The sequence below is a fragment of the Polypterus senegalus genome, chromosome 18 (assembly GCF_016835505.1).
Source record: "Polypterus senegalus isolate Bchr_013 chromosome 18, ASM1683550v1, whole genome shotgun sequence".
Taxonomy (NCBI): Eukaryota; Metazoa; Chordata; class Cladistia; order Polypteriformes; family Polypteridae; genus Polypterus; species Polypterus senegalus.
In genome coordinates, this window is record NC_053171.1 from 48,562,433 (window position 1) to 49,706,858 (window position 1,144,426).

The 1,144,426-nt window shown below is 38.6% G+C and overlaps 8 protein-coding genes across 21 annotated transcripts in view; 2 read left to right on the top strand and 6 right to left on the bottom strand.

Annotated features, from left to right (window-relative positions):
• LOC120519157 (serine/threonine-protein kinase Nek9) overlaps positions 1-11,989 on the bottom strand; it is a 58,972-nt gene extending 46,983 nt beyond the window's left edge. The window contains exons 1-4 of the mRNA XM_039742308.1: positions 11,301-11,989; positions 2,559-2,736; positions 1,300-1,355; positions 192-262 (exon numbers count right to left, since the gene is read on the bottom strand). Coding sequence (XP_039598242.1) covers positions 192-262; positions 1,300-1,355; positions 2,559-2,736; positions 11,301-11,489 — 494 coding nt within the window. The 5' untranslated portion in view covers positions 11,490-11,989. The remainder of the gene's footprint in view (positions 1-191; positions 263-1,299; positions 1,356-2,558; positions 2,737-11,300) is intronic.
• A 10,778-nt stretch (positions 11,990-22,767) lies between these two features.
• ttc8 (tetratricopeptide repeat domain 8) lies at positions 22,768-72,850 on the bottom strand. Its single transcript, XM_039741855.1, has 14 exons — positions 72,633-72,850; positions 45,159-45,279; positions 43,140-43,203; positions 41,492-41,651; positions 41,287-41,376; positions 40,006-40,050; positions 37,992-38,077; positions 35,381-35,468; positions 33,902-34,012; positions 32,877-33,016; positions 31,502-31,676; positions 30,229-30,351; positions 25,830-25,913; positions 22,768-23,330 (listed from the first exon to the last, which is right to left on the bottom strand). The coding sequence occupies exons 1-14, from the start codon at positions 72,744-72,746 to the stop codon at positions 23,214-23,216; spliced, it is 1,518 nt and encodes a 505-aa protein (XP_039597789.1). The 5' UTR covers positions 72,747-72,850; the 3' UTR covers positions 22,768-23,213.
• Positions 72,851-76,440: 3,590 nt separating this feature from the next.
• eml5 (EMAP like 5) lies at positions 76,441-387,893 on the top strand. 11 transcript variants are annotated; one of them, XM_039742320.1, is made up of 44 exons: positions 76,460-77,034; positions 224,717-224,876; positions 230,222-230,320; positions 232,925-232,993; positions 272,915-273,100; positions 276,736-276,871; positions 277,651-277,852; positions 279,276-279,413; positions 280,832-281,088; positions 283,820-284,032; positions 287,045-287,212; positions 296,330-296,436; positions 297,153-297,271; positions 299,443-299,629; positions 300,310-300,415; positions 305,109-305,202; positions 308,508-308,608; positions 312,885-313,078; positions 314,837-314,948; positions 322,207-322,334; positions 322,802-322,943; positions 324,906-325,058; positions 327,138-327,269; positions 329,165-329,253; positions 332,084-332,260; positions 336,521-336,722; positions 342,516-342,642; positions 346,139-346,153; positions 348,691-348,699; positions 356,036-356,114; positions 356,675-356,804; positions 358,305-358,403; positions 358,944-358,964; positions 361,670-361,843; positions 365,966-366,174; positions 369,646-369,803; positions 373,028-373,142; positions 373,280-373,468; positions 375,048-375,220; positions 375,670-375,832; positions 380,252-380,355; positions 383,593-383,746; positions 384,056-384,156; positions 386,645-387,893. In XM_039742320.1, exons 1-44 carry the CDS (start codon positions 76,838-76,840, stop codon positions 386,679-386,681), a joined length of 5,925 nt encoding a protein of 1,974 aa, XP_039598254.1. In that variant the 5' UTR covers positions 76,460-76,837; the 3' UTR covers positions 386,682-387,893. The 11 variants fall into 11 exon arrangements, 10 of the variants coding, with proteins under 10 accessions (XP_039598261.1, XP_039598260.1, XP_039598263.1 ...); XM_039742322.1 differs by lacking the exon at positions 358,944-358,964; XM_039742321.1 differs by lacking the exon at positions 348,691-348,699.
• A 134-nt stretch (positions 387,894-388,027) lies between these two features.
• Positions 388,028-435,723, bottom strand: zc3h14 (zinc finger CCCH-type containing 14). The gene is made up of 17 exons (XM_039742331.1): positions 435,588-435,723; positions 433,445-433,487; positions 433,230-433,344; positions 433,014-433,054; positions 426,540-426,738; positions 420,890-421,322; positions 417,093-417,265; positions 408,505-408,605; positions 404,092-404,247; positions 401,217-401,285; positions 398,781-398,931; positions 397,930-398,153; positions 397,719-397,839; positions 393,066-393,202; positions 392,906-392,985; positions 388,509-388,615; positions 388,028-388,284 (listed from the first exon to the last, which is right to left on the bottom strand). Exons 1-17 carry the CDS (start codon positions 435,621-435,623, stop codon positions 388,281-388,283), a joined length of 2,190 nt encoding a protein of 729 aa, XP_039598265.1. The 5' UTR covers positions 435,624-435,723; the 3' UTR covers positions 388,028-388,280.
• Positions 435,724-444,589: 8,866 nt separating this feature from the next.
• On the bottom strand, positions 444,590-537,602 carry ptpn21 (protein tyrosine phosphatase non-receptor type 21). Of its 2 annotated transcripts, XM_039741009.1 has the most exons (20): positions 537,390-537,602; positions 500,498-500,798; positions 496,067-496,236; positions 495,873-495,970; positions 484,783-484,850; positions 481,457-481,527; positions 477,713-477,800; positions 477,347-477,435; positions 469,652-469,739; positions 469,402-469,481; positions 469,210-469,314; positions 468,886-468,946; positions 463,547-463,628; positions 461,589-462,997; positions 459,723-459,863; positions 454,626-454,844; positions 452,371-452,499; positions 450,664-450,898; positions 448,757-448,917; positions 444,590-448,359 (listed from the first exon to the last, which is right to left on the bottom strand). In XM_039741009.1, the coding sequence occupies exons 2-20, from the start codon at positions 500,675-500,677 to the stop codon at positions 448,231-448,233; spliced, it is 3,603 nt and encodes a 1,200-aa protein (XP_039596943.1). In that variant the 5' UTR covers positions 500,678-500,798; positions 537,390-537,602; the 3' UTR covers positions 444,590-448,230. The 2 variants fall into 2 exon arrangements, with proteins under 2 accessions (XP_039596943.1, XP_039596944.1); XM_039741010.1 differs by lacking the exon at positions 469,210-469,314.
• Positions 537,603-555,890: 18,288 nt separating this feature from the next.
• Positions 555,891-588,772, bottom strand: spata7 (spermatogenesis associated 7). The gene is made up of 11 exons (XM_039741378.1): positions 588,213-588,772; positions 583,702-583,794; positions 583,297-583,344; positions 575,664-575,791; positions 566,562-567,025; positions 565,169-565,235; positions 563,086-563,204; positions 560,083-560,136; positions 559,632-559,709; positions 559,230-559,287; positions 555,891-557,159 (listed from the first exon to the last, which is right to left on the bottom strand). Exons 1-11 carry the CDS (start codon positions 588,247-588,249, stop codon positions 556,713-556,715), a joined length of 1,593 nt encoding a protein of 530 aa, XP_039597312.1. The 5' UTR covers positions 588,250-588,772; the 3' UTR covers positions 555,891-556,712.
• A 43,440-nt stretch (positions 588,773-632,212) lies between these two features.
• On the top strand, positions 632,213-745,134 carry LOC120518955 (potassium channel subfamily K member 10-like). Of its 2 annotated transcripts, none has more exons than XM_039741992.1 (7): positions 632,213-632,477; positions 644,333-644,655; positions 696,791-696,908; positions 718,925-719,085; positions 738,877-739,063; positions 739,974-740,116; positions 743,783-745,134. In XM_039741992.1, the coding sequence occupies exons 1-7, from the start codon at positions 632,378-632,380 to the stop codon at positions 744,398-744,400; spliced, it is 1,650 nt and encodes a 549-aa protein (XP_039597926.1). In that variant the 5' UTR covers positions 632,213-632,377; the 3' UTR covers positions 744,401-745,134. The 2 variants fall into 2 exon arrangements, with proteins under 2 accessions (XP_039597926.1, XP_039597927.1); XM_039741993.1 differs by lacking the exon at positions 632,213-632,477 and adding an exon at positions 632,811-633,239.
• Positions 745,135-906,700: 161,566 nt separating this feature from the next.
• LOC120518959 (psychosine receptor-like) lies at positions 906,701-965,775 on the bottom strand. Of its 2 annotated transcripts, none has more exons than XM_039742000.1 (2): positions 965,694-965,775; positions 906,701-908,624 (listed from the first exon to the last, which is right to left on the bottom strand). In XM_039742000.1, the coding sequence occupies exon 2, from the start codon at positions 908,549-908,551 to the stop codon at positions 907,631-907,633; it is 921 nt and encodes a 306-aa protein (XP_039597934.1). In that variant the 5' UTR covers positions 908,552-908,624; positions 965,694-965,775; the 3' UTR covers positions 906,701-907,630. The 2 variants fall into 2 exon arrangements, with proteins under 2 accessions (XP_039597934.1, XP_039597933.1); XM_039741999.1 differs by lacking the exon at positions 965,694-965,775 and adding an exon at positions 909,297-909,414.
• Between the last annotated feature and the right edge of the window lie 178,651 nt (positions 965,776-1,144,426).

Sequence of the window (1,144,426 nt, forward strand, 5' to 3'; positions counted from 1 at the left end):
CAGTTCATAATGGTCTTTCAGTTTAACAATAGTGACGATTTTACTTTAGAAGGCACCTTATCTATAAACAGCAACATATAATTATATGCTATAAAAGTACAAGATGAAATGAAAAGCAAAATACAATAATACCAGTTAACTGCAAGGCAGCAAGCAGGAGTGAAATAAACACACATACTATGCAGCTTTACCTGTGAATAATTCCTGCTTTATGAATATGAGCCACAGCACATGCTATCTGGTACAAATACCAGATCACGGTCTACAATTTAAAAAAAAAACAAAAAAAAAAAAAACAACAATGTTAATTACCATTCCCTTTACTCACATTAAAGTTGCAAGATTATATTATTATTTCATGCGACAAAAGGTAAAGTGAGGCCAATCTGAATAAAACTGGAGTGATTTTCTAAATATCACATGTAATAGTTAATTCTGGCTGACTTTTTCTGAAGGAGTTAAAAGCTTTATCTTTTTTTTTGTTTATCTGAATGCAACTATAGTGCTACTCTCCTAGCTGGTGATGGGCTCTTCTTTATTACTTTTAAAGGCAGACCTATATCGGGGTCATCAAATAGATCTGACCTGAGGCCAAAATCTTACAGTGTAAATAAGGATTGGGCTAGGCCAGGTAAGGCCAGGTACATCCCTCGCAGAAAAAGCTCAGACACTTTTACACTCCTTCATTCACTCCTGTATATTCTGATTCAATCACCTATTCATTCACAACACAAGTCATTTTAAACCTATCAAACTTCTTTCTATGCACTATGAGGAATGATTAAGAATATGTGCCACTTGATTTGTTCCAGTGGTTTCATTCCTCTGGTTTTAACCAATCATGTAACTTTTACTGATTTGCCAGAACTCAACATCTAAATTTATCTGGGTGGGAGCAGTTACACATTATTTTAAGACAAGCCTTTGGAACTACCAAAGTGAAACTTTACCTTCACTTCCAGTGCCGATAAACAATGCAGTAACACTGAATACTCACTATTACTACTACTAATAATGATAATTCTTTACATTTATATAGCGCTTTTCTCACTACTCAAAGTGTTCTCCACTCACTACTAAAATATATTACTAACAAATGAGTCAGATTCTTTATTTAAATAGTTGGTATTTCATGATGCTACAAATTGATCACCTTATAGTAGGTCATCTAATTTCTCAAATGTAAAGGCCTCAGAACTCCCCAAAATCAAACTTCCTAGGAAAACTTAAAAGAACAGATAGCAAATAATTTAGAAATGATAAAAAAAAAAATGTAAATTATTATTAACATTTTAGTACCTCTTGTGGAAACAGCTTTCCTTTCTGTTGAATAATTTTGTCATAAAGATTCCCACCTGAAAAAAGGGAATGAAAAGCAGTTTTTACCCTGAAATGTCCCCAAAATAAACATGAAAATCATTAATTTTCTATTTATTCCAAACCATGCTTACAGTGATCATAAATCAGAAGGATCGTGCACAAACAGTTTGCTGCAGAGTACACTTTTTCATACACATTTGAACAATGTAGACTAGCCCCCTAATCTAACATGCACCTCTTTGGAAAGGAAACCAATATAACCCATTCACACAGTGGCAGATAGGGAACTTAATTAAGGACTATGGGATTATAAGGTAACTGTCCTAATACTAATGTTAAGTGCCAAATAAAAATAAAGATTACCATTTGAAAGATAAAAGTGGGAAAGAGGGAGATATAATGATTCAAAACTTGACTATTTTATAAATTATACACCCGGAGAAATGTAAACATCTAGGGGTTCTGTAATCAATCTGGTTTTCAACTATAATTCCAGAAGGATGTGCAACAGCATATACAGGATACTAAGTTTTTTTTCTTTTTCAAATTTATTTAATTATTTACAAAATGATTTTCTTCACATTTTGTTATAGGCTAGCATTTTGTTTCCACCAATTTACTGCCACAGGCACCAAAGTTGATTAGGTGTTGCAAATGATGCCTGCGTTTACAAAGGCAATATTCTGTAAAAAAGAAAGTTGGCAGAGATGCAAAAATGCAGCCTAAAGTAAACATACATTTGTAGTAATTTTAACTTTAATGTTCTTTTATCTACTATAGATATAATATATTGCTGTCCAAATGGAAAAATTCTACCAGGAGCAAGGTCACTTCACCAGGGTGGTAAAGGACAGAGTGGAATCTTACAATAAATCTCTAATTCAGAGAAAGGCTCACATGAGTAGTGACAGAGAACTGCTGCATGGTACTTAGGAAGATTATGAAATAATATGCTTATAAACTGTAAATGTATACATATTCAACTTAAATTTGATACTGTATTAACGACAAGAAACAATGGTCTAATGTGCTTTTTATATATGTAATGATACAGGTATCCTAGAAGCGCCCTTGTTTAGGAGCTGCTGAAGTTCTGTTTCATTCCATGTCCTCATTCACATGAATATAAGAAATAAAGACTTTATTTAAATTCTCCACATGTATTTATTACTACACTATGAACAAAGCTAAAGTGACATTTGATACCCTTACCAAATATTGAAGAGATCATTACTTACCATTGCAGTATTCAAGCTCAATCAGAAGAGTGTTCTTGTCCAGAAAGTGGTTGTAATAGCCTACAATATTATCATGTTGCAGAACAGACAGAATGAAAATTTCGTTCATGGCATCACCCCTCTCTTTTTCTGAAAGGCGATTAAGATCTATTTCTTTCCAAACAACTAATAAATTATCCTAAGAAAGGAAATAAATAGGAAAAAGTTTTAAGATGGAAACAAAGAGAAAACTACAAGTTAAAATATTAGTAAGAATTTGCATTTATAATTAAAAATGATTTCAAATGCCATTTACTATTAGGCAAGATGTCCATAAACTCTTCACCAGGTGCCTACCCTGAAGGTATGTTTCTATAAAAGGGAATACAACCTACACTCAGAAATCATTATGAGCATTTTGGAGTCTTAACCACAAGTGTTACCTTGAAGGAGGATTAAAGAAAACATGCGTGACTTTCATTGTCTACTTTTAACAGCTGTCAAAAGTCTTTTAACATGTTCATACATGAAACAAAAAGACACATACCTTGGTATGCATAACTGAAGAAAAAAAGAAATAAAAACAAAAAGATCAGTCATGAATATGGTTTGGGTAGTACAGCAGTTCAGTGGTTAGCACTGTTGCTTTACAACTCCTTGGACCTAGGTTTCATTGCTGGCCTGGTCACTGTCTAAGTGATGCTTATGCAAGGGATAATAAAAAAGGGCTTTGAACCTGCACTTGAAGGAGTTATTCTACAATGATGATTTTGTATGTAATTATGCATTTATGTTTCAAAAGAAAGTCAACAAAATTATGTATTGTGCTACCACTGATTTTCTAAAGCTACAACAGAATACAAGCTCAGAGATAATAGTTCTTTAATTCTTTGCATTTATATAGCGCATTTCTCACTACTAAAAGTGCTCAGCAATTGCAGGTTAAGGGCCTTGCTCAAGGGCCCAACAGAGCAATGCCAAAAGGGACTCTTACGGGATTCGGACCGGCAACCTTCCAATTGCCAGTGCAGATCCCTAGCCTCAGAGCCACCACTCAAAATATTTAAATGACATGTTTTAAGTTTGTGATAGATAGTTAGATAGATATATAGTTAGATAGACAGACTTACTTTATTAATCCCCAAGGGAAAATTCACAATTATGGCAAAATAAGTATTTTCTTTTTTTAAGGATTCAGAAAATGTGCACATAGAATAATATTCAAGTGCATCTTAGTTAAAGGATTTGAAAGCTAGAATGTTTTATGTTATTTATTTGTTTCCATCAGTGACAGACAGAACATTTTTTGTATTATAAATATTTTCTCACAAGGGTTTGCAACACATCTCATGGAAATTTGCTCAAAGAACCATGTTATTGTTTGTACTGGCAGGCATAAGCCACAGCCACATGCAGTACCTTTTAATTGCTATTTGCTAACTACTGAGGATCTGTTTGCTGACATGAGGGTCTATCGGGCAAATAAAATAGGAAAATACTGAATACGAAATATACAAGTTGAAATAATCTTTCTCAAGATAAATCTGAAACAGTTAACTAGTCTGAAAAAATGTACAAAGTACCGGTTTAAAGGATGGACAACATGCAAGACAGCTGCTTTGGAAAGGATGGGTTATAGTATGTTGATCCATTCATCCCCTAAACCTGATTATTCAGGGAAGGGGACAGCTAGAGCCTAACCTAGCAAGCAACAGGTATAGGTAGAAACAAACCCTGTATGCAATGCCAGCCCAATGCAGGGTAAACAAACACACAGACATACATCAGCGTAGGAATTAGTATTGTCAGTTCACCTAACCTGCTTGTCTTTGGACTATGGGAGGAACACGGAGCAAAATGAGGAGCCATGTGCAAACTCCATACAGGTAATACCCAGGACACAACCCTCAGAGTCCTCAATAGAAAACAGCAGCACTACAGTTGTGTCACTGTGTGACAACATATTTACATTAACCGTGGTCTTAAAAACTGAGGGAACAAAAAAAGTATATGAGCTTATTAATTCAGACTGGAAGAAATTTCACAAGAATTCCAATATTCGGGCTAAATCTAAAATACTGTATATCATTTTGACCTTGAGACTAATCAACAACCAGAATAATAAAAGAATGGTTACCCTCTAATACCAAAGGCATTCATGTTGTAAGGCACTGCGAACAAGATCATGTGCAAAATTTTTCATGGATGTTGAGGATGTAATTCCATATTAATTGTATGCCTCAAAAATCCTACAGTACTGATTTGCTTTGGTGTTTGTGTAGTCAATCGGGAATAAGTGGCAAGGAAAGCTGTCAATCATCATCCTTCTGGTGCATGGAAAGGCACCCTCTCATACTAAATAATTTACAAAGGTTACTCTGCAAAGCTCCGATTTCAAATATATGCTACTCGCACCCTATTCTCTACACCTGGTTCTGTAATACTACTATCTATTTTCCAAGCTAAATGACTAACTCTGGTGGCTGCATTACGACCAAGATGTCAATTCAGCTAAAGTAGAGCGTTTGCACAACCATAATAAAACATTTGAGTAGTATAGAAAAGACTTGTAAATAGCATAAAAAGTTCACTTGGATTATTTTCAAAGATAAAACTTGTTTTGGATTTGCTGGCATTTCTCTACTGTAGATGTCAGGCTTAAAACCTTTGATTACTCATTGTTCTTTCTTCTTGTATCTGCTTGGGGATTCTTGCAGAGCAAAAGATGGGTTAAGTGTCAATAAAACACAGGCTCCTAACTGAGCCAAATGATTAAGTGAATGACTCTGAATGTCTCCTGTTATTTTATTTATTACTATTTTTGGGCCTGAGCCCAATGCTGCCAGAAGAGGCTCTGGCTGCTCAGGAATACAAGGGGGAAAAAAATTAGAATAAAAAAATTGAGTGATCCGGTCTTCATTTACTTTTGCTGCGAAACCAAACAAATCCACTTAACCTACCAGTTTTCACAAATCTATAAATAAACAAACACCTGTCCCAGAGATTGACCTAAAACTTTTCTTTCATTTTGTACTGAATAAAAAAATGAGCACTCTAGTCATAAAGATTTTAAATATAACATTAAACTAAGGGCGGCACGGTGGTAGCGCTGCTGCCTCGCAGTAAGGAGACCTCTGTTCGCTCCCCGGGTTCTCCCTGCGTGGAGTTTGCATGTTATCCCCATGTCTGTGTGGGTTTCCTCCGGGTGCTTTGGTTTCCTCCCACAGTCCAAAGACATGGGCATTCCTAAATTGTCCCTTGTGAGTGTGAGTGTGTGTGTGTGTGTGTGTGTGTGTGTGTGTGCCCTGCGGTGTGCTGGCGGCCCTGCCCAGGGTTTGTTGGATGGGATTGGCTCCAGCAGACCCCCATGACCCTGTGTTAGGATATAGTGGGTTGGAAAATGACTGACTGACTGATATTAAAACTGTGCACCTTGCCAAGTGCACTCTACTTCACTCCTGTGTCACCTAGGTGCATCATGTGCACCAGACAATGCTTTGCCTGCCATATGACCCTACAAAGGGTCTAACATGTTTCACTGTATTTTAAAAAAGCGATTTTACAAAACTTAAATTAATTGCTGTTTTAATTGTGACAGTGTCCATACATTATTGTTTCCTTAAGTGCCTTGTAAGTCACTCAGGAAATGTAGTTCCCCATCACCATCAATTAATTTATGTTCTAATAATGCTTCGTGTATAATAGGGTTTTAAAAAGCAATCTGGAATAGACTGCAGATTTTGTTGGAATAGACTACTGTTTCCCCTACCATTTAAATTAGTCAGTGACCTGCACCTGTAACCTACAGCCTCCAAATCCATTGAGAAAAGTCCTTGCGGCACCCAATCTTGCAATTAACTAAAATTACTTATTAAATCACTGTGAATTTTCAAAGGGATTACGCTGCAATCAAGTTGTATATGATGTTTGTTTGTTTACTTCTGTCTGGTGCTCCTATTTTTATTCTAGAGTTCTTTACACCAAATGGCTGAGCAAATGACCCTACTTTTATGTGACACACACGGTGTAATATATGACTTGAAGTCAATATAAAAACAGAAACAATCTTGTAAATAGTGATGGACTGCAAATCGCATAAGAGGCAGAGAAATTTTATCAACTGTGGTCCTTAAATTTAACATTCCTTCCATATAAAACTTGTTGCAAAACAATAGTGACAACAGTGTTCTGTCCTACTTCTTACAGTTATAAAATGTATGTATTGTGTAACAATCAGGTGCATTCAAGGATTTAGTTTAGTGTTTTGAAAGCCGCATTTTATATGTTTGTTTACTTTATTAAATAGAATAGATTAAATAAATTTATAATAAAAAGAGTCTTATTCAATAATAACAGCAATGACTGAAAGCTCTTCCAGTCCAGAGAACAGAGAAGTTCTTTTCCACCACTATAAGAATAAAATGTTCAGAATGGAAATTCATAATACACATATGACACAGTTTATTCAGCTTTTTTTTTAAATCTGCATAAGTGCTTTTTTTATGTTGGTATGGCTACTTTGATTTTTATTTAATTAAAAAACTGAATGTCTTATTTATTGACATGCATTTTGTAATTTGAATCAATTTAAAATTTGCATGAATGCCTTTTTTGTGGGTATACTATTTACTGTCATTTAATTCACAATTTGTACATATTCATTCTGCATTGTAAAATGTTGGTCTTCAAATTATTAATTTCATTGCTACTATTACTTAAATATTTATCAGTTGCACTTCCCTATGAAACCACAATCATAACTCCTCACCTGGCTACAAACCAATGTCATCCACTAATTTATTTTTTTAGAGGGAAATACTGGATTGACTTTCACTTTGTGAAAAAAAATAATAAAATAAGAGTGTTCATGCCTGGAAAGACTATATGCCAAGTGATGCTCCTTATATAAGCTCTTTAAAAAAACTAACTGTACTTTTGTTAAATATACTAGATTTAATAAGATGACTACAGTTTTGGCTGATGTAAATTTTATTTTTTATTTACATTTTACTCTAAGGTTTTATAAAGCAACTAATTCACAATTTTGGAAGACTTAAATAAAACACACAACTTCCTGGTGCTGAGACTGTGCCTATTAAGGTGACATGCAGATACACCTTTTTAATTCACTTGTAATTTAAATACCAATTATTGTTTTTCCTAATCAAACATCCAATTTTCCAGATATTTAAAACCATCCAATTGTACTGTTCAAAACTGAAAAACAAAATACATAACTGTCAGATATGGACATATTATTATTATGTATTGCTGCTTTTTTTTAAGTCCAATACATATTTAGACTTAAAGGTATGTATTTTTCTCCTTTAAATATTACATAAAATATAATAAATTGTAATTTATCTGTAATGTAATAATCTGTGTCTGTTGTGTCCTCGCAGAGTAACTTGTACCATCTCTATATATTTTTGCACCAGTGGGACTAGCAACTCAAATTGTACATGGAATTGCACTGACAGTCACCACTGCAGCACAACCAAATTAATTTATCATTTTTTTCCCATTCTCAATAAAATTGTACTTTTCAAAGTACTAGGGAATGAACTAACCCCTTGGCTCTGTGCTAATTCAGCAGAACTGCAGATGATCTCTGTATTGTAGATGTTCGGAAAATCCTGCATTTCACTTGCATAGATTATGTCCCAAAAACTGTGATCATCACTTGTTTCAGTAACATGACACTGCACCTTCACACTGACACTTGTAAATGGCACAGGAGCCATTTTTAAAATTGAAAAGGGTAGCTAAGGCAGTTACTGCAGCACAAATAAATGCATAGGCAGGAAATTCAAGAGTCCTTGCAAACAAGAAATAAACTGGCTGAGAATTTAAAATGAATTATAATCATTTACTGCTTTCTTCCAATTATAAAACTTTGATTGCTAGATATAAAAGTGCAACTTTATTGCTCCAAAACAGAAAAAAATATTTGGTCAGTCTCTAAATTACAGAATACTAGTAACATATATGTTACTTTGGATTTAAGTTTCAGCTAAAAAAAAAATATATATATATATATATATATATATGTTTTTATTTATGGTTAGGTACAATTAAGTAATTGACTAGTTGTGAAAGTCTTTTAAAAAGTACTTGTTTTAACTGCAAGAATGGGTATTTCCTTGACCTTGTTTGTGTTCCTCATTTTATTTTGGTTACTTGTGGATAAAGACGCAGAATCAGTAAAGGAAACACTATAAATCATTAGAACATAAATAAGACCTTTTTAAATAAAACGTTTTAGTAAAAGAAAAACATTTAATAACATTAATAACAAAAGTAAAAGGCATTCCAGCAAACTCAATGAAAAGTAAATTAAACCTCACTGTACCACTGGGTTACTAAGAAGGGCTTTAGGTAGCAGAATATTTATATCAAAATAACTGTCCAAAAAGAAGAACATTAGATTGATGTAAAGAGAGAAATGTGTATTAAATGTATGACACAAATGTATGTTTCTATATTTTTGCCAATATTAAATACTCCCATACATTTCAGAGAAAACAGTTAAAAAGATTGCAGGAACTAATCTGTGGATATGACTGATATCAAAAACTAAAAGACTTGCCATTTCAGATCATACATGAATTTTGGTGCTTGATTCCCCAACACATTAGGACTGGGAAAAATAGACCAGATCTAAGGAATCTTGATTTTCATTAATATGATACTTCAATGAATGCCTTAGGCCTACAGAGATCATGGACTTCACTAAAAATATGCAAAATTTAGTGTGTGTGTGAATCACAAAGAATAAAAATTAAGTACTTTTTTTCTATTTTAGTGAGGAGATTCCCATAACAGTCACTGTAATATAAAAAAATAACACATGGGATAATGGAAACCTAGAGTTCACTGGAATTGTAAATTAGGGAATTACGGTAAACAACAGAAGGCTAATAAGGAATTTCTCATTGTAATGAAATTTTTGTGATTTACAGGGAACATAAATCAGGATGTGGCAACAGAGCACTTAAGGGCATGTTGCAAAACCAGCTATTGTTTATCTTTTTTGCAAACTTTAACTACATTACAGTCTCCAATTGCATGAACATGGTACAGGAAGTGCTTTGTAAATCACAAGAATTTGCAAGTATGATTCTAATGGTTGCTAAAGCATTAAGTTGCCAGTTAACCAAATGCTTGAATATTTATTAAAATTCAAACACAGGAGGCAATCCAAATTTAACCAAAGTTAAAAAAACAAATACAGTACAACTTCGGTAATATAAATGTACCAAATATAAAACGTGTCTGGCAATAATGGATTCTCTGATTGGTGCCAAGACCCTCACACTCTACAACTCCCACATCCCCTTAACTCAAGACTCAGATTTTGTAGACAATCAAGACGTCATATATGAAATTAGCTAAATGGCAATCTTAGCTATCGACTGTGAAAGCTCATTTGGGAAAAACTTTTCCATCTGGGGCCTGTTCTCTTATTTAAGATGGGAATGGGCATATGGATGGGTAGACAGAGGCTGCACACCTGTTAATAACAGTCATCTATTTTCTAAGACAATATGTGCTGAAGTTCATGCCAACAGCATTGGACCCTCACTAATAAAATTGGTCTGCACAAAACAGTGTACTTTATAGATTTAGACATGCTGAACTCGAAACTGGAATTTCCCGACCACAAACAGTTTCCACGAGATTATCGGATCTAGTGAAAACACAGTTTTGAAGAAGAAAAAAAAAAGGTTGATTTTTAAAAAAATGTTAAATTTGTGTTATGGCAAAAATGTTTTTCATGCTCAGAGTATTATTTGAAGTATGCCAGTCTTCCTTGTCCATAACATTAGTTGTGGGGGGAAGAACCTGTTTGCTCTCAGTCATTTATGTTTTCTCTTTTTATTCTCTGGAAACAGCCAGAATGCATATTTAGAAGATTAAAAAGATACCTTTTTAAATTTTCCAGATGACAAAAAATGTAAACGGTTTTAACAGAAACGTGCAATATACCAGTAAACAAGTAAGCAAAAGGTAAAAGAATACTGTACACACCCTTTCTTTATTGAGATAGCAAGTTACTCGGTTTGAGGTTCTACCAAGACACTGCTCAAATAGAGGGGTGTTATAATGGAAAGTGGGGGAACTCTGTTAGCAGATATCTGTTGTTCTTTCCATGGTAAAACACCTTCAGATGATTGATTATAAGGGGAAAAACTACCTTTTAAACTACTTTTTAAAGTAATAATTATATTTAAAACACAAGTCTAAAAAATAACTTTAAAAATATCTAATAAAGTATTTTATGTTTTTTCTCTAAAATAGTTCCTTTTCACTTTAAACCTTCAGCTGTCAAAAACTGGATTCCACCGAGAAATTCTGTCGCCAGATTTGTATTTGGCACACCCAAACTTCGGGTGAACAGCTAACATTTCTGACGGGAGCCCTTCTTTTTCTCTTGCAGACCGGTACAATCCACGCACGGCTGACGAGGGTCCATCACTCACATTGCCTATTTATTGTACCCACTCACTCCTGCCCATGTTAGAGTCGCCAGTAAACCAAATATACGCGTTTTCAAGGGTGCAGAAACGACCCCATTGAAAAACAAAAAGAGCATTTCATCTACAGCCCACGGAGTGACCAATTAATTCTTAAAACAAGTGAATGTCTGTATAAACGGTTACTGAAAGGAATCGTGCAATACAATTCGTTTGGTTTATGCCATTCGAAGTCGTTTCCACAAACAAATAAGGAGACAATCAGTGCCATAGAAATCGGACTCACCTCGGCTCTCTTGTACAGGTTCGCTTCCCCGAAAGCCCCTCTCCCCAGCAGTCGGATCGGGATGTAGTGTAGTTTTTCCTGCTCTCCAGTGAAGGAGCCGGAGGAAGAGCGAGATCCAGATCGGCTTAGTTCGCTTCCAAAATCAGAATTCAATGAATCAAAGTGCCTCTCATAATCTTCAAGCGACATTTTGTAAATTTATTTAAATACGACACTTAAACTTCGATAGAGTATTCAACACAGCAACGTGTGAGGATGATTTCAGTATTACGTAGAAAAGTTTCCCTGATGGCACACTGTTGAAAAATAGGGCTCATGTACAGTATCGTCCACGTTTTTTCAGCTTATATCACCTCGCGAAACAAGAATGCATGTGTCGACATTATCAAGGGTTCGTCCTTCCTTTCATGTGTTGCACGTCTCCCGTACCAGTCGCGCTCTTGACAGCTGAATAGCCGGGCTGCTCGACTGCTGCGCACAAGTTAAGTCCTCGGGGGCCACAAGACTGTGACCTGACCTGGTCCTCCGCTTCGGGACTTTGTGCACCCAACAAGTCTACCGCTGGTACACTCTCTTGTCTTCTCCACGTGTGAACCAGTGGATGCATTTAAAAGTACAGAGTGGTCAACTCAAACTTTCTCGATGACTCCATCTTACCTTTGCAAACCGCGAAGACCCGGAAGTGGTTCCGCGGACAGGCGGCGGTATACTGTGCAAAGCGCGCGCGCGCGCGCAGCAGCCTATCCATGTGTGCTCTCTCTCTCACCCTCTGTGTTCTCGCGGCGTGGGGCCAGGTGTATTTGAACCTACGACATCTTGTGGAGCGAAACAATAATCTGCTTTAACTAAGAATCCTAACTCGTGGTCATGGAAGGCCACAGTGATTGCTGGTTTTTATCAGGAGCGTTTCAAGGACTTGCAGGTATTGGGGCCTTAGCTCCCGTTGTGATTGCAAGCAATCATACGTCATACACATGTTTAAAATATGCGGGCTTTGGTCCCTCTTGGCGGTTGCGTATGATCATATGTCTTGCATTGATTAGCGGCAACATCATATGCCATGTGCAAAAAATCGGGCACTTAGCTATTTTGAAGATTTATGTTATAGAAAAAAGCTTTTCTGGTTTTCATTCCAACCGGGTTCCTAATTAGAAGATAGCCCTTGCCGATAATGAAAATTTGCATTTAGATATATTGCTTGTTAGTGCTTTCATTCATCCCAGACAATTTTTAACTATACTGTATAGTTGAGTATTTTTTTCAGGGAACATTATCCATATATTTTGTGAACTGGAATAGATTTGTACTTCACAATGCAAATACAAGCAAATTAAGCATACTCTTGCACAAAAATATTTATCACAAATTTCACAAATACTATTAAGTACACCTACATACACACTACACAGTTAAAGCCATGAATACATATGCCCTACCAATACTCGCATATTCCTTTGGTGCTATAAATCAATTACAAATAGACCTACAACACCTCCAAAGGAAAACAAGAACTCTACTCTCAAAATACAAACACCACCACCTACCCAAAAGCAGCCACAGAATATAGATATAATGAATTTACACAACATGCAGGTTAATAATTTAAGAAAGGTCTTTCACTCAAAACAGCATACATCAACACTACACAAAGCAATATATCATACTGACACAAACTACACAACACTTAACTTCAAAACCACAGAGGACATAACCTGCACACCATTTAGTACAGAAGCACTGACCCTGAAAACATTGTATGGCAGACATCCTCATGAACATGGCCTACATTGTGTGGGTAAGATTACGTAGCTGGCTAAGCCACGTTGATATGTTTGGCAAGACAGAAAGGTTTATGATTGCCAAATAAAATAAAGTTATAAATGCAAGGAACTACAGAAAATACATTTGTAAGAGTGCTAACATTGCAAGTATTGCCACAAGGAACAAGAAACAGATTGTAAACTACTCATACAGACAGACTACATGCACATGTACAATCAAGTGTCAAACATTAGATATCAAGAACTTGCACTGCAACACAAATGAGTAGTCATCATATTAGAGATACACCCCCACCACAGTACTAGAAAATGCTTCACATAAAATATACAGAACTATACCAAAAGATAAAACTATTCACCATAACAGACCCGACATAATACTGGTAGACAAAAATAAAACTACATATAATAATGACGTTGATGTACCAAACACACACAACTTACAAAGTACACACAAAAATGAAATACAGGACTACAGCACACAGAACTACAATAAAACATATGCTGTGTGGACTGTAGGGGGAGCTCCAGCTCTCCAAACACCCAACTACAAAGAGGCACAGACAAAAGTTTCAAGTACAATGAGCTTTTATTGTATACTTTACTACTTTAGTACTTTAAGAGTACTTTATTGTACTCTTATAACAAGCATTTCCCATGCCATAACTAGAATGCAACTGTGATATACCACACAGCAATATAGCACCCTGCATCTCTGTAAGTCTCTTCTCTCAGTCCCTGTCTCTGCCATCACTCCTCCTCACAAGTGCTTTCCTCCTTCCTCCTGATTCTGGCTCCCGGAGTTGAGGCAGCTGGCTTCTTTTATGTAGCACCCAGGAGTACATCCGGTGACCTGTAAGTTTGGTCCGGAAGCACTTGTGAGTTGGAAGCCAGAAGGATTGCCAGCCCCTGCAGCAAATCCTGGTGGCACCCACGGAACCCATCAGGGCCATGCCAAAAAACTCGATTTCCCAAGATGCCCTGTGGGAATCTGGGGCAGCATTCCAACCCAGGCAAGCTGCCATCTAGCAATCCTGGGGAGACAATGCCTTGTGCACGCTATCTCCCCCGGTCCTTCCATCTAATGAACTTCCTGGTTGTCTGTCATGGCTAGTTGTGGAAAACGGACAAGGTGATCATTGTGCCTATTTATTGTACCCACCTCTGGTGTCATCCCAAGTGAACTACACAAAAGACTACAAACATTATACATAAACCAATACACAGACAGGATACAATAGAAAGCAGGCATTTAAAATACATGTCATATAGTGAAGAAATTCTTTAACACAAACAGAATCCCCTAACACATATATATGTTTACATCCCACATAAAACTGACCTACGGTTTGGCCTAGACCTAATAGCAGCAGCAGAACTATCCCAGAATATATTTTGAATAATAACGGTACCTGTGGATTTTCCTAGAACCGAGACATGGATTTTTCATCATTTGGAACATTTTGGACAATTTTAAATTAGATAGATGTGCTCAATAAAAGATTTTAAGTTGAATGATTGAATGCTTTTCACATATGGAGCTACAGTGAATTTTGTGCATGGCTGCTTTACACTCATTTTCAAAAATGTTGTGTGAGATCCTTTTCCCACTGTACTCTGGGATCTTTAAAAGGAAGGGACTTCAAAATTTAAGAAATTCTGCCTGAGTCTTCAAGACTGATTCATATTTCTTTTGGAATAGAAATTGGTGGGTGGTCAGGAAAATTGGGCAGATTTTGTTTAGTAAAGTTTCTAATTTGGAGATAGTGGAAACATTGTGTTGATGGGAAGCCACATTTACAGTGTAATTGTTCATAGGGTTAAAATACATTATTTATATACAAATCTCTAAATGATTTAATCCCATCTATTTTCCAAACATTAAAACATTAAAAACTGTGTACGTTTGAGAGGATGGAAAAAGGTGTCACAGATAAAATATTCTATAACTTGAAGTACTTCCTACATTGGTTCCATATTCTGAGTGAATGAAGGACAATTAGGTTGTTAGTATATTGATGATATCTTGCATTTACTGGTGTACAAAGGAAGGAATATAAAGAAGTATTGCAGATTTCATTTCTGTTGCAGACCATGCTAGTCTGTGTCAATGTCCAGGTTTTTATAGGTTGTACCTATATGTTGTAAAAGACATAAATCGTTTGCAACTAGTGCAGAATGCAGCTGCTAGAATCCTAACTAGAAAAAGAAAATCCGAACACATTTTTCCAGTTTTGATGTCACTACACTGGTTACCTGTGTCATTCAGGATTGACTTTAAAATTCTGCTTATGGTTTATAAAGCCTTAAATAATCTCGCCCCATCATATATATCGGAATGTCTGACACCTTATATTCCAAATCGTAACCTCAGATCCTCAAATGAGTGTCCCCTTAGAATTACAAGAACAAAACTTAAAAGAAGTGGTGAGGCGGCCTTCTGCTGCTATGCACCTAAAATCTGGAATAGCCTGCCAATAGGAATCGCCAGGCTGATACAGTAGAGCAATTTAAAACACTGCTGAAAACATATTACTTTATCATGGCCTTTCTATAACTTCAATTTAACTTAATTTAACTTAATCCTGATACTCTATATGTTCAATTCATCATAATAACTATTCATGGTGGCTCTAAAATCCGTACTGACCCCTACTCTCTTTTCTGTTTCTTTTTCCGGTTTCTTTGTGGTGGTGGCCTGTGCCACCTCCACCTACTCAAAGCTTCATGATGCTCCAACAATGATGGATAGATTAAAAGGCAGAACTCTTCGTGACCATCTTCATCAAGCCCTTCCGTGAGAACCCTAAATCCAAAGAGGACTGTTTCATTTATGTTAGGTAGAATGTCCCGAGGGGACTGGCCGGTCTCATGGTCTGGAATCCCTATAGATTTCATTTTTTCTCCAGCCGTCTGGAGTTTTTTTGTTTTTTCTGTCCCCTCGGCCATTGAACCTTACTCTTATTCGATGTTAATTAATGTTGATTTATTTCGTTTTCTTATTGTGTCTTTTATTTTTCTATTCTTTATTATGTAAAGCACTTTGAGCTACTGTTTGTATGAAAATGTGCTATATAAATAAATGTTGTTGTTGTTGTACCATATATTTGCCACCCAGCAATAAAACTGAAAATTAGGTAGAGTCATGCCACCTTCTGATTTACGTCATTGTAGGGTTGCACTTTGGATACGTGGATATTTTGAATTCCAAATAAATGAAGTTATGATTGAATCTAATTTCGAATCAAATCAAATTTATGCAATGTGGTGAATAGGTAGTCCCATTCAACCATATCAAATGCTTTTTCTGCATCCAAAGCTAATAAGATCTCTGGAGTGTTAGACTTTATGCACAACTATATTACATTAAATATGCATTGAAGATTGGAAGCTATCTACCTTTAATAAATCCGGTTTGGTCTTGTGATATTACCGAAGGGAGGACTTTCTCAATCCTTTTAGCTAGAACTTTGGAGAGTACCTTAATATAATTATTCAGAAGTGAGATTGATTGGGTTGTATGATGTACATTGTAATAAGTCCTTATTTTTCTTAGGAAAAACAGTAATTAATACTTGGCAAAAAGTTTGAGGTAGAATTTTATTATCTCTGGCTTCTTTAAATGTTGCTAATAAAGGGGGAGCTTACTTAATTGATTTTTTTTTATAAAATTCAGCAGGGTAGCCATTAGGACCTGGTGCTTTCCCGTTCTGAAGCGAGTTTATAGTGTCGAATAATTCTGATAGTGTCAGAGGTTTATCCAATTCCTCTGCACTGAGATTTACTTTAATATTGTCTTCCACAGTAAACTCCATTCCTCAAATCTACAGTCCAGAATAATGGAAAGGTACAGTTAAGACACAGATATGTTTGTATATGTATATGTATATGTACTAAAAAATATTTTCAAACCTGCTTAATCCAGTCCATGATGACAGTCCATGGGTGGAAAGCAGGAAACAGACTTGGACTAGTTTGGAGTCCATTGCAGGGGTCACTCCTGCTGTCACGTGCACTTTCAAGTATACGTTTACAGGGTTTAGAATAACCAGTTATCCCAACCTGTATGTCCTTTCGGATGTGGGAGGAAAGCACATAAAGGTAGAATGTTCAAACTCCATAAATACTATGATTTAGAGCAGAATTCAAAACTTGGGTCATACATTTATGAAGTAGCAATGCTATGCACTGTTACCACTATGCTGCCCAGTGAAGAAAACCGTGAAAGTTTATGCTGCTGAATAAAAAACTACCCAGATTGTTCTCAGTTTCTTTTCTTTTGGGCTATTAAGGAAATGGAACATTTGGCTGCCTATATACAGTATATTTACAGAAAATCATAAAATTATTGAACATGAAATAAACAAAGCTTTTGATTTTTGGTCTTCCTAAAAGTAAATATATAAATTTGATAGTTCCCAATGGGCTATAAGATAATATTTTTAATTACTGAGTTGCTTGATTTTTCTATGTTATCTTTCATTCATCTGTCCATCTATTTTCATTCATGGTATCTATTACCTACTCCCAACAGTATTTGGAACAAAGTAGCAACCAACTCTGGATAAACCTCCAGTCAGTAACATGACAAGCAGATGAAAGCATCCCCATCTGGGTGGGAAGACCTATATGGACACATGGAAAATCAAAGACACTGGAGCTCTGAGGCAGGGCAGTTAACCACTGTGTCATGTGTTGCCTCCATATGATTTTATTTAAAAAAAATGATATAACACCCAGTTCTGACAGGATGCAACTGAATTTTTGACTTCCTAAGTAAAAGACAGTCTGCAAAGATTGGCAACATCACATCTTCCATTCTGGCCCTCAAGACAGGCACTCCACAGCGTAGTGTCCTGAGACCCCTTCTCTATTCCATGTACTCTATGACTGTTTTTCCAGACATAGCTCCAACTCCATCATTATATTTATTAAAGACACCACCATCATAGGCCTTATCACCTGCAATAAGAAGAGGTCTACCTGCCAACTCAGTTTTCTCACTCTAAAACTATTGGTTATAGACTTCAGATTTTAGAAGGCAGACCACACTGACATCTATATTGGGTGGGTTGAAAATGCTTTTGAAAGGGTGAACAGCTTTAAATTTTTTGGAGTGACCATCGTTGATGAACTAAAGTTGGCGCAATACATTTTGGCTCTTGTCAAGAAGGCTCACCGTCACTACAGGTTGGACAATGCATGTATGTTTGTTTTAAAGAAAAGAACATTTTATCATTTATAAATTCTAAGAATATGTACTAAACTTTATAAGACAATTTTGTTCTCCTACCAAGCTCAACCATCCATTCAGAGCTGTTCATTTACAGTTAACTTTTCTTTCAAATGGTTTAAAACATGTCCTAATAATTATATTATTAAAGTATCATGAGTTTTGGTGTATTTGCAAGAACCAGCAACCAGACTAGACAGCAAAAACTCCTATATGTATTTATATTCTGTACCAATCAACCATTTACTCTGCTGTTGTTAAACTTCATTAGTCCAGTTCAGGGTCAAGGCAGGAACCAGTGCACAAGCTTAAGTTCTGTCCTTACAAAAATACCTGCACATATTCTAACCAATGCACTGCTATACTGACTAATAACAAACAGTACAGATGGAAAAATTACAAATAGTATGAGCGAAATGCTAAAACAGTAAGTCTGAATATAGCAATAGGTTTGAAAAGATCAACTCTGAGTAAAAGTAAAATTGATGAAAAAACTGGTGTTGTTTAATACACTTATAATGAACATGCATAAAGACACACACACACACATACAGTATATTATATATAAAATACTAGCTGTGTAAGCTCATGTTGTAAAAAGCTTTGGCCCCTAGAAACCATGGATTCTGGCACTTCAATCAATCAATTGCATTGGTTGTGCATTAGCGGTTAAGGTTCTCTTTTCTCGGCGGTTTCATTTAGCCGACATGCTCGCCTCCGTCAGCGGCTAAGTGAGTTTCGCTCTCCTTGGAGATTTAGTTTTGCCGATGTGCTCGCCTCGTTTGTGTATTAACGGCAGCAGTTTCACTTTCGCGACAGAGTCGCTTTGTTTGAGCTTCATGCTGTAGCCTCACACTTCCAGGCCACACAGACAGACAGACACACACACACTTCCACGCATAGACGTTTATATACAAGATAAAAATATAAAGTATACACAGAACAATAATTATTAGTACTGTATATGTCCAGCCCATTCAAATGACAGCCTGTAGGCCACATGGGGCCCAGAAACAACCTCTGAGTGGCCCACTGGCCAGTCCGTGGTCCTGTCAGAAATACAGAGAAAAAGTGAGAAAAACACATTTTGCAAGCCTTCAGAAAATTCCTATATAAATTCCTACAGTAGTATAGACTATGAATGCAACACTTCACGTAGTCTAGCAACTTTCAACATACAATCCAGTGCAGTGTTGTGTGTTCCTAGGAGTGGTGGTAGTAGTCTATGACACGGTGATTTTGTTGTTTTTTGTTTTTTTATGATGGTACTTCAGCCACTATTTCTGGTGGTGGCATCAACTACATATTAAATGATTCTATAATCAATGGTGTGTGGAGTCTTAGTTATATTCCAGTTTCATCAAGTGAGTGTGAACATGGATTTTCCTTAATGAATGTTGTTGTTATTCCAATGAGGCCTTCATTACTGACAAGCACTGTTTCTGCACTTCTCTTCATGTGATTGGTTGGCCCTTCACTCATTCGCTTCGATCCTGGGGATTCATGTTTGTTATTTGGACGACGATCGGTCATTGACATACAAAGCAAAGAACGAATTAGAAAGACTGCATTTAATGAAAACATGCAAAAAGTTTGGAATATTCTTTTGAATTCAGCCAAATTAAACACTGAGTGCGTTGAGGTACTATGTACCGTTTCTGTAGAATGTACAGCTCATTATTATCCTGTGGTTAATATTCTTCAATTTTGGAAATCAAGTACAATATTATGCAGTATGATACGTTTACGCAAGTGGCATAAAAACGCAGCTGCCTTGCATTAAGGACATGCTGGGTTCGTGTCCAGGGTGTTCTCCACGTGAAGTTTGCAAAGCGTTGTGAGTAAAGTACTATATAAATACAAAGAATTATTATTACTAGGCTGACCCGCCTTTTAAGGCGACCGACTTTTAAGTTGACCACTTCTTAAGGCAATTCAATATGTAGATCAATTTGCTATTTTATACAGACTCATTAATTTGGTTATATTGCATTTGAGCGGTATTACTTTAATACTTGTAGTTTCTGTTATTTTTGTGATGAAATTTAAACTTTTTTTTTATATTGAGGTCGCCCTTTTGAACCCCCCTGATATTTACTACGCGGTGAGGCATTTGTACTCCATCAACATTAATTATTTCCAGAGACATAATTTTGTCTATTTTTCCAGCGCATCGCACACAAAAGCAAGGGAACAATGGGAGCACCAGAACTCTGCTCACATTATGTTGCTTCGTACCGCAAGCTGCAAGTAGTTAGTCTGTGATAAGCGGAATACCGCTACGCTTTCCACTCACAGGACGGAAGGACAATCCCGACTGCTTTTATATAGTAAGAAAGAAGAAGATGATATCGCACAGTCTGGAGTAGAAAATCATCTTTTACCTGTAAAAACGAAACTACAAATCCCATCGTGCATTGCAAAATGGACAGGGCGTGTGTGAAACTCCGCGCCTGCGTAACACTCACGGGACGGAAGGACAATCCTGACCGCTTTTATATAGAAGGATACTTAAGGATTTGTCAATTTCACATTTTAAACGTTATGTTTTTTCACCAATAAACAAAACATATTATATATATATATTGTAATAAGAATGAGTCGGAGACATCATAAAGATTTGGGGCAGCCACCTGTATAATTGAATCGGCTGCAAAAAGTAGTTTTAAAATGCACGATGTGCTTAGTTTAGAGTCCAGAACAGAACTGCCTGTACTGAGGCAAGATGGCAGTTTTAAAGGGCTGGAAGGGAAATGACGTCATCTATGCCGAAACTGGGAGTGGTGTCCTTGTGCCCGGAAGTGGCGTCATCCTTGGGGCCGGCAACAGGCGGGATTTCCCGGAAAAGGTCTGCAAGGGACTGAGAGAGACAGTCAGTACACTTCGCCACACCCTGGCCTGGCATAGAATTACTAGTGTTTAGGCCCTTCAGCTGATTCCCATGCGCACGTTTGTGACAATATATACAGTATATACACCTTCACAGTACCTCAAACTTGATCCAAATGTAACAAATGTTTACAAAAATGACACTCCTAATTACACGTGTATCCAAATTTAAAAGGGAGTCATTGAATAAACATTGCTGGTTTTTCAGTACATTTATTTGTGTTGGTTTAAAATGTGTCATTACCTGCTACATACTGACCTCTGAAAATGTCTGGCCCTGCTAAATTTCTTGGTTTGAAAATCTGGCCCAACTGAATTTGTAATTGAATTGTGTTGGTATAAGTGATATCAGAAATAAATTGTTTATTGCTCTCTGTCCTGCCTTGTTCTACAGTATATTAATTCACAGGACTTACATTCTCCTTTACAGTTATTTAGCTAGTAATTTAATATTATCTCTCCAGTTCATTAAAGTGTGTAATTGGTATTCTATTTAAATTATTCTGTTCCTATGTGTACTATGATAGTACTTATGCTATCTATTCAATGGGAAAAATGGTATAGCTTGAAGAATGCAATGTGTAATTACTATTAGTATAAATGGGATATAGGGAAAGGAAAAATGACAGGAGGCTAGTAATTTCCTTCTAGCCCATTGGATGGCAGCACTTGTCCCCGACTGGGAGAAAACACCCAGCCCTGAAGCTGCCTGAGAAAACGAGCCCTTTAAGGACTATTGTGCTCAGAGAAATTAGGTAAGCTAGGTGGCAATAAAGGGTGTTCCACCATAGCGTTCCTGCAACTCAAACTACACCTCCTTAGAGGAGTCAAGAGTCAGGAGTTGAATTTGGCATGAAGACTCAGGGCTGAAAGAGGAGGTCAAGATTGTAAGGATGTTTGTGAGATACATGGGAGATGGGAAGTGAATAAACCACCTCAACAAGCAGACAGGGCAGTTGCCTTTGTGAGGAGTTTCAGAAGGCCAGCAGTTTTGTCTATTTTCTGTTCTTTTGTTAACCTGATCACTCCATTATTGTGACAATTCTATCAGTTTTATCATTGTTAAACACACACACACACACCAACACACTTTGTTATTATTCTGGTAGTGGACAGACACTAGGAGAGTCCTATTCATCTGCTCTATTATATCCATGTAGCATGGATTATAAGGCAGAAATTACATATTTTTTATGCAATATTTATGATAGGGTGAATCAAGTACTCAAGGACATCAGTGGAAATTAAGGGGAAGTGCATTTAAAACTAAAGGTAGCACTCCTTTACTTAAAGAGTTCTGTGACTCTGGAACAAACTACCAAGACATGTAGTTGAAAGCAGAAATCTTGACAAACTTTAAGAAGAATCTGGATGAGATATTGGGACAGCTTGATGAATGTTTCTTATGTTTATGACACACATGTTCACAAAAACACAAAAAATTAGATATGATAATGTTTAAACTGATCATTTCCGTATTCCATCAGTCATTTGGTACACTACAAAATTGGAATTGTATATTATATGTAATACATGACAGTATCTAAAAAAAGGAAAATCAAAATTCAGCATTTAGCATTTACTTCTCATACTTTTGCAAATAATAAATACACAAATGTTTGTATCTTATTACAAAAAATTATTACACTATAAAATTTTAAGTGTTATACAAATTTTATCTACAGCATACCGTACAAAAAAGGAAACTGGTAGATATTTTCAAATGATATAAGAAGCAAAAACAGTAATTATTGTTGCATATAATGCTCCATTTAAATAATTTATTCAGTATTTTGTAGTTAATATTGTTGTGGATTTATGCTATTAAAGCAGCACAGCAATGAAACTATCTTTCAAGCAAAAACAAAGTATGAATTTATTTGCAGAGCAGGCTAAGTAATATAGATAGTAAAGAGCCTCTTGTCCCTCCCTTTATGACCTGTAAATACTAATAAGACAGCATAATTTTTAAACTCCTTTACAAAACAAATAACTGCATTAGATGTAAACTCAGAGCATAGCAAAGTGTTGTCGAAGCTGTTTAATAAGTTGTTGAGTGTCCGTATGGTCTGGGTATGCTGTCTCTGCTTGCTTTGCAGCTATGTAACTGTTCTGAAGGTCTCCCACCTAAAGAGAAAATACAAACAAAATGTTCAGTAGGTTCACCAGTAGGTGTACTGTTATCATTATTTAGAATTACCCCTTTCCTTAATGCAAACACAGTACTTTAGTACAATATTTATTTAGAATATCTGTCAAACAGAATGTTAGTGTTCCACATTCTGCTCCTATGTTTGTGGCATTCAGTGTTACCTCCTCCAGTGTGGAATTACAGATTAAAAAACTAATCCATGCAACTTTTGCAATATAGTTCCTTCCCTTTAAATATCTTGGCTCATAAGGGTGTTCCCAAACTCTTGTTTCATTTTATCTTTTGTCATATGACCAAAATGTATTACATGTTATTTAGCACCTACAGAATTTTGCAGTCTGTGCATGTGACAATAAATTCCCTAAAAACATGTTTCAGGAAGATATAAATATATTTTTATTATAAACTGTATAGGGTTTCAATTAAAAGTATTTTGTAACAACTCAAGTGCCACCAATTTGGCAAAGGACAGGAAACAGTACCACTGATTATCCCATGGAAACTAAGGGATCTACAATGGGAATGACATAGCCTCTGTGTTAAGTCACTTTAGGAAACAGGGACAATGCAGCCAGTCACTGTAAATAGTGTCAAAAAATGAGTGTGAGACAATTATGTTCTAGGATGAAGCTGCGGAGAGTAGCCTAGGCCATCAGAGCACAGGCAGCCCAGTATGGGCTTGGATGCTTTATCCACAGACAAGTAGAGAATATTAGAAGAATGCATGCAAGCCTTAATGTGGCAATGTGGAATTCACCCTCGAAAAATAGAAAGCAAGCTGCCAAAAGTAGAGAATAAAAAGCTGGTCTCCAGGCTATTAGGCTGCAGAACATGGTTTATAGAAAAGGAGTATGGATTATTTTGTCCATGTAATGGTAATGCTGGGCATTGTCCTGCTAGGCAGCACATGGTCCTTTTGAGATGAGCAGCTTGCAATTTGGAAGCTGGCTGAGGCACTGGGTCTTTAAGTGTTACACGAGTCTCAGTGCTGCATAAATACTGGGAGCCACTAGAGGGAACTCAAGCCAGGTATCCTTGTAGTTAAAGATGCTTTTCCGCATGGAAGTAAAGCAGGATGAGTTTGAGAGCCACATCACAAACATACTAAGAGCCCACAGACAAAGAAAGAAAGAAAGATAGAAAGAAAAAATCTCACTGAGAGGAGAAGGAATGGACAAAGAAGTACAGTTTAATTCATATAGTACCTTCTCCTATAGTAAGTACCTATTCCAAACCACTTTACAAATGCAGTTGAAGGAAAACTAATAATATATATTTTTACATTTTTTATCTCAGGCAAGTTAAGTAATTCAATTAGAGTCACACAGTGAATTGGGGGCATTGATGGAAATGGCAACCATTTGGTATAAAGTAGGCCATATTGCCGGTAGGGCGGCACGGTGGCGCAGTGGTAGCGCTGCTGCCTCACAGTTAGGAGACCCGGGTTCGCTTCCCGGGTCCTCCCTGCGTGGAGTTTGCATGTTCTCCCCGTGTCTGCGTGGGTTTCCTCCGGGCGCTCCGGTTTCCTCCCACAGTCCAAAGACATGCCGGTTAGGTGGATTGGCGGTTCTAAATTGGCCCTAGTGTGTGCTTGGTGTGTTTGTGTGTGTCCTGCGGTGGGTTGGCACCCTGCCCAGGATTGGTTTCTGCCTTGTGCCCTGTGTTGGCTGGGATTGGCTCCAGCAGACCCCCGTGACCCTGTATTCGGATTTGGCGGGTTAGAAAATGGATGGATGGATATTGCCGGTAGTATAAGGAAAAGTCTAAAGTTGTGAGAAGGAGAGATAGAAGAAGAAAGGAAGTGTGCTTTATGGTACAATGGAAGTAGGTAAGTAGACAAACCAAACTTATTAAGGAAAACCCAGAAGGATAGGAGGGTTTGCTTTGTCTTTTATTTCCTTTGCATATTTTGAATTCCTTTGTGTTACTTTCTTTTTGGAGTTTTACTTTATATAAACATACAATTACTGATATTTTGAGACTGTTTGGCATTATTCTGAATGAGATAATGTGCTGAGATGGTGCACTTATCCTAAACACAGTATAATCAAGTGTCGAATTACAAATACATTGTATCTATTTTAAATTTTGATAAGAATATATACATGGACTTTCCTTCCTGGCTCACTATTACAATCTAAAAAGTATAAAGTAACATTAGAGTGTATCAATTAAAAATACTTAAAATCAAGTTCAGTATTTTAAATTTCTACCGAACACAGAAGTTATGAAGCTGACATATTGAAGAATGCCTTCGAAGTAAAAAAACAAATATTTTCACAGAACTTTTTCAGTTATTTATTTAATATAAATATATATAAATATATATATATATATATATAAATATATATATATATATATATATACATATATATACATATATATATATATATATACACACAGTATACAGTATATATATATATATATATATTTTTTTAAGTAGTAATAGATGTAATTTTTGGATAAAGTTTTACCTTTTCGGAAAGTGAAGAAAAGTTGAAATGTGGTTCATACATATGGGGTGCCAATGCTGAAGATGTCCTAAGGAAAGCCTTTGCCTGTAAAATAGAGACATTCACAGATAGGCAAACAGATGTTTTAATGATAAAGTTCAAAACACAATTAACACAAAAAACTTACAATTTATCAATAAGCACAATACAAGTATGTGTGTATTTTATGGCCATGCATATTTAACAGGGAAAAACCATTTACTTTTAGCTAATCCCAGTTGTGTTTTTTCTTCATTCATTTTATTTGGTAAAACATCACAGAATCCTTACATTTTTTAACAGAGTCATTATTTTTTCCTATCCACAAGATGGAGTAAAAACCAAACACATACAGTTAGGTCCATAAATTTTTGGACAGAAACTTTTTTCCAATTTTGGTTCTGTACATTACCGCAATGAATTTTAAATGAAACAGCTTAGATGCAGTTGAAGTACAGACTTTCAGCTTTAATTTAGTGGGTTGAACAAAAAGATTGCATATTGTGAGGCAACTAAAGCATTTTTTAACACAATCCCTTCATTTCAGGGGCTCAAAAGTAATTGGCCAATTGACTCAAAGGCTATTTCATGGGCAGGTGTGGGCAAGTCCGTTGTTATGTCTTATCAATTAAGCAGATAAAAGGCCTGGAGTTGATTTGAGGTGTGGTGCTTGCATGTGGAAGATTTTGCTGTGAACAGACAACATGCGGTCAAAGGAGCTCTCCATGCAGGTGAAAGAAGCCATCCTTAAGCTGCGAAAACAGAAAAAACCCATCCGAGAAATTGCTACAATATTACGAGTGGCAAAATCTACAGTTTGGTACATCCTGAGAAAGAAAGCAAGCACTGGTGAACTCAGCAATGCAAAAAGACCTGGACGCCCACGGAAGACAACAGTGGTGGATGATCGCAGAATCATTTCCATGGTGAAGAGAAACCCCTTCACAACAGCCAACCAAGTGAACAACACTCTCCAGGGGGTAGGTGTATCGATATCCAAGTCTACCATAAAGAGAAGACTGCATGAAAGTAAATACAGAGGGTGCACTGCAAGGTGCAAGCCACTCATAAGCCTCAAGAATAGAAAGGCTAGATTGGACTTTGCTAAAGAACATCTAAAAAAGCCAGCACAGTTCTGGAAAAACATTCTTTGGACAGATGAAACCAAGATCAACCTCTACCAGAATGATGGCAAGAAAAAAGTATGGAGAAGGCGTGGAACAGCTCATTATCCAAAGCATACCACATCATCTGTAAAACACGGTGGAGGCAGTGTGATGGCTTGGGCATGCATGGCTGCCAGTGGCACTGGGACACTAGTGTTTATTGATGATGTGACACAGGACAGAAGCAGCCAAATGAATTCTGAGGTGTTCAGAGACATACTGTCTGCTCAAATCCAGCTAAATGCAGTCAAATTGATTGGGCGGTGTTTCATGATACAGATGGACAATGACCCAAAACATACAGCCAAAGCAACTCAGGAGTTTATTAAAGCAAAGAAGTGGAAAATTCTTGAATGGCCAAGTCAGTCACCTGATCTTAACCCAATTGAGCATGCATTTCACTTGTTGAAGACTAAACTTCGGACAGAAAGGCCCACAAACAAACAGCAACTGAAAGCTGTTGTAGTAAAGGCCTGGCAGAGCATTAAAAAGCAGGAAACCCAGCATCTGGTGATGTCCATGAGATCAAGACTTCAGGCTGTCATTGCCAGCAAAGGGTTTTCAACCAAGTATTAGAAATGAACATTTTATTTCCAGTTATTTAATTTGTCCAATTACTTTTGAGCCCTGAAATAAAGGGATTGTGTTAAAAAAATGCTTTAGTTGCCTCACATTTTTATGCAATCTTTTTGTTCAACCCACTGAATTAAAGCTGAAAGTCTGCACTTCAACTGCATCTGAGTTGTTTCATTTAAAATTCATTGTGGTAATGTACAGAACCAAAATTAGAAAAAAGTTGTCTCTGTCCAAATATTTATGGACCTAACTGTACATTTGGTAGGTTACCTATGGTACAGACGTGAGTGTGGGTTTGTGTGCCATGTCCTACAACAATATCCAGTCCAGTCTTTTGTCTTAAATGAATCTCCAAATAACCTCACAATTTAAGGTTTAAATCACAGAAAGGTTCAGAATACAACTTGTTTAAGTTTGTTTACAAAAAAACTGAATGTGTTCAAACCCACGCCTAAACCAATTAAAAGGTCAAACCTAGTTACAAAGTTGTAGTAGTTGCAAACCTAATTGTAATGCTTTTACATGACTTAAATACATTTTAAAACACAGAGTAGTCAAAATGCATGAAATGGAATTTGTCATGTCAAGTGAGGATTGGCCACAAATAGGAAATATGATATCATCTACAGTATCACCCAGGGACTTTCTTAATTGGATAATGTACACAGAAGATACTGTATACTTGTGTAAAGTAAGCTTATCTTTTCAAAGTATGAACTTTGTGTACAAGTTTATTTAATTATGTTACATTATTATGCATATATAATTCATGAATGGGTTGGCACAGTAATTAGCATCAGGTTCAACCTTTTCCAGGGTTATTTTCTGTCTTGTGCCCACTGCTGCAATATTCTTTGGCTCCAAGTGACTGTAAAAGTGGATTGAGCGAGTTCCATAAATGAAAACATTGAGTTACTTAAAGGATTTACACATTCTTTTAAATTGGTTCAACTAATTTGTTTTTCTAACTGGCATCCCATCTACAATTAATAAAAAAAAGTTTGTTTTTTTTTTTAAATGAAAGTATCAGGATGCTTTTGTATGTGGCAGAGCAGCCAAGGTGATCCAATCAAATTCTTTAAATAATAATGGTTGGGGTCAAGCTGTTAATTAAAAAATCAGTTAGTACAGACTTGGAATATTAAAATGCAATATGAGCAATATTCACAGAAAGTGTGCTACAGGCTGGAAGACTGTGCCAAGGGACAACCCCAAAACAACACATCACAATTCCCAGTCAGTAAAAAATATGGACATTCACTTATTATTCTTATGGTATTACTGCACACCTAATGTATTATTTTCATGCCTTGGTTTATTTTTTGAAATGATCACAAAAATGCATTGTATTGTTAGCATTCTTTGTTCTTCCCTTAGGCTTCCGATCTGCTCATGATGAGGTCTGCTAGTTAGGAAGTCCAAAAACCAGTTGCAGAGGGTGGTACCGAGTTCCATGTCTAGTAGCTTAGTGATACCACATTGGCATAGCCATTTTAATTATCCAGGTGTGCCGGCATTCCATGCAATGCAATGTATTTGATGTCCTTTGTGTAGAAGTTGTGACAACATGCAAACTGGAGGCAGTGTAGACTCTCTATAATACTTCGTTTAATGTGTCTCAAAAACAGTATCTCACAGAATTTCATTAAAACGGGAAAGACCATTACGGTACTGCTGTCATTGAAATAGGCTGCCTTTATTCTCTTTGACAATTGGTGAAAGGTGTGAAACACAGATTCTCTTGGGCATTATACATGTTTGTTAAAACCCCAATTAACAGGTTACTAAAAGCTTTTAACAGGCTTTTTTAAAATGCACCCTGAAATTCCATTTGAACTAGCTGCCTTATGGAAGTTCACTCATGTGCATGAAAGGAGCCATGGATGATCAGAGTAGCAGTCGTAGTGGCATTGGATGGCAGCTAAAAAAGGAAACAGCCTTCATTAAACTTTACGTGAAGGAGGGAGTGGAAGACGCTGCATTTCTCAATGTACACTATAGTTTACCAGCACCAGTGATGATAAAATGAATGCTGAATAATGAAAAGAAAAAAAAAACAAAAAAACAAAATCACACTAAATAGTAAGGATAGGCTCCAGCTGCCTTGCGACTTTACCCTCTTTAAGCAGAACAAGGAAATGGATGGATGTTTACTTACTGAGGGGAGATTACTGTTTAATTAATCTTGACAAAACAGGGTCATCTGCTGGGAAATGGGCCCCACTTGCCCTTAATGCCGAGATGCCTTTGTCTCTGCAACTTTACTAAGTAATTTATTGCATAAATATTCCAGACATGTTAAGAATTTTAAGTTTTTGACACACACAGTGAAGCCTCAACCTTGCCCTCCAAAGATGTGGTGTGTGAGGAAGTGTTAACCTGGATGTAGATAGCTTTTACTAGTTTTTAAATATTTTACATGGAACATATAGTATTTTCCTAAAATAGCTAAAGAATATGAAATTTAAATTTGTTGGCTAATTCTAGACTTTTGCAATGTCAGTAAAGAAACTGATGAATGAAGTCAAACAAAAAGCAAACATGAATTCATATAAAGTAAAAACTATGAAAAAACTAAATTGTCAATTAAGCCTGAACATGCATAAAATTTCATTGAGGTACCCATTGAAACATCTCACCTGCTCAATTCGACCCTTCCGTAGTTCTAAGACTGCTAGATTATTATATGCTTCGGCGTGGTCATTATTGTTGGCCAAGGCCAATTTAAAGCACTGGTATGCTAGATTTGAATCCCCAATGCCCTGTGAAGTAAAATGAGGAAAAATTGTAAGTATTGGAATAGAGATTTGTAATGGTACATCTTTCAGTAGAATGTTAAAACAAACAGCTTTCTGAGCAAATTTATTGCAATACTTTAATGTTTATTCAAATTGTAATGCAGCAAATAAGATTATACCATAGAGAAGGGCAGAAAACTGGAAAGAAATGATATGCACATACAGTTTGGTCATCATTTACTGCATAACTGTACAAATTAGTTAAACTTTGTTACCATGACCTATTACTATTGAATTAATAATCAAAACATCTTAGTAAAATACTAATTAAATATTAGAGACCAATAATGTAGATTCATAACACACAATAAACTCTTTGAAAAATAGAGTTTCTTTATTCCCTTTGAGATTACAGTGTCACATTAAGTACAATGTCAAAGCCATAAGATCTGCTTTTGAATATACTGTATGATCTAACTGATAATTAGCAACTTCAAATATTCTTTGAAAAAGGCTTCCAGAGATGGCACATACTGTTTAGAATTTAATGTACAGTTTTACAATCTAATTGTGCTCTAATGTTCAGTTTAGTTGCACTATTCAGCAGAGACAAAATATGATATTCAGCAGAGCTGTAAGACTCAGACGTGTTCTTTGTTACAAATTAGAACTGAAATTATTTAAGATGTGGCTAGTTTCTCTCACAAAGTATGCCTTTAACATACTGCCCTTCTGCATTTGTGTCTAGATGCATTTTATCCTGAATAAATATCATTTTGTTAACTATATATAATTAATTAATTGCGTGCATTATTGTCCACATATAGCTAAGATTTAAGGATTATTACTTGCTTTTTTACCTTAGTTAAATATGCAAACAAGGCTTCTAATATAGTACAAATAAATAGCAAATTTATGCTAAATTTATTTGTGTGGATGGTAATCGGTAACCGCCATTAAACTATTTTATACTGTAAATTCTGTCTTAATGTAAATAGTGGCTGTCTACGGTGATTATTCCTATTAATCCACTCCTTAAAATTTAGTTTTTAGTTTCATCATTTAAAGTATTCTCAAGTATAAACACCAAAATTAAGCTTTTAAATATTAATTAAATAAATAAAAAACACAACATTACCACACATTGAAATACATTTATTTTTGGATTACATACAATTGCCACATGCCCCAGATTGTACCAAACATCCGCTACTTCTTCATCATTTGCAGCTAGTGAAAGGGCTCTTTCAAATGAGCTTAAAGTCATATCATACTGCTGGGCATAAAAGCAACAAAGACCCAAGTTGTTGTACAGCTGACAGTTGTAAACTCCCATCTGCAACAGTCGTCTGAATCAGAAAAAAGAAATTTGCTTAATTACACTGAACTAAAAGACAGTTTTCATTTGGCATACTAATTAATATCCACAAAGTGCTATCCTGGACTGTTTCCAAATACTGTACTGAAATTCATACAGAATTTATTTTAAATTCTGAGCAGGTCAGCCTAATGAAAAATAAATGTTGTTTCTTAGTAGAAAAAATAAAGCAGCAAAAAACTGAAAAAATATTACTAATATTAGGATGGGCTTTATCTAAACTGTATATGGCATTCACAAAGAAAAGAACCTGCATATATTTAGTTAATCTAACTACATATTCATTTGCCATTTATATATTTTATATTTTTTATGTCAACAAAATAATAGACAGCTTGAAGCTGAACCAGCAGGAAAAACTGCAAGGCAGGTGCTCATCTTAAAAGGCAAACACCAGTAAAAATTAATCAGTGGAGAAATTTCTGGAGTAAACCAAAGCTGTCTGATGATAAACAACAAGTAAATTCTGTATATATAGCACTTTATAAAAGCAAGGCAGATCAGCACCTGTTAAACAAATGACTAAATTTTTGTGCAAATGATTTCTTGCCAAGTTCTTTATATTTTTCTAAGTACAGTAAAAATGTTCAAAATGTAATTTTAAATATGTTCTGTAAATTTTGTTGAACTTTACACTAGGTGCTCTAATTATCAGTTAAACAGAGTAGTTTTTCATTCTGGATAGTGTCAAAACGGCAATTGAGAGTTACTTTTTGTCCAAAAAATGTTTTATTTGTTTATTTATGTGAATTAACTATTTCCAGCTAATAGACATCATGAACCCATGGTTTGTCACTATCTAAGTGGTGATGTTCATATAACTTATTAGCAAATCTAAATTGGTTCGTGCCTGAACTAAGTGCTGTTAGGAAAGGCTCTGGTTCCCTTAAAGTATTTAATTGCTTAACCAGTTATAAGAATGGATCAATTGAAGGAATTTGAATGCTTTTGTATTTTTTTTTATTTAAGTATTCTTCTATTAATAAGCCAAGAGTACTGTACAACATTATAAACATTGTGATGTAAAAAAAATGCAATAAGAAACAAACCATGCAATAAATAAACATATATATATATATATATATATATATATATATATATCAATCAATCAGCTTAGTTGGCATTCTAAGAGTTTCCACAGTGCATTAACAGCTTTAACTATTTTGCTTACCTATAAAACCGCAAGGCAATTTCAGGCTGATCTGTATAAAAATGATTGCTTCCTATACAAGCAATTGCTTCAACATGAGTATTATCTTGTTTAAGCACCTCTTTATAATATTCTGTGGCAGAGGTGATGTTATTCATCTCCTGGTAAAATACGAAAAGTAAAACAAAAGATTGGCTAAATTATGTAAGCCCATTTCATTTATGTCTCATTTTTATGATAAACAAGTCTAATTTAATATAATACTTGTTATACAGTCCAACAAATGCTTGATATTATTTCAGCTACTGATAAAATGTTGAAACACTTAACAATACTTATATATGTAATAATGTGTCTATCCTTTTACACTGACACATGAAAACAACATTGAAGAGTTCAACTGAATCATTTATTTGTAAACTAAGTGTAAAATAAAATTCCTCATATGGATTGTCATTGTTATATAGGGATCAAATAATACTGACACCAGCAGTTAGTTTAAAAGAAATCATTACTAAAAGAGGGAGATTTTGTACTTGCACATTAGATATTGCTGAAAATGACCTATAATGCATGGAAGTTATGTTTCTAGTTGCATTGTCAAATTACCAGTGTAAGATTTCTAAATCTATTATAAACACACATTCATGTTTAATAATTAAAGAAAAACTGGATAATAAATGGATTACTGATATGTCATGAAATGAAATACCACACTGTAACAACGCTGAAGACAAAGAGAACATAAAATGTATGGATAACTGATGAGTATGTTGTTAAATTTTAGCCAGCCGTGCAACAGAACTTAATTGGTTTGCATGAAACACAAATGCATAAGGTTTAGTGAATCTTATCACTAATAAAGACTCATTCCTAGAGCAGAGGTAGAAGTGACTAGACTATATTAGCTGGTATTGTCAGGTTCTTTAATGTGCAGTTGGGAAGGAACATTTATTTAGGAAATATGAGTTTCAGTATGTTCAAAAACTAATATATTGATGAACAAACAGAAAACATCAATGAAAGCCTATGGCTGGATAACATGCCTCATAAATCCTGGCTATTCCTGTAAGCAGTGTAACTTCTCCAGGAAAGACATCTAGACCTTGCTTCAGAAGGTTTAAAGCTGCTAATGGCTGGTCCAGCCGTATGTACACCTGTTGAAATTAATGACATTATGTTAAAAACACATAAACACTGATACACTTCTTAAAGTAAAGGAAGATTTATTTTAATTTAATACATTTCAGAAATAAAAATTCACATTTTGTCATCAGGAAAATAGTGGATTTTTAGCATTATGTGGATTCCAAGAAGTCTGATTAGATTGTCAGTATCAAGCACTTTTAAAACATTACTCATACAAGAATAATGTTACAATTGTAAAAACATTCAAAGTCATTAGAGAGGTATGATGATGCAGAGGTCAACACTGCTGCCTCATACATTCAAAGTCCTCGATTGAACTCCCATGTTAAGGAGCTGTCTGTGTGTGTTTTTCTCTGATTACTTCAGTTTTCTTCCTTCATCCCCAGAGATAATAACAGTACATTGATGGCCAATTTGAAATTGGCCCAGTGGGATTTTGCATGTGAATGGGCCCTGCAATTGACTAGCATTTGTCCAGAGTTGGTTTCTGCATTATTCTTATTACTGATAAAATAGACTCCTCCCATGAACCTGATTTGGATAAGGAAGTATGAGAGTATTTATGTAAATATTACACTAGTTAATGTTTAGAATGTAAATGTGGTGAAACGCAAAATCAAATAGCATCATCTGTAATATGTATGCCAAGTACCATACCAGGGGCCCTAGTTCAATCCTTACAGAAATTATCCACAGAAATTAAAAAGATAGCACACCTTACAAAAGAGAATTAAAATGAAACCAACTGAAAAAGAAGCTGTATAAAATACTGATTTACTGCTTGACTGAAGAACTATTATGTACAAGTTGATTATCCAAATAATAAAAATGTTTTTTTTTCAAACAGGTAAGATTTAACTTAACCAAGGTTTTTTTGGTTACTCCTCAAACAAGAAAAAGGTAAAAAAAAAAAAAGTAAAGCAATAAATACATGATATGATCTACAGTATATGTTTTTTGTAATCATAAGGAAGTATACTAAGAAGGTAATGCGTATACAGTACATCTATTAAAAGAATTACTGTATTTATGCAACCATTACCGGAACCTAATTAAACTAATCACAGTACTTGTAGTATCTGACGCACATCCACAATCATGCATACTAAGTCATATTTAGAGTCACCAACCAACTTAACACACATTTTTAGGGATACGATTGAAAACCAGAGTACTATGTGAAAAAGAATATCATGCCAACTCTCCACACATACCAATTGCCACTAATTCATTCTACAGGCTGCATGTATTTATCCCTCATTATAAAAATATTTTCATTTAACATTTTTTTTAATTGAAATTAAATTTCTGTATTTCAGTTAATAGGCTTTTTCTCACTTGGTTGATAAACCACTCAGTTCTTACAAAAATAATACCTTTGTCAAAAAGAGAAATGTATCAACCATATCCTGTTGTTTCAGTGCAGATTTAAATTGTTTTTCTGCTTCACGGAGCAACCCAAGCCTGAGGAGATATAATAAATGTAAAAACAATTAGTGTCAAAAAAGTCACGTACTTAATTGAAATATTATAAATTTACTACATCAATTAAACAATATAGGTTTGTATGGCTGGTTAGGATGCCAAGGGCAAAAAGAATCATTGTGAACGGTAAAGAGGATAAAATACAGAGAAAAGGCCATTTAAAAGGCAAAAAACTCTGACATTTGGAGATCTTGCTCTTTCAGCCAGTGGGAAAAGGGCCACTGATCACATTAAGTCCTGACATGGAGAAAACTATAAAAGGTGCATTATTCTTGTTGTAAGCCCAACAAATAACCAGTATAAACATTTTGCTGTGGGCATACTTTATGAAACTATTCTTAGGCACCTCTCTATTTAAAGAAAATGCTTAAAAATATATTTGTTCCAGGGGTCAGTGTAGATCACAGGGAAACTTTGGATTTTGTAGGACGTCTCTGGCAGCAGAAGTTATTGCAGGAAAATTCAGAAATAACACTGAGGTGAAACTAAAAAGTTTGCTTGCTACCACTAATAAGTACACTAAGAAGCTTAGTTGGTGCAGAGAATCACTATCAGATACATAAAAATATTATGGGTAGCAGAGACCTTTGGTGGGTAGTTGGAGATTGGTGAGCGGGCAAAAGAAACAATGAATGTACAACTTAGCTTCTCTTTTTATTCAATTGCAATACTAGACAATACAAAGATACTACTGAAACAAAAACTGATGCTGTATAAGTAGGGATATTATTAAGCATTACTCTATATACCTTTAATGATACATGTTTAGGCACCATGTACTGTATAATATATTTAACTATAACCTAAAGTTGATAATATTTTAAAATTGTTTTGACAAAAAACAGTTAAAATAGTTATTACAGTATTTCTAATATCTCTGTAAAAGTTTATAAGGCTTTTTATATCTTTTTTTGCTAATTTATTTTAGAATTTACTTCTTCTGTGAAAGGCACTATATAGCACCTGACCTGACACAGAGTGGACACAGGAGGCACGTCTAAAATACAAAGACTTTTATTTCTCTTCAGCTGGGGGGACGTCTTCCCCGTAATCCCCCCAGCCACAACACAGTCCCAAGCACCAGTACCGCACAAGCACTTTTTACTTCCTTGGCACCACCACTCCTCCCTAGCAACCTTGTCCTCTTCCACCCGACTCTGGCCGATGAGTGGTGGTTGCTGGCTCCCTTTTATAGGTCACCTGGAAGTGCTCCAGGTGTTTGATCACCAATATCCGGCGGCACTTCCAGGTGTGATGAAGCTGTTGCCCACACAGGCTCAGGAGTCCCAAACACAGCAGCCCCTGGAGGTACCTGCGGGACCCAACAGGGCTGCCCCCAACTCCAATTCCCAGGGAGCCCTGTGGGAAACTGAGGCACTACACCAGCCCAGGGGGGCGGCCATCTAGCGTCCAGGGGGAGGTATTGCACTGTCCAGGGCTGCTCCCCCTGAATACAGTGTGCAGGGGTGTCCCAGCTGGGCATGGACGCCAAGCGCCTGTCACACTTCTTATAATGTACTTTGATGGAGGTCAATGACTTACAAAAGCATTTATCCTCCCTTCCTAGTTATTCTTAGAAATTAATTACATAAAAGAGATGTTCAATAGATTTGTTGTTAGCCGGGCCTAGCAAGACAGGGATGGCTACATCCTTTTTTTTTGTACTTTAAAATTTTTTATTTCAGCCTGGAAATAATCCTAAACACTGAAAGTGCTCATTTGGCACTAGAAACAGTATAATCTACATAACCATTCTGGTGAATGTTTACACTTTTTATTGTACAAATTTTCTAGATAATAATAATGAAATATGGGCCAAGAACTAAAGTCTTGAAGTCTAATGGTGGCTACTGGTTTTTCTAGTAACCAGTCCTAATCAGTGACTTAATTAACAAAAATAATAAAATAGAAGTCTCAGTTAATTTAATGATTTTTTTCTGTGTTCTTACAGTAAATTTTTTAGCTTATATTTTTTTCTAAAAAATTCTTTAGCAGCATTCATTTACATGGCCTTCTAGCAATCTGTATTTACATAAGTTTATTCTGTGTATGTGAGGTGATCATGCTTTTGAGTGTATGTTTTTACTAGAAACAAAAATGACAGTGTGTTCTTCTTTGGAGCAACAAACAATTGTTATTTCTAACTATACCTCTTTATCAGAAACCAATACTGTATATTACTTGAAAACAACATAAATCTTGTGAAAAGCATGCTGCTCCTCAGTGCAAATCTGGGAAAAAAATAATGAAACTAACTAAATTGTTCTTCTCCAGGCTTAAATTAGTCAGTCATTATGAGGATAATTGCAACTACACTGTGAAGTCACTGCAGGCATTCACTACTAACACCACCCATCTATGGTACAGTAACACATATGTTCCCAAACAAATAAACATCTACATTGCTATTTAGAGTCATAACTATTTGCTCAGTATTGCATTTTACAGAAAGTGTTTAGTTCAATAACATAAAAGTCATAAACTCTGGAAAGGATGAATTACCTGTAGTAACATTTGCCAAGCTGTACCTTCCACCACCAGTCTTTGAACTGTGCATGCTCAGTAGACAGGGCTGCAAGCTCCAGTGCCTAATTTGTAGATAAAATTAAAAATATTACAAAAATAAGATTAAAAAAAATTGGTTTTAATATCTTCACATTTCTACTCCTATTTTCATATATTATACTGTGAGCCATGTGCCTTATAAGACAGCCTGCTGAATCCTCTTCGTGTCTTGACAAAAAATTAATAAATACTCAAAGACTAAAGAAACATTACTTAACATTATGATTTGTTTCAGTATTATACTAAAATAGTAATATAACCAGCTAACACTGTAAAATGGTATTAAGTTCTAAATCATCTTTGGGCCACAAACACTGTCAAACTTGGTTAAAGCCCCTGACACTCTAGTCCACAACTGCAACTTAAAACTTCCACAGATTTTAACTCTACATCAGATCAGGTACATCATTAATAATTTCATGTTTTAAAAATATGAACTACATTTAACAATAGAACCTTCACAAGCAATAACTAACAATAACACATCAATTGATAGAATTTTTACAACACTTGAGTCTGTCAGTGAATGTATGTCCTAAAACATACCTGAATGTTATACCAGGTGTACATTTTTTGGATTGTTTTTTGCCTGAATCTAACCTAAGGTACTTTTTCTCATGTAACCTAATGCACTAATTCATGTCTATGACTTTTTCCCCTTTGCATTTCACAGATTTAAGATTTATTTAACCTTTTCATATTTTTGCTGTAGTCATCAAACTGTCCATAAAGTATTGTAATTGTACATTAATTAGCTATACAATTGGGGACTTTTTACACATTTTCAAAATTTTCCAACAAATCACTTCCAGTTAAAATAGTACACCACTATGTTATTTTCAATTAAAATATATCTTCTAATATTTTTTGAAGAGCCCAAAGTGTCATTATCTCCATATAGTGGGCATTTTTGGTGAGGCAATCAGAGGCTTTAGCCCCTGATCTGTTTTAAGGAATATACAAGAATAATATCTTTAAGCTCCCTGTTTTTTTGTCGATCCTATTTGATACAGCCCCAATCACAGTGCGAAAGGCCATGAATGACACTGCACACTCTTTTTATATGTAGAGTAAGCAATTATGAAACTTCAAGTGGGAAGTTCTTCGATTTTATACATTCTGTGGATGATTGTAAAACTTCAAGGGACCTCCCTTGCTCTTTAATATTTTAATCCAAGTAAGACTTGCAAATATCATACAGGGGGTTAAGAGCCTGATCTCTGAAATTCCTAATGATTGAACCTATCCCCATATATATTAGTTTACTAATGTCTAATATTTTTGAATACAGTTTCTTTTAAGTAAAAGGATTATGTGTTCTCAGATCTTTATATATTTTCACATTTCTAGAAAATAGAAAATACTAACTTCAAGGATATGTGACATTCTACTTCCAAAGGTGGAATTTTGCCACTTTCCAGAAGTTTCACTTCAAAGTTTATTTGTAACTGACACTTCATTAGTTTAAAATTCTTTGACACAGTAAAATGGGACAATTATGCTTAGTATAAAAAGAATGGGGCGGCACGGTGGCGCAGTGGTAGCGCTGCTGCCTCGCAGTTAGGGGACCCGGGTTCGCTTCCCGGGTCCTCCCTGCGGGAGTTTGCATGTTCTCCCGTGTCTGCGTGGTTTCCTCCGGCGCCCGGTTTCCTCCCACAATCCAAAGACATGCAGGTTAGGTGGATTGGCGATTCTAAATTGGCCCTAGTGTGTGCTTGGTGTGTGGGTGTGTTTGTGTGTGTCCTGCGGTGGGTTGGCACCCTGCCCAGGATTGGTTCCTGCCTTGTGCCCTGTGTTGGCTGGGATTGGCTCCAGCAGACCCCCGTGACCCTGTATTCGGATTCAGCGGGTTGGAAAATGGATGGATGGATAAAAAGAATGCAAAAAGAAAACCAAGCATACAATGAAACATATTACTTACAGTAAAACATGGAAAAGAATCATGACTTACATTTTTAACATCATTTTCATGATGAAAGATATATTCAAATAAAGCCTTTAAAAAAACACAAAAAGGATTAAAAGGTTTATGTACACATATATAACATTTTTTCCAGTAGGCAATGCACACAAACAAGAAAGGTGAATAAATTACTTGGTTATGTGGTTAAAAACGTTTATATAATAATCAAAGGAAGCTGTACTCAAATGCTATAATATGCTAGGGGCATGCAAATTTACTCACAGGGAGCAATAAAACACTGTCTATCTCTTTATCTATCCATCTAAAAAGACACAGATCTCTAGAACATATGCAGGGAAAACCAACTAAGTGTATGCTAGACTAAACAGCATGTCTTATTTAAACTGGATAAGGTAACTGAACCTCTTTAGTCTTGAATGGAGACAACTACATTTCGACTTACATCAGGTCTTGGCACAGCAGAATGCTTTCAGTAATGAACAACAACTTAGGAAATGTAAAGAATGTACAGAAAGACAGGAGCCAGTTGTTTTAAGAATCTTGCATAAAAACACAGAGTATTCAAATTTATTGGAGACACAGAAAGCTTTTAAAAATATATAATTAAGTTGAGCACACAGTAGTAGGGCTGGAGAAATAGGAATCCTGGTTCATGGGGCTGTCCCCTTTGAAGCGAAAGAGATAGTGCCAGATCCTGGTGGGAGACAAGACTTCAGTATTACTTAATGCATTTTAACTCTCATGAAAGTTCAGATGTGAAAGTGAGCTTGAACTTGTTAGTGTGCATCCTGCCACAGATCATTAAGAGCAAATGTGCCTTGAAAACTTTGGTGCAATGATATGTTTTAACTATTTCACAAGCCTGGCTGTCACAAAGGTGCACAAAAACAGATAATAGAGAATGCCCTAATCATACTGCCACCTAAGAATATTGTAGTAGGAAGAGCTAAAATAATTGAAATAGTATGAATGTGTATGACTTTCTCAGGATCTAATTCAGTCTTTCAGAAAAAAAATGCAATGTGCAACACTGAAAAAGTGAATAGCGAACTTTAATTTCAACAAAATAAAAGAAAGTTTTTTCTGGAAGGAAACTAATGGTTTAGTGGTAAAAATGTAACTAACCATGTCAATTGTTAAAAGTGGGTACATTGCAATGTAAAGAATTGAATAAAGGGGATGCTAAAATAACTTTGCCATCAGCTAGCCAAATGAACTAGAGAAACAGAATGGTTTGTTGCTGAAAATATTTTGGTGTTTTTACCATTCTTGAAAATAAAATACAGTACATAAAAACATACATCTTACCTTTGATAAGTTTGGTTTTTGAGCATACTTTGCTAGATTCAATCTGGACAGGTTTATGAAAGGACCATCAGGACTTGTAAGCATGGACGCCTTTACAAAAATAACCAAAATATAAAATCATTTGTTAACATGCTTATAAATGAATAAAGCAGGTAATTTGTTTTTAGGTTTTTAATGGACATGGACTAAAGCCTTAATCATGTACCGTTCCCAGTCTAACATATCTTCCAGAAGCACTAGATACAGGTCTTGCAGTGTGAGCAGTCCGTGGTGTCTTGATTGCTTGTTCCATGGTGCCAGGTCTCCCCGATTGTGTGCTGGGCCGAACAAATCCAGTAATTGGCCTCCCTGCATGTGTCACCGGTCTGAAAAAATATGACAATATGACACATTAGACATGCTTTAAATTGTTATGGTGAACATACTGTACAAACAATTTATTCTATAATTACAAAAACGATGCAGATTGTTGATAATTTTAATATGACAACCTTTATTATAGAAGGCACGACAACAAAAAATACATATCTGCAGAAAATCTTTTAAGTGGTAAAAACAGATCCATTCATTCAATTAAATGTCTTTTGAAAATAAATTCATCATTAATAAAGATATCTTGAGAACAGAAATGAATTTTAAAATTGAGATACCAGTTACATTTCTGCATTAAAGGACAGTGGGGCACATCCCTATAAAATGTTGTGCAACATAAGTAATAAGCTTCCTTCACTGATGTTATTAAAAATGGGTTAAAAACCCTCAATTTTTTTCTGCAATTTTCTATCATATACTCAATGTAATTATTTATCTAGAAAAATATTTATTTTTGTAGTATGTGAAATTAGTTTTGTGCTGGCTTCTCTAAGCCTGTTTCCGGCTGAGTGGTAGGACCAATTGAACCTGCAGTGTTCTTTATACCATTGGGGGTGTGTGGGTGTGCATGTTCAAATTAAACATTATAGTTTAGAGACGGAGCTTCCAGGTTGTACTACTGAGTACCACCTGTTGATGTGTTGTTGTTCTTTTTTTTTTGCTTTTGTTTTTTTCGTAATCACGTTTGCAATTCTGGTTCACGATTATGACAATTGAGACCACTAGTGAAGAGGTATGAACAATCCAGTATCATTTGCTCCCTTAAAGGTGGTCACAATAATTTAAAATAAGGTAAGGAAATCAATACTTGGAATAACATTATCCTACATCTTGATTTTCGTCTACCACTGAGTAGGACCCACTAAACTTGAAAAAACCACCAAAGAAGCCTATCTGTGTTCCATTGAATTTGTGGAAAAGAAGCTAGCAGTATGATACTGCTATTTTGAAGAAGCACAGAACCTTGTTGTAGAAAGAACAGGCATGGAGAAAATCGTCTTTTTACTTTCAACACCTGGCCACACAGTCGTTATCGCTGATACCAGATATTCAGTGTGCAGTTTTAGTTGTGCAGGGATGTTTAGTCTGCGTACTCTTTAAGTTATTGTGGCCTATACTTTTTTATGTCTAAGGTTTTTATATTCTAAACATGAGGTGTTGCTTTTTTGGTTTAGTCGGTTCACAGTCAACAGAATTTTGCAGATGAGTGGGTTGGCTGTAAGGCACTCACTTTACTTGTATTTCAATCTATATGGCTGTAGTTTCTCAGATAATGACAGTATCAGAGGGTATCACAATATTGTTATACCAACTGAGACAGACCAGGTACCAGCTTCCCATTGTATGGCCCCACCAGAATTCTCACGTCAAAAATACCACTGCTTTGCATGAAAGGTATTTGTAATAAAGAAAACACAAAACATGCAGCCCTAGGATATTCTTTCCAGTCATTGCATTAACTAATGTTATTATTAATCTACCTGACTGCTGGACTTGGACCACCTCCCTGACTTGTGCCTGGAAGCTTGAGCGATGTACCAGGGCCTGAAAAGAAGAAATGAAATAGTTCTAATATACTGTAATATATACACTTTATATTCACATACACAGTATTGTGTAATATTCTTAGTCATATGTAAAACAAAATATATAAAGCAAAGATGCTTTTAAAAATAATGAAAAGTTTCTAGAGTAGTGAAAAGTAAAAATGTTAAAAATCAGTATTTGCTCTTTGCTTTTAAAACTACATCCTTACTGTTAGGTACACTGGTGTGCAATTTCATTAGTTTTCACTTGTACTTCTCAGCATTGAGGATTCTATTAATTCTTACAAGATTATCAACTACATTTGCAGAGTGCAACCTGAAACCATCCAGATCGTGGTGGGAGACAAGACTTCAGTATTACTATTATTAGGGAACCTCTGTTTTGCTTGAATATTAGTTGCAGGCACTCATCCATGTAGCACTCTGTTACTCTTTTACAGACAAACTGCCTCCTCTTTTAGCTAAAAACTTTCAAAGTTTGACTCATTAGTCCAGAACACTTGTTGCCCTTGTTCAGAACCTGAGTCCTCGTGTGACGGTGAATATCTTAGCCTTTCTTTCCACTTTGAAAGAATGAGTTTCTGGTAACAGCTCTTACAAGAAGCCAACTTCTGTCAAGACTTTTCTGGACTGTAGAGGGTGTGATGCATGCTGATATAGGATGACCAACTTGCATCTTATTGCTATGCTCACTCTTGCCACTGTGCAGGAATTGATGATTTGAAGGTTAAACTATCATACCTTCCACATCCTCGCAGTTTAGTTTGGTTGCCCTTCTCCCAGTTTGATTCTTTCTACACTCTTTTCTGTTTTAGTTAATTGGCTTGAAGCAATCATCAAATTATTTCTTTGATTATAAAGTTATACTGGGCTTTACTTTACACTTACAAAGTAATCAAGTATTTACATTTGAAAGTGCTGTAGTACTTTATATGCTATTATATGTTACTTTCTTTAATGATATGCAGACATTTCTCTACAATATCAATAATGTCCTCTTTTCTAGTACTGACACACTAATGGAGAAAAACAAACAATTTAGTAAAAGGTAAAACATTTTTGATAACATTTTATAAAAAAAAATCTAGGGAGCCAAAGATTTTGCCCAGTACTATATATACATCCCCCAATGCAAAAGCTACTCTAATTATACTCATAACTTTAAGACATGGATACAAAAAAATGTAGTGTTACTACAATAGGACATTAAATAAAAAAATACATGTCATTATTACTCTTTGAAGTAGCATCTTTTTAAACTATATATATATATATATATATATATATATATATATATATGTTGACATGCTTAACATATTTTTAAAAAACACAAATTGTCTTGCAATAAGGCTACAGTATGTGAAAAAGTCTCCTTTATGTATGTCTGCTCACAATCAGCAAATAGTACAAATGTGTGAGAGGGGGTTGGATCCACTGATGCTGTAACACAAAAATCTCAAAAGTGGATTTCTCAAAACTTTTCAGCACAGTTTCATTTTTTTTTTAAGGTATCTCAAGCTTGCCGCATTTTGACAGCCAAGTATATATTGTACTTTCAGATAAGCACTCATTTGGTGCCAGTTCTTGCACACATAGGAGCCAACCTCTGTGACTTAAGAGGAAACCATATTTTGAATGCCATAAGAAGTGAAGTTATAAAGGTGGCAGAGTAATTAACAAAACAAAACTGAAGTATAATAAAACAACAGAGCAAGACAGTTTTGGCATAGGCTCCAAATGGTTTCATATATAATTCAAATTCACAAATGTGTGGCCAAAACATTAATTATTACTGTATTATCATTAATAAGGTATTACTATAATTAATAATGCACTGCTGCTACTATATAATAAGAAAATGTAGTTTCATGTAGAATAAAACCAATAGCAACAGCAATTCGCAAGCAACCAAATATTCTCATAATTGTGTATGGCAGCTGTAGAAGTACTCACGAGCCACTTGAGCAATTGCATGATCATCTAGCATCATTTCTGCAATTCCTTCTTGATCCACATCTACTTCATCCACATACACCATCTCTGTCAGAGCTCTTGTCTTTAAACTCCATGCTGCCTACAGACAGAGGCATAAGAAAATTAGCTTACCATATATTTTTTAAATATACCTCTAATGCAAAGAAAGATTTAAATATCAAATAGCATTTTTTTTATACTTTATTTGACCAAAGGAAAAAAGCAGGTCTAAGTGCTGTGACATAAATACACAAAATGAAATCCAAACCTGATTAATTCAGCAAAGAGCAAAATTGCACAAAATGCACATGCATCCAGAGAAATATTGAATGTACACATTAAAAATTAATCACATAATTTATCCTTCACAGTCTAAAGAGTGACCTCTGGTTAACATGTAAAATGATATCCTCAAAGCTTCAAAGTACACACATTGCAGAATAGGTATAAATTTCCTTTTGTAGTAAGGTAATTATTTTATACTCTTGCTTAGCAGCTTAAAGAGGGGAAAAATGATCCAATACAAGCAGTTGTTCAATAGATGATGGCAAGTATAATTGTTTAAAATCCAAAGTGGGCTATATTATAGAAAACAGCACTGAATGACTTCTTTTAGGTGGGTCATATTGGATTTAGACATAATCTTTTCTGTCACTGTCTTGCTTTAGTATGAGATTTAGGAGCAGTGGGATGTCTACTGAAAGTTTCAAGCAGTATGCAGTGAAAGATCATGATGCACTGTGTGTCTGACTGCGATAACCATGAGTTCCATAATACACTCTGTATGTGACTGGAATAGCAGAAAAAAGGGAAACATATCTAGCACTTGAAATGTTAAGTGCTAATGTTAGTTTAACTTTTTTTATTCATGAAAATAATGTAAAGATTATAAAAGTTCAAATCACATTTAAAATTTGATATATTTAAAATTTGATATATTAGTGTGAAAGAAATTTTTCAGAATTTGCAATAGCAGCAAACAGCTACAAAGCCTAACTACTACCATTCTTCACAGTTTTCCAGACCTACCTTTTCCAGATTAGAGATTTAGAGAGCTTAAGTCTGTCACAACAATAGCAGGCAAAAAAAAAGCAAATGGCTGTTAGACCCAACATCATTGCAGTTCAGCAAATCCTCAGACAAATACACACACATTCTCTCTCAAAATGGTTCAATTTAGAGTAGCAATCCAACCTCACAGCATGTCTTTGGATTATATTTGGAAAATATTTAGAATATAGGGTAAAACATGCAATCTCCACCGCATGAATGGAACTGGGGTCTAAGTATTTTGCTACCAAATATTCCACTATGCCACTGTTCTTCATTGTATGTCTTATATACTTGCAAATTGATTACAAGCATTTACATTGGCAGAGTTAATTGTTATATTCAAAAAATGGAACTTAAAAAGTAATTGTCACAGGTTTGTTTTAAATTTCAGGTATTTTGAAAAATACCTGAAATTTAATCAATACCATTTCAACTTTCTTTATTATTGGCAACGCTAATAGCACTATTTCAAACTAACCCATGACTTTGTTTTAACATCTTGCCGAGGGGTTCTCACAATTGCCTCTCCACATTTAAATTGCTTTAGTATTAAAATATTCTTACATGACGTCCCAAATAGAGGACAATTTATCGTTGATTCAACAGCAACCACAAAGATGAAGTTTTGGTTTTAGAAGAGATGGTTCTGTTAACTATAATGATTACCAGTTTACACCACATTGTAATGGCTATAATAAAGAAAACTAAAATGCGTGCTTTTCCATGATATATATGTATCTGTAGCCACTTTGGTTTTTCTCCCATATTTCTAAAGATGTAACATGTTAGGTTAACTGAAAACTCTAAATTGACATTGTAGGACTGTGAGCATACATGGATGTATGAGCAATGGATGACCTTGCTCCCAGACTTTTTCAGTGATGTATAGTTGTCTATGATTGATCACTTGTATTATATACCACAGCTGTCCATAAAAGACAGGAAATATATTGGTTATGGAACAGTTCATCGTTATGTATTTTAAATCACTTTTATGCGCAAGAATAGTTTGTACTTTGGAAAAGACTTCTTCAAAAAAATAAATAAAAACCATCGTTGAGTAAGTCCTAGAAAAGTTATAGAATGCTAGTGATGAAGAAGGAATCTGAAGACCTTGAATCACAGTTTTGAGTCGGACTGCTCTGTAAACCTTTACTTTATTGATATATTTCAGTAACTTTCTTTTTTAGGTCGTCTAGACTTTCTTTGGATCAAGGCATGGTGTGCTGTTTGTTGAGACCTTTTAGCCCACTTCTCTGTGTTGGAAAGGTTCTATTTAAGTGATGTTTAAATTCAGTAGGACTGTCAGCAAACAAGCCTGGGTGTGTCCAGTCTATCATTAAATCTGGTTTACTGGTTGATTGAGTAATAGATTGAGTAAAATTATGTTTTAACATGAGTGATACAGTTGTTGGTGAAGTTTATTTCCTTCAATCAATAAAATGATTATTCAAAAAAGATGCATCTTGTTCACTCAGGTTGTCTTTTGTAAATTATATTCAATTAACATCTTCACTAGTTATCATGATATACTGTATATGCAACCTTTTTATATTTTGAAAATTACTTTCATATAAAACACATTTTATTAAATTAGATTTTTTTAAGATTTACTATATTGGCAAATGTGAATTTAAATCTATTTGAAATGTATATATTTTTGATACCATTTTACTATTCTGTAAAGAAAATAATAAACTAAAATAAAGATTTAACTATACTGATTCATGACATACTTTTGAAATGAATCACAGAGACTTGGCTATCAATTGACTTTATCGTTTGCAAAGTATATATTTGGTAAGATCCGAGTACAAACTAGGATATGAAAATAACGCTGCCAATTGAAATGTAATTAATTTATCAAATTAGCATTTACTGCTGGACTGTGGGTGTACTCCATTGAGGATGTGAGTTCTGGAGGAAGAGGCTGCCACTGTTTGCACTGAATAAACACATTTTTGTGCCTAGTAATGATAAATAGTTTGTGTCATGAACAGTTTTAAATCATTCATGCTTAGAAAAATAACTTCTAAAATAACATCATTATATTTAAAGGCAGAAACGGGAATGAAAACACTGATGTTACAGATGATACCATTCTAACTAGCAAGAAATGGTTTAGTATTTACGATAACCACTATAACTGTCCCTTACCATCATACATTGCCACATGAGCAAACAGTTTATGTTCTCCCAGCATATGAACTGAAAATGTCACTAATGGGACTCATAGAGTCCCACTTCCCTATTTTTCCTGAATATACAAGCACACCTCTCTCCATTTACCTGAGCACAAATCAGCAGAAGGAGCAACTTTTTGCTCTGTAATACATACAGTATCTACGAGCCATTGGAAAGATACATAATAATTGGATGAATCAAGAAATGTTAAGGAATCTAACAAAAGCATCTATCAGCTTGCAGTGGAATTATAAATTAGCAATGGCCAAATGATGCAAAAGACTGAAAAGTCAAAGGGAAGAGTTAACTTGCAATGAGAACAGAAATAAAGGAAAGAAAACAAGCGCATAAAGAAAAAACACCTAAAAGTTCTTCCATTTCTTTCTACTAATAAGAATTAAATGTACAAATTGACTACTAAACAAGTCTATTATACATTGCTAAATAATATCATTATTAAAATATATAACACAATGTAATTCTTAAACCAATTATTAATATTTATTTAACAATTATTTCAAAGTTTACATTAATCTTGCGCATAAAATCAAACATACAATTTTTATTGAAGTTTGTGACAAAAACTAAAAATACTCATGATCAATTTTAAACATATTAAATATCCTTGCTACTCAGATCAAAAAGGAGCTGAAAATGTACTTTCCATTCCAAAGTATCCATTACCATCCATCCATCCATTTTCTAACCCGCTAAATCCGAATACAGGGTCACCCATCTTCCAAATACAGAAAACAAAATAGTGGGGAAATTAACAATGATGGTGATACGTCTTTTTTTTTTTTAAATCCAGCACTGCTAGAAAAAGCTTGGCCTCCCAGCAACCATAAAATAAATACGTGGGTTGGAAAATGCATGAATGAATGGAAACTGATAAGCTTGCAAAGTACCATCATAACAATTTCATTATTTAATTTAAAGAGATAATCTTCAGTTGCAACATGATGACTTTAAGCATTTACTAGCCTATATGTAACAAGATGCTTTTATATAGTATATGCATTTTTCACCACCTACTGCTACAGGATATTTTATACCTTATCTAAAACCCGGATCTCCATCTCCACATGTCCATTACTCCATATTCCAAATGAAGACAAAGTCATTATTTTAGAGAAAAGAATAATGTTGCAACAGACCTTTCTTACTTAGCGCTACTGGGATAAACTCTGACAGTCACAGACTAAGAATTGAATAAATGTGTTGGAAAATGGCTGGATGGATACTGGTCAGCTTGAAAAGTAATAACATTTTAAGTTGCTTCAGAGATATAAAAACTTCAGTCACAACATGATGACTTTACTACTTAGGCCACTATAATTTATACATTACTTTACACATTATGCATTATAAAGTACCAGTAACGGCGCAGTGAATACACCGGACTTGAGCATTCCTAGCTTTCATACTCTTTCTCTGTACATTTAGCATTCGTTTGCTCAAAGGTTGATGTGCTTGCCGCTTGCTGAGCAACTATTCTTTTCTCCACCCTAGCGACCCGCGGATAGTAAACGTCACGTAGTATATCTGTACCAAATGTCAGGTCAATAGTTCAAAAGATTTGCGAGCTACAGGTGATTTAAAAGCCTAGACAGACAAACGGACAGCCAAGGTAGTGTATTATATATAAAGATAACAAAAAATATGGTTGAAATTACACTTCGCTAAAATGACAGAAATATGTGTATTTTAAAATTTTTGATCTAGTTCTAATGTGATTTTTACTTTAAGGGAAACTGTCGATTACTTGAAAGACTTGCATTCAAAGTTACTTGCATTTTTTAGTTCCTCTTGCAGAAAATATTTTTTTTTCTTGAGCTAAGCAAATACATTGTATCTGATAATTTACTGGGTACCATTATCCTCTTTAATAAAACCCCTGTGTGCGTACAAGTGTCCGTGTGTGTGTCTTTTGGTGAAGTGCGCATGCGCGAGGCTCGGTGCGACAAGCACGACCGGCATCGTGGACGCACACACACTGGAAGCTGAGCACACAGTGAATGGCGTAGCACTGCAGTCGCGCATGATAAGCAAATAAAGGACAGCATTGCTGGGGAGAGTGCTGATTGGGTAGTCGCGGCCATGCACATAAAATCCATTGCTGGGGAGATGCCACACATACTGCCCCTTGTATGTTTACTAACTACGTATCCACTAACAACATGCCACCCAAAAAAAGGACACGTCAAGTAGGACAAAAGACACAGACACTCAAATCGTACAGTACAGGCCAAAAGTTTGGACACACCTCCTCATTCAATGTGTTTTCTTTATTTTCATGACCATTTATATTGATAGATTCTCACTGAAGGCATCAAAACTATGAATGAACACATGTGGAGTTATGTACTTAACAAAAAAAGGTGAAATAACTGAAAACATGTTTTATATTCTAGTTTCTTCAAAATAGCCACCCTTTGCTCTGATTACTGCTTTGCACACTCTTGGCATTCTCTCGATGAGCTTCAACAGGTAGTCACCTGAAATGGTTTTCACTTCACTGGTGTGCCTTATCAGGGTTATTTAGTGGAATTTCTTGCTTTATCAATGGGGTTGGGACCAGCAGTTGTGTTGTGCAGAAGTCAGGTTAGTTGGACGATCATTTATTTTTCAACAGAACAATGACCCCAAACACACCTCCAGGCTGTGTAAGGGCTATTTGACCAAGAAGGAGAGTGATGGAGTGCTGTAAATGGTCATGAAAATAAAGAAAACACATTGAATGAGGAGGTGTGCCCAAACTTTTGGCCTGTACTGTATATAAGCAACATCTCCTGGAAGAACGGTCAGCTCAACAAGTAAACATCAACAAAAGAAAGGCTGAAAGACAAAGAAAAATACGAGCAAATAGATCGATTGTAAAAAAGAAAATGAGCGTCAGAATATTCCCCATATTGATTTGGCTCTATACTCTACTAATTTACCCTTTACCATAAGAAGGCGACAATTTCCTGTTGCATTATCTTTTGCCATAACAATTAATAAAGCTCAAGGGCAAACCTTAGAAAAAGTTGCCATTTACTTGCCAGAACCACTATTCAGCCAAGGTCAGTTATATGTTGCATTATCAAGAGTTAGAAGTTTTACAGATGTTATTGTCAACGTTGTAGATGGTCCTGAACAAGAGTGTTTACAAATTGTTGTCTATAATGAAATTTTATTGAAAAATTTCCTGAGGTAAAAAAATTTAAAAAAATTCCTAAATATCTTCTTCAGATATTGTGCATTACAGATTGTTATAAAGTTTTACACTAAGGCAATATTAATTATACTTACTGTACTGTCGTATACGTTTCTATTTTATTTTTAATATTATTTTACTTTAGGCTTCTTGCAAAAATATTTTTAACGAAAAAATTAAGACAACAAACAGAATGAGGTCAAGGTCCCTTGCCATTTAATATAGACTGTTCCTAATAATGTTTATGCAATACTGTTCTAGCGCCGGTTATTGTAACGGGCTTAATGTCTAGTCTTACAATATTTTTGATGATCTTATTTTATGGTAGCTTCAAGTGTATTACGCCCCCTTTAGAGTCAGGTTCTGGAATTTAATTTTTGCAATTTCAAATATGTTTTTCTAGGTTTTATTTAGATTTTGGTTCATAAGGTATGACATGCATTTAATATTTCAGACTTTTGGGGTTTGGCAGTATTTTTGGCTGCCGTTGCTAGACATGCCTGTGCTCATTATGACATGAGAATGGACCACAGTCAATTCTTACAAATGAATGCTACACTTATATAGCTGATCATATTTACTTAACATATGGGGAAAAAAAAAAAAAACTTTTCAAGGAACAGTTTAAAAATTCTATTCTTGGAAAAATTATATTATTTGAATATGCAGAATCAACGCCAACCTGTTGGATAGTTCAATTTTTTTATTAAGTAATTATTTCATAATAAACATTTTCTTTTTTTCTCTAAATGGATAAGGGTGCAGTAGTACTGTATATATTATTTATCTGAAATTTACTCATTTCAATGCAAATATTTTTAGTACTTCTCTTCAAGATAACCAGTATTTGCAGTTACCTACATTTTTTTTAAACTGTGCCACTAACACATCTGGTTTGGCTAATTGTTACCATATTAATTTAAAACCGGTGTGCCATTTGTAAAATTTAACATATTGATGGAGTGGCCAGGGTGCCACAAGGAGAAGTGTGGGAACCAAAGTTGTGCTGATCCAGCCATTTGACAAGATGGATATATATTTGGAAAACACAACAATTGCTAGTTTTTATTGTATCAGTTTTATCTGGGTATTTATTCTAATGTTACATAATGTTTTCCTAAGCAAATAAATTCTTACTGGCCATATAACTATTTTAAAAGATAAATTACTTGAGTGGCCTATGACTTTGGCACAGCACATGTACATAAGGCCTTTTCTTGTTAGGAATCTATTTCTAGAGTAACCTCTTGATTAAATGAACCTGGTGCACTCCTGGACTTCTAGTTAGCTTTCTCTGTCTGATAGGATGAAAGATTTCTAAATGATTCCTACCTATTCTCAGACCATAATTCTGCCAGCATGTTTACTAATCCATGCCACTCACCATTAAAAACAATATGCTCTTTAAGGTAATGTACTGTACTGTATATTTATTAGACTTCTGACAAATGAAGAGATGTGAACAACTCTTTTTTTTTCAGTTTTAATCACTGTCTCAGAATGTGAGATGCTTTACAAAACTGCTACCTGATGGAAATTAGCTCTGTATTATATCCTACCCTTTACCTAAAAGTTGTAAACTAGGAATAGTGATAACAATATAAAACTACACTTCTTAATTGATAAAGCCTCTTTATTTGATTCTAGGTAGTTTTTCTTAAAATGGGATGTTGTTGTGTTTCCAATCAGGTTGTGCCACCTCAGGACCTTGCAACCAAGGTAGAATTAGAATAGCAAATGATAAAAAAACAACATACACACACAAAAGTAAAACATGACTAAATACAGTAAATGTTTATGTTTTACTCTGTAGTATGTAGCATTTTACATTATGGAATTAGCAACAAAATATATTATTTATTCTTCCCAGAGGTAAGATATTTTATAAAAAAAAAAAAATTGGACCTGGTAACAATGATAAAGACCTGGGGTCAGATTATAAAATATGTGTGTGCACTAAAAAAAGCCTCAAAATGCGTGTAAACAGCTTTCTATGCAAACATCAGGATTTATATATTAAAAAAAAAAAAAACTTGGTGGGAGAACACACATATTTACAATAATTCTGATCCATGCCTATGCAACATTTCTGAGAAATTAAAAAATGACAACACCCTTGATCAAATAGGAAAATTTAGCCAAACCAGCTAAATGACGATCCACATGCCAACAAATCATTTCACCAAGCCATTTTTATAATGAGTTGACGTAACAAATATATCACACCTCAAAAGTGATAATTATGATAAACAGACTGTATATTATTAGTTCCCTTTTAAAAGGGCCAATGTTGTGTATTTGCGCTAGAGAACTCTTTTAGTTTTTTGTCAGTTTACATTAGCTTCCTGTTGTCTCTTTTCATGGAACTAGCTGACTAGTCAGGAATATCTCAGCCCAGCTTCAGTCCATTATGCCCGCTATGCTGGGAGCCTTTAAACTACTGGCAACTTACTACATTCAGTTTTCGTATGGTGTGGTGTGTGCAATCATAAAACAGAGCATGGTTTGCCAACATAAAAAGGCAATCTGTAGCATTGTTTGGTTCTTAATCAGAGGACATCTCTTCCCTAACATTAAAAGAAGGGCATCTAATGAGAATGAAGTTGCTTTTGTTAAGCATAAGCAATGACACTGCATTAATTTACAAGCATCTATGATACCAAGCTACGACTAAGAAACACTGTGGCTGAGTGGCATGGGCCAACTTGTGATTCATTTATTTTAAATAAAGGTAGGTTTGGCAAACATGATGGTGCTGTACATGGTAGCTAGCTTGTTGGTAAGGTAACTGGCCGAACCCTCAGTTTTCCACATGGCCTGCATTAATCATTATAACATCAATCATATAATTACATATGGCAGATGATAGTGGCTACCTGCTCAGACACTGGCGCCTTACACCTTTCCCTGATGTCCTGAATACAGCAGAGAAGAACTATAATGTGGCACATGATCGTGTGCGGTGAGTTAAGCACAACCACATGCTTTTGGATGTGAATGGCAGGGTCTCAGTGTGTCATGAGGGATGCTGCTTTGCTAGCCAATGAAATGTGATTTCACATGTACGAGACTGATTAGCGTAGCTCATGTACAATTGTTTCAAGGCAGCAACTGGATGGGGGTTTGAGGTGCATTCACATGTCTATATTTACAAGATGATTGTGATTTATAAATGTAAATAGGATAGAAATGTGCATAAATTATAAATCTGATTTTTTTTTTGGCATATGCATTTTACAATTTTTTTGCAGTGTACATATTTTCGTGCTCAAATCCATGCAAATATTTACATATGAAACCCTTGGTTACTATTGATTTTGTTAAGAAAATTAATAGGTGGGATAGATGGGTGTGCAAGTACTGAACGCATGCAGATGTATTAAGACTGTGAATTACAAGTAAATGTGAAGGGAGTGGCAAAAGTGAAGATTGAGACAAGCAGAAATGGACCAACTTATTGGGGCAGAGGAAATGTTTATGATCCAGCCAGCCAAAATCTTTGCTCACCATTCTGAGAAGCAAATATATCTTGCGAAATCAGCAGCCTCAGGTACGCTAATGTTTCTGGTTAAAATGAACTCAAATAATCGCCACCTTGAGTGGGTTATCAGTGTGTACACGAGAGTACCCTGCCGTGGACTAACACCCAGTCCAGCATTGGTTCCTACTTTGCACCCAGTGCTCCTGAGATAGACAATGGCCTTCAATAACACTGCACTGGTGAGAAAATAACAATATGGATGAATCTATTTTTATTCCAATTTATTCTGAACATCTGGTGTAGTTTAAACATAATTTATGACATTTTATGGACAGAACATGCTCAAAAGTATTTTTTATTTTTAGATCCTATAAAAACAGAGCACCTTTCCATTTTATGGTCTTTCTTAAATAATTACAGTTCAAGCTAACTCATTCAACTTTATGGATTTGCTTTTTCTCTTTTATAAGCTGCTTTCCCATCTCTCATAACCCATTATATTTGATGTTTTACAGAAAATTACTTTAGTAGTCCTAATATACTTACTTTCAAAGACGCAACAACTTCCTGAATTTCAGCCACTGTATTTATGTTTTCAGAAAGTTAATTAGATTTTTGCTGCCTAATTATTTTATACACAGTCACAGGAAGGGCAGATCTATTAGGCTGATAAAAGGCAACTTAAACAGTGTTTGGTAAACTTGATTAAATCATGATTTAGGACAGGCAAGCTTCCATTATGTTACATAATTACATAATATCAAAAAGTCAGGGTTAGGTTATCCGGCAAGTCATATTTTACTGGTATTAGTACAAGGTTAAATATTGTTCACATACAACAATAATCTGGCTGTGTAATGTTCATAGAATGCAAGAAATTTTTACAAATGAAAGGACATAGTTAAGAACATTTCATGAACTAATAATGATGTCCCCAGTATCCTATCCAGACTAACACAGGCAGAGTCTATAGTTGAACAAAAAGTTTATTCCAGATTTCCACAAGCCTTGGGCTCAAGAAGTACGTCTTAGATTCTATCTTGAACATACTTTTCCTTAATTTGTGCAGGTATCCCAGAGTATACAATTCACTATTTGATATTAAACTATTTTCTCATATCAGCTTTTGAATTTGAAGAAGTAGAGTAGGTCTTATACTTATTCTATGTTAATTAATGTTGACTTATTTCTATTTTTTTACTGTGTCTTCTATTTTTCTATTCTCCATTTTGTAAAGCACTTTGAGCTACATTTTTTTTTGTATGAAAATGTGCTATATAAACAAATGTTGTTGTTGTTGCTAGTGTGAAGACCAGAACAGCATACAGATATGAGCTTAGTAGTACTTTATGAACATGCATAGCTTCTCTTGATTTATATATAACAGTTTTTATGGTACAACCCAATATCTGTTTGACTAATTAATTGCTTCAAGACCATGCCTGGATGATAAGCATGTTGTGTCAATGTAAACCCCTAAATTGTTTTCGGCTTTCCTGTAAGTCAGCATTAATCATTCTATAATTAATCATAAATAATGCTTCTTTTGTATGCATGTGCCATTTTGCAAGTATCTGTATTGTACTGTATCTTGCAAGGTGCTTTTGCTGTTTTAAAGATTTTCCAGGCCTTTCTGATCCATTTTGCTATATCTGCAATACTGTATTTGATTTCCTACCAAAGTTGGTAAAATCCTAAAAAAACAAGAAATCAAAGCAAATATAGTTCTAGGAAGGTTGGGAAAGATTTGCAAGCATGAAAATAATAGATAGAGCTAGATAGACAGACAGATAGAGCAAAAATTTGCTGCAACCACTATAATCCGCATAAGACAGATGATAAATTCAATCAATGACTTTGATTTGGTTAAACAATTAAAAGACATATGCTGAGTAAGCTACGCATGCATTTCACTATCTTAAAAGAGAATAGAATTTGGGTTTGCTCTCAACTAAACAGAAAGGGAAGCGCTTCAGGGTTGTGTTATTATTTACATTTCCCACAAAAAGTATTCACCCCTTTGGAAAATTACACAGTTCATTGTTAAATAACTTGAATCACAGTGAGTTTATTATTTATTAATTTTTGGCTTTTTTGACACATTATCAACAGAAAGACACTCTTTAAGGTCAAAGTGAAAACAGATATCTGCTAAGTGGTTAGAATTAAAAACAAATATACAAATTAATTGCTGTCTCAAGAACTGAATATATTGCACGTAAATTATCACTGGTGCAGTCAAATGGTTTTTAAACTCACATACATTAATTAGTTAAATGGAGATCACCTGTCTTCAGTCAAGGGGTTGTAACATAATTGCACCTGATCTAGAGGTTCCAACTTGTGGTGAGTCAGTATCTTATTCTAACAGACACAATGAATACAAAGGACCACTCCAAGCATCTCAGTGACTGAAAAGCCCCAGTCACAGCAGGGAGACATGAATATATCCAGGTTAAAGTCCTTTTAAAGATTTGGCAATTGCTCATATGCCAGGAAACGGCTTGTTCTGCAGCCTTCCAGTTGTAAGCGGGGCATGTCAAATTAACCATAGACTAAATTACAGATACTTCTTGTTAATTTTGACTGTTGAATAGAAAGTGATGCAGAGATTTTGGGTAGTCTTCATATATGCAATACCTACTACATTGGACAATAAAGAACATCCATCTGTCCATTTTCTTAACTCACTTATCAATGGCAGGATACATTAATTTAATATAAGCTAATTAATGTTGTTTGGCAGTCCTGTGGGGTTTTAGACTAGGGCTCAATAATCAGAGGTTTGAAGAGGGCATGTCTCTCAAGAATTAAAAAATGGGGGGTGGGTGGGTAAGATAGGTGTGATTCTCCATAGAGAATAAACTGTTTAGTAACAATATATCTTTTTTCCTTATCATATCAAATGTATTATTATCTGTGTTCTTATAGACATCTAAATACAGAAATGTCACTTTCTACCTCTATATTGAAAATTTTTCTCACATACAAGTAGCAATAAATTAACTGGTTAGAATAAATGCTTTTGTTTATGTGCAAGTGGTTTAAATAGTAACTTAGAGTGCTAATGAAAAAAATCAAAATTAATATTAATGATGCAATTTATTACACATAAAGATAAAATATTAATGATCTATTACTGATCATAAGATATTTTAAAGCATATAAATAAGCAACAAAGTAGATGGGCAGCACATAAAATTCACAGCAGCATGGTAACAGCATCAGCATTCCCAGAAAACATGATACAACGGTACTATCTAAGGATACTGTTGCTATAGCAATTGAGGTCTTCTATACTGAAATTGACATCAAGTTATATTGAAAATGAAAACAAAAGGAAAAAATAAATGAAACATGATTATAAAAGAATACACTTGCCAGCTGAACTGGAAAGAATTGGGCAAGTATGGAATTGGTAAAAAAAAGCACTTAAGGTCAGGTTATTATTTTCTTCTTGCCAATTTGTATTAACCTGTCTACCTTTGTACAGTTTGTGCTGTGTAAGCAGTACAACTACACTGGTCTCAGTCCCAGTCTGGAAGTTCTGAAATGCTTGCACATAGTGATTCCATGTTGGGTGCACAAATAAGTCCTGTTAATTGCACAAATTAAACACATTGGATTAATTATGAACAACAACAAACTAAGCCATTTTAGATTGCCTAGTTAATCACTTTCACAAGTACTGTTTTACTTCCTGTTTTGCAGGTTGGGTTTCCAATAAAAACAAACTTAATGGAGCTGACCAGACCTCCCCATTCCAGTCAGCATCTGTCAGCATTTTCTGGGTAATATCCACATGCCATGGTAAGGTCAGATGGAAGAAAAAAAAAACTCCAGTTAGACTGGAGAAAAAATCTGCAGGGGTTCCAAGGCCAAAAGGACCACCCAGCCCCCACTGGGCTGATAAAGAAAGATAGAAAGTTCTATCTAAAACTTTCCAAAATGTCATATGTCCTATAGTGCTATGAAAAAGTAATTGCTAATTTCCAGAGAAGAAGAGGTAATGTATATAGTACTCATTTTGCAACTGACAAGATGGGCATAGTTGTCTACTGTACCATTATATATCTGAACTAACACAATTTCTGTAAACAAACTAATAGTATGAGTTTACTTAGACTAGATGCTGGGCAAAATACTAGAAATGAAATTCAAATTCAAACTTACTGTGTACTATACAATGAAATTGATACTTGAATGAATCATACAAATAATTATTGTTCGGTAGCCTTTTAAGCAATGGAGACTTTCTGCTTTATTGATTTCAAAATAAGTTTTGGAAAGTATGTCTGTTTCATGATACTGTACATAATTATTATATTATATATTGCTTACACTAGGTCAGTTAGTATTTTGAAGCAAGAGCCTTTACTAAAAGCCTTTATTATAATGGTTGTAGTTACCAAGACAGGATATTTTCTAGGTGCCATGCAGCAAAACTGATAGTCCCTAAAACTTTTTGTGTGATTGTCCTTTTAATTATTTAAACAAGTAATAAATAAAAGATCAATTATGTCTGAATTTTTTTTTGGGTATAATATACTATATTTTCTCATTAGGCAATTTATATTTCGACTATCATTTCTTGTCTGGGCACTGTATTAACTTGGAATGGTAACTCATTGGCTTTCAAAGTTACTTAACAATACTACTAAAACCATCATGATATTTCTAGCTCTACATTTATCACCTGGAAAGTACAATCCTTTGTGAATACATTTATCCAACTTTACTTTGCTCTTGGCTTAACAATTTCAATTTTTGCTTCTGTTGTCCTCTTCTAATTTGTTTACAGTGAGGCATGGCACAATCAGTATTGACAGGCATCAGTTTACCTCTTAAACTCTGCCCCATTATTGGCTGTTTTCTGCTACTGTAATTTAATGGACATACTAACATGCGAAGGTAGACTGGCAAGCACTTTCTAAGCTTAGATGCAATTCAAAGCTAAACTTCCACTGAAGCAATGGCATTCTTAGCCAATGAAAAATTTGAATAAATAAGTAGCCAATTGATTTTACGCATTAATTTATTTTTAATAACCTTACATTGCAGTACACAGGCTTTCTTAAGTGAATGCGGTTGGAGTTAAGGGCACACAATTTTGCTGAAAGCTGTCAAGCTGTCACTTTATGCCTGTGCAGGTGTGAAGATGAAAGGGTTTTCATAAACAGTTTTAATTAAAACATTTGAAGGCTATATCCTCAAGGAGCCATTTTGCTTTCAGTGTACTCAATCTATTTTGTTTGAATGGTAAAAAAAAGAAAAAACAAATCTCAACTGTGTTAAATGAAAGGACACTGAGGTGTGAAATTTGGCAGAAAGATAAAAAATGCACTAGAGTGTTTATTGCCAGTTTTTATATTTTTGGCAGTACTGTATTCATCTGATTTACATTCAATTTCAGCATTGGCAATCTAAAATTTCACTGCTTTTTGTACCTCTAAATATCTTGATATGTATGAATTTACGTATTCCCACATCAATGAGAATATGCGGTATACTTCAATTTTGCCTGCTACTTTTGTTTCTGTGGTTTACACAACAAAAATGCATATATCTCAGATAACATGCAAACATGTTATACACAATGCAAATGCTCTACTCACTGCAAATGTTATTTATCAATTACAATATATACAATCAAGGCATTTCATACCACTGTAACCTCATAATAAATAACTAAAAGTATGCATGATGTGATATGTTCACTAAAAGTACGTTTTATATTAGCATCAGTCTCCTCATATAACATGAGTCTTTAATTTAATAATGTTCACTCTATAAAAAAAGAAAAATGATAAAACACAGCAGTGAGATTAGTTTTTTATTTCCAGGTCGCAGATAATGCCTATCCCATTACTCCATCACAAATGACATTTAGCTGAATATCATAGTGCTGCAAGGAATTTCTCTGCTTTTTGCTTCCCTGCATTGGAAGAATTAAAACAAACTGAATATCCATCCATCCATCCTCTTCCGCTTATTCGAGATTGGGTCGCAGGGGCAGCAGCTTGAGCAGAGATTCCCAGACTTCCCTCTCCCCGGCCACTTCTACTAGCTCTTCTGGGGAAGTCCTGAGGTGTTCCCAGACCAGCCGAGAGACATAGTCCCCCCAGCGTGTCCTGGGTCTTCCCCGGGGCCCGGAACACCTCACCAGGGAGGCATCCAGGAGGCATCCTGATCAGATCAGTGAAAAAAAGTGAACAGTTCATTAAAACAAAACGTGGTTGTTTTCAGTTGATCACATTTAGACAGGCTGGAATATAGTGGTCTCTGTTGTACTAATAAGTATTCTTTAAAGGCATTAATGTGCCAGGTGCAAGGGCAGCACTTCCGCCACACCAGGAAGTTCTACTGGAAGACCATCATCAGCACCTGGAGCACATCCGGTGCATGATAAAAGGTGTCGACTCACTCCCTTTGAGGAGCCAGAGTCGGGAGGAGAAAGACGGAGCTTGTGAGGGAGGAATGGAGGCGGCCAAAGAGAGTTAAAAGGACTGAGGAATTGTGAGTGTGGGGAACCTAATTGTAAATAGTTGCAGAAATAAACTTGTGTGTTTTGAACTGTGCTGTCATGTCTGTCTGTGGCCGGGCTATCTATTACTATATATATATATATATATATATTGTCACGCTTGGGTCACAGATTTGCACAGAGACACAGAAGGTCGTAGAAAAAAAAGAAGGATTTTTATTCAGACACCGCAAACACATGAGCTTAAACGTGCTCCATGACAAGTCAGATATAACAGTTCCGCTAGGAGCAGAGAGAGATAAAAGCAAACAATCAATTCCCAAACTGACAGGCGCTGCAAGGCTTATAAGTCGGCGGAGTACCGCGAGGCTTGTATTACGCGTTATAGTGCAAGGATAAGGAGCAATGTGTAGTCAGTGTTTCAGGGTTTGTGGTTTTCCCAGGGCGTCTGTCTCTATTTGGGGTGCGATCAGCCCTCCAGCTCACACCCTCCCCCTCAGCTTTATTCACATTCCTGTGAATCAAGCGACTCTCTGTACTAGGTTCATTTAGTCGTGATAATACATCTGCGTTGGCGTGTTCAGAACCTGGTCGGTGCTTTACTGTGAAACTGTAAGGTTGTAAACCCAGAAACCATCTCATTAGACGAGAGTTTGTATCTTTCTGTCGGTACAACCACTGGAGTGGAGCATGATCAGTTACCAAAGTGAAGTTTCGTCCCCACAAGTAATAGCGAAGCGCTTCCACAGCCCACTTAATTGCCAAGCATTCTTTCTCAATTGTAGAATAATTGCGTTCCCTAGGAAGTAATTTCCTACTCAAATATGTGATTGGATGTTCTTCTCCATCAAAATTTGTGACAGGACTGCCCACACCAAATGCACTTGCGTCTGTTTGCAAGATAAAATCTTTTGTGAAATCCGGGTTCCTTAGAACCGGGTAAGAAGACAATGCTTTTTTTAAATCGTTGAAAGAACGTTCAAATTTTCTGTCCACAGGACAGGTCGGTTTTTCTGCCTCTAGTAAGTTCTGTAAGAGGAGCAGCTCTATGTGCAAAATTTGGAATGAATTTTCTGTAGTAACCAGCGAGTCCCAGAAAGGCGCGTACTTGTTTCTGTGTCTCAGGTCTCGGGTAAACAAGCATTTCTTCTATTTTCCTTAATTGTGGCCTAAGTAAACCCTTGCCCATAGAATAGCCTAAGTAATGAGTCTCGGACATGCCTAGTTTACATTTCTTAGGGTTAGCAGTAAGGCCAGCGTGTCTCAAGCTTTCAAGAACGGCTTGAAGCCGCTCTAAGTGTGTTTTCCAATCATTGCTAAAAATCACGACATCGTCAAGATATGCCCCAGCATATTCAGAGTGAGGACGTAGGATCTGATCCATCATACGCTGAAAAGTTAGAGGTGCCCCGTGAAGACCAAACGGGAGTCTTGTAAATTCATAGAGTCCGTCAGGAGTCGCAAATGCCGTTTTCTCACAACTGCTAGCCTCTAAAGGCACCTGCCAATAGCCTTCGTGAGATCTAGCGTGGAGATATAGCTCGCCTGACCCAGTTTTTCCAACAGTTCATCGACACGGGGCATGGGATAAGCATCGAATTTAGAGACCTTATTCAAGCGTCTGAAATCGATACAGAACCAACCGAACCGTCTTGCTTTGGGACTAATACGACTGGGCTGCACCAGTCACTTTTACTTTCACGAATTACACCCAGTGTCAGCATCTTTTTTACCTCTTCGCGCACAATATTTCGCGCTTCCGGTATCCGGAACGGCCGCATCTGTACGCGAACATCAGGTGCAGTGGTAATTTTATGTTTTGTAATGTTAGTCTTGCCTGGTAAATCTGAAAAGACATCAGTGTTCCGTTCTATCAAAGATAACAGTTCTGTCTTTTGCGTGTCAGTAAGATCGTTACCAATGGTAACATCGGACTGAGAAACAGCAGCCATTCCTTCAAGAGGTTAATGTGTAAAATCTGGAATGGTTTGCGCCGGCCGGGTATTCTAACCTTGTAATTTACTGGACTCATACGCTCCTCAATAATGGCGGGGCCCTGCCATTTAGCTAAGAATTTGTGTGGATCCGAGGGAACCAGTACCAAAACACGATCGCCAGGTTTGAACTCACGGAGCTTGCTGCCTATCGTAAAGACGCTTCTGAGTTTCCTGTTCTCGTTGTTGGTGTTCCACAGCAATAGAGGAAAGCATAGAAATTCTGTCTTGCAACGAAATTAGTCGATCTGCAAAGCTTGGACCCTTAGCTGCTCTCTCGTTTCCTATCCATTCCTCACGCATCACATCCAGGATGCCTCGCGCCGCCGAATAACAACTCGAAGGGACTCAAGCCAGTGGACGCCTGTGGTGATTCTCGCACGCGTACAAAACAAACGGTAGGACAGTGTTCCATGTTGTGGGATCATTATGAGCAACTCGCCTGATCATCTGTTTCAATGTTTTGTTAAATCGCCGGTTAAACCATTCGTTTGAGGATGGTAAACAGTAGTACTCAATTTCTTAATAGCAAAGCTGTCACACAATTGTTTCATCACGCGAGAAGTGAAAGGTGTGCCCTGATCAGTTAAGATTTCTCTAGGGATACCAATACGAGTAAAAGTTTCACATAGTGCTTTAGCTACAGCCGAAGAGTTGGCCTTTTTCAGCGATCATTTCTGGATATCGTGTCGCATAATCAACCAACACCAGCAAATATTGGTACCCATCCTTAGTCTTAGGTAATGGTCCCACAATATCTAATCCCACACGCTGAAAGGGAACTTCCAATATGGGCATAGGACAAAGGGGAGCCGAGGAGGCTTATAAGCAGAGACGATCTGGCAGTCTGGACATGAAGTACAAAATCGTTCAACATCTTTTCCCATATTAAGCCAATAAAATCGTTTTGATAACCGGTCTCTAGTTTTGTCGGCACCGAGGTGCCCCAAGATGTGTGAATGTGCCAGATGCAAAACAGTTTCCCTATGTGCTTCAGGTACCACCAGTTGTTCAATAAATTCCCCCTTCAAATGATCTGAGATCACTCTGAAAAGGCAACCGTCCTTTTCTATAAAGTGTGGGGTTTTCACACCCCCGGAATTACGCTCTTGGTAATAAGAGTCATTAGCAGGGCGAGCCTGTTTAAATGCATATTCTAATGAGCTATCAGTATGCTGCAAACGCACAAAATCTGATTGTTCGTTAACACTCGGTTTGTGTTCGAGGCGTTTGCAATCTGGGAAGATGTAGAAGGAGCAGCCCATTCTGGAAGATTGTCGGGGGTGACCTCCTCCGTCTCGCTGGAGAGATCTGGTTCAATATCTAAGTTGGGCTCTAGATTTTCCCGGCCGCTACCAGTTCTTCGTCTTGGATTTCTTCTTCTTCTCCCCCCCCACCAAGTTCATTAGTGGACTGGACTACTGGTCCCTTACATTTATTAATCAGTTTCGAAAAAGGGCATTTCTCCGTCCTATGAGTAATGGCCAAGGGCACGAGTCCAAACGGCAGACCAAACCTTAAAGTGGCGCCCTATAAGTTAAAGGAAGAAGTAAAGTCTGATAATCTTTAACATCACCATGTACACAGCGTATTTTTACAGTCTCACAGTCTCTAAGGCATTGTTCATTAAGACAGTCTCGTCTCACAATACAAAGGTCACTTCCCGAATCTAACAATGCTGAGATTTCTTTGTGTCCCAATTTCACCGGGATCAACAAGCCATCTTTTCCATCCGGACATGTAATAGTTGAGCAACAAATCTCGGCCAGTCCAATCCCCATTGAATGAGCTGGAGACAAGCGACAATCTCTTGCCAAATGGCCGAGCTGATCACATCGGAAACATCTACGGTCGGCTCCGTTTCGGAAATATCCTCTGCGACGTCCACGTCGGCGTGCTCTGTAGCCTCCACGGTCTTGTCGACCGCTGTTGCCGCTGTCTCCCCAGAAACAGGCGTCCCATCTACGACTGGATTTCCGGGTCCTACCTGACCCCATTAGATTTTCAGGTCCTGCAGCTTGTCGATCGAGCGCGAGAATGTCCTGGACGTTCGTTCACAGGTTGCGAAGCAGCACGAAATCCACCGCTCTTTCTCCAAGTGGACTGTGAACCCTCTAATCGCCTGGACATAATCGTTAATGATTTAATATCATGGCGTAGAAATTCATCTCGAAGAACTTCAGGTATGCCGGCCAGTAATATATTCACGACAACTGTTTCCATTACGTCTCCTTCAAGCCAACAGTGCACTTTATGTATCAAATCTTGAATTTGCGCGGATTGGGTCATCCATGTTTAGTTTCCAGTCTTTAAGTGCAAATGTTTTAGACTTCTGAAATAAGTCTTGGCGGCATCCATCTGTGCAACCACTCCTGGTACCACTTGTCACGCTTGGGTCACAGATTTGCACAGAGACACAGAAGGTCGTAGAAAAAAAAGAAGGATTTTTATTCAGACACCGCAAACACATGAGCTTAAACGTGCTCCATGACAAGTCAGATATAACAGTTCCGCTAGGAGCAGAGAGAGATAAAAGCAAACAATCAATTCCCAAACTGACAGGCGCTGCAAGGCTTATAAGTCGGCGGAGTACCGCGAGGCTTGTATTACGCGTTATAGTGCAAGGATAAGGAGCAATGTGTAGTCAGTGTTTCAGGGTTTGTGGTTTTCCCAGGGCGTCTGTCTCTATTTGGGGTGCGATCAGCCCTCCAGCTCACAATATATATATATATATATATATATATATATATATATATATATATATGTATACACACACTATGTATACTTTATACATAAAATGTAAGTTGTCGTACCTTGCATAACTGAATAACCTTTATGTCACAATAACAATTCAATACATTTATGGTCACTACAGTATTTGGATTTAATAATCATCATGTGGGAAAAGGCTGACTCGCATAAATAAGTAGTGCCGAATAATGCAGTCAAGGAGCTTTTGAATTCACTGAGTGAAAAATGACGGGTGTCTGATTAACTGCGATTTTAGTTCCCTCTCCTTTCTCTTTCTCAGATTGCTTTTTGGAAGGACATCAGTTTCGTAGTTTTTGTGAACAATTCAAAAATGTCTTTCCACATTTTCCTTCTTTGGAATAGCAATGATAGATTGACAGATCAGACAAACGCACTTCGATTGTGACATTGTGAGAAAAAAATCATCTTCCAATTCCACATCCAGCCCATACTCTCTCTAAACATTTTTTTTAAATCCATTCTTTAGTCGATATAAATTGGGAGGCTAACTAGATCACAGCCGGAGTTTTGCAGTAGCTCGAGCGTTTGATCGTGCGTGTGGGATGACCAGTGTGTTAGAAGAGAAGAGATCTCAGACTGGCCGCCCTGTATGTCAATCAAGTGGCAAATGCCATAGTGTGGATATATGATAGACTAACGTTTCAAATTTTTTTTTTTTTTGAATGCAACGCGATCTACCTGCACTCCCTTTCTGATCTACCGGTTGATGGCGATTGACGCATTGAGCACCCCTGTTTCTAGAGTATATGTTCAAAGAATGTTCTGCACTTGTAACGTGGTTAAAAAAACCTTTCCTTACTTGCTAGAAAGTTTTGGATTTACAATTACTCCAATTCCTGTAATTGCTTTATTTATAGTAACACCAGATGGGACAACTATCTGTTAAAAACAGTCTACTGTAATGTCTTATACTATAATGCACACCTGTTACCTTAGCTTAATCAGTTGGAAGAATCCTATTAGACCCTCCATAACTCAGTGGAAACAGTGAATCTTATTTTGCTTATTTTTCACTGTAATACTGGCACAGAAAATATAATCAGGTCATAACAATGTGAAGGTCACACCCAGAAAGGCAATGATCATAAAGCTGAACCCAATAAAAAAAAAACAAAGTTTTGAAAACCTATAGCCAAAAATGTCAGAACTACAATGGTATTTAGTAAAGCACTAGAGAAATGTTTTTACATTAATCCCACAATATTGGGCAATTATCAGCCTGTGCCTCTGACTTTTAATATTGAGTCACAAGAAACGATTTCTGGGGACATGCCCCTAGCTTTCGATGGAACACAAAATGGAAGCATCCACTAAAAGACGAAATGCTGTTCTGGGAGACAACAAATATAATAATAAAAATACATTACAAGTTTACAAAAAAACTAAATCACAAAATGAAACTAAAACTAACAATGGATTGATTCAAACCTAATAAAATAAATTAAAGGTCTTACACAAAAATACATTAAGCCCACAATGAAAATTAACAAAGGCACAAGAATCTACTATATCAAATCATAAAGACTTTTGAGAGGCTGCTTTTGGAGTCCTCTAGAGCTAGACCAACTGCACTCACTGTAGCTTGCCTACTGGACAAAGATTGTAGTGGAGTATGCAATTATCTATTTGCTCCACAAGGCTTATTCTCACCTAGACAATGCTGGCAACACTGTGGGGATTATATTTTTTGGTTTCTCCAGCACCTTCAATACCATCCAGCTATCCATGTTACACTTATGTGGTGTGTTGGTAAGGGGGATGTGACAGAGTATAGTAGTCAGGTGGAGAACTTTGTTTCTTGGTACAGAAAGAATTATCTGCATCTTAATATCGGCAAAACCAAGGAACTGCTTATTGACTTTCAATGCACTAAAAAGCCTCTATATCTGGTCACTATTCAGGGAACAGATGTAGAGTTGGTGGATTCCTACAAGTTCTCCAGTGTCCACATCGATGACAGGTTGGACTGGTCTTGTAAAACAGAGGAACTACATAAGAAAGGGAGGAGCAGCCTCTTTTTCTTAGGAGACTGCATTCCTTTATCGTAGATAGTAATATCCTTCACAACTTCTACAACTCTCTGATAGCCAGTAGGATTTTCTATATTTGGTTGGTAACATCACTTCTACAGAGGCCCACCAAATTAGCAAACTGATCAAAAGGGCAGACTTGGTTATGTGACATACTCTGCTCCCACTGAAGATAGCAGCGAAAGAGAGAATTAAAACAAAATTGAGTCCCATTATGAACAATGCTGAATATCTTCTCTCTGACACACTAACACTGAGGACTTTCAGCCAACAAATTATTCAGCACAAGTGTGTCAAGAAACGCTACTGGGGCTTCTTTATACCAAAAGCAATACATCTGTATAATGCCTCACTATAACTGTGACAGCCAAATCAGAACTTTTATGGTGTGTATCTATCTACAGCGCCCTCCACAATTATTGGCACCCCTGGTTAAGATGTGTTCTTAAACTTCTACTCAATTCTTTTTTTCCCAAAAAATATAGGCTCACAACACAAAAAGAGAAAAATCCAACCTTTAACTGAAGTAAATTTATTCATTGGGAAAAAAATCCTACATAAAGAAATAATTTTTTTACTTGAAATAATGTGTGCCACAATTATTGGCATCCCTAACAATTCCTATAAAATAAATGTAATTGAAGCATTTTAGTAAGTTCTAGTTTAGTTTTTAAAGTTGATCAGAGTAAATTGGAACTTTTAATTAGTAATTAATGACTTCCTGTGTCCCTGGGGTATAAATATGATGTGACACAGAGTCCTATTGCTCTTAGCCACTCTTCAACATAGGAAAGACAAGAGAACATGCTGTTCAAGTAAGGCAGATGTGTGTTGACCTTCATAAGTCAGGTAATGGCTACAAGAAAATAGCTACTCGCCTAAACCTGCCTGTATGTACAGTCAGATGAATAATAAAGAAGTGTAAAACACGCACAGTGAGGAGAAGTAAAAAATTCTTCAAAGCTTACTGTTAGAGAACTGCACCAAAGAGTGGTATCTCGGTGGGGGGGTCACAAAGTCTCCATGACAACCATAAGACGCTATCTCTATGCCAACAAGCTGTTTGCGAGACATGCAAGGAAAAAGCCTTTTCTCACCTACAATCACAAACCTAAACGTCTGGAGTTTGCTAAATGGTGCTGGGGCTTCAACTGGGACCGTGCGCTTTGGTCAGATGAGACTAAAATTGAGCTTTTTGGCAACAAACATTCTAAGTGGGTCTGGCATGAATCCAAGAATGAGTATGTGGAAAAGCACCTCATGCCCACTGTAAAGTATGGTGGAGGATCTGTGATGCTGTTGGGCTGTTTCTCTTCCAAAGGACCTGGGAACCTTCTTAGGGCGCATTGCATCATGAACTCCTTGAAATACCAGGACATTTTAAATTAAAATCTGGTGGCCTTTTCCAGAAAGCTGAAGATGGGTCGTCATTAAGTCTTCCAACAGGACCCTAAACATATGACAAAAACTACACAAAAATGGTTCAGCAGACACAAAATCAAGCTCCTCTCATGGCCAACTCAGTCCCAAGACCTCAACACCATTGAAAACCTGTGGGGTGAGCTGAAGAGGAGAGGACCCAGGACTCTGGACGATCTACAAAAATTGTGCAAAGAGGAAAGGTCAAAAATCCCTGTCTCTGTATTCTCCAAACTTGTGAAACGTTATATGAGAAGATTAAGTGTTGTCTTGTTGGCAAAAGGGGGATGTATGAAATATTAACAGTAGTGGTACCAGTAATTGTGGCACACATGATTTCATATAAAAAATGCACTTCTTAATGTGGAATTTTTTTCTCAGTGAATGAATGTACTTCAATTAAAGGTTGGATTTTTCTCTTTTTTGTGTTGTCAGTCTATATTTTTTGGGACAAAAAAAAAATATTAGAAGCCTAAGAACACATCTTAACCAGGGGTCCCAATAATTGTGGAGGACGCTGTATCTATCTATCTATCTGAAGAGCTTCTGTAAAAAGCCAGATTCCCCCCCGTGGACAAATAAAGTTCTGTCTGTCTGTCTAACTATCCATCATCAGTACAACTTGTACAGCATTTCTTTACACTTATAATGTCCAGTAGTTGTGTTTAAAGCAGTTTTCCATTCATCACCTTCCATTACTAGATTATTTACACTTCTAAGGTCAAGTTTTGTAAAAAATAGTTAAACCAGTTACTTTATGTAACAGGTAATAAAGTGGAACAATGTAACTGTTTTTACTTTTATTTGGTTTAGCTCTCTACATGATGGACCAGGCAACAGTTCTACAGAACAATCTTATTTCCTATGTGAGGGAACTCTTGGGACTTTTGCTTGCTAAAGATATCTCCATACTCCTATTTGTAACTGGGCTGGGATTCAAAGGAGGAAGAAGAAACAACAGGTGAAGATAATTTTGAAGGCAATTAGAAAAACAATTGGAACCCCAAGCTTCTAATTCTTTAGATAGCCAATTAATTCTTAGATTATGCTTTTTTAACAGGATATTAATGGACGAGTACTTTGAATGGCGAAGTAGGTGATTTGCTCAATATGTAAAATTCTCACCTGCATAATAGCCATACACCTGTTGGATTTCCTTCAGATGATAAATTGATAATGAGCTAGCTATTATATTAGTTTTTTTACAGAACATTTACAAAAATACTGAGAATAATAAAATAATAATATAAATGCATACGCCAAGTATACGTTAATGTCTAGACAGACAAAACTACACAATATATTCCGATTAAGCCATCTTAATACAATTGGGGGTTTCAGGGCACAACAGAAATCCCAGTAGCACAGTGTGCAAGCCAGAAAACAGTCCTGAACAGGGTGTGATTGCCAGGCCCACTCACATTTGGGCCAGTCTAAAATTGCCAGTTAACCCAGTCTACATGCCTTTGTGGATTTGGGAAGAAAGACAGAGTACCTTGAAAAAAAAACACAAAGACATTGGGAGAATGTGCAATCTGTACATGGGCAATGCATGAGCAAAAGATTCACTTCAACAATGCTGGGTCCCATGCTGCAGCAGTGCTAATCACTGTGCTAGCACACTGCCCACAAAGAATATCAAAAAGGTAAATACACACCTCAGAAAATATTTCTGTTTTTAAACAAAACATGTTCAGCTGCATTGGAGAATATATATATAATGACTGAACAAAGTGTCTATTGATAAATTGCCATAATATTGCTTTCTGCCTAAATTTGGTGCACTAAACCCAACAGTTCTTGTGTTACACAAACTTGGCAGTTTCTAAAATTACATGTCTCTGGCCAGCACTTTAGACCCAGCTCTGCTATATTCTTTCCTCCCTCTGCTACAAGAATATTTTTAAGTGGAAACTACACATGTTCAAATATATAAAGTTACATTTGTTTCAAATAGAAAATAAGTCAAAACTGAACTAAATGTATACGTTTGAGTAAACTTTTGTGCAGCTGTCAAACAGTATCTTTACCTTTCAATTGTACTGACAAATGTTTTCCTCACAAGTTTTACATAATAATATGCTGCCAGAAACATTTTTATGTAATATTTAAGCAATTCATGAACATCGAAAAATAAATAAGAATTGAAGAAGACTGTCCTTTTAAAATATACCATATTTTTGACAAGTAAAGCTATAAGTGTAAGCCTAGCCAATTGTCCTGTTCCTCAAACCTTTCACTCAATTTTTCGTTTCCCGAATAGCTAAATCTTTCAAGTCATTTTCCCGTCATCAATTACTACTGTGCAGAGCTGCGTAAACGTTTTTGTTCAATTACAGTATTAAACGAAGCATTTAGTGGTGACAGGAAGCCATCTATAAATCAATGGGTTAAATCAATAAATCTGATAAAGCGCTCGTTCAGAAAAAGCTGCAAACAGCAGAATATACAATCACAGTAAGACCACACTGATCAATATTTAATTTAAATTTGTTAATTCCTATTTAAATTACTGTAGCCCATGATTTTAAAGTGTAACGAAAAACAGTAATTAACGAGACTATAAAAGTGTACAACCATGAAATGGAATAACAGAAAACCCAGTGCATAAAAACAAGATGCATCATTAAAACGCTGAAATGTTTGTGTACATCCACTACTCACTACTCACTTCTATAAACACACAAAAACACACACTAATTTGTTGAAAAGCTACGTCATATTGTGACAAAGATATGTCAAGTGCAAAACTTTGAAAAAAGGTAGCGGTATAAATGTATAGCTGACGCAGAACAGCAAATCCACTGCTCACAGGATTATGTATATGGACAAAATACCTGGTCGTAAGGACTTTTTTCCAGTATTTCAGAACAGAGGTCGGAACAAGTCTGAAATTTCCGTCTTCTAAAATAGCTCCAAGCCAAAAAAAGCGGATCCATATCTAATACCATTCTTCAAAAATTAAATTATATATATAAATTAACCATACGTATGCAACAACAGAAGATCGAGAAGATATAACGTCACACTACATTCGGCAGTGGCGTCCTGTCACCACCAGCAACGAAGGTTAGGGTCCTTAAAAGAATTAGGGGACTGTGAATTTGCCTGGATAATGATATCTTTACAGCAAAGAAATGTTGTGTTTTGATGAGAAAAAAATCCAAGATATCATCTAATATATTTATTTACACTTTGAAATCTCTCAACATTATACTTTTGTTTTGAATGAAAGCGTTGTTTTTAAATTTTATAAAGGCGAAAATAGTAGTTGCACTCATGTCTCAATTCTAAAACCTTAAGCTTCTTTTAATGGATTCATCTATAAGAATGATTATCTTCCACTTTATCATAGTGTTTCGAATATATGAATATATTGTTGTAAAAATATTTTGTGGTTTAGGTGTTAACGTTAAATATTGAGCAATTAAGAAAGAAAACAAATTAAAAATGTGTTTGTTACAGGACATTTTAAAGAACATTTTAACTTTATACCACGAATTTAGATTTATTTGATACGAATATTTTATTTCAATACATGTATAAATAAAAATATTACTGCAATTACATCGTTCTATTCAATAAATAAGAATATATCTCTGATTAGATCTGCTGTTCTCAAACCCGATCGTTTTAATGCTTATCTGTAGGTTTTCATTTCTTCTTTAACGTGAAAACGCGATCCTAGGCGAGAAATGCTATGACCAAAGTCACAAAACTTTCTAAATCACAATCATCGAAGTGTGTTTTTCTTATTACAGAATCCAAGTTAGAATAAACCATTTATTTAAACTCATTAATGATTCTGAAATTGTTTGGAATGAAAACCTAAAAAAGAGAACAGTTTGAGAACGGCACAGATAGACAGATGGATAGATAATATGAACCACGAATTCGCGAGTGGAGTTTTTTTTTTAATATGACGTAAGGGGTGGAAATGTTTTTGTGGATGTAAAGTGCATGCGATTTATTTTCTGTCTAATAATCTAATTCTAACTTTACGCTTCTCAGTGTTTTGTAAACACGTGGGAAACATCCTTTATGAGTCTGTTCCGCAATATACCTAAATACTGCACCTTTCGTTATCCTTTATTATAATAATATATGCTATGTAAGCAATGCTTACACAAATGCGTACGGGGATTATACACTAATACTCGTGTGAATCATTTTGTAAATTCTTAGAGACGCTTTCATTATATGCATACTGCCTTATGCATTTATTTTTTTAAATAGATTCAGATTTTAGACACATCTTCATACAAGGGCAAAACAAGCATTATGTCTATTACAGCTATGTGTAATCGCTCGGAGTTTACTACAAGGTTAACGTTTTTAACATAATAACGTGTGGTTTATAATAGCATTAACAAGGAGAGCACCAAGGAGATTCAACTATTTGAAAAGCAAAATAACGACCGTGCCTATAAGAAATTCAGTAACATATAACTTTAAAAATATTTTATTTTTGCATTAGTAATGTAATGTATGGATATGATATGATTAAATCTTTTTTCAGGGAAAACTGATACACAATGAAGCATGATCTGCATTTGCAAATGCTGTAAGTGTACACATTATGGTTTTTTTTTTATAAAATGGTGCACTCTTTTTCACTGTTACTTGTTTTAGAGTTAGAGGATGTCGCGATGTCGCACTATAGCTTATATTCAGGTCAGTCACTTGAAGAGTGTTTACAAAATTCAGATCCGCGTGAAAAGCAGATTCCCGGTAGTGTTTGAAAGCTTTACGCATGCGCATAAAGCACATCTAATCTGATTTTTACAGGCTCTGAATTTTTCATAACTGTACCCGCATTATTATAGCATATATACGTGTGAGACAGAATCTCTAAAGATACCTGCTCAAAGGTGTCTGTTTTATTTCCAGATATAATTGCACCTCTGCAGTATAAATAAGAGGAAACTTACTGTTGTCATAATATTTACTAAAAAACGTTTATTGGCCATGAAAGCAAAGTATCGGTATCATCTATGTACAATATGAGACTTTTTTGCGATAATCGCAGTATGTTATGTTCACATTTTCATCCTAAATTTCCTAACTTTCACTGTAATCCTAATAATATGAACTTTATGCTAGTTCCTGTTTTAATGTAGATGATAAGCAGAGAAATCAATTTAATCTCTCTTGATAAATATATAAAACAAAACAAAGTATTCCCTTTTTGTAGAAGAAACGTGAAAATAAAAGCGGGCCAATGCGTTTTAACTACAGGATTTAGATTGTCCGTTTCAACAGATGTGAGACTATACCACTTTTATTAATTAATTCGACAGTGTTCATACATCAGATAGAGCAAAAGACAAATGAATTTAAAATATAGAAATTTACCTTTGGAATTCACCTATTAGTATATACCTTTTAAAATATTCCATCTTCATTATACCACACACCTGCACAAATACGCAGCTATGAATCAAGTCGCAATAGCTTCAGCCTCTTCACAAAACAGCCTTTCAAAACATACTGACGACTGGCAACGAAGAATACAACATTAAATCACCAGTTTACAGCGTTACTTCTAAGAACGTATTGTGGATCTGTGGCAAACTGAGTCACCTTCACCCATATTTTACTGATCACACGGTGACTGACTCGACAGTGGGAGACGTGAGATGTCCAAGGCTAAGGCTAAGGTGTTGAAAATCGCTCTCTTTTAAACAGAGAGTGCAGGCGCACGGGGCGGAGAGCTGTGGACATGTCCCAGTACTGAACAACGTACATAATGAAGTGTCTATAATGGAAACGTGAATTTTTCTTTTACTTGGGGTCGCATGAAGACAAGTCCAATGGCCGTGCTTTTGGATATCGTTAAAGACAAAAACGTGTGCATTTTAATGATACGTAAGGTTCAGCACCGGGACCCAGGGTGACCACCCCAGTTGCCTTCTGGCAAAGGAGGGAGCTGCAAAGACTTGTCTAAAACACTATCTTCTTCGTGTGAGTGAGTAAGGGATTACTCATAAGTATCATACCGCCCAGAGTGGCTTCCTGCCTCTAAGTCAGATGCTGTCAATACAGGCTCCAGCACCACGCAAGTCTGTAATTCGGGAAATGTAAGCATTAGTTATTGTAAACCGAGCTGTTTAATATTCCGTTAAATACGGTATATTTGATATTATTTACAAGCATAATTTGTGTAAAATGGCCATTTATTTCACAATAAGCAAGAAATGAAGTTGTATGAAGTAACAAAAAAAAACGTAATTTGAACAATATCATCGCCAAACAACAAACCGCCTATTACCAACATCTGTCACAGTTTGTTCCTGCTTCCATTACACAATAGCAAGATTAAAACTGTCTTTTATGCAGGCAATTACTATGGAAAATATTCATCCAAATTAAAGAGTTAACATTCTTGAAAACGTCACGATGTTATCTCCTTTAAATCTGACTCACAACATTCTACATCTCTCGCACGCTTCAGAGTTACGCACGTGTGTGTCAGAGCTCACTAGTGCGTGCTCTTAGCAGCAGCGGAGATTATGGACTGGAATGACAATCCTGTATCTCCGTAAAAAGTCAGTCTCAGTACTAGTAAAGCATTTCGTTGGGTAGCGCGGACGTCAATCCGAGCCAGACGAAGGGGGCGGGCTGTCCTGCGGAGTACGACGAGAGCTCGCTGGTGATTGGACTTGACAGCTGCTGGAGACTGTCTCGAGCAGAGCGGCGCTTCTCAGGTCGTGGCCGGCTGCAGCGTGTGTAGGAGGTGGCGTAACGCGAGTGCTTGGTGCGGGAATGCAAGATGCGCTAACCGTGTTCCACCGGAGCAAAGCAGAAAATTAAGAAGAAGCAAACGGGCTGCACACCTCGTGGGACAGGAATTGCACGTCTTAGTAAATTAATGCAGCGCTTGCAAACTGCAGATTATATTGACAAGAGACTAATAAGGATTTGGAGAAAAAGAGCTATAGAGCCGCATAATATCAAAATTGGGTATTGGAGGAAAAACCCAACACCTAGAAATTACATACAAGGATAGAGTTGCAACAGGGCAAAAATAATTGAATAAGACATGGCTGACAGAACAGCTCCAAATTGTCACTTGCGGCTAGAGTGGGTTTATGGATATCGAGGGCATCAGTGTCGCAACAACCTGTACTACACCGCGGCAAAGGAAATAGTGTATTTCGTCGCCGGGGTTGGAGTAGTTTATAATACCAGGGAACATAAGCAGAAATTTTACCTTGGGCACAACGATGACATAATCAGGTAAGTGTGTTACTTAAGTCTTCTGGCGAATTCTTATACATGTGCTGTGGAATTTTGAAAGTGCTTTTTGATGTTCGGCTGCGGGATGAGCGCTTACCTGCGCCGCAAGGTTAACGGTTGGGTAGCAAGACACCTGTATGCTTCTTTCTCTGCGCTCGGTTTGGTTAAGCGACACATCTATCGGGTGGAGGGAGGGGGTTGCCCAATCATGGTAAGTGTGTCACACACACTCTCACGCGGAGCACTCACACACAGCCGGGCGCACTCTCACGTTGACACGCTAGGAAGCCAAGAAGATAGCCGTGCATTCTTTAAAGTGCCTTATTTCAATTTGGAAATTAAAAATGAAAATTCGGTTGCATCCTTATTACTTTTATCATTCCATTCCACTACTTTTTATTGGACATTTTCCTATATATATGTTGTCCATTCTCTTCAAATATTCTTTTTTCGAAGGCGCAGTATTTGCTGTTGTAATGACTGTTATTCCTATTTTTAATTTAACAGTTAAATGCGTTTTCGTGCATTTTACGTATTACATAAAATGCATTATATTTTCAAGCTTTGCATTTATTCCGGTATGTATTCATCTAGTTTAAGGTTATTAATTGCCACTAGCTATTTCGTATTTTAGTATATTAGACTGACTCCGTTATCTAAGAGTACTTAAGATGCAATATCTTAGTACATAATATTTTTGCAGTTAGAGCATAGGTAGCTCAAGTGACTTGCTCAGGGTCACACATTGGTCTTGAACAGGCAACTGAAGTGTTTAAATTTTAGTGCCTTGTCAACGGCTTTTCGAAGCTGATGTCAACTTTGTCACCCTCTCGTGTTCTCTGAGCCCGGCAGAATGAAAAATACTACTTTAAAAAGGATTGATCTAAATGGGTTTATTTACCCATATGTCGAAAAATAATTCGATTGGGAAGAGAAAACTGTCGTGGGGAACATGGACTGCTTCTGTAGGTAGAATATTAACAATTAGACACAATGTATAATAAAAGGGTAATTTTGAATCAAGTAGAGAAAGCTGCAGATTTGTTAAGAAAATGTAAAGGCTGGTAAACATAAAGGCTGATAAAACATGTTTTAGCCTAATGTTGGATCTTGAGGAATGAGAGTAGGGTTAAGAAAGTATATATATATATATATATATATATATATATATATTAAGAGATGAAATTCTGAAAAAAATAACTCAGTATGTATGTTAGGTATGTAGAGTGTTGCAGAATATGTATTATGGAAACATACAAATACATATGCTTCCCTTATACATATTCTGCCTTGTAGGACCCTGTACGAGACACATTACAGAAGGTGAGATTCTTAACAGTGAGAGACTAATCAGGCTAATGGTGACAGGACAGGGATTTTTACTAAGATCTAACTGATTAATGCTGATTCAGTAACCTTAAGAGCAAACTGGAATTAGTTTGTTGAAATAAAATGGTAAAGGCAGACATAAGACCCATGACTCTTGTGTAGAGACATTGACCAATATACAGTAACTATTACATTCTAGCCAGCTGCGTAATAAATATTGACCAAGTTAGGTGAGACATAATTCCTTTGTTTTAACAAACTACATATAATGTTCTTATTTTTCCAGAGCAATCATAATTTGTGTGTTTTTCATTTTTTAAAAAGTATTTAAAATTAGATGATAATAAAAATCGGAAGGAGTTATTGTGTAAACACTGACCCCCCAACATGACCATCTTCTAAGTCTTCTAAACCTACTGGATTCATTCAAGCCTGCTTCAGTCCAGGGATAATCTCAGATGGAAATATTTCTTAGTATTATTTAATATTCTTTATAAAAATATTAATTTTTTAAATTTTCACATCTTATTAGGTAAGGTGTTTGTGTTCAATGCGCATAGTTATGGGTTCTCTCCCTAATGTTGATGATACTATGTTAGTTATTTACTTAATGTGTAACAGTTAGAAGTGTAATATTGTGCATGTACAACTATGTTCATTAAAATTGAGAGGTATTTAAATAAAACATAATATATAAAAGAACTAATAATTTAACAATCATAAAAAATTATACATTTCACTGACATATAGGCCATAATTTGGTAACTAATGATATCAAACATTTAAAGGACACATTTCACATCTATGTTTTTGTTCATTATAAACCCTTTCCAGGTATCCTTTCACATATAAAATGCCATTAGCACTTTGCTCCTCTTGTTAATGAAATGGCTCTGATGGCCTTGACAGTCTATAATAGACACTGTTTCTAGCTGCAGATGTCTTGCTTTTATTTAGATATCTTTTTGTTTTATTTGGCACCTGAAGGTTTGAGAAAACAAAAGTAACAAAGTAAACATAGTTAATGTACTCAGTGTAATGGATCTTTCTTTCTTTCTTTCTTTGAAACATGATTTAACATTATGATAAAAAACACTACATTTCAGTGCAGTTTTACTTGCCGATAGTCTGTTGTCGCCAAGAATTTATAGATGCTGAACATGATTTGTTTTTCTAATTGTGTTTTATGTTTATTGGTGATTCTGTGATTTAAACAAAGAGTTTTAAACATCCATCCTTTTGGATTCCTATTTAGCCCAATTCACGGGCTAACCCCTACTTTCTCTTCTGTTCTTTTTCCGGTTTTCTGTGGTGGCGATCTGCACCTCCACCACCTAATCAAAGCACCGTGATGTCCTTACATTGATGGATTAAAGGCCAGAAGTCCACATGACCATCATCATTATTCTTCCATGAGAACCCTGAATACAATCAGGAATGACTGAGGTCATTTATGTTAGGTAGAATGCCTAGAGGGGGCTGGGTGGTCTCATGGCCTGGAACCCCTGCAGATTTTATTTTTTTCTCCAGCTGTCTGGATTTGTTTTGTTTTTTCTGTCCTCCCTGGCCATCGGACCTTACTTTTATTCTATGTTAATTATCCATCCATCCAATTTCCAACCCGCTATATCCTAACTACAGGGTCACGGGGGTCTGCCGGGGTCTTCCAGTCCCAGCCAATACAGGGCACAAGGCAGGAAACAAACCCTGGGCAGGGTGCCAGCCCACCGCAGGGTGCACACACCCACACACCAAGCACACACTAAGGACCATTTAGAATCACCAATGCACCTAACCTGTATGTCTTTGGACTGTGGGAGGAAACCGGAGCACCGGAGGAAACGCACACAGAACAAGGGAGAACATGCAAACTCCACGCAGGGAGGACCCGAGAAGCGAACCCTGGTCTCCTAACTGCGAGGCAGCAGTGCTACTCACTGCTCCACCATGCCTTTCTTCATCATATAAAGCATTTTGAGCTACATTGTATGAAAATGTGCTATATAAATAAATGTTGTTGTTGTTGTTGTGTGATTTCAAATAAAGTTAAATAATTATAAAAGATTAATTTTGCAAGATAAATTGGTACAGATCGATTTAATAAAACTAGGACTGCATATAGAATTTTTTTGCAAAAAGAGGGACCACCAACTGAGGTATATTGCACTGTGTTAAGTAAATAAATTGATAATTTGAATTTATTCAAGCTGTACTAGCCTTTATTAGTTTGAGGGTATTTACCTTCCTATTAAAGTGTCATTTTTAAGTTATTATGTTTTCAGTTACTAAACCCAATGTACATTTCAATAATTTCTTATCAAGATGTACCGTGCCATTTTCTAAGCCAGCCTAATCCTGTACAGGGTTGCAGGGTTCTGGATCTTATCCCAAAAGCATAGGGCTCAAGGTAGGCACAGTCTCCTGGATTGGCTGGTATTCCATCAGAGGGGAATGGAGCGGAACACATGGGCCAGTTTAGTATTGCCAATCCACTTAACCTGCATGTCTTTGGACGGTGGGAGGAAACTGCCCCTTATCAAAATATATACAGTAACTGTAATTCTAAAAAGTATTATTTGACTTTAAAATTTAATTATTGTGAGTGATAGGAGACCAGAGTTTGTGTTTCAGGTTCTCCCTCTGTGGACATTTCAACTTCTCCCTGTATCTGTGTAGGTTTCCTCCCACAGTCCAAAGACATGCAGTTAGATGGGTGATGCTAATTTTGCCCTTATGTGTGTGTGTTGTGTGCAGGAGTGTGTTCATCCTATGATGGACTGGTGCCCTGTCCAGGGGATTGTTCCTGCTTTTTGCCCTATGCTTGCTGGATTAGGCTCCATCCCCCTGTGGTCCTGGTTAGGATTAAACAGGCTTAGAAAATGGCATGGTATGGCACTGTGAGTGAGAGCCAAGTGTTATGCAGCATAATTGTACTTAGCTGGTAAATACAAAGTAGGGAATACACAATTAGCATGTACACTGCTTTAAAAAATATTATGTCTGTGGTGAAAACAGAGCTAGACTTATCCTGAAAAGTACAATTAAAAAGTACTGATCAGAAGATTAAGGGTGAGAAAAAAGAATGGTCAAAGTACAAGGTCAAGGCAAGGTCTAAGACACAAAGTCAAAAATAATCAAAAGTAATAAATAAAATGAGAGACAAAAAGTTCAGATCTGTTTACTCCAAAGAGTTGGGATACAGAAAGGTGACAACCTTTGGCTCCTAGCATGAGCAGGAACTTCACCATTTCTCTAAAGTTTGGAACTCTTTGAAGAATATTGTGGTTCTCGTGAGTAGGGATTCCAGAGTCCTCTGAAGATTACTGTGGGGATATTTGTAGACCTTCCTTGATGTTAGGAGAAAATCTCATGAAAAGCCTTTTATGTAAATCCCAGGAGTTTAATGGCTGTCTGTGTCAGAGTTGATTGAGCTCAGAGTTGAGAAAAAAAAGAAACAGCTTCTAGAAAGTATCTATGTTTGCTCATGTTCCTTTGGTCATATGTCATTGTTGATGCTAGGAGGAGATGGAGATACTTGCTGGTAAACTGAAAGTTACATTTGAAGGAATAATTACAACTTTACCACCATGGTAAACTGTGGCATCTGCAGAATTGCTGCCATTATATTGATTTGTTGCCTAATGTCAAAACCACCTCAACCCTCCCATGTGAACAAGACCCAGAGATACTCGTTCACTTGAGGCAGCTGAAGAAAAAAAAGTTAATCTTTTTGGGCAGAGGGCCAGGACCTAAGGTTTTAATGTGAAATTGTCATCCCAGCCACATCACAGTCAGCTGCAGACCATTCCAATGCAGATGGGCATTCACAGTCTAGAAAGGCTAGTGGACATCACTAAACAAAGAAATGGAGCTGCCACGGTATTGCTCTCTTTTGATTCAGAAAAAAAAAACGACATAGCTAAATGCAGTCACTGTACTTGTTCAAGGCATTTACTTATACTTTAAATTGATCAACCTTTTATACATCAGCCTGGAAATTTTTGTTTGTGTAAATAATATATTTTCTGATTTCTTCCTTTTAGAACCTTGAACTTGACAGCAGTGTTCTTTATTTCTCTGATTTTATTTACAATACAATACAGTTTATTTTTGTATAGCCCAAAATCGCACAGGAAGTGCCGCAATGGGCTTTAACAGGCCCTGCCTTTTGACAGCCCCCCAGCCTTGACTCTCTGAGAAGACAAGGAAAAACTCCCAATAAAACCTTGTAGGGAAAAATGGAAGAAACCTTGGGAAAGGCAGTTCAAAGAGAGACCCCTTTCCAGGTAGGTTGGGCGTGCAGTGGGTGTCAAAAGTAGGGGGTCAATACAATACAATATACACAACAGAACAATTCCTTAAGACAGCATAATAATAAAAAATTTAGAAGTACGGTTTAACAGTAGATGATGTGACATAATTAGGTTTGGATATTTTTAGAGTCCTGGAGACCTCATCCATCTAGCTGCCTCCCCATTTGGCCATGCCACGGCTGAAACGTTGCTCCGATGAAAGGACCCCTCTTTCTCATGATTCCTGTGATCCTCCATCAGGGATGACTTTACCATAGGCAGGCACACAACTTGGCAGGTGGGCCGTGGCACCAATGCCACATTTGGGTACCGAGAAAAGAAACAGAATAGGTGAGGGTTAGTATTCAAATATAATTATCATGTTACTTATGTTATAGTGCTAATGACTAACAACAGAGATGCAGTATGTACAGTTAATCAGCACTTCACAATGCCTTTTGACCTCTCACCAATTGCTTGTGTAAATAACTAGAATCTGTAGGAGAAATAATTCAGCAACAAGTATTCGTTTACACTGATTATATATTCCTGGCACATACCCATTGCAGTTATATGTACAAAACGTATGGATGCATTTTCTAAAATTTTTAAGGTTTAACATTCATTTGAATAACACTTTTACTTCAGCTTTAATTTGATCATTTCTTGAATCAATGTTACACAATTGAAATGCTTAATTCAAATTGATGGAATATGTTAAAAATACCTTACAAACTGGTAATGTCTTCATTTTATTTTATTTTTTTAAGTATATTTTAATTTTATTGAATTTTTAAAAATCAAATAACACTCCATACACATAACTCGAGTTTTACAAAAAGAAAAAGGTTCGAAACAAATCAACCTCCACCTCTGAGAAAGAGAGCTAGGCCAGCAGTGTAAAACTTTATGCTAGTAAAGACAAATGAATAGATAAAATAATAAATTAATAAAGATAAATGGAGTAAAAGAAGGGAGAGAACCTGCTTCCTCACTTTAAATGCTTATTCGAAAATGTTATTGATTAGATCCTGCCAGATTTTGAATAAGTTTTGTATAGATCCTCTGATTTTTTCCAGTGTCAAATAGTATATAACATCAGTTACCCACTTACTTAGAATAGGTGAGTTAGGATTCTTCCAATTGAGCAAGATAAGTCTACGTGCCAATAGTGTAGTAAAGGCTATTACAGTTTGTTTGTCCCTCTCCACTTTAAGCCCATCTGGAAGTACAACAAACACAGCTGTTGGTTGATTAGGAGGGATTGTGACACCAAGGCTGTCTGAAAGGCAGTTAATGATTTTGGTCCAAAATTATGTTAATTTGTTGGAGGCCCAAAACATGTGACCCAGTGAGGCCGGAGCTTGATTGCAGCGTTCGCAGGTTGGATCTTGCCCTGGAAACATTTTGGACACTTTTAAACGAGAGAGATGCGCTCATTATATAATTTTAAGTTGAATAATTCTATGCTTTGCACATATGGACCTTGAGTGAATTATGTGCATTGCTACTTTCCACTCCTTTTCTGAAATATTGAGTAAAATATCCTTTTCCCACTTTTCTATTGAATCTTTGAAAGGGAGGGACTGTAAAATAGTTTTATATATTACAGAAATGCTTTCTGAGTCCTTGAGACTGAGCAATATTTTTTCCGGTATATTGGTAGGTGGGAGGTGAGGAAAATTGGACAGGTTCTGTTTAACAAAGTTTCTAATTTGGAGGTAGTGAAAGAAATGTGTTGCTGGTAAGTTAAATTTGGAGTGTAATTGTTCGTAGGATGCAAAAACAGTTGTCTATGTACAGATCTCTAAGTGATTTAATACCGGATGTTTTCCAGGATTTAAAAACTGCGCAAGTTTGAGAGGGTGGGAAAAGGTGGTTCTTGTACAGAGGTGCCACAGATAAAAGCTTCTCTATCTTAAATTACTTCCTAAATTGGTTCCATATTTTTACTGAGTGAAGCACAATTGGGTTGTTAGTATATTGGCGATAACTTGTATTTATAGGGGTACAAAGCAAGGAATATAAAGAAGTACTACAGAATTTTATTTCCATTACGGACCAAGCCTGTGTGTGTTCATCTGTTTCTGTCTATGTCCAGGTTTTTATTGTTTGTATGTTTGCTGCCCAGTAATAAAACTGAAAGTTAGGTAGCTAAGGTCTTTGTAGGGTTGCCCTTTAGATACGTGGATGTTTTGAATTCCAAATAAATTAGGTTATGGTCGAGTGTAATCTCTCTCTATATAAAAGAAAATCCTGGAATGTAAAAGCTAGGCGACGAGACGTGATCTTCTTGGAAGTTCTCAAAAGACATTTTAAAGACCCGCGAGACAAAAAGACTGACAACGGAGCGTCTTGCAGGGCCATGGAAGATAAGATTCTTGCAAAACACACCCTTCTTATCAAATAGGACCACAGACAGCCAGCAAAACATTCACTCATGTGAAGTCACGTGGCACACACAGATCCTGTGCCTTTTGCAAAGATGAAAGAGCAGCGCAGAGCAAAGACACCCAAGGCGTGATACATACAGTATGCAGAGAAAGTTACAGAATGTGAAAACAGTAACAGGCGAAAGTATTGTAGCGTCCCAGCCCAGCTGAAGCCTTTTTTGGTTTAAGTGACTGTTAGGTCCACTCGAGGGAGGGCAAAGTACAGCACGACATAATGATAGCTGGGTGCTGATTGATGCGGTAAGGGGGAGGCGAGACTTGTGGGAGGAGGGGTTGAAGAGGGTGCTAAAAAGTTGTGTTTGGGGTTACACAGTCGGCGGTTGTTAAAGTAGAACTTTTGTGCCACTTTATTACGTCAGTCGCCACAGTATCAAAAAGAAAGATAGCACAGATCGCACTGACTAAAAACAAAAGGAAATTAGTTTAAGTCAGGGAATTTCAAAAACGGGGTTTAACTCAAATGCATCTATTGGGTACTTTGCAAAAAAAATATTACCTGCTGATGATGTGGATCGTCTTGTCTGTGCTGAAATTCCAAACAGAGAAACCTATCCTAAATTATGGTACAAAGTCATTAAACACAAGTCTCATAGAACTCATTTAAAAGATTCAGCATAGTGGGACATGAAAGATTCCAAATATTGTTTTTACAGAAGTTCTGAAATAAAAGTGAAACTAATGAAATAGCAACGGGAGGGCAGAGTACAGAACGGAAGACTGATAGCTGGGTACTGATTGATGCAGTAAGGGGGATGCGAGGCCCGTGGGAGGAGGGGTTGGAGAAGGTGCTAGAAAGTTGTGTTTGGGGTGCGCATTCGGCGATTGTTAAAGTAGTACTTTTGTGCCATTTTATTACGTTAGTCGCCACAGTATCAAAAAAAAAGATAGCACAGATCGCATTGACACAAACAAAAGAAAAATTAGTTTAAGTCAGAGAATTTTAAAAACGGGCTTTATCTCACATGCATTTATTGGTTACTTTGCAAAAAAAAAAAATATTAACTGCTGATGATATGGATCATTTTGTCTGTGCTGAAATTCCAAACAGAGAAACCTATCCTAAATTATGGTACAAAGTCATTAAACACAAGTCTCACAGACCTCATTTAAAAGATTCAGCATAGTGGGACACGAAAGATTACAAATATTGTTTTTACAGAAGTTCTGAAATAAAAGTGAAACTAATGAAGTAGCAACAATTCAAAGAAAAAAAAATCTTACAAGTGTGTATGCGGAAAAACAAACAAGGGGGTTGGCGAGTGAAGCCCCCTAGTTTCTTAAAAAATGATCTATTGATGTATATTGGAATGTTTTGAAATAAAAAGAGAAGCTTAGGAAGGATATTCATCTTAACAATGTTAATTCCTCCAGCTAAAGTGAGATGAATGGTTGACCATCTATGCAAGTCTTGCTTAATTTTTTCCATACAGATGGCAAAATTTTGTTGATAAAGAGCTTTATGTTTACTTGTGATGTTTACCCCTAGGTATTTAAACTGATCTGCAATGATAAAAGGGAAGGTGTCCAATCTAATATTGTATGCTTGAGAATTCATTGGGAAGAGCACACTTTTATTCAAATTGATTCTGAGACCAGAAATCTTTTCAAATTCTGTTAGTGCCGTTAGGACTGCAGGCACAGTATTTTGTGGGTCTGATATATACAGTACCATATCATCTGCATATAGAGAAACTTTCTGTTCCAGTCCTTCTCTGACAATCCCCTTTATCTCAATAGCATTTCAACAGTGAATTGTGAGTGGCTCAATGGCGATTGCAAAAAGCAGTGGTGATAAGGGGCATCCTTGTCTGGTACCACACAGTAGTTTAAAGTAGTCTGAATTGATGTTGTTAATACAAACTGAAGCTTCTAGGTTGGTATACAGTAATTTGATCCATGCACAAATGTTCGGGCCAAACCCAAATTTCTCTAATGTAGTGAAAAAGTAGTTTCATTCAACCATGTCAAATGCTTTTTCTGCATCCAATGATAATAATATCTCCGGGGTGTTTGACTTTGTTGGTGAGTATATTACATAAAGCAGGCGTCGGAGATTGGAAGCTAAGTGTCTGCCTTTGATAAATCCAGTTTGGTCTTGTGATATTACCGAAGGCAGCACTTTCTCCATCCTTCTAGCTAGGACATTGGAGAGTAACTTAACATCATTATTCAGAAGTGAGATTGGTCTATACGATGCACATTTTAATAACTCCTTATTTTGTTTGCGAAAAGACAGTAATTAATGCTTGGCGAAAAGTTTGAGGTATAATTTTAATTTCTCTAGCTTCTGTAAATGTTGCTAATACAGTATAAGGGGAGCTAGCTGAGTTGAGAAGTTCTTATAAATTTCGGCAGGTTAGCCATCAGGACCTGCTGGTTTCCCACTCTGCAGTGAGTTTATAGCATCTAGTAATTCTGATAGTGCCAGAGGTTTATTCAGTTCCTCTACCCTAAGAGTATCTATTTGTGATATCTGTAATGCATCTAGAAATGCCTTAGATTTGTGTCTTGTATTCTTTAACCTTAGTAGAGTATAAAGAATTATAGTAGTCTCTAAATGTTTGCATTATATTTTTATGGTCAATCACATAGTCCAAAGACATGCAGGTTAGGTGGATTGGTGATTCTAAATTGTCCCTAGTGTGTGCCCGGGGTTTGTTTCCTGCTTTTTCCTATGAAGCGTCTCACTTGTACACTTGGTATGTTCTTGATCTATTCAAGTAATTTAATTGATTAGCTCTGATACCTTCTTGGTTTCCAATTTATTTTTGTGAGAAAGATATGAGATAATCTGTCCTCTTAAGAAGGCCTTCAGGGTTTCCCAGAGTGTTCCTGCAGAAACCACTGAGGGTGTATTTCACTCTAAAAAAAATTTGTTTGCTTGGATATAAATTCTGTACAGTTCTTCTCTGCTAATTAAAGTGGATTACGAAGCCATCTGCAAAATGAGTATGTGAGGCATAGTGATTTTAGCTCCAAAATCAAGAGATCATGGCCAGATATATCAATAGCGTCGTGCTTACAAGATTTAATTTTAGGCAAGAAGTTGTTGTCTACAAAGAAATAATCAATTCTTGAGTAGCAATGATGTACTGGTGAGTGGAAGGAATATGCTCTTGAGCTTGGGTGTAGAAATCTCCAGGGGTCAGATAAGATGTGGTCAGTTACAAACTGTGTAATTGTCTTTGAAGTGTTAAATGTCATCACCCCTGTGGCATGAGACCTATCTAGGTCTGGATTTTAAACACAATTGAAATTCCCCAGCCATTTTAATTTTATGGGTGTTTACATTGGGAATGGATGCAAATACATTTTGCATGAATTCCCTATCATCGACACTGGGTGCATAAATATTTATTACAGTGACTTTACAGTTGAATAAATTACTTATGACAAACACGTATCTCCCCTCAGGATCAGATACTACATCTGATACTGCAAATAATACTGTTCTGTGTATAGGAATTCCCACACCTCTAGTTTTTTTGTAAAGCTGGAATGGAATATTTGGCAAGTCCAGTCTTTGTGCAGCTGAAACTGATCCTTGCTTAATAAGTGGGTCTCCTGTAAAAATCCTATTTTAACGTTTAGACCTGTTAGGTGAGAGAATACTTTCTCTTTAATTCATGATTTAGGCCTTTAACATCCCAGCTCACAAAGTTAACTGTCTAGTCTTTGAGACATTGCTTCTGAGCTTGTATTGTCATTTTTAAGTCTTAACTGAAAATAAGACAGCTTTAACCTTAATTTCCAATTTTCCCAGGAGTTATTGCCCTGAAGGCTATTGTTACGTTGGCATTTATAATTACAAGGATTAAAAAGATTGATTAGAGATAGCGTTCTCTCTTTTTTTCTCTCCCTAGTCCCCCCAACCCCGACTTTTTGCCTCCCCACGTGAGGCTTTACTCCACTTCCCAAAGTCCCAGCCCTCTGACATACCTGGAGTCAGAGCACGTCCATAACAAAACAAGCCTCCCAGAAGCGGCGTATGAGGGATAAAACTGAGATATCTATTGCCAATACAGTCCACTTACTATAAGCTTAAAATCTAATCTTCAGCAATCTTGAGATAGTAAAATAGTAAGCCCAGGGAATGGTATTTAAATGTGGCATTGGATAAGTATAGTAAACCATAATACGATAATAACAATAAACCAAGGTAATGATGTTAAACAGTCTCCTTTAGAAGAGTTAAAAAAAAAGAAAAAGAAAATAAAAGAATATATATACACAATACACATATACACATATAAATCGCATATAATTGTAATTAAAGCATAAACAAAAAGTGTCAGAGAAGTTAAAAGGATGTATAATTACAGTACCAGTATCATTGCAAGCGGATCAAACAACCGGCAAGATCTTCTTTGCCATGCCATGACAGGATGTGACTCACGATCGTATTTCAAAAAAGTGTTGGAATCAGCTTTCTTAACACTTTTTCTGATTCCTCCGTAGTGGTAAAGATGTAATGCTTGTCTTGAATATCCACTTTCACTTTGGCAGGGTACAAGTGGCTGTATCTGATCTCAGCTTTCCGTAAGCGCTGTTTAATGTTGTAAAAAGCTGCATGCTTAGCAGCTGTTGAGGATGAGAAATGAGGGAAAATGTGAATATGGTTATTTTCAAATTTAATCTGTTGTTTCTGTCTGAGATGTGACAGTACATGTAATTTAAATTGTAATTTCTCAAAGTGCACGATAAGACTCCTAGGTTTAGAGGTATTTGATCCCCGCATGTGGTAAGCTGCTGCTATTTCAGTGTCAGATTTACAGTCCTCTCCAGTTATTTTAGAGAATAGCTCAGCTATGAATTTCACTGGGTTTGGACTTTCATGATTCTCTGGGAGACCTTCGATTCTAATATTATTCCTTCTGCATCCATCTTCCAGTGCAGCAAGTTTGTCTCTGAGATTTTTGCATTTGGAATTTGCAGCCGTTGCTTTCCCGACCGCAGTAGGTGCCAGATGTTCAGCTGTTTGAATTCGAGTCGTGAATGTTCGCTTAACGTGTTTCAACTGATTGCCAAGTGCTCTCAGTTCATTTTATATTATCCTGGAGAATTAAGACTACTCAAAAGAGATATCTTCTAAAATGTGTGTATCTTCTCAAACATATTCCAATAGAAATACAGTGATCCCCCACCTATCGCGGACGTTACGTTCCAGACCCATCAGCAATAGGTGAAAATCTGCGATATAGAAAGACCATATAAGTAAACATTTTTTTTATAGTTTAAGCCTTAAAATACCCCTCCCACACGCTTTAAACACATATAATCTTATTAAAACACACTTTGTAAACACATATTATATGTGGATGTCGGGCTAAGGATATGAGTAACTTAATAATAATAATATAGCATACCGTCGATTCATTCAAGCTGTAGTGGCGAGTGACATCCATGTAACGATTTCATTCCTTCTTAGAAGATGCAGGACGCTTGGGAGCCATCGTAGGGCTTAAAACAAAATGAAAAGTTCACAAAAAGTTTGCTCACAACAATCGGACCACAAACAAGGTACGTCGATATGCGGAGAACTGAGATGCATCGAGGATCCACACTCGCTGTTCTTGCGAGATGAATTGGCTGCAAAGTACACTACAGGTTGGATGTACTTATGGAATTTTTCCGTGATATAGCTGGGGCGCGATAGCTGAACGTGATACAACAGGGGATTACTGTAAATCATTCTTTAAGTTAAACTCAATTGTATCTTTTAATTTTTGGAATACAAAGAGGCCCTTGATTAACAAAAAATCACTGGCTAACTTTCAGTTCTACTACTTCTACTACTGGGTTGTAAATATATGGACTATGAGGCAGAGTATGGAAACCGACAGAAATACTGTATATTGTATACACTTGGTTACCCATAAAGGGGAAATCCTGCAATACATCCCTCTGTATGCATTGTTCTTTGCATCAGTAAATATTAAATGTCTTCATATAAGTGGACAGTGGATCAGCACATCCTTACAGTAGAATATGGCCCCAGTGCACACAAATGAAAGTTTAGATGTTGCTGCCAGTTGCACTCGTAAGACTCTGCTACATTACACAATAATTATTATGTGGAATATATCAGATTTGGAATTTTTGGAGAATTGTTTACACTGAAAATATGTTTTGCCTTAGATAAGTCTTCTTGCTATTCTGGCAATTTATTATTATTTTATCTTGCATTTATTATTTGCCTATGACTGATACTTTAGTCGTTATTTTGTATAGGAATATGGTCTTGAGTGGCTCATCCCTGCGGTGGGTTGGCGCTCTGCCCGGGGTTTTTTTCCTGCCTTGTGCCCTGTGTTGGCAGGGATTGGCTCCAGCGGACCCCTGTGACCCTGTAGTTAGGATATAGCGGGTTGGATAATGGATAGATGGATGGATGGATTGTCTCATCCATTATGGTGGTTTTTGATTTTTTGATTTATAAAGGCCTTTGATGACACCACTGATGTTTTTATGTGACCAGGCTTTGCCACCATGTAATGAAATATTAAATGTTTAGAAAATCAGATTTTTTTTTCCATATTATTTTCAAAGATGTTTAATAGATTGTGTATACTTAATATGTGGATTTAGGTGAAGGGTTACAGTAAAAACTAATTCTAGATTCCAAAGTGATTGTTTCATTTTGTGTTTGCAAAATATAAATACATTTCTAGTATCGTGTGTTCGAGGCAGTGTCCTAAGGGACCTCTGTCAGTCCTCAGGTAGAATTTATTCCAACTACATACTTCATCTGAGCCCAATTCTTTCCTTTTAAAATTCAATTATAGCTTCTTTCTGAAATTTTTTTCTCTGCTTTTACCTTAACTGTGTCAATCCAGATATACCTGGCTATGCCTTTTTAGCTTGTCATGTGTATTCTTCAAAAGACGTACTGTATGTGTTGTGAAGTTTTGTCTTCTTGAAATAAAAAGAAGAGTCACAAAAACAAAGTTTTGGGGAACGTCCCTGTATATTGTATGCAGGACAAGGAAAAAAAACACAAAAGAAAGACGTTTGGTTGATCAAAAGCAATTGTATATAGCAGTTGATCAATGGTACATGACAAGATGGCGTTTATATACAGAAAACAAAATGGGAACAGGAAATGGTTGGCGAGATATGACATCGATGCTGTGTGCCAGAAGTCATGTCTCGGCGGCCATTTTGGAACCAGGAAATACGTTCTTTATTTTTCTTTGGCTTTTCTGCTGAGAAGAACATGAGAAACAGGTTAGTACCATACAACTCCTTGTCTCGCGATGTTTCACTCACCTTTAGACTTTTTGACTGCCTCCTAAGCGCATGTGTGTGACATTACCCCCTCCCCCCCCCAGCCCAGGCTTGTTGGGTCGGATGGCATGCACCGAGAGGTCATGAACATGGGAGAGAGCATCCTCGTTGGCCTGCAAGGAACCTCAACGATAAATGACAGTAAAACAATAAGATTGAAGCTCTAAAAACCACCTAGTGATGTGGGGATTAGACTTGCGGAGAACGGACATCCACTGCAGAGCAGCATGATCCGTCATTACAGTAAAATCCCGCCCGAGTAGGTAGTACCTTAAGTGCGTGATAGCCCACTTGATCGCCAAGGCTTCTCGCTCCACTGTGACATACCTGGGGCCACATGCATAACGCCGTGCGTAGAATTCACACTATAACATGACGTAAGTGCAAAAGCCAAAATGTGCTTACGCACAGAAAAATCCAGATGCATAAATCTGTGTGTTTGCCAACTTCCACGTTCTTCCGCTACATAAATCCCGGTCAGCGTGAAAAGTAACACTCGTGCACGCGCCTGCTGTCCCACCCCAACTCCTCCTAGGAATTACACCTCTTTGAATATGTAAATCAATATAAATTGTCCTTAAGCTCAGTGTTCTGTGAAAAGACAATGGCAAATCCACAAAAAAAATAGAACAATTTCAGCGAATACCAAGTAGAGGCAAGGTAAAACGTACTATTTGTTGGTTTAAACAGTGGTATAAACAACAAAAGGAAGTTGATCGAGTGACATAGTGTGTCAGAGAAACTCGAAAGCTCAAGTTCACAAAGTCGCACAGTGCCCAAAATAAAAAAGAAGTTGTCAGATATCAAAGTCGCGTGAAAAGGCGAATCGTAGTCCACCGTCTGAGTGTCATATGAAAGCTTATTAGGGTACAGAGGGAAAAAAAATAGGCACACAGTGGGAAAAAAGCACGAAATGTCAACTTTAATCACATAGTTTATTTTGTCATTAAAGTAGAACATCATAAACTTCATCTTAAAATCGTTTAATTTACTAGTTTCTCAAATCCCATCGTAACTAAAGTAGCACGTTAAATGGTTTGTTTTGCATTTGATCTTCTATGTGCTCTATGTATGTGAATCACTATGTGCTTCCGGGTTTTCTCTTCCTACGACAGGACACAGAATCCATTACAATCATAATATTATAGCTCTCTGAATAATTAAAATATTGAGATGTATGCTTGATATAATTTTCATGATGATAGGAATTAAAGCATGCTATTAAACATCGGAACACAGTGGCGCTTTGATTGTACACAACCTTCGATGAAATAATTTATTGCAGCAGTACTGTCTATTTTAAACGTACTAACCCCCAATTCCTGTCCTTCCTGTTCTTTCTCCAAATACCCAATCACTACACAATCAGCTCTGTAATAGACGTTAAGCCATCTGTAAGCTTATAACGACAATTCTTCAAAAATTTTAAGGAACATTGAAATATCTTCGTAGTACATGTTTAATTATTCTTAATTAATAATTTAATTATTCAGTCCCAGTGAAGCATACAGGGCGAGGTAGGAACAATCCGTGAACAGAGCGCAGGTCCTTGCTAGCGTAGCGACACTGTGTCCTTTAATTATTAACAATATAGATTATTTAAATGAAGTTACAGTTTTATCTGTAAAATATAATAAACATATTTTGCTGCATTTCATCTTTAAGATGATATCGCCATCATATGTAAATACGCGCTTTATAAAGTGGCTCTGGTTGTGTAATATTATAACTGTAGTGCAATTTTACAGTGAGGTGATTGTACTTATAAGTACAAACGGTTCTACAAGGAGCAGTTGATGGACTGATGGAGTACCTTTAGAGCTCTTGGGATGAAACTCTTTCTGAGCCATGAGGTCCGTATAGGAGAGGTTTTGAAGCGTTTTTGCCTTGTGATAAGCAGTTCAAATAGGAAGCATGGCTGAGGCAGCGTGTGCTTGATGCTGTATACCGATAATTCTCTTTCAGATCAGCTGCTCCGAGTGGTGCAATGAGAATAATATAGAAAAAGATGATCTGCTGTGGCAACCCCTAACTGGACCAGCAGAAAGAAGAAGAAGAAGAAGAAGAAGAAGGTGCAGTGAAAGTAACAATGCTAACGCAGCTATGGTGTTTGGAATAGTTTGGTCATTCCGTGGTCCATTAGATAGATAGATAGATAGATAGATAGATAGATAGATAGATAGATAGATAGATAGATACTTTATTAATCTCAAGGGGAAATTCACATAATCCAGCAGCAGTATACTGATACAAAGAAACAATATTAAATTAAATAGTTAAAAAAAAAAAAAAATGATGTTAGCATTTACTCCCCCGGGTGGAATTGAAGAGTCGCATAGTGTGGGGAGGAACGATCTCCTCAGTCTGTCAGTGGAGCAAGACAGTGACAAAAGTCTGTCACTGAAGCTACTCCTCTGCCTGGAGATGACACTGTTCAGTGGATGCAGTGGATTATTCATGATTGACAGGAGTTTGCTTAATGCCCGTCGCTCTGCCACAGATGTTAAACTGTCCAACTTTACTCCTACAATAGAGCCTGCCTTCTTAACAAGTTTGTCCAGGCGTGAGGCATCTTTCATCTTTATGCTGCCACCCCAGCACACCACCGCGTAGAAGAGGGCACTCGCCACAACCGTCTGGTAGAACATCTGCAGCATCTTACTGCAGATGTTGAAGGATGCCAACCTTCTCAGAAAGTATAGTCTGCTCTGACCTTTCTTACATAGAGCATCAGTATTGGCAGTCCAGTCCAATTTGTCATCCAGCTGCACTCCCAGATATTTATAGGTCTGCACCCTCTGCACACAGTCACCTCTGATGATCACAGGGTCCATGAGGGGCCTGGGCCTCCTAAAATCCACCACCAGCTCCTTGGTCTTGCTGGTGTTAAGGTGTAAGTGGTTTGAGTCACACCATTTAACAGAGTCTTTGATTAGGTTCCTGTACTCCTCCTCCTGTCCACTCCTGATGCAGCCCACAATAGCAGTGTCATCAGCGAACTTTTGCACGTGGCAGGACTCCGAGTCATATTGGAAGTCTGATGTATATAGATTGAACAGGACCGGAGAAAGTACAGTCCCCTGCAGTGCCCCTGTATTGCTGAACACAATGTCAGACCTGCAGTTCCCAAGACGCACATATTGAGGTCTGTCTGTAAGATAGTCCACAATCCATGCCACCAGGTGTGAGTCTACTCCCATCTCAGTCAGCTTGTCCTCTAAGGAGCAGAGGTTGGATGGTGTTGAAGGCGCTAGAGAAGTCCAAAAACATAATTCTTACAGCACCACTGCCTCTGTCCAGGTGGGAGAGGGATCGTGTAGCATATAGATGATGGCATCCTCCGCTCCCACCTTCTCCTGGTATGCGAACTGCAGAGGGTCGAGGCGTGGCGGACCTGTGGCCTCAGGTGGTGAAGCAGCAGCCGCTCCATGGTCTTCATCAGATGTGACGTCAGAGCAACAGGCGGAAGTCATTCAGCTCACTAGGACGTGATACCTTTGGGACAGGGTGATACAAGATGTTTTCCAAAGCCTTGGGACTCTCCCTGTTCCAGGCTCAGGTTGAAGATGTGCTGTAGAGGACTCCCCAGTTCCAACGCACAGGCCTTCAGCAGTCGTGGCGATACACCATCTGGACCCGCTGCTTTGCTGGCACAAAGTCTTTTCAGCTCTCTGCTCACATGGGCTGCTGTAATTGTGGGTGGGGATGTCTCACCTATGCTGGTATCAGCAGAAGGATGGTTGGAGGATGCAGTACTCCAAGGTGAGAGTGGGTTAGGATGATCAAACCTATTAAAGAAGTTGTTCATTTGGTTTGCTCTCTCCACGTCTGTCTCGATGGCGGCACCCCGCTTCGAGCTGCAGCCAGTGATAATCTTCATCCCATCCCACACTTCCTTCATGCTGTTGTTCTGCAACTTCTGCTCCAGCTTTCTCCTGTACTGCTCTTTCGCGCCCTGAGCTGGACTCGAGTTCCTTCTGCACGCTTGAGCTCATGCTGATCACCACCTTTAAAAGCCCTTTTCTTCTGGTTCAAAAGGCCCTTGATGTCACTTGTAATCCATGGCTTGTTGTTAGCATAGCAGCGTACTGTTCTTACTGGAACTACAATGTCCATACAGAAGTTGATGTAATCAGTTGTGCATTCAACAGCCTCTTCAATGTTCTCACTATGTGACCCAGCAATATATCCCAGTCTGTAGTTCCAAAGCAGTCTCTCAGAGCCTGCTCTGCCTCAGGGGACCACTTCCTGAATGAGCGTGTGGTTGTAGGTAGCGCCCTCACTCTTGGTTTGTATTGAGGCTGAAGCAGAACCAGGTTATGATCTGCTTTCCCAAGCACAGGCAGCGGGGTGGCGCTGTATGCGTCTTTAACGTTTGCATACAGTAGGTCGATAGTCCTGTTTCCCCGGGTGTTACAATCCACATACTGGGAGAAGGCAGGTAATGTTTTGTCCAGCGTTACATGGTTAAAGTCTCCAGCGATTAGCACAAGTGCCTCAGGGTGCTGCGTTTGTAACTTAGCAACTGCGGAATGGATGATGTCACTCGCTATCTCCACGTTCGCTTGAGGGGGGATGTAAACAATAACAACAATCACGTGTCCAAACTCTCTGGGCAAGTAATAGGGACGCAGACTTGTGGCCAACAGTTCAATGTCCCTGCAGCAATTGAAGATTTTAACGTTTACATGTCCTGGGTTGCATCACTTTGTACTCTGTCCGCTCTAACTGTGCTAAACCCGGGTAGCTCCTCGTTAGCATCTGGGATGGTAGTTGTTAGCCACGTTTCACTAAAACAGAGCAAGCTGCATTCTCTGTAGGTTCTGACATTTTTCACCAGTACAGCCAGTTCGTCGATCTTATTTGGTAATGAGTTTACATTTCCCAGGATCACAGAAGGTGATCAAGTTGTCTCGATTTAATCTTATCTTTTTTCTTTGCGCCGGCTCGGCTGCCCCGATATCGTCTTCTTACCTCGTCAGGTAAATAAGGAACCACACCGGCATGAGCATTTCTTCTCAATGCTTTAAGCTGACTACTTGAATAGGCGATTCTCGGAGTGTAAAAATCCATGTCAAGTAGTAAAAATAGTAAAAAAGTGTCCAGGGAGCAATTCCACATAAAAGAAAGTGGTAGAAGTGTATATTGTTACAGGTTAATTACAATCAGATGCCTTAAACTAATAAACAATATGCAGTTAATTTCAGTGTATTTATAAAGCCGCATCAGGGATGTCCGGCTCATGCTAGTGTGGAGAGCACTGTTTTTACCCGCAGAACATGTTCCTTCCACGTGCCGGAATAAATAACAACGTCATCCAGATAGGCGGCACTAAATGAATTGTGAGGCCATAGCAGTGTATCTACCAGACATTGGAAGGTCGCTGGTGCCCTGTGCAAACCAAAAGGAAGGACAGTGTACTACCAATGCCCACTTGGAGTACTAAAATCAGTCTTTTCTTTAGCAGAAGCCATTAAAGGAATTTGCCAATACCCTTTCGTCATATCAAGCGTAGTTTGTTACCTAGCCAATCGAGTAGGTCATCCACTTGTGGCATCAGATATGCATCAAACTTAGTGACCTGATTAAGACATCAGAAGTCATTGCAAAACCTCCATGACCCATCGGGCTTAAGAACCAAGACAATTGGACTAGACCAGGGGCTGTAACTTTCTTCAATAACCCCTAACTCCAGCATTCGTCTTATTTCCAACTCTACTTCCATCTTCTTTGCCTCCGGGAGCCTATGGGGTCTTTCTCTGACAATTACCCCAGGTCAGTGATGATGTCATGTTCAATCAGAGCAATCCTTCCTGGTGACTCATTCACTACTTCCGGTACTGACAGGATAGCCATCTGTAGGTCCTGTTTTTGTTCCGGGGTCAGATCTGGTCCGAAATTAAGACGTGATTTTGATACAAAAAGGGAGCAAGGCTTGCCGGAGGAAGGATCGATCTCCCTTTCCTTCCACGGTTTCAGCAAATTTATATGATATACTTGCTCACTCGGTATACGATTCAGTTGTTTTACCAAATAGTCCATGAGTCCTTTTCTTTCCTTAATTTTGGAAGGGCCTTGCCAATGTGCCAATAATTTAGAATGGGAACAAGGAACAAGTACCATTACATGATCACCCGGGATAAACTCCCAAATGGTGTTCTTTCTATTGTAATAACGAGACTGCGCTGCTTGAGCCTTTTCCAGATTTTCTTTTAGTATGGGTCTAATTTTTTCTAATCAATCGCATAATTGTGCGATATATTCTAATATATTTAAGGTTAGGAAGGACCTCTTATTCCCATCCTTCTTTTAACATGTCCAATAGCCCGTGGGGTTGTCTTCCATACAGTAATTCAAAAGGAGAAAACCCTGTAGAGGCCTGTGAGACTTCCTGATAGGCAAACAATACGAGGGGAGTAACTGATCCCATCTGCCACTCCCATCCTCGTTAACTACTTTTCTTAACATCTGTTTTAAGGTGTGATTAAATCGCTCCACCAGTCCGTCTGTTTGTGGATGGTAGACCAATGTTTTTAGATGTTTTATCTGGAGTAATTTAGCCACCTCCTTGAACGTCTCAGAAGTGAAGGGAGTCCCTTGATCTGTAAGAACCTCTTTGGGATCCCTACACAAACGAATATCCCTACTAATTCCTGTGCGATGTTTTTTAAAGTAGCTGAGTGCAATGGAACAGCCTCTGGAAATTGGGTGCATAGTCTACTCAAACCAAAATATATTTATGGCCTCTTAGTGGGGGTTCTAATGGTCCTACGAGGTAAATACCGACTCAGTCGAAGGGAATATCAATAAGGGGAAGAGGGACAAGAGGAGCACGGCCCCACCTAGGAATTTGACAAAGTTGGCATTCTGGACACGAAGCACAAAATTATCTGACCTCCTCATTTATCCCAGGCCAATAAAATTGGAGTTTAATTCCCTCCAGTATTTTTTCGGTGCCCAGATGGGCTCCCAGAAGGAGGGCATGCGCTAGTTCACATACTTGTCACCAATAAGTACGTGGCACTAAGAGCAATGCACTCACTTCACCCTTGTTCTGCCACTTGATACAAGAGTTGATTATTTATTATAAAGAAAGGCATTTGTGGCTGGGGATCCACAGACGCGTGTCTGTTAACTGACACTATTGCATTCCTAGTAAATTTTAAGGAATCATCGTTACATTGCTCCCTTTTAAAGGAGGACGGCGTAAGTGAAAATTGAGAGGACAAACTAGCAGTTATGTTTGTACCGCTATTGTTTTTTGTCCAGTCTCTCCCAATTATGACTGGAAAGGGGGGATTTGGTAATATTGCTACAGTCAATTCTCTCATAGTATGATTGATGGTCACCAAACAATTGGCATTTTTATAATACCGGATATCCCTATGAATACATCTTAGGCTGGTTTTTATTTTAATCCATTGTCGCGGTAAAACGAACCGGGAAGCAACAATGGAAATGTTACTCCTGGAATTGAACATCGCCCGCACCTTAAAGCCATTTAGAAGAACTGCACCTGTGCATGGAAGAGACAAAGGGTAATCACAACAGCACAATACCTCTCTCCTTTAGCGATCGAGCAGTCCATAGGTTCATTGGGGCATGGAGGCAGTAGATGTCCAACCTCCCCACACTTGAAACAGCGGGGAAGGCCGAAATGTTTATCCCTGAGATGGACGGTAGGCTCAGGAACTCGTCGAGTGGGCTCAGGAGCTGCCCCATGTGCCTGTTGAGTTCCACGAGAGGACCGTTCTGACCGTTCCGATTTGCAAGCAGCCTAATGACGCTCGGCGATTTGTATCAGGGCGTCCATATTTTCAAAGTTTTGTTTCCGGACTTGCTGGGTGATATTATCAGGGAGGGCATGCACAAAAGTCTCACAAGCCAGAATTTCAACCATTTTTTGAGAATTATTTATGTCTGGCCTTATCCAGCGACATATCTTATTCCATGCTTCAATAGCCTGGTCACGTATAGGCCGTTCTGGGTCAAATTGCCACTCCCTCCATTCTTTCACCTGCTGTGCCAGAGAAATGCTGTAGGGTTTAAACACTTCAGTTTTCAGAGTGTCGTATAATCAGCTGCCCGCTTCTCAGTTAGGTCATAATAAGCCCTATACACCACCCCCATCAGGTAGGGAACCAGTAGGTATGCCCATTCAGAACTCGATCATGCGTTCAAAAATCAAAAAAATATGGCTCAATGTTATCTCCCTCAGTTAAATAAGTGAGCTGAGTGGGAAGGGACAGAGTGGCCTCCGTCTGTACCACGGCTGCAGCCCAAGCCTTGGATTTGGTGAGCTGGGTCCGAGTCTCGCCCATCTGTACCTTCAGGGTACATAGTTCTCCCATGATGGTGGATTAAACAGTATTTAGATCTTGTTCTTAAGTTATCTTTCGAACACTCAATCCTGCCGGCTATGCTAATTGTCATTGAAATAAAAAGAAGTGTCACAAAAACAAAGTATTAGGGATCGTCCCCGTATATTGACCATAGGACAAGGAAAAAAAAACACAAAAAAAGACGTTTGGTTGATCAAAAGCAATTGTATATAGCAGTTGATCAATGGTACATGACAAGATGGTGTTTATATACAGAATACAAAATGGGAACAGGAAATGGTTGGCGGGATATGATTTTGATGCTGTGAGACGGAAATAACGTCATCAACATAGGACCGGAAGTGGTGTCATCAGGGAGTGTCGGAGGTTTCATCATAACGTGCGGCGGAAGTGATGTCTCAGCGGCCATTTTGGAACCAGAAAATACGTTCTTTAGTTTTCTTCGGATTTCCTGCTGAGAAGAACGAGAGAATCAGGTTAGTACCGTATGATAACTCCTTGTCTTGTGATGTTTCACTCACCTTTAGGCTTTTTGACTGCCTCCTAAGCACACTTGTGTGACAGTGTATTATTGCTTATAACTGATTGCTTTTGTAGAACACACCTCTAAATTATGTTTAATGAAAATAAAGCTTTTAAGCAGCTTCTTAACAACGAGCACACTTGGTTTGAATCACAGTGAATTTGCTGTTGCTGCATTATGTTTTAATACTATGTGTTCTTATGTAGTCAACTCTTTTAGGAAAATGTATTTACAAATTATTAATTAAGCCTATTTTATACATAAGTTAAGGAAATTAACAAGAATGAAGAAAGAAGTGAACTGAAGTGTATATATCATGCAGAGATTAACCAAATATATTTCTTCATTTTTGCCTGATGACAAAGAAGAGCCAAAATGTTAAAGTACTTAATGCCCAAAACGAAAGCAAGCCTAAAATTCTAACAGTACACAATCAGTTGAAGCAAAATTCACTCAGTTTACTTTTGCATTTCATGCTTATGTAGTATTAAATGCTATGAATAAAAATATTTAGATGCCCTTTCTAGTTTACTGGAAAGAAATACAAGTTTGCATTTGGACTGAAGTGCAGCCAAAACATATAAAATTGTTTACAACCCCTGGTTTAGAATAGCATTAAAAGCGTTGAGCACTTAAACTGATATACAAATATCTAATCTAACACACCATTATGAGGGCAAATTAATCCCACTGCTGTAGCATATAATGTAAATAGAGGATACCATTCATTTACAGTATATAATAGATTAACAAGTTCTTACTCAGCTTTACACAAATGTTTGATAGCAGGTTTAAGTCCGTAACTTTCAGCATTCCAGCCTATGAAGCACTAATTGAAAAACAACTTGCAGCTCTTCAATAAATAAAAAAAATTAATAAAAGCATGGGCATGCAAACATTTTACATATTAAACAGAAATACACAACAAAAAATAAGCTTTAATAACAGATCAAGCTTTAAACAACTTTTTTATCCATGTAGACAGTCCTCAGGTCTTATACTGTAAAGCATATATCATATATGTGGTTCTGGCATTTGGCAGTGTAATAAGCGTTTCACTGGCCATACAGAAACTGAGGCTTGGAGCCATTTGTGCCCGCGTCTGCCACTATTTGCCAGTCCCCCAAATTCAACAGTAGCTTAAATAGACAATAAATAAATAGATCAAAAAAAATAATTTAGTCAGATCAAGAGAAACTAATGGCAAACATCCAAATAATTTGGGACTGAAAAAGCTTTACAGCACTTCTACTACAGAGATATCAGTAGTTATCCATATGTTTGTGGAGTGACACTTTGTTTAAAAATAGAACATGTCAATTTGTATTTTGTTACAATGATTCATTTAAAATCAAACAGATTTATCTGTAGTTGATCTACCTTTGCATTAAGTTCAACAAAAGTCTTTTAACATATTTTTGTATATGACCTTAGAGGACATTGGTTAACTGGCTCTTGCATTAAAAAAGCTCTTCTAGTACATGGGCCAATGTGGCCCTGTTACAGCAGATAGCCATCAACTGCCATTAAGTTTTATTTCCAAATCTGTTTTATTATGTATAGAGTAGAAAGGAGATGGCATGTATCCTGGCAGAAATGTGTTTCAATGCAGGAGCCAACTCTAGACATGGCATTCTCACACATGCCTCAAAAATATGTGTGTGTACTGTACAGTATATTGTTTCTGTGAAAATGTGTTGATTGAAAGTGCTTTATCCCTTGAGTGTAACTGTGTTTAGAAGACAATCAATTAAACTTAATCTTGATAGCCTTTCATGGAGCAAACCATCATGCTCTTTACAAAAACTCTAAAGAATTTTTTTCAGAGAAGCAAGACAAAAGTTCTACATAGACACTGATAAAAAGATTAGAGGCACAAACAAGCATGGCCAGATCAACCATCAAGGTGACTTGGATGTACATCCTAGGGCTTTTGCATATGTGAGAAAAAGAAAAAATAAGCCATATAACAAGAAAAGTTCATTTTTTCACCTATCTGACACACACCCCTACCCCAGTCTGATCTTTACAATCATAAGCCTGTCCAGACATACCTAAATAAAAAGCGTGTAAAAGAAAAATATGAATCCTGATTTGTTGATTTGGGTGGGGTGCAATTAGAGTAGGTGTCTAAAAGGTCACTTTTTTGAGACACATGTAAATTTGATGTTTAACTGTGCTGAAAAAAATAAAAAATCCATTAGTATGGTCATTCAAATGAGATCCTAGTGCTGTAGCGAAACAAAAAATTAAGCAAAACACCCAGTTTTTCAGAGAACTATACTTGATACTAAAAAATAAATAAACTGATGATTTGAAGAAACCGTAAATCTTGCAGCTGAAACTAACAAGAATAACAGCAACAACGACAACATTTATTTATATAGCACATTTTCATACAAACAGTAGCTCAAAGTGCTTTACATATTAAAGAATAGAAAAATGAAAGTCACAATTATAAAACAAAATAAATCAACATTAACATCGAATAAGAGTAAGGTTCAATGGCCAAGGGGGACAGAAAAAACAAAAAAACTCCAGACGGCTGGAGAAAAAATAAAATCTGTAGGGATTCCAGACCATGAGACCGCCCAGTCCCCTCTGGGCATTCTACCTAACATAAATGAGACAGTCCTCTTTGGATTTAGGGTTCTCACGGAAGGGCTTGATGATGATGATGGTCACGTAGACTTCTGCCTTTTAATCCGTCCATCACCATAACCTTACAGATTATTAGGAGAGTGCTAATATCTCAGTTTCTAAATGCTTTAGCAGGAGGCTGCAGTCCATATTGGTGGTGTCACTAACATTGACATGAACTATAATGTGGTTGACAATGAGGCTACTGCAGGAAATTTGACAAACCAAACAATGCCAAACCCAAATGAAGGATCATTGCTTCTGGTCTTTTATTTTATTTGGTGTAAATATACAACTCAAAAATGTTTAGTTAACATATCACCTTTTTGCCATAAAGTACCATAGGCTTTTTAAATTGCAGTATCAGAGCAAAATTGATTCCCCAAAGATATGATGTTGCACTCTTTAATTAGTTTGCTACATTTAAAAAAAGGCAGGTGAAATGGACCTGAAATAAAGTTTGAATATTTTGTTCTATTTCAGTCCCTGCATTTAGTGTAGTTTGTTATTGACATATTCAGTTGTTCATAATCTGTGATTATATCTGTGTGCTAAGTGGGTGTGTCTTTGGTTGGAGTTGTGAGGTTAAGGGGATTCTTTTGAGCTTTAACACCCTGGGGTCCGTGGAGGGGTCTTAATCCTGCCTGGCAAGCAATGCTTTATAAAAATCAAACCAATTAAATGTGTCGTCCTTTTCAAAAGTGGTTAAAGTAAAAACTGTATTAGAGCAAATTAATAAATATATAGTTTTTCATTTTCTAGTACCCACATTTTGTAAAAAAATTATTTAAACTGTTCTGAAAGTCTGAAATAAAATATAAAATATTTATTTACTCCAATTGTGCTTAATAAATTAGCATAAGTATTACCTGTCAGTTAAACGTTCTGGTGTCTTAAAAAATCAAATATAAAATATTTATTTGCTCCAATTGTGCTTAATTAGCTGACATAAGTATTACCTGTCAGTGATACGTTCTGCTGTCTTAAATAAAACATAACCAATCATCAGGAAAATAATGTAAAAAAATCATTTTACTGAAGATTGGGTTATGTTTTATTAATCAAAAATGGTCTGATATTCCAGAGTACTATCAAGTATTCTATTAACACAGCTTCATATTTACCTAATTCATACTTACATAATTCAAGTAAAATGTCTTGAATCTTAGTAACACTGCTGTTTTTAAAATATGTGAAGCTCCACAAATAAAGTCACCTCTGCAGTGGTTTGGTTTAATTACAATTAAGCAGGTAGTTTAAGATTATTAGGCTCCAAACAGATAATGCATGCATAGCTTTACAAAGCCACATTTACAATATATTTAGTCAGTGCCAAAACATCTGCCTCACATCTTGCACAGTTGTCACTTGAAGCATCCAGACAATGGTGGTCATGTGCTTAGAAAGAAACTTAATGAAAGGGGCCCTGGAAGGCGGAAAGAACTTTAGATAATGGCTCAATTACTATTTCACTCCTGTCAGCTAAAATCAAGAAGGTGTGATTTCAGTAGGCTAAGTAAAATGTAGACTTGATAGCAGAGGATGAGAAACACATTGCCTGAACTGATGTAACCTCATTCTTACTAATTACTGCTGAGAGAAAGACCAGGATGGCTTGAAAACCTATAGAGCAAGAGTAGTGCATGCTTGTGGTAATTGTGAAATGGTGTGGATTGTGGTTTTTGAGGCACACATCAGGTCTCTTGATGTTAAAAGAGGAAAGTTTAATTGTCACAGAATATCTGAATATTGCTGTTTATCAATGCTTCCCATCATGTCAGTAGTGTATCAAACTACAAATGAACTGCCTTAGCAGGGCAAATTATCCTAAAACAAGGCTAGCAAATTGAAAATTAAATTAATCAAATGCTCCATCCAGTCACAAGATCTTAATCTAGTCATGCGGCAATGGAATGAGATAGAACAAACCATTGGGAGATGGTGGAGTAGGCTGGTTTGCTGAGTTGTATTCAACATATACAGAACTACATAAAAAATGAAGTGGTACAATGAAAAGGTTCTTAGACAGGTAAAACAAGAATATGATGGCAAACCTGAAGCACTGTTGCAGCTCAGAGAAGACTACTGTATTAAAGAGAAGAGAGAGAGATACAAGGACAAACTAAAGACACTGTTTGGAAGTCCCAATTTCTGCAAGGTATTTCCAGTGAAATCGTAACTGAAACACACAGGGGAAAAGAAGGTTTTCTTTGGTTATAAAGTTTAAAACAGACTTACAACAGGTTATAAGTCAATGGGTAACTGATGTACTATATTATTTGAAATTGGAAAAAAATTAATTGGCACTTAAAGGATCTGTTCAAGTCTTTTTAAAATATGACAATATCTAATTAATCAAAACTTACAATAAGTATTTATATCAGGGAAAAGGACATTCTCCTTTCTTTTTTTCTAAAGATTTGCTCATTTTGTAGTTTCTCCTGTCTTTCCCCTGGGTGGAGGTTGAATTAAGGTTTCTTAAGTTTGACATGATTGTATGGAATGTTGTTTACTTCAAATAATATCAATTAAATGAAATTAAAAAAAGTTCAAAACATAGGCCTTGCCGTCAAAGATCTCACTTTCTCAAGGGGTTTTTATGTTACAGTTGAACAAACCTGATATTTGCAGAACTATAAAATGCTGAAAAGTTGCTGTCTAGTACGTTGTGATACCTTTGTTTTGAAAACCTGCACAAATTTCCTAACTCTTGTATTCACAGTGGCATTTTCAGTCACTATCATACCTCTTGTACACTGTTAAGAAAAGGCAGTGTTGAGGGAAAATAAGCTGAACGACTACTGCCCTTTGAATTTTTTTATGAAGTACTGTACTTGAAAATATCTGGTAGAGACTTTCATCAGTCTCACTTTTATGGACACCCTAGACTCATTGCACTTCGTATTAACAGGCCATTGAAAGATGCCATATCTGTAGCTGTATACACTGCCTATACATACCTTCACAAGCAAACCATCTGGTAGGATTTTGTATTTTGGCTACTGCTATGTTTAAAAGTCTTTTGATTAATTTTAAACTTAGGTTGTTTCTCACAGTCTTTTTTTCAAATGAAATAAAAGTATTATTAATGAAAATTTGAAATTGAAATTTTTTCTCATAATTGCGGCATGTATTCATTTACCATGTTAAGGGATATATTCACTATTTTTGAAGTCAGCTATTTTTTCAATTCATGGCATTCATTCACATATACAGTAAGTTTTAAAACCTTGGTTTTACGTTAATTCTGGTACCCTAATGACCGCAATTGTAAACCACTGGGGAAAATGCTTTTATTACTATAAATACAGATTCATTGCACAGCTCGAGTTTCTGGGGCAAATGAATATATGCTTCAATTATGAAAAAATAACTTTGACTTCTAAAATAGCACAATTACCCTTTAAGTTCCAATTAAGAGCCCAGTACTCTATGCAATAATTACTAATGTTTTATGGCTTACAAACCTATAACATGATTGTATATCATGTAAATATATATAACATTTATTTAATCCAGATTCTTACTGTACTAGGTCCCCCATATTTCTCAAATTGATCACTCCACAGGCAAATTACTGTAATTTCAGTTGAAAACAAAACACCTGAAGACATGGCCATGATTTGAGATGTTGCACCCACCCCAAGGCAGACAAATTCCCATCACAGAGGCAGATTAGAGAAAAAAAATGAGAGAATAATTTAAATTTAAAGTAACTACTACAGTTCTTTAAAATCAGTATAACAACTACAGCACGAGCAGCCTCAGCAGCAGTTATAACAAGTGTATGACTTCTCTGATATTGGTAGGTGTGTCATAGTTTAGGTGTCCTGTAGCTAAACTGTTAGCCCTCTACACTAGTTGTATTTAGCATTAGATGTTTTAAGATTGCCATCTTGAGATTGAGATAAGAATTAAAAAGTTCTGTTAGGGCAGGGGGGAAGCTAAGCCATTTGTGACTTTATATGTGTGAAGAAGGATTTTAAAATCGGCTCTGAACTTAAATGGAGTGGCCATACTTCTTAGTTCATGTCTTCTTATCCTTGTTGTGCTGTTTTGAATGAAAGGTAGAGTAGTAGTTGAACATTTTGAAGAGTCTGAAAATATATCATTACATTTGTTAATTCAGATAAGATCAAATGAGCCAGGTGGTCAAGATTCTGCAGTTTAAGAAAATGCCTTAATTTGTAAAATAATTAAACAAGAAAAAGCAGAATATAGAAAGTATAGAAAGGTTATGAATACAATTTAACTTTCTTGCTGTTTTAATTTCTACATTTGGAGATTAATTCTTTTTAAAAGACTACAGGCTTTAAGTAAATCATGTAGGGGCCAGGAATATTGAAATGTCAGAAAACAAAACAAAATCTCAATGATTTCAAACTCCTGGTTATTTCTAGTATGTACTGAAAAAATAAGGAAATGAAGTTTGGAATCATTTTCTTTTCTCTATCTCAAGTCAAAACTTGTGCAGAGTGATCATGATAAATCAGTACTGAAACTAAGAAAGTATCAAGCATTATAATAATAAACAAATTTTGCCTCCTGAAAACAGAATGCTGCAGAGTGTCATGTCAACCGTTAATACTAAGAAAGACAGAGAAATCATGCATTTCCAAACATTTTTAACATGGATTATGTTTGTCAGGGTTGGGGTGGAACATTGCTTCTAGTTCAGTCTTTATGTCTATAATGAGGTGGTCAGCCCTTTGTATATTATTAGCTCTTGGTTCCTTCCGTCTGCGACTGTTATCATGTAGCAGCTACATGATAGTTTGGCAGATTGATCTTGGTGGATTGCTCGAGTATTATGCTTCAGACCTCTGCAACAGCTCATCTTGAGCTCGCTGTATTAATTTGGTTTTCACTTGAACTTTTATTGGCTTTCTGTTTAACAATCCTCAATTTGTTAGAGGTTTGGGACTTCCCTTGATTCTTGTTCTTCGACTTCTTGTCTGTTATTGGTTTCGGCCACTGGTTCTCCACCTGTTTTGTGTATGACCTCCTCTCTGTCTTAATTTTGAGTTTTGGATTTTTGAATCATTGAATCCTTCTAAATTAATATTTTTACTTATCTTCATGTCTGATTCTTTAGTGACTCACCCTGATCTGCAGTTTAAATTTGGTGAACGGTGTTTGTTGTGCTTACAGAGTGGTGTTTTACATGGTGTTCTCTCGGCTGAAACCTTACTGTGCTGTAGAATTGCTGCTGGGGGCGTGGTAATTTATTTGATTTCATGTCTGTTTAATTAAATCAGATTATATTTCTTTGTTTAATTATTCACACTGAGTACAGGTTTAGAATTACATATATAAGAAACTAACAGTTTATGACAATGTACATTAATACACACATCAAGGTAAAATGTGAAACAGAAATCAGTTTTATCGATTAAATATAAACAGAGTCAAGCTAATTTAAATTTATGTTAACATAAAATTTGAGTAATGGCAGCTGACAACACAAGAGAGAGAAACAAAACTTAAGTTAACAGTATTACTAAGAAAATAACTGTATAAAAATAACTGTATTAATGACTATCTTCTTCTCCTGGGCATTCTGTAGTTACATGCATACATACTGAAGTGCCCAGCTGTCAGGAATTCTAAGATCCCCAGTTATGTTAGTGCCTCATTCCATGAACAGGAACAGTATCTTGGCAAAGCAGTGTTCTTGCCAAGTGTCACAGCAGGATGTTGATTAGAAAAATAAATTAATGAGAGAAAATAAGAGATTCTGTAATAGTTATTAATTATTCTATTTTTGAACAAGTAATTGATTTGCAATATGAGCATGCAAATCAGCAGCTCTAATAAAGTTAGGCAAGATTAAAATAGTGAGTGTTCTTCTTAGAAGCAAAGAGCTCCACCTCCTGAAGTATTTTTGTATATTCTTGTAATTTATATGATAGGCATCTTGTGATCATAATGTATTTCCTGGGATTTTTGTATTGGGTGAGCTTCCTGAAAGCATTGTACCAGTACGTTAATTGTAAACTTCACCTTATGATCGATCATTAATTTTGAGTGTCTTATGAACCAATCATAACTAAAGTAGCACACTAAATCTTTCATAATCTGTGTGCTCATCTACTTTATTGCTAAGTAGTGATTTTTGGAACAGCTAAGTTGCATATGCAGTTTTGCAAAACTGACTGTAAAAATTATTTTGCGTGTGATTTTGTAATTGGAGATGGAGAAACTCACTAAAAATTGTTTTTTGGGGGGTTTAAAGGTTTTTGAGATGGAAAACAAGGAATATTGTTGAAGGCTTTTTTTACAATTCTCTATTTAAATGCATTTTTTGTGTTGCTGGTGTCACAAACTCGACTCAGAGTCATAGAAAAGTTTCGGGCAGCCACCCGTATAATTGATTGCCTGGCTGCAAAGTCGTTCAAGTAGATACAGCACTGATGTGCACAAAACCGAGTCCAAAACAGAACTGAGGGAATAGGGAAAAGGTAGAGGCTTTTAAAGGGGAAGACACGAAGAGAGATCAAAGGGGTCTGGTTCATGAAGGTCTTAAGCCATTGGTTCGAGCCTGAATGTGACATCACAGGGGCCGGGGCCGGCAAGGTCTCCTTCCATAGGCTCGGTCCTGGAAGTGATGTCAAGAGGGCCAGATGGAATCTCCTGTGAATGGTCTGCTGGAAAGGGAAAAAAAGAGTCAGTGCGCTCTGCCACATCCCGGTATGACTCAGAACTGCCCTTACTCAAGCCCTTTAGCTGCCTCCCATGCGCACGTGTGTGACCCTGGTTACAGAGGTTATCTGAAGCAAATCAGTAAAATCAATGATATTTTATATCGTTTCACATCACCTTGGAAGAGCACACTGTATTTTTCAAAAAATTGATATCACGAAGACACAATAAAACTCACCATTGTGTACATTACAGTGTTTACTTGGCAGGAAGATGCACTGCATGGAAACCTGCCCTTTGCTCTTGATTCTTTAAGAAAAAAGTTGAAGATATCTAAGTGCAAATTATGTTCCTGTCACAGGCATATCTTTAGGATTTTTAGAATCTCGAATGTAGTCATAATTGGGAAAGCATGCATTGTACTGCCAGAACAGCCACAATATACATTTCACAGCTCAACAAGATGTCTATATATGGCAGTAAATGGTAACTCACAAGAGAACTTTATTTAACCTCTGAATGACACAGGAGAATCCTTCCAGAAAGGGACTAAACACTTTTTTTACTGTACCAATGGTATAAAGGTCTCTACTAGAAAAATACCATTTGTTCCATTGTGTTTTTGTGTAGAGAAACTCTGAATTTTGATTAGATTTCATTTTGTGTAAATTGCTGCATTGTTTGAATTGCTGCCTCATTGCTATTGATTCTTAGATTGGGTGCCTCCTGTGCTGTCCTTGTGACAGACAAAGGTCACTAGACAGATCAAGTCAAATTCATAGTATGACAGTTCTCTGGAAGTTTAGAAGATTTATACTTCATTATATAATATCATTTTCATGCTTACCTGTTGAGTTATTTCTAGCATTCTTCCTCTGGTGATAAGGGCAATGTTATTTTCTGATCACCCTCATTCTTGGCTCTCTTTTTAATTCAGCTGCTCTTCTTTTAACAAGACTTAAAAAGTCCCATTTTTCACCCATCATTGCCTGATGTAGAATGCCATGCAAACTCACTTATGTTCTTTACTGACTCATTCCACTTTTGTTTCTTCTTGCTGTTGAAAAGGTTGCCACATGCATTAGTAGACAATAACACTAGACTCAGTTTCAGGTAACTCAGAATATCAGCGAATTCTTAAATAAGGTTGCAATCCTGAAATCACTTTAAGCTGTGAATTTGTTAGCAAGAATAGTGACTGTCCAAACTGAGTTAATTTGCAGAAGCACGGGTAAGTCAATTTTAAGCTCTGATCAGTCTGTCTGCGATTTGAACTTGGAAACATTCTTATGCAATAATTTTGTGCATATGCACCGTTTATACATGAGGCCCTAAGACACTTGTACACATTCCCACACTCAATTGTGACAGGCCAGTTTAGAGTTGCCAATTGACGTTCCATACATATCTTTCAGGTACTTAGAGATTGGAATCCTTCGAGGAAACACATCTAGACATGGTGAAAATTTGTACATTTGTTTACTGTGACAGCAATTTATGGATGCAATTCACTAAATATCCAGTTTTGAGGCATTTTATTGAAAAAGAATACATTGTTGTATGTTTGCACTATTTGGTAACTGAGTTTGTTGTGTCATATCCTGGGACAGAGACTACAATGAGGAATCACTGAAACATTAAGCTTACTGGATACATAATTAGATGGGTAAGTAGATGGGCTCAAAGAGACAAAATATTTGTCAGGCTTTGTATAATGTCTGTTTTGATTCTTTCCTGTTTATGCACGTCTTAACAGCACTGGGCCAGACATTTCTGATCCCTTAGATAGTTTGATGGGATTTTAGTTCTGAAAATGTAAGGGGCTTGTTGAGCTCTTCCTTGACATCCACACTTTTTGGTCCTATAGTTTTTCATTATTTGTGGTTAGGTTTGCCATTTTTATTAACTTTACTGCATATGTTATTTGATTTCTTGAGCTTTTCCTGTTTTCTCAAGACCTACAAATACAGGGTGAGCCAAAAAGAAGTACCATATTTCAAACGTTTATTTTACAAAAACGCTACAAGATAAAATAAATTTCACTGCGACACAAGAAAGGGTATACAAAATAGATTTTATTCACTATAAATGATTTCTTCAATGTTTTGGCCATTATTAGTGATTCACTCTTTGAGACGATTTCTGAACGCTTGCATGACTCGTTCGGCTATTTCAAGGGGAATAATAGCGATTTCTTGGTGAATAGCATCCTTGAGGGCTTAAGATTCTCCTCCTAACCTATAAGGCATTAAACGGTCTAGCCCCCGCCTATTTGAGTGTCTTGCTCCATTGTCACAATCCCCCTCGTGTTCTTCGATCCGCAGATCAGCTGCTCCTAACCGTTCCCAAGGCACGTTTTAAAACTCGTGGTAAAAGGGTTTTCTCCGTCTGTGCACCCAGGCTCTGGAACTCCCTGCCCTTAGTGGTTAGGCAAGCCGCTTCAGTCGCCACATTCAAATCTCGCCTAAAAACGCACTTCTTCACATTGGCTTTTAATTCTTAACCTGTTTCATTTTGCACTTGCCTTTTGTTATTTTCTCTATTTTATTTGGTCCCCTGACCTGTTTTTAGTATCTCTGTTTTAATTCTCTCTTAATGTTTGTTTTTAATATTTTGCTTTTAGTCCTGCTTGTTGTTATTGTACAGCGCTTCGGTCAGTTGTAATGCTGTGTTTTTAAGCGCTCAACAAATAAAAATGGTATGGTAAGGTTTTGATGTCAGTGTGTGTATACCTTCGACTTGAGATAGCCCCACAAGTAGAAATTGTACGAAGCAATCAGGTGAACATGAAGGCTACCCGACATCACCGTGCAGGGAGTTCAGCTTCCCTGGAAACATATCCCGCAAAAGTTGCATAGATCTCCGCACTGTATGAGCTGTTCCTCCATCCTGTTGAAACCAGGTATCCACCACATCAATTTCTTCCAGTTGGGGCCGCAAAAAGTTCTCTAGAATTTCAATATAACATTATGAAGAGACGGTGACCATTGCTCATTTAAAAACTAAAGGCCTACAATGCCAAATTGTGCAATGGTGCAGCAAACTGTAACATGCTGAATGTGCAGGGGACTCTGATGAAGTTCATGAGGGTTGGTTTCAACCCAGTAGTGAAAGTTTTAGTTATTTACGCAACCATTCAAATGGACACGTGTCTCGTCGCACAACTCTCTATGGCTCTCCCAGTTTCTCTCTGTGAGTTCCTGAGCTACCATCATTTTGTATGGATGGAAATTAAGGTCCTCATTGATAATCCTCTTCAAAGAAGTGTTGGAAATGCCTAAGGCAGAAGCATGTTTGTGCACTGTACGTCCATCCATCCATCCATTTTCCAACCTGCTGAATCCGAACACAGGGTCACGGGGGTCTGCTGGAGCCAATCCCAGCCAACACAGGGCACAAGGCAGGAACCAATCCTGGGCAGGGTGCCAACCCACCGCCATATTAAATTTTACTGTGCCTCATGGAAAATTCTTTATTCAACTAGAGTAAATTCACTAAAATATGCTGTTTGCTGAAATATATAAGGTGTCTTGAAATGTGTCTGCAAAATATCTACCTTCTTCTTGCTTGTTTTGCTTTACATTTGGAATTCTTCTGAAACATACTTTGTATTAAACATATTTTGAACTTTTGACATTAACCTTTACTTTTAACTAATACCGTATTTACGCATGTACCACGCACACAACTTGCTCGCTTACTCACTCACTCACGCTCTCTCTCTCTCTCTCGCTCGCTTGCTCGCGCACTTACATTGTCTCTCACTCGCGCACTTACATTGTCTCTCACTCGCGCACTTGCATTGTCTCTCGCTCGTGCACTTTCTCTCTCTAAACGCTTCCTATACAACCACAACGCGTGTCGTACACGGGGAAAAACGATTTTCGCGATTTTCTTTGTAAAAATTAGGGTGCGCGTCTTACATGACAGCACGTGGTACACAAGTAAATACGCTATTCAGTACATACTGTACTTGTTATAGACTCTACACTATATGTTGCTCAGGTTAATGCTTGCAGTGATATTTTGTCATTTTTTTAAGCAGCTCACTACACTGATGTATTTTTTTGTGATTTCTTCACTTCAGTTAATCTATATTATATCAGCACTGTGATCACTATAAGTTTTTAAGTAACATTTTATATGAGTGATTATTTACAGAATGCTTTTGTTTACACAAAAAGCTTACAAACGTTTAAAATTATATCTTCAATTGTATTGTATATATACTTTCTTCTTTTTTCTTACCCAGTGCAAATTACTTAGTTTCGTAAATATGTTGAACCTCTGTTCCATTCTTAGTTTAATTACTTAGCTGTTCATTTTTCTATTATAGATGACAGCTACTTTTTAAGCAAGATCACTGGGAGCCGAATCCTGGGGTCACAAGGCACATGTGCACATGCCTCTATGCATTTATGCATGGCTAGTGTAGAGCTAGCAATTTACCTAATGCAAATTTCTTGCATTTTTGTTTTCACCAAACATTGGCAAATTATTTTGATCCAAGAGTAGGTTTCCAAAATGCTGCTTTCATATATACAACTCAGTGACTAATGGCATATTTCTGTAGTTCTCTCTTGAAAGAAATGCTTTATGTAATTTATGAGAAATTTACTTTTAACCAGTTTTATTTTGTTCCCCAGTGGTTTTGTTGATAAACTGGTTAAGTATCCGCAGCACTTACTCTCTGTACCACTCTGTAATTTTAAATGTTTCTGTTGTGCCGTTTCTTAATCTAAGTTTGCTTAAATTAAACATATTCAGCTCTTTGAATCTGCCCTCAAAACTAATTCCCTTTACTACTAGAATCAGCCCAGTGGTTCTTCTCTACACTTTTTAGTGCTATTATGCCCTGTGATCTAATAAAGGAGGCTGCACTACACACTGCACTACAGATTTAGCCTCCTAATTGACAACATACAACTAAATCAAAACCTCTCTTGAATTGTATTCCTCTCTTTTTAGTCTTTTATTGTTCTTTTGCAGTGTGTGGTTTTTGACAGTGACAAGTCCCCTTGAGGTAGTTGTTCACGTGTGCCTGCCCATCTACTGTATGTGTAACTTTTAAAAGTATTTTTAATTCTTACGTTTATACTTGCATGTACTTCCACTGAAGTCCATTTCCATCATATATACAATGACATTTATCTACTGTAAGTCTGTTTGTAATGATTTATTTTCTTTTGTATCCTTTTAAGGTATGTGCCAATTAACCATGTGCAGTGTGAAATACACAATAGTTGAATTTGAACTTAAATCATTGACATTCCTCAAAAACCTCCCAACATTTTAAACTAAACAAATGTTTTAAGCACTAAACAAAAGGTTTTCCTAGTTGGTGCTGGTGGAGATTTTCAGAGCAATCTTCATAATGGTTTAGTTTGGCAATTTATCCTTCCACAGATAAGACAAAATGCAGTGTGATTTTCACAGTGGATTGTAGTCTTTAAGATGCACTCCACCTTGAAACTATATACAGCAATCTTCAAAGAAGGAACAAACAAGTAATATAATCAAAGCCCACACTCATCTGGGTCCTCAAACGTTCAGTTACTAATATTGTGGAAAAAGTAATAAATGAGCCATGAGTCAAAACATGAGCCATATTTTAAGTCAGTAGTGTTATCCCCCATAGCAGTCTGTCAAAACGTTTGATACATCTCCATTCGTTGTAAAGTTATAATCCTGCACCCCACCTAATGTTACATTTTTAAAGCATAACTACATTTTTTAGTTCTGATATCATTCTTTTACCTAACCTGATTGTACAGTTTAATGTTGTGGGAGCAGGCAAAGGGTAGAAACCAGTCCTGTAAGTGCTGGCAGTTCTATACAAGGAACACATATTCACACATGGACACTGCTGTTACATATATAACTGTATAACCAAAGTGGTTCCAGTTGTTGAATCTAGCAGTGGAGCTTAATTCAGTTTTCTATTATTAATGAAACATGATCTTAGTCCCATATTGACTGTCAGCTAACACAGCTATACCTGTTATAGCTAATTTTCAACTTTGTCTTGTATAAGTACGTTCATAATGTGGCAGACGGCTGGGGAACCTGCGCAGTTGAGATGCCTGGAATGTGGAAGGACCGGGAGAGGGACAATATCTCCCCAGGGACACGAGAGGGTGTCCTCCCTGGTTTACATGAGGGCCGCGGGATTGGAGCTTAGAAGATCAACCCTGTTAGGGCCCGTGGCCACCGCCAGGGGGCGCCCAAATGTTCCAGGAGACATGGACTGCAGCACTTCTGTCACAACAGGAAGTACTGCCGGACCAGAAAGCAGGTACATCTGGAGTTCGTCCGGGTGCCCATGCAGCACTTCCACCACACCGGGAAGTGCTTCAAGAAGGTCATCAGGGTGCAGTTTAAAAGGGGCCGCCTCACTTAATTTGGGGAGCTGGAGTCGGGAGGCAGAGGACAGAGCTTGCAAGAGAGGAGTGGAGGTGGCAGTAAAGGAAAAAGAGGAAGAAAAGAGAGTTGAAGAAAGGACTTTGAGTGATTGGTGCACTGTGCTGTGCAGAACTGAAAATAAACATGTGTGTTTTGGAAATTATGAGTCGATGTCTGTCTATGTTAAGGCTGATCTTTCAACAATAAATATGCCTGTCATGCATACAGTACTAATATTTGCTAGTTTCAGACCTTATAGAATTACCAGGTATGTATACAATTGTGAAAAATAAAACTTAAGACTTTGTATATATGAAGTACAGGAAAAAGGGGACCTCATTGTATTTCTCCACTCCCAGAGTGATTCCATATAGGCCAATGGTACAAGAACATTTTGACATTTAGAAGCTTGAATTTATCACCAGAATCTCTTGCAGAATTGTAGGCTCTGTTTTGAAGTATGAACATTGATCTTATTCTTGTGACACATATGCATTTGGTTACAAGAGTGGATGAAAGGTCGTTGCAATAGTAGTCTTCTGAATTAGTTTATTAGTTTGTGACAAAGAGTCCTGAGTGAATACAAAATGAGACTCAAAGAACAGAACTGGTGGAGAGTAATGGTGTTATTTTGGAGTTTAATAGAGAGAGACAGAGATAGAGGAAGTGTTTACCCAATTTGTAAGAATGATAGGTATAAGCACTCTGTCAGTTTCGATACCAGGATTTAACTTTTTTTTTGTTTCATATTTATGCTTAGTTTCTACTTTTTGTATTTAAATCCCATTTATGTATGCATCTGTGAGGAAACAAAAACAAATTTTGTTGCCCTCTCTGTGACACTTTTTTGGGGTGCAGAACTACTACCAACATGCCGTGCAGTACAGCAGCTTACCAGAATGAAATAAATATAGATTGAACAAGAAACTAAGATTAGAATTTCTTTTTTTGTCATTAGGACAAGGAAAAAAAGAGCACACTTTTTCTGCTTAACATTTTAGAGACTTTATCGATCATTTCTGAAATGACACATCGGTTACCACAGGCTGACCAATTGTACCCTTACTTTCATTTAGGAAACTGAGGATTGACCTTAACTGAATGCAATGAAATATGATGAGACAGTGGCCACCACACAGCTGTCAGCAAGTAGTACACTCTTTCCCAGTAATAAGCTTTTGAAATATCTTTTAGTGTTCTCTTAGTCTGCTTGAGTAGGATTTGGCTTTGCTGAACAATGACAGAGATGTTAGCCATGCTTAACGTAAATCTCATTTGTGACAAAAATAGTCTATTGTCTTTATGGTAAATCGAGAACAATACATATAGAAACATTTTAGAGATACATTTTTTTTTGCTGGTTAAGACAAAACTTGTACAGCGAAAGTGTAGCTATTTATTTTCAGACTTTTTCTTTTCTTTCTCAATGTTCCTTAATGCAAGAAGAATGTTTGTAATGTATCTGCACAGGTTTCCTGATATCACATCTGTTTTATTTTATTAGTTACTGCATCTGAGCAATACATACATGCCAATATAAATGAGTGTTGTGACAGATAGGCGGCGCTGTCGTCCCCTTGAACCCTCAGACCGGACGCCAGACACCAGATAAAAGTGCCAATATTAAATTTATTTGTACAATAAAGTGCACAGAGCAGCCTTCACTCCACAATACTCCAGTAATTAATCAATACCATACAGTAATCACAGTCCTCGACTCCCAACTCAGCTCAACACTCTGGGATTTCCCACAGTCCTTTATAGTCCTTGACTCGGAAGTGCTTCTGATCCCTCAGTCCATGTGATTACCCAGCATTTCTGGGTCAGGTGAAAACTCCTCTTTTTCTTCAGCTCGGAAGTACTTTATTTCTTCCGTCCTCATGACAGGGAAGTACTTCCGGGCTATACAGAGAATACAAATCCTTGAGCCTCCCTGCAGCGTCCTCTGGTGGCCCACATGGTATCCAGCAGGGCTGTGAAGGAAAACTCCAAGGTCCATGATGCCCTGCTGGAATCCGGGGCATCTCCACGTTGCAGGGAGGGTCCACCTGGCGGCTTGGGGGTATTGGCTGGGATTAGCTGCCGGCCATAGTCCACAGTGTGTAAACCTTTGTTATGGGTGAGCAAATAATTGGTTGGTCAATAGTACTTATAACAACAAGTACAGTGCAAAATAGACTTAATTACATGCAGGAAGTAGAAAATTAGTTATGGAGGTTGAAATGTAATAGGTTGAAGCCATCTTAAGATAGTTTGGGTGACAGAAATCCAAGACCATAATCAGTATATGGTTATCTGTATTTTCTGTTATTGTTTTGTATTTTTTTATGATGGGGAACACCCTGATGCTGTTTCCTAGAAGCAAGAAAAGGAAAATGCATGTTAGTTTATACTTGCTGGCAAGTAGAAAATAAACTGTTATTCACAATGAATAATTACAAGTGTACAGTACTTGCAGTGGGTCTTATTGAGTGTATCAGTTCCCTAAACAAAATATGTTTAAATTTCAGAGAGTATTTAATATGTTCTGATTTTCTTTAAAAAAATGAGGTCTATTATTTGTGTTTTTGTTTGATCAGGTATACTTGCTACAAAATTGATTTTTGTCCAAAGAGACTTACTGCAACTTTGGTTTCAGCTGTTTTCTTGTCTTTCCCATCTCCTTGTGCTATCATGTTATCTCTGCCCTGAACACATCTTGCTCTGGAGCATTCATTTATCTCCACCAATGTGAATTGTAATCTATAGTTTGTTCATAAATGCAAGCATTTGACACATCCCTAGGCACAACTACTATCTGGAGAAAATACAAAAATAACAGCATTGACTAAGTGCATATACTGTACTCGTATTTAAGAACAAGGTGCCTTTGCTTTTGCCGTAGTTAGGTTCTCTGGTACTACGTAAACAAACACCTTTTGCCTTTAGTTTTTAGAAAGTTACTTTTGCGTACATAAAGTCTTCCTTTTCTTTGTCTGGAGAATATAGAGTATTGAGATAAGCCAGGTTAACCTAATGATGTCATGTTGTAAACACAAAGGCTGTTTTTCACCACAACCACCACCATCATCATCATTAAATAACAATTGATAAAATTTCTCTGTTTTCAGTGTACCCAAGGAAGGCTGGGCCTTTGTCCTAGTTGCTTCAGAAGATCTCCTGGGTTGGCCTCATAAAACATTTCTCTTGTCTCTTCCAATATCATACCACCCTCCTCCCATCTCCAGGACCAATTATAATATTTAAGGTCACAAACCCTTTTGATAACTGTGTTAGATTGACAACTAAATTAACTTTAGAGTGCTTTGTGTGCCATAGTATACATAAGATGTATTTAAAATAAGGGCCTTGAGCCACTCTGAATTCCTTAATTAATTTCACTAGAAAACGAAATGCAAGTGCATTTAGATAAAGCCTTGAGATTCTATGATGATTGAGATTAAGAGGAAATTAATAATGCATATTTTTGCATTTGTCCAAAAAGTTACAATACTTCTGCATTTTCTTTCCAGTGTGTATTTCATATGGTTCAAGTTCTTATATTTCTTAATTAAGTACACCCTTTTATAGAGTAAATCAGTACACTGTATATTGCACATCATCTCGGTGCTGTTGTAGTATTTGAGACATAAACATTGCCATTTGATTAATGATGACAAATAGGATGCATTTTGTCATTAAAACCATGGTTAAATCCTAAGCATCCATTACTGTCTAAAATGCAAAGGAAAATAATTACTCTAACCTCCAAGCAGATCAGGCTCAAATGTGTACATTGGTTTAGTCATAGAGTAAGAAGTCAAGAGGGTGCAAATCACAATGAAGCCCCTGTGCTTGGCCATCCATGGCATTCTGAACACTAGGATCACCTTAGATAGAAGCTGCCATGAAGAATCCACATGGATTGTGTTTGATAAACCACACTTTTATTTTTCACTGCATCACATGAAAACACTGGTTGTCTGGATAAAAATACAGTATATATGCTGCCTTAGTAAATACAGTACTGGATAGCAAAGATGTCATATCAATTACCATACATTATGATTAAATACTTTGAAATTGATACCTTATTTTAATTATGTAAGCAAGGCATTTACTTCTTTGTTCTGTTTTCTTATGCAGTAAAGAAGTATTGTGTGCTATAATCCATTGTATGTGGTCTTTTGCTAGTTTTCTAGTACAGTACTAATAATAATGTTGCATGATTCTGTTTTTTGGGTACATGAATTTTAATAGAGCAGAATGGTGCTACAAAGGTTATGCTGTAGATACTGCTTCATAACTTCATTGTCCTCTTTTCAAATTCTGGCCTAGTCACTGTTTGGGCCAAATTTATATATTCTACCTGTGCATTTCAACCAGGTACTCTGGTTTCTTCTTACTGTACATCTTAGTGATGCATAGAATAATTTTACTGGTCTAGTGTGGATATGTGCAAGAGTGTGCCCAGTGGTGGACTCATGAGAGTTTGTTCCTGGCTTATGCCTAATGCTGCCAGGTTAGCTTCCAGGTTTTTGGCCTTAATTGAAGAAATCAATTGAGAAAATGAATAGTATCTGACATATTAAGTGTATTATATACGCATTTATTCATAGACTTACACTACAAAACAGTTTCAAACTAAAAATATTTAGTTAAAAAATAAAAACAAAAGGGCATAAGTGAATAAAATTGCAGATTCTAGTTATTTTGAAAATTGTAACTTTTATAATTTGTGTGGTAAGTGAATGAAAATTAAATGAGACACCTCAAATGTAATTTATTGTGCCTTATTAAAATACAGCTAATCTTATATTATAAATATATGAGAATGTATGTTTAGTTTAGGAAGAAGGTGAGACAGGCACTGGGTGGCAGTGAAGAGTTACCAGACAGCTGGGAAACTACAGCAGATGTAGCAAGGGTGACAGCAAGAAGGGTCCTTGGCGTGACATCTGGAAAGAGGAAAGAGGAAAAGGAAACCTGTTGGTGGAATGAGGGAGTACAGGATAGTATACAGAGGAAGAGGTTGGCAAAGAAGAAGTGGGATAGTCAGAGAGATGCAGAAAATAGACAAGAGTACAAGGAGATAAGGCGCAAGGTGAAGATTGAGGTGGAGAAGGCTAAAGAAAAGGCGTATGATGAGTTGTATGAGAGGTTGGACACTAAGGAGGGAGAAAAGGACGTGTACCGATTGGCTAGACAGAGGGACTGAGCTGGGAAAGATGTGCAGCAGGTTAGGGTCATAAAGGTTAAAGATAGAAACGTACTCACAAGCAAGGAGATTGTGCTGAGCAGATGGAAAGAGTACTTTGAGAGGCTGATGAATGAAGAGAACGCAAGAGAGAAGAGGTTGAATGATGTGAAGATAGTGAATCAGGAAGTGCAACAGATTAGTAAGGAGGCAGTAAGGACAGCTATGAAGAGGATGAAAACTGGAAAGGCTGTTGGTCCAGATGACATACCTTTGGAAGCATGGAGGTGTTCAGGAGAGATGGCACTGGAGTTTTTAACCAGATTGTTTAATGGAATCTTGGAAAGTGAAAGGATGCCTGAGGAGTGGAGAAGAAGTGTACTGGTGCCGATATTTAAGAATAAGGGGGGTGTGCAGGAGTGCAGTATCTACAGGGGAATAAAATTGATGAGCCACAGCATGAAGTTATGGGAAAGAGTAGTGGAGGCTAGGTTAAGAAGTGAGGTGATGATTAGTGAGCAGCAGTATGGTTTCATGCCAAGAAAGAGCACCACAGATGCAGTGTTTGCTCTGAGGATGTTGATGGAGAAGTTTAGAGAAGGCCAGAAGGAGTGGCATTGCGTCTTTGTGGACTTGGAGAAAGCATATGACAGGGTGCCTCGAGAGGAGCTGTGGTATTGTATAAGGAAGGCAGAGAAGTACGTAAAAGTTGTACAGGATATGTACGAGGGAAGTGTGACTGTGGTGAGGTCTGTGGTAGGAGTGATGGATGGATTCAAGTTGGAGGTAGGATTACATCAGGGATTGGCTCAGAGCCCTTTCTTATTTGCAATGGTGATGGACAGGTTGACAGATGAGATTAGACAGGAGTCCCTGTGGACTATGATGTTTGCTGATGACATCGTGATCTGTAGTGATAGTTGGGAGCAGATTGAGGAGACCCTGGAAAGGTGGAGATATGCTCTAGTGAGGAGAAGAATGAAGGTCAGTAGGAACAAGACAGAATACATGTGTGTAAATGAGAGGGAGGTCAGTGGAATGGTGAGGATGCAGAGAGTAGAGTTGGTGAAGATGGACGAGTTTAAATTCTCGGGATCAACAGTACAGAGTAATGGGGATTGTGGAAGAGAGGTGAAAAGAGAGTGCAGGCAGGGTGGAATGGGTGGAGAAGAGTGTCAGGAGTAATTTGTGACAGACGGGTATCAGCAAGAGTGAAAGGGAAGGTCTACAGGACGGTAGTGAGACCAGCTATGTTATATGGGTTGGAGACAGTGACACTGACCAGAAGCAGGAGAAGAGCTGGAGGTGGCAGAGTTAAAGATGCTAAGATTTGCACTGAGTGTGACAAGGATGAATAGGATTAGAAATGAGTACATTAGAGGGTCAGCTCAAGTTGGACGGTTGGGAGACAAAGTCAGAGAGGCGAGATTGTGTTGGTTTTGACACGTACAGAGGAGAGATGCTGAGTATATTGGGAGAAGCATTTTAAGGATAGAGTTGCCAGGGAAGAGGAAAAGAGGAAGGCCTAAGCGAAGGTTTATTGATGTGGTGAGAGAGAACATGCAGGTGATGGGTGTAACAGAACAAGATGCAGAGGACAGAAAGAAATGGAAGAAGATGAACCGCTGTGGCAACCCCTAATGGGAGCAGCCAAAAGAAGAAGAAGAATAAGATAAGATTAGCTATGTGCAACTGCTATATTTGGCAAATATGATAAACAAATCATGTTTCAGTTTGCTCACCATCTAATTTGTGGAAATAAACTGAGATCTTTCTTCGGCCCAGTTTCCTATGTATGATGATGCAGTGCTTGCCCATCTGTAAGCCATGTGGGCATGTGCGCACTCATTTCCAAAGTAATCTCTAATCCTCTGTGACTACTGATGCTCTTTATTATAATAGCATCAAGGAGTGCCTTCAAAGTGTTTGTATGAGGCTAGTTTCATGTATTGATTTGTAAAGGCACATTTCTCTTTCAGAATGTTTTACTGATAAAGTTTATAAACAGACCTTTACATGATTCTTGCTTGTAGATATTTATAAATCCATAGAAATGCTAACTCCTGAAGTATGCAAAAAATTATTTTTTTCTTCAAAAGATATTGGCCAGAAAGAAGGTTGATATGTCCGTGCTTATGTAATTTATTTTCTCATTTAAACTATATACACAGTTACATTGCATTTTGTAATTTTATTGTACTGTATTTCTGGGCTAGTGTTGAGAATCATTTTGTAAGACTACTAATTATTGTCTAAATAAGAAAGAAGCTAATAATACAGTAAGATGTGAGAATATACAGCATGTGAAATACACTTAAGGTATAATTAGCAATGTTTGTTTTAGTTTGTAAGAATAATCACTGTTGTAAGATGTAATTCTGAATACAATTATGCTGTACCTGTTCTATATGTGTTTTTCCAAGTGTATGAAAACTGCTTTTTTATATTATGTGAAGCCTAAAGCTTCCTGTTATATGACAGCATGTTATTCTGCATTACTTCTGAAGATCATTTAATTACTTGACCTTTTCATTTCATTTCCAAAAAATGCTTTACTGGATATTAATAGTGATTCATTTTTATAAAATAAATACACAGTTTGCCATAATAACCTGTGTGTTTTTTGTTTATGTACGTACATTGCAGTGGATATATGTCCAGTACTTTGTTTTTGAAAAGAGCAGCATGATTAATATCCAAACTATAGTTACTCATATTTTAATTGCAAATGAAAATTGTTATTCATATTAAAATATTTCCTCTATTCCAAATAAAATTAGCAGTGTAAACATATGCTGCTAGCTGTTTGTTGAAACAAATGTTCTGTATTAATAGAATGCTTGGGAGTGCACAGTGCACACTACGTACACTCTATTACTGTATGCCTTTCATATACGGTACTATACTGTATAGAGGAAAATACCAAGTTTGCTTAGTCATCTCAGTTATCACTTCATTAACTTCTGATTTATTTGTCTTTAATACAGAAATAAATCAACAAAGTGATTATTGTTTCTATGAACAACAATTGTTATGACCCTGAGCACTTTACATTAATTCTTTATATAAACTGGTATGTTAGCTGAGTTGAGCATATTGCAAAAATACAACAATACCCAAGAAGAGCAGTGTTACGCTGAAAATTACATTATAATGGATTAAGTGATAATACTGTAAAACAGGCATGTCAAACTCACTACCATTGGTGGGCCGCTTCGACTGCCATATGTGCGTCAGCAGGCTGCACTGTAACAAATACTATTATACTATTATACAAAGTTACTGTAGCTTTCTTTCCAATACTGAAAACTTTAAAAAATGTAACACTTAATGTTTAAAGAAAAGCAATTTATTTCTATACACTCTCCGTACAACAGCGTACAATTAGACTCTTATCCTCTTAGCTAGGTCCTTATATTATTATATTATATTCATTGCTTATATAGGAGTCTTACAGTGTGAGATACATTTCTTTTGTCCTGACACTTGGCATCTCTTGTTAGTAACCAGTTTGTCAATATCAGGCTTAAAATCTTGTGCAGCTGCAACTTTTATGAGGGGTGAAAGGTGCTCAACAGTAAGTCTTGAGCGATGTGGGGTTTTGGTAGCTTTCATTAATGAAAACAATTTCTCACAAAGGTAAGTGCTTCTTCCGAACATAGACAGTACATTCAATGCCAGCTTACGGATCTGCACATACGAGGGTGGCAGGTAAGCATACAAGCATGGCACACCAACTTCGTTGCATTTTGCCTTTCAGAATAGAATATGACTGCTGTTCAATCAGTTCCATTTAAATATTCTCGGGCGCATTCTCAACGTTCTAAGAGAACAGCGCAAAGACCTGTCCGTGTGAACTGAAATCACGAAAACGCTCACTGAATTCATTGCTCAGTAATTTATGTTGGAAAACAAATCCTCCAAAAATAAAATTTTACTTTACTAAGCTTATTTCAAAGTTTACAGTATATTGTAAAATAAGCCAATATGCAAAAAGCCACCTGACCTACACTAATTCTACAAACTCAAAATCACAAAAATATGTTAATAAAGAACTCACCATTTTCTCATCTCCACTTCAGATCTTCAGCTGTAGTCTGCACTAACTGTTCGTTACAATACTAGCACAAAATTACATAAAACTAGAGCAAAAAATGTGAAAATATGCGAGCTATTACTACTCGTGATGGTCAGTTCTGCCCATTGGCCAGTCTCAGCAGCCCAGCCAGTAGTGTAGCCTAGCGGCACTGGGCAGAGAAAGAATTGGTGGCCCCTTCGCCCGCCAATGTCAATATGGTATCTTATGCACAGCGGATGGCCACGTCCGTTGTGGACACTGCATAGCCACCTCGTGCTCATGACACTCTTCTATATGTGCGTGTCCGTAACTTGAAAACCAAGTGGCAGCCCATGATATTCTCATTACGGCAGAACGTTATAATGCTACATATAGCTTACAGCTCCAACTCTAGCGACATTAGTAAATACAGCATACTAATTAACAAGAAACACAATGTTTTTTGGCCACATTGCTGTCAGCTGTGTCGTTATTTTCTGTTTCTGTTTTATATTCAATATATATTGGCATGGCGGCCCTGTGCAGGTGCACAGTTTGCACATGCCTAAGGCCGCCCCTGCTGCCCGCTGCTGCAGCCTAGCACTTAAGTTGTGATGTTGCGTCTCATTAACTTTAGTCAAGGCTCGTGGCTATACTAGCAGATGACGTTTCCAGTACCGTAATGCCATGGGAAAACGTGCTTTTTTCAGAAGGCACAAGTAAGAAAAGTCAATAAGTATCGCCAAAGATGCAGAATGATTCAATCACAAACGATAGTAATCATTTTGTACAAGTTCAGTGCTAACTAGGATCTGTCATGCGGGCCGCGGGGGGCGCGTGTTTGACATGCCTGCTGTAAAACGTAAGACAATGTAAGAGGTTTGATGAAATTTGTTAAAAAAAAAGACTGTAATTTGGTCCATTCACTGGTGTGAACTTATAAGCTGGGGAAATGCTATAAGGAGAAAAGAGCTTTAAGCTAATACATGCAAAACCATTTTCCCCTTAAATATTACATATTATAGAAATAAAGAATAATCTAAGACAGTTTATTACAAAAATAAACTTTTTTTTCTTCAACTGCAAGACTTCAGACAGTATCTTTTCTTTCATTAATTCTTAACCATTCACTCTGGGATATTTTGAATATTTATGAAGTAATCAATTTGTATTTAGGAACTGGTCTCTAAAGCGAATTCTGTCCAAAGGCACATTACAATTACAAAGCTATAGGGCACTTGTTTGTATACATGTTTTGTAATATTTAGTAATAGGCATGTAAAGTGAATTTCTCAGAGTCACAACAGGGTCTGGAAAACCAAACATGTGGTTTATAGTCCAGTACTTACCTATATACGATATACATAATGCAAAGATCACTGACTGATTGACTGACTCACTGACTCATTCACTTACTCACTCATCACTTTTCTATTTATTCAAAAAGTTTAAATCTGGCAGGATGGTACATCTAGGTCAGTAGGTAACTGCTAAGAAAGGACATCTTTATATAGTGTATTCATATTTTGGGCTAAAAAAATACCCTGTACAATCGAAAAGCAAAAAAAAAAAAAAAAATCTCAAAAATGTGTTGATGGAGTTGATTTAAATGTGGTGATGATACAGAAAAAAGAAAATTAGCTGACAAGTGGTTTTTAATTGTCTATAAATTATTTATTTGTCAATGTTGCATTAGTGTTTTTTTCTAACTTACATGCCATTGACTTTGCTGAGAGCATTTTTTATGCAAATGAAAGAGATGGCAGAGGTGATTGACGTACCACATGAATGACAACAGTAACCAATGGGATGGATAGATGACTGAAGACAGGATGGTGTCCTGGACAGAAAAAAGGGATGTAATCACGTTGTAAAATGAAAAGAGAAAGTTCAGAGAAGCTCTAGGCAAAAGCAAATCTCAATGGTTAGCAACACTGTTCTTTGCTGTTGACTATCAGCACTCTTAGAAGCATAGCAGCTGTCATCTTGGTTATCTGTTCCACTCTGTCAACCCACATTCCCCAGGCACGGCGCTGAAAATCAACCCCACTCCCACACCCTGTTCTTTGATAGCAGTGCTTAAAACATTAAGGGAGAACTTCAAATCCACTCTTTGATTGTGGTGCTGCAGACTATATGGGAGAAACGTTGGTATTAGATAATGGCACTTGAATTTGTAATGGGGAGATGCATCATGTGCCTTGGTCTCTGTGGTATTACATCAGTGACACATATAGGGCAGTGTTTGTAAACCTTTATAACTTTGGGATTCTGAGTGAGTGGAAGAGCAGTAGTGTGGGGAGAGTTAGAGACAGGGAAAATATGCTTAGCACTTTTGATTGCCGTGGTGGGGGAGGGTCTGGTTTCAGTGGATGTCAGTAGCTTAAATGGCATTTTTTCTTGTGTGCTTATGACCCAGCAACAGCTACTTAGACACAACTGACAGCATTCCGTAACCAACCCAGTGGTTGAGAAACACTGACATAGGGTACTGGCACTTATGTATATCCACTTCAAGCACTGCTTTGCATATACATTCACATCTTCGGACTTCAAATGGGGAACCACATACAACTGACAAAAAACCTGAAAAGAAATACTATTTTTGAATGAATGCTATCAACAAATGAAAATTGTAAATATCTAATAATGATAATAATATATACTCAAGTTTCACATTACAGTATTCCTACTGATTACACATTTCAATTCAAAAGAATACATTTTCATGGAAAATTGTGTTTTTCTGTGACCATCAACAAAAGCCAAGTCATTAGGAGAAGCAGAAATTGAGCTAATGCAGGAATGTTTTCCTCATGGTCAATTGTGTAGAGCACATTCAAGAGTAAGCATCTCCAGTGACCCAATAATATTACTTATTATTTGACTGATGGCTTTATCCAAGGCAACTTACAACCTCTGTGATAAAACTGGTTATACGTCTTTTGATTTTCCACTTTGAGTACAGGCAGATGAAATGACTTGCTTATGGTCACACAGTGTCAGTAGTGAGATTTGAATCCACAACTTCAGCCCAAGTTCCAAAGCCTAAATCAATACAACACCAGTAATATTAGCCCTTCGTTAAAAAAAAGTTACAAATATTGCATAGAAAAAAGCATTTAGTTAGTTGAATAATAATTCTGATACACTTGATTAACTATAACTGAACTCTAACTGAAGCCCATTTTCTTACACCTCTTCCTAGGTGAAGCTGGGTAAAGCAGCTAGTTCCCCTGTAAATTTCTTGGCTAACAAAGGTAACCCTTTGCTTAATATGTCTATAAAATATTGTGGAAAAACTTTAAGCACATTATACTACACTGGAAAATGGAATACATTTAACAAGTTCCTGGGGCACACATAATGTTTTTAGTGAGGCTATTGTTGTCTACATAATATACATAATTTAGGCAGATTACAAACAGACTGTTTATTAACATAGAACTCAGCTTGTCTTTAATAAGTATTGGGGCCACAAATGTACCTTGTCAGAAAATTCAATGAACCTGTCGTTGGTGTTTGATTATATTTATGCTTGGATTAAAGTGGCATCCACTTCAAATGCGCTTTCCTTAAAAAAGACACAAAAAACAAAACATCAGATAAAAGGCATGTCATTAAGTATTGCCTTGTTAAAGGAAGAAAACAAAGAGATTTAGAACCCTTAAATATTGTATTCCTAGTGTCAGATGATTTACTAATGAGTATATTTATGATGAAGTTCTATGGGCCACTAGCAGCTTTTGTTTTTTTCTTTATTTTTTCAGTTTATAGATGTCATTATGGGAAGTATGTGAGAGGTTCTGTACATTTTAATAGATATATGTGTAGGTACATTAACGGGGGACTGGGACCATTGGGAGAGGACAGTGCATTACTTTTCGACTTAGCTGTGGCCAAGCTTATATACATAACCTACCTGGGTCCCATAGGTCATGCTTTGAGTACAAAGAGACTAGTGATGGTTTGTGAGTTAGGTCGATGGCTCCCTCTTGTAGGAAGAATTTGCCTAAGTTAAAGATGATCAGTTGTAATGATAATAACCAAGAAAAAAGGGTAGTTGGTGGTGGGCAATACAGTAAGCCACCTCATGTGAAATACAGTATATTGTGAAGGTGGCACCTATGTGTACAACTCTAATTTGAAACTATGAACTCAAAAAAACAAAGCTGTATAAAAAATAAGAAATTTTTGCATTCTCAAAACCTTTAATCCAGCACATGGTCACAAAGGTCGGTGTAAATCCTGGTAGCATTGGGCACAATGCAGAAATCAGCCCTGAATGAGCCTCCAGTCCATTTTTTGGCTCACTCACCCACACACTCAGTATATGTGACGATTTGGAGTCAACAGTCAGTTTAACCTGATTGTCATTGGGATGTGGAAGATCAATAAGACTACATGGATAAAAAAATGTGTAAACACAGGTAGATCTTGCAGACTTAACATAGACAATGAGCCAGTAGAATGGAGCAGTTGGTATTCTCCACCTTGAGGTTAGTTTTGGGGCAATTCCAAGAATCACTGCCAGTCCTTGGGCTCTCTTCCCAGAGATCTTTTAAGTGGTCCAACATATCTCTGCATTCCTAGGTCCCAACATACAATTAAAGGACCAGGTAACCAGGTAAACGAGAATATCAGAGTTTCTTTGCAGCCTTTGTTGATTTTCAAAAAGTGTTCGACTCAGTTGATCGAGCTGCCCTGTGGGTCGTTCTGAGGGTTTGCGGAATCCCCTCAAGGCTGCTGAATATCATGGCCGGCCTGTACACTGGTACTGCGAGTGCTGTGTCTGTTTGTGGGGAGAGTGTCGACCTTGTCGAGAGGTATACTTAGCTTGGCAGTGACATTCATGTCTCTGGTGACTCTTCCTATGAAGTCAGTAGACGGATTGGAAAAGCATCGGGGGTCATGAGGTCGCTGGAAAGGGGTGTGTAGCGCTCATGATATCTATGTAAAAGGACGAAGGTCCAAGTCTTTAGAGTCCTGGTGCTTCCTGTCATGTTATATGGTTGTGAGACATAGATGCTATCCAGTGACCTGAGATGAAGGCTGGACTCCTGTGGTACTGTGTCTCTCCTGAGAATCCTTGGGTACTGTTGGTTTGACTTTGTGTCAAATGAGCGGTTGGTCATGGAGTCCCAAATGAGGCACATTACCTGCATTGTGGGGGAGCGTCAGTTATGGCACTACGGCCATGTGGCACGTTTCCCCGAGTGTGATCCAGCTCATAAGATCCGAGTATAACTAAGAATGAGTATTCTTGTAGCCAAACACACTTGAAGTGAATCACGGGCTTGTGAGTCCATTTCTCAGCAGAGAGCTTATTAGGTCCAGGCTGAGAAGGAAAGGCCCAAACGTTTGGTAATAAAAAGACACTAGAATAACGAGAGAGAGAAAGAGAGAGAGGTGGTGAGATGAAACACTGTTTTGGAGGAGCTAGACAGCTAGGCCAGTAGGCAGTTCAGACTCCATTGTATAAGTAGTTAGGGTTTTAAATGCCTGTGAATGCAATTTCGACAAAGCAGTAGACTTGTATTTGCCTTCTGTTGTTTTGATAATAAGTATCCTCCCTATTGTGTCCTTTATTTTTGTAATCAACCTAGCATTTGTGATATTTATAGCTCCACTGGGTTTTGTTTATTGTTTGGATACCAGTTAATTAGATGCAGCCAACTTAAAAGCTGTATTTTGTGACCTAAATATCCAGTCTTTATAAAGTCAAATGTCTTATCACGACAGTTTTGTATTATATACACCCAGTTGTGGTTCCGTATATCCTTTCCTTTTTCCTCCTGTGAATGTTGACACATGCCAGCAGTATATGACTTGTTTTAAATAAACTAACTGAAACACAAAATATATTTTTATCTCCAGCAAAATATCATCATCTACATTTCAACTCAACATGTATTGACTTTGTTGAACTAGAGACCAAAAAGTTTAACTGCCATGGTTAAACACAATGCATGAGTCTGTGATCTTTATTCGATTGATGGCATTTTGTCACGCTTTATGGTTTACCATGAACACTAGTATGCAACAGCTCTATATCCTTAATTAAACAGACATTGTAATTCACTTCCTGAAGGAACATTGATAGAAGTTGGTCGCCATGGCCACCAGCTTTTTTTCCCAGCCTCCTCTCTTCTGTTCATACTAGTAACACTGATCACTGCATCATTGCGTATTAAAGCATGTATATATTCCATTATATCTTGACTATGAAATGTTCATCAATACAAGATGAGAAAAATCAATGCTATTCCACATAACATAATGTAACATTACCATACCATCTTAACACAAAATCGCAAATTAATACTACTGGCCCTATTTATGATACACTTTAGACTAGATTGCAAATGAATGGATGAATGGTTAGATAAACATCATTAATTCTAACTAGAAATTTAAAAGCATACATCTGCAGAAACATAAAAAACAAAAGGTACAGATTCTGAAGACAAATAATATCAATTAACAGATAGAGAGATACATAAATGATAAACAGATAAATGAATGTATGCTGTACTGTGTAGAAATCGCAAAGTGAACTTAAAGAGTATAAGCATTTAGTAAGGGATGTCAAGAGTAAGCATGGAATTGCCTGATAGCAGTGGGTAGAAAAGATTGACATAGTTGCTTCTTAGCACATTGTGAAGGAATGAGCCTGTGAATAAAAGTGCTCCAAGAGATCACTTCCTGGAGGGGATTTTGGTATTTGGTAAACCATATTCATCTTTTCACATGACCTTTGGAGGTCACAGTGTAGGGTCAGCTATTGTACAGGGCCCTTGGACAGGTTAAGGGCCTTGCTCAGAGTTGGCAGTAACCACCAACTCTTCCAGATACCAGCACAGATGCTTTGCCTCACAGCCACCACTTCATGGTGGCATCCAGTTTTGCCACCATTTTCTTTTCCACAACAGCTTTCAGTGTGCCCAGGATTAGCTCTGTGGAGCAGGCTTTCCTGATAAGTTTGTTCAGGCATTGTGTGTCTTTTGAGCTCAAGTTTCAGGAGACCACAGCGCAGAACAATACACTGACTATTGCAGACTGGTAAAAAACATTGCTGCACACATCAAAAGCCCTTAGTCTCCTGTTTTAACATTCTTAATAATAAGAACATATTAAAAATCAAGAAATGTGAAGACCTTGTAGTAACCGTGGGATTTATTATATTTTACAATGTTTACTTATTTATCTGTTTTCGGCTAATAGACACAGTATTCCTTGACAAAACACGGGTAAATAATTGCATTAAAACATTACTCAAACATCAGTTTATGACTGATGTCAGCAGTGAAACTTTTTGGAGGAAAGATGAAGGCAAGAGTGTTTTTTGAAGTATATGGATTATGTAGTTGTTATTTATGCACATTTTCCACACTTGTCATTGGACATCTAGAGAACACTATATCCAAATTTTTCAGCTTATGTTTTTTGATTATCCCATCAAAGTATCATATCCCAAGATAGCAGTGCATTTAAGGGATCCCCACCTGCACAGAACAAAGAAGGCGAATATATTTGGTTTTAAATTATGTTTTACAGTTTTGCACATTTGCATTTTCATGAGCCAATGTTTTTTACGTATTGCTCATCTTAGAGTTTGTTCAAATTGGAAACATAGTTGAGCTTCTTAGTAAAATGTCTCAGATTTAGGAGTCCCTTTGCAGTTTTATTTTAAAGCAAAATCAGTGCCACTGTAAACTTTGATTTTTACATCATGCTGCTGTTAGAAGCCTTCATTTGGTAATGCTGGTCTGCGTGGAGACTTTACTCGTGGCCTTATCTTTTACTGGATTAAATGTACCAAGGGAAGCCAAGGGAGATAAAAACTGACTTCTGGAAATGTGCTAATCCATCTCCTTACTTATAATCTCCAGCAAGAGCAAGCAAGGTGAATGGTGATTTAGTATGGATCAGGCTGGGCTTGTAGAGTGTCAGTTGATAGGATGGGGGACTTATCTTGGGCTGTCAGTGATTTTCGTATCCTTTGAAATTGTCAGCAGCTGTCATTATTGAATAATATAAAGAAAAAAGGTCTATTTAGCAGTTATGTTTAAGAATTCTAGTATTATTCTTAATAAGCAAAAACAAAATCTAAATTGGTAAAAACATCAGCAATGCTAAGTAGAGATTGCTCTCTATGTTTATAGCATTAAATCAAATCTACAGGGATACTGTTCGTAAAAGTGATATTGGGTAGATTTTTATGTTTAATTAATGTGAAAGATGATTTTAGGTAAAGAACAAAGTGAAATAAACAGTAGGGAATTATCTGCAAAAAAGTGGTATTATTTGAAGACGAAAGAGAAGAGGTGTGTCTGCACTTTTTAGACAGGTACATTTCAGTAATAGGACATCATGTGAACCCACAGTTTTCTAGCAATAACCATGTGCTTATTCTTTTAAATATTTTTAAGAATATTTAGTTTGATATCATAAATGTAATTATATGATAGATCCTGTCTTGTCTGTAGCATCGGAAATACCTTCTATAGGAAAAGAACAATGGAAAATTGCAATTCAAAGTATTATTTTCAGTTCACAAGGTGCAGATTTCAAATTACTAAGGTTTAAAAATGTATATTTGTGTATGTTGTAATTATTATCATGGTTAACAGTGTAAAAGATGCTTATTGTTGCTTATTTTCTATCAATTTGAATATGATTGTTTTTTTCAGGCAGATTTTGGTGTGTCATGAATATATACTTTAGAATTGTTCTTGTGTAGGACACACAACTGAAGGAACTATCCTGAGTAATTCTCTTCTGCTGGAACTATTCTTTAGCATTTTGGCACTTAAAACATTAGCTATTTCTAGACATTGAATAACCTTGTAAAAGCACTTCAGCTTTCAGACCTGCTTAGATTTCATTTACCTCCTTATTTAAATTTAATCCCACATTTATGAAGATAGCAGTGACATTTATTAGTAGCTGTTAGCTAATGAGTCATTATACACCAAACTGGAAATTCTCCAGCTTCTTAAAATAGATTATTGTTTTCCTTGAATAAAGGAAATGCATCTACAAAGTTGTTTTGTTAGATAGCAATAGGCTATTTGTATGAAACTGTTGTTAAAGAAAGCAAGATGTCTCAGTAGTTTTAACAGTCAAAGCCAGAACTGAAAAAGCACAATTTAAGTCTCTTTGTTTTCCACAGCATGAGTTTATAATTATTTTTACTTTGCTGTGTATGATATGCTTACCTGTTTTATATACTATTTAATATTTAATTGTAATCCTGTAAATTGAGCATTGACATTATAGTACCTATGAAAGGTTTCAGATGGATGAAATAAACATATTTTTTATTATATATTTTTTAAGTATGTAGTAAACCAGGCCTACTTAATTCAATCCTGTTTCTTCAGCTTTTATTTGCAGGAAAATGTTTCTACATCTGGGTACAGATGTTTTTTTGTTTCCACACCCCAATATTATTTACCCTGAATTGGAAATATTCAATTCAAAAAATGATGTAGTGGAAGTAGTATTTGTTCTCAGGTTAGACCAAAACAAAAAAAAGCTTTGTTGGGTGAGCCTATGTAGTATTTCTTGGCTGTCAACAACACCCATAAGAACCTATAGAGCAGGGGTGCCCAACTCCAGTCCTGGAGGCCCCCAGTGGCTTCAGGTTTTCATTCTAACCCTTTTCTTAATTGGTAACCAGTTTTTGCTGTTAATTAACTCTTTTTCCTTTCATTTTAATGGACCTGTTTTTTAAAGATTTGTTCCCCTGAATTTTTTAACTATTCCTCTGAATTACTTTGTTTCTTTCCTTAAATGGCACCCAAACAGAAATGAAATGTTAAATGAGTGATCCAACAGAAGACCAACTAAGTCAGAGCTTAAAATTCCAACCAATTTCACACCAAGTAGCTTAATTAGGGGCACATTCTTGTTGTTAATTAAACCCATTCTTTAATTCAGTGGCTTGTTGCTGCTCTCACTGTTCAATAGCATACATTTCTGAAATTGTTTTTTTTCTCTTTTATAACAGTACTTTTAAAATGTTTTGGGGACCTGAGCAGATCAGCATTCCTGAGATCTTCACCTTTTCTTTATTTTCAGATATTGCATGATCGACACAGTTTGCTGGTCATGTTTTGGTTCATTTTGTATTTCATTATTATTTTTTAATTCGAGAGAAGTTAATTAGGAGCAAAAATGGGTTATTAATTAAGAAAAGGGTTAGACTGAAAACCTGCAGCCACTGAGGCCCTCCAGGACCGGAGCTGGGGACCTCTGCTATAGAAGAATATTGCAGGCATCTGCAATAGGGCCCAGATGATTTTTTCTCATGGACTGTGATGTCTTTATGTCACTTTTGCCTCTGGTAATCCTTTCAAAGTTGTGCAGTCTATTCACAAACTTCCATGGAGAATATTCAATATTGTTAATCTTATATTAATATCTTACTGAGATATTGCTACTAGTTTTCAATGTCGCCCATACCTGTTAACATGATTTACATTTTCTAATGACAAATCATTTCATTTTGTTTTACTATTTCATTATTGTGGGCATTACATAACACAGGTGTCAAAATATATATGCTGTTTATAATGCTTTGTGGTTATCTTAGCAACATGATACACAAGGCTGGAGCCAACATATTATGAAGTCCTCAGACCACTCTTGTGTGTCTCTGAATTATGTCAGAAGAAAACAGGTTACCCAAATAAAAAGCATAGCTGGGATAACTTGTTAACTCCACACAGATACTGACGAGTCTGTGATTTGATCCCAATGCAATGGAACCATGAAGCAGCAGTGGTAACCAATGCAACACTATGTTGTCCATCTAAAATTCAGAAACTTATGCAATGCATAGCTTTTAAGGGAATTTATGCATTCCCTTTAAACATGAAAACACCTTTAATATGGAAAAATATACCGAACAATTTAAGTGGGTTGAGAAAGTGGATGGATCTCTAAGCTGTAAAAAACAGTAACTCTCTATACATTTATTCTGATATACTATTAGTTATTTAAGTCATCCTTAACAGTGGTGTCTACAGAATGTGTTTTATGTCTTATACATTATTTGCAACAGCCAAGCTACTTCTTTTGTAGAGAGCTTCACTCCAGTAATAACTCTGCTAAATATATTCCACTCTTTATATTCTGAATACACTTTATTTTTAGTCTGTGCTATAGAGATAGATATCTATTTAGTGTAATAAGGAGGTGGTGGTTGAAACTGTTTGAGTCCTTCAATATACTGTATCAGTTTTAACAAAAAGCTACATTTGAACATTGATCCATCTGCTCTATTAGAAATAATTATGATATACTAATCAAACAGCAAATCATGTACAGTGTAGAGGGAGAAAAGATTTAGATGATATGAAATGTGTTACCAGCATAAGTATATAAATATCAACAACCCTAGTGAGGATGTTCATGCTTGTCATTATCTCAGATTTTTGAGAATGGTTCATAAGCCCAAAAAACATTCAGCCCGGGACAGTTATTTTGTTGAAAACAGAAACATTGATGAAAGATGTTGATGGAGGTTGACATGACTTTTACAGAGTAACAGATGGTCTACAGGCAGTCAAATGACAGTGGTGTCTAAAAAGAATGCTGTATAAAAATATTCTATCTATCTATCTATCTATCTATCTATCTATCTATCTATCTATCTATCTATCTATCTATCTATCTATCTATCTATCTATCTATCTATCTATCTATCTATCAGAGGGGACTGGGCAGTCTAATGGTCTGGAATCCCTACAGATTTTATTTTTTTCTCCAGCCGTCTGGAGTTTTTTTTTTGTTTTTTCTGTCCACCCTGGCCATTGGACCTTACTCTTATTCTATGTTAATTAATGTTGACTTATTTTATTTTCTTATTGTGTCTATTCTTTATTATGTAAAGCACTTTGAGCTACTGTTTGTATGAAAATGTGCTATATAAATAAATGTTGTTGTTGTTGTTCTATCTATCTATCTATCTATCTATCTATCTATCTATCTATCTATCTATCTATCTATCTATCTATCTATCTATCTATCTATCTTTATTGGGTCTATCAAGTTAATCAAAAAACAAAAGTAGTTAATAAAGTGGTTGGCTCAAAAAAAGCCCCACATTAAGGGATTGAAAATTCATGGAAACATCACAATGTAATACATGTATAATAAAAAGAAAAAACAAAAATAAAATAAATGCAACTTAAAATAATTGGTAGCATTTTGTCTGTCCATGATTAGACAAATGCTAAAACTAAAGGTCTTTAAAAAAAAAGATTTGCAGTATACCATATAGAAACTGTGAATCCAATCTGTGAAATGTCAGTAATGCAGGCATGTGGTGGCAGTATTTGTATTTATAGTATACATTGGGTCCTTTAATACAAATGTTGGAATATCACAGTGTATTTGAACATTGCTAATAGATTCATCCTTTCAAGGCAGCAGTGTTCTGATCTGCAAATGGGCCTTTTCAGCAGAATAATGCTTTCTACCAGGTGGCTGCAAGAGTGCTGGAATGGTTCCAAGACTTTGACAGAATGAATTTAACTTAATTCAGAGGTCTCCCAATCACTAGATTTCAGTCCATCTGAGCATCAACATGATGAGATAGAACAACCCATTCATACTTAAGAGATCCACCGCCAGATGATGTGCAACAACTGTTGAACTTCTTGGAGGTGACCCACACTGATGACACCTTCTTAAGTCTATGCCACAGAGAATTCAGGCTGTTTCAGTTAGTAATGGGAGACTAATTCAAATTAGGAAGGTGCATAGTACAGTGAGCATTTTGCATCTGCATTTGTGTTTGTACTGTGATGAGATTACCAACAGCAAGGGCAACACAAATGTGGCAAAGAGTAACAGAGACTCCTGTAGAAAACCTCCAAAAAGTAAAGTCTACCCTGACAAATGAAGAGATTCTATTCTGTGTGAGAAGAAGACATTTAACATTAGGTGTTATCTCTGGAGAGTGATTCTCAGAAGAGAAGCCTCCTGACACCTGTTGAGTAGCACCTTAAAATATGTCATAAAGAATGTACACAGAGTTGGTCATGCAGCCTTATATTTTTGCCCAACACACACCTAATGATGTTCCAGCCTACTAATTATGGTGTTGAAGAACTAAGGATTTAAAAACTATGCTAGCTGAGAGGATCTGTGGAGGCCGTTGGAAAACAGAATACAGACTAGTTAAGATGTGAATCTTAAGGATATCTAGCATGTTATAACCAGTGTGTGTCCATAAGCTAATTTTAAAAATATGAAGGTGTTATTTTTGTGGATTTTGAGTGTATTTGTTATTTTATTTTGGATTTTAATGGTTTTCTTGAAGTCCAATATACAGTTTAGAAATACTATATGCTATGATTTGTTTCTGTCCCTTTAAAGTTTATCTATTCTTATTCTACTAATCGTGTTTAACTTCAGCAGACTTGCGTATATCCTAGAATTTTCTTGTTCACATAAGAAAAAACAAAAGCTTCATTCAGGAAATTTGTGTGATTGCACTTTGCAGTGCTTTGTAACAGCTGACAATAAAAAATCACCTGTTCTTTGTCTCTGCTGTGAGGATGTCGATCTGCCTTGATTAGTCAGAGAATGTCTGATCAATTTCAGACAACGCACTGATGGCAAAATACAATTTAATATGACCACCAAGTCTTATACTTCTTAAAAAAGAACTTTTATTTTCTGCTTTATTTTAACTATATTTATTAGAAAGTAATGTACAGCTTCCTAGGTTATTATGCATGCCCACTGTGTAAAATGTTTAAGAATAAGAAAAAAAGTAATGTTCTTTTAGTGTTTTTGTTATAACTAGTATATATAATTGCTTTCAGTTTGCTTTCAAAATGATGAAAAAAAGAAATCCTACATTGCTTTGTAAAGTGTTTCTTACTTAGGAGCAGGGATGCACTGTGCTCAAAATTAATATTTATAGGAATTGCCTGAATTACTTGAAGGTTTACTAATTGTTTGATTACTCTTGAAAGCATGTTTTTTCATTGCAACAGTCTTTGAGCATACTTTTCCATTAGATACTTAAATTGTTGTCCTTGAAATAGTTACTTAGCTGCCATTTGAATCTCGTTCTTTGCAACGAAGTAACAAGGCCATGTCTGTTTTCTTTGTTTTTCTGTTTTCTGCAATGTGGATACATTGTGACATTATTACACAATGTATCATTTTTCCTTGTATCTGGCCATTTTCAATTCAGTTTCTGCATTATTTGTGATTATGGAGGATAGAGTATCTACTGTATATTCCCTAAATACTGTATATTTTAATTACATTTACGGCCTGGCTGAGAAAATGCTGTGTGCATCTGGCTGCTGTTTTTGTGATGAGTTTGTTCTTTGTTGATCTGTTGCTTTGACTGTTTAATGTTTTTTCCATGGTTTTAAATTTACATAGGTTTAATTCTGAGCAACTTATTTGAATGTTTTTTTATTATTGATTGTGTTTTCAGAGCAGTTATATATATTTCATTAACATCATGATTCCAGTCTTATGTAAGCTCTTATACCTGATTGAGGCGTGCTTCTGCGTTTTGAACTGTAAAGTGCCGCTGGGTCTTGGTGTAGATATTGTGACTAATGCCAGTAGTAAGCCCAGTGATTTCTGAAATTATCACTCTGTTTTCAATCTTCCCTTTTTTCCATAATATTGAAAATGTTTCTGATTCCCAACTATAGAATCAGTTAAGCATATTAAACCTTTTCAATCTAATTTCCAGTCAAAACATGCTGCAGAACTGAAACAGCCTTGTTAGAGCCACAAATGGTCTGCTCACACTGTTCACATTGCTGGTTTGCTATTTATCCTTACCCTTTTTGACCTTACTACAGTGTTTAACATGATTTTGAGTACAATATTATCAGAATGCCCGTTTTCACTGCGTATGTTTATAGTTTGAGTCCTAATTAACTAAACTATTGCAATTTATTTAGCTAGATAACAACAGTTGTCACTATTATCATTTTTCCCATAGTATGCCACAGGGTTAGTACTGGAACCTTTTCCTTTTATCACTTAGTTCTTCCTCTTGGTTCAATTATACATCACCATGGTCTTCAACTTCAGTGTTATGCTTATGATATCCAGCTTTATATTTCCACCAAAACAACTCAGTTTTGTTCTCCATCCTTTTTGGTTAGTTGTCCCCATGATATTAAAATATGACTGGTACATCATCTCCTTAAGCTTAATATTTTGAGTTAGACAATAGTTAGACAAGTCTGAAATTAACCTTGTAGTCTTTAAACTATGCTTTAATAGTTTGGCAATTTTAATATCTGCATTTATGATAGCCTTATTCCTTTATGCTCTGATGTTAAGGACGTGGCTGTTGTTTTTGGCAGCACTCTTACTTTTCAGTCTCATGTTGATACTACATCTTGTGCTGCATTTTATTGCCTTTGTTACAATTCAAGACTTTGTTCCATCCTGTCATACTCTGAGACTGAGACATTAATTCATGCATTTGTTACCTTAAGGCTAGATTACTGTAACTCTATTTATGAACAAGCAGCAGTTAGTTCAGAACTCTGCTGCTTGCTTATTAAGTTAAACTAAGACTCATAGTCACAATTGTGCTATTCTATATAAATCTCACTGTACTGTATTTGTCCTCACTCCATGGTCTGGCTCCCACTTATTTAGAAGATTTTTTCAAAGAATGCTCTCTTGTTTTTCTGGCCGTCTTATTGTCCCATCAGTCTTTCTCTCTTCCATGGTGTTTAATTACGCTGCTCCTCAGCTTAGGAATTCCCTTATAATATTTGGTCTCTTATTTCTGTTTCTTTATTTAAAACAACTCACCTTTTCAGATGTGCCTTCTCACTGCCATAAATGATATCTTTCTGATTTATGGTTTTATTGTATTTTTAATATGTATAGTATTTGTAATTGTATTTATTTTTAATTGTACTATTAAGATTAATATGTGTTCCAAAGTATAAAAACTGAGCAAATTTAATTTTGCAGCGCTGATTATTTTTATGGCTTTTGCACTTAGGCCTTGTTCACACGGGCGTTAAGTTTTTGGATAAACGAACTTGCTCTGAACGTCCTAGACGTTTATTTAGGCATAGAATGTCTAACAAATTCACTGAATTAACAACTCAGGGATTGCAACAAATAAGTGCATGCATAGTGCTGCATACTAAATGAAAAAAGAATCTGATTGATGGAGAGAGTTTTCAACCCCTAAACAAGGGCAACGGACATAATATAATGAAGAAATTAGGAAACAAAAATCTCTCTGCATTTTTATATTTAGTGCTTTTTTCTTTTTTGGTTTGCAGGGGTGGATAACCCATTAATCAGCATTCGTCATGTTTTCTATAATTGTGCCTACTCTTTTCATTGCTACTGATTTGCCAAGAGCCACTTCTCTTAGTGCTTCAACTTGCTGTATTTTATGACTTAGCCTATTTTTTGTTTGATTTTGTGCCACATTACTTTAAACACTCTTGTCATCCTTCATCAAGAAAATTTCTAGCTTGTATTTTTCCCTACAGACAAGTCAATTCTGAGTCCTTATAGGTAGTTTAATTTCCATGATCTAGGATGTTCGCATTTTTTCAATCTATGTCTGTGATGGAATGGTACTGAACCCACATGTTGGCATCATGAGACCTCCATGCTATATTGGTCAACTGGCCATCATGTATTTTCCAACAAATTTTCATGTCAAGCTCCAGATGTTAGATCTGTGATTTTCTCATGCTTGCTGTAAACAGGGTGACATTTTTATTCTCCTAAAAATTCGGAAGACTAAAAATTTTCTAATGGACAGTGGTGGTCTGGGTTAATTTTGTTACTTGCAGGTGGAGCTAGAGGGTAATAAAGTGTTGTTTATCTTTGCATATGGCTATAAGTTGCACTGTCCCTCCTTCTTTTCTGACCTTATCAGCCATTTTCATAAATTCTCAGCAAATTAAGTTCTGGTTGACTTTCATTATCATCAGGGTTTCTTTTCCTCATTCTATATTTTCTTTATGTAAATTTCCTGTAAACCAAAATTGTATTTATTTTTTCCTGTTGTCACACCCTTTTACCTCATTTGCTCTACTTATTTTGTTATTGTATGGGTTGATATTTCATTCTACATTCCCTGCCCTTGTTAGCATAATCCACCTTGTCTAATCGTAAACCTTTCCAACTGAAGTTGCATTAACCACTTCTTACACCTCACCCTCCAAAGTAGAAATTCACTAAATCTCTTCTCTTCAATTACTGTAATTCTTTTGCAAACAGTGAATCTAGGGCCTCTAGATAACACTGACAGTATTTAGGAGGTAATTTAATTCTTTATTCAGAACTTTACTATATCTTTCTTTTCATATCTGGCATGCTCTAAACTTTGAAAGATAGCAGACTTTGAATTCCAGCTCTTATCCTTTAAAAGAACATGCCCCCTTGAGGTCAATAAAGATCACGAAGTTGTAATTGCCAGTGCTAGTACTGAGGTTAATGGTCTTTTAGTCCAGAGAGAATAATTTTTAATTCACTGTACTGTACTGGGATTGGTTATTGTGAATTTGAACAAAGGCCAAGAAAAATACTGCCACTTTAAGCAGTTCAGAACTCCTCTCTCTGTAATCAAATGATTTCTTGACATCATTTTTCTTTCTCCATCTCATAGAAGAAGACAATTCTCTTTTAGACATGTGTCTTTTTAGCCAAATATATGGAACTCTTGAAAGGTAAAGAACACCTATTTATCTAAGTTAGTTTCTTTGTTTTGAAAATGATTATCCCTTGTCTTCTTTGGCATGAGCAATAAAGCTAATTTATTTGTTTTTTAAATTTGAGAATTAACATGGAACTGTTTACTTGTAATCCAAGGTAAAGATCCTACTCTGTGTAAAAGTTACAGGCCACACTCTTATACTCACATTCCTATCTTCCACATCCTGCCTTCTCTGTTGGTGGCTGGCTCTGGGTATTGTTCTTTTTCATGCTTGGTGATCCTCAGGGCTCATGATCTTCCACTGTCGTTTCAGTTTTCTTAGCATGACTTTCTTCTTGACTGGCCATTCTGATCAGTGCTCAAGACATGTGGGGCTCTCCAAAACTGTAACTTTTCCTTTTCAACCTCAGTATTCGCTTTCATGTTCTTTTCCACCATAGGTAGGAAGCCATGAAGTTCCACCAGTGTTAAGTATGCCACTGTAGTTTATGCATTCCATATGATTTGCATTCATATAACCAGCATATGACACATTTTTCATTCATGCATTATATATATATTTATTTTCTACTTATTATTATATTGCATGCTTCCCCTTTTTATTATTAGTATTATGTTTTATCAGTCTATGAGAACAATTATTTTTGATGTTTTCCAAGAAAAATGCTGATAAAGTTTTGCCCAGAGATAGAGTATTCTAGTATTGGGTAATGTGGTGAAGCATGAAAAGTTCAGTTTATCAAAACAGTATAATCTTAAACCTATAAAAAAGAATTATAAAAACGTGCTATCATACCCTAGCATTGAGACTGCTGAAGCCGAGACACATTAGAGCATAACAGCTACTAACCTGTTCAACCCTGAGACTTCTGAATTACAAACTTTTGTAACCTTTCTCAATCTGAAGTTACGCACATTCCAACAGCATCTGGAGAAGTTAATTGCTGGGACACCAAGAGCACCTCGCTTAACTTCTGCATTCATCTTTTATAAGGGGGTCTCCTGGAAGAGGATGATTGTGGATTTGTATACTAAAAGATTATTTAATACAAGTTTAAAGTTATTATTTGTGTAGTGATTGATTTGTGTTGTTATTGTTGTGCTTATTTTTCTACATGGGAAAGGTGCTATATACATAAGAAGTATTAATATTATAATAATTATTACCAATATGGCTTTTAGATGGCACTTTAAGCAGAATAAACGTTCAAGAGTGTCCATCCATGAAGCTAACACACACTGCTGAACATATCCATGTAAGAAGAATGCTTGTGTCCACTCATCTACTCATTACTTTCTGAATTGTCTTAAAAACGTCTCCCCTTTATTTCACTTTGCTCTGAAAACCTTTACTTTCTCTTCCCCCCATTGTCCTGGTATATTTTATTTTCCAGTGTTAGATACTGCTCCTGAAACCATAACTAGTACACCTCATTTAAAAATCTCTATAGATGTCATCCTACTCCCCATAAGCACCATATGATAGAATTATTTTCCTATCTCTGTCCCCTTAATTTACCTGGAACATTTCTCCAAATGTTCTACCTCTACCCTTCTGTTTTTTTGTTTTCCTTTTGGTGATATGCATGTTATTATGTATTCTCATTTATTTCTTTAAACACCCCTCTGTTTCCATAAGCAATCCTTATTTTAGATCACTCTGTGCCACTTCTTAACTGTTCTGTCTTGGTACTATTTCAGCTAAACTTCTTCTTGCTTCCCACCGGAAGACACCCGATCTTATTACAATGGACATCTGGCAATCTTACTTTTGCAATTTAATTGATTGAATTGTTGTTGAATTGTCTGCATCCTAGATTCATAAGGCATTAGCAAATCAATTGAAATGTGGACTACATTAGCCCAGTTATTTGACCATGGTTCCTTTTCTGTTCTTTTTTTCTCTGTACTAGGTTATTCTATCATATTTGTCCCTTGTCTCTGGTTGGAATGGTTGAGATGGACTTTTTATTTTTATATTTGTGTTAAATCTTTTATTTCTAATTGTTATTTTTCATTTGACTCAATAAAAATTTGATTACAAAAGAAAAAATGTAGTTTAAATTAAACATAGCAACATAGACTTTGACGTGTACATGGTATATGCTTACATAAATCTGAAACTGTATGCTTTTTATTAAGAAGAAATGTCAGAATTCATGCTGAAGCTCTGTCCATGTGAATTAAACTCCAAATAGTCAGTGACAGTGTATTCATGGAGTTTTGAAGCAGAAGTTATAAAACACCAGGGGTACATGGACATTGTGCCACTGAGAAAAAATGTAGTCAGTGAATCCTTTACATTGGTTGATCAGAAAACAGCAATCTATGAAAATGTGTCTGTGAGTGTAGTTTGCAAAGTTTTAGATTACCCTTACTCTATATGAAAATCAATAATGATCTACTGTTAATCTTTGTGAGGAGCAACGTTTTTTGTTGTGTGTGCTATTTTTACAAAAAATAATGATAAAGAACAAAACATAATTGGATGAGAAGAAACAGCTAGAGCAGACAAAAACAATATAGATTTTAAATTTGACTATGTAAACTTATTGTACGAAGGATAGTCCATGTGACTTTTTTTGGATGACAGCTCATTAAAGTTATATAGAAAACTAAAGGCTGCAGGGTCATGTCTCCTTATCTTTTTATTCTGTAATGATCCATCTATCTATCCGTCCATTTTCTAAACTTGCTTATCTAAAGCAGGGTCGATATTAAGTGACATTTTGACTTCAAAATGGTTGGAAATGGATTCTAGTGTCCTCCTCTTGGATTCTTTTTCTAGTTTGATTTGTGTATTTTAAATGTATAACACTTTGCCTGTAGCCTGTTTTGTTTCATGTCGGAAGAAGTCTAGATGCTGTTTACTTAATTTAAAAAATTCTGAATTAAGTGTCATTATTTTGGTTTGGGGCGGCACGGTGGCGCAGTGGTAGCGCTGCTGCCTCGCAGTTAGGAGACCTGGGTTCGCTTCCCGGGTCCTCCCTGCGTGGAGTTTGCATGTTCTCCCCGTGTCTGCGTGGGTTTCCTCCGGGCGCTCCGGTTTCCTCCCACAATCCAAAGACATGCAGGTTAGGTGGATTAGCGATTCTAAATTGGCCCTAGTGTGTGCTTGGTGTGTGGGTGTGTTTGTGTGTGTCCTGCGGTGGGTTGGCACCCTGCTCAGGATTGGTTCCTGCCTTGTGCCCTATGTTGGTTGGGATTGGCTCCAGCAGACCCCCGTGACCCTGTATTCGGATTCAGCGGGTTGGAAAATGGATGGATGGATTATTTTGGTTTGGGTAGATGCGATGATGGCACAGTGGTTGTCACTATTATCTCATGAATGCAGCTTCATTAGTTCTGTTATTGCACTAAGTCATAGTTTGTTTGCATTTTGCCTGCATGGGGTTTCCTTACATATTTATTGGTTATTATAAATTTGAGTGGGTCACAAGATGGACAGGTATCTGTGCCCAGGGTTAGTTTTTGCCTTGTACCCAGTGCTGCTGGGATAGGCGCTGTGGACCACTGTGGCCCAGGATTAGAATAGCTGGATTTGAGAATGCTGTGTTATGAGATATTATTGTTGGTCCTACTGTCCCTGAAGTCTTGAGTTTTTTAAGGACCATTATTTTTGTATTTCTACAAATTTACTTGAATAAAGACTTATCACAGTTAAGTCTTATTTTCAAGGTTTGGTTTTAATTATGTGCATCACAATTTTTTCCCCTTTTTATTTTGATGGACGATGCATTGTCAAAAGTTCATTTCTATCTTTATTTTATACTTTAATTTGCATTGTCTGCAGATGCCTTTTATTGTTGTAGTGGTTCTCAGTGGTTGTAGTCACTTGAATTATTTATGGTGTACTGAATAAAATTTGATTTGTGTAAAGAATAAATTTAGCTGTGGACTTAAGTGGTATTTTTGGTTTTTCTTTGTATCAGTTTGAATGCAGTGTCTTTTCAGTGACGGACATTTTAATTATAAATAATACAGTTATTACCAGAGCAGATTCTTGTAGACGTTTTTTGACAATGATGGAAAAATATCCATGAACTACAATTTTTTTGTACATTTATTACATAATGTAAAGTACTCCCACACTTCTCCTCCTGAACCGTCAGACTTGACTGGAGAACATAACTTATTCAATAAGTAATAAGTAGCTTCAGCATGAATTTTGAGATTATCTGTTTCAAACTTTTTGCTTAAATGTAATTAGTTAGGGGTGTTTAATGGGAGCTAATACTTTTATAGCACAAACTGTACAAACAAAATATGTACTATATAGACCACAGAAAAATCAAAAATACGTTGCTTATCTTGGTAGGTTTTACGGTTTATACAGAAAACAGTTTAATTTCATGTCAGATTATTTGTTTTAAAGCACACTTCCCATATACCATACATTTTAACAATTAAAACATAATTTTGTGATCTTTTTACACTTATTTTCATTTTTAAAATCCAACAGAAATCAACATGCCAGAATATGAAGAACAAACATAAAAGTGTTTAATACTAATATTCAATACAAATCCAAAAGTATGAAAGTAAGCACAAAAGCACTATGCAAAAATATATTGCTTTGAAAGGAATACCAGGATTAAAGGTAGTGCTAGTTTGACAGGGCAAGGCTGTAACACAGAGTGATGGGGGAGAAAAACTAGCACACTGGAAAAATAAGAGGTATTTTATTTGATGATATGGGCAAATGAGGACCACCATTGACAAAATGCTCTGCCACTGCAAAGGGAACCCCAGAAGAATATGAGCAGGAAGTAAGAGAGAGAGGAAGAGAGAGAGAGAGATAAAGCCAGCATGCTAGAAGACAGAGGACTCGGCCTGGGCTAGGGGTTTTTACTCTAATTAAGAACGTTAGGGCAGGGTGAACGGATTAAAGGCCAGGGTACATTCTGGGAAATGGAGAGTAACACATTGTCCTAAATTACTCATTACCCTCTAGCCAATATGATGGCAGTGCTCTTTTTTCAAATTGGAGAAGTGGGATTACATTGCCTGATTGGGAGGTCCAGCGCTTTAATTAATGTCTTAATAAAATTTAAGGATACAGATATACCAGTGCCAGTTACAAGGAGTTCTGGACTCTTGCAATTGTAGGCAATGTTTGTCAATCCAGTCTCCTGAAGTAATTCTAGGGCTTGGCTAGAAGTGACACAATTACAAGATTTAGTACTCATGCACATTTGAGCATTGAACTTTTCCTGCATGTGTTTGATGTTTTTCAAAGTTTTTAATAATGTTTTGTAAACATTTTACATTTTTTAACTGCCTTCCTGAGTTTTTAAAGCATACTTTAAATGTTTTTAAGGAAGCATTTTGCAGGGAAAACATGATTAACATTGTTTCCTTATACTGTTTTGTGGGTTGTGAGGTGTTCTAGCATTTTTGGGTGTCCTATTGTTGTGAGGTGATTGTTTTGTCTCCAGAATGTCTTCTTCGACTTTAGTGCTTTGTATCCTGGCAATCACAAAACTGAAGAAGGGTTGTTGTAGACATCATGATTGCAGATATTGGATTCAGCCTTTCCTGCAGCAAAGTGAGTCTAAAGAACAATTTTGTACTCTCTATGAAGAGCTTGGGCAGCATCCTAAAAATAAGCATGTATGTATGTGATATATGATAGTGTCTTTATGATATTTACAGAAGTTTACTGACACCACTCACAAAAAATGCATTATTTTGCAAAAACAAATTGCCTGTTGCCATTGCTGCACATGCCAATCCACCTATGACAGCTAGTCAGGAAGAGTTTAAGCGTATTTATAGCATGTAATCAAGAGAAAAGAACTGAACAGACCTTGAGGATATTGTCATGCATGCATGGCAGAGGTTCACTTTCTGGACTCATAGTAGGTATTCACGACCACTCTGGGAAACAAGAGGGCACTGCCGCTATCATCTCCTTTTTCTTCCAAAGCCCTGAGGAACCAAACACTGAGGGCAACTGACTCCACCCCTTCCTGTCCCCCGCTACAAAGCCAAGGCTTCTGGCATTGGCCATGTCATTCCGGATGGAGAAGACTGAAAAACGGAGCCCCCAGTTGGAATTTATTCCCTATTTCACATTGCTTATTTGTTTTCCATTATTTGACATTCCTTTCCTGTTTATTTTGGACATTGTAAATATTCAAAGGGGTGACTAAGTTGATGCTCCAACATTTCCTCTGTGAACAGTGTGTTCCCTCGGTTGACAACAGTATAGTACATTTAATCCTGCATGTACTGAGGGGTAAATTTACTTTGCCACTTGAGGGCCACCGAGAGCCAGTGATTATTGCATCAGCACTGGGTGTAAGGCAGGAAGTTAACATAGCAGATGGTAAACCACTCCATTGAAGAATTTAATCGCACATCCAATCATAAAAGAGAGTGCTACATGCACAGAGACCTAAAATAAAGTATCTGTTTATTTTTAATTCTGTTATTCTATTATTATATATAGATAGTTTTGAAAAAATGTGATCTGATTAATGGTAATACTTGGGGGCTCAGGTTTGGGATGGAAAAAAGGAAAGGATATTATTTACTTCACAGCATATGAAGAACTGAACACATTTTATTAATTCAGAAGCATTACTGACACATTTCAGTATTCAGTGTTAAAGCAGGTAGTCAACTACAGTTATGCACACTCACTGTCACTGACAAGTCCAGAAATACGCAGACAGAACACATGCTACTACTCTGCTTATATTTTAAATATCTGTGGTAAACATACTACACTTCAACTTGATTTAAAACTAAATCTATAACTGAAACTTTTGTTTAATTTATTGTCACTTGATTGCAAGCTACATGCATACTTAATCTCTCCCTCAACAGCTGTCAGTAGATGACCATAGCTTGTGTGTACACGGTGACAGAAGCTTTTTTTTCTAGTTTCAATGAGCTGCTTCACTCTTGGCTTAACCATGGAAAATGCTTTAGAAATAAATGCTCTATCTTTATGTTCTTTGCATTTTATGAGGGTTACCACTGATTTCATTCAAATAACTTTTTGGCTGAAAACAAATGAAAACTGCTGCATTCTAAACCGCTCACTGCTAAAGCACCTTGGTGTGAATGGTGTCATTGAAAATAATGGCAAATAACAAAAGTGTTTAGGGGCCTTCTTGTCTAGCTTTAAAATGCTACAAAAATGCTTAGGTGTAAATAGGCCCTTAAAGATGTGTCAAGGCTGAGCTCTCTCAGAATAGAATTGGATCAAAGACTCACCATTATGCAGACAGAAACAGAAGTGTAAAATGTGTAAGAAGTGACTTTGAGGTATTTCAAAGGTGAGGAAATGAGTAAGTCACACCAATGGGGCAAAATGCTACCATGTTTTTGTTTGTACTTGGCTCAGATTAGGTGATGCATTGAAGTGGTTTTAGGGAGTTTTCTATTTTTCAAGATAAAGTTTTTTTTTTAAAGGAAATTGTGTTCTTAACACAAGAGCCTACGAAAAAACTTGTAGATCCGTCCCACCTTAAATCGCTACTCACCTCTCTGTTAGCGTCTATTGTCCTGTAAATGTATGGATACGCAGCAAATAGCAAGCAGCCTGCTATCACATCCCCCACCGGTGCACAGTCTTCTCAGCTCAAGTCTGTTTACCTGCGTGTCAGTTGCTTGCAATTGTATAGAGTGAGAAGTCAAGCAAAATAACACCTTTTATAAATACTATATCGTTATTTGGAACACATGCATTTCATGTGTGTTCAGTGTCTACAACGATTAATGTACAGTAAACATATCGTTAAAACAGAAACGTTTTTCGTGTTTTAGTCATAATTGACAAAATGTAGACATGAAGTTTATAATGTGTGAAGCCTGAAGTCCAAATATCAAAGAAACACTTTCACAAAAGGTACAAATATAACAGAACAAGTGCACTTTTCTTTAAAAAAAGAACCCACATTAGGGTGAGACATTGACATGCATTTACTACTACTGCTTCAGTGGTGCAATGCTATCAACTGTTGACTAGTAACCAAAACTTCATGGATTCGATCTACTATTTTAGAATAAAAACATATATTTGATTTCAGTCTGTAACAGCCAGTGTAAATGTATGATACTTGTAAAGGTTAGCTTTGTTTTTTTTTTTATTCAGTTTCATTCTCTCAGTCGCGTTCACGATCTTACCCTACGCCCCCCATCTGACACTGCTGTTTTCACAAAGATGTGCTATAGCTTTGCACTGTACTTGTGACTTTACGCTGTAGGATGCTTGTGAACTGAAGTGTCTGCATGCACTTTCTGTGGCATTACATGTGTATTTTTTGAGCATGCCCCCTTTATGACCACAGACTCAGAAAGTCTTTCTCCCGTAGGACGACTGGAATCTTTTCCTAAATAAGGAGTGGCATTGCACATATACTTTGTCTCCAAATCTGCTGCAATCCAAAACTGTATGCCAAATTTGTCAGGCTTGGTCGCGATGTATTGTAAGAAGAACAATGGACCTTGGTTGGAAACAGTTGCTCATCAACTGTAATATGTTGCCCTGGGGTGTAACTCGGAACACAGTTCTCAACAAAACGTTGCCAGATATCCGAAATTGCAGCAAATCTGTTGTTTTTCACACGTTCTGCACGGGTGTCTTTGTTGTCAAAGCATTTATCTCCATTCTTTTGACAAGAGCAGTGATGACTACAGTTGGTGCTGTGACTGATGCCTGGTCAGGACTATTTGTTGTACCGGCAATCAAAGATACGATGCCCACTATCAGACTATCATGCGGCATTTGCGCTCACTTACTAAAAACAGCCATCAGGCCACGGTATTAAAAGGAGGTACTTCTATTGGCTTAATGCAGGCAGATGACATATGGCTTTTAAAATAGAGAGAAGACACATTGCTTGTAAATTGTGAAATGCAGCGTTTGGTATTCGAAAGAGAGAAGGCATAGGCAGTTCTAAAGGACGCATCATAAAATCATTGTGTCAGAGGACAAAATTACAGCTCCATTAACAAAATGAAAATGGGTCCCAACATAGAAGACACAAACAGCTGTGCAATTGCACATTAGTTTAAAGAACACCTTAGTTAGATTAAAAAGAATTGATACTTTAATTTATACAGATACCCCTACTTGTGGTCTGTGATGAGAATAAGTAATGTGTGAATGTCAAAAAGGTGAATATTGTGAAGTGTACATGTTAATCTAGGCTAATAAATTAGGTGTTTTCAGCATTACCTTGTCTACTGATATAACATAACCTTAGAAGTTAAACTACCTTTCTTGAACACTTTTATACAACAAAACACAGACAGATAATGAGGTAGAGAACACAGAATGACGCTGTTTAAAATGGCAGAATCTCATAAAAATATTTTTTCCAAAAATGGTAGATATACTGTTTTACATTATGGGTGCATTCTCAAGATGTAGATCAATAGTTGATAAAATACTTGGCTTGAAAATGGAATCAAAGGTTTTAAGTCATTTATTTTAATGTTTTAAACAACAAGAACTGGCATGAGATTTTAAAACTTTAATCAAAATTGCAATTTTCTGTGGCTAATTAATATATACCATAATCATTAAAAAATACCAAACATGTCCTTTAAGTATTCTTTTTTCCAAGTAAACTCACATTTACTATTTTTATCCCTGATTGAATTGAATCTCAAAAACTCTGTTAACTCCTTTGAAGAAGAAAAAGCAAACTGTGAACTGTATTAAAATGAAGAACATTTAAACTGCTTTTGCCAGTGATCATTATAAGCAAGATAGGGTCCCTTTTGAAAATAAATTTGACATGCTGACAGTAACTGCGCTGTCTTATGTGCTTTACTGATATTTGGTTTAAGGATACAGATTTAAATATAGAGATATTCAGATTGTAGCTTTCTGTGAAAGTCTACACAAAAACTTTAAACTAGGACAGTAGACAGATGTGAGGTCTGTCTTATACAATACAGTTTACAATACAGTTTATTTTTGTATAGCCCAAAATCACACAGGAAGTGCCGTAATGGGCTTTAACAGGCCCTGCCTTTTGACAGCCCCCCAGCCTTGACTCTCTGAAAAGACAAGGAAAAACTCCCAATAAAAACCTTGTGGGGAAAAATGGAAGAAACCTCGGGAAAGGCAGTTCAAAGAGAGACCCCTTTCCAGGTAGGTTGGGCGTGCAGTGGGTGTCAAAAGTAGGGGGTCAATACAATACAATATACAGAACAGAACAATTCCTTAAGACAGCATAATAATAAAAATTTTAGAAGTACGGTTTAACAGTTGATGATATGACATAATTAGGTTTGGATATTTTTAGAGTCCTGGAGACCTCATCCATCAAGCTGCCTTCCCATTTGGCCAGGCCACAGCTGAAACGTTGCTCCGATGAAAGGACCCCTCTTTCCCATGATTCCTGTGATCCTCCATCAGGGATGACTTTACCATAGGCAGGCAAACAACTTGGCAGGTGGGCCGTGGCATCAATGGCCACATTTGGGTACCGAGAAAAGAAACAGAATAGGTGAGGGTTAGTATTCAAATATAATTATCATGTTGTTTATGTTATAGTGCTAATGACTAACAACAGAGATGCAGTATGTACAGTTAATCAGCAGCTCTAGTCAGGATATGCTAAACTGAAGTAGTGAGTCTTCAGCCGGGATTTAAAGGCTGAGACTGAAGGGGCATCTCTTATGGAAGCAGGAAGACCATTCCACAGTTTAGGGGCCCTGTAACTAAAAGCTCGACCACCCACTGTTATTTTATTAATCCTTGGAATCCTAAGCAGACCGGCATCTTGAGATCTTAATGTGCGCTCAGGTTTGTAAGTCATGATAAGTTCAGACAAGTAAGCCGGACCTTGGCCATTTAATGCTTTATATGTTAAAAGGAGGATTTTGAAATCTGCCCTGAACTTAACTGGGAGCCAGTGTAAAGATTTAAGAACTGGGGTTATGTCTTCACATCAGTCATATGTGGTGTAATAAAATAACTGTCAGAGAGTAGGTTTTCACACAAAATACAACTCACTGCTGGACCTAGTTCATACTGTTTGCCACATTAATTTAACCATATCTATGTGACAGTAGTATACATTCCACCCTACATGGTAATGGCAATTGCTGTTGAAATTATTTAAGGAGCAGTGCAAAAACTAGAAACAACTCACCTCATTCAAGCTTCTGACTGAACTCAGTTTAGAAAAACCGAAATTGGATTTGACACATAGCTTCAGTACATCAGTATTAATACTAGAGGCTAAAACATACTGGCAAAAAGTTATAGAAATATCTTTGGTGCTAACAAATGCCATCACAGAGAAATTCAGGGTGCACCTAACCATCATGTCATTCATCTACTGTCAAAAATCCTTTTCCTGGTTAAGTGGTCTGACAAATCTGATTTCAAAGAAACTCCAGCAGATTACCAAGTAGGCAGTGAGAATTAGAGCTGATGTAGATAACTTGATAGGGGTTTGCAGGAAGGTGATGCTGGGTTATGTTCAGTATATCAGGTAGGAGAGATTCCCTAAAGGCTCAAACACATCTATTGAGGAGTTATCTTCTGCCTAATGCCACATGGCTTTAAGCACAGCTAGATAAACAGCTCATTCATTGCAGGATGACAGAGACATTTGAGTCCCATAATGGATTATTCATGCTTAAGAATATTAACAAGGTTAAATGCAGCTATCACTAAAAACAAAGATATCAAGTAAGTTCAAGCTTGCAGTCAGGCTCAGAGGTAATTGATTTTATAATAACAATAATAATTAATATTTCTAAAAGTATAATGTGTCAGACTGTTATATTAAAACAAATTATGCATGTAAAGAAATAAATATATTTTTTGCTTATATTTACATTAAAAGCTGCCACTGTTTCTTCTTGATATTGCTACAGGATATGCTGAAATAATTCACCCAAATGCAGGCTAGTAGCTTTTACTTTGTAGTTTTTGGTGGTTTCATGCAGTGTACAATATAGGTCAGACAAGAAATTTCATGGCCAACATACATTATAGAAATGAACCACATTAGTGTTTAAACTTCATAACAGTGCTTCTAAATGAAAACGAAAGAATAATATGTTGTCAGTCTGCGGAGGTTTGCAATATTAAGATTTTAAACATTTTGACGTTTTTTTAATTAGCATATTATGTCACATACCACAAGTTCACATTATTCTTTAAGGCACTAGTCAGATCTTCTCTGGTATATAGATCAAAATTATAATTGCATCAGTTTACAAAATGATACTGTGATATTCGAAAGGACTGAAAGAAGAGACATAAGGAATACTACAGGCATAAGAGGAGTGTCTTATATTGATGGACTGAGAAAAAAATATTTAAATTTAAATGTAGCTTGTTTACTGGGGGAGTTGATATGCTTGTTACTTTCATCGAACACTTAAGAAAATATAATATCCACCTCAGCCATCATTTACAGTATGCAAGACAAGCATCATGCAGAAAGTATATTCTCTTTTTTATTCTTAGTTGAGCTATATTAATCTACTAGCAAAATACCCGCGATTCGCAGCGGCAAAGTACTGACTTAAAATTTTTATTAAGAAGAAAATTTAACCTTTTTAAACTGAGGGAAAATATACCAATAATTATTTGTTACGGATCTCTTTGTATACCACATTTTGAGTTCGGCCCTCCGGTTGTAATATGACCAAGCTGTGCGCTGAGCTTACTCTTGAGCATGCAACATACAGTTGGCCATGTGAACAGTAATCTTGTCTCAAATCTCACAGCTTGGATTGCTGCTGTCATAATCAGTTTGAGTTTCATGGTTTGTCCCAATGACGACAGTATTTGCAGGACTTGTGTTGAAGTGACATTCGGCATCTGTCAAGCGTTGTAAGCATACAACCGGTTTCATCGATAACTTCACATCCAGCTTTTGAGAGTTTAAACATTCATAAACATCAAAGTGTCCACTACTGAAATCGTCACCTGTGAGTCTAAGATGTTTAAGAGGCACTGGCAGTTGTCGAAAGGTGTAAAAGATTTGGCCATTTCGGTACACTTGAAAGTGACAACCGAACAATTCAGCGGTAGCCATCAACTCACATGCAGAACCATAGGTTAAGGGCTTAAGCATTTCACTCTTATAGTGCTCCTGTGTAGTATAATTATCTAATTATCTATAATGTTTGATCAATAGTGATCACCTCGATAGACATGTTAATGGGGGTACGGTTGGAATGATAAAGGAAATGGGTACCTGAACAATGTAAAGTGAGTCTAAAATACCTAAACAATAACTATAATCGTAATAAACGAACAATAAAACAGGGGAGAAGCCGTGGATTAAATAAAAAGGCTGTAGTTATCAGCAGGGAGACGTGAATCCCGTGGCAAAGCAAGGAAGGGAATGTAGAGACGGGAGCGACGGTGACCGAGCTGCAGGCTATGGACCTATATATGTATGTAAGTAGGATTCAGTTAGCGTTTGGAACCCGCGTACCAAATTTCTTGAAGATGGGCCCATAAGTAACAAAGACCGTTGAAAAGTTCAATATGGCGGCCGACAGTGGCATCATACCACTGAAATAAGTGCGTACATTGGTTTTGGTTAGCACAGGGAAGCCACCTACCAAATTTCGTGAAGATGGGGCCATAAATACTGTAAGAAAGTTCAACATTGCGGACATTGTTGACCGTTATGACCGTTACGCGTAGAATTTCGAAATGAAATTAACATTTGTAAGTAAGCTGTAAGGAATGAGCATGCCAAATTTCAGCCTTCTACCTACACAGGAAGTTGGAGAATTAGTGACGTTGGAAAGTTCAATATGGCGGCCGACAGTGGCATTATACCATCGAAATAAGTACGTACATCTGTTTCGGTTAGCGTAGGGAAGCCACCTACCAAATTTCGTGAAGATGGGGCCGTAAATAAGAAAGTTCAACATGGCGGATGTTGTCGACCGTTACGACCGTTGTGACTGATAAAAGTTGGGCAGGTTTCATTTCGAAATTCTACGCGTAATGGTCATAACTGGAACCTATTTTGTCGCCCATATACTGTAATAGACAGCTTCTCGATGGCCGTGGGAAGCGGAGTTGTGTCTTGCATCATCACGCCTCCCACGTAATCACGTGAACTGACTGTGACCGCAGTATGCAGAGAACAAGGCAGAGCTCTAAAGAGCGCTGAAGAAAAGACGCTTTACACAATCGAGAAGGCAGAAAAAGAATATCAAGCGAGTGACGCATACAAGCATATTCATAAGTACAGCTACTGCGGAAACAAAGCACGGTGCAAACCGTAAGTTTAAATTAAGTTTGTAGACACGCTTCTTAAATAAAGTTCATAGACAGGCTGCCGGTGGCGTTTGTCATGCCATGATTAACACGATATTCGCGTGATACAAGTTTAATGAGAGGATGCAAGGTATAAACGAGAGTTTTGATCACTTTCTAACTAAGTTAAAATTGTTGGTGAAGGACTGTGCTTATGCAAATTTCGAGAGACTGTGTTTGTGGGGGGGATTGACAGTTAAGGCGGGGGGGAAGTTACATCAGCATCTCCCCTCCCATTCACTTCATTTCGCGCTGAGCTCCGCAGCTAACGCGGTCTTGCGGAAGCAACTTTGTGACGCTGCCACCAAATACTCACAGAAAAATCCATAAGTTAATACACACGCTGTCTCTAGGGCTTCTCCACACTCTGAATCCTCCAGGCACAACTGAGCATAATCTAATTTTGAGGGTTGGGACACCAATAATATTACTGAAAACCCTACAGCCACTGACACTTTGTAACAGCACGAGACTTCAGGTCACGTGTCTGCAAAAGAACCTAATTGAGGCAACTACTTTTACTGGCGGTTGCTCAGGGGAGAGAGTTTGTATTCCTCGCATCCCCGTTACGCCCTCTGATCTCCCATTTCAATTCAAATGCCTCCAATTTCCAGTAAGGCTCTGCTTCGCGATGACAATTGATAAGTCTTAGGGACACACCCTACAAAAGATTACATTGACAATCATGTTACGTTATTTTTAAAATGTTTCCTTTTCTTAGCACAAGCAAAGCTCAAAAGCTTTGATGCATATGCTCCATGACGCATTAAAAAAAATAACACATTTAATCACACATTCCAAGCAACGGGGAACTTTTGTCAATGCATGATTTCCTGGTACATCGATTACATTGATGCACACATCAGAGCTACAAAAATGGAAGAGTCTGATGAAAGCGCGTTGCTAGGACTGATCAGAGGCAAATTTCATTTCGAAAGGCTACCCGACGGAAGCCTTGATAAAAGCGTGTTTTTGTGCAAACTGTGCAAAAAGGAGTTTGCATACCACCGACGCACTTCAACCTTACGGTAACATCTAAATGCAAAACATGTTACAGCGAGCACAGCAACTGTGTATGCTGTTAGCACTAGCAGTACGAGTTCGAGTACCAACAAAAGGTGTTGGCAGCCCAAACCTGATGAAATGACTGGCTTCAGGACTAAAATTCGTAAGTCAACATCGGTCAAACTTACAAATTCTCTCGTAAAATGGATTGCTTTGGACTGTAGACCACTAACAGTGATGGAAGATAGGGGGTTGGAAAATGTGTTAAAGTTAGCGTCAGGTTATCCAACTTTCAACTGCCGTGCCGAAAGACTATTTCAAGTAAAATTCAACAGCTTTATGACAGTGAAAAGCAAGCAAATTTAGATGCATTACAGAAAGCGGACTTTGTGGCTCTTACTCGGGCTCATTGGACTTACCTGACCGTTAATAATTTTAATTACATCTAATTACAGATGTTCAATGATCACACTGTTTTAGTGTAATGTACTAAATAATTTTGGCTAAGGTTACTCGGAGTTTAAAGGTGAAGCTGGTCAAATTACCTTTTATGTTTCTGCCTTATTTTTTTAAGAAGAAAAACTGCACTTTATGTTGAAATTTTTGTTATTATTATTTAAAGACAATGCCATTCTGAACATGTACTTAAAGTACTTAGAATACCACTTTATTTTTAAGTCTGCCCAATTTTAGCCAGGGATGATATTTTTGTTTCTGTTATGAACTGAAATGCAGTTTAAATGCATTTTTTTTTTCAGAAATTAAAAGACCTTGAGTTTACAATATTCATGTCCATGTCTATTATTTGATTCTGTCGCCAACTAAAACCCTTTTAAATTAAAAAAAACATTTGCGCATTGGGCCAAATTTTCTTGTGTGATTACATGCGATTAATCAAGATTCATTAATTACAAACCCTCTAATTAATTAGATTAATTTTTCGCATCCCACCCCTAATATATATATATATATATATGTAGATATGTATATGCATATATATTTATATATGTGTGTATATATATATATATATATATGTGTGTGTGTGTGTATATATATATATATATGTGTGTATATATATATATATATATATATATATATATATATATATATGTATATATATGTGTGTGTGTGTATGTATATATATATATATATATGTGTGTGTGTGTGTATATATATATTTATTGTCACAAGAATGAGACATACTCAGATAAAGGTTTGGGGCAGCCACCCTTATAATCTGGTTTCCTGGCTGCAAAATCGTTTTGTAGTAATACAGAGCACTGAAGTGCATACAACCGAGTCCAAAACAAGACTTAGGGAAAAGGGAAAAAGGGCAGGCTTTTAAAGGGGAAGACAGGAAGTGAGGTCATGAGGATCGGGCACGTGTTCGTCCCTCATTGGATCAGGTCCGGACGTGACATCAGGGGGGCCGGAGCCGGTAAGGTCTGTTTTCATTGGTTCAGTCCCGGAAGTGATGTCAAAAGAGCCAGGTGGAGTCTCCCAGGGATGGTCTACAGGGAAGTGAGAAAAAGAGTCAGTGTACTCTGACACACCCCGGCATGCCTCAGAACTGCCTTCACTCAAGCCCTTTAGCTGCCTCCCATGCGCGTGTGTGACAAGGCCCCCTTAGCCCAGACCCGTCGGGTCGGGCGACCCTAACCGAGAGGTCGTGAACCCGAGAAAGAGCATCAGCGTTGGCATGGAGAGTACCTCGACGATGAACGAGCGAAAACTTGTACGGCTGTAGGTCAAGAAACCACTGGGTGACCCGCAGATTTGACTGCTTGTGCAGGGCCATCCACTGTAGAGGTGCACGGTCCGTGACAAAGGTGAATTCCTGGCCCAACAGGTAGTATCTAAGCTGAGTAATCGCCCATTTAATTGCCAAAGCCTCCCTTTCCACCGCTGCATACCTGGTCTCCCGGTCCAACAGTTTCCGGCTTAGGAACATGATGGGGTGTTCCACACCATCGACACTTTGGCTCAGCACGGCGCCCAGGACTGTGTCTGAAGCGTCCGTCTGGAGGATGAAAGGCAAAGAAAAGTTAGGTGCCATCAAAATAGGTTCGGACGTAAGGGCCTGTTTTAAGTCACTAAATGCAGTGCCTGTCTTCTCAGTCCATACCACAATGTTCGGGGCCCTCTTCTTTGTTAAATCAGTCAAGGGTGCCGCTTTCTCCGAGAACCGGGGTTCAAACCGGCGGTAGTACCCGGCTAACCCGAGGAAGGCTTGGACCTGCCGCTTGGTTCGTGGACGGGGCCATTTCAAAATGGCATCAACTTTGGAGCACTGTGGCCTTACGGTACCCCGACCCACCAGGTAGCCTAAATATTTGGCTTTGCTTAACCCAAAGAAGCATTTCTTGGGATTAATCCAGAGCCTGGCCTCACTAAGTGTTCGCAATACCGCTCACTGTAGGTGTTCCCTCCATGTGCTGGAATAGATGACCACGTCATCCAGGTAGGCAGCACTGTATGAGCTATGAGGCCGGAGCACTTTGTCCACCAGACGCTGGAAGGTTGCTGGAGCCCCGTGTAACCCAAATGGAAGGACACGATACTGCCAGTGTCCGCTAGGGGTACTAAACGCGTTTTTCCTTCGCGGAGTCCGTTAAAGGAACCTGCCAGTACCCTTTTGTCATGTCAAGTGTGGTCAAGTACCGAGCCTGTCCAAGCCCCTCGAGGAGGTCATCCACTCGTGGCATTGGATAAGCATCGAATTGGGAGACTTGATTAAGCCGACGGAAGTCATTGTAAAACCTCCAACTCCCGTCAGGCTTACCTACGAGCACAATTGGGCTGGACCAGGGACTATAACTTTCCTCAATCACACCTAGCTCCAGCATGCGCTTGATCTCAAGCTCCACTTCAGCCCTTTTTTCCTCGGGAAGATGATACGGGCGTTCTCGGACAATAACCTCGGGCTCTGTCACAATGTTGTGCTCAACCAGAGAGGTCCTTCTGGGGTTTTCACTGACTACCTCCCGGACGGCCCGGATAACTGTTTCCAGCTCCTGCTGTTGTCTGGGACTTACTGTAGGTCTGCACCGAAGTTAAGGTGGTGTGTGTGAGCGAAGAGTGAGCGGGGCTGGCCGAAGGAGGGATCGGGGTCCCTGTCCTTCCACGGTTTCAGCAAGTTCACATGATAAACCCGCTCCTTTGGCCGACGATTGGGTTGACTCACCAAATAGTTGACCAGCCACTTCCTCTCCTTAACTTCGTAGGGGCCTTGTCAATGGGCAAGCAGCTTAGAGTGGGAGGTAGGCACTAGAACCATGACCCGATCTCCCAGGTGGAACTCCCGAAGAGATGTGCTGCAGTTGTAGTAACGGGCCTGTGCTGCTTGAGCCTCTTCCATGTGACTTTTAAGGAGAGGCCGAATCTTTCCTAATCTATCGCGTAACTGCGCGATATACTCTAATAGGTTTGTAGAGGGAAGAGCCTCTTCTTCCCATCCTTCTTTTAGAATGTCTAATATGCCCCGAGGTTGTCGCCCATATAGTAATTCAAAAGGGGAGAACCCCGTGGAGGCTTGTGGGACTTCCCGATAGGCAAAAAGGACAAGGGGGAGGAGCTGATCCCAGTTCCTTCCATCCTCGCTGACCACCTTACGGAGCATTTGTTTGATAGTCTGATTCAACCTCTCTACTAACCCGTCGGTTTGAGGATGATACACCGCGGTCTTTAAATGCTTTATTTTCAGTAACTTGGCAGTCTCCTTGAACGTCTCTAAGGTAAAAGGTGTCCCCTGGTCTGTCAAGACTTCCTTGGGAACACCCACGCGCGAAAAGACCCCTAGTAATTCCTGTGCGATGGCTTTGGAGGTAGCTGAGCGCAACGGAACAGCTTCGGGGTATCGTGTAGCATAATCCACGAAGACTAAAATGTACTTGTGTCCTCGGGCTGAGGGCTCTAGGGGTCCAACTAAATCGACCCCGATTCTTTTGAAGGGAACATCAATCAGGGGAATAGGAACGAGAGGAGCACGGTCCCTCCTGGGAATTTGTCGCAGTTGACACTCCGGGCAGGAAGCGCAAAAGCGATGAACCTCCTCATTGATTCCCGGCCAGTAGAAACGGAGCTTGATCTGCTCCAGAGTTTTCTTGGTGCCCAAGTGGCCACCTAGGAGGTGGGCGTGTGCTAGCTCGCAGACCTGCCGCCGGAAGGTACGCGGAACTAGCAGCAGCTTTCTTTCCTGCCCATCATGCATTGCTACACGGTAAAGAAGGTCGCTGTCTAGTACAAAGTGAGGGCCCTGTGGTATCGACTGAGCAGTGCGCTGGCCATTGACAAGGACCACTGCATTTTTTTGCAAACTTCAGGAAGTCGTCATTCCATTGCTCCCTTCTGAAAGAAGCCGGCGTTTCTTTAAATTGAAACCGCAACACAGAGAGAGGGTCAGCGTCGACCTCAAGGGGCGTGGTTTCCTCCCGTTCCGTCTTGGCTTCGGTGGATGATGTACCAGCACGCGACAGCCCAGGGGTTGCCACGTCACTCAAGGAAGCCGCTTCATCTCTCTCTGCCAGCTGATTACACGGCGTGGAGGCAGCCTGAGACGGCTCATGCCCGTCTATAACGAGGCCTAAAGTAATCCCGGGAGTGGTATGTGTCTCACCGCTTTTAATTTCAGGCCAGTTCGCCCCAATATCACCGGGTGTGGAGGATCAGGAAGGATTGCCACAGTTAATTTCCGAACCGATCCCCCGCAACTGATGACACACGAGGCGGCCCTGTACCAGCGGGTTTCCCCGTGGACACAGGTTATACCGACCTTATACACAAAACGACGGGCAACAATGGAAGTGTTGCTGCCGGTGTCTAACAGAGCAGACGTTTTGAACCCGTTAACGACCACCGCGCCTGTGTGTGGGACCGCCAACGGGTTTATCAGAGCACATTAACCCCCCCTCCTCCTCCACCCGTATTCTGCCTCATTCCCAAGCGGTTTGAGCTCCCGCAGCCCCGGGGATGCCGGCACAAGCTCTGGGTTGCACGGGTGGGGGGGGGCTGCTAGGTGTTGGTACATACTCCGGTTGAGTTTGGCTAAAGGACGGTTCAGCTCCCTCGAATTGTGAGGCCATCCTTTGTTTTTCCACGAGCTCTATGAGGTCTGCTATGTTCGTAAATTGTCAACCCCAGACCGGCTAGGTGAAGCCACGGGGTAGTGTGTCCAGCAGTAGGTAGCAAGCCACCTGCTCTATCACTTGGAAGGGCTTAAGTTTTTGTGGCTGCAGCCACTGCCCTACTTTTGCCCATAGGGACCAGGCTTGCTGTGGGGTTGGCCGCTCTGGGTCAAACCTCCAGTTTTTCAGGCTACTCACCTGCCAGTCTGGGGCGCCCCTAGGTGGAATTCGGGGCTCTGGCTTCACAGGGAGGCGGGCACTCTCCTCCGAGAGAGCACAAACAGCCCTCTTCGCCTCCCTCTTCCGAAGCAGCCCAAGTCTGTGAGCCACTCCCGAACACTCCCTGGCTTGTCTAGATTGCCTAGTGGAGCATGCCGGGAGCAGATCCTGTACCGGGCCACTCCGAAACACGGGACACCCTCCCCGCCTTAAAACTCGGCCCCGGTACGATCCCACCTGGATGTGTTGCAGGTCCTGTCCCCTTCTCTTCCAGGACTTCTTGGTCCTGCCAACTACGGCAATGTCACAAGAATGAGACATACTCAGATAAAGGTTTGGGGCAGCCACCCGTATAATCTGGTTTCCTGGCTGCAAAATCGTTTTGTAGTAATACAGAGCACTGAAGTGCATACAGCCGAGTCCAAAACAAGACTAAGGGAAAAAGGGCAGGGATTTAAAGGGGAAGACAGGAAGTGAGGTCATGAGGATCGGGCACGTGTTCGTCCCTCATATTATCAGGTCCGGACGTGACATCAGGGGGGCCGGAGCCAGTAAGGTCTGTTTTCATTGGTTCGTTCCCGGAAGTGATGTCAAAAGAGCCAGGTGGAGTCTCCCAGGGATGGTCTACAGGAAAGTGAGAAAAAGAGTCAGTGTACTCTGCCACACCCTGGCATGCCTCAGAACTGCCTTCACTCAAGCCCTTTAGCTGCCTCCCATGCGCACGTGTGTGACAATATATATGCCAGCAACACTCATCACAATGACAAAACAATTACATTGTCAATCATGTTATGTTATTATTAAAATGTTTTCTTTTTCATTACTCTCTGCTGCGAAGTGCGGGTATTTTGCTAGTCTATACTAATAAAAGGCAAAGCCCTCACTGGCTCACTCACTGGCTCACTCACTGACTCACTCACTCACTCACTCACTCACTCATCACTAATTCTCCAACTTCCTGTGTAGGTAGAAGGCTGAAATTTGGCAGGCTTATTCCTCACAGCTTACTTACAAAAGTTAAGCAGGTTTCATTTCGAAATTCTACATGTAACGTTCATAACGGTCGACAACGTCCGCCATGTTGAACTTTCTTATTTATGGCCCCATCTTCACGAAATTTGGTAGGCGGCTTCCCTGTGCTAACCAAAACCGATATACGTATTTATTTCGGTGGTATGACGCCACTGTCGGCCGCCATATTGAACTTTCCGATGTCACTAATTCTCCAACTTCCCGTGTAGGTAGAAGGCTGACCCCATCTTCACGAAATTTGGTAGGTGGCTTCCCTGCACTAACCGAAACAGATGTACGTACTTATTTCAGTGGTTTGACACCACTGTCGGCCGCCATATTGAACTTTCCAACGTCACTAATTCTCCAACTGCCCGTGTAGGTAGAAGGCTGTAATTTGGCAGGCTCATTCCTCACAAAAGTTAAGCAGGTTTCATTTTGAAATTCTATGTGTAATGGTCATAACGGTCGACACCGTCCGCCATGTTGAACTTTCTTATTTATGGCCCCATCTTCACCAAATTTGGTAGGCGGCTTCCCTGCACTAACCGAAACCAATGTACGTAGTTTTTTCGGTGGTATGATGCCAGTGTTGCCCGCCATATTGAACTTTTCAACTGTCTTTGTTACTTATGGGCCCATCTTCAAGAAATTTGGTACGTGTGTTCCCAACGCTAACTGAATCCTACTTACGTACATATATACGTCCATACCCTGCAGCTCGGTCACTGTGTGAGGCGACGTTGTTTCCCCCAACCCAACGCCTCCCATGTTGTTGGCTGCCTGTTTATATAAGACCGTCCGTTGCTCCGGTCTCTACATTCCCTTCCTTGTTTCGCCACGGGATTCACGTTTCCCTGCTGATAACTACAGCCTTTTTATTTAATCCACGGCTTCTGCACTGTTTTATTGTTCGTTTATTACGATTATAGTTATTGTGTAGGTATTTTAGACTTACTTTACATTGTTCAGGTACCCATTTCCTTTATCGTTCCAACCATACCCCCATTAACATGTCTATCGAGGTGATCACCATCGATCAAAGAACTGTCACTTACTGAGTGGTTTCCATGCCCAGAGATGGCACCTGCCTTTTCCATTCTCTTTGTTACATATTGCATGGCCATATCAGGCTCACTCTTGATATCCGGAGGAACATTGTGTCTTATTTATTGAATGACTGGGATAGGTTCAAGGTGTGGACTGAAGACGTTACAGGAGATAATTATACTACACAGGAGCACTATAAGAGTGAAATGCTTAAGCCCTTTACCTATGGTTCTGCATGTGAGTTGATGGCTGCCGCTGAATTGTTCGGTTGTCGCTTTTAAGTGTACCGAAATGGCCAAATATTTTACACCTTTCGACAACTGCCAATGCCTCTTAAACATCTTAGATTCACAGGTGACGATTTCTGTAGTAGACACTTTGATGTTTATGAATGTTTAAACTCTCAAAAGCTGGATGTGAAGATATTGATGAAACCGGTTGTATGCTTACAATGCTTGACAGATGCCGAATGTCACTTCAACACAAGTCTTGCAAATACCGTTGTAATTGAAACAAACCATGAAACTCAAACTGATTATGACAGCAGCAATCCAAGCTGTGAGATTTGAGACAAGATTACTTTTCACATGGCCAACTGTACATTGCATGCTCAAGAGCAAGCTCAGCGCACAGCTTGGTCATATTACAACCGGAGGGCCGAATTGAAAATGTGGTATACAAAGAGATCCTTAACAAATAATAATTGGTATATTTTCCCTCAGTTTAAAAAGGTTTAATTTTCTTCTTAATAAAAATTTTAAGGCAGTACTTCGCCGCTGCGAATTGTGGGTACTTTGCTACTTATGAAATAAATTGTATTGATAGATAACCTATCATACTTTTTTAGCTTATTAAACATTTTGATAACCGGATTGACATCCCAGTCAGTGATTATTCCTTTCTTATGCCCGTTACTGCTTGTATAGACAACGCTGTACTACAAAATCTGGAATTGCAATAACGATGAATGGATGCTTGCTGTTTATTTAAGCGGTGTTATAAACTGCTAATTTTATAGAATTCTGGGCAATTTCTTCTATTTTCTATCTATTTGACCGTAACCCATATAATTCTAGGTATTATAGTGCTTATTAGATGTAGCATTAATATATGAATATGTTGGAATTGTCGGCGGCACGGTTGTGCAGTGGTAGCACTGCTGCCTCGCAGTTAGGAGACCCGGGTTCGCTTCCCGGGTCCTCCCTGCGTGGAGTTTGCATGTTCTCCCGTGTCTGTGTGGGTTTCCTCCGGGCACTCCGGTTTCCTCCCACAATCCAAAGACATGCAGGTTAGGTGGATTGGCGATTCTAAATTGGCCCTAGTGTGTGCTTGGTGTTTGTGTGTGTCCTGCCCTGTGTTGGCTGGGATTGGCTCCAGCAGACCCCCGTGACCCTGTATTCGGATTCAGCGGGTTAGAAGATGGATGGATGGATGGGTTGGAATTGTCTGGCCTACTGTATGTGTTGCCTCAGGTGACTCAGTTTCTTTCTCTGGTGTGGTCTATGGCCGGCTTGTCATCCCGGCCAATACCCCCAGGCCGCCAGTTGGAGGTCTCCCGGCAGCATGGAGGTGCCCTGGATAACAGCAGAGAATCATGGACAGTGGTGTTTACCTCTACAGCCCTGCTGGATACCACAGGGGGTCAACAGAGGACGCTGCAGGGAAGCCCAGAGAGTCACATGTGCCCTATAACCCGGAAGTACGTCATAGGCAAAGCGACAACGGAAGTGACATACTTCCGGGATGAAGAAGAGGATTTTTATCTGACCCGGAAGTGATAAGGAGTCACATGAACTGAAGGATGAGAAACACTTCCGGGTCAGGGACTATAAAAGAGACTGAGAAACACCAGAGCGTTGAGCTGAGCTGGGTAGAAGGGTGGCAACGCATCTAGGAGTGGTGGAGTGTTTATTATTGATTATTGGTATTATATTGGATGAGTATTGTGGAGTGGAGGGTGCTTGTGCACTGTAGTATTATTCAAATACTGTAAATAATAACTGGACTTTTATCTGGTGTCTGACGTTTTGTCCACGGGTTCAAGAGGACGATAGCGCCCTTTATCTATCACACTGGATACTTTGTTTCAAACCCACATAAAGTTGTGGATATTAGATTTAAAAACAGTTGTATGGGAGCAGTGTGACTGAGCTGTTATAAACTAGTGGTGGCAATTTCTACCTTGTGCCCAATATTGGTGGGGTAGATTCTCTCTACCTGTGATCCTGCAATGGAAAAAGAGATTTATAAAATAAATGGCTGGTGTCAGTAGCCCATAAATACTGCAGTTGCCTTTATTCTGTTTATTATATATGTTTTGTGATTTGCAGAAGTAAATACTGTATTGCAGTTGTTAGGATTATAAAGAGAACTACTATATGTGCATGATGCAGGGCCATTATTTTGTTTTGTTGTTTAGTTCTAAGCCCTGATGTGGAAAAGGGCAGGCATATTTACTCATTTCATAGAAGGCATTAATCATTTTAGTATGCTCAGCAACTCCCTTTATAGCAGAAATCGTATAGGCAAACAACCTGTTTCCATTCCCCTAGTACTGACCAATAGATATCTTTACCTTGTTACCTCAATAGTATAACTACAAATGGCATTACCTCACTATCCTGGTCACATCTTATCAAATGATTTTTACCTTGTTTGTTTATAATTCATTATACCATTGTTGTTAGTAATATTGGAAAGGAAAGGGGTAAATATGCTTATGTTTATATTACCTTCATTGCATAATTATTTCCATTCATTTCTCATCGAGTACTTTGTTCTACTTGTTCCTCTTCATCTTTTCTCACTTCTATGTATTGTCATTGTGCTGGATCAACCTTCTCCAAACATCTCTGTCCTGCACTACCTCGCCAGTCATACCCTTTTCCTTTAGATCTTCTTTAACTTTATCCATCCACCTCCACTTTGGCTTCCCTTGATTTTTGTTTCCCTGTACTTCCATTACAATTGCTTTTTTGTCCACATATTCATTGTCTCTCTGTCTCTGCCACATCTAACCTCTTCTCCTGTACTCCTTTTACTGTCCATGCCACATCTCCTAACATCATTGCTGGTCTTACGACTGTCTTAAAATCCTTGCCTTTAACCTTTGCATTTCTCATCAAGCCTTTCACATCAATTATTTTAAAAAAATAATGCCATATATGTGATCAAACTGACATATTTTCATAAGTTTTTAAAATAGATCCTTTTCTAAAATGTACTTACCATTGCTCTTTTTCTGCAATTAAGAAAAATATTCTTAATGAATAGAACTGAAAGCTGTTTATATGCAGCTGTACACCACTGAAGTGAGGTAGACAATGACTGAGTTGCTGCTGGAAATGTCACAGTTATAGCCTACAACAACACCAGGTGCAGGTGCAACTTCATGGTGAATGGTGCCTTATCTGTATACCCTCCAGTTCCGTACTGCAGTGCTAACTCCATCCATCGATTATCTAACCCTCTATATCCTAACTACAGGGTCACGGGGGTCTGCTGGAGCCAATCCCAGCCAACACAGGGCACAAGGCAGGAAACAAACCCAGAGCAGAGCGCCAGCCCACCGCAGGGCACACACACACTTACACACCAATCACACACTAGGGACAATTTAGGATTGCCAGTGCACCTAACCTGCATGTCTTTGGACTGTGGGAGGAAACCAGAGCACCCTTAGGAAATCCATGCAGACACGGGGAGAACATGCAAACTCCATGCAGGGAGGACCCAGGAAGCGAACCCGGGCTTTCTAACCTGCGCCACCGTTCTACTATATTATATGTTGCAATTTCAGCTGATGGAGCAATAGGAAGATTGCCAAAGGACTCAAGTATATATTTTATAAGGCGCAACAATAATCCTGATTATATACAATGCAAATAAGTCTTCCATTAGAACCAGTGAACTTTCCATGTACGAGCATCAATGGCCTCTCATGTCAACAGTAGTAAACTCAATGGACACTATGCTGGAATGGTGGCACAGTTTAGCAGGAAGACCTGCCCTGCCCCAGCTGACATATTTTGTTTTATTCATTCTAGGAATGCACAGTTTTTATGACATACAGACAGCCAAAAGTGGACTTACTGTATACTGTATATCTATACTAATAAAAGGCAAAGCCCTGACTGACTGACTGACTGACTGACTGACTCACTCACTCACTCACTCACTCACTCACTCACTGACTCATCACTAATTCTCCAACTTCCCTTGTAGGCAGAAGGCTGAAATTTGGCAGGCTCATTCCTTACAGCTTACTTATAAAAGTTGGGCAGGTTTCATTTCAAAATTCTACGCATAATGATCATAACTGGAACCTATTTTTTCCTCCATATACTGTAATAGACTGCAGCTCGATGGCCATGGGAGGCTGAGTTGCGTCCCGCGTCATCACACCTCCCACGTAATTGAGTGCCTGCCAATATAAGGTCAATATTCGCGGGTGAAGGACTGTGCTTATGCAAACGACCTTCAATGCATGTACTCCGAGCGGCTCACGTGAACTGGCTGTGAACGCAGTACGCATACAAGCATATTCATAAGTGCAGCTACTGCGGAAACAAAGCACACGGTGGAAAAAGTCAATGTCCAGCTAAAGGAAGACAGTGTAAAAAAAAACCCATGCATGCAGTGTGTGATGTCTCAGATAAGAGTACCGATTTGGGTAATGAACACTTCGATAAATGAAACCTGTTATCTTTACAACGGTTGACAAACACGGAATGTAACTTGAATACAACACATCCTCCAAATTGACTTTTTCATAACTTCTTTAACCATACCATACCATACCATATTTATTTGTTGAGCGCTTAAAAACACAGCATTACAACTGACCAAAGCGCTGTACAGTTACAACAAGCAGGACTAAAAGCAAAATATTAAAAATAAACATTAAGAGAGAATTAAAACAGAGATACTAAAAACAGGTCAAGGGACCAAATAAAATAGAGAAAATAGCAAAAGACAAGTGGAAAATGAAACAGGTTAAGAATTAAAAGCCAATGTGAAGAAGTGCGTTTTTAGGCGAGATTTGAATGTGGCGACTGAAGCGGCTTGCCTAACCACTAAGGGCAGGGAGTTCCAGAGCCTGGGTGCACAGACGGAGAAAGCCTTTTCACCACGAGCTTTAAAACGTGCCTTGGGAACGGTTAGGAGCAGCTGATCTGTGGATCTAAGAACACGAGGGGGATTGTGACAATGGAGCAAGACACTCAAATAGGCGGGGGCTAGACCGTTTAATGCCTTATAGGTTAGGAGGAGAATCTTAAAATCGATTCTGAATCTAACCGGCAGCCAGTGAAGGGTTTTCAAAATTGGTGAAATGTGTTGGATTCTGCTACTTCCAGTTAGAAGCCTTGCAGCCGCATTTTGAGCCAGTTGGAGTCTAGAAAGTGTGGCTTTACTGATACCAAAAAGGCAGGAATTAGAGTAGTCAAGCCGGGACGTAATGAATGCATGAATTACTGATTCCAGGAGGTGGTTAGAAAGAATAGGCTTGAGTTTGGCGATTCGCCTTAGATGGAAAAAGCAGGATTTTACTGTGCTGTTGACTTGAGCATCCATTTTCAGGAACGTATCCATTTTGATTCCAAGATTGGAGACAGACGAAGTTACTGGAATGGGAAGAGAAACGAGGCCAAGGGGTGGAGCCTGTTTGCAGTCGGGACTAAAAACAATGACCTCGGTTTTGAATCGTTCAGGTGAAGGAAGTTTACAGCCAGCCAGTCCTTAATGTCAGATAGGCAGTCGAGGAGAGGTTTGGTGGAGTCAGTTGGCTTGAGGGAGAAATAAATTTGGCAGTCGTCAGCATATAGGTGATATGAAATTGCATGCTTTCTAAAAATTGCACCTAAAGGCAGGATGTAGATTGAAAAAGTAGTGGCCCTAAAATGGAACCCTGGGGAACCCACATGGGAGTGGGACTGATTCAGATGAAAATCGTCTAGCATGACTCTGAGAGTCCTGTTGCAGAAATATGACCTGAACCAGTCGAGGGCTAAGCCAGATACACCAGCCCAGGATTGAGTCGGAGATCATGATGTCGTGGTCGATTGTGTCGAAAGCAGCAGATAAGTCGAGAAGAACCATAACCACGTGGAATCCTGAGTCCAATGCCAAAAGGACGTCATTTAGGACACGTAAATGCGCGTTTCTGTGCTGTGTTGGGGCCTAAAGCCTGACTGAAAAGATCCATTACCTGATGGTCCTGTAGGTGATGAGTTAATTGCTCATAAACTACTTTTTCTAGTATTTTGACAAGAAAGGTAGCTTGGAGATTGGACGAAGATTGGAAAGAATGGCAGGGTCAAGATCAGGTTTTTTCACAATTGGATGTACAACTGCGTGTTTGAAAGCATGAGGAACTATAGCCGAGGATAGACTACTAGTTATGATCTTTAGGACATCATATCGAATCACAGGAAACACATCTTTCAGCAGTCTGGACGGCACCACATCGTCCGGAGAGCCCGAAGGCTTCATTGAGGCAACGATTTTTCCAGATGGGGGAGCGAAATAGGTTCAAATCTGGTGAGGGAACCGTGCGCAGGAGCGGCTAAATCAACAGAGCCAGAAGAAGAAATGGAGATCTGGGATCTAATGTTCGTGACCTTATCCAGAAAAAACGTGAGGATCTGATTACAAAGAGCAGTGGAGGCAGCAGAGAAAACAGTTACGGCTGGAGAGAGGACAGCATTTAGTGTTTTGTATAAGACACGTTGATCGCCAGAGTTTTTTGAGATGATGTCAGCGAAAAAACGGTTCCTTGCACCTCTGACCGCTCTCTGGTATTGGGACCACGCGTCACTCATGCAGTCGAAGGTAACAGTGAGACCATCTTTCCTCCATTTACGTTCTAGCCGCCTACAGTTTTGCCTGATGGAGCGAGTTTGTTCATTTAGCCATGGGTCATGCTTGACTTTGGATTGTCTCCGTTTGAGTGGGGCTACGACATCCATCACAGAACAGCAGGAAGTGTGGAAAGTTTGCAATAAAACATCAGCATCCGTGGATTCACATGATGTGGAGATTGGTGAAAAGCAGCTGTAAAATCTTCAGCAGCAGAGGGGAATGACACGGAGGGACGAGTGGTGGTGGATTTACCATGCTCAACAGAGACCAAATCCAGATTAAACAGAACAGGCGAGTGATCAGAAAAGCTGGGAGGTAGAATGTCCAAGTCACTGATTCTGAGACCGAGAAAGAACCAGGTCCAGTGTGTGAACCTGTCCATGTGTTGGTCTGTTCACTAGTTGAGAGAGACCAAAGGAGTCAATAATGTCCAGAAAGTCTTTTGCTAGAGGATTAAGGGGACAGCAGACATGGACATTAAAATCACCCAAACAAAGGAAGCGATCATATCTGCAGGTAATATCAGCCAGGAAAGCTGCAAATTCATCTAAAAAGTTCTTATTGTATTTTGGAGGGCGATAAATGAGTGTGCACAGCAGCGGTGGTGAGCAGACTAGTTCAAACATACTGAGCTCAAAAGTTGAAGGGGAAAATGAAAGGGGAAAGGAAGGGCGGTTGCAAATAAAATCAGATTTAAATAAGGTCAATAAGCCACGCGCTGCGCCTCGGCGTGTTGATAAAGGAACATCCCGGAGGCAAAACTTCAGTGAGTGGGAGCGTCTCGCCCGGTAAAAACCAGGGTTTCAGCGGTACATAAAAATCCAGGCCATTAGAAAGAAAAAGTCTTTCAGGATGAAAGTTTTGTTCACGACCGATCTGGCATTTATCAGCGAAACGAACCGGCTGGGAGGACGTCAACAGAGACGTACCAGCCGTGGCGGTTGATATTGTCATGATACGGCGTAGGTTGTTAAAGTTCACCCCGGCGGCGTGACGGAGCGAGGCAGGGAGGTACATCGGAGCGTCCGAGGGCAAATGGCATTCCGGCAACATTACCTCATGTTGGGAGCCTGGAGAGTTGTTCCTAGAGAGGATCCGGGAAGCTCGGAGCCGAGCCCTGATGCCACCGCTTACCCGGCGGCGTTTCCATTGGCGACCGGCCAAGCCGTAGGCAGTGATGAGGAAAGCTGGGACTTCCTCAAACAGTCGGCCAAAGGCTTGACTGAACTCAGGGGTCAGATGTTGAGAAATCCCACACTCGTTCAAGAGCCAGAAGGGTGAGGCGATCATAAGAAATGATCGAGTCAAGAAGAGCATCACAGGAACAGGTAAGCCGAGGAAAAAGCAGGACTAATAAGAAACAAAAAAGCCAGAGCGGCTGACGGCGTGCCTCAACAGTCGGCGCCATCTTGTAAAATCTTCTCCGCTGCAAAGCGCAGGTATTTTGCTATATATATATATATATATATATATACTAGCAGAATACCCGCGCTTCGCAGCGGAGAATTAGTGTGTTAAAGAAGTTATGAAAAAGAAAAGGAAAAATTTTAAAAATAACGTAACATGATTGTTAATGTAATTGTTTTGTCATTGATATGAGTGTTGCTGGCATATATATATATATATATATATATATTGTAAAAGGCGCTATATAGCACGCCTATACAGACCACGCAGAGGCAACGTGTACAAAACACTCAGGCTTTATTATTTTTCTTCAGCTGTGTGACACGTCTTCCCGTGCCACACAGCCCAAACACAGTCCCAAAAGCACAAAGCCACAAAACTCACTTCTCCACCTTCTCTTCCACCACTACTCCGCAAGCTTAGTCCTCCACCTCCCAACTCTGGCTCCCCGAGTGGTGGTGGCTGGGGCCTTTTATAGCCCACCCGGAAGCATTCCAGGTGATTAACCACCTGGTCCTAATTGAACTTCCGGGTGGGGCTGAAAGCTCGTCCAGCCGGGCTGTGGGAAGCAGGCAGCTCCCCCTAGCGGCCATGCCGGGCCCCAACCAAGCTGTGGAGGACTCCATCTCCCATGGAGCCCTGCGGGCGGTTGGGGAATCACCGTCGGCCAGGGAGGCTGCCACCAAGCGTCCCGGGGGAGGTATTGGACTGCCCATGGCGACTCCCCCGGAACAGAAGAAGCAGGGGCGTCCCTGCCGGGCATGGGACCCGGCTGTCCGTCACAATATATACTGTATATATATATATATATACGTATATACATACATGTGTACATATATACACACACACATATATTATGGGGTGCCAAACAGGCAAATAAATTGATTTTGTGAATATATAAAGTCAGCGTCAGAATATATAAAGTCAAAACTTGAATATAGAAAGTCAGCGTCGGTATACATAAAGTCAAACTTGTTTCTGAATATATAAAGTCAAAGTTGAATATATAAAGTCATCGCTGGAATATATAAAGTCAAAACCTGAATATATAAAGTCAGCGTCGAAATTTAGAAAGTCATTCCTGATTATGTAAAGTCAACATCGGAGTATATAAACTCATTCCTGAATATATAAAGTCAAAGTCAAAATCTATTGATTGAAACGACTCAGAACTGAACTAAGTGAACAAAAACATATTCAGAAAAATAAATTAAAAAAACACTGTTCGGTTAATGTTTTGAAAATGATGCATGTGCCCTGCCCAGGATTGGTTCCTGCCTTGCGTCCAGTGTTGGCTGGGATTGGCTCCAGCAGACCCCCGTGACCCTGTGGTCGGATTCAACGGGTTGGGAAATGGATGAATATTGCAGTGCTTACTTTATATATTCCGACGCTGACTTTATATATTTAAGTTTTTACTTCATATATTCTAGCGCTTACTTTATATATTCCGAAATATTCCAACGCTGTCTTTATATATTCAAGTTTTGACTTTATATATTTGGGAATGACTTTATATATTCAAGTTTTGACTTTATATATACCGACGCTGACATTATATATTCAAGTTTTGACTTTATTTATTCCGACAGTGACTTTATATAATCAAGTTTTGACTTTATATAGTTAAATGTAGTCATCATTGCATAACTTTTTCTTTACCATAGAAATTTAAAGACTAAATTCAACTTCCATTCCTAACAAAGATATTTCTGGCGACTAAATAGAACCTACTTATATCCAAATTCGAGCTATTGAGCTGTCGCCTGCCTGCCTGAATAAGTCTCCCTTACAGTAAATGGAGAAAAATAGCTTCCAGTTATGACCATTACGTGTAGAATTTAGAAATGAAACCTGCCCAACTTTTGTAAGGAAGCTGTAAGGAATGAGCCTGCCAAATTTCAGCCTTCTACCTACACGGGAAGTTGGAGAATTAGTGATGAGTCAGTGAGTGAGTGAGTGAGTGAGTCAGTCAGTCAGTCAGTCAGTCAGTGAGGGCTTTGCCTTTTATTAGTGTATATATATATATATATATATATATATATATATATATATATATATATATACACACACACACACACATACAGTACAGGCCAGAAGTTTGGACACACCTCCTCATTCAATGTGTTTTCTTTATTTTCATGACCATTTACAGCACTCCATCACTCTCCTTCTTGGTCAAATAGCCCTTACACAGCCTGGAGGTGTGTTTGGGGTCATTGTCCTGTTGAAAAATAAATGATCGTCCAACTAACCTGACTTCTGCACAACACAACTGCTGGTCCCAACCCCATTGATAAAGCAAGAAATTCCACTAAATAACTCTGATAAGGCACACCTGTGAAGTTAAAACCATTTCAGGTGACTACCTGTTGAAGCTCATCGAGAGAATGCCAAGAGTGTGCAAAGCAGTAATCAGAGCAAAGGGTGGCTATTTTGAAGAAACTAGAATATAAAACATGTTTTCAGTTATTTCACCTTTTTTTGTTAAGTACATAACTCCACATGTGTTCATTCATAGTTTTGATGCCTTCAGTGAGAATCTACCAATATAAATGGTCATGAAAATAAAGAAAACACATTGAATGAGGAGGTGTGTCCAAACTTTTGGCCTGTACTGTGTATATATATATACACACATACACATATGTAGTTTTACTGTTAAATAATCCAAAGAGTATGCAACACGTGCCTAATTCTGGGCTCATCAGGCGTACACATTCACTGCACTCCCTCTCGGGAATGGAACCTCAGAACGTCAGCGGTGAAGCCTCTTACGTTGGGCCTCGGTGTGTGGTTCGTTTATTTGTCAGTATGTAGATCGGGGTAATTACATTCAATGCATTTGTAGTCTGAATCACAATCTGATTGTATGGTGTGTACGCTTACTGCGGAAACAAAGCACACGGTGGAAAAAGTCAATGTCCAGCTAAAGGAAGACAGTGTAAAAAAACCCATGCATGCATTGTGTGATGTCTCAGATAAGAGTACCGATTTGGGTAGTGAACACTTCGATGAATGAAACCTGTTATCTTTACAACGGTTGACAAACACGAAATGTAACTTGAACACAACCCACCTCCAAATACGAACCTGATTGAAAGAAATAATGATAATCAAATCCTTGATGACATCAACACTCATAACAGTCACAAAATAATTACATTTACAATCATGTTGCGTTATTTTTAAAATGTTCCCTTTTCTTTTTCATAACTTCTTTAACACACTACTTCTCCGCTGCAAATCGCGGGTATTTTGCTAGTATATATATATATATATATATATATATATATATATATATATACACACACACACACACATATATAGTTTTACTGTCAAATAATGCAAAGAGTACATGACACCTGTTTCGCGCTAATTCTTGGCTCATCAGGCATACACACTCACTGCATTCCCTCTCGGGAATCGAACCTCAGAACGTCAGCGTTAGAGGCTAAGCCTCATACATTGCACCACGGTGTGTGATTCGTTTATTTGACAGTATGTAGATTCAATGCATTAGTAGTCTGAATCACAATCTGATTGTATGGTGTGTACGCCTGATGAGCCCAGAATTAGGGCAAAATACGTGTTGCATACTCTTTGCATTATTTGACAGTAAAACTATTTCAACCATTCTATGATCTGCTTCTCGCAACTGAAAGAGGGCACCTTGGCGGATGTTAGCCGACTTGCTGACCAACCACAGGCGTTACCTGGTAGGAAACCACCCATACAATTACATTGTGATTCAGACTACGAATGCATTGAATATATATATATATATATATATATATATATATATATGTATACAGTATATATATATAAATATGTATATATATATATATACACACATACATATATATATATATACACATACACATACATACATATGTATGTGTGTATATATATGTATGTATGTGTGTATGTATGTATGTATATATATATGTAGATATGTATACAGTATATATATATATATATATGTGTTGTGGTACCCGGCCGGGGCTGGAGCCCAGCCGGGACGCCCAGGAGGACCGGAGGAGGGCTTGTGCCTCCTCCAGACCGCGAGGGGGCGTCTGTCCTGGTTATGTTGGGGGCCTCGGGTGAAGGGCTTGGAAGCACAGCCCTGTAGGGACCCGTGGCCACCGCCAGGCGCACCCCAGTGCCTGAATATCCCGGGAGCCCAGCACTTCCGCCACACCAGGAAGTGCTGGGGGGAAGACGACAGGGGACACCCGGACAGCTTCCGGGTGTGCAGCTGGCACTTCCGCCACACAGGGGTGTGGCTATGGACGAATGCCGGGAAGCAGCTGGAGCCCATCCGGGTTCCCATTTAAGGGGCCGCCTCCCTCCAGTCATCAGCAGAAGTCGGGTGGAAGAGGACGGAGCTGGAGGGAGGACTAGAGGCAGCCAGGAGAAAGGCAGTGGAACTGTGTGGCCTGGACTTTGGGGGAACGGTGCAAGAGGCACTGGGGAGTGCACATGACAATACTTGTAAATATTATAAATAAACAGTGTGTGGTGGATCCAACGATGTCCGTCTGTGTGTGTCCGGGTTCAAGTTCACAGTGTATATATATATATGTAGATCTGTATATGTATATATATAAATGTATATATATATATGTATGTATATATATATATATATGTATATGTATATATGTAGATTTGTATATATATATATATATATATATATATATATATATGTTTATATGTGTGTGTGTGTGTATATATATATATATATGTATACAGTGGGATGCAAAAGTTTGGGCAACCTTATTAATAGTCATTATTTTCCTGTATAAATCGTTGGTTGTTGCGTTAAAAAATGTCAGTTAAATATTTCATATAGGAGACACACACAGTGATATTTGAGAAGTGAAATGAAGTTTATTGGATTTACAGAAAGTGTGCAATAATTGTTCAAACAAAATCAGGCAGGTGCATAAATTTGGGCACCGTTGTCATTTTATTGATTCCAAAACTTTTAGAACTAATTATTGGAACTCAAATTGGCTTGGTAAGCTCAGTGACCCCTGACCTACATACACAGGTGAATCCTATAATGAGAAAGAGTATTTAAGGGGTCAATTGTAAGTTTCCCTCCTCCTTTAATTTTCTCTGATGAGTAGCAACATGGGGGGTCACAAAACAACTCTCAAATGACCTGAAGACAAAGATTGTTCACCATCATGGTTTAGGGGAAGGATACAGAAAGCTGTCCCAGAGATTTAAGCTGTCTGTTTCCACAGTTAGGAACATATTGAGGAAATGGAAGACCACAGGCTCAGTTCAAGTTAAGGCTCAAGTGGCAGACCAAGAAAGATTTTGGATAGACAGAAGCGACGAATGGTGAGAACAGTCAGAGTCAACCCACAGACCAGCTTCAAAGACCTACAACATCATCTTGCAGCAGATGGAGTCACTGTGCATCGTTCAACCATTCGGTGCACTTTACACAAGGAGATGCTGTATGCGAGAGTGATGCAGAGGAAGCCTTTTCTCCGCCCACAGCACAAACAGAGCCGCTTGAGGTATGCTCAAGCACATATGGACAAGCCAGCTTCATTTTGGAATAAGGTACTGTGGACTGATGAAACAAAAATTTTGTTATTTGGGCATAACAAGGGGCGTTATGCATGGAGGAAAAAGAACACAGCATTCCAAGAAAAACACCTGCTACCTAAAGTAAAATATGGTGGTGGTTCCATCATGCTGTGGTGCTGTGTGGCCAGTGCAGGGACTGGGAATCTTGTCAAAGTTGAGGGACGCATGGATTCCACTCAGTATCAGCAGATTCTGGAGACCAATGTCCAGGAATCAGTGACAAAGCTGAAGCTGCGCAGGGGCTGGATCTTTCAACAAGACAACGACCCGAAACACTGCTCAAAATCCACTAAGGCATTCATGCAGAGGAACAAGTACAACGTTCTGGAATGGCCATCTCAGTCCCCAGATCTGAATATAATTGAAAATCTGTGGTGTGAGTTAAAGGGAGCTGTCCATGCTCGGAAGCCATCAAACCTGAATGAACTAGAGATGTTTTGTAAAGAGGAATGGTCCAAAATACCTTCAACCACAATCCAGACTCTCATTGGAACCTACAGGTAGCGTTTAGAGGCTGTAATTTCTGCAAAAGGCGGATCTACTAAATATTGATTTCATTTCTTTTTTGTGGTGCCCAAATTTATGCACCTGCCTGATTTTGTTTGAACAATTATTGCACACTTTCTGTAAATCCAATAAACTTCATTTCACTTCTCAAATATCACTGTGTGTGTCTATACTAATAAAAGGCAAAGCCCTCACTGACTGACTGACTCACTGACTCACTGACTCATCACTAATTCTCCAACTTGCCGTGTAGGTAGAAGGCTGAAATTTGGCAGGCTCATTCCTTACAGCTTCTTTACAAAAGTTGGGCAGGTTTCATTTCGAAATTCTACGCATAATGGTCATAACTAGAAGCTATTTTTCTCCATTTACTGTAATGGAGTTGAGCTTGAAAGCCGTGGGGGGCGGAGTTTCGTGTGACATCATCATGCCTCCCACGTAATTACGCAGTACGTAGAAAACCAGGTAGAGCTCCAAAAAGCGCTTAAGAAAACATGCATTATATAATTAAGAAGGCAGCGAAACAATTAGAAGCGAGCGAGTGACATATAAAACCATATTTAGTGGCTCACGTGAACTGACGCAGTGCGCAGACAAAAAGCAACAGTTCCAAAGAGTGCTGAACAAAAACCGAATTATATTGCTACGCTCAAATAGATAAACCACACGCGTGGCTAATAGTAGAGGCTTCGACTTTAGCGCCGAGGTTCGATTCCGGAGAGGGGATGCACTTTTACCTTTGCATCCCCTTGGTTTCAGACGTATGAAAAAATATGCGGTTAACGCAGAAAGACAGATCACCAATTGAAGCTTTATGAATAATGGATACTTTTTTTGCAATCAATGATTGTTTTGGTAAAGCCATACTCAGTGTATTCATTAGATGAATGGTAAAAAAGTAAGAGCGAGGGGAGGGTAACTTATTAAGGCACGCAGGCAAAACCACAATAGCACGCGGGCTCGATGTACTGTAGTGCGCGTCAACTCGATCTGAATTGCGCGATCACCTTCGAAAAAATATATCTTTTCAAGTTCTATTTAGTCCATATGTGTCAAACTCAAGGCCCACGGGCCACATCCGCCCGCGTAATTAAATCGCCGCAAGATCATTTTATATACTGTATTATTGTTATTAATGGCCTGGGGAGATGAAGCGCTGGTAACACAATAAACTACAGATCCCATAATGCAGCGCTTCAGCTGCCTTGCCGAACACTTACCGCGTTGATCAAGTCTAGCTTATGATGCTGCAAGTTATTGCGAAGCTAGCCCACGCGATGCCAAAGAGAAAAGGTGATTCTGAACATAGAGCCTTTAAAAACCGATGGGAGGCTGAGTATATTTTTACTGATATTGCCGGTAAACCCATGTGTCTCATTTGTGGAGCTAATGTGGCAGTAATTACAGAATTTAATCTAAGACGGCACTATGAGACAAAACATCAGGATAACCTGAAAGACCTGAATGCAATGCACAAGATACAGAAAGCAGAAGAGTTAAAGAAGAATCTGACACTTCAGCAGACGTTTTTACCCGTGCAAAATCACAAAGTGATTTCAAGTGAAGCTACTTTTATGAGAGACACAAATGCACCAGTGCAACTTGCCCCACTTTCCCTGTTGCCAAGTAATGTTGAACCAAGTCGGCACAACGGTGTTCCCAAATACACATTTTGCTGATAAACTGAGCACACTGCACACTGAGTTCGCACGGCGCTTTGGTGACTTTGAAGAACAAAAAAATAATTTTGAGTTGTATCGCAACCCATTTGCCATCGATGTGGAAACTGCACTTGTGCAGATTCAGATGGAGGTGATTGAGCTGCAGTGTAATGGCACACTGAAGGCAAAGTACGATACTGCACGGCCCGCACAGTTTATTCACTCCATTCCCGCACAAATGCTCCAGCTCCGACTACATGCGGCTCGAACCTTGTGCATGTTTGGTAGCACATATCTGTGTGAGAAGCTCTTCTCAGTCATGAAGACTAACAAAAAAGCACACTGGAGTCGCCTTACTGATGAGCACCTGCAGTCCATCCTGAGAATCTCCACAACACAGAACCTCACACCAAACATAAACGAACTTCTTGCCAAAAAAAGATGCCAGGCGTCCAGCTCTGATAAGATCACATAAGAGCAAAGACAACTGAATGATTTGATTTGTTATTGCTGAAAAGAACAAATTTTATTTATATTTCCAGGTTTTGTTATGCACCATGTTCATTTTGAATTTGTATAATTTCGACAGGATATATTTTTATGGAGAGTAAAATCTTTTGGGATATTTAAAATTTAAGTTTATTTTTTATATAAAATTACATAAGAGTAAAGAAATTTGAAAGTTTGTTCTTTTAACGTTTACTTTATTTCTAACTTGTATAATTTAGACAGGATATATTTTTATGGAGAGCAAAATATTATAAGTTTTTTAAGGTTTGAGTTGATTTATTCCGGAATAATATTCTGTCGACTAAATGAAAATTCCTTCTATTTAAAATTTAAATAGAACTTGAACAGAAACGATAGTTCATAATCAATCAATCAATCAACATTTATTTATATAGCACATATTCATACAAAAAAATGTAGCTCAAAGTGCTTTACAAAATGAATAGAAAAATAGAAGACACAATAAAAGATAAACATAAGTCAACATTAATTAACATAGAATAAGTAAGGTCCGATGGCCAGGGTGGACAGAAAAAACAAAAAAAAACTCCAAAGGCTGGAGAAAAAAATAAAATCTGTAGGGGTTCCAGACCAAGAGACCGCCCAGTCCCCTCTGGGCAATATCCACGCAGACTTGCACGTAAGAGCGGGAGTCATCCGTTTTAACAAGCAGCGTATTGCACTGATACGAAATAGCCTGCCCATTTAATTATTTGTATATGTGTGTGTGTGTGTGTGTGTGTGTGTATAATATGTATATATGTAAATATGTATGTATATATATGTTTATATATGTGTGTGTATGTATATGTATGTGTGTATATGTAGATATGTATATATATATTTATATATATGTGGATGTATGTGTATATATGTATGTATATATGTGTGTGTGTGTATATATACTGTATGTATATATATATATACAGTGGTGTGAAAAACTATTTGCCCCCTTCCTGATTTCTTATTCTTTTGCATGTTTGTCACACAAAATTTTTCTGATCATCAAACACATTTAACCATTAGTCAAATATTACACAAGTAAACACAAAATGCAGTTTTTAAATGATGGTTTTTATTATTTAGGGAGAAAAAATCCAAACCTACATGGCCCTGTGTGAAAAAGTAATTGCCCCCTTGTTAAAAAATAACCTAACTGTGGTGTATCACACCTGAGTTCAATTTCCGTAGCCACCCCCAGGCCTGATTACTGCCACACCTGTTTCAATCAAGAAATCACTTAAATAGGAGCGGTCTGACACAGAGAAGTAGACCAAAAGCACCTCAAAAGCTAGACATCATGCCAAGATCCAAAGAAATTCAGGAACAAATGAGAACAGAAGTAATTGAGATTTATCAGTCTGGTAAAAGTTATAAAGCCATTTCTAAAGCTTTGGGACTCCAGCGAACCACAGTGAGAGCCATTATCCACAAATGGCAAAAACATGGCACAGTGGTGAACCTTCCCAGGAGTGGCCGGCCGACCAAAATTACCCCAAGAGCGCAGAGACGACTCATCCGAGAGGTCACAAAAGACCCCAGGACAATGTCTAAGAACTGCAGGCCTCACATGCCTCAATTAAGGTCAGTGTTCACGACTCCACCATAAGAAAGAGACTGGGCAAAAGCGGCTTGCATGGCAGATTTCCAAGACGCAAACCACTGTTAAGCAAAAAGAACATTAGGGCTTGTCTCAATTTTGCTAAGAAACATCTCAATGATTGCCAAGACTTTTGGGAAAATACCTTGTGGACTGATGAGACAAAAGTTAAACTTTTGGAAGGCAAGCGTCCGTTACATCGGGTAAAAGGAACACAGCATTTCAGAAAAGAACATCATACCAACAGTAAAATATGGTGGTGGTAGTGTGATGGTCTGGGGTTGTTTTGCTGCTTCAGGACCTGGAAGGCTTGCTGTGATCGATGGAACCATGAATTCTACTGTCTACCAAAAAATCCTGAAGGAGAATGTCCGGCCATCTGTTTGTCAACTCAAGCTGAAGCGATCTTGGGTGCTGCAACAGGACAATGACCCAAAACACACCAGCAAATCCACCTCCGAATGGCTGAAGAAAAACAAAATGAAGACTTTGGAGTGGCCTAGTCAAAGTCCTGACCTGAATCCAATTGAGATGTTATGGCATGACCTTAAAAAGGCGGTTCATGCTAGAAAACCCTCAAATAAAGCTGAATTACAACAATTCTGCAAAGATGAGTGGGCCAAAATTCCTCCAGAGCGCTGTAAAAGACTCATTGCAATTTATCGCAAACGCTTGATTGTAGTTATTGCTGCTAAGGGTGGCCCAACCAGTTATTAGGTTCAGGGGGCAATTACATTTTCACACAGGGCCATGTAGGTTTGGATTTTTTTTTCTCCCTGAATAATAAAAACCATCATTTAAAAACTGCATTTTGTGTTTACTTGTGTTATATTTGACTAATGGTTAAATGTGTTTGATGATCAGAAACATTTTGTGTGACAAACATGCAAAAGAATAAGAAATCAGGAAGGGGACAAATAGTTTTTCACACCACTGTATATATATATATATATGCCAGCAACACTCATGACAATGACAAAACAATTACATTGTCAATCATGTTACGTTATTATTAAAATGTTTCCTTTTCTTTTTCATTACTTCTTTAACACACTACTTCTCCGCTGCGAAGCGCGGGTATTTTGCTAGTATATATATATATATATCACAGCAACACTCATAACAGTGACAAAGCAATTAAATTGACAGTCATGTTACGTTATTTTTAAATAATGCTGCAGGGAGGCTTGGAGATGTTTATTTTCCCTATAACCCGGAAGTACATCTTAGGCACAGCGACAGAGGAAATGATGTACTTCCGGGATGAAAAAAAAGAGTTTTGGTCTGACTTGAAAGTGCTAGGAAGTCACATGGACTGAGGGTTCAGAAGCACTTCCGGGTCAAGATCTATAAGATACTGTGAGAGATCCCAGATGGACAAACTGAGTCGGGAGGAAGGGTGGCAACGCGTCTGGGAGTAGGAGGATTGATTTGTGTATTGATTTATTGAGTATTGTATGAGTATTGTGGAGTGTAGGGTGCTTTGCGCACTTTATTGTCCTAATAAATTAAACAAACCAACCCGCCGCGTACCATACGCCGCACAATCAGGCCGATTTTTTAATGATTTTTAAGCACAGGGAGAAAATGAACATTTGAAAAATCGGTAATGTAATAAATCAGCAAGAAAAGCAACATTGTAACAATGCATGGAACGAACCAACACACAATCGTCCGTGACTGAAAACTGGCGGACCCTCATCGCGCCTTCTCCTGCCAGATGGAGGGATGCAAGTGCACTGCGCTCAGGCACGGAGTGTGGAACGGCAGGAGAGGAGAAGGACGTCCACTCAGTTCTCTCCGTCATGCTAGTCTGCTGATTTCTTGTTCAGTATGCACTGCCCGCTCATGTGCCCACCTCCAACTTGTTACTGGAGTCGCTGTCGTCTTTACACAGTCTGGATGCATCTGTGACTCACGTAGACGTTTCATTCCTTTGTGCGGTTTTGGCTGCTTTTCTATATAGAATCCACCAAGACACCCGACCACGGTAGTAGCGAGGTGGGAGGAGGGTGTGCACAAAGGGTTGGGACACAACCAGTGGGAGCGTATGAGTCGCACTTAGTGGGAATTCCACGGTTTGCAGCCCGAATGGGGTTCAACGGCTTACCCACGCCTCTCTGCGCCTGGTAGACTCACGCTCAATCTCATGCATAGTTATTAATTGAATGCTAAACACTTCTGGAAAGACACGGTTGTCTAAAATGGGTTGGTGTGAGAATACAACAGTAAGTGAATGAAAAGATGGAACTCTGGAGAGAGCAAAATACAACACAATAGTGAAGCCGCGGCATAACAAACGCAGCATAATTATTTATTGATGGTTGAACACTTCTGGAAAGACACAGTTGTCTAAAAAGGGAGGGTTTGAGGATACAACAGAAAGTGAATGAAAAGATGGAACTCTGGAGAGAGCAACATATAATTGTCCGTGAGTGAAGAAGACGCATGTTTGTCACGGATGCGAATTGCTGTATGTAGTGTGTAAAACAGTTTGCTATGGTGCATGGGGTCGTGCATCGTAACCAAAAACTCGGTTTTTACTTTATTGTGTTTTAACCTCAGTTGGAAAGAATTGTTTTAAGGATCCCATGGGATACCCCTCGCAAACCGTTTTACAGCACTGCATATGGCGATTCACCTCCGCGAGAAACATGCCTCTATGAACAGTCAACGTGGCTCGGAGGTGCTAGGAGTTAGTGGGCGTGGCTCCTTCCTGCGTGTGCTATAGGTGTCTTACTTGTTGGCAGCTCAGTGAATCCATGCCCCTTCCGGCGTGCTTTCCATGGTTGTCTTGCCTTAGTGAATTATATATATAGATTATTGGACTTTTATCTGGTGTCTGGCATCTGGTGTGAGGGTTATATAATATATAATGCCAGTTAAGGTGATTAATGTTTTTTTCTAGTTTTACACAAGAACTTTAATCTTTATGCTAATGAGTCTAAGGAGCCAAGCAATACTGAAGGACAAGGCACAAATCTGCACATTCATAGACCACAAGACTGTCACATGAGCCACACTTCCATTCAGGGCATTGAATATAAGATATTCCTAATGGATACATTTTCATCATTACAGATCCCACACCTCAGTAGAAAACTGGCCTAATCAAGCAACAGACTTTTAAATGGTACATATTTCTGCACCAGTGGGATAAACAAAAAGTCTAAGATTATATAATTTTGTATAAACACCTGTAACGTGTTACTTTGAATCTTGTAAATTGCCTTAGAACTGAAATGATTCTACTGAGGACATTCTTTAAATGACAAACTGAGTTTTCCTAGACACTTGTGAATCAACTAAGCTTATTAACATTGTAAATAAAATTATTAAAGACATAATAATTGCTCATTTTTGAACAATACTCAATTCACATTGTAATAGCAGCAGAGGGCTGGTGACATTGCATGGTGCTCGGACTTGTAGATAAGAATTTCACTGTTGTCTGTAAGTAAGGCAGCTCTTTTGTACTACTACTACTACTACTACTATCACCACTGTTACTACACAGAGTAAATTGAGTTTACAGTTTACTTAAACAGAGCTAGTCTATAATCTGTGATTATGTTTTTTGGAAATTTCTGTCAAGGGAAGCAAATATGCTAGTTAGAGTCTTTTTTAGACGGCTTTCTAAAAGATTTGGTTTTTATTTGGCACGTGGGCAAAGAGTAAATGTCACTTTAGCAGTTTAGTATCCTAAGAGTACAAGAGTGCTTTGTCAGTGTAGCTGAAATAGTCATTTTAAGCATGTCAAGAGTCTTTACTGAATAAAATGTGTTAGTCCTGAGGGCATAATTATTATTAGAGTCTGTGCTAGATTACTAGTTTCATTTTTCTATCTGGTCACTTGGTTTGCAGCAACCGGCATGAGTGTTCCCATATAACTTTAACCAGGAGAGATTCTTTCTCACAGCATTTGTCTTGATCATTAAATCAATGTTGTAATCACACTGGTAATTATGTAATAAAGATTTTTTTATCCATTCAGGAATCACATCATTACAGTAAAGCACAATAATGGTAACCTGAGGCATGTTGGAAGCTCTTGAAACAAGCTTTTTAAAATGTATTGTATAAGGGTTATTTCAGTATTACTACATTAGAAATATTAATTTGGTTAAAGTTAATGGGGAAAAAAAGGAAAAACATGAATTTTATAAAAAAAAGCATGGTGTCTTTTGCCATTGTAATCCTTTTCAGGTATATCGCTTTACTTTCTTAACATGTTAAGTACAGTTTCAGTAAGAGCAGAGATTGAAGATATTTGTTGATATAGTTTTTCATCTGAAAAACTATGCCTTCTTTAATTCAGTGTTCATATTACTAGAGACCAATATTTTGATTCCAAATAGTACATTTAGTTGTTATACAGAGAGTGGTAGTGTATCTTATAACAAAAACATATTAAATGTGATTAAATGCCGTTTATTGTGTCATTTTATTTATTATAGAGATACTTTGTATATTTCAATAGTACTTTTGATTTGCCTAAGAATAGGGGAAGGATGATTAACATAGGATTATTTAGGACATAGAAAGAATTATCGTCAAAAACCAGGATGGGTAAAAAAACAAAAAAGACAATAAACACCAGAAAGTGTCCCAAAGTTTAGAGCCCATAAAGACAAGAATAAATAAATAACTTTGAAACTTATGAAATTTGTTTTAAAAACATTCAGGAAAGTTATACAATTGGCAGCAGTGTGCTGCTGTCTTGAATTGTGGCAACTCAATTTTAGTTTCTGGGAAATAACACGATGGCAGTGGATGTTGTTACCAAAAGCAAGAGGCTCTAAAATTTTCATAATGGTGAATCCCCTAAGGAAAAAAGTGAAACAAAATGAAAGCACAGTAAACATGATAAAATAACTCTAAAAATTACCAGCATGTTCAGAGAAACTTTGTGACTGATGCTTGAACATTATCCTGAAGAATTTGTTGATATTGGGTTGAATTCATCCGACCGTCAACATAAGGTGGTATCTGGCAACGGCTTTAATAAATTTAATTAATTAATGCAGCACTTGATCGACACTTAGAGACATAATTTCTGGTGGAATTACTGTGGGGCTTGTGGGACCTGCCTTAATACATTATGGTACACAATGTAATTTTAGTGCTGTGAGCGGGAGAAGCTGTGGGACTAAATTTGGTTCAGCAGGTTGGAGTTGAATAAAGCCCTTAGAATGACACAGGTCTGGAAATAAAAATATCACTCAAGAGTACTCCCCTTGACTGAAGATCACGAAAAGACATGTTTTGAAGATCCACTACACAATAATTTTTATTGAGGAGTTTAAACTATTACATAATTATCAATATTATATTATTGTTTCATCATACTATGTGTGTGACTCTTTCTGTTGTTTATTTCCATTTTTATTAAGGTTATTTGCCTTTTTTAAAGTTCTTTGCTGGCTTTGCTTGTTTAAAGTGTAACAGACCTTAATTTATGACCTGACATCAATTGTGAATGTTCCTTTGGTTTCTATTTTCTAATCATCTCACTATTCTGCTTTTATTTAATTACCTGACTGTTTCCCCTTTTTTCACAAGCATTGCAGTGATGTTCTAACAGCGCCACTTCTGTAAGTCTTAAGAAATTAAAAATTAGATTTATAGGTCAAGCTAAGGGTACATAAATGGTTTGTGGATTCTTAGCTCAACATTAATTACTCTTCTGGTTATATCTAAGATCTTCAGCAGAAAATGGTAAAGTTGCATTGAATTGCAAAACTATTGGGAGAAATACAGTACAGTTTTCATTCTTTATTTAACATTTATAATAAATACTATGGGTTTTAATGGGGAGAAAGATGTTAAATTCAATATTACTACATTAGAAATATTAACTTGTTTATTGTTAATACAGTAAAAAGGAAATGCATGTAATTTATAAAAAAAAAAAGCATGGTGTCTTTTTTGGCATTGCAAAAATGGCTCCAAAATGAGTACTGCTTACATGCATTTGGCTGTTTATGAAACTTTGACAACAAATTGCTGTGATTGTCTATATATGACAGTAGTATGACTGATTAACTAGTAATGAAGTTGCCTGCAGTTATAGATCACATAGAGTCACATATGCATTTTAATGCAGATATGACCAAGTCTAATGCAGTTAGTGCAATTTTATTTTTCATTTAAAATTTAGTGATTGTAAATACATTCAAATTTGTAACATAGTGCAGGAAAATGCTGTAATAGTTGACTGCTATCACTTTAAGGCATGGCTCATTTACTTTGATTCCAGTTTATTGATTCAATCATATTATTTGATCTGTTTAGGACTAAAGCTTAATCATGTGCTTGGCAGCTATAGAAGAAGGTTTCTTTAGACAACAGCCAAAACTAAGCTTCCATCAACGATTAAACAATGATTGATTTATCTTCCTTAACTTATTGGCAGTACAGAAGAGCCGTTCAGTCATAGAAAAAACTCACAAATTACATCTGTATTATTTGTTTAACAGTTGAAGGTGCAAGTATTGCTAGTTCCATCCCTGTTTTTGCGTGCTAATGAAAGGACAATAGTTTTCAGACCTTCCTGTTTAGCAATAAAATAAAAACTATGATGTTGCTCAAATTTATTCAAAATTATTCTGCATTTGCACTCATTAGGGGACCATGCTTTTGAATACAGATGTTTAAAACCTGGGAGAGAAGAAATTTGTATTCATAGGCATTGGTGAATAAATTAGGAAACCATTGTGTCAAGCATGCAAAACATCACAACGGGCAGTAAGACATACCAGTGTGAAGGCTCATAATAACATTTGGTGATAATGTGTTCAAGTCTATGATTACCTTAATAGTTTATCAAAACTATCACATACATTTGCATTTTATCTTCTATGGTTGTCTGTTGCTGTGTAAATTTGGCCAGGAAGAAAACCATTATGCCCAGTTACTTTCAAGTTTTGCAATTCCTTGTTGGCTTAATGGTCACTGTGTTCGATTACCTCCAGAAACTATTAAACTAATATTTATAATTAGAGCCATTTATAAGACGTATTGACCTTACTTTTCTTTTTTACTCACTTTAGCAAATAAAATGTTGAAAATATTGGTCTGAATTGTAAGAAATAGTTAATTTTGTTGTTAGTTATTATTTAGCCCTTCTTATTAAAGATTTCAATTGCTAGGGCCACCTACAACAACATTATTATTTATTACAGTACAGGAATATACAATATGATAGTATTAATATATTTTTAGATTTTTGCAGTATATTAAGTACTAGCAACTTCCCCGCGCTTCGCAGCGGAGAAGTAGTGTGTTAAAGAAGGTACGAAAAAGAAAAGGAAAAATTTTAAAAATAACGTAACATGAGTGTTAATGTAATTGTTTTGTCACTGTTATGAGTGTCGCTGTGATATATATATATATAGCAAAATACCCGCGCTTCGCAGCGGAGAAGTAGTGTGTTAAAGAAGGTATGAAAAAGAAAAGGAAACATTTTAAATATAATGTAACATGATTGTCAAAGTAATTGTTTTGTGTATTTGGCGGCAGCGTCACGAAATTGTTTTCGGTAGCTGTATCAGAAAATGTACCACGACGTCTGACACGCCTCCTTTTTACTGTTTTCTCACAGCTTGGATTGCTGCTGTCATATATATATATACACACACACACACACACACACACACACACACACACACACACACACACACATACATACATACATACATACATATATATATACACATACATATCTTCATATCTACATATCTATATACATATCTACATATACACATATATATATACATACCTATCTACATCATATATACACACACATACATACACACACACAAATTATATATATGTATGTATGTATGTATGTATGTGTGTGTGTGTGTGTGTGTGTGTGTGTATATATATATATATATATATATATATATAATCAAGATGGGGTGTGTGTGTGCATATATATATATGCACATACATACATATATATACACATACATATACTTGTGTGTATGTTTGTATGTGTCTATATGTGTGTGTATAGCTTTGGTCACTGAGTGCAAGGGAAAAATAATAAAATATAGTCTATAAGTTATTAAACAGTAAAACATTAACGTTTCAAGAAGTACAGGTACACTGATCACTACTGGAGTGGTTCTTGGGTAAACTACATTTTAAAGACTGTGTAACACAACAGGTAAGTAACTAACAGCAGCTAAAATGTATATGGATCATCTCTCGGTAGTAGATCCCTTTTGAAAGGCGCTACACAACGGCTGTGGTATAGAAATTACATTTTCTATGTGAAAGTTCAAATTTGTGCCTCTGGTAATGTGCCTTACCGGCAATTAAAGAAAATTAGTTTTGTGTCCTCTGCAGTGTTAAGAGAGAAAGGCTTTGGTTTGGCATAAAACGAAAAAAGGTGTTAAGAAAGGAAAGTTGCCTTTTTCTTTTATATAGTATAGAGAGATGTGTTCGCTGGCGTTATGATCGCCTTTTGGGGACAGTCGCGGTGGGTCTTGTGTAGACTGGTGAGGCGTCCCGCCATTAATCGGCTGTGATGGCACTGTCAGTCCTCCACTCGTGTGCGTGTCTTCATAATCGAGTTTAGGACCTCATAATCGTATCGTGCAAAAGAAAGTGTGAATCGCCTTAATATTATTTTGCGTTGGTGTAGAAAAGGGGTCCCGTGTTTGCACTTGTCTGGGCTATAGCGCAGGGGGAGGATGAAAAAAATTAAAAGTGCTCACTTTGACTTAAAGCAGAAGCGCAGTCAGCGTCTCAAAGGCCGGCACAGCTATGCATGCGCGCTGGCTGCTCGACTTTTGCTGGGCAGGAGACCCCTTTTGTACACACGTTCATGATATCAAAAGTCTCAGCGTCTTTGGAGGTAATTCATATATTATATATATAGCAAAATACCCGCGCCTCGAAGTGGAGAAGTAGTGTGTTAAAGAAGTAATGAAAAAGAAAAGGAAACATTTTAATAATAACGTAACATGATTGACATTGTCATGAGTGTTGCTGTCATATATATGCCTGCCTGAGTAAGTCACCCTCGCTTCGCTCTTACTTTTTTACCGTTCATTTAATCATGGCTAGTGGCGGAAAAATTATAAAATGGAAGGAGGATTACACTGAGTATGGCTTTACCAAAACAATTATTGATGGCGAATCGATTATTCATAAATCTTGAATTGGTGATCTGTTTTTCTGTGTTAACCTCATATTTTTTCATACTTCTTCTCAAACCAAGGGGGTGCGAGGGTAAAATGCGCTGATCAATGTAATCGGTGTACCAGGAAATCATGCATTGACAAAAGTTCCCCTTTGCTTGTAATGCAAAGTGTGATTAAATGCATTATTTTTTAACGCGTTATGGAGCACATGCATCGAAGCTTCTCAGCTTTGCTTGTGCTAAGAAAAGGAAAGATTTTAAAAATAACGTAACACGATTGTCAATGTAACCTTTTGTAAGTAGTGCCTGGAGGATTCAGTGTGGAGAAACTCTAGAGAGAGCGTGTGTATTAACTTGTGGATTTTTCTGTGAGTATTTGGTGGCAGTCTGACGAAGTTGCTTCGGAAGACGGCGTTAGCATGAGCTCAGCTCAGATTGAAATGAGATGAATGGGCGGGGAGATGATGACGTGACTCCCCCACCCGCCTTAACTGTCAATCCCCCACAAACACAGTCTCTCGGAATTTGCATAAGCACACCCCTTCACCTACAATTTTAACTTAGTTACAAAGTGATCAAAACTCTCGTTTATATCCATCTGCAGCTAATCGGGATGTGTGATGCATGGGGATAATGCAGGCAGAAGTGCAGAATAATTTCAGCTCATATTTCTTGAACACAACATGACAATTCTCTGTGCACGACAATATAAAGTAGAGTAGATAACTTATCCTTTTTATTTGGTAGGGAGAGTCAGTCCTGGTTTGCTGTGTACCAGAGTACTTGATTTTTGTCCTACAATATTTGTTAACTGCATGTTTGATCTTTCTTAACTTAACATGGTGAAAACCAAAATGAGCCCAAAAACTTGTCCAAGATACAAAAAATGCATTTTGTACAAGAATATATACTACAACCTGCGGTGGGCTGGCGCCGTGCCCGGGGTTTGTTTCCTACCTTGCGCCCTGTGTTGGCTGGGATTGGCTCCAGCAGACCCCTGTGACCCTGTAGTTAGGATATAGCAAGTTGGATAATAGATGGATATATACAACAACTTTTAATATTGGCAGTTTTTTATCTACTGCATGGTAATGCAGAAACACCATGAAAAATATTGCCAAAGAATAGAATGTATGTTTTTTCTTTACTTCTACTTCTTATGTCAAGTTACTTCCTTTAATCATAGTATAGTATGAAATACAGTAATCCCTTCTCGATTGCGGGGGTTGCGTTCCAGAACCCCCGTGATAGGTGAAAATCCGCGAAGTAGAAACCATATGTTTGTATAGTTATTTTTATAAATTTTAAGCCCTTAGAAACTCTCCCACACTGTTTATAAATATTCTCCGCACAGTTATACAGTAAACCCCCATTTTTTAGAGGAGCGTCCGTATCTTCTAAGCAAACAGCCACTGTGCAAACAGCCCCTCTGCTCACACCCCCTGTGTCAGGAGCAGAGAATGTCAGAGAGAGTAAGAGAGACAGAGAAAAGCAAACAATCAAAAATCAATACGGGCTGTTAGAGCTTTTAAGTGTGCGAAGCACCGCGAGGGAAGGATATCGTATATCATTGAGGAGTTTTATTTAATAAGTAAAACGTGCTCTGATTGGGTAGCTTCTCAGCCATCCGCCAATAGTGTCCCTTGTATGAAATCAACTGGGCAAACAAACTGAGAAAGCATGTACCATAAATTAAAAGACCCATTGTCCGCAGAAATCCGTGAACCAGCGAAAAATCCATGGTATATATTTAGATATGCTTACATTTAAAATCCGCAATGGAGTGAAGCCGCGAAAGTCGAAGCGTGATATAGCGAGGGATCACTGTATTTCTTAACTGGGAATTTATAAGATAACCCCTAATTAAGTATTTCCACTCCAGGGGCCTCATGCATGACACTGTGTATAGAATTTATACTAAAATATGGCCTACGGGCAAAAGTCGAAATGTGCGTATGCACAAAAAAATTCAGATGCTGAAAACCGTGCGTAAGCCAGCTTCCACTACATAAATCCCAGTCTGCATGAAATGTAACGCTTATGCATGTGCCTGCTGCCCCTCCCAGACTCTTCGCAGAATTATGCCTGTTTGAATATGTTAATCAATATAAATATTCCCTTAAGTTCAGTGTTCTATGAAAAGACAATGGCAAAAGCACAGGGAAAAAAAAGAATTTCAGTGAATGCCAAGTGGAGGCAAAGAAAAACATACTATTTGTTGGTTTAAGCAGTTGTATAAACAACAAAAAGAAGTTGATGAAAAGTTCAAGTGCAGAAAATCGCACAGTGCCGAAATAAAAAAGAAGTGGTCAGATATCAAAGTCGCAGTGAAAAACAGAGTCGTAGCCCACTGTCTGAGTGTCATATGGAAGCTTATTTGGGTACAGAGAAACAGTGGGTAAAAAAGCTTGAAATTTCAACATTAATCACGTAGTTCATTTACTTTTTAAAGAAGAACGTTATAAACTTAATATTGATATCTTTTAATTTACTAGTTTCTCAAATCCCATTTTAACTAAAGTAGTATGTTAAATGCTTCATATTCTATGTTTTCTTCTATGTACTCTATGTGTGTGAATCACTACTTGCTTCTTAAAAGGGCTTTCTCTTACGCCAACAGGACACAGACCACATCACATTCATGATATTGCAGCTCTCTGAACAATTTAAATGCTAAGATATATACTTGATATCATTTTCATGATGAAATGAATTAAAGCGTGTATTAAACATGGGGACACAGTGGCGCAATGGTAGTGACGAGCTGGCACCCTGTCCAGAGATTGTTTCTGTCTCCTGCAAGATGCTTGCTGCGCTGTGCACGACCCTCGATGAAGTAATTTAGTGCAGCAGTACTGTCTCTTTCAAACGTAATAACCCCTATTTACTGTCCTTTCTTTTCTTTCTCCAAGTAACCAATCTCCACACAATCAGCTCTTTAATAAATGTCAAGCCATCTGTAAGCTTAGAATGACGATTCTTCAAAACTTTTAAGAAACATTGAAATATCTTTGTAGTACATGTTTAATTATTTCATCCATCTATCCATTCAGGGCTGCGCCAATCCCAGCAAACATACAATGTGAGGCAGAAACAATCCCTGAACGGGGCACCAGCTTGTCTCTACCACCATCTACCATATCCATCCATCCATTTTCTAACCCGCTGAATCCGAATACAGGGTCACGGGGGTCTGCTGGAGCCAACCCCAGCCAACACAGGGCACAAGGCAGGAACCAATCCTGGGCAGGGTGCCAACCCACCGCAGGACACACACAAACACACCCACCCACCAAGCACACACTAGGGCCAATTTAGAATCTCCAATCCACCTAACCTGCATGTCTTTGGATTGTGGGAGGAAACCGGAGCGCCCGGAGGGAAACCCACGCAGACACGGGAGAACATGCAAACTCCACGCAGGGAGGACCCGGGAAGCGAACCCGGGTCTCCTAACTGCGAGGCAGCAGCGCTACCACTGCGCCACCGTGCCGCCCTCTACCATATCCATACGTTTAATAACGGTATGCATTATTTAAATTAAGTTAAAAATGTATCTGTATAATGTAATATATATACTTCATAGCATTTGATCTTAAAATGATATCAAGAGCTCCAAGAAGATAGCGCCTGGAAATCTAAATCGACTTAGAAGCCATTCGTCATCATCTGTAAATATCTCTTCTGTTGAATTGAATTGAATTCCTTTATTGTTATTGTTTGGTACAATGAGATTCAATATGCAAATCCTCCATAAACTTATTTTCCTATAAAATGGTAAAATAACAACAGCAACAACAACAACAATAATAATAATAATACAATAAAAAACAATGAAAAATATGCAATATGAAAGCATAAGTGGCTCAAGTTGTGCAATATTACAATCGTAGTGCAAGTTTACAATTAGGTAATTGTACTTATACTGTACGTACAAACAGTTCTACCAGGAGCACTTGATGGACTGATTGAGTGTGTTTAGAATTAAATCTTGAATGGAAACTGTTTCTGAACTGCAAGTTTCGCTCTGAAGCATTTACTGAAAGGGGGAAGTTCAAAGAGACTGTGCGCATGGCTGAGGCAGCATGTGCTAGATGCTGTATCCTGATAATCCTCTTTCCAATCAGCTGCTGTAGAGCTGTGATTCCACACTCAGATACAGTGGATTAAAATACTCAGTGGTGCACTGAAAGTAACAACGCTGAAGCAGCTATAGTATTTGGAATAGTTTTGTCATTCCGTGCACCATTATATGGTTACAGGTTGATTACAATCAGATGCCTTAAACTTAGAAACGATATGCGGTTAATGTCAGTGTATTTGATAAAGCTGTGTCAGGGATGTGAGTCTAAAAAATAAAGGGAAGCCACCCAGGAAAAGTAACACAGCTTTGACGCTGGGTGTCACCAGTTTGCAAAACTGAGCCGAAAACTTGTGTATGCTATGGTTTGAGCTGGCGTGAGAATGTGCGTGGTTTTACACCAAGTTTAGTTTTTAAACATTATGATGTGAGCATGGAAATGGGCGTACGCAACATTTTTGTGTGTACGCACCGTTTATACATGAGGCCCCAGGTGAAGATTATCTTGTGTGCCTTTCACTCACTCGGTCTTTCTATCTGTATCTCAATTTTTCTGATTGTCTTATACTGTACTTCCTCTGAGTTTGTCGACGTCAGTCCCATCTACCTCCTGGGTCATCAATCTGATGGCTAATACTGGGCCTTAGGCTGTTACCTGTCAGTGTAGTTGCTGATTGAACTGTGAAGTGGGAAGTGTCTTATGCTGTTCATCAGAAGTAGCCAATCCTGAAGTATTTTCATTAAACCCTTCTCTATAAACAAGGAGCTTAGGCAGTAATGAAAGAGCTACTTTTTGTTTGGAATTTTATTTAAATGCCCATTCCTTTAATGCCTTAGTCCAGAATTTTTGTAATCATGTGTTTCCACATCCTAAAACTGACTTTCAAAGATGGTGAATTTGTACTTTGTTTATTCATGATAATCTGAAAATATAGACACTATTATTACATAACTCTTTCTTGTTTCACAGCAGCAGCTTCTTGCCTTCAGGCACTTTCAATTGCATTAACTACTGTATCTAGATAAAGAAGCATATTCTGAAAGCATACATTCCCAGTATTAATTTCTATCAGCTGAGCAATTGCTTGTTTGCTATTTAAGCATGGTTGTCCTGAAATTTGCATAATCTCTAAAGTGGCCATGATCAAAGCTCTGCTGACCTGGTGAATTATTCTGTAATACTGTTTGCAGTGTGTATTTATTTGTTTCTCATTTGACAGACATGTATCTACATACTCATACATGTGGGATTCTTCAGCTTTAAAAGTGCTGCTATGTTTGGAGCCACTGAGGTCCAGATTTCTATTCTATTCTATTCTATTATATTCTAATCTATTCTATTCTATTCAGACTAGCTCAGACTAAGATGCACTATTTGCATGCACACAGACATGATTTGTAATTCTGCATATGACACATTTAGGATTACTAATGAATAGTGACTAAGACAAAAAGGCCTGCAGGAACACTGCCCTAATAGTACAGTATATGAGTCAGATACGCTGGGTAAAGAAGCAACACAGATTGTCTCATTAACTGTTCATCTTTATGAAGGACGCCCAGGGATGTTTTATGACCACAGAGAGTCAGGACCTTAGTTTTACGTCTCATCTGAAGGACGGTGCCATTTTTACAGCACAGTGTCCCCATCAGTGCACAGTTGCATTGGGATTTACATTCAGACAACAGGATAAGTGCCCCCTGCTGGGTCATCAAACTGATGGCTAATACTGGGCCTTAGGCTGTTACCTGTCAGTGTAGTTGCTGATTGAACTGTGAAGTGGGAAGTGTCTTATGATGGTCATTAGAAGTAGCCAATCCTGAAGTATTTCCATTAAACCCTTCTCTATAAACAAGGAGCTTAGGCAGTAATGAAAGAGGTTTTTGTTTGGAATTTTATTTAAATACCGATTCCTTTAATGCCATAGTCCAGAATTTTTGTAATCATGTGTTTCCACATCCTAAAACTGACTTTCAAAGATGGTGAATTTGTACTTTGTATATTCATGATAATCTTTACAGCACAGTGTCCCCAACATTGCACTGTTGCATTGGGATTTCCATTCAGACAACAGGATGAGTGCCCCCTGCTGGGTCATCAAACTGATGGCTAATACTGGGCCTTAGGCTGTTACCTGTCAGGGTAGTTGCTGATTGAACTTTGAAGTGGGAAGTGTCTTATGCTGGTCATCATAAGTAGCCATTCAGACAACAGGATAAGTGCCCCCTGCTGGGTCATCAACTGTTCATTAACTGTTCATCTTTATGAAGGATGCCAAGGGATGTTTTATGACCACAGAGAGTCAGGACCTTAGTTTTACGTCTCATTACGTCTCATCTGAAGGACGGTGCCATTTTTACAGCACAGTGTCCCTATCATTGCACTGTTGCATTGCGATTTACATTCAGACAACATGATAAGTGCCCCCTGCTGGCCTCACCAACACCTCTCCCAGCAGTAACCCATGCTTTTCCTAGATGGTCTCCCATCCAAGTACTGGCTTAGCTTCAGGTGGAAGAAGTCTTCTGAAGTGCATGTGGTATGGCTGATGGCTACATGTCAAAGTAACATCCACATGCCATGACAGGATCCAAGGTTTCACAGAAGAACATTGCCTAGATCATTTCCGGCACTCAGTTGCCTTTTACCCATAATGTATCCTCCTGCCATCCTTCCCCCAGGTAAGCAACACACAAGCACCTTGCCGTCTACATGATCTAAAAGAAAATGTAATTCATCAGATCAGGCCACCTTCTTCCTTTGCTCTCTGGTCCAGTTCTGATGGTCATATTCCCATTGTAGTTGCTTTTGATGGTGGACAGGAGCCATCAAGGACACTCTGACCTATCTCCACCAACACAGCCCTATACACAGCAAGCTGAAATGCACCGTGTGTTCTGACACCTTTCTTGCATGGTCAGCATTAAGTTTTTCAGCAAATTGTGCTTCAGTAGCTTATCTGTAGGACTAGACCAGATAGGTTAGCCCTTACTCCCCATCAGTGAGCTTTGGACACCCATGACCCACACCATGACCCATGACCCTTCTTTACTTGGTCCTTCCAAGTGGTCCTTCCATGGACCACTTTTGGTAGGTAATAACCACTACATACCAGGAACACTCCACAAGACCTCTCATTTTGGAAAAGCTCTGATCCAGTTGTCTAGCCATCACAATTTGGCCCTTGTGAAATTTCTCAGATCCTTATGTTTGCCCATTTTTCCTCCTTCCAAAACTTCACTTTCAAGAACTGATTGTTCACTAACTGCCTAATATTCCACCCTGTGACAGGTGCCATTGTAATGATATAATGAATGATCACCTGTCAGTGGTTTTAATGGTGTGGCTGATCAGTGCATGTGTAATAATTATGTTCAGTCCATATGTTCATTGTGAAACAGAACAGAAGATATAATGAACTGTGGGAATTGCAAATGCATATATTTTATATATATATATATATATATATATATATATATATATATTTATTGTAAGGGTTGACAGTATTTCACACAACAACTCAAATTGTCCTGGGGCCTCATGTATAAACGGTGCGTATGCACAAAAATGTTGCGGAAACCCATTTCCACGCTCAAATTGCGATGCTTAAAACCAAAACTTGGCGGAAAGCCATGCTCATTTTCACGGTAGCTCCAACACTGGCGTACGCATTGTCCTCTCCATTTTGCAAACTGGTGGCACCCAGCATCAGAGCTGTGCTATTGTTCCAGTGTGGTTTCCCTTTCTTTTTTAGATCTACAACCCTGACGCAGCTTTATAAATACACTGAAATTAACCTCATATTGTTTATTAGTTTAATGCATCTGCTTGTAATTAACCTGTAACAATATAATGGTCCACAGAATGGTCAAACTGTTCTAAATACCATAGCTGCTTTAGTGTTGTTACTCTCACTTCACCTTCTTCTTCTTATTATTTTTCTTTCAGCTGCTCCTGTTAGGGGTTGCCACAGAAGATCATCTTTTTCCTTATTGCTCTCACTGCACCACTCGGAGTATTTATATCACTGTATCTGACTGGGGAATCACAGCTCTACAGCAGCTGATTGGAAAGAGAATTATCAATATACATCAAATAGCACATGCTGCCTCAGCCATGCTGTCTATTGAACTGCAGCAAACGCTTCAAAGCCTTTCCTCACGGTTCAGAAACAGTTTCATCCCAAAAACTATAAATGCACTCAATCAGTCCATCAAGTGGTCCTTGTAGAACGCTTTGTACTTTATAAGCACAATTAACTCACTGTAAACTTGCGATATATAATAATAATACAGTGATCCCTCGCTATATCGCTCTTCGACTTTCGCGGCTTCACTCCATCGCGGATTTTAAATATAAGCATATCTAAATATATATCACGGATTTTCCGCTGGTTCGCGGATTTCTGCGGACAATGGGTCTTTTAATTTATGGTACATGCTTCCTCAGTTTGTTTGCCCAGTTGATTTCATACAAGGGACGCTATTGGCGGATGGCTGAGAAGCTACCCAATCAGAGCACGTATTACGTATTAAATAAAACTCCTCAATGATATACCCGCGCGGTGCTTCACACACTTAAAAGCTCTAACAGCACATGTTGATTTTTGATTGTTTGCTTTTCTCTGTCTCTCTCACTCTCTCTGACATTCTCTGCTCCTGACGCAGGGGGTGTGAGCAGAGGGGCTGTTTGCATAGAGGCTGTTTGCTTAGAGGATATGGACGCTCCTCTAGAAAATACTGAAAGACTACGTTCACATTGCTCCCTTCCTTGCTGCCGCTTTATCACGGTGCTTCTCATACTTAAAAGCCCAACAGCACGTATTGAGTTTTGATTGTTTGCTTTTTTCTCTCTCTCTGTCTCTCTCTCTCTCTCTCTGACATTCTCTGCTCCTGACGCGCACTCCTTTGAAGAGGAAGATATGTTTGCATTCTTTTTAATTGTGAGAAAGAACTGTCATCTCTGTCTTGTCATGGAGCACAGTTTAAACTTTTGACCAAAGGGTGTTATTTCATGTCTAGAGGGCTCTAATAATGTTAAAAAACGTATTTAGAAGGTCGTAAACAGGTTTTCTATGCTCTAACTGCAAAAATATTAGATTTATAAATAAAGAATTCTACTTCGTGGAAATTCATTTATCGCGGTAGAGTCTGGAACGGATTAACCGCAATAAACGAGAGTTTACTTTATAACTGTGCAGAGAATATTTATAAACCATGTGGGAGAGTTTATAAGGGCTTAAAATATATAAAAATAACCATACAAACATATTTGATTATCACCTATCGAGGAGGGTTCTGGAATGCAACCCCCGCGATCGAGGAGGGATTACTGTATTGCACAACCTGATATGATGACGATATAATTTTTAAGATGAAATTCAGCAAAATATGTTTATTATATTACTAGCAAAATACCCGCGCTTCGCAGCGGAGAAGTAGTGTGTTAAAGAAGCAATGAAAAAGAAAAGGAAACATTTTGAAAATAACGTAACATGATTGTCAATGTAATTGTTTTGTCACTGTTGTGAGTGATGAGTGTTGTTGTCATATGTATATATATATATATATATATTTACACACACATAAACATATATATACATATCTATACATATACACATATATATACACATATATACATACATATATATATATCTACATATATACACATACATATGCATACACACATACATACATACACACACATATATACACACAAATACATATATATATACAAGTATATATACATACATACACACACACATATATAAACATATATATACATATACATACATATCTACATATATACACACACAGCTATTTCAGATCAGTGCAATACGCTGCTTGTTAAAACGGATGACTCCCGCTCTTACGTGCAAGTCTGCGTGGATATTATGAACTATCGATTTGTTCAAGTTCTATTTAAATTTTAAATAGAAGGAATTTTTATTTAGTCGACAGAAATATCTTTGGTAGGAATGGTAAAAACAGACAGGAATATTATTCGTGAATAAATCAACTCAAACCTTAAACAACTTATAATATTTTGCTCTCCATAAAAATATATCCTGTCTAAATTATACAAGTTAGAAATAAAGTAAACGTTAAAAGAACAAACATTCAAATTTCTTTACTCTTATGTAATTTTATATAAAAATAAACTTAGATTTTAAATATCCCAAAAGATTTTGCTCTCCATAAAAATATATCCTGTCAAAATTATACAAATTCAAATATGAACATGCTGCATAACAAAACCTAGAAATATAAATAAAATGTGTTCCTTTCAGCAATAACAAATCAAATCATTCAGTTGTCTTTGCTCATATGTCATTTTAGAGCTGGACGCCTGGCATCTTTTTTTGGCCACAGGTTCGTTTATGTTTGGTGTGAGGTTCTGTGTTGTGGAGATTCTCAGGATGGATTGCAGGTGCTCATCAGTGAGGCGACTCCTGTGTGCTGTTTTGTTAGTCTTTATCACTGAGAAGAGCTTCTCACACAGATATGTGCTACCAAACATGCACAAGGTTCGAGCCGCATGTAGACGGACTTTTTGTTCTTCAAAGTCACCAAAGCGCCGTGCAAACTCAGTGCGCCAGTTTATCAGCAAAGTGCGATTTGGGAACACCGTAGTGACGACTTGGTTTAACATTACTTGGCAACAGGGAAAGTGGGGCAAGTGCACTGGTGCATTTGTGTCTCCCATAAAAGCAGCTTCACTTGAAATCACTTTGTGATTGTGCACGGTAAAACGTCCGCTGAAGTGTCAGATTCTTATTTAATTATTCTGCTTTCTGTATCTTCTGCATTGCATTCAGGTTACCCTGATGTTTTGTCTCATAGTGCCGCCTTAGATTAAATTCTGTAATTACAGCCACATTAGCTCCACAAATGAGACACACGGGTTCAGTAAACATATACTCAGCCTCCCATCGGTTTTTAAAGGCTCTATTTTCAGAATCAACTTTTCTCTTCAGCATCGTGTGAGCTAGCTTCGCAATAACTTGCAGCATCATAAGCTAGACTTGATTAACTTGGTAAGTGTTCGGCAATGCAGCTGAAGCGCTGCATTATGGGATCTGTAGTTTATTGTGTTACCAGCGCTTCATATACCCGGCCATTAATAACAATAATACAGTATATAAAATGATCTCGGGCGGATATAATTACACGCGGCCGGATGTGGCCCGCCCCTTGAGTTTGACACATATGGACTAAATAGAACTTGAAAAGATATATTTTTTCAAATGTGATCGCGCAATTCAGATAGAGTTGACGCAAGACTACAGCCTGCATGCCTCAATAAGTCATCCTCCTCGCTCTTACTTTTTACCGCTCATCTAATGAATACACTGAGTATGGCTTTACCAAAACAATCATTGATGGCTAATAAAGTATCCATTATTCGAGTATGTAGATCGGGATATATATATACATACATATATATATACCCGCGTATCGCAGCGAGAAGTAGTGTGTTAAAAAGCTAGAAAAGAAAAGGGAACATTTTAAAAATAACGTAACATGACTGTCAATATACAGTATTTGTTTTGTGAGTGTTACTGAGTGTTGCTGTCATCAAGGATTTGATTATCATTATTTCTTTCAATCAGGTTCGTATTTGTAGGATGTGTTGTGTTCAAGTTACATTCCGTGTTTGTCAATCGTTGTAAAGATGACAGGTTTCATTCATCGATTCGTTTCTTACTGCATCAATAAACAGCTCGTCTTCTTCTTTATCTGAGACCTGACACACTGCATGCACGGGTTTTTTACACTGTCTTCCTTTAGCGGGACATTGACTTTTTCCAACGTGTGCTTTGTTTCCGCAGTAGCTGGATTTATCAATATGCTTGTATGTATCAGACGCTAAATATTTTTTGCTGCCTTTTCAATTGTGTAATTGGTTTTGTTCAGCCTTTTGGAACTGTTGCTTTTTATCTGTGCACTGCGTCAGTTCACGTGAGCCGCTGTACATGCATCGAAGGTTCCCAGCTGTGCTGGTGCCATCTCGTGCTATGTCCATGGCTGTATTTAATGTTACCTTAGTCCTGGCACTTAAAACTTTCTCTCGCAGTTTCGCTGAGTTTGTGTCAAACACCACCCTGACCATCTCATCTTCCTCTGCATAAGCACAGTCCTTCACCCGTGAATATTTAGTAGGAGTTTGCTATTGGATTGCCGCTGACGGATGGCCTTATATGGGCAGGCACTAAATTACAAACGCCAGCGGCAGCCTGTCTATGAACTTAATTTAAAGTTTAGGTTTACACCTTGCTTTCTTTCCGAGTAGCAGAACTCATGAATATGGTTGTATATGTCACTCGCCGCTTCTTATTGTTTCGCTGCCTTCTCAATTATATAATGCATGTTTTCTTCAGCGCTTTTTGGAGGTCTTCCTGGTTTTCTATGTACTGCGTGATTACGTGGGAGGCGTGATGATGTCACACGAAACTCTGCCCCCATGGCGTTCAAGCTCATCTCCATTACAGTAAATGGAGAAAAACAGCTTATGACCATTACGCGTAGAATTTCGATATAAAACCTGCCCAACTTTTGTAAGGAAGCTGTAAGGAATGAACCTGCCAAATTTCAGCCTTCCACCCACACGGGAAGTTGGAGAATTAGTGATGAGTGAGTGAGTGAGTGAGTCAGTGAGGGCTTTGCCTTTTATTAGTATAGATACTAGCAAAATACCCGCGCTTCGCAGCGGAGAAGTAGTGTGTTAAAGAAGTAATGAAAAGAAAAGGAAACATTTTGAAAATAACGTAACATGATTGTCAATGTAATTGTTTTGTCACTGTTGTGAGTGATGAGTGTTGCTGTCATATATATATATATATATATACATACATATATATATATACATATATACAGATACATCCACATATATATACATATATACATATATATAAATATCTACATATACACATACATATACATACACACACATATATACAGACAAATACATATATATACATATAAATACATATCTACATATATACATATACACACACACACATATATATATACACTCTTTGGGGTGCGAGCAACTGTTGCAGGGGGTGCCAGAATCCATCAAGGAAGAAAAATGAAAAACATTATTTGTACAAAATCTTAATTTATTTATCCATTCCTAAATAATTAAATGGGCAGGCTATTTTGTATCAGTGCAATACGCTGCTTGTTAAAACGGATGACTCCCGCTCTTACAATAGCACCTGATGACCCCGATTCTATTGATTCACTAACTGAATGTCTGACTTGTATCTCAGAATGGATGAATAGTAACTTTCTCAAGTTAAATAAAGAGAAAACTGAAATCTTAGTGATTAGCAATAATGGATACAATGAGGCTATTAGAAATAAACTGGATACATTAGGATTAAAAGTCAAGACGGAGGTAAAAAGCTTAGGGGTAATTGTTGACTGTAATCTAAATTTTAAATCGCATATTAATCAGATCATTAGGGCAGCATTTTTTCACTTAAGAAACATAAGTAAAGTTAGACCTCTTATATCTTTGAATGATGCTGAGAAATTAGTTCACGCGTTTGTTTTCAGTCGACTAGATTACTGTAACGCACTCCTCTCAGGACTACCCAAAAAAGACATAAATCGTTTGCAACGAGTGCAGAATGCAGCTGCTAGAATCCTAACTAGGAAAAGAAAATCCGAACACTTTTCTCCAGTTTTAATGTCACTACACTGGTTACCTGTGTCATTCAGGATTGACTTTAGAATTCTGCTTATGGTTTATAAAGCCTTAAATAATCTCGCCCCATCGTATATATCGGAATGTCTGACACCTTATATTCCAAATCGTAACCTCAGATCCTCAAATGAGTGTCTCCTTAGAATTCCAAGAACAAAACTTAAAAGAAGTGGTGAGGCAGCCTTCTGCTGCTATGCACCTAAAATCTGTAATAGTCTGCCAATGGGAATTCGCCAGGCTGATACAGTAGAGCAATTTAAAACACTGCTGAGAACATATTACTTTAACATGGCCTTTCTATAACTTCAATTTAACTTAATTTAACTTAATCCTGATACTCTATATGTTCAATTCATCATAATAACTATTCATGGTGGCTCTAAAATCCGTACTGACCCCTACTCTCTTTTCTGTTTCTTTTTCCGGTTTCTTTGTGGTGGTGGCCTGCGCCACCTCCACCTACTCAAAGCTTCATGATGCTCTAACAATGATGGATGGATTAAAAGGCAGAACTCTACGTGACCATCTTCATCAAGCCCTTCCGTGAGAACCCTAAATCTAAAGAGGACTGTTTCATTTATGTTAGGTAGAATACCCAGAGGGGACTGGGCGGTCTCATGGTCTGGAATCCCTACAGATTTTATTTTTCTCCAGTCGCCTGAGTTTTTGTTTTTCTGTCCCCTGGCCATTGAACCTTACTCTTATTCGATGTTAATTAATGTTGATTTATTTTGTTTTCTTATTGTGTCTTTTATTTTTCTATTCTTTATTATGTAAAGCACTTTGAGCTACTGTTTGTATGAAAGTGTGCTATATAAATAAATGTTGTTGTTCTTGTTACGTGCAAGTCTGCGTGGATATTATGAACTATCGTATCTGTTCAAGTTCTATTTAAATTTTAAATAGAAGGAATTTTTATTTAGTCGACAGAAATGTCTTTGGTAGGAATGTAAGTTAAATGTAGGCATCATTGCATACATTTTTCTTCACCATAGAAATGTAAAAAGTAAATTCGCCTTACATTCCAACCAAAGATATTTGTGTCAACTAAATAGAACTTGAAAAGATATATTTTTTAGAATGTGATCGCGCAGTTTAGATTGAGTTGACGCGCACTACATCAAGCTTGCGTGCTATTGTGCTTTTGCCTGCGTGCCTCAATAAGTCACCCTCCCCTCGCTCTTACTTTTTTACCGTTCATCTAATGATTACACTGAGTATGGCTTTACCAAAAATATCATTGATGGCGAATAAAGTATCTTTTATTCATAAAGCTTCAATTGCTGATCTGTCTTTCTGTGTTAACCGCATATTTTTTCATACGTCTCAAACCAAGGGGATGCGAGGGTAAAATGAATCGGGAAGTGCTGATATATATGTATGTGTGTGTATACATATGTATGTATATATATATATTGAAATAGTTTTACTGTGAAATAATGCAAAGAGTACGCGACACGTGTTTTGGCCTAATTTTGGGGTCATCAGGCATACATACTCAGTGCACCCCCTCTCGGGAATCGAACCTCGGCGCTAGAGGCGAAGCCTCTTCCATTGCGCCACGACGTGTGGTTTGTCTATTTCAAAGTATGCAGATCGGGGTATATATATATATACTCGTGGTTCGCAGCGGAGAAGTAGTGTGTTAAATTTGTAGGATGTGTTGTGTTCAAGTCACATTCCGTGTTTGTCAATTGTTGTAAAGATAACAGGTTTCATTCATTGATTCGTTTCTTACTGCATCAATAAACAGCTCGTCTTCCTCTTTATCTGAGATGTGACACACTGCATGCACTGGTTTTTTTTTTTACACTGTCTTCCTTTAGCGGGACATTGACTTTTTCCACCGTGTGCTTTGTTTCCGCAGTAGTTGCACTTATGAATTTGCTTGTATGTGTCACACGCTTCATATTTTTTTGCTGCCTTCTCAATTGTGTAATTCGGTTTTTGTTCAGCATTCTTTGGAACTGTTGCTTTTTGTCTGTGGACTGCGTTAGTCCACGTGAGCCGCTCGGTGTACATGCATCGAAGGTTCCCAGCTGTGCTGGTGCCATCTCGTGCGATGTCCACGGCTGTATTTAATGTTAGCTAAGACCCGGCACTTAAAAGTTTCTCTCGCAGTTTCGCTGAGTTTGTGCCAAACACCACCCTGACCATCTCATCTTCGTCTGCATAAGCACAGTCCTTCACCCGTTAATATTTAGCGGCAGTGTTTCTATTGGATTGCCGCTGACGGACGGCTGCATATGGGCAGGCACTAAATTACGTGGGAGGCATCAAGCAGAAGTCTATTATAGTATATGGACAAAAAATAGGTTCCACTTATGACCCTTATGCGTAGAATTTCGAAATGAAACCTGCCCAACTTTTGTAAGTAAGCTGCAAGGAATGAGCCTGCCAAATTTCAGCCTTCTACCTACACGGGAAGTTGGAGAATTAGTGATGAGTCAGTGAGTACGTGAGTGAGTATGTGAGTGAGTGAGTGAGTGAGTGAGTCAGTGAGGGCTTTGCCTTTTATTAGTATAGATTATACAGATAAAACATTTAAATAATCTATATTGTTAATAATTAAATATGTGAGGACACGGTGCCGCAGCGCTAGCGAGGAGCTGGTGCTCCGTTCACAGATTGTACCTGCCTCGTGCTGTATTCTTGCAACACTGGAAAGATAGATGAATAGAATTATTAAACATGTACTATGAAGATATTTCAATGTTTCTTAAAAGATTTGAAGAATAGGCATTCTATGCTTACAGATCTATTACAGTGCTGATTGTGTGGCGATTGAGTATTTGGAGAAGGAAAGTAAGGACAGGAATTGGGGGTTAGTACATTTGAAAGAGACAGTACTGCTGCAATTTCATCAAAGGTCGCATACGCCGCAGCAAGCATCTTACGTGAGGCATGAACAATCACTGCGCCACCATGTTCCCATGTTTAATAACATGCTTTAATTGTTCAGAGAGCTGCAATATCGTGAATGTAATGGATTCTGTGTCCTGTTGGAGGAAGAGAAAGTCCGTTTAAGAAGCACGTAGTGATTCACACACATAGAGCACATAGAAGATCAAATACAAAACATGCTGCTTTAGTTACGATGGGATTTGAGAAACTAGTAAATTAAGCGATTTTAAGGTGAAGTTTATGATGTTCTACTTTAATGACAAAATAAACTACGTGATTAAAGTGGAAATTTTGAGATTAAGTTGACATTTTGTCCTTTTTTCCACTGTGTGCCTATTTTTTTTTCTTTGTACCCTAATAAGCTTTCATATGACACTCAGACAGTGGGCTACGGTTCGCCTTTTCACTGCAACTTTGATACCTAACAACTTCTTTTTCATTTTTGGAACTGTGCGACTTTGTGAACTTGAGCTTTCGAGTTTCTCCGACACGCTATGTCACTCGATCAACTTCCTTTTGTTGTTTATATCACTGTTTAAACCAACAAATTGTACATTTTTCCTTGCCTCCACTTGGTATTCGCTGAAATTCTTTTATTTCCCCCAGTGCTTTTGCCATTTCCATTTCACAGAACACTGAGCTTAATGGCTATTTATATTGATTTGCATATTCAAAAAGGCGTAATTCTGGGAGGAGTTTGGAGAGTGGCAGCAGGCACTTGCACGTGCGTTACTTTTCATGCTGACCGGGATTTGTGGAGCGGAAGAACGTGGAAGTTGGTGAATGCACAGATTTACGCATCTGGATTTTTTTGTGAGTATGAACATTTCCGCTTTTGTCCTTACGCCATGTTTTAGTGTGAATTCTACGCATGGCATTATGCATGAGGCCCCAGGTGTTTGAAGCTTGATCTTGGTCTCAGTCTACAGCTTATGCCATGACACATGCAATGTGATCCATTAGTTTGACATCCAACTTTACAGCAGCCCCGGGATTTTACTTACACACCTCCTCACAGTCACTGAGAAAATGGAAGTGAGCATCCCATTACATGAAATATGGGCAGAGTACATGCAGCATTGCTGACATGGATTGATCCCCAGCGTCAGGAAAGCCACAACGGCACATCCGTAAATAACTACCAGCATAAAACTAACAGATACATACAAAGACAGTTAGGTGCAATATGCCAATGACACACGTCAACTGAAGGACACAAAATGGAGGCAGGACTAACACACTTTACACACCACTTGTAAAACAAAGTCATGAACACTGTTTGCCAAAAAAGAATAGCATCCGTGACTTTTTCTCAACATTGGCCTTAAAGCGGCAGCCATTTCACTGACAACGATTGAAATGGAATAAGATAGCAAAACACTGCAACACATAACAAAGTGAAAGATCAGGTAAGACACTGCCACACATATTAAAATCATCAATTCAATAGGAAATGCAAGAATATAGGATTCAGAACACATACAAAGTTATCATCAGTTCCTTGTCTTTTAGTCCATGTAAACCTGTATTGATAATCCCCCGACACAGTGCATACAGTACATGTTCAAATGAGTTCTGGGCAAAAAAAGCAAACATTACCCACACACACGCACTCCTGACAGTTTCAGTAACTTTTCATATATACAGCTGACTAGATGAAACGCTTAGGGAAGCACCTTCATTGCCTACAAATACAGACATCTTTCCTAATTTCCTTACAAAAGTACTGGGTTTAATTACGCACATAGCATTTACACCCAGTCATGCACTGTGGAATTAGAGAGGACACCCAGACCTGGCCCCAGCCTACTTTTAGCTTGATAGAGTGATATGCCAGTGATTCCAGCAAAATTGACTCAGCAAAAAACTTACAAATTCACTTTGCAAGAACAGTCCCTAAACTATGCTATTTCTCAACCACTCAACCACACATTTGATCCAGCAACTTCTTATTCTTATGTAGCTATTCCCATTTTTATATGAGGTTGCTATTGACTAGAATTCTCCAATACAAATTTTGGCATGATTTTTATGGCCGGATACATTTACTGACACCAACTCATGTATTTAATCTTCATAACCCCTTTCCTACCCCTTTATATTCAAACTTGTGGCAATCCTGATGCGAAGACTGCAATTCCCATCACACTCTTTGGCAGCCAATTTTATCAGTGTCAGTGCCTAAACAGTTTCAATACAAGCACCGGCAAAATGGTGATCTCATCATAGATTGCAGCTTCTGTGTTTTTTTTCTTTCCTCAACCACTTTGTGATAACAGTTTCATTCCCTTGCTAGATTACAGTTGTTATCTTACAATATACCATTTTCTCTCATCATTGGCTTGTTTAACCACCTTGCATTTACTCTAGACACTTTATTCCCTTTATTTTCGTCTACACCATTTTCAGAGAAATGTATGAGTCCATAACAGGGTTATGCAGTGTTGTCAATCATTACTTATGGTAATGTTAAATTTGACACTAGCAATGGTATCTGTCAAAGACAGGTAATAGATTAATTAAAAAATACTTGTCTCTTGCCCTATGTGTTTGTTCAATGTGTTTACATTTTATTTGATGTCTCTTTACCAGTGCTCCCTTTCTCGAACACGTTCCCTTAAAGCCTGCTTCACAGACTCTGTCACTAGTTTTGATGCACCTTTCTTGCCCATACAGGTCCAACAAAAGTGAACCACTTTTAGTATCTGGGCTTGATGTTCAATGCAAAAGATGGTTGTGAAACAGGGGATAAGAAAGTGAGTTAAGGTCAGAATGGATAAAATGAAAGAAAAAGGGAGGAGCATTAAAAAAATCAAAGATTACTAGGAAGAGTTAATTGTATGTTGTATAAGAGAATAGTTAGACACTAAAATAAAAGGAAAACAAATAAGAAAGTCCGTAAAATTGAAGGTTTACAAGTATTATGGAGTAATATGTGGAATGAAGCATGAGGTAGTTTGGACATGTTGTATGCAGTAGGGAGGATGACCTGACTGGAAATGCATGGCTGGTGTTGGTGGAGGGAAGAAGATGGAGAGAATGGTAGAGAGTTGAGAGGAGTGACTTGGTAGCAAGAGATTTGAAGGTGCTGGGTCGAAGACAGACGATGCTACAGACAGGGAAAATTGAAACAGAAGATCTGGAAACAGTTGTGAGGGGGTTTCAAGTAAAAGTTGAAAACCTTGGTTCATGTAGAATTAAAACTTCATTATAACCTGTGTTGACTTGCAGTGGTGTTGGTAAAAGTACTTAGCCACCAAGCTAGAATCTATGAGAGTGGTAAATTCTTTCCTTTCCTTTCTTTCCTTTTTCTTCTTATAAATTGAATATGGTGAAAAAAATGGAAGAGGCAAAGGTGCAATGGAAAAGAGAGGCTACTGTAATTATACTGACCTTCATGGTTGTTAAATTGAATGTTGCAGGCAATTTGCTATACGCCTCAGAGGACTTCAAGATACATAACAAAAAAGAGTAAAAATGTTTTAAGCATTGAAACAGTGCCTTCATGTGTGCTATACTATTATAATCTGTTATGAAGGAATTATAATTTGTAGAAAATGGTACAGTAAATAAGAGTACAGAAAAATGTTATTGATGAATATAATAATAATATAATACAGAGGATCAGTAATTTCTCCAATTTTAATAATATTATAGTTGCAACAAAAATCTTAGCATGTGCACTTTAAAAACCTTCACTGTGTGTATGGAAGCTGCATGCTCTACATGTGTTTCTGTGAGTGGCTTCTCCTATCCAAATATATGCAGTTTAGAAACGTAAGAATAGGTGATTATGGAATCAAATCAAGAGACAACATGCAAACAGTCACTACCATTGGTTATGTATGGAAATATGAAGTTCTAGGAATAAGTAAGATGAGTTCTGAGGCTGTGTGAAGCATCTTTTAGAAAATGATCAGAGACTAGAGTAGAACCAGAACTTCAGATAAAATAAAGGTGAAGGAGAGTGGCGGTTGATAAAGGCAAAAATGAATGTGTATTCTGAACTGGTATTGAACTGTAAAGATAAGATATGATGATTCAAATGCATGAATATTTGAAATGAAGCTGTTTAACTGGATAAGTCGTTGTTAAGATGTCTAGTTAAGATATGCAATGACGCCATGCAGTAATGTGACAAACATGTAAAGATTCAGTGATACAGTATGTATTTGAATTGTATTACAGATGCTTCCTACATTTCTGAAGTTTGGTTAGAACCTTACTCACAACTAGCTTTTGACCTTCTTACTTATTTACAGAGATCAGTCTTAACTTCATGAGGATGCAGTGTTCTTAATGGTATGCATTAATTTAATTTTTTTGACTTATCATGTGATTTGATCAAGAAATATTACAAATTTGTTTTTCAGGTAAGATTTGTACAGTCGAAGGCAGACATAATAGACAAATCCACTGAAAAAATTGACACTTCCATCTGCCACACAGCATGATGTGAACTACGATGATTAAAAGGCATTTCTTTTTATTTATAAACTAGCAGGAGTACACGACGTTGCCCAGGAATCTATAACCGGTGAATTTCCCAAATGAAAGAAACAGAACATAGAAATAGAACAAACAGTTTTCTGATTCACATTTTATTGTAAGTTCCTCCACTCTGGATTCTGTCTGCTATGGCATTTCAGACGCCGTTGAAATAGACTTTCTTGTGGCATCTGAAGTGGACATTACAATTCTACGTCTTTTTTCGGTGGCATGGGTATATTAGCAAAAAGCAGGACAATTATAATGTGTTACATGGTACTACATACAGAATAAGCACCACAGTGAGATGAATTTACGTTATTTACAATACGTCGGAAAGCGAGCAAATAGCACCATTCAGTCAGAAAGAGCAACACTGAAATCATACCGTGAGACGGAAAGCAAGGAAATAGCACCACAAATACTGAAAGTCAGTGAGAAAGAGTAGAACTGAAACCGTACTGAGAAAAATGGCGGGGAGGGGTACTCTGTTTTTATAAGGAGCGTCTGTATTGAACCGTGATGCCATCTAACAGACATTGACGATGGTAACTACAGAGAGAAGTGACATACAACCAGTGTTGCGTTTGGGGAAAATGGTGGGGGGTGAGTCTCTATTCAAACTTGCTTGCATATAACGGATGTTGGCGAATGAAATACAGCACTATCAGTGCGTGTGGGAGTGTGACGTGCGGAAATGCGGTTGTGTCAGTCGATGACGCACACTGGGCCCTTCACGTTTTACATCCATACGACAGTTCCCCTTCACCCGATCAAAGCAGTTGGCCTTCTTATACTTGGACACTGCCGCCATCTCTTGGCAATTTAAAGAAACATGGGTAAGGAGCGATGCACAGAGACCAAAGCTGCTGCTAGATGGCGCTGCAGTGAACGTCTGTTGCAACATGTGACCATCTTATCGATGATAAGTACAGGGATGTGTGCCGAATTTTGTGTCAGTGAAAAGGTGCCCTGCGAGTCACCACGAACATTTTTCCCAACCAAACATTCCCCATGACCTTCTCCTGGTCACAAAGGAGCCCCACCCCCTGTTTGGTGCTGATCGGACGCCCAGTGCAGATTTGTATGGCGGACAAACAAACATACATACACACATCGACTCTGCTTTATATATTAGATGTTAGTAACAAAAGACATTGCAGTGTTGAATTGCAGGGAAGAATTGCCTAGTTTAGTACTGGTAACAAATCTCAAATGGCTTTTAATTTTGTTCTAAGATCAGACTGTCAAAACCAAATTTTCATACAGAGTTTCTAAAACATTAAGACCATTTTCCATTGTAGGATCCGTACATTCTTTACATCAAAAAGGTAGCTCTGCCAATATTTTAGTAAGCCCAAATAAAAGCATATTTACTTAGTGGGTGTTAATCAAATTAGATGGTAACAGTATCTTGAGAGGGATCTTCATGACATTTATACAGTACTTCATCCTTGTACTCTGCAAATGGTCAATATGTCAAATACAGGACTTGTCTTCATTGCTGTCTATAATTACGTTTTTTCTTTGATCTACTGTTTTTTTAAGCAATGTTAATAATGTGCTTTATCAAATGTCTGTAAATGCGTACATTTTATGTTAAACCATCCAACTCATTTGAAACTTATTTATAATTTAGACTTGATGTGTGTGTCACTTACAATGGATTTTCACCTGTTTAAATGTTGATGATTTTAAAAATTGTTTACCTAGTTTCCCACTCCTAAACCTAGATAACCAAGCATACAGTATATGGAGTTCCACCTTGACTGTTTTCTCATGCGTACTTACAAACTCTTGGGTGCTGTGTCTCTTAAGCAATTTCTTTATTTTTTCCTATTTTTAATTATGTCTTTCGTTTTTGCCACAAGAAAGCTTTGGCTCCAAGGCTGAAGGTTGTGATGGTTGGGGAAAGGTATTTTGAGGTAGACTTTTTCTTTATGGTGTTTTATTTTTTGAAATTGAATTTGTAAATTTGCAATACAATTTTATCTCACAGAATTATGGCTACAAAGTCTAGTTATATTGATGACTGACCTGCCAGAGTATATTTACTGTTTCAGCACTCTCTGCTTATTACCAAAAACAGGTAGTAGAAGGTCTGTAATAATTCAAAAATAATAACGATGATGCATTTTTTTAAACAAATAATTTTCAAAAAAAAGAGAAAACTCAAGAGAAACAAAACATAAATACGTTTTTTTGATTTTTTCTCCAATTTTTGAACACATAATTATGGTTTATAAGCTCTTTTTTAAACACTTCACATGAAAGTCTTTAGGTTATGATAGGCTTTAAAGTTATTTTGAATTATTTATTATCCATCTATCCATTATCCAACCCGCTGAATCCAAACACAGGGTCACAGGGGTCTGCTGGAGCCAATCCCAGCCAACACAGGGCACAAGGCAGGAACTAATCCCGGGCAGGGTGCCAACCCACTGCTGTTATTTATTATCCCTTGTTGTTAATTCTATATTAGGAAGTATCCTTGGATGGGACGGTAGTCAATAATATTCATGCTCGACTCAAGAAATTCGCAGATGTCAGTTAAGCTAATGTGCACATCTTTGTATGTAAAGTGAAGTGTTAAAAAAGTGAAGTTCTACTGTGCATGGGCATAGGAGAAAATTGGAAACTGGAGCTTGAGTCCATAGGGTAGTGCAGCTGCTTGTATACCAAATTGAAACTGGAAAAAAAATAGCATTCTTAGTTACATTGTGTTGTGCAAAAGTAGTTCCGATTTGTTTTCCTCTGTAGTTTAATTTACAATAAAAACAATTTATATGTATTTATTATTATAAGCGACATTTTATTACCCTAATTTTCACAACTGACCTAAAGTGCTCATGATTAAGCAGAAGCACTTCTTCTGTTTTCAACAAGCCTTTCATCTTCTCCTGCAAGGCTCCTCTTCTCTAATTAACTAAGTCTCTTAAATGTACACCATGTTAAATTTGTTTTTGGAAACAAAGGATAGTAGAACAGATCCAGTGTTTTTAACCGTTTTTTATAAAGCACTTTTTGCAGACAGAGTAACAAAGCATTGTATACCATAGGAAACAATTAAAACACAGTTACAAACAATGAAAAATAAAATTAAACTAAAATTTCAACAAATGAACCATAAATGGAAGAGCCAGAATGGCTACCCATAAGAAGTTAAGGTATTGAAATATGCCAAAGGACAGTTCTGATTTCATCATTTATTCTCACAAACATTTACAGGTGCACTGTCCATCTTCACTGGCTATATCACATACTGGTCTGGTACCTGCCCAGCCCATGACTGTAAATTCCGTAGAGGGTGGTGAAAGCAGCACAGAATATTATTGACACCCAGCTGCCTTCTGTTCTTGACATACACAACACTCACTGCACTACACTCAGAAAGACAAACAGGAATACCCGAAAACCTCAGCCGTCCTGGATAGTTGCTTTTCTCATTCTTTTTATCTGGCAAACAGTTCAGGACCTCTGGCATTGACACCAGTAGATTCAAGGACAGTTTTCTAGCCACAATTCGTAAGCCAGTCATAATAATAAATATGGTAAGAAATATTGTTTTTTAGTGTGTGTGCATATCTTTTGATTGTTCTGAGGAGGCATGAAAGTAAGAATGTCATTGTACTATGTACAAATGACAATAACCCCGAACTTGAAATATTCTTTGAAGATACTTTTAAAGCAAAATATTTGTTTAAATATGTGTGTAAAGTTTGGTGCATATATTTTATGGTTAATGCAAACATTGATCTTTCAAATTAACTTCAAGAATGAATGAAGAGGAATAAAAATTAGGTGTAGAATCATGTCAAATCAAAATTACCCTTCCTTGCATTTATATTGACTTACTGTCAGAAAAGCGCTATTCTAAAACTAAGGCTTACTTCTTTGTTCATGTTTTATTTATGTCTCTTTTTTTAAGTTGAGTATACAGTATGTAGGAAATTCTTGCAGTAACCTCTATCTCCTCCCTAAAATGCTATTTCTGACAATGTATGAGTTGGGAATTTGGTCAGTAATTTAACTGAAAAAATCTATGCTTGAATGTATAGATTTAGATATTTGAATAGTTTTCTAATGTCACAAAAGCCACAAAGAGCCATAGCAAGGTTTGGGGCACCCACCCGTGTAGTTGGTTTACTGGCTGCAAATTGAGAGTAATGATAGCACTTGTGCACAAAACCGAGTCCAAAACAGAACTAAGAGAATAAGGAAAAGGTGGAGGATTTTAAAGGGGAAGACAGGAAGTGAGATCAATGGGGTCAGGCTCATGAAGGTCTTCAGCCATAGGCTTGAGCCTGGACGTGACATCACAGGGACCAGAACTGACAAGGTCAGGTCTTCTTCCATAGGCTCGGTCCCGGAAGTGACGTCAAGAGGGCCAGGTGGAATCTCCCGTGAATGGTCTGCAGGAAAGGGAGAAAAAGAGTCGGTGCACTCTGCTACATCCTTGTATGACTCGGAACTGGCCTTACTCAAGCCCTTTAGCTGCCTCCCATTCGCACGTGTGTGACACTAATTATATTGATTTTTCTAAAAACAATGTTTACACAGCTGTTTACAGAATTGTTTTGTGTTAATGTTTATAAAACATAGATTGTAGCAGAATTATATAAATACTAGCCAACCTGCAGCGTAGCATACACCGCATCATTATCAACGTGAACAGTCAACGTGGCTCACAGCTGCATGTGGACTGTAGCACAGACCAAAGCGAGTGAGGATGTGTTTGGTGACGTGTTGGGGTCGGGCACATGAGCAAGCAGTCTGCATGCCTCGAGAGCGAGGGTGGAAGTGGGAGGGGGGGGTGAGAGTTGGCGGGCGGGGCTTTGTCGTGCGTTCCCCATGTCGCGGCAGGAGGGTTAGAGTGGGCACGCCTGTGTGTGTGTGTGTCTGTCTTGCGTGCCTGTGTATGTATGTGTGTGTGTGTGTGTCTCTCTCTCTCACGCGCCTGTGTGTGTGTCTCTCTCTCGCGCCTGTGTGTGTGTCTGTCTCGCGTGCCTGTGTATGTATGTGTGTGTGTGTGTGTCTCTTTCTCTCTCTCTCACGCGCCTGTGTGTGTGTCTCTCTCGCGCGCCTGTGTGTGTGTGTGTGTGTGTGTCTCTTTCTCTCTCTCTCACACGCCTGTGTGTGTGTCTCTCTCGCGCGCCTGTGTGTGTGTGTCTTTCTCATGTGGACTGTAGCACAGTCGAAAGCGACTGAGGCCGTGTTTGGTGAGTTGTTGTGTGCGGGCACATGAGCAGGCAGTGCACATGCCTAAAGAGCAACGGTGGACGCAGGAGGAGGGTTACAGTTGGCGGGCGGGGCTCTGTCGAGCATATGCCATGGTCTTAGAGTTGGCAGGTGGGGCTCTCTGTCTTGCTTGCGCTCTCTGTCTTGCGTGCCCTTAGTGAATTATATATATAGATAGTGAAGCATTTTTGCTTAAATCAATTCCAATTAATGTAGGCACAGAGCAAACAAAACAATGAATAAGTAACATATTTGTGATACCTGTTGTTTCTTATTCCTTTAGATTGAAAATCACTTATGAAAAATAACAGCAATATTTATTTTTATTTGGTTTCATGACAACTTGATTCTTAAATTTATTTATGTAAATGAATGTTACCTGTATAGCAAATTACATAATGGATTGAATGAAACAAATCAATATGTAAAAAAAATCTTGGTATCTTACCTTAGAGACCACTGAGCTATGTAAAGGCTGCTTTTGAATAAATAGCTAAGTAAAGTCTGGGTATGCTGGGATATCCATAATTCAGTATAGGAAAATAATAAAGAAGTTTATATCTTCAAAAAAGTTTATATCTTTAAATCTTTGACTTTAAGCACATTTTCTGTACCTTTCTGTGTTTAATATATCACTTTCATTACAAATCATAACTTTTTCAAATCCTATCCTTATAATATAACCATAAGTTTAGAGTGAATGCTGATTTGCAACTTAATCATCCTTCATAACAACAACGCCAACAATTTGATTTTATGTAGCCCAAAATCACACAAAGAATGCCTCAGTGGGCTTCAACAAGCCATGTTTAATTGACATCCTTGACTCTTTAAGAAGGCAAGAGAAAACTCTCAAAAAATCTTCCAGAAAAAATGGAGTAAATATTGGGAAGAGCAATTCAGATGAAAACCCCACCCTTCCAAGTAGGTTGGGTGTGGAGTGAGCATTAAAAAATACAGTAAATTTAAGAAAGAAAACTGAATGCAAGTAGGCTTCTTCTCAGAGCTAAATGGATGTTGTAGTTATTGCTTTCATCTTAAATAAGTATGTGAAGAAACAATAACAATAACAATATATTGTTAGTTGTAGGTCTGTTATGGTGGGAGCTAGAATGGGTTTGCAGATCTTTTAATTGAAGACTTATAAAAGGGATCAATAGAAGAGCCTTATTATATTTATCAATAAAATGCTACATTTCAATGTGTTTTAAAGCAAAGTAGCATACCAGAATAAAAGACCTTCCATAGTAATGATAAATCTAAAATCCTAAACGTTGAGGAGATGCTGTTATAAAACAGAAGGCCTTTGGGTTCATTCAAAACTTATTTTTGATTGCACACTTTTACAGAAAATCACAGCCAAGCAGTAAGATTTAATTCCATTCTTCCACTTTTAAAAATCTGTGAACACAACCTTACAGATTACCAGTAAAATCATGTACATAAAGGAGTGACAAGCTTCATTTCTTAGTTTCACATATTTTAAATATAGATAATACAGCAGTGATGTGATTTTTAAAATTCAGCCCTTTGAATCTGGGATATTTTAACATTGAGAGGTAAATTTTCATTATATGGTGCTCTAACAACTTTCTCTAGCCAAATCCAAGGTAAACAAAACAGAATGTCATCAAGTTCAGAAGGAAAGAGACATTAGTTCTACGTTCACAAATAAACAGGGAATTGTTTGAGCAAGTCACATCCTACAGATATTTAGGAATCCAGTCTCTTGATCCGCTAACATTTTATTTTGAGTATGCCATGACAAAAGTTAGGAAGTTTCAACACATGCTGTTTTCTTACCTCACTGTCACCTGCAAGTGTTTTGTGCATCTGTTTTACAGTATGTTCTCTCCTTTGTTCTGATGTATGTTTTGGAATCTTGTACTAATGATAAACTAATGCATAATTAAAACATAAGCAGAGTGACTGGGTTTTGTCACATGTTTGGAATAGCTAACTGCTTAATAGGATCTTTATTGGTCCTTCTCTTTGTCTAAACCAGTAGTTTTCAACCTTTTGACATGTGGACCAGCTGAAGTACGAGAAGCTCTTTGTGGAATGTGTAAATGGAAATTGGATTTATTATATTTATTAGCATTAGATTCGGACAGCTCTTTCAGTCCCTCTTGGAGTTTCTAGCATGCAGAATAAGAATGCCATGAACCAGCAGTTGGGAAGGACAGGGCTGCATGATTTTTGTTGATCATCAAAAATAGTTTTAAGACTGGTGCTGGTTTGTTGTTTGAAAATTGATAGATTCCAAAGTGAGCCGAGCGCTTTGTGCAAAACCAGTAAGAAGGAAGGAAAATGAGGATAATGATGTAGATATTTAGCACCTGCCACCTGTAAATGCTGTCCCTTTGGATCCTATGCACGTCACTTCTTTTAATTTTTGACAGCTAGCATTTCAGGGCCCAGTTGTGTTCTTGTGGTCTGCTACATTGGCTGGCAAAGAAGTAAGAAATTTCAAGTGAAGAAATCAAGGCCAATCTGGCACAACCCAAATTATCTCCATTTTAGTGGAAACAGTGATGGACAGAGAAGTATCAAAAATATCATATTATTAATACATGTATTTAAATTATCATTTTTGTTTTTATCTTACTGAATGCTTTCAATTCACTTGATTTTTTTATTGTATAGCAATATTTCTACTTAAATAGTGAAGCAAATCACTGAACTCCTTTTAATAGTGTGGTTGTAATTGAAGGCCCCAGGTATACTTCTTTATAATAATTTTAAAGTTATGCTAAAAATGTTAGTTCATGAAAATGGGATTTCTATATTTAATTTGAATAAAGTAAATAATACGAACAATAAGAGCTTTGTGAATACTACATACATTATTAATGCAAAGCCTTTTAATTTTTTTTCTAAACATATGAAATCATGTTTTCTCTGCATATATCAAATTAGATTGTTCTGTAATTTTTGTACCTTGATATTGTTTTCTGTAGTACCTCTTTTATTAAGAATGATAAGAAGTGATGGATTAGGCCTAGACACTTACAAGAAAGTTAGTTAGACTAACCCAGACCCTAAAATGAATAACATATTAAAATATTGTTTTCATAATTAACTGCTGTATGCAAAGAAAAAAAACAAAGTAACCTGAATTTGTATTTTATATGTAATTTTAATAATTTCTGAAATTTTCCTGAAAGTTCCCAGTCATTGTACTAAAGATCTTTTCTTAATAATAATTTAACCAGAATCTATGCTTACACATTTACAGGTATAAACAAAACAGAGGCCAGGAGTTAATTTCTAATTACACATTAAGTCTAGAAGTGATTTGAATGTCACACTCAGTAGGGCCAGTAACTTACCACCTAAGATGTAAAGGTTTATAAAATATAATGTTTTCATTCCATCTGTATGTGAAAGTAAAGATTCTTAACTTTCTAGTGATTTATAATATTTTTGTAATATTTTATTTTATTTCTAGCCCGTATGTAAATAAATGATACCACAGGAAAACCAATCTATGAAAAATCTTTATATAAATGTCAAATAAAAGAGTCCTATTTTGTACTGATTGCCTTTTGTGTCTCTTGACTTGCCGTACATGACGTTTGGCCATCTTCTGCGTACATGCCTCACTCACTCCCCACTCTTGGCTCTGAGAGTAGTGTATGCTGTGAACAGCGTTGTATACTATACTATACTTCCTTAGAAGGCTGGTGTCCTTCAACATCTGCAATAAGATGCTGCAGATGTTCTATCAGACAGTTGTGGCGAGTGCCCTCTTCTACGTGGTGGTGTGCTGGGGAGGCAGCATAAAGAAGAAGGACGCCTCACGCCTGGACAAACTGGTGTGAAAGGCAGGCTCTATTGTAGGCATGAAGCTGGACACTTTGACATCTGTGGCAGAGCGACAGGCACTGAGCAGGCTCCTATCAATCATGGAGAATCCACTGCATCCACTGAACAGTGTCATCTCCAGACAGAGGAGCAGCTTCAGCGACAGACTGCTGTCACTGTCCTGCTCCACTGACAGACTGAGGAGATTGTTTCTCCCCCACACTATGCGACTCTTCCGTTCCACCCGGTGGGGTAAACTTTAACACTACACAAGATTATAGACTGTTACACCTGCTTCACACTCTCCCCCTTGCATTTTTTAACTTCCACTGCATTTTTATCACTCTTTAATTAATATTGTTTTTATTGTTTTTATCAGTATGCTGCTGCTGGAGTATGTGAATTTCCCCTTGGGGAATTAATAAAGTATCTATCTATCTATCTATCTATCTATCTATCTATCTATCTATCTATCTATCTATCTATCTATCTGTAAAGTAAAGATTTATTGATTGTTAATATCTCAAACTGTTCTGAAATATTAAATGTTTATATTTTTGAATCAGAAGAAAGTTTGGCAAAATATTTTAAGAAACATTTTGATTTTTTTTTCTTATACAGTTTAGCTCTACATCCTGAGCGTGTACTGGTAGCAACTGGTCAAGTTGGGAAGGAACCCTATATCTGTGTATGGGATTCCTACACGGTCCAGACGGTGTCCATTCTGAAAGACATCCACACACATGGGATAGCCTGTTTAGCCTTTGATCTGGAAGGACAGGTATGTGCTTAGTGTTTAATGAGATTTCCAATTTTCTTTAGCCAGTTAGCCTTTGACTTCATACACTATATAGGTAAACATATAGTATACAATGATAAGTTTAGAAAATATGTAGTGGAGCCACTACGTATAAGACTTGAGGTCCATCCTTCTTGTTTTGCTTTCATGGAGTCTGATCCATTACAGTTCCAGATGGAGCATGGATAGTTTACTTCACAATCCATGACTTCTCTACTTTGAATCTCACCACTTCAATCAATGCCACAACAGGGCAGATTAAAAGTAATTTGGTTCGGGAACAACACAGTATAATTTCTGAAAAATAGATTTTATTTTTCATTTGACCTTTAAGCAGAAGTAGGGATACATACACTATAAAGCACAAAGTGTTAAAGAATATGATTATGATACTTAGGTCATACTGTTTCATATGATGCTGCTGAATCCAAAACTGGGGTTTTGTAAGGTTAATTTCTTTTATCCATCTCTACTGCTCAAGAGCTCAAGAGTGAAACAGTACAAAGCCACCATTCAATATTTTGTTTGGTATACAACAGAATCTAGAAAAAAAAATCCTTAGACAGAATAACTGGTATGTTTTTGGAATTCTGTTCTTACTTCAGATTAGAAAAAATTCAGCCATCCCCTGTGGGTTAGCACAAAAGTGTAATCCATGAACGGTTGCTTCCTGCTATGAGACTTTTGCTGCTGGGATAGGAACCTACTTTTTGTGACTCAAGAGTTACAGTCAGCTGGATATCTTGTCCAGTACTGGGAACTTTGGACGGGGGTGGGTTGCTTGCAGTTCTTACAGCTGCATTCATGAAAACCCAGCCCTGTGCAATCAAAGTCAGCAAGCAAAACTGGTGCTTCATTGATACTGCTTTTCATTCCAGTATGTTAGACAAGAAGAAAGGGGTCGAAACTCTTTCCCATGTAGGCTTTATTACACCATTATATAAAACAAATAAAGCAACAATAAAGCAATACCTAACACCCCCACCTTCAACAGATTTTTGTGCAAGGATAAAAAGAATCCACTGAAATTCTGAAACCAGTTTTGATACATTTTAGTTTACATTGTTTACACTACATCTGTTTTTTATTAAGTCAAGTCAAGTTGGGGAGCATGCACTGGTACAGTGCGTTGCCACACCCACTGCACAACGAAACACCTCGGGATCCCGATTTGCAACCCACCAGGCAGACAAGCGGTCCAGTCTCACTCTCCGGAAATGACCCTTTATCTGCTGCAGCCAGATGTTACGTGGGTGGCCCCTTGGCCTGATCCAGCCACTTGGGTCCCCAACAATGAGGATCTTACGAGCTGGATCACCCTTGGGGAAATGCGCCACATGGCGTAGTGCCGTAACTGACACTTGCTCACAATGCAGGTAATGTGCCTCATTCAGGACTCCATGAGCAACCGCTCATTCGACACAAAGTCAAACCAACAGTACCCAAGGATTTTCCGGAGAGACACAGTACCAAAGGAGTCCAGTCTTCATTTCCGGTCACTGGATAGTATCCATGTGTCGTAACTATATAGCAAGACAGGAAGCATCAGGACTCTAATGACTTGGATCTTCGTCCTTTTGCATAGATATCGGGAGTGCCACACACCCCTTTCCAGCGACCTCATGACTCCCCATGCTCTCCCAATCCGTCTACTGACTTCATAGGAAGAGTCACCAGAGATGTGAATGTCACTGCCAAGGTAAGTAAACCTCTCAACAAGGTCAACACTCTCTCGGCAAACAGACACACTGCTGATGGCTGTGCCCAAGAGGTCATTAAATGGTTTTTATCCAGGACACTCGCAAGCCCAGACACTCAGACTCCTTGCTCAGTCTTTCGAGTGCCCCGATCAGAGCCTCCTTTGACTCTGCAAAGATCACAGCATTGTCAGCAAAGTCAAGATCTGTGAGTCTTTCTTCACCAACAGATGCCCCACAGCCGCTGGACCCCATGACCTTGCCCAACACCCAGTCCATACAAGCATTGAACAGAGTAGGAGCAAGAATAAACCCCTGACGAACCCCAGAATCAACAGGGAAAAATGCTGAGGTCCTGCCTCCACTCTGCACAGCACTCACAGTACCAGTGTACAGGCCAGCCATGATATTCAGCATCCTCAAGGGGATCCTGCGAATCCTCAAGATGTCCCACAGGGCAGCTTGATCAACTGAGTCGAACGCTTTTTGAAAATCGACAAAGGCTACAAAGAAACTCTGCCGATATTTGCATTTGCGCTCCATGAGAACCCTCAGTGCCAGGATGCGGTCGATGGTAGACTTCTTAGGCGTAAAACCAGACTGTTCCGGTCGCTGGTAGGTGAGCAGGGTGCTCACGGATCCCATTGAGGACAACCCTAGCAAGGACCTTGCCCTGCACCGGGAGCAGTGGTATCCCCCTGTAGTTGCTGCAATCAAGGCGATCACCCTTCGCTTTCCAGATAGGGATGACAAGTCCTGTTTTCCAGTCAGTTGGGATGAAGCCAGTCTCCCAAATGGAAGCAAAGATTGCTTGCAATGCCAGAAGGACAGCCTTACCACCAGCCTGGAGAAGTTCACCCCGGATACCACAGATCCTTACAGCATTTCTACTCTCTGTTGGTTCACCACTTGTGCAATCTTGGTGAGTTTGGGTGGCTCACAGCTAATTGGACAATCAACCTCAAGAACCGTGGACCCAGAGATATCTAACATCCTAGCCGGAGGATCAGCTTTGAACAACTGCTCAAAGTAGCCAGCCCAGCAGGTCACAAGTGCAGTGTCATCTGTAAGGACCTTTCTATCAGCTGCCCTGACTGCGAGGAACAGATTCAGATGTGCGTAATGCTTTGATTCCTCTGTAAGCAGGACGTGGGTCGCTAGACCACAGATGGTGTGTCACTTGCTCACAGATTCCTCTAACAAACGCCCTCACAGCCGTCCTTCTCAGTTCCCAGTACAGATCAGAATTGCCATTGAGCCGTGCGCTGCGACTCCTCTCAATGATATCCAGGGTGCCCTGCGAGATGAAACACCTCCTTCTAGGAACACTGGTAACACCAACACAACCCTCAGCAACCTTCAGGGTCTTGTCACGGAAGGTCTCCCACATCACATTAGGATCGGCAGTCGTACCCAAATCTGAAAGTTCCCCACGCAAACTGCATGCAAACTCATTAGAAACAGCCTGGTCTTGGAGTCTGGCCAAGTCCAGACTTATTTTCCTAGTAGGTGGTAACCTACTGGAACCAAGCTGGATCCTAAGAGTAGCAACAACAAGTCTGTGGTCAGAATTGACAAACTAGTCATTTCTGTAGACCCTGCAGTTTTGCAAGAGCCTCCAGCATCTGCCCACGAGGATGTGATTGATCTCCTTCACCCCACCACCAGTATTGGAGTACCAAGTCCAATGATGCGGTTCAGGGCGCTCGAACCAGGATCCAGCTATTTGCAGCCTCTGACCTTTTGCAAATTCAAGGAACATGGAGCCACTTTCATCACGATCACCAGACCCATGGGGACCGAGACAATCCTCAAGGCCAGCGCTGTTTGTGCCAGTGGCTGCATTGAAGTAACCCATGACCAAAGGAGTGTCACCTTGTAGGCACCCATCAACCACCGAGCAAAGCTGCGAATAAAATGTCTCCCTTATCGAGACATCACTCACCGCGGTTGGAGCATACATTGAGACAACAGACAAGGCACCCAGAGAGTGCCGTAATCTGAGTCTCATAATACGCTCATTGAAAGGAGTGACATCGGACACCATCGGAAGAAGGCAATCTGCTACAGCATCAGCTACTTCCCGAGTATGACATCCATCAGACTGACCAGACCAATAAAAGGTGTGTCCACCTACAGAGATCTTTCCAGTCTTCGGTCTGCGCACCTCAGAGAGTGCCGCCACTGAAATGCAGAGTTTGTGCAGCTCCTCCGACAGCAGAGAAAGATGATCATCTTGCCAGAGAGACAAGATGTTCCATGTGCCCACCCGTATGGACGATTCAAATTGGGACCCGAGTGCTGATGTGCAGCGGGCAACACCTGAACACCACACCAGTTCTGATCCCCAACAGACCTGACCCTATTGGCTCTCCAACAGTTTCGACTCTTTCGGGAATGGGGCTCCTGAGGGCTTTCCCCCACCCCATTCATGATGCGAGCAGCCTTCTTATTGGCGGCTGCAGCAGAGCTACTCCCATGGAGAGCAAAAAGGAGTCCTTTCTGTAGTCTCGGAGCTTTGTGAAGTTTTTTTATGGTGGTTGAAGTGCCAATCCTGCCACCAACCCCCATGATTTCCCTGCAAGTTGGAGGACCGCTTGCAGGGTCGGGTGCAGTTTAACAGCATACCCAGGACACATTTTTTTATTAAACATTTGAAATATTTTACACCTGAAATTGTTTATGAGGAATTTTGCAAACAACACTATTAGGCAGTTTTCAAAAATGAATTTCTTTTTTCAGCCCTTCTCTCCTTGATACATTACAGGCTTTAAGTAAGTGTGGATTCATTTTTTAAACACTTGCGAAATAAACAGCAATTATAGTGAATAGTCAAATTGCTTTTTACATTTTGTTTGTTCAAGAATTTGTTTATGAGATCAGATGATAAGATGCTGATAAAAAATTTAATTTTAAGGATGAAATTAATACAGTGGTTGAATTTTGATATCATCCTTTAATCAAACGAAAGACAAACCAGAAATCAAAGGAAAGCATATTCCTTCTCCTCCTCTTGTTGAGAACTGAAAAAAATATTTCTTATTATCCAAGAAGGTGCCTGTATTGCTTTTAAAACACAAAAGTCTAGACCATACATTTTTTTACTAAAATCCAACTTTCAGTAACACAGCTCGAAGGTAAGCTACTGTGATGGAGAAATTGCTCCTGTACCGATCTCTGTAGGAGTCCGACATGCATTCAGTTTGCGCTCTGAATTACCAGTAGTGCCAAATAACACGATGTTCGGGCTGTTGATAGATGAAGCTACACTACCCACACAACACTGCACCGCTTACAATGATAGGAAAGCCACTAGCAGTCTTTTGTCAGAAACATATGAATCTAATAGTACAATATACAAAAGTCCTTTAAGCTAACCCAGGGTTTAATGCCATGTCTAGGTGCTCTTGGGTTGCTCATTGGTCAGATTTATTAAAACCTCTCCAGTGTTGCATATCCCTGTCACAGATTTAATGTATAATTTAAATAAAGTGATGGTTTTGAAATTTTATTTTATATGTTCAACTCTCTTCATAAATTCAATTTCTTTAAATACTAGTGCTATCTGCCATCATGTTTTGGCCAAAACATTAAATCAGCTTTTTTTTTTCAACTGTTTCTTTTTTGCAGTGTTTAGTGTCTGTCGGTTTGGATTCTAAAAACATGATCTGTGTATGGGACTGGAGACGAGGAAAAGTGCTGGCCACGGCACCAGGTCACACAGATAGGGTAACATGACGTTCAGTTTCTATCTTACTTTACAAATTAAATATTGATTGCATGTCTTACTTAAATTGGTATTATGTCATTCAGAATAGACTAAGAATTCCTGGAGGGTAAAGATAAATAGGTTAAGGGATATTGATTCCAGGAACTTAAGGCACTTTTTTGATAAAGTACTTAATTAAAAGCAAACACATAGAACAGCCCTAATTTTTCATGCCAGTCACATTTAGACAAGCCAAAGGAAGTTTTAAAAAAACAAGCTTGCAGCACTTAAGCAATTTTGTGTAATTAGAAATAAGTGACAAAAATTCATGATGTGATCATTTTGCCAAATAAATTAAAATTATTTCACTTTTCATAAGTAATTGAAAACATATTTTGCAAATCTTCATCATTTTCAAAAATATTACTGTTGTCACATAATACAAAAATGTATTCAACCATTTGATTGCTGTTTAGACATTCATTTATGCCACTTCATTAATGCTCTTTCAATACAGTTCTAACATGTTTCCTTCCTTATATCCATTTTTAATGAAATTAAGAAAATATGAGTTTTATTTCCTGCATGTACTGAGTGCTGCAATATAGCAGTTATCAGCTATATGACCTCACATGGGATTTATTCCTAGAGTAGTAACTGATTTCACATGAGTCTTCCTGTAGGTATTCATGCCCCTCTGCCCCCCCATCTCAAGAATGACTCATTAGATTTAGCTAATAAAATATATGAAGTAGGTGAAGTGTTTAGAAATATATATTTATACTCATGGGACAAAGTAGGTACTCATTTCTGTGTTCTGACATAGTAAGACAAAACCAAATATCATCTAGTTCTCACCAAATCATAAATCTAACATAAACCTAACCTAACAAACAACCGTCAGATTTTACTTTATCAAGGAAAAACACACATGCATGAGCCACGTGTGAAAAAGTAAGTACACCACAATACTAGTAGCTTGTAAAAGCAACTGTACCTGCAATAATTTAAAGTCATTGTTTTCTAAATGGGTCTCATTCATGATATTGGTTGAATTTTGGCTCCCTTCTTCTTACCAAACTGTTTTAGTTCATTGATGTTTGAGGGTTTTTTTGATGCAAATCTCTGGTAAGGTCCTGCCACAGCATCTCCATGGGCCTAATTTCTATAATTTTTTTTTTACATTCAAAAACCCTGATTCTTTTTTACCCCTCTAATTTCAAATAAGCTTTAGCTGTGGGACGTAGGTGAGTTGTCTATTATTATCTAATATGTAAAGCTGAATTCCCATTTGTCCATTGAATAGTCAAGGATTTCCATAAAGTGAAGTATTGAAGCCTACTCTTTTTTGGAGGAATCCTAGCAGCTTGTAGAGCAAATTCATTCCTGATAGTTATATTTGGCTAAAGCAGGCTATCCTGGCCCCTGATATTACTTTAGGATGGGTGTTTAAAACCTTATCCTGGCAGATACATAATAAGCATAAAGTTTAATGGTAAGGTGGTGGAAGGCTTACTTGCAGTGAAGCAGAGTCAAAGACAGAGGAAGGGAAATGGGAGGTGAGGCTCAGCACTTTGCTGTTGTATCAAGATGTGGGTCTGGAGGTAAGATGGAAAGAGCATATCCAGGAAAGCCTACAAGGACCACAGAGATTTCTTTCTCATTTTCATTGCTTTCATACTTTATATTTTCCTTTGTTTCATCTTTTTGATTTTGTGTTTGTATAAAAAAAAAGCATTTCTTTTGAATTCATGTTGATCTCGACTGGTGTTATTGTGCTATTACAAAGGAGAGATCTCTACAGAACATACTCTTTATTTGTAGTATACTGTACATACATGCATGTAAATATATACACAAACATAATCTGTATTGATCTTTTAATCTTATGTGGAGTCTCAGTTGCAGGGATAACTGGAGCCTCTGGGTAGCAGACCACAGCTCCTTGTGGTTACATCTTTTCTTGTAACCCCTGATACAGAAAAATTTAAATAGTCCCACTGTCAGATTGTTGTTCCCATTAACTAAGGGATACAGTTGTGGGAGTGAATTTGTGCCAGTGTTGAATGGAGAAATAGGTTATATGCAAGTGTGAGCAACTTTTTATGGTGGTGGGGTCAGTGTAACACAGGATTAGTGAGCACCTACCCGTGTCAGGAGGTATATTCAGGTTCAATCAAGCCTGTTAGGGGTCTGATACCTGCTCTGTAATTATATTAGATTGTTTGGCTTTCTGTTTTTAAAATCCTCTATTTCTTGTATTTCACTAATATACAATACGCAGTATCTTCAATCAATCATATTTGCCGGTGTTTTTATGATACATGACCTTTTGCATTTCACTAGGAGCTAGCTTTTGGATTGTCTCCAACCAACCATATGATGTTGATTTTAAAAAATGTGACTGTGGTGAATTTGAATTGGTTTGTTTATATCTTTCTGTAGTATATATTCTCTTCCTATAGCCTGAATATCACTGGTTTGTTAATAACGTTCACATTTGTTAGTGCAAATAAACTATGCAAAATTGATAATTAATGTTAATGTACATCTTAATTTTGAACACTGGTGTTTCTTTGATATTTTTGAAACATTTAAAAATATGTTTCTGTGTTATTTCACAGATATTTGATATATCCTGGGATTTGTATCAACCTAGCAAGCTTGTAAGCTGTGGAGTGAAACATATCAAGGTATTGTACAGTTTACATTTGTCCACAGACTGCTCAAATGAATATGTCACAATGTCCTAGAATATTATCATTTAATATCTCACCAGTCTACTTCATTTGTATATATGGTCAACATAATGGCACGCCTAAGTAGGAAAATATAGAAAAAGGCTAATATTCTGCCTATGGTGGGCTGGCGCCCTGCCCGGAGTTTGTTTCCTGCCTTGCACCCTGTGTTGGCTGGGATTGGCTCCAGCACACCCCCGTGACCCTGTAATTAGGATATAGCAGGTTGGATAATGGATAGATGAATGGATAATATTCTGCTTATAATCCAATAGTGTAAATAAAGGATTAGTGCTTATTGAAAAACATGTCACCTGAGCAACAAAATTTCTGAACTTTGTTCATCCTGCCATTCTTAATTTAGCACATGCCACAGTCATAAAACTGTATTATGTAAATCTTGTATTCCTTGTACTACAAAACATTATTATACACAATATTTTTTCCAAAGTGACTTTTTATTGTTCTACAAATATGTAGTATTTAATAGTTGATGTGTTTTCATTATCACCAAGCAGATTAAATGGTTATAACAGTTTGATAATATTCTAATTGAGCTGTTAAACAGTCACACCCTTCATAATGGGACATAAAGACTAGGTAACTCTAGAGAGATGGGAAACAAGGATAATTGTAAGAGAAAGAAATTGAAGCAGCAGGAAGGCTGACCATCTAACAAAGGAATGCTTTCAGTGACAAAGTAACTCTGAGAAAGGTGATCTGAATAATGCAATGGGTGCAACTCAATTAAATGAATGCACTCTTTGAATATTTAAGATGATCTGAAGGGAGAAACTAAAAAAAAGAACACTCATGTCATATTAATACTTATTACTGTGTGTGAAATTCTGAAAAGTCATCATTCCTACTAATTACTTACAAAAAATAATCATAGTCCCTAAGTGAAAGTGATTACTTAAATACTTTACACTGTTGGCCAACCAAATAACAAATCAGCAAAAAATGTCATCACATTTTTAAATCTATCAGCCTTAGTATTTATTAAAATAAACTACAAATACAGTGAAGAAAAAATAGAAACATTTTAAAAATTAAAAATCTTTAAGAATAATATGACACTAAAGTGTATTGTAATTACTGTGTTGGTTTCCAGGATGGTAGCTTTGATGTTCCCTTCTTTAAAGTTGTTACTTCCCGTCTTATGTTTAATCCGCCTATTCACTGCCTAAAGGAGCTTCTCCCACTAGCTGCAGCCTTAGGAACCTGGTCAGTCAGCATTTTTGAATTATAAGCACTGAATCATAACAAATATCTAAGTATTTTACAAAAAAAAACTTTTTCAATACATTAAAAACATTGAGTGGACAGTGTTTTTGTTTATCATGCTGATATAATTAGAGCACACAAATTAAATGTTATTGTGAACTTTTTAAAATAAAAAATAACATGATATTTAATCTAAAAATGTTTGCAATAAAGTATCATCATCATAATAATAATAATAATATTTAGAACAAGAGATCCTGCTAACTGCAGGGTGCTGAATGTTTTTGGCTGTTAATCTATTGTTTCCTTTCTGTTTTTTGGTTTTGAATCATTTTCCTTATATAGCGAAAAACACAATTTTCACATCACAGGATAGCAGAGAATATCCTGGATTCATTTTTCTAAAAAGAGCCAAGATACTGTAATATTTTATTTAACAATGAATATTTTTAATTTGGCTCTTAAAAACAAGTAGGTTTTAGGTAGGTGGTTTCTTCTTTTGAGTGGTGGTTCTAATTAGAAATTCATATCTGAAATGTGTTTTTATTTAACCAGTGAACCTACAGTATGCAAGAAACAGTGTAACTTATTTTGGGCTCACTTTACATATCTGAAAAAATATAAATGGCAGAAGGAGCCAAAATGTGGAAAGTGAGACTATAATCATACTTTTAAAACGTGTCAATAAAGATGTTGCCGAAGGACCCTAAAATTTTGAGTTGAGGTAGTTTTTATTTAATTGGGTCATCATGAAGAGTTAAAATTGTAACAAGCTGATTACTCCAAAGAAGGAGATAGGAAGAAAATATTTCATTTTCAAAGTTTAAAATGGTAGCTGGTTTAGATGGAAACAGAATGTTCATTAGAAATAATAAGCTGTATATGTAAAGGCAAGAAAAATAAAATGGCTTAAACCCACAAAACACTACCTCATTCACACACTCCCAACAACCCTCTCCCCAAAGGCATATATGAATAGATTATTTTGTGTAGCAGTAATAGGATTAGCAATGTACATAATCCTCAGAATATGACAAAGTATCATTTAATGTTGTAAATAAAGTATATACTCTGTATTGCTATCATTTCACTGGGTTGATCCGAGTTTCCCAGAAACCAAAAGGGACTAAAGGTTCATTTAACAGGGCCCAGGTACATTAAGGCCATTTCCTTTCACCTTGACTGTCATTGAGTAATGCTGAAGAAACTGGACATCTGTTGCACATAATGAATGTACTGCAGGAACACAAAACACTAAGAATCCTTCTTCCATTAATGACACTTAAACATCTTAGGGCATATTATGTTGAACAGATAATCATGATTGCTGCATGTTGTCAAGAAAGAGGCCTGTCTTTAAAAATAAAAAAGACAGGCCCCACAATAGACCAGTTAAGATAAGAAAAAGTTGAAAAGGAGGTTGTATGGCATCAAAACTGAGATTTAAATTTAACAAATTGATTTTTTCTGTGTTCTTTTCTGTAGGAACACACCTATGTGAACATACTATAGTTAATTATTGTAAGCCCCAGTTGATGTCTCTGTTAGTGTAGGGGTTGTTGACTGATTTGATCAGAATTGCCTCTGCTCACAACTTACCTCAGTGAAATTAAAACTTGGATGGAATATAGCTCTTAAAAATTAAACTGTAATAAAACTGAAGTCAGCTTAAGAACACAAACTTCTTGTCAATCAACCTTTCTAATAATCTCATCAGTCTTTCTTCATCTGATAGGAATCTTGGTGCCATTTTTGATTCATCCCTTTCTACTCTGCCCACATTCATCACATTAGAAAACTTTCTTACTTCCACCTTCATAACATATCACATGGTCGCTCATTTCTCTTCTTTTTCAATGCTAAGAAACCGGTCTGTGCTTTTTATGACAATCCACATCAACTACTGTAATGGCTTACTGGTAGGTGTCACTTCTAATCTTTTATCAGAGCTCCAGTTGGTTCAAAACTCAGCCGCAAGAGTCCCTACATAGATGTACAGATGTACACTTCTATGTGTGGATTGGCGATAAAGAAGGTTAAAAAAAAACAACAAAACCACACACAGTGTGCAGTGTGGTGTTCTGTCTTACAAACTATTCTCAATCAGACCATTCATTTATTGTTTTTCTGTTGTCTTGTAAAAACTGGGGTGACAAAGCATGACACACAGCATGTCAGAATGCAGTAATCCAGGTTTTAGCAGTGGAAATGGCCTTTTGTATCAGTACAGCGCTGTGTGTTTTTGATTGGCTTTATCTTTACACATGTCTGTTACATTTGTCAATGAAAGGCGCTGGTTAGTGTGCATGTATCTGGACTGTTTCTATGCCAACGATATAATCTTGCTGTATATTGTCAAGCTGCTGTGTTTGGAAAACCACTCAGGTGCAAAGATCTTCAGTACCGCCAGAAAGCTAACACTGATAAATGCAGCCTACCTCAGAGTTCAGTCCCAAAAAAGAAGTATTTACTAATGAGGGAGTTTATTTCTTACTGTTCCTGGACAACAGACATTGTACTTGGCAATGACATCTTACCTTTACTAACATGAAGAACATGAATTCACAAGCAGGAATTATCTACTTTTGAACTGCCTTGGGAATAAGCAGCTCAGTAGTGCTGTGTCAGGAAGTGTCTTCTTTCATTTTTCCATTGCTTGATTTTGAGCTGGTAGTCCTTGCTGGATTTCAGTAGTTTAGGTATTTATATGGACACATTTTAATTTAAATTTATATATACACATTGAAACACCAAACTGCTCATATTTAAATAACAGGGAGGATCCAAAAAAATGGCATCAGAAATAAAAAACAATTTAGAACCTCCTAAATATTTTTCTTTCAGTTTTCAGCAGATAGCAGTATAGTACTGTTCACTACTTCTGTCTGATTTTTGTTTTAAAGGTGACAGAAGAAGGAAGAGTAAGATACTGAATAGCTTAATGCTTCAGGTTTATTAATACAATGATTTTACTAAAGTAATATAAGTTTGCATATTTGATGTACAAGCAAGCATGCTTGCTGAAATTTCCTTGTGATAATTATGGTAATTATGGTCACAGCATGAGGGTTTCTGTCCCATCCTGTCTGGTATCAGTCTTATCAAAGAAGGGCAAAACTGTAGTATTGCTGTAAGAAGAGTGTAAGAAATGTATAACAGAAATTTGCAATTAATGGGAATTATATACAGTAGTTATGGAATGGGTTGCTTTTTTAAGAGGGCTTTCTCGAAAAGGCTCAATAAATGATGATTACTTGAAAGCTCTTCCTGTTCTAAATAATGTAGAAAAACATACATTTTTAAATGATTGTTAACTAGAATAAAATTGACAGTTTTTATACAATCATTGGTTTTAAAAATGGTTAGACATTTGGCAGTTTGTTATATTGCACAGTCATACACAAATCAGCAATGTGTACTTGTGAATACTGTGATCTCTGTTATGTAGTAAAAGTCTGTCCTAATGCAGTAGGAATATTTTGGTTATATTGACAATGTTATCATTATTTTTACTGAAATATGCTCTCCAAAGATTGCTGAATGTCTTTATGTATTTTTTCATACACTGGAAAGTTAAAATTAGATATACAGTAGCACAAATTGTTGGTGAAGGGATGCATTAGCATGCATTTGAGAAGGAAAAAAGCTAAAAGTTATTCCCTTGCTTAAAACTGGATAAACTGCCTTTTTTCTATAGTGCAATTATTAATACACTGATTACATTTGGCATAAAAGAATATGCTATTTTTGTATTACTTGATTCCTGTTCCCAATTTAGCTTTGCTCATATAGCAACTGAGGCTGAAAAAATGGTTTGTCAAAAGAAATAATGTATGTCTTCAAGAAATATTGCAGTGAATATAAAATGTTTTATTAGTATGTTTAATGTTTTCTTTTTTTTTCTAAATTAACACTCTAAAATCCTGATAGCTATTTATATTACAACAAAAACAACATTTATTTATATAGCACATTTTCATATAAAAACATGTAGCTCAAAGTGCGTTACAAAATAAAGAATGGAAAAATAAAAGACACAGTAAGAAAATAAAATAAGTCAACATTAATTAACATACAATAAGTAAGGTCCGATGGCCAGGGTGGACAGAAAAAACAAAAAAAAAACTCCAGACGGCTGGAGAAAAAAATAAAATCTGCACGGATTACAGACCATGAGACAGCCCAGTCCCCTCTGGGCATTCTACCTCACATAAATTAAACAGTCCTCTTTGGATTTAGGGTTCTCATGGAAGGACTTGATGATGATGGTCGTGCAGATCAATGTTGGAGCATCATGATGCTTTGAGTAGGTGGTGGTGGCGCAGGCAGTGTTTTAAAGTGCACCACTGTATCAGCATGGCGAATTCCTATTGGCAGGGTATTCCAGATTTTAGGTGCATAACAGCAGAAGGCCGCCTCACCACTTCTTTTAAGTTTAGCTTTTGGAATTGTAAGGAGATACTCATTTGAGGATTTAAGGTTACGATTTGGGATATAGGGTGTCAGACATTCCGATATACAAGATGGAGTGAGATTATTCAAGGCTTTATAAACCATAAGCAGAATATTAAAGTCAAATCTGACCCAAAACCGCCTCACATGGTGACCGAGCTGCAGGCTATGGACGTATATATGTACCTAAGTAAGATTCAGTTAGCGTTGGGAACCCGTGTACCAAATTTTTTGAAGATGGGCCCATAAGTAACAAAGACTGTTGAAAAGTTCAATATGGCGGCCGACAGTGGCATCATACCACTGAAATAAGTACGTACGTCGGTTTTGGTTAGCGCAGGAAAGCCACCTACCAAATTTCGTGAAGATGGGGCCATAAATAAGAAAGTTCAACATGGCGGATGTTGTTGACCGTTATGACCATTACGCGTAGAATTTTGAAATGAAACCTACTTAACTTTTGTAAGTAAGCTGTAAGGAATGAGCCTGCCAAATTTCAGCCTTCTACCTACACGGGAAGTTGGATAATTAGTGATGAGTAAGTGAGTGAGTCAGTGAGTGAGTGAGTCAGGGAGGGCTTTGCCTTTTATTAGTATATACTGTACTAGCAAAATAACCGCGCTTCGCAGCGGAGAAGTAGTGTGTTAAAGAAGTAATGAAAAAGAAAAGGAAACATTTTAATAATAACGTAACATGATTGACAATGTAATTGTTTTGTCATTGTGATGAGTGTTGCTGGCATATATATATATATATATATATATATACACACTGTATATACAGTATATATATATATATATATATATATATATATATATATATATATATATATATATATATATATATATCCTCTTTAATAAAAGCCCTGCGTGCGTCCATCGCACTGTGCACCGCCCATGCGCACGGCACCTTGGTCGCACACACACTCGAAGCTGGGCACACAGTGAATGGCCTATCCGCGGCAGCGCATAATAAGCAAATAAAGCACACACACTGAAAGCTGGGCACACAGTGAATGGCCTTGCCGCGGCAGCGCATGATAAGCAAATAAAAGACATAATTGCTGGGAGAGTGCTGATTAGGTAGTCGCGGCTGCACACATAAAATCCAAAAATTGCTGGGGAGACGCCACACATACAATAATCAGCTACACGCCAGCACAGATTAAAATACTGTACTTGCTGGGGAACTGCACAGTACTTGCTGGGGAGACGACACAGTCACGATTATCAACTGCACTCCACACATTACATCATTTGCTGGGGACACTCTGCTGATTGCCCACTGTTGTGACAGAAAATTAAAGTCATATTACGGACATCAAAGCCAGTATTACTGTCAGAGAAAATTACAGGCATTTTACGGAAATACAAACCAGTATTACTGCGAGAGAAATTTCAAGGCACACAATACACTGACGCATATTACAGTCACATAAAAGCCAGTATTACTGTAAGAGAAAATATTACTGACATATCTACTAACAACATGCCACCCAAGCAAAAAAGGACACGTCAGGTAGGACAAAAGACACAGACAATCAAATCCTATATAAGTAACATCTCCTGGAAGAACGGTCAGCTCAACAAGTAAACATCAACAAAAGAAAGGCTGAAAGACAAAAAAAAAATACGAACAAATAGATCGATTGAAGAAAAAGAAAATGAGCGTCAGAAAAATGCTAAAAGAGAGAGACTCAGAAGAGCGAATCTTACAAAAAGTTGACATTTACTTGCCAAAACCAGTATTCAGCCATGGTCAGTTATATGTTGCATTATCAAGAGTTAGAAGTTATCCAGATGTTGTTGTCAAGGTTGTAGATGGTCCTGAACAAGGCAAACTCTTGCCAAACTCAGGCAGAATATTTACAAGAAATGTTGTCTATAATGAAATTTTATAGAAAAATTTCATGAGGTAAAAACATAGAAAATTTTTCCTAAATATCTTCTTCAGATATTGTGTATTACAGATTGTTACAAAGGTTTACACTAAGGCAATATTAATTATACTTACTGTATTGTCATACGTTTCTATTTTATTTTTATTATTATTTTACTTTAGGCTTCTTGCAAAAATATTTTTGACAAAAAAAGATTAAGACAAGAAACAGAATGAGGTCAAGGTCCTTGCCATTTAATATAGACTGTTCCTACTAATGTTTATGCACTATATATATATATATATATATATATATATATATATATATATATATATATATATATATATATACACATACATGTCTACATATATAGACACACACATATACATATTTATATATCTGTATCTATCTATCTATCTATATATATATATATATATATATATATATATATATATATATATATATATATATATATATATATATCTGTATATATCTATATATACTCAGCAAAAAAAGAAACGTCCCTTTTTCAGGACTGTGTATTTCAACAATAATGTTTTAAAAATCCAAATAACTTTACAGATCTTCATTGTAAAGAGTTTAAACAATGTTTTCCATGCATGTTCAGTTAACCATAATCAATTAATTAACATGCACCTGTGGAATGGTCGTTAAGACCTTAACAGCTTACAGAAAGTAGGCATTTAAGGTCACAGTTCTAAAACGCAGGACACTAAAGAGACTTGTCTACCGACTGTGAAAAACACCCAAAGAAAGATGCCCAGGGTCCCTGCTCATCTGCGTGAACGTGCATTAGGCATGCTGCAGGGAGGCATGAGGACTGCTGATGTGGCTAGGGCAATAAATTGCCATGTCCGCACTGTGAGACCCCTAAGACAGTGCTACAGGGAGACAGGAAGGACAGCTGATCATCCTCGCAGTGGAAGAGCCCGGATCTCAATCCCATTGAGCACGTCTGGGACCTGTTGGATCGCAGGGTGAGGGCTAGGCCATTCCCAGAAATGTCCAGGAACTTGCAGGTGCCTTGGTGGAAGAGTGGGGTAGCATCTCACAGCAAGAACTGACAAATCTGGTCCAGTCCATGAGGAGGAGATGCACTGCAGTACTTCAAGCAGCTGGTGGCCACACCAGATACTGACTGGTACTTTGATTTTGAGCCTCCTTCATTCAGGGACACATTGTGAAACATTTTTAGTTTATGTCTTATGGTGTTGACTCTTTAGTGTTCATACAAATATTTACACATTAAGTTTACTGAAAGTAAAAACAGTTGAAAGTCAGAGGATGTTTCTTTTTTTGCTGAGTATATATCTATATTATCTATATCTATATATATATATATATTTTGAAGGCATTTCTAGAGACTGATTTACTTCAAAGTCATAATATAAAAGTCTCTCAACAACAACAACATTTATTTATATAGCACATTTTCATACAAACAGTAGCTCAAAGTGCTTTACATATTAAAGAATAGAAAAATGAAAGACACAATAAGAAAACAAAATAAATCAACATTAATTAACATCGAATAAGAGTAAGGTTCAATGGCCAGGGGACAGAAAAACAAAAACTCCAGACGGCTGGAGAAAAATAAAATCTGTAGGGATTCCAGACCATGAGACCGCCCAGTCCCTCTGGGCATTCTACCTAACATAAATGAAACAGTCCTCTTTGGATTTAGGGTTCTCACGGAAGGGCTTGATGATGATGATGGTCACGTAGACTTCTGCCTTTTAATCCGTCCATCATTGTTGGAGCATCATGAAGCTTTGAGTAGGTGGAGGTGGCGCAGGCCACCACCACAAAGAAACCGGAAAAAGAAACAGAAAAGAGAGTAGGGTCAGTACCGATTTTAGAGCCACCATGAATAGTTATTTTGAGGAATTGAACATATAGAGTATCAGGATTAAGTTAAATTAAGATTAAAATGAAGTTATAAAAGGCCATGTTAAAGTAATGTGTTTTCAGCAGTGTTTTAAAGTGCTCTACTGTATCAGCCTGGCGAATTCCTATTGGCAGGCTATTCCAGATTTTAGGTGCATAGCAGCAGAAGGCCGCCTCACCACTTCTTTTAAGTTTTGTTCTTGGAATTCTAAGGAGACACTCATTTGAGGATCTGAGGTTACGATTTGGAATATAAGGTGTCAGACATTCCGATATATAAGATGGGGCGAGATTATTTAAGGCTTTATAAACCATAAGCAGAATTTTAAAGTCAATCCTGAATGACACAGGTAACCAGTGTAGTGACATTAAAACTGGAGAAATGTGTTCGGATTTTCTTTTCCTAGTTAGGATTCTAGCAGCTGCATTCTGCACTAGTTGCAAACGATTTATGTCTTTTTTGGGTAGTCCTGAGAGGAGTGCGTTACAGTAATCTAGTCGACTGAAAACAAACGCGTGAACTAATTTCTCAGCATCTTTCAGTGATATAAGAGGTCTAACTTTACTTATGTTTCTTAAGTGAAAAATGCTGTCCTAATGATCTGATTAATATGTGATTTAAAATTCAGATTACAGTCAACAATCACCCCTAAGCTTTTTACCTCCGTCTTGACTTTTAATCCTAATGTATCCAGTTTATTTCTAATAGCCTCATTGTATCCATTATTGCTGATCACTAAGATTTCAGTTTTCTCTTTATTTAACTTGAGAAAGTTACTATTCATCCATTCTGAGATACTAGTCAGACATTCAGTTAGTGAATCAATAGAATCAGGGTCATCAGGAGCTATTGATAAGTACAGCTGTGTGTCATCAGCATAGCTGTGGTAGCTCACGTTGTGCCCTGAGATAATCTGACCTAACGGAAGCATGTAGATTGAGAATAACAGCGACCCAGGATAGAGCCTTGTGGAACACCATATTGATATCATGTGTCTTCGAGTTGTAATTCCCACAACTAACAAAAATTTTCTCCCTGTCAGGTAGGATTCAAACCAATTTAAGACACTGCCAGAGAGGCCCACCCATTGACTAAGGCGATTTCTAAGAATGTTGTGATCAATGGTGTCAAATGCAGCACTCAGATCTAAGAGGATGAGAACAGATAAATGGCCTCTGTCTGCATTTACCCACAGGTCATTTACTACTTTAACGAGTGCAGTTTCTGTGCTGTGATTTGTTCTAAAACCCGACTGAAATTTATCAAGAATAGCATGTTTATTGAGGTGGTCATTTAACTGCATAATGACTGCCTTCTCCAGAACTTTACTTAAGAAAGGCAGGTTAGAGATGGGTCTAAAATTTTCAAGAGCTGAGGGGTCGAGATTATGTTTCTTAAGTAGGGGTTTAACTACAGCAGTCTTAAGACAGTCTGGGAAGACCCCAGTATCTAGTGACGAATTTACTATGTCCAGAACATTATCAATTAGCACGCCTGATATCTATATAATCTATATATTGTGAACTTGAACCCGGACACAGACAGACGGACATCGTTAGTTAACCCAACACACGTGTTTATTTACAATATGTACAGTTTGTGCACTCCCTAGTGCCTCTTGCACTGTTTCCCCAATGTCCAGGCCTCACAGTCCTTTGTGCCTTTCTCCTGGCCGCCTCCAGTCCTCTCTCCAGCTCCGTCTCTCTTCCACCCGACTTCCGCTACTGAATGAAGGGAGGCGGCCCCTTATATAGGAACCTGGATGGGCTCCAGCTGCTTCCTGGCATTACTCCGCAGACACGCCCCAGTGTGGCGGAAGTGCTGGCTGCGCACCCGGATGCCCTCCAGGTGTCCCCTGTCTTCTTCCCCCCAGCACTTCCTTGTGTGGTGGAAGTGCTGGGCTCCAGGGTTGTTCAGGCACCGGGGCGCCGCCTGGCGGTGGCCACGGGCCCCTACAGGGTTGGGCTTCCAAGCCCTCTACCTGTGGCCCCCAATACAACCAGGGCAGTCGCCCCATCGCGGTGTGGAGGAGGTACAAGCCCTCCTCCGGTCCTCCTGGGCATCCCGGCTGGGCTCCACCCCCAGCCGGATGCCACAATGTCTATATCTATCTATCTATCTATCTATCTATCTATCTATCTATCTATCTATCTATCTATCTATCTCTAACTATCTATATATGTATATCTAAATTTATATCTATATCTATATATATATATATATATATATATATATATATATATATATATATATATATATACTAGCAAAATACCTGCGCTTCGCAGCGGAGAAGTTGTGTGTTAAGTAATGAAAAAGAAAAGGAAACATTTTGAAAATAACGTAACATGATTGTCAATGTAATTGTTTTGTCACTGTTGTGAGTGATGAGTGTTGCTGTCATATATATATACACACACACATATAAACATATATATATATACATATCCATACATATCTACTGTACATATATACATTTACACATATACACATATATATATACAGCATATACACACACACATATATACATACTTATATAATCATATATATATACTTATATACACATACATCCACATATATATATACATATATACATATACATATCTACATATACACACATACATATACAGTGGTGTGAAAAACTATTTGCCCCCTTCCTGATTTCTTATTCTTTTGCATGTTTGTCACACAAAATGTTTCTGACCATCAAACACATTTAACCATTAGTCAAATATAACACAAGTAAACACAAAATGCAGTTTTTAAATGATGGTTTTTATTATTTAGAGAGAAAAAAAAATCCAAACCTACATGGCTCTGTGTGAAAAAGTAATTGCCCCCTGAACCTAATAACTGGTTGGGCCACCCTTAGCATCAATAACTGCAATCAAGCGTTTGCGACAACTTGCAATGAGTCTTTTACAGCGCTCTGGAGGAATTTTGGCCCACTCATCTTTGCAGAATTGTTGTAATTCAGCTTTATTTGAGGGTTTTCTAGCATTAACCACCTTTTTAAGGTCATGCCATAGCATCTCAATTGGATTCAGGTCAGGACTTTGACTAGGCCACTCCAAAGTCTTCATTTTGTTTTTCTTCAGCCATTCAGAGGTGGATTTGCTGGTGTGTTTTGGGTCATTGTCCTGTTGCAGCACCCAAGATCGCTTCAGCTTGAGTTGACGAACAGATGGCGGCATTCTCCTTCAGGATTTTTTAGTAGACAGTAGAATTCATGGTTCCATCTATCACAGCAAGCCTTCCAGGTCCTGAAGCAGCAAAACAACCCCAGACCATCACACTACCACCACCATATTTTACTGTTGGTATGATGTTCTTTTTCTGAAATGCTGTGTTCCTTTTACGCCTGATGTAACGGGACATTTGTCTTCTAAAACGTTCAACTTTTGTCTCATCAGTCCACAAGGTATTTTCCCAAAAGTCTTGGCAATCATTGAGATGTTTCTTAGCAAAATTGAGACGAGCCCTAATGTTCTTTTGCTTAACAGTGGTTTGCGTCTTGGAAATCTGCCATGCAGGTCGTTTTTGCCCAGTCTCTTTCTTATGGTGGAGTCGTGAACACTGACCTTAATTGAGGCAAGTGAGGCCTGCAGTTCTTTAGACGTTGTCCTGGGGTCTTTTGTAACCTCTCGGATGAGTCGTCTCTACGCTCTTGGGCCACTCCTGGGAAGGTTCACCACTGTTCCATGTTTTTGCCATTTGTGGATAATGGCTCTCACTGTGGTTCGCTGGAGTCCCAAAGCTTTAGAAATAGCTTTATAACCTTTACCAGACTGATAGATCTCAATTACTTCTGTTCTAATTTGTTCCTGAATTTCTTTGGATCTTGGCATGATGTCTAGCTTTTGAGGTGCTTTTGGTCTACTTCTCTGTGTCAGGCAGCTCCTATTTAAGTGATTTCTTGATTGAAACAGGTGTGGCAGTAATCAGGCCTGGGGAGGCTACGGAAATTGAACTCAGGTGTGATACACCACAGTTAGGTTATTTTTAACAAGGGGCAATTACTTTTTCACACAGGGCCATGGAGGTTTGGATTTTTTTTCTCCCTAAATAATAAAAACCATCATTTAAAAGCTGCATTTTGTGTTTACTTTTGTTATATTTGACTAATGGTTAAATGTGTTTGATGATCAGAAACATTTTGTGTGACAAACATGCAAAAGAATAAGAAATCAGGAAGGAGGCAAATAGTTTTTCACACCACTGTACATACACATACAAACATACACACACATATATATATACTGTACACACAAATACATATATATACACATACACACACATATATAAACATATATATATATACATGTACATACATATCTACATATATACATATACACACATATATATATATATACTAATAAAAGGCAAAGCCCTCACTGACTGACTGACTGACTGACTGACTCATCACTAATTCTCCAACTTCCCATGTAGGCAGAAGGCTGAAATTTGGCAGGCTCATTCCTTACAGCTTATGTACAAAAGTTGGGCAGGTTTCATTTTGAAATTCTACGTGTAATGGTCATAACTGGAACCTATTTTTCTACATATACTGTAATGGACTTCAGCTCATGGCCGTGGGGGGCGGAGTTGCGTCTGACATCATCACGCCTCCTACGTAATCACGTGAAATGACTGTGAACAGCTACTGCGGAAACAAAGCACAGTGTGAACCGTAAGTTTAAATTAAGTTTATAGACACACTCCCGCTGCCGTTTGTCATGCCTACGACCAATGTGGTATTCGCGAGATACAAGTTTAATGAAAAGACACGAGGTTTAAACGAGACTTTGGATCACTTTGTAATGGAGTTAAAATTGCTGTAGCAAGAAACTTTTAAGTGCTGGGTCTTAGCTAACATTAAATAAACCCATTGACATTGCGAGATCGCACGAGCACAGCTGAGAAGCTTCAATGCATGTACTCCAAGCGGCTCACGTCAAATGACTTTGCAGGACTGGAAAACATAAAATTAAGTTCATACATATGCTACCGCTAAATGTCGCAGGCAATTTCCACAACTTAATCCTGGGAATGCCTGTTGAACATCTTACATTGACGAGTACCGATTTGGGTGGTGAACACTTCGATGAATGAAACCTGTTATCTTTACAACGGTTGACAAACACGGAATATAACTTGAACACAGCACATCCTCCAAATACGAACCTGATTGCAAGAAATAATGATAATCAAATCCTTGATGACAGCAACACTCATAACGGTCACAAAACTATTACTTTGACAATCATGTTACGTTATTTTTAAAATGTTTACTTTTCTTAGCACAAGCACAGCTGAGAAGATTCGATGCATGTACTCCATAACGCGTTAAAAAAAAATAACGCATTTAATCACACTTTACATTCCAAGCAAAGGGGAACTTTTGTCAGTGCATGATTTCCTGGTACATCCATTACATTGCTACACACATCAGAGCTACAAAAATGTAAGAGTCGAAAGAAAGCGTGTTGCTTCGACTGATCGGAGGCAAATTTCATTTCAAAAGACTACCCGATGGAAGCTTTGATAAAAGCATGGTTTTGTGCACACTGAAAAGCAAGCAAAATTAGATGAATTCCAGAAAGCGGACTTTGTGGCTCTTACTGGGGATCATTGGACTTCCGTGACCGTTAGTAATTCTAATTACATCTACTTACAAAATGTTTAATGATCACACTGTTTTAGCCTAATGTACAAAATAATTTTGGCTAATGTTACTCAGAGTTTAAAGGTGAAGCTGGTCAAATTACCTTTTATGTTTCTGCCTTATTTTTTTAAGAAGAAAAACTGCACTTTATGTTGAAATTTTTGTTATTATTATTTAAAGACAATACCATTCTGAAAATGTACTTAAAGTACTTAAAATACCACTTTATTTTTTAATTCTGCCCAATTTTAGCCAGGGATGATATTTTTGTTTCTGTTTTGAATTGAAATGCAGTTTATTTTTTTTTGTTTAGAAATTAAAAAAACTTGAATTTACAATATTCATGTCCATGTCTATTATTTGATTCTGTCGCCCACTAAAACCCTTTTAAATTAAAAAAAAACATTTGTGATTTGGGGCAAATTTTCATGTGTGATTACATACGATTAATCAAGATTAATTATTACACAGCCTCTAATTAATTAGATTAATTTTTTTAATCGAGTCCCACCCCTAATATATACACTCACCTAAAGGATTATTAGGAACACCTGTTCAATTTCTCATTAATGCAATTATCTAATCAACCAATCACATGGCAGTTGCTTCAATGCATTTAGGGGTGTGGTCCTGGTCAAGACAATCTCCTGAACTCCAAACTGAATGTCAGAATGGGAAAGAAAGGTGATTTAAGCAATTTTGAGCGTGGTATGGTTGTTGGTGCCAGACGGGCCGGTCTGAGTATTTCACAATCTGCTCAGTTACTGGGATTTTCACACACAATCATTTCTAGGGTTTACAAAGAATGGTGTGAAAAGGGAAAAACATCCAGTATGCGGCAGTCCTGTGGGCGAAAATGCCTTGTTGATGCTAGAGGTCAGAGAAGAATGGGCCGACTGATTCAAGCTGATAGAAGAGCAACTTTGACTGAAATAACCACTCGTTACAACCAAGGTATGCAGGAAAGCATTTGTGAAGCCACAAAACGCACAACCTTGAGGCGGATGGGCTACAACAGCAGAAGACCCCACCGGGTACCACTCATCTCCACTACAAATAGGAAAAAGAGGCTACAATTTGCACGAGCTCACCAAAATTGTCAGTTGAAGACTGGAAAAATGTTGCCTGGTCTGATGAGTCTCGATTTCTGTTGAGACATTCAAATGGTAGAGTCAAAATTTGGCGTAAACAGAATGAGAACATGGATCCATCATGCCTTGTTACCACTGTGCAGGCTGGTGGTGGTGGTGTAATGGTGTGGGAGATGTTTTCTTGGCACACTTTAGGCTCCTTAGTGCCAATTGGGCATCGTTTAAATGCCACGGGCTACCTGAGCATTGTTTCTGACCATGTCCATCCCTTCATGACCACCATGTACCCATCCTCTGATGGCTACTTCCAGCAGGATAATGCACCATGTCACAAAGCTCGAACAATTTCAAATTGGTTTCTTGAACATGACAATGAGTTCACTGTACTAAAATGGCCCCCACAGTCACCAGATCTCAACCCAATAGAGCATATTTGGGATGTGGTGGAACGGGAGCTTCGTGCCCTGGATGTGCATCCTACAAATCTCCATCAACTGCAAGATGCTATCCTATCAATATGGGCCAACATTTCTAAAGAATGCCTTTAGCACCTTGTTGAATCAATGCCACGTAGAATTAAGGCAGTTCTGAAGGCGAAAGGGGGTCAAACACCGTATTAGTATGGTGTTCCTAATAATCCTTTAGGTGAGTGTATATGTATATATATATATATATATGTAGATATGTATATATTTATGTGTATATACAGTATATAAGTAGATGTGTATATATATATACAGGTATCTATACTAATAAAAGGCAAAGCCCTCACTCACTCACTCACTCACTGACTCACTGACTCATCACTAATTCTCCAACTTCCCGTGTGGGTGGAAGGCTGAAATTTGGCAGGTTCATTCCTTACAGCTTCCTTACAAAAGTTGGGCAGGTTTTATATCGAAATTCTACGCGTAATGGTCATAACTGGAAGCTGTTTTTCCATTTACTGTAATGGAGATGATCTTGAACGCCGTGGGGCGGAGTTTCGTGTGACATCATCACGCCTCCCACGTAATCACGCAGTACATAGAAAACCAGGAAGACCTCCAAAAAGCGCTGAAGAAAACATGCATTATATAATTGAGAAGGCAGCTAAACAATAAGAAGCGAAGCGAAAGTGACATATACAACCATATTCATGAGTTCTGCTACTGAAACAAAGCACGATGTAAACCTACACTTTAAATTAAGTTCATAGACAGGCTGCCGCTGGCGTTTGTAATTTAGTGCCTGCCCATATAAGGCCGTCCGTCAGCGGCAATCCAATAGCAAACTCCACTAAATATTCACGGGTGAAGGACTGTGTTTATGGAGAGGAAGATGAGATGGTCAGGGTGGTGTTTGACACAAACTCAGCGAAACTGCTAGAGAAAGTTTTAAGTGCCAGGACTAAGGTAACATTAAATACAGCCATGGACATAGCACGAGATGGCACCAGCACAGCTGGGAACCTTCGATGCATGTACACCGAGCGCTCACGGAACTGACGCAGTGCACAGATAAAAGGCAACAGTTCCAAAGAGCTGAACAAAACCGAATTACACAATTGAAAAGGCAGCAAAAATATGAAGCGCCTGATAAGCATATTCATAAATCCAGCTACTGCGGAAACAAAGCACATGGTGGAAAAAGTCAATGTCCCGCTAAAGGAAGACAGTGTAAAAAAACCCGTGCATGCAGTGTGTCAGGTCTCAGATAAAGAAGAAGACGAGCTGTTTATTGATGCAGTAAGAAACGAATCGATGAAAGAAACCTGTCATCTTTACAACGATTGACAAACACGGAATGTAACTTGAACACAACACATCCTACAAATACGAACCTGATTGAAAGAAATAATGATAATCAAATCCTTGATGACAGCAACACTCAGTAACACTCACAAAACAAATACTGTATATTGACAGTCATGTTACGTTATTTTTAAAATGTTCCCTTTTCTTTTCTAGCTTTTTAACACACTACTTCTCCGCTGCGATACGCAGGTATATATATATGTATATATATATCCCGATCTACATACTCGAATAATGGATACTTTATTCGCCATCAATGATTGTTTTGGTAAAGCCATACTCAGTGTATTCATTAGATGAACGGTAAAAAGTAAGAGCGAGGGGAGGATGCAGGCTGTAGTGCGCCAACTCTATCTGAATTGCGCGATCACATTTCAAAAATATATCTTTTCAAGTTCTATTTAGTCCATATGTGTCAAACTCAAGGGCGGGCCACATCCGCCCGGCGTAATTATATCGGCCCGCGAGATCATTTTATATACTGTATTATTGTTATTAATGGCCCAGGTATATGAAGCGCTGGTAACACAATAAACTACAGATCCCATAATGCAGCGCTTCAGCTGCCTTGCCGAACACTTACCACGTTAATCAAGTCTAGCTTATGATGCTGCAAGTTATTGCGAAGCTAGCTCACACGATGCTGAGAGAAAAGTTGATTCTGAAAATAGAGCCTTTAAAAACCGATGGGAGGCTGAGTATATGTTTACTGAACCCGTGTGTCTCATTTGTGGAGCTAATGTGGCTGTAATTACAGAATTTAATCTAAGACGGCACTATGAGACAAAACATCAGGGTAACCTGAATGCAATGCAGAAGATACAGAAAGCAGAATAATTAAATAAGAATCTGACACTTCAGCGGACGTTTTTACCCGTGCACAATCACAAAGTGATTTCAAGTGAAGCTGCTTTTATGGGAGACACAAATGCCAAGTTATGTTAAACAAAGTCGTCACTACAGTGTTCCCAAATACGCACTTTGCTGATAAACTGAGCGCACTGAGTTTGCACGGCGCTTTGGTGACTTTGAAGAACAAAAAAAGTCCGTCTACATGCGGCTCGAACCTTGTGCATGTTTGGTAGCACATATCTGTGTGAGAAGCTCTTCTCAGTGATAAAGACTAACAAAACAGCACACAGGACTCGCCTCACTGATGAGCACCTGCAATCCATCCTGAGAATCTCCACAACACAGAACCTCACACCAAACATAAACGAATTTGTTGCCAAAAAAAGATGCCAGGCGTCCAGCTCTAAAATGACATATGAGCAAAGACAACTGAATGATTTGATTTGTTATTGCTGAAAGGAACACATTTTATTTATATTTCCAGGTTTTGTTATGCAGCATGTTCATATTTGAATTTGTATAATTTTGACAGGATATATTTTTATGGAGAGCAAAATCTTTTGGGATATTTAAAATCTAAGATTATTTTTATATAAAATTACATAAGAGTAAAGAAATTTGAATGTTTGTTCTTTTAATGTTTACTTTATTTCTAACTTGTATAATTTAGACAGGATATATTTTTATGGAGAGCAAAATATTATAAGTTGTTTAAGGTTTGAGTTGATTTATTCAGGAATAATATTCCTGTCTGTTTTTACCATTCCTACCAAAGATATTTCTGTCGACTAAATAAAAATTCCTTCTATTTAAAATTTAAATAGAACTTGAACAAATACGATAGTTCATAATATCCACGCAGACTTGCACGTAAGAGCGGGAGTCATCCGTTTTAACAAGCAGCGTATTGCACTGATACGAAATAGCTGTGTGTGTATATATGTAGATATGTATGTATATGTATATATATGTTTATATATGTGTGTATATGTATATGTATGTGTATATATGTAGATATATATATGTATGTATATATGTGTATATGTATAGATATGTATATATATATGTTTATGTGTGTGTGTGTAAATATATATATATATATATATATATATATATATGACAACAACACTCATCACTCACAACAGTGACAAAACAATTACATTGACAATCATGTTACGTTATTTTCAAAATGTTTCCTTTTCTTTTTCATTGCTTCTTTAACACACTACTTCTCTGCTGCGAAGCGCGGGTATTTTGCTATATATATACAGTATATGTGTGTGTATATTGGTTGTTTTAAAGTACTTTATAAATAAAATTGAATTGGATATATATGTGTATATATATGTATATATTTGTATATGTGTATGTATATATGTATATATGTATAAATATGTATATATATATATGTGTATATACATGTTTATATGTGTGTGTGTGTGTGTGTGTGTGTGTATATATATATATATATATATATATATATATATATATATATATATGCCAGCAACACTCATGACAATGACAACACAATTACATTGTCAGTCATGTTATGTTATTATTAAAATGTTTCCGTTTCTTTTTCATTAATTCTTTAACACACTACTTCTCCGCTGCGAAGCGCGGGTATTTTGCTAGTATATATATATACCCTTTGGGGTTCGAGCAACTGTTGCTGGGGGTGCCAGAATTCATCGAGAAAGAAAAATGAAAAACATTATTTTTACAAAATCTTAATTTATCTATCCATTCCTAAATAATTAAATGGGCAGGCTATTTTGTATCAGTGCAATACGCTGCTTGTTAAAACGGATGACTCCCGCTCTTACGTGCAGGTCTGCGTGGATATTATGAACTATCGTATCTGTTCAAGTTCTATTTAAATTTTAAATAGAAGGAATTTTTATTTAGTCGACAGAAATATCTTTGGTAGGAATGTAAGTTAAATGTAGGCATCATTGCATAAATTTTTCTTCACCATAGAAATGTAAAGAGTAAATTCGCCTTACATTTCAACCAAAGATATTTGTGTCGACTAAATAGAACTTGAAAAGATATATTTTTTCGAATGTGATCGTCCAATTTAGATCGAGTTGACGCGCACTACATTGAGCCCGCGTGCTATTGTGCTTTCGCCTGCGTGCCTCAATAAATCACCCTCCCCTCGCTCTTACTTTTTTACCGTTCATCTAATGATTACACTGAGTATGGCTTTACCAAAACAATCATTGATGGCGAATAAAATATCCATTATTCATAAAGCTTCAATTGGTGATCTGTCTTTCTGCGTTAACTGCATATTTTTTCATATTTCTCAAACCAAGGGGGTGCGAGGGTAAAATGAATCGGGAAGTGCTGATATATATGTAGGTGTGTGTATGTGTATATATATGTATGTATATATATATATCTTGAAATAGTTTTACTGTGAAATAATGCAAAGAGTACGCAACACGTGTTTCACCCTAATTTAGGGGTCATCAGGCATACACACTCAGTGCACCCCCTCTCAGGAATCGAACCTCGGACGTCGGCACTAGAGGCGAAGCCTATTCCATTGCGCCACTGCGTGTGGTTTGTCTATTTGAGAGTATGTAGATCGGGGTGTGTGTGTGGCATCCTTTCGTTCCTAACACATTACCCAGTCTATATCAGTATAGATATCCTGGAGGATTTCTTTTTCCCATTGAGATCTGATGTGTTTTCAAAGTGTTCCTTAAATTTTTTTTGAGCAGTTTATATATATATATATATATAAGCAGTATATATATATGAGCAGTGGGATGCAAAAGTTTGGGCAACCTTGTTAATAGTCATTATTTTCCTGTATAAATCTATGGCTGTAACGATAAAAAATGTCAGTTAAATATATCATATAGGAGACACACAGTGATATTTGAGAAGTTTATTGGATTTACAGAAAGTGTGCAATAATTGTTCAAACAAAATCAGGCAGGTGCATAAATTTGGGCACCACAAAAAGGAAATGAAATCAATATTTAGTAGATCCACCTTTTGCAGAAATTACAGCCTCTAAAAGCTTCCTATAGGTTCCAATGAGAGTCTGGATTGTGGTTGAAGGTATTTTGGACCATTCCTCTTTACAAAACATCTCTAGTTCATTCAGGTTTGATGGCTTCCGAGCATGGACAGCTCCCTTTAACTCACACCACAGATTTTTAATTATATTCAGGTCTGGGGACTAAGATGGCCATTCCAGAACGTTGTACTTGTTCCTCTGCATGAATGACTTAGTGGATTTTGAGTAGTGTTTCAGCTTTGTCACTGATTCCTGGACATTGGTCTCCAGAATCTGCTGATACTAAGTGGAATCCATGCGTCCCTCAACTTTGACAAGATTCCCAGTCCCTGCACTGGCCACACAGCCCCACAGCATGATGGAACCACCACCATATTTTACTTTAGGTAGCAGGTGTTTTTCTTGGAATGCTGTGTTCTTTTTCCTCCATGCATAACACCCCTTGTTATGCCCAAATAACAAATTTTTTGTTTCATCAGTCCACAGTACCTTATTCCAAAATGAAGTTGGCTTGTCCAAATGTGCTTGAGCATACCTCAAGCGGCTCTGTGGACGAAGAAAAGGCTTCCTCTGCATCACTCTCGCATACAGCATCTCCTTGTGTAAAGTGCGCCGAATGGTTGAACAATGCACAGTGACTCCATCTGCTGCAAGATGATGTTGTACGTCTTTGGTGCTGGTCTGTGGGTTGACACTGACTGTTCTCACCATTCGTCGCTTCTTTCTATCTGAAATCTTTCTTGGTCTGCCACTTCAAGCCTTAACTTGAACTGAGCCTGTGGTCTTCCATTTCCTCAATATGTTCCTAACTGTGGAAACAGACAGCTTAAATCTCTAGGACAGCTTTCTGTATCCTTCCCCTAAACCATGATGGTGAACAATCTTTGTCTTCAGGTCATTTGAGAGTTGTTTTGTGACCCCCATGTTGCTACTCTTCAGAGAAAATGAAAGGTGGAAGGAAACTTACAACTGACCCCCTTAAATACTCTTTCTCATTATAGGATTCACCTGTGTATGTAGGTCAGGGGTCACTGAGCTTACCAAGCCAATTTGAGTTCCAACAATTAGTTCTAAAAGTTTTGGAATCAATAAAATGACAACGGTGCCCAAATTTATGCACCTGCCTGATTTTGTTTGAACAATTATTGCACACTTTCTGTAAATCCAATAAACTTAATTTTACTTCTCAAATATCACTGTGTGTGTCTCCTATATGAAATTTTTAACTGACATTTTTTAACGTAACAACCAACGATTTATACAGGAAAATAATGACTATTAACAAGGTTGCCCAAACTTTTGCATCCCACTGTATATATATATACAAGCGCTTCGCAGCGGAGAAGTAGTGTGTTAAAGAAGTTATGAAAAACAAAAGGGAACATTTTAAAAATAACATAACATGATTGTCTATATACAGTAATTGTTTTGTGAGTGTTATGAGTGTTGCTGTCATCAAGGATTTGATTTTCATTATTTCTTTCAATCAGGTTCGCATTTGTAGGATGTGTTGTGTTCAAGTTATATTCCGTGTTTGTCAATCATCGTAAAGATAACAGGTTTCATTCATCGATTCGTTTCTTACTGCATCAATAAACAGTTCGTCTTCCTCTTTATCTGAGACGTGACACACTGCATGCACAGGTTTTTTTTTACACTGTCTTCTTTTAGCGGACATTGACTTTTTCCACCGTGTGCTTTGTTTCCGCAGTAGCTGCAGTTATGAATATGCTTGTATGTGTCACACGCTTCATATTTTTTTGCTGCCTTCTCAATTGTGTAATTCGGTTTTTGTTCAGCACTCTTTGGAACTGTTGCTTTTTGTCTGTGTACTGCGACAGTTCACGTGAGCCGCTCGGTGTACATGCATTGAAGGTTCACAGCTCTGGTTGTGCCATAACGTTCGATGTCCATGGTTTTATTTAATGTTAGCTAAGACCCGGCACTTAAAAGTTTCTCTCGCAGTATCGCTGAGTTTGTTCCAAACACCACCCTGACCATCTCATCTTCCTCTGAATAAGCATAGTCCTTCACCCGTGAATATTTATCGGCAGTGTTTCTATTGGATTGCTGCTGACGGACGGCCTTATATGGGCAGGTACTAAATTACGTGGGAGGCATAACTCCGCCTTCCACAGCCATCGAGCAGAAGTCTATTATAGTATATGGACGAAAAAATAGGTTCCAGTTATGACCATTACACTTAGAATTTCGAAATGAAACCTGCCCAACATTTGTAAGTAAGCTGTAAGGAATAAGCCTGCCAAATTTCAGCCTTCTACCTACACGGGAAGTTGGAGAATTAACTTTCTTTTATTAGTATAGATATACTGTATATATATCTACTTTGGGGTGCGAGCAGCTGTTGCTGGGGGTGCCAGAATCCATCGAGGAAGAAAAATTAAAAACATTATTTGTACAAAATGTTAATCTATCTATCCATTCCTAAATAATTAAATGGGCAGGCTATTTCGTATCAGTGCAATACGCTGCTTGTTAAAACGGATGACTCCTGCTCTTACGTGCACTTAGTGATGCGTGGGTATTATGAACTATCGTATCTGTTCAAGTTCTATTTAAATTTTAAATATTAGTAATTTTTATTTAGTCGACAGAAATATGTTTAGTAGGAATGTAAGTTAAATTTAGTCATCATTTCATAATTTTTCTTCACCATAGAAATTTAAGGACTAAATTCAACTTCCATTCCTACCAAAGATATTTCTGGCGACTAAATAGAACCTACTTATATCCAAATTCGAGCTATTGAGCTGTCGCCTGCCTGCCTGAACAAGTCACCCTCGCTTTGCTCTTACTTTTTTACCATTCATTTAATCATGGCTAGTCATGGAAAAATTATAAAATGGAAGGGGGATTACACTGAGTATGGCTTTACCAAAACAATTATTGATGGCGAATAAAGTGTCCATTATTCATAAATCTTCAATTGGTGATCTGTTTTTCTGCGTTAACCTCATATTTTTTCATACTTCTTCTCAAACCAAGCGGGTGTGTAGCAGCGTGACAAAGTTGCTTCCGCAAGACCGCGCTAGCTGCGGAGCTCAGATCAGAGCGAAATGAGGTGAATGGGAGGGGAGATGATGACATCACTTCCCCACCCACGTGCTCATCAGTGAGGCGACTCCTGTGTGCTGTTTTGTTTGTCTTCATGACTGAGAAGAGCTTCTCACACAGATATGTGGTACCAAACATGCACAAGGTTCGAGCCGCATGTAGACGGAGCTGGAGCATTTGTCCGGGAATGGAGTGAATAAACTGTGTGGGCCCTGCAGTATCGTACTTTGCCTTCAGTGTGCCATTACACTGCAGCTCAATCACCTCCATCTGAATCTGCACAGGTGCAGTTTCCACATTGACGGCAAATGGGTTGCGAAACAACTCAAAATTCTTTTTTTGTTTTTCAAAGTCACCAAAGCGCAGTGCGAACTCAGTGCGCAGTGCGCTCAGTTTATCAGCAAAGTGCGTATTTGGGAACACCGTAATGCCGACTTGGTTCAACATTACTTGGCAACAGGGAAAGTGGGGCAAGTTGCACTGGTGCATTTGTGTCTCCCATAAAAGTAGCTTCACTTGAAATCACTTTGTGATTTTGCACGGGTAAAAACGTCTGCTGAAGTGTCAGATTCTTCTTTAACTCTTCTGCTTTCTGTATCTTGTGCATTGCATTCAGGTCTTTCAGGTTATCCAGATGTTTTGTCTCATAGTGCTATCTTAGATTAAATTAAATTTAGATTAAATATATATATACTGTATATACCCTTTGGGGTGCGAGCAGCTGTTGCTGGGTGTACCAGAATCCATTGAGGAAGAAAAATTAAAAACATTATTTGTACAAAATCTTAATTTATCTATTCATTCCTAAATAATTAAATGGGCAGGCTATTTCGTATCAGTGCAATACGCTGCTTGTTAAAACGGATGACTCCTAATCTTATGTGCACTTAGTGCTGCGTGGGTATTATGAACTATCGTATTTGTTCAAGTTCAATTTAAATTTTAAATATAAGTAATTTCTATTTGGTCGACAGAAATATGTTTAGTAGGAATGAAGCTTAAATATAATCATCATTGCATAAATTTTTCTTCACCATAGAAATTTAAAGTCTAAATCCAACTGCCTGATGGGCTCATCAGCAGTACACACTCACTGCACCCACTCTCGCCAATCGAACCTCAGACGTCAGCGCTAAAGGAGAAGCCTCTCATGTTGTGCTAGGGTGTGTGGTTCGTTTATTTGACAGTATGTAGATCAGGGTGTGTGTATGTATATATATATATATATATATATATATATATATATATATATATATATATATATATATATATTACTTTTGAGAATGCAACGTATAGTTTTGTCCAGCAGGAAAGCAATGTTGCCTCAAATCAATGGCAACCTTTTGTAGGGTGTGTCCTTGAGACTTATTAATTGTCATTCAATTGAAATGGGAGATCAGAGGGTATAACGGTGATGCCAGGAATACATTCAGAGTGTGGTGCTCTGCTGTTTTTTTGTGTAGTTGCCTTCACACAGCCTCTTCACTGCTTTATAAACGAACGCCATATAAAGCCATCACCTTGTCAATTGTGTAATGCGTTTTTTGAACAGGTTTGATGCATGGAAGTGATCACTCGTACTGCATTCAGTAAGTTCACGTGAGCTGCTCTCTTGTGTGATGTTGCGATGTCCACGGCTTAATTTAATGTTAAGTAAGACCCGGCACTTAAAAGTTTCTGGCTGCACTCCGGTTGTAATATGACGAAGCTGAGCGAGGTCACTTTTGAGAATGCAAGTATAGTTGTCCAGGAGAAAAGCAATCTTGCCTGAAATCAATGGCATCGTTTTGTAGGGTCTGTCCCTGAGACTTATTACTTGTCATCGCGCAGCAGAGCCTTACTGGAAATTGGAGGCATCTGAATTGAAATGGGAGATCATAGGGGATAAAGGGGACGCGAGGAATACATTGAGTGTGGAGAAACTCTAGAGACAGGGTGTGTATTAACTTGTGGATTTTTCTGTGAGTATTTGGTGGCAGTGTGACGAAGTTGCTTTGGAAGACGACGTTAGCCGTGGAGCTCAGCTCAGAGCGATATGAGGTGAATGGGAGGGGAGTTGATGACGTGACTCCCCCACCCGCCTTAACTGTCAATCCCCCACAAACACAGTTTCTCGGAATTTGCATAAGCACAACCCTTCACCTGCAATTTTAACTTAGTTACAAAGTGATCAAAACTCTCGTTTATATCCTGCGTCCTCTCATTAAACTTGTATCCCGCATTACCCGTGGGCATGAGAAACACCAGCGGCAGCCTGTCTATGAACTTAATTTAAACTTTAAGTTTACACCGTGCTTTGTTTCCGAAGTAGCAGAACTCATGAATATGGTAGTATATGTCACTCGCTCGCTTCTAATTGTTTCGCTGCCTTCTCAATTATATAATGCATGTTTTATTTAGCGCTTTTTGGAGCTCTTCCTGGTTTTCTACATACTGCGTTGATAGTCAGTTCACGTGATTACGTGAGAGGCGTGATGATGTCACATGAAACTCCGCCCCCCACGGCCATCCATTACAGTAAATGGAGAAAAATAGCTTCCAGTTATGACCATTACGCGTAGAATTTCGAAATGAAACCTGCCTAACTTTTGTAAGTAAGCTGTAAGGAATGAGCCTGCCAAATTTCAGCCTTCTACCCACACGGGAAGTTGGAGAATTAGTGATGAGTCAGTGAGTGAGTCAGTGAGTGAGTGAGTGAGTCAGTCAGTCAGTCAGTCAGTCAGTCAGTCAGTCAGTCAGTCAGTGAGTGCTTTGCCTTTTATTAGTATAGATTAGCACGCCTGATACTTCCTTGAAAAACCTTGTTGGTATTGGGTCAAGGACGCAGGTGGAGGGTTTCAGTTGAGAGATTATTCTATGTAAATCAGGTAAATCTATCCTGGTGTAAGAATTTAATTTGTTTTTAACGGAGTACTGGGGCTTAGGAGGTTCCGCAGTGTTGGGGAGATGTGCTGTTATTTCTAATATAAATTTTTTGATTGAAAAATACAGCAATGTTCTCACAGGTTTCACTGGAAGTATTTTGGGGGCATTCCTTTGTGTTTCCTGGGTTTAACAGACAATCAATTGTAGAAAATGAGATTCTGGGATTACTAGCATTGTTATTTATAATCTTAGAGAAATAGCAGCGCCTCTCAAGACGGACTGTGTTATTGTATTCTGTTATTTTAACCTTCAATATCTCATAGTGAATAGTTAGTTTAGTTTTTCTCCATTTACGCTCACCTCTACGACATGTTCTTTTTAAATCAGACACTCTTTGGATCTTCCATGGTATAACAATGCTAGAAGATTTTTTTTAACTGTCTTTTTATATATATAATATTTTCATATTACTACATAATAAAGTGTACCAGTGCCAAAATTTTTAAAAAATCATAATCAGCACGGGTGGCATGGTGGCACAGTGGGTAGTGCTGTTGCCTCACAGTTAGGAGACCTGGGTTCGCTTCCCGGGTCCTCCCTGCATTAAGTTTGCATGTTCTCCCCATGTCTGCGTGGGTTTCCTCCGGGTTCTCCGGTTTCCTCCCACAGTCCAAAGACATGCAGGTTAGGTGCATTGGCGATTCTAAATTGTCCCTAATGTGTGTGTCCTGCGGTGGGCTGGTGCCTTGCCCGGGGTTTGTTTCCTGCCTTGCACCCTGTGTTGGCTGATATTGGCTCCAACAGACCCCCTTGACCCCATAGTTAGGATATAGCGGGTTGGATAATGGATTGATGAGAAATCAGCACAGTGTTTCAAAGTCATTTTTGCAGTTTAGCCCAGGAACAGGTGTGGCTACTTTATTGTTGTGGAAGGTCCCTGGATCCATCATTGACCTTTCACTGCTTTTTTTGGTTCTTTACAGTATGTGGAATCTGCTGACATGGACATGCTTACATGTTGATTTCATGTTCATGCTGGCAGAGGTGTTAGTGAGGCCATTAGGGGGTGCTTACTCTTTGGACTGTTTGTGGATCTCAAAGCCCCAGTGCAGTGACAGGGACATTGTGCTGTAAATATGGCACCGTCCTTCGGATGAGATGTAAAACTTTGGTCCTGACTGTCTGTTGGTCATTTAAGATCCCTGGGCATCGAAAAGAGTAGGATTTTTCCCAATGTGCTGGTTAAATTGTCTATCACTGCCTGGTCACTCTGTCCCTCTAATCATCCCCTGCCTATAATTGGCTAATGTGTGGTGAGCATACTGGTATAATAATGGCTGCCATTGCATCACTGGCGGTGGTTGAAGCAGTTCCCATCTGTCTATGTTAATGTCTTTGGGTAGCGAGAAAAGCACTATATACATTTAATTAACTACTAATTATTATTATTAAGTTGCTGCAGCATATGCTGCCATATAGGAGTCAGGAATATTTGAAGCACTGCTTCTCTCTGCATCTGTTTCACTGTTATTTGATTTCAGCACTACAGAAGCTCGTCAGATAATAAACAATTGGCTGTTTTAGTGTGGCTCTTCTCTGTTTTTTTATTTCTTTCATAACCTTCATAATACTAGAAAAGCAGCAATTTCATTAATAACTTGTATGAGAATAATTACACAAAATAACAATTTATTATGTTTAACAAAATCTGTGTTAACGGGCAGCACGGTGGCACAGTGGATAGCGCTGCTGCCTCACAGTTAGGGGACCCAGGTTTGCTTCCCAGGTCCTCCCTGTGTGGAGTTTGCATTTCTCCCTGTGTCTGTGTCGGTTTCCTCCGGGTACTCCGGTTTCCTCCCACAGTCGAAAGACATGCAGGTTAGGTGCATTGGCGATCCTAAATTGTCCTTAGTGTGTGCTTGGTGTGGGGGTGTGTGTGTGCCCTACGGTGGGCTGGCGCCCTGCCTAGGGTTTGTTTCTTGCTTTGCACCCTGTGTTGGCTGGGATTGGCTCCAGCAGACCCCCCGTGACCCTATAGTTAGGATATAGTGGGTTGGATAATTGGTGGATGGATGGATAATCTGTGTTAAAGTAATGCCTCTACAAATGAACATGCTCATAATGAAATAACACTTGGAACTTTTGCTGTGTTGCTTTAGATCCATGCAACTTTAGTCAGACAAAAGGCTGTTGGCTGCTAATTATCAGAACCCATTACTCTTACTGTACACTAGAGTTAGCTGGTTGAAAATAAAAATCTAAAATAACCTCACTTCCCTTTTCTATAATTTGGCATTCCAGTTTTTTTGTGTTTTTTAATTTTTTTGTACATGATTCTGTTCACAGTGGAACTTTGAATTTATAATAATTAAAATATTGGTCTAGGTTTAGCTACAAAATAGTGTAGTGCAACTACCTTAGAGTTCTCAGGCTTCCATGCTTGTCTGTATTGGGGCTGTAACTCCAGTTTTTTCCTTCTTCTTAAATACATATATGTTCAGCTAATTGGCAGAACTGTATAGATTCTATACTGTATGACTACACAGTCAGGGTGTGTGTGATGGATTATCATCTCATCTAGGGATGATTTTTGTGTTGCACCAGATACAACTGGAATAAAGTTCAAAAATACAAAAACTTGTAGCTGAAAGAGTGGATTCAGGAAATAGATGAATAGCTGAATACACTGAATTGACTTTAGCTTCTGCACTACCTCAGTGGTATGTGGAAAATTCTTAATAAGATGGATGATTAAATGAATGACTGTAATTTATTTTATAAGATATTAATTCAGGAAAATAGTTATTATTCTAAAATTCAGAGCAGTTAAATTGATGGAACCTGTGAGCTTCCAATTCCTGGGCTTTTCCCTTAAAACCATGTGACATCTGCTAGCAAATAGCACAGTACTTTCCTTAGATGAACATATTTGCTAATTTTATATTTATTTTACTGAAAGCGTACAATATTAATTTGTAAAGTTTTACATTTGATCGATAATATACATGACCGATATTTCATAACCTAGTCATTAAATAAAGGTTCAGTTGCATTGGCATACATTACTATGTGCACATTCCACTCTTTCACCTGTCTGTCAATTTACTGAAACCTTTTTCAGAGGAAGTCTCAGAGACCCTTTCCTTTTAGTATAGGTCGGAGGAGTAGTAAGCTTGCAAACATTTGAAGGGAAAAAGACAAAACATTTTGACTTAAAATTTTTGGGAACAATATAGAAATTAGAAAACTACTGTTAGTTTGGTAAAAAAAAATATTAAAATGTACCAAGCAGTTATATGGTAATAATGTATTTGTTTTTCTTTTTAATAATAGTTTCATCTTGATTTTCATTCTAGTTTTCCTGGTGTTCATATTGTTTAATTAATCCATAATTTAATAATTAGTGGGTTTGACACTAAAGTAGTTTCAGCCTTTCATGATTGAGTGTTGTTTGCCTGGGTGTCTGCTCTGCTCATTTTTAATTGTCATTAATAAGATACAATGAAGTGGGAAAACTACACATAGAAAGGGCAAAATATAATGAAATCAACAAAAGTGTGTTAAGCATTTAAATCTATAGCAAAGGCAGAAATATTTCTAAATGTCTTATAAATGTAAAAATCATGCTGCTGTGCTTTTCTGAATGTAGAATAAGAGAAAGTATTACTAGCTAATTAAATGAGATCAGTTTTATCAGGGGTTGTCACTGATTAGGAATCTGGTTGGAACAAAAACATGCAGCCACAGTGGGTCACCAGGACTGAGTTTCGGAAGCACTGTACTAAACTAAATAGGATCAAGCTGTACTTTCACTGTTGCATCTCAGAACAGATTAGCATCTTTTTAAGTACAACTTTCTTTTGTAGTTTTGTGTGAGTGATGCTCTAGGTAGAGCAGTTAAATTGATGGAACCTGTGTGCTGCCCCTCCTAATTCTTGGGCTTTTCCCTTAAAACCATGTGACATCTGCTAGCAAGCAGCACACACTGTTAGAGATTATAGCACTCGATGCAGCCATGAGATTTAAAAAGATTAATCTTCCTTCATTGTAACCCTGTATAACCCAGACAAAAGTAATACATGTAGATGGATGCAAGTCTGCCTAGTAACAGAATATTTTATGGGTTGTTTCATGCAGATTTTTAGTTCAGATTTATTGTCAAATCATTTTATACCATTTTTAAAAGTAGAGAGTGTGTGAGTAATATGAAAATACTATGTTTTAGAATAAGAGCTACAAAATCCAACAGTACCTTTGTTTACATTTCGTCAGGGCTGCTTGCTTACACATACACTTTATATTGAAACCTTTGGTTCTATTTACTGCATGTGAAAAGACAATGATAACGAACAGAGATGACTTAAGTATAGAGGATTTAAAAACTACTGTCGTGTATTATTGTATGCTTTTATATGCAATACAAAATACCATAAAATCAAGTGTTAGAATGCTAAATTCTAATAAATCCAAAGACACAAGTGTACTGTAGGTTAGAAGAAATTTAGCCACAGAAATCAATGGGAAGTAATGATTTTGCAGAAAAGGAAGAAATGAAAGGGATAACAAAAGAAAAGAAGTATTACAAAAAGCAAAATCACTCTTCCTCTCATTCATTAAAACAATTGTATGAGCATGAGAGCAGTCTGTCCTTATTTCGGGACATATTTCATAATTTGTGCCTGCTGTTTATGGATGTGACATCTACATATTCTGTTGGTATTGATCAGATTGTTCTGTATACCTCCTCAGTCTCTGGGTCTTTGTCTGGAGTTATATCTCCCATTCTGTCAAGTTGCTTATACTATGGCTTTTCATTATCTTCTCTGCTTCCCTATGCAATACGTGGCAGGCAACCCTTACTCAGCTCAGTCAGTATTAATATGTCTTTGCAACTGTTTTTGTTCTTCATCCATTTCTTATACTTTGGTCCCTTTTAAGATACATGCCTTAGCAGCACCTGAGGCCCAGTTTCTCATTTACAATTGCTGCATTCACCTTTATGAGTTCATCTCTGTAAGTGTAAGTTATTCATCCTGACAGATCTACTACAGAGCTAAGTTGATAGCTTTAAATTGTTCATTTGTCTCTTTATTAGGCTTGATGTTGTTGATGCCTTTTCTGTCTTTGGTGCCATTATCCTAACTTTCTGTTCCATGCCCACAGTCATTTCAATACCTTGTCTTTACTTAAATGATAGGGCTTCCGCATTGTATTATTACACACAGATTCCTCCTGTATGTGGGGTGGGTTTGGACTTCTTGACTGTCTGAACCAATTTTTGCTTTGACTACAATTATTACTTGGCAGACCTTTGTGAATCATTCTTGCTTTTAAGTGTTCCTCCAGACATTTGCTGGTCTGTTGGCTGCCATGTTGGGCAGGAGGTTCAGGTTTCTTTTTCTCCAGATGGCAGATGTTCCCATGGTCTTTGTTGCTCTAACTTCCATTGTAAAGTGATATAACCTCATTACTTCTTCATACTACTATTGTGTCCAGTTGTGTCTACTCTTTATTGTTGGTACCAGGTGAGCTGGTATATTAGTTGGGCTGGTTTGAGTATTCTTGTTGTAGTGACCAATCTGATCTGCAGGAGGTATCAACTCGGTTACACATTTTTTGACCCTCACTTTGAACAAGCAATGCGATATGAATACATTTTGCTGCAAGTAACCATGGCTTTATTTAGGGATGGTATTCTTTGTATGGCCCATCACTAAAGACCTGTCTCACTTGGGTGACCCTACCTGGAACTGCAATTCCCACTGGCATAACTCTTTAGATTCCTTCAGCATGCAAGCTTCCACATCAAGACAAAATGTTGATACTCTAGAGGACATTCATTATTGTTATGGTTATTTTTATGAAACAATTTTTTTGATTAATTTTAATCAGCACATAATTGAAGTTTAGTGTGTGTTGAGCATGAGCCAATAAAATAACAGAAGGGGACAGTCATGATCAAACTGGCAATAAATAGGTGATACCATCATTATTCTTTAACAGGTTCTCATACTGAGAACAGTATGATACTCTAGAGCAGATGCTGGGAATGGATTCAGTTTTACTGCCTCAGTGTGGCACAGTATAAAGATTCTTTTACTGGGACAAAGCATTACTTTCAGAAACATTTTGTATACTTAAATAAAACCATTGCTGGATGATAGTCCCCGTTTGGGATTATAGATGTCAGCTTTTTGTGGCCAACTTCAGAGGGTGAAATAAGGACAGTGTATTATTAATATGTTAAGTTTATTTGTATTGTTTGTTTTCAATGTGCTTATCTTGAATGTTTAGAATCACATATTTCCATGTATTTAATTAATGAAGCCTGTGTTTTCTGCTGGTGGACTTGTTGTTATGGTGAAAGATTTAAGTAAAGGCAATTGTTGTTACCGTTCTGTTATTGTATGTACCTTGTATTTCAAATGATAGCACTCATCCTCAGCTTCATAATCACCGGATTCTGTTTGGGCCTTTTCTATTGCTTCCTATTGCAATCCACCCCATTGTTGTTGGGCCTTATCTATGTTTACTCTGAAGCACTGATGCTTTGATAGCTGAGCTAAAGACTATAACTCTCACAAGAATGAAAGAACATTTTCTGCCAATATGCTCAACCAAATCTCTCATGCTCTCCCTTTCTCTCTGTATGTGATTCTCCCACCTTCATATATTTATTTTTCGTTGGGCTCCACTGCCCTAATTTACTTTAGACCTTATTTGGTTCTGTTGTCTTTCTCATGCAGTTTTTTAGACTTTCACAGTTCTTGTTAAATTTATTTTCTTCAGTGCGCTCTGTACTTTCTAAGACCAAAGTGTAGCTCCCTCAGCTATGGGAGATAAACATTTTTCCTTTTATCATCTTCCAGTAGCTATGTTGATCCATATTACCATCAATGCTTTGGCTAAGACTTTTAGTTTGTATTGAAGATGCCCTCTCTTGCTCCTCTTTGGAGAATTGTGTAGTTCTACTTTATGAAGTGAAGACAGAGAAAAAAGGCAGTTGGACCACATGGGTCTTTAGATTATTTTCTCCAGGAACCTGAATTTGAATTCTGGTCTGGTTACTGCCAATGTAGGATATTCTCCTTGTGTTTGCCTAGGTGTTCCTTCTACATCCTAAAATATGCAGGTTAAGTAAATTATTTGTCCTGTTATAAATTAATGTGATTATATGTGAATGTGCCCTGCAATGATCCAGTGCCCTGTCCTTGGTGGGCTCCTGCCTTGGGTCCAATACTACTTTGACCCGCGGTCACTCAAAGTACATTCAACAGTACTTCCAGAAAAGAAACACTGCTTGTGCTATATCTGAAAAAAAAAATGCCGCATTGTTTAATCAAATTGCCATCCTTAATTTTACTGTGACTCCGCTGATTAAACGTTTGGCACTGGGCATACACTTCCATAGCCAAAAAAGGGTCATGGTGATGTGTTCCTGCATTACTTTTCTTTATTACAGCTAAAGTGCAGGTATGCAGTCATAGACTATTTATTTCTGCAGTAATAAAGTGCTATGCTTTCAACGCCTCACTCCTGCAATTTCCTAAATCATTACTAGGATTACATTAATCTTGCAGTCACACTGTAAGCATTCATTATGGTTAGTCACATATTTTAACTCCTCGTTGGTCAGTGTGCAAGTTTACCAATCCTGATTTGTTATCTTCTCATAATATATAATAATGCATAATGCACAGAAATAATTAGCTCACTCTAATTGGCCTGTATAATGCAATTACTTACGCTGAGTAGTGATTACTTTTATACAGTTTCAGTATGTTACTTTTATGTGGTAAAGAACTACCTATATTAGCTGCTGCAGCAACTCATAGCTATTTCTATAATTAAGTATTCTTTGTTCAACCTTGAGTGTAATAGTAATGTTACTGAAAGCAATTGGATTCAAATTGGGAACATTGCTACAAGGAATTTTTACTGAGCAAATGATGAGATTACCACGCAACACCAATTCATTTCAGGTGCAAGCAGTAGATCTTACAATTAAACTTCAAGTCAAGTGCTGCATTTATCTTCTAACACTACAGTGTATGTTCTGTAAGAGGATGAAAATGTCAACTTTGAAATGGTAAAATATTTTATATTAAAAAAAATAGTAGCTTTAAAACATTTTTATTAAAAACTGGCTCTTCGCTTCAGTTTAATGTAAAGTGTTTTCTGACATATCAAGTCATAAATGGTTTAGCTCCCCCAAAAGTTATGAGTGCTTATATTTCAGGGTAAAGATTGTGAACTCAAGATAAAGGCCTGCCTAAAGTTCCAAGGTGGGCTCCTTTGGATTACCCAATTCTAGGAAAGAAAAACTGAATACTTGCCATTTTAGCAGATTGTACACTTGATAGAACTGCTGGCCGTTTATATTGTTATTATGTAATTGTTATTGTTTTTTTTAACAGGTATCAAATATCTCATGATTTCTTTATTTTTATCATATTTCACCATAACAGTGGCTTTTCCTTCTATTAATGTGTCATTGCCAGTGCTGAATCCACTGCCAGACTTTAAAGACTGTAAAGGCCCAATAGCATAAACTCATTTATGTTGCTGCGCAGCTTTAGTAACCTATTTTATAAAATATTCATTTAGAGAATGTCTTTGCAGTGTTTTTCTGCCTTTGTTTTGCTTGTTTGGGATTCCAGTTTCTCTTAGAGCTCTACAGGTCATGACTCTAGACTACTCTCACTTAATGTGTTGCCTGGTTGGTTGATTGCTATTATTTAATTTTGAATCATTAATATGCTGGGATAAATGTCAGTCTTTCATTAGATTAAGAAAAGATGAGTTATATTTTCAAGTTCTGTAACACAAGTTATTTATGAATTATAATACACAATAATATCTTGGAATAATTAATCTAGGTGTACTTTGATTATACTATGAAGTCAAATAAAATAAAAATTAAAACAAACTCTGAAAGATATAAATGCCTACTATTATACTGGATCCTAAGTCGTTTCAAAATCTCATTTAGATATTTTTTAAGTTGTTAAGGTTTCTGCTTCAGTTACAATATTTGGTTGTTTGTTCAGCTTTTTAAAGAGTACAGTCATGTGCCGATTTTTGGCTCCATTTGGGACCAGCAACCTGGCCATATATCAAAATGGCTGAACATCAGTTGCAAAGTGTACGGGTCATTGCAACTGAGGCTCTGTGGGTCTGGTGTAGGTCACCAGTATGCATACTTTAACTGCCAGTAGAGTGTAGCACAAACCAATCTTGGGTGTTTGCACACTGGGTCAGTCTAAGGCAGAATTTCTCAGCCACTGGGTGAAGGGTTGCTGCTAGTGTGTTGCAAGTTGCCATAGTTGGTTTGCAAGTGGGTTGCGGTGGGTTGCCTAAGTGATCGACAGCACCGTGTGATATGTTTCACCGTTTCTAAGTGACCTTGTTTCACCAAGGGAATCCTGATCATGATTGTTTCACTGAAGGAGCAGTTTCTAATTTTTAATTTAAAAAGGCAGAACTGGGTTGTAAGACCTTAAAGGTTGAGAAACAGTGGAGTAAGAGAAGGTAGTGTGGGCTGAATCCATAAGAATTAGCCATGTGGATTGGTGCCAATGAAAACAACCCTTAAAGGGTCCTTCAAGACTCAGAAAACATATGAGATACTATGAAATAATAATAAAAATTAAGGAATGATTTATTACTGAGGATGGGCTTGGCAATTTCTAGACTATTTTGACTTTATTTTATACTTATGGCCCTTGGCTGTATGTACAAATGGCCTCAGCTCAGTTGACCATAAATAGGCACATGACGGTACTGTTTTCTGGGTCCCTACTTAAATGCACCACTCTTTAATTTAAACAGGTGCTTCCATGAGAATTTGATTCACTGTTTAACTAAAAGAATGTTGCTGGATAAATTTGATCAATTCCTTTGAAAATTTTGAAGACCTAGATAAGATTCCCTTGTAACCATCTCTGCCCAGTATTAAAAGAGGTGAAAGTCTCTTTTTCTCTCCCAGTATGATGTTTCTTAGTCTGCTGATGAACTGTTGCTTTCCTCTTTGCAGCTTGTAGAGCTGCTATGTCCTTTTCATACAGAGATGAGCAGAACTGTACATAATACTCCAAATGCTCTTTCAGTTACACATTATAGGTTGCTGTAAAAATGTTTCAATATGTCAATGTTTTATTTGCGTTTTTATTTCTTCTCCATTGTCTAGACAGTGAGACTGTTGTGTCAAATTAAATCCCTAAATCCTTTTCCAAGGTTACTGCCTGTAGGACAGGAATGCCCATCCTTTATTTGTAATTAATGTTCTTTTCTCCTAATGTATTTTCTGCTGTACAACGGCAGAAAACTGTCTAGAGTATTACACATACATCCATGGAGAGATTGTGTTCTTCCTGCCATCCTTCCCAGTAAGGATGTGTTCAGAGTAGTAGTTTTCTGAATGAAATATATCACATCCAGATTGAAAGGTAAGCCTATGGAACCCCCTGTTACTTTTTTAGGTCTTTTGTAACTCTTTCTGCTATCAGGGCCATAGAAGACATTACCAAAATAAAACAAATGTAACTTGCATTTGACATGCTTTAGCTCTTTTTCACTTTACATGCAGCCCAAGTGTAAAATTGCTGACATTTGCCAATGATATTACTCTGGTTGGTCTGATAACTAATGAGGATGAAGTGCCAAACTGGATGGAGGAAGAGATGGCTGGGCAGTTGGTCTGCCCTCAGCAATCTGGATATGGTTACACTAAAACAGTGACAATTTTAGGAGATTTTAGGACTTTGGGATTATGGGGGCATCTGCCTCATCCTGTACCCTGGTTAAAAATGGTGTCACTCTTAGGAGGGTGAATTTCTTGGCATCACTGTTACTCACACACTAAATTAAGATGAATACGTGAATGCATAACTTCTCTTTTCTATAACATCTCAACAGTATGTGTCTTTTCTCTGCAAAAACAACATGTTCCAGCTGACTCAATCAGTTTTATAGAGAAGTTCATCCTGACTTCTTTCACAGAGCCATAGTTTGGCAACATTCGGACCATAATATACAGAGTTCTGTTCAAAATGACTGTAGGCCTGAAACTGGACTCTATTCAGAATTTGTATAACTCTCGTGTCAGGAGACAAGCAAGCAAGTAGTATAATACAGACTACACTCACCCAGTTTGCCATCTATTTAAATTATCATCACAAAAGGCAAGAACCGCATGGCACTTCTTCTTTCCTACCATTATCTCTTTCATCACAACTTTTGATTTGCATTGGTATTACAGATCTTCAAAAATCTCAGATCAACATAAATTAATGAATTTAAAGACGTGTTAAGTGCAGCACTTAAGTGAAATTCTATACCTTGTCTTATTTTTTGTTTTTTATGTACTTATTGTGGTTTTGTTCGCTTGAGTATTGTTTGTTGCTGTTGTTAATGCTGATATCATGTTGTTGTATCTGTGCCTTTAACATTTAGACAAATTGTTAGCAACTATGTTGCCTGGCAACAAATTTAAATTCAGTTCAGTAAACACACTGAAACATGGTCTGTAATGACAAAAATGATTATTTTATCTTTTCAGGGATTTTTAAAGTTGGAAATATTAAAAGTACAGGAAGTTCTGCTCGAGTATGATACAAAAATGAAAACATGAAATAATCAGCCTGTTCAATTTGAATGTTTACTTTTGCCAGTGGCTGTTGAAGTCAGTATATTTGCTTAGGTGTGTGAATAGTTATATGTAATGATGCAAAATGCTAAATTAGTAGAAGTCAAAGGATTGTTCACAATGTACCTATTTTTCTCATTTGTGTGATAATTACTAAATGTAAACGAATGTGCATTTAGTCATGTATCAGATTAAATGCTGTAAGACTGATATCAAGTATAAATGCAAAATTAAGCAAAAAATGCAGTTATTTCACAAGAGCACTCTTCTTGTTGTTTAATTGCTGAATTTAAACTTTGTAAGATAACAAAATTACATGTTTGGGAGGCTTTATCACTATGTACTTTCAGGCTTTAGCAATCTCATTTTTGTGTATTTTTTCAGTTCTGGAGTTTATGTGGGAACGCTTTAACTCCAAGGCGGGGTGTATTCGGGAAGACAGGAGATCTCCAAACAATATTGTGCCTTGCTTGTGCAAGAGATGAAGTCACCTATTCAGGTGCCCTTAATGGTGACATATATGTCTGGAAGGGAATTAATCTTGTTCGAACTGTGCAAGGTGCTCATGGGGTAAGTATGCATTTAAATTAAAGTAAAAACATGGTGTCTAGATTCCATGATAAACACTTGTTCACACAGAATATGGTGAAAGTATAGAATAACCTACACAGGCATATTGAGTGAATAGAAAAGGTATTCAGGCATTTATAGTTTTTTTTTTTTACATTTTGCCATATAAGATTTTGAACTTGAAATGATGGTGATGATATACTTTATTAGTCCCCAAGGGGAAACTGAAATTGTCTTTTCACATGACCTTTAGGAGTCAGAGCACAGGGTCAGCCATTGTACAGCAACCCTGGAGCAATTTTCAGGTGAAGGGTGTTGTTCAAAGGGCACAATGGAATAGGATCCCCTCTGGCAAGAATGGGATTTGAACCAGCAACTTTCCAGATACCACCACAGATCCCTAGCCACAGAGCCACTTTAAACAGAGAAAACTAGGATTTTTTCTTCAGTCATCTACTAAACTTTGTATGAAATGTGAAATTTAATAGATGTCTAAAGCTTTCAATGATTTATACAAAATTATAGTTGAAAATGTATACATTAACCTTTAATTTGTAAGCCAAAATTTACTCACAATTATTACTTCTAAAAGAAACATTAATAGATGATAGATTCTACCTGTATAGTAAATTGATGAATCACCTACTTTAAGCGAAAGTAACAAAAACAGCTTTGTAAGGCCTCACTGTATAGTAGATGCTTTCAAAAGGAAAGATAAAGACAAAAGAGCAATCTAAGGAAGTCGAAGATATCATAATAGACAAGGGAACAAAGTATTGAACATCATGGCAGTGAATTTTACAGAAGTGTCAAGACAACAAAGGAACTTCTTTGAGAAGCTGCTCAAAGAGCAGTGGTGACTCGTGCAGGTGTGGGGACATGTCCTTTCCCACCTCAAATGTATTTACAATATATCATCTAAAGTCAACTTCAGAAACGTGGAGGAAAATCTTTTCATCTCATTATACTACAGTGAAGTATTTTTGACATATGTGATATATTCAGATCAAGCACTTTACACCAGACAAGTCACGCCATCCCACCATTGTGTGCAGGTGCAGGTGGTAATGTCATGTTATGGGCATGTTTTTGGGAATTATGGAAAAATTAATGAGGCACAATAAAGAACAATCCAGAGTAAATACTGTCTGCCCGAAAACTAAAACCAGAGAAAAAAAATTATTTTTTTAAATAAAACAAAGAACACTGATGGAAGAATGCAGCATTGGCTAAAAATGAAGAAGGTAGATTTTTTTTTGCTCCCATTGTAAATCTTGCTGCCCATTACTGTTCCCAGATTTCCAAGTTTCACAATGTCATGATTTGCAAAAATCTTAATGTTTGCTGGTTGTTATCGCCTTTAAAGGAACTAGTACTAAAAGTACTAAAATCTACTAAAGAAGGTTAAATGCTTAAAAAAATTTATTTTTTTATATTATTACTGTATTGTTTGTTGGTTTTCTTTTATTTGGGAGGAGCTCTACGAAGAAAAAATATTATTGATCACAAATTAAATTTCCCAAACTAATGCATCCACCCTCCCTGTCCCCATGAAACTCATAAGTGCCAAACAACTGCTGAAACTGTGTGTAATGATCACCTTGGGTGAAGCAGAAGCTCAGAGATGTTTCTTCTTTTACATTTTTGAGTGACAAAACCCAGCAGATTAAAGGAACTTAAGGAATAAACAGTATTTTGGTCTACGTCAAAACCAGAGTCAATAATCAAAAGCAAAAAGCTAAAAAAATGTGTAGTCAAACTAATTTATCAAGAGTCCAAACACTTACTTGGATAATTGCCCCAACTCACACTGTTATTTGTTGTTAGTTCTTTTGTCCAATATTTGGATAACAAATTGCTGGGTGTTACCATGATAGATAGATAGATAGATATTTGTCCCAAGGGGGAAATTTAGATTAAAGATAAGGGAGCAGTGAGGCACTATAAAGGTGTATTGCTGTTGCTATAAAGAAGTCCCAGTCATGTTTCCAGACACACGTCTGATTAATTAATTTGCTAAAAGTCCTCAGTTTAAGTGTGTCAGTGAAGATGTGCAACCTTGTTTATAATGACACTCAGTTTTATCTTTATTCTCCATCTGCTTCTACCTCTAGTTGGTTGAGACCGCACCCCATAACTAAGGCTACATTTTTAATTAACATGCTGATTCGGTGGAGTACAAAGACATACAGTGTGTCATGTGATGGGAAACAGGTGTAGGCCGCAAACATACAATCAATGGCACAATGTGGCAGCAACCAAGCCAAAAAAATGGTGTTACCAGAATAACAATAAAATGAATAGACATAAAGAAATACATAATCAGTAATTCCAAAAATGGCACTTGATGGCACTTTAATCTACCAGAGAAGTCCAGAACGTGATTCATAATATTAAATACTTTTTCAAGACACTAAAATTAAAGTAGTCTTCTTCTGTCTTCTTAAAACTTGCTGCCAGCAAGTGAGGAAAATTGACTGAATGAGCTTGTTCTACTTTACAAACTTTAAACGGTTTGATGGGACTTTATACAACATCATAAAACATGAAGTTCAATACTTTGAAATAAACACATCCCAGCGAATGAAGCTTCAGAGTAAGTTTCGCTGCTTAGTTACAGAAGAGAACAGGTCAAGGGTCTGAACATTTTTGCAAGATATTATAGTTCCCTTAAAAAACAAAGTACGGTGACAACAGTAAAATTTTGTCTATGAACTTTAAAAGGACTGACACATTTTAGGGATCCGGGAACAAAATTTGTACACTTTGAGTGTGATGTTTGCATGTGTGCATGTCAGGATGTGAGTCGGTGGTTGTACTAGCCGAAAAATGAATCAGTCAATTTGAATGAAGCTTGACACCGGTATTACCAATGTCAAATGCTGGAAGCCTGCTGATTTTCAGTAAAAGTGCTCCAGTCCACTTTGATTTACAGAGGTACTGCTTTTTTTGCTATTCTTACATCCATTTATAGTCTAAAACTGTGGAACAGAATGTAAGCTTTTATAACAAGATGTGATTCTTCCTGTTCCTTCCACCTAAATAAATTATTGGCCTGAGATATTTTACTGCTAAAATCACAGTTTTATATGTGCTAGACATGTCAATTTTTTCCTTTATCCTACCTGAATTCAACTGCATTTTATTTGTTTTATTAGATATTCAGGTCACTGTCTGTTTTAAGTTAATTTTAAGTAGTAATGTTATTGGATCAATGGATAAACGCCATTTAGTTTTAAAGTGCTTTGTGATCAGAGAATAAAAGGCCCAATGAAGAAAAAAAAAGATTTAAAAATATTTTTGTTTGTTGAAGTCAAGCTGAAAATTATTTTTAATAGCTCTAATAAACTTAAACATTCCATAATACATTTACTTATAGCATTCCATAGAATTTTGTTCATTAGTGTATACTTACATGTTTATGTCCTTTATCCTGTCACATTTTTTCATAAGACAAAAACACAGTGGTGACACAATGCTGATGTAATCTGCATAGCTGACAGTTCAGTTTGTACATTGACAATGTGTAAAGGTTTGTTGAAGTAAACTCTTTTTTAACATTAACATATTTTCTAAATATTGTAAGTATTGTTGATGAGAGTTTGGAATTACTTGTCATCTTTAAATTTCTTTAGTCAGGAATTTTCAGCATGAATGCTTGTGAGGAAGGATTTGCCACAGGGGGCCGGGATGGCTGTGTTCGTCTGTGGGATTTAAATTTTAAACCAATTACTGTGATTGATCTCAGGGAAACTGACCAAGGATATAAAGGTGAGCTATTACCTATTTGGAACCTTGAACATTTCATTTAAAATTAAGAATACAATTAAAAAGGATGTAATTATAATAATGATTTTTTTATTTGTTGAAAGTAGGTATAGGTTATATATTGTAATAAATAAAGTGTTCCCTGCGTGGAGTTTGCATGTTCTCCCCGTGTCTGCGTGGGTTAAAATGTGCATGTGGTTACTATGAACCAAACATTAGATATATGATTAAGATAAAGTGTTTAATTGATAGCACATGCTACACTCCATTACTACTTTGTGCTGTATATTTTTTAATTTGATTTATATTTATTTTATTTGATGTTTAAAGAGAAACATTGACAATTTATACACTAGTGTAATTACAACTATTGATGTATCATTTAAATGTATTAGCAGCACATTGTAAGAACACTAAGAGTTTTCTCTAATTACCTCAATACCTCATACATTGTATGTTATGTGGTAGTTTTCCTATAGATAGAGGCATTGAAATAATTTCAATACGTTTCTTCTAATGAAAAATGACAAATGTTTTTTTTTCTGGATTATCTAGTGTTGCAATGTAATTTGCTTTAAAAAAATATGCTAAATGTTTTTGTGTCATGGAAGAGTATGTGTTCCTACTATTTTATTCATCACGTTTTTCCTGTATGAGTAGTCCGTATCTGTTTTGTATGGATGTGCATTTATAGCCCTGGGCAATAACTCTGTGTACTGATACTAATCCTTTAAACTGATAAAAATGCATACTAATATTGTATGTGTGACCTTTTGTTTTAGGCCTCTCTGTAAGGAGTGTGTGCTGGCGAGGAGACCACATTCTAGTCGGTACACAGGACAGTGAGATATTTGAGGTGGTAGTTCATGAAAGGAACAAGCCTTTCCTGATTATGCAGGGCCACTGTGAGGGAGAGCTGTGGGCTCTGGCAGTTCACCCAACAAAGCCATTAGCCATGACTGGGAGTGATGACCGCTCTGTAAGGTTGGTAACAAGTTAATCTGCACAGCTAATCCTCAGCAATAGAAAAATGATCATGAAAAAAAATGATGTTTTAAAATATGTTTTATTTGCCCTCTGATTAACAGTCATTCTGACTAACTGCTTAAAATGTCAAGTTGTGGGTGGGGGGTGGTTACTGACCTATATCTGATCCAAACCAGATGAGGTCTGTCATACTGCAACAGGAGAACAGAGGCTGCACTCTTTAATTGGGATATTTAGAATTCTGTCCTTATTTAGCATTGCTGATTGACAGATAGATTAAAAGATTATAATGCAGTGAAGTATATCTGGAAAAATTCAATGCACAGAAATATCACTACTACTGAATTGTAGCATAAGGCATATTTCTGGTTCATCCATCCTTCTAGTATTTAGTTTTTATCTTTGTTAATGATGTGAAGAGGCAGATAGCAGCAACAGGTGCAAGAATAAAAACCTGCACAGGCCAGGGCTTTACAGGCTGTTCACAAAAAGAGCTGCATGCACTGGTCCAGCGATTTAGTCTTACCAAATTACCTAAATGGATGGTGCAGCCACAATATATTAAAGAATGAAAATGTGTAATGTCCCCTATAAAAAGCTCCTATTCTTAGAACTGAGCTAAGGGACCAAGTGGTATGCGCTGGCAACACGATTTGATCTGCCAACATGTAATCTGTTAGGGTGTGTTTACTGAGCGTAAGGATAAGTTTAGGCTAAACTATAAGATCTGTGTGCACATGTTTGTTGTGCATTTTGGAACATCAAGATTTATATAACAACTATCAGCAGTACCCTGTGCTGCCCAGGTAATTCTAAGGCATAACTGTCTAACTTCTGAAAAGGGTGTTTCTTAAAATGTACCCTCCCAAACACAAATTAAATTAATGTATCCCGGGGCTCAAAATTTGGGAAAAGACACTTCCCTTAAATTTCACTATAGTGATAAGGAAGCACTACCCTGGCAAAGGCATCCCCAGGATCAAAATTTTGGGTTCCAAACTAGTTTAGCCTCTCTTCCTAACAAAGTGATATATGTGTGCAAAATTTTATTGGGATTGACTGAAGGGTGCAGAATTGTATAAAGAACAAACACACACACACATTGTGCATTATATGTTAGATAATGTTGCTGCTATAGGAAGAACAGAACACAGATATTCCTCTTGTGAATTTCCCCTTGGGATTAATAAAGTATCTATCTATCTATCTATCTATCTATCTATCTATCTATCTATCTATCTATCTATCTATCTATCTATCTATCTATCTATCTATCTATCTATCTATCTATCTATCTATCTATCTATTAGGTAAGCTTAACAAAATTCACTGAAGAATTATAGCTAACAATATGTATAGTATAGATGTTTAGTCCAGTATTATTATTTTGTGATGGTATCTATACATTGGATGCATACAGGATTTGGAGTCTTATTGACCATGCACTGATCGCTCGTTGTAATATGGAAGAACCGATTCGCTGTGCTGCTGTGAGTACAGATGGAATTCATTTGGCTCTGGGAATGAAAGATGGTTCTTTCACTGTGCTACGGGTCAGGTCAGTGTCAAACTACATCTGTTATTATTAAAGTTTGATCCCCTTATAATGAGTAATATCTTAAGGATTTAAAAATAATTATTAATCATACAAGCAAAGATTTGCACAAATAAACATTATATGTATCTCTATTTTTGTTTTACTATGGTGAAAAGGCATTTAGTTTTCATTTTGCATACTCTGCCAAGCCTTGAAGGACGTGAACATGCTTGCTTTGCATTAGTTTCCTTCTCAACAATTAACATTCCCCTTGACTCTTTCTCATGGGGCTTCCTTCATTCTTGGATTTTCTCTTGTTATGTTCAATCATGGTGGATTGCAGTAGTCATTTACCCTCCACCTTAGGTGTTACTTCCAAGCCGGGCTTGGAGTCACATTTGGTGACGGGAGTTGGGCAACAAATTCTCAGGGCTACCAAGCTGAAGTGTTTTGTGGCAGCTTCTTGATCCATTAAATCAATATTGCCTGTCCTTTTCAAAATAAAATGTTTGTTTTCACGACTTCCTTTCTAGGCACAAGTGTTAGCAATCTTGCCTCACAGGTGTGGCATGTTTGTTTGTTTCGAATCTCATGCCTTTCCCATGGGGAGTTTGTGCAGTATCCAGGTGTTTTTATGGGTTTATGGGTTTTATTCCAGTGTTCCTTCCTCATCCCAAAAGACATGTGTGCTATGTTGATTGGCTGTTCTAAATTAACATTGTGCAGGTACATACTGTATGTAAATAGGTGTTGCAATTGACTGGCATTCTGCCCAGGGCTCTTCCCTGCTATGCAAGGGTAACCCTCTACCCTCTGAATTGGATTAAGCTGGTTTAGGAATTTTATGTTTTGGTACGTCCTCTCCTATCCTCCCTTGATGCCATTTTATTGGTTTGTGCATAGCTTAGAATCTTTTGTCATTCCAAATGCTTCCCCTGTTGTTTCTCTGTCGGGCTGACAGAAGGCAGCCCCCTTGGTTTTCAGCAGGGCCTTGGGTCATGAGCATGGGAGCTCAACCCTTTTGGAACAAATGGCCACCACCAGGGTACGCATAAACCTTTCCAGGGCCATATTTGGCCACACTTCCGCCATACCTAAAGTGTGGCCGGAAGAAGCTCATTGGGCACCTGGACTTCCCGGGTGCCTTATAAAATGGGGCCAGTCCCCACAATTCTTCAGCCAGAGTCGTGAGGGAGGTAGAGGACAAAGCCTGAGGAGGAGTGGAGGGAGAAGGACTGGTGGCAGAGCAGAGAAGAGAGGGATTCTGTTGTGTATTAGTGATTTGTATACATAAATAAACCAGGTGTTGTGTTTGAACCTGTGTCCTGCCTGTGTGTGTCCAGGTTGACTTCACACTATCTATCTATATACTGAACTATAAATGAAGCCTTTGCCTGGATCTGTTTTTTGGTATTTTTTATGTATTTTCTTTCTAACAGGGATATGACAGAAGTTGTTCACATTAAAGACAGAAAAGAAGCAATTCATGAGCTGAAGTACTCGTCTGATGGTGCACACCTGGCTGTCGGCTGCAATGATAACTCTGTGGATATATATGGAGTTGTGCAGCGTTACAAAAAAGTTGGGGAATGCATTGGTTCTACTAGCTTTATAACCCATATGGACTGGTCAACTGACAGTAAATATCTTCAGACAAATGATGGAGGTGGAAAAAGATACTTTTACAAAATGCCAAGTAAGGATTTTTTTTTTGTTTTAATGTAAGTAAAAATCGGTACTCTAGTGGTTTGGTCAGCTCCCTTACATCTTTGGCAACATGTTCATGTGGTCTTCTTCCCACATCTCAATGATGTTCATATTTGATTTATTGGTGACTGTAAATTAGCCTGTCATATGTCAGCGGGAGTCCACCTAGCTTGCTTTGATTTACATTTGTTTTGATATGTATGTTAGTGCATTAAACTTTTATGATCAATGTAAATCCTCTCCAGTACTACAGTGAGACTAGATTTGGGAGGCAAGTTGAGCAAATGCTTACTGTAGCAGTAGTAGTACTTTCATGAGTACAGAGTACATTGAAATTCTCACTTGCATGATTGTTGTGAGTCCAGGAATTGGGGATTGGAGTGAGAAAGAGAAAGAGACAGGAGATTAGAAAGCACAGGGCTTTGTGCTACTGGGAATGTGGAGATATGATAGACAAACCTCCAAATAGTGAGAACAATAATGTGAGCAACACAATGCAGTGGGATTGCAGATTTTCTATGTTTTTGTAAATATACTTGTTTAAGTTTTTAATCTTTCTATAATTTGACTGAATTTAATTATAGTTAATGTGCAATTTTTGATACTTAAGACTATTATTCTGAATGTGGAGAAGTTTTCTCATGATTAGTATGATGGATTCTGAGCCCTCTACTCTGTAGTATAAAGCAGAGCTGGACAGAGCTTAGGGATTGCGTCTCTGGCCTGGTACAGTAATTCACCACTGCAGTTCACCAAAGCAAATGAGTCAGTAGGCAACAACTAAGTCAAGTCAAGTCAAGTTGGGGAGCATGCACTGGTACATATTCTGTAAGTGTCTTGAGCATGGGAAAGGCGCTATATAAATAAAATGTATTATTATTACAGTCCGTTGCTGCACCCACCACATGATGAAACAGCTTGGGATCCCAGTTGGCAACCCACCAGGCAGACACGGGGTTCCAGTCCCACTCTCCGGAAATGACCCTCTATTTGCCGCAGCCGGGTGTTATGTGGGCCTGGTCCAGCCACTCGGATCCCCAACAATGAGGATCCTATGAGCTGGATCACCCTTAGGGAAACGCATCACATGTCATAGTGCCGTAACTGACGCTCCCACACAATGCAGGTAATGTGCCTCATTCGGGACACCATGAGCAATCACTCATTCGACACGAATTCAAACCAACAGTACCCAAGGATTTTCCGGAGAGACACAGTACCAGTCTTCATCTTAGGTCACTGAGTAGGATCCATGTCTCACAACCATATAGCAAGATAGGAAGCACAAGGACTCTAAAGACTTGGACCTTCGTCCTTTTGCATAGATATCGGAAGCGGCACACACCCCTTTCCAGTGACCTCATGACCCCCCATGATCTCCCAGTCCGTCTACTGACTACACAGGAAACTTCACCAGAGACATGAATGTCACTGCCAAGGTAAGCAAACCTCTCAACAAGGTCAACACTCACTCCGCAAACAGACACACTGCTGATGGCTGTGCCCAAGAGGTCATTAAAGGCCTGGATGTTGGTTTTTATCCAGGACACTCGCAAGCCCAGACACTCAGACTCCTCACTCAGTCTCTTGAGCGCCCCGATCAGAGCCTCCATTGACTCCGCGAAGATCACAGCATCGTCAGCAAAGTCAAGATCCGTGAATCTTTCTTCACCAACAGATGCCCCACAGCTGCTGGACCCCATGACCTTGACCAACACCCAGTCCATACAAGCATTGAACAGAATAGGATACATTCTTGTTGTTTTTGAAAATCCGCATCAATCAACTTAAGAATGCCAGTCAGCCACACCTATTTACCTTTAAAATAATGGTGACTGTCTCTTTTTAAAGGCCCTGTTCTTATATTATGTTGTTGTCTTCTGACAATAAAGTTGTGTTGTGTAATGGCTCATGCATTATAATTTTCTAGCACCTGCTGATAACTTACCAGTTATTACTGATATTACAGTCTCTGCTACTTACATGCAATTTTCTTTGACAGGATTATAATGTTAGAGTGCAGCAAGCAGAATTTGTAAACATAGAGCTATATAAATCATTCCCATTGTGTAAGAAAATACAGAGCAAAAAAATCTTAATACATGTTACTTGGCAGAATCTTCGGAGTTTGCAGGATCTTTTGGTACTGTAGTAGGTGTACCCAGCAGAAAGTAATTGTGATTAAATAATGTCAGTTATAAATTTGTTCAATTTTAAAGTAGTGCAGTAAATTCAGGACAGAAGCATACCAAAAGTTCTAGCAGGTGGGTAAATATCGAAAGCTGTAAAACCTTTACTGTACATTATCAAAAATTATTTTGTGAGTAAATAACTTTTGTTTCTTCATCATATTACTTTAATCAGAAAAGTAGAAGGTAAGTTAAAAAAATAAATGCATTGAAATTGTCCAGCTCAAGTACATTTTCTGCTGTTCTAGCTGCATGAGGTGTAATATTTCTTTGGTATATTTAAAGGTAAGTGTTGTTACTACAGCATATTCTGTGAGTGTGTGATAATGCGGTTTTCTCTGAAAAACATTAGAGTTTAAACAATATTACCTTCTTAATGTTTGTGGTACGTACTGGATATTGTTAACATAATCTTGTAGTGGATTGTACAGTACCATCATGTAACTTTTAACTAATAAAGAAATCTCTTTAATTTTAGCTGTATGCTTCATTCATAGAAATGCTTTCTTCCCTGTCTGTTTCTGCTCTCAGGTGGTAAAGAAGTTACTAACAAAGAAGAAATTAAACTTGTTCAGTGGTCAACTTGGACATGCGTGTTGGGTCCTGAAGTTAATGGAATATGGCCTAAATATTCTGATATAAATGATATTAATTCAGTTGATGCAAACTTTGCAAATCAGATTTTAGTAACTGCTGATGACTATGGGCTGGTTAAACTGTTTCGATATCCCTGTTTAAAAAAAGGTTTGTATTTTTCACTAGTTTCTGTAGTTTTTGTTATATTAGTAAATAAAAATGTTGCATTCTTCAACCCCAGTTCTGGATTGTGGAATATGGGGAGCACAGCTTGTTCCACAGTACCTGACACACAGCAGAAAACACTTCTGGGCACGGGTACACACAGGCTAGCCACACTCAACTGGTAATGAAGCTAATCTGCACATCTTTGGGGATATGGGAGAAGCCAATGCCAGCATAGGGAAAACATGCAAAGTCCATATATTTTATAAATAATACACACTTGAGGCATTGACTTGCCTCATTTTTGTCTTTTGTATTAGAGAAGTTAGGGTAACATGTACGCTGTTATTGTATGGATCATAAACCTATATTTTAAGTTATGTTAGTTTAGATTTTTTAATAATCAGTTTGTAATCTTGCAACCTAAAAATTTTCTTGAGCATTTTCAATTATACCCATTAATATTAATGGTTAGTGCCGGTACAGTATCTATTACCTTTTTAGATGGTACATTGAAAACAAGGCCATTTTCTTGCCTGTTTTAGCTGCTCATTCTTGTCTGTAATGCACAACAGGTCAGGTCAAATTGGGGAGCATGCACTGGGAAAGCACATTGCCACACCCACCACATGACGAAACAGCTCAGGATCCTGGTTGGCAACCCCCCCAGGCAGACACACGGCCCAGTCCCACAATCCGGAAATAACCATCTATCTGCCGCAGACAGGTGTTACTGTTACGTGGGCATCCCTTTGGCCTGGTCCAGCCACTCGGGTCCACAACAACGAGGATCCAGTAGGCCGGATCACTCTCGAGGAAGTTGCTCCAAATGTGTGGTGCTGGTGTAACTGACACTCCCTAATAATGAAAGTCGTTCATTGACATCACTTGTACACTAACTGAATATATTTTTAGGCATAGCTAAAATGCACATATTTTATGAAAATATGCCTCGTTCGGGACTCAATGAGCAAACGCTTGTTCAACACAAAGTAAAACCAGTGGTATCCAAGGATTCTCCAAATAGACACGGTGCCGAAGGAGACCAGTCTTCATCTCAGGTCACTGGTTATTATGCATGTCTCGCAACCATGTAGCAAAACAGGAAGCACCCGGACTCTAAAGACTTGGACCTTTGTCCTTTTTCAATGATAGCGCCACACACCACTTTACAGTGAGTCCAGTACATTTAGAGTGAAAATGTTAGCCATATGACTAGGGTATCTCATGAAAGGGATCATCAAGTCCCTGCCGGAGTGTTTATTTAGTGGTATATAACTGTATATGTGCCAACACTAATGATGTAAAAGTAATGCTGTACTTTGATTTGTGTTATCTTGGAAAATCTGATCACTTTTTTCTTGTCACACCAAACCTAGACTCACTATATGCTATGATTTTGAGTTTTTGTATTATGATTTGTGTTAAGTATTGCTTTAATAATAAAAAATGCACATAAAGAGTCAAAGAATATGTTTTAAGTTAGAGTTAATTTTCACAACTTTTCTTAATTTTCTTAAAATAATTTGGTAGAAGTTATTAAGATGGGAAGATGAGAGACCTCACTGGCTTTACAAGGCATATCCTGAAGGAATCTACCATACTGTTACACACTCAGAGAATTAATATCCAGTGTATGTGCTACTAGTCATAGCTGCAGAGTGTTTGAATTATTTATAGGGTTGATGGAAGGTACAGCAATGCATTTTATTTTACATTTTGTTTTTGTTTTTAGAAGGCAGATCTGTGTATTAACTATGCATTTTAGCTGTATTGCTATTTTGTGCTGAATAACTACAGACTCATGATAATGTTTCCGGATTATTTCTGATCTCCTACTACACAGTGTTTCCAGCTGGCTCTGTTGTGCCATCAAATGTTAATGTCTTTTACAAGAAATTCCACCCACACTTATCACTGTGAAATAACAAGGGAACTATTAATCTTCTCTCAGAAAAGATAGTGCCAAAAATTATTATTTAACATTTTTCGCAGTAGTGTACAAAGTCACATTTTTCTTGTCTTCTTATTCAACATATCTGACAATTCAGGGTCAAGATAACCTCTATTATTTCATTATGAAAAAAGGAATTAGGTCATGGGCGGCACAGTGGCGCAGTGGGTAGCGCTGCTTCCTTGCAATTAGGAGACCTGGGTTCGCTTCCCGGGTCCTCAATGTGTGGAGTTTGCATGTTCTCCCTGTGTCTGCGGGGGTTTACTCCGGTTTCCTCCTACAGTCCAAAGACATGCAGGTTAGGTGCATTGGCGATTCTACACTGGCCTTGGTGTGTGTGTGTGCCCTGTGGTGGGCTGGGGTTTGTTTCATGCCCTGTATTGGCTGGGATTGGCTCCAGCAGACCCCCTGTGATCCTGTAGTTAGGATATAGTGGGTTGCATAATGGATGGAATTAGGTCATATTAAGTAGAAGTAAATAGAAAAAAATGTTGATAATCAGAAAGAACAAATGTTCATAGTATTCCACATACCATTTATGTGCCAACACATTAACACTGAAGAAGAACCTCCTTTGTATATTTTATACATTATTTAAGGAAATTTGATATAAGTAAACCATTGCAGGGTCCATACTGTTCAACAGTCTAACTACTGAAAATGCATGTCATCTTGTGTAATGAAAGTTTTTATTCTTTGCTGCAGCATTCTACTTTTTGACAAACTGTTAACATGGAAAGGATGGGTAGAATGATTGAAGATTTGGTAAAACCCCACTAGTCCAGCATGATTGCCATATATAAAAAAATGAATAGATGAAGCTTGACATTAATGTATAGGCAAAGTATATACTATTAGGATTTCTATATTAAAGATGATAAAAGTTTATTTAAATATCATGTGAGTTGCTAAAAAGTGTATAGCCGTATACAGTGTTTTTTTTTAAATTGCCCTTTGTTGATAAGCTTTACCTGTTTAAACAGGGCACAATATATTATTTTTAATAGATATTAATAAAATATCTGCATAAATTAACATAAAATCTTCTTTAATTTCCATAGGTGCAAAATTTAGAAAGTATTTAGGTCATTCTGCTCATATAACTAATGCTAGGTGGTCATATGACTATCAGTGGGTTATTACTATTGGAGGAGCAGATCATTCTGTATTTCAGTGGAAGTTTGTTCCAGAACGAAAATCTAAGGAAGCTCTTCATATAGCACCTCAAGGTATGGTTCTTCATGTTCATTGCTATTTTACTTTTTGTGGTAAGTTCATTTTGCCTAAATAATGACTGTTTTGGGGACATATTCCAGCAGTGGTTTATGAAATGTAGACCATAAGATGATAGATTTCAGTGGATTTAATGCCTAAAGTTATGTCAGCTTACATTGTTTGGCATACCCTTTCCCTATTTATTACTAAAATTTTAACATTACAAAAAATCTTGTTTATATCTAAGGTTCCCAATGGGGGCGGTACTGCCTACCAATGGGGGCTGAAGAAATCTAAGGGGGTATTTCTGGTTCAAGACATATTAAGGGGGCGTTGAGGACCAGCTGATGCCCCCTTGGGCAATACTTGTAAGAACGCACTGAAAAGTTTGATTAATACTAAAAATCATCAAACACATGTTTCAACTAATAATTCTAAATGTCCATTAAGAAAGACCCGTGTCCGTAGTTAATAGTTGGTATCGGTACATTATATTTACAAGTTTGCACAAGTAATGCATTCTCAGATCATGTAAGTCCTTACAAGATTAACGCAAATGCAGAGGACCGAATCTATGCATGTTTTGACAGGTTCATTGAACATTACTATAAATATGTGAGAAGTTTTTTTATCAATACCAGATTGTTTTGAAATTCCTTCAGAGCAAGTGTAAACCTAAAGTTACAGTGCGGTACCTAGAGATCACATTTAAAGGATAACTTACATGGACCTACTTATTAAAAACTAGCTTCGCTTGCCAAGGCAGTACCAAATGTAGTCGCCATGCATTGTGTGATTCACCGACAACATTTGGTTGCAAAAAACCTTACTGATCGCCTTCATCACTCGCTACAGTATGTAATTACAGCAGTTAACAAGATCAGAAGCAATGCTCGCAATGATAGATTATTTGGAAAGCTTTGTGATGAAAATGATGAAGACTTCAATCGTTTACTACTGCACACAGAAGTTCGTTGGCTGTCAAAGGGTACCTTTCTAAAATGATTTTACGAACTCTTTGAATTAGTTATAAAGTTATTTGGAAACAAAGATGATTCGTTAAGAGAGAATTTATTGAAATTTAAGAATGATATAGCTTATTTGACAGATTTATACAACCAATTTAATGAAACAAATCTACAGCTGCAAGGAGATGATTTGAATTTGATCAAAGCAAAGGTAACTATTTCTGCGTTCGTGTCAAAACTTGTCTTGTACAAACGAAATTTAGATTGAAGACAATTTTATCAGTTTCCAAATCTTTCTTCAGTGGAAACGAATGATGACGACATTCTGGTTTATAACCAGCATTTGGAAGCACTTAAAGAAAATTTTACAATTAGATTTCAGGATTTACTTAACATGATCATTCCAGATTGGGTCCTGGGACCTTCCTCAAACCTACAAATAGCAGAATTATCACTGCAGGAGCAGCTAATAGAATTGTCAACAAATGAAGAGTTGAAATTGAAATTAAAAAATGGATATTAAGAATTTTGGCTTCAAAGGCAAATTCCAATATTATATCCAGCCTTATGAGCTGCAGCAAAGGAGTTTTTCATTGCATTCCCATCATCATATTTAGCGGAAAGATCTATTAACAAAGAAAAGAAACAGATTGTCAATAGTGGAACGCTGCGATTTAAGATAGCTGATGACAAAAATGGTACCAAACATTGACAAATTAGTGTCATCACACCAAGCCTTCTCACTAATAATATTATATTCATTGTTTTAATAATATATATATTTTTAATCAAACTTTGAGCAATGCACCAATATTGTTAATATCTTCTAATAAAATAATTTTAAAATCTGTGCTTGTTTTTCAATATATATTATAGTATAGCTCACCCAAGGGGAGCGCTATCGAATCACTCTTTGAAAAAATGGGCTCTGACCCAAAAAAGATTGGGAACCACTGGTTTATATGATTGTCAATTAACTAAGGAACTTGCTTTGAATTCTAAAATATTGATATCTTGTACTGTTGAGATTGCGGGAGCACAACTGAATCACATTTGTCACTGACCCTATCCTGTTGTGAATATAGTAAATATTGCCCAGTTGTCCTATAACTGTGCAACTGCTAGGATAAATCAGAGTTACAGTAATCATGTTTTTAATTAATACAGAACATGGTGGAATGACAAGGATTATTTCATCAGCAGATGTAACATGAGGTCTGAAAACTGAGCTTTAATCTTTATAAATCAACGTAGACTAAACAGTAATGAATAATTTTATTACTAATTTTTCAGTGACTATGAGATTCACATATTTAGGATGCCTTTTTATAAGCTGTCCGTGTTTAGTTTTGAGCCAGTGGAAAGGTAAGCAGTCCAAAAATGGTAATCTAATCTGTTGCTTACGTCTTCTGGTTGATTTTCACAAAATTCATCGTGAAGAGTATTTCAAAGTGTGCCCTCTGTGTATAAATGATACTATTGTTCTGTAAGAGGTCACTCTAAAATTTCAGCTCTTGAAGATTTCTGCTGACTGGTCTGAACATAAGAGTTTCAGGATGCTGGCAGAATCCCACATTTTATTCTAGTGGGAAGTGGTTGCTAGAAAAACAATACCTCAGCCCTCCCCACCCAGTCTCTCAGGAGTCGCTCAAAATTAGAATAATGCCTTTGATGTTATTTGTCTATGTCCTTAAATGGCTGAAGAGTGCAATCTTTAAGCCACAGATCTTGTAACAGTGAAGGCAGGAGGTTCCATTTGAGAGCTGCTTCCAGAAAATCTGGGTTCTCCTCATCTCCTTCCATTACTGTGTTTTGTCTGTCTCATCAGAAAGGCAGTTGGTCTGAAAGTTCAGCACTGCCTGATTAATCAAGCAGCACGGTAATAGATGTTCTGTGGCCATGCTAGTGATTTTGATTCGACCTTTTGTAAGGTGTACCTTGTGGGTGTTTTTAAACTGTTTCCTTTGGCCATAATGTTCTTATTATGCCTTAACAGCATAACAGTCTTGATCTTATTAAGTCTTAACTCTGTTTGTAATGCAGAACCAGTGTTGGCAGAGAAGAGTGCTGGCCATTATGATGGAGAGACCTGTCCAACAGAGTTGATTTTACAGGACCATAGTTTGGTCATCTTTGCTTTGATGAGGACACAGGGAATATTATAGTGATGCTTCCAGTTAACTCAGAGAATGTTCCAGAAGCAGTAGTGATGGAATGGCTTATGTTATGAGTTTTTATGTGATAACACTTAACTCAAGTTTGTCAAAGAGTTCCAGAGTAGTTTCCAATTCTTTTGTGGAACACACCAAAGAGGCATAGTCATCTGCATCCTGAAACTCAGTGATTATCATCTTAGTCACCTATATCTTAAACTTAAGGTGGGCTCGATTAAAGAGTTTTCTGTCAAGCCAGTATTCAGTCTTAATGGTGTGGACAGGGTGATTGAAAACCATAACAATATGGAGGCAAAGTTTGAAAAACTTTACTGTAATGACCTAGTTCCAATTCTAAAATTTCAGTGAAATAATTGCAAAGTACCATTTTTATGTATGAACTTGATTTGATTGCTGAAACCCATCATTTGTCACTCAGTAGGTTGGAAGCATGTGCTGATACACCTACCACATGATAAACCACCCAGATTGGGACCCAAGTGCAGCCATGCAAAAGGTGACACTTCAGCACCACATTGGAACAGTGTTGAGTTTTTTTTTTTTACTGAGGCTGGAATGCCAATCCTGCCTCCAACCCCCAAGATCTTCCTGCAAGTTGGAGGACCTGCTTGCAGGGCTGGATGCAGATTAACATAATAACCAGGAGGAAGTAAAGCTGTGGAATTTTTGACTTGTGTTAAAAAGCAACAGCTTTGCCAAAATGAACCTAACTATTGCCTTGTTTCATTCATGCAAAGGAGAGCTTTGCATACTGTGGAAAATTCATACTCCAGTGTTAGTGAAGGCTATGTAAGTAATAAATGGTACTGTAGCTAGAAAAACTCCAAATAAGCAATTCAAAAAACAAATCAATACAACATGCAAATAGAAATTAGAAACCCGTGTTAGATTGAGTGCTTTCAACTCTTAATGATTAATATATCATTAATTATTAATGCACATTTTAGAGCGGTGTTTAAAATATTGTCTGAAGATAATCAATTATTAAGATTATTGGTTCTTTATACTTTATATACTAAAGAAAAATATTCACTCATTTGTCCATTGTATGAATCACTTTAATCCATTTTAATCTGGGGCCAATCCATATATAGTTTGCCTGACCATCACTTTGCACCAGGCCAATGTGGAACTACCAGTTAGCTTACCATGCATATTGTTCAGATTTGGCAGGTAAACCAAAGTACCAGCAGATAAACTCATGCAGATACCAAAGAAAAGCCAGCTTGTCTGAGATTTGAACCCAAATGAGATATTTTTATATACTTTATATAAAGTTTTCCTCTGGGTTCTCCAAAGACATGCAAATTAGTTGGACTGGCTTTGTTAAATGGGTCCTGGTGTCTGTGTGTATGTGTGTGTGTTCACCTGCGATAGAGTGGCATCCTGTCCAGAGGTTGTTCATGCTTTGTGCTGGTGCTTGCTGAGATAGGCTCCTGTTTTCCCTGCTTATGGATTCAGAACGTAACTGCAAAACTTACTTTTTTAGTTTTTAAGGTTTAGTTTTGCAACAGATTATGTACAATTACTCATCTTATAGATAACCCATATTGGGCCTAAATAAGCTCACCAGGGTTTATTCCAGTTGATAGAACATATATTAAGTAAATGCAAGGATGGAGAGAGCATTTTATGTAGATTTAACATCCTATTACTGAATCTGTATTTGAAAGCCATCAGTTCAATTTTTTTCGTGGAGACAGCTTTGATTGGTAAAAGAAAAACCTGTATTAAAACCATTATGTACATAATAGATTTTGAATCAATGTAGAGAAAACAGCCCATGAATCACTGGAGTATTTGCTTACCATATATAAAGATGTGAGATGACGGAATAGCTTTCTAGCAATTCAATGATTTTGCTGAAATACGCCCACTGAGGGCCATTCTTCATTATGGAACCCTCATACTAGAATGGTGTACAAAGTACCTGTTTGTGAGATGTGTTTAGTCTTTGACCAATGGCTGTCACAAGTACTATGTTGTGTGTGCTTTTTGCTTTCAGATTCTGTTTTGCCTGTTCCTTTGTGCATTACCGTTCATCTGTACATTTCCCCAGTTACCCCACGACCTTGCTCAGGATTAAGCAGGTTTAGAATATGGTATGGTGTGGTGTTTTCCCATTATGTGATCCTTATATGATTACTTACTCAAAAAAGTGTAGGTAGAAAAGAGACAGAAATAAAGCTTCCATATAATCATAATTTAAATTAAGTTCTTATATATCTTTTGTAATTAAAGGGATGCTCTACCCAAAATTACAAACTCTGACTATAACTACAAAGTACATGGCATAATTAACATATAAAGAAAGTATATTTTTTTGGGTTGAGTATTCCTTTAACAGAAACTGCAAATACTGTTGGGTGATTTGATCATTGGGCACCAAAAGCAGTTACTAAGGAAAAAACAGCCCATGAATAAAGAAAATTGTGTGAAGCTTTGAGAATTATATGAAAGTGGGCAGGATCAATAAGCTTAACCAGGAATTCTTTACTGCTGACAACAAACATTCATCTGCTAAATATATGCTGATAACCATGCAGTGGTCATGAATGACATACACAATTTCATTTTGTAGCAAATGCTTTACTGAGGAGTTTCTCTACTACTGTCAGAGATTACTAGAAGCATGCAGAGCTCCATACTGCTACCGTGGCTAATCATTTTAAAGAGGCTTCAGGCTAAGCAGATTAAAAAATGAAAAATTAAAAATAGGCAAGATGCAAATACTTTACAGAAACTAAGAGTCTATAAAGATTCTTTAAGGGTAAACTGGATTTGACAAACTTTTAAGAGATTACTTTGGGTATAGACTGTACCGAACAGATGGAAGATTTTTGTATGTCACATGCTATTCACACCACAAAATGTCATACTGCTTAGATGGAAATCCATCAACATATCAAAGCTAATAGATATTCTAACAGTACTTAATAATAAAACTGTTTTTGATTAATATTTGCTATAAAAAAATAAAAAAATAAGAATTTTTATGATTCTGGGGTAAGTGACTTGCAGTTAAGGAGTGTATAGTGTGGTCCTTGGCTGGCTTTTCATCCCGGCCAATACCCCTGGTCCGCCAGATGGAGCTCTCCCTGCAGCATGGAGGTGCCCCGGATACCAGCAGGGAATCATGGACTATGGAGTTTTCCCCTACAAACCTGCTGGATACCCCAGGGGCCAACAGAGGACACTGCAAGGAGGCTTAGAGAGTCATATGTGCCCTATAACCCGGAAGTGCGTCATAGGCAAAGCGACAGCAGAAGTGACATACTTCCGGGATGAAGAAAAGGACTTTTTATCTGACCCGGAAGTGATCAGGATCACATGAACTGGGGATTGGAACACTTCCGGGTCAGGGACTATAAAAGGACTGTGACAGCTCCCAGACGACGAGCTGAGTTGGGAGACAGGGTGGCAAAGCGTCTGGGAGATTGGAGGATTGTTTATTATTGGATTATTGTATTGTTTATTGAAGTATAGGGGAGGTGGAGGTGCTTTGTGCACTTATTCATAATAATTAATATTATTATTGGACATTTACCTGGTGTCTGACGAGTGGTCTGAGGGTTCAAGGGAGCAAGAGAGCCCTTAATCTGTCACAACAGTTAAATATAAGGGGGATACCAAGATGGAAGGAAGGGTCAAGTTATTAGTGGTGTATTTAAGGTGTCAAAGATTTTTATTTGAGGGCCTTCCCCAAAAGTTTTATGTTTTGAACTAATTATCTCCCAAGCTTCTAAGAATGTCTCAAATATAGCAGTGACTGGCACTATGGATATTATTAGTAATATTTCTTATTTTTAAAGATTGGTAGAAGTACACTATGGATTCTCCAATTCAAGACAAGCTAGGATTGTAAACTGATTTTTAAAGATATAGTTATACAGTAGAGACTGAATGACTACTTTTCCCATTTACAGATATGTAATAACAACTGGGGAGTGCTTTCTTAATTTATTTCCATTTTATGTTTTATTTTACTTTTATTTATGTTCAAAAATGGTGGCGCAGTGGTAGCGCTGCTACCTTGCAGTTAGGAGACCTGGGTTCGCTTCCCGGGTCCTCCTTGCATGGAGTTTGCATGTTCTCCCTGTGTCTGCGTGGGTTTCCTCCGGGCGCTCCGGTTTCCTCCCACAATCCAAAGACATGCAGGTTAGGTGGATTGGCGATTCTAAATTGGCCCTAGTGAGTGCTTGGTGTTTGTGTGTGTCCTGTGGTGGGTTGGCACCCTGCCCGGGATTGGTTCCTGCCTTGTGCCCTGGGATTGGCTCCAGTAGACCCCTGTGTTCGGATTCAGCAGGTTGGAAAATGGATGAATGTATTGTTGACAGAGACAAAGTACATGGCATAACTAACATATAAAAAAAGCATATTTTTTGGGTTGAGCATTCCTTTAACAGAGACTGTAAATACTGTTGGGTCATTTATTTTAATGTTATTTATGTTCAAAAATTTAATAAAAAGAATAGAAGGAAAACATTTCAGAAGATTACCAAATAGAATAAGTAAACAATATATCGTTGACAGAGACTTAGAAAATTTAGAATAATCTGGACATGACCAGGCCATTGAGCCTAACAAAGCTCACCAGTCCTAACCACAAAATTCTTCCAAAATAACATCAAGTCTACTTTTGAAGGTCCCTATAGTTCTACTTCCTACCATATTACTTGGTAACTTATTCAACGTGTCTGTGATTCTCTATGTAAAGAAAAATCTATTAATGTTTATGCAAAACTTACCCTTAACAAGTTTCCAACTGTGTCCCTGTGTTCTTGTTGAACTCATTTTAAAATCTAAAAGTCTCAATCCACTGTACTAATTCCCTTCATAATTATAAACAGTCATGTCTTCTTGTGCTCTTCTTTCACTTAAATTGAAAAGGTTTAGCTCTTTTGATCTTTCCTCATAATTCATCCCCTGTAGCTCTGGATTAAGCCTAGTTGCTCTATTCTGGACCTTTTCCAGCATTGCTATGTCATTTTGTAGTCTGAAAACTGCTCAAAATACCCCAGATGAGGCCTCAACAGTACATTATAAAGCTTGAGCATAACCTACTAGCATACTAGTGACAAGTCTACTATGACTCCTAAATCCTTCTCATATGGTGTACTTTCAATTTTCAGACCTCCCATTGTGTATTCAACATTTTTACTTCCTACACCTAATACTTTACATGTACTTTCATTAAATTTAATCTGCCATAATTCTGCCCAATCCTATATGTTCTCCAAGTCCCTCTGTGATGATTCAGTGGATTTCAGATTATATGCCAATCCACCTGCCTTGGTGTCATCTTCAAACATAACCAGCTTGTTACTTGTATTGTTATTGAAATCTTTAACTAAGTTAAAAATAGCAGCAACCCAAGCACAGACCCCTGCAGACCACCACTCTTAACATTGGCCAATTCTGATAAGGGTCCTCGCACCATCACCATCTGCTTGCTGTGTCTGAGCCAGTTTTGCTTCCATCTACAAACAACATCCTGTACCCCCACTTCTTTTAGTTTGATGCCCAACCTCTCATGTGGCCCTTATCAAATTCTTTGTGAAAGTCCAGATAGATAATATCATTTGATCCACTTTGATCATATCCTTTTGTTGCTTTCTCATTGAATTTCAGCATTTTGGTAAAACATTTTGTCAGCAGTGAGGAAATTAAACTTGTATTCTGCAGAAGTAACTGTTTGTATTTAGTTTTTTAATTTGGTGAGGTGTCAGGAGGGAGTAACAGCTCAATATCATGACAGGGTAACAGCTCATCAGACAACATTGCCAGTACTTAGCACTTGAATGCTAGCTCATGGTTCCATGTTCTCATCTAGTTTATTTAACATAATTCATAAACACTCTGTTAGACTGACTGGCCTCAGTAAATTGACCCAGTTTGAGTATGCTGCACAATGGATGGTCATTCTTATCTCGGCCTGGTTCTTTCTTTGCTGAATATTCCCATCCTTATTCTTTTATTTTGGTTGCAGAAACTTTAGCAGAATCCAACAGTGAAGAGTCAGATTCTGATCAGTCAGATGTGCCAGAGATGGATTCAGAAATTGAACAAGAAACACAGCTTTCATACAGACGGCAAGTTAGTATCATCTTATTTTTTTCCTGAATAATTTAATCCTTTATGTTTCAGTCCATTGTTCTGTTAGCAAATGGGATAGTAAAGACTAAGATAGTTAAAGCAAAACAGAGTTATTCTGTTTTGAGGAAAAATATAACTTTTTGACTTTTAACAAACAAATGAAAATCACCAAATTTAAAATGGCCTAGTAAATCTTATTCTAATATTTGCAGTCAGTGATGGGATGAATCAGGCCAAATGGAGAACTCCCAGAATGTCTGGATTGTCTTTTTATCAACTACCACTAAATCCTGGAATATAAAAACTCTATTTTGAGTGATAATGGATCATATGGATGTTTAGTTCCCACTTTTGTTGAGGAAAGTTATTGATGACAAATAATTGTAATTGCTTGTGATATTGCCATAAAGATGAAGCACCAATTAAAGTGGCAAGACATCACCTGACAGTGCGAGGAGTGTTATTTTTTTTCCTCAAAAAAGGATGCAGCACAACCTTTACAACGAATAAGTGTTAATTAAACCAGCCTGGTCTTTCATTCCATATATAGCAGCTTTTAGAATAATAAAATGCAACTGATTGTTTATGTATGCCTGAAAATAATATCACAATGAAAGTCGTTTATAAAGAGATTTGAGGTTATGACTAGAGAACCTGTTGTGCTCCACATTTTATTTTTAAAAAATTAATAAACTCTTCTTCTTCTGTTTAATAAGGTTTATAAAGATGATCTACCTCAGCTCAAAGAACAATGCAAAGAAAAACACAGAGCATCAACAACAAAAAAGAGAGAAAAGGCACCTGGCAATAGCATTCGACTTCACTTTATACACGGGTAAGAAACATTAAGTTGCTGGGCATCTAGGAATACAGAAATGCTTGTTTCAGTGCAGAGAAATATTTATTGGAATGAAATATTTGACTGCGGTGGGTTGCCCAGGATTAGTTCCTGCCTTGTGCCCTGTGTTGGCTGGGATTGGCTCCAGCAGACCCCCATGACCCTGTGTTCGGATTCAGCGGGTTGGGAAATGGATGGATGGATGAAATATTTAAACTTTCTGGTTTTTTTTTAGTGCAGTTACAGCAACTACAGGAAGTATGGTACTGTTAGCCATGCCCTATTTTTAAAATGTTATGGCTCCTAACTCAAAAGATATACAAAGGGTGATTATCATTCTCATCAATCACTGAGGACAGGTCCCCATTCAAATGCCACATTCAAGAGATGAACTGCAGAATGTGTTCTCCAAAGATGTTCACCAAAGATGTGACCAGCCTTTAAATTCAACAACAGAACAAAATGTTGCCACCCTTGAGCAACACATTGAAGAGTGATGGGGAAATTAGGGTTATCTATTCTGTTCTAATCTATCAATCTATTCTTCGTGAACAATGAAACTCGAACCAAGTCTGTACACATTGGTTTCAATGTTGACTCTTGAGATGAAGCATCACCACATCCACAATTTCAAGGAGAGTCTCTAGCTAATTCATTTGGATTTTGGGAAATTTGAGAAATGCTACATAACTGCATTAAAACTTGTATCACTATGACCATGAGTCCAAACATCAGTAAAAGTAATGACAATATGGTAATTCCATCACAGAAATTCATGATTCAAGCTAGTGCTGGCCAGATCATGTGCATAATGACACTGAGGTTGTAGTCAATATGGATTACATGTCACAAAAGGCCAACGTAACTGATCTGTACTGCGATGATTTACTTTGCTGCTCAGGGCACTTATTTAGAGAAAAAGTGGCTTGGAAAACAATCGACCATTCCTCTTCTGCTTGATGACGAGGCCCTGATTACAGTTCACAAGTTGCAATGGCTTATCAGCAAAATTCTGGGTCCAAAGAAATACCAAACCCACCTTAAACTCCAGAACTTTCCCTGTGTGACTGGCATTTGTCTCTCCAATTAGGTATTTTACCTACTGTATATGGGACCTGCTGTGGAAATGATAAGGGCATCAAGTCAGTTACATAGAAATAATCACACACACAAGACAAAATGTCTTAATGATTAGCATAGGCAAACTTTGGGAACCTAATATTAAGATTATTAACATTCATGGGATTTATGTTGAAAAATAAAATATGTTTAGTTTTACTGGCGCTTCTTGTAATTGATCAGACTCAAAACTTTGTAATTGTTGTTTTTTCATGAAAACTGAGGTTTTTTTATTTTCCTTGTGAACTTCAAAACATTACCGAGGTTTAGTGATCAAATCAACCCTCAATTTAACTATAGGACTGCTTTATATATCCAGGAGTTCAATTTCCCTAAAGTAAATATTTCTTTAAGAACTAAGATCATCCATCCATCCATCCATTATCCAACCCGCTATATCCTAACTACAGGGTCACAGGGGTCTGCTGGAGCCAATCCCAGCCAACACAGGGCGCAAGGCAGGAAACAAACCCCGGGCAGGGCGCCAGTCCATCGCAGAACTAAGATCATAGTATGCTTATTTCCTTAAGTATTTACAGAAACAAATAAAGTAACATGATACATAGATAAGTAATGTAATTGAATGTAAATTGTAAACTGTAGTTTTGTACTTTTTAAAATGTAATTACTATAGTAGTAGAACATTAAAGAAATTAGCAGTGTTAAAGTTTTACAATCCTATAGAAACTAATCATCTAAAGTTTTATAAAGAGCAGAAATGGTTTTAGCAGGCTGTTCTTGTAATTTTGTGCTAGAAGCCATTCTTGCTTCTATTTCTGCTTGTATGAAATACTTAAAGTGAACATTCTTCAAAAATGAAAAAAAGGCTTGATTAAAACTGAATAAAAATGATTCCTGCAGTGTCTGTCAATCACTTTTTGCATCACGGTCTAATTACAGTATTTCTTTTGAGAAAATATATAATTCATTAATGTTGGGTAATGGATTCTGTCAAACTAGCTGTCTACCTTGTAGATAAATTTCACTTCTTCTTCAAAATGTTTACTTACAGTCCTTTTTATTTCTTTGTATCTGTTTAAACAAATTAGGTATAGGGGCTACGACTGTAGGAGCAACCTGTTTTATACACAGACAGGAGAGATTGTGTATCATGTGGCTGCAGTGGGTGTTGTGTACAATCGGCAGCAGAACACGCAGCGCTTCTATCTGGGACATAATGATGACATTCTCTGTCTGGCCATTCACCCGTTGAAGGATTATGTAGCAACTGGTCAGGTAAAGCTTGTATTTTTTTGAGAAGCCTGTCAGTACAGGGTATACAGTATGTTCTGTTAAGACTGATTTGCTATGCCCTAAATGGCACCTCCTAAACCTTTCCTGATGTTTTGGAGCAACTGCTTGATGCAGTCTTTATGACATACTTTACTTTGCTGTCAATTTCTGGAAATATTTTGCACTTGTTTGTACCTCCTGCTACTCTTTTACTTTACTGGTCCCCCATATTTTAAGCATTCTCTTCTTGGTCTTTTAATTATTACTTTTTTATTATTTTAGATAAATGTATCATATGTATATTGCTAATATAGACATATTGTGTTTTTGTAAAAACTAAAAAAAAATCCTTTTTCTGATATATGACATTTTTTTAGATTTATTTTTGAAAATTGAATGTTTCAATATACTGTAGATTAAATATATTTGTAAAATTTCATATTGTCAGTATTTTTTATTCTCTGTTGTATTTGGTCACAAAAATACTTGGTACTTTTTTCCAAATTTACTGTATACTTCTCAATCAGTTAAAATTAATTAAAAAGGGAAAATGGTGTTAGCACTTGAAGTGCACGGTTCCCTGTTGAGATATCATGAAAGAAACAGAATCCTTCTGAAAATGATGTTCAATTAAGTTGTTTCAACATACAAATTTTATGGCATATAAATGTCTGTTTTTACAGGTAGGAAGAGACTCTTCGATTCATATCTGGGAGACAGAGATGTTAAAACCCTTGTCTGTTTTAAAAGGATACCATCAATATGGAGTATGTGCTGTAGATTTCTCAGGTATTGTGTAAACTGGTTGCAGATGCTGTTTGTGCATATATTAAACTGTATTTCTGTAAATAGATTTTCCATTATCATTTTTGCTGATATGATGTGATTTGCTGGTGCAGAAAAAAATAAAGTAATGCAAAAAAGGGTTGTAGACCTTCATTAGATATAAATTTAATTTGTACTTTCCGTCCATATCCTTCTACTGCAGAAGGGGTTCACTGTGTAGAATATTCAAGTAGAGGGTATACTGTAAGTCACGAGTGTATAAGTGCAAATAAGCTGTAGCCATTTTATATTGCATTTTTAACACTAGAATTACCAGAGCCTACGAAAAAACTCGTAATTCCGTCCCACCTTAAATTGCTTCTTAAATCCCTTCACACCTCTCCGCCAGCGTCCTTTGTCTTCTAAATGTGCTGATAAAGAGAAGCTAGGAGCAGCCGGCTATTCCATCCCCCCACCAATTTAGAACGTGCACGAACTTCTCTCAGCTCATGCCTTGATTGAGTATCTGGGAGTGAAGTGGAGTTTTAGAGTGGAAATAATAGATCGTTGTTAGGAACACACGCATTTCATGTCTGTTCCGTTTCTACAGTAATCTGTGTAAACACATTGTTAAAACAGAAACGTTTTTTATATTCTAGTAGTAGATGACAAAATGTAGGCATAAACTATATAATGTATGAAGCCTGAAGTCCAAATATCAAAGAAACATTTTCACAAGAATAACACAACAATTGCACTTTTATTCAAAAATATAACTGCAGAAACAAAAAGCCGCCTTAACATGCGACATTGACGGCCGTTTATTGTAACTGCCTCCGTGGTTCAATAGAATCAGTTCCCGTTTGGGAATCAAAAGGTCACAAGTTCGATCCTGCGCCCCTTCGTTTTGAGAAGTAAACTGCTCTTAGTCTTACTATTTTAGTATAAAAGCATACATTTGATTTCAGTCTGTAACAGCCAGTGCAATTTATGATACTTGTAAAGGTTAGCTTTTTTTTTAATTCACTTTTCATTCTCTCAGTCGCGTTCAGAATCTATCCATACAACCCCATCTGACACGGCTGTTTTCACTAAAGACGCGCTATAGCTCTGCAGTGTACCACGATGCATACTAAAGCCCCCCAAAAACCGGGTTCTGACACACAAACGCTGGTGAGGCTGCCTTCTTCGTATCTCACCGTCACTTGCTTTTCTTTTTATTCAGTTTTATTGAGTGTTCCTGCCAGTCCCCGCATGTTGCTGTATGCTGTTTCATTTGTACTCCAGGACATGCAGAGGAAAGAATGGTAAAGAGCAGTAACTTCGGCGCTATATGCAATAACCAGACACTCCCCATCTGCCCGTGTCGTTCAAACACAGGAACACATATACCAAGTTAGACAACTAGCCCAAGGTCTAAGAACCACAGATGAGGTTTGAATATGCAGCCTTGTGTATTCCAGTTGAACTTTGAAGTCACTAGATAACCCAACATCTCCAAGTATACAAATGGAATAGAAAGAGAGATAATTTGGTGGTGTAGTATATGCTACAAAAATAATTACATCTACTCTTCAATATCCTATTATACATCTTATACAGTATATAAACATCTTCGTGTGGAAGTGTGTGTGTCTGCCCTGCCCAGAAGTGAGAGGTGGACCTGGGGTACGTGCTCCGCCTCCAAGGAAACAGAAAACTTATTTAGCCGCTAATAACACAAGTGAGGCCAACACCTCAGCAAAACGGAACCTGAGAAGAAAGACATAGTTGCTTAGCTGCTAACATTGGCAAAACGGTATCTATTAAACTTTTCATCCCCCGCTAATGCACAAGCGATGTGAGCATTTTGGCAAAGCGAAAAAGCTAGGAGAGAGATGCCCAGAGTATTTCCTTTCAATTACCTGACATCTCTAAATTTCAATTTTTTTCCGACAATTTTAGTAGTTACTAGGACCCCAAGCTTTTTACAACACGGGTTTACACAGCTAGTAATATATAAATGGAAATGGAGATAACCCTCAGCTTAAATCTAGTGGGTGAAATCAATGTATTTTTCAACATAATCACTAAGAATACTAAACATGTTTGAATGTTCACAAAGCATTTCTATTTTAGTCAAATGAAATGTTTCGTCTAGTTTGGGCAATCACTCGTCTGTAGAGTTAGGTGGGTGTGTCATCCTCTCCAATCCACAGTTTTGCAGAGCAGCCTTTACAGTCCTTACAAAGATAGTTGAGGACATAGATTTGAAAATGGACAATTGTGCATATAGATTGTTATATAGTTAAACACCTTTATCAAAAGAGTCATCAACTCTTGCCTACTCGATTATTGATGATTATAATTTAGCACATTTTTATTGCATGTAAAAGTAAAAATATATTGCTGTAACTAGGAGAAACCATTCAATGCAAATGTAATTTTGTTTGTTTGATGCAATTGTCTTTCAGTCATCTTTTAAGAGTCAAATTTGAAGGAAGTGGAACAATTACAGTATTTAGCCAGAAACAACAGTTGTTAGCATTTCATAATTTTATTACCTGATCTTCACCTTTCTTGGTGATGTCAGTGTATATAAATTACGAGACACATTAGGAGATCTAAGACATAAACATCACAAAAGAAACATTTGAATGTGTTCAATAAAAGGAAAAATAGCTAATAAAGCATTGGACATTTGCCATAGTGAATAATGCATAATGTTCTTATCATAGTTTGTTTTCTAAATCTATATACTAGCTTATATGCAGGTAAGGATGACAAAAATTTCAAGGTAAGGTCTTTATGCTCACTGATCGTGGAATTGTAGAGTGGTGACGTGTTGCATGTTGACTAGCACATGCCAGCAAGAATGTCACTGTACTCTATGCACATGACAATAAAAATAATAAAATGGCAAGTGTCTGTGTATCTGTGTGTCTGTCTGGTTGCTATGTCTCTATCATGCCAACAGATGGCGCATCACAAACATCAATACTTTTCTTACAAATCTCATACCAAATGGCATGTAAGAGAAACATATGCAATGCATTTGTCATTCTAACAGATGGCACATCACAAACATTACTATATGCACTACAAAATACTTTCCAGTAGATGATGATGCACTGCAAACGTTAACAATGAGGTTTACGTTGATTACTTAGATTTCAACTCCTCTTAGACACCCAGCCCAGCTAGTGACCCTATAAATCAAAGTGATAGAGACAATGGTAAATACAAATTTGAGTTTGAAACTTTTGTGACGTTATGTATTTTTAAATTGCACACAATGAGGTACAATGCTGCCCTGCACTGAGGTTTGGTTGATCTAAACTTTACATTTTTTCATGCATGTTTTTAATGTGATATCCAAGGTACCTTAATGTTAATGAGTGTGAGCTTTCTTATTATTTACTGAATTTTTTGTACATTAGAGAAGGGGCTTATTATCCAGCATTTGAATGTGGGCTTGATTTGTCAAAGAATTACCTTTAAGATTTTAAATGTCATTTGGTTTTAGAAATATGGGAATACATAAAATATTTGAAAAGGTGTGAGGGAAGTAGGAGTTGAATTTGTTTTCCTGGATTTTTCTGCTAAGTTTGTCTGTGGGTTTCCTTGGTTTTATTATTCTGAACCCTGTTTTCCCGTGCCTTTAAGATTGTACATGTATGCATTTTTTAATTCCCTAGCTCTCCATTATGTACCATATGATGATGATGTTTGTGTTGTGTCTGTCAAATGCTGTTGGCAAAATGGTGCTATGTAAATTCAGCCTTTTTATTCTATTGTAGGCCCTTCCTGGTGTTAATTTCTGTTTTATTTACCATTTATATCATTTATCCTAATTTGCCCTTTATCATCTTGCTTTTTGCTTAAGTGGTATGTCTTGTGTACTTTAGTAAGTATTTGACATTGTAAAGAGTGACAGGTGCATTTTTAATGAAAGTTTTAATTGTAGATTTATTGGTAGCAAGACTGGAAGAGCTACTAAGTTGCACAAGAGCAGGAGGTGAAATTTTAATTGTGCGACTGCAGACATGTGGCTATAAACCAGGCTTCTGCCATGATTTTATAAGTGTTGTAGAGCATAATATTCTAACAAAAAGATTTTGTAGCAATGTGATTTGTAGCGGACAATGAACCTTAGCTGTGGCGAGGAGAGTGAGCTCATTCCCTCTCACCATTTAACCAAACTGACCTCTCATTTTACTATGAGAACAAAGTGTGCCAATGAGACGTCCTGTGAACTCCTTCACTGTCAGAGCTTGTATGATGCACATAACTGCTTAAAACACGGATGCCTTTGTATGACAGAGTAACAAATCTGCAGCATCACAAACAGGAAACACATCAGACACACATAACTTTGTAGATGTTGTAATAGTATTTTTTTCTTTTATTATTTCAATTACATTGGTTGATTGAAAAATAAAAATGTGTGAAGAATGGGTTGCATGATTTTTAATAATTCTATAGAGTAGCAAAACACTATGTGTACAGTCCTGATTTGTGTTTAGAAGACAACAACCAGCATTACTTTGTAAAACTGTCTGCATTGAGTATGCATATGTATTACATCGAAGGTCATGCAATTGAGTATAAAAGTATCAAAGATGCTAATTTTACCCCGGGGGACAAATACAGTTCTCTCTAAATAAAGTTGTATCTGTCAGGTTTAAACCTGCTAAAGGGACTTAACACTCTCCAATTTTTTTTCTCTTGATATTAGCGGATGGAAAGCGGTTGGCTTCTGTTGGCCTTGATGATAATCATACTATTGTTCTGTGGGACTGGAGAAAGGGAGAAAAGTTATCAGCAATCAGGTATAAATGGGTTTTACTTCACTGAAACATTAAAGAAGGAGTATTGAAAAAATATTTCTACAATATATATGTCTACCCATCCATTCATCTCTCTATCAGTTGCTTTTTTCTTCACATTCCTCATCTCAGGGTCCAGGAAAGAGCCCTGGATGGTACACCAGTTCATTGTAAAGCTTTCAGCACCCTCACTTGCACAAGACTAGTTCAGAGATGGTCAACTGTTGGGGACACTAAACCCTCAGTGGAGTTACATCAACACCGGCAGAGCATACGCCTACAGACCATGTCAATGACAGTCAGTCCAGAGTGAATTACAAGGTCCAAATGCTGCATGATGGCAAAGCTGCATTCTGTGTCACAACTCTTGTATATACTGTATCTAAATCTTTTTAAAAATTTTGTTAAAATGCATTCAATATAAGGAGCAGACTTGAAATACTGTAGAAATTATGTATTGCTTGCAGTTTGAGGGTGAGAGGTAATTTTATCTCTAAACTGTGAATAATTTTAAGAGAATGTGTATGAAGTGTTTATTACACAATTTACAATGAGTTCATTGTCATCTGTGCATTTTTGAGGTGAGTTTAAAATACACATTGAAATCTATGTGGTAAAGTAAAGTCAAGCCTTAATTGAAGTAGTAAAGAGAAGGAATAAGGAAATTTGGGCCACATTATGAGGTGTAAGAGTCTGCATATGACTTTGATGGTAGATGACTTGACAAGTTATATCTTCAGGAATTGCTCATAAAAAAATATAATGTAGGATGAACTAAATGTGTATCTGGTATTCATGGCACTTCTCTTAAAGTGACACAACTAGCACCAAACCACAGGATATGAACAGGAACCTATGAATTGTCTTCTAAAATCATACCTGATTCACACCATTTAAAGAAATGCATTTAAACAAAATAGTAAAGAAATAAAATCCCTTTCCTCTATTTTATGTATTTTCACTGGTGACCAGACCTCATAGTTTCAAGCACCATGTAAAGGTTTGTACATTACCCATGCCCACTTTATATTTTTTACCCTTTTCTGTCTTTCCCAAATAAACATTTTTGCCCCCTTTCATACTTGAACTCAACTCTAATAGTAGGGAGCATCCATGTATTCCTAGTTTTGGGGTACTCACAGTCTTATTAAAGTGCAATGATCCCAAATCTGTCACTTCTCTTGGTTTTTTATTTTTTAGATCCAAATTGATGTCCACATGATGGGAAAGGAAGTGTTAGCCTCTTTCCCCAAACATGCATCACAGTGCTCTAGTTTACTCTTTAGTCTACATAGCTGCACCCATGTCAAATGGGGTTACTGTACTCAAGGGTCTCCTCACATCTCAGGCTAGGTTCTTTCCATGGTTTAGGTAACTGATATTGGTGCACAAGTACATATAGTTATTGGAATGGGCCATCATGATAGCCCTGAAAACCCAAAAAACACCTAGAGTCCTGATCTTTATAGCACTGTCTTTGACCTCCAATCATTATACTTCCTTTATGTCAATTGTTGTGTGGACTCTGGGCCATAGTGATGTGTAAAAGGTTATTTCCTGAATTTCTTCCAGTCTGACCCCATAGCTCAGGATTCTCTTTGGGTCACTAGGTGTGAACAATCTTGATTTCAAGGGTTGGCATTTGGGGACATGAATGTGTACAGACCTTGGTCACGTCTTATTTTCCATAAAAAATGGTTTCAGCTGACCCATAACTATTCTTCATAGTAACTGCTGTATCATTCACATTTACTCATTAATGCTCCATAGCAGTTCACTTGGCTACTTATTGTTCTGTTGCTGTGGACAACCACTAGTTGGGTCATCTTTAAGAGATATCCTGCCATCACAGAATTCTGCAGCCCACCTCTTGACTGTAGGATATAAGAAGGACTGGTCCTGGCACACGTTGAATGAGCACGAATCAATCTATGACTGTATTGTTCTTTAGCATTAGAAATTCAGCATCATGAAGCAAGCAATAAAAATGGACTATGAATAACAAGTGCTACAATTGTCAGTCATTTTCTACCCCCTTAGACCTGAACTAGGTTGCAGGAGCCTATCTGAGCCAGTATGGAGAACCAAGGCAGGAAGAAACCCTGAACAAGATGCCAGTCCATTGCAGGGCAAACACACACACTCACCCCAACCAAACACGACAGACAATTTAGTGATGCCAGGTCACCTAACTGTATGATATTGGACTGTGGGAGGAAACTGGAGCACTCAGAGGAAACCCACGCAGACAGGGGGTGAACATGCAAAATCCATGCAGGGACGACCCAGGACGTGGTTTCCTGGGCTACCTTTACTGCGAGGCAGTGGTGCTACCACTTCATCACCATGCCACCCATGCTAGAATTGTGCAGTTCATATATTTTAGTCCATAAAAGCTGATCTGTACAAATTCAGCAGCATACAGTGTCAGCATGTTGCATGTCACAATCACAAGAATGAATGTTACTATATTCTCTACATATGACAGTAAGGTCAAACTTAAACTTTAACACAACTAAAAGTGTGTTAAGTGTACCAGGAAATAGTTTACTGATTTATAACACAACCAGCTGGTTCAGAGTTCTTTCACATTTTTCATACAGAAGTTTATTCTACATTTTTGTATTATTTAAAAGAAGAACAAAAATAAGGCAGAATGTAAGAATTTGTGAATTTCCCTTTGGGATTAATAAAGTATCTATCTATCTATCTATCTATCTATCTATCTATCTATCTATCTATCTATCTATCTATCTATCTATCTATCTATCTATCTATCTATCTATCTGATAATCAGCTTTTGGTGCTTATTATTTTTTATACTCCATGGATTGTTTTCAATCATTTGTTATTGTCTGTAGGATAGTGCAAGCTACATTTTACACGAATCTGTTTTGTTAATTTAATAGTATGAAAGTGATTTATTAAACTGCAGTGGTTCTTATACCTAGCCTTATTCATATTTGAAAAATTTACGCTATGTGTGCATGTTTTTCTAAGACTGACACTTCCATTTATGACTAACTTGTTCTCATCAAAATTGTTCTAGTGGAGAAATCAGGTGAATAGCATCGAAAAGCTGTATTGCGCTGAATGGCCTGTTCTCATAAAAACTGCTCTAATGTTTTCATGTTTGCAAAGACAGTAGTTCTTCCAAAAAATCCTTGGGATGAAGTTAGAAAGAGGACACAAATAAGGTTAATTTAAAAAATTAGTCATTGTACTGTAATTTTTTGTTAAAACAGATCTTTGTGTTTGCCAGGTTTTTCAAAGTAACAACCGTTGCCATTATTTTGTGTTCTTAACAGGGGAAGTAAAGACAAAATTTTTGTCATCAAGATAAATCCATACATTCCAGACAAACTTGTAACGGCTGGGATAAAGCATATTAAATTCTGGCACAAAACAGGTATGGATAGCTCTTAAATTATTTTGGAAGCATATGTGTCTACTCGTTTTGTTACATTAGTTTAGAATTACTGTTTTACAAAATGTTTTGATTCACTACATCCAAGCTATTCAAATATTTCAATGTTCCTAATGAGTTGTAAAAGTACTGTTGAAAGAGAGTTTTCTCATTTTGTTGCATATTTTTTCGGTTTTCGTTCATGACTTCCAAGCTATCTGAGCTAAGCCATTGAAACGTGTTAGTTGTTATGTTTTATTTAAAAGGCTGCTGAGGGAAAGTTTAGTGCTACACTGTGCCAATACAGAGTAATACTTTGTGGCACTGTAATTTTTCTTAAAATTCTGGTGCCCAATTATTCAGATTTATTAGTTATGTTATGAGTCATGTTATCCACTGTATCAACAGTAAAATGACGCAATCCCTACATGCAACAATTCACAGCTTACTTTGCCTCCAGGCAAACAGCAGGGGCCTCATGTATAACGCCGTGCGTAGAACTCGCACTATAACATGGCGTAAGCACAAAAGCCGAAATGTGTTTACGCACAGAAAAATCCAGATGCAGGAATCTGTGCGTACTCCAACTTCCACATTCTTCCGCTACATAAATCCCGATCAGCGTGAAAACAAACACTCGTGCACGCGCTTTATGTAACGCCCCAAATCCTCCCAGAATTACGCCTATTTGAATATGCAAATCAATATAAATCGCCCTTAAGCTCAGCCTTCTGTGAAAAGACAATGGGAAAAGCACGGGGGAAAATATAAGAATTTCAGCGAATACCAAGTGGAGGCAAATGAAAAACATACTATTTGTTCAAATAAACCGTGGTATAATCAACAAAAGGAAGTTGATCGAGTGACATAGCGTGTTGGAGAAACTTGAAAGCTCACATTCACAAATCGCACAGTGCCGGAAATAAAAAAGAAGTCACATATCAAAGTCGCCGTGAAAAGCCGAGTTGTAAGCCCACTGTCTGAGTGTCATATGAAAGCTTATTAGGGTACAGAGAAAAAGGCACACAGTGAGGAAAAGCACGAAATGTCAACTTCAATCTCGACATTTCCACTTTAATCACGTAGTTTATTTTGTCATTAAAGTAGAACATCATAAACTTCATCTTAAAATCGTTTAATTAACCAGTTTCTCAAATCACATCATAATTAAAGTAGCACATTAAATGCTTTGTTTTGTATTTGATCTTCTATGTGCTCTATGTGTGTGAATCACTACTTGCTTTTAAACCGCTCTCTTCCTCCAACTGGACACAGAATCAATTACATTCGTAATATTACAGTTCTCTGAATAACTAAAATACTGAGATGTATACGTGATATCATTTTCATGATGATAGGAGTTAAAGCACGTTATTAAACATGTGTTTCACTTCGATGAAATAATTTATTGCAGCAGTACAATCAGGGGCGGCTCTAGGCTTGTGGTGGCACTGGGCAGAGGAAGAATCGGTGGCTCCTTCGCCCACCGTCAGTAAGGTAGCTTATGCACACGTCCGCTATGGACACTGCATAGCCGCCTCGTGCTCATGACACAAGCATTTAACTTTTGCCGAAATTTGTGCTGTGTTTTTAGCTGTGTTGTTATTTTCTCTTTCTGTTTTATATTCAATATATATTGGCGTAGCCGCCACTGCAGTCAGTGCTTTTCTTTCCCCAAGTAACCGATCGCCATACAATCAGCTCTGTAATAGACGTTAAGCCATCTGTAAGCTTAGCACCGATTCTTCAAAACGTTTAAAGAACATTGAAATATCTTCGTAGTACATGTTTAATTATTCTATCCTTAACGACACTCCCAGTGAAGAATATAGATTATTTAAATGAAGTTAAAGTTTTATCTGTATAATTTAATAAACATATTTTGCTGAATTTCACCTTATAAATGATATCGTTTCTGTTTCTGAACCGCAAGGTCCGTACAGGAAAGGCTTTAAAACATTTTGCAGTGGCTGAGACAGCGTGTCCTTGAAGCTGTATACCGATAATTCCCTTTCCGATCAGCTGCTGCTGTGATTCACACTCAGATACAGTGATATAAATACTCTGAGTGGTGCAGTGAGAGAAATATTGAAAAGATGATCTGCTGTGGCAACTCCTAACAAGAGGAGCTGAAAGAAGAAGAAGAAGTGAGAGTAACAACGCTAAAGCAGTTATGGTATTTGGAATACTATGGCTGTTCTCTCTACCATTATATTGTTACAAGTTAATTACAATCAGATGCGTTACACTAATAAACAATATGCGGTTAGTTTCAGTATATTTATAAAGCCGTGTCAGGAAAATAAGGTGTAACCACACAGGAACAGTAGCACTGCTTTGACGCTGGGTGCCGCCAGTCTGCAAAACCGAGCGGAGATCTTGCGTACGACAAGGTATGAGGTACCGTGGAAAAGTGCATGGATTTACGGCAAGTGTAGGTTTTATACATCGCGATTTGAACGTGGAAAAGTTCTTACGCAACGTTTCTGTGCGTACGCGCCGTTTATACATGAGGCCCCAGGTCTCTGCGTCTAAATCAGTACTTTGTATTATCATGTTAACAGACACGAAATGCTACATCTTTCACTCAGGTCATCAGCTTTGTGTTAGGGCATTGCTTATTGGTCAGAAATCCTGACTCTGTATTGCACATCTGGTGAAGCCAGTAATGTGTATATAAACCCATAGCACATTCTCAGAAATGATTACATACTGAAGAAATTTATATCAAACTGTGTTCTGTTGTATAATAAGGACCATCAGACTAATATTTAATATAGATCACAAGATGTTTAATACAAGCTTTTATTACAGGCACAACTGAACAACATGTAATCCATTAAGTGTGTGCTTATTAGTGGACGGTTACTGCTGGTTTAGACATTGGTAATCTACTTCAATAATAACAATATACTATTCATTGTCTTAGGCTCAGGCTCATGGGGCATCTTATTATATTTATCTTGATTATCAAAAATCTTTTCATGAGCCGCTGACTGAAAGTCCAGTGAGTAACTTAAAATAAATGGCACTTGAAAGTTCACTTTACAGACAGGTTAAAAAATTGGCCGAAATGTGGAAAGCAACAGGTGTGAGGAACATTTTTTGAATTGAGAATGGGGTGTTTAAGGGAAAAATGCTGACTTCTTTACTCTTTTTAAATGAGATAAAAATTTGATAAAAAATGTTGCTAATTAACGGGTTTAGATTACAGATGACACAAAGACAGATGGATCAGCAAATGCCCTAGAGTCAACAAAATCGTCACAGATGGGCTTGAGCAGACACATTGCAATTAAAGATGAATAGAGTTAAATGTGATTTTTTCATATATGAAACAAATTAATATATATATATATATATATATATATATATATATATATATATATATATATATATATATATATATATATATATATATATATATATAAAATATATGGTGGCATGAGTGTACACAGCATGACAAGAACAAGCTGTAGTGAGCTTGTCGCTGAACTTAGATAGACATTGTACAGAGGTTATTACAATGATAATCAAATGTTCAAGTTTATTTAAATTTGTATATTGTATAATGAGATTCTTACTTGCTTGTATTAGTAGTGGCAGTAGTAGCACTGTCACATATACAGAGTACAGAGAAATTCTTACTTGCAAGTCCTACCAACATATTGTGACCAGTAGAAGGTGTTGTGGCTCCCCAAACCCCAGACACAACTTCACAGAAACAAGTCCCAGATGCAAATACAAGGTTTATTAGTAACAATTACCTTTACAACGGCTTCTTAATAAGCAAAATCACAATTCTAATCCCTTCTTCTTTTCTTTATGGGTGAGGTTTGTCCTCTTATATCCTCCTTTAACTTGCCTGGATGAGGTTGTGCAGCTCCTTTCATCTTAGACCCGAAAGTACCCAGAAAGGCATAGCTCATTTTAAGCACCTGAGCTTTGCAGGTACAGTACTTATACCTGAGTGTTGCACAGCCAGTGAAAATGAACTACCCAGTGCACCTACAGAAAATGGTAAGCACAGACAGCCTCCAGCAGTGTCTGATGAAGTAAATGCTTTTGGTGAGCCAAATATTCTGCTGTAGAAATGGTAAGTATAATTTCTTCAGTTCTCAACCCATAGTCTGGAGGGGCCCAAGTAAATGTGCCAAGTTTCAACATTTATGATTGATTTATTGAATGATTTAAGGCATGTGGGCCTGTAATAAATGCATTGAAATGTTTCTTGAAATTTGCTTTTACATTTTTTATGTTATGTTGGTTCTTGTCCCAGGTGGAGGTCTAATTGGTAGAAAAGGGAATATGGGAAAAACCGAAACAATGATGTGTGCTGTATATGGCTGGACTGAAGAGATGGTTTTCTCAGGAACCTCAACAGGAGACATCTGCATCTGGAGAGATATGTATCTCATTAAAACTGTAAAGGCTCACGATGGACCTGTCTTCAGCATGCACGCGTTAGAAAAGGTAGGCACTGACAGTAAGAACTATTCACTATTGTATTACATTATTAATACGCTCTCATTTTTATTTGATGATGAGAAAATAAAAGGAAATGGAGCAATCCGTTATTCAGGATCATTACTTACTTACTGTAGTAAATCATGTAAGTTACTGGGACTCTTTGACAATTTAACTTATAAATGAACTGATGTTTTTGCAAGTTAATTAAGACAAATTCTGTAAAGGATGGCTTTGTAATTTATTATGATAAAAAGTGTGCAGCTATCATTATTAACTTAATGCAATTTGGAAATGTTAATGCCGTTGAATAATTTACACTGAACTCTATGTGAATGAAAGTAATTTTATCTTATAATCTAAAATGTTCAGTTAAAAGTATAAAACATTGTTTTTATTTGCCTGCCCTAAAGAATTAAAATATGTTTAAGAGCACAGGAGAAAGAATGTCAAGAGATGCCTTTGGGTTAATTGGAAACCATAAATTAGAGTGTTTGTCACTTTGTTTGATGTACTGGCATTCTAATCTGCTCTTACCATAACACAATTTCATAATTTATGTAATTTAAATATATGTATATATCATATAAGCAGGAAGAATTATCTAATATGAACTTTGCATTACTTACATTGGGAAATCAATGGATTTCAGAAAATGGCATTCAGCTATCATTGCTGATAACAAAAACAACAGCAAGAATTTATTTCTTGTATAGCCCAAAATCACACAAGGAATGCCTCAATAGGCTTTAACAGGGCCTGTTTTTTGGCAGCTCCAGCCTTAACTCCCTAAGAAGACAAGAAAAAAGCTCCCAAAAAAATTGTAGGGAAAAAATAAAAGAAAAGTTGGGAAAGTCAATTCAGAGTGAGACCCACTTCCAGGCTAGATGTGGTTAGGTTAGGTGTGCAATGGGTGTCGTCATAAAATGGTGTCAATACAACACACAAAACAGAACACAAGTAATCCTCTTTACAGAGTTAGATGGTCAATCTGTCATTGCCACCTCAGAAATATAATGAAACTGTACAAACTACAAGGTAAAATGCAAGAATAGATTAAACCACTTATGAAATACAGAGCTATCACATATTAGGAGACAGATTTGTTCAAATGCATCAAAAACAAAGTAGAAACTAATTAACATAAATAAAACACAACAATATCTGACCATCAACTAATTGTAGAACCACTGCAAGATTACAGAAAAGGAATAAGACTAACCAGACACAGTCAGAGTCCCGGAGAACTTGGCCAACTAGCCTACTGCCCTTTCTATAGCTGAGTCAGTGCTGGGCTGGCCAATCAGATGAAAGGACCCTTCTGCACAATGATTCCAGTGCTCCTTTATCAGAGATAACGTTTCCATAGGCAGGCAAACAGCTTGCCAGTAGAGCAGTGGCACCAAGTGACACATGCTAATACCGACAACAGAAACAACATTTTTCTGTGGTCTATAAGTATTGTTAATACAAATCAACAAGTAATGTTATTGTGCTCTTTCAGAGAGAAATGTTTATTCTTAACAAAAACATGTTAAAAAATTGGTCAATGATCAATATGACTTGCCTAACATGAAATCACCTTTGTGTGAAAGAATCCTATACATTTCCATGCTGAAAGCTGATATTTCAGGTAGGTACAGAAATCAGGGTCAGCTTGTTTACTTAGGTGCCCTTAATGATGTGTACTTATGTTCTTCTCAGGACTGTGTGCTCTGCTTTCATGACTTGAAGTGCAGCTAAAACCTATTTGTATGTTTTCAGGGCTTTGTGACAGGTGGCAAAGATGGAGTTGTGGCTCTTTGGGATGATACATTTGAACGATGTCTGAAAACATACGCTATTAAACGAGCTGTCCTTGCACCTGGATCCAAAGGTACAAGCTTCACATGGCAACCCTTCTTTTGTATTGCTTGGATTTCTAAGGAGAGTATAATAGCAGCAGCAGTGTTACAGAAGTATAACTGGAGTAAGATCTACAGTATTCTCCTCGCCACTGTTTCACAAAGTATACTGTAATATGGAATCTTTTTATACCAAGTAGTACATACCAAAATGTTTGCAACAAGTAAACAAATTCTCATCAGCTCAATACATGTTTATTTGTAGAAAGACTGATTATATTTGGCCAAAGTTAGCTTCGAGTGAGCACAATTAGTTTTCAATCAATGCACATTATAACTTATTCCAATACAGAAAGCTACATTTTTGTTTGTGTGTATGTTTGTCCAGTAACACACTTTTTTGAGCCTGTCTTCACTAAATGTTTCATATATTTCCTCATTTGTGCTGGGAGCACCACAGGCTTTGTTTTGTTTGGAAATTTATTTGACTCCCCACACAAACAGCGGAAAACAAATGCTGCTGGTAAAACTGTAGAATTCATTCCTCATCTAAAAAAATAATCACAGTAAACAACACTAATTTTAGCATGTAATAGTTCTTAAAATAAAAATTGTGTTTATTTTATTGCTTTTTTAAGCCAATTATATTGGCAGCTTGTAGGGGGCCCATCAATGCTGAGTGAGAGAGAGAGCTCAGCTGACATTACCAGGGGGCGCTCTGAAGTCCCCCTAGAGCTCACAGTGTAAAGAGAGCGGCTTCTGAGGGCCTTTGTAATCCAGCCACTGGGAGCTGCCGCAGTGCAAAGGACTGGACTGTTATGGATTGTGGTGTGAGCATCTCACTCCATGACAAAGCATAGCTCAATTAAAGCAGAGTGGCTGAATTAGCATGGGCACATTCTGTTTGCTGCTTTAAAATTCAAGCAGCCACAATTAGATTTCCAGTCTGATTGCTGTCTGTTTTGTGTTTACATGTTTTACTGATGTTCAGGGATGATTTTGTTTTTTTTTTTTTTTGGTTGCTTTGGTTTTGGTCCCACATCCTAAACATTAATTTTTTAGACAACTCCATATTGACTTAGAATAAGTTAGTGTTGCCAATGATTCGAGTATCCAGTATTTTGCACTAATGTCCATAGCAGGCTTGATTTTTGCCTTGCACCTGCTACATCTGTGATAATCTTTGTCCACTGGGCTTCCTGTATGGGACAAAATGTGTGCAGAAAATGGATCTGGAAAACGTTCAATACTATATCTACTCTATATTAAATAATAATAATTGAGGCAACATGATGGCTGCTTCTTGTATTGTGTTTTCTGATGCTGTGGTCCCTGCCCTCAGTGGCACTGATTGGATGAAAACAGTTTGAGAATAGTATCTTATAACAACTCCCCACCTCGTTATTTTTGTATGAGGTGGTAAACAGGGTGCATATAAAATATTTAGAGATACAGTATATATTAATTGAACATGTCTTATTCTGTTTGTTTCACATAGAAGACAGTATAAACCCATATTACTATTTGTTAATTTTGATCCATTTAGTCAAATAAACTACAATTTCACAAATAGGCGATATTAGTCTTTTTTTTATTTCATCTTAAGTATTTATTTTGTATTTAGCATTGGAAACCACATCCGAATGACTATGGTTTAACAATTGTGTCATTAAATTTCAAAAGATTTTCATGTTTGATTTAATTTTCAAATATACTCACTTTAAAAATTAGTGAGATGTAGTGTCTGCTAGTAATATATGATAAATGTTATGTGTATACAGTAGGTGCATCTAAATAGGTGTTTAACTTTATGCCTGAAACAAAACAAACACAAAACATCAAAGAGGGAAACGCATTTGATTGTGACTCATATGAGTTGAGCCATAAATGAACAATTTACCCATAGAAAAGAAATGTAAGGTGAATAAATAATTTCCAGGCAAATATAATTTCCAAAATGTTAAGTGTTTATTTTTAACACCACAATTAGGAAGTTCTAAATGTTGGCCAAGTCAGATTTAAAGAATAGTAATGTCTTCTCATAGTTAAAGTAGAAAATTCAGATTTTTCTTGACACCAAGTGAAAAGTATTCACTCTTAGCAAAGATGAAAAAAAAATATAAAATGAAAATTGTTCCTTTGACTGTTGCATAGTAAAAACATTGTCAATTTACTCTTTAGGCTTGTATTTCAAACTAAACTAGGAGATCTCCATGCACTGAAGGATAGAAGAGGACAGACGTGCAATCTGAAATTATGGTACCACATTAACAAATATCTACAGGCTGCAATACAGCTGTGAAAGCATCAGGCAATCCAGTTTAAGCCCAGATACACAGTTTAACTTTCCATTACGATTTTATCTCCAGCCTAATCCTACTAATGATGCATTTAATGCAAATGTCAGGAAACAATGTTTACTGTAACATACATGTTTTGCATTTCTCTACAAATACTATTCTAACTATACCTGTCTCAAAATCACAGCCTATGTTTAATGCATGAGTTATCAAAGTATACTATACCTCCGTAAAGGATGAAAACAATTAATAATAATTAATAGTCCCATGTTCTCAAAATCTTAGATTAAGTTATTACTTGTATGGACCCTTGTACTCTGAAGTGTATTCCACAGAATTGATTCTAACAATTTGTAAGTGTGTTAAAAAATCATAACTGCACAAACTAAAACAGGTCAGAGGAGACAGAGATCCTCTTGTCTTCTATCGTGCTTACTAGTACCATACATCTGCCATCCCACTAAAATAAGCAGTGACTTACAATGGCTTATTAAAACTTAATAATCTTAAATATAAAGCTCAATATGTGTGAGTGTGTTTGTTCTTTATATAATTCCACACCCTTGGCCAAATCTCAACAAATTTTTTCACACATATTCCACTTTGTCACAAAGAGACATAGACTACTTTGTAACATGGGGCGCCCTTGGGTTTTGTTTTCTTTTTATTTCCATGAGTTTTTCACCAGTGTCACTGAGGGCCAGAGCAAGTTTAACATCAGAACAGACTGAAGCCAGAAGGACCAGAGCTTAAAATTACTTACTTGTGCAACACTTTATGCCGCTGCTGCTAGTTTATTAATAAAATTAAGACATTCATCAGCAATTAAATACAAATAAGCAAACATTATCAGGTTATAAATAGTTCAACAGTGTTCTAGACCAATCAGATATAAATAGGGCTCAAAATGTTTGTGGAGTGATAATATTTCATAAAAGATTTTACTATTGCAGTTTGCTACATTTATTAATTTTGGTATATCACACTTTTGTCTGCATTTGAGAATATTTAAAAATGCATTCAAAAGTAGGTGGTCAAAGGATAAGTTTAGCATTTTCAAGTTGAAGTTATTTCTTCACAAACATGGTATATACAGTATGATTTTGCCAGGTGAAATTACATTATAAAGTTTAGCACTTTACAGTAGATTACATAGTGAGAGTATCCATTTTGACCTCAATGCTGCATAAAATAATCTATTTACCCAGTCTGGCTTAATAAGATATGAAATATGCCATAAAGATTTTTAACATAATAGTGCACTAATTACATTATTGTGTGTCATACAATGCAGTGGACAAAACTCAATTAAAAGAACTGCAATGAGGAGAAAGAACATACAGCAGCAAGTTAAAAACAAAATGTGCGGAGAAGGCACAGTCACATGAAGACTCATATTATCCAGAGCATAATTCAGTACATTTCACTGATATGAAAAACATATCGCTGGCATAATAATTGGCTTGCTATTTAAAATCCAGTGCTTTCACAGCTTGGTGTCAATTAATATGGATGTTTAGAATTTGTGTCTCCAAAAGCATAAATGAAAAGAACATTCAGAAGAAGTAGAAGATGAAAATTAAACCACAAATTAAAGCAATGGGATTCTGTATGCTGAAACCCCAACTGAAAGGATACACATACACATTGCAGCTTTAGGACTCTGTTATATTGTTGGCCCAGGCAACACACACAAAATATTGCACTTACTTTTTTCACCATATGCAGTAGCATCGGTCCTATTCAAAGGAGTGACATGTCATAGGAGTGACATAACAAAGGAGTGACAACCATCCAACCAACCATCCAAGTGGGAGGTGATGCGACAAAGATTTTTTTGGCAAGCGTTCTTTCAGTTGTGTGTGGTAGGTGACTCATTATGTCACTTCAATAAGATGTCACTCCTTTAATACGTTATTAATGTCACTCCTATGAAGTGTCATTCCTTCGATACAGACCCAGTAGCATACACTCTAATCATTTATATTTGAGCATACTTTGTTAATTACATAAATGTGAGGTGTAGCTTACACGTTAAATGTCTGTCAACCATACATTACAATATTAAGGTAAACCCATTTTGTATTTAACACATATACTAATAATTGTAAACATTCAGTTGCATAATGACTGCAATATAACAAATGAGTATGCATCCTACATTTCATTTAGACCATTATATTATCATTGCATGTATGTAAACAATTGCTATTACTGTGTAAATCAAAAACACTATTGAGAAAAGCAGAAGATCTAAAGAAGTACCTGAAAAGGGAGAATGTCACTGTACAATGTTTGCAGCACTTTAGACTTCAGCTATAATCCATGTAAAATCATCAGCTGTCTTTCAGATTGATGACGCTATAACTTATTAAGTTTATTATATAGAAAATCACCCGAAAAATCCCGGACCATCGAGAAGTGTGCGAACTGACGACATGAAGAATCGTCTTTGCGCCGAACTGGAATCGTCCCCGCATAAATCAAAGTCATCCAGACGATCTGGATCTGCATAATTAGATCTGGACCACCCTATATATTGTACACATTAAGGTAATGGTGTAATAAAAACCTTAAAGGTAATAATTCATATTAAGTATCGTAAAGGCCGGGTGGAGGTGATTACTATTCAGTACATGACTTTCTTGGAAGCAGAGAAGGACAACATACAGCTCAAGGATTCATGCACTTCTGACATGGAGTTTTTCTTTTTTTTTAAGCAGTAACATAAAATAGAGACATTATAAAAACTGCTGTTATTATGATAAATCAGAAGCTTTGTTTTAACATGTATTTTAGCTTCATATTCCCAGCCACTGCACACAAAGGCAGCATGTTGCTTTGTTTATTGGGAATTTCAAACTACATTTAAAATTTTGTGCAAAAAATTTAAACAATGAAGTGGAAATATATAGTAAATACACATAATATAAATTGTAAGTGTAGAAAGGGCATTAAATAACTAAAAAAATGAATCATTAATGTCTGAATCATTAATGTAGAAATGTGCATTTACACCCCATGACTCCAAATTGGTTTAAACAGGTTCCGCTACACTTTTTCAACAGAGTGGCTGTTGGCATGAGTGATTACATACATTGCTTTTAAAAAGTGCTTATCCCATGAAACTATTCAGAAGTATATAAAATGGGTGACCAAGTGCCTCAGTGGTTAGTGCTGCCGCCTCACAGCTCCCCAGTAATGGATTACAATTCCATGTGTACTCTGCAAGCTCTTTCTGCATCTGCTCAGTTTTCTATCCAGCATTCCACAAACATGTGTGCTACTCTCTAAACCGGCCCACTATAAGTGAGTGTACTCAATGATGGACCTGCACCTATTGTAGGGTCAGTTCTTACTTTGCAGTCACGAACAGACTACTTCTGCCCCATTCATATTAACATTGTGATGAAAATTATTACCTCCAAGTCTTGGGTGAAAATCCTTTGCAAGAATGGAATGACTTGCTTTATTTGAGCTAGTGTGGAGTAGTTGCCTCCTACCTTTTTGTGATCAGTTAGTTATTGAAATTCAAATTAACATTAAGATAGTTAAGTTAAGTGCAGCACAATATGACAAAAATACAATTATATATGAATAAGAGAGATGAAAAAATCCAAAAGCAGAAATATTAGGAAAACCATATTATTAAATATATTAGAAAATTACAGATAATAGAGAGGTCATAAATTCCCCCACCACTAAACTAGACAAGAAAAATGTATAATCTCATGGTTATGTTCGCTTTCTGAGTGAGTTCCATATTAGTTTCTGAGAGTGTTTTACAGAAGTCAGTTATTTAACAATATTTTAGTAATAATTCATTTACTTGGGATCTTATGAATTTATGACTGAATGACTTTACATGTGGATTATGTGACAAGTTACACAATATTTTTTCATTAACATTTGATATTGTTTGCATTTTTAGTATTGTTTACTGTAGACATATTCTATGAGAAACTTTTGTGTTCTGCAACTACAAGCAATAAAAAATTTCTTGGCCATCATAACAAGCTACATGAGGTCAGCCACATGTAAAAAGAATATCATTATAGGGTGGAGTATTCCTTTAAAGTTTCCCAGTTTCTAGGGTATTGGCAACAAGATTCCATAATTCTGACACTCAAAGTCATGTATAAAGGTACCAGGCCACGCAGCTGACAAAAACTACAGTACATTCTTAAAAGTCAGTCTCACCCATACGAAAATTTTTTGCTGCATAAAATATGTATGGTGAACAAATCTAAATCTGACTGAGCAATGTATTGTACTGTAACAGCAGGTCTTACCAGAAGGTACAGGAAAAGGAAGATTTCGGAATGGAAAATTCTTCATAGAGTAATTGAAAAGATTTAAGGCCAGTGGAATATAAAAAAAATGAATGCCTGTATTATACCATACAGGGAAAAAAATAGGTTGTCCTTCAATATTAAGTGCTAATTATTACAAATAGGTTAATATAGGTTAATCTCTCGAAAAGTGTTAAATGTAAGTTCCGCTTGAGCCCAAATTCACATAGCGTGCTTAAGTAAAGAATTGGCCTTGTTCACAAGTAAAGACAGAGGTGATCTTGAGATTAACTGATGAATTAGCGGAGCAGCAACATATTTGGAGACTTTATATTTTATGTGGTAGTAAATCCAGAACTAAACTCTCAGAAATGTTTGTATTACTAGTAGAGTAGCTTTCCCATTATCATCTATGGTCTGAGGTCTGTTTAGTCACTGAAAGTACGAGATTACGAGCATGCATGGACAAAATTGAAGGGATGGTTGACTGTCTTCATGATAAGGAGAGGAACATTCAGCAGAAGTGTTGCTTCTCTTTATCAAAAAGAGCCAGCTTAGGCAGTTTTAACAAGTAAGATTACTGGGAAATGTCCCATGACCCAGTACACACATTGAATAAATTAAAAAAGAGAACCGTTTTCTTACCATACCTTAAACAGGAAATACCTTCCGTAAAGCAGAAATACATTCTTTTCTAGGGTTGCTGCTTGAAGATAATCCTTCAATCCGTGCCATATCATTGGGTCATGGCCATATTTTGGTTGGAACTAAAAATGGAGAAATTCTAGAGGTGGACAAAAGTGGACCAATAACTTTACTTGTTCAGGTAAACCTCTTTCATGTGTTTTATCGTCTGTTGTTACCTGAGATCTGCTGGTCCAGGAGGCCTCTACATTAGCACATAAGAACAGCCTGATGTAGCTTGTCAATTCCTTTTCAAATAGGAGTGACTTTAATGTTTACTTGCCTAGAGGACTGCTCTGTCCTGTACTGCTAGGCGACTGCTTCCATATACTGTATTTCCTATTCTTTAAATGTATTCAAAGTCAAACCACAGACTGTGCTTTTGAGATATGCGTTTGAAATGTGCAGATTTTCAGTAAACCTGGTATAATCCATGAAATGTCTTATACTTAAAAACATTAGAAGTGCAAGATAGTTTATAAAACCTCTTGCACCATTTCTACAAGTTTGTTTTATCCTTTTATTTCAGAATCAAATTTCAATTTGTTTAGTTAAATTAATTTTATACAGCTCCTCTCAGTGAACAGGTGTGCTTTTCATTTTTGACAGGGTCACATGGAAGGAGAGGTGTGGGGTTTGGCCACTCATCCTCATTTGCCAATCTGTGCCACTGTCAGTGACGATAAAACTCTTCGAATCTGGGATCTTTCTCCAAGCCACTGTATGCTGGCCGTTCGAAAGCTTAAGAAAGGTATAGTTTAAACTGCAATTTACTTATTACTCAAAAAGTGTTGTGTGTGTGTGTACAGGAATGTATCTCGCGCAGCGCTTCAAACATTTAAAAGCCTGTGCAGCAGCTGTCTTTGTCATCTACTCTTTGTCTTTTATTTCTGGCCCCGGGTGGGGTTAAATCTGTTGCCACAAAGTCTCGTATTGCGGGACGTGAGTTCTTGATATTTTTTAGTTTATAATTTAAAAATGGAATAAGAATCTGAAAATCTAACATCACATTAAAGTTCGATAAAGTCTGAAAAGAATGATACCAAACATATACTGTATATGTAGGTTTTAAAATAAGCCGATATAAAGAGTGACAAAAAAGTCACATAAAATCGTTGTACTCTTAGGCCTTAGATTTATATATGTAGAGTAGATGAATTGCCATACACTAAAACACATGGTGTCACTACTCTGCCTTTAACCTAAAACTGCTGTTGTTCAAATAAACTTTGCACCTGAGAGCTGTGAAAACATACTATGTTGTAATGTGTTCATGATACATATGCAAATAAATAAGAGATAGAATAGCAGGTCACAAGTTTATTTATTATTCAATTTTATTTCAATTTCTTACCAACTTGGAAATCAAGCACATGCTGAGCCTGCGTTTTATAGCCTACACCGTCTAATGTCAGAATTTCTTTAAGTACAGAAAGGTTAAGTTACATAATTAAGTAAATTATAATAGATGGATTAAAGAGACTTCCTTTGTTTGGGAAAAATATTGTCAATCATCATTTAGATATGAGAATATCATCATACCAGAAGATTATTTCCATAAGTATTGAAAAGACTTTGTATATTTAGATTAGATTAGATAAACTTCATTAATCTTGAAGGGAAATTCAGATGCATACAACAGAAGAAACACAAAAAACAAGGATACAGCCAATCAATCAATCAATTGATAAATAAATAAATGTATACTGAACTTAAACAGTACATTTAGAAAAAGCATTGAATTGCCTGATAGCAGTGGGCAGAAAAGACCCCAGAGATGCTTCTTAGCACACCATGGTGGAATGAGCCTGTGGCTAAAAGTGCTCCAAGACAGTGCCTCCTGGAGGGGATGGAGGGAATTTTTCATTATGGCATTCAATTTTGCCATCTTCTTCTTTTCCACAACAACTTCCTGTGTTTCCAGGGCTCGTCCTGTGATGGAGCAGGCTTTCCTGATAAATTTGTTCAGGTACTGTGCTTCTTTTGAGCTCAAGTTGCTTACCAAGAGAACACAGTATAGAACACCACACTGGCTTCAATGGACTGGTAGAACATTTCCAGCAGCTTGCTGCATACATCAAAGGACATATATGCAGTTTTATACTGTATGTACATTATAGTACAGTATGCAAGCAGTAGGCACTGTTCATGCTTTTTGTATTTGAGCTTTTATAGATTTGCTAGTTTTTTCATACATAGACAGGTCAAAAGAATGAGAAATATGGAAAAAATATTTAAAGGCAATCACAACTCTCCCACAAACAGATCAGTGTGCACCATTTTGAAAAGCTAAGCTGTAGTGCAGTAAACTGGTTACCTGTATGGCTCCTCGTTGTACTGTGTATACTGTATACATTGCACACACACGTAAATAAATGGAGTTAAATGGAAAATTGACAGAAAAAGTGAAGTTGGGACAGCTTTGCTATTAGCTAAACAAACAGGCTGAATGGACTCCTCTCGTTTGTCAAATTTCTCATGTTCTTTTTACACATGTAATTCCTACGCAATAAATACAGGAATGTCATGCAAGATACTCTGTTATATTTTAATTGGTTAATGCGATATTTATAATTATATAGTGTATAAGAAAACAGTTTAAATTGTTTTGTATTCCTGTTTGCTTCCCTAAACACTTAGTGGTGGTGCCAGCTGTATAAAACAATGAATGATTGATTGAGGATGTTACTATAACAGTAGCTTTTCTTCACAGGGGGCAGGTGTTGCAGTTTTTCTCCAGATGGCAAAGCTCTGGCTGTGGGCCTCAATGATGGAAGCTTCATTATAGTAAATGCAGACACACTTGAAGACCTGGTCTCATTTCATCACCGAAAAGATGTAATTTCAGACATTCGCTTTTCACCAGGTTTGTAAGCTTACAATCACAATGTGTCTTGATGATAGTGTTTGTAAATTGTTAAATACAAGACTGATGGAAGGCACACATTTCATTTAGCTATTTAAACACTGCTGTTTACTGCAGCAGCAGGTGCATCAGCGTCAGTCACCAGGGCTGATCAATTGGACCTCTGATTAGCACAACCTGTTTCTTTACTGAGGCTGAAAAGAATGGACTGTATTGTGTGATTTTGTTGTAACACAGGGAGGTGGGGTGACAAAGTGGATGTGTTCATTTATACAAAACTATTGAACCCTAATCTCAAAACCTTTTAGAAAAATGACAAAAAGAGTGTGAAGACAAGGGAACAAGTTCAGATTTTACTGCCTAGGATGTCATCTTATTTAAACTTTCCTTTTTTGATTGAACTTCCAATGTTCGGCATAAAGTCAGGGTTGTTGATGTGAAATTTTAAACAAAAGTGTGTATGGGGCACAACTCTACTAAAGCTGGAATTTCATTTTTAACAATTACCCTGCACCTATATCGAAAAGTATAGAATTATCATTTAGTATGATTTATAAAAGCATATGAGAAATTAAAAAGAGATGAATATCCATCCATTTTCTAACCCGCTGAATCCAAATACAGGGTCACGGGGGTCTGCTGGAGCCAATCCCAGCCAACAAGGCAGGAACCAATCCTGGGCAGGGTGCCAACCCACCGCAGGACACACACAAACACACCCACACACCAATCACACACTAGGGCCAATTTAGAATTGCCAATCCACCTAACCTGCATGTCTTTGGATTGTGGGAGGAAACCAGAGCACCCAGAGAAAACCCACGTAGACACGGGGAGAACATGCAAACTCCACGCAGGGAGGACCCGGGAAGCGAACCCAGGTCTCCTAACTGCGAGGCAGCAGCGCTATCACTACACCACCGTGCCGCCCGATGAATATCCAGTATCTACTAAATCATAAAATCCTATTGGATACAAAAAATTAGAGAAGTTAAATTCACCTCCAGAAAAATGCAGATCAGTGGGGAGAGGTGCTTTTAGTATTTCTAGCAGAAAAAGATTGAGGATGTGATGTGTATTAGGATATGTTAAAACTGTAAAGGAGAAATAAAACATTAAAAGAAAATAGCAAGTGCTATTCAAAGTTTTCTTAATTATTTAGCTGGAAACTGCAGAGTATTATAGGGAAAATTGATCAAATATTATACCGGTATTTATGAAAAGAGAAATGCTACCAGGATTAAAAGAGCTAAAATTAAATAAATCATCAGTACTGGATAATATCTATCCAAGAGTTCCAAATATATATATGTATAAACACCCATTAATAAAGTGTGAGCTTAGTTTTAATTCAGCGTTTTGCTATAGATATGTTGAAACAGTATACAGGTAGTGCAGCGGCTAGTGTTCATACTGAGAATCATTGGGACAAAGGTTGATGATGTTAAAAGGAGATGGATGTTATTTACTTCACAGCACATGAAGGACCAAATGTGTTTATGAATCACAAGAAAACGATTACATTTGGCTCTGGTCAGATTCATGAAGGTTCACATATGGGATTAGTTTTTAATAGCAAATGCTAGGCAGTCAGATGTGCAGTTCTTTTTTGAGTAACACACTTTGTGTGTGCCTGTAAACACTGTCAGTATGTCTTCTGCTACTAGTGCTACTGATACCAGCGTTCTAATAGCCATTTCCTTGCAAATGATGGCCTAAGAGGTGTTTAGTATGAATGGATGTATTCTATTAGAATAAACTTTAAGTGTTTTTCATTTTAATTGATACCGCGTCCTGGCTCTGATTTGCACATCAATAAACAGCAGTATCAAGTATGGCTTGTAACTTATTCTTTCTCTGTTATAGAGGATCAGTGGTCTTGAAATCAAAAATATCAGTGAAAAGGCCATATGACAAGTTTTATTTATTACTGGCCTACTGTGAAATAATCTTTCATGATCACTGACTCAATATCTTTTGTCCCCAAATGAAATAGTGGGTCTAGTGCAATGTTGCAAAACGTCTGTATGTGTGTTTGTTTTCACATTGATAACCATAATTCTTTCATATACTTATTAGGTGCTGGTAAATATCTGGTGGTTGCCTCCTGTGATGGCTTTGCTGATATTTATAACGTCATGAGTAGCAAGAGAGTTGGAGTGTGTAGAGGGTCTCAGAGCTACATAACCCATATGGACTGGGACAGGAGAGGTACAGTGCAATATGACTTTCTAAAGCGTTAACTACAAATGGAAAAGCTTTGCTGTTTAAGTAGGATATAAATGAACTGCATGTGGCTTACAGCTCTGAAGTATTATGTCAGTTATCAGTCATTATAAATGATGTTAATTGACATTATGCTCCATAAGGATAATAATATCCTTAAATATTTAATCTCACTTGCTTTTGTATGTTTTCACTAAACAGCTAACAGCAGTGGTAGCCACTGGTAGGAGAATCTGTGAGAAATATAGAGTAGAAATTGTAAATAAGCACATACAGTAAACGAAAGAAATGCAGACATTTAAATGAAATGTTTGTGTAATTGTATCTTAACTCTAAATGTGAATTACTGTACTGCATATGGAAATACTGTCCTGTGTACAATGAATTTTCTCAAAACTAAGTATAACATAAAACATTCCCAGGTGTTTGTGCTGAGATTCTATAATTCTTGGGATTGTGTAGACTCTGAACCTTTTTAAATGTTGTTTAATAAAAAATGAATGAAGATTTTGTTTCACCTGAAAACTTTTAGTAAATCATTAGTGTTGAACATATACAATTTATTATTAAAGTAAAGCCTATTTTTTAATTATTTAAACATATACAGTAAACTGTAGCGGATGTTCAGAACGAGTCCCTGTGGCAAACGACAGGGAGTCAGCAAATTTGTTTGGCACTTGTGGCACTGGTAATGTTGTTGGCTAGTCGGTGCAAAGCAAGACCTGCTGCTGTTAAACCAAATTAATCTATGGATGAAGATGAGACTGCTTTTAAAATCATAAAAACAAAATATAAAAAATGAATAAATGACTTAAGTTTCTAGTCACTATAAAGAGATCCCATAGATATCTGACTGATTTCATCCTCACTAAGATCAATCATTATGATAAGATTAATCCATCCATCCAACCCGCTATATCCTAACTACAGGGTCACGGGAGCCAATCCCAGCCAGCACAGGGCACAAGGCAGGAAACAAACCCCAGGCAGGATGCCTGCCCACCGCAGGGCACACCCACACACACCCACACGGGACAATTTTGAATCGTTAATGCACCTAACCTGCATGTCTTTGGACTGTGGGAATAAACCGGAGCACCCGAAGGAAACCCACGCAGACACGGGGAGAACATGCAGGGAGGACCCGGGAAGCAAACCCAGGTCTCCTAACTACGAGGCAGCAGCGCTACCCACTGCACTACCGTGCAGGCCGTGATAAGATTAATGAAAATATTAATTATCTTTTTGGTGGATCGTTAGATAGGCTTATGTTAGTAATACCACAGTCTTCATTAAAGAGCAAATGACTATACATGATTATAGGATTCAAAACAACTTGCATTTGCCCTTTTCTATTTAAATAACTTAAAACTGTGGTCCAAAGACACCATACATGACAAAAATATGCCTGTGCATTGTTCTAGTGACTCATTTGAGCTTTAATGGTCTAAAGGGGATCCAAACAAATTGAACGATGTCTAAGATTAAAGTTCTCGTTCACAATGTGCAGGCAACAATGTATTGTTTATCTGATTGTGTTATTAATGACGTGACAGAAAAAATGGAAACTATGGCCTAAACATACTGTACATGAATCTTCCTGAAATTGCAGCAATTACATTTTGCAGCACAACTGAGGGTGAAAAGTTGAATTATTAAACTTGAAACTTGAAAAGCTTTTGTTTGACAAAAATGGTACATTCTATTCTTTATACTGAAAAATAGAGCAGTAATGTTCAGCCCATATTAATTATGCATCAAGTCTTAATGGTATTAACATAGATGATATTCAGGATTCTTCAAACTGAACGTTTTTGTATTTTTCTAGAGTGATTTTAGTTTTGAAATATTTTAAAGTAGTGTGTGTTTTTTCTTCATAGGGAAACTGTTACAGATTAATACTGGTGCTAAAGAACAGTTATTCTTCGAAGCTCCACGTGGAAAGCAACAAATTATACCTGCAACAGAGGTACTTTTCCTTTGAACCAGGCTTGTCTAATTTTTTTGTGGTTTGGGGAAAGACATTATTTAAAAAGGCATTAGAGATTTTCAAAAGACATCACTATCTTGCATTCTTTATGCATTGTGTTAATCCGTGTTTTGTGTTTCTCAGTAAATATTCAGTGATTGTGTTCTCAGTGTATTTTACAAAACAATTGTGTATATAGACAAACTTTACTTCACCTTGACAACTTACCTATAAGCTGTACAGACTTATGTGCAGCAAGTACTAACGCCACGTGTGACTTAGACCTCGTCTGTACTGTGCAGTCTTTTTTGGCCTGAAGATCACCCTCTATGCACCAGACAGAAATAAGGGTACTTGCGTGCTGCAGATACACTGTGTCTGATGTTTCAAGAGAGCTATTATAAAGTAAAAGGTTGTCTTAAAAACTAGGAAATAGTTTTCTTTCATTACTATTGTAGTCAAGAGATTTTAAACTTTTGGTGATTCGGTTTGCTTACTGCTATTAGACATAGTCTGCATTGTAGTTCTTTATTTGATTGCCACATGAATGGTGTCATCAGTGGGAATCAACATTAATCAGTTACAGCCTTTAAATAAAAAACAGACTTGTAAAATTTCACATAAAGTACTATACATATTCTAACTCAGTTAATTTACAGGTAAATACACATATAGTGTGATAACAAAACATCCTGTAATAAATAATGATGCTGGGATCTTTGAGAAAAGGACTAGGATATGCTATTAAAGGCTGTGATCTGCTGCATTACAAAATATTTATACTGTTTGTCATCTCAGTTGAATTTATTTTTATGTCGTGCACTTTCAGAGGTAATATGAATTTATTTTACAGAACTATTACTGTGTGCCTTTAAAACACAATATCTATAGTAAACACTGCATTTTTAACACTAAAATATAACTTTGTGAGTAATAATTTAAAGTTTAATGTGATTTTTTTCAGATCTCGTAATAGATGTATGCACTTCATTCTATTAACCAGATATAACATCCCAGAAATCACTATTGCGGTAAACGTGGCATTCCCTGGTCCAGATGAGAATGCAGGCAGCTGGTAGTTAGTCAGACACTTGGCAGTGTCCATTACAGGTGCGGTGCACACAAACAAGACTCTTCCTGTTGTTCAGCATGTGGTCAGTTTGGTGCACAGCTGAAAGAGAACTGTGTATAATACATACAGTATAATACTTGGGTTTTAAATCATTTCTAACCAGCATTTCTTCTTTTAATTCAAACAAACTTAAACATCACTTAAGAAGTAAACTTATATGTGTTTGTCTGAAATGGTTTTAACTGTTTACTTGCAGTATACCACTGCATATGTGGCCTTTGTTGTTCAATTAATTTCTGTCCTAAGAGGCAATTCTTACTGTTAAGTGAAGTTTTCATTTTTACGAGAGGCCAACACTTTTATCATGAATTAAGAGAGTTTGAAAATAGATGAGTGGGAGGATCTTCCATCTGATCCTTGTCTGTATAGTTAAAAACAAACTGCATTTTGAAAGTAAAAAATATTACAGTAGTTTGTGGCTGTCCTCTTTTGTTGTATGATGGACTATCATTTTCTTGTCTTGAGCTGTTCTAATTTACTCGTTTTGATTCTTATTATTTTCTCTTCAATTGCATGAATTAAAAACTAACAGACAAAAGATAATAAAAGATTAACAGTTGTATTAAATGCACAGTAGGTATTCACTACTTTACTTAGAAAAGTAAAATGGTGCAGATTATTTCTGAAATGTGATTGGAGGAAACCAGCCAATCAGCCAAAGATGTCAATTAAAAGGACAAACTGGCTCAGATTAAGACGTTGTTTGAAACAGCTTTGGCAGTGAGTTGCCAGAACTGATTCTGGGGACCATTCAACTGAAGAAATCAGGTGTTCGTGGGTCACTTACATTCTGTTGTTTTCTGTTAGCCGCTGTTTGTGGAAGAGAAATAGGCCAAAATATTTTAATTTGACAAAAGAAGGTCTTTATTAGCATTAATGCTGATCTGGAATTTTCACATTCAAGTCCTGAATACCCAATTAACACAGTGTGCACTGTACAGTGTATACAGTATAACTTGAAAATCTTTCCCCTTACTCTTAACGTGCCATAAATCAATCCAAAACTGCTTAGTTCATACAAAGATTTTTTGGGACCCTAAGTTAGCAAACATATTATCAACTTTATTGCTTATAGAGATCATGAATTGTCTTATCAGTAAAAGCCTGTCCTTAAACTCCAAGATACTCCTTTAACAAAAACAGGACATAAGTCGCATTACCTTCACATAACACTAATGACCATGTGTGGAAATATTTTATGGGTATGACATGCTTAATAAATACTTATAAAGAGACAGATTTGGTTTAAACTTAAAGAAAATAACTAGTATGAAACTATTCAACATGCATGCAACCCAGTTCATTACTTATGGTTAAACAACACAATTTATTTTCCTAGTGATAGGACTTAAAGTTAACAGAGCAGAATACAAACCTTGAGTAGAGACATGTATCCACATAAATACAAAACAAACTAGCATATATTCTTCCACATGTTTATGTGCTATATACGTGAGTACACAGTAGTTCATTATTTTGTATTATTTAAGCATTCATACTGAATTTATGATAGTAATTGGACTGATAATTGAGAGAAAAACACAATGAATCCAAGCTACTGTAATATGGAAAAGTAGGCTTAACTCTGAAAACTCAAAACATAATAACTTTCTGTGCTTTACTTAAGTGTTTATCAGTGAACACTTTCCATTTAAAAGTATAAACTTTTTTTTTTTTTCTCAATCACACTCTCCTCAGGTAGAGAAGATTGACTGGTATAGTTGGACCGGTGTTCTTGGACCTGTGTGTGAGGGCATCTGGCCATTAGTCAGTGAAGTAACGGATGTCACTGCTGCCTCTTTGACCAATGATAAAAAGGTGCTTGCTACTGGAGATGACTTTGGATATGTTAAACTATTCAAATATCCAGTAAAGGTAAGTGAATGTTTTAGAATTTGATAAGGCATAACTGAGATTTCAAGATGGCTCACTTAATAAACTTAAATATAACAAATCCAGGACAATGATGCTCTAATAACTCTGGCTACATTTTGCCCAAGGTAAAAGTAGGGAGTTGTAAAAGAAGGACTACATTGGCCAACACCTAATGAAGTCCTTAATCCACTGATTTAGGTATATCTTAATGTAGTGGATGGAGTTGTGACATGGTGTAATGTTCCTCTGTCCTTCATTATTGCATACTAGAATGCACATGCTTATTTCAGAGACTTTATGCATTAAGCCAGGGAAATCTGTAGGTGTCTGACACTATGCTGTCACCCTCCCTGGAGCAGACAACTCTATACATTCAAGAATAGGCCTGAGTAAAAAACGATTACTCTCAGTTTTATTTTTAGAGAAATAATGTGATAGATGATAGTCCTGTGTGAGTGAATATGGGAGTGCAATAGCATGTACCAAGTCAGTCTTGAACCACATTCAATGGCGGGTTCCTGCCTTGCTTATGATGCTGTCAAGATACTGTAGTGTTGGGACACTGTGGCCCTAATTTGGAGTAGGTTGATTTGAAATATGAATGAATTAAACTGACTGGCAGTGAAGAAGAAGATGACAAAGAAGAAGAGTCTCATTTCCTCTCAGTCACAAACCTGCTTAACCCAAGTTAGATAGGGCTGTAGCTTATTCTGGCAGCACTGGCTGCTAGGCAGGAAACAACTCTGGACAGGTCACTAGTCCATCACAGGACCCACTCACACTCACACTTGGCACTTACATGGTGGCCAACTTAGAATCACCAAATAAACTTATCCTATATGTGTTTGGGGATGCAGGAGGAAAACCTACACTGACATGGAAACTACATGTAAACTCCATGTGGAGAACATTCAGTAGTGTGGTTCAAACCCGGAATGCTGGATATCAATAAGGAGAATAGAGAAGAAAAAAATAAAATAATTTTTAAAAAGAAAATAATACCGTAAAGTAATGTGGTGTATGGCCGGCCGTTCATCCCAGCCAATACCCCCAAGCCACCAGGTGGAGCCCTCCCTGCAGCATGGAGGTCCCCCGAAGACCAGCAGGGCATCATGGACATTGGAGTTTTTATACACAGCCCTGCTGAATACCATGGGGACCGCTAGGAGACGCTGCAGGGAGGAACGATGGGTATTTGCCTTATGCCCCGGAAGTACGTCCGAGTCACATGGACAAGGGGAATGACGTGCTTCCGGGGTGAAGAAAAGGACTTGTACCTGACTCGGAAGTGATAAAGAATCACATGGACTGGGGATTGGGAACACTTCCGGGTCAGGAAATATAAAAGGACTGTGGCAGCTCCCAGACGGGAGCTGGGTGGAAGGGTGGCAACGCGTCTGGGAGTGGAGGAATTGTTTATTAGTGATTATTGTGTAATTTAATGAGTATAGTGGAGGAGAGGGTGCTTTGTGCACTGTGGCATATAAATAAAGTCAACTATTGGACTTTTATCTGGTGTCTGGAGTCTTAGACAGGGGTTCAAGGGAGCGTCAGAAACCCCTATCTGTCACAGTAATTACAGTAATTACTTTAATATTATGTCACAGAAATTTGACACCTAAATTTTGAATTGAAGGAAGGACATAATTCTTAGTTAATTGCTGAGCTAGTCATGGATTCTCCATTCGAAACACCATACTTGGATTGCTCTTAAGTGTTTCAGTACTACCAAGCCCTCTTCAATCCAATCTGAAGTCGTTTGCTCTGAACACTTAAGGACAGAATATTGCTAAAGTGATGAAGACAGCCTCAACATTGTTTGAAAAAACATGAAGACTTAAACAGGTGGTGAATGTGAACTTGCACCCCTAGAAGAGCCTGTCTCACATCGGGGGAAGTCTGAAGGGAACCTCTTCAAGACCGCAGCAACTACAAGGAACCGTAGGTAATGGGTAGCTGGTGTCCATCTTTGGGAAGGGTAAGTGAGAAGGGTGGCCAAAAGTAGATGTTGACTGGAGGCATTGGGAGGAGAAAAAGAACACTTTGGGGAACTAAACAAGCTTAAAATTCCATTATGGAGGAAGCAGTTCATGAAGAGTGGGGCATGGTTTAGTTATCAGGTGTCAGAAAACCTCTGGAAAAAAAAGTGTCTTTTGGTTTGGATGAGATCTGGCTGGAAATGCTGGATATACTAAGAATATCTTTGTTAATACTAATTCTTCAGATTTACATGGAAGGAGGAAACACTACATTAGATTGATACACCCAGGGTACTTTTTTACGTTTTAGAGTACATTACAGTAACTGAGATATCACGTTCATCATCCTCCCTGAGGAGCTGAAACTGTAACTGTTTGGGTTCCATCCCGGACTGAGTGGTTATCAGCTCTTGACTCTCGCACAGATATTTCAGATGTTTTGTGAGCCACCCCTGCTTATAGTTGCTTTGTGGCCATGGAAACAGCTAATGACACTGCACTCCTTGGTGTCTTGTGAATAGTGCTGAAAAATGTGAGGTTCAAGAGCAAATGAATCACAAAAAAACATTTGCTGCATTTGCATAGTGGGAGTTTTTTTTTTTTTGATTTTTGAGATATTAAATTCAGTAAAGTGTCTGTGAGGCTCTGACAAGGGGTATCTTAACACCTATCATCATTGTGATTTTCTATGATGCAGAATTCAGGTACATTTGAGGCTTAGAGGGTATCCGCTATTGGGACCTGAAGGTTGCACCTCTGCTATTTGCCTGTGATATTTTTCTTTCAGCTTCATCCAAGTTATTTATTTATGTTTCAGTGGAATTAATTCATAGCCAGGTGTCATGATGGAAACGAGAATATCCCAGTCTGTGGACATTGACCTCTTCCATTAAATATTATTTGGTTTACACCAGATGGTGTTCTCCAAGTGGAGAAGTTTAACTACCTAGGAATCTTCTTTAGAAGTGTGGTTAGAGATGATTATGAGATTGGTCACACATGTATTGCAGGTGTTACACCAAATAGTTAGACTGAAGCATGTGCTGTAAGCCCACAGACACAGCTCTTGCTCTATAAATCAGTGCAGGTTCTAGGTTCATTTTCTATGATATGGTTAAAGGCTCCCTATCTGAGGTGATATCAAAGTACAGCTATTGATCCACCAAACTGAGAGCACCCAGTTTAGCTGTTTTTAATATCTAATAAGATGCGAAACCCATCAGTATTTTAGTGGACTTGGTCCACTGAGTGGGGCCCCAAACGAGGAAATATATTTCCTATGTTGTCTGTGAGCACCAGGAAAACTCTTACTAGGAAGGAGAAAATCTGATTTGTCAACTTTGACCCTTGGCAGAAGAAGCAAACATGAAATAGAAAACAAGTGAAAACAGTTAGCTTGCAAACTTGAACAGCAGAGGCAACAGAGGGAGACACCAGCAATGGGTAAAAGTCATAGTGTAGTTACAGTAGTGGCACACATCTGCATAAAATTACTCCTCTGTGCCTTTGCACGGCTTTTGCACTTCTTGGCCAGAATGAGAGTTGGCTGATTTTATTCAAAGAATAACCCGTGACTGGCCATTCTACCAAATACAAAGGGTAGTCCAATGTTGACAGATTTTCTCTTTGTCACCATTATGTTGTTTAGGAATCATTGACAGCTCCCCCAAATGCATGATGTGTGATGTACGACAGGCTTGCTGTGAACTGTGTAGTGATCCCAAGTGGAGTTTCAACATAAACAGCTATACTGTACTGTACTTAGATTATTATGGGCACCCCTAATCCCCTGGTTCCTTTCTGACTAAAAAAGTACCATTTAAGTCTAACATTTCAGATTCTAAAAAACATGACATTTCTGAATGCATTTTAAAATGTATTCTTTGATATTTCATAAAAGGCATAGCCTAAGCAGAAACCACATTGCAAAAATGGTCAGTTTAATGGTTAAAAGAAATTATCTTATACAGTATATCAATTTTAAATAGACACATATTTCTATTTATATTAATGCAGTTTGAATGGGTATTCATGGGTTACTGGAACTCTTAGAATGGTTGTGATGGTTTTTGCTAAGCTGTCATGGTGTTCTTTTTAATAGTAATTTGTGAAAATCTTTTTAAATAATTTGATAGTCACTGCATATTTTGCTAAATAAGGGAAGATAAAGTCCAGAATCAGTGTGTGTCTTTCAAATCTTAGTATTCTGAAGTGCACTTTAAGCAAACAGCCCTTTAGATGTTCTAATCCCATTAAGACGACACTGTTTTTCTGCTTGCAGGGTAAATTTGCAAAGTGTAAGAGATATGTGGCACACAGCACTCATGTTACCAATGTACGATGGACACATGACGATGCTCTGCTTGTGACTGTTGGTGGATCGGACACTTCACTGATAATCTGGACACATGAGAACGAGGGACACAGAGAACCCAGGCAGTGCGATAGTGAGGAGTCCGATATAGAATCAGAGGATGATGGAGGTAGGACTTCCACTTCATGTGAGTAGCATCAGTAGCTTTTGACATATACTGTAGTGATAATGGTATCTTTTTATTAAACAACGTTTTTTTTGTCAATGCCAATTCATAAATTCTCACTAAATGCTGCATTTTAGAGGATGTAATCCATCCAGGACTTTTGTGTCTAAGAATCTCTCTTATAACAGAGGCACTAGTACAGCAACAGAATGTTCTCTTCCATGGACTTATTCACATTGTATTGTGTTACATAGTGCAATCAGCAAATTAATGGTTGAACAATATGTCATCTAAAATGCATTGAATTGCTCTCCCTAAATATACTGCCGATATGCAAAAGAAAATCCTACAAATCTGTCTGAATAAATTAGAAAACAAAAACAGAAAATGGTTGAAACTAGCCATCACTGAGTCAATATTTTGCAGAGTCCCCCTAGCATTTTATATCTTGATACTGTCATTTATACTCTTGTTTTGTGCCTCTTGCCACATATTCTTGGTTAGATTAAGATTCAGACTTTCAATAGGCCATTGCAGGTCATTGTCTTTTTAAATTTTAAGCCGCTATGGTGCAGTTTGTAATTTTTTATGGTGTTGTTTGATTAATCTTCTTCCAATTTTATATGCCAACATCAGAAGTGTTGGCTCAGTGCTTTCCTGTAGGTTTTTTCTTCCTACACAGGATTTCCTAGGCACGGCTAAAAAGTAAGTCATTCCAGAGCACAAAATTGCTAAAAACTCAGTGGTTAATGGTAGAAATGGTGATCACAGGAAAATGTGTTTTTTTATTTGTGCAAATTTGCAACATGAAAAGACAAAACAAAATGAAAAAGGGCAGTCAATAAAGCAGCTACAAACCTGAAAAAGCCAACATAACCACTACAGGTAAAACACAGAAAACACCACGAGTTTCAAAGATTGCTGAGGCTGAAACAGCAGGTCTGTCAGCCACACATCTGTTTATAGTGCAATCATAAGCTGCTGTGAGTACAGTGGATTCACGGTGGGGCCATGTCTTCTGCCAGTTTAGAATGGGTTTCACTATGCAGTGAGTAATGTTTGACGTCATCTTGAAAATGTCTTACTCTTCCCAATTAACTTTCTTGGATTTGTTTTGTTCATTTATCTTAATGATGCTGTTGTTGTTAGAAGTACTTTTAAACTGCGGGATTTCCTTGAAAGAGGCATTCTTATCTCACTTTACATTAAAGATGATCATCACAGACTAGTGGACTACATTTAGTAAATGATGTGACCTATGTGAAGAAAATACAATATACCACCATATTTGCCATCAGCCTGTCATAACAAAGAAGCTGAATGTCCTTCTTTTAATACATTTTTAAGAGAAGCCATAGAGGGTTCTTTTTGTGAATTCAAGCACAAGCACTATGTTTGCCTGCTATTAATAGAATTGGAATAATATGTCATTTCTGGACATGTTTATTCTAATATAAATCTCTAGTCTTTATAACTTAATAGGGATTTGTCGGAGTGATAGCCTGTTAAAAGCGAAATAAAAGATTTATACCTTTAATGCGTATGTGTAATTTAAGACCAGACACCATTGTTATTGTTTAGGCCGAGTGACCTCTATGGGGTGCACAGTTTTGCTAATTTTGTCAGGATGTGAAAAGTGGCATAAAGGATTAACAAATTAAATGTACACTGTGACCATAAGAGCTCACCTTGTCACTATTTCAAAAATAATTCAAATGATGTGTCACTTCTGCACGCTTTTATTGCATTTCACATCCTCAGCCCCTATTGCATCTAGCTAAATGGCGCCTTTTATTTTATAATTAGGGTTCTTTTACTTTCAAATGTATATCTGACCTTTGAGATGAGAGACCACAGCACCAGAATGTGGAAATTGAGTGTCTTTTACATGTAACTAGTCAAGCCCTTAGCATACAAATAGAGTGCTGACTCTAGCACCATCTATGGCAGAGGCATCAGCTAATTACAAAGATGTGGACCCAAAGTAGTGGAGATGATATTTTGTAAAAAGTATTGCTGCTCCCAGAATGTATAGTTATAGCTTGATTATTCCTAACTACCACCTGACTGTTGTGAGCTGTGCTCATTGCCAGCAGCAGCCAAGCTGATTTAATGAAAAGTAATATTTCCCTGCTGACGTTGTGGACGAAGTTTTCAGACCAGACAGCAGGTGAAACAATAAAGCACTTTATTATTTATTAGTTAGGTGCACAGTGAGAACAGTTTCAGAAAAGCAGACAATCAATACATAAAAGTGTCAGGGCTCTTCTGAACCCCGTCTGTTAGGTGGGGTCCAGTTTTCTACCCCTAGAATGCGTGAGTTACTATCATTATAAAATGCAACAGTCAACACATTTATTATACACAATCCTTGTGCCCCTTACAAAACCTGATTTCTTGGCTCCTTTTGTTATGGCGTTCAGATGTAAGCTAAGGAACAAAGTGATAAGGCAGACTCATGTGTGGAAGGCATGGACCTTGAGTCCTTAGCACAGATATTTTTCTGTTAGCTAAAACAAAGCAGGCTTTTACAAGGTGTTGTGAAACTGACTTTTCAGATAACGAATTAGTACAAGGGAACAAAGAAAACATTCGTCTTCCACAACGTTCACTTTGGTGCACAAACATTTATAAAACATCTTTTCTAAACGAGTGCATACATTGAGGCATGTTGCAAGAAGCAACATAAATATTACACACCAAACAGCAGTAAGCGAGCACATACATAATATCTGACAGATACTGTGGTGCCAGACATACTGTACACACTTACCTACTGACCCTATACAACTCAGGAACAGATTCTTATTTTTGCCTCCTGGGCACGCATTAGAGTTTGGCTAAATAGCACTGCTGCCATATGAAGTGTCTGATTGATATCGAGATGCTGGACATACAGCCCCTGCTTACTTACCTAGTAAAACTTGTGTAAAGGAAAAGATTGTAAGGGATTTAGATGGAGTACCAGGAAAAATGGAGTTTGTGAAAAGGCAGTTTAGGCATTGACCTTAAAAAGCAAACTATGTTTGGATTACTGTCTGTTTTGACACTTTATACTTCATATTGATACATGCAATTTATTATTTTAAAATATTTAACAATAATTTATTTTGTTCACATAAAAGAAAAAAATCTGAATAAATTCATAAATTACCTTTGTATACTTTGGCATCAATTTTATGTGTACTTTGTAATTTTTTTGAAAAAAAAAAAAAAAACTTAAAAGAAAAAGAACATGTTGAATTCAATTCACATTTTGCAATATTAGGTTCACACTTTGTATTTTGGAGATACGGAGCTTCAGACTGCAAATGTCAAACAAATGTGAAACTTCAAGGTACCTTTACCTCGGTTGCAGTACTTCATCATATGTGTTTATGGGTGAACTCATTCAAAGTGTTTCCAGGTGAAGATTTTTTTAAACACATTTAAATAATATTGAAATAAGGCCATTTGATCTGACAGGCCTAGCATTGACAGCTTACAACTGCACAGCATAAAGATGAGCTCACGGCAGCTGAGGGACAGCACACACTGCAAGTCAGCAGCACCTCCTCACGCTGATGCTGACAGGGCTGTGAATCTGCTGAGAGGTTTGATGTCGGAATGTGAAGCATGGTGTGCATCATTAAATGAGCTTTGAGTCATCTGTGTGGTGAGCCAAGACATTTGCATTTTTGGGAACAGAATTCCCTGTGACACAGTTTAGAAACATAAAACCTTCCTGTTTGTTGGGGCAGAGTCTGCTTTGAGGGAATGGATGCATTCCAGCATCCCGTATGTGAGATTGGGTCAATATTATTAAAAGCAGCCGTCCAGAATCCCATTCTGATCTTCAGAAAATGGTATTGTTGTCTCCCATGCTGCCTTTACGTAGTGCTTCTTTTTAAAGGTCAGCGTTATTAGGACCAGGTCTAGAAGTCACTTGTCTGCTTTGATGCATACTTGTTTTTCCAAACTGACCACTGAGACATTTGACTCTAAGCCAGCAGTTCAGTTGTATTTGCAAACAGCACATTGCAGGGTCAGGCATAAAGAAGGACACACATGTCAGGTTGAAAATGGAATTGAAGATGAGATGGATTACTTTGAATTTGTCTGATTCCTTTCATGCAGATACTCAGAATGCTAGTCCCAAAAATGATGTCCACCTATTTATATTTATTATTTTGTTTTTATGTCTTTTATTCACTGTATTATTTTGTACTCATCAGGACATCTGTTTGTTATGCACTGCACTTCGAAGGTTCCAATTCATATTCAGCAGTCATCACCTCAAATCTACCAACTGTTCCTGTATATTATTTTGATTTTTTTTTTTATATATACTTCCCATACGGGAAACTGTCTTTTGGCATGACCGTTGGGGATCAGAGTGCAAGGTCAGCCATTGTACAGTGCAACTGGAGCAATTTTCAGTTTGTTGTCTTGCTTAAGGGCCCGACTGAGTATGATTCCCCTCTGGCAGTAACAGGATTTGAACCATCAACCTCTTCCAGATACCAGCGCAGATCCTTAGCCTTAGATCTACCTCTCCACCTTTTATCACCAGTTCCATGGACTTGCGACCCAGCTTTATACATAATGCTAGTATTGTGCATAAAAAAGCAATTCAGATGTTAAAAATGAATATCACTGTAGATGTTGAACTGTTAACAACAAGCTTCCAGTTCAGTTTTGCCTTTCTGATGACACAAGCTGAAAAAAATGAACAGCTGTGATGTTACACCAGCCTTTCTGATGTTGTTCCCATCATCACAGAGTTGTAACATTAAGCAGGAACTTAGCAACTGTAGATGTGAAAGTTTATGACCAGTTCCACGTATCTTTGGTCATGATAGGTCATATCACAATAAAATGTAAAAAATCAAAAGCATTTACATATTCAACAGTGTAGTGAACTGTACCCCTTGTTGTACTCCTTGAACACCTGTGACTTTGTGGCCAGACACAGGTGTATCTCCATCTCTGAGTTTGGGGGTGATACCACTATCAATACCACTGTTGGTGAGGCAGCTCACAAAGAGATTTGCCTTGTGACACAGTGGTGTCAGGACAACAATCTCACTGTTAAAGTCAGCAAAACCAAGGTGCTGGTCATAGACTTCAGGAGGCAGAAGGCAGACCGCTCTCTCATCTACATTGGCAAGGATGGTGAGCAGAGGTTTAATGGCTTCAAATTTTGTGGCGTCACCATCAGAGATGGCCTAAAATTGGCACAATCATTTTTACATATTTGCACTTTTGCTTCCTCTGAGTAAACCCTGTGTTTGGCTCCTTGGACACTATAGGTGTCTCCATTCAGAATCTGTCCTAACTGGTTGTGTGAAGTCCACACTACAGTGGGTGGTAAAGTCTACTCTGAATGTTACAGGAACACATTACATAACATTTTGTTTAGGACATATCTAGCACATGCTGCCTTAGAAAGGTGATAATGTTACTAAAGATCTCAGCCATCCTGCACAGCCACATTTCTCTCCTCCTTCAATATGGTAAACGGTTCAGGGGCATTAGTACTTTAATGGCAGTTTGTATCCACGCATCATAGGGCTACTTGTACTGAGAACGCCATGGCATTTCCTTGTTGAATTTAATGTACTGCATTGTATTCATTGTCTGTGTTGTATGTTCTGTCTGGTATTACATTATTGTCACCGGTCTTTTGGAGACATGCAAGCGAGAATGAACAGTAGACGTGAATCTGAGCTTGACACTGAATTACCATGACAAACAAAATGATCCCAAACAGGAGGGTTGAATTGATCCTCTCCCCTTTTTTAATTTCTATTACAGGTTATGACAGTGATGTTACAAGGGAGAATGAAATGAACTACACAATCAAGGCCTTATCCGCAAGCATTCGAACAATGTCTGGAATCAAGCCTCACTTGCAGCAGAAGGAGCTTTCTGTAGATGAAAGGTATTTAAAAAGTACAAAGTATTTGCAATGTACTAAGTAAGTTAGAACTGTTACAAACTGAATTTTTCTTCATAATTTGGAAGAATTAATTGCGCACGACTGGACAGCACAAGAAGGCATCGGTCAGATGCTTTCCACTGTGTGCATATTAAGAGTACTGGGAGGAAGAATTACATGTAACTCCATATTCTTTCTTCTCTCAATCATGATATGAACTCCTGGTTTCTTTCCTAATCTCCATTCAAAATGCGCTGGAGAGTCATAACAATGAGAAATTATACAACTTTATAATAACACATATATGACACTGAAGATGTGCATCAAGCAACGTTTATCAGTGCTATACATCCAGGGTTTTGAAGGTCATAAAAGAAATGGAATAAAGTTATAAAACCACTGTCCATTCCAGAAACTTCTGCTTTAACTTGTATACAGTGTACAGTATGTTTGTTTTTACTTCACATTTTCAGTATGGGATGCTAAAATGAGAGAGTCAAGCCACACTGCTGTGTCATATACAGTAAGCCTGATTTTCTGTGGCTTTGCTGCACACAAGTTGGAAAGATTCTCTTCTCATTGACATTGTTAACATTTGTGTAGCACTAATGCAATAACGTGTCTTCGATTAAAGCACCAATCACCTAGGCAAGAACAATAGGCAGACCCTGAAATGTTCAGAGTACTCACCAGCACGTTATTAAGTGCAGAAGCTTGCTTTTCCAAGCAGCCAGTTATGTGGCTACAGCTTAGTATTCACTATTTCGGATGTGGACACGGTCAAGAGTTTTAGTTGTATTACCAAGAATTAGAATGGGAAAGATACACAATCTATGGGACTTTGGCCAGGGTATGATTGTTGGTGCCAGATATAAAAGTTCCAGCATCTCAGTAACAGTTACTCTTCTGGGCTGTTCATGCACTACAGTTTTTAGAAAGTACAGAGAATGGTGTAATAAACAAAAAAAAAATCAAGTGAGCCTCAATGTAGTCTGCCAGGTCAGAGGAAAAATGGCCGGACTCGTTTGACTCACAAACATTCAGAGAGGAGTGCAGAAGAGCATCTCTTAACACACAACACATCAGACTTCAAAGCTGATGGGCTACCACAGCAGAGGTCCATGCTGCCCGAGTCCCACTCCTGTCAGCTAGGATAAGGAAGATGAGACTATATTTGTTTTGAATTCACTAGCCAAGCGATTCACTTTAAAAGAAGACACCAGATAACAGTAGCAGTTTAAGCAGGCAGAGGCTGATACAGAAGAAGGTCAACCTTCAGGCCTCCAACAGAACAGAAAAGAAAGATTTGTAGTCAAGAAGTTGAAAGCACTGAACAAAAGCAAATTTCTCAAAATGGTACCTAACAAAGAAGTGTTTTACAAAATAAATACAAGGATATATCAAAAGGTAAAGGCAATTAGAAAATCACATGGCAACCACAATGGATAGAAACTGAGTCAATACAAAATTTTTATGATGGCTTTTGGGAAGTTTTAGTATGCAGTGCACAATACTCTGCTGATAATCTAGTTGAAGCCAAGGTCAAATGTACATGAAAGCTCCACTGAGAGATTGAACCATTGTTGAACAACATGCCATAGTGTGACTTCTTTGAACAGAGGGAGTGAAACCTGCTGAAATTCACTCAAGAATGTTGACTCGTGCAGATCAGTAAGCTGGTTGGGTACCCATCTTGCACAAACTTTACAGTACCTCAAGTCATCAAGCACTATGGCATGTGCAGAACCATGGCAAATGTGCAGCAACATCTCCTCTGATGAATTTGTCTGCAGTGTCGATGTGGGCTTTTGTGGACAGTGTTGATGGTCAGCCAGATCGAGCTTCATTGGCGACACTTGCTCTTCCTGCTTTGAACTTTTCTACCCATTTGTAGACTTTGAAGTGAGTCAGGCTGTTTTCACTTCCATACTGAGCCAACATCTTACGTGTTATATTACATCAGCTTCTATCCATTGCAGTTACCGTGTAATTTTCAAACTGCCTTTACTGTTGGATTTACCATTGTATGAAAAACACAAGTTATCACAAAACTAGGATAGCAAGTGTCCTGTGCCACTTTCTTAAATAAATGGTGATGTAACTATTGTATAAAAAACAGGGCTACCTCTGCAGTGTTCAAGAATCTAAATAACACTACAAAGGTGGCATCAAGTGATATCCCTGTCTTAACAAGAAATAATACAAATGACAATGAAGAAAAAATGCCACAGCGTGAATGTGTGGGAGGATGAAAATCTTGAGAAGTTTCATGATGCTGTTTAATAAGCAAGGACCAAAATCCCTAAGTGGCATTTGCAGCATCTCACTGAATCCATTGGTGGAAAGAATTCAGGATTCTACACAATACTAGATAGATGTAGCTAATAAAGTGACCACTGAGGGTGTAAAGAAGATACAATGGACAAGATAACAGATGTTTGTTTCGTTCCTAATTTCAGATGTTTGCCTTTCTGCACACATCTGTGTTCCATGACAGAGTTAAAGTTGAAAAATAGTGAAAAGATAAGGATAACATAAAACATTGCAATTAGTAACATAGCTTCAAAATGTATGAGCAATGGGGTCTTAAGACTTTAAATATAAGAAGTGTCAGAGGTAACATGTTTTTAGATTTGATGGTACTACATTCCTCGAGTAACTGTAGATTTTATTAAAGCAGGGTGTGATTCACACATTTGAATCAAACGTTTATAAGTTTTTGGATTTCATTGAAGATGTATTTTTTTAACATTACAAAATGTATTTAGTCTGTTTAGGTCTTGGCTGATCACCTTGTCTCTAAAAATAAATTGTTTCTGAAAGGCAGAGAGTAGTGTGTGTTCATAAATACTCTTTAACTTACAGCGATATCTGCTCACCTGAAATCTCCTTGCAGAATTTCAACAGCAAGGCCAAATTGGGCAAATATTTCTTTAAGTTATTAAAAATAATTAAATAATAATTATACAATATATCGGCTTCATTTAAGCAAACATTTGTAAGACGTTCTGATTTAAATGTCAGAGTTTATCGAGTGGTGACCTGTGCTGTCTGCCCTTTTTATGGACAAATTTACAACATACAGAGCCGTCTGGGCTGTTGCAGTGCTGGGGCTGACTGAGCCATGGTACTTGTGAGGAAAGTTTGGTATGAGGGCCCCTTGAATGTGTAGCCCTTTGTCTTTGTATGCAAGCAGTTATTGTGTAGACTTCCTCCATGTGAACAGCATCTCCTGCTCAAGGATCAATCAGCATCAATAACATGCCTGGGGTTGAAGTGATCTTCTGCAATGAACGCATAGGGCTACGCTCTTTTTATTTATACCCATCAAAAATGTTTAATAATTGGTGACATCTGAAAACCTTCTTGTGTACCTTGTGTTGTATTCTACAGCTGTCTTTCCTCACTGTTAATGCTGCCTTTCCAATTTCCAGATTTTGTTTCTGAGTTCTGTCATTTCTGATTCTTTCTGCTGCACTTTCTTTTGCTTCCTCTGAAGGCAGGGCGTTGTAAGGTAAGATTGTGTTAAAAATCGGCGTTATGATTTTTTTAAAGACCATCCTTACAATTATATTTACATTTCTATTATCAGTATGTAAAATATTCTGATACAGTATATGTATAACTTTTGTACTTCTAAATTTTAAGTTTGTTTATTTTGTTGATCTTTTTTTCTTTATAATTTCTGCACCACACAGTACATCGCTTACCAATTTTAAGATACTAAGATCTAGTGTTCTGGAAAATATTGTATTACATTGTATGTGTAAAAACCAATATAAATAATTCCTTGCCAGTCAAGTATTCCCTGATAAACTAAAGTGTGTGTTCAATATGTAGATACAGACAGAAAAGACAAAGCAAAATAATAGGTTTACCCTTTTAACCAGAAAAATAGGGTTAAATAATAACCACCCAGTATGATAGGCGACCATCTATGACACTAAATATACAGCAGGGCCAGGCTAGAGGAAACAGGAGGCATTGATACCGATGCATTGTGTAGGGACTTTTTGGCTATAGGACTTAAAATGGATAATGTACAACAAAGTATTTAGTCATTTTTTGGCAAAGGGTTCTAACATAAACAGCAACTTCCAAATTGCATTTGATTCTATAAAATGTTGGGGCAAAAACTCGTATGTAGCAGTTTACTCTGACATCTTATTAATCCAGAACAATGTACACAGCTTTTGTTGAGTAGCTTGTCATTTTTGTAGTGTGTTATTCACACATAAATGGTTGGTGCGACATTTGATTCTCACAAATAATCATTAATTTGAAGTTCTTAGCTAACTGGAATCCCAGTGACTTGGTCAGATTCCATTCAGGGAGTCTCTACATTGTTGGTTTACTGCAGTGTTCAAAGGATGGGCAAGCTATGTCAGCTGATGCTTCCAAATTGGTCACGTATGTGGGAATGTGGATGAACCCCAATGTGGGCTCATGTTCCAACCAGGGTGAGATCTTTTCTAGTGCCAGGTACTTGCTTAGGTAGGCCCCATCTGACATGGAGTTTTGTAAATTGATGGTATGATAATATAATCATACAGAAAGAAAGATATTGGAAATTGATTAATAATAACTTTTGTAATTATTACAAATGTCTAGCAGTTTAAAGGATAATCACTTAATCTGTAGGGGCTTCAAGCCTTTTTGTATCATCTAGGGATCTTGAGAAAGCTACTCATGCTTTTATTTTTTCTCACCTCGATTACTGCAACTCGCTGTATTCTGGGATTAGCAAATCCCTGATACACAGGTTACAGTTGGTCCAGAATGCTGCCGCTCGCTTCCTGGTTGGGGCAAGAAAGTATGACTCTGTTTCTCCAATATTAGTTTTTTTACACTGGCTGCCTGTCAGTTTTCGAATTGATTTTAAAATCTTGTTGCTAGTTTTTCAGTCTTTACATGGGCTTGCTCCTGTCTGTTTATCCGAATTGTGTGCTTTACACCAGCCATCTAGAGTGCTTAGATCTTCTGGTCAGTTGTCTCTTGTTGTCCCTCGTACCAAGTGTAAAACTAAGGGGGACAGAGCCTTTTGCAGCTGCTGCTTCTCGCCTGTGAAACTCTTTACCTCATCACATATAGGAGTCGTCTACAATTGAACTGTTCAAAACGAGATTAAAGACTCATTTCTATTCACTTGCATTCCGTGACCTTCAGTAATACTGATGGTTTCCTCATTGTGATTATGTAACATTATTCTATTTATTATTTATTTTATTTATGTTCATTTATTTTATTTCTGTTTATGTTATTTGCATGTTTTCTTTTATTCTATTATTGTAAAGCACTTTGGTCACAGCATTCCTATGTTGTTTTAAAAGTGCTATATAAATAAATTGACATTGGCATTGACATAAGGCACGTTCTTCAGTTAGAATACATCCATGGAAGTAAATAAAAGTAATGACTTGTCTTAACATTGCCTTTTGGGTATAATAACAAATTATTTCATTAATATAATTGATGTTTTCTTATGACTAGCAATGAATTAGTGTGCAAGAATTCAGCAACTACATAGCACCGGGTGTTTATTTGCGTATCATCTGACGGTTTTTAAGAAATTCTTGGATTCGATTTTTAGAAAGGCAGAAGTAGACAAATCACCTGATTTAACAATGTTTTATATGCATGTCAACTGTAACTTGTATATGTTTTAAAAAAAATCAGAATGTGAAAAAATGGACAAGGTTTCTTTATTAATAATTAACTAAAATTTCACTCTTAAAAGTGTGTTTTGCTTAAACTCAAGTTCATTCTCCACTCCATTGTGGTGTTTGACATTTGCTGCTGAACAAAACTGTAGATGATGCCAGCCACACAACATATGGCCTTACCCTACTCTCTGTTATGTAGCGGCTAACGTAAGGTCAAGGCCTTTCACTCAGATTTCCCTTTGCTCCCATGTGTGAGGTTTTCACTTCACGCTGTCATCCTCATGGCTCATTTTGCAGACCTCACCTTTAGGCTGCATCCTGACTCATACCCCTCTGCTGTACCAATGCTAATCAATTTCTCTTCTCAATTGCCTGCTGCTACAATAAGAGGATCCAGGTAAATCCAGCACCCAATCATGAGTCACGTCTTTTACAAATGTGCAGTATACTGTACAGCTCAAAACCTGTTTTCACTTTGCCTGCTTTATATATTCGTATACATCTACATATACCATTTGCATGCATTATTTTCCTACAGTTTATTAATTAAAGTTTTGAAAAGAAATCCAATCTACCATACTAGATAGGAGTAAGCTTTCAATGAAGTTTTTTTGTTTATTACTCTAAAAAAATGTTTTTTATATGATCTTTATTCTCCTGTTTTGGTTCTTTAATATTCAGATTATTTGTAAATCTTTTGTTTCCAAGGATAATGTCCTGTATTGGTGCATACTGCCTGAGTGCAGCATATTGTACTTTCATTTACAATTTTTGCATTGCAATTCAGAAGAAAATCAAGGAATTCATGCTTTTTATAGTATAACTCTCTGTTGCTTTGGTTTAAAGTAGGATAATCTCTGATGATTTGAAAAAGCAGTTCATACATTTATGGATTAGTTAGAATTCTCAAAATAATCCGTCAGTGGTTAGAGACGACCTTCTGAAGAGTTACTGAAATATGACTGGAGACTTGATACCAAAGTCGGTATTGTTTTAAATCACAGAGTTGGTATTTCCCATTCTCGTAGATATCTCAGCTGCTCTGCTGCTTTTCAGCTCAAGCGGTTTATTAATCAGGGGCTACTTTATGGGGTCTTTATTGTTCATTGTACAGAGTCCTGAATAATTCCTGCTTGCGTGTGCTAATCAACATGCAACATGTTGCCACTTTCTGCCGAGTGAGTATCACTACCATACCTTGAAACTTCTGGCTTCTTGCATATGACATTAATGCCAGCTCATTGTAATCGGCGTTATCTTGTGGATATTCTGTTTCAGGCTCAGTTTACCTTTCTAATAAATTTAGTAATTTTTTGTTGTTGTATGTACTGAATTGATATTAATAATAAGTATAGGGGAAGTAAGTTAATGGAAGTGAATTAACAGCTCCTGTTGTGCCTGCATTGTTATTTACACTGCTGCCTGCAGTTTAATTCTTCTTTTTAAGGGAATTGTAGGTGAACCAGACAATTGTCTTAGGCACAAGTTTGGAGGTTGGGACATTAAGCTCACTGATCATGGAGCTGGAGAGTCGCAACGTGTTGTATGTTAATTAGCACAAGCAAGTATGATTTTCACTGTACTCTGGTAGCGTGTGAGGCGCGTTGTATCTAAGTGACGGCCAGCCAATTACAGTCGAATAGTCAAAAAGTGACAGGTGCCACGTCCCTTTTAGGACTAATGAGTGTTTGAGAAATTACTATTTAAGAATGCCCCTGTCACTGTAAGGTACCACAAAATGGTAGGTATTTTCAAAATAATGACTGAACAGCATTTTAGGTTAAAGATCTGATTATAGATAAGCATAAAGCCATTCCAACAGGTCTGAACATCTATCGAAACTCAGTGCAGTCCATTGTACAGAAATAGAAAATATATGACCACAATGGCAATGTCTTACCTTCCCTCCAAACTTAAATGACCAACAAATGAAGGAGGATTAAACTTTTTTGAGGCATTCTATATCGAGAGCCTTCTCTAAAGGAAAGAAGCAAGAAAGCAAGCCTCACAGCAAAAAATATCTTTACAGAATATTACCTTGTGGATAAAGCATTTTTTTGACAAAATGTTTTTAATCTGGATGATAAACTTATAATGCTGTAGAAATCAAACTCTCAGTACCAGCCAGATCACATCATCTTCAGTGCAAACTATGGTGGTTGTAGCTTCATGTTACAGGGATCCATTTTAGTAAGATGTATGAGCAATATTGTGAGGAACAAAACACAGAAAAGTGCGGCACAATAAACAGGAATACTGTGTAAATACCAGGAAAATGAACCTGGAGATTTGTGTTTCAACGCGAGAATTACCAAATGTGTCCTGCCATAGCAGCACAGCAGTGGCCTAAATGAAGACAAAAGGGGTTCTTAAGTGACTCAGAACATGAAAACATTTCACATTTAGAAAACCAGTGAACTAAAAAGAAAAAGACAGGCAAACTGCATAAATGGAGGAACATATCAGAGACTACGACTGAAAACATGGGATACCCCAGCACAGCTCACAGGGTGGCCGCTTCACTTGTCCCCTATGCCTGCTGTTACCACCTTACACTTTTATTTTCTCTCTCCTCACCTCTGGCCTCACTTCTAGCCTCTCTTCCCTCCTCCACCCTGCACAGCCCTCATTACTGATCACCTCACAACTCCTGTTGTGGAAAAAAAAACTTCTTCTATCTTCAAAGAAGGCAGTCACTGAGCCCAGATGAGAATGCAGAACAATTCTTTACTTGCTTAAAGACATGCACAAATGTCTCAGTCCATGGAGGGAGCAATTAATTAAACAATTCATTCTCTTTTATACTTTCCTATTACCATATCTAATGTATCACATATCTAACTCTTAATATGCAGAATATTATCATCTTAACCAACCAACTACAGTCACCAGTAATTTTGTATACATGTCGATTCTCCCATTGTTCTGAACACTGCCTTGATAATGGGGGCTTTTTGTGCATTTTACCACTGATCTTATCATAATTTCATATGAGGGATCCTTGGGTTTTCCCATTAGTTTATCCTCACTTTCTAAAGGGGTGTTCATTACACATGATAATTACTTTGGTGGCTCCTCTAAGATGAAGCAAAAGCCACAGATACCTAAGCTTTAAACAACATTTAGTTACTCCTTTAGTTACATTCAATCCTTACCCTTATGTCTAATAATTCATTGCTATAACTTCATATAAGTATATACTTGCATTAAATTGTAAAATTATTATAAATTGACTATAAAAGTTTTATCCTCCAAGCCCACTGTATACTGATTGAAGGGGGCTTTTCGTACTGCGTTTGTCTGCTTTCCAAGTCTTCAAAACCCCAACTTGTGATGTTTCACCTTTGGACTTCAGAACTTTTTACTTCAGTTAGTGTTGATTTGTTATTGGGTCTGCAAAAAAGCAATTCACCATTAACTGTATTTATTTTGTGAAAATAAACAGTAAATAAACATTTTAAAGGTGTACCACATTACTTCAAGTGCAGTTTGACCATAAATGACACTTGTATCTGACCAGATTATATTGTCATTTTATACAATTACAAAGGTAAAAGCTCAGCATTATATCACAATTCGGACACCTCAGGTAGAATTTGGAGCTCCAACTTTGTAGGGTGTTCAAGTGAAATTTAACACTTTGAAAGTCAGATCTCCTCATCAGTCCAAAAGACACAAATTCATGTTCCGGAACACCTCTGGCTAACGCTTTGTACTGTAAGTACTCCACAGCCACCATTCAAAGGCCTGTTGGCGTCCCAGAATAACTCCCCCTAGTGGTGCCAGGTTACTGTGCCAGCTCCCCATACTATAGTAGAGACCCAAATTAGCAGTTCTCCCAGTACTTGTGAGTCCCACCCAATGACCTCCAATGACCTGGGAAACCTTTATAAGTCTAAATTAAACCAACTTCTCTATAATCATTTAATTTTAGTATTTTTTTAAATTTACATAGACAAAATAATAAACATCAAAGACAAAATGTATATAAAGATCAAGGGTACCTAAAAGTTGTGCAGTCCTGTGTTACACACTTGTTCTCACACATAATGTGCGTCTGGTGTAAATGGTCTTTTAATATTAAATGCAAAGCAAGACATCTGTGTGTAGAAAGCTAAGTGTGTTTGTTGTCATTAATGTTCATATGTACAAGTTTAGTTGCAGCGTGCCCCTCACGTTTCCAATAACATTGTGTATGCCCATTTCCAAGCACACTTTAAGATGTATAAAAACTTGGTTTAAAGCCATGCACATTTTCACGGCAGCCTCACACCATGCGTACGCAAGTTTCTGCTTGGTTTTGCAAATGGGTGGCACCCAGTGTCAAAAGCAGTGCTACTGTTACTGTGCAGTTTCCCTTTCTTATTTTAGATTCACATCCATGACGCGGGCTTTATCAGATACACTGAAATTAATTGCATATCATTTACAAATTCAATCCACTTGATTGTAATTATTCTGTAAGAATATAATGGTGCACTGAATGGCCAAACTATTCTAACCACCTTAGCTGCTTTAGTGTTCTTAGAAGTCATCGCAGATTGAAGAGTGCGTATTTATAGATGATGATGACTCTATTCTAAGTTGATTTTGATTTCCAATAGCTATTCTATTGGAGCTCTACCTGCTCCTTTGCAAGTTTTGTCCACTCTTGGGTTTTTAGCCACAGGAGCTTTTCAACTTGAACTGGCTGACCATTCAGGTATTTCTCATTCATCACTGTGTCACGCCATGCCAGCTGTATAGGATTATCAACTTATCAACCAGATATAGAAGATTTCCTTACGCTGTGGTTGAACTGGCATCAAAATGCAATTCGCAACAACATCAGATTTTCCAAATGTAATCGGAGCGGTCAGCTACATACACATTGCTATTACAGTGGCACTGGACAAGTTACATCAGCCAGGGATGATTCACCAAAAGAATAAGCTGGCATTACATCATCTATAGCAGGAAAGCCTATAAAAACGGCAACTCTGCACAGTCACAGGTGCTTTGTCCAACTAATGTGTCAAAAGGCAAGCAGTCCTCTTAAGGATAGTGAGTCACCTCAAAGAGCCATGTAAAGAGCAAAGAACTGATCCTTTGTGGCGTTTGGTGTCGATGCTACCCTATAAAGGTGCCTTCAGAGAATGAATTTGCTTATGTAAATAGAACACATTTCCACTCTATTAATATGCTGCTCTATTGTGCACATAAAGTGTGTTGTATTGTACAAGCATGTAGCATGCTTCAAAATATGGCACACAATCGTGGCTTGCCCTTACCTGAAGAGATGCGCTATGATGAACCTGACCCTGATCCTTTAAATGATCAACCAAATCAGACAGCGTTACAACTTTGTTTAATTGTGATTAGCAGAATATAAAAACAGGTAATCAGATGCAGCATTTATTTTATAACCAATTAATTTAATTTGTGGTCATTATCACATAGAACAGTACAGCCCTTATATTCCTTAGTTCATTGGGCACATGTCTTACAGCATCCACTATTGAATTTTGTGACTCCTGAACAGCGTCCGTCAGTACACAGCCAGATGGTCACCAAGCAGTTTCTGAGGCAGAGGTGTATTTGTGCAGCCAGAGCCTAAGGATGTGCTGGGTACAGCAGCACCATCACCGCCTGGAGTCGTGTCCTCCACACGGGGGACAGCTTTTATAATATTGTCTGAAACAGAATAAACAGATGGTGGGCTAGGACTTGCTTTTCACGTTGAGTTTGATATCTGACCACTTCTTTTTTATTTCGGGCACTTTGTGGCGACTGTCTGACCTTGAACTTTTGAGTGTCTCCACCACTTTGTATCAATTGATCAAAATCCCTTTTGTTGCTTATACCACTACTTTTCCTCCACTTCGCATTCACCTAAATTCTTCTTTTTTACACATGCTTTTGCCATTGTCTTTTAACAAAACACTGAACAGAAGGGGCTATTTATATTAATTTGCATATTCAAATATCCAAAATTCTTTGAGCAGTCAGGATAAGGCTCATGCATGTGCATTAAATTCCATGTTCATTCAGATTTATAAAGTGGAAGAGAGTGGAACTTGGCTTGCGCATAGTTTTATGCATCTGGATTTTTTTGTGCATATGCACATTTCTACTTTTGTCCATACACCATGTTTTAGTGTAAATTCTGGTGTTATACATGAGACCCAAGGTTTTGTGCCCACACCTATCTGTACCTTATCAGACGCGTTTGGGCAGCCATTCATTCCTATTGATAATGGGCTCCACAACTTCACACCCAGTGGAACTTTAAAATGGACAAAAACGGATCGCATTGCTGCCTGTAACTATTTACTGCAAATAAATCATAACTCTGCAGTGACTGCCATATTCCTTGCAATGAACTGAAAGAAACATTTTGTGTGCTCTAAAACTTTCAGTAATCAACAATCTAATATGTAATGATGAAATTACTATACTGAAGAATTCAAAAACACACACATCATAAAACACAAGTAGAAAAGACTGTGTAGATCTTTGTTAATTATGTAAAGAGGAGGTGGTATAAATGAGGATTAAATCAGGAAAAAAATATACCCCATGCAGATTCAGTGAGAGTCAGAATTATTATTATTATATTTCTTTTATTTTAAAAAAGTTTTCTGTTGTGTCCACAATATTCTGTCTTCACTCCCCTCCACATCGCTCGCCCAATCGTGACTCCTACTGCGCACATCCGCTCTCCGTACCATCCCGTGACACTCTCAGTGCTAACTCGCCCTTCAACACAACTGATTATAATGGCAAGGCAGAAAAGCAAATCATCTATTCAAGAATGTTGAATATTAGATTGTGATAGAATAACAGCGACAAAAACTGAGAATGAATGTTGAAAAAAGAAAATGAACAAAAAATGAGCTGCATATAATAAAAATCAAGAACAAAGAGAATCATTCAATAAACAAAAAAAGAAAAAAATATCCCGAACAATATGCGAGCAGAAATGCAAAAAAGCGACATTTATATATAAAGTAATTTATAATATTGTTTTTGATGAGGCATTAATGTAATTTAATTTTTATTTACTTTTTATTACATTTTATTATGTTTTACTTTTTTACTTTTTACTCTGTTTTAGTATTCATTTGTATTTAAAATAGACAGCTGTAGGGAAATACTCAAATAACTGATTTTCTGTCTATAATAACTAAGGACCAAACAGTCTTCCTTTCATGCCCCAAAATACAATCGCTTCACTAATGAAAGAGTGCCTGATGCCCTGCACTTTATTGCTAAATATGTCTATGATGCGCCATCTGTTGGAATGACAACTGCAATGTATTATTTTACTAAAATGTTTGTGACGTGCCATCTGTTGGAATGACAGAGACATAGCCACCAGTCAGACACATGGACACTTGTTCTTTTATTAAGGTGGTTTATTACTCCCTCAAAAGAAAGTAGCATGCAGTACAATAACCAGAGGTGCCCATTATGTTTGTTTCCCCTGTCTGACATGTGATTCTATGAAACTCTACTGGTATTTTGTCCTGTACTCACTTTTGTTTTCCACAGAAGTGACTTCAAACCTACTTCTGCTGTGAATGAGTCTGGGAAATCCTCCAAAGGAGGGTATGGGAAGTGCATGATAAGTTCACAATACCAAAGAATGTTGTAGTTCTATGTGGCTGTTGAAGACAGAGACTCTGGCTTGTCTGTTCTAGTGAAGAGCAGGTGATGGACCAGCTTTTCTTATTCACAGTTCTCTGTTTCAGACCACCTGTAAGTAGGGCCCTGCCGCAGCCTGAAAAGCTTCAAACAAATAATGTGGGCAAAAAGAAAAGGCCAATTGAGGTGAGTAGTGCGTCTGACTTAACTTAAAAAACGGTACTAGAAATGAAAACCAGCAAGGACAATATTTAAAACAATCACTGACAGCATTTGTCCAATACTCTGTTTTAAACAACTGCCTGTGTGTGGATTTTATTTATTTTATGTTATTCTATTGTAACATGTCATTCTCTGTAAAGAAATAAAATGAAAAAGTTGTTTTTTTATTATTTTAACTTTGTCACAGTCATGATAGTTCTGTGGCTATCAGTGTGATGGCAAAACTTTTACTGTTAATTTAAATGTTGTTGAATAATATACTGTATATTTAGAAAAATGAATGGCCTATAAATAAAATGTTTTAGAGTCGCTTATAGTTGAAGGTAAAAAACAAACGCCTTCTACTTAAGCACTTCCTGTGACACTTAGTCGTTTAGCACTCACTTTGAAGGCCGCAGCTTTGCCAAATCAAACCAACAACTCCAAATAAATGCACATTTAAACATGACCTGGAAACGTAGGACGTTCACGCACACTCTGAGCTTTAGCCCCATGTCTCAGGATTTGTGGTTTCCTTTTTGCAGGATTTAGTTCTGGAGCTGGTATTTGGATACAGAGGCAATGACTGTCGTAATAATGTCCATTACTTAAACGACGGGGCTGACATCATTTACCACACGGCTTCAGTTGGCATTGTGTTCAATCTGGCATCAGGTAAGTGGTCAGGTTTACTTCCTGTTAAAATGGTGGTAGATACGTGAGCAGGCAACACCACAGTTTAGTGTGTTAGCTTAAGAACTAAACCAGCATGCTGGTTGTAAGGGGGAGTACAGAGGGACCCACTTCTAATGGCACAAACTGGAGCAAAGCCAAAGTAAAAAAAAATAAAAAATACTGAATCAAAATGTCATCAGTCGGCCAGAAAAACAAATCAGTTTGCAATGCCTAGTAAATCACAAATGACTGTAACGGGCTATACAGGAAATGGCCAGATTGTAATATGATGATTATTTATTATTCTTTTTCTTATACTGGAATGGACTAGTGTGTCACAAAGTACAGCTTTCTCTCCTGTAACCATGTCTGCTAGACTGGTGTGATCCCATCCTGAAATAGTCCATCCCTAAGAATCCACAATGGTGGGATATGATGCGAAGGTGCGAGGTGAAGTCAGCAAAATGTGTGTATCTTTTTCAAACGGGCCAGTGGGTGCCTTTACTGTGGACATCTGTTGGGCCTTATCAGTTCAAATGGCTTCAACAATGTACTTCTGTGCACCAAATAAGAGGCACCAATGCTTTAGTTCCATTTATGAGTACTGGACATTTGAGCAACGCAGATATTTATATATATACTGTATATATATAAAGAAATCATTAATAGTATCCACACCATATCATATAAGGAAATAGTCAAAAAAGTTTCACTGGCAAAAAACAACCAGGATGTTTGGGATTGCCACCATTCTTCCTGGTGCCTGTATGGCACTCAGTACTGGCCACCACCCAACTCCAAGCCCCCATGCACTGACTAAGAGGGGCTTTAGCGTTGTGTTCAGCCCCGACTTGTGACACTCCATCTCTTATCAGTACTCTCGACTGGGTCACAAATCAAGAGAGAGTGCTTCCTGAGAGTGCTAACAGTTAACAAGGGCAGAAGGCATTCAATGTAATTAATACAAATCAAATGGTGAAAATCAACTCGCTCAATGCCTGACTAACAGTGGATTTGCCTGTGCAGGTTTGGCACATAGCTGCACTACTGATACACCAGAATTATATTTCTTTTTCATGAAATGATGCAAAACTTTGTGTGATCCTGAACCAAGCATGCTGGAAACCAAACGCAGATCAGTCAGTGTTGTAGAATTGATGGCTGCCTCTCTGTTACAGTCCCTGCTCCAGCTTGATCTTTGTGGTGCTACATTTGCTAAGCATGTTGGGAGCACCTTTGGATTTGCTCACATTAAGTAGAAAGGCAGGACCACAGACTTACCGACTCATAGAGACGCTGAACCATATCATGGAACTGAACTACGAAGAGCTGACTTTATTAAGCTGCAAGAGCAGTAAAAACGTTAGACTAAAGTCTGATGTCACATGTGATATTATTTATTGCCTTCTCTTTGGCCTAAAACAGATCTCATGTTCATGGATGATAAGAAATGACCCTGCATGATGTACCTGACCTCATTTTCCTCTTGTTTGTGCTCAGCTTCCCAGAGTTTTTACATGGAGCATACTGAAGACATCTTGTGCCTGACTATAAATCAGCATCCAAAATTTCCTAATGTAGTAGCAACAGGGCAAGTAGGTATGTTTGTGCAATAATTACACATATATGTATATATATATAAATACACATATATATATATATATACACATACTGTATAAGTCATTTTATACTCATAATGAGCTTTGCTGTACCCGTGATACGACCACACATCAGTTTTCTTCATTTTGCTTCATACCTTACTCATGCATTACTGTAATGTTACTTTGGCTTCATTATTTTGAGATTAAAGCAGGTACTTTCATTGTTTATACATTTTAATAAGTCAATAAGTATATTATTTATACATTTCTGCTTACATGTCTGTTAGTTATTCCAATGACTATTTGTCACTAAACAACAGTTTTTAATTAGTGTAAAAAATGCAGAAAAACTAGAACTTCATGAGAAAATCTTAATTTTTATCTTTATTTGCCTCAGTTGATTATTATTATTACATCTCAGAAATGTTAAACTGATGTGTCATACAGTATAGAGAAATACAGCAGCAAACTCACTCTCTGATTGCTATTGCAAAAATGCTATTGATCTTCCAAAGGTCTTTCTTTTTTAATATTTCAGGTGATTCTGCAGACATGTCAGGTATGCAATTTAACAGAAGAAGCACTGCACTGGTATTTCTGTCAGATTTGTGTTGCTGTATGCCCCGTAACTCTCTCCTTCATCATCTTGGCTGCCCTATAACTGTTTTCTATAAAAATTGTCTCAGATTTCACAGTCTGTGCAAAGATCAGATAGAAGACTGATTGGGAACAAAAAATAGAGAGAAAAAGAAAAGACAAACCGTTCCCACATAACATTCTCGAGCCCCGTCAGTCCTCTTCAGGGTCTCTGGGGGCACAAGGCATGAAACAGCCCTGGACAGGACGCCTGTCCGTCATGTTATTTCACAGTGCACGTTTAGTAGGTTTTTTGTCATTCTAAGAGTTAAACAGCTAAGATACAAGTTACTTGCTGCTCCTCACAGATGACTTCAGTGTTTCAGTACGTCTGCCGTATTCACGTCTATTAGTGCGCGTGCAGGCAGGTGGTCTTTATTAGGTTCCTTTGTATGGGCGACACGCTTTCACATTATACAGTAAGGCCTGTCAGCCTGTTTCTTCTGTGCCCGTTAAGTTTTTCAGACCTACTTACTACCTGAGTGTTGTTTGTTGTTCAGCACCATTTCTTATATTTTCACTTATGGTTGCTTAATTACATTGAACAATTGGCTGATAACATCATCGATTAGAAACTGCTTTACCTGTGTTGAGAGCTCATTGACTTTTAGCATATGTATACTGTGTATAACTTCATAAACCTCGCCCATCTGTCCATTATAAAATGTGTTTAATCCAGTTTGGAACAGTGGGGAGCCCAGAGGCTATTCCAGCAGTACTGGGGGCAAGGCAGGAGCTAAGCCTGGACTGTCTGTTATTCGGCGTACACACACTCCGATGGGGCCAATGAATCTAACATGCCCTCCCTTGGGCTGTGGGAGGAAAACCGGAGACCACCGCAGACAATTACAGGTGCAGGTGCCACACTGTGACTGGACCAGGATTTGAGGCAAACCATCGCACCAACCTGCGGCCATTAATAAATAGCCTGTTTCTGAGCCACCAGCCCTTACTTTTCACCAGTGCTCACTTACTGTGATGCAGGACAGGACTCTGGGTACTTCAAGGGCTTAACAGCACATTATGAACATTTACATCCAGTTTGATTAGATTAGCCGTCCCCCCATTAAGCCCATCACCTAAATATTTAAGGAGTCTCAATAACCATAAAATCTTTTTTGCAGCCTCTCCAAAAGCTTTCCAAACAGACATAATACTGTCGGATATCAACAGCACGTAACATTAAGCACACGAATAGAAACTGACAAAGCACGTGGCCAAACGATACAGCAAAACGCAGGCCTAATCATCGACTACCTTCCGCTCTTGTGTGTCATAAAGCCAACACTTCAGCAGCAACGCTAGCCGCAGAGCTTATGACTGTTACATTAATTCAACAGATACATAAGCATCTTGTTTGTTTCCTGGTAACAGTCATGAGTGTTTTCTCAAAATTGAACATTTATAGCGCAATACCAAAAGCATGTCAAGTTGAAGTATGTACATATTTAAGAAAACTTAAGGAGCACTCACAAAACACACCGCTGGTTAACAAGAAGCTAAACAGGGTAGGCTTGACCTATGGACTTCAACCGTGGTGTCTCCTCAGCTTTTGTGCAGTTGACAGCACCCACAACATTCTGGACTAGTGTGCTCTCGCACTCCCTGTCCTCAGAATCCCAAGATGGTGCCCTCCAAACAACCAGTGTTTGGCTTATTGGGATGTTGTTCAGAATCCATAAACTGATTAACTAAAAAGTGCTGAGAACCCAAGAGGCAGCAGAAGCAAACACTCACTGCTCCTGTAGAGGTGCACTATGCCAGTGCTGGGGACCCTCAATGGCACAACTTTCTGTCCCGTGCACAGTCCTGTTCTCTACCGTATCCTTGTGTGTTGTGCCCCAGCTCTCTGACTATGGCTTCAGCTCACTACACCTCAGCTCCTCTCCTGTTCCTCACATTCACTTTGTGTATCTACCAATGGCGTTGGGACTTGGAGAACATGTGACATCAGGACATGTGAGCAGGTTAGGTTGTCTCTTAAGCTTGATGGTTCATGCCACCTGTGTCAAACACATGGCCGAAAAGCAGGAGAGCAGTGGGGCACACAGGTGCCATTTCCATTTTCAGATGTTCTGTTTCATTCATATAGAATGGCGGTATTGAATGATATTTATTTTAAAAAATCAATTTCCATGTACAGCTTGTAGATACAACCTTAGGTCAGTAATCATGCCGCTGGATGACTCACTTTTCTAGAGAATTTCCACCTTCGAAGCGTCTTTCTTTTCTAGCCTTTTACGTTTATCCCCACATTTTGATCAACGTTTTAGAGCACAATTGTGCCAGTGACGTTCTTTTTTTTTCTCTTATAATATACAGGCGCCGTTATACTGTATCTTCCTTTTGAGTGTGTGTCATTTCAGGTTTATGACTTTTCATTTGTACTTTAACTTATGAAAAACAAAGCAGTTGGATTTCATTTGTTTGGTTTGGCTCATATTTATTTGGTAGTCATTTTTCTTTGCTGTTCATCTACTTTGTGTCTTTGGATTATGATGTAACAAAATATTTCTGGCAAAGAAATCGTGTACGTAATTGAAGGCTTCCCACTTGAGATCTTCAAAGTGGTTCAGGTGTCCCACTGTCTGCTTTACCCTCCTTCACTGAAGTATTTGATTTCTACAGCTGCTTCCCCCTCCATTCATGTCTGGGACGCCATGAACAAACAAACCCTGTCTGTGCTGAGGTGCTTCCATGCCAAGGGTGTCTGTTCGGTCAGCTTCAGTGCCACGGGAAAACTGCTGCTATCAGTGGGACTGGACTTGGAGCACACGGTCACCATCTGGAAGTGGCAGGAAGGTAGGTGTGTTCTCAACAACAACATGCACTGCAACTTAAATGCAGATAGATGACACAAACAGGACCCCTAAAGAAATAGCTTGTTTTCCATTCTAGTGAGGCGACACACTTTCTGAAAATTAGCCTAAAACACACTCTAAACTCAGGAAGAAAAGGATAAAACAAATGTTAGCTTTTAGTGCAGTTTTAATGTGCATATCCATCACCATTAGAACAGGATTCTGCAGCAAGGCCTCCTGTGACCACCCTTGACAATCCGACTCCAAAGACAACGCTCATGTCAAAGCTAAATCACTTTAGTGGTACTGAGATGGTGTCCTACGTATCAAATTGGGACAAAGTCAGAAAGGCTTCTGCCTAGTCAAGTGAGCCATCGTCTGTGCCTTTCAGTTCTACTGCATTTGTGTGTTTGGGACCCCTTTACAGTCAGCTCGTTACTTGAAAGGTAAACCTTTTACAGCTATTGCTTTGAGTTTGGCCTTCTAAGCCCCATAGCGAGGTCTGATATTTCACCTTGGAGGTATTTTGTTCCAAATGGAGCTCCTGGAGTCGTTTGCCACAAGCAGTCCAGTGCTCATGGGCACCTCGGTTGTATTAGCTGCCGCAGCCCAGAATGATGGGCGATATTTCAAAAGAAAACATTTTTCATCACTCACAGTTACAGTTCCTTTAATTGTAAATTGCTGCTTCTCTCATGTTCTGTGTGTTCCTCCTCATCCTGGTTCAGCTCTTCTGGGCATAGTGGACTCTGACTATCCTATTAGCCTCCTCAAAAGCTGCATCCCGTCAGTAGTTTGAGCAGAGAGTGCCGGCAGGGTGTCATCACTGCAGGAAGAAGCTGCTGCCTAACCGGACGGACCCACTTGGGACTCACTGTGCAGTGGGACTTACTGGTGGTCTCTGTGCATTGCCTTTTCTTGTAACTCCTTTGCCTCCCAATGAAAAACCCTTCTCTGCTATTGGATCTGCGATGTTTGGCTACCACAAGTGGGATTTTCTCCTGATGTCAAACATTCAGTTTCCAGCAGAATCACAAGCTGGACAGAGAGCTGCACACCTCAAGAGTTTGGAGTTTGAAAGAAGGAGAAGTCTACCTGTTGGCTGAAGTGGATGGTTGATGCCCTCCATCTGCTGAAAAGGAAAGAATGTGGGGTGTGCAAAACTGATGTTTCCTTGACTCACATATCCTGGCCAGTGCTTAGAGAATAAAAAAAGTCGACTAATGGGACGTTTGACCCAAACAGTAAAAAAAACATCAGATTAAAAACAGCATTCAGCATATGAAAGCCATATTTAAACACACTATTGGTGGGAAGGCATTGCTCAATTTGTGTTGAATCATCCATCCATCCATCCATCCATCCATCCTCTTCCGCTTATCCGAGGTCGAGTCGTGGGGGTAGCAGCTTGAGCAGAGAGGCCCAGACTTCCCTCTCTCCAGCCACTTCTTCCAGCTCTTCTGGGAGAATCCCAAGGTGTTCCCAGGCTAGCCGGGAGACATAGTCCCTCCAGCGTGTCCTGGGTCTTCCCCGGGGCCTCCTCCCAGTTGGACGTACCCTGAACACCTCACCAGGAAGGCGTCTAGGAGGCATCCTGATCAGATGCCCAAGCCACCTCATCTGACTCCTCTCGATGCGGAGGAGCAGCGGCTCTACTCTGAGCCCCTCCCGGATGACTGAGCTTCTCACCCTATCTTTAAGGGAAAGCCCAGACACCCTGCGGAGGAAACTCATTTCAGCCGCTTGTATTTGCGATCTCGTTCTTTCGGTCACTACCCATAGCTCATGACCATAGGTGAGGGTAGGAGCGTAGATCGACTGGTAAATTGAGAGCTTTGCCTTACAGCTTAGCTCCTTTTTCACCACGACTGACCGATGCAGAGCCTGCATCACTGCGAATGCCGCACCAACCCGCCTGTCAATCTCACGCTCCATTCTTCCCTCACTCGTGAACAAGACCCAGAGATACTTGAACTCCTCCACTTGGGGCATGATCTCACTCCCAACCCTGAGAGGGCACTCCACCCTTTTCTGGCTGAGGACTATGGTCTCGGATTTGGAGGTGCTGATTCTCATCCCAGCCGCTTCACACTCAGCTGCAAACCGTTCCAGAGAGAGCTGAAGATCACGGCCTGATGAAGCAAACAGGACAACATCATCTGCAAAAAGCAGTGACCCAATCCTGAGTCCACCAAACCGGACCCCTTCAACACCCTGGCTGCGCCTAGAAATTCTGTCCATAAAAGTTATGAACAGAATCGGTGACAAAGGGCAGCCCTGGCAGAGTCCAACTCTCACTGGAAACGGGCTCGACTTACTGCCGGCAATGCGGACCAAGCTCTGACACCGGTTGTACAGGGACCGAACAGCTCTTATGAGGGAGTCTTGGTACCCCATACTCCCTGAGGGACACGGTCAAATGCCTTTTTCCAAGTCCACAAAGCACATGTAGACCGGTTGGGCAAACTCCCATGCACCCTCCAGGACCCTGCTAAGGGTGTAGAGCTGGTCCACTGTTCTGTGAACAGGACGAAAACCACACTGTTCCTCCTGAATCCGAAGTTCGGCTATCTGACGGACCCTCCTCTCCAGAACCCCCGAATAGACTTTTCCAGGGAGGCTGAGGAGTGTGATCCCTCTGTAGTTGGAACACACCCTTTGGTCCCCCTTCTTAAAGAGGGGGATCACCACCCTGGTCTGCCAATCCAGAGGCACTGTCCCTGATGTCCATGCGATGTTGCAGAGACGTGTCAACCAAGACAGTCCTACAACATCCAGAGCCTTAAGGAACTCCGGGCGTATGTCATCCACCCCCAGGGCCCTGCCACAAAGGAGTTTTTTGACCACCTCGGTGACCTCAGCACCAGAGATGGGGGAGCCCACCTCAGAGTCCCCAGGCTCTGCTTCCTCACTGAAAGGCATGTTAGTGGGATTGAGGAGGTCTTCAAAGTACTCCCCCACCGACCCACAACGTCCCGAGTTGAGGTCAGCAGCTTGTGTTGATTCATTCTCTTTTTAATCTGTTGTTGTTCTTTCTTTATTGCTCTACATTTGCCTTTTTAATTTACAGTATCACAGATTGGTGGGGGAAGGGGGGCAAAAATGGTAAAAATACCTTTATTATAAAAAATCTGTTTTAAAGTTGCTTTCAAAACACTCCCATTGAGTTCCAATTCCCTTGTCCAGCGCTTCTTCCATTCTCGGAAACTCATTTTTGTTGCTGCATCTGGAGGCTCTGCCGTTTTTTTCCATGGTAGCAAATCTTCTTTCCTTCACTAATTTCAGGAATAAAATGAAGTCACGGGGAGTGAAATCTGGCAAATACATGCGGTGCAAAGCCACAACCACATTGTTCTTGGTCAAAAACTCTTTGTCTGAAACACAGTCTGGGAAACGTTACACTGACCCAGCATCTAAACACATGACAACACTTCATAAAGATCCTTGGTTTATTGCATAGCATCTGACTTTTCTGTTATATTATAATCAAATATAGAAATGGGGAGACAATTATTTGAACAGAAACCTGCAGGGTTTTATGTGACTTGAACTGAAAATGGATTTTGTTCAATTTCCAGTTCTCTCCTCATTTACAGCTCACGATGTAGGAAATGACCAGAAGGAAGCTTTCAGTTGTGGTGACAATTTGAGTGCCAAGTTTTAAATACAATACAATTTATTCTTGTATAGCCCAAAATCACACAAGAAGTGCCGCAATGGGCTTTAACTGGCCTGCCTCTTGACAGCCCCCCAGCCTTGACTCTCTATGAAGACTCTCAAAAAAACCCTTGTAGGGAAAAAATGGAAGAAACCTCAGGAAAGGCAGTTCAAAGAGAGACCCCTTTCAGGGTAGGATGGGCGTGCAGTGGGTGTCAAAAAGAAGGGGGTCAATACAATACAATACAATACACAGAACAGAACAAATCCTCAATACAGTATACAAATATTAGAAGTACAGAGTAGAATTTAACAGTAGATGATATCACATAATAGGATTTGGATTTAAATCAACACAATAGCATGATAGAAATTTGAAACTACGAGCTTAGTTCTGTTTCACAGGGAAGTGAAGCTCAATTTTAAACCATCCTTAAACGTGTTTGTCTTTCTTTTTATTTTGAAGGTGCCAAAATTGCCAGCAGGGCAGGCCACTGCCAGCGTATCTTTGTGGCCGAGTTCAGGCCGGACTCAGACACTCAGTTTGTCTCAGTTGGTATTAAACACGTTCGCTTTTGGACACTGGCTGGGAGGGCACTCCTTAGCAAGAAAGGCGTCCTCAGTTCCATTGAGGAGGCCAGAATGCAGACCATGCTGTCCGTGGCGTTTGGAGCTGTAAGTTGCTTTCTTTCTTTTTCGTCTGGCAATGGGCATTTTTTCTACATTTTACTCTTTATACTTGCCACTAGAGTTTATATAGTTAAGCCTGAAATAAAATGAAGTGGCATTTATGATTTCAAGTCTAATAGTTACATAACAAGTAGGCCACACAGCTTTGAAACGAAGAAAAACAAAAAGAGCCGAGTAACGATATCCATAATGTGACTGATTTATGAATATGGGAAACAGAGCCCACCCTATGAGCTGTATAGGCAAGATAGAAACAAACTGTACATGGCCTATCACTGTGTAGAAGGAGGCCAGAGGACCCCAGAAAAACAAGATTAACAGTGGCCAGGCCAGGAATTGCAATGCTCTGAGGTGACCACTGTAGCACTGTACCCAATGTCTAAAACCTGCAAAAAGTAGTGTGTTGTACTGCTAATATGTTTAGGCGTAATGCAGTGTCTTAACAGAAAGGCCCGTGAAACTTTCAAATGAGTGCCTTGTTGGTGTACGCATACATGAAAATGACAAGAAACACAGCTAAACACCCCTAAGACCCTCACAGCTCCCAGCTTAACAACTGTTTTGTCGTGTTAGGGTCTGCAGGTGACCCTGTTCTCTCCTTCATACTCTTTATTTTCTAGACCTTAACAAAATGCCCCTGAATCCCATACTCTTAGCACTCTGCCAGGATTAACTGCTGCTGCACTTGTCCTGTTTTTATATCTGTAGGCAAAGCACCGAACAGGCAGGAGAGAGAAAGGCACGTATTATAGTAATCTTCAAATATTATAACTAGTGCCATTAACAAACCTGGTGGTGCTAGATTTGTCGTTTCAGGCGGTGTGTAAACCTGTAGCTACTCTCGATTCTCCTCTTAGCCAGCTCATCGTCTGCACAGGGCCAAAGCAGCATGGCCTGTCTGAATATGACCACCGAGGGAAGGAGAGATGTGGTCCTCTCAGACTGGCACCTTTGTATCAGCCTTAGTCTAAAGGACTCTTGGGTCTTCTTGGCTTGAATCACAGATCCTCCATTCTAGCTCAGTCCTACATTGTCACCATCATCTCAAAAGAATACGCAAGTGTGGGTTCAAACAAACACCAAATGTAAAGTGGTGCTCTTCTTTTGTTATCAATGAAACTCGAGGGGTAGCAAAGACCAGTTGATCCACAGCATTATTATTATGATAGATAGACAGCTGTTCAAGCATTTATATTGTTAGACAAGAATAATAAACATTTTTATCAACCTCTATACTAGACATTATTTTCTGTTACATAAAAGTTTTAAAATTTAGCAAGATTTGCTTGTTCACATGTATCAGGATGGCTTGGTAGTTTCCCTAGGTGAGCGCCGTTCACATACATCTGCCCCAGGGTCCATGACCACCGCCATTATTCTTTTTGTTCTAAAGACAATTAGCAATAGGCAGCAAAGCTCAAGCTCTGTCTAGCCTGTTTTGAAGATATATTTGTATATTATACTTGAATTTTTAATATGCATTTAAGAAAAGCTGTACTCTGGATGGAAAGTTGAAAAATAACAGAATACAAACTGAAGTGAACGAGATCCAAAAATTAATGCTCCTGAATTGTTATAGTTCTGGCAAACTGCACCAAGCCCAATGTTCACTAGATGAGTGCAGGGTCCCTGCTGCTGCCTGTCAGCTCTACTTTGCTAACTTTGCTGATGGACTAAGCCTCCAGTTTATCAACATGACAGTGCCTTTGAATTAAACGGTGGATTGGGGGTACTTGGACTCTCCAGGGTTCTCCTTGGCCTGGTAGAGAGCAGCTCCCTCCAATTCACAGGCGCCTATTACTATGGCAATTGAAATGGTTTGGACTGGCAGCTCCCACTGTGACCTGTGATAGACCAGTGTCCAGCCTGCTGGGATTGGCAGTGGCCTCTCCACAAAGAGTGAGTGATAAAAAACGTTTTATGAAATGTTCAGACTAGTCGAGACTTCCGTGTGTTGTCACCTAAACCTACCATGAGAGATTCTCAGTGCCTACACATGGCTGAATATTGAAAAGGTGCAGTACAAAAAACGACACGTTACACGATCTCAGGCAGCCATAGTGGAGGATGTAAGGTGATTCTGTGGTCAGGAAATGAGATGAGGACCAAGACCTCGAGCTGAGAGGTCCATGATAGATCACAGGTATTGTTCAGACCTTCAAATCAACGCACTCATTCTCACTAGTAGGGAATTCTTCATCTTGCAATGTACAAAACGACTTTTGATGGCAGTTTATCACGGTACACTCGACCTGATTTGTGATGGTGGCCATACTGCAAAAAGGAACAGCCACAACCAGCCATTGTGTTAGCCCCTTTATTAGATAGATAGATAGATAGATAGATAGATAGATAGATAGATAGATAGATAGATAGATAGATACTTTATTAATCCCAAGGGGAAATTCACATAATCCAGCAGCAGTATACTGATACAAAGAAACAATATTAAATTAAATAGTAATAAAAATGAAAAGAATTAAAATAAAATTAATGTTAGCATTTACTCCCCCGGGTGGAATTGAAGAGTCGCATAGTGTGGGGGAGGAAGATCTCTGGTTAATGTGACTTCTTTCTAAGTATGTTTTTTGCCAAATGTATCATTTTTTACAATTATTGAAAGCAGGCTGCTTCATAGTTAAATAATACGAAGACTGCTGGGTAGTCATGTAGGAGATGACCGCCTAATTTATTTTCACGTACCAACCAGGCTTTTGCACACCAGTGTTTTTATTTCTAATGTAATTAACATAAATGATTAATAGTAAATACCCCTCGTTCAAAAAATACCTCGTCACATTTTGAACACAAAGGCGTTCAGTTTGTATGGCCCGACACTTTCAAAAAAGGTTTATCAGTGATGGAGAAGTAAGTGGTCACCGTCTGCTTTGGTGTCCTCTTTTATAGCCCACGTGCTGTGACCCCATGACATGTCGGAGATGCAGTAGAGGATGCACAACTAACGCTGTTGTAAGGAATGGCAAGTCCAGGGGCCAACAGCTACACACAGTCCATTTTCTATCCAAAGCCAAAAGCCCCCCTGTTCTCCTGTTCTATCCGCTTGCTATAATGCGGAGTCTTTTCCCTGCCTGCCTTCTTCCTTGTGCCCCTTTGCAGGTAGTGTGGCACCATGATAGCGGGAGGAGTTGTTTCTGAATGTGTGTGCCAAGTCTGCATTCTTGTAAAGTGCCTTCTTGATAGCAGTGTGGAGGCACTCGGAAAAAATGAAGGCTGCGTATTGCTGCTGTAAACGCTAATTATTACCTAAAATGTGCAAGGATGTTTGAAAAAGAGCAGAAGTGAACAGTCTGAAGGGTAACAACAGCAAACCCCAACACACATAGGCTTCCCTGCATTGCCTCTGTTTTGAAGTTGATGTTTGCTTTCATTTGCTTTTGTTTGACTCTGAGTTGCCAGTCAGGTCACCAGACTATCACACTTCTGTTCTCTTTGCAGAATAATCTGACATTTACAGGCACCATAAGTGGAGACGTGTGTGTTTGGAAGGAGCACATTCTCGTTCGAATCGTAGCCAAAGCTCACACGGGCCCCGTCTTCACCATGTACACGACGTTACGAGATGGACTGATTGTAACTGGAGGCAAAGAAAGGCCGTAAGTAGCTCCATATATTGTATTTTTAACAAATAGACAGACCACAGTGTCAGAACCCAAAATCACAGTGGTGTCATAACCTCTGCAAACGTCTGAACCATTTGACTTGGGTCATCTTTCAGGTGGTGCTAGCATCAATTCTGTAAACTAAATACCATTTTTTAGATCTCTTCATACAGTGAATTAAATAATTACAAAAAGGGGAAAAGCAGATAGTAGCATCCCTGCTTTGGCTGCAATAACAGCTAAACACAAATTTATTAACTACAGGCGGTCAAAGGGGAAGTCCAAGGCACACTAAGCAGGGGCGGCCAGGCCACCACAGCTCAACCAAAATGACCACGTCAATGGGAGCATTTAGGAATGACGACACCGCATTAGGAAAATGCAAACACACAATGGGAGAACACAGAGAAGCTGCACATTTGCCCAGATTTATACCAACTAATCAGCCAGCAACTTTAATAACAAATACTCATCAATAATAATGAAGTGAGTTAAGGCAAAGGCCATTGTGAAGGCTCATGGAGGGTTGCTGAAGCAGCTGAGAGCCTTAACTAAAACCTGGTGGTTGGGTGGGTGTGCCACCGTGATACCCCTCTACCAGATTATTGGTAGTCATGACCAAGATGGATATGGCGACTGAGGAGGCCAGCGAGACTTTCAGTTCAAAAATGTAACAGAAGTTTATTAACAACAAAGAATTAATCCATCCATCCATCTTTTTCCACTTATCCGAGGTTGGGTCACGGGGGCAGCAGCTTGAGCAGGGATGCCCAGACTTCCCTCTCGCCGGCCACTTCTTCTAGCTCTTCCATGGGAATCCTGGGGTGTTCCCAGGCAAACCGAAATAGCCGACATAGTCCCTCCAGCGTGTCCTAGGTCTTTCCCGGGGCCTCCTCCTTCCTGAAAGTGCCCGGAACACCTCACCGCATGTATTACATATTAACTAAAACTCCTCAATGATATACGATATGCTTCCCGTGCGGCACTTGATTGTTTGCTTTTTTCTATCTCTCTCATTCTCTCTGCCTGACGGAGGGGGTGTGAGCAGAGGGGCTGTTTGCCTAGAGGATACGGACGCTCTTCTACAAAATGCCGCTTTATCTCGGTGCTTCGACATACTTAAAAGCACATATTGATTTTTTGATTGTTTGCTTTTATCTCGCTCTCTCTCTCTGACATTCTCCGCTCCTGACACTCCTTTGAAGAGGAAGATGTTTGCATTCTTTTAATTGTGAGAAAGAACTGTCATCTCTGTCTTGTCATGGAGCACAGTTTAAACTTTTGACTAAAGGGTGTTATTTCATGTCTAGAGGGCTCTAATAATGTTAACAATGTGGGAGAGTTTATTAGGGCTTAAAATATATAAAAATAACCACACAAACATATGGTTTCTACTTCGCGGATTTTCATTTATCACGGGGGGTTCTGGAACGCAACCCCCGCGATCGAGGAGGGATTACTGTATACATGTATGTATGTATGTATGTATATATATATTTTTTATATAAAATCCTAGGCCTAAAAGTGCAACAATTATTTTGTGCAACAATTTTTATGTGACTTTTTATGTCACTTTATTGTCACACTTTAAATCTGGCTTATTTTAAAACCTATATAATTGTTTGGTATCATTCTTTCCAAGATTTATTGAACTTTAATGTGATGTTGTTAGATTTTCAGATTCTTATTCCGTTTTTAAATTATACACTAAAAAATATCAAGAATTCACGTCCCGCAAAACGAGAATTTGTGCCAAGAGATTTAACCACTTCCGGGGCCGGAAATAAAACACAAAGAGTAGGACAGCTGCTGTACAGGCTTTTAAATGTTTGAATCGCCACACGAGATGCAGATCATGCGGCACAGCAGCATCTGATCGAACAAAGAGGAAGTAAAAAGAAAAAACTATTTGTTTTCCATGGTATCAACGTTTAAGAGGGGGTTTCAGAGGAGTGACCATGTCTCCTTGGGGTGCATTCAGCCCCCCGCTTCACATAGCGCAGGCTGGGGGGGGATGTTGGCAAGTGAAGCGAGCAGGGGGTAAGCCCCCTAGTATTTTTATATATATATATATATTTATATGCACACACACACACACACAGCGTGTACAAGTAAGACTCTGTTAAGATGCACTGTAATGAGTTGTACTCCTAAAACCTAAACAGACTGGGAGATGAATAAGGTGAAGAGATAAGCAGCAACAGAAGTCAGAGCTAACTTGGTAACTTTGCCAAGAAAGACCTGAGCAAAAGTCAAAAAGAAGTCATAAACAACAAAGATCAGAATCCAGAACTAAAGGTTTAGCACACAAGGCACCCAAAGTAGATTTTATTTGAATTACCACAAATCTTTATAAATACTTTGCATGCTGCACCACCATCTTGCATACCCTTTGTGTGAAGACGTGGCACATGGTCGTGCTGTCGATAATCTGACTAGTATTATTATTACTGTGAACAATCCGGCTGTGGATGAGAAAAATAAGCACAAAATGGCCAAGCCCATAATGAAGGTACAGCTTGAAATGTCAGTAAAACTGTGTCAGTGGCAGAATTATAAAATGATCAAATAATTAAAAAAAAATAATCAAGTGTTCAAGAATGGTCAGAAATGATTGGTAACAGAAACAACCTGCAGCTGTCCATTTTGAGTACCATGATGATCCATGCATACAGACCACCCAAAAGTGAGGATGGTCCTCTACTGTTAGCCAAGAAGATGGGAGGAAAGCAACTGTGCAGGCCGGCCAAAGTCACACTGCTTGCAAAATTCCTGTCCAACAGAACGTAGCTGTGCACCGGTCACTTTCTGTTCACCTTCATCACCCTCTCCGGTAGCTGCAGTCCAGAGCTAGCAGGTGTTACCCAGATGTCTGTTGGACTTTACTGAGTGCCAGCAGAAGCTGCTAACATTCCTTAAAGTCCAGTACTGTAAAGGACAAGGGCACCTCCATACGCCCTCCATGTTAGGACAGGCCACATCCAGATGGTGCACCTTCATTGGGGGGCATTCTGGGGAGATGGCTACCTGCATAGCAGTATGAGCTGCACTTGCCTGTTATTCATGTGAAGTCTAAATTTTAAGACACACCTGGACATGTCTGTTTTTAAGCTGTGTGATGGAGTATGAAGATGAAAGGCAGAGGACCGCATTGTGACTTTAACTCCACACTCATATCCTCCCACCAACCATTGTATTTGAACTTCTTTTTGGAACAGGTCAAAAGAAGGAGGTGCACTAAAACTGTGGGACCAGGAGTTAAAACGATGCCGAGCCTTCAGGCTTGAGACCGGGCAGATCATAGACTGTGTGCGCTCGGTCTGCAGAGGGAAGGTAATGCCGCCTGTTTTAATTCTGTAAGCGTTGTATTTCTAAAACGTGATTTATTAGGAATGTCCATCACTGGGACTTCAGCCAGGCAAGGAAACATGATACAAAAAAAAAATTCAATTTGTTGGCTTCTATTTTAGGGAAAAATCCTTGTTGGAACAAGAAATGCTGAGATCATTGAGGTTGGGGAGAAGAATGCAGTGTGCAACATACTGGTTAATGGCCACATGGACGGCCCCATCTGGGGTTTAGGGACACATCCTACAAGGGACGTATTCCTGTCAGCAGCAGAAGATGGCACCGTGAGACTGTGGGACATTCCTGAAAAGGTAACAGTAAGTGGGGGTCAGCATGCAGTGACAACATTTGTGAGATTGAAGAAGAGCTCATATACTGTATGGATGTGAAGTATGTGATGTGAGAAGAAGCGTTACTGATCTGAAATGGCCCCAGCCCACCATTATACTTTCAAAGCAGTAGCCTACGCCTGCACACTGTCTGCTTTTTGCTTACTAGCTCCTCGTTTTTGTGTTTCAGGTTTGGTGTTTTTTTGACAACAAAGGCTTCATTTGAGGAAGGGATGTCCCTTGTTTGCCTTTCCTTGAACAATAATCAAACAGTCACAAATATTATTTAGTTTGCTATTTAGTTTTTTAATTCTAGTTCTTTTAAACAAGATGTTGGCTCCCCTCACGTTTGGATTTGTAGATGCTAGACTGTCTCTTGCTGCCATAAGTCAGCAGCACAAGCAACTGGGATGTGATCTTCTGCCCATTACTCCCCCATCACGTTTATTTAGAAAACCCACGGACAGCACTGTTGTTTCCAAGGCTGTCCATTTCTAATGTCGCAGAGCAGATGCACAACAGTCAACACTGGTAAGAAATGGCATGGTCAGCAATACTAACTTTGCAGAATGATGCCGAGAAGTAAAGGACACCTGAAACAACAAACCCTAAACCTTCAGAGAGGCGTGTTTGACTCCTGCACATACACTTCTTTATCATGGCACCGGAGAGTCGCTGTGTGAGGCTGCTTGTTGGACGTGCAGTAAGAATCTCACTGTTCTCTGCACGTGTCTGGTCTGCTAGCACTGCATGGCTGCCTGTTTGAATCGCACACGAGATCCTCCAGCCTCACTGGCGTCGTCTGCTGGCTTTGTGAAGACTACGCCATGATATAACTTGGTGTTTGTTCAGAGTAACCGGTCTATTCTGTATCTGCCAACGTTACAAAGCTACTGCCATGTTTCTTCCATGCCAGCGTGATTCCCAACTGTATGACATGACAGACGTGACAGCACACGTCAAGCCACTGAGCTGAACTTTGGACTACAGTGAGTGGCATCTGCATCACAAGGTAGTGAACCACTTCTAAGGTCAGAGACCACCACGGACAAATAATCTAAGGGTGGTCTACTGTCCTGGGGAAGAACTGGCAGAACTCAATAATGATAACATCATTTATTTATGATATTTAGCTTGTAGCAAGCAGCCTCCTGGGGCGGCGGTGTTACTGCTGGTGGGCCAGCAAAATCAATAAACTGACCAGGAAAGTTGGTGCTGTCCAGGGAGCAGGAGGAGAATGCCGTAGTTGAGAGAACGCCATTTAACAAACTACTGGCTATCATGGACGTGGCACTCACTTGCCCTCCCCATGCCATCCTAGTTAAACATGGAAACACTAATTAGTCACAGACTGAGGCCACTGCTGCCGGCAGCCATTACACCCTGTAGCGAGTCTCACTACTCCCCGCCAAAGCGTTTGTACCATATCTGGACCGCACTCTCCCCTACTATAAAGTTCTGTGTCGCACGCCTGCTCATTTATCTATCATATAGTGCCTTTCGTCTCTCTCTGTCTACCTATCATGTGCTCATTTGTCACTCTGCTCATTTGTTGAAACAGAAGATGCTCAACAAGGTCAACGTGGGCCATGCAGCCCGAACTGTATGTTACAGTCCAGGAGGGGACATGGTGGCGATCGGAATGAAGAACGGAGAGTTCATTATACTGCTGGTGACGTCTTTGAAAATCTGGGGAAAGAAGAGGGACAGAAGGTCGGCAATTCACGACATAAGGTTGGAAAATGGAGGTTGTCACGTAGAGGAGGGATTTCAATTTCAGTTTTGTTTTAAGGGCGCCGTTCAGGTTGTTTTCCTCCATGTGTCTGCTTGTTTGGTGACCTAATGTGGTGCTTTTGACTGGCACATTTTGAACTGTAAATTTCAGATGGTTTCAGGTACAATCTAAAGTGCATGTTCACTAATTTCAGTTTGTATGTGCTTAAAATTAAATTATGGCTTGTGTTCAGGTGGACTCACATTCTTACTGCATTTCTTAACTCTTATGACCAGCTCTTGTATTCTCTGGATATATTTATTTGCTAAAACTCAAGAATCCATTAATGAAATATGCTGCATACTGTACAGTCGGGCCCAGCGATGCAGGAGAGGCTTTGCATGTGGCAGCTTTGACGTTGTCCTGCTATGTTCTCCTGTCCTGATGCAGATTTGCATTTTCTCCGAAGGTTTAGCCCTGATTCCCGATACCTGGCCGTTGGCTCCAGTGAGAATGCCGTGGATTTTTATGACCTGATGACGGGTCCTGCCCTTAACAGGATCAACAGCTGCCGAGATATTCCAAGCTTTGTCATACAAATGGACTTCTCAGCAGAAGGCAGCTATATACAGGTAATGAAATGTTTGAAAGAAATACTTGTTTTGTGTAAGTTTACAGTAAATCACTGGCGGCACGTAGAGCTGCTTTGGAGCTTTGAAGCAGACCCGGCCTGATGTTCTTCCTGTGTCCACATCCTAAAGACAGTGCACGAATGTGCAGGCAGGGTGGGCTGCCGAACTTTGTTTCTTACTTTGTGCTCAGGCTATGCAGAAACTAATGGATGAAAGTTTACCCAAAAGTAATATTTTTATATGTAAATTACAACGTGTATTTTGCTGTGATGGATTTTAAACTCATTTTTCCTGCAGAGCAAAGATGACAAGTTTTCTGATAAAATGGGCATCTATGGAGACAAACCAACAGCAAACATTATGAAAAACACTGATGAAGAAAACCTCACGTTAATTCTGCTAAGCAAATAAATGAACTCATGTCGCCTGATCCACCTATCAAGATATCCAGTCTTATTCTCACACATCTTTACGAAAATATTAAATAAACTCTTGTGAACAAAAAGGGAATGCATTCAGACACAGCTGTGCATTAGTACTGAAGACCACCCACACACCCCACTGGTTCAGTGGTTGGATAAAGAAAAGATTAAAAGTTATTAAAGAAAAGCAAGTAATAACGTCAGGTAGAGCACAGTCTGCCACTGAATTATCACACTCCAGATGTGAATATAAGTGAACGACAGGAGACGCGGGTCAGTCACATCTGAGCACAGGCCATTTATGTCCACAAGAGCATTTTTGGAAGTGGTTTATTTCACGATATTTAAGTAAAAATACATGTGTATGTGGCGTTGTGAGAATACGACTGGACGACTTGACATGTGACTGGTGCGACACCAGTAACGCGAGACTGTCATGGACTAGCACTAGCTGTTAAGTGTTTAAATATTACAACAAAATAAATGATTAACACTTAACACATGCAGAAAGGCACATCTTAACAATGGTACACAGGTATATTGTACCAGTTACCGTATCAATAAAACTCAAATCGATGTAAAAGGTAAAAAACTGTGCTTATTGGCAGTGGCGTAGCGTGGGTGTCAGCCGCCCCCTTATTTAGGTATTTCAATTTAAAAGACTAAAATATACAGTAATTCTTTGACGCCCCTGCCGTCCCCACTACGCTATGCCACTGCTTATTGGGCAAAAGAAACAAGAAGATACAATTTAAACTCGCTTCTTTTAAAATGAAACCTGCCATCACTGGGCCTTTTAGTGGCTCTCTGGTGACGTCTCCACAAAGGGGCGACCATAAGCCCATCTCACCTTACTTAAGTCTGGCCTGTGGTATGCAGACCTGGCGCGAGGACAGAGCTTTAACCCCTTGTAGACGATTGTCGCGAATTCGCATCAATCCGCTTGCAGGCTGAATGCAGCCGAGGTGGCACGTGTATGCCGCTAATGCCGGTTGCTGCGCATTCGATACGTTCCATGGATTGTATTGAAAGCGCGTCTCACCCCATCTAGTGGTCGTAGTGGAAATTACAACCGCCTGATGGAAGCGAAGTGTTGCCGTTTCCGTGCGCGTGGATTTTGGCTGCTTACTTCGAGAAATTCTCCATATTTGAGGTAAATTGCGCTAAGATAAAAATACATATAAGCGTATCGTTTTCTTCTATTGCTGATATTTCAGAATAAATTACATGTGACCAAAATTCCGGAAGTTAGACGCCGTTTTCGCTACATTCAGCAATCACGGCTGCATATGAATAATATTGTAGGTGCAATATCGTAGAAATTCGAATTCCTGTGCATAGATTTCAAATGCTTTGCATTTTGATCCTAGTTAATTTCTAGAATGAATGTAAAAATAGCATACTGAGATATAAATGCGACTTCTGCCCTTTATTTTGAGGCAGAACTAAATGAACACATCGGCTTTCTACAGGAAGCGAGCTGGTTGACTTCAAATCAGGGTTCCACCAGTTGAAAGTGATGACAGCCGTCTCAGTGACAGTGAGGACATCGATGAAGACTACATACATACCTACACCTTTATCACAAGGTGATGTTTCTGAAGATGAAAGCAGCAGTGATGAAGACTCTGACAGCAACCATGATGCACCTGCTAGCACGAGTGCTACTGGTGCAAGAAGACGACCAGCTGCTGCTGCAAGGAGAACACAGCAAAAGGTAGTGTGGAAGAGAGTGGAACAACAGAACTCTGCAAAAGACATCCCAACTGGGCAAGCTGCTCTTCCTGATGCTGATGAAGACTACTTCCGAGACTTTTTTGATGCTGATCTTTTGGATAGTATTGCAGAACAAAGTAATCTGTATTGCACGCAAAACAATCCAAATAGCACCTTCAAATTGGATCGAAATGAATTGGAGCAGTTTATTGGTACTGTAGTGTACATGAGTGTCGTACATTTACCAAGGTCAAGAATGTACTGGTCCAGTGAATGTCGAGTAGCACAGCTGGCTGATGTGATATCCAGAGACAGATGGGAACAAATTAAATAATGTATTCATTTCAATGACAACAGCAACATACCAGCCAACAATGATGGAAATTACGATAAGCTTTTCAAAAACAGGCCAATTATTGATTCACTTCTCCCAAAATTTCAGGGTCTCCCACAAGATCAAATGTTGTCTATTGATGAGCAAATGGTGCCATTCAAAGGTAGATGAAGTCTAAAGCAATAAATCCCCAAGAAGCCATACAAATGGGGATACAAAATCTTTGTGCTTTGTGACACAAAAGGCCTGGTGCATTCATTTGACATATTTGCAGGGAAAAATAGATCCTGTGCCTGGAGAACCTAACATCGGTGCAAGTGGAGACATTGTGCTAAAGCTGGCACAAGTTATTTATGGTGCTCTCAATCACTTGCTGTACTTTGACAACTGGTTTTCTTCCTTGGATTTGTTTGTTGCTCTTGCAAACGAGGGAATACCAGCCCTTGGGACTGTGCAGCAAAGTCGCCTGCAAGGGTGCAATTTCAGCGTAGACACCGATATGAAGAAGAAGGGAAGAGGGACATTTGAAGAGAAAAAGGTTGTTGTAGTCCATGTAGAAATAAGAGCAGTAAAATGGTTTGATAATAGAGGGGTTATCGTTGCCAGCACTTTTGCCAGTGCCCAGCCCGTTTCTAACGTAGAAAGATGGGATAGAAAGTCGACAAAGAAAGTGTCTGTAGAATGCTCTAACATCATCAGCCCGTACAACAAGTTCATGGGCGCCGTTGATGCTCTTGACGCACTAATTGCATGTTATCGCATCCACATAAGGTCAAAAAAGTACCATCATAGGTTCTTTTTTCATTTTGCTGATATGGCCATTGTAAACAGCTGGTTGTTGTATCGACGTGATTGTGATTCACTGGATGTTCCAAGAAAGAAGCAGAAGGATTTGCTTGCTGTTAGAACATCAGTTGCACAGGCACTCAGCGTGCGAGGCAAGGATATGTCAAGGAAGAAGAGGAGGCGGCCTTCATCTGAGGTTGAAAGGGATTTCGAAAAGAAGAAACATCGAGGTCCAGCTAAAGCTATTCCAACACTGGAAATCCGTTCAGATGCTGTGGGTCACTGGCCAGTGGTTGAAAGTGGATGGCAACGCTGCAAACGCCCAAATTGTAAGGGCCAGACTGTCATCAAATGTTCAACGTGCAGTGTTCACCAACAAGAACGACAACTGCTTTCGAGAATTCCTTGAGTAAGACTGTTTCTCCTCATGTGACTTGTTGTTAATTTCATGACATTCTACTGAGTTTTTGAAAATGTTTGCAATTTGGATTTTTGACTGGAGGAACTGATCAATAAAATAATCTACATACCTGAGAGTGGAAAATGTTTTGAATTACTATTATACCCAATTATGCCTAATGTCGCTAATTTGCATCATACCTAAATTTCTATCTAATATATGTGCTATATTCAAATGAACAATCTCCACTTAATTTAGCATCTATTTGACATTAAAAACAAATAATAATTTTTTTATATAGTTGTAAATAAATTCAGGCACCAAATGTGTCTTCACATCACAGCTTTAGCCCCTCAGATTTTCGAAGACTCTGTTTGCCCACCCAGACTTCCATCTTGTGCCCTGTGCCCTGCCTCCTTAAACAGTTCAAGTAACACCATACATATCTCTGTAAACGTGTCCTTCAGTGGCACTGCCTCACGTATGATATTCCTCTTTGATTACGAGTGGCACACAGTGACATGGATCCAGCCTCTTGGGCACAAGTCCTGTGTCGGGTTATTGCCAATGTGGAGTCTGCATGTCCTCCTGAGGTGCCCCTGGGACTCAACGGGCACACAATTTAGGTTGATTGGCAGCTCTACGTTGGAACTCCATCCAGGGTGGCTCGTGCTTTGTGCCCGCGTTGTGCCTGGCACTCCGAGTTCTTCTTTGACTGTATTCAGAATATATTTATAACGTCTTATTTCTACATTTTAAAGGTGTCAACTGGAGTCTACAAGCGCTTGGTGTATGCAGTGCCCTCAGGAAAACTAGTCAGTGACCAGGCTGTAATCGACAGAATTACCTGGGCCACATGGACAGGGTAAGGCTCAAGTGCGGTTTGCGCAGCAGAACATTTGACATGGTGGACTGTAAACTGCGTTGTCTGCTCTGCGGTGGTCTCTCTCAGTTCTCACCGAGATGCTGCAGGCCCCGTTTGTCTACTAACATTTATTTCACTGTAATGTCACTGGCATCTACTGTTTCAGTGTCAGCTGCTCCTTGGTGTTTATGGGGGTGACAAACAATGCAAAGCCTGCTGCCCGACAGCCATTTGCAGCAGTTTCTGACTCTATCTGTCTGTCTGTGCTGCACACTCACCATATTCCGTTTGTCATATTTTCTGGACATAATGGCTTCTGTTGAACTGCTACACACACTCTGCCTAGTGTGGCTTCCTGAATTATGTCTGATGTTAGAAACATTCCCACTTAGGTTTTATTTCTGTAACGTTGTTCAATTTTGTTGGCCAGATGAGTGGTAGGGGCACAGTCCCCCCACCCTGGTATGTAGGGCTGGGTGACATATTTACAGACCCCCATAATAAGACGCTCACATCGCTATGCTCTGCCAAAGCCCCCTCCTGCTGTGTGCCGTGTCCATGACGCAACTCCACGTAGCACGAGCTCCTTGGTATCTCACTTGAAAACCATCAAGGAATACGAAGAGTGTATGGCCATGAAAAAAAAAGAAGAACCGCCTAGCGGCGCCATGGCCGACGTGAAGCCCTAAACGGGAGACCACAACACAAACATTCACTGACGCTGCTACACAACGCTAAGTTCACAAAGGAGGTAAGACACCCACTCGTCTTCTGATGGTAGACCAGGCAAGGTAAACTTTTACTGGAAAACAATTTCAAACCTTTTCACAAAATGTGGATTATTTCTAGTATGAGTTTGTTGAAAGTTTGTAAGATATGATACCACAAAAACACAGAATAACTAAATTAAATATGTGCAACAAAGCTTATGTGAAATATATAATAAAAAGTATACAAAGCGCAGATGATACACCTGATTATGTACGGACCTCTTGGGAGGGTTTACAGCAGGGGTCTCCAACTCCAGTCCTGGAGCGCTGGGTGGGTCGCGTCGCCTTTTCATTCTAACCCTTTGAGACTGACGTCGGGCAGGCACTGTACAGTTTAAAACAACAAAAGTTCAAAAAGTCTTTATTTAAAACACTCCAACTACAGCTGAGGCCCAGCGATTCGATCCTCCTCAGCTGAAGACCTTCAGACTCCATGCTTACCGCACTCTCTCTGCTGAATTATTCACTTGAGGTATTATCACCAGCCCTACTGCACAGTTTATATATCTGAATCTTCACAGAACTGTCGTTGGGTTGTAAAGACCTTTTTGAATGTGTTAATGGAGATTGATTATTTACTAATTGTACAAAAGTTCCACAATGGATGCCTGCCAATGCTTATTAACCTTTTTTTGTTCCGCTGACTGACAGAGTGAGGGTTCCAGTAATTTCCTTGGCGTGAACTCCAAATGTGACCTGCACTCGAGATTCCATGTAATTACCGTTAACCACGAGTCGTACTCAGGGTGACATATGATGACGCTGCCATCCAGTGGATGAAATGACATCACGACTCTTGAATATTTCTATGCGTTTTGCAACTCATTAATATTCATGAGTGCAGCAGAGCTGGCAAACAAAAAGGAACTGGAACTGACCCACTGGGGATGGTGGTGAACGGGTCATCAGACATCGACACGGAAAGGGAAACTGATGCACATAGCACCGTGCGAACAAACCGTCACGATATGCTAATGGCACGAGGCTTCAGCACATAGCATGACAGTAGCTGCCATCAAGTGCAAGGACAGGCGAGATGTGAGCCCCCAATGTGGCAACTATCAATATTCATGTCAGGGGAAGTCACTAAGCCCTGTGCTGTGGTGGCCTACAATAACATGAGGGACACGCCGAATGAGCAGGCCAGGCATTGATTTTCTACCGTCTCATGTGCAAGCAACAGAAAAAAATACAAAAAAAAAAGACGCAAAGAAATAAACGTCTACTGCACCGATTAACATTACTGAGAGTCTCAAAACACGTCACACAAAGGACGTGCCCTGAATCTGCACCAGCACAGCAGTGGACACTCGACACACCCGGCCTGCTATATTTATGTAGACATTCTAGTATTTACACGTTTCTGTTACATGTAATAACATTTTTTCTTCTTTAAAAAAATTCAACATTATTGGCTTGTTTTTCCAGGGGTAAGCATAACACTAAGGAGGCTGCACTCATCGTAGTTTTAGGAGGCCCCTCTGCTGAAAGCCCCCATTTATATTTTTACAGCCGTTTACATGTGTCGGATAAGTGAGGGTGTTGTGGATTTCACTGGAGGACGGCCGGCCTGCTGATTGAAGTGAAGGTGACTGAGGTACACGGGCTTTAAGAAACCAAAGTGCTACAATCTAACGATAAACACAAGGATTACAGAACTAGAGGGCCATAGTCCATGTCTGGAGGACAAACGAGGCCCATCAGAAATGACAAGGAATCCATTTCAGGACAAATTCAAGTGCAGACGAGCTTTTACTCTCCACTAGATAGTAAGTTGGCCGAGTGCTGACTGACTGCTCACGCCGTGTCGGGTACACAATGGAGGAGCAGCCACTTGGCCCCGGCCGCCAATTCAGTGTTTACTTGGAAATGCAGACTTGAAAGGAAGGAAGGGGGTGTGGGGACTGCCCAGAAAAAATACACAAGACACCTTTCTATTGCTTCAGAGCGCTCCTTACGTATCCACCGTCCTTCCCTAACGCAGGAAAGGCCAAAGAGAGTTGAGGCGGCGGTGTGTTCAGAACGGCCTGCTTGCTTTCCTTCTCTATTGAGCACGATCTCGCTGTAATAATGTCATGTAACCGTTCGAAGGTTCTCATGTTTAGACTCTCTTTGCCCCCCGCACAGGCATCACGGTAACATTTCACAAAGAGTTTTATTTCAATTTCAGTTATTGCTCTTAATGTATTATACTGTGAAGAAAATGAAAGCACACAACAAGATCTTCAATTACATTTCAGTAGAGTAATGGAGTAGTTTGTCTGTTTTTACATTAATGCTATGATGACAATGTGGATATTTAAAAAATCAACAGTGTTACTACAAGTTCCTGCAGCTGTTAAGACGAGATGAACGTACCGCACTGTCGGGTTTTTTGAAGCAGGACACCTTCGTGTTACCCTTTGTTTGTAAAGAAATCTTGGGTTGCTGCACCAAGTTTATTGTACGTTTCTTTTCCTAACTACAGTGTTCTTGGAGATGAAGTAGTTGGCATCTGGTCTCGCAACACAGAAAAAGCCGACATAACCTGTGCCTGTGTCTCCCATTCTGGCCTCAACATCGTTACAGGCGATGACTTTGGAATGGTAAAGCTGTTTGACTTTCCATGTCCAGAAAAGTTTGTAAGTATAATCTGCGTTTATGATATAGTAGTCATGTTCCATGTGAGTCCGGCAGATTACTGTACCGCAGAAACGCTCTTTTATGAAAGACCTTGACAAGTGATGGCCTTACTGCAGAGTGGGGTCGTTCTTCTGGTTTTTTATTTTTTTAAGGCAAAGTCTATAGTCATCCCTTCCAAGATGTCAACTTTATGTTCATAAGGGTTTAAAAAAGTTTAAAGTTGGAAATAAAAAAGGAGTTCTGCCTGGGTACAGTTTTCTGCATTTAAGTAAAATTCTCCTTTTTAAAATGACTTCTGTTGTCTACAGGCCAAACATAAAAGGTTTCTTGGACATTCTGCACACCTGACAAACATTCGATTTACTAGTGGTGATCGGTACGTCATCAGTGCCGGAGGTGACGACTGCAGGTAAAGTGAAACACTGAATGTGTGTATTGCTGATGTATGGCTGTTCCTGGTAAAGGAATACTCCACCCCAAAATAATGATATTTTGTACATGGTACGGACTCCATATAGTTTGTAGTGATTGATGGCTGAGATCATTTTTAATCTCATATTTTCATGCAGAATGGAGTTGGCACAACAGAAGTCTATAGTGACCAATGTTGGACAACAACTAATAATACCAAAGAATCACGCTGCACATGTGAAGTCATCCAGTTGTATGCTTACAACGTCCCAGACACAAGTACCGTATATACTCGTGTATACTGTAAGTGGGGTCTTGAAACCTAAAAAATCGATCAGAAGATCAGACCCCAACTTATACGCAGGAGAACTTAAATATGAGTATATACGGTATTTTACTTTTTGTCAAATTGAAGTCACTTCCAGGATACGTTCTGATGAACTAAAATGGAGAGAGAACATTTCACCAAAGTAGTGGCTTATTTATATGTTGGCTAACATTGCATTTAATGTGACATCGACAGAGTAAAGTTCATGGAGAGACGTGTACGACTAAAGACTAAAAGATGAAGAAGAAGAGCGAGTAAAAACATTTTCAGGAAGAGAATGCCTGTGCATATCTGAGATGCTTCAACAAGCAGGAGGTCAGGACACCTGCGAGTTTCACAGCCTGCTGCTAAATGGTCCTGAGGTACTCCCGAAGTGGATATGAATACAACTTTAACGATGGGAACTTGGTCTGCAAATCAAATGCTCTTTTGTTTTTTTATAATACCCTGGTGCCGCAGTCGTGGGCCTCTTCTATCTCCTAGGAATACAATGGTCACAACCAAGGATGGACTGAGGCGAGTGAGGATATACAGCAGCACTTTTAAGTGTAGAGGTGCATAGCGCATTTATTCAAAGCAAAGAGTGTGGAAAAAGTGCAGAGCATTCAATAAATAATCCTCCATAAAAACAGTGCAGCGATGGAAAAAAAAAAATACAAAAATCCTAAGAATAAACAGCTAAAACCAGGAATCAGTCTTCTTTTATCTTGTCCCTAATGCTCCACTCCCCATTCAGGGTCTCCACAGTAGAGCTGAGACATTGAAGAATGTAGTCCCATCCCGGCCAGCACCATTGGTAAAAGCTCCCTTGTCCTGCCACCTCCATTGGTCTGGTTGGGCCCATGGAGTCCACGATCACCTCTGCTCCAAGCTACTCAGCAGGACTGATCTGCCCATGGACCACCATGTCTCTCGCTCCTCCATGAGGCTTCACCGACTCTGCTCTCCTTCTCCTTCTCCATGGTCTTCTCTTCCTTTGCTTTCTCCTCTCGTTCTGAGCTGCTCAGACCTTTTTAGAGCCCTGTCAGTGTAGATGCACTAAGTAGGGATGGCTGTGCCGAGTGCGTTTGTCAACATCAACCAGCAATCAGGCAAATTCCACATTAAGTCCTCTGCAGGTTCTCCCGCACACCTACACTCGTGAGGCCTGAGCAGCATTATTCTACTAAAACACCTGCGCTTGCAGACCCCGACACACTTCATCACACCCCCTTTAGCAGCTGAATGACTTCACATGTGGATTATGTGAAATGGGTAACGCGAGATGTTTTTATGGATATTTTGGTATTATGTGCTGTTGTTCATTGCCAGTCACCATTGATGTCTTTTCTATTAGAAACTTCTTTTTTATCTCCATTCAGCATGATAACATTTGGATTAATTTTTTTTTCTCAGCCATCACTACAAATTACCGTATATATACATATATATGTCGGGTCTTTAAACCCGAAAAATCGTTCATAAAATCACATTTTTTTTACATCTTCTTGCCTCCTCCAATCTCTCATCAGTTTCTCAGACACATCGAACTTTGTTGCAGCACAGTTACCAATTTCTTTCGCTACTTCAAAGACGTTTAATTTAAAACCAGCTTCATATTTTCTTTTGATCGAACGCTCCATCATAGATAAGGGATGCTCTTACGATAAAGGTGTATGAGGGTGTGAGATACAAAAAACACAAATCAGTGCAAACGTCGCTTTGGAATAGTTTGGGTATTACTGTGTGCTCACGTAGGCACAATACATTAAAACCAAAGGCCGTGTGCCGTGGTTCCTCTCTCAGGTGGGCATTAGCATATCATAATCACTTGGACCAATAGCGGGAGTTTTCCACATTCGATTTATACGACTGACATTATAAAATACCGGAAATGATACAGTAAAATCAAGCCCCGACTTATCCACAGGAGAACTTAAACGTTAAGTATATACGGTATGTAGGGTAAGTAACAGATTAAAAAAATATAACTGTGGGGTGTTCCTTTAAAATAAAAACTGTAATCCTGTTTGTTTACTTCTATAATCTGCCATTATTAACTTCTGTTAGAGGGTGTGGGAGGACCTTTTAAGAAAAGGTAACCATTCTGGGTGACACGTCAAGCACGTACCCAGTTCATGTGGCACCGTTTCAAAAACAATCCTAACCTTTCTTCCAGCTTATTTGTGTGGAAATGTGTGCATACCCCTCACTGAAGAGCAGACAGACGTGCAGATGTAGGGGCTGCATGGGACACCTCAGCATGAGCTAAATGCAAGTCTAAGACCCCGGCTGACTGCATGGAAGATGGAGGCACATGAATAAGGCAGCTAAAGTATAAAACATTTTGGAGTTTTCAGCTTCAGAAATCCTCAATGCCTTGACAGAGCAATGGGTGCAGATTTAAACTGTCATTTTGCTATAGCATACAGAAATGTTTAGTATGCCAATCATGTAATTAAAAAACATTTCTTTCTTTTTGCCACACAACCTTTTCTGAGATTGGCATAAACCCTGAAATGCCATCTCTGCACTGGCAGTGAAGGGGTACCCGATACAGTGTTTGGAACAAAATGTTACTGTTTGTACATACTGCATTTGTATTGGCAATAAAGTGCCAGTAATCACAGTTTAGATTTCCTAATGCAATTTACGATATGCATAGCAAATATGACTAGCCTTAAACTTTGTGAACTTCTGTAATGATGAGGTGAATCTCGATTTTTAAACGTAATTGCTTATGGGTGTTTTAAGAACTACAATATCCTGTGGCCTTCTTCCTGAATGTACCATCCAAACAATACTCTGGATGTCAGCATGCCAAAGCATACTATGCACTGTTTACTTGTACCAAGCACTGTGGTTACCCTGGCAGTTTTGTTAATCTTGTAATTGTGTCGTTTATCATTTTCACCCTCTTAAGATAAGTGATCCTGTTCGAGGTAAGCTAGCACTTTGGCCTGTGCAGTAAACTCGGTGTCTGTGTGTGCGCACACGCATGGCTTCAATAGATAGGACTTAGACAATCCCAAACAACCAAAAGACCTTAGAATCCTAAATATGTACTGTAATGTCTGTTCATTCATTTGGAGATCACTTTTTTTAAGCGTGCTGCTAAAACCTTTTTAATTCACACAATCAAAATGTTAATATGAACTGAAGACTACTGTATTTTTATTAAATATTTCTAAGTAATCATTAACAAGTATGGAATGTGGTGAATTACAAAAAAGTGCAAAAAATCAGTTTCTTCCTTATTTCAGCATTGTTTTGTACACTTCAGTTTCAAGGTACTGTACAACTACATCTTTACCTTTCCCAGTGTCAATGTACATATCATTTGTAAATATGGTCTTTTGTATATTTTGTCAAATGTTTCCTACATCGATCTTTAATAAAAAAAAGAAATAATTTCCATATATAACCTCCAGCCTGTTTGGTCTTTCTGGCTTTGCTGTCAGCGCGGTGCCCCAGCTACAAACTGTCCAAACTGCCAAGCCTTAGACATCGTCAATACCAAGAAAGGTGTGCATCAGAAAGGATTACTTCTTCAAGAAAAATAAATGTTTAATGTCGTTTTTTCTGTCTTTTTATTTTCAAATTCTGTATTACAAGAAAGACAAAATATCTTCTAAACAAAACATTAGTAACATTAGCAAAGGAAATCTATTGTGGAATGGTTAAAACGTATAAACCTGTAGAATTTCTAGTAAAAACAAAATGACAAATGTGTTACCAACTGTTAACCAGGCGGTAAAACTAAACTTTCACATTCCCACGACGACGTGCCGAAGGGTCCAGCAGCTCCATGATATTTAACTGGGGAGAAAAAAAAAGAAACAAACAAACATGCGGTGTACGTAACACAGGCAGACGCGCGGCCCTCGAGGGAACCACGCAAAATCAGCAACATGCAATCACACAGCGTCCGGCACTGACAGCATTTTAGGACCACCTTTAAACTACCAACTTCACGGGTGGATATGCGACTGAAGAAAAGAAAGAAATGCACAACATGTGGAGCAGATCGAGCAGTGCAGTACCTGTTCTGGGTTTTTGTCCACTTCAGAGCCTGTCTGGGCGGCAGTGAAACTTTTGGATGATAAAAATTGCAGTCGGGTCTCTTGCAGTGTGTTGTAAATCTGCAAGGCTGCGTAGAAATCATTAGATCATTAATCGTATAATCATTATATATAATTTTGAAAAATAAACATTTTACATTAACTGCATATATGTATAAAATTAGGAAGCCACTTTGGAGACTCTGTACTGAGTATGGCCTTTAATGCTCACCTGCCCATCAATGTCTCGCGTATTCAGATTATTAACTTGGCATTCTTGGATTAAAGTTCTCTTTGTAAAGTAATCAAAGCATTCAGTAAACTAAACAATTATAGAAGGTACTGATAAAGATGCCCAAAAAAATAAATAAATAAAAATCAAGAACATCTTTGTCGTGTTAGTTTTCCTGGCTTAATGCCACCAAAAAATAGAAAAAGACTTTTATTTCAATAAATTCATTGCTTCTCAAAACATAGTTTCCAAAATGGCTGTCTTTTTTTCTCCTCTAAATGAAATGCAGTTTTCTTAAATAGAGTTAAGTACTTTTTTAAATTGGGATAAGTTCTCCACAATAAGGGTATAAATGAATTTACTACACTAAGGGGAGTTCTTCAGGAAAGCATTTTTCCATAAGTGCCTGTTCTTCCAGTTTAAAATGGAGTCGAGGGGCAAGAGTCCAACAGGAAAACAAAAGCCTTCACACTTTACCACATACGTCCACTTTGAAGTCGAGATATCCACGTCGATTTTATTTTTGTCGGATTCTTTCTGTGCTCTTCGTTGCTCCATTGTTGGCTGAGGTGTCCTGTTGCTCGTGTTTACGTGAGCTGCACTTGCTGTGGTTGTGTTGCGAGAGATTCGGCTAAACGTCTTTTCAGGGTTCAGACAAATCAACTGCCATTTTGTATTAGTGATATGAACACGAGGACACGTTTAGCTTTACTGCTGACACAACATCCATTACAGTAATCTGACTTTTGGGATCCCTGTTGACAATTTTTTCACTTTATGTGGATTTATGACTTTATGCACCCCTAAATATATCTCTTTATTATAATGAAAAAAATCCTGGGATGAGACAAAACTTTTTCAGAGAGATACTTTCACATCCCACGAGACGAGACTGTGCCAAGAGATCTTCCCAATGATGAGGCGTATTTGCGAGAATTAAAAGATTTGTTGTTTGGTGAAAGTGAAATCCACATACGTGAGTGTCAGAGACGTGAAGTAGCTGGCAGGCCGGGGGGTTGGCGAGTGAAGCCCCCTAATTGTACATTATGATGCTGACATCGCTACGCCGCTATCTCGTTAACCTCGCTGACAATGTCTATTTCTAGTCTTGTGACCACATGTTGCTGTTACACAGGATTTCATCACGAATTCCATATTGAAAGGTGCCGCACAGCAATGACTTCATCTGTGAGTTGGATTTACTTGGAGAAAACAACAAACGTCTCTCTGGTATTATTCATCGTGTCTGTCTCTGATCTCATCTCTGCGCTGTTCTTCCTTTTGGCACCTCCCTTAGCATCACTGGAAGCTAAACGGCACTTCCATCAAGTCTTCAGTGCTAGTAGCTACGGCCTGCATGCCTTACCTGTTCCATTCACTACGACTTTAGTGTGTTTCTGGACGGACACCTTGTGTTTTCCTGACTTCCAGTTATGGCCTTTTGACTTTGGTTATTGTGTGTCTGTCTCATCGTGTGCCATCTCATATCGCACCACCTCCTTCAATCTCTGTGAGACCCTAAATGGTATCTGAACGAATCCAAATACACTGATGATTGAAGATGACAGGAACAGAGGAAGACAGAAAGGCCACGACCAGGTCATTTCAAGTCATCACAATTACCAGGAAGGGGTTGATGGAAACTGTAAACACCTGACTTCTTTGCTTTATGTTTCTATCCACAATACTTGCATTTTTGAACAAACTGAATAGAAAGACAACGCTGCGCTAAGACAGTCTCAAACATGTGCACAGTCTCAAGCTTTTTTTAACAAAAAAATCCTAACCATGATGGTCAGTGTGAGATACTTTGAGATACTTTTCTCCGCGCTGCTTTCTTCTTCGCTTTGTTGTCGACGTTTCATTTATAATGTATTGTATTTATACGCTTTATATGCGCTCAGACCCTGGATCTGTGTGTCCACAAAGCCTTAGTTTACACGACTGAGTGTTTTGCTGCCCGTGGTCTTATTTGATATCAATTGTAAGTAGGGGCGCGTCTTGCAAGAATCTCACATTCTACGTCATTGCGAGACAGTCCTGGGCCAATCTCTTGGCACAAAGTCTCATGTTTAAGGCCAATCTTTTTCGTCTCGCGTGTCTTTTAAGTGTCTTCCGTGATCTTAAAGTGAAGATCATGTCTCGTCTCCCATCTTTTTCTCCCAGGATTTTTTTTTTTATAATAGAGAGATATAAAAAAATGGTTCACTTAAAAACACAATTTCCCACAGCAAATATAAAGCATGTAGAAAAGCAATGAGAGTTCATAAGGAAAAGAACGGACATATGAAACACACCAACAAGTCTATGCCTCAGGGAAAAAATCCAGTAGATGAGCACAAAACAAAAAAACACGAGAAAGTCGCAAATACAACCGTGGCCGGATTAAAACGAAGTACTGGTGGAACATTCGTGACCACAGACTGTGTGGAAGGATCGCCAGTTGTAGGAATGCTGTGATTTTAGCCTAACTATGACCCAAAACACACCTCACGATTAACAACGAAGGAACAGAACTGCTCATCAGACGGCCATCTCAGACCTAGTGTAAAAAAAAAAGTTACTTTTTTTTGTTTTAATTTTGTTTGACATTACATCCACTCTGATAACGAGTTCTTGACCTCCAAAAGCAAAGCTTATCCAGAGTGTTCAAGTTTAAAAAGCAGGTCTCAAGTAACAGGGAGGCTGGAAGAAGAACCAAGCTTTTGAGCCTGCGGACGCCGGACTGTCATGTGACCAGGCTCTGACTTCATGTCTGCTGCGCCAATGCCCACTGGATACTCCAGACTTCAACTCGAAACTGTCCACAGCATTGGCTCCTTTGCACGGCTGTTTCTCCTTTCAAAGTAGCTGTAGACAGTCTGTCCAGACAAAGTAGTCCACTTTAGTGCTCCGTTTTTCTAACTTTTCCATTTACTTTGTTTTTGCTCCATAAACAATCACTCTTGGACAACAAACCGTTCATTTAATGTAAATTTTGTGAAAAGACAAATTTCCCCCTGAGGGGACACAATTTTAAAGTAAGTAATTAAGTCAGTCAGTAGGCATCCATCTTTCCCTCTCTCTCCATACTCAATAGCAAAGACTTGTGCGTTTCTACCATTTGATGACAAACCTTTTTTAAACAATCTCAAAATGTTGTGGGGAAACAATTATTTCTGCACGCACATTTCACCATAGCTGGGTTTATATAAACAGGTAATAAATGTGCGTTTTGAAGAGCGTCACAACAACGTAAAGAATATGGCCTGGCCGACAGAGCCACTAAATCCAGCACTTGCTTTCATTACCGTCACACAAACAACAAAGCGTGGACAGCGTCAGGTCGTACTTTACCAGTGCAGCTCCCACTACTCGCCATTCGAGGAAACCGTAGTGGCCCGGCGTGCGGTGAAGAAAACTGACATTTCTTTATTCTTGACATGTTCAATAAAGAAGAAGGGGCCCGAGTCGCCTTGAAAGCTTGCATATTGGAATCTTTCTAGTTAGCCAATAAAAGGTGTCATTTCGCTTGACTTCTCACCACATCCTTTATTCTGGCCCAAATCTACGTCAAGTGAGAAGGTGATGGCATGTTTCTTTGACTTTGCCTGTTACTATACTGTAATTGTATAATATGGGAATGAATACGGCACATTTGGACACACGTAATTAAGAATAGTTACATTTCAAACCAAACAAACACACACTGACATGTAGCTCTGCTATCTTAGACAGGCTTTTGCTCTTTGTGATTATTTTAGCATGTATCGTAATTACACATTACTAAGGTAACTGCTGAAAACCACAAACATATCAGTAATTGTTCTCTAATGACTATACTTTAGATATTTTTTCAGCGTTGCGTGACAAATAATTGTCCTTGTGACTCCTCCTCAAGCACAGGACTAATGTTCTCCTCTTGACCTACAGCATCAGAAACACACTAACTAAGTTAAATAACAGTGTTTAGCTAAAACTGCAAGATAAGCTATTCACAATCAATTGTTTTTATGCAAAAACACAAAATATTTATAATAAACCGTAGTTCACTATGGACAATAGATTGACAAAGTGCAAAACGTTGTTGAAAATCTTTTGCTCTTACATGCAAATGATTTTCGCTTCAAACCATTTAAATAAGTGATAGGTTATTGTATATACTGACCTTTGGGTGATAAAATGAACAATCCATTTTTTTGCAATCTGGGAAAAAACGACAAATGGTGCCAGGAACAACAGGTGCAGCTAAAAGGAAACCCAAAACATTCAAACAAAGTCCATTTAGAACAAAACACACGGTCGATGTAAAAGAGCGCACTTCTCACCTGGCTGCAGCTGGGTGGTCGCCCTTCTTCTGGCTACGTGGGTGTATTTGCAGTCAGGATTTGTGCATTTCGCATCGTATTTACAGGACGGATGAATGAACAGGCATTTGTCTCCAAACCTACAGTTCGGGAATGTCCTGAGTAGAAAGGAAAAATAACTAATTTGATATGACATAATCACAAACTAGCAGCTTAGATAAATCACTTATGATTTAGTTCTTAAACAGATAAGATAAACTGCTGATCGAGGGCCAATAGTAATTTCATACACTTATACTTAAAAAATTATAAAACAAATTTCCTCATTATTTTTTGAAAGGTGATTTATTTCGACAACTATGAGCATCTGTGATACAAGTAAGTGGAGCTGCAGTGTGGGTTACTTTTTCGTGAAAGCACCACTCCATCTCGTCACGTGCAAAGACAATTTGGCAGTGGCATACACAGTGCTGTTAAAGAATTCAGACCCCTGACCAGTTCTCTAATTGTACTGAATAACAAATCCTACCCCAAAATGATGATACAGTGATCCCCAACCTATTGCGGAAATTACGTTTCAGACCCATCAGCAATAGGTGAAAATCCGCGATATAGAAAGACCATATAAGTAAACATTTTTTAATAGTTTAAGCCTTAAAATACCCCTCCCACACGCTTTAAACACATGGAAACTCATAATGGCAAGCGACGTCTGCTCAACGATTTCCTTCTCAAAGTATATCCTGGAGTTTTACCTTCTCCTGAACGGTCAAGGTCTTCGTCTGGCGCTTAGGCTCACTACTACCAGAAGGCTTAAAAGATGCAAGATGCTTGGGAGCCATCATAGGGCTTAAAACAAAACGAAAAGTTCACAAAAAGTTTGCTCACAACAATTGGACCACAAGCAAGGTACGCGATATGCAGAGAACTGAGATGCGTTGGGGACCCACGCTTGCTGTTCTTGCGAGATTACAACACGTTAGCAGCAGCCAATCAGAGCCCAAGAGAATGAAAATCCCGCTCTTATTGGTTGAGTCTCCACTTTCAGCCAATAACGGACCTTGTAAAAAATCATCTGGGTACTGTAACGCAAAACTCTTTGTCTACCATAGTGACTGCTGAAAACCGTATGCCTTGTTATAAATTGGCTGCAAAGTACACAACAAGTAGGATGTAGTTATTGAATTTTTCAGCGATAGTTGAACCACGATATAGTGGGGGATCACTATTTATTTCATTTCAAATCACATGGAGTCAAAACTAGATCTTTTTAAAGGTGACTTTTTTGTTTTGATAACATAAAACAATCTTAGCAAAAAAAACAAAAGGAAATGTGCTGTTTGAGTGAAAATCATTTTTAAGTTGATCTGTACGGCGACACAAAGACAAGCAACATATTAGAACGTTGGAACAATTATGTGAACAGCCCAGTCAGCCCAACAAAGCTCAATAGCAATGAAAACAGAAAGAAAATGGTAGTGCCATTATAACAAACAACTGCCAAAGACGACGCACAGTGTCACAAAAAAAAAACTTCCCTCTGTTAATACAAATACTTTACGATGAATGTTTACACTTTGCCAACCAAAATCTTACACATGATGTGACTTTTTTAAATGAACTAACTTATCAAACTAGCAATACTCAGTTATGCCACCTTTTATGGCAATTGCCATTTCTAGATATTTTCATCTGGTTTTGACCATTGTGTTCATCTCTGATCTCATCTCTGCGCTGTTCTTCCTCTTGGCACCTTCCTTAGCATCACTGGAAGCTAAACGGCACTTTCATCAAGTCTTCAGTGTTAGCTACGGCCTGCCTTACCTGTTACATTCACTACCACTTCCGTGTGTCTCTGGACGGTCACCTCGTGTCTTCCTGACTCCCAGTTATGCCCTCTTTGACTTTGGTTATTGTCTGTCTCACCTGGCGCCATCACACCACCTTCTTCACATTTATACCACTCTTCCAAAAGAGCTGGCATGGATTACATATAGAAGAGAATACCTGCTTCTTTGGAACCTACCCGATGAGACATCTAACCCCTGATTTCTTAGTGAATCAGATGGCAATTTTTAATTCAGTAACTTGTTAAAATCAAATAATAATCAGGTAACTAGAAAGAATACAAAAGGGGAAATGCATTCCAAAGATGGCACAGACATGTCTGCATGCACTTTTTGTGGCATTACACATGTTATTTTTGAGCAAGTCTGTGCCAAATAAATAACATTCGACGTTTTGAAGAAATCATTTTATGACACGATTTACCTTTATTTATTTACTTACTTCCTAAAGCCTAAAGTCACAAGTAGTGTGCAGAGGGCATGCTCAAAACTATGTGTAATGCCACAAAAAGTGTCTGCTGACACTTTAGTATGCAAGCAATGGTACGTGCATTCTTGCTCCGATGTAGAAGGGAGCTGAGTTTACCTCTGTTACAGCACGTCTATGTGAAAACTGCAGTGTCAGATGCGCGGGTGGGGTGTGTTTGGGCTCATGAACGCAGCTGAGATAATAAAACTGACTAAAAAAAAAAAAAAAGCTAACCTTTACAAGTATCATAAATTACACCGGCTGTTACAGACTGAAATCAAGTGTATGTTTTTATTCTAAAATAGTAAGACTAAGAGCAGTTTACTGGGGTGAAGGATTGAACTCACGAGCTTTTGATTCCCAGTCAGCAGCTGATTCTATCACACCACAAAGGCAGTCATAATAAATGGGTGTCAATGTCGCGTGTTAAGGCGGCTTTTTGTTTCTGCAGTTATATTTTTGAATAAAAGCGCAATTGTTGTGTTAGATTTGTACCTTCTGTGAAAATATTTCTTTTGATATTTGGACTTCAGGCTTCATACATTATATAGTTTATGCCTAAATTTTGTCATCTACTAGTAGAATATAAAAAACGTTTGTTTTAACAATGTGTTTACACAGATTACTGTAGAAACGGAACAGACATGAAATGCGTGTGTTCCAAACAATGATCTATTATTTTCACTCTAAAACTCCACTTCACTCCCAGATAATCAATCAGGGCACGAGATTGGAGAAGTTTGTGCACGTTCAAAGTCGGTGGGGGGATGGAATAGCCGGCTGCTTGCAGATTGTCTTTATCAGCACATTTAGATGACAAAAGACGCTGTCGGAGAGGTGAGAACGGTTTTAAGAAGCGATTTAAGTGAGACGGATTTACGAGTTTTTTCGTAGGCTCTGGTAATTCTAGTGTTAAGTAGAAGGAGAGGATGGAGAATGGACTGCAGACTGATAGTCTGGGATCATAGTGAAATGGGAAGAAGATGTTGGCCACCTTTAACAGCAAAAGCAGGTATGATGATGAACTGCCAGGGTTTAAGGCTAACTATCAAAACCTCACATCGTAGAACTCTTAACCTTAAATGACCAGATTGTTGGCTTTAACTTCTCCTATAATTAAATAATTTAAAGGATAATTAACAGAGAGCTGGTATACAAAAAATTAAGCCTCTCTGGACCCTTACCAGTTTGAATACAGAACAGACGCCACAGCTCCAGTTCTGAATCTGCTGTACGAGGATCAAAAACGCACGAAAGACTGCTTTCTAATGGATTCTCATATGCCCGGAGTACAACCCAACCTCACATTTTAGTCAACAGACTTGACTGATAAATCCTGTTCAGGCCCCAATATGGTGGGTTGGTTTGTGAACCTTTTAAACTAATAGAACACAAAGTCAGAGAATTATAAGGTGATGCAGAGGATGAAATCGAGTTGAGGCTGATGTCTCCCTTCTCTTCATTTTGTATACAAAAGACTGCAGGAGCTCAAATCCTACACTCTGAAGCTGACTGTCATTGCGAGTTTATTACAATATAAGGAGGACAGTCAAGAGCCTCTGTGTCTTGTGTTTCATTCACTGCCATCAGATTTAGGTTCCCAAAGCTTAAAAGCAACACATTTAAGAACATTTTTATTCCTGGATTTCTAGTAATTGTGGGAATCCTGCCGAATTGTGTCATTTTTTACAGGTGTGTCTACTGAACTGCACTTGTCATATATTGTCTCTTGGATTATTTTCTTGTATCTGTCTAACAATACCCTAAAAACATTTTCTTATGAGATAATAAAAGTAAAAAAAAAGTCTAACTTTTACTAGGCTAATATTGGACTTTGAAGATCTGAAAATATTCTCTGTCGAACATTTGCAATAATAAAGGAAATGTAGTGGCAAACACATTTGCACGGCACTGTATACACAGCTAAAAGCTACACTGCATCTTGAGAACAGAAAATAACAGATTTTTCTTGTAAAATTAAAGCTTGTGATATTCCAACTGAAACTTTGTTTATTGTTTAAGTGATATCAACAATAGGTTTATAAACTAAATCAGTAACTAAAAATAAATGTACATTGTAGTACATTAAGCTGAGTCATTCTAGGCCTTTAATTTCGTTTTTAAAATTAAAAAAGTCAGTTAGTGTTTCTGGTGGCGACTTTCAGTACAGTACACTTTAACAGGAAAGTTTATACTTCTCAAGACCATCAAAGAAAAAATAGAAACAGAATTCTGCCAAGTAAAGTCATTAAGACGTGTATATTCTTTTATGGTGGAAATACATACTGGTTCTAAAATAACAGACATGCAACACAGACAAACTGTCACCATAGTTGTTCCTAGCTGTATTATTCTTACTTGCACATAGTTGTTGGGTGATGGTATATGCACTCGTCACCACTTTTACATGTTGGCCAGTATCTGCAGCGCTCTGATACTTTCTGATGTTTCATATTCCCTTCTTCTTTATCAAAATCCTCTGTAAAATAAATATAACTGTTTAGAAATAGTACTGCAATTGCAAAAAAACTGCTACAAACTACACATTCAAATAAAGTAACCAGTTTACCGTCTGAACCACTAAGATTTTGGACTTCATCCCGCTCCAGTCTCAGTTTACGTTTCCTTTCCAGCTGGGAGTATAATGAACTTTCTTTGTCTGCTTTCATCTTTTCTTTTAAAATCAGATCTCCCATGTCATCGCCATAATTTTCATAGCCTGGTGGACTGGGAACTCCATCCAAAGTTACAATAAATTTAGGACTGGTGGGTCTTAAAGTTTCTGCCACATCCCTTTAAGGGAAAGAATGAATTAATATTAATACAACATAATGCCTTTGAAAATTCTGATATGTTTGCTTTAAATGAAAACATGATACACCCGTTGTACACTGTACATTATTGGCTTCTCTTTGCTTTAGTGACTTGTGCACATCTGGGTTAGCAACTGCACATGAATGCGATGCCGTATTTCCTTTTAACAGCTAAGGATCTATTATTGTTCACAGGCTGGCACACACACAGAAGAAAGGTTTCAATAGAAAAAATGACAACATTAGACAGTTCTTTCCTGCTTTGCTTGTGCACATTTCAGCTGGCAACTGTAAATAAAATAGGTGCCATGTTTCTTTTAGCAACCATCATCTAAAAGTGTTTACAAGCTTGATACTGACAGTTGCAATGTTTCACTGGAGCTTTGTTAGGAAAAAAGAAGAGTCTAAGAAATGATGTCAATCTTTTCCACTTGGTAACTATCGGACTCCAACATATCCATCCTAGTTCAGTTTTGTTAACTCTACATTGTGGAACAACAATGAGCAACTACAAAGTGTGCACAGAAACCAAGTTAAGGCAGAGAGCATACACTGCATGTATCGACAGACGTTTGAAAATGCTGTTTGTGAATGACTGCAGACATACCTTGATTGTACCAGGCGTTCTGATAAAGTGGGCTTCACTTCTGCATATTCTGTCCCTAATCTGCTTGCCAAGGACCCTGCTTCTTCCAGTGCTGGTTTCTTCAGGATAAATGACCGTGTGTCAGGCTTCATGTCTGCCAGTTCACTTACTCCTATGAGGAAAAGTATGTCAGAATGTACATTAAATTAGCTCAAATCATTACCATTTTTTATAAAACAAATTCTAAAATTTTCTAAAAATTTCTAAATAAAATCATAACATTATCAATCAATGCATTAAAAGCAAAACTAATATCAAAAACAATAAAAGCCACACCATCTAATCAGTTTGAATTATCTTTATATATAATACACTACTGTGGCTGATCGTTTGTCTGTCCAGGATTTTAAATCACCTGTAGCTTGCAAACCGTGTGACCTATTGACCTGAAATTTGGTACACATATACTACGTGACGTCTACTATCCAATTTTGGGGTGATGATTGACCTCCAAGGTTATTCTTCTTTTTATTTTTATATCATTTTATTGTAGAATCAACTCTTGGCAGCAACCAGCAGGGCGGCTGTGCGCCATTCTCATTCCCTACCTCCTTCGCCGTCACTTCCCCTACCTCTTCATATCTCAAATCATTCTTGAGGCAGATTGAAGACTTAAGTAGCAGCTTAGGTGAAAATGTAAGGAAAACATACTAAGTAATTGCAACACAAACACTGACTTAATCAGTTTTAACGTGAAAAGATGCCGACGAAAGAAGAGAAGCAGCGGGCCGCTACAGTAGAGAAAAGAAGAGCTGCTCAGGAAGGAGCAACCACATCAACCTCTGAGCAAATGAACGGTAAACGTACAGAGAAAGAGGATGGAAATCTCAAGTCAAGTGTATGCATGTTACTGTGCAGTAAGCCGTTACTGGTATTAGAATATTTCTCAGAAAAATGGCAATTGCAAAACAAAAATTTTGTGAAGAAGCATCCTGATCTTCACAAATGTATATTTGCATAAAATGTGTATCTTGGAAAACAGCACTTTCCAAATATAAGCATGTTTACACAGTGTACAATGTTACACAAAGAATGAATGCATATTTTTGGGGAAAAAAAAATCAATTTGCTAAGTAAAAACTCTTGTTAATTTTCGTAAATGATGGTCACTAGTGTCTGCTTTGTCACAATGACATTCTCATCCCAGTTCACCATACCAGCAGAATGGCAATTCCACTAGTAAGCTCTTATATTTGTTATATATGCAATAAACACTTAATAACAGCTGCTTATCACAGTGGAATCTGATTGTAAATAAAGATACGTGTATAGCACAAGATGCAATCAATTCTTGTAGTAAAGAATCCACTTTAACCTTTCGATATTTCTTTTACTCATAAATGTTGTGTGGGTACAAAATGCACTTGTATTTTTTAAAACACTAACCTGCTTTACTATAACTTTTAAATTTCTGAAATTTGTTTTAATTTATTTTTTTAATATCCATTCAATAATAAAATTCAATAAACATTTATGTTTTTTCCTTATGAGCTGTTTGCCATTCACTAAAATGAATGTCAACTTAATTACGACTTTTTTAATTAATCTTTAAGTTGTAAGTCCCGTGATACACATGCACAGCAGGTTAGAGATAATGGAAGTAGGAAAATTCAAAACTCTCAAAAAATGATAGTAAAGACCAAGTTAGCGCAAACAAACGGAAAATATTACTCGGTGAAAAAACGGATGTCTGGGAGAGAAGAGAGACAAGGCAGTGAGACAAAAGGACAGCTGCTGTACAGGCTTGTAAACTTTCAAAGCACTGCATGAAATGCAGATCATGCGGCACGGCAGCAGCAGCAAGCCAGCAGCTGATCGAGCAAAGAGGAGGTAAAAAAAAATATATAAAAAAATAACTGTATTTGTTGTTAGTTTCCCATTGTATCACCATTTAAGCGGTGTTTCGGAGGAGTGGCCGTGTCCCCTTGGGGTGTGTTCAGCCCCCCTCTTCACAATGGCGTGTAGCGCTTTCGGGGGGGCAAAGCCCTCTAGTTGCATTAAAAATAAAGATTCCCATAAGTCTTAGGCCAAACACAGCTCAATACAAATGTTTATTTTGCATAGCCTTCTTTGCTCACACCTATTAGCAAGATGGAGCTGACTGCACACAAGGTTTACACACATTCTGTAAAATATTTTGGACTCTTATGAATAGTAATTAAATTGATGGTACAATTATTATAAATGTGTTTTGCATATGAAGCAGAGGCAGATAAACAAGTCAGGTTAGTGTTACAGAGTGACCCAGAAGTTAGAATTAAACTGGAAAGTTCAGATTTACAGTTCAATACTAGGCTACACTTTTTTATTCTAATTTATAAACTGTGGATTTACATACAAAATAAGAATTAGGTGAAAACAGAATTATCTGTCAACACATTGCTGAATATTACTAACCCTGAAGTTTCAATAAGGCCTCTTCTTGAATGTCAAGTTGAAGACGGGATGCCAACAATCTTGAATGAACTATTAACAAGAAAACAAATTTAGGTTAAAAAGTCACAAAGTAAAATTAATTGCAGCACGTGTATGTTTAATCACAATTTAATGTTAATTTAGTAATATATATAAAATTATATGCACTATACAGAATTATTTTCTTCTAGAGTCAAGTGAGGCTATGTCTCCCAAATATTTAAATCAAAACATGCATTTAAAATTACAACTTAATCAACTTCATAGGCTTGTATCATTGAACAGCTTTAGGAAGTCATTGCTTAACATATAGCCTTAAATAAAATATCTTTAAACTGTACTGCAACAGACAGTCATACCACATCATCGTCACTTTATTTACTGTGTAAATTAATCGGCATGGTCTGATTTCAATAGTGCACAGTACCAGGAATTTATGAGAAGGTATGAAAAATAATAAGCAGAGACAAGAATGAATCCCAGTACTTGATACCCGAGGTGCAGCAATGAAAGAGTCAGAGACAGTGGATGAGGATAAGGTTTGTGGAGGCTGTGGAGTTCATACTATTATCCTGCACTGTCTTGTACTAATATAGTGTCTTTCAGTAAACAGCGTTAACTGTAAACTGAAGCAACAGTAAGTTCAGAACCCTTTAACGTAATGTTCCAATCTGATATGAGGTGAGGTCACCAGGCAATCACAAGGAAAACTGATCCACACACACACACACACACACACACACACTTATCTCAACCTGTTTCGAGACAACAGTAATGAAGTATGAATGATTTGTGAATTAAAAGACAGAACTCAATTGCACGCCTGAGCACACCTGCACTAGCACACCATAAGCCTCATCCTCCATCCTGGGTTCTGTCCTCCTCCAGAAGACACCTTAAAATGAGCAGCACGGGTATGTTCAAAAGTAAACTTCATAATTTACCTTGCTTAAAATCAACTGAACGAATGACAAAAAAAATTGTTAGTGTTTTTAAATGTAAAAAAAAAAATTTTGTGCAAAGTGACAACATTACTTTTTACCTTTTTATAGGCTTTAAAACCTCAATCAGGTTTAGGGCTGCCAGGCCCTTGACAGCGTCAGGTTCTACACAAACACTGGCCCAGGTCAAGGCACCTGCCCGTCACACACACACCCAAATATTCACTGAGAAATAGCCAATGTAGAGACAGCACTGAACACACTGCACTTGTATTTTGAAAGTTCAAAAAAGCAGGTGGGACGTGCATCTTCCATAGACTGTGCCTGTGCAGAAAATTCAATTCAAGATTCTTGAGACTGCAAGCAGTAACTGCCATACTGCTGGGCTGTCTAGAAAAAATAGTTTTCACAGGGAAATTGCTGCATGCACCTTTACAACATTTCCAACTGTTTGACTGAACGATATTTGACAAGTGAATGGAAACGTACCAATTATTTCCTAGTAAAATATGTCATATGTTTCTATTTTCCATCACTGTCACTTTGAAAGTGCTGCCCTTTTAAATGGTGTATTATCAGGACTGGTTGCAGCCTTAACATGAAATTATAAAAAAAAAAAAACATAAAAATGGAGAGTAATCATTTTTTATTGAATGCATGTACACAGCCGTTGTGTATTAGCAATACTGCTGGATTTTAAAGTGAACAGGTCGCATGATAAAGAAACCAGCCGCCACAAAAAGCATTGTACAGACACACAGACACGCACACACACACACACACAATAAGAAAGGCTGTGCTTAATGACAAAAACTAGTAACTCAGGAGTGAATTCTTGCATTCATAAATTATTCCTTGTCTGCAGCTTCACACCGCTTGTTTGACTGGGCTTATTTCTCGGTAGCTGCCATCTAGTATTAAATACCATTCTACAACACAGTTGTATCATACAACATTTTGACTGTCAGTGCCAGAAAAAGAAATACAGTAAATCTGAAACTACCTACATTCTGGTACAGCCCACTGTGACAAGTCGTTAGTGACAATTTAGCCTGTCACCAAAACCTTTGCCTACAACTTTGCTAGATCTTAGGTGGGCAATTCTGGGCTATAGGCTTTAATTACAAAAAGTTGCTTATTTAAAATAAATCTTGTTCTTCATGTAACAGAAAATTTCAAATATAGTCATACCCTCACTATAAGTGCACAAGAGTTGTTTAATTTTCTAAATTCATTTTAATTCACCTTCTTGTGAAAACAACTAAACATGATTTTCAAATAATAAAAGAGAAAACAGCTAATCAGTTAAAATGGTCCTATTTTCATGTGTGTATCATTAAATAGCTACCTTTAATAATATAGAAATAGAAAGACAAAAAAAGAGGGACTGATTAATTACCCAAGTCAATTTTGGAAAAGGATGACACCGGCTTGAACCAATGTCAACAACAGCAGAATGGCAAATTAAATGAGAAAATACATTAGGCAAACCAAAGGCATCCAATTAAAAAATCAGCAGAAACTAAAGCCTGGAGCCACCTCCGAGGATACACAAGCGAGGCGAGCACGTCGGCAAAACGAGACCTCCTAGGAGAGAGAAGCCCAGAGTAGTTCCTTTCACTTACCCGACATCTCTTCATTTCAATTTTTTTTTCTGATGATTTTACTAGTTTCTAGGACCCTGGGCTTTTTACAGTATGGGCCTAAGCAGCTAGTTGTATAATAATCATTAATATTACATAATAAACTTTGATTTAAATATAAATAAGTTTAAACCTGTAACAATAACAAATTCTTACCAGAGTATTTTAATATGATAAAATAAAGCATATCACCTGTCATTTTCTTAAATATAGAGTTATTTGCAAAATCTGTTTACAATCACGGAGAAATGCCTTAATGTGAGTCCTACTAACCTGACTGCCTTTGTAAGTGATGGTCTCTTTCTGGGTCCAGCTGGATTCTGGTGTTTGTATGGTATATGGTCTCATGGACATGCTGGGCTGCAAGAGTTTCTTCTCCACTTAAACTGCGTGTTCTCGGGGCAACTGGGACTGTTTGTCTCTGTGGAACTGCAAAGAGTAAAAACATTTACCAAAACTCACATAGGGGCTTCAATAAAGTTATAGACTTTTCCAAGGTTAGGATCAAAGGCACCATGCTAAAAGTGATTCGTTGAATTTTCTGCTTTATTTAAAACCTATGATGTGGAAGCACTGCAAGCCTTTTTATATATTCAAATAACACAGATTAGAGCACAAACAAAATTTCAGGAGCTTCTATTGAGAAGTCAAGCAAAATGACACCTTTTATTGGCTAACTAAAAAGATTACAATATGCAAGCTTTCGAGGCAACTCAGGCCCCTTCTTTAGGCAAGATGTCATTTTGCTTGACTTCACATTACATTCATAATGGCTAACACGGTACAACACCCTAGGAGCTTCTATTGAAAATGGAAAAAAGTTATTAACCAACAAACACAATTACTGTTTTCTTTTGGTTGTAGGCTTTATTCTAACAAGCTCTTTAACCAAGAAAAGAGAAAGAGAAAATAAATCCATATGTTCAAAATGTGTTGCTAACTAAATGCAAGTGTAGGAAAACAAAACTCTTGGATTACACTGCTAATATACAGATCCTCCCCTAGAACAGAAGATTAAGAAAATGAAGGTATGGCTGCTGGCAAACTAAATTAATATTTTGACAAATGCCAATCTAACATGATGCCTTAGTGAACTACCATATTTGGACATGGCACATACCACTCCAATAAAGGAGCATTCCAATGGTGCACTTTTGAGAGAATCAGACTGATCAAACTGCTTAAGATGGAGAAAAGTTCATACGAAGCACATATTGTACTGTCTCACAGTTCTACAGACGTGCTTTACAAGTGCGCCTCACACTTCATCTTTAATTGGCCTTAGATGGCAGGCTATTGTGGGAGAAAGTTGAAATATACTCAGCAAAAAAAGAAACGTCCCTTTTTCAGGACTGTGTATTTCAACAATAATGTTTTAAAAATCCAAATAACTTTACAGATCTTCATTGTTAAGGGTTTAAACAATGTTTTCCATGCATGTTCAATTAACCATAATCAATTAATTAACATGCACCTGTGGAATGGTCGTTAAGACCTTAACAGCTTACAGAAAGTAGGCATTTAAGGTCACAGTTCTAAAAACGCAGGACACTAAAGAGACTTGTCTACCGACTGTGAAAAACACCCAAAGAAAGATGCCCACGGTCCCTGCTCATCTGCGTGAACGTGCATTAGGCATGCTGCAGGGAGGCATGAGGACTGCTGATGTGGCTAGGGCAATAAATTGCCATGTCCGCACTGTGAGACGCCTAAGACAGCGCTACAGGGAGACAGGAAGGACAGCTGATCATCCTCGCAGTGGAAGACCACATGTAACAACACCTGCACAGGATCGGTACATCCGAATATCACACCTGCGTGACAGGTACAGGATGGCCACAACAACTGCCCGAGTCACACCAGGAACACACAATCCCTCCATCAGTGCTCAGACTGTCCGCAATAGGCTGAGAGAGGCTGGACTGAGGACTTGTAGGCCTGTTGTAAGGCAGGTCCTTACCAGACATCACCAGCAACAACGTCGCCTATGGGCACAAACGCACCTTCGCTGGACCAGACAGGAGTGGCAAAAAGTGCTCTTCACTGGTAAGTCACGGTTTTGTCTCACCAGGGGTGATGGACGGATTCGTGTTTATCGTCGAAGGAATTGAGCACGTCTGGGACCTGTTGGATCGCAGGGTGAGGGCTAGGGCCATTCCCCCCAGAAATGTCCAGGAACTTGCAGGTGCCTTGGTGGAAGAGTGGGGTAACATCTCACAGCAAGAACTGACAAATCTGGTCCAGTCCATGAGGAGGAGATGCACTGCAGTACTTCAAGCAGCTGGTGGCCACACCAGATACTGACTGGTACTTTTGATTTTGAGCCTCCCTTCATTCAGGGACACATTGTGAGACATTTTTAGTTTATGTCTTATGGTGTTGACTCTTTTAGTGTTCATACAAATATTTACACATTAAGTTTACTGAAAGTAAAAACAGTTGAAAGTCAGAGGACGTTTCTTTTTTTGTATATATCTTATTTTTTTTAACCTGGTGTTTCTAGAGAGTTATCAAGACTGACTTTAGTATTTTAATGGTCCAAGACATATTTTGAGAATAAAATCACCCTTTATGAATAGGAAATGTACTTATACAGAAACATGGAATCATAATAAAATGCATTATTCTTCTTTATCTATACATTTAGATAATATGAAAAACATTACCCAAACTACAGTCAAAGTAAAAAGTATGTGAACCCCTAGAAATTATCCATAATTATGTCTAATTCCCATATAAAACATGGTCATATCTTCATGTCAGCCACAATAATGAACAAACACAGTCTCCTATAACTAAAGGTACACAGATTTTCAGAGAAGTTTTGACCATATTGAATAAATCATTCAAACTGTGAAACTGAAGGTTGGAAAAAGTTAATGACTTTTTAAAAAGCTCATTGCAATCAGAATTTAGAACAACTGGAGTGCATTTAATGAAAAGAGTTCAGAGGTGTGGCCTAGAATTACTGTGATTGATAAAAAACACTAAAGTTTGACTTTGAGCTTTTGACCAGAAGCATATCCAGATGGGAATCACGCCTCACACAAAAGAGCTGTCTGAAGAGCTATGATCGAGAATTGTTAATCTACATAATGCTGGAAAGGGTTACAAAGTTATCTCAAAGATTTTAGATATTCATCAGTCTACTGTTAGGCAAGTTGTCTATGAATGGAGATTATTTGGTATTGGGGCTACTCTGCCTAGAAGTGGGCGCCCTGCCAAGATGACCCCAAGAGCACAACGCAAAGTCAGCAATGAGGTAAAGAAGATCCCTGGAGTGACAGCAAAGGACTTGAAGAAGTCATTAGAACTGGCTAACATCTCTGTTCATGAGTCAACTATACGCAAAACATTGAACAAGAAAGGAGTCCATGGCAGGACATCAAGAAGGAAGCCACTGCTATCAAAAAAGGTGCTGGGAAAATGGTTTGCGGAATGATGAAACCAAAATTGAACTATTTGGGAGGAACAAGCAGAACTTCATTTGGTGTAAAAAGGGCACTGCATATCCACATCAAAACATCATCCCTACAGTAATGTATGGTGGAGGGAACATCATGATTTGGGCCTGCTTTGCTGCATTACGGCCTGGACAGCTTGCCATCATTGAGGGGAAATGAATTCACAAGTTTATCAATAAATTCTCCAGGATAATGTGAGGGTGTTTCTCTGTCAACTTAACCTCAGAAGAGGCTGGTTGACAATGACCCCAAACAAATCCACAGCAAATCCACAGCACAATGGCTTCAGAAAAACAAACTCCACCTTTTGCAGTGGCCCAGTCAGAGCCCAGATTTCAACCCTATTGAGATGCTGAGGAATGACTTGAAGACAGCCATACACAGAAGATAACCAAAGAATATGGAAGAGTTACGGCAGTTAGGCTGGGAAGAATGGGCTAAAATTCCCCCCGCACGATGTGCAGGTCTGATCTGCAGTCAAAGGAAGCGCCTGATATCGGTCATTGCTGCCAAAGGAGGGTCAACCAGTTATTAAATCCCAAGGTTCACCTTTTTCCACTACCACTGTAAACGTTGAAAGCATTCGTAAAATAAAGACATGAAAGAGTAGAATTTTTTGTGTGTCATTGGCTTAAGCTCATTGTGTATATCAGTATCTGTGACTTAGATGAAGATCAGACCACTTTTTATGGCCAATTTATGTAGTAAACCAGATAATTCCAAAGGGTTCACATACTTTTTACTTCAACTATATATGTGTAAAAAAAAGATTTGTGCTACAATGAGTTTGTGATATTTTCTCAGGTATGTCCTATATACACACAAGGTGTATCTGGCCTAACGCAACAAACTAACAAGAATTGAAAATGACAGATAAAGATGATGGGGGCTTTTATGTAAATATGAGAAAACAGCAATACTGAAGCAAGCCAATACTGAATTCTAAAGTATTACACAATTACAATATGGAATGGTAAGAAATTAAATTAATTTATTTTGTACTTGGCTGTTACTTTCAACTATTTTGAAATTTGCATTTTACCAAAAAGGAGATCACACAGGAAATGCATTACTTTACAAAACATCAAAATAAAATTATATATTCAACCTAAAATTTTATCTTTAAAAACAAATTATAAGATATGCCAGTTACTGACACTGTTGTATTTACACTTTTCAGCAACCGCTAATATATACAATAAAGTAAAATCCATTTTATCACCTGGTGGATAACTAGTCGTTTTAGACACTGATTCCTGAGCTTCAGAAATGGCTTTTAAGATAAGATTCTTGTTTGCCTGTTTCGAAGGTGGTAAAGTTGGCCTAAAGCATAAGAAAAAAGAAAAAAAAAAAAAGTTAAAAGAATACTAAACTCAAACATCACACCTCCACTTGGCAAGTGTAGGTGTGTTTAAAAGTTGTGGGGTGAGATTGGCAGGGGAGCTGTCACTTAGCAGTTTCATTTAATTGTGGAGAAGTTTTTGTGCTTTGTTTCAATTGGTGATTATCTTATATGGGACCTTTCCAGTGGTAAAAGGTATATGTTTTCTGCTTGTCTTCTTATACTTACAGTTAGGTCAAATTTAAAGAATACTCCACAAAAAAAAAGAAAAAAGATTTTTTGAAGTCCCGCAAGTTGAGACCTCAGCCATGAGATTTTTTCAAGCCACAGCCTCCTCTCAACCATTTTCAAACATGCACACGGTAATCTCTCCTCTCATTTGTGTGAATACTTTTGACAGACAGCTTCTGCTCTATCAGATCTTATAAATTTTAATGTTTTTCTCACTTTAAGTTACCAATTAAAGAAGACGTATTATGTCCAAATCTTACTAAAGAATTTCATGACGAAGTGTTACCAACATGAAAAAATTAGTAAACGGGCAGTCCTATCACCGAGAAACGATGAAGTCAAACTAATTAATGTCAAAAATGTCGATCAGTTACACTGCATATTGGTTAAATGCGTATCAATAGACTATGCTGAAACAGTTGGTGGTGATCGTGAGGCAGATGAAAACATCAACTTACAATATCCCAAAGCATATCTACAACCGTTAACACTGTCCAGTTTTCCACTGCACAAATTACTGTCAAAAGAAGGATTTATCAAAGAAAGTTAATGTAGTACATCTTCCATGAATAACATTAAACAACGAAGGAGATCTTGATAAGCCATTCATATTAAAATGTTAACAGTTTCCCGTTAGAATAGCCTTTGTAAAGACAATAAACAAATCTCAGAGCCAAACATTCGAAAAAGTCGTTTTATTTAATAAAGGGAAAGAAACGAAATTCAGTCATGGGCAGTTACACGTTGCATTGTCACTATTCAAAAAATAGTTTTTACTTAAGTTTTACAGTAAAAGTGTAAGTTTAAGAAGTATTTCCATGTTAATTTCAAAGCCAAACAAAACAAAATCGTATTACGTAACGAATAACTCTAATGCAACATAAAACATAAGTCAAGTTGAGGAGCATGCACTGGTACAGTGTGTTGCCACACCCACTACATGACGAAACAACTCGGGATCCCGGTTTACAACCCCTTAGGCAGATGCACGGTCCAGTCCCACCCTCCGGAAATGACCCTCTCTCTGCCGCAGCCAGGTGCTACGTGGGCGACCCCTTGGCCTGGTCTAGCCACTCGGGTCCCAACAATGAGGATCTTACGAGCCGGATCACCCTTGGGGAAATGCGCTACATGGCCGTAGTGCCGTAACAGACGCTCCCTCACAATGCAGGTAATGTGCCTCATTCAGGACTCCATGAGCAACCGCTCATTTGACACAAAGTCAAACCAATGGTACCGAAGGATTTTCTGGAGAGACACTGTACCAAAGGAGTCCAGTCTTCATCTCAGGTCACTGGATAGCATCCAAGTTTTGCAACCATATAGCAAGACAGGAAAAACCAGGACTCTAAAGACTTGGACCTTCGTCCTTTTGCATATATATCAGGAGTGCCACACACCCCTTTCCAGCGATCTCATGACCCCCCCATGCTCTCACAATCCTTCTACTGACTTCATAGGAAGAGTCACCAGAGACATGAATGTCACTGACAAGGTAAGTAAACCTCTCAACAAGACAACACGCACACTGCTCATGACTGTGTCCAAGAGGTCATTAAAGGCCTATTTCTTGGTTTTTATCCAGGATACTTGCAAGCGCAGACACTCACGACTCCTCACTCAGTCTCTTGAGCGCCACACAGCGATCACAGCATCGTCAGCAAAGTCAAGATCTGTGAATCTTTCTTCACCAACAGATGTCCCACAGCCGCTGGACCCCAGGATCTTGCCCAACACCCAGTCCATACAAGCATTGAACAGAATAGAAGCAAGAACACACCACTGATGAACCCCAGAATCAACTGGGAAAAATGCAGAGGTCCTGCCTCCATTCTGCACAGCACTCACAGTACCAGTTTACAGGCCAGCCATGATATCCAGAAACCTCAAGGGGATCCCGCAAACCCTCAGGATGTCACACAGGGCAGCTCGATCAACTGAGTCGAACGCTTTGCGAAAATCGACAAAGGCTGCAAAGAAACTCTGCCGATACTCGTGTTTGTGCTCCATGAGAACCCTCAGTGAGTGCCAGGATGCGGTCTATGGTATACTTCTTAGGCGTAAAACCAGACTGTTCCGGTCGCTGGTAGGTGAGCAAGTGGTCACGGATCCTATTGAGGATGACCCTAGCAAGGACCTTAACCGGCACCGAGAGCAGTGTTATCCCCCTGCAGTTGCTGCAATCCAGGCAATTACCCTTCCCTTTCCAGATAGGGACGACAAGTCCCATTTTCCAGTCAGTTGGGATGATGCCAGTGTTCCAAATGGAAGCAAAGATTACTTGCAATGCCAGCAGGACAGCCTTACCACCAGCCTGGAGAAGTTCACCCCGGATACCACAGATCCCCGCAGCCCACCCCACCCCCCCGACCAAAACCCGGTTCACCGTCTGTGGAATCTCAGTGAGACTGGGTGGTTCATAGCTAATTGGAGGATCAGCCTCAAGAACCGTGGATATCCAACGTCCTAGCTGGAGGATCAGCTTTGAATAACTGCTCAAAGTAGCCAGCCCAGCGCATCACACCTGCAGTGTCATCCGTAAGGACCGTTTCATCAGTTGCCCTGATAAACTTTAAATTTATTATTATTTACTCTTCTCTCTATTATCAAAAAAAAACTTGGAAGGAGACGAGACGTGATTTTCTCGGAGAGACACTTACACGTCCCGCGAGACGAGTCATTGTGCCAAGAAATGCAACCATACCCGGGGTCGGAAATAAAAGACAAAGAGCAGATGACAAAGTAAAACATCGTAAAGAATTAAAAAATTTTAGCGAGGTACATATGCATAGCAGGTACGGAAGTAAAGGTAAAGGAAGTACAAAAATTTGAAAGTCTCAAAAAAAGGATAGGAAAGATCACATTAATGCAAACAAATGGAAATTATTACTCTGTGACATAACAGAACAGCAAAAAGAGATCGAATATATTGTTCAAATTTAAACTTTAAGTTGCAAACTTGTAGATCGTCTAATTTGTGTTGCCAGTGAGAATTAAAAGATTCCAAATACGTTGGCACGGTATGAAGTCCCGTGAGACAGAGACGTTTAACGTGAGATTCTTTTTTTAACATGTCTTCACTGGAACTGACACAAGAGAGACTATATTTATTCCTCGCATCCAATGTTTCCTTTTCTTTTTCCTAACTTCTTAACACACAACTTCTCCACTGCGAAGCGTGGGTATTTTGCTAGTCATGTGTAAAATAACCATAGCATCGTGTCTTGCTCTGTTTCACAGCCTGCACTAGCAGTACAGTGTAAGCAACACCTGTCCTTTCATTTTGCCAACTTCACAAAGCCTTTGTTTCACTGCTGCTATGGAGGTTAAGATTGTTATATGACCTGCCAAGAACAACCTATTAGGTCAATTATCTTAATGTACAGAATGGTTAGTATGGACTTGCCCCACCAGCTAATAAAGTGATATTATCTACCAGAAATTAGTGCAAATAAATACACAATAAGATTCATTCTTGTGCAGGCATTGCACAATTTTAAAAACAAGAGCAGGGGTGGAACATCACTATTTACTAATATAACAACAATGATAATTCAGCCTAAATGATGCAAGTGCTTGCTTTTGTCTGAGGTTAAAAAAACTACAAAATGTAAACTCTTCCGACAATTCAGTGTTGCAATTTGATCAGTAATTAAGGTTTTTAAGTGACCCTGCATATTCAAGCAGATTTTAAATTGAAATGTGGCAATTATGAGGATAAACAGAAATAGAAAAGACTCATGCTGTAGTCCACTGCCTCTGTTGACTGTGGAAACAATCCAATCAAATCAAAAATCAAATCAATCTTCCACTGAGTACACAGGTTATATGTAGGACTCTAAGAAACAAATAGCGAATGTTAATCCTCCAGTAAATTTTATATCTTCCAAAAGTAGTAGTTGTAAATTTTTGAAGTATACTTTTAACATTAGTTTGTAGCATATTTCTCTTTATTATATAAAAAAAATCTTGGGTCGAGACGTGACCTTCTCGGAAAGACACTTTGATGTCATATGAGAACAACCAATTTAAAACAAGATCACGGACATCAAACCTTTCAGTTGTTAGAATGCTTTTGGCAGACACACTTCATGTGCTCTTAAAAATGTTATACATTCTAGATGGCACATCAATGACTAAGCAAAGAAGAAAGAGCAGCATATCAAAAAGAGACCCAAAAGCGCTGGAGAGAAAAGAAGGCAAAAAAGAGCAATAATAATCTATGTGCAAATTCTACAAATAAGGAATGTAATAATCAGCCCGGACCAAGTGGAATTGAAAACCTTGTAGGTCTAATTGGGGTCAGAAATAAAAGACTTCATAAGGACGTTCAAAAACATCGCGTGATACACATGCAGAGCAGGTTAGAGATTATGAAAGCAGTGGAATTCGAAAGGCTCAAAAAAAAAACAGCATGATACACATGCAGAGCAAGTTAAAGAATAAAAAAAGTAGTAAAATTCAAAAGTATCAAAAAAAAAAGAATGTAAAGATCGCATTAGCACAAACAAAAGGAAATTATTACTCGTTGAAATAACGGAACAGCAAAAAGAGATTGAATATATGGACATAGGCGATATGTCAGAAGTATGTAGATATTGTAAGGCTTTAAAGTTTAAGTCAGAGATTTGTAGATCGTCTAATTTGTGTTGCCATCAGGGAAAAGTAGTGTTGCCTCCCAATGAAGAGGAGTATCGGCAAGAATTAAAAGATCTGTTGTTTGGTGAAAGTGAAACCCACAAACACTACAGGCAAAATATCCGAGTCTACAATAATTTGTTCGCATTCGCATCATTCAATGCTCAAAACGTAGATTTACACAATAATGGACCATATTCTATGAAAATCTGTGGTCATGCAACAATTAAAGCTACGACAAGTTTAATTTCCAAGAATCCACAATTAGGTCAGGTGTATATTTACAATCACGGAGAAGCGATGCAACATAAAATTCAAAGAATATGTAACAATTCCCATGAAAATAACAATCTCTTTAAATTGTATATCCAGTTAACCAAACTCGGGAGTGGGCAAGTGAAGCGAGCAGGGGACGGAGCCCCCTAGTATATCGATAAACAAAATTTCTAAAAAATGTTTTATCCTAATAAAGCTGGGTCTCTTTCAAATATGCAGGACTGCTTGACGAGAGGAACACTTAACAAACATTTCTCATTAATATATGCATGCTGTACCAAAATCAGATCATCAAAGTACATTAAACTGTTCGCTGAATGCTAAAATAGTCTTAAGTAAAAGAAATGAAAAAATTCACTTCTGCAACTTGGGATAAAAACCAGCCCTAAGCAAAGTGTCAGTTAGGATGAGAAGTGTAGCAAAACTGGATACACCTGGGGCCTCATGTATAAACGGTGTGTACGCAAAGAAATGTTGCATGAGAATGTTTCCACGTTCAAATCGCGATATATAAAACCTAAACTTGGCTTAAAGCCACGCACATTTCCACAGTACCTCATACCTTGTCGTACGCAAGTTCTCCGCTTGGTTTTGCAGACTGGTGGCACCCAGCGTCAAAGCAGTGCTATTGTTCCTGTGTGGTTATCTTTTCCTTTCCTGACGCGACCTTATAAATACACTGAAATTAACCGCATATTGTTTATTAGTTTAATGCATCTGATTGTAATTAACCAGTAACAATATAATGGTCCATGGAATGGTCAAACTATTCTAAATACCACAGCTGCTTTAGCATTGTTACTCTCACTGCACCTTCTTCTTCTTTCAGCTGCTCCCGTTAGGGGTTGCCACAGCAGATCACCGTTTTCCACATTACTCTCACTGCACCACTCGGAGCAGCTGATCAGAAAGAGAATTATCTGCATACAGCATCAAGCACACACTGCCTCAGTCATGCTTCCTATTTGAAATGCTTCTCATATGACAAACTCTTCAAATCTTTCCTGTACGGACCTCGGGGTTCAGAAACAGTTTCATCCCAAGAACTCTAAACGCATTCAATCAGTCCATCAACTGCTCCTTGTAGAACTGTTAGTACTTATTAATACAGTTACCCAACTGTAAACTTGCAGTACAGTTATAAGATTGCACAACCTGAGCCACTTTATAAACAGTGTATTTACATATGATGCCGATATCATTTTTAAGATGAAATGCAGAAAAATATGTTTATTATATTATACAGATAAAACTTTAACTTCATTTAAATAATCTATATTGTTAATAATTAAAGGACACAGTGTCGCTACGCTAGCAAGGATCTGGCGCTCCGCTCCGCTCGCACTGTATGCTTCACTGGGACTGGCGTGAAGGATAGAATAATTAAACATGTACTACGAAGATATTTCAATGTTCCTTAAAAGTTTTGAAGAATCGGCGTTATAAGCTTACAGATGGCTTAACATCCATTACAGAGCTGATTGTGTGGCGATCGCTTACTTGGAGAAAGAAAAGGAAGGACATGAATTGGAGCTTAGTACGTTTGAAAGAGACAGTACTGCAGAGGCGGCCTTAGGCATATGCAAACTGTGCACCTGCACAGGGCTGCCAAATATTGAATATAAAACAGAAAGAGAAAATAACGACACAGCTAAAAACGCAGCGGCAAATTTCAGCAAAAGTTAAACATTTGTGTCATGAGCACGAGGTGGCTATGCAGTGTTCGCAACAGACGTGGCCATCCGCCGTGCATAAGATACCATATTGACATTGGCGGGCGAAGGCGCCACCGATTCTTTCTCTGCCCAGGGCCGCCACCAGCCTAGAGCAGCCCCCGAGTACTGCTGCAATAAATTATTTCATCGAAGGTCGCGCACAATCACTGCACCTCCGCGAAACCCATGTTTAATAACGTGCTTTCCTATCATCATGAAAATGATATCACGTATACATCTCAGTATTTTAGTTATTCAGAGAGCTGTAATATCACGAATGTAATGGATTCTATGTTCTGTCAGAGGTAGAGAAAGCCGGTTTAAGAAGCATGTAGTGATTCACACATAGAGCACATAGAAGAACACATACAAAACAAAGCATTTAACTACTTTACTTACGATGTGATTTGAGAAACTAGTTAATTAAACGATTTTAAGATGAAGTTTATGATGTTCTACTTTAATGACAAAATAAACTACGTGATTAAAGTGGACAATTTGAAAATTGAAGTTGACATTTCGTGCCTTTTTCCCCACTGTGTGCTTTTTTTCTGTGTGCCCTAATAAGCTTTCATATGAAACTCAGATGGTGGGCTACGACTCGCCTTTTCACAGCGACTTTGATATCTGACAACTTCTTTTTTATTTAGGGCACTGTGCAACTTTGTGAACTTGAGCTTTTGAGTTTCTCCAACACGCTATGTCAGTCGATCAAACCAACAAATAGTACATTTTTCCTTGCCATTTGGTATTCACTGAAATTCTTCCATTTTCCCTCTTGCTTTTCTCATTGTCTTTTCACAGAACGCTGAGCTTAAGGGCTATTTATATTAATTTGCATATTCAAAAAGGCATAATTCTGGGAGGAGTTGGGGCGGGACAGCATGCGCATGCACGAGCGTCACTTTTCATGCTGACCGGGATTTATGTAGCGGAAGAATGCGGAGGTTGGCAAACACACAGATTTCTGCATCTGGATTTTTCTGTGCGTAAGCACATTTCGGCTTTTGTGCTTACGTCATGTTATAGTGCGAGTTCTACGCATGGCTTTATGCATGAGGCCCCTGATGACTAGATTAATCACTTCTCACTTTACCAACTTCCACTCTGAAGGCAGTGCAAAGGCTTATCAAATGGAGATTTTAGCATATAGAACAATTATGGCTATTGACTGCAATTTATAGAGGTTGTTACACAAGAATAATTAAAAATGTTGTTTTGGACCTAACAGTCATATAGTTGTGACTGTTAATTGGTTGAAATAGTATTAAGATAAATGCTTTACAGATAACACATATTCAAGCAGAATGAGTATACAAGGGTTAAAGAAATTATTAGGTTCATACAATTAGCTGACTTGGGTTTTTAATGTACAGAACTCCTTCATGTCAATATTCATGGCCATTAGGGAACTGCTGTTTATTATTAGAATTTAAGTAAGAGATGTCTTTACTGTTTTCCATACTAAAATTTTTACTTTATCAAACCCCAACTATCCAGATGGGGTATCTGATCCAAATAAAGGAATGGTCTTCCATGAAAAGACATGAAGACAAAATAACAAACGATTGTTGTTTTCAGATAATAGTAACTTTTTTTTTTGTTTACCTTCGTTCTGGTTTGGAAGGGACTGAAATGCTACTTAAAAGACCACCAGCTCTACCAGGATAACCTTCATCTTCCTCCTCCATTTCATCAGTGTCTTGGTCTTCATTGCCATATTTATTTATCTTCACCACTGAACTGATCACTGATGACTTTCTTTTTCTGGATACATCCTCCTTTATGGATGAGCAGAAAAAAAACTCAAGTCAAACTAACAGTGGAGCCAAATAGTTTATTTGATTTCATCTTTAAAAACTATAAGATCCTTGATATAAATTATTGTTAAATTAGAAATAATAATACTGAACACTTTATCATATGACAGAAAATTAATTAAATTTTTATATTCATATACAATCCTCGCAAAAAGTTTAAAATCCTAAGAAATTAGCAAAAACAAAATAAAATTAGTTTTCACAGACTGACTTTTAAATCCATGCATACAACAAAACATTTTACTTTTAATTATGATCTATTTATTTTTTACTTAAATATTGCTGGTTAAAAGAATTTATTAAAGTTACAAAAGATCTATCATGAACAGACTGCAATAAAATATAACATTTCAGTAAAAGTATGTAGACTTTTGATATCCAATTTATTTGTAGGATACGACCCAACCAATCTATATATATAATTCACTAAGGGCACGCAAGACAGTGAGCGCAAGCAAGACAGAGCCTCGCCCACCAACTCTAAGACCATGGGACACACTCGACAGAGCCCCGCCTGCCAACTCTAACCCTCCTCCCGCAGCATGGGGAACGCACAACAGAGCCCCGCCCGCCAACTCTCACCCTCCTCCAGCGTCCACCTTCGCTCTCGAGGCATTCGCACTGCTTGCTCATGTGCCCACCCCCAAAACGTCACCAAACACATCTTCACTCGCTTTGGTCTGTGCTACAGTCCACATGCAGCTGTGAGCCACGTTGACTGTACATGTTGATAATTATACAGCGTAGGTGGCTAGTTATTTATATATCAGAATGGATGGGACAACTGTAGTTTTCCTATTTAATTAGTTCTTCACATTTAAATCACAAAAGGTATCAATAAACTATTTAATGAGGCTTGATGTTTCACTGTTTAATTTTGGTTTCCAATGTTTTTTGACAAGTGGCCTGGTTTTATTTTGAGAATCTCTTCGTGGACCTTTACGGGGAAACTGCATAACAGGGGGTCTCCTGTGGAGTTTCATACAGCTACATTGATTAACACTGAAGAGAGATGGGGCATTGTCCCCAGTTGAGTTTTGAACCGCATGATTAATATTCCATTGAAAAGCTGGTTCCCCATGGAGTTTTGCATAGCAACATTTTAAAGGTAAGTTGCAATTTCCAGTTTCAAGCCTACAGATTTATTAAAAGTGGCAAACACCGCAGACTGGTGATATTCTCTGACTTTTTTACAGATTGGCAGTAAGGATATGATGCCGTTAATATACATATCAAGCCAGTTTTAAGATGATTAGCAAAAACTTCTGCACACCGGCATTTGGGAAACTCTGGGATACTATCAATAAACAATCAATATGTGGTCTGAAAAGGAGATCTTAATTGCTTAATATACTTAATGTTGTGAGCTGGTAGAAAAGCTAATCCCTAAGAACTGGTCTGTAAAAATCATTAGACTAGGAAATGGAGCAGAAAAAGAACAATACAAAAGAATAGTCAGGGTAACAGGCTGAAGTCAAAACCAGGATGGCGGAAATACCAAATGTCAAATCCCAACACAGAACTCGAAATCAAGTATCATAAAATAACCTTTGCAAAATATCCCAGCTGCATTAAACTCATTTCACAAAACAACCATTAAGATTTTGAAAATAAACGTATAGGTTCTATCCAGAATCTCTGTCACTGTTGCCTCTGTAGTGTTACCTTAAATAGTTGCAATAGAAACTTTGTTTAGATTAATACAGTGTAGCCAAATACTAAAACTATAGGACACAGGAGAAGGTCATGTCTGGAAAAATGGTCCATTCAGAGACAAAAATCAGAAGGAAACCTGGCTGTACTAAGTTTTCAGTATTACTACTGGGTAGCAAATATTCATACTTTGAAACTCTGGAAGAAGTCAGCTACTACTATAATCACAATACCTTGACTTGCTAAAGAAAGAAAAACCTTCAATGGTATTTTATATACCTTTCTATGTGCACCACCATCTACAAATAAGTGCAAACAAAAGAAAATTATGGGGGATCAATGCAGACAATATTTGAACACAAAAGGGACACTAATAATCACACAAATAATACTTAAATAGCCTACTGGCACACCCCATTATCTTATTTATCTACTCTCTATATATAAAATCCTAAGCCTAAAAGTGCAATAATTTTATGCAACGATTTTATGTGACATTTTTATGTCACTTCTTTTGTCATGCTTTAAATCAGGCTTATTTTAAAACCTACATATATATGTTAGGTATCAATCTTTTCAGAATGTATTGAACTTTAATGTGATGCTGTTAGATTTTTCAGATTCTTATTCCATTTTTAAATTATAAACTAAAAAATATCAAGAACTCATGTCCTTCAAGATGGGACTTTGTGCCAAAAGATTAACCACGCCCGGGGCCGGAAATAAAACACACATAGTAGGACAGCTGCTGTACAGGCTTTTAAATGTTTGAAGCGCCGCACGAGAAGCCCCCTAGATCATGTGGCCAGCAGCTGATCGAGCAAAGAGGAGGTTACCATTTAAGAGGGGGTGTCAGAACAGCGACCACATCTTCTAGGGATGCGTTCTTCCCCCCTCTTCACAACACTAGTGGCAAAGACGCAAAGTGGCTCGCACATGGTGCAGGCCGGGGGGTTTGTGGGCTGGGGGCAAACCCTCTTGTCTTAGCTATATTATCTTATTTGCCAAACTATTAATAAAAGTACTGATGCTAGAAGGTTTTACCACTGAACTACTTGTTAAAAGAGATTCAATGCATCTGCAAACTGAATTTCTATATATGTTGATGATCAAAAACTGCAGAGCACTGCTGTCCAGTAAAGTTGCCATATTTTACAATTTTCACCAAACTGTCATTTTTCTTAGTTCATTTTTATTATTTAAATATGTATTATGAAATCAAATAAACTATATTACTTATAGTGTTAAGGTGTGACCTACAGAAAGCTGTTTTATGATCATATACTTCACTCAAGGGCACAATTTCCAATGACAAATTAATGTACAGGTATACCATGAATGCGAAAAAATAAATTTGACTTGAAAAATACCAACAAACTGTTAATAATGTAATTTCCATAAAGAACTTTCGGAGAGACTCAACTGGAATTTAATTTCTTTCTATTACTTTAGATAAAGGAAAAACATATTAAAATATTTTAATCAAATTTATTGTTTAAGCTGATCAAGTTTAGCTTTCTTTAAATAGCTGTTTGTTTGGGAAAACCCAAAATGTCCTGCATTGCAACTTTTATTTTGAAAATGTACAAACAAAATGATGATGTTTTGCAATACTGGATTTTTTTGTAAGATTTTTCTGAAGAGATGTTAAACCTTGCCAATGCTCTTGAGGTGGCAAAGATTATGTTAAGAGTTTCCTTAAATATGGAGATAACAAGCTAACAACAGAAAGGTTTATAAGTAAGAAAATGATAATCTTTAAAGTGTCCATTATTCATGAATTGTGAGTTCACATGAAATACAAATTATTTTATAATTTTATAGTCACTTACTGTAGTCTAATAGTAGCAGTTGGATAACAAAAGGTGTACCTGTGGGCCTATAAACCATAAATTACTTATAAAATCGCAAGCAAGTCAGTTTGATACTTACATCAATATTAATTCTCTCAGCATTAACCCTGGGTCTGCTACTCTGTTCATAGTTTTCTGAAAACTTGCTAAATGCTCCTGGGATAGTCCTGGAAGTCCTAACAACCTCTATGGGTCTGATGTCATACAAGGCACACTCGGTTGTTCGGGTAGGGGTCTGTAATTTATTTTCTGATGTGTTGCAAAAATACTGGCAACTGTCTGGAACTCTGTAGGTTTCTGTTGCAGGATGAGAAGAACCGTATGTTAAAGTGACTAAAGGCTTTTTTTTTGCCCCTTGTAAAGTAGCAACATCAGAAAGAGCGCTGAGGTCCTCATCAATAAGATCATCATCAAGTTCTGGTTTAATATCAATCACTGCTTCAGCTGGTGAGGATTCCATCAGAGGCTTGACTGTGGACATTAATCGATGGATGTTCTTTTCATTTGGAGATCTGTTTTTGGGAAAAGAAAAATGTATAATAAGCAGGAAAACCAACATCAATGCACCAATTATTAATCTGCAAGTAGTTCATCTCTGTTGCACCACACGTTTAAAAAATAAGTTAAATCTGCTATTTTTAGATTATGGTGAAGTCAGACTTTACAAATGGCATTAAATCACATTTATTTTTTTTAGAAAGACAAAAAACAGCAATAGTACTAAAGGTTTTTAAATATTTTACCAACACATTTGGAGAAAATAAACTTTTTCCATCTAAGCAATTTTCCTAGAGTTTCCAGTGGCTGAACTGAAAGCTATAAACATTGGGTAAAAAAACGAGAACAATTTTAAACAGAACAAGCCGATTAGTAAAACACAGCTTGTTAAACCTACATTACACTAACTTTTGCAAAATAACAGAAGCTGAGATGAAGCCTTTGCTCGCTTTCTAGGTCAAAACACAACTCTAGCATATTAGTGAAACATGATCCACCCTCCTTCCCTCCTTGAACTCTTCCTGAGCTTTCACTAATGCAGTTGTACTCGAATGCTACAGCCACATCTTTTCCTTAATTTTGACTTTCATTCATACACCTCTGGTGCAAGCTATACTATCTTGCCTTAAGAGTCATGGTTGCAAACCAACAAAAGGATGTATGTCACAATACGCTACACTGCTTTTCATGTCCAAACAAGAAATCCAGGTTGAATGCAGTTTGTTTTGATCAAGCACGTTGGGTGTTAGCATCTAGAGAGGTGTGATGATATGGATAGCAAAGAAGAAATATTTTACCTCCTCTACATATTTTGAACAAAGTGAAGTTAGTGGTTTTTTGACAGCGGATCAGAACTGGGTGGTTTTTGCTCATTATGCATAATTGGCAGATTAACAAATAACTTGCAAATTGCTAATCGGTTTTATGAATAAAAAATAAAATGTAAGCTGTGCATATGCATACTGCACTTCCTAGCTATCATTTGTGCAGGTAAAGCAAGTTAAAATAAAATGTAAGCATTTATAATAAAACAGCATAGTGACTGGGGGCTGTGTAAATGGTGTAAGCGGATTGTGTACATAACAAGAATGTTAAAAGTTAACTTTAGCTCTACAGTAACTTCTCTGTCTTGTAATCTGAGTGACGTGAGTGTGAATGCAGCTGGGAGACAAACATGTGGGGCTTAAAAATTATACAGAAACTCTGGCCACTACAATATGTCTGCTCTGTAGAAATCCTTTAAAGCAGTGGTCCTCAGCTGGAGCAAACTTTCAGGGGAGCCGCAAAATGACTAAACATGATTATAAAATGCCAGCAAAATAATTATATCACTAAAAATCAAGCTACAACAGGGCTGTCAAAATTAAGGCCCAAAGGCCACATCCGGCCCAGGAATCTTTTTAAAGTGTCTTCTTCATCAATATTCAAAACATATTACATACAGTCTGTAATGAGTATTAGTTTTCTCAAAGACCCGCTTTAAATTCAGTTTCATATATGGGTGGCACGGTGGTAGCGCTGCTGCCTCGCAGTTAGGAGACCCGGGTTCGCTTCCCAGGTCCTCCCTGCGTGGAGTTTGCATGTTCTCCCCGTGTCTGTGTGGGTTTCCTCCTTGGTTTTCCGGTTTCCTCCCACAGTTCAAAGACATGCAGGTTAGGTGCACTGGCGATCCTAAATTGTGCCTAGTGTATGCTTGGTATGTGGTTGTGTGTGTGCCCTGCGGTGGGCAGGCACCCTGCCCAGGGTTTGTTTCCTGCCTTGTGCCCAGTGTTGGTTGGGATTGGCTCCAGCAGACCCCCTTGACCCTGTAGTTAGGATATTGCAGGTTGGATAATGGATGGAGATATATATATATATATATATATATATATATATATATATATATATATGGCATCTGTATATAGTGTAGCTGGAATATGTCTCCACTGTCTGTACTGTATCCAGATCCAGATCGGATGGATTCCCCACACACACACAGTAATTTAGGGTTTGGTGCTCACTTGCATTTATCTGCGTGGCCCAGCACAGCACAGCTATAGTTAGAATGGGAATAGGCTACTCGTAACGACCCAATAAGTAATAGTGAAAAGAAGGTGAAATGCCATACTGGCAAAGATCTGATAGTCTCATCATGGAGAAGATAGGTCGACTTCACTCACGTCACTAAAGGCACTGCACAGGTATCATGGCTGGCCTCCCTCCTGTGGCTTTCCTCACTGTTGCCACTGTCCTGCAGAATTCTGTTAGTCTTTTCTGCTTACTTGATTGTTACATGTGGAGTGAAAAAGCTTTTGCATTTTCACTCATGTTAAATGTGAATATTGCTCATGTAAATACTCCATTGCTGAATCCAGAGGATAACAAAGTGGCTTCTGTAATGAAGTTATAAAAAACTACAGCAATTAATTCTGCATTTTTTAAATTAGTTTTACACTTTTTATTATTCTCAATGACTTAATCATTTTATGTTTAATTTAAAAAGTATATTGAGTGAGTAGTGAGCAGCTTTTATTATCAAAAATATCTGTAGCAACATATTCTGTATGTTGGCAATTAATGCTTTTTATTTATACCTCAACAATGCCTATTCATCGTATATTATGATTTAGAAATGTAGGCATCAGTAAATAAAAAACTATCCATCCATCCAACCATTTTCAAACCCACTTTATCACCAGCAGGGTTTGCAGGGTAGCAGGAAAATTACAATTTATAGGTTGTTTTTAAAATGGCCTATTAACTTTGTATTATGGTTTAAAAAACACAGACGGTATATTAAACCACCAGCAAATATGATCTGATTTATACACGTATGTTAAAAATGCAACATCTTTGTCAGGACTGCAGGAAAACTACAAAACAAATACCATGGCATGTGTATAGGGATGTCACAAGAACCGATACTTCAGTACAAAGTCGAAACCAAAGATCTGAAAACATAACGACACCAGATAAAGTGAGAACAGCAAGAGTAAAAACATAACGCTGAAGTTAGCTACTTACTTGTTGGAATACTTATTCACAAAAATGGCTCACAGTTTGCGAGGATATGATATAGCACCACATTAACATATCAAAAAGAAAAAGAGCAAATTCATGTCTGAAAGTGCTTTATGTTCAAGGCAGGAGAATTTCTGCATGTGATTCCACGAATTGTGCTTATTATTATACAAAAGGCAAAAAAAAAAACACACACACACACTTTTACCACATTACGGTGTTAGTTTAGAAATAAAATACTGGGTGTTTTGAGAGTGCTATGATGTGAGCGATCAGATGTGAGTTTTAATTGTTTAACTTGCAGTGTCACTAAGTTGTACGAGAAGACAAAATGATGGTCCTTTTTTAATGCCGTGTCTTACACAGTCCCTGCATTCATTCTCAGATTACCACAAACAAGTCAACTTATTTCCATTTAAGCATCTATCTGTTTTCTAACCAGTTTATACAGTTCAGGGTCACAGGAAAACCTGTTATAGGCCTGTGTACACTGGCACTGCTAACAACAGTTGTAGTTAGTAAAGATGAAGTGTCTATTTAGTTTCTATACACTGGCAATGTAATGAGCTGCTTCATTTGCTAATAACAAAATAAAATCTATTTAGTGCTTCGAGGCACAAAGCACTGAGATAATGCCAGTTAGCTGGATGGGGAAATGGCATACTTCACTTCCAAATACAAATATTAAAATGCTAAATTTGTGTTATTTGTTTGGCATATGAAGCCAATCTAATATTCATTGGTATAACTGTTAAAATTTGATGAACGTGGTAAAAGCACATGTCATATACAGTTGTGCTTGAAAGTTTGTGAACCCTTTAGAATTTTCTATATTTCTGCTTTAATATGACCTAAAACATCATCAGATTTTCACTCAAGTCCTAAAAGTAGATAAAGAGAAACCAAATAAACAAATGAGACAAAAATATTATACTTGGTCATTTATTTATTAAGGAAAATGATTGAATATGACATATTTGTGAGTGGCAAAAGTATGTGAATCTTTGCTTCAGTATCTGGTGTAACCCCCCTTTGAAGCAATAACTGCAACTAAACGTTTCCGGTAATCTTTGATCATTCCTGCACACCGGCTTGGAGGAATTTTAGCCCATTCCTCCGTACAGAACAGCTTCAACTCTGGGATGTTGGTGGGTTTCCTCAAATTAACTGCTCGCTTCAGGTCCTTCCACAACATTTCAATTGGATTAAGGTCAGGACTTTGACTTGGCCATTCCAAAACATTAACTGTATTCTTCTTTAACCATTCTTTGGTAGAACGACTTGTGTGCTTAGGGTTGTTGCCTTGCTGCATGACCCACCTTCTCTTGAGATTCAGTTCCTGGCCCAGATGCAGCAAAACAGGCCCAAACCACAATACTACCAGCACCATGTTTCACAGATGGGATAAGGTTCTTATGCTGGAATGCAGTGTTTTCCTTTCTCCAAACATAACGCTTTTCATTTAAACCAAAAAATTCTATTGTGGTATCATCTGTCCACAAAACATTCTTCCAATAGCCTTCGGGTTTGTCCACGTGATCTTTAGCAAACTGCAGTTGAGCACCAATGTTTTTTTGGAGAGCAGTGGCTTTCTCCTTGCAATCCTGCTATGCACACCATTGTTGTTCAGTGTTCTCCTGATGGTGGACTCACGAACATGAACATTAGCCAATGTGAGAGAGGCTTTCAGTTACTTAGAAATTACCCTGGGGTCCTTTGTGACATCGTCGACTATTACACGCCTTGCTCTTGGAGTGATCTTTGTTGGTCGACCACTCCTGGGGAGGGTAACAATGGTCTTGAATTTCCTCCATTTCTACACAATCCATCTGACTGTGGATTGCTGGAGTCCAAACTCTTTAGAGATGGTTTTATAACCTTTTCCAGCCTGATGAGAATCAACAACTCTTTCTGAGGTCCTCAGAAATCTCCTTTGTTCGTGCCATGATACACTTCCACAAACATGTGTTGTGAAGAGCAGACTTTGATAGATCCCTGTTCTTTAAGTAACACAGGGTGCCCACTCATACCTGATTGTCATCCCATTGATTGAAAACACCTGACTCGAATTTCACCTTCAAACTAACTGCTAATCCTAGAGGTTCACATACTTTTGCCACACACAAATATGTAATATTCGATCATTAACTTCTTGTGACTATCAATTATATATGTTTTGACACAATTTTGTAAAACTAAAATACCCTTTATTATTTGTGACATATTCCTACCCGCCACATGAAATTCTATACTCTAGTGATGAACTTGTGGAAACACGGGCATCAGTTCTGTCAGCAGAAGAGCTGGAAACTGGCAACATCCAATCTTCTCGCCTGTCAATATTCCCTTCAGCAACCACTCTAGCTTTTCCTGGGAAAGACATAGTGCCAATATCTGCGTAGACAGTCTGGGGCTTCAGGCTTGATGTTTCTGTACATTGAAATACATACAAAACAATATAAAAACAATGCATGGTACAAAAAAATGTAACCTTGTATGTTTGATATTTTCTTGAGCTATTCCAAATTTAGATAGATAGACAGATAGATAGACAGATAGACAGATAGATAGATTTAGTGAAATAACATAATAATGTTGCCTCAGTAGTTTCATAGTCATAATGCAACTGCTACCTTTTCTTTTGCTGCTGGCATTATCATTACATTAAGCTTTTCCCTGCCCAAGCTTTTACAAAATGGTAGATAAAAGAAAATGTATCATTACAGTAGAGGTAATGATAGCAAAGAGAAAACAAAAGGTAAATATATTCAAACTTTAAATTGTTTGGTACACAAAGATTGGTCTGCAGTCTGAGTAAAGTATTATTAAAGAACAGAATAAGAACAGCTTTACAGTCCTAGTCATTGGAAACTACAATGGTTAATTTTTTTCTCTCTCACAAAGACAACTCTTATTTATAAAATAATTCAACATCTTTTCATGGTACAACACTATCACTTCTCTTCCATCAAAAATGAAAAATATTTCAGAGATTTTTTTTCAGGAATTTTTTTTTGCTAAAGTCAAAGATACAACAGCCAAAAGCTACTTATTAGGGTAATTCTGTATTATAATTTTTACATTTTGTTTTACTAAAGGGTATTTATGTGTAAAATAACAAAGTTTGAATCCAATGTTGCTGAATTTGCACTTTAAAGTTCCAAATTTGAGCCAGTGATCAACAACTCCTTGGTCATGAAAATAATATGTAACATGAGACAGCCGGACAGCACTAATGCACACGTTACTGGGACTCCAATGGCCATAGGTAATCCCCATGTTGATATTAAGAAGAATTTTAAAGACATCCATACTTAGTGACCTATAAATTTTGGACTGGACAGAGAAGGAATCTGAAAAATTGTAGAGCAAGCAAAAGAGACAAGGAGATCACAACAGGCCACTAGAGCATATGTATGTATATATTACCAGCAATACAGTAGGGTACAGCTTACGAGAAGAATGACAGTAATGCTGAGTTTTGCCAGAAGTGAGCCTGTGTGTAAAACAAATGTTAAAAGAGGCATGCAAGCTGTTTTTTTGTTGTTCATTAATGCTGTGCTCACTTGTTCATTAATCCTCTTGGCTCATTTTGAATCTTCTCTACATGACCCTGCTCAGCAACTGAAGCAACACACGCTCTACTGCTTATAAGAAAGTTGGATGATGTGGTCAATGGTGATAGTTTCAGATTCACTTCTTTTGGAAATAAGATAATTTCATAATGTGGATGTTGGATAACATCCTAGTATTGTAACCTATAAATACAATTTTGTTCATAAATCTGTATACCCTAGCAGAATTTGTAAGATGTGTATGATGCTTCAAAGAAAAGGTGACTGATCAGGCAAAACACATTTCATTTACTTTTAATGGAATCCAAATTAAATTACAATTAAACAAAACATAGTAATAAGAAAAATAGTGATATGGTCCTTGTTCAAATGTTTGCATACCCTTAGTTCTGTGTATTTTCCCCCTTTAGCATCAATGATGGCATGCAGTCTTTTGTGATAGTTGGGAATGACACCCTTGATTTTCAAGTAGAGCTGACCATTCCTCTTGGTAAAAAGCCTCCAGGTCTCTTGAATTTCTGGGTTGTCTTGCATGAAATGCAAGCTTGAGATCTCCAAAAAGTGGCTCATGATTGATACTGAGGTCTGGAGATTGTGACACCCATTAAAGCACCTTCACTTTTTCTGCTGTAGCCACTGAAGGGTCAACTTGGCCTTGTGTTCTGGATCACTGTCATGTAGGAAGATCCAAGTGCATCCCATGCAAAGCTTCTGGAATGATGAATGCAAGTGGTCCTCCAATATTTTCTCGTAACATGCTGCATTAATCTTGCCATCAATTTTCATTAAGTTACCTGTGCCCGCTGTAGCTCACACAACCCCACAACATCACAGATCCACCATCATGCTTCACAGTAGGGATGGTGTACTTTTTGTCATGGGACTTGCATTTATGGTTGTGACCATAAAGTTCAATCTTGATCTCATCACTCCGAAGGACTTTGTTCCAGAAATGTTGAGGCTTGTCCAGATGCTGTTTGGCATATTGTAAGCCGGCAGTTTTGTGGCACTGAACGGTGCAGCCCATTTTGGTTCAAGTACCTCCTTATTGTGCATCTTAAAACAGTAAAACCACTTGTTTGCAGAGAAGCCTGTATTTCAGCTGAAGTGGTTTGTAGGTTTTTCTTGACATCTTGACAAATGAATCTTAAGAGTTGTGGCTGAAATCTTGATTGGTCCATCTGACTGTGGCTTAGTAACAACAGAACTCCTAACTTTCCACGTTTTATCAGAGTGTGAACATTACTGACAGGCATTTTGAAATCTCAGGATATCTTTTTATATCCTTTTCCTGATTTATATAATTCAACAACATTTTCTTACAGGTCCCTCAACAGGCTCAGTATCCGACAAATTCAGTGCAGCTCTACATGAATTTAAATGAATGATTTATAAACGGACACTGATTACAATCAAAGAAGTTACTGGTGTAGACACTCTCGCTAAATCATCCTTAACGTGAACCTGTGTGTGCCGACTTGTGTGTATAATATCATCCCCAACATTCAAGGATATGTACATTTTTGATCGGGCCCATTTGGGTGAATTTATTTATCTTTATGATTTAAAAAAGGCAGACACTATAATATGATAATAAATTGCTTCACCTGAGCAAACAAACTCCCTAATCAAACGGAAAGATTACTTATATTTTTCAAACAATCGCCAATATTTCACAAATTCTGCCAAGGTATGTAAACGTATGAGCACAACTACAAATTTAATGGACTGACATATCTGAGTAATTTTAAAGTTGCTTTGCTCTGATGAGATGATTGTCGTCTTGCAGACTACACTTCCAGCACCACTATCACAGATAAGCTTCCAAAGTGGTTTGCTACCGCAACGTTTAAGCTAAAATCAGCTGGCCTGTTAGTTATCAAAAGAAACATATTCATAAACCATCTTTAGAAAATGTAATCATCACTATGCAGGCAAACCATCACTGATGATGGAAAGACAAATATTTTTTACTAGCGATGCTGCTACTGTAAGAGAAAGCTCAGCAAGTTATATTGCAAAGTACAGTATACAATGCATTTTATTAACTAAAATTTCTATTTTGATTCAGTCTAATTTTCATTTTGCAATGGTTGGTAAACAGGCCTGTTCAATAGTTCATGGCCATTGTGATGGTGGTATTGTTCCTTGTTTTCAAAAGACCATTTTACAAAAGTAGCAGCCCCCATAAAAACTGGAATCAGAGCCAATTTACAGTACAATAATGACAGTCCCAGCTATTGCATTTTTACTATTGTTACACAGAATTTTGTGGGAATTGTTTGCCCCGTCCTTGCATTTAGATATAAAAAACCTTTTAATTTGCAGGCATTTTTGCCCTTTGCCCCAATTATTTCTTACACTGGGCTATTCTCTTTTGCAAAAGAGAAAATAAAGAGTTTAATGTTTCATATATTAGAACCATCACATTTTCATTTCCCTATACCAAAACAGAATAAAACAATTCACAAACTTTTTTTCAATGTAGTAATAAAAGTTTAACATTTCACTACTAGCAACTTTATCTTACTCTTGTTATTTAGGTTTTGTGTTGGTTCCCTGATTTCTCCACTTTGTGATGCCTAATAACATGCCTATTATGCAAGTGACAAATCTTTGTCTGTGTCAGTACTCTTTCATGTTTTGTTTTTGTACATCATCATCATCGTGCTGTCCTGACTCAGTTCTGAATAGTGAACTGAAGTCCGAGTGCTTCATCAGATGGCAAACTTGATCTTTCTAATATACGGGTGAAACTACTAATTAAAAAAGGATAAGCACAACTTTGAGGGATTTTGTCCTGCATGGCTCATTGTTGGTCTTGTTATCCTTCACACTTATTTTTAGCAAGATTTTCTACACATTTTGCCCAAAGACTAAATCTGGTAATAATGGTGGTGAAGTGGAATGTAAGCAAACAAATGTCAAGAAATATCTCACAAAGATTCATTACATTATTTCTAAAATCCCAGTGAGTAATAAATTGTATTGTGATGTCTTTTAAAATGTCATAGCACAATTATGCCAATTATCTCACGGCAGGATTAAAAACTGGTTCAAGCCTTGAAATACCTCTAACAGGAATCGTGATCCACAGAGAAAAGTAAATAAAATAAAGTGGAAGTACAGGTAAAATTCCATTACAACGAACTCCCAGGGACCTAAAAAATATTTTGTTGTAATGAGATTCTGTATTTGTTACTATAGTGCTTTCTTTAACTTGCGTGCAGGGGTTTGCAATCATTTCAACAGCTTCTTTCACGTTAATTTTAATCTTCTCCTGTCTACAGGTTTTTTCTCAGCATTTCCTTGCGATAATACACTTTCAGGGTGCGAATAATGCTCAAATCCAATGGCTGAAACACTGCTGTGCAACTGGGTGGGAGGAATTCAACACGAACATTATCTAAATGTGGAAGCATGTTGTGGGCAGCACAGTTATCAATCAGAAGCTGAATCATCTTTTTCTGCTTCTTCATATTGTGAGGTTTCTGAGCACTTTTGGGATCCCCACACTCCCCACCCAATGGGAACGACACGCTCAAGTGCGTCTCGAAGCGTGATTGCAGCGTCTGTGGAAGATTATTTGTCCGTTGCTGGGGCAGGGCAATAGCAGGCTCACAGTGCTTCAGTGAAGCGCCATAAAAGCATATCATAAAAGATTGGGGTCGCGCTATAAGTCCCTGTCTTGCACTCCAAAACAAGAGGCTTTGTCTCAGTACTTTAGCAAAACCAGCTTTATTCAGCTTGAAACATGAACGGCACAGTTATTTATTGTAGCGTGATCTGCCACTCTGCTATACACAGACACAGCAGTCAGGCAGGGTCATGGTCAGATCAGTAATCTTGTTATCTGCATTTACAATTTACGTGCTCCTAACCTTGCATCACCCATCAAGATCTTTTCTATTTACATTGGCGGAGAGACGCAGCATATCTGTGAGCCTGCTGTTGCCCCGTACAAACGCGGAGATCGCACTTCGGGACGCTCTTCGGAGTGTTGTCCCGTTGACGGAGGTCCCAAGAGAATTTACAAACCTCACATGTTCTTGAAAGAGTGCCACATTAATAGGAATGTTTCTTGAACGAGCATCACTGAACCACATAAAAACGGCTTTTTCACATACGTCTGCAACATGAGATTTTTCTTCTTTTTTTGCCCGGTCTTTCAAGAATGTTGGCAGTGTCAATGGCGAAATTCCAAATTCACTGGCAACGTCTTTTTTTCTTTTTGCCGCAATCGAGAGCTGTAAAAATTTTAAGTTTTTTTTTTCTCTCTAATATGAACTGTTTTCATTTTTTCGTGTCTGCCATTTCTATAGGAGGGTGACAGTGAGTTAAATTCCAATGGATGTTGACGAGCAATAAGCAAAAAGTTTCACCGAAAACCTCTGGAAACAAAAATGTCAAAAAAAGAGTACAAGAAAAGTTCGAAGAAAGAAAATAAAAATTACAATGTTCCTGTTTGGGGATCGTGCACAACTGATCTGTGGATGATTCATTCAAGCATTTCGAGGTCACTTTGTTGTAATGAAAGTATCTGCTGAATGTATTTCATAGTAACGAGATTTCTATAGACTCGTGTCAAATGGGGAAGCTGTCGGGACCATAAAAATTGTTGTAATGAAGATTTTGTTGTAACAGAATTTTATCTGTATTAATGATATATCTAAGTAGTACTAGGGTGTTGTACCGTGTTAGCCATTATGGATGTAGTGAGAAGTCAAGCAAAATGACACCTTTTAATGGCTAACTGAAAAGATTACAATATGCCAGCTTTCGACACGACTCAGGCCCGTTCTTCAGGCAAGATGTAAAGATGATATATCTAATTAAGATGATATATCTAATTAATTCCTGGCAAAGACAATAACAATTAACTAAATGACATTGATCCACTGTTCACTCTCCTTACAGCTTTTAGACATCCTGCTTTGCTGCCATGTTAAAAGACACAAGGGATGTATGGACTCTGTGACTACACTTCTGTAGCAAGGAAAACAAAGTTAAGTCCCTTTAACTAACTTGTGGGATTTTAAAAATGAATTTGGGAGTCAGAAAATGTCACTTTCAATAACACCAACACAACCTAAATAGAGTATTTAAAACAAAAGCTCAATGATAACTCACCAACAGCTACAGTGCGCAGCTTCTCCAGTACTCCATGCAGCCTGAAAAGAAAAACAGTTGCTTTCAAGTTTTCATGTAAACAGTGTAACCATGTAATAAATAAGTGATCCAAATCATTTGAAAATATATTTTTGGTTTAAGGGAAATGAGAGAACAATTGGGATTGGCTGGAACCTGGAGGATAACAAAAAGGAGTTCTTATTGCATATAACTTACCAGATGGTGAACTTTAAAGTATTGCTGCCCAGAAACAAGGAAAGATCATCAGCCATTTGTTGTGCGCTTTTCTTGTTGGCTACCATTACCATGATATAATCAGGCAACTCCTCATCTAAGACAGCAAACAAAATAAATAATAAGAAATGTAGACATTTACTACAGCTAGATGTAGAGTATGACAATGTGAACAAACACAAAAAGAAACAACTCACCAACATATGCACCTAGTTCTTGCAATTTTCCTTTAATAGCAGCCTAAGAATAACAGACAAATTAGATTATAATTAACATTTGAGTTGTTTTTCTGCTGTATACAATTAAAATATATTTTGAAATTACTACATGCCAGAACAATAACCACTGTTTTTAAATTGATGTTACCAAAATATATATTATGTGTGATGCAATATTCATGCAAACTGTGTAAAAGTGAAAAAAGCCATTTAATGTATATTTTGTAACAGTATCATAGAATTCTGCAAGGGTTACCCAAAAATTCTGCAATGCTTTCTATACCTAAGTCAAAATATTAACCACATATTCTGTGGTTAACTTGAAATATCCTGCTTCCTATTGCAGAGCGGAGTAATATTCTGCTTCCTTGCATATGCAAAGTATGTTTTAAACAACTGTTATTTACTTAATTAAGTCTAAGTAAGAATCAGTAAAAAACACTTCCAGGAGCTCAAAATGTACAGTAAGACAATGCTGTTAATCAAGAGTGCTGTTAGCCCCTGAATTGAGGGCTCTGAGAATAGCCAAGTAGTTACTGGAAAAGCGACTACCAGTACAGGATTAAGACTGGTGAAAGAAGGGGATGCACATGCTGTTATTTATAATTGGTGTAAAGTTGACAGAGATTAACTTACAAAATAAAAAAGGAGTGTAGTAAATGCATGAGGTTATTGTTTGACTACAATAAAATAAATCCATACTAAAAAAAAAAAATCAGTAAAACATGGCAACTCTCATAATAAACTGAAGAGTCTAACAGAACTTATTATTATAAAATATTATTATTATGGTTATACAACTTTGAAACTTATTTTCAAAATAATAATACATTTCTAAAATTAGCAATTGAAGACTAATTAGCCTATTAGTATTCTATACAAGTGGGCTATATTATGAAGCATTTAATAGAATTAAAAGCTATACTGTACAGTATAATTTTCTAACTGCTTTGAAATATGAACTACTTTATTGGAAAAGGGAGTGTGTAATTAGATGAGAAAAGACCTTTTCAGTATCTTAGTACAATTAACAAGGATGGTAATATCTTTAAAAGCAGATTATAACGTGATGTAATGATGACCATGTTTTCTGCGGACAAATTGGGCTATAAATACCACAACCCAGACCTGGGCATGTGATCTTTAAACAGATGTTACAGAAACTGGTGACAGCCTTCCACTTCTACAAGAGCACAGAAACAGTAATCCATTAAGTAATCAACTGTTCTACTGAATTCACTTTCTTGACTTGCGTTTTTTTCCCAGTCACCATGGAGAGCTGGAGCCTATTTTGTACATGCCATTAACTGTTCCATCTGAAATGCATCCTCATTTGTTGAAATCTGAATTGACAAATAACTTAAATAAGCACATACACAGAAGGGGGCACCTTAGCCTGAGATCAAAACTTGGAACCTGAGGCTGCGAGCCGGCAGTGACACTAGCAATACACCAAGATGTACACGTGCACTCGAGGCACATTTCATAGGCTGTTAAACTGAAAATACCGTACACTATAGACAAACTAGATCAAAAGTAATTTTACAAACGTAAAGTGAAAAAGGAATTTCATCTTCTAAAATAACATGCTCTCATTGTATCGAAGTAATTGATATCTCGCCAATTATAAATATTACAACCGGACAAAAATCTACTTAAAACAAAGCAAAGAAAAAACAAACACTTCTATAACCATCACATGCAAATAAAATAATTTGTATCGGTGGTCTGTATCTTGACAACAATGAGGTTTGAAAAACTCCTTTATTTTCCAAATCAAATCTTAACTACTGAATTTTCGAAATTATTTCACTATGTCCGTGACAACTGTCTACTGTACTTTTGTACTTAACAGTATTCTGAATAAATAAGGAAACACAAATAGCGGCGAAAAGTCTAATGCAAATAGTGTGAGAGACCTAGTTCAACAGAAAATGTAAACCGATTACTAATATACTGGAAATAACAGTCATTCAGACAAACTAGACTTGATTATACATAACTAATCGCTAAACGTGAATTACTGATTGGCGTTATGTAGAGCACATCAGTGGGAAAACGGCCATTTCCAGTTTAAACATTTCCTAAAACCACAATGATAATGGAAACATGCAAAACGTACTCTTATTTTCCGACTGATTTCCGTGCCTATTTCCATGTTTTTCTTTTCTCACTTTACAAAAAAATATACTATATACAAGAACTCCTTTAGAACAGAATACTTCCTCACGCTTTGTAAATCATGACTATAACCGGAAATTGTGGGGAATGCTGGGATAGGAATTGCGTCACGCGCATAAGACCCTATAACGTTTGATTGATGTGTACTGGCAATTACATGATTCGATGAAGTCTGGCACTAGCAACAATATGATTCGCTCAAGTCGAATTTGATTGATGTTTATTCCGCCCCGCCGCCACCCGCCCATTTTATTCAAGGCTGAAGCAATATCTATTTGCTCTAGCGCTAGCCTTCGGTATGGGGCGTGGTTAAATATGAGTCGAGTTAAACGTTTAACTCCGCCCGTAATCCCCTAGCGTCAGTGAGAGATCGACAAAACTGGCAATGGCTTAAGGCTACTTTCCTAAAATGTAAATATGTTGTCTATAACATTTTAAGTGTGAACTCATTTAGATACATTGATATTTGTTTTTCTCTTTTTAAAATAAATGTCGGATGTGACACGTTAAAACCATTCAGCACAGTTCACCTATTATATTTTATTACATAGGCCAAACTGGAATGTATGTCGATGTATTCATCTCTAAATTCCATTCATATCTTTTCAGATCTTCTTGATTAAGCGCTTTATTTTTTCCATTGTTTTGTGATGTATGCAGGTATTTACTTTTCAGAGTAACAATGCCTATTTAAGCTCTGTAATTTAACAACAGGTACTTGTCACCAAGCATAGCCTCATTTGAGACGGACTTTGCAGTTTGACTTTGGGAAGACAGATGTCCAAATACTTTTGAGCCTCCAGAAAATGGTGGTCATTCCTAAACGGCTCATAGAATATTTTTGATAAACCCCTTAAATTAAAGCTGAAAGCATAAACTTCAATCACATAATGATCGGTTTATTTCAATCCTATGTTCTTGATGTACAGAGCCAACATTTTGAAAAATGTGTCGCAGTCCAAAGACTTACGGTGCTATCTGTACCTCTGAGATTCAAGTAACAGTCCAGGGTTTAGTGTAATAAAAAATGAGTGGCCTCTCAATCAGAGAAAAAAACTCACCTTTTGGCAAAATTCGCAAGGCTGAACTTGGCTAATTACTTGGCTAGCTACTTATTCACTCCTTCCTGCTTGTTTGCTTATAGCCAGCTAATTATTCACACATCTCATGTAAATCACTTACTTATCATAATTTAACAACAAAATTATAGCATTCAGTTTTTTTGAAAAAATCAGATTCCACATTTGGGTCTGCATGGGTAACATGAAGCTGAGCCACTTTAATTTCGACAGTTTTGAGCCCACACAGACACCTTTGTTAAATTGCTGTTGAGTTTTGCCCAGCCCAACACAATTACAATTGTCAAATTTATTCCAAAATTCATTCTAAATTCCAAAGTTGACACATTTTAATATCTAATGAGTAGAACATCAACAACAAAAAGGATATTGAGTGGGATATGTAAAGAATTAAATCACATTTGGCCACCTTAATTTTTATAGTTTTGTTTTTTGCCAACCAAATGTGGAAACCTGGTTTAAATTCCCTGGTAAACCAATATTTAATACATAGTACTGGAAGGAACACACACAACATTTATGTATAAGTTCTGCGATTCGGCAGACAGACTAGCAATAACCATAAAAGAGTATTGAGTTGCCAACCAGGTGACCCTATTAAATAGTGAAACAAATACAAAGTGCAATCGGGCACAATGTGACTACTGGCTCTGAACAGCCCAAAACAAATGACTTTCCTTCTGAAGCTCTGCCCATTGTAAGGGATAGTTAGTGAAAATGCCCCCTTCTTCTGCCAAAGTGGTATCACTTACGAGGTGTGGCAGAAAAGTAATGAGACTGGCAACACTGCAAGCGATCTGGCAACCCTGCGCTGTTATCCTTGATAGAGCACGTGTATCAGTACCCTCGCATAGCTCAGTGCGAGTTTCAACTCCTTCCGTTAACTACGTGATTTTTGTGACTGCTATTAGCGAAGTTGTGTTTTTGGTTGTGCGTCACGCAAAATGGAACAGCGGAATTTGGAGCAACGTTGTGCCATTAAACGGCAAGTGTGACGTTTGAAAAGTTAAAACAGGCCTATGGGGAACATTCTTTATCTTAACCCGAGCTCAAGTTTTTCGCTGGCACAAATCACTTTTGGAAGGCAGAAAACACGTTGAAGATGAACACCGTTCAGGGAGGACTTCAACTTCGAAAACCAATGAAAACATCAAACGTGTGAACACTCTTGTGAAATCAGACCGTCGTTTAACATTAAGAATGTTGAGTGAACAATTAAATTTGAACAGATTTACCGTTCATCAAATTTTGACTGAACATTTGCACATGCGAAAGGTCTGTGCCAAAATGGTACCGAAAAACTGCCCTCTCCGTAACAGAATTTTTGACCTCAAAAGGCATTCCTGTGGTTCCCCAGCCCCCTTTATTCACCTGACCTCAGTCCGTGTGACTTTTTCCTTTTTCCTAAACTGAAAAATGTCCTTAAAGGACGTCATTTCGGGACTTTAGAAAACATCCAAAAGAGTGTAACGGACATGCTGAAGACCATACCGGTTGAAGACTTCCAGCGCTGCTACCAACAAGTGGGAACAACGTCTCCATCGGTGTGTAGCTGCCCAAGGGTAACTTTGGTAAATAAAAAATCAGTCTCATTACTTTTCTGCCACACCTCGTATGTTAGTGGAGCCAGGACAATTATCCCCAGCCGCACATATAGTGAAGTGTGTCAAAGGCGCAGCCTTCTCTGAAAAGCAGGATACAAACTTTGATAATACCCGGCAAGACCCAGGAAAGCTTGCACTTGCCTTTTGTTTTATGGTCGGGGCCAGACATGAATGGCAGCAACCTTGTAATACTGCAGCTTGACCCCAAATACTTGGTGTTGATCAGCCCAAAATAGCACTTCTTGGGAGTGATTTGGAGAACAGCATAGTGGATGGTGTGGAGGACAGGCAGAACATCAGACCACATCATCGAGGCAGCATTATAGGCGTTGTTGGATCTGTGCAGTCTGTCAACCAAATGCTGGAAGCTGGCTGGAGCCCCATGTAAACAAAAGGGTAGGATGCAGATTTTCCACTGTCCACTGATGGATGCTAAATGCAGTCTTTTCTTTCACAAAGTGGATATCGGCCAATAGCCTTATGTCATGTTGAGAGTATTCAGGAACTGGGCACTACCTAGGCACTCCAGGACGTCTCCAACTCTTGGCATGGGATAGGTGTTGAAACAGGAGAGCTATCTAAACTGACAAAAGTCTCTGCAAATGCGTCAGCTTCCCTCAGGTTAGGGAGTCAAAATTATTGGATTATACCAAGGCCTTTGGCTTTCCTCTGTTTTCTTTAGAAGCAAATACTATTTTATAATCTAGGTATTAGGGAAACAGAGGACCTGTGTAAGTGTATACACCTAGGACAGAAACCATCTGTGCAGCAAATATTTCAACATCACCTTACTATATAGATGCCAATCTTTTCACTTTGTGTAAATGGATAAGTTTGTCTGAATCTACTCCCCTTGATTCTATACATATAGAAGTAAATGGGGAATGCAAATTTGCCTATGGAGACTAATGGTTACTTGTAAAAAGTAGCAGTCCACTAGAAAAACCTTCATTTAATGCTTGTATTTTTAGACATTGGAAAATTTGTATGCTAACCAGAATCAGGTCAACTAAACCATTACTGGCAGTTAATGTTAACATTACAGGGAATGTTACAGGTTTTTTAGCTATAATGGGACTGTGTGAAGGATCTTCCATGTTAGGGTGTATTACAGATAATTTGCAGAAAATAATTAAAATAAGTAAACAAAGCATATCGAAAAGTATTAGTACTGTTTTAGGAATAGGCGCCCTTGGCACTGGGTGTCTACCTCGATTAGTCTAGAAGAGATATGTAACAAATAGCATTTGTTGGTAATGAAAAAGATCAGATGATTAAAATTACAGTAGGTTTTCTTGGGGACTAAATGTTAGTAAAACCCTCCAACAAGCCTTTCAAAGTATTATGGAAAGACTGCTGCATTGCAACACCTTATTACAGAAGCTGAGCAAGGTAGTAATTATACAATGATATGGTCAGCATGCCTCATGCAGCGAGTGAATTGGAAAGCACAGATCCAAAGATCCCAGCTTGTGGCAGATTTTTAACACCAGTAAGCAAGCTTGGGTACAACCTTTCTAAATCAAATGTGACCCTGAAGAGGGCCAGTTTCTTACTGATGATGTCTTCTGAAGGGAGGACTGACAGCTACTGGTCACCTACTGTCTGGTGACTTCAGTGGCATAAAGGTTCAGCAGGGACCAAACAGAATGACACTAGTCTCCTAAGCACTGTTCACAACTGAAGTTCCTCTCTGGGGAAATGAGGAACTCGCTTAGGCCTGTGTTTTGCTAATCTACAATAAAACAAGAGGGGTGTTGTTTGTGTGGATCAGGCACTGACATTCTACCCACTCATGCTCAACCAGCTGAAAAAGTAACACACTTTTACTGACCTGATTGCCATGCCAGGTTGTGAGTTGGCGGCCTTGAAGGACATGTACTAAATCTGAATCAGCACAGCGGTGCACACTCCACACACCAAAACATCAACAGTAGGAAAGGTATTTACATGTTTCTGTTGTAATAATTTTTCTTCTTGAAAAAAAATCAATGCTTTTGGCTAATTGTTTTGGGGGTAAATAAAATGCTAAAGAGACTCTTGTTTAAATACATTGCATACAGGAATCTTTGCTGATGACATTATGATCTGCAGCAAGAGTAGGGAGCAGGTTGAGGAGACCCTGGAAAGGTGGAGATATGCTCTAGACAGCAGAGGAATGGAGGTCAGTAGGAACAAGACAGAATATATGTGTGTGAATGAGAGGGAGGTCAGTGGAAAAATAAGGAATAGAGTTGGTGAAGGTGGATGAGTTTAAATACTTGGGATCAACAGTACAGAGTAATGGGGATTGTGGAAGAGAGGTGAAAAAGAGAGTGCAGGCAGGGTGGAATGGTTAGAGAAGAGTGTCAGGAGTAATTTGTGACAGATGGGTATCAGCAAGAGTGAAAGGGAAGGTCTACAGGACGGTAGTGAGACCAGCTATGTTATATGGGTTGGAGACGGTGGAACTGAACAGACAGCAGGAAACAGAACTGGAGGTGGCAGAGTTAAAGATGCAAAGATTTGCACTGGGTGTGATGAGGATGGATAGGATTAGAAATGAGTACATTAGAGGGTCAGCTCAAGTTGGACTGTTGGGAGACAAAGTCAGAGAGGCGAGATTGCGTTGGTTTGGACATGTGCAGAGGAGAGATGCTGAGTATATTAGGAGAAGGATGCTAAGTAAAGAGCTGCCAGGGAAGAGGAAAAGAGGAAGGGCTTAGAGAAGGTTTAGGGATGTGGTGAGTGGACATGCAGGTGATGGGTGTAACAGAACAAGATGCAGAGGACAGGAGTATATGGAAAAAGATGATCCACTGTGGCAACCCCTAACAGGACCAGCCAAAAGAAGAAGAAGCAAACTAGAATCTTTTTAAATCTGCATTCCGCCTACTGGTGGCTGTGACAATTACAATATGGAAGTGACTCGACTATGAAGGAAGGTCGGCACCAGGACAAATTTAGTGGAACAATGCAGGATTACAATACAAATGAAGCCCACATTATTATCGATTCACAAAAAAATAGACTTGAAAATACATAAGCAACTGATTACAGCAAACCAAACTTTATCCTGCATAATGAAAAGCCACAACATTGCAGCAAGCCAAAGGAAGGGGATACTGATCCACCATGTGTAGGGTGGCACCAGCAGTGTTTTGTTTTCATTTGCTTTGTCAATACTTTTTTCAATTTTACTTGTAATTTTATTTCCTGTATTGAGTGAGTTCTTAACCGGTACATCCAGTACCAAATACATGTGTTGTATTGTGTTGCATTTTTGAATTGCCTTCTCTAGCAAAACCTGATAGTTCCCAGCCTTGACTGATCTAAGTGATTCACAAGATAGAAGTGTGAGCAGAGCACAAGGTATGAGCTATTAGTTAAGGTTTTTAAGGCCTTACACTTCAGTCTGTAATATTAGAATGAAATCACAAAGCCAAACCGCATTCTATGGTATGAGGTGTGATACTCGTCATACTCTCTAGTAGTTTGTCATTGGCAGAAAAATCTCCACGCACCAAAGGTCAAAACAGATACAATTGCAGACCTGTAGAAAGGGTTCATTACTTCTCATGACACTACAGACTTCTTTAACTGTCTCAAATTGTGGCAAAAGTAAACTTTTTCTCAAGGTTTTGTTATAAAAAAAATCTTTAAGTTGCTGCAGTGTGACTGAAACAGAAGTTCAGCTGGACTCATTCACAAGTTTATATGGTTCCTTTCATCATATCCACCATCTGTTATTTATTTATTCTTGCATGAAAAATGTTGGTGAAGTTTGGGCTTAAAAAATGTTTAGCACAAATATTTGTTTTAAGCTTAAGACTACAGCTATGGATAAGGATACGCCAGAAAGATGACAACCTGTCTCCCTGTGCCCTACCACAAATACATCTGTTTGTTGAGGATTAAATAGCAGAGAATTGTGACTAATGATGACACCTTTAATAAATACTAAGACGTTCGTTTTTACCAAGTGGCAGTGGCTTGGGGGGCAAAACACTAATCAAAACCATTGTTTTTTTTTTTTTAAATACAAGAAAAGCATAAACCAAAGGCAGAGGAAACAAGATCTAACCAAACAAATTTTTAAATACTTGAATTTGTATTTATTTTTTAATGATTGAGAAAAGGTTACTGTAGCTCCCGTACTTTAAATATGTTGGTGTTAGCAAGTCAACAACTGATGCATGTACAAAAGGCAATGCTGCAAAAGGGAAGCTGAAGATGAAAGGGTGCTGGGCACTCAGTAACAACATCAACAAATCAATAACAAAGAATGTACACTCACCTAAAGGATTATTAGGAACACCATACTAATACGGTGTTTGACCCTCTTTCGCCTTCAGAACTGCCTTAATTCTATGTGGCATTGATTCAACAAGGTGCTGAAAGCATTCTTTGGAAATGTTGGCCCATATTGATAGGATAGCATCTTGCAGTTGATGGAGATTTGTGGGATGCACATCCAGGGCACGAAGCTCCCGTTCCACCACATCCCAAAGATGCTCTATTGGGTTGAGATCTGGTGACTGTGGGGGCCATTTTAGTACAGTGAACTCATTGTCATGTTCAAGAAACCAATTTGAAATGATTTGAGCTTTGTGACATGGTGCATTATCCTGCTGGAAGTAACCATCAGAGGATGGGTACATGGTGGTCATGAAGGGATGGACATGGTCAGAAACAATGCTCAGGTAGCCCGTGGCATTTAAACGATGCCCAATTGGCACTAAGGGGCCTAAAGTGTGCCAAGAAAACATCCCCCACACCATTACACCACCACCACCAGCCTGCACAGTGGTAACAAGGCATGATGGATCCATGTTCTCATTTTGTTTATGCCAAATTCTGACTCTACCATTTGAATTTCTCAACAGAAATCGAGACTCATCAGAACAGGCAACATTTTTCCAGTCTTCAACTGTCCAATTTTGGTGAGCTTGTGCAAATTGTAGCCTCTTTTTCCTATTTGTAGTGGAGATGAGTGGTACCCGGTGGGGTCTTCTGCTGTTGTAGCCCATCTGCCTCAAGGTTGTGCGTGTTGTGGCTTCACAAATGCTTTGCTGCATACCTCGGTTGTAACGAGTGGTAATTTCAGTCAAAGTTGCTTTTCTATCAGCTTGAATCAGTCGGCCCATTCTCCTCTGACCTCTAGCATCAACAAGGCATTTTCGCCCACAGGACTGCCGCATACTGGATGTTTTTCCCTTTTCACACCATTCTTTGTAAACCCTAGAAATGATTGTGTGTGAAAATCCCAGTAACTGAGCAGTTTGTGAAATATTAAGACCGGCCCGTCTGGCACCAACAACCATGTCACGCTCAAAATTGCTTAAATCACCTTTCTTTCCCATTCTGACATTCAGTTTGGAGTTCAGGAGATTGTCTTGACCAGGATCACACCCCTAAATGCATTGAAGCAACTGCCATGTGATTGGTTGATTAGATAATTGCATTAATGAGAAATTGAACAGGTGTTCCTAATAATCCTTTAGGTGAGTGTATATAACAAAAAAAAACTGATTTCTCAAAAACCAAAATATGAGAAAAATATTCAGAATGAAGTAAACCTTAATCAGATGGTATCTTGAGAAAAACAAGCTCAGGAGGATTTTATAATGCTAAAAATATGCACATTTATTTTTGCAATAGGATTAACCTCAAAATAAGTTAGGCACAGAGAAATCCAAGATTCTGAAAAATATCTGTGTATTTTACACAGCAAAGAGTTGTGAGTGGAAAGGCTAACACCTCACAATTAAACAATGACACACATACTGCAAAGAAATGAACTTTTGAATCACAAGAATGCCTGCTGCTGCTGTGAATTAGACTCTAACATAACTAGTGATGTATGCCACATTTAAATGCCAGTTCCAATTCAAAAACATTTTATATACAGTACTTACCAATAATGACGAAATACACTATATTATACTATTGACATTTTGTTTAAAAACAGAATGTACTCCAGAGTCCTGGATTTGAATCCATGCCCAGAAACTCCCTGGGTGGTGTCTGCACATTCTCCCCTGGTCTACATGAGTTTTCTTCAGGTGATGCAGTTTCCTCCCACATTCTATAGATTTTCATCTATTAATGAGAAACTCTGAACTGGCTGGGCATGATAGTGGGCATCTGCTTTACTCCTCTAATGACTCAGTTCCCGCCTGCCTTACAGCTGGTGCTGATGACACTGAAGTGGTTAAAAATGGACACATGCACTTTAGTCTACCATCACTTAACCAAAACAAAACACCACAGACACTTAATAAGTCATAAAAAAGGAAGCAATGCAAATATGCATTTATTGCAGAAAATAAAACTAGGAATATTCTTTTACACAAGTCTTGCTGTACATAAGAATATATGTCACTTAATAGTTACAAATTTTACATCGTTTTACAATTCAATGGTTCACAAAAGGAATCTTGCATACAATTCAACATATTTTACAGTATTAAAACACACCGTAAAAAGATGGAATTTTAAGGGAATTATGTCCTATCAAGTGTAACTCTTCAAAAGGACCAGGGCATTGTTCTAAAGACCCTTCTCCACTAGATATCCCAAAATCCCCCCCATCCCCCCCACCCCCCAACATACTAACAAACTGAATCAACTATTATTAATGTAATTATTGGAAAAACTATATTACAGTGTTTTCAATGATGTAAAACACCAGGTTGTAGCAAATGTCTTTCACTTCCAAAATAACACCAACTTTTTATTTTATTAATAAAACACCTCACAAGCGGTGTATTACTCCATACATTTTCATTAACATAATTTAGTTTCTTAAAAAGTCCAATGTGAGAGGCTAAATCTATGCACAATTTAAAAAAAAAAAAAAAAGGTCTGCAATTTGTTTTTTTATGGTAAGGCAAACAACAAAAATCATCTATTAATAATGAATTCACTATAGTGGAATTTACATAAAATTTGAATTGTACCTTAAAACTCCTTGAGGCAGATATCAGAAGAAGTTGTTTCAATGATACAAACAATGGAAACATTCTAATAAATGTACATATACAGTCTTAAAAAAAGCAATAAAGCCTGTAAAAAGTTTTATATTAACACTCAAAGCATGGATAAATTCTCAGAACTTTGATTTGCTTAATCAGTGCAGCCCATAAAAAACATATTATACAGCATACAAATAATTGTCCTTCATGAAACCTAAATCCTTCATTAAATGCACCGATTTCCTTCATGAGTAATCAATTACTGTACAATATATAACAGCAAGGTATCCAATTTTATACAAAATCTATTCTTGTATAAAACAATGTACAACACATTTAACTGAAGAACCTTTTATAATAACATATTACATTTTTAAATATATTTTATGTAACTAGTCCAAATTTTGTCTAACATTGTAATACCAACTGTTTGCATCAATATTTATTACAGGGTGTAAACCTCTGGCACGACATACTTATAAGCTAGTGCAAGTAAGAAACAAAAGCTATGACTGAAGAAGATAAATGATTGCGTATTATGCCAAATGGTTCCAAGTGACTGAATGGCACATTTTTTGTAATATTCTGGGAAGAAACATTATATGTATATCAACATTTTAGTTGGATCATTAATAGAATATTCCAAAAAGATAATGGGCCATTTTCTGCAGTATTTTCAAACTTAACCTACTTCAACCATCCTCTTGTCATTTCTTTCAAACCTGTATCATCACTCAAAACATCTTCTCACTTTTCTCACTCTTTATACACACATATACCTCCATACTGTACATACATATAAGAGATACAGTCAATAAGTTTTATGACTGACCAATATATAGTGATTCTGTGGTTGTATTCCACTGGTGCAAGTGTGGAACACATACTGGTTTAACTGGTCTGTAGTCCTAAACATCTGATTGCTCAAATGTGTTCAGAAGTTGTTTAGTGAGTCTGAAAGGAAGGTGTGTGTAGTGCATGGACTAAGCAGAAGATGTCCACTTCTAAACACTGAGCCAACATCAGATTTTGCCAGTTTCTCTTTAACTGTGAGACTGAAATGCTACAGGTGTCACAGCGAATGCATGGACATTGTGATGTAAAATTTCACCCATGATTTCAAAATGTCAAATGTCAAACTTACTGACAATACCTCCTATACATATTCATATATATTTCCATTCTGCCTCAGTCTCCTTAGTCAACCAAAGTTTACTTTTCCTCCCTTTCAAAAAGAAAAAAGAAAACACAAGTAGACTCCTGGTACAAAACAAAATCTTTTTAAAAACTGGTGGCCAAGTATTCTAATATTGTAGGGTCATCTGTTCAGATAACAAAAATATAATAAAATTAAAATAAAGCAGCTTCTCCAAAAAGTGCTTAATATATCTGTAAAAAAAAATTATAATAAAGTGCAAGAGTTACGGGATTCCCTTTAATTGGCATTCTTTCTAAGCTTTCTCAGTTCATAAACCTTATTTAGAATTTCAACAACAACAAAAAAATCCTGGTTCTTTACATATACATTTTAATATCCCTTTTTACCTGAACAGAATACCACTGTCCTAACCTGTGCCTTAAGCTGTCCTGTACTAGCGTTTCTGCAATAGAAGCAGACTATCACAGAGATGCACATCCATGGGTAAATAAAGAATGAAAGTAAAATTCTGAGCGAAACAGTAATTCTAAACATGTGCATAGTATAAAGTACATCAGATTAAACTGCCTAGTTATACTCCAACAATTCAAATAAAGTTTCAGGTAGCTGTAGAATCAAGAGCAAGTCCACTCAGTACTGAGGACAGTACATACCGGAACTGCGCTTTACTCTATGGTGTATGCACCCAAATCACAACTCCTACAGAATGATGTGCACTTACTTACTTGCCTTATTGTATTCTGACCATATAAAAATGTTTCAACAGGCACAATTTCAAATCCAAATAATGTAGCAGAAACACACTTTAGAAGTGTCACAATTGTAATTTAATTCTATTATAGAAAGAGTGGTGCCATTTTAGGGTCAGCTTATTTGTGCAAGATAGTCAAACATAAAATACAATCAGCTTTCAATTATTAATTACTTTGTAATACTGAAATATTTTAAATATAGAAAAAGAAAGAAGCTATGCTGCACCCAAGAGTCTACTTGTGCCAGATAAACATTTATATTTAAATTCACTGCAAGCCTACATTCTAACACTTCTCTGAATATAACACATCCTCAAACTAAGATCCCTTCCAACTGTAACTTCAATATAATCTTTACCATTTGAGGTTAACATTATAGACCTGCTGAATTTGTCTGTAAATGTCTTTTTTATATATATTGTACAACAATGTGGCATAATTACCATTTTATCTACAGCAAAATGTGTTAGAAAAGCCATAGATTTAAATTGATCAGTCCAGTTTATAAAAGTTTAATACTGCCCAAAATATAATACAGAAGAAGAAATAGGTATATATACATAGACTGAGATTTTAAATTATACATTATAACAACAGAAAGTTTATCATCCAGTAAAATACTTTGTATCCTGGTAGGTTTTGACCCTGCATAAAGATCTCTTAGTTCACACATCGTTTTAAGCTGCTGTTGAATGTACAGCATTGACTGGTTATATGGGTACACTTCATGTTTTGCCAATCACACATTTTATTTAAAATTGTTCTTTAATAATAAATAAAATACATTTTAGCCTGTTGAACAATCTTTGCTTAACTGCTCAGTTATAAACACATTAAGCAGTTAAGACTCATGAATGACATAAATGGAATAAGAGTTTGTCACCATTACCCTGTGGAACACTTTGGTATGGACTCTTAAGAAGGAAGCATTGCATTGCAAAAGAGATATAGTTTAACAAATTGCACATCTGCATCTTGTGAAGATTTGCTACAAATGCATTTCAGTTTTCTCATTTATTCCATTGGAAACAAATCTAAATGAGCCGGGAATTTTTCAAGAACTGAATAAGAACTTTGTAAACAAATGTATATTGTGCAATTGTCTGCACCATCATCATTCGCTGCTGCCTGAGCTTGAACAGAACAGTGGGGATATCCAGCATCTGAATTGTCAAAAAAAGAGAGAAAAAAAGGTCAATATTTTTCATTACTTGCATGTAAAATCCATTCATCACATTTAAAATTGTATTCATTCTGCCTCTCACCTATGCCTTTTAAGATGGAAGCTATCAAATACTAGCTGTCTGTTTAATACCATTTTTTAGACAGTGATTTATTTGCTTGGTCCCAATTCAACCTGTATGTAATCACTGCTATTATTGTACTACTCAAGTCTCATTCTATAATAGGATACATCCATAATTTTTCATTTAGTTAAATGTTAACAAAAACACCTCTTTTTATTTTTTTTTTAATAGTTTACTATTCAAATTTACAGTCTTTTCAAAAGGACACCAATGGTTCTGGCCTAAAATCTTCCTCAGAGTAGCAATATATTACCTCATTGTGTTCCAGACAGGCAATCATGACTTCAGATAAAATAACTACACCCGTTCTTCCCACACCAGCACTGCAATGTATCAAAACAGGAAGAGTAGTATTTTTTGGATCAACAGAGCCATTCGTATGACGCCGCACTGACTGGATTTCTTCCAAGTAAGCTGCAATGCAAAATAGAACAACGATTAAAAATAGCTCAATACAAAGTATATGAAATTTGCCTAATGGAAGAGATTATTTAAAGACAGTTTAGATAATACGCTTCTGGGACCCATTCCTTTTTCCTGTTAGATGAATAATTTGTCTCTTGAAGATTATTTATTGGATATGAAAAGTTTTCTTAATGCTAAATTAAATTTTCATGATCACTGGTACCTTTCTGATACAAGTCTTATCATTACCGATTTAATATACTAGGCACAGCACTCTCAAGTATGTACCCTCTTTTTCAGTATTATGCAACAGATTTCCTCAATCATTTTAAAGCAATGATGTCAATAGCATACACACAAACTTTTCATTCAGCATGAAAAAATGATCACCTTAGTGAAATGCAGTGTTTGTTAAATATCCCAAAAGGATAATGGCTGGCACTGATTTGTTTATTTGTCTATGCTCGCCCACCCCCGGGTTTAGTTTAACGGATATACAATTTAAAGAGATTGTTATTTTCATATGAATTGTTACATATGCATGATTTTCAATTTTACTTTAAAACTTTAGTAAAAACAATATTTGGAATTAACATTTCTTCAAGATTGCATTGAATTTTGATTCCGTGTTTGGACTTACATTGTGAAAAGCCTGTGAGTGTATATTGTTTCTTTCTCTCTAATAAATAAAATGACTTTCTCGAATGTTTGTCCGTGCTCTTTCTTCGTCGCTTTGTCATTGACATGTCATCTAGAATGTATAGATTTATTGTCCTGATAAAATTTATAAGAGCTAAGAGTGCAGGAAGTGTGTCTGCCAAAAGCATTCACACAACTGAGCTTAGATGACCGTGGTCTTGTTTTAAAATAGTTGTAAATAGGCAGTGACTTGAAAGAATCTCATGCTAAAAGTCTCCGTCTCACAGGACTTCATACCACGCCAACATTTTTGTAATCTTTTAATTCTCGCTGCCAATACGAATTAGACGATCTACAGGTCTCAGACTTAAAATTTAAATCCGGACAATATATTAGATCACTTTTCGCTGTACCATTATTTTACCGAGTAATAATTTCTGTTTGTTTGTGCTAATGTGATCTTACCATCATTTTTTGAGACTTACGAATTTTTGTACTTCCATTATCTCCAATCTGCTCTGCATGTGTACCACACAAACATTTTTCAATTCCACTTGGTCCGGGCTGATTATTATTTTCAGAATTTGCACACAGATTATTATTGTTCTTTTTTGCATTCTTTTCAGCCTTCTTTTCTCTCCAATGCTTTTGGGCCTTTTTTTGACACGCTGCTGTTTCTTTTTCACTTAGAAGTTGACGTGCCATCTAGAACTTATGAAATTTTTAAGAGCTGAGAGCACATTAAGAGTGTCTGCCAATAGCATTCCAACAACCGAGAGGTTAGAGGTCCATGATATTGTTTTAAATTGGATGTAAGTAGGGCGTGACTTGCAAAAGTCACCGTCCCATGGGACTTGCTTCCAAAGTCTAATCTCGCGGGATGTCAAAGTGCCTTTCCGAGAAGGTCATGTCTCGACCTAAGATTTTTCTTATATAATAGAGAGATTTCTTTCTCAAAATACATAGGTAAAGTGAATTCCTCTCTAGTTAGCTGAATAGTTTTCTATAATTAAACTGACAAATTTCGACATTATTACTGCACAATTATTGCCAAATTAAATTACATTGAAACATAACACACTTTATGTGTAACTTTTCTGACATACTATTACTTACATAAAAATCCTTTGAAATCATCTGGGCAGCCATGATCTGGCCAGTCTGTATATTGAAGATGCCAGACTGTCCTTTCTTGCCCAGTTAGCAGATGCTTAATTTTCAAGCCAGTAGTAGCATAGCACCCAGAATCAGTTCTGAACCGAGTGGTGATTTTAAATCTTCCATATGTAACTGTGTTATGTCTTGATCCAAGCCTTGGCCAATACCGGAAACTCTTTTCTCTGCCACCTTCCTGTAGTTCACATAAACAAAAGTAAGCAATTATTAAACTACAGTCTAAATCGATTAAAACTGTCTAAAGAATAATTTTAAATAATGCTTTCAACTAGGGTTATACTGATGTTGATTTAACAAGGGTGATAGCAATGGTCTTTCATTCTTCCAGAATATCAGCTGATATGGTTAAATCAAATTTAAAATATGATGCCATACAATATATTCTTGGCTAACTACACACCACCAAAACACATGAAAAAATAAAAAACATTGAACTTGTCCCATAAAACCAATGTATTGTTAATTTTGCACAAATGTATTACTATTTTAAGCTAGATGGGCAGCAGTTGACTTTTTGTCTAGGTTGAAGGAACTATGGCTTGAATTCAGGCACAACCACTGCACATTCTCCTAGTGTCAGGTAATCTGTTTTGTTCCATACCTCAAAGATGGGCATTTTAGACAAAATACTAACTTTGAGTGGTTTCAGTGCAAGTAAGGAGCCCTCTAAACAACATGAAAAGCAAATTGTGTTCCCTAAAAAAATGTAGCAAATGGCAACTGAAGATCTGCATTCATGCTACAGTCTTTCACAGGATTTCTTTAACATGGTAGAAATCGAGGAGCCAATTAATTCAAAAACGGGAAAAAACTAATTAACAATATGTATGTTGCAAAAAGGGAAGCTTAAAGTGGTGCTCAACAGTGGTGTTCATTTGGCTAGATTTACATTGCGATGTCTAATTATTTGTTTTAAACTTTTTAACCAGACAATAAATCAATATTATTTACCAGTGGGGTGATTTGAATTTTGTGCCTAGTATTGGTTGTTTAATTCTTTAAAAAATTTAGAAAGTCACTACTGCTATGAGGGAATGAAAATCTGACAGCATAGTTTTTAGACAACCCACTCTTACTCTTAAGAGAAACCTATTGTTATTCTTTTTGACATCTTTCGAATATTAGAAAGATTCTGTTTATACTCTAGTCTGTCTGTTGTACCAAACCATGTTTATTCTAAAACACAGAATGTTTGATCAGATGCCCTAAATGAGATAATACCAAAGAATGAGTTTCTTATACCAAATTAATTCAGATTTTTAAACAGTTTGTGGTGGACCCACAGCATGACTAGTACAGTAGATCCAAAGGCCAATTCTTTTTAAGTTACTTTATAACTACCAACGTATAAATATTTAATTGTTCATGTTAAAGAAGTCTGGGGACCTGCAAGTAAAATGTATTGTAGCAAAAGGAGTAAGTGCACATCCTAAATAAAATCTAATAGTTATAAATCCTACACAATGCAAATAAATCTGGAAAGCAAACATATCAGGCACTATTTTAATTGTATATTTATTTAATGTTTTTTTTTTTTTCAATAAAACATTTCCCTCCAAAATGCACAATGCATATTTCTTTGACACTGGTATCAGCAAGGTTCCCATGTTAAAATAAATAAATAAACAAACAAATAAATATCCATACCTCTTCTGCAGTTACCATTGCTATAATAGCAACACTTTGCTCCCACACCATCTGCCAGAAATCCTGGCACGTATTCTGGAGTGGTCCCTGTGTGGCTATATAGCTCCACTCTTGTCCTCCCACAGTTACCTACAAAGTAGTACAAAGGAAATATCATAAGTATATTTATCCACACTGATCATAAAAAACATTTTACTTTACAGTTTTGTAATATTTTCATATTACTTTCTTACTACATATTTAACTATCCAGTTACTTATTATCTACCCCAATTAATCAGTTCAGGCCTTGGGCAGATGATGTCAGTCCTGGCAGTTAAAAATATTCTTAACTGTAATATAAACACACAAAGGGACTACTTTTGTAGTTAAGCATCAATGCAAACTCTTGTATCAGTCAATCATTTTTAATGACACTGCATTCTTTAGCAGTACTAGTCTTGATCCTAAACTTTCTTTTCAAAAAGCTTCCTCAGCTTGGTAACAGCAAGAGAACATGTATCACAAAGCCTAATTGTATATATATAGCATACATAATTAACAAAATAATCTCAATAAAACCAAAGTCATTACAATAATAAAAAAAGCTTTATACATAAAATAGCAATAAATAAGATTCAATAGAGCAGTAAAAGCAGATAAAAAAGGCCAAAATATAAATCATATTTAATGGTTTAGGAGTGGATACTGATTACTATGATTTGTTAAATGAGCAACAATAAAGTCTTATTTATTTATTAATTAAACAGCCAGTGTGGGAAAAGATTGTAAAAGTTTGTTCTGTAGATGAGGACCAGCAAAGTACAGTTGCCCATGGTGTGTACCTTTGGAAGGGGAGCAATCAATGTTTTAGGTGATCTATACAAGAAGGAACCACTGGATGAACATTTAATGAGTAGGTTCTGAAGATGGATATAAGCAGTAAGTGTTCATATATTTTATACACTGAAATGTATTCCTTTCCTAAGAAAGCATTGTAAGGGAGATATAGCTGGAGTACTCAGTGTGCCTTTGTCTGTTTTTATACGAACACACACACAGCACTGTTTAGGATAAATTGCGTTCAACTGTTATGAATATTTTTAGTGGGGTACTAGCAAAGAAAGTTACAATAACTAAGGGAGGGTGACGAGAAGGCATGAACCAGGTTCTCTGTATGATGCAAGACTGAGACTCTGTAAGTTTTGATAAATTCCTTATATAAAAATTTATGTTTTGGATAAGCAATGTGACTTTGGAACTAAAGTGTAGGAACAATGGTGACCCCAAGATTTGTAATCGGAGAGAACAAAAAAAAAATCATATGACTGTTAATAGTAGCCTGGGTAATTATGGTCCTAATCAAAAAAAAAAATGAATAAGACCTAAAAAGAGAAACACTGGTAAAATGAATCAAACAACATTTTTCAACATAAACACAGTGAACACTATAATTTAATTGTATTATTCACAAAGATTATCTGTGGCACTCAAATAAAATGATTAGTCTTGCTTGTCCAACCACTGTTCTATAGCTGACTTGACATCTTAGATACTCTGCCAGTTCTAGCAAACAGGCAGGATGTGACATCTCATTGAATCTACCAATCTGCGGCCCATGCACTAAGAGTGTGGGTATTTCTGTGAAGCAGCATCACAGATTTCTTATTTATTTCATCTACATCAGAAATCTTGCACATTCAGTCCTGGGGAACCCTATGAATGTAGGATGTTATCAAACCAGTTACCCATTAAGGGAATAATTTTTACTTTTAACTAATCTCCTTTTCTAATTAGATAGGAGTTTTGTCTGGTCTTTTTCTGCATTCAGAACATGTTTAGTATGCAACAGCTAAAACAATCAGAATATTAAAAATATGAAAGTAAAACCTCAAAATCAATATAAAGAAATTATTCCTTGTGTACCATATACAGTACATGTGTACCATATTCCTACAAAAATATAACAACCCCAGAAAAGTCAGAAACTTGGGAAAATCTGTGCATAATTAAAGTAAGAGTCCAAATAAAAAACAGCTGTCTGGAATGAAAATTCCACATTTTATCCTAATTACATTGATTATAAATGAACTCATAGATAGATAGATAGATAATGAGTAAAATGTCCAAAAAAGTAGTCCAAGATAGTATAATGATTAAGATCATGCAACAAGAACACACATCTTGATAAAGATGCGTAGATGAAGAATTTATGGCTACCTAAATAAATTAAGAGTTTTTCATTTTCACATGCATTTCAACTTCGTAATGCTTTACCTTTATATGTGATGCGTTGATGTAACCAGTGTTGTTCTCTTTGGTTGGCACCAGCTCCACCCTTGTGTCATCATAAGGTAAAACATCCTGGAACCTGTTCCTTTCTGCATTTTCTGGCAGCTGAGCAACAGTGCATTCCGCACTTGTCCGTCTCTTAGCAATCTGCTCATACTCCGTAAACACCATTCCTTCTTCTAATCTTTGTTCCAGAACCTTACACTGCAAAGACAATATACATATGTTACTTAATAAAGGAAACTAATGTGTGTTATTATACAAAAAATACAAAAGTCAAACAGTAAGAAAACTAGCTACGAAATATGAGACACATTTCAGTTTTCCTCATGAACAAGTTTATCTTCAAAGTTTACGTGTGTAAATGCACACCCACACATACACGTTACTGTTCGACATATGATAAAACATGTACAGTACAGTGTAATTTCCAAATCATGATGAAACTGAAGAATGCTGACAAATACAACAGTTATGCTCCCCCCCCCACTCCTTAATATGAAACCCCATTACATTCAAGAAAAAAATAAAAAACTACTTAACATTTTGGTTGTTTAAATTTATCTTCCAGTTTCATATTATGTTATAACGATATAAATATGGCCCTAAAGTGCAAGGTGAGACCTGCTGGTGCTTTGCTGAAAAATACAGGGGATAACCATTGCATCATTATTCTTAATTGCACAACAGAATCTGGGAATCTATTTATAATATTAACAATTTATACATTTTCAATATATTTTATTTAAAATGTAATATGTATTTACAAAGGTATTTTCTGCAAAGGTTACATTCAGGAGGTGGCTATGCCAAAGATAAGAAACAATTAACAATGCCATGTCAGGCCTTCTATCCTCTGAAATTTTTGAGCCACACATACCTACCAACCCACCCACTCATGTTATTGCTCCACAGAAGGTTTGGTGTGTGTGTGTGTGTGTGTGAGGTTACCAGTTTAGGAGTGAAACCAGGCAAATTAGTTACAATATGAATATATCCCAATAAGCCATCCGTCCCTTATCCAACCCACTATATCCTAACTACAGGGTCACGGGGGTCTGCTGGAGCCAATTTCCAATAAGCCTCAACATCAAAATCACAAGCCTAATATTGTGTAAGTCCCTCTTGTACCCTCTAAACAGCTCTGATAACAAAAGGCTAAGATGACTTGTATTTGTTTTTGTAGCAGGAAAGTCAAGTAATAAATAGGAAATACAAACCAGTTAACAAAACTGTAAATCAACTTGTGAGCTGAAATGCTAAAGAAGGAAATGAATGAGTGAAAGTAAATTTTGAAACAGTCAGTAATCAAACTAGGCTATTCAGTACATCACCATTTCACTCATTCATTCACTATTGCTTCTTCATATTGTATTACTTATTATTTATTATTTACTGAATTCCCACATTTTAAATAGACGGGGCAATAAAATAACTAAACCATCTTCTAGGCAAATCAAGCTTATGCAGAATTTTACAGATACCAAGCTGATGATGCATCATCTGTATATTTTAATATTTAAAAAATTCAAATAAAAAATTACCACTTAAATATTACTTCTAAATGCATTATTAATGCATGATAAACCAAGCCTTCTACCTAGCAAGCTAAATACAATGCAATTTCCATGGCAACCCCAGTGTATGCAGGTATGCATGTTCCCAATACTAATCTTATTTTCTACACAGCCAGAGTCTGTCTATTTTCCAAGAAGCCACTTCTTCTGCAAACCTAGTTTGTCTTTTCCTTAAGATTGTGGTGCGGGTATTTGCCCCACCACCATCATGGATGACAGTCATTGCAGAATGTTCTTCACTTGCTCTGAGCCTGGAACAGGGGAGAGTCCCAAGGCTTTGGAAAACATCTTGTATCACCCCTGTCCCAAAGGTATCACGTCCTAGTGAGCTGAATGACTTCTGGCCTGTTGCTCTCACGTCACATCTGATGAAGACCATGGAGCGGCTGCTGCTTCACCACCTGAGGCCACAGGTCCGTCACGCCCTCGACCCTCTGCAGTTCGCATACCAGGAGAAGGTGGGAGCGGAGGATGCCATCATCTATATGCTACACCGATCCCTCTCCCACTTGGACAGAGGCAGTGGTGCTGTAAGAATTATGTTTCTGGACTTCTAGCGCCTTTCAACACCATCCAACCTCTGCTCCTTAGAGACAAGCTGACTGAGATGGGAGTAGACTCACACCTGGTGGCATGGATTGTGGACTATCCTACAGACAGACCTCAATATGTGCGTCTTGGGAACTGCAGGTCTGACATTGTGTTCAGCAATACAGGGCGCCGCAGGGGACTGTACTTTCTCTGGTCCTGTTCAATCTATATACATCAGACTTCCAATATGACTCAGAGTCCTGCCACATGCAAAAGTTCGCTGATGACACTGCTATTGTGGGCTGCATCAGGTGTGGGCAGGAGGAGGAGTACAGAAAGTTAATCAAAGACTTTGTTAAATGGTGCGACTAAAACCACTTACACCTTAACACCAGCAAGACCAAGGAGCTGGTGGTGGATTTTAGGAGGCCTAGGCCCCTCATGGACCCTGTGGTCATCAGAGGTGACTGTGTGCAGAGGGTGCAGACCTATAAATATCTGGGAGTGCAGCTGGATGACAAATTGGACTGGACTGCCAATACTGATGCTCTATGTAAGAAAGCTCAGAGCAGACTATACTTTCTGAGAAGGTTGGCATCCTTCAACATCTGCAGTAAGATGCTGCAGATGTTCTACCAGACAGTTGTGGCGAGTGCCCTTTTCTACGCAGTGGTGTGCTGGGGTGGCAGCATAAAGATGAAAGACGCCTCACGCCTAGACAAACTTGTTAAGAAGGCAGGCTCCATTGTAGGAGTAAAGTTGGACAGTTTAACATCTGTGGCGGAGCGACGGGCATTAAGCAAACTCTTGTCAATCATGAATAATCCACTGCATCCACTTAACAGTGTCATCTCCAGGCAGAGGAGTAGCTTCAGTGACAGACTTTTGTCACTGTCTTGCTCCACTGACAGACTGAGGAGATCGTTCCTCCCCCACACTATGCGACTTTTCAATTCCACCCGGGGGAGTAAATGCTAACATTAATTTTATTATTTTTTTCATTTTTAATTACTATGTAATTTAATATTGTTTCTTTGTATCAGTATACTGCTGCTGGATTATGTGAATTTCCCCTTGGGATTAATAAAGTATCTATCTATCTATCTATCTATCTATCTATCTATCTATCAATGCTATTCTCAAGTGCAATAGTTTGGTATTGACTTCTGCAATGGCATCCCTCACCTTCCACCAACTAACACTTTTTCTTGGTAAATAATTATATGTTATAGGCCATGTTGAAAATGTTATAAACAATATTACTGGTACAAGAAGAAAATCTGTTCAAATTGTGGCATCTAGTGTACTATGGTGATGCAACTTACAACTACCGTGTTTCCCCGAAAGTAAGACCTACCCCAAAAGTAAGACCTAGCAGTAATTTCTGATGTACTGCTAATATAAGCCCTCCCCCGAAAATAAGACCTACCGCTAATCCGCCATTTTTGCATCTGTCCTGAGATCTGCCGTATTTAGCCTGCCCTGGTGGCACTTCACATTGCAATAAACAAGCCATTCAAGGACCATTTGCGAATAGAAGTCAATGATTACATTGAAAACAAAATGGATAGAAATCAGCGGGGGAACATTGTGAAGCCTAAGCTGCAAGAGGTGGTGACTTGGGTGAAGAATTCATGGGATAAAATCACTGAAAGCTGTGTTGCCAATACACTACGAGCAGGTTACCTGGACAAGAAGTATTCATTTAAGGAGAGCAGTATTGCTGCACATGAGAGACTGGGGCCATTAATTCTAAAGGAATTGGAATCAAAAGAAATCCAGGAATGAATTGCAGGTTCAGATATGGAGAGTTATGATAATATTCTAGAAGATGACGACATGATTGTATTTGAATAAATGTAGAAGCAGTTAACATACGGTAGTTTGTATAACATGAATACATGTTGATTGTTAAACCAGAGTTAACATAGGAGGGGGAGTCCATGATACTGGTAGCGCTGCGCTGGCCAGGGCTTTTGGGGTGCACGTTTTTCCTGCTGCGGTGGGTGAGTGTGAAACAGCTTTCAACCTTGTTTTTTGCTTCTTCTCGTTCTTTGTGGTCGGCATCCGGCAGTGGGATTTTGTTTCCTGCTGTGGAGGGGTGCTGCATTTCACCTTTTTTTAGGCGAGAAAATTTTTTTCTTGTTTAGGAAGGGGTAAGGTGCGGTGTTTTTCACCGGCAGGAGGCGGGGGTTCGTGGCCACACTATGGCCGCAGGGATCGAGAACGGCAGAAGACAGGGTTGAAACTTGGGGCACTACCTCGAAGTAAGTTGTTCTGTGCTTGCCTGCCCTGGCAGGGGAGGTGTGTGCTCCGGGGGCTCCGTCCAGCACGGCGCTATTACGGATTCTTTTGGGTACCCCCTCGTACAGTAGTTTGTAGAACATGAATACCATACATGTTGATTTGATTGTTGAACAGGCGTTAATGTACCAGTAGTTTGTACCGTATAATTGTTGAAGAGAAATAAATGTACAGTACTTTACTTTTTTGAACTTCAATAAAAATAAGACCTACCCGAAAATAAGCCCTAGTGCATTTTTTGGACCTAAAATTAATATAAGACACTGTCTTATTTTCGGGGAAACACGGTATGCCATGGACAAAATGAAACAAAACTCTCACTTAGCTTGCTATACAAGATACAGACTGCTTGCCCACAGCATAAATAGTTTAGGACATTTTGAAATGCATTTACCACTGGACAATCACTGGCTTCTCCAAATGCTGTTTTGTTGTTAAAACATATGTGAATTTCTGGATGTAGGCTTACACTTATATAAGAAGTAAAGCTAATATGAAACTGGAGATTTAAGAAATTAAGCCAGTAATTGCATTTGTTTTTACTTCACGCAAACTCACTTAACCTTAAATATTCTAATTTTTTCACATAAACAATCACCTTCAAGCTAATAATAATTTTAAAGTCTCTTTCAGAAATAGATTTATGAACAAAACTGAAAAATACTCTTACCCTCTCGTCATTGGAAGCCTTCTCAGGCTCATCCTTACTTTCATCATGTAAAGGCAATTTTGACAAAGATAATCCATTTAAAGCAGCCATTCTCAAAGGGCCAATTTTCTTAATATCAGATCGGCTTCCTCTTTTCATTCCCTAAAATTTCAAAAACAAAGAGAATTTTAGATAGTCAGAAAACTATATCCTACATAAAAACACAAATTCTGAAATAGCCCTCTCTGAAAAACACTGTGGCTGAGAGAATAAGTAGCTGCCTGCTCAAATCTCAAGGTCCAATAAAGAAAATAGTTAAGCCAGTGTTCTACAGTTAACCCTGGCAGGTGTTCTCATTACAAGAATGCACAATCCATTATCTCTATTACAAACAGTTTTTACAGATTGAAGATATCTGAAGATACTGTAAGTGGTAGGTGTACTAGCTAGACAGAGGTTTTTCTCCAAAACTGATACAAAGAAAGTAAAGAATTATTAAAAATGCTAAATTTCACATTTGCACAAACAAATTGATAGCAACAGTGGAAAATGAGATAAAGTAGGAAGATATAAATGATTTAAAATATTAGACACATGATATAAACATAATTCATGAGTTTTCCAAACTTACTTAGCACCTCTTATAGTATATAGTACACCAACATAAAATATTTCCATCTCCTTATATTGCAAAAATTAATCACTATGAAAAACTGACTACAGTGATAGTAACTAGTACTAAACAAAATGGTAATATGAAAAGGATCTAAAAAATATCTGAATTAGCATAAACCTCACTAATTCAGTGTGTTCGTAAGAGATGTAATAATTTTACTTCTTGAGGTAGCAGCACATAATAAACAACAACAATTACATCAGATATCTGAAATATTAAAATGTATGCATTAATTTAAATGTTTAAAGTCTAAATCTTGTTTATTACAATACAAATTTGTAACTTTTCACCCAATGAGACAGGGTCAGATTGACTTTGTCCTGAAGGGGAAATTAAAAACAACATCATATGCATAATCACTGACCTTGAAATAGTCTAAAACGATATCCCCACATGCTTATGTTCAAAATTTGTCATTTTTAACCTTTTGAGAGTGGCTCCTAGATGTGTTAGCACCACCGGTAAAGACTTAAGGTATGAAAAATATTATAATATGTGTAATTAGCAACCACAAAATAGCATGACACTCCACATGCCTAGATTACCAATTCCCATTTTTTTGAAGTTTTGTGAAAAGGAATAACTTTGACTCCTTGTATGCCATTTTAGTGTGATGTGGCATGCAAAACTTCAAGTCTATCTGATCATTTTTGCTAAAGACCTGTTGGTTTACTCTTTATCATAAGGGTGTAATTTCCTGCACTAAATATGGCCCAAAAATGGCCTAAAATGAGATTTTTCCAGGTGTAGGGGACCAAAAAAAGTGGGGAACTTCAAAAAGTCAAACAGTATATCATATTTGGGGGTTCTCATACCGGTGAGTTCGAAGGTGCTCAAAGAATTCAAAAGTAATCACTATGAACACAATAAATTAAGGAATCAACACTTCAGAAGTATAACAAGTACTGGATTTAAAATACTGTTTTTCCCAGAAATGCTCACTAGTGCTAATAAGCTTTTAAAAACACATCGCTGCTAAATATATCTACAAATAAATCTACTGTATAAATTAAGCTGCAAAAATATAGCCTGTGTCTTCCAATTGTATAATTTATATAAAATACAGCAGTTGTATCAAAAACTGTGAACATTGTTTCCTATATTACATGTTTCTCAGAAACTCAAGATTTTATAGAATCAATTTAGAAATGCAGTAAAACCTCAGCAAGTCTATTTGAGATCTGAAGATGAATGAATATTTGGCTACTCACTCCACTGGGTGGCAGACCTTCCAGAGGGTTTCTTCTTCCTGATGGCACATCAGACACTGGTCTTTTTCTAGAGGAATCCCTTTTTGCTCGTAGTCTCTCATAAGCAGGCTCAAACTCTGAAACTGATGGCATTAAAATGACTTCGCCGTTTTTGTGCCCTCTGGCTACTATTGATGCATTATCTTCATTAGAGTGCTTTCCATTTACAGACATCTGAGCAACAGCTTGTGATTCGTAACTACGGAGGTCAGAATGAGAAGAATAGTTTGGAATAGATTCACTGTGGTGTTGGGGGAAGATATCAAGAGGCTGTTCTGTAGTGTTTGTAGCATCTTGGGATTGTGGTGTGTGTCTACCATTTTCATCCTCTAGTTCTTCTTCCTCTTCACTGCTGTGAACAAGCATGGTGGCATCAGAAAGAGACTTTTTGTGGCCATATCTCACATCTTCCTTGCTTTGGCTTTGTTCTGACTGTGGTCTCTCCAAGAAAATGGAAGGAGTAACCTCTGCCGCGGAAGTAGACATTGTTCTCTCTTTAACCCTCATGTTCTCGAGGCTAAATGTTAGACCAGCTATCTCAATGCTGTTTCTCTTCTGTGCATGATGTGAGGTTATTAGGGGTTCACTTACTTCTTGAAGAGAATGTGCAACTGGAAGACTATCTTCCTGAAAGGTCTGGACTGAATGATGAACACGACGAGTAATTAAGTCTGGGTTACTGCTGCTCACATACAAATGTCTTGAAAGATCAGGAGTACTATTGGCTGGCCGAGGATAGGGATATGGTGGGGGTGGACGGTAAACTTGCGTCCGCATTATATTTGTTGCTGGGTACTCATGGGCTTGCAGCTGAACATTGGTCAGTTCTGGAACACTCACTGCACCTACAACTGGTCTTCTGTCTGCAGGGTAGGGGTAAGGTGTTTGACTATGGAAGCTATAATTCAGGTGGAAAGGATACTGATTTGCATTTTGAGAGCTGAACTGAGCATGGTCCCTGATCTCTGGCTGGCTGTACACTAAGGGATCTGGACGACTGTAAGCATAAGAGTTGCCTATGTTAAGGTTCCTCATTGAGTGACTTTGTCTATCAGCATGCATCATTTCTCTGTTCTTCTGTCTCATCACCGTTTCATAGTCTGGAGTGGCACGGTAAGATGGAGGGATGAGAGCGCTATGACGGTGGGATGGGATATAGTCTGGTCTCATTACATCACTCCCAGTTATACTTGGATTAGAAGACATAGGAGAAGGCTGCATAAAATGCTGAGGGTTATTGAGGGAGTTTGTACTATGTGCACTATAAACACTTCCGTTTCGAATCCTGCCATTGTACTCATGAGGAGATCTGTCCAGGCTTGTCTGAGAGTGATAATAATATCCATTTTGACTGTTCATGTAAAGGTTATCTAAGAAAAGAAAATTAGCAACTATTTAAAAAAATCCTTAAACCTTCAACTTTAAAATAATGACTAGTGTATTAAATGAATCATAAGTTTTTTTTCCTTAATAAGATAACAGGAGCAAACAACCTTATAAACAGTCTTACACCACTGTTGACACTGCAAAGCAAAATATGTAATATATACCCATCTATATTTTTAATTATACCACTTCATGCACATACTGTATAGGCACTGAGGAAAATGTCACAATACCCTAGAACAAAGTAAACAATAAATGATGTATAATAGATAAAACAAGAGTTTATAATAAAGAGGAAATCTCATATTTTCAGATTTTTCCCTGGACATTACTACTCCTAGATCTAGTCATGTAATAGATTAAAATGTAATAAAACTGGCATAAACTGATGTTGCATTGTATTCTTTAATAAACAAATATAATTTATTTAGCATATAATAGATAACAGGTCTACGATGGTGACATTTTGTTAAAAACATTTTTTAAATGACAAGTTTTAGGAGATCAAAGTGGAAATTGAATTTCAACAATACCTTGTGAAGATGTATAAGGTTCTGTATAATGTCCTTTATAATGTAGCTGATGTGGAGTCATCATGTATGGCTGTTGTTTTGGCTAAAAGAAAATAAGAATCGGCAAAACAGGAATAATTTCTCTTTATTAAAATATTACTAAAGAACCTAAAAGATGCTACTAGATGCACACATTCACAGCATGATCTAAGCTGTATTTTTAATTGCAAATCTATAGAGTTACAACACAGAATTATTATATAAAAATATAATACAGTCACTAGCTTGTCAGAGATTTCCATCCAATATGTTTATACCCCTTTCCAACCCAAAATGCTAGAGGGAGAGTAAAAGAAAATATCCTATCTACAGTACTCCAAAAAAATTGATAGATTCTTTATTAATGACAATGTAAGCTCACAGTGTTACAGCAGCCCACTCAAATCAACAGCTGTCAGTTTCACACCAAAATCAAACATAATATATTAAAGTTTAAACATGAAAATGTCCAGAATCTCTTTTAATTAACATTTGAATATAAAAACTGGCAGAAAAGCAGTTATCTAAATAGGGCTGCCATATTTGTTTAAACACTCAAGTTGGCAATCTTTTCAAAATTTGCATATGACAAAATGTCTCTAAACCTGTGAAAAAGAGATGGGCCAGACACTTTTTCAGTTTAGCAGGATGAAATGCCAGGTTGTTAATACTAATTTGGTTTGAGATAAAGACAGAATACATGTGGGCTCATTCTTAGAACTCCATGGATCTAATTTGAATATAATTTGAAGAGTCTAGGCTTCCAGTAGTGAAAATCATGTACAACATAAAATCAATCTGGAAACATTAGGTTGGAGAAATTTAAGTTAAATTATTTAAACGTCAGATATTGACATAAATTAGAGATGAGAGAATTCTAAGTAATGTAGTTTTCCATTCTTTATTAGATTGTTAGGTGCTGGTCCCAAATTAATTAAAAAAAAAAAACACAAGAGGAAGTTGTATTACATTAGTTTTTTTACTGTTCTTTCTTTCCCCAGTAGTTATATTTTACGGTGTAAGTAAAGAAAGATAAAATGGGAATCACTTGGAAATGAAGTATGCTACAGTAAGCAAAACTTGTAATCTCAATGTAATGGAATAATTGGAAGATATTAAAGGAGATCAGTCTGAATGAGGCAAAGGTAGCATCAATGCACAAGACTTTAAATTGAATGTAGCAAGCAAAGAGGGGAGTAACACTTGATATCAGAAGCACAGCTGATGGTCAATCCTTATTTTGTCTTTCTGTGCAAAGTACTTTCTGGAAGAGACTTCAGAACTCACAAACAGTGCAACTACAGCATTATCAGTTAACAAATGGTGAATTCATAAGAGCTACAAAGCTGAATGTACATTTATCAGGGGTTTCATAAATGAAATTGGGGACACTAATACCACCAGCTTTGAAATATTACTGTTAACAGGTTATGATGTAAATAGTACAGGCAGATATTTTATAACGGTGGAACATACAGATTTGTAAAAGGGGTTAATACTGATAAGCCTCTTATTATTGATATAATTTACAAATTACTTAGCTGTCTGTACGGTTTAATAGAAATAAAATATAGTTAATATGCATAGTTCAGTTTTGAAAAATGATACATTACAAAAAACAAAACCTAATCTGCAAACAAGGACAGAGGTTTTCTGTACAAAAGTGAACAGATTAGTTCAAATCATATTCAAAAGAAAGGATAAACAAAGGAAGAAAGTAAGTCATGTCTTGTTGTGGTCATGTGTTGTTGCCATATTAAATTGAAGAATCCAGGGCTTTTGAAATGTGTTATTTTAAAAGGGTCTATGGTTCAGGTGTTGTGACGAAATATGTGTATATCTCATATTATTCCAGATGCTCTGTTGGACTGAACGCAGTAATCTGAATGAAAAAAAAAAAAAATTTTCAGAATGGTACATTTACAGTCATTAAAGGTTGAATCTTCTGTATGCTCATTTGCCATTATGCACTAAAAAAAATTACATTTTGCAAAAGTTTTATAACACAGTTTCCTCCCTGGTGTGAAAAAAACATGATGTCATTGGGAGCACAGAAAGTGCAAAATCTGCACTCTTCATCTTCGTGGATCTGGCATTGCAGCAAAAAGTTTGTTGGTGCCTTTCTGTTTCACAATTATAATGATACACTTCTAACAATCCAGCAAAGAAAATTATTTTGTTCTTATCCTTTAGAAACTATAGCAATACATAGGTTCAGCTTCCTATGTTAATTTTCTAAATGTATCTTTTCAAGCAGTGTCTTATAGACAGATATGAACACAGATATAAACAAATATACACACTGTCGGAGATGGCTGGGGTGGCGATTCGGCCGGGACGCCCAGGAGGACCGGAGTAGGGCTTGAGCCTTCCCCATACCATATACGGGCGACCGCCCTGGTTGCTTCGGGGACCATGGGTACAGAGTTTGGAAACTCAACCCTGTAGGGGCCCGTGGTTGCCGCCAGGGGGTGCCCCAATGCCTAGAGAGCCCTGGACCTCAGCACTTCCGCCACACCCGGAAGTGCTGGGGAGGAAGAGGATCGGGGACACCCGGAGTGCTTCCGAGTACACAGCTGGTGCTTCTGCCACACAAGAGCGTGTCGGTGGAAGGTCACTGGGAGACACCTGGAGCACATCCGGGTGGATATAAAAGGGGCCGCCTCCCTCCATATGATGGCTGGAGTCGGGTGGAAGAAGGTCAAAGTCTTGGAGTGGAGGTAGACCAGAGAGAAAGGCATTGGGCTGTGAGGCCAGGACTTAAAGGGGTGATTGGTGCTGCGGCACTGGGTTGTGCTCACTTCATTGTATATAAATAGTGTAAATAAACGTGTGTTGGTGCAAAACATCATGTCTACCTGTCTGTGTCCAGGCTGTACCCCACAACACACACACACACCCACACAGCTATCCATGAGCTTCAATACCACTTTTAAATTCTTCTTTGAAAGGTACTATTTTGTTCTAGAGACTTCCATGCTGCCTTCCTGCAACTCTGTTTTCAGAATCATCAAATATGTCTTAGGTTTCCAAATTATGTTGTTTTTTTTTTTTTTTTTTACAAATTCACAATCCTTACATTGTACTTACATACAAATTTTAGAAGAGACCACTTCTAGGATCTGCATTAATGACAAACAGCAACTGTTCTTGGACATGCACCTGTCTGTATAATGTGAGCAAGTAAATTTTCTCATTTCAGATCAGATTTTCTCTTGGCTTTAACAATTGTATAGGGTGGTCCAGATCTAATTATACAATTTTCATTACACTATAACTTATTAAGTTTATTACATTGAAAATCACCTGAAAAATCCCAGACCATCAAGAAATGTGTGAACTGACGACATGAAGAATCATCCTCGCGCCGAACTGGAATCGTCCCCGCATAAATCAAAGTCATCCAGACGATCTGGATCTGCATAAACAGATCTGGACCAGCCTGTATTGTTTATCCATTGAATCTGCAAGTTAGTATTTTTAGTATTCTAAACTATACATTCTCCATATTCAAAAGACATTAATTGAATTGAATTAGTGCAAGAATACTCTTCTCTTTGCATCTGTGTAACACCAGAATAAAACATTTTAATTAGTATCGTTATGTTGTTTCTTAATTAAATGGTTTCAGCACTGTATGTTTTACAGTGAAGAATAATATTGCCTTTGTGTATATAGCCACGGTTTCTAACCAGCTGTAGGGTTTGTCCGATATATAGTAAAACAGATAGCAGGAACACCTTTATCAATGTGATACAAGTCATAGTGACAATAAACTAAATTGAATTAAATCATATTTGGTGCTATAATGTGATCCTTGTTTTATAGTAACAGAAGTACTATTAACAGTAATATAGTTAGTTGTCTTTATATACATCTGTGTAGCAGCTAGCATGTAAACGGAAAAATGCCATACTTTGAGTGTAAAAACTTGTCAATAGAATGTGGTATAACCTCTGATATCTGCAGACTGTTTAGGACATCCAAATCTTTATAATTCTGAATATAGGTAAACAAAACAAAGGAGGGTCATATGACACTGTGTTAAGCTATAAAATCTTCCAGGGCTTTCTGATTCACCTGAGAACCTGCTTGAAATCGGATTGGTGGAGAATGCAAAAATGCAAACGAGCCTATCTGTAGTCACTATTTTGTTTAGAAGTAGTATACAATCATGGTCAGGATATAATGCTTTCTTTTACAATTGCTTTTGGAATCCTCAGGCAATACCTCTGTCAAGTCATTTGTTTGGTCTTACTAATATATTCAGATCTATCAGAGAAGAATCTCTTGATGAGAAACAACAGACGGACAGATGACCTTAAATGGAAACTGCTAGCAAAGAGTGAAAGGCTCCCAACAATCACATTTTCAATACAAATGCAAAAAAAAAATAAATATGTTGGTTAATTGTAATAGCTAAGAGGTGCTTTTTGGATATGTAAATCTTACACCTACTTGCACTTTGTTTTTAAGGGCACTAGTTTTCCTATGTAAGTTTGGGTTGTCTGGCTAATAGCTTGACTTGTTCCATCTAGAAAAAGAGTTGAATGGAATAAGGATGTCTGTGGCATTAAAAAGGGCTTTAGCACAGCTTTATAAAAATTTAAAAATCTTAATGAAAAGGATCTCCAACAGAGAAAATGTAGGATTTTTAAGAACTGGTTCAATAGTTTAGTCTGGGTGATAACTAAGGCTGTGGGGTTTCACTCTAACCAATTTTTGATTTAACTTTTTAATTTGTTTGCCTTTTTTGAGTTCATAGAAAAGGCATCAAAATGTTTAAATGAAAAATAAATTGAAAGAAATTGCTTTTATTTCTCCATTTCCAATTTCATTCCCCCTTTTCTGTGGATTTTGCACTGTGAATGAAGAAAAAGTATGTCACATCTAGAATACAACATAAAAATAGATAACTTAGCCAGTTTATTACAGAAAAAAACAATAACTACTATATGTTCCTAAATAAATTAATTTGGAAATCTGCAGGCATCTGACAAATTTAGAACCAGAACTTAACATAATATGCAGATCTTCATAATATGGTAGGGAAATAAGGAGTATGTCATCATCATCATTTTCACTAAACAGAATGCCAGCATGCCAACCTGGACTGACCAGGGCATTTCTTCAAGTGTACCCTATGGAATTCTCAGATGCTGCAGGGCCAGTTGAGAGGTATAATCACTGCCCCAGGTGTGCCTTAGGTCTGGTCCTGGGTGGTCTTCATGTCTTTGATAAATATTTCTTACCAACTAAGAAATTAATTTACAAAGGTAATCATTGTGAAATATATAAGACATAATATCCTATATACATACCAGTGATATTCTTGTTGATGATCTCCTTCTTACAGGATTAACTGCAGGTGTTTGTGTCTGCCTGTAGAAAAAAAATATTTATAATTATTATAGAAATTATAGAAAATTTTATATTATAATTATAGAAAAAATATATTTATAAATTAAGACATTGTTCCAAAGACATTTAAAAAAATCTCTTTTTTGGATTTTTTGGTTCCACACAATATTTAAATATGGCAAAGTGTATTTCTAACAAACTAAAACATTTAAAGAAAAATAAAAAGAATACAAAGAAAACAGAATTCTTAGCAGAAAGCAGGAATGAAAAGTTACTTTGCTCACCCTTTGCTAGGAAGAGAAGTACGAGAAAGTATGGGAAAGCGAGGAAAAGAAAGAGTAAGCAAAGACTTCTGGGAGCCCTCAGAAGGTGCAGCTTCAGATGGCTCTCTAAAGACACAGGAGAGTAAGACAGATTAGAAAGATGGCAAAGAGAAGACATGAGCTGCGTGCCACAGAGAACATATGAACACTTACAGACTACTGCTGTTAATTCTGTAAAATTTATGTCGAGCAACACACATTCTCCAAATGTATTTAGCTGTTTCCATGTCTTCCTACAATAAAAAGAGACAGAAAATGTAACTTTACAGGTAATCATTTTACCACATTTAGGATCTACACGTAAATAGTGAATTAGCACAAACAAATGCATGCCTTATTGTAAGAACTACATACGGGGAAAAAAAATTGTATACATTAATAGTATTAAAACATGGAAACTCACTGTCTGAAACTGAATAGTTTCTTCTTTATTGACCAATTCCAGAGCAAAGAAGGATTTATTGTGTGACATGTTGGCGATATCATTCCACCTAGACAACATATGAAAACATATTTTAATATAACAGAAAAGTGGTTTAAGAAGCACAGTACAAACAGGTCAAATGTTAATGACTTTAAATATAAACCCGTGGTGCAATCTGAGCAGGTCTAGCAATCACCTACAACCCCTGTTAATGACAGCTGCAGCTCTCAATTATCCAAGCCAGAAGTCACTATGATTACGGATTAAAAAAGATTTTTTTAAATAATTAAAAACTACTTTATTACATTTCCTTTTGTTTATTAAAGAATGTATTTATTTATTAGTCACAGCTTGCACAGTGATGCATTTCTGGTTTTCTGCCATCTGTCCATTTCCAAATCTCTTATTATTGTAAATGTTACAGAAAATTACAACCTATCACATCAGGAATAAGCCCTGACTAGACCACCAGTCCGTATCAAATCACACACAGTCAAATTGAAAAAATTTAGAATTGTCAATTAAATTAAATTAGCCATCTCACAATCACTCACAAACGCGCACACACAGACACACAACTTTCGGGAATTTTGGCTGGATGAATAGTACCAAGGAAAAAATACAAAGTCATGGGGCTGAGATTTATACCAATGGCCCTAAAACAGGGCAGTAGCTGAAAGTGGCAATGTAAGAAAGTTTAATGAGGTCACACCCTCAACTGGAAGTGGTTGCCTGTTCACGACAGACTCTTCTTTCCGCCATATTGGTTTATCTTCAGCATGTTTGTTTGTTTATTGTTTCAGTTGTTTTTTTTACACTAAATAAATATAAAATACTGGAATTCAACAGTCTCCTATCGCCAGTCATCTGACTGTGACTTCTGCACTCAGTTTTCTGTTAGCTAAACCCTGCGAATTAGCACATTTCCAAAGGTCCCTGACACCCTCTTTAATAGGCAATCTGAATCAAGTTTCCATGCAAATTTACTGCTGCATATCTCAGAAATGTGCAATAGATCTGGAAAAGTAGATCAACAAAATGATTCCATATTAACAGAGATGTTACTGTTAATTTGCTATTACAAGAAAACCATAAAGTAAACAATTTTTAGCATATGGACTGTGATCCGATGCTGGAACCTTTACAGCTATATACATTGATGCTATATGAGCGGATATCAAAAAGTCTAGAACCTTAAAAAATACAGGGAAAATTTCTGAAAGCAACATACACCAACAGAGCTAACTCGTTAATATTTGCTGTATGACTCACATCCAGATATCCTCTCATACAACACATTCTTCTGAGATGTAGAGGTTTGCCTTCTGTTTTCATTACACTATTGTATCAATCTATCCCCTAATGTCAGCAAAACTAAGGAGCCGATTTAAAAACATCAGGAAGCTGGAGACAGAGTAGTCTGACATCTACAGTGGCAACAATGCTGGAAAGAGGATCCAGAATTTTTAATTTCAGTCTTAGGTCACTGGTTGGGATGTGGGCACAACACAACTTGACTATGATCAAAATGGTTCATCAATGCCTTTACACCATCAGACATTTGAGAAAAGTCTAAATGTTTCCATCTATGCTCATCAAATTCTATAAGTATAGTGTGGAATCCACCCTCACTCACTCATTATATAACATTAAAGAGGGCGGTTATGGATGGATGGATGGATGGATGGATAGATACTTTATTAATCCCAAGGGGAAATTCACATAATCCAGCAGCAGTATACTGATACAAAGAAACAATATTAAATTAAATAGTAATAAAAATGAAAAGAATTAAAATAAAATTAATGTTCGCATTTACTCCCCCGGGTGGAATTGAAGAGTCGCATAGTGTGGGGGAGGAACGATCTCCTCAGTCTGTCAGTGGAACAGGACAGTGACAAAAGTCTGTCACTGAAGCTACTCCTCTGCCTGGAGATGATCCTGTTAAGTGGATGCAGTGGATTCTTCATGATTGACAGGAGTTTGCTTAGTGCCCGTCGCTCTGCCACAGATGTTAAACTGTCCAACTTTAATCCTACAATGGAGCCTGCCTTCTTAACAAGTTTGTCCAGGCGTAAGGCGTCTTTCATCTTTATGCTGCCACCCCAGCACACCACCGCGTAGAAGAGGGCACTCACCACAACCGTCTGGTAGAACATCTGCAGCATCTTACTGCAGATGTTGAAGGATGCCAACCTTCTCAGAAAGTATAGTCTGCTCTGACCTTTCTTACATAGAGCATCAGTATTGGCAGTCCAGTCCAATTTGTCATCCAGCTGCACTCCCAGATATTTATAGGTCTGCACCCTCTGCACACAGTCACCTCTGATGATCACAGGGTCCATGAGGGGCCTGGGCCTCCTAAAATCCACCACCAGCTCCTTGGTCTTGCTGGTGTTAAGGTGTAAGTGGTTTGAGTCGCACCATTTAACAAAGTCTTTGATTAACTTTCTGTACTCCTCCTCCTGCCCACTCCTGATGCAGCCCACAATAGCAGTGTCATCAGCGAACTTTTGCGTGGCAGGACTCCGAGTCATATTGGAAGTCTGATGTATATAGATTGAACAGGACCGGAGAAAGTACAGTCCCCTGCGGTGCCCCTGTATTGCTGCACACAATGTCAGACCTGCAGTTCCCAAGATGCACATATTGAGGTCTGTCTGTAAGATAGTCCACAATCCATGCCACAAGGTGTGAATCTACTCCCATCTCAGTCAGCTTATCCCTAAGGAGCAGAGGTTGGATGGTGTTGAAGGCGCTAGAGAAGTCCAAAAACATAATTCTTACAGCACCACTGCCTCTGTCCAGGTGGGAGAGGGATCGATGAAGCATATAGATGATGGCATCCTCCGCTCCCACCTTCTCCTGGTATGCGAACTGCAGAGGGTCGAGGGCGTGGCGGACCTGTGGCCTCAGGTGGTGAAGCAGCAGCCGCTCCATGGTCTTCATCAGATGTGGCGTCAGAGCAACAGGCCGGAAGTCATTCAGCTCACTAGGACGTGATACCTTTGGGACAGGAGTGATACAAGATGTATTCCAAAGCCTCGGGACTCTCCCCTGTTCCAGGCTCAGGTTGAAGATGCGCTGTAGAGGACTCCCCAGTTCCAATGCACAGGCCTTCAGCAATCGTGGCGATACACCATCTGGACCCGCTGCTTTGCTGGCACAAAGTCTTTTCAGCTCTCTGCTCACCTGGGCTGCTGTAATTGTGGGTGGGGATGTCTCACCTATGCTGGTATCAGCAGAAGGATGGTTGGAGGATGCAGTACTCCGAGGTGAGAGTGGGTTACTGTGATCAAACCTATTAAAGAAGTTGTTCATTTGGTTTGCTCTCTCCACGTCTGTCTCGATTGCGGCACCCCGCTTCGAGCTGCAGCCAGTGATAATCTTCATCCCATCCCACACTTCCTTCATACTGTTGTTCTGCAACTTCTGCTCCAGCTTTCTCCTGTACTGCTCTACAGTTCCTTCTGCACACACTTCAGCTCATGCTTATCACCACCTTCAAAAGCCCTTTTCTTCTGGTTCAAAAGGCCCTTGATGTCACTTGTAATCCATGACATGGTTATGTCAGCCATCATGGTTTTGGCTGTTGACGGGCACCCTCTCAAGTTCATATTTGGATTCTACAAGTGCTAGCAAATCTGGGATGGGCATCTGTGTCATATTATAGGGTCATTTACCTTCCAAAACTAAAATGCACCCTGGAAAGTGCCAACATAAACAAAAAGTACTGATGATTTTATTTATGTACAGGGTGGGCCATTTATATGGATACACCTTAATAAAATGGGAATGGTTGGTGATAATAACTTCCTGTTTGTGGCACATTAGTATATGTGAGGGGGAAACCTTTTCAAGATGGTTGGTGACCATGGTGGCCATTTTGAAGTCAGCCATTTTGGATCCAACTTTTGCTTTTTCAATAGGAAGAGGGTCATGTGACACATCAAACTTATTGGGAATTTCACAAGAAAAACAATGGTGTGCTTGGTTGCTTTGTTTACAGCCATTGACATGTCGCAGAGGTTAACATGTGAGGAGCAGATAGAAATTGTGTTGATGTCTGGTGAACGCAGTAACCGGGTCATTGCAGCAGATTTCAATGCAAGACACCCTACGAGACCACCCATCTCCCATGCTACAGTTAGCAAACTGCTTGTTAAGTTTCGTGAAACTGGTTCAGTGTTGGATTTGCCAAAATATGGACGTATGAAAACTGTCACTAATGAAGAAACATCAGTGGCTGTCCTAGCTTCATTCAGCAAGAGCCCACAGCGTAGCACTTGCCGCATGTCACTGGAGAGTGGCATTAGTTGAACATCCCTTCGGCGGATATTAGCTACTCACAAATGGCACCCTTACAAACTCCAGCTACTGCAGCATCTCAACGAGGATGACCCAGATTGGCGCACTGAATTTGCAGAATGGGCAAAACAAAAATTGGAACAGGACTCTCAGTTTACGCAGAAGATTTTGTTCAGTGATGAGGCAAACGTTTATGTGAATGGTGAAGTTAACAAACAAAACCACCGCTATTGATCTGACACTAACCCACATTGGATAGATCCCTCCAAGACTGTTGGAACAAAAAAATTGATGGTGTGGTATATGGGGTACAAAGATAGTGGGGCTATTCTTCATCAATGGAAACCTCAAGACCACTGGATATGCGAAATTGCTACATGATGATGTGTTTCCCTCTTTATGCACTGAAGCTGGCACGTTCCCTGAGTTTTTCCAGCAAGATGGTGCACCACCACATTATGGGTGTCAGGTCCGAGCATTCCTAGATAAACAGTTTCCTGGAAAGTGGATTGGTCGTCGTGGGCCAGTTGAATGGCCCCCAAGGTCTCCCGATCTGACCCCTTAGACTTTTATCTTTGGGGTCATCTGAAGGCAATTGTCTATGCTGTGAAGATACGAGATGTGCAGCACCTGAAACTACGGATACTGGAAGCCTGTGCTAGCATTTCTTCTGCGGTGTTGCTATCAGTGTGTGAAGAGTGGGAGAAGAGGGTTGCATTGACAATCCAACACAATGGGCAGCACATTGAACACATTTTATAAGTGGTCAGAAACTTGTAAATAACTCATGAAAGAATAAAGTTACGTTAAAACCTCACCATTGTTTTTCTTGTGAAATTCCCAATAAGTTTGATGTGTCACATGACCCTCTTCCAATTGAAAAAACAAAAGTTGGATCCAAAATGGCCGACTTCAAAATGGCCACCATGGTCACCACCCATCTTGAAAAGTTTTCCCCCTCACATATACTAATGTGCCACAAACAGGAAGTTAATATCACCAACCATTCCCATTTTATTAAGGTGTATCCATATAAATGGCCCACCCTGTACATTACAAGTAGTGGCAATCTTTAGCATCATTGACTCATTTCTTATCATACAGGTATCATGCTGATCACAATCATAATCAGCATTTAAAACATACCGCATGATTACACATCTAGCCGCGACTGACCAAACTACAGAGGAAGAACCATTTTATCACTGAGCTATATGAAAATAAGTACATATACATTTCATATTTAAAAAGTATACATACGAAGGTATGATTTACATTTATAATTATAAAAAGAAGATGAAAGCTTAAACACTGCTTTAGAGAAGTAAGCAGATATTAGAGTTTCTACTTTGTTCATACTGCAACTGATCATAATGTTTGTCAGTTATTTGTTCAAAAGTAGAAGTTTAGTTAGTATTATTACTGAACATGGAATGACACATACAAACTGTGTTGTTTAGTGATGAGTGCTGTTGTATTCACTTGCCACGAACTTGATAAAATCATGTTAATGTTAGTGAACTTTGCCAGACTACATGAAATGTGTTGAAGTCAATGGGGAAGGACGAATTGGAACTAGTTTTAAGTGAATTATAATGATACAATGGTCTTTCAAGTGTCCCTGAAAATGGGAAAAGCCTGGCAACAATTCTGGACAGATTACTGTGGCCACATATGTGACTTGAACTGTGAGGCAGCAGTGCTAACCACTGTGTCATCGTGCCTTAAACAACAAAAGACACATATGTAACAAAAACCAGAAATAAAATATAATGAAACTGCCATAAACTAGCAATAAGTAAATAAAGTATAGATCATTGTGCTGAGAGACTGTCAGTCTTGGGCACACATAGCTACCCTGTATGTCCTGAAGCAGCGACTTGGGACATGGTTGGTTCAGGCACACTGGGGACATCTTTTAGGTTTCCAATGTATTAGTGCAAATGTTTCACACTTTCTTCTTCCATCAAAAATATAGACACGACTTTTAATCAGTAATAAATCTTTTATTTTTATTATTTCACAGATGAATTGGAGGGCTTCTTTATAGCTTGTTTTAAGATGTTACTGAGCACATGACTGATTTGTATGCATGATTAGCCATGAGGTTCTGTGTTGCCAACCCACAGTGACCAATGTTGTATATCCATTGGCAGTACTAGTAATACTGCAAGATTTTTATTTATTTATTTATTTTAGACACATGCAGAATGGAAATTTGTCAATGCTTTGGGATGCATTTTTACCTTTTTAAGTTTATTTACAACCCACATACTGCAATCGAACAACCGCTGGGTTGAAATGACCATGAGTAGAAGAAATCAGTGCAGTCAGAGGCAGAAAAAATATTGTACAGCACTGTTCAGTGGACGAGTGGGAGGGTGTAGTTTCAAAATAGCTCAATAGCTGAAAGGGCTTTTTTTTCCTTGGTTGCTTGCAGCACACCGATGGCCAAGATGGCAACGATCTTATAGTAGTCATGCATTAAAATTCCGTGCATTGCTACTACAGATCTGTGATGTCACGTTGGCCTCAGAAAACATCATGGGGTGGTTGGTAAATAAATTTAGGTCTAAGCTGGCCGTATAACAAACTTTTAGGAAAATATTCGATGAACTAGGTCACCAGAGAACACAGCAGATTCACTACGAAAAACTCTTTGATTAAATTTGCCAGTCAACAAGGTTCTCATCTACTGCTTCACTAATTAGTATAATTTCTCTCATACCCTTGTCTAAATATTTTAATTATAAACATTTATTTTATAATGAACATAAAGATGAAAACTGCATTATTTCAGCCACTCCACTTTTTACTGTATTATTACCAGGAAATAAATGTTAGTTATCATCTGGTTAAAAATAAAAAATGTAAGAACTAAAAAAACAAAAAAAATCAAGAATTGGGTTGGAATACAAAATCGACAGAGAACAGCAGCCCAACATAAAATATGTTTGAAGCTGCTGGACTAGTCTAAAACATGAAAATCACTTATTGGATGCCCTGATTGTATTTTGTAAATAACAGTACTAGTTTAGACATATCAAAACACTCTTTGGTGTTTTTTTTTATTTATGGTGTTCTTTTTAGATTGATTTAAAAGCAACTTGTTGTATACATTCAGAAAATTTGATATTATATTGTTACTTTCTTGAAATACAATTGATAAAAAAGCAAAATAAACAAATACATCAAATGACAAATTAAATTTCAATCCAAGTAGGATGATTTAAACTTTAAATGCCTAAAAAGCTTGAACTATTAAGTCAGAAAAGCCAATATTTTCCTTCCAACCAATGACATGGAATTTTAAAGAGAGAACTTTTAATGCTCTGTTACTGCAGGTTATTCTATTTCAGTTCTTACCTAAACATCACAGGAGGTCTTCCATTTTTGTGCTTCACAGAGATACCATCCAAACATGCACAAATAAATAGATCCATACCTTGGCTGTCCTACATAAACAAGTTAGATACATGAGGTAGAAAATGTAAACATTTGATAAAACTGCAAGATTACTCTTAGACTTTTAGTTAAACTACGAAAAGTGTACACAAGAATGGTCACACTGTAAAACACTTTGATATTAAACAGACATATTTGTATATGACTGTGCACAATACTACTACGATAAGTTAGCAAATACAACTCAGATGTAACTGATGGTCTTGGAAAAATACACAGAATAACATTCTTTCATATTAACACAGATAGTGAAGTCTTTATAAATACCTTTGCCTGATAACATTCCAGGCCATATCCTTCCATTTTTTCAACTTCTTGCATATACAACAACTCTGCATCTGGTGCCTGAAGACCTCTATAATCAAAAAGATTTAAAAAGAAGCAATTAAAAAGAAGTAATTATGTATATGAGTAATTACCACTACCTAAATTCTAAATATTTAATTTGAAAAATAATGAAGCAAGTTACAACACATTTTGAAAAAAGAGGAACAAAAAAAAAAAAAACCTCATGCTTTGCCATTACTATCTAACATCATCACAGCATATAAAAATACTTAACATTCATTATAATATGAAAGCTGCAAAACAACAAATAAATGTTGCAAATTCACTGCGATTGTAAGAGCATCTTCAAAATTACTAATTTATTCCTTTAATTTAAATTTTAAAATAAATAAAACTATCTTTGCATATCTAGTGCCAGGTATATAGAGTAGAGTTTGAAGCATCACTTAACTTCAGCAACTGGTTAGGAAAGGTTCTTGCACTGGAAGACATAAACTATATACCTGTTGAAAACTAACAAACAAGCAAAGCTGTAACACTGTAGTGGTTTGGAGTGTGTGATTACTCCAGTCAACTGGTTTACTATTCCAAACAGTGTGCATATGCAAATCAGCTAGAGGCTACACTCTCCTATACCTGTCATGTGATTTGCTCAATAGCTCAACTACTGATTGTAATGTAAAGAAATAAACTCCTGTGCAGCGTCTGTGGCTGCTGTGGAACACTGAGGTACAATATTAAAACTCTTATTAAGAGAGCTGTGTTAGATTGTGGGCTTAAAATTAGAAAAAAGTATTCCTTTGGAAGTTTTGGACAAGAGATTTAATAAAACCTAATACAACCCCCTAAACAGAACTGCAACACTTGCAAACATAGCATACAAGGACCAGTTTTCTTTTAATGTCATACAGTCCTTACTTAAAATGACAGAGATGCAGCTATGCACTATACATGCAAACAGTGATTATTTATTGGTGCATAACACCAGTCAGAGATTAACCACAACAGAAGAAAGCATGAACAGGTGATTGTGAAACTTTACTGATTGGTACATTTTTATGAAGTCTTGCCAACAAAGAGGTTAAAGAAGCACTGGATAAGGAGCCATGTACTATTGCACCATATACACCAAAGATGCACAAAAACAAACATAAGCTTATTTTTGTTCTGAAAATTTTAAATATATACAACAGTATTTATTTTAAGAAAACATCTTTAGCAAAAACAGAAAACAGGCTGCATTTAAATAAAAACGTAAAATAAGGAGAAATGGATTGTGCTACAATTTATAGAAGCACATTTAATAAAACAGTTTTTAATTATCTTTAGATATTTTTCAGTCATTCTTTTTTCATACCAACTTTAATCAATAAACAGTAGCCAGGTGGACACATTCTGTAACAGCAGCATCACACTCAAGAAGGAAACCATCCTTGCTCTGGACACAACTTAATATAGAGTTGCTAAACAATTTAACATTTACATATTTGTAAATAACCAACCTGAGTACCCAAACAAATCCCATGCTGACTCAAGAAATATCATAAAGGCAGAGACCAAGAAAGGATGTGAAATGGCTAGTATGACACACAATGTTTCGTTAGAATACCACAAAAAAAGGTACATCTAGTAGCCTCCAAAAATTAGGTCCAGGTGACATTTAAAAATTTGCTGTGTGTGATATTTTACTCAAATCAAAAAAAACATGAACCTACCTTAAGCATGTAGACTCAAGGACAGAGAGAGAGAGAGGCTATTGGTTTTGGGGGGTTAGGAGCATGCGCTGATATAGTGCATTGCTGCACCCACCACATGACAAACCACCTCAGGATTCCAGATTAGGACCCAAGTGCAGCCATGCAACGGGTGACACCTCAGCACCACACTAGTTCAGGTGGAATGGATCAGTGTGAGGTTTTTTATGGTGGCTGGAGTGCCAGTTCTGCCACCAGCCCCAAGGTTTTTCTCTGCAGGTTGGAGGGCCTACATGCAGGGCTGGATGCATATTAACGTCATACCCAGGATGGAGCAATTGCAGGTTAAGGGCCTTGCTGAAGGGCCCAATGAAGTAGAGTCACTTTTGGCGTTACGGGATTTGAACTGGCAACATTCTGATTACCAGTGCAGATCACTAGCCTCAGAGCCACCAGTCCGCCTGCCGTCAAGGACAACCATACTTAATATTTAATGCACTAACTGCATAACAATGCATGTACCATTATACCATTTGATTCAATACTTAACTATAATCACATTTCAAATCAACCAAAAAATAGATATGGGCAGTGGTCTTGAACCTTACATATTTTTCTAAAAGACGGCATGTTACCTTTATTGTTGGAAATGGTACAGCTTTGATGATTGTCAAAGTAATGGTGTATATAAATTGTATAAAAATGTATAAGCAAAATCTACTTAATCACTTTGGAGAAAAGCATACAGAGCAATATGTGAAAAAACTACAATAAATCAGGCAGACATATTCAACATAATCAATGTCATTGAAGCCAGCATATTTCCAATAATTTACAATGGCCAGAAGCTCATGATAAAATGACACAATTTCTATAAAGATGCATCATTCCAGCATGCAAGGTGGAGAGAGACAGCATTGACAAAATAGAAAATTGATTAAAAATTACAAGCTCTCACAACCTCTGCAAACAAGTTAACAAAAATGTTTAATTGTACTTCCTAGTCCACCACTGATGTACTAAGATGTACTAAGAAGCAAGAGCCATGGCCTATATTTACAACTTTCTACAAGGATAAAGAGTGGAAATTGCTTGTGTAAAATTATCAACCAAAACTTCAAAGATTTTCAAAGCACAGAACATGAACTCTACCAACAGACAGTGGAAGCAATACAATAAAGTTTTTAAATAACTGATTACAGTTACTGTATAATGCTTCAACAAGTTCTTCACTACTGTTGATTTGATAGGTTTCAGTGGAAGACTTTAAAAGTGGAGTATTTTCAGATAATATATATGCATTGAAGGCAGTCCAAAATAAATCAAATGTTATAATAACCAGTTGCAATTTTTTGTATTTTTTAGACAGATGAAGGAAAAACTGGAGTCTTCAACATGTTTGACGAATCAATAAAGCATAAGAGCAGGCTATTAATTGTATAAAAAGCAACTAACTAATTAATACATCAATAAAACAACAGTTCAGTTTTGTAGCATGGTCCTGAAGAAGAGAGACTCCCCTCTAAATATGGAGACCATAGTTTGTGGACACTGTGCTCGATTTCCATATGCCAGACTATTTTCACTAACTGGACTAATGTTCTGATCATCAATCACTTTATAATTATTGTCTCTTAGTTTATTATTATATGTGTGAATATTAATTTTATATTATACTGAATTCTGATGTACATATACTGTATATGATATTTGTTGTTCATTTTACCAAATATTTGACGTAATTCTCTTGTAAATGACAATGTATTTATGAGTTAGTTTGTTCCCTTTTATACATTTGTTGCCTTTTATTATGCTGTACTTATTACTATCCTTGCAGGCCACATTTCCAATTCTGACTGCAATTTGTATCTGCGCATGCTTGATCGAAAATAAGCACACTAAAGCTAAAAGTTACACATTAAATGCTTTTACATTTAAAACTGCATTCAAAACAATTTAAAATGCTTACTCAAAATAGTACAGCATAATAAAAAATAAAATTAAAACAGACACCTGGGACTGGTCATACCTATATTGCTGGTGCAGCAGAGCCACTTTTTGTGTCGTTTCTTCAAGCATTCTTTCATCCTGAATCCAATCCTTTCAGTGAGTGAAAAAACATTTAAAATACATGAATAAAACAAATAAAAGTAAAAAGGTCAGCATAAGCACCAAAGAATTATAATAAGAAAACAGTAAACTGATAATATCTTGATACGATTGGTACTTAATAAGTCATTATAATCAAACTGTAATTTGTACGTACGGCATAAACAGAATTTTAATATACTGACTTTTGTGGTTGCTTGATATTACCTCTCCAAAATGATGAGAAGTATTTGTGAGTGGCAAAGTATGTGAACTTTAGCTTTCAGTATCTGGTGTGCCCCTTTGCAGCAATAACTGCAACTAAATGTTTCCGGTAACTTTTGATCATTCCTGCACACCGGCTTGGAGGAATTTTAGCCCATTCCTTCATACAAAACAGCTGCAACTCTGAGATGTTGGTGGGTTTCCTCACATTAACTGCTCGCTTCAGGTCCTTCCACAACATTTTGATTGGATTAAGGTCAGGACTTTGACTTGGCCATTCCAAAACATTAACTGTATTCTTCTTTAACCATTTTTGGTAGAACGACTTGTGTGCTTAGGGTTGTTGTCTTGCTGCATGACTCACCTTCTCTTGAGATTCAGTTCTTGGACAGATGTCCTGACATTTTCCTTTAGAATCCTCTGATATAATTCAGAATTCATTGTTCCATCAATGAAGGAAAGCCATCCTGGCCCAGATGCAGCGAAACAGGCCCAAACCATGATACTACCACCACCATGTTTCACAGATGGGATAAGGTTCTTATGCTGAAATGCAGGGTTTTCATTTCTCCAAACATAATGCTTTTCATTTAAACCAAAAAGTTCTATTTTGGTATCATCCGTCCACAAAACATTCTTCCAATAGCCTTCTGGTTTGTCCACGTGATCTTTAGCAAACTGCAGATGAGCAGCAATGTTTTTGTTGGAGAGCAGTGGCTTTCTTCTTGCAACCCTGCCATGCACACCATTGTTGTTCAGTGTTCTCCCAATGGTGGACTCATGAACGTGAACATTAGCAAAAGTGAGAGAGGCCTTCAGTTGCTTAGAAGTTACCCTGGGGCCCTTTGTGACCTTGCCGACTATTACACGCCTTGCTCTTGGAGTGATCTTTGTTGGTTGACCATTCCTGGGGAGGGTAACAATGGTCTTGAATTTCCTTTGGTGGAGTCCAAACTCTCTAGAGATGGTTTTGTAACCTTTTCCAGCCTGATGAGCATCATCAACAACTGTTTTTCTGAGGTCCTCAGAAATCTCCTTTGCTCATGACATGATACACTTCCACAAGCATGTGTTGTGAAGAGCAGACTTTGATAGATCCCTGTTCTATAAATAACACAGGGTGCCCACTCACACCTGATTGTCATCCCATTGATTGAAAAGACTTGACTCTAATTTCACCTTCAAACTAACTGCTAATCCTAGAGGTTCACATACTTTTGCCACTCACAAATATGTAATATTCAATCATTTTCCTCAATAAATAAATGACCAAGTATAACATTTTTGTCTCATTTGTTTAACTGGTTTCTCTTTATCTACTTTTAGGACTTGAGTGAAAATCTGATGATGTTTTAGGTCATATTTATGCAGAAATATAGATTATTCTAAAGGGTTCACAAATGTTTAAGCACAACTGTAGTTCCTAATTCTTTTAGTTCCATATGAACTGCTTGCCCCACTTTGAATCAAGTCCTGCATGAATCTTACTTGAAGAACTGCATAACTAACAGTAAAATAGCACTAGAACTGTAGTAAGCATGTAAGTGCCAATTAATTTTGTACTCCATGTGGACTCCTTGATTTAACACCCACGATCTTACCTAGACTTGCACATTTTCATTATTGAAAACAAGTATAAGAAAAGCCATTAATATATTTGTACTTTTTTTGGCAAACGCTTCTGTGTTATCACGTAGTGTCTATCTTCCTTTGCATTAGAATAGAAGTAAAAGTACGTTCCCAAGTTTTGTAAATGTTATGCTTGAAAAACTTGCATTCTAATCTTCCCAATAAAACTATACCTAATATATCATATATATCCAACATTTAAATGAACTATTTATATACTAGTCAAGTCTGTAGCATGTAGAAAGTATGCTGATTCTAGTGTCATATTGCTGAGGTGTTGGTTAATTCCAATGAATTTCCCAGGGCAGGGGAAATTAACCTGAAGCAGTTCAGGTGTCAGTTTTGAAAAAGTATTATGACTTCCAGAATTTACTGTTGTAGTGTGATTACTAATGATTACTGACTGCCTGTCATGAACTGTGCTCATTGTTGGCAGCAGTCAAGTTGACTTAATGCAAATAATTTTTTTTGTGGCAAAGTTTACTTTGGTGTAAACATGTGTATAATGCACTTGGCTCTTACAATGCTTGCTCAACATGAGCACAAACAATGAGGCTAGCATTTGATCCAGAATGAAACACTTGAGTAAATGTTCTAAACCTGAATCTAAAGAGTAAAAATCCATCCATCCATTTTCTAACCCGCTGAATCCGAATACAGGGTCACGGGGGTCTGCTGGAGCCAATCCCAGCCAACACAGGGCACAAGGCAGGAACCAATCCTGGGCAGGGTGCCAACCCACCGCAGGACACACACAAACACACCAACACACCAAGCACACACTAGGGCCAATTTAGAATCGCCAATCCACCTAACCTGCATGTCTTTGGATTGTGGGAGGAAACCGGAGTGCCCGGAGGAAACCCACGCAGACACGGGAGAACATGCAAACTCCACGCAGGGAGGACCTGGGAAGCGAACCCGGGTCTCCTAACTGCGAGGCAGCAGCGCTACCACTGCGCCACCGTGCCGCCCCAAGAGTAAAAATATAAATCTAAATTGTAAAATATTGAAAATATTTTGAGATGCAGCAAAGATATGGATATTTGAAGTGGTAGCATTTGATCTGTTTTAAATGACAGAGCATAACAAATTTAGGTTTAGAATTAACAGATTAAGACAGGTATGCAAATGATTTGTAGACACCTACAACAAAGCATTAAAATGTGTGTTTCATAAAACAACACAGTAACTCAACAAGTGAGTAAAAATCCTATGAAACAATGGAAATAGGAATAATACTTGGAAATGCAACTTCTTTAAAATACTATCAAAGGCAACTATCTGTAAATATATACAGAGTTGCACTGTACATAGTAGGAATTGGTTTATGAGCAGGAAAGGAGCAAATGGGGAAAAATAGCTTTTGTTATAGTAAATAATCTTAAAAAAAAATTTAAAAACATAACTTACAATTGGAAGCAGAACAAATTTCTGGAGAAAGTCTTGGGATTCATATTGATCAAAGTCCCCAAAATCCGCTGTAAGACACACACACAGCAAAACAACAAGAAAAAATGAAAACAATCACTTTATTTGAACAATTCCTTTCTTCCATGTGCTCTGGGACCACCCAGTCTTTTCCTGTGGAGGGATGACTCTTTTCTTGGATCTAAAATTAGATTTTATTGTTTCTCTCTTACATTGGCTTTTTCCTTAATAGAAGTTTGATCACAAGAAAATATTTTTTCAGGAAAGATTAATCTTTTGGCTTTACAGAATTAAAATTGATTAATTTTAATTTATGTACATACTTATATAAAAATGCATTGCTTCTAATGTTCCACAGGGCACACTGTTAAATGAGAAAGGGTACAGCCAGTGAACAGTTTTTTTTGTTTTTTTTTCCAACCAATATAACACAGCAAATGGTAACAAGCATCATAAGCACGGCTGTAAACATTCTAAAGCAAAATGCTCTGCCTATGCAGAAGTTAAGATATTTGCATTCATTTGTATTTTCATACTGTTACAAGGAAGAAAGAGCTTGGCTTAAAAAATGTAATTTGTCAGATTTATTACTGGACAAATCAAGGAATAAGAATAAGTCATTTATGTATAGAATGTTTTTCCCGTATTCATAACATACAACAAAAATGCAAAAGGTTGCAAAAGGAGAAGGAACATATAAAAGTAAGGACAATAAAAAGGCTGGATAAAAGCTAATATTCTAACAAAAATGCATAAATGAAGTGCAAATCTATGTTTGAAGAATAAAGCAAACAGGTTAGTTGGCAGCTCTAAATTGGCCTAATGTGGGTGTGTACGTGGATTTCTCTAGAAATGGGCTCATCAAGGGTGGCGCGGTGGCGCAGTGGTAGTGCTGCTGCCTCGCAGTTAGGAGACCTGGGTTCGCTTCCCGGGTCCTCCCTGCGTGGAGTTTGCATATTCTCCCTGTGTCTGCGTCAGTTTCCTCTGGGTACTCTGGTTTCCTCCCACAGTCCAACGACATGCAGGTTAGGTGATTTGGCGAGAGAGTGTGTGAGTGTGTGTCCTGTGGTGGGTTGGCGCCCTGCCTTGTGCCCTGTGTTGGCTGGGATTGGCTCCAGCAGACCCCCGTGACCCTGTGTTCGGATTCAACAGGTTGGAAAATGGATGGATGGATGTGCTCACCAACATAACATGAGCTGGAACCACCCTTGTGCCTGATGCTGTAAAGATGGGTTCCAGGCTCCCCAGCAACTCAGTTGTAGTTGCCTGAAACTCATTGTGGAAAAATCAAACAGGTTTGATTTTGTATTAAATCCTAGGGTGGGTGTGTGTGCGTGCATGTGTGTACACAAGAGATGTGAAAACCAATGAGTGCTAAGTTGAAAGTATAATGCACAGAATACAGCCACATGGATTTAAGGAAAAATTGGGGTTTAAGACTTTGCAAACACAGGACAGGTTCTTCTCTCTGATCATACCTCTCAAATTTGTTTTTATGCAACAAAATGGAAACTAGGAAACACTATTAAAGACAATTGGTTACATCAAGAAGCACACTGATTGGCTTTTAAATTGCAATGAGTTTGTTAAACTTTTTAAGTTTAAAACTGTGCCAAGAAATGTAATTGGCCAACCCCTAGAAATTCCTAGATGTATAATCCCACATTCTCAAGGTAACAAGATTCTGCAACTGCAGTGGTAGAGTTTGGCAGTCTTACCAACTTAAAGTCGTACAGTGTGCCACTAGTCTTAACTGGAAACACAGAACAACTAACACCTTCAGCAGGCCAAGAGTTAAGAGGACTGAAACATAAAAAATACAGGACATGACTAGTGTAGTCCACTGAAGGGCCACAGAAGTCTTTATATATCTTGTTTGTCAGTGAATTTTGTATGCAAAGACACAGACAGCCAGTGAAGTAAATAGTTATTCCTGCTGCAAAGGCTCCATGTTGAGAACTGCAGCAGCCTTTAGAGCAAACTACACCCGAGATGAAACAAATAGAAGAGGAATCTGCCAATACCGAGTTATAAGAATGTGATAAAAACTATTTATCAACTAATCAATACAAAAAAAAGGATTTAAATGAGTAGATGCAGGAGATAAAGATTCAAGAAAAACTTTTTATTGCATTTTATTTGCAAGGAATAAAAAAAAAAAGAATTAATCACAGATGACACTAAATTTCTGTACAAAAAAATGAAGGGATGATTGAGTCACCCATTATCTAGAGAGACAAAACACAAATTAATTTTTCAGCACAGCTCGACTGTCAATCAGAATGAGCTCTGTTATTTTACATTTAAGAACTTGACTTCCATCCAGTATTTACTGTACTATTTTCAAATCTGGTAGTGAGCCAGAAAATCTCAACAACTGAAAAAAAAAAATTCTGCACAAAAATAATAACATGCTCAAAGATATGTTATTACAAAGCATATACATACAAAGGAACAGAAAAATAAGGTCAGACTCTGAGGAATTATGAGTGATTGGTGTCAAAATAGACCCTACTCTAGCCAAGATGAATTAATCATTCTTTAACTCTTTGCATTTATATAGCGTTTTTCTCACTACTCAAAGTGCTCAGCAATTGCAGGTGAAGGGCCTTGCTCAAGGGCCCAACAGAGCAGAGTACCTTTTGGCATTTACGGGATTGGATCCCTAGCATCAGAGCCATCACTCCGCCAGGTGATTGATTTGTACTGAGAAAGCCTGAACATGTAGCATGGAGCAAATTTTCTGTCATCTTTAAAATTGTCAGCTGGCTGCTATCATAGATGGAAGGGCCTTCTACCATGGAATTGGTAAATTCCTTATTTCAAAGGAGTTAATTTATCTATAGCCATGAAAAGGGTTGATTTGTAGTGTTCAACAAGATTTTATAATATGAATGGTGAGAGCAGGGATGACAGAAGGAAATCAAAAATGGAGGCTACAAACTAGAGACACACTTCTTCAAATGTTTTCTTAAAATTTTGATACTTGCTATTAAAAACATGAAGAGAAAAAGCAGAAAATGAAATATACCATACCAAGTACCCAGGCAGCACCAAAACAAAAGGATTCAGCTCAAAAGGCATCAAACACAGTATGTTTTTCATGACTCACCACGGTCAAGAAATACTTGGTATAACTGAGTAGTCTAGTCTTACTATAGTGACTTTTGAGATACATGAATTTCATTTCCAAATTAAAATGTTAAAATGGAAAGAATTTACTCAGTTTGTTTACAGTTAGCAACAAGAGACTGATATTTTTGTCCACAAGGACATCATTTCAACATTCAGAACAGAAATATAAAATGAGAATGAAAAAAATTGTAATATATCACAAAATTAGAGTGTTTAAAAAGTAACAATAAAAACCTGTGTGCCAGTATGTAATATACATAATGATTACAATGTCTATAATTTAAAATAACAAATGCAATACTTTCTTTTATGAAATTACAGCTAAATACACACACACATACACATACAGTTGTGCTTGAAAGTTTGTAAACCCTTTCGAATTTTCTATATTTCTGCATAAATATGAACTAAAAAATCATCAGATTTTCACTCAAGTCCTAAAAGTAGATAAAGAGAAACCAGTTAAACAAATGAGACAAAAATATTATACTTGGTCATTTATTTATTAAGGAAAAATGATCAAATATTACATATTTGTGAGTGGCAAAAGTATGTGAACCTTTGCTTTCAGTATCTGGTGTGACCCCCCTTTGCAGCAATAACTGCAACTAAATGTTTACGGTAACTTTTGATCATTCCTGCACACCGGCTTGAAGGAATTTTAGCCCATTCCTTCGTACAAAACAGCTGCAACTCTGGGATGTTGGTGGGTTTCCTCAAATTAACTGCTCGCTTCAGGTCCTTCCACAACATTTCAATTGGATTAAGGTCAGGACTTTGACTTGGCCATTCCAAAACATTAACTTTATTCTTCTTTAACCATTCTTTGGCAGAACAACTTGTGTGCTTTGGGTCGTTGTCTTGCTGCATGACTCACCTTCTCTTGAGATTCAGTTCATGGACAGATTTCCTGACATTTTCCTTTCACATTCTGATATAATTCAGAATTCATTGTCCTATCAATGAAGGCAAGCCATCCTGGCCCAGATGCAGCAAAACAGGCCCAAACCATGATACTACCAGCACCATGTTTCACAGATGGGATAAGGTTCTTATGCTTGAATGCAGTGTTTTCCTTTCTCCAAACATAACGCTTTTCATTTAAACCAAAAAGTTCTATTTTGGTATCATCCGTCCACAAAACATTCTTCCAATAGCCTTCTGGTTTGTCCACGTGATCTTTAGCAAACTGCAGACGAGCAACAATGGTTTTTTTTTTGAGAGCAGTAGCTTTCTCCTTGCAACCCTGCCATGCACACCATTGTTGTCCAGTGTTCTCATGATGGTGGACTCATGAACATGAACATTAGCCAATGTGAGAGAGGCCTTCAGGTGCTTAGAAGTCACCCTGGGGTCCTTCGTGATCTCGCCGACTATTACACGCCTTGCTCTTGGAGTGATCTTTGTTGGTCGACCACTCCTGGGGAGGGTAACAATGGTCTTGAATTTCCTCCATTTGTACACAGTCTGCCTGACTGTGGATTGGTGGAGTCCAAATTCTTTAGAGATGGTTTTGTAACCTATTCCAGCCTGATGAGCATCAACAACACTTTTTCTGACGTCCTCAGAAATCTCCTTTGTTCGTGCCATGATACACTTCCACAAACATGTGTTGTGAAGAGCAGACTTTGATAGATTCCTGTTCTTTAACTAACACAGGGTGCCCACTCACACCAGATTGTCATCCCATTGACTGAAAACACCTGACTCGAATTTCACCTTCAAACTAACTGCTTATCCTAGCGGTTCACATACGTTTGCCACTCACAAATATGTAATATTCGAACATTTTCCTCAATAAATAAATGACCAAGTATGATATTTTTGTCTCATTTGTTTAACTGGTTTCTCTTTATCTACTTTTAGGACTTGAGTGAAAATCCGATGATGTTTTAGGTCATATTTATGCAGAAATATAGAAAATTCTAAAGGGTTCACAAAATTTCAAGCACAACTATAAGACTGTGTGTGTAGATATATGAACTATAATATTTACAAATACTCCACAGAGACAAAGAAACACATAAAATATGAAAAATCTTTGACTGAATTTCAACTGATTTTCATTTAGATACTTTTGTTTTTACATAAGAACAAAGTAAAATAGGTCTGATATAGCTGCAGCCAGCAGTAATACTGTGGCATAGTGCAGTAAATACTTTTGTCACCATTTTCAACTATTCTGTTGTTTTGTTTGCAGATATCCCCAAATGTAACTGCCGGTGTGCTCAGCCTGCTTCTGTATGAAATTTGGGTTAAACCTGGACATTTGAACTCACTAAATAACTTGCACTGTGATAAAGTTGGTGGTACAGTAATGCATAATATAAAGGTAAAAACTACTGCAGAGGCCTAAATAAAAATGTAAGCTACTGGAATGAACTTTTCTTGAAAGACTATATCAATCCTGTGGAATGGTGAAGTCCTAGTGGATAAAAAAAAGAAAAAGAAGACTAAGAGAACAGGTTGATTAAGTATTTTTAAACTAGAAAGAGAAAGAAGATTAACTACTGAATAGTGGTCAGCTCCAACATTTTTGTATCAAGGATTAAAATAAATCAAGTTTTTTTCCGTAGTTTACCAAGCACACGTGAATTTATAGCCTGTGTGCTACTTCTATAATACTGCATACTTTACATTAAAGTAGGGCTAAATTTGGGCCATGTTTAAACTCCCAGGTCTCAATCCCTAAACTGGAATTGGTAAATAAATATTGTGCAATGTCTGTGATCTAAACTTTACATGGTCTAAGTGTTGCCTGAGCATTTACCAACACAGTTAGCTTACAGTGGTGTGAAAAACTATTTGCCCCCTTCCTGATTTCTTATTCTTCACACAAAATATTTCTGATCATCAAACACATTTAACCATTAGTCAAATATAACACAAATAAACACAAAATGCAGTTTTTAAATGATGTTTTTTATTATTTAGGGAGAAAAAAAAAATCCAAACCTACATGGCCCTGTGTGAAAAAGTAATTGCCCCCTGAACCTAATAACTGGTTGGGCCACCCTTAGCAGCACTAACTGCAATCAAGTGTTTGCGATAACTTGCAATGAGTCTTTTACAGCGCTCTGGAGGAATTTTGGCCCACTCATCTTTGCAGAATTGTTGTAATTCAGCTTTATTTGAGGGTTTTCTAGCATGAACCACCTTTTTAATGTCATGCCATAGCATCTCAATTGGATTCAGGTCAGGACTTTAACTGGGCCACTCCAAAGTCTTCATTTTGTTTTTCTTCAGCCATTCAGAGGTGGATTTGCTGGTGTGTTTTGGGTCATTGTCCTGTTGCAGCACCCAAGATCGCTTCAGCTTGAGTTGACGAACAGATGGCCGGACATTCTCCTTCAGGATTTTTAGGTAGACAGTAGAATTCATGGTTCCATCTATCACAGCAAGCCTTCCAGGTCCTGAAGCAGCAAAACAACCCCAGACCATCACACTACCACCACCATATTTTACTGTTGGTATGATGTTCTTTTTCTGAAATGCTGTGTTCCTTTTACGCCAGATGTAATGGGACATTTGCCTTCCAAAACTTTCAACTTTTGTCTCATCAGTCCACAAGGTATTTTCCCAAAAGTCTTGGCAATCATTGAGATGTTTCTTAGCAAAATTGAGACGAGCCCTAATGTTCTTTTTGCTTAACAGTGGTTTGCGTCTTGGAAATCTGCCATGCAGGCCGTTTTTGCCCAGTCTCTTTCTTATGGTGGAGTCGTGAACACTGACCTTAATTGAGGCAAGTGAGGCCTGCAGTTCTTTAGACGTTGTCCTGGGGTCTTTTGTGACCTCTCGGATGAGTCGTCTCTGCGCTCTTGGGGTAATTTTGGTCGGCCGGCCACTCCTGGGAAGGTTCACCACTGTTCCATGTTTTTGCCATTTGTGGATAATGGCTCTCACTGTGGTTCGCTGGAGTCAAAAAGCTTTAGAAATGGCTTTATAACCTTTACCAGACTGATAGATCTCAATTACTTCTGTTCTCATTTGTTCCTGAATTTCTTTGGATCTTGGCATGATGTCTAGCTTTTGAGGTGCTTTTGGTCTACTTCTCTGTGTCAGGCAGCTCCTATTTAAGTGATTTCTTGATTGAAACAGGTGTGGCAGTAATCAGGCCTGGGGGTGGCTACGGAAATTGAACTCAGGTGTGATACACCACAGTTAGGTTATTTTTAACAAGGGGCAATTACTTTTTCACACAGGGCCATGTAGGTTTGGATTTTTTCTCCCTAAATAATAAAACCATCATTTAAAACTGCATTTTGTGTTTACTTGTGTTATATTTGACTAATGGTTAAATGTGTTTGATGATCAGAAACATTTTGTGTGACAAACATGCAAAAGAATAAGAAATCAGGAAGGGGGCAAATAGTTTTTCACACCACTGTATATGGAATGTAAGTGGTTGTGATGCAGCAATGTATATAAGGAATCACCATGGATCCTGGCATATTTATTTTTGCTGATAATCGTTCTAGCTTCTTCAATTCTTAGATGCGGAGCTTGTTATCTAAATATGGTGAGAAGGTTTATCCCCTTTAACATTATTAAAAATTTCCTTTTCTTGCTGCATGCACCATTGACCATTTGCTTCATCTATCATGATTGTTCTAAAGTAGCACATAATGCATAAAAATGATGTAATCAGCTCACATTCTTGACCAAAAACAGATTTCATTGGATATACTATAAGTGTTGAACTAGAATTCAGTACTACATATTAAGGCAGCCTGAATTCAATCTCCAAAAATGTGACCAAAATCCGATATGTGGAAAAACTGCAATCAGGTCACATCAAAGAGGAAATGTAAATGTGGCTTAGAATAGTTTACTTCTGCCACTGAAAGCATCCTGTAGGTAAAAGGAAAAAAGTTTGGTTTATAAAATACTATTTACACAAGCCAGTGAAACAAAACTCAAGCAAAAATCACTTATGGATGAGTAGGCAACATTATAAATTGGCTTAATTTTGCTGGGAAAATAAACATACAAATATACAAAACAGTAAAGATACAAAATATAATTAACTGGCATTAGAATAAGTAGAGGGCCTAGTAAAGAAACTGCAAAGAACAAGCAATTCAAAACAATATTGGGGGACCACAACTGAGAGATTATCTGTTTTGTTGAACTATACGCCTGTTGTGTTTGCTTGGTCTTATTGAGTAATACACTGCAAGCATGTTTGGTTATAACCACCTACATCTGAGCTACCTTAATATCTATGGCCTGGGGATCTCAGATTTCTACAAAATGAGTATTAAATAAATTAAATTTATATTTTGTTTGATGTATACTGCATAACATAAAACATATTCAAACTTTCTTAATTCAGTTTGTCATGCCTCAGATTTCAACAGGCAAAACAGACACGGAGCACTTGTGTCTTCTCACTGAGATCAATAACAGGAAACCCGCTTTTCCCTGTCTCAATGGCAGGAAACAACCTCTCCCTGTTTCAAAATTTAAGGATTCCTGGGGTCTTTATGGAAACTATCATATCTCATCCTTTTTTCACAATAGTCTATGTCAACATGTTTCTAGCATCTGTCCTTTTGAACAAAATACTGAAATTAAAAATTCAATTATAATTTATAATTCCTACTCAAGTTAGAATTTTAAACAAAATTGACTAAAAGCACTTATTATGCAGCTGAAGCAAAACCCGGCCACAAACCAGACTCTGTCTTATGCCAAAATAAATCTATGTCTAAAATTAAAGTTAGATTCCTCTGACTCAGCAAGAATAAGTGTAACCTTCTTATTTTACTTAAGGTTGCCTTGAACTAACCTTCTACACCATTTTCAGTCACATTCCTTGGGATTGTTGTTAATTATAAAATGAGAAACAAACCTTTATTAATCAGGTGATGCTAGATTTTAGGTACCACCTTAAAGAAGAAAAAACTCTGCTTTGCATATTCAAAATGTGCATTACTGTTTGAACATTTAAAACTGAACTGAAATTTTCAAATGCCTCCAAACAGTATCATATTACTCTAAGTACAGAATTTTCAGATTCCTTTTGGTAACTTTTAGGAACAGTCTATTTGTGTTTTTACTGGATAGATAATACTGTAGGTCATCAAGGAAACACAATGAGATTAACAGTCAGCCTCTTCCTTTTTACATGTGAGCTGCTTAGTGAACCTTTTTTCTTACAATTGTAAGCAGATGAACCGTTCGTGTCAAATTGTTTGTGACTTTTAAAAAGGATTGTATAACATACCACATAAATAAGAAGTTTACATTTATGACAGTCATTACTAGTTATTGCACCACAAATCAAGAGACTGTACTTTCTTCTTGTCAGGAAACGTTTTCCACAAGTCTTAAATTTAAGGATTTTCTAGGATTAATAACATGAAAGGTGCATTTTCTATAATTCTCGTAGCTTTCTGTAGATGTTCAAAACCAGTGCTACCCAAATCACTAAACAATTGTATTACATACTGTATTCCTGAGAATACAGAAGACTATCAGGTTGTGCTTTTCCTCCTATTAAGTCATAGAAACTGTTTAAATGAATACCCAAGTGAAAGCCACTTGGGAGTAGCACAAATTTTTTAAATGGGTTGACCTAGATATATGCCCCCCACCTGGGCTTCACAATGTGTTCTTAATATCTTGGACAATTATCTATACCTTAATTCTCACACAACCATGTTCCACAATACAGGATATCCACTTGGAATACAATTGCATGATGTCAGCACATACTTTGCTGAGTGTTCACATTTCAACTACTTTAACAAATGAAATGAGAAGATGATCACAGTAAATCTTAAGGTTGTACAAGTAAAGAATCCACTCTCTAGTTAGTGGTTGCTAACAAAATAAATACAACAGCAGGAAACTGACTTGTCTGTTTTTAGCAACCCATTAATCTTAAAAGGTTCTCCAACAAAGTCAAGTCAAAATGTTATCGGACTGGACAAAATAAGTGGATGTTTCTTTCAAGAAAATGTCTGTCACAAATCCATTATATATTTCAAAGATTTATAACAGGAACCCAAACTATGTAAATGAGTAAAAGTAGTTCCAGTCACCCGAACTCCTCATTCAAATGTCTTGAATGACTTTAGAACAGTTGCCTCGACTCTTCATATCATGACATTTTTTACAGAAGCTAATAAGCCGGTAAACAAGACATGGGCCTATCTGGGTTATTATCAGTTTGCATAAATAGTAACCCCTCTGCATCTTCTGGTATGAGCACTTGAAAGTGTCAAAAACCCAACCATCTCTTCATTCATTTACTGAAAAAGATTCTTCCATAATATTTTGAATTAGTAAAACGTTATAATAACTTTAATTACTTCATTAATAAATATTTTCAAACCTTTATAATGAATAAATAGTTTCAACTTTAATCAGCAAAAAAGACAAAAACTAATGAATAAATGATTTGTAAAAATGTAAAGAAACATTATACATTCTTACTGATTTACTAATGAAAGTCATTATAAAACTTACCATCATATACTGTAAAAGATTTCTTAATGATGTTTACTTTTGAATGCACATTAACTATTAATCTGTTAAGTAATACAAAATGTTTAAGACTTACCAAGGGTTAACAGAATTATGAAGAGTAACCATTGTATTTTTAAGATTACTCTTGTATGTGAATCAGATGGCATAATATTTTATAATGTTTTATGGTTTCTGTTAGGATGAGGACCTAATATATTCAGAATGATGTTAAAGCAAACATTAGTTAAAAAAAAAATAATTTTCAGTCTTTTTACATGGTCATTATAAAAACCATAAATAGTCATTTTAAAAATGAATATTTTAAAACACCTACAGGGACCAACTACTAACATGAAATTAATAAATGCATACACATACTATAAATAATACAACCTGTTATTATTACAGCAGAAGTAAAATGAAGTAAACAGGCATTATTTGAAAAAATTATAACCAGTTACCTTGGACTGCTAAACCTGCCAGCCGAATTGCCTGCTCTATTGTACATGGTATTTTGCCTTCCAAGATATCCTTTTTTAATTGAAGATAATACTGATATCTAAAAAAAAAAAAGCACACAACAATTTACAAGAAATATTTGAAGGAGCAAAAGAGACTCCTGTGGTTCAACCAGATGTGCATGTAATGGCTTTACCTTGTAATCTCCTGCTGAAACTGGGAAACACTTGGCACATAGAAAAGAACACCAAAATAAACAGTGGCATCTAGGCCATATTTATCTAGCTGCTTTTTAAGAGGCTTTTCCAGATCTACCCATCTTTGCTGATTCTGTTTATTTAGATACCACAAGCTGAAATATGTCACCTGTTAAAAAAAAAATTAATATGCACTGTTTTAAAGAAAATCCTGCACATGATTAAAGAAAGGTGAAAGTTTCAAATGCAAAATACCATAGCAAAAATTATAATGCAGCTTTAAAATAAAACCATAATCAACACTTTTAATGCTAATTGAACTCTCTGAAGAAGCTGGATATTTGTTTATATTTATCTCATACCTTGACAATTCAAGTTTAGAAACAGATGAAAGAAGATTACTTTATTTAAACATTTTCTCCATGCGCATGGAAAAACTATGTACAAAAGTAATTAACAAGTCTCAAAAAAGATTTTGACCAGATACTTCTATCACTTTATTTGTCATAGTATATATAAAATGTATATCACTTCATTCAGACTAAACAAGGAAGTTGACTTCTCTTCTCTTATGCAACATGTTTCATATTGCTACATAAAATGAGCAGATAGACTCTTAGAAGTGCTGCCAAGAATCATGACATATCACCAATTCAGTTTAAATGAAACAAGCAGACACTGCGATTCTTATCAGTTTATACCACATTTCAGCCCTAATGCATTTCTTAACAAACAGAATTCCAAACAAAAAGTAAAAGTGTACTATTATACTTATCTTGCTTCATGTAGGTACTAATTGTAAAAAACAACATATTAGATCAATAGACAATCTGCAATAAAAAAAAGTTCAATGTAAATGTGAATATGTGTTTTGCAATATTATGCTGTCCTCATTGTGTAATAAGTCCTTTAAATAGTTATTATATTTTTTCTCTGCTCATTGATGAATGGTGGCAAAGAAATCAAAAATTTTGTGTAGGGAAAGTTTTTGGGACAGTAGTTTCCTATGACAGGAAATTTTGTAGATTTTTTTTCTAATGAATATCACAAATAATATTGTAATATTTCAAATAACACAAATAGTACAGAGAATTTCCAAAAGCTCATTCCCCATTTACTTCAACTTGAAACAAATGTAAAGAACCATTGTTGTTGTATGATTACATTTTAGTGAGACAAAGGAAATTCTGCCATCTTGCTCTTTTCTGCATTATCATGAAACAGAGGTATATTTACAAATATAAATATCACACTAAAAATGAATTAGTACTAACTCTTCTAGAGAATGGTCTGTTTCAAATCTTAAGCAAATAAAAAATACATTCCATGAACTACAATGGAAGCTCTGACCAAAAGGCAGAAATTACAAACAATACTCACAATGACAAACATCTGCTCTCTCAGCAATTCAGTGCATCTTTTGACCTTAAAGCCAATGTTACATTATGTGACTTTTAGTCGTGGGGTATGTTAGACGTGCTGAGTGCAGGTGCTGATGTTGTTGCGGGACCATGTCATTTTACATAACTGAAAATGTCTAGGCATGTAAAACTTAATGATTAAGAGATGTCTTTATGGCACAGTCATAAATGCTTTAGCGTACTACCTGATGAAGTCAGTGCTGTACAAAGAGTTTAAAGGCATGGCAGCTAGAACGGAGAGGATAATCCATTGGTCTTCACTAATGAAGGAATTTGCCGTGTCGACAAGGGCTTGTGTGCATGATGTTGGTTAACCAAATCAAGCTTCATCAGTTATATTTTCTCTTCCCACTATAAACCCTTCTACCCATTCATAATTTTTTTTGTTGTGTCATGCTATTTTCACTTCCATACTAAGTCAAAATCCTTCTGTGAATTTTAGCAGGTTTCTTTGCCCAAAGAAATCTCACTACAGCACGTTGTTTAACAATGGTGCTAATCTCACAGCAGAGTCTCCATTTTCATTTGACCTTCACCTATACTAACAGCACAGTGCTGCACTGTGTGTGTTCGAACTACCCATAAGCCATTACAAATACATTGTATTGCATCAGTTTCTATCTGTTGTGATTACTGCATAATTTTCAAATTGCCTTTACTTTTTAACTTACCCTTGTGAACATATAATGTCTTAACAGTGTTTAGTAAACAGGTGGAATGACCAACGAAGGAACAATAACAGTGTTAATTCAATATGTTTTCCTTAACAGTTAAGGTAATGCATCTTCCCTACAGTTATCACTACTGAAGTTAGTGTTGAGCAACCGCTTTATCAGCAGCATGTATTAGCAGTTCTGGATGTCAAATTCTTTAGCTTCCTAACAGAAGATTCATGGCATGATTAATAGATTAGATAAGTACAGTAAACTGAAATCAGATTTGATTACAAGAATGTCCACAACTAAAAGCTCAAGGCCATTGGGGGTGTGGGATTTTTTTTCACTTTCAAAAGCAACTATTTATAGTTAAGAAAAAATAACCCTACACCATTGTCTTTGTTGACTAAAATTGACAAAAACAATAACAACAAAATTGAAAATATTATGAAAATCCATTGTTGAGACGATGACAAAATAGATAATTATAAAACGCCTACTTAAAATTTAACAAACCTAAATTTTTTAGAAAACTTACACACCATTTCTAAATTTGCATTTTTTCTGAAAATTGTCATTGGGTCATCAAATGAGATTGCTACCTCCAGGTAAGCATAGTTATAAAATTTTTCTACTGTTTCTATTGTTTGTGGGAATAATTAGCAAAAAGGTCAACTATAATAGATTGCTTAAAAGATCTCACATTATGTCACCATTACAGGTTGGAAAACTCTGGGCCATATGCCACCAAACCTTGTAAGAGGAAAACAATATCAAGCGGCAATCAAAGCTTTGCCATATGAATAACTCTGCATCCAAAAGTGCCAGTTAATATTTTGAGTGTCACAATTATTTTTTGAAATTATGCTGTTAACATAAACCTATTTTTTGCCATATACCTGTATACCAATTCTTGATCAATCAGAAAGAAGTGTGTAACAGTGCTACCACGGGAAGAACTCCATTTCCCAGTAGCCTCAAGGAGGATGCTCCTCACTGGATGACTGAAGCAGGAGCAGGGGCTGCTGGGGACAAGAAAGGCCAGTGGGAAATCTGAAAAAGGGGGCCCAGCGGAGCACTAGGAGAGCTGTGTTTTTGTGTAACCTGTCTGACTTGTCTACTGAACCCTGGATTAGCATGAATGGACTGTTTCATGCATAGTGGTGGATTATACTTTGTGTGTCTTCCATAGGAGCCCTCCTACAAATCTCACCCCTCGTCGCTGACGAATAACGCAAACCAGCATGCCTGGCATCAACAACAATGCCATGTTTAAAGTCCCCTAATTCACCTTTCTCTCCATTCTGATGCTCGGTTTGAACTTCAGCAGGTTGTTTTAACAATGTCTACATGCCTAAATAGATTGAGTTGGTGCCATGTGATTGGCTAATTAGATATTTGCGTTAACAAGCAATTGAACAGGTGGCAGTTAAGTGTAAATTACTTTCTTAGAAAACATCAGCATCTTCATTCATAACCTCAACTGATACTGTCCAGCAGAGTTCATTTTAATGAGGACGCAGACTTAAAAAATTAATAAGCATCCCTCTATTTCAAATTGGAATTTCCATATTATTTTTCATGCTATTCTGTCTGTAATGTATTTGGTAATGAATGTCTTGCAAACTAATTTTCCCAAAAACACCCCATACAGAGCTAAGTACACATTTTTCCTACCATATTCCATCATCAAAATGTAAATAAGCTTTATTTTAAACAATTAAACCAAAAAAATGAATAAAAAACCTAACATATACATTATATGGTCTCCAGTGAAGTATATACATGTGTAAAATATGACCAAAAGGTAATTCTCTTTTCATAGACTAAAATGAACTTGATTTCAGTTATTTGGTTTTGATTAAGATCTCTATATACATATATGGCGAAAAGGCGTCCATCTGTCCTGCATCCGTGCCCTTGATGGTTGTGATATGGTTTGGCATTCACACAACGGCAGGAATATCCAATGAACAAAGGCTAGTAGCCACCATAAGGTAATAAGGTATTTGACATATGTTCATGCATCTGGGTATCACACAGTGCACAACAGGGCTGGAATGTCCAATGAAGAAAGGCAATAATAAGCATAAAGAAAAAGGGATATAAGGGTTGGCATATGCAGTTAACAAAATTGCAGGACACAATCGAAACACACTGACTTAACATTGTACCATTAGGCCCGTTTCAATAAATGGGCTTTTCGTTATGCTACTAAGACGTAATTATGAGTATAACAGATACATTTCTCCAGATTAAATCAGACAGTCATCACACACAGCACTGCAGTGAAGCAAAATTTGGAAAGGTACAAGGTAGAAAAACTTACAATTAAGAAAAAAAAAATTCCTACCTCTCTCAATTCCAGTCTCTGTGCAACTGCTTCCAAACACTCTTGTCCTGTGCTCTCTACAGACAAAGTAAACTCCACAAACTCATTGTTCAGGAGCTGAATTCGTGTGACAAGGCAACTTTTACTGGATACTGTATATCTTCGAGTTCTCTTTAATTTCAGTCCAAACGGCAAGGGCATGTTTCACTTTCTGCCAGCAAAAACGCTGGCTGATGAAAACTTTGGTGTGTTTCTTCAAAAATGAGCCGTCATAAAAAACATGCATTCAGGCATTTACATTCTGGAATGAAAACCAGTGCCACTGTAAAAAAATAAATAAATAAATAAATAAGTTAATCAATCGATCAATCAATCGACAGGGTATTATTGACCAAATTTGAATGTATTTATTAACAGAGTATATCCTAAAAATACAATTAAATGTCAATGGTTGCCAAGAACAGCTTCAGTATTAACCAGTGATTCCCTTGTTATTTCTAATTAACTCATTTTATTTTAGGGATTTTTCCAATATATTAAACTGGTTAAACAGATTGTGGGGACTTGTTATATTGTTTTTTTCTGATAATATATATGTGTAAAATTAGACAAAATTTCGATGTGCATCACAGTATGATGAAACCCATTCAATAATAGACAATGCTTTCCTATTCTATAGTCTATAGGTGAGCTAGGATGGACCTTTTAACTGTCTCCATTAATTAGTTAGTAAAGTCTAGGGAATGTGTGAATAAAATAAAAATCTGAAAAAGGAAATTGAGAAATTAAAGAATAAGTAAGCAGTTATTCAAGAACATTCTAAAAATGCCAGCACAAGAGCAAATGGATGTGAATATAAAAACACAATATTAGTAGTTTGCTTAATAAATGTACAGTGACAAATGTTTCATGTATAAAAGTGCATGCACTTGATCCACACAGACTTGGTGTGTAAATGGATGCATATGTTCACATTGTTCAATTACAGTATTTTTAAAGTGACTCACCCTTTAAATGGACTATGTTTTTTCTTAGGATTATCAGTAACTTATTATCTACAATCATTTGTTTAAAGTCTTAAACTAGGCATGTATACAAGGAGCAAAAAACCAACACAGGTGTGGCACAATGCATGAACAATTTGAAGGGATGCGGGTAATTCATACATGTACTCTGTGTACATGCGGTACATATCTTCACACTTTGATTAAGATACTCACAGGACCCTGGGTGTCTTAGCACCTTAACAGAGAGCTGATCTTATTTTTAATAATGCATCTTACAGATACCCAGTAGTTCAATGCAGCATGGTATTTATCACCTAATTGTTTCATCGATGTTGTCTTCCTTTTCTCATTTCTGCATGTAAAGATTCAATAATTTTGTCAAGCGGGTCAGGAGGAGTGATCCCCCATGGACATTTCCTTGTGCGGAGATTAAATTGTTTCATTGAGATGTCTAGTTGGGGGTTTGGTTAAATGGTTCTTTGCCATCCCAGGCACCTATGTGCAACCAGATAGCCCTGATGGTAGATCCACTCCACATATCTTACTAACATAAAATTATTACAGAATTAAAACAAATTATAATGGAGGCCTTTCTCATGCTATAGATTGCTCACTCCCGAAACCACTTCTTCAAAATTCACACTCTGTGATGCCTCTCGCTCACCACTAACCTTATAATCATATTTGGTGAGCACATACCTTTGATTCCTTAACAGGTGCAAATATCAAAACCTAGTACCACCATCAACTGGCATCATCGATGTTTCTTGTTTAAACATCTTTTGCATGGAAAAAAAAAAGAAAAAAAAACTTTCGAGGTAGAGAATGGGAGACAGAGGACAACACAGAGTGTGAAACTGACCTCCAGCAAGAGATAGTTACAAGATGCAGCAGCATTGCAATGGTTAAAGACAACTGAATATAAAGAAAAAAGTGAAAAACGGCTAAGGGACTATACACAAGGTAATAGAAGTGGCTAATCAATACCAGCAAAAACTCAGGGGAAGGAATAACCCGGTTGATCTTAGGTATCTGGGATGAAGACAGAGGTGGATTTCACTAGGGTACAAAGTCTAAATTTACCTACCATTACAATATATCCAAAATTAAAGAATTTGTTGCCAAGCTTAAGCTGCTCAGATATGCTATCCACATTTGAACAGACAATACCTGTAAATATTGTGAAGTTCACAGAGGAGAACCAGAGAGATACAGAATATACAGAAGGACTAAGGTGTTCAGCAAATCTGAAACGATTCAACATGTAAGACAAATCAGCATGGAAGCAGCAATTTCTAAGGCTAATCCAGAAAGGCATTTTCCAGGTCCTTGTAGTGACTGCTTCAAAACAGGGAAGCACAGATGTTTGATTTTGAAAAGAAAGTTGGCTTTTAATTTATCAGGCAGTAAGCATAAATATACTCAGATAGTTAAATGAGGTAGGGGCTACTTGATTCATAAGTAAGAAAGGGAAAAAAATAGTAAAAGGCAGAAAATAAGAACATACACATGAAGTGCACAATGTTGTTCATTGAAATACTTGAAGCATGAGAAGTTAAAGACTTAAAGGACTATAGAATGCTGAGATATGTAAAGTTGTCAAGTTTTAAAACAAGCAAGATTAAGATCTGCTATTTGAACCTTGAGCATCTTTCATTGTGCTGTGGTCTAATTCAAAAAGCAGCTGCAGTTTAATTCTATAGATGTATTTTATGGAGCTTTGAAAAGTAAAGCTTTATGAAGTATCACCAGAACAATGCAGAGAAAGCATCCATATATGAAAACATGGCCAATTTGCCATACACAAATGTTTTTGGAGTAATACAAGCAAACACAGGAACTCAAAACATATAAAAATCATGAGTAGTCTTCCCTAAACTTTTTCATATGTGGGGATGAATATTTGAGGAGTAAACCGCAAGACAATGATTATATTTTTATATTATGTACAATAAAGAACTATCACCAACAAATCAAATTAATAATATATTGAACAATTATTATTAAAGTAAAGTTGAATAAATCGGTAAAGGTAAAGTAACCACTTCCGATTAATGGAAATACTCCAAAGGTTGACAGAAATGTACATTTTGTACCAAATACTTGTATACAAAATTTGGTTGACCTAAGTGAAAGCATACTCAAGTTCACAAGTTTACACACACACACAGACATAATTCCAAAAACGGTATTTTCAGACTCAGGGAGGTCTAAAACACTGAGATTCATCAAAATCTCTAAATGGAATTTTTGGAGGATTCCAATACTTTCCCTATACTTTATATAAAAAGAAAGTAAAAAGCCAATAGTAACTGTGAATAATGGTGGGAGTACAGACAGGTATTCCAGTTAAAGATTCTATAGATAAGTTAGAGATACAAGTGTTACACATTTTTAGGGGTACTAGATCGATTTCAGATTTTAAAAGAATGCAATTTTCATATGCAAAACAGTAAAGAACAGCAAAGACAGACCAGTAGAGTTTGACACATGACTTAAATGTGAATTTCAAACACTGTTTATAGTGAGAAGTCAAGCAAAATGACACCTTTAATTGGCTAACTAAAAAGGTTACAATAGGCAAGCTTTTGAGGCAACTCAGGCCCCTTCTTCAGGCAAGATGTAATATTGTAATCGTTTTAGTTAGTTAGTTTGTCCATTTCTTCCAAAAAAAGATGTGAAAAACCGATTTGTCTGACCACAATACACGTTTCCACTGCACAATGGACCATCCCAGATGCCTCTGAGCCCAGAGAAGTCGACGGCGCTTCTGGACACTATTTATGTAGGGCTTCCTTTTGGCACAGTACAGTTTTAGCTGGCATTTCCTAATGTAACTACGTACTGTAGTGCTTGAGAGTGACTTCCTGAAGTAGTCCTGAGCCCACACAGTTATATCATTTATTGATGAATGACGGTTTTTAATGCAGTGCCGTCTGAGGGCTCGGAGATCACGGCCATTCAGTTTAGGCTTGCGCCCTTGACCTTTGTGCACGGTAATTTCACCAGATTCCCTGATTCTTTTCACTATGTTATGCACTGTAGAGGGAGAAATGCCCAAATCTCTTCCTATCTGTCTCTGAGAAACGTTTTACTTCATCATCTCAAAGATTTTTGTCCGCACTTGGTGGCAAACTGGCGATCCACTGCCCATCTTTGCTCCTAAAGGAGTAGGCCTTTCCTCGATGCTGCTTTTGTACCGAATCATGATTGCAATCACCTGTTAACATCACCAGTTTCAAATCACATCATTATTTAGTTATTATACCTCATTACTACCCCTGAATTGCCCCCATCCCAATTTTTTTTGGAATGTGTTGCAAGCCTGAATGGCAAGAATGGATGTTTATTTAAAAATCAAATGATGTTGACCAAAAAAAACATGAATTATCTTGTGTTCATACTGTCTGCAATGAAATAAAAGTTAAGGGAAATTTGTAAATTACTGCTTTATTTTTTTATTCACATTTTCCACACAGTCCCAACTTTTTCTGATTTGGGGTTGTAGATGAAGAGTAGTAGGAGGATACATTTTCTTCCCTTTTGACGCAGTGGTGTGATAAAACACAGTGCACTTATTTTTTTTAATTAAAAAAAAAAATCAAAAAAAGCAGCATGGGGTATGAAAAGTAGTGTAGACAAGTGGCCTGGGATGTTAATGAATTAATCATCTGTCCTTACTGAGGTTTTGAGGTATTAAAAAGCCTTAGTAGGACAAAAAGGAAGATAAAACCAAGAACAAGAGAAATTGAAGGTTAAAATCAGAGGGAAAAAAAATAGAAAAAAAGTAAGAAGGATCATGGCACAGCAGGCCCCTCATGTATAAACGGGCGTATGCATAGAAATGTTGCATAAGAACGTTTCCACGTTCAAATTGCAATGTATAAAACCTAAACATGGCATAAAGACACTCATATTTCCACGGTACCTCATACCCTGTCGTACGCAAGTTCTCCGCTCGGTTTTGCAGACTGGTGGCACCCAGCGTCAAAGCAGTGCTACTGTTCCTGTGTGGTTATCCTTTCTTTTCCAGATTTATAAATACACTAAAATTAACCGCATATTGTTTATTAGTTTAATGCATCTGATTGTAATTAACCAGTAACAATATAATGGTCCATGGAATGGTCAAACTATTCCAAATACCATAGCTGCTTTAGCATTGTTACTCTCACTGCATCTTATTTTACTTCTTTCAGCTGCTCCTGTTAGGGGTTGCCACAGCAGATCATCTTTTTCCATATTACTCTCACTGCACTACTCGAAGCAGCTGATCAGAAAGAGAGTTATCAGTATACAACATCAAGCAGACGCTGCCTCAGCCATGCTTCCTATTTGAACTGTTTCTCACACGACAAACGCTTCAAACCTTTCCTGTACGGACCTCGCGGTTTAGAAAGTTTCATCCCAAGAGCTCAAAACGCACTCAATCAAGTGCTCCTTGTAGAACTATCTGTACTTATAAGTAGAATTACCTCACTGTAAACTTGTACAACAGTTATAACATTGCACAACCTGAGCCACTTTATAAAGCACGTATTTATATATGATGACGATAACATTTTTAAGATGAAATGCAGCAAAATATGTTTATTATATTATACAGATAAAACTTTAACTTCATTTAAATAATCTAAATTGTTAATAATTAAAGGTTATTCCTGCCTCGCACTGTATGCTTCACTGGGACTGGCGTGAAGGATAGAATAATTAAACGTGCTACGAAGATATTTCAATGTTCCTTAAAAGTTTTGAAGAATCTGCACTCTAAGCTTACAGATGGTTACTTACAGATCATTACTTGGAGAAAGAAAAGGAAGGACAGGAACTGAAGGTTAGTATGTTTGAAAGAGACAGTACTGCAGGGGTGGCCCTGTGCAGGTGCACAGTTTGCACTTGCACAGGGCCGCCAAGCCAATATATATCTATACTAATAAAAGGCAAAGGACTGACTGACTGACTGACTGACTGACTGACTCACTCACTCATCATTAATTCTCCAACTTCCAGTATAGGTTGAAGGCTGAAATTTGTCAGGCTCATTCCTTACAGCTTACTTACAAAAAGCAGGTTTCATTTCGAAATTCTCTCTCTTGCTCGCTGCCCAGAAATACAGTGTAAAAAATGTAAATTGAACAAAGATTGGGAAAGGTAAACCTGTGCATGCAGTGTGTGATGTCTCAGATAAAGAGGAAGACGAGCTGTTTATTGATGCAGTAAGAAAAGAACAACCCTCTGAAGCTGAACAAGCCTTTGTAGACATATCAATAGGAAAGCAAGGTGTAAAGCTTAAGTTTAAATTAAGTTCATAGACACGCTACCGCTAAATATTTGCAGGCAAATCCATAACTTAATACCGGGAATGCCTGTTAAACATTTTAGATTCACGAGTACCGATTTGGATAGTGAACACTTCGATGAATGAAACCTGTTATCTTTAAAACGGTTGACAAACAAGGAATATAACTTGAACACAACACATCCTCCAAATACGAACCTGATTGAAAGAAATAATAATAATCAAATCCTTGATGACAGCAACACTCATAACAGTCTCAAAACAATTACATTGACAATCATGCTATGTTATTTTTAAAATGTTTCACAACTTCTTTAACACACTACTTCTCTGCTGCGAAGAGCGGGTATTTTGCTAGTTGAATATAAAACAGAAAGAGAAAATAACGACACAGCTAAAAACGCAGAGGCAAATTTCGACAAAAGTTAAACGCTTGTGTCATGAGCACGAGGCGGCTATGCAGTGTCCGCAATGGACGTTGCTATCCGCCGTGCATAAGATACCATATTGACATTGGCGGACGAAGGGACCACCGATTCTTTCTCTGCCCAGAGCCGCCACAAGCCTACAGCCGCCCCCAAGTACTGCTGCAACAAATTATTTTATAGAAGGTCGCGCACAACCACTGCGCCACCGTGTTTTCATGTTTAATAAATGCTTTAACTCCTATCATCATGAAAATGATATTACGTATACATCTCAGTATTTTAGTTATTCAGGGAGCTGTAATATCACAAATGTAATGGATTCTGTGTCCTTTCGGAGGAAGAGAAAGCCACTTTAAGAAGCATGTAGTGATTCACACATAGAGCACATAGAAGAACACATACAAACACAAAGCATTTAACATGCTAATTTACTTACGATGCGATTTGAGAAACTAGTTAATTAAACGATTTTAAGATGAAGTTTATGATGTTCTACTTTAGTGAAAAAATAAACTACGTAATTAAAGTGGACATTTTGAGATTGAAGTTGACATTTCGTGCTTTTTCCCCCACTGTGTGCTTTTTTTTGCTCTGTACCCTAATAAGCTTTCATAGGACACTCAGACAGCCTTTTCACGGCGACTGATATCTGACAACTTCTTTTTTATTTCGGGCACTGTGAGACTTTGTGAACTTGAGCTTTCGAGTTTCTCCGACACGCTATGTCACTTGATCAGCTTCCTTCTGTTGTTTACACCACTGTTTAAACCAACAAATAGTACGTTTTTCCTTGCCTCCACTTGGTATTCGCTGAAACTCTTCTATTTTCCCTCTTGCTTTTCCCATTGTCTTTTCACAGAACGCTGAGCTTAAGGGCTATTTATATTGATTTGTATATTGAAAGAGGCGTAATTCTGGGAGGAGTTGGGGCGGGACAACAGGCGCGTGCACGAGCGTTACTTTTCACGCTGACCGGGATTTATGTAGTGGAAGAACGCGGAAGTTGGCGAACGTACAGATTCCTGCATCTGGATTTTTCTGTGTGTAAGCACATTTCGGCTTTTGTGCTTACATCATGTTATATAGTGCGAGTTCTACGCACGGCGCTATGCATGAGGCCCCAGGTGCGATAGTGTGGAAGCAAACAGATAGGAAGTGACCCCAACTGGAGCAAGAGAATGGCACTCATGGTGCAGGGTTGCAACAGCTGAGTGCTCATTGGAGCGACCAATTACTCTGAGTGGGCTCCTGCTGAAGGCTGAGGGAGTACAGTGGGAGAAAGAAGCAGGACTTGCAGTGTTTCCAGATGAAGGCCAGGGGAAGGCTGAGGCAATATGAGTCGGATCTGAGGTATGACAATGCTTGTCAGTGGATGTCTCTTCTTGCCGAGGAGACCTTAAAAGGGTGTGCAAAGGAGAGAAAGAAACACCAAAGCTCATATTGACAATATTTTAACCTTGGATTTCAACTTATTTATTTGATTATTTATTTGGATTCTAACCTCCACAAACATACAGTTTTTATCAAGGATTATTCACTTATTTATTGAGAAGAATGCACTACACTTTATTTATTGAGCACTGTTGAAAATAAAAACCCTTGCTGTGTTATGTGTCCTCACAGCCCAGTCCATCTCAGTACATGACTATTGATGTCCCTGGTTCAAGGGAGTATGCCAGCTTCTGGGAACTCGGGCATCACAAGTGGCAACGTCATTATAAACTGAACAGCACAAACAACTGCTTTAGTCCGGTTGTTCCTGCCTTTATTCCACTCATGCCTTATTGTAGCTTCTAAGAACTCACAGTTAACAAACAAGCACCAGGTTCCTTTAATTTGTGACTAGTGCCAAGGCATAATCCTTCGTCTTCTCCAACTAAGGCTATCCCCATTGACTTTTAACTCCTTGATCTTGTGCATTCCTCTGCCACCTTGACCACAGACAATGAATCAGGCTCACAGTATGCTTATGGCAATTCACAGAAAGCAGCTTGCCATTTATTTGTTAACATTATATCCTGCTCATACACTTTTGGCATTTGTAAGAATACTGTTATACAATGGATTAAAATGTAGCAAAAATGAAAAAAAATGTTTTTGCCTTTTAATGTGACCGCTGCTGATTTAATAAAATTGTGCAATGAGCAGTAAATAGTTTTATGAATATAAAAGAACCGTAATCCAGCATCTTGTTGCAAAACTAAGCCCTGTAGAGAATAGAATCACTGCTTTTCTGGTAAAGAAGGCACCATTTATAAAAGTACTTGTGAATACGAAAGTGACTTTTGAACAAAAAGTAAATAATCGGTGTACAGACGGGCCAAATGCTATTAAGGTAGAGAAATAGCACCAAAGAATAAGAAAGAAAAAAAACAGTAACCTACCAGCTAGAAAAACCTAATCCTAGTGAACGTTATAAGTCTTGGAAATAAATTACAAAAGCATTCCTCATAGTCAAAATGACATTGTCCAAAAAGAAAAAGTTTGGAAAATAGACTAAAGACAGTGATGTTTGAAAAATTGATTCCAGAAAGGCTGAGATCTGGCAGTAACGGGATCTGAACGAACAACCTTCCAGTTACCAGCATAGATCTTTGGCCTCAGAGCCACCACTTCGTCTTACTGATCAAAATGGTCAAACGTTAATTTTTTTTTGTCAAAAAAGTATGTGAACCAAGGGCTTTCAGAAACTAATGTGACCTCCTTGAGCAACAAAGACATTAACCAAACATTTACAGCAACTGTTGATCAGTAGCACACATCAGCTTGAAGGAATTCCGACCCATTCCTTCTTACAGAAGTACTTCAAATGGGGACAATTTGTTTATCAGGGCCTGGGCAACTTGCCATTACTGCAGGTACTACAAATTCTGTTCTGTATCAGAGCACTGTTTATAGAATGTAAGGTCATCCATCTCTCAGCTGAACCAGAAGTGCAACAGGACAATAATATGAAGCACGTAACCAAATATACATCAAATTTGCTAAAACTGTAGGTAATGTACAGCCCTAAAATAAACTGTTCATTGTCTGAACTCATGAAGATGTAATGTCACACAGTTCACAATGGAAAACACACAACAGAGGCTGAAACACAAATATAAGGAGAAATGTGTATAATTTCCTAAAAAGGTCTATATAGAACTTAAGCAATAATTGCAAGAAATGTCAGATAACTGTTACTTCTAACTAAGATAATGTAACACAGAACATTATGTCATTTTAATAAATTTTGTATACAGTATATGTAAATATGTTCAAGATATAAAAATAGTCACAGTGAAAATTAAAAAAAAATATACTACTGGAAAAAAGCAGGGACAAACAACTTTGCAGCACTAAAATAAACTAACTAGGTCTCCAATGGTCTCTTTGGTTTGCACCCAGGTTCAGAAAGCTTATTACTGCCTGAAATGAACATAAATTTCTTTTTATTATGATAGTAAACATAAACCTCACACAATACTAAGATGGATACTGCACATTTTGCAATTTTTATAGTGCCAAAATGCCAGAAAATTGTTCAGTTCAAATAGCATTGCTAGCTGGAAAAATCCTAACATTGAGGCACATGATTCTTCCACATTGAAAATACACCCACTGATCAGCAGTTGCCCAGTTTCAAAGCTACAGTCTGCTTCTAGAAAACAGAAAACATGTATTATATCAAGCTGAAGGGGGGAAACATTCACAGTGGGATTGGGAGATTAAACGCTGCTGGTTAATCTAAAATTAGAAGATTTGTATTTTCTTTAACAGGAACATGCTGTAATTAATTTTGTATTTAGAACTGCTTTCTGCATTGCAATGCTTTTTAAATAAAAGGGCTTGTGGCTTAGTGACCGTACACATTCACTTTTGAGTACAAATGAAGCTATGTATTTGCCAAGTACTGTTACCCAAAGCTATTAAAACATCAGCATTACAACAAAGGGAGCTATTTTACAAATGATGACTATTAATACAAATTAAAAACACAAATTGTTCCAAAAACATGACACTGTAACATCAGACTAATACTGCATGTAGTGCTTGTTCATGAGTGTAGTAGTCACAGGAATCCTTTAAGTAATAGTGTGCAACACATCAATAATCTGAACATACCACTTCACCTCTACATGAAGTACAGAGGGTATCTAAAGTATTCAGACCCCCTTCAATTTTTCACTCTTTGTTATATTGCAGCCATTTGCTAAAATCATTTAAATTAATTTTTTCCTCATTAAATGTACAAACAGCACCCCATATTGACAAATAAAAAAAAGAATTTTTGAAATTGTTGCAGATTTATTAAAAAAGAAAAACTGAAATATTACATGGTCCTAAGCACTCTTACCCTTTGCTGTGACACTCATATATTTAACTCAGGTGCTTTCCATTTCCTCTGATCATCCTTGAGATCACCTTCATTTGAGTCCAGCTGTGTTTGATTATACTGATTGGACTTGATTAGGAAAGCCACACACCTGTCTATATAAGACCTTACAGCTCACAATGCATGTCAGAGCAAATGAGAATCATGAGGTCAAAGGAACTGCCTGAAGAGCTCAGAGACACAATTGTGGCAAGGCACAGATCTGGCCAAGGTTACAAAAATATTTCTGCTGCACTTAAGGTTCCCAACAGCACAGTGGCCTGCATAATCCTTAAATGGAAGACATTTCGGACGACCAGAACCCTTCCTAGAGCTGGCCGTCTGGCCAAGCTGAGCTACCGGGGGAGAAGAGCCTTGGTGAGATAGGTAAAGAAGAACCCAAAGATCACTTTGGCTGAGCTCCAGAGATGCAGTCAGGAGATGGGAGAAAGTTGTAGAAAGTCAACCATCACTGCAGCCCTCCACCAGTCAGGGCTTTATGGCAGACTGGCCTGTCGGAAGCCTCTCCTCGGTGCAAGACACATGACAGCCCACATGGAGTTTGCTAAAAGACACCTGAAGGACTCTGAGATGGTGAGAAAGAAGATTCTCTGGTCTGATGAGACCAAGACAGAACTTTTTGGCCTTAATTCTAAGTGGTATGTGTGGAGACAACCAGGCACTGCTCATCACTTATCCAATACAGTCCGCACAGTGAAGCATGGCGGTGGCAGAATCATGCTGTGGGGGTGTTTTTCAGCTGCAGGGACAGGACGACTGGTTGCAATCGAGGGAAAGATGAATGCGCCAAGTACAGGGTATCCTGGACAAAAACCTTCTCCAGAGTGCTAAGGACCTCAGACTGGGCCGAAGGTTTACCTTCCAACAAGACAATGACCCTAAGCACACAGCTAAAATAATGGAGTGGCTTCACAACAACTCTGTGATTGTTCTTGAATGGCCCAGCCAGAGCCCTGACTTAAACCCAATTGAGCATCTCTGGAGAGACCTAAAAATGGCTGTCCACCAACATTTACCATCCAACCTGACAGAACTGGAGAGGATCAGCAAGGAGGAATGGCAGAGGATCCTCAAATCCAGGTGAGAAAAACTTGTTGCATCTTTCTCAAGAAGACTCATGGCTGTATTAGCTCAAAAGGGTGCTTCTACTAAATACTGAGCAAAGGGTCTGAATACTTAGGACCATGTGATATTTCATTTTTTCTTTTTTAATAAATCTGCAACAATTTCAAAAATTATTTTTTTTGTCTGTCAATATGGGGTGCTGTGTGTACATTAATGAAGAAAAAAATTAATTTTAATGATTTTAGCAAATGGCTGCAATATAACAAAGAGTGAAAAATTGAAGGGGGTCTGAATACTTTCCGTACCCACTGTATCTTTGTTGCTTGGTCGGCTAGGGGGAGAGCAGCTTTGTGCCTCAGTGACTCAGCAAGTCTTCCAGATGAAAGGAGGTTGGAGCCAAGTTATAACAAGGCTACTTCCGCAAAGTGACTTTTTTATTGGACAGAAGCATGCCTATCTGGCTGATGGCAACATAACCAAACCACAAATCTATACTAATAAAAGGCAAAGCCCTCACTCACTCACTCACTCACTCATCACTAATTCTCCAACTTCCCGTGTAGGTAGAAGGCTGAAATTTGGCAGGCTCATTCCTTACAGCTTACTTACAAAAGTTGGGCAGGTTTCATTTCGAAATTCTACCTAATGGTCATAACTGGAAGGTATTTTTCTCCATTAACTGTAATGGAGTTGAGCTGGAAGGGCGGAGTTTCGTGTGACATCATCACGCCTCCCACGTAATCACGTGAACTGATTGTCAACGCAGTGCGTAGAAAACCAGGAAGACCTGCAAAAAGCGCTTAAGAAAACATGCATTATATAATTGAGAAGCGAAAAACAATAAGAAGCGAGCGAGTGACATATACTACCATATTCATGAGTGTTGCTGCCTCGGAAAGAAAGCAAGGTGTAAACCTAAACTTTAAACTAAGTTCATAGACAGGCTACCGCTGGCGTTTCACATGCCCACAGGTAATGCGCGATACAAGTATAATGAGAGGACGCAGGATATAAACCAGAGTTTTGATCACTTTATAACTAAGTTAAAATTGTAGGTGAAGGGGTGTGCTTATGCAAATTCCGAGACTGTGTTTGTGGGGGATTGACAGTTAAGGCGAGTGGGGGAGTCACGTCATCATCTCCCCTCCCATTCATCTAATTTCGGTCTGAGCTGAGCTCCGCGCTAATGCCGTCTTCCGAAGCAACTTTGTCAGACTGCCACCAAATACTCACAGAAAAATCCACAAGTTAATACACACGCTGTCTCTATAGAGTTTCTCCACACTGAATCCTCCAGGCACTACTTACAAAAGGTCACATTGACAATCGTGTTACGTTATTTTTAAAATCTGTCCTTTTCTTAGCACAAGCACAGCTGAGAAGCTTCGATGCATGTGCTCCATAACGCGTTAAAAAATAATGCATTTAATCACACTTTGCATTACAAGCAAAGGGAGCTTTTGTCAATGCATGATTTCCTGGTACTGTACACGATTACATTGATCAGCGCATCCCGATTCATTTTATCCTCGCACCACCTTAGTTTGAGAAGAAGTCTGAAAAATATGAGGTTAACACAGAAAAACATCACCAATTCAAGCTTTATGAATAATCGATTCGCCATCAATAATTGTTTTGGTAAAGCCATCCTCCTTCCATTTTATAATTTTTCCGCCAATAGCCATGATTAAATGAGCGGTAAATAAAGTAAGAGCAAAGCGAGGGTGACTTATTTAGGCAGGCATATATATGACAGCAACACTCATGACAATGTCAATCATGTTACGTTATTATTAAAATGTTTCCTTTTCTTTTTCATTACTTCTTTAACACACTACTTCTCCGCTGCGAGGCGCTGGGATTTTGCTATATATATAATATATGAATGACCTCCAAAGAGGCTGAGACTTTTGATATCATGAACGTGTCTGCAAAACTGTGGTCTCCTGCCCAGCAAAAGTCGAGCAGCCAGCGCGCATAGCTGTGCTGGCCTTTGAGACGCTGACTGCGCTTCTGCTTTAAGTCAAAGTGAGCACTTTTAATTTTTTCATCCTCCCCCTGCGCTATAGCCCAGACAAGTGCAAACACGGGACCCCTTTTCTACACCACGGCAAAATAATATTAAGGCGATTCACACTTTCTTTTGCACGTATACGATTATGAGGTCCTCACCTCGGATTATGAAAACACGCACACGAGTGGAGGACTGACAGTGCCATCACAGCCGATTAATGGCGGGACGTCTCACCAGTCTACACAAGGCGATCATAACGTCAGCGAACACATCTCTCTATACTATATAAAAGAAAAAGGCAACTTTCCTTTCTTTACACCTTTTTTCCTTTTATCCCAAACCAAAGCCTTTCTCTCTTAACACTGCAGAGGACACAAAACTAATTTTCTTTAAATGCCGGTAAGGCACAAATTTGAACGTTCACATAGAAAATGTAATTTCTATACCACAGCCGTCGTGTAGCGCCTTTCAAAAGGGATCAACTACCGAGAGATGATCCATATACATTTTAGCTGCTGTTAGTTACTTACCTGTTGTGTTACACAGTCTTTAAAATGTAGTTTACCTGAAACCACTCCAGTAGTGCTCAATGTACCTGTACTTCTTAAAACGTTAATGTTTTACTGTTTAATAACTTATAGACTATATTTTATTATTTTTCCCTTGCACTCAGTGACCAAAGCTATACACCTAGATAGGTATGTATGTATATATATATATATATATATATATATATATGTGTATATGTGTATATGTAGATATGTATATAGATATGTAGATATGAAGATATGTATGTGTATATATATGTATGTGTGTGTGTGTGTTTGTGTGTGTGTGTGTGTATATATATATGACAGCAGCAATCCAAGCTGTGAGAAAACACTAAAAAGGAGGCGTGTCAGACAGCGTGTGGTACATTTTCTGATGCAGCTAGACTAAAAACTTTGTGACGCTGCCGCCAAATACACAAAACAATTACTTTGACAATCATGTTACATTATTTTTAAAATGTTTCCTTTTCTTTTCATAACTTCTTTAACACATGACATCGCAAGCTGGGTATTTTGCTATATATATATATATATATATATATATCACAGCGACACTCATAACAGTGACAAAACAATTACATTGACAATCATGTTACGTTATTTTCAAAATGTTTCCTTTTCTTTCTCTTTCCTTCTTTAACACACTACTTCTCCGCTGCTGCTGGTATATATATATATATATATATATATATAGATATATATAGATAGAGATAGAGATATATATAGATAGAGATAGAGATATAGATATATATAGATAGAGATAGAGATATATATAGATAGAGATAGAGATAGAGATATATATAGTGTAAGATATGGCCGGCCATGTACCCCGGCCAATACCCCAAGTCAGCCAGGTGGAGCCCTCCTTGCAGCATGGAGGTCCCCAGAAGACCAGCAGGGCATTATGGACCATGTAGTTTTTGTGCACCGCCCTGCTGGATGCCATGGGGCCACGAGAGGAGCTGCAGGGAGGACCAAGAATTCTTCATGCCCTATGACCCGGAAGTTCGTCATAGGAAGAGCGACGGCTTCGGGGTGAGAAACATTATTTACCCTGACCGGAAGGAATAAGGACTTGTGGACTGTTGGGAAGGAACACCTCCGGGTCAGGGAATATAAAAGGACTGTGGGGCTCCCAGGCGATGAGCTGAGTTGGGAGGCAGGGTGGCTAAGCGTCTGGGAGTGGAGGATTTGTTATTGTTCATTGTTTATTGGAGTATTTGGGAGTAGAGGGTGCTTTGTGCACTTTATTATAAAATAAATATAATTATTGGACTTTTACCTAGTGTCTGGCGTGGTGTCTGAGGGTGCAAGGTGCGAGAAGCATCTTATTCTGTTACAATTGGCGTAGCTCGGCAGGATTCTCTGGCCGTCAGTTTGGCAGAGGACCTGAATTTAAAAATTTATTGTGGACAGAATATCCGGAAGACAGCGTCACGACACACACAGAAAAATCGCCAGAAACCTCATCTTTATCAAGTCCGTCATGGGAAGAAGAAGACAAAGCAGAGCGCCAGCAACAGCGGAGGTCTAGCGCCGGCATTGCCTGCGCTCAAGAGGAGCTATGGGCGGCTACGCATTTCGGAGAGATTTCGGAGGAGGACGTCACCGGCGAGGTATGTACAGGGAATGTACTGAATAATCTTTTAAATTAACACATGATGTCCCATGTACATACCTCCCAGATGTCCATCCGAAGGCTCTGCGGAGGCAGAAGACAGACCGAAGCGATGGCACGCCTCATTCAGGCAAACGAGTAACCCGAAGCACTTCCGCATTACGGGTGCGGCGAGGACACGTGACCTACCACAAGGGATTCCAGGAAGGTGACGTTCCGTATCCAGCTGTTTGTGGCTTCGCCCAAGAAAAGACGGACTTGAGTTTTTCGAAGGGGAAAGGGGAGGCGATCGAAGTACCGCTATCCCTACAAAAAGGTAAGGAGGTCCGGAAATGATTGATCGGTCCGTCGATAAATTGATACAGACGGATCACAGTCAGCCAAAAGCGGCACCGCGGTCCTCCGAAAAGAACTCCAAATCCCAGGCTCCCTTGCGGGACCTGTCTGAGCATGCCAGGAGCGGCCGTGTTTATTGGCTCCCACCGGAGGGTAAGGCTAATGATGGCTCGAGCATGCCTCCGGGTGAATTAAGTAACTTTGGGCGTGCACGAGCTGGAAAAGTTGCTTCAGCCCGTGCACAAATTTTACAGGTGGTGGAGACAATAAAGAAGATCACTGGGGATCTGGGAGCAGCGGCGCGCCTTTAAGGAGGGTGGATGAATTCCTCGGCGATTTGGTCAGGAGTCTCCCATTATGATTGATTTGGCGGTACAGGTAAGTTTTACGGTACCGTACAGAATAAGGGGACACAGAGTGGCGCTGGCCCGGTTAATTAGTAGCGGTGCCAAGTCACTCGAGCCCTACAAACGAGTGTGGTGTGATGACAGAAGGGCGGTGGAAGCACTGATCGTACCAGAGCAGCTGAAAAGTGCTGTCTCTCGGAGCGATGCGGTGCTGAAGACGCCGCCTCTGGTTTCTTTAAAGTCAACGGGCATGCAAACAGCAAAGAGGCTCTCTTTCATTAATAGAGAGACCCAAACTGTGGACAAGCCCCAGAGTAAACTGGAGATCCTTAGAATAAAGAGGGGGTCTCCTGACAAGGTGGGAAAAAGGGCGGAGAGCAGCGAGGCGACCAGAAAACCCTCCTTGGCGGGGGAAAGGGTGGAGCTGACCGAGTTCCCGAGATGTTTCAGGTCTCGAGAAAGAGCCAACCAGGAGGACTTGTGGTGCTACAATTGCCAGCGACGGGTCACGAGTGGCGCCAATGTCCCGGGAGACAGGAGGTACACCGTCCCCCCAAGGTTTGCTCGAGGTCAGGGGCAACGCAGTCAGAGCCCGGATGACGCGTCCTCTTGGAGGAGGACTTCCCTCTCGGGGCAGGCCGCTCGAATCTTTATAATTAAATGCTGGGGAGTACTGTAAGATATGGCCGGCCATGTACCCCGCCAATACCCCAAGCCGCCAGGTGGAGCCCTCCTTGCAGCATGGAGGTCCCCAGAAGACCAGCAGGGCATTATGGACCATGTAGTTTTGTGCACCGCCCTGCTGGATGCCATGGGGCCACGAGAGGGAGCTGCAGGGAGGACCGAAGAATTCTTCATGCCCTATGACCCGGAAGTTCGTCATAGGAAGAGCGACGGGCTTCCGGGGTGAGAAACATTATTTACCCTGACCCGGAAGGAATAAGGACTTGTGGACTGTTGGGAAGGAACACCTCCGGGTCAGGGAATATAAAAGGACTGTGGGGCTCCCAGGCGATGAGCTGAGTTGGGAGGCAGGGTGGCTAAGCGTCTGGGAGTGGAGGATTTGTTATTGTTCATTGTTTATTGGAGTATTTGGGAGTAGAGGGTGCTTTGTGCACTTTATTATAAAATAAATATAATTATTGGACTTTTACCTAGTGTCTGACGTGGTGTCTGAGGGTGCAAGGGTGCGAGAAGCATCTTATTCTGTTACAATAGATAGAGATAGAGATATATATATATATATATATATATATATATATATAGATATATATATATATATATATATATATATATATATATATATATATATAGATATATCTATATATATCTCTATATATATATAGATATATATCTATATATCTCTATAGATAGAGATATATATATATATATATATATATATATATATATAGATAGATAGATAGATAGATAGAGATATATATATATATATATATATATATATATATATAGAGATATAGAGATAGAGATAGAGATATATATATATATATATATAGATAGATAGATAGATAGATAGATAGATAGATAGATAGATAGATAGATAGATAGATAGATAGATAGATAGATAGATAGATAGATAGATAGATAGATAGATATATATATATATATATATATATATATATATATATATAGATAGATAGATATGAGAACAACACTCATATCAATGACAAAACAATTACATTAACAATCAAGTTACGTTGTTTTTCAAATTTTTCCCTTTCTTTTTCGTACCTTCTTTAACACACTACTTCTCTGCTGCGAAGCGCGGGTATTCTGCTAGTACATACATATACGTACGTAAGTAATTAATAGTTAAACTATAACAACCAAATAAACTCAAATTCAGATCTGAATGTGCCTGCACTATAGTTTAATGTAAGTTTGAAGCATCTTCCTCAAAGAAATTATATACAGTGGGTTGATAGGATCATTAGTTAAACATTGTCAGAGTACATTAAAATTGTTACTTGCATGTTCTAATCAACATGCAACATACATAATATTTTTTAATATTCACCCAAGCAAGATTGATTTTAACCAGAACCCCTTGCTTAGTCCCTCTCTGTCCAGAGTTCTCATGTCCGTGTTGCCATGCAGTGTGTGCAATTGAGGTGTTAGGAGAAACTCTGTTTATTTCACAGATTTCAGAACTTAAAGATGTGGTGGTGTGAAGGGTAGTGACCTTTGTTTACAGAAAGTGTTACCTAAATTTATACTTGATACATTAATGTATCAGCAATGGGTTGGTTTTGGAGAATGTTAATAAGAAGCTCCGCTACTTAGGTAACATGTTGAACACAGATGAAGTTGCAGGTGCAGTAGTGACAGTCAGGTTTAGATGCACATCGAAGACATTTTGAGAGCTGTCCCTAATTCTGACTTCTAAAGTAGCCTCTCTGGAATTGATGGAAAAAGTTTATGAATGATGTGTGTAGAGTAGTATGACTTACATTGAATTATTGGGAATCTGAAGCAAGCCTGCGAGGAACAGAGATGACCATGAATAGGTGGATATCTGGAGTGTCACAGAGTAAGAAGAAGATGAATGCTAAGAGAAAGAGTTGGTGTGGAGGCGATAGGTGTTGTGCTTAAGGCAATTTGTGCAAGTCACATAATAAAATCATACTTACATTCTTAAGGTATTCAAATTATTTTATATCCTTCAAGTACTTTCCTCTTCTATTTTAATTTAAAAAATGAACATTGTAGCCATACTAACAAAAAGTGGCCAATTGCTACACAAAAAATGTACATGTAGAACAGGGAAAGTGTGGGTTCTGAACCTTAATATCTACACTACTGATTAAGTTTGTTTACAACTAGATAAGTCTCGAGCATTAGCTTAAAAAAACTACTTTGAAGATACAAGAAATGCTAGTAACTTTTGACCAGCAAGGTTGCTTATGATCAAAAGAACTGTCGAAATCTTGGAAATGTATAGGCTTGCTTACACTATAGTCATTGGTTCACTTAACAGCACCTGTAGCATGAAAGCCTTAAACTTCACAGTCTACATGTTCATTTTAATGCAGAAATCCAAGTGACTCTAGGACCTCTTGCTCTGCTACTTGGAAAAAGTGTCTCAAGTGTCTGTTGGAGACAGTTCATCACTTTTATTTTTCTGTGTCTAGCCTACAATTTACCTTTGAAGATGCTAAAAACATTTATTCAAAATATTGTATTCACAAAATTACTTTTCTTGTTTGAGTTGCATATATTTGTATATCCTTATATATAATTTCATACTATCTGTATGTATGGTGTTTGTGTCAATACCTCAACTCAATACAAGTTAGAAACATGCAATTGGACTCTGCCTCTGTAGTTAGAACATCACGTGGCAAACGTGGACGCAGTATTGCATGATTGGCTAAGAATGTTTGAATGCTACAGTGACGCCACTGGACGGCCAAGTCTGGAACCGTAAGTAATTTAGAACGTATCGCCATTTGCTTGATACATCGAAATCTATCTTTGGGCCGTTTGGTTTTGGCATCCATCCTTCTGACATCTATTGGCAAACTGAGTAATGACGGCTGGGTATTAATAGCAGTCATTGTTTAAATATTAGCCGATCTCAGATCTAAAATGCCCACAACAGCATAATTATTACTTCAACTTTGATTAGAGTCGTACAATATGGTTTGTTTTGAAAATTTGTTTGCCGGAAAAAAATCAAAGAGCCGAGTTTGTCTTGCAGCCCCGTTTAAACAGGACTCTTCATTACATCGGCCGAAAAGGTCTATTTTAAGCACAAATCAGTGCCATGATAACAAAATCATTTCAACGACTTAAAAAAAAACCCAAATAATTCTTTGCAGAGAAAGTATGGATTTCACAAACGTAGAATTTGCAGCCCAATTCGATCGGGCTCCCAGTCGCTACTCTGTATATATTTTTGCAGAATTCACTGCCATTCCTGTAACCTATATATTTAAAAAATAAATCACATTAGACTGATGCAAAGATTATTAATGGTAAGTAGGACCATATGATGAATAATATAAGTATGCGACACATAAGTAAGCCACATCATTGATTAACTTCACATCAAGCACCCTGCTGGTGTAAAATGTCAGTTTTGCTGTTATACTGACAGTGAACACCACAGACAACTAGAGAACAGCATACAGCACACACGGCAAATCTGTTGTGGGCTTAGAAACATGCAAAAATTTGTATTTATTTTTAAAAATATTTTTATTGATTTTTATTAAAAACAGATAACATTCCATACAGTCATGTCAAAAAAATCAAAGCAAAATTTGACCCCCACCCAAGAGAAAGAGAGAGAAGCCAGCAACCAAGTTACTCTATCAAAGGAGCAAGAAAAGAAGAGCATTCTTTTCCCCAAAATGGAAGCTTATTCTAAAACAGGGGTTCTTAAGTAGTCAAATTTGATCCTGGGGACCCACTGTGGCTGCAGGTTTTTGTTCCAACCAGCTTCTGTTTTTAATTGGACCCTGGGCTAATTAAGTAAACTGTTATTTCCCCCCAGTTCTGTGTTTTGGAAACAATTTAGAAATTAGAAAACTAAAAAAAAAAATGTACTAAGCAGTTATATGGGAATAATGTATTTTTTTTCTTTTTAAAAATATTTTCATCTTCATTTTCATTCTATTTTTCCAGGTGTGCTAATTGTTTAATTAATCCATTATTTCTAATTAGTGGCTCAAATGCTAAAGTAGTTGCAGCCTTTCATGATTCAGTGTTGTTTGCCTGGGTGTTTGGTCTGCTGGTTTTTAATTGTCATTATTAAGATACAATGAAGATTGCAAACTGCACAGAGAAAGGGTAAAATAAGTGATTATGCATTTAAATCTATAACAAAAATGGAAATATTTCTAAATGTCTTATAAATGTAAAAATCATGCCTCTGTGCTTCCTTAATGTAAAATAACAAAAGAGAAAAAAAACAGCTAATTAATTGAGATCAGTGTTAAATTATGAATCTGGCTGAAGCAAAAACCTGCAGCCACAGTGGGTCCCCAGGACAGAGTTTGGGAATCCTTGTTCTAAAATGTTATTGATTAGATTCTGCCATATTTTTTTAAAGTTTTTAACACTAAGTTAGAATTAGATTTTTTTCTCAATTTCAAGTAGTACAGAACATTGGTTACCCACTGACTTAAGATTGGTGGGTGGGATTCTTCCAGTTCAGCAAGATAAGTTTCCGTGCTAGTAGTATAGTAAAGAAAATTAGTTTGTTTGTCCTTCTCCACTTTAAGGCCATCTGGAAGTCCACCAAACACAGCTGTTAATGGGTTAGGAGTGATTGTGACACCAAGGCTGTCTGATAGGCGTTTCAAAGATTTTTGTCCAAAATGTTGTTAATTCGGTGTACACTAAAAACATGTGGCCCCATTGAGCCTGGAGCTAGACTGCAATGTTCACAGGTTGAATCTTGACCTGGAAACATTTTGGACAGTTTTAAACAAGATAAATGATGAAAGATTTTAAGTTGAATGACTGAATATTTTGGACATACGGAGCTTGAGTGTATTCTGTGCATGGCTGCCTTCCACTCCTTTTCTGAAATACTGAGTGACAGATCCTTTCTCCCAATTTACTCTGGGTTCTTTGAAAGGAAGAGACTGAAAAGTTTTTATAAATAGCAGAAACACTATCTGAGTCTTCAAGACTGATCAACAATTCTTTTGGAATACAACAAGGTGGAAGGCGAGGAAAATTGAGCAGGTTCAGTTTGGCAAAGTTTCTAGCTTGAAAGTAGTGGAGGAATTGTGTTTATGAGAAGTTGTATTTGAAGTGTAATTATTTATAGGATGCAAAGACATCATCCACATATGCAAAAGTCTCTAAATGCTTTAATCCCAGAGATTTTCCAGACATTGAATAGTGTATAGGTTTGAGAGGTAGGAAAAAGATGGTTGTTATGTAGAGGTGCAAAAGATGCTTATCTGTCTTAAAAGTGCTTCCTACATTGGTTCCATATTCTGAGATAATGAAGAGTAATTAGATTTTTAGGGTAATGATGATAGATTGTATTAACTGGGGTAAACAGCTGGGAATATAAAGAAGTACTGCAAGATTTTATTTCTATTGCAGACCAGGCTTATGGATATTTATCAATTTGTGTCAAAGTCCAGGTCTTAACAGCTTGTATATTTGCCACCCAGTAATAATATTGAAAGTTGGGTAGTGCTATGCCCCCTTCTGCTTTAGGTTGCAGTAGAGTTGCCCTTTGGATGCTTAGATGTTTTGAATTCCAAATAAATTTATAAAGTTATAATGGAGTAAGTTCTTAAAAAAATCATTTGTTAATGTATATGGGGATGCTTTGAAATATGATGAGCAGCTTGGGAAGGGTGGCCATCTTAAAAATTTTGATTCTCCCTACTAATGTAAGGTGAAAGGTAGACCATCTAGTCACGTCTTGATTAATTTTTTCCATGCAGACAGCAAAATTTTGTTGAAAAAATGCTTTTATATTTACTTGTAATATTTACCCCTAGATATTTAAACTGAACTACTAAGATAAAAGGGAAGGTTTCCAGTCCGATATTACGTGTAAGAGAATTCACTGGAAAAAGCATGCTTTTATTCAAATTGATTTTGAGTCCAGATATGTTTTGGAAATCTCCTGATGCTTTTAGGACTGCTGGCATAGAATTTTGTGGGTCCGATATATACAGTACCATATTATCTGCAAATAGTGTTCAAGTCCTTCTCTGAAAATGCCCTTTATCTGTGATGTGTTTTGAAAGTATACAGCCAACGGTTCAATGACAATTGCAAAGGTCATAAGGGGCATCCTTGTAGAGAACCACATTCTAGTTTGTTGTTATCTAAAATAATGTTGTTAATATGAACTGAGACTTCAGGACTACTGTAGTATAAAGTAGTTTGATCCATGCATATATGTTTGGGCTGAACCCAAATTTGTGCAATGTGTTAAACAGGTAATCCAATTCAACTCTGTCAAATACTTTTTCTGTGTCCAAAGATAATTATATCTTGAGTGTGTTTGATTTTATGGATGAGTATATTACATTAAACAAACGAAGACTTGAAGGTAAGTGCATACATGCTTGGGGCGAACCAAAATTTGTGTAATGCAATGAACAGGTAGTCTCATTCAACCATATCAAATGCATTTTCTGCATGTAAAGATAAAAAGATCTCTGGGGTATTAGATATAATGGGAGCTAGATATTCTGGATGCAGAAAAAGCATTCGACATGATTGAATGGAAAAACCTTTTTACTACATTGGAGAAGTTTGGGTTTGGCCCAAACATTTGTGCATGGATTAAATTACTGTATACTAACCCAGAAGCTTCAGTTTGCATCAACATTTGCTCAGACTACTTTAAACTAGAACGTGGCACTAGACAAGGATGCCCCTTGTCACCGCTGCTGTTTGCGATTGCCATTGAACCACTGGCAATACATTGTCGAAATACTGATCAGATAAAGGGGATTAGCAGGGAAGGACTGGAACAGAAAATCTCATTATATGCAGATGACATGGTACTGTATATATCAGACCCAGAAAATTCTGTGCCTGCAGTCTTAGCAGCACTCACAGAATTTCAAAATATCTCTGGTCTCAGAATTAATCTGAATAAAAGTGTACTCTTTCCAGTGAATTCTCAAGCATATAATATTAGATTAGATACCCTACCTTTTATCATTGCAGAACAGTTTAAAAACCTCGGGGTAAACATTACAAGTAAACATAAAGCTCTATATCAACAAAATTTCGCGTCTGCATGGAAAAATTAAACAAGACTTGCATAGATGGTCAACCCTTCATCTCACACTAGCTGGAAGAATTAACACTGTTAAGATGAATATTCTTCCTAAACTCCTTTTTTTATTTCAAAACATCCCAATATACATTAATAAATCATTCTTTAGGCAATTAGATTCAACAATAACCTCATTTATTTGGAATTCAAAACATCCACGCATCAAAAGAGCGACCTACAAAGACAAAAGGCAGAAGGCGGCATGGCTCTACCTAACTTCCAGTTTTATTACTGGGCAGCAAATATACAGACAATAAGAACCTGGACACAAATAGAAGAACATACACAGGCTTGGACCGCAATAGAAGTAAAATCCTGCAGTACTTCTTTGTATTCCTTGCTCTGCTCCAATAAACACACGCTATCGGCAATATACAAATAACCCAATTGTGCTCCACTCACTTAGAATCTGGAACCAATGTAGAAAGCATTTTAAGACGGAGAAGCTTCTATCTGTGGCACCTCTGCAAGAGAACCACCTCTTTCAACCTTCGCAAACATATGCAGTTTTTAATATCTGGAAAAAATTTGGAATTAACTTGCTTAGAGATCTTTATATAGACAACGTCTTTGCATCCTATGAAAAAAAAATTTAACATTCCAGCTACACATTTCTTTCACTATCTTAAAATCAGAAACTTTGTTAAACAGAACCTTCCAGATTTTCCTCATCTTGCACCCTCATCCATGCTGGAAAAATATTGCTCAATCTCAAGGACTTAGACTCCATCTCTACAATATATAAAATCATTTTACAATCCCTCCCTTTCAAAGATCCAAGAGGACACTGGGAAAAAGATCACTCAATTAATATATCAGAAAAGGAGTGGAAAGTAGCAATGCAGAGAATTCACTCGAGCTCCATATGCGCAAAGCATACAATTATACAACTCAAAATTATATATCGAGCACATCTGTCTCGACTAAAACTCTCCAAAATGTTTCCAGGGCATGATCCAACCTGCGAACGTTGCAACCAAGCCCCAGCCTCACTAGGTCACATGTTCTGGGCCTGCACCAAATTAACATTATTCTGGACAAAAATTTTAATTACCTTTCAGATAGCCTTGGACTCACAATCCCTCCTAACCCATTAACAGCTGTGTTTGGGGTTCTTCCAGATGGGTTTAAAGTGGAGAAAGACAAACAAATTGTGATTGCATTCACTACACTTTTGGCACACAGACTTATTCTGATAAACTGGAAGAACCCAAACTCTCCTCTTTTAAGTCAGTGGGAAACCGATGTGTTATATTATTTGAAGTTGGAAAAAATCAAATACTCAGTTAGAGGATCCTACAGACTTTTTTCAAAACATGGCAGGCTCTAATCAGTAATATTTTAATATAAGTTCATAAAGCACAGAGAATTTATTAATTCAGGTATGTTTACAAGCCTTAAATTTAATGCCGTTTGGCTTGCTCTCTCTCTCAGGGGTGGGGATCGATCTGTTCTTAACTTAATTTTTCTTTTTGTAAAAACTTGATTGCTTTGTATGGATTGTAATAAAATTAATAAAAAAAAAGATATAATTGGAGTATATATTATATTAAACAAACGTTGAAGGTTAGAAGTGTATGCCTTTTATAAATCCAGTTTGGTCTAGTGATATTACTGAATTTATACCAACAAGGTTTTTCAAGAAAGTATCAGACGCGCTTATTGATAATATCCTTGACATAGTAAACTCGTCATTAGATACGGGGGTTTTCCCAGACTGTCTTAAGACTGCTGTAGTTAAACCCCTACTCAAGAAAAATAATCTTGACCCCTCTGCTTTTAACCTGCCCTTCTTAAGTAAAATTCTAGAGAAGGCAGTAATTATGCAGTTAAACGACCACTTAAGTAAACATGCTATTCTAGATAAATTTCAGTCAGGTTTTAGAACAAATCACAGTACAGAAACTGCACTTGTTAAAGTAGTAAATGACTTGCGGGTAAGTGCAGACAGAAGCCATTTATCTGTTCTCATCCTCCTCGATCTGAGTGCCGCGTTTGATACCTTTGATCACAATATTCTTAGAAATCGCCTTAGTCAATGGGTGGGCCTCACTGGCAATGTCTTAAATTGTTTTGAATCCTACCTGGCAGGGAGAAAATTCTTTGTTAGTTGTGGTAATCACAACTCAAAGACGCATGATATTCTATATGGGGTTCCACAAGGCTCTATCCTGGATCCGCTTCTTTTCTCAATCTATATGCTTCCCTTAGGTCAGATTATCTCAAGTTACAACGTGAGCTACCACAGCTATGCTGATGACACACAGCTGTACTTATCAGTAGCACCTGATGACACCGACTCTCTCGAATCAATAACACAATGTCTTACTGGTATTTCTGAATGGATGAATAGTAATTTTCTCAAGTTAAATAAAAAGAGAACTGAAATTTTATTGATTGGCAAAAACGGATTCAGTGAGGTTATCAGAAATAAACTTGACGCATTAGGATTAGAAGTTAAGACGGAAGTAAAAAACTTAGGGATAACCGTTGACTGTAACCTGAATTTTAAATCACATATTCCTCAGACCACTAGGACAGCATTTTTTCACTTAAGAAATATAGCAAAAGTTAGAACTCTTATATCATTGAAAGATGCTGAGAAATTAATTCACGCTTTTGTTTTTAGTCAATTAGATTACTGTAACGCACTGCTCTCAGGACTACCCAAAAAAGACATAAATCATTTGCAACGAGTGCAGAATGCAGCTGCTAGAATCCTAACTAGGAAAAGAAAATCCGAACACATTTCTCCTGTTTTAATGTCGCTACACTGGTTACCTGTGTCATTCAGGATTGACTTTAAAATTCTTCTTATAGTTTACAAAGCATTAAATCTCGCTCCATCTTATATATCGGAATGTCTGACACCCTATATTCCAAATCGTAATCTTAGATCATCAAATGAGTGTCTCCTTACAATTCCAAAAGCTAAACTTAAAAGAAGTGGTGAGGCGGCCTTCTGCTGCAATGCACCTAAAATCTGGAATAGCCTGCCGATAGGAATTCGCCAGGCTAATACAGTGGAGCACTTTAAAACACTGCTGAAAACACATTACTTTAATATGGCCTTCTCATAACTTCACTTTATCTTAATCCTGGTACTCTGTATGTTTAATTCATCATAATAACTATTCATGGTGGCTCTAAAATCCGTACTGACCCCTACTCTCTCTTGTTTCTCTTTCCGGTTTCTCGGCGCCACCACCAACCTACTGAAAGCACCATAATGCCCCAGCATTGATGAACTAAAAGCCAGAAGTCCACGTGATCATCATCATCATCAAGTCCTTCCGTGAAAACCATAAATACAAAGAGGACTGTTTCATTTATGTTAGGTAGATTGCCCAGAGGGGACTGGACGGTCTCATGGCCTGGAATCCCTGCAGATTTTATTTTTTCTCGGCCGTCTGGAGTTTTTTTTGTTTTTTCTGTCCCCCCTGGCCATTGGACCTTACTCTTATTCTATGTGAATTAATGTTGACTTGTTTTATTTTCTTACTGTGTCTCTTATTTTTCTATTCTTCATTATGTAAAGCACTTTGAGTTACATTCTTTTGTATTAAAATGTGCTATATAAATAAATGTTGTTGTTGTTGAAGGAAACCATTTCTCAGTCGTTCTGGCTAGAACTTTGGAGAGTACCTTAATATCAATATTTAGAAGCAAGACTGGTCTGTATGATGCACATTGTAGTAGGTCCGTGTTCTTCTTAGGAAAGATGGTAATTAATGCTTGGCGAAAAGTATGAGGTAGAATTTTTTTTGTCTTTATCTTCTATGAACATTGCTAATAATAATTTCAGAAACTTTTATAAAATTCCACTGGACAGGCATCATGGCTGGCTGCTTTCCCACTCTGAAGTGAGTTTATAGAATCTAATAATTCTGAAAGTGTCAGTGGTTTATCCAGATCTGCAGCACTAACAGTATCAAGCTGTGGTATTTCTAATGAATCAAGAAAATCTTCTTTAAACTGAGTAGAATATAAGAACTTACAGTACTCTCTAAATGTGTCAGTTATATTTATATGGTCAATAATTTTATCTCCGTTTGTGTTGTTTATTGCTGTTATTGAATTATGGACTTCCTGCATGTGGATTTGTTGGGCTAATGATGGACTTCCTGCTTATATATATCTTGGGCTAAGATCTTATTAGCCTTTTCTCCATATTCATAATAATGATGCATGATTTATAGATAAGCTCTTCCTTTTCTTTAGTAGTAAGAGGTTAAACTGTGATTATAAAACCTGGCTTTTCCTACAGAGTGCATCATTTGGAGACCTGGTGTTTTCTAGATATATTCTGGTAATTTTTCAGCTTAACTCAGGTGCCTTCTAGGTTTACAGTTTATTTTCTTGAGAAACATATGAAAAAATCTATCCTCTTAGAAATGCCTTCAGAGTTTCCCAGAGTATACTTGCTGAGGATGCATTTGTCTCAAGAAAATAATCAATTTGCTTAGTTGGATATGAATTTTGTACAGTTTTCATCAGCTAATAACGGGAGGTTAAGCTGCCAGCTATGAGAGGAGTGTGTAGGATGCAGTAAACATACAAACATTTTTAAAGCAATAAATTTAACTTACTCATCAGAAAGTACACCCCCTCTGGGAAACACCCATGGACTACCAAGAAAAGTAAAGACAAAAAATCTGTTATTTTGAAAATTAATGAGTTTACTGTACTAGTTACTGAGGAGATTCAGCTCTGTGGAAAGCTGTGTGGATCTTTTGCTGATGTAGCTTTGCCTGATCTTCTTAAAGCTATTTATCTGAACAGTATTCTATTCAGTTTCATGGAAACAAAATAAAAGTGATATAATATTAATATAAATTTTATCAGTGTTTCTTTATGTTTACTCTAATGCTTATAGTGTTTTATGGTCAAACACATATTGTCCAGATAAATAGCTTCAAAAATCATTTTATTAGATTACCCTAGACACTTGCCGAATACTGTAGCTGCAACACACTTTTGCTATCTTCTCATAGCAAATCAATAAATAATCTTCATTCTAAATCTTTTGAGTTCTGACCTTAGTTCCTTGAGTACACAGTCTTGCTCTGCAGCAGACTGAAGATTTCCAGCTACAGAAGGCTACTGACACATACAAAAATGTGGTGGGATACTTGCAGCTCTCACTGGCTTTCTACATGCAGTGAAATATATGGAAAATCCCTATTGTGTTAACATCGTAGAATGGCATGGACCTGGGGGTCGGGACAGAGAGAACGTTCTATGGTTTTATTTTTAACTTTTAATACTACAGTTAAAATCTATTTTCAAGATTTACTCCCTCTTATCAGCTAGCAGTATGTGGTTCTTTACTGTTATGGACTACCCACAAGGTCAGATACCATTGCACTGAAAACTAAGACAAACACCCTTCACACATACTGGCTGTAAATACAGTATATACAGGAAGCTCTGTGAAATAGATAGTGCTTGATTCACTTTGCTGACCCCCTCATGTTTATTCCACAGCACCACAGAAAAAGAGTACTGCAGTCTTGAGAGATAAAGAACAAACTATAAGGGTGTTTTGTTTCTGTAAACTATGTGATGCAGTAGTGGTTACAAGGCGAATTGTCATTTTAAGCACTTTCAGTTAGCAGCTTTCATATCCCTGTATAAACACAGTTAGGTACTCACACCAAAATTCTCTGACAGGACAAATTTTGTCTGCTGGAGTAGCAGTTGATATAAAGTTTTTGTCACAACCGGAGCAGACATTTGGTGCATATGATATAGATGCTGAGTTACTATCAAGCCTCCGTACAAAACAGTGGCCACCAGATCAAAATATAATAATGCTCCTATGAAGAGATGACATGAAAAATAACCTTACTTGTAGATCTTTAACACTGTAATGATTTTTAAAGTGAGACCACTAAATCACCTGTTAAACAAGGGCACTGAATCTCACTGCTGAGCTAACCAAGCAGTGACAACACCACAATAAGAGGATGTTCTACTCTTAGCAGTTTTAAGTTGAACTGGAAAATGTAGCTTTAATTTTTATTTATATTTAACAAGCTGTGTTATTTGCAGTGTACTAATTAATCCACAGATGTCTGAATGTTGTTTCTCTCATTAAAACATCTTACAGCCATTAGCAGTCCTCAAAGAAACTAACAATACTGTCCCAAAATCTGTGACTTCAAAAACTGGTGTTGTGTATCCAGATATTTCACAGAATGGAACTGCAAGAAAACCCATCAGAAAATGAGAAGGCATGCAATGTCAAACTCCACTTCTAAATGTATAAAACTAAAGAACATCAGCAGAAACAAAAAAAATAATAAACACGCGGGGGTGGGTACGCCTTACCTGTGTCATATATCACGATGCAAGCACAGCACATACGTTAAATAAACGTGAATGTAAACACTCATGGCCACATCTACACCATGTAAACACAACGGACACTTAAGTCAAATTACTTCACTAATTCATACTTGGAAATTGAGATCAGGTGGAGTAAAGGTGGCCCTGGAGGATAAATTATATACAAGAGTTAACTTTTACCAGATAAAATTCCAAATTAATTAATTTCTCAATATTAAAATAACTTACTCCCAAATAAGTACTTTCTTATTATTAAACAATATACTTTGTTATTGATTATAGCTATAGTTAAAAAACATTTTTCTTTCCTGGGAATGGAGTTACAGAGTTTTGGGAAGAGTACAAATGATGGTTAGAGATGCACCGTTTCAGCTGTATAGCCTTCATCAGGTGTGACTTTAGCTGTTCTGTACTTGTAATTGTGTTAAGCACACAACTGTGAGTGCACTACATGCAATAAAATGTTTAATGTTTAAAATTAATGTTTAAAATTAGGCAAAACATTTTGTCATGACAATGAAGAAGGGCTTATACAGATATACAGATGAACATTTACCTGTACCTTTTATAAGAGTGCATCTTGAATTAAAATACTATGTTTGACCTGTATGCTGAATCATGATGTACAGATGACTCTATCCACCGAAAATGAAACACAGAAGGATATTGGGAAAATAGCAAAGAAAATCTTCTAAATGACCCAAGTGTAGTACTGCAACAAAGTATGCATGTACTTCAAACGAAAGATTTGGACTATACAACAAACTGCACATTACCGTGGTCTGTAATACAGACTTTGCCTGTTATTCTTGCTCTGTCCTAACTTGCACCATTAAAATCAATAATTTAAACTTAAAAGCAAAACTTACTTTTGTGAAAGAATATGAACAAACTATGAATATTAAAATATTATGCTACTGAGAGAACTTAATAAATTCAAAGCTGAAATGCACACCTGAAAGCCAAACAGTAGATATAAAGCAACAAAAAATTTACTGAAGACGATTTTTATATAAAAAATACTAAATTTCCCAATACAGATATTTGCAGGCTGAATTATTGGTTTTCTGAATAGGTTTACATTCTAAAGTAAACCCAATCTTAAAAGTAAGTAACTTCCCTAACCGACTAAAGAAGGCAAACTGCCTGGCACTGCAGCCTCAGGGTGGTGCTCTGCAAGTGCATCTTAATAACTATGCAGAATTTCAACGGGTACTCCAGTTTCCTCCCATTCATAATATAACAATTTGCTCTATGTGTTTTGTACAAAGCTGTTTCTTATCATCCAGTCAATGGGATTCTCTGTTCAAAAGGCCATTTTAGTAAATAAAATTACTTTTGGTAATATGTTTCAAAGAACAAAATAGTTATTCTTTAGGCCATCTGAATAAATTTAATATTTTATGACTTGTCTCCTTGCTATTACATGTGAGAATTTCAATCATCTACAGTCTTGACAATATCATGCGTGAAAGATTTGGGTATTTGTGCTAACATTTTAAGGTTCCTGGAATTTAGATTCAGTAAATGACTATGCTTAAATTTTGATAGAGCTTTTACTGTTCCACTCCATCTAAATTAGTGTGGTGCTGAGGTGTCACCTGTCGCATGGCTGCACTCGGGTCTTAATCTGGGATCCTGAGGTGGTTTGTCGTGTGGTGGGTACGGCAATGCGCGGTTTCAGCGCGTGCTTCTAACCTCTCTCTCTCTTAGTACTTTCTTATGGGCTTTTTATTTAATGTGCAAAATACACCTGAACAATAGGCTCTTTCCTGATCCACATCTGTTAAATTCCGAGGCTGATGTCTCATTACAGGACTTAATGCAACTTCTAATTGGAGATCATCTACAGTTGCTCAAATCTGTTGCCTCCAAGGGTGACAAATTATGAGACTAGGACTTTCAAGGGGTGTCTGATTACATTATTCTCTCACAACTTTTCGTAACAATTTCAAATTTTGTACTGCCCCACACAATAAGTAGTACACTGGAATAAGCCAAAATCTTAGCTCATTTTCTTTTCCATTCTGTTTCAAAACAACAAACATGCACATGCATCTGTGCTAGCTCCAAAGGTTGACAAGCTGTTCCTTTTTCTGCACAGCCCTGAACCTTCCTTCCTTTCTTCCAGCTTGTAGGCATTGTCGGCACTGTACTTCTGGCGGAGTTCCCATCTGTTGTTAACTCTTGCAGACACCACACGAGCCCACCGCTATGATTAACATCATATCATGATAAAATCAAACCAGTTTATTAATTTGTTGTAGAGCACTACAACTTGCTATGATTTCTTTTTCAAATAAAATTGATGCTTATTTAAGCTTAAATTTCCTCCATCTATTTTCCTTAGCTGTTCTGGTTCATTATTCAATGCCATTTAATGACTCCATCTAGATTTTTGTTAATAAAATGCTTAAATTAAAGCTTGACAAGCAATCTCCCCAATCTTTTCCTTGCTTGTTTTGGTTGATTATTTCACTCCTTTAATGACTTCATTAAACTCTGTGCCATGGCTACTGCACTGCCTTTTGAAACAAACACCCCTTCATTTTCAACACTTTCTCCCTTTCCTGCCTTTGACTATAGAGAGTTTTACAAATTTTATTAAAATCATGAATATTTATTACAGACATTAACAGTTTGTCTTCGGTGGAAGCTGGCATTTTAACTATTTCTTCCATTAAGCACAGAAGGCTTGCAGATGCTCATGCAGTTTTATCTTTAAAGAAGTCTGTGCTGTGGTGGCAACCCTGTAATTCAGTCTCTAGGGCTAACCGATTATCATTAAGCCATAGATTGGCAGCGAAAGTTACTGTAATTAAGCAAAATGAATCTGAAGGATGTTAAAATGTGTGGCCATTGCTATCCTTCACCTTTTTTTCCCTTTTTGGACTACAAGCGATTCATTTCATCCATCAAAATAAACTATGCTTGTAGAAGCTCTGTCTTTAACGGTCTTCTAGTTCATTTGTAAGCTATGACCTTAAATTGTATTTCTCCTATGTGTAGTTGAGTTCAAATGGAAAGAGACTGCTGCAAAAGAGAAACACCGTTGAAGTCAGATGCCTGATTTGTCACTTGAGCTGAAGGAATTCTCGAATGGCTAAGTGGTTGCTTTTCATAATCCATGTGGGTTGCTGGTACATAATTTTAAGGTAAAGTCGCCCAGACAAAGAGAATCTGGTCACATACGGATGCTTGTGCTTCAACTGTTTCCTTTAAGCATAGGAAGCTCACATGCCTGAGCAACTTCAAATATAAATACTGTACATTAACTCAATTCAAGAGAGTGATTGAAACATTATTGGAGGACTGCTTTACTAATTCTAAGCTCTGCAACAATAAGAGATGTTGACAATAAAATAAATATGTTTGTTCATCTTGTCATTTCTCTTAAACATTTCATAAAGAAAGGGCACATTTTTAATCCCACTAGTCCTTCAGACTACATAAAAGCACTTCTGCCCTGGTTTGTTCTGTGGTTGGAGTTCTATCTGCGTACTCTCTTCAACTTGGTGAAGAACACAAGTATGGCTTTTTTCTAGCTTCAATAGCTCCCAGCAACTCTATACTACATGAGAAATTTTGGAAATAATAGTGAGAAACAGGATATTTTTAAAATGATCCTTTGGTAAAGTTTTAATATGGAAATGCTATTCTCAGACATTGATTTTCTTCCTAAACTCCAGTGATTTAGGCTTCTGCTATTCTAACATAACTCTCCTCATGGGATGCCCTATTACACTCAACAGTCAGCGTCTACAATTCTCCATTACAGCATCTACAGTAGCAGTCCCATCCTCCAAATCAACACCTTCTCATGGTACCCGGGACTGGAGATTGGGGAAGTGGTGAATAACACTTCACTAAAATGACCATTGAGCGTTTGTCATTTTTTTTTTTTTTCTTCGGGGATGATGAAGCATTGAAACAGTATAGACATGGTCCATCAGCTAAGCCCATTTATTTTTATCCATTAAATGAAGTACTACATGTAAATACATCATTGTATATTATGGTGCTGGAGAAGGAAGATGTGTTGCATGCTGGTTGGGTGTGAAAGTATTTCCCTGTACTGTACTTGGTGCAAGTGACAGTATTAATACTGCTACTTTACTCCGTCTGATCAATAATGTTTTAGATATCACTTGTTAGTGATAAGCAGTGTACAGGTTTATCAAATAGTAGGACTTAATCAGTCATATATGGAAAATGCATGACCACTGCTTTGTAGCTATACATGATCAGAGAGGGCACTGAACAGTGTAGTGCATAACAAATGTTCATATAAATATGGTATATGCCTACGTGCCTAACCACTCAACACCATCCACAATTTCTTTATAGACAAAGAGTTCACAAATTGATTAAGATTACTATTCTAAAAAGTAGGTCTATGAGAGTCAATTCTCTGCTACAGTGTTGATATACTCGGACTTGATAAGATACAAGAGAGAAATGATTGGAATGTCCTCCCCACCAGCCGTCTTCAAAAGGTATTTAAAGCAGACTATAGTTATGCAATCCATGAAACGCATCCCAGTCCCTTCTCATGTGCTATTCCCTGAATGACAGCAAGGAAAACGGCGCACTCTGCCAACAGTTGCCAGGACTGCTTACAAATATGCTTTTGTAGCTTTCAGTCCAATTAACTGTCAAGGATCATGCCAGACACACTTTTTAACTTTAAACCGCGCTTTTTCATGCCTATGTATTTATTCAGGAGATGGGGTATATCTGAGACCTGTTTGCATGCACTGGAGAAACTTTCTTCATTTCCTTTAGCAATTTATTATTAAGTGCAGCAAACATGTAATTGATAATGCGATAAATCTTGAAAGTTACACTTCTCTTTGTGGTGTTTATTGATCTGCAATACTGCCAACATAAAAACTGATAAATAAAAATAATGACTCATACATCTGTAATTTGAACTGCAAGTTTTAGGACTGTATGTTACAGACAGGAGCAACATTTTTGCTTTAAAAAAGCGCCTCGGCGAGGTAGCATACACTTAAATGTATCTATGTAAATCCACCGAGTTTATCATAAAGAACTTACACTTCTTGATTAAAATAACAGACAGACGTTTGTGAAGCACAGCACGTAATGAAAGTAAATCCCTCCCCGACACCGTTTTATTGCATTTTACAGTAATCACTACACCACAACTCCGCTATACACTTTTATGTCGGACGGGTTTTAAACAATTACAAGCTTTTGTGCGTTTCCCTTATACTGTCTAATTTAAAAAAAACAGCATTTCTGTAAGATAGGTACACATTTTAAAAAAACAGCATTTTTGTAAGATAGGTACACACTCGAAAAAGGGGAAGGCAACGCGCAGACTGCAAGCTAAACAACATTAAAAGGGCCGACTCCAGGGCGCAGACGAGCAGATGGGAGAGCACAGATTATATTTATGGCACGCATGCTGTGATCATGTGCAACCAATTATCCGACTGGAGACCTCGCCGACACCGTCCTTAAATTATGCTCAAAACTGTCTAAGGCCCGTTTAGGTTTCGGATGAGCTTTTCTGCCCCGGTCGCTCTGGGACACAAGCCAGCCAGCCACAGGACGACACAAAGTTTACAGAAAATTTTAAAAAGCTGAATCACCGCCTTTATAATCACTGCTAATGAAGGGGGCGTCGTTTTTTTTTTTATATCAAGCCGAACCATACACTAAGTCTGAAAACACCCCCCCCCCTTTAAAAATAATAAGCCTTACCTGTTGATAACATTCATGCACACATCGATCTACCCCTCGCTCAGCTCTTAGCATCCTCCTGACGTTATACTCCGTAATCCGATTAAAACACAATACGAAAAGATTTTTTTGGTTATTGTATGGTTTAAAAACAACTCTATTTTACCCATTCGTATCAAACACACTAAAAAAAAAAACTCCAGTCGCACCGAAAACACGCCTCACTTCCTGTCTGCGGTGATGCGGCTAGTTTCTGATATTCCACCGCGGAACTATGCGCAGGGTTTAACACACTCCATCTTTCTTTCTGGGTTTTGCCATATTCACCGATTGTTTCCCGACAGCATATTACAGACGAACTAAAATGTTCATATTATTTTGTGGTATTGTTATTGACATATCGTTTACATGGCTTAGGAATTTAATAGGACCGGTCGCTAAGCGGCATGATACACGGAGTTGGGTGTTGAGTCTATTACATCAGATAGCTGGAATGCCAGGCAGCGAAAATGCCAGGAATGGGACAGCTGGCTCGCCGGCTTCAGGGAGGAGTGAAAAATTAGCTTGTGCGCGAACATCAAGTTCCGCAATTTACACAGCGAGATGACTGGAGCTCCTGTCAAACGTGCGGCGTGCCCTTGCGCTCACCCATTGAAAGAGTCTGACAGGTGAGAATCACGCCGGCTCATGCGCGCACCCACCTGTGTGACTGTGTAGCTGCCCGAAGATCGCGATTTCATGGAAGTTCTCACGTAACATTTTTGACAGTGCTTTGTAAAATAAAGTTACAAACGATTAATCTGTTTCATCACTCATAATTCAGGTAATTTCCTTGAAAGGCGATCTGTGAGGAATAATTAGCGAAAGCTCTAGTAACAGCAAGAGGCACAGCAGTGTTAGTACATTCTACGAAGCTTCTGGTGTTTAAAGTTATTACATGATTTCTTAGAGATCAACTGAGATTTTGTAATATGTTTTGCTTTATGAAACACTTATCAAAGGAAGAAGAGTCTACTGCAGCAGCAGCAGCAGCCAAAATGTGCGATTTTCAGAATTAAACATGTTCACGAGACAAGACGGCTACCGTTCTAGGATATTCACCCGATCGCATTTCTCATGCTGATGCCATCCAGAACACAGGGTGGTTGAGGAGGTTTTAGAGTGCTGTCTCATTTCCCCTTTATAACAAGTGAGGACATTAATTAATGTACAAACTAAAAGCGCAGACTTCCAGACTTCAATCATGCCCAGTTATGAACTGTTTTCCAGTCCAGGACTGACTATGCTATGTCCTTGTTGGACTAGAATTTGTTAATGGATGGATATCATATAAATTATTATTATTATTGTAAAATAACTTATTTTACCAAAATATATGCAGTTATAGTAATTTAATAATGTAATTAACTGAAAAAATAAATTCCAAAAAGTAATTCTAGCCATAAAATATTGTGCAGTTAGTGGTGGTGTTATTTTGAATTGCCAAACAACGAAACATAACCAAATATTTTAATAATTAGTTGTGTCAAGCACGGGAATGAAAGACTTGGCATACTGATTTTTTTAGATTTTAGGACCACAGAAGATGCCATAAAGACAACAAATGTGCAGTAAATTCCCCTAAGATTTGTTCTTGTTGTAGTCTTAATGGCTGCCCCTGAGATTTCCTACCACTTTCTCTTTACATTAATTGATCTCTCCCACTGTTCTCTCTTTGCACTGATTGATCTCTATTCTCTGGCATTTCTGTACTTCTTCCATTACCTCCAAAAACACTGATAGGAGTATTATTATATTTATTGTTTGGCTGACACCTTATCCAGGGTGACTTACAACATTGGAGGGTTACAGTTGATTACATTTGAAGTTACTTGCTCATGGTCACATAGTGTCAGTAGTGGAATTTGAACTCACAACCACAGGGTCTATGGTATTGATTGAGATACCTGATTTGTGTGTTCTGTCTTAAAGCATCTACCTGACCTTGAGTGGTCCCTGTTTCTGTGTGAGATTTTCTCCTGCATCCCACAGATGTGTGTTTGAATAGTGGCCTTATATGATGACTTTTGGAGTGCATACATGAGCGTGTTCTGTTATGGACAGACCCCCAGCCTGGGGTTGGTTGCTGCCTTGGGCTGGATAGGCTCCAGCTTTTGGTGACCCGAAATTAGAACATGCAGGAATTTACAATGAAAGAATAAATATGTCATGTTAACTAGTATCTTTTAAAATGCCTTTGATTTAATATTACCTGGCTGTGTCAAAGGCATTTCAATATTTGGAATCATTCATTTAATTTTTAAATAAATATCTTGCTTAGAATTTTGAATTCAGTTGTATGGTCCACTTAATCACATTCATATGCTGTCCTCCAAGGTTTCCCTTTACCTTCCATCTTTCATTTTCAGTTTGTCTCAGTCTGGTTGTTCTTCCTTCTTCCAGCCGAGCCTTGCCAACCTGTTTTCCCAGTTCCAAGTGTGCACCTGTCCTGGAGGTTATTTTAAACACCTTCTTAGGTTTGCCTTAAGTGACACACCATAAATACTTTATGGTTCAAAAATGTTCCTGTTTTTGATAAATATATACCAAGCTAGTGCCCCCTAATATGATATGCAGTTATCTGGCTCACTGCTTTTAGCCTTCAGTATTTTTCTTTTTTTTTATTTATGGATGCATGGAACATACAGGAATAACTGTCTGCATGCATTAACTTTGACTTCATTTAACATTAACCTGAAAAATAACCAGAAAGTGTAAGTAACCCTGAACAAGTATATGGTCCTTCATCACATTTCAGGTCAACAAATAATTTTTGCAATGAGTACAATATATGGAATTTAAAAAGTGTCCAATTAAAAAAAACATTAAAACATATTTATTTATTACTTCATAGTAAAGTAAAAAAGAACAATGTTTTCAATGCTTTAGGTTCATTTACATAAAATGTAAAAGCTCCTATTATTGTCATCATGTCTATCTGTTCGCATAAAACAAGTCCATTCCCGGAATACAGATTTCATTGAAATTTGCAATACTTATTCTCCAAGGCAATTTATTAGGAAAGTTCAATTTTTGCTGTGATATCTGGAATAGAGTGTGTTGTATACATTTTTAAAATTTCAAAAGCTGCCATTTAAAACGTGTTGGTGAATTTCAGTGACTGTCTATTTTATAACAGTAATATGTTTTGTGATCTCAACTACTTATTAATTTACTTTTTGAAATTTACCTAGAGAGAGATGATTTCAACTTTTATATTTTGTATATTTTCTTCTTTTACACATTAGACAGCTGCTTCTGGTGATAAAACCAATTTCCAATTCGAGTCATCACTGAAACTAATGGCATTTGTTGTTTGGGGGGTTTCCAGGGCTGATCTCAGGCATGTAGCCCTAGATCTTTGAGAGTCCTTGCCCACAACTGTTCAATGCATGTATTCCTATAGCCCCCTTGTAGAGGCCAGCCCTGGCCAGTGGTGTGTTAAGTGCTGTCGACAGAGCGAGAACTCCAAGGGAGAACTGGTCGTCAAGGAGCTCCTAATAAGTGCTGAAGAAAGTGACTCCCCAGACTGAAACACCAGCAGAGTCGCATGAATGGCCTGGACCTCACTGTCACTAATGCCATTTGTGCTTGTATGAGAGATTTCAGCATAGAGTTCACCTTTCCTTATAAACTGCAATCATCTAAACACAATGCATTTTTTACATCACTTAAGTTGGAATTTGGTGTCTCTAAAAGGTACTGAGTCATCACACACCAGTCTGGGCTCAGTTTCTATGGAAGAGAAGGTCTGTGATACGGTTTGCATATTTGCAGCTGGAGATCCACAAAGGGAGAAAATGAATCGCGTATCTCCAGCTGCAAATATGCAAACCGTATCACAGACCTTCTCTTCCATATATATACTGTATATATATATACACTCACCTAAACACCTAAAGGATTATTAGGAACACCTGTTCAATTTCTCATTAATGCAATTATCTAATCAACCAATCACATGGCAGTTGCTTCAATGCATTTAGGGGTGTGGTCCTGGTCAAGACAATCTCCTGAACTCCAAACTGAATATCAGAATGGGAAAGAAAGGTGATTTAAGCAATTTTGAGCGTGGCATGGTTGTTGGTGCCAGACGGGGCGGTCTGAGTATTTCACAATCTGCTCAGTTACTGGAATTTTCACGCACAACCATTTCTAGGGTTTACAAAGAATGGTGTGAAAAGGGAAAAACATCCAGTAGTGCGGCAGTCCTGTGGGCGAAAATGCCTTGTTGATGCTAGAGGTCAGAGGAGAATGGGCCGACTGATTCAAGCTGATAGAAGAGCAACTTTGACTGAAATAACCACTCGTTACAACCGAGGTATGCAGCAAAGCATTTGTGAAGCCACAACACGCACAACCTTAAGGCGGATGGGCTACAACAGCAGAAGACCCCACCGGGTACCACTCATCTCCACTACAAATAGGAAAAAGAGGATACAATTTGCATGAGCTCACTAAAATTGGAGAGTTGAAGACTGGAAAAATGTTGCCTGGTCTGATGAGTCTCGATTTCTGTTGAGACATTCAAATGGTAGAGTCAGAATTTGGCGTAAACAGAATGAGAACATGGATCCATCATGCCTTGTTACCACTGTGCAGGCTGGTGGTGGTGGTGTAATGGTGTGGGGATGTTTTCTTGGCACACTTTAGGCCCCTTAGTGCCAATTGGGCATCGTTTAAATGCCACGGGCTACCTGAGCATTGTTTCTGACCATGTCCATCCCTTCATGACCACCATGTACCCATCCTCTGATGGCTACTTCCAGCAGGATAATGCACCATGTCACAAAGCTCGAATCATTTCAAATTGGTTTCTTGAACATGACAATGAGTTCACTGTACTAAAATGGCCCCCACAGTCACCAGATCTCAACCCAATAGAGCATCTTTGGGATGTGGTGGAACGGGAGCTTCGTGCCCTGGATGTGCATCCCACAAATCTCCATCAACTGCAAGATGCTATCCTAACAATATGGGCCAACATTTCTAAAGAATGCTTTCAGCACCTTGTTGAATCAATGCCACGTAGAATTAAGGCAGTTCTGAAGGCGAAAGGGGGTCAAACACCGTATTAGTATGGTGTTCCAAATAATCCTTTAGGTGAGTGTATATATATATGTGTGTATATATATATATATATATATATATATATATATATATATATATCAAAAGGCCATTAAAAACATGTCATTTATGTACTTCATTACAGTTTTTCTCAAATGCTAAAACACATTTCACAAACGTTTCCTCCATGTTCCCCAATGTCTAAACACAACACCCTTTTCTAAAGCTACATAAACACAACCACACCTTCTCACTTCAAAACTCAAACTTTCACACCAAAAGAGCAGCTCGAAGCTTTCAAAAATGTAAACACTATACACATCATTACACACTACAGCAAAACAATTGAAAACACAATGCTCAATTTGTGAGAAGGTTCTTTGTTTCATAACTGCCAATGCATATTTTTAGAAACTTTACAGTAACAGATCTTCTTAGATCTCTGCAGAGGATTAGGCATTTAGATTTGTGAGTTTCATATGAAGAGTATAAATCTATAGAAAATTATGCATGTACTGTACACTACTGTAACACAACTCAATGCAAAAACAGAATCTATTGCACACAACAGTACTCTTGAAAACATGATCAGGGTGTGAAGTTTTTTTATTTACTTTATTCACACCACACACACACCACAATCACTGTGCGGCATCATGTCGCTGAGCTGCATTGGGCCACATCACCTCATCCACATCGCAGGCTATATTGTCTCTTGCCAGGCACCGCGGGAAAAACGCCCTGGAATGTCGAATCCATCCTTGGAAGGCCTCCACTGAGATGTCAACACAGGCCAGCTCCATTGCCCTTAGGAGGTTCTCTCTAGTGTATGGTTGTCTGTCATAAACCTTCCATCTCCACGATGAGAAGAACTCCTCTATAGGGTTCAGGAAAGGGGAGTAGGGTGGCAGACAGACGTTTAAAAAGTGGTTACTGTTGGTGGTGAACCACTCTCTGATTTGGTTTGTTCTGTGGAAGCGGACATTGTCCCAAATTATCACATAAATGTGATGTGCGGGCCCAGGATGGTGGTGTTGGCGGTCCAGGAGGATGTGTTTTAGCTCCACTAGGAAGGTGAGGAGACGTTGGATGTTGTAAGACCCAAGGACAGCATGCCGGTGGACAAGCCCCTCTGAACCCATGGCCGCACAAAGAGTAAAATTACCCCCCTGTTGGCCAGGAACCTCAGTGATGGCTCTTTGGCCAATGATGTTATGGCCTCTTTGCCTTCGTTTCTGCAGGTTGAAGCCAGCCTCATCCAGGAAGAGGTACTCATGAGGTCTGGCCATCGCGTCCAACTGTATCCTCTGTGAAAATGTGAAAGTGCACAGGTGTTCAGAACAACAGTCAATCAGGTAGCACAGTATTGTCCAGAAGTAATGTAGGCCACTGAGCAACACAGTATGTCCACTAACTATACTGTGAACATGGATGTATACTTACTTGCACATACTCGTAACGTAGGTCTTTGTGTCGCGCAGAGTTGTGCTAAAAGGGAACCCTATAGACCTGTTTCATCCGCATCTTTTGGCGCCGGTGAACTCGGTCTATTGTGGCCAAGCTGACATCATCAATGCTCTCAAAGTTGACATTATCGGCAATGACTTTGTCTCTGATCTCCCGGAGTCTGATGAGGTTGTTCTCACGAACCATATTCACAATGAGGGTTTCTTGTGCCGCTGTAAATATGGTAACCCTCCCACCTCTATGTGGCATTCTTTTAACTCTAAAGAAAGAAACATGTGTTGTCAATTGACATGTTTTACAATAACAACTGATTTTAAACCAATAGACTACTTTCAAAGGCTTGCAAAACTGTATTGTGACAAAGAAAGCAATAGAGTACAATACCTGTTGTGTTGTCTGTATGCCCTGATAATAACGGCCACGGTGAACCTACTCAGGTTTGGACGGACTCTTAGTCCTGCTTCAGCCATTGTCATGCCATGGACAATGACTAGGTCAATGACTGTTGCTCGCATCTCATCCGTAATGATGGTGCAAGGTTGTCTTGCTCTCCCTCCTGGACCTTCTCCTCTCCCTTGTTGCCCTCCTTCTCTTCCTCGTTGGCCTGCTCCTCTTCCTCCTCTGATTTCACTCCTCTTCCTCGTTGGCCTGCTCCTCTTCTTCCATGGCCAGCTCTTCTCCCTCCTCTGATTTGAATTCCTCTTCCCCTGCCTCTGCCTTCATCCATTGTGTTTGTTTGGAATCTTCAGCAAACTGTGCACTCTGAACTTACTTTTATACATGTGGTCACAGCATTAGCAACAAGTGTCTTCAATTTTGAGTCGTTGTGCGTAATAAATGACGCCAGGTGTGTTCATTGTGTTCAAATATTGTTGACTGTGGCATGCATTTTGCATCACATGAGCTTTCATTTGAGAATATGAGCAGAGTTCTTTTGCAACTTGTGTTTTAGCAAGGAAAAATGTGTTTAGATTTATGAGAACGGAGGATTGTGTCTTCATGTGAAATGTGTTTATGATATTGGAAAATGATGGCTAGATTTAGTAAATGTGTTTAGACAACTGGTCATTTGGTTTAGAGGATTGGCTTTTGTGTTTTAGCATTTGAGAAAAACTGTAATACACCCATCAGTCTATTCTTCCAAAGCTGCTAATGCAAAGCAGGATCAAAAGGTCCACTAATGCATGTACCGGTAATTACATTTTATACTCACAGACGTATTGTAACTTCTTCATTTACCTGCTCCTGTTAGGGGTTGCCACAGCAGATCATCTTCCTCCATATCTTCCTGTCCTCGTCATCTCGCTCTGTCACATCCATCGCCTGTATGTCCTCTCTCACCACATTCATAAACCTTCTCTCAGGCCTTCCTCTTTTGCTCTTGCCTGAATTATTTAATAAACAAAAATGTGATGCCTTTATCTTTGAGTAAATAAATAAAACATTAAAAATGATGAAACTCGTTAAACAGTTTAAGTAAGTCCCAGAATACACCTGGATGTTTTACCATTGTTCTTTGCATGCCCTATTTGGACATAGCTTGTATGTTTAAAAAAATAAGCATGGCTTTTCTGCTTATGCTGTCAAGTCAAAGTAAGAAGTAAGATCAATGGAACTGCAGCATGAGTAATTATTTTTTTTTTTACCACTTCAAAAGCATTTTGTATTTATAGTACTCAAGTGAAAAAGATAGGCATGTATGATTAAATGATACAGCACATGCCAGAGTATTGTGATTCATGTTATCAGGTGCTGAATAGTCAATAAAACTGCTGAACTGAATTTTTTTGTTTTAAATTGCACTTGGATTCATTCCTAGTAATGTGTTTCATGTTTACTTTAGCTTAATATGCCTTGGAAACCATTTCTTCTTATCATATCAAAGCAGTATATACAGGAAAACAGGACAATTTAAATTTGAGACATAATGCTCATGACCGGCATATCAATTACCAGAATTAAACCATATCACATACTCGTTTAACTATGATTTATACATACTTAATTTTTTTTACCTAAAATGCATGAGTTTAAATCCTAATATATTTTATGACAAAGTAAAATGAAAATCTGTCATGAAATGTGGAACATTTAAGAGAGGAACATGGAGGCTCCTCATTAGAATTTTAAACAAGTGTCTGTCTTTCATTTTTCTGCTTTCGTGTTGAGTCATAACTTTTAACATTTCTTATCTCAGTTTTTTCTGAATAACTTATAGTTGGGTAGGGTCATACCATAGACCCATTAGAAATTAGAAGCCAAGACATTTTTTGGGGTGTTCTAGAAGTAACTGTTTATTCACCATGTCAGCTGAAGGATGTCATGACAAACATGGTGAGCTGTAAAAAGAGCTGTTAGCAACAGACACATTTCTGTTAGAATTACTCTGCTAGAATGTCTCATCTGAACCACTATTAGAAAAGTTGCACACTTAAGTTTAATATTTCTTCATAAATTTAAACCATTTATATTTTTGAGAACAACATAACTGTGTTTTTATCATTGCTAATTTATCATCAGGTAAAAGTAAAAAAGTAAGAAGCTTTATGAGGGATTCCTTTCAGCTTAGTTCTATTCACATATATATAGTACAGATATGGTATATTTAAAACTTACAACATATCATGTAACGTAAAAACATCAAGTAATATATACATAGTACATTATTTAGATAATTATTTAAAATATGTATGTACATAAGTGTGTTCCACAATGCAGTGGCAGTCCGATCCTACTGAGACAAGTTTGGCTACCCAAAATTGAATTAAGCAGGTCAGAAAATGGATTGCTGAATGGATAGACAGAGTTGAGTGTCAGCCAGTTTTCAGTAATCTGACTGTTTTTCTAGTGAAAAGTACTGTATACTGTAGTTCTTTTATAGCCATGTCCATTATTTCTCTAAAATCTCCTTGTCAGATTTTTTTTAAATATCACATTGGGCGACTGTGTTGTTCTTCAGCCCTACTTATTGAGTAGATGTGTTGCTATGGGCTTTTATTTCAACCACTGGTCTACTGCTGCATGCACATGAAGTATTCATTTTGATTGACTGGTCAATCTGTATCCCATCCTCACTAAAGGTCGTGAGCTCTGGGTAGTGACTGAGTGAGATCATGAGTAAAAGCAACCAAAATGAGGATCCTCATTAGGGTTGTTTATTTATGTTTGTAGTTGTGATATAGTGAGAACCCCAGTAACACTGGAGGACCTCCGAGTAGAACCACTGCTTCTTCTTGATCAAGAGGAGCCAGTTGAGGTGGATCTAGCATGTAGGAGCTAGAGAGTGCCTGGGAATGTCCCACAAGCATTGCCTGGGATAGGTGGCTTGGTCTGTTTCGCAAAGTGCGTTGCCACCACTACTCTCGTCTGGATAAGCAGAATGAAAGTGAAAACGAAAGTATTTATCTTTTGTTTGACAAATTGCTTAGATTTTTCTTCAAGCTACATTGTGGCCAGTCAAAGGTGTTTTTAGTTATTTTTCTTTATTTGCTAAAGGCTTCTATCAATGATGACATCTAAAATTAGAATATGTACAATACTGTATATTAAAGTGTTTGGCAAGGTGGTAGTTAAGAGTCAATGTCCAAGTACTGTATAACAGATGTCTACTATATAGACTACATGGAAAAAGACAGAAGTATGAATTATATAAAGAAACAAGCTCATACCAAGCAAATAAAAAGGTGAATAAATATCTTCATAAAAAACTTTGCTTGAAAGGCATCTTCAATTTGAAGGCATTTTTTCCTATAAACAAGTGATTTCAGCGACAAGTTGAATAAATGGTTTTACAATTTGATGGATTAATTACAAAGCCTTCCGTATATGCAGTTGGTTGCTCTTGAAGATTGTTAGAATTTACTTGAGCTATTTTTATTTTCTGTGGAATTACTTTGTTATATTGTGCTTGTCCCTCTGAATACACCTTACATTGTCTCTATAAAAAGATGTGTCTTTCTGTGCATGCAGTAATTTAATAGGTATGCACTGATTCACATAGGGAATCTATTTCTTTCTCTAACATTATTAATAATGGTGAAGGAAATATAAGATTTCTGGTTTCTACCATACATAAACATTTGCAACCTTCCAATTTTTTTCGTCAATTTCACCCTCATATCAAAATAATTTGACAGTTATTTTCTAAAGAAAGTTCAGTCTATGTATCAACAGCTTAGACTATCCTGCAACTTAACTGTACATGGTCATTATCTTTGAAATTAAGGGCTGAGGTCAGGACTGAGTACAAATTCAGTACGCTCGCTCCAGTTGACACTATCTTCATCTGTGAGCTTGTGGAAAAAGACCTGCCCAGTGTGCCTTGTGTCTGCTGCTTTAGCCAAGGCTTGCATTTATATTTTGTGTGCTTGAACAGCAGATGTTGTTAATATGTCTTTTTTCATCATCAAATTCTTCCATGTGAACCCTGAATACAGTGAGGACTGCTTGAGGTCATTTATGTTAGGTAGAATGCCTAGAGGGAGCTGGGCGGTCTCATGGCCTGGAACCCCTGCAGATTTTATTTTTTTTATCTAGCAGTCTGGAGTTTTTTTTTGTTTTTTTCTGTCCTCCCTGGCCATTGGACCTTACTTTTATTCTATGTTAATTAGTGTTCCCTATTTTTAATTATTTATTTTGTCTTTTTTCTCTTTCTTCATCATGTAGAGCACTTTCATCTACATTGTTTGTATGAAAATGTGCTATAGAAATCAATGTTGTTGTTTTTCAGGTATTAGGCCCACTGACTGTAGAGTGGCTGCTATAATGCCAGTCTAGCAAAAAGCAAGGTCTTGATTGAGATAGTTCTGCTAATTACGGACCAATTTCCACCCTTCCATTTTTGGATAAAGTGCTGGCGTGTTCTTTTGAACCATATCAGTCTGGTTTTAGGACTAAGCATGGTGCCAAGATGGCCTTGGTGAAGGTTGTGAGTGATCTTCTTTCAACTGCCTGTAATGGTAACTCTTCTATTCTTCTACTCCTGGATCTTTCAGTGGATGCTATTTTGTGCTCATTCAATATCTTGAGTCTTATTTAGGACTCACATATACAGCTTTATGACACAGCTGAGTGACCAAATGTAGAGCTGATTTGATAAATCTCAGACACTTGCTTGCACTAACTGTTGTCTATGACATTCATGAAAGATCTCGCCTGAAGAGCAGGGCATCTTACAAAAATGTAATGGCAAAATTAGTTCACTTTATACCTTGTAAAGATCATCTTACCATAAAATGTAGTATGTTTTCCTTACTACAAGGCCATAGAATGTGGGAGAGCATTATAACAGCAAGAGAGGTTTGCAAAATAAGAATGTAATTTAATCCTTTAGATTGCATTTTGTCTGTTTGTCATTTACATAAAAAATGGCTGAACTGATTAAAAAATATTTCAATCCAAATGGGCTGGTTTGCTTGCATAGTACTTTGGCTACAACTTAAAATCTAGACCCTAAAACCTTTCAAAGATAGTGTTGAGAAATGGAGTTGTAATAGGGGCCAAAGTCAAATGTGCATTATTACACCAAAATGGTTCAACCGGTGGTGATAAATGTGGCATATTGTTTAGGTTCTACCCCACTTACCGTGAAGGCTACATTCCTCATTAGTGATTCAATTACCCATTATACAAATATACCTGTCAACATCGGGTGCTTTGGCTAGCATATACATATGCAATCCTAGGGGGCATTGCTCGGCAATCCTGGACAAGCGCTATGTGCTTGCAACTTTGCAGCTCCACCGCTTGCGTATGGTGAAGTAGATGTAAAATTTAAACAGATTGTTATTTTCATGGGAATTGTTACATATGCATAATAGACCTAACTATTTTACATTACAGCGAGTAGTTAACCATAGTAAAAAATAGTAAGATGTAATACATTGAAAGAAAATTATGTTTCATGTTGCATTAGAGGTATTCGTTGTGTTATACGTTTTTGTTCTGTTTGGCTTTGAAATTAACACGCAAATACTTTTTAAACTTCAGTAAAAACAGTTTTTTTAATATACTTTCCGACAATATTGCATTGAATTTTGATTCCGTGTTTGGAGTTACATCGTGACAACGCAACGTATAAAACTGCCTTGTGTGTGAATATCGGTTCTTTCTCTCTATTAAATAAACCGACTTTTTGGACTGTTTTTCCCTGTGATTTGTTAATTGTCATAGCAAAAGCTATTCTAATGGGAAACTGTAAACGTTTTCATACTAATGGCATATCAAGATCTCCTTTGATGTCTGTTATCTGCGGAAGATGTACTACACTACCTTTCTTGTTGCTTGTTAAAATTTTACATATCAGAGTTGTTCGACCAATTTTGAATAAATCTAATCTTGTCCTATTGCATAGCCCATCACTCATACATAAATTATGAAATAACATTATGATGCATCCTTCTTTCAACAGTAATTCGGCCGGTGGAAGACCGGATGGTGTTAACGGTTGTAGATATTCTATGGGATATGGTAAGTTGATGTTTTCATCTTACGCACCATCACCACCAACTGTTTCAGCATAGTCTATTGATACGCATTTAACCAATTTGCCATGTAACCGATTGACAATTTTCGCGTTAATTCATTTGACTTCATCGTTTCTCGGTGCTAGGATTGTCTGTGTACTCATTTCTTCTGTTGATAACCCTTCAGGATGAAATTCTTCAATAAGATTTGGACATAATAAGTCTTGTTTTATTGGGAACTTAAATTGAGGAAAATGTAAAAATTTATAAGAGCTGAGAGCAAAGGAACTGTGTCTGGCAAAAGCATTCACACGAATGAGAGGTGAGAGGATCGTGGGCGTGGGCTGTTAACTGTAAATGGTTGAGAGGAGGATGGGACTTGTAAAAATCTTTTGGAAATAGTCTCTTCTCGTGGGACTTGAAAAATTCACTTGGCAATAGTCTCATCTCATCTCAAGATTTTCTTTTATAACAGAGATATATAGTGGATTCAGAAAGTATTCCGACCCCTTCACTTTGTATACAATTTATTGTGTTGTAGATTTAAGGGATAAAGTTGCCCATCACTCTACACAAATAAACAACTCAGATCCAGGGATGAATCATTTGTAGAGATTTTCACAAGAAAAATCAAAGCTATATTTATTGCTAAAGAGGCTTTTACAATGTACGGAATTAAGATTCTGTATGTGTACATATGTAAAGAGAATATGTGTCCACTCACTGCTTACCCTTAAGGGAAAAAAATAGCTTGTGGCTTTGTGTGATAACTATGTCAAAGTGATGAAGCAGACAGGCCTCAGTGGACTAATATTTTGTGTCAAAGATACAAAGATTCAAGTGCATATCCCGACATATCCGTCAGAGTTCTGCACTGGATACAGGATTGAAGATAAAGGGTTAATTCCACAGGATGGCCACTGTCTAATAAAAAAGCCTGGCAGTGTTACATTGTTTGCCTGCCAAGATAAATTAGAACTATTGATAGTAAATAAAAAAAACAGTCAAGATTGCTGTATATTGATGTTTCAGGGTTGAATATCAGTGAACACAAAGATCAACAGTACCTGTGCCAGGTAACACTTTCAGTTCTCATAAACTTTATTTGCTCTACATGTATAGACAGCAATCTGTGTTCAGTGCCTTGATGTGATGTGCAGTCGCACTCTTTGATTTGTGTATTAGACAGTAACCGCCATGCTGTCAGTGATGGCATATACTTTTAAAAATGTGACTCATACTGTAGTTGTGACAGCGCTTGTAGAAACAAGTGAAATTAAGCCTTGTACCCATCTAACAAATCCACAAAGAACTTTAACAGCTTGAGGTAATTTTTGGTATTAAATATGACATCTGCAAGTACTGTAAGTGAACTTTACAACAGTCACACTGGATTGGGGTCTTTAAAGAGAACTTGCTGCTTTCACTTTAGATGTCAGAAGTTAAATTGCATTCTGTCATTGAATTAACATCACTAGGGCATGACATGTAATGTTTAGAAGATGACTGTTTCACATGCAATCTTGTTACCTAGAATATTATCAAAGAAATCCTTTAGTCATTGCTACGGTTTGATGCACTAAATATTAAATGGTGTTCACTGTGGGCTATGTAGTTGGTGGTCTGTCTGAAATTCTCCTAAGACCACAAATAAGCATGTTAGAAAATATATGGAATAAAAAAAAAATCATATTTTATACATTATTATATCTTTGTTTTTTTTTATTTTATGCACATTTTGTAATGAAGTTTCTTTTCAAAACTGTTAATAATTGTAAAGTTTCTGTTTTCCTGTATTCCAGCAATTTACAGCATGAACACAGCCAGACCCCAGCATTCCTGGGAAGCTCAGCCTGCCAATTTTCCATTTGAAGAATTACATTGGTGAAACTGGAAATTGCAACAGCACGTGGGTGTTGTCCAACTTCCATGAAATTTGGCATGAGTAATGCTTCTAGAAACCGCTGTAGAGATATTCAGTGTTACAGTAGAAGACCTGGTCTATGTCAATTTAAGAAAAAAAAAATTCTTACTTGAAGTTAGAGTGGTGAGTGTATATAAAACTTTATTTCCCAAAAATCACGCCTGGAGAACTGTTGCAACGGCTAATGAAGTTAGGTGAATCATTCATACGTGTGAGTGTAGTCTTCTATACAAGATGTTAAAGAGTGAACTGTATGGTTGACATTCCAAAAAACATGTGCAGCACAGTAGCACATCTATGCAGACCGAAGAGACACCCCCTTGCAGACTTGGAAATGCATCATCAAGAAGGAGAAGTAACAGGAATGCAGGAAGAAGACAAGAGGCGGAGAAAAATGTACAGTATATATTCCTTTTAAAATGAACCAGTCTAACTATAGTGTTTTGCGTTATGCTTTTTTTCTTCTTAAAATTAAATGGATATTCTGTTTTGCAAAATGTGTGCAATCTCGAGTTACAGATCAATAGTGAGTAACATTTTTGGCTTGAAAAATTGGCATATTCTGTAAATGTTAGGACTTCATTAAGCTATGGACCTGTGTATCCATTAGTCCCATTGTAAGCTACACAAATAGACAATGTATTTTTACATTGTATAAAAAACGCTTCACTTCCTAGCACAATTATATGTGGTCACTTAATATATACATTTGTGAAAAAATTACTCTAAAAAATTCCAAACCAAATCAAGTTCAAGTCAAGTTGTGGAACATGCACTGGTACAGTGCGTTGCCGCACCCACTACACGGTGAAACAACTTAGGATCCCGGTTTGTAACCCCCCCAGACAGACACACGGTCCAGTCCTACCCTCCGGAAATGACCCTCTATCTGCCGCAGATAGGTGTTATGTGGGCGACCCCTTGGGCTGGTCCAGCCACTTGGGTCCCCAACAATGAGGATCTTATGAGCCAGATCACCCTCGGGGAAACGCGCCATATGGCCATAGTACCGTAACTGATGCTCTCTCACAATGCAGGTAATGTGCCTCATTCGGGACTCCATGAGCAACCGCTTATTTGACACAAAGTCAAACCAACGGTAGCCAAGGATTTTCCGGAGAGACACAGTACCACAGGAGTCCAGTCTTCATTTCAGGTCACTGAATAGCGTCCATGTCTCACAACCATATAGCAAGACAGGAAGCACCAGGACTCTAAAGACTTGGACCTTCGTCTTTTTGCATAGATATCGGAAGCGCCTCACACCCCTTTCCAGCGACCTCATGACCCCCTACTATCTCCCAATCCGTCTACTGACTTCACAGAAAAATTCACCAGAGATATGAATGTCACTGGCAAGGCAAGCAAACCTCTCAACAAGGTCAACACTCTCTCCGCAAACAGACACATTGCTGATGGCTGTGCCCAGAAGTCATTAAAGGCCTGGATGTTGGTTTTTATCCAGGACACTCGCAAGCCCAGACACTCAGACTCCTCACTCAGTCTCTTGAGCGCCCCGATCAGAGCCTCCATTGACTCCGCGAAGATCACAGCATCGTCAGCAAAGTCAAGATCCGTGAATCTTTCTTCACCAACAGATGCCCCACAGCTGCTGGCCCCCATGACCTTGACCAACACCCAGTCCATACAAACATTGAACAGAGCAGGAGCAAGAACTCACCACTGACGGAACCCAGAATCAACTAGGAAAAACACAGAGGTCCTGTCTCTACTCTGCACAGCACTCACAGCACCAGTGTACAGGCCAGCCATGATATCCAGCAACCTCGAGGAGATCCCCGCGAACCTTCAGGATGCCCCACAAGTGAGCTCGATCAAGTGAGTCGAACGCTTTGCAAAAATCAACAAAGGCTGTAAAGAAACTCTGCCGATATTCTCATTTGCGCTCTATGAGAACCCTCAGTGCCAGGATGCGGTCGATGGTAGACTTCTTAGGCGTAAAACCAGACTGTTCCGGTCACTGGTAGGTGAGCAAGTGATCACGGATCCTTTTGAGGACAACTCTAGCAAGGACCTTACCCGTCACCAAGAGCAGTGTTATCGCCCTGTAGTTGCTGCAATCTATGCGATTACCCTTCGCTTTCCAGATAGGGATAAGTCCCATTTTCCAGTCAGTTGGGATGATGCCAGTGTCCCAAATGGAAGCAAATATTGCTTGCTTGCAATGTCAGGAGGACAGCCTTACCACCAGCCTGGAGAAGTTCACCCCGGATACCACAGATCCTTGCATCCCTTCCCCCCCTTCAGCTGGTTCACCACCTGAGCAATCTCAGTGAGATTGAGTGGTTCACAGCTAATTGGAGGATCAGCCTCAAGAACCGTGGACCCAGAGATGTCCAACATCCTAGCCAGAGGATCAGCTTTGAACAACTGCTCAAAGTAGCCAGCCCAGCGGGTTACAACTGCAGCGTCATCTGTAAGGACCATTCCATCAGCTGCCCTGTGACTCTCCGAGAAACAGATTTAGATGTGCCTAATGCTTTGATCCCTCTGTAAACAGGACGTGAGTTGCTAGACCACAGATGCTGTGTCACTTGCTCTCAGATTCCTCTAACAAACGCCTTTTTATCTGCCCTCAGAGCCCTCGCTGCCGTCCTTCTCAGTTCCCAGTACAGATCAGAATTGCCATTGAGCCGTGCGCTGCGACTCCTCTCGATGATATCCAGGGTGCCCTGCGAGATGAAACACCTCCTTCTGGGAACACCGGTAACACCAACATAACCCTCAGCAACCTTCAGGGTTTTGTCACAGAAGGTCTCCCATATCACATTAGGATCGGCAGTCGTACCTAAATCTGAAAGTTCCTCATACAAACTGCGTGCAAACTCATTAGAAACAGCCTGGTCTTGGAGTCTGGCCAAGTCCAGGCTCATTTTCCTAGTAGGTGGTAACCTACTGGACCTAAGCTGGATCCTAAGAGTAACAAGTCTGTGGTCAGAAGTCACAAACTGGGCACTTCTGTAGACCCTACAAGTTTTGCAAGAGCCTCCAGCGTCTGCCCAAGAGGATGTGATCAATCTCCTTCACCGCACCACCAGTATAGGAGTACCAAGTCCAACGATGCGGTTCAGGGCACTGGAACCAGGATCCAGTGATTCGCAGCTCCCGACCTTTTGCAAAGTCAAGGAACATCAAGCTATTTTCACCACGGTCACCAGACCCATGGGGACAGAGACAATCTTCATAGCAGGCCCTGCCAATGCCAGTGGCTGCATTGAAGTCACCCATGACCAGAGGAGTGTCTCCTCGTGGGCATCCATCAACCACAGAGCGAAGCTGCGAATAAAATTCTTTAATCTGTAATGCACTATAAAACACTTACACTGGTATACTGTAACATTTGATGAATTTTAAAAGCACTGCTAAATAAATATCCATACATTCATTAATTATCGGACCCACTTAATTCAATATAGGAGAATACAGAGGCAGAAGCCCACACCAGTGCCATTAGTCATTACAAGGAACCTGCCCCTACATCAGGTGATTTTTTTTTAAGTATATATATATTTTCATAATCTTTGGAAAAAACTATAAGAATAATATCAGAATAAGGTTTATTTTAATAACAACAAAAATATATAGGCAGTTTAACATTCTTTCACATATAAATTTCCAGCATCTAACAGTAGCTCTTGAACATTTCATAATTAGCATGATAAAAGTCACATTTGAAAATTAATGTACTGTAGTCAAGCTTTGTAAGTAGTTATTACTTCTTTCAATGACTTTAGAAAATCTGTTTTTGACTAGTTCTCCACTTGACACTGGGTTGTCATTTGATGGATCATCCAAGAATTGTCAATCAAGCCCGACTCCATATCTGTTATAATGACAGTGAGGGGCAATCAGTGCTCTCACAAAATGAACACCCTAATTCGACATAAGGCAGCCAAGTACTTAGCATAATACCGATAGGACCGTGTGACATCAGCAATTACACATCCTTACATCAAGTCCTAAATAATATACATTATTAATAAATATATACTGTGCCTATAAAACATATTCATCCCCTTCAGAGTTTTCATTTTTTATTGTTGAATCACAGGGGATTTAATTTGGCTTTTGACTTTGATAATTAAAAAGGGGTGAATATGTACTGTATGTGATTAATTATGTTGCGTTTTATATTTGTAATTAATTTACAGCACTTCACAGTGGTCTGTTTTCATTTTGACTTTTACTTAGGAGTCTTTTTTCTGTTAATCATTATCAAAAAAGCCAAGTGAAATCCACAGTGATTAATGTTGGATAACCAAAAACACCTGAAAACTTCAAACAAAGTAAATATTTGTATAGGCAATGTATCTGCTAACAAAAATAGACATGTTAAATTCACAAACTCAAACTCTAAATTATTTAACAGGGCTCCAATGAAATTTCCAAAGACTCATTTTTACTAGATATAAACAATGATTCTGCTAAACTTTGCTCCAGAACTTCAACATCCTTTAGGTTTCCTGAAGCATCAACATCAATTTCATCTTGTGCTGTGTTTTTTTCAAGTGTCAATGTGACATCTTCTTCTCTTTGGAATTCTTCTTGGAGGATTTCAGGTTCTTGGTTATTAAATTGATCCGAATTTCCTTCAGGTAATTTAGTTGAAAAACTCTCCTTGGCATATAAACGGGGTGAACTGGAAACATTTGTTTCTTCAGTCTGTAAGCTTAAGCTATGATCTTCTTCAAGACCAAAGTCTAAATGTGCAGTCTTCTTTGAAAAGCCTCGGGTCTCTCTAGTTTTTATGACACTGGCACTGATGCCAAGATCTTCTCGAAGCACATCTATCAGGTGGTGCATTTTACCCTTTTAAAAAGAAATGAATAAAATGTTACTGTTATTAATGAAAGGAAAGATATAAATGACACGGACATTACGATGCTGCCAATATTTTACAAACTTTGATGAGAACAATTATGTGTTGCAGTTCTGTGTGAACAAGGCTTCCATTTTCGTAACTTGCTTGTCAGCTCACTTCTAAGCATGGCCTAAGATCCAAAGTGTGCAACGTCATCTGTTAAACATTGTGTTGGGGGTGTTAGGACTTTGGGATGTAATGCTGCCACAGGTACTGGCACACTTAAGTCTCTTCATTGATGATGTGACTGGTGGGGGCAGCTGCACAATGAATTCTGATTTGTTTAGAAACAGTTTATCTGCTGAAGTTCCAGTAAATGCCTCCAAACTCATTGGATGGCACTTCATCCTACAACATAATAATGATTCCCAACATATGCTAAGCAAAATTTTCTAAGCTAAACAAATGGAAAACTATTGAATGGCCAAGCCAGCAACCTGATTTAAATTCGATTGAGCATGCCTTTCATATGCTGTAGAGAAAATTAAAGATGAAAAGCCTCCTGAACAAGCAGGAACTCAAGATGGCTGCATTAGAGGCTTCACAGAGCATCACCAGAGAAGATATTCAGCACCTGAATCACAGACTTAAAGCAATCATTGCATGCAACAAAGAACTTAATATGACAGCTTTGATACTGTATACCTGCCATCGCTATGTCCCAAACATTATGATGCCCTGAAATGGGGGAGGCCATGTACCAAAAGTTCAGTCATGTCTACGTGGTGTGACTGGAATGAATGCTAATACCCTTAAATGAAAGTCTGCAATGTGCACTTTTCACGTCAACTGTTTTATTTGTAATTTTAAACTCTGTAGCAGAGGGGTAAATCAAGGAAAAATGTGTCTTTGTCCCAAACATTATGAAGGGCACTATATATAAATTCTGGACCAGAACCAATGACAGGTCTTTCAGACTGTGTCAAATGAATATCTTAACACATCTTCTAAACCTATAACATCAGGCTGCCATAGGGGCAACAAGATTTTTTCACATGTACGTTTGAAGTCATCGGCTTACTTTTCTGGATGGTGCCTTTGTAGGTGATTGATTAAATTCATTGTGAGACATTTCTTGAACATGTTTTCCATACTGGTGTTTTTGTTGGTGGTGATCATGTCAGAAATGGCTTCACAGGGAACATTTTAATCCTACAAAGTGTCCAGTAAATCAAAGGAAATCAAAACATTAAATCAGTTATGCACCCCTGTTCAGTGGCATATGATTTAAGTGTCATCATATCCATTGTGCACATAATGTCAATAAATTCTTCTTATACTGTTAATGACTGCATCTGATGTGTTTTGTGTATTTCTGTTTAATCAATCCATTCATTTTTGGGAGGTGGGAGTTAAGTGAAGGATATGCAGAGAAGCCTGTACCCAAGTACCAGTGCACACTATTGTAGCACATTTTTTAAATCTCAATGTCATTAGTTACCTGCCTATTTTAGTAATGCATTCCATTCATCCAGAGCATTGTTGCAGGATAGCTGGAGCCAATCCCAGCAAGCAGCCCATCACAGGGTGAACATGCGCACCACACGCACACACTAGAGACAGATTTAACTTCATCAAGCCACGTAAACTGCAGAACTCTCCTTTAAGAAAAGGTGTTTTCATGATGCCACCATACACGTTTCATTCATTTCCCTTTGTTTAGCAAATATGTTTCAGGAAAGAAGTGAGATGCTATGGTGAGCAACGTGATATTACTTTTAGTAACATGCAAATCCACTTGGATCTTACAAAGTCAAATTTCACAAGTAAGTTAGTGGACCAGCATAACAGCATATAATTAGACATGTGTTTCAGCTTTGAATATTTATAGCTGTAAAGGCATTCTGTATAGCTTGAACAGATGCTTCTGGGGGAAAAAAATACACTTGCCAACATGAACAAATATAAATTGCTGAGAGTGTAGAAATTTGGACAGATAAAGTACTGTTTTCAGAGTGAAAATGTCAAGCAAAATATCATTCTGGTACAAAAGGGGAACACAGCACAGCTTTACTCACTTCATCTAATCGATGTTTATTCTGTTCAACATGTCTGTGAAATACACGCTCCAAAACCCTAAGGGGAAATGTTAGAAATTTCTTGAGCCATTTTTCATACTGTATCATTTTCGTTTTAGATCAACTTTTCCTCATGACTTCAGTTATTTAAGAGTTAAAGATTATTACTAATTTTGGTTATTTCACATTTTTACTCTCCTAATTAAAAACATTTAAAGATTTCCTTAAACTGTAAACACTTAAATATACATTTATACTTAAGAGGTAAAAAACAAAACATTATACATAACAAATTAGGTTCAGCTTCTCGGGTGGATTCCTTTAAAGTAAATTGTAACAAAAGTTCAAGAAAAGCCTCGTTTTAGATCATATCGCAAGTGCAGAATACAACTGTAAGCATACCTATCTGAATACAATCCCATTGTTATAATTTCATTTGTTAGGTTTGCAATAAATTCTAGATACTGTATTTCTTCCTCTCTGTAAAATAAAGAAAATGTGATCATTATCTCGAGGAAGCCATTTGTGCAGCACATCTCTGTCAAAGTAGGAACATAATGCTGCATCTGGTTTAGCTGTAAGCAACCTGAAACAATGTGAAATAGTACTTTAACACAAGATTAATACACAAGATTTGTTTATATAATAATTTTATGGTTTTATAAAAGCTCCTCCAAATCCATTGAAAAATAACCAACACGATAATTATGTTTTTTTGCCTGAATTTACAATTAAGAAACAAATGTTACTTCTCTCAGAAAATGTGCAAGACTTAAACAAATATGTTAAGTAAGCAAACACAACCAGGATAAAAAGCTTAATTCTAAAATATAGCAAAGTCCACTGAGCTTACTCTGCTTTCACCTTCCTCATGACTGGGGAGGTCACACGATCAGAAATTGACAATCTGGAAAGAGGCAAATTCACATTATTTTATTGCTATGTTTGTTTATTTCACAAAATATTAAAATCAGAAATCATTCTTTCACAAAAGATTTGAAAATTTAAAGTTTATAGTCACTGGTTTTATAACACAGCACATTTTTTCCCCAAGTGTACAGCTGGTTACAAATTCTCAGTTCTCTGTTGATGAAACTCAATTCTAGCATTCATGCTGAGCCCTCTGAGTATTTAAGGCATTTTAGAAAACTGCTACTACTGTGTGCAATGCGTCATCATTTTGACACATTCCTTCACGTCCATGTGGGCTTTCTGTTGGTATTCTGCTTTCTTCCCACCTCCCAAACAAATGTGTGTTAAGAGGGTTAGCAGCTTCAAATTGACGAAATGCAATGGATGTGCTCAATGGTGAACTCCAAGATGAATGCAGAGAGTGGTACACTAGATAAACCAGGCTTGGAAACTTGGGTCATCTTAGTATTACTCAAAAGTCAAAACTGAAATGAGTAAGATTCAGTTTTTAAAGAGAGTTTGTCTATAAAGCATACATGTCAGAGAAACTCTCACAGGCTCAGCTGAGGTATGTAATAACCCACCGAGACGAGAGGGTGCACTGATGCTAACACGGTCATCTTCTTTCTCCACAATATCGAGAAGCCAGCCAGTGAAGGCAAATGACCCTGCCCCTTCTGGTCTAGCTGCCATAAAAACCCCAGTCATTCTGGAAGGAGGTGTCTTTTACTAGTTCAAACAACCCGCTGGATGGAGTTCAACTAGCGAAAACGACTTGGCAATCCAGCCCAACACTTTAACATTTGCCTGTTTTTTTCGCCGTAACGGGACATATGCTAAAGAGCGTTTTCTATATGTTTTGATATACTTTATCTCCGGACAATAAATGGGAGGACTCAGTTGGTGCCCAAAAATTTCTCGAAATTTTGGAGCTGTCATTCCTGCACCCAGCAACAAGACATACTGTACTAGTTTTCAAAGAAGTGTTCTAAAGAATGTACACCACAAGTTGGGTTCTTAACCAATCTCAAACTGGGCTACATCGTCTTTTTTTTTGTGAATCATCACTAAAATTTTGCTTACTTTGAAGTTCAATCCACAACTATGTAATTATTCTGAAATATTTAAATTGTGTCCTCAGGTGGTTCTGGTTTAAAATTTCTTAGTTCAGAAAATGCTAAGTGTTGTTTTTATTACTGACAAAGCCCAGTGTTAACTCTAAAATGTTCAATGTGTAAGGAAGCACTTGAAAAATGGCAGTTAAATGAATGCAAGTTAAACGTTCAAGAATGATTTGTAGAATATCTTGAGGGCACCTATCATCTCCATTAGAACTTTGTGGATAAAATAAGGGGGGTCTTGGAGGCTAAAGGTCTGTGCTGGTCTCTGGAAGGTTGCTGGTTCAAATCCCATTACTGCCAGAAGGTATCCCCAATCTGTTGGGCCCTTGAGCAAATCCCTTAACTGAAAATTGCTTCAGGTGCGCTGTACAATGTCTGACCATGCACTCTGACTCCAAAAGGTCATGTGAAAAGACATTTTCTTCCCGGGGATTAATAAAGCAAATCAAATCAAATCAAAAAAATCTAATAGTGTAGTGATAACTGAAAATTTAAATTACCAAGCTGGAGGTTTCAGAGGGATGGATAATGTTATTAAATACTAGCTTCTTCACTAGCTGAAATACCCAGCGTTGCCCGGGAGAAAAATAGTTTTTTTTGAATTGTTTGAGAAAAACATAAGTAAAAAAAAACAAAAAAACTTTAAAAATAAAAATAAATTAACAAAGAATAAAGACTCACTGATGTGCTTGTCTTGCGGTTTTGTATGTATGTTATCATCCAGTTAATGCTCAGAACAGGCCAACTCTACTTAATTTGAAAAGGAACAGGCGGGCGCGGTGGTGCTCAAACAAAGAATGCTGGCAGTCACCTCCAGTCACCGTCTGGTGGTCGTTCTGAGTGTCAACTGAATGATATCATGCATAAAAGACCGCAAGGTCACCACCACCCTACCCAGAAGGGGGGCGAGTGTATTTTTAGTCGACCAATGAGAAACATGTGTACCAAGTTTCATGAAAATCACTCCAGCCGTTTGGAAGTGATGCTTGAACAGACATACACACATTGACTTACATACATATACAAGACTGTGTGGTTTTTAATTTTGCATAAACTTTAAAATGCAAGAGTATAATGTCAATGAGCTTCACTTTTGGCTTTAAATGGTCACCAAATCAGGAGGCATAGGTGACTATCCTGTCAGCATTGAGCACACAATTGCACTAACTCTGGAAAGAGGGCTTGCACATCATATTTAGTCTCATTCACTCAAATTTTTAATTTCAAGACCAGGTTTAAAAGAGACAATAGTGATATTGAACCCAGGTATTCTAATTTCCTGAGACTGGAGCTTATCCTGGTAGCATGGGGCAGAAGGCATGAACCAAATCTGAATGGGACATCAATCCTTTGTAGAGCACATTAATGCATACATCTGCACTCACTAATGCTATGCCAGTTTAACTCAATAGGCATATCTGTGACAGAATGGAAAACTGATATAAGCACAGAAAGAAAATCCACTCTCCACGCATACAGCACAGTAACGTAGGCGAGACTTGAACGCAGGACTCTAGAGCTATGAGGCAGCCTCACCAACAGCTGCTCCACTCTTGTCACCTCATACTATTAAATGCTGACATTTGTCCACCATTTTCAACATGTATTATTGATGGTTCATCTTATTAAAAAAAACAAATCAGTTCTTCCCAAAACATAAAATACTCTTGTTTATAAAAGACATTATAAACATTACATAAATTTCAGCAAATACAAAAACACTTCAAACATAAAAAAATCATGATATGTCTGAAATCAGGGTATTTTCTGTTTTATATATACCCCTACTTTGAGAACAAAACTGAAAAAATAAAAACTGTTACCTCAGTGGAGAAGACATTAGATCATATTCTGCACTTTGCTGCATGCGAGTACTGGAAGGACCTAAATATTTATTCAAACCTGACTTATCATCCAGTGTCAGTCCTTCTTTATATGCAGCCTATGTTGCACAGAAAAAAATATGTTTAATTGGAATGATGTAGTAATGAACTTTACAAAGAAAATGCATAAAAGTATCCTAAACAGAATCTTGACACTGGTTAAAAATGTAGGTCCTATAATGACATTTGACTACATATTAATTAGAAAAGCTTTGACATTTTTCAAAACAACCCTGAATAGAACTGAAGCACTGCTTTACAAATGACCTCAGCATCTTTGTTGGATTTAATGAACTAATTCAACAAAATGTTTAATACACACGTGTCAGTTCATATAATGTTAGAAATAAACAACAGATGGACAACAGTGCAATAAACATAGTTTAAACCAAACATATCTGTATTTGTATTACAGTAGGCTTTGGAGTAATGAAACATTAGCTGTACAGGGCAAAGCCCCAACTTATTTGTGTGACTTGAATTTGGAATGCATTTTATCCAATAGGTTTATGAGAAGCTAGCAGCCCTGGGTGCAATGCAGGAACTTCCCCTGGGCCAGGCACTAGTCCACTTCACGATACCGTCACATGCACATCTGAACTCACTGAAAGTAGACCAATTAAGGATCACAAATTTAAGCTAATTATTTTTGGGAAGGTGGAGGACTACAATACTCAGAGAAAACATACACAAATACTAGAAGAACATGCAAGCACCAACCACCAGTTAGGAATCATAGCAAGGTGCCTTATGCTCTTTAACACCAAAGCTAACCACTATGTATCTTTGCTACCCCGCATAATAACTATTGTACAGTCATATGAAAAAGTTTGGGAACCCCTCTCAGCCTGCATAATAATTTACTCTACTTTCAACAAAAAAGATAACAAAAAAAGATAAAAAGATACTTTCATTCCTAGGAACATCTGAGCACTTGGGTGTTTTCTGAACAAAGATTTTTAGTGAAGCAGTATTTAGTTGTATGAAATTAAAGCAAATGTGAAAAACTGGCTGTGCAAAATTTGGGTCCCCTTGTCATTTTGCTGATGTGAATGCATGTAACTGCTCAATACCGATTACTTGCAACACCAAATTGGTTGGATTAGCTCGTTAATAAGCCTTGAACTTCATAGACAGGTGTGTCCAATCATGAGAAAAGGTATTTAAGGTGGTCAATTGAAAGTTGTGCTTCCCTTTGACTCTCCTCTGAAGAGTGACAGCATGGGATCCTCAAAGCAACTCTCAAAAGATCTGAAAACAAAGACTGTTCAGTATCATGGTTTAGGGGAAGGCTACAAAAAGCTATCTCAGAGGTTTAAACTGTCAGTTTTAACTGTAAGGAATGGAATCAGGAAATGGAAGGCCACAGGCACAGTTGCTGTTAAGCCCAGGTCTGGCAGTCCAAAGAAAATACAGGAGCAGCATATGCGCAGGATTGGGAGAAGTACAATGTTCTGGAATGGCCGTCACATTCCCCTGACCTGAATATCATTGAAAATCTATGGGATGATTTGAAGCAGGCTGTCCATGCTCGGCAGCTATCAAATTGAACTGAACTGGAGAGATTTTGTATGGAAGAATGGTCAAAAATACCTCAATCCAGAATCCACACACTCATCAACGGCTATAGGAGGTGTCTAGAGGCTGTTATATTTGCAACTAAGTATTGATGTAATATCTCTGTTGGGTGCCCAAATTTATGCACCTGTCTAATTTTGTTATGATGCATATTGCATATTTTCTGTTAATCCGATAAACTTTATGTCACTGCTGAAATACTACTGTTTCCATAAGGTATGTCATATATTAAAAGGAAGTTTCTACTTTGAAAGCTCAGCCAATGATAAACAAAAATCCAAAGAATTAAGAGGGGTTCCCAAACTTTTTCATATGACTGTATATATTGGAAAAAAAAGCAAGCAGCAATTTTAATTAGAAATCAGTAATTAAATATAAAAAATTAAAAATTAAAAATATGAAGAATATTAGTAAGAATGATAACAAAAATCAGTTGTCTACCAACCTCCTTCTTGCTCCAGTCCGATTCCAACAGCTCAGTTTTATCTTTTATGTCAGCATCTGAGGTCATGCTAAGTGGGAGAGCAAATCATATACTTACACATAACAGGACTATCAGATGTTGTACTCAGTATTAAATTGGCACTTTTTCATTACTGAACACAAAACCAAAAAATGATATTAAATTTTACACTGTTATACTACTACTCTGAATAATATATCAATAAGTATATTACTGTGTTCTCTTTTGTAATGTCAAGACTCAAGCATGGTCAACATTTCTTAACATATTAATGACCCAATACACTGTCATAAAGCCTTAATTCAAAGCAAGAGATTGGCATACAACCAGATGTTTCATTTTCTTTTATCAATGATGAATGCAAAACATTCCACAAGAAAGGAGAAACAGAGGTTTGGTTTATTACTTTTTCTGCTGCATACAATGGTTCTACTCTATAAATTATAAACTACTGGAAATTATACATCTAGATTTTGGATATATACATTTGGATATAGAAAAGACTAATTTTTAGTTAACTAAGAGTACATACTGTAGTAAAAATATAACTTATTTTTAAGAGTTCACCTAGTCAGAATTTGCATTGTACATGCTAAGTTTATGGAATGAAACATTTAAAAAGTCTGAATTAGCATATGATGGCGTAATTCAGGGTGTTCTTAAGAAATGTAAAGATTTACTTCATGAGGTAAAAGTACAAAATAAACAAGAAAAGCTATGTCAGATATTTGGAATATTGAAGTGTGTGTTTTAATTCAAATGATTCAAAAATCTACCCATCTTTCCAACAGATTTCAAGTCTGTTTACTTCGGTGCTAAATAAATACTCCATATTAACTGAAGCAGGACATTGCTGTTCAATAAATCACAGTATAAGCTATCAATGACACTTTTTGTGACAAGATCATGAAAACTGAGCAGGACAATTTTGGTAATATTTGTAGCTAGTTTCATACTACTTGTTCATGGTAAAGCTCCCACTAGATCAGTTCATTCACAAGAGAAATGGCTAGAGCAGACTTACGTCATGAGGCCCACACGTTCACAAACATGGCATTTCTTGGGATACTAGGCAGAATGCACAGAGATGTGCAAATGATGACCAAGGAGCACAGCAGTTGCATGACCTGTGCTGGCAGTAATGGTTTAAGGTGTGACATACGTGATTTTACAGAATATGAATGAATAATTTAACTTTATATTTTTGGAGTACCTACACATTAGTTTATATAATGCTGTGCAACACCAGCACCGAGTCTTTCAAGAATTCATTTTACTGCATTTTTTCTTTTTTTTTTTTGCAATAGTAACTAATCATCCTAATAAACAAAGCACTCAGGAGCCGTATAGGCCTAACAAACAGCTGAGGAATTACCTTATTTGATCTGTCTGTGTGTCATGGTCTACCATTCTTGTAGTTCTCTCTTTGACTTTTTTTCTTCTAGGAGCAGCATAATACCTGTACTGTGACAGAAAAGAATGGGAGTCCTTTTTCAGTGTTCTAGGTGCAAATGGCTGGTGCTCCGTGAAATGATTAGAGTGCTTTTCTAGAAGGTCCCCGCTATATGTTTTTTGTTTTGGATCCTGAAATGATCGATATGTATTCTTGCTTTCAGAGGAACTATAGGATGAAGCCGAGTTATTTCTTCGAGGAAATGAACTTCCATAACTTAGTTCTGAAGAATAGTCAACATCAGTCTGAGAACTGCTTCTCATGGGGCAAGTCTTTGATTGATTAAATTTTTGTTTTGAATGGTAGCATTTATATCTTGGGGAAAATGATTGTGTACTTTCCTGGTTTGGGTAAAATTCTTCAAATCCACTGCTTTTCTCATTGTTCTGAAATGAAAATCAAAACGCCCATTAAAATACGTTTTTTTCAGTTTTACTACTGTACTGCAGTAAATTTATTTACAGAAAAGAGAAATGTATAGAAATTAAACATAAAAAATGCATGTCCTTAAAAGGAAAACTGCAACCAGGTGATTAGAGGTTTGTCAAAAGACTGGTTGTGATATTATAAAAGGAAGCACTTTGGAGAGTATCCTAACATCATTATTCAGGAGTGAGCTTGGTCTGTATGATGCACATTGTATTAAGTCCTTGTTTTTCTTCGCAAAGATGTTAATTAAATTTAAGTATAGAATTTTGTTTTCTCTACCTTCTAAAAAGTTAAAAAATATACAGTTTAAAAAACGTCTAGCATGGTTATACCATGGAAGACTCAAAGAGTGTCTGATCTAAAGAGAACATGCCGGAGAGCTGAGCATAAATGGAGAAAAACTAAACTAATTATCCACTATGAGATATTGAAGGTAAAAATAACTTAATACAATAACATAGTTTGTCTTGAGAGGCAGTGTTATTTCTCTAGAATTATAAATAACAATGCTAGTAATCGCAGAGTCTTATTCTCTACAATTGATCGTCTGCTAAACCCAGGTCACTCAATGGAATGCTTCCAAAATACTTCCAGTGAAACTTGAGGCTTTTGCTGTATTTGTTAATCAAAAAATTAATGTTATTAGAAATAATATAGTACATCTCCCCAATACTGATCCTCTTAAACCACGGTACTCCATTATAAACAAATTACATTCTTTCACCAGCATAGATCTACTTGATTTATATAAAATAATTTCTCATCTGAGACCCTCCACCTGCGTCCCTGACCCAATACCAACACGTTTTTTCAAATAAGTATTGGCGTGCTAATTGATAGTATTATTGACTTGTCATTAGATACGGTGATCTTCCCAGACTGTCTTAAAACTGCTGTAGTTAAACCCCTGCCCAAGATAAATAATCTTGACTCCTCCGCTTTTGAAAATTTTAGACCTATTTCTAACCTGCCTTTCTTAAGTTAAATTTTAGAGAAAGCAGTCATTATGCAGCTTAATGATCACCTCAATGAACATGTTATTCTTGATAAGTTTCAGTTGGGTTTCAGAATAAATCACAGTACAGAAACTGTACTCATTAAAGTTGTAAATGACTTGCGGGTAAATGCAGACAGAGGCCGTTTATCTGTTCTCATCCTCTTAGATCTGAGTGCCGCATTTGATACCATTGATCACAATATTCTTAGAAATCGCCTTAGTCAAGGGGTGGACCTCTTTGGCAGTGTCTTAAATTAGTTTGAATCCTACCTGGCAGGTAGAAAATTCTTTGTTAGTTGTGGTAATTATACTTCAAAGATACAAAATATTCTATACTGTATAGTGTTCCACAAGGCTCTATCCTAGGTCCGCTGCTCTTTTCAATTTACATGCTTCCGTTAGGTCAGATTATCTCGGAGCATAATGTAAGATACCACAGCTATGCTGATGACACACAACAGTATTTATCAATAACACCTGACGACCCCGACTCTATTGATTCACTGATACAATGTCTTACTTATGTTTCTGAATGGATGAGTAGTCATTTTCTCAAACTATATAAAGAGAACACAACAATTTTAGTGATTGGCAATAATGGATATAATGAGATTATTAAAAATAAATTTGATGCAGTAGGATTAAAAGTCAAGATGGAGGTAAAGAATTTAGGGGTAACTATTGACTCTGAGCTGAATTTTAAATCACATATTAATCAGATTAGTAGGACAGCATTTTTTCACGTAAGAAATATAACAAAAGTTAGACCTCTTATAACATTGCAATATACAGAGAAATTAGTTCATGCTTTTGTTTTCAGTCGACTAGATTACTGTAAAGCACTCCTCTCAGGACCACCCAAAAAAGACATCAATCGATTGCAACTAGTGCAGAATGCAGCTGCTAGAATCTTAACTCAGACAAGAAAATCTGAGCACATTTCTCGAGTTTTGATGGCACTAAATTGGTTACATGTGTCATTTAGAATTGACTTTAAAATACTGCTTATGGTTTACAAAGCCTTAAATAATCTCACTCCATCTTATATTTCAGAATGTCTTACACCTTACACTCCAAATCGTAACCTTAGATCTTCAAATGAGTGTCTACTTAGAATTCCAGGAGCTAAACTTAAAAGAAGTGGTGAGGCGGCCTTCTGCTGTTATGCACCTAAAATCTGGAACAGCTTGCCAATAGGAATTTGCCAGGCTAATACAGTGGAGCACTTTAAAACACTGCTGAAAACACATTACGTTAACATGGCTTTCTCATAGCTTCATTTTAGTTTAATCCTGATGCTATGTATATTCAATTAATTATCATTATTATTCATGGTGGCTCCAAAATCCGTACTAACCCCTACTTTCTCTTCTGTTCTTTTTCTGGTTTTCTGTGGCGGCGATCTGTGCCACCACCAGCTAATCAAAACACCGTGATGTCCCTACATTGATGAATTAAAGGTCAGAAATCCACGTGACCGTCATCATCAAGTTCTTCCATGAGAACCCTGACTACAGTGAGGACTGATTGAGGACATTTATGTTAGGTAGAATGCCTAGAGGGGGCTGGGCAGTCTCGTGGCCTGGAACCCCTGCATATTTTATTTTTTTCTTCCAGTCGTCTGGAGTTTTTTTTTTTTCTGTCCTCCCTTGCCATTGGACCTTACTTTTATTCTATGTTAACAAGTGTTCCCTAATTTTAATTCTTATTTATTTTTTCTTTTTTTCTCTTTCTTCATCATGTAAAGCACGTTGAGCTACATTATTTGTATGAAAATGTGCTATATAAATAAATGTTGTTGTTGTTGTTGTTATAAATGTTGATAATAATAGTGGAGCTAACATATTGTATTTTTTTTTATAAAAGTCCACTAGGTAACCATCAAGGCGGGCTGCTTTTCCACTTTGAAGTTAATTTATAGTGCCTAGTAATTCTGAGAGTGTTAGTGGTTTATCCAGTTCCATTGCACTAAGAGTATCGAGCTGTTGTATCTGTAATGAATCAAAAACTCATTAGATTGCCTCTTATCTTCTTTAACCTGAATGGAATATAAGGACTTATAGTACTCTCTAAATGTGTGGGTTATATTTTTATGGACAATAATGTTATCTCCGTCTGTGTTGATAATTACTGTTATTGCATTGCAGACTTACTTGTGGATTTGTTGGGCCAAGATCATATTGGCCTTCTCTCCGTGTTCATAATAATGATGTCACAATTTAAAGATGAGCTGTTCTATTCTTTAGTTGTCAAGAGGTTAAATTCTGATTGCAGAGCCTGCCTTTTCCTATAAAGTGTTTCATTTGAAGTCCTATCTATAATACTATATCTATACGATCTATTATGGTAATTTTGCCAGCTAACTCAAAAGCCTTCTTGGTTTCCAATTTGTTTTTATGAGAAAGATATGAAATAATCTGTCTTCTTAAAAATCCCTTCAGAATTTCCGAGAGCATACCAGCAGAGAGACCTCTAAGGATGCATTTATCTCAAGAAAATAATCAATTTGCTTGGATATAAATTGGATATAAATAACGACAGAGGGTTAAGACAAACAACTATGACACGAATGTGTAGGGCATAGTGTAGGGCAAGATACATGATCAGACAGGGGTGATTAGATATAACAATCTCTAAGTGCCATACTTACAAGATTTAATAATGGGCATAAAATTATTGTCTATGAAGAAATAATCAATTCTTGAGTAACAATGATGTACTGGTGAGGAGGAAGAGTAAGCTCTTAGGTTAGGATTTAAAAACCTCCATGGTTCTACTTTATGATCCAATACAAACTGTGTAATTATTTTTGCTGTGTTAGATATTATTGATGCTGTGGCTGCAGACCAATTCAGGTCTGGATTTAAAACACAACTAACATCTTCAGCCTTTATAATTTTAAGAGTGTTCATGTTATGAATAGATGCAAATACATTTTGGATGAAATATCCATGAACCATGTTAGGTCCATAGCTACTTATCAAAATCTATTTAATATAAAATAAACTGCCCACCACCATAACATATTACCCTGCAGGATCAGATACTACATCTGATACTACAAATGGGATTTTCTGTGTATTAGGATACCCACAACCCTAATTTTCTTGGTGTAGCTGGAGTGAAAAATGTAGCAATCCAATCTCTTTGCAGCCAAAAGTGGTACTTACTTATTAAGCGAATCTCCTGTAATAATACTATCCTGGCACATAGACCTATTAAGTAACAGAATACTTTTTTCACTTTAATCCATAATTGTGACCTTTCGACATTCCAGCTCACAAAGTTCATCATTTAGGCACAGAGGCGCTGCTTCTGAACTTTTGTTGCCATTTTGCAGTCTTAAGTTAAGAAAGTACATTGTTACATATGATAGCTTTGACCTGGATTTCATATCATTGCCAGGTGTTAAGGCTATGGAGCATATGGTAATGTTAACACTTACAGTTATTGGGGTAGAAAAGATAGATAAGAAATAGCATTTCTCTCCCCCCTAACCCCCTCCTCCCATTTTGCCTCCCCAGGTGAGGCTAGTCCCCACTTCACAATGTCCCGGTCCTCTGACATGTCAAGAGACAGTACTTCCAGAACAAAATTAAACCTCCAGCAGTGGTGTAGAATAGGTTAAAATTGAGATATCTTATGATAGTACTGTCCAAATACAATAAACCTAGGATATGATCTTAAACAGTCCCAATAAATTTAGGAAACAATGTTAAATGGTTCCCACGGAGACTGAGATATCATATGATAATACATTCCAATGTGACTCATGATCAAGTTTCAAAAGGATGTCAGAATCACCCTTCTTAACTCTTTTTCTGCTTCATCCAGAGTACTAAAAATATATAACTAATTTAAATGATCACTTTCAATTTGGCAGGACAGAAGAGGCTGTATCTGAGTTTGGCTCTGTGTAGGCGCTGTTTAATGCTGTAGAATGTGGCACAATTAACAGCTGTTGAAAGGGAGAAATCTGGGAAAATACAAATGTGATTAATTTTCAAAAATAATCTCTTTTCTCAGTCTGAGAAGGGACATCAAGTGTTATTTAACTTGTACTTTGTCAAAAACAAACAATAAAGCTTCTCAGCTTTGAGGCATTCAATCCACGTTTACGGTGGACTGCTGAGATCTCGGTGTCTGAGTTTTTCAGGGAGACCTTTGATTCTGATGTTGGTCCTTCTATATATCTATCTTCCAGCACAGCCGGTTTATCCTAAAACACTTTGCATTGTGATTTTGCAGCTGTTGCGTTTTTGCTAGTGGTAGATGTTGATTGTTCAGCTATTTTAATACAATTTGTAAACATTTCTACAAGTACTCTAATTTTACTGTCTAACTTACAGATCTTTTTCTGTATTTTTTCTCAGTTTTCTTCCATTCTTTCTTATCCTTTATTATATCACTCTTTATTTCATTACCTTCAGCTTGGACAGTGGGTTTCAATCATCTCAGCTCTCTGTTGGCAGAGTTGTGAGTCCAGTTGGGAATGATGAGGCTGACTCATGGGAGGTATTATGTGTAGTTGACAGCAGGGATAAAAAGGCCACGCTTGGTTCCAATAATCCTCCTGGAATTGACAAATTCTCTTTGCTGCCTTCCTCCCAGTTTCGCTTCTACTTACATATACTCTCGGCTGGAGCCAATGTTGTAGTGTCATGCCCTGGCAGATCTGTACCTTTGCCCGTCTGTTCCAGGTCAGTCACTGGCAGGCCATATCATAAACTTGAGACCAGTTTGAACTTTGATGGAACTTTAGCTACCTTATCCTTTTCTTTATGAACCCTTTGTTTGCTGCTCATCCTTATTCATACTTGCGTATAATGTAAATACAGGATACCCCGGGATGATATAAAAAAGGGTAAAATAACACCACTGCTAATGGAGCTCTGTCTAGATATCCATCTCCTACAACAGATGAGACGAACATTTTTTCTGGCCGACAATAACATATTGTCTGACTGAGCCTTTACTCGTGTGTAAGCTTTTTAGGTACAGTGAGTTCAGGCAAAGTCTCTGCCCTTTTCTTTCTTTTTTCCATTGTATAATGGTACATAAAGCACATGCCACCAGACAAATAAGTTTCTCTTTTGTTTGTCAGGTCCAAAACAACTGCATTCCTTATTACCCCATAGCCAGGTTACATGCATTGTACTTATGGGTGAGTGCTTACTGGTTGTCAGCTCTCAGATGCACACAAACCCACACCTATGACTTTAGACAAAATCAAACCTGCTGTATTTCCATCAGGGAGAGGTGCAGAATGGATGGACTGAGCTGGATAGAGCTAGACATGTCAAAGTACTCGACTGGTGATCACAAGAATGTGACGTAACTGTTCTGACCTGCTAAGATTGTGTAAACTAAATCAGCCACTGAAAATCGCTGGAAAATTCATGTAATGTGATGTGCATTAAGACATTTTTTCATAGTTTACATGGCTCTGTTATAATTACTAAAGAGGGGTACATTCCAACGTTTTTAGGCAACATACATATGTTTATATTTATGGGGTGTGAAAAGTTAAAAAAAAAAAAAAAAAATACAAGCAAAAAATATAAAAATAACATAATTGTTCCTTCACTGAAAGCCTAAAAGTTTCTGTGGATGTAGGTATCAACTTATGCTTCATATCATTCGAACTGGGAAGACGGAATTTTGGCGGGTTTGTGAAGTCCGAGTTTATCTGATTTCAGATCATGATGCCAATCCAAAATGGTGGCATACATCAAAAACATTAATGAAAGTTGTAGTATTATACTATTTATTAGCATTTCTGTCTATTTGTGTCTCATTAAATCAGTCATACATACAGCCCTGTCCGACTTCTATCCAAGAACATGTCGCTATGGTGTTAGGATGTGCAAAATACATTGTTATCAAATGATAATTATTCCAACAGAGCAAGCACAATAAAGGTTTTCCTAGACGCATCCATATTGCTTTTCAGGATGCTTTACTGGAACATGGTCAATTCGGGTGTGATGTCATTCCCAGTTCCAAATTCTGAGGAATATGGAACGCATCATTACAGTACTTTTAGTAGGGAGCAGCTATTCTACAAACAGCAAGTCAGCCTACGATAACTCACTGCAAAATGTGCACAAGACCATAAGCACAGAATGATTTTTCTTCTGTGTTTGTTACAAACGATATTTCCTCTGGTGATATGTTCATTTTCAACCTAATTAATAAACCCACGTCAATCACACCTCGCAATGAGATCCGCTAAAGAAAATACATAAAATTTGTTGTAACTCATGCAAGAAACCAAACGGTCCAATTCAAATTGACAATCCATTCATAAGGATCATGCACAATATTGACTGTATTACTTTGAAGGAAAGTGTAGAAAATTTGAATGGAAGGACAAGGAAAATAACATGGTCAAATCTGAGGTCAATTTGGGAAATCAAGAATCAATTATTGAAACCATAATGCAAAACCAAAATTCAAAGTCTTAATCTGAAGTATGAACTAAATACCAAAATAGCAAAAACAGAAGTGTGGGGCTTAGAAGTGCAACCTTTATACTGCACTAAATGACACTATCGATACATATTCCCAGTGCATGATGGGAGCACTACCAAAGTAATAGGCAATGCAACACTAACAAGAGTGTTGAAAATAATGTTATTCAATATGCTTATGGAAAAAAATCTAAAAAACATTAATCACAACAATTGACTAGTAAAATGGATTAAAACAGACAGGCAACAGTGACTCCATCTTTACTGAAGATTGAAAAACTTTAACGTCAACCCTATAGTCCTTCATACTTTCTGATATGAAGCATTCTAACCTTGGGTTTCCTTTGTAAACTTTAGCTCACTTGTATCAATTAAACAGAACTTTTTTTAAAAACAAATATAGACATCAAAATTTGTAATTTCCCCTTGGGGACAAAACAAGTATAATATAATTCAATCTAATCTTTAGACAGCAAACTAGATGTCAGGACATTTCTTTATTATTCCAAGTAATGGAATTCTTTACTCATTGAGAACGCTGGTGCCTGCCCTCCTGCAGATTTACAGCTCCACTTTCTAAAATGTGAAAAGTGACCTGCTGTCTGATTTTTCTGTACTATTGCCATAGTCAGTCATTCACACATTAATTTGTTTGTGTATTTTGAAGGATATTTTGCTATATGAGCGAGTTGTGCTTCAGCAAGTTGATTGATGATGTCCTGAAGAGTCCTCTGATACTGATAAAACTCTTGCAATACTTTTTTGTTTTTTCCCCTTCAGGTTTTTGGAAATTTTATTTGGACCACGACACAATGCACCTTCTTTTGATGTCAATTTACTAGCATATGGCTGCATCTAGTCAGATTTATTGTGGACAGTGCCCAGGAATAGACCCTGTTATAATAGGCTAGTTCAAAATCATTCATTTGCCAAAGTTGTAAGTCTTTCACATGTACAAGAAAACCAGACAGCTGGACAACACCCAGGTCGACATAAAAATAAGGTTCAAAAGTTGACCGGGCCATAGAGGTCATGAAGCAGCACTACCAATCAGTGCCACTCAGTGCCATCTGCCATGGAACTGTTTATTTCAAACGTGTATTAAATATATACATTTGCAAGTACCTTTGGGTTGTTAGCTGAAGAAGGCCTCCAAGCACTTGAGTTTCTTCGTGATGAATGAGCAGAAGGTATCTCCCTTTCATAACTGGCCAGATTTTGCAGATTTTTTTCTTTTCTCTTTTGGTCACAGTCTTGAACAATCAAAGTATAAATGAAACAGATTAGGCATATACAACTGCAAAATAACCTTATTATGAAAAACACAATTTAAAATCAAGCACTGGTAAGGATTTAGGTACTGGTATGTAGCTGCTGCTGAGTAAGGCAGGATCAAACAAAAGCCAAACGTGTGCCGAAAGAAATCTCTCAGTCCAAAAACGTTTTGTTTAAAAAAGGTTTAGTGAAAATTCAAAGCAAACAGTCTACACAAGAATAAAGTTGTTACACATGTAGAATAAAAAGCAAAAAAAGGAAAAATTTTTCTTTTGTTAAACTTCAATTGTTTCTATACTTAAGAATGAGTTATTTCTCTATGCTCTACTACACATTCAGTACGTTCTAAATGCATGGCTCTGCACATATAACTGAGCACGGCAGGTTACTAACTGAGAGTAGTAGTTTGCAATCAGAGGGACAATAAATAGTTAGAATATTCCATTTCAGTTCTGCTTGTGGGGGTCATAAGAACCTCCCATATACAATGCACTAATTTATAGACAAACATTTAACATAACTAAGAAAACACTTCTATTGTATTATATAATACTTCTATTATACTTTTATTAAAATGACCTAAATAACTGGCAAATGCCTCTTACACTTTCCACAATTTAAAACTATAACATATTTCTCTTAAGTATTACATAATCTTAGTCAATCCTGACATATCTTTAAAACAGTCCAGTTATATAGATGTAACAAAGAAAATCTACTAATGGTTTTGGTGAAGCTTACCTATAGTTTTATTTTGCCGTTTGTACTGTAAATTATTGCCTTGTTCCTTTTTTGTGCTTATTGCTGCCAGGATTGGTTCAAAAAAGATTAAAGCACACATGTTGACTTTTTATTACTGATTTCAATGATATCAAATGTAGCTGATCAGATAAAAAATCCTTGATGTGAAATTGTGCTTAAACATAACGAATGAATTAGTGCTCTCAAACTACAAAAAAACAAAGTACTTAACTGCAACAAACTCTCAAATAACTGCATTTTTTAAAATTGCTCCACTGAAATCTAAATTAAAGGTTCTTTCAATTTAAAATATGAAATTAGTTTCAAAGGCAAAGAGAAAAACAAAAATACTATTTCATTCAAATATAATGACACTAGTTAAATGTTTTGTCTCAGTCAAGGACAAGGCTCATTTCCTGCAGAATCACAACGGCTTCATGCTTTTGTTTCACAAAATGTTTTAATTAGACCCCTTTTTTTCTTTGCTGTTGATAAAAATAATAAAATAATAGCTGTTTGTTTGCAATCTCACAAATTTCACATATTGAAGATTTTGCTTCCTTGTGAAATTTTCAAACAATCCCATTAATAGTTATACTGTATGTTTTTATCACACAGCTTGTTACTCACTCTCCATTTTTTTCCTTCATTTGGATCCATTTGCTTAAAGATAATAACACTTGATTGTGTCTTTTCCCTTAACTAATTAAAAATGACCTTCAAATGAAGTGGTAAGTAACAGTGGAGTTACCAATATGATTCAATTTGCACCTGGGTCTTTATGAAATCTGTTTCAAACTAAGTAATTAGAAAGTGACAGGAAAACATTTAATGTGTAACATGTCAGTGAGATATACAGTACTGTGAAAAAATAAGCACCGCATAAGTGTAAGAAAAGTGTATGTTCTTGAATATATTTGGATGTACATATATTTGATCTTCACTTCAAAGACGGACAGACGGATAGACAGACAGACAGATGCCGTACATGTGCTTTCTCAAATAACAATGGAAATTGTTGTCTACAGTCATTTCAGAAAAATGCCTTTGGCAGAAATAACTTTTTTTTAAGTGTCTTTTGTATTTGCCAATCAGTCCCCTTCATCGACCTGTAAAATTCCATAACAATTATAAAATATTGCTGCTCACATATAAAGTTTTCTGTGGTCTTAGACCCCAATAAATAGGTAACTTTCTAATTCCTTATAATCCCACTTGCTTACTTTGATCTCAAGGAGCAGGATATCTTGTAGTTCTCAAGATAAAGAAAGCCACAGCTGGAAATAGAAAACTCAGTAATAAAGCAGAATGTCTATGGAATAATCTTACTGTAGAGGTGGGAGATTCAGACAGTCTTTCTGAGATCAAATCTAGGCTAAAGGGATTTGTTTAGTCAATTCCATAAATAAATATTTAAAACTCACAGTGAAATTTACACCTCTGTTTGAGTTTTCTCTCTTCTTTTAGGTTGCTACCTTACTGTATTATTTTAATCATAGTACTTTAATTTGTGTAAATGATGTACTAGAATAACAACTGTTAGTAAAAACTGCCTACACAAGTGGTAATGAAAATAGAAATGAGAGGCAATAAACAGAACTAAATGTTATAAACAATAAGATTATTTAATAAATACATAAAAAAATATAATAAGAATAATAACATACTCACTTGAGTGCAAATAAATTGGCCCCCGGCTTTATGAAGAAGGGCAAACATTGTAAATGATGCAGAGAACTTTCATTTTGTTCATTAATTATTCAGTTCTGGCCTAAGAAACTTTTGCCTTCCCTGTCACAGATATGTTATGACCTTTTTCTTGGGTTTTAAGTCCCAGGAATCTGTAAAGCTGCTGTGTGACAATACTTGCTGTAAAATGTGTTATATAAATAAAATCTGATTGATTGATAGATACATGTTGGGGGTGTACTAACTTATAAAGCAGATTGAACAGGGATGCAGACACCCAGCTTCACTTCAAAGTAAGTGACTGAACTCTTCGTGCCAGGACCAGTCTGTACTTTATCTGTTATTAAAAGAGTAAATCAGAGTAACAGAGGCCCCTCAGCAAGCTACTTGAGTCAGAAGTGCGAAATGGACAAAGAGCTGTAAATCAATGAATAACCGTTATGATAGACAAAATAATGTACCTATGGGAAGGCACTGATTTTGTAACTGGTAGTGACTTTAATCCAATCAGGAGAGGTTCCAAATTCCTTCATAAACCAGTTGCACTCATTCCATCTAGGACTTCTGTGGAAACTGAGTGAAATCTCTGGAGATTCTCTTGGATCAGGACCAGCTGGTCAAGCACCTGGAACACTTCCAGGTGGGCTATAAAACGGGCCAGCCTCTCTTTATTCGAGGCCAGAATCGGGAAGAAGAGGACGAGGTTGCCTGGGAGGAGTGGTGGTGCCAGGAAGGGTTATTAGAGCTCTGTGTTAAAGTGCTTTGGGACTGTGTTGGGCCTGTGGGACACAGGGAAGACGTGCGTCCACGGGTGAAGAGAAATAAAAAAGCCGGTTTGTTTTACACGTGCCTCTGTGTAGTCTGTGCTGGGTCAGGCGCTATATAGCGCCTTTTACAACCTGTATATGCCGTTATGGTATTTCAATAAATTGTATTACTCAGGTTTTTTAAAACAAGTTTGCTTGAGTTAACTTGATATAAGTCTAGAGGACAGAGACCTGCCTCCGACAACAGAAAAAGGTAAAGTAAATAAAGTGGGAGCCAAACCAAAGTATTTGACTAATTACTGGAATTGCCAAAGGCGAAACTGATATTTGATTAACTGTTAAATCTCACTTCATTTTTTACACTTTATTATTATAAATATTGAATAAAAAACAAACAAAGAATGATTTCCTAACTTTAGCCTTTTGGTAGTCTTTTCCCAAAGGGACATAACTGCATCCATTTGGGTTATTTCTGTTCGATATATTCCCATGCTAACAAGTCTCTGTATTATGCCTGGGACGAGACATGACTTTTTCAGAGAGATACTTTCACATCCCGCGAGACGAGACTTTGTGCCAAGAGATTTAACCACATCCGAGGCCGGAAATAAAAGACAAAGAGTACATGACAAAGTAGAATGTAGTAAAGAATTAAAAAACGTTCCTGCGATACACATGCAGAGCAGGTTAGAGATTATTAAAGTACTAAAATTCAAAAGTCTCAAAAATATGATAGTAAAGATCGCATTAACACAAACAAAAGGAAATTATTACTCAGTGAAATAATGGAATAGCAAAAACAGATTGAATATATTCTTCAGATTTAAACTTTAAATCTGAGACTTGTAGATCATCTAATTAATGTTGCCATCAGGGAAAAGTACTGTTTCTTCCCAATGAAGAGGTGTATCTGCGAGAATTAAAAGGTTTGTTGTTTGGTGAAAGTGAAATCCACATACATGAGCAGCAGAGACACAAATTGGCTGGCATGTACGATGTTGGCGAGCAAAGGGAACCCTAGTATATTATATATTCTTCAAATTAAATAGAGGATAAAAATACTATTTTGTCATATTCAAATTTAAGGGGTATGCAGCAATCTTAATTTGCATTTATTAAATAAAAAACCCTCAAAGTGAACTTTTCCATTCCTACTTACAGGCTACTTCACAATGACTGCAGTGCAGTCTGGCTTTTCACTGTCACACTTCCTTTCAGCTCAGCATCCAGGTTTAAGCAAGCATGACAAAGTGAGTTACAGTTAGTGTAAAGATCTAAAACTGACAAGTATTTTTAAAATATTATGAACAGCTGAAGGACAAGGAGAAAATGTGAAGTTAGCCAAGTACATACATCTTTTAACAGCAATGGCAAAAACGATAAGGGAAATTGATATAAAAAAATAAATTCTTAAAAAGGACCAAAATACGATGAGGAAAAAAAATTAAAAAGGAAATTCAAAAATTACTTGAAAAACTTAAGAGAAATATAAAAGTAAGGAATTTTAATTCAGTAAAGAGAGATGAGTAAAAAAGTGCAGTTTGTTTATACATACCACTTTTATGATGAAAATTGCCTCCAGTCACTACAATGCAATTATTTTCGACCGAAAACATCAGACGTAATTGGTAGCAAAAGGCATAACCAAAGTTATGTTTAGGGAAAGATGAGATAATTGCTTTGGGCGGCAGACATTTTCAGGCAGATATTTTGTTTTCTTTATTAACTTTTATGAAGTCGCAAAAAACAATTGTTTTTTTTTTTTATTATTAATTTTATTGCAATTCATACAAAGCAATCAAGTTTTTACAAAAAGAAAAATTGAGTTAAGAACAGATCGATCCCCACCCCGGAGAGAGAGAGCAAGCCAAACGGCGTAAAATTTAAGGCTTGTAAACATAATTAAATTAATAAATTCTCTGTGCTTAATGACCTTATTTTAAAATGTTACTGATTAGATCCTGCCATGTTTTGAAAAAGTCTGTACGGATCCTCTAACTGAGTATTTGATTTTTTCCAATTTCAAATAATATAACACATCGGTTTCCCACTGACTTAAAAGAGGAGAGTTTGGGTTCTTCCAGTTTATCAGAATAAGTCTGCGTGCCAAAAGTGTAGTGAATGCAATCTCAATTTGTTTGTCCTTCTCCACTTTAAGCCCCTCTGGAAGAACCCCAAACACAGCTGCTAATGGGTTAGGAGGGATTGTGAATCCAAGGCTGTCTGAGAGGTAATTAAAAATTTTGGTCCAGAATGATGTTAATTTGGTGCAGGCCCAGAACATGTGACCTAGTGAGGCTGGGGCTTGGTTGCAACGTTCGCAGGTTGGATCATGCCCTGGAAACATTTTGGACAGTTTTAGTCGAGGCAGATGTGCTCGATATATAATTTTGAGTTGTATAATTGTATGCTTTGCGCATATGGAGCTCGAGTGAATTCTCTGCATTGCTACTTTCCACTCCTTTTCTGATATATTAATTGAGAGATTTTTTTTCCTAGTGTTCTCTTGGATCTTTGAAAGGGAGGGATTGTAAAATGATTTTATATATTGTAGAGATGGAGTCAAAATCCTCGAGATTGAGCAATATTTTTTCCAGCATGGATGAGGGTGCAAGATGAGGAAAATTTGGAAGGTTCTGTTTAACAAAGTTCCTGATTTGAAGATAGTGAAAGAAATGTGTAGCTGGAATGTTAAATTTGGAATGTAATTGTTCATAGGATGCAAAGACGTTGTCTATATAAAGATCATTAAGCAAGTTAATTCCAAATTATTTCCAGATATTAAAAACTGCATATGTTTGTGAAGGTTGAAAGAGGTGGTTCTCTTGCAGAGGTGCCACAGATAGAAGCTTCTCCGTCTTAAAATGCTTTCTACATTGGTTCCAGATTCTAAGTGAGTGGAGCACAATTGGGTTATTTGTATATTGCCGATAACGTGTATTTATTGGAGCACAGAGCAAGGAATACAAAGAAGTACTGCAGGATTTTATTTCTATTGTGGTCCACGTGTATGTTCTTCTATTTGTGTCCAGGTTCTTATCGCCTGTATATTTGCTGCCCAGTAATAAAACTGGAATTTAGGTAGAGCCATGCCGCCTTCTGCCTTTTGTCTTTGTAGGGTCGCTCTTTTGTTGCGTGGATGTTTTGAATTCCAAATAAACGAGGTTATTGTTGAATCTAATTGCCTAAAAAATGATTTATTTATGTATATTGGAATGTTTTGAAATAAAAAAGGAGCTTAGGAAGAATATTCATCTTAACAGTGTTAATTCTTCCAGCTAGTCTGAGATGAAGGGTTGACCATCTATGCAAGTCTTGTTTAATTTTTTTCAAGCAGACGGTGAAATTTTGTTGATATAGAGCTTTATGTTTACCCCTAGGTATTTAAACTGTTCTGCAATGACAAAAGGTAGGGTATCTAATCAAATATTATATGCTTGAGATTTCACTGGAAAGAGTACACTTTTATTCAGATTAATTCTGAGACCAGAGATCCTTTGAAATTCTGTGAGTGCTGTTAAGAATGCAGGTCTTGATGTAACAATTGTTTTCAATTCACTTAAATATTCTGACAGAAAAAACACTTTCTTTTTTTTTTTAAAAAAAAAAACTAGCTGTGTAAGCCTGTGCTGTAAAAAGCCTGGGGTCCTAGAAACTATTGAAATTGTCAGAAAATAAACTGAAATGTAGAGATGTTAGGTAATTGAAGGTAACTACTCTGGGAATCTCTCTCCTAGAAGGATTCGTTTTTCCAACATGCTTGCATTGCTTGTGCATTAGGGGCGGGAAGAAAAGTAAAAGGGATAACGGTTTGCTGATGTTAGCGGCTAAGTGACTTTGTCTTTCTTCTGAGGTTTCATTTTGCTGACGTGTTGGCCTTGCTTGTGTTATTAGTGGCTAAGCGAGTTGTCCGTTTCCTCTGAGGCGGAGCCCTTACCCCAACTCCAACTCTCACTTCTGAGCCAGACAGACACACACACTTCCACGCGTAGACGTTTATACATAAGATAATCCTGACTTCAATTACTAATCTGATAATTAGCCATTCATTTTCTAAAGTTCTTTCTTCCTGGATGATGTTATTGGATGCTAGGGCCTATCCTAGCAGCAATGAACAAAAAGTCAATTCTAACACTTGAAAGGATGCCAGCTTATAAACAGCAAAGAATATATCATACAGGTTTAATTTGTATACACAATATACTATTACAGCAATTAAAAGAATATAATTACCTTGGAATGCCTTAAAGAAACTTTAGTAAAAAAAATTAACAAAACATACTTACATTTAATACTTGTAATTAGACTTCGAGGGGCTGAGCAATCGACAGCAGCTGCAATGACAGAGCAAAGCATAATAATTGTGCATTTACAAATATATATTTGTCTACATAAATATACAGTATTATAATGATTTCTTAGAAAAAAATTGTACTGAAAATACCCCAACACCAAGAAAGTCCATGGAAGCATATGTCACTCATTTTAACTTATATTTGTTCTTTATAAAATGTGAATTCACAGCATTTCTTCTTTTTTGTGTGTGTCCTCAACCAAATAAAAGAGGAGAAACTCTGCCATATTGCAGAAGATATTTAGTTGATTATGCAGCTCTGAGGCATCCTTTATCACAAAAAACAAATGATTGCAACAGAAATTATTATATTATAAAATGTATTATTTTACCCTACCTTTTGCAGATAAAACCTTTTTGTAATGTGAGAGCATATGGTCCTGAATTAGACACTTGCTGATTAGTTTGCTGGAAGTTCCTGGGAAGAAGGCTGTAAGAATCAAAAAAAAAAAAGGAAATAAAAACATTTCTCATACTGAAAGAAATAAAAATGTATCTTTACAAAAAAAATTAAATTGGACAGTGTTGATATTTTTTTACTCCCGGACTGTCTAAATACCTTCTCTGATGTTTAGAATATTATAGATACAGGCTGTTCAAGTCCCACACAAATGTTCTTCTGCTTTGCTCTCACCCTAGCTCGTCACATCTGTCCTGACCTACACTACCTCACTCCTCACTCCATCCAGTCTGCAGTTTGTTCTTCCACAATGCCTCCATTCTATGTCAACCTGCCTGCTTACTACACCTCCTTACTTTTAGTTTTTGTTCCCAAACTATGCATGCAGATTTCCCTCTGCATCAGAACAGACTCCAGTATACCAGCATTCTAGTGCCTCTCCTAACCCTTCCTCTATACTTGATATCTGCTTTCTTCCAGTCAATTCCACTTATGATTAGTAAAATGTCTTTCACCCCTGTCCTTCACTGAATATACTGTTTGTTTGTGTCCATGGAATATTCGGTTGTTGTCCAGCCTCATGCCATGCTCATCCTCATTGTGATCCTCAGATTTGTACTGAAACATACTCCATGTATAACGTGTTTTAGTAAGTTACCTTCAACAAAAACTTTTGATAAATAAAGAAAAATATTACCAGTCATATGAATTATACAAGCAGAATGGTAAAATGTGTGAGGTTAAATTCAAAACATTCAATTTGTACTTAACTATTGGGAAGCACAGAAAAAGCTCAGATTTCATTATTCCTAAATGGCAAATCATTGACTCACTTTTGTTGTTTGTCAAATCTCACTTAAAGAGTGGATGGAGCCTCTTGCTATTGGTGAAGAAAACATAGATACAATTGAGTACTGCAACATTGTCCTTTGCCTTATATCTCTGAAACACTGTGGCGAGTATCTGAAAGCACTCCACACATTCACAGCATTCTGTAGAGGCTTTGCTTGCGCTTGACCTGTTTGGCTAAAGTGCATCTCCGTGACAGCTGAAATGAAGCTCCACAGGGTGTTTGTGTGGCTCCAATATTTTCTCACTCACTGCCGCGTCCTGTTTATGTCCTGATGTGTGCACAGTATGTGACACACTGGAGCTGATATGCCCAGTCTTAGAGTGGAGAAGGCTGATATACCTGAAATGAACTATGACTATTAAAATAAATAAGTAAGTGGTATTTACTGAGTTGACGCGTTCTCTAGTTAAGTGATTGACACTTTTGCCTATAGAAACAAGACTTCAGTTTTAATTTTAGTCATATAAAAAAAAAGAGTCAAATTCTCGCTTAGAGGATATGGTCAAAACTTTTTAAAAATATGACACATTTTAGAATAAGCATTTATATCGGGGAAAAGGACATTCTCCCGTCTTTGTTGTTTTTAAAGATTTTCTTTTGCTGCTGGCTCTCCTCTCTTTCTCTCAGGAGGGGCCTGAATTCTGTTTTGTTAAGTTTGACTTGATTGTATGTAATGTTATCTTCTTTGTTGTATAAATTAAACTTGATCGTATGGAATGTTATTTTCTCCAAATAAAATTTAAAACAATGTAAAAAAAAACAGTTGCAATGTATTGTGGAATTGAAATGCAGTTCATAATACATTAATATTTTAAAACAAAACTGCTTTATTATGGTATTGTGACCCAGGTATCATGATAACATCATATTGTGGGGTCCCCATCAAATCTCACCTTGACTTCCTGACAACTCCTGTTACTACAGTAGTCACACTTTCTTCCTTTACCGAACAACTTGAAAGATGGCATGGTTTGTGACTGAACTGAGTCTGTATAAACGAGGGTACGTGTGCAATTGTAACATGATAGGCTGGCATCTATATGGTAGGTTCTTGCCTTCCTGCAAGAATTCATTCCAACTTCGTATGATCGTTTTGAAGGACATAGTAGGTTCAGGAAATGGATACTAGAAAACTGTAAGCTGCGCACTGAAAAACAGAATACTATGTTATTACCTTCAGCCACTGTCTAAACCCACTTCAGATCGATGAGGTGCACGTGTGTTAGGCTGGCCCAAGGCAAGACTCAGCTTTTCACAAGGCTCCTCGGCCCTCTAATTTCCACCCGTATCCTAAAGATGTGATTGGCTGGTGAATGTTAATTGCGCCTGTGTCTGTGAGTGTATCCTGTAATACAGGACCCTCGTCCAGAGACAACTCCTGCTTTATACTCTACAGTGCTGGGGCCACTTCTGAGAACCTACAAAGGAATAAGAAGGACTAGAAAATAAATCAGCTTCTCATTTGAGTCACCCTTCTTGTGTAATACAACATGGCACTCTTGTTTTGTAGGTAGTTAAGTCAAAAGAATTCCTTTCTTTTTGTGTATAAGGTTTTCTGATGCTCTACTGCAGCACCACTTACAGAGGAGCAGTTTGTTGTCAACTCAGAATTTGAGGTCTAAACTACATCTACTTGATTTTGTTTCATTTTATTTAAAGAACAGATAAAAAACTAACACATATAATAACACATTACAGAGAAAATCCATCAAAGTTAACTTATTTACTTCATTAAACCGGAATGAAATTAGAATCACGTTTTCTGTGTTTTGTTTCTAGTGTAAACTAGCTGAATTAAATGGTCAGATTCAATGAACAGTTTGTGTCATCTACACTTTAAAAATAAAGGTGCCAAAGTGTTTCTTTAGAACGATGTCATTGTTGGCTGGCAAAAGAACCATCCGCACGAAGGTTTGGGAAAAATTCTTTAATCATTTAGATCTTTAACAGTTCCAAAAATAACCATGAATAGATAACAGATTTGTGAAACACCAACGGGTTCCAAATTATAAAAGGATTTTTGCTGCATACAGTAACACAGGCTAAGTGCAACATTTTTGATCTGTTAGTATCCTTTGCCTACTATAGATTAAAGATTTGTTTTATGAACCTTTTCAAAGTCCAAAGAGACAATTTCATATGCAAAAAACCCCTTTCCATAATGAAATGCTTTGCTGTTAAGTAATGGCCTTATAAGAAACTGCACCACCCAGTGAAGTGCCATTAAAGAACCGGTGTGTGGCACCTTCATATGAATTCCACCTAAATTTGAATCCCACAAAGGTCAGCACACCAATATACTTTGTTTACAGCATTATCTACAGTAAAACCTTTATGTTTTTCCAAAAAAATATTTTTTTTTAAACAAGGCATTGCCTACATTTTGTATACTTTAGTATGCTCATAATCGAGCATCCAGCAGCAAATACACATATTTTAAAGCATAAACCAAATGGCAAGGATACTCCACACTGTGCAGGTTGGAATAAACTGCAGGTGAGGTCACTAAATAAAGTCTCCAGGGCAAAAGGTTTTGGTACAAAACCAAAACTTCACTAACTAAACATTTGCATACTAATGCTAAGTTGGAAACATGCCTCCAAGGGTCGCTTTCCTGATAAAACACAGATACAGTCAATAAATAAACTTCCTCAGGGGGTCATTTTCGGCAAAAAACTTAGCCCTTCCAACCAGAGCCTGTACAAATTGGGAATTTGGAGTGGATATGCATAACACAAATTCAAATGTATATATCATATTCAAAAGAACAATTGCTTAAAAATAATATGTCATTTTCTAACTCGCTTAATCTAGACCCAGGTTGTGATTGGAAGCTGGAGCCTATCCCGGCTAGCATTGGGCAAAAGGCAGGAAGAAACCCTGGGCAGGACACAAGTCCACTGCAAGGTGAACACACACACACACACAAACAAACACACACACACACACACAAACAAACACATATATACATACATATTCGCCAATTCACCTAACCTACATGTCTCTGAGAGGAAATTGGAGCACCTGGAGAAAACCCACATGAACATATGGAGAACATACAAAAGGCACACAAAGAGGACACACAAACCGACGGTGACAGTGCAATCACCCTCTAAGAATAATATACTACTGTCGATTTTATTTTGTGCCAGAGTTGCTAGTTTAGCACAATAAAGTAAAAATCAAGGGAATAATATTTTAAGCTAGGAGTTTAGTCAGAGGCTAGAATTGGAGGCTGATAAAGAAAATTCAGATCCAAACTGTAAATCCAGTATTTTATTACGCTGATGTTTAAGTCAAAACATCGCTTTATAATGTATCTTTTAATACAAAAAATAACTCAACTATTAGTAATTCATTTCCTGCATCACAGCCCTACAAGTATTTTACAACAAGCCATGAGCAAATAGCGAATTTATTAGCTTTTGAAACTGATCAGAATGACTATTAAAAACATGAGCAGTTGTGCATCTAATCATTACACTGTATTTCTTAATTTCGGAACGGTGTCTCACAAAAAAGTTTGTAAATTATACGATCGGCGAAACGAGGGATCACATGTACACATCGTGCTGAAAATCTTGTTAATGCGTACCTTTATTTCCGTTCATGCTTGCAGACACAAATCCCATGCTCCCGTCCCTCCTCCACAACAATGATTACAATTCACTGATGTTAAAACATTCTAATTTTCTATCCTGGGGCAGTCGCTTAGGGCCATGGCGGTCAGACAGTACGTAGCTATCTTGTCGTCAAGTTGGTTGCTACGCAGTTTGGTCACATGACGCAAATGACGCGGTGAGCACGCTCGGAGCGCACGCGCATTCGCTTTCAAAGGCGGCCGAATTAAAACTGGGCGGTTCGATGCGTTAAATACGTTTGCCGGCAGTCCCGTCCACATTCCAGCGCTTTATGGCCCGCAGGCATACTCCGTGCTATGCGTGAAGTTATGCTATTGGGTGATTTACGGTATTTATTTTTAGTAGAAATGTCTACGGTTCTTCGGCAGTTGGAAAACAAAACTGATGTACACCAGAACGAAACTTTTACTGTTAATAAGACATTACAGCTACAAAAAAGATGTTACAAAGGTAGTTTGGGTGTGAATTGGGCAGTAGCGCATCAAATGCAGTGCAATCCGTATTAACTGCCCTCAACATACCCAATCTCGGCGCACACAACGTGCAATCCTTAAACACCCCTCCCGAAAATACTCCACAAAAACAGAAAAGAACACACACATTAAAATAAAAAATGGTGATTTTTCCTCATCTGGCATCAAACAACAGGTGTAGAATTTCAACTTGCTCTTGCCTTAAAAAGACGCAGCAAAGCGTTGATCACTTAATAATAGGTCTGTGCATATGTATGTATATACAAATAAATAAATAACTCCTCCTCTCCTGTGGTAATGGGCAAGCTTAAAACTGTACAAGATTTGCCAAGTACAGTACTTCTTAGCCTATTCCAGTTTTGAGGTGTGTGTGAAGTAAACATCATCTTGTTTATTAATTTAAAGACAGGATTAGATGTAATACAAATATTGCTCCTCTGATGGGTGAATCAGTTTTACTTGATGTCTTTTTATTTGTATATGCTTAGCAACAAATCAGATTATGCATAAATTCTCTGAATCACTCCTATGGATTGCTTAGTTCGGAGCCAACCGTGGACGGAACGCAGGGGACACTCATACGAAAAAAAAGCAAGACTAAAACACACATACACAATTCTATCTACTTATTTTTCCAATAATGGTTACCAGATATACACTGCTTTAAATAACGACATCAAAAATTATTCAGAGCTACGGTTTGGCACAATCGTCTTGTAGAGGGTTGGTTCTTGTCACGCTTCTAAAGCTTTCGGAATGAATTCCAGCTCCTCGCTGTGGTATGATCTTGCTTGGACATACTCTTAAAGGTCACAGTCCCTCAGTTTATTCGATGTACTATTTGGTGCTGCTTATTTTATCTCTCGTTGTTTCAGCTGTGGCCATCGGATGTAATGAGTGCCCATCCCTGCCCGCTCTTTACGAACAATTAACTTTCCATCTCAAATCGCTGACTCTGCACACTGCGCAGCCGTTCACAATCTGTTTACCAGCTGGCCCTGCGGAGGTCACTAGAACCGCAGTGACACGGCAGGCTGGCGTCTCGTGTTACGCAGCACGGAAGTGTGCGGCTACTGACACTTGCTTTCTTCCCACAAGAGTGAAAACAAAACAAATCGTCACAGTCATCGGGGTAAATACGTCTATCCACCCATACGTCCGTGCATTCATCCATCTCGTCTCTAATAAGCGTATTCGGACCCAGCTGCAGTGGGCTGAAAACGTGACTTGAGCCTGGTTGGGATGACAGGACAGTCACGCACACACCCGCACTGACTCATACCGCAACCATTTAGTGTCATTCGTTTTTTCACGAGTTTCAATGTTTTACTCCGCACAGACTCGCAAGGTTTCTGTCATATCCCAAGAAGAGAGTACAATTTGCCGTTCTGTAAACTGTAAGATGCCTGCATCCTGAAAAATTCCGATTTTCCACGGGAGTTTGTACTGTCTTCTTTTCCGCTGATCTGACTTGCCCAACTTACAAACCTATCGAAGAGGCGTAACAGTCTTGCTCAATAGCATCTTCCGTACGTATAGTGATTCGAAACGTGACTTCCAAGGCCATACTGCAGAATATATGAATATGAAACAAACAAACGGGTAGCTTCCTTTAGCTGCAGTTTCAGGACCTCTCAGCGTGCGCAAGCGCAGGAGTCTAAATTTATTCAGACAATAATGAGGACAAAAAAGATACAGAAATAAGTGGCACTGTATGTCGATTTTTCTCGGCTAAAGTTTAAAAAGTGCCAAATTTTATAATAAATTATAGGACCGCTATAGCATTGGAGCATTATAGTGCTTACACCTTAATTTCCTAAGGAAGTTAATTATGTGTGGAGCGTTCGTGTTCACCCCAACTGGTACCACTGGGAGTCTAGTCACGGCCTCTTTCTTCTCCCTGTCCTAAGGCAGGGTGATCGACGAGTTAGTTGCCCTGATGTGGGGCTGTATGCTCAATCATTGCACTGTTCGGGGTCGAATCGTGCATCAGTACTCGTTCTCTGTTGAAATAGGTGTATCAACCTGTGAAGATGACGAAAACAGGCCATTAAGCAGCCCCTTATAGGTTTTACACATCAGTGTCGTGCATTGCAGCGTCCGCAGCAAGAAACGCCGACACGTTCACATCAGAAAAATACTGCGGGTCGTTCGGCAGTGGGACAAAACCCGAGAATGCACAACAGTTCTATCCCCGCACGGTGGCTGGAGTGCCAATCCTGCTACCAACACCCAATTTTCCCCTACAAGTTGGAGAACCTGCTTACAGGGCTGGATGCAGATTAACGTCATCCACAGGACGAACAGGGAACACTTAAAAACTTCACATTAAATTGTTGTTCACTTGATAATCAAATTGGAATCCAAACGCTTTGATAATTCAGCGTTGTCCAGCTCTGAGGTCTGGCTACATTGCTACCCAGCTCTCTGCAACGGTGTACAGAATAAAGCGGGTGGTGAATGATATTTTAGTGCATGTACATACTGTCAATATTTTAAACTGTATATAATGATCAAAAAGGCAGCATGGCAACGGGCACTCTCCAGGGCTGGCTCTTTACTTTTGTGTTTGGTGTTCCCTAAATGGGCTCAGACTCCCCGTAGCTCTCAGACTGATTAAATTCACCGATAGAGGGCAGCACAGCAGTTTAATGGTCAACGCTGCCACTTCACTGTTGGTATCGTTGTGTCTGCAACGGATGTCGACAGGTACTGCGTCTTCTTTCCAGGTGTTAACTTGTTTGACGACTCTAAATTGTCCCCTAGCGAGGGCTGATGTATGGATGTGTAGTATGTGTAAGTGTGCCCTGTGATGGTCTGGTACCCAATCTAATGTTGGGTTGAGTCTTACACACAGAACGTAACACTACATTGGATTAATCAGGTTCGAAAATTGATGGACAGGCGGATGATCGATGTATGGATACATTTTCTGTATTTCTGTGGGTGAGACAGTGGATAATTTGGTCTTCCTTGCGCAAATATGTAAACGGACAGATAGGTTAGAAATACTCGCTGCAAATTCTCTCCTCTTGGTTGATCTCCATGTTAGCCACGGTTTTCGTGCATTCTGCATATTCTGTTTTCATCAGTGCGGCATTTCTGGTATGCTATTCCAAATAGTTTCATTGTGCGGAATTTCCGCCGAACGATCAATGTGGCGGTGTGCGATAGAGCTTTCTTCGAGATGACGTATAGCGGTGAGTGGATGGGTACTTTTAGCAACCATTAAGAAAGTATGAATGAAAACGAAAGTAATAATTATCTTGGACTACCTTACACTTAAGATGTTGTTAGCCACAAAGACGTAAGCTTGCACGTCTAAAAGCAAATTGCTGTTGGAAATTGCATGTTTGTGTCTTTAGCACATGCACAGAATGTTTTGTTTTATTTGGTTATTGATCTTTTTCGAAGATCGATTTAATTACACTAACCAATATAATTTATTGTCGGAAATGACGCTGCAAGGTCACCTTATTTTAACGAAGGAAGGAGCAAACGAGTCTCACAGTCTCAACGTAGCAACTCTCCTTGGTGCTGAAACGGGTTAACCGCAGATGATCCGAGTTTTCTTCATTCCCCCATCCAAATGTTAAAGCAACGAAGAGAGGATCATTACCTGTTGAGAGGAAATAATGGATCAGTATTATCACGACAAATTCTGAAAAATACGGCAATCTATTGACATTATAACGTGGTACTAGAGCCTAAAGACTGCTGGAGCAGAACATATTTCTTTAAAGCGTTTACCACAACGCTCCTTAAAAGCTCGTGTTGATCCTGACTGTTGTTTAATACTTCTGTTTATTACCGGGGCAGCAAAGCAGTTTAACAAAGAAGAGTCTGCCCAACATTAGAATTATTTCTGGTGTTATCGGTGGCTGTTTCGAACGTGAAACATACTGTATGGTCGGTCCGTCGATATAGATTACTTAGAAGACGTCAGGATTCTTTCGACCTGTCAAGAAAAACTGCCAACAAAAGTTAATCTTTCTTGAATATATAACTTTTACAGCATTCTACAATTTTCACAAATATAAATAAACGAATGAACTTAAAAATATTGTACAGATTCATATCTCGATTAGCACATGCCTCCTTAGTCGGGAATAAATATTTAATTTAAGCAGCACATCCCATTAATTTTTTCTTCCAGACCGGCAGTATCAATTATTAATGATCGTCTTTGCTGCATACATGGAGGTAGGAATGTAGGTTAGCCTTATTTGGTTGAGGTTGGCTAAGGAAGAACAATGGTGGGTTAGTGGGGTGCAAATATGTAATAATGCAAGGAGAAAAGTGTATTATCTCAGTATACACATCAAAAGGTAGATCATTATCTGCAGAAATTTAAATATATTCTTTTCTCATATTGTAAGAACTAAACCCGACAGAAGAAATTATTTATTATATTTAGTCTTGCTACTAAATACTCATAACAAAGCACACAGAAAAATTGTGACAAAAAATCAGTGAATGTGAATTTTCAATCTATGGGTTTTATGGTGGTCTTCACGACAGTTTAAGATAACATAAACAATCTCGTTTTTTAATAATTTCATGCTCCTTGGCTTTATTTAGGGTGGGGAAGGATACTTCTTTCAGAAATTTTTTTTTCTTTGCAAATCGTAGCACATAAAGTATACATAAACTGTGTTTTTTTTTACTGAATTTTTGGAAGTGTTCTGTTAAAAATAGTTCAGTATATGGCATTTTATTATTCTTTAATGGATTGTGTGGTTCCTTATAGAACCATTGCTTGACAAAGCACAATTCCATTCTGGGAAGGGTTCTCTGCATATGATATTGGTTCTTTCTACTTTGTAAAACTTCCTAATTGGTTAAAAAAAATGAAATCATGAACGCATGCGGGTAGGAAACCTAGCCGGACACTGACAGACTAGGGACTTAGCTTGTGTTATTAAATGCAGTAAGTGTCCTCTTAAATTCATGACTTATTAGTTTTTCACAAATCTATTCACGGTTACTTCTTGTATAGACCCGGTTACAGATCTACATGAATGAAAGTTCTTTTTGGAACCTTTATGTGAATGGGTCTTTTTGGAAGCAAAAATGCTTCTACTATGACATTGTTCTGAAGAACTTCACTGGCTCCTTTATTTTTAAGAGTGTGGCAGAATTATTACTTGCATAGTTCTGTTAAAGCACCAGGGGCCATGGCTTATGTTTAGATTTATTAACAGTAAAGTTAGGCACCTTATTGAGGATAGCAGGTGTCTCACATTAAAAACTCTACCACAAATAATGTTTGGTCCAGAAAACATTTATTTTAATTCTTTCCTTCACACAGGGGTTTTCCTGACCATCATGTCCTCAGTCTCTCTTTCTCCTTCTCTTCTTTTTCGAGAAATTCCCAATTTAAAACACCCCTAGCTAAGATATGGAGGCTTCCATTAAAGTTCAGCCTAGGAGTACACCTGATACACTAGTAATATAACCTGGTAGCTCATCATGTTTGGACTCACCACAGATTGATACTGCATCCTTGGAGCTCACTCCAGAAGCTTTGTATGTCCCTGATAGTGCTGCTTGTCTGAACTATACTCCCAGGTAACCTCATGGGTTCTCAAACCAGAGAATGGTATGGGGTTCTGTGGCAACTGGGCAACAGTCAACTCGGCAAAAGACAACCCGACGAAAAGACAACTCGGTGAAGAAACAACTTGGCAAAATACAAGTCGGTGACATCGTTTAACAGTTAGGTAATAGTTAGGTTCAAAGAGATTTTTTAATTATATTTAAATGACAACATGAGTTAAAATGTTGAAAATAAATTTATATAATTGATGAACAAACTTTATTCTGCAGATGGAACAAACTCTATCTTACATTATCTTCTGCAACCAAAATTGCTAATCCTTTATATAAATTGTATTTATTATAAGCATATGATAACAATATTTAGAATACAAAAGGTGATCTGCGAGTACGGCTTAAGGAATATCTTTACTCTCAATGCTATGGGACTCTCATAAAACAGGTGATTCTGTGGATTTTCTGGCACCCTATGTTGTCATTTAAACATCATTAAAAAATCTCTTTGAACCTAACTATTACCTAACTAGTAAAGGATGTCGCCGAGATGTCCTTTCGCCGAGTTGTCTGTCACCCAGTTGCCCCTGAATGGGTCTGGTTGAGCAACTAACTCCAAGTTTCCATTATGTTGGCTTCCTATCCAGCATAAATACTAGCAACTACCCAAGATAGGTCACTAATCCTTCACAACCTATGAGTTAAACATTTGGGTAAGAATTTGTTGTTTTTTTTTTTTTTATGAGAACTCTATATTAAGGTCTTATTTATTCTAAAGGTTAGAATGAAGTATTTAGTACTTTTGTGGTATGCACGGTGTACAGGAGGTACGTTATACTGTTCAGTTAAAGCACATTTTTTGGTTCAGTTTGTCATCTTGTCAAGATGAACAGAAGTGCAATGAATGCTGAGGAATCTGGAACACAAACTAGAACTTTTTGCTCACTTACCTTTCAATCTTAGAGAAAATTACGCCTGTGCTTACATGTCAACAATGCCTTTAACATTTTCTGTTCTGTGAGAATCTGGATACAAAAATGTCAGCGTGCCCTGTTAACAGAGATGGAAGAAGTACATGGGGAGTTCCATGAGTTTGCCCAATTTTGTCAGATGCTGTTTCTTTTTATTTTTTTAAAAAAGAAACTTTTCAGAGGAGCCCTTTCCCCCTTCTCCTCCCTCTTTCTCTGATTTTTTAAAGGAGCACATCTGGTAAAGCCTTATAAGAACTTTATGCCAGTCAGCATAAAGGATAACATGCTACATATCTTTACAGTTTAGAGTTTTGGGTCACAGAGAACTGAAGTCTTACCTGAAGCCTGTGACATGGGTGCCAGTTCATCTCATGGTATGCTTGCACACACATCACATATGCATTAATACACCAGTTTTGTATTACAAGTCCATTTAACAGACATGGTTTTGTGTTGTGAGAGGAAAGTGAAGTGTACATACATTCATTACTCAGTTCACTTTTTGTGGTTATATGATGTTCAAGTAATGTCTGAAAAAAGAGCAGCCAAGCCAAGCATCCCCACAGACGTCCATACTTGCACACACAGGGCTAGACACACGAGAAAACACAGATAAATACGGGGAGAAAATGCAGACTTCACACAGATGAAAGTGTTTAGGTAAGGAAGTAAACCCAGGGGTCTGAAAGTGAGGGGTACCATTACACAGGCATACATTGAAAACATGTTTTCATCATTTCATGTGATTTTTATATATTTTTGTGGGCTCAGTTCAAAAAGGAAAATTATTTTTCTCCATCAAGGAATTTTTTTTTCACAAAACACATTTTACTTGTCAATTATAGTTATTTTATTGTTTTCAGATTTGTAATTAAATATTGGTATTTTAATGATAACCTGTTTCATATTTTCTAATATTAAAATCTATGTTTACAGGATCCAATCAATAGCATTTTTAGAATAAGCTTTTGAAGAAATGAGGATGCAGATTTTCTCCTCATTTCCTTTTCTTCTCCATTTATCTTTATTCACTCATTAATTCATCTATTTACTTATTTTTACTAGCTTTAAGTTTTACTCTGGCCATGCTCTCTTTCTCAGGAGTGGGGGTTGATTTGTTTTCAATCATACTTTTTCAAAAATTCATCTATTTGTATGGAATGTCATGTGATTACAATAAAATCAATAAAATGTTAAGTACAAAATGTATGTTTAAAGAAGAACCATTGTTTTATTCAATAATACAGTACATTTGGAATATGGTGTAGCTGGAACTGGACACAGTAATGAGTCATAGCAGCAGGTGACGCTGTCAGAAGTCTCAGCAGAGCCAAGAATTGACATCAAGTTCAGGAGGAATGGCCAGCTAAAAAAACTGTTTAGGGCTTGGTACTAAAGACAGCTTGTTGGGTCCAGGTAAAGTGCTGCTAATACCACTTAATATTAAGCTTGTTTTACTGAAGCAATTTGTCAAAGCACTTTCAAAAGATAGATCCTGTTCTATGCAATTGTACCAAATGATTCCAGGCCTGTGTGAGTTTAAACTGAAACAGAGCGTTTTTTCTGGACTGGATGTCAGAGAAGTGATGTCTGACACAGACTTTTGTGATTCAATGAGCAACCTTGAACGAGAAGCATGGGTAACATTTAGAGAAGTAATTTCTAAGTTTCAAGGTAACAACAAAGATGCAAATTATTAAGAAATAGTGAAAAAGTAACTACCTATTTATAAAGAATGGGGTTGCAACATTTAGTCTTAATATTCGCCTTTTCAATTCCCGTTTGGAATTTATCCCTAGGAAAATCTTGGAGCAGTGAAAAAAGAACAGGGTGGAAGATTCCATCAAGATATCGTTAACTTGTAAAGAAACCAGGGATGTTGGGATGTCAATATGGTGGAATACTGCTGGATAATTGATGAAGATGCAAAAACAAAAAACGTGGTCAAACGACAGGCCACCTAATGAAGTTTTGAATCAAAAACCTAAGAAGTGGCATAATCTAGAGACGTTGTATATAAGTCAATGAATATTTATTGCTGTTTTCTTTACTTTTTCTTTACACGTGCGCATGGGCGGCAGCTGAAGGGCTTGAGTGAGGGCAATTCTGAATCTAACCAGAATGTAGCAGAGTGCACTGACTCTTTTTCTCATTTTCCTGCAGACCATTCACAGGAAGTTCCACCTGGCCCTGTTGACGTCACCTCCGGGTCTGGACCTATAGAGGATGGCCTTGCCAGCTCTGGTCCCCTTGATGTCACATCTGGGCTCGAGCCTATGGCTAAAGACCTTTCCAATCCTGGCTCCTTTGACGTCACTTCCTGCCATGACCTTTAAAAGCCTCCACCTTTTCCCTATTCCCTCAGTTCTGTTTTGGACTCCAGTTTGTGCACATCAGTGCTGTCATTTACTTGCAATTTGCAGCCAGGAAACCAAATATATGGGTGGCTGCCCCAAACCTTGCTATGGTGACAACCTACATGTTTAAGAATATTAGACTGAATAAATATTTTCATTGTTAAATTGTAGCACAATAATGTATACATGAAAATGTTTTTAATTTGCTAAATTTAAAGTTAAATGTGACATAATAGAAACATTACATTTTTCATTGTGTTCACAATTAATTTTTTTTTATGAGTTTAATTTTGCAGACATGTGAAACATTAATTGCTTAGCCTCAGTGTCATTAGAAGGTAAGCCACCATCCTTAAGTATTTTCCCCTTTTATACTTGCATACTTTGAAAAGGTTTGTACAGTAATCCCTCCTCGATCATGGGGGTTGCGTTTCAGAACCCCCGCGATAGGTGAAAATCTGCGAAGTAGAAACCATATGTTTGTATGGTTATTTTTATATATTTTAAGCCCTTAGAAACTCTCCCACACTGTTTATAAATATTCTCCGCACAGTTATACAGTAAACCCTTGTTTATCGCGGTTAATCCGCTCCAGATAGATAAATGAATTTCCATGAAGTGGGATTCTTTATTTATAAATCTAATATTTTCACAGTTAGAGCATAGAAAACCTGTTTATGACCTTCTAAATACGTTTTTTAACACTATTAGAGCCCTCTAGACATGAAATAACACCCTTTAGTCAAACGTTTAAGCTGTGCTCCATGACAAGACAGAGATGACAGTTCTTTCTCACAATTAAAAGAATGCAAACATATATTCCTCTTCAAAGGAGTGCCGTCAGGAGCAGAGAATGTCAGACAGAGAGAAAAGCAAACAATCAAAAATCAATAGGGCTCTTGGGCTTTTAAGTATACGAAGCACCCACGATCGTCTAAGCAAACAGCCTCTGTGCAAACAGCTCCTCTGCTCACATCTCCTCCGTCAGGAGCAGAAAATGTCAGAGAGAGTGAGAGAGACAGAGAAAAGCAAACAATCAAAAATCAATACGGGCTGTTAGAGCTTTGAAGTGTGCGAAGCACCGCGCGGGAAGCATATCGTATATTATTAAGGAGTTTTATTTAATATGTAATACGTGCTCTGATTGGGTAGCTTCTCAGCCATCCGCCAATAGCATCCCTTGTATGAAATCAACTGGGCAAACAAACTGAGGAAGCATGTACCATAAATTAAAAGACCAATTGTCCTCAGAAATCCGGGAACCAGTGAAAAATCCGTGATATATATTTAGATATGCTTACATTTAAAATCCGCGATGGAGTGAAGCCACGAAAGTCGAAGCGCGATATAGCGAGGGATTACTGTATATGGTTACATTTCAGATAGTTTCATGCAACATATTGAGTAGGGGGAATGGATTATTATTATATACAAAATATCTTTTGCTAATAACAGACTAAGAGCTAATAAAAATGTGCTATTTTGCATAAAGTAAACATATTTATACCTATGTTTTTGGTTACCTCCACATGCTGACAAGAAAAGAGGTCCAAAACAAAGCAGAATTACATCAGAGTTGACTGGGTAAAATGTTCGGATTGATTTTACAAATTAGTAATGCAGGAAAAAAAAACCTAAACAGTTCAGATGTGGTTAAATTGAAGTTACAGAAAATGGCAGTGATCATACACTGAAGTATTAGTTATTGACGGTACTGTGAATACCATTTATGGAGAATGGAACGTATTCATATTTCTGATGCCCAAAGGTTATTTTGTTATTGATGGACTATTGTGTCAGATGCCTCTGACAATAATACAATAAATGTTCTTGCTTTTTGTACATTAAAAATTTATTCACAGTACAATTGTTTTAGAAAAAAATTAAGAATATGCAGTGCTTCCATCTACTGTACTTAGAAACTTCTGAAATGTGCCCATCTGGGTAGAGAATGACAGGGCAAAATCTTCCAGACAGAGCGAGAGCTGCTCTGGTGATAGAGAGAGGTCCTGTATATGCCAATGTGGGAATGTGGGATGTTATGGACACCCTGAAAAGAACTATGCACAGAGAAATTAGAAATACAAAAAAGACAAAAAGATTAAATAAAGTTGATTGGAGAAGATAGAGATATTAGTCTGGTAATGAAAAAAAATCGGGACTGTGCTCCCCTCGACTTTCTGGTATGCCTAAGACAGAGTCTTCAGAACCACTTCCAGTTGCGCAATATTCTCAAATATCATATCTCTTTGTTTCTCATAACTAGTTGATAATATTGATACACAATAATTTATCTCTATTTATAATCAAACCTTATTTTACGAGGGTCACAAGGGTCTGCTGGAGCCAATCCCAGCCAACACAGGGCACAAGGCAGGACCAAACCACGGGCAGGGCACCAGCCCACCTCAGGGCACACACAGCCACACAACAGGGACAATTTAGGATTGCCAATCCACCTAACCTGCATGTCTTTGGACAGTGGGAGGAAACCCACGCAGACACGGGGAGAACATGCAAACTCCATGCAGGGAAGACCCAGAACGTGAACCCAGGTCTCCTTACTGCGAGGCAGCAGCAGTACCACTGCGCCTCCGTGCCGCCCTAAATTGATGATGTATAAATTAAAATAAAATGAATACAAACCGGATTCCAAAAAAGTTGGGACACTAAACAAATTGTGAATAAAAACTGAATGCAATGATGTGGAGATGGCAAATGTCAATATTTTATTTGTAATAGAACGTAGATGACATATCAAACTTTTAATCCGAGTAAATGTATCATTTTAAAGGAAAAATATGTTGATTCAAAATTTCACGGTGTCAACAAATCCCAAAAAAGTTGGGACAAGTAGCAATAAGAGGCTGGAAAAAGTAAATTTGAGCATAATGAAGAGCTGGAAGACCAATAAACACTAATTAGGTCAATTGGCAACATGATTGGGTATAAAAAGAGCTTCTCAGAGTGGCAGTGTCTCTAAGAAGCCAAGATGGGTAGATGATCACCAATTCCCACAATGTTGCGCAGAAAGATAGTGGAGCAAAATCAGAAAGGTGTTTTTTCCAGCGAAAAATTGCAAAGACTTTGCATCTATTATCATCAACTGTGCATAACATCATTCGAAGATTCAGAGAATCTGGAACAATCCCTGTGCGTAAGAGTCAAGGCCGTAAAACCATACTGGATGCCCGTGATCTCCGGGCCCTTAAACGACACTGCACCACAAACAGGAATGCTACTGTAAAGGAAATCACAGAATGGGCTCAGGAATACTTCCAGAAACCATTGTCAGTAAACTCTACAGTGCAAAGAAGAAGCCATTTCTAAGCAAGATCCACAAGCTCAGCCGTTTTCACTGGGCCAGGGATCATTTAAAATGTAGTGTGGCAAAATGGAAGACTGTTCTGTGGTCAGACGAGTCACGATTCGAAGTTCTTTTGGAAATCTGGGACGCCATGTCATCCGGACCAAAGAGGACAAGGACAACCCAAGTTGTTATCAACGCTCAGTTCAGAAGCCTGCATCTCTGATGGTATGGGGTTGCATGAGTGCGTGTGGCATGGGCAGCTTGCATGTCTGGAAAGGCGCCATCAATGCAGAAAAATATATTCAGGTTCTAGAACAGCATATTCTCCCATCCAGACGTCATCTCTTTTAGGGAAGACCCTGCATTTTTCAACAAGATAATGCCAGACCACATTCTGCATCAATCACAACATCATGGCTGCGTAGGAGAAGGATCCAGGTACTGAAATGGCCAGTCTGCAGTCCAGATCTTTCACCTATAGAGAACATTTGGCGCATCATAAAGAGGAAGGTGTGACAAAGGAGACCCAAGACGATTGAACAGTTAGAGGCCTGTATTAGACAAGAATGGGAGAGCATTCCTATTTCTAAACTTGTGAAACTGGTCTCCTCGGTCCCCAGACGTCTGTCGAGTGTTGTAAGAAGAAGTGGAGATACCACACAGTGGTGAAAATGGCCTTGTCCCAACTTTTTTGGGATTTGTTGACACCATGAAATTCTGAATCAACATATTTTTCCCTTAAAATGATACATTTTCTCAGTTTAAACTTTTGTTCCGTGATTTATGTTCTATTCTGGATAAAATATTAGAAGCTGGCACCTCCACATCATTGCATTCAGTTTTTATTCACGATTTGTATAGTGTCCCAACTTTTTTGGAATCCGGTTTGTAATAGCTATTGAAAGAATATGCGTTACATTGAATGCAGCTTTTAATATCGTGTACACCTTTATATCTCCATGATAAAAAAATTTGGATGATTGTGTAAATAACATACTACTACTTCTGGTTAAGTATTTTTTCTCAAATTTCATATCTGTTTGCTTTTTATCATTATATATATATATCTATACAAAGTCTGAACCATCTGTAATTATAACCATGGTTTACTTGAAAATTCATGGAAGTGTTAAGTTAAAGTTGATAGGATTCCTTATTTTCGATATAAAGCAGGTGTATAAAATCTCATTGACTTAGGTCAAAGCGTTTTTGAGTTATCATGTTTACACACAGACAAATGGACAGATATAATTTCAAAAAAATTATTTTCAGACTTAGGAATGACTAAAACATCAAGATTCATGAAAATCTCAAGATCAAATTTTTTTATACTATGTATATGAGAAAGTAAAAAAAAAAGAATCATTCATCAAAGGCAGAAATACAAACCAAAAATTGTGTTCAAATTATACATTGAAAGAACTCAAGCTCAAAATCCTTAGCCCAGCCTCAGACTAGTAGTTGTTCTTCAGAAGCAAATTGAAACGTTTAGATGTCTGAAGTTGTGTAGAGGTGTCTTAAATGGTGGTGGTGGTGGTTCACATAAATGGTCACATGATTTCCTAGTGTCATCAGAACCATAATAAAAATTAGAAACTATTTGAACAAGAAATTGAATGATACAAAGGATGGATAAAACTGATTCCTGGTGCAGGGACACCAGGAGCCAGTAGAAGGACAGCTAGCATTGTGTCTGTCCTGAAAATGTAATTTTCCTAGCCTGGGTCTGGCCATAAATGACCACAGGGTGGGTCACAGATATCTGTTCACTGAATGTAGACTAAAGAGAACAGTGTGGTGAGCACTCAGCTTGCAGGTGGAGAAGAGGTCAGAGGGGACTCTGGACACCAGAGTGTAGGGGTATGAGAGACAGAAGGAGAGAAGTGAATGTATTTGTTTGATACTGTGATGGGCAAGTGCTGAGTCACCCCACCAGACACATGGGGTACACTGCTCATTTAGGAGGCCCCTGAGAGGCTGCAGGATTTTGTTTCTTCTCTATTTATTAGTACTTTGTGTTTTCCCCTTAGGTATTGTTAATGAATAAAGGTGTCATTTATGGCTTCGCTGCTGGACTCCTTTGTATGTTTCTCGGGGTGGAGGGCTGCTATGAGGGCACCACCTGTCACAAGCTGTTCTTTGAATCAACATTACAAAGCTTTTCTTTTAACTAATTTCATACCATTAAGATTTAGATGGCCTCTCAAGGGATGAAACATAAATCTGTAAGTATGTGTCCCTTGGGGAAGCTGCATTTTCCACCATGTAGACATCTATCACAAATTCAATGAATTGCCACTCTTGCATTAATGGGAAAAAAGTGCAGATGCCAAAAGGTTACCATAAAGACACCTGGCTTGTAGTGGCATTTGGAATATTTATATTAAAATTTATATTTATGTAAAAGCTTGAAAATTACATTCATTGCTGTGTCTCCATGTACCTGCAGAAGATGAAGGCTAAAAAATGAAATGAAGAAATTAACTGAAAAAAGCAAGAACCAAAGCATATCAGCCGTAAAACCTGATGCAAGTTTTTAAAATGATTCTGTGTACATTTTTTGCGCAATAATTTTCTGATGTACAACCTCACTAACTGGGTGCTTTCTGCCACGTGTAGTTCTGTATCTGGGTGGGGATGAGAAATATGTTTTTTTTCATTGTGGTAGAAATGTAACTTAAATAGTGACATTGCAATTAATGAGATATATTTACTATCCCTCTTTATTGAACCTTATTAATGCAGTTCAGGGTTCTGGGACTTAAGCCTTATCCTACAGCATTATATGCATGATAGAAAACAGACAGTAGACCTGTCTGTCACAGAGCACATTTCGGTACATGCAAACAGTTGCTTAAATTCAGCCAATTTGGAGTTGCCAGCCAATCTGTGTGCAGACAAGTGGAGAACTCTACACAAAGACAATGCCTAGGCCACGTTTTGAACCCAAACCTTTGAATCTGGGAGAGAGCAGAACATACTAATGCACCACTCTGCCACCCACTATATTTTAGATTGTTGGAGTTAGCATATATTTTGATTTTTGTAAGAGAACAGCTGACAATAAACTTGATTTCAATAAATTAAAAGGATAAAAGAGACTGACGTTGAGAAACTGAACTCACGTCACCAAATCATCCTTACTTGTAAAAAGAGAGGAAGAGAAAACAAAGATTACCTAATAGTTGTGTGGCTGTGCATGATGAAAAGAAAGTGGTCAGCTTCCATCTTCAAGACTTCAACATTGTGGTAAATAAATGAACATTTCAAAAACTTCAAGCATGATTTAGCTCTTCTTGGGTAATATAAAGAGAGCCTTCTGTATGTGCTTGAGCTAGCTTCACTCTTCTGATGCTGCTGCTGTTTAGAATTAGATATGCAGTCTACTTGATCTTTTATTGCTAAAAATCACTGAGGTGAAGTAAAACGTAAGTGACCAGTCCAAAGCCAGATGGTAATTCAGTGGTACAAATGAGTTATGGTCTGCTGTTATTACCTGAGGGTTTTGTTGCAGCCATTAGAAGGTCTAATCCACATGACTCTCTCATTTGGTCAGTGACAGCTGGCCAGACATTCGCTTCAATAAAATGGACATGATTGTGCCTTAAATCCGGCAATCAATATTGGATCTGGATAGTTAATAAAAGCCGCTAAAAAATGTAAAAAAATAAAATAAATAAATATAAATATATATATATATACATATATAGTATACATATATCTGTACTAATAAAAGGCAAAGCCCTCACTGACTGACTGACTCACTGACTCATCACTAATACTCCAACTTCCCGTGTAGGTAGAAGGCTGAAATTTGGCAAGCTCATTCCTTACAGCTTACTTACAAAAGTTAAGCAGGTTTCATTTCGAAATTCTACACACATGTTTATAATTGAATCCTACTTACGTACATATATACGTCCATAGCCTGCAGCTTGGTCGCCGTGTGAGGCAGCGTTGCGTCCCCCATCCTCACGCCTCCCACGTAATTGAGTGCCTGCCCATATAAGGCCGTCCGTCGCTCCGGTCTCTTCATTCTCTTCTTTGCTTCGCCACGGTATTCATGTCTCCCTGCTGATAACTGCAACCTTTTTATTTAATCCACACCTTCTCTGCTGTTTTATTGTTCGTTTCTTACGATGCTAAGTTATCGATGAAGCCGGTTGTGTGCTTACAACGCTTGCCAGAAGTCCTGCAAATACTAACGTAATTGAAACAAACCATGAAACTCAAACCGATTATGACAGCAGCAATCCAAGCCGTGAGAAAACAGTAAAAAGGAGGCGTGTCAGACGTCATGGTAAATTTTCTGATGCAGCTAGATGGAAACAACTTCGTGACGCTGTTGTCAAATACTCGCAGAAAAATCCACAAGATAATAGACACACTGTCGCTAAATACTCGCAGGCAAATCCACAACTTAATAGAGACGCTGCCGCTAAATACTCGCGGGCAAATCCACAAGTTAATACCGGAAATGCCTGTTAAACATGTTAGATTCACAAGTAGTGATTTGGGTAGTGAACACTTTGATGAATGAAACCTGTTATCTTTACAACGGTTGACAAACACAGAATGTAACTTGAACACAACACGTCCTCCAAATACGAACCTGATTGAAAGAAATAATGATAATCAAATCCTTGATGACAGCAACACTCATAACAGTGACAAAACAATTACATTGACAATCATGTTACATTATTTTTAAAATGTTTCCTTTTCTTTTTCATAACTTATTTAACACACTACTTCTCTGCTGCAAAGTGCGGGTATTTTGCTAGTATATAATGCAACTTTGGCATACTTTTAATTTTTAATACTCTAGTTCCAACCCAATTTGTGCATTAATAAATTATAACTCTTTTGACCCCTCTACACAAAAACCCAAAACCTTTTTTGCAGTACAGTACCAAACCCTGTAACAAACGACCTAAAGTAGATCTTTTAAGATTATGAGTACTAGGCAGCCTAAAATATTGACAAAAAGAACCCAGTTAAATCCAAATTAAGCATTCAAGTTTATTAGCTGAATTTTAATTAATTAATTCAATGTGTGACTGGTAAGCTGAAAAAACGAGGAGTATAAAAAGGACAAGTAAAAAAAAGGATAAAGAAAAAAGTGGTAGTTGGTATAAAGACAAAAAAATCATCCAAAAAACTGGAAGGACAAAAAAAAATAAAAACATAATAGTGACCAGAACCCTAATTTGCGAAAGCAATATTGCCAAAAAGATGTAAGACAGAAGTCCAGAAACAATTACTAGAAATTACTTACCAAAAAGAATTTCTGGTGTATTTTGTAACCTTTTTGCAAAACCACAAAGCTAGAATGCTGAGGGCTATGTGCTGAAATCTTAAATAGTGTTGGGATTGTGACATCACATCCAGGGCAGTGTGAGCAAAATGATAGCAACTCGAGGCAACGGTAAATAAGATGTTGGCAGTGTACTCCCACTGTATAAAATAGGAGTTGTCTATAAATTGCAATACACCTGTGAAATGCTTGAAAAAATGACCACCATTCATGCTCACTGTTAAGAATCTGACTATTATGTTGTGTGTTATGTAAGGGTTTGCATTTATGTGTATTTTATGGTTTGTGGGTTTTGAATGATTATTTCTCATAACTTATTTTTTTCTTTTATGTTTATAATTGTGGATTGTCTCATTTGCCATGTTTGGGGCTCCAAACTATAACATTGTACCTAGGGAGACTAAATTAAAGGCTAGGATTTCAAGTATGACACAATAAATGACAGTTTCTTACTGTCTGGAAATCAATGACCAGGAAGAAGAACTCCGACCTCAACCTCAACTCTGTCATGTTCTCTCTATAACTTCTCCTCCACTCCAAAACAGCGTAGTTTTTCACTGTATGCACAACTCTAAAACAGGACTTTTTATCTGGAACCCGGAATACTGTATTTTTCTGGCTATTTCTGCATTTTCTGTACTTTATGCTGTACTGTTTACTTATTCACTTACATACATTGTCTTTACCATTCTTGCAATTCCAATGTACTCAGAGACACTCTTCTTTTCTCAATTACCTGAGCAAGCCTATTATAGATACAATAAACATCTTAATGACTAGACAGAAGTATGATGTCCATCACTACTTGGTAGAATGATGTCCTCTTTACTGCAGTAGCTCACCTGGAGTACCACCTTGGACAGTGTTCAGATTAAAGAACTGAGCTATACACCCCAAGACTGCTGGTTAAGGCCCATCTATGTGTATGAAGAAGGTCATAACCATCAAGAACAGCTTGCTCAGCTCAAACTCTTCATATTTGAAGTAACCTATTAAGTTAAATACAGAATGTCAAAACAGAACAAAGTCAAACTCAAAAAATACAAAATTGAAATTACAAAACTGAAAAGGCCAAAAATCCAAAAGAAAAATAAACACATTAAAGAGCTAAAATCATTTAACAAAAGTGTAATGAAATTAATTCCAAGTCAAAGTCCAAAATCCAAAGCTCAAAATCCTAGAAAGACAAACAGAATTTAAAATATTTAAAGACTTACTGCTATGATGCCTAGGTCCATGAAACTAAACAAAACTTCAAATTCCAAACTTAAAAAACTGGGGCTCAACATATAGGGCAGCCCTGGCCCTGAAACTCAAAATCTGGCTTTTGGCCTACACAATTGGATAAGCTCAAGCCTTTAAGTTTCAAAAATGGGACACAGGAACTATGATGTTATGATTTGGTTTCTGTTTATATTTTTTTATGCTTCTCTCAAACAAATGTTATGATCAGACACTTGTTTTTTAAAGCCGTAAATCTTATTTGTGACATTACTTTTTATCATATTATTCCCTTTATGAGTTATTTTAAGTTTTTGGTGAGTTTTGGCAGCCTTTAATGATTACCATCATTTTGGACACTCATAATTAAGACAGCAAGTTGTACAGTATTTCCAGGGTCATATACTCAGAGGCTATGACCTACAGGTATCAACACAACATGCTAAAAGGTCAGCTAATAGTTCCTTTCTTATCGTAGTTGTGGATTCAACTATTCTACATCCTTTGATCAAAACTTTTCTTGTTTAATTTTTATGGTACTGGCATTTTATCTTTGTTTTTTGAATACAGTTTTTGTCTCATGTTTTGGAGTTTTATGACTCTTTTTTTGTCCCACGTCTATGTTCTTGTTATATTTCAGCCCTGGGGTTCATATTCTTGTTTTAGTGTTAACATTACTTTCATATATTTTATGCTTTATGTACTATGCCTTGGTTATGCTCCATATGTTTTGTGGATGGTCATCCCGGAGATGGTGCCACTTTCCAATCACCACAAGGAATTGTCCTATAAATATGACGGGTCTTCCATAGTTCCTGGCAATTTATTGAGAGGAAAAATCTTTACTTTTGCAAAGATTCTTCAAGGCCTGTTTGTATCTTGCCAGAGATTTTGACTGTAATCCCCCCAACCCACCCCCAGTTCTTGGAAATGCTTTTGCAGCTTTTGGCCTTTACATTCTTGAGACTCCTAAGTTCACAAACCTCTTGATGCTGACTAAACTTACTTGTCAGATTGCTGGTAACACATAAAAGCTCTGGCTCACAATTAACAAAACAGTGATAATCTTCCATATCAGTTTTATGTAACAAAAGATTCAGAAAAGGAAAAGAAATAAAAATCAGAAATGTGCAAGGCAACCCAGGTACAGACAAAACCAAAGTCTAAAAAGCTATAGTCAAACACCAAAAACCAGAGCAGAATTTTCAAAACCAAATAATCAAAACAAAATTTATAAGTAACAAAGGGAATCTGGAAAAGGAGAGCCAAACAAACAGTGAGATTAGGAGCTAACGAGTGTAAGAACAGATGCAAATAGAAGGTGTGGCAGATGACTGGGGAGGGGCGACCCGGCCGGGATGCCTTGGAGGACCAGAAGAGGGCGTACGCCCACCTCAGACCACGTGGGGGCGACCACCCTGGTTGCTATGGGGACCACGGGTACAGAGCTTTGAAGCTCGACCCTGTAGGGGCGCCCCGATGCCTTGGGAACCCTGGACCTCAGCACTTCCACCACACTCGGAAGTGCTGGGGGTAAGACGTGCAGGGACACCCGGAGTGCTTCCGGGAATACAGCCGGCATTTCCGCCACACTGGAGCGTGTCGGTGGGAGATTGCCGGAGCAAACCTGGAGCACATCCGGGTACTTATAAAAGGGGCCGCCTCCCTCCATGTGATGGCTGAAATCGGGAGTGAGGAAGACAAGGTCTGGGAGGAGGCGAGGAAGCGGCCTGAAGAGAAGTAAGGCATTTGTGTTGTGGCCAGGACTTTGTGGACTTTGGGGGTTTTCAGGTGCACTTGCGATTGTAAATATGTATAATAAACGTGTTGTGGGTGACGTCAACGTGTCCGCCTGTCTGTGTCCAGGCTGGCTACCACAAAGGAATATAAAAGGTACTTTAGGTTATACTGGAAGGCCCTAATTGCAAAGAGGAGAAGAATGGGTAATGCTATAAATATTACAATAAAGGACAGACAATGGAGTAGGGTAAAAATAGCAATATTCACAAAAAAACAAAAAACCCAAAAAATAAAGACACAATAGGAAAGCACAGAAGGGAGCAAAAGAACACAGCTATGAAATCTAATGCTATAGCAATGTAACTAAGGCAGCAATAGTTTTAAGCAAAGCTCTTGGGTATTTCCTGATTGAAATAGTCCTAAACATGCGGTCCTGGGGAAAGGGACCAGGGCAAAATCACAAATCTATACTAATAAAAGGCAAAGCCCTCACTGACTGACTGACTGACTCACTCACTCACTCACTCACTGAAATTTGGCAGGTTCATTCCTTACAGCTTACTTACAAAAGTTGGGCAGGTTTCATTTCGAAATTCTACGCGTAATGGTCATAACTGGAACCTACTTATGTACATATATACTGGCCATAACCTGCAGCTCGGTCACCGTGTGAGGCGGAGTTGTGTCCCTCATCGTCACGCCTCCCATGTAATTGAGTGCCTGCCCATATAAGGCCGTCCATCAGCAGCAATCCAATAGAAACACTCTGCCGCTAAATATTCGCGATTGAAGGACTGTGCTTATGCAGACGAAGATGAAATGGTCAGGGTGGTGTTTGACACAAACTCAGCAAAACTGCGAGAGAAACTTTTAAGTGCCGGGTCTTAACTAACATTAAATAAAGCCGTGGACATCGCACGAGATAGCACAAGCACAGCTGAGAACCTTCGATGCATGAACACCAAGCGGCTCACGTGAACTGACTGTGAACGCAGTACGCAGACAAAAAGCAACAGCTCCAAAGAGCGCTGAACAAAAACGCATTACACAATTGAGAAGGCAGCAAAAGAATAGGAAGCGAGTGACACATACAAGCATATTCATAAGTGCAACTACTGCGGAAACAAAGCACAGTGTGGAAAAAGTCAATGTCCAGCTAAAGGAAGACAGTGTAAAAAAAACCTGTGCATGCAGTGTGTGATGTCTGAAATAAAGAGGAAGACAAGCTGTTTATTGATGCAGTAAGAAACGAATCGATGAATGAAACCTGTTATCTTTACAACGGTTGACAAACATGGAAAGTAACTTGAACACAACACATCCTACAAATACGAACCTGATTGAAAGAAATAATGATAATCAAATCCTTGATATATTTTTATGGAGAGCAAAATCTTTTAGGATATTTAAAATTTAAGTTTATTTTTTATATAAAATTACATAAGAGTAAAGAAATTTGAATGTTTGTTCTTTTAACATTTACTTTATTTCTAACTTGTATAATTTAGACAGGATATATTTTTATGGAGAGCAAAATATTATAAGTTGTTTAAGGTTTGAGTTGATTTATTCCGGAATAATATTCTGTCGACTAAATAAAAATTCATTCTATTTCAAATTTAAATAGAACTTGAACAGAAACGTAATAATCATAATATCCAGGCAGACTTGCTCGTAAGAGCGGGAGTCATCCGTTTTAACAAACAGCGTATTGCACTGATACGAAATAGCCTGCCCATTTAATTATTTAGGAATGGATAAATAAATTAAGATTTTGTACAAATAATGTTTTTCAATTTTTTCTTCCTTCATGGATTCTGGCACCCCCAGCAACAGTTGCTCGCACAGCAAAGATTGTATATATATATATATATATATATATATATATATATATATATTGTGGTAGATAGGGGGCGCTCTCGCTCCCTTGCACCCCTGTCCACGACTCCAGACACCAGGTAAAAGTCCACAATTCGACTTTATTGTCAAGCAACAGTGTACAAAACACCCTCTCTTCCACAATACTCATACACAATCACCAATAATCTCAATAATACAATCCTCCAGCTCCCAGACGCGTTGCCACCCTTCCACCCAGCTCAGCTCTCCGTCTGGGAGCTCCCACAGTCCTTTTATAATCCCTAAACCCGGAAGTGTTCTCAATCCCCAGTCCATGTGATCCTCAATCACTTCCGGGTCAGGTAAAAGTTCTTTTCTTCACCCCGGAAGCCTGTCACTCTTCCTATGATGAGCTTCCGGGTCATAGGGCACAAATGAGTCCTCGGTCCTCCCTGCAGCACCCTCTTGCGGCCCCTGAGGTATCCAGCAGGGCTGAGAATAAAAACTACATGATTCCCTGCTGGTCTTCGGGGCACCTCCATACTGCAGGGAGGGCTCCATCTGGCAGCCTGGGGGTATTGGTCAGGATGATAAGCCGGCCAAATATCACTATATATATAGGGGCGGCACGGTGGCGCAGTGGTAGCACTGCTGCCTCAGAGTTAGAGACCCGGTTCGCTTCCCGGTCCTCCTGTGTGGAGTTTGCATGTTCTCCCGTGTCTGCGTGGGTTTCCTCCGGGCACTCCGGTTTCCTCCCACAATCCAAAGACATGCAGGTTAGGTGGATTGGCGATTCTGAATTGGCCCTAGTGTTTGTGTGTGTCCTGCGGTAGATTGGTTCCTGCCTTGTGCCCTGTGTTGGCTGGGATTGGCTCCGGCAGACCCCTGTGACCCTATTCGGATTCAGCGGGTTAGAAAATGGATGGATGGATATATATATATGTGTGTATGTGTGTATATGTATATATGTAGATATGTATGTTTATATATATGTGTGTGTATGTATATGTATGTTTGTATATGTAGATATATACCTGTATATATGTATATATATGTGGATGTGTGTGTATATATATATATATATATATATATATATATATATATATATATATATATATATATATGACAACAACACTCATCACACACAACAGTGACAAAACAATTACATTGACAATCATGTTACGTTATTTTCAAAATGTTTCCTTTTCTTTTTCATTGCTTCTTTAGCACACTACTTCTCCGCTGCTAAGCGCTGGTATTTTGCTAGTCCTTGATAAAAGAAGTGCTCCAGAATATGGATTTAAAGTACTAAAGCAAAATCTTACTGTGGCTAGAATTTTAATGCGTTGGAAGAAATATTTTGATCACTTACCATATGAGAAACTGCCTGATGGCTGGCAGACAACAGGCATATCATCTCATCACATATCCTTTGACCCATGGAGGGTGGATGGGGTACCACAGATGATTTTCTTACAACATCTCTTCACCTTTACCAGGGAGTCACTGATGTTTAGGTCCATTCACTCTTTAATGCTGTCCTCCCATCTCTTCTTCTGGTCTGCCATCCTTCCTCCATCCTGGTACTAAGCCTTGTAAGATGATCTGGAGATGTGGTCAGGCCATTTCAATTTGTTTTTTAGTCAGTGTTGAACAGAGGAAGAATTCTGATGGTTTATATGATCTTCCTCATTAGTGACCTACCTGGTGTATGAAATGTTAAACAGCTTCCAAATAAACCTTATTTCCATATCTTGAATTCTTCTCTGCAGCTCTGCTATGATCGCCCACATTGTAAACTAAGAGAGATGTTGTTTTCATTCCACAACGAACTAGGACGCATGTGTGCTATTGTTTTATAAAATAACTCATCAAGCATTTCAGGCTTTGAACTTTAATCTGAGACAATTGCTCCCATTTACTTGAAGATCAAAGCTGTCTCAAGTGTCTGAGGATTGACTTTGATGTTACAGCTGATTTCATTGGTGTTATTGGTCATTACTTTGGTCTTTTCACCACTGATGTCCTTACCATAAGCTCTTAAGGTGGTATCCAGGCATTCTAACAAGCCAATCAGTTCTTTCTCTTCCCTAGCCAGCTCATGAAGTGTTGTCGGCAAAACAAAGATGAATAATTTCTCTGGCCCTGTGTTGACTGATCCTTCATTGTCTCCCAGTGTCTCAGTCATGATATGGTCCAAAAAGGTGAAGAGGGTGGGTGAAAAGGCTGCGGCATACAGGTGTTTGATATTTTGTGTGATTAACATACTTTTATCTGTACTTTCTGATTTATCTGATATTGTTTTTATTTTCATCATCAATAAGTATTCTCAGGTATCTAAATACCCAAGGATTTCCTTGAGAGGTGTAGTCCATTTCATTATAATATCATTACATCCAGTAAGAAAGACAGCTTAGAAGTGCTTAACTCTCCAGCCTGCCACATCAGTATATCTACTTCACTGCACTGAGAACAAAACTGTAGCCTTCCTGCTGTGGTTTAAGTGGGGAGATTGAACAAGTTAGAGTTTAAATTAGCAGTGAATCAGGAATCATCAGCATCAGGTGAATGGTGCATCAACCTGAATATTACAAGAACACTCAGTGAAAGAAGAAAAAGAAGAAGAACAGCAAGCAGTGAATGCAAGCCATGCCTGTTGAATCACACAATGCCTTCATACTTTTGTAAGAGCCAAATCCTTTAAGTTAATATTAATGGTACATTTACCTTGGTTTGCTTAGTTTTTAACTTGAATATAATGCAGCCTTGACATACTGTAGATAGGATTCAGTTTAAGTTAAAAGTAATGGAATATTAATAATAGCTCCCTGTGACAATATTACACCAATTAGATTGAAGTTATACAGCTAGAAAGAAACATAAACTGTTAGACATATAGGCATTGTAGGGGCACATACTTTCCTAACCTTTATGTGCATTATGCACATCAAATGTAGTTCTGGTCTATGTGGTAACAGATAGAAACCGTAAAAAACATAATCTAGATACCACAGACAAGGACTTTCCAGTTTTTCAACCTTTTTTCCTTTTTTTATGTGAACTGTCTGTTTTGAGAGAGAAGTTGTGAGCAGGCACTGATACAGCATTTATCTTTGAATTGCAGTCACAGACATTTTTTGTACTTTTGTATGTCTGCAGCCATGTTATGCACATTGCAAATCACACACATCCCGGCTACAAAAGATGGTGGCAGGCTGTTTTTGGTGTCCAAGTTTTGGATTAAAAAACAAACTAATGAAGAATTGAGATTATAGTTAAGAAAAAGAATCATATTTACAGTGTTTCTCATTTCTTGACTGTGTTTCTGGTCTCTTGGTTTGGTCTTTGTTGTTGGGTTCTGACCATTTTGTTGCAACCAGTGTCTGATGCCTTTAACTACCCTTTTGTTTAAGCCCTGTCTGGTACTCTTGTCTAATGCTCTTAAACTAAAGATTCTCCTCTATGTGCTAACCAAATAATACTCAGCTTACAAAAATATGTCATGTGATCTCCAAATCATATGACTGACAATGCATGGCAACAGTAAACGACATGGCCGCATCCACGCGGAACATTCACTAAATGTTGGCATCATCTAGAAAAGCAGAACAAAATTATGACACTGTGATAATGACAAAGTAAGTAAACTTATATATGTATTATACATATGCAAAATTGCAACGAATATGTTGTTACTGTGTGAAAACAATGATTCATCAGATCACATCAGTTAGTGGGCTGCCTACAGTTTGAATGTTTTCTTTTGTGATCAGTCCTACAGATACAAGAAGCAAAATGGTTATAACTATTTGATTACACGTGAATAAAACAAGACCCTCCATATGCCTGAGAGCTCTTTAAAGTACTATGACTACCCTGCCCCAATGCCTTAAGGAAGCCTTTGAGATCACTATACTCTTGAGTCTTCCTTAGCTTTTAAAAGGTTCACCTTTCAGCATTCTTACTTAAGTGGTCATATGGTCAAGTACCATCCACTTAGGAACCATGTTACGCTACCGAATGGGTTCGAATGTTAGACCAACCTTGTGCTAAGGCCCCCTAGATCTCTTCTTTAATAGGAAAACAATGCTCCACTCCTGAATTGGTTGGGTAGGGTTTGGTCAATCTTCTAGTGTCTTCCCTATCAATAACAACAAGAAGCCAAGCATCCATGGCTATTGCTAGGTGGCCCACCTTGTGTTATGGTGCTAATGGTAACACATAGTCTCAGGTGGAAAACAAACAGGAGTGGAACACCAGAAGGTTAAATCAACAAAAGGAGCAGGCTCTTATCATCTTTTTCAGAATGAGGGCACTGAAAGGAGACAAGCATAGTATTGGTCAATGGCCAGATAGAAGTTCAAAACAAGAAAAAAAGTTCAGAATAAAAAAAAAAGATAAGAAAACAGAGCAGAAAACTCCAAACACTAAATTCTGACAACACATAGTTGCGATAGCAGTTTGATCAAAAACTAGAATGCCAGAAGTTGTGTGCCACCATCTTAAGTAGTAGCATGATAACTATTTGTCACGTGATGTCCTTGATATGTGACTGCCAACAGATATAAGCCAAAGATATAGTGGTTATATGCCAAACAAAATGGTGTTGCAATAGTAAGTCCAAAATAATGTTTATAATGATTAAAAATAATGGCAGAAATATCAAAATCATTTCATGGAGCCCAAGAGTAAAAATTATACCCTGCAGCTTCCTGTGGAAGGCTGGTGCATGTCCTCCAAAGTCTCAGCTCTCTCTTCTACTCTGGTGTCTCTCGTCAATGACCTTATGAAATATACACATTTACATGGTTTACCAATTTTTTTTCTGTCTTCAACAGCCCTGTCCATAGGCTCAATCAATCAATCAATTAACATTTATTTATATAGCACATATTCATACAAAAAAATGTAGCTCAAAGTGCTTTACAAAATGAATAGAAAAATAGAAGACACAATAAAAAAATAAACATAAGTCAACATTAATTAACATAGAATAAGTAAGGTCCGATGGCCAGGGTGGACAGAAAAACAAAAAAACTCCAAAAGCTGGAGAAAAAAAATAAAATCTGTAGGGGTTCCAGATCACGAGACCACCCAGTCCTCTCTGGGCAATCTACCTAACATAAGTCAAACAGTCCTCTTTGTATTTAGGGTTTTCATGGAAGGGCTTGATGATGATGGTCACGTAGACTTCTGGCTTTCAGTCTATCAATATTGGTGCATCATGATGCTTTGAGTAGGTGGTGGTGGTGCAGGCCGCCACCACAAAGAAACCGGACAAAGAAACAGAAGAGAGTTGGGGTCAGTACGGATTTTAGAGCCACTACGAATAGTTATTATGATGAATTGAACATACAGAGTATCAGTATTAAGTTAAAGTGAAGTCAGGAGAAGGCCATGTTAAAGTAATGTGTTTTCAGCAGTGTTTTAAAGTGCTCCACTGTATTAGCCTGGCGAATTCCTATTGGCAGGCTATTCCAGATTTTAGGTGCATAACAGCAGAAGGCCGCCTCACCACTTCTTTTAAGTTTAGCTTTTGGAATTATAAGGAGACACTCATTTGAAGATCTAAGGTTACGATTTGGAATATAATGTGTCAGGCATTCCGATATATAAGATGGAGCGTGATTATTTAAGGCTTTATAAACCATAAGCAGTATTTTAAAGTCAATCCTGAATGACACAGGCAACCAGTGTAGTGACATCAAAACTGGAGAAATGTGTTTGGATTTTCTTTTCCCAGTTAGGATTCTAGCAGCTGAATTCTGCACTCGTTGCAAATGATTTATGTCTTTTTTGGGTAGTCCTGAGAGGAGTGCGTTACAGTAATCTAGTCTACTGGAAACAAAAGCGTGAATTAATTTCTCAGCATCTTTCAATGATATAAGAGGTCTAACTTTTTCTATGTTTCTTAAGTGAAAAAATGCTGTCCTAGTGGTCTGATGAATATGTGATTTAAAATTCAGATTACAGTCAACGGTTACCCCTAAGTTTTTTACTTCCGTCTTAACTTTTAATCCTAGTGCTTCAAGTTTATTTCTGATAACCTCATTGAATCCATTATTGCCAATTACTATATGGCAATTATACAATACTATGGCAATACTAAGGCTGTGCCACCTTTCCTGCCTAAAATCTGAAGCAAAGCAGAAACTATTCCAAATATACACAAGCTGTTCACAGCGGTTTCATGAGGAGTTGTTTGGTGTATGTACTGTAGGCCACTCTCATATTTTTTCTTCTGGTCTGTAGTGTCCAGTGTGTTTTACTATGTGGTAGTGTTCTGGAAAATTACGTTAGTGCAGGTGATGCCAACAGACTAAATAAACTGATTAAAAAAGCTGGTTTATTCTTGGGAGTCGGGCGGGACTCACTGGATTAAGTGGTGCAACAGAGGTCACACAGGAAGATGATTACTAACATGGACAATGGCTCTCACTCCCCGTATGAGGTTTTGACTAAACAGATGAGCATCTTCAGAAACAAACTGAGACAACTGTGTTACTCCAAGGTGTGCTATGTAAGGTTGTTTCTACTCTCATCTATCACACTCTATAATGAGTCGCCCTCAACCAAGGTGGTATTACTCCGTGTATGCAGAATGGTACTGAGCTGGTCCATCAGCCATCTTAACACACAGTAATAGTATGTACAATATAATGTGCCAATGACTGAACTCCTGTATGTTGAAACTGTAACTGAAAGCACTGTATGCCCATCCATCCATCCATTATCCAACCTGCTATATCCTAACACAGGGTCATGGGGATCTGCTGGAGCCAATCCCAGCCAACACAGGGCGCAAGGCAGGAACAAATCCCGGGCAGGGTGCCAGCCCACTGCAGAGCACTGTATATGCAAATCTAAAGACTTTCCACTTGGTAAATAAGTACACTTTATTAATCTACAAATAGATAATTCTTGTTACTTATGTATTTTTATCTTGTTAGCATACTTGAAATTATTATCATTCTTCTTAAATGTATATTTATGCCCTTTTTGTCTCCTGCTGTGACTGTGCAATTTCTTTCAGGATTAAGAAAGTTTCTATTTACTGTATCTATCTAAATGGTGTAACACTCCATTGTTGGACACCCCTTGACACAAACACACACTTTTACTCAAATGGGGCAAATTTATCAATCACTTAAACATGAATATTAAACTTAATTAAATATTCATATTAAATATGAATATAGCACATATCATAAAGTACTCCATCACAAGGTGCTTTAGCTAGCAAATAAAAGACTCTTTTCAAAATAAAAAGTAAATTCTGTTTTTATTCAATGCATTATGACTAGTTTAGCCTAAAGTGCACTTAAATTGACAATCTACCCTACACACAAAAATCTTCAAAAGACCCATACAGATATGGGGAAATTTTGCAAATGCCATATGGATGTTGACAAGGCTGGAATTTGAATGGAATCTCCTAGTGGGGCTGAGGGGCAGTCATACTGGATGATTGCTGTGCCCCTTCAGTGAACAGTATATTTGCATTGCAAGTACAATACCAGCTTCTTACAGATAAATTCTGTGTCCAAAAGCCCACTAGACTTTATCCTGCAAATTTCAATTTTATTTTTTACTGTCTTTCAGGAGAAATGGATAAAGAGTGCATTTTGCAGCTCATTGGACCATTTCATACTCATGATATCAGGACATTCGCTTAGGTTTTGCAGATAGCTGGGCTGTTCTTCTTCTGAATTTTTAATGCACCTGGGGCCTCATGTATAAACGGTGCATACGCACAGAAATGTTGCGTAAGAACTTTTCCACGTTCAGATCACAATGTATAAAACCTATACTTGCCGTAAAGCCACGCACTTTTTCACGGTACCTCATATCTTGTCGTACGCAAGTTCTCCAGTCGGTTTTGCAGACTGGCGGCACCCAGCGTCAAAGAAGTGCTACTGTTCCTGTGTGGTTATTCTTTCTTTTCCTGACACGGCTTTATAAATACACTGAAATTAACCGCATATTGTTTATTAGTGTAATGCATCTGATTGTAATTAACTTGTAACAATATAATGGTCCAGGGAATAGCCATAGTATTTCAAATACCATAACTGCTTTAGCGTTGTTACTCTCTTCTTCTTCTTCTTCTTCTTCTTCTAGCTCCTCCCGTTAGGAGTTGCCACATCTGATCATCTTTTTCCATATTACTCTCACTGCACCACTCGGAGTATTTATATCACTGTATCTGAGTGGGGAATCATAGCAGCAGCTGATCGGAAAGAGAATTATCAGTATACAGCATCAAGCATACGCTGCCTCAGCCACGGCAAAACATTTTGAAGCCTTTCCTGTACGGACCTCGCGGTTCAGAAACCGTTTCATCCCAAGAACTATAAATGCACTCAATCAATTGCTCCTTGTAGAACTGTTTGTACTTATAAGTACAATTACCTCACTTTAAACTTGCACTACAGTTATAATATTACACAACCTGTGCCACTTTATAAAGCGCGTATTTACATATGATGACAATATCATTTTTAAGATGAAATGCAGCAAAATATGTTGATTATATTATACAGATAAAACTTTAACTTCATTTAAATAATCTGTATTGTTAATAACTAAACATTTGAGGACACGGTGCCACTGCGCTAGCAAGTTCACGTATTGTTCCTGCCTCTGCTGTATATTTACTGGAAGGATAGAAGGATAGAATAATTAAACACGTACCATGAAGATATTTCAATATTCCTTAAAAGTTCTGAAGAATCCTCATTGTAAGCTTACAGATGGCGTAACATCTATTACAGAGCTGACTGTGTGCCGATTGGGTATTTGGGGAAAGAAAAGTAACAACTGGAATTGGAGGTTCGTACGTTTGAAAGAGACAGTACTGCTACAATAAATTATTTCATCGAAGGTTGCGCATGGTGCAGCAGCATCTTGTGTGAGACAGGAACAATCACTGCACCATCGTGTTCCCATGTTTAACAACATGCTTTCATTCCAATCATCATGAAAATGATATCACGTATACATCTCAGTATTTTAATTATTCAGAGAGCTGTAATATCACAAATATAATGGATTCTGTGTCCTGTCGGAGAAAGAGAAAGAACGGAAGCACGTAGTGATTCACACATACAGCACAATGAAGATCAAATACAAAACAAAGCATTTAATGTGCTACTTTAGTTACGATGTTATTTGAGAAACTAGTAAATTCAATGATTTTAAGATGAAGTTTATGATGTTCTGCTTTAATGACAAAATAAACTACGTGATTAAAGTAGAAATTTCAAGATTAAAGTTGACATTTCGTGCTTTTTCCCACAGTGTGCCTTTTTTTTTTTGTCTGTACCCTAATAAGCTTTCATATGACACTCAGACGGTGGGCTACGATTCACCTTTTCACGGCGACTTTGATATGTGACTTCTTTTTTATTTTGGCACCGTGCGACTTTGTGAACTTGAGCTTTCGAGTTTCTCCAACACACTATGTTTTTCCTTTGCCTCCACTTGGTATTCGCTGTAATTCTTATATTTTTCCCCGTGCTTTTCCTATTGTCTTTTCACAGAACGCTGAGCTTAAAGGCGATTTATATTGATTTGCATATTCAAAGAGGCGTAATTCTGGGAGGAGTTAGGGCAGGACAGCACACACGTGCACGAGTGTTACTTTTCACGCTGACCGGGATTTATGTAGCGGAAGAAAGCAGAAGTTGGTGAATGCACAGATTCCTGCATCTCTATTTTTCTGTGTGTAAGCACATTTTGGCTTTTGCGCTTATGTCATGTTATAGTGCGAATTCTACGCCCAGCGTTATGCATGAGGCCCCAGGCATCTACCGAAATACACTGCACATTTTATAAATTTATAATGTTGCATTGACAAGATATCTTCTAAACTTTATTACTTGGGATTTCTGAAATATGTTCACAACATTTCACATGCTGAAGTGTATCAATTGGTTCTTCAATATATGAACATAATAAATCATTTTTTCATCCAACTGTCTAACACCAGCTTGCTGATAAATCTGTATGTTAAAGTTACCTCTACATCTTGTATGTGTGCAATAGCAGAAGAGGCCTGACATGTACAAGTAGTGTCTATGAAGCAGTGACTCCCACTTGGCATTGAAGACAAACCATCTCACCTTGGTGTCTGTACACCAGTGAACCAGCAATCAACATCTTGGGAATGATTATCTCAACTTTAGACAGAGGGTGTCATACCTTCTAGAACGGAGTTGTCCAACAGGAAAGGATAATGAGCCTCTTTTGGGGAGCTAATTCAAGGGTGCACACAGGGAAAGGAAGATGTGTAGAAAGATTATTTACGCAATCTTCATTTTCTCCCTAGAATAGAGAAACACAACATGGAACAAGAAGATTGGTGTCAGTTCTGCTCTGCCTCCAGTCCCACTGCATTTGGTTAGGAGTAGTAAAATTGCTACATCACAGGAAGTGGTAGTCTTTTGATCAGAAGATATAGGAGAGGAGGCATTGAGACACTCCTGTGATGGTTTCTTGTGAATATGGCAACATTCTCTATGGGCTGTTTAGCATGACTTTGCTGTTTTTCCTAAAACTCAGCAAAATTAAACAGGGCTTCCTAACTCTTCTCACATTTTTTTCTGCTTTAATTTACAAAGTATAATTAGAGCTCCCACTTATGAAGTGGTAATATCCTGGCTGCACACTAAAAGCCTGGCTGCACACTAAAGTCACCTATGGTCTTGATGAAAAGAAAATACCTAGTCACATCATGAGAAATAAAATGAGAAATGAAGCTACCAAATTCAATAATGCTTGGAAAATTCCAAGGTAATGACAAGAGAAATAAGATGGCAGGATAACATCATGGAAGATGCCACAACACAGTTCAAGAAAAGGAAAAACAATGGAAATCAATGGCATAAAATCACAGTTATGTAGTCTCACACACCCATATTGGCATCATCTGGTTGCATGTAAATCTAGGCTGAAGATACACAATTCAGTTTAGCCCCCTTTAACTATCCATCCATCCATCCATCCAGTATCCAAGTCGCTATATCCTAACACAGGGTCACGGGGGTCTGCTGGAGCCAATACTGGGCTCAAGGCAGGAAACAAACCCCATGCAGGGCACCAGCCCACCGCAGGACACACACACACACACCAAGCACACACTAGGGACAATTTAGGATCGCCCATGTCTTTGGACTGTGGGAGGAAACTGGAGTACCCAGAGGAAACTCACACAGACAAGGGAAGAACATGCAAACTCCATGCAGGGAGGATCCAACGCTGCTACTGCGCCACCGTGCCACCCTCCCTTTAACTATTAATGGTAAATTATTTTTTCATAAAAATGACTACCTTATAACTTAATTTTATCTAATTTACTGTATACAATATTTCTTTTTCTTCCAAGTTTGTTAGTCAGCTTAGTGCCACTCATCTTCAGAAACAAGACTACAGTACCTGCTCAGAAGAATCAGAATAAAGGCAGATTGACCAACACTTTTGACTTTTATACTTCTCTGCCATGTTTTTACATGTCTCAAAAAAACACCTTGCACATCTCTAAACTGTAACTAACAAATATCTGGACTCAGTGGCCACTTGTTTAGGTTCACCTATCTAATACCAGACATAACCCTTTATTGCCTCCAGAAGAGCATGATTTCATTGTTAAAACAAGACAAACAGCCTGCTGAACATTCAAGCTTTTATCTGATGAATTCACAGAGAGACATAGAGGTTTTGGCAAAGCTTCTGGCAAGGTGCCTTCAGCTAGTGGTCTCCAAATTAATTCACCCTGATTGAGCAGGCTTCATTTGTTCTCACCAAGGGTCAGAAAATGCTAGGTGTCTCCTGCATGTTATTGATGTTGCTCCTACTAATCTTCCACAGGCTCCAGCTCTGCTCCCTCTACTTGTAGATGCCAAGAAACTGGTTAACCATATTGATTGTAAGATTCTCTTGCAAGTTTGGAATCAGATGGGTTTTGACACATGTTAATATGATCAAAATACTTTATTCATTGCTGTTCTCAGTCAGTCTCACTAAATTGATGATTTCATGATCCTTTCAGATTTTTAAAGGCATCAGGCAGGCTGCCTGCTTTCTCCCGTCCTCTTCAATTTGTCTGTTGAACCTCTAGAGTTTGACATTCATAACTCATTTTTTTCCCATCACTGTGCATTATACCCACCATAAAATCTTTCCCTCTGCCATTGACATTTTGCTGTTTCTTAGAAACAGCCTCTCTAGCCTCCTTCAAGTCCTCAACTTATTTGGCTCTTTTGATGTACTGTTAACGTTTACATGTAATTGGACTAAGTCTGCCCTTCTGCCTCTCCAGTTTTCCAATGCTGAACTTTTTTTTCTCACAAGCTACTCTATGTGCAAGCTGCAACAAGTATCTAGGGATTGACATATCTTCGTCTTTACATTCCATCACTACCACAAGTTATAGGCATATTTTAAGATTGCTAAAGACTTGCTGTCCTCATGACCCTGTCCTTCCATTCTAGACAGCTTGTTTGTAAAATGGATATTACCCCTGTGTTCAGTTTCAAAATTGCTATACTCCATTAGGCTTTATTAAAAAATGGCTAAAACCTGTCTCAATTCCTGTGGGATAGCAATAGACCCTCCATCAAATGCTACCTCTTGATGTGTGACAGGTCTCTTGGTGGAGGGGCCTTACCTGTTTTGGAGTAATACTGCTGGGCATTTATCTTGAGATCTTTTTAGCATTGGCTGGATTATTCTGGAAGTACCACACCAGGGTTTCGAATGCATCTAAAACAGTCCACCCCAGATCTCTCTCTCACTTCTTCTTTTTACTTCTGTCAATTGCAAACAGACGTCCCTTAAATTAGGCCTGTTAATCCTGGGAAGCCAGTGTGCCTTGTTTATAGCTATTAAAGGATTTATTTAATGCACAATTTCCACAATTTATTTCTCCCATTAATAATGTAAGATTATGAGAATGTTTAATGGATTTAAATGAGATTGGCACTCCCTTAATTATTCTTTTTTATATCTATTTTACCATTTTTAAATTTCTTTTTATTAAGATACAGAATCAGTTTGTCTGTTTGCCTCTTGTATAGGATTATTGAGAGCAGTTGACCGCAGCTCTACCCACGTAGTAGTGAAACAGGACAAACTTTAAAAATCAATAAAAAAAAAATGAAAAAATGTAATTCTGGCTAAGCAGAAGGTAGGTACACCCAAACATCAAACGTTGGCACTGTGTCTGATCGTGTTCAGCTCGGATGGCAGAGCGTCCTCCACATGGGTAGAAAAGCTTGTGGCTGTGATAACTGTGGCAATCAGCAGTTACCCTCTAAAACACACGTAGCTCTGATCTCTCTCTCTCGAAAACATCAAACATTACTCCTTAACAATCTTAGATGATAATGTCTGTTGAACAAACAGGCATCGCTAGCTAGGTGGAGGCAAGGTACACTCCAACAGAGGTAGACTGACTCGAATGAAGGCTGGCGCGTGAGTGAGGAAGCCCCCACTCCCCTCCCCTCAGCCCGCAGCCGATCTCTTGGATTCATGCAAATAAATTGGTACCGCAAGCGAACTATGATACTTAGGGTGATGAGAGAAGTCGCAAAATCAATTGGAATGTTAAAGCAAATTATAGAAAAAAAACCCAATCTTTTAAGAAGTTCTCTCGTGAGGAACACTTTGAAAACACATCATATCTCAATGAGAAAAAGAAATCCTCCTGGATATTTATACTGATATAGACTGGGTAATGTGTTAGGAACGAAAGGATGCCACATCGTTTGATGGAAATGAAAATGATCAACCTACAGAGCCCTGAATTCAAAGACGCCCCAAAAATCAGAGTGAAAAAATTATGTGGCAGGCTAGTCCATTTTGCCAAAATTTAATTGCAGCAACTCAAAATTGTACGCAGCACTTTGTATGGCCCCTGTGTTCTTGTATACATGCCTGACAACATCGGTGCATGCTTCTAATGAGATGACAGATGGTGTTGTGGGGATCTCCTCCCAGATCTGGACCAGGGCATCACTGAGCTCCTGGACAGTCTGAGGTGCAACCTGGTGGCATTGGATGGACCAAAACATAATGTCCCAGAGGTGTTCTATTGGATTTAGGTCAGGAAAGTGTGGTGGGCAGTCAATGGTATCAATTCCTTCATCCTCCAGGAACTGCCTGCATACTCTCACCACATGAGGCCAGGAATTGTCGTGCACCAGGAGCCACTGTACCAGCATAGGGTCTGACAATGGGTCCAAGGATTTCATCCTGATACCTAATGGCAGCCAAGGTGCTTTTGTCAAGCCTGTAGCGGTCTGTGTGACCCTCCATGGATATGCCTCCCCAGACAATCATTAACCCACCACCAAACTGCTCATGCTGAATGATGTTACAGGCAGCATAATGTTCTCCATGGCTTCTCCAGACCCTTTCACTTCTGTCACATGCTCAGGGTGAACCTGCTCTCATCTGTAAAAGCACAGGGCACCAGTGGTGCATCTGCCAATTCTGGTATTCTATGGCGAATGCCAATCGAGCTGCATGCTGCTGGGCAGTGAGCTCAGGGCCCATTAGAGGACATGGGGCCCTTGGGTCACTCTCATGAAGTCTTTCTGGTTGTTTGGTCAGAGACATTCACACCAGTGGCCTGCTGGAGGTCATTTTGTAGGGCTCTGGCAGTGCTCATCCTGTTCCTCCTTGCCCAAAGGAGCAGATACTGGTCCTGCTGATGGGTTATGGACCTTCTATGGCCCTCTCCAGCTCTCCTAGAATAACTGCTTGTCTCCTAGAATCTCCTCCATGCCCTTGAGACTGTGCAGGGAGACACAGCAAACCTTCTGGCAATGACACGTATTGATGTGCCATCCTGGAGAAGTTGGACTACCTGTGCAACCTCTGTAGGGTCCAAGTATCGCCTCATGCTACCAGTAGTGACACTGACTGTAGCCAAATGCAAAACTAGTGAAGAAACAGTCAGAAAAGATGAGGAGGGAAAAATGTCAGTGGCCTCCACCTGTTAAACCATTCCTGTTTTGGGGTCATCTCATTGTTGCCCCTCTAGTGCATCTGTTGTTAATTTCATTAACACCACAGCAGCTGAAACTGATTAACAACCCCTCTGCTACTTAACTGACCAGATTAATATCCCATAAGTTTCATTGACTTTATGCTATACTCTGATTAAAAGTGTTCCTTTAATTCTTTTGAGCAGTATATATATATATATATATATATATATATATATATACATACCTGTATATATACACACATGTACACAGAGTAATGATGTGTGTGTGTCCAAAGGATGACAGGAGTCTACAGTAAGCAAACTTATTTAATTTAAATAAAACAAAAAACCTTTGCCTATTGGGTTCACCGATAAAAGCGCGATAAGACATATGCGTCCCGACAAAACCGCGACCGACAAATGAGCACCGACAAACACGCTAACTGGTTTTCGACAAAATCGCCACGATAAAATCGCGAGAGCGTCCAAGAGAGTGGGACGCCCTTACTGCAATCCTTCCTACATATGCAGGGCGTGATCTTAAGGACTATCTACGTGCCGTGCTGATGGCATGCTGCGTCTCATAATATTGACTTCTAAAATAAACATTATTATATATGCTTTAAACTAATAATTCATATTTAATGAAACTTTTGCGATTTTGTCGGCGCGTTTTAATCGACGCTATTTTGTCAGTGCGCATATGTCTATCGCGCAAATGTCGTGTCACAGCCTGTAGGCCTGGCAAAACATCCAGGCTCTGTAGCACAGAAGAGGAACACAATAGCATCAGTTAACTTGAGAGATCTATCTGCTGTGAAGTTCAGGTCCAAAATCAGATGCCCGTCCCTGAGCATGCCTCCTTTAATATTGTCCCAACTGGAAGGGGTGGGGCCTCCTCTGGGCTTCATGGTGTGGGTCACATGCCCTCTCTTGGGTTCTTCTAAAGGGCACTTAGAAATAGCGCCTACTGTTGGTTAGGGGTGGCATTGCTTACCTTGCTTGAGCTGTGAAGGTAAACTTCAGGCGCACATGCGTGACAATACACACACACACACACACGTTTGTATTATATTACTGTCATTTTTCTGAGAAGACATGCAAGTAAAGATTTAATTGTAGTATGTACACTATAATAAATAATCTTGAACAATCCATGACTTTTCTGTTTGCTTGAATAATTTATGCTCATTTGACTCTCATTAAAAAGGTGTTTTTTGTTTATTACACCATCTCTAGAAACTCTAGAGACCCAATTGAGGGAAAAACCCAGGAGGGCAGCTGGAGCCACCATGTCTGGCACCAACAATCAGATCACAGCTTATGTCGCTTTTATTACACATCTTGCCTCTTCTAATATTTGACATTTCAAAGGAGCAGGAAATTTTCATTAAGTAGTTGTACCTATAAATTGTCCACTGACTACACTAAATATATAAATACCCACATACACAGTATATACAATATATATAAGTTCTGGGATGGTGTTTGTTTAAAACAAATTTACTTGGATATTAACTGCATAAATTTCTAGACAGCCCTCTGTGTCAGCATATTGTCTGGAGTGGTAAATGAAAATGAACTGAACTGAATGTGAGCGCACTTCTAAAGAGACCACGCTGATTAGGAGATACAGAGGACAAACATCTACACAAAGTCTGATAAGCTGTTTTTAAAACAATGATGCAGCATGGAGAGTCCCACAGGCGGTCAGGTGTCTGGATGCCAGTTTGCCAAGCACCAACACCTCTTATTCCCCTTGATATTACATTCCAGGAAAAAGCTTTATAAACCTATAATCCCTGAAAACATATGAAATGTATAGAATTGCCTTCATCTGCTTTATTGTTTTGCAGTGTGGCTACAAGAGCAGAGGATTCATAACTGAATACAGGTGTTTCATTTCCCCTATTGGCTTGAAGGTTAATTATCCACGGGATGTTAGAGAGAATAAAAAACGCATGCTAAATCTGCTTGTCCTTTTAAAAGGGAGCGAGTGTTATTATGAGCACTTGTCGATCATGGTGATTGCCTTGCTGATGGGCGATATGGCTTGGCATGTAAAATTTACTACAGTAACTAATACTTAGTGATTGATCTGACAAAGCATGGAGACTTGCTCCTTATAGCCTTCTGGTGTTGTGTCAAAATCAGTTCCCCAACCTTCTGCATCTTCCTCTCACCCTCTAAAAGACTAGTGCAGTAGACTGGTAACTGACTGGTTGGTGTGTGTGTGTGTGTAAGGGGGTGACTGAGTGTGTCAGTGGGCAAATAACCAAGTTAGTGCATTAGTGAGCTTTGATTTGATACAAGTGTCTGATAAGCAAAACGCATACACAGAAAGAAGAGGAATGTTATAAAATGGCAGGCAACCCATGGTAAAAGCACGGTTACTGCCACATCCAGGCACATTTGCCACTCAAATCAGGGTCTTAAAAACATTATATTGGCTTACATGTTTTCCCAGTTTTTGGTTGGCACATTTAAAAGCGGGTGGCACAGTGGTAGCACCGCTGCCTCGCAGTAAAAGAAACCTGCAGGCTTGCATCACGGGTCTTCTCCATGAGGAGTTTGCATGTTCTCCCTGTGTTTGTGTTAATTCCTCTGGGTGCTCCAGTCTCCTTCCACATGCCAAAGACATGCAGGTAAGGTAGATTGGTGATACTAAATTAGCCTGTGTGTGTGTATGTGTGTTTGATCTGAGATGGACGGGCGCCCTGTCCAGGGTTTGTTCCTGTCTTGCAGCCTATGAAAGCTGGGATAGTCTCCACCGCCCCACGACCCTGGTCTGAATTAAGCAGGTTACACAATGACATGACATTGTGAAATAAATACCAAAAACAAAGAATGTTTTCACATACAGTATTGAGAAAGTAACAGTTGCTTATCCCACCACTCAAAAAAAGAATGACATTATTTCACAGTTGCCTTCTTACTACCAGTATCATATTGCACCAGCATGCTTTGGTTGTCTATTGAAAGAGACACGGCAGGTATGTGGCATGCAATCAAGTGACAAAAACTGAACAAACATTACATTTAGTTCTTATCAGGTTAATGCAAGCTATGTCTGAACCCAGAAGTTTTTTTTTTTTCAGAAAACATAAAGGCCCTATATCTGTAGCATGAGCTTGGAGCAGGAATCAACCCATTTAGATCCATCCAACCTGCTATATCCTAACTACAGGGTCACGGGAGCCAACCCCAGCCAACAAGGCAGGAAAGAAACCCTGGACAGGGCGCCAGCTCACCACAGGCCACACACACACCCACAATTTAGGATTGCCAATGCACCTAACCCACATGTCTTTGTACTGTGGGAGGAAACCCACACAGACACAGGGAGAACATGCAAACTCCACGCAGGGAGGACCCAGGAAGTGAACCCAGGTCTCCTAACTGCAAGGCAGCAGCTCTACCACTGCGCCACTCACCCATTAAGATGCCCCAGTATTTTACTGGACATAATTCACTTATCACTCGCAAATAGGCAGACTATGATTAGGCTAGGAATTAAGCCTGAGCCCCTGGAGGATTTGAACACTAGCCACTGCGCCACCAGGTCACTCTTCTTCAAAATAGTATTTGTAGTAAAGAATTAAAGGGACACTGGTACTGTTACTGGATTGAAAGCAACACACTCTTTTCTGTTTGGCTTTGTGACTGCTCTATAAATGACTGGTGTACCATCCGCCACTGTAACTCCTTGCCGTGCACCCAGTGCTGCTGAGTTGGCTCCCTATGACCCTCTACTGAGAGGATTAAATGTACCCCTCAGCACAACGCCTGTTCAGCTCTTGTCACTTCATTGCAACGAGTGGGCTGAATTATCTCACCACGATGAGACCGACGGCATGCAGGCAATAGGACACAATAATTATTGTAAACTAATGCCATTCATTTGAGAAATAATCTTTTATTTTATTTGACGTTATTTTATTTCAGTTACTTTGCCTGCGGAAGATACGTTTCTGAATAATGGTTCCCACAAACCAGGAAAATGTCAGTTTTATACTGCGTTCAAATGTTTTCCTTACGATTGTAAACATTACGTATTATGCCATAATCGTGTTTTTTTAATTGGGGTGGGGGGGTGCGTGATATATTACTAACTGTACCTGTCATCAAGCAGCACAAGGCGAAAACCCAGCCCGAAAGGGACGCCAGCTCATCGCCTGACACCTTTAGTACGCCACCTCGCAGACTCGTCGAGTTCCAGTGGAGGCTCGTCGGTCCATCTTTTCGGAACGTGAGGAAGTTCACTGTTTCGGTTGAAACCCACGCAAACATGCAAACTCCACCGAGAATGCGACCACTAAGGGATAAATGGCCTCCTTTACTTCCAAATTTCATATCTAACACAAATGTCACTTCATTGCAATCTTCAGGGCTGGGTTTATGAGTAATGGGCGCTGAACTGGACATACCAAGCCCTTTTGGAATTTTTTGGACAAAACCAATCCCAACACGTAAGGAAAATGAAGAGCTTCATCTAAGCGGTGCAGAGGACACTCGCTGTTTCGCCGTAATGACAGATGTCCGTCCATCTGTCTATCAAACCACACAGTCTGCCAGCATTTCACAGGAGCTAACTGTAATTGTTCACAGATTTGAAAAAAGGGTCGTGAGACCACATAAGGTAAAGCCATCTTCGATCATAAGACAGCAAATAACTGTACAGTTGCAATTGGACTGGTCAGTGTTGCATTATGGTAGATTTTCAGTTCGCGCACTGGCATATCATTTTACTTATACAGTATGTAGTAAGATGACAGTCAGAAGTGCTGGCCACAGGGAAACTGATGGAAACTTTTTCGATATCGTACAAACACTTGGAAAGTTTCACTCCCAAAGAGAACCAGAGAATGAATCAGTAATCAAATATTGAGTTGGACAGAAGGAGGACTTCAGGGACTTTCAAACTCAACTTGATATCAATTTTTGGGAAAATAGGTGAATACACCTTAAAAAAATCCTGTAAAAAACATTGCATAAACTGTGCATTTTCACAGAAAAAAAATGTAATACAATAAATGGTTAAAACAATCATTTTAAACTGATACATTACTTTTAAGCAGTGGATTAGCTGTCGGTATCAATTGTTTCAAAGTGCAAGGCTATTGTGAATAATTCTATTGCTGTAAAGTTACGATGGCGCAGAAATAATTTGCATAAATTTGGTATATTTGCATAAAGAACGCCCCCTTTCAGCAACATGGTAAATTGTCCCAGCTGACCACCACATCATTGCACTGAGAGAAAACAAAACGTAGAGATGGCTAGCAAAAGCATTCGTCTGTGTGTGCTCAAGGTTTTTTTTTTGTAATTATAGAAGCTAGTTCATGATGATTTTTTATAAACTGGCGAACCTGCAATACACCCTACATCACAAAAACACCCTTTCCATTTCCACCAGGGAGCATGAAATAAGTTTTCTACACATTAATATTTTATACACTGGTCTGAATGTCTGACAGCAAAATGATTGGTAGCTGAGTTGCTAATCTTAAGCGTTTTTTATACTATTTTTAAACTAAAATTGTTGTGGTAAATTTACAGTAAATTACCATGAACTTCAGTACTATACAGTTATCGTAAAAATTCAGTAAATTATTGTGATTTTACAGCAGCCTACTGTTACATCACATTAATTTTGTTGCCCAGTTTACGGTGATGTCACCTTATAGTACTGTATTTTTGATGAAACATTCAATTAATGCAGTAAAATGTTGCAATTAGCAGCCTCTAATTTGTTTTTAAATTTACAGTCAGATCTGTACAGTTATTTATAACAAAACGCTCATTCCATTTTAACTTCTTCGGATCAGAAAGTTTCCCAGCAGCATCGGGTACGGGGAGGAAACTAGTACTGTTACAGGGCCATGTTATATTGTTCTAATCCTGCAGTTCGCCGTTAAATGCATTGATTCGAAATGAATGACTTATTCATTGCTATGAAAGTAATATCTTCAATCAATGCATATATTTATATTTCAGACCCGGTTCACACACGCTTAGGCAAAGCACATTTGTCTGTCAGTTTGTCATCCCCGAAGTGCGCGTGCACGTCAGTTCACAAGCTCGAGCACTGGTACAGTCTTAGAACATAACGGTGCGGAGAAATCACACTTGGTGTTTCCTGTCAAGGTGTGTTGTAACACTGGGCTGAGGCGAAGACAACAAAATATGCCTTCTCGCCCCTGAAGTCGCATTTCGTCTACGTCGTGTGCTTCATTAATTGTCCTAAACTGCACCTGACAAAGGTCCATCCTCTGAGCTCGGATTGGGACGATTCAGTAATACATTATGTTGGAGGAGACCTGCCGCAGGGACCTTGTTGGCTGCCATGTGCTGTCGCTACTGGCCACTGGAGCGTATCTCCTGTTCCCAACTCCACCTGACAACGAGATTCCCCGATAAACAACATCACCGGCCAGACAAAAGCAGTAAGTACCCGGAATGGCACTGAAGTGTGTTTGGATGCTGCTTGCACTGTTTTGCCTTCCTTGTCGCGTAAATGAAACGGTCCGCATAGTTTGGTTTGGCAAATGCGCATTACACACGCGATTGGAAGTTAGTTTTTCTTCTTCGCCACTCAGCATCGCCAAAAGCACAAGTCTTCGTAAATAGCACCAGCACCAACTCCTTACTGCATAGACGGAGGGAGGGAGCGGTTGGGGTTGGGGGTGCAGATATGACACGGTGTGTGAGCCGCTCAACCGACGGCACCGCATTTCGCTGAGCTTTACGGATGCGCTTACAGATAAGACTCGGTCGGGATGAAGTTCATCGTCGTCTCGCTTTCCTTTAGTAAACGAAAGCTACCACTAGGGTGGCTGACGCGTACGTGGGAGAGTTCTGCAGTGTACTTGGACAGCCTCGCTTGGCTGTTAGTATACAATACAGTGCCAGGCTGCATGGGCAGGAGGCTGCTCGTCTTGATCAACAGGGCTTTGGGCTGGTGGCACAGATGGAGTAAGACACGGAGGGCAGACTTTTCTTTTATGTATCATTAACAATAAGACAGACAACAAAGAAAGAAAAACAAAACATTTATTTGTGTTGAAAAGAGCCTCAGCGCCGCACATTTAGAAAACAATTTACGCAGCCTTATTGGAAGATTGGATTTTTCATGACTTAAGTTTAAAATATCGAAATGAAATTCCCAATAGAGGCACCGAGGAAACAAGTGAACTGGGATCCACAAGGTTAGTACTTAAATACTGTGCATGGAGGAAAGAAAAGTTTATTTTTTACTACATCTATTTCTTTTTCCTTGCAAGGTGGCGGGCGTGGATCTCATACGCTGCGTATTAATAACTATATCACACATGTTACACGAATCGTGTTGGATTTCCAGAAATAGGATTTTAATTTGTCAGTCTAGCCGCACTTTACACCGTTAATTCTCCCTCTTTCCAGATAATAGAGATTCGTATGTTTGTGCTGCAAGGCGCAGTGCTTTTTTAACTGCCGTATTCGAGAGAAACAAAGACGACCACCTCTTTAATGGGAATGGGTGTATTCCGTGGTCTCAGATGGGATTGTTTGCTTAAAGGCTCTCGAAGGGGAAAAATAATGTGGGAGCAGACGACTGGAGCTTTGGGGGGGGCGAGGGTGGGTGGCAGTGAGCACGGCACGAGAGTATGGGGGAGGGGTGGGGGTTGTAGGCTGGAGGTAACTGCAGTCTATGAAAAATACGGAATACGATTGTGTGCACGAGCTTAGATAAAGACTGAGTGACCCTTAACATTTCGATTGCTCTTTGTCACTGCCGGTGTAAAGTAGCCCAACCTCTAAAGACACCGCGATGTTGCAGGAATGTGTCACCCTAGCAGCCCAAACACATGTTATTAGAGTATGCTTTCCGAATCCGCTCTTTACGCTGAAGTGCGTGCCCGAATAATAAGGCATTTGCTGTATTCCCATTCGCTAAGAATACAAATAAGGTAACGGTATGTATATCTGTAAACGGGAATAAACCAATTCGCAAGTTTATTACACTGTTTATCTTATTCTGTAATCGTGACATCTTTTCGTATTGCGTATCCCCCAAACTGAACTGAAACCGCTTCCCACAATTACTATGGCAAAAAAAAAAATGAAGTAATGCTTGTCGCGCCCAGTTTGTAATCTATCGAGTGACTCAAACGGCGGCGGCAGCACACTCTGCGAGCCTGAAAGTGAGGAATTAGGCGTTACATCATATCTCCTGGCGGGAGCGCCTCCTCCGCATACATTAGAGGCAAACGATGCAAGGTGTGGAGCACAATTCGAGGGACTCCTCCGTATAGATGTTTCCACGATTTACATCAGGAATAATTTTATTTTGATTGTAGTTTGAGTTTATAGTAGAGGGACTAACCGGCATTATTGTGCGTACCTTTTAAATTTCAGGTACTTCGCAAAATACAAATGCAGTAACAATATATCAGCACGTAATGTCAAGGTATCCTCTTTTCTGAAGAATTATCAGACTCGTCAAGGTTGGTTTCAAACACAGGAACCGATTTACAAAACGTGGGTGCTTATCTAAGACAGAAACAGACAAACGTGCCAGAAGCTTGAACGATATGACGGGACGCGACGAGCCCCCTTCATTCACTCACGGGGTGGTTGGTACATTCAGTTCTGCTAACGGAGAGACCCCATCAGGGTGCGAGATGCACGACTGCCTTTCATTTATATTAAGGCGTGGCTCGGATGCTACTCTGCCTCGGACAATTTCACAACTTGCGTCCAGCGTCGGTGATTTAGAGAGAATCCCCACATTTTTATGGATGACGTTGAAATAATAAAAACAGCAAACAGTGTGTCTTGCATTTTCCCCTGTAGTTAGTTCTACTTTTTAGACGATTTAATCGAAATGCTTTTAAAGTGTCAGCAAAAACTGATTGTCAGAGGAAAAATACTTCAACAGACTTAAAAAAGAAGCTTTCTTGACACAGAAATGTTATTTTTTGTTATTGAGGCGGTTCTAAACTAAAGGCAGGTATAGTGTGGTGGAATGTTTAATTGGATTTCAAACCCCGAGTTTGTTGGTTCAAATTCCACTACTGACAGTAAAACGAAAAATCAAAAGGAGTGCAACGAATTGTGTCATAAATGTTGTAAGTCGCCTTGGGTAAAGATGTCAGTCAAATAGGTAAATGTGAAATACTACATAAGCATCAAGTGCTTAATTTCATTAATATAAACTCGGCAATCCCACAAAGAAGCTGCTAATTATATGAGTTAAACAATGTTTGTTGGCCTGTTTAGTAAGAGTAACTGTCCTGATAAATTATGCACACTCATAAAGGTGTAGTGGCCTTTCAGAATAAGTCTGTGTGGAACCACAACTGGCTACCAGAAGAACAGACCATGTGAAGGTTCCTTTATAACAGTAACCATGAGTATATAAAAATAGTTTTGTGAAATACCAATGGTCCTCATGATTTTAAAAGGACTCTTACTGCTTAGACTGACGTAAGTTATGTTCACTTGTTGATCTGTTAGTATCCTGCTAGGTAGCATTGTAATGTTCTGATTTGTCCACATATTAGGAGTCTTTTCAAACTCCAAGGAACCAGTTTCATATGTACAGAACCCTTCCCAGAATGAAATTGTTGTTTGTCAAGTAATGGATCTAGGACCCTCACTTCTCAGTAAAGTGCCAATAACACATTATTTTTAACAGTGTATAACCATTAGTGCATGTTGAAGAGCTAGATATCGCCATCTCACATTATACTACTTCTTCAATGGACCACCATCCCATCCTGAATTGATATCAATGCTGCTAGTGTTGGCTCCAGAACCATGTCCATGGATTACGTTGGTTTACAAATATTGTAATATTTTACTGCTTTGATGGCAACATGGCAGTTGACTCACAGCATCACTGCCCTTTATCAAACTCCTGCTGTGGCACTGTATTGGCAGAATTTGCTTCTTCTACCTATATTAAAAAAAATTAGTGTAGATTTATTTTCTCATGTACCAGAAATTGTGTTAATAGCTGATCTAAACAGTCCCCTGTGGTAGTGTTCAGGAGTGTGCCCGCCAATGGACTGGCATTCCATCCAGAATTGACTCCTGCCTTATGTCAGACCCTGAACGCGATAAGTAAGTACAGAAAATTGATAGTTGGATTACAGAACCACTTTTAATATAATAGAGCAAATGGTAAAAATGCGGCACATTCAGTATGATAATAAAATAAGTGTTAAATCATCAAATAACAACCTTAGCCTTAAATAGCCAAGTAAAGTTTATTGTTATGTGTACCCAGTACAATGAAATTCCTGCTTGCATGTCTCCTCAGAGCAGTAACAATAATACAAATAGATAAATAAATAAATGAAAACATACTTTGCAAGCAACACACACACACACACTAGAGAGTGATATTGTAAATACAAAAAGAGGCAGACAAGATGAAGAGTTGGGGTACCAATTATGAACTCCTTATAATTGGCAAGATTTCAAGATAAGTTTGAAAAAATATTAGCCAGGCAGCCAAGTAATGGCTTTTCAGGTGCAATTCATGGTTGGTAGATTTTGGTGGTGATGCACTATTTGAGAGGTCCTTGCAGGAAAATGGGTGAGGGTCAAGGTCTGCTGGAAGTGATGGTCATTTTCTTCAAAGCTTTGATATTCTCGTCTGCTGGTGAAAGGGAAGGAAAGGCAGTAAGTGGCAGTGCCATCCACAGACTCTGGTAGAATGACCTTATAATAAGCCCTGTAGTTGTCTCCTATTCACATGTTTGAATATATACTGTATACTGTATGTATATATATATATATATATATATATATATATATATATATATATATATATATATATATATATATATATATATATATATATATATATAGTCATATGAAAAAGATTGGGAACCCCTCTTAATTCTTCAGATTTTTGTTTATCATTGGCTGAGCAACTTCAACTTTCTTTTAATATATGACATGCCTTATGGAAAAAGTAGTATGCCAGCAGTGCCATTAAGTTTATTGGATTAACAGAAAATATGCAATATGCATCATAACAAAATTAGACAGGTGCATAAATCTGGGCACCCCAACAGAGATATTACATCAATACTTAGTTGAGCCTCCTTTTGCAAATATAACAGCCTCTAGATGCCTCCTATAGCCATTGATGAGTGTGTGGATTCTAGATGGAGGTATTTTTGACCATTCTTCCATACAAAATCTCTCCAGTTCAGTTCAATTTGATGGCTGCCGAGCATGGACAGCCTGCTTCAAATCATCCCATAGATTTTCGATGATATTCAAGTCAGGGGACTGTGACGGCCATTGCACTTCTCCCTCTACATGAATGCCTTTGTAGATTTCAAACTGTGTTTTGGGTCATCGTCTTGTTGGAATATCTAAACCTCTGCGTAACTTCAACTTCAACTGTGACTTTTGCTTGAACATTATCCTGAAGAATTTGTTGATATTGGGTTGAATTCATCAACCCTTGATTTTAACAAGGGCCCCAGTCCCTGAACTAGCCACACAGCTCCACAGCATGATGGAACCTCCACCACATTTGACGGTAGGTAGTAGGTGTTTTTCTTAGAATGCAGTGTTCTTCTTCCGCCATGCAAGGTGCTTTTTGTTATGACCAAATAACTCAATTTTTGTCTCATCAAAGCACTTTGTTCCAAAATGAATCTGGCTTGTCTAAATGAGCACTTGCATAGAACAAGCGACTCTGTTTGTGGTGTGAGTGCAGAAAATGCTTCCATCTCATTAACCTGCCATACAGATGTTCTTTGTGCAAATTGCGCTGAATTGTAGAACGATATACAGATACACCATCTGCAGCAAGATGTTCTTGCAGGTCTTTGGAGGTGATCTGTGGGTTGTCTGTAGCCATTCTCACAATCCTGCGCATATGCCGCTCCTGTATTTTTCTTGGCCTGCCAGACCTGCGGTTTAACAGCAACTGTGCCTGTGGCCTTCCATTTCCCGATTACATTCCTTACAGTTGAAACTGACAGTTTAAACCTCTGAGATAGCCTTTAGCAGCCTTCCCCCTAAACCAGGATGCTGAACAATCTTTTTTTTCAGATCTTTTGAGAGTTGCTTTGAGGATCCCATGCTGTCACTCTTCAAAGGAGAGTCAAAGGAAAGCACAACTTGCAACTGACCACCTTAAATACCTTTTCTCATGATTTTCACACCTGTCTATGAAGTTCAAGGCTTAACGAGCTAATCCAACCAATTTGGTGTTGCAAGTAATCAGTATTGAGCAGTTACATGCATTCAAATCAGCAAAATGACAAGGGGACCCACATTTTTGCACAGCCAGTTTTTCACATTTGATTTAATTTCATTCAACTAAATACTGCTTCACTAAAATCTTTGTTCAGAAAACACCCCAGTGCTCAGATGTTCCTAGGAAATGAAAGACATACCACTGTTATCTTTTTTGTTGAAAGTAGAGTAAATTATTATGCAGGCTGAGAGGGGTTCCCAAACTTTTTCATATGACTGATTATATATATAACTTGATCCTCACTGAATGCAATAGTTTATGTATCCAGGTTTTTTTTTGTTTTTGGTAGCATTTGCAATAAATCACTGGTATATTTGTCTGAGCCACTGGCCCTTCTTTTTTCCTTCACTTCCCTTAGAATATGCTGTAAATAAATTATATATATACTGATTTCTATGTAATAAAATTTGCAAAGGCTATTTTAATATTTTAGCCAAACTGAACTGAATTATCTGACCTTCACTTTGTCAAAACTGATGAGGCACATATTAGTAATACTCCTGTAATGATCACAGATATAATTTAATTTATTCTGTCCATGCAATCATATGTCAGTCTCCTAATGTAACTCACTGTATGTTAAAGGGTGTTAGATTTATTTTATGTTGATAGTTTTTGTAGTGGGTGACAGAATGGGGAGTCCCTTCCAGATTCGGTATCCTGAGTTTAAATCCTGTGCTTAGCCATTGTCTGTATGGATTTCCTTATTGTCTATGTGCCTGTCTGGGTTTCCCTTTGGATACTCTAGCTTTCTCAGAGATATTTGTGTTAGGTTAATCGATGATTTCAGATTGATCCTGTGTTGGCATGTTCTTGTGTACTGGCATGGCACTCCATCCTGGCATGTTTCCTGCCTTGTGCTGCATGGCCCTGATTTGGATTAAGTGAGTCAGAGAATGTTATGTTTTTAACACAATAATATGATCCTGATGTATCAGAGTGTTGTAAACCTCTTAGGTTCATATGAAGGGTGAAAGTTGATCCTGCCTTTGAGTCTTACAGAGTTTGGTGCTTGGAGGATGCAAGGAATAGTAGAAAGACGTCAGTTGTGGGTTCATTCAGAAAAGGAGCATGAGTGAGTCACGGTTAAGTTTAAATGTATACTACTTAAGTATTTTGTAGTAGTACTGCACAAACAAGTTAGTTGCTTCAGAATGGGCAGGCATCTGTAAGCTTAAGCCATGCAATGTTTAATTTGTTTATTTTGAGTCATTCTTCAAATCAATGTTTGTTTTTCATACACAAACATATAAATCAACAGCATTTCCATTTCATTCTACTTGGTCCATTGTTGTCAGGTCCACGAAGCAAGATATAGCAGCCCATCATTAGGTTCTAAGTTTGAAAATGTATTCATTATTTCTACATTGGCTTTCTTTTACAGTTTTTGACCCTTGTTACTTTAATATTATATATGACTCATTCAGATACTTCCATTACAGAATTACACATCTCTTAAACAAAAGAATGATATCATCTACCACTTAATTTATAGGCTGTCACTGTGGCCCTACCAGGAAGAGGACAGGCAAGCTGCGTTCATTTCTAAACAAATGCTACATATTGCATGTATTAAATGTGACGGCTAGTATATTCAGATTTTTCGCTGTCTTCTCTCATTGACTGCATTATTAGTTGCAGCTAGGCAGGAAAAATAATGGAGAATTCAATGTAAACTGCTTTGATTTTATTTACCTAGAAAGCCATGCAAAGATTTATATTAGTTTTATTTCCTTATGAAGCTTGTAGAGTCGGTATGACCTTGAAATTCGATACAACCCTGCAGTGCCTCTTTAGAAACTTTGTTATCTCATTTGTACAATCGTCATATTTTGAGCCTGAGGGATTTCCCGGAGCTATTAAATATACAATGTGTAAATCACTTAGTATAAATGTGTTTTTACGCTGTCAAGGTAACTAATGAACACTAAAAGTGTCGATCCTCTGTGCACATACATTTGTAAGCATTTAGTGTCTTTAAAATCGACACATATGTAAGTTTACATGGTGCCAAGGAACTCTCATATCACAACTACCTGCATTCAGGATTCATGACAGAAAGACTCCATTTGATGGACAACTGTATTTGGCACTGATTCCTTAAATCCATAGTTACAGCCATAGGTGTTAGACGCAACGCGCTGTGTTGCCTGGTGGGAATGTGTGGCCTATTAATTGGACCATTTGTCATCTGAGCTTATTCAGTGTCTGCCGTTTGAGTTATCCAGCTGAATCAGGTGAGGAAGAATTCCTGAAGCTAATGGTAGAATCTGTCTATCTATCTATCTATCTATCTATCTATCTATCTATCTATCTATCTATCTATCTATCTATCTATCTGTCTGTCTGTCTGTCTGTCTGTCTGTCCTTCCGTCCGTCCATCTGTCTGTCTGTCTGTCTGTCTGTCTGTCTGTCCTTCCGTCCGTCCATCTGTCTGTCTGTCCGTCCATCATTCATTGACTAACACTAGGTTGTGTGGAGACCAGAATGAGCATCAAGGAGAAAGGCAGTTGTGTTTAGAGAATAAGAGCACTGGGGTTACTGAAAGACATAGATGTAAGGACTAAATGTGCACTTCTCATTGTCTTCTGCAAAACTAATGGAGTGATGGTAGATTATTTTACAAAAAAGAGTTTCAGAAAAGGAAGCCAGTTTCCTTTTCCAGCAACATTTATGCCCTGCAGATCTGTTTATCAGATGCAATAATAAAAATATGGCACACATTATGTATGAATATTTGCCCAACATTAAAGTTTTCTCTAGAAATATTTAACTGACTTAATGTTCTGATCTCATTTATTAATTTTTAATAATTTAGCAATATACCGTGGGGTTAGTTTAAGACTATGAAAACCCTACCGAAGTCTGCTGAAGTGCTGTCCAAGGTCCTGAAAAGCTGCAGACTCAATCATTTAGTATATTACAAACTATCAGACACGTTTTGAAGTGTCTGCCTCTCTCAGAAATCATGTTTTCTTACCACACAGACAAAATTTCATGTATCTTGTTTGTTGATATTGGGATGACAACCTGTTGCAATTTTCTATCTGATATTTCAGAACTAAAAATAAGCACTCAGAATTGATATTGTCAAGTTTGGTTTTAACAAAATAGATCTTCCTGCCCAATCTAGGATCAGAATCAGAACCAGAATTCACTTTGTTGGCCAGAAACACGAACATGTACTAGGAATTTGCTTCATGGCGTTGACATAGATGCAAAATACCAGGACAACACACAGTATAAAAGATGAAATATGAATAGAAAGAAAATGGTCAATGGTTTTTCAGTGTACACAGCCACAAATGTCACAGTACACCTAAATAAATGTCTTCCTCTACTTCCACTCTCTCGGATGTGTGATGGGAGGCTTCTTTTTATGTCAGAATGCTTCTAATGTCACTGCACTGCATGTTGGAAGCACTTTCACATGGAAACCAGTGGTATTTTCTCCCAGCAGCACTTTCTGGTCCCACCCAAGGATCTCGTCAAGGCAGCACTTCCACACTCCAATTCCCATGGAATCCTGAGTGTGTCCTAATTGGGATCAGCCTAAGTGAATGTTGTCACCTTATATGTCCTTTACCCAGTCCATCCATTACTCTTCATTCCCAGCCTGGACAAAGTTTACAAGGCATTCTGGCCAGGTTGTATCCACTCCTGCAGTCCTTCCATTATGGTTCCCTGGCCAGGCAAGAAATCATTCTCCATCTCAGCCCATCCGTCCTCCATGGCACTTACAACATACCGTAGATACTGAGTAAAACTCACTCCTGGTTAGTCAGAATAACTGCACATGAAAAAAAAATATTTAAGTGATATGTTGTTTAAGCTTTCACTACTCAAAGTTGTTTGTAGGAGGGAAATCCTTGGACTAGGAAGGAGTTCATGTTGATATGGTACTCAAAAACCATCATGTCACTGTAAAATATATTTGTAAATGTAAATTAATTGATATCTACCAGAAGATAATATAGACCAGGGGTCCTGTAGTCCTGTAGTCTTTGCCTATATTTTAATTGATGCACACATTAAGACTCTGGCCTCTTAATTATTTATTTTTTCCTTAATTAGCAACCAAAAAATATTAAGACACAAATTGAACCAACACATAAAACACAACCTGCGTCCATCACACAATAACTGAAAATAAAGAATGGTGAAGGCCTCAGTAATGTTGATCTGTTCAGGTCCACAAAACATTTTGACAGCGCTCTTAAAAAAGAAAATCAACAGTTTTGGAAATGTCTGCCATGGCAGAATGAGCACCATGGAATTAAATAACAGGGCTAATTAGCAACAAGAATTGGCTTTAAGTTAACAAACTGAATGATGGTTGGAGTTTGAGGCCCCAACTTAGTTGGTCATCTGTTGGCTCACTTCAAATCAAATTAATGTTTAGGTGCTGTTTAATGAAAATAGAATCAATTCAGCAGTCAGAGTCTCAAGAAAAGTCAACTAAAATAAAGGGAAATAGTTCATTAGCAGCAAAAACTGGTCACTAATTAAGAAAAGAGTTAGAATGAAAACTTGCAGTAACAGCAGCTCTCCAGGTCTGGAGTTGGAGATCCCTGATACAGACCATCAGTTTATACATGGTGACTTTCACAGAAAACAAAAGCTGTCATGCTCCGTCTTTTGTGCAGGTTTATTGTTTAGTAACATCTGCCTATTTTCTTATAGTTACCACAGTCTTAAAAATACAGGTGCTTTCATGGCATTTTATGGTTCTTTATTGGATCTTGTGGTTCTTTGTAGAACTATGGCTTGACAAAAACCTTTTAATTCTGGGAAGGGTTCTTTGCATATGAAGTTCGTTATTTTTGCTTTAAAAAAAAAAACTGAAGTCTTTAATGTTTGGTAGGCTACCTAGCAGGACATAACAGATTAAGAAATCTTGAACTCAGCCTGTATTTTTGTATGCAGCAAAAGCCCTTTCAAAATGGTGACCTACTAGAATTTCATAAATCTGTTACCATCTTATTCATGTTTATTTGCTGTATGGACCCTATTATGGATCTAAATAAATAAAATATTCTTTCTGAAACCTGCATGTGGATGGGTCTTTTGGAAACCAAAAATGGTTCTCCTATGGTATTGCTCTGAAAAACCTTTTTGGCAACCTTTATTTTTAAAAGTTTTAAAAGGTTTGAGTTGTTTGAGTTTGAGTCGATTGAGTTCCACTTCTCTATCTAGACGTACAGCAGGACTAACTATAGCACTACAGTCTAAGGTCAGTGTGAATTTTGTCCTCTATTGTTTGTTTAATTTGTATTTTGTAGTCACTCATAGTGCAAACATTTGATTTGATTTTTGTTAGCCACTTTTGATGACTGAATAATAATAATAATAATAATAATAATAATAATAATAATAATAATAATAATAATAATAATAATAATAAACTGAACATTGCTGGTTAAACTAACATTAAATTCTTTAAATTGTCTTAGTTTTCTGTCCAGAACTCCATATAAAGTCCTTTTCTTTGAGACATGCACAAATAAGTAAGAAGGTACAAATGAAAGGCAAGGTCATTGTTAGTGGGAGTGTTTGATTCAAATGGCACAAAATAAAACAGTGCAGCTTCCAATAATGTATAGGTGCATATTTATAGAGGGAGGTTAAGAAACCCCCTCAGGGTGACATGGTGAGCCCAAGGAGACATTTAAAGTTTCTTTACAGCTTGTCCTCAGTCCTTGAAGTACATCTGCATTTTGATCCAAGTGATGAAAGATAATGTTAATGTATATTAATTCTGGCTGCTGTGAAGTCTGGTTGCTGGCCTCATGCTTCTTTAAATCCTAACAGATAGCAGACAAAGTCAATAGCAAAATGGAATGTGTCTTGAAGAATGCGGTTGCAACATTTCATTTTGAGGTGCACTTTCTATCTTGTGCAAGGCCAAGTTACATAAAAAATTATGGAATGTGTTTGCTGTCAGTAGAAGCCTTTTTATGGTTTTATCTAGTGTTCCCTTGTTGCATTCACAAAATAGCCTGTTCTTTTCTTTTCTTTCTTTTTTTACAGTGGCAGTTCAATCTACTATGTCAGCGTGTGATGCAAAATCTAATGGCCACTGTCCTCTCCCTCGTCTTTCCATTTCCTCTCGGGCAACAGTAGTTGCAACAATGGATAGCGGTTCACCAATGCTACAGACAGTGATGAAGTGGAAGACTGTTCTGGCAATTTTTGTAGTGGTGGTGGTGTACCTTGTAATTGGTGGACTTGTTTTCCGTGCTCTGGAGCAGCCCTTTGAGAGCAGTCAGAAGAATACAATTGCACTGGAGAAGTCAGAATTCCTCAAAGAGCATCACTGTGTGACGCCACAGAAACTTGAGACGCTAATACAGGTAAAGGCTGATACCTCTGCCACTTCGGGATTGCACACAGTATAGTGATACTGCATGGCTGATGTGAGTGGAAACATGGCTTTGTACCAACAGACTCTAATAGAAGCTACTAGGAGACTGATCTGGTGTAGGAACTGCAGGGCCCGAAAGATTAGCAATAAAAAAGTTTAAATCATTAAGACATTTCTTGTTGAATAGGATGGAGACTTCTCTAGCTGTATTAATGTAACATGGACAGAAGGTGACCTAACATTTTCTGTATCTGTTTCACAGCATTTTACATAAAGGATCAAGAGCCACTCATTGCAGGAAACATTTGCCTGGCAAGTTAGATGTGTGTAATCATGGGGTATTCACAGAGATTTGTGTTGAGTTGTCACCTGGCATGTATTCCACTGTAGTACTGTTGGTCTAAACAGCAGCACTTAGAACATATATGGCCAAAATACACAAGTGGAATCCCCCAGACATCACTGGGCCACCTATATTGCATTTATGCATGTACCAGTATCAGAATGACCAGTGATGTCACTTCTAGGGTGTACTTCCATAATAACTTTAGTGATCAAGGCTACACGGTCTTGGTGTCCACTCTATAAATGTACCCACAGATACCAGGTGGTGATAACTTAATCTGTCATTTTTAGTTATTCACACTGTTTACCGTAGAGGTTCTCCTATGGCAAAAGGTCCTGTTGGCTGGAATTCCATTAATTCTAGAAAGTCGATTCTGTTCATCTGGACATAGTTTTTTTTCCGATTACGTTTCATCACTCATCCAAGTGACTTCCTCAGTCTCAGTTGACTGCAGGTTTCTCCAACCTTATAAACAGTAGCTTGGCCTAATGAACGAACTAGCACCATTGACTAACTGTGGACCGTTTGATATGCAAATTGTCCATTGATCAAAGGCCATGAGTCCCATTCACAGAGAGTTGGGGAATGGCTGCAATCACCGCATTGTAAGATGGTGAAAGATGTACCCTTAGGCCCCCGCCTCGGTTCAGAGATGGACGTTTCTTTTTCACGTAAATGGTCTCTTTGACTCCTCGCTCAAACCAGCGTTCCTCCCTGTCCAGGATGTGCACATCTTCATCACTGAAAGAGTGACCACTGTCCTGTAGATGTAAATAGACTGCGGAGTCCTGGCCTGACGAGGTAGGCTCTTCTGTATTCTGTGTCCATTAAGATTGTTGTGATGCCCATTTGAATTTGAAAAACCTATATGATGAAAAAGGATGTTGTAGGGATACTTATATTTAAATAAACTGAGTTTAATGAAAATGGACACAAAATGGAGTCAGCAAACTTCAAATCAAAGCTAAAACACTTTTATCCAAAGTACTGCTTAGGGCAGATGGGAGCAATCTAGAGTATCTGGAAGAAACTGAAGGTGTGAATTGTATTACTGTTGAGTGGCATTCTGTTTGGTAGGCCAGGAAACCTTTGTGCTTATTCAGTGGATCTTCATGTACACTTTGTAATAGTGATATTTCTTTGAAGACGACTCAGAGACATACTATTATAATGATTCATAAAGTACATGTGAGTTCACTTTAACCAATAATATATTCTCTTGCCTTTTAAGACTTCTCTAATAGAGTGTGGTCCATAGGGGGTACTACAGAGTATGTCCATAGGCAAGAATCAATGACTGAGACAATGGTAAATTAGTGAGAAGGTTTATTTAACACTAAATAATTTCACTCAAGGGAAGGTACAACATCAGGTGTAGTCCCTTTCTAGCTCTGTGGGGTGGCAGGTCCACTTGCACACTAACACAACATTCATTAAAACTCCTACCTTTTTCTGCTCTTCTGACAACCACTCCAACCCATCTTCCTCCTTGAGTTCTGTCCTGCTCTTAGCTCATTAGACATATGTTCAACGCTCGCTTCTAAGTCTCATCTTTTGAGTATTTCACAAGTCACTTCTGGTACCCCTAGTAGCATTTCCCTGTCAGGACTCTGGGAGTGGCGTGGGCGCATCCATCAGTTTGGGAAACTTGCCACATCTGGTTCTGTCTTTCCCACTGTTTAACATCCCTGCCATAACATGTTCTACCTGGCCTTTGATCCAGGATGCCTGGATCGAACTTCATAAAAGCGATCTTAATAATACTTTCTTGAGCCCATCACAGCCTGAAATATTTCTGTTGGGTAAATATTGTTCATTGTTCTCTGCCTCTGGATGCCATATTTAAGATTTAAAAAGGTAAAGGGAAAGAAGAGAGACCTAGTAAACGAGTGTTTAAGGAAGAGGCAAACATGAGTCGACGAAGTTAGCAGTTATCATATTCTCCTCTTTAGAATAATGTTACCTGGAGTTTAGGCTGAAAACCAGTGATTCAATAATAGGTTTAGTGCTTATATTGTGACAATTAATTTCTGATGAAAAGTTTGCAATTTTTAGTGTGGATAAGCAGACACTAATACAAGAAACTTAGAAATGCAGCTTCCTCTCCATACCTACTATGTACAATACCAGTGATGGATCAGATTATCTATAGAAAATGCTGTGATATGAAGACACTGGAATTTGACTGAAGAAATCCTGTCTTATGAAAGGAAGATTCAGATACCAGAGGGAATCCATTTTCATTTTGGCCTGGGCATACCAAGGATTCATAGTGTTGTTAGATTAGACATGATTAGGAAGAGCTGTCACTGCCTCTTTTGGACTAAGAATCTGTATTTGTACCCAAGTAAATATACTGTATATGGAAGCACCAACCCTGCTGGGACTTCATAAATACTCAGCAGAAATAAAAAGGGCACAGATGAGTGCCATCTGAAGGAAAACTCTATTTGAAATTAGATAAAAAACCCCAGTCTGACTGTCCAATAAGACTCAGTCCTACACCCTCTGTATACAAATGAGCTTTTGGGCAGCAGAAAACACTCAGGTAAAGACTGAAACAAGCCAATCCAACTTAATTCAATTAACGCCAGCCATGTGATGTTCAAGATATCGATTTATTTTAATATACAAGAGTGCTCATGATCACAGAACTAAGCAACATGAGGGTGAAGTAGCCCACTTATTAATTCTCTCATATGAGAAGAGACATCAAGGTTTCCTGTTTTCCACTAGCTTTCCTTAGATGACTTCTTGTACTTACTGTTCTCTTTGCCTTAATTCTTTGATCAGATTTTATTTGACAATTGCCCTTCTAGCCATTTTCATTGTCCTGTAAGTCACAGAGTACAGTCAAATGTTGTAGCAGTGGGTGCTAGACTGCTGTCGATGGGAATTAGCAGTAGGTTAAGTCTAGTGATGTCAAAGGACTTGCTAAGATCCAAGGTTGTCTATCATGAAATAAAAGGTACTTTTCTATTTATGTATTCATATAATTTTACTTTTTTTTACTTTTAATTGGCAACAGGTTCAGACTGTGAAAAAGCTTCTGAAATGTTCAGATGACTTTTTTGGAGAGCACATATTGTTTCATTTTATGGAGGAATAAATCGTTGTTTTTGATAATTTTCTTACAGGCTATATTTCTTTTACTAATTATCCTTAGCATTTTACTGTTTACAGTATGTGCTCCAAAGAATGTTGAGAAACAGGCACTGTAGTGGGGCCGTACGGTAGCACTGATGACTGAAGAAATTAAGTGGAATTAAAAGCAAACAAAATAAAGCTGAAAAGCAGAGGGATGGTTAAAAGGAAAAGAAGTGAGGGAAGAATCAAGGCAGGTATTATGTAGAATGTACATTGTCTTGGGGAGGACTACTATAACCATCAATTTTACACAAAAATATAAATATATATACGGAGTGCATATAAATATTGACACATGTATAAATATATGGTGTCACACTACACATTCTCCTCAAAAATGCACAAGGCAAAAATAAGCAGGAAAACTACAACAGTAAATGCTTTCACATTCAAGGTATCACCTCGTCTTTTCTGTCAGGTGTTTACAATTCGTGCTCGCCAGAATGCAAACAAAACTGTCTTTTTCAGCAGCAGAGCTAGGGAGTTGCATATTCCATCTCTGACAGTCGCTGTACACAGGTACAATAATGGTGAATAAATTTGATTGTACAATAAAATATTATTAGGTGTAAGTTCTGTGCCTTGTTTTCATATACAATTGCTGTTCAATAGCTTTCTTTCCAGAGCTAGATGTGTCTAAATCAAGAAATGTCCTGAAACACTTAATACTGACATATGGACAGGTTTCACTTTTATAATCATTGCAAGGGATTGCATGTGTATTTGGTGTTATACATTTACCAATACACTTGCCCTTTTATATGGATTGTTTTGTGTTTTTTCTTCATTTCTGTACAGCAATTCTCTTTATGTTATATGTTTGGTTTTGCCACATTTTCTTTATTATTTCCATAAAAATTTCTTTCTTTCCTGTAAATAAAACAATCTTATCAGTGTTAAAAGTCACAACTCACGAGAACATATATATATATATATATATATATATATATATATATATATATATATATATATGCTATACTATATACCTTACTGTAGACATTTAAACATTGTGACAGATAGGGAGCAGTATCGCTCCCTTGAACCTTCAGACAATATGCCAGACACCAGATAAAAGTCCAACAAGTTGACTTTATTATTAATTTATTTTAGTGATCTCTTGTTTAATCTGGGGCTTGTTTACAGTTTTGGTCTCTCAATGAGTAAAAGAGAACCCCTTTCCTGTCTGCACCCCTTTAGATTTACTTATTATACGGGTCAGGGTCTTCAGGACCGAATCGCTCCGAGAGGCAGCACCATCCAACTGCTCCGGCTCAATCGGCCCTTCCCCCGACCGGTCTGTCATTGTCTCACACTCTTTTGTAGGGCTCGCAGTGACTTGGCTCCTGCTAATTATCAATCACAGGCCCGGATCACACTGCGTCCCTGTATTCTGTACGGTACCAGCATTACTCACCTGTACTGCCAAATTATATAGTACGGGAGGCTCTTGGCCTAATTGCCGCAGACACTCATCCACTTTTCAGATAGGCGCTTTGGCCGTCTCTCCCAGTTCCCCGACGATCTTCTTTATCACTGCCAGCATCTGCAAAACATCTCGTACGAGCTCTATTAATTTTTCAAGGTCCCGTACGTTCATATTATTATTTAATTCAGCCAGAGGTAAACTTACTTCCTTGTTCGCCTTACCATCCGGCCGGGAGCCAATGAACACGCACTCTTCTGGCACGTGTTCTGGCGGATCTCGCGGAGGCTTCTGGGAATTGGAGTTCTCTGTGGAGGACTGGGCCGCTATCTTTGGCTGACTGCGATCCACCTATATTAATTTGTCGGCGGATTGATCAGCCATTTCCCGGCCCTCCTTACCTTTCTGTTTCGCTTGCCTCCCCCTTCCCCTCCAAAAGTCCAAGTCCGTTTCTTTGCAGACGAAGGCGCAAACAGCGGAACGCAGACCTTCTCCATCCCAGAACACACCAGGGTCGATCACGTGTCCCTTATCGGCAGCCGACATGCAGAAGTCCCCTTTAGTGCTCGTCGGCTCGAACAGGAGCGCGCCACTGTCTTCGGGAATGTCTCCTTCCTCCCGCAGAGCCTCCAGGTGATCTTCTCCGAGGTACATGCATGGGACAACATTAGTTATTTTAAACAGATTGTCGATTAAATTCCCGGCACGTACCTCAGAGCAATCGTCTGTCTCCAGAGGCTTCTCCCGACTTGTGTAGCCGCTCCGTAGCTCCTCCAGAGCATCGACCATTACGAGCGTGGCTCTCCCGCTGGCGTTGTCGCTCTGCTTGCCCCTCTTCTTCCTCATATCGGACTTGGTGAAGGTAGGTTCCAGCGCTGTTGCTGCGTGTCTGAGCGTCTTCTTCTCAGGGTTCTCTGCCCACAGAAAATTTATAAACAGGTCCTCTGCCAGAGAATCCTGCCGACTACGCCACTGTGACAGATAGGGGGCGCTATCGCTCCCTTGAACCCTCGGACAATACGCCAGACACCAGATAAAATTCCAACAAGTTGAATTTATTATTATTAACAGTGCACAAAGCACCCTCCTCTTCACAATACTCATTAAATACACTACAATCAATAATCAATAATACTCCACCACTCCCAGACGCGTTGCCGCCCGTCCACCCAGCTCAGCTCAACGCTCTGGTGTTTCTCTGTCTCTTTTATAATCCCTGACCCGGAAGTGTTTCCCATCCTTCAGTCCATGTGACTCCTTATCATTTCCGGGTCAGATGAAAAGTCCACCTCTTAATCCCGGAAGTACGTCATCTCCCCTGTTGCTGTGACTAAGATGCACTTCCGGGTTATAGGGCACAAACGACTCTCTGAGCCTCCCTGCAGCGTCCTCTGTTGGCCCCTGTGGTATTCAGCAGGCCTGCAAAGGAAAACTCCATCATCCATGATTCCCTGCTGGTATCTAGGGCACCTCCATGCTGCAGGGTGAGCTCCATTTGGCGGTCTGGGGGTATTGGCCGGGATGACAAGCCGGCCATAGACCACAACATTATTGAGTGAATTTTGTGCTGCATGTATTTTCCAGCACCTATTTGTCACTGTGTGCTTTTCTCAGCGTGTTATTGTCGCATGTTCTTTTCTTTGTGGAGGAGGTGAAGTGATTTTTATGTTAGCTTCATTAACACAAACACATTTAAGGTTGGACACACAAAAACTAAAACACAAGAGCAAAGAAATTTGTATTGCTTCCTGGAATGACCTAACTGAAACCTTTGATCCTTTGCTTCCATTTTTATGCCCAGCATCTTCCCAACTTCAGTTTTTATTCCCCATCCATCTTTGAGAATCATTTTATCTGGTATGAAAGAACCATTTGTCAAGAATTGTAATAAAAATTCTGGGAAAGAAGGGACTTTGAAGTCCATTTAGGAATCATTACTTACTGTACTACAAATGACAGAACAGAAGTTGACCTAAATGAATACTGGATCATAACTTCAATAGAAAGAAAAATCCAAGAATCAGAATTTTTACATTTTAGTTTTCCTTTTTTAGCAATTAATAAAAACTAATTTAAATATAGATACCATAACATTCTCTAACCGGGGAAACATAATTCAGAGTCTTGGGGTGCAGAGCCAGCCCCGGTAGCCCTGGATTGGGCGCTAGTCCGTTACACATGTCTACTCACTTTCATATTCACATAGGGCCTATTTAAAACTGGCATTTAATGTAACACATACATGCTTCAGGATGTACAAGGAAAAACTATCACAGATATGGGGAGAGCATGCAGAGCCCATACAGTACAGAAAACAGTGCTTATAAGCTGTAGTTGAAACTTTGTAAAAATATAATTAAGATAGATATTGTGTATTAAATGAAATATGAACACCAATAAAATAAATATTGAATATTCTGAAAGCAATAAAAGGAAATAACCTTCTTAAACCACTTAATCCATGCCATTGTCAGAGCCTATCCAGGTAACATTAGGCTAAAGACAGAAACCAACCCTAGATGGAGTGCCAGTCCATCACTTTGCCTGCTCAGGCACACATACACTCATACTCACCAAGTCAGAGCTACCAGTTAACCTAATACAGTACATGAGAATTTCCTGGAGGAAAACCCACGTAGATACAGTAAGAATGTGCAAAGTTATACACAATACAATATGTGTACCCATACAGTTACAGTGAGAAGGTGCAAATTTATACACTATATTTATATACATATACATATCTACTTTATATATATAAAATCCTAAGCCTAAAAGTGCAACGATTTTATGGGACGTTTTTATGTCATGTTTTTTGTCACGCTTTAAATTGGGCTTATTTTAAAACCTACATATATATGTTTTGTATCATTCTTTTCAGAATTTATCGAACTTTAATGTGATGTTGTTAAATTTTCAGATTCTTATTCTGTTTTTAAATTATAAACTAAAAAATATCAAGAACTCACATCCCGCGAGACAAGACTTAACCAAGAGTGCCAAGAAATGTAACCACGCCCGGGGCTGGAAATAAAAGATAGAGAATAGGACAGCTGCTGTATAGGCTTATAAATATTTGAAGCACCACGCGAGATGCAGATCATGTGGCATGGCAACAGCAGCAATCCAGCAGCTGATCGAGCAAAGAGGAGGTTAAAAAAAAACTATTTGTTTCCCATTGTATCACCGTTTAAGAGTGGGTTTCAGAGGAGTGACCACATCTCCTTGGGGTGCTTTCAGCACCCTCTTCACAACGCAAGCGGCAGACTGGCCGCAACTGGGGGTTGGGTGCCAAAGGCACCAGGGAGGCTCCCCCCCCCAGTACATATGTACACATACAATTACAGTGGGAAAGTGCACACCTATGTACACTATGTACTGTATAAATACAATTAGAGTGCATACCATTATTGGTCTCCACCCACCTCCCTTTAGTTGGTGATTTTCTCCAAGATTCCCTAAGCCATAAAAGATGTGTTTAAACTAGTAATATGTTTCTTATTGTTGTATTTTATCTCTATTCACTCTTAATGTGAAGTTAGCAATCACAATCAATTTAATACTAATGTGTAGATATGGTTTATAATTTTTTCAACTAATGAGCATTATGGTCAGATTTCTTATGCTAGTGTATCATTATGTCTGAAGATTGTTTTTGTCAGTATAAGTTCAGCAATTCAGTTATCCGCATTATCACATCATTGGTTAGAGCATCCTCACTGTCACAGACACAAACACTTCTTGTAAGGTGCTATTATACACTTTGACCCAAAGGAAAAACCCAGTAAGAGTTCACAAGGCTTTAGATAAGAAACACACCATTCACCCAACTTGATAGTGTATTATTTTATAGACACCTGTAAAGTGTCAGCCAGTCCTACTCTCCTGCCATGCAGATAAGCTTAAGATGCTAGTGTGGCAGTTACCTAATTTGACTCATTTCAGGATAATGAAACAGCTTGACTGCTTAGCATTTGCCATAAGATTTAATCCATATACACAAAAAAAACATAGATATATTCAAGAAAGATGTCATGCGTACATTTATAGCCCCTAATGATGTAGTTCACGCTGAGTTCACTGCAGGAAACCCTCCTAATTAGACATGCTTATCAACAGTGGCTTGGAAGAATGAAAGTGTTCCAATTTATTGGGTTTACGATAGTTCATCATCTGCCTTCTGCTTTTAACACTTTTGAAAGTCGGGCAAACATCATCTGTTATTATATTAATAACTTGTTTAATTTATCACTTCTTTATGGCCTGTAACCAAGGTCAGTGATAAAGAAAAAAAATCTAATGGAGTTCATTAGGACTAAATCTGGAATGGAAAATCCCTCAAATATCATGTATTTACTGAGCAGTAGTTACTTTATGCTTTGAACAATATATATGTGTACATGTAAGTGTCTTTTGTTTGAATCTGGGTGAAATGGCGGCACAATGATTAGGGCTGCTGCCCTCCAGATATGATGTTTCTTGGCTTGAATCTTGTGCATGGTCATTGTCCTTCTGGAGTTTGCATGAATGTTTCTGCCACATCCCCAAAGACATGCATGTAAAGTTAATTAGCGACTATATGTGAATGCAAATAAGTGTTTTCACGAGTGGACCCAGAGATGGACCGCTGCTCCATCCAGGAATGTTTCCTGCCTTTCATCCAGTTCTATTTGAAAATGCACCGTGTATCAATCTGTGATTGAATCCTGTAATTCTACCACAGAGAAGGCAGAATCTTGTCAGCAGCAGGCACTTCAATGCATGACACTCCTAGGTACACACTCACCTGCACAGGGTCATTCCAGTGCTATCAGGTAAGCTCATATGGCGTTGTTTAGCATGTAGGAGAAAAATCAAAGGAGTACCAGTGAAAAGGCAAGCAGACGTTGATCAGGCTGAAATTTAAGGCCAGGCTCTTTGTATTGTTAGCTCATGTAATACCCTATAGGGGTATGTTGGTACAACTTATCCTGGCAGCACAGGGACCAAGGAAGGAACCAACCTGGGCTGTCGTGCTACTCCAGTTTTCTTTATTTACTTAGACAGGCTCAGTATACTGTGGCACAGTAGTACAGTGGTAGTGCTGCTGTCTCACAGTAAAGAAACTGGAGGTCTCATGTAGGGTCTTTCCTGTGTGGAGTTTGCAGGTTCTTCCTATGTCTCATGGGTTTCTGCCAGATGTTCCAGTTTCCTCCCAGAGTCCAAAGACAGGCAGGTTAGGAGGACTGGCCCTAGTGTTTGTTTGTGTACGTGTGTGTTTGTTTGTGTGTGTGCGATTATTTCTGCCTTGTGCCCAGTGCTTGGTGGGATAGGCTCCAGCTTCCCAGTCATCCTGCTTAAGATAAGATGGTTTGAAATTGGTTGGATGGGTTCAGATTAGAATCATTGTAACATGCACATTTTTGGGATGTGGGAGCAACGCTGAAATACCCACAGGAAAAGTTATGTAGAGATGAGTAGAACATGCGAAGTTCACACAAACAGTGCCAGGAATGGGATTTAAATCTAGGACTTTGGGGCTATGAGACTGAAGCAAAAAACACTGTGCTTCCCCCTACCCCTTCTCTGTTTATGTATATAAAGCTGCACTTCTCTGATTGACTCAATAACAAGATATTCTGCAGTATTTTCAGACTACCCTTTCAAAAAAGAGTCTTTCACAAGTGGATCAATATCATAGCACTTCAAAAATCAAACTTAATTAAAAAACCTGATTTAATCGAGAAAAAAATTGAGAATATCGTAATGATGTTTCGCATTTAATTGACACAAACTGCCATCTTAGTTCTCGTCTACGGTGGAGGCATAGTGCAGATGGCAGCATTTCCTACTGCATGTTAGCGGCCTAATGGTTTGAGTACATCTGTGTCCTTTTTGAACCGTGAACCATGCAAAAATTCATGCATCCCTCATTGAGAAAGTGATAAAAGCAGGATATTCTTTTGCATCTGTATCTCAGAGATATGTTGTGAATATGACCATGGGTCCACTACATTTAGAAAAAAAAATAGAAATTCATGAATGATGTGCTTCTAGTCCACTAAAAACAGTGAAGGTGGTGTCTTGAGCACATGATAAAACTCTAATGAAAATGGAAAGAAACCCCAATGTTTGGATTTATGATCTAACAAGAAAAGGAATCAGTTGCAAAATAATATGAATCCGTCTACCCCTTTGCCAAGCCTGCTCAGTCCTGACCACTGTCAAAGAAAGATGGAGCTTCTCCTAGTGTCACTTGGTGCAAAACGAGAAATAATCCTGGGTGGGATCCATGTCCATCGAAGGTCACACACTCACACAGTGATAATTTGGAATAACCAGTTGACCTGATGTGAAAGAAACTGGACTGCTGGGTGAAAACACATAAAGACAAAATGAGAAAGTGTGGAATCTGCACCGTGACCGAGTCCAGTGTTTGAACTGTGATGTGTAGAACGGTAATCAGCATATCTAAGTGCCGTGCAATGCTGTACATTAATGGGAAAGTGCCTGTTTGAGTTTTACAGAGGCTTTCATTAAGCATGCTTATGGCTCTTAATTAGTTAAGTCTTTTATTAGGTATATTGTGTTTAAGAAATTAAGACATTTACTAAGTTTAATTAACATAAGAACACCAAGACCACCAAACTGAAAATGTTAAATTCCAGTCTATACTGATTCCATTTCTCCTTGACCAACTGGTCTACAAGGCCCTTCCTAAACATTCCATAACTCTCTTTGTTGCAGATAAGTATTCACTTTCTGCCCCAGTGAACCAGATAAGTGGATGTGAAAGTGGTTGGATGGATCAACGATGACTGACTGACACTAGGTCTGTTGTCGAAGACACCTCCTTTCTAAAATTCCACTGCAAGGAACTGAGAAGGAAACATGCCACTGAGTTTAACTACAGAGCAGCAGTCATACAATTTGAATAGTCTGGTACCTACAATGTGTACTGATTTATTCAAATTTAAATTTCAATTTTGTGTATTAACTGGAGAAGGGAGAGAGGTTGATAGCACGTTGCCGCAACCACCACACGACAAACCACCTGGATTGAGACCCGAGTGCAGCCGTTAAGAGCTGTCAATTATTCCTTTCACCCACTAAAGAACTAATTTTTTTGAATATAAAGGAGATTATGAGTAGGTTAATGAAATATTCATTGTTCAGTTTTATTGGTAAAATATGACTCTAACCAGCAGAGCCGGTCAATCTATCCACTGCTCACAATACCTATGAGGTCACCCAAGGGCCATTATTTAAGGTTAAGAGGCGCTCCATACCTGTTCTTCATGTCAGTCTTTTGGAGAGCAAGGGGTGCAGTTTTGGTAACTCAAGAGCTGTGCATCCTCCACCCCTGCTTGGGCTCTATGTGGGCTTTGACTGCCACTGCCGACCAAGATAAATAATGATATGCAACATAATGGTTAATTATTGTATCTTTTAAAAGAAATGTGAAGAGAAAAAGGAATTGGTCTGGGCATCAAACCCTACCTGAAGAGAGGACTGAAGAGGTACCTTCAACAAACGTCCACGCTTAAATCTATTTGATATTTCTGACTTAAACCAGATATCATTTGGATAGACTAATTTTTCATTAGGTGGTGTTTTTTAAGGTTCAATTACTGAAATTAAAGGAAAAGAAATTCAATTTAAAATTAGTCTTTTATGTTTAATATAAACCTGATTTTCTTAACAAAGGTCTAGCAATAGCCACTGTGAAGTTATAGTAAAGACCTAGTAACTATATCCATTATGGGCTGTGTCATTATTGCAGGGGAATTTTCCAATAATCTAATTGATATTGGGATTAAGGGACAGGCACTACATTTGTTTTAGAGATTTGTTGTAAAATGTCACTAATCTAATTATTGTGTTGGAAAGACCAAAGAATGTCACGTTGTGATCTAATGGTTTGAAATCTACATGCCAACTGCTCTGCCTACAATCTGATGTTTTCTAATTTATTATTAAAACAAGCCATAAAATAATTTATACTTTTGTTAGGTGTAAATATATCAACAAGTTTGGATTTCTTTTGTCATTTTACCTGATATTTTTAATATAATTTAAGATGTGTTAATACTTTTATCTATTAATCTGGAGTTGCACTCTCCATGTTGGAGTGCATTCTATTTTAGGAGAGCATGTGAGGTGGTGCCATCAAACAATGGAGTCCTCCTATAGCCTTACTTGGATTGACGACATTCACTCCCAAGCCTGTTTCACATTCAACAGGCAGATATTTACCAGTTAGTCTCCAAGCTGAGGTTTATGGTTCTCAGAATGTCAATACATAGTGAAGAAGTGCTGTCATTTGGATGCATCATGGCTTTGGTTCTTAACTAAGCATTTATTGGCAAGGGAAGGAGCAGATCAAAGGTAATCACATAATGATGCAGAATTGTTTCATTAGCAGCAGAGATAATTGACTTTAGAATATTAAAACCAAGGGGGACAATTAAGTGTATCATTATGAGAGTCTGCAGGACATTTTACAATTGGAGTAACACCAAAGAATCAATCAGAATTAGAAAACATTTTCTGAAGTTGTGTTATTCTTCGTCTATGAAATACTAAAGTCGCTTAATAAAATCACCTTATCATAACTGATAAAGAAGAGTTTGCAAAACCAAGCAGAAAATGAAGATTTTGAAATATGAGTTCAATAAACCGATAAGATATACATGCTTGTTTTGGTTTGACATCATCAGGAACTCAAAGGAGAGAGCATAACTTTGTATTTTGAAGATATTTGGGGTTAATCTTTAAAAATCAGTCATCTAATACCTAATGTATGAACTAATTTAGCAACATTATTCAGTATTCATATTTGAGCTTGAATCAGTTTTTCAAACGCCCCCAAACAGAAAGTATGGGTATAATTCAGAGTAAAAATGTATATATAATAATATTCAGTTTGTACTTTAAGATGACAGAGCTGGATGGGGCACAATTAAGGAGTTGTGTTTGCACATTTTGGGATAAGATGAAAGATCCTCTTAAGCTGGAGGGGGCACTCACTACCTTACTGAAACTACTTAGATATTAGGAAGGATATTTGAGGAGTAAACTGCAAGATAATGATTATATTTTTATATTATATACATTAAAGAACCATCAACAACAATTCAAGTCAAATTCATAATATATTGAACAATTATTATAAAAGTAAAGTTGAATAAATTGGACTCTGCAACTTCATGAATAAAAGGTAAAATATGGTTGACCAAAGTGAAAGTGTACTCAAGTTCTCATGCACACACACACACACACACATCCATCCATTATCCAACCCGCTATATCCTAACTACAGGGTCACAGGGTTCTGCTGGAGCCAATCCCAGCCAACACAGGGCGCAAGGCAGGAAACAAACCCCGGGAAGGATGCCAGCCCACCGCAGGGCACACACACACATACCCACACACCAGGGACAATTTAGGATCACCAATGCACCTAACCTGCATGTCTTTGGACTGTGGGAGGAAACCCAGGCAGACATGGAGAGAACATGCAAATGCCACTTAGGGAGGACCCGGGTCTCCTAACTGCGAGGCAGCAGCACTACCCACTGCGCCACCGTGCTGCCCACACACAGACATAATTCCAAAAATGGTATTTTCAGACTCAGAGAGTTCTAAAACATTGAGATTCATCAAAATCTCAAATTGGAATTTTTGGAGGATTCCAATACTCTCCCTACACTTCGTATACGAGAAAGTCATGGAGGTCTTAAATGTCGAGATTCATCAAAATCTGTACATTGAATTTTTGGACAATTGCAATACTTTCCCTATACTTTGTTTACGAGAAAGTAAAAATACAAATATTTCCCAAACGTTGTCCCAATTAATCACAGGCTCTGCTGTCACAGCTCTTGTGAGATTATAACCGACTAAAGACTGCATCTGTATGCTGTCTTGGTAATGATTTTGAGTCAGACACGTTTCAAATGTCACTTTTTTGTCCTAATTATGTCTTTGTAATTATTACTTATTTATTTTGTGGTGTTCTGTGAATTTTAACTAAAATATTTTTGAAAATTCTTGACATTTGTTGATCCTCATTATGATTACTTCAACTCCCTGCCATTTTAAGGTGTATATTCACTGTTGGCCCTGCCACTTTCTGTTGTTTCTCTTGGCTGCCCCCATGTTCTTTACTGGGTGCAATGCCAGCAGCGATCACATAATAAGATGGCATCACAGTATATAAACAATCCAATCTTCTGGAAAAAAATGAATATGTAAATCATTTGTTTGCTTTTGTTTTTTGTTTTGCTAGTTTTACTTCATATGAATTCTGCTGAAGGTTTTTTGTTTTTTTCAGTATATTTTTTTAAATCTCTGAAATAAACGGACTGCTAGTAAATCACAACATAGATAACTAGCTTCCATGAATTACAGTCAGTAATATTATGCTCTGACAAGGAAACATGATTCGCTAGTAACAATTGGTGCTTACATACCCCCCTCACCAAACTTCAGCACATGAAGGCGATGCACAGTTGTGGTCTGGGATGAAGAAAGAAACCCGAAGAGGTAGCTGTTAATAAAAAGCAGATATTTCTAGTTTTATGTTTCAGATCAAATATGTGGGCATACTGAAAAAGCTCAGATACTTAATACTCAATAACACGTAAATATGTTTTATTACGTACAACACACAAAAGGTCAACAAAAGCACAACGATGATAATAGATTAGCTGTCCATTGTACTGGTCCTGACTGTTGTATTTAAGGATTCTACAATAGGCTGAAATTGAGCTCATTTCATTGTTTTTTTAGGACTTCTGAAATGAATGGACTGCTGCTAAAATGTGAATGTAGAGCTCCATAAATTTCACTTTAAACACAAATAGCTGTGCCTGTGATGAGCATCTAATCTCTGCATAGCCACAAGTCCTAAGGCTTAAGATGTTGCTCCACACACAAAGGCTACAAATGACATGCTAGACAGGAAAGTGTCATGCCTGAAAGACACTCAATCCAGATAAACTGTAGATTAAAAACCTCAAGCTAAATGTCCAATGATGCAGTTTGAAATTACTACAGTAAAAATACCATAGAAATTCCAAAGAGGTTGATATATTTACTGTAGCTTACTCTCTGGAAAACCAGAGGCTATAGTAAGTCACAAATAAAGTGTTTTAAGCAGTAGTTCATGTTAGAGAGAATATTAATAAAGATTATGGATTTATTTAAAAAAAAATCTGGGTGGAGCAATCAGTGAAGGGATGTGTAGGAGTCAAGTGGAGAAGAAGTTGATGTAGCTCAGCCATGCAAGTTCATTATCGTCTCATTAAAAGAACTGGCAAGTAGTGCCCAAACTCGGCTGACCATATTGAGGGCACCTCTGCTATGTTACTGAGGTCACTCAAGAGCCAAGAAAGAACTGACGCTGGACTCTGATAAGGTGAAAAAGGCAAACTTCATTCACCCGCTCTTACAGCATGGCATTTAGAAAGTACAGCTTTTACATTATCGACTGCACCGCTACAGGAATGTCCTTTTTGTCTGACCACGTCATAGGTTGAATCTTTAAATTGAACTAATTATTTTTTTACCAAACATTGCTCTAGGAAAACATTACCCCAAACCTTTCGATTTTCTTTTATTATTTAAGAGTTAATGCTTTTTAAAATGTTTTTGTCATCCAGGCACAGGTTATAACAGTTTATGTTTTGCAATTCTAATTCTTTATCTTACCTTCCATTTGGTATAAAGAGGCTGCTGTGAATCCTCCAAATGAAAATACAATTTGCCTCATTTTGTTGATTTATCACATAGATAGCTAGTTTGCATGAATTACAGAAAAAGTGCCCCAGTCAGTAATGTTATGTTCCGATGGGGAGAAATGATTCGCTAGTAACAACTGGTGCTAGCAGCTTTCCCTAACCAAACTTGTTCACATGAAGGCAATACGCAGTTGTTGTCTGGGGTGAAGAAAGAACCCCGAAGAGGGAGCTGTTAACAAACAGCAGATATTTCTAGTTTTATGTTTGAGATCAAATATGTGAGCATGTTGAATAAAACTCAGATACTCAATAACACCTAAATACGTTTGATACACACAACACACACAGAAGAGTAGCAAAAGCACAAAAATAATAATAGATTAGCTGTCCATTCTTCTGGTGCTGACTGCTTGTATTAGATGATGTGGATTACCAGCACTACAACAAATATATAAATTAAGAAATAAACTTACATACATCTAGACAGATAGATAGATAGATAGATAGATAGATAGATAGATAGATAGATAGATAGAATTTAATTTGGCATTATTATATTACATAAATTATGTTCAAATGTGAAAAAAATATTTTAAAGAACTCTGATTATTTTTACTCCGAATATCAGTATATTTCATTATTGAATTGCTCTGATTTAATATTTACAATTAGTATCTAACAACAGATTATTCATATTTGTAATCAGTTCACTAATAAAACAAAATAGCTGGTGTTCAACGAGAAATAGCACCCATATTTTTTCAGACTGAACCCTACATTGAGCAGGTCTCCAAACATCAACACTCCTGCTGGCAGGTGCACCTCAAGGCTGATTTACATTTCATGCAGGGACAAATTTTGGCTTCTCTGCATTCACAAGCTGACCTGATAAAAGAAAAAGGGTGGAGATATCTTGTACATAAAAATGGTAAAATCAGTGGTGATTGGTCAAATATATTACTCAGTTGATTCTCCTACTCTAGTGCTGCTTGAGGCTAGAATAACGTCTCTTCCACTGCTTCCAGCCATTATTAAACCGACCTTGTCCAGTATACTGCAGCTAGGGAGACTACCCTGGTGAAATTGGGCACAGAACAGGAAGTTTTTATCTTTTGCATAAACTGAGATGATATGACTCTTGATGTGTTTAGCAAATAGAACAAATAAAAATACTATTGTATTATAATGACCACTTGGTTATTATTGTAATAAATAAATTGGCCTCCATTGCTCGCCTACAGTTGGTGCAAAATGCTGCTGCTCGATTTTTAACTGGCACAAGAAAGCATGAGCATGTTACCCTGATTTTGGCTTCCCTTCACTGGCTTCCAGTTTGCTTTCGAATCGATTTTAAGATCCTTGTATTTGTTTTTAAATTCTTTAATGGTTGTGCCCCATTTTATTTGTCGGAACTGCTGCACCCTTATGTACCGTCTCGCTCTCACAGGTCAGCAGACCAGATGCGTTTACGTGTTCCCAAGGCACGATGCAAACTCTGAGGTGATCGGGCTTTTTCAGTTGCAGCCCCAAAACTCTGGAATGATGTGCCGTTGCACGTTACGCAGACTCCTTCACTTGCTGTCTTTAAATCTTATTAAAAAACACACTTTTACTCTCTGGCTTTTAACCCAGTATGATATGTTGGCTATCTGTATACTTTTTATTATGAATCTCTTCAGCTCTTATGTGTTTATGTGTTTCTATTTCTTTTACCCTTTGGTTGTTGTGTGTCTGATATGTTGGGTTTTTATTGTACAGCACTTTGGTCAGCCTTGATGTTGTTTTTAAAGTACTTTTTAAATAAATAATTAAATAAATAAAACTCAGTTGCTCAATAACACCTAAATACGTTTGATACACACAACACACAGAAGGGTAACAAAAGCACAAAAATAATAATAGATTAGCTGTCCATTCTTCTGGTGTTGACTGCTTGTATTAGATGATGTGGATTGCCAGCACTACAGCAAATACATAAATTAAGAAATAAACAAAACTTACAGACAGACAGACAGACAGACAGACAGACAAACAGATAGATAGATAGATAGATAGATAGATAGATAGATAGATAGATAGATAGATAGATAGATAGAAAGATAAGGCACTTTATAAGAAGGATAAACAGAAGACAACAATAGAGGGAAGGATTGAGAGACAAAGCCTGTATAAAGAAGGAAGGCTCAGAAAAAGAAATCTGAAATAGATACAAGGTACAGATAAAGTGTATTGAAACAAATAATGCGGTAGCAGGGCACTGTGCTAAATCCTTAGGTTAACCTTCATTAAATCAAAAGGCAGAGGGGCATTACGGCTGGACTGATGGGGAGATAAACAAACTGCCACACATTTTTCAAAATTGAAGTTTCCTGCAGACTCAGTAAAATGTAATGGAAAGGGGATGTGCCCTGTGACCAAAAGGCTTTCACTGTCTGCGAGGTGAAGCTTGAAGTATTTTCAGGATGCAGCATAGCAACAACTGACGAGAAGGGCTTCTTGCCTAGGCATTATCATGATTTTATGCATGACTTCTTCTTTTCTGGTTCGTCTCATGGCACTTTGTGGTTGCGCTTATCTGTATTTAGCGTCTGATTTCAGCAGATTTATTTGCATATATAAAGTCACCCTTGAGCTGTATCTACAATCAACGCGTTTTTCAGCCTAAAGCTCTATTGCCATTTTGCCTTGTCAGTGGTGTTAATTACATGGAGACAATTTACCACTGCTTATTAGGGTTATTAAAGGCTGAAGGATTGCTTTGTGCATACTTAAAACAGTATCAGTAACTAGGTATGCTACATAAGAAATAAGTGAAAATTAATTACTGTGCCACCCCATCAAGGTTTTGTCCCTAATGCTCCAGTCACTCATACCCTGCATGCAAATAAGCGGGCATGGAAATTAAAGGAAATACAACATAAGTGTTAGTGTTAGTTTAACTTTTTTCTAGTTAGATTATTGTATAAACTAATTTGTGAAAGCAGGACGTTTCGAAATTTTAAGAAACACTTGGATCAAATGAATGGCAGAAGGGTACTAGGACACTCACTTGTCTAAAGACATGAAACATTTGAGCGGTTGAGTGACATCCTGCAATTTGCTGAGGGTGGCTTTTTACAGGAAAACTAAAACAATTTTTGTCTACAGTATAGTTACTGTATATTTCAGTTATGATCAATAGATGATACCATTCCTAGCCCTGGTCCAGGATATAGAGAAGCTGTGTGACGACAATAGATTGGTTAGTTGGTCAGTTGCTGCTGAACATTCTAGTCATATTTGGCATCCTTCTCTGACTGCTGAGTGATTCATACTAAAAACCAAGCTGACATTTAAGGATAGTGCCAGTGAATCAGGTACTTATGTTCATCACAAAGTGGCTGCAGGTCATACAAGTTATCTCAGTTCAGTTAAGTCAAATTATAATTTTAAGCACTTTTATGAATTTTATGCTTTTCAACTTTGCCTTCACTTAACTTTGTGAAATACATTGAAGTCAGAGGGAAAGAAGGAACTGAACTAGTTTTGAGAGGATTATAATGCTGCAGTGGTCTTTTAAGTGTCTCCAAGGGCTAAGGATAAGTCTGCCGCACTGCTGGACCAATCATGGTGGCCAAATGGGTGATCTGTGCTGTGAGGCAGCAGTGCTAACCACTGCCCCACCAATAACAGAAGACGCAGATGGAAGGGATATCTCACACAAAATACAACAAATGGCTACAAACTAGAAATACATAGATAAAATATAATCATTGTGCTCACACATTGGCCATGCCAGAAAGCGGCAGCATATGACGGCTCTGTCCACAGAAAGGTCTGTTTTGTTTCTCATTTAGTTGTGTGCAGATACTTTCATCAAGAAAAAACACCTTGTAAACAGTAATTTATGTTTTGTTTTTTATTGTTTCACAGCATGTCCCATGTTTTCTTATGAGGGGAGGTAGAGGAGGTTGGCTCCATTAGAGCTTGTTTAGGGATGGTAGCTGGGCACATGGCTCACTTTTATGCATAATTAGCCATGCGGTGCATGCACGGGGATCAGTGTTACCCAGTATATCCTGTGGCAATACTAATAATAGTCTTATTATGGTTAGCCAACCAACCCCTTAAATGAAAATACTACACATTTTTTGTTTATTTTTTAAATACACTCAGCAGTGCTTTTCAAACCATTTTTAAACTTTTAACATTTCTGGGGTTATGGGAGTGGAAGAGTGGGGTTTTCCCTTGTTGAAATGAGTGCGCTTACAGTCAGGGGCAAATAATGAGCAACACTGTCAATCCTGCAACATTTTTTTTTCCTCATGAGCTTGAGAAACATGAATGCCAAGTAGGCAACAAACTTACAGTAAGTATGTGTTCATGGCTGCTACACCTCAGTGATGGCCTTGCAAAGCATCTTGGGGTGTTTGGAAGAAAATGTTTGCCTTAGCAAACCTAATGGATAATTTCCAGGAAAATAGTCAGCAAAGTTACAGGTGAACACAGCATATCTGGTGCTGAAATTTAGTTCATAATATAAACAGATGTGTCTAGTTAAAATTATTTAATAACTTTAAAATATGAACGATTCCTTAAATATTTTAAGAGTATCTACTGTAACTGCTAAGTGTTTATGTCAACTAGGCCACCCCATTTTGAAGTCCCCTAAACCCTCGTCATTAAACTGAGCTGCGCAAAGCTTCAAAAGGAACCCCCCAGAATGGCATATTGCTTGCCTGCATATTGATTCCAGGCCCACCCACTTTGTCATTTCTGGCCTCACCACTTGTACCTGTATTAACCCCCTTCTTTTTGATGCCCACTGCATGCCCAACCTACCCGGAAAGGGGTCTCTCTTTGAACTGCCTTTCCTAAGATTTCTTCCATTTTTTCCCTACAAGGGTTTTTTTTGGGAGTTTTTTCTTGTCTTCTTAGAGAGTCAAGGCTGGGGGGCTGTCAAGAGGCAGGGCCTGTTAAAGCCCATTCCGGCACTTCTTGTGTGATTTTGGGCTATATACAGTAAAAATAAATTGTATTGTATTGTATTGTTTATTTTAAAGACTTACACTTTGCTGAATCTGCCCTAAAGTGGGCCAAATGGTGAGATGTATCCACACCCTCTCAGATTTCTCCTTCCCCTTGTCAGTGGGTTAATCACATTGTCTTCTACACAGAGAGCAAGGTGACCAAAACGAGGAGAGGAGGGCATTAAGAAGAATTTGGAGACACCCCTAAACTTCACACACTGCATTCTTGTGATATCCATGTTTGCTGCTTGTAAATAAGAGACATGGTCCAGAGTGCCTAGACAATTATAACATAATAGATACACAATAATAAATACATAAATAAAGAAAGAAAGAAAGAAAGAAAGAAAGAAATAAAGAAAGAAAAAGAAAGATTTATAAGGACATGTTGCTCCCCATTCAAGTATTCTAACAACCTGAGCTGTGTTGTTCATCCACAAAAATGTGATTAGCTTATGCTGTAGGAGTTCAAGCATAGAAAGGAAGTCCAAGTTCTTAATAATAAACTGATTTGGACCAAGCTTTAATACTTGTTACCATCATATGAACATTGTGAAGCAGCAGGTTGCTGGCATATGAAAAAAAACAGAGAAACGACATTGTAGCTGACTGCACAGCATTGTTCTGTTTGCTAAAAAAAGGATATTAAGTGCAAGAAATACAAACAGAGATGTTATAAAAGAATAGCCAGTTGTGGCTGAGATCAAAACACAGAGAACCAACTATCACACACCAAAAATAAAATGTAACCCAAAATCAGAAACCAGAACAAAACCAAGAAAAGAAACCAATGATTTTCTGGTTCATTCATTTACCTTCATTAGTTCAGCCTTTTCTTTGAAAAGTTAGGACTTGGAGATTTTTGTGTTGCGACGAGTCTGCAAACAGTGTCGCATCCTTAATGAATATTCACACCATCAGAAGAATCCACTAAAACAGGCACCTTGACAGCCACCTACAATGGCCGATTATCGTTGAAGTTCAGACTTGAGGGTGAGCAAAACCATATCAGCATGATAGGCCTAGTGCCGGCAATTGCCATGATATAGTGTATCACCACAAAAAAGACAGTGCTGACTCTGTCACCTTGGGATTTGTGTGGACACAAAACAATGACAGAAACCGATAAAAATCAGGTAATAGAAGAACACAATGCTGACATTTGGAAGATGTAGAAAACTCACACTTAGCTTATACAGAAACACAGTAGAAAATCTTTTTTTATTATTATTATTTTTATTAATTTTAATTGAAAGCAAATAACAATCCATACAATTAAATCAAACTTAACAAAACCAAAATTCAACCCCTCGTCCAAAAGAAAGAGAGGAGAGCCAGTCAACAAAGCAAATCTTTGAAAGCAGCCAGGAGGGAAGAGCCTCTTTTTTCCCAATATAGAAGCTTATAGTAAAATGTTATTGACTAGATCCTGACATATTTTAAAAATGTTTTGAACAGATTGTTTGAGTGAGAATTTGATTTTTTCCAATTTCAGATAGTATAGGACCTCAGTTACCCACTGCATTAAAGGTGGTTGGTTGGGATTCTACCAGTTGAGCAAGATAAGTCTTCATGCCAGTAGTGTGGTACTGCAAAGGCAATTACGATTTGTTGGTCCTTCTCCACTTAAGCCCATCTGGAAGCCCACCAAACACAACTGTTAATTTGTAGTGATTGTGACACCAAGGCTATCTGATAGACATTCACAAATTTTTGTCCATATTCGCAGTAGAAAATCAAGGTAGTAGAAAGTAGAATAATAAAAATCTAGGATTGTTCCTAAGTTAGCATTGTTCTAGGATTGCAGATGATCATGTCTTCTGTAAAGTGTTAGATTTGCAATTAGGCTTTGCCTGATTCTGATAAACACCCAGCAAAATGTTACAAGAAACAGTAAGAACAACAACAACAACAGCAATATTAATTGACATCTCCAGGGCTGCTTTATATCTTGTACCCAATGTCATTGGCAAGGCTTTAGTCTCTCAAAATCCAAAAGTAGATGGGTAGTTGGATGAATAATAATTCGCATTTTGGTTGCCATCTGTATGGAATCTTGATGGTCACCCCATATTTGGGTAAATTTTCCCCTTTACTCCAATGACATGACCGAATTTAAGTATGTGAATGGGTCTTGTGAAAGGATAGGCTTTGTTACTATAGCTATGTGCTGGCTAAAGTGTTCTTTTATGAATGGATGATGAAAATTATTATTATTAATAATAATAATAATAAAGCATAAATAATTACAATCATCTGGGCTTAAGGAGTGTCCTTACTCTTCCCATGTTTTGTGGAAATTTTCCCATTTACTTCAAGGATATACAGTAACCTAATATCTATCAACTATATAATAAGACACTAAGGTCTGTGTGTTGTGGACCCGGGCACAGACAGGCAGACATGTTGTTTTTCCACCACCACACGTTTATTTGCAATATATACAAGTCATTAAAGTGCACACAAACCCCCAAAGTCCTGGCCACACAATGCCTTATTCTCTTCAGGCTGCCTCCTTGCCTCCTCCAGCAAGCTCAGTCCTTCCTTCTCTCCCGACTCTAGCCTCGAATGAAGGGAGGCGGCCCCTTTTATTCACACCCGGATGTGCTCCAGGTGCTTCCCGGCAATCTCCCACCGACACGCCCCCATGTGGCGGAAGTGCCAGCTGTACTCCCGGAAGCACTCCGGGTGTCCCTTCTTCTCTTCCCCCCAGCACTTCCTGGTGTGGCGGAAGTGCTGCGGTCCAGGGTTCCCAAGGCCTCGGGGCGCCCCCTGGCGGTGACCACGGGCCCCTACAGGGTTGGGCTCCCAAGCTGTCTACCCGTGGCCCCCAAAGCAACCAGGGTGGTGGCCCCCACATGGTCCAAGGTGGGCGCACGCCCTCCTCTCGTCCTCCAAGGTGTCCCGGCTGGGTCGTCGCCCTTAGCATCCCTGACAGTGTCCAGTCCATCAGTGGAATCTGATTAGTCAGTTTGGCTGTGGTGTGATTGTCCAGTTTGGCTTTGGTGACACAACAAAACAAGAAGTGCGATTGTGAGATGCACAAGGAGGAGTAAAGGCACACACTGAGAGAGTCGCCTTCACAGATGAAAAGTATAAAACCATATAGGAGGTGAAAATAATGACAGAGTCTGAGAAGCAGGCTTTATGGGAATACTCGTACGCTCGAGAGTGGTAAAGACAAGTTCAGACACCTGCAGATACAGAGAAAAGCACTGAAAGTACATGTATGGCAAGAGAATACAAATGTTTTTAAATTATTTTATTACCAGGCTGTCTTTGACAGGTACCATGGCTAGGAAGTTTATAAATGGGCCCTACCATTCAGGGTTGATTTCTGCCTTTCATGTTTCTTCTGGGACAGGCTTTGACACACTGTAACACTAGAAGAAGAGGACAAGACAAAGATAAAGATTTGGGGAGGGAATTACCACCACCAGAGCCTTTAAGCTGTCCTCAAGGCGCATGTTGTGTGACACTTTGTGGTGACTAAAGTGAGTTTTTTAAAAAATGAGTGGCTAAAAAACAATAATAATTCATCCATCCATTATAAATCAGTTTAAATTTGTGAGAGCTAGATGCTATTTCAATAATAATTATTATTATTATAATGATAACTAAAGTAATGCATTAAATGTACTAAAAATAATAATAATTATCATGCATGTAATGCATATGTGTTTTTTTCATGAACTTACATTAAGGCATACATTTCAATTAAAATAACACTTTTATCAAATGATACACTGCTGAAGCTTTGTAGGTATTACAATGTCACATGACTCTAGCGCAGACAGTTAGTTGCTAGAATGGAAAGCTGGCAGAGTCCAAATAGCGCCGAGTGCTCGACTCACTTCTACTAGACAATTAACGTCAGATTAAATTACAATTAAGTAACTAAGCAGATCAGAAGAATCAAATGATGCACAGCAGACACGGCTCCAGAGAGCACCCTTGTCTGCTTTAAGTTGGAATTAATCAATCTGTAGCAAGTAGCTAAACTAATGGAAAGGTGACAGCCGTGTCACACAAAACAGATGACATTGGCAGAGTTAAAAAATAAAAGGAATTTTTGTTTTACCTAGTCATGTTTAGGAAAACAATTCATTCACTGCATCTTGTTAAAAGTTCAGGCTTTAAAGATCGTATAATTCATGGCACAATGACTTTCTCAAGTTCCGTTGCGTCCTTTCCCCATTTGTAATGGTGCATAACCCACTGTGACAGTTACTTAATGAGGCAAGTCTCTTTGATATTGAACAGTGGATATTCATTCACCTATCCATCCATCTTTCTATTTGTGTAGCCTTGTTTGGTAATGTGATGAACAGAAACCTATTGCAACAGCAGGCAGGTTTGACATGATCACAGATAAACAGACAAGAGCACGGCATTGAAGGAGACAGAGTATTCTCAGAGAAAACCACAAACTCAAAGTGGATTCCAAAAGCGCTGTCTGGAACTCCAATGTTGGCCATTAGTGACATAGCATAGCTTATTAAATCCAGCGTCCAGCGTCCAGCGTCCAGCTCTTCTTTAAGATAAGCATTCGCAGCCTTTTGGTACCATTGGAACAGTTTTTCACCTCAGTTTCATTTACTAAAGTATTTTACATTCAATTCAAACATCATCTTTCTCATTTGTAATTTTACAGAAGGCTTTTGACCTCTGGAAAGATTCATTTATGCCTTTTGATCTACAAGACATATTTAATCCTAATTAACAGGCATAAGCTTGTAAAACAAATTGCTGGCAGACTCTGTATCACTTGTTTTTAAATTGTTTTCCTTTTTGTTGTACTTTCTGAGACGTAGTTTGGCTGATATGATGTCTTTGACTGCAAGGCATCTAGTGGTTGAGCATGAGACTCAGCAAAAGAAATGTGTCAGCTTGTACAGACAGCAACACACACACAAATATTTAGAGGAAGGAAAAAAAATTGAGATTCCATAAATTACAGCATAGCTGAAACATAACTTAAAAAAAATGGTCTCACCTCACTGTGTATTGGGGTGCATTCCTATATTCAGCAGTGATGATTCACCTGTAGAGGGCACCACAAACACATCCACAAAGTTTTTTTTTTTATTTAAATGCAGACAGCCTATAGTGCAGGGGTCCCAAACTCCGGTCCTGGAGGGCTGCAGTGGCTGCATGATTTCATTCTAAACCTTTTCTTAATTAGTGACCTGTTTTTGCTGCTAATTAACTTCTTTAAATTAATTTTAATTGACTTTTTTTTTTAAGATTTGCTCCCCTGAATTTCTTCATTACTCCTCTGATTTGCTTCATTTCTTCTCTTAAATGGTGCACAAACAGAAATGAAATGTGAAGTGAGGGAGCCAACAGAAGGCCAACAGAGTCAGGGCCTCAAACTCCAAAAACTTTCACTCCAACCAGTTGCTTAATTAGGCTCTGATTCTTGTTAATTAAACCTGTGCTTTAATTCCATGGCTTGTTGCTGCTCTCATTGTGCAATAGCATCCATCCATCCATTTTCCAACCCGCTGAATCCGAATACAGGGTCACGGGGGTCTGCTGGAGCCAATCCCAGCCAACACAGGGCACAAGGCAGGAACCAATCCTGGGCAGGGTGCCAACCCACCGCAGGACACACACAAACACACCCACACACCAAGCACACACTAGGGCCAATTTAGAATCGCCAATCCACCTAACCTGCATGTCTTTGGATTGTGGGAGGAAACCGGAGCGCCCGGAGGAAACCCACGCAGACATGGGGAGAACATGCAAACTCCACGCAGGGGTGCAATAGCATACATTTCTGAAATTGCTTATTCTTTTCTAAGAGCAAAGTTAAAATGTTTTGGAGACCTGAGCAGATCAGCATTCCTGAGATCTTCATCTTTCCTTATTTTCAGATACTGTATGATGGACACAATTTGCAGGCCATGTTTTGGTTCATTTTACATCTCATTATTGTTTGGTTGCTAATTAAGGAAAAATAAACAATTAAGGGGCCTGAGTCTTCAAGAGCAAGTCAACTGAATTCAATTTAAAAGGAGTTAATTAGCAGCAAAAACAGGTCACTAATTAAGAAAAGGGTTAGAATGAAAACTTGTAGCCACTATGGTCCTCCAGGTCCTGACTTGAGGACCCCTGCGATAGTAAGTTACAGGGTTAAGTGTAATTTCACTGCTGTCTCAGATACTCATAACAAATGCCACCATAAGAGTAGAACCTGCATTGTAGCAGAATTCAACACATTCATCAGGACCACATCAAGACCACCACTGATCCTCATGCTACAAGCCTTTCTCAGTACAACTCACACATCCTTCTTTGGAAACCTCACCTCATATAGAGTTGCCTGCCAATCCTTATGTTTAATATTTGAATGCTTTTTGTGTACACACTTTCCTAGAAGCATTACACGTTAGAACTGTACAGTGGTGTTTGAAATTTAGTGAGCCCTTCAGAATCTTTTGTATTCCTGCATAAATACGATTTAAAACATTGTCAGATTTTCACACAAGTCAGAAACGTCGATATGGAGAACCCAGCTAAACAAATAAGACAAAAAAAATCATGCTTGGCTATTTAATTATTGGGGAAAATCACCAAGGAATATGGAAAATTCTGAAGAATTAGAACATTAGAACAATCTAGATGAGAACAGGCCATTCAGCCCAACAAAGCTTGGCAGTCCTATTCACTTATTTCTTCCAATAAAACATCAAGTCAAGTCTTACTGTCTACCACACTACTTCGTAGCTTATTCCAAGAGTCTATCGTTCTTTGTGTAAAGAAAAATTCCTAATAATCGTGCAAAATTTATGCTTAACAAGTTTCCAAATGTGTCCCCGTGTTCTTGATGAACTCATTTTAAAATAAGTCTCGATCCACTGCACTAATTCCCTTCATAATTTTAAACACTTCAATCATGTCACCTCTTAATCTTCTTTTGCTTAAACCAGCGTTTCTCAACCTTTAAGTATTTGCGGCCCGAGTTTTCATAACAGTTTTATTCTCGCCCCCCCCCAATATTATTTTGAAATGTAGATGCATATTTTATTATACCTACTTAACTTTTATTGACATTTATCTAACTCTATATTTATTGTTCTAGTATCAGAATGTAGCTTAAGTTAATTTGTTTTGGTTCCAACAGATGTTTTTTTCATGTTTTTGATTATTGTTTTCTTTTTTTCACATCTTCACACCCCCCTAGGGGGGCCCACCCCACAGGTTGAGAACCACTGGCTTAAACTGTAAAGGCTCAGCTATTTTAATCTTTTCTCATAATTCAACCCCTGTAGCCCTGGAACCAGCCTAGTCGCTCTTCTCTGGACCTTTTCTAGTGCTGCTATGTCCATTTTGTAGCCTGGAGACCAAAACTGCGCACAGTACTCAAGATGAGGCCTCACCAGTGCATTATAAAGGTTGAGCATAACCTCCTGTGACTTGTACTCCACACATTGTGTTATATAACCTAACATTCTGTTAGTCTTCTTAATGGCTTCTGAACACTGTCTGGCAGTTGATATTGAGTCTACTATGACTCCTAAATCCTTCTTATAAGGTGCACTCTCGATTTTCCGACCGCCCATTGTGTATTCAAACCTAACATTTGTACTTCCTATGTGTAATACATTACATTTACTGACATTAAATTTCATCTGCCACAAATCTGCCCAAGCCTGTATGCTATCCAAGTCCTTCTGTAATGATATAATAGATTCCAAATTATCTGCTAATTCACCTATCTTGGTATCATCTGCACACTTAACCAGCTTGTTACTTCTATTCCTTTATATATATTAAAAACAGTTCCTGTGTCTGAGCTAATTCTGCATCCATCTAAAACATCACCCTGAACTCCCACTTTTAATTTGATGCCCAACCTCTCATATGGCACCTTATCAAATGCTTTCACTAAATTTTAAGCACCACTGTACATGTCTAATGATCTACAGACATTTTAACAATTGTGATACATGAAAATAAGCATGTGACACACAGTTCTGAATATGTAAAGTTGTAACTTAGCTTATTGAGCAGTGTGGCAGCATTAAAACACACTGTACAGTAACAGTTAAGCAACCTTAGCAATGAGAATTCAAGTGTGTACAAGTCAAATAATAAACAAAGAAATCAATAAAGCAGTCACTCTTCAAACTCTCCATATGTAGTAATAATGAATCATTCAGGATTGGTTTCCCTCTGCAGCTTTTTTGTTTGTGAGAAGTCCCTTCTGATTTTAGTAAAAGGCCCTTAAGATGTCACTTTCAATAGACCTGCAGGTGGACTGATTGAGTCTCTGGTGTCTCATTGCAGACTGCTGCTTGTTTTCAACCAATGATAATTGAGCGTAGCAACACTCTCCAGAGGCATTGGTCACTGGCACACTTCAGTAAATGTGAAATTCAAGTTACTATTTACAAATCAACTGAGGCAACTCCATTGTGTTTTTATTTTGATTTATATATGCACCTTAAATGAAACAGTTTAATCAGCAAACCCTCTTACAGGTTATTTTTATAGCTTATTTGTAGCAAAACAACAAACAGGAATTCATGAATTCACAGAAAAGAAAGCTGAGTTGTAACTCATTGTGTTACAGTCACAGCAGTGCCTCTGCCTTGCTTTCAGATTTCTTCCTGTTTGTCTTTGGCCCCCTTCTCCTTTTCCAGTGTCGCATTTATTTATTTTTTTATTTTGGAGCTTAACCCTAAAATGTTTTCTGTTTCTGCAGAAACTGGATATTGTCTTGAATAAGGTGCTGAGGTCAGTTAGGCTGCAGTTACCAAAGTGGACTATTTAAGACCCTTTGCTGCCACAGTGAGTTGTTGTGGTGGTATTAGCTTGCTTGAGTCAGTTGTATTTCTGGCCCTTTTTGTGTGCACTTGTTAAACATCCATCCATCTATCCATTATCCAACCCACTGTATCCTAACTACAGGGTCATGGGGTCTGCTGGAGCCAATCCCAGCCAACACAGGGCACAAGGCAGGAAACAAACCCCGGGCAGAGTGCCAGCCCACCGTAACTTGTTAAACATTTCTTGGCTAAATTTAGATATCTTTTGAAAAATTCATTATAGTTTTATTAAAATTACCTGGAGACTTTTTTGTTACAGGTTCAAAGATTAATTTTCAACTTTATTCGTTCAACTTTAGTGTATTTATGATTTTAGATTCTAGATGTTTAGTACTTTAATTCTACTTTGAAAAAAATCACTGTTTTATTGTCTTGTTTAGCTTTAATTTAGATGCACTGAAATTTCTGATTTACCAAGTTTAGTTTGTTAGATTTTACCAATTAATTTTTTTCTTTGACACCAATTAATTTATTTTTTTGAGTTTGTTTAATTAATAAAGTACATAAAATGAATATAGGCATCTCTTTTGTGTATGGGAGGGTGCTTTACAGTTTTGATGTTCCTGTTTGGGGTTATACACAACACATTGTATGGTTCCTGTGCCATCTAGCTCTGCTTTGTGATAAATTTACCAATAATAAAAGCAAAAATGTACATTTAAAATGATTGCCAGACAGTGTAAGAGGGCAAACAGGAAGCACCGAAATGAAGAAACCAGAATGAAGCCATTAGCCTGCTTCTGGTATGTCTTAGGTTATAAGGAAATCTTCAAAAGAAGACATTAATTGGTCACTGTTTATATAAAATATATGTGATGGTTGTTGCCATTATTTCTGATTTAATTACATTATACTGTTTATTTGTGCTACTCCTTGGCGTTTTATTTCTTCACAATCAGTATTTTAAATATTTTGACTGTATATTTGATTTGTTACAGATTAAAATGTCTGAATTACTTTGAACACTACCATAGGCTGTAACTAGAATACATGCTTGAAGTTCATTGCAAATGTTACAGTATTTTGCACAAGTGCTGAATTTACCAAAAACAAATCTAAATAACTGATGTAACTGTTTTTGAAATGGTGCACAGAGCCCACCTGCATGAAAACTTGGCCTGACCAGTACATGTGATGGCAACAGTACTTCATTTTTAGGCCCCTAAATTTGCACAAACCCTGAAGGTACCAAATGAGATGTGAAGTTTCAAGCCAATGTTGAAAAAACTGTACAGGTTCAAAGCGAAGAGAGAAATGGATCCATCTAAATAGCTAGGATTTAATAGGCACAGAAATAACAATGGTCTTTCTTAAAGAACACATCAGAAGAATAGCCATGGCTGGAAATCAAGACCAGTTCCCTTTATGTTCAGGAGTTCACTAAGTGCACAGAGCTACGCTAAACTCAAAGTCAAGAAGCTAAAATTTATCCAAAATATTTTTGTTTGTTCAGTCACACTTTGCTCTTGCAAATCCTTTCCTTTATTTGCTTAAAGTTCACATTCTGTTTAGTCTTTAATGTATAGGGTGACATCATGCGTCTTGTAGTGTGCACATCACATGCGGAACAGAGCACGGTTTCCAAATCTCCAGTATGGCGGCGCCATGATAATTGTCGTAAATTAGAGTTCCACGCATGATAAGAAGTAGAGTGCCTCTTACAGGAAAAAATGGTGGCTATGATATGTGGCGAGTGGCTGGGGGTGCTACCCAGCCGGGACGCCCAGGAGGACCGGAGGAGGGCTTGCATCTCCTCCAGATCACAAGGGGGCGACTGCCCTGGTGGCTTTGGGGACCACAGGAATGGAGCTTGGAAGCTCAACCCTATAGGGGACCATGAAGTGCTGGGGGAAGAAGACCAGGGACACCCAGAGTGCTTCCGGGTGTGCACCGGGATTTCCGCCACACTGGGGAGTGCCGGCAGAAGATTGCCGGGAGGCACCTGGAGCACATCTGGGTGGGGATAAACGGGGCCACCTCCCTCCATTCAATGGCTGGAGTCGGGTGAGGAGAAGGACAGATCTTGGTGGAGAGGAAAGGAGGCAGCCTGAAGAAAGAGGCATTATGTAGAGGCCTGGACTTTTGGGGGAGTTGTTTGGGGTTGTGTGCTGAACTGTATATAGGAAATGTATAATAAACGTGTGTTGGGTGAACCATCGCTGTCCGTCTGTCTGTGTCCAGGCCATCTTCCAGAGATATTACTTGATATTGTTTGCTGAAAACGTTTCATGTATAGGGAGTCTAAACACCTGAAATATGCATAAGCATTAGTGATGTCATTATGGAGCATCCATCTTGAAACTTAGAAGATAACAGAAAAACAGTAGCTCAATAAAACAACAAAGATACAAAAGTGCAAAAACAGTCTCAACAGACTTTAAACTTAGATAACTTATAGCGCTTTAGGAAAATATTTCCTTGCATTTTGGCTTGTTTAATCACTCACAATTTGTAGAGTTGTTTGGCTTAATTCAATTTCTTTTTTGCAAACCTGACCCAATCTATCTCACTTCTCATCTTGATCTCCCCAAACATTAATGGAGAAGAACGTCTGTTTTTCTCACTTCTATTTTCTTACATTACCTCTATTTCCACTGTTAGGAACAGGTCAGGTCTGGTCAGGTTGGGGAGCATGCACTGGTACAGCTACACGGTGAAACAACTCAGGATCATGGTTGGCAACCCCCCAGACAGACATGCGGTCCAGTCCTACCCTCCGGAAATGACCCTCTATCTGTCACAGCCAGGTGTTATGTGGGCAACCCCTTGGCCTGGTCCAGCCACTCGGATCCCCGAGGATCCTATGAGCCGGAACACCCTCTGTGAAATGCGACCCATGGTTGTAGTGCCATAACTGACGCTCTGTCACAATGCAGGTAATATGCCTCATTCGGGACTCCATGAGCAACCACTCATTCAACAAAAAGTCAAACTAACGGTACCCAAGGATTTTCCGGAGTGACACAGTACCAAAGGAGTCCAGTCTTCGCCTCAGGTCACTGGATAGCGTCCATGTCTCGCAACCATATAGTAAGACAGGAAGCACCAGGACTCTAAAGACTTGGACCTTTGTCCTTTTGCATTAATATCGGGAGCGCCACACACCCCTTTCCAGCAACCTCATGATCCCCCATGCTCTCCCAATCCTTCTACTGACTTCATAGGAAGAGTCACCAGAGATGTGAATGTCACTGCCAAGGTAAGTAATCCTCTCAACAAGGTCGATACTCTCTCCGCAGACAGATACATTTCTGATGACCATGCCCAAGATGTCATTAAAGGCCTCGATCTTGTTTTTTTTTCCAGGACACTCACAAACCCAGACTCTCAGACTCCTCACTCAGTTTCTCGAGACCCCCGATCAGAGCCTCCATTGACTCCGTGAAGATCACAGAATCGTCAGCAAAGTCAAGATCTGTGAATCTTTCTTCACCAACAGATGCCCCACAGCCACTGGACCCCACCACCTTGCCCAACACCCAGTCCATACAAGCATTGAACAGAGTAGGAGCAAGAACACACACCTGATGAATCCCAAAGTCAACTGGGAAAAATGCAGAGGTCCTGCCTCCACTCTGCACAGCACTCACTGGAACATATGGTGTTAGGAACACCATGAAAAAATAACAACCGGGGCCTCATGTATAAAACTTGGCATAGATTCCATACTACAATTTTGCTTGTGCTCGAACATACACACACAAAAATCAGAAATACAAAGCTATATGTATGCCATGTGCCATGCGGAATTTCTTTATAAATCTCAAATCAACTTACAACATTAACACATTACTGAAATGTGCAATGAAACAAAATTTCCTGTTCACTTCTTTGTCCTGTTGCAAGAAGTTGCTAAAATGTCAACACCAAAAAAGTCTGTGTAGGACTTATGAATGGTTGAAATTTACAGTAACATTAAGTGACTTTTCACTCCAAGTTCATGTTTTATAAATCTTGACTTTTGCATTAGAAATGGCTTACACATGTTTTGGACCATAAGTTTATACTGATTAAGTCCCTGCCTTTTATACACCTTGCCCATTGATACTACTGATTAGATGGTTTGGAGAGGTCCTCAGATCGCCTCCTCTGTGGTTACTGGCAGATTCTGCTGGAGCACCTAGAAGCCTATCAGATTTCTCTTTAGAGGAAGTAAAAGTCATAACAAGTTTCCAAAGATACAGTAAATCTGCGGATGGATCATCACCGTGCCTTGAGGGGCGAGAACGGATGACCAGCATATTCAACCAACACCGTCTTCCTCCAAGCTGGCATCCCTCTGGAACATAACCCTATTTTTCCCATAGGATCAATGCTTCATTGCCCGTGTTTTCTGTATTCACAGGGTTTTTCAGAACATAACCCCCATGGATAACAAAAATTGACTCTACGTAATAAGGGTGGCAGAAAATCATCATCAAATGGATACAAGGTTTTAAGCCGAAACAACCTTCAAAACTGAGCAACAACATCAAAATATGTGAGCCACAAAGTAAAAAATATTCAAAAAATGCTTTGCTAACTTGTTATTCTTGCCCTTTTCTAACAATGGAAAAATGTGTAGTTGGTCTTTCTGTTTTAAGTAATTTATCAAACACACAGAGAACTAGGACACATGCACCACCATCTTTTGTAGGTGGAGTAAAATGACGCACAACATCATGTGACCTCTGTGGCAATGGGCATAGAAACAGCCATGTAGAGGTAAACACAAAATGGCAACGGCATCCAGTAAAACAGAACACAAAACAGCGGCACAAGGCTGACCTCACTGTTATAATAATATACATATACTGTATATATAAAACATCCAGAAATGGAATGAATATTCCCACTGAGTAAAAAAACAAGAATTGTGACATTCTGTTAGAGCAGAAAATTATTTTTGTTATATTGAATCTCCATTAATATTTTGAAGAAATCCTGACATTTTCTGCCCTTGCTAAGTGCCCATTAAGCTCTGCCTGCCATACCACTTATATATACATTGGTGTATGTGATATCGCGAAAGCGGTTAGGGTGCCTTTGGCAAGGCCCCTGATATCATCAAAATGTAATGATGCTAACACCAGTTAATGAGAAGAGAGGGAAGTAAAACTGCAAAAAAAAATACACACTTGTACAAATGTTCTCAAATGCCTCCATTTTCTGACACAAGATGCATGTGAAAGGTCCATGCATCAGAAATGATGGCAAACCATATTATTACATTTATTGGAATTGCTGGGATATTGTGGTCTGTGGTGGCAAAATGGTTGTCACATTTAAATTCAGACTTCAGTAACGCACACACTTGTATTGTTCTCATAGTGGGCAAACTCCACCTGTCAGATCACTATCATATAATTTAGGGGCAGCCGTTAATCTAATCAAAGATGTACTGTGACAGGCAGCTTGCCTCTAAATGTGTAGAAGTTCCAAAATGTCTGCTAGGAGTGGCACATCCGCTAAGAGAAAAGCATGGAAATCTGCATGGTCGAATCATCACTGGTTGCCGGTAGATGAACTTCTCCAGCGCCCTTTCATTTATAAAAAGCTGTGCCTGCCTGGTTAACGTTACACCATGTGCCTGAAAGTCCAGAGGAGCTATTAAGGTAATTAAAGCCCCCATTTCACCTCTGCTCCCAATTTATTAGCTCATCTTACTAAAATCGTGCTCAAAAATTGAAAACAGATGTCACTATTCTTGTTTTTTTTTTTTACATTGGATGCTAAATGTATCTCATTGACTGATATTTGTTTGTCTTAATTGCAGTGGCCTCTTTTAGCTGAGTGTAATTAGTATCAATTTGCATGTCTTTAGCTGCTTGATCTAATTGAATAAACAGGAAAAATCCAGCATTTTTTTTATAATATAGTCTTCTTAAAGACTATATGGTTGTCTTCTAAGATTACTGGACCACTAGTAACTTCTGGAATACTCACATGTGATTGTTGTAATCTGAGATAGAAATGTGCTTTTTTTTCCAATTTCAATTTGCTGTTGTCAGTAGTAATGGTGGGAACTATTTATAGTAAATAACTGTATGGAGGAGGGCTCTGTGCACACATATCTCCAAGTGATACCACGCCAGCCCACTATTGTCTTTCCTTCTGCTTGCATTTCTATGGCAATAAGAATTCAAATTATATATATTGTGAGCAATCAGCACCATCAGTTGATGTCATGTTCTTAAGCATGCAGTTCAAACAGACATGAATTTCTACCAGTGGAGGTGGAGGAAAAGCAAAAACTGATGGGCAGGCATGGATGGTCTAGCAGGACTGGGGCAGTCACTTTGTTTTGTTACTTCTAAAAAAAACCCATAAAATCCCATTGCTGGATGAAATTTAAGTTATTGTTGGAAGCTAAGCAATATAACTTTTATTACTGAAGTGCACAGTAAAGTAGCAGCAGTAATGAAGAGGCAGTACAGAAATATGTGGATGAAGACTGTTTTCAGTCCATTAGAACTCAAAGTTCTTTGCTGTTGATCAAGTCAGACCCCACCTGCACTGGTGCCAGTCTGCCTCACGGTGTCAGGATTGCATAGTGGAGTCATTATTTTCCATTTGCTTCTGTTTTATGTGTTATCAATCATTTATTTCCATTTGTTTTTTATTTTTCATAGTTATTTCCATTATGTCACCTTAAGAAATATGTTAGTATTTAATTTCTAATGTATTCATTTTGCTCTGATATGTTAATCATTTTTTGGTTGTGAGATACAGATTGTTGCTGGACAACATGACAAGCCTGAGTGTGGTGCATGGCTGGGCAACAGCAGCGGGCAGTGCCCATATTTTTGCTTAAAAGACAGTAAAGACCTTTGTGAGAGACTAGTGTTGGAGCAGCTAAAAAATAAATGAAAATAATAATAAAAATATACCTCCTATCATCATCATGTCTGTTTCCATGTCCATATAAAACAATCTGACTCCCAGCGCACTCATTTCAATGAAAACTGGTACACTAATTCGTCAAAGAAACTTGTCTGAAAAGTTCAATATGTGTTGAGGTATCTCTAATGGAGCATGATGTACTCACTTTTGAAATTAGAAATATCCATTTTATAAAGAATTGGAGAATATCTTCAAATAGCAAACTATTCTGCGTGACATCCATACTGGATTAGGTCTCTTTTGAGGTTATCTCAATTGAGGTTATTTCTGCAGCATTGTATACATTTTCCACTTTCAGTTGTCCATTTTTTTTCCATTATCCAACCTGCTATATCCTAACTACAGGGTCACGGGGGTCTGCTGGAGCCAATCCCAGCCAACACAGGGAACAAAGCAGGAAACAAACCTCGGGCAGGGCACCAGCCCACCACAGTAGTTGTCCTATAACTATTTCCAAAAGCAAATAAACAGTTAAAGAACACAAATTGTACACAAGAAAAGTTCGCAAAATGAGAACTTTATTTAAGTTAAGAAGGAAGTACAAGCATATGGAAAAACACAATGTACAGATAGACAACAAAGCGAGAAGCTTGTTGCAGCCTTGTTGGGCTGGTGTCTTCAGTTATGCACGCCACAAAAACATAGCATGATACAAATACCTTCAAGGCTGATGAACCATTAAAAGCGGGCCAAGACAGAATTTATTAAGTGGGTAAGTATGTGTTGGATGATTTTCTTTTATAATCTGGCAAAACAAAAAGTTTCAGCACATAACCAGGGTTTGCTATTTATTGGTTTGAAAAACTGTGACACAGTGTTCCATTCAGAAATGTTAGTTTCCATTACATTTAGGTAGTCAGACTTCTAATCAGCTGAATGCAATAAGGATGAGAATCAGTCACCTGGTCCTGGTGGTAATGAATTTAGTGGTGTAATTGTAAAAATTCTAAAAATCAGTAAACTTCATTTTAAAAACTAAACTTATGTTTGTTTTTTTTTATAATGGTATATAACAATGTCTCCCAACCACCAATCTGTAGAAAATGTTTACTGGTTTGGCAGACCAGGCTGTTATATGAATTCCACCAGTCCATGAAGACATCGCTGGTCTGTGGAGCTCTTCCTGCATTACATTCAGAATTCTAGGATGATATGCGAGGCTCGTTTTGTAACCCTAAAGAAGTTATGATGAAGAGCCTCCCACTGGTGGGTAAGGAAGAGGCCAGAGACTTGTGAAAATGAATTGTAAAAACAGGAGAGGAGGTGAAGACCCAAATGGACAAGGGCTTTACTTTCATTTTTGGTTTATTTGTCCAGTGTTCACGCCTTTATGGCTCTCTCTCAGATTTTTGTGTTAATAGAATACATCTTCTTTACATACTGTGGCATCCTTGCAGTCATTCCGTATTTGGGGATGCTTTGAGAGCACCCTCTTACATTGGCATTACATATAATCCAATCATTGATAACAATTCACATATTTACACATATTTGATTTTGTATTTTTGTAAGAAGATTTCATATCTTTCTTACCAGGCAGATCTGCACTTTATTTGTTTTCAGAAGCAGCATGTTTATGGTATGCTCCGCAGAGAGACAAACACGACTATTAGGCTTCTAAAGAGTAGAAAATATATAGTAATCATGAAGCTGCACATGCTGACCTGTCTTGCACTTGTCCAGTGTTTATGTGTGTGTCGCTCTGCAGTCCTGGGGTAACGGTATTTAATGTCACTGCATGCTGCATACTGTGTACAGATGGTGGGGCAATTAAAACCACTTGACTTGACTTCGCTCTTTGTGTTTATCATTCATCCTTTTTGCTATATCTTTGCCGTTTTAAGTTTTTTTTTTTGTGCCAGTCCCTTATTCTTTATTGCATTCTTAGTTTGAAGGGACATGCTGCCTAATTGAATTACAAGAGTTACATGAAAGTGCAAATGAGAAATATACCAGGGAGAGCTTTTTTATATATAAACAATATGGAACAAAGAACTGAGTCATGCAGTTGAAGCAAAAATCTTAAGAACATTGAAAACATATCTAATTTAGACAACGGGAACATTGGCTATTAGCCAACTAAACAAGAGCAGTGGCCTGAATGGTTTCATCTCTATTGTCAAACTTAAAACCTCTTATGTTTTAAATATCTATTTTGATTGTACTGATTCCGTGTCTTTCTTTGATTATTCATATTTTTTAATTTAGTTTAATCTCACCTTGTTGTATATTATTTAGAAAAACCTTTAATAATTCATTAGAAATAAAAAAAAATACTATTTTGCTAAACAGAGCCTTTATACCTTCTCACAATATTATTCATGCATTAGAAAAATTTGGATGAGAAGAAGCCATTCAGCCCAGCAAAGCTCACCAGTCCTGTCCACTTAATTCTTCTAAAATAACATCGAAGTCGAGTTGTGAAGGTCACTAAAGTCCTACTGTCTACCATACTACTTGGTAGCTTATTCCATGTGTCTGTGGTTCTCTTTATGAAGAAAAACTTCCTAATATTTGTGCAAAATTAACAAGTTTCCAACTGTCTTCCTGTGTTCTTGATGAACTCATTTTTAAGTAATAGTCTTGATCCAATGTACTAATTCCCATCATAATATTCAACACTTTAATCATGTCCCCTCTTAATTGTCTTTTGCTTAAACTGTATAGGCTCAGCTCTTTTAATCTTTCTTCACAATTCAACCCCTGTAGCCCTGGAATCAGCCTAGTTGCTCATCTCTGGTCTTTTTTAGCACTGCTATGTTCTTTTTGTAGCCCGCAGACCAAAGCTGCACACAGTACTCCAGATGAGGCCTCACCAGTGTGTAACAAAGCTTGAACATAACCTCCATGGACTTGAACTCTACACAATGGGCTATATAAACTAGAATGAATGATGTTTAATACTCCTACATTATTTTTAATGCATTCCTTTAATTCTGAATCCATCTTCAGTACCCTGGATGGAATCACATCCTTCTTTATATAGCAATAAGAAAGAAACCTGCTTACAAAAGCCTGCGTTAAAGTCCTAAGACCGTGGCATGTCGTTTTGTAGTGTGATATGGGGGCTTTAGGATCCTGTGATGAATCGTTGTACACTACTCAACATTTAATAGCAGGGTTTATAACGGAAAGGGCATCAATCAATATTTCATGTTACTTTACAGTCATTCCTGTCAATTGAACCTTCTATCTTATTCATTAAAATTTTACAATGCACATACAGTATTACAGAGTAGTAAAGTGAACAGCTGTGTAATCACAAGGCTCCATCTAACAGATGTTAGGAGCAGGCGCTGATACAGCGCATTGCTGCACCCACCATATGACAAACCAACTCAGGATCCCAGATTAGGACCCGAGTGCAGCCATACAACGAGTGACACCGCAGCACCACACTAGTTCAGGTGGAATGGAACCAATGTGAGTTTTTTTATGGTGGCTGGATTTCCAATTCTGTCACCAACCCCCAGGCTTTTTCCTGCAGGTTGGAGGGCCTATATGCAGGGCTGGATGCAGATTAACATCATACCCAGGATGGAGCAATTGCAGATTAAGGGTCTTGCTCAAGGACCCAACGAAGTAAAGTCACTAACAGCTATCTTCAAATTCTCCTTCCCATACTCACCAAGAGACCAGAAATAGAATTCAATTAATCCAAAGAGATTATTCTGAAGATACTGACAACCACCCTTGAAGACAACTGTTATTTCCTCCATCCCTGAGATATTCAACATATGAATTCTGGGAAACCTGTGCTATCTCAACCCAGTTGTAGTTCACTCAAACAGTTCTCTAATACATAAAAGTATCTTTCCACTGTGTCCGTTTTAAATTTTGTTCACTATAATACATCTCAGTACACACAGAGATAATGTAGTGATACAAATTCAGAAACAAAGAAGAAGGGATCAGAAACAATATCAGCATTTACAAGATGTAATGTTTTTAGCAATTAGTTTGACATTTTGCAAAAGAAGGAATGTCAGATATAATATATGAAACATAAGAAGATAACATTGAGTGTACCTCAAAGCTCAGACCCTTGAATTTGATGCTCATTCCAGTTATGGTTTACTTAAGTTATGGTTCTTCTGCATTCACCTGGCAAGACTGAGTGTGTGTCTATGTGTAATATATTCAGTATATATATATATATATATATACTGCTCAAAAGAATTAAAGGAACACTTTTTAATCAGAGTATAGCATAAAGTCAATGAAACTTATGGGATATTAATCTGGTCAGTTAAGTAGCAGAGGGGTTGTTAATCAGTTTCAGCTGCTGTGGTGTTAATGAAATTAACAACAGATGCACTAGAGGGGCAACAATGAGATGACCCCCAAAACAGGAATGGTTTAACAGGTGGAGGCCACTGACATTTTTCCCTCCTCATCTTTTCTGACGATTTCTTTACTAGTTTCACATTTGGCTACAGTCAGTGTCACTACTGGTAGCATGAGGCGATACCTGGACCCTACAGAGGTTGCACAGGTAGTCCAACTTCTCCAGGATGGCACATCAATACGTGTCATTGCCAGAAGGTTTGCTGTGTCTCCCTGCACAGTCTCAAGGGCATGGAGGAGATTCTAGGAGACAAGCAGTTACTCTAGGAGAGCTGGAGAGGGCCATAGAAGGTCCATAACCCATCAGCAGGACCAGTATCTGCTCCTTTGGGCAAGGAGGAACAGGATGAGCACTGCCAGAGCCCTACAAAATGACCTCCAGCAGGCCACTGGTGTGAATGTCTCTGACCAAACAACCAGAAAGACTTCATGAGGGTGACCCAAGGGCCCCATGTCCTCTAATGGGCCCTGAGCTCACTGCCCAGCAGCATGCAGCTCGATTGGCATTCGCCATAGAATACCAGAATTGGCAGATGCACCACTGGTGCCCTGTGGTTTTTACAGATGAGAGCAGGTTCACCCTGAGCACGTGACAGAAGTGAAAGGGTCTGGAGAAGCCATGGAGAACATTATGCTGCCTGTAACATCATTCAGCATGAGCAGTTTGGTGGTGGGTTAATGATTGTCTGGGGAGGCATATCCATGGAGGGTCACACAGACCGCTACAGGCTTGACAAAGGCACCTTGGCTGCCATTAGGTATCAGGATGAAATCCTTGGACCCATTGTCAGACCCTATGCTGGTACAGTGGCTCCTGGTGCACGACAATTCCTGGCCTCATGTGGTGAGAGTATGCAGGCAGTTCCTGGAGGATGAAGGAATTGATACCATTGACTGGCCACCACACTTTCCTGACCTAAATCCAATAGAACACCTCTGGGACATTATGTTTTGGTCCATCCAATGCCACCAGGTTGCACCTCAGACTGTCCAGGAGCTCAGTGATGCCCTGGTCCAGATCTGGGAGGAGATCCCCCACAACACCATCTGTCATCTCATTAGAAGCATGCACCGATGTTGTCAGGCATGTATACAAGAACACAGGGGCCATACAAAGTGCTGCATACAATTTTGAGTTGGTGCAATTAAATTTTGGCAAAATGGACTAGCCTGCCACATAATTTTTTCACTCTGATTTTTGGGGCGTCTTTGAATTCAGGGCTCTGTAGGTTGATCATTTTCATTTCCATCAAACGATGTGGCATCCTTTCGTTCCTAACACATTACCCAGTCTATATCAGTATAGATATCCAGGAGGATTTCTTTTTCCCATTGAGATCTGATGTGTTTTCAAAGTGTTCCTTTAATTTTTTTGAGCAGTTTATATATATATTTTCAGGTCATCTAAATCTATGTTGATGTCCATATCAAAAGATCATCTAGCAAAGTAAGTCTACCTGCAGCAAATTGGCTTTGTCAGATAATTTCTAGTGTTATTATGCAGGCACTCCGAAAAGAAATCTGTAAATTTAACTGTAGTAGTGACCAATTAACTCCACACTCCTCCATGAAATATGATGCCGGCAGTGTATGTTTGGAGATTTAGCCCAATGCCTGCTGCAATCTGTCTTTTTAATTGCTGTTCTCTTCATTGATCCCAGCATTTGGCTGCACTTAACGTAATCCAAACATATAACAGCATTCTTATTGCTTTTTGTCAGCCTTTATTGTAAAAAATACCGTGGAAAAGAAAGATTCTATGTCATTAAACACATGCTGTGATGACAAAGTGCTTTGCAGGATGCGATAAGGGACTACATGTGGGATGGCTTTTTTCTGTCAAAACATGTGTATAAGTGAAGAGCTGGCTGTTCAAAATTAAATATTGTAGTCTGACAAAAAAAATTACTTGCTAGGTAATTCTGATCGTATGATAAAAATAAGCAAACAGGACTAATTGGGCAAAGAGACCATTCACAAGGCAAACTTCTGTTAAAGAAGTTGAGAATAATACAAATAGGGTGTGATCTCAGATCCTTCAAATATAATAAATATTGGGCAAGCATGAAAGGATGTTGTCTTTGGATCAGCCTAACATTTGTATTGTTAACTGTGCCATTTGTTGTGTTTCTTTCAAATTCCTCTTTTACCATATGTCTGTTTTGTTCAGTTTTTATTCTTTTATGTTAATTTTATTGATCTTTTAGTTTTGATGTGTTTATGTATCTTCCACTATGTTCCATGTATTTTTGTGGGTGGTTCCTCAAGAGGTTGGGGCCACCTGTCCATCACCATTTGGGTTCAGCTCTACAAAGGCTCAAGAAAACCATCCCTTGTAGTTAATTGAATGCGCTAACATTGGTGAGTTTTGTTAGATTTCTGATCAACTTTGTACTGCTAGTGATTTCTGACCACTTTGTTCTGTTTTTTGACTGTTCTTAGCGTTATGAATTGGAATTCTGCTGCCGTATTGCCCTTTTAGACAACTCCTTTTGCCTTTTGTGCTCTTTGGAGCGTTCTTGTGCTACAGAGCATTTTCCTACGTATGATAAACTAGGGCACTTCGGCCACTGCTTGCTTCGCTTGCCAACCTCCCGGCCTCGCGTATGTGGATTTTACTGTACTTTCACCAAACAATAAATCTTTTAATTCTCACGGATACGCTTCATTGGGAAGAAACAATACTTTTCCCTGATGGCAACACGAATTTGAGGATCTACAAGTCTCCGACAAACTTCAAAGCCAAACATTATGTCATATCACCTACCGTATGTCCATATATTCGATCTCTTTGTTATTTCACTGAGTAATAATCTCTGTTTATTTGCTCTAATGTCATCTTTACTATTGTTTTTTTAAGACTTTCAAATTTTAGTACTTTCGTTATCTCTAACCTGCTCTGCATTTGTATCATACCAATGTTTTTGAACCCCTTTACGACGTTCTACTTTGTCATCTACTCTTTGTTTTTTATTTCCGACCACGGAGGTTAAATCTCTTGGCACAAAGTCTCGTCTCACAGGACTTGAAATGATCTTTCTGAAAAAATCGCGTCCCGTCCCAGGCTAAAAAGTCTTGTCTTGTCCCAGGATTGTTTTGTATAATAGAGAGATATTTTTGTTTATAAAGATTCTATGGTTGCCCTCTCATTACTAGCTGGGATTTAGTGTTTTTCCCCCTACTAGTGAACATTTTGAGTCATTGTTGAGACTTATTGTGCTCTGGAACCCCAAGCTCATGACAAGAATGTGAAATTAAAAATTTCAATTTATGATTTCTTTTTTTAACTTTTGGTTTTAAAACAATACAAATGTTCAATAATTACAGTGAACTTATTTGTTTGGAATGGGTTCCTCACCCATGGATCGATCCTGTCTTGAACTCAATGATGTCAGTACGGGCTCCTGCCCTGTTTACTCTGAACTGGTTTAAATTGTTTTTCTTTTTAAATAAAGGTTAAACATTCTACAATTATTTTTGTCCTTTCACATTGACCACTTAAAAAATTATATTTTGAATGTTAGTGTTCTTTTTGGTGATTTCCGCAGAATGTCTTGTTGTAATTGTATTTGCACATATTTTATCTACACATCTTCGTATTAAGGAATTATCTGTGAGTCAGTATATTAGGCACACAGTAACGTCTTTGGCCACGATCACTTTCATCCTTTCCCTAATCTCTCAAAATAAAAATCTCTTCTATCCAAAATTCTTTTCTCCCCTTGGCATTGACCCACCCTCCTTTTATACCACAACTCTCAGCTGGTGCCTGAGAGAGAATTGTAATCGCGGATTGTTGAGTTTCTATCATTTGGACTCCCTGACTGTTGTGATTTATTTGCTTCTAATCTTGGATTCTGCTTCTAGATTGGGACTTGTTAGCTTTGTTAGCTTTGGGTCACCTAATAAGGCAAACCTTTTTTGCCTTTTTCCTCTTTTCTACATTTTTGTACTTATTTTGTTTATTTAAAATAAATTCTCTAAAGATTATTAGTGGCACTTGTCTCTTTGAACCAGATGTATTACAGTTACCTCTGTCTCGTGCAATGTTTTGTTCATTTTGAACTTTTAAAGCCAGCTTCTTATTTGTAGGCCTATTTAGGTTGCAGCCTGCAGTTAGTGTCTGGGGGCTGGCTGGCTGGCTCGGGGTGAGCCTCTTGTGCTTTGTGGCTCTTTTGGGAGGCCTTAAATACCTTTTCAACACGTTCCTGTCTCCTTATCACAACATTAAGTAAGGAGTGACTTTAAAATATTAAGATGATAAATAATGTGAATGTGATGAAAATAACGCTTTTGAATAAATGGTTTCGTTTTGCAGCACGTTGTTAGTGAGTACATTTGCAAGAGTTTTATAGACAGCATTGGTTTAATCTTTGAGTTCTACTCACATAAGCCACCTGGCACTCAATGACCTTTCTTTGTAATTATCACAAACCAGACCAACAGCATTGCAGTTTGACCCCAATTCTAGCTTAGTCCTTAAATATTCTTGCAATTAGAGCTATGCCAGTTCAGTAAGAATTTTGTAATATTCTCAATTAGTTCAAGAAATGCAGCGCTGTGGACAGAAGTATTCTATCATGTTTGCTTTGAGTTTGGCTGCAACTGAAAACTTAAAGGCTTAACCGTAAGAAGTAGCTCAGATTACGATAAGAAGAAGACGTCTACATCTAGAAGGTGGTGAATGAAAGATCTCTCGACAGTTTATAGGATGTGCTGCACAAACTACTACTGAGATGTTACCAGGGGACGTTAATACCTTCTGTTTATCTACTTTGTATCACTTTTAAATACTGCACAGCCATCTCTTAAGCCGACTAAGGGCCTTAATGGTAGTTCACTTAGGCTGTGAACCTGAGCCCAGTTACTGCTGAGTTTCTCTCTGAGAATCCAATGATGGCCACCAGTGGACCCGAAAAAGACAATTTTATTTATCAACACATCAACACAACACACTTAGAAAAATGTACACAGCCTTGCGATGACTAGCATGAACCATGAGAATTAGAAAACAAGTTTTAGGAAAAAGACAAGAAAACAACTTGAACCTTCCCTGACTGGATTCTACAGAATCACAAACCTCAGGAGCTCCCATTTAGAATGCAGAGCAGAAGAAGACATCGTCGGAGGAGAGTGATGTATTCTCTTAGTGAGGTACTTGTGAGAAAATGGTTTAGACAAGATCTGTAGAGCGCTATTGATTTGTTTGTACTCTTAAAACACATAAAAATAACAGAATTTCAAATTGTTGCATATCAAGCATCCACAGCATAAGCAGAATACTGAACACCATTTAACTGCACTTTATTAGAATTGCTCTTGTTAAGTCAAGAGAGATGAGTCATAGCTCTCAGCCATTTATTAAAGAGAATGCTTTGATCTGGGAACTTCTCATTACTGTGCATGGAAAGGGCACTACTGCAAATATGATATTTTGTGTTGCAATCAATACAATTCATCAGACAACAGAGAGATTGGAGATAGACACCACCTCAAAATGTTATAGCTTTTGACCTATAACATCAAGCAAGTTCTGGGTCACTGAGTTCAAATGCTGGAATGGTCATTGTGTATGTAGAGTTTGCAAGTCCTCTCTTTTTCCTGTATGTGTTTTTTTTGTTCTAGTTATTATTAATGTATAATTGGCTGACACCCTATCTAAGATGGCTTACTGTACATATCAAAGATAAAACATGATTATTGGTATATATTTGGGTTTTAGGTGAAAACTGAACTGACATTATGGTATTTAAGATCTACTTCACTAACCACCACATGTCAATATTATTGGTAAACTGGGTAATAAATTGTTTTTTTTTTTATTTAACATTTAAAAACTACTTGTTCACACTCAAAGAACATGGTGTGTGACATATATACAACAGAATGCTTAAAATGTCGAGTATATGTTCACAAAAAGGAGACATTAATAGGATTAATTTGGTCTATGTGTTGGGCTCTGAGAAGACACTACAATTTCCTTTGAAAAAACAACCTAACTCAGAAGATACATAAGCATCACTGCATAAGATACACATGTGAGAACTGAATCCAGGCACAATGAGCTCTGATGCAGCATCACTCATCCCACTCCATCATCTAACCAGAAATCATTTTGGTTTATTTTCTGACTAGTTATTTAGGATCATCAGTCTCATTCTGTAATTTCCACCTAAAGCCCATTGTTCCCAAATTAAAGAAATCTATGTCACACTGAATTTTTTCATTCTAAATTCCCTTAACAGTTTTATTTGTGTTGATTTGTGACCATCTTCCATAGCATCAGGATTTCGTCAATATAGTCATGTAATTCATGGAGTTGTCCGGAGAGCCAGTAGTCAGTTGATCCAATAATTCATCCACTCTTTTCTTGAAAACCATCAGGGTATCCACCTCGTGCATGAATGGATAGAGTGGGCCACACTTCCACCCTGCCCCCATATCTATACTTCTCTATGTATCTTCATAACTTCAATCAAGAGAGTGCTTTATGTTAAAATGTATTTGAAAATCTAGATTCAAATTCAGTAAAGTTTTCTTTCCTTAAAACTTATTAGGAAGTTCCTTAAAACTTGTTATCCATATCTGTAACAGTTTGTCCATTCTTCCCATGACTGTAAAGTTTCTCCCTATGTACTCTAAGATTTGTTCCTTCAGCATTGTAATGACATTAATGACATTGTCAGATATGAGTAAGTATGGAAATATGTATGAATGTGCCATGTGACCAAAGATGGTTTATGCATTGTTACCATTGCTGCTTGAATATCTTGTTCCCTGTGACCTTGTAATTCAAAAAACAGGGTTGAAAAATTAAAACGTTAATCAAAGAAGACCTAACATACTGTTTATGTAGACCAAAAAGATGCTGAAATTGACTTTCATTTTAAGCCAGCAACCAATTGGAACTGCAGGCTGAACTTTTGAACATTTAACAGTTAGGCCTGTGCATCTCTTTACTCTTGCAGCCACTAGACAAATCCCTCCATATTTCTACCTCTGTGGGTCTAAAGGTTCTTTTCACCTTACCTTGAAATGCCTGTGGTTCCTGGGTGGACATGAACTTTAAGATCAGTTGTGAACGGAACCCGGGCACAGACAGGCAGACATGTTGTTTTCACCCACAAACACGTTTATTTACAATAATATTATTTACAAAGTCCAAAAGTGCACACAAACCCCAAGTCCCCAAAGTCCTGGCCAACACACAATGCCTCCACTCTTCTCTGCTTAGTCCTTCTTCCACCCGACTCCAGCCTCGAATGAAGGGAGGCAGCCCCTTTTATCCTCACCCGGATATGCTCCAGGTGCTCCCTGGCAATCACCCGCAGACACGCCTCTGTGTGGCGTAAGTTCTGGCTGTACTCCCAGAAGCATTCCGGGTGTCCCTGCTTCCCTTCCCCCCAGCACTTCCTGGTGTGGCAGAAATACTGAGGTCCAGGTTTCCCAAGGCATTGGGGCAGCCCCTGGCGGTGACCACGGGACCCTAGAGGGTTGGGCTTCCATGTCCTCAACCCATGGCCCCCAAAGCAACCAGGGTGGCAGCCCTCACGTGATCCAAGGCGGGCGCACGCCTTCTTCCGGTCCTTTATGGCGTCCCGGCCGGGTCGTCGCTCCTGGCACCTCTGACACAGTACTTAAACTCTTGTGCCAGTAAATGGTCCACCCTTGAAAGTCTCAAAGGACACAACAAAGAGTGTAACATTAGAACTCTGCAGAACAATTCTTTATTTTCACATAGATATGTACAAATGTCTCGGTCCATGGAGTAAGCAATCAATAATACGTTTCATTTCCTTTAATTCTTTTCTATTAGCATTACCTTATCTAATACATCATGTCATCTGACTCTTAATATGCATCTTAGCCAATCAACTTAAGCCACCAGTAACTTTGTATACATGTCTGTTCTTCCATTATTCTAAACATCACTTTGTTGAAAGGGGTGTCCTATGCGTCTTCCCATTGATCTTATCACTGCTTTTATTACAACCAGAGGGCCGAACTGACAATGTGGTATACAAAGAGATCTTTAACCAATAATTATTGGCATATTTTCCCTCAATTTAAAAAGGTTTAATTTTCTTCTTAATAAAAATTTTAAGGCAGTACTTCAGCCATGCCGGTATTTTGCTAGTGTATATATATGTATGTGTGTATATATATATATATATATATGTGTATATATATATTTGTATATATGTATATATATGTCTATATTTGTGTATGTGTATATATATATATATATATATATATATATATATATATATATATATATATATATATATATATATATATATATATGCCAGGAACACTCATGACAATGACAACACAATTACATTGTCAATCATGTTACGTTATTATTAAAATGTTTCCTTTTCTTTTTCATTACTTCTTTAACACACATTTTGCTAGTACTTGTAATAAATTGTAAAAAATATGGTGTATTGATTAAAAAGATTGAAAATTTGATTAAAATCTATAAGAACTGATAAGTAAATGAAAGATATAACAATATCAATGCCTGATCATTTTATATTTTGTACAACATCAGTAGTGTTCATCATCAAATTTCGCCAAAGCGTTATTCGCAATGAATTTGCTGTGTTTGTGTTCACCCTTGCTCATTGAATTATTTACTGATAATTTGGTTGGTTTAGGAGAACTTTTTCCCCGGCTCCCCCATAATGCTTTGTGAGGCCAGTGCAACATCCCCTGGAGCTGTAACAGCCAACATTGGATGGGACCATTCCCTGGGTGTATAATGCTGATCATCTGCATTAGAGACTCTGTGGGACAGATGGGTAAATAATGCAGGTCCTCAACATTTTATGTTTATTAAACATATACCTCATAAATAAATAGTTTTCTTTGCTTGTCACCAATTGAGCAGGTCAATCTTCGAGTCTCACATCAGTATAAGAGAAGGATGCCCATGCCCTATGCATTCATGATTAGCCACATGGAGATAAAAAACAGACCTTAAAGGAGCCTGATGCGCCCCCCACCCACCCCAAACACAGGAAACTCTATGACATAATAATAATGAAAAATGTATGACTATTTACAAGACATTTCTTTCTTCTTTATTGACGAAAAAGTGCACAGCATCAGCACAGACAGTTTGGAGAGCCTTCAGCGTGACTTCAATAAACAGAATGAGCCAGCAGCTTCAATCATGACACATCACTTTGAATTTCCTGCCTTTAAAAGACCTTGTGTGTATTTTCTGACTTTTGACTACGATTTCGACATTTCCACTTTGTTTTGACAAAATATATGATTGTGTCTCTGACTACATTCTTTCTTCTTCGATCTCAGAGAGGCAGTGGTTGGCACTGCTGCCACACAGCTCAGATCACGTTTTTGGCCATAATAACCAGCCCAGTATAGTTGGGCAGACATCTCCCTAACCCTCAGGGACACTTTAAAGATGACTGCGCCGTTATAATCCAGTCATATTTAGTTCAGTTAGTTCTTCCCCAATGCCTTCAATGTATTTTGCTGAGTTTGGCGATATTCACAAACACTTTGTGATTTCTCCAAAGTCAAGGTAAAGCAAACACCGTGGAGTTCGCTCATCACTAGTGAAGAGCAATATAATACTATAAATTGATTAATAAATAAATAATTGGAAAGCAAATAAATAGTAATAAATAATTAAATAAATAAACAACAAGAACTAGAGAGTGCCATCAAGTGTCCAAAATAAATGACAAGCTCCACAATTCCAAAGGCCTGCTGCTCTCCAGTTAGTCTTTCTCATTCAGCACTATGACAGCCTTCAACTTTAGTGCTGTTCAAAGCCTCTCCATCAAATGTATTGATTGCAACATACAGTAGTTTAATATGAAAGGCGCTATGTAAAATTATTATTGACAGAAAGCTGTGACTGTTTCATATTTCAGTATTTGTGTAACGGTATGCCTTAGATTCAGTTTTTTAAGAACTCAGCTCACAACAATCAGTGTAAAAAGAAACAACAAAACTCCATGACTGCCTCACCAAAACAGGCGATCATTAAAATATGAAACATTACAAGCAAAATGCTCAGATTGATATTTGTAATTCACCAGCCAGGTTCCCCTTTAAAATCAACTAGAGACAGAGGGAAAAAGACACAGAGCCATCTTCCTTTGCAGAGAATCAGGTAGAGCTTGCCAACAGTTTGTTAGTACATAATGGGTCTTTAATGTTTGACCATGGCACATTTTATCTGAGGTGTTTTTCTTTGTAAGTAAGCTTTGATTTTGCAATCCTTTTCTGAGCTAACAAGAAAAGCTGGTCTTAATAAATCAAACTGAAATCAGCTACAAAGACGGAGCTGGGCTGCTTAGGATCAGCAATCTAAATGCTAAGCAACAAGAAAAAAGGAAGATTCTAATGCTTTATTTGTTTTCTTCACAGCACGCCATTGATGCTGTCAGTGCAGGGGTGAGCCCCATAGGGGAAACATCCAACAACATGAGCCACTGGGACCTGGGGAGTGCCTTCTTCTTTGCAGGGACGGTCATCACCACCATAGGTAGGCTTCTTTCAGTATCTGGAAACTGTTACAGTGTGCATGTTGGTTATTAATCATTTTTGATTCTTAACATGCAAAAGGCATTTGTGTTGGGGTGCTAAGTGATGTGTAAAATGGAGTTTGTATTTTTATTTGATTTAGTAAGAGTAAGAGTAAGAAAATGAGATTCACCCTATGAGAGTAACTGGTGGCAATGCAGTTTGGAAAAACATGAATAATTTAACTATAAATGCTTAAAGACTCTTCACATAAAATAATATAAGCTTTTGATCTTAGTTTTCAAATGTATAAACTACACAAAAAGTATCCTTCACAAAACTGAATTTGTGTTTAACACTGATGTATAATTATACACAACACATTACTGAAAACTTGGACCCTGTGGTTTATGGATTCTGACATTAAATCAACAGCTTTATAGGGCAAATTACACACACCTACATACAAATGATCCTCATAGATTTAAGCACAAAGACACTGGAGCATTCTCAGGCGGCAGTGGCTACCAGACATTAACTAACTTTGGATGGTGTGCCAGTTCCTGGAAGGCACATTCACGGCAAAGGCCAGAAACCAGTTAACTTAAACTTGAGATAAGAGAGGTATAATAGAAAATGAGAAAGTGGTGGTAGTGGTATTGTTTGGGTTAAGCAGAGCACTTCCATTCATGCCTCTACCTCCAAGTGTACACAAAATATCTATCTATCTATCTATCTATGTATTGTGGCGGACAGCCGGGGTCCCATGCCCCTTCGGTATATGTTCAGGGTGGAGCAGCTATGGACTTTGCAATACCTCCCCCTGGACGCTAGTTGGTCACTCCTCCCCAGTGTTGGAGCAGTGCCTTGGTTTCCCACAGGGCTCCATGGGAATTGAAGTTTGGTGCAGCCCTGTTGGGTCTCACAGGTGCTGCCAGGGGGTGCTGCAACTGGGACTCCTGAGCCCTTATGGGCAGTGTTTTCGCCACACTCAGAAGTGCAGCCGGAACTCGGCAATCAAGCACCTGGAGCACTTCTGGGTGGACTATAAAAGGGGCCAGCAGCCACCAGTCAAAGAGCCTGAGTCAAGGAGGAGGAGAACTACCCTTGCCGGGAGGAATGGTGGTGCAAAGAACTACTCTGTGGGTTTTGTTTGGTGTGCTTGGGTCTGTGTTGTGCCTCTGGGTCACAGGGAAGACATGCCCCACAGGTATCTATCTATCTATCTATCTATCTATCTATCTATCTATCTATCTATCTATCTATCTATCTATCTATCTATCTATCTATCAGAAATACACTATTTTTTTCTGTGTAAAACACAGCTAATTATACAGTGATACAAGTCCTTTGTAATCTCTAGCTGTCCATATTCTGCAGCTAGACAGCAGGTATTCCACATCACAAATGGTTGTTTGCAGTTTCTGCAACAACCTATTTGAAAAAATATTAGTTTTTTTTATGTTCAAGTTGATACATTCAAAATAAACTTAATAATTTAGAACAAAAAGTTAGATCATCATTATACTGTATGAAATTTCAATGAATATAAAAACACTGGATTAATGATGATGAGCAAACCCTGCTGAATTCACTTCGTTGTAAAAGTTTTGTAAATTTTGCCAAACTCAAACTTGGATTATTATGGTGCAATAGTCTATTAAGTGCCCCTCATGGTTTGGGAAGCATCTTCCTATGCAGGGCAGGAAGCATGAATTTACCAAGTCCTGACCCCCCACAGATATATTTGAGATAACACTGATACAATTTAATATCAGAACAATACAAATGCATTGCAGACAACAGGAGCAGGAAGCATGAGCTTAAAGAGAGTTGGCCCCCACAAGCCCAGTGCATATAAGAATTACAGAAAACCAATAGAGATGGACAGACAAAGGGCCCATCTAATCTCTAGTATGAGCAGTAGAGGGATGGAAATCTCAGGACTCGTTCATTTTTATGAATGTCAGTCTGTCCTCACGTGCAGCACTGAAAGAACACATAGACAGTAAGCTGAAAGCCGGACAACACAGCACCCGTGGCTTAAATCCAACCTTTTGACCCAGAACCCCATGGGATCATCAACACACCACAGGTAGTCACTCATCAATGTGATCCAGCCGCTGATGGTGACTGCTGCTACTGCCACCGTGTGTAGGAGTTAATTGTTGAGGGTTCCGTGATAATGAAGTGATTCAGAAAATATAAACTGCTCAAAAAAATTAAAGGAACACTTTGAAAACACATCAGATCTCAATGGGAAAAAGAAATCCTCCTGGATATCTATACTGATATAGACTGGGTAATGTGTTAGGAATGAAAGGATGCCACATCGTTTGATGGAAATGAAAATGATCAACCTACAGAGCCCTGAATTCAAAGACACCCCAAAAATCAGAGTGAAAAAATGATGTGGCAGGCTAGTCCATTTTGCCAAAATTTAATTGCAGCAACTCAAAATTGTATGCAGCACTTTGTATGGCCCCTGTGTTCTTGTATACATGCCTGACAACATCGGTGCATGCTTCTAATGAGATGACAGATGGTGTTGTGGGGGATCTCCTCCCAGATCTGGACCAGGGCATTACTGAGCTCCTGGACAGTCTGAGGTGCAACCTGGTGGCATTGGATGGACCAAAACATAATGTCCCAGAGGTGTTCTATTGGATTTAGGTCAGGAAAGTGTGGTGGGCAGTCAATGGTATCAATTCCTTCATCCTCCAGGAACTGCCTGCATACTCTCACCACATGAGGCCAGGAATTGTCGTGCACCAGGAGCCACTGTACCAGCATAGGGTCTGACAATGGGTCCAAGGATTTCATCCTGATACCTAATGGCAGCCAAGGTGCCTTTGTCAAGCCTGTAGCGGTCTGTGTGACCCTCCATGGATATGCCTCCCCAGACAATCATTAACCCACCACCAAACTGCTCATGCTGAATGATGTTACAGGCAGCATAATGTTCTCCATGGCTTCTCCAGACCCTTTCACTTCTGTCACGTGCTCAGGGTGAACCTGCTCTCATCTGTAAAAAGCACAGGGCACCAGTGGTGCATCTGCCAATTCTGGTATTCTATGGCGAATGCCAATCGAGCTGCATGCTGCTGGGCAGTGAGCTCAGGGCCCATTAGAGGACATGGGGCCCTTGGGTCACCCTCATGAAGTCTTTCTGGTTGTTTGGTCAGAGACATTCACACCAGTGGCCTGCTGGAGGTCATTTTGTAGGGCTCTGGCAGTGCTCATCCTGTTCCTCCTTGCCCAAAGGAGCAGATACTGGTCCTGCTGATGGGTTATGGACCTTCTATGGCCCTCTCCAGCTCTCCTAGAGTAACTGCTTGTCTCCTAGAATCTCCTCCATGCCCTTGAGACTGTGCAGGGAGACACAGCAAACCTTCTGGCACAAACACGTATTGATGTGTCATCCTGGAGAAGTTGGACTACCTGTGCAACCTCTGTAGGGTCCAGGTATCACCTCGTGCTACCAGTAGTGACACTGACTGTAGCCAAATGCAAAACTAGTGAAGAAACAGTCAGAAAAGATGAGGAGGGAAAATGTCAGTGGCCTCCACCTGTTAAACCATTCCTGTTTTGGGGGTCATCTCATTGTTGCCCCTCTAGTGCATCTGTTGTTAATTTCATTAACACCACAGCAGCTGAAACTGATTAACAACCCCCTCTACTACTTAACTGACCAGATTAATATCCCATAAGTTTCATTGACTTTATGCTATACTCTGATTAAAAAGTGTTCCTTTAATTCTTTTGAGCAGTATATTTTCCAATTGTATGGTGCTGTTCTGTATGTTTCCGATGAACACATTTAACCTCCCTTCATAGGCCAGACAATATGGAATAGAAGTTTCTCATTATTTATGTTTGCAGTGCATTAAGCATGAAAAGGATTTGCAAAGCAAGCAAACTTTAATGCACATGGCTAAAGCAGACTCTGCAAACCTTTAGGCGCCGTGTTTGAGCATTTGAGTAAAGGTAATGGTAAAAGTGCTTTGAAAGTGCCTCTGCACACTCAACGTCTTTATTATAAATGCATTGGGTTCACTTTAAAATGTCATAAACTTCTACAAGCATATTGCTTTGAAACAGCTGAGCTTATTGTTGAAATTATTTGAAAGTATGATTTCCTGATTAATATAGGAAGTAGACTTATCTCCTAGGCCCACCCATGTTAGGCCCTTCAAATTGATGGGTGCTTTATGTACCTTCCATCCAAGGCCTATGAGAATTTTAGCATGCTTGGAGACATTTTTGATGGTTCAGTTCTTAGTTGTTCCGATGGCTTCAGTTCAAGCTCTCTAGCCTGCCAAATCCTCTGCCCTGTCCTTTCTTTCTTCTTTTACTTTCAGCCAAAGTTAGTCCTTAAGATATGTGATGTATTCCACTGTCTTCTCTTCTTTGTTCCCAAGGTCTGTGTGATTTTTCTTGCTGTACTTATCTCCCCTTTCAAAACCCGTTCCCTCTCATGTTGCCTTGTGTCATGCTGCCCACTGACGTGCAGGCTTTTGCCATTATACTTAACATGGAAGACTCACTTCCCGTATTCTCCACTTTTATTTGGGAGCACTATTTGTAAAGATACCCCCCTTTGCTCCAAAAGGTCTAATTACAAAACATATTTAACTGAAGTTTGTACACCATCTTTATCTAACACCTCAAAGGCATCATGCCACTGAAACCCTACTGCTACTTCTGTTCAATAAATGCATTTGTACTTTTTTTCATCTCTTATGGTACTGCTCCCATCTTCTTTCTGGTCCTGCACCTCTGATTTTCTTTTCTCATTCTCTCTATTCATCCCATATCTTCCTCATCTTGGACTGTTATCAAAGAAAGCTGATGCTATCAACGAATACAAGGAAATCAAAGAAAGGGAAAGGAAATCTTAGAAAATGTAGTAGCTGCAGGATTCTTCTTTCAGTGCCAGGTATAAAGCTTTTTTTCAGGTGACATTAAGCAGATTAAAAGATACTGTTGCCAAGATCAGGCTGTTTTTTATAGTAGGCATTCATATGTTGAGCACTGTCATTGGTTCAATGTGAAATAAAACACAGGTCTTTCAGATATGTGAGGACGCTGCAGTGCCTGGAGAGAAAGTACAGACTCAACACAGAGCGTGACCTGACCAACATGAGGACACCAGGCAGCAGCAGTGATCACTGGGTCACCATGCCCTCCTTGCCATACTCTACACAGCTCAAATGTTATAATTCATGGTACAACTTTATAACTTCATATTTGTTCACTGAAAAAGGGAAGTTACAGTAACTTGAGGAAGCTCTTTTCAACTAAAAAAAACTTTTTGAATTTCCTCAATAAAATTGGGTTACAATAAAGTATTTGCTTTAACAAAAGGAATTCTGCACCAGCTAACAGAACAAATTCCTCTGATATAAAACTTTGCATGACTTAGAGTGTGAAAAATATGCGTACACTAAAAAAAAATCAGATTTATAAAACCTGGCATTTGCACATTTCTATGCAATTCACTCTTTATAAATACGAATATTCTTGTAAATGGCTCAAACCTCACCAGGTTCTATCCTGTGTGGACTCTGGCCCGGACACAGGCAGACGGACATCATATTTTCACCACACACCATTTATTTACAATAATATTTACAATGTAACATGCACTCACAACCCCAGTGCCTCCAGCACCGATTCCCCCAATGTCCAGGCCACACAGTCCTGTGCCTTTCTTTCTCCTGGCCGCCTCCAGTCCTCACTCCAGCTCCGTCCTGTTCCACCCGACTTCTACTAATGACTGGAGGGAGGTGGCCCCTTTTATAGGAACCCGGATGGGCTCCAGCTGCTTCCCGGCAATCAGTCCTAGCCACACCCCAGTGTGGCGGAAGTGCCGGCTGCGCACCCGGAAGTCGTCCGGGTGTCCCGTCGTCTTCCCCCCAGCACTTCGTGGTGTGGCGGAAGTGCTGAGCTCCAGGGTTCCTCAGGCATCGGGGCGCTGCCTGGTGGTGGCCACGGGTCCCTACAGGGCTGGGCTTCCAAGCCCTGTACCCGAGGCCCCCAACATAACCAGGACGGACGCCCCCTCGCGGTCTGGAGGAGGCACAAGCCCTCCTCTGGTCCTCCTGGGCGTCCCGACCGGGCTCCTGCCCCAGCCGGGGACCACACCTGAAACAACTGTATATGAACAACGCTAGTCAGCCTCATACAAATGCAATAATGATGTTGCAGAATTTCATTGGCCAGTAGTGCTGCCACATGATGCATCCAGTAGTGCAAGATAGAAGCTCTCGTCTCTAGATTAGGGGCACTCAATGAACCTTTATTTGGTGACCAAAGCACTGGTGTCAGCAACAAGCACAAATATAATGAATGGCAACCTTTCGGCCGCTGTAAATGCCGTGAGCTCTGGCCACACCATGCCTGAAATGAATTTCTGACGACAAAGTGGATCGCTAGTCACTGGCGGGAAAAACACATCTATGCTCTCTGATTTCAGTCTATGAATGACATCTGTAATTGGAGATGCCTTTTAATTCTCCATTATGGCAGAGCAGTCCTGACAATTGTCAGTCTAGTCTTGGCATCAGAGATGATTTAATCGAATCGTAAGTTCAAGTTAATCGAATGTAACTGCTTATAGTTAACAAATGCAGCTTCATTCTCACTAGGTGCCCTTATTCCAATATTGGTTCATTAAAGTCCTCCAATTATGTTAGGACAATGGACACTGGTGCAAATTGCCTTTTTATATTGGCAACAACATGTTACGTTATATGTATTTGCACCCACACCATAAGAAAACTGAATGTAGCACATTGTCAGTCAGTTAAAGGCTTCTAGCACAGCAGGCATAATGGAGTGAAAGCTTGGCCTGGATATTCCTGACTTGTCAGCCAGTTCCCTCAGAAATCACAACAGGTATTCCAAACTGACGAAAAAGAGAAATTAAAAAACAAAAAAGTTTTTCAATGCAAATACGCAACATTGGTCCTCTTCAAGGGGAGCTGAAACACAGTCTGTGCATCCTATTCATCACATCTGAGCTTTAATATGTTTGTCATGTCAACACACATTATAATAACAGCTTAGTGATCTGAGTTATGTGTGCGAGTTGTCATTTATCTAATTTGGCTACATTTCCCTACTTGATCAAAGGTGTCGCTGTTTCCCAGTTTCTCCGAAATGCTCCATAAGCTTTGGTCAGAATTGCCCTAAATATGCACACGTTCTCCTGTCAGGTTTTATTTTATAAATCCCCATGTTTGTGTTGGCAGTTGCATACGCAACATTTCAAGGTTCTCTTTGTGTGTACACAGGTTTTCTAAATGTGGCCCCAACTCTCTGGCATTGAACACACTACCTGTGGTTAAAAGACAAAAAACTGATATCTGCTTTTATGTGCCTTTGCCATGGCCTGTGCACTCTAAACTGCACACATTTAAAGCGGAGGTGATGTTTCATGTAATTGTACTGTAGAAGTCATTGTCGATCTTTGGGTTGATCACAAAGATAATGAGGGTGGACTTTTAGCGAAATGTTTATAGCAGGGAATCTCTTCTTTATTGCATCTCTTTAGCATGGCTGACTTTCTTTACCTTGTGCTTTGTGTTTTCCAGTAGTAAAGGAGTATAACATAACAGCAGAAATATCTTCTTACAAGTCTGCTGATGGACTTAAAGTATGCATGTACTTGGTATTAAATAGTATCAGCTGCCTTTTGTAAATAGTGACTTTAATTTCCATTATGCATTAAGGTGACAGCTGTACGGAACTTTAAAAGTCTGACAAATTTTCAAGGTAAGTCCAGCTGCAGAGTTCTGCAGCTCCGCAATTCAGTAGCTCTGCTGGACAGCCAATTGGATTGCAGGTTTTTGTCACTTGACTTCAGTCACATAACCCTCCCCCAGCCCTAATCATAACCAAGTGTTATATACTGTATAATATAAAGCGACAGCCTCCTCAAAGGAGCGGAGCTCTGGAGGTCTGCAGCTGGAACCTATTGGATTGTTCTGCACTCATTAATTATCATCACAGTACCTCTGTTTGCTTAGGCTGATGTTATCTAATGAATAACCTCTTAAAAATAAACAGGATAAATAAATAATCAGTTTTATAGACAGTGATTAGGGACATGGCAAGCTGGGGTAAATTCTGACAGTGCCAGGAAGGATTAAATTGTAAAAGCTGGATACCACAAAGCGCACCCCCCACTCTGTCATACAGCACCTTTTCAGAGGTACCAATCACCCCGATACACACATCTTTGGGATGTTTGAAAAAGCCATGCAGACACAGTGACAGAGTCACTGCGTGAACCCAGGCCCACAGAAACATGAGGGACCAACACATAGAACAAAAAACAAAACTAAACCTCCATCTGCACACTTCTTCTCCTGATGTTTTTCTTCAGCCATTTATCACCCTAGGAATAATAACAGCAAATGTATTTTACCATTTCACAGTGTGGCAGTATTTAGTTTGTTCATTTTTTACTTTTCTTGGTAGACTAAACAGATCATAAAAAAACATTCCTGAGCAATTTTGTTGAATAAATGTTTATTTTAAGTCATTTAACTATAGACAAGGTGAGGAATTGTTCATTTATAAAACACAGCATCATTAAAGGAGCCTTCAGATGAGCCGTGTAATTTGACTGCTTCTTCGAATGTCGCTTCTGATTCTTAGCCTCAGCTGTTTGCTTAGATTTGATGCTTTGATGAATACATTTATTTTATGTTACTATAAAAATAAATTAACCGATCAAAGTAGTCTGATCAAAAAAAAAAACAAACCAAAAAAAAAACCGAAATGCTTTCACTTTTGAAACTTTTTTCTTGCCTTGTTCTACTTTCATTATTATTCCTAACAATTAAAAAGTACACTCTGGAATTAGACTCCACTGAAACATATTTAAACATTTAATAATCCATTATTTATGAAAAGTGTTTGAAATATGAAAATAAACAAACATCCATACCAAAAACACCTGTAAACCCGGATTGTTTGCCTTACTTTCCTGGTTTACTCAGTCTGTAAAGAAAATAAGAGAACTGGTGCATCATCTAGTAATTTATTCAGATATGTTTAGTAGTTCGTTAAAATAGTGAGATGCCAGTTAATGTGTGGTATCACCAAAATTACCTAGTAAATTTAAATATACTGTACTTAAGTATAAAAATATACATAAATATGGATACTAGTAGGTGGAGGCCCTCATTGCAGGTCTCCACATCCAGAATGAGTCCAAGAAGGCAAAAAGTGAACAAACATGAGTGACATCCTTATATTTTCTCTTGTGTCTGTCCGTGCTTGATATAAACAATGGTTGCCACAACTATTATATTCCTCCACAACAATAGCGAGGAATCCATGCTCCTGGCAGAGTTTTGGTCTTCAGTTCTTTAATGTGACCAGTTATCGACTGTGGTAGTTAACTGTTTATTTGGTTCATACTTTGTTACTGACCGAAACTGCATTATGACTACCATTTTATACCTCCTTTTTTCCTTCACTTCAACATCAGCCTCTCGATAAAATGAAATGGCACATACAGCCTAGCTGCGACCAAAGAAATAAGGTCTCGCTGGCCTACATACTCAGACCAATGCACAGAAGCAGAAACATCCACATCACGTCAGACCAACCAGCACAGGCAAGATGCCTTAGAACAACAAAGACAACGTATGACAAACCACAGAGCGACATTATCTGAAGATCAGGGGCAGCATGTCTTGCACCTAGACAGTGAATGGAAAATGAATTACACACACAACCTTTCTGAAGAGCTGTGGCAAACTGCCAGACAATAAGAGACATTAAGACTTAAAAACTACAGGGATTCCATAACAGTGACAACTCAAAACAAGATATTCCATTTATATTATGGTGTAGGCAATTCCCCATTCGTTTAGCATATTTTATGACTATCACCAAGTCACAAGGACAAATGTTTAATAACATTTGCCAGGCCCTGTTTTTACCCATGGCCAGTTGTACACTACATTTTCCACGGTTACATTGAAACCCGGGATAAATGTACAGATACTTGCGGGTTACATACAGGGGAATATTTTCACTGACAATAAAATTTATGCAACAAATTGCGTTTTCCAACAATTATTAGAGACGTCGGTATACTACATTACCTGACGGCCACACTTCACACATACTGACTTACATGTGTGCTTCATTTCCCTTCTTATCCAGTATGTTCTGTTAACCTGTTCATGTTACAGTTTGTATTGATAATATTAATGCTGTTGTAACTGACTATAATAACATCTCATTCTAAACATGTAACTATTGTAATATTGAGTCCTCTCAAAAGTCACTACTTATTAAAATAATCTGCTTTCTTACTGTAACATGTGATGTTCTTCTCTCCCTCATCATCATGTCATTAACGCTTTTATTCTTGTGAAATTTTTGGAAGCACGATTTGCTAGTTATTAATAAAATACATAAAGGGAGTGATGAATACAGGGAGGAAACAGAACAAACTAAAGTAGATCTCTAGGACCCCTCCTGGTCTGCTTCTCTGGGCCTTGATCACCTGTCTATTGATGCCAAGAAGCCTGTTTCTTACATCTCAGATTCCTCGACCCTGGCATCTGTTTGTGGCAGTTTAGTCTTTGACCCCAATCCTCCTTCTTCATCTGAAGTCCCTTGCTGATGAGTTAATTAAAAAGGCAGGCTCAGTTACAGGACACACTCTGGACGCCTTGGTGGTTGTAGCAAACAAGAGAGTTAAAATAAAACTGAGTGCCATTATGGACAATGCTGCATATTCTCCCTCTGATACAACACTGAGAACTTTCAGACTATAGGGGCTCCATTATACCAACAGCAATATGTCTGCACAATGCCTCACAGGGACTGGGATTGCCAAGTCAGGGGTTTTCTTTCTTTTAAAAATTTCTTCCTTTTTAGTCATTCACGTGTGTTTTTAGACCATGTTATTAATTAATCAATTAATAAATAAATAAATTAATTAATCAATTAATTCATTAATTTACAACATATGTATTTATCTATCATAAGCAGATTATTTTAATAAGTAGGGACTTGTGAGAGGACTCAGTATTACAATAGACATACATTACATGATTAGTATGGGATGTTATTATAGTCAGTTACAACAGCAATTTGCCTATAACATAGTCTCATATCGATTATGATTAACAGTTAGAAAGATGCCAGGTGACATCAGCCTTTGAGACCAGCACTACAGGGATACACCATGGATTAAAACACCATGGCTTGAAAATTACCTCTGTTATCCTTAACATTGTTTGTTATTGTTTTCTAAATCTCCACTTTTTGCTTCAGGATGTTTCTTGACCACATCTTTTGGATCACTTGGAATGGAAGGGAAAAATCTGTCATTTAAGTATTCCCAATACTGTGACCTTTTGGCTGAGGTGTCACCTGTTGCTTGGCTGCACTGGGGTCCTAAGTTGGATTCTGAGGTGATCTGTTGTGTGGTGTGTGTGGCAACGTGCTGTATCAGTGCATGCTCCCCACCACCTCCTTCTCCTCCTCCTCAAAATGTAAAAGCAACTAAACATGTGAAGTTGGCTTCATTGAGCCACTTTCAAGTTTTCCTTGTGGAGTTTTTAAAACAGTCCCTAAGCTAAGCTACTAACTGTTTGCTTTCCTTGCTTTTACCAAGCTAAGCCCAAGGGCCCTTTGTGTTTTGTTCATGCAGCAACTTGAAAGAAGAAAACCTCACCGAGGCCGGTAGCACCTCATGAAAGCAAACTAATGGTAACATGGGCACAGAGCACCTTCCCTGGTCTGGCTAAGTGGCTTGAGCTCTCACATTCATATCTGAATTTTGAGCCCATTTGAATGTGCTTTATACTGTAGATAGATAGATAGATAGATAGATAGATAGATAGATAGATAGATAGATAGATAGATAGAATTTAATTTGTCCCCAGTGTAAATTTGGCATTTATATTATATAAATTATGATCAAATGTGAAGAAAATATTTACAATTGTTTTTTTGCCTTCGCTATTTAATAGTTTTACACTGTAAAATTAACAGCAATTTTTTCAGTGTAACTGTAATGCACCAGTAAATGGTATGTAGCATATTTTGAAGGTAGAAAAATATTAATTTTACAGAACTTGGCTGTAAAATTAATGAAATGTATTGTTTATGATATACAGGTAATTTTCAGTAGAACATAAGGTAAGTTTCCTTTTTTTCAGAAGTCATTTTGCTTTCACCATTTTGCAGTATTTTTACTGTTAAATTTACTGACATTTTTTACAATGTGTTCTTCCATCCTGTGTTATTATATCTTCATATTTAAGAAGTTCTTAAGAGATAAGAGAAAATAATGTTATTGTGAAACTGGAAATAAATGACAGTTATGAAGTCTTTGGAATTTGTCCATCTTAAACTGAGATGATTATAATTTGGCTGCTTCTTTTTTCTTAAAAATTAGTGTTTTGGGGAAATACCATTGTTGATTCATAGTGGTTTTCAGTACAGTTGCGACAAAAAACTACCGTGAAGAAATCAAAAAGCTCAGAAGGGAGTTGTCTGTCAAAAACACTATCATCTCTGCTCCTATACTTTGCCATATTGATCCACAATTACTGCTTCAATTGAAAGTTAATACAGAAAGTGACATTGTTTATATGGATGATTCCCTGATGACTGATAAATTACATCCATAAGTGTTTTATTCATGGAAATTCTCTTCAGCTAAACAGAATTATAATGAAAAAGACCAAGTTAATAGTAAGTAAGTTGGCTTTTGATATTTCGAGGGACCCAGTCATTTATTTATCATTGTTATTGATCAAAAACATACTTAAAGAAGGCTAAGTGCCATAGTTCTGTTGAACTAGATGGGACTGCTTCTTTACAGAATAAACTTCAAATTATTACATCGTAGGAGAGTATGCTGCACATTATTGATTAAGATGCCACTCATGTTAACATAATATGTTTTATATCCAGCATATAAAAACCTTGTAACCCACATCTTGACAAACCAGATGGATTTGGCATGCTGAGAAGTAAAGACTTCTCCCACTGAACAAATCTCATACTGGATGGCTATGAACCTTGCACCCTTCTTCAGAGGACCCCACCAGATATCAAGAAACTAAAGGAATCATTTCCACACATTTCCTTTGGCTCTCCTTAACCAAACTTGTATAAAAATATGTCAGAGCATATACTATTCTGTATTACAGAGCAAAAGCATTAACTTGCTTGCCTTTCACATCACATAATCCAAGAACATCTAGAGATTTTATCACATTTTATATGTGATTTACTGTGCCACTCTCTAATTTTATGATTGTTACTAATTTGTTGTTTTTGTGACCTTTTTGGATGCCATTTTTCTTGAGCTTCACTGTGTTTTTTCAGGAGTGCACAGATTGGACGTCATGAGCATGATGGTACTTAAACTGTCGCACACACCCCCAATCTATTTGAAATTAAACCAACCTTACGTGTGGTTCATTTAGTTTTAGTGCTTTTCTGGTTATTTTCACTCTCAGCCTTGTTTCTAGACTTGAATGTTTGGATAGCATTAGGGGCTTATGACAGATTGGTATCACCTTTTTGGTAACGACCTTGGCACAAACTTTTGACCACATCTTTTTCTCCCCTTCCCTAACAGAAAACCTTTCCTCCCTTAATGTAAACCTTTTCCTTTGTCTCTTTCAATATAGAAAACTAATGATCTTAGTACTATTTTAGGTGGGAAGAATGATAGTATGCACACTTTTTAATGAAAGCATTTAAGTGGATACTTTAATTTCTAACTTTTTCAATTCATGTAGCTTTCTGGCTTCTGTGATATTACAATGAGTGGTTCAATTTGCCTCACAGGTTTGGATGGTAATTTGCAAAGGCAAACTTAAATGGATAGAATCAACCAGTCTAATAAATGTTCATGTTTTAGATTCTTAGTGTGGGTTGGGAAAATGTTTGCCTCAGGCTGATTATCTGAAAATCGTACCCAAATCCCATGCCTGATGTATTATATCTTACAAGTGTGTTTACAAATATAAACTACTTTTTTGTTGTTCAGGGTCTTCATTTCTTACTACTGCCAATTACTGATTTAAAGAGTAGAACTGACTAAGCGGCAATTTAAGAAGAACCTGAATTTTTAATTCACTGCTACTGAGACAGGCTTCTACTTCCCACAATCCAAAAGCAGATTGAACAAATAAATAGATGAATAAATGGGATGGCTTGAGGACTATAAACTTTGGAAGATTACCTATTTTCATATCGGTTAGAAAGTCCAACTGTTTGAAAAAATCTACAGCTGTTCAAAAAAGACATCATAAACACCGAACAGTGCAATACTGTGCACAGCATAGGATCGGTGTTCAGTTGTGTCTACCACATATACTTTTTTATAGATTACAATGTTTAAAATCTTTCCCTTTTTCATTGAATCTTCTCCTCTGCATTGGGTGTTTGTTGATGGAACTCTAGAAGAAAAGATCCAGCTGGAGGGTTACCAGGTCCTTAAAAATGTATAGCCCAAGAACGGCTTACAATTAGTGAAATTTGCCCAAAAAGTAGCCCAATACCTGACGTTGACAAAATGATACACTGGAAAGTGGGGTGTGACATAGATAGCAAGAGAACAGAGGATTAGGTACATACCACCCAAGTGATATTTGAGGAATGAGTAAATACCATCACACCTGATGTTACCAAGATGGCCTCTGCCTTCCCCTAATCCTAAATCAAATCAAACAGTTTTGAGCAGGTTAGGTTATATGACTGACTACTATGGTTAGGATTGGCCATTCAACTTGGAAATTGTGAAAAATTGTTTTTGGTATGAGATGTAATGTAAGGCAAAGTTTAAAATCACATTGATTCGCAGGCTTACCTTCCAGTCGTCTCAATAGATTCAGTCAGTCAGTCATATTCTAACCCGCTATATCCTAACACAGAGTCACGGGGGTCTGCTGGAGCCAATCCCAGACAGCAAGGCAGGAACAAACCCCGGGCAGGGCGCCAGCCCACCGCAGGGCCCACACACACACACACCAAGCACACACTAGGGACAATTTAGAATCACCAATACACCTAACCTGCATGTCTTTGGACTGTGGGAGGAAACCCACACGGGCACAGGGAGAACATGCAAACTCCATGCCGGGAGGATCCGGAAAGCGAACCCAGGTCTCCTTACTGTGAGGCAGCAGCGGTGCCACCGTGCCGCCTTAATAGATTAAATAAAATGGAATAAAGTATTTGGTAATAACGTGGAGGGCAGGCTTTGAAAAACAGCCCAAAGATACTTTTTTTTTTTTTAAAGTAGCCAAAAAAAGTGTAACCCACAAAACCCATTGTTTTTTCTGTTGATGCTGATTAAAAACAGCCAAACTGTGTGGAAAACCACATACTTTTCAATACTGTGCAGGAGGCCTTACATTCTCTCAGAACTAGTGGTCATGTACATTAATGTGTACACTGACATGACGGTGGTCCATAAGGTTGCTTGTGGCCTTCATGCACCTGCTCTAAGACTGTATGCATGGTGACATCTTAGGGCAAAGTCTTAGGTGAGGTCACTGTTAATATACTCAATATTTGGGCCTTCTGTTGTGCTGTTTGCACTCTGATCATTCATTTTTTTTTATATTTATGCAAATGTTTATGGGTTTGCTACGTTAGTGTTTGCTGTTGTTATAGATTTGCGGTCCTTAATTCCCTGAGCTTTGCTGTTGGTTAGGGAAATTAAAACTCTGTGGCTTACACACCCTATACTTAGATACAATTCTTACCAATAAATCCTGCATAGTATATAATGATTTGTTTTAACCCTAAAAGAACACCCACTATTCAGTATTACTCAAGTTTCTAGGCTTTCCCTTTGATTCTTCTATACTGTGCACATATACTTAAGTTATTAAATATCTTAGTGAATAATAAAACACATCACCTCAACAGCCTTTTTCGATGTGCGGTGTCACACACGTGCGACTAGGAGCTAGCTGAAGGGACCAAGTGGAGGTGATTACCCGCCAGGCCAGGGGGTGACGGGGTGCTCTAAACCTTTGTCTGTTATTTCTGCAGATTAAATATGGGAAAACCTTCCCGACCTGACGTCACTTCCTGTTCCAGCACCCAGACTGACGTCACCTCCGGGTTACAGAATATAAATCCTCCTTCTTGACCAACTAAATCAGTTCAGTGTGGGAACTCAAACAAGCAACATCGCTGTGTCAAATATAATCCTTTTGCAGCTAGGACCAATATACGGGTGGCTGCCCCAAACCTTTTTAAGAGTGTTGAAACTCATTATTTCACAGCGGTTATGCTGACTAATGAGGTCTGAGCTTCTACTCAGTATCTCCTGCACACTTGACTACTTGGACATTTTTGATCCTACTTTATTTCTTTATTTTTTGTAATGCCCTAATATGTGGCATCATATTTTATATTTTTTATATTTTATCTTTTGTATTCTGTGTTGTCCTTGTATATTGCACCAATACTATCAAGACAAATTCCTAGTACACATTAGTGTACCTGGCCAATAAAGCAAATTCTGATTCTGATCTTTGAGATATTTTGACCATTCTTGTGTTGCATTTGTTCTGCGCATTTTCAGGATCTCTTTATGAAATAGGAAACAGTTTATATAATGCAGTGTTGTACACGTGAAGTTAATCAATCAGAAAGATGGCTGTCAAAGATATGCTGAGATTTGCTACACCTCTTTTTGTGACTTGACAACCAAAAGCTTAATCGTGTATCTGGAAAAGGAAATGTGGCAGATATGTGGAAAAATAAGGTTAACATTAGGCAACATATCTTTCGGTTAATACAACATCTTGCATGATGAACATGAATGAATGAGGATGCGTGCACAATACATTGTACAAAGCAAATCAAATTCACATACAGACTCATATACCAATGCAAATGAGTGACGTTAAGACGACTCAGAGTGCAGCAGAGGACTTTAAAGGTTGGGGACTTTATACCTGGAATTACATTATAATTTGAGTGATTTTCATGTACTTGTGAAGGTTTAGTGTACAGGAGGGTGTTGCAGTGTTTAAAGCAGCATGTTGGGCTCACCTTCCACACCCCGATGCTGTCTGCTTTCTCCCAGTGTATGTATGCATTTTTCTTCAGGTACTCTGGTGTTGCTCCAATAACCCAAATGCTTGCAGTTTAGGTCAAATAATAAGTGTGTCTTGTGATGGACTGGTGTCCACTCCAGGGCAGGTGTCTTATGTTCACCTAATGCCACCAAGAGGGCTGCTGCCCATCCACATAATCCCAAATTGAAACAAGACAGGTTTAAGAAGTTTAGGTTGTATGACTGACTACTGTGGTTAGGATTGGTCATCCAACTTGAATATTCTGAAAAATTCTTTATGTGATGTAATGTAAAGATAATTCATAAACTGGTTTAAAACCACATCAATTTGTAGGCGCACCTTCCAGTCTTCTCTGTAAGTTCAATACCATGCCACACCTTGTTATTTCATTTGATGCTTGAAATCACGAGAATTCATGTGCTGTCAAAGAGCTAACCGTGAGTAATGTTCTCCATTCCACCCCCACACAAGTGAAATTCAATGCTTCATTGCTTATTGTCATCTTGGTTCCACAGCAATATTATGTTGATATGTATTTACATTTAAAAGTGATTAGGCTAATAAATTCTCTTTGATTCATCCTCTTTATCACCCCCATTAAAAGCAGGATATATATCAAGCAAGTAATGAAAACACTTTAATCCACCATTAACAGTTCTTGATGTGACTTATTTTATGCTGCAGCTTACACATTTATAGCCAAAATTAGCATTTAATAGCAGAAAAGTATGATGAATAGAGTACAGCCTGGCATTTGCTTTAAATACCATAAACTCCAACCCTGACACGTTGCTATTAACCTTTTTTATGGTAGCAAAAAAAAAATTGCAGATACCAGCAAACAGCCCTTTAACTGTAGACATTTATCCACACAGAAAAGGAAGATCTGTTTGACTCACATCAGTTTACAGCAAAGCTTTATAAGCACTGGGTAGCAGAAAATTGATTTAGTTCAGTCTTGCCTAGATTTTCAGCTTGATAGCCTTAAACTGCTGTCATTTCCACTCAGACATACTGTAGCATATAAAATGTTATGCATTAGCAGAAGTTTCAAAGAAAATGTCCAATCTTCAGCGCATTTGATCTGCTGCTCATTATAATGCATGGCTCATGTATTGAAAAAGAAACTGAGATTGAAGACCTCACGTCATGCACAACTAATCCATGAGCATTTGTCTGCTTAGATTTATTAATGTCAGAATTCTTTTTACATTTTTTTTGATGATATTATCTCATGTTGGCTCTAACTCACACGTTCATCCCTACAGTCTTAAAGGTTTTGGTTTCTTCAGCTCATGTTCATCCTGTGTGGTAGGAAAATAAGCCAGTGCTACACTCATTGGTAGGACAGTCACTTTCATTGGTTACTGCCATGGTTAAATCAGGGCTCCATCTCTAACATTATTTTCTTATTATTTGCCTATTCTGTTTTTTTCATGATCTTTTGTGTTTTTTCAGGTTTGTTTTCTTTCTTCTTGTGCTTTTTAATGGTATTTTCTTGTTTATTAATTTGTTTGCTATTTTGTATAGTCTTATTACATTAATTTCATTAGTTATTGTCCTTGTTTTTTGTATGTTGAGTCCAAGGGGCTGAGGCCCCACTGACTGTGCAGACTGCCATTAGCCCATTTAAAACTGCAATACAGAGTACCTCAGCTTATTTCAGCAAAATTAGCTTCTGCTTGTGTTGTTTGGCTCCCCATTATGGATTCTTCACCCATGAGAATCCTTGTAAGTTTATTGTTTGAATTCTTTGCTTAATGGACCTGGAGCTCTTCATTTTCATTCTGATTTTGTTCACTTTAAAATTACCTCTTTGATGTCTTGATCTAGTGTTTTATTTGTTTTTTCTTTCTCTTCCTTGGTCTTTTCACTGAAGCCATACATATAAACTTTGGGTTTTGAAGTTTAAGGAGTTCAATTGCTTAAACTTAATTCTAAAGATAACTTTTAAACTTTAAAGCAGGGGTCCTCACTCACGGTCCTGGAGGGCTGCAGTGACCACAGGTTTTTGTTCCAACCTATTTGCTTAATAAGAAGCCCTTATTGCTCAAGTAACACTTCTGCTTCACTTTAGTTGTCGCTCGTTAAGATTTTGAGCCCTAATTGCTTATTTTAGTCTTAAACAGCTGTACTCTCGGTTTTTAATTACTCCTAATTAACAAAGCCTTGCAAATGACAAAAGAAACAAGCATTTCTCCATTTAGCTTCTTACCATTTCTACCTGTGTGTATTTATCATGCACTTTTGGGTTTAATTAAGTACTTGGAAGGAAAGTGAAGAGAAAAACGTGAAGGACTGAGAATTACTCCTCCATTTTTGCCTTCAAATCATTTGGATGATATCCTTAGAAAGGGGAAGAAAATCTGGGATATGAGAATGACCTGACATAGCAGAGTTAAAGGACTAACAAGCCATGAAATTAAATTATTGGCAAGAATTGCTTTCTAATTAAGCAACCGGATTAGACCAAAAACCTGCAGCCATTGCGGCCCTCCAGGACTGGGATTGAGGACCCCTGCTTTAAACATTCAAAATTTATTACAATCCCACAATGCAATTTTTTTCTTATTGAAGCCTTCGTTTTAGGCAGCTGTTGACACAATGTAAATCCTGTTCGCTTGGCCACGCCCAACAACGCTCCCCCACCCCTCAAGTAATGTCACATGATGTCACCAACGCAACGTATTTAAGCATCTTTGTTAAAGATCCTTCCAGCAAACATTTCTTTGTTGTTTTTGAAGGTTCTGGTTCATGAAGTATTGCTCCATTTTCTGACTACTATTTAAGATAAATATTTAAGTTCTAGTTCTTGTTTTTTTGATTTTCTATTTTTGGTTTTTGGCCTGATTTTGACTTTCTAAATCCAAATACTAATTCCACAGCTGCAATTCCTGTGCAGTCAGTACATTTAAAGGTACCATGTTTGCATTTTGTCCTTTTCTTAAGTACTTTTTCTTGATAAACTTTATTGTAAAAATGACCTTTTGTCTATATTTTATCAGGGGTTTTACAGTTCTCCTCTCTCACTCGGGTTTGTATGCCTTGATCTGTTTAAAGTACTGTATATGGTGAAAACATGATTTTTGGGTTTAATGGCTAGGCCAACTTTTGGGTTTTGAGGCCTACTTCTAGTTTTCAGGCCTGTTTTTGAGTTTGTAGCCAAAAATCATAATGGGTCACAATCAAGACTTTGACTTCTAACTTTTACAAGAGTTCATCTAAGACTCTCTATGCTCTAAGCAAATCATAATAGTGAAGACAGTCTTACATGAACTCCTGTGAAAGTTAGAAGTCAAGTGCCAGATGGCAGAGAAGAAAATAAATACAAGACCAGAAGATGTACCATAATCGAATGCAGCAGACTGTGGCATAATCAGGGACAGGAGAAAAACTTCTGAATATAAAGAGAAGACAAGACAAAACCGTTGCCTAAACTAAAATAAAAAAAATAAGAATCAGAGTCAAAAGACAAAGTAAAAATATCTCTGTGCTACTTTTTTCATTACATCAGGTATTGATGTTGCTTTCTGTTTAAAGAAGCGATCCAAAAACTTAAATATCATGTACTTCACGCTGCCATCTCAAAAAGTGTAGGCAGATGACATCAGAGTCCCACCCGGTGCCCAGTAATGGGCATTATGTCTTTAACAATATGGCAGTGCCACTCTCACAACACTGCAAAATTGTGTAGCCCAAGAAATGTTATATGCTGTCAATAATGATGGCAGAAAAATAGTAAATTAAATATAAAACAATAATAATGCTAATTTCAAAATGTTCTTAAATAGATTAATAATAACCTAAATAATAATCCAAATATGAGGCATGTATTGTATGACATTCACATGTTAAAGTAACAGAATTGTTCTTTTATTCTACTTTAAATTTCAGTTTCTTGTTACTTTGTACTTTTTTGTCAATACTCAGATGTATTGCATACATACTGAATTTTGTGACTGTGTTAAATAAATAAAAATGTCAATAAAGACAATAATAATAATAATAATAATAATAATAATAATGTGCTGTCTGCTGTGTGTTAGATATGGCTGCTATGAGGTGCCCTACCACACAGGAGTTTATTGCTTTCTTACCTTTCTTTTTCCTTCAGCCTTCCATTTATTACTTAAATGCATAGACAACATAAAACTCAGTAATGTTCCACGGAGTACGTAACCTTTAAATTTCTTTTAATTGAATGTTTGTTAAATTAATCAAGGACAAATATGCAATCATAAATATATAAGTATGGAAACTCAAATCAAAGTAGTTGCTAATTAATAAATTAAGCATATGGGTAATCTGGGGTCTTTACTGTGCTGTGTAACACACCACATATTATTAAAAATCAAGCAAATGACGATTTATTACGGTAGTCCAGAGGTTGCTGCTACTGACACATCGATCCAACGTCTCGGTTTCAAATCAAGCGTCTGAGAGGAGTTAGCATGTTATTCTCATTTAGGCTTTTCTATAAGGAATGCTATTTTCCCCCAAATCTTAAAGATGTGCATGTTCTTTATTTTGCCTTATACAATTTCTCGTATTAGGAATTTGTTAGTTTTCACATAACCCTTAGGGTCAGAGCACAGGGTCAGCCATTGTACAGCACCCCTGGAGCAATTGAAGGTTAATGGCCTTGCTCAAGGGCCCAGCAGAGTAGGATCTTTTTTGACAGTGACTCGAACCGGCAACCTTCGGGATACCAGCACAGATCCTTTGCCTTAGAGCCACCACTCTGCCTATAAATGTTAGGCATATTGGTGATTTTAAATTGTCCTGCTGTCTCTATGAGTGTACGTAGTAGCTGACATTTGTCCAGGTGTCTGCTTTGCATCAAATTTCCTACCTTGTATGAAATACAGTAAATTAGAGAATGTTACATTACAAATGTTTTCCAAATTTTAAACATTGTTGTTTCTTTTATTCATATTAGGATATGGAAACATTGCACCAAGCACAGAAGGTGGGAAGATCTTCTGCATTCTCTACGCCTTGTTTGGTATTCCACTGTTTGGTTTTCTACTCGCAGGTATAGGGGACCAACTTGGGACAATATTTGTAAAGAGCATCGCAAGAGTGGAAAAAGTTTTTAGGGTAAGTTTATAGTTTTCCTTGTTAAATGCTAATGTAAATATAAAGTTAAATATTATATAAAGAATTAAGGGATACAAAATAAATCCTGTGGCTGGAAGCTTTGATAGGATTAGCCATGCAGAAGAGTGTCACCTGGGAAATGAAGACATTTTACATAATTCAAAAAAGCTTTGAAGAGTTGATTTTTTCTTATAGGTTTTAGAAATCAATGTGGAAATTACAAATCAATCACACATACAATGCTGTCTACTCCTATCCAACTTCCCCTTTCCCAACCATCACACTTAATCCAAGTGAACCGTGTCCTCTTCCAACCCTGGATGGCTGCAGTAGCTGCAGGTTTCCCTTCCTGCCATGTTCTTAATCAGTAACCAATTTATGCTGTTAATTGCCTTCTTTTCATTTCATTTGAATTACCTTTGTTTTTAAGACTCTGTCCTCTGAATTGCTTCTTTTTTTCTTAAATGGCAGCCAAATAAGAACAAGATGTAAAGTGAACCAACAGATGACCAGCTAAGTTAGGGGTCTCAGACTCCAAGCAGTTTCACTCCAGCCAGTTACTTAATTAAAAGGTGATTCTTGTTAATTTTAATCATTTGATTGTATAACTTGGTGCTCTCATCCAACCAGAGCAGGATGTGCCATCAAATGAGCAGATTAACACTCTTGAGACCTTCACTTTTTGTTATTTTCTGATATTGTATGATGGACACAGATTAGCCGGTCATTTGTTGGCTTGTTTTGCAATTCATTATTTTTTGGATGTAATTAACAAATAAAAGAAGCTGTTAGGAGATTTGAGTCTTAAATAGCAAGTCAATTAAAATGAAGGGAAAAAAATTAATTAGCAGCAAAAACAGGTCACTAATTAAGAAAATGGTTAGAATGAAAACCTGCAGCCACTGTGGCCCTCCAGGATCCGTTCTAAAGGCATATTAATAACATTTTGTATTTCCATGGTGGCTCACTGTTATTGAGTATGGAATGCACGTTTCCATTTGTTTATTCAGTGGATACTTGTTTCTAAAGTGGTTAATCAGTCAGTCATTTTCCAACCCGCTATATCATAACACAGGGTCACGGGGGTCTGCTGGAGCCAATCCCAGCCAGCACAGGACGCAAGGCCGGAACAAATCCAGGGCACTGCAGCTAAAGTGGTTAGCAATTGTAAAAAATTGGAGCTTTGAACACCATACAACACTGATTTAAGACTCTCTTAGTTTTATTAGGGGCCCCGAATAATGAGCAGAATGCAGGATATGAGGCTCGCGGCTGTGACTGCAAGTTTCCGATTAGACATGACGATAACCATGATTGTTAAATTGTTCAAAGCTTCTGCAAAATGCTACACTGTTGCCTGTTCCCCCCCTTTCATTTGACTTTTTCATATACCTTTCATCTCCCCCTGCAAATCCCATATATCCCTAAAAATATGTTGCATCTTGGGATCACTCATGGTGATCCGATCTAATGTTCTGTCGGTGAACTGGCAGATAAATGTTTTGAACAAAAATGTGTAAAAATGCAAACAAAAAATTGTGTGTCGCTTAGGCTGTCTTTTACCTACCAAAATCGGCAGCCCCTGGAGACATACTGCATCTAATTGAGGGTCACCAGAAGCACAATTCAGATCATGATAAGGCACCAGTTCATGCCAGAGTTCACTCACACACACATCCACTAAACTAAAGTCCCCAAGTAAACCAACCTACAGTTCATTGGGCATGTGGGAGGCAAACCAGGAGGGTAACCCACACAGACCCTGGGAGATTTTCAAGACCCACGTGGACTAAGTCCAGTTGAGAAGTTCAAAGCCATTGTGCCACTGTGCCCACCTTCTTTTTACTCACCTATGTGAGCACATGAAAGTTCCTAAGATGTGGTGTGGGAGACTCTGTAAAGATGTTGTGAAATAAATTAAGCAGGGCAGAACCGTGAGATATAAGAACTAAAAATATACAGAGCAACACATTTCTAATGTAGTAGATCAAAAATTAAATAAAAGCACAAATATAATGGGTTTGTGAAATTAAAAGTTACCAGTTAAGCCAGCGTTTCTCAACCTTTAACTATTTGTGACCTGAGTTTTCATAACAGTTTTAATTGCGCCCCCCAAACATTTTTTTGAAATGAGCCCACTAATACCAATTTTTTTATTTTTTAATTAATGATATATCATAGATGCATATTTTATTATACCTACTTAACTTTTATCGACATTTATCTAACTCTATATTTATTTTTCTAGTATCAGAATGTAGCTTAAGTTAATTTGTTTTGGTTTTAATAGATGTATTTTTCATATTTGTGATTCTTGTTTTCTTTTTTTCACATCTTCGCGCCCCCCTTTTTGTTACTTTGCGCCCCCATAGGGGGGCCCACCCCACAGTTTGAGAACCACTGAGTTAAGCTATAGCAGAAAGTAGGTTGCCCGACAATGTAGGGAAACCGGTTTTGGTTTCCAAAAGATTCATCCACATGAAGGTTCCAGAAAGGACTGTCATTAATTTAGATCTGTGACCATCTCCATACAGTAAATAACCATGAATAGATAATATTAACAGATTTGTGAAATGCCAATGGCTCATGATTGTAAAAGGACATTTGCTGCATACGTACAGTAACACAGGCTAACTCCAGGTTTTCTTAATCTGTCAGTGTCCTGCAGCATACCATACATTACAGATTTCAGTTTTTTTCTACATATTAGGAAGTTTTTCAAAACACAAAGAACCAACTTCATATGCAGGGAACCCATCCCAGAATACTAGGAAACACACAATCATTATTTAATAGATTGAAGGCCATCTGCTTTTTTAAACCCAAATGTCTACAAAAATAATCTGGCAAAAAGGGATCAGGAGACAGACCAAAGCAAAATTAAAACCAGGAGGTTAAGAAAATCAGGCCTCAAAACCAAAACACTAGACGGACTCGTAGTCAACATGCTGGCTATAATTCTTAACTGTAATTCATGAAGAAGATTTGGACACACTGAAAATTGACCAAAACCAATCTCAAATGTCAATGAGCATGTGGTGCCAGGTCTTAAGGAATCGGGCCAATGACGTCACGTAAAGTGAATTCAGGGGGCTGGCAACCAGGACCCTCATCTTAACCAAATCATAAATAAAATAACATTGCGATAAAACAAACACATAATGATAATAATTATTAACATATGGCTAGAGACAGTAATAATATAAAAATAACCATGTAAGGAAATTCTCTGATGTATAAGACCTTCTAGTAAGTCAAAGTGACTTTGAAAAAAAATGTACACAGAGTAAAGAAAAAATGTTTTGTCTGAATCATAACAACTTCAGTTGTTTCACTCCATTATCAAGTGAGGCACTTTGCAAAGTAGTTAATTTTTTGAGCTGGCTTCATTTTGAAAATGCAATTACAGTCATCAAGGTTTGGGGTTTTCCGGCCCCGTATACTGTAAGAAATATTTGCACAGTTAGTCAGTGTAAGAATTTCCATATACAACAGACAGTCAAAATGGCAGAGTGGGGATAATTTATGGAGAGGGACCGGAAGTAGATAGAGAGGAGTGCTGGGAAGGAATCGAGATGGATGCTGGGAGTGCTGATGTCATCAGAAGTCGACAGAGGGAAGACGGAAGTGGTAATGCGTGGTCAGGGAGTCGTGGCAGATTCATGGCGGCGGTGCATCTTTCTTTCTGCAGGAACAAAGAGAGAGAGTTTAGTTCCCCGCCCTTCCCTTCTGGCATGCGATTTCATGCAACAGTTTGGGTCCTTACGTGGCCCCCTAAGGGCACGTGCGTGACACAGTATTTCATTGTAACTGAGGTGTTTTCACGAGATTTATTACTCCAGGACACTGTTACATGTCCTGCCTATTTTCTGTATATACTGTGATTGCTTACCATGTTTACAGGGGGTTGTTAGTTTAGAAGAGGCATAAGGAAGATCCTCAGCAGGGAACAGGCCTGGCAGGCTTCATGCATTAGAGAAGAAGCCAAAACTGGTAACCGGGGAGCCCCTTCAAGTGCCAGAATGAAGACACAGCTTCCAGTGGTAGTATGCCAGACATGTTTTAAAGGTGTCCTGAAAGTAGTTTCTCTGAGTAAGCCAGAGAACTGATAAGTATCACTAAAGACTCAAACTCTGTTTGAGGGCATTTTAGAGGGCAAATGGCCAGGAAGCTGCCAATAAGGTCTGGCCCATTATTTATGAATTGGAGCTTAGGAGCGCATCGATACATTGGAATGTCAGCAGGAACTTTATGTGGATGGCCCCAGGACTTTTAGCATTTGAAAGATTTTTCTCACGATTGCCCTGAATCTTGAGCTACAGTGGAGTTTGACGTCTGCTCTATGCCTGTTGCACTTTGACTGTACAGTAGTGAAGAGACAAAGAGGGAGAGAGCAGGAGGTGAATGAAGGCGTTGTGGCTCTTGAAGTACTCAGTCTTGGGTGGTAAGGAAGTGGGAAAGTCACCTCACCTGCTAGACATCAGCTTGAATCTGTATGGTAAGGCACAGTGGGGCAGCTATGATTTGTTTCATCTTTTGTATCACTTTATACCTTTAAGTTATATCTTTCATGATCAGTCTTTTGTCTATAATAAAATGTCCGTTTTTGATAAAGGCTTGAACTTTCACACTCTAGCTTATGGAGGCATGAAGAGGACCCTGCCTCCATGTTACAATATTCAGTATAGCAGTTTAGTCCTCTTTAGTTTTACATTGACTATTATGCAAAATGCCTACTGATAGTGCTCATGGTGTAAGAAGCTATGGACATTTAAGTGCAATTAATCTTTTTATACTTTTGATGTCCAGTTGATGAGTATGTGCTTTGCCTTATTTACTTGTACTGTAATGTTGTTCTGATAGTGGCCATCAAGTTTTTGAAAGCCGATTGATCAAAATTTGTGAGAGGGTGTGTGTGGGTGTGGTGGCGTTTACTACCAGATAGACTGATATTTGTCTCAGTGTCAGATCTTACTTAAAAGCCTTTTGATGCACAGAAGCCATTCTGCTTAAAGGAATACTCCACACAAAAATGATATTCTGTTTAAATGTTACTTACCCTCATGGACTTTATAGTGATGGCTGAGAAAATTTTTAATCTCATATTTTCATTCACAAAGGAGGTAAGAAAGTTTATGATTCAACGATCACGGTAGGTGATCAATGCAGGATAACAGCAGACAATATCAAAACGTCCATGAAAGAAAATCTTGCATTCCTCGTGTCGCTCAATCCACATGCAAAATCATCCATTCAGTTGCTCACGGTGTACCAGACAGTCATGTGTATACTAACATATTTTTAAATAAATCACTTCCAGAAAATGCTCTAGTGAATGAGGAAGGAATATGCACAAACATCTGAAATGAAGACCCAGCTCGCCCCTGGTTCATTGGTCAAAAGGCCTGTCTTGAATTCAAAAGCACAGAATTGTGGGAATGTATTGTACTGTTTACAAGACAGGCTGCTTTTTCTAGACATAAATGTTAATAATATTTTAGCATAAAATGTATACATTTTTTGCAGTTTTTACTCATTTGACATATGAAGTTTGTGACATGAGTAACATTTTTTTTCGATGCTTTTCACATTTGGTTTTGTCTGGCATTGAGACTCTTTAGGATTCATTATATGATAAAATATTTTCACTCATTCTGCATGAAAATATGACATCAAAAATTTTTCTCAGTCATCACTAGAAAGCACATGGGGTAAGTAATATTTAAACAAAAAATAGTTTTTTGGGTGGAGTATTCCTTTACGTAACTTGCTGTTAGTCACACAGGAAGTCAAGGGTATGCACTAATTGAACAACCTGATGGTTTAACTGCATGGATCCACTTGGACATCGCTAAGACTCTGACCAAGCCATGGAAGTTTTTCAACATAAGGCCGGTAATGTTGGGAAAACTTTTTTTTACCATGGAATTTGAGGAGATAAGGCAAAAGATTTTCTTTTAGATCCACTCTATTCAGATCACTGAATAAGACTGTGTGGGCTGAATGGTCTCAAAGGCACTTCAGCTTTCTGTATTAAAAAGAAATGGAAAATCCTGATTCAGATAATCCTTTGAAATTTAAATGCTGTTTCAGAAATCATTTCCATCATCCTCATTTTCTTTCTGCTATTCCTTGTGAGGTTCCTGAGCTGGGCTATCCAGGCTTCTTTATTCCAAACAGCTTTCTCCAATTTTTTCTGGGCAATAGCCAGATGTTCCAAAAATCAACAAGTAACCCCTCCAGTGTAACCATTTCCCAGTCAGCTGTGCTTTGTGTACCTTCCATGGGGCGTCTTATCTAGAAGCCGAAACTATCTGAACTGGCTCTCCTCTGTATCTGGAGAAAATGCTGTTGTACTCTGAGGTATATTGCTGAGCTCCTCACCCAGTCACGGAGAATAAGCCCAGCAATGTTGTGCAGGATATTTGATAAATTACACTGCAAGTGACTGATGTTAAAAACAAAATCAATAAGTCCTCAAGGGTAACAGCATATGTGGGAGCAGAAATGGCAGTGAAATTGTAAGTGTCAGTCATGTCTCAAGGGCATAAAATCTGTCTGAGGTGGCAAAGCACAAGAAACTTCATTTCTGGACCGTGGCCTTTTAATTTTCAAATTAAGTGATGAAATAAATGGGGTTTATGGATATGCTTTTTTTAAAATGTGTGAACTGTGTATGCAATAGACTGAGGCCTGAAAAAAATCAAACCAAAATCTCTTTCCAAATGCAGTGTACTTTACACCTAATTGGAGATGATGACATTGAAATTGCAAGAAGCAGCACTGATCTACTTGGAAGCAAATACAGTGAGAGGTCAGGCAGTTTTGCTGACAGTCACATTTAGAGTCCTGATTACACACCAAAGGGATTATAGAAGATGGCTCCAAAGAGCAAAGGTGAAAAATACAAATTATGTCCAGATATTCAGGCCAGAATGTCAGCCATAGAATAAAGCCTAAAGAAGAGCACTATCATACTTAGATCAAATATGTTACTTCAACATTTCCAAAAGTCAGGTCGGTTAAGATAATCTGAAAGAAAGATTTAGAAGCTCCACATGGCTGTCCCTCTTATTTAAATTCAAGGTTGGAGGAGGTTGGAGTCTACAGCGACTGTATTGTGTGTAAGACAGGAGCAAACTCCGCGTGGTGTGCTAGTCCATTGCAGGGCACACTGAATGCCCACAACCACACTTACTCAGACAGGACACTTCAGAGTCATGAATTAAACTAACATCTGTACTGGTGACCGGGAGGAAACTGAACGTAACAGCAAAAGCTAAAAATGTTATAACTTTTAACTTTGTCATGGCGGCTCCCTAACACTACTGCACATAAACTTGTTGTACTTTGCTTTGTGATAGTAACTATTAAATGTCGGAATACAAGACATGTCATAGGATTATCAAGGGAAAGAAAACATGACCAGGAGATGGCAAAAATTACAGGGAAATAGTCAAAATCAAACAAAGGGCTGAAACCATAAAATTAAAAACTAGAATTGAAAATCAAGTGGCAAGACAAAAATAATAGGAGGTAGAGGCAAAAGACGGTCATAAACTACAACGTACCTCATGCACAAAGCTAGCACTGGGGACTACTAGAAACAGAAACTAAGTACCACTAAAAACAACTGTTTTATTAATGCAGCAATCATGTATTAATCCCGTCGCATTCACAATGTTAACACGACAGTTGTGGTCACACGACCCCTCCACAAGCCATTGCATCAATAAAAATGAAAACATGAGATGAGCAAAAATAAACTTTGTTAGATCAAAATAAAAATAATCCACCGAAATAGAATCGTTGGATAAAAAACAGATAAAATACGCAAAAAATACAGTATAACAGTGTGTTAATATACTAATAGTGACAAAGGTAACATTTTTGAACGGCTAAAAAACCTGTTGTATTCAGAAGAAATCAAAGGTGAAAGTGAAGGTAATTAAGCTAAGGTCAGCCATTTCCATTAATACTTCAGTTCCCATACATGCAGAAAACAGAGGTTCTGCTAACTGTACCTGAAACTGACCTCCTTGGGGTTGGGTCATAGTTCTACAGTCCTCCAAAGTTGAAAAAAAAAAATAGCATTTTATCGTTACATATGAATTTATACATGCCTAAAAAGCTAGCAATTCACCTCGCCCCTCTTCCTCGCTGAGTATGTTATGCTTATAATACATTTGTGCATTTCTATGAGTCTCTTAATTAGCTGAAATTTCTCTCTCTCACTCCCCCTCTTTCACTGCTTCACTTTTCTCTCTTTGTTCCCAATGTGTCACAAATATAGAATGTTTCACGTCTCTAGACATATTTTCCGTGTAGTGAGAGTTGGGTGAAGCTGTACCGGGACCTAGTGGTTTAAGTCCACAGTGGGAGGGTTGTCTACTCTGGGACTTTTATCATCTGCTGCCGCATTGAGAATAGTCAGTTGCTCCATCCATGACAATGCATACAAATATTGACTAACTTGTAGCACTAGAACCTAGATTAGATTTATGTTATCTCCTTTGCTGGGATAACTACCTAGTCTGGAAATGACATTTCATCAAAACAATGAAATCAGGCACTGTGAGGCTTTTGTTAAGAGAAATAAAGAAAAATGTCACTTGGAAATAATCACCCAGAGATCACTTAATCACTGTCTGGAAGAAATACATCAAAAGGAGAAAAGGTAAGAGAAGATCCATACTGTTCTGAGCTTCACCTCGGGAGTGCACCAGAGCTGAGGGTGTAATACTACATATTGGAGTCATAAGAATACAGAGTTAATGTTTTAATAGTAATCTATTACAAGGGAAGCACCAAGATATAGTGTATATATATCTTAGTAGCTTTTATACAACTAAGAGCTATTTACTATATTTACATATTTATTTTGATATGTTTTAATTCTAATGCAAGATTTACTCTTCAGCTTTTTGAATTTTTTTCAACTTTTGGTACCTAACAATTAACATCTACACTAGCACTAAGAAGGCGTTGACTCTGCTTCCTAGCATGTGCCACTTTGCTTACTATTTATGGATCCCATGTATTTCTAAAAAAAGAAAAAAGGTGAATTTATGTCATTTAGGCTTTTTCACATTTATTGTGTTAGAGAATTGTACTGTGTTCATTTAATTTTACTGTCATTAACCAACACACACACACAAAATTTCATCCATCCATTTTCTAACCCACTGAATCCGAACACAGGGTCACGGGGGTCTGCTGGAGCCAATCCCAGCCAACACAGGACACAAGGCAGGAACCAATCCTGGGCAGAGTGCCAACCCACTGCAGGACACACACAAACACACACACACACCAGGGCCAATTTAGAATCGCCAATCCACCTAACCTGCATGTCTTTGGACTGTGGGAGGAAACCGGAGCCCCCGGAGGAAACCCACGCAGACACAGGGAGAACATGCAAACTCCAAAACAGGGAGGACCTGGAAAGCGAACCCGGGTCTCCTAACTGCGAGGCAGCAGCACTACCACTGCGCCACCGTGCCGACAAAATTTCATTTTTAGATTTATTTATTTAATGGAATCCTTCTTTTTGTTTTCCATGCATTTACAACAAAAACACCTCTTTTGTGAAGCCCCACTGCTGTGAGCAAAATGAAACATTTAAAAACATGTTTTCTTAAAACAATTTCCCCTTTGGAGCAATAAAGTCAATAAAGTTCTATCTATCTATCTATCTATCTATCTATCTATCTATCTATCTATCTATCTATCTATCTATCTATCTATCTATCTATCTATCTACTTATTTGACTAATCCATCTAAAGGCACTGATAAATACACAGTAATTTAGAAAAAAGAATAATATGTCTGTCGTGATGGACGGCCAGGGCTCTTATCTGAATGGGATGCCTTTGTGAAGGAAGGACTGGGGGAGCAGATATGCACAGGGCACTGCTGTCCCAGAGCACTAGATAGTAGCCCCCTGGCTTGCAGTGGTGCCTTGGAATCCCACTTCATGGGAGTTGAAGTTTGGCACAGCACTATTGGGTTCCATGGGGGCTGCCTGGGGGAGCTGCAGCTGCTTCCAGACCTCACTTATGAGCTACCTGGAATACTCTCAGGTGCAGCATCAAAGGAGCTACCTGACATCATTCGAGAAACCAGAGTTTGGAGAAGGAGGATGAAGAAGAAGCTTGCTGAAGGAGAAGAAGTGGGTGTGCAAGGAGACAGTAAGAGGAAGAGACAGAAAAGAAGGCAAAGTGCTGTGTCCTGTTTTATTTGTGCTTGGTGTTTTATTGTACTGTGCATTGGTGGGGAAATGAAGGGAAAGTGTTTCCCTCATCAAAATGAAGCCATGTGTGTTGTTGGATTTGGCTGTCTGTGTCGGGTTTGGGAGCTGCACTCACAGGTGGCCACACTCTATCTATCTATCTATCTATCTATCTATCTATCTATCTATCTATCTATCTATCTATCTATCTATCTATCTATCTATCTATCTATCTATCTATCTATCTATCTTTAAAGCTTTTGAAAAGCACCAATGAAGGAGGGGGTGCAAGTAATTTCAATGGTTTTGAAATACCCCAAAAGTACTTTAAAATCTCATATAAAAGGGGAGAACATAAACCAGACAGTGTTACATGTACACTGGAGGGCTAGACGATCCTTCTGGTTTTCCTTTTGATAGCTAATATTTTCTAAGACAGTTTATACCTTCACTTCCAAATGACTGATACTCAATTTCAATGTTTACAGAACCAACAGCTTAAGAACATTGACGTACAGAAAGAAAAAAAATCTTGAAAGACCCTATCATGCTTACACCAATATCTACATAAATGGTCACGTTTTGTTTGGCTATGCCAGTGAATATTTCTGTAAGCATGAGTATGCAGTATTTTTGTAACCCCATCAAACTAAAACTAAGCTCACCATTCTTCTGGAATTCCAACACTTCTTGTTCATCTTTATTTGCTTTAGTCACTGGCTGATGACATTAGTCCTGAAGTTGAATATTGAATCCTATGTACAATATCAGTTTAGCTTCAAAAATATATTATGAATTACCATATCATGGGGATTATAATGGAAGTTGGGTCTTGGTTTCATTTCAAGGTTTGGATTTTTACATGTCTTCGTCTCTGTTTAGATGGATCAGACAGAAAAAAAAGAGAAGACATGAACAAGAGTTGGTTAAGGCTGAAGTGTAGTCAATGGACAGTCTAGAGAATTTCCCCTTGGGATTAATAAAGTATCTATCTATCTATCTATCTATCTATCTATCTATCTATCTATCTATCTATCTATCTATCTATCTATCTATCTATCTAGAGTCGAATAACATGACATCAATAAACCTAAACAACTAAACCAAAATTGCAGTCTGAATGACTAAGTCAAAGAAACATGATCATTTGTCTGTTCTAATGAGGTTTATGAAACTAAACCACCACAAAAGCTTTTTGAAGTTATCTAGCAGTCTTGGATGATTAACTTCTAAATGCTGACACTCTGCTGTCATCACCTGGCACAACTTCCAGTAACTGCCGCTGGCAATATGCTGGCTCAGCATGGGCACCGTGGTGTAAAGTGCAGATGACCACTAAATCAATCATCAAATATGACTTTTCATAATAATAATAACAAAACAAAAGTTTAGCAAAACAGAGAACAGATAAAATATTCCATCATGCGAATACGTTTATTGGGAAAGAAGCAACTAAACCAGTTGCTAAACTCCAAACTCATGACAGTCTTTTAACCGTACACAGCAGGGAAAACAATCTGATTTATGTTACACATAGCACAAAATCAGAATGATATTATGTAGTGTAATTAAAGAACTGTTGTAGAGTAGGGCATCCTCCAAAGCTGATGATCGATGGTAGGAGAGAAGTCCACGGTAAAACGAAGGGAATGACACAGCGGAGATGAGTATAATTCTACACCCTACAGCAAATGAACAAAATGGGGTTAATGGAAGAATTACAAATGAAAAAGCTCTCATCAAATCACTGTACTAGAAGCTGTATCATATTCTATAGTTCGAGGCGACAAAAAATAAACTTTTTGACTTTTAATCTGAAAACACTAATATTTGCACTATATTTAATTTTTAGAGTCAAAAGTCTCTATCTATCCAAATCTTTTAAGATGCCTAATGTTGGATTGATCTATAATATGTTGTATTATCTCCATAATAATACAGTGATTGCACAATAATGCGTCTGTGAGGTATGGATGAACAGTCCTCTGTCAGCCTGAAGGGAGCCATGTTGATTTCAACTCAATAATTTAAATTGGGAAGTGGACCACTTGAACATGTTTAACATTTCAACAAAAATGTAGTGGCAAAGTGCATTTCTTTACATCTTTATTGGTTATGAAGTTTGATCTGCCACAGCGCAGACATTAAGTAACCACGCTGAGAGCCACAAGCTGAAACATTTTCACAGAGTGTGTTCAAAGTGCTATTTTGAGCAAAGCACAACCACAGACAGTTCTCAGTCAGTCTGAACACAATGAAGTATTTCGAGTTAGATGTGCTGTGTGTTGTAACTCTGCAGCAGGGTCTGTGTCAATATTTTGGCACTGTGTTTATTGCCATTTCTTGGATTTCCACTCATTTATTTTTTTTCCCTTTATGTGCTAATCATCAGACTGACCTAAAATGTACTAAAAAGAAAGTACTGATGTGCTTCATTGTTCCATTTCATTTACAAAAATGTGTTTAGCTGCCTGGGGTTTTAAAGAATGCATTGTTTTACATTCACAAGAGGTATAATATAACTAATCAGCTCCCTCTATTATCCACTTAAAACTAAGATGTACCTATTGGAAGTCAGGCATTTATATACAGTACTTTCATCACATAATTTAACACGCAAAGAACATCTAAAATGACTATACATTTTGAAGTAATTAAATAGTTTATGACAGATAATTGTGATAACTCCTAATTCAAAAAAGGCTAGTTTACCCACTAGAAGAAGCCGGGTGTATTTCTAATGTACTGTACTTAAAAGTGATTGTGGTGTTTAATTGAGTGTATGGAGAGCTGTGGGTGCAATTTAAGATTATTCAAATATAACCCTTAGTACAAACCACACATATTAAAACTGTATGTGGCATTGACATGAGCTGTAGTATTTGTTATAATGAGTCCTGTTGCCAAAAAACGAAAAGCATGGTCTTGTCTCATAGCCTAGTATCTCAGGACACTTTAGATTAGCAAACAGTTACTGAAAGTGTCCTCCACAGAAAGCATGTGGGAGTCATGAAATAAATGTCTTCTGTGCTCTATTATGGTCAGTTTAAAGCCTCCAGGGGTGTTGGGGGAATGTGCTGTCTCAGCTGTGTTTCGAGGCAAATTCTTTCAATAAACAGCCTCATTCAGTGTTTCTAATAAAAAATCATGACTTACAGTAATCTCCAGGGGCACCATCCTGCCAAAGATACGATTGCTCAGCTTTTTCTTTCCTGATTGTAAAGTGTGTTTCTAGCCATGTAGTGTGCTGACATTTCCAGAAGATAAGAGCAGCTGCTCAAGAAAGAGCCCTGTGTGCGGCTTAGAACTCCATTGAAAAGTAGGGGGATTAGATTAGACAAGGGATCCAATTCGGCCTCCATCACTGTGTGGCCCTGAGCAAGTCACTCCACTTGGGAGAAAATGGATATCTGAAAAGCAAAGGCATGTGGTTTCAGCTGTTAAATCAGGCATAAACACAAACCTGTTTTGTTTTATATAGCATCTTTCATTTATAACATTTTTTCTTTAGTTTTATTGTGTTTCTAGATCACATTGTAAGAAGTAAAACACAGGTCAGTCAAACTACGAGTACAACACTCTGAACTTTAATGAATACATTACTAATAAAAAATATTAAGTCACACTCAACATTCATCAGCCCTTGTCAGCCAAGTTCGGAGAGCTGTGTGAGCAGAGAGCCCATTATTATGTAGCTCTTCACGTGTATTAAAAATTAAATAAGAAAAAACTGAAGCAAACTTATATGCAGCCAACATTAGTGATTCTTACTATATTCTACATTCTTAGTTAAGAGAATTTAAATTCAAAGAGTTCATTTTTTTTCCAATTTAGAGATATTAAACATTACTTTCTCATTAATTTAACATTCCAGCGTACAACACATAATAATTGATCAATGTCACACAGGTTACCCCTGCTTTGAAAAATTAATCTATTCCTGAAAACTCCTTAGGAAGGTGAATTTTCATTAAGTGAACACATAATTACCATTAATTTAAAAGGGAAACAATTTTAAGTGTTACCTGGCCCCGAACATTGTCCCCATTTTTCAACAAAGAACATCAAAATGAATGGAAATGGACACAATTAATTCTGGTTCAAATCAATCCTAATAAGAATTTTACTGTTCACTAATTATTTTTTATTAAGGGCATTTGTTTGATTCTAAATTACATTGTTTTGTCGATTTAATGTAAGACAAGTATGACACATTCTGACCCTTGAATGCTGTTCACTTAACCAAAGGGACATCAGGACAAACAAACTTTAGTTAACATTTTGGATCTGAGACATGACAAGCTGGATTTGAAATGTAAATGCCTTTAAAAGTAAACTGAGCAGCTCTGACCAAGTCCTACAGCCACCTACAGCAGCAGCAAGACAGATGTCCTTGTGTGTGCTTAGGGGGTTGTTGTTTGCTTGTTAGAATATTTATTTATTTATTTATTTACTAGGGGGCTTACACCCTGCTCGCTTCGCTCACCAACCCCCATGGCCTGTGCTACACGTCAGCCACTTTGCATCTCTGCTGCTTGCGTCGTAAAGAGGGGGGCTGAAGTACCCCAAGGAGATGCGGTTGCTCCTCCGAAACCTCCTCTTATACGGTGATACAATGGGAAACAAATGCAGTTTTTCTTTTACCTCCTCTTTGTTCGATCAGCTGCTGGCTTGCTGCTGCTGCAATGCTGCATGATCTGCATCTCGCTCAGCGCTTCGAACATTTAAAAGCCTGTACATCAGCTATCCTACTCTTTGTCTTTTATCTCTGGCACTGGATGTGGTTAAATCTGTTGGCACAAAGTCTTGTCTACCGGGATGTGAGTTCTTGATATTTTAGTTTATAATTTAATTAATGTATGTATAATCTGTATGTGACAAATAAAAAATAATTTGATTTGAACACCAGTCCGTTACACATAAAGAGCAACGTGCATTTGAAAAGTGTCCCAGACTCAGTCTTTGTCACCATGAAAATTCAACTTTGTTATGAAAGGGTATTAAATGACTTTACACCAGAAGCTTGCATTTTGGAGTGGATTATTTTAGACAGATAGATAGATAGATAGATAGATAGATAGATAGATTCTCTTTGCAACAAGAAGCAAAGTTCTCCACCTGACTCATATACTATGTCTCATCCTCTTTATCAATACACAACATAAGTGCAGAATCCTCAGGGAATTGCTGCAAGTGACATGACATGATCTGAGGCCTGAACAGTGGATATGCATAAAAATGTTGCGTACTTCTGTTTCCATGCTCACTGCAAGATGTATAAAAGCTAAACTTGCTGTAAAGCTACTCACATTTTCACAGCAGGCTCAAAGACCATGCGTACGCACGTTTCTACACGGTTTTGCAAACTGATGATGTCCAGTGTCAAAGCAGTGATATCATTTCTGTGGTCTGCTTTTCTTTTTTAGATTCACATCTATGATGTGGATTTTGTCAAATACACTGAAATTAATTGCATATCGTTTACAAATTTAATTCACTTGATTGTAAGCATTCTGTAACATTATAATGGTGCATGGAATGGCCAAACTATTCCAACTGCCATGGCTGCTTTAGCATTGTTAGAAGACATTGCAAATTGAAGAATTCGAAGAGAGTAAGTATTTATAGGTGATGACGATTGGCTTCTAAGTTGATTTTGATTTCCAATAGCTATCCTCTAGGAGCTGTGTACTGAACTGATGCAGGATTTAAAAAGGCAGACGTTGAGGAATTGTGCACAACCTGCTCCTTTGCAAGTTCTGTCCACTCTCGGGTTTTTAGCCACAGGAGCTTTTCAACACGAACACATTTCCGAGCATTTATCATTCATCATTGAGTCATGCCATGCCAGCTGTATCGGATAGTATTATTCACTTGTCATCCAGATATATAAGATTTCCTTAGTCTGTGGTTGAATTGGCAAACATAAAAGCGCAATTCGCAGCAACATCCAGTTTTCCAAATATAATCGGAGTGGTCAAGTCCACCCTCATTGCAACAATGCTGGACAAGTTACATCAGCCAGGGATGAATAATCAAATGAATGAGCTGGCATTACATCATATATAGCTGGAGAACCTTTAAAAATGCCAGCTTCGCACAGTCGCAGGTGCTTTTTCCAACTAGTGTGACAAAAGGCAAGCAGCTGTTTTAAGGCTAGCGAGTCACCTCAGAGTAAAGAGCAGAGAATCAGTCCGTTGTGGCACTCAGTGCCATCACTATGCTATAATGGCACCTTTAGAGAATGAATATGCTTATGTAAATAGAAAGCATTTTCACTCAATTAATGTGCTGCCCTATAGTGCAAAGAAATTCTTTATTTTTTCACTTGCCTTTTTTAGTCAAGCACTGAACGGAAGGTGATATTTATAGTGATCTGCATATTAAAATATACAAAATTCTGGTAGGAGTTGGGGTGGGGCTGTATGCACGTGCATGTGCGTTAAATTTCACGTTCGTTGGGATTTGTAAAGGGGAAGTGTGTGGAACTTGACGAACACACAGATTTATGCATCCGTATTTTTTGTGCATATGCACATTTCCACTTTTGGAATTCTGCGCAAACAGTTATATATGAGGCCCAAGGTTATATTTATAGTCTAAGTGAGAAGAAAAGGAGACAGGACTTTTCCTTGTGATGCTCCAGTGTTTTTCAAATACATATCAAAACAAAGAACTTGAGTCACAAACTTTGGTCTGCCCAACATATAGTCCGTTATCAAGGACACCATAGGCTCATCTACCTGCATATCTCTGAGCTTACCCCTTAACAGGGATGGATAGATGGTATTGAAGGCACTGGAGAATCAACAAACATAATCCTTACAATGCTGAAAGCTTTGTATGGGTGAGATTGTGGAGCAGATAGATAACTGCATCCTCCAATCCAATCTTTGTCTGACAGGCAAACTGCAGTGGGTCCACATGGTCAACCATGAAATGACCTCTATAGTCCAGAACCAGTCTCTAGAAGGTCTTCATGAAGTGAGATGTAAGTGCCACTAGTTTGTAGTCGTTAGATGAAGAGGCACCTGACATCTTGGGAACAGGAACAATGCAGGATGTTTTTTCACAGCAGTGGCACTTTCTGGAGCCTTAGGGACAGACTGAACACGTGATAGAGGACACCACAAAGTTGGTTAGTAGAGGCCTTAAGAACTCAAAGACTGACTTCATCTTGCCCAGAATAGCATTAATAAGACTCGTTCTCTTTTCCTTCCCTTCTCTCCCCAATACTTTTTTAAAAATAAAGTGTGATTTTGCAATCAAGCCACAAACACCTAAATAAATTGCATTTCTTTTAATTTTTGTGATTTTTTTAAAATGATTTGCTTAGGCTCAAACAAGGAGCCCAAGCCAGCAACTAAATTTGCAAATTGCTTAGTATCTGTGGACCACCTTAGTTTTCTTCTAATGCCTTTGTCACTGGAACGCACTGTCAGCAACCCTTTTTTGAAGAGTGAGATGGGCTGAATTGTTTAATATTTCTGTAGGTGTCAGTAGTAAATCCTTTTCAATTCAGCCATCTGTGAAATATGTGTAAGAATAATTTAATGTGACCTTTCTGATTAAGGAGCCCATGAAAAGCTAATTATCAGGCTAAAGGTGATGTATTGCATGGTATGCAGATGTGTATAACTGGATTAAATTATGGTGTGTGGATGTTTTTTGATTTAGGAGGTATTATAAATGAGGCTTCTGTGCATTTTAATTTATTTAAATAAGAAAATGTCCATTAAATTTTTGCTTGAAATTGAAAATGCATACGTGTAATAATTGTATGAATAACTATTATGGATTAAGGATTTATAAATAACCAAAGAGTATTACAAGAGATTAACAATAATTTATTTTATTTTTATTTTTGTGTAGTGCTCTTCAGTGAGTGCAAGTGTAGAGAACAAATTCACAGATAAAATAAAGTTACTAAGACAAGAATTCAGCACAACAAAGCTTGCCAGTCCTATCCACTTAATTCTTCTAAAAATACATCGTCTAGTTTTGAAAGTCTTACTGTTTACCACACTACTTGGTAGCTTATTCCAAGTGTCTATGGTTCTCTGTGTGAAGGAAAACTTTCTAATATTTGTGCAAAATTTAACATTAACAAGTTTCCAACTGTGTCCCTGTGTTATTGATGAACTCATTTTAAAATAACAGTCTCGATCCACTGTACTAATTCTGTTAATAATTTTAAACAATTCAATCATCTTTTGCATAAAAATTAATATTAACATAAAGATACAAGACATACCATAAATGGAGCCCAGCAACATCTCTCTATTAAATAACTGTTGAACAACAGAGGAGAGGAAAGCAAAAACTCCAATGAGCATCATCATTGGAGAAAGCAAACCTTTGGTGGTGCGCAGTCAATCATGACACAAAGTCAAAAGGCAGAGTCAGACACCGTCAGAGTCCAGGAGAACCCAGCCAACTGGCTGCACACCCCTTACTGGATATTCTACAGTGAAGTCAATGTGCAGCCATCTAATCTGATGACCTCTTTACATCTTTGCAATAACACATGGAGCAAACTGGGAAAAACAATTTTGTAAAAAAAAAAACAGACTAAATTTACACCTGTAGATGTATACCTGTTCATTCAAAGTTTATTTTGACAAAGGTAGATATCATCTAGTTTTTTTTCCATTAAACATATACTAATTTTTATGTACTCAACTGAGTATAAAAAATCAACGTTTTACACATTGCAGTTTCTTTTATTTTAGTCACCTGAGATTTAAATTACTTATTAAAAATGAAATACACATACTTTATTCTTTGAGTCATGAAGTAACATTTCAGGACTTCCTTGCAAAATTTACAAGTTTAAAGTTTTTTGTCGGAACGATTTATCTCTAACCGTCATGGGAGAAATATTGAGCAATAGTAAAGTGGCGTTTATCAGAAATTTAACACATTGAACGCAACTCTCTGTGGCTGTTTCAAACCTGGGCATCCATCCCATAATAACAGTGTCCCTTGTTCTTAGGATTCTTCTGTGGCTGAGGTGGGTGTAGATGTGTCTCACTAGTGGTTCCTTAATCATGCCTACCACTCCTGAGGTATCAGAACTGCCTTCCATCCCCTTTGTCAAATCAAGATGGTGTTCATCTCCTACCCTTTACAATGACACACCTCTGCAGTACCCGGGGTCTGCTCTCTTTCAAATTTTGAAACATACACAATTGCTGTTAGTTGTGTTCCTCAAGTTCTCTGCTGTGGCATCAGCTATTCCCTGCTCAAGTTCGATTAGGAGCTTTGATGAGCTCTTTTCCAGCCTCAGGTGGAATGAGTCATTGTATAAGTATACCCTGTATTTCTCATAACAAATTTTAAAGTCATGTTTGCTTGGTAGATGGCTATAAAAGATAAAGATTTGGTCCTTCTTGTAAAGCAGGATATGAATGCATACCAGAGGCACACATGAAGTGAGATCATACTGAAGAGGCAGTTGTAAACTGGTCCTGAAGCCATTGCAGGGGAGCCTTATAATAAACAGTTTGTAGCCAATACAAATTTCTAAATAACACAATGTTTCATGTTTTCTTTTCAGAACAAACAGATAAGTCAGACAAAAATCCGAGTGACTTCCACAATACTGTTCATTTTGGCTGGATGCATAGTATTTGTCACAATACCTGCTGTGATCTTCAAATACATTGAAGGATGGACTGCACTGGAAGCAATCTACTTTGTAGTGATCACTCTCACAACTGTTGGATTTGGGGATTATGTAGCAGGTAAAGTTATTTTTGGATTCTTCTCAAATACAGTGAACTTGACCTCTGGTAATTGTTCCACCATTAGTATTTTCAGTAAATTTTCCCACTTTGTGGGCATCTTGCTGATACAAGTCGACTAAATTGATGAAATCCTTCTAGGACATTTTTAGTGCATGTGGTGTGAACAAAACTGTTTAAGAAAGCTGTTGAGCATCTTGTAATGTAAAATTAGATTGGATTTTTGTTTGCTGTTTGCAAATTTTCATTAATCAAGAGCTTATATACCAGACAACTTTAAGTACATATTATTGATTGCATTTTATTGCCAGACTGGTGGGTCTTGAGACATCATCTAAGTGAATATTGGCAAGAATGTACTTTTACTCCAACTAAATAAGAGAAAGCAAGACAAATATCAGTAGAGGAAAGGTTTAAAAGACACTTTTAAGCCCTTCACGTTCACATGTAGACTATAACTTTCTATATATTGCCAAGCCTGCCAGCATCCAATTCATGATGGGTTCCAAACACCATCCAATAAATCATAACGGAAACAAAAGAGGAAGAAGCCTGGTGAAAAATAGGTACTTCTTCAGCTAATCTCAGTTTTTCTAACAGAGTCATTGCAGTGTTTTACACCCAAACGACCCGTTCAAAATGCTCTGTCTCCTTCATCACAGCATATACTATACTTAAGGGGAAAGCAGAAAAAGTATGTAAGATTGAAGTAAGCAATATATCTGAGAGCAGGATCGTGACTTTAAGGTCATCAAGAAGAAGATGTGGCACTGAATATCCTTTTCCAAGCTACGATATGCAGTCATGAAAGATGTGCCATGGGATCATCAAGAACACTCCACTGGGTACAGAAAATGATTTATATAATTTATACAAAATGTAATTTAGCTTTTTCGTTTCTTCTTTGCAGGTGGAAACACAAAGATTCATTATCGAGAATGGTACAAACCTTTGGTGTGGTTTTGGATCTTAGTGGGTTTGGCCTACTTTGCTGCTGTACTTAGCATGATTGGAGACTGGCTGAGAGTCATATCTAAGAAAACAAAAGAGGAGGTACGTTTAAATGAACTAATGTCCTACGCTGCTAAAGGTCAAAAACAAACCCGTATGCTGTACGGGTCAGACAGATACAGCAGTCAGCTATGACACTGGAGTAGCCACCATCAGGTAAAACAACATATCTGAAATCTGATAAATCCAGGTCTGGGTTGTGGGGGGCCTGGAGACTATCCCAGCATCACCTCACTCAATGCAGAAAATGGCCCTGGATAGTTTAGCATTCATATTAATGATTTTTGAAAATAACTTGATAAGTTTATGATATCCAGTAATTTGAATTTCACCCTTCAGGGTTGGGGTCATTTCAAGAATGAGCTCAACAATTCCAATTCAAACAAGGAAATGGGACTGGAATTAGAATTCAACAACAACTACACCAATTTGAATTGAAATTGAAGTTTCAGGAAGTGGAATTCAATTCAGTGAAATTCTGCCAAATTCCATTTATTGCTGTTTCTGAGCAGTTACTTTGTGATTACATACAGTGGGATGCAAACGTTTGGGCAACCTTGTTAATAGTCATTATTTTCCTGTATAAATCGTTGGTTGTTATGATAAAAAATGTCAGTTAAATATATCATATAGGAGACACACACAGTGATATTTGAGAAGTGAAATGAAGTTTATTGGATTTACAGAAAGTGTGCAATAATTGTTCAAATAAAATCAGGCAGGTGCATAAATTTGGGCACCACAAAAAAGAAATGCAATCAATATTTAGTAGATCCGCCTTTTGCAGAAATTATAGCCTTTAAACGCTTCCTGTTGGTTCCAATGAGAGTCTGGATTGTGGTTGAAGGTATTTTGGACCATTCCTCTTTACAAAACATCTCTAGTTCATTCAGGTTTGATGGCTTCCGAGCATGGACAGCTCTCATTAACTCACACCACAGATTTTCAATTATATTCAGGTCTGGGGACTGAGATGGCCATTCCAGAACGTTGTACTTGTTCCTCTGCATGAATGCCTTAGTGGATTTTGAGCAGTGTTTCGGGTTGTTGTCTTGTTAAAAGATCCAACCCCGGCACAGCTTCAGCTTTGTCACTGATTCCTGGACATTGGTTTCCAGAATCTGTTGATACTGAGTGGAATCCATGCGTCCCTCAACTTTGACAAAATTCCCAGTCCCTGCACTGGCCACACAGCCCCACAGCATGATGGAACCACCACCATATTTTACTGTAGGTAGCAGGTGTTTTTCTTGGAATGCTGTGTTCTTTTTCCTCCATGCATAACGCCCCTTGTTATGCCCAAATAACTCAATTTTAGTTTCATCAGTCCACAGTACCTTATTCCAAAATGAAGCTGGCTTGTCCAAATGTGCTTCAGTATACCTCAAGCGGCTCTGTTTGTGCTGTGGGCGGAGAAAAGGCTTCCTCTGCATCACTCTCGCATACAGCATCTCCTTGTGTAAAGTGCGCCGAATGGTTGAACGATGCACAGTGACTCCATCTGCTGCAAGATGATGTTGTAGGTCTTTGGTGCTGGTCTGTGGGTTGACTCTGACTGTTCTCACCATTCGTCGCTTCTGTCTATCCGAAATCTTTCTTGGTCTGCCACTTCGAGCCTTAACTTGAACTGAGCCTGTGGTCTTCCATTTCCTCAATATGTTCCTAACTGTGGAAACAGACAGCTTAAATCTCTGGGACAGCTTTCTGTATCCTTCCCCTAAACCATGATGGTGAACAATCTTTGTCTTCAGGTCATTTGAGAGTTGTTTTGTGACCCCCATGTTGCTACTCTTCAGAGAAAATTAAAGGAGGAAGGAAACTTACAATTGACCCCCTTAAATACTCTTTCTCATTATAGGATTCACCTGTGTATGTAGGTCAGGGGTCACTGAGCTTACCAAGCCAATTTGAGTTCCAACAATTAGTTCTAAAAGTTTTGGAATCAATAAAATGACGTTGCCCAAATGTATGCACCTGGCTGATTTTGTTTGAACAATTATTGCACACTTTCTGTAAATCCAATAAACTTCATTTCACTTCTCAGATATCACTGTGTGTGTCTCTTATATGATATATTTAACTGACATTTTTTATCGTAACAACCAACGATTTATACAGGAAAATAATGACTATTAACAAGGTTTCCCAAACTTTTGCATCCCACTGTATAGTGACATACATTTGAACTTCATTTATTGTGCCTTATTAATACCAAGTAATGAATGAAAAATAGTTGATGAAATGTAAGTAAATAAAACTGAGAACTGTACATTGATGATTGATAGATGATGAGTAACTCTGGCCATAAATATCTGAATATACTATTAATGCTAGTATATGATTACCAGTTCAATGTGATAAATGTTACCACATGATATATGTCTCAAACCAAAATAATGAGTCATGTTCATTCTTGTATTTCATTCACAAATATTCACTTTTTATTGTGTTGAATAATCATCAATTTCACTAATCACTAAGATTGCCTCTCTCAGGCTTAAATATCTTGCCAGCAATGCTGAAAACACGTTCCACAGGTGCAGATGGGGCAGGAATAGATAGATGCTGACATACAATTTGAGCCAAATAGGGGAACCAGTTTAGGTTGTCCTTCCAGTACCAGAGAGGATCAGACTCCTCAGTATGGCATGGTAGGCATAGGTGACTTGGTACCTACTCTAATGCTGGTAACTCTGTAGATGTGGATGGGACTTAGGTGTCCATAAATCTTTTGTTATCTTTTTTGGTGGTGAAGAGAAATCCTTTGTATTTGCTACTTTTGGTGAAGAGAATGACAGGACCTTCTTTGTTAGAATGTCTTTGATGTTTTGTTTTTCTCCATCCTTAGTTCACATACAAATCAGATCCTCAATACACTCCAAGATCATACACAAAAAACAACCCAAAGTCAAACAATTCTTGCCAATCAAACTCTCAGAAAGGTACAAACCATTGGTGTGATTTTGGATCCTAGTGGGTTACTTTGCAGCTGTAATTAGCATGATAGGAGACTGACTGAGAGTCATATCTAAGAAAGCAACAGAGGAGGTATGTTTAAATGAACTAATGTCCTACTCTGCTAAAATTCAAAAACAAACCCGTATACTGTACAGGTCAGAAGGATATAGCAGTCAGCTATGACACTTGTGTACCCCCTATCAGATAAAATAATATCTAAAATCTGATAAATCCAGGTTTTGGTTGTGTTGGGCCTGAGACTATCCCAGCAGCACAAGGCAGACAATTGCCCTGGATAGTGTAGTATTCATAGTAATGCTTATTGAAAATATTTTTGGTGGTGAAGAACAATCCTTTAAAGTTGCAACTTCTGGTGAAGAGAACTTAAGGACCTTCTTTGGTCTTTGATGTCTTGTCTTTCTCCCTCCAGAGTTCATACACAGATCAGATCCTCAAAAAAGTCCAAGACCATACACAGAAAGCAACCAAAAATCAATCAAAATCTTTCCAATCAAATTCACAGAAAATCTCAATTTCACAACATCAACATCGGCCCTAATTAGCTTTCATTTATACTCATAGTTTATGAATCTTCTCCACATTCACCCTGCATGGAATTCTGGGAAACACTGTTTTAATCTAATTTAAGAAAATGTTGTTGGGGACATTAATGTGTAGTGTGAATCAAATCAAATCAAAAAGTACAGCTAAAGTCATCACAATATTTATAAACTTTTTGTTTTCTTAAAGGTCGGAGAAATAAAAGCTCATGCTGCTGAATGGAAAGCAAACGTCAGAGCAGAGTTCAGGGAAACTAGAAGACGGCTGAGTGTTGAGATCCACGACAAACTTCAGAGAGCTGCCACAATCCGTAGCATGGAGCGCCGGCGGCTGGGCTTGGAGCAAAGAGCCCACTCCTTGGACATGCTGTCTCCTGAGAAGAGAGCTGTCTTTGCTAGCCTGGATACAAATCGCTTTCAAACGTCATCACAGGAGAGCATCGATTCCAAGCTGAATAACTTGCGTCTCAAGGCATCTGAACAGTATGACAAACATGAACAGGGCTCTTCAGAGGATAACATTTTTAACCGATTTGGATCTGTCACCAGGCTGGCAAAAAGAAACAAAAACAAAGACATCAAAAAGAACATCCCAGATGATATCAGAAAAATATATGAAACTTTTGGTGGCTACTCAATGAATGAAGAGAAAAGGGAAGAATCAGAAAAAGAGTGCAACACAAGCATTCCTGACCTGACCGAATATGGACACCATTATGAAATGGAAAATGGGTGTATACCAAATGATAACAAAGAACCAACTAACAAAGTGTTACTTGAGGATAAAAATCAACAGACAAGTCCTTAAAAGTGGACAAATCTCCTTAGGTTGTTTTAAAATATCTTAAAATGTGCCTTATTAGTCAGTGGTATGTGCATCATATCAGCTAACTGCTCACTGTGCCCTACAGACTGTGGTTTCATTTGCCAAAAATGAAGAGGGGAGGGTGGGTGGAGCTGGAAACAAATGTCCTTTATCCATCAAGAAAGATACCAATGAGCTGCCACAAAACTGGCTTTAAAAGAAGAAATAATGTTTATTTCTGGAGGGAGTAAGTCCAAAAAGCATTTTCTGTCATAGAGGCATGCTGAGAAGAAGGAACAAGGGTCCACTAAATAAACACCAATAAATCATTCTCATTTGCTGACTTTCTTAGCCGCTGGATATGTGACCTCATCAAGTGTTCAACAGTTGCACAGCGAAGTTTTGAACAAATTAAGATTCTAGCAAACCGGGTTGCCTAGAGTTGATGAAAAATCTATGGTTGTTTAAAAAGCATTTTTTTCCACATATTCATATATTCCATATATAGGAAAATTACGTAACGAAGGAAAAAAATAAACTCATTATGGAATTTAAAAATTGAAATCAAAGCATATTTTTAAACGTTTTTTTTTTTTATTCTGAAAGTGTGTAGCAAGGAGCAATTCCAATGACGTGCAAGAACAGAAAAGCCAGTAAAATTTTGCATGACTTCAAAGCCGCAGCATAATCTCATTAAATCATGTGAATTATTCAAATTGTTAATCGTGGCAATTCAATCTCAGGGCTTGTTGTCCTATTGTTTGGTGTGTGAACAGATGATTTGAAATATGCTGCATTCACACTAAAAGAACAAAAGTCATTAAGTATATATATATATATAATTATTAAGTATATATATATATATATATATATATATATATATATATATATATATATATATAAAAAATGGGTTTGATAGATGAACTTTGGGTTTTGTTTATAATATCATTATAAGTCAATTTTAGATTAAATATTATTTTGGGAGAAAAGCCATATTGGTTTAAAAAAGCTTTTGAATTCTAGTTGCTTTTAATCAAATGCTTGTATAATTCCCTAAAACAATGTTTACAGATATAGCACACTGTGGGGAGGGGAAATGCTGAGAATAACACATACAAGTGTGTGTCACTCATAACCTCGGTTCAGGGTGGGCTTATCCCTGAGGAGGTGGTCATGCCTATGCTACATGTTTTATAATAAGCATAGGAGATATTTTTACTTGGTGTGTCTGGTCTGAAAATGTGGAGTGAATGGTGGATAATGACACAGCCCCTCCATCCGCCAACGCTTAATTCATTCAGCAATAGGATTGTTCCATACTGTATCCGGGAAAAACATCCAGCTGTTTCTCAGCCTTTTATTCTTATTTGGAGTATGTAGAGTGAGAGTCAAGTTGCTAAAATGCTGCTATGTGAAATGCCACTTAAGGTGAAATATTTTATAACAGTTGGTTAAACAGCGGCTCAGTCTCAGCCTCAGTTTCTGGCCCGGCAGAGACTTTAAATGTTCTTCTGAGTGCCCTCAGGCTACTGAACTTTCCTCCATTGATGTGGATGTTATTTGAATTTGAAATTCTAAAGTGACCTGGTATGAATGTGTGTAGGTTTGTGTGCGCCCCTGCGATGGACTATTGTAGAGTTTGCCGGGATGGGCTACGTCACCCTATGATCCAGTGAAGGCCAAGGAAGGACGGAAAATGAATGGATAGATTATAAAATGTTCAGTGAAGATAATGTTTCATAAGTGGTGAAAGAAAGACTTGGAATAAATTGTTCGTAAATAGCACAGTCACTTGGGAATGGCCATGTGACAAAATGACTTTAATCTTTACCCTCCCAGCCATGCTGATTATAGAGAAGGGAGCAATCTGAAGGAGAACTTCTTACACTACTGTACAAAAGGGAACAAAAGTACATCATTTGAGTACCAGGCCAAATTTTTCTTAGTTCCACTTGGAGAGTACAGTCTGAAGCAACACTGTTTGATTTGGTATCTGTGTGTGTGTGTGTGTGTGCTCGTCAGATTGAATCCTGCATTCTGGGAAGTGCACTTTCCTGTTCTGATGATCAGAGCAGAGACTTTTCAACTGTTTGCTTAGGGTAGGGTGAGGCTGTTAATTAATATCTGTGTGAATGTCAAAATTTGTTGCCATTTTATACCCACAGATTGTGTTATTTCATGATGTTCATTCTTTTAAATGGCACTTTACACTGAATTGAGATGATGGAACATACTGTAGAACATAGTGCATGTGACAAATGAGTGTGTATCATTCAGTCAAGCTTGTTTAGTTATTGTGACCACAAGGGGGCACCACAGAGCCCCAAACATCAAAAGACAATTACACCAAGACAGTCCCAGACTCAAAATAAATTCAGCCCAACACATAATTACAGCAATTGAATGTTTTTGCATTCTTACCCTTCTCTAGCAAGCGTCGTCCATTTTCCTCCTGACTCTGACTCCCTGAGAGAGGTGAGACACCTCCCTTTATCTGTTTTATTATTTACTCCAGTGCTACAGTGCTACCCTGTGGAAGCACTTCTGGGTTATATGGAAGTTTTGCAAAGTAATGAAGTCCACTCCTGGCAGTGCCCTTTTCTGGCATTCAAGAACCCCGATGGGATTGCCCTTCTGAAGTAAAATCCCAGGCAACCCTTCGGGTGTCCAAACTGGGACTACTCTAGAGGAACAGTGCCACCTTTCCTGTTGGGAGGTGAATTGTTCCCAATATTCAGACTCCCCCAGTCCATCCATTATTTCCACTCCCTGAATGGGATTAGGACTGGGAACCATCTTGGCTGGGCTGCATATCCATCCATTTGATTTTCCTGTTATGGCCCCCATTCCAAGCAAGTTACCGCATTCCATCCCTGTCGGGACACCTACAGTGGGTTACAGCACCTACTTAATCTAATAGCTATGTACTCCCAAAATCTCATACAAATATTTTTTAAAACTTGTTAAAACTTTTGCTTCAATTACTTGATTTGGCATTTTGTTTAAGATTTCCATGACTCTATGTGTAAAGAGTTCCTTCTGGCTTCCATCTTGAATGTTCTTTCTCTTAATTTCCACTGGTGTTCTTGAATACATGATTCATTATATTACTGAAAGAATTCTGACAAATCAGCATTATCCATGTATTTGAGGATTTTCAATGCCTTGGTTAGGTTCCCATAATGCCTTTTTACCATTCAAAACTAAAGAGGTATAATTTGCTGAACCTGTCAGGCTACATCCTCACAACTACCTTTTCATTTAAAAACAGTGTTTAGAAATGAAAACGGTCTCCATCCACAGTAGTGTTTTCATATTGTTTATGAAAGTATCTCCAGCCATGCTAAAATGGCTGAACGCACATATGACATAGATGTTCACCCACAGTGAGCATCTGCTCATTTGCAGAAAAATCCATGAAGAGATGGTGAAGCTGATGGCCAGGAGATTTATCACAGAACTGTAGTAACTGGAAAATTGTTTGCCTTCGGCAGCATTCAAATGGTACAAAACTTAGATTCATATTGGTAAACAACATCTCAAGCACCGTGGAAAGTAATTCCTCTGTGTCCAGTATGTTGGACTATGATTTTCTTTCCTGAAGACTGCCCAATCAGGTAATGAGACTTGGTAATGAGTAGGATCCAATCAGGGAATGACTACATAATAAAATGTGATTATGAGTCTGTGCTTTTAAAAGTTTAGGTTTTCACCATCCCACACTGAAAAGCTGACCCAGTGTTTTCAGAAGTAAATACACTGGGGTATTGTGGGTGAAAGATGAAAACAGGCACTCATATCTGTGTTTTTAATTAATAATATAGTAGTGTGGACATAGCCTCAGACTGGAATAAAATACATGCTCCACTAGCCAATGTCGAGCAAGTAGTACAAATAACAATTTTCTAATGGTTCATTGATGCTGCTGATCAGTATTTGGTTGACTGATAGGAAAATCTACACTGTCGTCAGACTGATCATTTAGTCCTTAGATGATGAATTCATTGAATGCAGCTAAACTTCCATATGCACAAAAATAACATAACATTCTCAAATCAACCTTATCCAAGTCAGGATTCCTGAGAGACTGTTGCAAAGCAGTGAAAAACAATTCTTCTCTTTTTCTATTAATCCATCAGTTCATTTTCTAAACATGCCTATATAATTCAAGGTCGCAGGGAGATGGTGCCCATCCCAGCAGTACAGAGTGTAAATCAGGAACCGGTCATTGTCCAGTCCATCGTAGTGATCTCTTTTAACATCTTTTGTATTTTTTTATTTTATTGTTCAAGGGAACATATTTAAGCTATTTAAACCAGTCTATTTTTACATACTGCACTGTAAATGTATATGTGCACATTTTTATGCAAGTTTCAGCCAGTGAGGCTACAGGACTCATTTTGAGCATTGTTTATTTCTAATGTAAGGTAAATCATTAGAGTGGAGTTCTAGTGAAAGTCCGTGTGTTGTATGTTAAAGGACAGGGAGCAGGCCAAACCAAAAGCCACCCTTGGCTATCTGTCTTACATAAGGTTTGGCAAAAATGTTTTTTTTAATTAAAAAAAAAGAGTAGACCATAAACATACGACACAAATATGATTAAACAATTCCCTGTTTGAATCATCTACATACTGCCACATGAGCCATGTATCAGAATCTTTGTTTTGTTTCTTTATGATTATTTCCCAGTAGTTGGATCCACAGAGCATCACATTAATGTTGACTACAAGTTTTTTTTATTGTTTTTTAACCAAGAACAGAAATTACAGAACTTTTCTAAAAATTGCATTGTTGGTTTATGTTCCTGGCAATTTGAGGAAATGTGCCTTTTGCATTTGTGTAATGTTTTTATTTTGAGAATTGGGGATATGTTCAGATGTTAAAGTAGGACTTTGCTGTGTGGTACAATGCTGAGAGTAACTTAGTTTGAAAGATGAGAGTATCATGTTGGTGGTCTTGCATCTCTTCAACACGCATCACGAGAAGATCTTCAACTACCCATAGTGTGTCACTCTGCTAGTCATAATGAAGGTGGTAGCATTTGCTGTAGCATCCAGATGGACAACCAAGGCATGACCTCCCCCTAAATAAGGAGCACTATGACCTTTCACAGATTATTCACTACTGGATCCACTTGTGGCAAGATACTCCATCCAAAGTCAGAAGACTATGAGGAATGACAAACGAGCTATTGAGCCATCACAAATATTAAGGAATTCTGCTTGATGCTAAAGTTTCTTTTTTTCATAGATTTTCTTGTCTCACAATAACATAAATTGTTTTACATGGAGAGATTTAATGTTTATGGAAAATGTCTACCAAGAGGGCTAGGTCTCCTTACAACTCAATTTATCAAGGGGCACTATAACGTTCTCAGAATGCATTTCTTTGTTGGGAGTCGTGTATGGACTCACATATCATCAACATTAAAAACAGCTGGATCAATACGTATTCAGGCCCCTTCACTTACTGCACAATTTACTGTTTAGAATTTATTCTGAAATATTAAAATCTGACATTTTTGCCTATCAATCTACACTTAATAAACCACAATAACAAAGTGAAAGTACATTTTCAGGAAGGCTTGCAAATTTATTAAAAACCAAACGCAAGTAATGCACTGGCGTTAGTTAATCACACATTATGGTATTGTAAACGTAATGTGTCCAGTTTTAGTATGGTAGAATGAGAGTGATAGTATGACGCCACTCTCAACACAACATGTAACTTGAACACAAGGGAGGAGGATATTAAACGAACCGTATCTCCATTATTAATTGCAATTAAATGGACATTTCAATGAAGCTATCAGCTTTATTTGAATTTATTGACTACTAATTAACAATACCCTCTGTCATGACCAGTAGGTACGAGTATAAAAAAGAAATGTTCTGTGGCACAAAAGAGTGCCACTTATGAACCTTGCAGGAAGCACGTTAATAACGTCTTTACAGTTAGGATGTGTTATTACTGTTTTTTTAATGATTGCTTCTATTTCTATTAGTGACATCATTGTGTTGCCACTTTGTGTACTTATTTTTATTTGTGCTGCCATTTTGTGTGTTTATTTTCATGTTGGAGCTTCAAACACCCTGCCTTGCCTAGTAAGTGATGCACACTTTATGTGCTTTGTGACAACATGTGTTAAACAATGTCAGAAGTTTAAGAGATTAAATGAACGTCTTAGTGAGAGACATATGCTTAAACAAATTAATAATTTAACTTCAAATTGTGGTTTTGATTTAATTTGGTTCAGTTCAGTTGTGTACTTTGGTGAATGTTCTAATGTTTAATGTACTGAGCACTGAAAAGTGATTTGGCTGTTCCCTTACTACATCCTAAAAAAGAATTTACTTTTAGAAACTCTAATACTTGTATTCAGGCAGTGACAGGGAGACTAAATTGCATGTGGTTTTAAACAATAATGTAATAACCCCTGAAACTAAGCTAAAACTGAATGTAAGATAAAGCTCACTGGAACTTACCTAACTGACTAATAGAAAAGGACCAGGAGATATAAAGGTTAGGTAGATATAAAGGTTAGGTAGGACATGTGAGGGCTCGAAACTGGAAGTCAGACAATTGTGTCCCGGTCCCCAAAATGTTAACCAGAAACAAAGTCACAAGAACCTGGCAAATAAGTCAGAATATTGCAGAATATATAAACGCAACTCATCCCAAAGGTCTTTTGAAAGGATCCACAAACTTGGATATTATTTGACCCAAGATGCTAGCATACAGTAAATATTACAGTGCTAATAAGGTCATGCAGTGTGACAAGTAACGGCTGAGTTCAGGTGATGCGCACACAAAATGGCAGCACTAAAATTAAATGCTGTTGCATTATATCCAGAAAATAGAAGTAAAAATATTCAAACGTCTCCAGCTAAAACAAAAATATAAAACAAAAGTGAAATGAAATTTTAGCAAATGTCAAAGCCATAGAAAGGAAATAACAAACACACTGGAAAAATTAAGGTTAGAAAACACGTATATCAAATAAGCATTGAAGCATTTGCTTCACCTCCTGAATCTGCTCAGGCATGGTGGGCACCAGCCTAGTTAATGTGCCGCAGTAGCGAAAACAGAGGAAGCGTATCTGCCTTAAACAAAGATGGAGGGATCCAAAAATCACAAAACATGCTCAAGGGTACGAATATTATAAATGTGACAGGCTGTTTTTTTTTGTAATAATTACAAGACTCTATGATCTTTTGGTGCTTTTCAAGCCTGTTTCTATAATGGGGCAATATGACCACCACAACCACTCGATCCCACCAAATTCCACTGTCCATGCCCATTACACCCTATGACAAAACTCAAGTGGCGTCATGTAGAAATGTAAGATCACCAGCTCAAAACTAAATACAAAACGAGAAAAGGGTAATAAATAAGAAAAGTGACAAAGAAGAGTAAGACTTTTGCTTAAGTTGGGCACTTAGAGGATGATATAGCAAAAAATAGAAAAGCTGGGCAATTTCTATCAAAAGAAGAGAAAACTCTAGGGTTAATGTAGGAATTTGAATGTAACCTCTCAGTAACCCTAGCCTTAATATTTAGAAATTACATTCTGAAGTGAAATGTTACCGGCCAGGAACAATTTGTAGAAATATTACCCTTCCTTTTTTCACTAACAACCCGAACATGACATGCTCTAAAAAAGAGTAGAAAACGGACCAGGCTCTGTTTAGGGGACATGGTGACTTTAAACTCCTGTTTGATGTGCAATGCTCTGGATGGGAATTCTCAGTGACAGCTAAGTGTGAATGCAGCAATCAGTTTTAATTGTTCATTGTTAAACAGGCAAAATAATAATGATAATAATGATGATAATAAGAACAAAAAAAACAAGGATAATAATAAAATAAAAGCATGCGATTCTGCTGATATATTATCATGGTATTGATGATTGTACTCACAAGCTTAACCTAAGAGGTTTCAAAGCATTGAAGGGAGCTATCATGCTCAATTTATGTGTTGTTTAAAAGTATTACGTGTGCAACCATTACATTAAATGTAGTGAGTGCATTTCAGAAATAAACATCAAGATCTATGAACCAATGGGGCTGTGTGGCGTGTGCCTTGTATTTCATTCACTGCCTTTAAACTGATGTCACAACCTCCGTCAGCGCCCGTAGGTCCACGGGATTCTTAATTGCTAATTCATCTCGGGAGCTCATTGATGGCATCTTGTTGATTTAAAAGCACAAATGATAGAGGTCTTTATTGAGGTATACAAAAAGAAAAAAGACTGAAATAATGGACCTGCCAAGAGTAAAGAGACCGGTGTACCTAGTATTCCAGAGGGATCTGCAGACTCACCTCATCAGCTCCAGATTGAAAGTACAGCTCTAAAAATAATTTACTTCAGAAAAGTATAGAAATGATCTTTTTCTTATTTCTCAGAACTTTTGAAGTTGTTCTTCTTTAACACAGAATTTCAAAAAAATGATTGGCAATGTTACAAGATTTTTCACCCTACTACATCATATTATCCTGTGTTGATACAAGCAAATTTCTTGTTGTGTGTGAGTTCTGTTTAAATCTCAAAGATTCCCCCAAAATACTTTTTCAAAATTAGCATAGAATTATGCAATCGATACAGCACTGAGCAGATTTGCACTTCCTCGTGTCAAAGTGTCAGATCACAAATCTTCACTTTTCATCTGTGGTATGAATTTGATTTTTCAACCGAATATCGGTCAGGGGCCAGGCACTGTACTGAGTACGGTCGAAGAGAAAAACAAACTGTCCATTGATAGAGGGAACACTCATTCCTTCACCTTGCAAACCTGTTTATTTTATCACATAAGTTAAAAATAAACTGTCTCAGCTGTGAAAATAAACCAGATAGAGTCAGGCCCAAGAGATGGGGTACCAGCCGGTAGCCCACTGTAATAAGTGGAACGATGGTTACATTTACATTTATTTGCTTGGCAGATGCTTTTATCCAAAAAAGCTAAACATAATTGATTAGGTTCCATCATAGGTTACAATCGATAAAGCAATTAAACTTAATGTAACAACAAATTAACCAACAATATAAAATATCACAGAGCAAAGGTTTTTTTTTTGCTATCAAGTAGACAGATATTCACAAAACAGATGGTTTTTCAATTGCATTTTGAATACAATGAGGGAGTCAGCAATATGGATGGAGGTGGGCAGCTCTTTCCACCAAATAGGAACTACGAGGGAAACCAGTCTTAATTGAGACTTGATGCCATGCAGAGGTGGCATCACCAAACGCTTTTCACTATCAGATTTGAGTGGGCAATAAGGAGCATAACACCTCACAAATGTCTCTATATACTGTAACAAAGATAGTCAAGATACATGAAAGGTTTGGGGCAGCCACCTGTATAATGTGCTCTGGCTGCAAATGGGTATTTTGTGTTCAGGTTGAAATCCAAGACAAAACTGACTTCAGTTTGAGCACATGGCGATTTAAAAGTCTATGACAGGAAGTCATCTGGACCGGAACCGGAAGTGATGTCATGACCAGAAGTAAGGACATCGAGACCAGAAAAGTGGCAACGTCGAGACCGGAAGTGACATCATCCATAGTGCCCCTCGAGCAGAAGTGACATCTTTGGGGCCAGGAATGACATTGTCCATGGCACCGGGGACCAGAAGTGACACCGTCTGTGACACTCCCATGCCAGAAGTGACATCATCAATAGTGCTGGCATTTAGTGGGATTTCCTGTGGATAGTCTGCAGAGGACAGACAGTGTAAGTTAGAGCAGTTCGCCACCCCCTGATTTGCCGTGGTACTACTATTATTTAGTCCCTCTAGCTGCCTACCAATCGCACCTGTGTGACAGTACACAGATGCTGACCCACTGACTGACTAGTGACATGTGCCCGTCTCAGCTGGTTAAATACAACATGGGCAGCTGCATTCTCAACCATCTGCAGGGGCTTGATAGTACATGCAGGTATTTCTGCCAGAAATGAGTTACAGTAGTTCAGGCATGACAAGACCAAAGCCTGGACCAGAGGTTGTGCTGCATACTCTGTTACATAATGTCTGATCTTGCAGATGTTGTGAACTTGTATGACTGAGAAATGATAAAAATGTGGTTAGAAAAAGATAGCTGCTCCTCAACCACCACCCTAAGGTTTTGTTCTGACTTGACAGGTGTTAGCGACAGTGAGCCAAGCTGTACAGAGATGGGGGGTTGAACAGACTGCCTGGATGAGATCACGCGAAGCTTATTTTTTGCCAGGTTGAGCTGTAGATGGTGGCCCTTCATCCAGGTTGAGATATTGGTAAAACCTCTGCAGGTTTATATATATAAGGTATATATATAAATGAAATTGCTGGAAACATCTCGTTATGTGAAGGAGCCTAACATAACAACAGCAGCTCATATTAGTTTGGGCTGTCTATGACAGGAATACCAAGAATGACGACAGTCCAGGGAGTGCAGTATTAGGGGCTGCCGGACTGTACTATGTCCCCTGTTACATGCCAGAACTGGGGAGTTGGCCAATGATGATGCCATGCTTCACCAATGATCTGCATTGTCTCACGCTGTCAGTGCATTGTAGTTTCAGCCCATGATAGCAATGCAGGGAATGTTAGTTTTTAGAAAGGTAGAGACTATGGCAGCTATCGCTTTTACAAGTGCATTCAATCAGATTTTTCTTCCAGCTGGCTCTCGTTCATTCACATACTGTGGCTCTCTTTGTTACTAAGTGCCTTTTGTCCCCACCTGCTGTTATTCCCACACTCAAATTATCACCATTCTTAACAAGCCAACTGCTGAAGGAGTACAAACATTCACAGTAAATGCTGGAGTGCAGGTTTGTTGGGAATTCTGCATTTGCTTTGTAGATGCCCAGGGAGAGTAGCCGGCCTTAGTTCACTGGATGATCAATGGACAGCAGAGGTTTATGTCTCCCAAGATCTTTGTCACCTGCAGTTACTTTCTTTACTTTATGTTAAGGTACTTTACATTCCATTACCATGAGCTTCAAAATCATCAGAAGCAAAAAACAATACAAATGTATTAATGCCAAGGATTTTGCCATCCATCTTCCAAACCTCCTTATCCAGAGCAGGGTCATGGGGAAACTGGAGCCCATCCTACCAAGCATGGAGTGCAAGTCAGGAACAATCCCTGGATAAGACAGACACACACACACACACATCAGGTGTCAATTTAGCATCACCAATCTCCTTACTTGTATGTCTTTGGACTGTGGGAGGACACCAGAGCAAGTGGAGGACACCAAACTCTGGGATGAGCACTGCCACCATATTTGTATATTTCTTTGCATACATTGTATGGTTTTAGAGTTTCACTGCAGCTGTACTGCTTTTGTAAATGTTTGCAGGATCATAAGCTTTCCACTGGACAGGACGTTTAAAAAAATCATATGTAATATCACCATTCTTTAAGGCAAAGCAAGAGGAAAGAGACTATGGTGTCATTGCAATGAAAACGTGGCACAAGAATTATTGCTGTCTGATGTACTTTCTGTTCATCTGGAATCGATGAGACTGTGTGTTAGAACCACATAACATTCCCTAAGAGTAAATGAGAAGCTGCAATACTTCTCTGGTAGGAGACTTTTATAGGCTTAAATAGCTACCTTTTATGAAAGAAAGCTTGGCAGATGCCTACACTTGGACATTTATTGACTCATTTTCTGAAGCTACTTACATCATTAAAGGAAACTCGATTGGCTGTAAAACACATGAAAACGTGCAAACTCCTCTTAACCAGCTGGGCATTGATGCCAGGTTCCTAGACCTGAGTAGCAGCAGTGCTCACCACTGCACTACCACCACCTTGCTCATTGTGTATTTTTATTTTCATTAGAGAGGTTGGGAGCAAGCACTGATTACAGTGTGTTGCTGCACCCACCACATGATGAACCACCAGGATTGAGACCCGAGTGCAGTGGGTGACACCTCAGCACCACAATGAACAGTGTGAGGTTTTTTACGGTGGCTGGAGTTCCAATCCTGCCACAGACCCCAAAGTTGTCACTGTAACTTGGAGGACCTGCTTGCAGATTAATGTCATACCCAGGACAAATTATTTTTATTCTCATTAGAGTGAAATTTAGTACTATACAGTATTTTAACAATAAAGGTGTCTTTTGCAAAATAAAATAGTGAGATCAAGGATCATTTTATTCAAAGGTGACATCCCTATGGAATGTGCGAGAACATCAAAAATGTGTCCCGTTTTTGGCATTCCCAAAAAACAAATGGAAAGCCCTGTGTTACCAAAGTCAATGGTTCAATTCACAGAACTGCAGAATGACAGAACAACTGGTGTACCCAAAGACAGAAGATACCGTACACTCCAACACTGGGAGAACATGCTGCTGGAGCACAGGAACTTCCCAGGTGGGATTTAAAACCAGGACTCTGCAGCAGTTGAGCAGTAACACTACCCATTGTACTACCTTTAAGAAATTCCATTTTCATTTTCCATCCCCATAAATTCAATTAACATTGACGTGGGACCTGGCGATAATCCAGTGGGTACAGGAAACACAAGGCATCTTCAGGGCATACCTGTTATATAAACCACTGCTCATTTTGCTAGTCTTAATTGTTTTATAGCCTTGTGCCAATCTGTGGCCAATTCAAGGCTGTGTGATAATAAATAGTAAAAGGCTGACCTTGTTACATTGTAAGAAGAATATTGCAAGAAAAGTCATTTTCTTCTCTGAGACTAGAGAAAGAAGATCCTAGAGAGGCAGGGAGAAGCTTAGCATTTTATATGCACTATTATGGCATTAACTAATTAAAATAATTCAGAGCCCTTTTATGAAGTAACACATATCTCCTAAATGCCATACCTGATGAAAATTTCTTGTTGTTCAAGCTGAAATTTGTTACAGACTGCTGGTGATTTATCTGTTTGTGGATGCGATCTCAGTGTGCTCTCTGGTTTGTAAGTAATAATAACTAAGCACATACACGCGGTCTAGCAAAGTCTGTTAAATGTCTCTTAAATTTGCAATGTGTGTGTTTAGTCAGAAAGGGCAGCTTTTTAGCTTACAGGATGGAGTTGCCAAGGTGTTCAGAGAAGCATGTGGGATGTTTCATTTCAAACTAAGTTTCACAATTTCAAACAGAATACATCTTTGTTGTTTTAATACCTATTCTGTGTGTTTTACTGATTTTAATCTAATCATTTATTTTTTTTTACATTTTTTATCAAATTTTATGTTATTTATTTATTATTTTCTTTATTTTTCTGAGGATGCACCGTATTGTGAGAGTATTCTATTATCAACCGTGAATTGAAATATGTGGGCGGCATGGTGGCGCAGTGGGTAACGCTGCTGCCTCACAGTTAGGAGACCCAGGTTTGCTTCCCGCGTCCTCCCTGCGTGGAGTTTGCATGTTCTCCCTGTGTCTGCGTGGGTTTCCTCACACAGTCCAAAGACATGCAGGTTAGGTGCATTGACGATTCTAAATTGTGCTTGGTGTGTGTGTGCCCTGTGGTGGGCTGGCAACCTACCCAGGGTTGTTCCTGCCTTGCGCCCTGTGCTGGCTGGGATTGGCTCCAGCAGACCCCCATGACCCTGTGTTAGGATATACTGTAGTGGGTTGGATAATGAATGGATGATATGTACAGAGAGAGGTGGTGGTGGTAAGATGGGGTCTCTGAAAGCAGAAGGTTACAGGCTCTTACCTTACTGGATGATCTTCAGTTTGTTGCTCACATCCACTCGCACTGTGTTATGTCTGAGGTAAGTGATCAACTTGATAGGCGCTGGAGTATTTAAGATAAAACATACAATTTTGTAGCTTGAGTAAATGACTGCATTTGCCCAACTGTTTGTAAATTGTCCCAGGCTAAAGGCATTGCAATGATGACACATTATAATCACATGGGCTGAAAGTTTGCAGACTGTGCTTCAAAACTTGCGCAAGACACAATCATGTAGTAAGAAGGAATTGGAGGACTTCATCAATTTGTGATGTAACCCGGTGTCATTTTGCTTGGCTTTTCTCTACATTCATAATGGCTAACACGGTACAACACCCTAGTACTATTGTCATATAGAATAATTATGCTGTCACTGTTTACTCCACCTCCCTGTGAGGACCAAGTCAGAAACATGGGGGGTAAATGAGAGGAAAAGAAGTTGAACTCCAGATGCCAGGAGGGGACGGTAGTTACTAACACGTGAGTATCCCCCTGAAGGGATCTGTAAGCTGCTCTACCAATGAAGGCTAAAGCCAAGGAACAAGGAACAGCTCAGCAGTTCCAGTCACGTAACTCAGGGCCGATGTAAAAGAGGGATTTAGTTTGCTTGAGAGAAAACAAATTCTGAATTCCTGAAGCTCACCAATGTCTTCAACATGAATATTGACCAGAATGAGACATCACAAACCCTGTGAACTAGAGAATTAAACTAGAGAGACCAGTGAAAGCACCAGCATAAGAAACCTGACTTTTGAATATCAGTTTATTGGCGATTTATTGGACTGGAAAATAATGTTAAACCTGACTTCTTTAAAAGGGATTTCTTAAAAGTAAACAGCTGCCCTACAAACTGCAATGTACTTTTTATTATTTAAAGCCTTCACTTTTCAGCTAATAGGAATGTGTCATTGTCATGCTAACTTACTTCTATTTTGTTATTAATGATAATTGTCATATTATCGATGAATTATACTCTTAGGTAAAAGTAAAGCACAAATATTTTTCCTGTTTTTTAATATATATATATATTTGCCTCTCAATGTTTTCGAAGAATCCGAGGCACAAATTCTCAACATTTTGGTCCCTTCTGATCATCCACAATTTGCTGCAACACACGAGACCCAGTTCTGTTAATATAATGTTAAATCATATAATATCCAGGTCTGCTTCTTAATGTACACTAACATGCCTTGAAAAGGCGGCTTTTGAAAAGAAACAAGTGTTATCCACAAACAGATTGTGCACAGCATAACGTTACTATGGAAACGGCTAGGCAAACTGTTCCTGCAGGGAGAAAGCGGAATGTTAAATGCTTATTCTGAAGAGCTCCACTTTGAACGCTGACTCTGCTCTGTCGCTCACATCCTACACCGTGGAACATGAACGATAATGCAACCACCCATTAATTTTCAGCATCTGCACAATTTTCTGAAGAATTGCAGGGCACTGAAGCTTTTCTTGGAATCAGAAGATGTACGGCAGAACAGTTAACTAGGAGTAAAATGAGAAACAACGATAAAACAGTCTGTGTGCCTCCCATTTGTACTAAATGTACACTTGCCCTCAGAAACAACACATATCATTTAGCATTTCAACATCAGTAAAAATGCATTGACCTTTCAATTTTCTAAATCTGCTTTGTCATTAGGAGATGAAGTTCTGGGCTGCAGAGGGTACAAGTCAAGAAACAGTGCTGGGTGGGATGTCGACCTGTTATATCCATTCACTTTTTATACTAAATGTCTCTGTTATATAGGATCTGGGGGGACCCATGGCAGCATCCAGTACAAAGCAGGAATTAATGCATATATATGAACAAGCATAACCAGACTCTCTGACAAAGGGACAGATTAGAGAGCATGCAATATAAAAAATGTCTTTTAGACGTGAGAGGAAACCAGTGTTCTAGGAGGAAAGGACATGTGGACACAAGAATTAGGTGTAAATTCTGGACAGGCAGTGACCAAGTTTGGAATTAAATCCGGGTCCTTGGAGCTGTGAGATGTTAGCACTACCTACCATTAGTTAAAAACCTTGTTCCTCTTCATCCTTGCCCTCTTCTATGTGGGGTAGATGTGCTTGATTAAGTTTCTCCAAGCAGTTCTGTCCTGCACCTCCTCCTCAATCAAGCCCTTTACCTTCAGATCTTTTTTTACTTTATCCATCCACCTCCTCTTTGGCCTCCCTGGCTTTTCCTTACCATGTACTTCCATTGCTTTCATTCTTTTGCCAACATTTTCATTGCCTCTTTTCATTACATGCCCATACCACTTTCACCTCCTTTTTCTGCACTTTCTTAGATATCTTTCTCACTTTTTGTACCTCTGATTGCCTCTTTCCTATTCTGTCCTTTTTTGTACCTACTCACATCCATCTCGACATTCTCATTTCTGTGACACTGAACTTCTTCTCCTGAGCACCCTTAACCACCCATGCCTCAGCTCTGTCCATCATTGCTGGTCTTACCACTGTCTTAAAAACCTCACCTTTAACCTTCTCCTTAATTCTTCAATCACACAAAACTCTGGTTACTTTCTTCCAATTCGTCCATTCACACTGCACTCTATGGGTTATCTTTGCATCTAATTCACCATCTTGAGCTACCACTGATCCTGACATTTAAGCCAATCCACTGTTTTCGATAGATGACTTTCTGCAGGCTAACTTCTGAATCCTAAAAACGCTTTATACCTTTTCTGTGTTTAAACATCCTGCTATGTCATAAGCAAAATATGCCTTGTTTCTTTTTGCTTTGCATTCATATAAGAATTGGCAGGATATGTTGATAATTAGTTTAATTGGAAAGTTTCAAAGATTTTTAGATGTCAATAGTTTTAGAAATGGGATTGTGTGGGATGTTGCATGGCTGTGCAGGATTTTGCTAATGAGAGATAAAAAACAATTTAAACAGCATTTTAAGCAGAACAGCTACTGCAGAGCATGTATAACATTGTGCAATTGTTTCAATAGCTGTTTCTAAGTTATACAAGCATGCTGTAATATCGCCTCCTGCTGAAAATGGCTGATTCTGGAAAAATAATTTTAATTTTAGGAGCTTCAGATAAAGGCAAAGTTTCCTTAGACTGAGAAAAGATCATCCTTAGCTATAGTTATATAAGATCAGATAAATGAGCTGATCTGACAAGAAGAGGACATCAAATGAGACATTACTTGAGTCACTGCTGAGATGTAACATGCAATTGTGCCACAAGGACTCTGGCATACACAATAAATGTGTTGCAAACCTTTGTCTACTTTATAAACTACAGGAAAATCCATGTTGCATGGTGTAAATTGCCACACTCTATTTGCTTTTGTATATGGCAATAGCTATTTTAATAATGCTTAAAAAATAAAACTTATTAAATGTGGTTTCCTGCCTCGATGTTTGCTCTCTTCTACTCCAGGAGGCAGGGAACCGAGTTCCTTTCTTAGCTAGTTCATTCATGGACACTCCTGAGGGTGAGTTACAGTGGCAGTCATACCCTGTGTGAAGTTTGAAGGAGCTAGGCTGACAGGAGATAGTGGACCATAGTCCTGGTTGCATGCATATATAGAGAAAAAAGTTTGTGCTGCTTAATAGATCAAGTCTGAATGCGCCACGTTACGCAGTAACCCTGAATGAGATATATCATTGAATATTCATCCATCTGGGGTGGCCCACTGTTTAGTCCTGCTACTTCACACCTGTTTGAATCCCAGAACTGAACTCTCCAATTCTACTCATGTCTACATTGCTTTGTTTCCCCCACAAATCCAAGTTGTGTGCATCAGGTAGGTCAACAAGTCTAAATTGGCACAGGCTGAGTGAATGTGCCCAATCCAAGGCTGGTTCCTACTTTGAACCCAATGTTGCCAGAACAGATTCCAGTCTCTGGAACCATAATCTAGATTGTGCAAGCTTGATAGTAGAGCAGAGATAAAACTCCAGAGCAAACTATACAAAATGTAATAAAATTCTGTCTTCCATTTTCAGTTTTGGTCAGCCATGCACGTGATCAGGGTTACACAACTTTGTTTCACATGGTTTGTATTAGTTGACATGAATTCAATGTAAAACAGAAGAAATTTACTGAAAGCCTTAGTTTATGACAGCATTTATTTACCTGTAGAAAAGAACCTCAAAATTATTATATGCCATATGTGCTGGAAGACATGATATAAATGTGCCACATATTTATAAACAAAAACAACAAAACAAGAACAGTTTTGAACTGTGAGCTGAGTGTGCAGTGATTAACTGTTGTACTGAGCAGCTTGTGGGTCCTGAATTCAATTCCCTGTATGTTTGGATTTTCACATTATTCACATGGCCTTCCAAATCCCAAAAATGGTTGTGTCAGGTTACCCAGTCACTCTAAACTGGACTGATTTACGTGAATGGACCCTGTGATGGATTAGTCCTTGTTTTATACTCAAAATTGCCAAAACTCATGCACCCTACGACCCTAAAATGGAACCTTTATTCAGAAAACATGTGTGCACATATTCGAACTGAGAGAAATGGGCACATTAAAATGATTAGCACACTGGATATCCCATAGGTTATTTCCTTCTACAGTCAGGTCCTCAAGTATTTGGACAGTGATACAATTTACATAATTTTGGCTCTGTATGACACCACAAAAGATTTGAAATTAAGCAATCATTTTGCCATTGAAGTATAAACTTTTAGCTTTAATTTACCAAAATTGTCATATGGACTGTTTAGGAATGACAACCATTTTTCTGCATAGCCCTCCATTTCCTGGATCTCAAAGGTATTTGGACATTTGACTGACAAGCTGTTCTATAGCCTGGTGTGAGCAGTTCCCTTATTATTTCATTAACTGTTAAGCAGGTAAAAGGTCTGGAATTTGTATTTGGAAGCTGTCACTGAGAACTCTCATTATGAGGTCCAAAGAGCTGTCAATTCAAGTAAAAACAGGGCATCATTAGGCAGAGAAAACAAAACAGACCCTTCAGAGACATAGCAGAACACAGGGAGTGGTCAAATCAACCATTCAATACATTCTTAAAGAGAAAGAACACACTGGTGAACTCTACAGCACCAGAAGGTCTGGAAAACCACAGAAACAACTATGCTGAATGATCACACAATTCTGTCCTTGGTGAAGAAGACCCCCTTTACAACTTTTATGGGAAAGAGTAGTGGAAGCCAGGTTAAAAAGTGAGGTGATGATTAGTGAGCAGCAGTATGGTTTCATGCCAAGAAAGAGTACCACAGATGCAATGTTTGCACTGAGGATATTGATGGAGAAGTTTAGAGAAGTCCAGAAGGAGTTGCATTGTGTCTTTGTGGACCCTGAGAAAGCAAATGACAGGGTGCCTCAAGAAGAGCTGTGGTATTGTATGAAGAAGTTGGGAGTGGCAGAGAAGTACGTAAGAGTTGTACAGGATATGTACGAGGGAAGTGTGACAGTGGTGAGGTCTGTGGTAGGAGTGACGGATGCATTCAAGTTGGAGGTGGGATTACATCACGGATCGTCTCTAAGCCCTTTCTTATTCGCAATGGTGATGGACAGGTTGACAGACAAGATTAGACAGGAGACCCCGTGGACTATGATGTTTGCTGATGACATTGAGATCTCTAGCGATAGTAGGGAGCAGGTTGAGGAGACCCTGGAGAGGTGGAGATATGCTCTAGAGAGGACAGGAATGAAGGTCAGTAGGAACAATACAGAATACATGTGTGTAAATGAGAGGGAGGTCAGTGGAATGGTGAGGATGCAGGGAGTAGAGTTGGCGAAGGTGGATGAGTTTAAATTCTCGGGATCAACAGTACAGAGTAATGGGGATTGTGGAAGAGAGGTGAAAAAGAGAGTGCAGGCAGGGTGGAATGGTTAGAGAAGAGTGTCAGGAGTAATTTGTGACAGACGGGCATCAGCAAGAGTGAAAGGGAAGGTCTACAGGACGGTAGTGAAACCAGCTATGTTATAAAGGATGGAGACGGTGGAACTGACCAGAAAGCAGGAGAAGAGCTGGAGGTGACAGAGTTAAAGATGCTAAGATTTGCACTGGGTGTGACGAGGATGGACAGGATTAGAAATGAGGACATTAGAGGGTCAGCTCAAGGACGGTTGGGAGACAAAGTCAAAGAGGCGAGATTGCATTGGTTTGGTTATGTGCAGAGGAGAGATGTTGAGTATATTGGGAAAAGGATGTTAAGGACAGAACTGCCAGGTAAGAGGACAAGAGGAAGGCCTAAGAGAAGGTTTATGGATGTGGTGAGAGAGGATATGCAGGTGATGGGTGTAACAGAACAAGATGCAGAGGACAGAAAGATATGGAAGAAGATGATCTGCTGTGGTGACCTCTAACAGGAGCAGCTGAAAGAAAAAGTAGAAGAAGAAGAAACATTCTCCATTGCCTAAGTTTACAATCAAGAGAAGACTTCATGAAAGTAAAAACAGTGGATTTACCACAAAGTGCAAACCACTGGTAAACCACAAGCATAGGAAGGACAGTCTAGACTTTGCCAGAAAACATTTTTAAAAGCTTGTTCAGTTCTAGAACAGTTTTCTTTGGACAAAGGAAACAAAGATCAATGTATACCAGAATGATGGAAACAGAAGGGTATGGAGAGGAGAAGAAATGACTCGTTATCTGATGAATACCACATCATCTGTGAAACATGGTGGAGTTATGGCATGATCGTGCATGGCTGCAAATGGAAGTTAATCGTTAGTATTTAGTGTTGATATGAATGCTAGCATAAGTAGCAGGATGAATTCTGAAGTGTACGGGGCTATACTGTCTGATCAGATTCAGCTAAATGCTACAAAACTGACAGGATGATGTTTCACAGTACAGATGGACAATGAGACAACAGGTAATGCTAAAGCAAACCAAGTGCTTTTCAAGGCAAAGAAGTGAAAAATTCCTCAATAGCCAATTCAGTCAACTGACCTCAACCCAATTGGATATGCATTTCACTTACTGAAGACAAAATTGATGGCAGAAAGTGCGATGAACAAGCAGCCACTGGAGACAGATGCAGTAAAGGCCTGGCAACGCATCACTAGGATGGAAATCCAGCACTTGGAGATGGGTTCCAGACTTTAGGCACTCATTGACTGTAAAGGATTTTCAATCAAATACCGAAAATAATCATTATATGTATGATTATGTTAGTTTGTCCAAACACTTCTGAGCCATGTATAAAAATGTCTGCCTTTTCTAAACACCTTATACAATATTTTTGTTAAACTTCTTGACTTAAAGCCGAAAGGCTGTATTTCAATCGCATCTTGATTGCTTTATTTCAAGTCCATTGTAATGGTGTACAGAACCAAAATCATGAAAACTGTGTCACTGTGCAAATACTTATGGACCTGACTGTATATGCATTTTTTGTCCAATGATGCATATGTAAAGCCTGATTTGTTTATTAATCTGGTAATTTATTTACAGTATACAGCTTAAACCATACTGCTAAACTGAGTAGAAGCAATGCTTATATTTTATACGCAGGTAACAGAATGTTTAGTACAAAAATGATTTCTTCAGTCATTTCCACTTCTTGTAATGATTAATTTACTGTCTCCACTCTTTCTATCAGGTGTGCACAAATCCAAATAGGCATAACTAAAATGATTTTAAATTACACTCATACTGTACGTGCAAAAGTTTCATATTTAAGTAAAAGAGTCAGGCTTTAAATACTCATACTCTTGCAAAGGTAAGAGTTTAAATTAAAGAACCAATTTGTTGAGCTCTGTTGAATTTTGTTAACAGCTGAAAAAAGAATGTGTGGGAAAAACAAGATTACCCGTTCTATTAATAGAGCCATTGTAGATCAACTGTAGACGTAGTACAGTTTGAGAACATCCCCTCTAATTAAGGATTGGCCTCCCATCTTCTCTGGCACTCTTTAGGAAACAACATAGGCTTTTGGACTGGAGCTTTCACACAGAAAAGGCATTCATTTTCTTTCCTTGAAGAGAACAATACAAAATAAACACCCACGGCATCAGGTGCACCCACTTATGTAGCGCAGCATTCGTGTCACCCCTCAAAATAATGGAGGTAGGAACCCCTCCCTGAAAAAACATTTACAATGAAACCCCCCATTTAGAGTTCCCATATTTAGTAAAAATTTTTGGTGCTATCGTTGAACATAATACAGCCATTGTCTGAAGAAGTGAAATCTTTTAAGGCAACATTTATGATGCAACTAAAAGTGACTATAGCCCGCTATTCACCTTGTATTGGACATTTTTTTTGATTGTTCAGATTAATTTTGTGACTAATCCAAATCTGATATGAGTACAGATGTCTATTCTGAATGTGCACAAACTGAATAATACAATTTTCTTAGTCAGATGCTTGTTGCTGCTCTACTTTCCACTGTTTCAGTGCATAATGTCTCTGAATTCATAAGCTCGTGATGACAAGGAAGAGAAACAGGAGACAAAAGATCAGTGCTGCACATAGAAACAAGTAATGGTGAGACCAGCAGGGGGAGCTTACCCTGTGGTCTGTTTGTGGATCCCAATGCCCCAGTGCAGTTACAGGAACACTGTGCTGTAAATATGGCGCCGTCCTTCAGATGAAACGTAAAAACCGAGGTCCTGACTCTCTGTGGTCACTAAAACTCCTTGGGAATCTTTCGAGAAAAGTTGGGTGTATCCCAATGTCCTGGCTCCACTCATTCTGGCCCCCTAATCATCCCCTGTCTCTAACTGGCTAACTCTCTCACCCTTTCAACGTCTAATAGCTAATACGTGGTGCATTAATGGCAGCTGTCGCATCATCTAGGTGGGTGCTACACATTGGTGGTGATTGAAGATGTTAATCTCTGTCTAAGCACTTTGAGTAGCGGGAAAAGTGCTATATAAATGTAAATAACTATTATTATTATTACTAAGTGACCCAAAAGGCCTGGTAAGAGTGCAATAGGATGATCTGGATGCAAAATAGTCATTTCGATAGTAGGGTAAATGCTTTCTGAAAAGTTCTGATTCCATATCTTTTTTGCAAATTAAAGTAGTCCAAAAATATTAGATCCAAGTCACATAAGTATGAAAAAATAGTTTTTTTGGTGTCAAATATTAAATTCAATGTTGTGGGCAGTGATTTAACAATGGCACAGTTTGCTACCAACAACACAGTGGTGTTCATGAACAAAAATAACAATCTGAAATGACAGAAATGACAATTAAACAAATTGAACATATTAAATTAAAGTACGTGTTCAACTTGGTCATAACTATTAATCATAATAAAAACTACCGTGAAAATATAAAAGAAAAAAGTAAACAAATTGAAAGATTTATATTAATGGGATTCTAAGAAATCAGTGACAATTTCTGGCATTTAATACAAATAGTTTTGTAAAAACAGTAAATTGTGTTCCATCATATTTCAAATTCACCTAAATCTCTGCTGCTCTTCAAATAAATGATTTCTCGGATGTCAAATTAAACGAAACCCATACTGTGCCTGGCTTGTTTGTTGCAATTCAGGGGAAAACTGCTGTGGAGTTAAAGTATGAAATCTTTTCAGAACCCAATATTACTGTTTACTTATTTCTACTCAGATGCTGCGTACTGTCATTTCTGCCTGGGTCAGGTTACTCTGCACATTTTTATTAACAGGCCCATTGTCATCTACAATAGGAAAAGATGGACACAGAGCACAAAGCGAAGAAACCTCTTCTGTTGAGCTCACTTGACATTCATTAATCTCCCATTATGACACTCAGTGTTAACATTTTGTCAATTCTATTATCCAATGATGTTTTAAGCATAAATGTTATGGCAAAGGCTTGTTGTGCTAACTGCTTGCTTTAAGCAGTGCTTAGTTATTTTCTTTTTCTTATAATGATGCAGGTCTTAATTGTCTACTAGCGCTAACTTTTGCATTACTGTGTCCACTTGTCAGCTTTTCACTGTTTTGTTTAACCTAAAAATGAGCAAATGTGTGTTCTGTTCTCAACAATGAAATATATATTCTTGTTGCTAGCTCTGTGGAGGTCTGACAAGGAGTCCCTTTGGGTCTGGAGGTCTCCTTGCCTCACTGTGGCATCTTTTATGCCTCTGAGTACACCAAGCATACATTTCAAGTAGTCAGTCACTTGGGCAAACCCTGAAGGACGCTTTTCATTTCCCATATGTGTTTCCCTTTCTGTCTATTTCTTTTAGATTTTTCATTGATAAGCACTATACCCTCATATCAGCCATTGTCCTCTTCAACATATGTGGATATTGGATCTCTTTTCTCACATATTTAAAACCAATCAAGAAGTGTGGAGCAGGAGGCTATAATACCTGGATCAGGCACAAGAATACCAAGACAAGAAGATAAGAACCAATCCAAAATTGTATAGCAGCACACTTACACAGACACCAAAGCTCAGTTATTTTGAGATATAAACTGAATATGTATGTGTTTATTATGTGGATAAGAAACATTGGCACAGAGGGAACATGCACACAGACAGGACTTTTCAATAGAACAGTAAATGAGGGTAACATGGTGGTTCTGTGATGTTTCTCAGCTCTACACTTCAAATCCTGGCCTGTCCATTGCCTGCTTAGAGTTTGTGTGCAGCTTCTCCATCCCAAAGATATGTGTTTCAGGTGAATATGAATAGTGAATAGTGAACTGATGCCTAGAGATCAAAGAGACGTGGGTTTGATAATAACTGAATGGACACTCTCAGTGGTCATGCTCACTGTGCAGTGTGCAGATATGTAAAGTAAAATGAAAAAATGTATTTTGTGTATAAGACTGACCAAAGTGTTGTTTTTTTCCACTTCAGGTTATAGGTACTGCTTGTCTTTTAAATTACTTAGTATCTTATTTGTGAAACCAATTTACAACGAAATCTAGACATTTCTATCAACATCATGTGGCCATTTTCACTGTGCACCTGTTATACTTAAGCTAGGGTTCCTGTCCTGGCTGAGGCTCAAATGCCATACTTATGTCTTTTTAGCAATTCCAATTCCTTTGTTAATGTTAGCATTGTTGATTAGGTTGTTTGCTTAGGTTTAAGCATCTTGTCCTATGTACCATTTGCTTTCTGGGTGAAGTCACCTGCCAATCAGCAAAAGGGACAACTTTCAGCCTTATAAAGGTGAGGGCAAACCTGACACTACTTTAAGGTTCTTTCGAGTGCGCCTGGGAGCTGGCAAGTTATTCTAGTGCTTTCTTGTGCTTTTGTGTAACTCTGGATTTTTGACCCCCATTGTCTGCTTTTTGACAATTCTTTGGATTTGTGATTGTGATTTGTTTTCTGTGGATTGGCTTGCCATTGCAAACATTCCCTGCTGTGTCTTTTGAGCTCTTCAGATCTTCACTTTTTAACAGAGCCTTTTTAAAAATAAATCTTTTATTTATAAAGATTCTGCGTTGCCCTCTGTGTTTCTTGCCAGGGTTTTTGGTGGTATTCCCCCCTCTAGTGGACATTTGTAGAGAGTTTTGGGACTTGTGCGCTTGGGGACTCTCAGATTCAAAACAACAACAAAGTAAATGTGACAAAATGTGCTTTGTATGTGAATTTACTTGAGCACATTTGTAAATATTTAAAAGAGAAAAATTTGTGAGGAGCTTAAAGCATCAGAGCAGCAGACAATGGAAGGTTATCACTGTGGAACAATTGGTTCTTAATTATCTCTCCCCTTGTTCTGATTAGAAAAGCCGATGTCTTTGAAATACCGTTTTTACTCGTGTACCACGTGCCCTCGTGTAAGACACGCACCCTAATTTTTACAAAGAAAATTGCAAAAATCATTTTGCCCCATGTATGACATGCGTTGTGATTGTATAGGAAGCGTTTAGAGAGAGAGAGAGAGTGCGTGAGCAAGCAAGCAAGAGAAAGAGCAAGCCCAAGCAGAAGAAGTAAACATTACAGAATTACATTTCCTCTTGTATGACGTGCACCTGATTTTCGAATGCTAATTTTCGGGAACAAATGTGTGTGTGGTACATGCATAAATACGGTAAATGAAAGTATGGAAAAAATGTGATACCAGAAAAGAAAGGTGTTATGGGTCCACAGCTCGTTCAGCAAAGGCCATTTTTTAAATAATCACCGCACTCGTGGCGGCTTCGTGAGGGGGCGTGGTGGCCATAGCAAGCCACGGGGCGATCTGCAGTGTGGGCGTTTCTCACCTAGTGCACAGGTGAGGGACTGCCCACATCCGTGATTGTTGCCGTGGCTAATGTGCTGCAGCTGCTATGGCCCCTCGCTGTATAAAAGAAGTGCAAGTTGGTTGGGAGAGAGATCAGGAAAAAAGAACGAGAGAGAAAAGGAGAAGGAGACAGAGGTTATAGGGAAGCATGTCGGTGCAAGAGGGAGAGCCACGAAGAGCGTGTGGGTGAGCCAGCGAACGAGCGAACGCTCTCAGGCAGCTGCGAGGGCCTGGGTGTTAGGCCTACACCCAGGGGTTGGAGTTGTCATTGCTCCCGCTGAGCGACCAGGTAGCGGGAGTGACTAGGGAAAGGCGACTGGTTGCGGAAGGCCGGAAAGGCAGCGGGAGTCGGGAGGCTTGGTCGGGGAATGTCTAATGTGAGAGTCCTGGCCGTTGGATTGAACCAAGTCTCGAGGCTGGGATGAGTGCCAGACCGAAGCCAGGGATTGGGAGGTCTCCAGTCTCGTGTGCGTGAATGGAAAAGGGCAGCTGCAGAGAGAGCGTCTCACCTGCTGCAAAGCCTAGTCGGGAGAAACAGGTGAGACGCCAGCATAGAAGAAGCACCGAGCTTGTTTTTTTTTAAAAACTGCTACCACATGGAACGTTTTAACCTCATATTTAAAGGATTGTTTTTTCTATTTATTGGTTTTAACCTCCACATTTTCTTATTGGATTATTTATTTAATGAAGATTTGGATCACTGCACTATTTATTGAACACGTTGATTGTTTTGTTGACTGTTTTATATAAAAGCACTTGTGCACTTTTTGAACCATCCCCTTGCTCAACTGTCTAGCTCAACTCAGTGACATTATCGACGGTGTTGGGTTCAAGGGCTCCCGAACAGCGATGGGAGCATGGAGTAAAAACCCGCATTGTCACAAAAGGATTTTATTAATCAGGAATAGATCATGCTGTCCAACTACTGACAGGAGGAATGTACTAAGTGATGGAAAAACAAGGAAAGAAAAATGCAAAATCTGTCTGATTAAGGATAACGCATATATTATAATTGTTAATACAGTGTACGTGAAATGAGGATTAAATTAATGTCATTAAAAATATAAAAAAGCAAATATTTCTGATAGCAGATATCCAAAGCACTAATTTGGAAAAGAATGAAACTCAAACAAATAATTGTACAGCAATTAAAACATAATAAAGACGGAACAGCAGCAGCCTGCTGCCTACTCAAAACCTCTGAAAACTTCCCCAAGGACAATCTTTTGATCTTTTGCATAACTTCTAAAATCATGAGAACCTTTTTATTGTGTCATCTTCCTCTAAATTAGAAGAAAGGAAAAAAAAACCATGTTTTTTATCAAACTTAGGTGGTGAATGTCCCACTTACAGTATAGGGCAAATGTTTAGTGTATATCCAGTATATAAGGCAAATTTCCCATGCGTACAGCAAATGCCCAACATTTATAGTTGTAGTGGTGTATCTGTAAGGTTTCTAAAGTTCTTCTGCTATTGAGATGCAAGGTTCAAGCATTTAGTATCATACATTCACAAAAAACTCCACAGTCAAGGTACCTTCATTTTTAATTTTATTTGTGAAATCTGAAGGAAAAACAGATCACACAAATGAAGAGAAAAATTCCATAACATGCACAAGAAAGGAAAAAGATTTCTTATCTATGTTTTATTTTGAGCCTTCAATCATCATGATTATGTTTCTTTAAATTGCTACATGATGATACTGTATAAGTTTCAATATAAAGTGCTGTAAAAAGTAATTCAAGCATGCCATGTCTAAAAGACAGTTAGGTGATTTTATTAAAAGGATCAGGAGAAAGCCATAAAATCAGAGACATGCAAGGATCAAAAATCAGGAATCAAGCTGATCTTTCATCAGAACAAGTTTGAAACAAGAGTCATAGTCGAGAGATCAGAAGTCTTAAACCTGGAAAGTACTTACAAACAATTACAAGTATTTCTCACTAGTTCTCAGTAGAATCTCAGAGACAGCATAAAAGACATGCTGGTATTCATATGGATGTGCCAAAGAAATCAAACATAGTACAACCCTGGAGAATTCTGGGATCCAAAGCCCCAGCAAACATTAACCTGCCAGGCTATCGTGATACCCACACAAAATGAATTTGTAGCATAATGGTAAAAATAAGTTTCTTTCTCTGGAAAGACTTCACAAAATAAATATCAAAACTGAATTCCTCAAGTTTAAAAACCATATAAACATTATGAAAATTGATCCAGACATTACAATGAGGTGCTAGAAAAATTAAACAAAGAAATCAATCACAACAAAGCAGGGTTTAATTCTGAAACTAAATGTCAGAATTGAATTCTTCACACAAGAAATGGCCAACAGCAATAATTTATATCCAAAGGCTAACAAAAATAAATAAATGTTTAAATAACATTTAAAAAGACAAAACGTTATAATAAAAATATAAATGAGGTCATGCAACGATCATTACAAAATGGCGAGGACCAAACAAAAGGAAAAAACACAACAAAATAGCACACAATGAAAAATATGAACAATCGCAAAAACAAATGTGAACAGTCCAAAAATGAGAAAGACTCAATCCAAGGACATCAAAGACCCCAATTTAATGCTCAAGCTACATGGTGAATGTTTCACTTACAGTTTGTGTCAAGCATCCCGATTAGGCACAGAAATAAAGTTACAGTTTCAATCACTTCATGAGATATATTGGAGGCAAAAGGTCAGGTGCTTGATCACCATCCACTCCAACCATTACTCATGTCTAAATGCCAGGCATGCTTAGTGCTTTGTTCACTCCAGATTGGCATCACTGCTAGTTCTATTAACTTGAAACAATTTTCTTGTTGTAATCCTGGATGTGAAGTTCAGTTTAATCAGAATTACATGGGCTGTGTTCTTCCATGGATGAAAGCTGGCAGGCCACAAGGCCAAAGATAGAGAATAAAGGACCAGCAGATGAAATCTTTACCTTAAGACAAGTAGGGATCAAAGCTAGGAATCAAATTGTCACATAACAAAGCCCAATACGTACACAAACCAAAATCAAAGTTAAAACCTTTACCTTAAGACAAGGCTTAGCCTTAGGGAACCCAGCCAAGAATTTGTTTAACCCAAAAGGACCAAAATTAAAAGTGGCGTCAAAAGGTTTAAGGATTAATTCAGAAACTTAGACAATGTGACACATGGCATTGGTTAAATAGCATTGGACAGAAGACGTCATGTGATGTGATTTCCGGGGGGGGGGTGTCCTTAGCAATGGACACCCACATCATAGAAACAGGTACTCAAAATGGTGGCACTCATAGAAAAAACAAAATGCCTTTGCTGTATAAACTAAATATTTGTGTAAAATGAAATAATAAATGTCAAGTCAAAACAGAAGTAAAAAATAAAAGTGAAGCTAATTACTACAGGTTTCAAAACCCCAGAAGGAATTAGCAAGTGGCAAATAAATATTTGTAAAATTCTGAGTAATTAACAAAAACAGGATCATGTAACAGGCTGCAGCTCATGCTGGCAGCATTGGACACAAGGCACATGTTATGGTTTTGAAATATGGTCGGAAATGAAAATATTTTGTATTTTGTATTACACTATATTAATCCCCAAGGGGAAATTGTCTTTAGAGAGTTAAGGATTGTACAAATGCAACTGTTTTCTGAAACATTCATTTATTATGTTCTTGTGCTGGTGTTTTATTTCCCTGTGTATTGTAATATCTAGTGATAACTGAATGATATAATGTCTACTAAACATATGCAAGGGTATGAAAAGCTGTTAAGGGCTGCTGTTGGGTTTCAGGTTGGCAGACATCTCAGAGGCATTGTTTCAGTTTGTAAGAACTCCAAATATCCGAGAAGTGACCAGGTTGGACTTTACATTCCATCACACCAGGAAGAAAGTTGGGAGAGGACAAGAAAAGATTTATGACTCTGGAGGAGAATCAGGCTTTCCCCCCCCTTTCCCCTCCTGAAAGCATGGGGTTGAGAGATAATAAACAGAAACAGTGAATGTCACCTTCCTCCATGGAGGACTGGGGTTTGGCTAAGCAGGATTGGGAATTAAATGTGATTCTACACAAGTAGACTCACTGTATTTGTCATTGAAATAGAATTGGATGAACCAAGGGAGTTGCCTGCACTCATTGGACCAGGATTTGTGATTGGAATGGTATATGTTGGTCACTTTGCTTCTCTCTCTTTCCTTCACCATCTGACCATGAAGAGACTATCACCTCTCTTTCCTGCCATTTCTCCATGATGAAGACAACTCAATCTCGGCAGTCATACCGAGACTGACATACGGCCTGTTCCAATACTCCATTCAAAGGCCATGTGGTAGCAAAGACAAAACTAGACTTAAGATAAGTCAAGAGCTGTCTATGGACGCAAGATGCACTGCAGCTTAGGCTGTAATGGTATATTTGTCACTCACATTGTTCTGCATATTATCTGAAATACAATTAATTTAAACTATAACTCTCTCCTGTTTGTTCTGTTACTCCATCTTGTTGCCTGAGGCCATAGGCATAAAAACAGTGTAACATGTAAAGGCTAAAAGTATGGGATGTAAGACATTTTGTTAATGTCTACACAATAAAGCATATAAGGGGAAAAACAGGGTCACATAGTACGTATATGAAAAAACACTGAAAACATTCCCGGGACAGGCTGTATGTCCATCATAGAGATGGTTTATAAAATCTGTACATGCAAAGATTTGGTTTAAAAAATCTTTGGCAAAGATTTGGAGCCACAGCCTAACATAAGACCAATGGATGCAAAGCAGAATCCTGACACACTAGCTTCGCTCGCCAACTCCCCTTGCCTGCACTACGCGCCAGCCACTTTGTGTCTCTGCTGCTTGCGTTGTGAAGAGGGGGGCTGAACGCACCCCAAAGAGATGCGGTCACTCTTCAGAAACCCCCTCTAAAACGGTGATACAATAGGAAACAAATACAGTTTTTTTTTTACCTCCTCTTTGCTCGATCAGCTGCTGGATTGCTGCTGCTGCCATGCCACGTGAACGGCATCTCGCGCAGCACTTCAAACATTTAAAAGCCTGTATAGCAGCTGTCTTTGTCATCTACTCTTTGCCTTTTATTTCCAGCCCCGGGCATGGTTAAACTTGTTGGCACAAAGTCTTGTCTCATGGGACGTGAGTTCTTGATATTTTTTAGTTTATAATTTAAAAAACAGAATACGAATCTGCAAATCTAACAACATTACATTAAAGTTCGATAGATTCTGAAAAGAATGATACCAAACATATATATGTAGGTTTTAAAATAAGCCCTATTTAAAGCGTGACAAAAAACGTCGCATAAAATCGCTCACAAAATCATTGCACTTTTAGGCTTAGGATTTTATATATATAGAGTAGATAAAGGGCAGAACACACTCCCAAGACTGGCACCAGACACAAGGTTGGCCATGACTCAGACAACAAAGGCAGATTATGTGGTTGAAAACAATTGTGAGAGAGGATTACCATTATACAGGTTAATCCTTTCAGTAATTAAAAAACTCTTTGTCCTCCGTCTTCTGTATCTGCCACTCCGTGTACTTTCTGGCAGGCACATATCCAAATGTAAGATTTCCAGGCTCCCACTTTATTTGCATTTTACTGGACACAGAGTGTCTTTGAAATCAATGCTATAGCCTCCAGGGTAATAAGATTCTATCCACTCATCCAGCCTGAGGATATGATACCTGACGACATTTTCAGGGTGAATAAGTGGTAGAAGGAAAAAGATTTTCCTTACTTTAGTCTCCTACTAGCAAGTCAGAAATAGACGTTGTAAGTGCGTGGGGTGCAAATGGATAGAATATGAGTTGGGCTGCATACACTGAAGCCATTTAAACAAAAAAAGACCATGCCGAGTTGACTGTATTTACTGAGGCACCTTTAATCATGAGGCATGGGTTATACATCCCTGCATTTGTTCTGCTTGCTAGTGTGCCCTTTTATTCAGTGCAATTTTTGGGGAGGGCCATGGAAATGGCAGATACTAACAATTAACTAACAGTTACTTAGGCAGTCACTCTGTTTCGAGAACTAGCCTGTCCTTGCTGCAGCAGACATTAGAATGTTGGCTAAGCTGCCGGCTATCAAATATAATGCTTTCCACCACCTGGATGATATGCTGGTCAACCTACAGAGTACCTTTAGGACAAGGCCTTTCTATCACAGTGATCCAGGGTGCACTAGCAGAGGTCCTTTTTGTCATCTACCCTTAGATGTTACTAAAGATCGTTTAATAATCAAACAAAGGTGTTGAGAAGATCTGGAGTCTTAGCTTTGAAACCCCTGCTTAATACAGGTTTGGAAAAAAATAGAAAGCATGTGAGGTAACAAAACAGGAAGGATTAAATACTCCTCTTTTGAAAGAAGTACTCTACTAAAGTGTCCTCTCCATCATTCTGTGATTGACTGATGCCCCACTTCTGGGCTGTGGTGATTTTACGGCTTGGGAACCAGAAAGGGTGCATCCTGTCTGTTTCAAATAATAGTGAATTTAGAAAAGCATTATTGAATGTTGGATACACAATCTATTGCATTCTGAGCACTCATTAAGAGAGCAATTTACCAAAGAGAAGATTTAAATTTCAAAGACCCTGCTGCGTTACGTTTTGCATTTGATTAGGAAGTGCTAATCACAGCATGGCCAGTTATCATTAAAATTTTGGTTAAAATGTTCAGTAAAACATTGCCTCTCTGCTTTTTTGCTATTGACCTAGCAGGCTGAACCCACAACCTTCCCCACAAAGCACATTCAGACATTGAAGGGTCAATATGAGCTCAAATAGAGCTGACTACAGTGGAGCCTCCTGTCTAATGGGAGACAAATCAATTGTCATTCATCTCAAACATAACACTGTATGTGCTATAACTGGCCTGTCCACAGACTGGCCTACTGTGATGTGACCTTAAACAGTTTTTAATATGCCATTAAAAATAAGAAGAACCAGGGACATCATGGAGAGCAGTTTTCCGGAATGACAGCAGTACAAAGAGAAGAAATGTTGCAAGCCGCGAGTATGAATAAAATGAAGAGTCCTTTTTAATTATGGACAGTTCTTCAAAGAAAGGTTTCAAAAAATAAATCTTATTTGAAACAATCATCAGTCAATTAAGTGAATAAATAAGTTTTATAGTGCACTTGACTTGAGTAAAGTTAATTCTGAAGTACAGGACCAAATGCTCAAATATTCAATATATGTTCAGATCCCTCCAGCTCTCTGAAAATTCAATAATGTGCTAAAAATTCTTTATTTAGACCGGAAAGGCAAAACATAGACTGTTGCCCATATTGTGACATCTTATTTCAGATGTACCCAATGCATATATCTATCCATTTTCTAGACTTCTTTGGTTACAGTGGCTAAGCCCCTTATTTTTGTTGCAAATTTCTAAGCTCTCCCAAGTTAGTTAATAGACGTAGTTCTTCATACAATATTATCCATCCTCACCAAACATCCAAAGTTCTTCAAGTAGTCCCCAAGGTCCTCCTGGATTACTAAAATCCTCATCCTGTCAGAGAGTAAGCCAATGATTCTGATCTTATCCTTTCAGTCTCACATTCATTTCACGACAAATGATGAAGACAAGGTCATAGGTTGACAAATGATAAAATTGATAAAATGAGGTTTGTCTTACCTTAAAAACTATAAACTTTATCTTCCTTCAACTCTATACTGCTTACCCTGTTTAAACACACAAGATGCCTGAGATCATCTCATGTCTACCTTTTTCCTTCCGTAAAGTCTTTTTTCCATTCAGCTTTGTGGCCTCCATGAATTCCATGTCTGTGTACCATTCATGGGCATTGTTCCTTCATTGTGTTTTGTATCCTGCTGTTCCATCAATACATTTAAATTTCTAATATTTAATTTTGGCCTTGCCCTTTTAACACATGATTTTGACAGCCAGCACTTGTGTTCTGTTTCGACTATTAGAGTATGTATAGTATATGACCTGACTTATCTTGAAACCTAATGATATGAATTTCTTTGTCCATCCATCCATACATTATCCAACCTGCTATATCCTAACTACAGGGTCACGGGGGTCTGCCGGAGCCAATCCCAGCCAACACAGGGTGCAAGGCAGGAAACAAACCCTGGGCAGGGCGCCAGCCCACCGCATAAATTTCTTTGTAAAATGTATATTATACCTCTGCTTTTCAACCACTTGGTTAGAGAAATTCCTTGTGGACACTTACAGATGCGAAGAGCAAGCCTATCCCCTTGCAGATTTGTGTGTCTACATTTACTGGCATTAGACTGAAGACCGGGTGTTGGGGTTTCCCCCGGGAGTTTCATGCATCTACATTTACTAACATTAGATCAAAATATAGAGATTGGGGATTTGAACTACTGGAGTGCCGGACTGGATTTATTACAACAACAACAACAACAACATTTATTTATATAGCACATTTTCATACAAATAATGTAGCTCAAAGTGCTTTACATATAAAAGACAAAGTAAGAATTAAAATAAGGCAACACTCATTAACATAGAATAATAGTAAGGTCTGGTGGCCAGGGAGGACAGAAAAAACAAAAAACAAAAAACTCCAGATGGCTGGAGAGAAAAAATAAAATCAGCAGGGGTTCCAGGCCATGAGACCGCCCAGCATCCCTCTGGGCATTCTACTTAACATAAATGAACAGTCCTCATTGTATTTAGGGTTCTCATGGAAGGACTTGATGATGATGGTCATATAGACTTCTGGCTTTTAATCCATCAATGTAGGAATATCATGGTGCTTTGATTAGGTGGTGGTGGTGCTGGTCACCACCACAGAAAACTGGGAAAAGAAACAGAAGAGAGAGTAGGGGTTAGTATGGATTTTAGAGCCACCATGAATAGTTATGATAATAAATTGAATATACAGAGTATCAGGATTAAATTAAAGTGAAGTTATGAGAAGGCCATGTTAAAGTAATGTGTTTTCAGCAGTGTTTTAAAGTGCTCCACTGTATTAGCCTGGCGAATTCCTATTTGCAGGCTATTCCAGATTTTAGGTGCATAGCAGCAGAAGGCCGCCTCACCACTTCTTTTAAGTTTTGCTCTTGGAATTCTAAACAGAAACTCATTTGAGAATCTAAGGTTGCGAGTTGGAATATAGGGTGTCAGACATTCCGATATATAAGATAGAGCGAGAGGCTTAAGGCTTTGTAAACCATAAACAGTATTTTAAAGTCAATCCTGAATGGCACAGGTAACCAGTGTAGTGACATCAAAACTAGAGAAATGTGCTCAGATTTACTTTTCCTAGTTAGGATTCTAGCAGCTGCATTCTGCACTCGTTGCAAACTTTTTTTTTTTGGGGGGGCAGTCCTGAGAGGAGTGCGTTACAATAATCTAGTCGACTGAAAACAAAAGCGTGAACTAATTTCTCAGCATCTTTCAATGATATAAGAGGTCTAACTTTTGCTGTGTTTCTTAAGTGAAAAAATGCTGTCCTAGTGGTCTGATTAATATGCTATTTCAGTTCACAGTCAACAGTTTCCCCTAAGTTCTTTACCTCCATGTTGACTTTTAATTCTAATGCATCAAGTTTATTTCTAATAACCTCGTTATATCCATTATTGCCAATCACTAAAATTTCTGTTTTCTCTTTATTTAGCTTGTGAAAATTACTATTCATCCAATTAGAAACACAAGTAAGACATTGTGTTAGTGAATCGAGAGAGTCGATGTCATCAGGTGTTATTGATAAATACAGCTGTGTGTCATCAGCATAGCTGTGGTAACTCACGTTGTGCCCCGAGATAATCTGACCTAACGGAAGCATGTAAATTGAGAAGAGCAGTGGACCTGGGATAGAGCCTTGTGGAACACCATATCGAATATCATGTGTCTTTGAGATGTGATTACCACAACTCACAAAGAATTTTCTACCTGCCAGGTAGGATTCAAACCAATTTAAGGCACTACCAGAGAGGCCCACCCATTGACTAAGGCGATTTCTAAGAATGTTTTGATCAATAGTGTCAAATGCGGCACTCAGATCTAGGAGGATGAGAACAGATAAATGGCCTCTGTCTGCATTTACCTGCAAGTCATTTACTACTTTAACGAGTACAGTTTCTGTGCTGTGATTTGTTCTAAAACCTGACTGAAATTTATCAAGAATAGCAGGTTTATTGAGGTGGTCATTTAACTACATAATGAATGCATTCTCTAGAATTTTACTTAAGAAAGGCAGGTTAAAAAATGGGTGTAAAATTTTCAAAAGCAGAGGGGTCAAGATTATTTTTCTTGAGTAGGGATTTAACTACAGCAGTCTTAAGACAGTCTGGGAAGACCCCCATATCTAATGATGAGTTTACTATGTCAAGAATATTATCAATTAGCACGCCTGATACTTCTTTGAAAAAACTTGCTGGTATTGGGTCAAGGACGCAGATGGAGAGTCTCAGTTGAGAAATTATTTTATGTAAATCAGGTAAATCTATCCTGGTGAAAGAATTTAATTTGTTTATAACGGAGTACTGGGGCTTAGGAGGATCCGCAGTGTTGGGGAGATATATTATATTATTTCTAATATCTTTTATTTTTTGATTGAAAAATACAGCAATAGCCTCACAGGTTTTACTGGAAATATTTTGGAGGCATTCCTTTGCGTTACCTGGGTTTAGCAGACGATCAATCGTAGAGAATAAGATTCTGTGATTACTAGCATTGTTATTTATAATCTTAGAGAAATAGCAGCGTCTCTCAAGACGGACTGTGTTATTGTATTCTGTTATTTTAACCTTCAATATCTCATAGTGGATAGTTAGTTTAGTTTTTCTCCATTTACGCTCAGCTTTTACGACATGTTCTTCTTAAATCAGACACTCTTTGGATCTTCCATGGTATAACAATGCTAGAAAATTTCTTAACTGTCTTTTCAGGTGCAACTATGTCAACAGCAACTCTCACCTTAGTATTACATTTTTCCACCTTACTATTTACATTATCCTCGCTATTATAGTTGGCACTGTAAACGGACTGATTGCTTAGAATGTTTGTAAGTTTTAAAGCTGCTGATGAATCAAAGAAGCGTTTTTTTAACAATATTCTTCTCATGAATATTTTCTATCAATAGTTCTATATTAAATATTAAAAGAAAATGGTCTGATAGACCAATATCAATGATCTGCTTTACATCAACTTTTAGTCCTTTAGTAATTACTAAGTTTAACGTATGACCTGCTTTATGTGTAGGCTGATTAACGAGCTGTCTCAAATCAAAAGAATCCAGGAGGTTCATAAATTCTTTTACTTTTTAAATCACAATGATTATTGATATGAAAGTTAAAGTCTCCAACTATTAAGAGTGTGTCATAGTTTGTAATTATAATTGATATTAAGTCTGAAAATTCCTCAAAGAAAGACACATTAAATTTAGGAGGTCTATACAGTACATGGAGAATACTAGAAAGTGAGAATCTCCATGAATAAAAATGGCAAGATACTCAAAGGACTTGAATTTACCAAAACTGACATCTTTACACTTTAACCGGCTCAAGGAAATGTTTGCTAAGCCGCCACCTATCTTACCTTGGCGATCCGCACGAGTAAAACTGTAATTCGGAGGTGCAGATTTGATTAAAACAGCTGTGCCATCTGAGCTAAGCCACGTTTCACTTAGTGCAATAAAATCAATTTTTCTATCACTAATAAGATGGTTGATGGACTTCTCTAGTGCCTTCAACACCATCCAACCATCCAACCTCTGCTCCTTAGAGACAAGCTGACTGAGATGTGAGTAGACTCACACCTGATGGCATGGATCGTGGACTATCTTACAGACAGACCTCAATAAGTGCGTCTTGGGAACTGCAGGTCTGATATTGTGGTCAGCAACACAGGGGCGCCGCAGGAGACTGTACTTTCTCCGGTCCTGTTCAATCTATATACATCAGACTTCCAATACAACTCGGAGTCTTGCCACGTGCAAATGTTTGCTGACGACACTGCTATTGTGGGCTCCATCAGGAGTGGGCAGGAGGAGGAGTACAGGAAGCTAATCAAAGACTTTATTAAATGGTGTGACTCAAACCACTTACACCTTAACACCAGAAAAACCAAGGAGCTGGTGGTGGATTTTAGGAGGCCCAGGCCCCTCATGGACCCTGTGATCATCAGAGGTGACTTTGAGCAGGGGGTGCATACCTATAAATATCTGGGAGTGCAGCTGGATGACAAATTGGACTGGACTGCCAATACGTATGCTCTGTGTAAGAAAGGTCAGAGCCGACTATACTTTCTTAGAAGGTTGGCATCCTTCAACATCTGCAATAAGATGCTGCAGATGTTCTATCAGATGGATGTGGTGAGTGCCCTCTTCTACGCGGTGGTGTGCTGGGGAGGCAGCATAAAGATTAAAGGCACCTCACGCCTGGACAAACTTGTTAAGAAGGCAGGCTGTATTGTAGGAGTAACGTTGGACAGTTTAACATCTGTGGCAGAGCGACGGGCATTAAGCAAACTCCTGTCAATCATGAAGAATCCACTGCATCCACTGAACAGAGTCATTTCCAGGTAGAGGAGTAGCTCCACTGACAGACTCCCCCACACTATGCGACTCTTCAATTCCACCCGGGGGAGTAAATGCTAACATTACTCAAAGTTATTGTCTGCTTTTACATGCATTTTATTACTATTTAATTTAATATTGTTTTTTTTTTTTTGTATCAGTATACTGCTACTGGATTATGTGAATATCCCCTTGGGATTAATAAAGTATCTATCTATCTATCTATCTATCTATCTATCTATCTATCTATCTATCTATCTATCTATCTATCTATCTATCTATCTATCTATCTATCTATCTAAACGTCTTGCTGGTTAATGCTCTAACATTTAATAGTGCCATATTTAATTTTATTAAAACTTGATCAGAGTCACAATGATAATTGCTTACCATAAAGGTTTTGAGCTTCTGGATTGAATAATAGTGGAGTGGCAGTCTGGAATGGCTCTGTTAAAATACTTACCTGATTTTCTTTAGACATGTCCCTGTTTGAGGGCCAACACTTTTCTAAGCAATTTTATATAAATTTTATAGTTCAAACTTTTGTTTGATTTTTATTATAGGACACTGATGTAATTTTATTTATTTTTAAATGTTGTAAAAGTGTTGTGATTCCTGCCGCACATAAGCCTCAAAAATAAAGTGCAAGCCACAAACTAACAAGTAAAGCCAAACCTGTTGCTTTATACGCTTTGTCCACTGGATAGGCAACTTAACACCAAACTCAAATGGCAGGCTTTGTGCTTGAAAGTTTGTGAACCCTTTAGAATTTTCTATATTTCTGCATAAATATGACCTAAAACCTCATCAGATTTTCACTCAAATCCTAAAAGTAGATAAAGAGAAACCAGTTAAACAAATGAGACAAAAATATTATACTTGGTCATTTATTTATTGAGGGAAATGATCGAATATTACATATTAGTGAGTGGCAACAGTATGTGAACGTCTATGATTAGCAGTTAGTCTGATGACAATCAGGTGTGAGTGGGCACCCTGTATTATTTAAAGAACATGGATCCATCACAGTCTGCTCTTCACAACACATGTTTGTGGAAGTGTATCATGGCACAAACAAAAGAGATTTCTGAAGACCTCAGAAAAAGAGTTGTTGATGCTCATCAGGCTGGAAAAGGTTACAAAACCATCTCTAAAGAGTTTGGACTCCACCAATCCACAGTCAGACAGATTGTGTACAAATGGAGGAAATTCAATTGTTACCCTCCCCAGGAGTGGTCGACCAACAAAGATCACTCTAAGAGCAAGGCGTGTAATAGTCAGCGAAGTCACAAAGGACCCCAGGGTAACTTCTAAGCAACTGAAGGCCTCTGTTCATGTTCATGAGTCCACCATCAGGAGAACACTGAACAACAACGGTGTGCATGGCAGGGTTGTAAAGAGAAAGCCACTGCTATCCAAAAAAAAACATTGCTGATCATCTGCAGTTTGCTAAAGATCACGTGGACAAACCAGAAGGCTATTGGAAGAATGTTTTGTGGACGGATGAGACCAAAATAGAACTTTTTGGTTTAAATGAGAAGCGTTAAATTTGGAGAAAGGAAAACACTGCATTCCAGCATAAGAACCTTATCCCATCTGTGAAACATGGTGGTGGTGGTATCATGGTTTGGGCCTGTTTTGCTGCATCTGGGCCAGGACGGCTTGCCTTCATTGATGGAACAATGAATTCTGAATTATATCAGAGAATTCTAAAGGAAAATGTCAGGACATCTGTCCATGAACTGAATCTCAAGAGAAGGTGGGTCATGCAGCAAGACAATGACCCTAAGCACACAAGTCGTTCTACCAAAGAATGGTTAAAGAAGAATAAAGTTAATGTTTTGGAATGGCCAAGTCAAAGTCCTGACCTTAATCCAATCGAAATGTTGTGGAAGGACCTGAAGCGAGCAGTTAATGTGAGGAAACCCACCAACATCCCAGAGTTGAAGCTGTTCTGTACGGAGGAAAGCTAAAATTCCTCCAAGCCGGTGTGCAGGAATGATCAAAGGTTACCGGAAACGTTTAGTTGCAAAGGGGGGGTCACACCAGATACTGAAAGCAAAGGTTAACATACTTTTGCCACTCACAAATATGTAATATTCGATCATTTTTCTTAATAAATAAATGAACAAGTATAATATTTTTGTCTCATTTGTTTAACTGGTTTCTCTTTATCTACTTTTAGGACTTGAGTGAAAATCTGATGAGGTTTTTGGTCATATTTATGCAGAAATATAGAAATTCTAAAGGATTCACAAACTTTCAAGCACAACTGTGAATAAATAAATAAATAAATAAATAAATAAATAAATAAATAAATAAATGTGTAGCGGTGCCACATAGTGTTTAAATGTCAGTGCTGTGTGTGTGTCTCGTTTCATTGTCCCATTGACTGCGTGTATGTGTATCAGTTAATATTGTCCCCATAAAGGAGGATGGATGATGGGAGGAGTTCACAACCACTAATCTGGAAAACACCTGTGTATATCAATTAATCAATTACTGCCGTCACAGACTATTTAAGGAGAAGAGGAGGAGACGAAGGGAGGAACTAGCACGAGAGAGAGAGAGAGAAGAGAGAACAATATCGCATTCACGATCACAACTTGCCTGCCGAATCATTCCATTGCGCTTTCATTCAGTTTGTTATTCATTCATCCGGACTGCCTTTCAACCTGCTTGCCGCTGAAGACCCGGGGTCGAATCATCATTCGCCACACGCCGAGGAATCACGGTGAGGTTGTTCCAAACGCCGGGAATTACAAACATTACAATCGCCACTAATCAGTACCGTATTCAGGACATTTATTCACGTCGGACTCAAGTTCACAATCATTCTGTTTGCTAGCCATTTGTCGTTTGTGTGGTGTGCGTTATATGTTACGTGGACAAGGGAGGGGATTTGTATATATATATATTGTCAGTGTTGCTTTGGGATTGTTGGGGTGGAGGAATATTTGGGTGTACATTTGTCTTGTGGCGTGTCTTGTGTCATTTAATACATTTATTCTTGTTTAATTTTACATTCTGCTTATTGTCTTTGCATTTCAAACCGTCGATTGTGGGGAAAGTTTATCTGTGTAAGAGTGCGGCTTGACAGGAAAGGTTTCTCAGTCAATTATCCAGGCCACAGGTCTTGGAGGTGTAGCTGCCGGCTGGGAATAAGGGGTCGGCCGTTACATAAGTGGTGCCCTCTCTGAGGAATCTTTATTTAATTCGATCACTGTCTGCCTTTAAACTTTCCCCAAATAACATGTCTTTAGGGCGTGCGAGCAGGACGACACCATTGCTTCGCCTCGGTGTGATGATGGAGTAGCGGGCGCGCACGTCACGGTCAGAGCGTGTTCAGCGGTGCGAGAGGTGGTGGATTCTTTGCAGTCGCTGTACCTCGAAGATCACCGTGGACCTGAAGAGGAAGGCCTGGAGGACGTCTCGCCTCTGTGGGAAGATCTGGGCAACAAATAACCCGGCTGGAGGAGAAGATCCGCGAGGTTGCGAAAGTGCGCTGGCGTGAAGCAGCCTTGCGGGCTCGCATCAGCAGCTCCCAGGAGGAAATGAAAGAATACATCAACGAGCAAGTTCAACTCCTGGGGCGGGAAATTGTGTTGTGCCTCCAGAGGCGGGATCGACGCTGGCAAGATTCTCTTCAGGGGAAGTCAAAGGTGTCTCCAGAAGATAAGACCGTCGCCCGTCATTCAGCGCCGCACGTATCTCGGGGGGAGCGCATGCCTCAATCGGCCATTTGTTCCTGGGTGCGCCTGTCTTTTCCCAAGTTAGGGGCTCCTATAATGTCGATGATGTCCTGAACTTTGTGGAGGACGGGAGGCGTACCTGGCCGTTAACCCTCTAACCCCGGAAGAGCTAATTGGGGTGATAGGGACATCCCTCTCGGGACCGGTGCGGAGCTGGTGGCTGGCGGCCAAGAAGACTATTTTCGACTGGGGATCCTTTCGTCGATCTTTCCTCGCGGCTTTTCTTCCGGAAGACTACGAGACCGAACTGGAGGACAAGCTGCGGTCCATGGTGCAACTACCTTCACAAACCATCCGGGACTTAGCCTATGAATACCGGGCTTTGTGTTTGAAGTGGCGGCCGGCTATGGCTGAAGAAGAGGTGGTCCGCGCGTTCTTAATGCCTGTAACCCGCGGTTAGCTGGGAGTCTCAGGGGGGTGGTGGGATCGGTGGAGGACTTGGTGAAGGTAGGCTCCCAAGTGGAGCGGGACTGGGGAAACTCAAAGGCGTACTGGCACAAAGTTCAGGCCAGTACACGAGAAACCCAGCCCCTAAAACCACAACGAGCCAAACCTTGCGGTCGGAAGCCGATCTCGCCATTATGCAAGCGAGCACGTCCCTTCTGATCGTCCCAGTGAGGATGCGGGGGTGGCAGATGGATGCGGTGGTGGATAACGGGAGCCATCACACTCTAATCCGCTCAAGCATGTGGGAGAAGATTAGCCGACCGACAGACAAATTAACATCTGCCCGTCCGTCCGATTTGTATTGGCGGATGGGAGTGAACACAAGGCCCTGGGCAGAGTCCCCTTGAGGTACAGTGTACTCGCCACCACCTGGGAGATGGACACGTATGTCCTGGAGGACCAGCACCTGTCAGTTCCGTTACTCCTTGGGCTGGATTCTCTAGCCACCATGAGGATGACCATCCATCTCAGTCCCAGGGGGTATACGGTACTGGGGGAAGGGATATGCGAATTCATTTACAAATCCAAAGAAGATCTGGGCTCGGAATTTATCGGGTTTTACGCAGCAGAGAGGAGCGGCGCAAGCACCTCGGCGGCAGCCCCAGTGGAGGGACAACCTGAAGAGGTGAGGCCGGTGCTGAAGAAGTGGGCGAGGTGTGGACGGAGAAGTTAGGAGTTGCCCGTGGGGTGACCCACATGGTCCACACCTTGGGCGAAGTCCCTATAAGGCACCGAGCTTACGGGTTTCTCCACTGAAGAGGCGTCATTAAAGAACACCTCGATCGGATGCTCGCCGAGGGAATAATAGAACCATCTTCCTCCTCCTGCGTCCCCTGTGGTCCTCGTGAAGAAGCGGATAATTCCTATCGTTTCTGTGTGGACTACAGGGGTTAACGAGAAGACGAGCCTGGGCGCATATCCCATGCCCCTGGTTCATGAAATCCTGGAGTCACTGCATGGAGCTGCAGTGTTTAGCACCTTAGATCTCCGCAGTGGCTATTGGCAGGTGCCGATGGATGAGGGAGTAAGAAGAAGACGGCAGTCATCACCCCTGAAGGCCTGTTCCAGTTCAATGTCATGCCTTTTGGGCTTAAAATGCTGGGGCCACTTTCCAGCGGCTCATGGAGCAGGTTCTGAGGGGTTGATAGGCAAGATCTGCTTGTACATCGATGACGTCATTGTTTACTCCCCTTCTATAAATCAACATCTCCGGGATTTAGACACCATCTTCCAGCGATTTCATCAAGCGCACCTTACGCTGAACACGAAGAAGTGTACCTTCATTCAACCCCACATACGCTTCCTCGGGCACATTCTTTCATCGGAGGGTCGCTGTAGACCCGAAGACCTTGGCCATCCGGGAGTACCCCGCCCACAGATTTGAAGTCGTTGCAGCGTTTTCTTGGGTTAGTGGGGTGGTACCATAAGTTTATTCCCGGATGGCAGATATAGCGGCTCCCTTGAACCAGCTTAGAAAAAAGATGTCCCGTGGGAGTGGACCACAGAATGCCAGGACGCGGTCGAGCGACTAAAGAGCCACCTACAAGAGCCACCCGTTCTGGCCCAACCAGATCCACAGCTCACCTTCCAGGTACAAACTGATGCCAGCAACCTGGGGCTCGGCGCCGTGCTCACTTAGAGAATTCACCAGGCTGAACATGTCATCGCGTACGCCTCACGAGTTTTGCGTGGCGCTGAGCTGAACTACTCGACAGCTGAGAAGGAGTGCTTGGCTGTCGTGTGGGCTGTGGAGAAATGGAGACATTATCTGGAGGGTTGAATTGAAGTGTACACCGACCATCACGCTCTGACCTGGGTGTTCAATCACCCGAAGACCTCCTCCCGTCTGACCAGGTGGGTCCTCCGCCTCCAGAATTTTACGTTCAGGGTGACTTACCGGAAGGGCTGTGGTAACATCGTGCCGGATGCACTGTCTAGGGTATCGGAGCCATCGGGGATGGTGTGTTTGGCAGAGGCGAAAAAGATGATCCTCCCTCTGCCAAGGAGCCTTGAAGACCTGGCCCAAGCACAAGCTACCAGTCCATTCTGCCAGAACATCAGGGAAGGGCTGGAGCAACAGCGGACTGACGGGTACACTTTGTGGACCTCCAGGGGTCTTGTACAGGACTATTCCATCCACCCTTGGGGTCTGCAACATCAACTTGTGGTCCCGGAAGAGCTCGTCCCGACTTTCTGAAGCACTACCATGACAGTCCTTTAGGTGGTCACCTTGGAAGGACAAAAACTTTATTAAAGATTCTGGGGGTTGCGTGGTGGCCGTCTGTCCGGAAAGACGTGTGCCACCACGTGAAGACGTGTGACCTGCCAACAACTAAAAAACCCACCTGGTAAACCGGCGGGATTACTTCAATCGACAATCGCAGATGGACCAGGAGAGACTTTGGGAGTCGACCTAATGGGGCCATTTCCTATCACCAGCTCGAGGAAGACCGTCCTGATGGTAGTAGTAGACTATTTTTGAAGTGGGTGGAGCTGTTTGCGTTAGCCGATGCAAGGGCTAACAAAATATGCTCCATCCTGAAGAACGAAATCTTCACCCGCTGGGGGGTGCCAAGAAACATCATCTCGGATCGGGTCCGCAGTTCACAAGCTCCATATTGGATGAACTTTATGCAGCCTGGGGAGTGAAGAAAAACCTCACCACCGCTTACCATCCCCAGGCCAACATGACGGAGCGAGTGAACCGGACCCTGAAGAACATGATCGCCTCCTATGTGGGTGAACGCCATCAGGACTGGGATAAATGGCTCCCGAGCTCCGGTTTGCCCTGAACACCGGGTGCATGAAGCCACAGGTGAGGCGCCTGCTTTGGTTGCGCTGGGCAGACAGCTTAAGGGCCCACTCGACCGACTCCTTCCCAGCACCCCTAGTCCAGAAACCACCAGTTACAATAATTTGGTTAAGGTAGAGGGTTTACGGCGGAGAATCCAAGGGAGGTTGGTGAGTTCGACATCCAGACACGCCAAACTGTATAATGCCCGCGGAGGGAAGCGCACTTCCAGCCGGGTGATTTGGTCTGGATTAGAGCTCACCATCTCTCAGATGCCAGCAGAAAATTCTCCGCCAAGCTAGCGCCTAAATGGTTAGGTCCAGCTAAAATCATTCAATCAAACAGGTCCAGTCAATTTCCAGATCCAAAGGGGTATCGGCGCTGCCTCCAAGTTAGACACCATCCATGTGGCCAACCTCAAGCCGTACTTCGGCCCTCCCTTGTCCAAGGTTGGGGGGAATGTAGCGGTGCCACATAGTGTTTAAATGTCAGTGCTGTGTGTGTGTCTCGTTTCATTGTCCCATTGACTGCATGTATTGTGTATCAGTTAATGTTGTCCCCGTAAAGGAGGATGGATGATGGGAGGAGTTCACAACCACTAATCTGGAAAACACCTGTGTATATCAATTAATCAATTACTGCCATCACGGACTATTTAAGGAGAAGAGGAGGAGACGAAGGGAGGAACTAGCACGAGAGAGAGAGAGAGAAAAAGAGGAGAACAATATCGCATTCACGATCACAACTTGCCTGCCGAATCATTCCATTGCGCTTTCATCCAGTTTGTTTTCATTCATCCGGACTGCCTTTCAACCTGCTTGCGCTGAAGACCCCGGGGTCGAATCATCATTCGCCACACGCCGAGGAATCACGGTGAGGTTGTTCCAAACGCCGGGAAATACAAACATTACAATCGCCACTAATCAGTACCCGTATTCAGGACATTTATTCACGTATCGGACTCAAGTTCACAATCATTCTGTTTGCTAGCCATTTGTCGTTTGTGTGGTGTGTGTTATATGTTACGTGGACAAGGGAGGGGATTTGTATATATACAGTATATTGTCAGTGTTGCTTTGGGATTGTTGGGGTGGAGGAATATTTGGGTGTACATTTGTCTTGTGGCGTGTCTTGTGTCATTTAATACATTTATTCTTGTTTAATTTTACATTCTGCTTATTGTCTTTGCATTTCAAACCGTCGATTGTGGGGAAAGTTTATCTGTGTAAGAGTACGGCTTGGCAGGAAAGGTTCTCAGTTAATTATCCAGGCCACAGGTCTTGGAGGTGTAGCTGCCGGCTGGGAATAAGGGGTCGGCCGTTACAAATGAATGAATGAAAAAACTCATGCCCCAGAAGACAACAAAAAAAGTTAATTATACATAAATATGTATTAAAGACTTCCCAAAAAGGGATAAAAAGGAAAGTCAAAAATAAGTAAAAAAATGTTTTACCTAAAAAAGATAAAAAACATAAGCCTACAAATCTAGAAACAGAAACAAAACACAGCACCTTAAATGAAACAGAGGTTAAAGCCAATAAATTTTAATACCATAAGAAGAAAGATCGCAAGACTGGAATTGAATACATGAAAACCATGCCGAAGCTGTTGATTCTTCTTTTCATTTATAGCTTAAGTACTTCTGGGGCCAGAAACCCAGCTGCCTAAGTAGGTGGCCCTCCCTCCTCAGGCTCCACATACAGGGTGCAGGTCAGATAATTAAAAAAACACCAACTCCATACATTCCCTAAAACATAACAGCAAAATTAATAAACAACACCAAATCAAGGAATTACTCCCATTTATACTATGCCATGGTGTTGCAAATTGTCCTAACCTGCTTGTCTTTGGGATGTGGGAGGAAACTGGAAAAATGTGCAAGTTCTACACATTAATCTGACATCTGAAATAAAAAAAGCACAGAACTAAGTTCACAAGTAAAAAAATTCTACTCAAATAAATCTTCTCTTAAGTCTTCCCTTTATTATTCAACAAAATGTGGACAATATTTTAAGAATGCCATCACATTGTATAATATGACAGCCATTATTATGACATTGGTCACTAGGCAAGTGCTTCGTATATCTTGCAGCTTTGTGCCATTGTAGTGGTCAGACATCCAAACTGGCAATGCGCATGAAAGCCAGAAATGCAAAATGGTGTCCCTCAAGAAAAACATAATCTTACAGAATGGTTTCAATAATGACATTGTTTATTGTTGATAAAATGATAGCTAAGAAATACTTTGTGACATATTAAAATCAATAACAGTGACAGTAACCATTCATGGTTAGTTGCACAACTCACACTTAAGTACTTTGACTTTCATATGTCGTCAAAGAGTCATCTTTTGCTGATCGGTGTCAAAAAAGTCACATTAAGTCCTGTGATTCAATGCTGTATAGCACTAAAACACCTGGGGTTGAATACTTTTCAAATATACTGTATATGTATTTTCCTGTGTACTTCACTTCACTTCGTATGTTACTCAAATCTTAAAGAAAAGGAGATCGACTTTAAAAAATATAAAATAAGTATAGGTAGGGAAAAATAATGGCTAAATGAATACATTATAACAGGAGAGGGCACACTTGTGGCATCCTTTCATATATGCAATAGGGCCATTGAGCGTCACAATATAGAATGCAATGTTTAGTATATCAAGTATATCAAGAGCAAAGCAATCTTGCGGGCATCAATAGGGAGAACACAAAGTTGAAAAACTAAGAGAAAAAAAAAATGAAACCCTGCTGCTCCCCTGGCTTAACTATAAAGGCTGTTGAACCCCAGTCTACTATGTTGATATATCTTGCTTATTGACCTGCTATTCCAATGCTAAAGAAGCTTTCTCCCTTTTACATCTCTCATGTTGGATTTCTCTTTCAAAGGCTCCCATATTTTCTCCACGGCCTAAGCTCTCCTGCAAAATTCAGACTCAATTTTGCTTATGGCCTCTCAGTTAAGTCTTTCTTTGGCCCCAGGGCTGTTAGGCCAGATCTGTCCCGAGCAGGTCCTGGTGTTACTGTACCCCCTAAGCCTATGTACCTCTTAAAGCAATTAATATCTAAAGCAATCTCCATACTTCCTCTTTACTCTCTTAGGCAGAATACTTTCACTTTTGATGTGTCTGCTGCCAGTTGCCAGCCTGGAGAGCTGTTGGCCTCTTGGAAGTCCATCACTACAACAGTAGTTCAGCTTCTGCTAGGCCACCTGTGTTGTAATGTCATAGGGAAACATGTCTACCAGGTTGTGACTGTCTTATTACACTGGCATTCCTACAGGGTGTCCACTGCAATATTACATGCACTCTCCATGGCAGCGTCTGTCACCCCCCTAGTGGCCACTGAATGTCAAGGTGTTCCCTCATTTCTGTTATATTGTCTTGTTATTTTGTGGATATTTCCTACAGGGAGGGAGGTCTTTCTTTCTTTCTTTCTTTCTTTCTTTCTTTCTTTCTTTCTTTCTTTCTTTCTTTCTTTCTTTCTCTTTCTTTCTTTCTTTTGTGATAGAATAAGATGCTTGCTCGCACCCTTGTACCCTCAGATTATACGTCAGACACCAGGTAAAAGTCCAATGATGATATTTATTATAATAATAATTGTGCACAAAGCACCACCTCTCCACAATTCAACAATAACAAATACCCAATCCTCCACTCCCAGACGCTTAGCCACCCTGCCTCCCAACTAAACTCAGTGTCTGGACTGAGGCACCGTCCTTTTATAGCCCCTGACCCGGAGGTGTTTCTGTCCCAACAGTCCACAGTTCCTTTTTCCTTCCGGGTCAGGGCAATCAGTCTTTTACTTCAACCCGGGAGCACGTCGTTCCTTCCCGTCACATGACCGTGACGTACCCCCGGGTCATAAGGCACAAAAGAGCCCATATACCCCCCCACAGCGACTCCTGGTGGCCCCCAAGGTATCCAGCAGGGCTGTGTATAAATACTACAAAATCCATGAGGCCCTGCTGGTCCTCGGGGCACTATCCTGCTGTCGGAAGGGCTCCTCCTGGCGGCCTGGGGGTGAGGATCGGCATGAGAAGGCGGTGGTCCTCCACACTTTCTTTCTTTCTTTCTTTCTTTCTTTCTTTCTTTCTTTCTTTCTTTCTTTCTTTCTTTCTTTCTTTCTTTCTCACACTTAACTTGATTTAGACAATTCCACAAGTTAAACCCATATCTATTATGTTTCAGCCAGCATTTTCCCCATGGGCTTCAAAGTCATGTCTCAGGTCTATTTTGTCAAATTGTATGCCATTTATTTGTATTAATGCTCTTTTTACTTATTATCTACACTTTTCTTTGTGTTTATTTGTAAGTAATAATGCCCTAGGTTATGTCAATAGTATCTTGTGGGTGGTCCCATAAGGGGTGGGGGTCACCTGCCAGTCACCACCAGGAACTGCCCTTCACCCTATTTATGGAGGGCCTTCCATAGTTCTTAGTGGTTCATTTTGAGCACGCTAGGAAATAGAGAGTTATTGTGAGCTGCTCTCTTTCTTATTGCCTTTTGATTTTCCTAATTTTTGACCCTTTCATATTGGGACTGTGATATTTGATATTTTGAACCTCTGCTCTGCTCTGCTTTGACCGATGCTACTGGATTCTGTTTGGAACTTTGTTTGCTGTATCACCTTGCCTACTAAGGCCATCCCTAGCGTACACAGCTTTGTGTACTGCGGAGCATTTTTTTGAAAATAAACCTTTTTATTGTTATAAAGATTTGTTCTTTACCGTTTGGGTTTTTAGTCAGGGTTTTTGACGGTGCTTTCCCCCCACTAGTGGGCAACTTTACAAAGTGTTTTTTGAACTGGTGCTTTTGGGGACAACAACAAAGAATTAAAATTTCTCTGAAGCTCTAAATGGGTGCTAAGTAGAGATCGACATGCCAAGGAGGGTAAAGGAAATCTGCAGCACCACCTGAGTAACACCTGCCAGCTGCAACTACTTTATAAAACCACTGTCTTTATCTCTATCTGTTGGATCTGCTTAAATCGGTAATGCAAATATTCTAAAACACCAAATATATAAAAGTAATCGTGTTATTACACCCACACTAATGAAAAAGATTTCATTAGGAGATAAACACAAATAAAACAACCTTTAAAAAGCAAATCAAAAAGTGTAAAAAATTGAATATGTGGCCTCCCACTGCCTGACTGGCACATGGCTTTATACTAACTAGATGTGTGGCTGCTTTGGCTTCTTTTGCCTCCCATTCCTAATCATTAATGGGCCACACCTGCTTCTTCAGTCTCCTGCCCCAAGTTTGCATGCTGCTGAACATGGCTGCACGCTGACCTGACTGGATAATGAAGATCACACAACTTGATTCAAGGTTTCGGAGTGAACTTTTCAGGGAGAATATCTTTGGTAGTCACAAAATATAATTGCTATTTATTAACGCTAGCAGACAGTGCAATGCTGCATGGCTAGACCAGAAGTGTAATGGAAGACAGTTAACAGCTATAATATATGAGAGCATCTTGTGACCAAAATGGTAGGATTGTTGAGCAATGCTGGCTTAATAACAAATCTTACGGAACATTTTAACATCCACTAACCCAATAGGAAACCCAGTTAATTCAGTTAAAGGGTTGCAGGGTTTCAAAGCCTTTTATGGCAGCCTTGTGCAAAAGGTAGGGACTCCATACATGCTAACTAACCTAACAGATATTTTTTTGAGATGAAGGAGGGAAACTGTATAATCGGGAGAACAATCCACATGGACATGAGGAAAGTGTGTTCAAATTTTATAAAGAGAGAGACCAGGCTAGGATTTGAACTCAAAAGTTGTGAGGTATCAGAGCTTTAAAGTATGCCACCATGATGCTCAAAAGTCTTACAGAACAAACAACACATCTACATGTTCTGTTGGAGCAACAAGTACTCTATAAAACCTTTACATATTTCTAAAAAATCCAAATGCCTTTGATAACAGGTTAAAATAAGAACAGGAAAGCTTCACACATCACTACAATGGAACAAAGCAGCTATCTATCTATCTATCTATCTATCTATCTATCTATCTATCTATCTATCTATCTATCTATTTCAATGCACTGATAAATATACAGTAATTCAGAAAAAAAATAATAACAAAAATCATAGTGTGTTACCCTCAGAGAATTTGCTCTGTGGTGCCACCGGCCAAGGGCTGTTCCTTAGCCACAGACTTTGCAACTTTCAGGTTACAAAGATACAAAGGATGCAGTTGCATTGGGGAGAGCTTCATTCTTTGTATGGGACATCATCTAAGCAGTACACTTTTATAAATGCAACATCAGGCTGAGCTTTCTCCCAGCATCCCATGATCACATGTGCCTTTACCAAGAAGGTGAATCCAGGTCACAACCCCATTTGTTTTAGTCCTGGAATGAATTCTGTGGCAGTCAAGTAGCTGCTCTTCAGATGCTAACCAGCAACCAGCAGGTTACCAGGATGTAAAGACGCTGTTGCATCTTAGACAGCAATAGGAGAACTACTCCTGCCATGTGCATGGGACAGCCTTTGAGTTGTTGGTAGTTCATTTCTGTACAGTATGTGTGACTTCAGCCTGAGCTCTCATACAGACCCCTTCTCCTAGCCCACCAACAGATGGTTACACAGTGTTTGTCCCCAAGTACTCAGTTATTAAGCAGCACCCCTTTTTCTTTGTACTGTATAGCAAATGATTGTACGTATTAACATTGGATACCTTCTTGAAGGGCACATTGTGATTAGCTGAACATTAGACAGCCAATCCATTTAAGACAACAAAAATAAATGTAAACAAATCACCTAAATAGTCAAATAATTAAAGAATAAAATAAGCAATACAGTTTTGAGCACCTGCCTTATAGGGAGACTTCCGACTAACAGTATAAGATCACGAAACAAAAGCCACTGATGCATAAAGCCATTAGCAAACCCCAGCTAATTTGTTTTTAGCAGCATGGACCGCTTTCTAATTTCATGATTGATTAAGAAGCTTACTATCCATATAACTTGCATAAAAACAAATATCAGTGCATTTGCTTTGAGAAATAACTCCGATTTTACATGCCATTTAGTAAGCTTTAATAGAATCAAGAGAAAATGGTTTGTAGAAAGCAGATGAAATTTATATGGCTTAGTGAATCATTTGCAATATGGGAACCTAACAACAGCACACTACAGCACAGATGAACTATGTTGTTTTTTTTTGTTTTAAAATCACATTTCTTGAGTTAAATAAGATGATGCATGCACTCAGCAGCAGCAGCTCAGATTTAAGTCTCCACATCTTACCCATATCACCCACCTGACTGAGGCTGGTAGTGTTATGGTTATATCCCCAAAAAGGATGGCCAAGATCCCCAAAAAACATTGTCAACACGATGCTTATATCCATCCAATTAATTTGTTTAACAAAATTTAAAAGAATGTAAATAAATGCAGGATTCAAAAATCTTCAAAAAGAAAAATGAAAAAAAAAAAATTGCAAACTGAATTAAACTGAAAGCCATTATTCTGAAAATCTGAAATTCTAAATCCTACATACAAAACTGTTGTTACAGCTTTAACTCAAATCAAGGCTTAACATACAGAGGTAGGCCTCAAGTCTCCACAGAAGTTTACTGTCAAGGGGAGCCATACCCCAAATTCCAGAAGCCGGTTTATGCCCTGCACAGACTCAATAAAAAGGAGAAATTGGGATTAAAAAGAGAAAAGAATGGAATTGGAACGAGGAGAACCATATGAAGGCCCCAGGTCAACAGCAACAAATGACTTTCTTTATATTTAGAAATGCATGACAAAATATTTAGAAACAAAAACGAAAATGCTGCCAATGGAACTGAAACGGTATCCTTTAAAGGCAAACTGAAAACAAAGTGTCTGAAATCCATACATCTTTAACATAAGCCATAATTCATAAACAAAAATAATTGAGAAATGAACTTAAAGAAACAAAATCCAAATCCAAAGTAGAGCCAAACAAATGAAGTATTAAGGGCAATGCTGAAGTACAGAATTGCAACATGCTTATAAAGGTTTTGAAGCACTCCCCTAGCTGTAGCATCAGGGGGCTCTACCCCCTTAGGCTCAACATATATAAAATAAGGAACATAACATAAAGGCCCAAAAAAATACATTATTAAAATAGTGCTGAAATATTAAATAAGAAATGCACAAAACAACAAATAAAACAAGATAAAAGATAAATGACAAAAATGTAATTAAAAGGAATACAAAAGGAAAAGGAATAAATAAAAAGAAATAAGGACCTAAGATGGGACCTTCACTCTTTCATTAAAACTTTGGGTTAAAAACTAGAGAAAGCAAAACCTCAAATGGACAAAAAACTGCCACCCTTTACAAATGAGGAGGCACCAAAATGATCTAAAGTACACAGTCTAAAGCAGACTACAACCTCATCCAACGCAGGAGTCTTTTATAAGACTCTCATGTAGCTGCAGCATCTGAGAGTCCAAATTAACCCTGACAAATTGTATTTTCTGCATTTTTGGATTTTTTTAAATTTTAAAGCATTCCTGAAAGGTAAATAGCTTGCAGCATCCTGCCAAATTTTAGTGCAGGTTACATTTTTTAACTAATGTATATCAATGCTTCAAATGCATGCATATGTATAGCATCATAGGGTATGATCATCTTGTTTAAGGACGAGCCACAATGTTTTGCAAATCCAGTAATGAATAAAGGTTTTATTGTGGGGAAACTCTTCACAGTAAGCATTTCTCACACAACAACCACACTCTAATTCTTATACACAAGAACTCTGTCATCTCTCTGTCGTCTTCTCTACTCCTCTCGTAAGTTTTGTCCTTTTCCTTTTCCCGACTCTGGCTCCCAGACTGAAGCAGGGTGGCGCCTTTTATTCCACACCTGAGAGTACTTCCGGAGGCGTGAAACTGAGGCTTGGAAGCACTTTTGTGTAAGGATTCGTGATCCCCCCAGCTCCCCCATGGTGAACTCCATGGAACCCAACAGGGCTGCCCACTGGGACTACAACACCCATCATGCCCTGCAGGTATCTATGTGGGAATTCTAGCCTGGTTAGGCTGCCATCCAGTATCTTGAAGAAGGAACCAGTAGGAATAAGGTTTCTTCCCTTGTCTTCTGTTATAAAGGCTTCCTGGGTGGGTAAAGATCTATGTTTGGTCCCAGCCAGGATGCCTTCCCATGCAAGCTATCTATCAAACAAGGTGCACTAGCAAACATAAAAACAAAATGCATTAGGCAGAGGAATTACTATATTACTACAGACATAGTTTAAAACTAATAAGTATATTCTGAAAATTCAACAGGGTCTTGTCTAGTGAGCAGCACATGAATTTTAACACAAACAGAAACACGTTAAAAGTTATTTACTACAGCACTGAAGAGGCAGAAAAGAGTGTGGTAAAAATGAAATGCAGAGAAACATACAAATTTGCACAATTACTTACTGTAAAAGCCATTTAAATTTTATTTATATTTTAATTTTTTTATATACATATTTTTGTACATTTTGTATAGCATAAATGACTTCAGAATGGTTTAATTTGAAAATAAATTTAAACTGTTTAAATCTTTGTAAAAGATCACATTCATTTTGAAAAGTTTATCACTACATCATCATATTTCCTGTTGTGAAAATAAATGCTAAAAATAAACAAACCTGTGCATGCACAAAACTTCTGCTCTTGGAGAAGCAGCAACACAGAGAAATACTGACATGTGGAGTATTCCTCCATTCCTGAAATACAGCAATGTTGCTATACAGTAGATTGAGTCTGGCCAGTTCTATTCAAATGTTGGTAAATATGTTTTACTCATTTAGTGGTTGCATTCAGCAGGTAGTTATTGCTACATGCTGTAGTTCTTTGATTCTGGGTTGAACATCTGCTGTGCTGCCCTTTGTGTGGAGTTTCCGTGCTCTTATGTAGATTTCATTCTGGGACTCTCCATTCCTCCAAAACTTAAACAAATACAGTTAAGGTAATTGGCCAATCTGAACTTTTCAGTGAAAATGAGTGTGATGCCAGTATATCCATAAACTGGCATCCCATCACCTGCTGTTGATTTGTGAAATATTCCCATTACCTGCATAGGTGGCTCCTTGTCTAGAGGATAATGCAGGGTAAGGAAAGAAAATGGCTGGAAGGTTTAAAATGTATATGTTTTATAGAGCTTTACTTTGTGTTCAGGACCATTTTATCTGAGGGTGGCGATTAGTAAGGGGGCGATGACTGAGCCAAGATATGCCACAGCCGTGCCCATTACCGGTGTGACATTCCGAAAAGCCTGCCACCTTTTTTACTAGTGCTGATTGTTCATTTGCTAGCAGAAGACTATAATGTAGTGAAGCCATTTAGATTACTGTCTAAGAACTGTAAAATTTAATATAATATGGTTATCTATTATGAGCACCCCATTGCTATAATGCTGCATGATAAAATGCAGCCCAGACACAAAATGTTGTACAATTTCTGCCACCATTACTGTTTTTTGGCAATTACATTCACATATTCAGCTTACATGTCCACCTTTTACCATAAGCAAGACTTCCTGATTGGACACTTCCTAGAAACATTTATAAGAACTTTAGATATTTCCAAGACAAGAGGAGATCATCAAGCTCATCCGATTAGCTAATAGCTACTGTAAATGCCAGGCAGGATTATCTGGCATCCTTCCTGGCAGAGAAGAGAGTCCCTTGCCAAGAAGGGAAGCTGGAATGGAAGGACAGCAATTTCTTTAAATTTTAAGAGAGCACTTAACTTTGGAACACAGTTTCGTGGGCAAATGCATGTAGAGCATGGTTGGGAGGAAATAATTTCAACTTGAAAAATACCAAACTTATCCTTTAAATCACAAAATGGTTTATATTGTTCCTAACTAGCCACCCAGGAATAAGGAGATGCAAAGAGAGCAAACAGCTAAATCAGGGGGATCAAACTCAGTTCCTGGGGGGCCACTATTTTCACTCAAATGCCTTAATTAATAGCCAGTTTTTGCTGTTAATTATTTAAATCTATAGCCTCTTGGTGCTCTTATTCTGTCACACATTTCCAAAATTATTGATTTTCATTTTTTTGAGAGAAAAAGCATAATCTTTTGAGGACTGTTGAAGATTAATATTTTTTACACATTCACCGTTTCTTTTGAAAAAGAAACAGTTAATAATTCTGAAGTATAAAAAGCAAGTCAATTAAAAGTCAAAATAAGCGTACTCCACTGGCAGCAGCAATGCTTATTATTTAAGGATTCAAGTGGAATGAAAACTTGAAGCTTCTGCGACACCTCCGGGATCTGAATTTAACAGCCCGGCACAGACAAAGAAATATTCTATGGCTACTACTATTTATCAAGTGTAAAATACTTAAAGGAGTTTACTTCCTTCAAAAAGGGTGAAATGGTTAATCAAATATGCTCTCATCTACAGTAAAGAACAAAACAAAGTTTAATTTGCAAAATAGGATATTTAAGTGCAACTATAATATTCTTTTCAAGGCATCTAAACCAATTAAAAAACAGAGAAAGTTTCAAGCTGAGTGAAGCGGACAATAGAGCACAATGAATGAATAAATGAAGTCAAGTCAGGTAAAGTGGTCAGCACTATCGCCTTACGTTCCCTGGGTCGTAGTTTTGGCCCGTCTCTCTCTCTGTGTGGAATCTACATGTGTTGGAGTAATTTTTTCCAAGTTTCCCTTTCTTTGCCATAAAGATATATGCATTAGGTTTTTTGACTCTAACTTGACATTTTGGGTGTGTGAGGGAGATGGATTAAATTAGATTAGATTAGATCCTTTATTTGCCATTTGCACACTTACAGATATGCATGGGCACTGTTACTCTTCTAAGGTTCCCTCCATAAAAAACTTAAACAGCAGAAACACACACAATAAATAATAATAAATAATCAACAAAATAAAAGCTTGCTCCCACTCCAGGCTTGGTTCCTGCTTCTTGCCTGATGTTGCCAGGATAGGCCTAAGTTAGTTAAGCACATTGAGTGACTGAGAGCTTAAGTGTCAGCTCTGATAAAATTGTACTACTTGTACCATTTAATGGCAGTTTTATCAGATGTTATTACCAAATGAACAGGGTGAAATGTTATCAAGGCAGTGGATAAGGAAAATGAAGTCATCGTTGTGTTATCAAACATTTGAAATCACCCATAATTACATACAGTAATGTTTAGGACAAGGACACATTGGTACCCCTCTGCTCCACAACTTAAAATTACAAATCAAACAATTCAGACATGAATAAAGTGCACATTACAGACTTTAATTTAATTAATTTAATTTTATTATTTTTTCTTAATTTTATCTTGAATTAAATTAATACATTTATTAAATTCATTTCATTTAATTTTGTTTACTTTTTCTACATGGTCCTCCTATTTCAGGGATAATTGACACCACAGGTATTTGTGATTACTTAGGAGTGTTTTATTGCTTCATTAGTGCAGCCAGAAGATACCTCAGCTTGCTTACACCCTTTGGAGTCAGTAGTTTCTATTGTTCAACAACAGCTTTGCCAATGAAAGTCAACGAAGCCATTATGAGGATGTAAAATAAAATCTTAGGATTACCTGAATCCACTGTCTGTAATATCATTAAGAAAAAAGAATGCAGTGGTGAGTTCAGTAATCGCAAAGGGAGTGATTGGCCAAGGAAGACTTCCACTGCTAATAACAGGAAATTCCTCATAATAATAGTAAAGATAAAACCCCTAACGCCTGTCCAACCAATCAGAAACAGTCTTCAGGAGGTAGGTGTGTATGTGTTAAAGCTCAATATTCACAGAAGACTTCATGAACAGAAATGCTGAGGCCACACTGCAAGATGTAAACCACTAGTTAGCCACAAAAACAGGATGGCCAGATTACAGTTTACAAAAAAGTACTTAAAAGAGCCCTCAGAATTCTGGGAAAAGGTCTTGTGGACAGATGAGACAAAGATGAAACTGTATCAGATGGCAAAAGCAAAGTGTGGAGACAAAAAGGGACTTACTGCCCATATCGAAAGCGTAGCACCTAATTTGTTAAACATAGGGCTTCGGGTTTATTGCTTAGGCATATATGACTGCCACATGTACTGCCTGCTTGTCTTCATTGATGATACACAATAAATTTCGAGCTGTATAGAAACATACTACCTGCTCAAGTTCCAGTACATGTCTACCAGCTCATTAAACGTCACTTCATCCTCCAACAAGATAATGATCTCAAACATACCACCGTGGTAACACTGGAGTTTTTTAAATCACAAAATGGAAAATTGTTGAATGACCAAGCCAGTAACTTGATTTAATTCCAACTGAGCAGGCCTTCCATATGCTAAAGAAAAAACTTAAAGGGACCAGCCCTCCAAAAAAGCAGGAGCTCAAGATGATTGCATTAGACGCTTGGCACAGTACCACCAGAGAAGACACTCGGCACCTGATGATGTCTATGAATGACAGACTTCAAGCAGTCATTGCATTCAAAGGATATGCAACAACTATGACTGCTTTAATATACAGTACCTGCCATTGCTATGTCCCAACCATTATGGCGCCCTGAAATGAGGGGATATGTAGAAAAAGAGTTGTAATTTCTACATAGTGAGACCAAAATGTATGCAAATACCTTTAAATGTGCACTTTAATCACGTCTGAATTGTTTGATTTGTAATTCTAAACTCTAGAGCAGAGTCGTAGATAAAGGTAAAATGTGTCTTTGTTCCAAACATTATGTAGGGCACTGTATATAAAGTATTAAAGTTATGTTTGGGATGCAGCCTTGTCAGGCATGTTCCAAATCCTGTTGTTATCATGCCGTGTCACGGGGATCTGACACCAGATAGGATCCTATGCAAGTTTCTATAGGTAATTAATTACTGCAAAAATATTAATTTCATAAAAGAAGGCAGAGAATGGCTACTCAGGTTCGACTGTTTCCTCTTTTTTCATTTTATCAATTTGTATTGATAGGGTGCCAAGAAGGCTAGATCTATCCACAATTCCTTTACGATAAAAACATTACTAAAAATAGTCTGGATACTGGATAACCTGATATCACAAGATCCTGTCGTTCTGTAGAAGCTCAGTATTTTTATCAGTTGTGGTTTTAAATTTTGCTGATGCGAGCCCACAACTGTAAAAAGTAAATATAACTCTGCTGCATTTTTTATAACGGTTCTGCAGCATACAAACATTTATAGTACCGCTTACAGTTTTATTACAGCTGCCCACAGTCACATTCATGTGGAAGGTGACATTTGATCTGCCTTGTTCTGTAATTTGAAATGCTTTCTAAAGTGCATTGTTTGCTATGATGCGCACTATATAAAAGAACTGATATTTCTTTGGATTAGTCACAGAGAATCTTTGCTGAGGTTTAGTAAAGGAGGAATCTTCTTTCCATCACTTCTTACAGAGTGAAGCCTGAAAGCTTTGTAAATTCACAAGCATTAAGCAGGCCAATAGTAATGTACCTGCAGGCAAAAAAAAAAGAAAAAATGAACCCATCATCTCCATCTTTACCCAAGGTAGCCACTGAAGGCATACTGTATGTGCATTGCGGAAATACAGCATTACAAGTTATTTCTTTAGTATTCAAAAGAAAACTAATGGAAAATAAAAAGAAATAACCCATTACACTCTGCAGAAAAGGTATAATTATTTAATCAACAAATTGGATTTAAAAATCATTTTAAGAGATAGGCGATGAATTAAGCAGAAAATGAGACACAACCTTTACGGACGTCACCAAAAGATGAACATTCCTTCAGCACTTAATAAGGACATCAAGAATATCAATGCTGATACTTTCGACATGAACACAGAGCAGATCCTTTTTTACAAAACATTTTTATCAAAGATGATGCAGACTTAACAAATAAATTAATGGTATCAATAAACATGTATTAATCAATTTTGAAACGCACTTAATTCATACTTTCTGGTCATTGAAATCTATCCTAGCATCATCTGGTGCAAAACAGGAGCCAAGGAAGGACAGGACATCAGCGCACCAGGCGGCCAACACACCAACATCCAGACCCTCAACCAAGACCCTCACCTACGGGTTAAATTACAGTCACAGCGCATCAGAATGGCGTCTTGCATTACAAAGTGAGACATTAACACACACGTATCCCGTATAAAATAAAATATTCTATTTTTTTTCCTTGCAATTTATCCCATATTGATCAAACTTGTGTTTTATCTAAAGTCACTTTAAAATGTATTTTTTGTTTGCATTCTTAGCAAACTCTGAGAAGAAGACTGATTGTGGGACTGATTTTAAGCAAAGACTGTAAATTCTAATGATAAAAACCATTGCTGTATTATTATTTTTACAGTGCTTATAAGAAGTTTTCACCCCCTGAAATTTTTACATTATACTTTTATTGAATCACAATGGATTGAATTTGGCATTTCTGACAGGGATCAAAAGAAAAAGACTTTAATATCAAACAGATGTTTGCGAAGTAGCCTAAAGTAATATAAAACACCAAATAATTGACAGCTCTAACTCATCAGTGGTGCAGCCTTTAGAATTCACAGAATTAGTTCAATGGAGGTCACCTGTCTGGGGCTTCAATTGACTGAAGTCTAAATTCCCCTGCATCTGGAAGGTCTATGTTGTGGTCAGGCAGTATGGTGGACTAAACTACACAATGAAGACAAAAGAACACTACAAGCAGCCTAAAGGAAAGCGGATGAAAAAGCACACAACCAGGGGATGGAGACAAGAAAACATCCAAAACACGAGTGTCCCTAGAAGTCCAGTTAAATCAATCCTTAAGAAATGGAAAGAGTATGGCACAGCTGCAAATCTACTAGAGAAAACCGTCCATAAAAACTGAGTGATGGTGCAAAAAAACTAAAGAGGGAGGCAACCAAGAGACCGCTGAGAACTCTGAAGGAGTTACAAGCTGCAGATGCTCAGATTAAAGAGACTGTGCAGACAACGACTGCAGTCTAAGTGCTTCATCAGCTTAATGGAAAAGTGTCAAAGTGAAAGTCACTGTTACAAAATGCCAGTTTTTGCCAGAGTTTGCCAGAAGACACATTGAAGACTGTGAATTGAGCTGGAGGACACTTCTGTGGTCTGATAAGATCAAAACTGAACTTTTTTGCCCTCATGCTAAACACCATGTTTGAAAACTGCACATTGTCACTTGAAGCTTCGATGGTGAGCTTTAAATGTCAAAGTGAAAACCAATCCCTGCAAAGTGTTATGATTAATTACAGATATTAATCACATAGTATTAGATCACATAAGTATTCACCCCCTTTAATATGATACACCTAAATCATTACTGATGCAGTCAACTGGTTTTAGTCACATAATCAGTTAAATGGAGGCCACCTTATGCACCTTATCTGGAATACAACTTATGGTATGTCAGTATTTTGGCTTAAAATACATAATGATGATAAAAGGCCACCCCAAACAACTCAGTGAAAAGGTAATTGAAAAGCAGAAGTCAGGGAATGGAGAAAACAAAACATCCAAGTAGCTGAATATCCACTGAAATCAATCAATCAATCAATCATCAGTGGGATGAGTATGGCACAGTTGTAAATCTGCCTAGAGCAGACCGTCCATAATATCTGAGTGATGGTGCAAAAAGACTAAAGAGGGAGGTGACCGAAAGACTGCTGACAGCTCTGGAGGAATTACAAGCTACAATGGCTCAGATTGGAGAAACTGTGCAGACGACATCTTTTGCCTGAGTGCTTCTCCAGTTGCAGATATGTGTTATTGCAGCAAACAGAAAACGCTGTGATAAAAATGTACATGACATCTCAGTTAGAGTTTGACAGAAGGCTCAATGGAGACTCTGAAGTCAGCCATCACTCTAAACAACATGTTACACACATTATCAAAAATCACTCCATCCCTGCCGTGAGCCATGATTTTCGCAGCATCAGGCTATGGGGCTGATTCTCTGCAGCATGCCGTGGAAGGCTTTTGAGGGTACAGGGGAGAATGTAGGCTGCAAAATATGTAGAAATCCTGGAGGAAAACCTGACACAATTTTCAAGAACCCTATGGCTTGAGAGAATATTTGTTTTATAGCAAGACAACAGCTGCAAGCATAGCGTCAAAGCTACACAGAAATGGCTCGAAAGCAACAATACTAATGTCATGGAGTGGCCGAACCAGTGTCAAGATCTCAAACCAACTGAGAATACATGGCTGGACTTGATGAAGGCTGTTTATTTTCAATCTGACACAGCTTGAGCAGTTTCTGAAAAAGAAGATCAGGGGAAATTGGCAGTGCCCAGATGCGCAAGGCTGATAGAGAGAGACCTGTTCACACAGACACAAGGCTGTCATGGCTGTCATGGCTGCCAAAGGTGCATTAACTAAATACTGACTTAAGGGGGTGAACCCAGTTATTTTGTATTTTATATTTGTATTTAATCTGGACTACTTTGCAGAGATCTGTTTTCACTTTATTATTAAAGAGTCTTTTTCTTTATATCAGTGGAAAAAAAGCCAATCTTAATCCACTGTGATTCAATATCTCTCTAATATATAAAAAAGTCCCACGAGATGAGACTTTTGTCATGAGATTTTTTCAAGTCCAGCCCTCCTCTCAACCATTTTCAAACAAGACCACGGTCTTCTTACTTCTCATTCGTGTGAATGCTTTTGTCAGACACACTTCCTGCACTCTCAGCTCTTATAAATTTTTACTTTTTCCTCATTTTAAGTTGTTTATGAAAAGTCCACAATTTAATTTTTATACATACAATCTATGTCCTTTTCTGGGCATTAATTTTATATATTCATAAAGAATTCACTGCATCCACTGAACAGTGTCATCTCCAGACAGAGGAGTAGCTTCAGTGACAGACTTTTGTCACCGTCCTGCTCCACTGACAGACTGAGGAGATTGTTCCTCCCCCACACTATGCGACTCTTCAGTTCCACCCGGGGGAGTAAATGCTAACATTACTTAAAGTTATTGTCTGCTTTAACATGCATTTTTATTACTATTTAACTTAATATTGTTTTTTGTATCAGTATAACTGCTGCTGGAGTATGTGGATTTCCCATTGGGATTAATAAAGTATCTATCTATCTATCTATCTATCTATCTATCTATCTATCTATCTATCTATCTATCTATCTATCTATCTATCTATCTATCTATCTATCTATCTATCTATCTACTAAATGACACGTTAATGACTAAGCAAAGAAGAAAGGGCTGCATGTAGGAAAAAGGTCCAAAAGCATTGGAGAGAAAAGAATTCAAAAAAGAACAATAATAATCAAAGTGCAAATGAAGTCAAATGAATTAACGCCAAAAATGTTGATCGGTTACACAGCAAATTGGTTAAATGCGTACCAATAGACTATGCTGAAACAGCTGGTGGTGATTCTGCAGAAGGTTAAAACATCAACTTACAATATCCTGTAGAATATCTACAACTGTTAATACTGTCTGGTCTTCCACCACACAAATTACTGTAGAAAGAAGGATGTATCCAAGAAAGGTAAAAAAAAAGGTAGTATATCTTTGTGGTGTAGCGGGTCTACAGCTCATGCAAAGAGCCGCTTTTTAAATAAATAATCACCGTGCTCGCGACTTAGAGAGAGGGGATGGTAGTGTGGTTGAAGCGGTTCTCGGGGTGATTTGCATTGTGGGCGTTTCTCACCTAAGTGCACAGGTGAAGGACTGTCCACATCGTAGTTGTTCCTGGGTACCGTTGATTGCCACAGCTGCCACATCCATGGTTAAAGGGAGAACAAGAGAACAAGAAAAAAGAAGGAAACTGAGGTGGCAGGAGGAAGCAGGTGAGGAGAGAGAGAGAGACAGAGAGAGAGAGAGAGAGAGAGTCGGTGCAGGAGAGTGAATGAGAGCAGGCTCGCGGCAGCTAAGCAGGCAGCCTGGGTGTTTGGCTGACACTTGTGGGAGTAGTAGATGTGGTCGCTACTGTAGAGATTACTTTTATGAAGGACGGGAGTGACTGGAAGGCGGGTGACTCTCCGCAGAAGGCAGCGGGAGTTGGGACTTGGGACGTGGTGTCCCTAGCGTGAAAGCCTTGGTCGCTGGGGGAATTCCCAAGTCACTGTCAGGAGAAACCGACCGGAGCCAAGGATCGGTATGGCAACTGACAGCAGGAGCAGGCACTGAGAAGGTCAGCTGCAGACAGAGCGTCTCGCCTGTTGCAGGGCCCAAACGGGAGAAGCAGGTGAGACGCTAGTATAGAAGAAGCACAGGGCATGTCTGTGTTTTAAGACTGCTTCCAACAACATTTTAACCTCAGGTTTTAAGGGTTGTTTTTTCTATTAATTTTAACCTCCACAATTCACTTTTGCTTTTATTGGATTATTTATTTATTGAACTTTTGAATCACTGCACTATTTATTTGGAACATCTTGTTTTGTTGGATTTTGAAATAAAAACACTTTTGCACTTTGTACCATCCCCTTGCTATGTTATTGCCTCACTGTCTAGCTCATCGGTAGCATTACAGACGGTGTAGGGTTCAAGGGCTCCCGAACAGTAGATGGGAGCATGCAGCAAACCCATATCGTCACAATCTCCCTCGGATAACATTAGACAACAAACGAGATCTTGATATGCCATTCGTATTAAAAGGTTAACAGTTTCCCATTTGAATAGCTTTTGCAAAGACAATTAACAAATCTCACAGCCAAACATTTGAAAAAGTCAGTTTATTTAATAGAGAGAAAGAAATGAAATTCAGTCATGGGCAGTTATACGGTGTGTTGTCACAAAGTCCAAACACAGAATCAACATTTAACGTGATATTGATGAGAATTTAATTCAAAAAATTGTTTTACTGAACTTTTATAGTAAAAGTGTTAGTGTTGATTTCAAAGCCAAACAGAATGAAATCATATTACACAACGAATACCTTTCACACAACATGAAACATAATTTACTTCTAAATTATTACGTTTTACTATTTTTTAATATGGTTAATTACTCGCTGTAATGTAAAATAGTTAGTTCTATTATGCATATGTAATAGTTCCCATGAAAATAACAATCTGTTTAAATTGTACATTCGGATTCTCACTCGCGAGCAGCAGAACCACAAAGACCGGGGGCCGACAAGCGAAGCGAGCAGGGGCAAAGCCCCCAAGTTGTGTTACAATAAAAAACTTCCAAGAAGGTGAATACTTTTTAAAGGCACTGTAATACTTTTATTATTATTGCTATTATTCTACCTATTACAAAAAACAATATGGTTAAATAATATAAGTTCAAGATGTCATTTACACATAGTAGCCATGAGTGTCCAGCCAGAAAGTACAAATTTTATTATTGATACAGGACAAAGTTTGGAAGCAGACCATAAAAAAGCTTAGTGCTGCAGCTGCACCAGGTGCTGTATCAAGTAAATGGCTCAGATGTTTACGCTTTTATGCTGAAACCCTCCATTTTGAAAGGCATCTCAGGTTGTAGAGGAAGGAAACAACCTTCCCAGCAGCAGTCCTGGAGCACTGCGGTTACTTGGTGATACATTTGTCATGTGTGTAGCCACACTTCAAGAGGTGTCCTTTTGCAGACTCAGGCATTGGAATGATGTGATAAAGATAAGACAAAGGCCTGAACAGAAGATATGAAAAAGTAAGGAACATCCCAGGATAATATGGTACAAAATTAACCTCTAAGCATTCAAGTGCTGTGTTGTATGCTTGAACTGAAGGCTGCGCACAACAACATATACCCTGAAGCTTTAAAATGATCTTCTGTGGCTCCAGATATGAATTCAAGATACGTAGAAAAAGGGCTCATCTCATCTCTCATTGTTATTATAGTGGCAGAAATCTGTGTGCCTTAAACAAAACGTCTTCATGAATTGCTCTGCTTATACTTCAATAATTATTTTGTTGCCTGCCTAATTCCCCCTGGTGCAGATGTCAATACATGACAGGATTTCTTTTTAGAGGTCACCATGGGAGCTTTAAAATACTTTTCCAATGACATGGGTCATGGCAGATGTTAAAGAAAGTTGACAGCTGAGCCTTCTGGACTGTCTGACATTTTTATTACAATGAGTTCCACTGGCTTAATATATTAAATATCTTATGAGCTAATAATAAAGAAACAGCAACCACTGTATTAGACGCGCATCATCATCTAACCGTGATGGTCAAGCTTCTCTTATCTGCTGCTTAAGGAGTCATTAGAGCTTTGAGCAACTGCTTTCCTTTGAGGAAATTTGATTGGCTATTCTATTTCTATTTATTTAAGATTTTTTTGTGATATTGTTCATTTTTAATGAATGGTTCTCGTGGGCTGCAAACAAACTTTGAAGACTAGGATATACACACATTTTTACAAATACACATTTTTAGTTAGTAGCCAGAATCAAAAGAGCTAAATATGGGTGCTCTACCAGTCCACATTAATGAAATGGCTAAAAGGCTTGAGGAGACTTTGATTCACTGAAATGGTAGCTTCTGAGGCTATCCTCGCAGATCCTGATGCAAGCAAAAACAAACTCTGGTAGAATGCTAGGCCATCACAGATAATTTTGTGTAATGCCAGTGTAGGTTTCTTCCTTCAGTTTTCCTTTTGCTTTTAGATGGAGCATAGGGCCTCTATGAAGCAACACTTCCTTGTCCTGTTTCTAGAGAGTGCCTTGACTCTGCTCCATATCTTTCCTAAGTTTGTTGCCTCCTTGTCCACTGTTCTCCTCCAAGTTGTTTTCAGTCTCCCACTGTGTATTGATCTCTGCGTGTTCCAGTCTAAAACCCTCCACTGAGCTGCTTGAACCGAAGTGTGTGTCACAAACCTCTACATTCCCTTCTCCTAATTTGTACTTCTGTATAGTTTCCTCTTTTGCTCACAACACAAGTTCCTCATTGTTTATTGTCTCTGGCCATCTTAAATTTAATGTTCTTCTTAAACATTACTTAATGAATTGCAGATAATTTGACCTTTAATATGCCATGCTTCACAGGCATAGAATAACACACTCTTTCTATCTGAGGTAAAAATTCTCATCTTGGTCATTCTTGATATATTATTTCCCTTCCATACGCTTTACAAATGGGTAAATGCAACATCTTCTTTTGGCTCTGAACATTTCATGCTCCACCTGTTTTTGTCACTGTACTGCCAAGATATGAAGGTAAATCAAAAAGTAAAGGTAATTTGAAAATTACTCAGTAGCTATGATGGATAGAAATTACACAATACAACACATTTAAGATGGCTTATAGGTAATATAAGAGATAGTTCGGCCACAGACAGACACAACATCGCAATGTCCAAATACACAGATGTTTATTCCACTATTTACAAAACTATTTACATGATTTCACTCAGTTCTTGGTCCTTTAGGCCACCTCCACTCCTGTCTCGCAAGCTCCGTCCTCTTCCACCCGACTTTGGCTCTTCGAATGGAGTGAGGCGGCCCCTTTTATAACGCCCCGGATGTGTTCCAGGTCCCTGATGACGAACTTTCACCAACACTCCCCAGTGTGGCAGAAGTGCTGCCCTTGCACCCAGAAGCACTCCAGGCGTACACCATCCCTGGTCTGTCAGCACTTCCTGGTGTACCAGAAGCGCTGTCCTCCAGGGATCAAGGACCATCCGGGTGCCCATGGAATAGAAGTGCTGCTCTCCTGGTCTTTCCTTCCTCCAGGTGTCCCGTGTGTCACAGTAGTTTGAACACGCAAGGGTGCAAAACTCTGCCATTAGTCTAGTTGAAGTCAAGGTCAAATGAACAAGGATGCTTCACTGCGGGACTACACTGTTTTTGAACGACATGCTTTAGAGAGATTTCTTTGGGCAGAGGGAGTGAAACCTGAAGCAATTCACTGAAAGTGTTGGTTCAATACAGAAGTAAAAACAGAATGGCTCAATAAATGTGTATGAATGAGTAGAGAGGTTTAAAGCAGGAGAAGCAAAGGTAACTGACAAAGTTTGTTCTGGTCAACCAACAATATCACACAGACAAACCCACATCAACATGGCAAATGCCTACATCAGAAAAGACAAATGGATTATGTTGTCTGATATTGTTGCACATTTGGGATATCAGCAAGTGAATGATGGCTTGAGGTACCGTAAAATTTGAACAAGATACGTACCCAAACAGCTTACTGATCTACACAAGCAACAGCACATAGTAGTTGCCACTCAATTCCTGAAACGTTATGAAGAAGAAATCCAGTGTTTGGGAATGGATTGTCACAGGAGATGAGACAAGAGTCCATCACGGTGAGTCAGAAAACAAGACACAAAGCATGTAGTGGAAACACTTGTCTTCTCCAGTAAAGAAAAAGTTTCAAATAGCCTGCTGCCAAGAAAATCCTGATATGGCTCTACACAGTCACAGGTTCATCCCTGATAATGACATTAAGGTAAATGTGTAGACCTGGATTTGGGAGCAGCCAAAAAGCTTCTTCTTCCCAGGATTGAAGTAGTTAGCGGAGCAATATAAGAAATGCATTGACCTGCAGGAAGACGATGTGGAGACATGGTTTAACTGTTATGTCCATCTGCTCATGGTTAGTTGTATTAAAGGGCAATTAATTTGGTGTACTCAAGATCTATTCTCCCTAAAAATGGTTTGTTCTTTACTTTATTGCCTCTCCACCATTGCTTTAAACCTATGCAGAACTATTTTTGTTGGGGCTTTGTTTATTACTAACAGCAACATTATTCCTCTTCAGTGATTGAGATTATTTAAATTGCCTTTTTTAAAGATTTGATGAAGCAAACCCATTCCTCTAGTATTTTTTTTTGTTTTGCCATACCTTTCTAAACCAATTATACAAACTTTCAGCAGAAAGTTTAGCTTCCACTTTTAGGCTCTCTGGTGCTCCAACAACCATGCCAGGAGGTTTGTGTGTTTCTTCAGTTCTTTAATAGCCTTTAATATATCTTCTTTACTTGGTTCCAACACCCTGATGTTTCCCTCTGGTAGCATTTTTTTCTAGCTATTCACTAATTCGCCCCCCAAAATAAGGATCCATTACAATGAACACCCCACTCCTTCCCTCTCCTCATAATCCCTTCCTTGCCTGTAAGCAGGAGTCCATCTTTTTCTTTCACAGGCCTATTTCGTTTTACTTTTTTACGTGATAGGATTCCAGTATTATCATATAACTTTTTCCTCCAGCTTCTTTTTCTCTTTTTGCATGCTCCTCCATCCAGTTTTTCATCTCTTCTAATATACTTTTTTTATTTTATGATTACAACTTGCATACATTTTGTAGATCTCTCTTATTTTCTTTGGTTTTGCTGCCAACAATTCCTTATTTTCCTTCTATTCTGGCTTTTCCCCAGTTTCCTGGGAAATCCTGTCCTTCTTCTTCTGTCTATAAAACTCAAACCTTGCTCATTAGTTGTTTGATATAGGCCTTTAATCTTCTTCCAGTGGTCCTCAATCCCATCTCTTTCTTGCTGTTCCAGGTACTCAGACCGATTATATATTAGTTCTAATATAACAGATTTATTGCTTTTTAATGTTGATTTTCCTCTGCTTAGACTCAAACTTATTTTATGCAGCTTATATCCAGCTTGATCTTGGCCACAATTAGGTTGCATTCACCACCAATATATCCGCCCCTCTCTATTTCAGACATCTAGTACTGATATAATTCATTTCCTTTCAAGATCAACATGATCTGTTTGATTTTGATACTTGTGCTCTGATAATAAACATGTAACTCTGTGGCATATTTTATGAGGAAACAAAGTCCCACCAATAACTAAACCTGCTCTTGCACAGAAATAGAGAAACAGCTCTCAGATCTCAATAATTTCTTCATCCCAACATTTGTGCATTATGTATTCTGTTTCTTCATTTCAAAAAACTATCTTTGCATTCAAATCTCCCATGACAAAGTAGATGTCTTTTTTCAAACTCTATAGTTATGTATAGAAAACCCTTTTCTCTATTTTCTACCTGTTTTGTTGGAGTATAACACTGAATTAGGCCAGTATCTCTTATTTGTGTTCTAAATCGAGCTGTAAAGATTCTGTCTTTAACAGGTCTCCACTCAATTCATTCTCTTTTTAGGTGCCTTATTTAGAGGTATCCCAACACTACTTCCATGAATTCAACACCATATGAATATCATCTTCATTTCCTTGGCCAGAATACAGTAATGTCTCCCCCTCTTTATTTGAATGAAGCTTACCAAAAGTGTTCCATCTCACCTCACTCAGACTTAATATGATTAGTCCGTATCTTGTTTTAATCTTCCACTTTCACTCATTGTCTTAACATTCCATGAAATAAAACTCGGGTTACTTCTTAAAGTTTCTAAAATAATTGATACTTTTAAGGAGTAGCAAGTGCACTGCCTTCCTAAATGTTGTGATCGTCCTGCGTTCCTGTGGCCTAAACCCCTGCCATTTCTCATGTTGCTGTTGTGTTAGTGTTTCTAAAGCATTTCGTCTGCTGCTTTTTTGTAGATTGTGGTTATGCCACCAATTCCTTGTCACCTGAGCTTCCTCTTTTTTTTCTGTTGCTTCACACATAACCATATTAACTGCAATATGTAAAACCATGTGTTCTGCTAAATTTGACAGCTGTGCACCAACATTGGAACAGGGGAGGCTCTATCTTGTGTGTCACTGCCCCTAACACCATACCAATGATTACTACAGAATTCAAAAGCAATTCTATGCCCACATTTTTGAATGTCCCCAGAGTTCATGAGGTGCAAAGGTAAAAAACGTAACACCTTGGGCGGCACGGTGGTGCAGTGGGTAGCGCAGCTGCCTCACAGTTAGGAGACCTGGGTTCCTTTCCCGGGTCCTCCCTGCGTGGAGTTTGCATGTTCTCCCCGTGTCTGCGTGGGTTTCCTCCCACAGTCCAAAGACATGCAGGTTAGGTGCATTGGCGATTCTAAATTGTCCCTAGTGTGTGACTGTGCGCGCCCTGCAGTGGGCTAGCGCCCTGCCCGGGGTTTGTTTCCTGCTTGTCGCCCTGTGTTGGCCGGGATTGGCTCCAGCAGACCCCCGTGACCCTGTAGTTAGGATATAGAGAGTTGGATAATGGATGGATGGACTTAATACCTCACGTACATAAATAAGGAGCTGCATTTTTAAATAAAGATTTGAATCAATGTATGATCTTCACACACCTATAAAATCTCACTCAAGCTGTTTGGCATTCATTTAAACTGAAGAGGACATGTCAAATATGTGTTTATACCCTGGTGTCAGATCTCTACTGAATCAGAGCAGATAAAGAATCAAAACTGAGATTAAATCATAAAGAAAAACAAATTATAGGTCAAATGTTGGGTCAAATGGAAAAATTTCAAAACAATGACAAAAATAAGCAGTGACTGAAATGGAACATTCCAACAAAGACACCAATCAATCAATCAATAGACCACTCAATCAATCAGGCAGTCTCTCTTTAGCATACCTCCTTTCTTCTCGTGGACATCACAATGGGAATAATATAAAGCAAATTACACAAATGCACCAACATTTTTTATTAATCTTGTGTTGACTTTTACCTTATAACTTATCAGTAGTACAATTGTACAATAGTAGATGGAAGAGTAGCACGCCAGTTTGTCTTTGGATATGAAGAGTTAAGATTAACTGACAGGTCTGCATTGGCACAGTGGCAGTTGGACAATTCACACTTCCTTCTGTCTTTTAACTCTTTTTGAGAAAAAAAAAAGAATAGAAGCTTAGAAATGCGACATTTTGGCAGTTAAGGCCTTTCTCTAACCCTCTTTTGTTTTTTTTTAGGGTGGGAATAGCCTCTGGTTTTCTTTTCCTTTTGAAGACACTTGCTGATGCAGCCCTTCACTAACGCCATTGGAGCTATGATGATTTTGTGAATATATCTGCTTGACTGATTTTTTAAAATTTCTTTAAATCAATGGCATGTCAACATTCCTAAGGAAGCACTTATTTTATTGTCTGAGCTGTCATTTTCTGAAAGTCAATTGATGATTAGCATAGTTTTTTTCTTTTAAACTACTAATATCTTTCATTTTTTTTATTTCTGAAGCTTAAAATAATTCATCTCAACTAAGTAAACACACTTTATTTGGCCAATGCAGAAATTCTTCACGAGGCTATTTTAGTTTCAATTGTAAAACTGGTGACACATTTCATTACTATGGCTTGACTTTTTCACACTGTTATAGTGTTATGCTTTATTTTTGTGTTTCCTTTTCTTCCATTTCCTTCTCCTTGTATTTAACCCTTTGCCTAATCCATTGTAGGTTTTGTAAGTTTTACTCTTTGATGTCTGCATGTCTTTAATAAAAAAAAAGTACCTCATCTGAATAAGGCTTGTTTTTTACAACGCTACTATGTATGTCTTGAGCAGGGCAGTAAATAACATCAGTAAATGCAGATTACATTATATTCTTGCTCAAACAATTTTAGAAAGACTTACATACAGAACAAAGAGGGAGATTATCATATAGTGTATGACCAATACTGCCTAAACAAGAACACAAACAATTACACCGTACACAGACTTGACGTTGGCTGAAGTCCCACGTATATTTTAATTCCTTTAAGGGTCTGGGTCGTACAAAACAAAGAAAGAAATGGGGCTAGAACTCAAGAAATGGACAATTTTAAATCAAACAGCAAGGAGCATATACTGTAAGAAAATAGATTAAAATTTAGAGTATGGTGACATTTTACTATACTTGAATGCTCATCGCATTTTCATTTGACAGGATGCGATTATCTATTTCAAAACTGCACTGTGTCATGGACCTCAAATCACAGAGACGCACCCAGCAAATATGTTTTATGGATGTGGGAGAAGAACTAAGCCTCTCTGAGAACAACGCAGGGAAACAATGAAGAAGACAAATGAACTACAGGCAGTCAATCACCAGACCACAATTCAAGCCACTTCTGGAAGGCTGTAAGGTAGTGATAATTCACATGAAAGAAAATTACTACTTTGTAATATGTTAAAATAAACCAGAAGAATATCATTGCCTTGGACAAAATGATCAAAACACTTTGCATGAATTTCTGTTTCTGGATATCCATGAAATGTCAGCTAATCAGAGCCGTTAAACTTTACCAAATCAATATTTGCAAAAATAGACTGAAATTGTGAAACAAGAGAAATAGGGATGCATTTCCAATTTTCCTTTTTATTTGTAAGTCAATAAACCTATTCATTCAAAGTGACAACAGTTTACTCGAGGGACTAATCTTCAGTTTCATTGTGCTGCAGACGAGCAAATCTTAATGCAAAATAACCTTTGGCCTAAAAGTAAAATTGTAAAAGAATTTCTGGCAAGATGTCTGTTTTCTGCTCTAGGTATAAAATGTGATGGACTCAGACTGTCCATGTTTGCCTCCCTGTAAGAAATATTTGCACACCTAAACAGCAAGGTGACATTCTTTTATAATAAATGTATCTTATTTCCAATGTATTTTTATTTTTTCCTAACAAAGCTCATGTTTCATTTCTTTGCCCAGGATTGCCAGACATCTCAATTTGAGCGGGACAGTCCTGAGTTCAACAGACATATCTCAAGTCCTGTGTTGCCTGCCGATGGAACAAACGTATGTAGAAAAAAAAATCTCAATTCAGTCTTTATATTGAGTATTTACTTATAGAGGCTTTCTAAATGTTTGTAGACAGCCTGGCATACAATGTTTTATGAATTAAATTTGTAACCATCAGCTGAATTCAAGTGTTTGTGAATGTCGAATGCTTGTGTCATTGTACATTTGCTGCAAATGATCGCTAAAAAGGGTACTATTGTGATTATTCTGTGACTGTTTTATATAGGTTCTCATCTATATGTGTATTAATGTACATATACTTATATGTTTAAATTATACATGTTTATATATCTGTAATTATAATCTAATTAAAATGATCTATTTTTGTCTCCTCTAGTTCTGTAACATCTTTTTTTGGTTGCTTGAAGTGGTGGCTGTCCTGATCTGTGATTTTGGAAATATGACCTCCCTGTCTTTGCCCCAAAGTATAAAGAGGTGAACTGAATAGAGTGACTATCATTAAATTATACTGCGACCAAATATGATCAATGTACATTGAACAAGTCGGCACAGTCCCATCAGTTCAAAAAGTACTCCATTCTTTCTTCAGCTTGATTAATCCAGGTAAGAATAATGGGACAGAAGTAATCTCAGTAGCAGATGGCAGAAGGCATTGGGCATCAGACTGTCTCAGTCCAGAGGACAAATTGCAGTCTCTAACAAACATACAGTTATGCATGTTTTGGGAATCTAGCAGGAAAATCACAGTATCTGAAGAAAAACCTAAGTAGACACGGGAACAATGAGCAAATTCTATAGAGACAGTGACCATAGGATGAAATTTGATCAGGAGAAAATACCTATTGAAATTATTACAGTAGTGAAAGATTGGAAATTATCCAACCCGCTATATCCTAAGTACAGGGTCACGGGCATCTGCTGGAGCCAATCACAGCCAACACAGGGCGCAAGACAGGAAACAAACCCCGGGCAGGGCGCAAGACAGGAAACAAACCCCGGGCAGGGCGCAAGCCCACCGCAGTCTGTACTACTAATGTTTTGTAATTTCAGAGTTTGTTTTCCAGTGGGAGTAAAAATATATTTCAGTGAGGAGATTATTAAGACTAAACGAATTCTAAGTGTTATGGCCTGACCTGGTAAACAGCAAGTTCAGAAGATGATGGACTTGCATTAAGAATACATAAAGGGAGTCTTGTCAGGAAGAAGTCTGAACATGAATTGTCTTTGAATAACAAAACAAGTTTCCAATGATAAAGAGTCATAGAATTAAAAAAAGCAAAGGTTGTGAAGACTAACTAAAAATGTATTTTCCTAACTAAAAAAAGTTCTTAAAGAAATTGTTATTCATTACAAAATCTCTAAGCTAGGATACAGTTGTGTGACTTCTTAAATAGCTACGTCATGATTACAGCACTCCCATGTGACCCACAGCCGACGACATTGCTATCTACAGTATAGCTGCATACAAGAATTCTGCATATAAAATGGTGGCAAGCCATTAAAAGAATGAATCACAGAATGATGGTATAGTCATAAAGCTCAAAACTGAAAAATACACATAAAATTAGGTAATAACAACACTATGGCTCAGCAGTGTATGTGTTAAGCAGGTTTCGTTATGCTTAATTTAATACATTAACTGCATAAGTATGCCATAGTTGATGAGTTAATCAGTCATTTATTGAACTTTATTTTCAAACTCATCAAGAAATATACTTCATTATTTGATTGAATGTATTTCCAACCTCGCCACATCATTTTGACCATTTAGAAAATACAGAAAAGAAAAAAATTATTATAGTACATTACAACAAAAATGCATTTACAAAAACATTGGGATGTAACATAATATTCTAATGTGTGCTTCACAAACCTAGATTTGTAAAAATAGTGATTTAATAAGGAAGCCCAATCAGTGGTGAGATCAAGTATTGTTTTTAATGGATGTTTTATCTTTTTATTTATTTTTTGCTTACAATTCTATTCATTTCAAAGAATGAACACATCACCTAGAGTACAGGTCAATTAGTTAGAGACAGCTGCAAACTCCATGCCCTATCCAATAGCCAGATTGCAGTCCCGCTACCCCACGGAGCCAAAGAGTTAGTAGTGCTTAAATATATAGAGGGAATGCAGCATGTTCAATGATTACTTGAATGAATCCAAGCTGAGAAGAAGGACTATGAAGATCTGCTACATACAGCAAAAGCATTGAATTAAAGTAAATTTAGTTTTCTCCAATTTTAAGTAAAACAAAATGTTAAGAGAGATGTACAGTATATGAAATACAATTTTGAACTGAATTATGCTAGATTTCCCCGCGACCCGACCTCGGATAAGCGGAAGAGGATGGATGGATGGATGGATTATGCTAGATTTGCACAGGTGGAATAAGAAGGTGTTCTGTCATGGATACTGCAATTTTAAGGACCCACTCCAGGTGATAATTTAGAATGTCCCAAGGTGCATTACTATGACTCTTAGACACTTCCTTTATCAGTAATACGATCACTCATGATGAGCAAACTCCAAGGTGTTTGCTTCAACTCAAGTTTGGAGAAATCACGGGAGTTCTGGTGTATATTGCCGAAGTGGGAGAAATGCTTTGAAGTCAATGGAGAGGTCTAACTGAACAAGATTTGACTAAATTATAATGGTGCAATCATCTTTAAAGTGTCCTTGAGGACCAGGGAAACGTCTGCCAACTATACTGGACCAATTATTGTGCCCAAAATTGTGACCTGAGCTGAGTGGCAGCAGTGCCAACCGCTATGCCAACATGCCTCTGTGAAATCAAAGAAGAAAGAATGCAGACAGAGATAAGCAATCATGTATTTTGTCAAAACAAAGCAGGAATTCTGAAATTGTAGTCGAAAGTCAGAAAAAATAAGTAGGTCTTTTAAAAACCGAAAATTCAAAGTAGCATGTCATGTTTGAAGCTGCTGGCTTGTTTTATTTTTTGAAGTCACACTGAAGGCTCTCCAAACCATCTGTGCTGATGGTTTGCACTTTTTCTTCTATCAAAAACATAGAAATGCTTTGTAAATAATAATAAACCTTTATTATTATTTCATAAAATCTCCTGTGTTTGAGGTGGGGAGCGTCAGACTCCTTTAAGGTTTGTTTTTTATCTCCACGTGGCTAATTATGCATGCATAGGGCCTGTGTCTCCTTCTCTTATACTGACATGGAACTCGAAGATCAACCTGCACATTTGGTGACAAGTACAGATACCTCGCTATTTATGCTGTATACATTTCATGAAAATAAATTTTTGTGAACCTGCATTATTTAATTATTTGTTCTACACCAAGTCCCATGGAGCCTGTAATGCAAATCATCAGCATTATATACCCAGGGGGCAGTCCAATGTTGGTTATTACAGCTCTGGGGGAATGTTGCATTTACCTTGCAAAACATTATGGGGTGATGAGGAAAAAAGTTCTCCTAAAACGAATGAATTATCAGTAAGTAATTCAATGAATAAGGGCAAATGTGAATGCAGCAAATTCACTGCGAATAACACTTTGGCAAAAATTGCTGATCAACACTAATGATTACATAGTAAACATCCCATATTAGATAATGGGGGAAGAGTCAAGATGATAAAGGAATACGATATCCAAAAATATATATTTTTTAATAAGTTACTTACTCTGGTTTGTTTGCAGTAATGACTGAGAAAAGGTGAATATCATGTATCAATGTATGTAGAACAGAGATAATGAAGTTCCTCACAAAATAGGCTTCAATAGGGACCAACCCTGAATAAACAGCAACCAATATCAAAACATAACATAACATTCATTTTAGCTAAAATAATGTGAAATAAGCCACTCCTGGAAATCCTCTCATGAACAGCTGGGAAGCATACTCAAATGAGAACGAGCTTTTGAACTGAAGAGCCGCCATCTCCCCTGTTGAAAAATAAAGTTTACAGTAACATTTTGAAATAATACCAGGAAACACAACTAGTAATAGAATATTGACAGAGTATAAAACCTTACGATTTTTGCTCACGTAACCATACATGTCAAAGTCATGATAATACAAACATAAGAAGTTAGACATGGTCAATCGACAGCAAGAAAAAAAACAAAAAAAAAAAAACTGGAAGTGACAACATTTATGGAGAAAAATAAATCTTAGGAGTTTTCAGATCAAGGTTTCAGGGACAAAATGTTCCATATGTTAAATATTGTGTACTTTATATAGAGGGAGAGCACACACAGAGAAACTAAAAAGAAGAGATTGACAATAACAGTTAATCTTCAGTGCCTTTTAACCTTTTAATCAGTTCAGAGTGATTCGCCTTTGTTTTTAATAAAGGAAAAATCTTCTGAAATGTGAATATTCTTGGCAAACTAAAATCAATATTTTTTTATCAAGAGCAGAAAGCCATAACAAAATTAATTAGGCAATTGAACCAGATATACAACATTTACATACACGAGCACACCAATTAGGTTTATCATACAGTGAAACAGGACAAATTTCAATCTGATTAATACAAAATTATAACAAGTCCATTAACATTTTAAATGATAAAATGGGCAGCTGACAGGGAAAGAAAAGAAAGCAAAAACTCCAGCATTCCTGGAGAAAACAAACCTTTAGGGGTCATTAGACACTTATATCTTTATTTTTTCCATTAGAAGAAGCTCACTGATACAGCCCTTCACTAACGCCATTGGAGCTTTGATGATTTTGTGACTGTATCTAACATTTGTCCACAGTATTGATTATGTAAATTTGCTTAAATCAATGGTATGGTGACATTCTTAAGGATGTGCTTATTTTATTGTCTGAGCTGTCATTTTCAGAAAAGTCAAGGGATCATTAGAATGGCTTTTTCTTTTAAACTACTAATATCTTTCATTTTTTTTATTTACAGAGGCTTAAAGTAATTCATCTCATCTAATTAAACACTTTATTTGGTCAGTGCAGAAGTTCTTTACATGAGGCTATTTTAGTTTCAATAGTGAAACTGGTGACGCATTTCATTTCTATGACTTGACCTTTTCATACTGTTATAGTGTTATGCTTTATTTCCTTGTTTTCCTTTCTGCTTTTCCCTTCTCCGTATATTTACCCTTTTGCCTGACCTATTGTAAGTTTAGTAGCTGCAGGTCTCTAATTAAAATTTGGCAGAGTCACAATTTTGAAAACCAAGGCCAATTGGCAATCCATCTATTCCTAGACAATCTAAAACATAACTGTGGAATTTCTAATTTAATAAGATGTTTAAATATTTGGGTACTTGTATTCCAAGACTCCCAATATCAATCCATGGACAGGCGTAGATGTTTTGCAATGTACCAAGATACCATGAGAAACAGAACAGAAGAGAGTCAGAAAACAATTCACAATGGCTTTAATGCTGATATTTTTTGTTTTATTTTATTTTATTTTTTGCAAATGAAACTCAAATAAAGTAGTAAAATTAACAGAAGTATACAACACTAAAGTAGTGAGATAATACCATGAATTTCGATGCCGTGACCAATGGAGCGAGATTATTTCACCATTCTGGGGCCATGTAGCTACAGTACAAGATAGACTTTCCATTTTTGTTTTGCTAATCCTTTGAAGTTTGAACAGATCATCTTGAGATGGTAACATCTGATCAGGTCAGTATTCATTGACAGTTTTTGATAGGTAAGTTGGGCCTAGGCTGTTTAAAACTTTATATAGAAGAAGGAAATTGACAGTGGCTCTAGACTTCACAGGTAGCCAGTGTAAATACTGAAGAACGGGACTTATGTGATCGGACTTGCTAGCTCCAGTAATGATTCTGGCAGCAGTTTTGAATCAAATGAAGGCTCCACATTGAATGAGTTAAGCAGCCTGTTTCAGGTTTTTGCTGGGGGTCTCACTGTATCTTTAGTTTGGTTTACAGTTATCTATTTTTTTCTTTCACTTTGAACATTATTTTGTTCCGTTGGTTATCTAAATTGTTTGTGCTAATTTCATTCTTATAATATCTAAGTATGTTCATTAATTATCTTCCTTTGTTGGCTAGCCATTCTGCTTCGATCTCCCTTTGCTTCCTAATCATTGTGTCACTTTTCCTGTTATCTTTGGTCACCTGGGCACTTAGCTTTGGTGTAATCACTTGAGCGATGGGTTCCACATTCTCTGTCTTTGCCTCTCTTCTCTCAGATTTTAGCATCTATATTTAAAGGCAAAATTTGAGGTGATTTAATGACAATTCTTTGTTTAGGCCATTTATTTTAAGGGCTTTGTGCCTGTTTTGTAGTGGTCTTTTTGTTTTATGTTTTTCAATTTTGCATTTTCTTTTGATTAAAAACTATTTGTAGAGACTTGACTTTATTTTGTTGCAATTAGCTATAGAGAATTTTCTTTGTTTAAGGGGTTGCGTCCCTGATTTGGAGTATTCTTTTGTTATTGTTATTTTTCCTTCTAGTTGGCCTTTTCTTAATTACTGCTTAGTAGAAGCCTGGCTTTGCAATTATATTAATCATTGTTAATTTTCCTTTTGCCATTTCTTTGTTTAAGAGATTTAGTTTCTTCCTCCATTGAATATGTAATGATTTATTTTTAGTATTATTTTATTTATGAAGCCTCCAGTGTTATTTCCAAAAAAATTAATTTTGGTAAATTGTTTGGTTTTTGGGACTCATTTCCTTTCATTCTGAGAACAAATCATAACAGTCTGTAAATAATTATCATTTTCTGTATCTTCTATAGTTAGAAAAGGTCTTAATTTTATGCACTTTAATTCTGAAAAAATATGTTTTAGATGTTGTAATGAGTAAAGTTAAAGACACATAGTTAAAGACTTTTGGTAAAACTGTTGTTAGGAGACACAAATTAAGAACATTTCTGTTTTCTGTATTCAAACACAAGTAATTATTGCTCATCCAAACATTTAACTCATTGACACAATTAATTAAGGATACAATTGGAGAAATTTCTTTTGGTCTGATAAAAAGGTACAGCTGAGAGTCATCTGCAGATAAGTGAAAGTTAACATTTATTCCTGTAGCACATTCTCATACACGACATGCAGAACAAAGTGCTTCACAAGATGTTAAAGAATAAAATGCAAGTAAAAGACAAATAATAAATTAGAAATACATTTGAATAAATAAGTGAAAAACCAAAAGTACTAGGGATGTTCAAAAAGTTTCCCGCTTTTATATTTTCGTTGGAAACGGTGAAGGCGGGAGGAGTAGTAATTGGGCACTAAAAATGGTGACTATGTAGTAAAGTGATGTACAGTACATTTGTTGTTGAAATTCTTAATCAATAGAGAGAACCTTTTTTAATATCCCTCTTAATAAATTAATTTGCACTTATATGATACAGTTAAGCAAGTAACACATAGATTCCTTAATTATAGATTAATTGCTAAGAACATTTGTTAAGTCTGATTTTAAGGATAAGCCAGCTTCTAAAGCCAAAAGAATGCCAGACTCCCTTCGCATTCTACCAACCCTTAAGATGCTTCCATATATACTTATTATCGGTGGGCTTCATCCTAGAAGAATCCATGCAGTGGGTCTTGTCAAGAGTTTTCCTTCCAGCATCACAGATGGCAACACAGTACTTTGATTAGATATGGTGCTGTTTTGAAAACCAGAAAAGAAAGTAGAGAATAGCTGAGGTTAGTAATGATTTCAAATCTATTAAATAAATGATTGTAAGAGCCCTTTTCCTAGTTATATAAGATTCATAAATATTTTTCTATGATGACAAAGCATAATCTATGGGAGGTTCCTAAAACCCAAGCAAGTAGAATTGTACAGTATTGGTATCTTCTTGCCATTTCTAATAGTTTTGACTAAACATTATTCTTTAGTTAGTGACCAGCCTTGCCATGTGTAAGGTGTAGAAGGCATATGGTTTTAAACCGTGCTTGTGCTCGTAAAGACAACGTGCTTATATAAGCAAGAAGCCGTACGCTTAAGGCGTACAGAAGAAGAAATTAAGAACTTTTAAGTATATAATTAAATAAAGTTTCTCCAGAAAAACTAAGTTTAGAGAAGATATATTTTTCCCTTTTTTTGCCTTTTATTCTATGTGTGTAACTTCTTTTTTCTTTTATTTTTGTGTGGATTATTTGCTTTTAACTTTCACTAAATATTTTTAAAACAAACTTTTGGACTGAGAGATTTCTTTTGGTACGCGTCTTACCTGTGCTCAACTTCGCCTTATACTTTGGCGGCTACAATGATATTTATATGAAAATATAATCTACTGGACACTTTACCTGTCGAAGGCAGGTGATAGAATTAAAACTATTTGCTATCTCTTGCTCTATGTGTACCTGTAGCACCTTTCTTCTGTATTTGCATATGTGTGAATGTCTCTTCACTGGTGCCTGCCTCTCAGACTCTTTCATTATTTTTGGGGCTCCTTTCTCACCCCCTGTCTGGTTTAATACATTCCAACTTTGAAGGTGGTGCTCTCAGTGTGACTCATACACCTTTACTTCTCCCCATGCCTCTCTCATGTCCCCAAAGCCAATCAGATGAAATGAGGGACCGGACAACACAGACTTTAGAGTTTTATTACTTAGTAGATCAGAAGTGGCACTAAAAAACAGCCATGAAAAATCCAAATTGAAAAAGTGGAATTTTAGGAGTTTTTGAAATATTTGACAGTATTAGCCTGGTGTATCTTTATTGGTAAAGTACTCCTGAGTTTTGCTACATAACAGAAAAAGGCCAGCTCACCACTTCTTTTGTGCTTAACTCCTGGAATAATAAGCAGACCAATGTTTGATGTTCAAAGATTACATCATGAAGTGTAAGTGGACGGACGCTCAAAAGTATAAGAAGGAGAAAGATTATTCAGAGCTTCAGATACCAGTAAGAGCATTTTAAACTTGATTCTAAAGAACTCAAGTAATGATGCTAAAAGTGGTGCTCAGATTTTCTTTTTGTGGTTAAGATTTTTGCTGCTGCATTCTGAACTACATACCCAATTGATGTCTTTCTTAGGTAGTCCTGTTAGGACTGCATTATAGTAATCTACAGTTATGCTTGAAAGTTTGTGAACCCTTTAAAATTTTCTATATTTCTGCATAAATATGACCTAAAATATCATCAGATTTTCACTCAAGTCCTAAAAGTAGATAAAGAGAAACCAGTTAAACAAATGAGACATAAATATTATACTTTGTCATTTATTTATTGAGGGAATTTGATTGAATATTATATATTTGTGAGTGGCAAAAGTATGTGAACCTCTGGGATTAGCAGTTAGTTTGAAGATGACATTAGAGTCAGGTGTTTTCAATCAATGGAATGCCAATCAGGTGTGAGTGGGCACCCTGTATTATTTAAAGAACAGAGATCTATCAAAGTCTGCTCTTCACAACACATGTTTGTGGAAGTGTATCATGGCCCAAACAAAGGAGATTTCTGAGGACCTCAGAAAAAGAGTTGTTGATGCTCATAAGGCTGGAAAAGGTTACAAAACCATCTCTGAGGAGTTTGGACTCCACCAATTCACAGTCAGACAGATTGTGTAGAAATGGAGGAAATTCAAGACCATTGTTACCCTCCCCAGGAGTGGTCGACCAACAAAGATCACTCCAAGAACAAGGTGTGTAATAGTCGGCAAGGTCACAAAGTACCCCAGGGTAACTTCTTAGCAACTGAAGGCCTCTCTCACATTGGCTAATGTTCATGTTCATGAGTCCACCATCAGGAGAACACTGAACAACAATGGTGTGCATAGCAGGATTGCAAGAAGAAAGCCACTGCTCTCCAAAAAAAAAATTGCTGCTCGTCTGCAGTTTTCTAAAGATCACGTGGACAAACCAGAAGGCTATTGGAAGAATGTTTTGTGGACGGATGAGACCAAAATAGAACTTTTTGGTTTAAATGAAAAGCGTTATGTTTGGAGAAAGGAAAACACTGCATTCCAGCATAAGAACCTTATCCCATCTGTGAAACATGCTGGTGGTAGTATCATGGTTTGGGCCTGTTTTGCTGCATCTGGGCCAGGACGGCTTGCCTTCATTGATGGAACAATGAATTCTGAATTATATCAGAGGATTCTAAAGGAAAATGTCAGGACATCTGTCCATGAACTGAATCTCAAGAGATGGTGGGTCATGCAGCAAGACAATGACCCTAACCACACAAGTCGTTCTACCAAAGAATGGATAATGAAGAATAAAGTTAATGTTTTGGAATAGCCAAGTCAAAGTCCTGACCTTAACCCAATCGTAATGTTGTGGAAGGACCGGAAGCGAGCAGTTAATGTGAGGAAACCCACCAACATCCCAGAGTTGAAGCTGTTCTGTACGGAGGAATGGGCTAAAATTCCTCCAAGCCGGTGTACAGGAATGATCAAAAGTTACCTGAAACGTTTATTTGCAGTTATTGCTGCAAAGGGGGTCACACCAGATCCTGAAAGCAACTCACACATATGTCATATTCGATCATTTTCCTTAATAAATAAATGACCAAGTATAATATTTTTGTCTCATTTGTTTAACTGGTTTCTCTTTATCTACTTTTAGGACTTGAGTGAAAATCTGATGATGTTTTAGGTCATATTTATGCAGAAATATAGAAAATTCTAAAGGGTTCACAAACTTTCAAGCACAACTGTAGTTGTACAAAAACAAAAGTATGAATTTGTTTTTCAGCATTTCAATGTTATTTGAAGTCCTTAAAGAAGAAAATAAAGTCTAAGCAATAAGGTCAATATGCAACTTGAAATTTAGGTCTGAGTCCATACATGTTATGCTTTCAGCCAGAGAGCTCAGCAATGAGTGACACCATGTCTAACTTCAGAATGCTAATCAAGGAGTACTGCCATCAAATTTGTGTACATCCAAAACCCATTTCAAAAAAATGTGAACTAAACCACATAAAGATGCTGCCTGAGAGCTCAACATAATTTTCAAACCCAAGTAACAGAATAGAGTAGTCAAATTGTATGAAAGTCAGCACTTAAATCTAACAATATACAATACAACAATATACAGTAATGAATGTACCATTTCCTTTATTGAAAGACATTAAACTGAAATTAACTGTGTCCATTGCAAAAGCCAGGCAAAAACTTATGGAATAAATTGTAATACATAGAGGGCTGTGTAGCAGTTATATTTTCAAGGATTTTAGAGAGAAAAGCAATATTTGAAATACTGTAGGTGCACACTTATTACGTATATTTGGGCCTGGCTGATTTTTTTAAATAAAAGTCTGGCAGTTGTCACTTTTCTAGGAGTTGTACCAGTCAAGGAATGTCTATTCATAATGTTAAGAATGTGTTCTGCCAGAACAATGAATGAGCTTTTATTAATTTTGATGAGATGCATCTAAAGGACAGTAGATATATTGGGTATTGCAATAGAAAAGAAATAATCTTCAGATAACATTTCAGGCATTTAACAATTAATGAACTCATTCATAGCAATAATTAAATGTAGCATTTGCTTCAAGTAACTACCTCTCAGACCTTACTTGAACAGTTCATTTCCACATTTTTAGACTTACAGTACCCAAGAATGGAAAATTCAGTGTCTCTCAATGTGAGAGTGTCTACAACCAAATGGGTTTGTGTGCAAGCTTTTCACCTTAACATTTGGTGACCCTAAAATGCTGAGATCCTTCAAAAACTGGAGATCGAAATATTTGACTAATCTAAAGCTTTCACTCCTCCCCCATAAACGCTAAGTTATGGTGTTTGGCAAAGCAAATCATTGCCTGAGCAAAACCTAGGAGGGTAACGTAGCCTGGAAAGGGATGATAGTGTGAAAGACAATCAAGAGAAATTTAGCAATAGAACAATGTTATGGTTATGGTGTATTTTGTGGCACAAAGTAGATCCCTTATATCAGGCAGAGACATATTCAAATGTTATCAGCATATCAGAACATCATTTCTGACCAGACTTAGTAGCACCAGTGCTGTTATCTACAAATTGGATTTTTGTATCCATGCCTCAAGGATACAACTGATTCCACCAACAGTACAATTAATTAAGATCAAGGCAGTGGTCCTCACAATGTGCACATTTCAGTCTAATGGAACATGTAAGAGATGAACAGAACAAGAGTTTTGGAAGTAGAGAGCCAGCAATAGGTAATTCTCAATAACTACAGGATATATTAGAGTTGACATGTTCAGCACACTTTCATCCCTTTTTCATTTCTATGCTTAAATAATTTAAGTTGCTCCAATGGTGACAGAGATAAGCATGCTGTTAGATACGCTAAGTATACCTACAGTAATTGCGTTAATAATCATTGTAAATATTGATCTAAGTAGCAACATCTGGAAATATTACCTCAGTGTAAAGTGTGAAAGCACATGTTCTTCAGACAAGTGAAACAAATGTATATTTTTTAGTTTGCTGTCTTACCTTTGCATCAAAAATACTTTACTTCTATATGAATTCTGTTGACCGATAATTCAGAGCTCCCTGTGTTTTTGGGTAAATTTTTTAGATAATATAACACCACTGCATATGCAATCCATTTTTGCTGTTTCTTGCTTTTTCCAATGCTTGTGACACCACTGTTGAGAAACATACACCACGGCTTTGAGTGTTCTGTAATCAACAGACTGTGAGAGCTTTGTAAGTGAGATAAATGCAAAGGGAACTACGGTATCTCCTGACCTCATGTTATTCTTACATATTCAGGTATGACTTGTGATTTATGTGCCCCGTGTTGGCTGGGATTGGCTCCAGCAGACCCCTGTGACCCTGAAGTTAGGATATAGCGGGTTGGATAATGGATGGATGGATGGACTTGTGATTTATAGACACTGAGAAAAATCACCAGACAGGGGAAGCACCCTTACCAAATGATTAAAGCACTTTAAGTTAAATAACAGAAAATTTATTAAGCAATGGGCTTTCATGGTAATGTTAAATCAATAGTGAAAATACTTCTTTTCTTCATGTGTTCTGCTTATTGATTATTTTCAAACTTGCTTTGTGTGGTGACAGATTTGCCATGAATGAATATTTGTTTTGAAATTCTGCATGCAGACACCTCTTTCAAGCTATTGGGAGGTTTAAAAAATGTATTCATCCTCTAGATATGAGTTACCATCATTGGCTGTTTGAAAGAAATACATTGCAGAAACTGGTGAAAATGCATCCTCTCAGCATTTTCCTTTTGTTTAAGTATTTAGTTCTGCTTTTTGGTTTGAAATGACTTATAAGTATAGTTCATAAAGGCTTATTTAGATTCAATTTGCCAGGCACGCTATGAGAACTGAAAGATTATTGATGCTCTGTCACACTTGGCAGGCTCCATAAGGCAAGTGAGCAGTGTAGACCTAGATAAGCTGGAGGGGAGTGAAGTGCTGAGACCAATACAGTTAAGAGACAATAAGGATACAGAAGAGAGAATGAAGCATTGGAAATAAAACCTAAAACAAAATCACAAAAACAGGCATACAATTAATAGAATTATATATATACATATAATATATATATATATATGTGTGTGTGTGTATCTACAGTATATATATATATATATATATATATATATATATATATATATATATATATATATATACTATACACACACATATATAGTAACACACGTGCATCACCATCCACTGATGATGTTACCTTTGGCACCCTCTAATGATGTCCTATCCGGTCCACAACCCACCTCTGCAGACAACACCTCATTTTCCGGCCTCCCAGACTCCACCTGTTCCTGCTTGTCTTGTGCAATATGTAAACCACAGAACTCCCTTTTTAGTCAATTCCATTTTGAACTATAATTGTAAAGATGTGTTTTCTTTATTTTGCTGTCTTTTTTCCATTATACAAAGTGGCCATCCCCAAACCTTATTTCTTATTACTATATATAAATATAAAATATGGCTTATGAACTCACATTGGGTAAAACGCTAAGTTGGCTGCTCAACTAAAGGCTTTTCCAAAGGCACAATACTCTGTGTCAGGCTTCTCTCTCCCATCAGTGTATTGCACCGTGATTAACTTTGCCCAGCAAGTGCTGGTAGAAGCCAGGGCAAATAGCAGGCAAAAGGAGCACTTCATGGAGAAGACCATGCCCATTGCTAACAACATCAATTTGCTGTAAATTGCAGTAGTTAGAATTTCTGGGCTATAAAGTATTTGCACTGTTTCATGTCTCTAAATAACACATAAACTAATGTCCAAAATTGCTGTTGTGCTTGTGTGTTTGTTGTGCAGGTAAAATCAGTAGCACTCCTCTTTTGGTACATTTCTCTCACTTAGCACTTAGTCTACATTCCTTATCTAGTTAGTAATAATATATAATAATAATAATGGGCGGCACAGTGGCATTTCTGTCTTGCAGTTAGGAGACCTGGGTTCGCTTCCCGGGTCCTCCCTGCGTGGAGTTTGCATGTTCTCCCCGTGTCTGCGTGGGTTTCTTCCGGGTGGTCCGGTTTACTCCCACAGTCCAAAGACATGCAGGTTAGGTGCATTGGTGATCCTAAATTGTCGCTAGTGTGTGCTTGGTGTGTGGGTGTGAGTGTGTCTGTGCCCTGCGGTGGGGTGGCACCCTGCCAGGGGCTTGTTTTCTTTCTTGCACCCTGTGTTGGCTGGGATTGGCTCCAGCAGACCCCCGTGACCCTATAGTTGGAATATAGCAGGTGTAAAAACAAGTGACTCAACACATGTAGAAAAGGTTTGTGGCAGTCACACATATAATATTACTGGCTGCAAAGGATTCTTTTAAGTTCATTCAATGATGATGACAGTACGGAGTCCAAAACAGAACTGGTGAAGGTTTGAAAAGATGGCGGTTTCAAATGGTCAGACAGGAAGTGACATACTGTATGTTAACTGGAAGTGATGTAGGCTGACCGGAAGTGATGTTTCTCTGACGTCAGCCTGGGAGCCGGGACCGGAAGTGACAATCTTCTGGGCGTCGGAACTGGGAGTGACATTTTCCTAGGTGCCGGAACTGGAAGTGACATTCTTCTAGGCGCTGGAACTGGAAATGACGTTCTTGATTCAGATAGGTTTTCCCGCGGCTGGTCTGTAGAGATAGCAGGAGAAGGTTTAATGCACCCCGCCCTCCCCTGGCCTGGCGTGGAATTACCATTACTTGGTCCACACAACGTCCTCCTATTCGCACGTGTGTGACGTGGCCCCCTCAGCCCAGACCCGTCGGGTCGGGCGTACCGGTCCGAGAAGTCTTGGCATCTAGAAAGGGCATCGGCATTGGCTTGCAGAACACCCTGGCGATAAACGACCAAATACTTATATGGCTGTAGATCCAAAAACCATTTTGTGACCCGCGGATTGGACTCCTTGTGCAAGGCCGTCCACTGTAAGGGTGCATGGTCCATCACAAGAATGAATTCACGTCCCAAGAGGTAGTATCACAGCTGAGTAATTGCCCATTTAATAGCCAAAGCCTCCTGCTCCACTGCCGCATACCTAGTTTCTCAATCCAACAGTTTCCAGCTCAGGTACATAATGGGGTGTTCAACTCCATCGACGCTCTGGCTCAGCACGACTCCAAGACCTGTGTCCGAAGTGTCCGTCTGGAGAATGAAAGGTAAAGAAAAATCTGGTGCCTTTAATATAGGAGCTGACGTAAGGGCCAGTTTCAAGTCACTGAATGCAGCCTCTGATATCTCATCCCATACCACATGATTAGGTCGACCCTTCTTTGTGAGGTTTGTCAAGGGCGTAGCTCTCTCGGAAAACCGGGGTACAAACCGGCGATAGTAACCCGCTAAGCCGAGAAATGCCTGAACTTGCCTCTTGGTTATCGGATGGGGCCAATTTACAATGGCATCTGTTTTAGAACACTGTGGTCTCACCATACCCTGGCCCACTAGATAGCCTAAATATTTGGCCTCGACCAACCCAAAATAACATTTTTTTGGGTTGATATGAAGTCCAGCTTCTGCCAGTGTCCGCAATACAGCTTTAACCTGCAGTATGTGTTCCTCCCAGGTGTTGGAATAGATGACAACGTCATCCAAGTAGGCAGCACTATATGAATTATGAGGACGGAGCACTTTATCTACCAGACATTGGAAGGTCACAGGTGCCCAATGTAATCCAAATGGGAGGACACGATATTGCCAGTGACCGCTAGGGGTGCTGAACGCTGTCTTTTCCTTAGTGGAGTCCGTTAAGGGAACCTGCCAGTACCCCTTAGTCATATCCAAAGTAGTCAAAAATTTAGCATGTCCTAGCCGCTCGAGGAGGTCATCCACTCGCGGCATCGGATAGGCGTCAAATTGGGAGACTTGGTTAAGCCGACGGAAGTCATTGCAAAACCTCCAACTTCCATCGGGCTTACTGACCATAACGATAGGACTGGACCAGGGACTATAACTTTCCTCAATCACACCTAGCTCCAGCATTCGTCTGATCTCCATCTCCACTTCAGCCTTTTTTGCCTCGGGAATTCTGTATGGGCGTTCTCGGACTATAACCCCAGGTTTCGTCACAATGTAATGCGCAATCAGGGAGGTCCGACCTGGCTTTTCACTGACTACCTCAGGGACAGACAGGATAACTGCTTTGAGCTCCTGATGTTATTGGCGAGTCAAATTATCTCCGAAATTAAGGTGTAATTGATGAGCGAAGAGAGAGCAGAGCTGTCCGGAGGAGGGTTCAGAATCCCTGTCCTTCCACGGTTTCAGCAGATTGATATGATAAATCCGCTCGCTGGGTCGACGATTTGGTTGTTTCACCAAATAGTCGACCAGCCCCTTCCTCTCCTTAATTTCATAAGGGCCTTGCCAATGAGCCAGTAATTTGGAATGAGAGGTAGGAACTAAAACCATGACACGGTCTCCCGGGCGGAACTCCCGCAGAGATGTACCCCTGTTACAGCATCGGGCCTGAGCTGCTTGCGCCTTTTCCATATGTGTTTTTAATATGGGTCTAATTTTCTCAAATCTATCGCGTAACTGTGTGATATACTCTAATATATTTGTTGACGGGAGGGCCTCTTCCTCCCATCCTTCTTTTAGAACGTCTAATATGCCCCGGGGTTGTCATCCATATAGCAATTCAAAAGGTGAGAACCCCGTGGAGGCTTGTGGAACTTCCCGATATGCAAAAAGGACGAGGGGGAGGAGCTGATCCCAGTTCCTTCCATCCTCATTGACTACCTTATGCAACATCTGTTTGAGAGTATGATTAAACCTCTCTATAAGACCATCGGTTTGAGGATGATATACCACGGTCTTTAAGTGTTTTATTTGAAGTAGCTTGGCAGTCTCCCTGAACGTCTGCGAGGTGAAAGGAGTCCCTTGATCCGTTAGGATTTCTTTAGGGATTCTGACACGCGCAAATACACCAACTAATTCCCGTGCGATAGCTTTTGAAGTAGTTAAGTGCAGCGGAACAGCCTCTGGAAACCGGGTAGCATAATCTACCAGGACCAATATATATTTATGACCTCTGGCTGAGGGTTCTAGGGGTCCCACCAGGTCGACCCCAATATGTTCAAAAGGGATATCTATTAAGGGTAAGGGAATTAGAGGAGCACGGTCCCTCCTAGGAATTTGCCTCAATTGACATTCCGGACAGGATGTACAAAAGCGGCGAACCTCCTTGTTAATTCCGGGCCAAAAAAATCAGAGCTTAATTCTCTCAAGTGTTTTTTCGGGACTCAACTGGGCTCCCAGCAGATGGGTATGTGCTAATTCACAGACCTGTCGCCGGTAAGTCTGCGGTACTAACAACAGTGAGCTCATCTGTCCCTCATGTTCTGCCACCCGGTATAACAGATCATTATTAAGCACAAAGTGAGGACCCTGTGGCATTGGATGCGAGGTGCGTTGGCCGTCTATTAGAACAACTGCATTCTTTGCAAATTTAAGGGAGTCATCATTCCATTGCTCCCTTTTTAATGAAGCCGGCGTCTGCCTGAATTGAAACTACAGACGTGAGAGGATCAGATTCGACCTCAAAGGGCAGGTTTTCGTCCCGAGCGCTTGCTGATGACGTCTCGGGTTGCGACGTCCCTGGTATTTTGTCGTCATCACCAGAGGCCGAAGACCGCTCCTCTGCCGGCTGTAAACACGACGTGGAGGAAGTTGAGGGCGCAGAATCAGCGTCCGTGACTAGACCTAGTGATCGAGGAGATGTGCCTGAATCACCGCTATTTATGTTGACCCAATCTCTTCCTAGTATCACGGGAAAAGGAGGATTATCCATCACGGCCACCATTAACTTTTTAACTATGCCGTCCTGACATATGAAGCAGTTGGCGGATCGATAATACCGAACATCCCCGTGAATACAGGAAATGCAGGTCTTATTCTTACACCATCGTCGCGGTAATATCAAATGGCAAGCAACAATGGAAATGTTACTTCCGGAATCAAATAAAGCAATTACTTTAATTCCATTAACTAGCACTTCTCCCGTATGCGAACAAGCCAGTGGATTAGCGAGAGCGCACCGTGCCTCCTCCCACATTACTCCGCAGACCCCTTTGTTGCTTCGCAGGGCCTGCCGGCACGTCTCAGAGTCCACTCGAATATGCTTCGTATTGTATCCGCGGGACTCTGTATTAGGGACGCAAGCACGCCCGGGTTCACCCGAGTCCCATTCTGACCCTCCCAAGCCGGTTTCTGCCTTTATGCGATCTATTGCCTCAATTAGTGAGACAATATCAGTATATTCCCAGGCCGGCTGGGCGATTTTCCCGGGTAGGCTTCGGAGCAACAAAGCGCAGGCCACCTGCTCCGCTATTTGGTGCCTGGAATTTTCATAGGGTTTTAGTCAACCAACCACCTTAGCCCATAAAGCCACGGCCTGTTTCCTGGTTGCCTTAGCGGGGTTAAATGTCCAGGCCATTATGTTTCTCACCTGCCAGCCTGGGTTTCTTCCATCTTTATTAAAGGGCTTTCCCTTTGTGGGATATGATGGGGCAGTCCCCACACCCAGGAGGCCAAAATAAGAACCCAAGGTGTCCCCTGACGCACTTGGTTCTAGTCTGTGGTTCCAGGGGCTATTTTTCCCCAGACCTTTAAAAGGATGATGGGTTGAAGCATACTCAAGCTTTCCCCAACACGCCCCAACTGATGCCCACTCGGCAACTCGGGAGCGGTACTTACCCATCTGATAGTTTGTTGGTTTATGAGCGTGTGTCGAGCCTAGGTTAAGGTTCATCCTCCTTTCTCTCCTGGAGGCTATCATCCTGCCGACTACGCCACTGTAAAAAGAAGCGACTCGATACATGTAGAAAAGATTTGGGGCAGCCACCCGTATAATATTCCTAGCTGCAAAGGATTCTAATATTCCTAGCTGCAAAGGATTCTTTTAAGTTCATTCAATGATGATGACAGTACGGAGTCCAAAACAGAACTGGTGAAGGTTTGAAAAGATGGCAGTTTTAAATGGTCAGACAGGAAGTGACGTATATTAACTGGAAGTGATGTAGGTTGTCTGGAAGTGATGTTTCTCTGACATCAGCCTGGGAGCCAGGACCAGAAGTGACAATCTTCTGGGCGCCAGAACTGGGAGTGACGTTTTCCTAGATGCCGGAACTGAAAGTGATGTTCTTCTAGGCACCAGAACTGGAAATGACGTTCTTGATTCAGGTTTTCCCGCAGCTGGTCTTTAGAGATAGCAGAAGAAGGTTTAATGCACCCCGCCCTCCCCTGGCCTGGCGTGGAATTACCATTACTTGGTCCACACAACGTCCTCCTATTCGCACGTGTGTGACACAGGTTAGATAATGGATGGATGGATAATGGATGGATGGATACAATAATAATACATTTGTATGATATATTAGCATAGCATATTTCATACATTGAAAGTACTTTACCAAAATTGCAGTAGAATGTTCCTTCATAAAAGTTTAATTATAAAGATAAAAAGAGATACTAGATAAAGTCATTTAACTGATGGCAGTAGTTAGCAGTATTGCATCATTATTGGTTGTGTTATCAGCTCATCAGGCAACTTCTTGACACATATTTTATAGGACTTCAGTGAAGTAAATTGTCTGGAGATTAATAGACAAGGTTGTTTCTGATTATTAACAGATATTTGACTATTTTCCCTTCCTGCACAATTCTCAATCCCTTGAATTTGTATTTGACTCACTACCTCTTCTTTGAATTTACAGCTCCAGTTTTTTCAAATATGTCCACACCAACATGTCCCTGCTCTTCCTTCAGCGGGCCAGACCATAGGCAGGACCCGGAGAGCGTCCCAACTATATGCCCCAAATACCTTGAATGGCTAAACTCAATCATTAGAAGCAGCAGTTCTACTCTGTTCTTTCCAATACAAGTTTGTAGGGATGGCAGACACTGAGGAGGCAGCAAAAAGAATTCAAAAAGACATGGACAAGCTACAGAACTGGGCAAACACCTGGAAAATATAGTTTAATGTAGAAAAATGCAAAGTGCTGCACATGTGCAAAAGGTATATCATTATAAGTACAAGCTGGGCAATACTGGTTAGAGGTTTACATTGATACAATATTTTCATCGATTAAGCAATGTGTAGAAGCAATTAAAATGGCAAATAAAATGTTAGGTTATATTATAAAACTGTTGAATTTAAGTCAAGGGATGTTATGCTCAAAGTATATAATGCACTGGTAAGACTGCATCTGGAGTATTGTGTGCAGTTCTAGTCACCATGATACAAGCAAGACATAGCAAGCTGTACAGCTTAGAATAACCAACTACCTCATCTATGTGTGGGGACCTAACCGAGGTCTTTATAATTATCAAACGCTTTGATAAAGTAGATCCTGCAACATTCTTTCAACTTAAGGGTGAATCACATATCAGGACATCAATGGAAATTCTTTACACAAAGAGTTGTGGGACTCTGGAACAAACTCCTGAGATACAGAGTTAAAGCATAAACCTTGAGAACGTTTAAGAAGAATCTGGATGAGATATTGGGACATCTTAGCTATTAGCTAAATAAATGGACTTTATGGACTCAATGGTTTCCACTTGTTTGTCACATTTCTTATGTTCTTACATTTTTAAGTTTTTTCAGTTTCAAAATTATTTCTAAACTAGCGGGCTTCGCTCGCCAACCCCCGTGTTTGGTTTTCCGGATACACACTTTTAAGATTTTTTTTTTCTTTGAATTGTTGCTATTTCATTAGTTTCCCTTTTATTTCAGAACTTCTGTAAAAGCAATATGTGGAATCTTTCGTGTCCCACTATGCTGAATCTTTTAAATGAGGTCTGTGAGACTTGTGTTTAATGACTTTGTACCATAATTTAGGATAGGTTTCTCTGTTTGGAATTTCAACACAGACAAAATGATCCACATCATCAGCAGTTAATAATTTTTTTTGCAAAGTAACCAATAAATGCATGTGAGTTAAACCCCGTGCTATCTTTTTTTTGATACTGTAGCGACTGACGTAATAAAGTGTCACAAAAGTTCTACTTTAACAATCGGTGACTGCGTAACCCCAAACACAACTTTCCAGCACCTTCTCCAACCCCTCCTCCCACGGGTCCCCCTTACCACAACAATCAGCACCCAGCTATCAGTCTTCCGTGCTGCACTCTGCCCTCCCTCAATCGGACCTAACAGTCACTTAAAACAAATAAGGCTTCAGCTGGGCTGGGACGCTACAATACTTTCGACTGTTACTGCTTTCATGTTCTGGACCTTTCTTTGCATATGTATCGTGCCTTGGGTCTCTTTTCTCCGCGCTGCTCTTTCTTCATTGCTGAGAGCACAGGATCTGTGCGTGCCACATGACTTTACATGACTGAATGTTTTGCTGGCTGTCCTTGCTCTTATTTGATAAGAAGGGTGTGTCTTGCAAGAATCTTATGTTCCACATCCCCGCGAGACTGCCCTGGGACAATCTCTTGGCACCAAGTCTCATGTTTACATTCCCCGTGAGACGCTCTGTGGCCAGTCTTTTTTGTCTCGCAGACATTTTTGTAAAATGTCTTTCGAGAACTTCCTAGAAGATCACGTATCGTCGCCTTGCTTTTCCATTCCAGGATTTTTTTTTATATATCGAGAGATGTCTTTGTGACAATTTATTCCAGTCTGAAAAAACCCATGAGGAAGGACATCTTTGCTGTTTGTCAGTAGCAAAAATGTGAAAGAGCTGCAGCTCAAATAGCCATCAGTTGCATTTTCTCAAACCAACCATCGTGGGTTGACCACTGGAACTACTGTATGTGTAGAGAGCAGTGGCCTGATGTTAACAGCAGCTGACCAGAAAATGCATGTTTCTTTCTTTTAAAAAAACAAACAAAACACAAATGATATCTTTCTTGAGAATAAGAAGTAAAATTGAAAACCAAAAGGTAAACTTTTTTGAACACTGAAATGCGTTTTTCTAAACCAAAGGGCTTAGCAGTAACTGTTGTCAGGCTTGAACGGCAAAGAGAATATAATCAAAAATGTTATTAAATAACTACAGTGAAAACTTGTAATAAATAGATAGAAAATTGCAACTGTCAAAATCAGAATACTGAAAGTGATACTTTCAGACAGCACCTGTTCACTGACTGAACTTGTAATGAGGAAGTGAAAGCACCCTGCCAAAAGCAAGACAAAAATTCAAAAATGCACTTGCACTTATGAGACAAGCTGTTGCCAACAAACAACACTTGAAAGAGCTCTGATATTTATGTTACAAAAATCTAAACTGAGAATTTTTTAGAGACTGGAAAATGGGCTTGTACAACAAACAAACACTGTGACCAGAAGGGTAGCTTACACCGCAAAATTCAAAACTGTAATTGAAAGTAGAGCATTCATTCAGCAATCTAAAAGACGCTGCCACTGGAAGGTGAGCTGTCGAAGTTATGAGAGACTACAAAGTGAGCTTTCACCACTCAAAATTGCACTGTGCCTAGACAATGAGGTGTCACAACAAAAAATCAAAAAGCTAGGAAAAGCCACTATGGTGTGCCACCACAAAAGTCTAAACATGTACACCTCTCATGACACAGGCTGAAAAAATCCAAACTCTTAGACCACAGAATTTCTGTTTCTCTGCTGTAATTTACAGACAAAAAAAAAACTATTTTGAAGCACAAAAAATATAAAAATTAAAACAAAAATAAAAAATGTAAACTCTTTCTTGAACAAGAACATAAAAATTAAATACATACCACATGAAAATAAATTTAATAAACTAATAACATTTATCTACAGCAAAAAATAAACTACAATCAAGCACGAATCACAATATTTGTAAACTCTCAGACATTTGTCAATATCAATTTTAATATCAAATTTATTTATATGGCACATTTAACAACAACAATAACTAACCAAACCAAGAATGATACAGTGCAAAAGACATTAAGCAATAAGACAATAAAATAGACAAATGCAGCTTTTATAATAGGAATGAATTAAAAGCCAAGGAAGCCAATTTGTAGAAAACATTTATCTGCATTCATGGTCTAGCTACATATTGACAGCCCTCTTTGTGAAAGTAATTTTCCAGTGTACAATTAGAGCCATTAATATTACAAGAGCTCGAAAGTCTTTGATTTTGCTCTGTTTCTGCAATGTATGACATCTTTTGCAAAGCTGCAGTTAAGATCTTCCTTGTTTAATCAGTCTGGGAACGTGATCTGATTTACTCCTCTTGGCTAGGACGTGACATTAATTATATATTACTTCTTCATCGAACAAACCAAATTTAAATTAGTATTGTCACAAACTTGACTCAGACTCATAGAAAGGTTTGGGGCAGCCACTCTTATAATTGATTTCCTGGCTGCAAAATTGCTCAAATGAATACAGCACTGATGTGCACAAAACCGAGTCCAAAACGGAACTGAGGGAATAGGGAAAAGGTGGAGGCTTTTAAAGGGGAAGACAGGAAGTGAGATCAAAGGGGCCGGGCTGAGGAAGGTCTTCAGCCATAGGTCTGAGCTCGGACGTGACATCACAGGGGCCGGAGCCGGCAAGGTCTCCATCCATAGAATCGGTCCCGGAAGTGACGTCAAGAGGGCCAGATGGGATCTCCCGTGAATGGTCTACAGGAAAGGGAGAAAAAGAGACAGTGCGCTCTGCCACATCCCAGTATGACTCGGAATTGCCCTTACTCAAACCCTTTAGCTGCCTCCCATGTGCACGTGTGTGACAGTATATTCTTTATATCTGACCTGTTGTAGATGCTTGTTACGGGCCTATCCCCTCTGCTTACTTTCTTCTTACATGTTCTTCTTTTCTTCTTCTATCGTGAATATCTCTGCCTTTTGGTGAGCTGTGTTTCTGTTTCTTTCTTCAATGACATCCCATTCATTCCCCAGGGCCTTTCTGTTCTATGTTTGTTTCCTTCTTTCTGGCAGCAACTGCTTTATTTGGACACAAAGTTAGTCATGACCTCTTAGTCTTTAACCATTTTCAATCCTATGTTACATGAATTATCTGCTGCCAGACTTAATGGTGCAGCTACCTCCAATATCACATACTGGTGCTCCTGTATGCGACTTCTACAATTTTTTATTATTTTTTTTAATATGTTATAAATGTGGGCCTCCCCAATCTGTGCTATTCCTATCTTGATGCTTTTTATTGCTGTTTCTATCTACACAAGGCTATAAGGAGACTGTTGTTCTTTTGGGATTGTGAATGACTCAATGTTGACTGGCACAAATTTTTATTGGCATATATTTAAAAAAAAAAAATCTGAATACAAAAAAAAAAGCAGTAACACTTTGGAACATCTGTTACTTAGTTGTAGTTACATACCCTGATGTTTTTATTGCATTTTGAAAGTACACTTGTTTTTGGATTTGGATTTTACATTGTAATTATATAAACTGTGGGATAACAATGACAACTGAGTAATTAACTATAACTTTACTTACACAGTAAGTATGGAGTAATAACTCATAGTTACACTGTACTTATTGTGGACGTGGCCCGGACACAGACAGGCAGACATGTTGTAAATTCACCACCACACGTTTATTTACACTATTTACAAAAGTCTTATGTGCACACAAACCCCCCAAAGTCCTGGCCAAACAACACCTTGCCTTTCTTCGGGCCACCTGCACTCTCGCTCCTTCTGCCTTGTCCTGCTTCCACCCGACTCCAGCCTCGAATGAAGGGAGGCGACCTCTTTTATCCACACCCGGATGTGTTCCAGGTGCTCCCCGGCAATCACCTGCCGATACGACCCTGTGTGGCGGAAGTACCGGCTATACTCCCGGAAGCTCTCCGGGTGTCCCTTCTTCTCTTCCTCACAGCACTTCCTGGTGTGGCGGAAGTGCTGAGGTCCAAGGCTCCAAAGGCATCGGGACGCCCCCTGGCGGTGACCATGGGCCCCTACAGGATTGGGCCTCCAAGCCCTCTACCCGTGGCCCCCAAAGCAACCAGGGTGGCGGCCCCCATGTGATCCAGGGCGGGCGTAGACCCTCTTCCGGTCCTTCAGGGCATCCCGGCCGGGTCATTGTCCCTGGCATCCCTAACATTATACAGGTGTTCACATAGTAGTTACAGTGTAATTATGGACACTTAATGTAAAGTGATGCATACATTTTAACACATCCCTCTGTACTTTTAAAATTTGTCATTTTCTGCTTCTTTAATAATATTTTTTGTATTTATAATAAGTTCTAACAAAATGGTGACTTACAGATAATACATTAATGCCACTAACAAAAGTTTGTTCTGTATAATCTTGCAGATTATGCTGTTAGTGGATAATATGATTGCATGTTCTCTGTCTGTGATGAAGTGAGTAAGGGGTCTGACGCAGTGTCCGAGTGATTAATTCAAAACTGTGTGCTCAATGCAGAACTGGACAGCTGCAGAGGGAAGCTGATTACTTGATTAGGTCAGTTGTTCCACATCAGCACTCCCAGGATGATAAACAGGATGCCGCACCCACAGAAGTATAAAGAGGAGCCCAAAAAAAGAACGGATCTAAAGAGAAACAAGACCAGGAGGTTAAAAGAAAAGAGTGTCAGGATCATAGTAGAGCTGGTGCTGCTGAGAGGAAGCATACAGCTGGGGATGGCCCCGGATGCATTGACCAGACGGCGCTCATGGGGCACCGCCCCATCTGCTGAACACCCAAGGTAAGTCCCATAGGCACCAAGGAATCACGACAGCAGAAAGCAGCACTAACTGCAGGGTCCCTGCTGAATGCTGAGGGATGGCGGTGGGACACAAGCCACATAAGAAGGTTAACTGTGCTTGTCGGAGTGCACCTCTTCTTGCTGAGCAGACTGTAAGGGTGAGCAGCAGGGACATGAGATTAGAAGGAGGTACTGAAGCTCGTGATGGGTTTTTGAAAGGACAGATCCTGATTGTTTTTACCCTTTACTTTTAACCAGTTTGAGTTTATTTCTTTATGGCATTTTAACCTCCACTAAAAGCACTGTTTTATTTTGATTATTTATGTATTTATTTGAAAACTGCACTGCACTTTTGTTTTGGAAACCTATTTATTGAAGAGTAAAAGCACAGGGCACTGTTCTGCACCATCTCTTGCTATGTGTCCTAGTTTCCCAGTCCAGTTTACATCTGTTGGTGTCCGGGGTTTAAAGACAATTATGCCAGCTGTAGACATCAAACTGCCCCATAAAAAAATGAATTCCCACTCAGTGATGTGCCAGACACTGTAGTAATAACGAAAATCAACCTTAAAAATAAATCAGTAGTTTTGATGTAAACAGCAAGCCCACTTTAAGCATAGGCCCCAGTACTGTCCCGCTTTCACATTGGCTCTGATACAACAGATGTTTAAGCACATTTTAAGGTAAGTATGTAGACATATTGACAAGAATCATTGATGTGGGAATGGTGAATTGATTGTACATTTATAAAACTGACATTATATATACAGCAGTAGCAGCTCTGGATAGAATATTTTCAACCTCTTTGTTTTACAAATGGAAAAATGAAAACACATTGTGATGTTCACTAAAAACAAAGAAGATGCATGAAGAATGTGCTACATTGTGAGCAGGCATGTAAGCAGATTACCAAAGGAATGACATTTCAGGAAAAGGAGATGTGGAGAGATGTAACTGTGCCACTCTGCTGGATTTGAAAAGGGTTAGAAAAAGAACATCAGTCTGAAACAAAAAGATGTCTAATTACAGGAAAAAGGTGACCAAATGCAATTTACATGAACTGATGGGTCCAAGTCACTTCCTCTTGTGATACAAAAGTCCATAACATTTGAAGCAAATGACAGATTGAGAGCATATTCTTTTCTTAATGGAATTCTCTGGTTGAAGTTTCTTTATCTAAGCACTAAACTGACACAACTTAAAGGACTTCTTCATTTAAGAACAAAAGAACCGTACAAATTTACTATCCTCCATAAATCAAGGTGGATTTTTTTAAATTTATTTAATATATATTTTCAAAAAAGGTAAAATATAGTACGAAGGTTTGGTAAATAAGATTCAGCTCTTATCGTGAAGGAAAATACATATTCACAGAATAAGGGAAGATCAATGTTGAAAGGCAAATTTCAGAAATTGTAAATTAAAAGCAGACTGGTTACTGGCTGGTTTTCTTAACAAAGAACATATATTAGTCAGATAGTCATGATAGAGAGTTTAAAACCAGATTATAAAAAAGGTACAAGTTTTTTTTACCATTACCTCAGGCCCACTATAAGGAAGGATGATCATCCAAACACTTTAAAGTACACTAGAAATGATAAGAGTGACAAAAGGAGCAACAATGATGGGAACAAACCAGTAACACTAACATGCTAGTGCTAAAAAAGATTCAGAAAACATTTATAGACTGACAACATGGTAAAAGCAGATAGAAAGAAACCAGTAATTTGTTTACTGAAGGAAATATTCAATTCATATCTTTTATAGGTGGAATGTTCACTCTGTGGCTAAGAATCTGCACTGGTATCTGGAAGGTTGCTGGTTCAAATCCCTTTACTGCCATAAGGGATCCTACTCCGTCTGGCCCTTGTGCAAGGACATTAGCCTGAAAATTGCTCCAGGGGTTCTGTACAATGGCTGACCCAAAGGTTATGCAGAAAGACAATTTCCCCTTTGAGACTAACAAAGTATATCAAATTGAAATATCCAAGGCTCCTACAATTCTTTGGAAAATGCTATTGAAATGAAAAATGTATGGTGTCACATTCATATAAAAGCCATGAAAGATGGCATATAAACGTTAATCCGAGCTGATCACACAAAGATGAATTGAACAAGTGCCACAAACAGGCGTTCATTCAATCAAAACCCAAATGCAAATATCGCAGAAAAAAAAGCTCAAAAATGTTAAAATAGCTGAAGTGAAGGATGCTAAAGTTCATTTATTAAGGTAAAAGGCAAAGGTGGCAAGTCCAGCTCTAAAAGTCTTTGAGCCTTACTGGAAATTCTAAGATTGAAAAAGACCATACTTCAGGTCTGACTCTTAAAGCTACTGAGCCCCCCACAGCAAATTATTACTTTTTTAATCTTGCATTTCAGTTTACAAAAAAGAAACTATAATTTAGTGTGTGTCTGTACCATCAGTTTAAAAAGGAACCCTTGACAAGTGGTGCTTCCCACTGTGAACAGGAAGCCCATGTAAAAATAAAATGGTGTCAATTGCTCATTTCCATAATTGAGAATAATTATACTATGCAGACTACTAGTCTAAGTTTTTAGAAATGTCTAGCCTGAGTGAAACTAGGCTGGTATTGCAATTTAAACAAAAGCAAGGCATGACGCCTCAGATATTGTGCCTTTGGAACATAACTAGCTCAAAATTAACAGTTTTTAGTCATAACTTTCAATCCGAAATGTTAAGCAGAGAGAGCTGTAGAAATTATTTCAAATTAATGTAAACAGTTGTCCTTTACTTCGATTGACTTTTGAATCACATCGCATTAATACTGTAATGGACCAGCAGGATTAATAATGTTCTCTTCAGCCCAGATACTTATGGCACACTCTCTCAAATCCAGATTTTCCACATCTGCCATTGTGCTATGGCATGATAATTAACTTCACATCCAGACACCTCAAGCAGAAAAGCTATTATGGCAGAATGACAAGCTAGAAAACAAGAACTTGCAATATGGCTTACGTAATTGTGACCAGCAGACATGTGCAACCAAAGCTTTCTTAACATGATGCACTGGTGAGAAGGGGTTGCATGAGCATCATTGTGTTTTGATAAACTTAGCATAGAAGTAACTTTTTGTAAACTAGAGTGTCATTTCTCCAACTTAAGAACTATAGTGTCTTACATGCAGGGTTGAGTCCAGAGACAGCTTTAAAGCTGGACAAAAAATACACAATCTACATTCCCATTTCACACACACATTTAAATAAAAGCACATATTGTTGCACTATTTTAACAAACAAACACAGAACACTTGTTTATGAACTCATCTGCTTACCTGCCTGCCATTTATTCCATGAATAAAAATACTCCTTGCTGCAAAAAGCATCAAGAGCACCTCAAACACAATTGAAATCTTGCTTTTATGCCAGTCTCCCTCTGGGCCCCTTTGAGATGGCCTCCCTGAAGTGAAGAGCAGAAAATGTATAAAATGCTTATAACCTAATAGATTTATTGCAAGTATATTATAATAAAATGAAAAGAAAGTAAGAAAACCAAAATATGCTTAAGAGAAAACTACAGCTAAGAGGCATTTACAATGTATGGCAAAACTGGCAACAGATATCAATGTTGGCATCTCCCTGGTTCATGAAAATAATGATAATCAGTCACTATGTATGACAGTCACACATCTTGTCTGGGACAGAGAAGGCTATAAACTTGAAGTTAATCTCTTAGCGTCCCTTAAAACCAAGAGTATTAAAGTACAAGGCCACAACCATGGGGAAAATGGAGTTATACGCATAAAGACATTTAATATATAACACTATGCACAAAGAAGATAATACTGAGTAGTATTAACAAGAAAGAACAGCAGTATTTCTAAAGATCAGCCAATCTACTTTATTTCTGCAGAGATGCAAAGGAGGAAGAGGGTGGGATGTATAGTGTTAAGGCCCTATAAAGCTTACAACACAAGTCTTCATGAACTTTGCATGCTCCTCCTTCCCTTTGCCAAATGATGTATGGATGTTACAGTTTGTGCCAATAGGTGTGCATGTGTTCATTACTGACTCATTCTGTCCAATAGTGGACTGGCATCCTGTCCAGGGTTGGCTCCTGGCTTGTACATATTGCTTCCAGAAAAAAAACCTGTTATTGAAAAAGCTGTACATTAGAAAGTGAATGACATCTGAATTCAGTATTTTTCTCAACTAGCTTTTCAACTAACTTAACTTAAATGGTAAAATTAATAATTATTTTAGCAATGGGGGAAAAGTAAAGAAAATTCCAAAAACACTCTTGGTCATTAAAGACTGTATTGAGTGTGTCAGAATTATTTAAATGTGAATAACAAATTGTGGCCATGTATTAAAACATTTTTTTGATTACTCTCTTATTATATTTATTACTAGTCGAAGTATTCAATGTTGACTGGGTGTAAATAAATTGGGAACGATTGTGTTTTGGAAATTCAACATGGCTGAAGACAACCCACAACGAGACAAAAGATGCACACAGAAGCAAAGCAATGAAATTGGTTGAGATAAAAATGATGATCCTAGGGTGTCATTTTGGCCTGTACAAAACTGTGTGTGTTGATGACAGTGTCTTCCCATTAGTCCCAGCCCATTCCTGCTGCCTAATGGGAATTGTAGTCCCTATGTTAGCACAGACTTTTCAGTTGTCATATGACATATAGTCTATAGTTTAAATTGGATCAATGGCAATGCACATGCAAGATGTCAAATCACTTCAGACATTCTTGCGTGATTGGTGAACAAACAAACAAACAGCTTAGAGTTTTCTTTATGTAGATTATTATGGCTTTTATTTCACATTTGGCTGATGCCTTTATTCAAAACAACTTACATGATAAGGATACATTACAGTTGTTTATATACATATTAGCAATTGGAGTACAGGTGGGTTAAGTGACACAGTGTCACACAGCCAGTTTGTACTGGGGTATCCCATCTTCAACCTAAACAGAGTTTTCAGGCTCTTTATAGGACTCTTTATTTCATACAAAGAGAACACACAAATGCTAACCCGTTAGCTCGGTTTGGGTTTAAGGTGATGACTCAGTGAGGAGGAACTATACAACCTTAAAAAAGGAAGGCAAAAGGTGTGTAGCTTATTTGTCAAGGAGGTAGTCAATTATTTATTTTACTTTTCTGAAACACAATGCGTTTCTGGTGCTCAAGTGCATTTTATTTTCAGGATAGCTGTGTAACTCAGATGAAATGATAAATACATAAACTTAAAATGCAGAAAGAGTGTGTGCTAACTTGAATTCTTGGCATGTGGGCTGAATGTTATGCATGGTAGGCAAGCAAATTTTCACACACTGCAGGGCATTGCGATGATGAATTGTAGCAAATGACTTTTATCAGTTAGTGGGAAGACCTGCTGTCATTATCTGCCAGTGTAAAAGGGGCCATCCATCCATGACTTTTCAGCACACGTCGAGAAGTTTGTGCTTCCTAAGAATGTAGCAGTCGTCCTTTTCTTACTCTCATCCACCCACACACTCTCTTTACTGCCTCTTATTGTTAACTTAACTTACAATAAAAATGCTTATTAAATAATTTATCACAAGTAACCTCATGACACTCTCCAAAACACCATTACAATTGTTAGGGGGATAAATCTTGATCAGAGTATAAACAGAATGCTTATCTTCCAGTGAAATTTATTTTCTGGTCAGTGGTAGTACCGATGACTAAAAAGTTAGTTGGTCATGAGTTAACAGTGTTATATGGTTTAAAGAAATTGTAATTGTAATTAATAATAAACAGATGATAATTCGGAGCAACCGATTCTCTGATAATGAGTCATATGTTTAGATTGGTGGAGTGGGTCAGAAAGCTTCAGAGGCCAATAGAGTGTGTGCTTGGAAAGTACTGCTTGCAAGATGGCAACATTCACTGTAAAACAAGCCTTTGACACCTGAAGCTGTAAAGAAGCGTAACTGGTGAACTTTAATATTACCTGAGCCTTTACTCTGAAACTGGCTGTACTGGTACCAGCTATAGGTTTTGTAAAATTAAGCAGCAGAAATCTGGTCAAATCTAAGGCTTCATAATTTGAGTTTCAAATTCAGTAAACAGAACTAAGATAGGAACCTGATGGATGGCTGGCTGGATGGATGGATTTGGGTTTTCTCTCATTCCTCATATAGCCTGTTAAAAATGAGAAATTGGCTGGCATTCCCCCAGAGTTGGTTTCTGCACTAGATAGATAGATAGATAGATAGATAGATAGATAGATAGATAGATAGATAGATAGATAGATAGATAGATAGATAGATAGATAGATAAACTATATTTGTCCAGAAAGGTCATCATTTGAAGAAAATTTTTTTTTGCAGATTATTGATGTCAGCATTTAAAAGAGAAATTGACCTAAAAAGATTTTTATTTTAACTTTTTTGTTTTTTCTTCTTGAGGTCTACAGATATAGATGCCCACCTTAGTACTTTTGGTGATATATAGCTTATAAGGACTTCTTGAAACATCATGACCAACAATCTTGACAGTTTGACACAATTTGCATACAACGTGTGTCCAACCATCATGTATATACATTATTTGATAGCACTAATAATTTCTGAAAGTTGAACCATGGTTTTGAGGACTAGAATGTGAGGCCTATTTAAAAATGATTCAACTAATTCTGCAAAAATTCTGATTTCTTATGCCTTTATTTCACTTTTTAAATAGTTCTGAATCTGTCAGCTTTCAACTACCAGTAACACAATTATTAATGTCATTATATAGCTGATGTCCTTAAATCTCATTTGCTTTTACACTCACTTAAAGGATTATTAGGAACACCTGTTCAATTTCTCATTAATGCAATTATCTAATCAACCAATCACATGGCAGTTGCTTTAATGCATTTAGGGGTGTGGTCCTGGTCAAGACAATCTCCTGAACTCCAAACTGAATGTCAGAATGGGAAAGAAAGGTGATTTAAGCAATTTTAAGCGTGGCATGGTTGTTGGTGCCAGACGGGCCGGTCTGAGTATTTCACAATCTGCTCAGTTACTGGGATTTTCATGCACAACCATTTCTAGGGTTTACAAAGAATGGTGTGAAAAGGGAAAAACATCCAGTATGCGGCAGTCCTGTGGGCGAAAATGCCTTGTTGATGCAAGAGGTCAGAGGAGAATGGGCTGACTGATTCAAGCTGATAGAAGAGCAACTTTGACTTAAATAACCACTCGTTACAACCGAGGTATGCAGCAAAGCATTTGTGAAGCCACAACACGCACAACCTTGAGGCGGATGGGCTACAACAGCAGAAGACCCCACCGGGTACCACTCATCTCCACTACAAATAGGAAAAAGAGGCTACAATTTGCACAAGCTCACCAAAATTGGACAGTTGAAGACTGGAAAAATGTTGCCTGGTCTGATGAAACTCGATTTCTGTTGAGACATTCAAATGGTAGAGTCAGAATTTGGCGTAAACAGAATGAGAACATGGATCCATCATGCCTTGTTACCACTGTGCAGGCTGGTGGTGGTGGTGTAATGGTGTGGGGGATGTTTTCTTGGCACACATTAGGCCCCTTAGTGCCAATTGGGCATCGTTTAAATGCCACGGGCTACCTGAGCATTGTTTCTGACCATGTCCATCCCTTCATGACCACCATGTACCCATCCTCTGATGGCTACTTCCAGCAGGATAATGCACCATGTCACAAAGCTCGAATCATTTCAAATTGGTTTCTTGAACATGACAATGAGTTCATGTACTAAAATGGCTCCCACAGTCACCAGATCTCAACCCAATAGAACATCTTTGGGATGTGGTGGAACGGGAGCTTCGTGCCCTGGATGTGCATCCCACAAATCTCCATCAACTGCAAGATGCTATCCTATCAATATGGGCCAACATTTCTAAAGAATGCTTTCAGCACCTTGTTGAATCAATGGCACGTAGAATTAACGCAGTTCTGAAGGCGAAAGGGGTTCAAACACCGTATTAGTATGGTGTTCCTAATAATCCTTTAGGTGAGTGTATATCATATTTGATTTGGTGCAGCCAGAATTGTTGCCCTGCTTCTAGTCTTTTTATTCATTTTTTGTTTCTTGTTCTCCTGTTGTTTTTAAGTCATTTTGTATATTATGCTATTAATTCTGTATTGGGTAAATATTTTTGTAGTTTTATTTTCTTTGCTTTTGTGTTTCTGTTTAATGTTGTTTGTAATCTGCACTGCCTTCTACATGTGGAACCTAAGGAGACAGAACCACCTAATTACAAAGCTGAAGTCTCGAATGCAGCAGTATCTAAGCTGAAGCTTTAGTCTGTTTCAATATCTTTGCTATACTTAGCGATTGTTATCTGATTGAGTTTCCTTTTAATTTTTTTATTGTTTCCTTTCTATGACCCTGCATTTTGCATTAGGGTACTGCCTTTTGATTCTGATTGGGATTTGCTTGCTTTGGGGTTCTATGGAATATTATTTTTACTCCTTTTTGCTACTGCTTTGGTTTTTTTTCTTGTTTTATTTTTCATTAAAAATGAGTCTTATACTTACATCTTTATAGGGTGGGAGCTATGTCTTTCAAGTTTGTCCCCAGTCTGTTTGTAAAAAGGCCAATCCAGTGGGCCCACACCTGAAAATAAGGCAAGTCTTGCCTTTTCTGTGAGTTTTTCTAAGCTTGCTTACCTTTTTGCGCTTTGGGGTGGAAGGATTTCACAATTATATTAATAATGTGAACAATGTGGCTAAAAAAACATATTCAGTATTTTTAGACAAAAGTAAGACTCCATCTAGAATGTAGGTCTTTACAGATAAACATCAGAGGCATGAATTTGTGCTTATTTTCTTATAAATATTAAGACTGATACATTTTAGGATTTGTTTGGAGTGATGTTTCCTCATAATTAAACCTCAGATGCTGTGACACATCTTTTGATGTTTCCTCCATTGTGGGGATGTTCTTATCTGTAAAAATCATCACTTATGGCGGACCTGTTTTTAGGTTTTTCTGTCCTCTGCTAGCCTAAGGAAGCTTACATTCCAGAAAAAGGCTAACCCTAGAACAGTTTAAAATTCAAACATCTATCCAATAAAAACAATATAAATATAATATAAATATAAACCTATAAATACCTGGGAGTGCAGCTGGAGGATAAATTGGACTGGTCTGCCAATACTGATGCTCTGTGCATGAGAGGACAGAGCCGACTATACTTCCTTAGAAGACTGGTGTCCTTCAACATCTGCAATAAGATGCTGCAGATGTTCTATCAGACAGTTTTGGCGAGTGAAACGTTAACATTATTCAAAGTTATTGTCTGTTTTTACCTGCATTTTTATTACTCTTTAATTTAATATTGTTCTTATATCAGTATGCTGCTGCTGGAGTATGTGAATTTCCACTTAGGATGAATAAAGTACCTATCTATCTATCTATCTATCTATCTATCTATCTATCTATCTATCTATCTATCTATCTATCTATCTATCTATCTATCTATCTATCTATCTATCTATCTATCTATCTATCAATGCAACAGTACAAATATGCAATATATGTAAACTGTATATGTTTTGCTTTTATTAGAACATTAGAGAAATCTTGACAAGAATTGGTCATTCAGCCCAACAAGCTTGTCAATCCTATTCATCTAGATTGTCCAAAATAATATTGAGCTGAGATATGAAGGTCCCTAAAGTCCTGCTCTCCAACTCACTACCTGGTAATTTATCCCACGTGTCTATGGTTCTTTGTCTGAATAAAATCTTTCTAACATTTGTGTGAAATCTGTTCTTAACAAGATTCCAACTATATATTCCTGTGTTCTTGTTGAGCTCAATTTAGAGTAATAGCTGTGATCCACCATATTAATTATTTTCATAATATTTAACACTTCAATCATACCCCTTCTTAAAAATCGAAAAGGTTCAACTACTTCAGTCTCTCCTCAGCTCCTACCTCTTAGTCCTGGAATCAGCCTAGGCGCTCTCCTCTGCACGTTCTCTAGCACTGTTATAACTTTTTGTGTAATATGATGACCAAAACTGAACGCAGTACTCCAGGTGAGCATAACCTCCCTGATCTATTAAGCACAACCTCTCTTATCTTAATTTATTGTATGTCATGGAAAAAAAGCTTAGTAAAAATATATTATATTATTTTAAATTGTTTGGAGCTTTTGTATGGATTTATTCTGTTTTATTAGGGCATTTATATGCTATGAAAATATTGCCCAAGGCATGAGTCAGCTGAGTGTCTTACGGAGACTGATTAAAGAGCGCACAGGGAAAAAGAAAGGGCTGTATCACTGACACTTACATGTCTCCTGTTTCCATCCATAAAGTTAGGGAAATCCTGCCATAACACCAATGATGCCACTTCTGCAATGCCCTTAACTCTCCCCATCTGGTGACCATATAAAGGGGGAGGCACTAACTGGATATGGTCAGTGGTGGTCTACATTTTTGAGGCCTTGAACTGTTATGGGGGGCCTAAATATGTGGCTGGACTTGTAAAAGGCTGTCCACTCATGACCGCTGAGCAACCTGATAGAGCTCGAGCACTTATGGGAAGAAGAATGAGGAAAAATGGCAGAATCCCAAGGTGCAAAGCTGATAGAGACCTATGGACACAGACACAAGGCTGTCATTGCTGCTAAAGTTGCATCTACTAAACACTGACTTGAAGGGGGTGAATACATATGAGATCAATTATTTTGTGTTTTATATTTGTAATTAATTTGATTTTGACATTGACATTAAAGAGTCTGTCTCTGCTGATAGTGTCAAAAAACCAATTGAAATCCACTGTGATTCAATATAAGAACTTCCAAGGGGGTGAATACTTCTTATAGGCACTGTACATGGGCACTTTTTACTTTATATAATAATGAGGAGAATGACAAAATGTTGCTCTGTAGATACTTTTTCCCAAATCTTATGTAAGTCATACGTTTTACTTGCTGCACGTTGCATTTGAACCTCATCTTGTTTGTTGACAAATATTAAGAAATGTAACGCTGACTTGTTGATTTGTATCTGCTCTTAAAATGGATTATTTGAAGACCTTCTTATCAGTGGCTCACAAATCTGTGTTGCTATGGCAACTGGAACTGCCTGCATTTAGGAAGCCCCTGGCAAAGAAAGTGTAGACAACTGAAAACTATCTCTGCAGTGTGTTAATGACTGAAAGAGGCTTCACCTTTATCACAGCAGAGCAGGAAGAGGCACATTTCATCACACACATACACAGCGTAGTATAAACTATGAAGAAGGGGAGACAGCTGCCTGCAGGCTGCGAAAGTCTTTATACAGTAAATATAACCACATAATTACAGTGATTAAGACAAAGTGGAAAGAAGGTTGGAGCTGCAGTTGTACAGTTTTAGAAAAATGATTACATTAACAACATTAATAGGAACTGAACCTGGTTGGAACTCCACTCAATCACAGGGTCCACCTTACACACCCCTGTACTCACATAGGGCCAATTCAGACTCACCAGCTTGCCTAAAACCATCTTTGAGGAATGTTGAAAATTGGAGCATCTGAAGGAAAACCTCCACTGACACTCGGAGAATGTGTGCTCTGTGCCCTGGATTTAATCCCAGGATGCCGGATCTGTCAGACCACCTGTTCCTGCAATTCCACTCTGTTGTAAAGGACCAGCCAACATTGCCTGCTCTGGGGACTCCTGTTTCTTTAACTACTTTCCTCACTGAACTTCCATTGTGGTAACAGTTTTTCTACATCAGGGATCCACAACTCTGGTCCTGGAGGGCCACAGTGACTTTAGGTTTTCTTTCTAACCCTTTTCTTAATTAGTGCACTGTTTTTGCTGCTAATTAATTTCTTAATTAACTTTAATTGACTTGTTTTTCCCTGAATTTCTTCATTGTTCCTCTGATTTGCTTCATTTCTTTCCTTAAATGGCACCCAAACAGAAATGAAATGTGTAATGAGCGAACCAACAGAAGACCAACTAAGTCATGGCCTGAAACTCCAAACAATTTCACTCCAACCAGTTGCTTACTTAGGTGCAGAGTCTTGTTGGTAATTAAACCCGATGTAATACTAGATTACTAGATTAAACCCCATGTAATTCCATGGCCTGTTGCTGCTCTCATTGTGCAATAGCAGACATTTTCGAAATTGTTGATTTTTTCTTTTCTAAGAGCACTGTTAAATATTTTGGGTGCGTGAGTAGATCAACATTCCTGAGACCTTCGTCTTTCTTTATTTTCAGACATTGTATGATTGTCACAGTTTGCTAGTCATGTTTTGGCTCAATTTGTATCTCATTATTGTTTGGCTGATAATTAAGGAAAAAGAAACAATTAAGGGGTCTGAGTCTTCAAGAGCAAATCAATTCAAATTAATTCAAAAGAAGTTAATTAGCAGCAAAAACAGGTCAGCAATCAAGAAAAGGGTTAGAATGAAAAAAATGTAGCTACTGCGGCCCTCCAGGACTGGAGTTGGGGACTCCTGATCTACATTGACATACAAAGTAATGCTGCCAGGTCAGACTTTAACTGAACAGTTTACTGTCCAGAACAGCCCGAACCCAACTGCAGTCCTGATCTCCCCCAGTGTTGTCCACTTGTAATTCTGTGATTCTAACTCCACACCCAGGAACTGAAGGGTTGAAGTGGGGGCTTCAGGGATATTGCCATGGGCACCTCATGCTTTGTGCTAAGTTTAAGTTTTTTTAAACATTTAAATAAAAAAGATGGTATGAAGTAATGCTGAAATAATATGAAGAGGTGGAGTGCATTTGGTTGTAACAGACTTAACCAAAGCAGGACAAATGTTCATTAACATCCTCTATGTGCAGGCAGCTTATCTTTTTTTTTATTTGTAAGTTTTTTACTAGATTAACTACTGTGCAGCATTGCTTGCAAAGATCTTTAATGAACAAAAAGCAGAACATTTACATTTTGAATTTGTTCTTTCATTGTTTCGTGTGAGATGACCTAGCTCATTTTCTGAGTAGGGGATTAATAAGGGCGTCCTAGTTCAATATTGAGCCAACAATGAGACTGTACTCAGTGACCCCACGACCACTTCCTTACTTCTCACTTTACATTATCTTCACAAAGACAAGAGGCCTAGAAGGGAGTTAGATGTTCTTTTTTTGTTAAAAGTTTTCTACCAAACATATGGTTGAAAAAGGATGGCACAGTGGTTCAGAAGGAAGCACTGTGGCTGCGCATCTCCAAGATCCTGTATTTAAATCTGGGCTTGGTTATTGTGTGATCATCCCAAACAAACCTAAATTTAACTGTATAAAAGGCCACCAATACCCTTCAGTTGATAGCTTATTTCCAGTCTACCAAGCACAATTAATTAAAAAAAACTTAATTCAGTCTTTAATCTTCCCCAAAGCAAGAAGTTAAATTGGAGACAAAGCCACAGATATTCGCATATATTATCCTTCATTTCAGGATTAATTGAATCCCCTCCTACAGTCCATTAGTATTAGTCTGTTAGGTACCACCATTGTCTTTGCCACTTCGGAGCCTAAAGAGTGAAGTTCCCATTCTGGCATTCAGGCTTATGTTTACTGATTCAGCATGGGTTCATCTTGGACTGGAAGTAGATGAGGAGGTGGCGAACCTCTGCTTTTTACCCAATCCAATATGTTTTGCTGCTCTTTACCACAGGCTGCAACTGATGGCTTCAAGTTGCACAAACAGGAATGGCTTCCAATCTCAAAAGCTGGTTAGATAAGAATACTAAGAATCACTGTTTTGGGGGGAAACAGACTGTAGATAGTCTCCCCCCACTTACAGGGCCATTTCTGGGCATATGCTGTCCAGGCAAGGGTCTAGATCACCCTCTAGTGGTCAGAGAGCATTACTACATCCCTCAGTAGATATTGATGTCTTTATTTAGTTTGGACAAATTTGTCCAGACTGGACTGGACCACAAAGAAATTTTTATGTTGTGTGCCTCAGCAGCACCTGCACTGTTTGCACTAGGCCCAGCACAATCTGACTTCTCATGTGACAGACCCCCTGGCTAGCTGTGCATTGCACGGTGCACGTGACAGTGAGGCAGAGACGATTCAACTTCGGCAGTTAGCCGCTGCCAGGAACAGGACTCAGGACTTGCCCCCTGGTCTTCCCACATGACGCTCAGCTGCCAGATTGGCACACAGCTGGGTCCCAGTCCCCTCCTCCTACACTTCAAGTGTGGCACCATAGGGTGAGTGACGGCCGACCCAGGTGCAGTCCAGACTCCAATGAGGTGACTGTTTCCATCCAGGCAGCTAATCCTGTCATTGCCACCGACTGCTTGCCTTGTTCCTTGGGTCGGGAGGTACTAAGGTGAGAGAGTGAGTCTGAGGAGAGGAGGTCTTGGAGGCAGGAGCACTGGCACTTCAGAAGGAACACTGTGGCCACTACACCACCAGGGATTTTTAAACAATACATACAGTCCAGGAGACATATATATATTACACAGTGCCATCTCAGTGGCCTGGCAATGATGAGCATTAACAGAGACATGTCTAGGAATACAGTCATATGAAAAAGTTTGGGAACCCCTCTTAATTCTTTGGATTTTTGTTTATCATTGGCTGAGCTTTCAAAGTAGCAACTTCCTTTAAATATATGACATACTTTATGGAATAAGTAGTATTTCAGCAGTGACATTAAGTTTATTGGATTAACAGAAAATATGCAATATGCATCATAACAAAATTAGAGAGGTGCATAAATTTGGGCACGCCAACAGAGATATTACATCAATACTTACTTGAACCTCCTTTTGCAAATATAACAGCCTCGAGATGCCTCCTATAGCCTTTGATGAGTGTCTGGATTCTGGATGGAGGTATTTTTGACCATTCTTCCATACAAAATCTCTCCAGTTCAGATAAATTTGATGGCTGCCGAGCACAGACAGCCTGCTTCAAATCATCCCATAGATTTTCAATGATATTCAAGTCTGGGGACTGTGATGACCATTCCAGAATATTGTACTTCTCCCTCTGCATGAATGCCTTTGTAGATTTCAAACTGTGTTTTGGGTCATCGTCTTGTTGGAATATCCAACCCCTGCGTAACTTCAACTTTGTGACTGATGCTTGAACATTATCCTGAAGAATTTGTTGATATTGGGTTGAATTCATCCGGTCCTCGACTTTAACAAGGGCCCCAGTCCCTGAACTAGCCGCATAGCCCCACAACAAATTTGACAGTAGGTAGCAGGTGTTTGTCTTAGAATGCAGTGTTCTTCTTCCGCCATGCAAAGAGCTTTTTGTTATGACCAAATAACTCTATTTTTGTCTCAGCAGTCCAAAGCACTTTGTTCCAAAATGAATCTGGCTTGTCTAAATGAGCATTTGCATACAACAAGCGACTCTGTTTGTGGCGTGAGTGCAGAAAGGGCTTCTTTCTCATTAACCTGCCATACAGATGTTCTTTGTGCAAATTGCGCTGAATTGTACGATGTACAGATACACCATCTGCAGTAAGATGTACTTTCAGGTCTTTGGAGGCAATCTGTGGGTTGTCTGTAACCATTTTCACAATCCTGCGCATATGCCGCTCCTGTATTTTTCTTGGCCTGCCAGACCTGCGTTTAAAAGGAACTGTGCCTGTGGCCTTCCATTTCCGGATTCCATTCCTTACAGCTGAAACTGACAGTTTAAACCTCTGAGATAGCTTTTTGTAGCCTTCCCCTAAACCAGGATACTGAACAATCTTTGTTTTCAGATCTTTTGACAGTTGCTTTGAGGATCTCATGCTGTCACTCTTCAAAGGAGAGTTAAAGGGAAGCACAACTTGCAATTCCATCCATCCATTTTCCAACCCGCTGAATCCAAACACAGGGTCATTGTGGTCTGCTGGAGCCAATCCCAGCCAATAAAGGGCACAAGGCAGGAACCAATCCCAGGCAGGGTGCCAACCCACCACAGGACACACACAAACACACACTAGGGCCAATTTAGAATAGCCAATCCACCTAACCTGGATGTCTTTGGACTGTGGGAGGAAACCGGAGAACCCGGAGGAAACCCACGCAGACATAGGGAGAACATGCAGACTCCACGCAGGGAGGACCCGGGAAGCGAACCTGGGTCTCCTAACTGCGAGGCAGCAGCGCTACCACTGCGCCACCCCCAACTTGCAATTGACTGCCTTAAATACCTTTTCTCATGATTGGACACACCTTTCTATGAAGTTCAAGGCTTAACAAGCTAATCCAACCAATTTGATGTTGCAAGTAATCAGTATTGAGCAGTGCATTCAAATCAGCAAAATTAAAAGGAGACCCAAATTTTTGCACAGCCAGTTTTTCACATTTGATTTAATTTCATACAACTAAATACTGCTTCACTAAAAATTTTTGTTCGGAAAATACCCCAGTACTCAGATGTTCCTAGGAAATGAAAGACCACTGTTATCTTTTTATTGAAAGTAGACTAAATTATTATGCAGGCTGAGAGGGGTTCCCAAACTTTTTCATATGACTGTATATCATATAAATGATTTTGCTGCAAGAAAGTCAAGGTGTGTCCAGTTTTAAAAAGACTTTTATTTGCAATGTTAAATCCTTCCATTTACCAGTGATGTGTTTCTAATATTACAGGTAAAGTTTCATTACAACAAATATCTTTACACCGAAATTTTAATTACAACGAAATATTTTTATGGTTCCAACAGTTTACCCATATGACGCAAGTCTATAGAAATCTCATTACTGCGAAATACATTCAGCAGATAGTTTCATTACAACGAAGTGCCCAAAAGACCTTAAAACGCCTGAATGAATCATCCACAGAGCAGTTAGTTCTGTGGTTGCAGCTCAGTTGGGCACAATGATCCCCCAAACAGAAACATTTTTTGTCTTTCTTTGAACTTTCCTTTTACTGTGTTTTTTTTGCCCTTTTTGTTTCCTGCATTTTTCAGTGATACCTTTTGCGTATTGCTTGTCAACATTTGAAAAACATTCATTGGAATTTAACTGTCACCCTCCTATAGAAATGGCAGACATGAAAAGACAACAACAGATCATATTAGAAAAAAAAAAACATTACATTTTTGTGGCTCTCAATTCCAGGAAAAAGAAAAAAGATGTTGTCAGTGAGTTCGGAATTTCGCCATCGATGCTGTCAACTTTCTTGAAAGACTGAGCAAAAAAAGAAGAAAAATCTCGGGTTGCAAACATTTATAAACTGCTGCACATTTGATAACGTCAGAAAAGCCGTTTTTATGTGGTTCAGTGATGCTCGTTCAAAAAAATTCCTATTAATGTGGCACTCATTCAAGAAAATGTGAGGTTTCTAAACTCTCTTGGGACCTCCCCCAACTGGACAACACGCCGAAGAGCATACGAAAATGAGATCCCTGCTTCAGTGAAAGACTGTTTATCGTTGCCGGGTCAACAGCAGGCTCACAGAACTGCTGCTGCTTCACGCCGAATCAAACATAAAAGATATCGATGGGTCATGCAAAGAACATTGTAAATGCAGGGAACAGTATTACTTGGCCCCTAACCTGGCCACAAGTCTGCCTGACTGCTGTGTCTGTGTACAGGAGATTGGCAGATCATGCTACAATAAAAAACCCTGCTGTTCCTGTTTCAAGCTGAATAAAGCTGGTTTTACTAAAGTACTGAGACTCAGCCTCGTGTTTTGGGGTGCAAGACAGGGACTTATAGCGCAACCTTTTAGTATTTGCTTCTGTGGTGTTTTGCTGCACCACTGTGAGTTTTCTGTTGACTTGCTCCAGCAACGGACAAACAATCTTCCACAGACGTGGCAATTGTGCTTCTGGACGCACTTCAGCGTGTTGTTCTATTGGGTGGGGGGTGGGGGGGGATCCCAAAATAGTTCAGAAACCTCACAATATGACGAAGAAGAAAAGGATGACTCAGCTTCTGATTGATAACTGTGCTGCTCACAACAGGCTTCTGAATTTAGATAATGTTTGCATTGAATTCCTCCCACCCAATTGCACAGTAGTGCTTCAGCCATTGGATTTGGGCATCATTCGCACCCTGAAAGTGTATTATCGCAAGGAAATGCTGAGAAAAATTCTCGTCAGCATAACTTGTAGAGAGGAGGAGATTAAAATTAATGCAAAAGAAGATATTGAAATGATTGCTAATGCCTGGACGCAAGTTAAGGAAACCACTTTAGTGAAAAAAACAGAATCTCATTACTATGAAATTTTCATTACAACAAAATATTTTTTAGGTCCCTGGCAGTTTGTTGTAATGGAACTTGACCTGTATTTATTTGTTGTGCTTCCCTTTTCTATATAAAGTGTATATAATCTGTTAAATAAGTTATTTACATGCAAATTGGTTCTATTTTGTTATTTTATTTTAGATGCAAAGAGTTCTTTTGTTATATTATTATTATTTTATTATCCTTTTTACATTTATTTTATATTAAATATGTGATTAACCTTTGTTAGTAGCATATTATGTGTGGTTGTCTATGTATGGTAGTGTGAAGAGGGGGCAGATTTTCTTGCCTGGGTCACCAAATAGGTCAGAAATGGCCCTGCCCAATTACATTTGTGGTGTATGGCCGGCCGTTTATCCCGGCCAATACCCCCAAGCCGCCAGGTGGAGCCCTTCCTGCAGTATGGAGGTTCCCCGAAGACCAGCAGGGCATCATGGACATTGCAGTTTTAATACGCAGCCCTTCTGGATGCCGTGGGGGCCACTAGGAGACGCTGCAGGGGGGAACAACGGGTATTTACCCTACGCCCCGGAAGTACATCCAAGTCACATGGACAAGGGGAATGACGTGCTTCCGGGGTGAAGAAAAGGACTTTTTACCTAACCCGGAAGTGATACAAGATCACATGGACTGGGGTTTGGGAACACTTCCGGGTCAAGGAATATAAAAGGACTGTGGGAGCTCCCAGACGGAGAGCTGAGCTGGGTGGAAGGGTGGCAATGTGTCTGGGAGTCGGAGGATTGGATTATTGTGTTTATTGTTATTGATTGTATGAGTATAGTGGAGGAGAGGGTGCTTTGTGCACTATGGAAGATTAATAAAGTCAATGTTTGGACTTTTACCTGGTGTCTGGAGTCGTGGACAGGGATTCAAGGGAGTGATAGCGCTCCCTATCTGTCACACATTCTAAACTAAGTGGCTGAACTCAAGCTTGTACAAGGTTTTGGCTGTACTTCATCTGATAACCAGGGGCCTCATGTATAAACAGTGCATACGCACAAAAATGTTGCGTGAAACGTTTCTGTGATGTCGTGATGTATAAAACTTAAACTTGCCGTAATGCTACGTACATTTCCACGGTACCTCATATCCTGGCGTACACAAGTTCTGCTCGGTTTTTGAGACTGGCGGCACCCAGCGTCAAAGCAGTGCTACTGTTCCTGTGTGGTTTATCTTTCTTTTTCAGATCCACATCCCTGACGCAGCTTTATAAATACACTGAAATTCACTGCATATTGTTTATTAGTTTAATGCATCTGATTGTAATTAACCTGTAACAATATAATGGTGCACAGAATGGTCAAACTATTCCAAATACCATAGCTGCTTTAATGTTGTTACTCTCACTGCACCTTCTTCTTCTTCTTCTTTCAGCTGCTCCCGTTAGGGGTTGCCATAGCAGATCATCTTTTTCCATATTACACTCACTACACCTGAGCAGATGATCGGAAAGAGAATTTTCGGTATACAGCATCAAGCACATGCTGCCTCAACCATGCTTCCTATTTGAACTGCTTCTCACATGGGAAAAGCTTCAAAACCTTTCCTGTACGTATCTCGTGGTTCAGAAAGTGTTTCATCCTAAGAACTCTAAACACACTCAATCAATTGCTCCTTGTAGAACTGTTTGTACTTATAAGTACAATCACCTCACTGTAAACTTACACTACAGTTATAATATTGCACAACCTGAGCCACTTTATAAAGCACGGATTTACATATGATGATGATATCATTTTTAAGATGAAATGCAGCAAAATACGTTTGTTATATTATACAGATTAAACTTTAACTTCACTTAAATAATCTATATTGTTAATAATTAAAGGACACGGTGTCACTACGCTAGCAAGGATCTGGTGCTCCATTCACGGATTGTTCCTGCCTCACACTGTATGCTTCACTGGGACTGGCGTGAAGGACAGAATAATTAAACATGTACTACAAAGATATTTCAATGTTCCTTAAAAGTTTTGAAGAAACTGCATTATAAGCTTACAGATGGCTTAACGTCTGTTACAGAGCTTATTGTTGTGTGGTGATTCGGTATTTGGAGAAAGAAAAGGAAGGACAGGAATTGGGGGTTAGTACATTTGAAAGAGACAGTACTGCAGCAATAAATTATTTCATCGAAGGTCGTGCACAATCACTGCGCCATCGTGTTCCCATGTTTAATAACGTGCTTTAACTCCTATCATTATGAAAATATCACATATATATCTCAGTATTTTAGTTATTCAGAGAGCTGTAATATTACAAATGTAATGGATTCTGTGTCCTGTCGGAGGAAGAGAAAGCCGGTTTAAGAAGCACGTAGTGATTCACACACATAGAGCACATAGAAGATCAAATACCAAACATATCATGTAACGTGCTACTTTAGTTACGATGGGATTTGAGAAAGTAGTAAATTAAACGATTTTAATATTAAGTTTTATGATGTTTTACTTTAATGACAAAATAAACTATGTGATTAAAGTGGAAATTTCGAGATTAAAGTTGACATTTCATGCTTTTTCTCCACTGTGTCCCTATTGTTTTCCTCTGTACCCTAATACGCTTCCATATGACACTCAGACGGTGAGCTGAGATTTACCTTTTCACGGTGACTTTGATATCTGACAACTTCTTTTTTATTTCGGGCACTGTGCGACTTTGTGAACTTGAGCTTTCGAGTTTCTCTGACACATTATGTCACTCGATCAACTTCATTTTGTTGTTTATACCACTGTTTAAACCAACAAATAGTACGTTTTCCTTGCCTCCACTTGGTATTCGCTGAAATTGTTCTATTTTTCCTCGTGGTTTTGCCATTGTCTTTTCACAGAATGCTGAGCTTAAGTGCTACTTATATTGATTTACATATTCAAAGCGGCATAATTCTGGGAGGAGTTGGGGCAGGACAGCAGGCACTTGCACGTGTGTTACTTTTCATGCTGACTGGGATTTATGTAGCGGGAGAATGTGGAAGTTTGCGTATGCCCAGATTTATGCATCTGGATTTTTCTGTGTGTAGGCACATTTGCCGCTTTTGTGCTTACGCCATGTTATAGTGTGAGTTCTATGCACGGCGTTATACATGAAGCCCCAGGTGTAAATCAGAATTCAATCAACATCCCTCCAGAATTCAATCTGCAAACATCTTTAGTTAGAAGGCACAAATTGGACTTAGGCAGGATCAAAGGGCTGAAAATCAGTTTTGACAACTCTGATGGACAGAAGAACTTGCTATATGAGGAAACACTAATTTTGTAACTGGAAGTGACTTTAATCCAATCATAAAAGGTTCCACCTTCCTTCATAAACTAGTTACACTCAATCCCATTTAGGGGACATACTCTGGACACTCACTGAACTCCCTGGGGATTCTGTCAGGGAGTGGGAAATCAACAAACTGACCTTCTGAAACCTGTTCTCTGAAACAAAAAAGCAGATGAGCCCTGCCCTCTCTTGGGGAGCTGAAACTGACAGTTCTCTTTGTGGTCTCAGAAACTGACATTCAGTTTGCCAAGTGAAAGTTGATTCTCTGATAATGAGTCATATGTTTAGATTGGTGGAGTGGGTCAGAAAGCTTCAGAGGCCAATAGAGTGTGTGCATGGAAAGTACTGCTTGCAAGATGGCAACATTCACTGTAAAACAAGCCTTTGACACCTGAAGCTGTAAAGAAGCGTAACTGGTGAACTTTAATATTACCTGAGCCTTTACTCTGAAACTGGCTGTACTGGTACCAGCTATAGGTTTTGTAAAATTAAGCAGCAGAAATCTGGTCAAATCTAAGGCTTCATAATTTGAGTTTCAAATTCAGTAAACAGAACTAAGATAGGAACCTGATGGATGGCTGGCTGGATGGATGGATTTGGGTTTTCTCTCATTCCTCAAATATAGCCTGTTAAAAATGAGAAATTGGCTGGCATTCCCCCAGAGTTGGTTTCTGCTCTAGACAGACAGACAGACAGGCAGACAGACAGACAGACAGACAGATAGACAGATAGATAGATAGATAGATAGATAGATAGATAGATAGATAGATAGATAGATAGATAGATAGATAGATAGACTGCCGGCAGCTCCATCCAGCTGGAATGTCCCTGAACTGGAAGAGTAGAGAAAGGCAGCCTTTTCAGGACACTGCCTCATCCAGGACGCTAGGTGGCCGCTCTCTTGGATGGTAGCTGTGCCTTGGATTCCCTCAGGGCATCCTGGGATATGTAGTACATTTTCTCAGCCCTGTTGGGTGCCGTGGGTGCCGCCAGGGTGAGCTCATAAAGGACATGGGGACTCCTACTTTTTCTATAATCCGGAAGTACTTCGGAGTCAGGAAGAAGGAAGCCCGTACTACCGGGCTGCTTGACAACTGATGATGTGTCGTTTGACCTGGAAGAAGAGAAGAAGCACTTATGGGTCAAGGAATATATAAAGGACTGGTAGAGACCAAGCTGGGAGAGGAGGATTGTATTATTGTATTGTTATTTATCATTGCAAACTGTGAATTTTGGCATTTGTGGTGCTTTGTGCACTTTATTGGAGAAAATAATTAAAAACTCTACTTGGTGCTTTTAAACGTGTGTCCTGAACATCTGTCTGTTGGGTTTCATGGGGCAACAGTGCCCTCTAGCATTAACAATTGGTGTAACCGGCAGGATTCTTTCCATCGGTTTAGGTCAGAAAACCTTTAAAAAACCTAATGTGGACATAACCCAATAGACAGCGACACACTGCCAAACCCATTCGCTGGTCTGTCATGGGAAAAAAGAAAGCCAAACAGACCGACAGTGCAGAGAGAAGCCAGGCACTCAATGTCCCCTACTTTAAGATGAGCAACGGAGTGACAACGCATTACAGGAGAAAAACTTTCCGGGTGATGACGTCCAAGACGAGGAAAGGGGTTTTGGAGAACATTTTCAAAATAACACACTTTGTCCCGTGCTCATACCTTGTAGAAGGAGCTCATCTGGAGGGCTTACTAGAAGCGAGAAATCATCCCAAAGACGGTTGTGCGCTCTCTGAGGGGCGTCTAAACATGGAAGACTTCCGCATGCAGATGCCAGCATTGGACACGTGACCGGACACGAGCTATCATGGGATAGAGGAGGTCAACAGAGACCCATATGCTGGATTAACGACATCCTGATGGACGTGGGTTTCCTGAAAAGGGATGGGAAGGCAAACAAAGCCTTGCATGCCATAAAAGAAGGTAAGGAGGATCGGGGAATGACTGATCGATCCGCCAATAAAATGAGGCAGGCGGATCACAGTCGGCCTGAAGCTAGTCTCTGAAATTCCAAATCCCAAGATGCAGTGCAAGTCCCAACTACGCAGGCGCAGGAAACGCTTGCCAGCTCACGGCTGGAGGATGGGGCTTTTGATGTCTCTTTTTCTCATAAGAGTTCTGATCTCTAAGCAGAATGAACATCTAATCATATTGTCAAAACAATTTTACAGAATTTGACACTCCTAGTTATGTGATTAGGGACAAAAAAAGGATAGCTAATGTTAAATATATATATTTTGTTTTCCATTCAGCAGGAAACAGAGAGGAAGAAAACAGTTTTTTTTTTTCTATTTGTTATAGTTCTTACAGTCTAGTTATAAAAGTTGAAAGATTGAATTTAATAAAAAATGTTAATGTACATTGTCTCACAGGCACTCTACTAAGTCCATACTTAGTAATGCCCCCTTTGGCAAAAAATGACAATGCAATAAACTTTGTTTCGGTAGCCACCTATGAATGTCCCTATTCCCCCTTGGGAACTCTTGTTTCTGCCATCTGTTTCCTTTTCTAAGGGTACCTGATCTTTTACACACTCAATAGCAGCCTCCCTATTAAACTTAATATTTCCCCAAAAACTAACCACCTAGCTGTTTTCATTCTACTACTTTTCTAACCCATGGAAACATTTGGACATTACAGACCTGGAGACTACATTTAATTCTCCTTGCATGTCTCTTGCTCATTTGTAATAAAGTATTCCATTCTTTTACAACATCTTCTAACGCCTTTAGAAGGGGAAACACCATTGTCACCTACAGTTAAGTGTTCAGGCTGTCTAACCTCCGCAGTTAGTGAGCCCTTACAGGTTGCACCATATTAGTGAAACAGATGAGGAATGTCTGCTCACCTAAGAGGACAGCAAACCTTCATTTTTCTACCTCTACTGGTTCATTCCTCATTAAAGCATATTTGTGGACACCAGCTCCACCTGATGAGGCGAGCATACTCTAGCTACACCTCAGTCAGCCACAGTCTTTCCAGTCTTGATTCTCACACATAGTTCTGCTTCTGTTTCAATCATTTTTAGTCCCTGTTGAGAACAAAAAATGGTCCTATTCCTCAAAGAAAAATTTTATACACAACTAGCAAAATACCCGCACTTCGCAGCGTCGAAGTACTGCATTAAAATTTTTATTAAGAAGAAAATTAAACCTTTTTAAACTGAGGGAAAATATGCCAATAATTATTTGTTAAGGATCTCTTTGTATACCATGTTGTCAGTTCGGCCCTCCGATTGTAACATGACCAAGCTGTGCACTGAGCTTACTCTTGAGCATGTAATTTACAGTTGGCCATGTGAACAGTAATCTTGTTTCAAATCTCACAGCTTGGATTGCTGCTGTCATAATCGGTTTGAGTTTCATGGTTTGTTTCAATTACGACAATATTTGTAGGACTTGTGTTGAAGAGACATTCGGCATCTGTCAAGCGTTGTAAGCACACAACTGGTTTCATCGATAAAATCACATCCAGCTTTTGAGAGTTTAAACATTCATAAACATCAAAGTGTCTACTACTGAAATTGTCACCTGTCAATCTAAGATGTTTAAGAGGCATTGGCTGTTTCGAAAGGTGTAAAATATTTGGCCATTTCGGTACACTTGAAAGCGACAACCGAACAATTCAGCGGCAGCCATCAACTCTAGGTGAAGGGCTTAAGCATTTCACTCTTCTAGTGCTCCTGTGTAGTATAATTATCTCCTGTACCATCATCAGTCCACACCTTGAACCTGTCCCAGTCATTCAATACATAAGACAGAATGTTCCTCCGGATATCAAGAGTGAGCCTGATATGGCCGTGCAATATGTAACAAAGAGAATGGAAAAGATAGGTGCCATCTCCGGGCATGGAAACCACTCGGTAAGTGACAGTTCTTTGATCGCTAGTGATCATCTCGATAGACATGGTAATGGGGGTTGGAATGATAAAGGAAATGGGTACCTGAGCAATGTAAAGTAAGTCTAAAATACCTACACAATAACTATAATTATAATAAACAAACAATAAAACAGCGGAGAAGCCGTGGATTAAACAAATTTCGTGAAGATGGTGCCATGAATAAGAAAGTTCAATATGGTGGACGTTGTTAACCGTTATGACCGTTACGCATAGAATTTCGAAATGAAACCTGCTTAACTTTTGTAAGTAAGCTGTAAGGAATGGGCCTGCCAAATTTTAGCCTTCTACCTACACGGGAAGTTGGAGAATTAGTGGCGTTTGGAAAGTTCAATATGGCGGCCGACAGTGGCGTCATACCATCGAAATAAGTAAGTACATTGGTTTCGGTTAGCGCAATGAAGCCGCCTACCAAATTTCGTGAAGATGGGGCCATAAATAAGAAAGTTCAACATGGCAGATGTTGTCGACTGTTATGACCGTTACGTGTAGAATTTCGAAATGAAACCTGCTTAACTTTTGTAAGTAAGCTGTAAGGAATAATTCTACCTACACAGGAAGTTGGAGAATTAGTGATGAGTCAGTGAGTCAGTGAGTGAGTCAGTGAGTGAGTGAGTCAGTGAGGGCTTTGCCTTTTATTATTATAGATATATACACACATATATACAGTCAGTGAAGAAAGATCAATGGGCATTGCTTTTTGCCATTATCTGATTTATTTCATCCATAACTCCATCTACTTTATGCAGCCTATTTCGTCTATTGAACGGTTGTGGGGATCCAAAATGCTACTGGCAGGACTGGGCAAAACAGAATGACAACATCACATGGGATTCCAGTGTATGGTGGAGGCGCTGATGCACATCCCCAGACTTGCTCATTCTAGGCAGTTTAGATTTACCAATTAATACAACACACGTTTGGGATATAGGAGGAAAATAGCTTCCTTTAAGGAAAAAAAAGAATAAAGTGGTCAAAATCCACAGAAGTTGTGTCCAGACAGAGATCCAAGGTAAGGTTCCTAAAGATATAAGGTAGTAATGCTAACAAGAAGATCCTGGTACTACTACAATCAGAATCATTATGCTAGTTAATTTGTATTGGTTTTAAAACAAACATCATTAGCATAAAAAGTAGACAACAATTCATACATCTCACAGATCATCATTTTGATTAGAGACTTAATTAAATGGAGATATAGTTTGCAGGACAAATTTCATCACATCATTCAAGAGACCAGGTTGTTACTTGAATAAGATGACAGCATTTCATTGTGATTTATTCCTTTCTAACATGCAGAGTTACTATCTATGATCCATGAGGAAGAAGTGGTGACATCATGGGTAAATCCTTTGGTCCATCTATTTCCTAAAGGCCTATAATCCAACTGAGGCTTCTAAGACTGGGGACAACAATGGGACATTTAGGAAGCAGCCCTGCATGGGTCACTAGCCCACCTCCAAACGCAAAAAATGCACGTGATACTGAACACCCAGTGAATGCTCATGATTCACATGAAAAAGCTGTTTAATATCCTCTACTTGATAAAATATTAAAAATTAGGATTTGTTTACATGTGGATAACACGATGCGTCAGTCAAGCAGAAAACAATTATTATAGAAGCATTAAAGTGTTTGTAATAAAGCTCTTGATCAATTATGAGCACTTTCTCAATGTCAAAATTTGAGGAGAAGGTAAGCAATGAGGATTGCCATCCAATTTAATGTTTATATTGTAAATAAATAGTAAATGTTTGCAGAAGAAAAAAATTGGAGTATTACTTCAAAAAGGCATTTACCTTTATTTATTTAGGTATATAGCTTTAGATTTGTATAACTTGCTTAGAATGTGCTTTTTTCTTTTCTGCTTACCTATATTACACCGATTTCTTTGTTCTACACCACTGAACCCTTCTTGTTATGTTAAAACAATACTCTACCCAAAAATGGTAGATTATTTTATCTGGTGCTGTGCGAGCTAAAGGGTTAAATGGTTAAAAGTGTCTTGCTTAGAAAACTGTCTTCTTAGGAGAAGTGCTACAACTGTAAATTGAGGAATACTTCAAGGCCACAACACACGCAACTTCTGGTGGTTCTGGAGAAAGCAGGCAGGCAATGAATTTCAGCTAAAAGGCCAGCAGTCCTGAGTAAGGTGCTGTGAAGGTTTGAGGGCCCTTTATGAAAATGGACTTTAACCAATTAGAATAAAGGAGATAAAGTGTACAGCGTGTGATTTTTGTGATTTAACAAATCAGTAAAGTTTTATCAAGGTGCCTGTTTTTTTGGACAATAAAATGTATTGTTTTATATTATAAATGAGATATGCAAATCTGTTATGTAAAGCCAAGTTCATAAATAAGGGTTCCCTGTGTCTGTTAACTGCAGGGATCTTCTTCCTGCCTGGTTCTTCAGGGAGATTATTTATATCAATTAAATTTCTTCCACATTACTTACCCTAAGTTGTTTGTGGTTGTGGCCAAGAAAAAATATTAATCTCACATTTTTCTGGAGAATGATGGTAACAAAATTGCTCATACAGTAGGCGTCAATGGGGCCCAATGCTGGACAACAGCAAACCATATTAAAATATACATTGTGAGGTTTCTAAACTCTTTTGGGACTCCCCCAAATGGGACAACACGCTGAAGCGTGTCTCGAAGTGCAATTGCAGCATCTGTGGAAGACAGCATATTGCTTGCCGGGGCAACCACAGCCTTCCAGTGCTGTAGCAGCTCTCCACGAAAGCAAATCTGAGCTGAAGTGCATGTCATCAATGGGTGATGCAAAGAACATTATAAATGCAGGGAACAGTATTACTTGGCCACAACCCTGCCTGATTGCTGTGCTTGGGTATAGGAGAGTAGTAGATCCCCACTACAATAAATAACTGTGCTGTTCCTGTTTCAAGCTGAATAAAAGCTGGTTTTGCTAAAATACTGAGACTCAGCCTCGTGTTTTGGGGTGCAAGACAGGGACTCACACGTCACAACATGACTCATGTCAAATATTTCACATGTTAGGTATCTAGTTGTATGCTACAGACATGCATACTTTGGCTAAAATATTCTGGAAAATTTGCTAGTACACAAAGGGAGTGCATTTTAACAGAATCAGTCTTTTGAATTGATAACCTGCATGTCTTCTTATTTGTTCATCAATAAGCCACAAATTCAGTACTTCTGGGTTTTTCATTACCTGTTTGTGACACAGCAGTGGTGAATTGCCTGTTGAAGCACTTCATGTACACACATTTATAAGGCATATTTTCCACCTGATTATGTTTTGTTCCTCATTTCTTTCATTATTATTCTTTAATTAAACATGTCTTTGAAGACCACACTCCACAATATTGATATCACATGAAGACCATGGTAGCCAATGAATGAGCTAGTACTGGGCAGGTCCCCTGACCAATGAATGAGAGGGGAAGGAAGGAGGGTCTTCTTGTTTCAGCACATTTCAAGTTTGTTCAGGAGAGGATTTTCTTGAAATTGTTTATTTACCAATATTTTAGCAGAAATACACACATTTGGGACATTAAGAGCCTATAAGATGATGCCTAGCATGTGAATTATGTGACACAAGTGATTTGAGACTATTTTTCATGAATTTTTTGATTTTGCTTGATGATTAGCATTGGTGCCTATCGACAGTAACTTTATTAATGTATGTTCTCCATTAAAACATGAGGTTAATAATTTTTCTCAGCCGTAACTAGAAACAATACAGGGTAAGTAACAGGTAAAGAAATTATTATTTTTGTGTGGAAAATTCCTTTAATGTTGTCATTAAACATCATTCTTTGAAAATCAAATGTCCACTCTATACACTGCACATTGGCATTGTAGACTATGGCTGTCTAAGGGTGTTTATGTTTATTAAAAATATGTTATTTATGCAAAGATTTTTGTGTAAAATGTGGGTTTCTTTACACAAATTGGGTGGAAATGCTATTATGGGTATTAATGTAAATAGATTTATATAAATGTAATGTGTGTTAAGGAGAATATATTTCTATTACAGAAATGTAAGAAATACACAAACATACTTATATCTCTCTATTATAATTTAAAAAATCCTGGGACGAGAAAACTTTTTAGCCTGGTGACGAGATGCGACTTTTTCAGAGAGATTCTTTCATATCCCGCGAGTCAAGACTTTGTGCCAAGAGATTTAACAATGTCCGGGGCCGGAAATAAAAGACAAAGTGTAGATGACAAAGTAGAACGTTGTAAAGAATTCAAAAACATTGGTGCGATACACATGCAGAGCAGGTTAGAGATAATGAAAGTACTAAAATTTGAAAGTCTCCAAAAAATTATAGTAAAGATTGCATTAGCGCAAACAAACGGAAATTATTACTTAGTGAAATAACAGAACAGCGAAAAGAGATCGAATATATTGTTTGGATTTAAACTTTAAGTTGAAGACCATCGTTGAACAGTAGTGTGTCTTCCCAATGAAGAGGCATATCCACGAGAAATAAAAGATTTGTTATTTGGTGAAAGTGAAATCCACATATGCGAGTGGCAGGCTGGGGAGTTGGTGAGCAAAGTGAGCAGGGGGCAAAGCCCCCTAGTAAAAATATAAGTGTCAAAATATATTTAAACCTTTACTAACCCTCTTCTTCTCTATTTCTCTTGTCGGTATCTGGATGTGACACTTGGTGCCACTGCTCTACCTCCAGACTGCACTTCTGCATATGGAAAAGTCATCTCCAATAAAGAAGCATGGGATTCATCAGATGGAACAATTCTCTTATCTGATTGGACAGCCAGCACAGATTCCACTATAGAAAACCCAGGAGAGGTAGGCGGCCAGTTGGCTGAGATCTCCAGAACTGTGACTTTATTTTTTGACTTTCCCTTCTTCAATTTTATTCTCCACTGTTGTCATCTGACCATAGTTCATCAATTAATTAAGGGACAGATGTTGTTGGTTTTCATTTATGCTTAATCAGCTTCTATCGTGTTGTCTGTGTGTCTTCGCAGATCTGCATTCATATGTACAGCAGTCTGTATTTAGTAATTAGAATAATCTATCCTTGTAGTCTAACAGAGAATTGTTCACAGTGTTCTGCACCTGCACTCAGCGAAGGGCACTATACAAAAAAAGTTTTATTATATTGTATTGTGTATTTGAGGGAAATTAGTTATACTCACTGCTCCACTTACTTCATTTACCCTAACTTAATATCTTTCCTGATGGTAAATAGTGTTGTAAGCTATGGCAGTGTGTTGTATGTTGTTTAGCTCATGTCAGTGACTACAATGATCCTATAACCATCTAAATAATGTCAATATTGGTGAGTCAGTGTGGCACAGTGATCAGCGTCCTTTTTTTGAGTCCTGTTTGTGTGAATTTTCCATGTCCTTCCCTTGTCTGCATGGGTGTTCTTTCCACATCTCCAAATGTGTGTGTGATAGGTTAGATCATGATCACCCCATATTGCCTGAATAGGTCTTGTGATGGACTGGCACCGTGTCCACATTTGATTTTTAGGATATACCACCCCCATATTAAGCAGATTTAACAACTGAGTGTTATGTTATATTACAGCAATGTAAAAGTCAAAAGTAAAATCCGAATAGCATTTAAAAGAAGTTAAGAAAAATACATGTCACGGAGGGACTGGAGGAATCTGAGTCAGAATACCCAGGAGCATAACTTACGAGGAAAAATAGGACATCAAAATAACAGTAAAAATAATTTTAAAGACTGCTGTAATCTAATGTCAAAATGCTTTGAATAATTACTTCCAACAATACATTAGTGCAGCAATTTCCCAGCTCTTGCTTTTTGCAACATTGATGTGGATGATCTCATTAATCAGTGTAGTTTCTCCTTAAATCAACTGTGTCTGTCCTTTGTGGTGCTTTGGTTAATATATGAGATTTGTTGGTATTGATTTGTTTCTTCTTCATAAGAAAAGGTGATTTAAATAATGGAATTGTTGTGTTGGCCTCAAACCCACCAGAACAGCTATTTATTGTACAACTGACTGCTTATGACTTGAATATAATGCTTAAAAATATCTGAATCAAGTTGCTACAGGGCTTATTTGTCAGGAACACCTTGTGACTCTATAACCTATTGAATCTTGAACCAAACTTAACTTAAGCATTTCTGTACTTCAGCCTCCATTTGTTATAAAATGGTCCTCTCTGTCATTCCTCTTGATATAGCATATAGATTTTTGCCTTTAAAAAACCTGATAATGGAGTCTGCGGCTGTCAACAGAGATATCTTTTAATCTACAGAACAATGCAGCAAGAGTTTCTTCTCAAAGTGACTGATGACCCTTCCACTGCTTCTTTCACCTTCATGAGCTTTTTGAACAGTTCATCTGTCATTTTGCTTGTGTTTCTCTCAGCTAATTAGTACACTCACTGGTACTTCTTCATACCATTTTACCATTCTACACATATTTGTATATTTTGTAGCTCCCCATCCATTTATAATCACACCTTTCAAGCAAAGGTTTGTGGTGTGCCCAAGTCTATGGGCACAGAAATGGTGCAAGGCAGACAGCTTCAAATGGTATGCCACATTCATACTATCCCACCATATTAACTGCATGTCTTTGGTGTATTTGTGGTCATCGGACCTCTGGAGGGAGAATATACAAGCTACACAGAGAGGGTAACTCATCGGGGAATTGAACCGTACCACCATCGGCCAACCGGACTGCATTCTTCACTAGTAGAAGGAGTAGGAGACAATGAGATTATTAAAAATAAACTTGATGCATTTGGATTAAAACTCAAGACGGAGGTAAAGAAATTAGGGGTAGCTGTTGACTGTAACCTAAATTTTAAATTGCATATTCATCAGACCACTAGAACAGCATTCGTTTACTTAAGAAACATAGAGAAAGTTAGACCTCTTATATCATTGAAAGATGCTGAGAAATTAGTTCACGTTTTTGTTTTCAGTCGTCTAGATTACTGTAACACACTCCAGGACTACCCAAAAAAGACATACAGTAAATCGTTTGCAACTGGTGCAGAATGCAGCTGCTAGAATCCTAACTAGGAAAAGAAAATCCGAGCACATTTCTCCAGTTTTGATGTCACTACACTGGTTACCTGTGTCATTCAGAATTGACTTTCAAATACTGTTTATGGTTTACAAAGCCTTAAATAATCTTGCTCCATCTTATATATCAGAATGTCTGACACCTTATATTCCAAATCGTAACCTTAGATCCTCAAATGAGTGTCTGCTTAGAATTCCAAGAGCAAAAACTTAAAAGAAGTGGTGAGGCGGCCTTCTGCTGTTATGCACCTAAAATCCGGAAAAGCCTGCCAATAGGAATTCGCCAGGCTAGTACAGTAGAGCACTTTAAAAAACTGCTAAAAACACACTACTTTAACATGGCTTTCTGAAAACTTCACCTTCATTTAATCCTGATACTCTGTATATTCAATTCATTGTAATAACTATACACGGTGGCTCTAAAATCCGCACTGACCCCTACTCTCTCTTCTGTTTCTTTTCCCGATTTTCTGTGGTGGTGATCTGTGCCATCACCACCTAATCAAAGCACCGTGATGTCCTACATTGATGGATTAAAAGCCAGAAGTCTACATGAGCATCATCATCAAGTCCTTCCAAGAGAACCCTAAATACAAATCATGTAAAGCACTTTGAGCTACACTATTTGTATGAAAATGTGCTATATAAATAAATATTGTTGTTGTTGTTGTTGTAGCAACACAGCAAAGTGGAGCTGCTAAGTGGTTTGGTGGCAAATCAAATTGCTCTTTTCAGTCCCTGTCTGGGTCTAGTAGCCAGTAATGAAGTAGCATTGATACTTATATGATTAAAAGTCTCTTTTGTAAAAAGTCACAGCCAATTAAACCTCTTTAATTATAGTATATCAGTGTTCATGGGTCTTACAGATCTATCCTGAAACAGACAGTCTTCGGTGGTGGCATGTGGATGCAGTGGTTAGCACTGATTCCTCAAAGGCCCTCCATCCTGGTTTTAAACCCCATTCTCATTGGGTCTCATGATTGTTTTCTCTCCAGTGCTTGTATTCCAAAAACTCTAAACTGACCCTGCACTTACTGACTGGTTTCTTCCTTACAACAGATTCTGTGGCATAGGCTCTGTCCAAATCCATCAAATCCCTGTATTAGATGATGGAGTTTTGTAAGTGGTACATTGTATTAATTCTAATTCATTATTTTTTTCCATTTTTTAAATTTTGATTCATGTCATAAAGTAATCATCAACTAATCAGATCAAAAAGATTAATTTATTGTTTATACCTTATTCCTAAAATATTAAGTGAATTAAGTGAATGCTCACAATAAACCCATATAATAAGCCGGTGTAAAATTTTGCCAAATCAATATGCGGACAACAATACAAATTTCCATACCGGATCAGTTGCGTGACATCTGGAAAGAGGAAGGAGGAAAAGGAAACCTAATGGTGGAATGAGGAAGAGGATGGCAAAGAAGAAGTGGGATAGTCAGAAGACAGGTGAAGAGAGAGGTGGCAAAGGCTAAAGAAAAGGCGTATGATGAGTTGTATGAGAGGTTGGACACTAAGGAGGGAGAAAAGGACCTGTACCGATTAGCTAGACAGAGGTACCGAGCTGGGAAAGATGTGCAGCAGGTTAGGGTGATAAAGATGGAAATGTACTCACAAGCGAGGAGAGTGTGTTGAGCAGATGGAAAGAGTACTTTGAGAGGCTGATCAATGAAGAGAACGAGAGAAGAGGTTGGATGATGTGGAGATAGTGAATCAGGAAGTGCTACGGATTAGCAAGGAGGAAGTAAGGACAGCTATGAAGAGGATGAAAAATTAAAAGGCTGTTGGTCCAGATGACATACCTATGGAAGCATGGAGGTGTTTAGGAGAGATGGCAGTGGAGTTTTTAACCAGATTGTTTAATGGAATCTTGGAAAGTGAGAGGATGCCTGAGGAGTGGAGAAGAAGTGTACTGGTGCCGATATTTAAGAATAATGGGGATGTGCAGGACTGTAGTAACTACAGGGGAATAAAATTGAAGAACCACAGCATGAAGTTACGAGAAAGAGTAGTGGAAGCTAGGTTAAGAAGTGAGGTGATGATTAGTGAGCAGCAGTATGATTTCATGCCAAGAAAGAGCACCACAGATGCAATGTTTACTCTGAGGATGTTGATGGAGAAGTTTAGAGAAGGTCAGAAGGAGTTGCATTGCATCTTTGTGGACCTGGAGAAAACATATGACAGGGTGCCTCGAGTGGAGTTGTGGTATTGTATGAGGAAGTCGGGAGTGGCAGAGAAGTACGCAAGAGTTGTACAGGATATGTATGAGGGAAGTGTGACAGTGGTGAGGTCTGCGGTAGGAGCAATGGATGCATTCAATGTGGAGGTGGGATTACATCAGGGATCGGCTCTGAGCCCTTTCTTATTTGCAATGGTGATGGACAGGTTGACAGACAAGATTAGAAAGGAGTCCCCGTAGACTATGATGCTTACTGATGACATTGTGATCTGTAGTGATAGTAGAGAGCAGGTTGAGGAGCCACTGAAGAGGTGGAGATATGCTATAGAGAGGAGAGGAATGGAGGTCAGTGGAATGGTGAGGATGCAGGGAGTACAGTTGGCGAAGGTGGATGAGTTTAAATACTTGGGATCAACAGTACAGAGTAATGGGGATTGTGGAAGAGAGGTGTGTGAAGAGAGTACTGGCAGGGTGGAATGGGTGGAGAAGAGTGTCAGGAGTAATTTGTGACAGACGGGTATCAGCAAGAGTGAAAGGGAAGGTCTATAGGATGGTTGTAGAGACCAGCTATGTTATATGGGTTGGAGACGATGGCACTGACCAGAAAGCAGGAGAAGAGCTGTAGGAAGCAGAGTTAAAGATGCTAAGATTTGCACTGGGTGCGATGAGGATGGATAGGATTAGAAATGAGTACATTAGTGGGTCAGCTTAAGTTGGATGGTTGGGAGACAAAGTCACAGAGGCGAGATTGCGTTGGTTTGGTCATGTGCAGAGGAGGGATGCTGGGTATATTGGGAGAAGGATGCTAAGGATAGAGCTGCCAGGGAAGAGGCAAAGAGGAAGGCATAAGTGAAGGTTTATGGATGGGGTGAGAGAGGACATGCAGGTGATGGGTGTAACAGAGGAAGATGCAGAGGACAGAAAGTTATGGCAGAAGATGATCCTCTGTGGCAACCCCTCATGGAAACAGCCGAAAGAACAAGAAGCTCACAATAAGCCCACATGCCTGAATGACTACTGACCTGTTGCACTAACATCAGTAGTCATGAAGGTGTTTGAGAAGCTACTGAAAGACATCATCTCATCCTCCATCCCAAGCACCGTTGACCCACTCCAGTTCTCTTACTGTCCTAACAGATCGACGGAGGATGCCATTTCCCACATACTGCACACCACACTCAGGCATGTGGACAAGAAACAGGGGAACTATGCGAGATTGTTGTTCATTGACTATAGTTCATCATTCAATACAATAATACCCTGTCGGCTGTTTGTGAAACTGAGGGACTTATGACTCAACAACGTGTACGTGGGTGCTTGACCTCCTCACTGCCGTTGGTTACTGTGTTTCCAACACCATCACCATCAACACAGTAGCTCCACATGGGTGTTTTCTTAGCCCCCTGCTGTTCTCCCTCTACACCCATGACTGCACGGCCACGTATTCCTCCAACACTATCGTGAAGTTTGCAGATGACACGGTGGTACTGGGCTTCATCGCGAACAACGATGAGGCGGTCTACATGGATGAAGTTGTGAACCTGACATTATGGTGTCGGGAAAACTGCCTCCAGCTCAATGTCAGCAAAACCAAGGAGCTGGTGGTGGACTTCAGCAGAAGACAGCAAAGGAACTATAAGCCCCTCATCATTATTGGGACTCCAGTGAAAAGGGTGAACAGTTTTAAATACCTGGGGGTTCACATCTCTCAGGACCTGACATTGTCTGAACACATCGAAGTTCAGACCAAAAGGGCAAAGCGGAGACTCAACCATCTTAGACAGCTTAGGAGGTTTGGGGTCTCTTCAGGGATTCTAAAGACTTTCTACTCTGGCGTTGTGGAAAGTATCCTGACACAGAACATTACATCCTGGTTTGGAAACTGCTGTGTTCAGGACTGTAAAGCCCTACAGAGAGTGATCTGTGCAGTGGAATGCTGCTGCAGGTCAGCTCTACCATCTATGCAGGACATTTACACCAGAAGAAGCAGGATCAGAGCTCTCAGGATTATCAAAGACTCCTCCCATCCCAGCAATAGCCTATTTCATCTGTTAAAATCAGGCAAAAGGTTGTATAACATCCAGGCCTGGACAGAGAGACTCAGAAGGAGTTTGTATCCTTAAGCCATAAGACTGTTAAATCAGAACATGCCATCTCATCCATGACCCTCCACATACTTAGACTGGACTATAAGTTGTACTATGCCATCTACCCTTACCTTGTTTTGGAATTGGTCTGTCATTTAAGCATACACCTGTCTAACTGCACAATAATCACTGCACTATTGCACCTTAACACTTAATTCTACTTTAGTCACATAATTTTACTTATTTATTATGTTCTATTATACTGTTATCTTTCAATCTATGACTTTTTGTTAATCTAACTGATATTCTTCTAATTTTGCACAGTTTTTGATAAGCGGATCAGGATGCATTTCACTGCGTGTAGTCCTGTGTAACTATGCATGTGACAAATAAAGAATCTTGAATCTTGAATAATATTTACACATTATATGTTCATTCTGAGATATCCCTTCATATTAGATCTTTTAACTTGGATTCAGATGTTGCTGCAATCATCTAAACTGAATAGGCTTGAAAAACTGCCATTGAAGACGTTTATTGACAAATGTGTACATTTAACAAAATGGCCAAATAATTAACTGTTGATAATTTCATTATTTTGTATAATTTAAATTAATTTTCAAAATCAGGCACAAAACAGAAATCAACTCTGGAGGACGTGCCAGTCCATTACAGAGCACCTTCACCCAACTCACCCACCAGTGGTGTTCCTGAATTAAAGGCCAGTAGGGTGCAGCCCCAAACTCTAAACTTTGTATTCTTAAGTATTTTTTAGAAACCTTCCATAATATGCTCAGTGTGATTTTTTATCCCAAAAATATTGTAGTATGTGAAATTGTCTTTGTGTCAGGTGTTTAAAGCAGGGCTGAAGCAATTGGCCCTGCAGTGTTCTTAGTTTCCAGTAATTTGTATAGCTCCTTATCCTGTATAGCAAAGGTGCTTGAAGGTTAGAGCCCATTATTCTCTATATTAAAATGAACACCATTACCTTTCTTTTTTTTCAGTTGTACATTTGCATTTTTGGTTCAAGCTTTTTACAGTTACTGTTGTGCAACACAAGTTGCCAAAGAGGTTTAATAAATCTAATAGATAGATAGATAGATAGATAGATAGATAGATAGATAGATAGATAGAGATAGATACTTTATTAATCCCAAGGGGAAATTCACATACTGTAATCCAGCAGCAGTATACTGATACAAAGAAACAATATTAAATTAAATAGTAATAAAAATGAAAAAAATAAAAAAGCAGACAATAACTTTGAGTAATGTTAGCATTTACTCCCCCGGGTGGAATTGAAGAGTCGCATAGTGTGGGGGAGGAACGATCTCCTCAGTCTGTCAGTGGAGCAGGACGGTGACAAAAGTCTGTCACTGAAGCTACTCCTCTGCCTGGAAATGACACTGTTCAGTGGATGCAGTGGATTCTTCATGATTGACAGGAGTTTGCTTAATGCCCGTCGCTCTGCCACAGATGTTAAACTGTCCTACAGTTTTCTGTCTTAAAGGTAGCCACGGTCATTTGAAAAAAAAAGAAACAAGAAGATCGATATCAAGAATGTATCAAGCGCAAGGCATTATGCTGATCAGAATGGGGCTGAGCAGTGTCTTGATCTTCCCATTCATCGCTGAAGTAGATTGCCTGATGGTGCAAAATTTGTGCTTCTTCCACATCAAGAAAAGAAGCCAGAACTATGATGTCCCTGTTTCTAGGAAGCAAAGAGTTCCTGGTGTGGAAAGAACAGGTGCGGAGGAAACCTTTCTTTATAATTGCTTTATCACCTCATGTTCTCTAGCAAACACCAGGCTGCACTGTGGGTCAAGCTAATGCCAGACAGCCCCAGAGCATTGTGTTAGAATTGTGCAGTGTGTGTAGTCTGTGTATTCTTTCTGTGTTATTGTGGCTTGCCATTTTTCACCTCAAAGCCTTTTCATTCTAAACTTGATATTTATTGAATTTATTAAAAGCAATTAACATTCCATGCAAGCCAGTCAAACTTGACAAAACTAAATTCAAATCAACATCCACCAAAGACAAAGAGAGCAAGGCCAACAGCCAGAGTAAAACTTTAAGAGTAGAAAAAAAATAATTTCCCCCATTTTAAAGTTCTCACATTTTAAATCAATATTGTGGTATTTTGTCAGATAATGATGATGTCATTGATGACACAGCCAGTACCAACATCCTATTTATTTTACTCAGTTTGCTTGTGATGCAAATGGTGTATGAACTTGCACTCCTCACTATTCATCTGCAAAAGATGTTGTGACCAGTAGGAAGCGTTGCAGCACCCCAAACCCATGACACAACCTCACCGACACAAGTCCCAGTTTAAACAAAGAATTTATTCATACAAGTACCTTTCAGTACAGGTTTCTTGTCAAATACAATAAGGTCTTCTTATTCTTTTTCTCTCTTTTCTTCTTCCAAGCCTTCCAGGCGACCTTTGTGTATCGTCCACTTCCAGTTCCAACACTCTGGCATGACGTCGAGAGGCTCCTTTTATCTGTGACACGGGAGCACTTCTGGTGCTAGAGCACAGCCTGCAGGAAATGCTTCCAGCTCGTATGAATTGTGAATCCTGGCAGGAGGTCCCCTGGCAGCCCCCATGGAACCCAACAGGGTTGCCCCCTGGGACTACAGATCCCAGCATGACCTGAGGATATCCATGTGGGAATCCTAATCCAGGTGTTTTATCTTGGTAGAGTAATATATATATATTGCTCTACTGTCCCCTATTGTATTATTATGTAGCCTTAGAATACCTAATCTCACAGACTTACCACTGTATATAACTTATCCCCACCTTCCCTTCTATATCTATAACCTCAGGCAATTAGATGTAGTAAAAAGACAAGCAGGAGTTAAGTTACACATAAAATAATGTATTACTGATAATATTCATAAATAATAACAAAATGCAAAGTACTTTTGAATATTGGCAGCCATACAACCTGATAAAATGGTGATGTGTAATTCAGGTGGCACACAGACTTGCAGTTACTTAATGTCTCTAGTTAAGGCATCATTGATGCTCAGCTTTCAGCCACATGTCTGTTCAATATGGCTGCTGAGCTGTGCTCTTCAATGTGTTGTCTTCATCATCACAGGTTAGCAAGAGAGATGCTTCTTCATATGTGGGTCAGTCAGAGAGAGAGAGAATGTGGTTGAGCAAGTACATTTATAGATGTTCTCTCCAATTCCTAGAACCAATAGGACATCATGGTACTTGAAGGCCTCTGAGACAAGCCAATTCCAAACAGCCATACCTCAGACCAATGGGAGAAATAGTACATTTAACACCTCAACCCCCCCAAGACCATATATTAAGCTAACCTGGCTTTGTGTGGGAGATCAAACTGGTTTAAGACACATCCCCCCAAATCCTGTCATAAAATTACAAAGAGACAGTCGTAAAAAGGGGGATGGGGGAAGGCAAACTTGAATACCTCTCACCACTTGGTTTGCCTAAATTATAAATAAAGACATACAAAACATTTATCAAGTTATATGCAAAATCCTACATCACAACACCAGGGATGCTGGAGAGAGAAAGTTCTCGTATGTTCTTGTCTCCCCAGGTCTTTCCACTGCATTGGACTCACGGCTGTGTTGGGACACCTTGTTCCATCCCAGCCAGAACGCCTGTGCATGCATGACATCCATTGCAATGGACTGGTATTATTAGTTAGATAAGTTAGAGTTAAACGAAAAGTATAAAAGCCACCTGACACATCTGTGGGTTGAGATCAGAATACTCATGTAGACACCAGGAGAACATACAAGCTCGATAAAGAGAGTGCACAAGCCTGGACATTGGAGCTGGGGGGTATGAACAATAACTATTTTATCTGCTGTCCCTTATTATTATTGTTATAATTTATTTCTATATAAAAATATTTATTTTATGATTAAGATTATAATAGTTGAGGTGTCTAATGATTCGAATCTATCAATCCATTTCCCTTTCCTGCTTTTTGCATTGCAGATAAATAGAGCTGATCCCAGCAGCGGTTGGCACAAACTAGAAACCAAACCTGGATACTTTATTGCAGAGCACACTTATGTACAGTTTAAGGGACTGTAGCTCATTCCCAGCAGCACTGGGTACAAGGTAGGATCCCACTCTACACTGGGTGATAGTGCATTATGGGACAAACTAACACACACATATACTCCACACTTGCTCATATTCGGCCAATTTAAATTACTCTAACATACACAACTTTAGGATGTGGGAGGAAAATGTGGAGAGGACATGCAAATTTCACAAAGGCAGAAAGCAAATTGGGTTCAGTCCTAGGATTCTGGAGAGGTGAGGTAGCGTGCTAAAGATATTGTCAACATGCAGCCTGTAGTCGAGGTCTTTAATTTGAGTTAATTTATCAGATTCATAGATTTAAAGTAGCAATGTCGTCAAGTTAAACTTACAATAAGTGGACAAAAACGTGTTGCTGATAATGATGCATTCTCAATAATGATCCTTCTGAGTATAAGCTGAATGGAAATCAGAAATCTGCTTTGCTGGACAGGCAGACTTTGAAGCATCCGTTTGCAGGTAAGGTGACTGAAATGATAAAATTCTAATATAAGCTGTGTAAAGGCAGTTTATTTATCTACTGACATAACAGCCATTTGCAGTGGCAGTTCATACATCTTTAGTCACAACGCTATCCTTAGATCTAATAAAAACAGAATAAAATGTTTTGTCACTTTATGAAATAAAATGCACAAGGAAGAAATGCTTCCTTAAAGCCTTAACACAATCTGGTGTTGATTATAGCACTATGTAAAAACAAAGTAAAATAATAACTATATAGCATCAGTATTCCTTATGCCCAAAGATCTGTTGTAGTAAGTGATAACAACCCATCCATTCATTCAGTCATTTCCTATCCTTTTCGCAGTAAACATTACCAGACATGTATGTGTTAAATAAAGTGTCAATTCTAAACTGGCCAAACATGAGTGTCTCTGCCCTGTGTTTAGAGTTGGTTTGTGCTGTGACATACTGTAGCACCAGAGTCTTGAGTTTCACGTCCAGCCTAGTCACTCTTTGTGTGAGATTTGAATGTTCTCTCTGTTGTTGTGAATGTGTGTGTTTTCCTCCATGTGCTCCAGTTTTCCACAACCCAAGATGTGCACAGCAGGTTATTTGGCATCCTGCCTCGAGTTAGCTTTTGCATTATACCAAACTTCACCATTATAGGTTCCGTTTCCATGCAATAATTGAACTGATTAGGTGGGCTTCAAAATGAATGGATATCATTACCCATAGAATGCACATTTGAATTGACATTGGGCCAAATATTAAGCCAAAAAGGCCAAAATACTAAAATGTTTTTTTTTTTTACAGAAATAAATAATACAGAAGGGTTCACAATATTGGAATTATGTCACATCATTTTCTTGCCTGCTTAATCCAGGCCAGGATCATGGGGGCCTGAAGCCTATCCCAGCTAGCGTAGGGCACAAGGCAGGAATAAACCCAGTCCATTGTAGGGTGAACACACACAGGTACACACACACCAAACACACACTAAGGCCAATTTAGTGTCCCAATTTGCCTAACCTGCATGTCTTTGGACAGTATGTTAAAAACCAGGCAGACACAGGAAGAACATGCAGACTCCTCACAGGGAAGGCTGCAAGGCAGCAGCAATACCACTACACCACAGTTCCATCCCATTTTGAAATATAGAACATAAAAACAACTGAAATGAAAAACATTATGCTTGTCTTCTGCCTACCTCTGAAACGTTCAAGCCTTCTTAAAGCACTTTCCCATCAGGCTGAACCCTTTATATATCTACTCCTGCTCACTCCCTCTGCCTTTTCTATCCTGTCAGCTGAGCACTTGCCAACTCTGTTCTGGCTCCATACTCTCTAGTCTGTTAACCAGAAGGTGCTTTTAAACTACAGCCAGAAAATGCTTCATGAGGGAACACAGCTATCACTTCCAGAGTCTGGAATTGCATGGGGTGGTCCCAAAGACATCTTCACAGAATATGCTTCTGTAATCCTGAAGGTCAGTCTTCTCTTAAAAGGCCAGGTAAACCCCTGGTTACTTGTCCATAACCAAGAGAAGCCAGCAGCCCCACATTAGTTACCAAGTCTCTTTTGTGTCACCTAATGGCTTAGGGGCTCTAGATTTAAATTTTGTCAACCCCCAGTGTTCAACATCTAGACTTACATCCTCACAGTATTTAACAACCTGTGCACCATCCATTATATCGAGGCACAGAGCTCCCCTGTTGGTGATGGTCTATTGACGTTAGTAAAGTCTGGCCAGGACACAGTTTGAGTGACTCTCTGATGTCCTTGTTCATGCTGTCACTGGGTTATACTCTCTTTTATTTAATTGGGCTGACTAGATTTCAGTAAAGAAGGACAGCATAATATTGTAAATTTGTTAATATTATGGGTTGATGCACTGCAGAAAAAAAAACATATTTTAGGAACTGTTTCTCTCAGTGTGAGCTGATCTTTATCATTAGTTTTGCTTTGAGAAGAATAAAGATGCAGCACCTGTAGCAAGTATGCATTTCCTGTGTGACTTCTGTATTCTTAGGTGTAGGCATTCAGGAAGAAAAGTAAGTTGCCTGAAAATAACAGTACAGATCCTATTTTATAATAGAATGACACAGTCAACTTTATTTCTTTTCTTTTTTAATTAAAAATCAACCTTGCTAATTACTCCACCTCACTTATGTTTTACACCTGTATGGTAAAATATCGGCAGCAAATATTTAAGGGTTGATGGCAGACTCATTACAGGAAACTTAATAGTTAACTTCTTTAAAGGAATACTCAGCCGAAAAATTATATTTTTATATATTATGTGCATCATGTAGTTTATAGTGATGGCCAAGAAAAAACATTAAATCTGATGATTTCATGTAGAACTTAGACAAAAAAAAATGTTTCTGATTGAAGAGTAAACTAAGGTGACCATCATTGGGCACCAGCAAATAATATGAAAATTTCCATGAAAATAATTTCAAGACTCATGTTGCATAATCCACATGTGAAATGCATACATTGTCTCAAAACACATTTATTTTTATTAAAATATTATTAAATAAATTACTTTTGGAAAACCAAACTAAAATGGAATACACCCAGACATCCCGAGTATTTGAATTGAAGACCCACCCACTACATCGAATGGTAACAAGTCCAGCCCAGTAACATCTTATTCACTTGCTAACATTGCGTTTCATGTGATATCAACAGGGCAAAGTTCACTGAAAGACGTCTACAACTAAAGATTTAAAGTTAGAGAAAAGCGAGTGAGAGCAATATCAGGATGAAAGTAGGTCCCAGACTTGTGCATATCTGAGAAGCTTTAACAAGCAGAAGGTTTCATAGCCTGCCATTAAATAATCCTGAGGTACTCCAGTTGTGCGTCACCACTATAAATTTAAATGTAATGATGGGAGATGGGTCTTCAATTCAACATTTCTGGCATATCTGAGCACATTATATTTTCTTTTATCAGTGTTTTTTTTCCAGAAGGGGTTTATTTAGCAATATTTTAGTAAAAATACTTGTGTATGGGATGTTTCAAACAGACACCTGGATGACTTGAAAGATCTACTCAAGATGAGGGTATATCAGGCCTTGTATCTACTGTATTGTTATACCTATCTAAATCAGTAAGTCCCTTCCTTTTAAAGATCCCAAAGTACAGTGGGAGAAGAATCTCTTACTCAACATTTCAGAAAAGGAGTGAAAGGTAGCAACGCACAAAATTCACTCTAGGTTCATATGCGCAAAGCATAGAATTATTCAACTTAATTTTTTTTTTTATCAAGCACATCTATCTTGTTTAAAATTGTCCAAAACATTTTCAGGGCAAGATCCATCCTGCAAATGTTGCAACTGAGCCCTGGCCTCACTGGGCCACATGTTCTGGATCTGTACCAAATTAACATCATCTTGGACCAAAATCTTTAAATGCATATCAGGCAGCCTTGTTGTCACAATCCCTCCTAATCCATTAACAGCTCTGTCTGGTGTACTCTCAGATGGGCTTACGGTGGAGAAGGACAAACAGACTGGAAGAATCCTAACCCACCTCTGTTAAGTCAGTGGGTAACTGATGTTATATATTTTTTGAAATTGGAAAAAAAATCTAATTTTCTCTTAGAGGATATCTGTTCAAAACTTTTTTAAAACCTGGCAGGAACTAATCAATAATATTTTAGAATAAGCACTTATATTGGGGAGAAAGACTTCTTTCCCTCTTTACTAATCTCAAAAGTTTTACTTTGGCTGTTGTCCTTTCTCTCTTTCTCATGGGTGATGGTTGAATTGAATTTAGTTTTATTAAGTTCGACTTGATTGTATGAAATGTTACATGCTTTAAATAAATTCAATAAAAGCAAAAAAAATCAGCAAAATAATTGTGCAATCAAGCAGTATCATTCAATTTTCCTGATAAATATAGGTGGTTATTATTAGTACAGTGATTCCTCCTCGATCACGGGGGTTGTGTTCCAGAACCCCCCGCAAAAGGTGAAAATCCGCGTAGTAAAAGCATGCATTTATATTGTTATTTTTATATTGTCACGCTTGGGTCACAGATTAGCACAGAAACACAGGAGGTTGTAGAGACAGGGACTTTAAAACACTGCAAACAATCATTTGTCTCTTTTTCAAAAGTTTAAACTGTGCTCCATGACAAGACAGAGATGACAGTTCCATCTCACAATTAAAAGAATGCAAACATATCTTCCTCTTCAATGGAGTGCGCGTCAGGAGCAGAGAATTTCAGAGAGAGAGAGAGAGACAGAGAGAAAAAAAGCAAACAATCAAAAATCAATAGGTGCTTTTAAGTTTACGAAGCACCGGCCGACAAAGCAGCTGCAAGTAAGGAAGCAACGTAAAGGTAGTCTTTCAGCATTTTTTAGAGGAGCGTCCGTATCCTCTAGGCCAGTGTGCGAACAGCCCCTCTGCTCACACCCCCTCTGTCAGGAGCAGAGAATGTCAAAGAGACAGAGAAAAGCAAACAATCAAAAATCAATAGGTGCTGTTTGAGCTTTTAAGTATGCAAAGCACCACGCGGGAAGCATATCGTATATCATTGAGGAGTTTTATTTAACACATAATACGTGCTCTGATTGGGTAGCTTCTCAGCCATCCGCCAATAGCGTCCCTTGTATGAAATCAACTGGGCAAACCAACTGAGGAAGCATGTACCATAAATTAAAAGACCCATTGTCCACAGAAATCCATGAATCAGCGGAAAATCCGTGATATATATTTAGATATGCTTACATATAAAATCTGCGATGGAGTGAAGCCGTGAAAGTCGAAGCGTGATATAGCGAGGGATCACTGTATACATATAAAAGGTAACGTGTCCAACATATATCAAATAATGCTAGTATTTAAATGGAGAAAAATATTGGTCTTAGCACTAGATCCTGAGAGAGACATCGTATCTAACTGCTGGCAGGAAACATATTCGTCTTTGATGTGTTAAGACAGAAATAAAAAACTTACAATCCAACTGATTCTGAATCTTATATACTGTAGTACAATGCTGTGGTCAATTGTGTCAAAAGCAGCACTTAATTCTGAAGCATTTTCTGCAGACGAGAATATAATGAAATACAAAGGTTATGGCTGTTTCTGTGCTCTGATACTTTTGTTTTATAGATCTGAGTAGTGAAATCACAATTTTCTGAAAACATTAAATAGAAATGGTACATTTGAAACCAGTCAATAATGTTTTCAGTCTTTTCTGGCTAGAATTCTTAAAACATTCACATTTAAATCTGACATTTTTAATAAATGTCTAACAATGTGAACTTGAAAGAATCAGGAACAATGCTGTTGAATATATACATATACAGAATATATATTTTGTAGATCATTTATATCCTAAGTCAAAATGCCAGGTATGCTGAAAACAAACATATCTGAAGTAATGAATATGTGATTCCAGTAATTTAATTAGACATTCTTCAAGCAGCTTTAATAGTAAGAAGAAGACATTTTTATGAAAAACAATCTCATGTATGGCCCTAAGCAAATATCAGCTACACTATTTAACAAACCTTGATATCTTGTTTGGGGCACAAATACAATATATTAAGAACCAAATAATTTGCTCAGACAGATCTATATAAATACTACTTTCTCTGTAAATATAAGAGTCCAGTTTCTCTCTTGACTATATAGCCAGAAAAGTGGAGGTTAACAAGTGTAAATTCCAGTTTACTAGTGAGATGAGCATTGTGGTAAACATTTTAAGTCATTACCACTTCTCTTCAGCATCATCATTTCCACTTATGAGGTCTCATATCATCTTTCACTCATTTCTAGTGTCATTTCTCATCAGCCCTTTTATTTTTTAGCAATCACTCTCATAGGTGTACCGTCACACAATCAAGGTAGAAGTTGATTTATTTACCAGGCCTCATACAGACTGATTCTCAGATACCAAAATATGTCATTACACTGCATTATTTTGTTTTATCAGGTAACACTTGAAACACTATTGTGGCTCTAGGGTAATTTTTATTATTTTTATTCTGGTATCACTTAAATATCTTTTCTGATAGGATAATGGATGCCTGACAAAGCCATTTAAGTCCAGATAAGATCTCAGTTCCATTTGACTTTAAGTAGGCAGGTTCAGCAAATGAATAATTACTTATGAGTAAATGGGCAGCCCCTCTCTATGTCATTGCTGGTAGACAATGCGTTCTCTTTTACATAGAAGAATGACATGTGTGGTAGACTGGAATAAAGTTGGATTAGAGAAGAGCACTTTTGAATAATATCAAGTAGGTCACATCATACAAATAAAGTACCCAGGGAGAACACAAAAGTACAAAACAAGAAATAAAGTTGGTAACTCTCTGGACCTCTTTTTATGGGTTATCGTCCTTATCAACTACATGGAATGGCTTGCCCACTTTCCCAGCTCAAGATACTGCACTAGAGCACTCGTTTCTTTTCTATCCTTTTCTTTGTGTGTCTCTCTCTCAAATACCCCAATCCTGGGCTCACCATCACCAGTCATGAAGTAAAAGAATAAGTGAATGTGGTGGTAACAAAGCAAGACTTAAGTGATAAAGCAGTGCTGGAGAAGGATACAGCATAATGTATGAAAATAACAGCTTTATTTAGAACAGGTAAGAAAAGCAGCCATTGTTAAAATTTACAGTACTGCATTAGTTCACAACCGACAGTGCTGCTGCTGTTTCTAACCACATTCCTCTGACATGGGAGGTCCTACTTCCACTGCCACCCTCAGCCCTTCCCTGGATCTTCCAAATGCACTCACCAGGAAGCATCTGAGACCAGTCACGATCCACAGGGAGGACATGGAAGTGCTATATGGCTACAATTACCTGGAGGTTCACATAAACAACAAACTGGACTGGTCTGACAACACAGTGGCACTCTACAAGTAGGGCCAGAGCAGACTGGACTTGCTAAGGGGACTCAGGTCTTTTGGTGTGTGCAGCAAGCTGCTGGACCATAGTACCCAGTGTGGTGTTCTACACTGCAATCTCCTGGGGAAGAAACATCAGCTCAAAAGAAGCACAATGCCTGAACAAGCTTATCAGGAAAGTCTGCTCTAGCACAGGGCGAGCCCTGGACACACTAGAAGTTGTTGTGGAAAAGAGGAAGATGGCAAAATTCAATGCAATCATGAAAAATCCTCCCCATCTGCTCCAGCAGTTGGTTTCTTGGAGCACTTTTGGCCAAAGTCTCATTCCATTACGGTGTGCTAAGAAGCTTCTCTAGGTGTCTTTTCTGCCCTCTGTTATTGGGCAATATGATTCTTCCTCTCAATGTACTCTTTAAGTTCATTTTGAAATTTCTGCACAGTATACATTTATTTATTGTTTTATTTATTTATCGATTGATTGGATGTATTATGTGCACTATGAGTCTGTATTCTTGTTTTTTATGTTTCTGCTGCTCTGTGCATTGACATTTCCCCTTGGGATTACCAAAGTGTATCTAATCTACTAAAGTCTAATTTTACCAAGGGAACTCCTACTGCTTTTCCCCTGCTCTTCAATTACTGCCTGTTTATTGATATTAAATGTAAACAACATCTCGAGAATGTAAAAGGTTGAGACACGCTGGTCAGGCTGACATAATAATGCCCAAATCCCCAACCAGCACTCTGTTAGAATGGAAAACAAAGAAATGATTGAAGCAGGCCCAAGTTTGTATTTATCAAAGTCATTGCTTAAAATTATTTTGTGACTATAAAGGGATGATGGAATTTGAAAAAGGAAGACTGCAAGGTTGAGGTTAGGGAGAAGGTGAGACATTGCACTGGATGGTAGTGAAGAATTACCAGACAGTTGGGAAACTACAGCAGATGTACAATACAATACAGTTTACTTTTGTATAGCCCAAAATCACACAGGAAGTGCCGCAATGGGCTTTAACAGGCCCTGCCTCTTGACAGCCCCCCAGCCTTGACTCTCTGAGAAGACAAGGAAAAACTCCCAATAAAAACCTTGTAGGGAAAATGGAAGAAACCTCGGGAAAGGCAGTTCAAAGAGACCCCTTTCCAGGTAGGTTGGGCGTGCAGTGGGTGTCAAAAGTAGGGGGTCAATACAATACAATACACAGAACAGAACAAATCCTTAAGACAGCATAATAATAAAAATTTTAGAAGTACGGTTTAACAGTAGATGATATGACATAATTAGGTTTGGATATTTTTAGAGTCCTGGAGACCTCATCCATCTAGCTGCCTCCCCATTTGGCCAGGCCACGGGTGAAACGTTGCTCCGATGAAAGGACCCCTCTTTCCCATGATTCCTGTGATCCTCCATCAGGGATGACTTTACCATAGGCAGGCAAACAACTTGGCAGGTGGGCCGTGGCACCAATGGCCACATTTGGGTACCGAGAAAAGAAACAGAATAGGTGAGGGTTAGTATTCAAATATAATTATCATGTTACTTATGTTATAGTGCTAATGACTAACAACAGAGATGCAGTATGTACAGTTAATCAGCAGCTCTAGTCAGGATATGCTAAACTGAAGTAGTGAGTCTTCAGCCGGGATTTAAAGGCTGAGACTGAAGGGCATCTCTTATGGAAGCAGGAAGACCATTCCACAGTTTAGGGGCCCTGTAACTAAAAGCTCGACCTCCCACTGTTATTTTATTAATCCTTGGAATCCTAAGCAGACCGGCATCTTGAGATCTTAATATGCGCTCAGGTTTGTAAGTCATGATAAGTTCAGACAAGTAAGCCGGACCTTGGCCATTTAATGCTTTATATGTTAAAAGGAGGCTTTTGAAATCTGCCCTAAACTTAACTGGGAGCCAGTGTAAAGATTTAAGAATTGGAGTTATGTGTTCATATTTTCTTGTTCTTGTAATAATTCTTGCAGCGGCATTTTGGATTAACTGGAGGCTGTATAGAGAACAGTTTGAACAGCCAGTGAACACCGCATTGCAGTAGTCAATCCTACTAGAGATAAATGCATGAATTAATTTCTCACAATCCTGTTTATTTAGAAAGCGCCTTAATTTCCTAACAATTACGAGATGTAGTAAGGGTGACAGCAAGAAGAGTGCTTGGTGTGACATCTGGATAGAGGAAGGAGTAAAAGGAAACCTGGTGGTGGAATGAGGTAGTACAGGAGAGTATACAGATGAAGAGAATGGCAAAGAAGAAGTAGGATAGTCAGACAGATGCCGAAAGTAGACAAGAGTACAAGGAAATAAGGCACAAGGTGAAGAGAGAGGTGGCGAAGGCTAAAGAAAAGGCATATGATGAGTTGTGTGAGAGGTTGGACACTAAGGAGGGAGAAAAGGACCTGTACTGATTGGCTAGACAGAGGGGCAGAGCTGGGAAAAGTGAAACAGGTTAGGGTGATAAAGCATAAAGATGGAAACATACTCACAAGCGAGGAGAGTGTGTTGAGCAGATGGAAAGAGTACTTTGAGAGGCTGATGAATGAAGAGAACGAGAAAGTGAAGAGGTTGGATGATGTGGAGATAGTGAATCAGGAAGTGCAAGAAATTAGCAAGGAGGAAGTAAGGACAGCTATAAAAAGGATGAAAAATGGAAAGGCCATTAGTCTAGATGACATACCTGTGGAAGCATATAGGTGTTTAGGAGAGATGGCAGTGGAATTTTTAACCAGATTGTTTAATGGAATCTTGGAAAGTGAGTGGATGCCTGAGGAATGGAGAAGAAGAGTACTGGTGCTGATATTTAAGAATAAGGGGGATGTGCAGGACTGTAGTAACTACAGGGGAATAAAATTGATGAGCCACAGCATGGGAAAGAGTAGTGGAAGCTTGGTTAAGAAGTGAGGTGATGATTCGTGAGCAGCAATATGGTTTTGTGCCAAGAAAGAGCACCACAGATGCGATGTTTGCACTGAGGATGCTGATGGAGAAGTATAGAGAAGGCCAGAAGGAGTTGCATTGTGTCGTTATGGACCTTTAGAAAGCATATGACAGGGTGCCTTGAGAGGAGTTGTGGTATTGTATGAGTAAGTTGGAGTGGCAGAGAAGTATGTAAGAGTTGTACAGGATATGTATGAGGGAAGTGTGACAGTGGTGAGGTCTGTGGTAGGAGTGACGGATGCATTCAATGTGGAGGTGGGTTTACATCAGGGATCGGCTCTGAGCACTTTCTTATTTGCAATGGTGATGGGACAGGTTGACATACGAGATTAAACTGGAGTCCCTGTGGACTATGATGTTTGCTGATGACATTGTGATCTGTAGCGATAGCAGGGAACAGGTTGAGGAGATCCTGGAGAGGTGGAGATATGCTCTAGAGAGGAGAAGAATGAAGGTCAGTAGGAACAAGACAGAATACATGTGTGTGAATGAGAGGGAGGTCAGTGGAATGGTGAGGATGCAGGGAGTAGAGTTGGCGAAGGTGGATAAGTTTAAATACTTGGGATAAACACTACAGAGTAATGGGGATTGTGGAAGAAAAGTGAAAAAGAGAGTGCAGGCAGGGTGGAATGGGTGGAGAAGAGTGTCAGGAGTAATTTTTGACAGACAGATATCAGCAAGAGTGAAAGGGAAGGTCTACAGGACGGTAGTGAGACCAGCTATGTTATATGAGTTGTAGACGGTGAAACTGACCAGAAAGCAGGAGACAGAGCTGGAGGTGGCAGAGTTAAAGATGCTAAGATTTGCACTGGCTGTGACGAGGATGGATAGGATTAGAAATGAGGACATTAGAGGGTCAGCTTAAGTTGGACAGTTGGGAGACAAAGTCAAAGAGACGAGATTGCGTTGGTTTGGACATGTGCAGAGAAGAGATGCTGAGTATATTGGGAGAAGGATGCTAAGGATAGAGCTGCCAGGGAAGAGGAAGGCCTAAGCGAAGGTTTATGGATGTGGTGAGAGAGGACATGCAGGTGATGGGTGTGACAGAACAAGATGCAGAGGACAGAAAGATATGGAAGAAGATGATCCGCTGTGGCAACCCCTAATGGGAGTAGCTGAAAGAAGAAGAAGAAGAAAGGAATCCAATGTTTAATTCTATTCATTGCCTGCACTTGATGAAACTTGGCTGTATTACTTATCCATAAATCAATCATTTAACCAAACATTATTTTACATAGCAGTTTTCTCAGACAATAACAATACTGAGTGCTTTCCAAATCACACATGGCATATGTAATTTAAAGCAACAACATAACAAAATGTAGTAAAGATTGTTTTGGTGGTGTAATTGCAACAGTATACTTTATTTTTTGAAGGGAAAATCTTTACTGTTTATTTAAATGTAATCACCCTAATTTTCAAAATAATTTTAAAAAAGCAATTAATTCATAAAGAGTTGTATGTGCATTATGAAGAACTGCACAACTTCAGAGAAACAGAACATCTGCTTGTGGTAAAACAAACAGGCAGGAAACAGGTCTCTGATATCATGTTAGCTACTTCTCAACCCACAAAGCTTACAGAGAGAAAGCAAGAAGTCCAGTTTGAGCTAACAGCTGTGTCACTGCAGATATGTGAATAAGCCACTGAAGGAAAGTAAGCAAGACGCCAGTCTACTCTGTGATTGAGGTCAGGCTCTGTTGTTGTAGGCTCTGTTGAAACTATAAATATACATACGTTTTCTGTTTCTAAACAGAATAAAATCAGGCGATAATAATCAGGTGAAATAAAAACAGATTTATCTGTGTGTTTTTTTAGTTACATATGTGCATGGTGAAATGTTATCTGCTGTTTAAGTGAGTAGCACAAAAACCAAATGCAATGGATACATTACTGTGATGTAAAAATCAGAATACATTAATAATAATAACAATAATACATTTTATTTATATAGCACCTTTCTCATGCCCAAATACAGTCCCACTTGAATGTATCTCACCTGATACCTGTAATGACAGGCATTGGAAAGCTAGTTAAGAGGTAAACATATGGTAGTCATAAATTAGACTGGTGATTTCTACCAAACGAAACACCAGTTGTGCTTGTCTAGTTTACCATCCTTCACCAGTCGGTTTAAAAAGTTTGCTTCTTTCAGTCTTTATTTGAAACATTTGTGCAGTAAAACATGAATTATAAGTTCATAAATTTAAAAGAGACTCTTTTGTTTCATGCACTCTGGACAATTAACATCCATATTTTTCATTGTGACTCCCATTTTTGGCTCCTTTTTGTTAATCAATGGATGACTTTCATTGTCTTTTAAATGTGTGAATTTGCATATAGCTCTTTCTTATGAGTATCACTGCTTAGTGACTTTATCAATTTTCAACAAGTAAGAAAAACGAGGCACTGCATAACATTCAGGTGCCTTCAGAGACCTGGTTAGCTTGTTTGGAAGTTGGAGCTTTTTTTTTTTTTTTTAACTTTGTAGACATTTCAACAGTTTGTTATCACAATTTTGCTTAATACTTACTTTTGTAACAGTGAATCATATTCTAAAATAACTGTGATAACAGGATGTAATTACATGTACTAGCAGTTTGCAGAAAATGTTTTTTAATAGCAGTTTACAATATTGTGTGGCTGAAATTGACAGCAGATTCCAGTCAAGTATTTAAAAGAGCCATGTGCTATAGTAAGTTACTGGTTGTGGAGGCCCTGTAGCAAATTGTGGGTCCAATTTCTTAAACATAATTTCATTCAAAGAAAGAAAATAGAAATTTAAAATCTGCTGAAGTCTCAAGCTTAAATTGTTGGATTCCAGTGAACATGCCAGTTAGCAGATTGTTGTGGCGCATTGCTAATATATTACTGAATCAGAGAAATATTGAATCATCACAAACTTTTGATAAGGCAGCCGTGTGTTTGTTTTTAGAATAACGGAAATACTGAGTATGTGGGTAGTCACTGTAGCATAAGGTGTTGCCAGGCCATCATCCATTCATTTCTACATAAGTTAAATTACTTATGTCTTTTACTGACATGAACACAATGTCTCTTACCACCTTAGATTTCAAGAAGCAGGAGAAGTGAGATGGTGTGATGGAGATTCATTCAAGATGCCACCTAACCACAGGGACGAGTCTGGGATGGGGTGGCGACAGATGAAAGGCTGTTAGCATATAATGAGACTTACCCCACATTCTGGTAAAGGAAGGGCCATAACTTAGCTAGTATGGTGATGAGTATATGAATAATATCAAAACTACTGTATTGAATAAATAAAGAATATCACTATTTGCAAACTGAAATTGAATATACACATTTAATGTTGTGCATTCTTATATGGTAACATTTGACCATCCAGGCCCACCCACATCTGACTCCACCCCATCCTATGTCCTGCAGCAAGATGCTGAACTGCAGGTGTTTCACTGTTTTGCCATCAGGAGTGGCTGACACAGCAGGAGGTTCACTAGACTCTGTCTCTTAATTCCGGGTTTCCCCAAGTATGGTTTTACTTTGCTGTGCACATTGATCAGATTGACAATTCATTTTTGGTTTGGCCTTTAGCAAAAGTGCCGACTGCTGAGCTTCTCTATAGCTTATGGTACTTAACCAGTTTTCAATGTGTTATATGATTTTGCAGAGATTTTAGTCTATGAACACCAGAACACCCCACAATCTTTTTTTTTTTAAAGTTGTTATTGCATTTGCATGGGTCTTTGAATTTTGAGGTCGCAAATTTATACATCCAGAAATTCTTATTTACAAATGTGACCTTAATTTCCACAAATTTTATGTCATGATCTTTTTTTTTTTTACTTTTCCAGGTGACTGACAAAAGAACAGTTGGCAGTCAGGGAGAGCCTGTCAATCCTTTAAGTGACATCACCCGAGGTGCACCGTTTTTGAGTGAGAAAGTCTGTGTTATAGACACTGAGAGGTGCCATTTTAGTAACTAAAGGGGCACATGCTCCGGAAAACAAAGAGGACCCCCCCCAACCACATCCTCACCCTGGCAGTCTAATAATACTGATTAAGTGCTATGGACACTGAGGTGTGCTGTTTATGTAACTAAGGAATTTACAGAGAAAGCTGCAACTTCTTGCTGCCATCGAGGCTAGCAAGAACAAAATAGACACTGCCATTGAGCTTTGTCAACTGTACATGCCAAAAGATGTTTAAATTCAATTATAATGAAGTGCCTGTATTGTTTCATTCCCAAGCACTTCATTCTAATGAAATTTGACTTGTACGTTTTGGGATTCCATTGTATTATATTAGTTTGTGTTCTAATAGTGTTGACAGGTTTATAACATGACCTTGGTGTGCTAATTTAAAACTGAATCAAAATCATTCAGCTCACGCCTTTCAATGACCAAAACCTAATTATAAATGTTACTCATTTGCCTTACGGCCACCATTTACTAGAAGCTTCTTAAAGCCTCGCCTGCTCTAAATCTGGAGGTGTTTGTAGGCGGGCTAAGACTCTGTAAGTCATTACTCTGGCATTGGTACATTTGTCACCTCCAAGCTGTGCATGAGCAAACAGGCAGATAGCGAGTGTTTTGAATGAATGAATTGTTAATGTTGTTATATTGTGTATGTGTTTTTTGCTATGACTAGCATAGTTTACATAAAATATTAGCACTGGTGAATCTAAACTGTTTATAGTTTTAATTTCACAAAATAAAACATTCATTTTTATTGCTCTGTAGACTGAACTGACAGAAGGGATGGCCATCTGGCAATTTTAGTCATTACTGCGAAAATATTAAGATAGCAAAAACTGTTCAAGCTAACTTCAATTATAAATTTTATTTCCTGCAACTAAAAGCTTCAAGTCTGACAACTGAATAAATGAAGTAAGAAATATTTTAAATTAGACAGATTGTCAGCACAAACCTCTTAAAGTCTGGATTCCTGTATTGGCCGCACAGAGGTTGGAATTATGTCAGCCCAGTCACTACCTCTGTGGGATCTCCTTCCACATTCTGTGTCTATCACATTTGTTATGAACTCCAAAGTGGTCCTGTACGTTATTTCACTGAGATTCATAAAATGTGAACACAGCCACATGACATTTTCAGGGTAATGCATGGAGCACATTACACTACCAGTGTCATTAAGGATTTGTGGATTTGAGTTTGGTTTGCACCTTGAGACCCTGAAATAGGTAAGGAGCACAGGAGATTGGTGAATGAACATTTCATGTACAGCACAACTGTAAATGTGCATGGCATTAGTGAGTGTGTCATCTGATGGACCCATCTAGGGATGGTTACAGCCTTGTACCCCACGACTCCAGGATAAGCTTTGGTTCCTTACAAGCCCAAAATGCATTAACTGAGTGAAGTAAATGGAAGGGTCTTATATTGTACTAGCTGTCCCCCCCGGCTTCGCCCATGTAGAAGTGAAATAGGACAATGAGGAGGGCCCTACCTGATGGCACACTTCCCCTTACCCTCGGCCCACAGCCTCTGTCTCGAATAAGCACAAATATATTACTCCTGCAAGTGAACTATGATTCGTAGCGCAATGATAGAAGTCGCAAAATCAACCGTAATGTTCAAGCAAATTCAAGAAAAAAGCACAATCTAAGTAGTTCTCTCGTTTGCTAGTTAAGCAGGAGTAAGGTACGCCATGAGGCTGACGCATGAGGGAGGAAGGCCCCACCTCCCTTCTCTCAGCACACTGTGTCTTTCTCAGATTTGCACAAATAAACCGGTACCACAAGCAAACCATGATAATTAGTGCGATGAGAGAGGTCGCAAAATCAATCGGAATGTTCAAGCAAATTATAGTATACTTACTAGTATTTGCCTGCTATGACTGAAGAGGCTCCTTAGGTAATTACCTATTAATTATTCTGTTCACTTCATTCCATTTTACTTTGATTTTGTTTGCCCTGTTGAGGAGAGAAGTGGCATATTTACTAATAACTTGTATGCATTTTTAGTAAGCATTTTTTCTAAATGATGCAGTCTTACTGTCATGTGAAAAAGAAAGTACACCCCATTGAAATGGTTTACTTATTCAAAATTTGCCCTTTCAATCATTTATTCCGCAAAAGTATCAATAGATGTTATGGTCTACAGGGGAACAAGTCCACCCTTGGCCTCAGAAGCTGGAACTGGCCACTTTAGCTGAAATAACTTCTTGTAGCATTTTTCATATCTCCCCAGAAGTCTCTGACACTGGCCTGGTGAAGTTTTTGACCATGCCCCTCATGCAAAATTCCATCAGTTGCAAGATATTAGTGAGTTTACTTGCTTATACTGCCCATTTCAAATCCTCCCAGAATGGGATTCAAATCAGGGCTTTGAGTAAGCCAGTCCATAACCCACCATTTCTTCTTTTTGAAGCATTCCTTGCTGGTTTTCTGGTGTGCTTTGGATCATTATCATTTTAAAGGTCCATTTCTGGTTCAACTTTAGCTTTCAGACATGGCCTCACATTTTGATATGATGCAGAATTCATAGTTGACTCAATATCTAATAGCTTCCCAGGCCCTGAGGCAGCAAAGAAACCCCAACCCATGATATTTCTACTACCATTCGTTAAAGTGGGTCTGAGGTTCTTCTCTTGAAATGCTGTCTTCAGTTTGTGCCAAACATATCTAGTGTTACAACTGTCTACAAGCAATTCCGTCTTTGATTCATCTGTCCAGAGCACATTATTTCAGAAGGCTTGGTCTTGGCCTAGATTTTCAATGGCAAACTGTAGTCTTGCTATAATGTTGTTTTTGAACAGCTAAGCCCTTTTCCTGGCATGCCTTGCATGCAGGTTAAATTTGTGAAATCTCTTTCTGATTGTAGTTGCATGCACTTTGACGCCAACTTTTGCAAGAGTTGTACATTTTGCTGGAATTTTGGGATCCTTGGAGACTTCTTTTAGTATCCGACAGTCAGCCCTTTTGCTGAATGTGCTGTAAAGGCCAATCCTGGGCAAATCAGCAGTCCTTTGAAATCTACACCCCTTTTAGCTGATTTTTCTTACAGTGGAATGGTTGATTTGGAAACTTTTTTCAGTCCCTTGTGATATTCATAGGCATCCACAACCTTCATTCTGGGGGCCTTAGAAAGCTCTTTTGATCATAACATGACGACACCAGAGACGACAATAGATCAGAGAACATCAAACCTTTGATATCTGCGTTTCGAGACAGGTCCCACCTGCATACCTTCCTGGGGTTCTAATCATGGAACCCCTTTTTCTAATTTTATGGACTTGAAACGGGGCTAAAAGTACAGTTGTACTTACTTTTTCCACGTGACAAATCTGCATTTTGTTAGACTATAAGAATGAACACACCATGTTAATTTTATGTCTTCAAGTTTATCACCTTTATCTGTAGGCACACTTGCATGATAATCTAATAACTGCCTGTTCTAATATGTTGAAAATGTCAACAATATCCATAGGGCGTACATCCTTTTTCTTGTGAATGACTATGATAAAAAGCACTCAAGCAATGAAGTCCATCTTCAAATATACCAGTGAGAGCAGTGGGTAACAGTAACACACAATGCTTATTCAAGTTACAATTCTGCAAACATTTTCTATTCATAAGAAAGGGGAACAAACTCAGGAAATGTGTTTTATATTAATTATTCACTGTTAAAAATAGCAACTCCAGTGATTTGCATTCAGTCTTATGTGAGTCATGAGACGTAGAAATAAAGAAAATGATGACTCGGACATTGACATTTTTAAACAAAATAGAAGTTTTCTGGTCCATCCTTGTAACAAGGTTGTATGACACAGCTTTTCTTGTTGCTTTCCCATTTGAAAATCTTTTTTTTTTTATCTTTTCAACAGTAATGACCTGCCTGCTTATGAGCCTATTCCACTATGGCCAACCCTTGAAACTCATGCTAATGACCATATGTTCCCAACAATCATACAGAAATGAACATTTAACAATTGATGACTGGACATAAATCTTGTTTCCCAAAGCCAGTTTCTCTGGATACACTCCTATCAGTTGAAGTGTTTGCCTTCTTTTCTCACTATGATGTTTTGATTGTGCTCCACCATTCTTAGATGGTGTTTCACCATATTTTATATGTTTTTTACATGAACAGCCATGATGACTCCACTGGCACAAGTAAAAAGGCAAATTAGCAATTAAAAAAATAAACACAAAATAAAAAAATGTATGTAGTGAAATAATCTTAACAAGTTAGTGCTAATATAAAAAAGTGAACTAAGGCTTAAGCCTTCTTTTTTGATCTCTTTCCTCCCCTGGCCCTACATGGTCAAATGTGAGTGCCTGCCTATTGAACTAGCTCTTTATATTCAATGTCACAAAAAGTAACAAAATAAGGAACAGTACAATAAAACAGGCATGGGGCAAATAAAATAATGTACAAAAAATGCAAAGCAATCTATACTAATAAAAGGCAAAGCCCTCACTCACTCACTCACCCACTCACTCACTCTCTCACTAATTCTCCAACTTCCTGTGTAGGTAGAAGGCTGAAATTTGGCAGGCTTATTCCTTACAGCTTACTTACAAAAGTTAAGCAGGTTTCATTTCGAAATTCTACACGTAACGGTCATAACGGTCGACAACGTCCGCCATGTTGAACTTTCTTATTTATGGCCCCATCTTCACGAAATTTGGTAGGTGGCTTCCCTGTGCTAACCAAAACCGATGTGCGTACTTATTTCTGTGGTATGATGCCACTGTCGGCCGCCATATTGAACTTTTCAACGGTCTTTGTTACTTATGGGCCCATCTTCAAGAAATTTGGTACGCGGGTTCCCAACGCTAACTGAATCCTACTTACGTACATATATACGTCCATAGCCTGCAGCTCAGTGTTTACGAATGTTTAAACTCTTAAAATCTGGAGTTGAAGTTATCGATGAAACCGGTTGTATACTTACAACGCTTGACAGATGCCAAATGTCTCCTCAACACAAGTCCTACAAATACTTTTGTAATTGAAACAAACCATGAAACTCAAACTGATTATGACAGCAGCAATCCAAGCTGTGAGATCTGAAACAAGATTACTTTTCACATGGCCAACTGTACTTGCATGCTCAAGAGTAAGCTCAACGCACAGCTTGGTCATATTACAACCGGAGGGCCAAACTCACAATGTGGTATACAAAGAGATCCTTAACAAATAATTATTGGTATATTTTCCCTCAGTTTAAAAAGGTTTAATTTTCTTCTTAATAAAAATTTTAAGGCACCGCTGCGAAGCGCGGGTATTTTGCTAGTAGAATCAGAAGTGCTAATAATCACATCCCCAGGCCTACTTTCATAAGATGAAAAACATCATTTACTGATTCATGTGTCCACACCAATAATATGACACCATGGCCATCTAGTACATGTAAAAAAACCAAGATCACCAGTCAGACAGTGAAACCTGAATTAATTATATAAAATACACAAAACTGGGGTAGGAACATGTGACTGTAGTAGAATCATCAGCGGGTCTTTTGATGGTGCGAGGAGCAGGAAGAACCAGTAGCAGCCGGTATTTAGCCAAATAGAACACAGTATAGAGTTGACAGGTGCAGTGCTAAAAGATTTGAAACATTAAATGAATCTCCATATAAGACACATAATGTTAGCACATCATTGCAGTAAATATTAGATTTTAAGATTATCTGTAATGCCTTCACTTACTGGGTTGGTAGAGTCTCCTTCTTTTAGCGGACTACCTGCGTTAGTGGTCAACTGATGTGCAGTTTTCATTCTGAGTGTGGGAGGCTATGTACTCCCTTTGTGCTGCTAAAAGCCGGCAAGCAGCTGATTTTGCTACAGTCATGAGTAACGAAACGGGAAAGGGGGAAAGCAGTTGTAGTGCGAGGGTGATAGTAGTTTTACCTTGCTTGTTTGTGGAGTTTATGTTTAGTTGTTGTGTAAGAGTTTAGAAATAATCCCTGGAAATTTGTGAAATGTAGGGAAGATCATTTATGTGTAGGAAGAAGGTGAGGATAAGGGGGTTGACCCCCTCTCGCTATCACAATGTTATGAGCCCATTGCCCTAAGGCGAGTAGGTATGAAATGTTTAAAAGACCTCCATGCTATTAGTTCAGAAAGGTCAGTGAGGAGGATAGGTTGTCGCTATTATGCATATTGCAAAGTTTCTTCCCCCCCCCATGCTGTTGGCTGTTATGAAGGTATTTTTTCAATCTTTTTAAGCCAGGGTTTCTCCTAGATTTTGGGGGAGATTTTGACTGCTACAGAACCCTTGGATTAATTATTCAACCTTTTTCTTTCTACCACTTCTTTTTTTGGCAGCTTTGGACTGTAACTGCTTTGCATGAATATTTTTAATAATTTATCCATTTTTTCCAGTTTGTTAGATACAACTATTTTTGTTTTGCTTGATTGTTGCATATTATTGTTATGGATTGTTCGCTTCTTCATGATACCTTTTTTTTTTGTGGATTTTTTTTCTTTATCTCAATAACAAATACTGTAATAAATATTGGCGACTTTGATTTCAAAATACAGTACTTTGTGCTTTATTTGTGTTTTGGGGCACCTTGAATGCTGTCAGGCTATGGACTACTAGCATGTACTGACTTAATACAGTTGTCAGACATGTGTAATTGGGAGGCAGCTAAAGGGCCTGAATAATGGTAGTTCCATGTCAGATCAGGGGGTGGCGAGTTGCACTAATTCACTCTCTCAATCCTCTGCTGACCAACCACGGGAAATCCCACAAGGTTCTGGCCCCATGGATGATGTCACTTCTGGTCCCAGCCCCATGGATGACATCACTTCCTTTCTTGGCCTTTAAAGTTGCCATATTTCTCATCTTGAGTCAGTTCTGTTTTGGATTTAAACCTGTTAAGAATTCCATTCAAATTATCCATTTTCAGCCAGGGCACAATGTACTGTATGGGTGGCTGCTCCAAACCTTTTTTTTTATGTCTTTTGGACTCTTTTGTGACACAGTGTATCATGACAGAACACTGCCATTTGACTGTAGAACCTAAAAATAATTAATCCTTACAACTTCTTTGGGTCAAATATGACCTGTTTTTGTATTTGCAATCAGTAAAAGTACCCTAAAGTTCAACTGTTCAGGGTGAAACCTTGACATTTCCACAAATTCATGAAAAGTAAAAAAAAAGGTAAACACCCCAAAATATTTAACTTGTACACTTTCTGAAAAAGCTTAACCTTGCCATGTCTTATGGGTCAGTTTTGATCCACCCCTTACTTTAACAGAGTTTCTTCTGCTTTTATGGTGGTTTGGCTGTTCACCATCCATAAAAACATCCTAAATGTCATGTTCTCAGTTTGGAAATGTGAAGAATTTCAGTAAAGTGCCTAACTTTACAAAAAGACTAAAAAAAGTTTCCAAATGTCACATTTTTGTACAGCTGCCACACATTTTAAACACTGCCATGTCCTTTGGGTCAGTTTTAACAACTATTGACTTTAATGAATTTAGGCTGCTTCATCTGTTTACAACCTACAATAATATCCTTTATGTCATCTGTTCTAAAAGTTAAGGTCATATATATTATCAGTCACTATAAATAAGGTTGGGGGTGAGCAATCTGACCTTAAGGTCTCCTAAAAGGGGTGTCAGGATTAGGACGTGAAAACCCTGGAAGGCACAGCATTGAGACATCACTCAAAGAAGTTGTGCGAGTTAAAAAAGGAGACAATATATCAGTGTGACTGTGGATATACAAACACTTCAACTATAATTGCCCTCCAGAGCTATTTTTATTCAGTTCTTATCTCTTTTGCTTCATTCTATAACAAATATTCTCAAACTTTCTCCCGCCACGAGAGAGAAACCGTGTGGGAAGCCAGCTCCAGCAGTATCAGGTACAAGGTAGGATCCATCCATGTATGGGCACTGGTCCATTACAAGGCATATTCAATTAAATAGGGGAAATTTAGTAACAACAATTAACCCAGCATATGTCTTTGGAATCTCAGAGATCAAACAGAATACATCAAGAAAACCCATGAAGACACAAGAAGAATGTGCAAACTCCATAAAAGAAACAACCAGCACGGAAGCAGCGCTAAACACCACACCACCATGCTGCCTCAGTTTCATTCTACAGGATCCAACTTGAAGTCTATTGTTATTACCCGCTATTATTTCACAAAGCTGAGAGGTGCTTTACTTGTACTTGGACTAAACTCACATCTACTAAAGCATGCCAAGTGAAACTCAGCCGAGTGGCAGTCTTCTTTTCTTGGTGCTGCCAAAGCACAGGCAGCTTCAATTTAGCGCCATCAGTCTTGCAGTGTATCGGGATATGCAGAGTACACGATGCCTTTAAAGAACTCAGCATTAACAACTAGTATTTGTCATCCAACATCATTCTCACTATGTTGACATTTTTATACATGCTGTTTAAACCTAAAGAGTGCATACATATTTTAAATTCCTCTGTTTCATTTTTCATGTTTATTATTATAGCCATAGATATCTTACTGTACAGTTGTAAACAGTTACCTGATTATACCTCATCGTTACTACACAAACAATGCCTTTTTTTACAAAGCAACATGGTGTTCACAAAATTCTTTCTAGCTTTTTCATGTACAAAGCAGTAGAGGAGAGGGTCTGCAATGCAGTTTAAGGTTATAAGGCAGCCTGTTATTGTGACGACCAACTCTAGACTCTCTGAGCTTTCGTAGTTTTTCACACTGCAAATGAGAAGGACAACATGATAGGGGCCAAAACAGATTAAAAAGGTTACTATTATGCCCAAGAGCAGTTTGTTAACTGTACTCTTCTCGTGCTTGCCGGTAGCCTTGTTTTGCATGACACCTTTGTAAATCCCATAGCCACAGAAGATTATAAGTGAGGAAGGAATAAAAAAGCCTATAAAAAATCGTAAAAAACTGAAAGTTCTAACTTTCCAATCATTGTCCGAACAAGTTGTGGTGCAAAATGAACTGCTGTTGCTATCCGTAATGGTCTCACTTGAAAAAACCAGAACAGAAGTGAGCAGCAGTTGTAAAGTCCAGATAATGAAGCTGATGTAAACAGCAAATTTTACTTTTCTCAAAACATAAAACCTTAGGGGGTACACAATGGCCAAGTACCTGTCAACTGCAATGCAGCATAGGAATGTCGCACTTCCGTAATAGTTCAAAAAGGTAAGGAAACAGTTAAATGTAAGTGCTGCGCTTTTCTTCACAGATGGATGTTCTAAAGCAATATAAACCCAGAATGGCAGACTTATGCTTAACAGGAGATCTGCCACTGCCAGATTCATGTGGTAGACTGCAAGTTCATTTTTCTTTTTCAGCTGCCTGCTGAACTCAAAAAGTGACAAAAGGTTGGCTGGAATACTGAAGATTGTCACGGAGATGTAAACCAAAGAGATTACTATTTCAGAAGCATTGTAGTGTTCTGTACTCTCATTATCCATGGATGCAGAAAGTGGCTTCTTTGGTGCCCTGAAGGCGACTGGCAAATCTCAGATGCCTTCTTACCCAGTTGACCTAAGGAAGATAATTGCATTTAGTGAGGCTAATGAAAGTGGCCATAGAATTTCTACAAGTTAGCAGTGTTCATCCCATCCCTGAGAAAGAAAGAAAGAAAGAAAGAAAGAAAGAAAGAAAGAAAGAAAGAAAGAAAGAAAGAAAGAAAGAAAGAAAGAAAGAACTGATTGGGAATAAAAGGCTAAGATGCCCATTATTACATAAAAAACACAACGTCTTTGCTATTTAGACGTTTCCTGCCATGTAACAAGTGTGACTCGGTTACTGAATTGTGCCTTTTGAATGGTTGTTTCCTCCCCCTGTTATTAACCACTATATACGACTTTGATAAGTGCTGTTCAACTGACTGCACACCTGATCCAACTAAGTTTGGATGATGTGCCCTGCCGGTTCCGAATTCGACAGCCATTCTCATCATGTGAAAGGAGAAGCTTAAGATAAAATTACACGAAAACACAGCGTGCTGTCCCCGTCATGCAAACATGCAAAGAGCTCCTAGGGCAGAGGGCGACAAAGGCTAACAGCCGATAACACAAACGCACAGTTCTTTGCTTGAAACATCCCGAAAAGTCTCTGCCTCTGTGCGCTCACAGGCACGCAGGCTGAATGCGCACAGAAGGACCGCGAGCTGGTGCCGCGACAATCGACTCGATCGCAATCGGACAACTGTACCTGCGAACGGCTACTTGCCTCCGACTTCCTCCTGCACTCTGGCTTGGCTTCACTTGCAGTTCACACTAGTAAGAGGAAGGCGTAAACGTGAGGCTGGCGTATTGGTTCTTACATCATCAATAATGATTTAAGTTATAAATAACAACAGTCTAGTCGTAGGTGGTTAATACCAACTTTTTTTGGGTGGAGTGTGGTTGTTGAGGTGGCTTATGGGATATTTATTTTTTCTAATACTACAATTAAAATGTAAATGTCTGTAAGTTCGACTGGCCAGTGTTTAGTTTCAGTTTAAATTAACGCGGATCAGTGGCATGAAAATACTATTGATGGCCATATCGCTGTACGTGCAGATATCTCTCAGCTCACCTAAGTTTGGTAGTAATGTCTTATTTTTTTTGTAATCAGAAGTGTAGCGCCCCTGGGTCATACCACGCCTAAAGATCATTTTGAACCACGTCTCCATGCTGATGAAGCGAACCTCAGACGCACGTGTGGCATACAAGTTGCCTCTGACCCCGGGTGAATGTAGTGAGGCAATTGGGTGGCGATGAGTACTTGCAAGCCACGGCGACGAAATCCCGGGGAGCGCGTGGAGCCTTAGAAGACCTGAGCAGCGTTGAAGAGCGATTGATGAAGACAGTAGCGGGTCCGGCCGTTGAAGAAATCAAGAGTCCAATTCTGGGCTAACTGCTGTCTGCCTTGACAGCGACGGTTTCAAGTTGAAAATCAAACAGCTTGGAGGGGAAAAGGAACAAGTCACAATAACACGGAGAGAATACATCCGCAGACCACATACACTACGTTTACCAGTGTCAGTGCTAACTAGCAGGCGGACAGGTGACAGCGCGAGGCCAGTAAACGACTGAAAACAATGGTTTTCTGCATATTATTTATTTATTTAGCATGCGACTTCATCCAAGGCGACTTACAAGCCAAGTTATAATTTTTACAAGAATGATCAGAATGCTGGACACTTTAAAAATCAATAATGAAAAAGATAAAAACAACAGGTTGTACTAGTAGCACTGCTACTATATAATCAGTGCTGAGCCTCAACAGAGGTCCTCATCGGAATCCACTTCTTGTCCCCACCACCTCTCTAAACTCCCCTCCCTGAATCCTTTACAGTATTTCTATTAACGGCCTTAATTTGAGCAGTAAATGTATAACAAATAAACAAAACGAAGCACATATCACAAACATTACCCATTTTAAATTTCAAATAAAAACATTTTTAATACTAATACAGACTTGAAAGTGAATATTTAGGGGTTTCACCAGTCTCTTTGCATATCACAACAGTACACGTCTACATTTTTTGAAAGCAAATTCATCTATGAGGTCATCACACCACAGCTGCTGTGCAAGGTCTGAGTTGATGTTGACAGCCAAGCTGCTTATGTGCCATTGTGTCATGGGCGACCTCAAGAATGTCTTGATGAGCTTAAGTTTGAAAAGTTCACTCCACAGATGTACCAGGGAGCGTGGCTGCCACCCGAGGGCAATCCCAAGATTTGGACCTTAATGGTATTTAATGGCAGTGACATACAAATTCATTTGTTTCATTTATAAATTAATTCTTAGTTCCTAATAATGAAATTAGTCCAGGGTATCAATGTGCTGTTACTGTTTGTTACTTGATATAGTCAACAGTATCACTTGTGACATGTAATATGACAACAAGAAAACAATAATTTTAATATTAGTACTACTGCTACCACTACTTCTACTACTAATAATAAATACTCTGCGGTGGGCTGGTGCCCTGCCAGGAGTTTGTTTCCTGCCTTGTACCCTGTGTTGGCTGGGACTGGCTCCAGCAGACAACCGTGACCCTGTAGTTAGGATATTGCGGGTTGGATAATGGATGGAAAGTAAATTCTAATACTACTAATAAAACACTTCTACTACTACTTCTACTACTACTAATAAATATTAATACTACTAATAAAATACCACTACCACTACTACTAATAGTAATAAATACTAATACTACTACTAATATATAAAAGACGGCTGTTACTACTACTAATAATATTAAAGTGAAAACTACTACTAAGACTATTACTGAACGTTCTCAATAAACATTCTTAATGCATTAAATACAGAGTCAAAATGAAGCTGAATATTTAGATATTTAAAAAACAACAGGGCTAATCATTGGCACTACAATTCCCATGCAGCACCTGGGGTGTCAATATGGAAGCCTCACAGAGGGATGATGCCATCCAGTGTACTGGGGGAACACATGGCCATGACAGGCAGTCTCCCTCTGTCCCTCAATTACAGTATATCATCTTCTCAACCTGGAAAGGAAACACCAGCCTTTCCAGTCAGGATATGCTTCCGTTAATGCTGTCCATCCATTATAATGGCACCTTGGACTGGATAGGGTTATGCACTGCATTCTGGACATCATAATCTTAACACAGAGAAACATTCTGTATGATTTTGACTACAGATTAGTTTACAGTTTCCAATTTACTTGGAGAGAGGTCACTACAACTGCTATATTTTGTATATTTGCCACTTTTACTTGCTCGACAGCTGCTCCTCACATCAAAATGGATCCCCAGTACAAGTTAGGCAATTACCAGGTTTGGTGTAATGCAAGTTCCTGCTGCTTGAGGTAAATTACAAATAAAACAATAAAAAAAATATATCTAGACAAAAGACATTTTTAAGGATCAAGCTGTAAACATATAGTGAACAAATATGAACTCAGTATTTTTGTTGCACTTAGAATATTAAAATGGCTGCATTATCTGCCTGATTCAATCTTTTTCCTCCACTATATTATATCACCAAAGTGCCAGAATTAAATGCTATCTATTATGGTCCAAAGTGGCCAAAGAGTTTAGAGTGAGACTTCAACAGAGATGCAAATTTCCATTAGATACTTCTCTCTAAAATTCTATCCATCCATCCATGTTCCAACCCGTTGAATCCAAACACAGGGTCACGGGGGTCTGCTGGAGCCAATCCCAGCCAACACAGGGCAGGAACCAATCCTGGGCAGGGTACCAACCCACCACAGGACACACACAAACACACCCACACAGCAAGCACACACTAGGGCCAATTTAGAATCACCAATCCCCCTAACCGGCATGTCTTCGGACTGTGGGAGGAAACCGGAGCGCCCAGAGGAAACCCACGCAGACACGGGGAGAACATGCAAACTCCACGCAGGGAGGACCCGGGAAGCGAACCCAGGCCTCCTAACTGCGAGGCAGCAGCGCTATCACTACACCACCGTGCCGCCCTCTAAAATTCTATGTTTGAGAAATTTGAACTACAGTTAGTCACAGACCCTCCACAACCAGCAACTAACAATAAGACACCAATCAACGTCATCATCACTTATCTGGGATTCTGCTGTCTGTGAAAGATACTGAGTCACCACAAGCCTATCTGGGCTACGTTTGTAACTATGTGACTTTATAAAATGCTGTTATAAAGCATGTGTTTAATGTAGTCAACTAATATATGAAATTTTATTTTATTATCACTGTTCTTTTTGAAAATGACTCATGGCAGCAAAAATATGTAATAAAAAATGGCATTACTGAATCTTTGAAGAAGAAACAAAAAATATTAAAATGCTCCAAGTTAAAAATCAGTTAACTAAATCATCAAATGTACCTGAAGTTTATGCCATGCATACCATACTGTATGTGATCAGATTTAGCGCAGTCCTTCTCAGGATGAAAATCAAAATGCAGCCTAATGTCTTGTGGACAGTACATTCCTGGTATTGATCTTTCTTTCTTTCTTTCTTTCTTTCTTTCTTTCTTTCTTTCTTTCTTTCTTTCTTTCTTTCTTTCTTTCTTAAATTACTGTATCTACATTTAAGGGAGATATGTTTCTGGACTTTTCATACCTCTATGCTGGCATATACAGCATATCTTTAACTGGGAAAAGCTTGAACTGAAAGTGCAAATGTGTGATTTAAAAAAAATAGGCGGTCTTCATTTATATACAGCCAATGACCTTCAAACCCCTTCACTAAACTGTAGAGTTCAGGTTGGACAAGTGCACAAAATCAAGGCTATAGAGAACACTGCAGTGGCAATTAGTCCAGCTCCTCAACTGGAAACAGACATCTAACATCTGACACAAACACAATTTCACACACAGTATTTTTCTATATGAGTAATTGCACTGAGCATGTGATAGAACATTGGAGAAAATGCTTAGGAAAATAAAGTTAAAAGTTTTTATGAATATTAAAAAAAAGATGGAATCGTATTATGATTTTGTACCGCATCTGGTGGGGTCGTGTCTCACTTGACCTGCAGAAAGAGCGCTGATGTGGGTGCCTTCTATTTGGAGATCTAAATGCTCCTTGTTAAATATACGTCATGAATAGTCGAGTCAGTTGCTGTCTATAATTTTACTTGTACAGTTCAAATTCTTCATTTTTTTTGGCAACTCATATTTGCTTGGGTAAGGACACTTTTAAACAGGGCCAAGGACATACTTATGTCCAATCAGGGGATTGTTCATGCCCATAATTTACAACAATTGGGAATACTGGTTTAGAAAATCAATAGCTCATCTATATATATAAAAGTCAAAGTGTGTATGTATGTTCCAGCATCACGTCCAAACGGCTAGAGCGATTTTCATGAAACTTGGTACACATGTTCCTCATTGGTCGACTAAAAATACTGTTGGGTGAAATCAACCCTAACCCACCCCCTTCTGGGTAGGATGGGGGTGATCTTGCAGTCTTGTATGCATGTTATCATCCAGTTGACACTCAGAACGGCCACCAGAGGGGGAACTGGAGGCGACTGTGAGCATTCTTTATGTTTGAGCTCCACTGCGCCCCTGTTGCTTTTGAAATTAAATCGAGTTCTACGCGTGGAAGTGTGTGTGTCTGTAGGTCCGGATGTGACACGTAGAGTCGGGGTGAGGGCTCCAGCAACGATGCTAGTACTTTGCCAACATGAATCCTTCTAGCAGAGAGATGCCCAGAGTAGCTCTGATGATTTAAATACTTTCTAGGATCCCTTGCTGTTACACAGTTAGTATATACCAGGCGACTACCAGCATTCTTTATTTTTGAGCAGCACCGTGCTCCTGTTGCTTTTCAAATTAAATACAGTTGGCCGGTTCCGAGCATCAACTGGATAATAACATACATACAACACTGCAAGACAAGCACATTAGTGAGTCTTTATCCATCCATCCATTATCCAACCCGCTATACCCTAACTGCACGGTCACGGGGTCTGCTGGAGCCAATCTCAACCAACACAGGGCGCAAGGCAGAAAACAAACCCTGGGCAGGGCGCCAGCTCACCGGGGAAAAACCCACGCAGATACTGGGAGAACATGTAAAGTCGACACAGGGAGGACCCGGGAAGCGAACCCAGGTTTATTGTTTGTTAGTTGTGTTTTTTTTAATTATGTTTTTCTCAAACAATTTAAAAAAAAACTTTATCTTTCTCCCGGGCAACGACAGTCGCTTAGCTGCTAATGCACAAACGATGTGAGTACGTCGACAACACAAATCCTCATAGCAGAGAGATGCCCAGAGTAGTTCTGACGATTTCAATACTTTCTTAGGATCCCGTGCTTTTAACAGCACATGCATACACAGTTAGTATATAGCAGGCGATTGCCAGCATTCTTTATGTTTAAGCAGCACCGCACCCCTGTTGCTTTTCAAATAAAATAGAGTTGGATGGTTCTGAGTGTCAGCTGGATGATAACATACATGCAAGACCGCAAAACCAGCACATTAGTTAGTCTTTATTGTTTGTTAATTTATTTTTATTTTTAAAGTTGTGTTTTTTTTTAATTATGTTTTTCTCAAACAATTAAAAAAAACACTTTATTTTCCTCCTGGGCAATGCTGGGTATTTCAGCTAGATAAAGTATATAATTTCTGATAATCTAATCAAACATTATTATTGAAATGAATGACATACAGTATAGTGTATGTTAATTGAAAAAAACACTTTGATTTTGCTTTTTGCTCCCATGCAAGAAAACAAAAATGTATTTATTGAAATTAATATAAAGAAGAGTGCAATGAAGACCAGTCAGTCAGCAGAGCAGTAGACAGGATATCTATCACCCACTTGCCTAAATTGCACAGAAAAGCACTTATTTCAAAGATGAGTAGATAAAAACCCACCACACCACATTTGTCTTTGCATCAGAAACATGTTTTCCGTATGCTCAACCAAGTTTTCTACAGACCCTAACTGAACAAAGGTGAGAGTTTCTCCTTTAGTTAGCAACATTTTTTGATTGACATTTTTTGCTATTCATTTGTAATGGAGATTAACCTTTGACATAAGTTAATGAACACTAATTGGACTAAGCAGGCCTAAGAATGTTCTCACGTGTTGCATTGTGTTATGTTAGGTGCTCCATCCACACTTGGCTCCTTCCTTTACTCCTAATCTGGTCCTTGTGACTCTGAAGTGGACTAAATGGATAGATGGCCGAATTTTAATGCAAATAAGAAACTGAATTTCCCATTGAGGGCTAAAGCTGACTTTGGGATTCATCTTGATGTTTTAATACTAATGTACTGTATATTCTGTCTCTCCCATTGTCTGGCTGTTTCATAGCAATCAGTGCCCAGGCATGTACCTTCTATCTTAACACATCTTTCCATATTTTTACAACTTACTCCAGTCTGGTATTGTAGTCAGCTGAAGTCTGCAAACCCAGCAGGTATGAAAAGAATATACAAATTCACCAAACGGGGCAATCTTGTTGCAAAAAGAGCAACAGATATCAAAAATGCTGTTTTACTATAAAAATAGCAAACCCCAGTTGCATCAGTGGACCTGCCTGCACAGATATTCAAAACCCTTGTCTGTTAGGTGGGGTAGCCCACTTCTCATATGCTACAAAGCATGGACCTGCTTACCCTCACTGGCTCTCTTGATCTTCTTCTTCTGCTTTTGAGCTTTTGACTTAACTCTACTCACACCTATAGACTCAATTTGTTCTCTTGCATAGGAGCTTTGAATTGCATACTGAAGTCACGACTGCCCAGTATCTGGAATCACTTCCAGTGGCAGGAAAGCCATTCTATTCCTTCATAGACACCGCACTATAACTCCCCCTAGTGGTCCCTGGTCTCCCTGCACTCCTGAGCCTTATGCAGTCTTTATACTGTCGGTCCAAATCTCAAAGAGATTCTGGTTTACTTACTGTTGAGAACAAGCTGAACTTGAATAAAGAACCAATCAGTAGATAAGCAAGCTTGTGGCTGAAAAGATAAGCAAAAGGCCAGAAAAAGTCAAAATGCAGAGCAAAGGTCAAAACAGAAAAGCAAAGGTCTGTTTGTCAAGCTAACAAAAGAGACTCTAGCCAAAAAAAAAACACAAAGCAAACCAACTGTGATCTTTTTATTAAGTGTGAGCTGCTATCTTAAATAGCCGATGGATAATGACATCACATGAGCAATTGCAGGGGATCATGGGACAGCAAACCACATAACAACAGGTGCATAATATAATAGCAGCCTTAAGAAACAACCAGAGAATGGCTGCACAACAGCGGAAATGCTTCCAAAATGGCAGTGGAATAATGATAAAGAAACAAAAAATCCAAATAATAAATAACAAATAATATTCAAAGCACCAGAGACTAAATAGCAGGAATGAGGACAACATCAGGACATTTCCCTTAAAACTGCAACTTCATTCAACAGCCTTATTTGGTCAGGGCTAGTTTTACACCAGGAGGTCAGGATGAGTAATTATTACTAGAGGACCTCTGTCATTTAGTCCTCTCCGAATCGCTCATGTCAGTAGCTTATTAAGGACCGCATTTTCACCTCTCAGTAAAAATTACAGTGAATTTTACCTTCTATAAAAAGTCCTTAAAAATAACTCCAGGTTAACCCAGCAATATGTGACTCAACATATCCGCTTGAGTGAGTCAGATGGGACTAAAATTACAGAGGACCTCCAGTAATAATTACTTTACCCACTGCCTGAAGTGGAAAAAAAGACCTGCCGGTACTAATGGCCGTTCGTGATGAATAATGGTGGTGGGCTATCCTTGTGAAGATCCGTAGGCATGCTGATATGCACACGTTATACCTGAGGCCCACATTAGAGGTGCAAACAGGCATCTTATTGTAATAAATAAGGGTTGCTAGTGTGATCTGAACTGACGGTACACCTCCGTTAACTACCGGTAGTCATAAGGCAAGAATGGGGAAATGTCAGTATGGAGTACTACTTTCCATTTGTGGGCTTTGGACCACATGCTGCTTGCACCCTACGTGGTGTCCTAGTCTCTTGCCAATCCCCCACAACATTATCCTCAGTTGGGTGAAATACTTCAGAGGTATACAGTGAATCTGAACCCCTGGGGCCTCATGTATAAACGGTGTGTACGCACAAAAATGTTGCGTACGAACATTTCCACGTTCAAATCGCGATGTATAAAAGCTAAACTTGGTGTAAAGCTATGCAGATTTCCACGGTACCTCATACCCTGGTGTACGCAAGTTCTCTGCTTGGTTTTGCAGACTGGCGGCACTCAGCATCAAAGCAGTGCTACTGTTCCTGTGTGATTACTCTTTTTCAGATCCACATTACTGACGTGGCTTTATAAATACACTGAAATTAACCACTGTGAGATATGGCCGGCCATTCATCCTGGCCAATACCCCCACGCCGCTAGATAGAGCCCTTCCAGCAGCATGGAGGTGCCCTGAATTCCAGCAGGGCATCATGGACATTGGAGTTTTCCTTCACAGCCCTGCTAAATACCAAGGGGGCCGCAAGGGGACGCTGCAGGGAGACTCAGAGACTTTTATTTGCCCTATAACCTGGAAGTACGTCTTGATCACAGGGACAGAGAAAGTGACATACTTCCGCGATGAAAAAGAACCCGGAAGTGTTAGGAAGTCACATGGACTGAGGGTTCAGAAGCACTTCCGGGTCATGAACTATAAAGGACTATGGGAAATCCCAGACAGAGAAAGTAAGTCAGGAGGAAGGGTGGCAACGCATCTGGGAGATTGGAGGATTATTGATTTATTATTGAATTATTTTATATTTATGAGTATTGTGGAGTGGAGGGTGCTTGGTGCACATTATTATTATAAAATAAATAATAATTGGACTTTTATCTGGTGTCTGGCATTTGGTCTGAGGGTTCAAGGGGAAGACAGCGCCCCCTATCTGTCACACCGCATATTGTTTATTAGTTTAATGCATCTGATTGTAATTAACCTGTAACAATATAATGGGCCACAGAATGGTCAAACTGTTCTAAATACCATAGCTGCTTTAGCATTGTTACTCTCACTGCACCGTCTTCTTCTTCTTTCAGTTGTTCCCATTAGGGATTGCCACAGCGGATCATCTTTTTCCATATTACTCTCACTGCACCACTCGGAGCAGCTGATCTGAAAAAGAATTATCGGTATACAGCATCAAGCACATGCTGCCTCAGCCATGCTTCCTATTTGAACTGCTTCTCACACGGCAAACGCTTCAAAACCTTTCCTGTACGTATCTCGCGGTTCAGAAAGAGTTTCATCCCAAGAACTATAAACACACTTAATGAAGTGCTCCTTGTAGAACTGTTTGTACTTTTAAGTACAATCACCTCACTGTAAACTTGCACTACGGTTATAATATTGCACAACCTGAGCCACTTTATAAAGTGCGTATTTACATATGATGATGATATCCTTTTTAAGATGAAATGCAGCAAAATATGTTTATTATATTATCCAGATAAAACTAACTTCATTTAAATAATCTATATTGTTAATAATTAAAGGACACGGTGTTGCTACACTAGCAAGGATCTGGCGCACCGTTTACAGATTGTTCCTGCCTCGCACTGTATGCTTCACTGGGACTGGCGTGAAGGATAAATGTACATTACGAAACGTACTACGAAGATATTCAATGTTCCTTAAAAGTTTTGAAGAATCGGCATTATAAGCTTACAGATGGCTTAACGTCTATTGCAGAGTTGATTGTGTGGCGATTGGGTATTTGGAGAAAGAAAAGGAAGGACAGGAATTGAGGATTAGTACGTTTGAAAGAGACAGTACTGCTGCAATAAATTATTTCATCAAAGGTCGCGCACAATCACTGCGCCACCATGTTCCCATGTTTAATAACATGCTTTTACTCCTGTCATCATGAAAATTATATCAAGTATACATCTCAGTATTGTAATTATTTAGAGAGCTATAATATTACAAATGTAATGGATTCTGTGTCCTGTCGAAGGAAGACAAATCACGGAAGCACATAGAGCACATAGAAGATCAAATACAAAACAAAACATTTAACATGCTACTTTAGTTACGATGGGATTTGAGAAACTAGTAAATTAAACGATTTTAAGATGAAGTTTATGATGTTCTATTTTAATGACAAAATAAACTATGTGATTAAAGTGGAAATTTCAAGATTAAAGTTGACATTTCGTGCTTTTTTTCCACTGTGTGCCTATTTTTTTTTCTCTGTGCCCTAATAAGCTTTCATATAAAACTCAGATGGTGGGCTACAACTTGGGTTTTCACAGCGAATTTGATATCTGACAACTTCTTCTTTATTTCGGGCACTGTGCGACTTTGTGAACTTTTTGAGTTTCTCTGACACACTATGTCACTCGATCAACTTCCTTTTCTTGTTTATACCACTGTTTAAACCAACAAATAGTATGTTTTTCCTTTCTCCACTTGGTATTCGCTGAAATCGTTCTAATTTTCCTCGTGGTTTTGCCATTGTCTTTTCACAGAACACTGAGCTTAAGGGCTATTTATATTAATTTGCATATTCAAAGAGGCGTAATTCTGGGAGGAGCTGGGGGGGGACAGTAGGTGTGTGCACGCGCGTTACTTTTCATGCTAATTGGTTCTACGCATGATGTTATACATGAGGCCCCTGGTGACTGCCTTCTTTTTAGGTGGTCTCTGAGCCTCGTCCCCTCCTTGTGCCCTCTTGGGTAACCCCACGGAAAATGGGCATCCTATTACACTAAAAATATGTGAATTAAAACAACACTTGCACTTCTTACATGACAAATTGCCATGCATGAGTACATTTGGAAGTTAACCATACACAAGACAAATCAGTCCCTTGTTATTATGTTAAAAGTGATTACTTTTCTACTGTCTTTATGCTATTAAAATACAATGCTGGGCAAGAACTGAAACATCAGATGTGCTAAATGAAACTCAGCAGTTCCCTGTCTTTGACTTTGACACCCTTGGCAGTAGTGTGACTGACATGGTTAAAGCACAATTATTGTGATTTTGATTGATTCCACACTGCATGCTGTTTTAATTGCTTCTCCACGGAAAGTGATTATTTTTAATGTACGGAGCTTGTAATAACGTGCTAGTCATTTTAATTCAAAATAAAGACAAGAAGAGTATGAAACAGAGACCAACCTGTTTCTCTTGGCATTCAGTTCTATGTCAGAGGTGCTTTTATATAAGCTGTCCTTTAATAAATGTAGCTGGGATTGCAGAATGAGGAGGATGTTTAAATCTTTTAGAGAACATACATTTAACATTGCATAAATGCGGTGTCATAAATAAAGCAATAATAAGTACATAAACAAAACAGCCACTCCTATCACACTCTACTTCCTCAACTAGGCATACTGACATACCAACTCCTCAGAAGCAAATGTGTCAGCTCTGTCATTCTGTCAACAATGATGAGAACAAGAAAGAATGCATCTCTCTTAAAATTCAATACATAGTGGAAAGCAGACACAAAACTGCTCAAGTGAAACTGGAATTATGAAAACCTTACATTTTAAGAAGAAGGTGGCGTAATGGTGTAGTGGTTAGTGCCACTGCCTCACAGATGCAGCATCCTCTATCCTCTGAATTGCATGTGCCGGGGTCCACATCTGTGTGGAGTTTGCATGTTCTCCTAAAGTCCACATTTATTTTCCTCATAATACTCTGGTTTTCCTCATACATCCCCAAAGACACATGCATTAGGGTTACTGATGAAATTTAAACTGACCCAGTCAGGACACGCAGGTCAGTAGACATTGCAACAGGAAGACATCCCTTGCAGGTGTAGGTCCAGCCTGGTGCCCAATCTTCCCAGGAGATGCCCTGTTTCTTAAAACCATGACCCTATGACCCTGAAATATTGTAGAATAAGTGGAATTTTAGAGAGTTCTCTTGAAGAGAACTGAAAATTCACTTAATCATCTGGTTTTCACAGATGATGGAAGGCCACAGAAGAGAGAAATGGAACTCAAATAAATGTGGTTTACTTATTTTTTTAACTGTACAAAATCTGTTAATTTGTTGTGCTTCTTTAAATTTCACGTCAATTTGTAATTTAAAACCTTTTGCAGCCTGTTATATGTTGCTCAATTGTAATCCTTTTAAACTAGTATTGTAATTTTCATTTGTAATTTCATTTATAAATTTTCTCACCTGCTTATTCATTTCAACATCTCAGAGAGCCAATGCCCATTCCAGCAGGACCAAAGGCAAAAGTAGGAATCAGCTCTGGCTGCTGCACCAGTCCTTGACAGATCAAATGCTTATTGCAGCAAAATAATTACATTCAGTGCTTACGTCATTCCTTTTAATGTACTTGTGTTAATCAGAAATGGGAAATGCATGCACTTTAATGTTTGTTAATATCAATTATGGCAGTTGCAATGTAGGGAACTTCAACTGCATGGAATGTGGAGGAGTGTGAGACAGGAGCTGAGTCGTAAGATGGTCAGATGCACTAGAAATGATAACATTGCGAGTGACACAAGACTACCTCAGACTGGGCTCTGTTCTTTAATACAACATTGTCAGTCACAAAGACATGTAAGCAACAAAGTGGGAATTGACAAGAATATTCCAACCAGATAGGTGGCAACAGGGAGGCTCCTTAATTTATACTTGATCCCCGTATGCCCAGTGTAATGGACAAGTGGCCTGGAAATTTAAGAAGGCGCTAATGACGATAGTTGTCAGGATTCTTGTGGGTCACCACACTTAGTTTTAGAAGACCAGCCCCAGGACCAGTTTCTAAAGATATTGCTTTACATTTTTGTGACATAATAATAATAATAATAATACAACCCCAATTCCAATGAAGTTGGGACATTGTGTAAAACGTAAATAAAAACAGAATACAATGATTTGCAAATCCTTTTCAACCTATATTCAATTGAATACACTACGAAGACAAGATATCTAATGTTCAAACTGATAAACTTTATTGCTGTTTTGCAAATCTTCACTCATTTTGAATTTGATGCCTGCAACACGTTCCAAAAAAAACTGGGACAGGGGCAGCAAAAGACTGGAAAAGTTGAGGACTGTTCAAAAAACACCTGTTTTGAACATTCCACAGGTGAACAGGTTAATTGGAAACAAGTGTTTGTCATGATTGGGTATAAAAGGAGCATCCCCAAAAGGCTCAGTCATTCACAAGCAAGGATGGGGCGAGGTTCACGACTTTGTGAACAACTGGGTGGACAAATAGTCCAGCAGTTTAAGAACAATGTTTCTCAACATACAATTGCAAGGAATCTAGGGATTTCATCATCTACTGTCCATAATATCATCAAAAGATTCAGAGAATCTGGAGAAATCTCTGAACGTAAGTGGCAAGGCCGAATACCAACACTGGATGCCCGTGACCTTCGATTCCTCAGGAGGCACTGCATTAAAAACCGACATCATTCTGTAAAGGATATTACCACATGGGCTCAGGAATACTTTAGAAAACCATTGTCAGTTAACACAGTTCATCACTACGTCTACAAGTACAAGTCCCAGCTTTTTTGGAACATGTTGCAGGAATCAAATTCAAAATAAGTGAAGATTTGCAAAACAACAATAAAGTTTATCAGTTTGAACATTTGATATCTTGTCTTCGTAGTGTATTCAATTGAATATAGGTTGAAAAGGATTTGCAAATCATTGTATTCTGTTTTTATTTACGTTTTACACAACGTCCCCACTTTATTGGAATTGAGGTTGTAATAATCTATACTAGGTTACCAGTGGAATCTCTCTATTCCTTGAGCTGCTACTTTTTCTAAAAGCCTCATTTCAAAAAAGTTGGGACGCTGTGTAAAATGTAAGTAAAATCACAACACAATGATTTGCAAATCTCATAAACCGATATTTTATCTATACTAATAAAAGGCAAAGCCCTCACTGACTCACTCACTCACTCACTCACTGACTCACTCACTGACTCACTCATCACTAATTCTCCAACTTTCTGTGTAGGTAGAAGGCTGAAATTTGGCAGGCTTATTCCTTACAGCTTACTTACAAAAGTTAAGCAGGTTTCATTTCGAAATTCTACACGTAACGGTCATAATGGTCGATAACGGTCGACAACGTCCGCCATGTTGAACTTTCTTATTTAAGGCCCCATCTTCACGAAATTTGGTAGGCGGCTTCCCTGCGCTAACCGAAACCAATGTACGTACTTATTTTTGATGGTATGACGCCACTGTCGGCTGTCATATTGAACTTTCCAACGTCACTAATTCTCCAACTTCCCGTGTAGGTAGAAGGCTGACTCCATCTTCACGAAATTTGGTAGGTGGCTTCCCTGCGCTAACCAAAACCGATGTACATACTTATTTCGGTGGTATGACACCTACTGTCAGCCCCATATTGAACTTTCCAACATCACTAATTCTCCAACTTCCCATGTAGGTAGAAGGCTGAAATTTGGCAGGCTCATTCCTTACAGCTTACTTACAAAAGTTAAGCAGGTTTCATTTTGAAATTCTACGCGTAACGGTCATAACGGTCAACAACGTCCGCCATGTTGAACTTTCTTATTTATGGCCCCATCTTCACGAAATTTGGTAGGCGACTTCCCTGCGCTAACCGAAACCAATATACGTACTTGTTTCGGTGGTATGATGCCACTGTCAGCCGCCATATTGAACTTTCCAACGTCACTAATTCTCCACTTCCCGTGTAGGTAGAAGGCTGAAATTTTGTAGGCTCATTCATTACAGCTTACTTACAAAAGTTAAGCAGGTTTCATTTAGAAATTCTACACGTAACAGTCATAACGGTCGACAACGTCCGCCATGTTAAACTTTCTTATTTATGGCCCCATCCTCACGAAATTTGGTAGGCTGCTTCCCTGCGTTAACCGAAACTGATGTACGTACTTATTTCGGTGGTATGATGCCACTGTCGGCCGCCATATTGAACTTTCCAATGGGCTTTGTTACCTATGGGCCCATCTTCAAGAAATTTGGTGTGTGGGTTCCCAACGCTAACTGAATCCTACTTACGTACATATATACGTCCATAGCCTGCAGCTTGGTCGGCGTGTGAGGCGACGATGGGTTCCACATCCCCACGCCTCCCACGTTGTTGGCTGCCTGCCTATATAAGGCTGTCCGTCGCTCTGGTCTCTTCATTACCTTCCTTGCTTCGCCACAGTATTCACATCTCCCTGCTGATAACTGCAGCCTTTTTATTTAATCCACGGCTTCTCCGCTGTTTTATTGTTCATTTATTACGATTATAGTTATTGTATAGGTATTTTAGACTTAGTTTACACTGTTCAGGTATCCTTTTTCTTTATTGTTCCAACCGTACCCCCATTAACATGTCTATCGAGGTGATCACCATCGATCAAAAAACTGTCACTTACCGAGTGGTTTGCATGCCCGGAGATGGCGTCTGCCTTTTCCATTCTCTTTGTTAAATATTGCATGGCCATATCAGGCTCACTCTTGATATCCGGAAGAACATTGTGTCTTATGTATTGAATGACTGGGACAGGTTCAAGGTGTGGACTGATATTGGTAAGGAGATAATTATACTACACAGGAGCACTATAAGAGTGAAATGCTTAAGCCCTTCACCTATGGTTCTGCATGTGAGTTGATGGCTGCCACTGAATTGTTCGGTTGTTGCTTTCAAGTGTACAGAAATTGTCAAATATTTTACACCTTTGGACAACCGCCAATGCCTCTTAAACATCTTAGATTCACAGGTGACAATTTGAGTAGTGGACACTTTGATGTTTATGAATGTTTAAACTCTCAAAAGCTGGATGCGAAGTTATCAATGAAACCGGTTGTATGCTTACAACGCTTGACAGATGCTGAATGTCACTTCAACATAACAAGTCCTGCAAATACTAACGTAATTGAAACAAACCATGAAACTCAAACCGATTATGACAGCAGCAATCCAAGCTGTGAGATTTAAAGCAAGATTACTGTTCACATGGCCAACTGTACATTGCATGCTCAAGAGTAAGCTCAGCGCACAGCTTGGTCATATTACAACCGGAGGGCTGAACTGACAACGTGGCATACAAAGAGATCCTTAACAAATAATTATTGGTATATTTTCCCTCAATTTAAAAAGGTTTACTTTTCTTCTTATTAAAAATTTTAAGGCAGTACTTCCCTGCTGTGAAGCGCGGGTATTTTGCTAGTAATAATAATAATAATAATAATAATAATAAATTATTTACATTTATATAGCTCTTTTCTCACTACTCAAAATGCTTTAGTAATTGGGGAACCACTTATGTGTATCATTTACGTTGATGATGTGATGGAAGCCATTTTTGCGCCAGTACGCTCACCGCACATCAGTTGTTAGGTGGTGACATGGTGAGTGAGATAGTCAATTAGAGACAGGGAATGATTAGAGGGCAAGAATGACTAGGCCGTGGTGGGCAATTTATCTTGGACATTAGGATACACAATACTTCTTATGAAGGATCATTTATCAGCACAGAGAGTCAGGACCTCGGTTTGACATCTCAAACAAAGGACGGTGCCAGTTTTACAGCACAGTGTCCCCATCATTTCACTGGAGCATTGGGATCTACATTCAGGCCACAGGTTAAAGGCCCCCTTCTGGCCTCACCAACACCTCCTTCCAATAGCAACCCAAGCTTTCCTTGATGATCTCTCATTCAATGCTGGAGCTTAGCTTCAGGTGAATGACCTGTTCTGAAACGCATGTGGTATGGGAAAATTATACTTGCTTTAACAAATATTAAAATAATTACAGTATGCATTAAATGCCTAATCAGTCATGTGTAGTAATCTTGTGTTTTACAGTAGACACAATATTAACAACATAGGAAGGTTGCATAATAAATAACATGTTGCTTTAGTGAACAGACACTTGAACTTGTGTAAGCACCACATCACATTTTATGCCGACTTCATTATAAAGATTCTTTGTTCTCAGAAGATTCACTGACTTAGGTATTATTATAGCCAAAACATGCAAGAGACAAAAAACTTTGAAAAGAAATAATGGTTTATCTTATTCCTTTTGCTGTCTTTTCAACATTCTTTAATTATGTTTTTAACAAGCTTCAAGCAATTTAGTGAAAGGATCGTTTTAAAAGTTATTTTTATTGCCACAACACTATTTCATTGATTCATACCAATTACCGTGTCCAGTCTCATTATGTGATACATGTCATTTTTGATGATGGTATTAAAGAGGGTGATGCTCATGGTTCAGCATCCTCTGCTCCTGTTTTTTTTGTATTTCGATTTCTGGTTCTCGTTTTGGTTCTGATGCTTGGTTGTGTTATCTCCTGGACCTTATATATGGACATTATTTCAGGTGCTTTGCCATTTCTCTGACTTTGTTACTCCCGGTCATTTTTTGTTCTTTCCTTAACTATCTCTCACAAATCAGTACAGGCAAAAGAGTTTTTGAGGCCTCCAAAATGCGCTTCAGAGCAGGCCAGGGGCCGCATGCATAACGACGTGCGTAGAACTCACACTATAACATGACGTAAGCACAAAAGCCGGAATGTGCTTACGCACAGAAAAATCCAGATGCAGAAATCTGTGTGTTTGCCAGCTTCCGTGTTCTTCCGGCATGTAAGTCCCGGTCAGCGTGAAAAGTAATGCTCGTGCACACGCCTGATGTCCCACCCCAACTACTCACAGAATTGGGCCTCTTTGAATATGCAAATCAATATAAATAGCCCTTAATCTCAGCGTTCTGTGAAAAGACAATGACAAAAGCAAGAGGGAAAATGGAAGAATTTCAGTGAATACCAAGTGGAGGCAAAGAAAAACGTACTATTTGTTGGTTTAAACACTGGTATAAACAACAAAAGGAAGCTGATCGACTGACATAGCGTGTCGGGGAAACTCAAAAGCTCAACTCACAAAGTCACAGTGCCCGAAATAAAAAAGAAGTTGACAGATATCAAAGTCGCCGTGAAAAGGCGAGTCGTAGCCCACCATCTGAATATCATATGAAAGCTTATAAGGGTGCAGAGAAAAAAAAGGCACACAGTGGGGAAAAAGCACGAAATGTCAACTTTAATCTTGAAATTTCCACTTTAATCACGTAGTTTATTTTGTCATTAAAGTAGAACATCATAAACTTAATTTTAAAATCGTTTAATAAACTAGTTTCTCAAATCACATCGTAAGTAAAGTAGCACATTAAATGCTTTGTTTTGTATGTGTTCTTCAATGTGCTCTATGTGTGTGAATCACTACGTGCTTCTTAAACCAGCTTTTTCTACCTCTGACAGGACACAGAATCCATTACATTCGTGATATTACAGCTCTCTGAATAACTAAAATACTGAGATGTACACGTGATATCATTTTCATGATGATGGGAGTTAAAGCAAGTTATTAAACATGGGAACATGGTGGCCCAGTGATTGTTGACCTTCGATGAAATAATTTATTGCAACAGTACTCAGGGGCGGCTCTAGGCTTGTGGCGGCCCTGGGCAGAGGAAGAATCGGTCGCTCCTTCGCCTGCCAATGTCAATATCGTATCTTATGCACGGTGGATGGCCACGTCCGTTGCGGACACTGCATAGCCGCCTCGTGCTCATGACACAAACATTTAACTTTTGCCGAAATTTGCCGCTGTGTTTTTACCTGTGTCGTTATTTTCTCTTTCTGTTTTATGTTCAATATATATTGGTGTGGTGGCCCCTGGGATTTTGCGGCCCTGTGCAGGTGCACAGTTTGCACATGCCTAAGGCCGCCCCTGCAGTACTGTCTCTTTTAAATGTACTAACCTCTATTCCTGTCCTTCCTTTTCTTTCTCCAAGTAACTGATCGCCACACAATCAGCTACTGTAATGGACGTTAAGCCATCTGTAAGCTTATAACGCCGATTCTTCAAAACGTTTAAGGAACACTGAAATATCTTCTTAGTACAGTAATCCCTCCTCGATTGCAGGGGTTGCGTTCCAGAGCCCCCCGCGAAAGGTGAAAATCTGCAAAGTAAAAACCATATGTTTATATGGTTAAATTTATATATTTTAAGCCCTTATAAACTCTCCCACACTCTTATAAACATTTCCCGCACAGTTATACAGCAGAAACCCTTTGTTTTCTCTTAGATATTAGGTAAGATTCATTGAAATTATTACTGTTTATATACAGTAAAACCTAAATATTATTTTAAAGATATTGAGCATCTCCGATATCACAAATGTTACAGCCATTACGATAGACAGGCCACCAACAATAAATACGTACAATGCAAGAAAAATTGTATACAGTAAAATGTGTGTACAGTGACACTAAATGCACGTACATATACTAAGTACTGTACATAGAAAATTAATTATGGTTACTCATCAACAATGACACGACGACTTGTCCGATAACGATGAGTTTGATTTTACTGCGCCACAAAGGAGAGCATTACAGCTCTTCTAAAGGAGCCTCTTCAGACAACTGTGTAGCACCGCTGTTGTTCTTCTTCCAGCAGTCTTCAATCCAAATCCCTAAAGCAGATTCCACCCGGACTACCACCTTATTACGTCCACTTACAACTCATTTTGCGCCCTGGTTAAAGGAAACTGCGGCCATAGATCTTATATTCTTTTCCTCCTTTTTAAATAAAAAGAATCATGGACTCATTGATGCTGTAATGGCGTCCTACAGTGGTGTAGCTGTTCCCTTCCTTCAACATATCCAAAACTTTTACCTTTTCGGCAATTGTTAGCATCTTCTGTTGGCGCTTGGGCACAGCCCATGAAGCAGTAGCAGGAGCAGATCGTTTTGGAGCCATAACGAAGGGCTTGACTATGCACAAAGATAAACACAAAAGAGCACAAAAGTTAACTCTTTACACAGCGAAACACGTTGATGCTGAATGAGTGAGACAAGAGATCCTGGTTAACGCAGCGGAATCAGATATGGTGCTCCGTTGCTGAGCCAATCAGCACACAGGAACTTAACTGCATGCTCTGATTGGGTAGCTTCTCAGCCATCCTCCAATAGCGTCCCTTGTATGAAATCAACTGGGCAAACCAACTGAGGAAGCATGTACCAGATGTAAAAAGACCCATTGTCTGCAGAAACCCGCAAAGCAGTGAAAAATGTTTAGATATGCTTACATATAAAATCCGCGATAGAGTGAAGCCGCGAAAGTCGAAGCACGATATACTGTAAATGTTTAATTATTCTATCCTTCATGCCAGTCCCAGTGAAGCATACAGTGCAGGGCAAGAACAATCATGAGCGGAGCGCCAGATCCTTGCTAGCGTAGCGACACTGTGTTCTTTAATTATTAAAAATATAGATTATTTAATTGAAGTTAAAGTTTTATCTATATAATATAATAAACATATTTTGCTGCATTTCATCATAAATATTATATCGTCATCATATATAAATACACTCTTTATAAAGTGGCTCAGGTTGTGCAATATTATAACTGTATTGCAAGTTTACAGTGAGGTAACTGTACTAATAAGTACTAACAGTTCTACAAGGAGCAGTTGATGGACTGATTGAGTGCGTTTAGAGTTCTTGGGATGGAACTGTTTCTGAACCGTGAGGTCCGTACAGGAAAGGTTTGAAGCGTTTGTCATATGAGAAGCAGTTCAAATAGGAAGCATGGCTGAGGCAGCTTGTGCTTGATGCTGTATACCAATAATTCTTTTTTCGATCAGCTTCTCCGAGTGGTGCAGTGAGAGTAATATGGAAAAAGATGATCTGCTGTGGCAACCCCTAACAGGAGCAGCTGAAAGAAGAAAAAGAAAGTGCAGTGAGAGTAACAACGTTAAAGCAGCTATGGTATTTAGAATAGTTTGACCATTCCGTGGACCATTATATTGTTACTGGTTAATTACAGTCAGATGCATTAAACTAATAAACAATATGCGGTTAATTTCAGTGTATTTATAAAGACACGTCCGGAGAGGAAAGGATAACCACACAAGAACAGTAGCACTGCTTTGACGCTGGGTGCCGCCAGTCTGCAAAACCGAGTGGAGAACTTGTGTACGACAGGGTATGAGGTACCATGGAAATGTGGGTGGCTTTATGCCAAGTTTAGGTTTTATACATTGTGATTTGAACGTGGAAACATTTTAATGCAACATTTCTGTGCGTATGCACCATTTATACATGAGGCCCCAGAACTTCCACTGGGCTTTCTTGATGTAGACTCGCCCCTTGACGGCCAGTCTTAAACTACTACCTGTAGATTTTGGCCTGCTGAAGCCTAAAGTGGGGAACTGGCTTTAAAAGCTGAGGGAGTAAAGACAGTCCCAAAATATACTAAAAATTATTTACAAGGGAAAGAAAACAGTAAAACTCTGGTTTCTTGAGAAAACCCTGACCAATAATCATTATAAATAAAGAATTTATTGCAGAAAAGCATGATATGTAGAAAAAAATAGAAATACAAGGAAAGGGAAAAAACTATTATAATGTTGGGTAAGCAGTAATAAAGGGTTGACATCAAAAACAAACACTTTTAAACTATATATTACATATATTTGTTTGCTCAACCTTTAAACTACAAAAAAACTGAAATCTGCAAATATTTAAATATCAAATGATACTAGGAGCCCAGGACTTCCTTTATTCTCCCAGTTGCTTCCTCTTAAAAAGAAAAAAAAGAAGCATGTCTACTGTTTGTTTTTTTTTACTTCTATCTTCTGTCATTCAGGGTCTTCAGAAGACATTTACTTTCATTGACAGAGTTCCTTTTTGTCAGGATGGTTTGGGTATGGCATTGGCATGACAAAACATGAACAAGGTTCCTCCTGAAAGTTCTGCAAATAGCATAATTCCCCTTTAATTTATTTTTGACTTAAAATGCATGTTAGTCTAATTACATTAGCTCCAATATCCCTACCATCATCATTCTGTTTGTATTTCTAAGTAGATTTGGTAATTGAAATCTAAATGGGACTGTGATGGTCGGAGTATATTATATTCATTATTTTAATTATTATTCTTATAACTGACCCCTTGATGTTAGGCAATCTGCTAAGCAGGTTAGAAAATGGATATGTGGAATGCATGGATGGTTGGATTTTGTTAACACATTATATTTATATTGTATTTTTCTAACTTGTAATGATTGGACTAAGCAAGTTAGTTAATAGATGAATCCTAGTCGAATAAAGCTTCATTTTATTGAGGTTATATTCTGCATCTAGTTTTCATTTGCCTCTTTTAATGAGCTCATTGCTAATGATGTCAGTGCCATTTAAAAGTAATCATGCAGGAACACAGCAAGTGTCATTAAATGTCACCTTTTCCCCTTCACTGGGTACAATAATGTTCAAAGTGTGACCTCTGCTGGTGCTGTGAAGTGATGCAGGCTTTAAAGCAAGCTAATGGAGTTGCAATCCCTAAATGTGAAGACAAAATTTATGAAAGTGAGAATATTTTACTAGTAATGAAAAATAAATAAATAAATAAGTAGATGCTTCCATTACACATGAAATCTCAAAACAGGTCACACTTTTAATTTATTTAGAGATCAGGAAATATGAAAAAAAATGTGACTATGTAAAATGGACTTACAGAGAGAAAGATACAGAGGTTTGGAGCATGCACTGATATAGTGCATTGCCATACCCACCACACGACAAACCACCTCAGGATCCCAAATTTGGACCAGAGCACTGCAGTGCAATGGGTGACACCTCAGCACCACACTGGTTTTTTATGGTGGCTGGAGTGTCAATCCTGCCACCAACCCCCATATTTTCCCTTGTAAGTTGGAGGACCTGCTTGCAGGGCCTGATGCAGGTTAACATCTTTCCCAGTGTAATAGAGAAACAACTAAAGGACTTATTCTGGCTGTGCAGGAATAGCTGGCATTCGCAGTAGAGTGTCCATAAAAACACTTGGAAGGTAGTTTTCAAATCCAAACCTTTAATTTGCAGATATTGCTGTACATATGACAGTGTGGGTGTGTGGTGTTGCTTCGCTTGATGCACACTATTTCTAAGGAACTCTCTAACTTCGTGAAGTGCAAATACTAAAACAGAAAGTGAAAACAACCATGCTTTCTCTTTCTTCCTGCTACCCACAGTACTTCGTTCAGTGGAAGGCAGCATCTAAGTCCGTCCTCCTGCTGCCTGAACTCTGCCTCTCAGACACTATGTGGTGCATATTTGTTCCTGGAAGGGTGGCATTCTTAATGTTCAGTAGTCATATTGTTGGAGTCATTGTCTTGAATTTCAGGCAGAGGAATCAGACGCGCTACAGGTCTTGTTAATATTCGGTCCTTGATTTTAACGTCTGCCGATCTGACCTGTCCATTTGGCCCAGGAAACACCCTGATGACTCTACCAATTAGCCAGCATGCTCTAGGGCAGGGCTATTCAATTGGCGGCCCACTGGCCACATGCGGCCCAGAATCAACCTCCGAGTGGCCCAGCCCTTGGTTCCACCCATAGATAATAAATTAATATATATTATTCATAAATTGTTATTTAATATAATTTAATATAACTATATATATTATATTAATATAAATATATAGTATATTAATATAAATATAAAGTATTTATTATGTCTATGGTCCCGCCAAAAACGTGCATTCCTACGTAAATTACGTAGCCTGCAACACGCAAACAAAGCAGAGCATGCCAGTAGTAGCTTAGATTACTATCAATACAGTAATCCCTCGCTATATCGCGCTTTGACTTTCGCGGTTTCACTCTATCGCGGATTTTAAATGTAAGCACATCTAAATATATATCACAGATTTTTCGCTGGTTCGCGGATTTCTGCAGACAATGGGTCTTTTAATTTATGCTACACACTTCCTCAGTTTGTTTGCCCTGTTGTTTGCCGCTTTATTGCGGTGCTCGGCATATTTAAAAGCACAAAAGCACACGTATTGATTTTTTGATTGTTGCTTTAATCTCGCTCTCTCTCTCTGACGTTCTTTCTCTGCGCCTGACGGAGGAGAAGTGAGCAGAGGGGCTGTTTGCACAGAGGCTGTTTGCTTAGAAGATACTAACGCTCCTCTAAAAATGCCGCGGCAAACTTAAAAGCACAAGTATTGATTTTTTGATTGTTTGCTTTTCTTTGCGAGTGCTCTCTCTCTCTCTCCCTCTGAAATTCTCTGCTCCTGAAGAGAAGAAGATCTATTTGCATTCTTTTAATTGTGAGAAAGAACTGTCATCTCTGTCTTGTCATGGAGGACAGTTTAAACTTTTGACTAAAGGGTGTTATTTCATGTCTAGAGGGCTCTAATAATGTTAACAGTGTGGGAGAGTTTATAAGGGCTTAAAATATATAAAAATAACTACACAAACATATGGTTTCTACTTCGCAGATTTTCGTCTATCGCGGGGGGTTCTGGAACACAACCCCCGCGATCGAGGAGGGATTACTGTATGTCTTTCTCAACACTGAAATGTAAAATTGCCAATGAAAACCGTAAGTTTAATCCTGCCTGGACTGACAAATACTTGTTTATTTTACCGCCACATCCAAACGGCAAACCGATGTGTTTAATTTCTAATGAGTGCGTTGGAGTATTTAAAAATTCCAATGTGCGGAGGCATCATGTTGAGAAACACCACACTTTTCGCACCAATTTTCCAGAGGAATCTCAAGAGAGGGCTGCAAAAGTGCAGAGTTTGATTGCATCTTACAACCGGAGCAGTACTACCATGGTGCCGTCATTCACAGCCCAAGAGAGAGCTACTGCAGCATCCCTTCGTGTTTCCTGGATACTGGCAAAAAAGAAAAGGCCATTTACAGACTCTGAAACCATGAAGGACTGTATGCTGGCTGTCGTGGATGAAGTGATAAATGACGATAAAATTAAAATGAGTGTGGTATCTGCTATAAAAAACGTACCCCTGTCAGATACTTTAAACATTCGTAGGGTTAAAATTCTTGCTGCAGATGTGTATGAAACGCTGTTAGGAGACCTGATGAAAGCTGATACTATGTCTATAGCAGTAGATGAGTCCACAGACAAAACTGATACTACTCAGTTGTGCATATATGTCCGTTTTTTTGATGGCAAATGCTTCTGTGAGGAGCTGATCGGCCTACTGCCGTTAGAAGGACACACAACTGGCGATATAGTCTTTGGGAAAATTTCCGCCTTTTAAAAAGAACAGTGGTCTGGATATGAAGCGTGTGTGCATGCTTGTGACAGATGGGGCTCCGTCCATGACAGGAAAAGTGAATGGTTTGGCAGCACGTTGCATTGTGCATCAGGCGGTGTTTTTTCGCAAAACTAAGCGGGGCGCTCGAAACGACAATGGACAGCGTTATGGCTATAATTAATTTTATTCGCTCCACATCAAGCCTCCAACACTGCTTATTCCGCATGCTGCTGTCAGAAATGTCTGCTGAGCACCACGACCTTCTTTTGCATAATGATGTGACGTGGCTGTCCAAAGGCAAAGCACTGGAGCGTTTCTGCTGTCTCAGAGAAGAGTTCATAACTTACCTCCGCGGCAGCAAGCAAAAAAAGGCAGAAACGCACTTGAGTCGCATACTGGATGACAACTTCATGGCCGATGCCTGCTTTCTGAGCGACATATTCAAACACCTGAATGATCTCAATTTGGGACTACAAGGCAGAGACAAAACTGTCATCGACCTTGTGGAACAGAAGTTAAACTGGAACTTTTCGCAAATGATTTGAGCACAGGCCGAATGCTGCATTTTCCGACACTCTGCAAATGCATCTCATCCCCCGCACAAATCACGGATGTGATTACAGGTTTCATTGCGATGTTGAAAAATAACTTTGCTGGTCGATTGGATGGACTTGATCTGCCCACAGAGTTGGCCGTTTTTGTCAGAGACCCATTCACTGTTGCAATAGAAGGGGACTTATCCGCCAGAGCTAAGAAACTGGTCCCTTCCATTGACGAGGGGAAATTCACACTCAAACTTGTTGACTTGCAGTCATCTGTAACCATGGCACTGGAGCTTTCCACTAACGGGCCTGCAATGTTTTGGACTGATGTCAACGCACATCAGTTCCCTAACATTAAGAAAGTAGCGATCGTCATGCTCAGTATGTTTGGATCAACATATACATGTGAGTCAAGTTTTTCACACATGAACTCCATAAAAAGCAACTCGTTGCTCCCTGACTGACCATATTCTCCACCAATGCCTTCGAATTGCATTGACAACTTACGAGCCTAAAGTCACTGCTCTCGTTCAAAACAAAAAATGTCACTTCTCCCACTAAGTCAGCAGGGTAACTGTAGCCTACAATACATCAGTATAATGTGGGATGCGTAACAGAGGCATGCCTAATCACACATGGTGATTTAAAATATGTTCCCTCAGTGTTGTTATAGTTGTCAATACTGTGCATTTTTTATTTTATGCACTTTGAGATGTTCCTGGGTCAAATGTGTGCAAGTTGTTTATTTTGTTTCAAAAGGAAACAATGTTATTTCTAATAGCCTACTACTGTGCACTGTTTTGTTTTATGCACTTTGTGATCAGATAGGTCAGATATGTAGCCTAGGTCAGTTTTTTTCTTTTGTAAGTGGAAAAAATAGGGGCTACCTCAGATTCTGTTAATTCAGCTCTTTTTGTATGCACCTTTTGCTCTGCAAACTGATAACAATAAATTTGTGTTGGTTTTAAAATTTGTCATTACGAGCTGCTTTGTCGCTAAAATGACTGGCCCAGCTAACCTTCTTGGTTTGACAATCTGGCCCAACTGAATTTGTAATTGAATAGCCCTGCTTTAATGGTTTACTGTTAACCTCATGAAGCACTTTGAGGCGATTTCCTTTGCACAAATTGCAAAGTCTTTTTAGGGTGCACTGTGCAGCCTGATGAGATCTGCCACATTTCAAACAGTGCTTGTTTGTCCTAATCCAATGTATCATTTGTTCTTTATTTAATTTCTGGAAAGTAGGACACTGACCCAGGTAATGTTCACAGGACTCACAATAAGGGCAATACTTTGGTTTCTGGTCAGGCTTCTCTATTGGCATTTGTTTTGGCGGTAACTCTGATTTGTAGGTTTCTGGTGATTGATCAGTACCATGAAGGACAGTAGTTGTTCTGAGTTTATTCCTTAGCTCTTTACGCCAATCAGTCCTTTGTGCTGTCTGATCTTGCTGAGTCTTTATTCTGGGTTGACTTTCACCTTCCTGGCAGCAGGATTCAAATTTAAGCCACTTGACAAGGTCTAGTAAGCTGTATGAGGTACCAAGCTTGTGTAACATCTGTCTGTGGAATGATGCCCTCATGTCTGGTGGTAGCTTGATGTGAAGACAAGCTACATGGGAGCCACAGTACAGTTCAGCCTCACCTTCTGGACCTAGGGATTTAAGTAAACCAACCAATGATTGGATATGAAGTGCAAACCTACTGGATTACCTGATTGGATGTTAGGGGAATCCATTACAGTTGCTATATTCTTAAGAGTTAGTTGGTGAGGTCTTCCAAACTTCTCAGTTAGTGCAGCCATAGTGTCAGAATATGGGGTTAATGAATGAAGGTAAGCGTCTGCCACTAAACGGCCTCTTCCATCTTCAAATGATCTACTAGAACTTGGTACTTGGAAAGTTCATTTGCATCCTTAAGAAGACTACCCAATGCTAATTTAAATCGAGCAAACTCACTTGGATCACGATGGATAAAATCGGGAATAGTTTTTTTGGCCCCCTATATTGCATTTCTTGCTTAAATTCTTGCTTATTTCGAGCTTGACTTAACAAGGGTGTACAATGCTGTGAATGTACTTGAGCTGAATAATTAGGGATTATTAGCTGCTCTTCATCTTGCCTGTTGGCAAAGGGTGAAATTTGCGTGCCTGTACGGTCCATCCGTTTCCTGGTAGACAGCTGATCTCTCAAAGAGAGGGCTATTAATGACGCTGACAACCTGCATCAACCCAAGGGTATCTTCATCGCTGAGTGCAGTATGAGCGGGCATTGCATCATTCAAATGAGCAGTTTCAGTGCCAGTGCAGGGAAGCCTATGAAAAGGGAAAGCCTACCACAGCGCTACATTCTCCAACTAGTGTGACTAAGCAAGGGGTCATCATAAGCGCAGCGAGCTCCTGGAAAGAGGAGATGAAAAGATCAAAAGACTAGTGGTGTGGTACTGGCAGTGCTACAATATAAAAGAAAAACATAGCAGACAAAAGGAAATTAAAATACTGTAAAATAAAAAGAAACATGCTCCTTCATACCCAATATGTATTTTTGTTCTAGATGAGCTACTCTTTATCATAACCACCTGACTTCACATTGTACAACTCTTTTCTTAAACCATGTTATTTTATTTTGTATTGCAGGATTTCATCACTGCACCAGCTTTATTAGGACCTTAGCATTTTGCTAGTCCACAAACATTTGAATGACCTAAATCTCTCCTTTCATTGTTTTAATTAAACATTTCATTTTGACTTAGTCTTTAACACATATGTTTCCAAAATCACAGATCAAACTAAAGGACAGAACACTCTGCAAAAGAAATGTTCAGTATTCAGTATGTCCGGGTTTCCCAACCTGTGGGCCATGGCCATCACTGGACGAAAAGCCACCGCCCTGCCTTGCCATTGTAATGATTGTGACGGATTTACAGCGGGAGCATCGCCAGAGGATCGTGAACAATCCTGGGCGACTTTCACTTGCTTCGACAATCGATTTTGATTCACCAAGAAGGAAAAGCACTGACAATCATATTTGATTCATCTAATGCTCTGGGGATTATGCAGGACCCCAAGCTGATTTTGCTAAATTCACAGAGGGTCCTCCCATAACGCGCTGAATCGTGGAAACACTAACATGTCAGTATGTCGTAAGTAAAATGCAACATCTACAAGAAACTTCCTCTGCTGAAATGTTTAAAGAACATTTTAAAACTCTTCTTTTGTAAATGATGCTACACTGACAGTAACATTGCTTGATGGGTCGTTTGCATCCCATGATGTTCTCATCTTTTTTTTCTAGTCATTGCTGATTTCATGTGTGTAAAGTGCTGTCATTAATCTGAAATGAGTAATTTACAAGTGAGTAACATTAAGTTATTGTATAGTACTCATGTGTAAGAAGTGATGCTATAGGAAACTACCTAAATAATTTTTTTTTAAGTAGCAGGTTGATTTTTAGTTTGAAGCAGAATTAATTACGTTCAACACACTTCAGCAAAATTGGAAATATTTATGTTCAGTCTAGAGCCTCTTTGGAGAATTGCATTCGTAAAATCGTCATTTGAGATCTGAGAAAACAAAAATAAGGAAGTATTAAGACTTCAAAAAGAAGTAAAATACACCGAACAGAAACTAGTCTGTTATTTAAACTCATATCCTTTTATCATCCTTTTATTTATTTCATTTATCAAGAAGTTGAAAACCTCTCAGTAGCTGCAGGGAAAAAAGCTACAGAGAAAGAAGTAATACCAGGATTAAAAAGCTAAAATCAAACACATTACTTTGGCTGGATGACTTTTACCCAAAAGTGCACATGGGAGTTAGTGATTATATTAGGAAAACCTGTAAGGATTTCTTCATACAGGAGACTGTAATAGACAGTAGCAGTTTGAGAATCTCCAAATCTCAACTTTACAATATTTGAAAAACTTTAAGTGGATATGATTTAATGAGTATGTTGGGCTATTTGTGCTCTTCTAATAAAGAAACCAGCAAACATTTTAAACTATATTTATACCCTTAGGCTTATCTAACTATGACACCAGAGCTATCAGAGTGCCTGAACTATTTGCTGGTAGAAAGTCATGTTCTCTCCACATTCTCTGCTTCCACTTCACTGATTTTAGCATTTTCGACTTCCTGATGAACTCCTAAAGCCAGGGCCATCTTAACTTATAGGCAAAATGGCACTGGCTGGGGGCCCCAAGTGCATAGTGACCCACAATGTTTCTGATGCCAGTTTATGTTTCTGTTTTGCTATCAAAACAAGAGAACCAGCACGATATGGGCTTATGATGGTGTTAAGATGGCCTTGCCTTAAGCAGCAAGTCTCTTTATGAACACACCAGATTTAATACTGTCCAAAGGTCATGCAGCTGTGTTGATAGCTCTTAGTAAAACACAGTATCTGAACAACTAGTGCCTTATAATGTTTTTAAGAAGTGAAATGTTATCTTCACATTTGGATTTTTACTTATCAGAAATAGCAATTCTTTGCACAAAGTGTACTTTTTTTAATCTCTCCCCCTGTCTCTGACAGTTTGATGGACATTTTCTGGGTTCCTCCAAGTTAGCTGATTGACCCCCATGCACATTCCAAAGATCTGTGGCTAAAGCACTGAACTCCTTAATCATCTCAAGGCCAACAAACAACCCTAATGGAAGTCATTTTCATTTTGAAATGCTGCGGATGAGCAGTGTCGTGTAGTGGTTAAGGCTTTGGCCTTCAAACCTTGAGGGTTGGGAGTTCAGATCCTGCTGTTAACACTGTGTGACCCTGAGCAAGTCACTTCACCTGCCTGTTCTCCAACTAGAAAAAGAAATGTGAACAGTTTTATCTCTCAAATGTTTTAAAAGGCATCAGTGAAATAATAAGTAACACTATACTATATGTATACTACTACTATTAATAGTAATAATAGTTCACAGGTACCTGTATGCATATCCATTACCAAGAAAAAAGCAGACTGTTATAGATGCAGGACAGACATAGAATTATTAATGGCAATGTATTGTCATATAGAGTAATATTTGTTTAAAAAAACCTTCCTGTTTGAACAACTTCTTTAATTGTAAGTTATTGAATATAAATGTTGACATAAAGGGTGGCATGATGACGCAGTGGTAGCGCTGCTGCCTCGCAGTAAGGAGACCTGGGTTCGCTTCCTGGGTCCTCCCTGCATGGAGTTTTCAGGTTCTCTCCTCCAGATGCTTTGGTTTCCTCCCACAGTCCAAAGACATGCAGGTTAGGTGTATTGGCGATCCTAAATTGTCCCTAGTGTGTGCTTGGTGCTGTGCGTGTATCTGTCTGTGCCCTGCAGTGGGCTGGTGCCCTGCCTGGGATTTGTTTCTGCGTTGGGCTCTGTGCTGGCTGGGATTGGCTCCAGCAAACCCCCGTGAGCCTATGTTAGGATATAGTGGTTTGGATAATGACTGACTGACTGCTGACATAAAATCAGCTAAAGGATATGTGTATGAAAGGGAGAAAAGTGAAATATATATTTGGTTAATGTTGTTAACTGTCATTTATTGCAGGTTTTTATGCTTAGTAAAGTGGTGGCATTGGCTAATTAAGTGACAGAAATAGGGTTAGGGGTCAACTTCAGGATGTCATGGGCCTGCAGAGACACAAAGAGGTTTACAAAGCATCAAGTCAAACTACCTAATATGCCAATCAAGGGAGAAGTTGGGTGGCAATTCTTCAGTAGTCCTTCCCAGAAGGAAGCAAAACAAAAATTCAAGCAAGCAAATGAAGAATTACAGCTGCAGGGAGGCTGAGTATAGAATCTAATTTAATACATTTCATTTTAAACATTAATGTTTAAATGTTGACTCAACAGTGCTGTACATATTGTTTCATAAGGTTTAAACTCAATAGAACTTAAATTATGAAGAAAAATTGACAAGGGTTATGAATGCGCCATTTAGATAATATACATAAGAGAAGATGCTTCTACTTCAGTACAATTGTATTTGTCTAAGAAATGTTAAATCAATATTGCACTTAATTAAAGAGTGATTAATTTTCTCTCTCCTTAGAAAACCAAAAAATGCATAAAGCTTTTCCAGTCAAACCATACAGTTTTAAATTAAACACCTACAGATATAGCTTGAGTCACAGGATAAATAAAGCCACGAACATTTGCTACATTCATTCATTGTTTTTAATTTCTCAAAGGTATTATTACTAATGTAAAAAAAAAAAAGTTAAAATGACTGTTTGGTATACTAAGGCATTTTTACATTAAAAGGAAAACTGTTAGATTTGCAGTTCCACCCTTGTTGTAGTTAAGGATTATGAAATAAAGCCATCAATTTATGCTGAATATCTGGGAGTTGTGTCCCCAAAGAGTTGTTTAAATGAGATCAAATGGACAAACATTCCTGTAGTGCAGATAAAGCATTATGGTTGTGAAGTTTAGAGTAGGGAGAAAATTAAACGGAAGCCATCCTACCCAAACACAAAGTGCTAAATCTTGTTTAGTTTTGACCTGCAGAGTCAGGAAAGACATGAAGATGGATGAGCTATTACTTTTTTTTTTGGGATGACAAGAAGGCATGCTTGTTAACGCCGCACCATCACAGTTCCAGAGTCTTAGGTTTGAATCCCAGCCTCAGTGAATTTTGCACATTCTATCACAGTCTATCAGACCATTTTCTTCTACTTTTTAATATAGAAATAATGATAAAAAACACTCATGAGAAGCATATTGTTAAAAAACGCTTCTTTGATTCGGCAGCAGCTTTAAAACTTACAAACATTTTAAGCAATCAGTCCGTTTATAGTGCCAGCTATAATAGCGAGGACAATGTAAATAGTAAGGTGGAAAGATTTAATTCTAAAGTGAGAGCTGCTGTTGACATAGTTGCACCTGAAAAGACAGTGAAAAAATCTTCTAGCATTGGTATACCATGGAAGACCCAAAGAGTGTCTGATTTAAAGAGAACATGCCGTAGAGCTGAGCGTCAATGGAGGAAGAGTAAACTTACTATCCACCACGAAATATTAAAAGTCAAAATAACAGAATACAATAACACTGTCCGTCTTGAGAGACGCTGCTATTTCTCTAATATTATAAATAACAATGCTAGTAATCCCAGAGTCTTATTTTCAACAATTGATCGCCTACTAAACCCAGGTAGCTCAAAGGAATGCCTCCTAAGTGCTTCCAGTGAAACCTGTGAGGCTGTCGCTGTATTCTTCAATCAAAAAATTAATGATATTAGAAATAACATAGTATATCTCCCCAACACTAAGGATCCCCCTAAACCCCAACATCCTGTTATAAACAAATTAAACTCTTTCACTAGGATAGATTTACCTGATTTACAAAAATAATCTCTCAATTAAAACCCTCCACCTGCGTCCTTGACCCGATACCAACAAGGTTTTTCAAAGAAGTATCAGGCGTGCTAATTGATAATGTTCTTGACATAGTAAATTCGTCACTAGATACTGGGGTCTTCCCAGACTGTCTTAAGACTGCTGTAGTTAAACCCCTACTTAAGAAACATAATCTTGACCCCTCGCTCTTGAAAATTTTAGACCCATCTCTAACTTGCCCTTCTTAAGTAAAGTTCTAGAGAAGGCAGTCATTATGCAGTTAAATGACCACCTAAATAAACATGCTATTCTTGATAAATTTCAGTCAGGTTTTAGAACAAATCACAGCACAGAAACTGCACTCGTTAAAGTAGTAAATGACTTGGGGTAAATGCAGACAGAGGCCATTTATCTGTTCTCATCCTCTTAGATCTGAGTGCTGCATTTGACACCATTGATCACAACATTCTTAGAAATCGCCTTAGTCAATGGGTGGGCCTCTCTGGCAGTGTCTTAAATTGGTTTGAATCCTACCTGACAGGGAGAAAATATTTTGTTAGTTGTGGGAATTACAACTCAAGACACATGATATCCAATATGGTGTTCCACAAGGCTCTATCCTGGGTCCGCTGTTATTCTCAATCTACATGCTTCCGTTAGGTCAGATTATCTCAGGGCACAACGTGAGCTACCACAGCTATGCTGATGACACACAGCTGTACTTATCAATAGCACCTGATGACCCGATTCTATTGATTCACTAACACAATGTCTGACTAGTATCTCAGAATGGATGAATAGTAATTTTCTCAAGTTAAATAAAGAGAAAACTGAAATTTTAGTGATCAGCAATAATGGATACAATGAGGCTATTAGAAATAAACTGGATACATTAGGATTAAAAGTCAAGACGGAGGTAAAAAGCTTAGGGGTGATTGTTGACTGTAATCTGAATTTTAAATCACATATTAATCAGATCATTAGGACAGCATTTTTCACTTAAGAAACATAAGTAAAGTTAGACCTCTTTATCACTGAAAGATGCTGAGAAATTAGTTCACGCGTTTGTTTTCAGTCGACTAGATTACTGTAACGCACTCCTCTCAGGACTACCCAAAAAAGATATAAATCGTTTGCAACTAGTGCAGAATGCAGCTGCTAGAATCCTAACTAGGAAAAGAAAATCAGAACACATTACTCCAGTTTTGATGTCACTACACTGGTTACCTGTGTCATTCAGAATTGACTTTAAAATTCTGCTTATGGTTTATAAAGCCTTAAATAATCTCCCCATCTTATATATCGGAATGTCTGACACCTTATATTCCAAATCGTAACCTCAGATCCTCAAATGAGTGTCTCCTTAGAATTCCAAGAACAAAACTTAAAAGAAGTGGTGAGGCGGCCTTCTGCTGTTATGCACCTAAAATCTGGAATAGCCTGCCAATAGGAATTCGCCAGGCTGATACAGTAGAGCACTTTAAAACACTGCTGAAAACACATTACTTTAACATGGCCTTTTATAACTTCATTTTAATCGTAATTTAACTTAATCCTGATACTCTGTATGTTCAATTCATCATAACAACTATTCATGGTGGCTCTAAAATCGGTACTGACCCCTACTCTCTTTTCTGTTTCTTTTTCCGGTTTCTTTGTGGTGGTGGCCTGCGCCACCTCCACCTACTCAAAGCTTCATGATGCTCCAACAATGATGGACGGATTAAAAGGAAGAAGTCTACGTGACCATCATCATCATCAAGCCCTTCCGTGAGAACCCTAAATCCAAAGAGGACTGTTTCATTTATGTTAGGTAGAATGCCCAGAGGGGACTGGGCGGTATCATGGTCTGGAATCCCTACAGATTTTATTTTTCTCCAGCCGCCTGGAGTTTTTGTTTTTCTGTCCCCTGGCCATTGAACCTTACTCTTATTCGATGTTAATGTTGATTTATTTTTTATAATTATGTCTTTCATTTTTCTATTCTTTAATATGTAAAGCACTTTGAGCTACTGTTTGTATGAAAATGTGCTCTAGAAATAAATGTTGTTGTTCTTTTTGCGGGGCAATTGCTCTGTCCTGGATATGACGTTAATCTGCATCCAGCCCTGCATGTAGGTCCTCCAACCTGCAGGGAAAAACCAGGGGGTTGGTGGCAGAATTGGCACTCCAGCCACCATAAAAAACCTCTCACTGTTCCATTCCATCTGAACTAGTATGGTGCTGAGGTGTCACCCGTTACATGGCTACACTTAGGTCCCAATCTGGGATCCTGAGTTGGTTCGTCATGTATCATGACTGTATCAGCGTGTGCTCCTAACCCCTCTCTCTTTCTGCATGAGATTTCTTTTCTGGGTACTCTGGTTTTTATACCAGAGATGCACATTTTGATACTCATATGTATACTCTGCTTTCCTTTTCCATATCCTGTTTTATGTAATGAAGATCTAAACAGCTGGGTAGCTTCACTTTTCCTTTTAAATTTAAAAGGAGTTCTCTATATTAGCATTTAAATCTCATCTTGCTAAACTAAACGCAATGGAATCACCAATGCATGGTGAAGCTCTACAGGTCACTATTGCTGTGAGGAACTTTAGAATGATTTTTGACCATTCACTTGACATTTAGTACGGAGTGGAGAAACCCAGTCAAAGTCTTTTTTCTCACTTAAACAGTTTACTAAGCTAAAGAACACTCACAACAGTAGACGCTCCGATATCAGCTCATGCCTTAGCTTAGTGAAATTCTGTGTCTTCCAGGGTTCTCAACACTAGTTTCAGGAAAACTCATACATCCATTCATTTATTGAGCTCTTTTAACCCAACAATGAAGACCACCAACCATAGGATTAGGCACACCAGACAGAAACCAACCTCGGACACTCATATCGGACAGTTTAAAGTTACCATTGGGCTTAAAATAAATGGAGAGGGAACCTATGAAGACATGAGAAAAACATGCTTACTGGATCCATGCAAACTCTGACAGGTCCCTGCATTTGTAAAGCAGCGACACTAACAATGTGGCACACACATTTAGGAGTTTTTTTTTTTTTTCTTGTTACTATAATTTTATTCAAGATAGTCTTAAAATGCTAATTTATTAGTTTAAACTCTAAAAACTAATTAATCTAAACTGGGTCATGGACATGTCAATTGTGTAATAAAATTAGACAAAAAGTCCAAGTATGAATTACATGGCAAATGAGACACCACCCTCTATTTACCATACTATTTATTGTGGTGGTGCAAACAACCCCACTGAGGCGTCACAGGGAGCACTGATTTCTATGGCAGAGACATATTAAAAATAAGTCTCTTCACACCACCTACCCCTCTCACAACAGTGAAACAAGCAAACAGATGACTGACTAGTAAAAACACACATAAAAAGGAGGAACAGGAGAGAGTGGCACACCACTTTGGCAGATGAGCTTGTGAGGTGAGGGGCCACGGTGCCAGTCAAAACAAAATTTCATGGGTGCGGCATCAAAATAGGAGAATTTTTGGGTGGTATGAAAAGCAAGAGAATAAGGTGCAGGTATCGTGATCTGGGAGTCCCAAAAGCACAGGTACCAAAAACAGTTCCAAGGTTGCCCACCAGAGGGGGGAAACACTGTCAAAATACCCTGACAAGAAACAAAAAGGGGCACGATGAATCTTGATAAAAATCAAAAGTTTATTTTCACAAAGGCTGTGCAAGCCCCAAAGATGCCTGAATGGCAAGGTGATACACAGCAAACAAAATCCCAATCCAAAATCCAATAATCATGGTCAGAAACAGAGCAGAGGCTTAAAAATATCAATAAGCACAGTATCAAAAACAGAATCCATGAGGCACAGTCAAAAGCAGAGCACAGGGTTGAAATTCCAGAAAACACAAAGCACACAAATAGCACATAAATTCACCAAAAACACTCTCCTCTCCCAGCGCATTCAGTGAACTGCCAGGAGGCCCTCCCTTAAATAGGATGGAGTGCCTATTCCTGGTGGTGATTGGCAGATGGCCCCACCCCTTAGGGAGCCACCCACAAAACACAAGGGACATAATCAAGGCCACATTCACTTATAAACAAACAGGAAGAAAATTGTATATAATAAACATTATTTCAAACAAATGACATACAATAACACAAAACAAACAAGAAACACCACTTTAAACTTCAGCTAGGGGAGACATGCTGGCTAAACCATGACAGCGGGTGTATATGTTGTAAACTTAAAGCAGTTTCAGTGGCCATGGACAACTAGTCAGTGCCACATCGCATGTCCACTATTATGGCATACATTGAATCTAAGTCTGTAACATACATACAAAAGATTTTGCATGAAGTTTAACGTGCCACAGTGAGGACAAATTCCTTCTAGTAATGCTACTTTAAAGTGGGAACAGTAAGAATACCAGAAAGTGTCTAAAGGTTGAGACTGTAAAGGTTGAGGAAGCTGTAGACATTCAGAGTGATGTCAGTGAGTAGGATTAAATAATCCAAACTGGTCAGCTCACTTAGTTATATATAAAGATTTGTCCAGTCATCACATAAAATGACATATAAAAAAGAGTAATATACTTTTTTTACATAGATTATTGAACTGTAAAATTAACCTTATTTGAAAACTAGGGGGCTTTTCCACTACTCGCTTCGCTTGCCAACCCCCCTGGCCTAAGCTATGTGCCAACCACTTTCCATCTCTGCCACGCATTGTGAAGAGGGGGGCTGAACGCACCCCAAGGAGATGCGGTCAATCCTCTGAAACCCCCTCTTAAACGGTAATACAATGGGAAACAAATACAGTATTTTTTTTTACCTCCTCTTTGCTCAAGCTGCTGCTGCGCCTTGTGATCTGCATCTCACGCGGCACTTCAAACATTTAAAAGCCTGTACAGCAGCTGTCCTTTTGTCTCTCTTCTCCCCCAGACATCCTCTGCTCCTGTTGATTGTCCCGCTCTCGAGGTGCGCCCTTGAGAGACGGAACTGTCCCCTCCAACTACACACAGAGTTTGATTCAGTCCTGAAAGAGACTTATGTTTGTTTGAAGTGTTTGAATAACGTTTCTGTCTCTAAAATCTCCTGTGTATCTGTGCAACTCTGTTACCCAAGCATGACAGCATATGTGGATTTCACTTTCACCAAACAACATATCTTTTAATTCTTGCGGATACGCCTCTTCATTGGGAGGAAACACAACTTTCCCCTGATGGCAACACAAATTAGACGATCTACAAGTCTCCGATTTAAAGTTTAAATTCGAACAATATATTCAAGCCCCGGGCGTGGTTAAATCTCTTGGCACAATGCCTTGTCTCACGGGGAGTGACTTTCTGAGAAAGTCATGTCTCGTCTCTCTGAAAACATCTTGTCTCGACCCAAGATTTTTTTATATAATAGAGAGAAATGTTGTGTGTTTTTTTTTTTTTTTAAGTAATGTTAAGGCAAAATAAATAAACTGAATCAATTCATTAATTTTCGACTACTACTTATGAATCAAATAAGTAAGTTAAGTGATCATTCATGCAATCCTTTCAAAAAAACCTCATATCCTTGTACTGTCTCCCAAAAATGTATTTCTCTCGGCTCAACTAAACCAAGTATTTACACTGGCAGTGATATACCTCAGCAATCTATTCCCTGTTTTGAATGATGGATATTGTTTTATTAACAATGCATTTGCTTTTCACTTTTCTCTTTTAATAATATTCATGTGAAACATATGTTTGAAAGGAAACAAAACACATACTTTTTAATTATGTGTCCATTGTTATTTGTCTATTTATGGTTCTGATGCCATTATGACAATAATCCTCTTTTTGCATTCCAGAATTGATTTTTTTGTTTAGGTCCTCAGATTAAAAAGTTTAAAAGCTGGTCTAGAGGTCTAAATGATCAGTGTTATTAAAAAAAAAAAGGATGATTTTCTTCCCTTCTTTTACCACCAGATGTCAGCTCTGCATTTCTAGAGAAACACTGCTTTGACAGTCCCTTAGTGCTAACAAGTACACTGTCATCATAAGGTGCATAAATATTCAATACATTTGTTAAACAAATACATTATATGAGCCATCTTAAAGCAAGTTTAATGATCATTCAATTTCTTTAAACATTTTTGCCTAAATTGTGTTGCATGAGATCATGCCACTCTGAAGAAAATGATTTAATAAGAATAATATTTCTTCTATGTATTCTTCACAAGTCTTGGATAATAGAGACCATTTAGTTTTTCAGTGTTTGAATGTATGTCAAAAGATACAGAAAATGATTAGGTGGTTAAATAATGAGGAAAGTACTAGAAACAGGATGACCATGATTGTGAGATGCTGCCATCTAGAAATTGTTTTCACCTTGACTGCTTAACAAAGGACACCCAGATACAGAACACCTCACTGCTGCCAGGGTATAAAAGTTGTTAATGAAAAGGGACAGAAATAAATACAAGCTAACAATTAAGAACAATGGGTCAACAAAAATCTTTTCATATCTACTGCTGACTTTTTATTTTTCAAAGAAGTATTCACATGTTTATCATTTTATCCTGTGATTTCACCGTAATGCAGCCACTCATCAAGAAACTCCAATTTGTTTATCTTTACTAAGAAGAAAATGGTTACAGGCAGAAGACTGATCCATCCAGTAAGCTTCTTAAATCTTGTTTATTAGTGTGCCCAAAAATGTGGTGTTCCCAGATACACTGCTTTAAAACAAATTGCAAGTTAACTTATTTGAATAGCTCATATTACATGCATGTAGCTTATGCTACTTATCTGCTGTCCTGTTTTTAAACATGCAAGTGGTATGAAGTGTGCAAAATGAACTCTTACTCCTAAATTTAGTCTTAAGAACCTGAGATATGTGACAAACAAAAGCACACCATTTAGTCTATCAAGTTTCTTTGGTTAATTAACAGTTAAGCTGCCCCAATCTTCACCCACATACTTGATACTTGCTGTTGAGTTGTAAACATTCCCACTTCAGCTACATGACTTTGTAGTTTGTTCCAGATTTCTGAAGAAGATGTATTTTCTGGCTTCCTATTTAAATACATCTCCTGTTAATTTCCACCGGTGCCCTTGAGAATTAGATTTACTATTTAGTTGAACTAACTTTATCAATGTAGTCTCCCCTGTTCAAAATTAACAGGTTTAAATTGGAGAACATGTTAGAGTAGGACATGAGCTTTGCTATTCAAATGTTTTTGATTACTCTATTATGTACAGCTGTAAGACCAAAAACTGTACAAAATAATTGAGGTGCTATCTCACTCTTTCATTATTGAGTCTGAACACGTTGCCCCATTATTTATAATAATTAAAAATTCAGACATGTTGTATATTTTTATAATATTGTCACTGTATTGCGATACTTAATACAGTATATTGTATATTGGTATAACAACATACAATACAATATACTTTATTAAGTATCACAATACAATATAATTTGGTTCTCTTACCAAGATTACATAGAAGAGATATAGAGTAGGACAAGATTTCACTTACTTATCTGAACTTATCATTATTTACAACCGGAGCGCACATTGAGATTTTAAGATTTCAAGGATTAATAAAATAACAGTAGGAGGTTGACCTTTTATTTACAGGGCCATGAAGATGTAGACTGATCTTCCTGCTAATATAAGAGACTCCCCTTCAGTCTCAACTTTTAAATCCAGGCTGAATCCAGGCATACCCAGACTAGAACTGCTGATTAGCTGTGCATACAGTATTTCCATTTGTTAGCCATTTGTACATAAATATAAGTAATACAATACAATTAAACCATTACTAACCCTCCTCTCTTCTGTTTCTTGTCTCTGTATCTGGATGTGGCAATTGGTGGCACTGCTTTACTTCCCAGCTTCTCTCCTGCATATGGAAAAGTCATCTCAAATAAAGGAGTATTGAAATCATTGACGGGAAAGATTCTCTCATGAGATTTAATGGCCAGCACAGATTTCACTATAGGAGATAGGCAGCCAGTTGGTAAAGGTCTCCAGGGGTCTCATGTATAAACAGTGTGTATGCACAAAAATGTTGCGTAAGCCCGTTTCCACACTTAAATCTATACTAATAAAAGGCAAAGCCCTCACTGACTCACTCACTCACTCACTCACTCACTCACTCATTCACTCACTCACTCACTCACTCACTCACTCACTCACTGACTCATCACTAATTCTCCAACTTCCCGTGTAGGTAGAAGGCTGAAATTTGGCAGGCTCATTCCTTACAGCTTACTTAAAAAAGTTGGGCAGGTTTCATTTCGAAATTCTACGCCTAATGGTCATAACTGGAAGGTATTTTTCTCCATTAACTGTAATAGAGTTGAGCTGGAAAGACGTGGGGGGCGGAGTTTCGTGTGACATCATCACGCCTCCCACATAATCACGTGAACTGACTGTCAACGCAGGAAGACCTCCAAAAAGCGCTTAAGAAAACATGCATTATATAATTGAGAAGGCAGCGAAACAATAAGAAGCGAGCGAGTGACATATACTACCATATTCATGAGTGCTGCTACCTCGGAAAGAAAGCAAGGTGTAAACCTAAACTTTAAATTAAATTCATAGACAGGCTACCGCTGGCATTTCACATGCCCACAGGTAATGCGGGATACAAGTTTAATGAGAGGATGCAGGATATAAACGAGAGTTTTGATCACTTTGTAACTAAGTTAAAATTGTAGTTGAAGGGGTGTGCTTATGCAAATTCCGAGAGACTGTGTTTGTGGGGGATTGACAGTTAAGGCGGGTGGGGAAGTGACGTCATCATCTCCCCTCCCATTCATCTGATTTCGCTCTGAGCTGAGCTCCGCGGCTAACGCCGTCTTCCGAAGCAACTTCGTCAGACTGCCACCAAATACTCACAGAAAAATCCACAAGTTAATACACACGCTGTCTCTAGAGTTTCTCCACACTGAATCCTCCAGGCACTACTTACAAAAGGTTACATTGACAATCGTGTTACGTTATTTTTAAAATCTTTCCTTTTCTTAGCACAAGCACAGCTGAGAAGCTTCGATGCATGTGCTCCATAACGCTAAAAATAATGCATTTAATCACACTTTGCATTACAAGCAAAGGGAGCTTTTGTCAATGCATGATTTCCTGGTACACGATTACATTGATCAGCATCCGATTCATTTTACCCTCGCACCACCTTAGTTTGAGAAGTATGAAAAAATATGAGGTTAACACAGAAAAACAGATCACCAATTCAAGCTTTATGAATAATCGATTCGCCATCAATAATTGTTTTGGTAAAGCCATCCTCCTTCCATTTTATAATTTTTCCGCCACTAGCCATGATTAAATGAACGGTAAAAAAGTAAGAGCAAAGCGAGGGTGACTTATTTAGGCAGGCATATATATGACAACAACACTCATGACAATGTCAATCATGTTACGTTATTATTAAAATGTTTCCTTTTCTTTTTCATTACTTCTTTAACACACTACTTCTCCGCTCGGTAGCGGGTATTTTGCTATATATATATATATATGAATGACCTCCAAAGATCGCTGAGACTTTTGATATCATGAACGTGTCTGCAAAAACTGGGGTCTCCTGCCCAGCAAAAGTCGAGCAGCCAGCGCGCGTGCATAGCTGTGCCGGCCTTTGAGACGCTGACTGCGCTTCTGCCTTAAGTCAAAGTGAGCACTTTTAATTTTTTTCATCCTCCCCCTGCGCTATAGCCCAGACAAGTGCAAACACGGGACCCCTTTTCTACACCACGGCAAAATAATATTAAGGCGATTCACACTTTCTTTTGCACGTATACGATTATGAGGTCCTAAACTCGGATTATGAAGACACGCACAGGAGTGGAGGACTGACAGTGCCATCACAGCCGATTAATGGCGGGACGTCTCACCAGTCTACACAAGACCCACGCGACTGTCCCCAAAAGGCGATCATAACGCCAGCGAACACATCTCTCTATACTATATAAAAGAAAAGGCAACTTTCCTTTCTTTACACCTTTTTCCTTTTATCCCAAACCAAAGCCTTTCTCTTAACACTGCAGAGGACACAAAACTAATTTTCTTTAAATGCCGGTAAGGCACATTACCAGAGGCACAAATTTGAACGTTCACATAGAAAATGTAATTTCAATGTACCTGTACTTCTTAAAACGTTAATGTTTTACTGTTTAATAACTTATAGACTATAATTTATTATTTTTCCCTTGCACTCAGTGACCAAACCTATACACACACATATAGACACATACAAACATACACACAAGTATATGTATGTGTATATATATACACACACACACACACACACATACATACATACATACATACACACATATATATAATTTGTGTGTGTGTATGTATGTATGTGTGTGTATATATGATGTAGATAGGTATGTATGTATATATATATATATATATATATATGTGTGTATATGTAGATATGTATATAGATATGTAGATATGAAGATATGTATGTGTATATATATGTATATATATATATATATATATATGTATGTATGTATGTATGTGTGTGTGTGTGTGTGTGTATATATATGACAGCAGCAATCCAAGCTGTGAGAAAACAGTAAAAAGGAGGCGTGTCAGACGTCATGGTACATTTTCTGATGCAGCTACCGAAAACAACTTCGTGACGCTGCCGCCAAATACACAAAACAATTACTTTGACAATCATGTTACATTATTTTTAAAATGTTACCTTTTCTTTTTCATAACTTCTTTAACACATGACATCGCATGCGCTGGTATTTTGCTCTATATATATATCACAGCGACACTCATAACAGTGACAAAACAATTACATTGACAATCATGTTACGTTATTTTTAAAATGTTTCCTTTCCTTTCTCTTTCCTTCTTTAACACACTACTTCTCCGCTGCCAAGCGTGGGTATATATATATATATAGATAGATAGAGATATATATATATATAGATAGATATGAGAACAACACTCATATCAATGACAAAACAATTACATTAACAACCATGTTACGTTATTTTTAAAATTTTTCCTTTTCTTTTTGGTACCTTCTTTAACACACTACTTCTCCGCTGCAAAGCGCGGGTATTCTGCTAGTCATGATGTATAAAACCTAAACTTGGTGTAAAGCCATGCACATTTTCACGCTAGCTAAAACTCTGGCGTACGCAAGTTCTCCGCTCAGTTTTGCAAACTGGCGGCACCCAGCGTCAAAGCAGTGCTACTGTTCCAGTGTGGTTTCGCTTTCTTTTTTTGATCTACATCCCTGACGCGGCTTTATAAATACACTGACATTAACCGCTGTAAGAAGAAACACCATAAGACATATGAAGGTTTGGGGCAGCCACCCGTATAGTTTTTCCCGTCTGCAAAACTATTGCAAAATCACAGACATGTTCACACAATTGAGTCCAAAACAAAACTGATTCATTATACACAAGATGGCAGCTTTAAAGGCCAGTAGAGGAAGTGATGTCATCAGGACTGGAACTGGAAGTGATGTGGTTTCACTGCCCCAGAGCTGGGCGGGATTTCCCTAGAATGGTCTGCAAAAGATTGAGAGGGAGAATTAGTGTACTTTGCCACCCCCTGGTCTGGCATGGAATTACATGTACTTAGGCCCTTTAGTTATTTCCTAAACACGCTTGTGTGACAGGGCCCCCCCTCAGCCCAGACCCATCGGGTCGGGTGTCCTGCACCGAGAGGTCGTGAGATTGGGAGAGTGCATCGGCGTTGGTGTGGAGAGAACCCTTCCGATGAATGAGCGAGAACTTATAAGGTTGCAGATCAAGGAACCACCTAGTGACTTGAGGGTTGGACTCCTTATGCAGGGCCATCCACTGTAAAGGTGCATGGTCCGTGACAAGTGTAAACTCCCAAACCAAGAGGTAGTACCTCAAGTGTGTAATCATCCACTTAATAGCTAGAGTCACTCTTTCCACTGCCACATACCGGGAAGATAAAAGGAAGCGAAAAGTCAGGTGCCTTCAAAACATGTGGTGAAATCAGGGCCCTTTTTAAGTCACTGAATGCAGCTTCTGTCTTATCGGACCATACCGCAATGTTAGGAGCCCTCTTCTTTGTTAAATCCCTCAAGGGCACAGCTCTCTCCGAAAAGCGTGGTAAAAAAACGGCGGTAGTACCTGGCTAAACCGAGAAATGCTTGGACCTGCTGCTTGGTTCGTGGATGGGGCCAGTTTCAAAATGGCATGTATTTTAGAGCACTGCGGCTTCACAATTCCACAACCCACCAGGTAACCCAAATATTAGGCTTCTTTCATCCCAAAGAAACATTTTTTGGATTGATTCGAAGACTGGCTTCACTCAGCATTCGTAATACCGCTCTGATGTGCTGTAGGTGTTCTTTCCAGGTGCTGGAATAGATGACGATGTCATCCAGGTAGGCAGCACTATACGTATTATGGGGGCGGAGCACTTTGTCCATCAGACGCTAGAAAGTCGCAGGAGCCCCATGTAACCCGGATGGAAGGACACGATACTGCTAGTGCCCAATAGGGGTGCTAAATGGGGTTTTAACCTTTGTGGAGTCTGTTAAAAGAAACTGCCAGTACCCCTTGGTCATGTCAAGTGTGGTCAGATATTCAGCCTGTCCAAGCCTCTCAAGGAGGTCGTCCACTCGAAGCGTTGAATAAGCATCAAACTGTGAGACCTGATTAAGTCAATGGAAGTCATTGCAAAACCTCCAACTCCCATCAGGATTAGAAATCAAGACTATTGGACTGGACCAGGGACTATGACTTTCCTCTATGACTGCTAGGTTCAGCATACGCTTGATTTCCAGTTACACTTCAGCCTTCTTTGCCTCGGGAAGACGATGGGGTGCTCTCGGACTATAACCCCAGATTCAGTCACAATATCGTGGGCAATCAGAGAGGTCCTTCCAGGGTTTTCGTCTACCACCTCTGGGACAGACGAGATAAATGCTTCGAGCTCTCGCCTCTGTTGGGTATTCAAATTAGAGCCAAAGTTAAGTATGTTGGTCTGAGGAAAGAATGAGCGAGGCTGGCCGGAGGTGGGATCAGGGTCCCTTTCCTTCCACGGTTTCAGCAGATTTACATGATATATCCGCTTGGTCGGTTGACAATTGGGCTGTTTCACCAAATAGTCAACGAGTCCTTTTCTCTCCTTAACTTTGTATGGTCCTTGCCAGTGGGCAAGTAGTTTAGAGTGGGAGGTGGGAACCAACACCATGACCTGATCCCCCAGTTAGAATTCCCGAAGCTTCGTGCCATGGTTTATAATAGTGGGCCTGTGCTGCTTGCGCCTCCTCCATGTGACTTTTTAATATGGGTCGAATTTTCTCAAATCTATCTCGTAACTGCGTGATATACTCCAAAATATCAGTGGAGGGAAGAGCCTCTTCTTCCCAACCTTCTTTAAAAATGTCCAGTTTGTCCCAGGGTTGTCATCCGTATAATAATTCAAAGAGTGAGAACCCCGTTGAGGCTTGAGGGACTTCCCTGTAAGCAAAGAGTACGAGGGGGAGGAGTTGATCCCAATTCCTTCTGTCCCCTCTGACCCCCTTGTGAAGCATCTGTTTGAGAGTCTGATTAAACCTCTCCACTAGACCGTCGGTTTGAGGATGATACACTGCAGTCTTCAAATGGTTTATTTTAAGTAACTTAGCTGTTTCCCTGAATGTCTCTGAGGTAAACAGCATCCCTTGGTCTGTAAGGACTTCTTTAGGAATGCTAACTCGCACACAGACCCCTACTAGTTCTGGTGCGATGGCTTTAGAATTAGCTTATGCACCAGAACAGCTTCTGGATACCGAGTCGCATAATCCATGAGGACTAAAATATATTTATGTCCTCGGGCTGTGTGTTCCAGAGGTCTCACTATATCGACCCCTATTCTTTCAAATGGAACATCAAACAAGGGAAGGGGAACAAGAGCATCATGGTCCCTCCTAGGAATTTGCCACAGCTGACACTCTGGACAAGAGATACAGAAGTGCCGAGCCTCCTTATTAAATCCCGGCCAATAGAATCGGAGCTTGATACGCTCTAATGTTTTCTTATTGCCCAAATGGCCACCTAGGAGGTGGCCGTATGCTAATTCACAAACCTGCCGCCGGAAAGTTCACGGGATTAGTAACAGCTGCACCCCCCATGCTCACTGACCCAATATAATAAATCAATTTCTATAACAAAGTGGGGCCCCTGTTGCATGGGCAGAAGGGTGCCTTGACTGTTGACAAGAACCACTGCATTGTTTGCATATTTAAGGGAATCATCTTTCCATTGTTCCCTTTTAAACTAGGCAGGTGTTTGTCTAAATTGAAAGTTTAAATCTGAGAGAGGGTCCGGTCTGACCTCAAGGGGCGGGTAATCATCCTGCTCCGCCGAGACGTGGACAGATGATGCAATGGTCTGTAACAGCCCAGGAAGTTCCCAATCCTCCTCTTGGACTCCCATATCTCTCTCTGCTGGCTGTGGAAATAACCAACAATGGAGGATTCCCATCTGTTACTAGGCCCAGATTAGGTTTAGGAGGGGTCAGTACTTCACCGCTTTTACTATCAGACCAGTCCCGCCCGAGAATCACAGCGAAAGGTGCATTTGGGAGGACCGCTACTGTGATTCTTTTAACTGATCCTCCCTGGCTGATGAAACATTGGGCGGATTTATAGAATCGGATATCCCCGTGCACACAGGTTATATTGGTCTTTTTAGCCACTGTTGCGGTAGTACGTACCAGCGATCAACAATGGAAATGTTGCTACCAGAATCAAAAAGAGCTTCTACTTTAAATCCGTTTATAATGACCTCTCCAGTATGAGCCATTGACAAGGGGTTTGAAAGTGCACATAACCCAGCCCCCTCTTTCCATTTACATTCCACCTTGCTCCCAAGGAAGGGCCGCGCCCGTGGAATCGGGGACTCCGGTACACACTCCAGCTTATGCCGAGAGGGCAGATTAGGAGGGACATAATTTCCTCAGCGTCCACTAAAGGACCGTTCTGCTCTCGCAAATTGCGAGGCTGTCCTAGATGTTTCAATGAGCTTGATGAGCTTGTTCACAGAAGAAAAGTCTCCCCTGACCGGCTGGGTTAAATGTTCTGGTAGATTATTTATTAATAAGAAGCAGACTACCTTTTTTACAATTTGGAAGGTGGTGCACTCAGTGGTTAACCAAGCCGCCACCGTTTCCCACAGAGCATCAAGCTGCTCTTGGGTAGACCTTCCAGGGTCTAGCTTCCATGCCTGTAATCTCTTCACCTGCTGGTCTAGGGAATCCCCACTTTGCTCTGGGGCATTGGCTCCTGTGGGGAGGACAGCTCTCTCCTCCAAAAGAGCATAATAATTCCCCGTTGCTCCCCCCATAGAGACCAGCCCACATCGGTGTGTCCCATTGACACTCTCCCTATTTGATTTATGTGGTCTGGAATAAGACAAAGGGAGCGGAGTCTACACCAATTCTTTCTGAAATCTGAGACAAAACCCCCACCCTGAAGCTTGGCCTCGGTACTCTCCCACCTGGTCATAATTCAGGTCCGGTCCCGTTCTCTTCTGGGCTTTTATAATCCTGCCAAATATGCCACTGTAAGAAGAAACACCATAAGACATTGCGAAGGTTTGGAGCAGCCACCTGTATAATTTTTCCCAGCTGCAAAACTGTTGCAAAATCACAGACATGTTCACACAATTGGGTCCAAAACAGAACTGATTCATTATACACAAGATGGCAGCTTTAAAGGGCAATCAAGGAAATTATATCATCAGGACTGGAACCGGAAGTGACGTCGTTGCCTGCTCCAGGGCTAGGCAGGATTTCCCTAGAACGGTCCGCAAAAGATTGAGAGGGAGAATTAGTGTACTTCACTACCCCCTGGCCCGGCGTGGAATTACATGTACTCAAGCCCTTTAATTGTCTCCTAAACACGTGTGTGTGACACCGCATATTCTTTATTAGTTTAATGCATCTGATTGTAATTAACCTGTAACAATATAATGGTCTACAGAATGGTCAAACTATTCTAAATACCATAGCTGCTTTAGCGTTGTTACTCTCACTGCACCTTCTTCTTCTTCTTTCAGCTGCTCCCGTTAAGGGCTGCCACAGCGGATCATCTTTTTCCATATTAGTTTCACTGCACAACTCGGAGTATTCATATCACTGTATCTGAGTGGTGAATCACAGCTCTGCAGAAGCTGATTGGAAAGAGAATTATCGATATACTGCATCAAGCACACGCTGCTTTAGCCATGCTGCCTATTGAAATGCTCTCACATGGCAAATGCTTCAGAGCTTTTCTTGTACTGACCTCACGGTTCAGAAACAGTTTCATCCCAAGAACTATAAACGCACTCAATCAAGTGCTCCTTGTAGAACTGTTTGTACTTATTAGTACAATCACCTCACTGTAAACTTGTGATACAGTTATAATATTGCACAACCTGAGGCTCTTTATAAAGCGCGTATTTACATATGATGCCGATATCATTTCTAAGATGAAATGCAACAAATATGTTTATTATATTATACAGATAAATCTTTAACTTCATTTAAATAATCTATATTGTTAATAAATAAACATGTGAGAACACGGTGTCGCAGCGCTAGCAAGGAGATGGCACTCCGTTCATGGATTGTTCTTGTCTTGCACTGTATTCTTGCTGGGATTGGCGCGACACTGGTAGGAAACAATAATTAAACATGTACTATGAAGATATTTGAATGTTCCTTAAAAGTTTTAAGAACCAGCATGCTAAGATTACAGATGGCTTAACATCTATTACAGAGGTGACTGTGTGGCGATTGGGTATTTGGAGAAAGAAAAGTAAGGACAGGATTTGCGGGTTAGTACGTTTGAAAGAGACAGTACTGCTGCAATAAAGTATTTCATCGAAGGTTGCGCATGGTGCAGCAAGCATTTTGCGTGAGGCATGAACAATCACTGTGCCACCATGTTCCCATGTTTAATAACGTGCTTTAACGCATATCATCATGAAAATGATATTACGTATACATCTCAGTATTTTAATTATACAGAGAGCTGTAATATCATGAATGTAATGGATTCTGTGTCCTGTCGGAGGAAGAGAAAGCCTGTTTAAGGAGCACGTAGTGATTCACACACATAGAGCACATAGAATATCAAATACAAAACAAAGCATTTAACATGCTACATTAGCTAAAATGGGGTTTGAGAAACAAGAAAAATAAATGATTTTAAGATGAAGTTTATGATGTTCTACTTTAATGACAAAATAAACTATGTGATTAAAGTGAAAATTTCGAGATTAAAGTTAACATTTTGTACTTTTCTCTCACTGTGTCCCTATTTTTTTTTATTTTCTCTGTATCCTAATAAGCTTTCATATGACACTCAGACAGTGGGCTACAACTCGGCTTTTCACTGCAACTTTGATATCTGACAACTTCGGACACTGTGTGACTTTGTAAGCTTGAGCTTTCGAGTTTCTCCGACACTCTATGTCACTCGATCAACTTCCTTTTGTTGTTTATACCACTGTTTCAACCAACAAATAGTACGTTTTTTCTTGCCTCCACTTGGTATTCGCTGAAATTCTTCTATTTACCCCCATGCTTTTGCTATTGCCTTTTCAGAACATGCTGAGCTTAAGGGCTATTTATATTGATTTTTATATTCAAAGAGGCATAATTATGGGAGGAGTTTGGGGAGTGGCAGCAGGTGCGTGCACGTGCATTACTTTTCATGCTGACCGGGATGTATGGAGCGGAAGAACGTGGAAGTTGGCGAATACACAGATTTATGCATCTGGATTTTTTTGTGCATACAAACATTTCCGCTTTTGTCCTTATGCCTTGTTTTAGTGTGAATTCTACGCACGACATTATACATGAGGCCCCAGGACTGTGACTTTGTATTTGATATTCTCTTTTACCATTTTAATCTACTCTATTGTCAACTGACCATGGTTCATCAGTTAATTAATGGACAGATCTTGTTGGCCTCTGTTTATGTTTAATCAGTTTCTACATTTTTCTCAAGAGTATTTTAACAAATTTGTATTTATATCTGTGCCATTTTTTAGTAATTAGTTTAATCCATACTTGTATTTTAACTGATAATTGTTCATAGTGATTTGTGTCTACACTATATAAAAAAAAGTAAAAAAAAAAGTTGATGTTGTGTATAGAAGACTGTTTTTCCATTACTGGTGCTTAGGGAGCCACTGTGCAAGCAGAAGAATAGCCTGTGTAAATAATTATGATGATTTTTCAGCAGAGGTGGCCTCTATCCTAACTAGAAGTATTATGGATATCCCAGAATATGGCTGCAGAAGGGCTTGGATATCTGGTCTGAGCACTGTCCAGGCCACATACTGGTAATCTAAAATCACAGGCAGTTATATAAGCCATTTATTGTTCTTGCGTAGTTGCTACCCAACATGTCAGTATTGTGACATCTCAAAAACTCAGTTATACAGGAATTAAATCACACTGGCAACTTGTAGATAGGATAACGAGATCTAGAATTAAAAATTAGTCCTTATTAAAAGATATTTAATCTGTGTCCAATACTATGCATTATTACAAACTGCAAGAAGACCCAACAGATCTCTACAAAAAGGAAGTAAAAAAGGTAGTAAGTAGCTTTCCTCTTGACAGAGGAAACAGTTTAATTCCTGAGAACCCAAAATGGTTTACTTCTACATGCATCCTAAAATCCACAAAGAAGTTGAACCCAAGAAGGCCTATAATCTCAGGAATTGGCTCCCTTACAGAAAATGTTCTGCTTTAGGCCCCTTACCTGAGGGAACCTTACTGGCCAGAATGGATGTTGAGGCACTTTACACAAACATCCCCCATGATGATGGCATATTGGCCTCAGACAACATGATTTACCCACAAAGCTAGTAACTGAAATGATAAAATTCACTCTGACAAATAATCTATTCTCTTTTGAACAAGATTGCTGCTTGCAACAAATGGGGACTGCAATGGGCTGTTGGTTTGCACCTCACTATGCAAAACTATTTACGGCAAAACTGGAGGAAGATTTCATGTCAATGTGCATCGTAAAACCAATGTTGTATCTCATTTAAGTGGATGACATCTTCATAATCTGGACTGCCAGTGAGAAGGACTTCCTACATTTTCATCTATACTAATAAAAGGCAAAGCCCTCACTCACTCACTCACTCACTCACTGACTCATCACTAATTCTCCAACTTCTCGTGTGGGTGGAAGGCTGAAATTTGGCAGGTTCATTCCTTACAGCTTCCTTACAAAAGTTGGGCAGGTATTATATCGAAATTCTACGTGTAATGGTCATAACTGGAAGCTGTTTTTCTCCATTTACTGTAATGGAGATGAGCTTCAACGCCGTGGGGAGTTTCGTGTGACATCATCACGCCTCCCACGTAATCACGCAGTACATAGAAAACCAGGAAGACCTCAAAAAAGCGCTTAAAAAAGCATGCATTATATAATTGAGAAGGCAGCGAAACAATAAGAAGCGAGCGAGTGACATATACAACCATATTCATGAGTTCTGCTACTGAAACAAAGCACGATGTAAACCTACACTTTAAATTAAGTTCATAGACAGGCTGCCGCTGGCGTTTGTAATTTAGTGCCCACCCATATAAGGCCGTCCGTCAGCGGCAATCCAATAGCAAACTGCCACGGGTAAATATTCACGGGTGAAGGACTGTGCTTATGGAGAGGAAGATGAGATGGTCAGGGTGGTGTTTGACACAAACTCAGCGAAACTGCGAGAGAAAGTTTTAAGTGCCAGGACTAAGGTAACATTAAATAAAGCTATGGACATAGCATGAGATGGCACCAGCACAGCTGGGAACCTTCGATGCATGTACACCGAGTGGCTCACGTGAACTGGCGCAGTGCACAGATAAAAAGCAACAGTTCCAAAGAGCTGAACAAAACCGAATTACACAATTGAAAAGGCAGCAAAAATATGAAGCGTCTGATAAGCATATTCATAAATCCAGCTACTGCGGAAACAAAGCACACGGTGGAAAAAGTCAATGTCCCGCTAAAGGAAGACAGTGTAAAAAAAACCCGTGCATGCAGTGTGTCAGGTCTCAGGTAAAGAAGAAGACAAGCTGCTTATTGATGCAGTAAGAAACGAATCGATGAATGAAACCTGTCATCTTTACAACGATTGACAAACACGGAATGTAACTTGAACACAACACATCCTACAAATACGAACCTGATTGAAAGAAATAATGATAATCAAATCATTGATGACAGCAACACTCAATAACACTCACAAAACAAATACTGTATATTGACAGTCATGTTACGTTATTTTTAAAATGTTCCCTTTTCTTTGTCTACCTTTTTTAACACACTACTTCTCCGCTGCGATACGCGGGTATATATATATGTATATATATATCCCGCTCTACATACTCGAATAATGGATACTTTATTCGCCATCAATGATTGTTTTGGTAAAGCCATACTCAGTGTATTCATTAGATGAACGGTAAAAAAGTAAGAGCGAGGGGAGGATGACTCATTGAGGCATGCAGGCTGTAGTCTTGCGTCAACTCTATCTGAATTAGCGCGATCACATTTGAAAAATATATCTTTTCAAGTTCTATTTAGTCCATATGTGTCAAACTCAAGGGCCGCGGGCCACATCCGGGCCGGCGTGTAATTATATCCAGCCCGCGAGATCATTTTATATACTGTATTATTGTTATTAATGGCCCGGGTATATGAAGTGCTGGTAACACAATAAACTACAGATCCCATAATGCAGCGCTTCAGCTGCCTTGCCGAACACTTACCGCGTTAATCAAGTCTACCTTATGATGCTGCAAGTTATTGCGAAGCTAGAGTTATTGCGCACTGAGTTTGCAAAGCGCTTTGGTGACTTTGAAGAACAAAAAATGTCCGTCAACCTGCGGCTCGAACCTTGTGCATGTTTGGTAGCACATATCTGTGTGAGAAGCTCTTCTCAGTGATAAAGACTAACAAAACAGCACACAGGAGTCGCCTCACTGATGAGCACTTCTTTAACACACTACTTCTCCGCTGCGAAGCGCGGGTATTTTGCTAGTAATGAATATAATTCTTTTAACCCCACCATAAAGCTGAAGCTGAATTACTCAAAAACAGAAGTCAGCTTCCTTGACACCACCATTCAACTGAACGACAACACCCTTGTAACTTCTGTTTTTCGTAAACCAACAGACAGACGGACCTACCTAAGAAGTGATAGCTTCCACCCTCAAGCATATAAGGCGCTCCATTATTTTCAGCCAAGCAATACGATACAATCGTATTTGCTCAGACCTGACAGACCTGGATAAACAACTGCAGGAGCTCAGACAAGATTTCATCAGACAAGGTTATACACCCAAAACAACAGACACTCAAATAAGAAGAGCTAATGCCATACCCAGAGATAACCTTCTGGAATATAAAAATAAAGACAACAAGAACCGCATTCCCCTTGTTGTCACCTACAACCTACATCTTGAAACACTTCGAAAAATTATAAAAGAACTTCAGCCAATGCTAAACAATGACCAAGCACTGATAAATGTATTTCCTGAACATCCCCTCCTGGCATACAGACAACCACCAAACCTTCAGCTCCCTAAGTGAACCAAGAGAAAATGGCACATCTCCCTGCCTACAGAAAAGATGTAAAACGTGTCTACAGTTCCACATTGTTTTGAAAAACTCATTACAAACTTCAAAAGACTTTGTTGGACAGTTATCTTATCCAAAGATCTTGACCATACATTGTTCTTCTCTCTCTTGTCAAATTAACCCTAGCCTGAAGGAATCTATTATTTTTTTTACATTTAAGATTTCTCATTTAAAGATTTACCAATGTTGCTTCTTGTCCTAGTGTGTATATAAACACAGGGAACTCCAGTTTCTGTATTACATCTTGCCTGAAGAAGGGGCCTGAGTTGCCTCGAAAGCCTGCATATTGTAATCTTTTTAGTTAGCCAATAAAAGGTGTCATTTTGCTTGTCTTTTCTCTACATTCATAATGGCTAACACGGTACAACACCCTAGTATTAAAGTGTTAGTCAGTAACACAATCATGATTTTTTTGCTGTAAATTATTAATTATAACACACTAAACTCTTGAGAATGAATCCATAATCTTGGATGAAGTGTCAGAGTGCAGTGCTGTTTTAAATTTTGTCATGCTGATGATGTCATACAATAAGGCTTCAAGCCATAGTGTCACGGCAGCACTAAGATAAAGACACACATTAGAAAAATAAAATGACATTGCGGCAAATCCAAAACAAATGACAATTAGTTTTTGATGAAATTATGATGAAACAATACTTTATAGTAAAATCAAATATCAAAGTATTAAATTCTAAAACACAGAAAACAAAACTGTAGGATAAGAATAAGAAAAACTTTTGACAACTGGAAAAAATTATCAAAGTCCCAAAAATGTTACAAGAACACTGTGGTGAAGAACTTGTTGTCCACAGTATGAAAATTGTAATGTTTCCTATTGTTTTTATACTCAGCAATTACTGTATTTTTGCTCATTTTCATTTTTTTTTTTTTTTCATTTTCCTTCTGTCTAATTTTTTTTATTGTTATGACAATTATGATATTTCAATGCCAACTTAAGTCAACCGTTTACAATAGGTGCCACCATTTTGTGCTTGTCTTTCATTGTGACAGTCTTGTTGTTTACAGTTGTTATTCTCCTTGCTGGTCCTGTGCAACAGTCATATGATGCATCACATTATTTTGCTCTACCTATTTAAGATGGTGGCATGCATCTTCAGACATCCTAGCTTTGGAATAATTGGAATTGATTGATTGCTTTGCTTTGGTTAGCTTTTTGAATTTTTGCTTTAAGCTTTTGACTTTATAATTTAATTTATGATGTTTACTTTATCGACTTCCTAGTTTTGTGTCTTTTCTTTAGACTTCACTGTTTAGGAACACCTTGATAAAAACTAACTTCAGATTTGAATTCCTTGGGTTAATCAAACCCCAAATACACACATACTTTGGAAAAAAATTACTCTGAATGTTCCACAAATAAAAATAAAGAAAACACCATTCACATCAACTTTTGTACAGCTTTCTGGGGTAAGTCTATCACTTGTCATTGGCCAGTAGTAAGGCAGGAGCTCAGACGCAATGTTTACTCAGGAAAGGTTAAAAAAAAATAACAAATACAAAATTAACAGAGATAGGTTAAACTGTTGGCTAATATACTGTTGCTTTTTAACAGCAATCAGGCTTACCGTTCAAACTTCTGTCTTTTGGATTACTCATCTTCCAAATGAGATGACACCTTCCGAGAGCACTCTGTTTTTCTAGCTCCTCAGGGCTGTGGGTGGAAGGATACAAGGTGGTTAGCAATTGTGCCCCCTGGTGTCTTGAGGTGGTAGTGTTTACCTTTGACAAGCCCCGAAGGTGATCTTTTAACGTGCATGTGTCACACACTGTATTTACTAAGATTTGGAAATTTTATGTCAAACTCATACTCCGATATACCAACAACACCTCTTTGATTTTTATTACAAATGAAATGGCACTTTGCTTTTCATGCAAACATATTAGGTGCAAGGGCCTTATTACTTTAAAGGAGGGGAAAAAAACAGTTATGACTTCTAAGGAGCATGTAACTAAGACAGATTAGCACACTCTTTCTTTCTTACCTTATGAACATCTTTCAAGTGTTAATTATTTTAAAAATCCTATGACTTTAGAGTTTTGACATTTAGATGATATGTGAAATAAGCCATGCAAATGAGGCACGGTATGCACTCTGATTCAGATCTGTCTTTCAATTTTACACTTTTTTAAAAACATTTTAATGAATGAGTCAGTGAACAAAAACATGCAGCAGCTAATCAGACATACTTTAGCCATCCTGACAATTATAAACATTTCATAAAAGCAAAAAATGAATTCTCCTTGTTAGCCCCAAAGCTTCAATTGTATGGTAGTATTTCATACATTGTTTACAAGCTAGACTTTTAAGCCTCTACACAACTTACTCTACAAATCATGCTTAAATCAAACATCATTCACATTTTCCCATATACCTTTAACTTTTCCATTTGTGTCACCTTTTCTCTTCTAATTAAGTGTTGATTTTACTGTCATGTATATCTCCTATTAGAAACAATTTACCATAGTTTATTTGGTAAAGCAGATATCATCATCAGGCAGTGTTAGTATAATTAGAAACTACATATTGGAAGGTAATCATTAAAATGCTGCTGTCTGAAGGAAATAGAGAAGTGGTGGACTTTTATTTTCACCTTTTTCATCTGGTAAGGTATAAGCTCCATAAAAACAAATCATATATCACATTTGTCTTCCCCATCTATTAACTTGTGCAGGTGTTCCTGTGAACCACTTGATCTACAGATCAGCAGCTGGCATGGCCACACACAACCCCCTAGCATCAGTAAAGTGGCTGAATCTCTAATTTGTCAAATATAAATTTACACAGAACAAGTAAATGGAAATAAAGCATCCCCACTGCTTTTTCTCCCTCACAATAGTTGCAATTGACCGAGCAGAGGTGTCAAATAATGCCTCCTGCCACAAGGCTCGTCTAACAAAAGAACTCATTGTGGTCCATCAGCACCGGAGGTTGGGTTGTGTTGACACAGCTGTAATCAGTTCTCTGAAGCAGTGCACTAATTAAATTATTAGAAAGATTGCTGATTTGGGAGTGTGTAAATCTAACTGATGGTTGCTAGTCTACTGTGTTTATTAAATGACAGTCTACAGTTACTTATCTTCATGCAAGTGATAAGACACTGCTGAGCCATTTTATTTTAGAATCTCACAGTGACATTTACAGTATATCACTCCAAAAATGTATCATCTTTATGTAGCAGATTCAGATCAGTGGATAACTGGCCATCATCAAAGTTACAATAAAGGGATACTGCAAAACATCAATCAGTGCTTCAAATGGTAAGTCTATCTATTTATCTGTCTACCACATTGTGACATTTCTATGTATGCCTCATTTATGTGGGCCTTTCTGTAAAGATCAAATAGCCACACAAAGCAGCACTTGATATGAAATAGAGCTACATATCTTCTGATTTTCCACTTTAAATGTAAGAAGGGGCCTGCATTGCCTTGAAAACTTGCATATTGTAATCTTTTTACTTAGCCAATAAAATTAGTCATTTTGTTTGACTTCTCAATACATTCACAATGGCTAACATGGTACAACACCCTAGTACCACTTTAAATGTGAGCTGTTGTTACAGTTCCATTTGTCCATTCACACTGTCTCCAAGGTGTTTCCTCACAGGATGGCATTGTTGAAGTAAAATATCAATTTGTATAATTTTTGGTTTACATACATTTCAGCAAATTAAGTTTTCATGGCTTATGTTTACAAAAAAAGAATATGAATATGAAGTAGGAAGCTGTCTTGTGCAGAGTTCTTCATTGCCCATGTTGGCTGACAGGTTTTCTTTCTTGTATACCCTTGGTAGCCCCAAATTCATTTTAGCTTTAACTGACTTGTTGTTTCTCTTGTTCTGCACTAAGACTATGTATAGAAAATGAATTTACAAGATAATATGTTTCCTTGCTGCATGGGCACATTTGTAACTGTCTTAATCTGTTCATACACAACTGACTAAATGGCAAGTATCAGTGAACACCTTAGTTTTGACTAATGAAATTGTCTCCTTAAACAAAAGCCTATCACTGGTAGTTTTCTTTACTTGTTTAATAACGTGGCTGAGGTGTCTATACCTCAAGAAACTGAAAATATAAGAATAGCAGGGGTTTATTGACCAGCTGAAGTTTCAAAATTGAGCAAAAGCAGAAACTGTTGTCAGAAAAATCCTTTCTGTATTTCTTCTGAACTACACTCACCTATTCACTCTTTCTCTTCTTTCCAGCTTCCCACTTCTTCTGAAATCTCAGATCTCATCTGTAAATCCAAGTCATCTACTTGTCAGCTGGACCCCCTGCCTACAATTTTGGTTAAAGCCTGCCTCCCCTCTCTAGTCCCTCTTATTTCTGCCATCATTCACTCTTCTCTTACTACTGGTATTATTCCCTCATCTTTCAAAACTGCTGCTATAACCCTAATATTAAAAAAACCTGGTTGTGATCCTACTAATTTCAATAATTTTCACCCCATTTCTAATTTGCCCTTTATCTCCAAAATTCTTGAAAAAATAGTAGCTATCCAACTTCACACCTACTTGTCTCACAATAATCTATGAGAATTTTCAGTCTGGTTTTAGCCCCCTTCATAGTACAGAAACAGCACTTGTTAAAATTACTAATGACCTCCTTATGGCTGCTGATTCTGGTCTAATCACTATTCTCATCCTTTTTGATCTGAGTGCGGCCTTTGATACTATTTGTCATACCGCTCTCCTTAATAGATTATCTTTGATTGGCATTACTCACACTCCACTTGATTGGTTTAGATCTTACCTTTCAGGCCGCACTCAGTTCATACAGCTTAAAACTTTCACATCCCAACCCACCACTGTTACTTCTGGTGTGCCCCAAGGCTCTGTCCTGGGGCCTCTTCTTTTTATTATTTACCTTCTTCCCCTTGGCAATATTTTTCGCAAATATAACATTAATTTTCACTGTTATGCTGATGACACCCAGCTCTACCTTGCTGGTAAACACACCTCGTCTTTTCCACCACCCTCACTTATTGACTGCGTTTCTGAAATTAAATCCTGGTTCTCTTCAAATTTTCTTAAATTAAACAGTGACAAAACTGAGGTTCTCCTCATTGGTTCAAAATCATCATTATCCAAAACCAATAATCTTTCTTTTATTATTGATAACTCTGTTGTTTCCCCATCATCTCAGGTCAAGAGTCTGGGTGTCATCCTCAACAGTACTCTATCTTTCCAATGTCACATTAATAACATCACCCGGTCTGCTTACTTCCACTTACGTAATATTAATCGCATTCGTCCCTCCCTCACTCCTCATACTACTGCCATTCTTGTTCATAGTCTTGTCACTTCTCGGCTGGACTACTGCAATTCACTCCTCTTTGGTCTCCCTAATAAATCTCTTCACAAGCTTCAGTTAGTCCAGAATTCTGCAGCACGTATCATCACTGGAATCCCATTTTTTCACCATATTACTCCGGTCTTGCAGCAGCTTCATTGGCTCCCGATCAAGTTTCGTATTGATTTTAAGATTCTGCTACTAACTTTTAAGGCCATCCATAACCTCGCACCTCCATATCTGTCTGACCTTCTACATGTTGCCATTCCATCCCATAAGCTTAGATCCTCTTCCTCCACCCATCTGACCGTTCCTCCCTCCCGTCTAACCACCATGGGGAGCAGAGCTTTCAGCCGTTCTGCCCCCAAGCACTGGAACTCATTACCTGCGGATCTCCGAAATATTAAATCATATTCATCTTTCAAATGTAAACTTAAAACACATTTGTTTAAAATGGCTTTTTCTTCTTCCTCCTAATTATAGTGGTTTTGTTTGGTTTTAACTTTTAGATTTTCTGATGTTTTAAGTTGTTTAAAATTGTGTTTTGTATTTATTTATTTGTTTATTTATTGTTTGTTCGGTGTCCTTGAGTTCTCTGAAAGGCGCCTCGTATAAATAAAATGTATTATTATTATTATTATTAGAAAAATAGGATCATAAATTAGCAATTCTTCAGAAAAAATGTATTTTTTTAATTTATTTTTCCAAAGAATCTTTCCTTTGCTTTCAAGTAAATTTCCAACAAGATATTACTGCATCCACTCAGTTAAAATCATATGACAACAGAAAAATCATCAGATTACACATTCACGATGGCAGTGCGGAATAGGGAAAGCAACTGTAGACGTAGAATACGACACAACATAATGATGTCATCAGTAAAGATGATGACCAATAAATAATATTAGATTTAAAAAAATAAACAAAAAAATGCTTCAAAAAATCCAAGACGGTTCAAAGTAAAGAGAGATCATGACCATTTGTAGTAATGATTTTTAAACAAACTCCTTATAATTAAATTCCTAATAATTAAGCACTAGAATTTAACCTTTGTTTAGTCGTCATGTTTTCATAAAATTAAGACAAGCTGAGCTCATCCTAAAATGGCTCCTATGGTGTGTATCAACCCAAATATGAAATAAAAAATTGACATGTTAATAAACACAACATCATCACAAAGCAGCTGTTAACTAAGATGCCGGACTGACAGGCAAAATTCTTGAAAGTCGACTGTTCAAAGTGCTTCCCTTCTAGAAATCCATGCGACAGATGAGACAAAGAGACTGAGTGAAGAAGACTCATATCTCAGTGCACATTCAGCGTTGAGTCACTCCATCTTTGGAGCTTCTTTTTGCTTTTCTCTACTGATCAAGCACCATTAATCTGTGACATTTCCTTTTTTTAACATTTTAGCAATAATTCATGTGTTTTTCACTTTTGACTTTACTGTTCTTTCAGTGTTCATGCTTATTGGATTATTATTATTTTTTTCTTGAAACATTTTATTAATTTTACTAGCAGAATACCCGCGCTTCGCAGCGGAGAAGTAGTGTGTTAAAGAAGGTACGAAAAAGAAAAGGAAAAATTTGAAAAACAACGTAACTTGATTGTTAATGTAATTGTTTTGTCATTGATATGAGTGTTGTTCTCATATCTATCTATCTATCTATATATATATATATATATCTATATATATATATATATATATATATATATATATATGTTGTTTTCATATCTATCTATATATATATCTCTATCTATCTATATATATATATGTTGTTTTCATATCTATCTATATATATATCTATATCTATCTATCTATCTCTCTCTCTCTCTATATATATATATATATATATATATATATACCCGCGCTTGGCAGCGGAGAAGTAGTGTGTTAAAGAAGGAAAGAGAAAGAAAAGGAAACATTTTGAAAATAACGTAACATGATTGTCAATGTAATTGTTTTGTCACTGTTATGAGTGTCGCTGTGATATATATATATATATATATAGCAAAATACCAAGCTTGCGATGTCATGTGTTAAAGAAGTTATGAAAAGAAAAGGAAACATTTTAAAAATAATGTAACATGATTGTCAAAGTAATTGTTTTGTGTATTTGGCGGCAGCGTCACAAAGTTTTTTTCGTCTAGCTGCATCAGAAAATGTACCACAACGTCTGACACGCCTCCTTTTTAGTGTTTTCTCACAGCTTGGATTGCTGCTGTCATATATATATACACACACACACACACAAACACACACACACACACATACATATCTTCATATCTACATATCTATATACATATCTACATATACATATATATATATATATATATATATATATATATATATATATATATATATATATATATATATATATATATACTGTACATATACATACCTATCTAGGCGTATAGCTTTGGTCACTGAGTACAAGGGAAAAATAATAAAATATAGTCTATAAGTTATTAAACAGTAAAACATTAACGTTTTAAGAAGTACAGGTACATTGAGCACTACTGGAGTGGTTTCAGGTAAACTACATTTTAAAGACTGTGTAACACAACAGGTAAGTAACTAACAGCAGCTAAAATATATATGGATCATCTCTCGGTAGTAGATCCCTTTTGAAAGGCGCTACACGACGGCTGTGGTATAGAAATTACATTTTCTATGTGAACGTTCAAATTTGTGCCTGTGGTAATGTGCCTTACCGGCATTTAAAGAAAATTAGTTTTGTGTCCTCTGCAGTGTTAAGAGAGAAAGGCTTTGGTTTGGGATAAAAGGAAAAAAGGTGTAAAGAAAGGAAAGTTGCCTTTTTCTTTTATATAGTATAGAGAGATGTGTTCGCTGGCGTTATGATCGCCTTGTGTAGACTGGTGAGACGTCCCGCCATTAATCGGCTGTGATGGCACTGTCAGTCCTCCACTCGTGTGCGTGTTTTCATAATCCGAGGTGAGGACCTCATAATCGATATCGTGCAAAAGAAAGTGTGAATCGCCTTAATATTATTTTGCCGTGGTGTAGAAAAGGGGTCCCGTGTTTGCACTTGTCTGGGCTATAGCGCAGGGGGAGGATGAAAAAAATTAAAAGTGCTCACTTTGACTTAAGGCAGAAGCGCAGTCAGCGTCTCAAAGGCCGGCACAGCTATGCGCGCGCTGGCTGCTCGACTTTGCTGGGCAGGAGACCCAGTTTTGCAGACACGTTCATGATATCAAAAGTCTCAGCGCTCTTTGGAGGTCATTCATATATTATATATATAGCAAAATCCCCGCGTCTCGCAGCGGAGAAGTAGTGTGTTAAAGAAGTAATGAAAAAGAAAAGGAAACATTTTAATAATAACGTAACATGATTGACATTGTCATGAGTGTTGCTGTCATATATATGCCTGCCTAAATAAGTCACCCTCGCTTTGCTCTTACTTTATTTACCGTTCATTTAATCATGGCTAGTGGCGGAAAAATTATAAAATGGAAGGAGGATGGCTTTACCAAAACAATTATTGATGGCGAATCGATTATTCATAAAGCTTGAATTGGTGATGTTTTTCTGTGTTAACCTCATATTTTTTCAGACTTCTTCTCAAACTAAGGTGGTGCGAGGATAAAATGAATCGGGATGCGCTGATCAATGTAATCGTGTACAGTACCAGGAAATCATGCATTGACAAAAGCTCCCGTGCTTGTAATGCAAAGTGTGATTAAATGCATTATTTTTTAACGCGTTATGGAGCACATGCATCGAAGCTTCTCAGCTGTGCTTGTGCTAAGAAAAGGACAGATTTTAAAAATAACGTAACACGATTGTCAATGTGACCTTTTGTAAGTAGTGTCTGGAGGATTCAGTGTGGAGAAACTCTATAGAGACAGCGTGTGTATTAACTTGTGGATTTTTCTGTGAGTATTTGGTGGCAGTCTGACAAAGTTGCTTCGAAGACGGCATTAGCATGAGCTCAGCTCAGACCGAAATTAGATGAATGGGAGGGGAGATGATGACGTGACTCCCCCACCCGCCTTAACTGTCAATCCCCCACAAACACAGTCTCGAATTTGCATAAGCACACCCCTTCACCTACAATTTTAACTTAGTTACAAAGTGATCAAAACTCTGTTTATATCCTCGTCCTCTCATTAAACTTGTATCCCGCATTACCTGTGGGCATGTGAAACGCCAGCGGTAGCCTGTCTATGAACTTAGTTTAAAGTTTAGGTTTACACCTTGCTTTCTTTCCGAGGCAGCAACACTCATGAATATGGTAGTATATGTCACTCGCTCGCTTCTTATTGTTTTTCGCTGCGTTCTCAATTATATAATGCATGTTTTCTTAAGCGCTTTTTGCAGGTCTTCCTGGTTTTCTACGCACTGCGTTGACAATCAGTTCACGTGATTACGTGGGAGGCGTGATGATGTCACACGAAACTCCGCCCTTCCAGCTCAACTCCATTACAGTTAATGGAGAAAAATACCTTCCAGTTATGACCATTAGGCGTAGAATTTCGAAATGAAACCTGCCCAACTTTTGTAAGTAAGCTGTAAGGAATGAGCCTGCCAAATTTCAGCCTTCTACCTACACGGGAAGTTGGAGAATTAGTGATGAGTGAGTGAGTGAGGGCTTTGCCTTTTATTAGTATAGATTAGAATCAAACAACAACCCATACAAGCAAGTCAAGTTTAACAAGACTAGGTTTGAAACAAATTTTTAAAGGCTTAATTTGATTCTTGTAATACCATTTGTGCAAATACTATATAAAGTGCATTTTTCTTTTTTTTTAATTCAGTTATAAAAATATTGATTGTTTATTTTATTAATGTAATCTTATAAGACTGCTCAATTAATCTTTGCAGTCTGACTACAGCTGGCTGTCTTTATAAATCTGACAGCAGTCAAACAGAAAGGGCAATTTGCAAACAGCAGAAAAAGGAGCAAATGTCAGTCAAAACATCTGCTGCTCCCAGGACTGAGGCCTTGTCACTGCTACTTTTGTTGACTTCATCAGTAACAGTGACATGTTCGCAAATATCCAAGCAGACAGAAGTGGTTAAACCCAATGCTTAATTACTCTGTTGGCATAAAGGCACTAACTTTGTGTCATCAATACTTGCTCAATTGATAACTTGGATTATATAGCATAATCAGCAATAAAAATAATTGTTTTGAAATTCAGATGTGTTGCCTTTAGAATACAGGGTACATTAAGTAAAATGTGATGAGTCTTAACAGTATAGTCACAGTTAGAACATGAACAAGTGAATCCCAAAATCCAAATTCTAACTAACTGCAAAGGCAAACTGCTTCAAACACACATAATGAGTTACATTTGTGGTAGGACAGGAGAACTCTCTAGCTGCCAAATGCTGTGATTTACTACAGACGTTAACATTTGCTAAGGGAAAAAGTATGTGAAAATGAGGGAAAAAAGTGTTTGCCAATTTTAAAGACTGGCATTCAGTCAAGAAGCTTACATGAAAAACTTACTTTTCCTGGTTCCTTTATGACTTGCTCTCTTATATTCTTTGAAAGAACTCATAAGATCTGCTCAAGTAGCAAATAACCTGATTGGAAGAGTGTAACACAAAAAAGGCACTTTAAATTGACGCATACACCTGTCATACTACATCTTTTTGTGACTTTTGAACTTCTGTCAAACTTTGTTTAAAGAAGACTTAGTCATTTTTCAGTTTGTTCCCCTCAAAACATAACTGACAGTATTTTAATGAAGACTACCCATCTCTTCACAGATTTCTTTCAGAATATATTGTGACCAGTAAGGGCCACTCCAAACCTCAAACCCCAGACAAAGGTATGCACACATAAGCCCCAGGTTCAAAAGACTTTTAATATCTTACAGAGGTTTGTTTTTCACAGAAGCAATACACTCATAAATTCCTCGTTTCCTCCTCCACTTCTCTCAAGCAAGCTTTGTTCACTTTCTCCCGAATCCAACTCCCCAAGTAAGATGAGTGGATATTTTTATCCCCGACCAGGGAATACTTCCAGTGATAGAACATTGCACCTAGAAATAAACAGCCATGAAACAAGGGAGGCCCCATCCAGAAAAGCTTTCCGATGGCCCCTGAGGGACCCAATAGGGCTGCCATCCTGAACTACAATCTCATGTTATCCTGTGGGAATCCATGCCACTGGACCCCTGTCATCTAATATAATAGGAGACCAGTCACTCTCGAGATGCAGTGCCCCTTTGTCCATCCACTATTCCTGCCTCATATTTGAGACAAGGAGCAGCACTCATCCTGGTTGGGATGCCAATACATCCCAGCTGTCAATTCATAATGGCAGCCACACAGCCAGGTAAAATAACACCTTCCATCTTCACCTGGGTGCCAATCTATTCATTTCTATGAAAATAAAAAGACAAGATAAATACAACTGCATTTCGCTAACTATATTTTTAAAGGTTGTCCTATATCCATGACAAAAAAATTTAAAAGAAACTTCAGTAATAAACAGAGACTGTGGGCATGCTTTGTCATGTAGAGTAACTGTGGCGGTTACCCAGCATGCTGCTTTAAAGGTAATTTGCCACATGTGTATAAAATTATAGTCAATAACCACCCTTAAACCATGTACCATACATTGGCACAAATAATTCTGATCTCACACCATCTCTGCATCCACTCCTTGAATATTAACCGGATACAGAGGCTCTTTGGTGCAGCGAAAGTCAATGACCAGTTCCTTGGTTTTGCTGATGTTAAGATGCAAACAATTCTTTCTGCAATAGCAAGCAAAGTTCTCCACCTGATTCTTATACTCTGTCTCATCTCCTTTATCAATACGTGCAGAATCATGTGAGACTTTTCACAAGTAACATGAACCTGGTGTTATATTTATAGTCTGAGGTGTACAATGTGAAGAGAAAAAGAGTCCATTCCTCCTGCTGCTCCAGTGTTGTTCACATCCGTATCAGGGACACAGTCTTTGAGTCTCATAGACTTTGGTCTGCCCAACAGGTAGTCCATTGTCCAGGACACCACAGGCTCATACACCTGCATATCTCTGAGGTTACCCCTTGACAAGGATGGCTGGATGGTATTGAAGGTACTGGAGAAATACAAAAACTGAATTCTCACAGTGATGATAAATTTCTCCAGGTGAGAATAAGCCTTGTGGAGCAGATAGATTAATACATTATCCACTCTAAACTATATGACAGGCAAACTGCAGTTTCCAATAGTGATGAATCTGCAGCTGCAATATATTAAAAACAATTAAGATGTAATGTGTGACTTCTCTGACAAGCCCCCTAGCACCTCATGGCTAGGCATGTTAAGAAGGGGATGTGCAGGGTTAAGACAAAGAGCAAAATCAACATACTTGACTACTTTTGAAATAAAAAGAAAATAAAGTAATTCTGCAAATAACAAAACCCTCAAAACCAGACACAAATTGAGGACAGGAAAAATTTACAATGCAAGTATATCATAACGTCTGAAGTCTTTAATACTAACTACACACCACAGAAAGATTTGCTTTTATATCAAGATCTGTGGCAAGGAGGAAACGCTTCTATGTTTTATTGTTTTGAGGCGTTGTTTTTAACAAAACCCCTCAAAATAGTGGTGCCACAGCCAGAAATAATCAGCATTTGCAAAATGTAAACAAAACAGGAATAAAACTGGATAAGAAATAATATCATGAAAATCTGACAAAACAAGACTGTCCTCAGAAAGACTTAGTCAGCCCTTCAGAAAAGTTGTGAGACCTAATTCTCTTCTAGCCCTCCTATAACAAAGAAAAGCACCAGCAAGATTTGCCCAGAATAGCCTGCTTCTTTAACAATGGCACTTGATTTTGTCCACCTGCAAGGTCGCAGATGCTAAAATGCAAACAAAACTGAGGAAAGAAAGCACCAAAAATTTAAAACAAATCATGTGAACAGCAAGAAATGGTAGAAAAGAAAGAGCCTTGCTGCCTAGAAAGACGTCAACCAACAGCCGCAGGTACCCTTCAGACCTGCTCATGTTCCTGTTGCCTATCCTATTGTGATCCACAGAGCACCTGTGAGCCTCCACCGCTTCGACCTCCTGCTGTTTCTCGGACTTACACAAGGAGTCCTCTGGTGTATTGTGTGGTCTGGGAGCAGGAACAACCTTCAGCCCCTCTCGAGTGTCAGCCACATGCTCCTTTCCCTGGGGCTCCATTCCCATCTGCCTGCTTTCATTCCATCGCACTTGTTCCCTCACCAATTTTTAACCTTCTTTTCCTATATTCTGTGTTGTTCTCCTTTCGTTATTGATTCTTTCTTTGGATTCTGCTTTTTATTGTGATGATTCTTTCTTATATCCCTCTGCACTGGAGGAATTGAAACAGACTGCACCCTCATATGCAGGAGCGTCTCACCCCAATTACTCCATCAACTTCCCACAGCTGCGTGAGCATGCACACCCACAGAGATCGAGCCGGCCAATTAATTATTTATTTTTTAAAACAACCACCTTTTTCTAAGCCTTGAACCTGCTATACCACAGGAGTGCTTTAAGAGATGAATGAACATCACCACAATGCACATTTCCTGGATGGCTATGATATGCTTATTCTAAAACTTGAGAAAGGAGAAAGGAAGGAGAAACAATGAACGGTGTTAAAGTAATCTGAATAGAGGGGGGTGGCTAGTAGACCTGACAAATCAGAATGCAGAGTTTCTGAAGGGACATGTGGGCAGCATGAATGTCCATGGAAAATCACTAAAGGGAACCAAATGGAGTTCTTCTTGTTTAGATTTTTCCATCAAAAAATGTAATTGATCCAACACTATGAAGTTGTGGCAAGTGGCAGTTATTGCTTAAGACTGGGAGGCAATTACAAAGCCAAACCGAAGTGTGGTTCAGGATGTTAAATAAAAACAGCATGTGTCTCTTTTTCAGAAACAAGACCAAGACTCGAAATCAGTAAATAGGCAATGGGTAAAAAGGTGAGTATTTAAAGATTAACAAAAACATCAAGCTTTTTGTTTTGTTTATCTGTTGTGACAATTTTATTCTTTCAATTTAAAAGACACAGTGCAACTGGAAAATTGCTCATTTTAATGTGGAGAGAAGGAAGAGTTTTGTGACTGAAGGAGCAAAACAAAACTTGAAATCAAAGACAAGTGACTAGTGAAAACCTGTAATTCTCTTACATTAAATTGCTGAGAAATATTATTTACCTAGAGAGAAAGTCTTACCAGCATTTTAAAAAAAAAGATCAGATGGTCATCAAAAGAGCTGTGCAGGCTTAAATGAAGATGGTTGGTCAGATTGAACTGTGAAGTTAATGTCATCAGTGAACAATGCCTGACTAGTGAATGTGGAAAAAAAAGTGATAAAAATTAATTTCCTTAAATCACCTTTATTAAAATCAAAGAAGATTAAACAAAAATAACATTAAGAAAGTACAATGCTGTTATTTGTAGTCTCAAACATGAAAAAAAGGGGGTGTCTATTACCTGCAGGCTTTAGTTGAAGCAGGCCCAAAAATGGGCAGCTGACCTTTAAAAGTTAAAATACAATGGAAGTGCAAAAATCTACCCAAATGTCTTACAAGTCAAGTCAAGTCAAGTTGGGGAGCATGCACTGGTACTGGTACGCGAAACAACTCGGGATCCCAGTTTGTGACCCCCAGGCAGACACACGGTCCAGTCCCACCCTCAGGAAATGACCCTCTATCTGCCGCAGCCAGGTGTTATGTGGGTGACCCCTTGGCCTGGTCCAGCCACTCGGGTCCCCAACAATGAGGATCTTACAAGCCGGATCACTCTCGGGGAAACGCGCCACATGGCCATAGTGCCATAACTGACACTCCCTCACAATGCAGGTAATGTGCCTCATATGGGTCTCCATGAGCAACCGCTCATTCGACACAAAGTCAAGCCAACGGTACCCAAGGATTTTCCGGAGAGACACAGTACCAAAGGAGTCCAGTCTTCGTCTCAAGTCACTGGATAGCGTCCATGTCTCGCAACCATATAGCAAGACAGGAAGCACCAGGACTCTAAAGACTTGGACATTCATCCTTTTGCATAAATATTACACACCCCTTTCCAGCGACCTCATGACCCCCATGCTCTCCCAATCTGTCTACTGACTTCTCAGGAAGAGTCACCAGAGACATGAATCTCACTGCCAAGGTAAGTAAACCTCTCAATAAGGTCAATACTCTCTCTGCAAACAGACACACTTCACATAACTCCGAGACTACAGAAAGGACTCCTTTTTGCTCTCTACGGGAGTAGCTGTGCTGCAGCCACCCATAGGAAGGTTGCTCGCATCATGAAGGGGATGAGGGAAAGCCCTCGGGAGCCCCATTTGTGAAAGAGTCGAAACCATTGGAGAGCCAATAGGGTCAGGTCTGTTAGGGATCAGAACTGGTGTGGTGCTGAGGCATCGCCCGCTGCATGGCAGCACTCGCGTCCCAATTTGAGGTGGCCCATATGGGTGGGTGCATGGAACATCATGTCTCTCCGGCAAGATGATCATCTTCCTCTGCTGTCGGAGGAGTTGCGTAAACTCCACATTTCAGTGGAGGCACTCTTTGAGGTGGGCAGACCAAGCACTGGCCAGATCTCTGTAGGTGGATACAGCTTTTATTGGTCTGGTCGGTCTGATGGCTGTCATACTCGGGGAGTAGCTGGTGCTGTAGCGGATTGGCTTCTTCCGATGGTGTCCGATGTCATTCCTTTCAACGAATGTATTATGGGACTCAGATTATGGCAATCCCTGGGTGCCTTGTCTGTTGTCTCAGTGTATGCTCCAATCACGGTGAGTGATGTTTCGGTTCGGTGAGGGATACATTTTATTTGCAGCTTCAGTTGATGGCTGATGGGTGCCCACGAGGTGACATTCCTCTGGTCATGGGCGACTTCAATGCAACTACTGGCACTGACAGGGCTGGCTATGTGGATTGTCTCAGTCCCTATGGGTCTGGTGACCATGGTGAAAGTGGCTCCATGTTCCTTGACTTTGCAAAAGGTCAGAGGCTGCGAATCACTGGATCCTGGTTCTAGCACCCTGAACCGCATTGTTGGTCTTGGTACTCTAATACTGGTGGTGCAGTGAAGGAGATTGATCACATCCTCATGGGCAGATGCTGGAGGCTCTTGCAAAACTGCAGCATCTACTGAAGTGCGAAGTTTGTGAATTCTGACCACAGACGTGTTGTTGCTACTCTTAGGATCCAGCTTGGGTCCAGTAGGTTAACACCTACTAGGAAAATGAGGCTGGACTTGGCCAGACTCAAAGACCAGGCTGTTTCTAATGAGTTTGTACGCAGTTTGTGTGAGGAACTTTCAAATTTGGGTATGACTGCCGATCCAAGACCCTGAAGGTTGCTGAGAGTTGTGTTGGGGCACCCTGGATATCATCTTGAGGAGTCGCAGCGCATGGCTAAGTGGCAACTCTGGTCTGTACCGGGAACTGAGAAGGATGGCTGTGAGGGCTCTGAGGGCAAATGTCTTACAATGGAGAGAAAACCATAAAATGCTGGTTTGTAGAGACTATTCACACATAAATTGAGGGGTTTATTGACAAAATGAGTAAAACAGAGAAAAATAGTCATAGACAAGGCAAAACAATTACAATACCAGAATTTTTGTATTCAATAGCAATAAATTTCACAATACTTGATACATTTCAATACTATGGCAAAAACAGAAACCCCATTCAATGGCTAATTAGTAAAAGTACCTCCATTATTGAAGTGAACAATATTGTGTCTTTTTCTGTAAAATATATATATATATATATATATATATATATATATATATATATATATATATATATATATACATACAGGTGCCGGTCATAAAATTAGAATATCATGATAAAGTTGATTTATTTCAGGAATTCCATTCAAAAAGTGAAACTTGTATATTAGATTTATTCATTACACACAGACTGATGTATTTCAAATGTTTATTTCTTAATTTTTATGATTATAACTGACAACTAATGAAAGTCCCAAATTCAGTATCTCTGAAAATTAGGATATAAATTAAGACCAATGCAAAAAAAGGATTTTTAGAAATGTTGGCCAACTGAAAGGTATGAACATGATAAGTATGAGCATGTATAGCACTCAATATTTAGTTGGGGCTCCTTTGGCCTGAATTGCAATGCGGCGTGGAATGGAGTCGATCAGTCTGTGGCACTGCTCAGGTGTTATGAGAGCCCATGTTGCTCTGATAGTGGCCTTCAGCTCTTCTGAATTGTTTGGATCTGGTGTATTGCATCTTCCTCTTCACAATACCCCATAGATTTTCTATGGGGTTAAGGTCAGGCGAGTTTGCTGGCCAATCAAGAACAGGGATACCATGGTCCTTAAACCAGGTACTGGTAGTTTTGGCACTTTGTGCAGGTGCCAGGTCCTGTTGGAAAATGAAATCTGCATCTCCATAAAGTTCGTCAGCAGCAGGAAGCATGAAGTGCTCTAAAACTTTCTGGTAGACGGCTGCGTTGACCTTGGACCTCAGAAAATACAATGGACCAACACCAGCAGATGACATGGCACCCCAAACCATCACTGACTGTGGAAACTTTACACTGGACCTCAAGCAACATGGATTATGTGCCTCTCCTCTCTTCCTCCAGACTCTGGGACCTTGATTTCCAAAGGAAATGCTAAATTTACTTTCATCAGAGAACAGAACTTTGGACCACTCAGCAGCAGTTTTGTGTTTAGCCCAGGCGAGACACTTCTGACGCTGTCTCTTGTTCAAGAGTGGCTTGATACAGGGAATGCGACAGCTGAAACCCATGTCTTGCATACGTCTGTGCGTGGTGGTTCTTGAAGCACTGACTCCAGCTGCAGTCCACTCTTTGTGAATCTCCCCTACAGTTTTGAATCGGTTTTGTTTCACAATCCTCTGCGGTTATCCCTATTGCTTGTACACTTTTTTCTACCACATCTTGTCCTTCCCTTCGTCTCTGTATTAATGTGCTTGGACACAGAGCTCTGTGAACAGCCAGCCTCTTTAGCAATGACCTTTTGTGTCTTGCCCTCTTTGTGCAAGGTGTCAATGGTCGTCTTTTGGACAACTGTCAAGTTAGCAGTCTTCCCCATGATTGTGTAGCTTACAGAACTAGACTGAGAGACCATTTAAAGGTTTTTGCAGGTGTTTTGAGTTAATTAGCTGATTAGAGTGTGTCACCAGGTGTCTTCAATACTGAACCTTTTCACAATATTCTAATTTTCCGAGATACTGAATTTGGGACTTTCATTAGTTGTCAGTTATAATCATCAAAATTAAAAGAAATAAACATTTGAAATACATCAGTTTGTGTGTAATGAATGAATCTAATACACAAGTTTCACCTTTTGAATGGAATTACTGAAATAAATCAACTTTGTCATGATATTCTAATTTTATGACTGGCACCTGTATATATATATATATATATACTGGCATATATATATATACAGGGGCCAGTCATAAAATTAGAATATCATGACAAAGTTGATTTATTTCAGTAATTCCATTCAAAAAGTGAAACTTGTGTTTCTGTTTTTACTTTCAGTAAATTTAATGTGTAAATATTTGTATGAACACTAAAAGAGTCAACACCATCTATATATATAATTCACTAAGGCAAGACAACCATGGAAAGCACGCCGGAAGGGGCGTGGATTCACTAAGCCGCCGACAAGTGAGACACCTATGGCGCACGCAGGAAGGAGCCACGCCCACCAACTCCAAGACCATTGGACACAACGACAACTCACAGAGCCACGCCCACCAACTCGGACGCGACAACACAGAAAAACCGGCGTCATCTATATTCGTCTGTCGTAGAGATCACATGCAGCTCCAACCAACGTTGACTGTTAATAGAGGCATGTTTCTCACGGAGGTGAATCGCCATATGCGGCGTGTAAAACTGTTTGCGAGGGGTATCACATGGGATCCTTAAAACGTTCCTTTACAACTGAGGTTAGAACACAATGAAGTAAGCAGTCTTTAAAAAACGAGTTTTCGGTTACGACGCACGACCGTGTGCACTATAGGAAACTGTTTTACACGCTACATACAGCAATTCGCATCCGCGACAAACATGCGTCTTCTTAGATGCTCCTGCACTTTGTACACACCCCCCTCCCACCTCGCTACTACCGTGGTCGGGTGTCTTGGTGGATTATATATAGAAAGGCAGCCAAAACCGCACAGAGCAAAAAGTCTACGTGAGTCACAGGTGCATCTGGACTGTACAAAGACTCGAGTGACGAGTTGAAGGTGGCCACATGAGCAGGCAGTGTATACTGAACGAGAAATCAGCAGACTAGCATGACAAGGGGGGGAAGTGGATGTCCTTCTCCTCTCCTCCCGTTCCACCCTCCGCGCCACACGGACGATTGTGTGTTGGTTCGTTCCGTGCATTGGTTAAAACCCAATGAAGGAAGCAGTCTTTAAAAACCAATAAGCCCTGTGCCTCTGTTTCATTACCGTCTCACCTGCTTCACAAATGCAGGCCCTGCAACAGGCGATCCGGCAGCCAAACGGGTAACAAGTCTTTGGGTTCAGGGGGGAGTATGGTTACAAAGCTGAAACTTAAAGGAATTGACGGAAGGGCACCACCAGGTGTGGAGCCTTTCGCTTCATTTGACTCAACACAGGAAACCTCACCCGGCCCGGACACGGATAGGATTGACAGATTGATAGCTTTTTCTCGATTCTGTGGGTGGTGGTGCATGGCAGTTCTTAGTTGGTGGAGCGATTTCGCTGGTTATTTCCAAAAACGAACGAGACTCCCGCCTGCTAAATAGTTACACGACCCAACAGCGGTCGGCGTCCAAATTCTTAGAGGGAAAAGTGGCTTTCAGCCACGTGAGATTGAGCATTAACAGGTCTGTGATGCACTTGTATGTCCGGTACTGCACGCGCTACACTGAATGGATCAACGTGTGTCTACCCGGCGTGGGTAAGCCGTTGAACCCCATTCGTGATGGAGACCGTGGCTTCCAATTGTTCCCCACGAACGAGAAATTCCCAGTACATGCGGGTCATACGCTCGCACTGATTACGTCCTTGCCCTTTGTAAAGCCCCCCATGGTCGGGTGACTTGGTGGATTATATATAAAAAAAAAGCAGCCGAAACCGCAAAGAACAATGAAAAATCAACGTGGAAACCGACTGAGGCAGTGTTTGGAAAATTAACAGTCAACGTGACTCACAGGTGCGTGTGGACTGTACACAGACGAAAGTGACTCAGGTAGGGAGCAGTGTTGCCAACTCGTCAGTAAGGAAAGTAGCTATTAGCTGTCGTAGAAGTCGCTAGATGACGTCATCACGTAATTTGCATAATTCACGCTGCACATGCAAGTTATTTGCAAATTCAGAAACCGAAAGTAAGAAACAATTCTGTCATATGGCTTTCATAAAGTTACGTGACACTTATTTGAAGCTTGAAATATGGTAAGAATGTGTATTTGTATCTGACAAACCCATTTGTAAGATTTCGACTTTTATCTCATAACATTGAGTTTATTCTTGTAGATTTACATATTTTTTTATTTTTAACGTGGCACTAAAGCTCCGTCGTACCGTCGTAGTTTTTATACACAGATATATAAATATATATTACTATATATATTTTACTATTTATATATATTTATTTTTAATTTACATTCCGCTTACAAGCCAGGGCGGGATCACTTAACGGCGGATTTGCGCATGGGCAATTCATTTGCAGTCGAGACTCGTAGGAGTGAGCATCTCCTGCTGTAACTGCAGCTGGGGGGGGGACTCCTGCGAGAGGACGGGCCTGTCTGTGAGTGCTTTGGGACGAGGGAGGGGACGGCAGCGGCAGGTGCTGTGGCAAGTTGAGAAGAGTCAGTACAGACACATTAGAGTCTCCAAAAGTCTCCAGTAACACAAGAAAAAGTCGCCAGATTTGTCGCTAGTCGCTTTTTTAAAAAAATTGTCGCTAGAGGGATTTGAAAAGTCGCTAAATATAGCGACAAAGTCGCTAAGTTGGCAACACTGGTAGGGAGTTGGGGGCGGGCACATAAGCGGGCAGTGCATACTGAACGAGCGCCGTTCAACCCCGTCCTCCGCTTTGGAAGGAGAAGGCGCGACGGTGCTCCTCCGGTTTTCGGTCACGGACAATTGTATGTTGGTTCGTAGCGTGCATTGTTGCAATGTTACTTTTTTTGGTGGTTTATTAAGTTACGGATTTTTCAAATGTTTATTTTTTCCTCTGTGCTTAAAAATCATTTAAAAAGCGGCCTGATTATGCGGCGTATGCTACGCCGCGGGTTGGCTAGTAAGACATAAATTAAAAATGTTTCACAATGTGTCCGTGAATGAAGGGAGGCTCAAAATCAAAAGTACCAGTCAGTATCTGGTGTGGCCACCAGCTGCTTGAAGTACTGCAGTGCATCTCCTCCTCATGGACTGGACCAGATTTGTCAGTTCTTGCTGTGAGATGTTACCCCACTCTTCCACCAAGGCACCTGCAAGTTCCTGGACATTTCTGGGGGGAATGGCCCTAGCCCTCACCCTGCGATCCAACAGGTCCCAGACGTGCTCAATGGGATTGAGATCCGGGCTCTTCCACTGCGAGGATGATCAGCTGTCCTTCCTGTCTCCCTGTAGCGCTGTCTTAGGTGTCTCACAGTGCGGACATGGCAATTTATTGCCCTAGCCACATCAGCAGTCCTCATGCCTCCCTGCAGCATGCCTAATGCACGTTCACACAGATGAGCAGGGACCCTGAGCATCTTTCTTTGGGTGTTTTTCACAGTCGGTAGACAAGTCTCTTTAGTGTCCTGCGTTTTTAGAACTGTGACCTTAAATGCCTACTTTCTGTAATCTGTTAAGGTCTTAACGACCATTCTACAGGTGCATGTTAATTAATTGATTATGGTTAATTGAACATGCATGGAAAACATTGTTTAAACCCTTTACAATGAAGATCTGTAAAGTTATTTGGATTTTGAAATACACAGTCCTGAAAAAGGGACGTTTCTTTTTTTGCTGAGTATATATATTTTTAGGGATGCCAGGGGCAACGAACTTGCCGGGGCGCCTTGAGGGTCCGGAGGAGGGTCTATGCGGTGTGCCCTGGATCACATGGGGGCCGCTGCCCTGGTTGCTTTGGGGACCACGGACACAGAGCTTGGAAGCTCCACCCTGTAGGGGCCCGTGGTCGCCGCCAGGGGGCGTTCCCGTGCCTTGGGAGTCCTGGACCTCAGCACTTCCGCCACACCAGGCAGTGGTGGGGGGAAGAAGAGCAGGGACACCCAGAGTGCTTCAGGGTCGTGTCGGCAGGTGATTGCTGGAACCCACCTGGAGCACATCCGGGTGATAATAAAAGGGGCCACCTCCCTTCATTCAGGGCGAGAGTTGGGAGTGGAAAGGACTGAGCTTGCTGGAGGAGGCAAGGAGGCGGCCTGAAGTGGAAGAAAGACATTGTTGTGGCCAGGACTTTGGGAACTTTTGGGGGTTTTGTGGTGCACTTGTGAACTTATATTTGTAAATAAATGTGATTGTGGGTGAGATGAACGTGTCCGCCTGTCTGTGTCTGGGCCAGTCTCCACAATATATATACTAACAGCTATAGAAGCTTTAAAATATTGGTATATCTCTCAAGAAGCTACCCAACTATCATTTATTGGCATTCACGAATTGAAATGCAATGTGAGTTTCAGTGTTATTGTGTGATGGACAGGGGAATTCCCCATTATAACAACAGATGGAGGGATGTTTATAATCTTGGGAGATTTCAGCTTTGGGTTTATAAAAGGTAATATTATTATGGATTACCTGATTTATCTTACCTTGCTCGTGTTCCAAAAAAGTATTCTATGACAATTACTCTTCAGTAAGTAAATAATACTGCTTAAAATCTGTGATAAAAATATAATTCAAACATTTTTATATCTGTATGGTTGAATTAGTAAATTCCAAGATAACTCAGGATATTTTAATTTAAAAACTCTTTAAAGCTGTTTTTGTAACAATGCACATTTAAAATCTGGTTTGTTAGAGACACACTCTGTTAGGGTTGTAACATTTGCTATAAAATTAACATTTGTATCACTAGCTGGTTACAACCATATGTGAATGATCAGTCTTTGCTATTGCTTAGGCTGTGCAATAATCCAAAATTAGAATATTAGCTGGACTGATGTTACCGGCAGTATATCTGGCAGAGTGCACTACATTCCCCAAACACAGGAATGACACAAATTTCTCATTTGCATATTCATATTTGCCAATGAAGTATGTCATTTTGCCCACCCTGCTAACTGATGTGTGTCTGTGATGCTTTGATGCACTGAATAGATTTTAATTTGGTATTGACAGTGGAGCAGCTCATCTCATTTCTGGTGTAGACAAGCCAAATAGCCACTGCATTTGTAACTTGCCTTGATATTTCTTTGCTGCAATGGTTCTTAGCACTGCCATTGTGCAAGGTCATAAATGAATAACAGTGGGTGCATGTGAGATTCCCTGCATTCCTGAACTGTTTAAACATTTTAGAAAGTGAATGGAGGCTTCAACAGACATCTGAAATTCAAGAATGAATGAGAATCCTGCTTTCTTTTATTGAGACTGTGTAGGACCCTGCAATAAAAAGTGATTCATCTCACCATCATTTTGTCTCCTTTTAAAAATTTGTGACACTACTAGTGAAACAATTAGAACTCACATGTTATCAGTCACAGCAGTGTATTTTTAAAGCACACAAATCTTTTTCTGAATTAACTCAGTAATGGAATAAAAGTGGCAATAATGAGATCATATTTGTGTGTGTTTGACCTTTTTTTTAATAATAAGCACAAATCCCACAATCATGCACTGAAATTCTCCTGCCTCAAACACAAAGCATTTCCAGACCTGACTGCTGCTGTTTTTCTTGTCAACGTGTTAATTTTATTTATCATTGCCACTATGAGACATTTTTACATGTAGTTAGTTTCTAGTCATGTATTATTGTGCTTTTTAGAGTCATTCATCTATTTGAAGTCACGCATGAGTGCAGTACTGACTTTTATTCAGAACCATGGATACAGTAAAAAAGCTAGTACCATTACGTTTCTGAAATTTTAGCATTGACTTGCTACCAAAGTATCTGTTCTTGTCCCAATAAACAATCCAAAAAGTAGCACCCAAGAACATAAGCAATAATACACAAGAAGCAGAAAGATCAGAAGAAAGCAATAGTTAAAAACAACTTCACCAAGTCAGTGCTCTGCTGTTAGGTTTCTTTCTTGAATGACAATAAAGCTAGCGTGATGTCAAGTTGGCCTCACCCACAAAATACAGAAAAAGTTAGCACATTTAAAGAGACAGCATATAAATATCAAATAATAAATAAAATGGACAAACATAATACAAACACACAATATTAATAATACAAAATTAACAAAAAATTTGAAAATAAACACAAACCAGGTAAAAACTCTGGCTGTAAGGCAATACCTTGAAACTGTAATTCGCAAAGCAGTCTTCCTTTTTCAACAAAGTTAAGACAAGCCCTGACACACAAAGCTTACCTTTAAATAATACGGCCATTATGATGTCACCTGCTAACTTGGGCCAACTAAGGGCAACTGTTAATGACATTCCTGTGCCATCATCAGCAAGTAATAACTGAAGGCCAATATAAAAAAAAAATAACAATAAAAATGTATTTTAAAACCGCAAGTACATAGCAATCAAAGCAGACAAAATGAAAATAACATTATTCCCAGATGCTTACATACAGATCTTTTTGTAGTGAGTATTGTTATAAGCATCTTAATAGAAGAAGCAACATCATAGGGAAAGACAAAAAATGGAAATGATCACATCTATTTTAAAATTGTAGCAAATCACCAAACAGCAAAATAATAGACTGTCCTAAGGATATAATTTAATTAAAAGTCAAGATTTTTTGTTTAGTTGTGCATTAAGCTGGAAGGAAAATTGCCAGTCAGTGCTGTCATCCAAGAGTTTAAGGTTGTTGTTAAGATTATAACGCCTGTATGATTCATTCAGCTGTGGATATTAAAATTAAAAAATTGTGAAAGACAGCAGCAAGTAAAAAGTGAATTACAAACAACGATTGATGAAATCCTTGCATTAGTCTCTTGTTGAATTTCTGCTTGTTTTCCTACAATTTCCATACATGTCCATGTCTCTCCAACAACAACATTTATTTATATAGCACATTTTCATGCAACAGTGTAGCTCAAAGAGCTTTACAAGATAAGAAAGAAAATTACAAGAAAAGAAAAACAATTAAGATAAGACAATAATGTGAAAAGAATGTGTAACAACAAAACAAGATAAGGTCAGTTGGCCTGGAGGACAGGAACAAAAACTATATTTAGCCTGGAAAAAAAAAATCCAATTTGCAGGAGTTTCAAGGCCAAAGGTCCTCCCAGCCACTACCAGGCATTCTACCTAACATAAATGGTCGTAAATCAGTCCTCTTTGTTTTCATGCTTAACATAATGAAATGGTCTTGTGGACAGCCGAGACTCCCTCCTACATTCCTTCATCACAGGGGGCTTCATAGTGTCTTGATCAGGTGGTCGTGGCACAGATTGCCACCACAGAAGAACCAGAAAAGTCCATCCATCAATCCATTATCCAACCCACTATAGCCTAACTACAGGGTCACGGGGGTCTGCTGGAGCCAATCCCAGCCAACACAGGGCACAAGACAGGAAACAAACCCCGGGCAGGGTGCCAACCCACCGCAGGAACCAGAAAAGACAGCAGAAAATAGTAGTGATTAGTAAAGATACAGATCCCTGAAAAATATGACAATTCTATACTCATGTAGAGTACAAAATATACACCTGAAATGTAGCTATGAAAAAGCCAAATTAAAATAATGGGTTTTAGCAGTTTTTTAAAATGTTCCACAGCATTAGCCTGGTGAATTTTTATCTGAAAAGTATTCCAAATTGTAGGTGCATAACAGCAAATTCCACCTCAACACTTCTTTTAAGCTCGGGTCTTGGAATTATAAGAAGACATTCATTCAAAAATCTAAGGTTACAACTTGTAGTGCATGGGGACTGGCATTCCTCAATATAGGATGGATCCAGATTATTTAAGGCTTTATGGACCATTAGTAATATTTTAAATTCAGTTCTGAACGACACAGGTAACCAATGTAACAATGCTTAAAATGGTGAAATGTGCTCAGATTTTCTTTTTCTAGCTGTGATTGGCGCATTCTGCACTAATTATAGTCGATTGATGTCTTTCTTAGATAGTCCTGTTAGGAGTGTATTACAGTAATCTAGTCAACTAAAAACAAAATTTTGAAATAATTTTTTAGTGTCTTGTTAAATTATAATGGGTCTAATCTTTGCTTTATTCCTTAAAGTAAAGAATGCAGGTTAATATGAGATTAAAGGTACAGGTAAGAGTCAATGTTTACCCCTAAATTCTTTACTTCAGCTTTGATTTTTATACCTAAGGGATCAAATTTATTTTTAATGCCCCTCACTATATCCATGTTTGCCAATTACTAAGATTTCTGTTTTTTCCTTATTTAATTTGAGAAACTTTCTACTCATCCAGTTGGAAATACAAATAAGTCATTTGATTAGAGAACTAAGAGCATCAGGGTCATCAGGCGCTATTGATAAATAAAGTTGTGTGTCATCTGCATAGCTGTGGTAGCTCACCTTGTGCTTTGAGAAACCTGACTTAATGGAAGCAAGCATATCTAGCAATATATTTATTAAAAAGTATACATTTTTTTTGTTTTAGCAGGAATAGTCTGCACCTCTCTCAATTATGAATAACTCTAACTGCAGCCAAAGCAATGCCTCGGATAAAATGCTGTTTGTGACGGTGTACAGCTGTGTTGTTATCATCGGAGTTCCAACCAACAGTCTGGCTGTGTTGAGTCTGTATCAAGCAAGACATGCTGTCAGAACAGTTCCTGTGTATCTTGTGAATCTTGCTGTGGCTGATCTGGTCTATGGATGCACACTGCCTCTTTGGATCATCTATTTTATGAAGGAGCATCAATGGGAGTTGGGAAGAGCAGCATGTCAACTGAGTGGCTTTCTGTTTTTTATAAACATGTACGCCAGCGTTTATTTTGTGTGCTGCATTGCTGTGGACAGATACCTCGCAATTGTGCATCCTGTAAGGTGGAGGAACATTCACACTGCAAAAGGAGCCATAGCGATCAGCATATTTGGTTGGGTGTTCCTTGGTGTTTCCCAGATGCCAGTGTTCATGTCAGATCTGACAAAAGGACAGTTGTGTATTGATTATTACTTAATAACTAAATCTGATGCCATACGAATATTCATTATGGTGTTTCTGGGCTTTGTAATTCCCACTTTGATACTTACCTACAGTTATTTAACTTCACTAAAAGCTTTAAAAAGAACTGTGTCTGATGTTGGTGAGACTTTATGCATTAGGTACTTGTTGGGGATTGCACTTCTTCTATATCTGCTTTGTTTTGGTCCTTTTAACCTCATGTTACTCTTTTTTGCTGTAAATGCTTTGGTTAATGGCCTGTGCTGCCTGACTCGCTCCCCGTTCTTCATGTGTTATAGAGTCACTGTTGCTCTGACCAGCTGTAGCTGCTTTATCGATCCATTGTTATACATTTTCACGTGCAAGGAAGTAAAGAACAGACTTAAACTTAATGCTATATATAGATGCCTGGAATGGGATTGGTTTAAAAGATGACAGAACAACCATGAAACTCCAGTTTGAATTTTAATAAAACTTCTCTGTCATCCCTATGTTTCTTTATATACACAGATAATGGATGAATGAAATGGTGGCATGACCCAAATGCATGGGGTAGATGTGTATTATAGAACTGGAAAAAACCCTCCTCAGTGACAGTGACAATGTAGTGGGGCTCCATTAACCATGTCATTGCGTTATTTTAGTATTGTATTTGTTGACCTTTCTTTATTTACAACAATCACAAACCTGGCTGATCCTGCAAGTAACATATATGTGTCTCAAAGATTAAGCCATGCGTGTTTAAGTACACAAAATGTGACAGTGCAATGACATTTAGCTCATCACTTGAGCTGTTGTCACTTTGATGGCTCAATAACAATGGAATGACTTCATCACTAACCTCTGCAACTTAAAAGTCACTATCTTCAGCCGATAAAAGATAAAAACCTGTAAACATGTGGTTTACACGCAGCAGTAAGATGTTTTGGATATATCTGGTGTGATTGCGTTAGTTTATTTATTTGAAATTACTGTTTGAACTGGTACATCCATTTTCATTTACATTTCAAGGACTTGGCAGCTTTCATTCATTTTCTGTGTTCGGCAGTATCTGTGTCCTATACTGGACTGTTTGTGTGTCTTGATGTTTGAGATTTGTTTGGTAACTAATTGTATATTAAAGTTTACTTGTGGGAAGACAGGGGTTTGGTAGTTTTTTATTATTGGCACTGTATATATACAGTTGGAGGACAGGGATAGAACAGTGTTTGGCTTTTTGTATTTATTTCCCTTGTTTTACAATATCATATTCACTTTCATTACTTGCTTCACATCTCTGGGGTTCTGTGTACAAGGAGGTTAACATTTTTTAAATTAACTACAATTTCACTTGCCCGAGTCTGCAATGTACCCAAGCTTCTGCCTGGGCTTGTAATCAGCTAATCTTTTACTTTTTCAGCATGGTTGCTACAAGAGAAAGATCTCACAGGCAGTTAACTAGTCTGAATGGCAGAGCATGTTGGAGTAATATGGTGATGATCTTGTATGTTATACTCAGTGCTCCAGATTGTGTTCACGTAATGTGAACTTCTCAAAGGGCTGACTGCTGGGGATCTCAAAGAAGGCCAAGCTGCGATCTCCAAGATTCTTCTTTGATGGTAGTAGGACTTCCTTGGAAAGCTTTCTGGGGCTCGCTTTTCTACTGAATGCCTGTTCTTTTACTAGAAATTTTGAGATTTAAAAGTGTAGGGAAATCAAAGGCTGGCAGATGACACTGTTACCCTTGTGGCCTCATTGCTTTGGAAGTTCACACGTAACTTTAGTAATGACTTTAGGAGTAAATCTGAAAATAGATACTACCTGGGGTTCTAAATTATTTAACCTAAGGTATTATGAGCAGTTCAGGTCAGAGCTGTAAGAAAAAGAACAGTATTTCCCTTTGAAGAAGAAGAAAAGTCAGAACCTCATGGGCTGAGGGCTTTTCATTGTGAGGTCTTCTGGAATTTGAAGGTATGCAGGCAAGATGAATACACTGCTTTACCAGCACTTGCTGAAAATGCCAATATAATTTGTTTTCTTTGGGATTACTTTTGGGATTGTACTGCCTGGAGTAGTTTGATAATTCATTCATTCTGTAAGGAAGCCATGAGTCCACATCAAGTTTTAAAGATAGAGCTTTGCCACTCTTTTTGATATATTTTAAATATATGAAATACAAAAATAACCTTGTATTGTCCCTGTCATAAACATCGACAATAATGTGATGGAGCAGCTCTAAGAAGAGTATGCTGTTCTAATAAACAGATCATCAGCTATGACTGTTGAATGCATTTTCTATTTTTGGCAGGCAAATCATGACATTTAAAGATCTTGTAGGTAAAGGCTCTTTGTCGCAAAAGCAGTTTTATTTGTAATTTCATTTTATGACTCTAGTTTACACTTCAAAATGTAATCATTAAAGTTCTGGGGATGCATCTCTAGTTCATCCCTACAGCCATTCTCATTTGTGTCTGTCACTGTGCAATGGTTTATATGTCATGGAAGGCCTTGAATGGTACTTTGTTCAAGTACTGTATTTCAGATCTCAGCAAAAGGCAATTTGATGCTCTTCATGTTCAAGAATTAGTTTTCTTGGTTTTGAGTTTTTGACCTTTTGCTTTGTGGTTTTTGTATTATCAAGTTTGCCCAGTGTTTTGGTTCCAGGTTGATCTCTTGGTTCTTTTTCACTTCATTTTTTGGATTTGTTCCTTTCACGGGTTTAACGAAATATCCTCTCTGATTAACAGTGTATGACTACATGACTGTTTCTTAGTAGATGGAGTTTTTTCTGTAATTAAACTTTGATCATTGTACAAATTTGTCTGCTTTGTGGTGGATGGCCAGGACAGAGGCACAGGGAATTTCCTGCCCCTGAGCACTAGGAACAGTACCCTGGATTCCTACAGGGCACACTGGGACTTGGAGCTGGTGGGCTTAGCCCTGTTGGGTTCCAGAGGTGCCACTAGGAGGTACTGCAAGAATTGACAAGCCCTATTTCATTGGGATTTCATTGTCCTAGTTGTGTGACTAAAAACAAAACACCTAGGGTTAGTTCCAGAAAGAGATATCAGTTAGTCCTGGATCTCACAACAAATCCCGGCTTGCTTTAATGTGATTTCTCACCAGTGGATTAACTGGTTCCAGTATACTGGTTTTCAGTTAGCTTAGGCAATCCAGGGTACATTGATCTGATACATTGAATTTACAAACCTGTATAAGTTGATTGCTAAACAGTCAATCAACCACATTCTGTAAGTCTGAGAAACAGAGGGAGCAACCTTCATGTCGGCAGATCAAGATGTGCTGGAGGCTGTGCATGAAGATCAATGGCACAAGCGATAAAAGAGGAGCAACATGCTGCCAAGGAAAGGAAGATGGCATGTGGGGATATCACTGAAAGAATGAATGCATAAGACAGTTAGTCAGTAAAATCTGTGTAAACTTTCTGGGGCAAATTTTTGCATTATGGAAAATGTACCCCGACAATATCACTTTATTTGAAACATGATATGCCCTCAAGAAAGCATCATATTTCATTTTTGCAGAATGAATGATATCAAAAAGTCTAAGACCCATTGAGATAAGTGTTCAGAATACATGGAGTTGTTCTCGTCATTACTGTGAGGGATGTGAAATGTTCTCCTGCGTGCACTGAACTCTGCATTGCCCAGTGATGCCCAGTGATTACTTCCAAAAGAAAGCAAAGGTAATTACTTTTATGTACAGATCTGAAACAGAAAATTCACAGTACCCACTCTTTGAATGGTAGCTTTGGCCTCATGGATCACATGATTCTGACTTAATCTGTAACCAGAAATGTGACTTTTCTGGAGCGGAATTAGGCAGATTTCACAAATATTCTGCTTTCTGGATCAGGCCCCTGGTTGACGCCTGGTTTCTTGCTGCTATCTGGGTATACTGATATATGCTATTTCAAGATCTTAACATTTTCCTGTCCCTTATGATAAAAGAGTAAATAATAATTTCCTGGTGTTATTTTTCTTCTCTGCCTTGACGTTAACATTATACAAAGTTATTGTGTGTTTTACCTGCTTTTTTATCACTCTTTAATTTAATATTGGGTTTTTTTTATCAGTATGCTGCTGCTGGAGTATGTGAATTACCCCTTGGGATTGATAAAGTATCTATCTATCTATCTATCTATCTATCTATCTATCTATCTATCTATCTATCTATCTATCTATCTATCTATCTATCAGATAGATAGATATATCTATCTATCTATCTATCTATCTATCTATCTATCTATCTGGATTACCCCACCTTCCAAAGAAATAAGGGCCTGGTCTGGTTTAAGCAGCTTTTTTTTTGTACACATTATTTATTGTTAAGTCAGGTGAGCATTTTAACATCTTAAGTTGATCTGGCAATCAAATGACATCTTGCCTCAAGTTGGTTTGTGCTATGAAAGGCTCTATACAAAAGGGGAAATAATTGGAAAGTGGAAATTAGAGGCTGTATGACAATATTTAATTTTCCTAATTATTCCTTATTACAGTTTTTACCTGGGTACGCTGATTGAATTTCAATCCTTGACCACAATTATAAACTAAAAAGGTTAACCGTACAGCTGACTAGATGTGTGATTTTTAGTGGGAACACAACCACATTAAGTGACCTGCTCAGGGGCACCAGTGCTGAGCTTTCAAATGTCTGGTTTAGCTGCTCCTGGACTTTTATTCTGAACACATTTGCAACTGATGGTTTACTGTAGTATTGTGTAATTGTTTCAAATCTTTTCCTACTATAAATACATATGTAGGTAATATTGCATCATATTTTTTGTCTAAGGTTCATTAAAAATGAGCAGCATCGCTGACATACACATCTGCGTACACAAGCTTTAAACAAAGATGATTGTTGATCACATTCTAACTTGGTGTATGTTGCATGAATATCACATTTTCTGCAGCACCCACTGCACCTGTAAACTAACACTAACACTTTGAGCGAGAGTTACGAATTAAGTCATATCTCATTGAGCCTGTCAAAACGCGACATATGAGAGAACTTTTATCTCAGCATACAGTCACTATAGCCAGCTTGTTTCTAAGCTTTGCTGCCATGTCTCAGTCACCTACTATACTTCTACCATCTTGTGGATAGCCGTAGAATTTTTTTCTGGTTGCAACACCTTCTGGAAGACAGTGCTATAAATAGACAGTTCTTAGTTATGTTGTGGCAAGAAAAGTATAAAGCTGGTGATGTTTTGAAACAACTAGATTTATTTCAAAATTAATATTTTAATGATAACCACAGTGCTCGAGATAGTTGGAGGATGTGGAACCTCTATGCTCTGGTACTGATTCAGATTCCTGTCCCGATGGCGTTTCTTCATGATAAGGCATCAGACTTGTCATGTCTGTCAGGATAGCACTACATGGACGTTCTGGGGCTACCAAATGTGTTGTGTGCCACAATGTGAAGAAATGTGTTATATATGCGGCACATGTTCTTCTAAGCCTGCACTCTGTGAGGTACCATGCTACTAGGGCTCTCATTCAAATGCCGACTTTAAGTTGTTTTGCTGGTCAAAATAAAGCAATTAACAGGTTCTTTATGATTTCACTGAGATACTATTGATTATAAAACCATTGCTTTCTAATACATTTCTTCACGAGTTTTGATTGAGTTCATTATTTATCACAAATACACAGATCTATACTGCAGCATCCTGGTCCAGCAGACAATGAGTTAAACTGAGGAAAGGAGTGAAGTGAATGTTGTGCCTGCAGGTAGAAGATAAATGTCCCAGATGGAGGTTCACTCAGGGTGTGCTCTCATTTTGTTGTTGCTGTTGTAGGCAGGACATCTGTTGCAGCAAACGTTTCTCTGGATTTTAGTCATATTGTTAAAACATTAAACTGACAATGTCATGATAAGATCTGGATGTTTTGAGTTTGCACAATAAATTTCACTAATCTAGAAAGAAAAGATACACATATAAGCAAAAAAAAAAAGGAAACAAAAAAAATACTTTATCATTAGTGTAGTGTTTAAAACTGCCCAGTGTTTGCTTCCCAACATGAGTATCTCTAAAGCAGAATGTGCATCTCATGGTTTCTAATTTCCACTCTTCTCTCACAAGTTACCTTTATGGGTTTTAACTCCACCTACCAGAACAACTATTACAAATTATTTAAAACAATCGTCCTACTTTTAAAATAATGACTAATAAATAATACATACACAATAATAATAGTAGTTTATTTGTATATCAGTACATGTGCAAATATATCTCTACATCTCTAAATACTGGCAGTAAAAGTAACAAACTATATCTTACACTTTACCCAGTTCCCACTAATGTCAATTGTTTGTCTCATAGGCAGAGATGTGTTATGTAAGAGGGTTCACATGGAAGAACTTGATGATGATGGTCATGTGGATTTCTGGCCTTTAATCCATCAATGTACGGACATCACGTTGCTTTGATCAGGTGGTGGTGGTGCAGATGGCCACCACAGAAAACTGGAAAAAGGACATCAGATAAAGTAGGGGTTAGTACAGATTTCTGAGCCATAATTGAATGCTAATGATAATTAAATGCATATACAGAGTATCAGGATTAAACTAAAAGAAAGCTATGAGAAAGCCATGTTATAATAATGAGTTTTTAGCAGTTTTTTTAAAGTACTCCACCGTATTAGCCTGGCGAATTTCTATCGGTAAGCTATTCCAGATTTTAGGTGCATAACAGCAGAAGGCTGCCTCACCACTTCTTTTAAGTTTAGCTCTTGGAATTATAAGCAGAAACTCATTTGAAGATCTAAGGTTACAATTTGGAGTATAATGTCAAAAGCATTCTGAAATATAGGATGGAGCAGATCATTTAAGGCTTTGTACACCATAAGCAGTATTTTAAAGTCAATTGTAAATGGCACAGGTAACCAATGTAGTGACATCAAAACTGGAGAAATGTGCTTGGATTTTCTTTTCGTAGTTAAGATTCTGGCAGCTGCATTCTGCACTCGTTGCAATCGATTGATGACTTTTTTGGGTAGTCCTGATAGGAGTGCGTTACAGTAATCTAGTCGGCTAAAAACAAAAGTGTGAACTAATTTCTCAGCATTTTTGCAATGTTATGCACCCTGCCCAGGATTGGTTCCTGCCTTGTGCCCTGTGTTGGCTGGGATTGGCTCCGGCAGATCCCTGTATTCGGATTCAGCGGGTTAGAAAATGGATGGATGGATGGATATAAGTATTTGTTAAGTGAAAAAATGCTGTCCTAGTGATGTGATTAATATGTGATGTAAATCTCAGGTCAGAGTCAAAAGTTATCCCTAAATTATTTACCTCCATTTTGACTTTTAGTCCTAATGCATCAAGTTTATTTCTAATACCCTCATTATATCCATTTTTGCCAACCCTAAAATTTCCATTTTCTCCTTCTTTAATTTGAGAAAATTACTACTCATCCATTCAGACAGCAGAATCCAGCTCAAGTGATGTAAAGATTTATGTGCTATTGTTAGTTGTTGGATGTGGAGGGTCTATGGCTAACTGTAGTTCAAATTTCTTAAAAATAATATGCTGCAAAGGTATCATAAAAACTGTGCTGAACTTTCAAGCTAAAATTGTTGGTTTCATCTAAACATAGTAAATAGTGGACCACTGTGCTGCGATGTGAATGCACCTAAAAATGAAACAAAGTGGATACAGGGTTTCAAAAAAATGGATTCATCACAACCTGAAGTTTAATATAGTGTGGCGGTTGGGAGACAGTATATACTGTATATACTCGCAGATAAGTTCTTCCATGGATAAGTCGGGACTTGATTTTATTGAATAATTTCTGGTATTTTATAATGTCAGTTGTATAAGTCGAATATGGAAAACTCACGCTATTGGTCCAAGAGATTATGATATGCTAACCTTACCTGAGAGAGTAACCATGGAGCACACGGCCTTTTTATTCTATGTGGCTGCAGCAATGCACTGTATCAGTGTATGTTCCTAACCTTTCTCTCTCTCTCTGTTGTTCCTACGTGACCACGCGATAATATCCAAACTATTCCAAAGCAATGTTTGTACTAATTTATATTTTTTGTATCTCATCACACCCTCATACACCTTTATCGTAAGAGCATCACTTATCTACAATGGAGTGTTCAATCAGAAGAAAATATGAAGCTGATTTTAAATAAGTAGCAAAAAAAATTGGTCACTGCATTGCTGCAACAAAATTTGATGTGTCTGAGAAGCTGATGTGAGATTGGAGGAGGCAAGAAGATGTAAAAAAAATAATTAAGTGTCACATTTTTGAAAGGGCATATAAGTTGGGGTCTGATTTTATGATCGATTTTTCAGGTTTCAAGACTTGACTTATATGTGAGTATATATTTTAACAAAACTAATTCTAATTGACTAAATTAATTCTGACACTGCATTTGAATGATTATGGATTTATAATTTAAATTTTTTGCATTCATTTTCAATATGAGCTCTTATAAGCTTATAATAGAACGATATTTGAATTGTGCATTAAACTCCATTTTAAGTACAACCTGTGCATTACATTTTTAAAATGATTTTGTGTGTAAAATTATAAAAATCTACCATTATTGAATAATATTTTCATGTTATGTGTGCATCTTGTCTGTTTTGTGTGCACTAGCATTTTCTGACTGTTTTTCATAGTTACAGCCATATTGGTTATAGTGACATCATCCATTGCCAGTCTCATGACATAGTTGTCATATAATGAATGATGGCTTGGCACACCTATATAAGATGGTGGCATACAGTAGATTTAGTTATGTAAAGACTTGCCAGACAGTTCAGAACTTTCAGGATTTGATGTGTTTCACTTTACTTTAATTCCATTATTTTTGTTTACCATGGTGCCATCTTCTTTTTTGTGGGCATATAAGCACACTTGAGTGAGACAGCCTTTGTCCAACTTTTTGAATACCTTTACTCAAAAATTCTGATTTTTGAATTTTGCATGGGAAAACTAAATAAATTTTGATCATGTACTGGGTTTAATTGTACGGTTGTCTTTTTGTTTTTTGAATCTGCACATGTTTTACTTTGTTTTCATCTCCTGGTCCTCCTCCTTGACCTTGTGGTGTGCCAGCTTTTTTATATTTCTGGCTGAACTATGAGCAACTAAATGAATTTAGGGCACAAAAAGGATACAATACAAAATTGCTGGATTTCATTTTTCCTACTACACCTGCTCAACCCACAGTACCAGTTTCCTGCACTGAAAACAAAACAAATCCAAACAATTTCAGTTCATTTTGCCACAATAAAAAGCTAACAAGAGTATTCTTTTCCCTTATGATTTTCCTTATAAAAATGACAAAGGACCTGAAAGGGCACTCAGGCTTTTATAATGTGGTGCCTGTGACGACACATGGATGGCGCTACACTCGTGGTATGAGAACATAAACTTGTAGTGCACAGATACTGCCAATAGTCTGTGATGCTGAAAACTCCATTAAAAATAAAGAAAACAAATCAAAAAAGATCAAAGTAAAGAAAAAAGATCAAAACAAATGGGGAAACAGCACAAACTTGTGCCAGCCTATCCCAAATACTAACAATGTGCACTGAAAAAAGAGATGCACACATAATAACAGCTGGAACATAAACTAAGTTCAAATGCAAACTCTCGAAGCATAGTAACAAAACATTTTTTTCAATTAAATACATTTCACCATATTCTTGTTGCATCAAAACATTATCATGGAGATGCTACTGAAAGGCATATTTAGAGTGTAAAGTTAATTCAATCAAAACTATTTATTAAAATCAGATGTCTTCTCTGTTATTTTCATCTATTTTTTTTTGTTTTATCTTTGTTTTGTCGCCACCGTAAAAAATTGTCATGTAGAGGAGCACTAGGATCTCTGTGACAGAAAGGTGTTGTTCTTTAGGCAGAAAAATAAGGAGAAAAGGCTCCATCTGCCTTTGATGACTAAAGCTTTCGCCTGAGGCCACAGGGGCTTATCAATCTAGGCAGTCTTAAAGGGTTTCCATTGTTATAAGAAAAGTGCGGAAGTCCTTTATTTGACTGGCTGTGTCCTTGGAGAACTTCTTGAAACAGCAGAAAACAATACTAAAACACATAAGGTGGAGCTGTCCTTTGACATTCTGCCTAAGTTAGAAAAATAACTTATTCCACACCCAGAAAAGTTCAGGAAACTGGTCAATTCCTTTATACAATTCCCTTCAGACATTAACAGGCAATGCAGCTCCACAATGCACGATTATTTTATGTTGTGAACAATTGTTTAACAGTTTTTTAGCCAGATAATATCTGTCTTTTATACAATATTCTGAGAAGAATACAATAAAAGCAACAAAGAACAAAAATGTTTTCTGTCCAGTCAGCTTCTGAACTTTCTTTTCATCTAATTCTTTATCCTGTTCCCTTTCTGCAATGCTAAATAAATATTCTACTACCTCAAGTTTTACTAGGCTATACATTTTACTGATGATTCTCTTTGTTACATCTTGTAGAGAAGTTGTGGTTCAGTCTGTAATTTTATTCTTTATTTTCATTCACTTAATAAGACTCTTGAGTCCTAAAATGTTTCCTAGTGCCAATTTATGAATAACCTGCAAATAGCAAGTGTTATGAGGAGTTCCACAAATGGCCAGAAAGGGCATGAAAAGAGCCATAAAGCAAGCCAGGATATTCAAGAGCCATAAAGCAAACCAGGATATTCACTAACCTGTCCAGAAGAGGTTCACACCAAGTCAGGCCCAAAAATGGGGACGTGCCTTTTAAAGTTCAAAGTGCAATCAAATTCCTATAATATATCAAAAATGTCTTACAAGGGAAGGAAAAACCATACAACCTTGGCACCAAGAGACAATCTAAGCATGAATATTTATAAACTGAAAATGCATTAGCATAAACACAAACAAGCAAAACAGCAGGGTAGAAAAGTCCAATCTCTGACTCAATATGATGAAAACGCAGGGGCCCTGCAGCAGTGACGTCATGGTCATCCTGCCACCTGGGACTCTAGCCACAAAGTACAGAGAATGGAGTCACATTTAAAGACATAAAATACAAATATCAAGTAATATCAAGTATCAAGTAAATAATAAACTAACATAACAGAAATTGCATGAAAATTTGAAAAATGATGACAGAAAAAGAGTAATAAAACAGAAAATAAACAGGAGCCAGGGGATAAATCCTGGCTGTAACATAACAGCAAGGTAGTCAACAGCTGAACAACTAAGTTAAAATTATTTGTAGTTGTGTGTTGTCATCCTTAAATGACCATTTTGATTAACTTTTGGTAATGGAATATGACAAAAACAACTTGAGGTCTGATGCTGAAGAAAAAAAAATGTTTTTGTGACACACAATATATCACTGAGAAGCAATAGTAAGATGTACAAAGACAATGGCACAAAGGGCAAAGACTACTAACAAATGGTAAAGATAAGCTAAAGACAGCAATTAGAGTGAACTGCTCATAGCTGATGTCATATACAGTAGACTTGCTTTACTCATCTGATTATGCATAATCAGCCTGAGTACCTACTTATGGAAATCTCCCAACAGTTACAATAAAAGAATGATGAAGAAAAAGAGCCACAATGCTAGGAGGAAAGCACAAAAAAAACAGCAAATAGCTAAACAATTAATAATGGAAATAAACTCGCAATAACAGAGTCCAGCATGCCATTATAGAGTAGGAGAATCTGCAATCTGGTTGTATTCTTCAGCTGTGCCATCGCACGCTCTTGAATGCACAAATGTAGGCATTGTGAGGCTATTAAAATGTCACAGACATTGTGATTCCCATAAAATAACAAATGTCAGTAGCAACTAAAAATAAATAGTAAATGTACAAAAAAAATAGGATGCTCCAGATATGATCCATTTTGACCAGATCATTCATTTCCAGGAATACACATAGACAAAGAATGTGCCAGTAACAATAGGTACAAAATGAGTCCTGTACTTCACAGGGAGTAAGTACTGTCTGGGCTCTATGTCATCAGTAAACCAAATATGCCCCAGGATTCTGTGGAAAAACAACAAGGTTCCTGAAGGAAAGCCACACAAATATATGAAGAACATGCAAACTTTTCCGAGGCCATCGAATGGAGACTCAAAGGATAAAGGGAAAAAAAAACCTTCACTCTTTGAGTGTGACAAAGCCTTCACACTTGGACTTGAGACGTGTTTGTCTTCACTGTCTCTCTTGACCTTTGCCAGGTTTAGAAACATTCAAGGAAGAGCAAGAGGAAGTCATCCAGAAAGTACACTCTTTCACCTTTAATTACCAGCATTGACATCACTCCAGCCTGAATCCTTTCAAAATAAAGTCAGGAACAGAGACAGCATGCAGCTTCCTTCCTGGATGCAGTAGGTGGCTTTATGATTTACATGTTTTCTCACTGCGGTTCCTAAGACGTGTTCAATTGCCAATGGGCGACTTCTTCACTTCAGCCATTAGATGGCGTCCTTTCGCTGCAACAACCTTTTACACCACACCACTTGATTTTTTTTTTTAATTTGAATTTCTTTAAAACTTGTAGTGTTGTTCTTACTTAGAAGTATATATTCCAGTTTTCTGTCTAACAATATCTGACAAACCTCAATCAGAAATTACACATCAGCTCATTTATGTTGTGTTTGTGAATTAAAAGATACGATTCTTGGTATGTCAAAAAATGACACATAGAAAAAAACATATGTACTGTAGCTGTGATTATTTGTTTGCTCATTAATCTTTGATGCAAAATATATTCAATGAAGCAGTGAGTGTTATTTTAAAGTGCCTGTTACAGTAAATTAAATTGTGAATTAGTGGACCAAGACTTGAAGGTTCTATTGAAATCTAACACAGATCACTTTGTTAGTCTGTGCTTCACCTCATTTTGACTTAATAAAGACGTAAAAGGGATTTCCAAGAACCATATTAAATGAAAAAGTCAGGGGCAATGGCTTGAATCCAACTTCATTTGGCACCAGAAACTCTTATTGTAGAGATACTGCAACTTAGCACTGGGTAGATTGTGATGAGAAATCCAGAAACATACTATATCTAAATGGCTGATCCCTGAAATTCAGGATAATGCTGGCAGCACTCCAGTGTCTGTCTCTTAACTCCATGACTTCAGATACCTCGCAATCAGGAATTGACATAAATAAGTTGCCACAGACAATGACGGGTATCACAGTGAAGTCTTTACTGAAAAGAAAGAAGTGTTACCAGAAACAGTAAGAAAAAGTAAAATGTGGGGAAACAAAGCAGCACAGACACATGGAAGCAGATCAAGACGAATCTGGAGCTCGGTCTACTGTATCTAGGATGCTATATCTTTTGCTTATTTCATGCTAACAACCTGGCACTGCATTTGTGGTTTTTGACTTCTCACATCTACTTGTAATTTATCTTTGGACCTTTGGGTTCCTTTCACATCCCCATATTGTTCACTGGCCCAGTGTGAGTATGTGTGCACAAGTGTGCGCTGTTGGGAGGGAGCCTTGTGCTCAAAGCTGCTACAGTACATATATGCACAACCCTGAAAAACAGAAAACGAATGAGTAACACTATTAGTGTTTATCCCAGATTTCTCTGTTTTATTCTCATGTGGCCTTTCCCTCTAGATTAGGGTGGCATCCAGAGATGCCCCTTTACAGTTAAAGCTGAACTTCATTTTGGGAGACTTTAGCCCCTTCTTTGTACTCTGCAGATTGGGACCCCAGCTCATCTAGGGTATTGTCTAAACTATATAACATTTGTGTACCTAGCCTTTTAAAAAGACACGCAAATAAAACCCGTGGGTTAGCAAGCTGATGTTTTAGAATATATCGGTCAGGCCATCTGGAAACATAAATCATTTATACTATAAAAATGAGCTAAGCTGACCAAGGGCACATTCTGGTTGGCCACACTGACTCAGCGCTAAGCCAGTAACTCAAACTAAAAAAAGGACAACCTCACTTGGTAAACTTTCTCTTTTAAGTGCTGATCCATTTTTGAGTCACAGTTTCATCCCTCTGTTGGGGAAAAGAAAAGAAGAAGTGTTGAGAATAGAGAATGGTGATTTGAATGTTAAAAATGCCAGTTCTTCAGCTGAGTGTTAAGTCTGCACAACTCAGAATGTTTTCATACAGTATGCTTTCCTTTAAAGGGAATATTTGGTTTCTTTTTCATTATAATATAAACAACAGGCCAGTAAATCGGCTTTCATCATGATGTCATGAGCAGGGAAACACATTCATGAAAAATTAATCAGCATTTTTGTTTTACATCTTTAAGTTACAGTGAATCAGAGAAAGACTTGATATATCGAAGTTGGATAGAGATAAGTGGCTGAAGGGAAACACATCAGGACTGCCCTCAGCAGACTGCACGTTAATTTATGATAACGAACAAATTGTATAATGTAGTTTGATGACTACTATAGGAAAATATTTAATCAAATACAGCCCCTGCACACTGTCAATTTCCTAAGTCAGGCATACTACATCTTTTAACTCTGGGTAGCTTGATTGTACTTTACCTTGGCATTCTGCATCTTAAAAGATTTTATATAGCACCTTTTTATACAAAACAGCAGTTAACAAGAGTGCAAATGTAATTTGTTACAGGGACACTTGTTTGATATGTTTCTGTGTATGGTTGTCCAGGAGGGTTAAGAGAAATGCTCAGGGTTACACAGCTTGGTCATGGTGATGGCTAAATCAGTGGCCTTAAAGTTTATGGTTCAATACACACTGACAGTGCTTCCCAGGAGTCTGAACCACTCATATCTTTGCCAGATTCTGAGGTGCTTTCTCTTTAATTAGTGACCAAACAATAAAGAGTTACAAAATGAACCAACACATGACTAACTAACAAGTGTTCTTCTTCTATTCCCACTTCTGTGTGGGGTGGATGTACAGTATTTGATCAACCTTCCATACAGCTCAGTCCTGCACCTCCTCACCAGTCAGGCCCTTTTCCTTCAGATCTTCTTTTACTTTATCCATCCACCTTGGCTTTGGCCTCCCTCACTTTCTCTTCCCCTGTTCTTCCTTTCCCATCACACTTTTGTCCACATATTCCTTGTCTCTCCTGATCACATGTCCATACGACTTCAGTCTACTTTCCTGTACTTTCTTAGATATCTCTCCCATTTTTGTTGTACCTCTGATTGTCTCATTTTTCTTCTGTCCTTTTTGTAACACCACACATCCATCTCAACATTCTCATTTCTGTCATTTCTAACTTTTTCTCCTAAGCTTCCTTTACTGCACATGCCTCAGCACCATACATCATTGCTCGTCCTATGACTGTCTTCAAAACCTTAATTTTAACCTTGACCTTAATACTTTGATCACACAATACTGATAGTCTTCCAGTTGTTCCAACCAAACTGTACTCAACTCTATCTCTGTATCTAAATTTCCATCTTGGGCTACCACTGATATTTAAATGTATCCACTCTTTTTATTTCTCTCCCAGCAGGTTAACCTCTGATTCCTGATCATCATTAAACCTCATATATTCTTTCTTCTTCCTAATTATCTTCAACCCTCCATCTTACAAGGCCCTTCTCTGTTCTTCCAACTTCCTTTTCATTCCCTCCTTACATGTGCTACTCAACACAATGTCATCAGCAAAAAGCCTGCACCAGGGGAAATGGTCTTTTACCCCATAAATCAACACATCCATAGCCAGATCAAAGAGATAAAGACCTAAAGAAGATCCCCGGTGCAGACCTACTCTAACTGGGATCTTGTCTGTTACCCCAACACTACTTATGACCCGAGTCCTCACTCACTCATACATATTTTCAGAAGCGGCCTTAGGTGTGTGCATGTGTGTGGCCTAGGACTGACTAACCCAGTGGTTCTCACCCTAGGGGGGGTGTGAAGTAACAAAAAGGGGGGCGCGAAGATGTGAAAAAAAGAAAACAAGAATTGAAAATATGAAAAAATACATCTATTGAAACCAAAACAAATTAACTTAAACTACATTCTGCTACTAGAAAAATAAATATAGAGTTAGATAAATGTCGATAAAAGTTAAGTAGGTATAATAAAATATGCATCTATGATATATCATTAATTAAAAAAGAACAAATTGGTATTAGTGGGCTCCTTTCAAAAAACATTATATGTTTTAAAACTGTTATGAAAACTCGGGTTGCAAATACTTAAAAGGTTGAGAAACGCTGGGCTAACTCCACGCGGGGCCGATTACATCAAACACGGTTACCGGTATGTGTGGACTGCATAAACCTGCACATGAATTTAATAAAAATAATGTTAACATACACTGGATTTTCTCATTACAGTATCCAGCTACATTTTTGCAAGATAACACATGGAATTTATCAAAGTATAATGATATAATCTATTAAAAAAGTGCAATTCATAAGTTATGACAATACCACAACAGTGGGAAATGCAATGCTGTGTCATGTGTAAATTAGGCCTTTCTAGAAAAGTACCCAAATTGAAAGTATACTCTGAGTCTCGATATGCAGGATGACATAGTCATAACTCACTGTGATGTCATGTCAGCCGGTTATCATTAGCGATACACGTTTTTGTGCATTAATATTCAGAATATGGAATGTTTTCAAAGACATACATGTATGGAACTTGACCTTGAAGAGGGATTTTAAATGGGTTCCTCTTAGAAGCATTCCAAATATATATATATATATATTGGAGAATATAACTTAACAAATCCGCACAAATGGGACACGCGGACCTTAGAAGCAGGGCTCCCTTAGGTGCGGGGCCTGGGGGGGTTGCCCCACTTTTCACTCTCAAACGCCGCTCTTGCATATTCTGGACAATCTTCACCTATTTCTCTGGTACTTGTTTCTCTTTCATGCATCTCCAGATGTCACTCAATCATAAGCCTTCTCCATATCAATAAACACCATATGCAAATCTTTCTGTTATTCTCATGAGTGTCTGTTTTTCTCCAGTATCCATCACAAAATATCTGAAAATAAAGAAGTGTAAAGGGCTCAGTAATGTTGATCTGCACAGGTCACCAAAACATTTTGATGTTGCTCTTTGACAAAAAAAAAATCAACAGTTTTGGAAATGTCTGCTGTGGGAAGAAAAAGAGCACCAAGAAGCCATGTTATTAAATAACCAGATTAATTAACAACAAGAATTGGCTTCTAATTAAGAAACTTGTTGAAGTGAAAATGTTTAAAGTTTGATGCCCCATCTTATCTGGTCTTCTGTTGGCTCACTTTATATCCCAATTTTGTTTGGCTGCCATTTGAGGAAAAAAGTAACCATTCAGATGACTGAGTCCTAAAAACAAGGCAATTAAAATAGATAGATAGATAGATAGATAGATAGATAGATAGATAGATAGATAGATAGATAGATAGATAGATAGATAATGCTAATCTCTGGAGACTTTAACCATGTGACGCTGGACAAAACATTACCTGCCTTCTCCCAGTATGTGGATTGTAACACCCGGGGAAATAGGACCATCGACCTACTGTATGCAAACGTTAAAGACGCATACAGTGCCACCCTGCTGCCTGCGCTTGGGAAAGCAGATCATAACCTGGGTTTGCTTCAGCCTCACTACAAACCAAGAGTGAGGGAGCTACCTACAACCACACGCTCATTCAGGAAGTGGTCCCCTGAGGCAGAGCAGACTCTGAGAGACTGCTTTGGAACTATGGACTGGGATATCCTGCAGGGGTCACATAGTGAGAACATTGAGGAGGTTGTTGACTGCACTACTGACTACATCAACTTCTATATGGACATTGTAGTTCCAGTAAGAACCGTACGCTGCTATGCTAACAACAAGCCATGGATTACAAGTGACATTAAGGGCCTTTTGAACCAGAAAAATAGGGGTTTTAAAGGCGGTGATCAGCATGAGCTCAAGCGCGTGCAGAAGGAACTTCGAGTCCAGCTCAGAGCGGTGAAGGAGCAGTACAGGAGAAAGCTGGAGCAAAAGTTGCAGAATAACAGCATGAAGGAAGTGTGGAATGGGATAAAGATCATCACTGGCTGCAGCTCGAAGCGGGGTGCCACCATTGAGAGAGACGTGGAGAGAGCAAACCTGATGAACAACTTCTTTAACAGGTTAGACCACCCTAACCCACTCTCACCTCAGAGTACTGCATCCTCCACCCATCCTTCTGCTGAAGGTAATGTTTTATCCAGCGTTACATGGTTAAAGTCAATTATCACAGATAGCGTCTCAGGGTGCTGCGTTTGTAACTTAGCAACTGCGGAATGGATGACGTCACTCGCTATCTCCACGTTTGCTCGAGGGGGGATGTAAACAATAACAGCAATCACCTGTCCAAACTCTCTTGGCAAGTAATAGGGACACAGACTTAGGGCCAACAGTTCGATGTCCCTGCAGCAAGTGGAGATTTTAACATTTACATGTCCAGAGTTGCACCACTTTGTATTGACATAGAGAGCGACTCCCCCCCCTTTCTTCTTACTGCTGGTATTTGTGTCTATGTCCACTCTAACTGTGCTAAATCCGGGTAGCTCCACGTTAGCATCTGGGATAGTAGTTGTTAGCCACGTTTCACTAAAACACAGCAAGCTGCATTCTCTGTAGGTTCTGACATTTTTCACCAGCACAGCCAGTTCGTCGATCTTATTTGGTAGTGAGTTCACATTTCCGAGGATCACAGAAGGCACCGAGTTATGGTTTATAACTCCATTTTCTCGCAAGCTGCTTGGCTTTTATCTTATATTTATCGTTGCGCTGGCTCAGCTGCCCCGATATCGTTTTCTTACCTTGTCAGGTAAATAGGGAACCACACCGGCATGGGCATTTCTTCTCAGTGCTTTAAGTTGACTACTTGAATAGGCGAGTCTCGGAGTGTCAAAATCCATGTCAAGTAGTAAAAAATAGTAAAAAGTGTTCAGGGAGCGATTCCACATAAAAGAAAGTGGTAGAAGTGATCAGTGAAATAGAGAAAAATAGAGAAAAAAACGTAAAAAGATAAAGTCATACATGGAGCTGCTGGAATGGCTGCCACTCGCTGCAGTGCCAGAAATGAGAAAAAAGTAAGCATAGAGCTGAGGAGACTTCGTGCCAACAAAGCAGTGGGTCCAGATGGAGTATCACCACGACTGCTGAATGCCTGTGTGTTGGAGCTGGGGAGTCCTCTACAGCGCATCTTCTTATGAGCCTGGAACAGGGGAGAGTCCCGAGGCTTTGGAAAACATCTTGCATCACTCCAGTCCCAAAGATATCACGTCCTTGTGAGCTGAATGACTTCCAGCCTGTCGCTCTGATGTCACATGTGATGAAGACTATGGAGCAGCTGCTGCTTTACCACCTGAGGCCATAGGTCCGCCCCGCCCTCGACCCTCTGCAGTTCGCATACCAGGAAAAGGTGGGAGCGGTGGATGCCATCATCTACATGCTACACCGATCCCTCTCCCACTTGGACAGAGGCAGTGGTGCTGTAAGAATTATGTTTCTGGACTTCTCTAGTGCCTTCAACGCCATCCAACCTCAGCTCCTTAGTGACAAGCTGACAGAGATGGGAACAGATTCAAACATGGTGGCATGGATCGTGAACTATCTTACAGATTGACCTCAGTATGTGAGTCTCGGGAACTGCAGGTCTGACATTGTGGTCAGCAACACTGGAGTGCCGCAGGGGACTATACTTTCTCTGGTCCTGTTCAGCCTATATACATCGGACTTCTAATACAATTCGGAGTCCTGGCACATGCAAATGTTCGATGACAACACTGCTATCGTGGGCTGCATCAGGAGTGGGCAGGAGGAGGAGTATAGGAACCTAATCAAAGACTTTGTTAAATGGTGCAACTCAAACCACCTACACCTGAACACCAGCAAAACCAAGGAGCTGGTGGTGGATTTTAGGAGGCCCAGGCCCCTCCCAGACCCAGTGATTATCAGGGGAGACTGTGTGCAGAGGGTACAGACCTAAAAATACCTGGGAGTGCAGCTGGACGATCAATTGGACTGGAGTGCTAATACTGATTCTCTGTTCAAGTTAGGACAGAGCCGAGTATACTTCCTTAGAAGGCTGGCGTCCTTCAACATCTGCAATAAGATGCTGCAGATGTTCTATCAGACGGTTGTGGCGAGCGCCCTCTTCTACACGGTGGTGTGCTGGGGAGGCAGCATAAAGAAGAGGGACGTCTCATACCTGGACAAACTGGTGAGGAAGGCAGGCTCTATTGTAGGCACAGAGCTGGACAGTTCCAAATCTGTGGCGGAGCGACGGGCACTGAGCAGGCTCCTGTCAATCATGGAGAATCCACTGCATCCACTGAACAGTATCATCTCCAGACAGAGGAGCAGCTTCAGCGACAGACATCTGTCACCGTCCTGCTTCACTGACAGACTGAGGAGATTGGTCCTCCCCCACACTATGCGACTCTTCAGTTCCACCTGGGGGGGGATTGGATAAATGTTAACATTATACAAGATTCTATCTAGACTGTTATACCTGCTTCGCACTCTCCACCTTGCATTTTTTTTAACTTGCACTGCATTTTTATCACTCTTTAATTTAATATTTTTTTTTCAGTATGCTGCTGCTGGAGTATGTGAATTTCCCCTTGGGGATTAATAAAGTATCTATCTATCTATCTATCTATCTATCTATCTATCTATCTATCTATCTATCTATCTATCTATCTATCTATCTATCTATCTAAAAATAACTCAAAAAAACTGTAATCATTTTAGAATTGATAACATTAAGAGTTTCTTTGTGTATTAGAGAGTGTAGTACTCTATGACTATTTTAAACATTAAAAATCTTCATGAATGACATGTAGAGAAGTCACTAATATAGAAAGATTATAGAAAAACAATTGGAATAGGGAAACTCAAATTTGATATACAGTACTTTTATTATGACTTTAATCCATTATCAAACCAGAATTGAAGACAAGAAACATCTCTGGACTGGACAGTGGTGAGCCTCAGATGCTGCTCACAAGATACCCAGGCATACAAATATTGGGAGAGGATGGAAGCTATACACAGGCATTGCCTGGACCGATTTGAACTGTGCCATGGCACAGAGTGGGTCAACATACAGATAAAGTGGCAGTTCAAAGAACGTGAATCAATTTATTTTTACCCTCAGGCAGTGAAGTGGTAGTATTATTTCTGGAACCTCTATCCATCATTTCCAATTAAATTAGAAGTACAAATAATCCTGGCAGTATGTCTGAGATGTAATAACACACACTTTACATTAAACAATAAACAAAAGGCACTTTTTTTAAAACAACAACATTCTATGAAAGCCCAGCTCTCACTGTCTCTTTACAATGCTGCAGATCAAATTTCCCACTCAATGACTTTGTTTTGGACAGCCATTCCATTGATAAAACGATGCACTGATATCATAAAGTGCTAGGGGAGATTAATTTTAGGTGGAGGAGATAACAGTGCTACATAAATGTTTGCAAATACATTGTCAAATGATCCAAGTCAGTAATAAATGTGTCTTTAAAAAAAAAAAAACTACAAATCCCCAAACTGAACAGATGTCAAGGAGGATGTGTTAAGGAGCTAAACTTAAGCACCTTTCATTGGGAGTGCTGTGTTTGTTTGCTTGATGTTCTAAATAAAAAACATATCAAAGTCACATGCAAATATATATATACATACAAACATAGCAAATGACGTCTGGTGATGTATACAATTATTAGGTGCAAAATGGAAACCAAACCAAAAAGCAGCATGGAATATTAAAAAATTATTAAGAATTTCTAGTGAGCAACATGCTTATGTGGTAGTTGTGGCTTCTGACTCATGGATCCTGAATCCTGCACTAAAATCTTATACTTGTTTTTTTCCTTGGTGGAGTTTGCATGTTCTCCTTGTGTCTGAAGATGTTCTCCTCCCAGTGCTCCAGTTGTTATCCAATATCCTCAAAGACATGCATGTTATAGGTCAATTGGTAATTCTGTATTGTCATTGTGTAAATGTGTGTGTGTGTGTGTAGTGTGAATGGCCCCTGTGATGCAGTGTTCCAGTGTAAGGACTAGGTTCCAGACCAGCTCTAGACTTTCAGTAAATAAGAAGTTTGACATGTGAAATCAGACCATTCAGTCTTTTATGAATATTTAGTTAGCTAATGGATACATTGTTCCAATATCTCACAAGGATACTATTTAAAAGCTGTCAAAATCTCCAATTCTGTTGTAACTATGTAACTCAGTAGTTCAAAATTGGATCAGGTCCCCATGAAGCCATCTTTCTCAGAATAAAGAGATGTAATTCCTTTAGCCCAGTATTTCCTAAACTTTATGGTGTCACAACCCAGTTTTTCACATGCCAGCTTATTTGTGACACTCTGGGCAAGGGAGTCCCACCGCGTGAATTTTGTGTGACCATCTGAGCAAGTGAAGTGGGACAGTCCCTCTCTATGAATTGAGCTCGATCATCAATGCTTCTTCTCCTTTGGTGATTCAAGGAAGATCATCAGAGCAGAGGTTGGGTTGGCTATCCAGAATCAGCTGCGATCCACCTATGATGCTGCAACTGTGATCATTGGAGTGATGTGGGACAGGGTTTCTTCTGGGGTCTATCATGGCTCACTGGCCCACCAAAGGCTGGGAAAAGTTGCTTTAGCCTTTCAGAGTATGGCATGTTTTCTGTCCAGGCACAGTGGTGCTATGAGTTTTCCATGGTGAAGAGACCTGAACTGCATACAGTACTAGGGCACCATGATTCTGGGCTTTGTATTCTTTAATGCTTGATTTTTCCTAATTTTCACTGTTTTTACCTGTTTTCAGTGCCATTTTGGTGAGGTTATTTTCATTGCTGTGGCAATCTTGTTTGACACTTGGACAGCAATTTTTAGTCACATGTTTGTTGTGTCATTATGCATGACATCATCACTAGGAGCATATTTGAGGCAGCGGCAAGGCACTCAATATTTTGGATTGAAAAAATGAAAAGGCTCGACTTGAAGGTGGGGCTGCACCAAGGATACCTTCTAAGTGTGTTCCTTTTGTGATATCAATGGAGGTGTTGATCAGAAAAGTGCACAAAGGAATACCATGGGAGCTCTTGCTTGCCAGTTATCTTGTTTTGGTGGCAAAAAGTGAAGCAAAATTGAAGGAGAAGATAATGAAATAGAAAGCTAATTTGGAAGTAAAAGCCCTCATGGTAAGTGAAAGACAGACTGTTTGAGGGCAAAGGAACAGGAGGCATGGAAGAGGTGGGTGCAGGACCACGTATCATGTGTATGTGGTAGAGGTGACGGGAGAATCTCAGTCCTATGTATGATTCGTTGGAAGTGGACACATAAAAGATGTAAAGCTGTGAAGGGTAATTTTGACTTTTGTAATTAGATTTTTGTGTGAAAGGAAGCAGAATGGTTATGTAGTAAGTGAAAATATAAATATTGCCAACGGAGTTGTTTTGGTGAAAATAAGTTTACTTATTGATGTGGAGGTACAAGAGTGAAACCTGGAGCAGTCCACCATTTTGACTTCTAAAGGAGCCTCTCTGGCATTGAAGGATAAAAGTTTTGAAAGCTGTATGAGAAGTAGAATGTTCTATGGGAAACAGGCATGGTTGAGGTAAAGCAGAACATGAAGCAAAGCTGGAGAGAGATCAGAAATGAAACTGAGCGATGGAGTTGTGAAGTATCATGAAATGAGAGGAAGATGATAGGCAAGTTATGAGAAACACTTGGTGTGTGGGAAATAGGTGTTATGGTGAGGAGAAAAAGACTAAAATGGTATTGGCATCTGGAGAAAAAGGTAGAGGATGATTGAGTGAAGATGTCCATCAAAATGAAGGCTGAAGAGAATGTTGCTGAATGTGGTGTCAAGTGAGATGAAAAGAATGGTTCTCACTTCAAAGGACACGGAGGACCTAGTGAGTAGAGGAAAAAGATTTGGTGCAACCAGCTAACTTGGATAAATCTGGAAAATGGCTGTAAAACTGGAGATGATGATGATGATGTTAATGTGTTTTACTGTACATGTAGCAAGTAAGACGTTTTGTTTGCCCAAACTTGGTCTTGATGACAGTTAATGCTGTGCAAGTGTTTTTATAATTCAGCTTTGCTTACACATGGTCTGTGGGGCAAGAGTAGAGTTCAGACCAGTGTTTCTTAAACTTTGGGTCTAAGATATATTTGTGATGGGTCACTACATGATTGCATAGTAAAATTAGCCAAAGTTATTTAAGTGCGAATTACGTCCTGTTAGTGTAGCATTTATTGCGGTAGAATGTGAAATAACACCGCTGATGAATCAAAGAGTCTTTGTAACTATGGCACAAAAATATTTTGAAAAATTCCTCAAAGCATGACCCCCACGGCCCCCCCCAACTTGTGAAATAACCAACTGAGATTACTGACAAGCAAATACACAAATAACAATGGGGATTTTGGGTAACAGCCAAGATTCTGAAACAAAAGAACTGTGAAGCTTAAAATGTCAAAATGAAAATAAAGGATGTGGCACAAAAATGTGACGATTTTGGTGGAGGGGTGAGAGGAGGGTTCTGTTATGAAGCGACAGTTAATAGGGTGGAGGTATATACAGCGTCATGGCAGTGCTATATACTGTAGGGCAGTTTCAGTAGCCATTGTGTGTTCAGGGAACAAGAATTTCTTCTTCTGACACTATTTTAAAATGGGTTGAGAAATTTCAATTTACTGCTAGTGTGGCGAACGTGTTTGGACCATTGATAGCTGAAAGATTACTGGTAACAAAAGGTTAGTTGGTAGCATTTGTGGTGGATTGCCGGCATTTTACTCCGGCCCTCACCCCCTGGCCGCTAGGAGGAGCTCTCCCGAGAGCATATACAGGCCCCGAATTCCAGCAGGGCCTCATGGACTATGTAGTTTTTATACACAGCCCTGCTGGATACCTTGGGGGCCACTGGGAGTCGCTGTCGGGAGGCCAATGGACTCATTTGGGCACCATGACCCGGAAGTTCGTCACAGGAAGAGCGACGGGCTTCCGGGGTGAAGAAAAGTACTGTTTACCCTGACCCGGAAGGAGTAAGGACTTGTGGAACTGTTGGGCAGAAAGACTTCTGGGTCAGGAGGAATAAAAGGACTCTGGGAACTCCCAGACACTGAGCTGAGCTGGGCGGTAGGAGGGCAACGCGTCTGGGAATGGAGGATTGTGATTATTGATTTGGTATTGTGTATTGGTTTATGAATAGTGTAGAGTGGAGGGTGCTTAGTGCACATAATTATTATGATAAAAAGAATTATTGTGGCACTTTTACCAGGTGTTTGGTGTGGTACCTGAGGGTTCAAGGGAGCACTACTGCCCCCTACTGCGACACATTTTACATAACAATCTGGACTGTCCACAGAAATATTTACCAAGATTTATCCTATCACTTACACAAACAAAAATTGTATGCATTTTTTTTAGAAAATATTTTTTTATTTTTTGGCTCAGTTTACTGAATTTTTAAAAGAAAACTATGCTATACTGAAGTATTTTCAAACTCATTTTAGAAAAATGTAATAATAATCGTGGGGCTCATTTGAAAAATGTTATTTAAAAACAAAACTATTGAAAACAGGGTAAATAAACTGCATAGCTTTTTTTATATCTGTTGCCATAAATCAGATGACAAAGCGACCATTCATACTTGACTTTCAAAAATTCAGTCAGTCAGTCATTGTCCAACCTGCTATATCCTAACACAGGGTCACGGGGGTCTGCTGAAGCCAATCCCAGCCAGCACAGGAACAAACCCAGACAGGGCGCCAGCCCACCACAGGGCACACACACACCAAGCGACAATTTAGGATCGCCAATACACCTAACCTACATGTCTTTGGACTGTGGGAGGAAACCCACGCAGACACAGGGAGAACATGCAAACTCCACGCACGGAGGACCCGAGAAGTGAACCCAGGTCTCCTTTCTGCGAGGCAGAAGCACTACCACTGTGCCACCATGCTGCCCCTTTCAAGAGTTACTTTTTTCAGTTTATTTCTGTAAGCTTTACTAAAGCTTACACTAAGTATTTACACTGGCAGCCATGTGCTGTACCTCAAGACATGTTTTTTAATGATAATTATTGTTATATTAACAATAACTTTCCTTGTCATTTTTCTCTTTTTTGTAATACTCATGTCTAGCTGTCATTATGATAATAATAATTTACTTCTCTGGTCCCTGTATGGTACAGATTTTCTTATTTAGATCCATAGATTAAAATGTGTAAAACTCTTGATTTTACACAATGAAATACTAGCTTGATTATCGTATGTTGTTATCAGATGCAAGCTAAAGGAGTTGTCTTGTATCAAGTGCTGGGCAGCACCATCATGTTATGCAAGAAATTCCAAACCTCTGATCACCCCAGAGCCTAGCCGAGGGATGGTCTGCAGAGACTGAGGTCAAGTTCTTTCCTGTGGGCCTGAACTGTGCCAGACAAAGAAAACAAACAGGCAATACCAGCTTGTCATAAAACCTCATGATCCATCTTCTGAATACATCAAGCCTGTACATTTCAAACCTCCACAGAGGTTGCAATTCATTTCCTGCCATTGATGTGGTGATTCAACCCAAATTGTAATAAGGAAAAAATTTTCAAAAACTACAATGTAATTTCAGACTTTATTACACAAAACACTTACACAGAGGATTCATTCAGTTCATATAAGGAGAGCGATGTTTACAACAGAAAGGACTGTTAAACATGTCTAGTTTCCTTTTTAGTCAGTTGTTTCAACACTTGAATTTTTTTCCAGGTATCAGAGGATAATTCCAGAAAGACACTTAAATTTCTAATTATAAATATTATTTCCTTTGTGACATAATGGGAGACAAGGATTATGAAACATGTCCTTTGTAATAAGGGAGTGTAAGAATGCAACCCTGTGCAGGAAAAGACAGGTCCATGTCCAGTTTGGTTTACAAGGCACACCAACACAAGGTGCCTTACAAGGTTCACATTATTATAATTCAGAACAAAATATATACAATCCAAGACCATTCATGGCTGACGTGTAATTTGGGATGACCTCTTCATCTAACCTATCCCAGCACCACTAGGACCAAGGAAGAAGCCAGTCCTGGATAGGCTGAAGACACCCTCGGAGGGCACACGCATGCAAACCCATACGGGTCCTAGGTACAGCAATTACTTAATCGAATATGTGGGAGGAAAACTGGAAGAGACTGGAGAAGAACCTCATGCAGACACAGGAGGATTGTGCAGACTCTACATACGGTATCCATGCTGGGATTTACTGGACTAGCACACAGTACATTTGTTGTAAATAAAATACATCAATTATCTGAAATGACTAAAATGTTATGACAATAAGTATAATGCTTTTTTTATTTTTTCATATTCAATAGCATTTCTCATATTTTCAACATTGTTTCATTTAGTTTGGTTTCTGGTGTATTGTTCTAGGTTGAAGTAACTTTTTCATACAGAATCTGGGAGCTGAATGGAGCTAGGAAATGAAGCCCAGTCTATTGAAGTCTATTTTAAAATTACATTTTAATCTGCTGTGTTTTTATGTTTCTTCTTATTTTGGATGATATTTAATTTTTTTGCCACCATCATTGTGCTATTTGGATTTCTCATAAGTGCTGCCATCTTGTTTACTGTTGCAATTGCGTCATTCAATGTTTAAACCTTTTTGTTCTAATATTTGGGTAGAGGGGGGCTGGAGCCCACCCACTCAAATTCAGTAGCGATGCAAGAACAAACCCTGGTTGAGGGCACCAGCCCACATGCATACTCATGCAGACATTCACACTCACTAATATAGAAATACAGCACCATGATGTAAAGCACCACAATATTCCCCTTGGGAATAATAAAGTATCTATCTATCTATCTATCTATCTATCTATCTATCTATCTATCTATCTATCTATCTATCTATCTATCTATCTATCTATCTATCTATCTATCTACTAAATGTTTTTCTGATTTTTTTAGCTGTTCTTGTTTTCCACCTATGGACATTATTGTTTGGTCTTTAACAAACAAAACAAACAAAGTACCAATAGTTCTTATCACAGATCAGTGATGTTTTCCATAGCTCTTTTTCCCAAAATATCACCAGAGGTTTCCTTTGTTCATTGTCTTCTGCACACATAGGTTTTCCTTTGCTCTTTTTTCTACTACACCCTTACCCTAAGCCTAAGAAGTACTCTGCCCAGAACAGAAACCCTTGCAGTTAATTTAGAACTCAACCTAGAGATGGTGAAAGATGCCAGAGTACTCAGGAAAACCACACAAGGATGCCAGCCAACTACAGAACCTGCAGTGCTGAGAGAGGTAACAGCACTGATCACTGTGCCACTGTGTCTCATGGACCATCCTGTGTCTTCAACTTTTTGAATCTTAGCGGGTGTATACTAGCTTTGTATATAAATATTCTAACCATTGTGGAGACTGGCCCAGACACAGACAGGCGGACACGTTCATTTCACCCACAACACGTTTATTTACAATAATAAAGTCACACAAGTGCACCAAAGTCCCAAAGTCCCCAAATGTCCTGGCCACACAATGCCTTCTTCAGACCACCTCCTTCTCTCTTCTCTAGCTCAGTCCACTCCACTCCCAACTCTCTCACTCAATGAAGGGAGGCGGCCCCTTTTATTCTCACCCAGATGTGCTCCAGGTGGGCTCTGGCAATCACCCACCGACACGCAACTGTGTGGCGGAAGTGCCAGCTGTATCCCCGGAAGCACTCCGGGTTTCCCTGCTCTTCTTCCCCCCAGCACTTCCTGGTGTGGCGGAAGTGCTGAAGTCCAGGGCTCCCAAGACATTGGGGCACCCCCTGGTGATGACCACGGGCCCCTACAGGGTTGGGCTTCCATGCCCTCAACCCGTGGCCCTAAAAGCAACCAGGGCAGTGGCCCCCACATGATCCATGGTGGGCGTAGACCCTCCTCCGGTCCCTCAAGGTGTCCCGGCCGGGTCGTTGCCCCTGGCATCCTTGACACCATATACTAACATTTCTACTTGTATGTCCTTTCACTTTGTTAGACTCATCCTGCAGCATTTCCTACTTTATAGCACTTATGTCACATCTATACAACATACAGTATTTCTAGCAGAATGGCTGCATTTGGACAGCCTCTGATAGCAATTTATTCACTGTCCATTGTCAAGTGACAGAATATCAATGAAATTAATCAATACTTCAATAAGATGACTGCTGTAAATCCTTTGTATCATTTGTATTTTTTCTAAGCTGAGGATAAGCATTCATTCCTCTGAGATGGCTTAATGGTCTGTTCTGTAACACTTGCTTTCAGCCATTTATTCATCCATACCATGAATCTGCAAAATCCAGTTCAGGATCATAAAACATAAAACAGCTACAGTATATGTATGTAAGGACCAGTTTTGCACCTAAATCTATGAAATATCTGATGTATAGAGCCCACCCACTGTGTCTGGTTAGCAAACTCAGCTACTATATATATATGATAAAGATTGCATGCATTTTCTAATGATATGAGAAATCCATCACTCCATTATTTGTAATCGCTCCTTCTAATTCAAGGCCATGTGGGGGGTACTAAAGCCTGCCCTGACAGCATTAGTCACATGGATTGGTCCTTCATTAAGGAATATTCCTTTAGTGTTCCTGAATCAAGAATAGCACCACATAGACAAAAAAGTCCTAATAAAAGGAGTTTTAGTAAAAGAAAATAGGCCAAAGAGGACAAAATGACACTTGCAACTGAACCTGTTGTTGTCTTGTGTTATGTGTCAGCCTGAGTTTATGTGTATTTTTTGTTTAATTGTTGTTTTTGTTCATTTTAGCATATTATTCTTTCTATGTCAATTCTGTTTTATCTATTTATTTTTTGAATATTTATGTTCTATCTTCATAAATGTTTTCCTGTTACTTGTGTTATGTGGGGATGAACCCCAAGAGGTGGGGCCACCCTGGCTTCACTGCCCCTAGCACCTTCCATTGGCTATAGATTGAGTCAGACTAATCTGCACTTTCTATTCAAGAATCCACAAAATACATACAAAACAATTCAGGAGCATCTTGGTTTTGTTCGTCTCTCTGTAGAACACAGTGGCAACATCATAGTGCCATTAAAACTCAATATATGTCATGCTATTTCTTCAGTATATTCATGTTTCATTTGCACTGTTCCATGGGTCTTTGTGTGAAGGAATACCTCTTCTTAAATTTTTTAAAAATCATTATATTTGGACAGCGGCATACAAACTAGCATCTTGGCCAAGAGAGAGAATGAACTATTACCTGGACAGGAGGTCCAAGAGAAATGTCTTTGTTCAGGTGTGTGGAAAGATTATATCATACCCAGCCGTTATAAAATAATGGAGGGGCCAGAGGAAATCAGAATTGGGAGTGGGTCTATCTCCCATATGCTAGGTGTCAGTGGTCCTCATGTAAGAGCCCAGTTGGGACACCTGCAGGGGTGTTAGGAAAATGGAGTCTGGAAGTGCAGCCCTGTAGGGGTCTCTTGGGATAAGTCGGGGGAGGTCCACTCTACTTTGTCTATGACTCTGAAGTGCTTCCTAAGGTGGACAGAATGATACCGGAAGCATTCCCAGGTCCAACATAAAAGGAAGCCCACTGCTGCAAATGGGCGAGTTGGAGTCAGGAGGCAGTGGGCAATACTCAGTGGAGGCAAAGAAGGATAAGAAGACCCAAGAGATCATTTATTGGAGAGTTGGTGGCTTGTTATTATTATTATTAATGTGACAAGAGAATTGTGCGAAGGTGCCTGAAAAAGAATAAAAGTCTTATATTTTATTCTTTTATACGTGTTGTATATTGCTGGGACTGTGGTTTAGGGCTATCAGGCACCCTCTTGTGGTCACAAGCAAATAAAATAACATAAGTACTATAGTAAGCTTTTAAAACACTCTGTGTGAACAAGACCACTTTATGACTAGAGAGCCCCATCTAATTTTAAAATTTATTTTAAAGGGGGACTCCCCATATCTATGACAATTATCATTGGAGAGTATTACTGGCATTTAAACTGCTACACTACAGTCACAACTCAACAGTGCGATCTGCACTAGGTGATTTGTCAAATTTAATTTACAAACACTTTGACAGTGGTGAAGCCCCTTTTAAGGATTTCTTTCTTTCCATCATGCATCCACATAAAATGGATAGACAGGCAATTAAAGAAAAGTGACAAAATTTGTGTGCTGAAAAATAACTGGTAATCATGCTAGCTACACCAGTTCTGGACACAATAGGTTGTACTGACCTAACACGCTGTTGTTCATTGTTCCTGCTGATTATTTTACTTTTTAAGGCTTTTGTGGAGCTCTGCCCTAGTCATACATCTTGTTTTGTATCCTACAATTGTATATATTTACTTTTATGCCATGCCAAGTTTATAATCATAGTAATGTTATAAATAATTTCTATCCATCCATCTTCCACTCTCTTATTGAGGGCAGGGTCGTGGGGCAGCTGGAACCTATTCCAGCAATCATAGATTGCAAGGCAGGAACAACACCTGGATTAGGTACCATTCTATTAGGAATAACGTGCTACAAAATAGGATAATGCTACAAAACCGTTTAACAGAAAAATCTAATAAAAATAAATCATCCTCACCCAGTTCAACGCTTTCTTATACACATCAGAAAAGCAAAGCAGAGAAAACCTCCTGTTCCTTCAACACAAACTCCCAGAAGGAACAAAAAGGAATAACAAATGTGAATATTTCATGTAAGCATTCTTCTAAGCTCTACTGAAGTTTATCAAAACAGTTTTATTGCAAAATTGACAATTTATACAAACCGCTTGCTGAATTTGCACTCCAGCCACACAAATAACTGCATTGAACTGCTATACCACAGTTAATCCTCCTTGCAAGTCTTGTTAAAGTTGTAAGCATAATTTAATAAAGGCAGTTTTTACTTTTGCAAATAATCCCCACCCAAATTCTGTCTGTGTGCTCACAGACATAAACAATTTTAAATTAAGTATGTTTTTTTTTTCTTTTGCATGTTGTTTCTCCTGAGCCATTTAGCTTTACGGCACACGCACCATGTCCAGAACACCTCCTGAGGTTCTTTCTGTCCCAAAATTCACATGAAGGCAAATGGCCTAGCTTTCTTGATGTCTTTGTAAGCTCTTTTTTCTTGAAAACGAATACTAAATTTTCTCTCATTTTCGTATCCTCTGTCTTGCAGGTAAGGTTTAGGATGTTGACACCCATGGTTCCAAAATTTCAAGACTAGTGTGTTAAAATGTAACTCACAAGGACAGATTGTGTTGAGGGTTCTGGTGATGGCTCTGCCTATTCAAATGTTCTTGATATCCCCAGAGATCAGGCCAGAATTGATTACTGCAATTTATAAAAATGAATGGGAATAAACTAAAATCCTTGTGAGTTAATATTAAATGTTTTTTTTTTCCGCTAAGCATTCAACCTATCATCTCTCTACATATATAAAATCCAATGTCCATCTGTCTGTCTGTCTGCTTTTTTAACAGATTTAGATTGGGTTTTTTTCTACAAATTTCTTGAAGATTCCGGTTGATTTTGCGACTTCTCTCCTTGCGCTATGTATCATAGTTCGCTTGGCGTTACTGGTTTATTTGCGTAAATCCGAGATACATTCAGCAGGCCTTGCTTTGGGGATTGGGCTCTCCTCACTCATGCGCCAGCCTCAGGGTGTTCCTTACCTCTGCTTAGCTAGCGAACGAGAGACCTACTTAACGGATTTAGATCAAGTTTTTTTCTAAAATTTGCTTGAACAGTCCGGTTAATTTTGTGACTTCTCTCATCACACTAAAAATCATAGTTCGCTTGAAGGAGTGATATATTCATGCTATTCCAAGACAGAGGCTGCGGGCCAAGGGGTGGGGGAAGCATGACATCAGGAGTGGGAAGCCATGCAGGGCCCTCCTCGCTGTCCTGTTTCACTACTAGGTGGGCGGAGCCACGGGGGATGGCTAGTTAATTAATATGAAGAGTACTGTATAACAAAGCATTGCCACTTTCAGTCAACCTACACAGTCATGAATGCGTTCAACATTTGCTGCTGTCCCACACCCTGTGACACATCTTCTATGGGGCAATAACTTGTTTAAATGCATTAACTTTATCTAGCAAATACATTACACTCTGAAGATGAAAGAAATTCTTTAAAGTACACTTTTTATGTTAATTGAAGTCAGCTATTGTCATATTCCATTTTACATGAAGGGCTTTTCTAATTACTTCAACCTTTTATCTGAGTAATGGAATTGTAAGAGACCTGGAGGTGATAGGATCTGTGGTTGAGTTGCTTATTATGTATTATTATGCAATTTTTGTAATTCTTTGCCACAGGTTTCACAATATCAGGGTCATGTAATTTTCTAACCCGCTTAATCCAGACCAGGGTTGTGGTTGGGGATGTGCTGGAGCATAGGGCTTTAGGCAGGAACAAGCCCTGGACAGGGCACCAGTCCATCACAGGGTAAGCAAACACACACACTAAACACGCATGCGCCAATTTAGTGTCAATAATTCACCTAACAAGCATGTCTTCAGATAGAGAGGGGAAACCAGAGTATCTGGAAGAAACCCACAGGGAGAACATGCAAACTCCACGCAGGGACCCTGGTCTCCTACCACTGTATAATGTCAGAGTTAGAAGGTAAAACCGTATCATAACAGTACTTAGCACATATGACAACTCCATTATATACGAAGCAAGCATACAGGCTACATTATTAGTGCTCTGTAAACAATTTGCTATGCGTGTCAAAACAGAATTGACAACAAAAATGTGTACCTCAAAAAATACAAATCATGTACAACAAACTCTTTAATTCTGTTCAGTCAGTAATGAAGCTGAGAGCTGCGCTAGTATTTTTTAGCAGGAGGTGAGGAGCTGCTAGTCCTCTTCCCGAGATTCAGATTTCTCACTTCATTAGATATTGAACAGGATGCATAAACAGATACTACAGTGCAGTGTTTATATAGTGTACCACACTGAGAAATTAGTCATGTCTAAAATGTGAAATAGATAAGCATTGTTTACGAATAAATTGTGGCTGATAAAGCTGGAATGTTTTGAGAGACACAGGATGTTCAACTTTTACCCAACAGCTCTAAAAAGCTGCGAGTAAGTTTTGTTTCAAAGTGCCTCCCAATTGTGTACTCCAAACGCTGACTGCTTGTCAGAGAAACTGTCCTCTAGTCTTGTACTTCCATTTGCTGATCATTCCATTATGCAACCCTTTAAATTCAGATCTGAGTTTTAAGCACTGGGGCCTTTCTTGGCAGGATAGAGTCGAGGCAGGTGATGCCAGTCCATCATGGGACACACACACTCATACAGGACCGTGTTGACAACTAACCTAACCTGCATGTCTATGGAAGGAAACAATGTGCCTTACGTGAATACGGTGAAGATTTCAGTAAATATCTTACAACAGATGGGCCTAATGAATGATCCAGAACATCAGCTTTTAAAGACTTTCCTTACTTAATACAAAGTCTTTAAAGAGACTGACGTGCGTGGATCTGCTCTGTAGGCAGAGACAAACCTGATTGATTCTAAAAACAAAAATGCAATTTAAACCAAAATGTAAATGACATTGACAACAATATAAAGATAAAGTTACATGTGGTGTCTAGAGTGGTGCTAGTAAATAACATTTATGGATCAAGTAAACCAAATTGGTAGATAAAGTAAAAAATCTGAGCATCCTAGTGAAGGTGCAGTGCCAGGGAATGGTGCTTTATCTTCCATTTCCCTGAGGAATTGAGTAAGTTTGCAATCTCATTACCAGATATTGATTTGGTATTTGCTTGGATTTCTTGTCTCCTGAGATTGCTTTTTCATTTTTTAAGTTAAATTTCTAATGATGAGAGCAATGCAAAGCCAAGCATTAATGCCACCTCCTCTTTTTGGACTCATAAATCCCTCAGTTGATTAACTTCCCTGTTTTTTGTCAGCCATGTAATAGTTAACTCTCATTTTGTCTCATAGATTTTAGGCATTTATTTTGTAATATTAGTCTAAAAGGCCTTCATGCTCTTTCATTTAAAGAAATCAAACAATAAAAAATCAAAATCAAATCTTTTACTTCAGGAAGTTGATTTCACTGTAATCAATCTGCATTAGTAGCCTGACAGAAATGCAGTCATAGATCACAGATTCTGCAGTAATGCATGTCTAAATATTTACACATTTTTATATCTTTGGTTATTCTTCACTTACGGTAACTCATGGAAATGTGTGTCATTTTTCATCAGAAGTCAATAATTAACAGGGTTTAAAAGACAACTTCCAATTATCTTGTGGTCGTTTGTACATTTATAGTTGAAATATATCTTTTTCCATTAAATAAAGCAAATGGCAACCGGAGGTCACTGCATCAAGCTATTTTTTTTCATTCTTGGAAATCAAATTTTTACATGTTGACTGTAATTTGAATAGATATTACCAATGTGTCTGTTTTGGTGTCCTGCCAGCTATGGTTATAATTTCCATAGTTACACAAGTCAGCTGAGGCTAAGAAACACTTTAAAGTGTAACAGGTTGTCCTTACTGTGTGGCAGATACATAAGAATGGACAAGGTGTCCACTAAAGGAGGCCAGTACAAGTGCAATAGTCTAGTGTGGTGAAAGGCAGGCAAGGTGTGGAGTTTACCCAGCTTTAGGTTCATGAGTGTAATCTAAAATTTAGTCTTTGAAATGCAATGTAATCTTTTTCAACCATTTAAATTCTAAATTCTTGTGATGTGTGTAAAGTGCCAATAAAAAGTTTTCATCCCTTAGAAGTTTCGCATTTTATTGTAATACAGTATGGAGCCACAGTGGATTTAGTTTGACTTTTTTGACACTGATCAACAGCTGATCAAAAAGCCTCTTTGATGTCAAAGTGAAATCAAAGTGATCTAAATTTATTAAAAAATATAAAACACAAAATAATTGATCATGTAAGGTCTCCCCCTTCAAGACAGTGTATAGCTGATGTACCTTTGGCAGCCATGACAGCCTTGAGTCTGTGCGCGCAGTTCTCTGTCAGCTTTGCACTTCTGGGCACTGCACTTTCTCTCCATTCATCTTTGCAAAACTGCTCAGGCTTTGTCAAGCAGCATGAGCATCATGAGCATGCCTTTTTCAATATTTAATTGCTATTAATTAATAATTATCAATTGGTTTGAGATCTGGACTCTGACATGCTCACTCAAGAACACTTAACATTGTTGTTTTTAAGCCATTCCAAAGCTAGGTATTGTTGTATTGATGGAAAACAAATTTTCTCCCAGTTTCTTGCAGACTTTTCTCCAGGATATCTCTGGATTTTGCTCCATTCATTTGACCCTCGTAAGCTTTCCAGGGCCTGCAGTAGAGAAGCATCTCCACAGCATGATGCTGCCATCACCTTCCTTCAAAGTGGGGATGGTGTGTTTTTGATAAAGTGCAGTGTTCAAACATGATGTTTAGTCTGATGGCCAAAAAGGCTCTCTTTTCGTCTCATCAGACCATAGAACATTCTTCCAGCTGACTTCAGAGTCGCCATATGCCTTTTTGCCAAAATGTCATGAATGTTGGGTTTTTTTTGCCTTTGACCTATAAAGCTGCAAAAGGTGAAGTACTCGGCCAACACTTGCTGTGTGCAAAGTCTCTCTAATCTCATCCACTGTAGCTTGTGACTTCTTTAGAGGTGTCATAGGTCTCTTGGTGGCCTACCTCACTAGTCTTCTTCTGGCAATACTCAGACTTTGTGGATGGGCTGCTCTAGCAGATTTGCAGTGGTACCATACTCTCTCTGTGTCTTAATGACCGATTGAACCAGACTCCAAAGGATATTCACTGACTTGGACATTTTCTTGCCTCTATCCCCTGACTTGAACTTTTCAAACCCTTTTTCACAAATGTCTTTTGCCTTCATTGTATAGATTAGGCTACCATGCTGACTCACCACAAGTTGGACTATCCAGATACAGGGGTTTTAATCACTTGAAACCCCCGACTACAGAGAAAGGGTGTCCATTTAACTAACTATGTGACTTTCAAAACCAACTGGCTGCACCAGTGATGATTTAGATTGGACTGAGTCCTTACATGATCGATTACTGCACATCATACATTTGGAATTAGTTTAGACCATTTTGCAGAGCTCTGTTTTCATGTTTGACAGTGAGGTTTTTTTATTATGCCCAGTGTCAAAAAAGACAAATTAAATCCACTATCATTCAATGTTGTATAATAATAAAATGTAAAACCTTCCAAGGGAGTGAACACGTTTTATAGGCACTGTATTTGTGGTAAATGAACAAGTTGTTCTTGGTGCTGCAATCCATTTAACATTTTGAAATTAAAATGGGTCACAATATTTTAAAATGGAAAGCTGAAGCACTAGACTGGTGGTTAAATATTGGAAGAGATATTAACAAAGAAGAATCATTATTTTTTTGTTTTGTTTTGTTTTTGAAGGTTGGATGATATCACCACTCAAGTTAAACTGTGTACTCATCACACAAACTTTGTTTTGTCTCTGGGGTGAAGGTTAGACACACCATCAGTCTCCCACACAAAGCTCAATGGCAATTGCCTAACAGGAATAGTAAATCTTCATGCTAAAATTAACTGGAATACCCAAAAAAAATTCACAGGTACCTCTGGGGGGCATGCAGACTATACACAGACAACCTCAGTCTCGTCAGTGGCAACAGGGTTATGGCATTTTGAACCATTCTGAGTAAACTATTAGGTTCAATCAGTGTTTTAAACTTTTTTTGCTTTATTTATGATGTTTCCATACCTCTACTTTTATATTTCCCTTGTGGCTGTGACTGGTTTTGTTGTAGGAATGATGCGGAATTGCTACCTTTTGATCACCGCATGCAATGTGACGTCACTACCAGTAATTATTTAATGATGGTGACTATACTTCATTCTTTGCCCAACAATTAAAAATTTAAAGCAAACACTTCCTCAAGAATGTTTGGTTAGGCATCTTTTCGGTTTGTTTTCTGACCTTATATTCAAGTTTTTCATATTCTGATTGGACGATTATTTCTTTGGCTGTATGGTTCTGACACTTTCTCATTTTCCTAAATATACTTTATTCATTGCCTTTATGGTTCTTCTGGTCCATGCATTTGTGTCTTGTGATATTTCTACATATCATAAGAAGAGCTGTAAGAGAGCACCACTAATCACTGCACCACCAGATTTGCTAGAAGCAAAGTGCAAAACCGGACCACACACAACAAATACACAAACGCTCTTGCACTAGAGCAGTTTAGTGAGACTAAATTTGTCTCAAACTCATCAGTTGTGCCACCATGCTTTCTATTAGCAAACTATCAGCAGATACACTTTAGCAATTCTAAAGAGGGCCCGTTTTTACTTTCTCGTATACATAGTGTGACAAAGGCCCTATACGAGCGCTCAACCCGACACAGACAGACACAGGAGGCACACTTATAAAAACAAATAAATGTTTTATTTCTCTTTTCTTCGCCTGTGGACAACACCGTCCTCATTCCCACAGGCACAACACAGTCCCAATAAACACTATCCACACAACAGTTTACTTTCTTTTTGTCTTTCTCTTTTCTCCACCACTCCTCTCAGGCAAGCTCCGTCATCTTCCATCCCCCAACTCTGGCTCCTGGAGTGATGGCTGCTGGTTCCTTTTATAGCCCACCCGGAAGTGCTCCAGTTGTTTGCTGACCTATTTCTGGCTGCACTTCTGGGTGTGGTGGAAGAACTCTCCAAGAGCACCTGGCTGCAGCCACTGTGGAGCTCCACAGTAAGCGGAAACACGTGACCTCCACAGTCGGAGCGGAAACACGTGACCTCCACAGTCGGCGGAGACCGCCTTCAAGCATTCACGCATGCGTTAAACAGATTGGGCTGCACCGTAAAGTGTGTGATGACGTAGCCTTTCAATACGCACGCGCACGCAGATCGGGCAGGCAACGAGAGAGGTCTGGCTGCAGCCACTGTGGAGTATGGTAAGCTGCACCGGCTCTATTAGTTTAGGTACTTTGACATGGAATGCCCAAAGCAACCAACTAATATTTTGAACTGAACAACTTTACCACTGATCAGAGCTGTAGAGTTGTTTGAAAAAGTAGCTGCGAATATGCACCTGACTTTATACTCGTAAAACAAGGGTCAAATACTCAGTTCAAAATATTAGTTGACGCTGCTTTGGGCATTCCATGTCAAAGTACCTAAACTAATACAGCCGTTGCAGCTCACCGATATCAAACTGGCTCATTAAGCCTTGTGATCGTCTTCTCCGATACACCATATTGATCTGCAATCTGTCGTACTTTTAAACCGCATAACAGAAGGTGTTCAATTGACTCAGCTGGAATGTCAAAGGATGGACGTCCAGAGCAGGGAACTGCGTCACCTGAACTGGAGTGTAGTCGAGTCCGTTCCACCTGTTCTTTGATAATTTCAAAAATAGTTTCATCTATATCGGAGTCTAAAAGGGCCGCCAACATTGTAATTTCTTCCGATAAATCTTCAGTTCTCTCTCTGAAATACGTAATATCTTCATCAGAATCCATTTCATCGGCAGTAGTAAGCATTTTTCTAATTCATTCTTGTGCTATCGATTCACCAATCAGTAACTAGAGGGCGTGTTAGAGCCCACCCTCTCAACTTTGATGAGTGAAAGTGACAGTTTTATTTCAAGCCGTATTTCATGACGGTTTGCAGGAATGTTACGGACAAAACGAAATAAATAAATAAGCAACAAAAAACATATTTCGTGACTTATTTATTTATGCTCTCATTTCATGACACATTTATTTATTTATGCTCACATTTCACAGTACTTTTATTTATTTACGCATTTATTTATTTATTTCATTTTGTCCGAAATATTCCTCCATATCTCAGGGTGTTTTACAAAGATGCCTTGAAATAACATTAAAAACATCATTAAGAACAAATGTATTATAAATATGAACTATAGCAGCAAGCAACTTACTGTAAAAAAAATTGATCAAATAGATTGGTTTAAGTGATAATAGCTCATTTCCTTAATTTAAGTCTGTGGATATAAAGTTAAACTTCTTTGTAAGATTAATAGCCATTGGAATAAATGAGTATTTGAACCAGTGGCTTTATGCTCTTCATTTCTTCGGCATCTGACCTGATTGCACAACTCAGAACGAATTAAAGAATTTTAACAAGTGGACAGTAACAGCACTAAGGACAGGGACAGTCAGCGACACAGTGTTCTTTTCTTTTTTTGAAAAAGGATCATACATTTCTTTAAAAACTGGTTGGATACGTTAGGTTTTATAAACCTGATGCCTTAAGACATAGATAGAAGACATAGACTAAAGATATCTTTAAACAAACACAATTTGCTCATAAGAGGGAAGTTGCAACAATAGATCAAAACGGAAAGGAAACTTTATATGATTTACATGAGTGGGAAAATAAAAACACTACATACTTATATATATATATAGTACAGTACCTGCCAAATAATACAAAGAGTACACTGCATGTGTTTCGCCCTAATTGGGGCTTATCAGGTGTGCACACCTAAGCTTCCTCTTACGGCGGTTGAACATTGGACATCAACGTTCCGCCACAAAGGCTGCTTCGTTTATTTTGCAGGATTAATATTTTCATTTTGGTCAACTAATGTGGAACTAAAATGAATAATATACTGTAATGTCAAATTGTACATCATGCACAGTTCCGATCGGGCGTAAAGTGGATATTTTGTTTTAATATTTTTTTCATTAAGCACATGCGGTGTGTGTCACTACGTGATTCCCGTTGCCGGCCCGATCTGCGTGCACGTGCGTATTGAAAGGCTACGTCATCACACACTTAACTGTGCTGCCCAATCTGTTTAACGCATGCGTGAATGCTTGAAGGCGGTTTCCGCCGACTGTGGAGGTCACGTGTTTCCGCTTACTGTGGAGCTCCACAGTGGCTGCAGCCAGACCCCTCTCAGAACTGCCCACATGGGCTCAGGAACCACTGCAGCACCCCCTGGCGGCACCTCCGGATCCCAACAGGATTGTAGAGAACTCCATCTCCCATGGAGCCCTGCTGGAATCCGAGGCACCACTGCTACACATGGGGGCCGCCCTCTAGCATCCCAGGGGGAGGTACTGTTCTGTCCATACTTGTTCCCCCGGGCCATACAAAGTAGAGGTGTCCTGGCTGGGCAAGGGTCCCTACCATCTGCCACAATAGTATAGAGAAAGTATAGGAATCTCTGTCTCGCTTGCTTCTGTTTCTCCTCCAGACAGCCTCAATGATGTTGAGATCAGGGCTCTTTGGAGGCCATATCACCTGCTACAGAACCCCTTGTTCGTCTTTTTGCTCAAGATAGTTGTTCACAATGTTGGGTGTACATATATTTGAGGTCTTTGTCCTGATGGTATTTAATGATGAAGGAGTATCTGCTTGTACAGTACATTTCAGCACTAAAAATTCCATTATTTCTAACCAGATCTTCAGATTAATTTACAGAAGTAAAGTCCCCAACTGGCAGGGAACCTCCACAGTGCTTCACTGTTTGCTGCAGACACTTCTACATGTAGTACTCTCCTGCACTTTTATAGTCAAACTTTCTCTCGTTAAAGCTAAAAATGTCAAATTTTCACTCGTCAGTCCAGAGCACCTGCTACCATTGTTCAGCACCCCAGTCCTTGTGTTTTTGTGTGTAGGTAAGTTTCTTGGCTTTGTTTCCACTGCAGACCTCCGACTTCTCTGGATAGTAAAGTGATGTAGTTGGGTTCCAGTGGTTTCTGTGAGTTAAGAGGTGATAGCTTGTGAAATTCTATTTTTTGAACTGATGTCAGTTTGATGTTTCTCTCATCTGTTAGACTCAGTTTATGATCGCTGTATTTCATGTCCTCAGCCCATTTCTTCAGAAGAACATGAACAGCACAGTTTTGAAACTCTTATCTTCAATGAAATTTCTTCTTTGTTAAATGTACACCTTGCTAATGTAGGATGCTATGGCATAGCAATGGATTGTGTTGATTGTGCAAAGTACAAGGGCCTACGAGCTTGGGAGGCCCACTCGGGTCCGTTTAAATAAAAAAAAAAAGATTTTAATAACAATTAAAACAGCGGTTTCACAGTCTCGATGCATGGCTTTAATGTTCAATGTCTTGTTACGATCAACTCTGACCTTGATGGCTGCCGAGGAATTGTATGCTGCTGCCGATATTCTCATTAAACACTATAGCACTAAACATCGTGTTTTCCACTCAATTATTGTCATTTCATGCATGTTTTCAAACCATCCTGTCGACCAAGTCAACTATTTTCAAAGTGGCTGAACTGTCACTGATAGATCACTGGGCATTGTCGTGTACTTTCAGCAATGTTTGCACGGCTTACATGTTACCACTGACTATACTAGTGACTGTCACTGCGTGTGAATGATTGTTCTCCAAGTTAAAAGTCATCAAAAACGACCTCTGAAGCACCACGTAGCAAGACAAACTTAGTGGCTTGGCTGTACTCTCAATCGAAAACGAGATGTGTCAAAGTTTGTTGAGACTTTTGTGCTACAGAAGGCACGCAAGCGAGTATTTTAAGGTACTAGTGATATTGTAAGTAATATGATTTGTGATTTGTTAGTCAGTTCTATCTTCTTAAGCTTTGACAGGTTAACAAATCTGTAATCTGTTTTATTGTGTAGAATTAGCATGGCTTAAGTGCATTAGTGTCACTACTGTGTGGATTTGTGAGCGTGACCACTTTATGATGTTCATTTTCTCAGAACTTGTGTAAAACGGGTCGATTGTGTAGTAGTATCCTGTCAGCAGGTCTTGTCGTTTTAATTTTTTACAAATTGAAATTACTTCATTTTATAGCACAGAGCAGTTTCTTCTTTCTAGCTTATGTTATATTTTAATCATCTTCCTTCACAAAGTTGCCTTGGAAAAGTAAGCGGGTCCACATTTTACATATATGTATGTACTACTACTATCCACACCGCCCACATTTTATTCTCACAATTTATTTTATTTTTGCTAACTTACAGATGCTGTAATTAAGCGATTAAAAAACCTATTACAAATTCCGTTTAGAGAGCTGGTTTGTTTGTTACCGGGATGTGATCTGATAGTGATGCGGTCGCGGATGGCACTGCCCAGCCAGTCCCTAGGATCTAGTTGCGAATAAATTACTAACAGTTATGCTAGACAGGACGGGCCCACCTCAGGGCACTTCACAGGGGCCTTCAGCAAGCTGCAACGCCACTGGACTAGGATGGCCATCTTGTTGTCTTGTGCTATGTTTTTACTCTTGCCTTGGTGTAAGAACTGATGATTGATGATTTGAAGATTAAACTGTCATCATCTCACAGTTTGGTCTGATGGTCTTTCTCTCATTTTGATTCCTTCTATGCCCATTTCTGTTTCAGTTATCAGTTTGGTTCAAAAAACGTATCATTTCATTGATCATTAACACCAGTTTGTTATCTTTGTTTAATCATGCACTGGTAATGATTAAATGATGATGCAATGTATAGTACCTTCAAATTAATCAAGTTCTTATGAGAAAATGATCCATTACTTATTAGGTTATGTTCTTTAACAACATACAAAAAGTTCTCTGTAACATTTAATTTTTTGAAAAAGTAATGTTTGGAAATGTGAAATTTACTCTTTTCTACTGGCGCACTAAAGTTGAAAACAAAAATAGAAATCTAAGACAGAATTTATATTAAAATTTATATTAAAATACAAATACCTAACACTAATATATTTACAAATAGTTCATTAAGAGCACACCAGAAATCAATTCTTGATATTACAACAGAATAGTTGGCAGGCCAATGCTCTGAAAATGAGTGATTTTAAAGCTTACCATGCACATACTGCAGTGTCGCAGTTATAATTATTTTTAGTTTTCTTCTAGCATGTTTAAATATTCTAACTAAGAAGAGCTTTAGTATTTCAAGTAAAACTAAACAGAATATTAAGATATGCACAGCAGACACACAATCCCATCACCAAAGGCGTCAAGCAGGCATTCTGTGGCGTGGATGATCATGTTCTAGTCTGGTTGGCAGTGAAGCATTTCTGGTAAGTGACTACTGTGGTTTCAAAGACTGTCCTGATGATTAGTAACAGCAGAGAATAACAAGAACTCAAGTGTAGTTCAGATTTTATAGAAAGCAACAAAAATAAAAGCAAATGCAGCCCATTATAGAAAACACCCCATACAGTAAGGTTCTGATTATTCATTTTGGTAAAAGTTGAAAGTAAATATAGATTTAGAGTTCCAGCAACTGATCCTGGAAACAAAGAGTTTTGTTCCACCAAGTTTTTAAACTGAGATGCACTGCTTCTTACACCCATAATTCAGTTTGTTGTTTCTATAATGACTGGTTACTTCACTACGTAAATACTCATTCAGGTCCATTTTCCTGGCTTAAAAGTGTCTGCAAATTTCATTTATTAGTATCGTTTTGTGCCCTTATTTCTTTTGAAAATAAACTTATTGTATTAGAGTTCTACCCCAGCTTGCTATGTGCTTTTTACAGTTTAGGATGCAAACGTATGACCTGAAATTCTCCAAGATAAATAATAAGCATGCTGAGCTAAAGAGACACTCATAAAGCTCTGAAGATCGGAAGCACTGTTGACGGCAATGACCTCTACCATATTTACCTTGCTAAACCTGGAGGATGACTAACACAGGGCTCACACTCCTGACACGAGTTACAGTGGAGAGTTGATGGAGTACAAAAACAGGTGACAGCCTCTTTTAAACCTTGAGGTTTATATGACTCACTTTTGGGCATTTGTTAAGTCATGGCAAGTTTATTGTTATTTACATGGCACAATAAAATTTTTTCAACAGTTAACAATAATACAACACAAAAATCAAGAAATTTTATGTTTCAATATTTGTTACTAGCCACAGTATCTATCAAAGACAGGTGATTGAATAATTAAAAAATATTTGCTATCTCTTGTCCGGTGTATACCTTCAGCACCTTTCCTCTGTATTCGTGTGTGTCTGAACATCCCTTGACTGGTGCTCTCTCTCTTAAAACCCGCTTCTCACATTCTCTGTTATTATTTTTGAGGTGCCGTGTGGTGTGCTTTTACTCCTCGTGCATCTCACACTTGCCTTTCCTCTTTCATAGCATCACCAAAGCCAAACAGACCAATCACACCAAAGCCAAACTGACCAATGAGATTGCTCTGAGGGACTGGTCACACATACCTTAGTGTTTTATTATATAGCAGATGATAGACTGTTCAGTAACCTTGCAACTTGTGGATACAAAATGTCCCTGAATCTATTGGTGTCAGTTCCAGTAGCTCTGTAATGTTTGCCAGAAGGCAGCAGTGAGGAAAAACGACAGTTCAGGATGACTGAGGTCTTTAATTATCCTGTTTCTAAAGCAGTGAGTGTTGTATATGTCCTTCTTATTTATTTCGAAACATTCCAATATACATCAATAAATCATTTTTTAAGAAATTAGATTCAACCATAACCTTATTTATTTGGAATTCAAAACATCTGCGTATCCAAAGGCCAACCCTACAAAGACCTAAAGCAGAAGGCGGCATGGCTCTACTTTCAGTTTTATTACTGGGCAGCAAACATACAAACTATAAAAACCTGGACATGGACACAAATAGACAAACATACACAGGCTTGGTCTGCAATACTTCTTTATATTCCTTGCTTTGTACCCCAATAAATGCAAGTTATTGCCAATATACTAACAACCCAATTGTGCTTTATTCACTCAGAATATGCATTAAGCATTTAAATATAAAGAAGTTTTATCTGTGGCACCTTTGCACGAGAACCACCTTTTTTCACCCTCTCAAACGTATGCAGTTTTTAATGTCTGGAAAACATTTAGGATTAAATCACTTAGAGATCTGTACATAGACAACCAATTACACTCCAAATTTAACTTTCCAGCAATACATTTCTTTCACTACCTTCAAATTAGAAACTTTGTTAAACAAAACATGTCCAATTTTCCTCACCTCCCACCTACCTCTATGCTGGAAAAAATATTGATCAGTCCTGAGGACTCAGACAGCAGCTCATAAATATAAAATACTGTATATAAAAACATTTTACAGTCCCTCCCTTTTAAAGAACCAAGAGTACTGTGGGAAAAGGATCTCTCACTCAATATTTAGTAGCAATGTAGAGAATTCGCTCAAGCTCCATATGCACAAAGCATATAATTATTCATCTTAAAATTATATACCGAGAACATCTGTCTCGTTTAAAATTGCCCAAAATGGCTCCAGGGCAAGTTCCAACCTGCGAACACTGCAATCAAGTTCAAGCTTCACCGAGTCACATGTTTTGGGCCTGCACCAAATTAACATCATTCTGGACCAAAATCTTTAAATGCCTTTCAGAAAGCCTAGGTGTCACAATCCCTCCTAATCAACCAACAGCTGTGTTTGGTGGGCTTACAGATGGGCTTAAAGTGGAAAAGGACAAACAAACTGTAATTGCCTTTACTACACTATTGGCACGTAGACTTACCTTGCTCAATTGGAAGAATCCTAACTCTCTTATTCTAAGTCAGTGGGTCACTGATATTATATACAATTTAAACCTGGAAAAAATCAAATTCTCACTTAGAGGATCTGTGCAGAACTTTTTAAAAACCTGGCAGGATCTAATCAATAACATTTTAGAATAAGCATTTTAATTTAGGAAGCTGATTTTCTCTCTATTTTAATTCATTTATTAATTTATCGATTTACTTATTTTTACTAGCTTGAAGTTTTACTCTGCTGGCCTAGCTCTCTTTCTCATTGGGGGTGCAGATTTATTTCGAACCAAGTCTTGTAAAACCTGACTTATTTGTATGGAATGTTATTTGATTTTAATAAAATCAATAATATCTAAAAAATAAATAAATAAAAGAAGGCTTCTGGGTTCAAGTAATGTTTTTCTGTTCTATCTTCACTACCCTCTGCAGTGCTTTACTTTGTTGAGGTGAGCAGGTAATCCCAGGACACGATTAAGCAAGTGAGGATGGACCCCTCTGTGAAGTTCATTAGTTCAGAGGGTGAAATGCAAGCTTCTCACAGACTTCTGAGCCTTCTTGAAAAGAGCTGAAATGAGTTGTGTCCAATCAGTGATGGTCACTCCAAGAAATTTAAAACTGTTTACCGCTTCCACATCTATCCCCTCCAATAGAGATGTCAGTGTGGTCTCCTTTCAACTTCCTGAAATCTATGACCATTTCCTTGGCTTTGCTGATATTGTCCTGGCACCCCTAAGTCAGCAGATAGTCCTCTTCTCTGCAAGCTGTTTCATCATTGTTGGCAGTCAGGCCTATTATGGTGGGAGAGATTTATTAATATGAAGCATGGCATCTCTGTTGATTCAACCAGGCATGTAAAATGGTCTTGCCTCAAGGTTTAATTATAATGAAGGAAAGTGATATTTCTTAGCATTATTAAAAATGTTAGTATCTGTGATCTGTATAAAATGGGAATAGAATGAGTTACAGTAATCAAAATTACAGTAACAAAGTTTGGCTGATCAGTGAACAAGGGCTGGGGAAGTACCAACCAGCATCTGGAAACATCATGTGAAAAAGATCAAGACAGAGTAAGCGTACAGCAAGAAACAGAGCACCCCTACATCCAAGGTGCATGCAATACCTGTCTCCCACCACCACAGACTATTTTACACATCAGCTTCAGTCTTGATGGCTACATTGGATGCAGGTGCCTTTTCCTAAGACTGCTTAAAGCTAAGCAGGGTATAGTGAGCTGGAGCCAATCCCAGCATGCACAGGGCACCAGGCAGGAGCAAACCCCAGATGATGTCAGTCCATCACATGTTATATTTCAGCTTTTATTTTTGTTAACTGCCTTATAAAGATTTCTAACCTTTAATTGCTGGCCTGCTTTTACAGGTTCCAGGAATTAAACTTGTTTAGTCTTGTGCAGAGGAGACTGTGTGGAGACCTAATCCAGGTGCGTAAAATCCTCAAAGGCATTGATAAAGTTGATCCAGCAACATTCTTTCAGCTTAAGGACGAATCACATACTCAAACACATTAGTGGAAATTAAGAGGAATTGAATTTAAAACTGAAACCAAGAACAACTTCTTTATGCAAAGAACTGAGGGAATCTGGAACAAACTACCAAGACATGGAGTTGAAGCCGAAATCTTGACAACTTTTTAGAAGAATATGGATAAGATATTGGGACAGATTAACTATTAGTTTAACAAACTTGGGCTTGATGGACTGAATGGGCTCCTCTCATTTGTCAAATATCTTATGTTCTTTTGTTCTTTGAGTCTTAAACTGCTTCTTTTTGAAATGTTCCTTGTTTTCTTAATGAACTGCCAATCAGCGATAAGCGGCAAATAACAAAATGAACCAGCTGTTCACCATATAACTTGTTTTGTGACTAACTAAGGAAAAGGATGAGTGAGGCCTCAAAAAGATGCAAAAGGAGCCGGGATCTTTACTGTCCATTCTAGAAAAGGCTCACCTTCATCCAGCTACTCCCCCTACTGCTACCAGCAGGCTTCAGTCTGTATTTTACTCAGTTTACACTCTCCTCCACTTTCTTTTAACATTATTAGCAAGGCCCATCCCTTGTCTTATTCCATTGGCCATTGTGACTAGGTTTGTTTTAAGTAGCCCATCACCTGATATCTAATCCTAGCCTCAAAACTGAAGCCCCAGCACTGAGTTGAAATTTGGGACTAAACTAAACTATTTTATCTTCCTCTTGGAGCATTTTATTACACGAGGATACATTATATGACATGTTTATATTAAAACGGAAAAATGATTTACCCTGAGCCCTTGGTTACCTTAGTTAGTTGAGTCGTGTGTCCTATAGTGGGATCAATGGCAGGGTTGAGAGTGCAAGAAGTGGATGACAAGCCATCACAAGCACTATGGATGAACCAAATTTTGCTTACAGTATGCATTAAATAAACAATCCTCTTGCAGCAGGTTACAGTCAATGTAATAATTCCAGGAATGAATGAGGATATTCAGCCACATGCATAACTGATTCCAATATTTACACCAAATATTTGTCCCTCTAGCTATGCACGCTCACCTTGCTGAAAGTCACATGGTATACTGGAGGCAGCCAGCATGTATTACAAAGCCTTCTGTCACTATTGAATGATTTGCTGCCAGAGCTGTATTTGTTTTTCTTGCTGTTAAAAATAACAGGGAATGTCGGTGTAAATACAAAATGCATTGCTATTGACCCTGGATTTATTTTGAACAAAAAGAACTTTCAGGAAGACACTCAATAAACCTTACTGAAAATCCACTGTTCTTGCGGATAAGAGACTAAGTCAAAAACAAATAATTGTTCATCTCATTAAAAAAAAACAAAACATGTATTGTTTAGTGAGTTTATTTTGGATCAGGGATTCTGTGACAATTATTATAAAAAAATAATAAAAATAAATCTCTAAATAACATTATATGGTAAAATTAAATAATTTTACAGTATTGTAGATTCAGAATGTATTCAGACCCCTTCACTTTCTGCAGATTTCACTGTGTTGTAGATTTATTTTTATATTGATAAATTTGGCTTTTTTGCCCATCAGTCTAAACTCAATAACCCAGAATGACAAAGTAAAAAAGGTTTGCAAATTTATCAAAAATCAAAAACTGAAATTTCTCATTTATAGAAGTATTCAGACCCTTAATTCAGTACTTTGTTGAAGACCCTTTGGCAACACTTACAGCTTTCGTGGGTAAGTCTCTACAAGCTTTGCACAACTGGATGTGGGCAGTTTGTCCCATTCTTCCCAACAGATCCTACAAACCTCCATTGGATTGAATTGGTTGTGGCTATAAAATTACATCTTCAGGTCTCTCCACAAATGTTCTATGGGGTTTAAGTCTGGGCTTTGGCTGGGTCCCTCAAGGACAGTCAGATATTTGGTCCAAAGCCAGTCCAGCATTACCTTGACTGTATGCTGTATGCATACTTGGTGAATGGTGAACCGTCGCCCCAGTCTTACATTGCAAGCATTTTGGAGTAGGTTTTCTTCAAAGACCTCTCTCTATTTGGCTCCATTCATCCTCCCCTCAATTCTGACCAGTCTCCCTGTTCCTGCTGCTAAAAAGCACCCCCATAGCATGATGATACCACCACCATGCTTCACCATAGGGATGGTATTAGGCAGGTAATCAGCAGAGTCTGGTCTTTAGAGTTTTGCCCAAGGCATTCAATTTTGTGTCATCAGACCAGAGAATCTCTCTCTTCATGTTTTAGTCCTTTAAAAGTCATTTAGCAAATTCCAAACAGGAGTTAGTCACACTACCCTAAATTCCTGATTAATAGAGCGCTGCTGAGATGGTCATCATTCTGCCAGTTCCTACCATCTCAGCACAGGTCTTCTGAATCTTTATTAGAATGCCCATTGGGTTCTTGGCCACCTCCCTGAACAAAGCTCTTCTTGCCCAGTTACTCAGTTTTTCTGGAAGACCGGCTCTAGGAAGAATGCTGGATATTCCAGACTTCTTCCAATTCACAATCATTGAAGCCACTGGGCTTCTGGGAACATTCAAACTTTTAGAAATGGTTCTATATCCCCTGGTCTGGATCTATCCCTCACCATAAATTGATCATAGAGGTCTACAGGGAACTCCTTGGATTTCATGGCTTGGTTTTGGGCTTGACATGCAATGCGAATTGTGGGACCTTCTATACACAGGTGTGTGTCTTTCTAAATGATGTCCAATCAATTCAGTTTGCCACAGATGGACTCCAATCACTTTTTAGACACATCTCAAGAATAACGAAAGCAAACAAGATGCACCTGAGTGCCATAGTAAAGGGTCTCAATACTTATAAGAATGAGAGTTTCAAGTATTTTGATTTTTAATAAATTCTCAAATCTTTCTGAAAATATGTTTGTCCTTATGGTTATTGAGTGTAGATTGATGGCAAAAATGGCAAATGTATCCATTTAATATACTGTAAAATCTACAAAACAAAGTATGTAGAAAATGAAGGGTTCTGAATACTTTCTGAATCCACTGTATGTATTTGCTGTTAAAATATTTGCAAGATGTATGTTGAATTCTGCAGTGGGCTGGCGCCCTGCCTTGCGCCCTGTGTTGGCTGGGATTGGCTCCAGCAGACCCCCGTGACCCTGTAGTTAGGATATAGCGGGTTGGATACTGAATGGATGGATGGATGGATGGATGTTGAATTTAGGATGGCATGATGGTGCAGTGGTAGTGCTGCTGCCTCACAGTAAGGAGACCTGGGTTTGCTTTCCGGGTTCTCCCTGTGTGGAGTTTGCATGATCTCTCCGTGTCTGTGTGGGTTTCCTCCGGGTGCTCCGGTTTCCTCCCACAGTCCAAAGACATGCAGGTTAGGCACATTGGCGATTCTAAATTGTGCTTGGTGTGTGTGTGTGTGTCCTGCAGTGGGTTGGGGCCCTGCCTGGGACTTTTCCCTGCCTTGTGCCCTGTATTGGCCGGAATTGGCTCCAGCAGACCCCTGTGACCCTGTAGTTAGGATATAGTGGGTTGGATAATGGATGGATGTTGAATTTAAGCAAGAGTCTCTATTAATAATTTTTTTCCCCTAACAGAATAGTTTAAATGCTTAACATTCATTATAATTACCTAAAAGCTTACTTTTTCCATAATAGACTTTAGCGGTTTCTATATGGATGTTACCTAAACTCACAGTGTATTTAATTTGTTTAACTACCCCAGTGTACATGTTTTTTTGCTTTTGAAGGTTGTCCAGTATGGAACATTCAAAGGGTTCTCAAACGTGGGTTTAGAGCCCACTATTTTATTACTGTTCCTCTTGCCACTGGTAATGCTGTTTAGATGCCTTTCAGGTTATATTTGCTCTGCGTGTGTGGTTGTGTGTATTAAGATGCAGCATTACTTTATTTAAATACTTTGGATTTGCATTCTGTAACTATTTGTTTTTATGTCACATATTTGTGTGATCGGTGAGTTGCAGGGCAAGCTCAATATTTTGTGAATGGCATCACAAGGCCTATTGCGTTATCTAAAGAACACCAATGGGAATCACGGTAAGTGGTCTAATTAAAATAAGCAAACTAAAGTAAATATTTTATACAGAGCCTTAACAATGGGAACAGCACCCCAATATAATGTACAAGTTGAGAGATAAGGTACAATTTTATACATGCATTTTTCACAATAACCACACACACAAGTGGCGCCCCACAAGCAGTTAGATCTGGGGGACTGAATCTGCTTTCCTGGAGTTTAAAAACTAGTGTCCTAGCTATTTCTAGCCATTCTAAAATTCCTGTGAAAGAGAAAAACATATGATGATGACCTACAGTACCCACTCCCTCTAGCTTTCTAATGGCTGCCTGTTTATTTACGATTGTCTGCAGTTCCTGCTATACAAAATAATTTTACTGACACTTTCCTGCATCATATGCTGGTAAAATGGTCTGCTTCCCACAATTCCAAAATGTAATTAGATCCGTGCTTTTGTACTTGTAATATTTATACTCTAAATATGCTCCATTGCTTTAGCTTTGGTTATTACTTCATGTTACTTTAAATATTCTATAGATTTGCCTACCCTGTCTTGGATTTCTAAAACTACAGTTCATACTTACTGAAGTTATACTTACTTACTTATAGTTGTGAGTTATAATTCTTGGCCACCTTGGTGCCTGTCAGTGTTGTAAGTCCTGTATTTGAAAGTTTATTTTTTTTTCTAATTTATTTATCCAATACTTTACTGTAAACTTTTCAGTTCTGTAAAGCACCTTGCAATGATGAAAGAAGTTAACCGCACAATTGACTTATTAAGTGGAAATAATTGAAACAAATGCACTTTCAAAATATTAATAGAATTGTTGCATCACATATCAGTACAAATTGTATGAAAACACAAACTAAATAAACAACAACATATCTAAGCTTCTATGATCATTGTTTATTATGCTGCTGTTTCTTCTTCCTTTTGCAAGTGCTGTGTGGACAAAGTAGGATAACATTTTCAGTATTGAATTGGATGCCATCATGAAAATTCCCCTCCGTGCCCTCCAGGAGGCGCTCTCTTGGAGCTGTTTTAGCCACAGGGTCATTCTACATGGTGTGCTAAGAAGAATCTCTGGGGGTCTTTTCTGCCCACTGCTATCAGGCAATTCATAGCTTTCACCCAATGTACTCGTCCATTTATTTTTATTTATTTACTTATTGATTGATTGGCTGTATTATCTCTCCTGTGAGTCTGTATCCTTGTTTTAATGTTTCTGCTGCTGTATGCATTTGAATTTCCCCATGGGATTAGTAAAGTATATCTAATCTAATATGATCTAATTTATTAAGGTTTTTATATAGTAATAATGTAGTAGTGATAGTAGTACAGTGACATTTTCATTTGCATGTCTGACCAATAAGCAGCATATCACCACTCTCCAGTGCCGTGATAAACAAGAATGTAATAAAACACGTAACTTCATTCTTTTCAATGGAAAACACAAATCGGCTTACCTGATGTACATCTTACTCCGATTTCTACCTCTGCTGACATTTCAGCATTGGACTGACAGTTTAAATATACCTGTTACTGTAAGTTATATGAAGTTTACATGTATTCTTTGCTAGAAGTGATCTAATTTATATTTATTTATATATAATTACGTTTTTTGTTGATTTTCAATGTTCATCCCCGACCCTTTACAAGCAAGGGCCAGGGGCCTCATGCATAACGCCGTGCGTAGAATTCACACTCTAACATGGCTAACACAAACATAACACAAAAAAATCCAGATGCATAAATCTGTGTGAACGCCAACTTCCACGTTCTTCCGCTACATAAATCCCGGTCAGCATGAAAAGTAACGCACGTGCATGCGCCTGCTGTCCTGCCCCGTCTCCTCCCAGAATTACACCTCTTTGAATATGCAAATCAGTATAAATAGCCCTTAAGCTCAGCATTCTGTCAAAAGGCAAAGGCAATGGGGGAAATAGAAGAATTTCAGCGAATACCAAGTGGAGGCAAGGAAAAACGTACTATTTGTTGGTTTAAACAGTGGTATAAACAACAAAAGGAAGTTGATCAGGTGACACAGAGTGTCAGAGAAACTCAAAAGTTCAAGTTCACAAAGTTGCACAGTGCCCAAAATAAAAAAATGAAGTTGTCAGATATCAAAGTCTCCATGAAAAGGCGAGTCGTAGCCCACCATCTGAGTGTCATATGAAAGCTTATTAGTGTACAGAGAAAAAAAATAGGCACACAGTGGGGAAAAAAGCACGAAATGTCAACTTTAATCTCTAAATTTCCACTTTAATCACATAGTTTATTTTGTCATTAAAGTAGAACATCATAAACTTCATCTTAAAATCATTTAATTTACTAGTTTCTCAAATCCCATCGTAACTAAAGTAGCACGTTAAATGCTTTGTTTTGTATTTGATCTTCTATGTACTCTATGTGTGTGAATCACTACGTGCTTTTTAAACGGGCTTTCTCTTCCTCCGACAGGACACAGAATCTATTACATTCGTGATGTTACAGTTCTCTGAATAATTAAAATACTGAGATGTATACTTGATATCATTTTCATGATGATAGGAGTTAAAGCATGCTATTAAACATGAGAACATGGTGGCACAGTGATTGTTCACGTCTCACACAAGATTCTTGCTGCGCCATGTGTGACCTTCGATGAAATACTTCATTGTAGCAGTACTGTCTCTTTCAAACGTACTAACCCCCAATTCTTGTCCTTACTTTTTTTTCTCCAAATACTCAATCGCCACAAAATCAGCTCTGTAATAGACGTTAAGCCATCTGTAAGCATAGAACGCCGATTCTTCAAAACTTTTAAGGAACATTGAAATATCTTCGTAGTACGTGTTAAATTATTCTATCCATCCAGTGTCGCTCCAGTCCCAGCAAGAATACAGCACGAGGCAGGAACAATCCGTGAATGGAGCGCCAGCTCCTTGCTAGCGATGTGACACTGTGTCCTCACATGTTTAATTATTAACAATATAGATTATTTAAATTAAGTTAAAGTTTTATTTTGCTGCATTTCATCTTATAAATGATATTGTCATCATATGTAAATATGTGCTTTATAAAGTGGCTCAGGTTGTGCAATATTAGAAAAGTATCGCACGTTTACAGTGAGGTAATTGTACTTATAAGTACAAACAGTTCTACAAGGAGCACTTGATTGACTGATTTAGTGCGTTTATAGTTCTTGGAATTAAACTGTTTCTGAACCGCGAGGAAAGGCTCTGAAGCGTTTGACATATGGGAGCAGTTCAACAGACAGCATGGCTAAGGCAGTGTATGCTTGATGCTGTATTCCGACAATTCTCTTTCTGATCAGCTGCTGTACAGCTGTGATTCACACTCAGATACAGTGATATAAATACTCTGAGTGGTGCAGTGAGAGTAATATGGAAAAAGATGATCCGCTGTGGCAACAACTAACGGGAGCAGCTGAAAAAGAAGAAGAAGGTGCAGTGAGAGTAACAACGCTAAAGCAGCTATGGTATTTAGAATAGTCTGGCTATTCTATGGACCATTATATAGTTACTGGTTAATTACAATCAGATGCATTAAACTAATAAATAATATGTGGTTAATTTCAGTGTATTTACAAAGCTGTGTCAGGGATGTGGATCTAAAAAAGAAAGGGAAACCACACTGGAACAGTAGCATTGCTTTGACGCTGGGTGCCACCAGTCTGTAAAACCAGTCGCAGAACTTGCGTACGCCAGGGTATGAGCTACCGTGGAAATGTGCGTGGCTTTACGCCGAGTTTAGGTTTTATACATAGTGATTTGGGCATGGAAAGGTTCGTATGTAACATTTTTGTGCGTATGCACCGTTTATACATTAAGCCCCAGGGGCCTCATGTATAAACGGTGCGTACCCACAGAAATGTTGCGTAAGAACTTTTCCACGTTCAAATCGCGATGTATAAAACCTACACTTGGCGTAAAGCACGCGACTTTCCACAGTACCTCATGCCTTGTCGTACGCAAGTTCTCGGCTCGGTTTTGCAAACTGGCGGCACCCAGCGTCAAAGCAATGGTACTGTTCTTGTGTGATTACTCATTATTTTCATGACGCGGCTTTATAAATACACAGAAACTAACCGCATATTGTTTATTAGTGTAATGCATCAGATTGTAATTAACTCGTAACAATATAATGGTCCAGGGAACAGCCTTAGTATTCCAAAAACCATAACTGCTTTAGCGTTGTTACTCTCACTTCTATTTCTTCTTCTTCTTTCAGCTCCTCCCGTTAGGAGTTGCCACAGCGGATCATCTTTTTCCATATTTCTCTCACTGCACGACTCGGAGTATTTATATCACTGTATCTGAGTGTGAATCACAGCAGCAGCTGATCGGAAAGAGAATTATCGGTATACAGCTTTAAGGACACGCTGTCTCTGCCACTGCAAAATGTTTTAAAGCCTTTCCTGTACAGACCTCGCGGTTCAGAAACAGTTTAATCCCAAGAACTTTAAATGCACTCAATCAATTGCTCCTTGTAGAACGGTTTGTACTTATAAGTACAATCACCCCACTGTAAACTTGCACTACAGTTATAATATCTCACAACCTGGGCCACTTTATAAAGCGCGTATTTACATATGAGAACGATATCATTTTTAAGGTGAAATGAAGCAAAATATGTTTGTTAAATTATACACATAAAACTTTAACTTCATTTAAATAATCTATATTCTTCACTGGGAGTGTCGTGAAGGATAGAATAATTAAACATGTACTACGAAGATATTGCAATGTTCTTTAAACGTTTTGAAGAATCGGCGCTAAGCTTACAGATGGCTTAACGTCTATTACAGAGCTGATTGTATGGCGATCGGTTACTTGGGGAAAGAAAAGCAAGGACTCTTGGGGCGGCGCTTAAGGGCGATTTATATTGATTTGCATATTCAAATAGGCGTAATTCTGGGAGGATTTGGGGCGTTACATAATGCGGCGTGCGGCGTTAGTTTTCACGCTGATTGGGATTTATGTAACGGAAGAACGTGGAAGTTGGAGTACGCACAGATTCCTGCATCTGGATTTTTCTGTGCGTGAGCACATTTCGGCTTTTGTGCTTACGCCATGTTATAGTGCGAGTTCTACGCACGGCGTTATACATGAGGCCCCAGGTGATTAAGGGAATCCCTAGATGGAAGTAGTCCAACCCAAAGGTCCATCAGTTCACATCTGTTTCCCTAAGGGAGAAGAACTTCAAATATAAACCTTAGAAGAGGATGAAATACTCAAGCTAGATCATAACTTAGGGACAAAGAAGTTCACAATAATTGTCAGTCTTCATTTCATTTCAATTCATTTATTTATAAGACAATACCACAGTGTGACTAAGAAGGAAAAAGCCCAGGACTCAGTTAACTCCTACTGCAGGATGTTATTTTCTTTACTTTCCACATTTTAGGTGTTTTGAATAAAAATATCTCTACACTGAGAGTTGGAAAACTTATTAAAGGTTGGTTGGTGGTGCACTCCCACATAGTCACACTAACATTTTCCACTTTGTTAATATGCTTATTATTTATCTGGATCAGTTTTGCTAATACTGGAGCCGCACCCAGAGTTGAATTCTGCTTTACACTCAGTGCTCCCTGGGACAGCCAAATTCTTAAGGGAGCTCAGAAAATGGATGAATGATTTATTGTTTGCCAATGTATAAAAATATCAAACTGTACAAAATAATAAAGTGAAACAAACAAATAAAGCAATGAGCATTGTTAATACCACAACATTTTAGGTTATGGTGTATGCAACAAAATATGCAACAAGTATGAAAACCATTACATCTTAAACAAAAGCTCACTATTTTTACAAAAACTATTTTTCGTCTTCTTATGTGGTGTAAAGTAAATGTGTGTGTGGGTGGCATAACGGCACAAGACACACAAGTACTACACACACAGTCCTGGGTAACTGTCCAGTGCTTTTTATTTGATAACAGTGTGCACTTTTTATAATTTCCCTCAAAACTTTCCATGAGTGTGGAAACCTTTCCTAAGACTTTAGGATTGTTCTATACCTATTCAAAGTTATGTGTGTTTTATGTCTTATTGTTGTTTCTGTTAATTTTGAATTATTTTACCAATCTATACTGTATATTATTTTTGTTGACTTTATATGTGATTTTGTAATTGTGAGCTGTCCCTCTAAATGTAGTTATGTTCCTTGTTGTTTGTGAGTGGAACCCCAGGAGGCTGGGTCACCCTGAAATCAACACTTCTGAACCCTGTTTTTTGAGCTGAAAAGGCTCAGGAGTTGAGAATCATTCATTTCTTGGAGTTTTCAGTGAGTATCACAATTTTATATTGGACTTTCTGGTTCTTGTAATTTTTTGCTTCTGTTTTAAGGATTCTGATTTCTAGGCAGTGGATTTGGATGTGTTTATTTAGTATTGCCTTGGGATACTCCTTGTGTCTGTATTTACCCTTTTGAATCTTTCTTTTTAGTTTCTAGTTTGTTTTGTTAATAAATCATTCATTCATAAAGAATCTTCATTTGCTTTTTTGATATAGGCACTGTGTTTATGGTCATCCCTCCTCTTATGGGGCTTTTGTTACTGTATATTTTGTGACAGTTTTTTTTGTTAGCTCCCCATTTTGGCCAAGCACCACATGAAGTCTGCAGGTGTATTTGGGGCCTAGCTGGGTTAAGGTGAAGCTCTTCTGGACAGACAAGTGAAGATCCTGGCCTGCCATTTCATGACTAGTGTGCAATTGTTTTGAAAAGACTGTTTACAAAGGATTTGGTGTTTTTAGTTAGGACTGATTTAAGGACTTTCAATCCTGCCTGATTCTGACATACATTTCTTCTTTCATTATCTCATTAATTACACTTGTGGCCTTCAATCCAAATATTGTTGGTGGAACAGTAGGAAGGAGCAGCCTGTGTGAAGGAATGACAGAAATAAATAGATTGTGTAGCACTTTAAAATCCTGAAAAACAGGCTCACTATCTCATACATCTGTAAGTTTTTAGTGTTTGAATATATTAGTATTCCTAATATCGATATAATTATTAAATGTTTTCACTTCCACCAATGGCAGAGTCTTTCTTCATTTAGATTTATTAATTGTTTTACAAATCTTTTGGTTTCTTCCAATTCCACATGTAAGGCTCCTATTAACTTCACTTATTGTTGTGCACAAAGGGTGAAAGTACATGATAAGAAAAGAAAACAGCTGAGTTATACAGGTTAGAAGATATGCATTTATATCTTTTTTTGTACAGACGTGAGTAGGGTTTCCATTTGTCAACAGAATCATCATGCTCACAACCGACCCTACTCTAATGTGTGATCATTCGCCTTTTCAAATACTATGTTGGATAACTTTAGGCTCTCATGTAATTTATGTCTTCTACAATTTTCTGTCATCCTTAGAATGCTCATTAATACCTAGAAGCGAATTTACTGCCAGAGCATGCAATGCTTCCCTTATTGTTTTTCTGTTCTTCCCTAATTACTCTGGACCACCTCATTGCATCCATCAAATCTCAGCTAGAGTGGGGTTTTATTTTTTTCTGTAAACCACAAGATGATGAGTATTGTTTTGTTTGACCTGTAGTTATCAAGATTATTTCATCTTGTGGACCGCAGACTTAATAACCTGATGCTCCCTTGTTCAATTTTTAACTTTCAGGATTACTATTACTTTCTGTACAGAACTCAGCATTTTGTCACATCTTTGCTCACCAGTGGTAAAATTTAGGATAGGAAATTAAACAAACTAAAACAAAATCTAGTAATGAGAATAAAGTAACGACATAGGGTTTTCTAAATAAAAAACAGAAGGAAAATCTGGTGTTTGATTTTGGAAAGACCATGGTGTGCTTCTGTTTACAGCTGTGGTCCTCCCTTTGCTTGGCTTTCTCAGTTTGGATTCTGGTTTTGACGGTGGAAAGAAAGTTTGACTTTAGATTTGTCTAGCAGTTTGGTGGCTTTGTGACTCAGTTACTAACTAGCAGCCTGGTGACCAAAAAGGAAAATGCTTTTATTTTTCCAGTCTCGTACAGTTCAATTAAAAAAAAAAAAATGTAAAGTCTCAGAACCTGGAATTAAGGAGCTTAACATTGAGAAATTTCGCTTATAAATCAGAATTTCTTGTACACAGAGACCCTGTTAAAATATCATCAATTTTTATGTAGTCAACCCCTTGGTCAACATCATATTGACACAAATCTGGGCCACTTAAAAACACCTGACATGATGCTACCAACTACGTACTGTACGCTACAGTGAGCATGGAGTAAGTGAGCTGGTGCAGAATATTTGTTCTGGGCAGTTCATACCAAAACATTCAAATTTAAAAGGGAACAGTCACATTTTTCTGTCTTTTTAATGAATACCCCATCCAAAAATTACATTTTTATATGTTCCTTACCCCATGTGTTCTGAAGTGATGACTGACAAATATTTTTGATCTCATGTTTTAAGTTATAATAGGACTAGCTGTGTAAGCCCATACTTTAAAAATCTTGGGCTCCTAGAAACTATTAAAATTGTCAGAAAAAAAATTGAAATGCAAAGTCTGCAGTTTTGTTTTGCGGACGTGCTCATCCCCCTTGTCTATCAGCAGCTAAGCGAGTTTGCCTTTCGTCGGCCGTTTTACTTTGGTGATGGAGTTGCTTTGTTTCAGCTTCATGCTGTAGCCTTGCACTTCCGGGACGAACAGGCAGACACACACACTTCCACATGTAGATATTGTAGAAGATTATCCCGGCTACAGACAGACATACAGACCAACAATGTCCAGAACACACACGTTTATTGTTCTTTGGCACAAAACAATGCACAAACCCCAATAAAGCTCCGTCTTTTCTCCGACTGCCTCTACTCCTCTCCCTCAAACTCTGTCTTCTTCCTCCCGCCTCCAGCCTGCTTGCTGGAGTGAGGCGGCCTCTTTTATACCGCATCTGGAAGTGCTCCAGGTGCTCCTACGATCAAGTTCCGGCAGCACTTCCGGGTGTGGCGGAAGTGCTGGCTCTGGAACTGTCCAGGCGCCCCCCTGTGGTGGCCACAGGCCCGTGCAGGGTTAAGCCTCCAAGCTCCAGTCCCATGGCCCTGATGCAAAGCAGGGGGGGCTGCCCTCTCGTTTCCCAGGTGAGGTACCGCTGGTGATATGTCCACTCCCCCGGTCCTCTCCTCAAAAGGGTGCCCCAGCCGGGCAAAGTCCCTGGCCGTCTATCACAATATTTATATATAATATAGGCATGTATAGGCAGTGGCAGGAACTGTTTTCAGACACCAGGGACATTTTAGAAATTCAGGAACTTGTGTACCATTCCTGATACTTTTTTTAGCTCCCACTCCAGCATATCGTGTGTGGAGCTAAGGCAATGAATTGTAGTGGTTGGCTGACCATAAGCACTGGCACCATCATGCAAATTTGTTAATAGTTTGGAATTTGGAGAGTTATTGATGGGAGCAGCCAAAAGAAGAAGAATTGATGAGGATGGAGTGCCACACTTCACATTGCATCACTCTTTATAGCTGCCCCCCTGGTGCACCAAGCCATGGACCACATCAAAGCCATAATCTGTTGCGACTGCTTTGAAGCAATGAGATGCAGGGGTACCCCATCAACTCGCATTGGTCTTCATAACCATCTCCCATATGCAGCTCACAGCAATAAGGTGTGGGGGGGGGGATCCCCCATGAAGTCCCAATCACACCCTGGACACTTGGCACTGCATCACTCTTCTTTGCACCTCACAAATTTTGTATAAAGGTTACAATGCCATTTGTGCGGTGGGAATGCAACAAACGAAAGTGGCTCAGGGAATACGTTATACAGAAACTCATTGGTTCCTGAAAACAAAGTGGTGATCAACACTGTAAAATGGCAAATTAAATCAAAAACAACCATGGGAAAAAAAATCTCACATTACTTGTGTTACATAATCCATAGGTCAGCTATCCAGTGATGTTCGTAGTATGCAAAATGCATGCATTATTTCTAAAATGCTGTTAAGTAATTATCAGCCAGCACCTCCAAATCTGTGGACATTGTCCTTAGTAGGAAACTAAACTAAACTGTTATATCCAAGTGGGAGGTGAGTTACTGTGTCAAGTGGAGGGGTTTATATACCTTGGGGTCGTGTTCACGAGTCAGGGGATAGGCATGGTAAGCTTTCACCACAGAGTAGCACAGATAGGGTGAGAAGCGGCGACATCTGGGAGAGGCTCAGAGTACAGCCACTAACTCTCTGCATTGAGAGGAGCCAATTGAGGTGGTCTGGACATCTCATACAGATCCCTCTCGGATGCCTCCTTGTGGAGGTTTTACAGGCACAACAAACTGGGAGGAGACCCCAGGGAAGATTCAGGGTATGCTGGGAGGTCAAAGGGACAGAGGAAATAACGTACTTCCGGGATGAAAAAAGAAGAGTTTTGATCTGACCCAGAAGTGCTAAGAAGTCACATGGACTGAGGGTTCAGAAGCACTTCCGGGTCATGGACTATAAAGGACTATGGGAAATCCCAGACAGCCGAGCTGAGTCGGGAGGAAGGGTGGCAACGTGTCTGGGAGAGTGGAGGATTGTGTATTGATTATTATTGGTGATTTATATGAGTATTGTGGAGAGGAGGGTGCTTTGTGCACTGTATTGTTCAAATAAACTCATAATTTGGACTTTTATCTGGTGTCTGTCATCTGGTCTGAGGGTTCATGGGATGGCAGCTCCCCCTATCTGTCACAATATATATATATATATATATATATATATTGTGGAAGTTGACCCGGACACAGACAGGCAGACACGTTCATGTCACCCACAAACACGTTTATTTACAATATATTTACAGATAATATGGTCACTAAGACCCACAGTCCATAAGTGCACAAACCCCAACACAGTCCTGGCCACTCAAATGCCTTTCTTCGGGCCGCCTCCACTCTCTTCTGCCTTGTCCTTCTTCCACCAGACTCTAGCCCTGAATGAATGGAGACGGCCCCTTTTAAACAGTCCCTTGATGAGCTCCAGGTGTTCCCAGCATGCCTCCTCTGGCCACGCCCCAGCGTGGCGGAAGTGCGGCTGTCCTCGCGGCAGCTCTCCAGGCGCCGTCCTAACTCTTCCCCCCAGCACTTCCTGGTGTGGCGGAAGTGCTGGGGTAACAGGTCCCCAAGGCATTGGGGCACCTCCTGGCGGTGACCACGGGCCCCTACAGGGTAGGGCTTCCATGCCCTGTACCCGTGGCCCCCAGAGCAACCAGGAAGGCGACCCCCACGTGATCCAGGGTGGGTGCAGACCCACATCCGGTCCTTCATGTCGTCCCGGCCCGGGTCATGGCCCCTGGCATCCCTGACAATATATATATATATATATATATATATAGATAGATATACATATATATATATATATATACTAGCAGAAGCGCGGAGAAGTAGTGTGTTAAAGAAGGTACGAAAAAGAAAAGGAAAAATTTAAAAAATAACGTAACATGATTGTTAATGTAATTGTTTTGTCATTGATATGAGTGTTGTTCTCATATCTATCCATATATATATATATATATATATATATCTACAGTATCTATATATATATGTTGTTCTCATATCTATCTATATATATATATCTCTCTATCTATCTATCTATATATATATATATATACTCGCGCTTGGCAGCGGAGAAGTAGTGTGTTAAAGAAGGAAAGAGAAAGAAAAGGAAACATTTTGAAAATAACGTAACATGATTGTCAATGCAATTGTTTTGTCACTGTTATGAGTGTCACTGTGATATATATATATATATATAGCAAAATACCCGCGCTTCGCAGCGATGTCATGTGTTTAAGAAGTTATGAAAAAGAAAAGGAAACATTTTAAAAATAATGTAACATGATTGTCAAAGCAATTGTTTTGTGTATTTGGCGGCAGCGTCACGAAGTTGTTTTCGGTAGCTGCATCAGAAAATGTACCACGACGTCTGATACGCCTCCTTTTTACTGTTTTCTCAAAGCTTGGATTGCTGCTGTCATATATACACACACACACACACACACACATACATACATATATATATATACAGTATACACATATATATACACATACATATCTTCATATCTACATATCTATATATACATATCTACATATACACATATATATATATACATACCTATCTACATTATATATACACACACATACATACATACACACACACAAATTATATATATGTGTGTATGTATGTATGTATGTATGTATGTATGTATGTGTGTGTGTATATATATATATATATATATATATATATAATGTAGATAGGGGTGTGTGTGTGTGTATATATATATACACATACATACATATATATACACATATATATACTTGTGTGTATGTTTGTATGTGTCTATATGTGTGTGTATAGCTTTGGTCACTGAGTGCAAGGGAAAAATAATAAAATATAGTCTATAAGTTATTAAACAGTAAAACATTAACGTTTTAAGAAGTACAGGTACATTGAGCACTACTGGAGTGGTTGCGGGTAAACTACATTTTAAAGACTGTGTAACACAACAGGTAAGTAACTAACAGCAGCTAAAATATATATGGATCATCTCTCGGTAGTAGATCCCTTTTGAAAGGCTACACGACGGCTGTGGTATAGAAATTACATTTTCTATGTGAACGCTCAAATTTGTGCCTCTGGTAATGTGCCTTACCGGCATTTAAAGAAAATTAGTTTTGTGTCCTCTGCACTGTTAAGAGAGAAAGGCTTTGGTTTGGGATAAAAGGTGTAAAGAAAGGAAAGTTGCCTTTTTCTTTTATATAGTACTAGCAAAATACCCGCGCTACGCAGCGGAGAAGTAGTGTGTTAAAGAAGTAATGATAAAGAAAAGGAAACATCTTGAAAATAACGTAACATGATCGTCAATGTAATTGTTTTGTCACTGTTATGAGTGTTGCTGTCATATAAATTTATATATTTATATATATATATACATACACACACATTATATATACAGTATATATATCTATATCTATATATATATATCTAATATCTACATATATATATCTATATATATATATATATATATATATATATATATCAAAATACCAAGCAGCAGCAGAGAAGTAGTGTGTTAAAGAAGCAATGAAAAGAAAAGGAAACATTTTAAAAATAACGTAACATGATTGTCAATGTAATTGTTTTGTCACTGTTGTGAGTGATGAGTGTTGTTGTCATATATATATATATATATATATATATATATATATATATATATATATATATATATACTGTATATATATATATTTACACACACACATAAACATATATATATATATACATATCTATACATATACACATATATACATACATATATATCTACATATATACACACACATATATACACACATATACATACATACACACACACATATATAAACATATATATACATATACATACATATCTACATATATACACAAACAGCTATTTCAGATCAGTGCAATACGCTGTTTGTTAAAACGTTGACTCCGCTCTTACGTGCAATAACAAATCAAATCATTCAGTTTTCTTTGCATATGTCATTTTAGAGCTGGACGCCTGGCATCTTTTTTGGCCACAAGTTCGTTTCTGTTTGGTGTGAGGTTCTGTGTTGTGGAGATTCTCAGGATGGATTGCAGGTGCTCATCAGTGAGGCGACTCCTGTGTGCTGTTTTGTTAGTCTTTATCACTGAGAAGAGCGTCTCACACAGATATGTGCTACCAAACATGCACAAGGTTCGAGCCGCATGTAGACGGACTTTTTTTGTTCTTCAAAGTCACCAAAGCGCCGTGCAAACTCAGTGCGCAATAACTCTAGCTTCGCAATAACTTGCAGCATCATAAGGTAGACTTGATTAACGCGTAAGTGTTGCAAGGCAGCTGAAGAGCTGCATTATGGGATCTGTAGTTTATTGTGTTACCAGCGCTTCATATACCCGGCTTTAATAACAATAATACAGTATATAAAATGATCTCGGGCGGATATAATTACACGCCGCCGGATGTGGCCCGCGCCCTTGAGTTTGACACATATGGACTAAATAGAACTTGAAAAGATATATTTTTCAAATGTGATCGCGCAATTCAGATAGAGTTGACGCACTACAGCCTGCATGCCTCAATGAGTCATCCTCCCTCGCTCTTACTTTTTACCGTTCATCTAATGAATACACTGAGTATGGCTTTACCAAAACAATCATTGATGGCGAATAAAGTATCCATTATTCGAGTATGTAGAGCGGGATATATATATATACATATATATATACCCGCGTATCGCAGCGGAGAAGTAGTGTGTTAAAAAAGGTAGAAAAAGAAAAGGGAACATTTTAAAAATAACGTAACATGACTGTCAATATACAGTATTTGTTTTGTGAGTGTTACTGAGTGTTGCTGTCATCAAGGATTTGATTATCATTATTTCTTTCAATCAGGTTCGTATTTGTAGGATGTGTTGTGTTCAAGTTAAATTCCGTGTTTGTCAATCGTTGTAAAGATGACAGGTTTCATTCATCGATTCGTTTCTTACTGCATCAATAAACAGCTCGTCTTCTTCTTTATCTGAGACCTGACACACTGCATGCACGGGTTTTTTACACTGTCTTCCTTTAGCGGGACATTGACTTTTCCACTGTGTGCTTTGTTTCCACAGTAGCTGCATTTATGAATATGCTTATCAGACGCTTCATATTTTTGCTGCCTTTTCAATTGTGTAATTCGGTTTTGTTCACGCTCTTTGGAACTGTTGCTTTTATCTGTGCACTCGTCAGTTCACGTGAGCCTCGGTGTACATGCATCGAAGTTTCCCAGCTGTGCTGGTGCCATCTCGTGCTATGTCCATGGCTGTATTTAATGTTACCTTAGTCCTGGCACTTAAAACTTTCTCTCGCAGTTTCGCTGAGTTTGTACCAAACACCACCCTGACCATCTCATCTTCCTCTGCATAAGCACAGTCCTTAACCCGTGAATATTTAGTGGGAGTTTGCTATTGGATTGCCGCTGACGGACGGCCTTATATGGGCAGGCACTAAATTACAAACGCCAGCGGCAGCCTGTCTATGAACTTAATTTAAAGTGTAGGTTTACATCGTGCTTTGTTTCCGAAGTAGCAGAACTCATGAATATGGTTGTATATATTACTCGATCGCTTCTTATTGTTTCACTGCCTTCTCAATTATATATTGCATGTTTTCTTCAGCGCTTTTTGGAGGTCTTCCTGGTTTTCTATGTACTGTGTGATTATGTGGGAGGCGTGATGATGTCACACGAAACTCCGCCCCCACGGCGTTCAAGCTCATCTCCATTACAGTAAATGGAGAAAACAGCTTCCAGTTATGACCATTACGCGTAGAATTTCGAAATGAAACCTGCCCAACTTTTGTAAGGAAGCTGTAAGGAATGAACCCTCACTCACTCACTCACTCACTCACTGACTCATCACTAATTCTCCAACTTCCCGTGTGGGTGGAAGGCTGAAATTTGGCAGGTTCATTCCTTCAACACGGAATGTAACTTGAACACAACACATCCTACAAATACGAACCTGATTGAAAGAAATAATGATAATCAAATCCTTGATGACAGCAACACTCATAACACTCACAAAACAAATACTGTATATTGACAGTCATGTTACGTTATTTTTAAAATGTTCCCTTTTCTTTTTCTACCTTTTTTAACACACTACTTCTCCGCTGCGATACGCGGGTATATATATATCTATATATATATTCCGATCTACATACTCGAATAATGGATACTTTATTCGCCATCAATGATTGTTTTGGTAAAGCCATACTCAGTGTATTCATTAGATGAACGGTAAAAAAGTAAGAGCGAGGGGAGGATGACTCATTGAGGCATGCAGGCTGTAGTGCGTCAACTCTATCTGAATTGCGATCACATTTGAAAAATATATCTTTTCAAGTTCTATTTAGTCCATATGTGTCAAACTCAAGGGCAGGGGCCACATCCGCCCGGCGTGTAATTATATCCGCCCGAGATCATTTTATATACTGTATTATTGTTATTAATGGCCCAGGTATATGAAGCGCTGGTAACACAATAAACTACAGATCCCATAATGCAGCGCTTCAGCTGCCTTGCCGAACACTTACCGCGTTAATCAAGTGTAGCTTATGATGCTGCAAGTTATTGCGAAGCTAGCTCACACGATGCTGAAGAGAAAAGTTGATTCTGAAACTGGAGCCTTTAAAAACCGATGGGAGGCTGAGTATATGTTTACTGAACCCGTGTGTCTCATTTGTGGAGCTAATGTGGCTGTAATTACAGAATTTAATCTAAGACGGCACTATGAAACAAAACATCAGGGTAACCTGAATGCAATGCAGAAGATACAGAAAACAGAAGAATTAAATAAGAATCTGACACTTCAGCGGACGTTTTACCGTGCACAATCACAAAGTGATTTCAAGTGAAGCTGCTTTTATGGGAGACACAAATGCACCAGTGCAACTTGCCCCACTTTCCCTGTTGCCAAGTAATGTTGAACCAAGTCGTCACTACGGTGTTCCCAAATACGCACTTTGCTGATAAACTGAGCGCACTGAGTTTGCACGGCGCTTTGGTGACTTTGAAGAACAAAAAGTCCGTCTACATGCGGCTCGAACCTTGTGCATGTTTGGTAGCACATATCTGTGTGTGAAGCTCTTCTCAGTGATAAAGACTAACAAAACAGCACACAGGAGTCGCCTCACTGATGAGCACCTGCAATCCATCCTGAGAATCTCCACAACACAGAACCTCACACCAAACAGAAACGAACCTGTGGCCAAAAAAAGATGCCAGGCGTCCAGCTCTAAAATGACATATGAGCAAAGACAACTGAATGATTTGATTTGTTATTGCTGAAAGGAACACATTTTATTTATATTTCCAGGTTTTGTTATGCAGCATGTTCCTATTTGAATTTGTTTAATTTTGACAGGATATATTTTTATGGAGAGCAAAATCTTTTGGGATATTTAAAATCTAAGTTTATTTTTTATATAAAATTACATAAGAGTAAAGAAATTTGAATGTTTGATCTTTTAACGTTTACTTTATTTCTAACTTGTATAATTTGGACAGGATATATTTTTATGGAGAGCAAAATATTATAAGTTGTTTAAAGTTTGAGTTGATTTATTCAGGAATAATATTCCTGTCTGTTTTTACCATTCCTACCAAAGATATTTCTGTCGACTAAATAAAAATTCCTTCTATTTAAAATTTAAATAGAACTTGAACAAAACGATAGTTCATAATATCCACGCAGACTTGCACGTAAGAGCGGAGTTATCCTTTTAACAAGCAGCGTATTGCACTGATACTGAAATAGCTGTGTGTGTATATATGTAGATATGTATGTATATGTATATATATGTTTATATATGTGTGTGTGTATGTATGTATATATATATATGTATTTGTGTGTATATATGTGTGTGTATGTATGTATGTGTGTATGTATATGTATGTGTATATATGTAGATATATATATGTATGTATATATGTGTGTGTGTGTAAATATATATATATATATATATATATATATGACAGCAACACTCATCACTCACAACAGTGACAAAACAATTACATTGACAATCATGTTACGTTATTTTCAAAATGTTTCCTTTTCTTTTAATTGCTTCTTTAACACACTACTCTCCAAGTAATTATTAGTATTTTGCTAGTATATATATATATATATATATATATATATATATATATATATATATATAGTGGTCCCTGGCCGGGACGCCCAGGAGGACCAGAGGAGGGCTTGTGCCTCCTCCAGACCGCAAGGGGGCGATCGCCCTGATTGTATAGGGGGCCACAGGTAGAGGGCTTGGAAGCCCAATCCTGTAGGGGCCCATGGCCACCGCCAGGCGGCGCCCTGGAGCCTTAGGAACCCTGGATCCCAGCACTTCCGCCACACCAGGAAGTGCTGGGGGGAAGACTTATTGTTCCGCCCGGAGAGTTGCCGGGAGGACAGCCGGCACTTCCGCCACGCTGGGGCGTGGCCAAGAAAGGAATGCCGGAAACACCTGGTGCTCATCCGGGAGCAGGATATAAGGGGCCGCCTCCCTTCAGTCGAGAGCGGAAGTCGGGTGGAAGAGGACGGAGCTAGCGGGAGGACTGGAGGCGGCCAGAAAAGTGAGAAAGAAAAGAGAGAAAGAGGCATTGTAAGGCCTGAGGAGTGACAGAGGCATTGTAAGGCCTGGAATTGAGGAATTGGTGCAAGAGGCACTGGGGAGTTGAGCGCGGGACTACCTGTAAATATTGTAAATAAAACGAGTGTGTGGTGAGCAATAACGATGTCTGTCTGCCTGTGTCGGGTTCAAGTTCACAATATATATATATATATATATATATATATATATATATATATATATATATATATATATAGATATGTAGATATATATATATATATTGTGAACTGGGACCCGGACACAGGCAGACGGACAACATAGTTCCACCACACTCCATTTATTATACAATATTTACAAATTGTGCTCACGTGCACCCCCAGTGCCTCCAGCACCGTTCCCCCAACTGTCCAGGCCTCACAGTCTCTGTGCCTTTCTCTTGACCGCCTCCCGTCCTCTCTCCAGCTCTGTCCTCTTCCACCCGACATCCACTGCTGACTTATATGAGAACCCAGATGGGCTTCAGCTGCTTCCCCGCCATCAGTCATGGCCACACCCCAGTGTGGCGGAAGTGCCGACTGCGCACCCGGAAGCTGTCCTTTTCGGCAGCGCGACTCGGAGATCGTTGCATTCTGGCAACGCCCGTTCTCTCTCCTCCACACCCGGGGATGGCCATTCTGCAGTCTAGTGGCGGTCAATGGGGCTAACCGCTCCTGCGGGGTTGTGCACAAGCCGCTCCCGCAGCAAATGCGTGGGGTCCACTGCTGCGCCGGGCCGTCCACAGAACTATTTGATTGTAAAGCAGGTCCCCGTCTTGTACCAGACGGACCATCCTGCTGGCTACGCCACTGTGAACTGGGACCCGGACACAGGCAGACGGACAACATAGTTCCACCACCCCCACCACCCCCAGTGCCTCCAGCACCATTCCCCCAACTGTCCAGGCCTCACAGTCTCTGTGCCTTTCTCTTGACCGCCTCCCGTCCTCTCTCCAGCTCTGTCCTCTTCCACCCGACATCCACTGCTGACTGGAGGGAGACGGACCCTTATATGAGAACCCGGATGGGCTCCAGCTGCTTCCCGGCAATCAGTCATGGCCACACCCCAGTGTGGCGGAAGTGCCGGCTGCGCACCCGGAAGCCGTCCGGGTGTCCTCTGTTGTTTTTCCCCAGCCCTTCCTGGTGTGGCGGAAGTGCTGGGCTCCAGGGATATGCAGGCATTGGGGCGCCGCCTGGTGGTGGCCACGGGTCCCTACAGGGCTGGGCTTTCAAGCCCTGTACCCGAGGCCCCCAATATAACCAGGACGGACTCCCCCTCACGGTCTGGAGGAGGCACAAGCCCTCCTCCGGTCCTCCTGGGTGTCCCGGCCGGGGACCTCAGTGCCCCACCGCTAGCGAAGACACGTGGGTCCGAGCAACACTCCCCGAAAGGGCAGCACGTCCCCAGAGAGGATCCTACTACATTCCCAGGGTCCAACACAAGCCCTCCTCCGGTCCTCCTGGGCGACCTGGCCGGGCTCCAGCCCCGGCCGGGGACCAAAAAATATATATAGATATACTGTGTGTATGAATTTACTATTGTATCATATATTGCTACTTTTAGTCTAACACTAGTTACTAAACTATTTTAAGATATTTGTGAGTTGATGTTCTCTTCCCACTCACTTGTGATTGAAGTTTATTATAATGTACTTCCACTGTTTCACATGCTGTTGAGTAATGTGCTAAATATTACTGCATTTGTTTTTTTGCTTTGTAGTTCCAAGCTTTTTCTTTATTAATAAAACTGGAGAGTTGTACACCATGTGTCAAGCTAGTCAATAGGCTTCTAATCTAAACGCAGGATTTTAACCTCCTGAATACTGATGTCATTCAATAGATAGATCAGAACAGTAAGCAATGGGGAGAAAATCATTTGGACTGTTCTGTATTAATTGTTTCAGAAGCAGTACAAAGGTGGTAGGACAGGATGTTATGGCATCATGGTAACAAGAAAAGGGTAGGCTCTGAAATTTTTAATAGTCCTTTTCCTGTTCTGGCAAGAGATGGAGCATTATCTTCCATATTTATCATGAATACCCAGAGGAGTAGTGGCTCCAATTAAACCAATGTACTGTAAATCAATGGAATTAGAGGACAAAAGAAAATATATTAATTTTGGATGCAGAAAAAGCCTTTGACAGAGCCGAATGGGACTATTTATTCACCATATATCACAAATTCATGTTTGGCCCAAACATATCTGCATGGATAAAAATACTTTATACAGTCCAGAAGCCCCAGTTCGTATTAGCAACCTGATCTCAGACTACTTCAAACTAGAAAGTAGCAATTGATAAAAGGTGCTCTCTATCGCCATTGCTTTTTGCCTTACACTGAGCCACCTGCAAGTCATTTTCAAAGTAAATCAGAGATGAAGGGGATTATCAGAAAAGAATTTGAAGAGAAAATATCACTATACACAAATGATATGGTATTTTTATATTTTTTTGACCCACAAATATCCTTTCCATTATTCCTTAACACATTAACAGAATTTAAAAAGACAACTGGACTGCATTTTTTGAATTAAAGAGTGTTTTTTTCCAGTGAACTCTCTAACACACCAAACTAGACTGGACAACTTTCCATTCTTTCCATCAAAACAGCTTAAATATCTAGGGATAATTATCACAAGTAAATATAAAGATCTTTTTCAATACAATTTAGGTAACAGTAAGGTAAAAATCAAACCTGATTTGAATAGATGGTCGATCTCCTACATTAGCATTAAGAGAATCAATACTGTGTGGTAGACGACCTGGAATCTTGCCCCACTGGGACGCTTGGAAGAGGGTCAGACCATGGGAGGAGCACTGTTTTTCTCCTGGCATAGGATGGCAGCCCCCTTGGATTCCATCAGGGCCATGGAGAAGAAGCTGGGGAGCTCAACCCTGTCAGGACCCGTGGCCACTGCCAGGAGGCACCTGGACGGTCCTAGAGCCCTGGAGGACAGCACTTCCGTCACACCAGGAAGTGCTGCAGAACCAGGAACTATGTATGCCCGGAGTGCTTCCAGGTGCAAGGGCAGCACTTCCGCCACACTAGGAAGTGTTGCGAAAGACCATCACCTAGCACCTGGAGCACATCCGGGATGTGATAAAAGGGGCCGCCTCACTTCCTTTAAGGAGCCAGAGTCGTGAGGAGGAAGACGGAGCTTGCAAGAGAAGAGGGCTGAGTTTAGTGTGATGGTTGTTTTCTGTAGTTGTTTGTTATGTCGCAAAATGAACGTGGGTGTTGTGGACATTAGGTGTCGTGTCTGTCTGTGGCCAGGCTATCTTTAACAACTGTTAAGATGATCATCTTTCCTAAGCTTTTATTTCTATTTCAAAGCATCCCTATGTACATTAATAAATCGTTCTTTAAGAAGCTGGGCTCAATTAAAATCTAATTTTTTTCAGTTTGAGATATCTAGGCATTCTATAGGTGACTCTACAAAGACCAAAAGTAGAAGGTGGCATGGCATTACCTAATATTCAATTTTATTACTATTCAGAACAAATTGACGAATTTACGCCAGCCTAGTAAGCAATGGAAATTACATCTTGCTCTGCCTCTTTATATACGCTGCTTTGTGCCCCTGTAAATATTAACTTTTTGTTAATATACCAATAATCCATTTCTCCACTAATCACTCAGAATAAGTAACCAATACAGGATGCACCTCAATGTAGAGAAGCTTTTATCTGTTGCTCTGCTACGCTATAATCACCTATTTCAACCTTCTCAAACCTACTCAGTGTTTACTCTTGAGATTAAGACACTAAGAGGACTGTATTTAGATAACATTTTTGCATTTTTTGAACAATTATGTCTCAGATTTTATTTATCAGCAACCAATATTTCCACTATATTTAAAACAGAAACTTTGTTTAAAGAAATCTAATCAATGTTCCTCACTTCCCACCCATTACTATTCCAGAGGCAATATTGATTAGTCTTGAAGACTCAAAAATATATAAAAACAATCATATTGTAGAGCGGGAAAGGGACCTTTCAATTTACATCTCAGAAAAGGAGTGGAAATCAGCCACACACATAAATCACTCTAGCTATATATGTGCTGAGCACTCAGCGATTCAACTTAAAATTGTTAATCGATCACACTTGTGCCAATGATAAGATCCATCCTGCAAGCATTGCCATCTCGCTCTATCATCACTAGGTCACATGTTTTGTGAATGCAACAAATGAATATAATTTTGGATAAAAATCTTTGAATGCTTATCAGACAGCCTTGGTGTCACAATCACTTGTAACCCATTAACAGCTATGTTTGGTGCCGTCCCAGCTTGGCTTAAAGTGGAGAAGGACAAACTGATTGTAATAGCTGGCACCACACTGCTAGCACATAGACTTACCTTGCTTAACTGGAAGAATCCCAACCCTCTTTTTATAATCTACTGCATAACTGATGCTCTATATTACTTGAAAACAGAAAAATCAAATTCTTGCTTAGCAGATCTGGTGACAACCTTTTTTTTAAAAAACATGGCAAGACTTAATTGAAAACAAAATTACAATAAGCATTCATATAATTTGAAAAAGCCATGTTTTAACCCATCATTCTTGGCTCTCCTTTTCTTTTAGGTGAGTGTTGAATTCTTGTTCTATAAGGATTTGTTTTCTTTCTTTCTTTCTTTCTTTCTTTCTTTCTTTCTTTCTTTCTTTCTTTCTTTAAATTTCTGTTTTTTTTGTTGTTTTCTTAAGATTGATTTTGAAGTAATTTGTTGTAAATGTTCTTCAAAAACAGCTCGATTGCATACCGTGTTACTTTCTTGAAGTATTTTTTTTTAAATGAAAAAAAAATCTTTGCCCCAAACCATTAGAGATAAACAAGAGGGTATTCTGTGTTACATACAGTATGAGGAGGTTAGGATATCTGTGTTTTTCCTGCTCCATTCTATGAGTGTTGTTCCTCAGGATTGCAGGAACACCTAAGTTGTTAGGGGAAGCTATAAAAGGATGACCCCAGGGTTTCCTGGCTACAGTTGTAGTTGGGAGGAGAGTCGGGCCAAGTGCTTGAACTTTAGGATGAAGACAAACCAGAATTAGCAGAAATGAGAGAGTCAGAGGGAAAAATAATGGGGGAAAAGGTCCTTAGGTTTCATGTAAAATGTTGAGCATAGAAATCACACTAAAACATGGCATATGGACAAAACTACAAATGTGCACATGCACAAAAAAATTCAGATGCATAAAACTGCGTATAGAAGTTCTATTCACTTTCCCTTTATAAATCCCAATCACCGTGCATGCATCTAAAGTCCCACCTCGACTCCTCCAAGAATTATGCCTATCTGAATATGCAAATCAATATAAATAGCCCCTTCCATTCAGTATTTTGTTAAAAGACAATGGCAAAAGCACATGTGAAAATGAATTTCAGCAAATGTGAAATGGAGGTCCTGAGGATTAAACAGGAGGCAAGGAAAATGTACTATTTGGTGGCTTAGCAGTAGTATAAGCAACAAAAGGAAATTGATGGAGTGGCATAGCATGGCGAAGGCACTCAAAAGCTCAAGTTCAGAAAGTCGCACTGTGCCAAAATAAAAAAAAGAAGTGGTCAGCTATCAAAATTGATGTGAAAAGGCAAGCTGCTGTCCACTGTCTGAGTGTCATACGAAAGCATATTAGGTAACAGAGAAGAAAAAAACAAATTGGGACACAATGAAGAAAAAAGTCTATGTCAAAATTAAAGTTGAAATGCTGACTTTAATCTCATAATTTTGATTTTAATCTTGTTGTTTATTTTTGTCATTAAAGCAGAATGACATAAGCTTCATCTTAAAATTGATGTTCAATTTACTAGATTTTCTCAAACCCCATTGTAACTAAAGTAGCATGTGTGGAAAGACAGCCCCCGGACACAGACAGACAGACACCAGAATGTCCAAAACACACTCCTTTATTAATCCACAGCACCACAATGCCTTATTCTCCAACAGTCTCTTTCTCTTTTCTTTCTCTCTTTCTCTATGACCTCCACTCCCCTCCTCACAAGCTCTGTCTCCTTCCTCCCAACTCTGGCTCCTACTGGAGGGAGGCTGCCCCTTTTATAATGACCTGGATGTGCTCCAGGTGCTCCGTCTGATGACACTTCCTGGCTTGGCACTGGGATTTCTTCCGGCAGCACTACCTGGTATGGCGGAAGTGCTGCCATCCAGGGTTCCATAACCGTCCAGGTGCCCCCTGGCGGTGGCCACGTCCTCCCATAGTGACCCCCCAAGCAGACCCGGAAGGCTGCCATCTCATGGCCCAGGGGAGGTATCGTCCCTCTCGTGGACTGCCCAGGCTTCCCGGCTGGGTTGGGTCCCCAGCCATCTGGCACACATGTTAAATGCTTCGTATTCTACCTGTTCCCCAATCCAGTCGTTAATTGCTACGTGCTTCTTAAACGGGCTTTCTCTTTCACTGATAGGAGTGCACAAGAACAAAATCTGATCTGTGTCTTCTCACTGAAACCTGGCTTAGTAAATGTGACTCTGTTCCCCTAGCTGAGGCGTCACCAGATGGATACTCGTTCCTTTATAAGTCTAGAGATTCTGGTCGAGGAGGAGGCCTTGGAATAATTTATTGTAACAAAATGCAAATCACTTCTAAAAATTAAGGCAACTTTACATCCTTTAAGTCATTCATTTTGAATATTAAAACAGATTCCAACACAATTATAGTGCTAGTCTACAGACCACCAGGGCCATATTCATTGTTCATGACTGAATTTAGCAACCTTTTATCTGATTTGGCTATAAATTATGATCACGTTGTACTGATGGGGGATTTTAATGTACACATTGATGTGGAAACTGACACTTTTAGCAAATGTTTTACTTATTTGTTAAATTCAGTAGGATTTTGTCAGATTGTCAAAGGTCCAACTCATAATTAGATTTAATTATAACTTACAAAGTTGAAATTCAAAATTTAAATATTACTCCATTAAATTAAGTTATTTCCGATCACTTCTTAATTACATTTGATTTAGTCCTGCCCTTGCCAATGCACTCACAGATGCGACATCTAGATTGTAATTCTGCTTCAAAATTTATAGATACCTTGAGTAAGTCGAGTATAATTGTGGAAAACCATTTAGATCAGTTAACATCAAATGTAAACGTGGAATACAATTTAGATCAGCTAACAACACATTATAATGTGACCTTGAGAGATGCTCTGGACACAGTGGCTCCCCTTAAAACAAAAGTGATCAAAGCACATAGAAACTCTCCCTGGTTTAATGAAAACACTCGCGCTCTTAAATTAAAGTGTCGAAAACTGGAGCGCAGATGGAGAACAACAAAGCTACATGTCTTTCAAATTGCATGGACAGAGAGTGTTAATAAATATAAAAAAGCCCTCTTTAAAGCTCACTCAGAATACTATTCTACATTAATAGATAGCAATAATAAAAATCCTCGGTACTGTTTAGAACAGTGGCTAAATTAACAAATGGGAATTCAGATCAACAGTGCAAAATACCAACAGATATTAGCAGTACAGACTTTATGAACTTCTTCAATGAAAAATTAAAAATATAAGATCCCAGATCTCTGCATCACAGTACAAACCAAATACTAGCTTAGCAGACCCTGTCTCACATTGCATTCAGCATTTTAATAATTTTAATCCTGTAACTGAGCAGGAAGTCTTAACTTTAATTACTAAAATGAAGCCCACTACTTGTTCCTTAGATCCAGTGCCAACAAAACTAGTAAAAAGTGCAATGGATGTTCTTGCAGCGCCTATTCTAACCGTTATCAATAGTTCATTACTGCATGGCACTGTACCTGATGCACTAAAAGTGTCAGTCATTAAACCATTACTTAAAAAGTCAGACCTAGACCCACACATACTAAATAATTATAGGCCTATTTCAAATTTACCGTTTCTCTCTAAAATACTAGAAAAAGTAGTCACCAGTCAGCTTCAGTCACACCTTACGCATTATAATTTATTTGAGAAATTCCAGTCTGGTTTTCGCACTGGTCATAGTACAGAAACGGCACTAACACGGGTTGTAAATGACATTCTGATATCCTCTGATGAAGGAAACTCCACTGTAATTATGTTGTTAGACTTAAGTGCAGCATTTGACACCATTGACCATTCTATTTTACTGCACAGGCTAGAAAACGATGTTGGGCTTACAGGCCCGTGCTCACTTGGTTTAGTTCTTATTTATCAAATCGATTCCAATATGTACAGAAATGTGCTGACAGTACTCCATCATTATACACAGAAGTTCAATATGGTGTCCCACAGAGTTCAGTACTGGGACCTTTACTGTTTTCACTTTACATGCTTCCACTGGGATCTCTCATTAGGAAACATAATGTTAATTTTCACTTGTATGCAGATGACACCCAGTTATACCTTTCATTTAAATCAAATGAAGTTTCTTCAGGTAGGAAATTAAGGCGCTTTCTAAATAAACAGGATTCTGAGAAATTAATTCATGCATTTATCTCTAGTAGGGTTGACTACTGCAATGCGGTGTTCACTGGCTGTTCAAACTGTTCTCTATACAGCCTCCAGTTAATCCAAAATGCCGCTGCAAGAATTATTACAAGAACAAGAAAATATGAACACATAACTCCAGTTCTTAAATCCTTACACTGGCTCCCGGTTAAGTTTAGGGCAGATTTCAAAATCCTCCTTTTAACATATAAAGAATTAAATGGCCAAGGTCCAAATTACTTGTCTGAACTTATCATGACTTACAAACCTGAGCGCACATTAAAATCTCAAGATGCCGGTCTGCTTATGATTCCAAGGATTAATAAAATAACAGTGTGAGGTTGAGCTTTTAGTTACAGGGCCCCTAAACTGTGGAATGGTCTTCCTGCTTCTATAAGAGATGCCCCTTCGGTCTCAGCCTTTAAATCCCGGCTGAAGACTCACTACTTCAGTTTAGCATATCCTGACTAGAGCTGCTGATTAACTGTACATACTGCATCTCTGTTGTTAGTCATTAGCACTATAACATAAGTAACATGATAGTTATAATTGAATACTATCCCTCACCTATTCTGTTTCTGTTCTCGGTACTCAAATGTGGCAATTGGTGCCACGGCCCACCTGCCAAGTTGTTTGCCTGCCTATGGTAAAGTCATCCCTGATGAAGGATCGCAGGAATAATGGGAAAGAGGGGTCCTTTCATCGGATTGGCTGGCCCAGCCCTGTTTCAGCCATGGAATGGCCAAATGGGGGAGACAGCTTGATGGATGAGGTCTCCAGGACTCTAAAAATATCCAAATCTTGTTATGTGATATCATCTACTGTTGAATTCTGCTCCGTACTTCTAAAATTTTTATTTTTATGCTGTATTAAGGATTTGTTCTGTTCTGTGTATTGTATTGTATTGACTCCCTTCTTTTGACACCCACTGCATGCCCAACCTACCTGGAAAGGGGTCTCTTTGAACTGCCTTTCCCAAGGTTTCTTCCATTTTCCCTACAAGGTTTTTGGGAGTTTTTCCTTGTCTTCTCAGAGAGTCAAGGCTGGGGGGCTGTCAAGAGGCAGGACCTGTTAAAGCCCATTGCGGCACTTCCTGTGTGATTTTGAGCTATAAAAAAATAAACTGTATTGTATTGCATTGTATTGTACAAGAAGTGATTGCCACACAGAATACATTGCATTCATGATATTACAACTCTCTGAACATTTAAGAACACTAACATCCATCCATCCATCCATCCATTATCCGCCAGCCCACCACAGAGAATACTAACATGTATACTTAATATCATTTTCTTGATGAAATGCATTAAAGCATGTATTAAACATATGGGGGGAATGGTAGCACTGTTGCGCTAGTCCCAACAAGCATTGAGTGCGAGGCAGGAACAATCCCAGGACCGGGAGCCAGCTCATTGCAAGGTGAGGTGAGGTCTCAAGCACATCCCCCTTTTATGCAATGTGTTTGTCCTGTAACTGTAAAAACAGGGCATTTTGGTAGGACATCAGGGGGAGGGGAGCACCTTTGTTAAAATAACACAATGATGAAGCCCAAAACAAAATTGTTTCTGCTATAAATACTTCATATGAGGCCACTGATTAACATCTCATCACAAAGGGGTCACATTTACATACTGTTATCACCAAATATTTTGCTGTAGTTCCTAATTGACTATATGGACACATAGTAAATCTAGAGAATTATCTTCTTCGTCATTCCCTTTTCATCACACAAACAATTTTCTACCAAACTCAGCTATTTTTAGCTCTCCCTTTCACTTTTAATTAAGTTATTTGGTGCCACTCTTGGAAATTCTGTTAAATGAAGCTATTGCATTTGTCTGCTGTGTTTTAATAGAAGGGAAGGACAATTGAAAAAACATCATATTATGGTTGGAATATTTCAATTCGGGACTTTTCTTCTCCCACACAGATCCACTTACAGTGAGTGGGGCTGGCAAATGAGTGTGTGTACAATTCACTGCCAGCTTGTAGATGGTAAACATCTATCCTCAGATTCTAGTTCTTTACATTAAGCCATATTTGGAATGAATTCCATATTGGAATGTTACCCTTTTATTTTTGTTATTTCTAAGTGAAATGGTGAACTTAAAGGGCACTATACACAAAAAGTAATTTGAAATTTCTGAAGCTAAGTATTTGGCACAGATTTGTATTCTGGTTTTACCAAATGCTGTTGGGGATTTAGAAGGTAAGTTACGACATATAATGGTAATAAAATCTCATAATTGTAGATTTATGCATTGTAATTGGATATTTTTGTAACCGTCATTCACCTTAACCAAGTTAGTTTTTCTCAATGTGTAAATTAGTGCTTAGTTTGTTTTTAGAGGAGTAACATTTATACAGCCATCTTCTCACTTTCTTAATATGTAACTTATTCTAGCCATTACTCACATAGCCTTGTAAACCAATGTGAATGGTGACCAGTGAATATAAGTTAAAAATAATGTCGATGGTAATCATTGTGCTAAGAGCTGAGTGGAAGTGCAATGGAATCAAAAGCACTAAATAGGAAGATGTTAAACGAACAGGTGAACTTTCATAAAATAAAAAAAGTGAAAACAGTAAACAAAAATCAAAACTTGCAACTAGCAAATCAAAAATATAAATTCTTAATTTTTATTCTTTTTTAGATGTCATGAAGAATCTTCACATTACTTGTCATAAACATCAGATGAGAAGCATCCTGACCTCCTACCTTTAAATAACAGAGGCTGCCCTGTCAGAAATTGATGCATTCACAACCGGAGAACAGAAATGTTGTCCTAAGATGTAAGCACGATGATGAAATGAATGATGCAGTTACTAATGCAACAGAAATTAATATAAAGAATTAATATAAAGCAAAATAAAGAAAACTCCTCTCCACAATTTCCAAATTATTCAAAAACCAGTGAAGATCATGACATCAACATCTGTTAACTACTTTCTATGTTAGATTTATTTATTTCATTTAATTCTTCTCTTCTGCCGTGGGCTGGCGCCCTGCCCGGGATTTGTTTCCTGCCTTGCGCCCTGTGTTGGCTGGGATTGGCTCCAGCAGACCCCCGTGACCCTGTAGTTAGAATATAGCAGGTTGGATAATGGATGGATGGATGGGTTGGATAATGGATAGATGGATGGATTCTTCTCTTTTAATAATTTCATTTTCATGCAGATGATGACTTTTTGACAATTTCTCATGCAGATGGTTCACTTGTACCAGCTTCAGCATAAATATAGTTCTTTATCCAGAGGTTCAGGTTCTGGTTCCTGTTGCTCTAAAAATAATTTCACATTGCTTTTCTGAGACTCAGAAATCCAATGGTAATGTTTAGTTTTTGTTTGAACACATCTTTACCTATGTTAGTTATTTTTTTGCATTCCACTGTGGGTCCATCTTGATTTTTCTTTGGAGTTCAATTTTGGTGGTTGCTATGAGGTTATTAAGGGGTCAAGAGGTAAGAAGGTCAGCCCCTTGGACTTCCTGGTGTGCCGAGTTAGTGGATATTTCAAGCAATTTTGATCATGATTCCATTTAATAATCAGATGCTGCTGCTGCTCTGTGCAGTCAGTACATAGACATATATCAGTAACCTGTTTTTTCTGAAATGGAAGTGTCACCAAGGTAGGATAAGATATGGGGCAGCTATTAACATCATCTCTGCTTCCTTCCTTGGAAAGGAAGAAAAGTCATCTGTCAAAGACACCTGACATCACTTCTGCGCTGTCTCCGGCTCTGTCCCTTACAGCAGCACAAGATAAAGGAAATTGAAACAGGAAGGGTCATTATTTGACTGGCAGATAGATCGATAGGTTTAGCAGGAGATTTCAGATGTTTAAATGGTTAACAAGATGACAAGCTCAAATGTTTGTACAATACGCCCAGAAGAGCTCAAAACCTTTTCCTAAAACTAACATCCTTTGCAATTAATGTGATATCTGAATGCTTTGCTCTGAAGACCTTAGGGATCAAATTTTGACTGCTGAAAATAGAGAACTCTGTGAATGTCACTTGACAGATAATGAAACAATGTTTGGGGCAGGATGAACTTGTTTCCAGGCGGATGTATTGAGTACAGCGACAATAAGTTCAGGAAGGCATCAAGTCCATGCACAAAGGCACAGGAGGAACAAAAGCCTTAAGAGTTTTAGAAAATGATTTTAATCAAATCTTTTTGGAAAATTAAAAGAAATCATAATATTATCAATATTTAAGTTTGTTTTCTCCTAAATAGAGCACTTTGGTGCCACCACAATCTGCCATATTCTAGTTCATGGCTCACTGCCTCAAAGGGACGCCAAGTCATCTATGCTGCTCTAGGTTCCTGTACTCTGACTCTGACCTTTCAACTGGGTCTGCAGGCTACCAGTGATTTATTTTCTAAACATTTTCATCAGAGTAGAGCCTTTGTTTTAGCCTTCTGCAGCCTGGCCTTTTCTAAGAAGGTTATATATATTAACATATATCATTCATCATCGGCCTTATATAGAAATAAAATTAATGGAATTATGAGTAAGAAAAGTAAATGGTCTGCCCTGCCTCTCATTACACAGAAAAATAATTAAATACATACAGTATATGCTAGGGTGGTACGGTGGCGCAATGGTAGCGCTGCTGCCTTGCAGTATGGAGACCTGGGTTCGCTTCCTGGGTCCTCCCTGCATGGAGTTTGCATGTTCTCCCCGTGTCTGTGTGGGTTTCCTCCGGGCGCTCCGGTTTCCTCCCACAATCCAAAGACATGCAGGTTAGGTGCATTGGCAATTCTAAATTGTCCTTAGTGGGTGTTTGATGTGTGGGGGTGTGTGTGTCCTGTGGTGGGCTGGCACCCTGCCCAGGATTTGTTCCTGCCTTGCGCCCGGTACTGGCTGGAATTGGCTCCAGCAGACCCCCATGACCCTGTGTTCGGATATAGCGGGTTGGAAAATGACTGACTGACTGACAGTATATGCTGGGGAGGCAGTTCAGTGGTGCCACATGATGCAGATGCAATATGGTATGACCTGGCAAGGAAGTCTAATAAAGTAGTAGCATGGTCATTTTGTCAAGATTGTGATGAACAGAGTCTGTGCCTGCTTAGAGTTGTAAACCACCTTAAATAAAGCACAAGACCACCGCTGTCATCCTAGTAAATGAACGTGATGTAACACTGTCATAGGAAGTAGAGTATGGAGCACAGGGTATCAAGATTTCCTCATGTTAGGCCTAATTGTGACAATGAAAACCTCTGGGTGCCACAACATTTTAAAACTTGTGGCCACCAGGAGGCACATCAGCTCCCCAAACCCAACCCAGACAGACACCAAGCACAAGTCCAACACCACACAGGCATTATTTTCTGATGTGGGAAACCCTTTACTTTGTCCTCCAGCTGCACAGGACATTACAAAGCAGCAGTAATGACAATAAAACACTTTCTTTCTTTCTCCTTCAGCCACCACTCCTCCTCTGGCAAGCTTTGTCACTCTTCCTCCTGACTCTGGCTCCCTGAATGAAAGCGGGCTGCTCTGCAGCTCCCCCAGGGCTGTGCCAAACTCCAACTCCCATGGAGCTCTGTGGGAATCTGAGGCACTGATGAAACCCAGAATGGCTGCCATTTAGCAGCCTAGGGGAGGGAGTGTCCTGTGCATATCTACTCCCCTGGTCCTTCCTTTAAGAAGGCATCCCGAACAAGTAAGGACCTTGGCCATCCGTCAAAACTCTAAAAAGAACATCAAAGACAATGGGCTTTAGGTAGTACAACAAAAAGGGATTGAGAGTGATTAAAAATAAAATAGCAAAAGAATAAGCAAACATGAAAATATTTGGCAGACTTGAAAATTAAAACAACTCAAGGACAAGATTTCACACTTCTAAATACCTCCCTGTCTCTAGCCTCTGGCCTTTCTTCTCCCCGTAAGTTGAGCACTTGACACAACTCATTGCCTTTGTCAGTGTAGACCTTTATATACCTATAATCTTTGGTATGAGAAACACAGTGCCTTCTGGTGGCCGCTAGAACAACTGAACAACTCAATTCTGCTCTTACAGGTAAAGTTCTTATTTTTTCCATCTTGGATCATCCAGGTTGACTTCATCGTGGGTTTCAGGGAGGACAATGTCAAAACAGCTCAGTACATTCACCTAAGGACCTTTGTCATTTCAACTCATACATGCTCGTTACAAATGAGCATAAAATAGAAAGGATGTGTGGTCTAGCAGCTTACTCACTGGACTGTAAAGCAGAATCTGGCCAATTCAGTCCTCACAGATGACGCACTGTGTGATTCTGAAAATATCACTTAACAGAAAAAACATGAGAACAATTGTTTTGAACTTGTTATTTGCAAGTCACCGTGGAGAAAAGTGTCTGCTTGACAAATAATTGTAAATGTAATATCCACATGCAATATAAATGTGTGGTGTCCTTTATATTGCTGATTGGCAGTTCTTCTGTGTAATTTTCTTACTTCTCAACGAGAAATCTCTGCAGAAAAATAAACAGTACAATTCCCAGCACAAATAAATGCCCTTTAAAACTTAAAACGCCTAGCACGATTTTAGATGTTCAATTAGCAGTTAATTCAGCTGCAGATAAAGTACATCTTCTCCCTGCCAGAACTCCTTGATCAACAAAATCAGAAAGACAGGCGTCCATGGGCAGAGAGCACTAAGTTGTCATGGAGACAAAAAATAAGCATCCAATAGGGAGCCTGCAGGGTATTTGTGAACATTACGCTATTAGTGCTGTTAGATGTTTATGCAAAAGCCAAATGAAACAATAAACTTTTTTTAATAATTTGTTACTCTTTTCACAATTAAATGATTTGCCAGAAAATGACTTTCAAAATATGTTTGTTTCTCCTCCTGGCCAATACATTACGATGCAATTCAATTTTATTCTGCAGATATCAGGCTAATGTTTTTCTCAGGAACACTTAAAACAGAGAACAGCTGACGGGTTTGTGCAGATAGGTGTTCAATGAGCAAAGTGTGGGTAGAAAGACCTCCTAATGTATAACATGCTCATGGGCGCAGAGAAGCGATGGTGGGATAAGGCACAGCAGGAGCAAAACATGTCCTTGCACAAGGTGCCTTTTAAGAGGGCACTTTATTAGACAAAGATGAATTCATTTGTGAATACACCACTCACGTCTCCTGAATTGTTACTATTCATGTAATTTTAAATTGCTAGTCAGATGTTTAAAAGCTCAGTTCAGTTTGACTCTTGCTTTCCAGTAATACTGCACATATTTCTGGGTTTTTTGAAAGTTTACTTTTCTTTGATTACGCAGCACAAACAAAGAATAGAAGATGCAGTGCCAAGTCTGATGCTCAGTGGCCTTGCTTTGCTTTATAATGCCAGAGGAATGAAGATTTATGCAGTTGGACAATGCTACATAACTTTAGAAACTGTAATACAATGGCTAATTACTAATAACCTCCTTGCATAATTTACACCATTTTACTGTAGCCGGACAGAAAATAATTTTGTTCAAAGGACAATCAGAAAAATTTCAGCTGGAGTACCCATTGATCCAACATACCTCTCACTGAGGTGATCAGTGTTATCTACGTGGGGGCTGCCCCATCCAGCACTGGTTACTACAGCCTCTGTGATGTCATGCTGGGACATGAAAAATAAAAGCTTGTGTAAGCCATCTGCTCAGCAAATTTTCAGGAAGATATTTTGGTAAATAAGGTCAACAGCGAACTCAGCAAACTTGCTGCAAAAAACCCTTGGTCAGATTTTGCTAATTCCTATTCCTTATGAGCATTCTGTCCCTTTAAAACTTAAAAACTTTATTTTTCACACTATATATTGCCAACAATATATCAAACAGCAGTGGCATAGCCAGCTTGCTCAAGGCCCCTGTATAGCACCCTGAGGTGGGCCCCGCCTGTCTAGCATAACTCTTAGTGATTTATTCTCAACTAGATCCTAGGGGCTGGCTGGGCAGTGCCATCCATGACCGCATCACTATCAGATCACACACTAGTTACAAACAAACCAGCTCTCTAAATGAAATTTGTAATAGCTTTTTTAAATTGCTTTACTACAGCCACTGTAAGTTAGCAAAAATAAAATAATTTGTGAAAATGGAATGTGGAAGGTGTGGGTAGTAGTAGTAGTACATACATATATGTAAAATGTGGACCCGTATACTTTTACAAGACAACTTTTTGAAAGAAGATTAAAATATAACATAAGCTACAAAAGTAGAAATAGTTTGTTATAAAATGAAACAATTTCAATTTGCAAGAAACTACTACACAATTGACCTGTTTTATACAAGTTCTGAGAAAATGGACATCATAAAGTAGTCACGCTCACAAATCCTCATGGTAGTGACACTAATGGACAGTAAGCCATACTAAGGTCCGTTCATCCATCCATTATCCAACCCACTATATCCTAACTACAGGGTCATGGGGGTCTGCTGGAGCCAATCCCAGCCAATACAGGGCACAAGGCAAGAAACAAACCCTGGGCAGGGCGCCAGCCCACTGCAGGGCACACACATACACACCAAGCACACACTAGGGACAATTTAACCTAAACTGCATGTCTTTGGACTGTGGGAGGAAAGCCATGCAGATACAAGCAGAACATGCAAACTCCACGCAGGGAGGACTGGGAAGTGAACCCGGGTCTCCTAACTGCGAGGTAGCAGTGCTACCCACTGCGCCACCGTGCTGCCCCCATACTAAGGTACACAATAAAACAGATTACAGATTTGTTAAATTGTTGAAGCTTACAAAAATGGAACTGACTGACAAGGTACAAAACATATTACTTCTAATATCAGTAGTACCATAAAACATTCGCTTGCATGCCTTCTGTTGTGCATAAGTCTCAACAATGTTTGACACGTCAAGTTGTCTGGCATGCTCGTTTTCGATTGAGAGTACAGCCAAGCCACTAAGTTTGTCTTGCAACGTGGTGCTTCTGAGTTAATTTTGGACGGGTTTTAACTTGGAGAACAATCGTTCATACACAGCAACAGCCACTGGTATTGTTAGCAGTAACATGTAAGCCGTACAAACGTCACTGGAAGTAGACAACAGTGCACAGTGACCGATCAGCAATAGTTCAACTAATTCAAAAACAGTTGAATTTGTTGACAGGATGGATTGTAAACATGCACAAAATGACAATAAATGACATAATAAACACCGGTAAAATGTTGGTACTATAGTGTTCAACGAGAATATCGGCAGCAGCATACAATTCGTCATCAGCCATCGAGGTCAGAGTTGATGGTAACAAGACATTGAATGTTGAAGCACTGCATTGAGACTGTGAAACTGCTGTTTTAGTTAAGATATTCATTTTTTTTAAATGTATAAGGCCCTGAGTGGGCCCTCCAAGCTCTTAGGCCCTTGTGCTTTGCACAATCAGCACAATCCACTGCTATGGTAATGTCAACCAGTAAATAACAATAATAACTAAGACAAATTGGCAAGATGAAATCACAAATTACTTAAAAAAATAAAACAGGAAATTTTAAAAACAGTAAAATATCAAAGCTTTTTAGATTATGTTCTGTGGAAACCCTGCCAAAAATGTAATCAAATAACATTTACAATTAAAACATGAGGTATAAATAATTGAAAAAATATTCCAAAAAGATGCTGATTGATATTGAATTTAAACCATTATTAACTCATCTACCTGTACTATTCATGTTTCTAGAATAAAATAAAAATGAAGTATAATGCAGGTAATCAAGCTAAAACTCCAGAGCAATCAAAGGCAGCTTCTAAACTACAAAAAATCAAAACCCGTTACAAGGGAATATTGTGTTGAGCTTGCAAATTCAAAATAATATAAATGTTTCATATTAACACATATCATCTCCTTCTGATAATCACTTGCTCAGCAGTTAAAAGGTATTTTGTCCAGACAGAATTCTGAAAAATGATAGGTATAGGAGATTTCTCTCCATACGTTGGTTAGCATGGACACGCCATCAGTTACATGTAGTCACTAAATAGTAATACGTTGTCATCGTACAAGGGACAGAGCAAAGTCCAAAGAAAAGTTGGGGTGCAAATGTGAATAATAATTTTTTTAATAATAAATCAACTAAAAATAACTTTCTTATCAAAATAAATAAAAGTAAAAAAATATGCAATTGCCACTGGTGACTCTTAACTAAAGTCTGTCTACATGCTCCATTCCTGTAGTAGTTTCAGGTCTAGGCTGAGACACCACATTTCGGGAAAGGCTCCCTTTATATTATGTAGACTGGAAGGAGCAGGGTTTCTTGGAGAAGGAAGGTTGGAGTCATTTGCCCTCAAAGGCCATCTTTATGGAGCTTCAGAGGGACAAATCAAGATTGTTAGTGACGGCGCCCCCTCTTTTCCCAAAGTTTTATTGCATACCTGAGTTGAGCTGTTAAGGTGACCCACAGATGCACATGTATGACAACGTTTTGACCATTAACTAGGTGGAGAACAGGGACAGTTTCAAATAACCATGGTGTCCACATCACAGAGGACCTAATCTGGTTAAAACACATCTACATATTGCGCAATCATGTGATTACCACCTCAGATGCCACGGGGATTTTATACTTCCCTCCCAATTACTAAAGAACTTCTACACATTCACCATTCTGACAGGAAGCATTACTGCCTGGCTTGGAAACAGCATACAACAGGACTGCAAAGGTCTGCAGAGAGTGCTGTGGTCAGCTGAACACATCACTGGGTGTGGACTCCTTCACTTCGAGGACATCCACACCAGGGGAAAGAAAACAATCCATGGCACCAGCCATCCCAACAATGGCCTCTTTTCTGTGCTGTGGTCAGGTAAATGCTACCACTGGCCAAAGTCCAGCTCAGAAAGACTAAGGAGGAGCTTTTTTCCACAGTCAATCCGCAAGTTGAATGAGGAAAGTTTCCAGAAATAAATTATGCCCTATTGTTAACTGAAATGGATGAAAAACAATCCAAAATAAGCTTTGCATGATAGTTCTTAACAAATCTATTCAAGTCTTACCTGGGCTGTGTCTGGTGATCACTAGCTAGGCCCTAGTTACCAAGTGACCCATGTAGCCCTGCCAATGTTAACCCAAAGAAGCAGTGTGAAACTGAAAAGTGTGGGGGTCACATTAATACTAGTGGCATTACAGGCAAGAGAGGGAAACACCTAGATTTAATAAATCTTGTGAAAGAAACTAGTTCTTAGGATGTTGAACACAACCTGTCTGGTGTCAAAGAGGCTGGTGTTTTGAGCAGATACATTCAGACTTACCTCTACATTAACCCTGCAAATACACTGTTCAATCAATGGGGTCTTCCTCCTACTCTGAATATTTTCTTTGGGAAATGCCTTGGGCAGGTGTGAAGCTCGCCACTGCTTGTCTCAAATTTTTGTTTAAACAGGTGGACTAGAAGGCCATACTATATGTATAAAATTTCAATTAACTGAGGTAAACAAATGGTTGTGTGTTGCTTGGCTGTACATACCTACCAAGTATTCACAGTATTTGGCCTGTAAAGAGAGTGGATGTGGTGCTCCAAAGGATGCCACCTACTGACTATGTGGTTTGACTGATATTAAATCTAAAAGAAATGCAAAGAAAAAATTCAAGGCCTGCCCAAAAAGAAACATCTGGAGTTATACTAAGGTCATTACCAGAGTACTAAAAACTCTAGAAAAGGTACCTAAAATACAACTATAAAGTCATAACCTCAAAAATAAAAATAAAGGGTTTTTAACCAAAACTACAGTACAGTCTACAGCAGTGGTTCTCAACCTATGGGGCAGGCCCCCCTAGGGGGGCGCGAAGTAACAAAAAGGAGGGTGCGAAGATGTGAAAAAAATAAAACAAGAATCAAAAATATGAAAAAAAATCTGTTGAAACCAAAACAAATTAACTTAAACTACATTCTGATACTAGAAAAATAAATATAGAGTTAGATAAATGTCGATAAAAGTTAAGTAGGTATAATAAAATATGCATCTACATTTCAAAAAAATGTTAGGGGAATGCGCTATTAAAACTGTTATGAAAACTCGAGTCACAAATACTTAAAGGTTGAGAAACGCTGGTCTACAGAGAAGGCCTAAGCAAAATCTCGACATACATAAAGTCTAAAGACTGCTTCACTATGTTGCAGCCTCATCAAGCAACATGGAATACCAAAGAATGACAAAATTAAAACAGATTTTAAAAAATTTTTGCAAATTTATAAAAAATACAATACTGAAGTATCACATTGACACAAGTAATCAGACCAAGTATAAAAATCAAAAGTAAGCAATGCAGCATAATAATAATAATAATAAGAAGAAGAAGAAGAAGAAGAAGAAGAAGAAGAAGAAGAAGAATTTAATCTATATATAAAATCCTAAGCCTAAAAGTTCAACAGTGACATTTTTATGTCACGTTTTTTGTAACGCTTTAAATTGGGCTTATTTTAAAACCTACATATATATGTTTGGTACCATTCCTTTCAGAATGTATCGAACTTTAATGTGATGTTGTTAGATATTCAGATTATTATTCTGTTTTCAAATTATAAACTAAAAAATATCAAGAACTCAAGTCTCATGAAATGGGACTTTGTGCCAGAAGATTTAATCACACCTGGAGCCGGAAATAAAATACAAAGAGAAGGACAGCTGCTGTACAGGCTTTTAAATGTTCAAAACACCACACGAGATACAGCGATCCAGCAGCTGATCGAGCAAAGAGGAGGTAAAAGAAAACCTATTTGATTCCCATTGTATCACCATTTAAGAGGAGGTTTCAGAGGAGCGACTGCATCTCCTTGGGGTGTGTTGAGTTAAGTTAAGTTAACACGAGTGGCAGAGATGTGAAGTGGCTGGCGAGCGAAGCAAGCAGGGGGAACCCCCTAGTAATAATAATAATAATAGAGAGAATAAGACAAAACATACATTACATATGAAAGATAATATTTCATAAGCAGGTCATGTGTAAGACCACTTTGATGCATTAACTATTGATTCATCTTCATTGCTGTGTACAATGGATTTCTGTGCAAGTCAAAGTTGCACACACAATAGTTATACCTGATAACACAGTGTCTTTAATAAAAGCTCAGTTTCTAAACTGAGGTCACATCATTTGGCCCAAGGCCATATCTTCAGACCATTCTAGTAATCTGACATTCTCAAGCTATCAACAAGTTACTAGTTCAAGTATCCCTAATTTGGAATGCCTGGGATTTCAGATATTTTTGGATTTTGAAATATTTGTACATACACAATGAGATATCTTGAGGACATACTTGAACAAGGGAATTATAACCAAACCAATTTACCAAAGCCATGAAGATGCCTTTTGGATCATTTGAAGGATATTCTGATAATAGGCACAACACTACCCAGGGGATTCTCAGGAAAACTAGGGAAATGTTGACTTCACCTGGGGATATCATCAAGATAACAATGGAAGTCTTGGAATAACTCCTAACTCCTTGGAACAGGCACTGCTGAAAACATTAGTTTGCACTGTGTACATTTCTATTAGGGTCACTGCAGTGGTTAAGCAGCAACATAGTGGCCAGGCCATTGGAGTTGATGAAATGTAACTAGAAATGCTGAAAGTATTGTAGTTTTGATTAAAAGGGCTTTTCAGTGTTACATCTAAGGCTGACATTGTGTGTTGAGACAAGCAAAAATGGAATGGTTGTTTCAGTATTTTTAATGGAGGGAAAGAAGTTCTGCCTCTGTTACAGTGCTTCCCAAACTCGGTAACCCACTGTGGCTGCAGGTTTTTATTCCAACCAACTTCTGCTTTTAAATGGATTCCTGAACTAATTAAGTGATGTGTTATTTCCCAAGTTCCGTGTTTTGGGAACAATACAGAAATTAGAAAACTAAATTTGGTAAAAAAAAATATATTGTAATGGATGGCCGGCCATTTATCCCGGCCAATACCCCCAAGCCGCCAGGTGGAGCCCTCCTTGCAGCGTGGAGGTCCCCAGAAGACCAGCAGGGCATCATGGACATTGGAGTTTTTATGCAAAGCCCTGCTGGATGCCGTGGGGGCCACAGGAGGGAGCTGCAGGGAGGACCGAGGGCTTCTTCAGTGCCCTGTGACCGGAGGTTCGTCACAGGAAGAGCGACGGACTTCCGGGTTGAAGAAAGGGACTATTTACCCTGACCCGGAAGGGAAAAGGACTTGTGGACTATTGGGCAGAAACACTTCCGGGTCAGGGATTATAAAAGGACTATGGGAACTCCCAGACAATGAGCTGAGCTGGGTGGAAGGGTGGCAACGCGTCTGGGAGCTGGAGGATTGGTTTATTGTTTATTATTGATTGTATTGTGAGTTTAATGAGAATTGTGGTGGAGAGTGTGCTTTGTGCACTGTGGCGACAAAATAAAGTCAACTTGAGGACTTTTACCTGGTGTCTGGAGTCGTGGACAGGGGTTCAAGGGAGCGAGAGCGCCCCCTATCGTTCACAATATATTAAAATGTACAGTACCAAGCAATTATATGGGACTAATGTATTTTATTTCTTTTTAGCAATATTTTCATCTTGATTTTCATTCTACATTACCATGTGTTTTGATTGTTGAATTTATTATCTACTAAATAGTGAATCTGATGCTAAAGTTATTGCAGCCTTTCATCATTCAGTGTTGTTTACCTGGCTGTCAGTTCTGTTTGTTTTAATTATGATTATTAGGATAAAATGAAGGGTGCAAACTGCACAAAAATATCAAAACAATAGGACAACAACAAAAGAGAGGCAAACACTTATAGCAAAAATAGAAATATTTCTAAATGTGTTATAAATGTAAAAAATATACTGCTGTGCTTTTCCAAAGGCAGAATAAGTGAAGATAAAAAGACCGTCTAAATAAATGAGATCAATTATTGTCACTAATTGTGAATCTGGCTGGAATAAAACCTGAAGCCTCAGTGGGTCCTCAGGGCCGAGTTTGGGAACCACTGCTCTATTACCATGGAATTATGCTTCTAAGACTTCCTAGTACTAGGGTGTTGTACTGTGTTAGCCATTATGAATCTACTGAGAAGTGAAGCAAAATGACACGTTTTATTGGCTAACTAGAAAGATTACAATATGCAAGCTTTCGAGGAAACTCAGGCCCCTTCTTCAGGCAAGAAGAGGTAAATAAAAGGTGTAATTTTGCCTGACTTCTCACTAAGACTCCCTAGGAAAGCCAAATCAGTACTTGAACAGAAACTCCACCCAGTAGTCGATGAACAATGTGGATTCTATCCTGACTGTGGCAGCTGGACCAGTACTTTGTCCTCACACAGATATATGACTCTGTACTCATTAATATCTTGTAAGAGGTGCTATGAGATTTTGAGATTCCAGAGCCAGTGCTGCACTCCATTATGTCAAAGGATTTATAAAGTGAGATTTGTTTGCATATAAATAGTGTTAATTTGAATCTGTTTAAAAACTCTGTAGGACTTCATCACCTGCATGCATCTTCTACTGTTCTGTTTCTGTTTATAATAGATTGGACAACAAGGTGCAGCCAACACCTGGAGATTATCTGGGGTCAGGACCTGAGGGATCATCTCTGCTGTTTAAGAATGAGGTAGTCCTTTTAGCCTCATCAGATGGTCATCTCCAGCTATACTGGAGTGAAGTGTAACTGTGGCTGGGTTGAGACCCTGAGGCCCTAGACTGACTTGCACTCTGTGGATGATGATGATGTTGATATACTTTATTAATCTCTGAGAAGAAATTGTCTTTTCACTTGAACATTGGAGGTGATTGAAGCAGCTTTCCTAATGGTGAAGTAAAGTGACTTGAAAGGATTACTAGGGTACTTGAAGGCTTTTACCATAGATAGGTTGGCCTTGTCTGTCCAATGTTATGTACTAAAATGGATGCCCTTGCCAGATCATGCAGACAGAGTGAAAAGTGCAGTATAAAACAAAGCACGTTAATTAAACTGAAGCAAATGAATGATGGAAAGAGGCCTTTAATGGGTCAGGCTGGGGATAGCACAAATGTCAACACTCAGAGGAATATACGGAGTCTGGAAAGCTATTACTAGATCGTTCATTCTGTAAGAGAGAAAAAAAAAATATTAAAGCCTTTCTGTTTGAACCATTAAGAAGTCTCCAGTGCCTCACTAGCAACTCAGCTGTACGGGCCTAAGCATTAGTCTTGCATTTTTCTTACATATAAAACATGCACTGTGGGGAATTGTCTGTAGATTGTCTAATGTAGTTGAATGGTATTTTAATCTATTGTAGTATGTAACAGAGAAATTACATTGAAATCCCAGAAGGACTCAGACATGAGTATGTGCAAAATTAAACTAAATTAATGTGTCACACATTGTCCTCATTTGGACCCATTCCATGATCGTGCCATCTTGTACTATACTGCCCATAACCTTCATGTGAAACTTACCCTTGGTCCCAAATGAATTTCTGTGCAATCAAGTGATAATTGAGGTCTTATCTTTATCCAGGCTCCAGACCCCTATTTGGTGCTCTAATACTGATCCCTTCAAAGTCCCTCTTATGGTGATCCAAGGATTTTTGACCTCTAGCTTTGTATCATTACCAGTTTTGTTTTTTTTGACATTATATTTTTGTCTTTTTTTCTGTATTTCATTTGCCCTATTTCCTACCCACTACTTTCATATATCCATATATCCTGTTTCTATAAGTTGCCCCCATCTGCTACTAGAATCAGAATGTCAGATTCAGCTTTAAACTTTATTGTCAGCTGTTCTTACACAGAGATATCATCCATGATCACAAATAAGGGGTTAGCTGTGAGAGATAAAGAGGAGGTGATTTAAGTCCTTCCATCCATCTATCAGTCAAGCCCTCATATGCACTTCAGGCCTGGTTTGAGCTGGTGAAGAGTCTAAGACTGGATGTTTTCTGATATCAACATTTGCTGCTGTACTGATTTTGCTCTCAAAACCTTTGCTGCAATCATTTCATTCATTTTATATGTTTAACACATGTAGAGGAGATATAATGCAAGATCAAAAAATACACAGCTGAGTTGTGCACTTGGCCTTGAACAGAACATCTGGATGGGCTCAGTGATAGCTGCTGACGTCAAGCTCCCACAGGGCAGGTTTGAAACACTATCAGTCAACCCGTAACAAAGAGCTTTGCACATTTTGTCTGACAGAGATATTGTATTGCTGCTTGAAATATAATAAATGTCCACTAGCTTTATAGTGGGCAAATTTTTTAATAAAATTACTTCAGTGCAATTCCTGTAGATTAACAATAATGATAAAGGGTTCCTTTTGCAGATTTTTTTTTTATTATATATGAAGCCTTTGAAGTTATGAAAAGCTGTCGAGTGAAACATTTCTGACTTCCAAAAGTCAAATAAAAAACACCTAAAGACACATTTTACCACAGCATTCATCTTTTGCTAACTATATTTGATTTTTTTAAATCATTTTCTGTTGTAGCAAATAATAAAGAAGAAGAAATATTCATTTATATTGGCTAATGAATGTGATTTTTTTCATATTTGCCAATCTATAAATCAATTTCAACTAGACAGATATTAAAAATGATGTTACATTGACAGAGGATGTTCATTTTTGCTCAGATTAATCTTTGCTATCCAAGTATATTTCATCTTCGAAAAATGTTAAGCTGCAAACCTTGTGTGTGGTTTGCAGGGGGCAGTGTGCTCCTCACATACTGTTCTTTTTTGTCTCACAAAGATGCAAAGTTCACTTCAGTTTTACAAAATATTGGGTGGTATATCACATCAGAGACTCAGTGTGCTTCTTTTGATCATAAAGTTCAAGTGGAGAGTGAAGCCCCCTATGGTTCCAATTATTTGTAAAGCTGTTTGTAATCTGGCCCAGAATGTTACCCTTTTGCCCTTAGCCCGATGATGACTTGATTAATCGATTGCCAAATGCCATATGGATGAGCAGTTAGTAGTATGCTGTTTGGCTTAAATTCAGCCTCATCCTGACCAGAATCAGAATAAGCAGGATCAGAAAAGCACAGATGAGTATTCAGTTTTAAACTGCAAAAGAAAATAAGTTGAATCCGAATGGAGACTAGAGAAGCTACTCAGCAGTCATGTTGGCTTACAAACCGACACGATTTAATTTTTAGGGCCACGAAGTACAGATGAGTAAGTATGTTGGATTCTAGGAGCAGCAGGGTGAGCTCACAACACCACAAATCTACATTTGAATCTCGGCCCAGGTACCGATGTGTTTGCAGCCTTCTCCCTTTTGTCCTTGTCAATACGATGTTGTCACTGCAGTTTTACTCACATATCCCACAGACGCACAGGCCAAGTGAGTTAGTGACTCTGAACTGGCACAGTATGAGTGTGCCCTGCAATGGACTAGCATCTCATCCAAGACTGACTTGTGTCGCATGTTGCCAAGATGGGCTCTAGTTCCCCATGATTCTGAACTGGAATAAAAGAATTCAGAACATAAATGGATGACTGGTTAATTCTGTATTAATACTGATGGATGTACTGACATTTTATTGTTTGCATTGTGCAGTCAAAATTCATACATTTTAAACTGGACACTTATTAATCTGTTCAATGGGTTTCAAAGTAATTTCAGTATTTAATACTGTGGTCCCAGTTTTTCAAGTATACTGTAACATGAATTCCATTGAGATTAAAAATAAACATAAGATATGTAAGACACAGAAGAACAACAATTTGTAGTTCAAAAAATTTCAATTTAATGTCATTAAAATGTTTCCCACATGCTGTAAGTAGCAGGTTACAATTGCTTATTTTTGACCCTTTAAGCCTCATTTTGATATTTCCCATATTTTTATTTGTTTTTTATTTTCAATTTCTGTTCACCTTTGTGTTTTCTTTACAATGTTTATTGCCATATTAGCAATATTTTTTCACTCTCTTTTTTCCCATTTTAGGGACAGGTGTATTGGAATCTTCATATTTTGTGTAATTTACTGCGGGGATGTGTACTAAATATGTACATGTTTATAATGTAAAGGAGAAATGCCAAAATGGTGAAATAATTTTTTTTAAAAGCTGTCAAAAACTTCTCCTGTATGGTTTCAAAATGTTGGTGCTACCATTTTAACTCAACTGGAGCTTTGGCTTATATTGATAGAAGTCTAGTATTTCACAATGCTAAAACCTGGGCCAAGTTTCACTCCGATTGAGTAATTTGTTTTTGAGTTATTATGTGCATATCATGACACGAGCAGAGACAGACAGATAGACAGTCATCACTCTAAAACTGGTGAAATTGTGCCCAGAGATACGTAAAATGTATAAATCAATTAAAAACTCAAAGACATAATTTTGATCTTGTTAATGCCTCTATAAAGCTATGGTGTATGTACGGAAACTAAAATAAAAAAAAAAAAATATTACTAAACATAGGACAAATAAAGAAACACCACCACAAAGCAAGGAGATGTAGCTGTGTATCTCATGCAGATGGTAGCTTTTATATACAGTTTAACACTGGAGACTGGGTTCAGAACCCAGCCTGCTCACGGCTATCCACTCGTTCTCCCTCGGTCTGTGTGGATTCATGTCTCAGATTTTTGGTTTTCATTGCAAAGGCCAATGATTTCGGGTAATTGATGCCTCGAAACTGCTTATGAATGAACAATCAAGAATGAACCTATCAAATTATTTAGGTTTGCTTCCTACCTTGCACCTAAAATGGCTGGGTTTAAAAATGGCTGTCTAACTCTTGTTTATACTGTAATGTACTTTGTGCTTAACATCACTTTGATTATAAATTCAAGAAAGTATTAATTAGGAATTATGCTCATAGACTTTGTGTTTCCACTTCAAAATTTTTTCTATTTGAAGGATGGAATACAGAGCAATAGAAAAAATCCTATTTGAGATGCTTTGGTTGTGTTGTCTTGTTATTGGCTTTGGCAGCTCTAGCTCACCTTAACCCTAAAATTAGTGATTTCAAAAATGAATTAATAAGTTAGCTAATTCAGTCTTGTGATAGAATAGCCATAGTAGCTCATTGAATCCATGTCCATGGTTGGTTTTCTTACTTGGGCCTAATGTCCCTGGGATAGGATCCAATATTGTTATAGTCTCGCTGGGCTAGACGTGATTCTCAAACAACAGTTTGCAACATGTTACGTTTATTTTTAATACATGTAAAGTGCTCTCTGAACCTGTAGCACATATTTGTATGTGGTCAAAGGTGGCAGGGGGTGGTACCTGGCTGGAACACCCAGGAGGACTGGAGGAGGGCTTACGCCTCCCCCAGACCACGTGGGGGCAAATTCCCTGGTGGCTATGGGGACCACGGGTACAGAGCTTTGAAGCTCAGTCCTGTAGGGGCCCGTGGTCACTGCCAGGGGGTGCCCCAATGCCTTTGGAGCCCTGAACCTCAGTACTTCTGCCACACCTGGAAGTGCTGGGAGGAAGAGGATCGGGGACACCCGGCTGGAGTTGGGTGGAAGAGGACAGAGCTCAGGAGGAGAGGAGTGAAGGCAGTCAGGAGAAAGGAGGCATTGGATAGAGAGGCCTGGACTTTGGGAGAGTTGTGGGTTGTGTGCACTTATTATTGTATATAGTAGTTGTAAAATAAATGTGTGGTGGTGCTTTTAAACATGTCTACCTGTCTGTGTCCAGGGCTTGTTCCACAATGTTTAGTAAAGATCTTTTTACAAGCCTTTTTAACTGTAGAAAGTTCATTGTAATCAGAATCTTGCTCTCTATTGGACCAGATTAACAAGAGTACCATTACTCTTTGCTGCTCAGAATCACTGCCTCTACTTTGAGCCCCATGTCGGACTGGTTGAGGGAGCTATCTAATTGTCCCCACCCAGTTTTAAGCAAAATTCAGTCATGGTTGTTTTCAGACTGTGAAGGACAGATGGGTCCCATGCCCGGCAGGGACGCCTCTGCTACTTATGTTCCGGGGGAGCCGCCATGGGCAGTCCAATACCTCCCCCGGGACATTTGGTGGCAGCCTCCCTGGCCGATGGTGACTCCCCATGGGAGATGGAGTCCTCCACAGCTTGGTTGGGGTCCGGCGTGGCCGCTAGGGGGAGCTGCCTGCTTCCCACAGCCTGGCTGGACGAGCTTTCAGCCCCACCTGGAAGTTCAATTAGGACCAGGTGGTTAATCACCTGGAACGCTTCCGGGTGGGCTATAAAAGGGCCCAGCCACCACCACTCGGGGAGCCAGGGTTGGGAGGAGGAGGACTAAGCTTGCAGAGGAGTGGTGGAAGAAAAGGTGAAGGAGAATTGTGGTTTGTGTTTTGTTTGGTGCTTTGGACTGTGTTTGGGCTGTGTGGCACGGGGAAGACGTGTCACACAGCTGAAGAAAAATAAAAGCCTGTGTGTTTTGTACACGTTGCCTCTGCGTGGTCTGTGCCGGGTCGGGCGCTATATAGCGCCTTTTACAAGACATAAATAATAGGTCTAGCTCAGTGAGATTAGTAGCATGATGACACTGAATTGGATTTTGTGGGTTTGAAAATGCATCTGTGCAAAGTATGGAAACAGGAGCGAAATGTGCATAAAGTAAACTGATTTATACTTTAAATAAAATGGAGTATTTTAACTCATTCTTGTCACAAGAACGAGACATTGACAGATAAAGAGTTGGGGCAGCCACCCGTATATTGTGGTATCCTGGCTGCAAAAGTCGTTTTTCTTTAACAAAATACAGAGCACTGAAGTGCACACAACCGAGTCCAAAACAAGACTAAAGAAACAAAGGAAAAGGGGCAGGTTTTAAAGGGGGAGACAGGAAGTGAGGTCGTATGGATCTGGCACGTGGTCTTCCACCATTGGCTCGTAGCCGGAGGTGACATCAGAGGGACTGGAGCTGGTGTGGCCGACTTCCATTGGCTCAGTCCCGGAAGTGATGTCAGGAGATCCAGGTGAAATCCCCCGGGGATGGTCTACAGGCAAGGGAGAAAAAGAGTCAGTGCACTCTGCCACACCCCGGCATGCCTCCGAACTGCCTTCACTCAAGCCCTTTAGCTGCCTCCCATGCGCACGTGTGTGACATTGTTTATCCCAGTGCAGGAGAGTGCTGACATATTGTGTATTGATTGGCCATGAAAGCAAAAACGCCATTGTAATCTGTACACATGACAATAACATTACTTCTACTACTGTAGCCGTGTTTTCCAAGGTTTCAAAGGTTCTGCAACTTCAGTTTGCTTCATAGAAACATTCTGGTAATAAGTGTGACACGTATGTAAATAATCCCACAGTCTAAGTGTCATCAATTTAAAAGTTTTACTAAAATTAAAAGTTAAAACAGTTCACATAAAAATAAAGAGAAAAATGAATAATGCAAAAAAGAAAAGATGTTTCTGTTTAAGGCTTATATACAGTATCTTAAAATCCTTATCCTATACATATCTGAAAATTGTCAGAGCCTATGGTCATAAAATTATAAGCCACTGTTCCATTTGTAAACTAATCTAACAGTTCATTTTTCTAGCAGGCAGGTTATGTTCCTAACTGGCTAATTAACAATCTCTTATTGCAGATATAAAGATCAGGGGTCTCATATATAAACGGTGCGTACGCACAGAAATGTTGCGTAAGAACTTTTCCACGTTCAAATCGCGATGTATAAAACCTACACTTGGCGTAAAGCCACGCACTTTTCCATGGTACCTCATACCTTGTCATACGCAAGTTCTCCGCTCGGTTTTGCAGACTGGCGGCACCCAGCGTCAAAGCAGTGCTACTGTTCCTGTGTGGTTAATCTTTTATTTTCCTGACGTGACTTTATAACTACACTGAAACTAACAGCATATTGTTTATTAGTGTAATGCATCTGATTGTAATTAACTTGTAACAATATAATGGTCCAGGGAATAGCCACAGTATTCCAAATACCATAACTGCTTTAGCGTTGTTACTCTCACTGCGATTCTTCTTCTTCTTCTTCTTCTTTCAGCTGCTCCCGTTAGGAGTTGCCACAGCGGATCATCTTTTTCCATATTACTCTCACTGCACCACTTGGAGTATTTATATCACTATATCTGAGTGTGAATCACAGCAGCAGCTGATCGGAAAGAGAATTATCGGTATACAGCATCAAGGACACGCTGCCTCAGCCACAGCAAAACGTTTCAAAGCCTTTCCTGTACGGACCTCGCGGTTCAGAAACAGTTTCATCCCAAGAACTCTAAACACACTCAATCAATTGCTCCTTGTAGAACTGTTTGTACTTATAAGTACAATCACCCCACTGTAAACTTGCACTACAGTTATAATATTACACAACCTGAGCAACTTTATAAAACGCGTATTTACATATGATGAAGATATAATTTTTAAAATGAAATTCAGCAAAATATGTTTATTACGAGGGATATCCAGAAAAAAAGGTTACAAGTGCCCTGGAAGGTGCAGGGAATTTTTTTTTTCGAAGGTTGGCATACCTGCGTGTAGGGGGGTCCTAACGGTCAAAATAAGCCCGGGACCACTTCATTCAGTTGTGAAATGTCATCACAGCAAGCAAGTTCATTAACCTCTGCTGAGGCAATTTGCTCCACCTACCGCCGATGCAAGATTCGTTCGGTCATCAAGTTTTTACCCACCAACCCTATTCCCCAGACCTTGCGCCCTCAGATTTTCACCTTTTCACCAAACGGAAAGAATTCTTGGGTCGGAAATGTTTTTCCAACGATGAGGAGGTGAAGGAGACAGTGGAGAAGTGGCTTTCGGAGGTGGAGCGGAGCGTATTCGACAAGGGTATAAAAAAGCTGGTGCCCAGGCTGAAGAAGTGCATCGAAATTGGCGGCGATTATGTTGAGAAATAAACACATATTTTGGAACATACCCTGTAAATTTGGTTGAAATATATTCATTTTTCGATTTTTAACAGCTGTTGTAACCTTTTTTTCTGGATATCCCTTGTATATTATACAGATAAAACTTTAACTTCATTTAAATAATCTACTGTATATTCTTAACTGGGACTGGCATGAAGGATAGAATAATTAAACATGTACTACAAAGATATTTCAATGTTCCTTAAACGTTTTGAAGAATCTGTGCTGTAAGCTTACAGATGACTTAACGTCTGTTACAGAGCTGATTGTGTGGCGATCGGTTACTTGGAGAAAGAAAAGCAAGGACTGCAGGGGCAGCCACGCCAATATATATTGAATATAAAACAGAAAGAGAAAATAACAACACAGCTAAAAATGCAAAATTTCGACAAAAGTTAAACGCTTGTGTCATGAGCACGAAGAGGTATGCAGTGTCTGCAACGGACGTGGCCATCCACCATGCATAAGATACCCAATTGACATTGGCGGGCGAAGGGGCCACCGATTCTTTCTCTGCCTTGGGTCGCCACAAGCCTCAGCCACAAGCCTCAGCCCTGAGTACTGCTGCAATAAATAATTTCATCAAAGGTCGTGCACAATCACTGCGCCGTGAAACCCAAGTTTAATAATGTGCTTTAACTCCAATCATCATGAAAATGATATCATGTATACATTTCAGTATTTTAGTTATTCAGAGAGCTAAGATATCACAAATGTAATGGATTCTGTGTCCAGTCGGAGGAAGAGAGCCGGTTTAAGAAGCACATAGTGATTCACACACATAGAGCACATAGAAGATCACATACAAAACAAAGCATTTAACGTGCTACTTTAATTACGATGTGATTTGAGAAACTGGTTAATTAAATGATTTTAAGATGAAGTTTATGATGTTCTACTTTAATGTCAAAATAAACTACATGATTAAAGTGAAAATTTCGAGACTGAAGTTGTCTTTTCGTGCTTTTTCCCCACTGTGTGCCTTTTTTTTTCTCTGTACCCTAATAAGCTTTCATATGACACTCAGACAGTGGGCTACGACTCACCTTTTCACGGCGACTTTGATATCTGACAACTTCTTTTTTATTTCCGGCACTGTGCGACTTTGTGAACTTGAGCTTTCAAGTTTCTCCAATACACTATGTCATGCGATCAACTTCCTTTTATTGATTATACCACAGTTTAAATAAAAAAATAGTATGTTTTTCCTTTGCCTCCACTTGGTATTCGCTGAAATGTCTTATATTTTCCCCTGTGCTTTTCCCATTGTCTTTTCACAGAAGGCTGAGCTTAAGGGTGATTTATATTGATTTGCATATTCAAAGAGGCGTAATTCTGGGAGGAGTTGGGGCAGGACAGAAGGCGCATGCACGAGCGTTATTTTCACGCTGACCGGGATTTATGTATCGGAAGAACGCGGAAGTTGGAGCACGCACAGATTCCTGCATCTGGATTTTTCTGTGCGTAAGCACATTTTGGCTTTTGTGCTTACGTCATCTTATAGTGCAAATGCTACGCAGGGCGTTATACATGAGGCCCCAGGTCAGGTCAGATTTAGGGAGCATGCACTGGTACAGCTTGTTACTGCACCCACCACATGACGAAACAGCTCGGGATCCTGGTTGGCAACTCCTACAGGCAGGCACACAGCCCAGTCCCATACCCCAGAAGTGACCATCTATCAGCCACAGCCAGATGTTACGTGGGTGTTCCCTTGGCCTGGCCCAGCTGCTCAAGTCAACAACTGAGGATCCTGTGAGCCAGATCACTCTCAGGGAATCACACCACATGGCTGTAGTGCCATAACTGATGCTCCCTCACAATGCAGGCAATGTTCCTCATTCGGAACTCCTTGAGCAACCACTTGTCCAACACAAAGTCACACCAGTACCCAAGGATTCTCTGAAGAGACACAGTACTGAAGGAGTTGAGTCTTCGTCTAAGGTCACTGGATAGCGTCCATGTCTCACAACCATATAACAAGACAGAAAGCACCAGGACTCTAAAGACTTGGACCTTCGTCCTTTTGCATACATATCGAGAGCATCACACACCCCTTTTTAGTGACCTCATGACCCCAAGCTCTCCCAATCAGTCTACTGACTTCATAGGAAGAGACCTTGACAAGGTCGATATTCTCTCCGCAGACAGAAACACTGCCAATGGATGTGCCTAAGAGGTCATTAAGGCACAGATATACAGTAGCTGAGAGAGTTCTAAATCATGTTAGCTTACAGGAGGTAAACGATTATAGCATCATCTAAGTAATCAAGTGAAACATGTAATCTATTCAAATTAAACAAAGACCTTTGTGAATCTTAATATTAACTTTCTAAGATTGGCTCTTACAACAACTATTACAACTACTTGAAGTACTCGAACTCCCAGAGTACTTCTAAAATAACTGATGCTTAATAAGATAAATGCTGAGGTGTTCTTTAGATTAGTCATATAACTAATATGACAACAGATTTCTAGAGTGACCTTAAAGGATGAGAGTAATAATTTCCATTTAATTCTAAAATATTTCGCATCCGAGAAAGTACTTCTATTGATTCTTCAGCAATCAATGAATTGGTGCACCTATAAATGAAAACCTCATCTTCAAGAACTAATTTTATTAACATTATTTTAAATGATGGGTGCATTTAATTCTCTATAAAATGAGCAGGTAGCTGCAGGAAGGATCCACAAAGACATGATAACCGTTGCTTTTCCCATAAAATGCAACTGACAAGTCAGCTAAGATTTTGGACATCAGTGTATTGTAGCACCTCACTCATGAAAGTTTTTGTCAGAATGATGGCAGCACAGAGGCCCAATAAATAAATATTGTATTTGCTGTTCCTTTACACATATACTGTATATACAGTATACTTTAAACATCACAGGTAGCAGAAATTCCAAAACATTTAAACAGTATACTGTATCTTAATGCTTTCCTAAATTCTATGTTCATTATCCAATCAATATGAAATAAATTCATAATTGGTTTTAAATAAATATGTGGACATATAATAACAGACATTATACAAGACAAGTTGTTGAAGACCTTTTGTACATAAACATGTAATTTGCCTGTTTAGCAGACTTTCTGCAAAATGTTCTGAAATATCCTGTGCATGATATCACTTATCAGCACATACTGCAGCATTAACCTGACAGCAACACACGTTGCTCTCAGTTATCAGTTCTTAGTACTATTCCCTCTTCTACTGCATTGTGACTGCATTACATTTGCTTGCCAGCATAACAGGAAATAAACACTGAAGCTAGGATGATTGCTGGTACTAAAATATTATTACACAGAACTTCCTTTTCCCAGTAATTGTGTTCTTTCAGTTGTGCTTCTGCCAGTGTTGGTGCCTGCTATAACTACAATTACGGGCCTGTGTTAGATGGACATACAAAACTCATTAACCAATTACATTCATTACAAGGTGTTCTTCTCACTCTGATTGGCTAATGCCAAGGTTATTAGCTTTCAATCAGTTCATTATAATTGCTTATCCATGCTGTTTTTTCAGTCCTTTCCATAGAACTTCATTTCATTAAAGGTGTGCCAGATTAAAACTTGAGAGACCCACTAATATCACACATCAAAAGGGTAACTGTCAAACAACGCAGCATATAATACAGCAGGCTCTGGAATTGCAACATCGGTCTGAATAACTCGTTACACATCAGTACACCCAAATTGTGAAATGCTCATTATGGTAACATCTTCCGTATGTATTGAAGATTATCAGGGGCCTTTCCTGAAGGGAAATCCTGACAAGTGAGTTTAAAATAACAACATAATTGTGGTTTTATTAAATACAGAATGAATACTTACAACAGAGAAAGTGACAAAGTATAAAACAAAGAGTAAAATTTCGAACACCTATGCCCTCAAAGCTTAAGAATAGTATTCCCTGACTACCGTGTGCGGTGATTGGCTTACAACAATTTATTTCTTGCATAGCCCAAAATCACACAAGAAATGCCCCCATGGGCTTTAACAGGTCCTGTTTTTTGACAGCTCCCCAGCCTTGACTCCCAAAGAAGACAAGAGAAAACTTCCAAACAAAAATGTAACAAAAAAAACGGAAGAATTGGCCTCCTTACCCACTGTACAAATGTGCCTTCCCAGTACACCTTCCATATCACCACACTCTTCATCACTCTGCAATTACTTCCTCCTGCCAGATTGTCTGCTTCCAGTTCCTAACTCTAAGCTCTCTGGCCTTGTAAATCCTGGCCTATTACCACTTCTTGGATCACTGTTGACATTACAAACCCTGGTGCCAACTGGGTAGAGCACCCCCCCCCCCACCCCCAAGGGGAACCTGATATTCCTATATAATCCCCTCACCATAGATCCTCAAAAGGCTAAACCACACTGCTGCCTATTGCTATTACACTATTAATGTCCCAGATAACTGTTCTGAGGAAAATTTAGTGTGGTAGCTTTGTTGGGCTTTAAAATGTGCTTGCCTGCTTCATAACTAAAGATAATTCCTAACCAACTGGAGTGACTTGATTTAGGTAAATTTAGCCTTGCAGAAACCACACTTGTACTGTGTGCCACATGATTCATTGTAATGTGTAATCACCTCAGCACAGCATTTTTAGCCAGCGCAGTCTGAGGATCACACCCTGTAACATGAGTGTGTTGAGGCCTTTTGAGGAAGAAATCTCAATATAATCTAAAAATACAGAAACCTATAAACTTCAGTCCAAACAGTCCAAGGGAAACCCTCGAATTCAATAAGTGCCATATGTTGTACTTTGAAAATAACCTTGCAGACTGCCAAAACATGATAAAAACACACAAAAAAAAAAAAAAAAAGAAGAAGAAAACCTCCCGTGGGTAGTGGGCATGTGGCACATCTGTTACTGTTTAGTGCTGCCTTAAGTAGTTTTGTTGTAAATGTCTCCAGACAAGCTGATAACAGCTTGTAGATGTATAATTGTAGTGTCTTCTTTAGAGATTTACCACGGAAAGTCTCAAGTTCTCCCTGCTGATACACTGGGTGCCACTGGGGAGGTGCTCTTCAGACTCTGCAGTTTCTTTAAAGAATTGTATCATTTGACACAGGAATTAACATACTGACAAATAGTCAACCTGTTTCTAAAACAAATGTTTGCAGACATTGCCTCTGAGTAGACAGATCAGGAGTCCCAAACTTACAGTAAGTACAATAATGTTTATTTTTACTCAGGTTCACTGAATTTGTCTGACTGGAGGCACTGGCACTTCTTTAATTTGTGTTGTACTTTTTACACAGAATTTTTTTCTGCATGTTATTAAAGATGATATATGATAAATAGCATGTGTATATATACTGTATATAAACTGCTCAAAAAAATTAAAGGAACACTTTGAAAACACATCAGATCTCAATGGGAAAAAGAAATCCTCCTGGATATCTATACTGATATAGACTGGGTAATGTGTTAGGAACGAAAGGATGCCACATCGTTTGATGGAAATGAAAATGATCAACCTACAGAGCCCTGAATTCAAAGACGCCCCAAAAATCAGAGTGAAAAAATTATGTGGCAGGCTAGTCCATTTTGCCAAACTTTAACTGCAGCAACTCAAAATTGTACGCAGTAGTTTGTATGGCCCCTGTGTTCTTGTATACATGCCTGACAACATCGGTGCATGCTTCTAATGAGATGACAGATGGTGTTGTGGGGGATCTCCTCCCAGATCTGGACCAGGGCATCACTGAGCTCCTGGACAGTCTGAGGTGCAACCTGGTGGCATTGGATGGACCAAAACATAATGTCCCAGAGGTGTTCTATTGGATTTAGGTCGGGAAAGTGTGGTGGCCAGTCAATGGTATCAATTCCTTCATCCTCCAGGAACTGCCTGCATACTCTCACCACATGAGGCCAGGAATTGTTGTGCACCAGGAGCAACTGTACCAGCATAGGGTCTGACAGTGGGTCCAAGGATTTCATCCTGATACCTAATGGCAGCCAAGGTGCCTTTGTCAAGCCTATAGCGGTCTGTGTGACCCTCCATGGATATGCCTCCCTAGACAATCATTAACCCACCACCAAACTGCTCATGCTGAATGATGTTACAGGCAGCATAATGTTCTCCATGGCTTCTCCAGAGCCTTTCACTTCTGTCACGTGCTCAGGGTGAACCTGCTCTCATCTGTAAAAAGCACAGGGCACCAGTGGTGCATCTGCCAATTCTGGTATTCTATGGCTTAATGCCAATCGAGCTGCATGCTGCTGGGCAGTGAGCTCAGGGCCCATTAGAGGACATGGGGCCCTTGGGTCACTCTCATGAAGTCTTTCTGGTTGTTTGGTCAGAGACATTCACACCAGTGGCCTGCTGGAGGTCATTTTGTAGGGCTCTGGCAGTGCTCATCCTGTTCCTCCTTGCCCAAAGGAGAAGATACTGGTCCTGCTGATGGGTTACGGACCTTCTATGGCCCTCTCCAGCTCTCCTAGAGTAACTGCTTGTCTCCTAGAATCTCCTCCATGCCCTTGAGACTGTGCAGGGAGACACAGCAAACCTTCTGGCAATGACACGTATTGATGTGCCATCCTGGAGAAGTTGGACTACCTGTGCAACCACTGTAGGGTCCAGGTATCGCCTCATGCTACCAGTAGTGACACTGACTGTAGCCAAATGCAAAACTAGTGAAGAAACAGTCAGAAAAGATGAGGAGGGAAAAATGTCAGTGGCCTCCACCTGTTAAACCATTCCTGTTTTGGGGGTCATCTCATTGTTGCCCCTCTAGTGCAGCTGTTGTTAATTTCATTAACATCACAGCAGCTGAAACTAATTAACAACCCCCTCTGCTACTTAACTGACCAGATTAATATCCCATAAGTTTCATTGACTTTATGCTATACTCTGATTAAAAAGTGTTCCTTTAATTCTTTGAGCAGTACATACATATCTACATATTGTGGACTGTGCCTGGCAGTTTTTCCCGGCCAATACCCCCAAGCTGCCAGATGGAGCCCTCCCTGCAATGTGGAGATGCCCCGAATTCCAGTAGGGCATCATGGACTTTGTAGTTGTAATACACAGCCCTGCTAGATAACGTCGGGGCCGCCAGGGGACGCTGCAGGGAGGCACAGAGACATTTGGTGTTCCTACAGCCCGGAAGTACTTGCAGGTCACGAGAATGGAAGGAATAAAGTGCTTCCGGGCTGAAGAAGAAAGAAGAGTTTTGATTTGACCCGGAAATGCTAGGAAGTCACATGGACTGCAGGTTAAGGAGCACTTCCGGGTCGTGTACTATAAAAGGACTGTGGAGCTCCCAGACGGCGAGCTGAGCTGGGTGGTAGGAGGGCAACACATCTGGGAGTGGAGGATTGTGATTTATTGCTTAGAATTGTTTATTTGTGAGTATAGTGTGGAGTGGTGGTGCTTGGTGCACTTTATTATTATAATAAATAATAATTATTGATTTTTACCTGGTGTTTGACATGGTACCTGAGGGTTCGAGGGAGCGATAGCGGCCCTTACTGCCACAATATCTATTATATATAAAATGACAAAGAATCACAGGAGTTAGCTCTGCTTCTTACTTTTTCCGTTCAAAGTTCAAAGTTTGAATTGCTTTACAAGCTCCTCCTGTATCACAATATGCACACAATCTTTATGTCACATGGATGCATGTTCTTTGACTGCACCAGTTATCTTACTACTTCTCAAAGAAATACAGGATAATTTAACTGGCAAGCCTAATTTGGCCAGTATGAGTTGGTTTGTGGGCGCATGCTCTGTACCAGACTGGTACATCATGTAGGGAGGGTTCTTGTCTTCCACACAATGCTTATAAGACAAGCCCTGACTAACCTGGTTCTCAATATATTCATAGGTAGTGGCAGCTATTGACCTGAGTAATGACACAGGGCAAGATGAAAAATAGCTGGGGTGCCAACTAGACAAAACCCCTTTCAATTCATTGCCACAAAATGAAAAGTAAATCTTTAGCAAAAATATGCACTTATGAGTGCTGAAAAGATCGGCAAGTAAGCTCCTGAGGCGTTTCTATGACTTTCCTCGTCACTTGTCAGGTCCAATTTGAGACGCTACTTCCTAGAAGTGTCTTTCTTTTATACTGGCCGGACCAGAAAGGGTAAGTCTCCTTTGGCTCCGTTGCCTTTAAGGGGCAGTTTCTTGAGGCTACAAGGGAAAAAGGAGACAAGACTGTTGGCAACAGCACCCCCTATCATCCCGGGGTGGTACCACATATCCTAGTTGAGTCCTGAAGGCAATCCTCATGCGTATACACGTGATAGCATGTATATATAAATACAGTTACCCATCCATATTCATGAACTTCACATTCAAGGTTTTGGTTACTTGCAAGTTGTTTGTGAATGATTAAATGGGAATATATTTACCTTGTATCTACTGGAAACCCATGTAAAGCTCTAGGCATCATTTTCCACTCTCACCTTTCTCAAACTCACACTTACTCACTCACTTTTCTTCTTCCTTATCTGCCCCTTTCCTTTTCATCCATATGCCGAACCCCAGCTGATATTGTGCACTCATTACACCACTATACAGAAATCAACCCATTAAGGTGTGTGCACATGTGCCAGCACTTCTTAACCAGTGGGGTAAGTAAAATAAATAAATAAATACAATCAATAGAAAAATCAAACCACAAATACTTTTTCCAGCGCCGCATCCGAGTGGCAGCCTTTCCAGCAGCTCCGTATACGACTTTATCTTTTTACCTTTTTATCTCTATATTTCTCTATTTCACTGATCACTTCTACCACTTTCTTTTATGTGGAATTGCTCCCTGGACACTTTTTACACATTTTTACTATTTTACTATTTGACATGGATTTTTACACTCCGAGAATCGCCTATTTAAGTAGTCAGCTTAAAGCACTGAGAAGAATTGCTTATGCCGGTGTGGTTCCTTATTTACCTGACGAGGTAAGAAGACGGTATCGGGGCAGCCGAGCGGCAAAAGATAAAATATAAGATTAAATCGAGACAACTTGAGAGAAAATGGCGTTATAAACCGTCGGTGCCTTCTGTGATCCTGGGAAATGTAAACTCATTACCAAATAAGATCGACGAACTGGCTGTGCTGGTGAAAAATGTCAGAACCTACAGAGAATGCAGCTTGCTGTGTTTTATTGAAACGTGGCTAACGTCTATCATCCCAGATACTAACGTGGAGCTACCCGGGTTTACCACAGTTAGAGCGGACAGAGACGCAAGTACCTGTGGAAAGAAGAAAGGAGGAGGACTCGCTCTCTATGTCAATACAAAGTGGTGCAACTCAGGACATGTAAACGTTAAAATCTCCACTTGCTGCAGGGACATCGAACTGTTGGCCCTAAGTCTGCGTCCCTATTACTTGCCCTGAGAGTTTGGACATGTGATTGCTGTTATTGTTTACATCCCCTCAAGCGAGCGAGATGGCGAGTGACATCATCCATTCCGCAGTTGCTAAGTTACAAACGCAGCACCCTGAGGCACTTGTGCTAATCGCTGGAGACTTTAACCATGTAACGCTGGACAAAACATTACCTGCCTTCTCCCAGTATGTGGATTGTAACACTCGGGAAACAGGACTATTGACCTACTATATGCAAGCGTTAAAGACGCATACAGCGCCACCCCACTGCCTGCGCTTGGGAAAGCAGATCATAACCTGGTTCTGCTTCAGCCTCAATACAAACCAAGAGTGAGGCGCTACCTACAACACACGCTCATTCAGGAAGTGGTCCCTGAGGCAGAGCAGGCTCTGAGAGACTGCTTTGGAACTACAGACTGGGATATATTGCTTGGGTCACATAGTGAGAACATTGAAGAGGCTGTTGAATGCACAACTGATTACATCAACTTCTGTATGGACATTGTAGTTCCAGTAAGAACAGTATGCTGCTATGCTAACAACAAGCCATGGATTACAAGTGACATCAAGGGCCTTTTGAACCAGAAGAAAAGGGCTTTTAAAGGTGGTGATAAGCATGAGCTGAAGTGCGTGCAGAAGGAACTCGAGTCCAGCTCAGGGCGAAAGAGCAGTACAGGAGAAAGCTGGAGCAGAAGTTGCAGAACAACAGCATGAAGGAAGTGTGGGATGGGATGAAGATTATCACTGGCTGCAGCTCAAGCGGGTGCCGCCATCGAGACAGGCGTGGAGAGAGCAAACCAAATGAACAACTTCTTTAATAGGTTTGATCACAGTAACCCACTCTCACCTCGAGTACTGCATCCTCCAACCATCCTTCTGCTGATACCAGCATAGGTGAGACATCCCCACCCACAATTACAGCAGCCCAGGTGAGCAGAGAGCTGAAAAGACTTTGTGCCAGCAAAGCAGCGGGTCCAGATGGTGTATCGCCACGATTGCTGAAGGCCTGTGCGTTGGAACTGGGGAGTCCTCTACAGCGCATCTTCAACCTGAGCCTGGAACAGGGAGCGTCCCAAGGCTTTGGAAAACATCTTGTATCACTCCTGTCCCAAAGGTATCACGTCCTAGTGAGCTGAATGACTTCCGGCCTGTTGCTCTGACGTCACATCTGATGAAGACCATGGAGCGGCTGCTGCTTCACCACCTGAGGCCACAGGTCCGTCACGCCTCGACCCTCTGCAGTTCGCATACCAGGAGAAGGTGGGAGCGGAGGATGCCATCATCTATATGCTACATCGATCCCTCTCCCACCTGGACAGAGGCAGTGGTGCTGTAAGAATTATGTTTTGGACTTCTCTAGCGCCTTCAACACCATCCAACCTCTGCTCCTTAGGGATAAGCTGACTGAGATGGGAGTAGATTCACACCTGTGGCATGGATTGTGGACTATCTTACAGACAGACCTCAATATGTGTGTCTTGGGAACTGCAGGTCTGACATTGTGTGCAGCAATACAGGGCGCCGAGGGACTGTACTTTCTCGGTCCTGTTCAATCTATATACATCAGACTTCCAATATGACTCGAGTCCTGCCACGTGCAAAAGTTCGCTGATGACACTGCTATTGTGGGCTGCATCAGGAGTGGGCAGGAGGAGGAGTACAGAAAGTTAATCAAAGACTTTGTTAAATGGTGCGACTCAAACCACTTACACCTTAACACCAGCAAGACCAAGGAGCTGGTGGTGGATTTTAGGAGGCCCAGGCCCCTCATGGACCCTGTGATCATCAGAGGTGACTGTGTGCAGAGGGTGCAGACCTTTAAATATCTGGGAGTGCAGCTGGATGACAAATTGGACTGGACTGCCAATACTGATGCTCTATGTAAGAAAGGTCAGAGCAGACTATACTTTCTGAGAAGGTTGGCATCCTTCAACATCTGCAGTAAGATGCTGCAGATGTTCTACCAGACGGTTGTGGCGAGTGCCCTCTTCTACGTGGTGTGCTGGGGTGGCAGCATAAAGATGAAAGACGCCTCACGCCTGGACAAACTTGTTAAGAAGGCAGGCTCCATTGTAGGATTAAAGTTGGACAGTTTAACATCTGTGGCAGAGCGACGGGCACTAAGCAAACTCCTGTCAATCATGAAGAATCCACTGCATCCACTTAATAGTGTCATCTCCAGACAGAGGAGTAGCTTCAGTGACAGACTTTTGTCACTGTCCTACTCCACTGACAGACTGAGGAGATCGTTCCTCCCCCACACTATGCGACTCTTCAATTCCACCCGGGAGTAAATGCTAACATTAATTTTATTTTAATTTTTTCATTTTTATTATTATTTAATTTAATATTGTTTCTTTGTATCAGTATACTGCTGCTGCTTATGTGAATTTCCCCTTGGGATTAATAAAGTATCTATCTATCTATCTATCTATCTATCTATCTATCTATCTATCTATCTATCTATCTATCTATCTATCTATCTATCTGTCTGTCTATTTATTCTGCTGTTAAATGCCCCAATCACAGTTAGGAGGGACCAAGTATTACTCACAAATTTTCACATTCATTGGGATCTTCTGCCCCAACCCTATTTGCATGAGTGAATAATAAAGGAAATAAATGACCCCTAGTGAACTTACAACAGCTTCTGGTGGCATTATGCATCCATTGACTGCAGGAGCAGGGTACAGTTATGCACTCAAGGACAAACTTAGGGAGAGACGGAGAGGGAAGATTTTAAAGGAGGTCAAACTTATTACTCATTTTAGGGAGGTTGCAAAAATAAGAACAACACCTTTCTTTCAATACAACTGAAAGTTCTGTGATGCAGGGACACCATTGTCCACTAATGGGTTTCTGGGATTGTTGTCCCTGGAGCAAAAGCAGCAACCCTTAGAAGTGGTTCTAAGGTGTGTCCAGAATTTTCTCAAGGAGGGGTTTTTTAAAGTTGTCTCATGGCAAACAATAAGTTAAGTCTAGAGTTTAAAGGAAGGTTTGGAAACAGCCTCATCTGAGTGAGGAAGAGTCTTGGTTTTATGAGGAAATGTCTGAGCAAGAGAATGAGAGATGGTGAGAGGGGCAGTGCTTGGGGGTGTTTTGTAGGTGATCTAGAGAAGTGGTTCTTAAAATGTTTTTCTTACAACCCAATTTTGTCTTTTGCGTGTTTTCGCAACCTGCAATCAGCATGAAGCGTTAGCCTGGGGATCTGTCCCACTTGTAGATATTCCACTCGTCGTCATCCATACCATAGGAGAATCACTGCTCATCTGCATTCTCATTTGATAATGTTTTAATTCAAGGCTCACTGCTACCCAAGTTCAAACATAACGAGACCCAAAATGGGCTGTGACACATAGTTTAAGAAGCACTGGTCTAGAGGATGAGCCACTCAACTCGATATGCAGGAGAACCAAATTTGTGCAGGAAGAGCGGCAGTAGAATTTTTCGTTGGTGTGATTTACTTTATTATTTACGTACTTTGTTATTCTTGCTTTTTTGTCATCCCTCTTAACTGATCATGATGGAAAATAGGCCTTCCAAAGCACTTAATATATTAATGGAAAAAAACCCTTAAGGGCAAACCAGAAATTATTGTCAGTAAATAGGCAGAAGTCAGAAACCAAAATAATTGCAAATATTGAAAAACAAAATTCAAAAACAGCTTTTAAAAATGAACATCAAAATTGAAAAAAAAGTGTCCTTACTAAACACAAAATTACTGTTTTTTTATTAAGAAGATCCAAAGTTTAGATGCCAATCTGTGCTCATTACTGTTTTTTAAATATGGCGTCACATTAATCTCAGGTTATGTAGACAATGACAGTCCATCCGATAAAAACCCCAATGGTGCCAAAGTGACTTCATAAAAGCACCAATAAAATTTTACAAAAGTAAAATAAATTGTAAAAATGACAATAATAATACATGAATTATTCTTAATATTCCAAAATGTATTCATAACATATTGTTTTATTTATTTTCGGGACGGCATGGTGGAGACCTGGGTTTGCTTCCCGAGTCCTTCCCTGCGTGGAGTTTACATGTTCTCCTCGTGTCTGCGTGGGTTTCCTCCTACAGTCCAAAGACATGCAGGTTAGGTGCATTGGTGATCCTAAATTGTCCCTGGTGTGTGTGTTGCCCTGCGGTGGGCTGGCGCCCTGCCTGGGATTTGTTTCTGCCTTGCGCCCTGTGTTGGCAGGGATTGGATTCAGCAGACCCCCGTGACCCTGTGTTAGGATTTAGTGGGTTGGACAATGACTGAGTGATGACACCATTTTGGTACACATGCTGCCTCAGTGGCATTATTCTGGGTGTGGAGTATTGCCTGTCTCTTTTGTAAAATACTGTATCATTGTGTTGATTAGCCATAAAAACCTTTTTTTAGGTTCTTCTAGTTTAATGCCTTTGTTTGTCATTTTTTGCTTTAATTATTGTCCTCAGAGTCCTTGGCCTGTTTTATAGACTGCCTTTTGTGATCACCTGTGTGTTTTCATCTTTTTAATTTGAATGACAGATTTCTCATAAATGCTATACCGTACCATGCCATTTTTCTAAGCCTGTTTATTCTGATAAGTATTCTGTGAAGGTTTATCTGAAATATCATGGTTTCCTTTATATGTCAGCTTATCTCCACTTGCAACCTGGCCTGATAAGCATAACTGGGCATTTCCCTGTTTCCCACCCTCGTGATTCAGTCTATTTGTCATGGAGGCTGCAGTTAGGAGGTTCTTCTGTGTGAATGAACAACTTTTAGGTGCAGCTGGTGAGTGCGGGTCTACTAATGGAGAGGCCACCCCTCAGCACTATTGACAAGATAAAAGTTTTAGCTCAGCCTTCCATCTTTGTTTTATTTGTGTGAAGAGCAGCTATACTTATAAAAATAAAATGCAATTGTAGCATACTTGAGATGAATTTCCTTTTTGTCTGCCCCTTACCTGTTCAACTATGTGGAGTCTTTTGCATTTCAGAACCTTGGCTGACAAACTTCCATCCCAAAAGGCCACATAATCATGTGACGATGTGGGTTCTGGCTCCACACTCCCATCTGATTTTTGGAAGCACTTGAACCCAACACTGTCGATAACGTAACCGAGTGAGCTAGTCAGTGAAGGCAATAAACATCTAAGCAAGGGGATGGTTGAAAGTGCAACAGTGCTTTTATTTAAAACTGTCCATCAAAACAGGTGTTCACATAAATAAAGTGCAGTTCATTCAAAAAGAGTCAATAAATAATCCAATAAAACATGTGGAGGTTAAAATTATAGAAAAAACAATCCTTTAAAACGAGAGGTAAAATGTTTAAGGAAGCAGTCTTTAAAAACCAACAAGAACAAACCCGGTGCCTTCTTTTAAAACTAGCGTCCCTCTTGCTTCACCCATCAGGGCCACGCAACAAGGGAGACGCTCACTCTGCAGCTGACCTTCTCTATGCCTCTGCTACTGCCAGTCGCCTTCCCGATCCTTGGCTCCGGTCGGCTCCCACCTGACAGTGACTTGGGAATCCCATAATGGCCAATGCTCTCACATTAGGGACACTGCGTCCCAAGTCCCTACTCCCGCTACCGACTGCGGAGAGTCCTGCACCTTCCCGGTCACTCCCGCCCTGCAACAAACTTCTGCGGGCGTGACCACAACCACTTCTCCCAGGTGTTGGCCAAACACCGCGTTTGCTCGCCTCCTTCCTGCTGCACCGATTTGCTCGTGCTCTTTCTCCTTTCTCTCCTTCCTGTTTCCAACCTCTGTTTCCTTCTCTCTCCTCTCTCTCGTTCCTTTCTCAATCCCCCCCACAACCGACTCGCGCTTCTTTTAAAAATGACGAGGGCCACAGCAGCTGCAGCATTAGCCATGGGACAATCACGAATGTGGGCAGTTCCTCACCTGTGCACTAGGTGAGAAACGCCCACACCCTATGGATCGCCCCGCGGCTCGCTATGGCCCAACGACTCCTCGCTAAGCCGCGAGCGCGTCGATTATTTATTTAAAAATGGCCTTTACTCAGTGAGCTGTGGACCCGCTATACCACAAATCAACACATTCCTCTTCATCATGTGCAGCTGTTAAACAGCCTTGCCTTTCAGTGCCTTCTGTCCATTTATTAACTGTTTAGTTGCTACCCTTTGAAAAAATGTTATTCAGCCACTGCTGATCAAATTGCCTATACAGATCTTTACATTAGAAATCATCCATTAATTAATTTCCTGAAATCACTCAGTTCAGTGTTAGGGTCACAGAGATGGATGTATAGCACTGGACAACAAGCATGAAGAGGGCAGACAGGGTGCCACTCTCTCACACCAGCGCTCACTGGACAGTCATCAATTCAGCTAACAGACATGGTGAAGACATACAAACGTGAGGTAGACAGTGGGTGGATAGAATTGCTTGATGCAGTGTTTTACCCCATTTCTTTAAAAGTAGTGCTGAATATGGAAAAAATACAGTGGTGTGAAAAACTATTTGCCCCCTTCCTGATTTCTTATTCTTTTGCATGTTTGTCACACAAAATGTTTCTGATCATCAAACACATTTAACCATTAGTCAAATATAACACAAGTAAACACAAAATGCAGTTTTTAAATGATGGTTTTTATTATTTAGGGAGAAAAAAAATCCAAACCTACATGGCCCTGTGTGAAAAAGTAATTGCCCCCTTGTTAAACAATAACCTAACTGTGGTGTATCACACCTGAGTTCAATTTCCGTAGCCACCCCCAGGCCTGATTACTGCCACACCTGTTTCAATCAAGAAATCACTTAAGTAGGAGCTGCCTGACACAGAGAAGTAGACCAAAAGCACCTCAAAAGCTAGACATCATGCCAAGATCCAAAGAAATTCAGGAACAAATGAGAACAGAAGTAATTGAGATCTATCAGTCTGGTAAAGGTTATAAAGCCATTTCTAAAGCTTTGGGACTCCAGCGAACCACAGTGAGAGCCATTATCCACAAATGGCAAAAACATGGAACAGTGGTGAACCTTCCCAGGAGTGGCCGGCCGACCAAAATTACCCCAAGAGCAGAGCGACTCATCCGAGAGGTCACAAAAGACCCCAGGACAACGTCTAAAGAACTGCAGGCCTCACTTGCCTCAATTAAGGTCAGTGTTCACGACTCCACCATAAGAAAGAGACTGGGCAAAAACGGCCTGCATGGCAGATTTCCAAGACGCAAACCACCGTTAAGCAAAAGAACATTAGGGCTCGTCTCAATTTTGCTAAGAAACATCTCAATGATTGCCAAGACTTTTGGGAAAATACCTTGTGGACTGATGAGACAAAAGTTGAACTTTTGGAAGGCAAATGTCCCGTTACATCTGGCGTAAAAGGAACACAGCATTTCAGAAAAAGAACATCATACCAACAGTAAAATATGGTGGTGGTAGTGTGATGGTCTGGGGTTGTTTTGCTGCTTCAGGACCTGGAAGGCTTGCTGTGATAGATGGAACCATGAATTCTACTGTCTACCAAAAATCCTGAAGGAGAATGTCCGCCATCTGTTCGTCAACTCAAGCTGAAGCGATCTTGGTGCTGCAACAGGACAATGACCCAAAACACACCAGCAAATCCACCTCTGAATGGCTGAAGAAAAACAAAATGAAGACTTTGGAGTGGCCTAGTCAAAGTCCTGACCTGAATCCAATTGAGATGCTATGGCATGACCTTAAAAAGGCGCTTCATGCTAGAAAACCCTCAAATAAAGCTGAATTACAACAATTGTGCAAAGATGAGTGGGCCAAAATTCCTCCAGAGCGCAGTAAAAGACTCATTGCAAATTATTGCAAACGCTTGATTGCAGTTATTGCTGCTAAGGGTGGCCCAACCAGTTATTAGGTTGAGGGGGCAATTACTTTTTCACACAGGGCCATGTAGGTTTGGATTTTTTTTTCTCCCTAAATAATAAAAACCATCATTTAAAAACTACATTTTGTGTTTACTTGTGTTATATTTGACTAATGGTTAAATGTGTTTGATGATCAGAAACATTTTGTGTGACAAACATGCAAAAGAATAAGAAATCAGGAAGGGGGCAAATAGTTTTTCACACCACTGTAAATATCAAATGACTGATACAGCTTGTGGTGGGCTGGAGCCCTGCCCGGGGTTTGTTTCCTGCCTTGTGCCCTGTGTTGGCTGGGATTGGTTCCAGCAGACCCCCATGACCCTGTAGTTAGGATATAGCGGATTGGATAATGGATGGATGGATGGCTGCTACAGCAAGATTATAACTCTTTAAGTAGAAATGATGAGACATCGTCCAGACACACTTGCCCTTATAGGCACTGGGCTTCATCAACATCTCTTTGGACATTAGAGCCAACTGTAATGAAAGATGATGCCAACTGGAAAGATGCTCTTTTTAAGTGAAGAAGTGTCTTGGGCTTGTTGAACAGCTTCCAGTGAGAGCCTTCGCAATAGGTGCACATCATTAGGGCAGTGGAGTTATGTGAAAAAGCAAATTTGGCTGAGGCCTTACAGACTAAATGAAAGCTCGCTAAACTCCTAATTATAGTTCCACATTTACAGTAAGTGATAAGTTAACCAAATATGTACACTTACATTAAGTCCTGTCTAAGATGGCATTTCATGGACGCTCAAATTAATATAAGGCAAATGGATTAATGTGAGTTTCCTTTGACTTAGTGACACTTTGAACTATTATTACCATTTTAATTTTCCATGCATTATTTCCATTAGTGTCAAAGATAGATGAATGCTAAGGTATTATGACTTGTGCCTATTTTCAATGGAAGTCTTATTATAAATAAAGCATTAGTTAGGCACGCAGTGGTATATATCAGAAGGCCTTCTTTGGATTTACATAATCTTTGTTCTTGTTGCTTATAAAACTACCTTTATAGTGATTGTTTTGCATCAATTTGTTACATTTTCACATTGTCTGATTATTTAATCTAAAATAACCTCTGTCTGTTAAAACTGCAAATCTACTGCTGAATACTAGAGAGCACACATAGGTTTAAAAAAATATTGAGCACAACAATGAGAACAGTGAACTAATAGGAGAGGAGGAGCAGGGGGTATGAGGCTTCAGCTCTGTGAACCGAAGGGTTAGATGGAAATTGTAAATCTTAGTGTGTGTGCGAATAGAAAAGTCGCAAGATGGTTAGCTTCTGATACATCTCACTCATCATATAAGCTTGTTTGCTAATTAGCTATGAAACCATAAAGACAATTATAATGCCACTTCAACAGGCTAAGGAGTGCAAGTGATGATGTTGCAACCAAAAGTATTTCAAAAAAGAGTTTGCTGACTTGATGACAAAACTTTATGACTACATCTGAATCATGCTCTCCAAAGATCACTTTTCAAGCAGCAGTACTTCAAAAAATAAATGTTAAAAAAAGAAAGTGTTCTTACCACTTCACATCCTGTACACTTTATTGTATTGTAGATGTAACTTTACATGGACACATTTGCCATTTTTGCCCCTCAATCTGCATTCAATAACCATAAAGACAAAGTAAAACATGTTTTCAGAAGATTGCAAATTTATTACAAATCAAAAAATCAAATCTTTCATCAGTATAAGTATTCAGTCTCTTAATTTAGTACTTTGTAGAAGCAGTTTTGGCAGTAAAGTCTTCTTGGGAAGCACACATGAACTGCCATCTTCAGGTATCTCCACAGGTGTTCTATTGGGGTTAAAGTCTGGGCTACTGCCAAAGTCATTACCCCGATGCCACTCCAGTGTTGTCTTGGGTGTGTGATTTGGGCCATCGTCATGCTGAAAGGTTAACTGTCAACCCAGTCTGAGTAAACATACTACTCTCTGGAGCAAATTTTCTCCAAGGACCTCTCTGCATTTGGCTGCACTCATGCTGCCTTCAGTTTTGACCAGCCTCCCTGTCACTGATAAGCACCCCCAAAACACACTGTCATTGCCATTCTTCACTGTAGGAATGGTATTAGGCAAGTGATGATCATTCTTGCTGTTTGCCAGACATAGTGCTTGGAGTTCAGACCAAAGAGCTCAGGTTTGTCTCATGAGACAAATGAATCTTTTCCCTCATAATCTCAGAGTCCTTGAAATGCCTTTTACTCAAGAGTGCCTTCTGTCTAGCTACTTTACTATAAATGCCTGACTGACAGAGTGCTGCTGACCTTGCTGTCCTTCTGACAGGTTCCCCCACTCTCAGCAGGTTACTTCTGAAGCTTTATCAGAGTGACCACTAGGTTCTTGGTCATCTGCCAACCTAGGAACCTCCTTGCCTGGTCACTTAGTTTGGCTAGATGGTCAGCTCTTTAAAGCAGTGCTTCCCAAACTCAGTCCTGGGGACCCACTGTGGCTTCAGGTTTTTGTTCCAACCAGATTCATAATCAGTGACTGATTACACTGATCTCATTTAATTAGCTGGGATTGTTTTTCTCTTCTCTTATTCTACATTCAGAAAAGCACAGCAGCATGATTTTTACATTTATAAGACATTTAGAAATATTTCTACTTTTGCTATAAATTTAAATGTTTAACTCTCTTTTGTTGATTTCATTATATTTTGCCCTTTCTCTGTGCAGTTTTTCCCCTTCGTAGTATCTTATTAATGACAATTAAAAACAAGCAGAGCAGACACACAGGCAAACAACACTGAATAATCAAAGGCTGCAAGTACATTAGCGTCAGACCCACTAATTAGTAAATAATGGATTAATTAGAACACCTAGAAAAGTAGAATGAAAATCAAGATGAAAATATTGTTAAAAAGAAAACAATACATTATTCTCATAACTGCTTGGTACGTTGTAATATATTTATTTTTACCCGACTTCATTTTCTAATTTCTATATGGTTTCCAAAACACAGAACTTAAGAAATAACAGTTCACTTAATTAGCCCAGGATTATAATTAAAAGCAGAGGCTGGTTGGAACAAAAACCTGCAGCCACAGGGGGTCCCCAGGGCAGAGTTTGGGAAGCACTGCTATAATATTTTTTTTCATTGAGGCTACTGTACTCCGAGGAACACTCAAAGCTTTAGAAACTGTTTTATTTTCTTGCTCCGACCTACACCTCAACACAAATTGATTGCCACATTCTTTAGAGAGTTTCTTGGACATCATGGCTTAAGATTTTATCTTTAATTGCAGTGTGAATTGTGGGGCCTTATATACACAGGTGTGTACCTTTCTAAATGTTGTCCAATCAATTCAGTTTGCCACAGGTGGACTCTAATCACGTTCTAGACACATCTCAAAGAGAATTACAGCGAACAGGATGATCCTGACCACAGTTTGGAGGGCCACGGCAAAAGGTTCTGAATACTTAAATGAATGAGGGATTTCAGTTTTTGATTGATAATAAGTTTCAAACATTTCTGAAGTCTTGTTGTCACTTGTAAATTGCTATATGACAGTGTAAAGGAATTTTATTTTTCCATGAACATAAACTCTGATAGTGCTTAAGAAACAACGTTATTTTTGGGGCTAACCTTTCTTAAAATGAAATTACTGAAGATGACCTTGATATCCTTTTATTCATTCAAATGTTATCATTTTTCCTGTTAGAATAATTATACTCATTAAAAATAATTATATTTGACTTGCTCAGCACGGAGACCAAGAATTAAATAATGGATTATTAGTTCAAGCAATTCTACTTTTACTGACAACCAATTCTACTTTTACTGACAACCAATTCTGCTTTTACTGGTCCCTAAAGAGCACATTTAAAATCCATTTGGGCAGATCCGGTGGCTGCTTTGTGTAATGCGGTTTGTAACGGGAAGCTTCTCTACATACTGTGGGGAGATGACTTATAGTGTACTTAGAAAAAATAATAACTGATGTCCTATACTATCCGAAAATGGAAAAAAATTCTTACTCAGAGGATGTGTTCAAAACTTTTTTTTTTAATATGGCAGGATCTAATAACAAATATAACAAACTTTGTTTTAATTCATTTGCACAAGGGTATAAATAAAAACTAAAGTAGAGTCTATGCATCACATTAATCACTTCTGAGGTTTAATATGTTTGTCATGTCAACACACATTATAATAATGACGTGGTGATATGAATTATTATACATGTGGAGTCATCATTTAGCTGGTTTGGCTGCATTTTCCTACTTGATCAGGGTGTTGTCATTTCCCACTTTATCTAAAATGTTGTGTGTGGATGGTTCAGATTTGTTCAAAAATACCCAAGCTTTCCCATCAACATTTTTTGTATGAATTCAGTGTTTTGGAAGTTTTATAAATCTGACTCCAGGACCTTGCACTTGTTTCAAACAGGAGCATCATACTACTGGCTTCTTTTCCACAAAGAATTTCACATAGAAATTCCTTGGTGTTTTTTTCAAATTTAGCAGTGGGTAAACATGAAGATGCAGTGTAATGTCTTGTGGGTGGTGCTTTTCAGATATTTATCTCTTGCCTTTTTCTTTCAAATAAACGTTTTTGGCATAGCCTTCACTGGCAAGTGTGTGGCTGAAAAGGTGACCCTTATTTTAATATGGGCAATGCTCTTCAATCTCCATTGTAAACTGAAACGTTCAGGTGTCACACGTGCACACACACACAAGTGTATACAGATCACTGCAGGGTCAAGTTGTCCAGCTCCACAGCTGGAAGTAGAGTTGATGCATCTGGAACAAAGACAATTTCACAGACTACAAAAAGTAATGTTTTATTCATAAGTATTCCGTTCAGTATATTATAGAAAACTGTAGAAAGATTGCTTAAGAAAACAAAACTGAGGTTTATTTTAAGCATTTTAAGTTAAAGTTCTGAGAAGCTTACTGTTATTTTACAACATTTATTTATATAGCATGTTTTCAAATTATATAGGTCAAAGTGCTTTACAAGATGAAGAAAGAAAAAGAAAAATATAAAAATAAGATTAGGCAACACTAAGTAACAAAGAATAAAGTAAGGTCCGATAGCCAGGAAGACAGAAAAAAAAAAAAAACTTCAAGGGGCTGGAGAAAAAAAACAAAATCTTCAGGGGTTCCAAGGCCACAAGACAACCCAGCCCACTCGATGTTTTCTACACAACATAAATGATCAAAATCAGTCCTCATGGTTTTCAAGCTTCACATGGAAGAATTAGACGATGATGATCATGTGGACATCTGACCTTCAATCCATCAGTGTAGGATGCAAGGTGTCTTGATCAGATAGTGGTGGCACAGATTGCCATCACAGAAAACCAGAAAAAGAACAGCAGAAAAAGTAGGGGTTAGTACAGATCACGAAGCTATGATAAAAATGATAATTAAATGCATATACAGAATATCAGGGTTATACTTAAATGAAGCTATGATAAAGCCATGTTAAAAAATGAGTTTTGTCAGTTTTTTAAAATGCTCCAGCGTATTAGCCTGGTGAATTTCAATCAGTAATACAAGATCATGTGCTGCCGTGCACACTTAGAACAGAAACCCCACTGATTAGAAAGGTTCAGTATTTACAGCACTGATAATACATCAGGCATGCTGGAGATATCACAGAAAGATCTCTCGTCTTGTTAGAATTTAGTAATAATTATTTTACTATCACTTTGCTGATGTCACTTTGACTGGTAGTGAGCCTGTCTTTGTCCTATGTACTGTAGATCCACGGATGTTTTAAATGTATGTTCAATATGTAGGGAATGTGAGGTTTTATGAAAAAATAGCGTAGCTTATTGGAAGCAAGAAGATACCTAAGAAAGTAACAGAATCATGATGCACACAAACAAGCTTGTGTTAGGATTTACCATGAAAAACAAAAATAATAGGGTGCCAAACACAGTGGTGCATATTTAGATGTAAAAGTCACCTTGGTCATCAGTTGGCCCAAGAGGTTTTTTTAATCAACAGTGTCAAAAGCAACACTGACTGATTGGTTCTAATGACAAAATGGTTCCAATAAACACCATTTGGAAACATCTCAGTGCACTCAGACAACACCATATTACATTATAATAGGAAACAGAACAAAGTTAATGCAATGCAGAATACAGCTGATACAGTACCGGTCTGTTTCTGAAATGTATGTTTGACTTTGCTAAAGTCTAAACAAATGCATTGAGGACAGCATTACAAAGAAAGGCCAGGAAATGTGCCCAAACAAGCCTGATGCTACCAAGTACTCAGTACCCTGGGCTCCATTATAACTGTGAAATTAATTAACACAGCAGGCATGTCTATCAGTTATGGCTGCTTACCTCCCTAAGTGCTAACCACATCCTCGACAATACCTTGTAGAGTGTTATTTAATTTTCTCCATGGCTTCTGTGATCATAGACCATTCAGATCTAACCAGACTTGGGGAATTCCAACACTTTCCCAGGTCATCTAAGAATTTTAGTCTGATTAACATGACCAAGATTTAATTCAAGGTCTCCAACCAGTAGGTAATGGCAGGGGTATCCGAACTAGACCTCTAAGTCCTCTCAAGTTGCAACTTTATATCTGGAGCCAAAACAGCTCTTTGGGGTCTTCAGGCATTATAGAACTCATTCAAAAAAAATAAGGTCTTTATAAAAAATGTAATTTTAGGGCTTTGGACTTGAACTCTTTCTTTAGGTCACTACATAGATCTTGACCATTGTTGAGGATGAGAACTTACACTGGATAACAGTGCAATAAAAACTATACAGCGAAACACCTGGCACACTGAACATACAAAACCTGTCCTTTGGTCAAGCTATGAGGTAATTAATCATATCAGTTTTTGGGTAGCATCAGCATTTTTACTTGTAGAAAACAAAATACTCTTTTCTAGGTGAGGAAGATGATCTCTGAATTGGAGATGATGGTTCTTCCCCTCCCAAAAAGTCAAATGAGGCTAAATAGTAGATATGGAACACATTATTCCTCAAGCTGTGTAATCGTCAGGTTTTGTCTGTGTCTTCATTCACTTCTCTTGAAAACTCATAAGCAGGAAGGAAGACAAGATGTACCCTTAACTGACTCCAGGGCAAGCCTTAAACAAATTTGACTTAATATCAAAAATATGAGCATTTGATTCCACAAATGATATACAACAGTCTATAATTTAGCCACCTAAGCCTTCTCCATAACTGTATACAAAATTGATAAACCTCAATGACCCATCAAATATGATTTCATTTCATCTCCTATGTCTAAATTTCCACTGTTGGTTGAAAACTCCTGCAATTAAGGTCTTTGAAAAAGTTCTTCTAAGGAGGATGAGTTGTGACTGGAGAGCATAACCTCGGTCTACCTGGCAACATATTGTATAATTCAGCCTTCACCACAAAGTGAAGAGGTCTGTTAACCAAGACAACCCAATAGCATCCATCATTTTTAGGATTTTCATTATAGACTTCATCCTCGCATTTCATGCAACCAAACAGCTATGATATTTCTGGGTCCAGTTCCACTCGGGAGGGCACATCCACTGGGCCAGGAATTCCTGACAGTGTTCCTTTCATCTCTTGAAAACATGGCATCAACCTGTAGAATGAACCACTGGGAGTTGCAAAGCCATGGTCAGAGTTCAGTATTAAAATAAATTCCAACAATAGCAAAACTAGTATTAAGGTTCAAAAGGGGCAATAATTAAGTCTAAGTCACGCTAACAAACATCAATAGACAAGACAAATGCAAAATCACAACCACCTAAAAGCAACATGTTTATAAACTTGAGAGCTTTACTGAATAACAGCCAGTAGTTTGACTAAACAGAAAAATAATAGAAAATAAATCAGCTTCAGATAACAATGAAGTAATTGTCAGCAACATACAAGAGCAAGTGGCAAGTGTGGTGAGTTGCTGTTGCCTTCAAGAGATATAGCAAATGGCAGGATTATACATGAGATATTACATTGTCCTTTAAAGGTACACCTACCAACTCCATTTGAAGCCATGAAAAAGTAATCAACATTAAGAAGCTTCCACTGAAAAGATCCTTGATTCCTTTTTATGAACTTCAGATGAAAATAAAACTGTCAAGAAAAGCAAATATGAATCATTGACTCTCACAGTTAGTAAAAAATATCTTCACCTTGACAACAACCAAGGGAAAGGAAAGGAAACACCCAGTCTTCTGTGAAAATATCCTGAGCAGAAACTGATTTCACTAAACACGTAATACAATGTCCATTTTAGGACATCCTCCTCCCTCCAAGAAAACTTCATCCTTCCTACTATCTTCACCAACCCTCCTCCCTCCCCTCTCCTCCCTCTTTCCACCACCATCCGCTCTCACTTCTCCGATGTTCGTTTTCCATCATCCACCCTCCTATCTCCGTCATCCATCTTCAGCTCTCCATCAACCCCCACACTCCCTCTGCTACCCCATCATGGCATTTTCATTAAGGAAGTGATGTAATACTCCAGGTCCACCTTCTTCACAAGTTCATTGGCAAAATTTTTTGTCAATTATATTTCACAGTAAGAATTTATAGCACGATTCAAACGTGAGAACAAAGGTAAATGACGTTAATTGTTGAGTGTCTTTTGATACTGTGTAAGCATAAATATTACCATGTGTGTATTAAAACGTGTGCATTTACGGGGCGGTTTCTCAGGCTTAAAAGCTCACTTTTTATTAAAAAGGTAAACACAAACTTTTTTCATTCTGAAGTGCACAAACCACTTCGAACTTCAGCTGTTAAACGCGCAAACATTTTGGTAAACCAGATAAATAAGCGCAACATATTATCAGTTGTATTGTATGATTACAATACATATAGAAATGTGTTATTAATAGATAATTCATTAATTTTTCATAAGATTTTGGATTTTATCTTTATACTGTGGGAAAGGTCATTCATAATCATTTTTAATTCCAAATTTCATTGTACCATATGCTATTGTAATTGGTTCACTTAGTGTGTATTGTGTAAAAACATAGTTCAGTATTAAGCATTAATATTTTTCTCAGTCTTTAAATTAATTTTTGGTAGAATAAACATTATGTAAATTAATTTTTATCAAATTTCATCTCTGATAATATATTTCTTTGTGAGTTAACGCAACAGATAACTACAACATAAAAGTTTGTTCTACCAATTACAAATATTATGCATTGTTTTAAAGTTTAAAGAACAGAAGGACATGGTACATTTCTGTAACATTTTCAGGGATTGCCAACTGAGAAGACTTTTGCACAAAGTGAAATTGTTCCGAAGGAGTAATGACCGCCACAAAAATGAAATTTTTGCTGCAATTGAGGTACCAGTATTACTGACTCCTTGATTATGGAGGTGATCATTAAGTGAATTAATTAAATCCAAATTATTTTTGTATCTTAGAGTGAATTAAAAAAGTGGCCCCCGATAAAAGGTGTTTGAGCTATGTATAGACGTGTGAGGGACTTCAGAAGAATTCGACCATGCTATCTGTATCCTGTGTCTAATTCTACAGCATGTTTCATGTTTTATCTATTATTTATGTTGTTTCTTTGACTACTTGGTTAACAGTAAACACTCATTCCCTTCCTTAAATATTTGATTTCTAAAATTATTTTTTAATTGCTTTCTGTAGAAATGATGTACATGAAGTAATGCGTCAATTAGATGCAAGGGAGCTGCACAGACGACAGCCAGAAAATCGCAAAATTCTGAGATGCCAGTACTCAACAAAGGGCCCCAATCACACTTGGCACATTGATGGCATGTCTTATATTGGTTTTGTTGTCTGTTTCTTTTCTAATGTACATGAGCCATATGATAAGAATAGACAGTGCAAAACTGTGAAATCTGAGATTCTTACAAGGTATTTTAAACCCAGTGTTTTTAATGTGGATGCAATGTTATTACTGCGTTTGCATGGTTCATTTATTGAATTTTGCTTGTTACAGGAAAAGATAAATTGTGTTTTTATGGAATCTGGATTCATTTGTGCATTGATGGGTATGTAGAGACAAGCTGAATCGGTATTATTGTGATCAATACTCTTCTGTTAATATTTACAGTATATTCTCTATGTATGTTTTTTTGCATACAGTGATCCCTCCTCAATTGCGGGGGTTGCGTTCCAGAATCCCCCGTGAAAGGTCAAAAACCATACGTTTATATTGATATTTTTATATTGTCACGCTTGGGTCACAGATTTGCACAGAAACACAGGAGGTTATGAGACAGGGACTTAAAACACTGCAAACAAACATTTGTCTCTTTTTCAAAAGTTTAAACTGTGCTCCACGACAAGACAGAGATGACAGTTCCGTCTCACAATTAAAAGAATGCAAACATATCTTCCTCTTCAAAGGAGTGCGCATCAGGAGCTGAGAATGTAAGAGACAGAGAGAGAACTCAGGTCCCTTCTTCAGGCAAGATGTAAAGGGGCATGAGTTGCCTCGAAAGCTTGCATATTGTAATCTTTTTAGTTAGCCAATAAAAGGTGTAATTTTGCTTGACTTTTCACTAATCCCATGGGAAAATTCAAACAAATACAGCAGCAGACTACACAGGATAAATAATATAGCCAAACTATCAATCAGCCGATAAGCAAATATGAATGTAATATATATTGTGCAGATATTTCAAAAAGAACTTAACAAGTGCCCCTGGTGGAAGCATTGAATTGCCTTATAGCAGTGGGCAGAAAAGACCCCCAGAGGTGCATCTTAGCACATTATGGTGGAATGACATTGTGGCTAAAATTACTCCAAGATATTGCATACTGGAGGGGATTTTTCATGATTGCATCCAATTTTTCCACAATCCTTTTTTTACAACAGCTTCCAGTGTGTCCAGGGTTTTCCCCGTGATGGAGCAGGCTGTCCTAATACATTTGTTCAGGCATTGTGCTTCTTTTGTGCTCAGGTTTCTTCCCCAGGAGACTGCAGCATAGAACACAACATTGGCTACTATGGACTGGTAGAACATTTCCAGCAGTTTGTTGCACACATCAAAAGACCTGAGTCTCCATAGCTAGTACATTCTGCTCTGGTCCTTCTTGTACAGAGGCACTGTGTTGTCAGACCAGTCCAGTTTATGTGAATCCCCAGGTACTTGTAGCTCTGCACCTCTTCCATGTCCATGTCTTCCCCCGGATGGTGACTGGTCTCAAAGGCTTTTTGTCTTTCTGAAGTTGAGTTTCAGGTTGTTGTCCTGGCACCACAAGACAAAGTCCTCTACAACCTTCCCATACTCTGACTTGTCTACATTATTAATGCAGCCTATGATGGAAGAGCATCTGAAAATGGAAAAATACGAGTCAGTGTATCTTGAAAAAAAAGATGCTTTTTTTGTGAAGGACCTTATGAAGTAATCAGTAAAAATGCTGTATTTATTAGCATTATAACGGTTCAGTATTCAGCTCTACTACTGTATTGCCAGTAGGAAGTATTGACCTGGTACCTGGGTTGGGACACCCAGGAGGACCAGAGGAGGGCTTGTGCCTCCTCCAGACCGCGAAGGGGCGTCTGCCCTGGTTATGTTGGGGGCCTCGGGTGAAGGGCTTGGAAGCCCAGCCCTGTAGGGACCCGTGGCCACCGCCAGGCAGCGCCCCAGTGCCTGAATATCCCGGGAGCCCAGCACTTCCACCACACCAGGAAGTGCTGGGGGGAAGACGACAGGGGACACCCGGACGGCTTCCGGGTGCGCAGCCGGCACTTCCGCTACACTGGGGTGTGGCTACGGAGGAATGCCGGGAAGCAGCTGGAGCCCATCCGGGTTCCCATTTAAGGGGCCACCTCCCTTCAGTCATCGGTTGATGTTGGGTGGAAGCGGACAGAGCTGGAGAAAGGACTAGAGGCGGCCAGGAGAGAGGCACAGAGACTGTGAGGCCTGGACATTGAGGGAATTGGTGCAGGAGGCACTGGGGTGTGTCGTGCACGTGAAAATTGTACAGATTTGTAAATAAACAGTGTGTTGGGTGAAACAACGATTTCCGTCTGTGTGTGTCCGGGCCAGCGTCCACATTGTTTATATGAAATCTTCATGTTAATCACATATAAGAGTAGCTTTTTCCAGAAACGTGTTTTCCTTTTCAGATATACTTGTGTTTAGGTTACTTGGCATCCGTAAGATTGGGTGAATGTTGTAACTGTGTGTACCTGTGAGAGAATACAACAAGACTGCCATGCTATTCACAGATACACTAGGATAGTTGTCTACATCACTATAAAACAGTTTAATAAAAAAACATTGAAAAAAAAATGTTTTTATACATTTCCTTTAAACACAGCTTATCCAAATCTATTTCATGGTTAACCAATATGGTTTTATGTTTAAATTATTTTGGACAAAACTATGATAACATTTAAGCCAACTATTAATTCTTTTGTCAAATTTGGTTTTATGTGTTAGCTCAGAAACTTCAGCCTTGAAGAACATAAACTGTATAAACAACACTTTCAAAAGTAGTAATAAAATTATCTCTCACTGAGCTACACCAAAAAAAAGGTTAGAAGGTTAGCTCAATTCTTTCACACAGGGCAACCTTCTGCTTCCCACATTTTATTTGTTGCCATAAGGCTGAAGATTAAGGTTCTAAATGATTTAAGGTAAATAGTTTTGAGAATTCTTTGATTCCCAGAGTTATAATCATTTTGAATTGCTTCAGTTTTAAGAGTTATCATTAGGTACTATTAAAATTATTTTTCTTTGTAGGAATCTTGTGTGTGCCTTTGAGTGTGCACTGACTTCCTGTCATGTGATTAGTCTTGGCTTGTTTTCCTGTATCTGTGTAACAATGTTCTGTGCTTTTACACTTTACCACCGCAAACAAATTTCCATCTGAGATAATAAAATCTGCAAAACCTAACCTATTGTCTAATCTGTTTTTTAGCTTATTATATGTTGGTGTACTCTTGTATTTTGTATATATGGTATTATGGAGAGTGCTCATTTGCTGTTTACTCAATCCACTCATTTATCTTTTGTCATTAATAGGAACTCCAAATATGCTGTGTACAATTGATAATGACCTTCAGCAGCATGCAAAAACTATGGCTTGTGAAAAGAGAGCAACCCTGACTGTGGCCAATGTTGCTTTCAGGCAGTTGTGCTCCACTGTGTTTACTCTCCCTAAATCAATGGATGCTTATTCAGTTAATGATGCTGTGACTTCCTATCTAACGACTGCAAATCACATAAAAACCCTTATGGCCAGAATGAATCTGATTGAGCCAGATAACTTTGTACAGGCTTATGCAATATATGACAAAATAATACATTATTCTCATACTAAATAAATTTTGTTGTTGTGAAAATAAATTGGTTTAATCATACTTTTTTTGAGCCTTTACACATAGAAAGGTCCATTATAACAATTTAAAACAACCCAGAGGATATTTATATAGAACCTTTAGTATCCTGCCATAACCTAGGTTTAACCATTATCAGTCCATTCATTTTATGAACTTGCACTGATATTAGAGTTCCTTGTGGCAGAAGTATCAATCACCATTTATGAATTTGTTGAGTGCAACTTAGATGGCTGTTTTTGCTTCTCTGAGAGAGAAATTATTTATTTGCATCAGAATTTTATTGCCATAACATCAAGAAGAACAACATAATCAAAATAATTGTATGCTGTGTTTTCCTAATATAATATTAGGAAAAATATTTTTTCCTATATAATTTCACACAACATTTTAATGACAGGAAAAACTAAACATTTTACTTTCCTCTTCCGGATGACTAAAACAAAGGTCATCATCTAAAATTTTTCATTTTGTAATTACCAATGGTATCCGTAATATTTTTTTAAATCAGCGTTGCCCAATGATTTTAACAGAAGAACTAGGTTTGAGGCCGAAATTCTATCAGATGGTGTATACTTTAAACATGCACATATTAATTGTGTGCACAATGAATCAAATTGGTTTAAAGTATTTGGAGCTGCCTCTTTTGACATTAACTGGCACAGCTCTTTACAGGTCTTTACAGATCATGGCACAGTGTTTGTGTGCAGCTCTAAAAATGTTATGCCGATGGACCATATGTCTGAATCTACAGAACAAGGTTGATAAGTTAGCAGAAATTAAGGAGCTGTGTAAACAGCAGTACCACCAAGAGGTCCACTTAAAAGGCTAGATATTTTGCTCCTCTGCCTTAGCGAAACTGAGTCACGAACATTGGCTAAACCCCAGTTGGTAAGATAGGCCTTTTTGCTGCTGCCTTCAATCTAGAAGACAAAAATTACAGAAATGAAAATGAATTTACTTAATGAAACACAAATGATCAACAAAGCATATGTTTGTTATCTAAACAGAATACATGTTTACCCTGCGTTTTGCACAAAGGTGAACATAAGCTTAGAATTAAAAGTGTTAAAATTGTGATTGTGATTGATATAGAAAAAATCCCAAAAACAGCTATTTATTTTTATATGGCCCAGAATCACATAAATAATGTCTAAACAGGCTTTAATAGGCCATATTTAGTTTCCAAAAGAGGTATGAAAGTGAAACCATACTAACACAGTAACTTGTTTCCCTTGTATTTTCAATTTCTGTTTAAAAAAATATATCCTACCAGGATGTTTGCAGGCTTCAGGTCCTGGGGCCTCTTGTATTACGCCGTGCGTAGAATTTGCACTATAACATGGCATAAGCACAAAAGCCGAAATGTGTTTATGCACAGAAAAATCCAGATGCAGGAGTCTGTGCATACTCCAACTTCCATGTTCTTCCGCTACATAAATCCCAGTCAGTGTGAAAAGTAACGCTCGTGCACACACCTTATGCCCCGCCCCAACTCCTCCCAGAATTATGCCTCTTTGAATATGCAAATCAGTATAAATCGCCCTTAAGCTCAGCCTTCTGTGAAAAGACAATGGGAAAAGCATGGGGGAAAATATAAGATTTCAGCGAATACCAAGTGGAGGCAAAGGAAAAACATACTATTTGTTTAATTAAATCGTGGTATAATCAACAAAAGGAAGTTGATCGAGTGACATAGCGTGTTGGAGAAACTTGAAAGTTCAGATATCAGTCGCTGTGAAAAGGCTAGTCGTAGCCCACCGTCTGAGTGTCATATGAAAGCTTATTAGAATACAGAGAAAAAAAAGGCACACAGTGCGGAAAAAAGCACAAAATGTCAACTTCAATCTCGAAATTTCCACTTTAATCACGTAGTTTATTTTGTCATTAAAGTAGAACATCATAAACGTCATCTTAAAATCGTTTAATTAGCCAGTTTCTCAAATCACATCGTAATTAAAGTAGCACGTTAATTGCTTTGTTTTGTATGTGATCTTCTATGTGCTCTATGTTTGTGAATCACTACTTGCTTCTTAAACCGGCTCTCTTTCTCCGACTGGACACAAAATCCATTACATTCGTGATATTACAGCTCTCTGAATAACTAAAATACTGAGATGTTTACGTGATATAATTTTCATGATGATAGGAGTTAAAGCACGTTATTAAACATGGGTTTCACGGCGCAGAGATTGTGTGCGACCTTCGATGAAATTATTTATTGCTGCAGTACTCATGGGCGGTTCTAAGCTTGTAGCGGCCCTGGGCAGAGAAAGAATCAGTGGCTCCTTCACCCGCCAATGTCAATATGGTATCTTATGCACGGTGGATGGCCACATCCATTGCGGACACTGCATAGCTGCCTCGTGCTCATGACACAAGCGTTTAACTTTTGTCGAAATTTGCCACTGCGTTTTTAGCTGTGTCGTTATTTTCTCTTTCTGTTTTATATTCAATATATATTGGCGTGGCCGCCCATGCAGTCCTTGCTTTTCTTTCTCCAAGTAACTGATCGCCACACAATCAGCTAATAGATGTTAAGCCATCTGTAAGCTTAGAGTGCCAATTCTTCAAAACTTTTCGTAGTACATGTTTAATTATTCTATCCTTCACGCCAGTCCCAGTGAAGAATATAGATTATTTAAATTAAGTTAAAGTTTTACCTTTATAATATAATCAACATATTTTGCTGCATTTCATCTTAAAAATGATTTCATCATCATATGTAAATACGCGCTTTATAAAGTGGCTCAGGTTGTGTAGTATTATAATTATAGTGCAAGTTTACAGTGGGGTGATTGTACTTATAAGTACAGATAGTTCTACAAGGAGCAATTGATTGAGTGTGTTTATATTTCTTGGGATGAAACTGTTTCTGAACCACGAGGTCCGTACATGAAAGGCTTTGAAACGTTTTGCCGTAGCTGAGGTAGCGTGTGCCTGATGCTGTATACCGATAATTCTCTTTCCGATCAGCTGCTGCTGTGATTCACACTCCGATACAGTGATATAAATACTCTGAGTGGTGCAGTGAGAGTAATATGGAAAAAGATGATCCGCTGTGGCAACCCTTAAAGGGAGCAGCTGAAAGAAGAAAAAGAAGAAGGTGCAGTGAGAGTAACAACGCTAAAGCAGTTATTGTATTTGGAATACTATGGCTGTTCCCTGGACCATTATATTGTTACGAGTTAATTACAATCAGATGCATTACACTGATTAACAATATGCGGTTAATTTCAGTGTATTTATAAAGCCGCACCAGGAAAATAAGGAGTAACCATACAGGAACAGTAGCACTGCTTTGACGCTGGGTGCCGCCAGTCTGCAAAACCGAGCGGAGAACTTGCGTACGACAAGGCATGAGGTACCGTGGAAAAGTGTGTGGCTTTACGCCAAGTGTAGGTTTTATACATCGCGATTTGAACATGGAAAAGTTCTTATGTAACATTTCTGTGCGTACTCACCATTTATACATGAGGCCCCTAGTGTATTACATTCTTAGAATGGATGTATTCCACAGTCATTGCCACATCAAGTGTAACATAATTTTTGTCTCCTGCTTCTAACTACAAAATGAGAAATGATTTATAAAATCAATCTGAATTATTCAAGTAATATTCAATGCATTCAGGTCAGAAAGTTATTCTAAAAAAGCTGATTTGAACTTGTAATTTTCAGTTATAATTTTATTGACAACGCTAATATCTATATTACTATAAACAATAAAATCACCACAGTTAAATTGACACTTTAACTGCATAGATGGTCCATACTTTGCACATTACCTTAACACTATTAGAATTGATTTAACAGGGTTAGTTTAGCTGTTTACCCTTTTACGATGCCTTTTGTAGCACTTAACAAAAACTACAGGTAGAACTTTCCAGCTTTAGCATTAAACAACAATTATTTAATTTTTTATGTTATCATTACAAGCACATAATGTGATAACTACACAAATAGGAAAATGAAACAATTTAAAGCTGCTTGAGAAAGTGGAATGTTAAATAGCAAGCTTTTTACCAAGGATGCCAAATGAAACTGCTTATAAAGGTACCATGAATAGTCTATAGGAAGAATGCCAGAAATAATAAACATAATTATCCTTTAATAATCAATATTTTTTTAAAAGGAGTATTATTGCAGTAATATTAACTTGCATGAATAGAAAGCAGTTTTTCACATGACGCAGTGGTAACATAAAAAGATTTAGAATGGATCAGAAAAACAACTAACAATATCCTTTTTTACAAGTCATATTTTCTGTAGAAGAATTGCTAATTTTTGAAAACTTCATTTAAAAGGTTCAAATGACCAAAACTCTGTTATATCAAGTAAAAGAAAACAGAACATTCAATACCTTCACTGGACTGCCTCCACTATGGAGTACAATGTGTAAACTTGCTCCATGAATATACTCGTTTGTTATGAGAATATGCTGATCTTTTTTGGTAGCAGCCAAGAATCTAACAATGTTTGGATGAGAAAGGCTTCTACAAATAAAAAAATACCAACATTAAACATAACTATTGTCACAAAAATGACCATCAAGCATTGAGGAGGTTTGGGGCAGCCACCCATATAATTGTTCTGTTGACACTTTTTCTATAGTGTCGTTTCTTGTGACTGAAGACAGAGAGATATAATTAAAGTTAGTAAAAAATCTTTTATTAATACACACCAGGCAAAGGTAAGATGACAGAGAAGCACAGTCCTAGGACACCTGCCCTTCATCTGCCTTGAGGGGTCGGTATCCCAAATCTTTTATAGGGCCTTTGTCTTATGACTTTAGTTGCACAAGAATTTCAAACCGTTACATCTTACAACATTTTGCTTGGATCAGCATTTACCACATCCTTTAAGTTAATCAGTTGGTCACTTGTGGTTTTAGTTCATCAGTTGATCACTTGTGGTTTTTTGTTCGTTAGGAGAAACAAGAAGTTGCACTTGTCATGTGCACTATAGACAAGACAGGTTCTGCGTGGCTTTGTCATGTACACCAGATTGATCAAACTGATCAAACTATTTATTATTTTTCCACAGTTCCAAGCTGCAGAACTGATTAATAAACATAGACATGTTCATTCAACTGAGTCCAAAACAGAACTGATTTTCTGGAGACAAGATGGTGGCTTTACAGGCCAGTACATGAAGTGATGTCATCAATACCGGAACCGGAAGTGAAAAGAAGTGCTGCATACCTTTTCTCCCAATCCAGCAGTTTCCAGCTCAGGAACATGACGGGGTGTTCAGCACCATCGACGCTTTGGCTCAGCACAGCTCCTAGGCCTGTGTCCGAAGCATCCATCTGGAGCAGCTGTGCGCAACCTACGGCCGTACGGCCGCATGCGGCCGTGGGCAAGGACTTTGGCGGCCGTGGACGTGTATATAAAAGTTTACGTAATGGCGGCCGTGCAGGTGTAGGGTCTCTGGACTCCAGTGACGGCTCTGATTGACAGCAAAGAAGTAAAGCCTGACCAAATTCCTACCGTCCGTTTTTGGGCACTTTAGGCGGCTGTTGCAGGAATTAAGCTAATGCGTTTTCAAGATTTCGAAAAGATTTCAGCAACAATAAGACTCGTTGCTTCTCCTCATCTGGTGGAGACAGAGAGTGCACCGTTACATCTACAAATGGAGCTAGTAGAGTTGAAGAACAATGAGCAGCTTGTGAAAAAGTTTACGGAAGAGAGCGACCTGCTGGATACGTGGAAATCAGCAGTAGAATACCCACAACTACGAGAACTGGCCAGGAACATTCTCGTTCTTTTCGGAAGCACTTATTTGTGCGAAGCAGCGTTTTCCAGAATGAAATATCTGAAAAACAGGTACCGGTTTTTTGTCCTATATGACGTTTCGTAGACATTTTTTTACATATGTAGACCAGTAAATTGAATATTGTCAGATATATCATACTCTGTTTTAATGTGTAATCTGTAAATTTTTACATAAATCATAAAACATTATTAAGTTTACTTGGACTTACTGGCGGCCGTTATTAAAGTAAAAAGTCTGTAGTGCGGCCGTTATTAAAGTAAAAAGTCTGTAGTGCGGCCGTCAATAGCGGAAAGGTTGCGCATGCCTGATCTGGAGGATAAAAGGCAGTGAAAAGTCAGTTGCTTTTAAAACAGGTGCCGACGTCAGGGCCTTTTTTAAGTTACCGAAGGCTGGCTCAGTCGTCTCAGTCCATACCACAGTGTTAGGAGCCCTCTTCTTTGTTAAATTAGTCAAGGGCATGGCTCTCTCCGAAAAGTGTGGTACAAACCGGAGGCAGTACCCTGCCAAGCTGAGAAATGCCTGGACCTGCTGCTTGGTTCGCAGATGGGGCCATGTCAAAATGGCTTCTATTTTAGAGCACTGTGGCTTCACAGTACCACGACCCACCAGGTAGCCCAAGTATTTGGCTTCTTCCAATTCAAAGAAACATTTCTTTGGATTGATTCGAAGACCAGCTTCACCCAGCGTCCGTAATACCACTCGGATGTGCTGTAGGTGTTCCTTCCAGGTGCTGGAATAGATGACGACGTCATCCAGGTAGTCAGCACTATACGTGTTATGGGAGCGGAGCACTTTGTCCACCAGATGCTGGAAAGTTGCAGGAGTCCCATGTAACCCAAATGGAAGGACACGATACTGCCAGTGCCCACTGGGGTGCTAAACGCGATTTTACCCTTTGCGGAATCCGTTAAAGGAACCTGCCAGTATCCTTTGGTCATGTCAAGTGTGGTCAGATATTGAGCTTGTCCAAGCCTCTCAAGGAGGTCGTCCAATCGAGGCATTAGATAAGCAACAAATTGTGAGACCTGATTAAGTCAATGGAAGTCATTGCAAAACCTCCAAACTCCCGTCAGGCTTAGAAACTAAGACAATTGGGCTGGACCAGGGACTATGACTCTCCTCTATGACTCCTAGGTCCAGCATGCGCTTGATTTCCAGCTCCACTTCAACCTTCTTTGCCTTGGGAAGACAATAGGGGCATTCCTGGACTTTGACCCTGGGCTCAGTCACAATATTGTGGGCAATCAGAGAGGTCCTTCCAGGGTTTTCATCTACCACCTCCGGGACGGACGAGATAACTGCTTCGAGCTCTCATCTCTGTCGGGTATTCAAATTAGACCCAAAGTTAAGGGTGTTCATCTGAGCAAAGAAGGAGTGGGGCTGGCCAGAGGTGGGATCAGGGTCCCTTTCCTTCCACGGTTTCAGCAGATTCGTGTGATATATCTGCTAACTCAGTCGATGATTGGGTTATTTCACCAATTAGTCGATGAGTCCTTTTCTCTCCTTAACTTCGTATGGTCCTTGCCAGTGGGCAAGTAGTTTAGAGTGGGAGTGGGAACCAACACCATGACTTGATCCCCCGGATGAAACTCCCGAAGTGTCGTGCCACAGTCATAATAGTGGGCCTGTGCTGCTTGCGCCTCCTCCATGTGACTTTTTAATATGGGCCTTTATGCTTTATTTTAAGTAACGGCCGTTTCCCTGAATGTTTCTGAGGTAAACGGCGTCTCTTGGTCCGTAAGGACTTCTTTAGGTAACCCAACTCGCGCAAAGACTCCCATTAGTTCCTGTGCGATTGCTTTAGAATTAGCTGAGCGCAACGGAACAGCTTCAGGATATTGGGTCGCATAATCCACGAGGACTAATATATATTTATGTCCTCGGGCCGAGGGTTCCAGGGGTCCCACTATGTCGACCCCTATCCTTTCAAATGGGACATCAATTAAGGGAAGGGGAACAAGAGGAGCACGGTCCCTCCTAGGAATTTGCCGCAGCTGACATTCCGGACATGAAATAAAGAAGCAGCGAAACTCCTCATTAATTCCCGGCCAACAGAAATGGAGCTTAATACGCTCTAGTGTTTTTCGGTGCCCAGGTGACCTCCTAGGAGGTGGGCGTACGCTAACTGACAAACTTGCCGCCGGAAAGTTCATGGGATTAGCAACAGCTTCCGCAACCCCCCCTTCGTGCTCACTGACCTGATAAAATAAAATAATAATAATAATAATAATAAAAAAATGGGGTACTTGTGGCATGGGCTGATTGGTGGATTGGCCGTTGACTAGGACAACTGCATTCTTAACAAATTTAAGGGAATCATCATTCCATTGTTTCCTTTTAAATGAGGCCAGTGTTTGTCTTAATTGAAAGCTCAGATCTGACAGAGGGATTGGTCTGACCTCAAGGGGTGGAGAGTCATCCTATTCTGGCAAGATGCAGACAGATGACGTAGTGGTCCATGATGGTCCAGGAAGTTCCCCATCCTCCTCTTGGTCTCCCATATCCGGCTGAGTACACGGTGTGGAGATGACTTGAGACGGCGGATTCCTATCTGTAACTAGGCCCAATTTCGTATTAGGAGAGATCAGTATTTCACTGCTTTTAATGTCAGACCAGTCTCGCCCAAGAATCACAGCTACGGTGGATTTGGGAGGACTGCAACGATGATTCTTTTAAGTGATCCTCCGTGGCCAATGAAACATCAGGCAAATTTATAGGAGCGGATATCTCCATGCACACACAATTCTGGTCTTTGTTTTTAACCACTGCCGCGGTAGTACGTATTGGCGATCAACAATAGAAATGTTGCTGCCGGAATCAAATAGAGCTTTTACTTTGATCCCATTTACTATCACCTCTCCTGTATGAGCCATTAACAAGGGGTTTGAAAGTGCACACAATCCACCCCTCTCTCTCCATTTACATTCCGCCTCGCTCCTGAGCGAGGGCCACGCCCACGGAATCGGGGGCTCCGGTGCAAGCTCCGATTTATGCCGAGAGGGCAGATTAAGAGGAACATAATCTCTACGGCGTCCGCTTAAGGACCATTCTGCTCTCCCAAATTGTGAGGCTGTCCTAGATGTTTCAATGAGCTCAATGAGCTTGTTTACATTAGAAAATTCTCCCCAGACCGGCTGGGTGAAATGCTCTGGCAGGCTATTTATTAATAGAAAGCAGGCCACTTTTTTGACTATTTGAAAGGTGGTGCATTCAGTTGGCCTTAACCAACCTGCCACCTCTTCCCAGAGAGTATCAAGCTGCTCTCGGGTAGACCACTTAGAGTCAAATCTCCATTTTTGTATTTTTCTCACCTGCTGGTCTGGGGAATCCCCACTTTGTTCTGGGGCCTTAGCCCCGGTGGGGAGGACAGCTCTCTCCTCCGAGAAAGCATAATAAGTCCCCATCGCTTCCCCCATAGAAACCAGCCCACGTCTGTGTGTCCCATTGACACTCTCCCTATTTGATTTAGGTTTCCTGGAACTAGACAAAGGGAGCGGAGTCTGCACCGGTTCTTTCCGAAATCCGAGACGCAATCCCCACCCGACAGCTCGGCCCAGGTACTCTCCCACCTGGGCATGATTCAGGTCCAGTCCCGTTCTCTTCAAGGTTTTCTCCATCCTGCCCGGCTACGCCACTGTCACAAAAACAACCATCAAACATTGAGATGGTTTGGGGCAGCCACCCATATAATTGTTCCCGGCTGCAAAACTGATTAACACTAGAATTACCAGAGCCTAAGAAAAAACTCATAAATCCGTCCCACCTTAAATCGCTTCTTAAAATCGTTCACAGCTCTCCACCAGCATCTTTTGTCATCTAAATGTGCTGATAAAAATCAGGCTGCAAGCAGCCGGCTATTCCATCCCCCCACCAACTTAGAACGTTCACAAACTTCTCCCAGCTCATGCCTTGATTGATTTTCTGGGAGTGAAGTGGAGTTTTAGAGTGGAAATAATAGATCGTTGTTTGGAACACATGCATTTCATGTCTGTTCCATTTCTACAGTAATCTGTGTAAACACATTGTTAAAACAGAAACGTTTTTTATATTCTAGTAGTAGATGACAAAATGTAGGCTGTCAGGGATGCCAGGGGCCATGACCCGGCCGGGACGCCAGGAGGGACCGGAAGAGGGTCAGAGCCCTGCCTGGACCACGTGGGGTTTGCCTTCCGGGTTGCTTTGGGGGCCACGGGTCGAGGGCATGGAAGCCCTTCCCTGTAGGGGCCCGTGGTCACCGCCAGGAGGCGCCCCAATGCCTTGGGACTTGTTTCCCAGCACTCCCGCCACACCAGGAAGTGCTGGGGGGAAGATTTATGACGGCGCCCGGAGAGCAGCCGGGAGGACAGCCGTCACTTCCGCCACACTTGGGCGTGGCCAGAAGAAGATTGCCGGGAACACCTGGGGCTCATCCGGGTCCTCCATAAAAGGGGCCGTCTCCATTCATTCGGGGCTAGAGTCGGGTGGAAGAAGGACGAGGCAAGAGGAGTTGTGGAGGCGGCCCGAGAAGAAGGCATTGTGGCCAGGACTGAGTGACTGTTTTGGGGTTTGTGCCCGTGACTGGGTCTTTGTGACCAAATTAGTGTAAATAATTTGTATAATAAACGTGTGGTGGTTTGACAACAACATGTCCGCCTGTCTGTGCCCGGGTGCCGTTCACATCTGGCGTAGTCGGCAGGATGCTCCGCCTGTTCCAAGGCGGGGACCTGTTATCAAAAAATTTGTTGTGGGCGGCCCGGCGCAGCGAGGACCCCACCCGCATCGCGGGGCTGCATGCACACAGCCCGCGGTAAAGGAACCCACGGACCGCCAGGGGTCCGCAGGAGGCCGTTATTCCCTGATGCGGGCGGGCGGCGTGCATTGGAGGAGTGCAGCGGGCTCCCACGATCGCGCCATTGCTGGAGCGCCGGGGCGGCATGGCGTCCAGAGAGGCCACGCCGAGGCGTTTCCTCGGTTAGACGGGACCTGGGAGGTGAGTTCCCGCCTATCGGCAGCGGCCCTTGGGGCCGGGCGTGTGTTTTGTTTTCAGGCAGGGACCTCCGGATCAGCGTCAGTGGCGGGCGCATGCTGGTTTGCGGGGCTCCGGTAGGGCGGCGGCAGCCGCGCGAGGGCTGCGGAGGAAGAGCGCTGCAGCTCGAAAGGTGCTGGCAACAACAAGGCTGCTGGCAAGCACGCCGCCGCAGAAGGGGAGCCAAGATGGCGCGGACCAGAAGTCCCTCCCTGACAGGCACGCGATTGGGCGGTGTGTCTTGTGTGCCCGCCGATGACTGCAGAGAGGCGGGACCAAGGAATGTCCATCACGGGCAGGGGGGAGACCCGATTGGGCCGGAGGAGAAGGCCCACAGGAAGTGGCCAGCGTCGGAGGCAGACAGACAGGTAGGCTCCGCGTCGGTTAACTTCCTGTCTTTGCCGGCTGCTCTGGCGGAGCTGGGGTTGTCCCTTCAGCCCACAGAGCAGCGTGTGTTACAGATGCTATGTGCCCTCCGGGCTGAGGTGCTGGAACTGGAGAGGAAGGCGTTGGGCGCTGAGAACGTTCAATCAACAACGGACGGCGCTGACGCTGGAATCTCCAGCGGAGAGGTACAGCGGAGACGGTGAGTACAGCCGACTCCGTACAGCATGCGGGAGGGTCTGTTGAAAAAGGCTGTGATGATAATGATCAGTTCCGAGTAAGCAGCCCTCCGACAGGAGGTGCGGCGCCGCGGGCTGTATGCGCGGCGCGGGGGGAGTCCGAGAGGGCGCTGAATGGACACGGGCTGCTAAGTGCCCCGGGTCCTAGCGCCCTCCGCCCCGAGTCGGCTGCGGTCTTGCGCCGCACTATAGGGACGCAGACGGGACAGAGGCGCTTTTATTCCATAAGGAGTCTCAAACCGTCATGGCGTCCCAGAGTGACGGAGGAATAAAGGGCTGGGTGCCGATTCCTCCGATATGATGGGGACGCAGACGGGACAGGGGCTCGTGTTGGTTATACGAGTCGCATACCGTCAAAGGCGTCCAAGAGTGAAGGGAGGATTAAGCGGCTGGGTGCGCTTCCTCCAATATGGTGAGATGCGTTGCTGGGTGCACGTGCGGCTGGCTGCCCTCTGGGAGAGCAGAGGGAATCCCTGAGGCGGCGGAGAGAGAGCAGGCGGTGCCGGCGGCTCCATCATCGAGAGGACACGGAAGCCGCGAGGGGTACCGATCAGGCAAGTGCGGGGCGATTGGAGGGAACGCTGCCCGTGCGTGGCACGAGCTGGGCGCTTTGGCAGCGGTTCTGCCCTGTGTTCTCTTTTGTAGGGGCGGACCCCGGGCGAGCTGAAGGAGCCCTTCAGGAGGAACAGCCCTCTGATGTCGGGCGTCTGTGGAATGATCTCTGCCGGTGTGCAGGTGCGCTCACAGCTGGAGGAGCCTACGGGGAACAGTGGCTCGGAACAAAGGCGTGGAGGTCTCGGAGGGGGTGCCGACCGAGGAGGCCCCGGGGTGCCGGTAAAAGGGGGGAGCATAACCTGTGCGAGGCACAGGGATGCACCATGGGTTGGTGCTCAGATTGTGTCTCCGCCCCTGTCCCTGCTAGGAGTGCGGGGCCGGACCCCGGCTATCCTCGAGTGGGACCCGTTTCGGGGCTCTGCTGCCCTCGCGGGGCGGGTCGCTCTTACCCACAGTGGTCTTAGCTGGCTGTGGGGCACTGTCAGGGATGCCAGGGGCCATGACCCGGCGGGGCGCCAGGAGGGACGGAAGAGGGTCAGAGCCCTGCCTGGACCACGTGGGGTTTGCCTTCCGGGTTGCTTTGGGGGCCGCGGGTCGAGGGCATGGAAGCCCTTCCCTGTAGGGGCCCGTGGTCACCGCCAGGAGGCGCCCCAATGCCTTGGGGACTTGTTTCCCCAGCACTCCCGCCACACCAGGAAGTGCTGGGGAAGATCTATGACGGCGCCCGGAGAGCAGCCGGGAGGACAGCCGGCACTTCCGCCACACTTGGGCGTGGCCAGAAGAAGATTGCCGGGAACACCTGGGGCTCATCCGGGTCCTCCATAAAAGGGGCCGTCTCCATTCATTCGGGCTAGAGTCGGGTGGAAGAAGGGCGAGGCAAGAGGAGTTGTGGAGGCGGCCCGAGAAGAAGGCATTGTGGCCAGGACTGAGTGACTGTTTTGGGGTTTGTGCACGTGACTGGGTCTTTGTGACCAAATTAGTGTAAATAATTTGTATAATAAACGTGTGGTGGTTTGACAACAACATGTCCGCCTGTCTGTGCCCGGGTGCCGTTCACAAGGCATAAACTATATAATGTATGAAGCCTGAAGTATCAAACAAATACTTTCACAAAAGGTACAAATATAACACAATTGCGCTTTTATTCAAAAATATAACTGCAGAAACAAAAAGCCGCCTTAACATGCGACATTGACACCCCTTTATTATGACTGCCTCTGTGGCGCAATAGAATCAGCTGCCGACTGGGGGTTCAAAATTTCGCAAGTTCAATCCTGCACCCCTCTGTTATGAGAAGTAAACTGCTCTTAGTCTTACTATTTTAGAATAAAAACATACACTTGATTACAGTCTGTAACAGCCGGTGTAATTTATGATACTTGTAAAGGTTAGCTTTTTTTTTTTTTTTTTGTCACTTTTATTATCTCAGCCACGTTCACGAGCCCAAACACACCCCACCCCCACATCTGACACTGATGTTTTCACATAGACGCGCTGTAACAGAGGTAAACTCAGCTCCCTTCTACATCGGAGCAAGAATGCACATACCATTGCTTGCATACTAAAGTGTCAGCAGGCACTTTCGTGGCATTATACACATTTTTGAGCATGCCCTCTGCACACTACCTGTGACTTTAGGCTTTAGGAAGTAAGTAAATAAATAAATAAAGGTAAAGCGTGTCATAAAATGATTTCTTCAAAACTTCGAATGTTAACAGTTAAGTTAAATGAGGAAGCAAAACTCTTACAAATCACCAAACACTTGAATGTAGCACTTATGAATTTAGAAGAATAAATTACATTTTTTTTTTAAAATACAAAAGTATTGCTTTTCACTATGTTTACATTACAACATACCTGGAGGAATTGCATGATGAGGAGGAGTTTGAACATCAGACTAATGAAACATCTTCCATATTTTCAGCATTTGCCAGTGAACAATGTTTTTACTAGATGTCACCATCAGCTGAAGAAAGTTATAAATTTACTTTCAATTAACAATGATTTTTCTAATGCAGTAAAACAATGGCATAAAATGAAAAACACATTATTTTTATTTGATTAAAACTGTATTCAGTCTTACCTCAAAGGAAAAGCTTCCTGAAAGTTGTGCTATTTTATAAAAATCACAAAAACTCCAGACCAAGATAAACAAATTATTTAAAATCTAGGTTTAAATTAAATTAATTGTAAAAATATTTCAATACCTTGTAAGTTGTCCATAGTTGGTTTTCTCTATAGGAAAGCAAATCACAATCAGTAAAATGTGTATAATGCTTTGCAGATTCTGATTTCTCAATTTAGATAAGGGTCAAGTGCTGCTCTGTTATAGTTAAACTTTAAAGAAGTGAAAAAGAGTGTATGTGTACTTTAGCAGCAATGTAACTGTAGTAAATTTTAAAATCACTAACACTGTGCTTCCCTATAATGAAATAAAAAAATTAACTTGGTAATCTGAAATATACCAACTCATGTAGTAGAAGGAGAAATCGATAGTTAAAGAAGCAGAAGGTGGAGCTTTGTATTTTAGAAGTATAGAGGAATGGCAGTAGTATTAGGATTCATTTGGTGGAGAATGTCGTGAAGGAAAAGGTTAGAGATAATTAATAACAATTCCTATATTGCACTTTAAATTAAATAAAATGTATTCTTATTAAGCACAATTACATTTTTGAGGCAAGTGCATTATGATTACAAATAGAGTATTTAATGATTATAAACACAGTATTAAACACAAAATAACATTGAAACATTAGCAATGAAACATCATGCTATACTGTACATACAAGAAATACAAATATTATACTGTATACAGGGCTATTTGTTCCCCGGCTCTCTTTCTTGTAGCATTCTTTCTATAGCCTTGCTCTTCCTGAACTCACAGCATTAATGGCTCTTCTACAAGTATTTTGTGTGGCAGTCTGCTTCTTGCTCTGCTTGATGCAGAGATCTTTTAATTCTTCTGGCCCTCCCTGTTGGCCATTTAGTTTCTGGCCCAGTGGTTTGGGCTCCTGCCCCATCTCATGGCTTTATTCCTCTCTCCACACTGGGCTGTCCTAGGATGTTTTCTTGCATTTGCTGTTTTATTCAGTTTCAGTCTTTCATTTCTAGGATTCAATACAATTTAACCACTGTGGTACCCAGATGGGGGTGGTACCCAGCCGGGATGCCTGAGAAGACCGGAGGAGGGCTTGAGCCTCCTCCAGACTTCGAGGGGGCAACCGCCATGGGGGCCACGGGTAAAGAGCTGGTAAGCTTGGCCCTGTAGGGGCCCGTGGTTAATGCCAAGGGGACCCCAATACCTGGAGGACCCTGGACCTCTGCACTTCCACCACACCAGGAAGTGCTGGGGGGAAGAGGAACAGGGACACCTGGGGTGCTTTCGGGGAGACAGCCGGCACTTACGCCACACTGGGGCGTGTCGGTGGGATATTGCTGGGAACACACCTGGAGCACATCCGGGTGCTTATTTAAAGGGGCCGCCTCCCTTCAGAGTTGGACTTGAGTTGGGTGGAAGAGTGGACACAGTCTCTGGAGGAGAGAAGGAGGTGGTCTGAAGAGAGAGAGAGAAGGCATTGTTGTGTTGGCCTGGACAGTGGGGTATTGGGGTCTGTGGGAGCACTTTTTTTAAATATGGAGTACCGTAATAAGCGTGTGTGGGGTGATTACAACGTGTCTGCCTGTCTGTGTCCAGGGCATGTTCCACACCACTGAAAGATCTATTACAAAGCTGCTCATTCAAACAAATACCAACATTATACTGTAAAAATTTACTTTGTTTACATTTTGTCAATGTGTGCAGAAATACAAATTTACTCAAAAGATGATCAAAAAATGTTAGAGTTTAGTTTCACTAGACATTTATGTTCGGAATTAACCAAATCAACTTTTAAGCTGTATGATAACAAGCAGTTCACTGCCGTAAATTCTTGATAGTCACAAATAGATGTGGTTTATTTAAATGTGATAGAAAAAACAGAGGAGGCTCTGGTTACTGTCAAAGTGGCACTTTGCAATTTAGGGCTCTATAGTATGTACTTGAGAGATGGCAGCAGATCAAATAAAAAAAAAGATTAGCTGTTTTATGGAACATAATCATTCCCCGAAGTCACTCATTTATGTGTATACAGAGAGTCATCTGCTTGACAATATACAGAAAATCTGTGCTACTGATTCACTTTCAAAATTCAGAGGACTAATCCCTCAGGATTCTTTCAGATTTTTTTTTTTTTAATTTGGAACATTGCTATGTTTTGTCACCATGGATATTAATTTTCCTACTAGTCTGGTTCAGGATTATGCCAAGGATACAGAAGTGTAATAATGAGTTCCTCCTGCCTGGCCTGTTTCAGCAAAAATAGCAGAAAATCTGCAGCGACTGCTTTTTTCATTTATCCAGTTGCTGTGTCAAAGTTGAGTTTTATGGGTTCACCTTGTACCACTTTTGATTCAGTCATTGTCTCCCTTCCAGTCTTTCTGCATACTCATTTCTGGTATAATTGGCCTGCATATTTCATGAATTTTATCTCTACTTACTATGTATTTGTAAGTTTAGAGAACCTGTGCATTTATATATGTATATAGTCACACACATTGGGGACAGCGTAAGGGATCTGATGATGGTAATTTCTAAGCAGAACACCCTGTCTCCTCACCCTTCTGCAGAAGATTGATGGCTATACCACCCTTCACGTCACTACTGCTGCTTATCCACTTCCTTCCGGAAGTCCTTATTACCAGAAGAAATGCCATATATTGATATACTGTATATATATTGTGAAAAGATCAGACTTGACACACTCATAAAGGTTTGGGGCAGCCTCCCGTGTATTGTCCTCAGCTGCAATGGGTTTTGAAATAGCACAGAAGTGTCTGCAATGGAGTCCAAAAACAAACTGAATTGAGTTTGTAAAGATGGCGGTTTTAAATGTAAAGACCGGAAGTGACATATGGGAACTGGAACCAACCTTCTTCTGACGTCACAACTGGAAGTTACACTATTCTAGGCACCGGAAATGGAAGTGAAACCATCCTAGGTGCCCGGAACCGGAAGTGACGTTGTCCTAGGCGTCGGAGCCAGAAGTGATGTCTTCAGGGATGAGCCAGACAGGTTTTCCCATGGCTGGTCTGCAGAGACAACAGAAGAAGGTTTAGTGCACCCCACCAACCTCTGGCCCGGTGTGAAATTACCCTCACTTGGTCCATACAACGTCCTCCTATTTGCATGTGCATGACAATAAATATACAGTATATATATATATATATATATATATATATATATATATATACCTGTATATATATATCCTTATATATAATTTGATACTATCCGTATATATGGTGTTCACGTCAATACCCCATATGTATGGTGTTCGCATCAATACGCCATATGTATGGTGTTCACATCAATACCTCGACTCAATACAAGTTAGAACCATGCAATGGGACTCCGTCTCTGTAGTTAGAACATAACGTGGCAAACGGACGCAGTATTGCATGATTGGCTAAGAATGTTTGAATGCTTCAGTGACGCTGATGGATGGCCGAGTATAGTAAGTCGGTATTGGTTTGAGCAGATAACAGTAAGTTCGGTTGGTTTTTGGAACATTGGTTTGGTGGGGTGTACTTTCCAGGACTAACATCATCGACTGACTTAAACCCTTCAACAGCTCCAGAGCCGTAAGTAATTTAGAACATATCGCCATTTGCTTGGTACGTCAAAATCTATCTTTGGGCAGTTCGGTTCTGGCATCCGTCCTTCTGACATCTATTGGCGAACTGAGTAATGACGGCTGGGTATTAACAACGTTCATTATTTAAATTTAAGCCAATCTCAGGTCTAAAATGACCATGCCAACATAATTATTACTCTGATTAGAATCGTAAAATATGATTTGTTTTGAAAACTTGTTTGCAGGAAAAATTAAATGAGGGGTGCCGTAGAGCTGAGTTCACATGTCGTAGCCCCATTTAAACAGTAAGCTCTTCATTACATTGGCCGAAAAGGTCTATTTTCAGCAGAAATCAGTGCCATGATAAAATCATTTCAAGGACTTAAAAAAACAAATAATTTTTGCAGAGAAAGTATGGACTTCACAAATGTACAATTTGTAGCCTGATTCGATCGGGCTCCCACTCGGTAGTATATATATATATATATATATATATATACACTCACCTAAAGGATTATTAGGAACACCTGTTCAATTTCTCATTAATGCAATCATCTAATCAACCAATCACATGGCAGTTGCTTCAATGCATTTAGGGGTGTGGTCCTGGTCAAGACAATCTCCTAAACTCCAGACTGAATGTCAGAATGGGAAAGAAAGGTGATTTAAGCAATTTTGAGCGTGGCATGGTTGTTGGTGCCAGACGGGCCAGTCTGAGTATTTCACAATCTGCTCAGTTACTGGGATTTTCACGCACAACCATTTCTAGGGTTTACAAAGAATGGTGTGAAAAGGGAAAAACATCCAGTATGCGGCAGTCCTGTGGGCTTAAAATGCCTTGTTGATGCTAGAGGTCAGAGGAGAATGGGCCGACTGATTCAAGCTGATAGAAGAGCAACTTTGACTTAAATAACCACTCGTTACAACCGTGGTATGCAGCAAAGCATTTGTGAAGCCACAACACGCACAACCTTGAGGCGGATGGTCTACAACAGCAGAAGACCCCACCGGGTACCACTCATCTCCACTACAAATAGGAAAAAGAGGCTACAATTTGCACAAGCTCACCAAAATTGGACAGTTGGAGACTGGAAAAATGTTGCCTGGTCTGATGAGTCTCGATTTCTTTTGAGACATTCAAATGGTAGAATCAGAATTTGGCGTAAACAGAATGAGAACATGGATCCATCATGCCTTGTTACCACTGTGCAGGCTGGTGGTGGTGGTGTAATGGTGTGGGGGATGTTTTCTTGGCACACTTTAGGCCCCTTAGTGCCAATTGGGCATCGTTTAAATGCCACGGGCTACCTGAGCATTGTTTCTGACCATGTCCATCCCTTCATGATCACCATGTACCCATCCTCTGATGGCTACTTCCAGCAGGATAATGCACCATGTGACAAAGCTCGAATCATTTCAAATTGGTTTCTTGAACATGACAATGAGTTCACTGTACTAAAATGGCCCCCACAGTCACCAGATCTCAACCCAATAGAGCATCTTTGGGATGTGGTGGAATGGGAGCTTTGTGCCCTGGATGTGCATCCCACAAATCTCCATCAACTGCAAGATGCTATCCTATCAATATGGGCCAACATTTCTAAAGAATGCTTTCAGCACCTTGTTGAATCAATGCCACGTAGAATTAAGGCAGTTCTGAAGGCGAAAGGGGGTCAAACACCGTATTAGTATGGTGTTCCTAATAATCCTTTAGGTGAGTGTATATATATATATATATATGTATTGTCACAGTTTAACTCAGAGTCATAGAAAGGTTTGGGGCAGCCACCCGTATAATTGATTTCCTGGCTGCAAAGTCATTCAAATAGATACAGCACTGATGTGCACAAAACTGAGTCCAAAACAGAACTGATGGAATAGGGAAAAGGTGGAGGCTTTTAAAGAGGAAGACAGGAAGTGAGATCAAAGGGGTCTGGCTCATGAAGGTCTTCAGCCATTGGTTCGAGTCTGGATGTGACATCACAGGGGCTAGAGCCGGCAAGATCTCCTTCCATAGGCTCAGTACCGGTACTCTCTGCCACATCCCGGTATGACTTGGAACTGCTCTTACTCAAGCCCTTTAGCTGCCTCCCATGCGCACGTGTGTGACAATATGTATGTATGTATGTATGTATATATTAATGGTTAACAAAGCAGTTCCTCACAGATACAGTCTAAGGTCAGGGATATAATTAATGCTATGTGACACATGTGGTTGTGGATGCAAGCCGCGCACTGTTTGTACTTGCATGCATACCTTATGTAAATTTGTAGGATTTCACCAGGTGGCAGTGTGAGAAATTATCACGGTGAGAAAACAATGTTCAGTTTTGCTGTGTTGTGAGAAGAAAGATGCTAAAGATAAAAATTCTTTATGAAGGTGCAA

Excerpts from the sequence above, each read along its gene's own strand:
- ptpn21 (XM_039741009.1), bottom strand. The coding sequence starts at position 500,677 with ATGCCCTTGCCGTTTGGACTGAAATTAAAGAGAACTCGAAGATATACA. Across the intron at positions 481,528-484,782 it reads AATTTGTTCTGCTTCCAATT|GATTGGATTCAGGATGAAAG; the intron begins GTAAGTTATGTT and ends ACTCACTGAAAG. Across the intron at positions 477,801-481,456 it reads CTGCTGCACCAGCAATATAG|AGGTCTTCAGGCACCAGATG; the intron begins GTATGACCAGTC and ends TTTTGATTATAG.
- LOC120518959 (XM_039742000.1), bottom strand. The coding sequence starts at position 908,551 with ATGGATAATGAGAGTACAGAACACTACAATGCTTCTGAAATAGTAATC.
- spata7 (XM_039741378.1), bottom strand. The coding sequence starts at position 588,249 with ATGGGATTTGTGTCTGCAAGCATGAACGGAAATAAAG. Across the intron at positions 567,026-575,663 it reads CTTCAGCTAACAACCCAAAG|AACAATGAGAAAAGCAGTGG; the intron begins GTACTTGCAAAT and ends TTTTCATTTCAG. Across the intron at positions 557,160-559,229 it reads ATAAACATCGATTAGATGAA|GGTAAAATGCACCACCTGAT; the intron begins GTGAGTAAAGCT and ends TCTTTTTAAAAG.
- zc3h14 (XM_039742331.1), bottom strand. The coding sequence starts at position 435,623 with ATGGAAATAGGCACGGAAATCAGTCGGAAAATAAGA. Across the intron at positions 417,266-420,889 it reads CTGAGAGAATTAATATTGAT|GAGGATGTATCCAGAAAAAG; the intron begins GTAAGTATCAAA and ends TCATCCATAAAG. Across the intron at positions 401,286-404,091 it reads TCACTTACAAAGGCAGTCAG|TTCATTCAAGATTGTTGGCA; the intron begins GTTAGTAGGACT and ends TCTTGTTAATAG.
- LOC120518955 (XM_039741992.1), top strand. The coding sequence starts at position 632,378 with ATGTGCTGTCGCTACTGGCCACTGGAGCGTATCTCCTGTTCCCAACTC. Across the intron at positions 644,656-696,790 it reads AACTTGAGACGCTAATACAG|CACGCCATTGATGCTGTCAG; the intron begins GTAAAGGCTGAT and ends TTTTCTTCACAG. Across the intron at positions 740,117-743,782 it reads CTAAGAAAACAAAAGAGGAG|GTCGGAGAAATAAAAGCTCA; the intron begins GTACGTTTAAAT and ends GTTTTCTTAAAG.
- ttc8 (XM_039741855.1), bottom strand. The coding sequence starts at position 72,746 with ATGGTATTAGATATGGATCCGCTTTTTTTGGCTTGGAGCTATTTTAGA. Across the intron at positions 41,652-43,139 it reads GGTCCAAGTCCAGCAGTCAG|ACCGGTGACACATGCAGGGA; the intron begins GTAGATTAATAA and ends ATATTTTTTCAG. Across the intron at positions 30,352-31,501 it reads ATCTGGGGCATGTGGCAATT|GGCATTGGGGATTCAAATCT; the intron begins GTATGTAATCCA and ends TTTACTTCACAG.
- eml5 (XM_039742320.1), top strand. The coding sequence starts at position 76,838 with ATGGCTGACAGAACAGCTCCAAATTGTCACTTGCGGCTAGAGTGGGTT. Across the intron at positions 313,079-314,836 it reads GCATGCACGCGTTAGAAAAG|GGCTTTGTGACAGGTGGCAA; the intron begins GTAGGCACTGAC and ends GTATGTTTTCAG. Across the intron at positions 325,059-327,137 it reads AGACATTCGCTTTTCACCAG|GTGCTGGTAAATATCTGGTG; the intron begins GTTTGTAAGCTT and ends TATACTTATTAG.